This window comes from Mustela lutreola, chromosome 1 (genome assembly GCF_030435805.1).
Source record: "Mustela lutreola isolate mMusLut2 chromosome 1, mMusLut2.pri, whole genome shotgun sequence".
Lineage (NCBI taxonomy): Eukaryota > Metazoa > Chordata > Mammalia > Carnivora > Mustelidae > Mustela > Mustela lutreola.
The window spans coordinates 252,579,462-253,732,894 of NC_081290.1; the positions used below are offsets into that span (position 1 = coordinate 252,579,462).

A 1,153,433-nucleotide genomic window follows, 5' to 3' on the forward strand; every position below is an offset into this window, starting at 1 on the left:
TCATGGTTAAAAACTAAAAGACACTTATGGAGGAATTAAGATGTTAAAAATGAGAGATAACCCATGCATGGCAAGTATAAATCTTAAGACATCAAATCTTCCCAAACTGACCTATAAATTCGCTGTAAAATTCTAACAGTATTTTTCATAAATCAACAAGTTAATTTAAAAATTCATCACAAGAGAAAGGAACTAGAAGGGTCAAAATAACTTGAAAAAGGAGAATAAAGTTGGAGGAGTTGTACTAATCGATTCTATGTCTTGCTGTAGGGCTATAGTAATTAAGATAGTGTGGAAGTGATGCAAACATAGCCATGGAGAACAATGAAACAGAAGAGGAAGTCCAGAAATAGACTCACACACATAAATGGCCATGTAATTTTGAGAAAATGAACAAAAATTGCTACACTAAGTGTAATAAATTTAGCTTCAGTCAATTGATTGATAATCATCAACTCTCATCTCTGTGCTCATTTCTGGCCATCTCCTGGCCATTAATTATCATATGTGCCTCTTTTAAATAAACTTATACCAATCATCTTTCCTAAAATGATTAGCACTGCTGAGTCTTTCACATCAGTGACACAGGATGCCATCCATTTCCAGCACTGTGTCAGCTTTGTAACACTGCCCGGCCTACAAAGAGCTATGCTTGTGACCTTTCTGATTATTGAGCTGGATGGAGTACCATGAAAGCAAAATTACACAGCCAGAAATCTAATCATGAAAGCATTTTCACCAGAGTGGATAGGTGTTTCATCAAGCAATTTCCAAGCCTCTCTAATGTGGTAAAAAAGGGTTACTAATGTAGAACAAGCAAGACAAATAACAAAGAAAGAACAGCGTTAAAACCTCATTAATACTGTGAAAGACTCTTAGCTTCTCAGACAGCTAAAACGATGATTAGCTCACACTTCTCTACTTATATTTCTTTACATTTCCTATGAACACAATGGTCAAAAGTTTCCTTCCTTACATTAAGTGGATCATTTGCATGAGTGTCCTTGGTCTAGAGAGACACAGAGCCCCAGGAACGCTAGCGGCAAGAGAGCTCGTAATGGCAAAAATGTCAAACGTCTTGACATCTACCACCTGAGGATTTGACTGTGATTGTTCAGATTTCCAGGACTAATGCACCATACTCTTCAGCTCAATTACCTAAATGTATTTTTAAGGATGTGCAATGTTCCTGGAGTATAATTTGATATTGACATATCTTAGTTCTTGCTTCAGCTCTGCCATTTAGCATCCATGTAAAACTAGGTGGGTGATTTTATCTCTCAGGTCTCAGTTCCTCTTTTTTTTTTTTTTTTTTTTTGGTCCCTCACACAATTTAACAACTTGAACACCTTTGGCACTTATTTATTACAAAAACCCATAAAGACAACAGACCCTCAATGTAACCTATAGACATTTAATAATCTGAGGTATTTTGTTGCTCCTAAAAGAGCTCAATGAGAGTTCTCAGGGAAGTCAAGTTGAGAAACAGAGGAAAGGACACAGGCATCAAGATGCTTTTTGCCGTAACTGCACTGGAGAACGTAAGATGACTCAGGGGCAAATAGACTTTTAGTAGCTTCTCCAATGAATGAAAATGATCCACACATACATACACAAAATGGGAGGAAGGATTGCCGGCATCTGCTGCAGGGAGGCCCCAGTGGGCTCACTCCATGGGTCACTGGAGAAGGATTTCATGTTAAAAAGTAGGAAGATACCAAAAGATAGACACAAAAGGAAGCTCTACCTCCTTTGTACATGTAATGATAATTTCCCCCTAAGGTTTAACAATCAGATAAATATGAATGGGGAGGTCAAGAGGTAAAAAGGTAGAAGCTCTCTTCTCAATATTGCCTAAAGAATGCAAATTTCATTTCTTTTTTTTTTTTTTTCATTGAAGGTACAAATAAAGGAAGAAAGAACAAGATTCCCTAAGCCCTGGCCAAGGTTGTAGGATTTTGATTTTGATTTTCATGATACAAAAGTGATACAACTGTGCTCACTTTGGCAGCACATATACAAAAGTGATACAATTATGTCAGTAAACAGATAAAAACAACCATATGTCCTTATTTTACAGAATAGGAGTAATTTTCTTTGATTGAGGAAAAAAATCCAAATTGAGTGAAATTATAAACACAAAATCTAAAAAAAAAAAGGCAATTTAAAATTTGTTTCTCTCTAGGAATCAGATGTTCTCATGAATTCAAAGAGTAACTAGATTAGCCTTAAAAAATGTTTTAGTCTCAGAATTGAATGTTAGAGAATAGACAATTATTGTTAAAAAAAAGGAGAAGGAAGGAAAAATGGAAAGAGAGAGAGAGGGGGAGAGAGAAAGGAAGAAAGAAAAAGGCCGATTGATCTAGAGAAACAAAAAGCATTTTTTCCATTTTATTTTATTTGTTTTATTTTTTAAATTTTAATTGCAGTGTAGTTAACATACAGTGTTATATTAGTTCAGGTGTATGATACAGTGACTCAACAATTCTGTATATTACTCAGTGCTCATCAAATTAATGTAAAATATGAATATCTAGGAGGCTAAGAGAGCCAAAAACAAAGAGGAGAATGAGATAGATTCAAAAGCATTTACTATTCAAGATGGAACTGAGAATATGGAAGGTAATCCAATGGTCATGAGAGTTAGTCGGAGCCAAAGTGATTAAATGGAAGAAAATACAGGAGACTTCAAAAAGCAAATTGAGTACTCTCCCCTTGAGGAAAAATCAGAAGAAGGGAGATATTGAAAGTTTGGCTCTCAAAGCTGTAACAAAGAGTTAATTCAAATAATTGAGGAATCTGGAACAGAAATATTCTATTTTACATAAAACCTTGAGAAATTTAAAAGGGATGGTTAAATGAAAACATACCAAGCTTTAGCAGATGAGATTCAAGGTTATAGTTGTTTCTGCTGATGTGCAAGTAAGGGAACTACATGACATTCAACCCCAACACAGGTATCAGACTGAATCTCTTAAGAAAAGATAAGCCATATGAAAGAGTGTCTTGGGAAGAATGGGAATGCATGGAGATACTTCCCAAGTGGGATTAGCTGCTTAGCGAGATGGAGGTGAGCCAAATGTATTGGAACAGATGAACTGTCATTGACTTCATTTTTCTTGCTTTAGAGGATATCCATAAATCCAAATACAGAGAAGTACACAATCAAAACAAATAGCCTGGCCTTAAAGCAAGCACAGAAACAGAATGTAAAATAAATGACAGCACACTGCTCTCATCTAATCAGCAGTGACAATACTGCACAAAAAAAGAAAAGTGAAAGAAGACAGCATAAAAAGAAGGCTACATTTTGCAAACTAAAGAAAGCTGATTACTTGTGCTGGTACAAAATAGAGACGATATATGAGGGACATAGTCTACAGCTGCAGGAAAATTTGTGGTATTTTATATATATATATATATATATATATATATATATACTATCAAATATATATATATACTATCAAATATATATATATATCAAATATATATATATAGACTATCAAAAGAAATATCTAATATATGTCACAAGAAATAACTCAGAATAAATTTCATAGACACAAAAATAAAAATATTTGCATATTTGCAGTGAAGAAGGAACAATATGGAGGATACAGGGAGAATACTGAACATGAATCTAGTGAGAATCATCAGGCTCTCTGCTCGGCAGGGAGCCTGCTTCCCTCTCTCTCTCTCTCTCTCTCTCTCTGCCTGCCTCTCCATCTACTTGTGATTTCTCTCTGTCAGATAAATAAATAAAATCTTAAAAAAAAAAGAAGTAGAAATGAGAGAAAATGTGGAAAGGGACATATGAGAAAACATAATGGCCAAAGACTTCCCAGAATTAATGAAATCGTCCAGTTCCTACATTGAGGAAGTTCAATAAACTCCAAGCAGAATAAAAAAAAGAGAAAAGACACTGACATTTAAAGACTTCACAACATAATTTATAGGACAGCAAAGATGAAGAGAAAGATGTATGAGTAGAGATTTACTAGGAGCAACCAAAGAGAGATATTCAAAATCAGCAATAGAAAACAATAGAGAAACTAACAACAATAGCAATATGCAGTAGAATTTTATCTTCAAAGCCCTGAGGAAAAACAACTGTCATTCTGGAATTTTGTGACTATATTTTCTCTAAAGTATGAGAATTACATAAACATTTTCAACCAAAGAAAATCTGAGAGTCCACTGTCAACAGACTGTACTTTACTAAAGATATTTCTAAAGATAGTATTGAGAAGGAAGAGAATGACACGAGAAGTTGTTTTAGATGAAATATTGAAAATAAGAGTTACTTTGGAAGCAGACTGGGTCTGTGACATACAGTATTTTTTTTAAAAGGACCAGAATATTTATGATCTCCTACGTTCTTCTGAAATTTTATCACTCTTTTATCCAGAGTTGGTACTTACGTCTCCTCCTTTTTAACTCGAGCAAGCCTTCTGATAGCGTTGACAAATAGAGTGTCATGGGAGTTACATTTAATGTTTTCTGATACTAGGTTGTATAAGTTGATGTGGTTTCTCTCTAGCTCTGGAGAAACCATGGAAAGGTCACAAGAAGACAGAAATGCTCAAGCAGTACCAATTATTCCAGTCCTTGACTATTTACAGTTTCCTAGCATAGGCAACTGATGTGTAACTGAGAGAGATTTCAGAAGACTCCAGATCCAGCCACACTCTGACTGAAACTTTCCAAGACAATCTAAGTAAGAACCACCCAGCTTAACCCAGCCAATGTTCCATATCATGACAGATACTAATTAAATATGTGGTATTTTGACTGGCTAAGATTTGTGCTGGCAGGCCACATGGCAATAATAACTGGAAGCTCTTTGGTACCTGTCAGGGGAGTAATGCTAAAACACATGGAAGTGGTTTTCAAGCCAGGTAGCAAGAAAAAAAAAAAAAAAAAAGAATTGCCTTAGAGGAACTTAGCAAAAGTCTAATGGGTCTTGAGGAGGCTGTCAATAAGAAGCTAAAAGTAAGGGCAGTGATCTTAGGACCTGTAGGAAATGGGCACTTGTCCTGTGGTGACAGGAAGTTTAACAACACTATTACCTGCAGTGACATGGCAAACAGAAAAAGGACCTATTAAACTAGGCAGATAGTTGAAGGTGTAAGTTGTCTTCTTATCATTGGCTAATAAAATATAAGCCAAGTGAGATAAACCAGTGAGATAACTAACTGGTAGACAGAAAAGAACCAGGATCTGGAGGGATCTAAAATAAAACTGACTCTTATTCTGACTAACAGATTCTCAATGTTAAAATTGAGAAATGGTTTCTGGAAAGAAATAAAATCCAGGGTACTGTCAAAGAAAATGGAATTCCATATTCCAATTATGGAATGAGTAAGTCATGGGAATGAAAGGCACAGCAAAAGGAATATAGTCATTGATATTGTAGTGGTATTACCTGGCGATAGATGGAAGCTACATTTGAGGTGAGCATAGAATAATTTATAGAATTGTTAAATCACTAGATTGTGTACCTGAAATGTAACACTGTGGGTCAACTATACTCAATTAAAAAAAAAAATGTACATGGCAAGATGTGACTTACAACCTTTTGTTGACACCTCAGAAACATTTAAGGAGGTGCCATAAACAATTTCATTTAAGGATCTTAACATGTCTTAAAAATCCTTTCAGTTAAGTAGTAGAATTTCTAAAAGCCTTAAGAACATTATCCCTTAGTGACCTTGTAGGAAAACCAAGACAGAAAAGGCAGATATTGAAGAGGTTTTTGGATGTGCTTTTAGTCTACTAAAGTGAATCATAATAAGAATTATAGGAACCACCAATGCTTTAAAAAGAGTTATGTTAGCAAAACACCACCAACTAGGTCTAAAATGAACAGAGACTATACAAAATCAGAAAAAGGTGTTTGGATCCTAAAACTACTGTTGACAAAACTGACTCAGCATTAAATATTGTGGGTTTTTTTTTTTGTTTTTGTTTGTTTGTTTGTTTTTATGAAAAAGAAAGGATGACTCAAAGGGAAGAACCAAGAATCTCGAGTTTGAAGTTAAAAGCCATAGCAAATAGTCCTCAGATAGTAGAACTTAGTTTGAATCAAAATGAATCATTTTGGAATTACCATTTGAGTGGAATGGTCTATAATTGCTATCATATGACTGTCTCACTATTGAATGTTGGTTGTGTGTACGGGAGTGAGAGTGTGCAGATAAATTATATCTTTAGTTTACACAGGTCATTTTTAAAAATTTAATTTTTTTCAGTGTTCCAAAATTCATTGTTTATGCACCACACTCAATGCTCCATGCAATACATGCCCTCCAAATACCCACCATCAGGCTCACCCCCACTCCCCACATCCCTTTCAAAATCCTCAGTTTGTTTCTCAGAGTCCCTCTCTCATGGTTTGTCTCCCCCTCCGATTTCCCCCAACTCCTTTTCTTCATCTCCCAGTGTCTTCCATGTTATTCCTTATGCTCCACAAGTAAGTGAAACCATATGATAACTGACTGTCTCTGCTTGACTTATTTCACTCAGCATAATCTCTTCCAGTCCTGTCCCTGCTGATATAAAAGTTGGGTATTCGTCCTTTCTGATGGAGGCATAATGATGAGGGAGCAGGAGGCTGGCTGAGGACAGAGCAGAAGCTGGTGCCTTGCATCCCCCCTCTCCACCCACTCCCCTCCGTAATATGTGTAGCATTCCTCAGGCACCCCTGATTGCCATAAAATGATAAATAGTTAACTTGCAGAGATCACAATCCTGCAGGACAGGAATCTCCCTTGCTCTACAGATGTCCTAGAGATCTACAAACAGGGAGGTTACCTTATCAATAGCACAAATTTTCAGAGGCAAAAACCTCTCAGTTCCTGAAGCCCTAATGTCTCCCTCCCCACCATAAACTGGAGGAGGCTGAAGTAGAAGGGAATGTAAATGATAGCAGGATCATAACACCCCACCAAGAATCTCCCTTCCCTTCACCCCCCCCCCACCAACTGCAAGGTATATAACCTGCCATCCCTCTCAACCTGGGGCAGCAGCAGCTCTTCCTGCCCATGGGTCCTGTCCCCGTGCTTTAATAAACCATCATTTTGCACCAAAGATGTCTCAAGAATTCTTTCTTGGTCATCAGCTCCGGACCTCAGCCCACCAAACCTCACCTAGGTTCTAGAACTTCATCAATAATACTCCATAGTATATATGGACCATATCTTCTTTACCCATTCATTTGTTGAAGGGCATCTTGGTTCTTTCCACAGTTTGGTGACTATGGCCATTGCTGCTATGAACATTGGGGTACAGGTGGCCCTTCATTTCACTACCTCTGTATCTTTGGGGTTTATACCCAGTAGTGCAATTGCAGGGTCATAGGGAAGCTCTATTTTTAATTTCTTAAGGAATCTCCACACTGTTTTCCAAAGTGGCTGCACCTACTTGCATTCTCACCAACAGTGTAAGAGGGTTCCCCTTTCTCTACATCCTCTCCAACACTTGTTGTTTATTTTCTTGTTAATTTTGGTCATTCTAACTGGTGTAAGGTGGTATCTCAATGTGGTTTTCATTTGAATCTCCCTGATGGCTAATGATGATGAACATTTTTCATTTGTCTGTTAGCCATTTGTATGTCTTCTTTATCAATTAGCTGACTTAAAATTAACTGCAATAGAGAAGTCTCATCTACACATAAAACTTACCTATATTATGAAATCCTGGACTTTAAGCCTTTAGTCTGATATTGTAAAGAGATGAGATATCCTGGGGAAGGGTTGATTTCATTTTTCTGGTAAGAGGGATGCAAATTATTTTGACCAGAGGACCAATTGTGGTAGAATACATTTTCCAAAAGTAGCTGAGGTGATATATTTGGGTTCTCATGGTCTCCTTTTTGCTCACCATAAATAGGTAGGACCTACTTCTCCTATTGAAGCTGGATGAAACTTTGTGACTGCCTCAGTGAATAAAATTCAGTAGAATTGACATTGTTTGATTTCCAAGACTTAATAATAAAAGACAAAATGGTTCTGGTGTGACATTGTCTCTTTAGGGACAGATTTCTTTGGAGTCTGGGACATCATGAAGGAAATCTGGATCTCTTGATGTTGACATGCTAGAGAGGACATGTGGAGATATCACATGGAGATCAAAATAGAGTTCCTTCAGCTCAAAGGTCTTTTAAGTCTTCCCTTCCAAGGTACCAGATATGTAATTAATTGAGCCTTCAAATGATCTCAGACCCAGGCTGTCTGGAATAGTATGTGGATCAGAGATCACAAAAACAAAACAAAACAAAAATCAAACAAACAAATGAAAGAAACCTAGCTGGCTAAGTGATAACAAAATATTGTTTTTTAAGCCACTAAGTTTTTTAATGGCATTATTCAACAATGGATAACTAGAACAGAGTTAAAGCATGAATCCCTCTCTGGTTTAAAAATGGAATGAAAGTATTAATTATCCACTTATTTTTGTTAAGTCAAATATGTACAGTAAAAGTCATAGCTAACATTTAAAAATATCAAAATAAAATTTATATGTACAGTGCATGTATTTATTGATGGTAAAAATCACAAAATCAAGAAAATCATTAACACAAAATCAAAGATAGTAGTTACCTGTCAGGGAGGTGGATACAATCAGAGGGAGGCTTATGGATGATGTTAAAAGCATGATGGTATTAATTCATGAAGCTTGACGTAGAGCAAAGATTTTTTAAACACTAAAGAAGTTTTATATACATTTTTAGTAGCTACACTATTCTACAATTAAGATATAAAAACACTAAAAATAGAAATATTCAGCAAAATAAAAATCTCAGTAAATAATAATAAAAGTGATGTATGAATTGGCTCTCTTCATCAGAGTAGGTTGGATGTTGGTACAAGGAAAATGAATTCTCATATATCATGGTAGGTAGTCAACAAAGAATATTTAAATGTCCAATATTAATCATTCCAGAAATAACATTGTTGTCATAGATTTACCAGAGGAAATATTTAAGAACTGCAAAAAGATGGTTGTTTTAAGAAATGGAAATGGATAAAAAAAAAAAGGAAATAGAAATGGGAGAGGGTAGAAAGATGTGGGGCAGGAATTTCATAAGCTTTTCTGCACATTTAAATTTTTAATGTCCATTAAATTATGCTTTAAAATACTATAAAGAGGGACGCCTGGGTGGCTCAGTTGGTTAAGCAGCTGCCTTCGGCTCAGGTCATGATCCCAGCGTCCTGGGATCGAGTCCCACATCGGGCTCCTTGCTAGCAGGGAGCCTGCTTCTCCCTCTGCCTCTGCCTGCCATTCTGTCTGCCTGTGCTCACTCTCTCCCTCCCCCCTCTCTCTGATAAATAAATAAAATCTTAAAAAAAATAAAATAAAATACTATAAAGAAAAGGGGCTCCTGGGTGGCACAGTTGGTTAAGTGTCCAACTCTTAATTTAGGCTCAGGTATGATCTCAGAGTTTTGGGATCCAACTCTGTTTGCCTGGGGGCTGGGATGGGGGCAGATGGTGCTCAGCAGGGAGTCTGCTTGAGTTTCTCTCTGCCCTTCCTCCTTCACCCCCTCTTTGCTCTCAAATAAATAAATCTAAAAAAAAAAAAAAAAGAATAAATATGAACATTACCAGTGAGTGTAAGCACTAGCATATCAAAATCTAAAATTTGAGAAAAACAAGACTGTTACAAATGCTATTTTATGAAAGAGGAGGCATTATGTTTAAGTTAATTGTGTACCTAAATTCTGTAAACATATAATCAATGGTCACTAGCCACAAGTTTTCTTTCAATTTCATTTAATTTTAGAAGTTGAAATTCCAAAAGGTTGAAATTCTAAAAGCTTTTAAAAATTTATTGTCTGATATCTTAGCTAGGCTGATCAAATAACTTTTATCTTTGTTCTTATGACCTGTTTGAATATCTTTTCCTGTCAGATACATTATTCTTATACACACTAAATTACTGTCAAAACAGTAATGTGATTCTAAATTACAGCATGTTTTGAGGTTCGGAAACATCATTTCTTTAATGACTTGCTTGTTTTTTTCCCCCTAACCTTTCTTTTGATAAACCTGTGTCTCATTTTGATGCTTTGGGCTAATTTAAGAAGTGAGAGCAACTTTAATGCAATAAAAATTCCTGGACTAAAGAATATCATGTATGAAAGTTTTGCTTAAAATCTGTCTGGAAAATATTAAGGTTTTTTTCCTTGTGTGGGTTGAAATTATTATGTGGTTTCTCTCCCTTATTCCATTCAAATTGTGTATTATATTAATTGATGTTCAGACATCAGACCTCCTTGTATTCCTGAAACAAACCTCACTTGGTCATGGTGAGAGAAATGCACTATTGCTGGCTTTCGGATGAAAGCAGAAGGTCACTAGCCACGGAATGTGGGCATCTTTTAGAAGATGGTAGAGGCAAGTAAATAGATTCTTCCTTTGAGCATAAAAAACAGGAACTCAGTCCTGCTGGCAGATGGATTTGATCTAGGAAGAATCATGTCAGACTTCTGATTTACAGAACTGTAAGATAATAAATCTGTGTTATTTTAAGCCACTAAGTTTGTGGTAATTTGTTACGGAAGCAATAAAAAACTAAGACAATACTCCTAGCTGAATTATTTCCCAGGCAATGACAATGATATAAAATTATAATACCCCTAGGTAAGGGGAAATAAAATGATAGAACATGTAATGCCTGTGTGCAGCTTTTGTTCATGGATGGCATTTCAGGCAACTTCTTGCTGAGAAATTGATTATGGTCTTTAAGCATAATCACCTTGAAAAGTAGGACAGTGAACACAAAGCTGTATATACTATTTTATTTCCTATGTGTATTCACTCAATATTAAATCAGAATCTCAGTCCAAATTCAAGCTTATCCTAGGCAATGTACAGAGCACCACAGTTTTGGCATTTTAAACATGAGTTAGTATGACTTACTTAAAGATTTATCTTGCTTTTTATTAGCCTGTTACAATGATATTAAAATTTATTAGAAAAGTAAGGTGCCAAATTTAAGAGATACATATTGTAGGGTACATTTCCAGCTAATGTGTTATTACAAGATGGATTTCAGGGGATACTGAGTAAATCTTAATTGTATACTCATACTTAAAAATGTTACTGAGCTCTTATTATTTGTGAGACTCTGAGAAAGCAAAGATGAATTAGATAAAGTCCTAGTCATTCAATAAATCACAGTCTCTTCTAGCAGGAGAGAGAAATACAGTCCAAATGCAATGTATTATGATAGTCTTTATAAAGCATGTATACATACATAGGATGGGAATAATATAGGAGTAGTAAGTAAAGGCAGCAAGATGACAAACAATAAGAACTGAAGTAGGTAAATGGGTCAAGTGATGAGACAAGGTTATGAATGTCCTCAGAACCTGTACCACTAGGCTTGGACCTCACCCTGTATGATGTTTCCCAGATGTCAATAATTTGTATACTCTTTTCAGGAGGTGCATTATTTCCACACCTCAATTAAGCAAAAAGCCCTTCTTCCATATTCTCTCTGTAGGATATACATAAATGGATCCACTTCTGTCTCATTCTAAGAAATAAATCATAGGTTCATATATCACATACATTCAAAACACACACGTTACACACCCATGCATACACATGAAGTGGGATTCATACTGAGTGAAATTTTTTACATGATTTTAGGTGTCCAAATCATAGTACAGACATTATTATTACTCTGTTCTGTTTTGCCATTTTTCCAGATTTTTACATTTTTAAAATATTATTGTATTTAATATTCATAAAATCCCTAACGATCTTTTATGAAGCTGAAAAAAAAATATATATATATAGACAGAAGTCCCAGTTCTTGTTCTCCCCACTGATTACACTGCTTCCTAAACCATCTGGTGAAATAGTTAGGAGGATGTAGAGGCTGAGGGTTGGATAACTGAAAATGCTGGGATTGACATTTTTGTGCAAAGATGGCAGACAAAATCCTGTCCTGAGATTACGGCTTGATGAAAAAGCTGGAGTGGTATAGACATGGAAAGTTAATAACCTATGAGGATGAGGAAGCCAAACAAGTGCGTGTGTGCAAGGTAAAGGGTAAAAAATCTATGGTTGGGAGAAACATTCATTATAGGTGAACTAGGCTTTCATCACACATAAATCCCCCTGCTTCAGCCCCTGGGAATGCCTGTAAAATTGTCTCAGTGGAATGGAATACAGAAGGAACCTGGTTAATATTTGGGATCATGGAAATAATCTACCATTGACCAAGTCAATGGGGCAGTTGAGCTCGAAATAGTAGAGGGGATCATGGGTGAAACGTAACTGGGATGGGAAGGCTGGAAACCAGTGCAGAAAGAAGAACGATGTCTGCAAAGAAGTCAAGTAAGGAGCTCTCAGGGGATTGAGAGCTGACTGCAGCACCAGGCGATCAACAAAGTGCCACACGCTCAGATTCACCAATTAGTAGGGATAACGATATCTGGGCAAAGAGATATTAAGAATAGAAAAATAGGTTATAGCATGGGGTAAATACAGATCTCATGGTAGAAAGCCCTGTAACTGGTTAAGAGCGTGGATGTGATCTGGATTCAAATTCCCTTTTTTCCACATAGACGCTGCGGGATCAACCATCATATTTTGTTCAACCTCTCGAATCTCAAAATTTGGTGTATTAAACTATGAAGCCAACATATTAATAGCATAAATTGCTAATATAGCTGTGCATTTTAAATGGGTTAATATGCTTAAAGCAATTAGCAGAATGTTTAAGACAATGCAAATATTGGATAAATGCTATGGATGACAACTAATGATCATGACTGGAAATAATGGTCCTAAAGGTGGCTTAGTCAGTTAAGCACAAGCCTCTTGATTTCACCTCAGGTCATGATCTCAGGGTGGTGAGATCCAGTCCCAGAACATGGCTCCATGTTCAACACCGAGTCTGTTGGAGATTCTCTTCCTCTTCTCTTGCCCCTTCCCCTGGTTGTGCGCGCGCATGCGCACACACACAAACACTCTCTTAAAAAAAAAAAAAAAAAAAAAAAAAACCTTAAAAAACACACAAACAATGGTCATAATGGCAGGGGAAGGAATTAATTGACATGGTGGGAAAAGCATGAAATCTCAGAATAATAATAATCATATCTAATGCATAATGAGTGTCTTCTAGATCTCAGGTATCATCCTAAGTTCTTTGTGTTTATTAATTCATTTAACTCATACGATGCCTCTGCAGTAATTGCTACTGTCTTTTCTATTTTACCAGTGATGGACATAAGGTATAAGACAGTTGAAATAACTGAAATTAGAGAGTGAGTAATAGAGCTGGATTTCACATGCAAGCTTACATGGTGAGCTGCCATGAGAAACTCTGTTGAGTGGGAACTTAAAAAATTATAATAATTATTACTAAAGGAACTTGAAGGATGCCTGGGGGCCTCAGTTGGTTAAGAGTCGGCCTTCCGCTCAGGTCATGATCCCAGGGCCATGGGATCAAGTCCTGAAGCAGGATCCTTGCTCAGTAGGGGGCCTGCTTCTCTCTCTGCCTACTGCTCTTCCTGCTTGTGCTCTCTCTCTCTGACAAAAAAATGAAAAACCTTTAAAAAATAATGAAATCTGAAAATAATGATAACTGAAAAAAAAGGATTAGAAGCAATTTCTAAAGAGAAGAGTCACTATAAAAATCTCAGCAAAGTTTTCAAAATCCAAACTTTGCCAAAAGGGAAAAAAAAAAATCACACAGGTTTCAATAGATTACCCATGATAAATTCTCAACAGTACTCAAAAAAATCCAGCAAATTACGCTATACTGATAAATAATTTATTATGCTGAAACACAGAAAAAGACTTTATAGTAAAATGAAAATTAAATGGAAATTGATTTAAAAATACTGTGTAAGGAAAGTAATATTGAAGAAAGCCTAACTTTATCAAAAATTTTTATATAAAGGAAATGAAATGAAGAAAGTTTAACTTTATCAAAAATCCCATATTTGTGTGTGCATTCTCATACATCATTCTCAGAAAACACAGCAGAAATATCAAAATTATAGCGGAGAGTTAATTTTAGCATCAGACTCCTCACAAAGGAAAATAAATGAGTTGGTTCCCCAGAGAACATCTCCTCTCACTTTCTGTGAAGTGAATTTCAAACTTGAAAAAACTTGTAAAAATTATGGGAGAAAGTCTTAAACATGTATACAAGAAATCTTAAATCATTATATTTCTCTACATATCACAGTTCTAAAAGTAATATTGCTTTAGAAACCTACATTTATATTAGTTTAGAAAAAGAACTCTAATAAAATTATATGAGACTCCCCAGTGTATAAAATAACTATAAGTAGAGCCTCCTGTCAAAGTAATAGTGTGGATTCTAAATTTTACCCTTTTACACTTTCTTCTCACTCAGTAGGTCACAGAAAGAAAAAACATAAATGCATTTTGGAAACAATCCAGCTCCAATTAAAATAAATACAATGAATTTACATGTTCTAATATGGAAAACTGCCTCTAGCGTATCAAATGAAAATACAGTTTGAAGAGCAATACATATATTATGAGCTTTTAAAAATAAAAATAGCAAATGTAAGGGTGTATGTGTATGTGTGAGTGTGTCTAGAAAATTGTCTAATAGAACATTTATTACAATGTTAGCAGTGGTTGTTTCAGGGAAGTAAGCTACAAATTTAAACAGCACATTTTTATATTGTTTCAACTATTTACAGTGGAAAATGTATTATTTAAAAATAAATACATAGTTTTAAAAGAAAACACTGCTTCATGCTGTCACAGTGATGACTTAAAAATAGAGATTTACTTATATTCTTGTTCAATATAAGTCAAGTTCAAATAACTCAGCAGCAAGCTCTTGAGGTCTAAGTGAGGAATGTTATGTAAATCCCAGGCCTACTTTCTGCCTGCCAAAATACCCATTTTTAACAGTAGTGCTCAAAGTCTAGGTTCAGCTCTCTTTGACCCCAAAGATTAGAATTTTAGTCAATCATTACCACTTTGCTCACGGGGAGAACAGTATCCTCAAGAATTATATGAATTAACAGAACATATTTAAGTAAGGGTAGGAAAATTTTCTCAACTGTATTTAAAAAAAAAAAATGATGATCTCACTTTATAATTACCGGCTTATTAGAACTCAGGGAAATATGAAATACAGGATCTGACCAAAAAAAGAAAAAAAAAATCCCCTTTATCTCTGGATGTTCATTCCTTAGCTTCAAAGCCACAGAATACAGTAGAGCACCTTTTAAAAAAGTGTGAGTACAGTCACTTATATTTAAAAACTCATGATATTTTACTTATGTCACAGATAGTATGCTAGATTTTTCCTTGAAATAGTACCTCTTAATTTACTTATGAACTTATATCCCCTTTCAAGTTAGCTATAAATGATGTGCCCTAGAAAAAGCAATATAAAGAAAGATAGAGGTATACATATGAACATTAAGATAGATTTGGTATAAATCTGTCAAAGTAAAACAAATGGGTTGATACTCATTCACAAATTCAAGTATTCATTTCTAATTATTTACTGACTAGATGTGCTACACTATGCCAATTATCAAGTTGACCAACAGTACACATCCAAATCTAAAAATAATCTGCCTTTTATTTCTACCTTTGGTATCTAACCTTGTGCCTGATGTTTAGCATCTGGTACAATAGTTTCTTGTCATTGTTGTTGTTGTTGTTATACCTAATTAAATTCAACTGAATTTATTTGAATTAAATGAATTAAATTTATTTGAATGAAATAGATTTATTTGAATTAAATGAAAATCATGGCTAATGGTCTCCAGTATGTCAAAACATGGAGAATCAAAAAATATATTTAAAGCACAAAGGAGAAGTTCCAAATATGCAAGTCTGGCCACCAGAACTCAGAAAATCTGACTTTGATACTGATGATGTCTTGCTCTCTCCCTTTTTTTTTTTTTAAATTTTTTTAATTTTTAAATTTTTTTATTATTTTATTTTTATTGTTTTATTTTTATTGTTTTATTTTTTATTCTTTTATTTTTATTGTTTTTATTCTTTTATTTTTTTAATTTTTAAAATTTTTTAAAATTTTTTATTTTTATTTTATTTTTTATTTATGTTTATTTTTATTTTTTTTAAAAACATATAATATATTTTTATCTCCCAGGTACAGGTATGTGAATCGCCAGGTTTACACACTTCATAGCACTCACTATAGCACATACTATCCCCAATGTCCATAACCCCACCCTCCTACTCCCAACCCCCCACCCCCTCAGTTTGCTTTGTGAGATTAAGAGTCATTTATGGTTTGTCTCCCTCCCAATCCCACCTTGTTTCATTCATTCTTCTCCTACCCTTTAAACCCCCATGTTGCATCTCCACTTCCTCATATCAGGGAGGTCATATGATAGGTGTCTTTCTCCGCCTGACTTATTCTAACCCTCTAGTTCCATCCACGTCATCGCAAATGGCAAGATTTCATTTCTTTTGATGGCTGCATAGTATTCCATTGTGTGTATCTACCACCTCTTCTTTATCCATTCATCTGTTGATGGACATCTAGGTTTTTTCCTTAATTTGGCTATTGTAGACATTGCTGTTATAAACATTCAGGTGCACATGCCCCTTCGGATCACTATGTTTGTATCTTTAGGGTAAATACCCAGTAGTGCAATTGCTGGGTCATAGGGTAGTTCTATTTTCAACATTTTGAGGAACCTCCATGCTGTTTTCCAGAGTGGCTGCACCAGCTTGTATTCCCACCAACAGTGTAGGAGGGTTCCCCTTTCTCCACACCCTCACCAGCATCTGTCATTTCCTGACTTGTTAATTTTAGCAAAAAAACAGACACATAGGTCAATAGAACAGAATAGAGAGCCCAGAAATAGAACCTCAACTCTATGGTCAACTAATCTTTGACAAAGCAGGACAGAATGTCCAATGGAAAAAAGACAGCCTCTTCAATAAATGGTGTTGGGAAAACTGAACAGCCACATGCAGAAAAACGAAATTGGACCATTTCCTTATACCACACACGAAAATAGACTCAAAATGGATGAAGGACCTCAATGTGTGAAAGGAATCCATCAAAATCCTTGAGGAGAACACAGGCAGCAACCTCTTCGACCTCAGCTGCAGCAACATCTTCCTAGGAACATCACCAAAGGCAAGGGAAGCAAGGGCAAAAATGAACTATTGGGATTTTATCAAGATCAAAATCTTTTGCACAGCAAAGCAAACAGTTAACAAAACCAAAAGACAACTGACAGAATGGGAGAAGATATTTGCAAATGACATATCAGATAAAGGGCTAGTGTCCAAAATCTATAAAGAACTCAGCAAACTCAACATCCAAAGAACAATAATCCAATCAAGAAATGGGCAGAAGACACGAACAGACATTTCTACAAAGAAGACATCCAGATGGCCAACAGACACATGAAAAAGTGCTCCATATCACTCAGCATCAGGGAAATACAAATCAAAACCACAATGTGATATCACCTCACACCAGTCAGAATGGCTAAAATGCCTTGCTCTCTTAATCAACATTACCAGCAGTAATTGGTACCCCTTTAACGAGGCTTAATTGGTCACACCTTTAACGAGGCTTCTGCTTCTTTGTTTCCCAGAATCTAAAATTAGGTAATTATTTGAAACCCACTAACTGAAATCATAGACTTCCTAGGTATTCAAAACTAATTCAAATTCTGTTTGCATGGCTGTACCCACTACAATTCCACTTGAAAAACTGACATCATGACAGATTTGGGATTTGGAGGATGAAGGGAGAAGTTGGTAACTTTTCCATCATCACAAGAAGAAGAAAGAATGAAGAAGGCAAATGATAAGTTACATATTCTCCTGCTTAGTCTAAGGGATTGATTTCAAGACGTCAAAGAGGAAGGTCATGGCTGGTGGCTAACCAATATGAACTAATGGAAAGGTTTTTGAGGATCACTAGAAGTTATGCTACCAATTTAGAATGGATTTACCCTGCAGAGTGATATTTCTACATGACACTTACGGCAGAGGGTGTAGTCACTGGCATGGCGGATGGGCGGACCAAAGCGGGGAAATGGGAGCTGACTTATTTTTGGCTTGTGTGTTTCTGACTTCATAGATCTCCCTGGAATAACCAAGGAAGAATAAGGATTTTGGTGGGGTGGAAAGGATGAGGCCCAGCCTGTGCAGCTGAGAGCCAAATGTTAATGTGCTCTAACCTTACCAGCAGGTTGAAGATGCAGATCATGAATATTTATATTACCCACATACTCCTGCTTTCCCTGCAGACTATTTATTCCCTGGGTCTTAGCTCATCTATCACACAATATTTGGTTCCTGCTCATGTCTTTTGCACACTTATTTTGGGCAAAAATATTCCTCAGGGGAAATGAAATTTAGACAGATTATTGGGGAAAAAAAAGATAAGTCAATTTATCACTTAGTAAGTTTTTTTTTTTTTTAATAACTTGGGCTTTGCAATAAAAGGAAAATATAGGGGCACCTGGGTGGCTCAGTGGATTAAAACCTCTGCCTTCAGCTCAGGTCATGATCCCAGCGTCCTGGGATCAAGCCCCACATTGGGCTCTCTGCTCAGCGGTGAACCTGCTTCTCCCCTCTCACTCTGCCTGTCTCTATGCCTACTTGTGATCTCTCTCTGTCGAATAAATAAATAAAATCTTAAAAAAAAAGGAAAATATAAAGTTTCCTTGGGGTCTAGAAAGACCTAAGTGTTTAGACCATTTCTAATAAACATTCTGAAGAATTCTGAGGGTGTAATAGATTTTAGTGAATAAGATCCAAATATTATAAGGGAAAGTATCATAATGAATTTATAAGTGGTCTTCCAGCCTGTTTATGTAGAGAGACTCTTTCTTTTTTTGGAAAAAAATATGATTAGTCAATGAAAAGTATATGGGATAAAATATATACATGAAGAAATGTAATAAGTCTTATCCTGAGAATAAAAACAGAGATTACCTCATCAATTTTGTGAATTTGCTACATTTGGAACATTCAAATATTCTATTATGCAAACTCTCTGGATGATTCATTCATTTATTTAAAAAGAAAAAAATTTGGGTGGCTATATTTTAGTCATGCATTATGGTAGTTAGAGCAAAACAGATATTCCCTACACGTGGACATTAAATTTCAAAAAGGGAGCTAAACTTCAAAACAATAGCCACGCTTAAATTGTAAAATTAGAATTGTGTTTGAAAAAGGTAGGATGTATAGTTCATATTGTTGCAGGGAACTTTGATTTGTTCAGAGAGTTAGAGGAGAGGTAATGGAAGGAATGGAAAATTTGAGCTGATATACAAAGGCATTGATTATTAATATTTGAAGAGGAGAAAAAAATCAAGCAGGGCAGATGATCTGAATATACAAATCCCTTGCAGGTATAATGAGAAAACACCTGTGGATGCAATCAAGACAGTAGACAAAAAGAAGGCTACAGCGGGTCAGTTGAGACATTGATTCTAGAATCATTCTCCTGCCACTGATTGCGACTTCAGTAGCTGGTGTTGTAAAGAAGCTATCAGTTTAGCTTTTTGAGCTTTCTGGACACATATTGTGATCTTCACAGCTTTAGTAATCTTTTTGTCAACTGTCTTAATTTTATTCACAGCAAAATCTGCTTTATATTACATACAGCAAATAACCTAAGGAAGAAAGATGTGAATGGCGCAGCCTTATAGGACCTTTATAAGAACCATATACACAATGAAGCTTCACTAAATTTCAAAACTTTGAGACCATTTTCCTATATTTTTACTAAAATAATGATTATCTTTCTTATTCAGCTCATAAAGGTGCAAGCAGTATAAGAAAAATGACAGTCTTCCCAGGTGCAGAGCCAGCACTGACTAGATGCCTTGATGATCACCTCCACGGTAAAACAGGACACTTCCATTGGGGGGTTACTCTCAATGTCACCAAAAAGGTTGTCTTGGTGAACATCTGTATGATATTGAAGCCCATATTTTCACCAGACCAAGCTTTGCTCAGAGTTTCATGTTCTATATTTCTAGTCCTAACATTATAGGGGCAAAGGTGACCTGGAATATTAGTCTCCTGGGAGGAGGGGCTTCTTCTTTCATTCACTTGTGGCACCCTTGGCTCCTAGGACAAGTGGTCCTTAAACGACATTTGTGGGATGAATGACTGTGAATACTCTGGGTATGTAAGTGACATGGGAATCTGAGATATGGGAGAAGTGACATCTTTAGTGTAAATCTGCCTTTTCTATATTTTTAGATAAAAATGAATATAAATAGATGGCTTGATATTGTAACCCTACACTCTACTTGAAGATTACAAGTTTAGTCTAAAAGGAAGACTAACTGAGGTGTTTCTCCTATCTGCTTATTCATTTTCTTATAATTCTGTTTTTTTTTTTTTTTAGATTTTATTTATTTATTTGACAGAGATCACAGGTAGGCAGAGAGGCAGGCAGGGAGAGGGGTAGGGAAGCAGGCTCCTTGCTGAGCAGAGAGCCCAATGTGAGGCTTGATCTCAGGACGCTGAGATTATGACTTGAGCCTTAGGCAGAGACTTTAACCCACTGAGCTACCCAGATGCCCATATAATTCTGTTTTACTTTTTTAATTTATTTTTATTTTTATTTATTTGACACAGAGAGAGAGAGAGATTACAAGTAGGCAGAGAGGCAGGCAGAGAGAGACGGGGAAGTAGCCTCCCCGCTGAACAGAGGGCCCTATGCGGAGCTCAATTCCAGGACCCCGGGATCATGACCTGAGCCAAAGGCAGAGGATTAACCCACTGAACCACCCAGATGCCCCTAATTATGGTTTTAATAAGATTTTTTTCCCCTTGCAGTGAAATTAGATTTGTCTATCTCTTCAGAAATTTCCATTATTCCTGTATGATTTAGTTGACATGATTATCATATCAGAGCTAACATAATACCCCAACATAAATCATATACATAGAACAAATGAGGGGCTCTTTTCTTAAATAAATATCCCATGGTTTTCCTGCTATTGATAACCTTTGCCTTTTCTATCACCTCTCTCTAACATAAGCTGATCTTGGAATTTTTTTTACCTACATGTCAATGACTGGTTTAGTTTTGTGTGCGTGTAAACAGATCTAAAGCCTGAAGGTAAAGGAGCATACCTCTGAAAATGGATTTCAAGTTTCTATCAGCCCAAAGAAAGGTATTTATGGACTAGATACTGTTACCACACAATTATCTAGATCTTCATATCTACATAGAACTGACCTTGAATTGAGGGGGAAAAAAAGAAACAAATAATATCATGCACCTTCTATATTCACGGCAATCCTTTATAACACTGTATTAAAGGCACTCAACTAGGAATGACAGAGATATACAGACGCTTATAATTCAAATGTTGAAACTAAGGGACAGAAAGAAGGAACTTAGTGTAAATTTTTATATCTAATTAGTAATAACAACTAAAAAAGACTAGAGCACTTGTCTCCAGTACAGTCCTTGGAATTTTTCAGTCTTCTTTTGATATCAAGTCTTAAAACCTATATCATCTTAAAATATGAAATATGAATTCAACAGCAAGAAATATGAATCTAAAAAAAGTCAACACTAGATGATCAGAGAGGCATGAATAGATATAGACCTAAATAAAATAAAAATCAATATTAATGTTTATTTCCATTTTAAACCTTCTCTGTTAACAAATAATGTTTCACTCTAATTATTAATATGTCATTGGAAAAAAGTATCACACATGATTTTTATAGTCATTCTATAATTATATATGGTCATAGAATTGTGACATCCATGAAGTAATATCAATTGTAATATGCCTTTTATTTGTTGCATATTTTGGGAGAATCAACTCAATTAGTTTTCATGATTAGCTCCAAAAATTTAGTTCTGCAAGTTATAGCTCAATGTGTAATGGGTGACTTAATGGATATCTTAAAACAATAATTTAAACAAAAGTTTTTATTTAAATCCCAGTTAGTGAGCACACTAATTGTAATAATAGTTTCAGCTTTGGAGTTTAGTGATTACATACAACATCCAGTGGTCATCACAAGTGCCCTCCTTACTACCAATCACCCATTTAAGCCCATCCCACAGCCCACTGCCATCCAGTAACCTTCACTTTGTTCTCTATAGTTAAGAGTCTGTTTTCTAATATGCCCCCCACTTTTTTCCCTATGTTCATCTGTTTTATTTCTTTAAATTCTACAATATGAGTGAAATCATATGGTACCTGCCTTTCTTTGACTGACTTACTTTGCTAGAATGGTATTCTCTAGCTCCATTCACATCATTGCAAGTGGCAAGATTTCATTCCTTTTGGTGGTTGAGTAATATTTCATTACACAAACACACACACACACACAATATATAAGTGATAGCAAAAGTAAAAAAAAAAAATGAGTGAGAGAGAGGGAGGGAGGGAGAAAGAGAGAAAGAGATCATGCAAATGGGGCAATGGGCAGAGGGAAAGTGGAGAGAGAATTCCAAGCAGGCTCCATGCCCAGTGCAGACCCTAACACAAGGCTCATTCCCATGAACCTAGGATCACGAACTGAGTGGAAATCAAGAGTCAGGCACTTTATTGACTGAGCCACCGAGGGGCCCCAAGAAAATAGATATTTTAATTAAAGAATCATGACATATATCATATTAATATGGATCAAATTTTTAAAATTACAAACCTGTAAAATAGCTAGCCTTAAGCATTTGTGGAAGATAATTTTTAAAATACTATGCTACTATAATCAAGAGAGTAACCCCACGTTGAGTCATTTGTCACCATGGATGGACATGGACTTTGGAACCAGAAAGACATCAGTTCAAATTCTGCTTCCATTACACTTTAGCAGTTTTCCTATTAGCAGGGATATTGATCCTGATTTGGATGTGGAGAGGGGTAAAGGAGATGCTTTCTGCAAAGTGCCAGGCACATGGCAACAGCAGAATTAAAGTTAATTGCTGTCCTCAAACTTTATCTGATAATTCAGGAGAGCTTGTAATAGCATGAAATCATGACAAAAATCCTAGGCAAAATGGGGGAGGTTGAGAGGGTGAGATAGAAGATAAGAATACAATTTTTGGTTATAAAATGCTGGGTACCAGTGTTTTTGAGATTTAGCAAAACAAACTCACGTAAAGCCTAATGTGAAATTAGTTAAATTGTGCATAATTTTCTCTCTGCTCTCCCCAGGGATGAGTGCTGTACTGTACTGCTCTTTCCTGAGGGCTATAATCCTAAATGGGAACCAGTTACATCTAAACAAAGTAAGACTTTGAAATGACTGGAATAGAAAGGAACAGAAATGACTGGAATTGCTTTATTTCTTTTAGCAGTATGTTTTGTACGTTCTTGGCACACACAGCTATTATTAGAACAATAGGATTTAGAGCTAAAGAAGGCATTTTATTATTCATTTAAACATTCAAAAATTGTAAGATGTTTTATTCTCCTGTTTGTTCCGGTATAAATGTGTCCCATATGGCACTGGAGTCATTTTGTGAGTTTGAACCAATCACGAAGCAGCCTCACTTCCAGAATTGTCTGGAATCATACTACTTAAGAGTAGAATCTTAGTTAATAACTTATCAGATATAGAACCTAGCCAAGACACTTAACTACTTTGTGTGTCAGTTTGATAATCTTTAAAAGAGTGATAATTATAGTTCTGACCTCAGAAAATTGTTTGAAAGTTTAAGTGCAACACTGTAGTACTAAGAACAAAGCTCGGCCCAGAATGAGTGATCAATAATTGTTAGATGTTATTTCATCCCTTGAAAAACCAAATCCATAGAACATTTAATCTCTAACTTTAAAATGAGTTCTCTAAGATTCTAATTCTGCTTTATATTTTCCCTCCATAAAATATTTTATAATACCTGCGTTTTAAGCTCCAAGTTAGTTGTTAATTTAGTTTAAATGCTTTACTTCAGTATGAATTTCCCATTCTATATTTTTGTATGAAACTTGATCCCCTACTACAAAACTCATTGATTCTACCTCCCAATTATGCTCATAATATACATAAGCACAATGTCTATTATCACAAAACATACAATTAGTCCATTTGGTCTCAAATGCCCTGATATATGGGGAGTTCTGCTTGAATTTATAAAAAAAAAAAAGAATTACATTCTTTAACCTTATTATCCCTTAGAGACAAACTTGCTTTATGGTTTTTTACATAAGAGAACAACAACAACAACAACAAAAACCCAGAAGTATTTTCCATCTTTAAAATATATTTTTCAATTCTCATCTTCCCACCTACATTTATACTAATGATGAGAAGAAAAAGAGAAAGAAAATGGAAGGGGAGGTTTATGTCCTTTCCAGTGATTCATTCATCATTGATGAATCATCAAGATTCTTGCCCAGGTGTACACAGGCAGATTTGAACGTGGCTCAAAGACTGGTGAGTGATTCAGAAGTCAATGAGTTCTATCTTGTGTTTGTTATTCTTTCTCTTTCAGCGCCATTCTGCTGGGTAAAACTCTGTCACATGAATTTTCTTGAATTCAGCTGTTGAAGCCACTACCATCCTCTTCTCCCTGTTATAACCTTTACACAGCCATGGTTTTTTGGGTTCATTGAAGGATTTTATATTATCGTCCTTTCTCTGGCCAAGTCCTCATTTACTGTTTACCATTTTTGGCTACTTCCTTTGCTGCCATTATTTTCTGTCATTTAGGGAATGATTCAAGTATGTTTGTAAAGAATTTATTATTAGAAATCTTTCACTATACAATATTATACATATCCATCTTCACTTACAGATAAAATTTCCACTATGTTTCAAAACTGGAGATGCAATCATTGCAAAATTAAATAATTAGAATGTGATGAAGACTCTGACAAGGCGAATATTTCTCCCAAAGGCCTTTTCACAAAATATTGATGTTTTAGAATTTGGTCTTTATGCTTACTATTTTTTTTAAAGATTTTATTTATTTATTTGACAGAGATCACAAGTAGGCAGAGGGAAGGCAGAGACAGAGGAGGAAGCAGGCTCCCTGCCAAGCAGAGAGCCCGATGCAGGGCTTCATCCCAGGGATCATGACCTGAGCCAAAGACAGAGGCTTTAACCCACTGAGACACCCAGGCGCCCCTATGCTTACTGTTTTAAAATGCACTGGCTGAAGCTAGTGAGACTCACATAAGAGGTATGAATGTGTGTGTTTCTTTTGCCATGCCATGCCAAGCATCCATTTTAATTCTGACATTTAGCAATTTTGATATGAAGCAATGTCAAGTTGCAGGAAATGGAAACACATAAAACATTACATACCAAACTATATAAATGATAGCTTTTCATTCCAGTGTATATTGCACTGAAACTCTGGTTTCTAATGTCATCTTAGAATGAATAATCAAAATCCATTTAGTGCCATATTTAAATTTTGATTATTAGAAATAATTTTCATCATGCTACTGAAATATATATAAAATAATATCAGCTTAAATTTATTATATAATTGAGTTTATGGAACTTATTAGCCTAGATTTTACTGTGTCTTGGCTTATTTCTTTCACATCTGTATTTTTTATTTGTTTTTATTTATTTTTTTAAAGTTTTCATTTAAATGTTTTATTTTGCTTTGTTGGTGCATGCATATGGGTGTTACAGCCGTGATCAAAGGAAGGAGACTGATACAAACCGAAGGTCAAGCAAAGCTTTATTTCATGCCAAGCATCAAGAATCACACTGATGGGTCAGGGCTGTCTCTTACGAAAGGGTGACAACGGTGACCCCAGCGAGTCTGCTCCCAACGTGGCTGCTCTGGACAAGGCCTCTCCCAGGATGAGACTGTTACTAATGAGGTCGCTCCCCGGACAGGGCTGCTACCAAAAGAGGTCACTCTGGAGGAAGCCTCTTCCCAGACTGATGCTGCTCCCGCAGGGCTGCTCACCAAAGAGGCCTCTTCCCAGATGAAGCCTTTCCCTGGAATGATGCAGCTCTGGCGAGGCTGTGGCTCAGGATGACAAGGCCGCTCATGACTCAGGGTGGTGAGATCATTCCCAGTGAGGTTGCTGGTGTCTAGGCCATTCCCCGCAGCAATGCTGCTGAGGGTCGTGGTGTGTGGGCGGAGCCGCTGGTGTCTGGGACCGCTGACTGCTGGACTGCTGGTTTCTCGGGACTGTAGGCATCGGGACCGCTGACAGCTAGACCGCTGCTGTCTCAGGACCACTGGCGACTAGGGGCTGCAGGCGCTGGGACCGCCAACAGCTGAACCAATGGGGTTTCCGGGGCGCCGGTGGCGCGGCCGGCAGGTGGCATGGGGCCACTGGCAGCGCGACTGCCTGAGGCTGCAGGTGGCTGGAGACTGCAGGCGGCTGGAGGCTGCAGGTAGCTGGAGGCTGCAGGTGGCTGGGGGCTGCAGGCAGCTGTAGCCTCCAGCCACCTGCAGCCTCCAGCCGCCTGCAGCCTCTGGCAGTCGTGCAGCCTAAGGGCCCCGTGCCACCAGTGCCCCCAAGACATCAGCAGTCCAGCTGTCAGGGGTCCCAAGGCTTGCAGCTCCAAGCCGTCAGCAGTCCCAGACACCAGCAGCCCCGCCCACACACCATGACCCTCAACGCGTTGCTGCGTGGAATGGCCTAGACGCCAGCAACCTCACTGCGAATGATCTCGCCACCCCAAGTCACGAGTGGCCTTGTCATCCTGAGCCACAGCCTCACCAGAGCTGCATCATTCCAGGGAGCGGCTTGGTCTGGGAAGAGGCTTCCTTGGTGAGCGGCCCTGCGGGAGCAGCATCATGGGGGAAGAGGCTTCCTCCAGAGTGGCCTTTTTTGGGAGAAGCCCTATCTGGGAGCGACCTCATTAGTAACAGTCTCATCCTGGGAGAGGCCTCCTCCAGAGCAGCCACGTTGGGAGCAGACATGCCGGGGTCATCGTTGTCACCCTTTTGTAAGAGACAGCCCTGACCGGTCAGTGTGATTCTTGATGCTTGGCGTGAAATAAAGTTTTGCTTGACCTTTGGTTTGTATCAGTCTCCTTCCTTTGATCACGGACCCTAACACTGGGGGCTCGTCCGGGATCAAATGATGAGACCTGAGCCAGCATCAGAATTTTTAGAAAAAGCCTCCAGAGGTATTGGGATCTGAGGTATTGGGATCCTATCTGTCTGTCTGGTTGCAGCTCCAGGGTATAGCCCACCAGGGAGAAGTTGGACGCAGCCATGCTCCCCAGGGCTGGAGTGGATGTGGGGATGCCCCATCCCTCTGCTGATAGATCGACAGGGGGTTTGAGTCCCCCTGGGCAGTTGGGGGGTTCGAGTACCCCTATGCGGTCAGGTTCAAGTCCCCCTGGGTGGTCAGGGGGTTTGAGTCCCCCTGGGTGGTCGGGGGGTTCGAGTCCCCCTAGACGGTCAGGGGGTACGAGTCCTTAGACAGTTGAGGGGTTTGAGTCCCCCTGGGCAGTTGGGGGATAAAGAAAGCCCCCACCAGTGGCAGGTTCTAAGTAAGAATTGCTGGGTCTGCAGTTGTCTTTGCCTGGTTCTTTTGTTGTCTATTGTGTGGTTTGTTGTGTTTTCAGGGGACCAAGAAAGTCCCCCCCAGCAGCAGCCTCTGGATAAGGATCACTGGGTCTGCATTTGTCTTTGCCTTGTTTTTTTGTTGTTGTCTGTTGTGCTGTTTGTTGTATTTGGAAAAATGGGACAAACAGGGAATAAGGGGCCTGTGACACCCTTAGGTCTTATTCTTGAACATTTCAAAGATTTTCAAGGTAAAGTCACTCAGTCGGGTGACAAGGTTTAACCAGGAAAACTAAAAACACTCTGCCAATTAGAGTGGCCCACTTTCTCCACAGGGTGGCCGCTAGAAGGAATGTTTGCCTTGACTCAGATCTAATTCTACCCTGAGTGAGGTCTTTGATTTACATCAAGACCAAATACCGTATATTGTGGCCTGGCGATATCTGATAGAAGAGCTGCCGTCATGGCTCAAGTCCCATCTTCCGCCTGCTAAAAAAAACATTCCTCTCCCTCTAAGGCAGGTTGGAGCACCAAAACCAGAACAGACAGATGAGGGGGATCCAGGGAAGAAGACCGTTCTTTCTCCATCGGATATGGAGGATGCGGAATTCCACCCCCCCCTTTATTTGTCCTCTAAATATGACTCTCAGTCCCAAAATGCCTTTACCAGTCCACCTCATACACGGTTGGGGTCCATCTATGGGACCACCAAGCAGAGAGACCTCCCTGATCCTTCCCCTTTCCCCTATCCCCCTCAGCCTTCCTCTACCTCACCGGTACTATCCGCACAGATGCTGCCTTTTCATGAGGTTGCTCTACCAGATGGGAGAGGGTGGCCCTACCTAAGCTATATCCCTTTCTCCTCTTCTGACATCTATAACTGGAAAACCCAACACAAATCCTTTTCTGACCACCCTCAGGATTTAATTAGCCTCTTGGAGACTGTCTTTCTTACTCATCAACCTACCTGGGTAGATGTTCAACAGCTCCTTATGGCTCTCTTTAACGGGGAAGAACGGGATCGCATCATGCGAGAAACACATAAGGTGATAAGCAAGAGACTTGGCAGGGACCTTGATCTCTGCCGAATGGAGGACTACTGCCCAAGAGAGCCCCCCGACTGGGATCCAAACTCTGATGAAGTTAAGGAGAGCTTATGTTTCTACCACCAGGCTCTACTGGGAGGCCTCCATGCAGCTGCAAGGAGACCCATAAATTTATCCAAAATTAGTATGGTGACTCAAGGTAAGAATGCATCTCCAGGAGCTTTCCTAGAAAGGCTAATTGAAGCCTATAGAATGTATAGCCCGATCAATCCTGAGGCACCCAAAAATCAGAGGGCAATGAATCTTGCTTTTGCCAGTCAGTCAGCCCCAGATATAAGGAGGAAAGTTCAGAAAATCGAAGGATTTGAAGCAAAAAATCTGACTGAGTTAGTGGGAACAGCAGAAAATGTATTTAACAACAGGGATGAGCAAGAGGATGAAAAACAGACACAAAAACTGGTTAAGGTTTTGGCATTACATGAAACAGAGAGGAGACAGGTAGGGGATAGTAAATGGAAGGAAAAGCCTAAGCATAGAGAAGGCAGGAAGGGAAGACTTAGATTCAGATCAGTGTGCTTACTGTAAGGAAAAAGGACATTGGGCCAAGAAGTGCCCTAAAAAGAAGACAGCAATGCTTGCCACCAGAGACTGAAGGGGCCATGGTTCAGAGCCCCTCCCTGAACCTCGGGTAAAAATTGAAGTGGAGGGGAAATCAGTTGATTTTTTGGTGGACACAGGAGCCCAATTTTCATCATTACTTAAACCTATGGGAAAACTATCTGGAGAGGAAGTTTGGGTACAAGGAGCAAATGGCACAGAGGCACATAAATGGACAACAGAAAGGACTTTAAATTTGGCTTTGGGAGTAGTTAAACATCGATTTTTGGTCCTCCCTAATGCCCCATATAACTTGCTGGGAAGAGATTTCCTCCACATGTTAAGAGCTGACATTCAGTTCTCAGAAGGAGTCATGACTGTAACCTTGAGACAACCCTGTACAAGTGCTTATGGCAGCAGTAGATGAATACTTCCTTTATGAGCCAGTCTCAAAACCAGAGGAGACAAAGGGGGGGAGCCTTCTCCGAATCCTACAGGATGAGTTTCCTGAGGTCTGGGCAGAAGGGAAGCCCCCTGGCTTGGCCAAAGAACAACCTCCAGTGGTGGTACAATTAAAGGTGACAGCTATGGCTATTCGCGTTCGGCAGTACCCCCTTTCCCAGGAAGCAAAGGAAGGGATCAGAAAATGCATTAACTGCCTCCGAGGAGATGGGATCCTAGTTCCTTGTAAATCTCCATGGAACACACCTTTGCTCCCTGTCAAAAAGGCCAAGACTGGGGAGTACCGACCAGGTCAGGACTTGCGGGAAGTTAACAAACTGGTTGAAGATATCCACCCGATGGTGCCTAACCCCTATACCCTACTATCCCTCCTGGGCCCCCAAAGAACTGTATATACTGTCTTAGATCTCAAGGATGCATTTTTCTGTATACCTATAGCAAGGGAATCTCAGCCCCTTTTTACTTTTGAGTGGTCTGACCCACAGGAAGGGTTTCAAGGCCAGCTCACCTGGACAAGACTTCCCCAAGGATTCAAGAATTCACCCACCATTTTTGACGAGGCCCTGCATGAGGATTTGTGTGAGTACAGAACCTCCAACCCAGGAGTCACTCTGTTACAGTACGTTGATGACTTGCTAGTAGCCGCTGAGGACTATGAGTCACGTTTGTGGGGGACGAGAGCTCTCTTACAGACTCTGCGGGAAAAAGGGTATCGGGTGTCAGCAAAGAAAGCACAGCTCTGTCAGAGCCATGCCACTTATCTAGGCTTTGATCTCCATGAGGGAATGTATTCACTGTCTGAGTCCAGGAAACAGGTGATCACCCAATACCCCTGTCCCACCACATCCCGACAAGTAAGGGAGTTTCTTGGGGTGGTGGGCTACTGTAGGCTGTGGATACCATGGTTTGAGAGATTGCCCGACCTCTCTATGAACTGACAAAAGGAGGGCTCACTATGATAGAGTGGACAGCTGAGGCAGAAGGAGCATTTTGGGAATTACAGACAGCCTTGCTGAGTGCCCCAGCATTGACCATCCCAGATGTTACCAAGCCCTTCCAATTGTATGTGAAAAAGCAGGAGTGGCCAAAGGAATTTTAACTCAGACTCTGGGGCCTTGGCAAAGGCCAGTGGCCTATCTTAGCAAGAAACTAGATCCAGTAGCAGCTGGGTTACCCCCTTGCCTCTGCATAATTGCTGCAGCGGCCCTCCTGGTCAAGGATGTGAGTAATTTGACTTTGGGTCAAAATCTTATTGTAACCACCACACATGCTATTGAGGGCCTTCTCCAGACTCCACCAGACCGATGGATGACGAACGCCTGAGTAATGGAGTATCAGGCCCTTCTCCTCAATGAACCAAAAGTGACCTTCCAACCCCCAGCAGTGCTAAATCCAGCCACACTGCTGCCAGAGGAGCTAGCTGACCATCCACATGACTCTGGGGAGGTCTTAACCCAAGTCACAGGAATAAAGTCGGATCTCAGAGACATTCCCCTCCCCAATGCCGAGAGGACTCTGTTCACAGATGGGAGTAGCTACATGGTCAATGGAAAGAGGTATGCAGGGGCCACGGTGGTTTCTCCTGAGCAGAAACTCTGGACAGCAGCCCTGCCACATGGAACTTTGGCACAAAAAGTGGAACTAACTGCACTCACTAAGGTACTGCAGATGGCCAAAGGTAAAACCGCCAACATCTATAGGAACAGCAGGTATGCCTTTGCTACTCTCCATATACATGGGGCTATTTATAAAGAAAGGGGCACCAGCAGCCCCCCCAACACACCACGACCCTCAGCAGTGTCGCTGTGGGGAACGGCCTAGACACCAGAAACCTCGCTGGGAATGATCTCGCCACCCCAAGTCACGAGTGGCCTTGTCATCCTGAGCCACAGCCTTGCCAGAGCTCCGTCATTCCAGGGAGCAGCTTCGTCTGGCATGAGGCCTTCCCAGACAGGGCTTCTCCCACTCTTCTCAGGGTCTCTTTTGGGAGAAGCCCTGTCCAGGAAGTGACCTCATTAGTAACAGTCTCATTGTGGGAGAGGCCTCATCCAGATCAGCCCCGTTGGGAGCGGACTTGCTGGGGTCATCTTTGTCACCCTTTCTTAAGAGACAGCCCTGACCAGTCAGTGTGATTCTTGATGCTTGGTGCGAAATAGAGCTTTGCTTGACCTTCACTTTGTATCAGTCTCCTTCCTTCCATCACGGACCCTAACAATGAGGGGTAAGAGAATTTGTGTTTTAGAACTGTATGTCAATAATCACTGTTATGTTTGAGGGACAGTGAGACAGTTCCCAAGATTATTGGATCCCTATAATGGTGTGGGAATGGAATCCAAACTGCTCCAAATCTGAACTGTTTTATTTCCTTATTTGTTAAACAACAGCTGTATGTCTTTCTTTCCCCTAGATGGCATGCTAATTTCTTGTAATTCTAGGTATTTATCATCTGACAATTTTGAGAATGGGTAAAAAACTCAAACTCTAAAATATTGGGTTGAGGGGTGCCTGAATGACTCAGTTGGTTAAGCGGCCCACTCTTAATTACAGTTCAGGTCATCATCTCAGGATCCTGGGATCCAGCCCCACATTAAGTTCTGTGCTCAGTGGGGATCTGCTTGAAGATCCTATTTCCCTCATTCCTCTGGCTCTCCTCTGACTCTCTCTCTCTCTCTCTTTCTCTTACACACACACACACACACACACACACACGTACACACTCTCTCATTCTCTCTCTCTCTCTGGTATAAATAACTAAATCTTTAAAAAATAAAAATTAAAAAAATAATAAAATGTTGGGTTGAATGTCACAGTCACTGAGATATCACAAGAAAAATAAGTGAGGACCTTAAAAAGCAAAAATACTGATACATTGATCAAAACGGAAATGTGACTCCTCCTGGACATTTCCTGGGGATGAGAATAGTGGTAAAAGGTAGAAGTCAGAAAGGAAAAATGTTTTACAATTTTTAGGTGACTTTTATTAAGAATCTTTGTGAAATTATATCCAAACCAAAGTTTGTCCATTGCCATACTCCCATGTACCAGTGTTTAGACTGGTGACATAAATTAATAAATTCTGTGAGGTTCAATGAGCCATATTTTCTTTTAAATCTTTCTTTTAAATCTTTTTCTTTTAAATCACCTCACTGTTTTAAAGGATTACAGGTATAGAAATTGTAGGTCTTGAAATTCATAATCCACTAACTCAACAGAATTTGTTTAATTATTTCTGTTATTTCCCACAAAACTTTTATGTATTTAATTTTACTGATTCAAAACCATTTCCAGGAAGTTCTTATGATCTCATGTGAATGCTCAAGGTAAAACTGAAATAAACTTATGTCTTATGACCTTTTCTAATTATAAAGTCTTGAAATGGAAAAATGTATTTTTCTATTCTTCTTCTAACCATTTCCTTTCAATGGATCCTTTATTTTACAGAAAGTAAAATGATACATGGTATTGCATTGTTCTGAATTCAAGTGACATGCCTTCTGCCAGTCAACTTTTTGACTACTCCCTTATTCATAAGCTGTTTATAGTACATGCTCATATTCATGGGAAACATCACCATAGTAGATTTTATACCTTTGAAAAATATTTATATATGATCATTTTAATCCAAATTTACTCTCTCAACTTCACTTATATATTATACACAAAAACAAAACAACTATAGTTGAAATTTTTAAATTATGTAAAAATAAAATAGAACAGAGGAAATATAGTTAACATTCTTCAGACACACAGATCACTAGCAGTTATTAAGGTGATAAGCTTAGCTTCTGGTAGAGTAAAAAAAGAATACAATTCATATATAAATGTAACTTACTGAAACACCCAGACACTCACATTGAAAAACTGATATTGAAGTTCCTTTTGCATAATTTCTTTTCCAATCACAAGACTTACTATATTGCTGAGCATATTGTTTTAAAAATGAAGATAATGATCTGAGAGTGTCATAGACTTTATGTTGTTTATTATTTGAGACATTAGAAAGGCTGAGATTTTCAGATCAGACTTAGAGGAATCACAGTTCTTATCTAGAGCCGAATTTTTTAGTAATCTAAAGACCAGAGAAAAGGTCAAGAAAATCTTGAGACCATTCTGAAGCCAGTGTAGCTCCTCAGGTCCTTTTTTCCATGCATTCTGGTACAGCTAGGACCTCACTAAGGATTCACGTAAGACCCTACTTCCCTCACAATTTTGTTGATGTTATGTCTTATATATTCTACTGATTCTATATTTTATAGAACTTCTGTGGGGAGTCAGAAACCATACATTCTTTATAATAAGCAACTTAGACCAGGTGCATCCTCACGAAAGCATTTCTTAGACAAAACCTCTCTAGCTAGTAAATATTATTGTTTGTGATCTCCCACTAACATGTTTAAAGACTTTATTTATTTATCTGACAGACAGAGATCACAGGTAGGCTGAGAGGCAGGCAGAGAGGGGGAAGCAGGCTCCCCTCTGAGCAGAGACCAATGCCAATGCGGGGCTTGACCTGAGCCGAGAGCAGAGGCCTCAACCCATTGAGCCACCCAGGAGCCCCTCCCACTAACGTGTTTAAGAGGGACCAGATCTGGGGCAGATATTATGTTTGATTTTAGAAAACATGAAAACTAAGAGGTATTCTTCCTATGGGTGTAGTCACTAGGTACTCATTTAAAAACAAAAATAGCAATGCAAAAAGATTCAAAGGTCGAATTATTATAAAATGCATACAAAGGAATAAATTTAAGTATGGCCAAAGTTTTATAATAAAGTATATCCAGTTATGATGTAAAAGCATAATTATGTTTGATTTCATTTTATCTCCATGTGTTGTTATAAAATGATGTGTCTAAAAAGCACTAGAGTTTTCTTCTCTGTTAGTTTTCCACATGTGTCCCACACTATTATATGTATAACACACACTGGAGGAACAAAATGTGTGCAAAAGCAAAGAAAAGAGGTGATAGCTTTATGACTGAAATGTTACCGATGTTAGTCCTTGTGTCTTGCAGGAAATTCTAGAATGTACTGCTGAGGAAAAAAAGATAAACATTAAACTGTATTTGATCAGAAACACTCTTTTATTAACCGAAAGTAACAACATTGCTGCCAAATATGATACTTAAATGCTGAGTTAGACTCAATATTAAACGGGAAAAGAATGGCTTTATTGTTCTCTATTCTCTGAGGTAACATGATATCTTGATTTCCAAAGAAAAGTAATCCTAAGAAAAGTGCTGACCAGCTTTCAAACTTGTTAATACCAAGTACTTATTCTGCACTGAACAGTTTGCTAAGTGCTCAATAAATTAGTGTTTATTAAATTATTTCAATTATCATTCATATGGGTGGTAGGTACCACTAATACTGTTTCATAGACATCAAGGATCATATCTTATTTTAAGATCTGTCAAATCAAAGTTTATCTTATAAGTAATGATATCTTATAAGCAATGATATATTATAATTGATGTTGGCCAGAGGCTAGCTATGATATAGCTGTTGATGCCTAAGCATTAATAAACACCAAGAGTAGCAAATTTAAAAATTTGTAGACTGGGTGCCAAAAGCTTGGAAGAAAATCCAAGAGGCAACACTTAATCATTATTTTAACCTTGAGGGACCAAACAGTTGTGGAAATAAACATTGCTAAAACTGAAGTGAAAAATAGGTCATTCATTTCAAAATCAGTTTAAGAGCTCAGTACAATTTCGTTTTTAAATATTTTACGAATTATCTTGAGATGTTGTATCACCAATGCTATTTATGGCTCAAAAGATGGCACTGTATGTACAAACCAGAAGATCAATCAATTTGAGTTGAATATTGAATTAGAATCACTATACTCAACTTGAGTTGAATATTGAGTTGGAATCACTAAACTCTGAATAACACTTACTCTGAGTAGGATTTAGAAAAACCCTACTAAATATCTTGCTTACATTTTTCTTTTAGCTATACACTAGAGTTATATTAATAAAACTTCTACCTAATAAAAACTAAAAGAATTATCCTAATCAGTAAAAAGTAAAAATTACTAAAAACAAAGTTGAATTGGCCATTTTTTTCCTTAGACATATATATATATATATATATATATATATATATAGAGAGAGAGAGAGAGAGAGAGAGAGAGAGAGAGAGTTTCTTACAAGTGTTTAAGAATAGATAAAATATTATATTCCTATTTTATTGATGGGAAAGCTAATATTTAGGAAGGATAAGCCACTTGGTAATTCTGAGACCTCACAAACAGAGATAGTTAATATAAACAAACTGTAAAAATCTAATTTTTAATCTATACCATAACATAATTAAACCAACTTTGTATAAAGATTTAGTTGCCATAGCTGACAAATTATTTGAAAAGCTAGAGGTTTGTTCCTAGGGAATGGATTTCTGACTCAGTTACCCTGCAGGAGGGAAAAGAGCAGACAAAAACCCTGGGCTAGAAGTGCTTGTTCTGATCTTGATCTTTGACCTTAGTCTCAACAGATGGGCTGCAGAAAAGAGCATGAAAATTACCTCCAAATAATTTTTTGCCCTATGTTCTCTTGTTTCTTCTTCCCTGTCAGATCAAAAATGGGTATTAGATAGCCTAGTATTAACTAAACAATCTATGGCATTAGACTGGATTTAATTTGAAAATGTAAAATCTCATGTTTAAGGAAGTTTTCAATTCCAATTATTTTCTAAGTACACTATTCATTTTCTCTGAGCCTTCAGATTTGTTGGTCCATCTGCCTAGAGCCCTTTACCTCTGATTCTCTCCCTTTTGTTCAAGACATATCTCAAAGAAAAAAAAAAAAAAAAAAAGGTTTCTTCTTTCTCGGAGCCTTCCTTGTCCTGCCCCTACTCACGTTGATAGGGTTATGTCTTCCTCTGTGTGTTTAGAGAATACTAATGCAATGGCCATGCAAGCATTATATCTAAGCATGCTCTGCCCCTCTGCTAACCCTACTCAGCATATTGGAGGCCTTCTGTAAGCCATCAGAGAATGTTAAATGAAAACGGAAATAGTAAAAGATAATTTGATCTTATAAACTCACTCTGCATTATTTTCTGTAGTTTATCAAATCACCTAATACAAAACATAAAATGAATTTTGAAACATACTAGAAAAAATAAATCCTGCATGAAGCGCTAAGGAAGAGATTTTTGTCCTATCCTTCATAAAGTAGAAATGCAGGGATTTAGCAGGGAGATGAGGACATAGGTTTATCCACTGAAGCAATTTCTGGTCAAAAATGGAAAGGTTTTTCATTTCCTTAAAAATATTAGCGAAGACTGCAGTTCAGTCACCTTGGTTAACTTATCTTAGCAGAGGTGCCGGGGGGTCTACAATCCACTTGAGATTCTTACTGTAGCTTGATTAAAAATATATTACAGAGCTGAGCGTGATAAAAATGTTTCATTTTCTTCATTCTCTATATAATAAATGTTTATTGGAGAGATTGAGGTATTTCCTTCAGGAGAAAAGTGATGGAAGTAATCATTTGGCTTACTACAATCTTTCCAGTGGATTTCTGGTATTTGGCTCCATATTTTATGTTGTTTTTTGTGGACATAAGGAATAGTGAGATGTTCACAGGATCTTGCAGATAAAAAAATAGAGTTGACCTCTGAGATTTAAACTAATCAGAACAGCAGACAATGGGATGAGTTAGAAAGTTCACTAAACCCACTGGAACTACTAACCAGATTATTAAATTGAAAGAAACAGTCTTAGAAGAAGGAAATGACCAACTTAGAAAATTGAGTTTAGACCATCCGGCATCCCTGAATTATTTGGAATCCCTTACTGCCACAACTGCATCTCCTTGCTATTCTGCCTTCCCAAGGACTCCAATAAAATAAAAGTCCATGTATGTGAGTGTGTGGGTGGAGAAGGGAGGAGGTCATCTTATTCCAATACAAGAAAAAGGTCACCTGAGCCTCAGTAAATTCCTCAAGTTAAAGTCCATTGTGAAGGCTCTTTGAGCTGACATTTTATTTGTGGAAACACCTCCTCTAACTTACCACTGCTGATCTCCTTTACGGATATCAGTTGTTCCTTTGATTTCTATCCTAAAAAAAGTGTATGTAACTGCATCCCATATATTTGCCTCTTCTTCTTTCAAGGCATAAAAATTAGTAACTATCTATATACAGTGATTACCATTATTCCCCCCTCCTAGAATCCAAGAAATGCTTACAAATGGGCTGAAATTCACTAACGACACTAACCATGCTTCCAAAGTGTAATTTACCACATTACCCTCATCGTCTGAGAGCTTACCTCTAACATGTTACCAATCACTGTACCATTCCCAAAAATTCACTTAACAAAACCATAGAATCAAAAGTTAGAAGGGGACAGTACAGCTATCTAATTTAACTTTCAACCTGAATATTTAATCTTGTACAATTTCTTCAAATTGCAAAGTGAGGTCTGAACCTTGAAGAGCCTATTAATGAGACAGTGGGGTAGCTGATCCCATCCAAAGGTCTGATTGCAAAATTGTGTATCTCTAGAGCTTCCAACACCTGTTACTAGGTCATGATATAAGTTATACAGAATGTTAAACATTTTTCTGTAAAGGTACTTCTCCAGGCAGAACTATGTCCTGGTTTTTAATCAGTTCCTTAAATAATTTTTTGACACATTTCCAGGCTAGCTGGTTTCTTTTGAATACATTTCATTTCATTTACATGGCTCTTATAAAGAATAGTTCTCTCTAATAATTATGTTATTTTGAGGATATCCTGATAACAGATACAAAGTAGAGTGGTACCTATTTAAGAAATTTTTTTGTCTATTAAGTAAGCTCTATACCCAACATGGGGCTTGAGCTCATAATCGTGAGATCAAGAGTTACATGAGCTAATGACTGAGCCCGTCAGGGACCACCACCCCCATGCCGCGCCCCAAGTTGTACCTATTTTTATGTAACACTCCCATCACGTATGCTGGCATCATTATTTAGGTGACTGTGATGATGGAACAGAAGACAAGCTGAGGACAAAGCAGAAGCTGACACCCTGTGACCTCCCCCCACCCCCTACTCCTGGGTGGGACCAGTGTGACATTCTTCCAGAAAATGCCCAACCGTGTTACTGTCAAGACCTTTCTAGAGGGGAAAAACAATCTTAACCTGACTGTGACAAGTCCTCTGGTATCGTGTAGGTTCATAAACCTACACGATAGGTAGGTTTTTTGGTCATTGGCTCCGGACCCCACCCCCACTGAACCTCACTTATATTCTTAAACTTTATCAACTGGGCAAGACTGGCACACCATACCACTGACAGATACCACATTTATTGCCTGCTGAATCCCCGAAGTGTTCTCACTTCCTGAAGTGACTCATGTGAACTCTGTCTTCTGCATCTTATAGTTACACAGCACTTAGATCAAGTGAGGAACCTGTCTTTCCTCATTCAGTTTACTTAACCATAATGTGATGAGAAAAATTATATTTCTGACTATGCTTTTGAAAATTATTCACAGTGTCAATTCTGTTGTGTCAATTACCTATAGTCTTAAGAGGCCATACAAATGTAAACCACTGAGATAATTCAGGAGTGTTTTTATGCTATTAAGTTGTATTCCTTGTAATTGCTGGGCTAGTGTACTGCAACAGCTAATTTTGGAATAATTCCCTGACACAGCTTAGTCTTAGCAACAGCTCTGTGCTCAGCCTCTGCTCCATAATGGAAATTTAGCAGTGGTGAAATCTTTTAGATCCTTGTTCTTGGTTGCTCTGCTCACCATGTTCTTGCCTTATGACTAGAGGTTTAATTTCCTCTGCATATGAAGTTCAGTTCAGAATCTATTTTTCAGAGCATTTTGCAATTTACCTTGAGTTATTTGGGCTTCTAAGATAGTGACAATCAGAGTTGCGTGATCATACGAATTCAAGAATCAGATGACTTTTTGGTAAGTTTTGTGGTTTCTGCATGGTGCTTGGTCTATGGAGCAAAGAGAGGCAGCATGACAGGAAGATTAAATCCTCAGATTCTATAGGTGAACTGACCAGGATTTCAAATCCTGATTTGATCAAATTTCTGATCTTGAGGAATTTACTAGACTCAAAGTGCCTTGGTATCTTTACCTTTGAAATGGTTTAGAAACCTCACTGCGTTTCAGTTTTCTCATCCACGATGCACAATATGGTTAATGTTCACATTGTGGGTTAGGTTTAGTTCTGTTTGGAAAAGTAAATGAATAAACACCTAAAAAGTGCTTAGAAATTGCTTGTCACATCATGTGTGTGTATATATATGTATATATATGTGTGTGTGTGAATATATGTAAATATATATATATACACACATATATGTGTGTGTGTGCGAATATATGTGAATATATATATACATATATATGTGTGTGTGTATATATATACATATATACATATATACATATATACTAAAAATAGAACATCAGGGATAATATATATATGTGTAATATATACACATATATATGTGTAATATATATATAATATGTATATATATGTGTAATATATACACACATATATATTATCCCTGCTGTTCTATTTTTAGTATGGACGACAAACCTATTTTTTTTATAGTTATTCCATTTGTGTCTGTCGATGCACAGACCCACAAAAAGCAAGGTGGCAAGTTGTGAATGGAAGCAAAGTTGTCACTCGTGAAAATCAACAGAATTTTACAGTATGTTTGGGGATCAGAAAACATACATCATGCAGATATACATATGTACAATACTGTATATGCAGATATATGGCTTTGAAAAAAAAAGAGGGAAACAGAACTCCATAACTCAGTTTAAATATTTTTGATGTTTACCTTTAAAACAATGAGATATACACACATATATTTTCTTTTCCAGGAAGCAAGATTATACTGGTGAGAAAGTAGGGGCTAAATGATTCAGAAACTAAGACAACAATTGCACTAGACAAATGTGAATGGGTAAGGGCGCCTCTACTCAAGGGTATTGCAGTGAGGGAGTGAGACTAGACACACTCTCAACTCATCTTCTCTGAAGCAGTAGAGTAGAAGCATTTCTAAGAATTAGTGTCAGAGGCACTGCAGGCCACTTGTGTTTGCTAATTAGCCTTAACCAGAGGAAAATTAAACTTTCTTGCATCTTCATGACGGGCAGTAGTTTTACAAGTTGGAGAAAGGCACCCACCCAAGTTACGCTCCTACCCTCTCACAGAGACTGGGGGACAGGGGCACTGACATTCTGGATAATTACATTTCAGTGAGATAACTTCCAGGGCCTAGAGGAAAACAGCCCTGGCTTGTAAAATGACAAAAGACTTTAAAAGATTTATATATCAAAGGGGCAAAGAAATAATTTATAATGAAAGGTTTCCCTAAAGTAAATGTTTTAAGAAAAGGGAAATTCGAGGCCTAGAGTCAAGAAGATGACCGCCCAAAGTTTAATCAAGCTGAGGGGAATGGTAAGGCCATTTCTGTCAACATTTAACTTGAACATCAGATTATTGAAATGACAACAACAACAGTATCATCTTGGGCACATTACTTAATCTTACTTACATCAGCACTCTCATCTGTGGAATGGAGATTTTATTACCTGATATGTTGGATTAATTGTGAAGGTTTAAGGAAATAATGTAGGGAAAACACTTAATTTGCTGCCTGGAGGATTAATTGTCCCTCAACATAGTAGTTGCTACTTTATTACTGTCTTTGTTTTTACTCTACAGTACAATTTTATTTGCCCCATAAATTGACCTATCACTCTGAAATGTGACTCTATAGATACTTTAGAACAAAATGAAAAAAACATTCAATTGAGTGTTTTGGCATTAAAAGTAATGCAACTATTATCTTCTTACTGGCGAATCATTCACACAGTTGAGGCTTTGTTCTGAAACCTTTTTTTTTTTTTTTTTAAGATTTTATTTATTTATTTGACACAGAGAGAGAGGGGGGGGGCATAAGTAGGGAGAGCAGTAGGCAGAGGGAGAAAGAGAAGCAGGCTCCCTACTGAGCAATGAACACAATGCAGGCCTGGATCCCAGGATCCTGGGATCAGGACCTGAGCCAAAGGCAGATGCTTAACTGACTGAGCCATCAGGCATCGCTGAAAAAAGTTTTGACCTGCTTCAATAACATTAAAATCTGATGTTATGGACAATTTTTCACATTTAAATAAGTATTTTCATTCCAATCAGTAATTTTATGTTTTAATACATAATCACTATTTTCCTTATAATTATATTTTTTAGCACTGAGGAACACAGAATATCAAATTGTATAAATGTTAAGGAAAATCAGAAGTTTCTATATAGCCACCTGCTCTTTGCAAAGTTCACAGTTCCAAAGTTAATAGTTTAATTCATTAAACAAAAAAACAATCTATGAAAATATGGTGTTAAATTAACAGTCCCAGTGTTATGATTAGTAAAATATGTTCTCTTTTTCAAGAATAGTACTAGGTTTTTGCTGTGAACAACCTATTTCAAGAAGCCAGCTGATGAGTGGGAAAGGTAATTGAATTTTAAAAGTAAAAAATATATTTAAACATAGGATTGGATCCAATGTGTGTGGCCCCAATGTACATACAATTGCACAGTAATGAACATTCACAATATTTCTAAGTGAAAAATTCTCTGGAAAGAATCATGCAGGAAATATAATAAGGATCATCCAAACTATGTACATCTACATAGATGTACAAACTATGTAGTTCCCAAGGCTAGAGCTCAGAACAATTTAGCTCAGAGTATAGATCTAGAGGGACAAGGAATAAAACCTTATTATGCCCAATTGGAAATCTTCATTCTTTAATATATTTTATGTTCATTTTTCACAGACCCTTCTAGAGATATCATTTCTCAGTATGTCAAATATGATCAAAATATTCCTATATTAAATAGACCATTGATTCCTACTCATTTTATTCAGGGATTTTGGTGCTTAATATTTGCCAACCATCAGTGAATATCTTCCAAGTAGTTTCCAAATACCCATTAGACATTAAGGATTATTTCGATGAGCAAACGTATATATTCTGCCCACCTTATTCTTTTTAGAATAGTTTATTAGTTGATTTAGGGGGAATATAAAAGAAATTATATACTTGATGCGGTAGGTAGATCGATGGCCTTCAAGTATGTCCATGACCTAATCTCCCAAAAGTGTGAATGTGTTACTGTAAATAGAAAAAGGAAATTTGCAGATGTAATTAAGGATCTTGAAATCAGATCATTCTTAATTGTCTGAGTGAACTCAGTGTAATCATAAATGTCCTTATAAGGGAGAGGTCATGAAATACAGAATCAGAGAAAGACTTAGGACAATGGAAACAGAGGACAGAGTGAAACACAGGGTCATGAGCCAAGGGATTAAGTTGGCCTCTCAAAGCTAGAAAAGACAAGGAAAGATTTCCATTTACAGCATTCAGAATTCCACTGATACTTTCACTTAGGCCAGTGATACTCTGACCTATAACTCCACAAGATAATAAATTTTCATTGTTTCAAACCATTAAGTTTGTGGCAATTTGCTAGAGCAACAATAGGATAATAATGCACAACTTAGGGGGCCTGGGCTCCTCAGTCAGTTAAGCATCCACTCTCGATTTCAGTTTAGATCCTAGGATTGAGCCCCACCAGCAACCCCTCTCCCTGCCTGGGGTCTGGCCCTGCACCCAGTAGGGAGTCTACTTGAGATTTTCTCTCTCCCTCTGTCCCTGCCCCCTACTCTCTCTCTCTACAAAAAAAAAAAAAATAAAAAAATAAAAAAAATGCACACTGTATCACCATTTATGTTTCTCTTTAATCATTTAGATAAAAATGACAACCTATAAGAATGATAAACCTAATTTTTTTTTTATTTTTAGCATAACAGTATTCATTATTTTTGCAACACACCCAGTGCTCCATGCAATCCGTGCCCTCTATAATACCCACCACCTGGTACCCTGACCTCCCACCCCCCTGCCCCTTCAAAACCCTCAGATTGTTTTTCAGAGTCCATAGTCTCTCATGGTTCACCTCCCCTTCCAATTTCCCCCAACACCCTTCTCCTCTCTAACTTCCCATATCCTCCATGCTATTTGTTATGCTCCACAAATAAGTGAAACCGTATGATAATTGCCTCCCTCTGACTTATTTCACTCAGCAAAATCTCTTCCGGTCCCATCCATGTTGCTACAAAAGTTTGGTATTCATCCTTTCTGATGGAGGCATAATATTCCATAGTGTATATGGACCACATCTTCCTTATCCATTCGTCCGCTGAAGGGCATCTTGGTTCTTTCCACAGTTTGATGACCATGGCCATTGCTGCTATAAACACTGGGGTACAGATGGCCCTTCTTTTCACGACATCTATATCTTTGGGGTAAATACCCAGTAGTGCAATGGCAGGGTCATAGGGAAGTTCTATTTTTAATTGCTTGAGGAATCTTCACACTCTTCTCCAAAGAGGCTGCACCAACTTGCATTCCCACCAACGGTGGAAGAGGGTTCCCCTTTCTCCACATCCCCTCCAACACGTGTTGTTTCCTGTCTTATTAATTTTGGCCATTCTAATTTGTGTAAGGTGATATTTCAATGTAGTTTTAATTTGAATCTCCCTGAGGGCTAGTGATGAAACATTTTTTCATGTGTCTGATAGCCATTTGTATGTCTTTATTGGAGAAGTGTCTGTTCATATCTTCTGCCCAGTTTTTGATATGATTGTCTGTTTTGTGTGTGTTGAGTTTCAGGAGTTCTTTATAGATCCTGGATATCAACCTTTTGTCTGTACTGTCATTTGCAAATATCTTCTCCCATTCCGTGGGTTGCCTCTTTGTTTTGTTGACTGTTTCCTTTGCTGTGTAGAAGTTTTGATTTTGATGAAGTCCCAAAAGTTTATTTTCGCTTTTGTTTCCATTGCCTTTGGAGACATATCTTGAAAGAAGTGACTGTGGCTGTTATAGAAGAGATTACTGCCTATGTTCTCCTCTAGGATTCTGAAGGATTCCTGTGAATCCTTCACAGGAGGTCTTTTATCCATTTTTTTTTTTTTTTTTTGAGGACTCCCCTTTCTCTGCATCTTCACCAACACCTGTTGTTTCTTGTGTTGATTTTGGCCATTCAGACAGGTGTCAGGTGGTATCTCACTGTGTTGTTGTTGTTTTTAAGATTTTATTTACTTGACAGAGAGAGAGCACAAGTAAGCAGAGAAGCAGGGAGAGAGAGAGGAGGAAGCTGGCTTCCTGCAGAGCAGAGAGCCCAACGTGGGGCTCTATCCCAGGACCCTGGGATCATGACCTGAGCTGCAGGCAGATGCTTAACCCACTGAGACACCCAGGTGCCCTCTTTTATCCATTTTGAGTTTATCTTTGTGTACGGTGTAAGAAAATGGTTGAGTTTCATTCTTCTACATATAGCTGTCCACTTTTCTCAGCACCATTTATTGAAGAGACTGTCTTTTTTCCACTGTATATTTTTTTCCTGTTTTGTCGAAGATTATTTGACCATAGAGTTGAGGGTCCATATCTGGGCTCTCTACTCTGTTGCACTGGTCTATGTGTCTGTTTTTATGCCAGTACCATGCTGTCTTGGTGATCACAGCTTTGTAGTAAAGCTTGAAATCAGGTAACGTGATGCCTCCCTTTTTATTTTTGTTTTTCAACATTTCCTTAGCGATTCGGGGTCTCTTCTGATTCCATAAAAATTTTAGGATTATTTGCTTCAGCTCTTTGAAGAATACCAGTGTAATTTTGATTGGAATGGCATTAAAAGTATAGATTGCTCTAGGCAGTAGAGACATTTTAACAATGTTTATTCTTCCGATCCAAAAGCATGGAATGGTCTTCCATCTTTTTGTGTCTTCTTCAATTTCTTTCATGAGTGTTCTGTAGTTCCTCGAGTACAGATCCTTTACTTCTTTGGTTAGGTTTATTCCCAGGTACCTTATGGTTCTTGGTGCTATAGTAAATAGAATCAATTCTCTAATTTCCCTTTCTGTATTTTCATTGTTAGTGTATAAGAAAGCCACTGATTTCTGTACATTGACTTTGTATCTTGCTACATTGCTGAATTGCTGAATGAGTTCTAGTAGTTTGGGGGTGGAGTCTTTTGGGTTTCCCATATAAAGAATCATGTCATCTGGAAGAGAGAGAGTTTGACTTCTTCATTTCCAATTTGGATACCTTTTATTTCTCTTTGTTGTCTGATTGCTGTTGCTAGGACTTCTAATACTATGTTGAACAAGAGTGGTGAGAGTGGGCATCCTTGTCGTGTTCCTGATCTGAACGGGAAGGCTGCAAGCTTTTTCCCATTGAGGATAGTATTTGCTGTGGGTCTCTCATAGATAGATTTTATGAAGTTCAGGAATGTTCCCTCTATCCCTATACTCTGAAGCATTTTAATCAGGAACGGATGCTGGATTTTGTCAAATGCTTTTTCTCGATTGAGAGGACCATGAGGTTCTTCTCTCTTCTCTTATTAATTTGTTCTATCACATTGATTGATTTGCGAATGTTGAACCATCCTTGTAGCCCAGGGATGAATCCCACCTGGTCATGATGGATAATCTTCTTAATGTGCTGTTGGATCCTGTTTGCTAGGATCTTGTTGAGAATCTTAGCATCCATATTCATCAGTGATATTGGTCTGAAATTCTCCTTTTTGGTAGGGTCTTTGCCTGGTTTGGGGATCAGGATAATGCTGGCTTCATAGAAAGAGTCTAGAGGTTTTCCTTCTTCTTCAATTTTTTGAAACAGCTTCAGGAGAATAGGTGTTATTTCTTCTTTGAAAGTTTGGTAGAATTCCCCAGGGAATCCGTCAGGTCCTGAGCTATTGTTTTTTGGGAGGGTTTTTTTTTTTAATTTTTATTTTTTGTTAGATTTTATTTATTTATTTGACAGACAGAGATCACAGGTAGGCAGAGAGGCAGGCAGAAAAAGAGGAAGGGAAGCAGGCTCCTTGCTGAGCAGAGAGCCTGATGTGGGGCTGGATCCCAGGACCCTGAGATCATGACCTGAGCCAAAGTCAGAGGCTTAACCCACTGAGCCACCTAGGTGCCCCTTTTGGGAGGTTTTTGATCACTGCTTCAATCTCGTTACTAGATATCGGTCTATTCAGGTTGTCAATATCTTCCTGGTTCAATTTTGGGTGTTTATAGTTTTCCAGGAATGCATCCATTTCATCTAGGTTGCTTAGCTTATTGGCATATAACTGTTTATAACAACTTCTTATGACTCTTTCTACTTCCTTGGTGTTAGTTGTGATCTCTCCCTTTTCATTCACAATTTTATTAATTTGGGCTTTCTCTCTTTTCTTTTGGATTAGTGTGGCCAATGGTTTATAAATCTTATTGATTCTTTCATTATACCAGCTTCTGGTTTCATTGATATGTTCTACTGTATCTCTGGTTTCTACCTCATTGATCTCAGCTCTAATCTTGATTATTTCCCTTCTTATGTGTTGAGTTGGTTTGATTTGTTGTTGATTCTCCAGTTCTTTAAGGTGTAGAGACAGCTGCTGTGTTCTGGATTTTTCAATTTTTTTGAGAGCGTTTTTGACGGTTATGTATTTTCCCCTTAGGACCACCTTTGCTGTACCCCATAGGTTTTGGACCGATGTGTCTTCATTCTCATTGGTTTCCATGAATTGTTTCAGTTCTTCTTTGATCTCCTGGTTGATCCAAGCATTCTTATGCAAAGTGGTTTTTAGCTTCCAGGTTTTGGAGTTTCTTTGGAACTTTTCCTGGTGATTGAACTCTAGTTTCAAAGCATGTGATCTGAGAAAAAGCAGGGAATAATCTCAGTCTTTTGGTATCGGTTGAGTCCTGATTTGTGACCCAGTATGTGGTCTATTCTTGAGAATTTTCCATATGCACTTGAGAAGAATTTCTGTTGTTTTTGGGTGGAATGTTCTGTATATATCTATGAGGTCCATCTGGTCCAATGTGTCATTCAACGCTCTTGTTTCTTTATTGATTTTCTGCTTCGATGATCTGTCTATTTCTGAGAGAGGCATGTTAAGATCTCCTACTATTAATGTATTCATATCAGTATGACTCTTTATCTTGATTAACAGTTTTCTTATGTAATTGGCTGCTCCCATATTGGGGGCATAGATATTTACAATTGTTAGATCATCTTGGTGGATAGTCCCTTTAAGAATTATGTAGTGTCCTTCTGTATCTCTGACTACAGTCTTTAGTTTAAAATCTAATTTATCGGGGTGCTTGGGTGGCTCAGTGGGTTAAGCTGCTGCCTTCAGCTCAGGTCATGATCTCAGGGTCCTGGGATCGAGTTCCACATCGGGCTCTCTGCTCAGCAGGGAGCCTACTTCCTCCTCTCTCTCTGCCTGCCTCTCTGCCAACTTGTGATCTCTCTATGTCAAATAAATAAATAAAAAATCTTAAAAACAAAATCTAATTTATCTGATATTAGAATTGCTACCCCAGCCTTCTTTTGAGGCCCATTGGCATGAAAGATGCTTCTCCATCCCTTCACTTTCAGTCTGGGTGTATCTTTAGGTTCAAAATGGGTCTCTTGTAGACAACATATGGATGGGTCCTGTTGTTTTATCCAATCTGCAATCTTGTGCCATTTTATGGGCGCATTTAGGCCATTCGCATTGAGAGTGATTATTGCTAGATACATTTTTATTGACATCGTGTTACATTTGAAGTCTTTTCTTTCTGTAAATTATCTCTATTTCTTCAATGCTATTCTTGGGATTTTTCCTCTTTTATAGAACCCCCCCTTAATATTTCCTGCAGTGTCAGCTTGGTGATTGTGTAGTCTTTTAAGCCTTACTTGTCTTGGAAACTCTTTATCTCTCCATCCATTTTGAATGTCAGTCTTGCTGGAAAAAGTATTCTTGGCTGCATGTTCTTCTCATTTAATGCCCTGAATATATCTTGCCAGCCCTTCCTGGCTTGTCCACCTCTCTGTGGACAGGTCTGACATTATTCTGATGGGCTTTCCTCTGTAGGTAAGGAGTCTCTTTATCCTAGCGGCTTTCAAGAGATTATACCTACAATTATGATTCCTCAATTTGACTATCAGGTGACTTGATGTTTTTTTGGAATGTAGAATCTTGGGTGGAGACCTTTCAGCCTCTAGTAAATAAACGCTGGTTCCATTCGCAAGATTGGGAAAATTTCCATGAAGAACTTGTTCCACTATATCTTCTAGACTTCTTTCTTTCTCCTCCCCTTCAGGGATTCCAATAATTCTGACATTGGAACGTTTCATGGCATCATTTATTTCCCTGATTCTGTTTTCATGGTTTCTAAGCTGTTTGTTCCAGGTTTCCTCCTGACCCTTTCTCTCTATCTGTTTGTCCTCCAGATCACTAACTCTATCTTCTGTCCCAGTTACCCTAGCTTTGAGAGTATTTAGATTAGATTGGAACTCATTGAGAGTTCCGCCCTGGTAGCTTTTAACTCCACCCTAACATTTTGAACATCCTCTCTGGCCACTTTCAGCTCAGCCCTAATCAATTCTGTTTGGTCATCCATGGCTTGCTCCAACCTAGCTATTGCCTGGATAATTGTTAGCCTGAATTCTTTTTCCGACATATTGTCTATGTTGATAGCCATTACCTCTGTTGCTAAAGGTCCATCCTCTGTATTTTTCTTCTGTCGGGCATTTCTCCTCCTAGTCATTTTGGTGAGAGATGACTGAACAGATGTAGCTGGATGTATCAACCGTGATGCAGTCAAGGTGCACCCTGGAACACTTCTGAGTAATCAGGATTCCCCACCCATACAAGAGACAAAAGAAAAGAAAAAGAAAAAAGAAAAAAAAAGAGAGAGAGAGAGAGACAGGAAAGAAAGGTTCAGCCCAAATGTCCCCCAAGGTAAGGTTTATGAAGTATACACACAAAAACAGACAAACATAAAGACTGATAAAAATATATGACAAGAGAAAAAAAAATGAAAATAAAGGAAGAACCTCGTCAAAAAGAACCCCAAGTGTAAGATTTATATACTATAAGTACAAACACAAAAACACAGAAACAATCGTGGAAGAAAAAGATGGGAGAGTGGTTATAAATTCTCAGTATGAGCGAGGATGGTTGTTTTGATTTTTCCTGGATGTATCTTGATATCTTTGTTAAATGACTCAACTTTCCTAAGATAAAGGGGGATTAAAAATTGGTTTACCTATTGGGGTAGTATTGATTGGGGAAAGGGGATTACTTTGATGTTTAACTCTATATGAATATTAGAAAAAAAAATACAAAGGAATAAACTAAACTAAACTAAAATTTTTAAAAAATTAAAAAAATAGAAATCCAGAAGAAAAACACAGGTGTATGTATCAAAAAGTTCAGGTTAGAAGGTTATTATGGAATTTGATGCACTGTAATGGTAAATAGGTTAAAAAATTATCTATATTAAAAAAAAAAAAGAACCAGAATTGTGGGAACAAGTTAAAAATAAGAGTTGTCCTATGAAGAAGTAGTAGTGGTTGTTCGCTTGTAGTTTTTTTTTTTTTTTTTCCTTTCTTGGTTGGTTTTCTGGGGGAGGGGCCTCACACGTGGGTTTTCAGTCAATGATGTTCCCTGAGTTAAGTCCCCATGCCCCTCTCAAGGGGGTGGGCTCTGAGGAAACTGGTTTTTTTTCAAGCTTTTGTTCTCTGGAGGTTTTTATGTTTGTTCACTTTTTTTTTTCTCTCACCTTGACTGCTTTTGATGGTTTTTGTAGTTATAGAGGAAAACAAACCGCATCCTGACCTCCCTCTCAGAGAGAAGCCTCAGTCTGGCTGCAGAGCCCAAATAAGTTCCCTTTTAGCCACTGGCAGAGCAAGTTCCAAGTCGCGGTCCCTGGGGGTGCAAGATCTTTTGTTCGTAACCAAAACCACAGCAGCGGCGGCTGTCTGGGCAGCTCCAGACCGCCAGAGAGGTTCCAAGCAGCCATCGCACACTGAGATTTTCCTGCTGGCCCGGGCTGGGAGTGCCTGGTCTTTTTGGGTCTAAGAGTGCCCGGCTTGTGCGTGAAAGACCCCTCCCCTAGAAAGCCTCCTCCCCTAGAAAATAGATAGGATAACTAACCGCTTGTTTGCTTTTCTGTAAACCGCTGGCTTTTAGGCGTAGATTAGGTTATTAATTGCTTATTAATTGCTCTTTTGCCCTTCTGTAACTGCTTGGCTTATAGAAATAATAGAGACGCCATGATGGCATTCCTACCTTCCCCCTTCTTGTTCCCCCTTCCCGCCTCTCTCCTCCTGCGTGCGGGCTCTCAGAACCAATCAGCAAACTCCAAGTATGCCTTTTTCAAAGTTCAAATTGTCAACCAATGAGTTGCGCCCCACCCAAAACTTGTTTGTGCCTTCCTATATAAGACCCTGCTTCTCTCTGGTCAGGGTGTTCCGTTAGCCGGAGCTACCAACCACCCACCGGTACCTGCGTGACAATAAACCTCTTGCTGTTTGCATCCAGTGGCAGTGTTGGATTCTTGGGTAAGGGGATCCGCGGGTCTTTCATTTGGAGGTCCCACCGAGATCATCGGACTCCTGCCCAAGGATCCAACCGACTCCCACCGGGAGGTAAGCTGGCCAGCACTGTGTTCTCGTCTCCTGTCTCATGTTCTCATCTCCTGTCTCGTCTCGTGTTCTCATTTGTAGGCCTCTGTTTTGCCTATGCTTCGATAGCATAGGATTGTACAACAGCGTGCGTTGTTGCTTTGTATTTGGGCAGCTTGAGAAGGAGTTGACGAACTCGGACTTCTCCCCTGCCACCCTGGGGGACGCCCCAGGGATTTTGCCGAGGGATATATCCATTTGTCCGTTCCAGAGGTGCCTCGGCTCTGGACGGAATTTGTCCACCGCAGGGAGATCTTGAGGCTCCTCTGGGCCGGTGGAAACCATTCTTTCGGTAGTATACTGAAACCGCGCAGCGACCTTTTTGTTAATTGTCTTGTGTGTCTTGTGTGCTTTTCTCATCGCCCTTTGTGTTTCCCTTGATTAAGGTTAACTGGAGCCAACTGGGGTTGGTCTAACTCGAGACAGAGACTATAAGGAATATTCCCAAGCAGCTGCCGAAACTTTCTTTGTTTCGGGGAAGTTTCCCTGTGTTCTCTGGCCTGACTTAGACTGCTTAACCCCTCCCCCCTTGCTGGTGGGAAAACATGGCATCTGCTCCTCTGTTGGGGCTTAGGAGCTCCAAAACCGGGAATCCTTTCTCTGCCTCCTGGCGGCGCTTTGTTTCTTCTGTTTCCCCCTTATGTGTTTCTGTACCAACGTGTGTGCAGCCTGCATGACTGGCCTCTAGATCATGCGCCACAGCTCCTTCTCTCTCCACTGTCAAGGAGCAAGAAGAGTACCCCCTGGACCTAACACCTCCCCACTCCAGATCTTCCCACGCATGTCTCAGGTAAACATTCAAATTGGAGTGGGCCCAGGTGGAACGTAAATCAGTATTGGAACTAAGTTAAGTTTGTTGGTTTAATTAAGATAAGACGTGTCTTTGAAGTTACAGCAGTAAATGTGAAACTTTTATTCTATCAAAGTTTACTGAAGGTCAAATAAGCTTGTGTTACTTGTTAAAATTTGTTAGCAAAGAAATGACTAAAGTGATGGTTAATTGTCTGTCTCAAAGTTCTAATGGGTAATTGCTGAAGTAGCTTTCAAAGTCTTTGGTAACCTGAAAGTTTTAAAGTTTTGCTTGGATGACAAATGGAATTAAATTGTGGACATCTAGGTCTTAACCAAATAGGATAAAATGCTAAGTCGTTAATTACTGGATGTAGGTTTGTGCTTTTGACTTCTTACTGCAAAGAAACTAAGAGTATTTAAATCTGCTGGTAAGCTTGTTTTCTACTTAACTGATTCATAAATTGCCACCTGAGGAATTCTGTTCTAACAGTTCACAATTGGTTAATAACTAAAGGTGTTTCTAAGAATACAAAGTTCTGCTTAGTGTAACTAAGACTGATGGAAATAAAAGGAAACTCTGTATGTAGGAAAATAGGAGATATGTAAGAAAGATTTAAGGAATGGGAATACATTTTGTTGAAGGTATATATACTTGAAAATCCTAAAGGAAGGAAGGTAATTTTGTCCTAAATGAGATGGTTGTTTAGAAGGAAATGGCTTGGGACAAAACCTGAATGCAAAGGAAAGTTGTAGAAGGTTTGTGAAGGGAAATATTCAGAAAAGGAATTTTAGCTATGGTCAAGAATGGATTAAGATTGAAATGAATGGGTTTTAAAGGTACATTGGTATAAGACTGAAATTGTCTCTGTTCAAAAGGACAATGTTTTCTTAGATCAATTGATCTGTTAAGAAAATGTAAATGGTTTTCTCTTTGCCTGCCCAGAAAAACGAGTTTCTATGTTTTGTTTATCAGGTGTTTAACATCCCTAATTATATTTAGGCATGTGCTTTAAAACTTTCTAAAATTTTAGCAAATGTTGACAGGATTTAAATTGTAAATCTCTTTAACTCCAGCTTTTCCTTGGTATGTGAAGTTGCTCATGAAGTACTACTGAACCAATGATAAACCTTGGGTTACATTTGGGAAAATGCTATAACTGTTCTAGAGATTCTACGCACTTCCTAAAGTTTTAACGTTTTGAGAGATCATCGCTTGATACTGTAATTATGGAAATGTTATGTATCTCAGAAATAACCTGATTTCCTTGCAGCTAAATTGTTACTCCCGTGTCTCTTTAGCTCTAACCATATCCATTTTGAGTTTTTGTCATTTATAATTGTTTTAATTCTCTTGTAAAATGAGTTTTATCTTCAAGGAGATTCCTATAAAGGACTTTCAGGACAAATACAGATATTTGATATACTTGAAAATCCTAAAACTGAAATGGGTAAGAATTTCCAAAACTGACTAAAGCTGCATTCACCAGAATTAGTAACATGGGACTAAATGAACTAAGAGATTATAGTGTTGTGTCTCTTAATGTTTTGTCTTACTTTAAACATTGCTGGTTCTCTCTAATGTTTGCTCTTCCAGACTAGGGATACTTTTTCTTAAGTTATCTGTAACTTATAGAGATGTATAAGTGCTCATTTGTAAAAGTCCTCAAAACATTCAAGCTTTTCTCTCTATCTGAGCCCTCTGAAACCAAAAGGTCTCAGTAAGTATTCATTCTTCCCTGGCAATCAGTCATTTGCATAAGTTCAATAAGAATCTGTTCTCCTTGTAACAGGACACCATTGGAAACTGGTTATTTTACCAAGGCTTTGACTGGAATGTCATATTTGAGAAAGACATGCATAGACTCAGATATGACCAGACAGCTTTAAGGAACTAAGGTTGACTTTATGAAACCTGGAGCCATAAAGCCCCTTGGGACTGTTGGCCTGATAACCTTGCTTACAGAGTTCCCAGCAGCCTCACCAGGTGAGTAAAGAATGTCACTCTTTGGTAGGTGCAGAGACTCAGAAGAGGCATTCGCCCAAATTAACAGGTATTGCAGGCATGCCTGATGGCAAGTACAGGGCTTGGCTTCTGGCCCGGAGAGGCTACTAAAAGTTCAACCTAGAGATTCCTTATACAAAGTTCCAGCAAAGCAGATTCTAAAAGATCTATTGATCACACTCACTGTTCTTGCTGAGCTTATGTAAATAATAGGCCAAGTTTGTTAAAACTGGACTTGTTTTACAAGTGAATTAGTCCTGATTTGGCTATCTCTGTAAATGAGGGTTATTTTAGAGAGAAAAATTATGTTTTAATAACACACCTTTATGGATGTTGAATTCTAGATTTGATTGTCTTTAAATGTTTGTTTACCTAAGGTAAACAATTTGAGGTAAACTTCAGAGAAGTTACACAATAGCTCATTTAGATGATCTTGCTTTTTTTATTTTGTGGGGATATTAGCAGACCCCACAGCACATGATTAAACAACTGGAAAATGGGATTAATTCCCTACAATTATATAACTTAACTAACACCTTGTATGTGACTGGGATAATGAAATTGCCTAAAAGCCAACCTGTCACCAGAAATAATACTTAAAACTTGTCAAACTTTAAACCTAGTTACCTGTATGCCTGAACCTGACCACTGTACTTCTTTCTCTATAGAGCAAAAATGTTCAGAGGTGATTAATCTTGCTTACTCTATCTGGCCAGATTTAAGATGCCCCTGTTAAAAATATGAATGACAGTTGGTTTTCTGATGACAGTAGTTTTCATAGAAAGAATAAGATAAGCTAGGTGTGCCATAGTGCTCACTAGCCCTTTGCAATTGCCAAAGCCTAAGAATTAACATTTATACTGACTCCAAATATGCTTTCCGGGTACTACATGCCCATGGAGCTATTTGGAAGAAAGGGGATTGCTATCAAGCCATTACTCCCCAATCAAATATGGGCCTAAGTTCCAAAACCCTCCTCATCGCTATACTAAGGATGGCATATATCAAATCTGGGATACACATCTGTGGCTTACACCCATGATTGGACAGCTCAGTCAGAAGGCAGTTTTATGCTGGGAACAAAGGAATCATATGAGTGGTACTTGGGCAAATAACACACTATGTCTAGGATGGCTCACTAGAAATGTGTTCCCAAGTAATAGTACTCCAGGCTAGTGACTGGTTTGCTACTGACTGGGTAAGGCGACCTGGCATCAGATGGCCAGCTCCAAATGGAACCCACTGGATATGTGGAACCAACCTGTGGCCTTGGCTTCCTCCAGGATGGGTAGGTCGCTGTACTTTAGGATTTGCCTGGATTCATGGGCGCATTACTAAAACCATTACAACTCCAGCTAATCTCCCCAACTTAAAACAAAGATGGACATGATCTGTTTTTAAATGGTATGATCACTTTGCATCCATCTTTGTTCCATCTGCGGGACTAGAGGATGTCATGTGGCATGTAGAAACCCTTAATAAATATACTACAGAGGCACTCAATGATCCACTAAATGGCATCTCCCTCCTTAATACCAAAGTCTCACAAATATGCAAGGCAGTCCTACAAAATAGGATGGCTTTAGATGTCCTGACAGCAGCCCAGGGTGGCACATGTGCAATTATCAAGACAGAATGTTGTATGTACATCCCAGACTATCACAAAAATATCACAGGACTAATAAAGGATATAAATGCCCAGATTAAGGCTCTACAAGGTCCCTCTCTCTTTTAGTGATTGGTTAAGTTCCTGGTTTGAAAGAGGACTATGGCCAAATCTCCTTCTCGGGCTTCTCATTTTTATCACCTCATTAACCTTAATATGTTGCTTTGTTCAATGTTTCTCTACTTGGTGCCGAAACTTGGTGCCGAGACTCCATTGCTGCAATGACTTCACCACGACAGACGATCCTTGTCGCGTGAGAGGACGCCTCTTCACTGTCAGCGCTGGATTCGGCTGCCTCCGCCTTTCGTAACTCCCCTATACATTCCTCCACTGACCAATATTGACCCCAGTAGGTAGGGACAGCTCTACGCCCCTATTCAGCAGGAAGAAGCTACAGAAGATGAAACATTCCACCTTCAACCACCTTAAAGATTTAAGAGTCAAAATTGTTCAGGGGGAAATGATGAGGGAGCAGGAGGCTGGCTGAGAATGGAGAAGGGGCTGATGCCTTATACCCCCTCTCCACCCTTCTCCACCGTGAAAACTGGTTCAACAGATTGCCTTGGCTTACTAGTTTGTTGTCATCTATAACGGGCCCTCTCATCATTCTGTTATTAATTCTAACTTTTGGTCCTTGTGTCTTAAACAGGTTAGTACAGTTCATTAAAGATCGCCTGTCTGTTGTTCAGACTATGGTACTGACACAGCGATACCAACTCCTTAAACAAACAGAGCCCTGGACTAGCTCAATGCAAGGGCAGGACATGCAAGAACAAGACGAATGGATATAAGATTCTATCCATGATAAAGAAAAAGGGGGGAATGAAAGACCCCTCCCCTAGAAAGCCCCCTCCCCTAGAAAATAGATAGGATAACTAACCGCTTGTTTGCTTTTCTGTAAACCGCTGGCTTTTAGGCATAGATTAGGTTATTAATTGCTTATTAATTGCTCTTTTGCCCTTCTGTAACTGCTTGGCTTATAGAAATAATAGAGACGCCATGATGGCATTCCTACCTTCCCCCTTCTTGTTCCCCCTTCCCGTCTCTCTCCTCCTGCGTGCGGGCTCTCAGAACCAATCAGCTTGTTCCCCCTTCCCGCCTCTCCCTTCGCGCTCGCGGGTCCTCAGAACCAATCAGCAAACTCCAAGTATGCCTTTTTCAAAGTTCAAATTGTCAACCAATGAGTTGCGCCCCACCCAAAACTTGTTTGTGCCTTCCTATATAAGACCCTGCTTCTCTCCGGTCGGGGTGTTCGGTTAGCCGGAGCTACCGATTACCCGCTGGTACCTGCGTGACAATAAACCTCTTGCTGTTTGCATCCAGTGGCAGTGTTGGATTCTTGGGTAAGGGGATCCGCGGGTCTTTCATGCGCACCTCTTTCAGGGGAGGCTGTGGGTTGCGCATGTGTTTCAGGCTCTGAGAACAGGGCACAGGTCTGAAAGCACTAGGCTGGGCCTTCGTGCACCTCTTTCAGGGCAGAGTTTGGGGCGCTTGTCTTAGGCTCTGAAACAATGGCGCGGGTCACAGAGCGCCGGCCGGGCCTTTGTGTACCTCTTTCAGGGGGGAATGAGGGGCGCGCACATCTCAGGCTGTATAGCAGGGCTCGCATGTTCTGGCCTCTGGCGAGGCTTCCAGCCCCTCAAAGGAGCCAGACCCCAGGTGTTCTTGGGCACGCTGGCGGCTTAGGGACCAAGACATGGTTTCTCTGCCGCACTCTCTCTGCCTCAGCGCCAGGGGAGGATGTCCTGGGACCAGAGACTTAAGCCCCTGTCCCTAGCCGCCCTGATTTCCACAATCCCCGCCTCCCACAATCCTTTCTCTTTTAAAGTGCTTTTAACCGGTCTCCAAGTTAATGCTGGTCCCCAGACACTGGGCACTCTCACTCGTATTAGGGTATTACTTTCCAACCGGTCTCGTATTAGGGTATTACTTTCCAACCGGTCGCCTCTGGTGGCTCCCTCCCCCTTTTGTTTATCTTCTGATATCCGTTATCCGTTCTCACTTTGCTTTACCTGCCCACTGGCGTCTTCTGCCCCTGTAGAGATCCAGACGTGTATAATTCTGATCTCAGCCTGATTTCATGGGTGATCGGAGTTCTTTGGTTGGTAATCAGCTCACTTTAGGGTACAGGTTTAAAAGGTGCCTCCTCCTACTTCCCCACCATCCTGTCCCCCCGATAAACCTAATTTTAATATAGGTAAAGGGAAAAAGAAAAGAATGTGTGTGGTCAGAGATCATCAAGGTCTTTTGTATTATACTACATAAATGAGATAGACTTTGAGTCAAAATTTTAAAAATTAAAATAAAAAATGCATAAACAGAATACCTCTTCATCTCACCAAATTTCACTAAACCTTTCTACCTCCCATGCTACTTCATTTCCCACTAACCTGCTAGCATCCCAGATTGCATCTCTCAGGTACTAATCAACATTTCTTATCATACATTTGTTTTCAGCATCCTCTTGGATGCCTTCTGCCCAAAAAGCCACTTGAATTCTGAGTTATGTTGCTATCATGGTTGCTGATACCCTGCAGCACAACCCTGAAGCCATTTCTAAGGATGTTGGTTCCCAGGACTATCTAAGCTAAAACAAACAAACAAACAAACAAACAAAAAGTAGTTAAAGTGAAGTTGTCTTCTACTGAGACCTCTTAGTTCCAAGGCCATATAGTTTTTTCCTTTACAATGGTACAAAACTTCTCTGTTCTAACTCCTAAACATTTCCAATTGTTGAAAACTGAAGGAAAGTATCTTTTTTTTTTAAATTTATTTATTAGACAGAGAGAGATCGCAAGTAGGCAGAGAGGCAGACAGAGAGGGAGGGGGAGGCAGGCTCCCTGCTGAGCAGAGAGCCTAATTCGGGGCTTGATCCCAGGACTCTGGAATCATGACCTGCGCTGAAGGCAGAGGCTTAACCCACTGAGCCACCCAGGCGCCCCTGAAGGAAAATATCTTATTCAACATCTGTACCTGGCTAGGTACAAGAGTTTTGGGAGCCAGGAAGAGAAGGACCTATCTAACACAGATACCATGTTGTTTAGCCCATTCTAATTACAGATCAAGATTCAGCTCCTGAAATCAAGAAAAACTCCATTCATTCTTGAATCAATATTGTTTACATAAATTAAATCCTTGGGTCTTCCATTTCTAATTATAATAGATATCCTTGCATAAAGACAATATTTCTGAAAAGTAAAAGCTGAATACAAAAGAAATCCAAACAAAAACACATGTTTTGAGGCAACAGGGGCTTTGGAGACAATGAGAACTTGAGGATAGAAGATCACAGAGAAAAGGCACCTGAGGGGGATGAAAATGACATTTTGAAAGCTCAGAATTTGGCCCAAACTTAGGAAGAGGAAGGATGATAAGATTTCAGTGGAAGAATTTCAGCTAAGAAGCAGAGAAGCTAGCATAGCTTTGGGCTATCTCACAGACTGGGAAAAGAAAAATTAAAAGTGAGAAGCTATCAAGAGAGCAGATCTGAAGGACCAAGATGCCCAAGAGAAGTGCAAGTAAATAAGCTGAACACTGTATATTCTTCTAATTGAAGCATTTACTGAAGTCCTAAGCTGCACCAGGAAGAGGCCAAGATATTCAGCAAAAGGCTGCAAAAAACAGAGTGAATTTTAATATTGCAGAGGGAGGAGAGATGGATAGTTCACCAAGACTGAGAGTCCCTACTAAGTAAAATGAGTTCTCAGCTGGAGAGGGCAAAAGGAGATGATAAGTGACCTTATAATAACTGTGGCCAACTACAGATTATTTTTGTTTCTGTTTTTTAATTGGAGTAAAGTGACTTGACTTCACTTATGCAACTTACCAGAGAATAAGACAGACCTCTGCTGAAAAGTATATTACCATACAAACCTCCATGATCTTTATAAACATCTTCCACACATCACAACAAGCTGAACCAAGAGAGAGAAAAATAAAACAATACACACCCAGATGAGCTAGGTATTGCAGTTTAAAAAGAAAAGAAAAGAAATCTATGGTTGCCTGTTTCAAGAAAACAGATGACAGTTGAGTATATTTCCAAAGAAGAGCAGTTATTTTCTAAATTAAGTTAAAAAAAAAAACCTGAACATAATAGTTGAAATAAAAGACTTAAAATGGGTGATATCCAGGTTAATATATGAAATGGGAAATGGGAAAAGTTCATAAAAGGTCTATGATCTTTTGGGCAAAAGGCCTGACCAAGTGTAGTTATAGTGCCATAGAGGAAGGGAAAAATGAAGAAGAAGCAATAGTTGAAGAGATATAGAGCAGTAGCTTTCCAAAACATCTGTAATACATTAAGCTAGGTATTTATAAAGCTACAACAAACTCAAGTGATGTAAATTAAAATAAATCAGTACTCAGATCCACAATAATAAATCTATTAAAGATAAAACCCCAAAGATAAAATATTCAATGCAGCTAAAAAAAAAAAAAAAAAAAAAGACACATTACCTTCAAAGAGCAATTATATTAAAAATTTACTTCTAAGTGAATGATCAAAAGAAATGATGGAAAACAGAAAGCATTTTTCAAATGATAAAAGAGTAAATTAAAATATACCCAATATAATATTTGACTCTAAACTCATACAATATCCTAGCTTATTTTAAAAACCATACTAAAAATGTATCTTAATCTTGTGCAGATAATTTTATTGCATATCTCTGCAGCCCAATGAAGACTCAATATTTGGGAATAAAACTCTGGAATCAAAAACAGTACTGCTATTGGGCTCTAAAGCAATGCAGTTTATACCTGGAGCCCAGTGAACACAGTGTACATCAAATCAAGCAGAAGCAGGAAAAGTAAAAACAAACACCAACAGTAAGAGCCAACAGATAGTTTGAAGCAAGTACACACAGAAGAGTATTTTGGCTTTTTAATAAATGTTGGGTAGGTGGAAGCCACATCTATGTTAGTCTCCACTGACTCTGCCACCAAGCATAATGCTTGGCACATACTAGAAATGCATTACTTAAATTCAGTATTACTATTTATGGATATATTACAGGTTCCTAAATTTAGTCTTTCTTTGCTTCTGAGTGTAAAAGAATTTCTAGGAAGGAAAAAAATAATTCCACATGAAAACTGTATTTTCCAAAATTTTAAGGATTTTATTCATTGATTTTATTTGTGCCCTACTGAAAATTTTCTTCAAATATCTGGGTAAATTGCAAGTACACAATGTCAATATCTTTTTGTTATGAAATGTTCAAAAAGAACTCAGATCTCTGATGGTACAGAACATACTATGTTACTATCCATCTTCACATCTGACTAATGATGTATTTTAAAATATGTATCATAGCGAGGTATCTTAATGATGTGTCATAAGATTGTATCTTATGATGTAACGTTTGAAATTTTTTATGTCTCAAACTCAGTAGCCCCAGGTAACTTCAGAATTTACTGGGATGTCAGGGGTTTATTTAGTCTTTACACTATAAACTTGGGGTTTTCAAAATAGGCTCCACAGATCCTTAGATACAACTTAGAGACTTCTCAAATGTCATGGTAGAGAGCAAGGAAGAGCTGGGCATTCAGTGATGTGACCCTCCATTGGCACTTCAAGTGGAAAGCCCTGTTTTTTTGTTTTCTGTTTTACATATTAATTTTCTATGCTTCACTTTATAAATTCAACTAGTAACAGAAAGATTAGTTCTTTCTAGTCCTTATACCATTATAGTAGCCCAGATAAGACATGAGAGGAAAAAAGGTGATCAAATTTATATATATATATATATATATATATATATATATATATATATATATATATATATGTTTTCAGGGCTAGAATCAGTAGTACTTGATTAATTGCTAAATTTGGTAGACAGTGGAGTACAATGAAGAAGGTAGACACTGGAATTAGTAGCAGAATATAAACTGGAATATAACAAATACTGTATTGAGTACACATAAAAAAGCTCTCAAAATTATACATGTCTCAGAGATCAAGAAAGCCTTCTTACAGAGGGTAGCTTGGTAATATTTACATATTTTAAGGCTTAAATTTATAATAATAAATAATAAATAAATAATAATAATTATAAATAAAAATAATAAAATAGAAATATCTTTATAAAATAATAAATAATAAATAAATAATAAATAAATAAATAATTTAAATATTTAAAAATATTTACAAGGTTTAACAGTCATGGAGTGATAGAATTTATTCTGTTAATACTAATGATGATAGCTATCATTCAGTACTATTTTGTCATGGACATCGTGCAAGGAACATTTTACACAGTATTTCTATTATTAATGAGGAAATTAAAAAGTATCAGTATGGCCATATCACTTCACATGTGCCATATAATGTAACATAATCAAAGGACTAATAACCTATCACATTCATAGTTACTCAAGGGAGGAGGATTACAGAAGGCCATGGGTATTAAGGATCAGCTTAGAATTCTGCCTAGAACACCACTCAAATCCTTCTGACGTTAAAGACGCACACTATCTTTCCTATTACACTAATATTTTCTACTAACAAATTATACTATGCACACTTAAGAGATCTGCTAGTACACAGCTACCACTAACTGCATAGACAATCATTGCTATGCTGAATTTAGAAATCTGTCCAGATGTTTCCCTGGTAGGCACAAGGATCTGAAAGTTAAGAGGCACTTCTGAGAGTGACATTCTGCAAATGATCCCCTGTTGGGGATATAGTATATTACACCTACTACCACCCTCATTATAGAACCACTGCCAGGCTCTGCTGGATCTCTGGTCTGGAGGTGAAAATCTTATCTGCAGTTTGCCTCTAGGAATGCCTTTATACATTAGTAATGAAAACAATTCAGGGGAGTTTCTCACTTATATAGCTAAAGATATATATATATATATATATATATATATATATATATATATATTGCTAAAGGACTATAAATAGTCCTTCACTAGGTCTGTCATTTGTTGTAGTTCTATTCATCTATAAAAATAAATGGAATAGGGGCACCTGGGTGGCTCAGTGAGTTAAAGCCTCTGCCTTCAGCTCAGGTCATGGTCTCGCTGTCCTGGGATTAAGCCCCGAGTCGGGTTCTCTGCTCAGTGGGGAGCCTGCTTCCTCCTCTGTCTCTGCCTGCCTCTGTCTTCTTGTGATCTCTGTCAAATAAATAAATAAATAATTTTTTTAAAAAAATGAATGGAATAGAAGAAAAGTAACTATAATTACTGAGAAATAATGTGAATATTCCAAAGATCCCTTGAACCTACATACACCTCTTCTCTGTAAAATTTCATTTTTATTGTAAAACAGTTTGCAATGTGAAGGGTACACATACTTAATGCCACACATGACAAAACTCTGGTATTTTAAATAATTCAAAATTTCTGAAATTCTACCAGGAAATCAGTCTAAGGGAAATAATTTTCTTCTAAATAAGGGCAAAAAAAAATATATCCCTTTTCATGAGCGAAATGTTATTTTCTACTTTCATTCTAGGCACCAATCAGTAATACAAGTTATCTTGGGCTTCAAAGTGGAAAGCGATTAGTTGTACATATTAAGTCTAAGCCAAACAAAACCAAAACCAACATCATGATTCAGCTTAATTTAGAGCCCTATTAATATGGCAAAGAAACACGTCCTTAGAAAATTAAAGAAAGACCATGCTTTTTAGAACTTCTAATTTATTGAGTTAGAAACCATGAGAGTCACAAGTTCTTCTAGTCCACTGTTTCCATCATTCGAACATATGCAGCCTGGATGAGTGTGAACTGATATTCTTACTCTCCAAAGATATCTCCCTTCATGTTCATGAACAATACACATTAAATATCCCAGTGCTGTTTGACAACTACTTCCTCACAAAACTAGTGCATGTGTAAATGTATATGCATGTGGTTCCAGGACCCACTTACTTAGAGGAAAAAATAATTTTGTAAATGTCTTTGAATGTTAAAAATCTCTGAAAAATTATAAATTAGTGAATTAATCGATGCCTAAGCATATGAAATGCTTATGTATTATGTATCATGTATTAAATTGATGTAAAACATTGACATCAAGATTTTATCTTTCCCAAACTGGTCATTTTGAATGGTCGAACTAATGTTATATTTTATTAAAGCATCAAGCTGATGCTGTATTAATATTACCATTAGTAGTAATAGTAGTATTAATAATATTTGGATTTATTTTTTCAACTTGAATAAAGGAAAATGTATTTCTTTTTTGTCAGTCCTGTGGTTATTTATTAGGAAAAACATTAGCTTTTGTCAGAGTCATTTGAAAGATAGATGTAAAATATACGTAAGTGAATATTTACTGTCCAGTTTCATCTTCTGCCACTCTATTTACACGTACTCTGAAGTCATAGGGGACTTTCTGCCTTTATTTAGCAAATCTGGCCCAAGGATGCCCATGCTTTTATTTTACTCTTGTAGTTTTCTGTCTCTAGTACCTTCCCCATAAGCTTACTGTGAGAGGGTCAAGAGAGGTTGCCCATTTGAAGCCTTCCTAGTATTGTTCACACAGAACAGATTTTCTCCTCTCTGTGTTCTTGCACTAAGACTTGTGACTGTATATATGTTATTTGTACCAGTAGAGTGCAAGTACCTTGAGGTGAGAGAGCATGTCAATTTGTCTGTATGCAATATGCAGTCAGTGTGATGTCTGCATGCACATCAAAAAGCTCCGTGAATTGAGTACTGCTACTAAACTGCAGTGCATTCCAAACATGAGACGTACTGTAGCAAACCTCCCAAAGGCGTTTTCTCATACATGGAATGTTCAGTTATCTACTGGTGTTTTCTAATTGCCTTACCACACATTTCCTTCTAGATTACCAGGAGTCCCACTGAGATAGTACTGCCAACAGCTACATATCTTGCCAATTTGTGTTAGAAAATGTTGAAATGTTGCCTTTTCAGTGATGAACTAGACAGTAGGGGTTCTGAATTGTTACCGTGGCAACAGAAATCAGGGAAACTAAAAAGGGACTGAGAAATTCCAATGGAGGGATGAGAGGGCTGGATCTCCTAACAAAGATGAACTGAGAAAGTCCCCAAGGCCAATTACTTCTCTCTTCTAGTTTTTGAAACCTAAGGTTCTTTGTGATCAGAAGACTATCCTGACGCTGCCCAAAGAGATGAGCCCAATATTCAACTCTAGCTGACTCAATCTATGCTGATTTAATCCTTGAATCCTGTGGGTCCTTCCTAGACTGCTCCCCTTGCTCTGGAAGGTGAGAAATTTTTAATCATTCAAAGGTTACCCTGAAATCAATGACCTTCTCACCAACTGCTTCAAGGTGCTTTCAATTCCTCTTGAAATAATAAGCAATTCAAGTCCAAGGTGACAAGTTTCTGAACCTTATATTTCAGAGGATTTTGAATTCTAATACTTCCAGTGTCAGTAACAGTTCATCTTTCTTACTGTGGAGCTGAGCTGGAATTTTCTGCCAGAATGTGAAGACTATTGGGTAGAGAAGAAAGACAATATTGGCTCCCTGAGAAAATGCTAGGGGAAACGTAAAGATAAGTAAATAAAACAGATTGGGCAAATACATTATGTTTTCCTGAAAACTTATTCTTTTTCTCTTTACAAGATAAAAACAAAAACAAAGAAAAACGAATTTAATGTATCCTTGTCGTGGCTTCTGTTTCAAGTTTTATTGAACCGGAATTAATGCCAAAGGTTTGGTTCTTTTGTGACAGCATTCATTTGTACATTTATGATGGGTGGATTTTTGTGTACCCAAGGTATAGTTAAATAAGGATTTTTAAAGGTGATTTATCATTTTATGTATAGCACATTTTCTTATAGGATAGACATAAATAGATCATTCATGCAGACAAGAGATGTATATTACCTACAAAAAATAAGAAAATAAATTGCATAATATGTATAATCCCACTCTTAAAAATAATTATGTCATATATTGTATCATATATTCACCTACATATACACTTATCTACAAGAAAACACAAGGAATGCTTAACAGTCTCTTCTCTAAGTGCAACTGAGAGAATTCAAGGAATTCAGGTAGAAGAGGTCTTTATTAAATTAATTTGATTAGAGTGGATCTGAAAATTATTCCAAAATAAGCACATATTATCTTTTTTAAAAGGCACATTTTTAAAACAAAATTCTGAAACAAATTATATTATACATCTTCTCTGTTCTGTTTATTTAATTATTTTCCATTCTTATTTTCATTATTTCCTGCTTAATCCCAAACATGACAAAATACTCTGGTATTGTAAATAATTCAAAACTAAACAAACTATGTTTAGTTTGCTATTCCTTTTCACTTTTTAGATGGCTCCTTAGATCATTGACTTTTATTCTTTTCTAAAATATGCATGTAGAGCTATATTAATTTCAGTCTAAGGATGGTGTCAGCTGCATTCTATAAGGCTTTTGTTTGTTTACTTTGTTAGTAAATTTAACTTAAGTTTATATGCCAAAAAATGAAGAAATCATTATGGGAGGGCTAAAATATTTTGGTCATAGGGAACCCATTCTTGTAGACAGCACGAATATATAAAGAAGCATTATATAAGAGCACATCAGAAGTCTCTGTGCTTCTCTTAGTAACAACTGCTCACCCCAAGGACAATACTATCATAATTATTAAGTTTGTATATTAGTTTTGCCTTATGTAAATTTTTTTTAAAGATTTTATTTATTTATTTATTTGACAGACAGAAATCACAAGTAGGCAGAGAAGCAGGCAGAGAGAGAGAGAGGAGGAAGAAGGTTCCCTGCTGAGCAGAGAGCCCAATGTGGGGCTCAATCCCAGGACTCTGGGATCATGACCTGAGCTGAAGGCAGAGGCTTAACCCACTGAGCCACCCAGATGCCCCCTTATGTAAATTTTTTACAAGTGGAACCATACTGTCTGACCTATTTGCCTGTCTACTTTCGCTCAATATTATCCTTTTAAGATCTCCATTTTGTTCTGTATAGTTGAAATTCATTTATTCTTGTGATGTGTATTATGTAATTGTATGAATATGTCACAATTTTTCATTCAATCTGTTCTGGATAGACATTAGAGTATTTCCAGTTTTGACTATTACAAATACTTCTGAGAGCATCTGTGTGCATGCCTCTGTGTGTGTGTGTGTGTGTGCCTATGCATTTATTTAAGACCATATGCAGACATACCTTTTGTGTATATATGTAAGAGTGGATCATATATTCCTCATTAGTAGATACTAGGAAACAATTTTCCAAAATACCTGTACCAATTTATACTTCTACATTTAATTTAGGAGAGCTCCAATTGTTCCATAGCCTTGTTGACATTTTGTAGCATTTTTTTAATTTTTCAATTTAACCATTTTAGCTCGTGTGTAATGATATTCAGTTGAGCTTTAAATTGCATATTCCAAAGGCTAATATGCTTAAGTTTTTCCATTTTTATTACACGTTCATATCCCCATTTTGTGACGTGCCAGTTCATGTTTTTGCACATTTTTCTTTAAGTTGTCTGTCATTTTCTTTTTAATTTATAGAAGTTTTTTATAGATTTGAATATAAATTCTTTGTTCAGTATATGCATTACAAATCTCTTGTTCAGTTCTGCAGCTTGATTATCATTCATTTAATGATGCCATTTAATGATCTGAATTTTTTTTTTCTTTTAAGAGTTTATTTATTTATTTGACAGAGATCACAAGTAGGCAGAGAGGCAGGCAAGAGTGAGAGGGAAGCAGGCTCCCCACTGAGCAGAGCCTGATGCGGGGCTTGATCCCATGACCCTGAGATCATGACCTGAGCTAAAGACAGAGGCTTTACTCACTGAGCCACCCAGTCACCCCTGATTTGAATTTTTTTTTAAATCTTAAAACAGTACAAGTTATTTTTTGCCAATATGGTTATTTCTATTAGAACCTACTTTCACAAGAAAAAAAATGTCCACTTTAAGAAGATTCTGTGAGGTAATTTTTTAAAGATGCTGTGTTACTTTTTGATAAGCAATTCTGGGATTAGTTTTTATGAATGGTGTAAAAGAGTAGTACACATATCTTTTTTCCTCTATGAACGTCCAATCTATCCATTTATGCAAAGATCATCCTTTCTTTACTGCACTATCAACTGGTCATAAAACAGATGACCATAAGCAAATGGAATCATTTTCAGAGATTCTAAATTCTTCCATTGGCAGGTTTGTCTGCTCTTGTGCCAATATTACACTACCTTTATTACTGTATATTTATAATGGGTTTTATACTGGTTACTGTAGAGTTAATAAATTTCATTTAGCTTCAGAATGTTGTCTGAACTTTGCCCTTTGCTTTTATGTATAAATTCCTGAAGTCAATGTGTTAATTGCTACAAAAATTAACAAAAAAATCTGTTAGTATTTTAATTGAGATTGCTTACAATATCTAGATCAATTTAAAGGGTACTGCTATCATTATAAAATTTAGTCTTTAAATTCATAGTTGTTTATTGCTTCATTTATTAAACCTTGAATTTTTCTCGTTTCTTTGACTTTTAATATAATGTCTTGTTCATTTTTGGTTAAATTTGTTTTTGGGTAATTGTTGAATTTTTTGCTACTGTATGATAGCATTTACATTTTCCCCAGCTTATTCTTTTTATTCACATGAAAATAAAATTGGTTATTATAAAGAGAACTTGTATTGAAGGATCTTGTAAGTTAACTTATTAATTTAAATATTTCTTTACTGAAAAATCTTCAACATTTATAATTTTTTACCTGGGAATTTCTTTTATTATTCCTATTCCAGTTCATATTCTTTCTATTTTTCCCTCCCTATTTTATAACACTGGCTGAACAGAACTGGTACTAAAGAGCATTTGTGTTTTGATTCTAGCCTTAGAGGTTGCACTGAATATTTCTCCATTGAGTTCACTGAATTTTTATTTGGTATTATGTAAGAATTTATGTATGTGCATGTATGTAAATGAAAGATGTTTCCCTTCATTTCAATTTTGCTGAATTTTATTTTATTTTTATTAGTTTTTGTTTTATTAGTTTTTTATTTTATTAGATACTTAGTTTTATTAGTGTTTTTACTGTTTAGAAGAAAAACTAAATGGTTAAAAAATACTGGAAGCAAAAGTGACAGTCATAGTCTTTTTTTGCTGAATTTTATGAGAAACGTTTTCATATGCTTTATCTAATTTATTAAAATAATCATGTGATTTTTTTTCTTCAATTGTGGTGAATTATACTGTTTGATTTCTAGTGATAAATTGTCTTTGCTTACCTAGAATAAATGCCATTTTTTATGTTATGTTTGTAATCATACAATACATCATTATAAACCTTACTTGTTAATAATGTTCATTTTTATCACTATATTTGATTAGCTAATATTTTATTAGGGAATTTTTCATCTATATTCAAGAGAAGATTTTGTTCCAAATTTTCCTTACTTGCTATATCTTTTCCAAATTTTAGAAGTAAGTTTATGTTGGTTTTATTAAAAAGACTTTGAAATTTTGTTCTTTTGAATTTTCTAATACAGTTTGTTAAAGAGTTCTATTCCTCTGTTAAAATATTTGGAATAAATAACTGGCAAAATCAACTGATCTGTCTTTATGGAAAACTTTTCAATGATGATTTAACTTACTCAGTTGACATCAGATAATTCAGATTTTCTAGTTTTTTTTTTTCCGATTTCATCTTTGTAAAGTTGTATTTATCAAGAAACCAGTTCACTTTCGCCAAATGGTCAAATAAAATGAAATAAAAATGTTCTTAATATCTATTTGCTAACTTTACTTCTATATATATTTTCTTCAACTTATGATAGAGTTACAGCCAATGAACCCATTATAAGTTGAAAATATCATGACGTTGGAAATGCATTTAATGAACCTAACCTACTGAATATCATAAGCTTAGCCTGGCCTAACTTTGACATGCTCAGAACACCTGAATAGCTTACAGTTGGGCGAAACACGAAAACTATTTAGTAATATGGTGTTGAATATCTCATGTAGTTTACTGAATACTATACTGAAAGTGAAAAGCAGAATGGTTGTATGGGTACGGAACAGTTCTATCAGTTGTTTATCCTTGTGATCATGGGGCTGACTGGGACCTATGGCTCATTTCATCTGCCCAAGATCAATGCAGAGGATCTTATCATTTCTGCAGCTTGGGAAAAGATCAAAATTCAAACTATGACTTCTGTTAAATTCATATTGATTTTACTCTACCATAAAGTTGAAACATTTTAAGTCAAGCCCTTGGAAGTCAAGGACCATCTATATACAATTTTGAGTGATTTTTTAATTTTTAATTTTTGAGACTGATTTTTTCTCTTATTAATGTTAAATGCTCTTTCGAAGACTTATTTATTTTTTTTTACTTTTTCAAAGAATTCATTATTTGTTTGGATGATTTTCTGTTATTTCTTTAACATTTTATTTCTTTCTTATATTATGTTGTTCCTTCTAATTTTTTTAAAAGATTTTATATATTCATTTGCCAGAGAAAGAGAATGAGAGAGAGAGAGAGCACAAGCAGGGGAAGTAGCAGTGAGAGGAAGAAGTAGCTGCCCCGCTGAGCAGGGAGCCTGATACAGGACTCAATCCCAGGACCCTGGATCATGACCTGAGCTGAAGGCAGCCACTTAACCAGCTGAGCCACCCAGGCGTCCCTGTTCCTTCCAATATATTTCATTTTTACTTGCTGATTTCTCTAGGCTTTGATATAAACATTCAAATCATTTCTTTTCTTTTTTTCTTTTTTCGAGTTTCTATTTAAATTCCAGCTAGTTAACATACAGTATAATATAAGTTTGAGGGGTAGAATTTAGTGATTCATCACTTACATACACTTTTTCTTCTTTCATACTGTATGTTTTTAAGTCTATATATTAGCTGAATCACACATTTTTACCTGTATCTGAATTATATCATTCAATTAAGATATTTGCTAATATCTTCTTTGCCTCATATCATTTAGAAATACATCGTTTAATTTCCATTTAGTTGATATATATATTTTTTTAAGATTTATTTATTTATTTGACAGACAGAGATCACAAGTAGGCAGAGACGCAGACAGAGAGAGAGGAGTAAGCAGGCTCCCCGCTGAGCAGAGAGCCTGATGCAGGGCTCGATCCCAGGACCCTGAGACCATGACCTGAGCCGAAGGCAGAGGCTTAACCCACTGAGCCACCCAGGTGCCCCTTTAGTTGATATTTTTATATTTATTTTTTTTATCAAATTTTATTTAGCTTAGATCCACTGTGGTTAGAGTAATTACCATGAATATTGCCAATTGTTAAAATTTATTGAACCTTTATGGTAAGAATCTGGTCAATTTGGTAAATATTCAATATAAACTTAATATTATGATATTTGTGGGGCACCTGGGTGGCTCAGTCAATTAAGCAGCTGACTCTTGATTTCAGTTCAGGTCTTGATCTCAAGGTCATGAGTTTAAACCCCGGACTGGGCTCCATCCTGGGTGTGGAGCCTACTTAAAAAAAATTTTTTTAATAAAAAAAAAATAAAAAATAAATTATATGATATTATGGTTTATACTAGTTTCATATGACAATTAATTACATTGAATCAATTATTTAGATTGTTTAAGCCTTTTAACCTTACAAAAATTTTGTTTGCTTTTTCTAGTTTTTAGATGTTTGCTAAAAAAGTCAACATAATTATGAGCCTATTATCCTTTTTCTTCACTTAATTCTTGATTTATATGTGTTTAATTTAGTGCATAGACTTAGAATTATGACACTTCTTCTTAAATTCCTTAAAAATTATGAAAATCCTTTTTTATCCCTAATAATTTTTTGCATCAAAATCTACATTTTGTGATAATAATACAGTTGTCCCAAATTGCTTTTGATTTCCTATATAGCATTTTTTTAAAAGGTCTCATTCTTGTATTTAAAATGCATCTCATATAAGCAGTATGTAAGAGGAATTTGTACTTTTATGCAGTACCCAAATTGGGTCAATTACCTGGAGCAAAATATATATTTACATTTATTATAAGTAATGATGTAGTTATGTTTTCTATCTTCCTATTATTTATTCCCTTTTTTGCGATTTGGTTTATGTTTCTTTTTTCCCCTTCTCTTTTGATTTAATCATACATTTTTCTCTTTTTTTGACTCTATTAAACATGTTTACACATTGTTTAATTCTTCTTTAAATTATTTACACATTAAGTTGTTTACAGATTTTTAAATTCTTTTTTAAATTGTAACTCAGAGGGTTGTAATATCAACAATTATCTTACTACAGTCTAATAAAAACAATATTTACACCTTTCCTAACAGAGTTAGAGCCCTACATCTATTAAATTATATGTACCATACACATCTATGTTGCCATGAATTTTAGTTCTACATAGGGCTAAACTCATCAAAGTATTAAATATTGTTCATTTTACTCAGTTATTGTTGCTCATTTTTAACCAAAATTTACTTATATTTGCCCATTTATTTATTCTTTTTAGTTCTCTTTATTTTCTTCTACATATCCTTGTTTTCATTACTATCTCCTAACTTTAATCTGAAAAATCCCTTTCTTTACACACAAGCCTACTTGCTTCCAATTTCCTTCTTCTATCTTACTTTTATTTTTGAGGATTTTTTTTTTTCCTGAGTAGAGATTATTAGATTGGCTGTTATTTGTCTTAGTACATTAAATATGCCATACCCTTGCTCTAGGTTTCCACTATTTCTATTAAGAGGTCAGCATGGACAAATATTTCTTTCTTTGATAGTAACATATTTTTTCTTCCTTGTATACTTTCAATATTTTTACTTTCAGTTTTCAACAGTTTTACTACAATGTGTAGAAGTGAGGTGTTTATGTGTGTGTGTTTCTGTCTGTGTTTATACTGCTCTGAGTATGTTTCCCTTTTTGAGTCTGTGTATTCATGTCTTCCACTTGTTTTATTGCTCAGACATTGTATTTTCAAGTACTGCTTTTTCTCCATTCTCTCTGTGGAACTTGATTTGCATGTATGTTAATACACTTGCCTGTGTCCCATATGTCTCTTACACTTTTATATTTTTTTCAGTTTTCTTTTTATGTTCTAAGTTGAGTGTTTACATCTGAATTCCAATATCCAGTTCATTGGTAGGTCTGCCTTTACTGCCTTTTCCCCCCTTATTATTAGTCTTATTTTATTATCTCATGCTGTACTTATTAATTTTTAAAAAAAGGTTCAGTCTACAGCAAGTTTATCCCTATTTTCCCTGCATGATTCTTTCAGGGCTAAGGGTTCTTGTCTCTCAGTCTTGTAATAATATATCTCAGCTATTCTTGATTTTCCAAGTTAGCTCTTCAGCTTCCCAGCCCATGCAATTTCAAATTTTATAAATATATCTAAGAGAGACTATATTCATCGTGAAGCTGGACTTCTTCCCATGAGTATCTATTTTGCCCTAAGCATGCAAGATAGTGAACTCCTTTATATATGTTTTTGGCTTAGTTTTCCAGCCTTGTATGCAACCTCAGGGCTCAGAACTAGCTTCAAATTTGAGACCACTGAAAGGTTCATATGCCACTGTAGCCCCAAGTTTCTGCAAAATATACTACTGGAGTATCTTTCTACCTGTGGAGAGTATCTTGTCTGTGATAAGCCTGACCATCAGCCCACATGCAGAAACCAGTCAATGTTATAAGGAAAGCAAAAACAGTTGATCATCCTTAAATCATCACAACACACTTTTTTTCTGTGAATTTTAGCTCATTCAGGTCTTGTTGCCCCCAAGTCCTCTGATACCTTTAAAAATATGATTTTGTAACTTATTTGGCTTTATTAGATGTAACAGGAACATTAGTCTGTTGCGAATTGCTGCACCTTACCTGGAAATGTTTCTATGGAGTTGTTTGACTGATTGGTGGGTAAAAACTATATAGCTCATTCGTATCTGTATATATACCTTCTAGATAGGGTTTAAGTTTATTCTGTCAGGCAGCTTAGTTAAGAGTAGATTACCTTAATCTTATCAGAAATTAGGTGCTTCAAATTTATTTTCAGTGATAACTGGTTTATCTCTAGTCTAGTTTTACTCCTTGGATTAGTTTTATTCTTTTGGATTCTAGTAGAAAATTCTGGAAACTTATAGAAACTGTATGTTATGACAGGAACTCAATTCAAGTTTTTATTCTACCAGTCGCCTGATATAATAAAGGTACAGTTTGGACACTCAGATGTTCAGCTTCAGATTTCTGCTTAGGTTCTTAGCTCAATAACCAAACATCCCTAACCCCCATATCAAACTGGAAATTAACTTCAATAGGAAAAGTGTTTCCAAATGTCTGGCTCACTTTGCTTAGCTTCCTTTCTCTCTCAAAATTATAATTTAATAAGTATTTATTGCGATATGCTCTCAAATTTAATTTTTGTCTTATTTTTTTTTTCCCCAGCTTGGTTAGTTATTCTCAGTGAATGGACTGGCCCACAACAAATTATCATGCTGCTTTCAAGTTAATTATCATGTATTTTAATTCTATTTCTACTTTCAACCACACAAGACATTATGAATATAGTTAGCAAGTATTTTTTACCTTATTCTATATACTTATCTTTTCTCTTTTTTCTCCATTCCTTTTCATCTGTTTTATTCACTTTCTAAAAAAATTTCTAAAATTGACTTTAGTAGCTATGCTATTAACTAACTCTCTGCAAATAAAAGAGGATGAATGTATAATTCTTTGCAATTATTCAGAAAAACCTACAGAAAGAAATGGGTGCTGCTAAACTTAACATAAAATGAAATTAAATTTTTAATCAATAGAGCAAGGTACCAAACCTTTTATTCATAGATGATGTCAAATATTTATAAGTATTCATCTATAAAATTGTTACATTTTTAGAGTAATGGAAATAAATTTATAATTCATTTGATTAAAGAGACTTCTAGGGAGCCTGTGAAAAATGACTATGTAATTTCTTTGACTCAAAGAAGAAAAAAATATTTAAAAGACATAAAACTAAACAAAAATCAATTTACTTGAAAAGAAACACTTCAATTTTTGAGCATGGTGGAGGTGTGTATGTATGTATATATATATATATATATATATATATATACACATATATATATTCATATATATTTTGAAGCCTTACTCCATTATTCATGAGAGAGAAATCACTTCAAAATTTGCTCCACAAGGGAGTTCTGACCCTTTTCATTAACCTTCTTTTCCTTCTCCCCCAATCTCAGTCCTCACATTTCAGCAGATCTCTGATGCTATTGATGCATCTTAGACCTCAAATCGAAATATCATAAGCCACTTAAAATTCTCCTTGACTCACATCAAACTCAGTCATAATTTCTGCGCAACAGAAGTCTTAAAGAGTTAGAAATAGAATTTGTATTTGCTCTATGCATTTTTAAAACAGTCTAATAAATACAAGTAATATATAATATTTATACAGGACATAAAATAAATTAAGTTCAGTTTCAAAAGTCCTCTTTTACCTAAAATTTTCTGGAAACTTCTGTGCTTGCTATAGATATAATAATTGAATGGCACTCCATGCCTTAACAAAACAAGAGGAGATCCTTCAAGCTATGTGCATAATTAATTTCCTTCTAAATCAAGAATAATTTCCTTATATTAACAGCAGTTAAATGTGTCTGAGTTTCTAGGTTATTTGTTACTGACATTTTAAGAAAATCTTAGAAACCAAAAAACACAAGTGAAGGAATAGGTATTCCAAATGACTTTGGTTTAATCTAAGTCTTATGGACAAATAATTTTCACCATTTAGTGGACTGTTGGCTTTGCAGGGCTGCCATACATTTCCTTTCAATGACCATGCAATTCTGGGATCAAAATGTATTTATCAATTAGTAAAGGATGAACAGTTTTTGGTAATCTTGGATTTGTCAATGTCAAGAGAGAGGAGACTTAAAATATATTAACACACATGACAATAGTCACTTAAAAGAGAAATAAGTATATCTCTAATAAATACTTAACTTAGCCCTGGCTAAGTTCTTTACTGCTTCTTTACTCCTCAAAAATGTTGCATAACTACAGTAGAACTGGGCTGAATTACAAGACCATACTTTGTACTGGAACCCCACCCTACAGTGGAGCAGGTCCTAGCAGGAACACACCCAATTAAAATATTGAAAGAAACTCTTGATAGCATGGCTGGAAAAAGACTAGCTCCCAGACCCAAGCCCCCTTAATCCTAAAAGAGGAAAACAAAGAGTAGAATCACAGATAATTAATTGTCAGCAGTCAGTACATAGGAAGACAGTGATCTGGAAATAAGGGACAGAAATATCCCAGGGGAAAATAGAAGGGACACGGCACTGGCAGGACTAGAAAATATTACTAGTTCTAGAAAATCAAGTACAAGACAATGTTTGATAAGATATATCCCTGACACAGAGTGATAAAAAGGGAACCTAGGTCTGAGATCTGGGGTGATACGGTCAAGACTGCAGTAGCCACAGCCTGATTTAAAAAGGTAAGAAGAGTAAAGCCTTTCTGCACAACCCAGGGAAAATCCATACAGCATTGTTCTGTGTTCCCATCATAACTTAAAAGGACACTTTCACAATGTTCAAAGACCTTGACAGCCTGCAAATTATCAGGAGAAGGATGTCTTCAAATTCCTTGCAGCAGGAACCCATTCAGGTGGTACGAAGTTTGACTTCCCAATGGAACAGTACATCCTTTCCCAAAGGAAAAGTGATAGTATCTACATCATAAGTCAGAAGAAAATCTGGGAGAAGCTTCTGGCAGCTCATCCTATTGCTGCCATATAAAACTCTGATGATATCAATGTCGTATCCTCCAGAAATACCTGCCAGCAAGCTGTGCTGACATTTGCTGATGCTACTGGAACCACTTCTAATGCTGGCTGCTTCACTCCTGGAACCTTCAGGGCAGCCTTCCACAAGCCAAGACTTCTGGTGGTTGCTGATCCCAGGGATGACCACCAGCCTTTGCACGGCTCTCATCCCCTCACAAAGGCTCTCAGAGAGATGTCTTATATTAACCTTATTATTCTATGTAACAGAGACTCTCCTCTGTGCTATGTGGACAACGCCATCCCTTGCAACAACAAATGAGCTCACACAGTGGGTCTAAAGTGGTAGATGCCGGCCCAGGAAGTTCTGAGCTTGCCTGGCACCATTTCCCATGAACACTCATGGGAGGTCATGCCGGATCTCTACTTTTCCAGAGATCCTGAAAAGACTGAAAAGGAAAAGCAGGCCACTGATGAAAAGGCTGTGACCAAGAAGGAATTTCAGGGTGAGTCGATGACCCCAGCTCCTGAGTTTGCTGCTACTCAGCCTGAGGTCACAGACTGGTCTGCAGATGAGCAGGGGGCCCTCTGTGCCTAGTCAGCACTTCCCTACTAAAGCCTGGAGTGTTCACCCAGTCCACTGGTCCATATCTCCAATTGCTCAGGCCACTGAATGGGTAGGAACAACCACTTAGTGGCTAAGAGCTGCTCTTCCACAAAGGCAAACAAAATGGAAATTATGTTGGTGGAAAATAGTTTCTTAAAAAAAAAAAAGTTGAGAGTAAAAATAAAACAAAAACAAAAACATAAAATCACATGTTGGGAAGAAATCCAAATTTTCCAAGAATATCACCTTACCTTAGATTTTTCTCATAAGTAAATAAATGTTAATGAACAGAACTACATCTTCACCATTTATAAGGTTTGGTAATATTTTTAATTATTTTGCTTTTGTTTTTATTTTTAGACAGATAAATTTATGACCTACATATAGGGAGATTATAAGGAGGACATATTATTCTCTAAGAACTTCCACAAGCTATGAAAATGCAGTCAAGACTATGTTGCAACAGAACAAAGAAATGTGCAGACTTTTATCTCATATTCCAAAGAATACAAATGAAATATCCAGATAAGAATGATTGGCAGGGAGAATTTTGTTTATGGAGGCAAGAGTCTGAACTATATTTATAAAAATCTAAATGTAGAGTATTTTCAAAAGCAGTCATAGTGCCTGAGGCACAGGAGTCAAAGTAAATATTTAAGTAACTGGAAGAACTCTTATCTACAATCTCACACACACATACCTAGTTATTTACCTGTCTGGTATATTGATTGTTTTTAAATGGACATGGACAGGCAATTTTCCAGGGAACAAATAGAAGTGACCAATGAACACACACACACACACACATACACACATGTATTTCACCTCTTCGGTAATTAAATTATATTGAAATATCATTTTTCATCTATGGAGCTAACAGACTAAATGAATAGCAAGGTAAAATTATAAGATGTGCACACAGAGGCATATTCTTTTTTTTGTTGTTGTTAAATATTTTATTTATTCATGTACAGACAGAGATCACAAGTAGGCAGAGAGGCAGGCGGAGAGAGAGGGGGAAGCAGGCTCCCCACTGAGCAGAGAGCCCGATATGTAGCTCCATCCCAGGACCCTGAGATCATGACCTGAGCGGAAGGCAGAGGCTTTAACCAACCCACTGCACCCAGGCACCCCCAGAGGCACATTCTTATCAGTAGATATGCAAGCTGTTATAATCCTAAAGAAATCAAGTTGACAAAGAACTGTCAGATGCTGATTTTTTTTTTCACAGCAATTCTTCCAAACAAATAACCAGAAATATGGGCAAACATAAATTCATACAAATACTTATTGCAGGATATTTATAACTGAAAAATACATACACATATACATATATGCCCCCAAACAGTACTGAAGAAATAGTTAAGTAAATCATGATACAGTCATATAAAGTAACAGGGTATCTATTTTATATGGGCCCTAGCTTTCTCTTCTATCTCAGGAATTTATGCATTGCCAGTGGATGTAAAAGAGTTTATTACTGGCAAAATAAATAGGAAAAGAATAGTCAAAATTGAATGGATTAGGTTTGAATTGGCTGAAACAAGAGGAAGAGAGATGTTTCGGGTACACACACACACACACACATATATATATATTTATGTATACACACACACACACACACACACACACACATTGGGAGATCTAGCAAGAAAGAAGAAAAGCCTAAGTTTTCTTAAGTTTCTGCCCTCATTAAGTTTATATTCTAGTGGCAAAGACAAACAAGCAAACAAATTTTGTCAAGCACGAAAGGTAATGAAATATAGTAATTATAGCTGTTTTTCTATTTTTATGTTAAAAAATCAGACTCGGTATTCATTTGTCAGTGGCATTTGAGGAGGGATCTGAATTTAGATAACCATCTAAAGGAAAGAGAAACGAGCATATCAAGTAAAAAGTTCTGAGGAAGGAGAGATTGTCTTCTAAGAACACCAGGAAACAGGTACAGCAGGATAAGTAACTGAGGCAAGATAGGTTAGTTGTTAGGTTTAGGAGGTAGCATAGATCAGGTCATTAAAGGATTCAATCAATAATTTCCCTAGCCAGTTAGGAAAAACAAAAGCAAAAAAAAAAGAGTAGACACAAGAGTTATACAGATGGGGAAAAATGTATCAACTTTTGTACTAGTAAATGGTAGACTGGTGGAGTAAGCCTTGTAGCAAAATGGGCTTGATAACTCACCTTAGTGCTGAGTTAGTTCCCCAGAGCTGGGGACGACCTCTTCTAACACACAGCAGAGAACCAACTAAAATGTATTTGAACTACAGTCAGGTAGAACTCAGCAGGATGAAGGGGCAAGAGGAAGATTTTAGTTTTGAAAATTCACCAATCAGGGTTAAGTCACTGCTTGCAGCATGGAGAGAGAAACAAGTAGTATTACTTCATCAAATCCATAGAAGCATGGTGGTTAGGGGTTAAGTGTTCCGACTTCAAAGATTTGTAGTCCATGATAATGAAATTAAAGAACAAAACAAAACACCACAGGTGACTCAAAGCACTTATATTTGCCTAGCATTTAAGATGCACCTCTCCTGATCGTCGGGCTTAGTATTTATGAAAGCTTTTCTCAGCACACTCTGCCATGAACAATAGAGTTTGGAAGAGGAGCTGGTCTTTAATTTTTCATTCTTGTTGCAATGTGTATTTAGGATGAAACAAAAATAGAGCACAATCAGAAAAAGAAAAATAGATTTTCTAGACAGAAAGCCTGAGTTTAAAACTCAAGTTCATTGATCACTAGTTTGGGGACCTTGTACAAGTTATTCCACATCATAGATTCTGTATTTTTTTATCTGAAAAGTCCAAATGTTACTACCTGTCTCATAGAGCTGCTGTGGAAATGGAGAGCCACATACTGTAAAGGGGCTTGGAAGATTTCTTTACCCTCTGGACACGTATTTAAAAACAAAACCCCTGATAGTTCTTATTTATAACTTCCAGATATAGTTTATATAAAAATTTAATGATTGTACACACAAAGATAGGGGAAAGGCAAATTTAATTTTGTCTTTGAGTTTCCAAATGTCATGTTTTCCACCCATAAGTAATGTGTTTAAATGTGGGGGTCAGAAGTCTTACAACACACCAACAAGAGATGCTCCAATTTTCATGATTTGGCTGAGCAGATAAAAAGAAAACAAGTCTAAGTTTAGATTAATCCTAAGGGAAAGAAAAAACTCAGAGCAGAAACAGTTCTCAAATTAATTAACTTTCAAAGAGAGAGTGAGACTGTCAAGGGGGTGATGTGGAACAAGAGTGAATACTTGACTGGCTTTCCATCTAGGACTGCAGGTACAATCTCAGCTTGACAGAGTGATTAACGCCAGGCACTGTCAGCTCAGGGAAATAGGCAAAAGGAAACACCCAGCACTAATGAAATGGAAGATGATTTTCTGGGGGTTTTCTTCAGGAAAATTTTTTAAATGAGCCACTTACCATTAATGAGCCACTTACTAAGCAAGAAAAGTTTGAGTTTAAAGTGGACTTATATTTACACTGGAACTCACTGCTATGCATAACTTCAACTGCTTTTTTGCCATACCTTAACTATGCAGAGAGGAATATGGATTCTTTCTGTATTTTTCTTATAAATACAGCTTCTGGAGGACACTTTAAAAACCCTATGCAAGATAGATAAATAAATGGTTATATAAATCCATATTAGGTATGTGGCAAACATTCATAAGGAAAAAATCATTATTTCCTTTCAGTTATTTCTATTATCTATCTATCTATCCATCCCTACCTTATCTATCTATATCTACTTAAAATCTATCTTATACATACATACACATCTACAAAATGATTTTTATTTATTATGGAATGATATGAGGCTTATACTATAAGGGCAAAATAGCTTAATCAATAAAGTTCACACAATTCCTTTTTTTTTTTTTTAAGATTTTATTTATTTATTTGACAGACAGGGATCACAAGTAGGCAGAGAGGCAGACAGAGAGAGAGGGGGAAGCAGGCTCCCTGCTGAGCAGAGAGCCCAATGTGGGGCTTGATCTCAGGACCCTGAGATCATGACCTGGGCCGAATGCAGAGGCTTAACCCACTGAGCCACTCAGGTGCCCCTACACAATTCTTTTCATTATTTTTATTTTGAAATCTACTTTTTCAGGCATTAGTATTTGTATCTTTCTTCTTGTTTGAATTTACATTTATCCTGCAGATTTTTCCAGCCTTAAAATTATTTTCAGTAAAATTGATTATAACAGCTTATCACTATTGTATATTGTATCTTCCACTTCATTGGTATCCAGTTGTGACAAAATTGCCCCTGTGTCTTCTGCTTCCTACACTTTGGGGTATCCTAAACTCTAGATCACTCAGTCTGGATTTATCCACGAGTATGAACACAGTTGGTTCTATCTTTTAGAAACTGTGGAACACTTTCTCCATCAGTCATCAATTTATTTCCTTTTGTAGTTCCCTTTATTGTCATTGCCAGTTTTTTTTTAATTAAATTAAATTTTATTTTTTTCAGTGTTCCAAAATTCATTGTTCCTTTTTTTTCCATTTTTAAAAAATTGTATTTCTTTTCAGTGTTCCAGCATTCATGGTTTATGCACCAACACCCAGTGCTCCATGCAATACATGCCCTCCATAATATTCATTACCAGGCTCACCCAACCCCCTCCATCTTCCCTCCAAAACCCTCAGTTTGTTTCTCAGAGTCCACAGTTTCTCATGGTTTGTCTCCCCTTCCAATTTCCCACAACTCACTTCTCCATTCCATCTCCCAATGTCCTTGTGTTATTCATTATGCTCCACCAGTAAGTGAAACCATATGATACTTGACTCTCTGCTTGACTTATTTCACTCAGCAAAATCTCTTCCAGTCCTGTCCATGTTGATACAAAAGTTGGGTATCATCCTTTCTGATGGCTGAGTAATATTCCATTGTGTATATGGACCACATCTTCTTTATCCATTCATCTGTTGAAGGGCATCTTGGTTCTTTCCAGTTTGGCTACTGTGGCCATTGCTGCTATGAACATTGGGGTACAGATGGCCCTTCTTTTCACTACATCAGTATCTTTAGGGCAAATAACCAGTAGTGCAATTGCAGGGTCATAGGGAAGCTCTATTTTTAATTTCTTAAGGAATTTCCACACTGTTTTCCAAAGTAGCTGCACCAACTTGCATTCCCACAACCACATCGAGATACCACCTTACACCAGTTAGAATGGCCAAAATTAACAAGACAGTAATCAGCATGTATTGGAGAGGATGTGGAGAAAGGGGAACCAAAAATTCATTGTTTATGCAACACACCCAGTGATCCATGCAATACGTGCTTTCCATAATACCCACCACTAGGCTCACCACCCGCCACCCTACCCCCAAAACCCTCAGTTTGTTTCTCAGAGTCCACAGTCTCTCATGGTTTGTCTCCCCCTCCAATTTCCCCCAACTCACTTCTCTTCTCCATCTCTCAATGTTCTCCGTGTTATTCCTCATGCTCCATAAGTAAGTGAAACCATATGATAACTGACTGTCTGTGCTTGACTTATTTCACTCAGCATAACCTCTTCCAGTTCTGTCCATATTGATACAAAAGTTGGGTATTCATCCTTTCTGATGGAGGCATAATACTCCATTGTATATATGGACCATATCTTTATCCATTTATCTGTTGAAGGACATCTTGGTTCTTTCCACATTGCCAGTGTTCTTATGAGTGAAGGTTGGCCCTTTACCCTGCAGTAGAAACCTCAGTCTTTTTATTTCAGTGATGTCATATCTGGCATCTCTCTCATAAAGTGCATCTTTTTGAGTTAACTCTTATAGGTAGATATTTCTCATTTTACTTCATGTCATAACAGATTGGTTGATGTTATTTTATTTTACATGTTATAGTTTTTACTACTTTATTTCCTATGTATGTTTCTATGTATGTATGTGCTGTTATACATGTATATTTTCTTTGGGTCTTTGATCTATAAGATTGATACCTTTTTTTTTTCCTTTATAAGATGTATTTGTTTGACAGAGAGAGAGAATGCGAGAGAGGGAACACAAGCAGACAGACAGGGAGAGGGTGAAGCAGGCATCCCCCTGAGCACGGAGCCCATGTGGGACTCAATCCCAGGACCCTGGAATCATGACCTGAGCCAAAGGCAAACTCTTAATGAATGAGCCACCTAGGTGCCTCTGATTAATACTGTGTAACTATTTTATGTGCTTCTAATGATATATATTTAAATAAGTATAACCTCTGACTTTAATTCAGAACATTCAGAAATAATATATTTTTTCCTAATCAAGATGAAAAATAAATAACATTTTTCCTTTCTCCACCTCATTACCCACCTCCACTCCAGCTTTAATTGATATGCAATAAAATTTTTAATACTAGGGAGTTAAGATTAAATTTTTATCTTTTACTTACATATAATTTTTTGTTTAGATTGATTATTTAGAATTGGCCAGATTTTCTTGCCATTAATGAGTTTCCCAGCACCTAATACTTTATTCTAATTTATGTTTTATTTAAATAAAAAGACTTTTTAGGAAGATTAGTTGGATACTGCAATTTATAAGCCCTTAGATATTTAAAGAATATTTTTGCATAACAATAGGAATACACTTAATACCACAGAGCTGTATACCTCGAAATGGTTAAGGTTATAAAATCTGTGTTATATGAATTATATCACAATTTTAAAAATATTTTTGTGCCTTTTAAATGTAGAAAATATCTTGGGAGTTACAGTTAGAATTCTAGTGTCATAAATTCTTTTTTCCCCCCTCAACATTTTATGTATATATAAGTGACATAGGTATGTATTTTCTCCTTTAAAGGAGAAATAGTGGCTTGCCTACTTCCGTCTTAATGCTTACTGTATTTTTTAAATTTTAAATTTGATAATTTTACAATGTATATCTGTGTTTCACTATTCATTGGATTTACTGTCAAAAAATAGACTAATGCATACCAGTACAATTTTCTTCTAATATATCTAAGACTATTGTTTCTGTCTCTTTAATCTTATGTTTTGGTTTTCTACTTCCTACCATTTATATATACTTCATTTTTCTCTAAAAAAATTTTTTTTTGGTCTAATTTTGAATTTGGGTTGATTTCTCAAACCTGCTGTTGACATCATGAGTTTCATTTTCTCTACTTTTCTTCTTGCACTTTTTGGCTTCTAATGGCATTTTAAATTCTGCAATGACATATTTTTTTTTCCCTCCTTACCATATTTCTATTTTCTTCCAGTATCCTTTGTTCTCAGATTGTAATTTTATTGATCATCTTTTGTTTCATAATGCACATGGTCAAACACTAAAACAATCTGAGAATATCAAGACAGTTTATGTTCCCTTGAGGAGGATATATATATATAATATTTCACATATGAAAATTTCTGTTTACTATTTACATTTTTGGTTTGTTACAGAATTTTTAAAGATTTTTTAAAATGTATTTATTTGACAGAGATCACAAGTAGGCAGAGAAGCAGGCAGAGAGAGAGAGAGAGAGAGAGGAGGAAACAGGCTCCCTGCTAAGCAGAGAGCCCAATGTGGGGCTCGATCCCAGGACCATGGGATCATGACCTGTGCTGAAGGCAGAGGCTTTAACCCTGAGCCACCCATGCACCTTTGTTATAGAATTTTTTAAAAAGATTTTGCCTTCATGTTTTCACATTCTTATAGGTGGCACACCTACCCAAGTTTTTTGTGGGCTTGAGAAAATTACGTGAGGATTTTACCACTTCCTATTTATGCATGCAAAATTCTCCTGTTGGAATTTAAATCAAGATAATGATTGATAAATGGATATCCATCCTTTTCTTCTTTCTTTAAAATTTTTTTTTCAACAGTAGCAGTCTTACGAGATTTAAGGAAGACTGTTGGGGTTTTCAGAATTTATATAGTGAAAAAACTTGGCTTCTGATATGTTTGCTTCTTATCGCTCTTGTCCACTTTGTTTAATTGTCTTAAAATAGTAACCTGAGGTTCACCCAACTCTGTCGAATTCAAGGAGTGAACTGAGCTAATTGGGGTTTACCTATATTAAACTAACTGCTCATCAGATTACTAAGACAGGCCCAGTGGAAAGAAATTAAAGACCTATACCCCAGTTTTTTTTTTTAATATTTGTCAAACTGAGTGTAATTTCTTTCAAGTTTTTAATGATGTTTTATAGTAAGATCAAGAGGTGAGCTCCCAACTCATGTACCAGTTTCCCTACCCTCCAATACTTAATAGTCCCAATTAGGAGAAGTATTTCTTAATTAGAATGATATTATAGCAATTATAAAATGGGATTTAAAAATTATATTGAATTATAATGTAATTTTCTTTCTTACCCAGTAAGTTCAGTCTTTTAATGTTCTACATATAGTGGTCCACAAAACCACACAAAGTGTCAATATCTCTATAGGGTTTTCAAAATGTTTCCTCACTTGCTAACAACTATTCTAAATAAAGAGAATATGTAAGTAAACTTCTGGTATTCCCAAACTGGACTGTCTCTATCAGGTATCTCTTGAAGCTTATGAGATATGATTGTTATCATGCCTGCAGTAGGCTAAATACTGTCCCCTCCATCCTTCCCCCCAATAATGTCTACCTGGAACTTCAGAATGTGACCTTATTTGGAAATATGTCTTTGTAGATGTAACTGAGGTAAAAATCCATATGGGATTGGGACACCTGGGTGGCTCAGTTGGTTAAGCAGCTGCCTTCGGCTCAGGTCATGATCCCAGCATCCTGGGATCGAGTCCCACATCAGGATTCTTGCTCTGCAGGGAGCCTGCTTCTCCCTCTGACTCTGCCTTCCACTCTGTCTGCCTGTGCTCACTCTCGCTCGCTCTCTCTCTGACAAATAAATAAATAAAATTAAAAAAAAATCCATATGGGATCATACTGAATTAGGATGGACTTTCAATTTAATGAGCATGTCCTGATGAGAGACAGTAAAGGACATATAAAGAGTTGAAAAGGCCATGTGAGAATCTCTATGAAGACTGAGGCAAAGACTAAAGTCCAAGGCAAGAAACACCAAATATCGGAAGCTTAAAAAGGCAAAGAGGGATTCTCTTCTTGAGCCTTCTGAGGCTGTGTGACCCTAGTGATACCCTGATTTTGGATCTCAGGCCTCTAGAGCTAGGAAAGAATAAAGGTCAGTTGTTTTCAGCCAACAAGTTTGTGGTAAGTTGTCCTGGTATTCCTAGGAAACTAAAACAATGCCCTGATTTAAAATGTGCTGTTTTGGTTATTTCTGTATTTTTCTGAGAAGAGTTTGTAAGCTCATTCTTATACTGCCACTCTTCCTAAATATTCTATTTTAATTGTTAAAAGTAATTAACTCAAGACTCTGTTTTCAGGCCACATATTCAATGACAAAACCCATAAAAAAACTTGTTTTAACTAACATATATTTGCACAAAGTTTAATTTTGTTTTCTTGTGTAGGTGGGGTTTGATAGAAGGATCTTATTATGTAAGTTAATGATTCTAAACTTCTGTTTATAAGTGTAAACACACCTCTATTAATAAAAATAGTTCAAGTGATTATTTTTCAACTCTGCTTAGAGGTCTTAAGAGAGAGATAAGGTGTTAAGATGGATATTATACAATTTGAAAAATAAAATACTAACAGTCATTTTGATAGGCTGCTGGAGGAGGACTTATTCTCCCTTATTTGATAATCCCCGGTCTATCAATTAACTTCAGTTCTCTACCAATCAAATCATCCTTAGAATGTGAAGTTCTGAATTCAGATTTTAAAGAAACATAGAAAACAAGATGATTTCATAAAATAGAAATAAATATTATAGAAGGACTCAGAATCACTTTATAGGAAAGAAGACAAAACTTGGGAAGACCAAAGATAGATAGATAGATAAACACACACACACACACACACACACACATACACACGCAGTGGAAAACGACTCAGCCTCCTTACATCTAGTTTTCTGAGGTAATAAAATGATTAGGAAGTAAAATTTTAAAAACAAAGCAAAAAAAATTGTCATACAGTTAATTAAAAAGATCTTCTAGGGAATCCTGGGTGGCTCAGTGGGTTAAAGCCTCTGTCTTCATTCAGGTCATGGTCTTGGGGCCCTGGGATCGAGCCCCACGTCAAGCTCTCTGCTCAGTGGGGAGACTTCTTCCCTTCCTCTCTCTCTCTCTCTGCCTGCCTCTCTGCCTACTTGTGATCTCTATCAAATAAATAAATAAAAATCTTTTTAAAAAATAAAATAAAATAAAAAAACCTTCTAGTTGGCCAATTTTTTGTAGGTGGAAACCACAGGGGATTGCAGTAGGAAATTTGGTACAGGATTAACTCACTCCAACAGTGAGTTTCTGGAATTCCATTCCGTGACTTAAAATGAGTCAAATGTACATCCTGGTAGTAAATTTTAGATATGCTTAATTGTAACCTCAAGAAACAAACAAACAAACAAAAATAACAGAAACAGAGAATAAAATGTATAGTGTGCTTGGGTTATAGAAAATCCTGAATGGGAGATTGAACAGCCCTGTTTGTCTTTAAACAATGGGGTTGGAGCGTAATACTGAGAATGGTTCTTAAATTTCTGCATAGTTACACAATCAAAATACATTTCATTAAAATAAACATGATGATGGAAATAAAACATGGTTTGAAACAAATGCAAACTTTCCTATATTTACAAGTTTTTCTTTTTTACATATTTGATGTTTTATCAGAAAGATGTGTTCATTCTCTAAAAAGTTGTTATAAAACATTCTCACAGGAACTGAAAGAAATGGAGATAAAGTTAAGAAAAACATCAGGATTAAGAAAGAGAGATACAGAAGAATAATAATAAACAAACTAAAATATATAGGAATGTCATCAAATGCACTAAGAAAAATTTCCACAGGAACTTGGTAGAATTTCATTTTTTTTTTTGATTCACATATTCTATTACTAATCCTTTGAAGCATCAAGGAATGGGAATTTCTATTTCTCAGGGAAGTTATAAATTTCCTTAGAAGTATAGAGAAAATCCCTTGAGCACAGAATAGCAGTAATAAGGTACTGTATAGGCTGAATATGATGGCCTAGTTTGTAAGTTTACAACCATGTGTTACTTTTAATTCATACCTTAATGAGAAAACTGGTTCACACAGTATAGCATAATTGGTAGGAGAAATACAGGGGCTTAGACACAATTTTTTATCATTCTGAAGCTGATTTTGGCTGGGCTGTGAGACTTTATTTTTACCTCGAGGTTAGAGGATTGTTGAACATTCTGGCACAACCAGGCATCATTTGGTTTTCTTTATACACTGTCATATTTCAGCTCAAGTGGTAAAGACTACGGTTGCATTTTGTTTTATTTATTTGATTTTTTTTTAAATATTACTTGGAACTTTTTTTTTTTCATTTTTAAGTCAACCCCAAGTTTTTTATATAGAATGGAAGAAGATATAATGATCTTTCCATGTGATGGTTTCTTGGTATTTTAACACAGCCTAGTAGAACAGCTGGGCATAGTGGCACATTACAAAGGTTGAGGATACATCAGAGAAAATGAGTAGTGTGCATGCTTTCGGTACTCCCAAGAATAATTTCTAACTTAATTATATCAACTCTCTGAAGATTTTGTTTATTTACTCAACATTACTAGGTGCCAAGAACTGTGTTATGTAGGTGCTAGAAATGAAGAACTGCATGGCCTAACCCTAAAGAGTTCATAGCTGACCAAAAAAAAAAAAAAAAAAAAAAAAAAAAGTAGAAATGGAGATATAAATCAAAATATTAAAATGGTATGATAATATCACAAAGGGAAGGTCTTTTCCACTAAGTGTTGGGATCATAGAAGGATTCAGTGATGTTCGAACTAAATTTCGGTGAGTTTTTCATGAAGGACATAAGGATACAAAGGGAAAGACATTCCATGGAAAGAAAACAAACAAACAAACAAACATTAAGGCACATAGACAGGAATGCTCAGACTGGATGAGTAACACTGGAGAAAGATATACTGGCGGAAAAGTAGGATCCATAGTAACAGAAAATATTATCTCAACATGAAGCCTAGAAGCCTGGATTAGGTCATGAAATTATGTCAATAAGTATTTCATTACAACCCTAGTAACTTTTTAAAAAGAAAATCAATACTTGCTTCTCTAGAGAAGCCTAAGAACTCTTTAGCCTACATTCCTAGTGTCCATGTTTGAGTTCTCAGCTCTCTCACACACACTATTTGGCCCTTTTGCACTCAGTATTGTTTGCATAATTTAATTTCATGTCCTCATAGAGCATCTGAGACCCTTGAGGACAGGGATATCTTCTTTTGTAACATTCATATACTTGTCACTGCATTTATTATAAAATACTTAGCAACTCATCCTTAATAATGGGATCTGAACAATTAAACTAGCCCCCTTACTTTAGTAATCTAAACCTCAGCATGTATTAAAATGTGTCAGTTGAAACTAACATAATTTTACATTATATCTTTATGTAAACTTGTTATATTTAAATGCTTTATGAAAGACAGTATCTTTTTTTTAAAAGATTTTATTTATTTATCTGACAGACAGAGATCACAAGTAGGCAGAGAGGCAGGGAGAGAGAGAGGAAGGCAAGCAGGCTTCCTGCTGAGCAGAGAGCCCAATGTGGGGCTCAATCCCAGGACCCTGGGATCATGACCTGAGCCGAAGGCAGAGGCTTTAACCCACTGAGCCACCCAGGCACCCCTGAAAGACAGTATCTTGAAGAAATCCTTTTTACTATTTTATGGAAAATATTGTAATCTAAATCCATATCAATGGTTGGTTCATTCTCCATAATTTTGGAGATCTAGACATTTAACCAATCAGCTTAACCAATGTGCCTTGTTTTGTTTTGTTTTGTTTTGTTTCTTTTCAAAATCGAGCTTTAATAATGTTAGCACAAATATAAGACTAGAATGTCAATATTGATAAAACTGAAGTGATGAGGGACTTCTAGATCTGAAAAGGTAACATCCTAACTATAAAGATGGCCCTAAAGAAATGTCTTGTTTCCTGAGCAAGGCTCCTTTTTGAAGTTATTTCCAGAGTTACATGTCGCTCAAAGTGAGTCTGCTCATGTTACTGGTGGTTGGAAAAAGCACAGTTGTGACAGTGATAAAATATAAACCCAGCATCCTTTCATTAAAACAAACGAACAAAAAATGACTGAAACCAAGACTAGAAACATGTGTCGGTCTTTCTGCGAGAAATATTACAGATTTATTGCTAGTTATTTATTCTTTTTTAAGATTTTATTTATTTATTTGACAGAGATTACAAATAGGTAGAGAGGCAGGCAGAGAGAGAGGAGGAAGCAGGCTCCCTGCTGAGCAGAGAGCCCGATGTGGGGCTCGATCCCAGGACTCTGAGATCATGACCTGAGCCAGAAGCAGAGGCTTTAACCCACTGAGCCACCGAGGCACCCCGCTAGTTATTTTTTTATTTCAAAAAATTTTAAACTAATTTCTTAAAATATGCTTCTAATTTCTTGAAATGTGGTTCTACTCTAGAGATAGATGATCTGTTGTTTATATGTATTTTTCCCAAAAATAATTCCCAAAGAAACTGATAGTAGCAGAGATTTGCAGATAGATTAGTTTGGATTTAAATCCTGGTTCTATCCATATGTACTTGGTAGTATTACCTAGCTTCTGTGAGCTAATTTCTCCACCTAATACTTATCTCAGGCTTCTCGTGTGCATTAAATAATATAAGTTCAAAACCTGATACAGTTATTGCTAACCGTTTTATTTAATAAAATGGCACAACATATTTTTACTAATGTCACTTTTATTTAAGTGAATATATCAAAAGTCTTTTTACTGTAAAAAGATATACTTTTTTGTTATATGAATTTGTTATATGATATTGCACAGACAACACACAACATGGTGTAAACCCCAAAAAAGGTTTTTGAGTAATCTTGGAATCTTGAAAAACTCCATTTTTGTTCATATCATGCAAATTCTATTTCCCCACTCAAGGGATCAGAAAGGCACATAAAACAATTAAAGCTTTATAGTTTGGGTCCTTTATTCTATTTGTCTATCCTTGCAACAGCACCACAGTAGTAAATTGCTTTAACTTTAAAGCAAGTATTGATATCCTGTAGATTAACTATTCTAGATTTTATTTTCTTCTTCAAAATTGGTTAATCTTTTAAAAATCACTTGAGTTTTATTTATTGATTGATTGATTTTTATTATGTTCAGTTAGCTAACATATAGTATCTCATTAGTTAGTTTTGTTTTGTTTTATTTTTTTTTTTAAGATTTTATTTTTAAGTAATCTCTGTGCCCAACATGGGGCTTGAACTCACAACCCCAAGATCAAGGGTCACATGCTCTACTAACTGAGTGATCCAGGTACCCCTAAATCACTTGAGTTTTAAACTGCATGCAATGAAATGTAAAGATAGAATTCAATTAGTTTAGCACACGTTTTGCCCACCACCAGATAAATATAGGAACCGCTTTCACCTTCTTGACAATTCTTTTATGCATTTAGCTAGCAAATTTCCTGCCAGTGAGATAACCATCATTTTGATGTCTATCACTGTTTTTTGAATTCCTAAATATGGAATCTTTCCGCATGGGTTCTTTCATGTCTAGCTTCTTTTGCACAACATGCTGTGTATGAGTTTGATCCATGCAGTTGCATGCCTCAATTGCTGGATCATTTTATTGCAGAAGAGCATTCCACTGAATCTACTACAATACATTTACCCATTCTTCCATTGCTGGACGTTTGGATGGTTTTTACCTCTTTGTTATTGTGAATTAAGATGCTATGAGCATCCTTGTACAAGTATTTTATGGATATGTTTTTATCTATAGATATGCATTTTATATATATGTTTTAATTTCAGTAAATATCTAGGTATGGACAGGAGATGTGTTTTTTTTTTTTTGAATTAATTTTTTATTTTTTATAAACATATATTTTTATCCCCAGGGGTACAGGTCTGTGAATCACCAGGTTTACACACTTCACAGCACTCACCAAAGCACATACCCTCCCCAATGTCCATAATCCCACCCCCTTCTCCCAAACCCCCTCCCCCCAGCAACCCTCAGTTTGTTTTGTGAGATTAAGAGTCACTTATGGTTTGTCTCCCTCCCAATCCCATCTTGTTTCATTGATTCTTCTCCTACCCACTTAAGCCCCCATGTTGCATCACCACTTCTTCATATCAGGGAGATCATATGATAGTTGTCTTTCTCTGCTTGACTTATTTCGCTAAGCATGATATGCTCTAGTTCCATCCATGTTGTCGCAAATGGCAAGATTTCATTTCTTTTGATGGCTGCATAGTATTCCATTGTGTATATATACCACATTTTCTTGATCCATTCATCTGTTGATGGACATCTAGGTTCTTTCCATAGTTTGGCTATTGTGGACATTGCTGCTATAAACATTCGGGTGCACGTGCCCCTTTGGATCACTACGTTTGTATCTTTAGGGTAAATACCCAATAGTGCAATTGCTGGGTCATAGGGCAGTACTATTTTCAACATTTTGAGGAACCTCCATGCTATTTTCCAGAGTGGTGGTGGAGATGTGTTTTTTTAACTTTATAAGAGACTCCCAAGTTATCTTCAATGTATTTATGCCATTTTACACACTGAGCAGCACATCACAGTTCAGTTATTTCTGATGCATGCTAACATTTGATATTCCCAACCTTTTAAAATGTAGCTCTTCTAGAGCATGTGGAATGTTATCTCACAGTGTCTTTAATTTGCATTTTATTGAGTAAATTGAGTAAATTTTATGCACTTTTTGTAAAATATCTATTCATATACTCTGTCCACATTTTTACCTGATTATTTGCCTTGGTTATTTTTGACTAAGAGTTCCCTTTATAGTCTAGATATTAGTCATCTATTAGATATATTTTGATGTCTGCTAAATTGCATGGCAGTGGGACAGACATAAGAAAATCTCAACAGATACCTCCAAAGAAGAGAAAAATAAGAAAGTATAGGAGACACTGATTCATACCATATCTATAGTCCAGATCTACATATGTTGCCACTTCCCTGGTCAGAGTTTATTCTATTTCCCAATGAATTACTTACTGTAGCTCTTAGCTTCATCTTCTAGACTCTAGGTTTTGCCCTAAAGGCCATCCTTCATTTCAGAAATAGCTTCAACAACAAAAGATATTAACAAGAACATGGAGAAAGGAGAACCCTCTTATACTATTGGTGGAAATGCAAACTGGTATAACCACTCTGGAAGACAGTATGGAGATTTCCTCAGAAAGTTAAAAAGAGAGCTACACTATGAACCAGCAACTGCACTACTAGGTATTTATCTGAAGGACAATAATAATTTAATAAATTTAATTTAATAATTTAATAAATAATAATTTATCCAAAGGAAACATAATAATAATTCCAAGGGGCACATTCACCCCAATGTTTATAGCATCAAGGTCCACAATAATCAAACTATGGGACAAGCCCTCACATCCATCAACAGATGAATGGATAAAGAAGAGGTGATATATATATACCTACAATGGAATATTACTCAGTCATCAAAAAGAATGAAATCTTGCCATTTACGATGGTATGAATGAAACTAGAGGGTACTATGCTAAGCAAGCTAAGTCAGAGAAAGACAAATATCATATGATTTCACTCATATGTGGAATTTAAGGAAAAAAATAGATGAATATAGGGGAAGAAAAGGAAAAACAAGATGAAAACAGAGAGGGAGACAAACCATAAGAGACTCTTGACTATAGGGAACAACCTGAGGGTTGCTGGAGAGGAGGTCAGTGAGGGGATGGGGTAACTAGGTAATGAGCATTAAGGAGGGCATTTGATGGAATGACCACTGAGTGTTATATACAAATGATACAAGTGATACATACTTCTGAAACTAATAATACACAATATGTTAATTAAATTGAATTTAAATTAAAAAAATAATTTTAAAAGAAGTGGCTTGCTTAAATAAATAAATAAATACATAACAAAGATAAAAAGAAACAACTTCTCTGCAAAAATCTCCACCTGCTTGTACTCACAAAATATTTGGAGTTCAAAAGCCTCTTTCCATTTGATACTCTGTCTCATTTGGTATAGGCTACTATGATTTATTTACAAACATTTTTTTTTCCTATCAGGTATAATTCATTTCATTCGACAAAAACTGTGCCTACAAATCTCTTTGAAAGAAATCTTACCTTGGCCTCTGCATGACGTTGTTGGGATGATTTCCTTAAATATATTAGAATCCTTATTGGTTAAGAGACGGGATCTATAAGGCACAACTTTAAGAACCTCTGAAGTCCACTTGCGTCTCCGAAATGTTTTATGTGTCACTGCCTTACATATTCTGAGTTCTCAACGAAGGACATTATAGTCCAACCCTGGAATGGTTCTCAAACCTCAAATGATGTTTTACTTTGAAAGTCATTTTCTAGGTGAAAAGATGGTGTTGTACCTTATACATGCTCTTTATGTTCCACTCAAAAACCAGATATTTCATTATTTTGTTCATCTCATTCCTCTATCATTGGTAGACAATACATTCACACTTTGCATGGAAATCTCCTTATGTAGATCAAGAGTCAGCCGACTATGGATTTTAGGCTGAATCTAGTCCACCGTTGGCCAAATTTGGTCATGCCTATTTATTTTCATATTGTCTATGATTTATTTTATAATGCAATACTTAAGTAGATGTGACAGAGAGGGTACAGCACTCAAAACTCTTAAATATTTACTATCTGACCCTTTACAGAAAAAATAAAAAATTGCCAACCTTTAACCTAGGACATAGTTTATGAGATGCATTTTTCTATTTTCGATATTACTACAAGTGATATTTTCATTGAATTTTCTGTCACTACATAGCAATTGCTTCCTTTCTCTGAGTTTCCAATAACATTTTTCTGACTTTGCATTAAGCTCTGGTTGTCTGCCACCTCTAGGCCTGTCACATTCCACAGTCTTTTTAAGGTCTTTCCTGCTTCTATCTACTGTTCAATCTCAAAGTCATTGAGACAAGTGTCTGGAGTTTTTCTTATGAAAAGACCCACTCCCAGTAACAAATTTTGTTTTGATTATCTTCATGATGTAAAGATTTACACCAACACTTAATTTAAAGCAACAACAATTATTTTAATTCTCATGATTTCTATAAGTCAGGAATTCAAAATGGACTTGGGTGTTTCTAGCCATGAGTCCCCCATCTTTCTCGCCTCATATACTTCCAGGGCTTATCCTTCTAGCTTCCTCACATGGGCTGGTCTAGATCTTCTTAGGTCATGGTAGTCTGAAGGCATATGACAGGCATACTTGAAGGTTGAGGGCTTCAAGAAAAACTATTTTGGCGAATGAGTTAGAAGTGGTCTTACCTTTCTTCTGAGCTAGCTCAGAAGTCACACATCATGATTCCTGCTATATTCTGTTGGTAACAAACAAATCAAAAAGCTGTCCAGATTCAAGAGGAGGAAAAAATAAACACCACCTCTTAATGGGGAGTGACAAGATGGGAGATGGTATTGTGGCCCCTTCTGACAAATAAAATCTACCATAATGTTTGGCATGTCCAACAAATCCAAAAAGAAAATAAGTATTTTTGTCTGAAAAGTAGGTTTTTCTGCCTTCTAATTTCACCTTTAAAGTATTTTTTGACACAAAAATTATATATTTCATTAATTTGAAAATATAAGTACTATCTAAGATTATTTATTGGTATAAAATTGGATTAGCTTTGAAGGCCTATATTCCGTCATTAAAATTATCAAGTTTGGAATATCAGACCCTGGTTAGGGACAGAAAAACAAAGTAGTAGATTCTTTGGAATCTCTCACATTGAAGTATAGCTTCTACAACCCTGGTAGAGAAATATGATTCCTTTTCAGGAAAGGCTAATCTATTTGATCAAAACAATTGTAGAACTACATATGTCTTAGAGTTAAATGATGGGACCACCAGCCTAAGAACTTAGATCAGGTAAATTAATAGCATCAGTGTGATGGGCATCACTGCTTGCTTAACTTGAAATCCCACATGTCATAACAAAAAGCCATATAATAAACTTTTAAGTTTATAAAAGGATATAAAAGTCTGTTAAATAAATGTTGGCTAGGGTTATTATTATTTGTATAATAATGTTAGACCCAGTAGCAGGGGTAATAGTAACAGTGAAGGTAGCAATTCCATGATATGTAAACAGGTTAATATATAGTGAATATAAATAAGGTCTGCAAAATTTAGATCATATTATCATAAGCATCAAATTATAAGTATTTATGAAGTATTAAATTTTAGCAAATTTTTTAAACCTTTTAGCAAATGCCCCACTAAAAGTAAACCAGAGGGAACAGCAGATATTTTTCCATTTTAACTTAAACTAATTTTTGCACATCCTTTGTTTTATGCACACACACACACACACACACAAGCACACAATGTATAACAAACTGTTTTGGGTATGATATTCTTTTGGCCACTGGATGGTAGGTGAAAAATTTTGTAATCACAGAATACAACTATTTTTCACAATATTTATGATAAAGATTTACAACAAAATTTTATTCAGCAGCACAATCTGGTGCAGTTTTATGTCTCCTCATTTTTTAAAAATTTTATTAATTATTTTTATTAACATATAATGTATTATTTGCCCCAGGGGTACAGGTCTGTGAATTGTCAGGCTTACACACTTCACGGCACTCACCATATCATATACCTTCCCCAATGTCCATAACCCAACCACCCTCTCCATACCCAGAAACTATGTTTCCTCTTTTTATTGTCAACATGTATGGTTTATTTCAAGTTACATTTAAATGTTCTTGTTTATAATCCTTATTTTCTGCAGACAACATAGATTTTCATAGTTCCATACAGCGAAGATTTTCAGTGCCCTTAAACAGAAAGTCTATTGGAATTTTCTAACAAAGTTAATGTTGAATTTTTAAAGTATGTGTGTATTTCACAAGAAAAATAATAGCTGAAATGGGTTATTTTTATCGCTTTCCAACAAAGGAATGGTTTTCTTTTATAAACTAAATGGTTTAAATCTGCATCTCAAAGAATCAATCCACTGATCATCATTTCTCTAAAGTAAGACAGAAATCTGTGTATCACACTTTTAAAAAGCACTAAAGGGCTGACTACAGAGAATTAAATCAAATCATGTCTTTAAAAAAAATCCATATTAGTAGCTGAAGTAATTTGTAGGAATTATTAAATTTCAAAAACCTGTGGGAGAGAAACAGCAAAATCAGGATAAAATTAATTAAAATAATCTCGCATTGCATCCAGCTCCTATAATGCCAAACCCAGTTTGTAATTACAGTGCAAAGTTCTATTATCAAAAGTGATTCTCCCTCAAATGTTCTGAGCAAATTTTTTTAAAAAGTCACTAAAGCAGATAATTTTTAACTAGATTCCTTAATAATAATAAATTTGTATAAATGAAGAAATGTGATTTCTTCAGTTAAAGGTATTTTTGTTTTTTTGTTTGTTTTTTGTTTATTCATTTGACAAATGTGTGAAATTTAAATGTCTTCCAAGGACAGAAATGCAGCAACTATTTGCTCATGTCACCTAGAGTTATAATGATAACAGACTTTAGAGAAACAGAGATGAAAGAAGCACTCCTTAGAGTTTTATGATGAATCTCTTCAGTTGCAAAACTCCTTCTGTACCTACCTTTGCAAGTATGTTTCAGTTCATCTTAAAAATTTTTGTTGTATGTCAACTCTAGACCAAGCACTATGCCAGACTCTTTTGATAAAGCATAAATCGAATACTGTACAACCACTCAGGAAGCCCATAATTTAAGAGCTTAGGACATGTTTTCCAAATTACTAGACTGAGATCTATAATGACATGGCTTTCATTCAGGGTCTAGGCCAAATACAGAGTCAGCAGTTGGGATGGTATATAAAAACTGTTGTGTTATTTAATTATAATTGTAATTTCTTTTTTTTTTTTTTAAGATTTTTAAAATTTATTTCACCGAGATCACAAGTAGGCAGAGAGGCAGGCAGAGAAAGAGGAGGAAGCAGGCTTCCTGCTGAGCAGAGAGCCTGATTCAGGGCTGGATCCCAGGACCCTGAGATCATGACCTGAGCCGAAGGCAGAGGCTTTAACCCACTGAACTACCCAAGCGTCCCTACAATTGTAATTTTTACAGTATTCTAAAAAATGGATTTTTAATTGAAACACCAACTTCCTGATTAGAAGCACAGTAAGATTCTTTTCCCCCAATACACTGATACTTATGCCACAAAGAAAGTAGAATAATGCCTGATGCCTTTTCTCTCTGGAAATATCTGCCCACACATTTGAGGTTCTTATGGTCTCTTTTTTCACTCCTCTCTCTTTCAATTATATATTATCTTCAGGGAAAGTTAATTAAAGGGATGAAGTTTCATTGCATTAGCCCCCAAATCCACATTGTTCTCACTTATTCTGATGAGAGAACTATCAAGAGATGCGGTTTTTGGCTCATTGCACAGGACGGCTAATATACTGCATTATGGAGTCTGCTTTCTCACAAATATTGTGAAATGTGGCATTCACTGAAAATTTCTTTCCAGAAAATCTTCCATTATGGTGAGTTCAAGGTCTCCCAGTTTACTAATTATGGGGGCAATTGTGACAATAAAAAAGGCACTCTCAAAAGTAGAGGTTTTTTTTTTTAATGTTTTTGCTTTTGGTTTTTTTTTTTTTGTTGTTGTTGTTGTTATTACCACTGCTGAGACTTGTAACATATTTTTTAGAAGGAAGAGATTTACTTGTCTGATTCTATTCTTCAGTGTTTTGGAAAACACAAATATTCAGTATCATTCCTTTGAAACTGTAGCCTTTTTTATTTTTATTTATTTTTTTAAAATATTTTATTTATTTATTTGATAGAGAGAGAGATCAGGAGTAGGCAGAGAGAGAAGGAAGAAGCAGGCTCCCTGCTGAGCAGAGAGCCCAATGCGGCGCTTGATCCCAGGACCCTGAGATCATGACCTGAGCTGAAGGCAGAGGCTTTAACCCACTGAGCCACCCAGGTGCCCCACTGTAGCCTTTTTTAAAAGTAAAACAACAACAACAACAAAAAAAAGAACCTTAAGCATCTTCTTAACATTTTTTTCTTTATGCCACTTTTGTTTTACAGTCTCTGCAGAGATAGTAAATTTTCAAATTATTCACTTAACTGTAAAAATTAATTCCCTTTTTGATTATACCTTATATCCATAGGACCACTGCCATAGCAGACAAAATATGGTTTCAAATTATTTTACCTATATACTAATGCTCAATCCAGTGCATCTCAGTAAGGTCCTGTTTTAGTTTTTGTTTTTTTTTTTTTTGAGCCTTTAGATACAAAAAAATCTCTGAAAAGAATACTTTCTTTTTTTTTTTTAAATATTTTATTTATTTATTTGACAGAGAGAGATCACAGGTAGGTAGAGAGGCAGGCAGAGAGAGAGAGAGGGAAGCAGGCTCCCTGCTGAGCAGAGAGCCCAATGTGGGACTCAATCCCAGGACCCTGAGATCATGACCTGAGCCGAAGGCAGCGGTTTAACCCACTGAGCCACCCAGGCACCCCGAAAAGAATACTTTCTTAATGAATACATCTATTAGCTATTCGGAGCATGAACTGCATTGCTAATAGCTGACAGTGGTACTACTCACTCTAGATAGCCAAGGGGTGTGAAGAACCATGAGCCTTAAGATAAGAAAAGTTGGACAGTGTTGACAAAACTCCTAAGTACACCCAGTAGATCTCAACAGGGTCCAATGTTGAGCTACGGGGTTCTCTTGGCACTGATTCTTTTTTCTTTTTTAAGATTTTAATTATTTGAGAGAGAGAGCATGAGCAGAGTGAGGGGCAGAAAGAGAAACAGGTTTTCCACTGAGCAGGGAGCCCCGTGCAGGACTTGATCCCACAACTCTGGGTTCATGACCTGAGCTGAAGGCAGACGCTTAACCTACTGAGCCACCCAAGTACCCTGGTACTGACTCCTTTTGATGAACAAAATTAGTACTTCACTTTTATCCACATGGTCCTCATTTTTATGCAAATGATGGGCACCTTCTGTTCTGTTTTACTCATTTGATGTGTGGGGAACAACCCTGAGCTGCTCAAAAACTATACTGGTCAATAATAACCTAAAATATGTATTTGAATACCTTATGTTGTGCACACACACACACACACACACACACAGCTCAATTTGAATTACAGCATCACTGGATATATAAGGGATAAATGCCATTTTCAGGTCATTAGACTGTGATCCATCTGAGTGATAGAACGGAATGAATATACAGTCAATATGTGGGGAACCTCTACACAGCATGAGTGATGAAAGAAGGCAGTCTTGGGGTAGCAGTTCCTGGATATATCATGCAGGGGAATGGTGACTGTGATGATTTTGAACAACCAGGAACATCCTGGCACTGTGCACATCCAAGGATGCTCACTTCTGGAAAGAATAATAAAAATACCTCCAACCCCCCCCCCCCCCAAAAAAAAAACAAAACAAATAAAAAACAAAGTACCTCCACTCCAGAGCAGAGTGAGGAGAAAGAAGAAATCATCTCTGCCATGGTAAGCACCAGGAGGAGAAATTTCAAAATTATCAGAAGGTAAGGGTTAGCCCTTGAATGAGAATGGAAACACGTGTCAGGGAAGAGGAGTTAAGCAGAGAAAATGGCATGTTTAGCAAAAATAGTAAAGAAACAAGTGGAAAGACAACGGCACTCTTCTCAAGCCTTCTTACTTAAAGCAAGGGTTTAAATTACCTTGAGCAGCTATGACGAGATTTAGCAGCCTCTAAATAAAATTGTTGTCTCTAGTTTTTTGGCTGACCAGAAACTACATGGGGCCAGCTAAAATGAGGAAACTGTCTTGATTTCTAATAGAGATAAAATTTTCAATCATTCATTCATTCAATATATATTGTTTGAAAGCCTTCAAATATGTCATTAGGATTCCAATGTTTGCACGTTATGTCAGCTAGAATTATGATTAATGCAACTGTGCTCTCTATAGCCCCTCCTCCTCATCTTCAACATTGAACATCTTATAGCTACACTGAAAGTTCAAGCATTAAACCACAGGTTGAGTTGAAGCTAAAGGTTACACACTAATCACCTGAAACCAGTCTTCTTGTTGGAAGAGAATAATTCAGTCATTAATCACAATATTCAAAATTGTCTCCCCAATAATTCATTATTTCCTAAGTATTCATCTTATGGTTTTCAATTACACAAATGGATTTGGAATAGAATATATGCTTGATGTCTAATAAATTATAAGTAACTAAATTATTATGGCTTTTCAGAGGGCTGTAACAATTAACATATAATTTTTAAAAACTTACAGTGAAATGAAAATGAAGTTTGAGGTGCATAACTTAAACTAACCCAAACTTTCTGACACCCAATGCAATTGTTTGTAAAAATTTAGTTGGAAATGTGAAATTTAGATTTACGAAGCTAGTTTTTCCTACTATGTGGGTACAAATCAAAAAGTGCCTAATTACTTGGCTCATTGAAATTCTCATAAACCATATTAACTAGTGTTCAAGGAGATCAATGTCATGCTAAAGTGATGGTAAAATTAAATTAAAATAAAGAGTTGTCTAATAATTCTTTGCAATTACACTAAATGAGTATACAGTGAGACTTCATTTAGGGAAACAGTAATATTCATAGGCATTTCCATGTAAAAAATATATGGAATTGGTTATCCAGTTGATAGAAATTTATTTCTTGTGATACAGAAAGCAGTTGCATAAGGAAGGGTGAAGATGTTTGCAAAAACTAACAGCAGTTGATTAGCACATTGGCAGCTCCTAATAGGGTTCTATGTACCACCAAGTAAAGAGGGCATTAGAAGAAACAGATTCTTTCTAATGCTGTGTTTCTATGATTCAATGAAATAAAACTTTATCAAATAATAAACTATTCTTCTACCCACTTAAGCCTCCATGTTGCATCACCACTTCCTCATATCAGGGAGATCATATGATAGTTGTCTTTCTCTGCTTGACTTATTTCGCTAAGCATGATACGCTCTAGTTCCATCCATGTTGTTGCAAATGGCAAGATTTCATTTCTTTTGATGGCTGCATAGTATTCCATTGTGTATATATACCACATCTTCTTGATCCATTCATCTGTTGATGGACATCTAGGTTCTTTCCATAGTTTGGCTATTGTGGACATTGCTGCTATAAACATTCGGGTGCATGTGTCCCTTTGGATCACTACATTTGTATCTTTAGGGTAAATACCCAATAGTGCAATTGCTGGGTCATAGGGCAGTTCTATTTTCAACATTTTGAGGAACCTCCATGCTGTTTTCCAGAATAAATGAAACAAGATGGGATTGGGAGGGAGACAAACCATAAGTGACTCTTAATCTCACAAAACAAACTGAGGGTTGCCGGGGGGAGGGGGTTGGGGAGAAGGGGGTGGGATTATGGACATTGGGGAGGGTATGTGATTTGGTGAGTGCTGTGAAGTGTGTAAACCTGGTGATTCACAGACCTGGGGATAAAAATATATGTATATAAAAAATATATGTTTATAAAAAATAAAAAATAAAAAAAAAAAAACAAAAAAAAAACAAAACAAAAAAAAAAAAAAACCAAAAAAAAAAAAAAAAATAATAAACTAATATAATTTTTTCAGGATATATCATTGCATCCTAGTGAACATAAGGTGTGTATCCTAAATTTGTAACATATCTTCTATTCTATAATGAAGATAATCTGAAAAAGAAGGCATAATATCAGAAATTAAAAATATATAATTTATGGGGCCCCTGAGTGGCTCAGTCAGTTGAATGTCTTGATTCTGGCTCAGATCAAGATCTCAGGGTCATAAAATAGAGCCCTGTATTGGGCTCTGCACTCAGCAGAAGTCTGCCTGAGAGTCTCTTTCTCCCTCTCCCTCTGCCTCTCCTCCCCATCCTCTTTCTCTCTCTAAAATAGTAAATAAATAAATCTTCTAAAAATTAAAGATAAAAAATAAAAAGATAAAATTTCTCACTTGATTTTTAAATATATCCTTCAGTTTTCTGTCCTTATTCAAATTTGCTAATATATTTTACGAGGACATGGAGATATACAGCATATCAATGGTCAGAAGTTAGCACACACTGAATATTTTGGGCTTTTTAGAGTTTAAAAAAAAAAATAGAGGTTTTGTTCAATCTGATGATGAAAGATGATGCCTTACCAAAAAGAGGAATGGATCAGGATACTAAAAGGCCACTAAATTTTTACCTGGTTCTTTGAGACCTTGAATCTATACTTCTCTTTAAGTATCTTCCAAAGAGAAATAAGAGATTTCAAGAAAGCTACAGGCCTAGACTATTATTTGATTCTTTACTTGTTTAGAAGAATTTTTTTTTAGAACATATGCAAGTATACAGTTTCCAGGGGTATTCCCTCCACTGAGTTCTCTGAAGGATATATACCCCTCAGGGAAGAAAGAAACCTTTCAAGTGCAGGCCATCTCTGATTTTCCCTCTTTAACTATATTATCACAGGTCTGAATATCAAAGTCATTATATTTTCTAATTCGCATAAGTTATTTAAGAAAAATGCAGCCACTGACCACGAAGAAATATAATTACTTCAGCATGCAACCAATATGGTACTGATAAAGAAATAAAATGAGTTGTCTAAGATTCACGGTAACATATACATTCAGGATTTGACCACAAAAGTAGGTTTTGTCTTGATATACTGTAATTTTCTATGTTGTGTTTGGGTTCTTCTTTAACTGCTCTAATAGTAGCATTCGGAAAATTATATTTTCTCTTGCTAGATAAATGTTGACATATAAATACCATACTTTATTTATTTATTTAGAGGGACAGTGCACACAGGGAAGGGCAGAGGAAGAGGGAGAGAGAATCTTTGTTTTGTTCCACACCCAATGTGCAGATGCAGAGCTTGATCTCACAACCTTGAAATCAAGACCTCAGGTAAAATCAAGAGATGGACACTTAGCCAACTGAACAACCTAGGCTCCCCCACCATATATATATTTTGAATCTTACTGTAATATCCCTTGTGCTTGAGTTTTCTTCTATAATTTATTAGCTTTTATATAACTGTGATCACCCTTCCCCCTCTATATATGCTTCTAGAAGTTTTCCATTTTATTTTCTATGACGTGGTCAGTTCTATAAATTACTCTATAGATTTTTAAATATCATATAAAACACTTTTGTATTTAACAGTATTTTGTATTTAACAGTATATGTTTCTTTTTCTCTGGTAAATCTGTCCCTTGATATGTGGAACTATACTTGCTTATAACTATTCAATTTTGGCCAAGAAAAAAATATTCGTTTAAAAGATTCCTATTTACATGTCTCATCAGAAAGAAGTGAAAAGTTTAAACAAGAAACACTGAAAGATATTTCCAAGATGAATAAATTCACATACTAGAACTGCATTCACACCTATTCAGAATAACTGAATGTTATTTTAATAAGCAAACCTGAAATCTTGTGATTCATAAGTGTGGTTACTATGGTTAATTCATTTTCCAAATGGCTGTTTTGATGAATTATGGATGTGAATTTTCACACTAGCACTACAGAAAAAATCTCTTACTAGCATCTTTCAACAAAATACATATGCACATGGCAGCCACCAATAGACTACCTCAGAAATTTAGCAGGATGACATAAAAGCCTAATGCCTTAAGAGTCTATTCTGCTTGAGCTGAATAAACACAGTGTAAAGGTCATAGATTTTAGATTGTGAAGCACAGAGTATTTGGTCCTGAAACATTTACAAGTTTGACCTTTCAGTGAAATGTGTTTCCACGTGGCTATACCATTTAAAGCTCAAAATATATTTCACCCATTTTCTAATTGCTAAGTAATCCTTAAATTCCTAGTACACTATCACCCAAAAGGTTAATGTTACTTTTTAAGGTCTGCAGCCCCATTCAATGTAGTGAGAAAATGTCCTTTGTAGAATTTTTTTTTAGCACTCCTTGTTTGTATAAACAGTTAACCCAATATTGTGGAATCGGTTAAATTATCAGGTAATATCAACAACACCTATTAGTTTTTCAGATTCTATATAATATCAGAAGTCCCATAATGCCAAGTTTTTTTAATGACACTAGAAGTCTTCATCTTGTTATTACTTCTGAGTCCATAGCAAAGAGAAACTAGCCACAGAGCTTGAACAGAGTTTCCAGTTCATGGCCCTGAGGTGGAATAAACAGCCCAGGTTCAGAGAGAATGTGCTCATGGTTGATGAAGGAGGTGAAACATGTTATCTGGAGATGTATATCTGACCATAAAATCTAAAGGGCAAGACAAAACAGAAAATGGGAAGAGAAGTCATAAGGTGAGATATCAAGAAGATCATGAATTGTTGAGGGAATGAAATAGAAGATGAATTACAGCAAGAAGCTGAAGACTTTTCACGTGATTTTGTGATACAAAGTGAGTCTATATGCTTAAAGAGTTCAGGAACCACCAGATGGACACTCACAGTTGCCCAAGCTAGCTCAGAGAGACTTTCTATTGGTAATCCCCTGGGGTCTCTGCTGTAGCTCTCCTCAGAGCCCTTTTGTGTATGTGGTACTTCTTTGTAGTTGACCCATAGGAAATTCCATGGAAACACACTATTTTCTTGATATAGGAAAAACTTTTCACTTCTTCATAGACCCATGACTGTCTTAAGAAATCACCTTGAAACTCCAAAAGCTATCTGAACTCTTAAAAGAAAAGGATACTATCCCCACTAGATGTACACTTCACTTTTATTATCATTCATTAGTTCGTACACTTTGTTACCAGGTGATGCTCCTCTACTATTGTCTAGCACTTAATATGCTACTTCACCTCCTCAGATCTCCCGCCTTAAGAAATTCTTCTACTAAGCAGAATAATTACACAGTAAGCCCTGACATAGAGGAAGTTTGCTCCAAGGACAATTATTTCTTCCCCTTTCCATATGGCACTTTTGTTAAATTGAGAGTAAAATAAGAAAAAAAAAGGAGAGAGAGAGAGACAATTAGAAGGAGATATAGAGAAAATAAGATATATGAAAAAGAGAAATACAGAAAAATAAAGTATAAAATTTGAACAAATTACAGTGTGAAAGAAAACGATATTGTGACAAAGGAAACATGAATACTTAAGAATAACTGATAAAGAAATAAACAAATAAAATCAATTTACTTCCCTAAAACTAAAATAAAGTATAATATCTAAGTTTTTCTTGCATAGGGAGTTTTTGGGGAAATTATCTTGCTCATGATCCATTTTACATACTGATTTGTGATATAATTTACATAGAAAAATAAAGCCTCAGCTTAAGATGTGCTCTATCAAAACACAGAAATAGATATACCTGAGGAGAGCTGAGTGTGAATGCACAAAACAGTGGGGAGAACAGGACAAAGATTAAGACCAGAAAAGTATTAAGAAACCAGCTCCAGGACTAAAATAAACCCTAATACTCATGATTTTGCAGCGACAGGGAAAGCTTGTAAAACACATTTTCAAGGAGACTCATGTGTAAAAATCGAAGGAATTGGACAGGGATAGAATCTGTGAATCAAGCTCATTTAATCAAAATAAAGATGCCTTTCACAGCATCGAGATGAAACCGACAGCTAGGGCTTTGCAGATTTCCAAACCTAAGGTCCAGTCGCACAGACACCTGTTCCTTCTTACTCTGCTGCTCATCATAAATCAATCTTTCAATACTGTTCTTGAAAAGTCTGGCTAGAAAAGCCTGCTGCCACTTCCCACAGTAGTGCATAAATAGCAGACATACAGTTTCCAAATCTTGTCTCACAACAGCTCAGAAATATGCACAGTAGGGAAGCCTTATTAAAAGGCTCATTAATAAAATCGTGTCTTCCCTGGTAGACAGTTTAGGAGGAGAAATTGCAGTTTTCCCCAAACCCCAGAAAACAAATAGTAGGAGGCATGGTTGTGAAGAAGATGGAAATGCAAATGAGAAGGGGATAGTGAATATAGTAGAAGTTACTCATCCAGGAAACACAGTAGAGAATCAGAACGATAGAACTGAGTTCTTTCAATGTGCCAAGTACTAGGAAAAGTCAACCTACATTTTGAGCCAAGATATTTATAATTGAGATATCTAATAACTCAATAATAAATGGAATATTCAACTAAAAGTATTTTTCTCAAAAATTTCCCTGAAAATACAGTTTTTAATAATGCTGCAGCTTAAGTCCATGTCTGCTCCATGTTACTCTCATTTGTCTTGGATGATAAGGGGATTTTTGTCTCTGGCGAACAGCAAAATTTAAGAGGGTCTAGAAATACTATGTGATGATTAAGGTCAGGCTTAGAGCTACCATGTGATGATTAAGGCCAGGCTTAGTGCTACCAGTCCCTTCTGTTTGTACTTGAAGTCTTGTGACGAAGCTTAATAGAGCACAAATAGAAAGAGAGGTAAGGAATTGGGCACAATAATGCAATCTTCTACAATAACCTGTATGTAATAGGCACTATTCTAAGAATTGAGGACACATGCAAATAGCACGAATATCTTTCCTTCATGGAGCTTGCATTCTCTTGGAAGATATAGAAAATAAACAAATAAATATACAATACGAAAGGTACCCATGAGAACACTGAAATTTTTAAAAAGCAGGTTAAATGTGTAGAAGCAATAAATTAAGAGAGTTGCCTGAGGGCCAACTTTGGACTTCTCTCTATTTTTGTAAATAAAGTTTTATTGGAAGACAGTCTGCCTAAATGTTTGTGTTAATATAGATAATCATTGGCTCATTGTCAGAAAGTCTCTGACTTCTGCCTCTAAACCAAGATTACAATCAGCATAAGAAACAGAATTAGATATTTTTACTAAAATATTCACTGTCAATGCTTTTGGGAACAAAGTTTGAGGCTTTTGTCAGCACAAAGACAACTGTGCTGTCTTATTTTAGGTTCAGGTTTCACACTGGAATAACCAAAATAAGAATTATATTTCTCTTCTTGTCAAAGGAGACGCAAAAAGGAGCTTGATCCTACAGAGTAATTGATTGATTTTCTTACTTGGTTTCATCTGTTTAAAATGTTGACAATTGCCTTTTACTGACAGCTGAGAAAAGGTTAAACTTAGAATATTTGATCCAGGAGCCATTTAGCCAAATATTAATATTTGGACATATTTCTAAGCAATGTCTTAGATAATTATATCTACCTTTCAGATACATCTCATAGACTCTGGTCTTTTGCCATCTTCTGTAACTAAACAGAACTCCTCTTCCCTTCTGTAGTTATGTCACATAAAATAATCAACAGAAACTTATTTTCTTAGGATCTCAAATTCTTGAATTTCCTTAGGTGTTTTTAATTCATTGTTTTGTTGTTGTTCTTTTTTAAACCAGGCATTTTCTGGCCAACAGACACATGAAAAAATGTTCAGCATCAGGGAAATACAAATCAACAGATGTTGACGAGGATGCAGAGAAAGGAGAACCCTCTTACACTGTTGGTGGGAATACAAACTCATGTAGCCACTCTGGAACAGTATGGAGATTCCTCAGAAAGTTAAAAATAGAGCTACCCTATGAACCAGCAATTGCATTACTATGTATTTACCCAAAGGATACAAACATAGTTATTGGAAGGGGCATGTGCATCCAGATGTTTATAGCAGCAATGTCCACAACAGTCAAGCTATGGAAAATGTCCATCATCAGATGAATCGATAAAGAAGATGTGGTATATAGATATACAATGGAATATTACTCAGCAATCAAAAAGAACAAAATCTTGCCATTTGCAATGATGTGGTTGGAACTGGAGGGTAGTATGTTAAGTGAAATTAAGTCAGTTAGAGAAAGGCAAATGTTATATGATTTCACTCATATGTGGAATTTAAGAAACAAAGCAGAAGAACAGAGGGGATGCGAAGGAAAACTAAAGTAAGATGAAAACCAAGAGGAAGGCAAACCATAAGAGACACTGAACTCTAGCAAATAAACTGAGGGTTGTTAGAGGGGGAAGTGCATAGCGGGAAGGATAATTGGGTGATGGGTATTAGGAGGGGACTTGAGGTAATGAGCACTGGTGTTATATGCAAATGATGAATCACTAAATTCTACCTCTGGAATTAATTAAAATTAAAAAAATTTATCTTTCATAGCTTCCACATCCCTTGACACATAGTCCAGGATCCCACTATTCCTACAGAGTTACTTAAGTTTGTGGATGGATGACAAATTTTATTAGTTAAAAAGAGGGGCAAAAAGGAGAAGGACTTACGTTGCCATAAGGAAGCTGAAGTGACATTTTATAACATGGGGCATAAGCAAGAGTTTGGGCTAGCCAAATATGCTAAAATAATTTCTAAAAAGTCCTTGATATAATTTATTTATTTAAATCTAGGTTTTACATATTCATAGTTCTTAAATTCCCATTTTCTTAGTGAATAAGGCAATCATTCACTTTATCCTCCTCACACTTTTGTATGTATAGAAAAGATTATTTTACATCTTTCAAATTATTACTTTGTTATTTACCTCCATGTCTCTAAATTACACATTTTTATGGACAACTTTGGAATTTTCTATTTAAGGCATTATTTTTTTCCACTATTTCTTACTATGGAAAGATGAAGATTAAATTTCTTTTTTTTTTTTTTTCTTACTTCTGGTTAGCAAAAACACACATACACACATAGACACAGAACAGGAGAGAATACTGTCTACTGAAACCACAAATGAAAAATCCAGTGGACATACAAATCTTGTTAACTCATTTTTCCAATAAAGTTATACCAAGATTTTGGTTATAGTTCAATGTTTATATAAAGTTGAGATAAAAACTCTTCATTGCTAGATAGTAAATTATTTTTCTTTCCAATGGTTCAGTTATTTCTGAAACTAAAAATTTACTGACTTTTTTTCCTTATGTCCTACAGAATTAACAGTAACTGATTTAGCCCCAAATTCAACCTCTTAATTTATCTAAATATTTTTCAGCATATTGAGACACATCAGGTGCACTATCAGTTTTATCTTTCTGGAGAATGCTTCCCTAGAGTTTTCTAACCTGTTCCAATATAGACTGGTATCCCCCTCACCTGATTCACACCTGTTATCATTAAATTCCTACTACCAGCATCCTGAAATTCCTTTTTATTCTTTCTAATTGCACACCATTTCCTATATCCAGTGGTTTCTTCATTTGTGGTTTCAGTAGACAATATTCTCTCCTAAAGAAAATGCTTGAATGGCAAAATTTTGGAGCATTAAATATATATATATATAGATAGATAGATAGATAGATATAGATGATATAGATATAGATATAGATGATATAGATATAGATATGAAAATGTCATCATTCTACATTTGAATGATGGTTTGGCTGGATATAAAAGTTTGTAACAATTTTCTCTCAGAACTTTGAAAACACTGTGCCCATATCTTTTTGTTCGCAATGTTGCTCTTGAGAAGTCTAAAACCATTCTAAAGTGTTTTGTTGTTGTTGTTGTTCATTTGTTGACTAGTCATTTAATTCTTACTCATTTTTGTTTCATTACCAATTACTTTTTTCGGGACATGTGGGATCTCTCAAACTAGAAATTAAAGTCCTTCAGAATGCAATTATTTAAAAAAAATTCACGATTTATTTCCACATCTTCCTTTTATTAGAACACATATTATTTGAATATTAGTGGTCCTCAAATAGATTTCTATCTTCTTTTTTACAGTTTTACATTTCTTTGACCTTTAATGTGTTTTTTGTTGTTGTCTCTTCTTCATTATCTCTATTTTTGTGGATTTATGTCATTTCAAAAAATGTTTTAATTTAGTGAAAATGTGGGAGAAATTACAGTGAAATATATAGTTTTAATCCACTATTTTCACCCAGAATTTACTGAATAAGTTTTCAAAATGCCAAAAAGTAAAGATTTATGGTCAATGTCTGTTTTTTTCTAATAGTACTCAGTAAGTAATTTCATAACTTCTTTTTAAAGCACCTTGTTAAAGAACACTTAATATGAGATCTACTCTGTTAACAGGTTTTTAAGTATATAATATAGTATTGTTATCTATAGGCACAGTGTAGTACATCAGATTTATAGAACATATTCTACTTGCATAATAGGCATTTTGTACATGTTGTGTAGCAACTCCCCATTTCCCCTTCTTTTTAACCCCTGGAAGCCACCGTTATGTTGTTTCCTTCTATAGGACTATTTTACTTATTTTTTTAAAAAGATGTATTTATTTACTTTAAAGAGAGACAGAGTGGGGTAGGGGGATAGAGGGAGTGATCCTTAAGCAGATTCACTGCTGAGTGTAAGCCTGACACAGGGCTCGATCTCATAACCTATGAGGTCATAACCGGAGCTGAAACCAAGAGTTGAATGCTAAACCAACATAGTCACCCAGGTGCCCCAAAACTGACAGTTTTAGATATCTCATAAGTGGAATCATGCCACATTTGTTCTTATGTGAGTGGCTTAGTTTTTTTGAATAGTTTTCTTTTTTTCTTTTTTTTTTTTTTTTTTTTTTTAAAGATTTTATTTATTTATTTGACAGAGAGAAATCACAAGTAGATGGAGAGGCAGGCAGAGAGAGAGAGGGAAGCAGGCTCCCTGCTGAGCAGAGAGCCCGATGTGGGGCTCGATCCCAGGACCCTGGGATCATGACCCGAGCCGAAGGCAGCGGCTTAACCCACTGAGCCACCCAGGCGCCCCTGAATAGTTTTATTTTTTAAAATGAAATCTAACTTCTTAGCAATGCCAACAACTGATTCATATTTGTTTATTCTATGTAAAAGTCTTTTAAGTGTTTGAAGAATGCTAAAAAAAAAAAAGTCACACTTGTTGAAAGACTTAATCTTAACATCATTTCTTTTGACTTAATTATACATCACAGCTTTTAGAGCCTTTATTCTCTCCTAGACAAACTCCTGCCTGATAGCATTCCATTTAAGATTTGACAGCAACTATGGAAATCAGTAATCTCCATATGGTATGATGTATGGAAAAAATATAAAAATGATGAACTATTTTTGTAACTGACTGTTTTATCATATAGATCTCCATGTTCCAAAAAGGTTAGTCACTTGGATCCTGAGTTTTAGACAGTATAATTTTTACAGTTCTGTCATATCCAATAATTCTTTCATTTACTCATTAATCAAATTATTTTCAATTCTATAAATATCAGACGGGTACTGCAACCTTAAAATCTAATTAGCTCGCTTTCAAAATCTGACATAAAAGTGAACAAAGCAAAAGGATTACTACTAAAGTTAGTACTAAAAATGGGTGTATGATTACATGCTTTGTAAAACCTGCTTGTTGGGGCCTTATTTCTCTCATTCAGCTGAAAAACTACAACAGCCTTGCCTCAAGCAGGGCAGCCTTTGTGGCCTGAGAGCCCCATTCGGGTACAGACCAGCCTGAAGTGCAGCTGTGTGCAACAGAACCATTCTCAGGGGGCAAGTCCCATTTGTGCCAAGGCTCCAGGCTGATCTTTAGTCTGAAATGCAATGTCATGAGTAGTGACAGGTACTTTCGATCAAGAAATGTCACCAAGCAAAAGACTCCTCATGTTCTTATGTGAGTAGAATGGACACAGCCCTATAAAAGCCAAAGTAGCTCAAAAATATTCTGTCACATTTCATCAGAATTCTGTGGTGGTAAGGAACTCTCTCAGCACTGAAATAGAAGATAGAATGAAAATCAGGAATGATATACCATTCAAAATTCTAGAAAGCCATACACTAACATTAGATTAAATCAATCAGAGTAGATTTGTACATATGTAAAGAGAGTTATATACTATGAGAAATGTAAAATCTGAAGGAGTGAGATTGACTGGGTACTTCTATATGGGGAGAAGGCTGAAAGGAATAAAATGTGAAGGTAGCAGGTAGTGAATAAAGAAATAGAGCAGTTAGAGCCATTTATTTCTTAGAAAAAACTCCATGTACCTTGACACTGCTTTATAATATTCCTGCTCCATCCTCACAGATGCACCAGTCTATCTGCAATATCCAGCTTTCAGAGTCCAGTTTTTACCAATAATTATTGTCAAATCATAGCAATCAAGAAAAAATCATAATAAACTTATAACCCCAGTATGAAGAAATTATGTTCTCTTGGAGCCTCTGAGTGGCTCAGTCAGTTATGCCTCTGCCTTCTGCTCAGGTCTGAGATCTAGTCCTGACTCTGGGTTCCTGCTCAGCAGGGAGCCCACTTCTCCCTATCTCTCTGCCTCTTCCCTGCCCAACCCTGCTCATGTTCTCTCTCTCAAAAAAATAAATAAAATCTTTAAAAAAAGAAATCGTATACTCTTGAGATTAATAAACATTTTGTATTTAACTGGCAAAAGCAATAATGTCACATCTAAAACCAAGTCCTTAAAAAAACTAATTCTTGGATGGGTCAGTCGGTAAGAATCTACTTTCAGCTCAGGTCATGATCCTGGGGTCCTGGGACTAAGCCTCATGTTTGGCTTCCAGCTCAGTGGCTCTCTGCCTCTCCCTCTCCCTTTGCCCCTCACCCCAATTCATGTGCTCTCTCTCACTCTCACTCTTTCTCAAATAAATAAATAAAATCTTAAAAAAAAAAACAACTAAACGAATTCCAAATATTTACAACATTGGGTTTTTGTTAATTTGTTTTTACTTCATCAAGAAACATTGGACACACTGTTGGTCTTGGTTATATATATTTTCCAGCAAGAACATTCATTTATTTATAAAACAATGACAACAACAAAAAGTAAGTTTTTTGTGGGTTTTTATTGTTGTTATATTTAGAAAATAAGTATAGTCAGCAAATAGAGGACTATGATATCATAGACTAGAATAATAATACCTGAATGTAAGAGTGTAGGATAGAGATTCATATTACATGGATGAGCGAGTTGTCTGTTACTACAGATAAACAATCCTATTGTGAAATGAAGATTTCTAATTTATTGCAGCAAGTTTCTTCAGTGGATATTATCAGAAACAGCTAAGATATATCATAATTCGAAATGTTTTGTAAATCATTGAATATATTGTCACTAAAATAACTTAAAATAGAATGAAAAAAATTTCATCAATAAGTAAACAAAGCAAAGTTAAGGGTTATTTTTCTCCTGAATTCTTTCAACTGTGGCCTTCTCTTAAAAATCTCTAGGACACGGGACGTTTTGTCGATTGTAGACCTAGTATGAAAGGTAAAACTGAAGATTTTACAAACTTTAAACAACAATAGAGGAGCTCTTCATGATTTTGACGTAGGCAAATATTTCTTAGGCACATAATCAAGTGAAAGGAAATGATTGACAAAGTATACTGAATTAAAATTAAGTACTTTTGTTCACCAAAAGACATTAACAAGAAAGTGAAAAGACAAGTCGCATATCAGCAGATTTATGCAAGAAATTTATCTTTTTTAAAGATTTTATTTATTTGAGAGAGAGCAAGCAGAGTGAGAGTGAGAGAGCACAAGCAGGGCCAGTGGCAGAGGGAGAAGCAGACTCCCTACTGAGTGGGGAGTCTGATGCAGAACTTGATTCCAGGACCCTGGGTTCATAACCTGGGCCAAAGGCAGAAGCTTAACCACTGAGCCACCAAGGCACCCGTGCAACACACTTAAATGAAAAATGTCCTGTATCCAGATCCAGAATATATAAAGAATACAAATCAGTAAGGGAAAGTTATGCTGAGTGAAATAAGTCAAGCAGAGAGAGTCAATTATCATATGGTTTCACTTATTTGTGGAGCATAAGAAATAACATGAAGGACATGGGGAGATGGAGAGGAGAAGGGAGTTGAGGGAAATTGGAAGGGGAGATGAACCATGAGAGATTATGGACTCTGAAAAACAATCTGAGTGTTTTGAAGGGGTGGGGGATGGAAGGTTGGGGGAGCCAGGTGGTGGATATTATGGAAGCAGGTATTGCATGGAGCACTGGGTGTGGTGCATAAACAATGAATTCTGTTACGCTGAAAAGAAATACATTAAAAAAAAAAAGAACAACTAAAAAAAAAAAAGTTTCTGCAATTAGAAAAAAAAGACCAAGAGGCATAAACAGGTATTTGCAAGAGAGAATCAAAGGCCAATAAAAATGTAAAAACATGAGCAAAACAAAGAACTATAATAAAAACAACAACAAAAAAAAACCCTTTAAATGTCAATTAGATCAACTAAAATTAGAAGGCTAACAATGACCAATTTTGGAAATATTTTGATAAATTTTGGTGAAATAGGAATCTTATACCCTTCATTATGATGATGATGATGATAATAATGACGTTACATTATGTCACCATACCGTACATCATTAGTTTTTGATGTACTTCCATGCCCAGTTTTAGCTGTAAATTAACAAGTATAACATAATATAATAAATCTATGGTAACCAAGGTCTCTAACTTCAGGCTGGGTTACTCTACCAGGCATACCCCTAGACCAACAGTGCTAGCCAAGGGAGTGGCAGAGAGGAGCTGAGATGTTAAGGGAGGAAAGAGAAGTTAAGCAATAGAAGCTTGGAAGCGATTACCATATGGAAATTGTGGTTCATACCACTAACCTCCTTCTTGTAAAATTTTTGAGCAACTGACAAATCAGAATCGGATACCATAATGGATTAAACAAACCTAAGGGAAATCAAATGCAAAAGGTTCACTATGGTTAATGTAGTTAATATTCCCACCTATATGTCTGTTCGTGGGCCATCTCCTAGTTAGTGTGACTATTGGTTCCCATCAGTTCATAACCACTCCTTAGCATTGGAGAATTGTTCTCAGCTGACAGTAGACTACTCTGTTGAGAGGTACTCCCATGAAGCCTGGTCTTCTTCACTGCACTCAGTGAAGGGAACAGCTCAGATACTGACCACTGTATATACAACAAAATGCCAGCTCCCTGGTCTGGAAAAGAAGGCTGCTCAACAACAGGCTTTATGCTTCTGACCCTCCTACGGATGAAACCAATGAAGGCCTGACTTTATCTGAGATTGCAGTCTAGATGGGCTTTTCCCCATCTCTATTCTGCTTCCTTCACTTTTCTGTAGGTTTACCCAAAAAACACTCCTTAAAAAAATCAAATATATCTGAATATTTGTTTCGGTCACTGCTTCTTTGAAAAGCAGCCTGAAATATTCTTTGACCCAACCATAATACATTTTTTAGGATATGCGCACCAAAAGAAAAAAAAAAAAAAAGCATGTACATTACACCATATAAGATACATAGGAATGCTCATAACAACACTGTTCATAAAAGCCCCAAACTAGAAATAACCCAAAAGTCCATCAGCTGTTTAATGGGTATGTATATTCTTCTATTGCCATCCTATTGTCATGTATTTGAATACATTGTGTGGCAGATCGTATTTTCCAAAGACAGCTGCAAAAATATCTCTCATCCCATATGTCCTTCTTAAAATATGACCTTAAACATTCCTCCCAATATAATGGTGCTTTCTGGAAGTCCTTACCTTAAGCCTGTTTGTTTTTTTTTTTTTTTTCCTTTGTTGCTGGTTTTAACAATGGGGTATAGAGGAAGTGATGCTATGAGATTTCTGAGGCTAAATCATTAAATGCCATTATTTTACCTTGATTTCTCTGGATACTCACTCTTGGAACTGAGCCATCCTGCCATGCTGAAGCCCAACTAGACTGCACAAAGAGATGGCATGTCACGTTTCAGCCAGCTTTCCAATGGCAGTTCTAACTGGCAACCAGTATCGACTGCTGGATATGCGTGATGGGGTCCTCAAATGGGTCCAGCCCCAGCCACAGAATCACCCCCAGCCTGCAAGTATTCCCTGTGGAGGCCCCAAACATTCACGGAGTAGGAATAAAATTCCTTACTGTGATCAGTCCACATTCCTATCCCACACTGAATCAAGGAGAATAATAAAATCGTTGCTCTACGTAACTAATTTGTATTTTGTTTTTCTACAGCACTAATAAATGGAATATAGTTATACATTTGTGAAAACTAGCAATAAATATGAGTAGAAGCATATGGATGGGTCTCATTTACAACATATTGAGTTAAAAGTACAAATAATGTTCAGTGAAAAGATAGAAAATAGATGCAAGATTCTATTACAAATATTAAAAATAGGTGAAATTAACTATCAGAATAGTAGTCACCTTTGGGGAAATGATGTTGTATTCGTCATCATTAGTTTTTAAATGTACTCCCATGCCGTTTTAGCTGTAAATTAACAAGTAAAACGACATGATCTAATAAATGTATGGTACGAGGAGACCTCTGGAATACTGATATAATTCTACTTCATGACTTAAGTAGCGATCACATTTGTATGTTCCCTTTGAGACTACTCATCAAGCTGTAACAACTAATACATTTTTTAAAATTATGTATAGGGGAGCCTGGGTGGCTCAGTGGGTTAAGCCTCTGCTTTGGGCTCAGGTCATGATCACAAAGTCCTGGGATTGAGGCCCACATGGGGCTCTCTGCTCAGCAGGGAGCCTGCTTCCTCCTCTCTCTCTGCCTGCCTCTCTGCCTACTTGTGATCTCTGTCTGTCAAATAAATAAATAATATCTTTAAAAAATTATGTATAGATTATACCAATTATAATAAACTTACCTTAGTAAATGTGGGAACTGAACTTTGATTTCCTGAAATTTTAAATTATTTACCTGTGCTATTTTATTTTTCAATTTTATGTATGCCATTTTCTTAGGTATTTTGAGTTTCTTACATTTTCATCTGAAGTAAATAAGTGACTACTATATTTTAATCTGGAAATATATGACATGTTTCTTTAATAAGTATGAAACATAAGGAATTATTTGTAAATACTAATATGTTTAATATCTGTAATTCAATATTGTAATTTTTTTTTAAAAGATTTTATTTATTTATTTGACAGAGAGAGATCACAAGTAGGCAGAGAGGCAGGCAGAGAGAGAGGAGAAGCAGGCTCCCTGCTGAGCAGAGAGCCCGATGCGGGACTCGATCCCAGGACCCTGAGATCATGACCTGAGCCGAAGGCAGTGGCTTAACCCACTGAGCCACCCAGGCACCCCTCAATATTGTAATTTTTAAAGGTAGTTATTTATTTATTATTTGGGAGACAGAGAGTGCAGGAAGAGGAGCAGAGGGGAGGGTTTCTTCGCTGAGCATGGAACACAGTACAGGGTTTGAGCTCATGACCATAAGATTATGACCTAAGCCAAAATCAAGAGTCAAACACAAAAAACTGAGCCAGGTGCCCCAATAGTTATCATTTTAAAATGTATCAGCACTCTAGACATAGAATTCTAAAACAGGTTTCTAAAATTTTCATTACTTAAAATTTACATATTATTTATTGTGCACTTCTTATGTCCTGAATTAAAGTCCTGAATTAAAACTAGGTACTAATCATTTATAGGTTAATTATTACATTAAAAGATAAGTGATATTTTAGGAGCTCTGTGAGAGGTCCAAGAGCAAAAGAATAAAACTGCATAGTAGATATTAAGCTTAAAGCAACGAAAACAGTCTCTGGACAAATTATATATATATATTTCTGCAAAAACCATAAAAGTTTTCGGTTGTGATGTGATGTGACCCCTTGCTAAGAAGGAATAATTCCACATGGTATTCTGAGTCCTAGAGATAAGTCTCTAAGACTATGTGTTTTTACCTGGCAAGAATAGCCTCAGATCAATATCCATGCTATTCTTTGAAATAAGCAGTTATTTCAATTCTATCTCTTTTTAGGGATATCTGGTTATTTTAAATAAAACAGTCCTTTTCCATCAGGTGAACTGAATGTGAATTTGAACAGTGAGACCTGACAAGGGAAGGGTCATGGCACACCAAAGATAAATAATGAATCTGTTGAACTGAGATTCCAGACTTATACCAAACTAACCACCTAAGGCAGAAGATAATGTCCATCTTAACAATTGATGAATTTGAAGTTATATATTTCCCAGATACAATACAGTTGATTAAATAGAAAATATAATGTTCTTAAGCAGAGCTTGTTTGTTATACAACCCAATGACTGATCTGATTTTTCCAAAATATGTTTAAATGACACTATAAAAATATTGAAGACACAGAGAAAAGAATGAATTAATTGAAATTAAACAAGTTGATTGCAAGTACAGATTCTTAACATTAAGAATTTTCACTGTTATTGGGGCACCTCGGTGGCTTAGAAGCTCAGTCAGTTAAGCGCCTGCCTTCGGCTGGGGTCATGATCCCAGGGTCCTGGCATCAAGCCCCACATCTGGCTCCCTGCTCAGCGGGGAGCCTGCTTCTCCCTCTTCCACTCCCCTTGCTTGTGTTCTCTCTCTCTCTCTCTCTCTTAAATAAATAAATAAAATCTTTTAAAAAATAAAAAAAAAAAAGAATTTTCACTGTCATTGTAAAATAAATTTCTGGATCTCAAAATATACTAAGGAATAATGGAGTGAAGATTAAATCTCTTAATATGGTGCTTCTTGGTGATGCAATTCATTAGAATGAGTCTGTCCTTTGCAACATTGTTATTGTCATAAGGTAAGGCATTACAAGGCCCCTGAAAACACTTCAGTCTTTTACTGAATATTCTTATACATTCTTGGAGAAGTTGATAATCTACTTTTCAGAGATTTTAAGACATATGCCCCAATTGTTTTTTTTTAATCTTCATGGAGTATATGTTTAAGATATTTTAAAAACAAACAAACAAACAAAAAACAAATAAAAAAACAAACTTCAAGAGCCAGTTTGGTATGAGAAGACTATAAGATATGGAATCAATCACCCTCGATTTGAATTGTAACTACAAATTGCAATCTAAACAAACTTAAGCAATTTATTTAACCTCTCTGAAGTGTAATTCCTTCCTCTGAAAAATGTATGTATAGTCTTTATTCCAAAAGTTTGCTCCATTATCAAATAACACACCAAATTTAAATTAAGTCCTACGCATTGGCTAAAAAACTTTTTTAAAAGTCCATGATACATTTAGTGCACAAAATTTCTAAATATGGAGAAGAATGTTGAATATCAAAATACAATTCTGTTTCTGCAGAGTAGCATTTTGATACTGGAAAATAAAAGCCATATCCTTTGATTTCCAAAACAAAAATATTTTGTACTATTTTATTAATTTCCTTCATTATCATAACAAGGGCATTAAAATTAGGTAATAATACATATGAAAAAATATGTTTCTTCAGTGTCCTGAATCTTGTATAGCATTTAGGAACTGAAATACAGCTAGGTTGTATTGTCTTTTTTGAAAATTTTCTCTATCCCATTACTGTGCTAGAATCATAGAAATTGAGCTAGAATAGACTTAACATGGATTAGTTTCAGCTATTCCTTCTTTGAAAATGTTAGAATGCCTCCAAAAATTTAAAACAAAACAGTTAATGGATATTTTTTGGATAATCAAATTGATACTCTTCCTATTCTCTCTGTAGTGAATACAGACCATGACATTATAATTATGTTTTCTATCTTCCAACTTGCTGTTACAGCACACTTTTATAGGGTTTTCTCCCTCCCCACCCCCTAAAATAGAAAAGGTCAATGACATTCTTCAGAATTACAAACACATCTAAAGGCTTTTCTAATTTCAAAGACTGGACTCTTGCTAATAAAAGACTAAGTCATCAATTATAATAAAATTAAAGTGTGTTTTTAGGACTTTTTGCTTCTTTTCCTTTTTCAAATGTGTCCCTTTGGAGTCTAGAGTTATCGTCAGGGAGATATTAAGGTTCTAGGGAGTAGATAAGAACAAGTCACAATACATTTTAAAATATTTTTAGCTTATCTAGATTGGATTAAGGTGTGTGGGGGGGAGACAACCTATGATCCCCACTCTTAACAGAGTAAGGACTGCAAATACATAAATACTGAAGAATGTCTTAGCCTCAGACTTCCAATTTAGAATATTCACATTGTGATATGGGAGAAACAACACTTAAATTTAATTCAAACTTTAAGATTAATAACCAAAGATTCTCATAGGGGTGCCTGGGTGACTTAGTGGGTTACGTGTCCGACTTTTAATTTTAACCTGGATGGTGATTTCAGGGTCATTTGATCAAGGCCTGCATTAGACTCCCCATTGTTTGTGGATCCTGCTTAAAATTCTCTCTCCCTCTGCACTGCAACCCCCGCCCCCGCCCCAATTCACCTGTGTGCACACACACACTTTCTCTCTGGGAGAAGGGGAAAGTTCTTCTAGTTATGGAAAGAGAAAATAAAAACAGAAAGGAAAGTGGAGGGATATTTTACAAGGATTATATTCTTTTTCTGTATTCCAAACCTCGAAATTAGTGGAGATGCTTTGTAGCATGTAATTTGTAGCATTGTAGATTTCCAAAAGAAAAACAAAGCAATACTTCTTGTTACCATTAAGTAATGTGTACACAAGATTTGTTTGAAATAATTTGATAAGTGATGTATGTGTGTGTGTTTGAGTGTGTGTGGAGAGAGAGAACATATTAATCCAAGACTTTGTCTTATGTCATTAATTTTTTATAAAGTATCATTGCTTTATTTTGAAAGCACATTACTGGACACCTTATTTTTACATGATTAGATATTTTCAGTGCTATATCAGTTTTTGATTTTCTGTGTCTCAGCTCTAAATCTACCCATTTTTGCCCCGTTTTATGGTACTGTGGCTGGACCTTATAAGCATTTCTGTTCTGTCAGTTAGCTTAATATTAGGCTCTTACAGGGTCACTGCAAAAGGAAAGCATATTTTTTACCTGGCTTGGAGCTTTTTTGGGACAGTTTCCTGGTTAGTGGTGTACAAGAGAAAATGGCTCACATCCCAAAAGTTCCACCTGCAGCAGCAAAGGAGGTACCCTCTCTGAGTTGTGTATGAACTCCAGGAGGTGGTTTCCTAGCTCCAGTCTATGGTATCAGAGAATTTTTCTTCCAATCAATGGGCCTCAGATACAACAAATTTATAATAAAGTAAATACATTAAGCTTGGTGTGGGGTAGGTCCCCTTCCTAACTGGCCTTTTCTTTTTCTTTTTTTAAAAATTTACTTTAATTTTTTCAGTGTTCCAAGATTCATTGTTGATGCACCACACCCAGTGCTCCATGCAATACCCACAACCTTAATACCTTAATACCCACCACCAGGCTCACCCAACTCCCCAAACTCCTCCCTTCCAAAATCCTCAGTTTGTTTTTCAGAGTCCACAGTCTCTCATGGTTTGTCTCCCCCTGCCCTGATTTCCCCCAATTCACTTTTCCTTTCTTTGTCCTAATGTCCTCCATGTTATTCCTTATGCTCCACAAATAAGTGAAACCATATGCTAATTGATTTTCTCTGCTTCACTTATTTCACTCAGCATAATCTCCTCCTGTCCCATCCATGTTGACACAAAAGTTGGGCATTCATCCTTTCTGATGGAGGCATAATATTCCATTGTATATACAGACCACATCTTCCTTATCCATTCATCTGTTGAAGGGCAGCTTGGCTCTTTCCACAGTTTGGTGACTGTGGCTATTGCGGCTATGAACATTGGGGTACAGATGGCCCTTCTTTTCATTACATCTGTATCTTTGGAGTAAATACCCAATAGTGCAATTGCAGGATCATAGGGAAGCTCCTTTTTTAATTTCTTAAGGAATTTCCACACTGGTTTCCAAAGTGGCTGCACTAACTTTCATTCCCACCAACAGGGTGAAAGGGTTCCCCTTTCTCCACATCCCCTCCAACACACGTTGTTTACTGTCTTATTAATTTTGGCCCTTCTAACTAGTGTAAGGTGGTATCTCAATGTGGTTTTGATTTGAATTTCTCTGATGGCTAATGATGATGGACATTTTTTCATGTGTCTGTTAGCCATTTTTATGTTTTCTATGGCCTAATCTGCTTTTTCCTTAGGTTCTCTCAGATTCTCCCACTTAGCTTTAAATGTAGTAGCTGCTGTCATCTGTCTGTCATTTCTGTCTGTATTCTCTAGAGCTCTCTTAGCCTCTCTTACAAATTAATCTCCTCCTTACTTTGATAATTCTTTGTATAAAGATTTTCCTGCTTAAATGATTGGTGTGCACTTTCCCAACTGGACTGTGATAGATATATGTCCCTGAAGTCTTCTGTGTCCATTTTTCAAAAGCTCCTTTTTCCATATTACACAAAGGTTAAAATCAAAGGCATGGGAATCAGGTTGCCTGGTTTGTATTCTGGTTCTGCTACTTCATTTCTCAGTGATGTTTTGGGAAAGTTGCTTAACTCTCCAAACCTCTGATTCCTCATCTCCAAAATGGAGGTGATGGAAATACAACTTGCCTTATAGGGTTTTTGTGGGGATTCAGTAAATTAATTTGCATAAGGTAAATAGGAAATAATCAATCAATGTCACCTATTATTATTTTCTTAATCCCTCTTCATGGAGTTGTAGTCACAGAATAATAAAATATACACATTCTTTCATAAATTCTGGGTGGTGTATAAAAAGGGATAGAGAGCATCTAACATAAATAGTCCCCTTAACAGGTAGCTTTTCTTAACCATCTTCTTCCCAGTCCTTTGTGTTGTTATACAGGACTTTATCCTTGTACTTATCATGCTGCACTGTAAACAGTTTCCTTAAAAATCTATCTTGAGAGTCAGATGCTACCTCCTGCTTGTGCTTCACACCTAGTAAACACTTATGAAACGTTTAAAGAAGGAGGACAAGAGGTACAGAATGCATTTTTTTCTATCATTCCCTTCCATTTTCAAGATACAAAACTAACCTGAAATATAAAACTGACCCCGTCACCTCCAATCAAGGAAGCTATTTTATTTCTGTGACACAGAAGGGAGCAAGAGAAGTGCAGACCTAATAGGGTCAGGTGCTCAAGGAGGTTAGGGAGAGATCTGATATGTGCTTAACAGTTAAAGATCTATGAGCTCTGCTAATGCATGCTGACTAGAGTGAACAATATTCTCTATCCCAAACCACCTCTCTTTCCTTTTCCTTAATTAGTTTGTTAATGAGCTAATGCTTCCAACGGACTGTGAAATTAAAACAATGTGCTTTCTACTGTGATTGCTAAACATTTTCACTGGACATAAAATGTGTTTCACCCTCAATGGGATTTTCTTTTTTCTATTTATAAACAAATCAAAAAGACAGCATCAAAGAGGTGCAGGTGTCTGGTAGGTAAATAAATAAACACTCCCAGTATGTGGAACAATTAAATAATCTCAACAAAATGGGATCAGAGGCAGATGCACACACCACAGGAACAACACTTTACAGGCAAAGGGAAAAACTCCAAATGAGTCTGCAACAGAGGAGCTTGGCTCAGTGGGCCAGCCAATTTTGCATCTGTCCCTTTGGCAATGAAGAGTGCTCTGGACACTCTCAGTATGCACTGGGGACAGAGCTCTTCAGGCAATTCTAAGGGAAGAATGATGGACTTTAATGTTGCCAAGTCATCAGATAATGCTGAAGTGGACCCACCAATGCAGACATTCCCAACAGAACCAGAACACAATATTCCTTAAACAGGCGCCATACTTTCTGGCCTCTGTGCCTATTCCATCTTCCTGGCATCTTTTCTTTTTGCTTACAATGCCTATCCCAAACTAAATATTTTGATGTTTAAATAATATTCATTCTAAAATCTTTGAACTTTGGAACACTGAAAAAATTAAAATTAAAGAAAAATTAAAATCTTTGAAGGTCATTTACTTCATGAAGCATTACCTAATTGTGTTAGCCCTGTGTGCATTAAAATAGAACCCTTGCTTTAAAAACAACAAGACCAACACAAACAGCACATGGATCAATGGAACAGAATCGAGAGCCCAGAAATAGACCCTCAACTCTATGGTCAACTAATCTTCCACAAAGCAGGAAAGAATGTCCAATGGAAAAAAGACAGCCTCTTTAATAAATTGTGTTGGGAAAATTGGACAGCCACATGCAGAAAAATGAAATTGGACCATTTCCTTACACCACACACAAAAATAGACTCAAAATGGATGAAGGACCTCAATGTGAGAAAGGAATCCATCAAAATCCTTGAGGAGAACACAGGCAGCAACCTCTTCGACCTCAGCCGTAGCGACATCTTCCTAGGAACATCACCAAAGGCAAGGGAAGCAAGGGCAAAAATGAACTATTGGGATTTCATCAAGATCAAAAGCTTTTGCACAGCAAAGGAAACAGTTAACAAAATCAAAAGACAACTGACAGAATGGGAGAAGATATTTGCAAACGACATATCAGATAAAGGACTAGTGTCCAGAATCTATAAAGAACTTAGCAAACTCAACACCCAAAGAACAAATAATCCAATCAAGAAATGGGCAGAGGACATGAACAGACATTTCTGCAAAGAAGACATCCAGATGGCCAACAGACACATGAAAAAGTGCTCCATATCACTCGGCATCAGGGAAATACAAATCAAAACCACAATGAGATATCACCTCACACCAGTCAGAATGGCTAAAATCAACAAGTCAGGAAATGATAGATGCTGGCGAGGATGCGGAGAAAGGGGAACCCTCCTATACTGTTGGTGGGAATGCAAACTGGTGCAACCACTCTGGAAAACAGCATGGAGGTTCCTCAAAATGTTGAAAATAGAACTGCCTTATGACCCAGCAATTGCACTACTGGGTATTTACCCTAAAGATACAAACGTAGTGATCCGAAGGGGCACGTGCACCCGAATGTTTATAGCAGCAATGTCCACAATAGCCAAACTATGGAAAGAACCTAGATGTCCATCAACAGATGAATGGATCAAGAAGATGTGGTATAGGGGCGCCTGGGTGGCTCAGTGGGTTAAGCCGCTGCCTTCAGCTCAGGTCATGATCTCAGGGTGCTGGGATCGAGTCCCGCATAGGGCTCTCTGCTCAGCGGGGAGCCTGCTTCCCTCTGTCTCTCTCTGCCTGCCTCTCCATCTACTTGTGATTTCTCTCTGTCAAATAAATAAATAAAATCTTTAAAAAAAAAAAAAGAAGATGTGGTATATATACACAATGGAATACTATGCAGCCATCAAAAGAAATGAAATCTTGCCATTTATGACAACATGGATGGAACTAGAGTGTATCATGCTTAGCGAAATAAGTCAAGTGGAGAAAGACAACTATCATATGATCTCCCTGATATGAGGAAGTAGTGATGCAACATGGGGGCTTAAGTGGGTAGGAGAAGAATCAATGAAACAAGATGGGATTGGGAGGGAGACAAACCATAAGTGACTCTTAATCTCACAAAACAAACTGAGGGTTGCTGGGGGGGGGGGTTGGAAGAAGGGGGGTGGGGTTATGGACATTGGGGAGGGTATGTGCTATGGTGAGTGCTGTGAAGTGTGTAAACCTGGTGATTCACAGACCTGTACCCCTGGGGATAAAAATATATGTTTATAAAAAATATAAAAATAAAAATTATAAAAAAACCTTTCTAACAAAATTTACCATACAAATAAGTGGGTTTTTTGGAAAAAACATCTTTTGAATTTAATTTGAAGACAGAGCATCTGCAAATACTACAAGTGATAGGGTGCCTGGGTAGCTCAGTCAGTTCGGCATCCACCTCTGGCTCAGGTCATAATCTCAGGGTCCTGGGATCTAGCTCCAAATCGGGCTCCCTGCTTGGTAGTGAGTCTGTTTCTCCCTCTCTCTCTGCCTCTCCCCCTGCTTGAGCTCTCTTGCTCACTCATTCTCTCAAATAAATACAAAATTTTAAAAAAGATTACAAGTGGAATTAGTAAGGAAAAGAGAAACAACACCAATTTGAGAGGGTAACTATTCATATCATGTTTTGGTGATGAGATAACTTACACGAAGAAGGTGATTTGAGCCTTAAGGAATGGAAAGGATTGCAACAGGCAAACCAATGACAAGATGTTCCAGATAGAAGTGGACTCAGGAAGAAAGAAGGGGATAAAGGAAATCATACTAGATTTAGGGAATTCAGATTGAACCATTTTGATTCTTGTGTGGGGTAGGCTTGAATAAATGGAATAAGTTAGGGCTAACCAAGGAGATTAAACCAAGAGAGGGAAGATAATTAAATATTAAGTATGAGCTTTGGATTTAGTCTATTAAATATTTTAAGACAACTACGTGTTCCTAAGATTTTAACACATTAATCTGATTCTGCACTTACCTTTAAAGTTTCAAAAAAAAGTTTTACATTTTATTGGAAAAAAAAATAGATATTTCAAGAAAGAAGCAGTGAAAAGAAAAATTCTTATGCCTGTAGTTTAATAAGCAATTGGACTGCATTGTCAAACTTTAGAAAAGATGTCTGAAATAGCTAATGCAAAGCAACCATTGTGCATGTGGAAAAAATGGCATTGTTTAGATTTCCACAAAACACACTTAAATGTAAAGAAATCTACAAAGACTCGTTTGAACAGTTGTTGAAAACATGAATACAATAGCTAAGTCATTGAAAAAACAAATGAATCTGATGCAAAAAATAATAACAAAGACAGATATAAATATAAACATCGTGTGAAAACTTTTGAAGTCATTTGAAAAAGCAATTTTCCTAATCCTATTGTCACATGGAACTTAAACTCTGTAAGGTAAGACTTTATATAGACCTAAGACAGAAAAAATACTGCTCCACGGGGGGAAATGGTTCACAGCAGTTGAATGTATTTGTGTAGCTTGTATTGAGTGCTTACCATGGGAAAACAGATAAACAGGATCTGTTCCCTAATTTAGAGTAAATTGCAGTTGTAGAACACAAAGAAAGATGTTTGTGGTATGTAATAGACAGATGATGGGTGAGTGGTCATTTGGGTAAGTGTTGGGCCCTTATGAGCCTTTGAAACTGTAATGTTGGAAACTTCCCCTAATTGGATTGAGGATTTGGGGAAGCTTTCCTTGAGGGAATGCTTGATATACTGAGTTTCAGATGACAGATGGGAACTAGTGGGGTAGAGGAGACTTAAAGTCATTTGAAGTTAAGAGTGGTCAACTGCACAGAAGTCGGAAGTAGCCTGACATATGACACCATCATTCGTGGGTTATCTGACAGCATCATCTGAAGGGCAGGGCAGCTGGATGGTTAAGGCAGGCTCCAGAATGAAACAAATATGACTTCACATCCAATCTCTGTCCTTTGTATTTTAAACCAAACATCATGGCAGTGCTGTCCAAGAAGTGGCAACAGAGGGTCCACCTTATGCCTTGTTTTCTGTGGAGAACCTTAAAAAATGTGGGCCCCTAGAGAGAGCCAGCTTTCTGCAAAGATGGTTGGGAAGATCAGGCGTCTTAAAGAAGCTGCAGAGGAGACTTGGAGACTTACCTGGAAACTTGCTTCTAAAAAAAGTTCAAAGGAACTATGTTTGAGAGAGGCAAAAAGGAAGACCCGAAGAAAATAGCATGCGTAAAAGATTAAAAAGATGAGTATTCAGTGATGATTTACTTAAGAAATGATGATATTTCCCTAAATCAATATTTCCTTTGACACAGTCATTGGCTAATAACAGCACCTACATATTTATTGATTATTCAATAATTAATGTATTTGATGTATATTATTTTTAAGCAATTGATACGTTTGAATCATTTTTTTTAAGATTTTATTTATTTATTTGACAGACAGAGATCACAAGCAGGCAGGGAGGCAGGTAGAGAGAGAGGAGGAAGCTGGCTCCCCGCTGAGCAGAGAGCCCTATGCGGGGCTCCATCCCAGGACCCTGGGACCATGACCTGAGCTGAAGGCAGAGGCTTTAACCCACTGAGACACCCAGGTGCCCCCCCGTTTGAATCATTTTCTCAAGACCACATTGCAACTCTATTTTGTAATTAGAAGGTTTAGCTTATGACCCAAAATACAAAATTAATATTATTACTTTACTTTCCATCTAAAATAACTTTTTTTTTTTTTTTTTAGATTTATCATTCACCATATTTACTGGGTTTGCATTATTGTTTGCTTTTTGCCTGTTAAAGTAGTTGTGCATTTTTTTGGATTTTTTCTTTAAATACATTAATCTTCCCTTATTAATCTTCATATAGAGACAGAGGAGAAAGAGAAATGAAGAAAGAAAACAAACCAGAAGTGGTAAATACTAAAGTAAGATAGTCATTGAAAGCAATCAAATTTAAAAGAATTCCTAACTGAGATGATGTTGCTGGTACTTGTGATGGTGACAAAGTTTGGATGGGATCTTATCCCCTCTTGGTTAATATGTATACCCTTTTAAGTGAACGAGTCAGGTAAGATAGCTAGTTATTATTACTTTATATGTGACATTATTATTACCATTTCAAATCCTGCAGACATTTATTTTTCTTCACCCATAACCATCCTAATAGATTTTCTCAGTAGAAGGTGGCACGGAAAACAAAACAAAACAAAACAAAACAAAACAAAAAATCACATAGAATCACAGAGAGTATAAAGGCATGACAAAGGTAACTCAGCTAATTAGCACCAGAAAATCAGCTTCATAAATTTCAAGTCACTGATCTTTCTACTACAGAGTTAGAGAATTATGCTATCTGTTTTTGTTCCCTTCCTTTTTTTTTTTTTTTTCCCTTTTTGTTTAGGGTTTATCAAAGAGTCTACCCATGAGTCTTTTTAATTTTGTGTTTGTTTTTTGTATTATAATTGAGCTTATTCTCAGGTAATCATATTAATAATATGCGTAAGATATATATATATATATATATATATATATATATATATATAGTATAAGGATTGCTTTTTGGCAATAGAACCAACTTTCCAATGTTTTTAGTATGACATGTATAAAAATAATTTTATTATACTTTAATTAGTGAAGAGAAGTATATATCTCATGCAGTCCAGTGCATAGAAAATATATTAGCTGAATATATTAGCTCCTGGTCAAGTATAGCATTTATGCAACTAAGGGATAAGGTTTAAAGTGTGACTCCAAGACTATAGCTCAGTAGAGGGGTACTCAACCTGAAACGCAAAGGACCTCTTAGTGATGAGATTACTTGTTACTGTTTTTTTTTAAAGATTTTATTTATTTATTTGACAGAGAGAGAGAGAGATGCAGTGAGAGAAGGAACACAGGCAGGGGGTGGGAGAGGGAGAAGCAGACTTCCTGCTGAGCAAGGAGCCCGATGCAGGGCTCAATCCCAGGAGCCTGGGATCATGACCTGAGCCGAAGGCAGATGCTTAATGACTGAGCCACCCAGGCACTCCTTTTTATTGTTAAGAAAAGAGCTTTCTCATTTATAGAGGCATGTGTACTGGAAAAGGGGTGCACTGGCAAGGATTTGCAGGTTAAAATCAAGGTTAGTATGGACCATTGGTCAGGATCAATAAACTCAACTCAGAGACAAGGTATTACTTTCTGGAAAGCATATAAAGAAAAAGGTAAACTATATTTTGGGTTAAGGTGTCTATTATATGATGATAATCATTACACATTCACAAACCATCCTCATAAAAGTATCATATTTTGGTCCTGGACATGCACTCAACCTCTTTAACATTGTGTTCCTCTGTCAACATTCAAAATAGCCTATGCATTTGTGTTCTCTTTAATCAGTCTCTTCCCCAGTCTCCTCCAATATATTCTCTATTCATTTTACTAAACACTAGGTTGTATTGTGTTTTTCTATTATATATGGTAACCGGAGGATTGGATTTGGATGTCACCATGTACTTCCAAATGTTTACTCATCTTTTTTTTTTTTTTTTTTAAGATTTTATTTGTTTATTTGACAGACAGAGATCACAAGTAGGCAGAGAGGCAGGCGGGGGGGGGGGGAAGCAGACTCCCTGCTGAGCAGAGAGCTTGATGTGGGGCTCAATCCCAGGACCCTGGGATCCTGACCTGAGCAAAAGGCAGAGGTTTTAACCCACTGAGCCACCCAGGTGTCTTTTACTCATCTTTGAAGTATGTTTATTACCACACTTCACCAATAATGTGTTTGAAATATTGGCTATGCTTATTATTAATCAACAGATTACTGAAAAACAGTATAGAGTCATGACTACAGTTGTCTTATAGGCAAGGGATCTTTTATTCCAAAACTCCAAAGAAACTTTGGTTTATATTTAAAACAAAGAGTACATATTTTACCATTTTACCAAGGAATTTTCATCTTGATATATTGAGCACATCAGAATGTTCTGTTTAATTCCTAGTATATCTCTTCACTTTATTAGCCAGATATTTTTGCTCCTACCATCTTTTTCAGTTATCTATTACTGCATATCATATCATACTAACCCAAAACATACTGTTTCAATACAATGATAATATTTTGCTCATAAAAAAAAAAATCTACAAATTAGGCAGATCTCAGTAGAACAGCATTTTTTTTTTTTTTAAACTGCAAATGAGCTTCAACTAAGGTAGCTTGAATGTTGAAAATGAAATCACTGGGAGGTTTGGTCACCCATCTCTCTGGTAGTTGAGGATGATTGTTGACTAGAACTTCAGCTGAGGCTGTAAAGAAGACATCTAAGAGTGTCTTTTTGATGTGCCTACTTGGCTTCATAACAGCTTGGTAGCTGGATCATACCTGAGACATCTCAAGAGGACTGGGCATAAGTTTTATTACCTTTTTTTGGACTTAACCTCAGCAGTTATATGGTGTTAATTTTATTGTAGTCACAGGCCTACCCATATTGAAAGGAAAAAACAAAGATCTCGTCAGTCAATGGAAGAATATCAGTATCACATTTTAAGAAGCATATGTAGAATAAAATATGATTTTGAGGATTTTAGTGGGAAATAAGATCTGGTACAGTCTGCTCTCTAGCCACAGCAGTTATCATCTTTACATGTGCAAAATTCCCTCATCCTTTCTCCTCAGGATATCTCAAAATGTCTCATTTATAATGGTATCAGATTTAGGCTGGTGGTCCAAAATCTCATCATCAAAGTCTGTTCAGCATTCGGGATCTTTGGATCTTACCCTCAGATTATAGCTTCTCAAATTCAGTTTCCTTTCTTAGAGGTAGTCCCTCATTTTGATGTTTAAAAAGGATATAGTAGCTATTGGGGGACATGGTGGCTCCATCATTAAGCATCTGCCTCCAGCTCAGATCATGATCCCAGGGTCCTGGGATCCCACATCGGACTCCAAGGAGTCTGCTTCTCCCCATACTGCTACCCAACAAGCTTGTGTGCTCTCTCTCTCTCTCTCTCTCTCATGCTCTCTTTCTCAAATAAATAAATAAAATCTTTTTTTTTTAAAAGGATGTATTAGCTATTGAGTTTACTTCAAAATAAAATGTATTCTACTATCTGAGAGTCACATTTATGTAAGTCTCATACTTCCCTCAGAAACACCCATTAATATCAAGGTCTTACTGCAGAAATTATTCATAGTCTGAAAAACTAAACATCTATAGCCACAAAATAAATTTGTACAGAACAGTCTTCTTGAAATTTTTACGGAATTGATTGTCCTTATTTACTGAGGGATATTGCACTTTGTAGTCAATATTCTCTGTATTTCCTACTACTGTCTGAGCTCACCCTTATGGGAACAGTTACATAACCCAGTGATGGAGAAAAAAAGAGGCTTAAATAATGTAATAATGTGAAATACAGCAGTGTGTCTTCCAAAACATTAAACACCATAATTTTTGGCCTTCCAGATATTGATTGTCACTAAATATTAACACAAGTAAATTTCTTCTAAATGCAGTGTAGTTTTGTAAAGCAATCTTTTACAAAACAGTCTGCCGCACAGAATAATAAGGAGTTAAGAAGATCTATTGGACAGGCTATTTCATTTTCACATTGATCATCTCAAAATATTTTTTCCATTTTCTTTTATTTTATATCTTGACATATATAAGGACTGTTCCTCCCTATACTTTGACAAAAGATCATGAGTCACAATGTAGCGATATTACGGTGACAGTATCAGTTATCTTCAGAAATAAGAACACATTTGAGAGATATAGGGCACAATTAGTAATTATATTAGGACAAAAGTTGTAAACCAGAAGAGTCCTGAGTAGACTAGAACATGTGCTTAAGCAAACTAGTGAGTGTACTTTTTATTTGAACAAAAGTTGGAATCCCAATTCTGCCTCTTATAAGCAATCTCATTCAACTTACTTAACCTCTTAGACCCTCAGTTTTCTTATGTAAAATATTAGAATATTCAGACATCTCACTACTTCTATTAAATTACATAAATAAAATACTCTTAAGTACTATCTGGCACAACTAAGGTCCTCAACAAATGGCAATTAGGTTTGTTATTATTGTATCCTGCTTGCCTAGAATAGTATCTGATGCATGATAGACTGCAATAAATATTCTTTTGGTGAATAAACTAATAAAAGAATTAATAAATAAATCAATGACATGTAGAAGTACTATTAGTATTAAATGAAGTCATATAACACTCATGGTGATTCTACTCCATGTCATAGTAGAACAAATAGACAAATGCATGTCCTTGCACAGGGCGACTACAAACTATGAAGAAAAAGCAGACTTTAAATATCTTACCAGAAAATGTGTATATTTTTCAAACTTCAGAACATTTGTGATTATGGTTTTTATCCATTTAATCTAATCATTTTTCACTTATAAAATGTTTTTCTCAGTTTCCCTGCGGTGTTACCAGAGGTCTTACTGGTAAGGGTAGGATAGATTATGTTGCATTACAAATGATAAGCTATAAATACAATTTTTTTAATGCATTCGCAGATATGGTCATGGCTATATATTATGTAACAATCAATTTGTATCCCTTAGCAGATTTCACAGCAGAAACTTTTCAGGCCAGAGAGAGAATGGGATGACATATTTAACATAACAAAAGTAAGTCATCATTAACCACAGATTCTATAACCAGCAAAACTATACTTCAGAATCGAATGAGGAATAAAGACTTTTTGAAACAAAACAGGAAAATCATTACCACCAGACCTGCCTTACAGAAATGCTAAAGGAAGTTCCTTAAGTGGAATAAAATAAGATATCCATACCCCAAGTTTCCCGGCTCGACAGGGCCATGTTTCCTCTGCAAACCTTCTCTCAGCTAGAGCACCACTGGGCTGCACAACTCTGAAGAGTTTTCACCAGCCCTTCTGTTCAAATGGAGCCAGAATACACTCTCCACCACAGGTAAGTTAATGTCGCAGCCCCCCTGCTTGAGTGGAAAGAAAAGGGGACACTCCAGTCTACTTTCAATTTCCTGAGCAGCCTCTCTAGTTGGGAGAGGCTGGGAGCTAACCTCAACCTTGGCTGTGAATTAGTCCTCTTGCATGCCTTTAGTATGGGAAGCTTCTATGCCTAGTACTAGCTTTGTTTGGGGGTGATCAGCTCTGCCTGCCCAGCTTCAGCACTGCTAGACTGCACAGCTTCTGAACTGGTCACAGGCTCTCTGATTAGGTCTGGCTGGAAGACATTCTTCACAGGGGGTGGGGCTATGACTCCACACCTTGCCTAAGCCTGGGCAAACAGGGCATTAAGGCCAGCAAAACTCCATGTTTCAGGATCTGAATCAGACTGATCACTACCGTGCTGAGATCCCTGTTTAGAGTTTGCCCCAATTTAATTTTGCTGATGAGCAAAACTACTTGGGCCCTGGTGGTATCAACCCAGTCTACAGGGATCTGTATGCTTTGGTTACAAACCCCTCCTCACCTTTTCTGTCATCATCAGATTCCCAGTAGAATCTGCCTCACAAATTCTCCTATAATTCCCATGGTGAAAGATCAGAGTACGGTCTCCCACCAAGTGACCTACAATGCTGAAAAGGGCTAGCTGGACATGTCCCTTGAGTTCTGTTTTCCCACTGAAGGAGCTGGAGTTTCAGACCTCTCCCCATAGTACTGCATTGTCCTGTGGTCAATATGTAGATGCTTTTCTTAACATTCTAATGTGATCTATCTTAGTCTCTGAAGTGCAAGAGGGTGCTTCAGCCTTGCCTCTATGCTCCAGGATTCTCTCAGTGGTGCCTTGTTCTTGAATAGATGTTTGTTGTCCTTGTGAGGATAAACAAAGTCAGAAACAACATATGTCACCATCCTAGTAATTTCATTCAGCCTCCTTCTTCTTTAATATCACCCCATATTTTTAATGTTCTTTAGAATAGTATATTTAAGACCAGTATAATATTATGTTATGTTAAATTATGTAAATTAGCTTCCTGGGGCTGCCATAACTAATTACCACAAACTCGGTGGTCTCAGACAACAGAAATTCATTCTCTCATAGTTCTGGAAGCCAGAAGCCTGAAATCAAACTTTCAGGAAAGTTAAAAGCTTTGAAAATTTGAAAATGGAGTTTCTGGATCTACTCTTTAGCATATTTCTACCCATCAAGTTCCTCAGAAGCTGGCCATAGTTGAGGACTTGAATGCAAGCAATTGACTGAATGCTCTCATAAGAAACTTACAAGAGTGAGAAAAGCAGGAGAGGGAGAGGAATCCAAAGGTGAAACTTCAAGCAAAATCTTAGCCTCAGTTTCATATGCTTGGTATTTCTAGGGATAAATTCTGCCTTAGATTTGGTCCCAACTGGGGACATGTGAACTAAGTTTTATTACTTCTGTACTCAAGCACTTCTAGATCTTTGTATGTATAGAAAATGTAGCTGGAGTAGCTGGAGAGCAGTCCTTTGAGGCCAGCAGTCCTCTGAGGCCAGACACTTGCTAGGATCCACCCTTTGCAACTCTCTGATGACTTCCATCTCACAGTAAATATACCATGTTCTACCAGGGCTTCTTCAAGATGATGAGTCCTCACAATTTCTGGGACAACATTTACCATTAGTAATATAGAAAAATGAATGATCCCTGACTACTACAGTTTATCCTGAACTTTTTGTCCTCCTACCAACTGTTCTTGATTCCATTCATCCTATTCTGGCTCCTCTGCTGTCAAAGAAGTTTTTCTGGTGAGAAGCATTTAACTCCTGAGTGTATTCCCAAATTAAAGTGGTAAAGAGGAGATGTACTGAAGAATGTTCATAGCAACACTACTTAATAGGCGGGAAAAAGAAAACAGTAAGAACAGATTTTAAAAAAGAGAAAAGAAAAGAAAAAGAGAAAAGTAACAAAAAGACTGAAAATGTCCATAGATGAAAAAATAATATGGTAGTTTTATTGTGATATACTTATGCAATAAGATAGTTTATGCCAGTGAAAATGAACTTCTACATGTAATAACATGAATACATTTTAGTGATCTAATGATGAGTGAGGAAAATATACAACTGCCTTTTTAAAAAAGATTTTATTTATTTATTTGACAGACAGAGATCACAAGTAGGCAGGGAGGCAGGCAGAGAGAGAGGGGGAAGCAGGCTCCCTGCTGAGCAGATAGCCCTACTCGGGGCTCAATCCCAGGATCCTGGGACCATGACCTGAGCTGAAGGCAGAGGCTTTAACTCACTGAGCCACCCAGGAGCCCCACAACTGCCTTTTTATAAAGTTCAAAAACACATAAAACAAAAAATTCATTATTTAGGCATACTAAATAAATCTGCAAAAAATACATAGTCAGAATAGTGGTTTCATCTGTAAAGGAGAAGGGGACTTAGGAAGGAAAGGCCTATATACATATATAGGAGTAAGTAAAAGATTGAATGATGAGTTCAGTAATACTCATTATATAAGCAAAGTAAACACATAAATCCAGACCAAAGATAACCATTTATCTACACCAAGCATTACCACTAATCTCTCTGCACACCTGAGTTTCAATTAAAAGTGAAGTTTCCAGGTTAAATGATTTGAACGTACAGTTAAGATTGAGAATCACTGAACTAGATGACCTGCAGTGCTACTCTAAGGTTCCTTTTTTAATAAGTTGAGGCAAAAAATACAGGAGAGGTGGTTTATTTGTGTAAATACTATCATGTGATATTTGAGGGAATGGTTTTTTTTTATAATCAATGATTCAAAACATTTTATTTTGAGATAATAAAAGCATGAAACAAAACATACCAAATTTAAATTTGATCTCATAATGTTCATTTGAATACTAAATAAGTAAACTTCTTCAATTGGAGAGAAATAATGTCTATGGGTAGAATGATTTCAACAGTCCTGAAAAGGAGAAATGATTCCACAGAGTCCTATAACCCAAGTAATTCAATTATATACCTCATTGGAAAGTATGTAGAAAATACAAAGTTTCACTTAAAAGAGTGAAGAATCAAGGGATTTCTTAACAAACTCTAACCCCCATTTTAATCTCCTTATTTCAACAATGCATGAACCTGTTTGTTTATTCACATGGACACTTTGACCACTTTAACAAAAGAAGAGCCATAGTGTAATAATGAACCTGACATGAAGATAAATGACTCCAATTAGCTTCCTCATTAGTTTTAACTAAGATTACTTCTTTAGTCATGACTGATTTATCTCCTTTTCACTTCTCTAGAGCCTCAGGAAGTTGCCTGCCAGAGTAAAGTCAGGTAAAGAGAGTTAATTTAAAATCTAGACAGTCGTTTGCTATTTTTCCTTGGATCAATCTGTGACTGGCACCCCAGAGTGGATTCACATACATGTGCTTTTGCCATATCCCTATGGAACAAGGATCATCAACATTCACAAAGTATAGTAATCAGCGTGTAAGGTATGTCTGTGTTTCATGTAATGAAGAAAAAGCTACATATCTGCAGTGAGTACGTAGAGAATTCTTGAAAAATCCTAGGTTAAGTTTATGTTTCCGATGGTCTCACTTTCAGTTTCACTTCGTCATAACACCACAGAAAGTGGGGATTGAGAATGGGGAGAGACACATTGGTGGAGTAAACTAAAAGCATTCATCACAAGCTTAGGATTCTTCCTAGATGCCTGGAGGAGCCAAGCTGGGAACAAATATGAAACTGTGTTTTTCAGGTTGACAAAGATATTTATTTACAGAGATATTTGTCTTTCCTTAGGTCTCAGGTGAAGAACATCTTGTGCTTTCTTGATGGAGACTCAGCCTACAGAAGCCTGTAAGGACCTTGTGTGAAACTCTGTGAAGTTTACTTCAGGGAGAAATTGCCCAATTCTCCTGCCTCATACCTCCCTTGGGGTCTGCGGAATCCATTGGATGAACTATTTTCAAACACTGATATTGGAAAAGAGACAGATGCTTTCATCAGGTAACCTGAGCTCCTGGAAGCTAAATGGAGAAAAAAAAATGGTTTGCTCTTCTAATCATTAACTGATTATTCATTCAAAATCCAAAAGAGTAGAAACTTCTGCACCATGTACCACCTGATTTCAAAACTGAAGAAACTTAAGCACCTGACTCAGTTCTGGAGTTAAAGGAACACTAAAACAGAGCAGGCAAACCAATGAAAAACAACAACAACAATAAAACCAGAAACAAAAAAAATAAAAGCAAAAACAAAAACAGTGACAACAAAAAATCCACTGAGTCTTAGAGTCTCACAATGTAAAACCAAGGTAAACACTTATACAAGGAGGTTGCCTTTGTAATATAAATGAGGGAAAAGTCACCTCTAAAATCAGACATTTCTCTAAGGAATTATAGTTTCTTTTAGTGAAAGAGGTTAGGGAAAACAATTGTGAGGTTAGAGACACTCATTTCTACTGGGACAACATTGTGTCCAGGCCATCTCAGTGAGAAGGGTTTGAAGAAATAATGTTTTAAAATGTTGCATCTTAAGTAATATTTCCAATTCAATTTGGATACTGTTCTTTCATTACAATATCCTCTTTAGATATGTAAATTATTGATTCATAAGACCATAATTTCTTATTCTACTTTATTCTACTATGAAATATTTCAAAATAACAATGCTTATGAGAATATTGAGCACTTCGTGTAAGTGTATGTTATTCTGTTTACCTGTACCATGCATCATGATACATTTAGTAAAGAATAAAATCTCTCAAGTTCTCTTAGTATAATTATTAATAAGAAAAGGAAGAAATGAGGGAGAAACAAGGTAGAAAGTGAAGAAGGCGACCATTATTCTGCCTTGAAGTAATATATTTCCTAATGAGAAAGACAGTTTTATGCAAAACTAAATATCGTACAAAGCATAATGTAGTATGGGGATGGCAGAAATATAGACATAGCCTAAAGAAAGAAATAGGTGATTGTGACTTGAGAGTTGAGGAAAGTTTTCATAGCATAGGGGTTTAGCACTAGAAAATGAGAACTATTTCAAAGGGAAAAAATAACCAAGAAGTCATTCTAGACTAAAAAGATTCATTTTACTTTCAACCTAAGCCAAGTTAAATAATTTAAAAAAACTAAATATAACAGGAAAATATGTCACTTTATCTTGATATTAAGCATGAATTATAGTTAGATTATGCTAGCAGTACCTTCACTTAGGATATCTAGATGATGATTGTACTTAATTTCAATACCTGGCATGACAGAATACATTTTTCATGTAGAATTCTTGGAAATAATTTGACATTAGTTCATCTGATTTTTTGGGTCTGTCACTCTATTGCCACCTCTAAAATTGTTACCTTTAAATTCTCTCTCCTAAACAAAATTATTCAAGATTTCAAAAATCTAATTATTTCTTAGAACCCAAATTTCCATTTCATTATCTCTGAAGTATAATGTAGATCTGTTTTTTTTAATCATTTAATCTTTAACAAATATACATCTAGTACAAAAGGTATAAAGCTTTATGTATAACAACAGTATTCCAATTTACTTCTCTAAACTAAAACTAAAGCAACAGACATCTCTTCTTTTTTTCTAAATTACACTCTCATGAATAGGATATTTATATCTACTCTGGTATGGATTATAGAATGCTGATAGACACTTATTCCTTATTCTTTATTCCACATATCTGTGAATGGTACACCCACTTCTCTAGATGCTGGTCTGAAATGACTTCAGCTGTATGTAACAGAAAACCTGCTCACCAAGTCTTAAACAAATGGAGGTTTAGGTGGCTTCATATAACAAAAATTAGCAATAAGGCAGTTAACTTTCAGACAATGGCTTACTAATTTTATTTGAAACCTTCTTTTTTTCTTTTGGCCATTTTCAATATAGTGACTTAATCTTCAAAATTTCATGTTAATCAGTGACTACCAAGCATTCAGTATTCTCATCCAGGGAAGGAGAGCAGGGACAGAAGGCAGAGGAGCCCTCGATGCCAGCTTCTGTCCTATTCCTCTTTTTCTTTTTTTTCCTCGCCCCCTTCCGTTCCACCTCCACCTTCTTCCAAGCAGTAAAGCTATAGCTTTTCCAGAAGCTGTATCTACACACTTAATATAGCTCTTTGAAAAAATTCTGCCAATTGGTTATAACTACCTATATGGGAGTCTTGAAAATCAAGTCTTTAGCTGGGCACATTATTAAATGAAACAAAATCCAGTAATGGAAGCAACAAAGGAAAGCAAGGAATCTTGGTAGGCCTAAAACACAGTACCCACACCAATAAGCCAAGTATGACTATTGACTCCATGGCGTTTTCATAATTGGAAAAATAACACCATGTTTACAGCTCAAATAGTTCAAGTCATTAATATGTGAGTTCTGCTCAAGTTGACCTATAAATATAACCCAAACCTATTTGAAATTCCAGAAGTTTTAGGGGCACCTGAGTGGCTCAGTGTGTTAAAGCCTCTGCCTTCGGCTCAGGTCATGATCTCAGGGTCCTGGGATTGAGCCTTGCATCAGGCTCTCTGCTCTGTAGGGAGCCTGCTTTCTCTCCTCTCTGCCTGCTACTCTGCCTACTTATGATCTCTCCCTGTGAAATAAATAAATAAAATCTTTAAAAAAAAGAAAGAAATTCCATAAGTTGTTGTAGAAACTCTCAGTCTAATTCTGAAATCTGTATAGAAATTAAGGAATTCCAATCTCCCAAAGTTAAAACAAAACAAACAAATAAGGTCGATGACTCCCACTACTCATCTTAAGAGTAACCAAGTGAGTGTGAATTAGTGAAAAATGTGGTCATAAATCAATGAAAAAATAAAGTTCAGTAATTGAACCTCAACATACAATGAACTGATTTTCGACAAGGATGTCAAGGTTGACAAGAAAGAGGAATGTTTTAAATAAACGATGCTTGGACAATTGGAAATAAGAAAAAAAGGACAATCTATTTTGTGTGAAGTCTAAAAACAACAACAACAAAAAACTTAAAATGGACAATAAACCTACATACAGGAGCTAAAACTGTGAAACTTCTAGAAGTAAGCACAGAAAAATATTCAAGATCTTGTTAGGTAAAAATTTCTTAGATATGACACAAAAAGACAATCTAAAGAGGAAAAAAATGACAAATTGAGTCTCACCAAAATATATAATCTCTGCATTTTTGAAAGTCAATGTTAAGAAAACGAGAAGACAAGGCACAGACTGGGAGAAAATATTTATTTCTAAATCATCTATCTAATAAAAGGCTTCTTATTTCCAGAGCACAAAGCAGACTTTCCCTTCCCTTCTCCAGCATCTAACCTCCCCGCAGAAGGTTTTTTGTATTACTCTCTGTAAGAGGCAGATATTATGGGGTCGACATTTCATTCAGAGAACTTGGGCAACTGAGAAAAGCAGAATTAATTTAACCATTAATTTAACAAACTTTACTAAGATAAAACTTAGAAGATCTTCCAAGTTGACTCCTACTCATTTCTCCAGCCTTATTTCTCACTATCCCTCCATCAGACTACATGCGAGGAATTGCCATTACTAAAATGATTTCAACAGCATTTTAGTTCTGAATGCAAAATTCACCCGTAAGACGGTCTTTTCAGTATTTAAATCCTCAACAGAGCTAGGTACCAATTTAATGTTATTTGAGAATCTTCCGTCTCATTTAAGACTCTTTGGATACTTTTCATACCAAAAATATATCAAATTTAGCTTACTATTGATCAGCATCCTACAGACAGACATCTGACTGATTGTCTGAAATGACTACACAGTTTGGGATGTTATATATGCAATTACTGCCAAGAATAGGTAATAAGCTCAAAGAGCTATTAAGATGCAAAGAAGGGATGCATCAAAAAAAAAAAAATACAAGCTGTTCACAATCACAAGTGAAAGTATAATTACCATACATTATACAAGAAGGGAAACTAACACGGAGTAAGCACCTACTACATATTAACCATCTTGCTGTTTGATTTGTAAATATTATCTTGTCCACAGAACAATTACTTAATGTAAGCAATCAAAGCTTCATTTTTAGGTTAAACATTTTATTGAGATGTAATTAATATACCATAACATTCATCCTTTTAAAGAGTGCAGTTCAGTGGCTTGTAAAATATTTACAAAGTTATCCAACTTTCATCAACATCTAACCAGAATAGTTCATTTCTTCCCAAAGAAACCCCCTACCTATTATAGCAATCACTCCCCATTGCTGCCTTCTCTCTACCCCAACACCCAGCCCCTGGCAATCACTGATCTACTTTCTTTCTCTCTGGATTTGCCCACTCTGGACTTTTCATATAAATGGAATAATACAATTATGTTGCCTCTTTCACTCAGCATAATGTAGTCAGGGTACATTGATTTTTTAGCATGAATCAATACTTCATTCTTTTTGTACCTGAATACTATTTCACTGTGTGGCTATAACACAGTTTGTTTACTCAACCTTCAATTGATGTACATTAGGTTGTTTCCATTTCTTGGCTATTACAAATAATGCTGCTATGAACACTCACATTCAAGCTTCTGTGTGGACATAATGTGTTTTGTTCAATTTTGTTCACATTCAAGTTTCTGTGTGGACATAATGTGTTTTCTTTTCTCTTGGGTATATGGGTAGGAGTGGAAATGTTAGGTTATACACAACCTTTTACAAAAAGGTTATATTTTATTCTTCCTTTAATAAGTAGATATACATAGCTACATACAGATAACAATAATATCACATTCTTAGCCAAATGTTAGCATTGCACACATATACCTTTCTTCACATTGCTTTTTTCACTTGAAATATATTCTGAAAAATAAAACAAAAATGTATATGTTGAATATCACTATATGGATATTCCTCACTTCTTTTTACAGCTGTATGATCAGGATGGCCCTAATTAAGGATTACAGGATGGCCAGTAACCTATCCATGGAACTAGGTTGTTTTATAGTCTCTTGCTATTACCAACTGAAATGGAATAAATTGCCTTAAGTGTATATTTTTTCATATTTTTGTTCATGTTTTTTGGGATACATTTTTAGACATGAAGTTTCTGGGTCAAAGGATAAATGTTGTTTGGTATTATCAAATTCCCTTCCATTAAGGTTGCTCTATTTTATATTCCCAGCCAGTATCCCCTATGTGGTTACTTTTTATAATACATTTTACAATATATACAAGTATCAAATTGTTAGATTACATGATACTAATATGTTATACATCAGTTATAGTTCAACAAAAAATATTCAAAGCTCAAATGTATAGAAATATTAGAAGAAATATTAGAAGAAATTACAAACCCATAAAATTCTACCAAGAACTTGAAAATTTTAAAAACATTAAAACTTAATAATAATTTAGAAGTAAAAGAATAATTAACAACTTGAACAAAAGAACATAGAGCTGACATCAAAAACTAGAGAGCACACATTATCATTTTTAATTATATATTGTACATTATAAAAAGTAAACACATAGGGATTATAAAATATTAATTTTAAGTGTGTGAGAATGTAGTTTTTGGAAAATTACACAGTTATTAAAGGAATGATCTTGCGGTGCCTGGGTGTCTCAGTTTGTTAAACATTAGCCTTCAGCTCAGGTCATGATCCCAGGGTACTGGGATTGAGTCCCTAGTTGGCCTCCCAGTTCAGTAGGGAGTCTGCTTCTTCCTTCTTCTCTGCCCCCGAACCCCTGACTTCTGGTCACTCTCTCTCTCAATCTCAAATAAATAAATAAAATCTTTAAAAAAAATAAAGGAACGATCTTGAATTTGAACATAAATAAATTTGTCTCTGAAGATTCTCATGTTTCTTATAAATGTTGCTCCAAAGGAAGAGAACTATGTATTGTCTGAAAAAAAGTCATTTCTGAGAAAGAAAAATACTACAGTTTGATATAGTCAGAATATAATACCTTAGCCCTTAGCTCATTTTGAGAATAGAACCCATTAGTTACTGTATTGATTATTCATATTTTAGTAACTTCTACTGTAACTTTCCAACATTCTTATTTTGGTAAAGAATTTATAACTTTTGTTTATCAAAGAAAATGCAAATTATTCTATTGGCATTTATTGCTGTATATATAATTCATAGTGAAAAATGTTTTTAAAACTCTATAATAATTTGTTCTACAGAAAAAGTTTTACATAAAACCACAGGTATAAAAATTTCATTTATTTTCCATAGAGAAGTTTAAATGACATATATTCTCTAAAAGACAAATAAACACACACAATGGATTTCTATCTAAACATCATTAAGAAAATGTGGATATCTGAGACATATTAGAAAGCCTAGAAAAATAGTTTCAGCACTAGCTAAATAACTTCACTGGGGATAATATAGCAAATTCTTCTGAATACTCCTTAATATATAAAGCTATTTCTCCCAAGTTTTAGCTAAAATCTGATGAAGTTAATGGGATTATAAAGGTTATAAATAAACATAAAAGAAAAATAAAAACTATAATACACTGAAAGCTGTTCTGCTTTCTGGACATATCCTATAACCATTTTTGAAGGGCTCAGCAATGTATATAAACGACATTAGAGAAGAGAAAAGCCAAACCTATTAATAAGCAGGCTACTACAACATACCAGCAAATTCTTATAGAACACAGAGGCTGCATTTCTTAAGGGCTAGAAATCCTTCATACCTCTGCTTCCCCAGACAATATCATGTTTTGCTGCATACACAATAGACAGGTAAATACAACTTTTTTTTTTCAATCTTAATAGCTGAAATTTTAAATATACCTACTCAAGGCTTTAAGTATTACTAACTCTACACATGCCAATATAAAGTTTCTCAGCCTTGAATTCTGTTCCAGAAGTTATCTGAACTTTTGTGCTGACATTTACAATTGTGGAATATACAGAATTGTGTATATACAGAAGCTAGAAAACTATCACTATAAACAGTAGATGTATAAATAAAATAAAATGTGGTTTAATGGCTTTTCTAGTTGTTTCTTCTTCCTGCAGACACAGCTATTTTGTGTTTCACTTTTCAAATATAGAAGCAATTAATTTATTAATCATTTTGAGGCACAACTGGCATATTTCTTTCTATTTATCTGTTTTATTTGCCACTTAAAAAAAATCTGGCCACAGAGGCTCCGGGGTGGCTCAGTCAGTTGAGTGCCTCACTCTTGATTTCAGCTCAGGTCCTGGTTTCAGGATCATGAGACTTAGCCTTGCATAGGGCTCTGAACAAGCATGAAGTCAGTCCACTCGGGATTCTCTTCCCTCCTTCTACCCTTACTCCCCTGACTAGTGGTCTTTCTCTCTCTCTGTGTGTGTCTAAAAAGAAAAGAGAAGAAAAGGCAAGACCCGACCATAAAAAAAAAAAAAAAAAAATGAGGTTTCAACATAAATAACAACTTAAGAGTAACTGTTGCATTTGCTTCGACTTTATAGATGGTCATTTCTAAGGCCCACTCTTAAGATACAGAAGATGTGCCAGTGAAGAGTTTAAAAACATTGCTGATACAGAATACACTGATGCAATACTTTTGACAAATGAACAGATAGATTTCAATGTCAGGTATTGTTGCAAGAATTTCAGTTTAAAATATTTATGGTCTTTGAAGATTTTTAGGCCAATAAAAACAGGGCAGTGCATTTATTGGTTTCTCTCATAACTCTAACATGGAAAAGGATGTAACCTTAAATTAGAAAGATTATGGTTGGCTGGTGCCAAATATTTTGGATCTTCTCTTATTGTATCTTAATATTCAGCCTTAGGATACACAGTTACATAAAGAGAAACAAAGCATATTAAAAGGCAAGAACAACAACTTGAAAGCATTTTGTTGTAAAGGTGGGGAGAGTCAGGACAGAATTCTTCAAAACTAATTACAGTTTTCAAGATAACAGGTAGAGAACAATAATGAGAGAAATATAGAGGCTAAGAGAAACATTTCAAGGCTAATTGAGGTTCCATTTAGAAAGCACTTGACCAACTTCTATACCACATTAAAGAAATGATTACCCTTATATTTTGAAAATGGTAGGACAAGACTTTCTTTAGATTTGATTTTTTTAGAGCCATTTCAGGTCCACAGCAAATTCAAGAAGGTAGAGAATTTCCCACGTATTCCTACCCCCACACATGCACAGCCTCCCCATTATCCATATCCTCCACCACAGCTGATGAACCTACATTGACAAATCATAGTCACTCAAAGTCACTACATCTCACTCATAGTGTTGTACAAATCATGGGTTGATACCATCTGTATGATACCATCATTATGGCATCATACAGAATGTTTTCACTGCCCTAAAAATCCTTATTCTTTCCTCTACACTCCTCAATCCCTGGAAACCACTGATGTTTTTACTATTGCCATAATTTTTCATTCCTTTTCCAAGATGTCATATAGGAATCATATGGAATGTGTAGCCTTTTCAGGTTGGCTTTGTTCCAGATCAGCATGTAAGTTTTTATTTCCGATTGGCATTTAAGTTTTCTTCATCTCTTTTTTTATGGCTAGATGGCTCCTTTCTTTCTTAGCACTGAGTAATATTCCGTTGTCTGGATGTATCATAGTTTACTTATCCACTTATCTACCAAAGGGCATCTTGGTTGCTTCCAAACTTTGACCAAAATAGAAGCTGCCATAAACATTTGTGTGCAGGTTTTTGTTGAGACATAACTTCAGCTTCTTCAAAACAAGTACTAAGGGGAATAATTGTTGGAATATGTTTAGTTTTGTAAGAAGCCACCAAACTGCCTTCCAAAGTGGTGGAATTGTACATTCCTATCAGCAGTGAATGAGAGTTCCTGTTGCTCCACATCTTTGTCAGCAAGTGATGCTTTCATGATCTGGATTTTGGCCATATTAATAGGTATTAATAGGTATGTAATGCTATCTCAATGTTTTGCTTTGCTCGTCCTCGCTGGCATATGGCGTGGAGCATCTTTTTATATGCCAATACTTCATCTGTATATATCACCTTTGGTGAAGTGTACAAGGTCACTGACCCATTTTTAAACCTGGTTGTTCAGTTTCTTACTGTTGAGTTTGAAGAGGTTTTTTTTTTTTTAATATTTGAGATAATAGTCATTTATTGAATGTATCTTTTGCAATTACTTTTCTCCCAGTCTGTGGCTTGCCTTCTCATTCTCTTGGCATTGCCTTTCATAGAGCAGAAAGTTTTAATTTAGTCTACTTAGCAATTGTTTCTTCCATGAATAGTGACTTTGATACTGTAATCTAAAAAGTAATGGTCATCTGAGTTTTCTCCTATGTAAACTTCTGGAGTTTTTGTTTTAGTTTTGGTCTGTGATACACTTTGAGGTAGTTTTTGTGATGAGTGTAAGGTCTCTAAACATCTAAAGTCATCTTTTTTTTTTTTTTCATTTTTTTGCATGTAGATGTCTAGTTGTCCCATCACCACTTGTCAAAAAGTCTATCTTTGCTCCATTGTACTGCCAGAGAACATTTTTTAATGTTGCTAAAATGAAGTAAAAGGTTTTTGTCAATTCTAATAACTCTGTGTCTTTTACAGCTATTGAACTGTCAAATTTTATTGAATAATGACAAAATTTACAGTGCTTTCAATGACTTACAAAAAATTAAAATACAAATTGGGCAAGGGGTAATTATGTAGTGGAGTGCTAGAATAACAACATCAAAAAAATCTGGTCCTTGGGAATACATAACAGTCAGGTAAAAATAGGAAGCTTTCCAGCTCTGGTTCTGCCACTAACTTGGTCTGGGTCTTTTTATAAACCATTTACTCTTTCAGAGCTTCATCTTGTTTCTCTGTAAAATGAGAGAAGAGGGTTAACCAAAACAGTCTTAAAAAATCCTTCTAGGGGATTAAGAGTCACTTATGGTTTGTCTCCCTCCCAATCCCATCTTGTTTCATTTATTCTTCTCGTACCCACTTAAGCCCCCATGTTGCATCACCACTTCCTCATATCAGGGAGATCATATAGCTGAGGGTTGCTGGGGGGAGGGGGTTTGGGAGAAGGGGGTGGGATTATGGACATTGGGGAGGGTATGTGCTTTGGTGAGTGCTGTGAAGTGTGTAAACCTGGTGATTCACAGACCTGTACCCCTGGGGATAAAAATATATGTTTATAAAAACTAAAAAAAAAAATTATTAAAAGCCTTAAAAAAAAATCCTTCTAGGGGGCACCTGGGTGGCTCAGTGGGTTAAAGTCTTTGTCTTCAGCTCAGGTCATGATCCCAGGGTCCTGGGATCAAGCCCCACATCAGGCTCTCTGTTCAGTAGGGATCCTGCTTCCCTTCCTCTCTCTCTCTGCCTGCCTCTCTGCCTTACTTGTGATCTCTGTCTGCCAAATAAATAAATAAATAAAATCTTAAAAAAAAACTCTTTCTAGAATGAAGTTCTCCTCGTTTGAAAGTGTATTCCCTTCTCTCTCTCAGGCTCTTTCTCTCCTATTCTCTTTTCCTTCCTTTTTTTTTCTTTTTTTTTTTTTTTTTTATCTTAGTCTTTTTTCCCTCTTGTCCATTCTTTCTTCCAGAGAGAGAGAAGAGAAAAATACCAATCTCCTATGTAATAATACAAGGGTTTCTATGTTTAACAGATTGTTCAATTTTGAGAATTCTTGAGCTATAATAAATTTTAAAGTTAAATTAAATTCAGTCTTTTTATGTAAATGGAATTTGTTAAGAAAACATTTCTTAACATTTGTAAATTAGTTTATTATCATAAATTAAACAGAAGAACAGATGAATGACCGAAAATAGAACCTCGTAATTTTCTACACTAAGCTTGGTAGCTAGATAGAAAGATACACAATGAAACCTATACCAACTCTAAAATGTAAGTTCACTTGTAGTAGGTTTAATGAGTAGCTTGTTTGAAATAACAATGTTGATAAACAAATGCTAAAAATGCATTCATTTTTCTTTCCTTTTTTTAAAAAATTTTTTTTTTTTTTAAGATTTTACTTATTTATTTGACAGAGATCACAAGTAGGCAGAGAGGCAGGCAGAGAGAGATAGAGGAGGAAGCAGGCTCCCCGCCAAGCAGAGATCCCCGATGTGGGGCTCGACCCCAGGACCCTGGCATCATGAACAGAGCCGAATGAAAGCAGAGGCTTTAACCCACTGAACCACCCAGGTGCCCCTAAAAATATTTTATTTATTTGACGGGGAGAGAGATCACAAGTAGGCAAAGAGGCAGACGGGGGGGGGCAGGGGGGAGCAGGCTCCCCGCTAAGCAGAGAGCCTGGCACAGGGTTTGATTCCAGGACCCTGAGATCATGACCTGAGCTAAAGGCAAAGGCGTAACCCACTGAGCCACCCAGGTGCCCTACCTTTTTTTTTTTTTTTTTTTTTAAGATTTTATGTATTTATGTGAGAGAGAGAGACAGATGCGAGAGAGAGCACAAACAGGGAGGAGAGGGAGAAGCAGGCCCCCTGCTGAGCAGGAAGCCAGATTTGGGGTTTCATCCCAGAGATCATCCTGAGCCAAAGGTAGACCCTTACCGACTGAGCCATCTAGGCACCTCTGCATTCTTTTTTCATTTCTTTTTAAAAATGTTAGTATTTAGTATGTGCATTATTAAAAGTGAACAGACAACCTCCTAGTTCTGACACTGGTGGATGTCCTAAAAGGCCTTGTTAGAACTACCTTTTCTATAGACAAGCTTTATAGACACCATCTTGTCATCCATTTTCCTCGATTTGTATTAAAATTAACTTCTTGTGCATTTTGCACTTATCTGATACCAGAGACTCTGCTTTCCTAAAGCCTTATCTTTTTTGTTCATGACATCTCCACTAGTTGTCAGGTAAGGTAGAGTGAAGATGGAGATAGGTGTAGTGACCCAAAAAGATAGATAGAGCCAGCAACACCTATTTCCTATGATTTGTCTACCCATCCTTCTATACTTAACTCTGGAGTTTAGTCATTTGGCTGCTTTTTAGATGGGTCTTTTCTATGTCTCACCTCATCTCCACTCCCAGAATATTCTGTGAAGCTGTTTGTTTGCATGATTTTCTGTTATTCCATAAACAAACTGAGAAGAGTAAGTTAGTCTTGTCACTTTTGCATGACTATCACAGAACCTGTGACACAGTAAGCACTAACATGCACTTGATGAATAATTAAAGGAAAATAACACTGAATTATGCTACATTGATTATTTTCTGTGATTTAATAGTTCAACAAAAATAGCTTTGAATAGTGTATATGTTAAACTTTGAAGATTGTTATAACTTTGTACCATGTCTTCTATATTTAAAAAAAAATAAAAAAAATACTGAAGGAATAAAAAAGTTGCAAAATTCCTACTAGTAATGTACACAGAAATCATTTAATGAACACCAAGTAAACAATGCCTGTCTGGAAATGCAGAGCAGTTGTGGGTTCATTTTTCTGTTTGTTCTTATGCAGCTACTCATCTGCCTCTGAGCCATACATTTATTCAGCATATATTAACCAACTGCTCTTTCCCAGCTCTCAAGCTAGAAAGAGTTTTAAAAAACAGTCCATTATCTCACGAAATAATCTTTAAATTTTATAAAAGTAGTAGAAATACATGTATATATATAAAGAAATAGATGTATACATACATGAAAATATACACACAAAAAATAGTATGTTCAGACCTCTTCTAAAGGAAAACTATACAAACAATAATGGTATTATAAATAGCTTATATAGTGACAATGGAAGACTGCAGAGTCCTTCTCAATGTATTAGAGTCAGAATGAAATTTAACCCCTGAGTCTTGTAACTGCATAAATCTATGCATCATCCCCCGAAGTTAAGAACCTTGTATTGGAGTGACATGTAGTATTGTTAGGAAGAGAATTACTTTCTCATTCAGATTCAAGGTATGCTCAGTAAGATCAGACTCTTATGAATCAAGTGTATTGTCTTTACTTAAATGAAAATTACACAGTTGAAAGAGCTTGGTATATGTTCCTCTGCTCAAGATCACATAAAAACTATATATATTTTAAGATTTTATTTATTTGACAGACAGAGATCACAAGGAGGCAGAGAGGCAGGCAGAGAGAGAAGGGGAGAAGCAGGCTCCTTGCTGAGCAGAGAGCCCGATGCGGAGCTTGATCCCAGAACCCTGAGATCATGACCTGAGCTGAAGGCAGAGAGAGGCTTTAACCCACTGAGCCACCCCAGTGCCCCATAAAAAATATTTTTTAAAAAGGGATTAGGAAACATACATTTTCTACCAATACTGTAAGTTCCATTTTCTACATATCTGCTGGATGCAGCTGCCTCTCTCTCACCATGTTCTGACCACAACCCATAACCCTCCACTCCCCAATTCTTTAATAAGCTCCAGCTGTCCTGACTGTTCTCCAGAGCTCTACAGGGGTCTTAATCTTTCCTTCTATAATTAGCACAATGAACAGAGAGCCAGTGTTCCCTCACTACTTTCAATCAAGGAGGAAAACTGGATTGAGAAGGGATTGGCAAGAATGTGCAGAGACAGAAATGGTATGATCAAGGGGACCTGTCCTTACCTGTATGTAAAGTTCCTTCCAGCAGGCTCACTTAACTGAATTTACTCTTGTCTACCAAGTTTACGGAATACCTCGTCTGATTTGGGTAGATATTTACTTATTAAGTTCTTTCTTTATGGAACTATTCCCTTTGTTATGTTCTAAATGAAAACACCATGAACGAAATGACCGGATGTCTGCTATTGCTGTGGTCTGAAGAAATCTCCATCATCCTTAAGTCCTGATGGGACTGCGGGAAGGGGGAAAAGAGGGAGATAAACTTTCTCCTTCCTAGTGGTTGTAGTGCTTTTGAAAATAAATGCACTGAGGGGACAAGGGAAAATAGCTGGCCACTGAAAACTTTTAAGGCACAGTTGATAGAGAAGCTTACATTTAGTCAACAAGGGATTGTTATCGTTCTGACAAGAGTTAAATACTTTATAAATATAAATCACAATCTAATATTTCAGAATCTTCATTTTTCTCATTTATTTTGCTGCTGGAGTATCAACTCTTCCACTGGTTATATTCTGCTCACTTCTGCTCTCACCAACCCTTTTGGTTTAGAAGTCTCAGCATTTCAGTAATTCATCCACTGAGGGTACAGATACCTGCTCCTACGGCCAGGGGGAGAAAAACTGAAAGGGTCTGCTTTGAAATGGAAATGGAGAAGGAAAAAGACGAAGGAAAGGAAATAAGAACTGAAGGCAGTGCTTTCCAATTTTTCCCCTCGAACTACGGCTAATAGCAGACAGGAGTGGAGATGTACCCTCCCGTGAGCCTGGGGGCACAGCCTAAAGTTACCCGTCTCATGTACAAACTTCTTTTGAACTCTCAAGTTTAATCATTAAAAGCAAGAGAATTTGCATTTTGTTATATAGCATAGATGTTCATTTGAACTTAAAAGTAATGGTTTAAATATGTTAATTATAAATACATTAGCAGCAATAGTCTCCAATAAAATCTTAAATGGAATTCAGAATCAGGAAGGTGCATCATGTTTACTCTGACTTTTCTCTCACCTTCCAGCAGCCCTTAGGATACCTTAACTACACACCTTAGACCTCAGATCTAACCTGACTAAATAAAGATTTGAATAGTGTATGTGCAAGCACATGTTTAAGAACATATATATGGGATTGGGAGGGAGACAAACCATAAGTGACTCTTAATCTCACAAAACAAACTGAGGGTTGCCGGGGGGAGGGGGTTGGGGAGAAGGGGGTGGGATTATGGACATTGGGGAGGGTATGTGCTTTGGTGAGTGCTGTGAAGTGTGTAAACCTGGCGATTCACAGACCTGTACCCCTGGGGATAAAAATATATGTTTATAAAAAATAAAAAATTTAAAAAAAATTAAAAAAAATAATAATAATAATTCAAATATAAAATGGCATATACCGTGACATAATAGGAAATCTAGTTCTTGTATTAATACAGTTGAGATAAATTTCCTTTTTTTCTTATTTTCATGTATGGTTTATAAAAATGGATTCAATTTTAACCGCCTTCCTATGGCTCTCTCATTATCCTAAACCTGTTTGTTGTTTGTCTTTTTCCCTGTTGACTTCATGTGGCATGTTTATTTTATACTAAATATCCATATTCAATTTGGTTTGTTCATGAAATTATTTTTCAATTCCATTGCTTTGTCTTTCTGTTCATGTAATAACAGTAAATCTACGTTAGTTATGGGAAGGTTTTTTAAAGATTTTATTTATTTATTTGACAGGGTGAGAGATCAGGCAGACAGGTGGAGGGGGAACAGGCTCCCCACTGAGCAGAGAGCCCTATGCGGGGCTCCATCCCAGGACTCTGAAACCATGACCTGAGCTGAAGAGAAACTTAACCCACTGAGTCACCCAGGTGCCCCTATGGGAAGGTTTTTATATGTTAACATTCTGCTCCCCATTAATTACTCTTCTTTTTACCAGCAGTTTCATGGTAATTCTTGCCTGTTGCTTATTCTAAATGAGTGACTAGCCTTACAATAATGTGTTATTTACTGATACTGATTCAAATATAATAAAACAATGAAAACTGACATCTTTATAAGTATTTTTTCTGTTTGTGGATTGATAGGTCTTCTCATTTGCTGAATTGTTTTTTCTGAGTACTTCAGGGATGTTTTATATATTTTTTTCAAGTATGTTCTGAATATTTCTTGTTAAGCTATTTATAAGTGTTTTATTTTTATTTCTATCATAAACTGAGCTTTCTCTTCTATTATATATTCTGATTATTATTTGTTTATGTATACATGTATACAAGGCTACTGATTTTGTATACTAATTTTATGGTCTTCTATAGCTATTTGATCTTTTAGAAAAGGAGCTTTAAAAAAGAGCTTCCTTTCAGATTGTTACACCTCTAACTGATGATCTGTTTCAAGGACTTTTGGCAGATTCTTCCAACACAATGTTAAAAAATTGTGGAAATAGTGGGCATTCTTTCTTCTTCTTGATTTTAATGGGAAATCCTTAATTTCTCATTTAAGATGTTGCCTGAAGTATATGCAGTTTTCTTGTTAACAATTATCCATAAACTCCCATTTTACTGATTGTCTAATGGGTGCTGAATTTTGCTAACATCTTTTCTTAATATATAGAGATGATCATATAATTTTTTTTCTTTTGGGTCTATTAATATGAAAGAATTTATTAATTGATATATTTATATCTCAATACCCTTATGCTCTGCAATTAAATTTACTTGGTCATGATGTATAATTTTTAACTTGCTGCTGAGCTCTGTTCACTAATATTGAACATTTATCAATTTATTTGATGTACTTCTGATTTTATATTTATTATATTATTCCTTTTAGTTTAACTTTTCAGTTGTTTTAATGAGGTTTTGGAATTTACCTCATTTAATTTCATTTCCACTAACAAAGGTATTTCAATGCTATACATTTTCCTCTGACTGTGCTCTAACATTAGCCCATGATTCTAATACATTTTGTTTTCATTATCACTATTTTTGAGAAATTCTGAAATTTAATTTTGTATAGATTCTTTGACTCAACAGTTAATTAACAGTGGGGTTTTATTTTAGAATTATTTTTAACCCATAAGGACCTTCCAAATTTTATATTAGTTTTTAGTATTATGCTTTAGGTGCAGACAATGATGCTTTGGTTAATTTTATTCCTGGCAGTTCATTAGCATTTATGTGTGCTCTAAAATGTACTCAATTTCTATTCATAGCCCAAATTCATTTAGAAAATGCATCTTCTATCATCACATTTTAGGGTTTGATCTGTGTAGGTTCTTACATATGTGGTTTGTCTTTGATTATGAGAAGTATGTGAAAGTTGGCTATGATTAATGTATATAGTCCTCTTCATATTTCTCTTCTCAATAAATTATATCTACTTGGCTGCCCATATCAAAAAATTCAGGAATGACCCTTAATGCATCTCTTTTCTTCATTCTCTCTCCACAAGCAGGGTGTCATTGGATGGATCACCAAACATGTCTCAGATCTAGCTATGTATCTTCATTTCTACTCTAGTTCATGCAACCATCTTATCTTTCCTAGAGCATCGCCTCCCAACTGATACTAATGGACTCCCTCTTAGTCTTCTCAAAACTGGCAATGAAAGCATGTGTTGGCTGCCTAAAAATCATCATGTTAGCCTGTTGCTTAATTCAAAACTAAAATTCCTTCACAGGTTCTACAAGGACACGCCTATTCACCATCCTCATCTTGTAGTGCTTTCTGCTTCACTCAGGACACACCAGTCCACAGTGGCCTTCTAGTTTCTCCAACAAGAAAAGGCCTCTTCAACCTCTGCATCTTTGTAGGTAATAATCTCTCTGTTGGAAATAATCTACTTATTACTCTTTCCTTAAGTAATACACTGCTTCCTTTACACTTCAGCTTAAACATCACTAGGCAAAAATGTCTTCCCTATTAGACCTCTCCTACCCTTCCTCAATCTTACCTAATTCTTGAACTTTTGTGTCACTGAAATTATCTAAATTTGTGATTATACTTTGTTTTATGAGTATTCAGATGATGTCTTATTCTCTACTAGATTGAAAGTTCTGTGAAGGCAAGAACATTGTCTGGCTATATTGTGCCATGTTGAATCTAACGTTGTGTTTATACTACATATCAGTCTCATGACCTTCTGTCTGCAAGCTGGAGACCCAAAAAAGCCAGTGGTATAGTTCCGTGGTGTAAGGGCTAGAAAGCTGATAGTGTAGATCCTAGTCCAAGGCCTGAGAACCCGGAGCACTGACGGCATAAGGAGACTGATGTTCTAGTTCTAGCAGTCAGTGAGAGTGCAAATTCAATTTTCCTGTGACTTTTATTTTTATTCAGGCCCTCAATAGATTCAGTGATGCTCAACCACATCAGACTTCTTGTCTGATAACAAGAAGTCATCAGTTTTACTCAGTCAACCAATTCCAATGCTAATCTCTCTGGAAACACCCTGACAGACACACCCAGAAAAAATGTTTAACTAGCTTTCTGAGTATCTCTTGGAACAGTCAAGCTGACACCTGAAATTAACCATTAAAAGTACCCAATAAATAACAATTAACATATAAAAATAATTACAATAATTTCACAACAATATGAACATCTTGAGTAAAATGCTTTTAACCTTCTAATGAGTAGTACATTCCAACACCTTAAGAAATTTAGAACTGGCTGAATTTGCTTGATAAGCTAGACTCTGCCTTAGGTTGAACATCTGGTAATAAAGTAGGGTAAGAATCCCTATAGATGCATAATCATCCCCAAATGTGAAAGATATCACTAAAACAATAAAATTTTTGCATAATTACTTATAAATAAATCACAAAGAAGAAAGCTATTGATTTGCTTTTAATTTATGGCCAAGATGGGTCTGCTCAGTTTTTGTTGTTGTTGTTGTTATATTTTATATAGCTACATGAGAAACATGTCTAAAAGCATTTATGAGTGAGATTCAAATTATGGCCTGCTGCACAAACCTAAAACAGTTCTTGTCAGCTAGACTCTAATTGAAAGTGATAAATAAGTGCAATAAAAAAATACAAAGAAGGGATGCCTGGGTGGGTCAGTTGCTTAAGCACCTGTCTTCCACTCAGGTCATGATCCTAGGGTCCTGGGATCAAGCCCCATGTCAGGCTCCCTGCTTGTGGGAAGTCTACTTCTCCCTCTCTTGCCTGTTCTTGTTCTCTGTCACTCTCTCAAATAAATAAATAAATAATTTTTTAAAAATATGAAGAAAATTATTTTAGTGAGAATGTGTCTATATATGTTCACCACGGTTCTATGTAATCAAATAAATATTTTCCAGGAGAACTGAAAATAGTCAAGACACTTAAAATTTCTGGACGATCTATCAAAATTATCTTCACTATTTCCTTAAAATATCTGAAGAAGCCAATTCCTACCTAGATCTATCAGATAATCATTCAGCTTCAAACATATCTCATCTTGAATATTCAAGGTCTCTACAGGCAGTTGATTAATAATATTATGTGTAATTCAGCCATGACTACTCATGGCTAAGACCCAAATGAGTAGAAGCATTTCTAGACAAAATGAGACAGAAATATATCTTTTCTCATTAGTTTTTTTTTTTTCTTTCCTTTCTTTTTTTTTTTTTTTTTTTTTAAGATTTCATTTATTTATTTGATAGAGAGCACAAGCAGGGAGAGTGGAAGAGGGAGAAGCAGGCTCCCAGTTGAGCAGGGATCCTGATGCAGGACTCAATCCCGGGACCCCAAAATCATGACCTGAGCCGAAGGCAGTTGCTTAACTGAGCCATCCAGGCACCCTCATTGGTTTTTACTTATATGGATTTATTTTTATCTGGTTGGTTTATTTCAGACTTCTGTTTTGCATTTTGTTAACAACTATCATAAGTTTTTTCAGGTTTTTAACCTACTTAGGATAATGCAATACAAAAATGTCTGTTATAATTAATATGGTATATGCAGATTTGGAAACAGAAAAGAGAAAGGGAATGAAAAGCTATCAAAATCAAATGTTTTCATAATACTGTTAATAGGCCAAGACCTTTTTTCCTAAGCAAAAGGCTTAACTTTATTATTTTTTAACCTGCTCATAGATTCATTGTTCTTTTCTATTAATTTTTTCTAGTCTCTATTTTATTTATATCTGCTCTGAGCTTTGTTTTTAAATCATTTTGATAAACTTGGGCTCAGTTTGTTCTTCTTTTTTTCTGTTTCCTTGAGTTATAAAGTTAGTTGTCTACTTGAGATCTTCCTTTTTTCTTAATGTAGACATTTACAGTTAGTAAGCATCTGGCTTGAAACTACTTTAGCTGGATATCAATAAAGTCAGAAATGAAAGCAGAGACAAAAAAAGAGAAGATATTACAACTGATACCACAGAAGTACAAGATATTGTTGAGAGTTTTTATCATGAAAGGATGTTGAATTTTGCCAAATCTATTTATCTGAATTTATTGAAAAATCACGTGATTTTTTCCCTTCATTTTATTAATGTGGTGTTATCATGTTTATTGAGTTGTGTATGCTATATCACAGAGATACACCTCTTGTTCATGGTGCGTGATCATTTTAATGTGTTACATAATTTGGTTTGCTAATATTTTGTCAAGAATTTTCATCATGGATCTTAGACTATAGTTTTCTTGTAGCATCTTCATCTGGCTTTGATATGAGAGAAATACTGGTCTTGTAAAATGAGTTGGGCATTCTCTTCAGTTTTCTGTTTTGTTTTGTTTTTGTTTCTTTGTGAGAGTTAGAGAAAGATTAGAGTGAATTTTTTAAATGTTTGCAAGAATTCACCAGTAAAACCATTTAGTTTTTGGCTTTTCTTTGTTGGGAGGTTTTTGGTTATTAATGCAATCCCCTTACTCATTATTGTTCTGTTTCGATTTCATATTTACTTATCTTACTTATATTACTTATATTTACTTATTTATATTTACTCATATTTACATATCTCCCTCTTTCTCTCTCTCAAATAAGTAGATAATTGTAGGTTTCTGGAAACTTATCATTTTGAACCTGCGTGTTTGTTTTCTGTTAGTTTAAAGAAAGATGAATCACAAAAGGAAAACAGTGTAAAGTGAAATTGAAATGAAAATGTTATAATTTTAAAATGTGAAAATTTTTAAAATCGCATGTATCTGCACATGCGTCGGGTTATATTGTTGCTGTAAGGAAGTACGGGAGTGAGTAAATAAGGACGTCAGTCTCTGGGTTGCCACGTAGTAGATGTGTGACCTTGTACATAGCCTGAGCTTCTGTTTTCTTACAAATAAAATGTCAGCAAAGACTATATCACTATTTTGCTCTGAGAATTAGGTGAGATAATCAATATGAAAATACATTATGGGGCCCCTGGGTGGTGCAGTGGGTTAAGCATTTGCCTCAGGCCATGATCTCAGGGTCATGGGATCAAGCCCTGCATTAGCCTCTGCACTTAGTGAAGAGTCTGCTTGGGGATTCTCTCTCTCCCTTTCCCTCTGCCTCTCTCCCTGCTCTCTCCCTCTTTCTCTCTCTCCCTCTCTCAAATAAGTAGATAAATCTTAAAAAAAATACATTATAGAATATTGTAAAGTGTGATGAAAACCTGTAATACTTCAAAGTATTATTGTTAATATTGTCATGAGATAGTATTTATCAATATAATTTAATTTTGGATTTCATGAGCCATATTAAGATATTGTTTTATCTCTCCATCGCACACGTGAGAGATTATTAGTAATCACTTAAACATTAAATGTCCGCTTTGCAGTTTTTAAAAATATTTTATTATTTATTAACATATATTATTAGCCCCAGGGGTACAGGTTTGTGAATCGTCAGGCTCCACTTTGCAGTTTTAAAAAGGGAAACTTAGAAATGATAGCTTAACTTTTATCATTTTAAACAATTTCTATTAATGACAGTAATAAGGGATAATGCCAATGATAGTCCTACCAGTCATCCACGTATATGAAGTGAGGGAATTGAAAATGCTGAATAACAATTTGCAGTATCCTTCCTCTGTACCACCTGCTAAATCTAAGGGAAGTGGGAAAAAAGTGGGTAAACACAAACTCTCTTAATGAGAGTGCATAAAACAGCATCATAACTATAGTCATATGCAGATCATTCTCAGTTGCTGTTTCCTTTTCAATCCAATATCTCACATGTACCCACTAGATTCACAGAGCATGTGATTCGTACTTGTGTTTCAACAAAACTTTTACGGGAGCTTCTTTCTTTAGAACTGAATTTGTTAACACTGAAATCACAGAAGTTGAAAATATTTTAACTTTGTGTTAAACTGAGAAACGTGTGTTTTACTTCCCCATCAGTCTTCAGTAGATTAAGAACCGGCTCCAGGCACAAGGCGGGACTCCCCTATTCTTCTTTTGGTCTCCCTGAACGCTCTCCCCCTTTCCTTCCCATCTCCCAGGCCAGACATTACAGGTTTTCTATTACACTCTTATTCACATCCACCCCCATAAACATGTCATATACTCAGGGCATTTTCCAAACTACTTCTCCTATGTTCCCATCAGAATAATGATCCTAACTTCTCCTTCCAGACTATGCTATTCAATATCCTCTTTGTCATTTGGCTTACAGTTTCCTTTTTTGTGATCTCTGGCCAATTACAACAGATTTTCTGCTTCAGTTGAGACTGTGCCCTTCTTTTAGTTATACAAGTTCAACTACATTATTGACCACAAGAATAAACTCCAGACTACCGGACTCAGAATTTTAGTTTTTCTAGAAGCTGTGTTCAAGAAAACCTCCTATTCCTATAATTCAATAGAGTAGACTCTTTATAGTAATTTGATATATTTTAATTCAATCGTTTTTGAGATAATTAATCCATTCATTTTGCTAAGCAATGTAATATAGCCAAGGAAAGTCTTTAAAAGACATTCTATCCATATGTTTTTAAATAAATTGATGTCATCTACTTAAATAAGCACAAATACAAATTCTCTTAATGAAGGTGTGTAAATAGCATCATAATTATAGTTATATGTAGACACTTGTCAGTTGCTGTTTCTTCTTCAATCCAGCATCTCACATGTACCCACTAGATTCACATGTGATTCACATTTGCATTTCTACAAATCATAATTCCTTACCTGTGGTTACCTGCAGTACTATTTTTAAAAACAAAATTGAGTTTTCAATGAATTATGTTCAATATAATTAGGTTTCTTCCAGAATTTAAAAATTTAATTACCAATGCCACTCTCAAGAGCTTTGTTTCATATTTGTGTAATATCATTTTTATGGTTCTATGATATTTATATTTATAACAATCTTAGATCAAGCCCTCTCTCCCCACTGCCTTCATTTACTGTTGCCTAGTAAGCAATTACAAAATATGGTCACTTAGATTGGGTTTGGGATAATAATTATTCATTGACTTTTTTTTTCCTTTTTTTTTTTTTTTTTGTTAAGATTCACTTATTTATTTTAGGGAGAGGGAGAGAGTGCAGCAGGGAAGTGATTTCTATCACTATCACGGGCAAAGGGAGAGAAAGAATCCGAAGCAAATTTCACTTTGGATGTGGAGCCCAAGGCGCGGCTTGTTCCCAGGACCCTGAGGTCAGGACCTGAGCCGAAACCAAGAGTCAGATACTTAACCAACTGTGTCAACCAGGCACCCCCAAGTTTTTTTTAGTATACTTTTAAATAAAGATGTAAAAACTGAATTAAAAAATGGTCACCCATACATGAACCCAAGCCATTTCATCATGTGCTTATATCAGTTGGCTATGTTGCAACAAAATGCCACTGACTAGGCAGTCTATTTATTTATTTATTTATTTTTAAAGATTTTATTTATTTATTTGACAGAGATCACAAGTAGGCAGAGAGGCAGGCAGAGAAAGCAGAGGAAGCAGCCTTCCTGCTGAGCAGAGAGCCCGATGCGGGGCTCGATCCCAAGACCCTAGGATTATGACCTGAGCTAAGGCAGAGGCTTAACCCACTGAGCCACCCAGGCGCCCCGACTAGGCATTTTAAACAACAGATATTTACTTTCTCACGGTTCTAAGGACTAACAGTTTAAGATCAAGGTGTTTACAGGGTTGTTTTTTCCTAAGGGCTGGGAAAGAAGGATCTGTTTTAGGATCTTCTTGACTAGCACATAGCCATCTTCTCTCTGGGTCTTCATATTGTCTTCCCTCTGTACATACCTGTGTCAAAACTTCCTTTTCTTCTTCTTTTTTTTTTTTTTAAGATTTTATTTATTTATTAGACAGACAGAGATCACAAGTAGGCAGAGAGGCAGGCAGAGAGAGAGGAGAAATCAGGCTCCCTGCTGAGCAGAGAGCCCGATGCGGGGCTCGATCCCAGGACCCTGAGACCATGACCTGAGCTGAAAGCAGAGGCTTTAACCCACTGAGCCACCCAGGCACCCCAGAAACTTCCTCTTCTTATAAGGACACAAGTCATATAGAATTAGGACCCATCTTAATGATGCCATTTTAACTTTACTTCCACAAAGACCCTATCTGGTCACATTCTCAGGTGCTATGGATTAGAACAAAAATATATGGATTTTTGGAAAGATACAATTAAGCCTATAACAATGACTGATAGACTATTTTCCTATGTGTGATCTTAATTCTTTCTTCATTTTGCTTTTTAGACTGTTTGGAATGTCCACTAATATCTTTTTATACTATTTTCCTAGCCCCCCCCCTATTTTTTTCCCCACCACCAATTTAACACCTTCTCTCCTTTTCTAAATCCTTTTGATATATTAGAGGTATCTGGCCATTAAAGATGAACTGCTACAACATGAAGGAATGCATTTTAAAGGGAATTTGTTGTATAACAAAGAAAATTATGTTCTTTTTTTCTTCATAGAACAAAGATTTAAAAAATAATATTCTTAACATTTCCACTGAGGGTAAAGGAAATAACAGGAAAAAAAATGTATAGTAAGAGTAATGCTAAAGAACAAATAAGGAAAAGAAGGCCCTAGACACATTTTCTTCCTCCTTTACTTTTGATCCCAGCCAAAGGTATACCTCCAAGCATACCAAGAATTAGAGTTGACAGATGGGATGGAAAAATGGCTTCCACTGTGTTGTAGGCAATGTCAGATGATTTCACACAAAAGGTATTTCATTAATGCTCTCAACATAACTTTGAGTTAGCTTTTATTTTTGTATCACAAGTGAAAGATGGAATTCAGAAAGGATACAAACAGGAAATAAAGGAAGGAGGGTGAGAGGAATCATAGAGGTCAATCAAAAACAAGACAATGAGAAAATTAAAATTTTATGTTGCAATCACCACTTATTTTCCTATTCCCAAATTATCACTATCACATTATTTTGCTTAATAATTAAGCTCAAGTTCACTTACTTACAACAGCTACAAAATAAACATTCTATGCAGATGAACTTAACTATGAATGCAATCAAAGTAATGTTTAGCTAAATTAAGTGGCTTGTCTAACAGATGTCAATAATGGAAATAAAGTTGTGTTTCTCTTGCCAACCTTTAGGTACAATGATTTTTTTAGCATTAATATTTCAACATTACTGGGTCAACTGGGGGCTCAGTCAGTTAAGCATCTGCCTTTAGGTCAGGTCATGATCCCAGGGTCTTGGAATCCAGTCCCGATCCCTCCCCCAGTCCCAGTTGAGCTCCCTGCCTAGCAGGGAACTTGCTTTTTCCTCTCCTTCTGCCCCTCCCATACCCTGCTCCCGCACTCTCTCTCTTGCTCTGCTCTTTTCCTTTCAAATAAATAAATAAATAAAGTATTTAAAAAATATATTTTAGCATTACCACATTATGGAAATTTAAAAAAAAATCCTTTAATGTTCTATACAATTGAGTTCTTTCTTGAATTCTATGGCAATGAACCATCATGAGGAGCTACTAATTTACCAGACACTAAATCAGATGTATATAAAATCCTTCTACTTTCCAGCTTATGTTCTTTTAGGAAATATATGCTAGTAAATAACTTTTAAGAAAAAGCATTAAATTATATGTATAAATAAATACCAGCCTTTTGAAATCTAATGTTCACTTTTAATTATCTATTTATGCATGAATAATTATAATAGTGAATTCCATTCAACTGGGGAACTGCTTCTTTTTTCCTGTACTTCTTAGAGAGAAAAAGAATGGAAACATATCTCTCTGGATCTACATAGAAAAAGAGAGGCTTTCAACTCTCACTCATGGATAAAATATCAACATGTAGGCTATCCTAAGAATCCATCTCAATAGTTACTAAATTAGTTCTTTTTATTTTTATTATTTGATAGTCTCAAGAAAAAAAAAAGTAAAATGAAAAGCTGAAGAAATGATTTTCTTAAAAAAAAATCTGTCCTAAATCTTGGTGGGCTCGAAGTTCTGTTTTAATGTGGGAAGATAATCTCTTAGATGTTGCTTCTGTTCAAGACTCATTGGTGGATATAGGCCTTGGCATCAATGCATTTAGAAGCTAGAAATAAAGGGGAGGGTATAATTAGATTAAAAAAAAAAAGACACACATTGGTTTCAATCTATTGGATAAAAATATAGAATTTAGTTTTTATGATGTTGGAAATCATTAGATCTAACTTGAGAAAAATGAATGAAAAAATTTCTAGAATAAAATATTAAGGATGAAGCAGTTTTCAGAAGTTTCTTGTTCTCCTTCCTTTTTCAATGCTGTGGATGTGAGCACTTGCAGTGTCATGTGAGCGAAAGGTAAAATCGGAAGATGAAGAGATGGGAAATTATTTTACTTTGAAGTTGGCAAAATCTTTATGCAATCCCCTCTTTCATCCGAAGACAATACTTAATTCTCATGATGTGGCAATGCCATATAGTTGCTATAATTTCTTATTTTATTGAGCAAAGGAGTCTCCCTATTTTGCCGTATGAAGCCACAGATACAGAAATAAACAGATCCCAGCAGTCACGGCACTAATTCTATGAAGTTTCAAATGTGGGTTGCTATTTAAAAATGGATGCAAGAGTATAAGATATCCTATAATGCTATCTATGTACAGTACCAGAGACATGTCTTAGTACTATGATAGTTGTATACTTCTACATAAAAATAAATACATGGAGTCAAGCAATAATAGCATGAATATACTCAGCATCAGGGAAATACAAATCAAAACCACAATGAGATACCACCTCACAACAGTCAGAATGGCTAAAATTAACAAGTCAGGAAACGACAGATGCTGGTGAGGATGCAGAGAAAGGGGAACACTCCTACACTGTCAGTGGGAATGCAAGCTGGTGCAACCACTTTGGAAAACAGCATGGAGTTTCCTCAAAAAACTGAAAATAGAGCTACCCTATGACCCAGCAATTGCACTACTGGGTATTTACCCTAAATATAGAAATGTGGTGCTCCGAAAGGACACATGGTCCCAAATGTTTATAGCAGCAATGTTCACAATAGCCAAACTATGGAAAGAACCTAGATGTCCATCAACAGATGAATGGATCAAGAAGATGTGGTATATATACACAATGGAATACTATGCAGCCATCAAAAGAAATGAAATCTTGCCATTTGCGATGCGTGGATGGAACTAGAAGGTATTATGCTTAGCAAAATAACTCAATCAGAGAAAGACAACTATCATGTGATCTCCCTGATATGAAGAAGTGGATATGCAACATGGGGGATTTGAGGAGTAGTAAAAGAAAAAAATGAAAGAATCAGGAGACAGACAAATCATAAAAGACTCAATCTCAAAAAACAGACTGAGAGTTACTGGGGGAGGGGGGAGGGAGAGGGTGGTGGGGACATGGACATTGGGGAGGGTATGTGCTATGGTGAGTGCTATGAAATGTGTAAACCTGGTGATTCAAAGACCAGTACCCTGGGGATAAAAATACATTATATGTTTATTAAAAAATTAAAAAAATAATAAAATAAATAAAATAATAGCATGAATAATATTAAGCATGTGTGATACAAACTCTAGTCAAAGAGGGCTCACATATAACACATTAAATACTTTGAAGATTAAGACTCAGCTTATATGTGCTTTGGTGAGTGCTGTGAAGTGTGTAAACCTGGCGATTCATAGACCTGTACCCCTGGGGATAAAAATATATGTTTATAAAAAATAAAAAATTTAAAAAGAAAGACTCAGCTTAGGAATTATCTTCTACATGATGCCTTTCCTACTACTCCATTCATCCCTCAACACCCACTTAAAAGGAATAACTCTTTTTTAGTGCCTCTATTTATACTACTTCTATTACAGCATCTCAAATAATTTATTGACTCAATTCTTTTCATGTTTCCTGACCAGCTGCCTCCCTAAAGAAAAGGAAGTATGTATTTTGTCTCAGTGCCCCAGGAGGTTAACATGTTGCCTCATCCATAGTGGAAACTTACAAGCTATTGCTAATTTTGTTTGATCAAAGATTTAATTGTAGAAAAATGCCACAAAATGAATAATTAGTTTGAAACCACTGTACTGGCAGTCCTGTCTCTGCACCTACATGAACACTTGCTCTCACTACTCTGGATATTTGTTGACTGAGAATTACCAAGTATCATTATTGATGCAATTTATACTGCAGACAAATTTTGTGATGTCTTGCCATTTCAAGTTCTTTATCTCAAAATTAAGATTCAGAGAACTGATGTTAGCTCTGAATGAGACCTTTGTTTGTATTCTAAGAACTTGCTTCTTCTTGTTTACCTAATGTTGCTGTTAAATTTGTTTCCAACTATTCATCTCATACAGCAGTGGCTTAAAACGGTTATAATCATTGTGTGTCATCTCTTATGGGTCTGAGTTTAACCAGGATTAACTAGGTGGCTCTCTGTCAGTTTTTCATGAGTCAATTGTCAGTGGATGGCTGGGGTCATTTCAAAGGCCTCTTTACCCACACAGCAAGCAGGATAGTGGGCTGTCATCTGGGAGGTCAGCCTGGGCTGTCAGGCACAAATCCTTTATGTGACCTTTCTGTGTAGCTCAATATACCATGCTACGGTGAGCATGCCAAGAGAACCAGAGCAAAAGGGGTATGGCCTTTTATGACCAAGTCTTGTAAGTCACATAGAATTATCTATACAAGAGTCATGAGGACACCCAGATTCAAGAGGATGGAACATAACCCCCCCCACCTCTTGATGGAAAATATTTTAACCATCTCATTGTGAAAAGAGAAATTTTCAGAAAATAAAATCTTTCCCACAAATGGTGAATAGTTCTTCAATTGACCATATACTTATTTCTGGAAAGTTAAAATTAAAGCTCAGGCCTTAGTCACTTCTTACTCTAAGAAGAAATGAAATATGATCTCTTCTGTCCAAGAAGCACAAAGAGCTAACCAGAAAAGCAAGAAAGAATGAATCAAATACCATAGAAGAGGAGAGATGTGTCCATGTGTATCTGGCCAAAAGGAAAGATTAAAAACATTTCTAAACAATACATTTGCTAGTTCCAGTTTTTCATGACTTTTGGTTATTCTATTTTGAGTTTTATGATATAGCTGTATCATTTCTTAAATCCATTTTGTAAAGAAGGTTTGCTCTTACTTATCACTGAAATAGTTCATTAGGCACATTACAATGTATTTCAATAATATTTCATAAGCATTTTATGAGGAAACTCTTCTGTTATTTTTTTGGTTGGAATCACATGAGATCTGTGCTTTCACCAGCACAGAAGAAAAAAATACGTATTATCATTTATTATGAGCAAGGGGCTTTCTGCCCATATAATTTTTTATGATTCAAAGAACCACTACTCCTAACTCCAGGGTACTTTAAGGAAAAGATGTCCCAAAAGTTAAAGGGAGAGTTGAATGTTGCCACTCAGGCCCTATTATTAAGGTAAATGTAACTGTTTTCACAGATGTGTTGTTTTATTAATAAACATGTTGATATTCCACCTTGTTCTATAAAACAATTGAGGTGCTGTCTCATAGTCTCAAAGTCAATCACCAACTGAAGAAAAATACAAGTATATATGAGCCTTGTCATCTGATTGAACACCAACCATGTAGAGAGTTCAGTGTGAGGACCTGAAAACGGCACAGAGACTCTAGACACACAGCAGTGTACTGTAGTCAAAAGACCATGATGCATAGCTGTAGAGAAAGGGTGCACAGATATATATATATATATATATATATATATATATATATATATATATAATTATAAAGGAGAGCACATGATGCATATTCATATTAAATAGTGACCCATTTGATAGTTAAAGAATTTTTTTAAAATGGCACTGAAAATTTAGCAATTTAAACAGGTTTCGAGAATGATGAAATCAAGTGATATTTTAGGGGAAAGGCAATAGTTGGTAGGGAAAAAGCCAAATGGTTTTAAATGGTCAAGATACAAACAATAGGGGAACCCAGTTTGGCCCCACTCTCTCATACAGCTTCAGGAGAAGTTAAAACTCTGTTCCAGCACTCATTGCTAGGCCTTGATGGTATCTAGGCTCTGACTTAACACAGCACTTAATGTAGTCTTTCCCAGCAGTGCAGAGTTGGCATACAAATTCTTATCTCCTGGCCATCCTTGCAAGGAATAAACAACAGGAGCTAAGACTAAAGAGGACACCTTTTGGTTGTTCTGTTTCTTTGTTTTCTAGGTCCATCAATTCAAGTGTAAGATTTAATCCAATGAGCAATGAAAATGATTAGATTTTGAAGAATAATGAGGAAAAAATTAAAGTATGTAGTGCTCTCATGAAGTCATTGTACATATATAGTTTTTTGTTAAAGGATCTTCAGAAGAGAATGTTGCCAGTAAGAATACAAGGGATGGATTTAAAGTACTTTTATTGTGGTGCTAGGTGGCTCAGTTGGTTAAGGATCAGACTCTTGATTTTGGCTCAGGTCATGATCTTAGGGTCATGCAACCAACCCCATGTCTAGCCCAGTGTCTGGCTCTGTATTCAGCAGGAGTCTGCTTGAGATTCTTTCTCTTCCTCTCTTCCACACCTCCTAACTCAGGTCATGATCCTGGAGTCCCAGGATCGAGTCTCCAATTGGGCTCCCTGCTTGGCAGGGAGTCTGTTTCTCCCTCTGACCTTCCCCCTTCTCATGCTCTCTCTATCTCTCTCTTTCTCTCTCACACACACACACTCTCTGTCTCTCTCTCAAATAAATAATTTTTTTTAAATATTAAAAAAAAATAACAAGAAGAGCAAACCCATAAGAAATACTTATTAACTTATGGCTACAATTTTGCAAACTTTTTACCAATGAAATAAGCAGACATGTTTATACAATGAATTTGGTACAGAACGACTGTGAACCCCATTCTGGATTCTTAAATAAGCAGTTACTGTGGAAAGGGGCAAACCAACAATATCATAAAACTTCTCCCTATCTACACAGAACCTAGTATGAACATCAAGGGGAAGCTTTTGTTGAGTCCTCTTCATGACTACATTGAACTTCATCAGGGATAGAAAGAACCACCATGTTTTCAACCTTTAGAAAAGGCAGAAATCCCTGAAAGGGGGATTAATAACCTTTATCAGATCAGTGAGGTTAGCCCTACATATATGGCATTTAAAGAACCTCGGGGATATTGTAGAGCCCAGTTTCCACAGAACAACTGTATTCTTCTTTAGAGAGTCTACCTGCTCACCCCATGCCATCCCTCAACTTTGTCCTCAAGTTGCAGTAAAGGGACAAAAAACAATACCCAGTCCTTCAAGTATGGTTTTGGCAGCAGCTATATGGATATTAGTCATTTCAAAGAGGTTGGAAAAATTTTAGACACAATCTATTATATTAACTCAGTAAATGAAGACTGTGATAGATAGGCAAATAAATATGTAAGTAAATAAAATTATTGTCTGCCCAAAGTTTTTCAACATTGGCTGCAACTTCCTTTCACGAATAAGACCAAAATAAATGTTGTGATGTAGCAGACACCTTTAATTGCTTACTCATGAAACTGCCCTGCCGTTCTGCAACCCTGCAGAAAAGCCCATTTCATTCATCATGGCCAAGTGCCCAGGGCTAGAGAGTGAATCATGATTGCTTGAATTCCTTTTCAGTAATATTTTTAGCTTACCACTATACCTAGAAAGTGACCATGGGATGATATTTTTGCCAATGAGATGCAAGGAACTTCAAAGGAAGACTTTCTTCTCCATGAGTAAAGTAAGAGACAATCCCTTCTGATCCCTTTTCTCTAGACTAAAAGCTCTTTTGAGTAGATGATGTCTGACATTCTTCAAACGATCTTTCAATTATGAGGAAAATGTCAGTTGATATGTAGGCAGCCAGTTCAGAGCCCTTGATATTAGTATCTTCCATGAAAGACCTAGATGTTCCTACATGCAGTCTACCTATTATATAAATATTACAGGCTTTTTAAGTGTTCTCAGGTTTCAATGGCTTTATTCTATTAGAATCATGTAGAAATTAGAAAACAATACAACCCAAACAGACAGACAATAAAGAATAATAGTAGGGAGATAGGAGAGAAAGGGGGAGGGAGGGTAGATTGTATGCAAAAGACAAAGAAGCCAGTTGGAAGAAAATGTTACCCAAGGAAAAGAAGTAAATATTCCCAGAAAAATTTAGCCTTCCAGAAAATAAATGAATAAAATTATAAAATAGATAAAAGCAAGTATGTATGAAGACTAAAAATTCAATATGCAAACTTTCCTCATTTTGTTCAACTTTTTGTTGCCCAAACAATTGCTAAACTTTAAATTCAATGTAGGCTGGGGGTTAAAATAGAAATGATAACAGAGAGAAGAGTAGGGTCATACCCAAAATGTATTTGTTCAACCACAGCATCTAAAATCTTGCAAACAGAATTTGAGTGTGCTCAACCAAGGAGGATTGAATTGAATTTTGGATCAGACAGAATGTATTTATGCAGGTATCCTCCTAATAAGATGATCTGCATGCAACATTCTAACTCTGGTAGACAGCTGCAGTTTTACTTGCTGGCCTAGCTAATGCAAACGGAGTTCTAATTCTGTACTATAAATACTGTAGGACAGACATCTGTTCATACAATGTAAAAGAAACTATTTAAATAATTTGGGAGGTGGAAGTGTTTGGGATCCATCATGGGCTTATCTAACTCCCTCTAAAAATGGCAAAAACAAAAAAGAAAAAGAAAAGGAAAACAAAAAAGAAAAAGAGGGGAAAGAGAAGACTCATCTTTCATTCTGACTCGGAGACACAACTGGTGTGCCAGAATCTTAAAGAGTCCCATGCTGTTTTACTATGCAGCAGATGCTGGTGGGAAGATCTACAGCTAGAATAGGCTCCTCATTCTCAGTTAGGCTGGAAGCGGCTTGGAATTGCCAAGCAGAGATAGCTACAATTTTCTATCGTAAAGTGGAAATGGGGGCTCATCACAGCCAGCAGAAGAATCAGATTACTGAGATTGGTTTCCCCAAAAAACTCATGGTTTGGTTTTTTGAGTTAGTTATTTCAAATATAAAATCAATAGGCAAATTAAAAATGGCTAACACGTATGCTGCCATACTAGAAAGTTGGGTCCTTCATTTATCTGTCACACACAGAATACCCGAATGGGGTAAGGCTTTGGGCATTTAAGAGGGGGCCCTGCATATCACAGGTGCACAGTTTGAATCTTCTTTTTAGCCCTCATTGATGGAAACTGCAGCTCAAGTATTCCTGTTCAGGAGAAAGAGTGAAATCCATACCTACAGAGAACTACTGGGTAGTGGCTCTAATTTTATATTAAGCCCAAAAAACACAGAATACTAGTATAGACAACTAGTCCTTGGAGGAGTTGTAAGGGAACGATGAATAAAGTTCTCAAGTCCACCTTTCTTGGACTTTGGAATAGAAAATTTAGCGTTTTCTGAATAGATGCTATCTGAATTAGGTTTTATTTTCAAAACTTGTTTTGAAGTGTAATGTACATACAGGAACATAGATATACTCTAACTATCTAATTTGATGAATTTGAACAACCAGGATATCATAACCGGATATCTCCTTTTGGTTACTTCTCCTTCTCTCTCATTCTACTTTCCTCACATAGAACAGCATCAGTTAGTTTTGCCTATTTTTGTACCTTTTAAAAATGGAAATATACAATATGCATTTTTTTGAGTCTGTCTTCCTAGAGCAAACAATCCTAAAATTTGTATGGAGTCTGTCTTCTTTCACTGAATAATGTGTTTGTGAGGTGCACCCAGATGGTTGTATGTATTATAAACTGTTCACTCTCGTTGCAGTATAGTAGTCCCTGGTAGGAATATGCCACTTACCCATTCTACAATAGATGGGCATTTGAGTAGTTTCCAGATTGGGGCTATTATAAGTAGTGCTGCAGTGAACATTCTTGTGCTTTTCTTTCGGTGACATTTCTAGGAGTTGAACTGCTGGATCATGAGTCATAAATATCTTCTGCCTTAGTAGATAGAGCCAAACTGTTTAAAATTGGTTGCACTAATTTAAACTTCCATTAGCCATTATGAAAAGTCTGATGCTCCATATGCTCTGGGACTGTATTATGTTTCATAGCAAAACTTTTCATTTTAGTCATCCTCATGTGGTTGTATTGGGATACCAATTTATTTTAATTTTTGTCCCTGGTCATTAATGAAATCGAATGTCTTTTCATACATTTATCATCAATTCAACTCTTTTATAGAGTGTCTTTTCAAATTCTTTATTTTAATTTTTTTCTGTAATTTTATTTTTTCCAGTGTTCCAGCATTCATGGTTTATGCACCACACCCAGTGCTCCATGCAATACCTGCCCTCCTTAATGCCCACCCACCAGGCTCACCGAACCTCCAACTCCCATCCCCTCCAAAACCCTCAGTTTGTTTCTGAGTCCACAGTCTCTCATGGTTTGTCTCCCCCTCTGATTTTCCCCCAACTCACTTCTCCTCTCCATTTCCAATGGCTTTCAAATCAATTTTTTAAAATATTTTATTTATTTCTTTGACAGAGATCACAAGTAGGCAGAGAGGCAGACAGAGAGAGAGGAGGAAGCAGGCTCCCTGCTGAGCAGAGAGCCCGATGCGGGGCTCCATCCCAAGACCCTGGGATCATGACCTGAGCCAAAGGCAGAGGCTTTAACCCACTGAGCCACCCAGGCACTCCCAAATCAATGTTTAAAGTTAGGTTTTTCTATTCATACATCTTATGAATGCACACAAGACTACTGCTTATTATAAAAGTGCCCTTCCTGATCAGCAGGATAAGTTAATCTGATCTTTCGATGCTTGTCAGCTTTCTTCTCCACCTGGCTCAGGGATTACTCAAACAGCTCATGAATAAAGTAGCCAGTTGGCAGGAATAGAATCTAAACATAGTCTCAACAACATGGACATTCTCTCACCAAGGCTGACTTTGGTACTGTAACTGCCTCAAGTCTAATTTACTACCAAAAAAAAAAAAAAAAAAAAAAAAGACTACTACAGGACATGTGTAAGGCTGTCTAAAATATGGTACTTCTACACGGTTCTGTGTGTGTCAGTCATTTCATCACAGAAGGCTTGCTGCTACCCTGGGCTCTATTTAGGAAATTACAGATAGAACTTCCCTCTGTCATTACCATCAATAACTGTATCTCATCATGTCTCCTCCATTTTTTTTTTTCTCTCTTCTCTATAACCCTGTGGAATCTTCTATTTTAAGGGAACGAAACACTGACTGACAGTGGTGGAAAACTTACTTTCCCTCAAAGGGAAGTGTTTTTGGAGTGTTTCTCCAAAACGTTTCTCTTATCTGGAGCTCCCTAAGACTTGAGGGCTATAAAACCCGCGAAAATGCCTGTATTTTCTTTCTGCCAAATCTCATTCATGAATTGAGGTAATAGTCATGGAACTGAAAAAATCTTGATTGAAGGAAAGGAACAATGCTATAAATGTCAGGGAAAATGATATCATTATTTCAAATCATATTTCAAACATATTCTGCCTAAGCCTCTCAGTGTTTTTCTTTTTAAATTTTTAACAGAGTGAACTTGAAGATCTTATTTAACCTCTCTAAGTTTTATTTCCCTTATCTAGTGAAGAGAGGGCCCACGATAGCAGGGTCTCAGACTCGCTGTGATTATTAAATGGCATGCCCACAAGTGACTCAGCATGGCATCTAGCTCCTTTTAAACACTGTTCAGTAAAGGCTAGTTATGTATAAGCCATGTGCTGTTATTCAGCTAATTATAAAAGACAGCTAAGAAGGGAGAAAGTCTCTGAACTTTCCCTGCAGTGCTACGTTTGTGATACTTGGAGCAGTGCTATGGACATGTCACCGATAATCTCAGAAAATATCCTAACAATAACTCAGGTTCTGAAAGACCTTCAAGCTGTGGGGCTGTGGAAGTCAGCTACGGAACCTAAGGAACTAGCTAAATTGACAGCATTCCCAAGGAGAAAGAGCCAGGTTAATGCCTGCTGCTAAGAATCTTTGCTCCTGCGTTTCAAAACTCAGTGGAGGTCACAGATGAGACAGCCTCCTAAGGCCTCCTAAAGTTTCCTAATATTGCAAGTTCCCCTGCTGTCCTGTCATGTCACATGCCAGCAATAAAAGCTTTCCCCTGTGCTCTTTCTCAGAAAAGCGCCATGGTCTTTGAATTTCAGATGTGAAAGAAGACAAATGCAACAGAGCATTACAGTGGATTGAGGACCCAAACTGTTTTCGAAATCCTGTTGAGAGTTCACCAGTTGTAAACTCTGAGCCTGAAGGAGGGCGAAGATTTCAAGAGTCCCTTTCGCTGTTATTGCCTATGATGCATTTGAATGCTGCATGGTGTGTGCGTGTGCGCCTGAGGACATGTGTGTAGGTGACCCTCATTGGTGGTGTGCGTTCATGTACCTGCTATGGCTGTTGAACTTAAGATGGCGATTTAAACAACTTCTGGAATGAGCCCTTAAAGAACATCTATTCACACTCCATATTGAAGAGTAGGACTGGTCCACAGGGCCGCAAAATGCAAGATAAGGATTCACACTCTATATAAATGTGTTCTCACTTGCCTAACTAGGGAGGAACTCAGGATTTGCTGTAGGAGCATTCTCTTCCTTCAGCATCTTGCTTTCATTCACTGCATCTTTCCCAACACACACACACACACACACACATGCACCCCCAGGTAAACCTTGCTTCCCATATAAGTCTCAGTAGCTTCTGAAGTTTGTTTTTCTAAGTGTTTTTGTCTCTGAATTGACTGCTATTCTTCCACATCACTGTGTCTCTAAATCTACACTAATTGAAAACCTACAATATGTCAGGTTTTGGACTGAGCTTTCAGTACATTTTGTAGAATCAATTATAGTTAAACAGGTGATCCCAGTGTGGTAGAAGAAAACACTCCCTTCTCAGAAATTCCATAAAATGTAAATTGAGCATTCCATATGGCCTACATTGTCTTCTATGTTGCTCCCAAGAGAATGGAATGCTTTTGACTTTATTTTAAACCTTCCTAATTATATGTCACTCTATGTGTAACAATGTAAATATTCTAAAAATATTTTAAAGCAATAAATGAATAAAAGAATGAATATAGCAAATGCATATTCTAGGAATCTGCATTTAAACAGACACAAAGGGACTCCTGGGTGGCTCAGTTGGTTAAGCAACTGTCTTCGGCTCAGGTCATGATCCCAGTGTCCTGGGATTGAGTCCCACATAGGGCTCCTTGCTTGGCGGGGAGCCTGCTTCTCCCTCTGGGGTGCCTGGGTGTCTCAGTGGGTTAAAGCCTCTGTCTTTGGTTCAGGACATGGAACCATGTCTTTGGTTCCAGGGTCCTGTGATCGAGCCATGTATCAGGCTCTCTGCTCAGCAGGGAGTCTGCTTCCTCCTCTCTCTCTGCCTGCCTCTCTGCCTACTCTCTCTCTCTCTCAAATAAATTAAAACAAACAAACAAACAAAAAAAAAAACCAGACACAAATAACAAGGCAGCACCTTAATATCCAAGGTAATGCTGCAGTCTTAAAAATTCCTGTTATGTTCATTCACTTTTCATATAATCAAGTATTTACAGTGTTTCTACTATTTGTGTGGCTCCATAGTAGACAACTGAGATACAAAGATGGATTATAAAGACATAATTTTTAATTAATCTGTTAGCCAAAATCAATACCCCAACAAATAAATTCCAACACTTGGTAAAAAATGAAGAAATAGCAATTTAGAAGATTGGTTAATTCTATTCAACATGGGAATTTTTTTTTTAAAGATTTTATTTATTTGACAGAGAGAGACACAGCAAGAGAGGGAACACAAGCAGGGGGAGTGGGAGAGGGAGAAGCAGGCTTCCTGCAGAGCAGGGAGGCCAATGTGGGGCTTGATCCCAGGACCCTGGGATCATGACCTTAGCTGAAGACAGACGTCTAACGACTGAGCCACCCAGGTGCCCCAATAGGGGAAATATTTTTGAAGGAGATGTCTTTGCTGGGTGTGTGTGTTTCTGGGTATAAAGGTCCAGAGTCAGAAAGAAAGTCTGGCATGATAAAGAAACTAAGATATGTATTATTGAAATAGAATTGAGGTAAGTAAGGGGGATGATGGTTGTTGTTGTTCTGAGAGATGTGGTCAAAGAAATAAGCAGGGGCCATGGTTTGCAAAGTCTTGTAATCACACTCGAATAATTTTATATTGTAAGTCATGGGAAATTATGATAGGATGTCCAACAGTCTACTGACATGGTCATAATGTAGTGATGGAAAGAACAGGCTTGGAATCCACATTGCCAGGATTTGGAATCCAGCTAGCACTTAACAATCTGTGAGGCTTTAGTCATTTTATGGAATTTTTCTATGCATCATTTTTCACATTCATCAATGGTAATAAAAATGTTTTACATATACTTTGTTTTGTCAATGTCATGAATGTCAGAAGGTCAAGGTTAGAGTTAGCAAGTCAATGAAATATAAGAATGCTATGATGAGGACTTCACACAATTGATTATACATACTTAAGAGCAATGAATCCTGAAATGACTGTGTACAAATTATAAGGATCTTTATGAAGCAGATATGAAGACAGAAGGTGATGAGAAGGTCCCATATTATAGAACCTTTGCATAAGCTTCAGTTGGATGTTGACTAAGACCTTTTGGAAAACCGTGATCACTCAATTTCTCAAAAAATTCCTAGTGTTGGCTTTCTGTGTACTTTGCCAAAGAAAACCGCTATGCTCTCTAACTGCTAAGTACTTCCTTAGGGTTCCATGATTTGCCCTGTATTAGAAAGTAGAGTAGGCTAGAGATGATTTTCCAAAGAAGTTCATAAACTAATCTCCAGAACTGATGAATCTATTTTGTTATATAAGGCAAAAGGGAATGAAGGCTGCAGATGAAATTAAGGGTGTTAATCAGCTGATTTAAAGATAGTTTATCCTGAATTATCCACATGGGTCCAGTGCAATCAGAAAGAACTCATTGTAGAGGAGCCAAAGTCAGAGGGAGATGTGAGCAAGTACAGAAGAAAAGATATGGAAAGATGTGGTGCTCCTGGCTTTGGAGATGGAAGAAGTGGGCCTTTGGAAACTTGAAAAGGCCAAGAAATGGAATCTCACATAAAGCTTCTAAGCAAGACTATAGCTTCACAAACACCTTGATTTTAGCACCTTACAATCCATGTTGGACTTCAGGCCTACAGAACAGTACAATAATAATCTGTGTTGTTTAAACTTCTGTGTGACAACTTATTACAGCAAATTGAATACCAATAAAAAAGCTACTGTATATATATATATATATATGTAACATTATAAAATTAATATATAATATATTTATATAATAAATATATATTTGACATTATTATATAATTATAACATATAAATATTATATGTAACTATATTAATATATAATCATTTATAATATAGTATTAGTATAACATATTTTATACAAGTATACTGTTATAATTACATAATATATGATCATAATAATATATAGTATTAATATATGTCAAATATTATAAATATACTATTATAATTATAATACATATACTAATATGCATTATTAAATATATAATAGAGAATCATATGTATATTCCCCAAATGGTTTTCTTTTATCTCTTTTTAAAAAATGTTTCACTGACAGGTGCCTGGGTGGCGCAGTCAATTAAACGTCTGACTCATGATTTCGGCTCAGATTGTCATCTGGAGTCCTCGGATCTAGCCCAGCATTGGGCTCCGCACTCAGTGTGGAATCTGCTTAAGACTCTCTCTGTCCCACTCCCCACCACCCCTCGTTGCACTCTCTCTCTCAAATAAATAAATCCTAAAAAAAAAAGTTTCACTGAAAGAGGGGGCACCTAGGTGGCTCAGTCGGTTAAGCATCTGCCTTTGGCTTAGGATCCAGTCCTGGGATCCTGCCTCATATACTGCTTCTCCCTTTCCCTCTGCCTGCTCCTCTCCTTGTTTATGCTCTTCCTCTCTCTCTCTTTCTCTCTCTGTCAAATAAATAAAAGTCTAAAAACATGGTTTTAAAAATGTTTCACTGAAAGACATAGTTTGTCTTTGGAAGAAATAAACTAAATAGCAATTAGTTCTCAAAAATAATTTAGGGACACAGATGATATTTATTTTATAGATGGAAAAATGAAGGCATTGTGAATTTAACTCAGTGTCTTAGGTCATAGAGTTAATACATGTGGAAGCAAGGAATCAAACTGGGTGAACTCACTTAGCACCATACTGTGGTTATTTTTTTTTTTTTAATTTAAAAGATGATAGAAAGTTTTTATAATTAACAAGTAAAATGGTAATATATTTAAATTCTAGAACATGACTTGACATACATATACAGTGTGGAAGGACTCCCACAGTCAAGTTAATTAACACATCCATCATCTCATATGGTCACTTTCTTTTTTTGGCAGGGTGGGAAGGTGAAAACGCTCAAAATCTACTCTCTTGGCGCACTGAAATTACACATTATGGTATTATCAGGTATAGTCACCCATAATATACATTAGTACCTCAGAGATTATTCATTTTTTAACTGAAAATTTGTACCCTTTATTAAACTCTAACCATTTTCCCCACCCCTAGCCCATGGCAACCACTATTCTTGTCTGCTTCTGTGAGTTCCATTCTTTTTTTAAGATTCCATATATAAGTGACATCATGCACCATCTCTATTTCTGTCTGGTTTATTTCAGTTAGCATAACACCCTCCAGTTTCACCCCTGTTGTCACAAATGGCAGGATTTTCTCCTTTTTTAAGACTGAATAATCTTCCAGTGTGTATTGTACATGTGTGTGCATCACATTTTCTTTATTTGTTCATCCACTAGCAGACACACAGATTGTCTCCATATATTCCATATCTGTCGTAACTAACGATGTCAGAAACATGAGGAATACAGATAGTGTCTTTGAGATTGTGATTTTGTTTCCTTTGGACATACACCCCAAATCAGGAATACTGGATTATGTAGGAGTCCTATTTTTAATCTTTTGAGAAATCTTCATCCTCTTCTCATAATGGTTTTACCAATTTACATTCCCAACAGTGTACAAGGGTTCCCTTTTCTCTACATCTTTGCCAAAACTTGTTACCTCTTTACTTCTCTTTTCTTCATCATAGCCATTCTAATAGCCTTCTAATAGGTGTGAAGTGATTATCTCGTCATTTTGATTTCCATTTTCCTGATGATTAGCGATGTTGAGCATCTTTTCATACATCTATTGGCCATTTGTGTGTTTGGGGAAAAGTCTATCTAAACTTTGACTATTTTTGTTTTTTTGGGTTATTTTTGTTTGTTTGATTACTAACTATTTCTTTAATAAAGAAATAGAAGATAGGCCGTGACAGCATAAAACTGAGATTTAAATAACATTACAACTGGATTATTTCTAAATAGTAAAAGGCCATAAGGTTAGCAGACTTTATATAAACATATAGTTAAATTTTATGATAAGATAATGCAATTATAAATATTTTTGCATATCTTATATATTGCATATCTTCAATATATTATGAAGCAATAGTATTAGTTGATTAAGTTACTAATTATATAAAAATATTCTTTTATTTTCAGGTATAGAATCCAGTGATTCATCTTACATACAATACCCAGTGCTCATCGCAAGTGCCTTCCTTAATACCCATCACCATTTAACCCGTACCCTTACCCACTTCCCTTCCAATCATACTCAGTTCGTTCTATATAGCTGAGAGTCTGCTTTCTGGCTTGCCTCTCTTTTTCCCCCCTACATTCATGTTGTGTTTCTTAAATTCCACATACAAGTAAAATCATATGGCACTTGTCTTTCTCTGACTTATTTCACTTAGCATTATCCTCTCTAGCTCCATCCATGTTGTTGCGAATGGCAAGATATCATTCTTTTTTATGGCTGAGTAATATTCCATTGTGTGTATGCATGTGTGTGTGTGCATATATATATATATATATATATATATATATATATATGTATATATGTGTGTGTGTGTGTATATATATATATTCATTGTTTATCCATTCAATTATTGATAGACACTTGGGCTACTTCCATAACTTGGCTATTGTAAATAAAGCTGCTATAAACATAGTGGTGCATGTATTCTGATGAGTCTGGGTTTTGTATTCTTTGGGTAAATATCCAGTACTGTGATTACTGGATCATAGCATACTTCTATTTTTAACTTTTTGAGGAACTTCCATACTGTCTTCCACAGTGGCTGCAACAGTTTGCATTGCCACCAAGAGTGCAAGAGGGTTCCATTTTCTCCACATCCTTGCCAACATCTGTTGTTTCACACGTTGTTAATTTTAGCCACTAGACAGGGGTGAGGTGATACCTCATTGTAGTTTGGATTTGTATTTTCTTGATCAATGGTGCCGAAGGTTTTTGCCTGTTTTTTAATTGGGTTGTCTGTTTGCTATTGAGTTCTTTGTATAGTTTGGATATTAATCCCTTAGCAGATGTGTAGTTTGCAAATATTTTGCCCAATGCATAGATTGTCTTTTCATTTTGTTAACATTTTATTTTGCCATGCAGAAGCTTTTTAGTTTAATGTAGTCTCACTTGTTCATTTTTGCTTTCATTGGCTTTGCTTTCAGATCAAGTCCAAAAAAAGCATTTCCAAGACTGATGCCAAAAAGTTTACCTCCTATGTTTTCTTCTAGTTTTATGGTTTTAGGTCTTATGCTCAAGTCTTTAATCCATTTTGAGTTGATTTTTGTGTATGATATACAATATGGGTCCAATTTCATTCTTTTCCAGGTGGATACCCAAATTTTGTAAAACCATTTATTGAAGTGACTTTCCTTTCCTCATTGTGTATTAAGGATTCCCATTCTCATCACTTCCATTCTGACTGGGAGTCCCAGTCAGAACAATTAAGTAAGAAAAAGAAATTAAAGGCATCCAAATTGGATAAGCAGAAGTAAAACTGTGTGTTTGTGGATAACATAGTATCTATAAGACACTCCTAATGACTCCCTCAAAAAACTATTAAAACTAACAAATTCAAATAAAGTTGTAGGATACAAAATCAATATTAAAAAGTAAGTTTTTTTTTTTCCATACACTAATGCTGAACTATCAGAAAGAGAATTTAAGAAAATAATCACATTTATGGTAGGATCAAAAACAACAAAGTACTTGGGAATAAATTTAACCAAGGAGGTGAAAGTTCTGTACTTAAAACTCGAAAGCATTGATAAAAGAAACTGAAGATATTACAAAGAAATGGAAAGATATTCCTTGTTCACAGGTCAGAAAAATTAATCCCAATAAAATGTACATGGTACCAAAGTGATCTCACTTTTCAATATAATCCTTTTCAGAAATCCAATGGTACATTCCACAGAAAGAGTAAAAGCAATTCTAAAATGCATGTAAAACTACATATGACCCTCACTAACCACCGCAATCAGGAGAAAGCTGAAAAATCACACCTCTTGAGTTCAATCTATATTATAAAACTGTAATAATCACAGCAGCATGGCATTAGCATCAAAACAGACATAGATCAATGGAACAAAACTAAGCCCATGGGCGCCTGGGTGGCTCAGTAGGTTAAGCCTCTGCCTTCTGCTCAGGTCATGATCTCAAGGTGCTGGGATCCAGCCCTGCATTGGGCTCTCTGCGCATCAGGGAGCCTGCTTCCTCCTCTTTCTTTGCCTGCCTGTCTGCCTGTTTGTGATCTCTGTCTGTCAAATAAATAAATAAATAAATCTTACCAAAAAAAAAAGGGAAGTAAGCCCATATATATACGGTCAATTAACGTTCAATAAAGTCATCAAGAATACACCATTTGAGAGCACACGCCCTTAATAACTAGATGACCCTGCTTTTCACTATTTTCCAAGGGTTGAGTCCATGGCAAGTGAAGCCTAGGAAGCTTTCTAAGTAATTCTGACATTCACTTTTAATTGTGAGGCATTACTTTAATTGCAAAACTCCATTTGGGGCTTCTTGAGCAGACTTACACTCACAGTATCAGCTTTTCTCTCCCTGATATACAAAAGGATGGAAAATTGAATAAAAAGCCCAGTTACATTAAAAAGCTTTCCCACTTGAAATGAAAAATTAAATGAGATAGTGACATAACACTTCCTGCATAACACAATGAAATGATTCTTGTGAAACAGTAGTTTGTATCTCACTTTTTAATCCTGAGCAATAATACTGTGTAGAACAGCCAAATTTGACACTTAAACCTCAACATCTAAATGTGTTAAATCTTATACATGTACAGCATAAAACCACTCTAAACACTTTAGGTAGTTGTCCAATACAGTTTTAAAGTAACTTTTCATATATATTTTTTAAGATTTTACTTAAGATTCATGAGAGACAGAGAGAGCATGAGACAGAGAGAAGCATGAGCAGAGGGAGAGGAAGCAGGTTCCCTGCTAAGCAGGAAACCAATGTGGGGCTGGACCCGAGCCAAAGGGAGATGCGGGACATCGCGGAAGGGGGGGAAAGAGGGAGGCAAACTGTAAGAGACTGAACTATAGAGAACAAAATGAGGGTTGGATGGAGGGGAGGTGGATGGGGGATGGACTCAATGGGTGATGGGTATTAAGGAGGGAAGCTGTGATGAGCAGTGAGTGTTCTATGTAAGTGATAAATCACTAAATTCTACTCCTGAAACCAATACTACAGTATATGTTAACAAATTAGAATTTAAATAAAAATTTGAAATAAACAAACAAAACCTTTGTAATTATGGGGGGAAAATACGTTTTATGGATTCCTATTTTGTAATCTGCCTTTGTTTAAAAATGATGGTTCTCAGATTTCTAAAATTCAGAGTTAACAGTATTCAGCTCAGCAAATCCCTTCCCTTGCATATGCATAATGAATAAAAAGTATTTCATAAATCAAGAGGCCATATCGAGAAGATAAGATGTTACATAAACAAGCATCTGGTAGTCATCAACCAAGATTAACCAAACCCTGTATGAGTAAAACAGGCCTCAGGCACAGCAAAAGTAAATGTATTTTTGTGAAACCAGTCACCTGAATAAATTGGGACTAAGAAGGTATAAACAGCTGCTTACCACGAGTGCAGAGAAATCAAATGAGCAGAGCAGATGCTGCATTAGCAAGTCTTTGCTGTCTGTGGAAGAAAGAGAAAAGTGCAAATGGAAAATGATGACTTGATTAGAATGTTTTCCCATGCCTCTATTACAAGATGAATGGACAATCTTTTTGTTTAACCACATTTTCTTCATATTTAAATAATTCTCTGGTGTTCTGAATTGGTGACATAAGCCAAGTTCACTCCTCAGATAAAGAGAAGTAAAACACGCTCTCTGAAGAAGGAATCTCATCCCACTCTGAGAATCCATGCTGACCTGTACCTTCCTGTTCTGCACACACCCGGATTTGTTATTTAAGACTAATATGTTTTCCTTCTGGGTCTTCTCCCCATGACCTGATAATGGAAAAGGCACTATAAACGGTGTCCTAAGAGTCAATACTTAAAAATCTTTGTGTCAATTACCTACATTTAATCCAACAACAAAGCCCATTAATTTTGTCTCCTAAGTAGTATTCCAAATATATCCAGATACCCTCCATATTTGCTGTTATTTTTCTGGTCTAGGTCATCATTATCCCTTGCCTGTCAACACACTACTACTATAGGGTTATACCCATCTTCACTGTTTATCCTTTTAACCTAACTCTACATAATTGTTAGAGTAATCTTTTTAAAATTTATATTGAAACCTTCAGTGTTTTTCTACTGTTGTCAAACACATTTCAAAGTTACCTTGGCCAATATATAAAATGACCATATAAACTCTTTCTAAATTAGGGCATCTTTGAAACTAATAAAGGACACTATTAATAATTACACCAAAAAACATATATAAATATAAAACAGATATAATTACTCTTCATGACCATCTGGGTCATATGATCACTTTACCTATAAATGTCTGCATCACCTGATCTATACCTAGATCTCAAAACAGTTACCTTGTCTCCCTCCTCTTAGGCTGCTTTTGCTGGGGTTGTTACTTCTTAGTTTTTCAAACAGAAAAAATAAGTCTCAAATTATTTTCTCCTCCTGGCATTTTTTCTCTTTTTTCACATGCTTTAAAAGTCACCTCTTCATAGCTTTCTTTCCTGAACAGCCCTTCTGATAGTCCTCTTTCCATTCAATATTATGATCTTAGATACTTGTGTGCATCTTTTATAGAATGATGCTTAATTAATTAATGTTGATTTCTCTCTCCTCTAATATAATGTATTATAACCAGTTGAAGATAGGGACTCTATCTTGTATCCCCAGCACCTAAGCAGTATGTCTGACACATAGTGGACCCTGAGAAAACATCATATAATGAATGAGGAGTGCAAAGTGTTGACTGGATCCCTGGGGTAGATATGGTTAACACAGCAAGGGTGCTTATGAAATACTGTCCCTCTATGCTGGAATTTTAAAGGTGAATCTGGCCTTACCCTAGTAACACATTACCTAACCCTTAAGGAAATCATAGAAAATGGAGTGGTGTGGTTCATCTGTCCATACTGTAACTTCCCATATGGATGACTCCTGATTTTTAATTAATAGCCACAATGAAACTAAAGACATTTTAATAAAGATAATATTTTATGGGGTAAAGATGAGGAAGCAGTAAGTTTCATCTTCAAATAAAGATGTTATCATAATAGTAATAGAATATCTCATAATTCTCACCAAATTTTAATTGTACCAACACAACCCTACATAGCTATTGACACATATTTATACAACTGAAATTAACTATTGTTTTATTTTCCCCCTAAATCCACTTTTTATGTCACTTACAAATTATTCTTGAATATGGGACATCATTCACCAGTCCTCTAGAAGTAATTAGTTGTGTCTTAAAATGTATCATATTCTTGACCTATATCAATATTATAGCATTTACCACATCATCTCCCAATTTATCCAATTATATGATCTTCTTCCAGAAAAGAATGAGTTCTCAAAATAAGAGATTCAGTCTTATTTTTTTCTCTAGGACCAAGCACAGGGTCTAGTAAGTGGTGGGTTCTTCAAAGATGTTGAAGATGTTGATTGAAAGAATAAATTTCCTTTTCATTTTATTCTTATTTTCCACAGGGTATTTCAAATCTCTTCATTACCAAAAGGAAGCTACATAAACAGTTCAGCTTGACATTCAAAACCCTTTGCAATCTGGCCTCACCCTAAATACCCACCCAATAAAAGTAACCAGTCTATTGTAAAGCAAAAGTCATGTAGTTCCCAATTGCAGGATGATAGTACCACCCAAAGTCCAGCTTCCTTATGGACTTTGCCTTATTTCTTCTGCTTTTGAAATTTTCAGATTTGAGAACCTGTGTATGTGTAATTTAATCCTTTAAAGATAACTGGTTAAAGAGAAAATAGTGTTCTGAGGAATAAGATGATTGCATGTTGTTAGAATATAAGGCAATGTGTAGGATGTGATTGAAATAGTCAGATCTTAGGAATTCAAGATCAAAGCCAAACCTCTATGATTTTGAGTTTAGTCATTATCTATAGCAAAGCCTTTGATGTTTTCTTTCTTACCTTTTCTTTCTTTCTTTCTTTCTTTCTTTTTTTTTTTTTTTTTGAGACTGTCAAGTAATTATAAGATAGGAGATAAAAGATTAGAAATTTGGTGTAAATGAGGCTTGCTTCTTTTATTTTAAAGGTATTATCAGAGCAAATGCAAACAAATGTATTTCTCATGGGATTGAAACAACAGGAAAGGGGCGCCTGGGTGGCTCAGTGGGTTAAGCCGCTGCCTTCGGCTCAGGTCATGATCCCAGGGTCCTGGGATCGAGTCCCGCATCGGGCTCTCTGCTCAGCAGAGAGCCTGCTTCCCTCTCTCTCTCTGCCTGCTTCTCCGACTACTTGTGATTTCTCTCTGTCAAATAAATAAATAAAAATCTTTAAAAAAAAAAAAAAAGAAACAACAGGAAAATAGGAAAAAAAAGTCAGTTTGTTGGTGTGGATAGTACATTTTCTTTTGTATGTTTTACTTTCAAAACCAGAAATATCAATAATGTATTCTTCAGCAGATTTTTACCATAGAAAAATTAATGAGAAAAAAAGAGCAGTAAGCATATTTTTCTTTGCAAACACCATTAAATTATTGAATGTGTCCATGAAATTTTTTAAAAAATATCAAAATTTAGCTAAAAAAAGTATTTCCTACCCTTCATAAGTGTTTCTACTTTCTAATAAGTATTTAAAAATACATACTTAAACAAAGATTTTAGAATATACTATGACACTGTATCATGCTAAACAAAATTTTATACAATTGGTGCCACTTTCATTTATTTAGGTATATCTTGGAACATTTCATATTGTTAATCTCACTTAATGTCATTTATTACTGATTTAAAGAGATGGTTATGATCTAGGAGGGGGATCAGGCCCTTGAAAAAATAAACTACCTATATAATAGTTTTGGATATATATATAGGCAATGTAATATATAGTTAATATAATATATATTATATTATAATATATAATATACCTATATAATATATAGTTTTGGAAATCTGGCTGAATTTATTTCTTTTCACTTAAATGCAACTCCCCCCACGAAATATTTATTTACTTAAAACAGAAGAATAGCTTGTTTCTTTATCAAAGTGTGTCCTCACCACTATGAGCTCTTCCTACAACCAAATCTGTTTACTTACCATCTTTCAGATATATATGCCCATTTATACCTTAAAGATGGTAGTAAAATAACTTTACTGTTATGCCCTAGTTTTCACGTCTGAGAGACCACCAAGGAGCCAACACCTACGTAATCACACGAGGGTTTATTTGACAAGCTTAAGCTTGGGCCCAAGTATACCTGACACAGCGAGGTAGGGACTTGGACCCGAACCAGATTACAGTCAGAGTTTTTAAAGGCAGAGTAGGGGTAGATTCGGTGTTTATAAGGAATTTTGGAAGCGAGGTCTCCAGGACCTTGAGGGGCTAGCTACTGTCTGGGGAAAAGGTTATTCATTACCAGTAATAAAAATCTTCTCGTGAGAAGCCTTTAGATGTATATCAGTGGGTCATGTGCTTGGGAATGATTGCTGACACTATCTTGGAGGTTTAGAGATAAGTTTCACATTTCTCCTATCAAGTGTTCTTGTTAGTGAGATTTAGGTTTAGAAGAAATTTAACTTTATTTACATTTCCTTCTGCCTCAGCCTCCTTTAGTTTTATGCTGGGGAGAGCGACATTATTGTTAAGATAGCTTCTTTGTTGTAAATCTCTAGGACATTTGTAAACCAAGGGGAGACTCCTGTTTTGCAGGATTGTGATCTCTGCAAGTGAACTATTTGTTTTTCTTTTAAGGCAACCAGGGGTGGCTGAGGAACATCACACATACTACCAAGGGGAGGGAAGCAGGTGGAGAGGGGGTGAAAGGGGCCAGCTTTTGCTTTGTTAAGATGGCTGTAATTATGTCAGGGCTAGACTCGACGTGGGTACAGCCTTGTTTTTCTTGGCCTCCACATTTACTAGGTAAATCTTCTTTAAGGTTATTAATTCCAGGTCCTATGAAAACTACTTTGGTATGTTTATGTCTTTTAAATCCCTCAACATTCATAATTGGGCAGGCATGACTCTAAAAAGCTAAAAAAAACTATCTATGGTCACATACATAGATACATACATAAAAGAGAAAGGGGGAAAAAAGAGGAATAGTTTGAAGATGAGTAAGGGATAGATTTTTATTCTATCTACCCATCTAGAAAGAAAGAAAAGAAAAGAAGAAAGAACATTCTTCATCTCTACTGACTTTGCTCTATAACTGGGATGACAATATTTGACATTGTCCTGTACGGGGATTATATTCACATTTAACTGAATTTTACTTTCTAATTAGAACCAATTCAAAGAATCTAAAAGGAAATGTCATAAAATTTCATTAAAACAGAACATCAAATTTACTTTAAATTGTAATAAATGCTTTCTGAAAGTAGTCGGCATGCATAGAATTTTTAATGGGAAAGAGCACGGAGTTTATCCCTATAATTCCACCATTCTGAGGGATGCGTCTGTAGGGGAGCTTCAGTAAACTCATCCATTACAGAAAGTATACAGGTGAAATTATTTCAATAGGCACTTCTAATTTTGTTTTTCTTTTCCTGTGATCCACCACCCACAAAAAGGCAAAGGGGGGGCCTTTTTCCATATTACTAAGTTTATGAATTTTTGCTATCCTTTAACAGAGTTCAGTTTTGCTGTTACATTTTACATTCTGCGTATTTGGCAATGCTTACTGATCAGAATTTCTCTATTCTGCAGAAAAGGATCATCAACTTTTCTCCATAAATCTATGTGCACTGACACAACCTAAATCAGAACAAAGTGCTCTAAAATGGCAGGTCATCAAGCCAAGAGTTACAGATGCGGTTTCATTGTACTGAGATTGTTTGCATGATGAATTTCTACTTGTTTTAAATATAATAGTGCAGTGGCAATTAAGCTTTGGAGCTTGTCTACATAGTTGAATACTTTTCTATTCACTCATCTCTCGTATCTGTCACATCTGATCTTTTAGTATAAATTTATTTTTTAACAGAACTCTCACTTCTACATTTATTATTCTAAGATAAGTACCTTACTTTCCCAGTAGAAGCTGAGGCACCTGATGTTGTTTGCTTCCATATAATTCAGCTTTTCTTTAATTAAACAGATAAAATAAGCTTTGAATCTATATAATTGTTCATATTTGAGGAGATTTCTCTTGTGTGCATTAAACTTAATCAGCAAATCTAAGGGAGAATTCAGTTAATAATTTAGGGTATTTTGTACGCATAATTATTTTAACTTAACAAAAGTTAAATTAATGTTTAATTTTAAATGATAAACAGAAATTCTGATCATAAACATTGAAGAAGAAGAATGGCAAATATAGCAGCAACTCTGTACTCTTTAAAAGGATTACAAAAATTTGTTAACTTTGTAATACAGAAAAATCTTAGAGTCCTTGCTTTTCTTTTTCAATCACATGATAAAATGGAGTTGGAGGTGATTCTTGGAATAATTTCACCTATTTGTTTTCCATTGTATACATAAGTTGAATCATCTATTGGTTGAGGTAAAACTTCCCTTTGTACAAATCTCATTTGATATCTCACAAAATTGAAGAGAATGGCTTAATCATTTTAGTTATAAAACTAGTTAAGGTTTTTAGACAAAATAAAAACTTTTTTAAAGATTTTTTTTTTTTTTTTTTTTCTGAGAAAGAGAGAGCACAGGGTGGGAGGGGCAGAGGGAGAGAGAATCTGAAGCAGACTCCATGCAGAGTGTGGAGCCCAACTTGGAGCTTGATTCCAGAACCCTGAGATCATGACATAAGCCAAAACCAAGGCTCAGATGCTCAACTGACTATGCTATCCAGGCACCCCTAAATAACAGTATTTATATACTAGAAAAAATTGCCAAGTTTAGTAAAGTAGTATCATTTTATAGAGATTTAATTTACCATGGTTCTACTTAATTTATAATAATAGATTTATAGCATTAGAGCCACAAGCAGATCTATAAAAAAAGGTTCTGAAACTGAGAAATAAAAATATTTTTTAAATTATTTATTTGTTTTAGATAGGGAGGGAGGGGCAGAGGAAGAGGGAGAGAAAGAATCTGAGGCAGATTCCCTGCCCAGAGCGGGGTCCCCCACCCGGCCAGACATGGGGCTTACAACCCAGAGATCATGACCTGAGCCAAAATCAAGAGTACGGCATTTAAACCCACACACCCCAGAAATAAAAGTAGTTATAATCACCTTCTTTGAGTGCCTTTAAACCCTTTCCAGAGCATTAATGCTCAGTAAACAATTACACTTTGGGTAAATATTCATAGTTTACATAGTTTCTGTGCCACCTCAACATCCTCAATCATTTTGTTTCCCTTTTTCTTAAAACCACACATATGGGTTCTATGGGTTTGCACCAAAATACTAGATCAACACTAGTGTCCTTTTAACTTTTGGGGAAAATGAATGCTAACACATTATTTATTTACAGATGCATTCTCAGGGACTAGGATTGTTTTGAGTGAAGTAAAATCCAAGATTAGAGTCAACAATCCTGCATTCTAAAGTAATAAAAGTAATAATCTGATAGTAATATATTTTATATTTTTAAATGTTTACACTTAAATTTTTTTGGCTCAAATAAGTAAGGCATTTGAGTATACACAAAGATTTTTTTTTGCTTTTATTTGTATATTTTAAATTTTATAGGCCATCCCTTTTATTATCACTGAAATGAATTAATTTTCAGCATCATTTAACAAAACCATTTTCCATTTGTAGAATTCAACATGCCAGGTTATTTTGGTTTCTAAAATATAACCAAAGACTTAAATAGTTTCAATTCTATCAGTGTGTAAGACCTATCATTGAAAATCTCTCTCTACATCTGATCAAAATTTATTTGAATATTTAACAGCATGTCCCACTAGCAACAGTGATGATGTTATGTTTAATTTTTCTTCTTCTCCCTTTACACTCATAAAGGCATTTCATACTGTTATATAAGTATGAAATTTCAAATGTGTATATTTATTTATTTATTTTTGGTTTTCCCAAATAATTTACTTTTGAAATGTTACACACAAAACCATCTGGAGAGTATGAAAATATTAACATAAGGGCAAACTGTCATGCATCCTTTTGCTTGGACCTTAACTGAATGGAAACATTCACTGAGAATAGATCTCGGAATCTTATTCCAAAATGAATTCACCATCTCCTCTAGAAAACAATGAAGCCATTAAAACAAACAAGCAAGCAAACAAACAAACAAACCCTCCTGTGAATACAAGCTATTCATATCATTTTTCTCTCTTCCTCTGAAAATGAGTCTTGACAATTTGTTGTAAAAAAAATGACTTTATAATTATTATTCCTCTGCCTGTGGGCTATTGTTTATCAGAAACATTTTCAATAATACTCAAACTATAGAAAAGTAGTATCAGTAAGTTTTTTCGGCTTTATAAATATTTGTTAGATATTAGGAGTCTTTGTTATTACAAATAAGAAAACAAAAAAAAAATACTTTATTTTCCAGTACACTTTACAAGCTCTACCATATGCGGAACTGTATGTATGAGGCCAAAGGAAAAGGAAAAAATGGAAACCAAATGTGGAAATATGGCTCTGGGATAATGCAGATACAATGAATTATATTCAAAATCACAGGGACCATATAACCATTATGGTAACATAAAGCCATTTTTGAGAATTCTTTTGGTCAGGTCTCCAATATAAATCTAAGAAAATTGATATATTCCTTAAGCCTAGCCACATGCTAGGCACTATAGCAGACTTTCTATGATTGTATTGTAGTCATTATATCTGTTTACAGCACCCAGAAGCTCTGAAAGATAAATGTTATTATCATACCATTTTACTGATAAGGATTCTGTGATATGGAGAAATTAAATTAATAGTACCAAGAAACAAGTAAATAAATGGTCAGTCTACCTCTAAAGTCTTTATTTGCTTCAGCACATTGGAACTGCCAAAGAGCCTCACATGAAAAATATCCTTTATTGTCCATGCATAGGATCATAGCGTCACATACTTACAAGTACCCTTAATGTTTATTTCATACAACATTCCCAAACACACACTTAAATTCTACTCCACAACACCAAAGGTCCACCTATGGATAAATAATTCCCAAGACAAATAATCCATTCCAGCTCTTTTTGTTGTTGGGGAACAGTCCTCTGACTTTGAGAGGCATTTATACTAGTGTCAGATAAGGCTCCATGCTCTCAAGAGTCAACCACAAACTGGAAGGCAAGGTTATCAGTCTCATGGAACTTACATATTAGTGGATGAGAAAATAAAAAACAAATAAATAAACCAGAAAACATAGATAATAATAATAATGGCTTTGAAGAGTCCAAAACAAGTTAGTAGGATGAAGATAGAGTGGGAGTGTACTTTAACCTTGCATGGTTATAGGATCTTCTAAGAACATTAAAGCTAAAGCCAGAATGATAGGAAACCCTTAATATGTGAAGATAAGGAATAAAATGTTCCATTCCGGGGGGAAATAAATAAACTCATGAAGATTATCTGAAGGTGGGGAATAAGCGTGATCCAGAAATAGAAAGCAGGTCTGTATGTAAAGAAAGCAGACAGAGTAGCTGTATAAGAATGGTGGGAGGGGTACTGGGACTTCAGGGGTGTTGCATATCCTGTTGTGAATACTGAGTTTCTTTCTAAAAGAAGATGGTTTCAAGCAAGAAAGGGACATTACCTTATTTACCTTGTTTAAAGAAGCAATCCTTTATGTTGGGCTTTGAGACAATAGTAAGAGGCAAGAATGGAATAAAGAGACCAGGTAAGAGGCTTTTGTTAGATGTCATTATCTTGGGCTAAGTTTTGGAGGTAGGGCACACAGGTCTTGCTCATAGATTACAGGCAGAAGGGAGAGAGAAAAAAAAAAAAAAACAGTAAGTCGTTGGTTGCCTCAAGTTTTTGACTTGGGCAAAAGAATGTTGATTCGATTTACTAAAATGGGGTTTTACTAACAGATGAAGTTTAATTCAGGAGGGAGTCAAGGGTTCAGTTTTAGCACTGTAAGGCTGAGATATCAATTAGATACAGGAGATAACATCCATACTTTTTCATCCTCCCCCCCCCCCATTTAACCCATAGTACGAGAGACATAAGATGAATAACTCTTCTGCATGGCAGTACTTCAAATAGTAAAAAGACTTTTTGCTTAGTTAATATTAACCTTCCTTATAGGATTTGTCTTAAAATATGTTTCCCTCATCATTCCATTTCTCTCTCCTCTGAACCTTCCAATTTGCTCATATAATCCAAACTGGGGGGCTGAGAACTGAACATAACCAGACAGAATGGTACTGGGAAGATATTTCCAAAAAGAGGATTTTAATACTCAAATCATAATGAGTTAAGTCCCCCATCTAAGAAGTAACAGAGGAGAAGATCCTACCATATGGAAACTTATTTCCTGTCATTTTAGAAATACATATTACTTGACTTAACTGTGTTAGCTTAGGACTAAGATAGAGTAGATAAATGGGGAACAGAATACCCTCTTAGGATGACAGTTTGTGTTGTGTACTGAAGAGAATGTCCTGGGGTACTATATTAGTCTGGTAGGGCCACCATAACAAAACACAACAGACAAGGTGATTTAAATAACAGAAATGTCTTCCCTCACAGTTCAGGAGGCCCGAAGTCCAAAATCAAGTAGTTGCCAATTTAGATCTTCCCGAAATTTCCCTCCTTATCTTGCAAATGACTGTCTGGTATCTTTTGCTCTTCATATAAGAATACCAATCCCATTGGAGTAGAGCCCCATCTTGATGGCTTCATCCAGCTTTAATTATATTTTTAATGTCTCTATTTCCAATAAAGTATATATTAGAGGTTGGGATTTCAACATATGAGTTCAGTGGGTGGGGGAGGAGACAACTTAGTCCATAAGAGGTGAGGATTTCCAGCATCAGGGAGATGAATATTTAAAGGGTTTAGTAAAGACAAATGATTTTGTGCAGCAGAAAGAGCCGTATTTCTTCAGTGCAGCATAAAGTAGGACAATATATGAAGCTGTCTTAAACCAAGTCTGAGTGAAACATGGTATATATTATTAACTACTTAGAATTTTAGTCTACTCCTTAAACTACAAAAGTCTCAACATGAGAAACTGGAAAAGTTCTTGGTTTTAGATTTCACCTTTATCTAGGCAACAAGGAAAATCAACAAGATAATGTCAGAGCCAGAGACAGATCTATAATATACAAACTTTCAGATTCTCTCAGCCAAATTGTGTTGTGTTTAATTCTGTCCCCTTTCTTTTTAAAAAGTAGCTTGAGCTTGAACACATTTAAATTTGACAAACTATCATAAAAAGAGAACCTGAAGCAACTAGAGATGTTGAGCCTGTAGAAAATAGATAGAGGATAAATTATGTTTGCCTTCAGATATTGGGAGATATGCCCTATGGAAGAACAATGAGTCTTGTTTTGTGCAGTCTACAGGGTAGAACTTAAGATCATGTGGTGGTAGCCAAAGGGAAATTGCCAAGAAGACTGTTTTAACAGTTATATTATCCATCAAGTTAATGTTCTGCATTACAAAAATGGAGCTTCGAACAGCCACTTGGAGGAAAAAGCACACAGGGGGAATCAAACACTGATTAGACATCTGAACTGCATAGTTTCTTTCAACTCTGAAGTCTAACATTGTACAATAAAGAAAGCCTTGATGGTTTAATTCAATATCTATGAGAGATATTGAAACAGACTTATTGAGACAGTAAGTAGGTACAGGGATGATATTATTCAGGAATTTTTCTGCCCATAAATGAAAATCCAAAGCTTGTAATCAAAACTACTAGTAATTGGAGTACCTGGGTAGCTTGTTTGGTTATGCATCTGACTCTTCATTTGGGTTCAGGTTGTGATCTCGGGATCATGGATCTGCCCCCCCCCCACTGGGCTCTGCGCTCAACAAGGAGCCTACTTGAGATTCTCTCTCTCTCTCTCCGTCCCTACCCCTACTTGCACTCTCACTTTCTCTCTCAGATAAATAAATCTTTAATAAATAAATACAAAATTTTTGTAATCAAAACTATTATTATTCCCAAACCCAAAATTCTTTCTTGAAGCTAAATAAAATATTAAAAGAATATTATTTTAATTTTCCTTCATTAAGTATGGGAAATAAGACTTATAGTATGTGTACTTAGTATTTGGAGACTCAGTATTTTAAAATTTTCAGCAATCAAAACACTTTTTAGCGATTGATAAGTTGTAAATATGTTTTGAGTTATTATTATTTTTTTAAGAAGGCTCCATGCTCAATGTGGAGCCCAATATAGGGCTTGAACTCACAACCCTAACATCAAGACCTGAGCTGATATCAGGAGTCAGATGCTTAACCAACTGAGCCATCCAGTAGAGTCTGTTTTGAATTATTAAATTTGTTTAAACAAAGCAGTTTATCTAAAGTAACGAGGGCCACAGTTTTATGGATTAGTTAAAGAATGAAAGAAGGCAATTGAGAAATTGCTCTTCTTCCACCTGAGTCACTCAAACCAACATATTGTTATAATATAATGAGGAAGAGGACCAAGAGCTGCCAGGACTTGGGAAGACAGGAGAGAGAGTAAAGTTGGTTTAAAAAGATACCACGCAGACCTCTACCTCAGAATGTCCCTGAATAGATGATTTGCAGACATCAGTGCAGTTGAATCATTATTTGTAAGGAGCCACTGCCACTGAATACATTTGGGCTGGCAAATATCCCAGGAAAATAAATTTCATTCCCTCCAAATTATCCTTTAACCCAGAGATGGGAAAATGGAGATGTAGGTTAAGTCAATGTTACTTTCTTTCTTGTTTTTTTTTTTTTTTTTTAATGTAACTGACAAAATGTATCCCATCTAAACATGAAATGAAACAGGGAATATTGAAATAGCCTCAGTTTAATTCACTCAAGGTCTTACTGAATGTATTCTTAAATACAACTCATCTTTCCATGTAATTTATTAAAGAACAAGCATTAGGAGTTTAGTGACAGCCGTTATTGAACTTATTCAATTGACATTTAAAAACATTTTCATTGCTCTTTAAGTAAGGACCAGGAAGAGAATGCTCCCCAAAATAGACTATATTATTGATTTTTTACAATACTTGGAAATAATATTAGCTCATAGACTATCAAATATTCACTATTCTCATAAAGTTATAAAATGTATACTAATACTTAAATTATTGTATTGACAGGTATAGTGGGACAAAGAGTTATTAGCAGAAGTTCAATATGTCATTTCTTTACACAAATAGCATTTTTCAAGAATCCTAATACTTTTACATTAGAGAAGCATATTGTAGCGGCACCTGGGTGGCCTAGTCAGTTATGCATCTGCCTTCAACTCAGGTCATGATCTCAGGGTCCTGGGATTGAGTTCTGCATTGGGTTCCTTGCTCAGTGGGGAGTCTGCTTTTCCCTCTCCCTCTGCCACTCCCTCCCCCACTTGTGTTTGCGTGCTCTATCTTTAATAAATAAATAAAATCTTTTTTTTTTAAAAAAGGGCATATTGTAGGCATTTCCAAATAATGAAAGAAATAAACTATAAGAATAATTTTGTCACAGGATTAAAAAAGCCCCACACTTCTCCAATATAAGCAGTATACACATGTTCTGTTATACACATGTAACCTTCAAATTTCATGTTGATTCATTGACTTGAAACTAGCATGACCACATAAATCAGAGTCAGGCTTTGTAATTTCTTGGGTTTTAACAAAATGGTTGACTCTAATTAGGCAAAATAAAGTTTTTCTTATCCCCTGTTATTAGAACCTAAACAATTTTTTAAAAGATTTTATTTATTTACTTGACAGACAGTGAGCAAGAGAGCAGGAGCAGTGGCAGAGAAAGAAGCAGCAGCAGACTCCCCCAAGAGCAGGGAGATTGACAGAGGCTCAATCCCAGGGTTCTGGGAAAACAGCCTGAGCCAAAGACAGACACCCAACCACCTGAACCACCCAGGCGGCCTAGAACCTAAAGAATTTTAATTTGTATTTGTAATACTCAGTGGAAAATATGAAGAAAGCAAAAGGTAAAATTATTTCATGCACCTCTGATTGATGAATATCTATAAAATCAGATAATATGTATTATTATGAACATATAATATGAATATGAACACATTTATATGAATATAAGAACGGTATAATCAAATCAATAGAATTCAGTGGAATGCATGGAAGTTGTTATAATAGGGCAATAAACAGTTAAGTGAAAGTGTATTAAATCAGAGTGCCCTGAAAGCAGAGAGTGAAAATAACCACTGTTTTCCTGGGCAATTTATTGGGGGAGGATTGCTGGTTGGTGATCAGTGGAAGACAAAATAAAACACGTAAGTAATGAGATGAAGATTTTTTGTACATTAGTTTGTTTAAACAGCCTGAGTTATAAACACTAAATAAAGATATACCTTAAAGCAATGCATTCTAAGGTTCAAAACCTATTTCAAGTTGTTTAATAGGATTGCATTTAATTCATGTTATTTTAAAACCATTCAATAGGAAAATGAAAATCTGTTACTTTCTGTTTGGTCAACTATGAATTGCATTATTCCTATTGATTAAAGCAAAAATTACACAGTATAGGTTTTTTACAAAGGTTTATTTCAATTATTCTATTATTTTACTGGTACATGTAGGAATCACAGCACTTTACCTCCAAAGAAAGAACAAGGCGAAATGAATGACTTATTATCCAGGGTTCACTATTGGGAATAGAAGAGTATATTTTAATCAACCAGGGAATTATGATGTCATAAGATTTAGTACTGGTGTTTTGTAATCACTTCCAGCTACTTTTTGCTAGGAAAACCCAACACATAGATGAGAAAATTACAAAGTAAATAATTTCACCGCAATGTTGTTATGAAAAACAGCAAATTCAAAGCGATTTCTTACCCAAGTATACACATTTATAATAATGATATTATTATTCCATACCTGTTCTAGTAGTCTATGCTCTATATTATTCTAATAATAATGGTATTGATTATCCAATTATTATATCTAGCTATATAATTATTATTCTGGTCATTATAGCCACAATAATAATTATGACCACACTAATGACGGTATTGAAAATACATTCTATAGAAAACTTTCACATATGTTTATATCAATTGATCCTCACAGCAGCCTTTCATGCAAGAAAGGAAAACTATTTTCACTTTTTTATAGATGACAAACTAATGCACAAGAATCTGTATGACCTGGCCACAGTCATCCACATAATGCGGCAGTATTACGCTCATTATAGCACTTGGCCCCAGAGTCATGGCATGGGATCTGGAATTGTTAGACTGACTTACACATACTATGATGAGGAAAATCATAAAGTGACTACATAGAACAAGGGGATACTCACAAGTAATGATATCTTTCAATGGAAACTTTGGTTAAATTTTTATTACCAAATTATTTGCTTAAGAATTGGTATTTTAGCTGATATGGGGACGTCTGGCTGACTCACTTTGTTTCTCTTGATTCATGCTCCCCTTCTAAAGAGGTCCACAGTACATTTATGGATTGTACCAGTTGATCAATCTTCTTCTCCTAGAATTCTTTTATCAGAAAGATTATGAATGCTATTTTCACTGCTAGTCATATCAAGCCTAGGCATTCTTATTTCTATCCAATCTTACTGTCCTGAAAACAAATTTTTATTTGCTTATTAACTTTTTTCTTTCTGCTTTTTATACTGCTTCCTTATCCCTTCACTTATGTCTGTTTTTGCGTTGTCTTCTGTAATGTTGAGTTCTTTGCACTGCCCTACTCGCTAATAAGTTTCCAAAGTTTTATCAGTCTTCATTATCTATTTTATATCCTTTCTTCTAATGTTTTCAACAATTCTCTATGCCATCCCATCTTCCTAGATTTCCTCCTGGCTACGATTTAATCACTTTTCCACTTCCATTTTATACTGCTCGAAAACAGTGTGCCTGCTCTCACTTTTTGTCAGTCACCATCCCAACATAATTTTGCTTTCTCTTCAGGTGTTTTATGTCACAAACCACTTCCCCATTACCAATCCAATGGATAGTTTTCAGACATTGTCTTTCTGCAACTCTCAGCTGAATCTGCCTGTCTGTACTTTTTTTCTGGATTTTTGTTTTGTTTTGTTTTGCTCAGCCTTCTTAGGATATTTGCCTATGTTATAATATTTATGAATAGTGTGTTTATTCCCCTTGCTTATTATGTTGCACTTTATAAATACATCACAATGCATACATAGAGCATCCTGCTGATAGATACTTGCAATGGGTACAGTCGGGGCTGTTACAGTGTTTTATGAGCACTCAGGAACAAGCCTTTTTTTTTTTTTTTTGAAGATTTTATTTATTTATTTGACAGAGAGAGATCACAAGTAGGCAGAGAGGCAGGCGGAAGGGGTAGGGGGAGCAGGCTTGCTGCTGAGCAGAGAATCCGATGTGGGGCTCGATCCCAGGCCCCCGGGATCACGACCTGAGCTGAAGGCAGAAGCTTCAACCCACTGAGCCACCCAGGCGCCCAGGAACAAGCCTTTTACCGAGGACTTCCACATGGCACAATTCTGATGGATGCATGGAACCACTGCATCATGGAACGACTACATTCAGTAAACACTGCACGATACTGTATTTTAGTATAAATGAATGTTAGTAAGCACTGCAGAAGAGTTTTTCTAAAGTGTTCCAAAATAACTTATGATGCTACCAGCCAGGTCTGGGAGTTCAACTTATCCTACATCCTTGCCCATTTCTGGTGGTGTTAGTCTTCTTCATTTGAGGATTCTTATGTGATATAGCATCAGTTTTATTTGTATGCTTCCAGTGATTAATGAAGTGGATATACTTTGTGTATGTTTATTGCCTGCTTGAAGAACCTCTTTTGTGAACTGCTTATTTAACTCTTTGCCTGTTTTTAAATCTTGCATTACCTTTTTTCTTGTGCATTTATAGCATTTATTCAGGATTTGTTTTCATCTTACATCATGTCAAATGTCTTCTCTCTATGCCTCATCTTTTCACCCTTCTATTGGTAAGTATTGATGAACAATTCTTAGTAGTACTAAATAATAAATAATTCTTAATTTTAATATAGGGCAATTTATCATTAATGCTTCTGCTATGGTTAGTGCTTCTTTTGTGCCAAGGAATCTTTGCCTACTCAGAGCTCATAAATATATCGTCCTCTGTTATCGCCCAGAAGCCTGTTGTTTAACTTTCATATTTAGAGCCACCATCCTTCTGGAATTAATTTGTGTATATATTGTAAAACAGAGAGCAAGATTTATTTATACTTTTATATGGATTCCAAATGACCTAGCAGCATTTATTCTAACAACCATCTTGTCATTCATGTGCTTCAGTGCCACCAGTGACATAAAGCAATAAATACACATGTGTGAGTTTGAGTCTGCACTTACTGTTCTGTTCCATTTGTGGGCTTGTCTGTCCTTGTGCCAATTTCACACTATCTTAATTACTGTCCCTTCACAACAGGTCCTGCTATTGAAAGTATAAACTCAATCTGTGTCCTTCTTGGACACAATGTTTGTGGATATTTGCATTTCCATTAAATTTTAGAGTCATTTGCCACTTAAAACAACAACAACACTTCTGGCATTTTTATTTGGGTTCATTTGTGTCTCTTATAAATCACTTATATGGGTTATTATTATTATTTTATCTCATATTTCTTTCATTACTTTGGTATTTTGAAAGAAGCTAATTACCTGGCACCAGGAATTCCTATGTTTAGATGTTACAGGGTCTTTTTAGTCATGTGAACAAAATAGATTTTTTCCCCCAGGTATAGAATGATGAAGGAGAGGTTTTCTAGGGTGCTTTCCATTCTGTCACTTCAATGAGTTTATAACATTGCTTAGGAACAGCAGTCTTATATAGGCATGATTTTATAGGTGTTTAGTACTCCTTTCATGTCTTCCTGCTTTCCATGTTATATAAGAACAGTGGCTAAACAGTGTTTCAAGAGGATAATATAAAATCCAAAAACAGTCTTCCAGTGGAATTTAAAATTGCTAAACCGCCATTAACTATCATCAATTATTTTGCCATTTTTCAGTTTTTATTTTCATCTTCTATAAATGTTTGGCTATATCAATAATATTTAAAATAATTATGCATATTAACACCATTTCTTCATTTATATTCAATTTAAATATACTGCAGTTCGCCTTGGGTGGAGAGAGAAGATATTAGGGAAGGAGCTACTGCTTTAGCAAAATCAATTATTATTTAAAAGTTTGACATTTCAAACAGGGCAGAATTTTTCTGTCAAAGAGAAGATTCCTTATAGTACAGCCATTTCAATGGGATTAGCCAAAGCAGAATCCCAGAAAAATCCAAGAAGCTGATCTCATATCCATTTCTTGAGGAGATGGGCCCTGATAAATTCATACCAAATCAGAAGGTCTGTTTACTCACAACTAGATACATATCTAGCCTCTACTTAACTCCCACTGTGGTAAGGGGTTTCAGGGGTTGGGGGTAGGCTGGATGGAAATATAGCCTTCTTTGTTCTTGGACAAACCAATACCCAATGGGTGGACATTAAAATGAAATGTCCTGGCTGGAAAAAATGACTTTCATATCTCTTCTTGTTCAAGAACCTACATTCTCCTACTGCATGAAACAATTTATTTTAAATTTTACAAGCTGATTTCTTGGATCATCTCATTCCATGTTGTATATTTTTTAATAAACTGAAAATACTGTACAGTTCATTTTTTTTGCTTTTATTAATTTTTTTTAAAATTTTTATTTTTTATAAACATATATTTTTATCCCCAGGGGTACAGGTCTGTGAATCACCAGGTTTACACACTTACAGCACTCACCAAAGCACATACCCTCCCCAATGTCCATAATCCCACCCCCTTCTCCCAAACCCCCTCCCCCCAGCAACCGTCAGTTTGTTTTGTGAGATTAAGAGTCACTTATGGTTGATAAGAATAAATGAAATGTACAGTTCATTTTTGCATGGAATTTTCATTAAGGGAATAATCAAACCTCCTCATGTACCTTAAGTTGCCAATTCTCCGCTAACAATATTCAACTTGAGAAGCTGCAATAAAGGCAAATCTGTACTCAGAGCTCTCAACATCTTCACATAAAGATCAACTAATTGATGAAATATATCTAAAGAATTATTTTTTTCAGCTATCAAACTGGCAAAAAACTGTACAAAGCTCAATATTGCATAATGTTAATACAAAGCATGACAAAACATGCAAAATCCTAAAACATTAAAGCTCTTTAAAAATGCAAAAAATAAAAATTGAAAAATTAAAAAACTCTTTGTAATATAGTTGACATCTTTCAAAAGTGAAAATGTACTTTCACTTTGACCCAAAAAGTCCACTTGCAGAAATTAATTTTATAGATATAATCATAAAAGTATATGTAATAATAGAAAATTATGTAGCATTGCTTACAGTAAAAATATAATAATTAAATAGTTATGCACCATTGCTTATAAGAACAAATAACTGGAAGTAATCTAACCACCCATCAGTGAGTAACCAGTGAAGTAAGTTACAGTAGATCCATACCATGTAATATTATGAAATCATTAAAAAAAGAATGAAGTAGATTTCTGATCTGGTATGTAAAGATAATCTCAGATGATGAAAGAGATTTTCTATAGAGCCAGCCAGCTTTTCAGCTATGTAGGTAACTACTACCTAAGTTAAAAAGTTTAAAATGAATAATATATAATTTCTTTTTCTTAGACACTTTGTTACGGGAATATTGTGCAGTATTTATGAGATCATGACAGAAGTAAAATAAAACCTACTCTTCTTGGAAATCGCAAATTCAAGTCTTGTCACTATTACTGCCCTAGATTGCAACCCAGCTCTACTTGACTTTTAATGTACTATATTGTAATTAATCCAGGCAAAAATACAGAGTGACAGTGAGTGGGAAATGTTATATAGCCAAACCTCAAGGCTACAAATTATAAAAGAACACAAATTCTGCCTCAAGCAGTAGTCTGTGTTAGAAGGCATCCTGTTCAAAATCCAGAAATGAACAACTTGGTGTTCTGTTTATTCTGGATGATTAAAAAATCAAAACTTTTATGAACCTATTTTTGAAGCAACTGTATTAAGAATAGAATACTGGATTATTTCAGGTTTGGGAGCTACACCTAAGATATAGTTGAAAACAAGTTTCTGTCATGTCTTTTAGCTTTAAAATCCTTTGAGGAAGATTATTCCTCCTCAAGTTTCAGTGGCATAGGTGAAGGTAGATGGAAACTAGACATTTGAAAAGAAAAAAAAAGCAACAAAGTAATAAAGTATATTATTTCTTTTATGATTAAACTTAAAGAAACAGTGTCTTTATTACTATGTGTCTTCCATTATGCCTAGTTCAGTGAGCAGCTTTTCAATAATCATTTGCTGATTGCCTATGAATCCCCTGCTGATCTTAACATTTAATTCTCCATCTCTCTAGGTCTAGTACAATCTCATGTTAGACAAGCTCTACTGGGTAGAAAAACAGTGTACTATATTGTGGGCATTTACATTTATAATGTTTTATTTAAAAAAAAAATCAAGAAACATCATTAACAGCAAAAATCCAAAGAAAAAAATCAGTAGATCTTCTACTTTCTCACAAATAAACTTTTTATGTCTTTTTTCTATTCCAGTCTTAACTTTGCATTGCCATAATCATAGGTTGTATATGTTTTATTCTTCATGAAATATATCTTAATTTGAAATATTTGAATGTTGTACCATTGTCTGGTCTTAGATATTTAAAACAGAAAATAAGTTAACAAATGCAATTAATATAGTACATTTAAAAATAAATTAAATTGACAGATTATATTAAAACAATATGTACAATTATATATAAATAATATATAATTAAAACAATTATATTAAAACAATAAATTAATAAATAGCATTGAGGTAAATACAAAAACACAGTTTTTTCTTTAAGTTTTAATTTAAATTCCAGTTTGTTAACATACAGTGTTAACATTCGTTTCAGATATATAATTTAGTGATTCAGCATGTACATACAACATCCAAGGTCATCACAAGTGCGCTACTTAATCCTCATCACTTATTTAACAAAACCCCCCACCCACCTGCCCCCTGGTAACCATTATTTTGTTCTCTATAGTTAAGAGTGTAAAAACAGGGACGCCTGGGTGGCTCAGTTGGTTGGACAACTGCCTTTGGCTCAGGTCATGATTCCGGAGTCCTGGGATCGAGTCCCGCATCGGGCTCCCAGCTCCATGGGGAGTCTGCTTCTCCCTCTGACCTTCTCCTCACTCATGCTCTCTCTCTCACTGTCTCTCTCTCAAATAAATAAATAAAATCTTTAAAAAAAAAAGAGTGTAAAAACACAGTGCAAAATAAGCTTATATAAGGGGTGTCTGGCTAGCTCAGCCAGTAGAGCAGATGACTCTTGATCTTGGGATTGTGAGGTTGAGCCTCCTGTTGGGTGTGGAGCCTACTTAAAGTTTGTATAATATACAATAGAAAATTCTGAATTTTTCTCCTACAAATAATAAATGCTTTCAAATAGAGATTTTAATTACACATAAGCATATTTCATTTGGAGTAAAGGTAGTAAGGGACAAAGAGAGGAACTGGTTCAAAAAATGATCCGTACGGCTGAGTGTATTAAACTTAAAGAGAAAATGAGTAAAACGAAAGTCCCTTCCAACTCTAGAATTTTGCTTGTTACTAGCATGCAAGCTGGCCTAAAACACCAAATGAACTGTGTCAAATCTCAAATTACTCAAAATTTCATCTACTGTACCTCAACATAATAAAGACCACATATATATGCCAAGCTTAAATCCCACTCAATAAAGAAAGGTTGAAAGTTTTCCCTTTAAGACCAGTAACAAGAAAATGGTGGGCCATCTCACTAGTTCTATTCAACTTAGTAGTAGAAATCCTCACCAAAGCAATGAGGCAGTAATAGTAACAACAATAAAAATGAAAGCCACCAGAATTGGAAAGGAAGAAGTAAAATTGTCTCTATTTATAGATTATATGTTTTCATGTATAGAAAATTTTAAAATCCTAAAGACTCCACCCAAAATCTCTTAGCTATTATAAAAAAATTCAATAAAGTTGTAGAATACAAAATTACCATATAAAATCTATACATTAGTATATGTGTGTTTCTACACACTAACAACAAATCATTTGAAAAAAAATCCATTTACAATAGTGTCAATGACAATAAAATACTTAAGAATACATTTAATAAAGGAGGTAAAATATCTCTACACTAAAAACTATAAAGCTTTGATTAAAGACATTAAAGATGACACAAATAAATGGAAAGATACCCTTTGTCTATAGATTGGAGGAATTAATATTGTTAAAAATGTCCATGCTACCCAAAGCTATCTACAGATTCAACAAAATCCCTATCAAAATTCCCATGGCATTTTTTTACCGAAGTCGAAAAAAACAATCCTAACACTTAGGTAGAACCACTAAAGACTTCAAATAGCTAAAGCAATCCTGAGAAAGAAAAACAAAGTGGGAGGAATAACCTTTTCTAATTTCAAGCTATATTATAAAGTTATAATAATCACAATAGTATGGTATTAGCATAAGAACCAGCAACACAGACCAACAGAACAGAATCAAGAGCCCAGAGGTAAACCAAGCATATTCAGCCAACCAATATTCCACAAAGGAGCCAGGAATACTCAATGGAGAAAAGACGATCTTTTTAATAAATGGTACTGTGAAAATTGGATGTTCCTATGTAAAAGAATGAAACCAAACCCTTATCTAACCACCTCACAAAAATTAATTCACAATGGATTAAAGACTTAAATGTAAGATCTGAAATCATAAAACTCCTGGGGGGGGGGAGAAAAAAAAACCTTTAAAAAAAAACCTTGATATGTGTCTTTCTTGGTTATGACACATAAAGCACAATTCTACATTATTAGAAACAAACAAGTGCGGCTACATCAAACTAAGTCTTCTGCAGAGCAAAAGAAACCATCAACAAAGTGAAAGGAAAAGCTATGGGATGGGAAACAATATTTACAAAACATATATCCTATAAGGGCTTAATATTGAAGATATAAAGAAATTAAACAGCTCAATAGCAGATAATAATTATTATTATTATAAATAATCCAACTTAAAAATGGGCAAAAGACATGAATAGACATGTCTTCAAAGAAGATATTCAAGAGGACAATAAGTACATGAAAATGTGGTTGACATCACTAATCACTGCAATGGAAACCCAAAACACAATGAGATATCACCTATGCCTCTTAGAATGGCTATCATCAAAAAGACAAGAAATAGGACATCTGGGTAGCTCAGCTGGTTAAGCCTGACTCTTGGTTTAGGCTCAGGTCATGATCTCAGGACACGGAAATGAAGCCATGCACCTGGCTCTACCCTCAGCAGGGAGTCTGACTGAGATTCTCTCCCTCTTCCTCTGCTCCTCCCTCTGCTCCTCCCTCTGCTCTCTCTCTCTCACAAACAAAATATTTTTAAAAAATAACAAATGCTGGTGAGGATGTGGAGAAAAGGGAACCCTTGAGCACTGTTGGCGGGATTGTAATTTGGTACAGCTGCTATGGAAAGCAATGCCAACATTCCTCAAAAACTTAAAAATACAATGATGGTGTGATTCAGCAATTCCACTTGTGGATATATATTCAAAAGATACAAAAACACTATACTGAAGAGATATATTTGCACTCATGATCACTTCAGTATTATTAGTTATATCTTTATGGCAGATCTAGAATTTGAAACCAAGCAAGTTGACTCTATTCATATTTATTAGGTACTGTGTAAATTTATATTGATTTAAAAGTTGCTAACATGTATTAGAGTCTGCATCTGGAAAGGCGTAGGGGACCAAATCAAAAAGGTATTTAAAGCTCAAATTTAGAACATTTCTAGTGTTTCCCTCAGTCACATGCATTTTTTAAAAGCAAAATCTGAAAAGCTTGTATTATGAAATTATAGTCTGAGACCCAGATTACCAGGGTGTGGATAACATAGCATGAATCTACAGTTATGAACAGATAATGATTTCTAGGGGTTTTGCAAGTGGTCCAAGCTTGTTACATTTTATTGTTCCAAGCAGCATTATTTCCGCTAAACATCTTGTGGCACTGACACTGGCTACAGTTACATTCATCATCTTCCTTTTTTAAGATTTAGATTTCTCATCCATTTATCACAAAACTAAGAAAATTTCTGTCTGTTTTGGTAATAAAAAACTGTTGCCTGTGTGTCAAGAACTGACCAGTCTGATGACCTCGGATCTTGCTTAGCCTATAATTAATACACATCAACAATCCATTCAAGTGGTGAAAAAAGATGTGAGTCATCCTTGGTGTAAGAAACAAAAGCTTTCATGTTTTTCCCCATGTTTTCTCATTGAATTAAATGGGCTTCATTCTCCAGTTATCTTGAAAAAAAAAATAACTAAGAGCTTATAGAGATTGATTATCTTTCTTTCACTCACTCACCTGATAAATACTAATTTACTATATGTACTATTGTGCACCTTCTTTGGGGATTTAATAGTGAATGAAATAGACAAGTCCCCTGTTTCTTACTAACAGAGTCTTAAAATAAACAAGTCAAAATTAAGAAAATCAGAGGTGCTTGGGTGGCTCAGTCCATTAAGTGTCCAACTCTTGATTTGGGCTCAGGTCACAATCTCAGGGTTGTGAGATGGAGTCCCAGGTCAGACTCTGCACCAGGCATGGAGCCTGCTTAAGGCTCACTCCCTTTCTCTCTGCCTCTTCCTACCACTCCCACCCCTCCCTCTCTCTTTCTAAAATTAAAAAAAAAAAAAAAATCAAAGACATACAGATGTAGACAAGTGAAGATATGAAATACGGCATGTAATAGAGACTGGAGTATCTTCACCTAGGCTAGTCGAAGAGTTCCTCCTGATATTTTACTTTTGAGTGAGAACTGAAGAGAACAAACATGCTAGCAGTGCAGAGATTGTCACTCTTTCATTCACAGATCTGTCAAATATAAATTTCTATAATTTGTCAGAACATGGTAATGAAAACCATATTAAGTGATGCTCTACCATCAAGGTTAAGAAAGGGTTTCTAGAAGCAAATATTATTTTCTCCAGGATTAAGAGGCCAATCTCAAGGAAATCTAATTACTAGACAACAGAATATTTTTCAGAGTGCACTTTCAGGTAACCCAGTAAAACAGTGAAATTCATTTTACTCCTGTTCCACAGATGAGAAATCTAAAGCTCAGTGAGTTTAAGGTACAGCATAAAATAGACAAAGCTACTACACTTGATAAAATTCATTATGATAATTATAGAATAATAAGAAAAGCAATAGCTGCTCTTCAATACTATCTTTCCAAGCACTTTATTGCCCAACTGCATTCTCACATTGATTCTGCCAGTTTGTATTACTAATTCATTTTACTTCCATTTTACCAGTGATAAAAGTGAGGTTCAGAGGAGCCTAAACAAGTAAGTGGAACATGGGTGGTGTGTGGAAAATCCACCATTTAACTCTAAAGTTGATGAACTACCACGACAATTTCAGGTGACCTGAAAAGAGAGATAACTGGGGCACCTGGGTGACTCCATCGATAGAGTGTTCCACTCCTGATTTCAGCTCAGGTGGTGAGACCCTCTGGTAAAGTTCCATACTCAGTGGGGAGTCAGCTCATTTCTCTTTCTCTCCCTCTGCCTTTCCCCTACTCACCTTCTCTAAAATTAAATAAATAAATAAATAAATAAACAAATAAATAAATGTATATTTAAATAATTAAAAGACATGTAACTATGTTTTATCACAATATTTTTGAAGGAAGAATTATCAATAGGAATTAATTAAATGGCTACCACTGGGGAGCTTCCCCCGCCAAACTGATGTACAGGACAATTAATCCATTTTCTTAGAAACACCATTAGAAACACATAAACTGGGTGCCTAGGTGGCTCAGTGGTTTGGAGCCTCTGCCTTTGGCTCAGATCATGATCTCAAGGTCCTGGGATGGAGCCCCCCCCATCGGGCGCTCTGCTCAGCAGAGAGCTTGCTTCCCTTCCTCTCTCTCTCTGCCTGCCTCTCTGCCTACTTGTGATCTCTGTCAAATTAAACAAACAAACAAACAAACTTTAAAAAACATAAATAAATAAATAAATAAATAAATGACACATAAACCTTCCAGCATAGAATCTTACTCATGCAGGACTACCAGTACTTTAAAATAAAGTAAAATCTCATATTTTGACGTATTGCTAGCACTTTTTCATTTACAAAATACTTTCAAAGGCAGTTTTCTCATGCAATTCTCGGAAAGGACTGTATGAAGTTCTTACTATTGTTCCTCTTTTTTACAGATGAGGTCACTCCATCACAGTGATTTGCTTAAAGTCCCACAAACAATACATAGCAGAACTTGCTTTAAACCATTTCCATGGTTTGTCTAGTACTCTTTCTAAGCTATCATGTTTCTTTTCGGATAAATGACCCACTTTTGTCAGAGCCCAAAGTGTATATGAACATGAATGGGGAAAGGACAGAAGTCAGGGGATGACAATAACTGTGTGTGTATGTCTGGAGATCTTACAGGACAATCTATATATGCTCATTAAAATATCACAAGACAAAGCTAGACAGTACTTTTCCCAGCTCATTGCTGCCATGCTGAAAAACATCTGCTGAATTTTGAAATAACTACTGTCAAAGAAGACTTCATTCATCTGTGAACTGGTTGGATTTTCCTATTCTATAGTGAGGGAAGTTAGTGCTGCAGGTTTGAACTATGACAGAAGAGAGAGAAACAAAGGATTAGCAGAATTTAAAAGAAACCCAAATATTAATAAGGTTAGTAATTAATATAAGCAACAAGAAACCGAATATTGCTCCTCTGCAGGGTTTTCAGAACCTTGTAAAAATGGCCAGCTCAGGTCCCCAGAGTGAAGTCCAATGATTAACACGGTATCAGGTATGGTAGGAACCAGCACTACCTAAGTAAAGAGCTTGAACTCTGAGGTTAGGGGTAACTGGCCTGATGCCATTAACTCTTCAAACTGCTAGCTATTTGACCTCAGGCAAATAGCTCAATCTTTCTGTGTCTTAGTTCCACCACCCTATAGAAATGAAACTTATACTTAACTTCTGTTTTTTTCATAAAAATCACTTTTAAAAATATCATGAATGTACTCTGTAGCACATAGTGGGTGTTTAATGTGTATTTTTTTTTCATTTTTCTTTTCTTTGCTCTGTAGTAATCTGAAGAATATAAGAAAATAAAAGTGGATGAATAATTCAAGGATATTTCCAGATGGAAAAGTCTCTCCTACAGCTAGTTTTTTCAGTGTACTTATTTGTTCTAAGGTCAATATGATGAAAATACCAGAAACTGAAATTACAATCCAGAATATATAGTGTTATGTTTGTTCTGAATCTCTATTTTAGAAAAATAACCATTTTGAGGTGTATCCGTGATCAAACTCCAACTGTATTTTGATATTGAGAGCAGACAGTTTCAAGCCTCACTCCTCTTTGTTCTCCTCTGCCCCACATCCAGATAAGACAATAGAAGGGTCGAGTACTCCCCTGCTTTAACAGATGGAAAAATCCAAACCACACAAAGCCCGGTACTCTCACCTGGGAATCCCCACCCCAACCTCAACACCTACCAACATAAAACAAAGCTGTAAGCTGTCACTTATTCCCCTTATCTAAAGCCATCCAGGACCAGCTTAAATGTCTGTCTACTCTCCCCTGAAAGCCGCATTATTTGAGTAAAAAACCTCTCCATACCTTGTTGTTATGTGTGGGGCATCATCAGTCTTCACACATGAACCAGTTTTGAGTGATGAGGGAAGACCATACTCTCAATAGGGTAATCACAAGATTGGGTCATTTTCATAAGGCAAGTTATCCATACTAAATTGTGTGCAAGGGATGCCTGGGTGACTTTGTCAGTTGAGTGGTCAATTTCTGGTTTGGGCTCAGGTTATGATGTTAGGGTCCTAGGCTCAAGCCTGAGTAAGGCTCTGTGCTCAGCAGAAAGTCTTCTTCAGGATTTTCTCTCTCTCTCTCTCTCTCTCTCCCTCCCCCCAACTTGCTTTCTCTCTAAATAAATAAATAGATAGATAGATGAATCTTTTTAAAAATTTAAAAAAAAATAAAACGTGTTCAAGAAAAAATAGGTACATAAGAGTATATATGTGCACATGCATTACCTATGTGTATAATGTATTATATACATATATACACACACACCCCCATATAACTGTATGTATGTGTGTGTGTTTTATTTATTCCTACATGCCAAGCATGAAAGCAAAGAATACAAGTTGTCTTAGAATTCTTAGAAAGAACAATGGCTGAAAGCACACTACATGAACGAGAGAATACAAAAGAGGTTTTTATTATTTTAAGATTTTATTTATTATTTGTCAGAGGGAGAGAGCACAAGCTAGGGGAGCAGCAGGCAAAGGGGGAAGCAGGCTCCCTATTGAGCAAGGAGCTCGGCAACACTCAATTCCAGGACCCTGGGATCACGACCTGAGCCAAAGGAAGATGCTTGACAGACTGAGCCACCCAACGCATCCTGAAAGAGGCTCTTATTCTTGACTTTAGCTGGGCTATCTTTTGAATATGATCCCATGAAGCCTAGGTATGAATGAGAATAATTTGTGAATAAGAAATGAAATGAGGGGCGCCTGGGTGGCTCAGTGGGTTAAGCCGCTGCCTTCGGCTCAGGTCATGATCTCAGGGTCCTGGGATCGAGTCCCGCATCGGGCTCTCTGCTCGGCAGGGAGCCTGCTTCCCTCTCTCTCTCTCTCTCTGCCTGCCTCTCCATCTACTTGTGAGTTCTCTCTGTCAAATAAATAAATAAAATCTTTAAAAAAAAAAAAAAAAGAAATGAAATGAATGACTGGAGACCCAAGCTCTTTTAAAATCCTCACCTCTTGGGGCACCTGGGTAGCTCAGCTGGCTAAGCATCAGAGTCTTGATTTTGACTGAGGTCATAATTTCACAGTTGTGGGACTGAGCCCCATGCTGGGCTCCATACTAAGTGTAGAGTTTGCTTGATATTGTCTCTCTCTCTCTCTCTGCCTCTGCGCCTACCCCACCCCTTTGCCCATTCTCTCTCTCTCAAAATAAAATCTTAAAATAAATAAAGTAAAAAAAATAAAATAAAATACATCTTTAGAAAACACCACCTGGATGACAGCACCATCACCTCTTTGATGTCAAGAATTCTTGAAATGAAATATAAAGTTCCAAACCAAGGTGTACCTTTGGTGAAGAGCTGAAGAATTTCATTTTATAAAGTTAAATTGGTAAAATAACTGCCCTCAGAACAGTAAATCCACTTTATTGTGACTCTAAGTAGTGTTTAGACCAAACGTCAGTGAAATGTGGCCTATTCAGTAGTAATGGATAAATGGTCATTGGAAATATTAATTCCAGAATCATTTATAAATACAAAAACTCAGGGATGATCAAACTGTCATTTCAAATCAGTAGAAAAACTATCAAGTATTTTATGTGTTTTGCTGGGAAAGCTAATATGTAGAAGGGAAAAACTGTGAATTCCTACTCTATACCTTACAAAAATGCTAATTCTACCAAGATTTCATATTTAAAACTCCATTCAGAAATAAATATTAATGACAAAATATATGGAATAGTAGGAATTTCCATAAGAAACTCAAAAGATAGATCAAAAGATGTGACAACCTTCTATCTATCGCATTATAGGACAGAATGTTAAAAAGTTACATTTTTTGAAAGTAATATAAACATACATGCAAAAATTTTAATATGCAAAGGCCTTGAGAAAGAAATCCCACTTTTGAACAATAATTGTCAATAGAGGTAGGGCTGGCATTCATTGCTTATGCATAAGCATGCTTGTATTGATTGGTTATAGGTGATGCCAATTTTTATTGGTTTTGCACTTCTATTAATTAGTGTGTGCATTCTTATAGTCAGTGTTCATGCCTTACTGTTTATAAATATTTTGAATACATTATGGAGATTAGGCATGTCAGGGTGTGTATTCAGACAGGCATGTACACATTAGATAGCTTCTTTTCTATGTTGCATGCAATAGAGAAAAACTAAACATAAAAAGTGATTATTAATAAATAAATTTATAAGTAAATCATTCAAAATTTATATTTGAGAATATTATGCATCCATTAAAATCATTACAATCATCTATATTTATGTGACTACATATGTACAAGAGAAATGGGAATATGGAGACAGACACTGGTAAGAGTCTGAAGACTAGGGGTGCCTGGGTGGCTTAGTGGGTTAAAGCCTCTGCCTTTGGCTCAGGTCATGATCCCAGGATCCTGGGATTGAGACCTGCATCAGGCTCTCTGCTCAGCAGGGAGCCTGCATGCCCCCTCTCTCTGCCTGCCTCCCTGCCTACTTGTGATCTCTGTCTGTCAAATAAATAAATAAAATCTTAAAAAAAAAAAGTCTGAAGACAAGGACTGTGTAGATGGAAAACACTAGTTATATAGGTCTATTGTAGTTGAATGTTTAATTTATGTATATATGTCTGTATAGCACATGGTTTTTTAATATGTATATTATATGCTCTAAAATATATTGTATATGCCATTATAAATAATATCCCTTCAGTAAAAATTATAACGAGGCCGACCATGAATTTAGTACTCTACAGAAAGAGTATGAACTGCTTTAGAAATAACAAAGTATGTCTTTAAAAGTGAAGCTGTAGGAAAGACTCTAGAATCAAACCCTTTACTAAAGTAACCAAGCTTAAATTCTAGCCTCTCCTCCAGTTGTTACAGGAGATGCAATTCCTATATCTAACTGCACAAGACTACTCACTGCTCAGGAATAGATTATACACACTCTAGCTTCAGTGCTCTGTTTAGACTAATCCTTGATCATGAAAGTTTCCTCTCACCTTCACTCTCTCTTTTTGTGTGTGTTATGCATAATGCTAACCATTCTAATTACAGCTCAAATATCATCCTCTCTGTAGATTTCCCAGATACTCCCTGGGAAAGCTGATTCTCTGTCCACTGTGCCTTATATTACTTTTTAAATTAAACATATACCATCTCAGGTTATAGGTTTCAGATGTGTGTGTGTATAAGTAAGAGTGTGTGTGTGTGTGTGTGTGTGTGTGTGTGTGTGTGTGTGTGTTTTACGGGAATCTCTCTCCAATACTTGTCTCTGACATCCTTTACGGAGACAAATGTCCTATTTGCCTTTGTATCTCCAGAACATAACAAAATACATCAGAAGTAGGAAGGGTTTAAAATATTTTGTTGCATTACATTTATTTCAATTCAATAAGAATGTACTCTACAAAGTGCTCTAAATTTGATTATGTACATGTACTTTAAACTATATTCAAGTGCAAGATATTGTGAGATGTTTTTGAATTCCACATCACAAACAGAACTCCAGTATAGTTTATAACCTCAAAAACATAGTAAAGTAAAATTGAATGAAGAATGTAAATAATTCACTTCTAGGTCTTTGAAAGTCTACAAAGATAGGACTGATGTTCTTTATATATATTTTACATATATGCAATAAGATTTATATTATGCATTTAATATAAATATTTTATTATATATAAATATATATTCACTGAACTATTTTTAATTAATCTTCTTTATGCTATTCATTTTATATTACTACAAACCATAAATTAATTAGCACTTTGTGATGATGATGGTTGCTGCTACACAGTTACATGCACTATTAAATAAATACTTGAAAGTTTAAGTAATAAACTCCTCTATTTTTTGATAGAGCAGGAGCAAAAGAAAGGAAGAACAGAGAGGGAGAGACTTTTAAAAATAGTTCAAAATGGATATTATTATAATCCAAATTTTCTTACTAAATTTCTATTATCAGAGAACTCTGTGCTTAATTTTTTAGTGCCTAATTAATTCATATAATCATAGGAAATAGGCTAGTAATAAAGGCTCTACTATTGTGCTATCCACATAAAGTAAAAGATTTAATGTTGGCCACCATCAACCAGACGGTTTTTTCCTCCCATTTTCTAATCTTAAAGAGTTAACATGATAAAATTTCATTAATAACATATGTACATGATGTGAAATATTTCAATAATAATGAATTATATTGATTATTTGCTCAAATGATTATAATTCAAATGTGCTGGGTTACATTAAATACACTATTAAAATTAATCTCACCTGGTTCTTTAACTTTTTTAAATGAGATTATAAGATAATTTAAGTTTGCATGTGTAGCCTTTATTTGTGGCTTATCTTATGTGTCACTTGGACAGTAGAACACTTTTGAGACAACACTTGAGCAATATGACCTCTCCTGGAACTTGATATTTCTAAGAGGATTAGGGTGACCATCTCCTCCAGTCTGCTCAGGGCTGAGGGGCTTCCTGGGATGGCAGAGATTGGCAGTAAAATAGCACAGTCCCAGGCAAATCAGTTGATCATTTCATACATAAAACTTTTTATCATGGTAAATTAAGTCTGGTATCTTTATCTAGAGGTTCCACAGGTGCTTAAAAATTAACAAGTCCAAAAACTGACTTGCTCATCTTTTCCAACTCCAATCCCATGATTTTGAAACTCTGTTAATGGTGTCACTATCCACCTCATCATAAATTAAGAAGAAAACATAAAACTAAAACAAATTCAAAATTTAGGATTATCTTTGATCTTTATGTCAATACTAATATCTTAACAGTCATGAAATTTGATGAATACTTCTCATGTCTTGTATCAATTTACCCTTTCCATTTCTATACCTGTGCCTTCTTTCAGTTACTCATCATCAATTAGCAAATTGTGGGAAAAGATAAGTTTGTTAGGCTTTCATACATGTTAAGTTTTAGGAGTTAGTGTGGGGTTCACGTGGGGACATATCGCTAACTGTTGGGTCTTGTTTCTTCAAGATGATAGACAGTTGTTGCCCATGAAATAAATGCCACAATTGTTCTAATTTTCCTATGATGACATTAGCAAATTGCCAGAAAATAGATGTGTGGCTGATCAGCACATAGATGTCAGTGGAACTTAACAGATGGGATTACAGTATTGTGAAAAAAATAGAACCGGAGAAAACCTAGCGTTCTCATCCAAGATGATGGATTGAAAACAAGGACATGCTTCTCTTTGTTAAGATACTCTTAAAGTGTAAAATATTAATAATATTAATAATGAAAAAAAACAGGAATGAGGCTATAGAGTGATGATTCAATAAAACCCTGAAACTGAAAAATAAATGAAGTGTTGACTGATAATGCACACTAATCTAGAAGACACGCAGAATGAACTAGAGACTAGGTGGAAGCCAGATGGACCAAAAGACCACTTGAGTCTGGCCTACTGCGGAAGACAAGGGAGCAGCTATTGACAGAAAAAAGTTATTTGCCCTTTTTTATGTGTATTTATTTCTTTGTTGCTTGTTTTAGATTTAGGTAGAAGCCCTTGGATTTACTGTACTTCTTTTATAATCTTCCTTTGCCCAATATCTTAGTAAAGCCTTAATGCCCTGGTTTATCAATGTGGTTATGAAATAATTTCAAATATCAGAAACTCATTAAGGTAAAAGAGAAAGATCCCTTTATTATCCAGCACTAGACAGACCCATACTTTTCAAGGTTTTGAGTGTGAATAAAAGAGATGCAAAAGAGTAAATGATATTTTAATAAAGAAGCATTTTGAATTTATTATTTAAAAACAGACATCTTAAATTTCTTACTAGTGTGGCTCAAATAAACTTCTTTGAATTTGGGTGAAAAAACTTGAATTCAACAAAACACTGTCTATGTCTGTTTAGCTTTTGTTGAATCTTTGCTCTGATAAACTTCCCCTTCTCAACTGTGTACATGGCCATAGTATACACACTGCAGATATAAATATTTGCCCTATCCATAGATCTAAGTTTGTACAATCTTAAAGAAAAAGCAAACAGTTCAGAGAGGATGAAATAATCATACCTTCAAATAAGTGAATCCTTTCTAACTTGGCTATTTATCCTCAAAACTGCTCCCAGTTCTTCCACTTCTTTTTCCTTTCCTATAGGTATTTACTTTGTTGCTAAATTTCCACTAGCTTTTTGTGAGAACAGAAACAGTTCAGTTTCTACCTTTCAAACTTCTACCTAAAGAGAGTGATTTTAATACCTTGGAAAGAGGCCTCCAGGTAAAGTAAATGGTAAGTACAGAGCTCTTGTGAGCAGAGTTTCCTTGTTTTGGTCAAGGAGGAGCTTGGAGGCTGAGGGGGTGGGAATGGAGGAATCAAGTGACCAGTAAATTATGTGAGACAACTAGCAGAGGGGACTGGTAATATATGGATGTAGTATTGTTAGAGTTAAACTCTATTCTGTGTGAGACAGGAAACTACTGGAAGGTTTTAAGAGGAGGAGTAACACAACTTGACATCATTTGAACACAATCCTAGTGCTTGTTGTGTAACAGACATAAGAGGGTGTGACCTTTGGAAGTACAGAGACCCTTCGGAAGCCATAGCAGTAATCCAGGTAACAGATGATGTAGTTTGGATTAGGGTGGATTTAGAAAAGTCAGTGTAATTTTCCAACATCACTTGTTGATGAATAAAATGTGGCAAATGCAAGGAAAAAAGAAAAAAAACTCAACTCCAATGTTTTGGGGGTAAACACTGCTGATCTCGATAACAGCATTTTTATCAACTGATTAATTTTTTAACCCACTTTACTGAAATATGATTAATATTCAAATGCTATAAATTAATGTATATGACTTAATGAATTTGAAGCATACATCCATGAAATAATCACCACAATCTATGCCATAAACATAGCCATCATCACCAAATTTCCTTCTATGTTCTTTATTATCAGTATTATTATTATTATTATTAATTATTATTATGTGATAAGAACACTTAACAAATAATCTACCAGTTTTAATAAAGTGGAATGGGTTCAAGAATGAATAGAAAAGAGTGCCTGGGTGGCTCAGTGGGTTAAGCAGCTGCCTTCGGCTCAGGTCATGATCTCAGGGTCCTGGGATCGAGTCCCACATCGGGCTCTCTGCTCAACAGGGAGCCTGCTTCCTCCTCTCTCTCTCTCTCTCTCTCTCTCTGCCTGCCTCTCTGCCTACTTGTGATCTCTGTCAAATAAATAAATAAATAATCTTAAAAAAAAAAAAAGAAATATAAAAAAAAAGAATGAATAGAAAAGCAAGTAGAGATCACAAATACAGACAACTGTTCAGAGTTAGAAAGAAGAACAGATGGCGAAGGTGGTAGCTAGGCAGCAATATAGATTAGGGGAAGGGGTTTGTAAACTTATACTGTTCGTGTATAGTGATGGTGATGAATGAGTAAGTACAGAAGAAAAAATCAATGATTACAAAAAGAAGAGAATATTTTTTTGAAGATTTTATTTATTTATTTCAGAGAGAAAGAGAGATGACAAGCAGGCAGAGAGATAGGCAGGGGGTAGAGGAAGCAGGCTCCCTGTTGAGCAGAGACCCCCGATGTGGGGCCCCATCCCAGGACCCTGAGATCATGACTTGAGCGGAGGGCAGAGGCTTAACCCACTGAGCCACCCAGGCACCCCGAGGAGAATAACTCTTAACACAAAGTCCTTGGATAGGCAAGAAGACTAGGAAAAAAAAATGTACAGTGAAGGGATATTTTTATATTCATGGAAAGTATATCCATCCAACATCAACAATAAAGCAGAATATAAGGGCACAAATTAAAGCAGCTTGGTAGATTTGGTGTTGGATGTGTGGGAAAATTCATTTCTGATTACACTATTCTCTGAAAGAATGAGAACTGGGGAGAAGGCGTGTAGGAAATTCGAGGAGGAAAGATGGAAATAAATGTCAGGAGATGGAGAGGGTAAACTTACCAGCTTAAATGTAGTGGAACTAATGAAATCCACAGAGGACTCATATGGTCATAAATTTAAATTGAGACAAATTAGTGCACTAGTGTATTTCTCTATACTTATGGGAAAAGAGTAGAGAGGTATTAGTATTGAACCTAGTTTGGAAGTGCATTTAGGTGAGTTTTCAGACAGAGAGAGAGGCAAGGGAGTTAGGACAATAAGCAAATAAGTTACTGAGTCTGAAGCAGGAAAGGAGTGACATAAGAGTATGAGGTAGATGATAGGCAGTGGTGGCTCAATAGATAAAATGTGCCAGTGGGGCTATTTAAAGTAGGTATTTTAAGTTGGGCTATTTGAGAGAGTAAAATGGTAGGACATTAAACAGTCCTTGGAAAATGAGATGCTTTATGATTTTGGAAGGTATGAAATTACTGGAAAATAAAAATAAGGTTAAAACAGTGTTAGGAGAGAGGATTGAGAAGATTCCAGGAGATGGAAAACTAAAAATGTGAGAGGCCAGAGAATGAAAGAGAGAGAGAGATGAAAAGGGAATTACTGGGAATTGAAGGAGAATGTCACGCAAAGTATCCAGGAACAAGGTGAGTGGGGGTAGCAGGGGAGTATCTAATGAAATAAGCTTCAAATGTAGATGTTAAGGAGGAGAGAATAATAGTGATAGGCAAATGTTAGATAAGGATCTAGATGACACATTCCTTGGAATGAGACTCTAAAATTGTACTAGTATGTGATATAGTGTTCCCAGAGGACAATCAGATTTCTGTTAGAGTGAGAAAGTTGAGACATTTAAGTCAAACATTAGAAAAGTGTTAATTTTGCTGAAGCCATATTATGTTTTCCAGGGGTCAGAGAGGAAAGGTTTGGGGCATCAGAAGATGGGATTAGAGAAAGAATTTACAGAGATGAATGAAGCATAAACTATGAGTACTGAATTTTCCATAGCTACTGAGGTTAGTGCAGAAATAAGGAAGAATGAATTCACCCTGAAACTCTCTTGCAAGAGGTCAACAATTATTCTAATTTTAGCCTCCTTCCTGAAACTGGTCTCTTAGACAGATTGTGATGGCCATTTGCATAATAGTGGTAGGGAGAAAGGGAAATCCTGCCAAAACTCGCAGAACTCTATTGGTTCCTTTTTTAAACCTGCCAACAGCAGTGTCAGTGCCAGGCAATTAAAATATTTCTCAACATATCAAACCTATAAATACAGAGAACAAACGATGGTTGCCAGAGGGAAGGGGGTTGGAGAAATGGGCAAAATGGGTGAAGGGTGGTGGGAAATATGGGCTTCCTGTTATGGAATGAGTAAGTAACAGGAATAAAGGTGAAGTACAGGGAGTATGACCATACTTTAGTAGCGTCACATGGGGACAGATGGTAGCTACACTTCTGGTGAGCACAGTGTAATGTATAGAGATGTTGAATCACTATGTGTACACCTGAAACTAATGTAACAATGTGTGTCAACTATAATTAAATTAATATTATACATTGTGAAGATGGTTCAAAAATTCTCAACAGCAGAGTTAAAAATAGTTGCTATATTTATATTTTGTGTATATTTTGCATATTTGGCTAAAATGTTTCAAATATTTTCCTGTTAAATAATGAGCCTCTCTGTAAATATAATTTCATGTGAGAGTTTTTATTTTATTATTTTTTAAGATTTTATTTATACATTTGCCAGAAAGAGAGAGAGAGCACAAGCAGTGGAGTAGAAGAGGGAAAAGCAGGCTTCCAGCTGAGCAGGGAGCTCAATGCAGGACTCAATTCCAGGACCCTGGGATCATGACCTGAGCCAAAGGTAGCCATTTAACTGACTGACATTTGCCTGTCCTATGAGATAATTCAATCTAGTGTTTCTTGGCAGGAACAATGGTAAGCACTTTCTTTCCTGTTTTCATTATTTCCAGATCTTTCTCATCATTTGAATTGGGTAAAAACAAATAAGATTGTATCTCATCTAAAACTGGAAATGTAAATCACTTAGAGCATTGTATATAATGAAAATTAAAAGACCTATACAAGACATTATGCATATTCTAGATCAGATATTCTCAACATGTGCTCCGTGGACCACCTTCTCTTACAGAACCACTGGGGATATTTATTTAGCATGTAGATGTGTCTATGCCTCAGAGCACCTCCCGAATCATGTTCTCAATGTGTAGGATCCTAAAAGTCTAACTATGACAGATAGATACATGGATATACAAATAGATATTTCGTGCATATGTATGTATATAATAAAGACTCAAATGTTCAAATAATTGTAGTTCCAGATAAGTGGGATTTGGAAGATGGAATGACCACACATTTATTTTAACAATAATCAGGGAAGACTGGTTTGACTAGGACTACAAATAATAAGACTTTTTTATTCTTACTATATGCTGTGTTAAGCAAAGTCTTAAACTGGGTTCCATCCAAACCCTTGACTCAAGATAAGAGTTCAAGTCCAATAGTTTAGTTTAACAATAAAGGAAACATGAGTTGGGGAGAACAAAATGTGGTGATTCTGTACCACATCAACTATGCTTTTTACAGTCATCTTACCTATATAGTTTTAGGTGGAAGCTGGCTACAAGGTAAATGTGCACAAGGCTGGCAAGGCAGACTCGAAGCAGCAGCTGCTATGCTTGGGTGGTCCGGGGAGAGTGCCTGGGCTTTCTGTGGCTCCCCCACCTTTCACTGATTTGCTGGAGGCCAGAGCTGCAGCTCCTTCCTGTCCCACAATATCCCGCCTCTAGGCTTATTGAGTCCCTGACAGCACATGAGCAGTTGTGTGGCAAACAGTTTCAGCCTTTTCTACACATCACCTGAGCTCCTACAGTCAGAGGCTGAGAGACAAACGTCTCTCTTGTCTGTCTTCATGGACGCAGATGCATGCTTTTTTTCCTGACTCCTAAGCATGGAAACAACCTGGAACAACTTCCAGTCCCCCACACATTGCAGAGGCAGTAGCCTTTCACAGGCTTTTTGACTATCTCTTACAACTGTATAAACTCTAATCTGTCAAATAAATACCTTATTTCATATCTTTCATGGTGGTCCCGTCTTTTTAATCAAACCCTAACTGACGAAACAAGGAAGGGCAGAAAATCAGGAGGAAGTTATCAAACAAGTTGCTACTGTATTTGACTAGAACTCAATCCCCCTGGAAACTCTGGGAACCATCCAGAACACACGTCTTAGAGTTATTTCACTCTATCAGGGAAAAAGCTGAAATGTTCATCAACCTGCTTCTGCCAGCCATTGAGATTAGTAGCTGCTCTCGAGGAATAATTCTTCAGGTCTTATAATCTGGTGTATTTATGAGCAAAGCAGGCTCAAGTGGCCAGATAAAGCCCTCCAGTAAAGAGACAAAATGGAAGTTAGGTGACCCGAACAGAAACCATGGGGGCCAACAGGATGTACCAGTCAGTGACAGAATCACTTATGAGAACTTTCTACGAATTAGCCCTTTATCCTCATAGGAACTCTACAAGGTATTCAGTGTTATTTACACTTGCCATATGCAGCTGGAAAAAAAAAGAAAAAAAAAAAAGCTTTAGACAGCTTAGGCAAAATTCTCAAAATCATGAGGTAATAAGTGGAGGAGGTAGGATTTAAATCCAGGTGGAAATTATTTCAAAGTCTATGCCATGCCTTTAATGACTATGATAGCTGACAGATCTAAGTTCAGTTTCTTCAATTATTTATAGCCATAGTCATGGCTCTGCCCAGTTAAGGCAGAGAATGGTTTCCCTTCTAGTGTGTATCTCAGACACTTTTAGGTTGCTTAATTCCTCTGATCCTGTCTATATTATGGGATCTCATTCTAATATACGTGCGGCTCAGTTGAGGATTTGCCTAACAAGATCCCAGTAAAAAGTGGGCCTAGAAAACCAACCAACATATAAAGATCATGAAATTTGTTTGAAGGGAAAAAAAAAAAAAAAGCTTTCTTTTATATATATTTTTTTTCTTTTTTTAACCACAGACTCCAACTGCAGCTTGGAAACAAACAGAAGAGAGCCAGACTTACACTTTAGCACTAAAATATAGAAAAGAAATAATCATATGTGAAGAAAAGGCGCAGCAACAGAGAAAAATTGTAGGGACTATTGAACTCTATGTTAATTCAGCAACTGAAATAATATGTAATCATCAATTAAGATGGGAACTAAAAATATAGACAGTTCAAATAAACGGGTATAGAGCATGGATGGGGAGCAGATGCTGAAGCAACCCCCAGGTGTCTGGGCCTGCTTCTCACCTCACTTCTCCCTGTTCTACCTGACACTCTCTGGTCTTACTTTATTAAACAGCTTGAAGATTCACCAGCCTATTATACTCTCTTTTGTCTCCGCACCTCTTTACATATCAATCTCTTTCCCTGAAGAACACTTCCCTCTACTATTCCAACATACCTAATAAGAAAATGTTGAATGATTCTCTCCTAATAACAGGAACAAGGGAAAGATGCCTAATATCATGCTTTCTATTTAATCATGTGCTAGAAGTTCTAGTCAGTGCAAAGAGACACAGCAAAGAAAAAAAATATATATATATACACACACATATATGTCTGTAGATATATACATATATGTAATACATGAGGGAAAACTAGTAAAACTAGTTTTACTAAGTAAAACTAAATCTATTTGAAAATACTATGAATATTTTGTAGAACATTATATATATATATATACACACTCACACACAGATATATATATATATATATATATATATGAATAATTACTAAAACTTGTAAGAAAAGTTAGCAAATTTCCCAAATGCTTGGTCAAGATTTTTAAAAATTTTATACCAGCAACAAATGATTTTAAGATAAAATTAATAAAATTTCATTATTTATTTATTTATCTATTTATTTATTTTTAGGATTTTATGTATTTATTTGAGAGAGAGTGAGAGAGCATGAACACAAGCAGGGGGAGCAGGAGAGGGAGAAGCAGGCTCCCCACTGGGCAGGGAGCCTGATGTGGGGATCAATCCCAGGACCCTGGGATCATGACCTGAGTCAAAAGGCAGAAACATGGGGCGCACAACTTGATATATGTATGTAACTGAATACTACTCAGCAATAGAAAGGAACAGAATACTGATACAAATGGCAATATAGACAAACTTTGAAGTTACCCTGCAGGTTAAAGAAGCCAGATCCAAAAGAATATATACTGTGTGATCCCACTTACATAAAATCCTTACCAATGAAAAGCAAAATATGGTGACAAAACGAAGATCACTAGTTGCCTGGAAGATAGATAGTGGAGAAGAAGATAGAAGAAGATAAAAGAAGAGAGTAGAAGAGAGTGAAATAAAGAATCTTCTGTATTTCTCTGTATCTTGGTTGTGGTGATAGTTTCATAGTTACATCCAGCTGTCCAAAGTTATCATATTGTGTAATTTCAAATGATACAATTTATTATATATAAGTTATATCAGAATCAAGTTGACTTTAAATAAAAACTTGTTTAATACCCCATGCTACTTTTATTTTCAACCCACACAAATTACTCTTCCAATAGCAAAGACATTTGGGGAGTGCCTATTTAAAAATGATCATATATGAAACTATGTGGCAGAAGCAAAGTCTAATCTATTTAGAATTAAACTAATTATTTGGGATTTTTGTTGTTGCTGCATTTGTTTGCTTTGGCTACTGAGGTGTAGAAGTTTCTTACATATTTTGGAAATTAAACTCTTACTAGGTATACGGTTTACAAATATTTTCTCCCATTCTGTAGGTTGCCTGTTGATTGGTTTCCTTGGCTGTACAGAATTTTTTAGTTTGATGTAGTCTCAATCATCTATTTTCATTTCTGCTGCTTATGCTTCCAGTGTCATATCTAAGAAAGCATTGCGAAGATCAATGTCGTGTAGTCTTCTACCTGTATTTGCCTCTAGGAATTTCTTAGTTTGGAGTCTCAATATTTAAGTCTTTAGGGGTGCCTGAGTGGCTCAGTCAGCTCACTGTCAGACTCTTGATTTTGGCTCAAAATTAAAATCAGAATCTCAAGGTCTGGGATGGGGCTCTGTGCTCAGCATAAAGTCCCTCTCTCTCCTCCTCTCCTTCTGCCCCTCCCTACTCATGCTCACACTCTCTCTCTCTCAAATAAATCAACCTTTAAAAAAGATTTGTCCTTAAGATATTTTCAGTTGATTTGGGGGCATGGTGTAAACTAAGAGCTAGTTTCATTCTTACAATATCCAGTTTTCCCAACACTATTTACAAAAGACTATCCTCCACACTTATTGAAGATCAGTTGACCATACATATGTGAGTTTATTATTGTGCTCTCTATTCTGTTCCATTGGTCAATATGTCAGTTTCTATGCCAGTTCCATAGTGCTATGTAGCTTTGTAATAAATTTTGAAGTCAGGAAGTATTATTCTTCAAAACCACCATGTCAACGCATACCTGTTAGGATGACTATTATAAAAAAGAAAAGAGAAAGAGAAAAAGAAAAAGGAAAGGAAATAAAAAGAAAAGGAAAGGAAAAGAAAAGAGAGAAGGAAAGGAAGGGAGGAAGGAAGGAAGGAAAGAAGGAAAAAAGGAAGAAAAAAAGAAAAGACACAAGGATAGAAAAGAAAAAAATGTAACAAGCATTTGTGAGAATGTGGAGAAATTGAAAAACACTTATACACTGTTGGTGGAAATATAAAATGGTGCAGTTGCTATGGAAAACAGTATAGAAGTTCCAGGAAAAAAAAAAAAAAAAGTCTATATGATTTAGCAATCCCACATTGGGGCATATATCCAGAAGAATTTAAATCTAGAATCTTGAAGAGATATTGTCATTCTTCTGTTCATGGCAGCATTATTAACAATAGCTGAAATATGGAAACTACTTAAATGTCCATCAATGGAACATCATTCAGCCTTAAAAAAAAAAAGAAAATCCTGCCATTTGTGACAACATGGATGAACCTAAAAAACATGCCCAGTGAAAGAAGCCAGGCACAGAAGAAAAAAATACCACATGATGCTACTTACACGAGGTATCTAAAAATTGTACAACTCAGAAGCAGAAAACAGGAAGTAGAAATGGGGAGTTGTTTAATGAGTAAAAAGTTTCATATATGCAAAATAAGTAAGTTCTTGAGATCTGTTCTACAACATGGTGTCTCTAGTTACCAGTACTCTATTGTGCACTTAAAATTTTGTAAAGAGGGTAGAACTCATGTTAAACGTTCAGACCACAAAAATCAATTAATCAATCTCTTAAATGCCAGTTAAAGAAAAAAAAAATGTGGGGGGCGCCTGGGTGGCTCAGGGGGTTAAGTCCTCTGACTTCGGCCCAGTCATGATCCCAGGGTCCTGCGATCAAGCCCCGCATTGGATTCTCTGCTTCTCTGCTCAGCGGGGAGCCTGGTTTCCTTCCTCTCTCTCTGCCTGCCTCCCTGCTTATTTGTGATCTCTGTCTGTCAAATAAACAAAATCTTAAAAAAAAAAAAAAAAAAGAATTGGGGCGCCTGGGTGGCTCAGTGGGTTAAAGCCTCTGCCTTCAGCTCAGGTCATGATCCCAGGGTCCTGGGATCTAGCCCCGCATCGGGCTCTCAGCTCAGCAGGGAGCCTGCTTCCTCCTTCTAGCTCTCTGCCTGCCTCTCAGTCTACTTGTAATCTCTGCCTGTCAAATAAATAAATAAAATCTTAAAAAAAAAAAAAAAAGAATTAAGCCTTATGTTTCTAGTAAATAATAATACCCAGGTCTAATTAGCATACCATTAAAAAAAGAAAACAAATAAAAATCTCTCTAACACCTGCTTGAACAATAGCCTGATAACAATAATTTAAAAAATAAAGTTTTACATGGATATTTACATGAATATACAGTGTTGCACTGCACTGTTACACTGTTGCACAATAACACAATTAAATTTGTGGCACAGTTAATTGATACTTATGTCATTATGATTATGCATACAAGGGTCACCAAAAGTTAATAAATACTTCTTAATTGCCAAAGACAACTTTTCACATTCTGCCTGACAGTAACCTGTAGCTGTGCCAGGATAATTTTTAAAGAAAAGCTGCTGAGCATGTCATTTCACTAATAAGTGATTTTCGTCCCCTCATTTTCAAAACTCTTCAGGTAGAAGAAACACTAACTAATCAATTCACAACACCACAGGTAGAGATCTTCTCAGATGTTCATTTGTGATACCGACATCCTGTTAGGCTCCATTAAAATAACTGCACAATGTCTCACATCTCTAAATAAACTAATTTTCCCCCAGCATAAGAAAAACAATTATTGACTTTTATATTCTGCTTAAATAGTACTGATTATCTTTTAAACCGCATACCACACTTAAAACAGTAATTTCCGAATGTCTCTTAGCTTCCTGAATGAGTTTAAATTGCAGAACTATAGATGTTTAATTCATTTCTTCACCTTTTACCTTTGTATTTGCTGCTCTGTTGTGTCACATCACAACTATATATAGTAGTAAAAACAAAGGTAATTACACAAAATTATAGGTTTTTCAATATTTCATGTACCCATGCTTCTCCCAAAAACCTATATGCAATTACTAAACATCTACTTTGAAGGTGCCTGGGTGGCTCAGTCATTGGACATCTGCCTTCACGGCTCAGGTCATGATGCCAGTGTCCTGAGATCAAACCCCACATCAGGCTCCCTCTCCCACTCCCCCTACTTGTGTTCCCTCTCTTGCTTGCTCTCTCTCTGTCAAATAAATAAATAAAATATTTAAGGAAAAAAAAACCCACTTTGTACATGGTATGGAGTTCAAATTAAAGAAGGATAAGACACACTTCCTATTCTAAGATGGTCTTATCATCTATTAAATTATGCTAATTAGTTTCAGTTCTTTGATAAAGAGAAATCAAGGCAGAAATATAAGTGTAAAAGATTTATGGGGAAAATTCTTCTGAGGGATAAAAAGGGGAATGCATGAAAAGGCAGGAGAACTTTCAGATCAGTATATAGGTCTGACATTTTTGGAAAAGCCAGGGAAGTAAGGAAGATCAGGTGACAGGAGTCTCAGACTGCAGCCAGTTGTAATTAAGTTTGATCAGGCAAATGAAGAGTTCCATGAGTTGAAGTTGCATGTGAGAGGAATCCTACATCTTGCAGGGATGGCCCAGAATTCGTACCTCCACCATGTTAAGTCACTGAGGAAGAGCCCACAGCAAGAATGATCTTGGCACCAATGTCATTCTGAATTTAAAAGGAAATCTAGAGTTATCCGCCAGTGATGCACCTCACAGTAGACCTGGCTCAAATATTGTCATAACCACCAAATACTCCATCTTCTCCATGCAGTCCAGCAAGTAGCTCCTAGATTGGAGCTCGCACTAGCAGTATTAGTATTAGTAGTAGTAGTAGTAGTAGTAGTAGTAGTAGTAGAAGGAGTAGTAGTAGCTCTTAGTAGTTCCTACTGGCATATTTTTCTGAGGAGAAAACTTAGAAAAGAGGGGGCAAAGGGTAATGGGGACACATGTAGTGTCCATCACTGCAGTTGGTCTTGGGCTAGAGTTGGTACCTATCCTTTCCAGTCACTGGATCTGAGATTGAAAAATTGTCCAAAGAGACAACTCTGTACTGGAATTAACAGGCTCAAAGCATCTTGCTTCATCATTCTTCCCTTTTTCTGCATGTAGACTATGTTAGAATTCTCCAGAAAAAAATACCAATAAAATGGATAGATAGAGGGACTGATGTAGATATAGCTAAGAGGAGATTTCTTATAGTAATTGCCTCATGTGGTTATAGACTGGAAAGTACCATGATTTATCATCTACCAGCTGAGGCACCAGAGAAGTGGATGGTGTAATTCAGTCCCAGTCCAAAGGCCTGAGTTTAAGGGAGCTGATCATGTAAGTTCTGATCTGAGCTCAAATGCCTGGAATTGGGGCTCCTGGGTGGCTCAGTGGGTTAAAGCCTCTGCCTTCAGCTCAGGTCATGATCCTGGGGTCCTGGGATTGAGCCCTACATCGGGCTCTCTGCTCAGCAGGGAGTCGGCTTCCCCCTCCTCTCTCTGCCTGCCTCTCTGTCTACTTGTGGTCTCTCTCTCTGTCAAGTAAATAAATAAAATCTTAAAAAAAAAAAAAAAAAAACGCCCATAATTAGGAGCCCCAAAATCTGAGGGCAGGAGAAAATGGATGTCTCAGGAGCCCCAAAATCTGAGGGCAGGAGAAAATGGATGTCTCAGATCCAGCAGAGTGAGAGAGAGAGAGCAAATTCACTCTTCTTCCTCTTCTTGTTCTACTCCAAACCTCCAAAGAATGAATGATATTCTCCCACACTGAAGAGGGTCATCTGCTGTATTCAATTCACCATTTCAAATGCTAATCTATTCTGGAACCACTCTCACAGACACACTCAGAAAAACTACTTCACCACCTATCTGGGTAGCACTTAGCTCAGAAGTTCACATATAGGGCGCCTGGGTGGCTCAGTGGGTTAAGCCACTGCTTTCGGCTCAGGTCATGATCTCAGGGTCCTGGGATTGAGCCCCGCATCGGGCTCTCTGCTCAGCGGGGAGCCTGCTTCCTCCTCTCTCTCTGCCTGCCTCTCTGCCTACTTGTGATTTCTGTCTGTGAAATAAATAAATAAAATCTTAAAAAAAAAAAAAAGTTCACATTTAAATAAGCCATTCCACAGATGAAATGTAAGACTTGCATATACATTTTGTCTCTAGGAAGAATATGCCCTCTTAATCATTTCCACAGTTCCCTGCAGATCAAGCTCCCTCAGCTTCCTTTCTTTCTTTTTTTTTTTTTTTTTTATAAATTTTTTATTTTTTATAAACATATATTTTTATCCCCAGGGGTACAGGTCTGTGAATCACCAGGTTTACACACTTCACAACACTCACCAAAGCACACACCCTCCCCAATGTCCATAATCCCACCCCCTTCTCCCAACCCCCCTCCCTCCAGCAACCCTCAGTTTGTTTTGTGAGATTAAGAGTCACTTATGGTTTGTCTCCCTAACACCACTGGTAACTGAGGTGTTTTGGCTTCTGATTGTTAAGCACTGTCATCTGATCTCTATTACGCAGGGTCTCACGTTCCTATTACATATTAATGAGCCACCTCTCCTGCTGTCACAAGGGCAGGGCAGACACTAGAAACTCACCAATCAGTTTTTTGTGATACTGATTCCCCTCACCAGAGTATTCCCAGGGGCCTAGGTGAAGGGGGTGTCCTCCGGGCCCTTCCATGGTACATAATACTTTGGCGAGTCTTCTGCTATCATACAGCATTTGCATCCAGCATGACAACTTCAGCATCTTTATTTCTTCTTCCAGAGTTTACAAGAGCAATGGAGACATTACTTCACTTACTACTTCCAGTTCTTCAGGCCACTAGGAGTCACTTCAGGAGCAGTCTGGTTTTGGAGCTCAGCACAGCCTCGTTAGTTTGGAATAGTGATATCCCTATTACGTCTATTACGTCCGCACTTGTGAAAACCTGGGCTCTAGGAGAATAACTGGCCCAAGATCATGCAGTACGTTTAGAGTCAGAAGTAAAACGCAGACCTGTCTTTCTCAAATCCCACGTTAAAAGTAAAAAAAAAAAAAAAAAAAAAAAAAAGGAGCAATTATGCTCTGTTTTGTCCTTGTTTTTAAGTTGTTGTTTGGGATTTTTTGTTTGTTTTCTTTTCTTTGGGGGCTGTGTGTGTGTGTGCGTGCGTGCCAGGATGAGACAGAACTACACTTGTAAGAAGTGTATTTGGAGACAGGCCCATGAAAAGCAAAGGACAGAAGATGGAAGGAAAAGCTTTCACACCACACTGCAGTGTTGACAACTGTGAAAAGGGGGAGGCGAAAGAAAATTGGTAGGAAGAATCGCAGTCTGAAGAAAGTTTTCATGAGGGCAGGGTGTCATTCTCAAGCTAAAGTTTCCCATCAGAGCTGTTCTTCCCCTTGCAAAAATGGACCTCTAGCATTCCTCAAGCCATGCTCAGTCAATATTTGGAAGCAAACCGTGGGAAACATAGTGTTTGGAGGAACGTGATGATAAATCCAGTAGACAGCAGTTGGAGCTATCAGTCATATATGTTCTCTACAGGACATGATCTGAGTAGGATGTTTTCATGATATCCACACTGAGGAAGTAATTTATGTAAATAAGAACTCAAAACAAACCAAACAACAACAACAACAAAAAAAAAAAAAACAGTGTAAGTCATTAAGAACCCCAAGTGAGATATGGATGAAATGAATTGGCAACTTAGAAAAGTGGACATGAGTGATGGTAGGGAAGGGGAGAAGTGGCCTGGAAGGAGATAAAGTCTACAGAATATGTCATTAAGTAAGTGGCATTGGAAATGGGATTTAAAGAATGTGAAAGAGTGATGGGACTGAATTTTGAAGAAGGGAGCAAAAAGGCATTCTAATAGAAGAGGCAAAGCTTCCTTGGGAAGTAGCAATAGGATCTGAATGGTGTGATGAGGAGTTACGGAGGATATAGATGGAAAGGAAGTCGTGAGTAGAATTTGTCATCTATTCTCCATTCTTGGCTCTGAAATCACTTCCGGTAGAACTCAACTGTGTGAATTTGTGAAGTTAACTGTTTTTTTAACTATTGTGAATTTAAGATAAGATATCTGATTATAATTCTTTTTTGAAGATTTTATTTATTTGACAGACAGATCACAAGTGGGCAGAGAGGCAGGCAGAGACAGAGGGACAGGGGGAAGCAGGCTCCCTGCTGAGCAGAGAGCCCCATGTGGGGCTGGATCCCAAGACCCTGGGATCATGACCTGAGCTGAAGGCAGAGGCTTTAACCCACTGAGCCAACCAGGGGCCCCTGATTATAATTTTTGAATTCTTATACCTAAGACAATGCCTGACAATTAATAATGTTCAATGAGTATGTTCTGAGTTAACAACAGATTACATATTAACTGAGATCAAAGTGGATACCAGGCTCACAAATTTGTCATTTTTCTGTTGTTGCTCCTATTTACACTTTTTTCCTCCGTGAGTCACATCAATAGCGAATCAAAGTTACCTAAATGAAAAATATTTTAAATACATCTTCATAATAATTTATATTTCTTATTATAAACTCAAGAAGCAATGACTCATTTTAATTTTAATTCACTTCCTCCCATTACTGTATTACTTAAAAAAAAAAGATTGTGTTAGTGTTTTTCAAATTATGACCAAGCTAGCTCTTCATGTTTGGATTAAAATGTATTATTCCTTTTCTGATTATAAATATAACACATAGAATAAAATGAATACACCATAATTATATGACTGAGAAATAATCATAGTTAATATTTTGATATAGTTTCTTCTGATATTTAAAAATTTCTTAATTTCTATTTACTTGTATTTAATTGGCTCAAGAGTAGTTTTCACTATGTTTTTAAGATATAGTATAAGAGGGAGGTAGAGGGCATTTCAAATATTCCAGGAATAATTTAATGTCATTTGTTATTTTACCCTAAATAATCAGTATTGTTCCTCTTTTCTTATAAAAAGAGGAACAATTTTATATTTATTTTATTCATATTTGTTAAGAAAGCTTGGAAATAAATGTGATACTCAAACCATAGCAAATTTTTCTATTCCTTATTCTTGATTTTAAAAATTTCATTAATCTTATAAAATCTTGATCCTTTTTAAAAGGTTTAAATACATAATTTAAAGGGTTCACCTGGATTTTTAATGCTTTGACCACACATGCCCAGAGCTCTTCCTAGAATAGCTCTGTACTAGTATCCAAAGAGTTTGAAACGCAAAGACAAAGCACAGACTCAGTAAATAATCACAGTATTTAGAAATAATGTAGCTATTTTATTCTATTACACATAATACATTTTATTAAATATTTCTATTTTTAAGATTGTTTTCAGCTCAAAGAGGCTTACTTACAACAGCACATAGCTTTAACTCTTTATTAAAGATGTTACACTAAATGGAAAGCACAGGATCATCTCTACATTTATATGAAATTTAATCTGATTATTAATATCTAATAAGCTTTCAAATCTACCCTTTAAGCAGTGTCATTTAAATTGAGGATTGCAAAAGGCTCTTAGCTTTTTATGGCTAGTCCATTAAAAGGAAAAATAATTAACATCCTATGAAGTACAATTTCCTAAAGTATTATCAGAATAGTGCAAGGCCTTTGAGGTTACGAAGTCACTTCTGTGCTTCAGTCAGATCAGCTCAAGGTCCTGCCCAATAAATACAATAAGTAAAACTGTTGTTTTAGATTTTCTTTTTTTTTACAACTAAAAATTTGAAAACTAGAGAATGTGGAATTTTAGAATTAGAAGTGATCTTGGAAATACTCTACTTGAGGTGAAATTACTTTGTTTCCTTCAAATAACAAATCTACCTCATTGCTAGAGTTTATATGAAGTACTATCTTAAAAACAATTTTTTTAAATGTTATATTAGTTTCAGGTGTACAATATAATTTTTTTAAAGATTTTATTTATTTACTTGACAGACAGAGATCACAAATAGGCAGAGAGGAAGGGAAGCAGGCTCCCTGCTGAGCAGAGAGCCCGATACCCCAGGACCCTGGGATAATGACCTGAGCCGAAGGCAGAGGCTTTAAGCCACTGAGCCATCCAGGCGCCCCCTTAAAAACAATTTTAAGACTGATACTGGCTTCAATCATAGAAAAACTGTATTATGGATATAAAACCATATGCATGGGAGATGGAATGGTTGGACAACTGCATGGTATGTGAAATTTTTAATTCAGTATTTAAAACTTTAAGTAAAGAGAAATTGATTTTCTAATGTCATGTACTAGTAATACTAGTGGATCCCAAAACAGAATTTTGGTCTCTTAATTCCCAGATCAATGGTTTCTCTATCATCTTATGTTTCCCCCAATTAAGTTCTACCAAATTCGTTGATAAATTATCTGTCTAAAACCTCTATATGTAATGAGAATGTAAAATTTAAATATAATTTAAATTATTCAGTATTAAAAGCTGTCTTTCATAAAAGCATTCATGAAGCTTAATTTTAAATGAATTATTGATGAATAATTAAGTTAAATACTATAGTATTGCATTTTTGATGTCCTATCTATATTTAATACTGTTTTTGAACAAATCTGTAAGACATTTAAAATAATTGCTTGCTCAAAAGGTTTAGAAAATTCAGTTTATTGAGGACTAATTGTTGAGATTAATTAAATATATATATAGCAGTGAATAATGAATAAATTGGTAAAAGCTTTGCATTCTAGAAAATGTATTTCAAACTAATCAAGATATTTGTTATAGTGTTGTCTTTAGTGAAATTTCTGCTTATCGTAACTTTTGTAATTAGTCACTGTTACATTAAAATTGTTGACACCTAAGTTTTCTTGACTATTATTTCAAAATATTTCTTGTAACAATGAAAATTTTGAAATTGAATGAGCAGTTAAAGAGATGTTACAGTGGTTGTGGAATTGCTTATGTAACAGAAATCATTAGAGAAGCCAATATTCTTGGGGTACATTGAAATCAATGTATTCAGAGCCAATAAACTCTCTTCCTTTAGTTCTTATATATTTACTATAATATGAACATGCTATGTGGGAATTTTTATAGCTCACAAATCAACATTGATCGCTTCAAAGGTAGAGGTTACATCTTTGCCAAAGTTCATGTAATAAGATCAATTACTGATTGGGGATGGACTAAGAGATAAAGGGATAAAAAAAATTACATCAGAAAAAAATAATTGCATCAGGAAGTTTAGCCTTGTTCAAATATAATTTAAGACAGGATTTATAATGGTACTAAAGGAACATTCTCATTTTACTCTTCTTTATCTTGATCACTTTGTTGTTTTCTATACAACTTCCTCCATGATGTTCTCTGAGTTACATAGTTTTGGTTTTGAATAATTTATATGTAATTACGTAATTAATGTAATTATAGTATAATATATATGAATATATGTAATTATATAATATTATATATAAATATATGTAATTATAATATATATGCATATGTATGTATATATGTATGTAATATGTATGTATTATATATGAATATGTATGTATTTATTTATATATATATAAATTATATTAGACATTAGGTAAAGTTGCTCAGGTTATATATATAATATATATAATATATTATTTATATATAGATTATATATATTTATACATATATTACTTATATGTATAAATTTATATAAATATATTATTATATTTAAATTATATATAATATTACATATTATTTATATAAATTATATATATTAAATTTATATATATAGAAATTATATTGGACATCATATATATGATAAATAAATAAATATATATATAAATGAAAATAAAATTATATTGGGGGCGCCTGGGTGGCTCAGTGGGTTAAGCCTCTGCCTTCAGCTCAGGTCATGATCTCAGGGTCCTGGGATCAAGCCCCACATTGGGCTCTCTGCTCAGCAGGGAGCCTGCTTCCTCCTCTCTCTCTGCCTACTTATGATCTCTCTGTCAAATAAATAAATAAAAATCTTTAATAAAAATAAATAAAATTATATTGGACATCATATATATGTGTGTGTGTGTGTGTATATATATATATATATATATTTTTTTTTTAGCTTTTTAAGATGGTAGGGCAATTTCCTTCCTGTTTACCTTATCACAGCCCTAAACCAGGCCCTTTCCCCAATATTTTGAATGTGAAAAAATATTTGGTCAATTTTCAGGTTACTTTAAAAATTAGATATGCGTCTTCCTCTACCCCCTCCTAAAATAGTACCAGGAAAATAATAAAATGTTTATAAAACAGCATATAAAACCTTATGAAAGGAGGTAATAGTAGCAACGTTTACTACTGATGATGAGTACCAAATTAGGAGACAAAAGAAACCTAAATTCTATGCAGTCAGTGAAGAGACAGCTCAGTATATATTGTATTATCGCCCAAGCGTGTGACCATCAGCAGTAATCAGTACCTCTAGAGAGAAAGGCAAATATTGGACTTAAAAAAAGGAGTATTCTGACTAAATCACAAATGCACTATAAGAAAATGGGAAGACTCAAAAGTTTATATACTCAGGTCACCTGGATGGCTCAGATGGTTAAGTGTCTGCCTTAGGCTCAGGTCATGATCCCAAGATCCTGGGACTGAGCCTGAACAGGGCTCTCTGCTCAGTGGGGAGTCTGCTTTTCTTTCTCCCATGCCCCATTCTTGTGTGCACGTGCTTGCTCTTTCTCTCTCTCTCTACATCAAATAAATAAATAAAATCTTAAAAAAAAAGTTACTATTGTTTGATTACATTTACCTGGTAGTCTGGAAAAGGTAAGCAAAATGTCTTCAGACAATCGCTTAGCAGAAAAAGATCAAGGAAAAAGTGAGAAACTGATTACAGTCCTACAATTTGAGAGCACATTGTGAATTGATGTTGCTTCCTTTTTTTTTTGATTTTTGTTTTTTTTTAAAGATTTTATTTATTTATTTGACAGACAGAAATCACAAGTAGGCAGAGAAGCAGGCAGAAAGAGAGAGGAGGAAGCGGACTCCCTGCTGAGCAGAAAGCCTGAAGCAGGGCTTGATCCCAAGACTTTGGGATCATGACCTGAGCTGAAGGCAGAGGCTTTAACCCACTGAGCCACCCAGGTACCCCATTGTTGCTTTGTTCATTAATGCCCTCTGAGAATGATTTTGCAAGCTGGTTATAGATCTAACTCAATGGTTTTCCAATCCTTAGTATATCCACTTATCCACAACTGCAAAATGAGTTATTTGAATGTATTGTTGGATCAATGTACTCCAGGTCTAAGCTTTACCTTGATCTAACTCCTCTAAAAAGAGATGGATTAACTATGGTGGTTCTTTAATTTCTTTATCCAGAGATATTAAAAAGTATCCACATAAATGTTTTCCAGAATGTTAAAAAATTTTTGCCACTAAACTTATGGTCCACAGATTCTGCCATTCACTTTAACACCTTTAGAAAATTAAGTAGATGGGGCAGCTGAGTGGCATAGTGGTTAAGTGTCTGCCTTCCTTTGGCTCAGGTCATGATCTCAGGGTCCTGGGATCAAGCCCTGCATAGGGTTCTCTGCTCAGCAGGGAACCTGCTCCCCACCGCCACCTGTCTGCCTCTCTGCCTACTTGTGATCTCTCTCTGTCAAATGAATAAATAAAATCTTAAAAAAAAAAAAAACAAAAAAAAAAACTAAAGAAAGAAAGAAAATTAAGTAGAAGTTGGGCATCTTCTGGCTCTGTTTCCTATTTTCCATAGTTAATCAAATACTGATGCATTCTCTCAGAGACTGCATTTTCCCTTTCTTTCAGTACCAAGAGATAATGCTCATGACATAAGTCCAAAATTCCTTAAATCTAGCTAAGTACTCTTTAGTCATCTATCTTGAGATTTTTTTTTTTTCCTTAGCCACATACTTTCTAGCTCTACAAATTGAAAATTGTTTTCCTTTGCAGAAGATGAAAATAAAATTGGAACTTAGTCTCATTTTTCTGTCATCTATCAAAATTTTAAAAACAAGGGCACCTGGGTAGCTCAGTCGATTTAGCATCCAACTCTTGATTTCGGTTCAGGTCATGATCTCAGGGTAGTGAGATGAGCTCACATTGGGCTCTGGTCTGCATATGGAGCCTGCTTAAAAATTCTCTCTCTCCCTCTCTCTGTGCCCCTTCACCCCTTCCCTTTTTAAAAATAAATTAACTATTTAATTCATTCTGAAAACAAAAATAGGTCAATTTATTTTGTTCCCTTTCATACTTGTAACATTATCTCACCCTAGAAAATGTCTTGAGTTTTAATTCTAAATTCATACAATATCTTCTAATTATCATTGGATTTCATATGAGACAGGATATTTTCTGAGTAATCAGTGACATCTTAATTCATCTTTTTAAGGGATTATGTTAAAGCAACATATTGAGTCATAATAGATGCTATTTTTAATAAGCATTTTTATAACTTTTATTTGGATTTATTTTAAAATTTAGGAGTAAAATAAAGAATCTGCTTTACTCTATACCAGCTGTATTAACTGACTCATTGTTTTATTATTTCTATTCTCTTCTCTGGAGCAGTTGCCAGTAAATTGGAAATACTGTACCTCTTATATGTAACAATTTTACTGTTTACTTCTAAAACTTTTACAATTACCAAAGTAAGATATTGACACTGACACATTTCTGTTATCTAATTTACACTCTGTATTTCTAATGGTTAATTTTAAGTGTAAACTTCATTGGCCATAATCTGCCCAGATTAAACATTGTTACTGGGTGTATCTATGAGAGTGTTTCCAGATGAGATTTTCATTTTAAGCAAAGCTCTCAGTACAATAGATTGCCCTCCTCAATGTGGGTGAGCATCATCCGAACTGTTCAGGGTCTGAATAAAACAAAAGGTGGAAAAAGGAGGGATTCACTCCTTTTTCCCCCCCTCCTTTTTCCCCTATACCACTATTGAACCAGTACATGTCATCTCATCTTCTGTGGCTCTCAGACTGGGTAATTTACATTACTGGCTCTTCTGGTTCTCAGGTTCTTTTTCTCACACCACTGGTTCCATTCCTCTGGGAAACCCTAATCCGATATTCAAATGTTATCAATTGTCCCGACAATGCCTTCCATGGCTCCTTCCCTGCCCGCTCAATCTAGGATCCAAATTAGGATCATGCATTGAAGTTAGTTATGGTTTCTTATTCTCCTTTCATATGTAACATTTCTGTGGTCTTTTTTGTTGTTTTGCATGAACTTGATATATTTGAAAATAACAACTAGTTGGCGGACTATTCCTCAATTTAAGGTTGTCTGAGGTCTCTTCGTGATAAGAAAATTTTGATTCATTTTTATCAAGAATATCAAAGAAAGGATAGAAAGTCCTTCTTAGTACATCATATTAGGAAGTGCGTGATGTTGTTTGGTCCCATTATTAGTGATATCAATGTTAGTCATTTGGCTAAGTGATCTCCATTCTGAAGTAATCATTTTCTTTTCTTTTTGTAACTAATGAGTAAATTATAGAGATAGTTTGAGTCTGGGTAAATAAATATCATATACCCAATAAGTCTGACCTCTATTTAAGATACCTGTCTCAACACATTATACTATGATGATTGCCAAATAGATACCTTCTAGGGTTATTAATTGGTATTATACTGCAACTAAGACCTCATTCTTCCTTCGTTTGTTTTTTTTTTTTTCTTCTTCCTGTCCTTCCTTTCTTCTTTTTTTTTTTTTTAAATCTTACTATAAACATATTTGTTCATATTTTATTCAATGGGTTACTATCTTTATTAATGTTAATGGTCAAATTCTCCCAGATTTGGCCAGTGGGAATCCCCTATGTCTACTCTTGGCATTTTTGGAGCACCTCCTTAATTTCTAGCACAACAAGCTATTCCAGGCTCCTTTTTACTTTCCCTGTCTCAGTCATAGAATCAGCCATTTTTCAAAGGCTCTCTGGTTCCTTTAGACTGTTATTTAGAAACTAACATCTGAACCAGTAAATATTTTTTCTGAGCATTAAGTTAAATTTATTTACACTTCTTGGTGGAAAGTAACAATTCCATAACTAAAGAAATTGAAAAATACAGGTAATTTTCCAGAAGTCATGAAAATAGTAAATGGCATATGAAAGTTCTAAATCTCCATCCTGAGTTCAGTTGGTTGTCATATTTAAATAACAGCTGATTCCAATTTTTTATTTCACAATAAAGGTCATCCATTCATTTAAAATACGCTTTACTCAGTGCTTATAGACACTTTTATAAACACTAGAGATAGAACAATGAATAAATCCAATAAAACCTCTGCATTCATGGAAGTTATTTTCCAATAAGGGAAGGCAGTGAATAAGAAAGATAGATGTTAACTATAGAATATTTTAGATAGTGAAAGTTGTTATAAGAGAAAAAATAGGGAAGGGAATAGAGTATATCAGATGGGATGTCAAATATAGCAGATGGTGTGCGATGTTAAATAGACTGGTCCAGGAAGGCATCAGTAAGAAGGTTCCATATACATAAAGACCTGAAACTGATAAGGGAGATACCATGCGAATATTTGTGACTAAAGCATTCCAGACAGAGGAAGAACGTGTGCCAAGCACTAATGTTGGAACATGTCTTGTAAATTTGAAGAGCAGTAAAAAAATTATTGTGGCTAGTGATATGGGAAAGGAAGAGAGTGGTAAGACATGAGGTTGGAAATGCCTTTGGGCTTCTCTCAGGAAAAAAAGAATAAATGGATTTTTACACAGATATCAAAACAAAATTATGATTTAAAAGGCAAATGAGTACTCTACTTGCAGCCAAAACTTACAAAAAATTAAAATAAGATTTCAGGGGACGCCTGGGTGGCTCAGTTGGTTGGACGACTGCCTTCGGCTCAGGTCATGATCCTGGAGTCCCGGGATCGAGTCCCACATCAGGCTCCCAGCTGCATGGAGAATCTGCTTCTCCCTCTGACCTTCTCCTCGTTCATGCTCTCTCTCTCACTGTCTCTCTCTCAAATAAATAAATAAAATCTTTAAAAAAATAAAAAAAATAAAATAAAATAAGATTTCAGGAATAAAAATGAAGTTTAAAATAAACACATATTAATGAATGATATGAAAGCATCAGTAAGTGGCACAGAGTCTTTTACCTGGTGGTCACTTGGTCTCAATTTTGGCCATAAAATTTTTAAGAGAATAAAAGGGGCATATACAGACAACATCAGGAACTGGAAAGATCAGAAATTAGCATTAAAACATCAATTAACACACAATAGAAGGTTCAAATTGTTTGAAAAGCAGCATATTGTTTTTTGCAAATTATTATAAAAATAATGTATCTTAATTAGAAAAAAATTACAGTATCAACAGAATCAAAGAAAAATGAAATTCCTACCACATGCCAACATTATTTCATATATTCCTTTTTTTTTTTAATTTTTTAATTTACTTATTTTAGGGAGCAAAAGCAAGCGGGGGAGCAGAGGGAGAAGCAGAGAGAAACCCAAGCTGACTCCTTGCTGAGTGCAGAGTGGTCACAGGGCTTAATCACACAACCCTGAGACCATGACCAGAGCTGAAACCAACAGTCGGACACTTAACTGACTGTGCCACCCAGATGCCCCTATTTCATATATTCTTATATCCTTTTTCCCTCTCTGTCTCGTTCTCTCTCTCTCATAATGTGATAACAAAATGTCCTGGGTAAATTTTTATAGTAAAAAAGAAATCTATTGCATGATTTATTTTATTAAAATTAAAATGTTCAACTGCTAATATTAAACTTCCTGTTAGGAAAAAAGAAAAAATAAGTTCTGTATCTATAGACCACAATGTTTCTTTAAGGTGCCTTATACGGAGATGTGAACACAAATGCATGTTGACCTTATATGTATAAGAAATATTAGAAGTTGGAGATGAGAGGGAGAACAGATCCTGACTTTACAGGAGGCTACATCTTGGAGAGAAAGGTGGCTTCTTTGCAATTCCTGTTTGCCAGTAGAGTTGCTAAAAGGTTAACACTCAGTTCTAAATTTCCTGAGTTTTATGTGAGGTACAACACGTACATTGTCCTAAAATTCGGGAAAAATCTGCCATGATATACAAATTTGGGCACATTGAGTTGCTTAGGGAACATTAAGTAAAAGATAAAATGTTCAAGGTCTGGTTTGCATTTGAGCACTGCTAGGTCCAACTTCAGCACAAGAATGTAGAACCAGATGACTCCAAGAATATAAACCTAATCCGGAAGAATAACTGCTGCCTATAGTTCTTTTTTTTTTTTTTTTTAAGATTTTATTTATGTATTTGACAGACAGAGATCACAAGTAGGCAGAGGCAGGCAGAGAGAGAGGAGGAAGCAGGCTCCCTGCTAAGCAGGGAGCCTGATGCGGGGCTTGATGCCAGCTTGATGCGGGGCTCAATCCTAGGACCATGGGATCATGACCTGAGCTGAAGGCAGAGCCACCCAGGCGCCCCTGATGCCAATATTTCTAACAGTAAATGCTTTCTCACATTTCTTCATGCTGGTCAGTTTTCAGTTTTAATCTTAACCAAATTCATTTATTCAACATATATTGATTAATTAATTAATCATAGTTGTAGGCCCTCAGAGCACTATATCAAATAAAGCAGGCTTTGTTCTCACAATGCTTACTTTATCATGCATATTAGTGAGTGTGTTTAGGGGATCAGGAGAGGAAATTGGGTGACAGTAAAATAGACAATAAATAGTGTTTACATGAAAAATGATAACATAAATGAAATAAATAATTGGTAGATGCAAAGTGATATCTCATTACACTAATCGTCCTCTTATTTGTGAGGGTGGGTCTCCAGAATGTGTCTCCTATTTGTGATAGCAACTGAATGAAAATGCTATTCTGCTGGTCTCATTGTCAGCCCTGAAGATGTCACTGAGGAAGAAAATTACATGATCTGCCTTTATATCAAGTCAACGATTCAGATCTTTGAGTCCTTACAAAAGACCTAAAGTTCAGTTCTATTCCACTAGAAATTATCTCCTTTTGGAATTTTCTCATATGCTGAGAATATTGTAATACATTCAAATCTTATTCAAGAATCAAGAGTGCATTTATCTTTCCTGTATCACCTGAAAGGCTTTTTTTCCCCTTAGTACAATTTGTTGCCCCTTGCTTCTGCAATGCTATCTCTAATTTCTTGCCTATTGAACATGAACTTCCTTTTATACAAATTGCTTTTAATTAAACTCCCTAGTTTTTACGGTTGAGATCTTTTATCAATTATATTAAATTATGAATATTATCCGTATTATCCATACACGGAATTACATCCCCAAAGCATATTCTTTCTATTTTAGGGAGCTCATGAAGCTAATAAAATAATTGGAAACCTATTTATTGTGGCTTTATCTATGCTTGTTTGCCTCTTTTTTCTTATCACTGACTACTCTTGCACAGGAACTTGAATTATTATGTTAAAGAATTCCTAATGGATTTTGTCCCTAGAAGTTTGTTTCCTGGTTTTCTATATCTCATTTGTTTTATGAAGCAGTTCTGTGCATTAGATTATGACTTCAGATTGACAAAACAAAACTGTGATTCTTGAATGTCATTAGCAATAGATAAGAGAGTCCATTAACCACATGTATCAAATATTAAGTATGGCCCAGATATTGCTATAGAAACATTATAGAATCCATCTTAGTCCTTATGTTATTTCACTATTTCTTTTCTGAAGTGAGTTTCAGGGAATAAGAATTACTGGAAAACATCTTATAAGAGTGAAAATACTGATTCTTGGCTTTGGAATGCCCCTGCTATACTCCTTTTAGTTGGGGTGACATTTTTTATTATTATAAAATAATTAACGTGTTTTCACAAATGTAGTCAAAGTTTATTGTTCTTGTTAGGAAATTCCTGTTTATGCAGAAATAACCGTGGCTGCAGCCTTAGACTTTAAGGCACACATATGTGTCATGGTCATGCACTGTACATCAAGAATTGGTGGAGGGGTTTACCTTACTACAGTCACTTAAGGACTTAGGCTAATGGAAGCTTGTCTTTGTACTTCCAAAAACCCCTCACTACGGAAAAAGAACACAGTCAATCAGAATGTAGCTCATGAAGTTTCTTCCCAGAAGGGATATGTATCAATTCCAACCATATTTCATTTTCTACTACAACTAAAATGGTCATGCCATTTCCTCAAAAGATGAGAAAGGACATTGCTATCATGTCCACTAAGGGAGATAACTGGAAATATATGGTGAATATTGCTATTGACAAACATATGGATAAGGCTTATTTTATCAATATTTGTTGCCTGACTTTATCATTTTAATCTCAGGAAAACACCTTTAAAATAACACTGTCTTTCAAAATGACCCAAAAGCTTATAGTCAAAATTGATTTTGTAAAAAAATCCTATTATGATAGATGAAAGAGAAATGCCTCACTGGAAAGTGAGTCGATGGACTGAAATCGAATACTTTTTACTTTTATATTAAATAAGTTAATACCATCTACCATCGATCAGACTTCTGGTTCAAATATTATTTCTTTGCCCTTTCTATTTCATTTCCCATTTTCTTTCTTTTTTTCATCATAAGCGTGCTCTTTAATCCCCAACACCTATTCCCCCATTCCTCCTTCTAGTAACCATTCATACCTCCCTTCTGGTCACCATCAGTTTATTCTCTATAGTAAAGAGTCTGTTTCTTGGCTTGTCTCTCTCTCTTTTCCATTGCTCATTTGTTTTGTTTCTTAAATTCCACATATAAGTGAAATCCTATGGTCTTTGTCTTTCTCTGACTGACTTATTTCACTTAGCATTATACCCTTTAGCTCTATCCATGTTGTTGCATCTTTATCCATTCATCGATCTGTGGACACTTGGGCTGCTCCCATAGTTGGACTATTGTAAATAATGCTGCACTCAATGCAGTGCATGTGTCTCTTTTAATTAATGTTTTTATGTTTCTTGAGTGAATAAATGCCCAGTAATATGATTCCTGGATCACAGAGTAGTCTTAATTCTTGAAGAGCCTGCATACTGTTTTCCCCAGTAGCTATTCCAATTTGTATTCCTACCAACAGTGCAAGACGGTTCCTTTTTCTCCACATCCACACCAACACTTGGTTGATTCTTGATTTTTCAATTTTTTTAAAAAGATTTTATTTATTTTTCTGACAGAGACACAGTGTAGAGGGAACACAAGGAGGGGAACAGCAGAGGGAAAGGGAGAAGCAGGCTTCCTGCTGAGCTGGGACCCCAATGCGGGGCTTGATCCCAGGACCCTGGGATCAGGACTTGAGCTAAAGGCGGACGCTTAATAATGTAGCCACTCAGGCACCCTTCATTTTGTAATTTTTGCCATTCTGTTCTAACAGGTATGAGGTGATATCTCCTTGTGGTTTTGATTTGCATTTCCTTGATGATGAGTAATGTTGAGCATATTTTCATGTGTCTGTGGGCCTCCTGTCTGTCTTTTTTGGAGAAATGTCTGTTCATGTCTTCTACCTATTTTTTAAAATTGGATTATATGGCTTTTTACTGTTGAGTTGTATTAGTTCTTTAAATATTTTGACACTAACCTTTTATTGGATATGTCATTTGTAAATATCATTTCCCATTCCTTTCAGTTTTGTTGATTGTTTCCTTCTCTGTGCAGAAACTTTTATTTTGATGTAGTCCCAATAGTTTCTTTTTGCTTTTTTCTCCCTTGCCTCAGGAAACATAACTAGAAAAATGTTACTATGGATGATGTCAGAGAAACTATTGTCTCTGCTCTCTTCAAGAATTTTTATGCATTCAAGTCCCACATTTAGGTCTTTAATCCAGTTTGAGTTTAATTTTGTGTAAGGTGAAAGAAATTGGTCCAGTTTCATTCTTGTGCATGTGACTCTCCAGTTTTTCACAATACCATTTGTTGAAGAGACAGTCTTTTTCCCCACTGGATATTCATTCCTCCTTTGTCAAAGATTAATTGGCTATATAATTGTGACTTTATTTTTAGGTCTTCTGTTCCATTGATCTATGTATGTTTTCATGTCACTGTACTGTTTCACTTACTACAGCTTTGTGATGTAACTTGAAATCTGGACTTGTGATACCTCCCGTTTTGTTTTTATTTTTCAAGACTGCATTGGCTATTTAGAGTCTTCTGTGGTGCCATACAAATTTTAGGATTATTTGTTCTTGTTCTGAAAAAAAACAGTTTGACAGCTATTGCATTAACTGTGTAGATTGCTTTGGCTAGTACAAACATTTAATATTTGTCTTTCCTACCTATATGAATGAAATGTCTTTCCATTTCTTTGCATCATCTTGAACTTCTCTCATCAGTGTTTTGTAGTTTTCAGAGTTTAGATCATTCACCTATTTGGTTAACTTTATTCCTAGATATTTTACTGGTTTGGGTGCAATTGTAAGCAGGATTTTTTTTTTTTTTAACTTCACTTTCCGCTACTTCATTATTAGTGGATAGGAATGCAACAGATTTCTGTACATTGGTTTTGTATCCTGTGACTTTATTGAAATAATTTATCAGTTCTAGGAGGTTTTTGATGGAGTATTAAGGGTTTTCTACATATACTACCATTTCACCTGCATACAGTGAGAGTTTTACTTCTTCCTTACCAATTTGAATGCCTTTTATTTCTTTCTTTAAAAAAAAAAAAAGATTTTATTTATTTATCAGAGAGAGAGGAGGGGAGAGAGTGAGCACAGGCTGACAGAATGGCAGGCAGAGGCAGAGGGAGAAGCAGGCTCCCTACTGAGCAAGGAGCCTGATGTGGGACTCGATCCCAGGACGCTGGAATCATGACCTGAGCCGAAGGCAGCTGCTTAACCAACTGAGCCACCCAGGCGTCCCTGAATGCCTTTTATTTCTATTTCTTGTCTGTTACAAATAAGACTTTTAGTACTATGTTGAATAAAAGTGGTGAGAATGGACATCCTTGTCTTGCTCCTGACCTTAAAGGAAAAGCTCTCTGTTTTTCACCATTTGGTATGAGGTTGGCTGTGGGTTTTTCATATAAGACCTCTATTATGTTGAGATATGTTCCCTCTAGACCCACTTTGCATACGGTTTTTATCATGAATGTATGTTGTACTTTATCAAATGTTTTTTATGCTTCAATGGAAAGAATCATATAGTTTTTATCATTTCTTTTCTTTTTTCTAAAGATTTTATTTATTTATTTGACAGACGGAGATCACAAGTAGGCAGAGAGGCAGGCAGAGAGGGAGGGGGAGAAGGAGATTGCTTGCTGAGCAAAGAGCCAGATGCGGGGCTCTATCCCAGGACCCTGGGATCATGGCCTGAGCCCAAGGCAGAGGCTTAACCCACTGAGCCTATCCTTTCTTTTATTTATGTAATATATCACATTGATTATTTTGTGAATATTGAACCACCCTTGTATGCCAGGATAAACCCAACATGATCACGGTGTATTTTTTTTTTTTTTTAAGTGACGAATTATCTGTTAATACATATGCTATAGTTGTTAGAGGTTGGGGATAGATAGAAAAGGGATTTTTTTAAATATTTTATTTATTTATTTGAGAGAGAGCAGGAACATGAGCAGGGGTAGGGCCAGAGGTAGAGGGAGAGGGAGAAGCAGACCCCGCTGAGCAGGGAGCCCAATGCGGGGCTCCATCTCAGAACCCAGAGTTCACAACCTGAGCCAAGGGCAGACCCTAACCAAACGAGCCACCCAGGCTCCCTGGTGTATTATTAAAATATGTTGTTGGATTAGGTTTGCTATTATTTTGTTGAGGATTTCTGTATCTACGTTTATGCGAGATATTGGCCTATATTTCTATAGAACTTTTTATTTCTTAATGTGTTATATTCCCTTGAATTATTATGTATTTTGCCAATATACCAAACACATAAAAATAAAAATAACTCCCTCTCCATAGTTTATACTCAATAGTACTTGTTTTCTTTATGCTTTCCCCCCCACTGTTATATTTCAAGCTTTCATTAAAAACATAAATATATTTTAAAAAGACATAATATTAGCAATATTGAACTTTCTATTTGTTTTATTTTATTCATATTATATTAATTTTTGCTACCATGCTTATAACTATAATGATGGACTAATCCTTCACATGGTGATAAAATAATTTATTTTAGTGTTCTCTACTGTTGCTTATAAAAATTTATTAGGTTAACAACACTAGAATAAGTACTATGTAGGATGCTATTTTTGCCTTTTCTCTGATTATTTATTCAGGATGAATTCCTAGGAATGAAATCACTGCATAATCAAAGATGACCATGAATCACAAATTATGATTTATTTAATTCTGTACAACTATGATACATAAAAGATTACTTGACAGAATGAATAAATGGAATCTCTCAATCAAATTAGCAAGGATTTTTATATCTCATGTAATCTATTTTCATTTCTTTTTTACCCCAAAGGATTGTATGTATTATCTAAATGTGTTTGTCTTTATCAGATTCAGGATATCTTCATAAAATTTTAAGAATTATCTTTAAAATAAATAGCTGCATAACAAAATTTTTTATCATGTAATAACATTCCTATAGCTTTAACACAATCACTCAATATTCTTAACAACATTTTTGAATGGAATAAAACATTTTTAAGAATTAAAGAAGATGGAGTGCCTGGGTGGCTCAGAGGGTTAAGCCTCTGTGCTCTGGTCACGATCTCAGGGTCCTGGGATTGAGCCCAGCTTCGGGCTCTCTGTTCAGCGGGGAGTCTCTTCCCCTTCTCTCTCTGCTTGCCTCTCTGCCTAATTGTGATCTCTGTCTGTCAAGTAAATAAATAAAATCTTTTAAAAATTTTTTTAAAAAGAATTAGAGAAGTTGAAATTTTCGATTTACTTATTCATCAGCCACTCATTTGATAAGCATGTGTGAGCTTTTAATATGTATCATACTCAGTGACTACCAGAGATAAACAAGTAAGTGATATAAAACTCATATTGTGGGGATGAGGTAATAAGAGGAAAAAGTTCATGACTGGCCAGTGAGAGCAGTCAGTAATAGGGTAGTGGAAAAACACTAAACCCTGAATAGAAGGTGTCCAGCATACTGCCCACGATGATCACAACTAGCCACCTGTGGCTATATAAATTTCAATTCAAATAAATAAAAGCTAAACAAAATTTAAAATTCAATTCTTCAGTTAATGCTAGACAACTCTTCAGTGCTCAATACCCACATGTGGCTAGGAGTTATGATACTAGCAAGTGCAGATTATAGAAGATTTCCATCAGCACTGAAATTTCTATTCTACAACTGGTCTAAAATATGGGATGTGTGAGAATGGGAAAAAAAAGATGTTGAAACCAAGGACAGAAAGCTGGGTTGGTATTTACTTCCTATTTCACTTTCTCTACTTAGCTGATGTGGAGCAGGCTTTCTCAACTGGAGCATAAATTTACACATTTTCTTTTTCTTCCCTTTGATCTTCTTCTTCTTCTTCTTCTTCTTCTTCTTCTTCTTCTTCTTCTTCTTCTTCTTCTTCTTTCTTTTGGTAATTTTCCTGCTTTTTAAAAAAATTGATGTATAAAGCTGAATAAATGGTTATTTATATCTTATTTGCAGTATTTTGTCTCACTAGATGTGGATAGAGATTGTTACTCCTCTTTTTAAAAAAAATCCTTCAATTTAGATAATCTCTTGAATGAACTCTTCAGATATTTTGAATGTGTAAATGCAAAGCAACTTTACAAATACATGGAACAATGCAAAGCATAGTTGTCTGGGAAATCAGGACAATCAACATTATTTCTGGTACAGTGAATCTGTTTGTCCTGTTGTAAAGGAGCGTCTCTTCCTCAGACACTACTTGGCTTTGTGTTTTCAAGCACACATCAAGCCTGACCTGGCATTTGTTCACAAAGGACATGGTGAGAAGCTAAAGGGCCTTATCTCAAAGGAAATAAAACACTGTGTGAAGTTATTCGGTCCTTCAAAGCCACCCTTCTTTGAAAGTCCCTAGTAAACGCAGAGGCAAAAAAATGATAAATTGGAGGTTTTCATTCTAGATTCATTTCAAATCCAATTTATAAAATTATCATCCATGTAATATTAATATTGTGCCAGAACACAATAATTAAAATGTTCCAGTATGTATCAACAGAAGATGAATCCTGAAATGGCCAAGATGAAAGGCAATGTAGAAACAGTAGAAGAAGGAAAGAGAGCAAGTTTGTTGGTTTGAGCACAAAATGAATCATTGAAGCTTGATTATTTTGTGGTTCAGCTGCACAGGCCTTGGAATGTTAGGAAGTCAAGGATGTAACGGTCAAAGCCGTCAGTGAGTCGTGCATGGGTAACAGAGTTTCTTGGTGACCCCAACAAAGAGGATTCAAGTCTACAGTAGTAAAATGAGAGATTAAGAACATCAGAGTAGAATTTTGTGTGCTATGGTTTAAGCAAGTGGAAAAGTAGTATCTTGAAATTAGTGGTAAGGAGCCTGAAAGTTGCAGGTAATGTCTCCAGACCCCTACATCTGTGGAATATGAGAGAGGAAACTGTTTTCATTTAAGAGTATTATGTAGACTTATTTCGCTAAGCATGATACGCTCTAGTTCCATCCATGTTGTTGCTAGAGCGTATCATGCTTAGCGAAATAAGTCAAGCAGAGAAAGACAACTATCATATGATCTCCCTGATATGAGGAAGTGGTGATACAACATGGAGGCTTAAGTGGGTAGAAGAAGAATAAATGAAACAAGATGGGATTGGGAGGGAGACAAACCATAAGTGACTCTTAATCTCACAAAACAAACTGGGGGTTGCCGGGGGGAGGGGGTTTGGGAGAAGGGGGTGGGATTATGGACATTGGGGAGGGTATGTGATTTGGTGAGTGCTGTGAAGTGTGTAAACCTGGTGATTCACAGACCTGTACCCCTGGGGATAAAAATATATGTTTATAAAAAATAAAAAATTAAAAAAAAAAGAGTATTATGTAGAAATTGGTGTTGAGGAGGAAGACATTCCTCTTCCCTTCAAGGACCTTCTGGTTGAACTTAGAATCAAACTGACCTGAGACAGATTAACATAAGAAACTCAAATTTAATATTGTATGTATAGGGAATCCATACAGATGTAAAAATTTTCACACAGATGTGAAAATTCCAAATACTGTCAACAAATGCTTCTATGAGCTGAGGAGAGTGGTAGGGCCCTGAGGACACAAGGGGAGAAAGCTTATTAACAAGAATGTGAAAGGAGGGGTGCCTGGGTGGCTCAGTGGGTAAAAGTCTCTGCCTTTAGCTAGCGCTAGGGTCATGATCTCAGGGTCCTGGGATCAAACCCCACATTGGGCTCTCTGCTCAGTGGGGAGCCTACTTCTCCATCTCTCTATGCCTGCTGCTCTGCCTACTTGTGATCTCTGTCTGTCGAGTAAATAAATAAAATCTTTAAGAAAAAATAAATAAAAAAAGAATGTGAAAGGAGATGTTTGGAAAAATAAGGGTACCCTAATATGCACATAGGTTTCTTAGGTAAAGGACAGTCTTTGTTAATAGCTCTCCTCCAGTTGAAGTATCAGGAAGACAGCTTTTCCTGCCTCTGCAGAATCTTGATTACTTTTAACTCAAAATAATGTTCATGCCAAAATGTCCCATCTTAGGGCAACCTCCTTTAAAAAAAAAAAAAAATTATTGGGGCACCTGGGTGGCTCAGTGGGTTAAAGCCTCTGCCTTCAGCTCAGGTCATGATCCCAGGGTTCCTGGATTGAGCCCCACATTGGGCTCTCTGCTTGGCGGGAAGGCTGCTTCCTTCTCTCTCTCTCTCTCTCTCTCTCTCTCTCTGCCTGCCTCTCTGCCTACTTGTGATCTCTGTCAAATAAGTAAATAAAAAATCTTATTTTTTTTTTATTAACGTAGAATGTATTATTTGTTTCAGGGGTGTGACTCATCAGTCTTAACACAATTCACAGCACTCACCATGACACATACCCTCCCCAAGGCCCATCACCCAGTCACTCCCTCCCTCCTACCCCTTTCCACTCCAACAACCCTCAGTATGGTTGAGATCTAAGAGTCTCTTATGGTTTGTGTCCCTCTCTGGTCTCATCCCGTTTCCTTTTTTCCCTCTTCCCCATTATCCTCTGCCTTGCTTCTCAAATTCCATATATCAACGAGATCACATGATAATTGTCTTTCTCTGTTTGACTTACTTCGCTTAGCATACTATCCTCTAGTTCCATCCACGTCATTACAAAGGGCAATATTCTCTTGGCCCCACAGTGCTGACTGCAGAAAAAAGTCCTGTTGCACTTGAGGCAAACGGGTAGAGATTACATGGTGATAAGAGGCTAAAATGTAGATAAGATTACTGAGAACAATAAATGTGCTGAGACCTATAGTGTGTTGAGTTAAGAGGTGTTAAGAAGGAGGGGTGTTGGGCGCCTGGGTGGCTCAGTGGGTTAAGCCGCTGCCTTCGGCTCAGGTCATGATCTCAGGGTCCTGGGATCGAGCCCCACATCGGGCTCTCTGCTCAGCAGGGAGTCTGCTTCTCCCTCTCTCTGCCTGCCTCTCCGTCTACTTGTGATTTCTGTCTGTCAAATAAATAAATAAAATCTTAAAAAAAAAAAAAAAAAGAAAAGAAGGAGGGGTGTTGTGATCAACAAAAGAATGTGACTATAACAGACAGGAGAACACAAGGCATCTTGGTTAGAGGAAACTGCATTTGTTTGGAGTGAGACCTGGAGTGGGACTGAATTTCCTAAAGTCTTGGTTATGTTCAGGGCCTCAGTGGGAGTGTAGAAGTCATCAGACAGAAATCTTTGCTCAACATTCAAAGCAAATGCTATTGAGGTATCTGAGCATCTCTTAAATCAACAACTGCAACAAATCCATTTTCTTAAGTTGTTGGTGAGATGAATTACTAGGTTTCTTGAATTTTCAACTCTTTAAAATTATAGCTATCGATGGATCTAGAAGGCTTTAGAAGGTTTTTCATAGTGGGCCATCAAATTTTCCTCCAGGGGTTTTGGGGCTTATATCAAGCAAACTTTTTTAAAGACCCTATTGTTTTTGGACCTATACTTTGCAAAACTCATGCTCCGTTAGTAATTTAATAAGGATGTAATGAATGCCCTCTGTTGATGCTATTGTGTTTGTTGCTGATTTGGAAGATAAAATCTTTTCAAGCATGTAGTCCAGTAATAAAACAGTTAAGACAATAAACAACAAATTAAAATTAATTGTATTATTTAATTATAGTCATGGGAAACGTCCCATGAAGATTTATGAAATGTGATGGGACTGCATTGTAGGAGAAGCTAGAGTGAGGGCTGTACTTGTCTGGGGTAAGGGAGAAAAGGAGAGAGAGAGGAAATTCTTTTCAAAAATAAATACAATTTCAGCTGAGAACAGAAAGGAAACTGGTGTGAATCAGGAAGGAAGGGAGCAAAATGTATCCCTGGCAAAGAAAACTGAATACCAAAGGCCCTCAGGTGGAAAAAAAAAAAAAAAAAAAAAAAGAATTTGGCTCAGGGTGTTGCATTAGGAACAGTTACGCAGATGTCCTGCGTAACTGTTTCTAACGCAACACCTTTCCTATTCCCCATAGGCAAATTCATGCATTCTGAAGCAGAGTTCAAATTATTTCCTTCCAGATCACTGCTCTTGTCCTCTGTGGCCCAAGATGCCCTTCTCTGAATTTGATTTTCCTGCGGGTCCTTCATTTTGAAGTGGTTCATGGAGAGAGGCTCGTAATTTCACTTACCCAACTGTCTAAACTACATCTGGTTTCCCACTCCAGCTGTCCGGGAGGTCCTCATCATGTGTCCCATTTTAATATAGTGCCTTTGGCATCTGGCACATGCAGTTCTTTACAAGCAGTGGGTTTTCAACCAATAAACTGGTCAAATGTATGAACTGTCACGAAGTAACAAGTGTTAGGCATATACAATATGCCTTTGATTATTTTCTTAACAAATATCTGTGAACACCATCTCTGTGTTTGGCATTATGTTAAGCACTGGGGATCCAGTGAGAGTTTCTACTGTCAGCAAGTCAGTATTCAACAACACTACTGTAAGTGATCAATGAAAGAAACTGTACATGTGCTTACCTAAGAGCAGGAGAACAGAGAAAGGGATGAACAGTGACAGACACAACTGGCCTGAGTTCAGAGGTGATGGGGGTGCTAATACGTGACCAGCAAGGGAGAGGTAAGATTCCAGTGAGTGAACTCAGTTCTGGAGTCCTACCCAGTTCTCCTGGAGGAGGCAGGTCTGGATTTAGTAGTCAATAAAATGCTCACAGAGTAAGAGAGTGCAGGATAAGAGTGACGTAAGAACAATCACTGGGAGAAAAGGCCATATGAGCACATAAGAGATAATCCATGATCGTTCTTCTAACAAATTCTCTTTGACACATATGTTCGAGAAACAAGGGATACCCTGAAGAACAAACAAATAACTGCCATCCATAAAAAGCTTGCATCACAGTTTCTAAGATGTGCCAAAATTATGAGCATCCTCATTCTAATTACTTATTGGGTCATTGGTCCTACATGGGGCCTGGCCACACCCCCTGCAGCAGACTAAGGATAAATACTGAGGATGAGAATGATCATTCCTAATGGTTACTGACCACCATGACTTGGCATACTTTTTCCTTCTCAACAGACAGCGTAACACTGACTTACAGGAAAGCAGAGTACAGAATGGAGGGAAAAAGAGGTCACTGAGGTGCTCCTCAGAGGAAGATCTCAAATGTCTTTCGCCTGATGTCACATTGGTTGAAGTATGGAATTCAAGATTGCCATTTGGGGATGTTCTTGGTGACCCGAGCATAACTGCGGTAATGATAGAACAGTTTTTCTGCCCCGTGAGAGGACTATGACTTATAGGCTTTTGTAGTCTGGTGTAACAGAAGAGGACTGTATCTCAGAAAGATTGAGGTGGAAAGCTGTTAGTCCTGCGTTCACTTCACCTTATCACCTCCAGAAATGCCATAGCCAGTGTGTGAGTCCTTAAACAAATCTTCTGAACTTTCTAACTACATGAGACATGTCTCAGACTTAACATTTCTTAAAGGAAAACAGTGCATGATTTTTCTTTCCCTGAGTCCATAAATGGAAACAGTCAGTCTGAGTCATGGTATTTAGTTTATTAAAGAAAATATTTCTATAGTATGTTAACTCTTCCTTCCATTCAGGCTAGGTAATCAAAACTATTATAGGAATTACAAATACAGTGAAACTGATTTTCAGTTAGGCATGACTGAACTTGAGCATCATGTGGCATGGAAGAAAAAATATATATTAAAAAGCTAAATATTAAATAACCATAATCACTTGATAATGGATTCAGAAGTCAGTGGTCCCCCCTCCCCTCTGTGACAGCTACTTTTATTTAGGTCATTTTATGAATATTTGAAGTATGGATCTGGGGTACCTGAGTGGCTCAGTCAGTAAAGCATCTGCCTTCAGTTCAGGTCATGATCCCAGGGTTCTGGGATCGACCCCCGCATTGGGCTCTCTGCTTAGCAGGAAGTCTGTTTCTCCCTCTGACCTTTACCTCACTTGTGCTCTCTACTAAATAAATAAAATTTAAAAAAAAAAAAGAATATTTGATTCTGTGGGTTCAAATTCAGCTATTTTTATAATTTCTTTGTTCTTTTTAGTTTTATCCCCTGCTGTACATCAAGTAGGCTCTGGTGGTTATTCAACTATGTATTTCTTCATTTGTTCAATAACTTTGTGTGTCATCTATTCTATGCGTACTTGAGATACTTCAATGAAGAAAATAGAAATCCTTACTTCCATGAAGCTCACAATGTTGATATTCTTGTTTATTAGCACCTTTCTGCCTTATATTCTTTATTTACAGACCTATCTAAAATGAGGATTTTTCCTGTATTTTCCTTTGATTCCTGCTGTTTGTTAATAGTATCTAGAAAGTACTGACCTGGGCACTTAGATGCCTGTTTTTTATCTATATTTTCCTATCAATCTATTGCTTTACCAGGTCCTCTAAATAACTGGCCCTCTGTGCATAGCACAAAATAATGATATAATACTTCTGAACATAATCATCATCAACAAAAGTGAAAATCTGCATCCATATTTACAAACTCACATTTGGAAAAGTTGTTAGAAAAACCTCCATTTTTAAAAATTTGTGTTTGAATGCTGCAGCAATTCTATTTGCTAAAATGATGTCAGGATCACATAATGACCTTTCTTTGATAAAATAAAAGGTACTGGCCATTTCAAAAACATTATTCTATTTGATTCCAAATTTAAAACATAATAGGATCTTCATCAAAAGCCTGTGTTCTAGGTTTAAAAAAAAAAAAATAAAGTATTTATTTATTTATTGGTCAGAGACGGAGAGCATATGCAGGGGAAGTGGCAGGCAAAAGGAGAAGTAGGGTCCCTGCTAAGATGTGGAACTCTGTCCCAGGATCCCAGGTCATGACCTGAGCCAAAGGCAGACGCTTAACAGACTGAGCCACCCAGGTGTCCCTAGTTTTCTTTGGAGTACTGTATTCAAACTGTGATTAGTGATTAGCAAGTCAGTAATAAAAAGAAATACAACAAGAAATGGAGGAATACAAGAATATATAACTATTGGTAAGTTAAAAAAAGAAATAATAAAAATTATAATTTTATTTTTAATTGCAGAAGTGATTGTTACCTTGAACTAAGAACTGTAATGTAAAATATTATTGATGTTAGAATTATGATTGTTCTTACTAAAAATTCTTCATAACTTGTTTAAATACCATAAATTAAATATCTTTTGTGAACCTAATTTTTTAAAAAGATTTTATTACTTGTCAGAGAGAGAGAGAGATCATGAACAGAGGGGAGAGGTAAGTGGGAGAAGAAGTCTCCCCACTGAGCGGGGAGCCAGATGCAGGACTCAATTCCAGGACCCTGGGATCATGACCTGAGCTGAAGGCCCATGGAAGAAAATTAATTTAGAGAAGAAGGCAACATTTGTTAAATAATATAAAAGAAAAAGTCAAAATGAGGTTAGAGTCATGTAATCAGGGTAAAGCAGAAAGAAGTAATAGGAAACTGACTGACTCATAAACTTTCCTTTTTTTTTCTTCTATCCAGTGACTGAGCATGTTGAATAGACTGCCTAAATTCAAAGGTTCGTGAACATTTTAACATTATTTACAATACAGTATATAGATTTTAAAGTATGTCATACATAGGCACATATCCATATATACATACATCCAATGTTCATTTACTATTCCCTCAGTATTGTCAACCGAAGAGTACTAGCAAAATGGTTTCAGTATTAACCACACTTATCGTGGAAGAAAAGGGAAATTCAACAATACAATTGGCCTAAATTGTGAACCTTCGTGTATGTGGATAACTTCTAATTTTTTTAATCATTTATTATCACCAGAATTTATCTCATCCATCAAGCTAGAGTTAACAAACTTGAAGTCATGTGTAATTCAGGCAAACTTAAAAATTTTAGAGTATTTTCTAATCTTACGAGCTATGTGATTTCAAATGTGAAATTCAATTAATTACTGTGAGGCTCAGTTTCCTCTTTAATATAATAATCACCTGTTTCACAAAATTTCCTTAAGCTCAAATATATGTTAATTTCTATGAAGCAATCTTATTAACATGAAAACGGGATAAACATATTTCCGGTAATGTGACAAAATATTTCAGAGATATTCTATATTTTCATGTCATCTTCCTGTTCAATATGATAAATACTTACTAAAAAAAAAAATTTTTTTTTAAAGATTTTATTTGTCAGAGGAGGGAGAGCACAGCAGGGGGAGCAAAAGGCAGATGGAGAAACGGGCTCCAGGTTGATCAAGCAACCTCATTTAGGACTCCATCTCAAGATCCTGGGATCATGAACTGAGCCAAAGGCAGATGCCAAACCTACTGAGCCACCCAGGAGCCCCCAAATATTTCTTTCTTAAACTCTAGTCAAAAAGTTGTGGGTAATAGTCCACTAAGGATATCTGTGTATACTCGAAGTCACCATATAACATTTCAAATAACTTACTTGCAATGATTTATCATTTGCTTTGTTTTGTTTTAAGTGGCGTGATATCTATTTAAGTGATAAATAATACAAAGCTTCCAAGCTGTATAAGATATGACATTTAGGTAAGCCACCGAAAAATCTAGTGTGTCATGAAATATTGATGTTTAAAAAGTCTTTAGAGTTGGGCGCCTGGGTGGCTCAGTGGGGTAAGCCTCTGCCTTTGGCTCAGGTCATGATCTCAGGGTCCTGAGATCGAGGCCCGCATCACGCTCTCTGCTCAGCAGGGAGTCTGCTTCTCCCTCTCTCTGCCTGCCTCTCTGCCTACTTGTGATTTCTCTCTCTCTCTCTCTATTTCAAATAAATAAATAAAATCTTAAAAAAAAGGTCTTTAGAGTAATACAACATTCAAAATCATTTTAACAACCAACTAGGAATTTTGTTAACAATTGTTAGGGTGTTTGGGCAATATGTATATGGCTCATTCTGTAAAATGCCTTCATTGAGTGATTTTGTATCTGGGCATAAAATTGTCATTTCATAGCCCCAGCAGCTACAAAATTCTCTTCTAGTACCTTCCAGTACTTCAGCCTGACCTTGGCCTTGAAACACCAAGACAGTGTAATTATTACTTTAGATATAAGGAAGAAAACAAAGTTTTTTTCAATTTTTCTTATATATGTAAAGATCTAGTGCTTATTTTAATTTAATAATTCTGTTTTCACAATGTTTTTGTAAAGTGTATTGTAATTTATATCTTTATTATTAGGATCAGTAGTATTTGGTATTACATGACCCTATATATAATACAATTGATTATAATGTTATCTGTTTTAATTACTTGAATTCTTGCTCATGATGGAAATGTTATGAATTATTGCTTATTTTTCTGAAATACCAAATAATGCTTATTTGTAAGAATAAACAATAATTACAAATGGTTCAATTTAACAATTCATAAAAGGGGCTAGTACATGTCCAAGAAATAATTTAAAAAAATTAGATATTACAGCAACATAAAATGTATATTACTTAAAAGTAGTTTCAGTTATTGAACTCACTTAAAATTAATACAAAATATTTCTTATACTGCACACCAGGTTAATGACTTTTATACATAAGCATTTTCTCACATTTAATTCATACTCCTCAGTATATTTCCCTTCAATAGCCTAAAGGTCTTTCTACATGGAAAATTATGAAATAGAGGAATGATACCAACCAGACCACTGTACCAGACCAAAAAACAAAGCAAAACAAAAACACCAAAAAAAAACTAAGGCAGGGAAGCTGAAGGGACTCCATTTTAGAATGCCTCTGTTTCTGCTGCTTTTCTGCTAGGGCCTTTTTACTTCTGTTCTATATTTTCCCTTGCATCTGAGTAAAACCCAGTAGTAAAAAAGCTATGTTCCCACTTCATGGGGCAAGAAAACGAGTTAATCATTCTCTGAGTTTTGCTGCAGGCCCAAAATACCTGCTAACATCTAAGAACGGGATCCACACATTTCCCAGGACATTAGCTGTGAGCAAACTTCTGCTAATGCCAGCATTGGTGCCCTTATATCTTCAGTGATCTATAAAATGACACCTAGTATTCACCTGTCACTCGCCTTTAATTAGACCCTACCTGGATTCCTGAAGGAATATGTTATCTTGGATCCCTTTTCCAATATAAACCCCTAAGTATAAACCCCAGGCAAAAGCGAGACTCCTTGTCCTTTTCTTTCCAAGCCTTCCAGTAGCTCTGTCTGTTACACTCTGTCACTCATGCTATTCAATTAACTCTATTTTCACTTCCTCTGGTGTGTGGTTGATTTCTATCCTGCACAAAGCCAAGGACCCTCTTTGCCACTCCTAAGGGACCCTCTTCTTGGTACTTGGACCCAGCCTGCCTGCATCAAAACCAAAAAAAGTTGAACTCTTTTCAGCCTTTTTTTTTTTTGTAAATATAAATTAAGAAACAATATATTTCCATGAGATTATTACATTTTCAGATCCAGCTGAAGAAGCTGTTTAGAAAAGCTGTTTCAAAAATACTGCAATCAACAGCTATATCCAAAATGTCTCATGTAATCACAAAATTACTTATTTTCACAACTGACTTGCAATTTTTAAAGCTCTATTTTACACCAATATCACAAAGAAGCAAACACTCGCTCTTGAAACAAACTCTTGTAACATGAAGTGACAACAAGTCAAGGACATAAAGACAACACAAAGTCAAATGAATGTGAGACCTCAAAATTCTCCATTGCTCATTGAATTTCCCATCAGTCCCTATGCACAGTTAATAATACTAGATAAAATCCTTGAAGAGAAAAACTTGAATTAAGTGTATACATTTGGCAAAATCATGCCAAAACAAACTTCAAAGAAACAAATGAATGCTGTAAACAGTTAAGATACTATGGACACTTGTATAGAGAGTGCATTGATGGTGCTGCTGCAAGGAGAGAAGGGGAGGCACATTTAGATCTTAGTTTAGAAAACACTGACATGTGTTGGAGAGGATGTGGAGAAAGGGGAACCCTCTGACACTGTTGGTGGGAATGCAAGTTGGTGCAGCCTCTTTGGAGAACAGTGTGGAGATTCCTCAAGAAATTAAAAATAGAACTTCCCTATGACCCTGCAATTGCACTCCTGGGTATTTACCCCAAAGATACAGATGTCGTGAAAAGAAGGGCCATCTGTACCCCAATGTTTATAGTAGCAATGGCCACAGTCGCCAAACTATGGAAAGAACCAAGATGCCCTTCAATGGACGAATGGATAAGGAAGATGTGGTCCATATACACTATGGAGTATTATGCCTCCATCAGAAAGGACGAATACCCACTTTTGTAGCAACATGGACGGGACTGGAAGAGATGATGCTGAGTGAAATAAGTCAAGCAGAGACAGTCAATTAACATATGGTTTCACTTATTTGTGGAGCATAACAAATACCATGGAGGACATGGGGAGATGGAGAGAAGGGAGTTGGGGGAAATTGGAAGGGGAGATGAACCATGAGAGACTGGACTCTGAAAAACAATCTGAGAGGTTTGAAGTGGCGGGGGTGTAGGAGGTTGTGGTACCAGGTGGTGGGTATTATAGAGGGCAAGGATTGCATGGAGCACTGGGTGTGGTGAAAAAATAATGAATACTGTTTTTCTGAAAATAAATAAATTGAAAAAATTAAAAAAAAAACTTAGTAAGTAAAAAAAAAAAAAAAAAAGAAAAGAAAAGAAAAAAGAAAACACTGAGATGCAATTAAGCATGGTTTTAGTCACGGGGAAGCTCTCGTCCCTAAATGTTATCTAGTAGAACTGAATAATTAATAAGTAAATATATCAAATTACTGAATCCAAGAGAATCAAAGTTGCTAGACTCATTTCTGAACTGTGAGGTTTCGAGATGGGGCTCCAGTATAAGCACAGGCATTGATGGTCCAGAGGAAGGGTATTGCCAAAGTTTACATGCTCTATTTATCCACTGATAAATAGGTTTTTTCCATATCTTGACTACTGTGAATAATGCTGCAATGAACATGGGAGTATAGATAATCTCTGAGATCCTAACTTCAGTTCTTCTGGTTATTCTCAGTGGCATAAACATAAAGTGGAATGTTATTCAGCATTTAAAAAGAAGGCAATCTTGGGGTACCTGGGGGCTCAGTCTATTAATGAACTATGGCTCTGGTCCTGGGATGGAGTCCCCCATATGACTCCCTGCTCAGTGGGAAGCCTGCTTCTCCCCCTGCCTCCCACTCCCCGCTACTTGTGTGGTTTCTCCCTCTCTCTCATAAACAATTAAATAAACTATTTATTGTGTTAAGGTCTTGTGTTAAGTGTTGCTGTTGCTGTAAGAAAATAACAAAGGAGACTGAGCAAACTTTTGGAGGTGATATATGTGTTCACTACCTTGATCATGGTTATGTTTTCACAGATAGTATATGCATCCATCCAAACTTCAAACTGTATGAATTAAATATGTATAGATTTAACATATCAACTATACCTTAATACATCTACTTTAAAACAATTTTTTAAAGATTATGTACTTAAAATTCTGAGAATGACTCCCAGGATTTTTTTTTAACATTAATAAAAAATATTTTATTTATTTATGTGACAGAGAGAGACACAGGGAGAGAGGAAACACAAGCAGGGAAAGAGGCTGAGGGAGAAGCAGGCTTCCCGCTGAGCAGAGAGCCAGAATCAGGGCTCTGTCCCTGGACCCTGACCTGAGCCTAGAGCAGACGCATAAGGACTGAGCCATCCAGGAGCCTAGAATGACTCCCAGTTTTTTAGATTTGTTAAAGGATAGTCATTTCCCTAAAAATAGGTCAGATCACCAAAGTGATATTTTTGAATACATGAATTAACCAGAAATTGACAAGTCCATAAAGATAGGCTAATGTATGTTGATGAAATACATGGATTCAGAGGCAGGATAATCTAACATTGAAGAATTTAGTCTTAAATTTATTTTATTTATTATTTATTAGAGAGAGAGAGAGAGAGAGAGTAGGGGAAGGGGTAGAGAGAGAAAGAGACACAGTATCTTGAGCAGACCTGTGTTGAGTGAGGAACCCAGACAGAGGCTCGATCTCTTGACCCTGAGATCATGACCTGAGCCAAAACCATGAGTTGGACGCTTATCAAACTGAGACACTGAGGCACCCTCAGTCTTAAATTTTAAAAAATCCAGATTAGTAGAACAATCACTGAAAACAATCATCAATACTTTGAAATTGTTGGCAACAAAAAGTCTAATTGATTTTAAAATCTATTTTCACAAGAAATTTCAGTATAATATTTATTTTTAAAAAATGAAATGTTAGATTTTAAGAAAAATTATACCCTGATATGCAATTAAAAATAAAATTAACAGACTTTAAATTAATGATGAGAAAGTTTTTTCTGACAGTGATATACACACTCATGCACACATACACACCACTCACTATTTTATATATATATATATATAAAACCATTTATATATATATATTTATAAAACCATTTATATATATATATAAAACCATATATATATATATATATATATATACACACACACACATATATATATACATATAAAACCATTTATTACCACCTATTCATGTCAATTTTACCACTAATATCTACTGGAAATAAAATAAAATGAAAGGATTATTTTAAATACTTTGATCAGAATTATTATAAAATCTTGTATAATTTCATGGAAGCAAGTCATATGATGTCATTTAAAAAATGAAAAAGTTTTATTTGGAAATTTTCTATAAATCATTGTTTAATATCTTCCCTAATCTCTATTTTTATCATAATCATAACTTTAAAAAAAGATATGATGAGTTATGTTACCAAATTTTTTATAAATGGCCCCAGATTCCTCTATTTCAGTTAAATCTTCTAATGCAAATATCACTTTCCATGGGAGTAATGATCTGAAAACTTTGGAAAATGTCAAAATAGTGTGTAGTGTTCTTCAATTGTCTTTGGAATGAGGACTATATATGGCATACAAGTTGATTAATTCCAATGAGATTATATTAAAATATCTATGCAGATTATCATAAAATAAAATTTAAAAAAAAAGATCATTTGGAGAAAAAAATAACAATAAAACAAAACGAAACAAACTTTTGCCCTGAACGAAGTAAGGATCCTTACTTATAGAAAACTGATACAACAGGTCATGTAGACTTCATGGAGTCTGAATGCATAGATACTGAAATTTAAATAAAAGTTTAAATTTATTTATTAAATAAAGTTTAAATAAATTTATTATTCATTTAAATAAAATACTCTTTATTAACTTTCAAAACACATAAGCAAGCAAATCTCTTCTAAAAATGCATGAAAAAATAGATTCTGAGACTGATAAAGGGTGTTACTAATAACTTTTTCAAGAAAGAGAGAAGGAAACTAAGACTGTCACAAGCAAGCCAAGAAATAAGGTCATCCCAGCATACATCACAATGACAAGAAGAGCTAATTTACAATCCTCATACAAGACTGTTGTGTGGTATGATGTTGAGGGGCCCCAGTCACAAACTGTTGTGTGCCAGCAGACACCTATGACAAAGACTTCAACTTGAATCTTGCCCCATGGAGCTGTGCAAAGTGGTGGACCCATCCTAATTCTACATCAGACACACTTCTGATAACTTTGTGTTACATTAGGTATTGAATCCTTAAATCAATAGTGAGGTAGGAATGAGGACAAAGAGGGACTGCATACACTGCTAGAGGCAGATACGTAGTTAGTGGTGGAACTCCAATATGAACCTGAACGGTGTGACACTCGATGGTTAAACTGTATTTGCTTCCTGTGAATATTTTCTGCAGCTTATTTTCTTTAGCAATAGGTACAATGACCTGAGGGATGTATAATCCCTCTCAAGAATTGTATCCTTTCAAATAATTTCCATTGCATGAATAGGAAATATGCATACAAAATACAAGTGAGTTGGAAACATTTCACAAAGTTTAGTCTGACATAATTTATAAGTTAGAGCTTTACCTATGAAAATTTTATTTGGAAGTGTGAAGAGAAATGAACAAATCATACCATAAATATTTTCTTAAAATGGTATTCTTCTGTTTATCATTCATGCTTTATATTTCCAGGCTCAACGTAAATGAAAAGGAACACTCATGGGAAAATATTCACACCTTTTCTCTTCTTGACACAGTCACTTAGTTAGACAATACTATGACTCCTCCCTCATGATCTAAATGTGCTGCCAATAAAACACTACCCTGAAGGAAAGATTTTAAAATCAATCTTGTTTTAAAACTCAGGACCATATAAAGTAAAGGGCTTGCTTATTATTCCTGAGCCCATAAAATTTAAAATCCATATTCCACATAACTTATTTATTATACTTATTTTAGCCTTAGATATAAATATTAAAATTACTTCAAGGTAAGAGTAGATACACAATAGGAAAATAGATAAACCAGAGGTACAGGATGGTCTTATGCAGAAAACAACAAATACATGAAATAAGAGTAAGTAATTGAAAAAGAGAAGTGAATGTAATAAATAATAATAAGTAGCAATGATGATGTTCTATTTCATCTTTATATAGCTCCTAATTATTCTAAATAAGAATATCAGGGGTGCAAAATTGATGCCAAAATTGTGAACTTTAAGAGTGATTGACCATTTGGGACATTCTTGTGATGTGTTAACTTTCCAAGCCATTTCCATATCATTAAGACTTCAAGATTATAAGGAAACCAAAATTTTATCTATTAGAGAGATTTCCTTTGAGTAAGGAACTTTGACAATTTAGAGAACTTTCTGTGATCAATTAAGATAAATACAGTACTGGGACACCTAGGTGGCTCAGTCGGTTAAGCGTCTGCCTTTGGCTCAGGTCATGGTGTCCAGGTCCTTGGATGGAGGCCCACATCGGGCTCCTTTCTTGGTGGGAACCCTGCTTCTAACTTCTCCCTATGCTGCTCCCCCAACTTGTGCTCTCTCTCTCTCAAATAAACAAATAAAATCTTTTATAAAAAGATATTATTATTTGTCTGTAAATAAATCATTTTCTATACATAAAGAAATCAAATCAAATAATGAACAAGTTAGTGTGTCTACTTGTCCATCATGGGAAAATGACTATGTGCATTTTCACTAACTGACTATATTTAGGATGGTCTGTCTCAGAATATCAATTAGATAGAGTACCAGAAAATCACTTTGGATCCCTGGAGAAGCATCTGAGGGCCTTATTACTGATATGTCATGAATAAGGAAAGAAAAAACAGTGGTTCCAAATATGAATGTCAAAATAATTATCACCAGGATTAATGCTAAACTAGCAGGTACCATTTTTGAAGTCAATGTCCTTTTTATTCAGCAACCCTATGGTGGGAGCCACTTTGAGTGGTATAAAGATGGTTAATGTTTCCCCAGCAAATCCAAAGGGAAACCCCCCAACCTGCCCATAAAGTTCTGTTGGAGGGCAGTATTGTTTACCTTAGAGCACAAATACACAATATTTTCAGTAAACCCTTCAGAGTATGCTGGATATGAAAAATGGCAGACCTTGTGCTATTATGGGAAGTTATAGTTCTTTCTTTAAAATATGTTATCATTGGACGCCTGGGTGGCTCAGTGGGTTAAGCCTCTGCCTTTGGCTCAGGTCATGACCTCAGGGTCCTGGGATGGAGGCCTCATTGGGCTTTCTGCTCAACAGGGAGCCTGCTTTTCCCCTCTCTCTGCCTTCCTCTCTGCCTACTTGTGATCTTTCTCTCTCTGTGTCAAATAAATAAATAAAATATTAAAAAATAAAATTAAAAAAAATACATTGTCATTTTCAAATAGTGAAATTGCCGTTACAAGAATGTACAAAGTCAGATACAAAATTAGAAATAAGAAAAAATTCTGAAAGCACATTCTACTTCAAGTAGTCAAAAGATTCAAATATTAGCTCTTTCTCTCCAAGAGAAATGGAGGAATAGGACCCAATTTATAAGCTATCAAAGTTTTTTATTAAGGAGGGCATGTATTGCATGGAGCACTGGGTGTGGTGCATAAGCAATGAATGTTGGAACACTGAAAAAAAAAGAAATTAAATTTAAAAAATTAAAAAATAAATATTTCTTTGTAAAGATTTTTTGTGTCTCTGTGTGTGTGTGTGTGTGTGTGTGTGTGTGTGTGTGTTTTAATTTATAGTTGTGATACAGGTAAATCTGAGTAATACACATCACAATGAGTTAACCTTTTCCCTACATTTCTTATTTGTACTAAATATGTCAAATAACCTACTGATCTTAATTTTTCAAGAAAAAAATATAGGTAGATATTTAAGTCTGACAGACTCCCTACTAAATATTGGCATAAAATTAAAGAAACACTCTATTTTAAGAAACGAAAATTGGTAACTGATCGGACATAGGAATAAAATGTTAAAAAAGTAAAAGTCAAAATCCTGGAAGCTCTGGTTCCACGAGGATAAACATCTTACAGCTCTCTCCAAATAATTATGATTCAAAAGAAATACTATTATTAGTAATACTATTTTGTATTAGGGTTTAATGAATATAAATGGTATTTTAATTAACCCTAATTAAAGTGTTGAAAACATAGGATGAGTAATTTTAGATCAACTTTTTCCAAATTACATTTTCAAGTTAGGTAGCTTGACAAAGATTTCTAAGAATTTTACTGTGGGTACTGAACATATTATACCGAACTTTCATAAATATCCTTATATACCCAGCTGCTTGTTTTAGATAAATTACTTCATTCAATTTTTGAACACTCTATATTATCTCAGAATAGTTATACCTCCATCCTTATGAATTTTCAGCTTTGAAGATTAACATCCCATGTGAGAAGCTAACAGATGGGACCCTACTTCCAGATCAATCATTTTACTCAAATTCTCCATGGCCTGTATTGTGACAGAGAATCAAAACTGCATCTGAGGTGCAGTATAATATGTTTGAGAGAGGAGGGAAAAGGGAATAAGCACATTTTTTATCATTGTTTTTCTGATAGAGAAACAAGAGTCAGAAGCATGCCCACCAATAGTCCATATTGGCTAAGATAAAGCCTGTTCTCACAAACAAATTCATTAAATACTTTCTTTTTCTTAAGCCAAATGAATAAGTATAGAATGGGTTAAAGAGAGATGACAGACAATAATAAAGCTTATCTACAAAAAACATGAGTGAATGAAGGCACCAGTATCAAACTAAATATTAATTAGGAAAAATGTTTGATATCTGATACTTTAGATAGAATAAATAGAATTAGAATATTTTCATTATGCTTTCTTATATAGCATCATGTGCACCTTTAATTTAAACTGAGAACCACTAAATTACATAAAAGAATTAGTGATTCTTTAGGCACTAGTAGATTTCTTCTATGTAGCTATTCAGTAAATACATGTTATTCCACGTGGGTAGTGTAAAGAAGATGGACGTAAGATAATATTAATGAATTCATTTTATTTGTTATAAATTAAATGATTCTAGTGTCAGAATAATTTCATGGTTTCAGATGGCTTTGGTTTGTCTTCTAGGGCCATATTGCATTTCTTGCTCAATCAATTACACATAAATGTGCTGAGAGGCAATGGGAGTATAAGCTTATCTACAAAAAACACGAGTGAATGAAGGCACCAGTATCAAACTAAATATTAAGATGAAAATATTAAGATGAAATATTAAGAAATGCATGTGTGTCCTAAAGGTTCACTTAACAGTATTTGGTTTTACGTTTCTTGTGGCTTTTCTGCTCAATTCTGTAGGATTTCAGGGGCTTTTTCTTTGTATTTATAAAGCTGACCATCTTGTGAATAATTTACATGTATTTTTTCATTGACTGAAATTATACAATGAAGTGAAGAAGTTAGATGATCCTGAGGATCACTTTCAACATAAATATCCTATAATACTAAATAGTTCTTCACATGTAAGGAACAAACTCAAAGTTTACTGCCTTCTTGATGTTAAGAGAATACCATCAGGCATATGATATAAAATTCATTATTAAAAAAAGGAGAGAGAGAGAGAGTTTTAAGTGTTACACATCTCAGTAGAAACACTTATAAAAATTAAAGGTATAGAGGTACCTGGGTGGCTCAGTTGGTTAAGCTCTCAACTCTTGATTTTGGCTCAGATCACGATCTCAGGGTCAAGGAGCCTGACCTCAGCTCTGTGCTGGGGGTGATTAAGATTCTCTCTCTCCCTCTGACCCTCCCCAGCTCACACATGGTCTTGCACACTTTCTCCTAAAAAAAAAAAAAAAAAAAAAAGTAAATATATTGAAAAAATCAAAACTCTATGAAGTCTTTATTTTAGCAGAGAATTCACTTAAGAATATGTTATAGTACAATATTATTAACAAATCCAAAAAAGACAAAATGGGAAAAATTTCAGATGTTGTATTTTAAAAATCCATTCATTTCCCTGGGAGGATTTTTATCAAGATTGAGTAAACATCTTTGTGAAAATCTGAATTGCTTTTCAAAATTAAATTTTTCAAATTTAGATCTAGGGGAATGCAATCAAATAATATCTCTGTTTTCAAAATGAAATATTTGGCTCTTTTTTAAAAAGCATTTCACTTACTTAGTTCTGACTTAAAGAAAAGTTAAATATAAGGACACAATGTAAATCTGTTTGCTCCATAGCTAAACTTATGAGAAACAAATAGGCCACTTACAACTAATTCAATACCAATCTACTTTTTTCTTTTCTTTTTTTGAGAGGAACTATAGGGCATTAACTGTCTCATAATAACCACTATTCCCTTTGGTGTACTGAGTAGCCTCAATGGCAGATTGATTATAAGGCAAAGTAAATCCTTCTGCAAATGACATGCTAAAATGGGAAATCAGATAAGTAGATAGATAATAACTAAATACAGAGAGAGGGAGAGAGAGAAAATAAATAACTTCATCTTTGTATACACGTATCTATCTGGAACATATGTATACATATAACTATATTTACATACAAATATACATATATGAGATTCCCCCAGTTAGCCTGCTTTCTGGGATTTCAAAGGAAGTCACTGGAATGGAATTTCAAAGTTGAAAGCACTAAGACACCAGTATACAAGTTTGGAAACAAAAATTAAAATATATCAATATTTAGCAACATCTTAAAATTATGCCTTACATCTCTTCTCTAACTGGTTCACTCCCAATTATTGTTATGCTCATAATTTATCCCACCAAATAAAGCCCAATATTTTCTTACTATAAATATCATGTTTTATTTATTTCAATATTACATACAATATTGATTTTCAAACTTTATAAACAGCAGAATCAACTGTAGCTAGTTAGGGAAAAAAATGATTCCTTGCCTACACCTCAGATATTTTAATTCTAGATTAAAAATCTATCTGGAACAGGTACCTTAAAAAATATTAGAAGGTAATTTTCCTGATCTTTCTTTTTTTTTTTTTTTTAATTTTTTTATTTTTTATCTTAAGGAAGAAAATCAAATTCTTTTTAAAGATTTTTTAAAAATTTTTATTTATTTGACAGATAGAGATCACAAGTAGGCAGAGAGGCAGGCAGAGAGAGAGAGGGGGAAGCAGGATTCCCGCCAAGCAGAGAGCCCAATGCGGGGCTCGATCCCAGGACCCCGGGATCATGACCTGAGCTAAAGACAGAAGCTTAACCCACTGAGCCACCCAGGCACCCCGAAAATCACATTTTAAAAAAGAAATATTTTTCTGCATATTTAGATATATTCTAATTAAATAATTAGTTTTTAAAAAAAAGTTAAAAGAGAATTTGGCAAGTATCAGTATCTTAAAACCATGTATTTCCAAAGATATATGAATCCACCTCCTACCAGGTATCTTACTTATTGTAATAAAAACGGCAAAAAAGAAATAAAAAAAACTTAGATAGATCTGAAAGCCAAATATTCTGAGCATCAGATTTATCTTTTAATATATAAGAAATAAAAAAAAATCCCTTTCATCCCTTTATTCAACCAAGTTTTGAATATCTAATATTTGCAGTTGTTAGGCTTATCATATTTAACACTACCATGAACATGTCAAACATTCTTCTTTACAGAATCTTACCATTTCCAGGGGTAAAAGAAAAAGGCATACTCAAGGAATGATTCTAGTTAATTAAATCAGAATAAAGACTCCATATCCCAACCCTCCAAAAAACAAGGACAGGGATGTATAATTTGATATGCATGAAATAATTATGAATAACAGAGAAAACACAGAATTATGCTAAACTATTCATTTTAAAGACTCACTGACTTTTTAAGAAAATATTTTGAAAAGAAAGATGCTTTTAAAATGTAAATCTGGAGCACAGAGAGGGCACCTGGCTGGTTTGGTCAGTAGAGCATGTGACTCTCGATCTCAGGGTTGGGAGTCTATGCCCTAACAGTGTAGAGATTACTTTAAAATGTTAAAAAATATATAAAAAAATAAAATTTTAAATGTTAAATTTTTTTTTAAATATAATAAAATTAATATTTGGGGGGAAAAAGCAAAATAAAAATCTCTAGATTATAACAGACTTTGGGATGTCAGAACAGGAGATGAGTAGGTAAAATTATGCTAAAAGGTTTTCTTCTCCAGGAATAGAAATGATAAAATAAAAACTTTAAAACTATGTTTGCTAAAAATAAAAAGTTAATCACTCATAAAATGAAACTGGAATAGAATTATAAATTTGATGGCTGCATAGTATTCCATTGTATAAAAAATTTAAAAAAAAAATAAAAAAATTTAAAAAAAGAATTATAAATTTGAAAACAAAGGAACAACTATAACGAAATTAGAAATGGTAGAGAAAAAAACAAAAAGGCAGAGGAAAGCATGACAACCAGGAAATAATTAGGAAAATAGGACTAATATCGGATACATTTGCACTCACAAGAAATTCCTTGCTAAAAAAACCAAAGATACATAACACAGATCTCAGAGGCTCCCCTAGTAACTTTTTATCCATCATCCCTTGTCTAATGTATCATCAATCTCTGAATATTTTCTTCACCTAAATATTTGAAAAACACATGTTATTTCTCTGCATACCTAATCCTACAATGCTAGTTCAGGACTTCAGCACTGCTAAATAGCCTTCCTAACTGGCTTCTGTTTAAGGGGACCAGGCATTTATGGGTCACAGCTTTCCATGTGGAAATGACCCTCTAATTTTTCTCAAGTCCCATCACAAAAGGTCTATAATATACTTCATATGAAACTAAATTTGAACTACTGAACCATAGGATGTTGCCCTGTCTTGCTTTTAATTTAAAAACGAGATACCTGGGGCGCCTGGGTGGCTCAGTGGGTTAAGCCGCTGCCTTCGGCTCAGGTCATGATCTCAGAGTCCTGGGATCGAGTCCCGCATCGGGCTCTCTGCTCAGCAGAGAGCCTGCTTCCCTCTCTCTCTCTCTGCCTGCCTCTCCATCTACTTGTGATTTCTCTCTGTCAAATAAATAAATAAAATCTTAAAAAAAAAAAATCCCATTAAAAACGAGATACCTTAAAAAACTTAGAGAACAATCTTATGATCAAATAAAAGTTCTGTCAAGTGTTGTTATTTGTTTGGATTAATCAGGTTGCACAGAAATGGGGGCTTCTTCTGGGGACTTCAATTAAGACACATAGGAAAAGATAACCAAGCAGTAAAAGCAAGCATGTAAAACCACAGTTTTCTAACAAAATCTCTTCTGTACTTTGTTATACAATACCTCGTTTCACACTGAGTGTTCTAGACCTCTCTCAAAGCTTAGGAGAATGATTTCCAGCTGTTAGGATAGTTTCTTCCCTAGTCACAAGTATTGTCAATAACAACCATCCTAAATCTCTACTGTAACTCTTCAATACAGCCTAGCTTTATTGCTCTACAATAAGATATCCAAAACTTATATTAAGAGGTTTATGTACTTTTCTTACTAATATATTGTTATTCACGTGTATATGAATGTCTTTGCATGTATGATTCACAAGAGCTTCAATAAAAATTTCTGATCTACTAATTTGAATTCATATCTTACATTCAAAGAACTCTTTGAAATAACAAATAGAACTAAATAAGCTGCTTGCTTAGCGTGAATGAAAATAAAATAGTTCCTCTGAAGCAAAACATGGTCCATAGCAATAAGTATAGTCTAATTTATTTCATTTAAAATAAAATCATGATTCCCACATCCATCATTGGCCCTTTTCAGGAGGTTACTGCAGGTGATGGTCAGCGTGGTTAGAAAGAAAGGCTGGTGTCACCTGAGTGATTTCCATACTTCCACACTCATCTCATCTGCCTTGGTTAGAGAAAGTCACTGATTAGATCTCTTCTACCTAATGCTGAGAAACTTAGGTAAAAAGAAAGGCAGTTTAGGTATTTTTCCAATTATCTAATTAGTGTTGTATTTTTTGCCATGTAAAATTTTTCTCCATGAAAACCTATCATAAATGAATGGCCTAGATTTGAGAGCTATTTGCAAACACCTCCCCAATAAAAATAAACAGAGTAGTTTTAACTGAGAATGAAAATGAATGTGAGGATAATAAAAAATGTACACATTATATAAATGGACAAAATAGTATTTTCTACCCAAATTCTTTTGAGGAAAACCCTGGAAGAATAATGTTTATACCATTTCTGGTCTTTTACTACTATCATGAATGTTTATTCATCAGTTTGTTGGGTTCTAGATAAAAAACAAACCAATGAACAAAACTGCTCCAACAAAGAAGAAACACATTTAACAAAACGCTTTTTATTTCTGAACCAACCAACTCTCCCCTTTTGTGCTGAGATGACCGGCGTCAAGGTAGTAGAGAAGGCACAAGGGTAGAAAATCACACTTTTGTCTCCCCCCTGAGAAATCATCTCTTATTTCAAGGTCTTCAAGTAGAGAACTGGCAATAGGTCAGGTGTAAAAATTTACTATACCTCCATGACCCAAATCTAATGGCAATATTTCAGCTTTCCTCTTTTCTCTGTAACTGGATCATAATCAATACTTATCTAATAGATATGGACCTAACATTAAATCATCTAATACCACAACAGTCCTATATATTTCTCAATATTCATTTTGTACCATTTCTCCAGGATTGAAGATTTTATAAAAATGATTGGTGGCAAAGAAAATAATCATAGCAATGTTATTTAAATGTAATAATCCTTACACGAATTACATGAATAATTATAAAACTGTGGTTTCAAGAGCTAGAAAGGTGAGCCAGAAGAACCTACAAAGAAATAAATGTGTTATGTTCTCGACTCATACTTTAAAATCTTAATAAAACACAGATCTGATATTTAAAATTTTTCAAAAAAGTCTTTTAAAAATACCACCTAATAATGCCTGAAGATAAAACATTGATATGCTGAGTTTTTGTTTCATGATAATTCTTTGTAAGTACTCAATTATTCTTTCTAAATCTCTATTTTTGGAGTCCCCAAAACACAAGAGTTAGAAGTAGCCTTTGCCTCAGGTTCTCCCCAAATAAGATTCTCAGAGTGGGGAGATTCCCCTACAGGTGAGGTTGCCTAGCAACTCCCAACCACCAGCCTGAAGCTGTCTGAATGAATCAGTTCCAAGAATAACTACTCAGCAGATCAATTATTATGACAGAAAATAAAGATGAAAATGAAAACGTTAGTGAAGTACCCCATAAAGTAAAAGAGTATTCAGATATTGAAAGGCAAACTCTTATAAAACACCTCTCCTTATATCTTTTTCATGGAGAAACACAAGCGCACAAAGACCTTGAAAGAGAAAACTTGATCATGACAAAAGCAAGAACCTGAGATCTTCATATACTGTACCTTGGCGACCTCTGAAGGAATCAAACAAAAATAGTTTTCACTTGTTTCTTTTAAAATGCAGCTTTTCTTTATTATAAGAGTTTTGAGGAAATGATTTCTGTAACCATTAAGCTATAGTTTTAACTGATACCTGCATGGGAGACATGATTTAGTTTGTAGAGTATACACCACTTGATTCCTTTGCCTCTTAAAGTTTTAATTTCCTGATTGGAGATAACTAACCAGAAGGCATGACAGATTACGGAAAGGTAACTAAAGTGAAAACCAACCCCAGCCCAAGTCCAAATGCAGACTTCATCTATAAAATGAGTAATTTAGAAGAGATGTTTTCCAGGTTCTTCCCAGCCATCTTCCACTCTTTCAGACACTATAGGCCTCATTTCACATTCTCTAGTAGTACTTGCTAATTAACCAGTAATTTTCAAACTAACACATGGTCTTCATTTAAAGGTCAATTTTTTTTTCAAAAACATTCAGTGTTGATTTAAATTATTATAATTGCAGTGCTAATAAATATCAAAAATATATTCAATTCCTATGGCCACCATAACAATTACCATAAATTTACTGGCTTAAAATACAATTTATTTCCCCTCTGCCAAAAGCCAAAAGTCTAAAATCAAAGTGTGAGCAGTGTTGATTCCTTTTGAAGTCTCTGTAAGATAATACGTTGCACACTTCTTTCCTAACTGCTGGTGGCTTCTGCTGTCTTTGGCTTGTAGATGCCCCTTCATCCTCTACCTCCATGTTCTCAGAGCTTCCCACTTTGTGTCTCTGTGTTTCAAATATCCCTCTCTTTTATCCTCTTAGAATTTCAGTCATTAGATTTAGAGCCCACCCTAACTCCAGGATGATCTCATTTCAAGATTCTTGAATACACCTGCAAAGACCCTATTTTCAAATACCATATTCACAGGAATCAGGAGTAGGGAGCCCAAGGGAGGGCATCACTCCCAGGACCCTGGGATTATGACCTGAGCCAAAGGCAGAGATTCAACCAACTGAACTACCCACGTGCCTTGAGAGCCATCCTTAAATACTTGTTTTAATTAGGAGAATCTTGACATTCTAAAATTGACTTTTCTTATGAAGATCAGGTTAGCCTTGAGATGCATGGAAGTCTCTCCACTGTGAATTAGTAATAAAAATGTCTGTATTGTTATCACATTTGATGTGTGAGTGAGGAAGGGCTACATTTGATGGAGTGAGGAAGTTGGTAAACACAGAGACAGTATCTGCATCTTTTTATAAGCTTTACTATTATTAACTCATTCCGGTTTTTTTTTACAAATTCATGTGGTAGATGGTATTATTATCTTTATTTTGGAGAAAACTCAGGTATATAGAAATTATATAAAATGTGCTCAAGATCTCAAAGCCTGTAATGGGTTTAAGTCCTATAAAACAAATGTTTTATTTTTTCCTTTTTTTTTTTTTTTAGATTTAGTTATTTGAGAGAGAGAGAGAGAAAGAAAGAGAGCATGAGTGGGGAAGAGCAGATGGAGATACAGAGAGAATCCCGATGTGGGGCTCAGTCTCAAGACCCTAAGATCATGACCTGAGCTGAGACCAAGAGTCAGATGCTTAACAGACTGCACCAACCAGGTGCTCCTAGAACAGATGTTTTCTTTTTATTTTTAAAGTGGGTATGCATATACTAGTGTGCTATCTGCCGTAAAATTGCTCCCAATTATGATATGTCTTGGTATGACAGTGATGATAAATGCAAACTTAATGCCTGATTCTTTTTTACTGGGCATGTTAAAAATATCTAGATTATCCTTTTATTATTTTGTAAGTTATAATGAACATGAAATTTCAGAATTAAAAATGTTTTTATGGTTAAATGAAACGTAGAAATAAAATCTATTTGTGGATCTTGTCAAGGATCCACTGGTCTTATTTTTGTGACTTCCAAACTTCAATCTATAGTTTAATGGGAGATCCAAGATGTTTTCATCAGTCTTTACCAAAACATAATATAAGTGGTTGTTCTTCGGAAGGAAAAAAAAAAAAAAAAACTTCACTCTTTTAAATTATATTAATTAGCAGATCACTGCTAGTTGGTAAATACAAAGATGGTGTCTTAAGATGAAATATTAAGATCTGGGTGCCTGGGTGGCTCAGTGGGTTAAAGCCTCTGCCTTCAGCTCAGGTCATGATCCCAGGGTCCTGGGATCGGGCCTCACATCGGGCTCTCTGCTCAGCGGCAAGCCTGCTTCCTCTTCTCTCTCTCTCTGCCTGCCTCTCTGCCTGCTTGTTATCTCTGTCAAATAAATAATAATTAAAAAAAAATTTTTTTTGAAAAAAAAAAAAGAAATATTAAGATGTAACATTTATTGGCACATTTTAAATGTGCCATGCACTTTACTTTACACTTTACACTTTACTCATGAAATTTTCAGAACTATTTCTAAAATATGTGTTAATGTCATCCTTATCTCACATATGAGGAAATAGAGGCATTGAGAAGTTTTGTATTTTTCTCAAGATTAAACAGCAAGTAAATGACAAACTCAGGTCATAAATTCAGATAATCCATTTCCAGAGTTGGCACTCTTACTCAACATACTCTACAGCCTCTTTGTCTAACCACTAAAATGAATGGAGTACACAGTCACCCAGAATAAGGATTATGTTTCCAGTCTTTCCTTACATCTTTCATGCGGCCATAGGACTGAATTCTGGTCAATAAGATGATATATATGAAGTTTTAACATCATCTTTCTTCTGTTTTGCTGCCTAGAATGTGGTAATTACATCCTCCTGAATTATGAAAATGGGAAGCATACCCCAGGAATGACAGAGCAGAACCTCCATACTGTTTTAGACTACATACACAAGATATTTACAAAAGAGATAAATTTTAGTATTGCTTAAGCCCTATTGAATTGGTTCATTGGTTTTGCAGTCTAAATCAATCTTACTTGACAAAGGTAGCCACATTACCACTTATTTGCCAAATCAGGAAGCTTATGCTAAGAGAGTTGAAAAGTCCTCAGCTGAGAGATATTCTGTTAAAACTGAAATGCAGCTGAATTCCTGAGATAACAAGTACAGGTGGTCCTCTGTATTTCCCCAGTCTATATGAATAAAAATGGAAATGTGAAGAATAAAGAAAAGCATGTTTGCTCCTGGATGTCATTAACATTTTCTTTCATTTTCCTGAGTTATCCAGTAAATGTGCAATTTATTTGGTCTACTATACTAGATCTAACATTATTTAGAAAACCACATATTTCATATAGGTTATGTTTTATATCTTTCAGTCTGAGTAAGTTTTAATTCTCCAATGTAAAACAAAATTATATTTTGTATTGGTGAGAATATTTAACACACTTTTATGTAAGCACAATGTTTAAGATTGAATACTAACTATGAATCACTCTTAAATGCATTTTACTCATTATTCAAATTTTCAAATAATCTAACGGTACAGAAATTGAATTTTCTTTTTTTTTTTAAGATTTATTTATTTATTTGAGAGCGAGCGAGTATGGGGGAGGGCAGAGAGAGAGAATTTTTAAATAGAGTCCCCACTGAACATGGAACTCAACCAGGAGCTGAAAGGAGAGAAATCCCAGGACCCATTATATTATGACCTAAACTGAAACCAAAAGTTGGATGCTGAAATGACTGTACCACCCACTTGCCCCAGAAATGTAATTTTCAATGTAATGATTTAAATATTAATATTCTTTCTTTCATATAAAGATATAAGTTTAAAATCTTTTTTTTTAGGAAATCCCATAAAATGTTTCCTATTACCTTAACAGACATTTCTGCAAAGAAGACATCCAGATGGTCAACAGACATATGAAAAAGTGCTCCATATCACTCGGCATCAGGGAAATACAAATCAAAACCACAATGAGATACCACTTCACACCAGTCAGAAAGGCTAAAATTAACAAATCAGGAAACGACAGATGCTGGCGAGGATGTGGAGAAAGGGGAACCCTCCTACACTGCTGGTGGGAATGCAAGCTGGTGCAGCCACTCTAGAAAAAAGCATGGAGGTTCCTCAAAAAGTTGAAAATAGAGCTACCCTATGACCCAGCAATTGCACTACTGGGTATTTACCCTAAAGATACAAACATAGTGATCTGAAGGAGCACGTGTACCCGAATGTTTATAGCAGCAATGTCCACGATAGCCAAACTATGGAAAGAACCTAGATGTCCATCAACAGAAAAAAAAGGATAAAATGGATAAAAATGAATAAAGAAGAAGTGGTATATATATACAATGGAATACTATGCAGCCATCAAAAGAAATGAAATCTTGCCATTTGTGACGATGTGGATGGAACTAGAGGGTATTGTGCTTAGCAAAATAAGTCAATCGGAGAAAGACAACTATCATATGATCTTCCTGATATGAGGAAGTGGAGATGCAACGTGGGAGGTTTGGGGGGTAGGAAAAGAATAAATGAAACAAGATGAGATTGGGAGAGAGACAAACCATAAGAGACTCTTAATCTCACAAAACAAACTGAGGGTTGCTGGGGGGAGGGGGATAGGAAGAGGGTGGTTGGGTTATGACATTGCAGAGGGTATGTGCTATGGTGAGTGCTGAGAAGTGTGTAAACCTGGCAATTCACAGACCTGTACCCCTGGGGTTAATAATACATTATATGTTCATAAAAAATAATAATAAAATGAAAAAGGCAAAAAAAAGTTTCCTATTCATTTTTAGTATCAAAACTGCTATAAAACACAGCATCCTGCTCATTCATATTCTTATAGGTATCTTGTCATAGTTCTCCTTAGAACTAAAATTAGATTCATCAGCATATTTAAATCAAGGCCAATTATTTGTCTGAGCTACCTTTTGGCATAGATCACTAAGTTGCCATTACTACATGAATTTAAAAGATAATAATAATACAACAAACAAGAACCTCTCTAGAGAGTTTCTGCTGCCCTTGATACCATTATAATATACTGATTAAGAGGAATAAATTGCATTAAAATTCATCTAGGGTTAAGTCCAACCTTTAGTTCTGTAGCCTTGGGCAAAGTATTCAGGATCTCTAAACCTTATTTTGTTCATCTGTAAAATATTGATAATAGTGCCATTTACTATATAAGATTGCACTGTGCGAATCAAATGAGAAAATGCATTAACCCATTTCCTGGCACCTCAAAAACTCCTGGGAGGATTATCACCAAAGAATCTAAATACAAAGGCTCAAGAAACATGGAATCTAAACTAGGAAAGCTAAAGGGAAAAGTCTCTGGAACATGCAGGAAGGAAAGCCAAGCTCAAGAGTACTGCAGGCCCTATCATGAGCCACCCATCCCGGTGGGAGTCATACCAGAAGACTCAGGGAGAACGGCTTCTTGAAAATGAGATTGGTAAAAAAACTCATGCTGTGAAAGTAATTCTGTGTTGTGTACATTGTCAAGAAGAAGTCTGGGGAGGCCAAATGATACATTCATGGAAAGAGAAGGTAATGGGAGGTGAAGGTAACAATCATATTCTGCTCTTGGATAGCAATAACAGAGAAAGGGAAGCAATATTTCAGATGCAGAACTCAAAAAAGGAAGAGGGCTTCACAGTGAGCTTGCCTAGGGGAAGCTATCTAAAATGCACCTAGAACTTTCAAGGTATAGATGCTTCAAGGTTCAGCCTTGGTAGAGAAAAGCAGGACAGGCATCCAAGCAAATAAACAGCATGCACACAGGAAGAAAAGAGAGAGAAGCAGGTAAGTATGAGGGAAAGGTGAGTGTTTTGTAAGATGGAAGTAAGTGATTGAGAATAAGAATTCTGTGGTAGGTTGATTCCTGATTTTAAAAGACTTTGTTCTGGATTAAAAATTTTCCCTTGAAACCTGTGATAAATGGCATGTTTTTAAGCTGAAAAAGTCATCCTGTAAACAGGTTTTCTAGATAGACACTAACCTTGTTAAGAGTATTGAAACTGCATTGGGCTGTAAAGCATCACGAGTAGTAAAAGCAACCAAAATTAAAAAGAAAAAAAAAAAAGAACTTGTGCTTTTGTTTCTAAGCCTGCTGTAGAAAATTACCACAAACTTGATGGCTTAGAAAAAAAAAAAAATTACTTTCTCATACTATTGGAGGATAGATGTCTGAAATCAAGCTGTTCATTGGGCCATGTTCTCTATAAAGGATCGAGGGATAAATCCTCCCAAAGAGGGAGCAATCTTTGGAATTCTTTGTCATTACTCCTATCTCTGCCTCAGTCTTCACATGGCCTTCTCCCTGGTGTCTAGGTCTGTGTCTTTCTCTTCTTATGGGATCACTAGTCATATCATATTTAGGACATACCCTAATCTAGTTTGGCTTCATCTTAACCTGATTACATCTGCAAAGCTCCTATTTCCAAATAAGGTCATGTTGTGAGGTTCTGTGTCGAGGAACATTTTGGCAGGCAGTATTCAACCCATTACAGTGCACCCTCCGTCTCCCCTCCAAGTTCAAATCCATGCTACAATGCAAAATACATTCTTCCCAACCCACCATCCCCAAAAGTCTTATCTCACTCCAGCATTAACTCAAATTCCAAAGTCTCACCTAAATACCATCACCTTGAAAAGTTGCAAAGCTCATTACCCAAATCATCTAAATCAGATATGTTTATCAATTTCATTTTTCTTCGGTGAGAAACCTAATTTGCTAATTCCCACTGTCACTGTAATAATTTGCATAGTAAGAAAACTAATCATATATAAGTGCAAGAAAATAGATTTTTGGTGATTTGTCCATACATTTTGTGTAAAAAAAAAAAAAAAAAAAAGTATTTACTGTATGGCTCCATTTATTTGAAGTTCACACCTGGTCACATTTATCTTTGGTGATCGAAGTCAGGAGAGTGGTAACATTGAGGGGGGTATAGATATTAAATAGAAGGGTAAGAGGCAGAAGGGAAACTCCAGAAGTGAAGGAAATGTTCTGTATCTTGAGTTGGTTAAGAGTTACAGAAGCATATACATATTTAAAATTATATCAAGCTGCACATTTAAGATTTACACATTCCATGAAATTTACAATTATAAAATAAGTCAAAATTTTTAGAAGTACAAAAAAGTATTTTTAATTTTCCATATGAAAACTTTCTGGAATGCTCTAAATACACTCAATAAGTCAGAGACATTAAACATTTGTTAAGTGAGCAGAGAAGAGGCAAGCATAAAAGACTGGGAGAAAGTCAATAACCTAGAAAAATATCTCCTTTGTATTTCTTCATAGAGCCTTTATTTCCCTCAGAGAATGTATATTTTGTGATGGTTTATTTTTAGGAGAACATCAGAACATCATTCAATACAAGCAAGTTAAAAGCAAGCACTTTTTATTAGCATTTGCACATACATTAAAATTTTTAGTTAATATATTTTAATTTAGTCATATATATGCCTTTAAAAATTTATTTCCTACTTTTCTGAGTTTTTATTAACCCACAAATTTCTGCAGTACTAGCATTAACATAAAAGGGCTTTCAGTGTATATACTATATATTCCTCATCCATTATATGGATGAAGAAAATTAATCTCAAAAGTGTAATAGTATTTACAGTTAAACGACAGGATATAAACATAACATCAGAGTCCAAACTCTTTTCTTTAGCAACTTCATTGAGGAATAATTTGATATATTAAAAAAACTGCACATATTTAATATGTTCAATAATGAGTCTGGACATATACAAACACCCATGATACTTTCATGACTATCAACAGAGCCCAAACTCTCATTTTTATGTTTTATTGCTTTTGGAAACAGAACCGCTAGTTAAATAGTTCAGACAAAAGATATTGTGGAAAAATCAGGCTTGAGCTACAGGACAGAATTTCTATGTCAAATTCTACTTAAATATCAAAAAGAATGGAATATAAACCATTTTATCAAATATGATTTATATGGCAAACCTAGCTTTAAAAAAGCAATGTATTCAATGAGTTATTTACTGATAGTTTTGCATAAAGAATCTACTTTAGGGGCCCCTGGGTGGCGGCTCAGTGGGTTAAACCTTCTGCCTTCGGCTCAGGATCCCAGGATCCTGGGATCGAGCCCCGCATTAGGCTCTCTGTTCAGCAGGGAGCCTGCTTCCCCCACTCTCTTTCTGCCTGCCTTTCTGCCTGCTTGTCATCTCTGTCAAATAAATAAATAAAATCTTTTAAAAAAATCCACTTTGAACTACAAAAATATACAAAGGTAAATACTCAAAGCAAACAAACAAGATAAGAATTTACTAAGTACGGGGTGCCTGGGTGGCTCAGTGGGTTAAGCTGCTGCCTTCGGCTCAGGTCATGATCTCAGGATCCTGGGATCGACTCCCGCATTGGGCTCTATGCTCAGCAGGGGGCCTGCTTCCCTTCCTTTCTCTCTGCCTGCCTCTCTGCCTACTTGTGATCTCTGTCAAATAAATAAATTAAATCTTTAAAAAATAATAATAATAATAAAAAGAATTTACTAAGTATGATGAAATCAATTCTGATGTAGAAAAGGCCTGGATACCAGAGTACATTTTTCAGTTTCTCATGACTACAGAGTATGAAACAGTCTCCAGCATCAGTGTATCATGACATCCTTGACCACAAGGAATGAAAGCAAAGGTTTAAGTAATTGAAAAGAAAATCAATATGAATTTGTGTTTAAAAATATACGTACAAGAGGGACGCCTGGGTGGCTCAGTTGGTTAAGCAGCTGCCTTCGGCTCAGGTCATGATCCCAGCATCCTGGGATCGAGTCCCACATCGGGCTCCTTGCTCCGCAGGGAGCCTGCTTCTCCCTCTCCCTCTGACTCTGCCTTCCACTCTGTCTGCCTGTGCACGCTCTCGCTCTCTGACAAATAAATAAATAAAATCTTAAAAAAAAAAAAAAATACGTACAAGAAATCCAGCCAGGACCAAGTTTACCTACCAAGGAGTGCAGTTTCAATACCAAGGAGAGCAGCAGAATTCCAGAGGAGGAGAAAACAAAGCACGGAACTCATGGCTTTCTCCTCATGATTCTTTAGTCTTGCAGTTAATTTAACTTTTTTTTTCTTTCTCAATTTTTTTTTCTCTTATTCTGCTAATTTTTTTAACTTTTACCCTTTTCTTTTTTAACTTTTTTAACTAGTTTATCTAATATATATATATTTTCTTTTTTATACTTTTTCTTTATTCGTTTTCTTTTTTTAATTATTTCTTTTTTTTTTTTTTTCCATCTCTTTCGGAACCTCTTTTTATCCCCTTTCTCCCCCCTCACGATTTGGGATCTCTTCTGATTTGGTTAAAGCATATTTTCCTGGGGTTGTTCCTGCCCTTTTAGTATTTTACTTGCTCCTTCCTATCCTCTTATTTGGACAAAATGACAAGGCGGAAAAATTCACCACAAAAAAACGAACAAGAGTACCGAAGCCTAGAGACCTAATCAATACAGACATTGGTAATATGTCAGATCTAGAGTTCAGAATGACAATTCTCAAGGTTTCATGCTCAAAAAAGGCATGGAAGATATTAGAGAAACCCTCTTGGGAGATATAAAAATATACATACCTTTCTTTAACAAGTGGTACCGGCAAACAACATTTGTAAAAACGAGAAAAAACACTGTACGTGTCTTCTTTCACCCACTCACAACCTACTTACTTTAAAAAGCAGGGATTGTTTTCTCTCTATGTTCCACAGGATCTCTAAACATCACTGCTTCCAAGATTTATAAAGTGAAAAAAGTAAAAATCTAAGTGTGTACATGGTGTCATTGAGTATTTGAGAGCTTTTCTAAAGAACCTTTCCCACTTCCAATGTCACATAATCATGTTGGGCACCTTGTTTACTGTAAATGCAATGCCATGAGTAATGTAATAAACATGAATTCAGGAAAAGAAGGTTTTAGAGGATCATAGAAAAGGATTGTTGAATATTGACCAGCTAAGCTTCTGAAACAAGAATTCACTTTTGTTTTCATTATTCTATAAAACCCATGTATTCTCAAGTTCTTTTCTATGTTGATTTATTTTCTTTACAGGATTCTGTAGTGGAATGAGTTGTGCTGATTGAGAGTAGATTGGGTTTATCGTTCCTTTCAGTTTTCTTCAAGCTTTAATAGCTATAGTTAAATATTACCTTTGTCAACTTCCCCTTGAATTCAGTTATCCTCTGAGGACCTGCCCTCAAGTACAAAATATTTGGCAATCCCCTCAGTTATGACAGCTATGATCCACTCATTTTTTTTTTAAGATTTTTATTTATATATTTGACAGAAAGAGAGAGAGAATACAAAGAGGGGGGTTGTAGGAGAAAAAGAAGCCAGCTTCCTGCAAGCAAGAAGCCTGACTCAGGGCTAGATCCCAGGACCCTGGGATCCTGACCTGAGCTGAATGCAGACCAGGCACCCCAGATAACTATAATGGAAATGAAAAATGTCTACAGCTATAGCTCCCAAACTTCAGTGCACATCAGAGAACCTGAAGGGTTTGACTGTTAATTTAGGTTCTTTCAAAATCCCATGTGCACTCCCCGTTTTCCTGAATCATTGGAGTTAGTGAGGGTCCTCTGAGAAGCTAAAGCTAAAATGAAATTAGAAGTACAAGAAAGGAATTGGAGAAGATGCATGATAAAGATGAAGGGGAGGGAGTCAGACTAAGTAGGATAGACCAGGAGGTGAGCGTGACCCTTGTGAGGAGAGGAGAAAGGAAAGTATATTAGAAAGGAGTCTCAGACTACAGCACAGTTCTGAGAACACTTTGTCAAGAATGGTGCCAAAGTGAGCCGAAGTTACCTGTTAAGGAGTTCAACATCTTGCGAACATGCCTCCCTTAGTGTATCCACTCCATTCAGTAACTGGCTAGGAGCAGCCTTTGGGCAAAAAAAACTGGCAAATCCAAAAGGGCTGCAGTTGGGGCCATCAGTTAATTTTGCTCCCTTCAACAGATCTGAGTGTCATACTTTTTTAAAAAAGATTGTATTTGTCAGAGAGAGAGAGAGTAGGAGCGATCACAAGCAGGGGGCGTGGCAGGAGGGAGAAACGGGCTTTCTGCTGAGCAAGGAGCTGGGTGTGGACCCAATCCCTGGACCCTGGGATCATGACCTTAGCCGAAGGCAGATGCTCAGCGGACTGAGCCACCCAGGCATCCCTCTGAGTGTCATATCTTCATGGCCACCACAAGTTGTCAAAACACAGATTTCTGGGCTTTACCCTGAAGAGTTTGTGATTTAATAAGTTTGGGGATGGGTCTAAGAATTTGCATTTCTAAAAGTTGTATATGCTATTGACCCAACAACCATGTTATGTGAAATGCTAGTCTATATTTTGGTAGTTCGCTTTGCTCTTTGAGTATCATGGAATGGACTGAGAATGCATGTGCTCACATTAACTCTTTTGAAACAAAAACTCTGCAGAGTTTTATTTAGTAATATATTGAATAGTTTGGTGAGTGTTTAGAAAAATACATACATGCTGCTGGTGAAACTGCTTTAAAAGCACTTTGCTGGTATGAAAGAAAACCCCCGGGACTCCGTTATTGCCTTGTCTTATTACCTCAGTCAAGGAAAATTAACTTTCCTTTGCTACGTTTTAATAGTTAACAGCCTATATATTGAAACAATACATTGAAAACTCATAATGCATACAGGGACCAAGGTTATGGGGTGAGAGTATGGTTGGGGAAAAGAGATCCATTTAATTCCCCAAATCTACTAAAGATGCAGACACAAATCCCAGTGTATTGTATCATGAGCAGGTGAAAAACATGGATTCAAAGATTCTCTTGCACCAAAAACACATAATTTCTCCTGAATATTTCTTATATTAAATCAAAGTTTAGAGAAGAATTATAGGGAGTAATCTGGATAATCAGACATTCTATCTAGAATTTTGGCAATAAGGAAAATTATTTTTCTCAGCAACTTGGGGGATAGGAAAAATGAGATCTAGCAACTAGGATAAGACTGAGAAGGCAACAGAACTGAAAATCAATGAAACCCATGTCCTATGAGGTATATAGGTACTCAGTGGTCCATAACAGATAATCAGGTATCTCTTATTGCTGAAAACGAAGAGAATATTCAAGTTAAGCATCCATCCCCTATAGCAGTGGAGCAAACAATTACTAGGTCCAATGGGGAAACTGATACTGAGATTCCTTGATCTGAAAATTAGAATAAAGGAGAAGGGACCAATGCCCTAGTAACATATATCCAGCCTTTATTAATAACCAAATGAGATAGTAAACTATTAGCACAGCTAATAACAGAGAAAAAAAATCACCTATAGGCACTGACTTAAAATTTGACTTCATTGAAAGCAAGTATTAGACACTGGGAACATCCAACAATTAATATCAAAGGTCCTAAAACTGGAAGAGAATATCATGGAATAGAACAAAACAAGTACAAATCGTATTCAAGGAAGTGACGAAGCATCCATCAGAAGTTCTTTCTTTATTCACACAGTTTAAGAAATCTCACCAATTTGTTTCCTTTTAGTGAATGAGATTTCAAAATGTCTTCAAAACAAATTGTGCATCTCCTGCTAGCCCTAACGTGTAAGTATAGATACAAAACAGTAAGACTCTTCATTATGGAATGCAGGCACGGCCAGTATGTTCTTTGTTGTTGTCGCTGTTGTTTTTACATAAGTTCTATTTTTAAATTAACATATAATATATTATTAGCCCCAAGGTTACAGGTCTGTGAATCGTCAGGTTTACATATTTCACAGCACTCACCATAGCACATACCCTCCCTAATGTCCATAACCCAACCACCCTTTCCCTACGCCCTCCCCCCGCAACCCTTAGTTTGCTTTGTGAGATTAAGAATCTCTTATGGTTCTTCTCCCTCCTGAACCCATCTTGTTTCATTTGTTCTTTTCCTACCCCCCAAACTCCCCATGTTGTTTCTCGACTTCCTCATATCAGGGAGGGAGATCATAGAATAGTTGTCTTTCTCCGCTTATTTAGCTAAACATAATACCCTCTAGTTCCATCCACATCTAACCAGATTTTATTTCTTTTGATGGCTACATAGTATTGTTTTTACATAACTTTCTAGGTAAAGAAAACTTTGCACTACAGTTTTGCTTGTATAAGTTTAGATCATTTAGATCAGGCTCATCCATTATTTCAAAAAAAAAGAAAGGAAGAAAAAAAAAGGAGTATTTTGGGGTGCCTTGTGGCTCAGTCATTTCAGCATTCAACTCTTGATTTCGGCTCAGGTCATGATCTCGATGTGAGACTGAGCCCTGTGGTGGTGGGGGGGGGGGGTCCAGCTCAACAGGGAGTCTGCTTCACATTCTCCCTCTGCACTCCCCCTCAAAGAAAAAGGAATATTTTATACCCAGAGATATATACAAGATAAATTCAACCTAACTCCTACCATAGTTTCTAAAATCTAACATGTATAAATGAATGAATGAATAAATGCACTGCTTATAAAATTTAATGTTAATAAAGTTAGTTCTGAGAGTGATGTAATATAATTGTATAGTTAAGAGTTCTTTAAGCCTAATTAAACAGTACAGTTCTATACAACTTCTACATTATTTCTTAATTCTTTCGTTGTAAAAATTGGTAAAAATATCAGTTACAGTCCCTGACAAGTGAGTCTCCCATTACTTTCTAAATGATCCTCCTCTTGGGACATGCGACACTCTCGCTCTCAGTAATATTGTGGATTGTTAAGCTTCCACATCTTAGTGTAATACTAACTGCTAAGAAAATTAACTTTTATACTGCATATGCTCTATGTTTCATCTTCAAATTAAGAAAAAAATATGAACGCTATTCCTTTTTTTTTTTTTTTTTTTTTTTGGCCTTTTATTTTTTATTTTTTTTTTTAATTTTTTATTTTTTATAAACATATATTTTTATCCCCAGGGGTACAGGTCTGTGAATCACCAGGTTTACACACTTCACAGCACTCACCAAATCACATACCCTCCCCAATGTCCATAATCCCACCCCCTTCTCCCAAACCCCCTCCCCCCAGCAACCCTCAGTTTGTTTTGTGAGATTAAGAGTCACTTATGGTTTGTCTCCCTCCCAATCCCATCTTGTTTCATTTATTCTTCTACCCAGTTAAGCCTCCATGTTGCATCACCACTTCCTCATATCAGGGAGATCATATGATAGTTGTCTTTCTCTGCTTGACTTATTTCGCTAAGCATGATACGCTCTAGTTCCATCCATGTTGTTGCAAATGGCAAGATTTCATTTCTTTTGATGGCTGCATAGTATTCCATTGTGTATATATACCACATCTTCTTGATCCATTCATCTGTTGATGGACATCTAGGTTCTTTCCATAGTTTGGCTATTGTGGACATTGCTGCTATAAACATTCGGGTGCATGTGTCCCTTTGGATCACTACATTTGTATCTTTAGGGTAAATACCCAATAGTGCAATTGCTGGGTCATAGGGCAGTTCTATTTTCAACATTTTGAGGAACCTCTATGCTGTTTTCCAGAGTGGCTGCACCAGCTTGCATTCCCACCAACAGTGTAGGAGGGTTCCCCTTTCTCCGCATCCTCGCCAGCATCTGTCATTTCCTGACTTGTTGATTTTAGCCATTCTGACTGGTGTGAGGTGATATCTCATTGTGGTTTTGATTTGTATTTCCCTGATGCCGAGTGATATGGAGCACTTTTTCATGTGTCTGTTGGCCATCTGGATGTCTTCTTTGCAGAAATGTCTGTTCATGTCTTCTGCCCATTTCTTGATTGGATTATTTGTTCTTTGGGTGTTGAGTTTGCTAAGTTCTTTATAGATTCTGGACACTAGTCCTTTATCTGATATGTCGTTTGCAAATATCTTCTCCCATTCTGTCAGTTGTCTTTTGATTTTGTTAACTGTTTCCTTTGCTGTGCAAAAGCTTTTGATCTTGATGAAATCCCAGTAGTTCATTTTTTCCCTTGCTTCCCTTGCCTTTTGCGTTGTTCCTAGGAAGATGTTGCTGCGGCAGAGGTCGAAGAGGTTGCTGCCCGTGTTCTCCTCAAGGATTTTGATGGATTCCTTTCGTACATTGAGGTCCTTTATCCATTTTGAGTCTATTTTTGTGTGTGGTGTAAGGAAATGGTCCAATTTCATTTTTCTGCATGTGGCTGTCCAATTTTCCCAGCACCATTTATTGAAAAGGCTGTCTTTTTTCCATTGGACATTCTTTCCTGCTTTGTCGAAGATTAGTTGACCATAGAGTTGAGGGTCTATTTCTGGGCTCTCTATTCTGTTCCATTGATCTATGGGTCTGTTTTTGTGCCAGTACCATGCTGTCTTGATGATGACAGCTTTGTAATAGAGCTTGAAGTCCGGAATTGTGATGCCACCAACGTTGGCTTTCTTTTTCAATATCCCTTTGGCTATTCGAGGTCTTTTCTGGTTCCATATAAATTTTAGCATTATTTGTTCCATTTCTTTGAAAAAGATGGATGGTACTTTGATAGGAATTGCATTAAATGTGTAGATTGCTTTAGGTAGCATAGACATTTTCACAATATTTATTCTTCCAATCCAGGAGCATGGAACATTTTTCCATTTCTTTGTGTCTTCCTCAATTTCTTTCATGAGTACTTTATAGTTTTCTGAGTATAGATTCTGTGTCTCTTTGGTTAGGTTTATTCCTAGGTATCTTATGGTTTTGGATGCAATTGTAAATGGGATTGACTCCTTAATATCTCTTTCTTCTGTCTTGCTGTTGGTGTAGAGAAATGCAACTGATTTCTGTGCATTGATTTTATATCCTGACACTTTACTGAATTCCTGTATAAGTTCTAGCAGTTTTGGAGTGGAGTCTTTTGGGTTTTCCACATATAGTATCATATCATCAGCGAAGAGTGATAATTTGACTTCTTCTTTGCCTATTTGGATGCCTTTAATTTCCTTTTGTTGTCTGATTGCTGAGGCTAGGACCTCTAGTACGATGTTGAATAGCAGTGGTGATAATGGACATCCCTGCCGTGTTCCTGACCTTAGCGGAAAAGCTTTCAGTTTTTCTCCATTGAGAATGATATTTGCGGTGGGTTTTTCATAGATGGCTTTGATGATATTGAGGTATGTGCCCTCTATCCCTACACTTTGAAGAGTTTTGATCAGGAAGGGATGTTGTACTTTGTCAAATGCTTTTTCAGCATCTATTGAGAGTATCATATGGTTCTTGTTCTTACTTTTATTGATGTGTTGTATCACATTGACTGATTTGCGGATGTTGAACCAACCTTGCAGCCCTGGAATAAATCCCACTTGGTCGTGGTGAATAATCTTTTTAATGTACTGTTGAATCCTATTGGCTAGTATTTTGTTGAGTATTTTCGCATCTGTGTTCATCAAGGATATCGGTCTATAGCTCTCTTTTTTGGTGGGATCCTTGTCTGGTTTTGGGATCAAGGTGATGCTGGCCTCATAAAATGAGTTTGGAAGTTTTCCTTCCATTTCTATTTTTTGGAACAGTTTCAGGAGAATAGGAATTAGTTCTTCTTTAAATGTTTGGTAGAATTCCCCCGGGAAGCCGTCTGGCCCTGGGCTTTTGTTTGTTTGGAGATTTTTAATGACTGTTTCAATCTCCTTACTGGTTATGGGTCTGTTCAGGCTTTCTATTTCTTCGTGGTTCAGTTGTGGTAGTTTATATGTTTCTAGGAATGCATCCATTTCTTCCAGATTGTCAAATTTATTGCCGTAGAGTTGCTCATAGTATGTTCTTATAATAGTTTGTATTTTTTTGGTGTTAGTTGTGATCTCTCCTCTTTCATTCATGATTTTATTTATTTGGGTCCTTTCTCTTTTCTTTTTGATAAGTCGGGCCAGGGGTTTATCAATTTTATTAATTCTTTCAAAGAACCAGCTCCTAGTTTCGTTGATTTGTTCTATTGTTTTTTTGGTTTCTATTTCATTGATTTCTGCTCTGATCTTTATGATTTCTCTTCTCCTGCTGGGCTTAGGGTTTCTTTCTTGTTCTTTCTCCAGCTCCTTTAGGTGTAGGGTTAGGTTGTGTACCAGAGACCTTTCTTGTTTCTTGAGAAAGGCTTGTACCGCTATATATTTTCCTCTCAGGACTGCCTTTGTTGTGTCCCACAGATTTTGAACCGTTGTATTTTCATTATCATGGGACTTTGTTTTAATGCAGTGTTTTAGGAAAAATACCCGGAGACAGCTACTTTAGAATGGGGTTCGCATTGTGCTGTTGCACTGAGGTGGAACATCTTCCTTAATGTGTTTTCATCCTTCCATGAAAAATAACTTCATGTTCTACACTTTTTTTTCTTTTCTTTTCTTTTTTTTTTTTTTTGGGGGGTCCATATTCTTCTTCTACCCATTAGCAGGAATTGAGGGTGCAGAGGAGGGAAACATGGTATAGTTTATACTGGACTAAGTTTTGCTGCATCCCAAATTGGATGGGAGCTGGAAATTATTTCCAAAAGGACAATCATAGACATTAGGAGGCACTATTAACACTTTTTGGACTGCTACTTAAGTTTTACTACTTAATCTCAACTTTATCTTCCTTTAAGTACTGCTACAGACTGAAGGGCTATGTATTCCCCTATGTATGTTGAAAGCTAATCCCAAATGTGACAGTATTTGGAGGTGAGACCTGTGAGAAGTGATTAGATGATGAGAAAGGAACTCTCACATATGGGATTAGTGCTCTTATAAAAGAGACCTTCCATCACGTGAGTTCACAGTGAGAAGATAGTCAGTGATGAACCAGGAACTGGCCCTCGTCAAACCTGCTGGTATCTTGTTCTTGGTCTTCTGAGACGTCTGAGACTCAAGAAATTTGTGTGAGAAACTAATTTCTGTTGTTCATACACCATCCAGTCTGTGGTAGTTTTGTTATAGCAGCTTAAATCGACTAAAAAAAGTATATAGAGGCTGCAATTAAGGGCAAAGTGTAGGAAGCACTTTCAACATTATACTATGATGTTCCTTAAATTTAAGTTGTTATTTTTTAGAGCATTTTAGGCTTATATAAAAATTACTCAGAAGAGGGGCACCTCAGTGGCTCAGTGGGTTAAAGCCTCTGCTTTTTGGCTCAGGTCATGGTCCCAGAATCCTGTGATCGAGCCCCACTTTGGACTCTCTGCTCAGCAGGGAGCCTTCTTCCCTCTCTCTCTGCCTGCCTCTCTGCCTATGTATGATCTCTGTCAAATAAATAAAATCTTTAAAAAAAAATTGCTCAGAAGGTATTACATTTGAAAGATCAGAGCATTGGAGGAAGTTATATTGTGTGTGCTTTCAGCACAGGCTTCATAGGAAATTGTAAGAAACATTTACTAAACAATACAATTAAAACTACCTAACTCTGGCAGATGAAGATATTTAAGATCACATTTTTCTTTTTAAACATTGAGGATCTAGACCTTCTTTAGAATTTTATGCCTTTTTGAAGTCATTAGAGTACCAGGAGCAAATAATTACCAGTAAGGATTCACTGAAACAACACGATATAGTCAATGAAAGAATAACCATGAACTGGGCACCAACTACCATTTTGAAATGCTGTCCAACAGTCATTAAATAAAATGAATGTAATATAAGATGATATACAAGGAAATGTCTGGTTGAACTGAGCTGGCTATGACTGTTTAAGATACTATTATCTTGGGGCACCTGGGTGGCTCAGTGGGTTAAGCCTTTGCCTTCGGCTCAGGTCATGATCTCAGGGTCCTGAGATGGAGTCCCACATCGGACTCTCTGCTCAGCAGGGAGCCTGCTTCTCCCTCTCTCTGCCTGCCTCTCTGCCTGCTTGTGATCTCTCTCTCTGTCAAATAAATAAATAAATAAAATCTTTAAAAAATATACTATTATCTTAGGTCTTATGTTCAAGTCTTGAATCCACTTTGAGCTGATATTTGTATAAGATAAGGGTCCAATTTCATTATATATGGCTATCCAATTTTTCTAGTATTATTTATTAAAGATACTATCCTTTCCCCATTGTGTATTCTTAGAATCTTTCCTAAAAATGAATTGACTGTGTATGTGTGGGCATAAACAGTCACTTTAAAAACAACCTTTAAATGTTTACTTATTTAAACATTTCTCCAAAATGTATCCTTTATTTTCCCACTTACATAAAAATTGAAACTAAAAGAATTGAAAAGAGAAAATATTTTCTTTTTCTTTTTCCTTTTTTCTTTTTTTTTTTTTTTAATATTCAGTTAGTCAACATGTAGTCCTAAGCAGTCTCGGTGCTAGGCATGGAGCCTGTCTCAGGGCTCAATCTCACAATTGACCATGAGATTATAACCTGAGCTGAAATCAAGAATCAGCTTAACTGACTAAGCCACCCAGGCATCCCGGTAGTTTTCAATATTCTAAACATTTGCATTTGCTAAATATAATTGAATTTTGAAGTATCTTAATTGAAAGCAAAAGGAGAAACATGGACTAAAACATGCAAGTAATTCAGATAAAGTAGCTTGAAATTTCTTACACAATACTTAAATCTAGAAAGAATATAATTTTTAAATTTTTTATTTATTTGTCAGAGAGAGTATGAGCCAGGGGAAAGGCGGGCAGAGGGAGAAGTAGGCTCCCCACTGAGCAAGGAGCCCGATGCGGGACTCAATACCAGGACCTCAAGATCATGACTCCAGCTGAAGGCAGCCACTTAAATGACTGGGCCACCCAGGTGTCCCTATAAAGAATATTTTTATCTAGGGCTTAACATAAATGCTAATTTTCTAGTATAGTCACTTTTTTCACGATTGTTTTGAAATTAATATATCTTGGGAATAATGAGAAAAATTATAATTGCAAACACTTTTGTGGTTCTACTACATGTTTGGTACTTTTCTAAGCATTTTATATACATTACATCATAAGGTCTTTATATACCTTAACTCACAACAAGTATATTATTATTACCATTTTAATGAGGATTATATTAAAGCACATAGAGATTAAGTAAGCCGGCCAACTTCCTAGAGCTAAGGAAGGCAGGATGTTTAACCTTCTAGTTAATAAAATTTAAACTAAAAAGAACAATAATAATACATTAACAGATGACATGGAAGATATTCAGAGATGATCTTCATATGGTTTGAATTTTACTTTTAATCTCATTGGCACATTTATTTTTCCTGTAAGGAGTTCAAGACACTTCTAATTGTATTGCTGAGTAATGGACCTACAGAAAACTTAATGGTGTAAAGAGCACTATTTATTTCTCATAATTCTGTGCAATGACTATGGTTAGCTGAGTGCTTTTGCCCCATGTGACATCATATGGGATTATTAATTCAGATTCATTCAGTTGAGGCATCTGTTAGATTCAGCTCATCCTTCTCACAGCATACTCTTGGGGTAGTTGACTTTATGGGACAGCTAATTTCAAAAGAAAGTAAAACCTGCCAATAGTAGGAAGGTCTGGCTTTGGACCTGTGGCTTCTTTTACAGTTTCCATTAGACAAAAAAAGGCCAGTCTAGATTCAAGGAAAGAAAGACTAGACTACCACTTGATGAGAGGACCCATGCCTACTTTTAGGGAGGGAAAGAATTATTGGTGACCATCTTTAAGGATTCTAGCACAGACTCATCAATGTTTTGTTATCCGCCCTCCCACCACTCCAGGCCAAATATTAACTTCCCTCCTCTGTTGTGGTAGTGCTGAAAATAATATAATGTGAAACAGAAAATAAGAGGAAAGAATAGAATTATAAAAAAGGCTGTATAACCCAAATATTTATATTTATTTTGGAATTTGAACTACCTCTGAAAAACCCGATTTTTCTTTATGCTTCTATGAGTGAGTGAGGAAGAGCAAGCAGCTTGTGGAAGAGGCCAGGGCCAGGGCCAAGCAAGAGGAATGTCCTTTTGAAGGCTTGCTTGTAAGTCAGTTAAAGCTGAAAAGAAACAGAACAAAACAAGGCACTTGGTGATTGCCTTCGGTGTGAGAATAAAAAAGAAAGGAAGGGACCAAATGTGGGGGACTTTAAATGACAGGCTGAGGATCTAAACTTGACATTTTTGCCCAGAGCCAGCCCAGGGCTTACTCTTTTAAAGTCAGTGGAGACAACATTACTAAGGGAGAATTAAGACGTTATCTGACTCACTCAGAGATGTCCAAATCTTGTCAAGTGCTTGATTTGTTTTTGAACACATATTTCCTGGTCTTAAAATATGATGACAAACACTTTGTACAAGTATGTTCTTAATAGTGCCAAACAAAATGTACAATGTTTTAAAAATGTGTCATTCTTGGAGAAAGAATTTAGATGATCCTTTGTAGAATTAAAGACTGAAACAGATGAAGAAGAAAAAAACTATATCTTCCAATTAATATATTTAAAAAGTCAATCTAATACATGTTGTTAGTACTGTTAATGAATATAGATTATTTGGAACCTAATGTCTACTCCATGAACTCAGGACGCATCAATATGGTTCTATTCTCCATTCACACACAGTCCACCCATGATTGAATCATGGCAGCAATCCACACAGACAAACCCAGACAATATGAAAGGAGAGGACCTGATTAAATTATTTAACCCAATTTTATACATTTTGTGATTGAGTTGTAATTAGTGAATAAGGAACAACAGAAAAGAGAGAAAGAACTTGAAGATTCTGAAATATAATTTGAGCTATCTATTCTTTAACAAATACTTATTTAAGCACATACTATGCACCAGGTGCACTTCTCAGTACTTTATAAATTTTAGTCCTCTAACCCTCCTAACAATCTTATGCTGTAGGTATTACTATTGTTTTGTTATTGTTGTTGTTGTTGTTTTTAAAGAGGCAGAGAGAGGCAGAGGGAGAGAGAAACTCCCAAGGAGGCTCTGGGGTGGAGCCCGATCTCATGACCCTGAGATCATGACCTGAGCCAAAATCAGGAGTCAGACACTTAAGCGATCGAGCCACCCAGGAGGTCCTACAGTAGGAATTACTGTTATCCTCATTTTACAAATGAAATATGAAGGTTATAACCTTGTGGAATGTTACCTGATGCAGTTAATGGCAGAGCCAGGGAGACAGGTTCTTTCCATTACTGTATGCACTCTTCAAGATTTCTTCTCAATTATTTCTCAGAAGGCATCAAATATGTCACCATTCATATATTCACCGAGATTCTTAGTGGTAGGAATATAAAATCAAACTAAAATCCAAGTCTCTGTCTTCTATGAATTAATATTTTTGTTGGAGAAGGGAAAAAATAAGACTATAAATAAAGGAGAATATTTCATAATAGAATAAGAAAATCCCATGGAGGAAATAAACCAGATTTATCTAACCACCCAATAATTGGTAGTTAATCTTTCTTTTATTACTACAGATTTTCTAGCAAAAGCCATTGTGGAGGTAACAGTTGAACTGATTTCTAAATCACGAGAAGAAGCCAGCCGTATGAAGAGTCAGGGCAAGGTGTTGCAGGAACAACACAAAATGAGTGTGTAGTCCCTAAAGCGGAAATGAGCTTGGTTTGCTCAAGGAGAAGAAAGAAGGACAGTGTAGTTAGAGCATAAGGAGTAAGGAGAGTGTTCAAGGAAGAGGGCTGTAGATAAAGACAAGCAACAGACTGAGACCTGTCTGATACATGAAAGGAGTCCATATTTTATTACTAAAAATCTTTAGGGAGCACATGAGTTGCTCAGTCGATTAAGCACCCAACTCTTGATTTCAGCTCAGGTCATGATCTCAGGATCCTAAGATCAAGCCCCAGGCTGAGCTCTACGCTGGGCGTGGATCCTCCTTAAGATTCTCTCTCCCTCAACTTCTGCCCATCCCTCACCTCTTAAAAAATCTTTAGGAAAGTTTTATTATTATTTTTTTTTTTAGTGACAGTTTTAAAAGCAGGGAAGAAATATTAACAGAAGAAATTTATTGAATGTTACTGTACTTGCTTAGTGATGAGAATGACAGATTAGAGTCATCAAAATTAAAGGCACTGCATTCAACTCTTCTCATATTCTATTTTTAATGACAGCTTATTAGCATGTGTAGAAGTATTTCTACATTTAATAGAAGACAATTTATATTGGCACAAAGGAAAACATACATTTTTTAACATATTTCCATTTATGATGGAGGCGGTATGTATAAAGATTTTGCTCCTTAGTGAGAAGACTTAGGTTCTTTATATTATCTAATTTAGAATTCAGAAAATATAGATTTCCTTCCCTTAATTGCAGAGTCAGTTTCTGAAATTTCCACTAAGAAAAATTTTATATAGAAAAATAGGTATTATTTTTGAGCCTCATTTTTAATCCATCTTTCTGAATTTAAAACAGTACCTATCAAAAAATTCTTTAGTTTTTACAATATGACTACTATCTATCTTTAGCCTCTTTTAACTTTATGTAATGTAATCATCAGCTTTTTTTTAAATTTCAGTTTTAGTGAAAAAATCAAAATAATTCATTTTAGTTATATTTATTTACCTATTATTTTATATATAATTATTAAATTATTATAATTATAAATAATTTCCTGTTTTCCTGAAAATAGTACCTACTTCATGTAAATAGAGGTAATCTAATACAGGGTACAAATCTAGTGTAATTGGAAGAGCTTTTGGAATTTTTGAAAGAGAGAGACGTGAGGCAAAGCAGAGCTTGACCAAGACAGGAAGTTTCTGGGGACCTTCTGTGGGAGCTGTGGCTATGATAAGCTGCCAAGCATAAGCTATAATAGCAGCTGCCCAGAAACAACCAGAACCATAAGGGAGACACAACCATTGTCAGACACACTACCAGTAATGACAAGAGAAGGAAAGAAACCCGAGGATTCCTTCTGCCCTCCCTTCAGTCTTCCACCAGGCCTCTTGACCGACCGACCTAGACAGGAAACCAGGTGGTAAGAGCACCTGAGGTCAGAGGTACAGCTCAGGGCTCCGATCTCAGTAAGAACAAAAGATGAGGCTGTAAAGGCATGGAGCAAATCTAGGAACAAATAACCAAATGACTGGATCATAAAAATCAACTAAAATCTCAGGAGCGAATGATAAGTATTGTCGACACTCAGATTTTTTGGATTGTCTCTCATGAATTTTCTTTTGCTTTCCGTTGCCTTGTAGTTGTTTCACTACACATACACACACACACACACACACACACATCTCTTGGCATGGTTTTGAGAGTCAACTCAAGAAAAATATAAGTATGGATTTTTCAAAAAATTATTAAAATAGATCTCTTATGGGGTTCCTGGATGGCTCAGTTGCTTAAGCATTCGCCTTTGGCTCAGGTGTCCTGGGATGGAGCCCTGTATTGGGCTCCCTACTCCGCAAGGAATCTACTTCTCCCCCTGTCCCTCCCTGCTTTCTTTTTCCCTTTCTCTCTCAAACAAATAAAGTCTTAAAAAATTTATTTATTTATTTATTTATTTATTTATTTATTTGAGAGAGAGAGAGAGTGTGTGTGTGCTCCTGTGCCTGTGTGAGCTGGGGGAGGGGCAGAGGGAAAAAGAGAATCTCAAGCAGACAACACACCGAGCCCGGAGCCTGAGGTGGGGCTCCATCCCACGACCCTTAGATCATGACCTAAGCTGAAATCAAGTCAGAAGCTTAACAAACTGAGCTACCCAGGCTCCCCAAAATAGATCTCTTTCAAACAAAAGTCTGAGCCATGTTCTGAGCCACTAGTCAGGAGCCAGAATCAAATGAAGGGTTTGAAACTGAGTATCAGTTTGGCTCAAATGTTTTAAAGTAAAAGAATAGAAACATGTGCCAATTTTGTTCAACGTGGTACTTATTTCTGGTACTGTTTTAGATGCGGTTTCATTCCTTTCTGATTAGAGATTCTTCAAGTAAGGTCATGCACCTAATGTCCCTATGAACAAATCACATGCCTTTAATGAAGGGAATATGGCTGGTGTTTGCCAGTGCAGGCTAAAACATCCAGCACCTGGCTATAGCCCTCAGATGCCTGTATCATTTCTGAGAACCCAAGGCAGAAGGGGAACCTCTGCCTTTCCTGATGCTCCATCCTGCAGCCCTGCCTCTAGACAGACAACCTGTGAACAGAAAACAGTTATTAATGGGGCTAAGGCTTAATGCCCCTTGCCCATGTTGCAAAAATCAAAAGCAAATTACTACACATGAAAAATGAAATGAATGAATGAATAAAATTACATTAGACCATGCATGCTGCACACTGCCAAGGAAATATTCATGTGATTAGTAAAGCAAAGGTTAAACTCACCTGTGCTAACTATATCAGAAACCTCAATTTCCATCTGTTCTTTGTAAAATGTCATTGTTTACTTCTTTAAGGTATCTTGCCTATGCACCAGTTGTCGGGTTGTTTCTGATTGCAACACCAAAACTGCTGCAGCCTTACCCACCTCCACAACTGAATGTGCCCTTTCAAGTGTATAATAAAGGGAGAAATAGAGTTTTATATATCTAGCTTCTCCAGCAAGTTCACCAGGCAGGAAAGTCACTTCTTTTGGAGAGAAGAAGTATCAAGGACATGAAGAGAAAAGCCAAGAGTGTTATGTTAATTGATGCCCAGTTCCCCGGCAGAAAAGGAAAATAAGGAAGAAACTCTGTCCAAGCAAATTCAAGAAAAAGAAAAATGTTCAAAAATTTTTTAAAGAAACCTATACTGTGTCTATGGTAGTGTTTCTCAGCTTCAACACTACTGATACTTTTGGCCAGAAAACTATTTGTTGGTGGACCTATCCTGTGTATGACAGGAAGTTTAGCAGCATCATTGGCCTCCTCCTATTCAATGACAGTAGTACCTCCCCTCAGTCACAACAGTTACAAATGTCTCCATAGGTTGAGAAATATCCCTGAGAGCAAAAGAGATCCTTGTGGAAAGACCACAGGTCTACAAGATGAAGTATCATAAAAGCATAAATGTTGTGACAAAATTTAAGAAAATTCTCGAATGTGAGAAAATATTCAATATACCAAACTGAAGTAATAGGATGTACTGAATCACTCTCCAACATAACTGTGGCTTTATTTCTTCAGAGCACTTATCACTGATCACTGATCATTCCTAAGTGGAATGTTAGATTCATGAGAGGCAAGTTTCCATTTCTTTTGATCATAGATGTATCCCCAGAGCATAGCATAGGAAAATACCTGAAACACAGGTGCTCCACAGATCTTCCAGTTATTAAATCAATATATATATAATTTCTTAATGTTGGATAACATTTCAATTACCTAGAAAGAAACTGATTAGGTATCAAAAAAGATCTGTGGGGGAGATACATAGATATCCATCACCTCCAAAAGTTTACTCTCAGTCTCTTTATTTCCTATTAAGTACATCATTAGTTAAGAAAAATCTACTTCTCTGTGTTTAGACAGAAACAAAGAGAGAAAATGAGATGCATGAAAAAATCCAAGAATAAAGTCTCAGAATATTGGAAGAACATTTTCCAAAGAAAAGACACAAATCTATCATAGGTCCACTGAATGCTAAGCATAATGAACAACTAAATCTCCACGCCCAGCCACAGTCTGTCTCTCTTTCTCTCTCTCACACACACACATCCTAAAAGTTTTTAAGATGAGAAAAAAAAAACAAAAGAAAATAGGTTATCTCGAAAGAATAAGAACCAGACTGATAAGATTTTTCATTAACAGCACCACATGCCAGACAACAAAAAACACTGACTTTTCCATTTTGAGGGATAATTACTTGAACCTAGAATTTGATACCTATATGTACTAATAGGTAGTATTTATGTTATTTCACAGTGTGCCAGGCATTTCTCCAAGAGTTCTACGTATATACTACCTGATTTAATCCTGGGGGTAAGATATCATTAATAACCCTGCATTTTGGATGAAGACTTAGAAGCACAGAGGGGATAATAATTTTCCTAAGGTTAACCGGAGCAATGCTGGAATTTAAATAACAGCCTCTGGCTTCAAAGTCCTTAATGCTAATCACTTTTCTACTCTACTCTGTGATATCCATTTTGAGTGTGATGGTAAAATAAAAACAGGTCATAATTCAAGGACTCAAATTCTTTCCATCTTGTACATATTTTCTGAGGGAAAGAAAAAGTAGGTGAGGAAATAACACTACAAAACCAAAAAGAATCCAAGAATGAGAAAAATATTAGCTACAAAAAAAATATGAAGGAAAATGTTCAGGAAAGTTATCATAATAAGAGCTGTGGCACTTGCCTAGACTGTATTGAAGCTGAAGATGAGAATGCTCCAGGAAGAGTGGTTTAGAAAAGAGAGTAGGTACCATGTAACATACAGTATGATTAAGAGAATAAATAATCTTAGATATAAGACAAAGATATTTGCTATTATAAAAACAGGAGGGGGAGATAATAAAAAGAAAATTCAAGAGGAGTAAAATAAACCCAAACAAAATGACAATCCATTAAGAACATCTGGACTCAGCGGAACCTGGCTGTCTCAGTTAGTTAAGTGTCTGCCTTCAGCTCAGGTCATTATCTCAGGGTCCTGGGATCGAGCTCCATGTCGGGCTCCCTGCTCAGTGGTTAGTCTGCTTCTCCCTCTCTCTGTGTTTCCTCTCTCAGTCTCTCTCTCTTAAATAAATACAATCTTTAAGAAAAAAAAGAAAAAAGGACATCTAGATTCAGAGGTACCTGGATGACGCCGCGGGTTATGTGACCAACCCTTGATTTTGGCTCATGTTGTGATCTTGGGGTCCTGATATAGAGCCCTGCATTGAGCTTCACAATGGGTGTGGAGCCTGCTTCAGAATCTCTCTCTCTGCCCATCCCCTCCCTCTCTTAAAAAAAAAAATCTGGATTCAATTATTAAGTAAACTAAAATTTATTGTGATCCTTAACCATTGATCCATTCATTCAAAGAACGATAACTAGTTAATGCTCCACACCCGAAATTCCCTTGAAGTGGTTTAGGTTGATAATATAGATTAATATTTCTTTTGAAAGGTTCAATAGCAGTACTTTGATCTGCAATGAACCAGAATTATATCATTACAATAGTGTAAATACTATTCTTCGCCTTTTTTCATCCTGTGCATTTAACATATATACAGTAAGAAATGACTTAATTATGGTTTTAAGACTATATGTATATTATAAAGCTTAAGAATGCAAAAGCAAAGTTATAACTGATAACAATTATGAAATAGAAGGGGAAGGGGAGGGAGAGGAAATTGTAGGGATGCTGATATACTCAATTTACGCTTTTTATGTTTTTTTAAGTTTTTATTTATTTATTTTAGAGAGAGATGGAAAACATGAGCCGGGGGAGGGGCAGAGGTGGGAGGAAGAGAAAGACTCTAAGCAGATTCCATGCTGAGCACATAGCCTGTCATGGAGCTCTGTACCACCACTGTGAGATCATGACCTGAGCTGAAACCAAGTCTGACACTTAACCAGTTGAGCAACCCAGACACCCCAATATCCTCATTTTATATAAAAATGATATTATCTTATATTTGTCTCAAAAACTTTAAGATATTCTAATTTCTAAAGTCCCATGTATTTGGCACAGATTATTTTCATTAAATATATTAACCTTTTTCCAACCCTCAGATGATTATTTTTTGCAAATATGCTTTTGTGTAATTATGCACTAATAAAGGCTACGTGTTTCCCAGGTTTTTATAGCCCAAAGCTGTTATATACCACCCCCCGCCCCAGATTCCCAAGTTCAAGATATGATTAAATTTGACCTATTTGATTCTTGAAGAAATTGTATTTCATATGTAGCCCCCTTGCTTTTCACATGTTAAATTTTGAGCTATTTGAAATACACAACTTATATTTCTACTTATCATCATCTCTTAAAATTTAATGATAGTCTAGTAAAGCATTACTATTGATAGAAAACAGGCCTTGAATTTTTAACATAATAAGGACACTACGCTAAAGTTTTATTATTACACTTTGAGTTAGAAAATTGTACACTCAATAAGTAGCATCTTTAGATCTCACAGGTGTTCACTACAGATGCTGATAAACAGATGCAACTCTGCAGTACCTAGCAATCTGCCACCCACTGCAATGAGCTACAGTTATGCAAAAAAGAAACCCTATTGGCCATTCGCCAGCAAAATAACATAAATTGATCATTTGTTGTATGGCTTCACCTAAGCATAAACAGTATCAAAAACATTTTTTAAATACCTGCAATGATTTACCAAATGCTAATAAATTACAGATAGGACTTAAAGGAGCAAAGCATAATTAAAGTACTGTACAGCTGGGGTACCTGGGTGGCTCAGTGGGTTAAAGCCTCTGCCTTCAGCTCAGGTCATGATTGCAGGGTCCTGGGATCGAGCTCCGCATCGGGTTCTCTGATCAGCAGGGAGCCTGCTTCCCTTCTTCTCTCTCTGCCTGCCTCTCTGCCTACTTGTGATTTCTGTCTGTCGAATAAATAAATAAAATCTTAAAAAAAATAAAGTACTGTACAGCCATATCTGGGTAAAAACAAACAAAAACCCTGAAAATTAGATTTGCCTTGGAAAGAACTGCTCAAAATTATCAAGTCATCAAAATATCAAATTTCTTTCTAGCATGGGTTTGCACTGAACAGCCTATGCTTAAGTCTGCTATTACTTCTTTTTCATGTTCCTTTATCAATAATAATATCTTAGAACAGATATATGGGAAATCCATAACAACTCAAGCAAGGACACATGGGAGGGAAGGGAGGGGGCATGGAGCAAGTTAAATTTATTTTGATTGTTTTATCATAATGTACATATCATTTAGGGTACAAAGGCAATGTGTCAGGGCACATTTTTATAACTGCATTTTATTTAAAAGTTTAAAAATGTCTATGTTGACATCTAAGAGTAACTTAGAAATAAATCATAGGATCAGTGACAATGACTCTCCATTTTTACTCTTTTATTTCTTTATTTTAGAGAAAGAGATGTGCATGCATGAATGTGAGCTGGCCGGGAAGAGTAGTGGGAAAGGGAGAATCTTAAGCAGGCTCCATGCATGGAACGTGACATGGGGCTCAATCTCGCGGCCCTGAGATCATGACATCAGCTAAAATCAAGAGTATTACACTTTCTGTATTGAGCCACCCTGGTGCCCCTAAATTTATTTTGATTGTTTTATTATACATTTCCTTTTGCATACAAAGACAATGTGTCAAGTCACATTTTTATAACAACACTTTATTTAAAAGTTTAAAAATGTCTATGTTGACATCTGAGAGTAGCTTAGAAATAAATCAATAAAGATCAATGAAAGTGACTCTTTAGGGGTGACTGGGTGGCTCAGTGGGTTAAAGCCTCTGCCTTCAGCTCAGGTCATGATTGCAGGGTCCTGGGATCGAGCCCCGCATCGGGCTCTCTGCTCAGCAGGGAGCCTGCTTCCTCCTCTCTCTCTGCCTGCTTCTCTGCCTACTTGTGATCTCTGTCTGTCAAATAAATAAATAAAATCTTAAAAAAAAAAAAAAAAGTGACTCTTTAGTTTTAAAAGGCAAAAGCAAGCATACCATTTCCCCCTTCCTCCTTTTCTTAAAAGTAGTCTTGGAGGCATAGTGAATCCAAGCTCATACTCTAATCTTGGAATAGTGATTAATCTAAGGATTAAGCCCATCACCAGTTTTTACAATGTAGAGATACTTCCAAAATTCAGGCCAACTCATTTCTAGATCCATAGGAATCTACCTCTGGAATGAGTTCAGGAGTCTTTCCTGAGACAAAGGAAAGACTGCCACAAAGTACAGTCATTTGTCTGTTGGGAAGACAAAAGAAGTTACTGTTCTTCCTTTGTTTTGCTATATATAATACGTGATATTTTGTTCTAGCTTCATAATCATTTTCATGCTTCCTTACATGCACAAATCTCTATCAATGTTGTCTCACAATACTTTGCGTTCTCCCTTTTCTTCTGTATTGGTACTGAGGAAGCTTTTTGTGAGCTGGATGGTTTTATTTTTCCAACATAGGTAAAAGTGACATGAACCCCATACTAATAAATTTTAAAAATCAGATACGAAGTCAGAACAGGACAATTATGTGGCCAGAAATACTCAAGAAAGAGACACTCATAATCATATATACTGGTCAGACCCTCAGCTATAAAAACATTCTAAAATGGGTGCCTGGGTGGCTCAATGTATTAAGCGACTGCCTTTGGCCCAGGTCATAATCTTGGTGTCCCAGAATCGAGTGTGCACTGGGCTCCCTGTTTAGCAGGGAATCGGCTTCTCCCTTTGACCATACCCCAGTCATGCTCTCTCTCTCTCTCAAATAAATAAATACAAATAAAATCTTCTTTAAAAAGGGTTCAAATATAATTCAATGAGGAATCTATACAAACAGTTGGATCTTCATTTGGAAATTCAAAGTATTGCATTTTTTAAGAGATTTTACTAGGCTGATTTATAATCTAACTTCCTGTCTTTGAGGAAGCTTTCTCCTGAACTACACTACACTATCTACATAAATTTATCAAAATTGTTCTTTCCTCTGTTTGTCTTTTCTACATTATTTTAAACTTTGAAATCTACCTTTCTACCCTCACTCTGCCTTTACACTAGAATCAGAATCATCTTTACTGTCTATATTGACATGATTTTGTGCTTCTGCTGTCTTCATTAGTATTTCTTTATTCTTCCCACACTACCATGCTAATGCAAATAGTTTGAAGATTTCATATGGGAACTTTCCAAAAGACCCACCATCTCTTCAATGGAAAGTATCAATAGTTTGCTCCCTACAGTTCTATAAATTTCCTCAAATTCTTCATTTTGGTGTTTCCATCAGTCCTGGACTATTGTATCATAATCCCGACTCAATCTCAATAAAGGTTTCATTTTGAAAGACCCACTTCAAGTCAAACATCCAATTCTAGTATATCCTGACCTTGGGTTCTCTTCCCTCTCCCCATGGGAAATATCATCGAAGTTTTTTGAAGTAGAGTTTTCAGAGCGCCTGGGTGGTTCAGTGGGTTAAGCACTGCCTTCGGCTCAGGTCATGATCTCAGGGTCCTGGGATCGAGTCCCGCATCCGGCTCTCTGCTCAGCAGGGAGCCTGTTTCCCCTTCTCTCTCTCTGCCTGCCTCCCTGTCTACTTGTGATCTCTCTCTGTCAAATAAATTAAAAAAAAAAAAATCTTTGAAGTAGAGTTTTCAGTTATTGCTCTTAATATTATACTCAGCATTGTCTTATTAATAGGTCTTCTTGCTAATATATGGAGAATCCGATGCTGACAGTTCTCAAAGACAGTAACTATATTTTCTCAGTTTATTAGTCACTGAAGTGTCAAATGATTACCAAGTAACCGTGACTTGTGTTTGAGGTGCCATAAATCACTCTATCTCTATCATTATCTCTATCTTTCTCCATCTCTTATTTAACTATATATAATATACAGATTATACATAGAGAATATATTATATATATATTCTTAAAGTCTCTCACCCATTCCTCTCTCTCATAAATATTATGTATAGTATGAGATGGAGAGATAATATATGTAAGAGATGGATTTCATATTTATATCTAAAAATATATATATCCTAAACTTTTATAATAATGCAATAGAAAGGGAAATAATATTCTGTTTTTATTTTACAGGTATTTCTAATTAAGGGTCATGTAAAGCAGAAAGGCTGAACAGTATCTTGTTGTAACTATCTCACAATTTCCATTAGACAACAGCACTTCCTTCTACCTTTGCATTTGTAACATATATCACAGTGCCTAGATAATCATGTTCTCCAAAAAAAGTGTATTAAACAAAATGTATCCTATATAGGTGTACAATGAAAATGATTATTGCTTTTATACTGAGACCTTCTAATAAAAGTCATAGATAGACTAGAACCAGGAAAAAAAAAAAAGTCATTTTGTAGCTTTGTATTAACATGGCACACTTGACTATCATAGAAAAGTTGAGTCTCTCCAGGGTAGAGAAATCTAAGAGGTAAACTCTTCTCAAAATGAGTACCTTTTAACATACATTTACATGAATTATAAGAATTTTTTCCAATGCAGCAAAGGGAGAGAACTGATTCTGACTATCTCAGAATTTCAGGACACAAACAGCAAATTACTTTTATATCACAAATTTTATAAATACCATTTAATACATGTTTTCTCATCTGTAATGGAGGTATCTCATAGGACTGTTGAAATTAAATGAATGAATATAGGTGAGTCACTTAGAAAAATCTCATATTAATGTAAATACAATGTAAGTATTATCTACTGAATGCCTTTTCATGATACTATCTTTTTATTCATTTGTGATCCTTAACAGGTGCTTTACTATCATCTTTGTCACCATTAAGATGTTTGGAAGTATCAGGAAGTAGAACTCAAATTGTGTTAACACTAAGGCACTGAGAGGACAATTAAAAAAATTATTATTATTATTATTATTTGCTTTTACTAAATTTTCAATTCAAATGTTTCTCCTATAATTTCTTTGGCATCTCCTTGTAGCCTTGCCCACTCTCTTATTTTTGTTTCATTAACATTAACAAGAACAAACATTATACCCAGAGATTAATTAAGTAGAATCTAATGATATTTTTCAAGTTTATAATTTCCTCTTGGTTATTTTCACTCTTCTGAAGATTTTAAACATTTTATTAAAGATGTAATGCAATCCCTATCAAAATAGTAACAGCATTTTTCAGAGAAGTGGGACAAATAATCCTAAAACTTGTATGGAACCACAAAAAACCCTCAAATAGCCAAAGCAGTCTTGAAAAAGAAGAATGAAACTAGAGGTATCACAGTCCTAGATTCAAGATATTCTACAAAGCTGTAGTAATCAAAATAGTATGGTACTAGCAAAAAAAAAAAAAAAAAAAAAAAAAATTGACACATGGTTAATAGACTAGAAGAAAGAGTCTGGAAATAAATCAATAATTATATGATTAATTAATCTTTGATAAAGGAGGCAAGAATATGCAATGGGGAAAAAAAAACTGTCTCTTCAACAAATGGTGTTGGGAAAACTGGACAGCTACATGCAAAAGAATGAAACTGAACCAATTTCTTATACTATACACAAAAATAAATTCAAAATACATTAAAGACTAAATGTGACATGCAAAACCACTAAAATCCTCTAAGAGAGCATAAGCAGTAATTTCTATGACATAGGCCATAGCAACATCTTTCTCTATATGTCTCCAAGACAAGGGAAACAAAAGCAAAATAAACTGTTGAGACAACATCGAAATAAAAAGCTTCTGCACAGCAATGGAACCAATCAACAAAACTAAAAGACAACCTATGGAGTAGGAGAAGATATTTGCAAAGGACATATCTGATAAGGGTTAGTATCCAAGTATATGAAGAACTTAGAGAATTCAACACCAGAAAGACAAATAATCCAGTTAAGAAATGGACAGAGACATGAATGTACATTTTTTAAAAGAAGACATACAGATGGCCAACAGACACATGAAAAGATGCTCAACATCTCATCACGATGATGCTCATCATCAGGGAAATGCCCATCAAAACCATAACGAAGTATCACCTCACACATCAGAATAGCTAAAATAAAAAACACAAGAAATAATAAGCATTGGTGAAGATGTGAAGAAAAAGGAACTCTCGCTCTGTTGGTTGGGAGTGTAAACTGGTGCAGCCACTGTGGAAAACAGTATGGAGATTCCTCAAAGCCAAAAATATAACTACCCTATGATCCAGTAACCACACTACTGGGTATTCACCCAAAGAATACAAAAACACTGATTTGAAAAGATATGTGCACCTGTATGTGTACTGCAGCATCATTTACTATTACCAAAGTATGGAAGCAGTTCAACTGTCTATCAATATAAGAATGGATAAGGAAGTCGTGGTATATAAAGAGAGAATATTACTCAGCTGTTAAAAATAATGAAACATTGCCAATTAGAATAATATGAATGGATATGGGTAAAATGCTAGGTGAAATAAGTCAGTCAGAGAAATACAACCACATGATTTCCGTTATTATGTGGAATTTAAGAAACAAAGAAAAAAAAAGAGAAGCTAAAATAACTGCTAACTATAGAGAACAAACTTGATTTTATATAGATTCATGTTTTACTTTTACTAGTTGTTGCACTGAATTAATGACTTAAATAAAATCTTAACACAGTTTTTTTTTAAATATCTGTGTCAATATTTTTTTGAAAATTATTTTAACATGATTTTTAAGTTAGCATAACTAATAAAGGATTTTTTTATTTTTATTTTTTTCTGTCTAAACGTTTCAAGAAAAACTTTTTATTTTTTTATTTTTTTTATTTTTTTTTAAGATTTTATTTATTTATTTGACAGAGAGAGATCACAAGTAGATGGAGAGAGAGGCAGGCAGAGAGAGAGAGAGGGAAGCAGGCTCCCTGCTGAGCAGAGAGCCCGATGCAGGACTCGATCCCAGGACCCTGAGATCATGACCTGAGCCGAAGGCAGAGGCTTAACCCACTGAGCCACCCAGGCGCCCAAGAAAAACTGTTTTTAAATTAGATGTGATAATTAAAAAATTATATCATTAAACTATGATTCTTAAAAGAGCTGACTTGTACTTCCAGGGCCGATAACTATTCAGAAGAAATTTTATTCTTAAATAAACATAATGCAACTCTGATGAATCACTAACATCAATAAGAAGTTAACATAAGTCATTAAGCTGGCCAATATTTCTGTTGAAGAAAAGCTAAGACAAAATTAACAAAGAATGTTTATTCATAAACTGTGACAAGAGATTCCATTGTCATCACTTTTGTTTTAGCAGGGTTTCAATGTAGGTACAGAGGAGAACAAATAATATAGAGTAAAAACAGAAAGACTGAGTCTTATTAACAAACAGTTCCATTAGGCATGATTATTGGAAATGGAGAGTTTTTAAAAAAAAATTTATTTATTTGACAGAGAGATCACAAGTAGGCAGAGAGGCAGCCTGGGGTGGGGGGAGTGCGGGGGCGGAGGAGACAGGCTCCCCTCTAAGCAGAGAGCGGGATATAGGGCTCGATCCCAGGACCCTGAGATCATGAACTGAGTGGAAATGGAAAGATTTTTACTCCGTCTTCAGGTATAGTGGGAGCTCTTGGTTGGATGCAAGGGGGCAAGCAAGCAGTCTGGATATAGTTTAAAAGAAGGAAACATTTATTATCAAAGACTGAGAGTTTTCTCTGGGTTAGCCATCACCTGGAAGAAGTGGGTATCTACGTGAGGGTTTGTCATAACGGTCCTGAGGGACAGCAACAGATGTTGCCATGGAAAGCAATCTCGCTGTCCCCATAGGGTTTTCTTCTTCTCTAAAGCCTTGTTTCCTATTGCTTATGCAATTCAGTTAACTGTTAAATATACTATCTTCTATGTTATTGCTTTGCTTTGTACCTTACTATTTACATGTTAATAAATTTTTAGCCCGCATCTTTCCAACCCCATATCCTCTTCACATGAGATCATGGGGTTTTCTACATTTTATACTATCAAGAGTAGAGACTGAAGGCTCAGTTGCTAATGAGTTGAAAAGTCCCTTCAGGTATGCATATGTGAGTTCAATCCATTAAATATTTAAAAAATAAACCATGCATAATTTCTTTCTTTATTATGTTGCTTTTGTATTATTTATTCCAACATTTTAAACAGACTAGTTAGTCCACCCATATTGATGCTATTTTAAAGCAACTTTATTTGTTTAGTTGTAAATAGGAATTAATTCATTTACAAACCAAGAAGTTATGTTAATTCTAAAGTGTGACAGAACCAGTCTTCAAATAATGCCTGGGTCTCTCTGGACAAATGCCATGATTCCACAACAAAACCTTCAAAACCCCTGAAGATTCCGATATAAAAATAAAATTTTAAAAAAAGCAAAATTGTATGTATAATAAGTACTGATTAAATTCCCATGTTTATAATACACCTTGTGTATTTTATCATGGGAAGGAAGAATTTTTTTTTTAATTCATTAAATTAAAGCAACTACAAGTTTTGAAAAATTCCATACACATAAAAGTGTAAACAAACTTGCTAAAACTAATCCATAGAGAAAAGATCTGCACAAAAATGTAATTATAAACTGTAAACCATACACTGTAAACCACACATTTACAATCCACACATTCGGGGCGCCTGGGTGGCTCAGTGGGTTAAAGCCTCTGCCTTCGGCTCAGGTCATGGTCTCAGGGTCCTGGGATCGAGCCCCACATTAGGCTCTCTGCTCAGCAGGGGGCCTGCATCTCTCTCCCCACCCTACCCCCTCATCTGCCTCTCTGCCTATTTGTGATCTCTGTCTGTCAAATAAATAAATAAAAATCTTTAAAAATAAATAAATAAAATCCACACATTCAAGATGAAAGAGGACATAGAGGGAGATGGATGAGGATAAGGCGAATCACCTCTACCAAGACCCAGTAAGTACAAAGATACAAAAGAGGATGCATGATACGAATGCTTATTTGTCTCTTCATACAGACATGTCATGGATCTTCACTTGGACACATGCATGCAATTACTACATGCCTCAGAAAACCCATAGCCATCAGCAGGAGGAAATGATCCAAAGAAATGTGACCTGTTCATTCCAAGGAATAAACTGGAAGTAACACTGAACTGTGAATATTGATTTAATGCCTACTCATCATTAAACAATACGTCTGTGGCCTTGTAATTATTAGTTTATAGTTAAAGGCACTGATATCTATAAATCTTTCACACTGAAATGTAAATATTTGCATTAGCGTTTGCCTCAGAGACCACAATATCTGTAGATCATCAATAGAAAAAGATATATTCAGAGATCTTCCATGTATGCACTCTCAAAAAGAGGTTATAGCGTGTGCATAGCAGTCCAGAACTTGAATATTCCAATATATTCCAATATTCCAATAATATTCCAAATAAAAGACACACATGAAAAGGAAGATAGCAGCTCTGTCATGAGAACATGGAGAGGACTGAGACTCTGAGAAGTTACAGGGGTAAATTATTTACTAGAAACTTATTTGCCAAAACCTTATGACTAGCAATAGACCTTCCTAATATATAAAAACCTGTCAGCCTGGGGAACATTTTCTAATTATGTAATAATAATAACTATTACGTACATGAATATAATAATATCTGAAAATTTATGAGAGAGAAAGAGAAAATGAGAGAGACAAAGAGATCAAGGACGAAGATTTGCAGAGGAAAAAGAAATCTTAAAAATAAATATATTTGGTGATAATTGCTGGTGGGAGGGATTCTTAGACTGTGGAGGCCATGGTGTGTGTGTGTGTGTGTGTACCCTTATATGTACATAAGTTATATATATTTTACCTTAGTCATGTATGTATTCACCTGAGCCATTAGGCCTATTGTCATTGACCTTTTTGAGAAAACAACATCTCTTCCTGGGAAGCCAATCTTCAAGGATTATTTTTGGATAACTTAAGTTTACCTCTCCATCCATGAATATCAATAACAATGATCCATATAAAGTTCATTACTCATTTATAAATTTTGGAGACTTCAGCATAGAGTTAATGTGTTTCAATTAATATAAAATCATATTTGGATGCATTAATTCAGTGGCTGGTAGAGGAAGCTAAGAAAAAAACACTTCTCTTTATGGGCAAATAATAGTATTTCACATTAAGTTATAAGAGTTACCGCTCATAAAATTTAAGAATGACATGGGCGCCTGGGTGGCTCAGTGGGTTAAGCCGCTGCCTTCGGCTTAGGTCATGATCCCAAGGTCTTGGGATCGAGTCCCGCATCGGGCTCTCTGCTCAGCAGGGAGCCTGCTTCCCTCTCTCTCTCTCTCTGCCTGCCTCTCTGTCTACTTGTAATCTCTGTCTGTCAAATAAACAAATAAAATCTTTAAAAAAAAAAAAAAAAGAATGACATAAGATTGACTTTAATTACTGGATCTCTTTAGTTATTTGTCCATATCTCCATTTATCTGTTAATCCCTAACAGCACACAGAACAAATTTTACTAGAATGGAAGTTGGGGATATACCTGATGTCTGCCTTGGTGTTGTTTATAGATAACTTTGAGACTTCTAGGCAGCATGGACAATCTCTAGGCAGCATGGACAATCTAAGTCTTCTGATACTTCTTGCAGTGCTTCTAATTACCAAGGAGACTCTGGGCCAACTCTGAGTGAAAGTGTGAACAAGAGAGTAGAAGCCAAGAACAATTAAAGTGGAGTTCTGTAACTGATAGATGTGTGACATTGAACATGTCTTTTCACCATTACGAACTAGAGTTTTCTTACCTACCAAATAAGGATAGGAAAATCTACCTCTTGGGAGGCTGTGTGAGTTACATAAAATATATGATGTCTGTTAATTTCTGAGCAAAGTGTCTGACAGCAGTACAGTACTTAAGAGATAACCAAAATTTTGTTTTTCTTGAATAACATTTTTGTATTTTTTCCAAAGCAAGGACTTAACACTGAATAATCCTGGAAGAAGATACATCAAGCTTTCATCACTGAAAGCATCATAATGTTCTTCAAAATTTAAAGTACATATTCTGAACTTTTAGATTTTCTTTCTATTTACAAAATAGTGTTGCCATTTTCCATGAAGAGAAAAACCACTAATTAGTCTGTACCTTCTGTATGACAGGTGCTACAAAAATACATCCTTATTTATATTTTTATTTATTGTTCATTGCAATCTTTAGACTAGGTGGCAAACTCCCATTTATACATGTAGAAGAAAACTGTAGCTCAAAAATACTACGTAGATTTAATGCAAATTAGTAAGTACTGGAGCTGTAGTTCAAATTTATACTTCAGAAGTCATGAATTCTGCCATAGGATTGTGCCACAATTGAAAAAAACCATCTGTAACCATTTGCTAATCAAATGCTGCCCAATTAAAATTTTCTTCCTGACAATTTGCATGTTCAATGGGGGCAGTGGCAATGAATTAATTATATCTAATTCTACCACATATTGCAGAGTATGTTTTTCTACACCAAATACCTAATTTTATTGTATTTTTAAAAATTTTTAACTGAAACTTTTTTTAAAAGATTTTATTTATTTGCCAGAGAATGCACAAGCAGGGGGTAGTGGCAAGCAAAGGGAGAAAAGCTCCCCATTGAGCAAGGAGCCCAATGGGGGACTTGATCCCAGGACCCTGGGATCATGACCTGTGCTGAAGGTAGATGTTTAATCAACTGAGCCACCCAGGTGTCCCCAAATACCTATTTTTAAATGGATTGTAGAGGAAGAGACAATTATTGCAAAGGGGCATAAGAAATTCTTATCCTTAAAGTCAAGGAAGAAAAAGAAACTTTGTTTCATTTTCTGCACTCCAAGTCAATTCATTCTGTTTTCTCCCCTGTATTTCAGGGTCTGAAAGCCTAGGAACTACATTCCCTAGAATCTCTTTCAGGCACCTCTCCAAATTACACTGTTCTAATTATAGGCAACCTCACAAGAAAGCTTGGAAAGCAGAAGTGCTGTTTCCTGGAGCAATGCCAGGTAACCATGGGCTTTCTCAGCCATGAAGAGTTTATGCCCACTTATAGATTATATGCGTGGACCTCACCTTCTTCAGTGTTTCACATCACTGTGAACCTTTTTGAGCAGTTTCCTGACTTATGGTAGAAGCAACTTCCCAATTTGATTGCCAAGTGTGTAAGCTACGAGTGAGATGCCTTGACCACTTCTAGCTGTCTTGTGAGCGGCTTGTTTCCCATGCAAAACATTCATTATCTAAACATTCTAGAGTGGCTTTTGTTTTTGTGACTGAATTTTTTAAAAAGATTTTATTTATTTTATTCAGGGGATAGAGAGCACAAACGGGGAGAGGCAGAAGGAGAGAGGGTGAAGCAGGATCATGACCTGAACCAAAGGCAGACACTTAAAGCAGATGCTAAACTAACTGAGCCACCTGGGAATCCCTTGCGACTGAATTTCGACTGACACAGGAGACAAGAAAAGTGGCAAAGTACAGTGATGTTTCCTGATTAGTTTCCACTCGGAGATACCACTGTGCTTCCAAATACGGTAAGAAACTTCAAGTCTAGAGCTAGAAACATCTAAGAACATTTTTAGTGGGCATTACCAACTGAGAAATAATAATATTATTATTAGTTATATTATTTTATTATATATAATTATATTATTAGTACAGAATCCTGAGGTAAGTCTGAATCTCTCTCCTAGAATTATGTAAATTTACACCCACAATGTCCTCATATTGCAACGCAAAGTTTAATTGTGATCTCTAGAGTCTTCCTCAATTCCTAAATAGCTCATTCTTTCAAGGTGTGGAATGTACTTTGCTTTCAATTATGTCACTTTTCCAAAGGCTGCATTGGAAACAAAAACAAAACAAAACAGAACAAAAAAACACATACATAACTTTTAATACCTGCATCTCCTGCCTTTCTTCTCAACTCCCGATTACCTATTTTCAATTAATTATCAATGCTAGACCAGCTAATATGATAAAACATGTAATCAAGGAATATAGTTATTGAAGTCTTTATCAAATGATTTCTCAAAGTGTCGATGGGAGATATGTGTACTAAGATCCATAAAGTGAAGAAGTGACCCATTTTTCCTCCCAAATCTCCAAACAGGTCCTTTTCAAAAAATAAAATGTGATGTATTAAGTTGATTAAAGTGAGTAATTTTTTTTTGTCTATTTATTTCTTAAATGAGACCAAATCTTTGATTGCCCTAATAAATAATTCTTAGATTTCAAAAGTTGCTTAAAGATGTGTTATTTACTTTATTGTTGTCATTGTTACTATTAAAGTCATTAATCCAAGGAATTGATATTATTAATTTATTATTAAGGGGTTACTGTCCTCATTTTTAAGCTTGAAAGATCTTTTATAAAATAATATGCATTATTTATGAAAATCCAGTTCAATATATCATTTTCTTTCTTTAAGGTAATGAATTTAATTCTAATTTAATGTTGGAGAGCTTTGTACTACTCTTTTTCTGCTCACTTTTCATGGGAGAAAAAACAGGTCTGGAACTAGAAAAAAATTAAGGTGGACATCTAAGAACTTGTATACACTTCAAAAGAGGAAGTCACTTTGCTACTAAAGGAACTGATGAAAGTTGTACGCTGGAACCAAATAAGCTCTGACAGTTAATGGAACTAATTTACAAGTGAAATGATGAGAGAAATGAATTACTTCATGGATGTAGGAAGCTAGAAATATTGGTGTCATGAAGGTGAACATCTGAAATTACTCTATTTTCATATTAGAAAAAGCAATTTTAAAAAATATAATTTCCTTAAAGCTTAAAAAATCATATTCAATTCCCAGCCCAGCACATATGGTGATGGGGCAAGAGTATAATCTACTAGAATCCCCTTTATAAATTCAAGTACCTAGGCATCTCAGGCTCATTTAATCATATAAGCCCCAAATTTAAAAATAAATAAATAAATAAATAAATAACACTCTAAGTGTAAGGAAATCAGCAGGTAAGTGTGATTTGAGACTTTATTCATTGACCCCATCCATTTCTTAAAAAGCCTTTTTAATGGGGTTGTGAAATGGTAAACAGTACCAAAAAACTGTAAGTTTGTACTGAGGATAGAGCCACATTTTAAGATGGTAACCTATCAAGAAGGTGTAAATTGAACCCAAACACTTTCCCTTCATTTCTCATGTCCATAAAAATTGAAGTTGCAGGGATGTTGATAATTCTAAGAAACATATGTTGTGAGATTACTTTTGGAGACTGTAATTTAAAGAATATTGAGAAATAGAATTTTGTTAAAGATACAGAAGAACTCAAAACTCTATTCCTAGGAAAATAAATAAATAAATAAATAAACGGTTAAGCAAAAGATTTTCCTAATAACAAGCTAGGAATATGCAGTAATTTAGAAAATGATATAATATACTTTTTAGATTCTTTATTATTTTGCCAATAGGACACTTTTCTCTAATGTATCTGACAACTTTCCCAAGGATAATCTGTCTATGCAGAATTCCACAATAGGACAGAGTTATCTGAAATCAATTAGATCTGATATCTCCAAAATAATAACATATAAATATCATCAAAATAAAGAGCAAGAACTTAATTTTTTTTTTAAAGATTTTATTTATTTATTTGTTAGAGATAGAGCGCGAGCGAAAGCGAGCACAGGCAGACAGAGTGGAAGGCAGAGTCAGAGGGAGAAGCAGGCTCCCCGTGGAGCAAGGAGCCCAATGTGGGACTCGATCCCAGGACGCTGGGATCATGACCTGAGCCGAAGGCAGCTGCTTAACCAACTGAGCCACCCAGGCGTCCCAAGAACTTAATTTTTTAATGTTTTTTAAATAAAATAAATCCTATATTTTTAATTAAAAAATTTAAAGTTATCATATTAAGTTCTCGAGTTAATTTTTTTATTTATATAAATACAGATTATCTGATGAACTTGTGGCTCTTTTTTGAACGATTATACATATTTCCATTTAAGAACCTCCCCCCAAAAACCTATTTCAATTTATTTTATATTTTACAACATGTAGGATATTGTTTAGCATACTGATAGATCCTAAATCTCTGCACGCTGGCATTCGAAACAACTTTCCAGAACCAATAAAGTGTTTTGTAAAAATATGTGTTTGAGAAACAGTGAGTCTCCATCATAAAAAATCAAGCAAAGAATAGCAAATGATCTCTCTGAGGCACTATGATCAGTGGAATAGCAATTTGAGTTACTGAGATGTATCTTAATCTTACCAGCGCATCAGAGTTATTGGGTGAACATTTAAAAATAAATAGAAATGGCTCAACTCAGATCTAATAAGCCTTAATGTATTGGGAACAGATTCCAGGCCTATGCGTTAATATATTCCCTAAGTGATTCTGATCTGTCTGGTATATAATCAATATTGGAAAGTCACAAGATCCAAGTTTTTCAAAGACACATACATAACAAAACCCTTTACTCAGTAAATAAACTATACAGAATGAATTCTATTTGACATGCATCCATCACTTATAGAATGCTAAATTGTTAAGATTAACACAAAATTTAGTTTCTCCATTCCAGCCTATTTTCTGGCAAAGGGAGTTGAATTGTAGACTTGATGGAAAACAAGTTCTATACGTTTATTCTTGAAATCAGATTTTCATGCCTACATTAAGTAAATATTTATTGAGCACTTTCTAGGACTAGACATTAGTCTCCTGAAACATTCTAAGGTCATTACATTTTAAATTCTGATCCTTACTCCTCAGATCTCCTATAGGCATCTCTTTCCTTGGACTAAGCCAATAAAAGAGGTGATGCTGCAAATAACTCATCTGACCTCAAAATTCTATTTTATATGGCATCAACATATGTGGGGAGAAGTACAATTTATACACAGGCAGGTGCTCTGCCTCTCTAAGGAGGTATGACCCGTGACTTAATCACAAAACAGCAGACCACTGTAGTTTCTCTTAGCCTGGATTCAGTATTGTCTCAACCTCACTTTAATGAGTCTGTGAAAATCATTTCCAGATTCTTTGGAGTTCAGGATACTTAATAAGCATGGCAAACGCTGATGCTAAATGGATTAGAGAGCACTGCCAATGGCTTAGTACAGCTTCCAGGGAAAACAAAAAAAATCTAAGGATGTGGGTAATATCACGTAGATATAAGATGCCTTTGTAAATATGGTAAACAACTTCTCATTTAACTATCTCTGCCCCAACATATTTCATATAAAACCTGCATTTAAAAAAAAAAAAAAAGGATGTATTCCCTTTACTAAGGACTAGCCTCATGAGGCTTACATTTATGCTAACACAGCTGTATCAAGACCAGTTGTTACTCACAGGACAAACAACTTACAAAAAGAGGGATAGAACATCAAAATTATCAAAATTACGTATCTGAAATTTGTTTACTGAATAATATTGGAGACAGGGTCTTCGTTTTGCCAACATTTTTTTCACTCCCACAGGAAGAATCACACATTAATGGTAAAAAAGGTTTCAACTCACATGTCAATGTAAAATAAATTGGTAGCAGCTACATTAAGCAGCCTACTGAGAAATGTTGCGAAGCCAAGCCCAGAATCAAACAGGAAATACAGCCTTGTGAGGTGGTGTGTGTTTGTCTTGTGCCAGTGAATGGGAATGGGGATAGCTGGAGTATATTCATGGCAACCATCCCTGCATTAACCCCACTGTATCATAATTAGCTTCTTCTACCTTTTTGCTTTGCCAGTATAAGCTTTCTGTTGATTAGTGATTACGTTGTATTTATCTTTCTGTCACCACTTACTTACATAGTGCCTGACTGACAGAAGATGTAAATAATTTTTTGCTGAATAATTTTTACTACTTACAGGGTAGTAATACATGGAAGTGACAGACCAAGTGATAGTCACCTTTCCATTCTTTCACCAAGTAAGGTCACGTGTGTGACCTTAGTAACCAAATAAGGTCACTAAGTAAGATCAAGTGCGTGTGTTGATTGAATTACCCCTCTCAAGGACTGCAGTGTCCAGTTGAGTTTAACCTTCTGAGTAAAGAAATCAAAATCAATGAAAATGGAAATGGAAAACTCTTGGCAGTAAAATAAGTGACTCTGTTTCACCACAGGTGTGCATACTTAAGCTTTGGTATTATTCAGTGAGATTGAATGATTATATAACATCATAGAGAGCATCTGATAACCATAAGATCCAACTTGCTTCCAAACAGCTTTCTTCTTTTTAAACATTAACTTATCAAATATTTACTGGCAATCCTGTTATAAAAAGATAATTTGGAGGCATGCAAATAATTCCATGACATGCTCTTTTTTTTTGTGAGAGAGAGAGAGAGAAAGCACAAGTTGGAGGAGGGTCAGAAGGAGACAGAGAATCTTAAGCAGGGTCCATAGCTAGCATGGAGCCCACCCCAGGGCTGGATCTCAAGACCCTGAGATCACAACCTGAGCCAAAATCAAGTGTCAGATGTTTCACAGTTTGAGCCACCTAGGTGCCCCAGTTCATGTCATGTTCTGTGTGACTAAGAATAGAACATCCACAAAGAGATAAGGAAATGCCATGTAAAAGCAAAACAAGATTCATCTAAGTGGTTCAATTCTTAAACCTGGAATTTTTGTCACCCCATATTCCCATCTAATCAGTCACAAAGTCAACATTACCTGCCAGATTGCTCTCCAACCTGTCCAACTGTTTGTATTTCTATTGCTGTTAATCTATTTCCCTAGTATGCCCACTAACTTCTTTAAGAATTCCCTCCTTAGTTCTAGTCCTTCCAATTCATATTCTCAGTGAGAATAATGTTTCTTAAACAGCCTAATTTATCCACTGTTATTTTTTTTAAAGATTTTATTTATTTGGGAGAGAGGGGGAGAGAGCATCAGCAGGGGGAGGAGCAGAGAGGGTGGGAGCAGCAGACTACCCCCTGAGCAGGGAGCCTGACTTGGGTGGAGCTAGGTCCCATCCCAGAACTCGGGAATCATGACCTGAGCCAAGAGCAGATGCTTAACCACTTGAGCCACCCAGGCACCCCATCCAGTTGTTATTTTGATAAAAATCCTTAGCAGCTATTTATTTAGATAAGGAAAATTTTATTTCAACAAATAACTTTTGCCATCTAGCCCCTTGCCTCCTGACCTGTATTGTCCTTTGCAAATCTCTTCTTTCTTCCTTGAGCTTCAACCTCCTGTGTTTGTAGAGATTGCAAGCACAACAAACTCTTTAAGTTTGGAAACATCATCATTTCTTCCTTCACAGTCACCACAGAAGTTGAGACCATATGTAATGAATGGTATGTATTTGGGAAAATTAAAGAATATTGAGAGGCTTAAAAATGAGACCATGGGAATGCTTGGGAGGAAACATTAATTTTAACTTTAGTATATTCCAGTCATTATCTCATTTACTTTTTCTGATACTCTAATAAGGAGAGACAATCATGCATACAATAAAACTGTTCTTCAAGGAAGTTGAGAAATTCATCCAAAAATCACAATTTCGTTTCATGACAAAGCTGAAATTTCAACCCAGGGTCTCTAGGACTCTTTCTACTATCTCATGCAACATAGAGCATTTTAACTTCATACTAAAGTAAGACTTTTAGGCATGGGTTAATATGATAGAAATATTATAAATTATAGTTTGGTAACAATGTTCATGAGTTAATTAAAGAGATAACAAACCAAATGTCATGAAGGTAGTAAAAAACTGATGTGGTGGTCTAGAGAGATGTAGGCTAGGATAGAAAGAGGAAAAAGAAAAGAAAGGGATAAAATTTGCCATGCATTACACTTCAGTGTAAAATATTTTTGGGAAACAGGTTTTGCCAGAGCAAAATACATATATACATACTATATATATATATATATATATATATATATATATATAGTCACACACACATATATATAATTATACATGACCATATATAATATAAGTGTAAATGAATAATCTGGGAAAGGGGGAGGGTTGAGGAAAACTTCGAGGTATTAAAAAAGTAAATGTATAGTGCTGTCAACCCAGGTTAGGAAGAGTGCTGCAAAAAGAAGTCAATTTCTGACCATGCTGTGATAACATATATAGATAGCTGTAGTAACAGATAATTAAAATTTGGTCTTTCTTACTTCATTAGTGGAGAACAACCCCTCAGCAAATTAAATGGAAATGCACTACTAAAAAGAAGAAAGTATGAGTAACTTCATCAAGATGCTTGAAAAGTAACCTTGAAGTTCACTGCCAGGAGGCATTTATTATCGGATCAAAAATAGAGTCAAGTTAAAGGTCTATAAACCCTGATCTGATTGTTGGATACATCTGAAGATCTCTTTATAAGCCAATCACCCTTTCTTGAATTCAAGCACCTTTTAAGCAGAAAAGTGTTCATTAATAGGATGATGGTATAGTATAGACAGTTTTAATTTTTTTTTAAGAAAAGACTAAGTAAAATGTGCAATCGGACAGCTGTATGTAAAAAGTAACAGCAAAGGGGTGCTTGGCTAGCTCAGTGAGTGGAGCATGTTGACTCTTGATCATAGGTTTATAAGTTTGAGCCCCATGTTGGGTATAGAGATTACTTAAAAATAAAATCTAAAAAAAAAAAAAAAAAAGAAAGAAAACCAATAGCAAAGAGGGAACACAGTGCCTGGTGATCAATATATTCAAGCAAGGGCTAACAGAAAAAAATATTTCATGTGACATCTTTGCCAGGGTAGACTCCCAAGTTATAATTCATTACTTTATGGAAACTGTGAATTTTAAGATAAAATTTTATAGTAGTAAAACTCATTCATACAAAATCTTCAATTTCTGGAAAGATTGGTGCTGATATCAGATACATGTTTATATGTACACTAGTTTCTTGGGACAGAAAAGACAAACATATTTGTATATAAAACCAGAAAAAGATATACCATGGAAACTAATTATAGGACTTGTTTTAAGAGTAGAATATTAGAAATAACTTAAATGTCTCATATGAGAGTCTAATTAAATATACCACATTCCTTGAGTGAAAATTAGGCAATATAAAAATTGAAGGAAAAATTATACATATGTCCATAAGGTATATTAACCATTATGGTAGCCACCAACCATATATGGCTGTTTAAATTTAACTCTATTGCAAAAAAAAAAAAAAAGAAAGAAAGAAAGAAAGAAAGAGAGAGAGAGAAAGAAAAAACATCTATTTGTCAATATAGGCCTAAAAGAGAATAAGTAGAAAAATAAAAATATTATTTATATATAATGGGGATTCTTATTATTTTAACTTACATAACCCTTATGTTGTTTTTCTACTTTAAAATTTAAGTACACAGTTACATAATGAAATTTTAGAAAGAACATAAATCACATATAAAATGATGTTTATTTTAGATAGAAGTCTAGCTCTACTTTTAGTTCTTTGAATGCCATTTGGTATGGCTCTACTGTCTAATGAAGTTACTTATGTCTGGTAGCCAAATTACTGGCACACAAAAGTGACTAACAAACAGTATAATCAATAGTTTGGTAAAGAGTATGGATTTTGGAGCCAAATGCCACTTACCACTAGATAACTCTGGACATGCTTCTTTTGTGCTGAATGCACGGGTTTCCTCACCTATAAAATGTGTTAAAAAAAATCAACCATATTTACCTGTGCTATGAGGATTGAGTATGTTAACACATGTGAAATATTTAGATTTAAATGTTTAGAAGAGAATAAGAGCACATAGAAGAGTTAATTACTATTAAGAAGAGAATGGAAGTTGATTTCTTCTGAAATTATAGCTGGTTCTGCATCTTAGTCATTGCCCACATCTAACACAATGCCTGATGCCTAACCCACGATCCAATATTTATTTATTGACTAACTGAATTAATGAATCCATGAAATAAGGACTACATTTTATAAATGCAGTTAACATTATTTATGTTCAGGCTTTATACTAAACAATGAATTTACCCTGATTTGCTAGTCCCTATCCTAGAGGACTTGAGTCTGGTGAGAAAAGGGGACAAATAAACAGAAAATGAAAGTACATGGTAATGGGTTCTCTGTTGGAAGAATGTATAAGCAGTTGTGAGGGCTCAAAAAGGCAAAGTAGCTCAGCTCAGGAGAGGGAAGTTTAAAAAAATTCTCCCAGTGAAGGAAACTGCTTTAGTGTTTAGAGTCAATGGAGGGATGGTCTTGCCATTTGGAAATAGCAAATACACAAAGAAAACTAGGTCTGAGACTGGGGACAATGACATGTTCATATGGTATGTGGGTGCCTCTGGAACACACAGATGGAGTCTCTAAGTGTCACTTAATGACTTTTTTCCATGAGTGGTCTTATGTTTCCAGAAGAACTTTTGAAGGGGAAAAATTTACAGGTTATTACAAAATTTAGCATAAAAGGGAATATTCATTCAGAATTATAAAATAAAAACACATTACTAATTATAAATATCTGACAAATATCAAATTATAAAATCCCCAAAATAATATAATTGGACTATTTAATTAGCCAAATGTCTCACATCCACGATACTGTTTTGCTTACATTTTTAGTTATATACAATAAGGCCACCTCGTCCATGACAATTCTGTAGTAAGATCTCCTATAGAAAGAAAAGGGTGATAATTCAGCTTTCCATCCAAGGTAGACCATTGAAATCTAATTTTTTTAACAGTGGTTTAGAAAAATTGCTTCACAACCGCTATTGAAAACTTTCCTCTATAATTTTCTCAGTAGTTTCTTAGATTTTGTTTGTGGCCCAGGGAAAAGATTTATGGAAATTCTAGTGTTCTCATCTCACTTGGCATGATTTCCACTCAGCTAAGTAAAGATTCCCCTGCTTTTCCTCCCTTTCAGGAGCTTCTAGAGCACTGGGAGTGTGGAGCGGAGGTGGGAGGAAGAGAAAATGCTATGAAGCTCTGGGCTTAGTAGCTTCCAAACAGGGAATAGAGCAATGTCTAGTATGAGCTTATTTTTCTCATATCATAGCACAAATATGGGGTCCAGAGAATTTATGAGATCCAACATGGCAGGTCTTTATTTAAGGGAGAAGGAGAATGGGCGGAGAGGGTCATAATGAAGGTGACCCTGGTAGTCCACTAGCTTCACAAAAGCAATAGAATAGCATAGAGTGAGAATGACTGCAGGCTGAGATAATATTCTATGTCCCTAGCACAGGAGTTGGCTGACTTTTTTCTGTAAGGGGCCAGATAGTAAACATTTGACTTTGTGTACTGTATTGTCCCTGTTGAAACTACTCAACTCTGCCGGCAAGCAAGCCACAGCCACAGTCAACACATAAATGAATGGATGTGTCTGAGTTCCCCTTAAACTTAGATTTCAAAAATAAGCAGCTGATGGGAATTGGCCTATGGGCCACAATTTGCTGACCCTGCTTTAGCTTACCATTAGAGTTTGAAGACCTGGCCAGGACTATGTTTAGAAAAAAAATGTTCTCCAAAGGGCTTTGGAGCTAAGAATGCTCAGGCCTACTTCTCATGTACAAGATATGATTCTGTTTTAAACAAGTTGATAAGCTTATTAGCAGAATGTAAGGGATTCTGTTGCACGTGCAATAGACAAATGCAAGTTTAAAGAGGTAAGAAGACACGCATTTTAAAAGATTGTCACTGACAACAAACGGTGTAGAAAAGGACAAGAGATTATTTCATATTGGGTGCTCAGGGAAGACTCCATGGAGATTAGGGTTTAATAATCTCTTAAATCACACACAGAACTTAGCAAATGTAGAAAGTATAAAAGTATTTCAAGTGTGAAAAAAGTATGAGCAAAGATACGAAGGCTGGAATCTAGGGTATCAAATACCATCACTCCAGGGAACCATAAAAAATTAGCTATTAGATGTAGCCACTGTTTATGAGGAAATAGTCTTTTCAACTACAGTTATACACAAAATAGAGTCTATTAAAGTTTTATCTTCAAGCCAAGTAGAAATACAAAGAGAATGATTCCCTTTCCCTGACGATCTGTTCCATAGACACTATAATTTACGGAAGCAAAAGAAATAAATACAAAGCCAAGCTTTTTTGTAATAAATCCACCTGGACGATGTTGGCTGTGAGAGTTGTCATTAAAAAAAGCAAAAACAAAAACTGTTTATTTATTTGTTTGTTTGTTTGTTTTTGTAGTACATGAGATTTGTAGTCTCAATCCTCTAGGACACTCCTGCAAAACAGAGACAATTCAGCACCTCCCTTGAGGGACTTACAATGATAATGAAGTAGAAAAAAAATAATAAGTTTTGCCTCCTGGATGCCTAGCTAGATTGCAAATAAAAACTCAGAGCTGCATTAGCTCTGTTATCTGCATTTTCAAGCTGTTCACAAATAGTGAGCTGAATGATATAGATTTGCACATTCAGTACAATTGTATTGAAACAGGAATACAGCTAGCTATTTGAATATGTAGTGACTATGCTCTTTCAAAACATAATTTTCCACTAGAAAACAAAACAAAACAAAAATTAAGAACAGCTTTTTTGGACAAGAAACAGCAGAGTAAGTGCCAACATGAGCTTTGTTCTACAAACACTCAAATTCGATTACATCATCCACAACTTTCCTGGCAAGTCTTATTTTCTTCCCCATTCATTTTAAGTCTATGGATGCTTAAATGGGAAATGTGATCTCTCTCAAAGGGAAAGAACCTGTGCAGCTCCGTGATTTGGTGAGTGCTGTGAAGTGTGTAAACCTGGTGATTCACAGACCTGGGGATAAAAATATATGTATATAAAAAATATATGTTTATAAAAAATAAAAAATAAAAAAAAAAAAAAAAAAAAAAAAAAAAAAAAAAAAAAAAAAAAAAAAAAAAAGAATCCAATGCCATGTCCCTCAGGGCTAAATTTTAAATATGGAATTAGTCCTTGGCTCAAATTCATTTATGTGAATCTTCAGTTTAACTCTCTCCTCTACTTCTTTTACTCTGCATAGTCTTAGACAAAGGAGAACCAGAAAAGAGAACACTCTGTATTTGCATAAACTGGCTCATTTATAATGTTCATGTTTCAACTACAAACATAAATTTCAGTACCTAATATTACATGTTAGCTTTCTTGAAATAAATCATTATATCCCTTATTAAATATACATATGAAAAGAGTATTCTTTTATATTACATATGTTATGTATACACATTAAGCTTTCTTCTTAAAAAAAATTACAAGTAAATATCAATTGTACATACTGTGTCAGATATTTTGCTGTTGTTTTATATATCTTGATTTAATTGACAAACCAAACATATAAACTAGATACCATTATATTCTGCATTTTATTAGGCTGAAGCACAAAGAGTTTTATCAATTTAAACCCAATCCATCTGACTCCAGATTCTATGTTCTTGAACAGTAATTTATTGCCTCTAAAATAGTATCTAAATAAGAGAGTATTTACTAAAAGCACAGCAAATGTTAATTAAATCAAACATTTAAGTAAATTAAACATTTAAACTAGAGACTCAGTTCCTTATAGGAAAATGATTTTGATAAAATTAAAAAAAAAATTAGCAACAGACTCCATCTGCTTCTCTAAAGAGAACTAGTATTCATCCAGTTAATCCTAAATGCCAACTGTATAAAGACAGTCCTGCACTAGGGATCTTTGATTTTACGATTGCTAGAGGAAAGAGGACCAGGATCATCTATGAGACTATCAATATGCTCCAAGAGGGGCAGGACCTGCTTGAATTGCATATAAATTTTTAAGTGGATACATAGGGTTTTTTTGTTTGTTTGTTTGTTCAAGTTAAAGTTTCATAGCTTTCATCACATTTTCAAAGGATCAGTGACAATCCAAATTTAACCTCACTGTTCTGTTGGAAATGGACAAAGCAAGTCTACTTTTGGATTAGGCCACGTAGGACTCTTATCTTAAATAAGAGGAGTCCTCTGCTTACGGAATTCCCTAAAGAATTCATTAACACCTATGGTTCTCATAGGAGTGGAAGACGCAAACTATACTGTGTTCCCAGAGTAGCTGATTGTGTTCCCAGAGTCCAGGCTGGACAAATTAGGATTCTAGAGCTAGGGTATGACCACCTGCCTAACTCTTTCTACCTTGAAGATGCAATTAACACAGCAACTACATTAACACGAATGATGGAGTGACAGGAAAACCACAGAGTTAGCACTGAGGTACAGTGACCCCCACCTAACCTTTCAATAAACACTTTTTTTTTTTTCAGGTCAAATTTCCTAATAGATATTTAATATTAATGAAAAATGGGAGTCTTGATAACTCATCTTTTAATTCATTAAATGAATTTCTCCTTCCCAATCCCATCTTAGGTACACCAGATGCAGCAATTTTAGGACATAACAAATTTGATGTATTTTATTTTCTTTTTTAAGATATACATTATTCCACCATTCACCATCATTCTTATCTATAGGAGCTACAGTATGGGTGAACAAGCTGAAGAAAGAGAAAGAAAGGAAGGAAGGAAGGAAGGAAGGAAGGCAGGCAAAGAAAAAAAAAAAGGAAGGAAAGAAAAGGGAAAAAAAGAGAAAAGAAAAAAAAAAGAAAAGAAAAGAAAAAAAAGAAATGCTGATGTTTTAGGTGGTGTGCTTAATTATGAGGAGCAACTAGACACTGCTATATGAAAACTAGGCTGCCTAGATTCCATTTCCAGCTTTATGTCCTTAAAGCTCTCTTTCTTATTTTCTTCCTCTTGCTTTTTTTTTTTTTTTAATTTAATTTTATTTTTTTTAATGTTACAGTGGACAGAGTATTTCAGGAGTAGTGGTGGTGTGAAGCTTAGCCTAACCATATGTAAATCTCTTTTCAGTGAAGTCTATTACTCCCATTGTTCAGTGTCTCATTAGCAGGATTAAAGTTCCAATTTAGGGGGTACCTGGGTGGCTCAGAGGGTTAGGCCTCTGCCTTCGGCTTGGGTCGTGGGATGGAGCCCACATCAGGCTCTTGGCTCAGTGGGGAGCTGGCTTCCCTTCCTGCCTCTCTGCCTGCTTGTGATCTCTCTCTCTGTCAAATAGATAAACAACATTTAAAAAAAAAATATATGTATATAAAAAATATATGTTTATAAAAAATAAAAAATTAAAAAAAAAAAAAAAAAAAAAAAAAAAAAAAAAAAAAAAAAAAAAAAAAAAAAAAAAAAAGTTCCAATTTAGCAGAGTTATTTGGAGTACTCAAAGTATATGGAAACTTTCACAAGACAAACGGTTGCATTCACTTTATTTAGTAGTTTGCTGATTTTAATTATAGCTATCCTGTAATACTTGAATGAATGAAACTTTTCAAAATCAAGACTGATAATATCAAGTGTTGCTTTTCCTTCAAAGGAAAACTGTTTCTATTTATGTCACACCTAATGTATACCTATGTGAAAATGCACATAAGCCACTTTTTCTTAAAGAGTTTATTTATTTGAGAGAGAGAGAGAGAGAGAGAGCAAAGGGGAAGAGTAGAGGAAGAGAGAGAAACAGACTTCCTCTTGAGCCAGAAGCCAGTTGCAGAACTCCATCCCAGGACCCTGGGACGGTAACCTGAGCTGAAGGCAGATACTTAACCTACTGAGCCACGCAGGCAGCCCTAAACCAATCATTTCTTAAAAGTCTTTAATATCTCACTTTAGTCTACACGAAAATGTCCAAGTTACTACAATTAGCATATAAGACCCTAGGACCCAAGCTTTGAAGGCTATTATTCTAGCTTTCCTTTAGTCACATCATCACCCAAGGGATAAGGAGTCTGTATGGTTAAGGGAATGTGCTCTGCGAATTCTGTAGTGTGTCTTTGTGGGATGTGTGGTAGAACTTGCTGACCAGGATATTCACAAGCATGAATGATGGCCTTTTATGGTATAGGGTGGGGCTAGGTTCAGTAAAAAGAAGAAAAAGAAAGCAAGAGAGGCAGACCGAGGGACTGCTCACCTCTTATTGGACTATTTGGTTAAAAAAAAAAAAAAAGTTCACTAATTTTGGGACACCTGTGTTGTTCAGTTGGTTAAGTGTCTGCCTTCAGCTCAGGTCATGATCCCAGGGTCCTGGGATTAAGTCCCACATTGGTCTCCTTGCTCAGAGGGAAGCCTGCCTCTCCCTCTGCCTGCTGCTTCCCCAGCTTGTACTCGCTTGATCTCTGACAAATAAATAAAATATTTCTTTGTTTTGGAGAAAAAGTTCAATAATTTTGAGGGTTCTGTACTAGAGCTTGGCTTGTGAGACCACTATGAAGGTATATATGAAATGTACTTAAAAGCTTAATTTATGGGGCGCCTGGGTGACTCAGTGGGTTAAAGCCTCTGCCTTTGGCTCAGGTCATGATCCCAGAGTCCTGGGATGGAGTCCCACATCGGGTTCTCTGCTCAGCAGGGAACCTGCTTCCCCCCTCTCTCTGCCTGCCTCTCTGCCTACTTATGATCTGTCTCTCTGTCAAATAAATAAATAAAATCTTTAAAACAAACAAACAAAAAGCTTAATTTATAACCCCTGAAATTTAAACATATGGTATATAGATGGACTTCCATATGGACTCTTTGCCTGGATATGATTTGAACGCAGGTCTACTAACTGATCTAAACTTTGATTTTTTCTCTTGCCCCAACTTTTTTCAACCCTGCCACCTCCATTACAATGGGATTTGGAAACAATTTACTATTCATAGCTTTCTGTTTTATATCTTTCTAGCTTAAGCATTTTCTTTCCTATGTGACTTTCTTCATTGACTCTGTGCTCCAAACTTCACCCTACATTATATGATAAGCATATTCTTTAAAAAGATAGATCAAACATCATCTTTTTGGTGAGTCCTTTGCTAATGTCCCTGTTCTCTTGTTCTCTCTATCCCCAGTGATCCTTCCTCTTGGATACCACTTGTAATGCATTTTTATCTATAAGGCTCTATTTCTTTTGTACTTATTAAAGATGGCAAACTTTTTCTAAGATATCTGTATAACATCTCAAAATAGCTCTTGTTCTACATCCCCAGCTCAAAGACTATTTCAACTTTATATACTAAACACAATTCATATACATCAGTAATTGTTGTGACACAAAATCAAAATACCAACACCCAATGAGGAAAAGAGGATAGAAACAAATCAATGCAAAGTTTGTTGTTAAAGTCTGTGAACTGAGCCCAATGCCTAATGATTTCTAAACTTATTTTAGTTTATATTGATGTAGCTGAAACACTACACAGTCTTATGTAACCATGTTCCTACATGACATTTTTAAGATGCAAGAGATAAACTTGTGCAAAAGAGATAAACTTTGTGCAAAAGCATAAAATGGGAGTTGAGTTGGGAATATACATTCCAAATTCAATAGAGTAATATTTATTCCATGCCTACTGAGGATAATGTTCAAAACTTTATTTATAGGGAGTGTTGTTTACATTGATTCTCAAGGCTTATTTATTCTCTTAGGAAACCTGCAAGTTTATTTCTTTATACTCAGCCATTACAGCATATGCATGCTTAGATCAATACAGATAAAATACACCCTCAACTATATATGGTATTCTGGGAACAAACAATGATGGAAGAAAAAAAAAGTATCAATCTATTTTCAAAATAATTAAAGATAAGAGCTCTCAAACTTTTAATTGATGTAATATTGTATGCACTTTGTGATCCTCTCTAAATGGTAAACTTTGTATAAAGTTCTCAATTGCATAAAAATAAAGAAACATAGTCCAATCACAGAAAGATATGAAATACAATGTGTTATTTCCTTAGTTGTTTCTTTCTTTTTTTTTTTTTTTTTTCATTTCACTGCCAACAAAAGGAAGGTTTGGAAATAGGCAGCTATACTTGACACAATTATATTTTAAAATTAGGGAGTGGTAAGGGACCTTAAAGGAAAGTAAGGTTTCTATACTTTACTCAAGTGGTAAATGGTGACATTTGTAGGTTTTGTTAATATATATACCCATAGCAATCACTAAGAAATCAATACAAAGAAATATGTTCATTAATCAAAATAGAACTCTAAAAAATGTTCATATAATCTACAGAGACCAGGAAAAAGAACCAATGAAATGAGAAGCACAGAGTCAAACATAAAACATAATCAAATGTCAGGTTTAATCTTCAACATAGCACTAATTATATGTAAATGGTATAGAGATTCATAGAGTGGATAAAAACATGACCCAGCTCTCTGCTCTCTATAGGAACTAACTTCAAACTTAAACATATAGGCATGTTGAAAGTAGAAAGATGGCGAAAAAAATATATATATCATTCAAACATTAACAAAAAAGGGATAGTTTATGTTAATATTACATAACATAGATTTCAGACATAAAAAAATGGCTAAGGTTAAAAAGAGATACTGTATAATGATAAAACAAACAGTACATAAGAATATATAGCAATCATTAATGTATATACACTAAAAAGTTTCAAAATAATGAAGCATATATTTATAGATGATATGAAAGAAATAGATAAATACACATCTATTTGTGGATACTTCAAAATTCCACTTTTAGTAATTGATAGAACAACTCAACAGAAGAATAACATAGTTAAAAAACAAACACTTATATCACACCATCAAACAATAGGATCCAACGGACATTTATAGAAGACTCCATCCAGCAGCTACAGAACACATGTTCATTTGAAGCACATATGATGTATTAATCAAAATAGATCCCAAAAATGTCTTAATAAATTGAAAAGAATTAAAATCAAAAAGAATGTGATTTCTGACCATAATAGTATCTATATAGGAAAGAGTTAACTCAATAATATGGGTTGCTCAAATCTTGCACATTTCCAAGGACAACTTGCTTTTTATGACTGGCCTTTGTCTAGGTCTTGAGGATTAAACTATTGGAATATTCTCATGGTAGTGTTCAAGAGCCTAGAATCGCACTGTACCAGTTTGCCTAATTAATTTGCACATTTTGATTTGTAGTGAATGATTTTTCCTTTTTTGGGGGTTCAGTAACCTCTGAAGGTTCAGTAACTATTTCAGTATTATGTACCTACATGACTGAAATCCAGTACAATCCTAGACTACTAGGCTCAGATGAACTTCCTTAGTAGATAACACTTTCATCAACTGTTACCACATTTATTGCTGGATGACAGAAACATGTGGCTTGGGAGAAGAAAGTTGTGCTTCAGTTCCTCCAGATTTTGCCCCATATCCCTTTCCTCTTTGCTGATTTGGCTTTGTATTTTTTTGCTGACAAATTGTAACCATGAGTATAATGACTTCTGAGACCTATGAGTTCCTCTAGTGAATCACCAAATTTGGAGGTGGTCATGAACCCTGTAATACAGTGTTAAACTTAAAATCAATAACAGAAGAGCAAAAAAATCACCAAACACTAAGAAATTAAACAATTCACTGCTAAATATAACCCATGTGTTGAAGCTACAATTTTAACAACACTGTTTTTGAATATGTAGAGCCAAATGAAAATGGAAACCAACATATCAAAATTTGTTCAATATTGATAAAACAATTGCTTAGAGACAAACTGACAAAATTCTCACATTATAAAAGGTAATGTCTCAGATCAATAATCTGATACCAAAACCAGACAGACAGCAGAAAAATAAAAAAGTCAAAACTACAGTTCAATATATCTAGATGCAAAAGTCCTTAACAACACATTAGCCAATACAATACAGTAGTGTATTTTTAAAAATACACCATGACTAACTGGGTATTCTTCCAAGTATGCAAGGTTGGTTGAATATTCAAAGACCAATCAATGTAATCAACCACATCAAAAAGTTAAAAAAAAAAGTATGATTGATTAACACAGAAAAAAGAATTCAACAAAATTCAACACCCATTCATGACAAAATTGTCAGTACAGTAAAAATAGTGGGAAACTTCCTTAATCTCATAAGCATCAACTACAAAAACTTATATCTAGCATCGTACTTAACAGTCAAAGCCTAAAAGTCTTTCCCTCCAGTATCAGATGCAAGACAAGAATGTTGTCTCTTATCACTGTTATTCAAAATACTATCAGATGTTCTAACCACTGTAGTAAGGCAAGAAAAGAAAATTTAAAAACATATAGATTGAAAAGGAAAAAATAAAATTCCTTTTATTTGCAAACAGCAAACCCACACAATCTGCAATGAGGAAAAAAATGACCTCCTCAAACAAACGAACAGTCCTTCAGCCAAAGTCACAAGATTCAGGATTAACACACAAAATTTAATAACATCTCCATGTACTGAAACAAACAAGAGAAAATTTTTATTTAAATTAAAAACACACTATCAAGTATAATTGCTCCAATGTTAAATGAAATGCTCGGGTATAATTCTATGATGTAACAATTGTGAACTGGATCTTTATGATAAAAATTGTAAAATACTGATGAAAGAAGTCAACAAAGTCCTAAATACATGGGTAGACATATTATGTTCACAGACTGGAAGCCTCAGCATACTAAAAATGTCAAATTTTCTTAAACTGATCTGTAGGCTTAATGCAATGTTTATCTAAAATTAGCAAGTTTCTTTATAAACATTGAAAAACTTTTGCTGGGGCGCCTGAATGGCTTGGTCAGTTAAGGGTCTTTCACTCAGGTCATGATCCCAGAGTCCCAGGATCGAGCCCCACATTGGGCTCCCTGCTCAGTGGGCAGTCTCCTTCTCCCTCTCCCTCTGCCTCTGGCCCCTGCTTGTGCTCTTTCTCTCTCTCTCTCAAATAAATAAATAAAAAGTTTTAGAAAAACTTCTTCTAGGGGCGCCTGGGTGGCTCAGTGGGTTAAGCCGCTGCCTTCGGCTCAGGTCATGATCTCAGGGTCCTGGGATCGAGTCCCGCATCGGGCTCTCTGCTCAGCGGGGAGCCTGCTTCCTCCTCTCTCTCTCTGCCTGCCTCTCTGCCTACTTGTGATCTCCCTCTGTCAAATAAATAAATAAAATCTTTAAAAAAAAAAATAAATAAAAATTAAAAAAAATAAAAAAAAAAAAAGAAAAACTTCTTCTAAAATCTATATTGAAAAAGTCTATATGGAAAGACAAAGACTTTAGAACAGATTTTTAAAAATTGAAAAAAAAGATCAACTGTAAGGAATCACTTTTCCTAATGATAAAGATGATTATATGGCTTCAATAATCAGTAATCAAGAAAGTGTGGTACTGACACAGAGACCAACAAATAGAAAAATGGAACAGAGAATCAAATCCAGAAACAGATACACACAGATCTTCCCACCACACAAATATTTCCAATTAACCAAGTAATTTTTGATAAAGGAATAAAGAAAAAGAACCTTGATTTAAACCTCATACCTTATATAAAATTAACAAAATCCACTGAAAGTAAATCATAGTCTTAAATGTAAAATGTGAAATGATAAAACTTCTAGAAAAGTAACATGGAGAAAAACCGTATAACTGAGTATTACATTAAGGTGTGTTAAACTTAACATCAAAAACAAAACCCATAAATGGAAAATTTCAAAAATTGAACTTGATATATATTAAAAATTTTTATTATGTGAAAGACCTTATTAAGATTATGGAAAGGCAAATTTTAAAACTAGGAGAATTAATTTGCAAATTATAAATCTATTAAAGGTATTTTATCTGGAATATGTATAGAACTTTAAATTCCATGATTAAAAAAAAAGTTCTGAAAATGAACAAAATATAAAAAATATATTCTGAGACATTTCAATGAAGAGGATGTAAAGAAAATATATTCAATAACAGTAGCCATTAGAGAATCATAAATTAAAAGCACAATGAGGTATCATCACCACACGTATCAGAAGGAATTATTAAGAACAGGTGAAAACCCAAATGCCATCAAGAATATGGATGGACTGGATCATTCATACATTCTCTGTGGGAGTGGAATATAAAATCTCAAAGAGATACACTATATATCATTCAATTTATTTAAATTTATGAAATAACATAATTGTAGAAGTGGAGAAAGGATTGGTATTTTCAGGGGTTAGGTATGAGGAACAGAGAATGGATTTGGGGAATGGCAGATTGTCGGGTGTTTGCACAAAGCTACCTATCTGGGAAAATTGCACAGAGCTACACACACACACACACACCCACACACACACCTCTACGGATGAGTACATGCATTAGCTGTGAGGTACTATTAATTCCATTATGCATATAGAAATACGTCTTGGCTTAAATTACTTAATAAAGTTTTATAATAAGTGAAAGCACTAAAATGTTATCTCAGATTTTTCAGATGACAAAACCAATGTTCCTAACCAGTATAAAGCAATTTAGGAAATTTTATTTTGTTTTATATCTGTTTTATATGTCTCTAGGCTTTTTACATATCATTTTTTGATGGAACCTCTGCTGGTATGAGCATGGACATTAAGATCAATGGTGGGTTTAGGAAGGAAATGTAGGTTGTCTTGCAGCCCAATGTTTGGAACCACATTGAGCATACCTGAAGAGATTAAAAACTCTCTGGGGGAAAAAAAAATAGAAACTAACAAACAAAACAAAACAATACTCTGGCTTATGATTTTTGCAAACTTCTAAAGTATAAATACAGCAACTATGACCAATTCCAAATGCCAATATGACATCAGTGAATGTGGGGTTGGGAAAAACCATGCGTTAACAACATGTCATTACTGGTAATTTTCACCGTTCACAAACATCCCATATAAACAACATAAAGAGCACACATAATTGTGATATAGAGCGAAATAATGAGGAAGAGATGTCTTTTCAGTATTTACCATTGCTTCTAATATATTTTTGTTAAATTGTAGGTTTGTGCAACTTAATATTTAATAACAGCTATTTTCAAAAATTGGCTTACAAACTGCCTGAAAATTGACCAATTTGCTATTGTGAATCAATATGAGTCAGTTCCAGGATGCACAACTATATAATTTCATTGTATTTCTACAGTTCGAGTTCTCGGACACTCTCACTAAAGTAACCCTAATGGGTGCACATGGGGTCTATGATGGAAACCCAAAGAAGCTTCCTGCATTGGGGAGTATTTCGACAGTAATACTAACCTCACTTGAAGCCTATTCTTTCTGTCTCTCTCCTCCATTATGCTGCTTTTAAGTATTCATTCCAAATTACTGATGCTGATACTTTTTTACTACATTATATTTTAAAACACAACATTTTACAATGACGCATATCTTCGTGTGTGTATTCTCAACACAGGTTGAGAAGTACACTCGTAGTGGGCCTAAAGTTTGTCATTGGAATAATAAAACCATCTGGGGGTTGTACACTAAAAATGTAGTACTTTGCCCCATTGTAAAATATTCTGAGCTGAATAGTTGGGGGTTTTCCCTCATGAGGAAAAAAAGCTATAGAAAATTCATTGATGTCTTTATTATATGTACTCAGGATGGATACCACAATAACTCATATAACCACATTTACTTAAAACAACAACAAAGATTTCTCAGGTATCAGTACCAGGAATATTTGTACTTTATTTTGTCCAATGCTAAAATCATTGAAAACATTTTCCTTTTTCTCTGGCAAAAACAAACAAATGAAGACAAATATAAACTCAGCATTTATTTTGCCCATGTTAAAGCAAATAAATGAATAAAGAGATAAAAACTGCCTGTCTCAACTACCCCAAGATTTATACAAGACCTTCTAGCAAGTATTGGTCTCCTAGCCTTGATTCATCTTCTTTTTCTACATTAAAAAATATTGCTTACTTTACCTTTACTCCTATTATATTGAATAAATCCAAATAAATCATTTCAAATATTTTTTTAATTGAGGCATAATTACACACAATGCTTTTACTACAGTTAAGTTATATAGTATATTCTCCATAGACAGTTTTCCAGATGGGTATGTCTAGCCAGGGGAGTAAAATACAAATAACAACCTTCATAATTAGGTTGAACCTTTGAAGAAAATATAACGTTAATATAAAACAATACTGATTATTTTCAGAAAACAGTATTTCTGCTGTCAATAGAGTAATATTAGTCAAAATATTCTTCAGATTTCAGAAGTTTTAGATTGTTTAAAAGATAGTACGACAATGTAAAATTAATGGCATGAGCATTTTTTCAAATTCCATATTTGCATTTTTAATCATTACACATCTGGTTATATTTTACTTAAATCCTGAAATGGATTTATTTTGTCTCTATATCTTTTTGGTTTGGTGTTATAATAATGATTGTGGAATATTTGCTTTACTTACTTCAAAAGATTGCTGTATCTAAGAATGCTGTGTATCATTAAAGAACCTTGAAAAAGCTGTAAAAATCTATCAAGCATCATTTCTCTTCTCAGGTCATTAAACTTGGTTAGCTTCTCCACCAGTTCATAAAAGGAGAGCCATGAATGATTCCCAGCAATTTGTAAGTTATCTTCCTACTTCTTGCCTTCCTGCCTGACCACCACCCTGAAACTCAAAACTTTATATCTCCCCAAAGCCAAATTCCTGACTACAAATACCAAATTCCTTTTCTGCTCCGGGCATCCATCAAATTATTTGTTCTCAAAATCCCTTTAAGAAGTCTTCTTCTTCTCCTCCCCAAACCCCCCATACTTTGGGAGGGGAAATGGTATTGATATTCATTTAACCTGATTCTGGAATCCTTTATTTTTTTTTCTTCTACTTTTTTTTTTTTTAATTGTTTTGCAGGATCCCTGGGTGACTCAGTCAGTGGGGAGTCAGACTCTTGGTTTCTGCTCAGGTCATGATTTCAGGATCAAGAGATCATGCCCCCATTGTGTTCCAAGCTCAACACGGAGTCTGCTTGAGATTGTCTCTCACCCTCTCCCCCTCCCCCAGCTTGTGCTCTCTCTCCCTCTCTCTAAAATAAATAAATAAATCTCAAGTTTTTCTGAGTGGGAAATTCCTCACTCTAATATCTGATTCTGCCTACATTGGATCCAACACTTTCATAAAAGTGGGGACAAAAGAGAAAGATTCTGATGTCAGGGATTAAGCATTTACCAATTTCATAAGAAACAAGAATTAGTACATTTATTTCCATTGATTCCATCTCTGCCATCATCAGTTCATTTTTTCATTCTTTATTTTCTAATCAATTTTACTGTTTTTATACTGTGTACAATAAAATGTACATGTTCAAGTGTACTGCTCCATGACTTTAGAAAAATGTGTGCACCCAAGAATCCTCATCCTTGTTCAGATATAGACTATTTCCATCACCTCAAAATGTTCCCTTATTCCCCTTTGCTGTCTATCTCCCCCCCCACTAAATCAGATAACCACTGATCTGATTTCTATCACTAGTGTCCCCTGTTCTAGAATTTCATATAAAAATGTCACAAAATAGGTGCACTTTTGAGCCCATCTTCTTTCCCTCAGCACAATATTTTTTTCAACAAATTGTTTTTTAAATGAAATCATGTTGTTACAAGTTGTGAAACCTTTTTGTTTTTATTGAGATATAGCATGTTACTGTATGAATGTGCTTCATTCCATTCATCTAATGATGCAGATGTATTTTGTTTCCATATTAAATGATTACAAATAAAGCTGCTATATATATTTTGGAAAGGTATTTTTGTAACTATATGTTTTCATTTCTTTTAGATAGACTAGAATTTCTGAGTCTTATGGTTAGTGTATAGTTAACTCCAAAAGAAAGAAACTTTTTCCCAAAGTGGTTGTATGATTTTGCACACCCATATAAAATTTCTAATTTCTCAATATTCTTGCTAACCTTTGGTATCGTAGTTTATTTTTTTAAGATTTGATTTATTATTAAAAAAGTTTTTATTTACTTATTTGACAGAGAGAGACACAGCGAGAGAGGGAACACAAGCAAGGGGAGTGGAAGAAGAAGCAGGCTTCCAGCAGAGGACCCTGGGATCATGACCTGAGCTGAAGGCAGACACCGAATGACTGAGCCACCCAGATGCCCCTGGTATTGTAGTTTAATTTGCATCTCTCAAATGCCTAATAATCTTGTTACATATTTTTGCATCTTCTTTTTTAAAATATACATTCAAATCTTTTGTTATCTTTATTTTGTATTGGTACCTTTATTTTTTTGATTCACTGAGTTGTAAGCTTTATGTATTCGGGATACAAGTATAGTAAAGTACACATAACACAAGTATTTTCTATCAATAAAAGACTTTCATTTTCTTAACAATTACATTTGAAGATAATTTTTAATAAAGTTCTCAAATATCTTTCTTATGTGATTATTAATGTTGTGTGCTAATAAATATCTAGCCCTGAGTCATAAAAAATCTGTTTTTTTCCTAGGAATTTTAAAATTTTACTTTTATATAACATATATTATGGACTTGGAACTATCTTTTATATTGTGAAAGACAGGGTTCAACACGTGGACATTATGTTAACACTACTTGTTATAGAGACTTTCTTTTCTTGCAGTAACTACCTTGGCATTGTGCAATAAATGATTAAGCATGCCCAAAGAAAGGTTTTGCCTTCCCCAGCTCCTGGAGGGTGACTTCTAAAGCCATGGACTGTCTTACCTGCTATGAATATCTTTGTTTACCTGCAGATCTATGACCGTGTCAGAGAGCCCATGCTAACAATGAGTTTTATAGTGTAAGCCTTGGGCCAAGTGGTATCATCTGCACCTCTTGTAGGAACAAGAGAATAACATCAGTCACACAAGTGGTTCATCATGAATAATTCACTGAGTTCCAATAAAATTCTTGGACTCTGAGGCTTAGGTGGTCTTCTCTGTTTGACAATATTCCATTCCTGGAAGGGTTACCTACATGACTCCACTGCAAGAGGACAAGCTGAGGCTCATGCCTAGAACTTTCCTAGTCCCTGCCCTTTGTGCCTTTTTCCATTGCTGATTTTAATCTGTTTCTTTTCATTGTCATAAACCATGATCCTGAATATAACAGTTTTGCTGAATTCTGCAAGTCCTTTTGGAAAATTACAAAACCTGAGAATAATCTTGGGGATCTCTCAAACCATGGGTACCTTTTTTGAAAGTTAATTGATCATATATGTGGTCAATTAGACTTTATTTTTTCAATGTATATGTGTCTAATTAGTTCACTTTCTTAATTAATATAAATTTACATTATTATTTTGGTATCCTTAACTATAAGTCTTATACATTTACTTTGTAAAAAAAAAAAAATGTTGACTCTTCTAAGTACTTTGTATTTCTATATACATTTTAGAATCATTCTTTCATTTTCTACTAAAAACTTCCTGAAATGTTGAATGGGGTCATATTAAATCTAGGGCCAATTCAAAGAGAACTGATATCTTAAAAATATTGAACTTTCTTATTCATTAACTTAGATATCTGTCCATTTATTTAATCATCTTTATTTTTTCTCATCACTATATTCTTACCTCTTAAATTTTTATAAGTATTTGTTTTTCTATAGCCTCTATTCCCCAACACAAAAGCCACCATGAGTGCTGTAGAGCTGGGTCTAAATATGATGCTTCTGTTGCCAGAATAGAAGAATTCAGTCCCCACAATAGCATGAATATCATGCTTCTGTTGCCACAAGAGAAGAGTTCAGTCCTCAGACTAAGGAGGGCCTCAGTTCAAACCTAAAATAATTTCTCAACGTCAACAGTCATGCTTAACTTCCCAGTAACTATTAAACATTAAATATTAGAAAGAGGAAGGAGAATTAGAAGGAGAAAAGGAAGAAAACTATGAAGGAAGGAGTGAAGGAAGAAAATACATTCTTCTTTTCTAGATTGTGTCCTATGTACTACCCCACTCCACACATCTCTATTCCATAATGAATTATGCATTATGCGTTCCATAATGAATAAATAAAATCGAAGTAAAATCACTAATTTACTTACAACTTTTATTCGTGTTGTTTACTTTCCATAAACCAGATTTTTAATATATTCAATATTTAAGAGATAAAAAAGTTCTGGGGTGCTGGGGTGGCTCAGTCCATTAAACATCTGGCTTCAGGTCAGGTCCTGATCCTGAGAGGTCCTGGGATCGCGTCCAGTGTCAAGCTCCCTGTTCAGTGGGGAGTCTGCTTCTCCCTCTCCCTCTGATCCCCTCCTGCTTTTGCTGGCTGTCTCTCTCAAATGAATAAATAAATAAATAAATAAATCATTAAAATTTCTGTATTCGCAACTTTATGTAACATTTTAGTAAGGCTTTTTAGCAACTCTTATATCTCAAAACTCTATAGCTAGAAAACAGTCTCAAACACAACTTGCAAAGTTTTTAAAACAGTGTATGTCCTTCCAGGTTTTACTTGAATATGGGAAAACAGGCAAGATTTGACTGTCAAAAACATATTTACCTACTGGAAAAGACAATTTATAGTAGCACCACATACAGAAAACTTTGTAAAGCTTTCATCACATATTCTCAATTGATTTTTTTTTTAATTAAAATAATGTGGGGGCACCTGGCTGACTCAGTTGGCAGTGCATGTGACTCTTGACCTCAGGGTCATGAGTTCAAGCTTCATATTGGGTGCAGAGTTGCTCTAAAAATAAATAAATAAATAAATAAATAAATAAAAGGGGGTAACTTGCTGGCTTAGTTGGTGGAACATGTGACTCTTGATCTCAGTGTTTTAAGTTTGAGACCCACGGGTGGTGTGGCATTTACTTAAAATAAAAATAAATAAATAATATTTTTTAAAGATTTTAAAATAATATTTAAAATATTAAATATTGAAGCTCTTAAAATTGTTGATTTTCTAAACTGCATCAAAATTTTTTTTCCTTTATAGCAAAAATCCTTATTTATCATTCTAATTTTCAGGGTATTTTAATGGATAAAGGTAAATCCTGTTAACTATAAATTAACAACATCCTGATATATTTGGATACTATCCTAAACATATAAAACTTCATTAATGTAAGGCTGATCTAAAAAAATTTCTTAAACTCTACATAGTAAATACCAAATCAGTATCAAATTTATGATCTTTGCTATGCTTTTAACTTGTACATATGTGAATAGATAAATAAATCTGTTTATGAAAAATTTTAACAAACAGAAGACTGTAGAGAAGTATTGCCTAGTGGAATTATTCTTATTCTGCCTTTAAGTGTCTGTTCTTTTGAATAATAGTAATATGGAGGAAAATATCATACAAAGTAGTTTTACATGTGTGTGTTATTTTTATATATTTCTGGTAACCTAATTATAAGTGATAATACTAAATGTGAAAACCTTTGTATCATAGGGAAATGTCACGTTGAGAGCATCCATCGAAGAAGGGACACTAAAAACCCAGACAGACAAAATTACTTGACCAACTGAAGTAAATTGCTTTCTTTCATCAACCACCTGGAACTGATACAGTTGGTACATTACTGGATTAACAATTACATATTTGTCACAGGTATGGAAGCCAAGAGTAAGGAGGCCCACCTGCATAGGTCCCTCCTTAGAGAAGGTGGTTTTCGCCACTGTTGCAACTATTGCTGACAACAGAACTAAACTTAAGTTCTTAATACAGTATGATCCTTCAAGAAAATCAGTTTGTCACTTTATAGTAAATTGACTTCAGCTGACCCTTTAATGTCCTGGAAGAGACTACAATTCATTCTGAAATAGGCTGACACAAAATCCAAGTATGAGTTTGTCTTTCTGTCTTTTCTGTTATTATATCAACCAGGATCACCATCTGAAGGTCTAGAGAATATCTGATCTATAAGCACGAGATAACATATAGCTTCATATCAAACCAAGAGACCCAAATAAATAGAAAAGAATATGCAAGAACAGTCCTAATCATATGATCTACTGATCATATCACCTATCCCATAACCTAAAGACTGCCAACATAAGGCAGAGGATAAGTACCAGTTTGAAGTAAATTCCTGGGTAAGATGCTGAATCCTTAAAGATTCAGTAAAACAACTTAAGTCAACAAATTTTATATAGTGCTGTGTCTCTGACAGACAATATAGGAATCAAGGTGGAAGCAGGAGTGGCTCCACTTTCGTTGAATCCCAGTAACATATTTGGGAAATGTGTGATTTTTTTTCCTGTGGCTCTGGATTGTATAGATTTCAAGCTTCTATTTCTCAACAGGGAAATACTTCCTCCAGCGGAGAGAAGCGAGAGACCCATAGAACCATAAACTGTAGCCATGTCTTGATTACCTCAGGGTTCTTTTGCCAAGAAACCAGCAGGCAAAAAAACAAGCTGTTCTCTCAGATAGGTGGTAGGGCATTGATATACACTACAGGCTGAGAAGAATGTGTTGGTACCTGGGTGACCCAGTGGATGCCTTTTGGTGTGCCCTTGCTCATTTTTATGGTAAATGAAGAGAAGCATGCTGTCGTGAAAATGTTATGGTGAAAAGGGAGTTTGGGCCTCTAATGGATGACTCTGAAGAATGTCAATATATAAGTCACAAAATGACTAGAAAGGCCTCATGGAGTGTACAGTGGAGGGAGATGACGCACACCACTTGTGCCCCCAATACCAGCCACAGTGAAAGAGCCTGCACTTTGTCTCTCTTTTATCTTCTAAGTTTCTTCCAGGAAAGGAGGCCCACTGGAGTATTAGAAGAGCTTTGTCTATAAATTAATTAAAGATTTCAATGACTCAAAGGTTTACTTGGGTAGACACTGGGATATACTGTCCATACACCTCTTCAGTTATGAACAACATGTGGTTCCAGCAGCCAGAAATGCAGCTGAGTATACCTCAGCTCTCAGTCCCCTTTAAAAGCTGCCTCAAGTGAAGACAGCTACCTTGACCAAGGATATGTTGCTTCCTGGGAAATATGCATTTGACTGTTTACAGATGAATGTAAAGTTCCCCCAGCCCCCTTGTCCCAACTCAGATAACTGAAGGGTTATCTCAGATTTTGAGCTCTGTGTAGAATAAACTGAGTCCTTCAGAGTGCACTGTAATCCAGCTTCTTGTCTACCCACTTCTGCTCCCCTTCCCTTCCATAAGAGTTGATGTCAGGTGTATTCCCTAATAAACTTCTTCTTCACTAATCTCTGTAACAGACTTTGTTTCCCAAGAAACTCAACCTCTAACATGATCTCGTAGATGCTGAGATGTTGGTTTAAGATAAGTAATGAAAACTGAAAAATGTTATTTAATTGAGTTATTTTTATGAGTATTACAATAAAATATATCATAAATAAAAAATAAGCCTTTAGAATCACACATATGCTATGTGAATTATAATTTAAAGATTTAATTAAACCAAGACTCAAATTCAAGTAAACTTTGGAAGACCCTCTTGTAACTATGTAAGGCATAAATCTATGGTGCAAATAAAATCTATTTTAACATTGACTGATTTATTCACTCATTTAATCTATTCTATGATATCAATACTTTTTCATGAGAAATGACATCTTTTTGTAATAAAATATATCAACTAGTTTATAGCACTTAAGTTTATGATCATCTTTTTTTTAAAGATTTTACTTATTTATTTGACAGAGAGAGAGATCACAAGTAGGCAGAGAGGCAGGTAGAGAGAGGGAGGAAGCAGGCAGTCTGCTGAGCAGAGAGCCAGATGTGGGACTCGATCTCAGGACCCTGAGATCATGACCTGAGCTGAAGTCAGAGGCTTAACCCACTAAGCCACCCAGGTGCCCCTATGATCATCTTTTTATTGAAAAATCTTATGGATATTAAGTATAAAGATAAATAATTTAAAAATAACTTTAGAAAATGTGATATAGTAAATAATATTGGATAAGGATTACCAAGCTAGATTTGCTACAATTGCTCTACTAATTTTATAATAAGGTTACTTAAAATAAAAATTAAATTGCTTTATTCCAGTTAAAGTAAGATCTGCATAAAACATTTATAAAGTAGTGGCCTTTCAAATGTTCCCTAAAGTAAAAGTTGCATAAGATACACTATCAATAAAAAAAGAGAGACAAAAATGTGAGGACCTATTTAGACAGAACGCTTCCATCCAGTTAAACAGTAACTTTGTTGTTTAACCCTTAAACTGTCCTTACCCTCCTTCCCTCAGAGGACTTACTTAAAAACAAGTCTCAGAAACCAGTCCCAGGTAACAAAGCCCAAATACAAGGGTGGGTCAAGCCAGGTGGAGACATCTAATTAGTTGGGGGGGGTGCCCATACTGTCTCCCTAATTACCAAGGAGTATGGGCCCCACCTTTTAGGAGCCTTTTGGGTGCCAGTTCTGACTGAGGTGATAAGCTGGTTCAAATGTCTACTAGGGTAAACTGTAATTCAATTGGTCACTTATGTGTGACCTAGCATGACTGTGCAGCTTTCTCTGTGTTACAATTTCATTGGCCACCTGGGCATGGCCAGGCCCAACCACATGGCCTTTGCCCTTAAAAGCTAGTCTGTGAAGCAGAGAGGGGTTGCCCTCTCTGTGAGAGGCGCGGCCTAGAACGTTCAGTTTGATTCTTGATGTTTGGTGCGAAATAAGGCTTTGCTTGACCTTCGCTTTGTATCAGTTTTCTTCTTTAATCATGGACCCATTATTGGGGGACCTTTCAAAAAACATTGCAGTTAAATAAATTCTGAAGTAAGGGAATATTAAATCCTATCTTGGATAATCACAGTTCACATGAACATATTAAATCATTTAAAGAAGAACCCAGTCGATCTGAGATTTGATCAACCTGACATTAATTTAGTGATTTCAGGTTATCCGCTTATATTTTTATAAATTACGTGTTTTGGGAAATACCATTTCAACGATATCTTCCATTTATTTGTATTCAACTATTGTGTAGTAAGCACCTACTGTGTACAAGGAAGTTTCATTATAGAAAAATATAAGACAGTCTTGGCCTATCTGGAACTTGATACAAGGGGAGAAAACAGAAGATAAATATTCAGTAAATAATTACAAGTAGGTGTTAAATATTATTAAGAAAATGTAAAATAAATATATTAAACTATAAGTAATAAAATGGCAAAATAATGAAGATGTATAAAATCATAACTCCAACCTTCATATGTTTACTTGGTGTACTTGCATTCATAACACAAAATGAAATAAAATTTCAGAATTATAATGAATTTTTAGTTACTTAATTTCTTTTAGACAGAGGGCATTTTTTTAATGTCCTATCTGCAACCACTTCACTTCTCGTTACCATGAAATAAAGCTAGAATATCAGGTTAGCTACCTCAAAATATGACAAGAAGGAAAAATTCCAGAAAGATGAACATCATTCACAATCAATCATCTTCAGATGAAAATTTAAAATTTTTCTTTGCCCCTAGAAGTTCATTCTAAGGTGATGTCATTTTGCCTTTGGTTTGGGCTTAGGTAAAATATGAATTTTAATGCCAGCCATTTCTCCTCTTGCCACAAGGTATATTTGATATTTGTATAGAATTTAGTGTTGGATAAACGCCACCTTTGGAAACTGGGATGCTTCCTCCTCCTCAGTAATGAGAACTCTGTAATGTGTCCTATGTTCTATTTCATACAGACAATCAAAAAGTTCAGTTCCACAGTGATGTTAACGCCTCTGAATAAAAAACTGCATTATCAATTTTTTTTCACTGTTCTGTTGCCTCTCTAGTTTCTTTTTTTTTTTTTTAAGATTATGAGGTATTTCAACCATATAGAAATTCAGAGAAAAATAACATAATAACCAATATAATTAAACAGTTGTCAAAAATGTTCTTACTAGGGGCGCCTGGGTGGCTCAGTGGGTTAAGCCTCTGCCTTTGGCTCAGGTCCTGATCTCCAGGTTCTGGGATCCAGCCCCACATCAGGCTTTCTGTTCAGCAGGAAGCCTGCTTCCCCCCACCCTCTCTCTGCCTGCCTCTCTGCCTCCTTGTTATCTCTCTCTCTGTCAAATAAATAAATAAATTTCTTTAAAAAAAATGTTCTTACTAAATGCTGATCTTAATTTGAAAGAAAACAAGCATTTGGACACAGCCTCACAGCCCCATCACATCCTTTTTACACCCTCCCCAGAGGCAACCAGAGATCTGAAGTGGGTGTGCATTGCTAAGCTCTACAAAGAATCACCAGACAACCTCTTAAAAAGGCAAAATTTATTTTATTTAAACTCACTGCGGTAAGAGAAAATATTACCTTGACAGAAGATATCTGTAAGTCTTTAGCCAGGTTTCAAGTAGTTTATGGTTTGTCTTTCAAGGTGGGACATTTATTATAATTGTAAAAGTCTGTAATCTATGAGTTTAGAAGTACACAGTAGATTGGTGGTCTTGAAATGGGTCTTAGTAAGTGCGCTATTTGATAAATGAGTTATTTGCCCAGAAAAGCAGATTTGTCTCTGATAAACTGATCTATAGAAATTTTCTTGAAACAATGAAATTATTTATAGGATTAGTTTTAATGATTCTAGACAAATGTTTTCTGGAATAAACAGCTAAGTCATTTTGACATAGACCTGCTATACCATAGATTAATGCAGAAGATTTTAGTTTTTAGTACCATGTGTGTTTTATATGTACACTACTACATATATCTATGAATATATTTCTATGAATAATTTTTAATCAATTATCAACTGTAAGACATAGTATTATTTTGTTTGTTAATGAGGCAGAAAAACTTTGCTAAATTAATTCAACATGCCATTGGCTATAAGATTCAGAGATGTCCCTATTAAAAAAAGGAACACTTCAGTGTTGTCGAAAAATGAATATTCTATAATTTTCTGAATTTAAAAATGTTTTATAAATGACATCAAGTTATCTCTACCATTTATCCATTGTAAGTATTTTATTTAACTTTATTCTTGGAGATACAGTGACATATATACATGTAAATATAATTTCTTCATTTTAGTTAATGTATTTCATGACATAAACAAATCATCTTATTGAGTCATTGTTTATGGAGAATCAAATGGTTGTTTGCATGCTTTTCTTTATTATTAACAGCCTTCCAGTGAATACTTAAACCCATATGCAAGATTAATTACTAAAAATAGTACCAGATTTAAGTTATAGTTTCTAATTGTTTGCTATTCTATAGTATTCAGAAAATATCCAGAGAATAGGTACCACTGGGCTTTCCTGTGTATTATTATGCACCTGTGTGATAAAACTAGTCATACCAACTCACTTTCTCACTAGATATACCTAAGATTTTCATTTTCATCTTTCTTTTTTAAGATTTTATTTATTTATTTTGGAGAGAAAGAGAGAGTGTGTGAGCAAGCAAGCAAGGGGAACGGCAGAGAGAGAGAGGATCTCAAGCAGACTCTAAGCTGAACGCAGAGCCCAGTGCAGGGCTCAATCTCACGATCCTGAGATCCTGAACCGAGCCGAAAGCAAGAATCAGATACTTAACCAACTGAACCACCAAAGCACCCCAAATGACCTTTTACTCTTGATTTGATTGGCTGTCTTTATTCACATTTCATCTGTAAAATGATTTTCCTACTAAAAATCCAATGGTACAATTAATCACTTTATGTTTTAATAATAGGAGGAAACTAAAAATAACAACAAAAATATGTCACTATCATAAATTGAAAATTTCATAGATTGAAGGTTTCAGAGGCAGTATTTCCATATTTGAATATATTTTCTGAAAGTCAACATTTCTAAAGTATAAAGTGGAAGCTTTCCAACTGGCTTTACTTAAGCAGTCATGGTTATTGTAAATTTCTGACTCAAAATATTCTACCAAACTTGGCTCCACTGATTTTCATATGCTGACTAAACAGGATATTGTTTTATGTCAACCACAGCTTAATATTGGCTGAGAACATAAAGACTAAAAGGAAGTGGCTATTAACAGTTGTTAAAAAGAAACAAGGTCCCTGGGAATGCACACTGGTGCAGCCACTCTGGAAAAGAGTATGGAGGTTCCTCAAAAAGTTGAAAATAGAGCTACCCTAAGACCCAGAAATTATACTACTGGGTATTTACCCCAAAGATACAGATGTAGTGACCCAAAGGGCCATCTGCACCCAATGTTCATAGCAGCAATGCCCACCCACAGTAGCCAAACTATGGAAAGAGCCCAGATGTCCATAAACAGATGAGATGAGTGGATAAAGATATGTGTATATATATACATACATACATACATATATATACATACATATATATGTATGTATACATACATATATATGTATGTATGTATGTATGTACATATATATGCATACATATATACACACACACACACATACACACACACTATATATATAGTACACACACACACACACACACACACACACACAGAAATATTATACAGCCATCAAAAATTAAATCTTGTCATTTGCAATGGCTGGATGGAACTAGAGGGTATTATTATGCTAAACAAAGTAAGTTAACCAGATAAAGATAATTATCATATGATCTCACTGATATGTGGAATTTAAAAAGCAAGACAGAGGATTATAGGGGAAGAGAAAAATGAAACAAGACAAAATCAGAGAGGGAGACAAAGCATAGAAGACTCTTAATCTTAGGAAACAAAGTGAGGGTTGCTGGAGTGGAGGGGCATGGGAGAGATGAGGTAACCAGGGGTGATAGATATTGAAGAAGGTATGTGTTGTAGTGAGAACTAGGTATTATATAAGACTGATGAATCACAGGGCTATACCCCTGAAACAAATAATATATGTTAATTAATTAAAAAAAAAAAGAAAAGAAGGAAACAAAAAGTTCCCAAATGGAGTCAATTTTCTTAAGGCTCACAGAAGACTTAATATCTAATCTAATTATAGTTTCAGCCCTAGTCAGGAGTGGCATTTTAAACCAATCAGAATTTCCAGATCTGCACTAGAAAAGTAATCTGCATGATAAAATCCCCTGCCTTTCCCTAAGGGAATGTAACCACCAATAATCCGTTCTTTTTAATTTCTTGTCCCGCCCTCCTTTTGCCTATAAAAACCTTCCATTTTGTACAACTCCATAGAGCTCCTTTCTGTTTGCTAGATGGAATATTGCTCAATTCATCAATTGTTGAATAAACCTCATTAGGTTTTTTGATTTACTTTCTTGAATTTTGTTTTTTAACGCAGGCTGAAGAATTTGCAATTATTACTGTTGCAAAATCAATTACCTCGATGACAAAACATGGGATAGATTATTTTCCTTCCTGAAAAGTGTAAAAAATTTTGGCATTAAAAAGTAATTTTGAACAAATCCACTGAGAAAGGCAGAATTTGCCACCTCAAAATATTGCCTCTTTGGTATAAGAATTATTTTGAGCTGGCTATTTTTAAGAAATGGCAGGCATAGAAAAAGCTCTGAAAACTGAAGTTACTCTTTTATAACAGCATTTACATTCATAGGGGGAAATTTCCATTTGTAAGAGTGTGCTCCTCTCCATACCAGAAAGATAAGGATGATGAAATCATTAGAAATTAGGCAGTGGAAAGATAGTGACTCAAATCAGCATAGCAACCTTACCCATGTGTACTGTGCTTTGCTTGATAACCTTCCGGAAGGGCCTCATGCCCCATTTTCTTTTGTCTTTAGCTGGCAAAGGTATTTAAGGTGATGGCTTAGACCATTTCAGGGTTACTCAATTTTCCTGGGTATCTCCCATGTGTACCTAGAGCACACATGCTATTCAATAACTACTTGTTGCTAATCTATCTTTTGTTATGGGTGGCCTTACACTCAATTCTTCCCCAGAACATCCGTTTATTGTCATATAACCATATTTTCTATAATTATTAAAATACAAACTTTGAACATATATTCTAAGTAGATTAGGATTGGTATAAAAGTTAAAAGACTGGTTTGTTAAAAGACTAGTTTGGTTTCTATGGACTCCTTTGGATAGGGTAGGAGATCCTGAAAACTTAAGAGATACGTTTTCTGTTTTCTTTATGTATCCCTCTTATTATCACTTTCTCTTCCATGTGCAAAGTACAAAATTAGGTTAGATATGCAGATAAACATCATTTCTGGTTATGATTTTATTCTTTACTACTATAGAGAGACCACAAATGTAGGCCAGTTAAAAGGATATTTAAAGCAATCCTATCTACCTAGTTCACAGTGGGCAACACCAAAATTTAAAGAAAATACACTTGAGCAAAATCAAATACATTAAGCAACTTTTACAAGTCAAAGTCAGTGCATCCATTGATGCATTCCGAATTAGTAATTGTACACACAAGTATCTATTTTGTACCAATGAGCATCTGCTTGCATATGAAAATGTTCTGGTTAATGGAAAAGGAAATTGCAGAGAAATAGCAACATCTGTCATTAAAGTTTAGCTCTTAAATTAGTACAGAATAAGCCTTTTAAAAACTTTCCACTTAAGCATATCTTCTGTGACCTACAAAATCCTCTACATTAGAACCTAAGTAAGAATAACCAGCCACAGCAGTCACTGAGCACCTAGTGGAGATATATATATATATATATATATATATATATATATCCACATATATGTGTGTGTGTGTGTGTGTGTATAGTGTGTGTATGTGTCTCTCTCTATATATATATATGTGTGTGTGTGTGTGTGTGTATACAGTGTGTGTATGTGTCTCTCTCACGATATATACATGCTTGCCCTCAGAATGTGAGTTACACTGTTGGAAAGAGAGAGCTAAATCTGTAAGTTAAAAATGTTTTTGTTTTTGTTTTTTAAGATTTTATTTCTTTATCAGAGAGAAAGAGAGAGCGAGAATGCACATAAGCAGGGGGAGCAGCAGGCAGAAGGAGAAACCAGAAGCAGGCTCCCCGCTGAGCAGGAGAGGGGAGCGGATAATCACCTGAGCAGAAGGCAGACACTTGACACGGAGCCACCCAGGCGTCCCCCCAAAAAGAGTTTAACACAGAATTTTTTGGCAAAGGGTGCTAATGGAAAGAAGACAGGATTTAGAGTTGCATCGCCTCGGTTTAAGCCCCAATATTTTGGGTAATAACAATGTGATCTTGGACTTGTTCCATAACCTCCCTAATTATCAGTTTTCTTGGCTGTATAAAAGAAATAGTGCTACTGTAGGCCAAAAGAGTTAGGGATTCCCAGAAAAGGGCAGATAAAACATAGCCTTCTTGACATAAGAAAAATCATTTTAGGCCCCCTGCCACCTTGTGATGTCTGCTTGACCAGCACTACTTACCCAAAGCACATTTCTTTCAGAACATCCTAGGGTATGTTGAAATTATAGAAGATTGAACAGTAGTTAATGATTTTAAGGAGGTGGGGAACGTAAGGACGAACAGCCACTATCAGGCCAGGAAATAGCCTAAGCTTATCAGGGAAAATAAATTAGTGGTAAAACTCCCAGGGCTGATTCAATAGTAATGACTGACCTCAGCAGTAAACCTGAATGAAATCTTGCCACGTGCAACAAAATGGATGGATCTAGTGAGTATCAGGTTAACTGAAATAAGTCATTCAGAGAAAACCAAATATCATATCATCTCACTCATATAGAGAGTTTCGGAAACAAAACAAACAAAAAGGGGTGGGGGGACAGCCCCAATAACAGACTCTTAACTTTAGAGAACAAACTGATGGTTACTAGAGCGGAGGTGAGGAGAAAAGGTAAACTGGGTGAAGGCGAGGAACAGTACACTGGTGATGAGCACTGAGTAACATACGGAATTCTAGAATCACTATATGATACACCTGAAACTACTATAACACTGAATATTATGTTTGAATTAAAAAAAAAAAAGATTGATCTGATGTACATTCTTGAGTTATCTTAGTAGGATCTAAATCCCTCTGAACACTCAAATACCAGACCAACAAAGCCAGAGAATTGATGATGCTGATCCTTGCCCGCCCTCCTGACTTCAATCAACACCTGGAGTCTGTCACCTTAAGATGACTTCTGCCCTAATTTCATGCCGAATTTCCCATTGCACAAACCTCTTCATTAATATCTATATGCCCTTAGCTTAAAACTTCCCCAGTTGTGTTGAGGAAACATTGCTTTTGGAAATTACCCCAGTGTTCTCTTTTACTTGTTGTAAGTAAAACCTTTCTTTTACCTATTCTTTGCCTTGACTATGTTTTTTGACTTGATACTCTCACCAAGAGGCAAATCTAGTTTCAGGTAACACGACCAGAAATGTCTATGAGCAATCCTGTTCGGGACAGTATGTGAGTGAAGATCTCTAGGACGCTTGAGAGACACAAATGCTACTTTTATAGCAATATGAACTTCTGCAGACTCCTCTGGCCATCGTAGAGTTGAAACCTCAAACATTTGCCAAGGTGAGTGTTGAGCTCAGCCATATTAACATCTGGATTCTTCACTTTCCCCAACTCTCCACTTTTGTGTAAATGACATGAAATTAGCATTCTTATCTATTTTATTCATTGATGGGAACCAAGAATTTGACACATTATATGTGACCAAAATTATTTCTTAAAAGAAAGGATGGAAGTATTAATAGATGTTTAAGAGGATTCCTAATTACCATTTTGGGCAGATTTTAGAAGTAAAGACTACACCATAGACATATACATTAATATGGTAATACACTTGTAGTGTTTGTTAGTTTGTTTTATCTACTGATCATATAACACTTATAAACTCGGCACCAGTATGTCTCTGTTCAATGGTCCAGCTAGGAAAATAATAGGAGCTACTGCTAAAAAGAGATAAACCTTAAGTAATTGGGATGACTGGATTCTCAGAGCAAGGGCTTGGGATGAATCCCAAGAGCTCTGACCCCATATATTGGTCAAAGCCTGAGAAAGGGTTCTAAGTATTCTCCATCCAACACTATCCAACATGGGCTATTGGACAAGCTAAAAGTAAGAAAGGAGTGGAAGTACTTAGATAAATGGAAATGATTCTACGCTACTGTTGTATACTAGTTTCAATAGCATAAATTACAAACTGTCAGAATCCAGAAAACAAAAACAGAAACAAAGGAAGATTTTTGGTTAGAATTGAATGAAATGACAGAAAAAAGGGAGAGTGATCATTTCGGAAGAGAACAAAAGCTTGAGTGGAGATAAAAGCTGGGATAAGCCTGATAATTTGTAGGAAATAGAGTAATCAGAACAAAAGAGGACTCTGTTCTTATAGCTTCTCCCCTATTCTCTAATGTTACTCGTGCTACAGAGAGACGGCAGGGAAGTGTTGAGCCAAATCTCAGACAAATGTACGGGGACTGAATGAAGGCTGGAAAAACCATTTAACAAGGCAAGAGAAAAATAAATGCTATGGATCAACTGGAAATACCATTGGCCAGGCACTGGAGTCGGAACTGTTAGCAGATACAATAATTAGGCATTGACACATTAGGACCCAGGGAGCCACTCAGGATCATTGATCAGAGACACAAATGATGAAAGCAAGGTTTAATGAAGTTTAATGGATGGTGCTACCCAGTGGAAAGATGGATCAAACGGAGGAAATAGGACTTTAGAGAAATAATGCATAAAGTCAGGGAGATTTGCTGTTCTATACATGAAGGGATTTAATCAAAGTAGAAGCAGTGAAAAAAGAAGGGCATTGTGCGATAGATTTAGGAAATTATCAACAATTTTTATATGTGACTGAATAGATAAGAAAAAAGAAAAAAATTTTAAAAAACAACTACATCATTGTGGTCCTAAACCAAAAATAACACAGATTTCCACTAAGGAGAAGGAAAATCTGGTAAGCTATCATCCATTACATATTTATCATTTACAAGAAATTAAAAATTTTTTGCATTCATTATCTCATTTAATATCCACAGCGAACCTCTCAAGTACCACCTTTTCACTGTTACAAAGAAACAAGTTGAAAAGTTTGGATAATTGGGTCAATTGTTTAATAAGGAAAAAAGACAGGTTTGGTTCAAATCTATGTCTAATTGTAAAGTCCGTATTTTTCTGTAATATCTTGTTATAAAGTCCCTTTCCCTATCAAAAATTAATGTAAAGAAATTAGGGTAAATAACAGTCAAGTCCTAAGAAAATTGTTGTCAAGGTAACAACAAGAAGGAAAACTTGAATACTCAAAATCTTCAATACCTAAACTCATGTTTAGCAAGTAGGAGTTAAAAATACACATGCACATAAAATATAAATATTAAAAGTGAAACAAATGTTTGGCTGAAATTAATGGTTCCCCTTGCTATCATAAGAAATATAAAGGCTTGATAAACATATTTTAGACTTAATTTTTTGTTTTGTTTTTTATTATTTTTATTTTTTTATAAACATATAACGTATTATTTGCCCCTGGGGTACAGGTCTGTGGATTGCCAGGTTTACATACTTTACAGCACTCATCATAGCATATACCCTCTCCAAGGTCCATAACCCCACCACCCTCTCCCTACTACCCCTCACCTGCCACCCTCAGTTTGTTTTGTGACATTAAGAGTCTCTTGTGTTTTTAGACTTAATTTTGAGGTGATGTGGTCCATTTTTAAATCAGAGGTGATTTAGAGTAGAAAGAATGAATAGATGAATTTTTTTATACCATCACCAGCCTAAGTGTAATTTTCTTGAGAACCTACACACACACACACACACACACACACACAGTCGACTGCAAGTTGGAGAACCAGGAAAGCTGACGTGTAATTCAGTCACAATCTAAAGATCTGAGAACCCAGGAAGCCCATGTCATGAATCCTAGTTCGAATCCAGAGGCTGAAGAGCCAGGGCACCAATGTCTGAGGCCAGGAGAATATGGATGTCCCATTTCAGGCAGAAAGAGCAAATTTGCCCTTCTACTGCCTGTCTTTTCCATTTGGGTTCTCAATGGATTGAATGCCCAAACACCTTTGTGAGGACAATTTTTTTACTCAATTTATCAATTCAAATGCTAATCTCTTGTGGAAACATCCTTACAGACACACCCAGAAATAATGTTTTCAAGGTATTTAAGCAACTTATAGCCCAGTCAACTTACACAAAATTAAACACCACACATGCACAAACCCACAAATATATGCAGAAAACTGGAGATTTCTCTCATAGTAGGGCGTATACTGGAGTTAGAAACCTGGAAACTAGCTTAAAATGGTGATGTGCTATTTAAAATTTTTGTGGACCTTTTTGGGGGGTTGGGGGTAAGGCAAATATGTACATTTAAATCAAAGTTGTGGGGGAAAAGAGAGTATTTGTAACTTTTCAGAGATATACTCTGTGTTTTGCTAATCTTATAAATATAACTAATGTTCAATTTTATATTGCACACATTGTGTGGACTCACATCATTTTGTCTTTTCTATCAGTCAAATAATCTTACAAAGAAAGCTTATCTTGAATGCAGGTGGGTTTTATTTGTTTTGTTTTATAACTCTGCTAGAAAATGAAAAATAAATAAATAATTAAAATCTGGCCTCATTAATTTAATTTGTATGCACAAATCTTTTCAAATCTTTGAATTCATTAAGTGATTACCCTTTATTTCAAGGAAAAGTTTTCATCTATACAATTCTGCAGCTGAAGTGATAGTAAAATAAAATTTCCTGATATACAACAAACGGAGATGTCAAATAATCCTTGAACGTTTTTAGAGCCAACTCTTGAATGTCAGGTGACATAAGACCTAGCCGTGGTTTCTTCTTATCTGAGTCAATGCGGAAAAATAATTATATTCATTCAGGTAACAAGCGGTAGAAACTTGACCAATGGTTGCTTGATTGAAACTTAAACATTTATTTGGTTGCAGCAGGGTTAATTCATATGTTAGCACACTATTTTCATTTATCAGATGACAAAAATAAAGCTTTGACTTCTCCAATTAAATTTTGACCCAAATGATAATAAAATAAATAACTAAAATCCATCCTCTGATCTTGCAAAAAATTTGAAAGACAAATCCTTCTCAATGTTAAAACAGTTAAATTTCCCTCAAATTCAAACTGTCAATATTAAGTTGTAAGATCTAATAGTTTGATATAAAAGATTCTATAATTTAATAAATATTTGATCATTAACTTGCAGCAAAATATTTGATTCTAATTTGTAGGAAGACATTATGGGGTATATATATTATATATGATCATAAATGCTTAAGGCTAAAAAGAGAAAATAAAAACAACTTTTATTTGATGTGAGAAGAAAGCCAAGCTCAGAGACCAAACATATCCAAATCTCCTGGTATTTGCTGACCTTTCCCTGGGGTACCACACCCACTTGGAAACTTTATAGACCTGTCTTTCATCTTCTTCACCCTACTTAAGGTCTCCTCTAGCTTACCTGGGCCTCTCTACAAATTGGAAAGAGATGCCTGCTTTGGGCGATAAATTAGAGAAATGTCCACCACACCAACCCTCTAGTGGTTCTGGAGTGAAGGGGCACTTTTGAGAAGAAAATGCTCCCCACCTTCCTCCCAGCTGATTTAGCTTTTCCCTGAACACAATGTTAGCCAGCATACACCAGTTAGAATTTCCGACCTCATCTACACCTCCACCAGATGTCTTGGTGCAGTGTGCAAAAACACACAACCATTCGAGATGGTTTCTGACATTTTTTGTAATCACATATTATGTAAATTTTTTTTGTTTTCCTAAGAGTTTAGTGTAACCAACCCATTTATCAACTTGTATCTCCCGCAATGGGAATTTATTCTTAGAATGATGCTTGTCCCATACACTATTATCTTCTTTAATCTGCTTTTTCCATTCATTATGGCACTCTTGTGCTATCCTTTTTTCATTTACCAACATTTAATTAATTTTCAATAGGGACCTCTAAGTCACTGATACTTCTGTTTTTTACTCCTTATTCTTACAAAGATATCTACCTGAACTCAGGAAAATTATCAGACCATATTTATAAATTAAAGAAACATTTTCATATAACAATAGTTTGTTAGCTTAAAAAATCCTGGGATTTCTTATGACTTTTTCATCTCAAGCAAAATCCAATGAATTTCTTATTGCCCCTGAGCACAGAGCTGTATTCTATTTCCCAGCCTCCTTTGCAGTTGAATGTGGCCATGTGACTGAGTTCCAACCAACAGAATATGAGGGAACTGACTGAGCCACTTCCAGTCCTGGCTGGCCAGAATTTCATGTAATGTTCTTTTTCCATTCACTTATGTAATACAGACTAGCACTGCAAAAGTATAGGCTACTTAAAGTAGAAAGGGAAGAGGGGTGCCTAAGTTGCTCAGTCAGTCCAGCATCCAACTCTTGATTTTGGCTCAAGTCAAGATTATGAGATTGAGTCCCTCATTGGGCTCTGTTCTGGGAGTGGAGCCTGCTTAAGATTCTCTCTCCCTTCCCTCTCACCCTTCCCCCCACTTCTCTCTCTCCCTATTGAAAAAAAAAAGGGGGGGGGATTGCCAAGTAAGTTAAGAGCCACTTCGCCATTGTGCAAGCAAAACAACATATCAATTATGTTTGAGTCATTACATATTTAGGGGTCATTTAAGCAGGCATTACCTTAACTAATACATAAACATTATTTTAAATTAGAAAATAAAGTATCTTGTCTTGAAAACAAGAAGAAACTTCTTAAGCAATGATAAATCCCAAGTTATATATTTATTAAATTTTTATTTGGATGAATATTTCTGTTTATATATAGATATAAATGCATGTTTGTATGTATGAACATATGTATTCCATATCATGTCTGTCACATATGATATATAATATATGTTTATAACATATATATATTCTACATAATGTATGTGCAATATAATAAAATGTTTTATCAAGGAAAAGAAAACAACATAGACTGAGAAGAAGTGGTCCTGCTAAAAATAGAAGGGAAACAGAAGGAATCAAAAAATTGTTTGTGTAGTTTGTTTAGTTTTATCAGACACTATATTAGATTTGGGTGTTTTAAAATATTATATTCCATTCATGGGGCGCCTGGGTGGCTCAGCGGGTTAAAGCCTCTGCCTTCGGCTCAGGTCATGATCCCGGGGTCCTGGGATCGAGCCCCGCATCGGGCTCTCTGCTCTGCGGGGAGCCTGCTTCCTCCTCTCTCTCTGCCTGCTTCTGATCTCTGTCTGTCAAATAAATAAATAAAAAATTTAAAAAAAATAATAAAATAAAAAATAAAATAAAATATTATATTCCATTCTTACAAAAGTTTTGTGGAAAAATTGTACTTACATTTTATAAATAAGAAATGTGGAGTTTTTTTTTCTTTTCCTAGCATGATGATGTCATATTTTCACTAAATTGTATTCAGGAATTCAATGAAGTCTGAAATGGAGAGCTGCTTAAGTCTTAGGATGGCTAAAAATTTACACTAAAACAATGTTTGAATATTTTCATGAAACTCTGAATGGTAAACTTTTCATAAAGTACTAGACCGAGATTCCCTGAGATCCCTTAGTTGTCAGGGAACAGATCTTTTGTCTCAATTTATCTTTGCCAGTTGAGAGATCTTTATGTTTCAAAGTGCTATTCATGTGCCCCCTTTGACTAATGACTTTCAAAGAAAGTTGAACTTACTAGGGTATCTGTACACATTTTCTAAATTAGAGACAAAGTGGTAATGGTCTTTAAGAAAGCAGCTGGCAGCAGATTGTTAGACTGTAAAGAGTTAGAAAACATTTTAAGTGTAAAACATGTTCATATCCATATAAATGTCCAATAAATAATTTAAGACAAACTTACTAATAATTTACAATGTTGAATTGTTTAAACACCATCAGCAACCATTGCACATGTGAGCAATTTATTTCCATAGTTATGTTTTTCCCCAAAAAAATAGCTATTAAATGAGGGTTTAATATCTCTGACTCTATCACATGAATTATGAATGATATTTTAATCTAAGATGTTTGATAATATGAGTATGGTATTTCTGAAATTACACACCTCTTTATAAATTATCTTATGAACATTCATTTAAAGTAAGTGGGAAATACTAAAACTTTAAAATGACAAATTGCCATCTTCTGTTGTATTAAATCAGGAATCATTTCCCTTCACTTTGAATACAAGAAATGAATATCAAAGACAAGAAAGTTATTAGCTCCCAAGTTCAAACCTAAAGTAACTTTCAGAAGAATACAGTATACACATTCTTTAATATATCATTTTAACATGACAACACTATTTTGTAAAGATAAAATTGGTTTGTTAGGCATTTAACACTCTCACAGCAAAGGAAACCACCAATAAAACAAAAAAGCAATCTATTGAATGGGAGAAGATATTTATAAGTGATGTATCCAATAAGGGGTTAATATTCAAAATATATAAAGATTTATACAACTCAACACACATACCACACACACACACACACACACACACACACAATCCTACTTAAGAAATGGACAGAGGATCTGAATAGACATTTTTCCAAATAAGATATACAGATGGTGGGGCACCTGGGTGGCTCAGTCGGCTAAGCATCTACCTTCAGCTTGGGTCATGATCCCGGGTTCCTGGGACCAAGCCCCGCATCCAGCTCCCAGCTCGGCGGGAGCTTGCTTCTCCCTCTCCCTCTACCTGCCATTCTGCCTACTAGTAGACTCACTTGCGCTCTCTCTCAAATAAATAAAATCTTAAAAAAAAAAAAAAAAAGATATACAGATGGATAACAGATAACGTGAAAAGACACTCAGTATCACATCATTCATCATAAGGGAAATACTGATCAAAACCACAATGAGATGTTACCTCATACCACTCAAAATGGCTAGTACCAAAAAGACAAGAAGTGATAAATGTTGTCAAGGATGTGCAGAAAAGGGAACCCTAGTGCACTGCTGGAGAAGTAAAGTGGTGCAACCACTGTGGAAAACAATATAAAGTTTCCCCCAAAAAACTGAAAATAGAAATCCTGAGTTCAGTAATTTCAATACTGGGTAATTACCCAAAGAAAATGAAAACCACAATTTGAAAAGATACATGTACCCTTTTATTTATTGTTGCATTATTTACAATAACCAAGCTATAGAAACAATCCAAGTGTCCATTAATAGGTGAATGAAAAAGGAAGGTATGATATTATATTTATAATACAATGTTACAAGACCATAAAAAGGATGTTATCTTGCCATATGCAACAAAACCAATGGACCTAGAAGATACGCTAAGTAAAATAAGTCAGACAGAGAGAGACAAATAACATGATGTCACATGTGTGTGGAATTTAAGAAAACAAAACAGACAAAAAATAAATGGACTCTTATATACAGAGAACAAACTGGAAATTGCCAGAAGAGAGGTGAGTGAGTGGAATAAGAAAAGGCAAGTAAGAGGTACAAACTTTCAGTTATAAATTAAATAAGTCATGGAGATGAAGAGTACAGCATATAAAATATAGTCAATAATATTGTAATGTTGTATGATGGCAAATGGTTAACTATACTTATCATGGTTAACACTGAGTAATGTATAGAATTGTTGAATCACTATATTATACATCTGAAGTTAACATCACATTGTGTGTCAAGTATATCACGATTAAAAAATGAAAGTATTTGTCACTCTGCTTCAGACACTGCTTAAGGAAAAAAAAAAAAATTGGTGACGCCTGGGTGGCTCAGTTCATGAAGTGGCTGCCTTCGGCTCAGGTCACGGTCCCAGGATCCTGAGATCAAATCCCACTTTGGGTTCCTTGCTCACTGGGGAGCCTGCTTCTCTCTCTGCCTCTGCCTGCCACTCTGCCTGCTTGTGCTCTCTCTCTCTCTCTGACAAATAAATAATATCTTAAAAAAAAATTTAGGCTCATATATTTGACTGATGTTCTCTTACACTCCTTGTTTTTTCACACCAGTTTGGACATATAGCGAATGGCCATGTTCTAAGTCAATGGATTGGTTCACAGTGACAAGAATAATAAAATTAATAAGAAAATTTCCAATTTGCTTATAGCAATATTTCTGAAAATGCGAACAGAATATTGAATTTACAAGCAAAACCAGGGCAAAATTGAGTATTGGGTAGCAAAGTAAAAACTCAGTATATACTTAGACCACACAACAGTAAAAATGTAAAAAGCCTATTTTTAAAATCTCACAAAGTATACTTTGGGCAGAACATTTCTTTATTTTTATATTATATGATTAACTACCATTTGGTGCACTTATCATGAACCAAACACTTGGCTAAGAACTGCATGCATTATCTTCTTTAATATTTGCAACCATTTCATGTAAGATATAAGAATATGTTCAGTTGTAAAACTTTATTTTTTTAATCTTTTTTAAAGATTTATTTATTTATTTTAGAGATTGTGTGCATGTGAGAATGAGGGAGAGGGGCAGGAGGAAAGGGAAAGAGAGACTTTCCAGTGGACTCCCCACTGACCATGGAGCCTGATGTGAGGTTTCATCCCAGGACCCTGAGATTGTGACCTGAGCAGAAATCAAGAATCAGATGCCTAACCAATTAAGCCACCCAGATGCCCCAAACTTCTAAATTTTTTTTTTAAACAAATACCTTTGGTGTTTATCTTGGTCTAGGTAACATTTAAGCACTTCATAAATATGGGCTCAATCCTTATTACCTCTAAGTAGATGCCATTGTTATTCACACCTTGCATATAGAAACTGTGACAAAGAGAGACTAAATAATTTTCCTAAACTTTCATAGCAATTAAGTGGAGTAGAGGTTTGAATCTAGGCACTCTGTCTTTAGAGATTAGAGTGTTTCTAAGAAGAAACAGCTAATAATTGATAAGAAAGATATTAATTTGAGGTCTACCTGTAAAAGTTGCAAAAAGTCCTCTGCCCTGGCTTCTAAAAGTTCTTTTGGGGGATGGGGGAGTTGGGGCCTTCTTGGGCAGTGCCCCTTTCCATAGAGAAAGGAATACACAGGGCAGAGAGGATATACATCCTGGGAGCCCTTCCCATCTCTTTTTGAACCCTTGTACTCATTCTTGAGCCTTCATTACCCCATACAGAAGAGTCTTATCTGCTTCCATAGCACCCTCCCTCTTCTCTAGCCATACTTCCAATGAGTCTAACGTTCAGCCCAAGGAATTACCCAGGGTAGCTTTTGAAGGAAGGTACACTGAAATTAGATGTGCAGTGTTGATGGGGTCCGTTACCAAAGGAATAAGACTGAGACAAAGTGAGAGTTATGCAAAGCTTTATTCTATGCCAAGCATTAGAAGTCAGGCTGACTGGCCAGGGCTGCCTCCAAAGAGAGCAACCCCGTCCCAATCTCACAGGCTGGTTTCATAGGGCATAACCGCAGACCTCAAGGTATGTAGCTTTGGCTGATTGGATGTCTCCTACCAGTATGACCTTATTTAGGCGTGTGTTTTGGCAACAGTTATCTGGAACGGATACCAGTAACTGCTGAGGCATTTATTAAACAACAAAATGGCTACCTACACAACAGGGAGTCACTCTGGCTAAGCAGGCCCAGGCAGGCTTTCTAACGTGGAATTGGCCCCAACAGTGTGAGGAGCTGCAAGTGTGCTCTTGAGGCCAGTCCATGGTGTAGGATGGATCTGGGAATTAAGAAAAATGGACAGGCCATTGTCTAGAACTTTGTAGCCAGCTGCTTCCATGCCACCATAGTTCCCAAAATTTCTAAATCAAAACCTGGTCATCTAAGTCATTATGAAGGTATATTTGTCAAGATAGAAGGAAAGAAGATATTTTCTTCTCTTTCTATTTTCTAATCTTTTCCTACTTCGTAGAAACATTGGTGATTGTTCTTTTCAAAAAACATATCCTTACTCTTTATGATATTCTACTTCTTCAAATCTAGTATAAAATGTGTGGATGAAAATGGTAGAGCACATAAACCTATTATTAACATGGTAAAATAAAAGCATGTTTCCCCCCTCCCCTCAACTCTATTTTATTTTTTTAAGTCTTTTTCTTTCTTTCTTTCTTTTTTTTTTTTTTTTTTTTTTTTTTTTTTTTTTTTTTAATTAGAGAGTGAGGCAGGTAGAGGCAAAGTGAGAGAGAACCTTAAGCAGATTCCACCCCCAACAGAGAGCCCTATGTGGGGCTCGATCTCAAACTCTGAGATTATGACCTGAGCTGAAATCAAGAATCAGACACTTAACTAATCGAGGCACCTAAGCATCTCTCAACTCTATTTTATTAATGTTTCAGTTGACAGATCACTCATAAGTTAATGATCTGCAGGGGAGTCCCAAATCTGAGAATGGAGATTTAATGTCATGATACAAAGAATAATGAAGCAATTCTTAAATCATTTAGCTGGTAGGGCATCTAAAAATAGTACACTAAATTATAATCAGGTTTTCCAGCCTTTCATCAGCTACCACTGTTTTCTCAAATTCTTTGTCAAATGTAAGGAAACACATTAACTTCAAGTTTCTTTGTAAATTTTTAAGTATTGAATGCAAATTTTTGTTGTTGTTGTTAAAAGACCCTCCAAATATAATTTTCTTTCACTGTACTTTATAAAATGAAGCAAAAGTCTGTTCCTGGTTATTCCTTTAGGTTAGCTATACCTTTCATACAGTGTCTCAGAGTGAAGAAACAGTTGGTCCCAAAATGTTTGATTTCAAACTAAACTGTGAAAACAATATTTTATGAACTTTGACATCAGTAAGAATATATGAAGAACTAAAAACATAGAGTACTAAAAAAGAATAAGGAAGGAAAGACCATCATAAAATTTCAACATTTCTTACCAAAAGTGGAATTTTCAATTCTATATATATATATATATATATATATATATATATATATATATATATATTTTATTCAAAGTTAAAATACTTCGGGGTGTCTCAGTAGCTCAGTTGGTTAAGCATTTGACTTGGTTCTGGCTCAGGTCATAATCTCAGGGCTGTGGGATCGAGCCCTGCATTGGGGTTTGTGCTGAAAGTGGATTCTGCTTGGGATTCTTTCACTCCTTCTCTCTGCCCACCCGCCCCCACCACTTGCACCCTCTCTCACACTCTCTAAATAAAACACCTTTTAAAAAGATGTTTGTTTATTTGTCAGACAGAACACAAGCAGGGGAAACAACAGGCAGAGGAAGAAGCAGACTCCCTGCAGTGTAAGGAGCTCTGTGCAGGACTCGATCCCAGGACTCTGGGATCATGTCCTAAGCCAAAGGCAGACACTTAACCAACTGAACCACTCAGGTCTCTCTCTAAATTAAATATATTTTTAAAAAGAAGTTAAAATACTTCCAAAGTTGAGCTCTGAAAATCTTAGTCACACATGAGCATAAACAATGTACCATACTATCAGAAGCCAATCAGAAGATGAATTTTATATGCCCCAGGGGGAAAAAACAAAACAAAACAACAGAGCTAATACTGGAAAAGTCCAGAAACTTTTTGCATTCTATTAAAAAAAAAGTTTTCTATGTGATTATTTTGAATAACTTTTTTTATTAGAAGATCATTATTTTATGATGGTGGAATGAAAATACCTGTGATATCTAGCTAGGTCTCTTTAAAACATCCCCAATTCTATAGGAAAAAGCCAAACTGGAATGTGTAATCAGATTTCAACTTTATCTTCCCTGAAATTCTGCTTTCTCAGCATGCCACTATTACATGGGTTCCTTCACTTGTCTAGTTAAGAGACCATAGGACTGTTGTGGATGTGCCCCTACCTTCCTAAATCTTAGTCTTTAAATTCATCCTTTTGTGGTATACCAGGTGATATTTAATTTAAAGTATAGTCTCTCAACTCCCTATTTTATTTACAAAAACAGACAATAAACATTAACTGGCATTTGACACTGAAAACAAAAGTAAAGGAGATAATTACCAAACTGCCTACAAACTACGGTGTATAGGGAAAGGAAAAACCTCATTTCATGGTTTGCCTATATGGTCTCGAGAATCAGGATGTTTAGACAAATGGAAGTTGATAAGGATTTCTTGGTTGTATATCCTATGAATACCGGCAAAAAACAAATTAGAACTATGCATGTGGTCCACTAGAGAATGTTCTGCTACTGAAAGAAACATTGAGGCAAACAGATGGTTGTAGAATTTCAACATAGATTGCAAAAAGCATTCTTATTTGTATTGTATTATGGTGTAAACTGTGATTACACAATGCCAGGAAACTGAAATATTTAAACAAATGTTGTGTTTGCTTGGTAAAACATTTGATTAACTTCTTCCCTCTACCCCCACTCCCCCTAATCCCCCTTACACAAACTAAATCAAGGAATCTGGGAACTTGAGTCTTATCACACCAACTTCAAACTGATGTGCCTAAATGGTAATCAAAGAACCATTTTAGGAAAGTCTGTGGCCAAAATCACTTTTCTTTTACTGTGAGATCTTAAACTTTGCAGTAGCATAAATACACACTGATGGCAACATTCAAAAGCCCTATTTATATCCTTGGAGAAGAAGAATAGTTAACAGTGTCATGATATTTTCTTTTTCCATCTCTTTTGTCCAAAATCATTTAAGGTTTTCAGCTTCCAAAAAAGCTTTGAGCCCATGCTAGGGTTTACTAAATCTGATTCTAAAGAGGAAAATGAAATAAGAGTGAAGTTCAGACACGTTTGAAAGTTATTTAGTTAGAACAGAAATGGGAAAAAGATGGAAAGCAAACCAAAACATTTCAAGAATTTGCAAATCTTTTATCTTTACTGTCCCTATTTAACCTGTCTTTGGTATTTGGCTAATTCATGTTGATGACAGTATATTGATGAATATTAATGCCATATATATATGCAACATTAAATAAATGATGCAATAGTAAATATTTTATGGGAAGATATCTGAATAGAGATTCTATGTGGAGGGTAAATGTATAGGAGAATCTGTAATGCTGGATACTGGAGATAAAACAATAAAACAATAAGCGGAACATTAACTCCTACTCTTTGACAATTTATGCTTTTGTAATTGCCTTATTTTGACAGATAATAAAATATGGGACAGAATATTACCACTAAATCTTGTGGGCTATGCTGTATAGGAAAATTTCACATCATAGGTTAAAAGAGTCCATCCCTGGACTGGCCCACTGATTTCAAGAATTTTGAATAATCATGTCCAATAAAGTTATCAATTTTACATTGTTTCCATCATCAGTATGCCAACTGAGAGGATTAGTACCTGCTTTAGAGTTCGTTTGATACTGACATCAAGTTTGTAGTGGTGGAAAACAGGTTTCGTTCAAATCTCTGTTTCTAATTCTTCAACAGTAATCCTTTGTCCTCTTTAGCTCTAGTTCCAGGGTTCCTGAATCCAAATGGTCTTTAATGTCACATATTGTTAATGTTCACAATAATTGCCAGAATAGCATTTACTCAATGTTTTTACTGTATCATGCACTGCTCTTAGAATTTCCCATGTGTTAAACCACTAAATCTTTTAAATAACCATATGAGTAGGGAATAAAATTATTCTTTTTTTAGAGGTGAAATATTTGTTTTTGAAGTAATCAATAACCAATTAATTAATCAACTAACTCAATAACAACTTATCAAATACTGAATATTCTAGGCATTAAAATGGGGGTGAGGAGACAACCTCACAAAAACAAACAAACAAAAACAAACAAAAAAACCCACTGTCTTTTTTCATATTTTACAATCTGAGCAGTTAAATGAACAGGTAAAATAAAATCATTTCTAAGAAATATATTGTAGAGAATGCTCTTAAAGTTACAAAAGAGGGTCATCTAAAATAGTAAAGAAGAGTCTTGAAACATTTCCCAGTATAGAGACCCTTAATCAAACAACAATTATATAAAAACAAGTCTGTGTGGGGAATGAAAGTCATTCTAGGCAAAAAGAATGATATTCATGAATATAACTTGATTATTTGACAACAGTCAACTTTGGGCACCTGGATGGCTCAGTTGATTGAGCAAACTACCTTTGGCTCAGGTCATGATCGCAGAGTTCCAGGATCGAGTCCCACAGTGGGCTTCCAGTGCCATGAGAAGTCTGCTTCTCCCTCTGATCTTTTCCCCTCTCATGCTCTCTCTCACTGTCTCTATCTCAAATAAATAAATAAAATATTAAAAAAAATAAAATGAAAACAGTTAATCTTTATGCAGTCATGTGTACTTTTGATAAGTTGGGGATTTTAATCAGATGGTCTCCAAGGATGATGAAAGCAGGAGATTCTTAACCAGTGAAGAAATCCAGCCAAATGCCCAGCAGCCAAATTCAAGGTATTTTGTGTCCTGTTTAATTAATATCAAATCTTATAATGTGATGAAAATTGTATCTGTTTATTAAAAATATATGAAAGTTAAGAATATGATTAGATTTGATGTGAACACATAATTAGAATATTTGATGGTGGGGAGGGTCAGATCCTACAAAAAAAACCAAAAAAAAACAAAAAAACAAAAAACTGATCTTGCGAAATACAGCTCTTCAAACTGTTAACTTTGCAGTTCAATCTAGCTCTTTGTAAATGTACGGGATTTCCCTCTAATTGGATCTTGCTAATAGAATTGTTACAAATGTGGTGCTGCAGTTTAACAGACAAAATATATTATGCTGAATAGCAATTTAACAAACTTATTTTTATATTATAATCACTCCACGATCCATAATCATCATATCAAGTACTTCAAGTAAGAAGGATAGCATATCATTTAGAGCACTGAACCAGGCCTACTTAGCCTACTCAAATGTGGGCAGTGCAGGTAATCCCAGCAGAGCCTTACTTTGAAGGAATTAATCTCCAGAATCTCCCAATTCAGGTTTCGCAGGGCTGGAGGTTAGTTACCAGTTTTAATTTTTTAGGTTTGTAGTCAGTCATCAATTCTCTCTAATTATTACTACAGGTAAAACATTTCAAACCTAATCCTATGGAACCTCCGAAGCCTTCTCACTGAACTAGGAAACAAAAGGCAGTCCCCTTACTTTCCTCTCTCTATAGAGACTTACATCATGGAAACACCTCTCTAAATAAATCTCTTTCCCAGTGTGCTTTTCTACTCTGCTGATCCATTTATATTCTAGAAGTGGGTGAATGAGTTCAATAGTTATGAAACAGGTTCTCCTTCATTCTCTTTATAAAATATATATGAGGTCAAAGGATGCATTCTGTTTTACTTTCCTTTTTGTATTATTAAATCATTCAAAATAGTGGCAAGAAGTATGCATTGTAGCATCTTATATGAGAGCTTGACATTATATCCAATGCTATGAATTTTAATATTTCCTTCAGCAGTTCTAAGTTTCACATACAACTTTAAAATTAGAGAAATAAAAGCTTTGAGCCCATGTTAGAGTCAGATTTAGCAAATCCTAAAGAGGGAAATGTACAAAAGAGGGAAAATCAAACAACACTATTGTGGCTTCCTCGTACACTGAGAGTAAGCCAGACTCAGGTGATATAAGTAAAAACAATTTTTATATACTCTTGATACCTCCGGCATCATATAAGCTTTTAAAGGTATTAAGTTGATATAAACTCTTCAGAAAAAAAGATGTTAAAATACCTAGCAAAACCCGCATAAAAATGTATCACCATTATTCCTATAGTGTGTTTGAGTGTTCAAAATGTATTATAAGCTTATCTCCAATACAATTAATTATGAAGTGATAACTAGAAAAACAAACATATAATCAGGAAATGACATACATATAAAGGAATGGCATAGTGAATTGTGGGATATTAACAGAGAGTAATCTAGCATTGCTGCTCCTAATTATAAAAGTCCCAAAAACATAGAGAGAAGTATTCTTGATTTAAAAAGCAGAAATTTCATGTACATGATGGTGGCAACTCTGTAAATTGCACATGCATGTATGCATCTGACTTCTTTGGTTGTTGATTACCAAAAGGTGAGCCATTTAAAACAACACAGCTTCTTATTTCAAAGTTCTGAAGATCAGAATTTCCACACATGTCTCATCAGCTAAAAGCAAAGTAACTGCAGGTCTGCATTCATTGTAGAGTTTCTGAGGAGAATCCGCTTTTAAGCTCATTTAAGTTGTTGGCAGAATTTGGTTCCACGTACTGTAGGACTAGGACCCCGATTTCCTTGCTGGCTGTCACCTACAGTTATTCTCAGTTTCCAGAAGCGCACACAGCCCTTGGTTCGTACCCCTCTTCCTTCATCTTCAAAACCAGCAATCATGCGCGTGTCTTCACTCATACTTTGGATCTCCTCCTTAGTTTTATCTCTTTTCGGCTTTCTTTTCCTTCTCTCTAATTCCAGATGGAAGATTCTCTACTTTTAGGGGCTCAAATTGGATTCAATTGGGCCTACACAGATAATTTAGGCTAACCTGCCTATTTTAATGTGGTAACTTTAACTGCACCTACAAAATCCCCTTTGCCATATAAGAGAATATATGTGTGCATGAGTAGAGGGTGTGGACATATTTAGGGGTTAATCTGCCTCTTAAAATGTGGATGGTGAACTGAAGTTCGTATGTGAAATGAAATAATTATATTAGGATAGCAAAAGAACTTTTCATTTCTTAAAATACTCTTTAGTTTGCTCTACTATGTTCTCAGAAATAAGAGGAAACTCATCACACTTACTAAGTTTTGACACTTCAGTTCAAAAAGAAAAATATATATATAACATATATATGGGTGTATGTGTGACCAATTCATAAACTTAAACACACATGCCTATTTCTGCATTGCAATAATTATTATCATGGTAGCAGTTTGTTATGTAATAAATCTTACATATTCAATGTACAGCTTTAACAGGAGACCAGCATTGCAAAATCTAGTCATTTTTAATAAAACTAAATTAACAAAAATTATAAATTTATAAGAAGCTCATAAGATTGTGTAGCTGGGTATATTTTACAGCAAAACAAAATAGTAGATGAAATTTTATGCAGTCAAGGAACTAAAGAGAAAAGTATTGCTTTAGGTACTTTTACTTAAACTCTTTTCCAGTATCTACAAATTGAGCAAGAAGATTAAAGATAATCCTGTCACAAAACTTTTTGAACCAATAATTAGGTATGCAGAAATAGAAAGTGATGCTCAGAAATTAGCTAAGATTTGTCAGGAAAAAAAATAATAAAGTAAATCCCTGGAAGGCAAAATGGTAAGTAACACCCTAAGAACTAAGTGAAAGCTCAAAGTCTTATCTAGATGCTAATCATACTGAAAGTTTTCTCCTACTATTACCCTAGATGCAGAAAACAAAAACAAAAACCAGTTCATTACTATGGCTCATCATGCTGTAATAATTTGTATCCCCATCATAGAAACCAAAAAAATTCTAGAGTGTTAAAAGAAATTAGTCCACAGATAAAAGTACATCATAGTGATAGTTGATTATACTGCCAGGTGAGAAGCCCTTGCCCCAGATCAGAGTAGGTAATCTAGTTTGAAGTCCCCTTAAATGAGGTTGCTTAATTCAAAAGGAGTTAAGTATTGTTCTATAGCTGTTCCATTTCTATTAGGTTTCCTCCCTTCACAAAAGAAAGAAAGGGGGAAAAAACCCTTCACTCACTGTAAAACTGAAATCAATATAGAAGACTGCATGTATTCCACACCTTGTACCTTGTAAGATAGGTATTATTCCTATCACTTCACAGAGGAGGCGGCTGGAACTCAGATGCTTAATTTACTCAAGGCTTGTTAGTTATTTCTGGGTAAATAAACTGGATATCTTTCCCTAATTATCTCGTTCTCTTTTTCCACATTGCATTAAAAACAAACAATGGAGGATTTGAAGACATAAAACCATTCCAATTAATAGATTACAATTACCCATTAAAAATGCCATTATTATAAAACAATTAGGAGCAGAAAGGGATATATGAGTTATCTGCTATATCTAAGACTCTCTTGGATAAAACAAAAAATGTAATATTCTCCTTAATGATTAAGTAGAGAACCACAGGATTCCAGTGGTGTGAGCCACAGGAAATAGGTTGCAGCATGCTCTTTTTACTGAAAAAGCATATTCCAAGTGTGAAGAATATTTATATTTCAGGTATACAGTGAAATAAAAGCATATAGTTCTGGTTTCTGCTTAGGAGACAGAGAAATGGAGAGGATTGCACCTAACCTTACAACAATAAAACATGCCAAACGAAATGCAAGCTTGTGACCTTTTTTTGACAGCTGAAGCAACAATGCAGCCCAAAATAGAAGAGACAGGTGCCTACCAAGGGAAACAAGATGTAAGCAATTGTTTACCTGCAGCAGAGATAGCCAGACACAAATGGAAGAACTCAGTTAGAATGGTTGACGAACTGGTAGAAGATGAGATGCAGGTTGTTGAGTGAAAAACCCTTGGGGGTTGCAGATAGAGGGAGAAATTATACCTTTTTAAAAGCTCTTTTGTTCACCACCATGTGTCCATAAAACAAGAACGGCAAGAATCCCATAAAAACACCCTTCTTGAGAGAGGGTATCAGCAACTACTATGCGAGGGAGACGAAATCTGCCTGGACATTCCCCCCCCACCCCATGTTTGCTATGGAACAAAAGCTTCGATATGGAATGGGAAGGGACAATGAGGGAGGACATAGTTAGCTTCTGCTGCTGACAGGTGGGAAATTCAGTAGTAGAAATATGTAGAGTAGCATTAATGAGAGTGATTCCCTGATATTCTAAACTCCAGAGAGTTTAGAAGCATTGAACTTTTCAAAATTCTCAAGTTCAGCTACCCGCATTCCTCATCCCAAGTTTCAAGGTCCCACAATTTCCCTATTAGTTTCCTGATTCGGGCTTCAACTGTGAATCCGGTTTTCTTTAACCCCTAGTCAATCTTATGATCAGACTGTGTGCCTTATTTTCAGGATTCTTGAAATTGCAAGAGGTAAATGTCTTTTTAAACGATGCAGAGGAGGCTCTCCAATCCTCACATTTTGCTTCAAAGGGTAGATTAATAGATCTGAGACTCTCATTTTTCTATTCAGTAAATCGATGGCATTTAGCAACAGGCACTAAATTCCAGACTACAGAATAGTTACTCATTCCCCCCATGCTTTCCAGATTCCAAAGATTTTGGCCAGCTATGCACCCCCTTCGTCCTATATCTGTTCCAAATTCACTACAGGTAAACATCTTGGCAAATACACTGCTACAGCCTTCCAGGAACTATCAAAACTCCATTTACCACCAGTGATGCTTTCCTTATTGCCATTGGTTGGTGCATTTGCCTCCAGAATCCTATCCTTACAGCTGGCTTCCTAGGGACATGTCTGGCACCAACTCTCTTTGATCACACGCCCTAGAAACCAAGGTAAAAATAGGATTTCTTTTGAAAGCTATTTATTGATAGAGTCCTCTCCAGGGGAGTGGGGGGGTAGTTAAAACCTGTAAGTTAAAGAGAAAAATCAGGCACTAAAGGGGGGAAACTGAGAAATAATATTGTCTAAGCAAATGCTTAGATTTGTCCTAACTCATAGTGGGAGATATTTGGGAATAAAGTAATCAGCAGTGTTGCCCTCTTTGGTGACAAGGGATTTCTCTTTATTTCCCTGTAGAATTAACCATTGACTCTGAATTATCCAGGGAAGGGGTGGGGGTGGGGACCAATATAACCCCCAGTTAGAAAGTGTTCTAATCCATCAGTGGAGGACAATTTTCTGGAGAAGGCAGGTAACTGTGGGCCATTACAAGCTGATAGCAACTAGGGAATGTGTAGGTTAGTTAGTAAGGGCAATGGATACTGGAGATTTCAGGCCAGGATATATGGGGAGACAACACAAGTTCTCCTACAAGGATAAAGTCCTTATGATCCTGGCACCCTCTCTTCTTTGCTGTGTCTCTCTCCATCTTCCAAGACCTCTCCCCTTCACTCTTGGTCAAACACACACACACACACACACACACACACTTTCCTTTTTTTTTTTTTTTTTTTTGCTTTCCATATAGGCTAGTTATGCTTGAACCTGTGGAAGATAAAGTGGGAGAATAAAACATTGAAATATTCACTGAGACACCAACTTAGTGAAATTAAATACCGTAGAATATGTAGAAGGAAGTGGTGTAGAGATGACAAACATAATGATGGGAGTCGGAACAAGCACCGGTTTGAGCTCATTCTGCTCTAACAGTGACTGAATGTCAAGAACACAGATCAGACATCTGTTTAGACCATTTTAAACATCATTAACTCTTCTTGAGATTCCATGCCAGGTCTCCAGTAAATACAGCAAGAGCAAAACCCACACAGATGATCTCCCAGAGCATCTTGAGGCCTTCTTCCAGGAAACAACTATTTCGTGCTGTAACAAAGGTGAATCAGACACAAGTGTAAAAGGAGAGATCAAATAGAATTATCCGCATAGATCACATGTCCATGGCCACCAAAACATGGTGCTTAATGCACTCTCTTACAGGGTCAACAAACTATAGCTCCAGGTTAAATTCACCCCATGGCCAGGTTTGGTTTTTTTTGTTTTTTTTTTGTTTTTTTTTTTTTAATGGCCCACGTGATAAAAATGATCTTTCACATTTTAAAGGGCTTTGAAAGGGGAAAAGTAAAGTAGGATATGGGACAGGCCTCAAAGCCTTAAAATATTGACTATCTGGTCCTTCACAGAAAAAGTTTGCCAATGCCTGTTCTACAACTCAAGTCTCTCCGAAAGAAGGAAGAATGATATTCTCTAGTACAAACAATATTCTCTAGTAGTAGAACCTAATCTCTATCCGTAATTGCTGATGGGATTTAACTTGGGCCATGAGTAGTAAGGAAATAAATAGTTTTATAGATTACCCCCCTCATGAAAACTGAGCTTGATAGGGCCCTAAATACTCAATAAAATGCTACAAAAACGCGTTTCCCATAATTTCTTCATGCTCTAAGGTTCATTACACCTCTGTATGCATAGGAATCACTTGGAACTTTTATTTAAATGGGGATTCCTAAATTCTATCCCAAGAAATTTCAAATTCATAGTATCTTGGGTAGGGCACGGGAGTCTGCATTTCAGACACCCCCAGGTGATTCTGATACAGGCGGATTATAAACTGCACTTTGACGAATACATGCCGTGTGGGAAAGCGTACATTTAAAAATCAGGCAGGTTTGGATTGCAAGGTGAATATGCTGATTAAATCCACAAATGCTCTGAGCACATTTAGTACCTACTATGTTTCAGCTACTCTCATCGGTATTGGGGGATGAAGCAGTAAGCAAAACAGAAAAAATAATCTGTATCCTCATGGCACTTACATGCGAGTTGGTATAAACAGGTTGAAAACAAATAAGTAAAATACATGGGATGTTAATTTGGTAAGTGCCTTAAGGAAAAAGAAGGCAAAGAAATGCAACAGGGAGCTGGGTGTAGGGGCAGGTGGGTAATGATGAGTTCCCGGGAGAGAAAGGGCTGATGCCAAAGCTTGAAGTTTGGCATATTCACAAAAAAGAGTAAGGAGGTAATATGGAGGAAGAGAGAAAGAGGATCACTGTAACCGCTGTGTGAAGACTAAACTGTGGGACTGTAGTAGGCAGAATAATACCACTCCCAGTGCCCCCATCCCCGACTTATCACCTTATATGGGAAAAAAAAAAAATTTTGAGATGTGCTTCTAAGTTAAAGATCTTAAGATGAGGAGGTTAGCCTGTATTATCCAAGGGGACCCAGGGTAATCACAAGCATCCTTAAAAGCAAAAGAGGGGGGGCAGCAGGGTGAGAGTCAGATCCGAAGGTGGATGGGAAAGTCACAGTCTAGAAATGCAGGGAAGGACGCTCTGAGAAGCTGAGGAAGGTAAGATAAAAGATGCTCACCTAGGGCTTTAGGAGGGAATGTGACCCTGCTGGCACCACAGTTTTGGCCCGGTGAGACCCATTTCAACATCTGACCTCACAAAAAGTAAGATAATGATTTTGTGTCGGTTTAAGCTACTGTGTGTGCGGTAATTTTTTACAGCAGCCAGAGGAGAATAATATAGGGAGTAAAGATATGAACATGGAGATAACTTGGGAGGTCACTGAAGTAATTAATTTAAGAGGTAATGGTAGCTTAGACTAAGGTCACAACAGAAGAGATAGTATAAAAATGACTGAATTATAGGTACTGCCTGGCATTCTCAAGGGGAATCAGAAAGACTCATGAATGGATGGGGTGTTAGATAAGAGAAAGATCAAGGGCAAGGGTGAAGTCCAGTCTTTTGGTCTCAGATGATGAAAGAAAGTAGTTGCCATTTACCGAGATGGGAAAAATGTTGGAAGAGCAGAAGGAAGAAGTACCTGTTGGACATCCAAGTGAGTTTGCCAAATAGCCCGTTTGCTATTCAAGTCTAATTTTAGGGGTGAAGTCTGGGCTGGAAAGATAAATTTTGCAAGTAACCACTTTCAAATAACATTTGAAGCCAGGAGAGAAACCTTTCAATGGGGTGAGTAAAGATAAAAAAAAAAAAAAAAAAAAAAAAAAAGAGGTCTAAAACCTGAGCCCTGCGTCATTCCAAGTTTGGGAGATTGTAAAATGAACAAACTAGCGAAGGAAACTGAGAAACAGCAACACACATGGTAGGGAAACAAACACGTGAATGACATGAGAAACGAATAAGTGAATGGGATGAGAAGTCTGGCAAAAAAGGGACTTAAAAGATGTGCTGAAGTTAAGGACCTTAGACAGAGGCTTAGCCTGTATCATCCTGGCGGGCCCAACAGAATCCCAAGCCTCCTTATAAGTGAGAGAGAGAGGCAGCAGGACCACAGATCTGAACATATTATGCTGCAGGCTCTGAAAACAAGAGGACGGTCACAGCCAAGAAATGCAGGAAAGGGCCCCTTCCCAGAAGCTGAAAAAGGCAACAGACTCTGACCTAGAGCTTCAGGAGGGAATACGGCCCTGCTGACACTAAGATTTTCACCTCGGAAGACCCATTTCAACGTCAGACCTCCAAAAAGGTAAGATAATAACTTTGCTGGTTGAAGCTACAGCACATATGATCATTTGTTACTGCAGCCAAAAGAGAATAATATAAGGAGCAAAAGTATAACCTGGACATCATTTGGAAGGTCACTGCAGTAATTAAGCCAGAACTTAAGAGTGGAAAAAAATGTAGCAAATATTGATGAGAACTCAACATGAGTACTAAAGAATGACTATCGATTTTAACAACGTGTATGTAGCAATAGCACTTTCAGTGAAGTGCGAGGGGAGAAAGTCTGACTAACGGAGTTTGACGGGTTCTACTGCTTGCTAACTTGAGAACCATGGACACATTTCTTAACCTCTGGAAATGTCAGTTTCCTCTAAAATATGGCATAATTATTCATGTTATAAAGATCTTGTGAAAATTAAAGGATGTAGTACTTGTATAGCGTCTCTGAAAATTTCTGGCACATAGAAAAATGTCAGTTATTTTCCTTTTCTGTTCCTCTCCAATATTCCAGGGAAATAAACCTATCTGAGCCTTATATAGTCTATAAAGTGAATATGAAATGGGTGCAATCCAGATAAGATGTGGACTTACCTTATGCCTTAGACACTGATACTAGACTGATTTCCATTTCTTGATTCATAGAAAGTCTAGTGACCTCTGAAAAATTTCTGTAAATTTCCAAAGTTCATCCAGAGTTCCCAGTGATCTAAACACTTAGGGGCTCTTCAATTTAAGGATAGTCTTATTTTCTAGAACTAATTCTGTTAACCTACAAATAATAGAATAATCCAACAAATATCTAAACATCAGAAAAAAGTTTTACTCCCCATTTTAAGACCAAGCATTGTAAGTCTGGCCTGGTAAAGAACACAGTGATACCACAGGCGACCCAAGGAAAGCCAATAGGGCATCTGCTTTCTCATGCAAGTATTTTTTTCTCAAGACTTTTACCTCACGATCACAAAATGCTGCTCCACTTCCGGAGTCACAGTTTACAGGCAGGAGAAAGAGACTAAAAGATGAAGTAGCCTGTCAGCTGCACTTAGTCCTCTTAAAACCAAATTCTTGCAAGCTCCACCCAGGAAACTCCAACTACTTCTAACTATTCAGATGTAAGCATGAGAGTGTTGAAAGAGGAGTATTTTTTTTTTTTCCTTCCAGTTTCTAAAATAGGCTGGGAAAAAAGAGTTGTGAATGCTAATGAATATTAAATCCAAAATCAGCGCAGATGATCATGGACAAATACACCTCTCACACACAAGCACAGACACACAATGCTCTATGTAAAACCTTACTGGTGAGTTGAGAAAGCCAGAGGGACATTTATGTTGCAGAAACACACACTACTTACAAGTTATTAGAAATACCAGTTTGTATTTATGTACAGAAGTTCTCTCTTTATCTGTCCCAATTCTAAAGCAAATGCCTGCACTGAAACCAAGAACTCCGCTTACAGCACTACTAGAAAACAAACTCCACCAAACACACACCCGCCGCCAAAACAAAACAAAAAATGTGCTCTATATCATGATCTTAGTATAAAATATTTATAAAAAATAATACCTCAAAAAAGATCAGGTGACTTTTGACAACTAATTTTTAGCTCTAAGTCATTAAGGAGGTAGCAGCAGCAGGTTTTCCTCTTCCTTCCCTGCAATAATAGCTTTCCTTAAAGCGGTTACAAAGGCAGATAGTGAGGCTGTGAATTGAACCGATATTTCCTAAAGGATGGCTTAAGTATAACTCAGAGTAAGAGGGGATTTTTAGATGGATATTTTTAATAATAACATTTTTTAATATCTTCTAGAAAATGTACTAAAAAGGAATGTACCTGATCTCTGTGTTCTTAAGAAACAAAAACAAAAAAAGATTCTTCTGGAAGCCTAGACTAAAGGTTAAATTCAGTGGTTTTCTGTGAAGTAGGATCCAAGCATATCCCCTGTTTTATGGTCCCCCCGCCAGCAACCGCTCACCCCTAGGGGGATCTCTGACAGTATCTATAGGCATTTTTGGTTATTATACTGGAAGGGGAAGGTGTGAGAAGCATCTAGCACATAGAGGCCAGGGCTCCTGCTGCACATCTTGTACGTAAGAGACAATGTCCACAACCAAGGATCGTCTTGTCCAAAATGTTATCGGTGTGAAGGCTGAGAAACCTTGATCTAGAAGCTTGGGTTTCTGGCCATTTGATTCAGAATCCTAGTCCCTGTGACTGCTGCCTTTAGGGATGCTGTATTGAAAAGTGATCTTAGAGTTTCTTTTACTATTTCACCTGAAGTTTCACAAAACCCAACATTCAGAAGTTTTCTACGTCAAGTAATCTGGGTCCTTTGCCCAGAAATCCTAATCTCAACGTGACTTTTTTTTTTTTTCCCCCTGGGGTCCCATAACCTCTCCTATTTTAAAGGTTAGGCACAGTAACACCTCTACTATTAAAAGGTCAGGATCACTGACCTATTCATTACAGTTCTTACTGTCCCCCAGACTTTGTGTCAATGTTCTGAGTAGGAGTGCATCATCAGTTTATTGATAGAAATCTAACTCCATTTGGAAATGTGTCTGTATCTAGAAGCTAGCTGCCCCTTTATATCTTGCCCACCTGAATGTTTTAACATCTCTCACAAGAAATAATCCCCAAAGAGAAGAAATAAAAATATAAACAGTTGAAACACAATAGAACATGAAAGGCCATGAAAATGGTTACATAAGTTGGAAAACATAGGTCTCAATTATCTTCTAATATTAGCACATTAGAATTGACAGTTTTTCTTAGAGACTTAAAAAAGCACAATCAATATCCCATTGTTGGGAAAATCTAATACTGTCCTATCAGACTGTGCCCTCACCCTGCTACATGCTTGTCCAGTCTCCCCCAAGTCTGTCCCTGGACAACAGTAGTAGCTTTCTCATTTATGACCCAATCCCCACTATTTCTATACTACCCCATTGAGCAACCCATAGCTATTCTAAAACATGAGTTGATCATTTATCTTCCTTAATTAAGCTGGTTTTGTTTTTTTCTTTGCCTACTGAATACTTCCTAATCTTAACATGAAAACAAAGGCTGTTTGCAATTGGACCTCAAACTTCTTTCCAGTATTATCTTACATACTTTTAGGAATCTCTTCCACTCAAGTTAGAAGTGGTAGATTTGTCTCATACCAGTCTTCAACTGTCTACTGAACATCCAATTCTGAAAAACCAGTTAACCTGTTAATGGCTTTTTTCAAGTAAAAGTGTTGTTTCATTCAAAAGAGGGTGAAATGGCAGTCTAGCTCACAACGCAAAGCTTTTTCCTTGGAGCAAACATACTCTGGTTACAATACAAATGTTTCATGCATACTTACTTGCTTAATGCCTCAAAAAAAATTTTTTTTAAGGTTTGATTTATTTAGGGGCACCTGGGTGGCTCAGTCATTAAGTATCTGCTTTCCCAGTGTCCTGGGATGGAGCCCCACATCAGCCTTCCTGCTTAGTAGGAGGCGTGCTTATGTACTCCAACTCCCCCTGCTTATGTTTCCTCTCTCACTGTGTCTCTCTCTGTCAAATAAAAAAAAAATCCTAAAAAAATTTTAAAAAAAGATTTTATTTATTTTAGAGTGAGCACAGTGGGGGAGGGGCAGAAAGAAGGAGAGAGAGAAAATTTCAAGCAGACTCCCCATTGAGACATCCAGGTGTCCCATTAATGTGTCAAATATTAAAAGGAATTAAGATTTAAGTAAAAATATTAGCAGCAACTTAAGTAAAGAATACCATGACTATTAACAGGATCTGGTATCACTCTCTTGGTTCAGGCTGAAGCACCAGCAGTTTATCCATTATTTTTACATCTGTGCAAATATCAGCACAGAGAAAGAGACCAATAACCCCTTAGTATTACTAAAAAAAGTTTTTACCAACTGACCCATTAAAATTTTTTTAAGGACCTTAGGGGGGTCCCTAGACCACATTGTGGAAACCACAGCAATAAGCAATGAATTAAGTTCTTGACAAAAAGAAGAAGCTCAAGGACAGTAGAGTTTTTGCCTAAGTGGTTACATTCTAACAGCAATAGTTATTTACTAAAATAACAGTAGTAAGTATTTTTCTATTTTTCTATGAATGGTTACTATGTTTCAAGCACAGTCCTAAAAGCTTTGCATATGTCATTTAATCTCGACACAGTTTTTAAGTTGTTTACTTTATTTCCAGTTAACCTATGGTGTTATATTAGTTTCAGGTATATAATATAGCTTTCAACACTTCCATACATCATCCTTTGTTAATCATGGTAATATGCAAATTCTTTACATTCGTAAATTACTCCCAGCTCATCTTCATCTGCATTTTGTTGAAACAAAAAATGGAGGTTAAAAGGACAAGTGATGATATATTTTCTGTAGTTACCCAATTAGAGAATATTGGAATCGATGTTCAATAATATACTTAGTGAATGTCAGCTCTTTACATATAAAAAGCAAAGTGTGCTGCTGGGGACTTTGTTGTTTTTGGTTTTCCTTGTTTTTTTGGGGGGGGTTGTTTTGTTTTTGTTTTTTTAAACCTCACCTATGTGTATTGATCTAAGAACATGTATCAAAATCAGGTGGCTTTTACTTCACCTTGAGAGGGGCTGCTAAATATCAGATAGCTACAAGCAGGTTTCCACGATATTTCTATGGCTCTGACTGGTTTTCATGTGTTTTTTTTTTTTTTTAATTGTAATATGTCTGTATGAAAACACTTTTCTCCACATGCTGTTAGCTTCTTTCTAAAGCATGTCTAAACTTGTGTCATGTGGCCTGTCTTGAAGCATTTAGCTCAAGACCTTTAATGCCTAATAGTCAATCATAGCGGCTAAGGGAGGAAGAAAAAGGAGCCTCACAAACCATTGCTGATCAACGGGCAGTAAGACCTGAAGGAGCTTCTCCCTTCAGAGATTACACTGCTCCTATTCAGACACAATTATCTCCTCATACCCAACTTCCCCAAGCTAAACTCTGCTAAGGAATAGGCCAGCATTCTACTCATTAGTACCTGTAACAGGAAATATCTTGATAGGAATATCTGAAGCTCTGATGCAAGATACACCTTTCCAGGGGAAAAATCTTTAGGTAGGCAAACTTCTCATCAGAGGTATATTTATACTCCTGAATTACAAGTTTGAGATTGAGAATAATTATCTTTTTTTTTTTTTTTAAGATTTTATTTATTTGACAGAGATCACAAGTAGGCAGAGAGGCTGACAGAAAGAGGGGGAAGCAGGCTCCCCGCTGAGCAGAGAGCCCATTGTGGGGCTCAATCCCAGGACCCTGAGATCATGACCTGAGCCCAAGGCAGAGGCTTTAACCCATTGAGCCACCCAGGCGCACCGAGAATAATTCTCTTAACGTCAAAATGACTGCACAGAGAATTTATTCTTGGGCTACAGAAAGGTCAGGGATTTTTGTTGCATGTAAATTTGTCTTCTCCCAAGCAGTGTAGCTCCTTGCTCTGGTACTAGGTTTCATGACAAAGTTTCTTCCCTGTACTCTATGATCATTCCCTTATGTTGGCCTCTTCCTCTTCAGCTTGGGCAATACCATGGTGACACTGTATGTTGTCAGGACTTTTCACATAGTTTTCAACTATTTTGACTTTTTTTGACAATGGTCCACAGTGAGATTATATATTTTACATCATGACCATCTAAAACCATTCTTTTTCACAAACTTTTTCTCTTATTTAGTATAATGTACTCTTATGCTATAATCTTTCTGTAGGTCTGCTAAATTGACTTTGTGATTCACAAATAGGGCCTGATCCTCAGTTTGAAAATGATAATCTGTTGTAGGGCAGTGGGTCTCAAAGTGCGGGAAATTAAAGAAGAACTATAATCATCAAAGAACAAGTACATATTTAAAATAAGAAAACCAACAGAGCACTTAAAAATTTTGCCATGCTTCAGAATCACATGAAAGTCTTGTTAATATAGATTTCCAGGATCTACCGTAGCAATTTGATACAGTAGGCAAGATGAGCAACTCAAGGATTTGCATTTTAAACAAGTTCCTAATGCTCCTGGTTTCAGTGATGCACTTTGAGGACAACTAGTCACCAGGGAAAACCAAGGATTTCCTCCCACTGTTAATCTTACTAGATCTTTCCTCAGAGTTCTATGGATGCCCCCTTGTGGCAAACCAGGGTAAAAGTTTAGAAGATGGTGCTTCCAAAATACCACTGAGTGATAAAGGCAGTGGAAATAAACAATCTAATTTAAGATGTCTTCATCTCCCTTAGAACAATGATCATTATAAACAGTTTAAAAAGAAAGGGTTAAAAAAGACAGAACTTCGAGTCAGATGCTACCATTTTAATATCTAATGGGCCAAGTTCTCTAATTCAAAGCAGTTCAACTATGAGGTATATAATAATACCTCATAGCTCTCATTGTTGAGAACTAAGCACATTATCACATTAAGACTGTAGCGCCCTGATAATTTATGGTGTGAATAACCATCCTCTAATGTTCTGAAGTATCACACTTTAGCCCCTTACACCTTTCCATGTTGTCAAGCCTTCCACATAATGCATCTTTGCTGTTTTATGTTCAGATGTAAGGGTATATTCATGCCAAAAAGACAGTATGAATTCAGAAAGCAAATAAGCCCCTTGTCTCTACAGAATTCTAAAACTGCCCCTACAGCCAGAAATCCATTGCTTTAGAACAAGCCATTGTGCTGTGCACACCCCAGCTGGCTGGTGTTAAAACCAGGAGTTGACTGACACAGCTGATACCATGACATTCCGAGGGACCCTCTTACTGCTGCTGGCATGTCGCCAGTATGTGGTTAGAATGGAGTCCTGGGCCCTGGGACATGCCAGGACCACCAATGAAGGCATTTACTCCAGGCTCCAGTGGTTATTTGAGGAACAAAATTAGAACAACCCTCCTTTTGGTGCTGTGCTCAGACACAGATATGCAACAGCAAGATGGATCTGAATCCCCACTGAGCATCTGTTTAGATACTTGTTCAATAATTCTCATGCTCCACAATCTCAAGAACCAAAAAACTGTCTTTAAAAACTGAAAACCATATAACAACTTGCTTTAAAAAAAATTAAGGCAGCAGTGGAAAAAATAGGTAAATCACTACTATTTGAAAATGATGAAAGGCAATTAAAATGATCAAATCCTGCCCTAAAGGAGCTCACTGAGAGGTAAACCTGTATTTATTTAATTCGATCTAAAGAACTCATAGCTGAGCATAAAATCTAGAGGACATTTCCAATGTAACATTCATTCCCCCCCCCCCCGAAAGTAAAACCTGTTAATAAGCCAATGCTGTATTTTTTTTAGAATCAGAGCCAGGAAAGTTAGAAACTATAATACAACATGAAAGCTTGTGTCAAGGTCGGGCTGAATATTTTTAAGTTATGCATCTAATGGAGGAAAAATATGAGTAGAAATCCTAAAAACATAGGTGCTAACTGTATATAAACACACTATATGCTCAAACATAACCAACACTAGTATTACCATCATAACTCATAATTATGCCCCAAAATGTTATGATATGGAAGGTGTCCTCATCTCTAGAAACCAATCAAACTCAAAGCAGTATTATTAAGCATAGAATAGTTCTCAAGTATTTATAAATAGTAAGCTAAAACTCTCAGCAAAAGAACCATAAAATCCAGCCTAAAAAATTAAAACACATTAATAAAATACAAAACCTTCCTCTCTGGTCTTTAAAAAGAATGTCTTGAGACATATAAACGTATAGAGTTTCAAAACTGAATTTTGAAAGTAATTGTTGGAATGAGGATAAAGAAATGGCTATACTGGGAAGAAAGCTTTGCAAAGAAGCCTACATTTATCGGGAAAATGATGACAAAAAATGAAAGCTACTGTCTGAGAGACACTGTCATTTGTGACCAGAGGTTGGCACCTGTACCTGCTTCAAACCAGGCAGCTCTAAGCTTTGCGGTCAAACTAAAGCCTTCTGTGTGGTTTTAAATATCCATTTTCAAATGCACACTTTTAGATATGCATAATTCTGAAAGAGATGTCCAGAATTTATCTGTGTGTTTTTTTTTTTTAAATCTGTGATAACCAGGAAAGCAAGTCTGTCAATAGAAGCATTTTTCTTCTACAGTGTACTTTTTTTCTGTCTCATTTAGTGATGTTACAGTCACACTGTTAACAGAATGATTATGAATGGCACTCATTCTCTATCAGGATAACTCCTTCATATCAATAAGATGTGGGATGCATGAGCCCTGTCTACAGAACTCTAGTAAGTGATTCAGTGCAGCAAGAGACTTAAAGTATGGCATCAAGATTTGTGACTGGTCAAATCACTTAAATGATCTAAAACTTTTATTTTTTTAATATCTAAAATGAGGATAACAATATCCACCACAAAGGTTGTTGAAAGTATTTAATAACCTATTCAAAATACTGCATCCAGCACCTGCTCAACAAATTGCACTTCCATAGCTTTTTACAAATCCTCAAAGTAGAATTAAAGATACACAGTAGTATAAATTATGCTTTACCCAAAAAAAAAAAAACTATATACAGAGAAATATCAAGTAAAAATTATGAATGCTAGAAGAAAATGTCAGAGAATAATTAATATCCCTTTACAAATAAATGCACCAGGGAATTCATTATCAAACTCTTCAATTCACTTAAAACCAGAGATAAAATTTCGATTTATATGGAACTTTCAGAACACGCATCATATGAAACATGGCACACTCATGTCTTTTCAAAATGCCAAAGTTCATACTCCTTAAAGATCTATCAATAAAGTTTTTTTTTTTTTTCCTAGTTTGGGTATTTCTAAGTGTCAGAACTTTTCATGTATGGTAATGAAAACTATATAGTAAGTATATGAGAAGTGAACTCTACGCTTAGAAATTTAGGCAATACCTGGCCATGTGAATAATATGTGTATGGTTGGGGGGGGGGTGCTGGGTGGCTCAGTGGGTTAAGCCTCTGCCTTCAGCTCAGGTCATGATCTCAGGGTCCTGGGATCAAGCCCCACATCAGGCTCTCTGCACAGGAGGGAGCCTTCTTCCCCCTCTCTCTCTGCCTGTCTCTCTGCCTACTTGTGATCTCTCTCTCAGTTACATAAAGAAATAAAAAAAATCTTTAAAAATAATAATAATATGTGTATGGCCTACACAGAGCCGTGACTGTTCCTGTGGGCCCGGAGGCTGGGAGAGGGAAGGGTGAAGACAGAACCAGAGTGAATAGGCATCCTTCTACAAATTTACAACCCATCAGAGCAAATACAGTTTTTTGGCTGGTTGAGTCTCCAAATTTTTTAGTAAGCAATGCTAAAGAGATAATATGAAATAATTTTAGCTCTCTAAGTCCTATAAGCTTTGGCCAAAACTAGACTTGATGTGAGGAAAAAGCTTTTTTTTTTTTTTTTTTTTTTTTTTAAGAATATTCAGAGTATGTGTTGTGTTAATTATCTCCTGGTTCTTCATGCTTGTACTTCCCTGGTTATCTCCATCTAAGAACTTAGAGGGCTGCTGTACCACGAAAGACAGGGAGAGGAAGAGGAGGCAGGTAGGCAGAGAGAAAGAACTATTTTAGGATGACCTAACCATACAAATGCTACCTGGGGAGTCTTCTACAGAGAAATTAGGATCAGTTTCATGGGTCACCTTGGAATTCTTAATCCTTTTATCTTTGAGCTTGTTTTCTTGCCTCCAGTCTGGAAAGACCACAGACCATGCTTGAGGGCACAGGAGATCTGTACAATGTGTGACCCCTGCTCCCTGCTTCCTTGTTGCCACGATCTATGTATATCACTCACAATGCTCTCCCAGCACAGAGTTAGAGGAGACCCATGGGTTTAGTGATACCGAGAGTCAGTACAAAAGAAGTGTGGTGTGTCTACTAATTGAGTCAGAGGCAGGGAAACTTCAAATCCACAAGGAAAGCAGCAGTGTTCTAAGAAACTGGAATGACCACGTACCTCCGTCCTGTCCTTTCTTGCTCCTCATTTTGTCCCCCTGTCCGACACTGTATTAGCCAATCAAGTGACATGGAAACAATGACCTAGAAAGAAAAGGGAAAGGTTGGGACAACTGGTACTTCATCTCCCTTTCCATTCTTTACCCCTGCATAAACTAAAGGTGGAAGGGATTGGTGGGACGTGCATGCATCCAGGGTTGAAGCAAGAAGTGCTGTACATGCGGAAACCATAAAAACTGTATCATTTCAGTGATTCTGTATACAAGTTAAAGTTTAATTTAAAACTAGCACTTAACATTATTCTAATATTAAAACATTTCAAGCATTTTAAAATTTAAACAAAACTTCTGCAAAGCATTTAAGACTAACAGTGCCCAAAATGAAGGTTAATGGCAACACTCATGTAAATAATTTAAGGTGGGTTCTGCTTAGAATACCATTAAATGGCAATTAAAAACCATCATGGCAAGTAGAGAGAGCCTGCACTGAAGAAAGAAAAATGTTTTATGTTCCCTACCACTAACAGCACATGTTTTCCTGCTTTGGGAACAAGAAGCCTTGCATTTGCATTTTGCACTGGGCCCTGCAATTTTTGTAGCCAACCTTGTACAGAGTTACTGTAAAATGTGAAGGTAAGAGAGGGTGTTTTTCTTATATCAGCAAGGAAAGAGGTGTGCTATGTCATAACCGGAAATACTTGTCAGAAAGCCTCTCTTGGGGGCGCCTGGGTGGCTCAGTGGGTTGGGCCTCTGCTTTCAGCTCAGGTCATGATCTCAGGGTCCTGGGATCAAGCCCCGCATTGGGCTCTCTGCTCAGCAGGGAGCCTGCTTCCCCCTCTCTCTCTGCCTGCCTCTCTGCCTACCTGTGATCTTTCTCTCTGTCAAATAAATAAAATCTTAAAAAAAAAAAAAAAAGAAAAGAAAAGAAAAAAAAAAATAAGAAAGAAAGCCTCTCTTGTCACTCAGTTGGATTAGCAAGCCTTTGGCCACTCCTACACAGAGGCTCTCGAATAGGATTTCCCTGTGGACCTCAAAACCTCCTCTACCTCTTCCTGCCATTAATTCTCCTCCTAGAGCTCCGTATTTTACTGAAGGAGTAGTGCTTTAAGAATGTCATGGCTGCTTCAACTTCTCAGTTTCAGGGAGACACACAGGTTACCCTACATTAATAAGCTATTCATTTGGTTCAGGAAGGGTGCTATGAAATCCTCTAGAGGATGGGGATAGAAGGTTAGTACCACTTAGCTCACCCAGTATTGGGGCGAGGTCAACAAAATCAGGGTATAGATTCATTGCCCATTTGTTTTATATTCTATTTAGACTTTATTTATAATCACAACCAAAAATCTTAAATGTATGTTCCTGGTCAAAAGAAGGCAATTATGAAAATAATATGAGTTTGGGGAGTCTTCAGTGGGTTGGAATCAAGATTTTACCACTTCACAAGTTCATCATTCTCTCAATGTTTCTTCATTGTGAGTCCTATCACATTTGTTATTTTTCATAAAGGACAAAACGTCATAACTGAAGCAAATGATCAACAGTGACAGGGAAAAGATAACTGGCTGCTGTGTGGACATTTGCACTCTTTTCGTAATTCAGAATCTGAACCCATATTCTATATGTAGGAAATCTCCTTACGAAGCAAAGCCCTCTGTCAAAATATAAAATGTTACAGAGGTCAGAAGAGTGAATATCTACCTATAAGAGTCTTTGACATAACCTCCAATCACTTATTCACCCAAAATGTTGCCTACTATGGTACTGAGGTATAGGGAAAGGGCAGGCTGTCCCTAGATGAACCACTTCATCATGAACATTATTTGGGGTTAAAAAGTAATCAAAACCAGCAGATGTAGGAAAACTTTCTTCTTGACTGCAACTGCCTAAATTTCTATACTAGAAAGGAGAGTCTATCCCAGGAAGAGAGCTATTGAAAGAGACGCCCCTTTACCTAAGAAACTATCTGCATAATATGGCACCTTTGGTGGTGGCTGCTGCTGTTGTTTTCAAATCTCTGCTCTCGCCTTATTACTAATGGTCTTCCTCCCCTTTGTAACCTTAGACCCCATCTCTCTCCTTACCTCTTATAATCAGCACGTTGCGGGCCTTTGGAATTTCCATGTCTGTGTGGATGGCTTCCCCATACATATGCCTATTAAAGTTGATTTTTTTCTCCTGCAAATCTGTCTCCTGTCCATTTGATTGTAAGTTCGACTAGAAGGACCATGGGGTAGAGAAAGTTCTTCCAGGACAGAGCTAAAGAGTTGAAGATACACCAGAATTCTTTCTACTCGGGTTGGCATCAGCAGCTCCATCCGTAGCAGGCTGAGGTAACCTACCCAAAGGCAGTACCACTGTTGATGGAAAAACTCTGATGTCCCTTCCCAGGGGCAACAACGGTAGTGTCTCTGTCAGGGCAGCACTCTGACAATTTACAGTACTCTTCTCCTGCTATAGGTATCCCTAACTTGGTTCTAGGCCTTTCCTACAGATTCTGAGAGCTGCCTGATAAACTCTGAGTAAATGTTGTGCTTATCTTACCAGGAATTATTTTTATGTTGCTTGAACTAATAACCTTGACTGATGCAGTTGGTTGAGGTGTATGTTCAGATGTTTTTTTTAAAGATTTATTTATTTATTTATTTGACAGACAGAGAGAGATCACAAGTGGGCAGAGAGACAGGCAGAGAAAGAGGGGGAGAAGCAGGCTCCCTGCTGAGCAGAGAGCCCTATGCAGGGCTCGATCCCAGGACCCTGGGATCATGACCTGAGCCGAAGGCAGAGGCTTAACCCACTGAGCCACCCAGGCGCCCCATATGTTCAGATATTCTAAGGGGTCTTGACAAATGATGTAGAGATAAATAATAATTCATTTCTAAGCAAACACTTCTATACTATTTTAGAAAGGCCAGATAAGTTTTACCGATGAACTACACTTCGAAGGAAAAATGTCAAAACACTTTTAAGTAAATTTCTATTTACTTAGAAATAACTATGAATCCAAATGTGCAAAGGTTACCTTTAAAGGAATAAGTCAGTTTAAGGGGATGAGTGTCTTTTGCTATGTTTGTGTGAAATATGTAAAAAATAGCCCTACAATATGGCATTGTTATTCCTGAAAAAGGTAGCAGATCCTGGGCCAAGTTAATAGACTCTCAGGAAAGGCTTTTTGACTTGATTCCATGAAGGACAATATGTCAGGGCACCTGGGTGGCTCAGTTGTTAATGTAATCGTCCGCCTTTGGCTCAGGTCATGATGCCTTTGACATCGAGCTCCCAGCTCTGCCGGAAGCCTGCTTTCCCTTTACGACTCCCCCTGCTTGTGTTCCTGCCCTCACTGTCTCTCTCTCTGTCCAATAAATAAATAAAGTCATTAAAAAAAAAAAGTACAATAAGCAGAAATGGCCTATGTATATTCTTGGTGTTGCTGAATAAGGAGGTATCACTGAAAAGAAAGCTGATATTTCTGATCCTAAAAATGATAACCAGGAAATCCTATGTTGGGGGCTTTCTGCCTAGGAGCCCTCTCCCTTACACAAGGGGATACCTGTAGTAAGAGACCTAGACAAAGGAGAATTGAAAGGGTATATGAATTTGGAAACTAGAATCCAGACCTCTCTGAATTTGTGCTTTCAAGGTAAACTGACTGACTTCTCTGGTAGAACAGGATCATTAATTACCAGCCTTGGTCACCCTAAACTTTTTATTACATTTATTTAGCTTCTTCGTTTGACCCCTTCTCTGGAAGCTCCTCTTTCTGGAGGTTCTTTGAGATTGTTGGGTTTGCCTCATATCCCAGGACTCAAATGCACACCTTGGACTTCATGTGAAACACTATTTTCCTTTCATTAAAACAATGAGAGTTTTCTGACTTAAATTGACCCATACTCTCAGGCTCCCCCCCTCCTACCTCCCCCCAGCCTCCCCCCCCCCCTTGCTAGACTTTAAATTTTTTCCTCTTTCTGACCCAGCTCTGTTTCTCCATCAGCCCATGTCTCCTCTCTCTCCAAGAAGCAAGGAAGGAACTAGATCCCACTTACTGGTGCAAAGCTTTCAGCTGTAAGAAACACAATCTCCAACTAAAGCAGGTCAGAAAAACAAAAACAAGAAGGATCTCACTCAAGAAACCTGCATTAGAAAGTTTTAGTCTTGGTACAGTCACTAAAATCTGAAAGACCCAGAGACCTCCCATCTTTTACAATGTGGAAAGGACAGCAACATTTCTCTCTGTGGTCCCAATATTCTGGCCCTCGCTCCAGGCATTAGAGTCTCACAGGAGAGCGTCCCAAATAGGAAGAAAGGGGACAGAGATTAAATGTGTTTCTCTTTGTATGGCTCCATTTTACCAGGAAGGGCCATCTTTCTCAGAATCTAAGAACCACCAGCCCCTTCGTCTATTCTCTGTGCCTCTTCCCCTTCATACTAATGAATACTAAATGCCTGGGACAGATGCATTAGCAGCCGAACGAGACCTGTATTCATCCAGCAAGAAAGAAAATACTATCTTTCTCGATATGTAGGCAATAGTTGGCTTTCAGCATGGTAGAGAAAAGTAACTTCTTCAAAATATTTCAGCTGAAAAGCAGATTAGGATATTAATTCAGATTTCAGTAAACAGGTTAGATTTATTGTGACTAATGCATAAATTGTAGCATTCGGTCCCGAAGGTGGAACTCTTTAGTGTCTGTGATAAATGCCTCTGCTTCTGTTTCCTTTCATCATATTTGAGGCATGATATAAGGCAGGGCTGATTGCTGTGGCAGAGGAGTTGGAGACATATCCATATGGAGGAGATGAATCACACCAGTGAATTTTTCTCCATGATTTTGGATCATGGCAGGTGAAGGAGTGAAAACTGCCTGTGGAGACAGATGAGCCAAGGGCAGATGTAAACCTTGCTTTGTTTGAGTCACTCTGCCCAGAAGAGCCTGCGGAGATGTGGCCCATGGTGATAAATGTTTAAGAAGAAAGAGGGATTCAGCTGAAAACTATTCTGACTATATCACAGAAAACGCTGCTGACTTCCTGGGATATCTGCTAAAATAGAAGGCTTTAGAATAGACATTTGAAACAGAATTTATCACAGCACAGAAAGTCCTCAGACAATAGCCATGGCTGTGTAACAGTTTGTTATTAATTACCTACGCCATTGGAATGGGGCGGACCAAAACAATATCCACACACTAGAATCCCCTTTGTTATCTTCTTCCTATTATCTGTTCCAGAAAACAATCCTGAACTTGACTCCTCAGCCTTATTTTATCTTTAATAAGTACATCTGAAAAATGTCAATGTGAAATGACCCCACAATGTCGGTAGCAATTGATTTCAGGGAGTTTAACAGTGGCAGCAATAGTAAAATATAAGAATCTTTTACTGACAGTTATTCTCCTGGCTGGATGAAATAGCTAATAATAATATTGATCATTTCTTTTTTAACCTTGTGCTAAGGATCTTCCCTCTCATGCATTGTCTTTAATGGTTATAAAAACCTAGTCTCAAAAATAACTAAACTGGCTTAGATTACTCAGGGCTACGCAACTACTGAGAGACGGAGCTGATCCTCAAATCCTAGGCCTGTCTTACTTCTCATAAGATGCTTCAGAGAAACCCGTGTGTCCCTGCCACATGGGACACTTTGGGACAATAACAGATGTTTTCTTCTCAGGATGCCAAGCATAAGAAAGGGAGAGAACCACAAAGAGTTACTGCTCTTGTGCTAAATGCAGGGTAAAGGAAGGACTGAGAGTGAGACAAAAGGTACTGTCTCCATTGTAGGTACATAAGTCAGGATTCTCCAAAGAAAAAAACAGAATAGGATGTATATATGTATATGTATAAATATACATGTATGCTTAATACATATATACATGTGTGTACATCTGTGTGTATCTATGAGAAAGAGCTGTTTATTTTAGGGTACTGATTCACACAATTATAGGGGCTGGTGAGTATGTAATCTTCAAGGCAGGAGGAAGATCCAGGCAAGAATTAATGTTGCATCTTTAAAGGGAATCTGCAGGCAGAATTTCTTCTTCCTCCAGGACCTGAGACTTCTTGTTTTCTTTTTCTAAAGGTTTTCTACTCATTCGGTGAGGCCCCCATTATGGAGAGGAATCAAAGCCTACAGACTTAAATTTCTCTAAATTATCTTCACAGCCTTATTTAGACTGATATTTCACCAAAAACTGGGTACCCGGGGTTGACAAACAAAATTGTCCACTGAAGCAGAAAAGTGGCAATTAAAAAATGCTACCTAGAACACTGGGGAAATAGCACCTAATACTTTCTTTTCCTTCTAAATCTTAACACTGGGAACTTTGACAACACTAATCCTTATTATATATGGTAATAGTCCTCAATCAAGTTAATGCAAACATCTTCAGGGGTATTAATCATTGGAATATTATCAAACATCTATTATCTGCCATGAGATACGCAAAGCATGAAGTCCAAAAAAGAAGACCTAGTCTCTGTCTTCAAGTGGCTTAGAATCTGATAAGAGGGACAAGGAAATTATGTCTCCCCCACCCCAAAACTAATCTTTTCACTACTAGCTTCAGTAGCAAGGCCAGGGTTATTATACTTATTAAACCTGGATCAAGTCTCCCTTGTCTGATAAAATGATGAAGGTGAATTCTGCACCTCCATGAATATGTTGTCCTATCGTAGATAATTTCCCATTGTTGATAGTGATAGTAAAAAGATCAAATCAGTAATACCCTTACTGGAAATGCAATGAAGTATGTGAATATAACAGCCAAGTATGTGAATATAACAAAGATGATTTAGGCAAATAATTTCAATGAAAGTTATTCTACTAATTATGAATTTACATTAAAGTCTTAAATATCCTAATACCACATAGGTACTGAACAAAAATATGGGAAGAACTTTGTTCAAAAATACAAATTACCGTCCTTGGCTGTTCCCAGAATCAGCTGGAAAACAAGTACTCTTAGACTTGAGGTCAAGAATCTACTTGGTCGGGTGCCTGGGTGGCTCAGTGGGTTAAAGCCTCTGCCTTTGGCCCAGGTCATGATCTCAGGGTTCTAGGATTGAGTCCTGCATAGGGCTCTCTGCTCAGCAGGAAGCCTGCTTCCTCCTCTTTCTCTGCCTGCCTCTCTGCCTACTTGTATATTTGTCTTATTTAAAAATAAAATAAAAATAAATATCTTTAATAAAAATAAAAATCTTTAAAAATCTTAAAAAAAAAAAAAAAACACAAAGAATCCACTTGGTCACTACCTTTTGTGACCTTGAGAAATTTACTTGGGCTGCAGAATCCTGATTTTTCTAGAAGTAAGTTCTTAGAGTTACAAAAATTAAATCTTTCAGATCACACATCTGAAAGTGCCGAGGAGCAGTTAAGGGTAGAAGCAGCTTGGTAAGGATGTTTCCTTATTTGTATTAGATTTGGAACTCAGAAGAATAGCTCATCACTTTATGGTTTCATGAGACTCCCTGTTATATTTTGCATCACTTATATCCTTCACTTTGATATACAAATTGCTACAATGATAGGAAATTGTCTATTTCCCACCTGCATCATTGCTGCCGGCACACAGGGGCAGGGACAAGGGATCTGTACACATTTCCTGGCAAAATGATATTCAGTTCTACATTACAAAATTAAGATTTTTAGAGATTAACACACTGATTTCTTCCTCTCCCTTAAATTGTCCCACATTCTCTAAAAGACAAAGTAGGTGGGAAATTCACTGACTTGCACAGGAATAACTAATAGGCTTATAAGAGAAGCTGCTAAATACAGGCTAACAAGGGGAAGAGAGCAAACACAGACATGAGTTGTGAGCCTGACCTTTGTTCTAGTCATTTTCTGACTATTCCAGTTCTCCAGCTAACAGATTTAAGAAGACCTTTGCGTGGATATGAGATGTGATTGGTGAACATTGTGTCCCTCTGAAGCTGTACGATGATGGATGTGTTGTTCATCCTTTTTGGTTCATTCTGGAAAGCAAGGCTCAAATTTTGACAAATGCTTCTTAGAATGCCATATAAGGATGAAGAAGTGAGAGACTAAATAAATTTGAAGCATCTCTGCTTAGATCACAAAACTTTAGAGATGGATGAGCTCAAACAGACTGAGCTTTTTTTTAAAGACTTAATGACTGTAATTCAGAGAACTTGAGGTCAAACTATTATGAGAGAGAAGGCTTACCTTCTTTTCATTAATTATAAAATACTAGCATTTAGAAAAATTATGAAAATAATTTTGGAGAGGAGAAAGTGTTAGAACATAAAAATAAAGCCAGGGTTTTCTCAAATAAGGTACAGATGTGCTTTCCCATATGGTCTTTGTCCTTACACAGATTAAAAAAAAAAAAAAAAAGGCTCCTATATTTAAGAATTAAACTTCTCTTTAATCTTAACACAAAAATGTTGATAATATTGATAAAGGTTAAATTACGTTTAAATTTTTGAGTCACAGGATCAGAAGTTTCCTGAGCAAAAGTATATATTAAAGTAACCAAATTATTTATAATGTGTATAGATACCATTAAAATTATTTTAACTTTACGTATATAACTTATTACATTTTTATGTAATTCAGGATTTCATAAATGTACTTAACAAAAAATATGTCACTTAAATGTGTAAAATGAATATATAAGGTCAGTTACACATAACTGGTATTTACAACAATTACTTCTGAGTGCACTAATTTTAAGTTTTTTTAATGAGGTTTAATGAGGTTTTATTGTGTTCTTTCATTTAGAACTTTTTAATTTCTTCATTGTGCTTGATTTTGTGTTTCTATCTATCAGACAAAATCATTCCCTCCCTCAGTCCTGCATAAGTGAATTCTTATAGAAGATGAACTTTATGGCTCAATCCTGCCCTGGCTCTTGCTGTCTCTCAAACCTTTGTGATTGTCCAAGAAGGCTATTTTATTTTTAAAAGTTCCCCATAGTTAAGGGTGTGCTAAGACCTGTCAGAGTCCCAAAGGGGAGATTTACAGTCAGCACCTAGATTCAGCCTAAGTGGAAGCAAGACCTTCAGCAGCTTATTTTAAAGTATGCAAATATAGGGGTGCTTGGGTGGCTCAGGTCATGATCTCAGGGTCCTGGGATCTAGCCCCAAATCCAGCTCTCGCTCGGTTCAGCAGGAGTGGGTTTCTCCCTCTGTCTTTCCCCCGCCTCTCAAATGAATTATAAATAAATAAAGTATGCAAATATGCACAGTCCTATGGGACCACAAGCAGAAACCCTGCTCCCAGGGGTGCCAGTAAGAGGTGTCCCTGGCAGGCAAACTGAGCGCAAACTGAGCCACCAGACACGGTAAAATCTCCCCACCCCGGAAATGCTGGCGCTGTGGTGCAGCAGAAGGGAAAGAGCACCAACCAGGGTCCTGCCAGTGTCCACCAGGACAGCACCCCTGCAAGCTCCAGAGGTGCCTCCAAACAGGTGCCTACCCCTCAGGTCAGCACTACGAGACAGGCAAATGAGACTCTCACCTGGAGTCCCTGCACACCTTGACCGAGGCTTTCTCCCGAGTTCCCAGGACGGTGAGTCCTAGCGGGAGCCCTTTAAAGGACTTTTTTCCCAGACTGCCATAGTTTCGTGGGTCTCCTAGAGGTGGGGATGGTTTTCAAAACTAGATGCTTTGTGGGATTACTTCTCAGGTGCAGGTTTTAAAAAAGTTAGGCGTGCCACATGTGGGATTCAAACCCTCTGCTCCGGGGGGAGACGCTCCAGCTTTGGAGTTCCCTCCTGTCTGTGCGGTGGGCTCTGCGCTGGAGGTGGGGTGGTCAGTAGGGTTGCGTCCCAGCCTCGCCTACCTGCTTCCTCGTGCACCTTCTATCCTTTTGCTCGGCGTGGCGGTCCCTCAGCTAGTTTTCAGTTTGATTTTTAGAGGAGGTTTTTTTCATATGTAGCTGTGGATTCCGTGTCTTTGTGGGAGGATGTGCGCCCAGGATCTTCATAAGTCGACTCCTTGAGCCGGAATTTTTTTTAATTTAAATAATCAGCTCTTAACAGGCACCCTGATGGTGTCTCCTCCTCCAGTGTCCCCGGCTGAAGGAGAAGCTGCTATCCTGAATTTGCTTCTTAACACTTTTAACCATTCCTTTACATGTTTAAAGTTGACTACATATAAGGGCACCTGGGTGGCTCAGTAGGTTCACAGGATGCTCGATTTAGGGTCAAGTCAGAATGTCGGGGTTTTAAGAACTGCTTGCCAGGGGCTCTGCCAATAGCAGGGAGTCTGCTTGACATTGTTTCTCCCCCTCTCCTCCTCCCCGCTGTGTATTCTCTCTCCCGCTCTCACATCTTTAAAAAAATTAATAAAATGTATCACAGGTATATGCCCATTAAAACAATGTCTGTTAACTTTGCTTGCTTTAAAAATCTTAATAGAAATGGTCATATCCTTAAAAAAAAAGGTCATATTCTATATATATTTGTATCTTTCTTTAATCAACATTATCCAATAATATTTTTTTTAAGATTTTATTTATTTATTTGATAGACAGAGATCACAAGTAGGCAGAGAGAGAGGGGGCAGCAAGCTCCCTGCTGAGCAGAGACCCTGAGGCCCGGCTAGATCCCAGGACCCAGGGACCATGATCTGAGCCAAAGGCATAGGCTTTAACCCGCTGAGCCACCCAGGCACCCCATCCAACAATATTTTTAAAATTCCTCGTGTATGTGTTGATGACATGAAGTTGAAGGTTGGCCAAAGCAGCCCTCCTAATGTATATACAATCCAGGAAAATTATTTCATGAACAAGGTTTTTTGTTTTTGTTTTTGTTTTTAACCTAAGTCAAATGTATACTAAAATATTTGTTTTTTGATTATCACTTTTTCTGTTCACGATCCATTTTGTAGACTGAAATTCCTAACTGCAAATCTTAATTTTGATTCCAAAGATGGCATCGTTTCTTTCTCAGGCCCAACTGAGAAATTCATAATTCATTGTCTCCCCACCCATATTTTGAGGAGTAATTCTGACCAAAACCTATCCGTGAGACTAATACGAGGAAATGTGAAATTAAAACAAAAGGACATGAATGTATGTGGGAAGCAGGGAAGACTAGGCTCTAGAAAGAATTTTGAAGATGCTATTCAAAACTGGAAATGCTATATTTAGTTTCATGTAATTTAGGTCAGAAACCTTATTTCTTCCAAATTTTAAAATTATTTTATTACATGCATACAAAAATAAGAATTGGGGCAATTTCTAAATGAATTGATTCAAAAGAGCTTTTTCTAAAGAGTGTTTAGAAAGTATGCATTCATTGTCACATAAACCATCTTTTTGTTTGCATAACTCTATACTACTTGAATCTCATTCCTATTTGTGTCCTAACTACTTCACACTCAGTGTTCTGATTGCCTTTTAGGTGCCAGGTACTGTTCTTAGAGCAGGGAATAAGCAATAATGAAGACTCTAAAGATAAAAAGCAGTCATTGACTGACTCTGTCAAAAACTAAGCAGGTAACTGCCTTACCTGGGTTTCACCAGGACCAGAAATCATTACTCTTAGTTTACCTCAAAATTAAAAACAAAACAAAACAAAAACAAAAAACTCTATAGAGTTTGGTTTTCAACCCTGAAACATCTGCATGGCAGGTGAACTCATCTGGAATTTCTTAAAATTATATTCAAGAAAATATGTTCCTGGCTTATAAGCAAAGAGTAGACTCTGTTGGGGACACAGGGTCACATTCTGCAATGAAAGCCTGCTCCTGGCCAACCTTAACCATACTTGTCTTGGGTAATTCAGTTTGGACTCCAAAACTGAGGATCCATAGGTTGACAGAAAAATGTTAAAATTATTTAGGATGACACCTTTTAGTTTTCCTAACTATGTTGAAGCTCTTGGTAAATCTTATTTATTGTATACAGTACAGGGCAAACACAAAATGCTGTTTTGAACCCCTGAACTCTGTTTTGCCTTAGTTTCCCATCCAGAATTCCTGTAATTTTCTTAGCTCTTCCATTGAATTGGCCATACAAGTAACCTCAAGGATGTGTTCTACCCTAGACTGCCCTTCACACTTAAAAATCTACTACAGACAGCAACACGAATGAACTGAAGATAATGAGGAGATACTCTGTACTGAAAGTTGGCCACTGAGAGGCGAGGGAATAGTTGGAGGCATGAATGATCTCGTAGGCTTCAATCATAAAGGTAGTTCTAGAACCTAGGTCCTATTCAATAGAGCCAGCAATCCAGGCCATAGTTGGTCAAAGTTCTTGAATCTATAGCCAATTAGTTTAGCTCTTTGCATGAGTACCTGAGCAGGAAGGTGGATTCCAAACAGGTAGAGAAACTACTGAAAGACCAAAATCCTGGAAAAGGAGTTCAGAAAAACGTCTACTTTGAACTTCTTCTCTAATACCCCTTTTGAGGGACAGTTTTTAAATGCTAATAATACTACTATCATCAACCACAAGTGCAAACATCATCCTGCTAAGTCCTAAAATGTGCTAACCACCATGAGACTCCCTTCCCATATTCTATTTTTGCTAATCTGCAGAGCTAGTTTATAAATTATGTTATGATCCCAAATTTATAAGGGGAAAAAAAAACTATCAGATTATTTCATTTAATTGCATTCCCATCATTCTGCTCTTATGTCCAGGGGTCCTTGCTTAGGCTCGAAGAAACACAGTCTTGTGCAGACATATTTATATTGCCTCATGTGCTGCTTGTTTAACTTCCTCCACTCTATGGATCAATGCCATTTTTTTTTTTTATGGCAATTGTCATTTTATTAAACTTGTCTAGTTTCCAAACAAGAACATCAGCTTGAGGGAAAAGAATATGATTTATTGCTACGTGTGCAGAGACTAGAACAGTGCTTGGCATACAGTCGGCCCTCAGGAAATACTTCTTGAATAAATGAACAAAATAATATCTTGACTGATAATCTGGCAAGTGATAAGGCCAAGATATAAGCAAACTCAAGTCTTCAGTGGCCAAAATTTTTCTTTCTACTACATTTCATAGCTTCTTAATTCAAAATTATCAGGTGGTACATATTAGAAGCTCAAATTTCCTAACAACGGAAGAGTTCTGTGTGGTTAGAACAACCCAGTCCTAAAGTGTGAGTCCCAAAGTGTGAGTGACTGATGATGAGCGTTCATGTCTGTAATTCATTCTCATCGTCTGGTTGGATTACATTCTTGGAATGTGTGCTTTCTAACATCCCCCAGATTGTTGTTCTTTTTGTTTGTTTGTTTTTTAAGATTTTATTTATTTATTTGACACACAGAGAGAGATCACAAGTAGGCAGAGAGAGAGGAGGAAGCAGGCTCCTTGCTGAGCAGAGAGCCCAATGCAGGGCTCGATCCCAGGACCCTGGAATCATGACCTGAGCTGAAGGCAGAGGCTTAACCCAATGAGCCACCCAGGCGCCCCTAGACATTCCCCAGATTGTAACCAACAATGGGCAATGCCAGACCATCAAGTCCTATGAACATATCAACCACAATAATTCTCGAGTACTCCAGGGCTGGAATTGAGTTCTGCTTATGTTATACTTAGAAGTACAACATTAAATAGAAATCTCAAGGATATTTTTTTATGGGGCTGTAATTATAACATTAACAACTGAAATGATCATGTAGGTCTAAAAATAGATAACATAAATACAGGTTGCACTGAAAAACTGTTTCTAGATGTCAGAATGTTTTGAATATACTGTAATTTGTAGAACTGATCTGCGCAGATTCAGTTATATCTTTCAAATATTGAGTACTGACTGTATTTTTTTAAAAAATTTGACATATATTATTTGCCCCGGAAGTCCAGGTCTGTGAATCATTAGGCTTACACATTTCATATTTCACCCATTTTGTCACTATTTCTTTCTGTTTTTTTTTTTTTTTTAAGATTTATTTATGTATTTGACAGAGATCACAAGTAGGCAGAGAGGCAAGCAGAGAGAGAGAGAAGAGAAAACAGACTTCCTGCTGAGCAAAGAGCCAGATGTGAGGCTCTATTCCAGGACTCTGGGATCATGACCCGAACCGAAGGCAGAGGCTTTAACCCACTAAGCCACCCAGGCGCCCCATTTCTCACCATTTCTTAATAATACTGGGGACAATGCACCATTACAAATGCCACACATAAGAGGCAATACCAATTAAGAGAGTGTCCAAATAGTATTTTTCTGTCTACTCTAGAGATAATCACCAGTCTGTATTATGTTAATGTTGTATTTGCTTTGTGAATTTTTGGTAATTGAAAGTATCACATGTGTTCGTCATGCTAATTTTGCGCAGTTCTATAACAATATCCAAAAGACTTACCGAAGTTCCTTCACCTCTGATTTGCTGGCTTGCAAATTCGTTTATTCACATTGAAATCTTAAAACTTAAATCTGCTCTTTTCTCCAGGCTCAAGTTATATAAGTAAGTTAGCACCCCTTGCTCATCTTTAACAGGTCTTCTGCTTATAGAATGGACTATGGCATGAAGGTTGGTAAGCCTCGTCATCTCTAAGGTCTTTCTTATCCACTTCCTCTGTTTTTTTTTTTTTTTTAAGACTTTATTTATTTATTTGACAGACAGAGACCACAAGTAGGCAGAAAGGCAGGCAGAGAAAGAGTGGGTGACGCAGGCTCTAGAGAGCCCGAAGCAGGGCTCGATCCCAGGACCCTGAGATCATGACCTGAGCCGAAGGCAGAGGCTTTACCTCACTGAGCCACCCAGGCACCTCTCCACTTCCCCTGTTCTTATAAATGAATTCCCCAAGGTCTTGAATTGCACCCCCCCAACCCTGTCCCATTCTCCATATACTTTGTACATCTCTTAACCTGACCTTCATTTCTCCATCTCCATAACTCCACTCCCATTTTTTTCTTTGCTTAGGCTCTAATGACTTCCTGTTCATGCCTTAAGCCTGGCACAAATACTGCCCCGAGGGTCTTTTTCTAAACTAAGGGGATTTGTGGCAATCTGTGTATTTTTGTAAAAGTTACCACATTTATTGTAATTTCTTTTCCCTTAGCCTCTTTTATGATACAGTGGGTTTTTCTTCATGGTGGTTCTACAGCATTTGAAAGAGAGACTTGTATATATCAGATGTTTAATGTCGAATGAGTGAATTACATTCTAACAAGATGCCATGATTACCAGATATTCTCTTCAGGTAATTAAATGTGAAATGGATTTTAACAGCTATCACAAAAAGCAACAAACACATGTTCTTTTGATACATAGCACCTTTTTCTATTTTTATGACTGTGCCAGAGTGAAAATATTTTAGATGTGTTTTACCACAGAAGTACTGTTTTAAACAACAATAATAAAACTTTCTGATTATCCTGTTGCTTCCTTAAAACTAAATGCTCAAATATTGTCTACACTCAGGTCTAATATATTATTCAAAGATTTCTATGATAAATGCATGAAAGGAAAATTTAGTTCCAGGAAGGTTATATGAATCAGATCAATGGATAGAATCATTCTACATGCCGTAAGAATTTTATGGGCTTAAATTTACATTTCAAATGTGCAAAGTAATATAAATTGTAAATTGACAAAGCACTCTAGATAAAATACCGAAGAAACCTGGATCAATCCTGAGCTCCAAGAAGATTATAAACTTTCCTTTGTGTGCTTATATCCCACCAGAGAGAGATAGTTGGTTTGACTCCAAGGTCCAGATACCCTAGGCGAATGGTGTTTGCATATTGTAGCTGGAGATGGTAGCTGCTATTGCTTATACCCTTAAATCCAATGCAAACCTGCTTTTCTTTACATAAAAATTTGATCCTGTTACTCTTCTGATTGTAACTGTTCAATGCTTCATAGGTAATAAACGGAAACTCCTTCGGTGGTAAAGGAGGCTTTTCTGAAACAGGTTTCTATCCGCGGTCTAAAATCCCATCTTGGCACCTCACATCACATGTTATGCTTGAGCTATGCTCTACTACTTGAAGTGCCACAGTTTGCTGTGATTGCAGGCCTCCATGGGTTTACATGCTATCCTACCTGCCCAGGCTTTCTTCTCTACTCGGCAAATCAAAACTCCTGTTGGTGTTCCCTTCCTGGTCCCGACAGAACCTCTTCCATTGTCTTTATTTTAAAACTGCATTCTAACAATTTGTCATTATTTGCATATATATATATATATATATATATATATACATTTTTTTTTTAAATAAGCACCTTACCCCCATGCTTTCTGCTATCCTAGAAACAAGGCATAGAGTAATGAGCAAATATTTAGGGTCCCTGATCTCTGGATGCTTGCGAATGAATAGGGAATCCCATCAGTATGAAAGCAGTGAGGATAATGGGATAGAGGAAGGTCTTCTATGAGATCGTAAGGCAGGGAGACCAAACCGAGTCAGAAATAGAGTAGGTCTTCTGTGTGGAAGTGTTCAAGTTGAGAGCTAAAGGGAGAGTGGAAATAACTCCTACAGAGTCTTGGATTAATGAATAAAAATTCGATTTTCCTTAATGACCTGTATATTATCTTTGTGAAGAAACTAATGTTAGGAGTTGAAACTGTCTTTTTAAACCTGAGAGTTTATGGTCCTGTAATGGTCATAGTTCCCCTGTGTTAAGGTTGACTGTGCCCTCCAAAATTCTCGTATCGAAGCCTAATGCCCAGTGTGAGGGTATCAGGAGGCAGGAACTTTGGAAGATGATTAGGTCATGAGGATGGGGCCCTTATGCATAGGACTACTGTCCTTTTAAAGAGACCTCAGAAACTCTCACCCTTCTACCATGATAGGACACAGTGACAAGATGATTTAAGAGTCAGGAAGCAGAACCAGACACAGAACCTGACTATGCAGACAAACCAGTCTTGGACTTCCAGCCCCAGAACTCTGGGAAACAGATTTCTGTTATTTGTATGTTACCTGGTCTATGGTATTTTGTTCAAGCAGCCCTGATGGACTAAGACACACTGTGTGCCACTATCCTACCTCCAGGACCCTTAATAATCCCAGATGAATATATGACACTTCAGGATATTCTCCACTTGGGTCACATTTATGTGCATTACTAAAGCACTTATTTTTAATTTTATTTTTTTGGAGAGAGTGGGGAGGCCCAGAGTAAGAGAGAGAGAGAGGGAAACAGGGGGAAAGAAAGAGAAATAATCTTAAGCAGACTCCAGGCCCAGTGCAGAGCCCTACATGGGGCTTAATCCTGCAATCACGACCTGATCCAAAATCAAGAGTCAGATACTTAACGGACTGAGCCACCCAGGCACCCTCATTAATAAAACTTTTTAATAGTTGTTTCCCTTGGGACGCCTGAGTGGCCTAGAAGGTTAAGTTGCCACCTTTGGCTCAGGTCATGGTCCTGGGGTCCTGGAATCAAGTCCTGCATCAGGCTTCTTGCTCAGTGGAGAGCTGCTTCTCTCTCTGCCTCTGCCTGCCACTCTGCCTGCCGGTGCTCTCTCTCTCTGACAAATAAATAAATAAAATCTTAAAAAAAAAAAATTGTTTTCCATATAGTCACCCATGAAAGAAAAAGAAACCCATTTTAAGCTACATAAGGAGCAACTGCTTGTGTTGTCTGTCTTCTTTACACCAAGAGTAAATATAATCAACCTGAAAGACCAATCACCCTTTTCATTCTGTTTGGCAGGACTTTTTTTTTTTTTTTTTTAAGATTTTATTTGAGAGAGAACGAGCACGAGAGGTGGAGAGGGACAGAGGGAGAAGGATAAGAAGACTCCCTGCGGAGCAGGGAACCCCATTTGGGATTCCCATCGCAGGACCCTGGGATCATGACCTGAGCCAAAGGCAGACACTAAACTAAGCCACCCAGACCCCCAGCAGGGTTTGTTGTTGTTGTTATTGTTGTTGTCAGTGGCTCTGTGAGCACTAACTCTATTCTTTTAATTTATTTAGAGCAAAATGGACCCAACATTGTTTTAAACAGCTAAGCTGTAGACATTGGAGAGTGTGGATCAAATGATGTAATGTTATCAGTTTGTTCCATGTCTACCATTCTTTTAAAGAACTAATTCAGAAGGAGCTTACAATCAAAAGCGACAAAATAAATAAATAAATAAATACTGATAAATTATTCACACACTCACAGAAATGAGCTGCAAGATGTACCCACTGGACAGGTGATTTTTAAATTTTTTTTTCCACAACATAGACCAAGCAACTCCTTGAAATGGCATAAAACACTGAAAGCAATTGTTAGATATTCGCTGTTTTTCTTCGCTTAGCAATGAATGGCCCATGCTGTATTGCGCTCTGCAGCCAGAGAGGAAGGATGTATTATACCACTAATTGCCATGCCTTTTTTTTTTTTTTCAGACAGCCTAGAGCTGTTGCAGCTAATACAAAGTTGAAAATTTTCACTCACATCATGGCAAGCCCTATTTTATCAATCTAAGATGAATTAGTCCAAAAAGTAACCTGTACCCCTGGGGCTAATAATACAGTGTATGTTAATTTAAAAAAAAAAAACTATTCAATAAGTTACAATCCCTTAGTCTTTCATTTTCCCAAATTAAGCACTCTACTTTTTTTTTTTTTTTACTTATAACACTTTTTCACCCTTAAACATTTTTCCCTAAAAGTGAAGAAACTAAGAAAGAATAGGGATCTAATATAATCTTTGCTCATGAAGTACCCTGGCCTGTATAGGAAACCACAGAGGAGATTATCTGAAAAAGAGGGCCAGGCACTGTCTGAGTTCCTTTTAGCAACACCAGAAAGGCAAGCTAGAAGAAAGCTGCTGTCCCAAGTATCAGCAGATTTTCGTAGTAGCAGTGCTTTCAGCAGACATCTCAATTATGTACCAATACTGTGTATCCTGGACTACGAGCATGGGAATATTCCATTTTTGGTGCAATTTGCATAAAGAAATCCATTCTGGGAGTCCAAATGTGGTGGATTAATTTTCTGTCAAATTTTCTGTTAAGAGGAACAGCATGATATAGGCAACAGATTGAAGGTTTTGAATTTAAGCTGTGGAAGTAAAATGCTTGCATTACCTTGGCCAAATCATTTACTTATTCTAGACCTCAGTTTTCTCCTCTGTAAAACGTGAAACATATTACCTAACCCGCTTGTGTTACAAAGAGAATTATATATGACATAATGAAAGTTATGCCATTTCTTAGTTGTTGATAGAGTTTAAATACCTTACCTTTAAAAAAAAAAGTATGATATCAGAAAAATGAGATTGTTTGCAAATATTAGGCATGGTCTCTACAAGAGTCTCTGAATTAAATGAAGAATGGTATGTGAATGGACACATTATATATCAAATGTGTGAAACTTGGTTCTGGACTCCAAAGAAGGAGTAATTGAATCAGTAAAGAAAGTTTGCAGAAAAGTATTGAAAAATATATCTATAATGATAAACTTTAGGACTTTGAGATAGAGGGGAAAAACAGCTTGAGGAAGCCTCATTTTTGACCTTTCTCTGTGGAGGAAAAGCATAACTGAAGAGGGCTAGCATCTGAATATTTAAATATATATCCAAAATAAATGACCCCCCCCAAAAGGTATAAACTGTGAATTTTGTATTTTTTTTCTGTTCCTCTTCCAATATTGAAAATGCTGCTTTAGTTAAGGAAACTCTTCCATCCAAATATTAGTTATTCTAGATTGTCCATAGCCATGAAAGCAAATATATCATGATTTGCTATGACTTCAACACAATTAATGAACTTTGAATTTTAAAAAATATTTGGTTTTATAACAATGTGTATTTTCCCAGTCTGCCAGAGATGCAATTCAGTCAGTAGTTAATTTAATTGAAATACCAATATTCTTAAATGCAATCTTCTAAGGCAGTTTGAAACTGTAGCAAGTAATTGCTTTGAGCAAGGCTACTTACATGGAAAGGCTTTCTACTTAAAACAGGGTCATGTAATTATAAGTCCTTGACTTGATACCTGGACTTCAGCACATAAGGGAATTCAGGTTTTTACACACCTCCAGGCTTCTTATCCTGGAGGTGTGTAACAATGCATTACTAGCCTCTGATTCTTCTTTCTCTAATGAGTCCCTTTGTCTATTTCTCTCCATGACCCTTGACTATAATCGATGTGAGTTTTTTCCATTTCTTTTCTCTACCTTGCCATATCTGAAGTAGCTATTAGGATATATATCTTCCTTAAAAGGTGGTGTGGTATCTTCAACTAATTTATTGCTTAAGGAAAATTGGGGACTCTAGTGTCTTAAGTAAAAATGAATCTAGATGTCCATCAACAGATGAATGGATCAAGAAGATGTGGTATATATACACAATGGAATACTATGCAGCCATCAAAAGAAATGAAATCTTGCCATTTGCGACAACATGGATGGAACTAGAGCATATCATGCTTAGCCAAATAAGTCAAGCGGAGAAAGACAACTATCATATGATCTCCCTGATATGAGGAAGTGGTGATGCAACATGGGGGCTTAAGTGGGTAGGAGAAGAATCAATGAAACAAGATGGGATTGGGAGGGAGACAAACCATAAGTGACTCTTAATCTCACAAAACAAACTGAGGGTTGCTGGGGGGAGGGGGTTTGGGAGAAGGGGGTGGGATTATGGACACTGGGGAGGGTATGTGCTTTGGTGAGTGCTGTGAAGTGTGTAAACCTGGTGATTCACAGACCTGTACCCCTGGGGATAAAAATATATGTTTATAAAAAATTAAAAATTAAAAAAAAATGAATCTCTAGAGTTTTAGTCTAACAAGGTCTTTAGTACTTAGTTTCATTTTTTTCCCCTGTCTTTTCACCTTGTGATTATCCTGTTTTCTGTCAGTGAGTGTTGGAGTTCTATAAGACTATGCAACATCTGTTATATTGCCTACACTTTTAATTTGATCTTTGCCCTGAGTTACCTTAAATTTCAGTTCTGGAGGGATCTGTTTCTCTCTTGGCTCAGGTCTTCTAAGGGACCCTTGAGCATCCCTTGGCAAGGTGGCAGTCTTCTTCCAGAACAAGCTTTCTGAGAGACAAAGGCAGAGAGTTCTGGCATCTATTTGGTCTGGTCTTGGGAAGTACAAACATTATTTCTGTTGTTTGGCATTGGTGACATTGAGCTACCATTGATTTAATATAGGAGGAAGACCACACAAGTGTGAACACTAGGGGCAAGAGATATTGGGGACCATCTTGGAGGGTCACTGTCATAGCACTGATTTTGATTCTGGAAAAGTCATTAACAAGGCTTCTCCAGACATGACCACTTTCCGTCCAGGTCGTTCTACTTCAGAAGCATTGGCTGAGGATGGGTAATTTAGAGTGAATTTGAACGCTAAGTGTGGGTCAGGGCTGGGGCTGATACAGGGACATACAATAGCTTCTTTAGATCAGTATTGAGGAGTGTATTAGAGTCAAGGCATTGAACGTACCCAACGTGCCTCAAGGTGGCAGAAAAGAATGTTGACTGGAGTTTGCCATCAAAAACCTGGCTGGTATTTGGAGGAAGAGGAATGAAAAGAAGGGTGACACCTTACTGTCTACCTATAAGTAAGCTGGTTGTTTGATACCTTGACCATTTGATAGCCAAAACCAAGGGAATTCTAAGAGTATAGATATTGAGAACTTTTAAATTTATTTTTGGCCTGAGATCTCAGGCTTTTCTTCCAGGAATCTGAGGCTTAATAAAACAAATGATATTGTGGTAAAAATCTGTATTCTCTTGAGCTTTTGCTTGAAAGTACAGTGTTATAGTAAAGCCTTAAGTCTAATCTATGCAGTGAAAATTACTACCTGTAAAAAGGCAGGTTTTTCGGGGTACCTGAGTGGCTCAGTGGGTTAAGCCTCTGCCTTAGGCTCAGGTCATGATCCCAGGGTCCTGAGATCGAGCCTCGCATCAGGCTCTCTGCTCAGCAGGGAGCCTGCTTCCTCTTCTCTCTCTCTCTGCCTGCCTCTCTGCCTACTTGTGATCTCTCTCTCTGTCAAATAAATAAATAAAATCTTAAAAAAAAAAAAAAAAAGGCAGGATTTTCTTTACCCTCCTCTGTTATGAAGTCTACCAAGGATAAATAAATCCTCAAGATTTTTTTGTTTGAAGCCCAGACATGGTATCAGGATGTATTTTATTATGATGATACGGAGGGATTCGTTTGGTTTCGTATTTAACTACATAGAAGACAGGATGTGTTTTTATTACCAGATTGTCCTTTCCCTTCCCTAAAGTAACTAATACATATTATAACCTACCATATGAGCATTTTCTGAATAATGGCTTTTGTACCCTCACAAAAGATGTTGTGTTTGTATCATTAAAATGAGTAATGTTATTTTACATAGATATATTTTTTTAAAGATTTTATTTATGTATTTGAAAGAGAGAGAGTGAGCATGAGAGTGGGAAGGGTCAGAGAGAGAAGCAGACTCTCCGCTGAGCAGGGAGCCCAATGAGGGACTCTATTCCAGGACTCCAGGGTCATGTCCTGAGCCGAATGCAGTTGCTTAATCAACTGAGCCACCCAGGAACCCTCCCTAGATATTTTTATATTAATTTATAATATAAGTATTTAAATAAAATGGAGACTCATTGGCTAAGTGTCTGCCTTTGGCTCAGGTTGTGATCCTGGTCCTGGGATCAATCCCTGCATCCAGGTCCCTGCTCAGAGGGGTGTCTCTTCTCCCTCTCCCACTCCCTCTACTGAAGTGTATGTTCTCTCTCTCTCTTTCTCCCCATCTCTCAATTAAATAAATAAAATCTTGGGAAAAAATGAAAAAAATGAAGTGGAGACTCTTTGAAGACTCCACAGGTTTATAATATGGAGATAAGATGAGAAGGCTTGTGACCTATTTCAGTTAACTATTGCTACATTAAGAAACTACTCTCCAATGTAGTAGGCTAATAGACTATTTTTTTGTTCATGAATATGAATGTGGGGCTAGACTCCGTGGGAACAGTTTATCTGTGTTCCATGTTACATCATTTGGATTGATGCAACTGACCTGGAAGATCCCATTCCATGGTGATTCATGTAAAGGGCTAGTAAATTGGTGATGGTTATGGGTTCCTTTCCACCTGGGCCTTTTCATGGGTTGACTTCTTCATAGTATTTTAGTAAAGTTCCCAGAGTGAATGTTCCAAAATACAGGATGTGGAAGCTAGCAGTTTCTTAAGGTGTTGGCCCAGAAACTGCTGTAATATCAGTTTTACCACATTCTATTGGTCAAGTAGTCACAGATTGCAGATTCTAGGAGTGGAGATAGACTTAGTTCACAATGAGGGCATTGGAAGGCTAAGGCAAGAAAATAAGTAGTAACTGTAAAAATTGGAAGTTAATTTATAAAAACTGAGGTCATGAAAGTCACAGGACACAAGTGAGTATATAAATCCAATTTCCTTTCTACATACTTACAATTGGTGAAAAACGGAAACTTGGATTAGACACACCAAAGGAGCAATAAACTAATAAAGAGATACACTATCTTCCTTGATTAGAGGACACAATATTGTTGACATAATTTCTTCCCAAATCTATAGACCAATACTAATCAAATGACCACCAAACTTTTATATATATCAACAACCTAATTCAAAAGTTACTGTAAAATAGTAATTTAATGACAACAGACAAAATAAATTTGGAAAAAAAAACAGAAGATTCACAGTGTCTTCAAGGTTTTCCATAATGTTAAAGTTATCAATAAAATGTAATGTTCACTAAATAATAAATATAAAGAAGTGGAACAAAGCATATAAATAGAACCACTCAAATCAATTCAACTGATTTTTGATGGAGGTACAACAGAAATTCAGTGGGAAAAAATGGTTTTTCAAAAACAGAGATCTTTCAACAAAGGATACTAGAAAATTTGAATATGCTTATGTGTGTTAAAAAAAAAAAAACTCCATCCAATAAAACCCAGTAAAATATTAACTCAAAATGAATTATAAATATAAAAAATCTGTAATACTTCTCAAAAAAAAAAAAAAGTGAGATAAACCTTTTGGCATCAGACAAAACGCTCTTAGATAAAAGATCAAAATCATGGGATGCCTGGATGGCTCAGTCAGTTAAGTGTCTGCCTTTGGCTCAGATCATGATCCCAGGGTCCTAGGATTGGGTCCCACCTCTGGCTCCTTGCTCAGTGGGGAGCCTACTTCTCTCTCTGCCTGCTGCTCCCCCTGTTTGTGCTCACTCTGTGTCTCTCTTTGACAAATAAATCTTTAAAAAGATAATTAATAAGATAAATAAAAAAATAAATCCTCACCACAGAGGCCCCTGGCTGGCTTAGTTAGTAGAGCATGCTACTATTGATCTTGGGGTTATAAGTTACAAGCCCCATACTGGGCATTCAGCTCACTTAAAAGATTCAAAAAAAAAAAAATCTAAAAATTTAAAAAGATTAAAATCACAATAAAAATGGTAAGTTGACTGTCAAACACTTCTAATTTTTGGAAGACCTAAGAATCATGGACATGCAACAGACTAAGACAAGTATCTGCAAATCCAACATCTCACAGATTGGCATGCAGAGTATAAAAAGAACCTCAAAACTCAAAGACAAGAAAACAAACTACCGAATCTGAAGATTTGACTACATACTTCAAACAAGCTATACAGATGGCAAATAAACTCATGACAAGATACCACTACATATGTATTTGAATGGTTAAAAAACACAAAACAAAAACTGACAAGTGTTGACAAGGACACATAGCATCTGGAACTCTTTTCTATGTTGATGCTGGGAATGAAACATGGTTATAGCTCTTCTAGAAAACAGTTTGGTAGTTATGCAGTTTGACATATGCCTGCTACACTTCCAAGCAGTCTCATTCTGAGGTATTTACCTAATAAAATTGAAAACTTATGTTCATACAAAAAAAAAAAAAAAAAAAAAGAACCATGAAAGTTTATTCAATGTGTATAGCAGCTCTTTTCATTATCACCAAAAACTGGAAACTTGACAAATGCCATTATGTTGGTGAATGGATAAACAAAATGTGATACAGTGGAATATTTGAACTATTTGAAGTATCAGCAATCAAAATTAGTAAACTGATGTATGCAGTAACCTAGATAGATCTCAAATAGTAAAAAGCCGTATTCAAAAAGCTACATACCGAGTATGTCCATTCATCTGAATTTTTGGAGATGCAAAATTGTAAGCACAGTAATTCAGTTAGTGGCTTCCTGGTTAGCTGTGTAGATAAGGAACTGGCTAAAAAGCAGAAGCATTAGGGAATTTTGGGGGGGGATGGAGTGTTCCGTATCTTGTTAGTTGTGGTTATGTAACTGTATACATTTGTGTAAATTCAAAGAACTATACATTTAAGAATGAATTATGCTGTATGCAACTTTTAAAAGATGAAAAAATATTCCAGGTAGCTCTGGGCTTAATAATAAATAACACAATATCCCCAACCAATATTCACTTGACAGCTTCCACACTCATATGGTCCAACACAGCAACAACAACCTAAAAACCGGTCAAGGGGGATGCCTGCTTCAGATAACATTCTTGCAAAAGATTGATGCAGGGGGATAAAAAGATGGAGGAGAACGAGTGGACCTGGATATCACATATACGAAATAGAGTCCTGTGTATTAAAATGGACCATGAGGTAGTTCATGGGAAGAAGGGGACTTGAAGTCCTTAAATGATATTGATTGGGCTTACATACAGATCTTCCAGACTTTCTCAAACCTTACCTCTTGAGCTTACTACACATCCCCTATATTCAGATCGTATCCTGAGTCATAAGGATCACTGCTGAGATAGGCCACCTATTTACCTTATTCTTGGAAGCAAATTACATATTAATTTAAATATCCAGATTTCTCCCCTGTGATCTGACATTTTGAGGTCTCTAGTTTCAAGTTTACATGGATAAGTTTAAGGGTTTCGTTCTAAACACAAGTCACTTTTTTTTTTTTTTTTTTTTGGTAAGATTTTATTTATTTGAAAGAGCGATGTTGAGTGTGTGTGAGTGGGGAGGGGGTCAGAAGGTGAGGAAGCGTAAAGAATCTCAAGCAGACTCCTTGCAGAGCACGGAGCCCCACATGGGGCCCAGTCTCAGGACTCTGAGAATGTGACCTGAACTGAAATGAAGAGTTGGATGCTTAACCTCGACTGAGCCACCAGGTACCCCAAACACAAGTCACTTACCACTAACCTGCTGGTGAAGAGGGTTATGGCCTCAACTGTCTCCTTCCCTTACTCATTTTATCCAGCCCAGCGAAGTTCATTCATGGATTTTCCTCTTCTTTTTTAAAGATTTTCTTTATTTATTTGACAGAAAGAGAGACAGATAGAGAGAGCTCTCTGGAGCATACAAGCAAGGGGAGTGGCAGCCAGAGGGAGAAGCACACTCCCTGCGGAGCAAGGAGCCCGATGGGGGATCTCAATCCCAGGATGCCAGGATCATGACTTGAGCCAAAGGCAGACATTTAACCAACTGAGCCACCCAGGTATCCCTCATGGATATTCTTCTAAATAAAAGCATGCATGCATTTCGCCAGCCTCACTCATTTTGTCATTAATCCAAACAAGTGTCCTCAGTTTTGGGTGGCAATTTCAGGCTGGCAATTGTCTTGAGACAAAGGTACTTTTAGCTCTCATCAGTGAGACTGATTGGCAGCCGTTGAAGTCCTGCATATCTCTGCTCCCTAATCACAGCAGAAAGAGCATTCAGGAATCTCATCACCATCTACAAAAATCTCATCTGAGAAAAACTGCTTAGCAGGGCTTGTACTGCAGAGTCAGGAAGGAAAAAAAAAATTCAAGATATATTATTAAAGTCAATAAAATATAAAATATCTTTATAAATCAATCTTACTATAAAATAGACCATGTTTTCACTTGACTTTACATAAAAAAAATTGTTTTTTAAAGCCAAGGAGATAAAAATTAGCATTTTTACCTATTTCTTTCAGTTGTAAGTAAAAAGAAATTCAGTAGAATTTAGCTTCAACAAAGGAGGGATTTTTAACTACCTTAGCGACTTGCAGATTTAGAAGTATGGTGACCATCAGCGTCAGTTTGATCTTGCACCTTCAACTGGTGATTTCCAAGGACCCAGTTTCCTCCTTCTGTTGCTTTCTGCCCACAACTGTCCATTTGCCCTCTTTTATTTCCACTAATGGCTAATATCAGCACTGAAACAACATGCTTGTGTTCATAACGGAGGATGGTTGGAAGAAAGGCAGACAGGGACAAGGACCCCCGCCCCCCAAGAGGAAACTACCCTTAAAAGGATTTTACACCACCCTGAAAGAAGCTCTCTAACCTTTCCCATGTGATAGGTAGATGACAAAAACATGATTGGGGGACAAGCACAGGGATCGTTAATCAGATTAAAACAACCTCCAACAAACCCATAAAACCCCCTAGATTTCGAACCTCCTGTGGCAATCCTCTTGGGTCCCCTCCTTCCTTGGGAGGTTTGTACTATTGCTCCTAAACTTGGCTTTACTGCCCACCACCTCTTGCTCTGGTCTCCCTCTTCTTTCTTCCAAGCGGTGTAACCAAGAACTTCAGGCATGAAGGAAAATAAATGCTGTAACATTGATCCAGTTATTATAGGTATTACTTGACAGGAGCCAAGGTTATGAGTCATTCTCTGACATGTAACAATTGTGAAGGAGATGGTATTTTGTTAACTGGAAAGGTCCATCTGGTTCCAATCCCTGGCACCTAGGAGTAGGTTCAGCCCCTCTGTTGTTTGCTGTAAAATGAGAGAGGCTAGATATGTGGATGTTCACCACATCCAAAAGTACATACCACATAAGTGGTAGGCAAAATGGTGTTGAATTAATTGATTAAAGACCATTCTAGGCTTGCCAGTTAGCAGCATTATGGGCAAAACTCTTCACTATTCCGTTTATATGGCATCCTCTTTAAAATAAACATAATAACTTCTAGAACTAGGATGAGACTAGGAAAAGATAATACATATAAAAGTCCTTTGCCAACTGAAAGAGGCTATTTTTAAAATAAAAATTTTAAAGTATCCAGATACCATCTTCTAAAATCATTTATAGCAAAGCTTCAATTTTTGTTAAAGTTTAAATATTCCTTTATCAAAAATTTTTTTAATGAGAGAACTTTCAAATAGGAGCACTTGAAAGCCACTGAAGTAAAACGGAACAAAGCATACAAATTCATTTTGAGGAAATTTTCTAAGTGCTGAGTGCACCAAAAATTTGAGAAATTATCTTTGGGATGAAAACAGCACTTTCCATTTTTTTTAAAGGTTTTATTTATTTTAGAGAGAGAGGACAGCATGAGTAGGAGGGGCAGAGGGAGAAGGAAAGAGAATCTCAGGCAGGCTCCACACTAAGCACACAGTCTGATGTGAGGTGAGATCCCAGGACCCTGGTATCATGACGGGAGCTGAAACCAAGAGTTGGATGCTTAACCAACTGTGCCACTCAGGTGCCTCTTTTTTTTTTTTATTTTTTTTTTAAGTTTTTATTTAAATTCCAGTTAGTATTCTAGTTTCAGGTGTACAATATAGTGATTTTATACTTCCATACAATACCCAGTGCTCATCACAAGTGCATTCCTTAATCCCTATGACCTGTTTAACCCATCCTCCCACCCGCCACCCGCCCCTCTTAACCCACACTTCTTTGCTTCATCTATGTCATTGCAAATGACAGTATTTCATTCTTTTTTATTTTTAAGGCTGAGTAATATTCTGATATATATATATATATATGTATATATATATATATATATACCACTTCTTCATCAGTTAATGGCTACTTGGGCTCTTTGCATAATTTGCTTATTGTAGCCATTACTGCTATTATTATAGGGATGCATTAATTCCCTTTGAATTAGTATTTTTATATTCTTCTGGTAAATACCGAATAGTGCAATTATTGAATCATAGGGTAGTTCTATTTTTAACTTTTTGAGGACTCTCCATATTGTGTTCCACAGTGACTGCACCAGTTTGCATTCCCACCAACAGTGCCAAGAGGATTCCTTTTTTTCAACATTCCTGCCAACACCCACTGTTTCATGGTTTTGATTTCATTCTGACAGGTGTGAGGTGATACTTCATTGTAGTTTTAAGTTATATCTCCCTGATGATGAGTGATATTGAGCATCATTTCATGTGTCTGTTGGCCATCTATGTGTCTTTAGAAAAATGTCTATTTAGGTCTTCTGCCAATATTTTAATTATCTTTTTGGTGTTGAGTTTTACAAGTTTTTTGTATATTTTGGATACTAACTCTTTATCAGATATGTGATTTCCAAATATCTTCCCCCATTACGTAGGTTGCCTTTTATATTTGTTGATTATTTCCTTCACTGTGAAGAACCTTTTTATTTTGTATGCAACCACAGAAGACCCCAAATAGCCAAAGCAACCTTGAAAAAAGCGAAGCTGGAGGCTTCATAATTCTGAACTTCAAATTGTATTACAAAGTGGTTGTGATCAACACAGAATGGTACTGGCACAAAAACAGACACACAGATCAATAGAACAGAATAAAAACAAAACCAGAAATGAACCCACAACTGCATGGTCAATTAATCTTTGACAAAGCAGAAAAGAATATCCAATGGGAAAAAGATCATCTCTTCAATAACTGGTGCTGGGAAAACTGGTCAGCAACACACAAGAAATTGGACCTCTTTTTTACACCAGATACAAAATAAATTCAAAATGGATTGAAGACCTAAGTGTGACACCTGAAATCTTAAAAACCCTAGAGGAAAACATAGAGTTACCTCCTTGACATTAACCATGGCCACTTCCTTCTAGATATGTCTCCTGAGGCAAGGGAAACAGAAGCAAAAATAAAGTATTAGGACTTTTCTTTTTATTTAGAAATAATTAATTGTAAAGAAGCACATAATGATCAAATAGATGATTGCTTTAGAAAAAAATTTATAGAGAGTTGCCTGGGTGGCTCAGTAGATTAAGTGTCTGCCTTCGGCTCAGGTCATGATCCCAGGATCCTAGGATTATATCCCACATTGGGCTCCCTGCTCAGGAGGGAGTCTGCTTCTGTCTGGGCTTGCTGCTCCCCCTGCTTGTGCTCTCTTACTCACTCTCTCTCTCCAACAAGTAAATAAATAAAATCTTTTTAAAAATGTGTAGAAACTCAGTAAAATGAGTCTACTTATATTTTTAAGTGTTCTATTTTATCTTTGTCTTTTTGGGGGTACCAAATTTAATTTCTGAATTCCAGATCTTTATATTAAAGGAAAAAAAATTCCTAGAAAAAGTACTTCTCCAAGGATAGGCAAACTATAATTTTTAATAGTTAAATAATCCTTAACTGAAAAGCCTTAATGCAAAACTATATAAGATTTACCTTTATATACTCTGCATATATTTTTGAATTAATATATATGTAAAACATGAGTTTATGTGTTATATAATTGAGCTTTATATTTGGAGATATATGTATACATATACATGTATAGAGTTAAATAATCTGATCTTTAGTAAGTAAATAATCCTTTAATCTTACTTTTTAAAGAATTATGCATTTTCATTCTTCTGCTCTTTTGGAATTTCAAAAGAATAAGAATAAAGTTGTACTGTATTTGAATCCTATTTCAGAACCAATAGAATTTATTAGTTTGCTTATTCCAAATAGGTTTTCCTGAAGCCAAAGTAAAGAATACTTCACATAAGAATGCATAGAACATATAAGAGTTGAATGCACATTTACTTTCATTTCTCATAATTAGAATTTTTAATTTCACAACACTGATTACCAATGATTTTGAGAATAAACATGATGAGAAGGGGCAGTTCTTGGGACAGTTAGAGAGCTTGATTAACGACAGAAAGAGGAAGTTGTTTTTTGTTGTTGTTTGTTTGCTTTCCTTTGGCCTATGATGATGCCTGTGATGCTTGAAGCCACTAAAAATAATAACAAAGATAAACGGAAAGCGTTCAGGAGGCCACAATGCTGGAAGCTTAAGACGGCAAATGTCGAGAACCTCATAGCTCGGGATGTCTGTATTTTTTGCCTTTTCAAAATGTAAAATACTTTATCAGATATGCAGTAGAAGAAACATAACAGTATTACTGAGAACCCTTCTATTGGGCATGATGGCCGTCACTGAAACATAAAGGGGACGTTTGAATACAGTTCTAATTCTTATCTATATGCATTAGGTAATTTACTACTTAACCTTCCTGTATTTCTGTTTTCTCTCCTAAACATGAAAAATAAGATCTACCTTATAGGTTGTCATGAAAACTACATGGTATTACATAATCTAATTTGGGCCATAGGCGCCTACATAAATAGTAAAGTTTTGTGTTAGATTTTAAAAATAAGTAACAGAATATCATTGTGCTGAACAGTTAAAAGTTTAAAGAAAAAAGACAAAAGAGAGAGACCTTGGGATATCTTTGTCCCCAAACATTTTTCTTTACTATGCATTTAGGCAAACAATTTATGTTTTTTGAACTTGTCTTGCATTAGAGCTTCGAGCAGTTATAGGAGATCTGAAAAGTGGTTCAGAAAACAAACCTCTTCCCTCAAGGAACTCACAATCCAATCTATAAGCTAGATTTTTTTTTTTTTTAATAATACTCTCACTGAAGACCTCACTCTAATAGAGTTACTGGGTTAGGAAAGATTAATTTTGACTGGACTATTTGGTATAAAAATGCTTCTCACACCTCTTAACCAGACAGTTGACGGATTTCTGTGATTGAACCACTCTGGTACTATTTACAGGGGAAATCAATATAGGAGGGCCAGTGTATTCTAAACATTCCTAAAAGTTTCAATCATCCCATTCTTTCATGAGGGTTATTTGTGGTATCTTTGAATACATTCCCTGTTCGAAGGGAGAAAAATGCTAAAACACAGAGGATAGCTTGCAACTGATGAATTTTAGCATGATCCAAATCTCATTTGTATTATAATAAATTATTAGAGCTAATCGTGCTTTGAAGATTTCCTGTGTGGTTCTATAACCCTTAACAATGCTGTTATGAAGCATATTATGCGGATGCTATCAAATTTGAAATTGTTGTTTGCTCAATGAAATTACAATGCTATTTTATTCCAAATGTAGAAGATATCGATCTTTCAGAAGCAAAATAGTATGACTTTAAAATGTGTGTTTTAAAATGAAATCCACTCTCAGACCTAGATGATAATTACAGTCTATCAAATACTAGGATGTATGAAGGCTGACATTTTTTCTACATCCTTAACATGGGGTGCATTTCTAAGATTTGTAACTACTGAATCCTTTATTTCCCTCACTATGAGCATGTATGGCCTCGGACAAATACTAATCTCCTTTCTCTGCCTTGGTTAGTCACCTGTAAAATGTGGAAAATATTGTCCTCTCTTCCTCATGAAATTCTGTAAGAATCTGATGAAACTTTGCATTAAACTCAAGTTTTCTCATCCAACACTTGTGCTCTTTTGACCCCTAAAGGCTGTGCAGGTTATCCAGAATCTTTTTATATCTTCCCCTTTACAGTTTGTGCCATTCCAATATCATCAAAATATTAACTAATGATTTCTTCCAAAAGCTTAAAAGTTTTGTTTATGATATTTGGTGCCTATAAATCTACATATAGATATAAAGAATGTATCTGTGAATAATATGAGAGATCTAATTGTACCTTATATTCTATATTGTTATTTTACTACAATTCATTTTTGCCTGCCAATTTGTAATACTGCAGCTTTCAAGTACAAGTTCCCTTACACAGACAGGTGTTTTTCTGGGTTCCTTCTTTAGTTTTATCATTTTGTTTGTCTATCCTTGTGTCTACAGCACACCATTTTAACTATTCTAGCCTTGTTAGAACTCCAAATGTCAATAGCTAAGTCCTTTTGTTTATCTTCTTTAAAAATGGTTTAGCTGGGAGAAAAAAAAATGGCTTGGCTATCTTGAACTTTTATATTCCTATAAATGCTAGGAGCAACTGGGTAGGATTTTTAATTGGAATTACATTGAGTTCTGGATTAGTCTGGGGAAAACTGGAAGCTTTGCCACACTGAATCGACACATATATGAACATTATGTCTCTATTTGTTCAGATCTCCTATGTCCTCTATTCTTTTTTGCTAGTTTTCCTCAGTAAAGTCGCTTTTCCCTTTTATTGACAAGGGCGCATTTGTTTCTTGGATAATAGATAATAGCATATAGTCAGTTCAACATTATATACTATATTTGCCAGAAATTCCATTTTTCATTTTTCACATTACATTTTTTACTGTTCAGGAAATTTGTTTTGAGATTTTTGTCTGCTGTTAACACATTGCAAAATTGCAAAGATTAAATGATGACATTTAGCTCCTATAAAGTATTTTAAAGAATATCTGCGAATAGTAAATTAATAAAAGTCATTAAAAAAAATAATTCCCTCCTACTATTGGTTTGTAACCGCCCTGGGACTTCCCAGGTGTAAACTGAAACTGGCCCCTGTCACTAGAGGGGGAGACTGGAGAAAAGAGGCAAGCTGTTCCCGGTTGATAGGCGGCCTGTTTTAATAAGAGCAATTGCACTCCTGGGTATTTACCCCAAAGATACAGATGTCGTGAAAAGAAGGGCCATCTGTACCCCAGTGTTTATAGCAGCAATGGCCGCGATCGCCAAACTATGGAAAGAACCAAGATGCCCTTCAATGGACGAATGGATAAGGAAGATGTGGTCCATATACACTACGGAGTATTATGCCTCCATCAGAAAGGATGAATACCCAACTTTTGTAGCAACATGGACGGGACTGGAAGAGATTATGCTGAGTGAAATCAGTCAAGCAGAGAGAGTCAATTATCATATGGTCTCACTTATTTGTGGAGCATAACAAATAGCATGGAAGACATGGGGTGTTAGAGAGGAGAAGGGAGTTGGGGGAAATTGGAAGGGGAGGTGAACCATGAGAGACTATGGACTCTGAAAAACAATCTGAGGGGTTTGAAGTGGCGGGGGGGTGGGAGGCTGGGGTACCGGGTGGTGGGTATTATGGAGGGCACGGATTGCATGGAGCACTGGGTGTGGTGAAAAAATAATGAATACTGTTTTTCTGAATAAATAAGTTAATTTATTAAAAAAAAAAAAAAAGAGCAAAGGGAACTTATATATGAGGCTTACCTTGGTAAGCAGCAAGATGAAATGGATCCTTGTACTTGCCCTCCAAATCTTAGAAGTTGATATAGAGGCCCTAACTGGGTTCAGTCACATATACTATGCGGGTGCTTTCAACAACGTATCACCATCTCAAGGCTGTGTCCTTGGAGCAGGCTCTGGGAACTGGAAGGGCCAGCAGAACCCATGTTTCAAGGATAGGGGAGGGGGTGAGGAGCCTCTGATTGCCCGGGTCCAGCTCCCAGGTCAGTCAGTGGTCACATCTTTTTGATGATGTTCCCCAACACCCATGCTGCTTTACAATGCAGGTTTTATTATTACCAGACTTCTCTGGTAAGGCGAACAGATCAGGAGAATATGGACATTAAAATGATAGTTTGTTATTCAAAAGGAGGCCATGTTACTTCCCACATGGCCATATGGCGGGAAGCACCAGAATGGCCAGGGGGCAAAGGGAAGAAGGGGAAAAGATGCACAAGAGCTTTTAATATGGTTTCACATCCGGAGGAGCAGGGTACAAGGAGGAACAGGAGAACAGAAGAGGTAGGGTAAACAGATTTAGAACCGGCTAGTTTGCATAATGTCAGGGGGTTCTGGAGTAAAGGGGTATCCGTAGTTGCATGGTACTTTGTACTGAGGTAATTAGAACAGAGGGATATCTGTCCAGAATTTAAAAGTCTGATAAAGTAGATGGCTAGGGTACACCTCTGGCTTGGTTGGTTTGCATATGAAAGGACTGCTCATAGGAGGGACATTTACTATCTCTAGCCTTTAAGGGGCAGTCTGCAGAGTTTGCAAGGTCCAGAAGTCAAAGCATCAGAAATGCAAAAAATAAAAAGGCATGATACTCCATCTCCTTTCTCTAGCTACATAGGTCTTCTCCCAGGAAGCAAACAGTATTAATAATTTTATCTTCAAAGATTATCTGTTTTCAAATGTAAGTCATGGGAATATTTTTTTTTACACAAAGAATTACAACTGTGCCTTTTACTGTAATGTATTTTGCTTTCAGTTCACAATATATAGAGAAATTTTTTTTTATATCCATGCATCTAATTTTTCTTTGATTTATTTGACTAGTTTTGTAGAATTCTATTAGATACGTAATGATTTACTTGACCATTCTTTTTCAGAAAGACATTTAGTGTGTTTCAGTCTTGTGCAATCCCAGGTAGCGCTGCAGTGGTTATGGTTATTCATACATAATTTCAGGGGAGGAAGACCTTCCTCTGCCCTATGGTCCTTCCAGCTGGACGTAGAATCAAATTGATATGAGACATATTAGCAGGAGAAAATAAAATTTAATAGGCCTACCTAAGAGTAATCCACACAGACATGACTGCAAAGACAATGAGCGAACTTGAAGCTTATTATAAGAGCTAAGGAGAGGGGAGGGCCCTGAAGACACAAAAGGGAGAAAGACCATTAGCAAGAAAGTGAAAGGAAATGCTTGGAAAAACAAAGTTGGCGCAATTATGCAGAAGGAGTCCCTTAGGTAAAGGAGAACCTGTTAATAGCTCTCTTCCTGGAGCAGGCCCTCCTTTCCAATGTAAATGTAGGCAGTTATGAGAGAGGCAGAGAGCTTTTATTGCATCTGCTGGGTTTTGAGTCCTTTTAACTGAAAATAATCTTTCGCCAAAGTGGCACATTCTGAGGCATCTCATCCTCAAACCCTTCCTAGTCAACATATGCATGATGATAGACAAAGGGAAAAACTGAAAGGGTAATGCATTTAGAATTACATATTGACAAATCTTGTGCCATAGATGGTACCTCTTTATACTACCACCAACAGTGATTGAGAAAGCCTGCTTCCCTCACTCTCAAGGTTACCGACAAAGTATTTACTGAAGGCTTTTTATCTTGGCATCATTAAACAAAATTCAGACTCAAGAATTGGGCAGCACCCTGTCCAACAAGTAGAGGGGAGCTTTAGCAGTTGTACAATACTGAAGGTTTCTGTAAGAAGGAGGGTGGGACCAGATGTTATAGCAAATGAGAAAGGATTGTTTCAGGCAAGGTCACCTTCCCTTAGGGGAAAGGCAGAGGTCCTATTAGGTAGATTACCTCAGCCTCCTTTGAGTGATGGAGAACCCCTGTGACAGATTACCTCATTAGTGCTGGACCACAAAATGCCACTCCCAGAGAGTTTGAAACTGCAGATAGGTCGTGGTTTGCTGTTCTGGGGCCAAGGGACTCCACCTTGGGTCTGTGGCTTTGTTTTTGGTTTGTTTGTTTGTTTGTTTGTTTTTCTTTTTTAACAGTGTAAACCATAGGGCACCTGGGTAGCTCAGGCAATTAAGCATCTGCCTTCAGCTCAGGTCCTGATCCCAGGGTCCTAGGATGGAGCCCCAGATCAGTCCCTCTGCCCAGAGGGGAGCCTTCTTCTCCCTCTGCCTGCCTCCCTGCCTGTTAGTGTGTTCTCTCTCTCTGTCAAATAAATAAAATAAAATCTTAATGAATATAAACCATATTTTTATAAATCATATTTTTTGTGTGTACATGTATATAAGCATATATAAAACCCATATATACATGTATTAATATAGTGGTAGATATTAGAATTTTTGTAGTTATGCTCAAAATATTTGCCTATAGTATTCCTTTCTCATGTTCTCCTTCTGTGGTTTTAGTATCAGTGCCCTACTAGTTTCATAAGATAACTTCTGGTAATCTTCCCTCTCTTTAACACTTTTGGAATATATATATATATAAAGGATTATCTGTTTCTTGAATACATTGGAACTTGCCTTAGAAAGTCAGGATTCTTGAATCTCACCCATGATTTTTAACTAGTTTCTGTTTTGGAATTCTGCCTGTGGTTCAAGTTTTAATGATGTTGAAAGTAAAAGTTCAGCATTATCAGAGTAATCCATTTATTTCATTCTCAAATGAAAAATAAAATGGGGGCTCAAATTAGAGAAATTGACTTGCTGAAGAAGTTATAATTTTCTTAAACCTATAGTTCCTGCATTGTGTACACACATACAGTGCCATGAGGGATCTCCTGGTGGCCCTAAGTTCAAACCACTAAGTATCATTTTCTTGGAGTTTGATTTTTTTCCCCCTTTTTTGTTAATTTATTGGTCTCTGGGAGGAAGGTGATGTAACTGGGGTAGCCAGGCCCTGTCAGAAATATTTTAACCAGATACTAAAGAACCCAATATTTCACAAATAAGCATATTCTAACACATTAAGATCAGGTTTAAAATCATCCCTAGCTAGCTTTGGTCACTGATCTTTTCCCATTTTACAGGGTCTCAAAATGAGGGACTCTTGAGATGTATTTATTCCTCACCTTCACTCATTTTGTTAAGTTTAAGTTCTTAATTACGTTTTTAAGTGAAGAAATAAAGCCTTTTCTACAGAATGACTAATGTCACCCTTTACTTAACATCACCTTCCCAAGTTGGCCTCTCTCTTCAGTACAGGTTCATTACCATAGTAACTTAACCTAACAAAATTACTACAGAGCATCAAAAAATTGTACACAGTTCAAACTAGTTTTCCCAGTCACCAAGTTTCACACACTGAAACAAAAAGTCATTCTAATCATAATAATGATGATGATAATAATAATGACACTATTTGCACTCCTCATATCTTAGCAATAGTATGGTGCCATAAGGATGTAAATTATTTTGCTTTCGTTCTAGTTTTTATGAATAAGGAAGTGAGACTCCTGGAGGTTTGCCGAAGTGCCATTTAGTGAAAGATTGTGCATTTTTTGACCGCCTAGTTGGGCATTCTTCTGAGTTCACTGCAGTTGCATTGTTATTGAATGTTTTCCCATGTGCAAGGAAACAGGGTACTTGGTTGCATTTATAATGAAACATCAACTGAGAAAATTTTTCCCCTTTCTGGCAGTTTCATCATAAATATTACCTTTACAACAAGAGAGAAGCCAAAAGAATAGTGAGGATACATCAGATATGATTAAGTTCTAAATCTGAATACCTTCACGTATCAAGACTCATTCCAGAGCATGACACTGTATTTGTGGAACGTTAATAGATACAAATTTATATATAATATGACATGTCATCGTTTATTTATTTTTTGATGCTGAAATTATTTTCCCTAGACAGTGTGAATTCAGTAAGCTATAAAAAGCAAATATTGTCCATCCTTCGGAATTTCAAAGGACTATGTGGTTAAACAGGGAGTTAATTATGTAAAGATGCCAGAGATCATTAATAAATGCATTTCTAGTGGGAGGATTAAAAAACTTTACACTATTGACAGTGAAATCCACTCACTCAGCTTGATTTTAGGAGCTGAGCTTTAAAGAAAAACCAGATATTGCCTTTGTGAGGACACGTTTCTGCCTACAATCATTTTTGAGATGCCAAATTTCTAGGGCTGTTTTTAGGCTCCATTTAAGGGACAAGTACTTAATACCCAAATTAGTTAATTGCACTCATGAATACTCAGCAAATATACACAAAGCCGAATATGTGTCCTCCATTACTTTCTCTAGGACCTCCTACACTGGAAATGGCATTGTTATTTTAATAAGTGGGAATTAGAATCATTCTTCCTACCCCATTTCCAGCCGGACAGAGGTTTTCTTTTGCAGAATTCACAACTAAGAGAACCACTTGGCTCTAGCTCCAGTACCAAGGGACACCACTTCACTGACTTTTAACAAAGAGGAATTGGCTAGACTAGATGAGTAAAAATATCTTAGGCTGTTCAGACCCAATGAGCCATGAAGCCAAATGTGGTGCCACTTTGCTATTAGACTACAAAAAAGTCTTTTGTTGTTGTTGTTGTTTGTTTCAAAGTTGTCCTATTTGATGAATACATGTTTATAAATTATGTAAGAGTTCAGATGAGTTAAAGCAAGTATTAACAGATGCATAATTTCTTACCTAATTGAACTATCCATGTATTATAAAATAGTGTATTTTTTTTAACTGAAAGGTACCTCTATAATTATCCAATCTAAATCCCTTGTTTTAGAGAAACAGAAATTGAAGCTTCAGGATAAAAAGGGATTTGCTCAAAGTCAAACACCTGAAACTTAGAATCCTGCTAAGAACTGCTTTATCTTGTTCCCTGGCTATAAGGGTGTTTTAGTTACACCTAAGGCTTGATACAGGGTTGTTGCATACTTCTCCGGTTCTCTCTGTCCCCTATGCCTTTATAGAGTAGAGCATTTCAAATGTCCTTTTTTTTTTTTTTTTTTTAATTTAATTTAATTTCTTTTCAGAAAATTTATTTCTTTCCATAAGTCATTGTTTATGCACCACACCCAGTGCTCCATGCAATACGTGCCCTCCTTAATACCCACCACTAGGCTCACCCCACCCCACACTCCCCCTCCAAAACCCTCAGTTTGTTTCTCAGAGTCCACAGTTTCTCATGGTTTGTCTCCCCCTCCTATTTCCCCTAACTCACTTCTCCTCTCCATCTCCCAATGTCTTCCATGTTATTCCTTATGCTCCACAAGTAAGTGAAACCATATGATAATTGACTCTCTCTCTGCTTGACTTATTTCACTCAGCATAACCTCTTCCAGTCCTGTCATGTTGATACAAAAGTTGGGTATTCATCCTTTCTGATGGAGGTGTAATACTCCGTTGTATATGTGGACCATATCTTCTTTACCCATTCATCCATTGAAGGGCATCTTTGTTCTTTCCATAGTTTGGCGATTGTGGCCATTGCTGCCATGAATATTGGGTACAAATGGCCCTTCTTTTCACTACATCTGTATCTTCGGAGTAAATACCCAGTAGTGCAATTGCAGGGTCATAGGGAAGCTCTGTTTTTAATTTCTTAAGGAATATCCACACTGTTGTCCAAAGTGGCTGCACTCACTTGCATTCCCACCAATAGTGTAAGAGGGTTTCCCTTTCTCCACATTCTCCCCTACACATGTTGTTTACTGTCTTGTTTATTTTGGCCATTCTAACTGGTATAAGGTGGTATCTTAGTGTGGTTTTGATTTGAATCTCCCTGATGGCTAATGATGATGGACATTTTCTCATGTGTCTGTTAACCATTTGTATGTCTTCTTTGGAGAAGTGTTTGTTCATGTTTTCTGCCCATTTTTTGACATGATTATCTGTTTTGTGTGTGTTGAGTTTGAGGAGTTCTTTATAGGTCTTGGATATCAGCCCTTTATCTGTAGTGTCATTTGCGAATATCTTCTCCCTTCCTTGGGTTACCTCAAATGTCCTTTTATAGGGGCTTTCTATTTTAAAGGAAGCCCTTAAATTCTAGTGAGATATGATCCCTACTTCTCTGTCCCCATCTTTCTTATTTAACTTAGGGTCTAAGATCAATTCACTCTTAGTATTATTTGCTTGCCTTAACTTTCACTTTCCCCCATCCCCACATAAGTTATAAGTTTCTTAAGACAATTATTTATTTTTTATATTCTCTATTCTAACTAATAGAGCATCTGACATTGGAAACAATAAAACATTTTGGAAGCTTTTTATTTGCAACTATAATTTAAATCTGTTTTTGACTTCCAAGTCTAAAAGCAATTTAGCTTTTGTTTTTTTTCTTACTGCATTGCATCATAGGAAACACTGCTAGACAAGTTATATAGGCAAGAAAGACTTAATTTAAGACTTTACTGCAATAGGAGAGATTAAATTCCTCCCTCAAACAAAAGGTGGGATAGTTATTAAACCCAGAAAACAGCTAGCAAAAAAGTAGTTTATTAGTGAGGATTGGGGTAAGTGTGATTAAATCATCTGTATCTGCTAAGTATCTCTTGTCCACCTTTGGTATCTGTACTCCTACAGAAACTGGGAGATAGGGGTGTTACCTTTTTTTGATGATTACATTACAAAGGATGGCTCCTAGGTCCTTGAGAGAGATGTTCCTGGGGTGTAAAACTGGCAAGAGGCTGGGGGAAGGTTTTTATTGCAAAAGGGCAGAGAAAGAATTATAGTTGTAAGTTTTCTAAATTCAATAAAGAAAAAGAAGTCTGTGGGCTATAGTGAGGAAAAACCCATCTGACGTTTAGTCAAGCTGGAGAGGGCATTAAGGCCATCTTCGTGGCAATCCAGTATATTTCATTTACTCTGACACTGTTTATAACTTATTGTGTAAGTAATGAAAACTAATGCCCAAATGGCTTAATAAGGGTAACTAATATAACCAAAAGTTCAAAGACAGTGTGGTTCCAGGGTTGGTTAACTGACCAGCTTAAGAGTATCACTAAACAATTTATTTTAATTTCTAATATCCTAGTCTAGTATAAACCCCATGCTGGCTCAATCTTCCTCATAGTGAAATAGTTAGAAGTAAATTTTCAAGCTCTCCTTACAATGAAACTACTTGCCAGTACAGAGTGTCTTAGGAAAGACCCTCTTATATCTCATTGGCTAGAACCACGTGATCCTTCCTGCTCTGAACCTAGAAGGATGACTCAGAATCTCTTGATTAGCAGAGCATTACCATGATTTACTCCTGAATTCCTTAAAGGAAGAGTGATTGAAAAAAAAATAACAAAAGATTCTTTTTTAAAGAGAGAATGTAGAAACTAATATTGGGTAAACAATCAGCAATAATAGAAGACACTACAAAAGCTATTAAGAGTTGAGACTTACTGGGATATTCACATTTTGAACTACTAAATAATTGGATTAGAATAATAGAATGAGTTCTATAAATAATCTCAAAACCTATGTTTTTCCTAAATTTACTAACCTTTCCAAATATATGTCCAATCTAATTTCTGCATATGGTGACAGACTAGGCAATTAAGGACTAAGTCAACTACCCTCCCCAGCAGCCACATACCTTTATGTCCCATGCCATCTCTTTATAATTTTGCTGTTTACGTGTGCATCACTATACAATTATTTTGCAGACATCAAGTTTGATATAAATGGGATATTATGTGGCAAGTATTTTTGCAGTCTGTTTTAATTATTTTCTCAATTTTTTTTGTAAGATTTTATTTATTTATTTGACAGAAAGAGATACAGCGAGAGAGGGAACACAAGCAGGGAGAGTGGGAGAGGGAGAAGCAGGCTTCCAGCAGAGCAGGAAGCCCAATGCAGGGCTTGATCCCAGGACCCTGGGATCATGACCTGAGCCAAAGGCAGATGCCTAACAACTGAGCCACCCAGGCTCCCCTTATTTTCTCAGTTTAGTCATTATATCGATACATTGTATCCATGTAAATGATGTTAATATATGATGCTTAAAAGGATAATATTATTTTTATAATTAGATAAGTGAATTTCTCAAAACCATTTATTGAATGTTTTTATAAACTTACTCATTTTCCAATGATATGTATCATTTGTACAATATATAACACCTCTCGTATGTTAAATTCATCTATTTGTAATACTTTCCTGAACTCCCTGTCATATTGATATCTCTATGTCAGAGATAAGTATTCTCAGTTCATATAGTTTTAGAGTAATTCATTTTTTAAAAGATTTTATTCATTTGCAAGAGATAGAGAGAGTGAGTGACAGAGAGCATAAGCAGGGAGGAGGGGCAGAGGGAGAAGCAGACTCCCTCCTGATCAGGAAGCCTGATGTGGGCTGGATTCCAGGACCCTAGGATCATGACCTGAGCCAAAGACAGATGCCTAACCATCTGAGCCAGCTGGATACCCCTGGAATAATTCTTGATATTTGGAAATATATTTGGAAGCACTCACCTTGTTTTTTTCTTCACAACTATATTAAATTTTAATGGATCATTATTTCCTCTATAAAAGTGAGGGGAGAACAAGAGTAGGGGAGAGGCAGACTCCCCACTGGGCAGGGAGCCCAACTCAGGGCTCCATCCCAGGATCCTGGTATCATGATCTGAGCTGAAGGCAGTTGCTTAACTGATGGAGTCACCCAGGCATCCCTTTATGTTGATTTTAAATCTAGCAACTTGAAGAATTTATTGCTTCTAACAGTTTTCTAGTTATCTTCTTGATTTTTTGTATCTAGGCTCTCATCATAAATTCTCTAAGTACTAACAGTTATGCCTTCTATCTGAATCCTTATATTTTTGTCCTTACATTACTACCTTGGTTATATCTTTGGTTCAGTATTAAGTAGGATTGGTATAGTGGGTTTTCTTTCTTTGTAATCTCAAAGTGAAAGTTTTGACTTTGGGGCTTACACAGTTTTTATTAATTATTTTTAACGAGGTAAGGTAGTTTTCTTTTTCTCTACTAAGACTCTTTATTGAGGAATTGAGATAATTTAAAATGTTTCTCAGGACTTTATTAGATCACAAAATACATGTAGGAAAGAAAGTGACTACCTTCATATAATTATTACCTTGATCAAGAAATAGAATATTAGCAGTGCCCACAAAAAAACCCCTTTGTACTCTCTGCTGGTCACTTTGTCTTCTCTTTCTCTCCCACCCATAAATGATGACAACTGTGTCTCTCTAAAATCATAGATCAGTACTGACTAACTTTCAAAACTTTGTGATGATTTTAAAATTTAAATGAATGGGAACACGCCAGGGATGCTCTCCCTTTAGGCCTCCTTGCTCAGATTACATTTATGATATCCATGTTATTATGTGTAGTAATGTCACTGATATATAGTATTCAAAGTGTCAAATACCATTTATGCATTTCTTTGCTTATGGAAATTTGTTTTTCCAGTTTTTGCATATGATGAATAACATAGCTATGAATACTTGTGCATGAGTATTGTGGAGAACACATGCATACACTTCTGTTGGATAATACTTGTGAATGGAATTGTTGAAACATGTTCATAATTAGTAGATATTACCAAATAGGTTCCCAAAGTGGTTATATCAAATTACACATTCATTCGTCAGCCGTATGTTTTCACAAAAGTGAGTATCAGTCATTCAGTTTAGTCCTTCTTATGGCTGTGGAGTAGTCTTGGATTATGGCTTTAATTTGCTCTCCTCTGATGACTAATGGTTATTGACAAATTTGTCATCATCTGTAAACTATTTTGGAAGGACTGTGGAAAATAGTATGGTGGTCCTCAAAAAAATGTAAAATCACATACAAAAATGTCTCTGCAATTCCATCTCTGAGTATGTACCAAAAATGAAAATTTGAAGAGGAGCTTGAAGAAATATCTGCCCTCCCATGCTCATTGCTGCATTATTTACATTAGCAAAGATGTGAAAGCAACCTAAATGCCCATCAACAAATGAATGGATAATGTGGTATATACATATAATGAAATACTAATCAGCCTTTACAAAGGAAGAAATCTTGCTATTTGCTACACAGTATGGATGAACTTAGAAGACATTATGCTGCGTGAAATAGCCAGACACAGACTAAATTCCACAGGATTCTACTTATATAGGAATCTGAAATAGTTGAGTTCATAGAAGCAGAGAGGAGAGTGGTGGCTACCAGTGGCTGGGGGGAAAGGAAATTGGGAAAGTTTTATCCAGTTTCACTTACGTGATATGAATGAGTCCTAGAGATCTGCAAACAGCATAGTGAATATAATTAATAGTAGTGTGCTGTATACTGAAATCTGCTAAAAGGACAGAACTTATTCCCTTTTATTCTTATAAAAGGGAAGACAAAACTTCTTGAGGGGATAAGGAAGGCACCGCTTCCTTATCCTATAAGTGATGCTATAACTTATCCTGTAAGTGACAGTTTCATAGGTGTATACTTCAATTTATCAAAGTGTGTATATTATATATGTATAGCTTTTTATGTCAGCTTTACCTCAATGAAAATGAAAAAAAAAATTTAACCTTTTTTCTATGGGTTGTTTGTATCTTTTTAATGTAGAAGATATTTATCTATGTCAAATCCTTAAAATATATATACCACAAAATATCTTCATCAAATCTATGGTTCACCTTTTATTTTTGATGGCATTTAAAATGATGACCATAATGTTTACCTATTCACATTTATTATGTTTCTCTCTATTAACCAGTGTTTTTCTAATTTTAAGAAACTTGTGCCTAGATCCAGATTTTAAAGATACTCTGTTTTGTATTCCAAAAGTTAGTTGTTTTGTTCTGTTTTTTTCCCCCATGTTCTACCTTTGACATTTAGATTTAGATTTACAATCCCTCCACTATTGATTTGTGTTTGTGGCTTTGTATTCGTTTTGTGTGACTAATGTAACAGATTGCCAAAATTTAGTGACTAAGGTATACAAATTTATTATCTTACAGTCTATAGGTCAGAAGTTGGACTCCTGTCTCCCTAGACTATAAACAAAGTGCCCTTTGCGGCTGCCTGCCTTTCTGGAGGCTGCAGGGGAGAATGGTTCCTTTTTCCCCCTGCTTCTAAAGTCTGTCTTCACTTATTGGCTCATGACCCTCTTCTACCTTCAAAGCCAACAAAGGCATCTTGAGTGCCCCTCATATTATATCACTCTGACATCTTCTCTCTCTCCTCCCACTTTTAAAAACTTTCTGATTACATTAAGTCCACTCAGATTCCACCGGATAATTTATCTGTTTTATTGTTAGCTAATTAGCAACCTTAATTTCATCTGCAACCTTAATTCCTCTTTACCAGTTCAGGTGATATATTCAGTTTCCAGGGATTAGGACATGAGCTTCTGAAGGGGTTTGGGGGTGGGTAGCATTTTCTGCTTTTCATAAGGTTTTCATTTAAATTCTTCATGAGACTGCATGTTCTTTTTTTCTGTGCCAAATTACCTTCGATTGTAGAGGCTTAAAATGATAAATATTTATTGGGACATTCTGAGATACCTGTTGTGGGTCAGGATTCCAGAAAAGGTTTAGCCAGGTGATTTTGATTCAGGATCTCTCATGAAGTTACAGTATAAAGAAGTACAAAATATTGGTCAAAATTCAGTCTTCTAAAGACATGCGTAAGGCTACAGGATCTACTTTCAAGGTGGCTTATTCATGGGATATTGGCAGTGACTTAGGCTAAGTCAGTCTCGCTGCTCTAGATATAACAACAGAAGGCCTCCAATTCTTGCTTATTTTTGGCAGGATGTTTCTGTTTGTTTTCACATGAACCTCCTCATAAGATAGTTTGTGTCTCTACAACATGGCAGATTACCCCACAGTGACTGACTCAAAAGAGAGAACAAGGAGGAAGCTGCAATGCGTTTCATGGTGTAGTGTCAGAAGCCACACATTATCCTTTTCCCGTATTCTGTCTGTTATGAGTAAGTCATTAACTCCAGCCCACATCCAAGGGAAGGGGATTAACCCCACCTTCTGAAGGAGGAGATACCCACAGATCTGTGGGTATTTTTTATATTTTAAAACCACCATAGCAATTTTTATAGAATTTTCAGGGAATATAAATTCAACACTGGTGACTGATTAGAGAAAATACTTAATACTTTTTAGGGGAAACATTTTTTTTTTTCTGCTTGGTTTTAAGGCTCAACTGTCTTTTTCTCTTAGTAGAATTGTGTTTTATTTAACTTTGTCATTGAAACCTTCAAGGATGAGGCTCTATGAAGGATATCAGTTCCAAATCTGTTTTACAGAAGTCTAAGACCCTGACTCATTATCTCTACATAGCCAATAAACTTGAAACTCTTGGGTCACTTAGATTACCACACAAGTTTAAGCTACTTAATGTAGTCTTGCTCTGTGCTACAGTCTCTTCTTTGATTTTAGCCCCTGAAGATTTCCTTCACTTTCTTGAAAATACAACAACAAACTTAGAAATATCTTTACTATATATTATCCTGAATTTTTATGATTTTTCTAGTAAGATTTGTTATAGGATAATGATTCTACTTCACTCCCAGAAATGAAAATCTCTAAAGAGAGGTTTACAGTACAGACATGCACTAAAACTTAATTTGAAATACTAGATATTACCAATTCATAATAAGCTTTTGGATACCCCTCTGGTAGTAGCTTTCACTGACCAGTTCCATCTATCCATCTTTCTGAGATTATCTTTCTGAGATTATCTTTCTCTTCTCTTCTCATTCTTCTGCATTTGATGATGCATCTCTCTTGCTGGTTTCACAGTTTCAGAAGGTGTCTGATAACCAAGTCTTTTTTATACGACCGTGTATTCACAAAACATTTCAAATTCCCTATTTTACCAAACTTCATCTCTTTGGCGTCTGACTTCAACTCAGGTCCTGATCCCAATATCCTGGGATCCAGCCTCACACTGGGCTTCCTGATCAGCAGGGATTCTGCTTCTTCCGTCCCCTGCCCTGGCACGCATACGCGCTCTCTTTCTCTCTCTCTATCCCCCTCTCAAATAAATAAATAAAATCTTAAAAAAAAAAAAAAAAAAAAAGAAAAGAAAAGTCTGTAAGTTTGGCTGCCAAATGGAATTGGCACTAAGATCTCTCTCAGCAAGGTTAGTTTTCTAAACTTGAGATAAAGAATCTGAAATATATGTTACACATTTATCAACCTGGGAGATAATACAGTCCTATAAGATATAAACTTCAATATGGGATAATGTCCTCAGAGTGACTTCCCTGAGGATCAATTTTCTCTTAATTCCATCTATCTTAGATTTAGCAAAGAAGATAGCGTTCAGTTGATAAGTTTCAAAACTAGATACTTTCCCCCAACCCATGTAATATTCCTATTTTAAGTAGCCATGAATAAAGTTTAATGAACATTTAGGTTCAAATGGAGGTTAAATGGAAGGGAGAAACTGGTCTCATTACGATTCTCTTTTTTTTTTTCTTTTTTCTTTTTTAAATATTTTATGTATTTTTTTTGACAGAGATCACAAGTAGGCAGAGAGGCAGGCAGAGACAGAGAGAGGGGGAAGCAGGCTCCCTGCTAAGCAGAGAGCCTGATGCGGGGCTCCATCCCAGGACCCGGGATCATGACCTGAGCCTAAGGCAGAGGCTTTAACCCACTAAGCTACCCAGGCACCCCTCATTATGATTCTCAAACAGTGAGAACATGAACTCTGAACCTCGGACAAACCTGGTTTCTGTTTCTTGCTTTGCCATTAACTAAAGCCAAACCTTTGGGTAAGACCAATTCTCTGTGCCTTAATTTCTTCACCTTATAATGAGAGCAAGGACAAGGCACTTGACCTGATATGTTTCACTCTTCTGTCAGCACCTGGAGCGGCACCTGATGCGTAAGATTTAAGTAATAATGAATGAATGAATGAATTATCTTATGTTTGGCTTTAAGTTTGAATGAAACAATGTGGTTTTTTTTGTATCTTTATTAGCAAAGCTATCTTTAATTGAAACAAAACAAAGCAAAAAAATAAGGAGTGGTTAACCTATCAAAACTGTAGCCTATATAGTCTGTCTTTAGGGATATTTGGAAACAGGGATTTTAAAATAATAGTGTTTCCTCTAAATCTGTTTTCTCTCAATTTTTTCTTTGTTCCATGAGACAAAAATTCTCCATGATACAGGAGAGCTGGCTGCCTAATCCCAGGCTCATAATCTTATAGTTTCATGATCAAGGAAAAAGAGGCTTTTCTCTCCCAGTTCCCGTTAAAAAGAAGAAATGTTGGGGGAGTCTTCTGATTGAAATGGGGCATTCTTATTACCTTAGGACAAAGGTTCTTTGCAGGTGACAAAACAATAGTCATTAAAAATCACTCAAAACAGTAAGCCACTGGCATGAAAACAGACCTATAAATCAAGGGAATAGAATGGAGAGTCCAGAAATAATCCTGTACATATATGGTCAATTAATCTATGACAAAGGAGGCAAGAATATACAATGGGAAAAGGATGGTTTTTCAATAACTGGCATTGGGAAAACTGGACAGCCAAATGTAAAAGAAGGAAACTGCACCACTATCTTATACCATATACAAAATAAATTAAAAAACAGATTAAAGACTTGAATGTAAGACCTGAAACCATAAAACTTCTGGAAGAAAACATAGGCAGTAAGCTCTTCGACACTGCTCTTAGCAATATTTCTTTGGATCAATCTTCCCAGACAAGAGCAGCAAAAGCTAAAAGAGTTGAATAAGATTGCATTCAATCTATAAAACCTTTGCACAGCATAGGGAAATCAACACAAAAAGTCAACCTACTAAATGGAAGAAGATATTTGCAAAGTCATACATCTGATAAAGGTTTAATATCCGAAGTGTTTAAAGAAAATATACCACTCAATAGCAAAATGGATGGGAGGGGAGCGGGGGGTTGCCTGGGTGGCCCAGTTGGTTACATATCAACCTTTGGCTAGGGCTATGATCCCAGGGGTCCTGGGATCAAGTCCACAGTCAGGCTCCCTGCTCAGCGGGGAATCTGCTCCTCCCTCTCTCTTCTTCTCACTTTGTGTATGTTCTCTGTCTTTAAAAAAAAAAGCTTGAACATTTTCCCAAAGAAGACCTACATAGATACATAGATACAGAAATTGGACGAGAACAGAACTGCCACATGACCCAGCAATTTCACTTCTCGGTATGTACCTGGAAAAAAAAAAAAAGAAGAAGAAGCACTAATTGGAGGAACTATATGCACCCCTCTGTTCTTTGCAGCACTATATGCAATAGCCAAGATATAGAATTATTTAAGGGTCCACTGATAGATGAATGGATAATGATGGATAAAGATGTGGTGTGTGTAACAATGGAATATTAGCCATAAAAAGTGAAATCTTGCCATATGTGACAGCTTGGTTGGACATGAAGGATATTATGCTAAGTAAAATAAGTCAGAGAAAGAGAAAGACATACTATTTGATTTCACTTATGTAGAATTTAAACAAAAGAATAAACAAAACAGACTGATAAAGGAAATGGTTAACAGAAGGGAGGGGTTGGGTGTGAGCAACCTAGGTGAAGGGAATTAAAAGTTGCAACTTTCAGCTATAACGTAAGTCACAGGAATGTAATGTACAGCCTAGAGAATAGTCAAACTATTTGAATAACTTAGCATAGTGAAAGATGGTAACTAGACTTATGACAGGGATCATTTCACAATATATAAAAAGACTGAGTCACTAGAATGTACACCTGAAACTAATAGGTATTTTCTGTTAATTATACTCAACTTAAAAAAAAACAAACAGACCAATTCTTTCTATATATCATATGTTTAATACACATAAAATAATGTTACTATTTATAGTTAGAAGTGGGAAGGATGTGTGTGGAACTGGAAGTCAGAAAATGTAAATTCCAATCCCAGCTCTCATATGAGAAGGGTTATTTTTAGGTAAATTAACTTGTCCCTCTGATCCTCAAATTCTATATGTGTGAGTAGATGGAACATGAGCTCTTTGGGCTTTTTCCTTGATAAAATGAGACAAAACTGCGTTCTAGTGGCATGGTAGATAATCAAATGCCAGTGTGCTATTTTTTTTTTTTTTTTTAAGATTTCATTTACTTATTTGTCAGAGAGAGGGAGAGAGATAGAATGCTCACACAAACTGGAGGAATGGCAGAGGGAGAGAAGTGAACAGGCTCCCTGGGCTGGATCCAGGGACCCTGGAGTCCTGACATGAGTAGAAGGCAGATACTTAACTGACTGGGGCACCCAGGTGTCCCCAGTCCATCTACTTTATAAGATTGTGGGTTTTTATCCCAAGTCTGACATTAGGTGTGAACCCTCAGAAACTCACAAAATGTCTCTCAGTGTCTTTATCCATTATTCACCTGTCAAACTTGATGACCAATTCTTTCCTGATAAAACTGTTGTTTGGAGGTGAAACAAAACAGTATCAATGAATAACACTTTGAGAATTTACATTTAATATTTAGATATAAGGGATAATTATAGTAGTTGAAAAGTGCCTTTTTTTTTTTTAACACCATTTCACTTTTAAAAAGCTAACAACTCAGCCAGTGACTGGAAACAATAACCTAATGAAATACTATAATGTCATATAACTGGATTCTATCTGGTTATGAGATTAACAACATATTTCAATAATATATAAATTATTGATGCTCTATAAGTAGTTATGATTAAAGCTATTTGGTGAGAAATAAAAATGACTAGAAATAAGTGTATCTCAGGGACATCCACAGATGTTACTTTTGTTGAATTCAGGAAAATCTTTCTTTTCAAAATGAGGTGTGTTAGCAGGATTTCAAACCCAGCCAAATGCTTCATCTATTTCAAAGTTCTGTTTATGGGATAGATTCTTAACATCTTGTTTTTTTTTTTTTTAATTGAAGTATAGTTGACATGCAGTGTTACATTGTTTCAGGTTCACAACACAATGACTCCACAAATCTCCATGTTACTATGCTGTGCTCACCACAAATACACACTTTATTTTTTTTAATTTTTTAAGACATCTCTTTATTTATTTGACAGAGAGAAAGAGAGATTACCAGTAAGGAAGGGGCAAGTAGGGTCCCTGCTGAGCAGAGAGCCCGCTGCAGGGTCTTGATCCCAGGACCCTGAGAACAGGACCTGTGCTGAAGGCAGAGGCTTAACCCACTGATCCACTCAGGTGCCCCTCTTACCACAAATACAGCAACTATCTGTCACCACACAACACTATTATGTTAAGGTTAGCTATATCCCCTATGCTGGACATTTTATTCCCATTTAACATCTCATTTCAAAATTTTAAATATGCATATTTGAAGAACTGTTCTTCACCCATTATGTTTAAAAAAAAAAAAAAAGGTTCTTTAGCATTTAAAAAAAAAAATCTAGTTGCCACAATGAGGGAAGCTCTAAAGATGAATTAATTGAGCAGTACTGGGAGTAGGTGAGAAAGTAAGATTTATTTTGTCAGAAGGAAGTTCCAATTATACCCACAGAATTAATACTTGCAGGGCCTATAATAGTCTTAAGATAAAATGATAAAGACCATATGTGGTTATAAGTATTATTGAATGAGACTTTCAGAGAAGACCTGGGATTTAGAGAGTTTTCTGGAAGGCGAATGAGCTGTTAAAGGACTCATTTGGTAAGTGATTAATTAGACTTTGAGAGGGAAGTGATATGTAGTACTGGAACTCCATCACCTGACTTGGTGAATCCTGGCAGAAAAATAAGCTATCTTGAATTACTTAATGTTATGTATTTATTTTTTAAAAGGATTTTACTTATTTATTTAATTGTGAGAGAGAGAGAGAGAGACGGTGAGAGAGGGAACACAAGCAGGGGGAGTGGGAGAGGCAGTCCAATGTAGGGCTTGATCCCAGGACCTAGGGATCATGACCTGAGCCTAAGGCAGATGCCTAATGACTGACCTAGGTGCCCCCTGAATCACTTAATTTTATGATCTAATCTGCCAGTCATTGACACTCGTGGATCCAGTACCCTTTGCCACAGTTGTGTGTATCCTTGTTTCCATCTTTTAGCCACTGTATTACTCTACCTGGAATGCGTTTCATTTTTCCTTGTCTTTTTTTTAAGTGACTAATTCAGGACTCTGTGCAGGTCTCTACTTTTTGTGGGTCACTAAAGAACAGTCTGTATACATTAGGTCACATGTTCAATCTTTGCATTTATGTTTCATTTATTTGGTAGTTGTTTTACTCCTTGTATGGTTCCTGATAATTTTATTGGTGTTTTAACTTTAAGATAATTGTAGATTCACATGCAGGTATAATAATCTAGAGATCCTATGTACCATTTACCTAGTTTTTCCCAACAGTAACATCCTAAAACACTGTAGCATAATACCAAGACCAAATACTGACATTGATAACATTGATATAGTTAAGACTCAACATTCTGTGGCCACAAAGATCCCTCATGTTGCTCTTTGACAGCCACACCCACCTTGACCCCCAGCAAACAGTAATCTGTTTTCCATTTCTGTAATTTCATCATTTCAGGAATATTATATAAATGGAATCATATAATAAGTAACCTTTTGGGATTTGCCTTTTTCATCCAGAATAACTTTAAAAAAAAAAATTGTCCAATAAACATGTACGAATTTTTTCTTTTTATTACTGAGCAGTCTCCATGGCATAGGTCTATCATAGTTTATTTAGCCATTTGTCTTTTGAACATCTGGATTATTTCCAGTTTGAGGCTATTTAGAATAAAGTTTCTCTAAACTTCTGGGCAGAGATTTTCCAGTGATCACAAGTCTTTATCTGGGATAAATGTCCAGGATTATAATGCTGGATCATATGTTAGTTGCATATTTAGTTTAGGTTTTTATTTTTTTTTTGATTGTTTGTTTTGTTTTGAGGTTTTGTTGTTGTTGTTGTTGTTTTCTTTTGTTTTTAATAAATTGCCAGACCATTTTCCAACTTGGTTGCACCATTCACATTCCCACCAGTGATGTATGAATGATCCTCTTGCTCTACATCTGGCTAACATTAGGTTTTTGTGTTTGTTTTTTTTTTTTTAAGTTTTAACAATTCTGATAAGTATATAGTAGTTTCCTATAATGTTTTTCATTTGTATTTACCTACTGGCTGATAATATTGACCATTTCTTCATGTGGTTATTTATAATCTGTGTATCATTGTAGGTAAAATATCTCTTGTCTTTTGTTCATTTTCAGACTATGTTTCTTGAATTTTGAAAATTCAATATTCTAGATACTATTCTTCTGTATACAACATTTGCAAATGTTTTCTCACAGCCTGTTGAATGTCTTTTCACCCTCTTAGTGGATTTTATGGATAAATAGTTGTTAAAATATTTATAAAGTCCAACTCATCAATTGTTCTCCTTTTATGTATCATATTATTAGTGTCAAGTCTGGAAACACTTTGCCTATCCGAAATGCTGAAGATTTTATTTTATTTTTTTACCAAATTTTATAGATCGTTGTACATTTAAACTTACTATTTATATCTAAGGGGAGCATTCTAGACCTCATATGTGTGATGAATGTCCTGGCTCCCTATTTGGTCTTCTCTGACATAATACCAGTGGGTATTTTGGGTACTTCCTAATAGAATGAAAGTCTAACTATTCAGTCAACTTTGCTGGCATAGGTGGATGTGAGCCATCATTTTTTCTTTTTTTCTTGTGGTATTTGACTGGATTAGAGCAGTTATTGTCCAAACATTTTCTCTTTAGCTAAGTTTTCTCTTTCCTGGTTTTGGTTAGAGAGAGCGTGTTTTTCCACGTCTTTTTGGTTTTGGTGACTGTTGGCATTTCTGGGTTGCTGGCTTCTTCAGCTCTAAGTATAGGATATTTGAGGCAAAAACTCCATGCACTCCCAATCTTTTTTCCCTTGGGACACAATGTTCCAGCTCACCTTTTTTCCCTCTACTTTTTATAGTCTTCTTAACATTTGTTTCACATAATGTCCAGGGTGTTTTAGTTGGTAGGAAATATAAGGAGGTATATATGTTGGTTATTTTTCTAGGATCTTTCAGTGGTATTTTAACTTATTTACATATAGTCTGTCTCCCAGGAAGGTCTTAGGTCTCTGAAACACACATATTGTTTATGGTTTAGCAAGCATAGCATGACTCCTGAGGTCCTGGTTGTGATGGAGATGCTGCTGGTCTGATCTTTCAGCCTTGCCACTCGGCAACTGTCAGCAAAGGTGGTCCTCTGCAGTCACATCTTTGCTGCCAGACACAGTTCTCCAGGTCATGAATAGACTTCTGATTCAGTCTAGGCCATCTGAAGTTCAGTACGTAAGAGATTTCAGTAAAAGGCAGAAGCATGCGAGGGGAGGATGAATACAGAGACTGACAGATGAATTGAGAAAGAAAACAACAAGATTGGTTCCATCTCTTTAAGTAATTAGAGAACTTTAGACCTAAAGGTTGCTCTATTCTTCCATGTGGGCTTAGAAGGGTAGTCTCTAGCAAGAAAGAGAATAAAGACAAAATGTACAGGAAAATACAGATGAGAGACATAGAGCGCACTGCCTGGGTTGTGTATTGTGCTTACGTCCTTCTAGATCTTCCTACAGCAGGCACCATTTCTACCCAATTGTTCATGCCCCACACTCCTTTCTTTTCACTGTAATTAAATTTGTTTTTTTCTATTAGTCATCAAATAATAGTAAATCATTCAATCACTTATATGTATGGGGTACACCTTTTTTTTTTTTTTTTGTAAACTCTGGAAATATATTTTATAGCTTCTCTCATTTTCACTTTGATTTACTTTCCCTTTTTTCCTGGTTCTCTTAGTTTGCATTGATGATAGAAGAGTAACAACATTGCAGGTGGAGGGACTAGTTGAGTATTTTAGTTTCTTTTTCCCACAGTTTCCATCCTTAAGAACCAAAAAATACATAATACTCATAAAATCTTCTCATACATCTGGGAGTGACTAGCAGATAACAGTACATTAAAAAGCGTGCATTACTTAGAAGCAGTGGAAGATTGATGCTCATTCTGTTTGACAATACGTATCTAATTGCCCACTTATGAGTGAAGTAACATTACAGACACTTTAGAGCTGTGAAATATTTATATGGAAAGGCCTCTGACTCATACTGTTAAATCATTGTGCCAAGTATATTTTAAGGACCTTCTGAAATTTGGAGTTCGTCATTATTTACTTCATTCAGAGGAAATACGTTAAAGGTGTCTATTGAAAGTTGCAAGAAAGGGTACCTATTTCTGTAAGCATAAAAGTTCATGAACTAATGGGGAATTTCTCTTCTGTTGCAAGTCTTGGTGGAATTATCAATGAGAAGGACCTGGAAGTCCTAGGTAAGCTCTAGGATCTTTGTTAATGTGAGCCTATGATATTTCTTTAAATAGGAAAATTCACTGAACAGAGGTACATTCAAAATCTGTTCAGAAAATTATTTTTCAGGGTGCCTGGGTGGCTCAGTGGGTTAAAGCCTCTGCTTTCGGCTCAGGTCACGATTCCAGGGTCCTGGAATCGAGACCCGCATTGGGCTCTCTGCTCAGCGGGTAGCCTGTTTCCCTTCCTCTTTCTCTGCCTGCCTCTCTGCCTACTTGTGACCTCTGTCTGTCAAATAAATAAATAAAATCTTAAAAAAAAAAAAGAAAATTATTTTTCATTGCTTAAGGGAATCTTGTATCAGCAACATAACTTAATGGATTTCTAATCTATTAATGACTGTGATTTGGTTTCCTTCTGGAAATCACTTATATTTTAGGACGCATTAACACTGGCAGAATGTTTAGGAAAAGGCTGAAACAATGCCTTACCTAGAAATGAACATGAGGGGCACTTGTCATTTTAATTCTAACCATGATAAATCACAGGTCTCTTCTTTAAGTTAGTCTAAGTCTTAAAGGCAAAGATACACAAGTACAAACAATCACATGACAATAATTTGTAGAGCAGCAACTATGTACCCTGCATGGTGAAATTGATTCTCTCTATATTTATTGTCTTCCCTGATTCTCACACTCCAGTGAAAAAAGAAGTACTGTCATTTCACGTATGAGGAACCTGTGCATTTTTAGGAGGGTAAAGCCGCTTGTCCACATTCACGTATATAGAAAGCAGCACATCCAGGATCTGAACTCTTATCTAACTACAAACTCTGCTGTTATTAATCAGATTTCTAGTTTGTTTCTCCATGAATGTGGCAAAAATTCTTTCCTTCTTGCCTAGTCTTAGATCATTTCCATTCTCAACAAAGAATCTTGGCAGGAGTTAATTGTTGGCTCAAATGTTCCATTGTTTTTCTTTAATTCACAGTATGCTTCTGGAATCCCCTAATTTCCTTTGGGGATGAGGGGAGAACAGAGAAGGTCTGCAAATAATAAGAATGTGTCTAGTTTATTTTAGGACTTGATCAGGAATTGAATTTCCTCATAACATTTAAGCCACCATGTAATTTAAATAACTGAACTTCTACATTCCTTCCTCACTTGATCTATAATTTTCATTCATAAATGCTGAGTTTTAAAAGATGCATTCTTGGAGCACCTGGGTGCATCCAGCTCTTGGTTTCTGCTCACTCAGGTCATGCTCTTATGGATCCTGAGATGGAGCCCCACTCTGGCTTTGCACTCTGAAGGGAGTCTGAAATTCTCTCTCTCCCTCTCCCTGTCTTCAATTCATGAGCTCTTTCTCTCAAATAAATAAAATCTTTTCTTTAAAAGATTTTATTTATTTACTTGAGAGAGGCAGGCATAGGGAAGGGGGAAGCAGGCTCCCTGCTGAGCAGAGAGCCCAATGCAGGACTTGATTCCAGGACCCTGGGATCAGGACCCGAGCTGAAGGCAGAGGCTTTAACCCACTGAACCACCCAGACACCTCAAATCTTTTTTTTTTTTTTTTTTTTTTAAGTATCTTATTTATTTATTTGACAGAGAGAGAGACAGCGAGAGAGGGAATACAAGCAGGGGGAGCCAGAGAGAGAGAAGCAGGCTTCCAGCTGAGCAGGGAGCCTGATGTGAGGCTTGATCCCAGGACCCTGGGATCATGACCTGAGCTGAAGGCAGACGCTTAACAACTGAACCACCCAGGTGCCCTCAAATTAATGAATCTTAAAGAAGAGAGAGAGAGAGAGAGAGAGAGAGAGAGAATCATTCTTCATAAACCTTGTGTTTTGCATGGCTACACAAGCTGTGGTATTAAATTTAGTTCTGTTGATTAGAATATTGAGAACAGGGTCTTCACTACTTTGTTCTAGGGAAAGAATTTAATAAAGACAGCAAGAATGCATGCAATTCAACTGAACACATGTAACATTTACAAACAATATAAGTATAACCCAGAAAAAAGTGGGAGCCAGACCCTGTCTTCCAAAAGGGAAAAACATATATAGTTGATTGGGTGACAAACAATTATCCAGTGTCACAAAGAAGAAACTTCAGATTTCAAATGTGAAATTATATCTAATTGAGAGAGGAAGCAGGGAGTCTCCATGGAAGACATATTTGAAGTGGGACTTGAAGGATGATTTAATTTTGGCCATAGTGAAAACAGGAAATAGGATGCTCTTGGAAGTTGGTAGGATAGAGGTCTAGGAGAGGCCATGGAATGAGGCATCAGGTACAGTAAGTCTACAGTGGGTGACAAAGGGGATGTTGAATGTCAGACTAAAGCTTTTGTATTTAATTTTATGGGAAGTCTTGAGGAATCTTTTTAAATTTGTTTTGTTCAGAGATGGGGTAGTCCAACATTATAGGATAAAGTATTCAATTGTATATAGGATAGTTAAACCAGGTTGGGGTGGTGAAGCATTCCCTTGCCCATAAAGTCTATCACCTGACCTTTATTTAGGGGGAAAAAGAAAAACAAAACAAACAAACAAACAAAACAGAGTCAATGCCAATTGTCTAGGCAGCAGAGAATGATCCAACAGAAACCTATAGTATCTATCTATAGGCTTACCAGGAATAGAAAAGGGAAAAAATCCCTTCTGGAGATATTATGAAGTTAGAGCCTTAGGTTTTGGCCAATATTATATGGAAGGGACAGAGAAAACACATACATTCATAAATACTCTAAGAAGATCATGAAAGGAAAACAACTGTGTGAAACTTTATTCTTAAAAAATTTGTTCCTATAATAGGGATTCATAATAATAACGTACATGATGGAAAAGGAGTATGGAATCTAATAGAACTCCAGAGGGGCGCCTGGGTGGCTCAGTGGGTTAACCCGCTGCCTTCGGCTCAGGTCATGATCTCAAGGTCCTGGGATTGAGTTCCGCATCGGGCTCTCTGCTCAGCAGGGATCCTGCTTCCTCCTCTCTCTCTCTCTGCCTGCGTCTCTGCCTACTTGTGATCTCTCTCTGTCAAATAAATAAATAAAATCTTAAAAAAATAAATAATAGAACTCCAGAAACTGTCACACTGCCAGTTCCTAAAGGCTAGATGATTGACAGTCCAAGGCTGTGCTAGATAGAGGTCAGATTGCCTTGTCTGCACCAGGAGTGTGTTGATATTTAATTTAGGACTCTGCCTTATCATTGGGCATTATTCCTGTATGTCTTGGTACAACTTTTTTTTTTTTTCTTTGTAGTTCTACTACAAGCCAATGACCCTTTCTCCAAATCTGTGTCCTGAATTTCAAAGGGAGAGTGTATAATGGACCTGTTTGTACTTTTTCCTGCTTGCTGCCATTTTTCACAGGCCACGGGCAAATGATATCTTAGAATACTTTGGGATAGGAAAGCCTCAAAAATCAATAAGCTTAAATAAAGTAATGTTTATTTTCTTCACATTAAAGAAGTTTGGAGGTGGTAAAGCCTGAAAGATATGTTAGGAACGCAGTATCCTTTGTCATGTGGCTTCTGTTTCCAAGGTAATATATGGCTGCGACACTTCAGCCATTATGCTCACTTTCCAGGCACCAGAAAAGAAAAGGGAAAGGAGAACCTTCCCATAACTCGAAAAATTTGCATGCGCATCTTTTTCATTCCTCTTATTGACAGAATTTAGTCATGATTCTAAGCAGCAAAAGAATGTAATCAGTTAGTTGCATAGCTGTGTTCCTAGTTAAAAACTGGGGTTGGTTTACTAGAAGGGAAAATGAGAATGGATATTGGGAGACAAATACCTGGCCCAATTTTACAATAGATCGCCATTGCGTTAAATGCCTACCACAGGTCCAAGGTGCTATGGTTGATGGAAGTGTTAAATCAGCTGGAGACCTCCCTCTGCTGCTCCCTTGAGACTAAGGCATATAGCTGGGCAGTTTTCCTTGGATAAAGATCGTGAGAAAAAGAGATACCATGACTGGCCCGCCCAGAAGGAGGAATTTGAATGAAGAGCAGATTTGGGGTAGAGTAAGCTTGGCAGTGACAGGGAATTGATGAGATCAATTTTATTCTCATTAAGCTTTTATTGATGGCGGGCACAACTGCCCATAACTCTGTTTCTGCAGGCCAAATAAAATTATTGAAAACTAGGATATAATAAATATTATAATAGTAACTTTGAGTCTTTGCAATCATTGTGTTTCCCAAAGGGGACAGATGGCCTCTTACAGGGTGTGTAGGCACAGAATTGCTCTCACTTTTATTCTAGCCATGGGCGTTTCCTGCACTTTCACCTCTGAAATCAAGCTTAATGAGAGCTCTACATTTACTAGTAAATGGTAAATGGTATTTTGTATGGTTTCAGTTCTTGCTGCTTTCCATGCATCCTTTTACTTCACAAATAATATGACAGCAATAGGGACGATGGCTCATCTGTGCCCTCAAATGAGCAAAAAAGGACAGCGAATTTTCTAGAAAATTGAAACATCTTTTTACATTTTTTAAAATTTTTATTTATTTTTTTAAATCAAGAGCCCCCTCCCTGTCAGGCCAAATAATCAAGGCAGAGTGGGATGGAGAGGTACCAGCACCTCCCACATGTTAAAACTGGGAAACCTCATTTCCTACAAATGAGTTATGTAAGAGGCTACCCCCAGAAGGACACAGGTACACTTGAAAGAAAGTTCAGGGGCACCTGGGTGGCTCAGTGGGTTAAAGCCTCTGCCTTCGGCTCAGGTCATGATCCCCAGGTCTTGGGATGGAGCCCCATATCGGGTTCTCTGCTCAGCAGGGAGCCTGCTTCCCTTCCTCTCTCTCTGCCTGCCTCTCTGCCTACTTGTGATCTTTGTCTGTCAAATAAATAAATAAAATCTTAAAAAAAAAAAAAAAGCTTTAAAAAAAAAAAAGAAAGAAACTTCAGGATGATCTTGGCAGATTTGCAAGTGAAGATTCTTATTTGTAGCCCATCCTTTAATCGACATTTTGCACTGTTTTTCTACATGTGCGTGCACACACACTCATGAGTACACATAGTCATTGTGTCTTCCAAACCCTCACTCTTTCTGGAAAACTCCATTGTGCTTGAGGTGTCCCATTTATTACCAAAGTTGTCAATCCCTTTGTGCTTATATTTAGATACATATTTATACATATGATGAGCATCTCAGCCAAAAAATGTCTTTAACAAGAAGTTTGGGTTTTTCCAAACATTGTGATTGAGATTTGTTCCATGTGATGTTCTGTGACTAGGATCCACTGGTCAGGTAGACAGATGAGTGTATTGTTGCTTGAAACTGTTAATATCATTCTTGTAGAGCATATATTTATTGTGTTTGGAGGTGAAGATTTAATTGTACATCAAGAATCATCTGAAAAATGGTATAATTTTTCAAGAGCCGTTATGGAGGAGGCTGTCAGATGAGGTCAGTCATTTGGTCACATATCTGCTTTTAATATAGTTCCATGAGTTGAGGAAACAGTGGTTCCCACCCCAATTGCCTTTCTGTCACTCCTGTTTCTTTTCTCTCTCTCTCACTTTTTTTTTTCAAAGATTTTTTTATTTTGAGAGAAAGAGCATGTGCATGCAAGTGGGGTGGGGGAGTGGGGTTGGTGAGGGAGAGAGAGAGAGAGAATCTCAAGTAGACTCCAAGCCTAGCCAGAGCCCAATGGAGGCTCTGGACCATCTCAGGACCTGAGATCATTACCTGAGCTGAAATCAAGAGTCAGAGGCTTCCCAGACTGAGCCACCCAGGTGCCCCACTCCTATTTCTTTTAAATTATACTGCCTAGCAACAACAAAATAGCATATAAGATTTTGTCTTAGGCTTCATTTTCTGAGAACAAGGCAGTTATCTTCCAAAGGCAATACGGATGAAGGAAGATGAAGGAAAAGACATAACTAGAAAGATGTCCTCTAGACTTTCCCTTATCTGAGGTCCCTGGCCTCTTCTTCCTCATTCATAAATCACTGGAGACACAGGTGATTGAGTTTTTATTGGGTTCATCAACTGTTTCCCTCTTTATCCTGTGGCATGAGATTTATAATGCCATGTAACCTTAATTAAATATTATCTCTGTTTTATTTTTAACCCTCCTTATATTACCTCCTTTACTTTGCCTGGCAAGGACCAACCAAATGGAGTTGGCCCCACCTGACTTCATTCATTCTCAGTCATAACTAACACAGAAAAATGTTGTTTCTGTGAGTTAGTCTTCATACTGGTGTTCAGAATTTTATTTAGGTGGGGCCCTCTCTATTGCAATCAACTAAGAAGGAGAGGATTTAAGGATGCAGAGCAAAAGCCCATGCCCTCTGAAGCTATGGGTAGACCTAGGGAGGATTTATTCATTCAACACTTATTTTAAGTGCATCCTATTTGCTAGGCTTTTGAACATTTGTAATTCAATAGATGCCTAAAGTCTGTACTACATATAAATATAATCGTAGTGGTCACTACAAAAGTTCTGGACTAGCAATAAAAAGGCACACTGCTTTTAGGTTAAATTGTGCCATTGAAAACTGCTGTGACCTTGAGCAAATCAACTGTCCACTCAGGGACTCATTTGTCTCATCTATAAAATAAGAACGTTAAGCTGAATAAAACCCATAAGTCTCTTCTCCATCTAAAATTCAGTGATCCTAGCTCCTTTGTGTGACATTTTATTATTCATTTGCAAAATGAGAAGGTTTGCAGGGTGGCTTACTTCGGTAATGGTAAAAATATGTTTTTCAAATATATTGAGTGCTATATAAATGCAAAGTAGTTGCAGGCAAGTTTAGATATGTTTAATGCTTTGCTGTTAGCTTTCATAAAACCACTACAACATTTGAGCATCTGTTATATTTCTAGCTCTATATTTATATATTATGGGGGGAAAAAAAGAACCTGGCTTATAAACATGTGTTTCCTAGAACAGGTCCAGAGCATTTGTTTAGGTGTCCTGGAAAAGATTGAAACATGGAAATTAAAACTTGTTAAATTCGATTCGATTATTTTTTGTTGTTGTTATTGTTCTTATTTCTTACGACTTTCCTTTTGCTGCCTCACTGTAGTCTTGGAGTGATATAAAGAATCTTTTTTCTTGGGACCTGGGTGACTCAGTGGGTTAAAGCCTCTGCCTTTGGCTCAGGTTATGATCCCAGGGTCCTGGGATCAAGCCCTGCATTGGGCTCTCTGCTTAGCAGGAAGCCTGCTTCCCCCTCTCTCTCTGCCTGCTTCTCTGCCTACTTGTGATCTCTGTCTATCAAATAAATAAATAAAATCTTAAAAAAAAAAAAAGGAATCTTTTTTTTTTTTTTTTTCTTTAACATCTGGACAGTAAGCAAGTACTAGGTGACTTGCTTACTGTCCAGAAGCTTACTTTAGCTGTTGCTGCTGAAAAAGTTTACATCTTCCTCCCTTTACACCTACCTCTTGAGTGAATTGATTGGTGCTATTGGAGGTTCTGAGCTGACCTTGAAGGGAATAGCAAAATAAACTAAAAATCCATGTGAAGGCTGAATTGCAACAGTTGAAGGTCTTTTGAAGTGTCGTGGGTTTTTCTAAGGGCGCCTGTTTTTGATGGCCTCCTCTGCTACTAGATTATCATTTCTTAGTTTAACATTTGAGTTTCAAAGGTCTTACTAGAATAATAATAATTTTTAAAAAACTACCTCTTTTGTTATTTGTGATGATAAAAAAAAATTTCGTGAGTACCTAGCAGATCACTTGGTTTGTTATAGATGATTGATATGTAGTTGCATTCCATTATTATTGATCCCTTGCCATATATATATTTTTAATTATCACCTATAAACCAAAAAGCTGAATATGTATCAAATACCTATTTGTGTATTGTCTCTTTATTCCACTAAGTTTTCAAAAAGGTGGGTACATCTTGACCATTGTTGTAGTTCCGATATCTGTGACGGTGTATAGAACAAAGTAGATTCTGAGTTCGCATTTGTTAAATGAATGAACTACATTTATTTTATGGCTATTATCAAGATTATTACAGACAGTATCAAGTAGTGAGAGATTATGTCTACCTGGACATAAAATAAAAAATAGTGAGGACCAAAAAAAAAGGCCCTGTCAGCTGTATTATGAGCATTCCGTGCTTGTTACTAGAATTACAAGCCAATTTCAGAGTTGCTACCTGGAGAAGAATCAAACAAAATAAAAAGGCAGGGGGTGGGGGAGGCAACGTTTTCTAGTTTTCCATTTATTTATTTATTTATTTAGTCTCTATAAGTCTATTGACATGTATATCCAATTATTAGACTTTAGAGCTGGCAGGGACCATGAAATTTTCAAGCCATTATCGTTTTCATCAATATTATTAACCATTCCTATTGGTTGAGCAATTATATCTCGTGAAAAATCTAGTCAGGGAAAACCTATCTTTTTCTTTGTCCTTGTAAAGTTTGTGCTCTTGGGGTATGTTTAAAAATTCCTTTACCATGTTTTCACTGTGTGCCTAGAAGTCTTTTGGGCACCAGACATCTTGGTCTATGTTTGAGACAAAAGAGATAAAATAAATGATCATTTTATACAAAGAACTCACAGTCTATGAGTAAACCAATAATTATTACATAAAATAATATAAATAATCCTAAAGGTATATATAAAGTAACCAGCAAGAATATGGGGTGTGATGATTAGTCATGGCATAGTACATTATGTAATACATCAGTGAACCTTAAAATATATGTAAGATTTAATTATATATGGAAAGAGGAAAGAGTGGTCAGTCAGAAAAACCAGCATGTTAAAAGACGGGAAGGAAAGACAAAGCATGTTTGGTGATCTTCAAGTGACTCTGTGGGCATAATAGGTGGGTCATAGTGGGAAGCCACAAGTCATGAAGCTGAAGTGAACAGAATTAATAGCTTAAAACATATGGTGTGTCAGGCTGAGTTTCAACTTTATATTTCAGGTTCTAAGGGCAGGTAGGATGGTGACATGATAAAGTGGTATGAAAAATGGAGAACAAGAAGATATGTTATTGAGTTAAACTTCTGGAAGAATAAGCAGATGATTCAAAGACTAAATCTATAGACAAAATAGCACTTGGAATTAAATATACAAAATTTAAAGGTTACATATTGGAAGTAGAATATGAAACATGGTAGATGGTAGGACACATTGCTAAGATCCACTTTCCAGAAGGAAAATGTGTTATCCCACCTTCTGGAAGTTCTGCTGGCTGACAGCTTCTATGGGGACTGCCTCTAGGGCTGAAGTGAGGTTTCTTGCCCAAGATCAAGCTCCCTATTCTATATCTGCTTCCAAAGACTGGATAAAATTGGAGTATAAAGGCCAAACCCTCTAAACCCAATATGAAAAGCTCTGAAAGGTCATACCATCGTCAGAACTCCCCATAGGGTCCCACTGAACTACATCACATCTCTACTTCTCCTTTTGCTGAACCCTGTTTTCTCCCCTCTCCTTTCAAAATGTTAATTCTGAACACTTCCTTTAATCAATCTCCTGCACACAGATTTTCAACACAGAGTCTGTCTGCTAGTTCCAAACAAGGGACATGAAACTTTATTTTCTATATTTTACCTTTTGTAAACATTTTTTTTCCTCCACTAAATTGAGTTTAATTCCAGAACCAAATATTTCTATGACTGATTATAACTTCACTCAACTTTTATAAGTATTCATATCAGCTGTCCAGCAAGAAAATTTAAAATGTTGATGCAATCAATTTTTGCATAATTGGCTCATAGAGTGGAAGAGCTATTTCTTGCACTGCATAGGAGTTGTGGTGATCCCCATATTTAGACATTTTAGCTTCAAGGACATCATCTATTTAAAAAAATTCAAGTCTGAAGTGTCAGGCTAGAAAGCAATTATAAAGATCCAGATAATAATGGATGATAGAGTTCTGATAGGATCTATGGCCTTTGGTAGAAGGATGCAGTCTAACCTTGGGGGAGGTACCCCAAAGTGGGACCCAGGGAAATAAAAATTCCATTCATTCCTCTTATTCTTTGAGATAGTTTACTGATTCCACCATTAGCTGAAGTTTGGCAACAAGGAACACTGTTGATCAGAGCACGAGTCACAAAAAGCTAAAGTTGTCACAAGTGATGGGTCTTGTTAGGAAAGAACTGTAGTAATTCTGAAGATGCTGAGAAGTTGCTTAGTGTTTATACCTCTTCCTTAATATGACCACTCATTAGTGCTATAATGAATTACCTAGTAAATATTTGATGCATGAATAAATTAATAATTACATTTTCTTTAATCCTATAGCTCCAGGCTTCATTTCTTATTTATGGCTCTGTATTTAATAGGAAGGACTTGGTTTTGGTCTCTGTATTTTGTAGTTATGACATCCAGCTATAGGTGGGCTCTGATTGATATCTCTGTCTTCTGCGGAGTTCATTTGTCCTTTAACAACATTTCTGTTCAATTTCTATGGTTTGTATTTGATGATTTATTTATTTTTTTTTAATTTTGAAGATTTTATTTATTTATTTATTTATTAGAGAGAGAGTGAGCAAGAGAGAGCACAAGCCTGGGGGAGAGGCAGAGAGAGAGGAAGGGAAGCAAGCTCCCTGCTGAGCAGGGAGCCTGACTTGGGACTCAATCCCAGGACCCTGGGATCATGACCTGAGCCGAAGGCAGATGCTTAACTTACTGAGTCACCTGGATCCCCTGTATTTGGAATTTTAAATAGATCTTTACCCTGTCTACTTCTCTAAAAATCCCACCTGTCACAGCCCTATTTCATACCCTCGATGTTTTTCCTTGCCTACTAGTACAGACTCTATGTTTGACTCCTGCAGACAGTTTAACTCGCACCAATCTGTTCTCCACACTATAATCCTCATGATTTTCCAAATTTTGAATTGACCATAATATTTTCAACTTAATATCTTTCAGTGGATTCCATTAGGATGATAGAGCGCTTGTATAGCTCTCTGTAATCTGGGTTTTGTTTCATTCTTAAGTCACTCAGCTCATCATTCTCCATTATATTCTGATTCTCTGTGATGCTGCTAAGCTGAACTTATTTGATTTCTTCAACAAAACATATTCTCTCTTAGCTCTGCTGCATGTGAAAATCTTTCTTCCTGGAACAGGCCCCACTCTGACCTCCATTCGATCAGAGCTTCAGGACAAATTTCTTAGTGTTTATATAATGTCCATGTTTTCTGAGATTTTAAGTGTCATGGTGTCTCTTTCTCTGCTGTCTTACTCCTATTTCCCAGATATTAGCACAGTACCTGGCATATAGTTTTTAGTTACGTATTTGTGGAATAAATCATGTCTTCCTAAAGTGTGATCCGTATTATTTTTTTAGAAATGTACTGAAATATATTTTAATTTGAAGAAATTAATAACACAATGAGCAAAATTGACTACTTAATTTCATCAATAGTAAACGTTACACAGAAGCATCAAGTGCTTGAACTTATTTCCACATATTGAGATCTGCAAAAATATAACATATATACCCACAACAAAAACACATTTCGTCTATTAGAAAAACACAATCTTAAAGATCTTATGAATAACACAAGTACTATATTTTATACTATGCATTTAAAGTTCTTATCAGAACTTCTATCATTGTATACAACTATAGAATAGTAGATATTTTATTTATCCTTTCAAAAATTTATTATTTCAACAAATTTTCAGTGAGCATAGAATGTTTATGTCCCAGATACAGTAGAGTGTGGAGATAAAGTTATGATCAAAAGAAACAAAGACCCTATTTTTATGAAGCTTACCTATTAGAGATATGATCAGGAAATTCAGAAACCAAATGCATAGCTGAAATGCAGATATATAGCAGGGGGAAATGAAATCAGAACAAATAGATCTAGTCAAATGAAAAAAAAAACATAGCAGCTATGTAAAAAAGGAAATATAAACAATTACTAGGCAAAATGTCATTAACTAGCAAAAGAGGTAAAAATCAAGTTCTAAAATATGTGAGGATAGCAACTATGAAAACACCTGCTACCCCTATGGCTTGAAGGAAAACTGAACAAGGAAGAAAGCAACTTAGAGGGAGGACCTCACAAGATTGATATTAAGACTTCTAAAGTGCTGGTCTCCCTGCTGCCAAATTACCTTCCTGCTGCCACAGTAAAAGGGGGAACTTCTCTGAGATCATCCAGAAACTGGGAGAGCAGCCCACCACCACAGGAGATGCCAGAAAGACCATCCTGAATTTGCCACCGCAGAAAATAAAAACAAAATGATGAAGGAAAAAGTAATCTTTTTTTCTCCTCCATCCTTGCCTTGTCACTCCAGTGCCTCCTGTTGACAGAGCTTGTCAGAGAGCCAGCTGGCAAAGAGAAAATACAGTTTTCAGAGACTAGCTCCATAGCACACGTAGGCCATAAAAGGAAGGGTGTGGAGTTAGGAGATAATAAATTAATAACTAGCACAAATCCCTGATGATAGGGGATTTCATCAGAGGTATAAATGAAGTAAGGAATCCAGTTACATTTTTCTCTGAAGAAAGAAGATTGCAGGCAGAGGAAAAAACAATTTCAGGACACCTGGCGCTGGATCACAGTTGGTAGGTTTGATCAAGAGCAGGGAAGTCCACAATGCTGGAAGGGACATCAAGGAGTTCAGAGAGGTAGCAACAGAATAGATCAAGGGCTGGTTTTTCCTTGAAGCGACTGGAAAATGGACTGGAGGGTTCAGATCAGTGGAAGGATATGATCTTAATTCATTTGAAAAGGATCACTTTGACCATGATGTTGAGAAATGACAGTGGGTGGTCACGACAAGAACCAGAACATAAATTCAGTGTGAGAAAGGAGGATGGCATGGGCTGAGGTAGATATAGGGAGGTAATGTGAAGCTATTAAATTGAGGATGGAAGGAAAAGCTGGCAGAGTTCACTGATGAATTGTAAAGGAACTATGTGAGAGGAAGAGATAAATCAAGAAGATGATGCCAGAGTGTTTCTCTTAACCATCCTTCCTCCTGAAAGGATGGAAATGCCATGGAACTCTGATGAAGCAGCCAGGGAGGGCTGCAGTTTAGGGGTATGGAGAAATAGGGAAGTCATTTTTAGATATATTATTTGTTACGCCTGTTGGACACCCAAACGGTAATGTCAGATTGTCCCTAGGATATACCATGTGCAGAGGACCATCCTAGCTAGAGTTGTATGTTTAGTCTTTGGCTTATCGGTATGGAGACATAATGTCATCTATGAGATTTTTTTTTTTTTTTTTAAGATTTTATTTATTATTTACTTGAGAGAGAGACAGTGAGAGAGAGCATGAATGAGGAGAAGGTCAGAGAGAGAAGCAGACTCCCCATGGAGCTGGGAGTCCGATGCGGGACTCGATCCCGGGACTCCAGGATCATGACCTGAGCCGAAGGCAGTCATCCAACCAACTGAGCCACCCAGGCGTCCCCATCTATGAGATTTTAATATCACCTAGGGATCAAGTGCACATAAACGAAAGAAAAGCCTGGAGAGTCAGCTCATAGTTGGGGATATGTGGAAAAATCAACAAAATATTTGAGTTTGGCTAGTGAAACACAGGTATTACAGAAGTCGAGTAAAACAGATACTAAGGAAAAGTGATCACTGGCTGATGTATGAAATTGTTGAGACACTGTATTTTATAACTGAAAGTAATATAATGCTGTGTTAGCTGGAATTAATTTTTTTTTAAATTTAAAAATTAAAAGAAGAAAGCATTAAAATATAAATAAAAGAACAACAACAACAACAACAAAACAATGTGTTCATTTTGTTCAAAAGTCACTAGTAGGAAGGGGTGCCTGGGTGACTCTATCAGTTAAGTGTCAGACTCTTGGTTTTGACTCAGGTCATGATCTTAGGGTCCTGAGATTGACTCTGGGGATGTGCTCTGGGCTCAGTGAGTAATTTGAGGTCCTTTCCTTCTCCCTCTGCCCCTTCTACCCCATCAAATAAATAAACGTCTTTTTAGAAGGTACCTGGTAGGGACATAAGAGAAGGATTAAAAATTTACCACTGTATTAATTCTCTTCTGCTACTCACATTGCCTCTTCTCTTCAGCTGCAATTTGTACTTCCCTTCTATTCAAATAACAACCAACTGATGTAATTTTTTCCTCAGTAATGCCACTGGACCTCAAACTCAAATTTTGTTTTTTTTTTTTTAATTTTTATTTTAATTCCAGTTAGTTACTATACTGTGTTCTATTACTTTCAGGTGTCCAATACAGTAATTCAGTTCATACATCAGCTGGTGCTCATCATGATATACACATGTATGTTTCCATCACCCATTTAACTCATTCCCTCCCCTAAACTCAAATTTTAATTGGTTGCTAGAGATTAGGATGGCATTTTTCAACCTCGTTTGCTTTGTGACTTGCATTACATCCTATTGGCTGTACATAGTGATGAGTTCTTGTTGCAGGATTCTTTCATCTATCCTTCCTGATATTTTATTTTATTTTTTTAAGATTTTATTAAATTTGTTTTAAAATTATTTATTTATTGAAATTATTTTTATTTTATTTTATGTATAATAATAAATAATAAAATAAATAATAAATATAATAATTTTATAATTATTTTATTAAAATAATTAAAATTATTTATTTTATTTGACAGAGAGTGACACAACAAGAGAAGGAACACAAGCAGGAGGAGTGGGAGAGGGAGGAGAAGCAGGCCTCCCGCCAAGCAGAGAGCCCTTTGCAGGGCTTGATCCCAGGACCCCGGATCAGGACCCGAGCCTAAGGCAGACGCTCAATGACTGTGCTACCCAGGTGCCGCCCTTCCTGCTGTTTTAGAAATCATGATGACTGGAGCAATCTTGGGATCTTTGGTCATGTCATTCCAGTAGATTAGTACATAACTTATCTAAATCAGTTAAGATGACTTAAGATGCTGAAATCCTAAACAATAATGAGTCACTATTCAAGTGGCCACCAAAGGAAGGCCAGATATAGTTTAATGGGGGGAAAAAAAAAAAACCTTGACCAAGAATCTAAAATGAGATCAAGGTCTATCCAAACGTTCCCTGAGTGAGGTCACCCACTGGTTTTCTGTCACTCTCTCTTTTTTTTAAATAGGCTCCATGCCCAACATGGGGCTGGAACTCACGACCCTGGGATCGAGAGTTGGATGTTCTACCAACTGAACCAGCCAGATGCCCTTCTACTGGTTCTCTCAACGTTTTCAGTCATCAAAGGTACCCGTTGATGTCTGTTCGTCATAGTCTGGCATTCTCATTTATACTAGGGAGCGTGACATAATTTTATGTCATTATACTTAGCTCTTAGAGGAAATGTTATATAATCAAACTCCTACTGTCTTCTTAATCTCTTTCCTTTCATTCGTGTATTCAGTGTTAATATGATTTTAATATATGTGGCTGGGTGATTTACGATAAATTGGGGTAGTGTTATGGCTTAAGATAATAGCTCACTGGTATTGCTTTCTTTAGAAACAAAACTTAATTTGCTGAAGGATTTGGGGAATAGTTCCCATTTGCTTCTGGCTTTACCACAATTTCCTCTGTGGAATATGTCTATTTCCTTTGGAAGAGATAGCTGACATATCAGAAGGAGTCCTGGTCTTGCCTAAATTGAGAGGATCTAGTTTTGTGAAAAGTTAAGAAGTAACATGATAGTTCCAGAAGATAGGAAAGGTTCTGTTCTAGTCCATGGCTCAGCACCAACCACTGATTGCATTATTTGGATTCTATTCATGGGTCCTTCTGATGTGGTTTGAAGTAGGGTCCATGAGTCGAGGACCAAGAAATAATTATTGAAGCCATTCTGATGCAAAAAAATGTTTTTATTATAGCACAGGGACAGGACACAGGCACAGAGAGAGCTGCATTCTAAATGTGAGGGGTGATGGTATACTTTGGATTTGAGGGAAGTAGGGGCCTGGGAAGTTTCCAAAAGGACCTTCATATGCTAAAGAAGATTAAAGGATCCTGGAGGCCTGGCTATTGACAACCTAAGGTGGTTTTTTTGTTTTGTTTTGTTTTGTTTTTCCCTCAAGCAAGGTACTAACTTTAAGATTGGGAGTTCCTGGAAGAAGGTCCCTCTCTGCCTGCTTCAAGTGTTCAATGGGCTTCAAGTATTCAATGGGCTTTAAGTCATAAGGAAATTTAAATTGTTTTTAAAGATTTTATTTATTTATTTGACAGACAGAGATCACAAGCAGACAGAGAGGCAGGCAGAGAGAGAGAGAGAGAGAGAAGGAAGCAGGCTTCCTGCTGAGCAGAGGGCCTGATGTGGCTTGATCTCAGGACCCTGGGATCATGACCCGAGTGGAAGGCAGAAGCCTTAACCCACTGAGCCACCCAAGGGCCCCAGGAGATTTAATTTTATCTACATATCTTTTGCCTTTGTTCTCCACCTCACTTCATTTGACTGTGACTTACTGAACTCACTTAGGGAGACTCTTCATGACAGAAACAAAGACTGGCTTTCACAGTACTGACTCCTGACTCTGTTGCAATATTGTACAAACTTCTTCTATCTTGAAGATATTGTGCTATTTAACTAAAAATGCTGTTGCAGGGTTGCAGGGTTCTTGGCTTGTGGAGTCCATGAATGAATCTCCTAGACATGAAAGGGTGAAATGATCATTGATTACGTGTAGGTGAGAACAGAAAGAAAGCTCTCTAGAGTGAGAGGGGTCCCAAATGGGTTTCCATTGAGGGCTTCTATGGTCATTCTTTTATCAAAAACTGACCAGGGAACTTAAATCTTGATGTCACCACTGATACACCATGTTTACTTGTCCTTTGAATATCTCCTCTCTGATGTTGAAGACAGACTGGGATGGTTGGTTACATTCCCTTATCTCTGGTTTCATAAAGCCTCAGCCTTTTTGAGATTTTTGTGAGCCTGATCTCGTAGCCTCCTACTTATTTCTCCCTATCTAGCCCCACCAGTCCCTTACTCAGTGCTACTTGACTTTTTTTTAAATTTGAGATCCCGTTGGGCTATGTATAATAGCAATTGAACCCACCGAGAGTGATTCATATATGTCAGATACTGTTTTAATTACTTTAGTCACTTAATCCTCATAACTCTATCAAGTATACCCTGTTCTTGTTTTACAGATAAAGTAACTGAGGTAAGGAGAGGAAGGTGAGTAATTTACTCAAGGTTATAAAGTGAATACCTTTCAGAGCCAGGTTTCATAGTAGTTGGCACCAAATTCTGGGATTTTAATCCCAACTTGGTATTTAAGATTAAAATCTTTATCTACTTGTAAGTTACACAGGTGCTTAGTCAAGATAGCCCTTTAAAACTTGGAGGAAAGGTGAAGAATTCTCTTCCCTGACTTTAAAAGTCTGGGGGAATTAATGCAACACCTTGTTTTTATTTGCCTTCATTAGGTGTTTTGAGAAGTCACTTTATGCCTCTTTTCCCCAGGTCATTAACAGTGAGATAATGTATTTTGTTGCTGTGCCATCTTTCACCTAAGAATCTTAAAGGACTCTACAAATGTTATCTTATTAACCATCTCATCTCTTTATTATATATTCTCTCTGGAGTAAAGAGCAAATAATTGGAACTCAGAAGTATTACATCACTTATTCAAGGTCACAGACTCAAGCCTTTATAAACAAAAAGAAAAAAAAATGTGTGGGTTACTTGATTTTCATTTCTCTTGCCCTATTATTATATACCAGCTAAGATCCTTCCTCAATTACAGTCTTGAAGCAGAATTTCACCCTTATTTTGGTTAGTCCTCAGATGCAAAGTTAGACTCTAGGTTGGCATTCTTGCCCTTCAGGACAGTAGTAATAGGGGGAAAAAATGCTTTCTGTTTGTATGGTTGTTAATAGGTTTGGTCACTTATTGCCTCATTTCACCTCCCAGGTCTCTCGGCAGGGGTAGAGGGTAAGTATAATTATCTTCACCTGTTGAATGGAAGTTCCGAGACTTAGACTAACAATTACAAGCTTTATTATTTACTCTATGCAGGATATTTTGTAAGTTGTATCTCTTTTGACTAAAAATAAGTCATGTTAGGTACTAAAAATATACCTATTCTACAGGTGAAGAAACTAGAAACTGGGACTCAAGTGAGTTAAAGGGTTTCTCGCTATTGCAACAGGCTGTATTTTTCAATACTGTTTATGGGACCCCTGTGCTGTGGGACCTAGGGTCTCAGCTCGTCCTCAGAGGACATGTCCTGGGGAGATGCCATCACCACGTCACACACGCCCTTCGCTGTTGTCATCCATTTCCATCTCTTAGCCTTGGATTCCTGGAAACAGATGAGACAAAGTATTGCATGCAGGATTTTTTGAGAAGAACTCTCAGGAGCTATGCCTGAGAGGAAATAAAGAGACAAATGGGACAAGAGAAGAGGTGGCCTGCAGTGAAGCCTCAGTATATCCTCCGAGGAGCTTTGTTGTTGAGATACGGCCCTTCAGAGTTTTCCTAAATGGAGCAAGGGAGCTGAGCCTTTGTATCCACCGGCAAAACTGTCAGCCGGAAGACAACACTTAGAATGCAAAGTCACCCTGGGCAAGGTAGTTGTGAACCATGTGCAACAGGCATTTCCAGCAAAGAGGGGGATACTTGGGCTTTGAAGTGATGTGAGCAAAGCTGTACAGTGTCCACAGTGGTCAGTCATAATACCTGTGTTGGGTATAGCACTGAGATCTTTACATGCATGATCTCATGTTTTCCAAAACTGCACGCATGCTACCTTTTGTACTTAACTACTTTTATGGATTGTCTCCCTGTATTCAAGGGCCTCTTGCCAAGATGAGTAAAGTTTTATGAGTGCCTTAATTTCACTGAAATTTCACAGGTATATCCTCATTTCAAATTTGGCTGTTGGGTAGATTAAATGAAATTAAGGAAAGTAACAAATATAGAGCTCTTTTAACTGTTCATAGTGAACACACGAACATAAAACATTTTTTTTTTTCTATTACTGGTACATGGAATATAGTCAACAAATGGTAGTTTATTTTCATACCCATCTATCTCAGAGAGATTCGTTTTCATTGTGCCTATTTAGGGAACAGCCCTTCCGCTCAGAATGATATGAAATAATGATCTCCAGTCAATTTAAATAAAAAAACAGTTCTGTTTTACCACATGACTGACTTAGTCTGTACTACTTGTTGCCTGAAACTCCCAGATCACGTCACATCTCCTGCTGTACCCTCCCCACCCAGTAGAACACTGAAATTATCTGTGCAACAAACCTTAATTTGATTCTTCAGTCACTGTTAGTCTTCATTAAGAGCTTTCACTGTTGCCTTGAGAAAAGGCATTCCTATGTCATGATCAGAAGATTCTGAAATCCATGGCAAAAAAGGATATAGCATTTCCAAGATAGAAGTAGAGGAAGGGGTGATCCCTGTAGACTAATTAGGGAAGTTTATCTTTTAAGTGATTATTTGGTCCACATAAAATTAGGAAAGGAAGAGAAATAAGGAATTTTAAGTTCCATCTCAGATGTGAGATGCCACATTCCTCATGATACCTGACAAAATGCCTAGCATAGCTGGTACTCAATTTAAAATGATAATAGAGTTATAATGGTAATTAGGACAGTAGTAGGATATTCTTTGTTCTATACCCAAATCCCAAATACCTTATCAGCATCGTGGGTCACCTTAGATGTCACTTCCCTCTTTGTGTTGTATTTTTCTACCCACTACAATAGTATTACCTTTCTTTTTTTCCCCACATACTTTGAAAATTCCAGAGTGCTGCAAAGAGCAAGTTTTATTATCCAATTACATTTTTTATGCAATTGTAACCAAAAACGTGTGCAATCAGTTTCTTTCAAGCAGGTACATTTTCTATTTGAATCTGATTGATTTTGCAGTGAAGGGCTGAGACCTCAGCATAAATCTGTGTGGTTGGTTAGGGCAGCCTGATTTCTACAGACGCCATGAAAACGGAATGCAGTGAATGTAAACTTCAGATAAATTATCCAATGAAAGAGAGACCTGAACTAAATACAGACTTAAATATTACATAGATTTTACAGTTACTTTCACATTCAGATGCTGAAGTGCTAAAACACAATGAAGGGAAATCTGGCTGAGACAATTCCCATGAAGCAATGCATGGAAATAATAGAAGTCTCAGTGTTACTATCCATAAAACAAAACAAAACAAAAAACACAAGAAAACATAACTAGACGTTTAGGGGATAGTATGGGAAAAAATATATTTTGGGGAAGCTGTTTAAAGTAGATATAATATCTGACATAAAAGAGGTGATCACTACTGTTGTCAACAGTGAAGGAAAAACAAAATGGAATTGGGAGTAGACATCAATTTTGAATATCACAAGAGCCATAAGAATCAAATAAAATGAAAGTTCAAATGCAGTTTGGAAAGGCTTCACAAACTAATGTGATGTTTGAGGTCAACTGCTAGGTTGTGGATTTAAGATATGGTTGCTCGAGGGGCACCTGGGTGGCTCAGTCGGTTAAGCGTCCTACTCTTGATTTTGGCTCAGGTCATGATCTCAGGGTCTTGAGATCAAGCCCCACATCCAGGCTCTGTGCCCCGCTGGGAGTATGCTTCCCCTCTGTCTCTGCCCTTCTCCGCCCTCCCTTGTGCACTCTTTGCCTCTCTGTCTCTCTGAAAAAAGTCTTAAAAAAAAAAAAAAAAGAGATATGGCTACTTTATACTCACAATAGTCCATCCTAATGCTAGTATGGTGACTAGAGTACAGAATGTGATGATTAGCCAAACATTAGGTGATTCCTTACTTCTGAAACCAGGACATTGTGTCAGCTCCATTCAAATCACAACTGAGGGAAGACAGAGGTATTGTGTCAAAGGAAAATCACTGTTTATTTTCAGAATCAGGATAACAGAGGCAGAACAAGCAACAGTAAGGTCCACTAAGTGTCCACTAAGTCTGAATATTATCCAAAGCTTTACGTGTGAACTTTTGTGCTTTTTAGGTATCTAGACATTTGCACTACATATAGATACACGGACATGTGCACACATACTACATAAATTACGTGTGTAATAGAAATATATTGCCCACTTACATAAATTATGTGTATAGCATACATATAATTATTTATTCATTTCCTACTCAGAAAATGTAATGGAAGATACAATAATTAGTGGCCCTGATCTTTCTACAAGGTCACTTTCAGTTAAGTTTTATAACATTTTCAGCTTTGATTTTAGCACACAGGCATACTTGAGCTCTGATTTGATGAGATGTAAAACTTTGCCAATGTGATTGAGAGTGATTATGTTTCTTGGTGTGGCTCTTTGGAATAAATGTACTGTTAACACAAAATGTATGGTTCAATCTTATGGTTTTGTGGAAAAAAGGAAATACTAAGACAAGTGTGTAATTCTTTCTAGCATTGGGGAAATAACATATATCAGTTTCTTCAGTACTATTTTATTACTGTGTTTTTCCTCTAAAAAAGTTGCATTTAAACAAAACCAAAGTAGTGCATTGTAATAAATAGTCAGTGTTAACTACAGGGAACGTAAGGAAAATTACCTTGTAAACATATTTTACAGCAAAAACTTAAATATGGAAGAGCTTAAGTAAGAGAGCTTGCATATTAGTTATATATAACAGGTATTACAGCTTTATTTGGCATTTAATGTGTTTGGGTAAGATTAAGAGGAGTCAAAAAAATGCATGTAGATCTCATAATGTTTACTTGGTTTACATGATGCTATATTTGTAATCAAATGTGCAGAGAAGGTAAAAGAAACTAATTTGCTTGAGGGGGGATAACGATGTAGAAGAAAAAAATATTTTTAAATAAAACCAATAAAGAATCAGATTGGAAATGAGAGAACCTGAGCTTACACCCTCCAGGGCCATCAGTGAACTATGTTGACTTTGGACTAGTTACAAGAACTCAGTTTTCCTGTTTGTAAAGTAGATAAGTTGTTTTCAAATCCAGGCCCTGATTCTTATTAACTCTACGATTGTGGACAAGTTCTATAACTTCCCAAGCTCAGATTTTATATCCATACACTGGAGATAAGAATTTCTACTCCACAGAATTATAGTGAGAATTAAATTGCTAGTCTTAAAAAGCACTGTGTAAATATTAAAACACTATGTGAAAGTTAGTATTCCTTGCTAAAGAACATAATGTGTCTTTGGAAACAAAAATTAACAAATGAAATTTCAAAGTGTTATGCAGTTCTAAAAAGCCAAAAATTTAGTAGGATTTAGCAAGTAATAAAGTATTACAAAAGTAATAATGTAACAATTTTTAAATACATATCTGGTCATATTGCAGATTGCTTTTATCTATTGGTTAATCTATTGGAGCTTAAGAAATAACTGTGAACTTCAGCTCAGGTCATGATCTCAGGGTCCTGGGATCGAGTCCCGCATTGGGCTCTCTGCTGGGCAAGGAGCCTGCTCCTTCTTCTCTCTCTCTACTTATGATCTCTCTCTGTCAAATAAATAAAATCTTTAAAAAAAAAAAAAAAAAGAAATAACTGTGAAGTATAGCAGTGTAAAATCAAAAAACCTTTATTACCCGATAATGTATTTCTATTGTGAGGAGTCTAAGATCAGTTACCTGAATAATCCTGGAATTTGCGTTTTGGAATGTTGTGAATTATTAATTACTTAGTAGGACTCTGTACATTCTCTAATTCTTGGGTGATTTTTGGTAAGATTTTTTTTTCATAAAGGTGTCCATTTTTTCTAAGTTGTCAAATGTGTCAGAATAATATATCTCATCATCCATTTAATATCTGTAATGCCTGTAATGATGGCCCTTTTATTCATAATGTTGACAGTATACATTGTTACTTTCTGTATCATCGATTTCTGCTCTTATTATTTCTTTCTATGTGATTCCTTTGAGTTTAATTTGCTCTTCTTTTTCTACTTTTTTATGGTGAACATTAGATCACTCTTTACAAATATTTTATCTTTCTAATATGAACATTTATCTTTAATTATATTATTGCTTTAATTATATCACACAGTATTGGTCTATTGTATTTTCATTTTCAAGTGATTCAAAATCTTTTCCAATTTTTCTGTGATATCTTCTTTGATTTATTAGTTACTTAAAATATCTGGAAATTTTGGCATTGCATTTTTAATTTAATTCTCTTTCATCAGAGTATATGTTCTGGAAACGTCAGTTTTTTTAAATGCATAAAGAATTATATTATGACCTCCTATTGTCTGTCATGGTTAATGCTCCATGTACATTTAGAGAAGTGTGTTTTCTACATTTTGGGTGAGCTGTTCTATGAATGTTAATTAGGTGAGGTTGGTAAATCATATTCTTCAAATATTTTATATCCTACCTGATATTTTGTATAGTTTGTTTTTTTTTTTTTCAGTTATGAGAACAGTTGTTTCTCCTTTGAGTCTCTTTTAAAATTTTAAGTACATACAGTTAACTTTGTTGCATATTTCTGGTGATTTGATCTTTTTTATTATGAAATATACCTCTTTATCTCTAGTAATATTCTACATCATGAAATCATTTTTCTATTAATATAAAGCTTTCTTGGGGCACCTGGGTGACTCAGAGGGTTAAGCCTCTGCCTTTGGCTCCGGTCATGGTCTCAGGGTCTTGGGATTGAGCCCTGCAGTGGGCTCTCTGCTCAGCAGGCAGCTTGCTTCCACCTCTCTCTCTGTCTGCCTCTCTTCCTCCTTGTGATCTCTCTCTCTCTCTATGTCAAATAAAAAAAAATCTTTTAAAAAAAGCTTTCTTATGCAAAGTAAGTTTTTTAATCTTTATATTTAAAATGCATTTTGCAGTATTTTCAGGGCTCAGTCAGTTAAGTTCTGAATCTTAGCTCAGGTCTCGATCTCAGGGTCATGAGTTCAAAACCATGCCAACGTGGGTTTGAAAAACAGCTACTTAAAAAACAACAACAAAATAAAAAACAGACACACTTCTTCTAGACTATTTTAGTTGCACATTTTAAATCAATAGTCTAATTGTTTACATTCATTTACTCTAATTACTGATGTGGTTTACTTTATGTCTACTATCTCAGTATTTGCTTTCTATTTCTACCAATTGAGATATTGCTCCTCTGTCTGTTCATTCTTGCCTCTTTTTGTTGTTTTTTATCATTTTCTACTTTAGAATATCTGCTCTATGTATTTTAACTTATTCTGTGGTTACTCCAGTGGCTATATTATCTATTCATACATTTCATATATGCTTAAATTAGCATTTACAACTTTGTATAACAGAACAAAAGACCTTTTCAGTAGTATAATTCATTTGCCATAGCTATCATTTGTGCTATTGTTGTCATATATTATTTCTACATATTCAAATCATAGAATGTAATGTTACTATTTATTTGTCTTTTAAAAAATAAGGAAAAAAGAGATAGTGTTTCACATTTATCAAAATATGTATTATTTCTGAACCTCCTCATTCTTACCTATAAATTTGCATTTTAATATTATATCATTCCCTATAGTCTCTTATATCATCCTGAATAGTCTCTTTTATCATCTGTACTAAAGCAGATTCTCTGTTAAGGATTCTTCTAAGTTATATTTATTTGAAAATATCTTTATTTAAAAAGACAGGAAAATGGCACCTGGTGGCTCAGTCAGTTAGACATCTGCCTTCAGCTCAGGTCATGATCCTGGAATCCTGGGATCCAGTCCCACATCCGGTACCCAGCTCAGCAGGGAGTCTGCTTCTCCACCTCCCCTTACTCTTCTCCCACTTGTGCTCTCTCTCTCTTTCTCAAATAAATAAAATCTTTAAAAAAATAAAATAAAAAAGAGAGGCAAGGAAACCATAAGAGATGCTTAACTATAGAGAACAAATTGAGGGTTGCTGGAGGGGAGGTGTATAGGGGAATGAGTTAAATGGGTGATGGCCATGGGGAGAGGAAACATGAGAGACTGTGGACTCCGGGGAAACAAAATGAGGGTTTTAGAGGGGAAGGGGGTGGAGGGATGAGCTGTACACGAAGCACTGGGTGTTATACGCAAACAATGAATCATGGAACACATCAAAAACTAGCAATGTACTGTATGGTGACTGACATAACATAATAAAATTTTAAAAAATGGGTAATGGGCATTAAGAAAAGCATTTGTTGTGATAAGCACTGGATGTTATATATAAGTGAAGAATCACTAAATTCTACTCCTGAAACCAATATTATATCATATATTAACTAACTAAGATTTAAATAAAAAATTTTAAAAACTGTCTTTATTTTGCCCTTATTTGTGAAGGATATTTTGTGAAATACAAAACGTCGAATGACAGTTTTATATTTTAAAGATATTGTTCCATTGTCTCCACTCCATCGTTTCTGTTGCGAATCTGTTGTTATTGAGACTCTCTTGTTTATAATGTTCCTATTTAAGATTTACTTTTCATTTCAGCGGTTTGACTAGGATATATCTAAATGTGGTTATTTTGTATTTATCCAGCTTAAATTTGGTGGAATTTCTCAAAAATGAGAATTTGTTTTTTAAACATATTTGTTTTTTACCATTGCTTTTTTTTTTTTTTTTAAACTTTGTGTCCTAATCTTTTCCTCTCATTTTTTTTGGAACTGTAAATATGTTTGTTACACAACTTGTTATGATACCATAGTTCCCTAAATCCTTGTTCATATATTTCTTCAATTATTTTATTTCCCTCAGGATTATTTCTTTTTATGTGTCTTCAAGTTTACTAACCATTCACTCTTTAATATTCAAAATTGTGCATTTTTATTTCATATTGTCATTTCTAGAATTTACTTTTTTTTTGTAGCTTAGATTTCTCAATAGTTATTATCTACTGATCTCAAGATCTGTGTTGCTCTGAGTTCTGTTTCCACTGTCTTCTTTTGTTCTTGATTATGAATATGTTTCCCTGCTTCTTTATGTTCCTAATTATGCTTGGTATTGTGCTGGATACACTGCAGAGATTCTAAATTGTGTCCCCTTCCTTTAATGGATGCTGAATTTTCCTCCGTAGATAGTTAAGTTAGTGATGGTTCTTTTCAATACTCTCAGGCCTTAATTTTTCTTTTTTTTAATGGTCTGTATCAGTTTTGTTCATAGAGCTAAGGTACATCTCTTATCATAAGGCTTAGTTGTGCTCCAAAAGCCTGGCTTTTGTGAGTCTCAGATGATTACTTGAGGTGTTCATAAAGTGCTTTGGGGCTTCTCCATTCTGACTCAGTGAGAATTCTGACATCTCATAGTGGTTAAAAAAAATTCTGATATCTCTATTCCAGACTCACTGCACTGCACGTTAGCAGAATTATTAGACTTTTCAGTGTCTGGTCTGTGTTTATGCACCCCAGCCCTTGGCCGAGGACCTATGGCAAACCACCACGCAGTATTTTGGAGGTTTTTTGCAAAGCATCTTCTTCTCTGGTATTATTTTCTACAAAACTTAGGAACTTTAGGAAGTCAGAACTCTGATTTCTGCCTCCTCTACTCAGTAGGATTGTTTTCCTTTTACTGTACTGTACTTTCCTTTCCTTTTCTTGTATCATGGTAGTTAAGATGTTCTCTTAAGAAAGCTGGTGTGAGCATGGGCTTGCTTTCTGGGACCCTGCTCTTCCTGTTTATCAATGAAACTAGTCCTCACTTTTTTCTTTTTTTTTTTTTTTTTCAAATTTCATATTTGTTTATAGTAGCAGGACAAGGCTGATGCCAATTACTCCTTTATGCCTAGAAACAGAATTATCATGATTAATTATATTGAGTTAAATGTAATGTTGGATGAGAAGATGTCTTTGAAAACCATATGTCTAATGTTACATACATACAGTGAGCAAGGAGAAGCTACGCCTTAGAAATCTTGGTTTAGCGGTGGTTTTATAATGAGAGATAGTCATAAAAGAGGAACTAAATTGGACCTAAATATATCTGAAGAAATTCACAGAGACAACTGTGTGTGGCAAAAGGAAACACATACTTACTCCCAGAAATAAGAAATGCCATTGATTTTAAAAGTTAGAAGGAATTTAACTGAGTGGATTGGTTGGGCAGACCAGATTCCTTTGTAAATATATAGCAAAATATGAAAATACTTTTTTTAAAAAAGAGATTTTATCTATTTATTTGAGAGAGAGAATAACAGAGAACGAGCATGGGAGGGCGAAGGTCGGAGGCAGAAGCAGACCCCTTGCTGAGCAGGTTGCCCAATGCGGCAGACTCCATCCTGGACTCCAGGATCATGACCTGAGCTGAAGGCAGTTCAACCAACTGAGACATCCAGGCACCCTGAAAATACTTTTTAAAAGACTTAAAAATTTATACATTAAAGAATTTCTTTGCTCATTATGAAGGACTTCTTTACTTTACAAGAGGATTAATTGAGGTCTCAGTACCCTGGTGAATTCCCAATGTAATTGCTTTTCAAAAGGAGATATAGAGTGTATCTCCTACATTTGGGTAAAGGGAAGCAGGGCAACTGTTCTGCTACTGCTTTTTTTTTTTTTTTTCCCCCTCTTTAAGTAAATATACCTAGTCCCAGAACAACTCACACAAACAGTGATCCTAGCAAAGAGGGGGATATAGCATTATTTCCAGGACAACCAGTATAGGATAGATGAGATCCCTCAGTCCATTCTTCTTCTTGAAGTCCTGATCTGGAGATCTTACACTGACTTCTCATCATTTATGTGAACCAGAAGGATGACTTATCAAGAACTTGGGGATTTCTGTAGGTCAAAATCATTTAATTCATGTGACTCAGCTCAAAAGTACTGGAGAGTATAGGGTTTGGCCTTTTTTCACTTTTGTTTTTCTTGCTTGGTTAGTTGCCTGGTTTTGTATGGGGCATAGATACTTACATTCTTATATTCCTCTTCTCTTTCTTAGCGTGTATTTGGTAAAAATAAATACACTTAATAGAGGAGATTCCTTTATAGACAGTTTTCATTAGCAACAATAAAAAACAGTGAGTATGAGAATAGGAAACATATTTTTGATGAACCACGTTAAGACACCTTGTTTTGTTTTTAGATCTTCAAGTCTTAGGCCTATGGATGCCTGGAAAAAAATATTAGTGAATATACATACATAAAAATATAGGTTTTTTTACATTTATTTTTTAAAAATTTTATTAACATATAATATATTATTTGCTTCAGGGGTATAGGTCTGTGAATCGTCAGTCTTACACAATTCACAGCACTCACCATAGCACATATCCTCCCCAATGTCCATTACCCAGTCACCTTATCCCTCCCCACACACCCCACAGCAACCCTAAGTTTGTTTCCTGAGATTAAGAGTCTCTTATGGTTTGTCTCCTTGCTGATCCCATCTTGTTTCATTTTCCCCTCTCTGCCCCCACTCTCTGACTCTTCACATTGCCTCTCATATTCCTCATATCAGGGAGATCATATGATAATTGTCTTTATCTGATTGACTTATTTCACTTAATACTCTCTAGTTCCATCCACGTTGTTGCAAATGGTAAGACTTTGTTCCTTTTGATGGCTGCATAGTATTCCATCATTCATCTGTTGATGGGCATCTAAATTATTTCCATAGTTGAGCTATTGTGGATATTGTTGCTATAAAAACTCGGGTGCACATGCCTCTTCGGATCACTACATTGGTATCTTTAGGGTAAATACCCAGTAGTGCGATTGCTGGATCATAGGGTAGCTCTATTTTCAACTTTTTGAGGAACCATCATACTGTTTTCCAGAGTGGCTGCACCAGCTTGCATTCCCACCAACAGTGTAGGAGGGTTCCCCTTTCTCTGCATCCTCACCGACATCTGTCATTTCCTGACTTGTTATTTTTAGACATTCTGACTGGTGTGAGGTGGTGTCTCACTGTGGGTTTGATTTGTATTTCCCCAAAGTGATGTGGAGCACTTTTTCATGTGTCTGTTGGCCAAAAATACAGTTTTTACAGTATCTCTCACCTTCTTTCGTACAGAGTAAAGGGAGAAATGTCCCTCTGATTCTTCACGTATTTGTAGTGTAGTGAGGAACAGAAACTATAATGACAAAGTAATATTGCAAGTGCAGCATCAAGGCAATCTAGCGCATGTTCTAGACTCATAAAGGAAGACTGCACCCAGTTTGTGGCAGGTCATGGATTAGGGAAAGCATTCTAGAAAGAAATGATGTCCTTGATGAGTCTTAAATGAGTAAAGTAAGTTGCAGGTGAGTGAGTGAGGGAACATTTCAGAAAAAGGGAGTAACGTGAATCTTTATAAAGTCATATCAAGGAAAACATCTGTTACTCTGTTTGAAGTACAATATGGAAATTAAGGCACAGAGAAAAGACATATATTGAAACATACTACTAAGCATAGTTTCCTAGGAGTTTTAAGGCACTATAGAAATTTGCAGCTAAGGTACGTCATATTGGGAGAATAGATTTGAGGAAAATAATACCTGAGAGCAAGGACTATACTTCAGAATCAAGATGATAAACCCTAAATAGAGCTCTAGTGACTCTGTTTAATTTAGGTTCAATATCAGGGTGGGGGAGGGGGCAATCAGTATAGAGAAATATGTAGGAAGTGAAATCCATAGGACTTGGTGATTGACTCTGTGTGGGTGGGAGAAAGCAGTTAAAAGTAACTGACGATTCCCAGGGTTGTAACTCAGGTGACTGAGTTGATGGAGGTAGGAGGAAATATACAGAAGGCTGATCAGGGAGGAGGAACAGAAGTTTAGTGTGATTGACTTTGACATACCCAGAGGAAACTGAGGTGAGATCTCAGTGAAGAAGTCTATGCTGGAGATGTACTTTTTTATACTCATAACCGTATTAGCAATGGTAAAAGTCATAAAAATGCTAAGTTTACCTTGAGAGGAAAAAAAAAAAAAAGAATTTTAAAAGAGAAGGATCAAGGGTGAAACTCTAGAGGATATCAGAGTTTAGTATATAAAAGCACAAAAAGAAATGCAGAAATGATGAAAACATAGCACTTTGGAAGAGAATAAATGGCAGGATATTTACATAGGGGAAATTAAATGGACGTCATGAAAACTAAAAACTTTTTGCTGCAAATTACACCGTCAAGAAAATGAAAACATAACCCATGGATTGGAATAAAACACTTGTAAATCAGATATCTAATAAAGGAATTGTATCCAGAATGTATAAAGAACACTTACAAATTCAGAAATCACAAATAACTCAATTAAAATAGGCAAAGCATTTGAATAAACAAATCTCTTGAAATTGTACATGAATGGCCAATAGACACATGAAAATGTGCTCGATATGATTACTCATCAGATAAATACAAATACAGACCACATTGAGATACCTCTTTACATCCCCAACAAAGGCTGTAATAATAAACTGAAAACACCAAGTATTGGCAAAGCTATACAGAAATTAACATATTCATGTATTGCTGGTAGAAGTGAACAATGGTGTAGCTATTCTGGAAAAGTTTGGTGGTTTCTCAAAAAAATTAAATGGTGTTACCATGTAATCCAGCAATCCCTCTTCTCAGTATATACTCAAGGGAATTGGAAACAGATGTTCACATGGGAACTTTCATGTGAATGTTTATAACAGCTTTATGTAAATAGCCAAAATATGGAAGCAGTTCTAATAATGAAGGGATAAACATAATAGCAGCACATTCCTACAATGGAACATTATTCAGCAATTACAAGGAATGAAGTACTGATACATGCTACCACATGGGTAAACCTTGAAACAGGAAAGAAACCAATCACATAAGACCACATATATTAGGACTCAATTTATATGAAATGCCAATAATTAGGCATTTCTGTAGAGACCATAATTAGATGGTCAGGGTTTGGGAGAAGAAGAAAAATCAGGAGAATAGTGAATGACCAGTAGGTATAAAGTTTCTTTTGGAGAGAGGAAAATATTCTGGAGTTAGATAATGGTGATTCCATAACCTTGTTAAGTATATTTTAAAAATACTGAGTTACACATTTTAAAATAGTGTTTTTGGTAACTCAGTGCTCTTTAAAAAAAAAAAAATAGCTTCTATATCTCCCAGTCCCATCATTTTATGGAGACTAGCTTCTCGCTGTAACTGCACTGACTTTCATGATGTCCTTTATCCAGACTCGGGTATAGTTATTGAAAACTTTTGCTGAGCTGTTGTGGAATTCAGCATAGGACAAGTGGTTTCAGCTAAGTGAAACATGGTCTGTGCTGCTGCATCTTTAAAATTCATACACCAATTCTCTGAAGCCATAAAATCAATTTTGGATTTGAGTTTTCCTGTGACAGTGTGGACAGAGTGTCATGGGTGATGGAGACTTACAGTCTTGTAATTCCCCAAGAAGAAAAGTCTTTTGCTGAGCAACAGATCTATACTTGAATTCAGAATATAATAGCTCAATCCTCTAAATCTGCAGGAGTTTCTAAAGTCTCACTTAGGCTCACCTTCCAAATGTGTTTCCCTGATGCTTGCATGCTCTTCTAAGTTCGATGTCTTTTTTCCTGCTTGCAGAAAATACAGAGGCCAACAGGCCTTGTATTTCTTTTTTGGTATCCAATGCAGGGGCACAGCTTAACCATGAGACACAGTCTAAACAAAGTTCCAAAGTTCATTATGATACTCTCCTTTCTTGGTTGACAATCTATAGTTGTCTATTTTATGTTGCACAGCTAATAGAAAGTAATACAGTTTAGGTTGGAGAATGTCTCTTCTTACATAGATGTAATAAAAAATTTTCCCTCAAAAGAAATATTATGAAGTGATACACTCTGAATTTGAATGTTATCCACTATATAAGTAATGAATTGACCTTGGGCAAGGTACTTAACCCCTCTGATTCTGTCACCTGAACTGCAACAAAAGAGGATAATAGAAATCACTAGTATATTTGATTCCTATAATTAAGACCACAAGATAATGAACACAAACTTGTCATGTAAACAAATAGGTGTTCTAAAAGTATGAGTGTTATTTCCTAGTATATATACTTTTTTTTATTACCAAGTAGTCATATGTCTTTGTTGAGTATGGAACTCAAATGATCACCTTCCCAACTGAGCAGGAAATCTATTGTTAAATAATTTTGACAGGAACAAACTGAAATACATATTTCCTTTGGAGTCAGAGTTCTGTTTTAGCAGAGTGTAGTGCAATTTTCCTTTGTAAATGACATGTAATTCACATGTGAGTTCATCTTTATATATGCCTAGTTCTATCTATTGTGGATCCTGTTGTCCAAGGGGCTGGTATCCAGTTTGCAAAAAGTTATTACTCCTCTGTTTTAGTGGTCTGGGGTTTTAAAGCAATATCTTCTCTGTATAAATGTCTTAAACTTCAATCCCATTAAAAGCAAAACAAAAAATCAGTAAATTAGTATCCTTTTTAAACTTGTATCCTTTTTAAAATAAAGCTTTTTTTAAAAAATATTTTTTCTACAAATCATGTTTCAAAAATTAGATGAAAGGGATTGTTTCATCTAAGTTTTACTGTAAGTGTCTTACCTCAGAAAAAAATGGAATGTGAGCTGAACCCTCTGGATAGGAATTCCTGTTACCACCTGAAATTTGCCCCCCTGCCAGGATCTTTGGGTACACATCAGCTTTTATTGAACATCAGCTTTGTGTTAGTCATTGGACTTACTTGTACTAGGTGTAATGTTCCAGGAAGTGGTAGGGTTTGCTTAAGATTTAAAAGAATCCAGTTCTTTGTTTAAAAAAAAAAAAGAAAGAAAGAAAGAAAAATCCAGCCTAGATTTTCATGGTATTCTGTTACCTCATTTCTGAAATAGGCACAATATTAATTTATCTCTCTCCAGGATGGCTCTGGTAAGGATCAGTATAATAGTATGAAGAAGTACCTTATAACATTTAACCAAGAAATACTGCTGGAAAATCAAAAGTAAACCATGTTGTAAGGACCCTAGAACTGAACATCTCAGTAAACGAAGTTGGCCGTTTTCCAGACTTGCTTTTACAAAAATAATACTTTGTATTAGAGTTTCTATTTTGCTCATTTTTTAAAATAAAGCTTAATATCAGATGTTTATTATAGAAAATTTGAAAAATATAGACAAAATGACCGTCTTCTGTCCCCTGATACCACCACTCTGAGTTAATTACTGTTAGCATTTTGATAAATACCTCAGTTGATGTTTCCTCATCTGAAGGAAAGGACCCCTTCAGGTGAATGAAATTGGGGCACGAGCTCCAACCCCACTGCCAGCCGCTGGTACTAGAGGACAGATTGAAATTGAAGGAAGATCAGAAATCTTCAAAACCCCGAAGCAGCAGACGTTTTAACTTATGCCCGGAAACCTCTTTATATCCCACGTTTACGGACTAAGAAGCTTGCAGTGTAGAATTATGGGTTCAGGGTCCGCTTTTGGACACTGCTCACTCCTGCTTTTCTTCCGTCTGCATCAGGCTAATCATGATGCATTTCTAATTAGAATATTCTAAACACTCTCTAGAGCGACATTTCTTTCTAAACACCGTGTCATCAGGTGAGGGACACCTGCCTGCGACTCGGAGCGTCTGATAGTCTTTCCAAGTGAATTCTGTCTCACATCCTGCCGTGTCCTCGGGTTCAATTACTGGAAGATTAGATTTCTCTCTTCGCCCCCCGCCCCCGCCCCCGCCCCGCCCTTCCCCTGCCTTCCCTCCCTTCCCGAGCTTCGGGAGAGGAAGAATAAATGATCAGTCCCAGGAGGGGGTGCAGCCCGGGGAACGCAGCCGGTAGACCCCAGCGCAGGGCCGTCGCCGGGCCCCCCTCCCTCTCCCCGCGCCGCCTCCAGCGCGAGTGACAACGCGCCCTCCAGGCTCGGGAGCAGCAGCGTGCCGAACAATCCCGGGCAGGGCTCGCCTCGCTGGTGACATCACTGCCGGAGATACTCCCCGCTCTCAGTGCCTGCCTTCGCGAGGCGTCCGTCCGTTTGTCCGTTTCCTTCCGTCCGCTGCTGGAGAGGGCTCTTCGCCGGCCGGGGACAGAGCCGGGCACCGAGGAGCGACAGGACCCGGAGGAGGAGGGAGAGCAAAGGCAGCGAGGGAAGGAGGACCCCGGCAGGCGACAGCATGAAATTCAGCCCAGCGCACTACTTGCTGCCTCTCCTGCCGGCGCTGGTCCTCAGCACCAGGTGAGTCCGGGAGCGTGAGTGACCCGAGCCCAGGGGCGCTGCCGGTGGGTTGGTCCTACTGCAGGTCACCTGTCAGGGCCAAGGACAGACACTTCAGCTGTTTGCATCTCCCGCCTAAGTTAAAGGGTGCTCTGTGTTTCGGGCTCTGAAATCCTTCCTGGAGAGTAGAGCCCTTTTCTAGTTATCCTAGCCCTTAGAGAAAGTCTCAGTGCTCCTAACCAGTGAGGGGACTATGCGCTTTTCCTTTCAAAGAAAACATGTTTTCCTGCAGCCCTAGTAGGAGCACAGATAACAGGCAGTAACAGACCAAAGTAAAGGAAATGGAGAGACAAGGGGGGAATTGTCACCAGGCAGTGTGTTTTCATTAGAGCTGACTTAATAGCCACAAAGCTTGCCTCCTCCAAGTGTATTTGATTTTAAGGTATGGGAACCAGAGAAAAATGATTAATCCTGGAAGATGGTAAGCCTTGCACAAAAGTTCCTGGACTTATAAAATGACCTGTTTTAAGGTCTTGAGCAGGCTTAGTGGTAGGCATTTTCATTTGGCTGTCTTGTGAACAGGTCTAATTAAAGAATACACAAGGCGATTAAAAGTTGGAAGACACTCTCAGAGTGCTGATGCAGAGACCCTAGTCAGAAACAATTAAGTACTGTACTCCATCACTGGCCACAGATGGGACTTTAAGCCCAAGCACAGAGAAGCTATTTTTAGTGGAGGTTTAAAATGCAGTGGTTGAAAAGAGTTTTGTGACTCCCCACTGTTGATCAAGTCCCAAAGTTGGTGATGGGTTTGCATTCTTCTTCCTCAAAAGGAGCACAAAGGTGGTCTGTTTCATTGCCGGGGAATGAGCCTTTATTCTGTGCCCTTAACATCATATTGGCAGCAACCTCTTTCTCTTGGCTACTATAAAATAAAATAACCCTCACAGCATGAGGATCGTTGCAAATCTCTGTGAATGGAAACATTATCTGATTGTGCATCTGATGGAAAATGAAAAGGGGAGACAGGGTTATATCAAATTTTGAAATTAAGAATGAAGAAAACTCATTGTCTATAAGAATGAGGCAGTAAAATCCTTTATTCCATTCCAAATCTATCTATTATATATATATATATATATATATATATATATATATATATACACCCTTTCAGACTCTTCTAATCAGACTTTCCAGACTTTCCTTTTAGAGTGAGGACTGTTTGATTTACCCCTAATTATTCATAAACTTAGTCTTTCCTTGCAAACAAAGCACAGGTGACTTTCCCAGACTAAAATGGAATATGAGTTACATTTTATTTTTATTTTTTCTAAGGGTTGCTTGTCATTTCAGTTCACAAAGTGCAGATGGTTTTAAAAATCACTTTGCTTCGCAGTATTACAGTAACTTGCACCAATTACAGAACCCATTTTAACCTCTAAATGTGTTAACTCTAAATGACTTAATCCACACTGTACATCAGTCATCTTTTTAAAGTGTCTTGCCACATACTCTGAACTCTTGTGTTATAGTTTAATAACTGTGATTTCTAGAAAAAGGAAATTCTCAAAGTTGGGACACTTAAGTAGGTGCCTGTCACCATATGCACAAAATAATACATATTTAAACAATAGAAACCCAGCCCACAATGATTTTTAAAGACAGTGAAATTCTCTAGTGTTCCAAAAGTACATTTACTTTTTAAGGATGCTATAATTTAAGTGACTCAGGAAGCTGAAGTCTCTAGCTTCTAAAGTTTTAGTGTTGGTTACATAATACAAAGAGCCATCATCTTTCCTTTGATGGAAGTGTTAATTTTTATTAGGATAACATTTTTAAATAGCCAACACATTTATTACAACAAAAATTAGAGTTAGTCATTCCTAGTTTACTTTAGATATGAAATCTGCAGTGTCATTTGTATGTAAAAACTTATGTCAGGTCTTTAAATTTTCCTTCTTGCAACTGAACAGAAAGAGCATGCCGGGCTTAAAAACCTGAAACTTTTCATAATCAGTGCCCTGTCTTGTGATTACTCTGTAGTAATTTATTTTACTGGATATCCAGATTACCTTGTGACAGCAGATTTGACAATGCATATGGTGTTTTCAAATACATCATTTTGCAAGAAGAGATTATATTTTAGTGGTTTCTAACAGAAGACCATTCTTTTGTGATAATTAAGATTTCTTATAAGCATATGGTTCATGTGCAGGCTAGAACTTCAACTAAACAGGTTTGTAAGAACAGTTGCATTAGTAGAGGTGAGTTTATTGTCCTGCTGAGAAAAAACTGTAGCTCAGCCATGAGCACCTGTGACAGTGGGTTTTCTTGCCAAAGACTTTTCATTGCTTTCTTAGTTAGTGGTCTTTTGTGTGAAGCAAGTGACATTTCACATGCTTATATCATGTTGAAAGCATTAGAAGAGGGTGGCAGTTACTAGATATTCCTATAGACTTTGGATGGTATCACTTTTATGGCCAAGTTCTTTTCAAAGTGGTGTGGATGTGAATCTGAAGCACTTAAGGGAAAAAAAAAGAAAAGAAAAAGTATTTGTTTCAATATCCCTTTTTCTGGGCATAGCTCTTTAATACCATACTATTACCTTTCCAAGAGGCCTAAAGTTTATTTTTGTTTTATACTAAAGGAATGTGTTCACTAAAACATATGCAATTAGGGAAAGATTATTACTATGTAATAGTTTTCTATCCACAGGGATGAAAACCCTAAAAGAGTTTTTCCTTTTAAATACGAATTTTTTGGATAGCTTTGTGTTTTTGTTTGCTCTCCATCTTCACATTTTTGTAATGACTTTAAATGCTAAAGCCCCAAAATTCCATAATTTTCACCATAGTGAACAACCTTAATGCTCCTCAATCAGAGTTACTTTATTTGTCTAAAAAAAAAAAAACAAAAACAAGATAAATATTCACCATTAGCAGTAACCAAGAATTGTTTTACTGGTAAACCCTACAGAGATAAAAAGAGCTGTTTAATTTTCTATATATTGCCCCCCCCAATTTAGAAAGCATATACAAATTCAAAACATCAAGTTAATGATATGAATTATAAAGCTAATACAGAAACCCATTTAACCTATGCACAAATAAATGTGGTCAAAGAAAGCAAACATATGTTGGTTTAAGAGCTTTAGAGAAGAATGACTCTACTTTTTAAAGAGCGTCTTTCTGTAGAAGTATTAAATTGCAATTCCAAGGCAGCCAGCAATTCACTTCAGAAAAAAGTAGTATAGGTATTGAAAGGAATAGTAGGGTGAAAAAATCTTTAGAAGTTCTTGGTGAAAAGGGACCCATGGAGTGCTGGAGAAGGCTTATGCTTTAGTCTGCTGAACCTCTGTTCCTCTATGCTGTGATTCTGCTCTTGATGCCTTTGGTTTATTGAGTTTTAAGTGACTTAATGGGGAGAGAAACATGGCAGGGGAGGAGTGAAGGTCTACTGACTTCTGGTGGTTTTCCGTCAAGCAGGAGCTTTAAGCAGATGGTAGGCTTATAGTCCTCCCCATAGGAGTCACCTTAGAGGTCTCTCCTGGTCCCTCTGATCAGCAGTCATAGCACATGTTTACTTTGGAATCTATTTTTAGATGATACTATATATTGAAGATGCTCTAGGCTCCCATTTGCTCTGTGTCTTGATCTAACTTCAGAATTAAATTAATTTATGGGATAAAGTGAAGATTAGAATCATGATAAAAACACAATAAACACCTTTTTTAAAAAATTAAGCAAATAAATTTGAGGTACCAAGTGGTCTTCCTTAAACCATCCCCACCCCCAAGTTGATATGATGTAATTGTGGGTTTGTTTTCCCAAGCCCTACACAGAGTGAGTCTTGCCACACACATCTTTATATGGCCCTATGTACATTCCTTTGTGATAAGAATTCCACTCTTCTGTGTAATGAAGTTAGTGACAGGTCTTTTCTTGGATAAGAGGATATTAACGAGCGAATTTTTGACTTTTCAAATTTCCATTCTGGACCTTAGTTGCTTATTTCCTATAACAATTTTTAAAATGACTTATTTGGGGTTTATCTTTAGGGATTAAATTCCCCTCATGACTAATAAGAGGCCCCTCAAACAATTATGATTTGATCATAGTTGTCCCAGACCAAACTCCATGTAATTGGAAAGAGGAATTTGACTTAACCACCAGGAAACAAAATATACTGAAACTACTGAGGGGTATGGGATTGTAAGGGTACAGTGTTCTCTCAAGAGTTTCATGAGAGCACTTGTGGGAGGTACATGTGCTTGAGAACTGATTTTTGACTGACTTCTAAAGGAAATCCCCTTATTAAGTAGGGCTAAATAATTTAACCTGATTAAGCAGACAATTAATATTAGATTATCTTCTCCAGAAGAGAGAAAAAAAATTCATTTGAACTTTATAACCTTTAGAAGTTGTCTAAGATGTTTTCATTATCACACATTGGAAGCGTCAGGCACCAAGACGAGAAGATACTAGTTACAGATGCATGTCCTCATAATCTAGTCATGTACATAAATAATATGAAGGAAAAATTGGGTAAATAGCAACAAACATTTTAAAATTCTAGATACGGAAAGAGAAAACAGAGAATAATGCCATTGAGGAAGTCTCAAGAGTAACTTCCACTTTCAAGGACAGTGAGAGAAATAATATTTTGTAATAAACTTTAACATCCTGCAGCACTTGCTAACCATGTGATGTTAGGTAAATTGCTTATCCTATCTAAATTTCTTATGTAGAAAATAAGACTGGTGGTGCCTGGGTGGCTCAGAGGATTAAGCCTCTGCCTTTAGCTCATGTCATGATCTCAGGGTCTTGGGATCGAGCCCCACATCGGGCTCTCTGCTCAGCAGGAGCCTGCTTCCTCTTCCTCTCTCTCTCTGCCTGCCTCTCTGCCTACTTGTGATCTCTGTCTATCAAATAAATAAAATATTTTAAAAAAAAAGAAAAGACTATTTGTAGAAACTACCTGAGAGGTAAGGACTGAATGAATTTATATAAGGAAGGAGTTTCATATTTCTTGGGACATAGTGATCAGCCAGGGATTAGTCTTTGCGGTTGTTTTGATTATGTTCACACAGTGTTTGTATCTGTGATTGATCAGGACATAGCAAAATAAATGAAAAATTGGATGCAAGTCAGTTGAATGACAGAAAATTAACAGGAATTACAGTCCTCATCCAAAAGAGAAAATATTGGCAAAGAAGAGAGGAAGCAATAGAAGTAATGAGGTTACCTTGTTACTAGGCTGGTTCTTTCAGAAGTGTTTTGATGGCAAAGTGCCTGGGCAGGGCTGTGCACTTGGCAAACACCATGAAAAATTGCGTTATATAGAATTGAGATTTAGCACAAAAGTATGTATTTAACTACGTGTGTATCTATTTAAAATTTAATTGTATATATAGCACATACATAATATCAAATCAAAGCCATGAGCACAGGTGTCAGTAAAAGGATGCTTTGAAATTGCATAAGTACGATTGATATGTAAAAGGTTCTACAGTTTTATTTTCTACTCGTCAATTGGTTTCATAATCTGTTAACAATTTTTTTCTTTTAAATTTCTAAATATATAAAAGATTTTTTTCTACTGTTGAGAACAATTTGAAAACCAGTGATACAGAAGAAACTTGACTATGTTTCAAGAATCAGCACATGAAAGGGTTATCCCTAAGCTAATTTTGAAAAAGACTTTAGAGATCATCTAGTTTCAATTAGTTTGCACATATTTTATCCTAAATTTTTCAGAATTTTGCCATAAATTCTGATCATTAAGTGAAAATAAATATTTTTTTTTGTCATAGATTAGTGTGTGTGTGTGTGTGTGTGTGAGTGAGTGTGTGTGTGAGTGAATGGGTGTTGATGTCTGTTAATTTAGTGAATCATAGAAAAGGGTATGATTTGCTGCCATGGAGAATATAAAGCATAGATAATGATAAGTCTGCTTTAAAGAAAGGACATGTTTAACTGGGATATCTACGAACTTTGCTTCTTAATTGTAGGAGGCAAAGAAAATACCAAAATTAACCATCATGTTCAGATAGGAGCTGGAGGTCAACCAAGAAAACAGTGAGCTCTGAGAATGCTTTCATAAACACTAGGAGACATCATTATACCATAGGTAGTGATTGCATTGCAATTATGTCTGACTTGCTTGGTGTTGCTTTCAAGTGTTTTAATCTTTTTGAGTGTACTTTAAAGAGTTTGTTATTGGGAAACATACTGTGAATATAAGGTTACATTCTAGTTTAAAGTCCTTCATTTTAGAGATGAGAAAAGCGAGGTCCAAAGTGACAGACTTACCTAAGGCCACCTAGGGGAACCAGAGCAAGGACTTAGAATTTTCCCCAATACTCTTTCTGTTCTATCAAGTGACTGCTTTCATATGACTGTGACATAGTTCTTCTGAAATCAAGCCATATATATATATCCAGATATATCCAGAATTTTTCAAGTTATCATGAAATAAATAGTAGTTCTAAAACATTCTCCGAGCACATATACTCATGATAGAATAACAGGCAACCATCAAAGGAAATCACAGCAATGCAGATTTAAACACCATTTATTTGTCTATATTCAGTTGTCTTTTGAAGAGTGAGCTGGCTTAAAAAAGAGATTCCAGGTCATTTTCAAAACCCTAAGGAGTCATTAATGAGGTCTCACCTTTGCTCACAATTTACCTCGCAAGCAATACACCTCTAATGGTTCCTGTCGATTTTTCAGTTCTGTTGCGAAGGTGATATTGTTGGTGCTTTTGGGAATCTTTTCCTATTTTCAAACTATTTCCTATAAATGGGGCTCCTAGCTAGGCATTTGCTTTTATATTGCTCTCCTCTTAAATCCGTGCTGTAATTCTGTGATATTGCTCAACGTGAAACATACTCAACCACCTTACAAAGACGAGTTCACGTGGATTCAAAGATCTGTTCACATTGAACTTTACGGTGAACATACATTTCATTTGGTTTATATGTCTCTACATATTCATTGGGGCCAATGAGCCACTTATATAACTTTTTAGGGTCAACTGGTCCCAGATCTTACCCTGCATGTACATATTACAAGATCTTTTCCTTTGGATAGGTTTCTTAACCATCCAGACTTTAATTACTCATCCATAAAATGAAAATAAAATGTCCATCATTTAGGGTTATTAGGATTAAAGAAAATGTGCTTAAGTGCTATGTCAGTGCATTTACCTGTACTTCAGAGTCTCTAAGAGATCCGAAGATATGCCAGCTTAAAGGTCTTTTTGTCATAGATTAGTGTGTGTGTGTGTGTGTGTGTGTGTGTGTGTGTGAGAGAGAATGGGTGTTGATATCTGTTAATTTAGTGAATCATAGAAAAGGGTATGATTTGCTGCCATGGTGAATATAAAGCATAGATAATAATAAGTCCATCTCTAAAGGTAGAGATTACAATTTAGTGTGTTGATTTTATATTGGCTACCTCAAGCAACCAATATCTAATGATTTTATTAAAAATCAAAATATATTCCTTAAGTGAATTGATTGGTAATGCCAAAATCATAATAACATTTATATTCTGATAAGACTTTTCAGGGGGTAGTTGGGGAGAGAATTAACCCAGTGATCGATTCTTGGGGGAAAATGGAAATGAAAACATGCAACAACTTGCCATCTTCCAAAATAGCTCTTGCAGCTGAGCTAAGGTGTTGGTAGCAACGATTACAGATTCCAGACCAGCCTTTATCTCATGTCCCTATAGGGGATGTGACTTCCTCCTGTCTATCTTCCAGGGAATTATTAGGGTTTCTGATTTCCTGTCCTTCAAACTAATATTCGGAACACTCTGAGCAGAAGCTTCGTGAGCAGGGTTTGCAGGAAGTCTTTGCCCTGTCTTATGGGTTAAATACAAAGAGTATGAACTCAGACTTTGTATTAGCCTTTCTGGCTAAATGACTTCATGTCAGTTAAAAACACTTAGCCACATTTTCCTCATCAATTAAAAAAAAGTGATAATAATACCTCTCTGATTTCCAGTATTCAATAAGCTAATGTGTTAAAAGAATGGTGTCTGGAACAGAGAAATTCAACTCACTATATTTCCATTCTTATCTGATCAAAAGGGATGAGATCAATTTTACCCTACCAGAGTGTAATTTCATTTCAGAAAGCACTGTTCTTCATCAACTGTACTTCATGCTGGTGTGGGCAAGACAGAAGTATTGGTGAAGAGATTTGGAGCTCAGTCCCATCTTCACTTATCACAGATGATAAAGCTGAATGGAGACTGTATGTTTTCTTTCTAAAGAAGATAATTTGAGACCAAATAAAAGCCAATTCTGGGACATCCTAACCCATCCCAGTTGACAACACTGATTTAAACACCTGCAATTTCCTCAAGAAAAAAAAAAAAAAAAAAAAAGAGAAACCAGCCTTACCTAGCCTCTATTTGGAGTCCAAATGCTCTAAATTATGGGACTAATAGTTAAACATTAAACATAGTTATTAAAATTATAGTACCATAATATGTTAATGCCTTTAAAGAAAGTTCATTTTACAAGTTTACTTGAAGATGAGAGAACCAAAGAGGTCTATCTTAAACGAGGACAACGTAACAGCCATAAGCCTTTTTGATGAGTTGAGGGTTCTGGACTCTAATCATACAGCGTTCTCAAATGGGGTAAGGTTGGTCATGACCTCCGCAGTTGGTGGAGAAGGGGCTGGAATGGCAAAGGGAAGCCAAAACCCCAACACACTAGGTTTCTGAATGTGTGGACAGAGATAGTGGCAGTGGAGAGGAAAGTTCCAGATTCTAGCCTTCCTGTTTTCATTGTTTTGTTGTTGTTGTTTTGTTTTTAAAATTCTCTTCTCTAATGCTTGAAGTCATTCATTGGTTGTCTTTGCAGTGAACTAAGCCATTCACATTGGGCAGGAAAGGGAGAGGGCAAGACTGAATTATAAAAGAAACGAGACAATGCATGAAAAATTGAAGTGACATGTTGGCAAGAAGCAGATGTGGTTGAAGAAGCTTTATATTATTGAGAACGTGTAGCTTTTTCCTCCAGATGCCACAAAGTGAAATGTGAGCTCATTCTATAAATAAGTTCATATGAAAATGGGGCAAATTTTTCCTGAGACTACAGTTTAGAAGAATATTGAAGAGTATCAAATCCCTTTTGTGCATTGTATATATCTTTCTTTCAGTTGGTCCTTTGATAAAACATGTAAGCTACAGATTCAGCCAATATTTTTGAGGACTAATTAATTACCTGACAGCATGCTAGATACTTGCTTTCTATTAACTTAACCCTTCCTTGCAACCTGTTTTACTTAAAACACCTTTACTGTGAGGAAGACTGAGTTTCAGACTCATTAAATGATTAGCCTACATTCTCCCAGCTAGAGAGTAATTAGATTTGGACCCTTTTATTCTAAGAATTGCTATATGAATGAATCTATAGTACTGGCAGTAGGATTTAATTTCTAAATAAATACACGATGAAGAAAAACAATGTACAAATAATGCCAAAACTAAACCAAGTTGACAAATAACTGTTTATATGGGGTGGGACAGGCTGCATTAAAATCTTCTTAGAATTACACCTGAAAGTAGTATGCCATGTATTAAATATACGTCAGTTAGAAAATACTAAAAATCCAAAGATAAAAATGATCCGCTATTAAAAAATAATTTCTTTAATCAGCCCAAGAAATTCATTAGTTTGAAGACCAGCAAAATTGAAGCTTTTATAATAAATACAGAACTTTGCCAGCTAATACTCCTATTCTATGTAGAAAACAGTCTTTAGATCAATGTTTCTCAAAGTATATTTCTCAGTGTACCTAAATTAGAATGTCCTGGGAGCCTTATAAAAAGGCAACTTCTTGATCCCTGCCCTTAGGCATACTAGATTAGATTCCTTGAGGAAGTAGCCAAGAAATTTTCATTTTAACCTGGACCTCAGGTGCTTCCAATGCACAGGAAAGCTTGGAAGCTACTGGTCCAATATTTGAGAACTATAGAGTCTAGAACACTTTGAAATATTTATTCAATATGCACATTGTTTGAAGTCAGGAGGATAGAAGTAATGGTGATCTTTCAGCAAAAAAAAAAAAAAAAAAATTCTGCCAATTTTTATATGTGTATAACTTTTTAAAAGTATTTATTTATTTATTTGACAGAGAGCACGAAGAGAGGGAGAAACAGGCTCCTTGTTGAGGAGGGAGCCCAATCTGGGGCTCGATCCCAGGATTCTGGGATCATAGCCTGAGCTGAAGTAAGACTTAAGTAACACTTAACAGACTGAGCCACCCAGGTGCCCCTACATGCATATAAATTTAATAACTAAGGATCTTCTCATATACCAGGCTACATTTATCAGTCAAGATACATGAGAATAAATCCCTGCCTCATTAAAAAAAAAAAAAAAAAAAAAATTACACAGAGCTGCAAGGGGCAGAGAAAAGAGTCAAACTAAATGACATAAAACTGTATTGCATAGGTTTATCAGGGACCACATTTTATTTATAAAGTACTGGAAAGTGAGGTGAAATCTTAAAAACTCTGAAAAGAATGAAAACTAACTCCACTTTTTGTCCCTTGTTTATCTAAGTCACGAGATTTGAAAACCAAGACCTATGTCTGAGGCTTTACAAATGCTTATTGTTTTCTACTTGGAGCAGGAAATCAGAGTTTTCAGATGAGGTAGAAGTAATATTTAGCCTGGCAAAAAAAGGTTTTGACCACTCCCCCCATACAAACAGACATCCCACCACCTGCCTGAGCACTTGGCTTTGCATGATGTGAAGAACAGTTTTCTGGATTAATTTTTCTGGATCAAGCAGAGTGTGTGACTATGGTAGGCATATTATGTCTGTTCTTTTCCTCTCTGCAGTTTCAGTTCTCTTGGGAGAACAAAAAAATCAAATGAAGACATGATAATACATAATCACTGACTATCTCAGAACACTTTAAACCAAGTTAAGACTCACAGTTAACCCGTGACGTGCTTCCTAATCTTCCCTTTGGTTTATATATATGGAAAATAAGGCACACAGCGGTGAGGTTAACAATTGGCCAAGGTTGTAAACTGATTAAGTGGATTCTAAATTCAAATGCCAAATAGCACTAGAGCCCATGCTCTTAATTACTGTGCCACAGCGCCTCCTAGCGTGTGATCTAAAGCCCTGGAATGAGCCCATGTCTGCTCGTGTCCTGTTCTGTGAGAGAAGGAAAGAAAAATGTCTTCTTAGGTATCCCCTGAGCTCAGAACTAAAGTTCTAACTAAAATGTGTATTTTATCTTGTTCTCACTGTGAAAGAAAATAATCATATTTATGTAATATTTTCTTTATTTGTGGACGTTGTTTTCCAAAGTCAAAACCAACAAACTACAATGTTCTACTGCCCCGCCCCAGAAGGCATCCAGATTTTAACTGAGGGGCTTAGGAACACATGGTAGAGATCAGATCGACCTGATTGAAGCTCAACACCTTCTACCTGTGTGATCCTAGGTAGTGCTCTCAATTGCCCAGACTCGTAATTTAATTTTTAAAATTTATAATAACAGTGGTAAGGGCTTTGTTTTGTTTTATGTAAAAGAATTGTGCTACCGGTTCTCTGGGGTAATTTCTTTTCTTTTTTTTTTTCTTTTTTTTTTTGTAATTTCATTTAATGCTTTTCCATACCTCCTGAAGGTGTTTTGTAGATTACAACATTAAGGAGTAAAGAAGTCAGTACCTCTCAGGTTACAAAATTGCTAAAATGTAGAGATGGAATTTGAACCCATCATTTACTAGGCATAAGCCTTAAGGTCAGGATTCTCAGGCAGGAAGTGTTTACCCTGAAATTCATGGTGTCAGGCGTTTGAGAAGTAGCTCAGTAACATAGCTATTGAGAACCTAATGCAGACTAGTGTCAAAAGGGGATTTGTGTTATATGAACAGGGATGTCCGACCCAGGGGATTCTGGGTGCTGTAGGTTATACCGCGTTTCTAAGCAAACCTTCATAACCTCCCCGTGTCGCAAGCAGTATCACCTTTGATTTCAAGGATGTGAAAAGCAACTGACTCATCATTTGAACTCAGTCCGTCTTAAAGACTAACCTAATAAGAAGTCAGATTTTCCTTACAAAGCTCAAGTGCTGATGGCTTACTGGAACTACACTTCCACTGGTTGTCAGAAGATGGCACTGTGAAGTACAAAGTGCGGTACAATCCTATCTCTGTTCTAGATTTAACCCCTTTATAAGCTGACACGTCTCAAAATTGGTATCTTCAAAAAATGGCTTGATTTCACATTAAAATCAAGATGTATGTATGTATATGCAAACATAAGTATGCATGTACCTGTATGTATACATGTGAATAACATGCTTTATGGTATATATGGTACATGTTATAACATAAATATATATCATTTTAATCATGTAAAACGTAAATCTTTTAAAGTTTTCTGAAAATCTATTCTTAAAAATAGTCTTTATTTGGTAGCATGCTGCTGTTGGTTTAATTCCATTCGTCACTGTAGTAATTCCTCTATGTCCACTTTCCTCCTTAAGGAGAATTAGACCTGAAATTTGAAAAAGGTACCCATTTCCCCTACATACTTTTACTCAAGTGACATAGTAAAAGGGTTCTCAAGGACAGATTTAAAGGGGAAGTAGACATTATGTGAGGAAGACATGCTGACATTTTTCTACTTCTATTTTTAAAGAGTTTTTAAAATTCATTTATTTGACAGAAAGACCACAAGTGAGGGGGAGGGGCACAGAGAGAGGGAGAAGCAGACTTTCCACTGAGGACAGGGGGCTCATTCCAGGACCCTGGGATCACGAGCAGAACCAAAGACAAACACAAAGCCAGCTGAGCCACCCAGGTACCCCTGTTTTTATACTATGTTCATTTTAATTTTAATACATGCTAATACATTTTCACATGACCTGTGCAGCGATAAGTAACAACTCCTTTTTATAAAAATGGGGAGGCTGTTACTCTTGGCAGTAGGAGGCCCAGACCTGAGGCTTTGAGTCCCACTTTTACAGCACCAGGCAGAGTGTCTGATGAGAGAGCCTGCTTCCTCCATCACGTGGGTGGCATCCCTGTGGCCTGGAGAGCAGTGAGAGAGGGCACAGCTCTTGTGTCTCTTCTGATAAGGGCATTAATCTCATCATGAGGGCTCCACCTTCCATAACCCAATTACCTCTTAAAAATCATAGTATTTCAGATCTCAATGAGTCTTTTTACCCAGCCCTTCAGTTTTATGAATGTATAAATTTAGGCTCCTAGTTGTCAAGCAACTTACCAAAACAGGTGCAAGTACTTAATAGTATACTCAAGACAAAGGGAAACAAACAAACAAAAATCAAAGGAAGCCTTCGCGTGTTTTTATTGACAGTTCAGCATCAGTCTCTAAGAAAAATTGAGAACCACATCATGTGAGCTCATCTCATCATTGTAAAACATTCTTTAAAAAATTACAAATTAATAATTATAGTGCTTTTTATTTCAAATATCTAAAATGTTCTTGAACACAAATGTAAATGATTAAAGAAAAAAGAAGGGAAAAGCTTCAATGACATTGAGTTCTTGGTTCCTTTCTAACTTTTGCTACTAAGTTCAGCTTAAGTTTATATATAATAAATATATCTTGGCTGGTTAAAATGGGTCTTTTACTTTCTGGTGCTAGTGTTTTCTCCTGTCTGGCATAGTTTTACTGTCTCTCTCTTTTCCTTTATTATTTTAACAAAATAGATGATGACTTTCATTTTTCTTTTTTTGCCACTTGAGAGAGATTAATATGACTTTCTTTAGTTGCTGGAGACAAGCTATCATCATAAACTTCTTTTAAAAGAATGAAAATTGTATTGGCTGACAACCAAATGACCAAAAATACAAAATAACCAGAAATAGAGCCTTGTTTGCCTGATTTTGAATTCATAAACCATTTGAATTGAGCTCAAAAAAATGTATACATGAAAGAAAGTGTATAGAGTCATAAGATGGTTAGTCATAATCCTATAGTAATCACTGGTAAAGTTTTATTTTTATCATCAGTGTAGTATTAAGAGACAGAAATGGATGAGGCTTGTTTTAAGCCAACAACTATATCTTAAAGTATTTTCAGATATAAAGAAAATATAAATTTATCAGTAGCCACTTTTGGATCCTGATTCTTTGTGACTGTTTAAAGAATTAAAAGTGTATAGAATATTAACTTTTTAATATGCTCAGGGACTATATGATACAAGACCCATATGGTCTTGTCTGTGGCTCCTTTCTATTCATCATCCCTTACAGTGACAACTAAGTTGCAGGACCCAGAGTTGGGACCCTAGACTGTGATTTCATAGCCTAGGCTACACCATGGTAGATCAGTGGATGAATGTCCTTAGTAACAAGCAGAGGCTAAATTCTGGCAGGAATGAGTGAATTGCTGTTTCAGGAAATCACCAATATTTGTCCACATGTAACCGTTCAGATGCTAAATGTACAAGGTGTTTATTCCCAAAAAGTGATGAAAGGTGATAGGCTAGGGAAATAAGAGTTGCTAGACAGAATGCTAAGTGGAAGATCAAGTGAGAATGGAATTGATTCAGTGTTTTGATGTGTGCAAGTATAGAACATTGTGTAAATACCTGGCTGTGTTTTATAACAAGCACAGTGGTTTGAGGGAATGGAGGGCAGATAGATCATTGGAAAACAGAATGTGTTAAGGATATGTAGTGAGCACAGTGTCCATAAACTGACTCCTCTGATGTCACTGGTGTTGAGCTTGAGTTTGTGGAAGAGGAATCTGGATTTGATGGGGGCGCGGGGCCGGGGGCGGGGGGGGAACAAAAAAATCCTTCACTGAATATGGAGAGGATTTCTGGATTGTTTTGTTTTGTTTTCCCCTGGCAATAAAAAGGACATATAAGCCAAACTGGCAGAAAGAGGGAGGCTAAGTCGTTGGGGATGATGAGTCCCTTATTCCTCATCTGTAGTGAAACAGAGTGTAGTAGCAGGAAAAGAATGGATTCAGAGTAAGTGTGCTTGCTTTCCACCTGAATGACCCTGAATGAATAGTCCGCACATTTCGGGGGAGCTCAGAAGCTGGGCAGGGCTACAGCAAGAATGAGGGAGGCATGCAGTGGTACTGAGGGCAAGCACATAACAAGATCAAGCCTCTGCCTCCCTCTAACCCAGCTCCTCACTGGATGATTGAGAATTTCATTTCATGGGGGATGGTATGGCGTCGTCTTTATAGGGAGCCAGCTCAATTTATGTTGTTTATATAAAGAAAGTTTTTCATTTAATTTTGTGGTTAGGTTTTGAGCATTTTTTGTTGTTTTGTTGTTGTTGTTGTTCTCTCAAGGATGAGGAGATGAGGTTATGACAACACAGCAGTATTACACGAAACTAATCACCAGGACCATTTTTTAAAGAATTCTCCCTACTGGTGTTGGAGCAAGAGATGCTGCTGGAATAAACCCCTCAGATGAAAAACAGCTCTGTTGGAATGCATAGCTCAGAGAAAGCCAAATTCATAAAACCAAGGACTGGAGAGGACAGGCTCAAGCTCATTAGAAATAAACATAAAAGCTGACTTTTCTGATGACTTTGGGTCAGGTGTCCCAGCATGGGAAGTGAATGAACTATTAGTAAGACCCAAAGTTGTAACAATCACTGTCACTAAGCCTTTTCTGCTGACTGGAGTTCTGAGTGCTTGTAAGGGAAGGATGCGGCAGGATATCAGTTATTTGCTGTTCCCAAATTTCTGGGCAAAGACTAGAGCCAAGAAGCCAGTCATAATTTTTTGGAAATTAACCCAATTAACCTTGGGCCTCTGCTACAGGAGACGTTTGTTCATCCAGAGAACATTTTTTTTTTTTTTCCTCCCCTGGAGTAGGTCATGAAATCACATACTGTGCTCAGTAGCCCCAGACATGTGTGGTAAGACGGTAGAAGGGAATAGTTAATGCTGGAGAGGCTACATCTTCTGTAATTTATTCTCCTCCTTCTGGAGAGGTTTAATTTCCTGAGCCCAAGGATCCTGAGCTATAAATGACACTTTTGAGAACCAGCAAGAGGAATCATTAGACAACTGGTTAGTTTAATAGCAAAGAAGGATATGCAAATTGGTTCAATTAATATTAACTAGTTAACATATACTAAGAAACCGATAAATGCCAGGAAATAATGTGAATTGCTTGGCAGCTCAGATGCTTAAGAAATGGACCCTTTTTGGAATGTGAGGGACACCAAATGTCCAAACAGAAGAGTAAAGATTCCTACCTCTGGGAATAGAGAGGAAAGAGCTGTGGAAGGTGTCACAGAAATCAGTGTCTCTCTTTGTTGGGGGAGGTTTTCGACACTTAGAGGGATGTTTTAGGCAGAAGTTTGCTTATGAAAGTAAATTCCAGGAAGAGAACAGCAATGTGTCAAGGCCTTAAGATTAAAATAATTAATAATAATATTCAGACTCCATGGTGTATAAGCAGAACAGTAAGAAGGAAAATCCTATCTTCCATACTAAAAAAAAAAAAAGAAAAAAAAATCCCCTTTTTTGTTACATAAATTTGGATTAAAGTTTGTCACGTAAATGAATCTTATGTAACTTGAGTTGCTCCAGCAAATTCTGTATTGAGTTTATATATAACTAATATATTATCAGTACCTACCAACACATTTTTTTACAATTTTCAAATATGACTGTGAGATTTTACTGGGTTTACAAAGAAATGAGACAGATCTGCCCGTGAGCAGATGGGACGTACACAAGCGTGTGACATTTTCAGTCTTGTAGGAGATTGTATAATAACTGTACAGTCTTGCCTTATTAGGATGGGGAATCCTGATTTCTGAGGGTACGGATGGCCCAATAAGTCCTCAAAGTTAAGTTTCTATCTCCATGAAAGAAGGCTAGGACTAGAATGCCTCAGGCAGGGGAGATAGCATAGGGAGCCGTGTTCTGGGAAGTTGACAGGACATTAATTCAGTTCAACATTCAACATTCTGGTTTGTGAAAGAAGCAACATAGCGTAATGGAATTTAGAGGCTGTGGAGGATTTTCTTGGGGCCCAGTCCAGCTTCTCATCACTAGGAATTCCCCTTTTTACAATTGCTGTTTTGGCTGCCTATGGCTAACAAACACTTATCCCCACTAAAATGGTCTTGAGCCCAAGAGGTTCCTCCTCAGCCCTGAGTGTTATTCACCCTATCAGTCAGCAACACCCTCGTACGTTCACCATCCCGCGGCCCCTTGGTGTTACGTGTTTGCTCCCCCGTCCCCCCAACTCCCCTATGTCTAATTTGGCCTCCTCCCACCACTGGGTAGTACGCAGTCTCTCCTTTAATGAACCCTCTGTCCCCCATCCCTCCCCTCCACAGTTAACAACCCTGTGTCTAACTGACATGCAGGTAAAAACCCAATGGCCCCTGCCTCAGTGTGGGTGTGTCTCCAGTGTGGGTGTGTCTCTGCGGTACAGTTGTGCTCAGGGCTCTCCTATGGACCAGGTAAAGCCAATCTCCTGCTGGGACCACTTCTATGCCGAATGTTTTTTTATCTTGTTATGTTTTCTTTTCACCTTTCGAAAATATTTACATCCAGGTAAATCAGTGACAAAGGAGGCCTCTCTTAGGCTTTACTTTTAGAAAAACTGACCTGAGATAGAGATTGAGCCTTTTGGGTTTTGAATCCCAGTCTTTCACATTACCATTAATTTATGGAAATGAATGTAAAACCTAAAACTATTTCCATGGAATCCTAAAGCTAATTCCACAGAATATGAAATTCTGTGACCACACAGGGTGGTCAGAATAAGCTCTGTGATGGAATACATGCTCACAAGTTGTTTTGTTGTTGTTTTTAACTTTTTCTGGACTTGGTAATTTCTTGTTGCCATATATACGTTGTTTTCCTCATATCATCCTTCCTAAGACAAAATGCAGTTTATAAAAATCACCTTTTCTGTGTTCTCAATTAAAACGTGGAAATGAAATCTTATTGGAAAAAGGCATTTGCCTGTCCAAACAATTACTATGAAAGGTTAAGAGTACTCCCTGCTGTCTTTTATGTGAGAACTTTAACCTAGGTCTTCAGTTTCATGTTTGTTTGTTTGTTTTTTCTTACACATCTAAGCAGTACCTCCAAAAATCAACCATTTCACTGAGGGCATCAATCATATTGCTTGCATAGCTTTAATTATTTGAACCAATTTCTACAGTTTACTTCCTTAAAAATCCATTGAAGAATGTTGAGTTTATCAGATGGTGTAAAGTGATTAAAATAAAATTTAATCTTGACTTATTGAAGTAGGAATTTTATTGCTGCTCAAGGTTATTTTCATGTTGTCTGAAGAAAGAAAAATCTTTTATGTTCTAACAATTATGGTGTATAGAGGTTGTTTTTAATTATATTGAAGATCTGCCTTTCTATCACTGAGAAAATAATTTCTCTACAATAAAATAACAATTTACTTCATCTTTTCATTTTTAAAATGATATATTCATTAGGAATTAGTTTTGAAATGTGGGCTACTTAACACTTTCTGTTTAGTACGGTTCTAACTGACATGGGAAATAAAATGGATGTGTGGTAGGAAGATGAAACATTGAGATGCGGGGAGGGACGAAAAGGCATTTAATTCATCCCACTTTATTAATGAATAATCTGAAAAAATAGAGAATAGGTAGTATTTATGTGTTAGATATTGCCCCATTAATCTATTTTTGCCTAATTGAGTTAATTTATTACATATGATGTATAGCTCAGCAGACTAAGGCTCAGATAAGTTAAGAGACTTGCTTCATTTAGTTGGTTAGTCAATGGTGGAGCCAGAATTCAAGCCCAGGGTTGGATGTTTGAACATAAAACTTGGGATTTTTTGTTAGCCAAATCATTAAGTCCTTTGATTATTTTGAAGAACAAAAAAATGATATATGTGTCACATTCCATATTTATACTTTGCCGTATACAAAATACATATCTGAAGGTATATTATCTTTTCTGTAAATATTCAGAGAGAAATCAGAATTTATTTGATATTAGTGTGGGCTTTGACCACCTGTCTTTGTCTCTCCTCATCTCTATTTTTCCTTCCCATTTTCTCTCTCCTGGTGATCAAGTCTGGCCAAAGGAGCTTCATTCTTCCCCAGCCCCAACTAAGTTAATTGAACAAGAATTTGAGTAGGCAAGTAGGTTCTTAGATTTAGGCGTCTGGGTGGGGGATAATTAAGCAGGTATTCTAAGGGATAGAAGATGATGGTTTCCGAAGTAAGAGATATTTTACCTTAAGAAAGTGTAAGCTAGTACCACAGCTGAGCAAGAGGGGTGTAGTCTCTTCCTCGTGCTTGAAAAGAATCTAAGAGAAACTGCTTAACATTTTTAAAGGATTCATTCACTGAGTATCCCTAATATAGCTGAGCCTGTTAAATGGGTGATTGAAACATCAGAAGATGATAGTGGATCTTAATGCACATTTGTTGGGTTGTTCTTAGTATTTCCACTGCTTGTTCCTAGTTCAAAGCTAGTAGGTAAACAGAGAATGGCTTCTGAAACTAGTTGGCTCTCACAGTCATTTCCTCCTCTTTTCTGAAGTCTTGCTTTGTACTTTAACTACAATTGTTCTTCAGACAATTTAAGAGCTGTTAACAGCACTCTTTAGATGCTCTGATAACTTTATTCTGAAGGAGCCTTGAGTTTTGAAGAGTCTGTTCTTCCTTGAAGAATACAGTCTGCCATCTGGGATAATCTAAGTAGTTGAATACACTATCTAATATATAGGGAGAAAGACAGGATTTGGATAAAAGATTTTTTCAAGGTTTTATTGTTTTCTATAGTTACACCACTTTGTATTTAAGTCGATTAAAAGAAAATTGGAAAAAAAAGGAAGGGAGACATTTCCAGAATTAGCAATGGACTGTGAACATAGTTGAAGAGCAGGCCTGTTCCTTTTCCTCTAAAACTAGACTTGTGGAAAGTCCTTGGAAAGATGATTTGCATGCATCAGCTTCAGTGAGGCAGTGCTGCACGCATACTGAAATTTATTTTCTTCTCATGTCTTATTTGTGTTTTATTTATTTACTGTTATCTGAGGAATTGTTCTTAAGATTTAGTAAAGTACTGCTACTTTAATATAGTTAATTTATAATATGCACTTTTTCTTAAAGATTTTATTTATTTATTTGACAGAGAGAGAGAGAGGGATCACAAGTAGGCAGAGAGGCAGGCAGAGAAAGAGGGAGAAACAGGCTCCCTGCTGAGCAGAGAGCCCAATGTGGGGCTCCATCCCAGGACCCTGAGATCATGAACTGAGCCAAAGGCAGAGGCTTAACCCACTGAGCCACCCAGGCGCCCCTATAATATGCACTTTCTAAAAAATTAAAAGCATGAAATATTTTTTTCAAGAAAATATTTTGGTTTATTTTTTGTTAGCATAATTGTGATGAAATTTGTCATTTCAGCCAAGCTTTAGACATGAAAACATTGACAGTACAGGTGTGGGATATGTCTTCACTCATTTCTACTAACCCAATATAACGAGAACAGAGACCTTGATGTCAGGCAGGGATAAAGGATTTTCTTCTATCTGATTTCCTTAGTTTCATTAGTTTGCTAGAGTTACTCTCTGATTTCAGAAACTTAAGAGTTATGTGACTATAAAGTGGCATAATAATGCACAAAATCCCTAACATCCAGGTTCTTGAGTTTTGGGGAATTTAAAGGGGAGGATTTGGGGAGATTTTACTCTCAAGAGGGGAAATCTGGTGGAAAGATAGCTGTTAAAAGTGCAATGGACTTATTACCAGCAGAATTAAATGAACCAGGCAAACTTGCCATCTATTCTAAAACTCACTAGTGTATGACCAAAAGGAGTGGTTGAAAATGGAACTGTTATCACTGTGAAGGGAAAGCAGAACTGAAAAACGATTGAAATGAGTATTTGAGTCTGTGATTGCATTTGAACATCACTTTGAAGCACACTCTGCCATAGAAATCAGGTGTGATTTGTGTGTGTGTGTGTGTGTGTGTGTGTGTGTGTGTGGTTTTTCTGACCATCAGAAGTATACATACATTTAATTAAAAAAAAATTAGGTTGCAAGATTATTGAGCTTACACACAAGATCTTGGTGTATAAATTTAAATATCACCAAGTTGCTGAATGATAGTTAATGGAACTATTATGGGAAAGAATGGAAAAATATGGTATTGGCTCCCCCTCACATTCTCCTGTGTTCAGTGATCCTTTTTGTGGAGGATAAGGGGAGATGGGATACAATGAAGCATGGGCCACCATAAATTCCCCTTACACAAGAACTAAAACCTGGGCCAGACTGGATTTAAAAAATTTAAATCTTGCAGTTAGTCCATGGTGATGCCATTAAAAGACCAGAAACCTAATTTTTGTTAGCATTTCTGAAAATAAGCTAGCAGAGGAGATAATTCATATTAGTTAAACCTATAAGAGCTTGAAATATAATTTAAAGTTCCAGTGTTGTCACTGAGGAGAAATTAATATTCTGTGGGGATAGATGCTGGTGTTTTCCAATCACTGCCTTACCCCTCTGTGGGGAAAAACCCCTGGATAGCCACATTGTGATCAGGTCATAATGACCGTAGTAGCAGCGATTATGTTTTATTGAAAAAAAAAAAATTTGTCATGGGTTTTAGCCCTGTGCTAAGCTCTTGACATATTTTATTCTCATAGAAACTCATAGCATAGGTTCTTTGATCACTCTCATTTTATAGATAAGGAGACAAAACCTCGGGGAAGTCCAGGATTTGCACAAACTGCAAAATCTGTCAGTGCTGCAGGTAGATTTAGATAGATGTCTGTCCTTTTGTGGACGGGTTAAGAGCCTGGGCTTTGCACCACAATCTAGGTGAGCGTTAACTGAGAGTAGAAGGTGGACTGTCCCAAGGAATGAATCCTCTAAGATACACTATGACTTCCTTGCCCATCCTCCAGTTCTAGGAGGAACATCTTTACAGTGACTGGTTAGTCATGTTATAGCTCTCCTTGGGTCAGTGAAACTGCTTTTTTTTTTTTTTTTTTTCTTTTGCCCAGCCTTGAGACTGAATAATTTCTGTGTTTTCTTGCTTAGTCATACTCCTAGGTCTATCTAGTCTTGTGTTCCTGATATTATATTTCGATTTCTTTGAAGGAGTGTTCTGTATACCTCACTGTCTTATTCATAATCACCTGTCACCTACAGAAGGTGCTTGTTTCATCACAAGCAGACTTCTGCAGGCCAGCCCAGAGGTAACTCTACCTCTTCTTTGGGGCAGATAGCACTGCTGTCTCCTCCGTGGTTGGGTCAGGGCGGCTCCTACATCACAACTGTACCATTATTTGTTGGACTCAAACCTTGCACCAGAGTGCTTTTAAAAGAATAATCTAGACTGCATATGCTTAAGTAGTTGTGCTTAGAGAGTTTAATCTGGTCTAATTTGAGAAAGGGAAGATCTGTCTTTAGTTGTATGCATTTTTTAAAGATTTTTTTTTTAATTTATTTATTTGACAGAGAGAAATCACAAGTAGATGGAGAGGCAGGCAGAGAGAGAGAGAGGGAAGCAGGCTCCCCGCTGAGCAGAGAGCCCAATGCGGGACTCGATCCCAGGACCCCCGAGATCATGACCTGAGCCGAAGGCAGCGGCTTAACCCACTGAGCCACCCAGGCGCCGAGTAGTATGCATTTTTTATTTTCAGAATTTACAGCCTACACCCAATAAAATCAAGATTTTCTCTCAGATTCTAGCTTTTGTCAACTTGGACCCCAACAAAATAATACCACTATACTGCCCAAGGCTGGTTTTGAATACTTTGGGGTGTGGTCCAAGATAATGCCTCTTCTTTTAAAACTTTGTATTTCAATCAAAACTTGCTAATACATCAAAATTGCATCTACTTGTGCTGAGTGTCCATTAGAAATAACGGCTTAACCAAGCAAACAAGTAATAGAGTTAAATTTTGTTAGCAGTCCTCTGAAGGCATAAGCACTTGCCGGAGTGGCAGTACTATAAATCCCAGATATCTTAGCAGATCACACGTGCAAGCCTACCTCTGGAACAAAACTCTCTTCCTATGACCAGGACAACAATCTTTTGAGTATTGGTGACACATGTGAAAAGGAGAAACTTGTTAAGATACTTAAAGGAAGTTTAAATTCATTTGTATCTAAAAAGTATCAAGAAGAAGTGGAATCTGTTGTGAAATAAAATTCGAAAACTGTGTATTAACAATATAAAGCAAGCTTCTTTATTATTACAGTGGATGTTAGAACGTCTTGGCAAAAGCAGTGATTTCCTAAGGAGCATTTTATAAGTTGCCTTTTTTTCACTTCTAATTTTCCATTAAGAGTTTATGGGGGCCACTAGTTTTCCACTAGCAGTAAGGTCTTTGGAACATAGAAGTTACTCAAATTTGGATGGGGGTTGGAGGACGGAGAATCAATTTGCTGGCCAGTACTATAGGTTTGCAGATGAATTGACCAGCAATCCTGTATTTTAAAAACACAGTCCAAAGAAAAGATTTTTTTTTTTCCCCTTGTAAAGATTCCTAACATTAAAGTTAGATTATCTTACACAAATACTCATTTAGGATGTGCAGAAGTAATAAGTCAGAACTGACGTTCTGCTGTGGTAAGACACTAATCAAACACGTTCTAATCAGGGTTCCTCTCCTGAGTTGTACATCTTAAGCTTTTGCTTCTAAAGTTGCATTATATCATTGACTATATTCTCCCTAAAGATTTCTGGAGTTCCAGGCCCTTAAACTGATAACTAACTTGGGTTTTATGGCAAACACCGTAGCTAAAGTTTTTCTAGCGTTGTAGTTAAGATCAGATCATGGAGAGACTGGTACAGTCTACACCATTCAGCCACTGTGGTCGATTCTAGAGAGAAAAGAGATAATGTTGAAAGTAGACAATATGTTTTTAGTTTACTAGGTATGTTTCTATACTTACATACCTCTGTGAATGGATGTTACCATTTGCTCTAACTTTTTAAGAAAACAGACTTGTACAACAATATAATTATATTTGAGGACATGAGAAGAATAAAAAAGCCAAGCAAGCAGTCTCTATGTCAGTATTTTTCAAGGGGGAAAAAAAAAAAAAAAACATAACATTTTGACGTTAAAGATGGGAAACTTGGTTATGACCTTAGCAGACTTATACCTACTTTATGAATCAATCTGTCATTGCCCACCTTCTCACATAGTAATGAGATAACGTTCATGGAAACCCTCACATTTAGTTTATTTAAGAAGAAATATATTTGAAATTACGAGTTTAATAACTCTAGTTCCAGTGAAGCACATCACAATGAGGAAGCAGCTGCTTTGCAATTCAAAACAGATGGTGTCTTTCTTTTTCTATTGAGATTTCCTTTTTGGAAATGCTACATCCATTGAATACCAGTAAAGCTATGATTTCAAGACTTCTATGTCATGAAACATGTTTCTGGAGGAATGATGTTAGAAATAGAATTTGCATGCACATTTCCTTTGACCAATGATTTGTAACCACCACCAAATGAAATACTGGAAATTGATTTTTTTTTTTTTTTTGATGAAAGAATTTAGACTCTATAGAGAAACTTTTTTGAGTATAATTGATCCAGAGTTTTTTGAATCGATACAAATAGCTGATTTAATGAGGTATTTATATTTTCTATGGAGAGAACACTAAAGAAAGTGTTATAAAAAAAAATTAAAGCAAAGCTAGAGAACCAACTTGTTCATGATGGTTTCGCAACAGGTAACATACCCTTTAATATCTCATAGCAGAATGTGTAACAGTTTGTGTCAAAAGATAGTAAATATTAATTGGCATACATATTCACATGCTGCTTTTATTAAACCTAATTCTAAAAATTAAGTCTTTTTCTCATATTGCTGTTTTTTTTTTTTTTTTTTACTTCCCTGAAAGAAGAAAAGATCCATTTTCATTCATCTAATTATACAACACAAAGCTGTGAATGTAGTTGTGGAGCTTGTTAAGTGCATCTATAAGCAAATCCTGTATGTGTAGAGGAGCAAGGTAGAGGTTCCTCAGTCTGGATATCTTCTGAAGGCAAGAGCTCAGTCTTAGGCTTCTTCATGTTCTGCATAACTCATTGTGAAAAGCTTGGCCCATCTCTGGATAAATAGGCAATTTGATAAATTGTCACGTTGTCTGCATTTGAAGTGATTTTTAAATCTTTAAATTTGTAAATTTTTTAAAAATTCTTTCCTAAAGTATTTCTATGTTTGTTTTTTATTTAATCATGTAGGAAAAGGGGTACACAATTATCCTTTTGGCAGTAAGAAGTTCTTTGGATTGCTCAGATGGATTTTTGGCTTTGGTCTCATGGAAAGACTCATAATTTTCTTTTCTTTTCTCTTCTTTTTTTTGAGAAAGAGTGTAAGTGGAGGTGGGTGAGGGAGGGGAGAGGGAAAGAGAGAATCTTAAGCAGGCTCCACGCTGGGCAAGGGACCCAACCCTGAGCTCACTGACAGTAGTAGTAGTAGTAGTAGTAGTAGTAGTAGTAGTAGTAATAGTAGTAGTAGCAGCTAAAATCAAGAGTCGGTCACTCAGCCAAACTAAGACTCCCAGGCACCTGAGGACTATCATAATTTAAAGCAAAAGCTACATAGTAAAGAGGACTCTATTTTTATAATTTTAGAGGAGTCGGTAAAGAGACTTTAAAACATAATCCTAAAACAAACAAACAAACATAATGTTCCTGTTCTCAAGTTCTGCACCAACACTTTTTTTTTGTTTTGTTTTTAAGGTTTTATTTATTTGAGAGCGATGGCCAGAGAGAAAGCATGAGCTGGTGGGAGGGGTAGAGGGAAAGGGAGAAGCAGACTCACCACTGAGGAGGGAGCCCGGATAAGGGGTCAATCCCAGGATCCTGGGATCATGACTTGAGTGGAAGGCAGACACCTAACCACCTTAGCCACCCAGATGCCCCTGCACCAAAACTTTATTATACACACATGTAAATAATACATGTCCTGTTTGTAGTCTTTCACCTGCATAATGTCAAACTGAAGGTCTTCCCTCAAATTTCTCTCTACCAAACTACACCTCATATTTCAACAATCGTTTTATACCATTGTCTTTAAAAAATAGTCCCTGACAAATTATAGTGTGATAAACCTTCTCTGACCTGCTTTTAGTCAGCATCTGGCTATACAATAAGCATCCCTTTAGTGTAGGAGTTGTGTTGTCTTACAATTACTTTTCAGTTTAAAAAATCTAGGTGTTGTCCATGTTTTATGTCCCTGTAGATTATGATTAATCTAACACTTTCTCCTCAAATCTGTGGCTTGAAGAAGTAGTTCTTTTTTATTTAAAGTAACATTTAATTTTCAAAATAAAAAATACTTTATTTTCATAGCATTGTAGACAATGTGGAAAATGTAGAAAAATATAAATGGGGGGAAATACTTCAACTGAGTACCTTTTCTTTTTCTTCTCTTTCTTTTTTTTTTTATGGTATGTTAGTCACCATACAATGTGTCATTGATGTCTACTCAGTACCTTTAACATCATATGTAAATTCTTCATATACCAGGGGTCAGACATAGTTTAATGGTGTTTAGTGAATAAATTAAAACATGTTAATTCACTTCAAATATAAAGCATTGATCTATTAATAAAATAATTTGAAATATGTTCAGTCACAGATGAGAGTCTATTTTACTGCATATATTGATAATGATTCTCATTTTGTCAGGTTAAAGTATTTAGATTGCCTATTTAGCTTTAAATCAGGATCCTGGTAACCAGTATTCATAAGTAAATGAGTCATCGGAGATAACAATATTATTTTAATTGAGGTCCAACCTAATCTCTCTTGGCAGGTAAAGACTCAATGAACTTGGCTTTTATTACAAATCTGCATCATTACTTTGTAATACATTAACTGTGACCCCAGTGAAAGATCTTTAATCTTAGGTCTTAGAGGCAGTGGAGTATAAAGCATTAGAGAAAAGTGAAAATATCACTTCTTGCAAAATAAAAAATTCTTAATATATTTTTATGTGAAGGCTTCTTTTAAAAAAATGTCAAGTGAGGCAGAAGGGCAGTGCAAAGTTGAACTGGTATCTGCGCTCATTTATCTCATGATTAATCAGAATTTAATTTACCCTAAACAAAATGTTAGGCAGATGCTGTTATAAGAATCTAGTCCTCATATTAATTTTCTTAGGTACTGCAAGTGTTTCAGAAGTTGAGCTGGCCAGTTCCATCTTCTGCCAAGTGATAAAGTTACTAAATTCTACCTTTCATTATAAAAACTAGTGTATTAAACTTTTTAAAACAAAATATAGGCGTATAGCTTGCATGTTGCAGTTGTCACAGGGCCTGTTCTCTTACCCTAGGCACCTACCCAAGGTGATACAATGTGACTAATGTTAAAAATGCATGGCCTGATTATAACAAAGATGTATCTTTATAAGAATTTAGGCTTTAATGAAATATGCTGGCAGCCAAGGCTTTCCTTTATATACAGGAGCTCTTCTTTAGAAAGATTCTATTCTATCAACTTCTGAGACATCTAGTTGAAAAAGTTACCTTTTTTCCTTATTCAGAACTCAAATCCCTTAGATAGACTTTAGGTAATGATAATCACCCTTTCCCTGAAATCCACCCTAAAACATCGCAATGCCGTTTTTTCAGAGCAAGAGCAATGTTGTTTATACATTAGTCAATAACTCAAATTCCTTGGCACAGCAACTATGTAGGAAGCGATTAAAAATACAGTTACTGCAAAGTAAATTGATTCATTTAATTATGAAATATTGAATAGCACCTTTACTAAGTTGAATGGCGACAATGTGCTGGGTCACTGAGGAGATCATGAAAGTTCTGGCCTCCCATATTATTTCATTGAAATTAATTCTTTATCAATTTAGGGGATCAAAGTTACATTTCATCCTTTTCTGATGTTTCCATATCACGATCTCAAAGTCACTGAACATTTCACCCTGAATAGTCAACAGTTTAGAAGGCATCTGACAAAGCTCAGAGGATCATAAAACAGGTACAATGAAAGTGTCCTTGAAAAGACATCAGCCTTCTTTCCTTGCCTTTGCTACACTTGTTAGTGGTCAATAGTTTTTATACGGGGCCTTCACTGAATAATAACCTGTACTGTAGTGAAAGGGACACACGTCTTACCAATTTAAAGTCCCTCTGATTTTCTCATTTGGCATTGCTGTGTGATGATGTTGATGATCTCAGAATGTTGTAAATGTGGAATTTGAGAGAACCATAGTGGTAAGTGAGGCACTCTGGTCCTCAGACACACTTAGTCTCTCTTCAATAACTCAACAACTGTTCTTATTTTTGTTTTATTTTTATTGCCCATTTGAGGTGGCTCGAATTTAAAGAGCTAGAGATGAGTCCAAGAGCTGGTGAGCTGTTTTCCAGAGTGGTGGTAGCATTTTACATTCACACCAATTTAGTAAAAATACTAGAGTTGGTGGGTAAATGAGAATAACAGAAAAAAAAAAATGGATAAAACATATAAAAAATATAAGATTAACCTAAAAGGTTTTCTAGAAGTTAGTTATAAACTTGGTGCAATATAGTTGGGAAGCAGAATATAGCATAGACATACACACAGAGAGAAACATACTGAAATTATGTAATTCAGTCACCACATAATATAAGAATGTTCATTTTTGGGGGAGAAGACAGCCTTTACCTATTACTGAGATCAGGAAAACTTCTTTAAGGAGTTCCCAAGGATAGTAGTGTACAACAGAGTTAATATGATTTTCTTCAAATCCTAAAAATGAATAGAAAAATGAATTGTTCAGGACTATCTTTATATGATATGCAAATTAACTGCACAAATTTGAGGTAAAATTCAGCAATAACACTAGAGCAAGACAAACACTTCTCACAGTTGACATCAAAAACAATCCATAGAAGGAAAAATTAATTCAGCTGATGAAAATTTACAACTTTTGATCTGTAAAAGACACTGTCAAGACCAACAAAACAAGCTATAGATGAGGAGAAAATATTTGTGACTCTCATGTCTGAAAAGGGGAGAGTATGTAGAAAATCACTCTCAAAACTCAACAGTAATAAAATGAATTATCTAATGAGAAAATGGGCAAAGTCATAAACAGACAATTCACCAAGGAAGTTATGCAGATGGCAAATAAGCACATGAAAGATGTTCAACGTCATTATTCATCAAGTAAATGCAAGCTAAAACCACAATGTGATCCCATTATATACTTATCAGAATGGGTAAAGTAAAATAGAATGTCGGCATCAAACGCTGGCAAGGACGTGGAGAAACGGGATCCCTCACACATCGCTGGTGCGAATGTGAAACGCTACAGCCCCTGTGGAAAACCAGTTTGGCAGTTCCTGAGAAAATTGAACATGCAACTATCAGCTACAATAAATGTAACACGGCAATTGAACTCTTGGGCGTATTGAAGAGAAATGAAAACTTATGTCCACACAAAAGCCTATACAGTTTCATTTACTGCAGTTTTACTTGTAATCGTCCAAAACTGAAATGATCCTCAGTAAGTAAATGACTACACAAGTCCTGTTATGTCCATACCACAGAGTCCAGCAGGATAAAAGAAAGTACCACAAATATGTGTGATGACTTGGTTGAATCTCTAGGGAGTTATATTGGTTGCCAGAAGTCAGTTATCGACGTTCACATGCTGTCTAATGCCGTTCGTATAACATTCTCAAAATGACAACATCGTAGAAGAGGAAAACTGTTCATGGTTTCCAGATGTCAGGGGTTGGCGTGAGAGTAGGTAGATGGGTCAACAGATGGTAACAACAGTTTTTTGTGATGATGGAAATGCTCTGTATCTGGGCTACATCATTGTCAATATCCTGATTCTGATATTGTGCTACAGTTTTGCAAAACGTTACCATTGGAGGAAATGGGGTGGGGTGGATGGGAAAGAAAACAGGAGATCTCTATTTTTTCTAACTACTTGTGTGATTAAAAAAGAAATGTGGTGGAAGAAAGTTGCATGGTAGATGTTACATGCTAGGTTTCTCCAGTCCCACTTAACTGGAGAATATATTTTAGTATTACTTCCCTCTAAAGTTGTGTCAACATTATTCCACCTTCCTGGTTTTGATAATAACAACTTCTGGCAACAGAAATATTCTTTTCTTAATAATTTTCCTTAACCCAACTTTCTCTTTTTGATTTAAAAGAAACTTTAATATTACTGCTTATAAAAGAAAACAAATTAATTCACTCTTATGAAAAAGGAAACTATAAAAATGAATACCTAATGATTCAATGTTTTTAAAATGTATACTTTATCACTTAAATCTTCACAGCTTAATGTGTACTGCATTTGTGCATGGCAATGTTAAGTTCTTTTAAAAGTCCTTTATTTCAGGGCACCTGGGTGGCTCAGGGTTAAATTAGCCTCTGCCTTCAGCTCAGATCATGATCCCAGAACCCTGGAATCGAGCCCCGCATCAGGCTCTCTGCTTAGCGGGGGGCCTGCTTCACCCCCTCTCTCTGCCTGCCTCTCTGCCTACTTGTGATCTCTGTCTTTCAAATAAATAAATAAAATCTTTTTAAAAATCCTTTATTTCTACGGTTACATTACAAATATTTTCTACATGCTTATTTCTAGAGGGCATAGAGTAAGATTATCTGCTATTTCTAATTACATAATAGTTTTGATATTATTATGTTTTTGTGCAAATGTGACTGTGACCCAGCAGAGGAAGCAACTTGTGCAAAATGTTGGCTCTCATTTCTGGCAGCAAAATTAAGTTCATATGACTGTAGCTTTATTTAGGAACATGCTCTCATAGGTGGGATCAGATTGGGGGTCTTTAATGTAATACAGTGAAAGAAGGACTTAGGTTAATGCTAGTGAAACCAAGAAAAGATCAAAATAGATCTGTTGGGATACTATGTTTTTTGTTTGTTTGTTTGTTTGTTTGATTTTGCTAGTTTCATCCCACTGAAAGAGTATCTCTGCTCTGCAAATTTTCTGATATGTTATACACACACATATAATAATCTTAACAACAAATGTGTATTTAAGAAAGGTCCTGTAGGAAATCTGTGTGTTTTTATGATATGTGTTGGTTGAGTGGTAAGTACAAACTTGGATTTAAATTAGAAGCAAATGGTGGGACACAGACATGTATGAAAGATGCTTAGAAACTTACAGAGCTGACCTTATTTACTCTTTAGATTCGCTGTTTTGATATATCTTTACAGAGGCTTGCTCTTTCTATCCATCATTTTAATGAAGCCCCAAACTAAGATAGCAAGCATAGTTCCAAATACCAAAGGACCAGTTTAATATTTTTTCACTTAAAAATGTGTCTTCTTCCTCCCTCCCTCTTTCTGTCTTTCCCTCTTTTCCTGCTTCCTTTCTCTCTTTGTAGGTTTTTTTTTTTGGGGGGGGTGGTCTTTTTTTTCTTTTCTTTTCTTTTTTCCATAAAGGATAAACATTGTTTTAAAGGCTCTATCCATCATGGTTCCTGAGTTGGTCTGTGTTCCTTCATGCTTCCAGAAACAATCATTCTGTGAAGTGCTTCACTCCCTGCCGGGCTCCAGTGTTAACAAATCAATTAGCACCAATTAATCAGTTATGTAACTCAGAACACCAAGAAAACACACACACACACACACACACACACACACACACACACACACAAAACGTCACAGGTGTAAATTAGCACTTCTGGTACTGACAGGGCATTTCTAACTGAAACCTGATTCATTCAGGTTTCTGAGTGAATAAAAGAGGAAGTCAAATTTTGGTTTGGAGATGCCATTTTAATCCCCTTCTCCACCTTTTGTTTTGTTTAATGCTAAGAGGCAATTTAAGAACTATGAATCACAATCTTTCATTCCTTATTTTGGTCTTCATGATCTCTCATCACAAAACTATCCTTTTGCTTGACTGTGTTTCACGTCACTTTGTCAAAGCATCTCATGTTTCAAGAGCACTCAGCCAGATTATTTTTTTAAAGGTTTTATTTGTTTATTTGACAGAGAGAGCGATCACAAGTAGGCAGAGAGGCAGGCAGAGAGAGAGAGGAGGAAGCAGGCTCCCCGTTGAGCAGAGACCACCACGCGGGGCTCTATCCCAGGACCCCAATCATGAGCCAACCCGAAGGCAGAGGTCCAACCCACTGAGCCACCCAGGCACCCCAGCCAGATTAGTTTAATACTTGCTAATGCCTGACAGTATTATAATGTATTAGAAGCAAATGATCAACCTGGGTCTTATTTCTATTTAAGGACCTGTCTTTCTGTGCTAGGATTGACTTTGATCTTTTTAGTCATACTGAGATAGAAGTTTTAGGTCCTCCATGAAATGGACCAACTTGTCAAAGAGTTCCTTTATCCCTTTGGTCCCCATTACAAGGCAGCAGTAGTCAGTACACGAAAAGAACCCACTTGGGTTCCTGGGTGGGATCCTGTACTGCTCTAAGTGGTCTTCCACAAGGCACTGGCCGCTGTTTGAATGTGGGGCTGGTACTCCCAGAGGCTTTTGCCCATTAACCTCCATTGGGAAGGGGATTCAGATGCTTTTTATTATTTTTTTTTTAAGATTTTATTTATTTATTTGACAGAGAGAAATCACAAGTAGGCAGAGAGGCAGGCAGAGAGAGAGAGAGAGGAGGAAGCAGGCTCCCTTCTGAGCAGAGAGCCCGATGTGGGACTCGATCCCAGGACCCTGAGATCATGACCTGAGCCGAAGGCAGCGGCTTAACCACTGAGCCACCCAGGCGCCCCTTTTTATTATCTTTATTGAAATAAAAACAGTGAGTTAGTGACCCCAATTGTAATTCTCTTATCACATTTGGGATTCTGGGAGCCAAGTTTCTCTCTATCTCTCTTTCTGTCTTTCTTCTTTCTTTTTAATAGAAACATTGAAAGAAACTGGAATAACTGCCAAGGAGGCTCTGAGCAATATATTCTGAAGATAATGCTTTTCTCCTTCCTCAATAAGGTTTATCTTCAGCAAAAGTGGCAGACATGCCTCGGTATTTCTACCGTGCTGAAAAAGAGCAGACAATAGTTAGACCTTCTGGGTGTCCCCTTAAGAGTATAGATTGTAATGAAATGGAAGTTTAAAAAAAAAAAAAAAGTGATTCTAATTAACTATATATTCAGAAGAGTTTTTATTAAAATACTGTAGCTTTTCCAAACCTCAAGGGTAAAGAGACAAAATAAATCACTTTTTCTCTGACAAGTAGCTGTATTATCTGAATAAGTTTTGGGGCATTTCCAGGCTATTACAGTGTCATGGAAATCTTTCTTTACCTTTGTTCAGTAAGGTTTTCTCCCTCTCTCCCAGTGTGTGTGTGTGTGTGTGTGTGTGTGTGTGTGTGTGGCCGGGGGTGGGGGGAGGTTGGTGGGGTCTTCCTCTCTCTCCCTCACACACAATTTGTAATTAATTGGCCTCTTCTGGAAATTCTGTATTTTCAGTGGTTTTATTCAATTTCCTCCCTTCCCTCCTACAAACAAGCCCCACTTAATCCAGCCTTGAGAAAATAAGACCTTACACGGAGCCTGCTCTTCTTTTCTTACAAATTGGGTCACTCTACAGTCTGCTTCTGGGTCATTGCCTCATTTTCTTTGCAAATGCTTCACTCCTCTTTAGAGCTTTAAAAATTTCTCAGAGAAGTCTTTAAAAAAAATCTTTCAAACATAAAACTCAGAATACAAATAGAGCTGAATAGAGTGCAACTTATAATTGGTCGTGCTAGGGAACTGGGGTTTATGACCAGAGATCAGCATCCTAAGAGGCAGGAAATTGCAAATCCACAGGACTGGACTTCCGTTTCTTGTTAAATGCCTCTGCGGAGGTCCTTCTAAGAGCCTGTCATTGAAAATACGGCTCAATCTTCTCTTCATAGTTGGTGTGGGCATTTTGCTTTTGTTGAGGAAGTATAAAAGTTTCTTTTCATGAAAATCTGATGGCTAATTGAAAATGCAAAAGGAAGTAAATGATTCTTTAGAATCAAAGTCATGTTTCTCAGCATGTTTCAAGGGACACTAGTTTCAATAGACATTAATAGGAATTAAATGAACAAAATAATCCTCTTGGGAATCGCTACCAAGGCAGTTAAACAGGTTTCTTTACTGCGGGAGTTTTCAGAATCTTTTATTTATTAATGCACAGGAACCTCTAAGGAGAGGATACATAGCAGAAATTACTAAATTAATTTAGCTACCAAAGAACATCTCATGGAAACAGCGTTCTTTGGAACATATCTTGGGAAATGCTGTTATAAATGCTGATGGGACAAATACAAATTTTTAAAGAATGATTGTAACTGGTAAATCATTTCTTCTCTGGAGGGTGGATTATGAAATGACTGAGACCGAGGGCCAGCTCAGTTCCTAATGCTCAACAGAGTAATTCATTTCATTTGATCCCACCACCTGATCCTTTTCTACAGAGTGACCCTAACCAAGTGGCTTGGAGATTCTGCTTTTTATAGACATAAATTTTATTGAAGACAACATCTGTCCTTTCGCGCTCCCAAATAAATTACCTTGCATGACTTTTCTGGTCACCGAGAAATACTCAGTATTTGATAGCATACTAGGCTACAGAAAAATTGAACTTCCAAACATTCTAACTTTTCTTCTTAGACTGTGTAGGTAACTTCTGTCTGACCATTGTTCGGAGATGTCTGTTCTCACTCTGGACTCCTGACTGGTCCTTCCTGTCATTTTCTTCCATCATACCCTATTCATCCTTTGCATCATAGAATTCATTTTAATTTGTGATTATCTAATAGTTCATTGATTAAATTTTGTAGATTTTTCCATCTCTGGGACAGTAGGTTTTATAAGACAGAGGCTGTTTTGTTCATTATGTCTTTATACATAAGACCCAGCCAAGAGATAGGTGTGATGTAGCTATTTAATAATTGGAATTGTTAAGTAGATAAATGAATGTATGCAAGCTCTGTCTTTATCTAGGTGCTCAGTTCGTGAGATCAAATCACTGAATTCAGCCATGTAGCAAAAAACTCTTTATTCATTAGCTTTCCAAGGGGAAAAACATGAGTACCGATCATAGCCCTTCTGAAAGTGTACGCCGTTAAGTTCTGACACTTGAATAAAAAACAAAAAACAAAAAGCTGTAAATGGTGGTTTTGAGGACCACATGAGAATATAAACATACACAATTAATAATCATCGTTAGAAATATCACTATTCTGCCAATAGACTGCCCTCTTCAAACAAAGGTTAATGCATTCTTGTTCAAGGTCAGAAATCAGTAAGCTTAAGACTTTCAACTATTTAAATTATAAAAAAAGTTAGATCACTGGTAGTACTCTAGCGGTTTTCCCCATTTAATAGGGCAAATGATTATCACTGTTTTATACAGTTATCCTATAATACAAAATTAGATGTCAACATTAAATATAGAGAGCCTGTAAAGTTACACGAATATATCTATAAAGCATTTTAAAATTTTGGAAATTCATCCTCTTTTTGAAAGTAAACAATATTGTTTTGCACACTACTAATAACTTAATTAATGACTACTAATAAATATCTTCATTTTTCTTGAAAATATAAATGACCCCCAAACCATTCTGAGCAGAGAAGCCAAATTTGAGCAAAACAAAAAAAAAATTGTTTTTGTTTTTTGTTTTTTTCTGGAAAAAAATCAAAACTTTGTGTTTACCTTGGACTGTTCTTCTTTTTAAAGTTTTGATTGAAATATCCTAAACATTTTTTTCTTTTTCTCCACTTCATCTCCTGGTTGCAAATTTTAATACCAGTATCTTTTTTTTTTTTTTTTTTTTTCATTTAATTCAACCGAAAGTACCCTGATTCTAATACTAAGGCATCTAAAAATTTCCGATGCAATGCACACGATTATGAATTCACTGAGGAGATTTGCATTATTCTCATCGGCTTGGGGATTCAGGGCAAGTTAAATGTGTAACTTCAGCATTAGAGTATTTCATCTGCCAGTTTCTCTGCTTGACATTTGTAACTGTTGTAAAATCTGCAGTTTGATTCTTGATTTAACTGTCGAGCATGTGCTAAACATAACCTGCTCATCATATGACTATATACATGCATGTATGTATATAATGTATGATATAGGTAAAAATATGTATCTTCTATAGGAAAAACAAATACTCTTTTGATTTTACATTCTTATGTAGCTAATGCTCCCATTTTACAACTGTCTAAAAAATACTTCTAAAAAGATCATATTTGATTTTTGTGTGTGTTTATCCCTTGGTACCACAGTCTAGTCAAATAGTCCTCCAACTGATGGACATTTGGGATGTTTATTCTCTTCTGCTGCACTGAATATACTTGTATATATATCAGTTCATACTTCTGGCAAAATAACTTTGGGACATGTTTTTGGGATGTGATCTAGGATCATATTTTGCTTTTTTTCCCCCTAGTATTAAAAAAAATATTAAACTTTTTTTTCCAATTATATTTAAGGTCTATTTGCATTTCTTTTAATATACACTCTCAAAACCTCCACCCACTTTTCTATGGGAGTGTTAATGATGGATAATAGTCGTAAGAGGTGATAGATACTAACCCTTTGTTTGCTGTATATATTGCAAGGATCTTTTTCAAAGTTTTGGCCATCTAAAAGTGGTCTCCTTTTCACTCTTAATAGGTTTCTTCCACTTTCGTTTTCTTAAATTTCATTATTCTCCTAACAAGTAGAGTTAGAGTTTTAAAATCTCAGTCGGCTTATGTCAATCTGTTGGCTTCAGTCCTCCCGCTGAATATACTGATATTGGCCACACCCCATATTTTTCTTCTTTGATACCTTTGCATGGGTCATGTTCATTCAGTTCTTTAAAATGTTTGCGGCTTCCCATCATTTAAGACCCAGCAGACATAACCCCTTCCCAGAGGGAATGTCCATGACTTTTCATCTAAGGTTTACTTTCTTCCCTTCCTTTATTCTTGAACACAGTGCCCTTTGTTTATTATCTTTGTGGCACTGTTTATTGAAAGTAGATTGCTCATTCACTTGTTCACTGTATTATTTTCCTATTCTTTTCAGTAAAGTATAATCTCTGTTTCACTTTTCTTTGTTTGAGGCTAATTTAGCTCTTGGTCTTGGAACCATTCTAGATATACACTTAATATTCAATAAGTATTTCCTAAATTAATTGGCAAATAGGTAATGGATTTTAGGTAGATGGTAAACTGGGAAGTAAACCCATTTTCAAGTGTACTTCCTCTGATTATTTGTCACAAGATATGTGTCATGTCCATCATTTAAATAAACTTCTAATTCATCAAAGTAAAAAAAAAAAAAAAAAAAGGAGAAATTTTGAAACTATTGTTAGCCAAAAGGGGAGCCTTGCTATATTGAAATATATTTGTAATTCCTAAATTTAGTTCATACCGGAAGGATAGATACACTTTTTATTTCAATATCTTCTACCCTTCTGTAATTATGGCCCTTATTATTTAGGCTACACAGAAGTAGTTATTTTTCTAAACACATTTCCCTATTCCCCTCATCCTTGAGATGCTGCTCATCCCCTAAGAACCATCTCAAATGTCACCGGGAACACAGATCCTGTCTTCCACTTCCATCCCTTGCCCAGTTACAAAGAAAGCACTACAACTAGTAGATCCTCCTTTTGCTATATTTATGTGTATTTGCTCTACTTACATGTTTGCTTCTTTAGTGAATTTCGGTGACATAGTATGAACTGCTTGGAAGGCAATGGTGGGAGGGTGGATGCTGGCATATCAAGGTCTTCAAGTGTAATAACAGATTTCCTAGAGTTTGGATATGAAAAGTATAACACACAATACTATTCTAAAATGGCATACTAGAGTCCTAATTATATAGATATCTTAGATCATCTAACAATGCCTTTGCATTTTCTCACTATTATTATATTAAATTTTCAGATGAAATGATATAATAAAACCTTCTTTTAAGAAATAAAATCAGGCCAAAATTGGATAAATAAAGAGGGAGATAGTTCTGTTAATATTCCCCATGCTTAATAAAATCAGATTCCCTGAAAGCAAGATATTCTACAGTCGATTTGTTCTATATATCTAACCTGAAAAGCGTTAATGATACCCTGCTAAAAAGATAAAAGTGTGTGTATACCAGTTTTCAGTTTAAAATTCCAGAGTTCATATTGTACATGTATATATACAGAAAATGTGGAATCACTGATTTTCTGCATACGAAACTGCATGGACCTTTCCTTCCTACTTACCAAAAGCAGGACCTGCCCCATGTCTTTGCCAGGTTGCTAATTGTATTTCAAGAAGTGCCATTCAATTCTGCATGTGGGATACGCCATCTGTTTTTTACTTCTCTAGCATTTGTCAGCCATTCGGAAGTGTTTGATCTTTTATATCTTTTTGATGAATCGTCATTTCCTAGTCATTGAACTCTCCTTATATTGCTTTGATATTGATATTTTCATATTCATCTATTTATTTCCCCAAATAATGCTTACCTAGTTGTTTAATCCTTAGTTTCACTGAAAATAAAACCTCCAAGGTCCTAAATCATTTTATTTGCCTTTCAAACTGTCTTCTCTGTTCTCTGATGTGCTTTCAAAAGGATATGCCTGGAATTTAAAATATTTTGGTCTCCTGATAAAAAAAATATATGAACATAAAATTTGTTCTTGCTGACTTCTGGTGCATATTCTATTTAATTCTTCCCTCCTTTATGCTCTCAGGGCCTCTTGGCATGTGCCTGTTATATTTCTTTATAAGCAATCATTTGTTTCTGTATGAGTTTTGGAGTTGCCACTTATTAGCTGTTTGTAGCAATTTATTTAAATCCTCTTATTCTTATTGTGCACATATATAAAACTCAGCATAATATCAACCTTACAATATAGGAGGATCATGGGAAATAATCAATGTATCGCAAATAGAATTCAATATATTTGCATCCTTCCTCCTTACCTCCTCAGTTTGTACTCTGTATCTTTCTGCTGCATTATTTTATAAAAATCACAAGGATTAAACAGATTACCAGGACAGTAATCATTCCTTACCCTCCTTTTGTTTTTTTTATTTTATTTCTTTTAAGACTTTATTTATTTGACAGAGCGAGGGAGCACAAGCAGGCAGAGCAGCAGAGGGAGAGAGAGAAGCAGGCTCCCCACTGAGCAGGGAGCCCCATATGGGACTGGATTCCAGGACCCTGGGATCATGACCTGAACCGAAGGCAGTCACTTAACCAACTAAGCCACCCAGGCACCCCTCTTACTCTCCTTTTAAAAGTATGAACCTATTTAAATAAAATACAGTGATTAAGACAATCAATTCTACAGATATAAAAATTTCTTTCCTCTATCATTTTCTGTTTATTGAATACATTTCTCCAGATCTTTACAATCTCTTAATGCAGGCTAGTGCTGAAGTTTTAAGCTGTTTTCATCAAGTTTATTTTTATTTATTTTTTCTGGTGTCAGAACATTTATCCTCTTTGAACCTCAATGCTATTCCATTGTGCCATTGCGTGTATGCACTGCATTATATTTATGTGTTCATCTGCTGATAAACACTCCTTTTTTTTTTTTTCCAAATTAAAGATTTTACTATAAACACGAGCCTGCAAGTGTTCTATTCCCTGTTTTCAATTTGGGGGAAGGGAATTGTATATAATATACAGTAGTGCAACTGCTGATGATATGATAATTCTGTTTTTCATCTTTTTTTTTTAAGATTTATTTATTTATTTATTTATTTGAGAGACAATGAGAGAGATTGAGCATGAGAGGGGACAAATCAGAGGGAGAAACAGACACCCTGCCGAGCAGGGATCCCAATGGGAGACTTGATCCTGAGACTCCATCCTGGGACTCCAGGATCATGACCTGAGCCAAAGGCAGTCGCTTAACCAACTGAGCCACCCAGGCACCCTGTTTTTCATCTTTTGAAGAATCCTCATACTCTTGTTCACAGTGGCCATGCCATTTTACTTTCCTATCAATAGTGTGTATATTTCCACTGTCTCCACATCCTTGTCAATACATGGTCTTTTCTGTTTATTTTGCAGTAGCCCTCCTAATGGGTGTGAGGCCTTGTCTCCTTAGTTTTGATTTTCAAATCCCTAATGACTGGTGATGTTGAGCATCTTGTGTTTGTCATTTGCATATTATTTTTCATATCTAATAAATTATTGCCAAAGCCAACCTCATGACACTATTTCCATATATTTTCTCAAAAGTGTGTTTTATAGTTTTGAAATCCAGAAGTAGGAGTTTTTCAAGTTCAGTCAGATTCAATATTGCTTTGGGTCTCTGGGTCTGACTGAGATTCCAAATGTGTATTAGAATAAGTTTTTCTATGGCTGAAAAATAATTATGGTTGACTTGTTGATTAGAATGGCGTGGAATTTATAGACTTTATTATGTATTATTGACATGTCAACAATATTAAGTCTTCTAATCCTTGAACAAGGAATTACCTTTTTATTTATTTATACTATCTTTATTCAGCAATGTTTTATAGTTTTAATAATACAAATATTTTTCTTATGCTTCAGTTTTGTAGATCAACTCCTGTTTTCTGTGGTTCAGTCTTGGTAGATTTTGTTTTTACTTTAAAAAATTTTTTTCGTGTGTGTTTATAGTGTTACATAATTGTTTTCATTTGCCTTTCCCTGATGACATACTGTACTGTTTTATCATTTTATATTTTTGTTTTTCATTTTCTATCTGTATATCTTCTTTGATAAAGTGACTCTTACAGTCTTTGGCCCATTTTTAATTGGGTTTTGTTTTCTTGTTGCATTTTAGACATTTTTGTATATTTTACTTATTTATTTGCTTACTTTTTAAGGATTTTATTTAACAGACAGAGATCACAAGTAGGCAGAGAGGCAGGCAGAGAGAGGAGGAAGCAGGCTCCCTGCTGAGCAGAGAGCCCGATGCGGGGCTCGATCCCAGGACCCTGGAATCACGACCTGAGCCGAGGCAGAGGCTTGAACCCACTGAGCCACCCAGGTACCCCCATTTTTGTATATTTTAGATGGTAATACTATATCATATTTTTCGCCCAGCCCATGGCTTGTCTTCTTATTCTCTTAAATTATCTACTTAAAGCAAATGTTCTTTTAGTTTTATTAAAGTCTAGATTGTCAGTTATTTCTTTCATGAATTAAGGCTCCAGTGCTCTACCTAAAATGTCAACGATATTCCCTTGGTCATTTATTTCTTCTATGCTATAACAGCAGTTTTATAATTTTGCATTTTACAGTTAAGCCTGTGATGTAATTTTGAGTTATTGTGAAGACTATTAGGTCTGTGTCTAGAATCAACTTTTGTATGTGGATATCTAGTTTTTCCAGCAGCATTTGTTGAAAAAACTTTGCCCCTTTGTTAAAAAATCAATTGTCTAGGGGTACCTGGGTGGCTCAGTTGGTAAAGCATTCAACTCTTGATTTCAGCTTAGGTCATGATCTTAGAGTTGTGAGATCAAGTTCCACGTTGGGCTCCCACACTCAGTGGGGAGTCTGAGATTCTCTCTCTCACCTTCTGCCCTCTCTCAGCTTGCACTTTTCCCTCTCTTTAAGAAAATAAGCAAAAGCTTTAAGAAAAATCAGTTGACTATATTTATATGAGTCTGTTTTTGATCACTTGGTTCTGTTGATTTATTTGTCTATTTTTTTCACCAATAACACACTTGTGGCTTTATAATAATCCTTGAAGTGGGAAAGTACCAACTTATTGTTCTTCAAACTTGTTACTCTCCTTCAATATTGTGATGGCTTTGTGTGGTTTTGATATGCCATAAAGACATTAGAAACAGTTTGTCAATGTGCAAAAAATAAAACTTGCTGGGATTTTGATTGTGATTGCTAATCATCAAGTTGAATTTTTGATAACCCTGAAATTGTATAACAAACTAAATTCAAGGTTTTTGTACTAAAATGCATGTGCTGTATTTAAATAGATATTAATACAAGTCAAAGATTAATTTTTGGTAATATAGATAGAGTATCACTAATAAAGAGAGATCTCTTTATATAATTTCTGAATATACATAACTTCTGAAGCAAAATGTGTTAAATTTTGTCAAGGCATATTCTAGAAGTTGGTTTCAGTCTACTTAGTGAAATTAAAATGGAAAAACATTTATAAATTTTTCCCAATACGTTTTATAAATACCAGTTATCATGATATTTTAATGCGATAGAGTCTGAATACTGCCTGTGAAAAGAACTACCAGAAAATGGAGTTTTATCCTTAATAAGTAATCTACCTCTTATTATAAATACTGTATTTTACTACCTTGCTTTAATTTAAAAATTTTAAGTAGGCAAAATTGTGTCAACTAGCAGAAATGCAGTACAGAACTACTCGTGTGGTGGTTTTCCTCAAGTAATTACTTATAACCAACTAGTTTGTCTTATAGTCACTTCTCTAGAAAGGAAAAAAAGAGGACTGGTCCATTTCCTCTGTGTGCTGAAAAAGTTACATACCCCAAATTATAAATAGGCAATACATAGATGAAGATGAAATTAAACATGAATATATACATAACACAGTTATAATCTACTTGGCACAAATAATGAAATAAGGAGACCCGTTTCAGTTATCCAGCTGGCAGAAGTAGGAGTTAATAATGGACAAATGGATATCCACATATAAAAGAATGAAGCTGTACTCTTCAAATCATATCCAATAATTAACTTAAAGGGGATAAATAGATGTAAGCATACGTGTTAAAAGCGTAAAATTCTAAAAAGTAAACATAGGGGTACATCTTCACAACCTTAAATTAGGTTGTGGTTTCTTAGAAACTCTTGCTCAAGCAAGAGTAAATGGTAGGTAATGAGCATAGGGTTTCTTTTTGGGAGTGAGGCCCATTTGATTTAGAAAAGTTCACCCCTTCAGGCATAACCAAGAGGAGGAGTAAGTCCAGAGGAAATAATCTTTGTTTTTGGTGTGACATTTACCGAATAGTTAGATATGCCATTACCAAATGTTAAATATCATTTGAAGAATGTTCCTTTGTGTGAAAAAAGTGCTCATCGTAGCTATTATGAAGAGTGTGTTTAGGGAGAGGTGTGTGGGACAAATCCTTCATTTTCATAGTCAATAAAACAAAATATGGGTGAATGCTGGAAAAAGCCCTTACATGGATGTTACCTAAGATTATACAAGATAGCTTTGGGCAGTATGCTAGACTGCTACTTTAATAAGGAAAAATAGTCACTTTCATTCATAAAAATAGTCCATTCCTTTGAATGGCTGTGTAACTTAGCAATTTAACTGTCACTCACAGATTTGTGGTAAAGATAAATGCAAAAGACTGTATTTAGCAGGGAAACTTGTGGAGGTATATCCTCAGCTAGGCTTGTCCAATATCATGTTCTGTTTGGTTTGTTTTGTTTTGAGTAAAAGAGGGAATCTTTATGGCCTGTCTCTCCATTACTTTCCAGGAAAGTGGGGGATTAAATGTAAATATTATAATATTCTAAATATTATATAAGCAAACAATCTATTGGGAAAATTGGGGGGGAGCGTTGGTTTATTTATTTTTGAATGTACATACATTTAACTATAAGTGAGTTGATCATAGTGGATGGATTGAATTTGTATGGAAGGATATCGATACTTTTGGGAGTAACCAAAAATGTTCGGCTTATTTAAAATATGTGGAATGAATTTATAAAAGGGGTACATTGCCTTACTAAAGCTACCTTGACAAGCTCACTGGTATTTTGGGATTGGAGAAGAATCACTTGTAGGTCATAGATCACTTGCAAGAGTATTGTGCCATTCCTGAAAACCTCAATACACTTTTGTTTTATTCTCAAATTTGTGTAACTGTGTTTATAGACCATGTCTTTGGTAAAAGATGTTGCAGCATTATTCCAGACCTATTTGAAGGTTTCTACGAAAAAGTAAATAGAGGGCTTCATAACATTTCATTTAAAAAATGGCTCTGGACAGTGTTCGCTTCGACAGCACATATACTAAAAAATGGCTATGGACAGAGATACACCCTGTGTAAATGCCAATATTTTCAGGTAGCCAAATCCAAATGTTGTTAAAGTAGAAAATTTTGAATGAGACAAATTATATGACTAAATGCTTACACATTGGGGTGTGTGGGTGGCTCAGTTGGGTAAACGTCTGCCTTCAGCTCAGGTTATGATCCCAGTGTTCTGCGGCTCTGCCTACTTGTGCTCTCCCCATCAAATAAATAAACAAGTTCTTAAAAAAAAAAAAAAAAAATTCTCCCAACTTTAGCTAAAGACGCTTAAATGTTCATGTTGCTGGTTATGGTAGTTTTGGTATATCAGGCTGAAGACCCAGTAAAAATATAAAGAAACAATGTGTTGTTTAAAATGGAGGAATAAGAAGGGATCCCCATGTTCTAGGCTGGAAAAATGCTATTAGTAAATATAGGAAGGAGAAAGCCCACTCTTTCTGTGAAATGTCCGACTTCTAAAAGTGTGTCCTCTGTGATAATTTTTTAAAAAAATCTTCATACTACTTAAAAATTTTAAATGGCTGGGGATTTGAGAACACTTGGGAATCTATGTTATCATGTAGAGGAACATGTCAGTCTTACTACAATGATGTAGACGTGCTAGTTCTTCTGATACTAATTACCAGAGATGACAGTGTGCTAGAATTATTTTAAAGTAGAACCTGCTTATATTTATGTATTAAAAACATAAATCTAAGGCATATTTGAAGAATAACTTGTAAATTTCATTTTGTCTTATTTGCAAAACAACTCTGACTTGTGTATGAAATCAGTGTTTACATTAGTTTGGAGGTGACTGACACAGTTATAAGAGATTGATTTTATTAATAGCTGGTGGTTGTTAGAACTGCTCCATAGAGAGTCTTGCATTTTAGAATTGAAAGAATATTTGGGTATATTGTAGCCAGACTTGAGGTATCTCAGTGTGTATTGCATACCAACACAGCCTGACCACTTCTAGAAGCAAGGAATATATTCCATTATTGAAAATGTCTATATATTAGCGAATTAAGTCTTTTTAATAGATTAAAACTAAAAAGGCTTCCCCCTCTGATATCTTTTCTAACTTGGTCTACATGAGACACAAAATAAATATCATGATCTTTATTTCTTAAATTACCTTTTTAATAGTATGACTTTTTAATACTTCAAACCTAAAAGAAATTGGTTTATGTGATTTAAATGAAATAGTAAAATGAGAATGGTTATCATTTTATTTGAGATGTTTGACTGCATGAGACTATTTCAAGATTTCAAAATCAGCTTTGTTGTTACTTAGGATCAGAAAAAAGTTCCCACAATTGAGGAGAATATTCCATTTGTAATATTCCTATATTGTGAAAGGGTATAATTAAATTTATTGACAAGAGTATTATTTTTTTAATCACATATTTGGATACTAAAAAAAATAATTGTAAATCCTTTTGTTAAAAGGTAAATCATAAACATATGAAATTTTAAAACTAAATAACAAAATATATTACATATATCTATACCATGAGACATTATTTGGCAATTTAAAGAATGAAGTACTGATACTTATTTTATGGATGAACGTTGAAAACTGTGTAAGTGAAATAAACCAGTCCTACAAGACCATATATTGGATTATACCATTTATGAAAATGTCTAGAATAACCAAGTCCATAAAATACAAATTAGATTACTTGTTCCTGAGGAACAAATAAGGGAAAAACTGCCAGTAGCTTTGGTGTACCTTTTTCAAGTGTTGAAAACATTCAATATTTAAATCATAGTGATATTTTATTTACACAATTCTGTTTATAAAAAATAATGAAAACACTGAAATGTATACTTTGAAAGGGTGATATTATGGTATGTGAAGTGTATCAGTTTAATATTAATATCAGTTTAATATTAATTTAATATTAATATCAGTGATTAAAAAAATTGGGGGTTAAAAAATGGGCCAGGGGGCCCCTGGGTGGCTCAGTCGATTAAGCATCCAACTCTTGATTTCTGCTCTGATTATGATCTCAGGGTTGTGGGATGGAGCCCAGAGTTGAGTTCCTGCACTCAACAGGGAGTCTGCTTGAGATTGCTTCTCTCCCTCTCTCTCTCTGCCCACCCCCTTTAAAAATAAATCAATTAGTTAATTGTAAAGAAAAAAATGGGTCAGAAATCTTAACAAACACCTCACCAAAGAAGATATACACATGGCAAATAAATATATGAAAATATGTTTCATGTTGTATGTCACTGGGAGAATGCAAAATAAAACAAGGATGAAATCCCACTACACACTTGTTAGAATGGCATTTGGGTGATCACACCCAATGGTGGGAAGGATGTGGTGCAATAGGAACTCTCATTTCTTGCTAATGGGAACGCAAAATGGTACAGCCACTTTGGACGAGAGTTTGGTGGCTTCTGGCAAAACTGAACGTACTCTTACCATACAATCTGACAATTGCATTCTTTAGTATTTACTCAAAGGAGTTGAAGCTAACATCCACATAAAAACTTGCACATGGCTGTTTATAGCAGCATTATTCATAATTGCTAAAATTTGAAAGCAACCAAGATGTCCTTCCTTGGGTGAATAGATACATAAATAAACTGGTACATCCACAGAACAGAATCTTGTTCAGTGATGAAAAGCAATGAGCTCTCAACTCCTGAAAAGACATGGAGGAACCATTAATGCATACTACTTAGTGAAATAAGACAATCTGAAAACTCTACATACTGTAACATTCCAACTACATGGCATTTTGTTATGGTAGACCTATGGAGATAATGTGAAAATCAATGGTGGTCACTTTTTGGTGGCAGGAAGTGAGGGCTGAATAGGCAGAGGATTTTTTTAGGGCAGCATATGATACCCTGATGACAAGTACATGTCAGTACACATTTATTCGAATAAATGTGCAACACTAAGGGGTAACCATGTTGTAAAATGTGGACTTTGGCTGATTGCGATGTGGCAGTGTAAGTTTATCAGTTGTTGGTAAAAAGTATTCCTTTGGGGGCGCCTGGGTGGCTCAGTGGGTTAAGCCTCTGCCTTCAGCTCAGGTCACACGATTCCAAGGTCCTGGGATCGAGCCCCGCATGGGGCTCTCTGCTCAGTGGGGAGCCTGCTTCCCTTCCTCTCTCTCTACCTGCCTCTCTGCCTGCTTGTGATCTCTGTCTGTCAAATAAATAAATAAAAATCTTAAAAAAAAAAAAAAGTATTCCTCTGGTGGGGGATGTGGATAATTGGGGAGGCCATGCATATATGAGGGTAAGAATCTAGGAGAAATCTATCCGCCTTTCCCTTAATTTTGCTCTGAACCTAAAACTACCCGCCCCCAAGTAATCTAAATAAAAAAATAAATAAAAATACCTATTTTTATATGTATTTTACTGGGCAGGCCATTCCCCTTAATGGCAGCATCGCTCTTTCTGAGAAGAGATGAGTGAAACTGTCATTTTCACAAGTGCCCTCTATATTTCTTGGGGCTAGAAAGACCTTGAAAGAATTTCTCTCTCTAGTTCTGAGAAAGGATGCCTTTGTGCCGACCGTGCAAGGGATCTGTTTTCCCTCCTGGCACATTTGCTCTGTAGTGCACAGGAGACTGGGAGTTTGAGGTTTGCTCTTCTTTATAAATGTGATGCTAAAGTGCTGATAGCTGTTTTAACTCCCCTTTCCAGTGTAAGGTGCCAAGAGAGAAGGTGTGAAAATTGTCATTTAGAAACTGCAAATGTGAAAACTGAAATTGTGTAGGTAGAGACAGTCCTATATTCTTATGAGCTGCTGCTTTTCTTCCTCATTCTATGTATTTATGTATGATATGGTTTTAAATGTATCCTGTGGAGTAGAGTGTAAAACTGAAGAAAACATTTGCCTTCTGTGTTCAAAGTAATCCTATCAAATGTTCTTTAACATCCATGCACTAAAATATTAGTTATTTTCAAATATATGTAAGACTTGAGTTAAGGTAGCTTTCTGAAATGTTACTCTGCAAGATTGTAATATGATTTTAAATATTCAATTTAATTTTTATAACATAATGATAAGAAAATTATTGCATTTCAACTGTTTTCTTTCACTTTCAACACCTATTATAAAATCGTTGAAAATACAATTTAATCTCCAGATCTTTCTAACTACTAATAAAATGTCCAGGATTTTGATTGAAAAATACTTTATTAATGAATAATTATTAATGATTGATTAGATGATATGTTTGTAGAATGTCTGTGGTTTTATGGCATAAATCATTAACCCTTACTGTTCAAAGATTTTTAGTTAGGACTACTAGATTAAGAATCTAGCAGGCGCACAACAGATATATTGAAAAAGGACCACTTCTAAAGTTATCCTTAAAGTTCATCTTTTTCAGGTGCTACAGTTGGGATGCAAATAATGATAGTCCAGTTAGAAAATTGGGAGATGCAGTTATGGTGGTAACAGGTTAGAAAAACATCTTTATGAGATAGTATTAAATTAGGAATGTTTACTAATATCCTGAAGCTCAAGCAAAAATAAAAAAACAAAAAAAAAAAAAACCAAAAAAAACCAAAACTAAGACATTCCTGCATATGAGAAACTTAGTTACATGTATGGGTGTTTTAAAAGGAACGTGGGCATAATAGCAATCTTCTGAAAAGCAGTGCAACGTTAGCATTGGAAACAGGTGGCAGAAAATAAAAGTATCAGGTACATTCTTAAAGGTTATAGATCACCACAGATCAAATACAAATGTATAGAACTATGATGTATTATAACAACTTATGATAATCAGACTTTCTTTGAAAGAATATAAATACATATATAATAAAATATAAGACTATAAATATCACATATAATTTTACAAAGCAAATGCAGATGCATTTAATGTGGAAAGTTAAGCAGATGCCAAATAATTAAATGTTACATGCCATGATTGACTTAGAAAAAAGGAATTGAAAGGAATATAGATAGTGAAAAGGTGAGATTTCTATAATAGAAAATACACTATGAATGTGTAAAGAAAAATATCAGTGACAAAAACAGGGTAGGACAGCAAGTCAGATTCAGCTCTGGGTCCACTTAAAAATTACCAATGCAGTTTAAAGAATATGTGAATTCCTTATATACGTGCTATTTCACATAAAACCAAACTGAGGCCCAATATCTCAGAAGCAGAACTAGAATTCAAAACATGCTGTTCTTGACTGTTATTAGGAATAATTCTAAGAGAACCACTGGACATAGACGAGAACTCTAAAAAAAAAAAAAAAATTTTGATATCTTAGTTCAGTCTTGAAAGATGTGTAAAGCTTGCCAAGTGAAGAAAGATAAGAAAAGTAGACCAGAAAGAGGAAAAAGCCTATGAAACACTATGTTGTTTTTATGTGAAACAACTTAGTGTGGCATGAAAGCAACAGGAGAGGAAGAATGTTCAGTAGTGGAGATGGGGTGAGAGGGAATGTGGAGTAGTGGTTTGTTTTTGTGTTTAAAAATAGGATAGAGAGGGTTTTTAAATTTTTTTTAAAAAATATTTTTTCTATTTGTTTGAGAGAGAGAGAGCTCATGCAGGGGTGTGATGTGGGGAGGAGCAGAGGGAGAGGGACAAATAGACTCCTCACTGAGTGAGGAGCCCAACTCTGGGCTTGATCCCAGGACCCTGGGATCATGACCTGAGCAGAAGTCAGATGGTTAACGGACTAAGCCACCCAAGCACTCCTGGGTAGAGAGAGTTTTAAAACACAAAGATTAACTGTGAGTTATGTAAAGAATTAAAAACAGAGAAAATAAATATTTTGTTGGAAGCCTTTTAAAATACTGAGAGACATTGCCATTACATATTATATTGAGGGGTTTCTTTATAGAATAACATGGAAAATGGTAACTCAGCATTGAAGCTATAATTTCTTGTCTCCTGATTAGTCAGGAATCTGGGTTGTAACTTAATGACCATTTCTAAAAGAGAGTATGTCTAATAAGAGTTGGGGGACTGCGGGATACCTTATACTTTAATTCTTATTCCAAGGGTTGGGCTTTAATCTCAAAAATGATTACTGGCAGGAGGAAATAAGAAATCTAAGTACAGGAGAGTTTTGAGATAACAATAAGCCAGCCAGGGAAGGAATCCACTAACTGTGATCAATGAAGAAAGACTACAATTGTTAACAGGGTCTTGAGACAAGAAACAATAACAAAGGTGTGACTACGGGGCCTACAAGAAGGTAAGAATCAAGTAATCAAAGGTATTGCATTCATGCAGACTAGTTGCTGGTATCGCTTGAACAGAAGGCCAGGGTATTGAGTGGAGCTGAAATCATCTTTTGAGAAAGCACTTGTGTTTGGAAGAGTGAAATGGGGTGAGATTTCATATGTAAGTGGAGGAGCTTTGCCTCTGCCGAGGACAGGGCACGTGGCAACGAAGAACAGGGATGGGTCTGACGATTTTTGCTTCCTCTCTGACACTGGAAAGAATCTTTGGGAAGCTAGTGTAGCAAGTGAGGAAGCTAAAAGGAATAGCACATACAATTCAGAAAATATAGTTCCTTTTAAGGGCCAACCTGTTTCTTTCTGTGGAATAAGACAAAATGGACACTTGTGTTCTAAGACACTGAAAACATTTCACGAAAAATTAAATCATTAGGCATGTATTTGTTGAACTTTTATACACAGGGGCTCTTTCAAATTTTGGAGAGACACAAGTGAACTTAAAATGGACACAAATCATACAAAACAAGACAAAATCTGATCTTGGATCTTACGTGTTAGTATGCCTTTTGTGCTTCTGTTAGGAATAATTTTACTGTGTTGTTGGAAAGAGTAAGTAGGGCTCTGTCAAAAGTTCCTATAATTTCAGTCATTTCATGTCTGCCCTATTTCAGAGTTTCTCTATTTCTCTGATTATCAACACAATCAACCACAATATAGATTTTTCTGATAGTCATTGACCTTAACTTCAATTTCAGGGAAACTAGCTTTTCTTGGTTAGCACTAAAAGAATAGAAGAAGATAAGGGGAAAAAATGGTGAGCATAGGAGAATTTAAAAAAAACAAGCCAAAACAACAACAACAACAACGAACTGTATAACTATAAAGGCTGATGATAGCTCTGGAGCTCTATATAATCATAAAGGCTGATAGCTCTGGAGCTCTATAATTTTCATCTGTATTTATTTTACTTATTTTATGTGTATTTTATTTCATTTATATTATTATGCATTTTATAACTACACTGGAATTAGAAATACTCCTGAGGCAGAATAATGATTACTTGGTATATATCTTCGTCTCTACAATGAACTCCATTTTTTTCATCAAAAGAGGAAATAAAAACCTACAGAAGGTAAACCAGCAGCTGGAGTTCAAGTTAAAGCCAAAAAGAGTTTAGTTTTCACATTAGTTTTTGACATTTGGTCCACTGAACTACCCTTTTTATCGGATTCCTTTTCCTTAGATTTTGCTTCAAGGTTTAAAAGTATGTAGAGTTTGAGATTTGAATAATTTTCCTTCTCAAAGACATGTATTAAAAAAAAAAATAAGCTTTGTGCTCCAGCTGTAAACTCTTTCAATGTACTTTACAATCTTCAATATGCAAATATCCAAGTTCTGAAAGTTTTTCTCCTTCTTCAAAGGGTAAAACCAGTACCATGTGACATCTAGCCACTAGACGTTAAGATATTAGCACAAAATGCATCATTAACAAGGTAAAGTTTGTTTTTAATACCACTGACGTAAGGATTATGTTTGTAAAATAAAGACATCAAAATAGTATTGTAAAAATATGCCATTCTGCTTGGACTGCTAAAAGAATGAAAAATAATCTGTACAGGTCATACAAAAAAATCCTTCCTAATGTCACATTCTTAGGCATATTTGGATATTGGATATTTTACTATGCTCCTGTATAAGCCTTCAGAAAAAGTAGATTTTCATGCCCCATGCCAGAAGTCTAAACAAAATAGGGTAATTATTCATAGCTGGTCAGTCTCACTTATTTAGAAGCTACAGCTGATAACAGTGTCTGAGAAGGAGCCAGGGCTTTGCTTTAAGGTAAGAAGTAGATCAATATTTATATTTGTAATCATCAGAAAAGACAGAAAAGACAGTTTCTCATTTTTTTGAATAACATTTGATCTTTTCAGCTCATAATATTCTCTGAGGATAAGTAATCCAGGGCATTTTTTTCTCGTTTCGGCTATAATGGATAAAGTTTGTTCATTCTCGTAATTTTACAAACATGTATGTAGTATAAATTCAAGCTGATGACCCATAAAAGGTTTGCATTCCTCAAAGAACACCTCATAGATTCTAAGATGACTCAGTTTATTGTTTCAAATTCCGGAGATAGAATAGGGATAGACCATTGAATACATCAAATCATTTTATCACAGTGTGCTCTACATGTAGAAAGTATGGTGAGTTTAAAAAAAAGAAGAAGAACAATTAAAGGCTCTCCTGTCATATACTGAGATTGTCACTGATATGCAAGACAAATAAATGACCACGGGGATGTCTGGATATAATCGTCCTCTGAGCTTTGTGTGCAGGCCTAGCTGATGAGAAAGCTTGCTGATTCCCTAGAACAGCAGAGTTATCAAAACAGGGAAATACCTGAAGACAGTAACCATTTTAAAATTGTCCTTGATGCTTAAAATACAGAAGAGATTGAAAATAAACCATGTGAATAGTGAAGGGAACTAAGAAAATTCTGCTCATCATCCTATGAGCATATATGAGACTTGAAGGTAAATATATGGAAGGCAAATAAGAAAAACAAATTCTAGTCTAAGAAAATTCATGACGGCTAAGAACAATGAAGCATCTGTTATGATTGCATTCTTGACGAGTTTACTAAAACAAACGGAATGGGAAATATTTTCACACATGTAGTAAAAAATAACTTTATTGAGGCTACACTTCCAGAATTTTCACCTGTTATCAGAATAATAGCTTTAAAGTACAAAGGTGGTAATCTAGCTGGAAGGAAATTTTTGATTTCTAAAAATAACAATATTTCAAATATGTGGACAGAATAAAAATAGGGCCAACAGCAAAATAAAGCTAACAAGTACTTCAAATATTTCTTAGAGAAATGTTGGGCTAATATAGACTGTTTTTTATAATATTAAAACCTAGAAGATTCATAAATTATGATTTTCACGGTTAAAATTTATTGAACAATAGTTCTTCAGTGAAGTTAGTTGATCATATTTGAGGAAAAGGAAAGATAACTTGATTTATCAAGAGATAAAACATTCATCAATATGATACAAAAAATTGCTCCATAGATTATCTAAAATGTCCAGTTTCCACAACAATAAGAAAAATATCAAAAGGCATGGAAGTACATAAGAAGTGTGACCCATACCTAAGAAAATATAGCAGATACTAAAAACTGTCTTTGAGTAGGCTTATATGTTGGGCATAGAAGACAAAGACTTGGAAACAGTTATTATAAATATGTTCAAAGAGTCAGAAGCAACTATATTGAAAGAATTAAAAGTAGGGTGACAAAGACTCATCAGATGGTGAATAAAAATTCAGATAAAAATTATTTTTAAAAAACTAGTAGAGATATTGGAGTTGAAAAGTGCAATAAGCTACATGAAAAATGCATTAGAGTCTCAAAAGTAGGTTTAAAAAAGGGCCCTCTTACACTGTTGGTGGAAATGAAAACTGATACAGCCACTCTGGAAAACAGTATCAAGCTTCCTCAAAAAGTTAAAAATAGAACTACCCTACAATCCAGTAATCGCATTAGTAGGTATTTATCCAAAAGATAGAAAATTACTGATTCGAAGGGACACATGCGCCTTAATGTTTGTAGTAGCATTATCAACCATAGCCAAATGTCCATGTCTGATGTCCAACAAGAGCCCAAATGTCCATGACAGATGAATGGATAAAGAAGTGGTGGTGTATATATTTACAATGGAATATTACTCAGCCATACAAAAGAATGAAATCTTGCCATTTGCACTGATGGGGATGGACCTAGAGCCTATTATGCTAAGCAAAATAAGTCAGAGAAAGACAAATACCATATGATTTCACTTATATGTGGAATTTAATAAATAAAACAAATGAACATGGGAAAAATAGACAAACCAAGAAATAGACTTTTAACTGTAGAGAACAAACTGATGGTTACAAGAGGGGAGGTAGGCGGGGAGATGGGTTAAACAGGTGATGAGGATAAAGGAGAGCCCTTGTGATGAGCACCAAGTATTGTACTTAAGTGTCGAATAACTGAATTCTATACCTGTAATTAACATTACACTGGATGTTAAGTGCAATTTAAATAGACACTTTAAAAAAATATCAAACTTGAGTAGAGATTATGCAGTCTTAAATACTGAGAAGGGGGGAAGCATAGAGATAAATAAGTAGAACCTCAAGAAATTTGGAACATTAGTAAGTATACTAACATATACATAATAGGAGTGCTACAGAGAAGAAAAAGAAATGAGAAGATTCTTTTTTTTTTCTGAAGAAGTAACAACTAAAAACCTTCCACATTTGATGAAAACATTAAATCAACCCATCCACAAAGCTCAACAAATTCCAAGTAGGATAAATACACATAGACCCACACCTGATTGCATCATAGTCAACAATTTGAAAGCCAGAGAATCCTGAAAATGACAAGAGAAAAATGACTCTGTGTGTAAATTAATCCCATAGAATTAGCAGATTCATTATCAGAAGCAATGGAGGCTAGAATGTGGTGTTATATTCAAATGTTGGGAAAAAATCTATTTTATATGTCATAAAACTCTTATTCCAAAATGGAGACAAAAATACATCCCGGGTAAACATGAACTGAGAAAATGTGTTGAACATAGGGGAAGGAAAGGAAAAGTAAAATAAGATGAAAACAGAGAGGGAGGCAAATCATCAGAGACACGGAACTCTAGGGAACAAACTGAGGGTTGTTGGAGGGGAGTTGGATGGGGAAAGGGTAACGGGGTGATGAACATTAAGGAGGGCACTTGATGGAATGAGCACTGGGTGTTAAACTGATGAATCACTAAATCCCCTCAAACTAGTAGTATATGATATGTTTGCTAAATTGAGGTTAAATAAAGAATTTTAAAAAAATGAACAACTAAAAAAAATACTAAAGGAAGTCCTTAAGAAATTGACACCATAGAATAATTCTGATACACATACTAAATAAAAGAGAGTGAGTAGACATAAAGACCAAATAGACTATTTATTCATTTATCTCTTTATGGATATTTGAATTATTTCCAATTTTGACTATTTTAAATAAAACTGCTGACTTGAATACAAAAAAAAAGTAGAGGTAAATATAGAAGACTAGATACATATATCTTCTTTCTCTTAGCACCTAACTTACGAAATTGCATAAAACGATGTCTGTAAAATTGTATTGTTAAGTATATAACATATGGGAATGTTGCATGTTTGAGAATAAGCACAAAGGTGAGGGAAGTAGGAATAAAACCAAATTGGAGTGAATGAACAACACGAAATTGTAAATGAATCCATAGATAGAAATTAAGAGAACCAGAAATAGTAAAGTAAATAGGAAAGTTTAAAAAAAAGAAAAGACAGGTGTAACGTAGTGTGTTTTCTTTTCCTCTCTGGGTTTCTTTAAAAGACATAAGTTTATATAAAGTGATAATTATAACTCTGTAGTTTCCTCCTGTCATTTACATATGAAACACTACTGCAGTGTAACTCCAGTTGTCACTCTGAAGTATCTCTATGCTAAGACAATGTCTGCTTAATGAGTAGAACATGAGTGTTTTAGATGCAGATGACTATTCTGATATTTGAAACATATCAGAAGGTGAGAAAAACAAAATAGGACAATATCTCTTACCTATGTTTTGCTTACTGAATCATAGAAGATGTTGATACTTGCTTGATTCAATAACATGGGAGGATCTATAAAGATATGTGTTGATATTTCATAGGATTTTTTGAAAGGGAAAGTATCTTTGTTAACAAGACATCTTTTAAATGCAGGAATAGATTTTTGGGTGAACTCAGTTCGCATTTGTTTCAGTTATGGTTCAGACATCAAACCTTTAGTGTTTAACTGTATTATTAAAGGGTTAACCATTTATGACAGAGTCCTTTTTTTCCCTCTGTAATGAAGGTATGAAAAGACCCTTCTAGTAAAATAGTTTGCTCATCTTGAATCCAATCTGAAGTTTATTAAGTGGGAAATTTCTTGACGACTTATCCTTTACTTGGACAAACTGGGACATGTCCAGAAAGGAGTGAGCAAAATTAAAGCTGTCTTAGACAATGCCTAAAATAAATAGATATCTCCATTTTTAAAATAGTACACGTGTTTATAGCCAGACAGATATTTTACATTCACATGTCTCGGTGTTTTTTAATCTCTTTTCTATAGAGCTTTTGACTTCCACAGATGTATTTACCCGAGAGGTTTCTGAGACGGCCAGTGCGGAATTCAATAGTTAGGCTTCAAACTTTCTACTGTTTTCACAGGTGAAGCATTCTACTAGCAAATGGCTTTAAACCTTTCCTTCTAAACTTAAGGCCAGATAGGAAAAGATTTACCTGAAATCATACCCGATAAGAGACATGAAGGGTAATATGGAAAGTAAAACCTGGGTTCAACCGTTGGAAAGCTAACATGTAAAAGGGAATAGAAGTCATTTTATGAAGTCCCGTAAGACAGCAATAAAATCAGTGACTCAAAAGTAAAAGAGAGAAACAAAATCCAGCAATGTAAGCTACTTCTAGATCAGATGGGCTGATCACAAGGCGCAGTGATTTTTCCAACAACAGAGATATTGAGGAAGAATCTGGAATTCTGCTCTTGCTGAGCTGGTATAGAGAATAGATACATTTAATCAAAGGTAGGATCAGGTGTGTCTTAAGACACATTTTAGCTCTAAGAGCTTGTGATTTATTATATGTAAGAAAGTGACCTCCTTTATTTAGTGCTTTTCAAGACTATGGAAGATTGTGCTAACAGCAAATTTGAAAGTGTCCTTGTGCAATGTGTCCAGACAAGACTTTCAGGGTTTGTTTGTTTTGTTTTTTTAATCAGGTGAATGCCTCTTATCCCTTCTACCATACCCTAGGAAAGGCATGTGAATATCATAGAAATATCTATCTTTATATTTCCCTGCTCCAATCTTATGTTTATTACAGCAAATAAACATTATTCAAATGCCAACTCCAAATTAGAATTAGTAGATACCTTAGAGGTTGTGTTCTAAATAATTCTGATATGTAGTTTGGGTGCAAAATAGGAAGTCAAATCCCTTGAGTCAGGTATTAGGTATCTCTGATATAAATCAATAAATTAGTAAGTAATTTGGTGTATGGAAAAAGTAACATGGACATATGAATTGCTATGTTACAAAAAATGTAAAATTGCCTTAGGTTTGTATTTTTTTTTCAGCTATGATTTTTGAAGCTCACTCTAATTTCTTGACAAGTAGGAAATGTTATTTTTTTTATATCTTCTGAATCATCAGGCTTTTGAAAGCTTTATCCCTTTATTGAGATAAAGAAAGAATAGGGTATGACTATTAGACTATTACTTAGCCCCAGACTTTCCTGTCAGAATGAAATGCTTCTATTTCCTCTCGACCATTTCTAAGAAGGCATTTTTAGGAAAATGATATCAGTTTAGAAACTCTCATGTATAAATTTCATTATCCCTTTTAGAGGAATGCACTGGGTGTCCATTTTTGCAGCTTTTTTGTACTACTCTGTGAAACTGTGAGAGATTCTTTTATTTCCATGTTAATCAGTGAGGAGGAGTATGTGAATTTTCAGACTTTGGATTCTGGAGATTGACACGCATATGCACATTAAATAGCCATTGGTAAAACACATAAGAACCTTACTAGTGGCTAGGAACACAGAAAATAATATTGTGATGATGTCAGGTTATTATGGTTACTTTGCTTAGAAACAAGCATCCAGCTAGATTTCCTGTAAAACTTCAACTATCCTAAATGAACTGAATTATTTCAATTATTGAAACATAAAAATCTTTTCGTGTTGGAGTGCCTGGTGGCTCAGTTAGTTAAGTGTCTTTGGCTCAGGTCATGATCCCAGGGTCCTGGGATCCAGTCCAGCAGTGGCCTTCCTGCTCAGCAGAAACCCTGCTTCTCCACCTTCCCTCTGCCTGCTGCTCCCCTACTCTCTCTGCCAAATAAATAAATAAAATAAAATCTTTTCTTGTTAATTCCTTTAAAAATACAATCATTGCTTATTTTTGCTAATTCATACCTTACCAATCTTTACCTTTTTATTATGTAAATCCTTAACCATTTTTATTATATAAGCTATTTATTATATAATACTCATATACATTTCAACAATTCACTTTAATTTCTTTTTCCAGGGAATGGAAAAGATTTTACTCTGAAGATTCTTTACGGTCCTCCTTTGCCATGTGTAAATACGTGTTCATTATTCTTTTAGTAAACATAAAACTGCTTAATGCCCCATGGAAAAGGGGAACTAAATCTGACAGTACATAAACCATGGACAGCCAGTTTTCTCTTCTCAGTCCATCATCACTTAGGTGACTGTCTCCTGTGTGCAAGGACAGTAGAGCATACAAAAGGCAAAAACAAAACTGAAGGGTGAAGTCTATAACCTGTGAGGCAGCTCAATAACGGTTCTACATCAAGAACCTCAGAAGGAAACATCCTCAGTGCCTAATCATTCACAATTTAGACTCTGGTTCTTTAAAGGGTCTGATTGCTCTGTTGCAAAATGTTTTTGTTCTCCGAAGACACACAATATATTAAGATTTTCAAAACTTGCACAGAGAAGTTTTTTTGGTTTGTTTGTTTGTTTTCCCCCAAGCACAGGGATGCATTTGAACTTAGGAAGGCATTGGACACAATTTTAAAAGTCTCTTTATTGAGGTATAATTAACAAATTAAAAAGTGGTACAAATTTAATGTTTATGAACCAAATGATTGGAAAATATACAAATGATTGGTAAGGATGCACCTGTGAAACCATGCCCTCTTCGTAAATTTTACATATTTAATAAAATATTGTTAGCTATGGCCACTAGCTATGTAGTAGATCTCCAGAATTTATTTACCTATTATTACAAACTATATACCACTTGACCATCACCTTCCCATTCCTCTGCCACCAGCACCTGGAAACCCCCATTCTGTTCTCTGCTTCCATGAGTTTTATTGTTTTAGATTCCACATATAAGTGATATCATATAGTAATTGTCATTCTACAGACACAATTTTATAAATACTAAGCTCAAGAGAAAGACTGAAATATTCTTTAGTTCACCTTCACTGACATAATATCTTCTATGTTCATTCACGTCACAAATGGCAAGATTTCATTCTTTTTTATGGCTGAGTGTATATATATATATATAGTGTGTGTGTGTGTGTGTGTGTGTGTGTGTATAGGTATGTGTATATATAGATATGTGTGTGTATATAGATATAGATATATAGGTATGTCTATATATCTATACATAGATATATAGACATACCTAGATATGTAGATATACAGATACATATACATATAGATATGCATATATGCGTATCTATATGTATATGTATCTGTATATCTACATATCTATATCTTCTTTATCCATTCATCGCTTCATCTTTTTTAAATTCAGGTGATCAAACTGGAACCAGGTTCTATTGAAGAGTAGGTCAAACTTAAAAAAATACAGACAGAGATGAAAGGGTTGAGGGAAGGATATAAGAAAGGTAGGGAAGGTAGAGTCAGCTTTCAGGATATTTCTGTGGCCCTTTCTAATTCCACTTTTCTTGTTGCTCATGATGATCCTACACATCTCCTTCTGAATGTCTTTGATCATTTCTTCCTTTCCTGGGCTTCTATGGTTGACTGCTGTACTAGAATTCATTATTATATATTTTGGGTGAAATTCCATTATATTTGTAATAAGCTCATTTAATTTGGCATCATCGTCTTATTCCATTGATTGACGTGGTCTTGATTTCTTCATTGGTAACAGATTTAGGGTAGGCTGAGTGTCAAGACTCATGATTCTTATGAAGTAGTCTGCCATGTACTAGTAATTATCATGTATGACTGTTTTTCTTTACCAAACACTGTATTAAACACTTGGCCTTGATAATCTGTTTAATCCACCAAGTACCTAATGAAGTACATTTGATTATCCAGCACACAGAGCAGAAAATGAGATACCAAGAGGAAAAGATCACATGGTTTGTTAATATAAGAGCCCATGTTCAAGATCAGGTTTACCTTTAAGCACACACCAGAATCCTAATCACCAAATCACCATTCTTCCCTCCTTTTTCTTCCTTCCTTCCTTCCTTCCTTCCTTCCTTCCAGGGCTGCCTCCCTCTTTATTTACTCCCTCCCATGTCCCTTTATTATTTTCTCTGCCATCTCTTTCTCTTTCCCTCTATGCTAAGGGCCAGAGACTCAAAATTCAGTTGAATAGGACCCTGCACTCAAGTTTGCAATGCCCATTTTTATCAAAATGCTATATATGTAATTTGATATCCATTAACTATTTTTTAAAATACCTATTTGAGAGAAAGAATGAGTGGGGGGAGGGGCAGAGGGGAAGATGGAGCGAGAGAAGTAGACTTCCCACTGAGTGTGAACCTTATATGGGTCTTGATCTCATGACCCTCGGATCATAACCTGAGCTGAAATCAAGAGGCATACGCTGGGGTACCTGGGTGGCTCTGGGTTAAAACCTCTGCCTTCAGCTCAGGTCAGGATCTCTGGGTCCTGGGATCGATCGAGCCCCGCATCTGGCTCTCTGCTCGGCAGGGAGCCTGCTTCGCCCTCCCTCTCTGCCTGCCTCTTTGCCTACCTGTGATCTCTCTCTCTGTCAAATAAATAAATAAAATCTTAAAAAAAAAAAAAAAAAAAGTCATATGCTTACCCGACTGAGCCACCCAGGTCCCCTCCATTCAATATTTCTAAATGAGTCAATGAGTGAAATAACCTCTACTTAAGCTAAAGAATATTCAATTTCATCACATTTTTCTAGTTAAACATAATAAAAATCTAACTTTTCAAGTCTACTTTCACTCAGGACTGCTTTTTCTGTAATGTAATATATTTATATTCCAAATGTTGTATATTTAGGGCAAATAGGGAATGAGTAAGCATCATATTCGAGGCTTCATAAAGATTCATTATAGAGGAAACATATGGACAAACTATGCCTAAATTGCCAGTATCAAAAATTACTTCTTTGGAAATAACTGACAAAGTAAAAATCAAAACCTTACATTGCAAATGGAAACCAATTAAACCAAGTAAACCAAGAATAATAATTTTGTTTTCCAATGAATCATAGATAATTAACTTTTCGAGTGTACCTATAAAATGGATTGATAGATAAAACAGTTGAAGTAAGACAGAACTAGGGAAAATGTACTTAACCAGCAAGTTTTGTTATTTAAAAAAAAAGGAGTGTCTGACATTAGATATAAATGTTCTAATAAATCTGTTGTTAACTTCCATGGGTATTAGAAAGGTAATGAAAATGAGTATAATTAATTTTAATAAAATTAATCATGTATTATATCAGAATAAATTAATGGCTAGTTTTAAAGGAAAATATCCTACAAGCAGTGATTAAATGATGCATATCTTCAAGGAACTGTTAAATCCATTCTTTTGGCATTTATTTGTTCAGTCTGATAGATTTATTTAAATTGGGTCTTAAAATTATTAGCAACTCTGCTCTTGTACCTTCTTTATTTGAAAACTCAGCTGTTGCTTAAAATGACATCGCTTCTCTCTTTCATTACGCTTTTAAAAATCAAAGTATTATGTCATTATTTACAAGGTATGATTTCCTGTGTTGAACTTAGTCTTTTTTAAATGGTGCCTTCATGAAAACGTTAGTGCATGTGTCTCTGACCTAGTGTTCTCTCCTGTATTTTGAGGTAAAGAGGAATTTTCACTCACAGGACTTTGTAAAGTTGTAGAATTAAAAAGTAAGTTTTGGAAAACAACAACAACAACAATAAAATGCTTTTAAGAAAATGTATTATGGGGCGCCTGGGTGGCTCAGTGGGTTAGGCCGCTGCCTTCGGCTCAGGTCATGATCTCAGGGTCCTGGGATCGAGTCCCGCATCGGGCTCTCTGCTCAGCAGGGAGCCTGCTTCCTCCTCTCTCTCTCTCTGCCTACTTGTAATCTCTCTCTGTCAAATAAATAAATAAAATCTTTAAAAAAAAAAGAAAATGTATTATGCATTCCTTCCAGTATACCAGGGGCTTATCATGTCTTATAAATTTTGTATTTCATGATTAGATGTATTGTTAAAGTCGAACTGTATAATCACTGTATGTGATAGTTAAGTCATCAAGTATCTGGATGTCTATCCTGATCTGTATATATAAATATAAAATGATATAAAATGAGATATAAAATGAAAAGAAGAAAAAGTAAGAAAAAAGAAAGACTTGCTTTTAAGTATGATATAAAAATAATAAATGCAAATTTGGGAACAGGCATTATAATAAGCCGTTTAATTAAATGTGTTTTCTTAAATTTATTTTTTTCTTAACCTCCCCCCAAATCTGTGAGCTAATTATTGCTATTACACTATTTTCATGAGTGAAAAACCAAAATTCAGAGGCATTTTGATTTGTGATTATGCTTGTGGTAATACTATTTGTATGTCAGTTAGAAATTACATTAGTTCCAAGAAAGAAATTTGGGAAATGGTGGTTTTAATCAAAGAGGTTTTATTTGGCCCCTGTCCTGGGAACTATGGAGAGAGTCGATCCAGGAAAGGGATCATGCCCAAGGACGCCAGCAAGGTTCTGGACTGAGTTCTTTCTAAGCGCTGCTGTCCTTGTCATGTTCTTTTTTCCTCATGGTGAAATCTACCAGACTCTGTTTCTCCTGTCCTGGAAGGGAGAAAAGAGGAAAAGTCAAAACATAAATGCTGCTATTTTACTCCTTCCTTTTAAGAAACTTTCTCAATAACCCCAGGCAAAAACATCACATCAGAAATATGTGATATGGGCCATAATCTACCTTTTTGTATTCACACTTTGCTGTCATTGATGTCAGCATCCTTTTAAAGAAAAAAAGTGTGAGGATATATTTTTTAGGTAACTGGAAATCTCCTTCCTAGTTATTAAGAAGCAGAGCTAGGATCTGAAATCAGATTTGTTTAACTCCAAACCCAGGGTTCCTAATCTCTATTTTATGCAGTTTTTTTTTTTTTTAATTTTCATCATTATTTTAAAACTTAGTTATTAGTAGAGTGATGCATTGATGCTATATTAAAAGTTTATTTGATTATGTGAATTTGAAAATATAGCATATTCATTAAATCCATAAAAACTGGAAAAATCTTGGGAAGCTATATAAACGTGTTAGCTAATTTTAGCAGATTAACCCTTTTTGAGTGAGTTTCACTTTATGTATCAAGTGACCATTTTGAAACTTCAAGAGTAAGAGAAGTACCCTCTGTAGATATGATACAATTGCTTTCAAGAGTTGAACAGTGTTAAAAACTAGCATAGCAATTTTGTTGTACTATAATCTCTATTCTTGCTATTTTTGTAGAGTCCAGGAGCATATCTCTGCAGACTTGCACAGGACAAAGTTCTTATAAATGCCTACACTGTTTCTAGTTTAAGCTTTATTTTTATTTATTTATTATTTTTTTTAGTTTTACAAATCCATTATTGGCAAGCCCATTTACTCGACTACTGAATGATGGTAGAAATGAAATAATGGTGTGATCATCTGGACTTTTGTTCCTGGTCCTTGTTTGGAAGTCAAGTCGTTTAAATGACATATTGATTAGTAGCTTGAGTAGCAGTTGCATGTCACTTGGAAGTGAGTTGATAATTTGAACAAAATACAAAAATACATTTAGAAAATATCACTTGTAGGAACATTACAGGAAAACCAACTTGAGTGTTTTTACCCTTTTAGAAAAAAATTAAGAAAATGTTGTGACAGTATTAATAAATCTAAAACATTTTAGATTAAAAAATTATAAAATCACATTAGAAATTTGCATCTTTTTGTTAATTCATTTATATCACAAATACTAATTGGATGCATGTTTTAACACTAGGTAGTAGTCTTTTAATCTGATAAAAACTGTCTTTTATGCCAGAAATTTAAAGCTGCAAGGAACTATACATGCTCATTATACTTAAGATCATAACATCCAACTTAGTGGCCAGCATGAAATAGGTATTTAATATAGATGGATAAGTTAGTAAATTAGGTTTATTAAAGTTAATTGGCTACAGGTTATATAAATACCCAGTTTTGTGAATGATTCTCAAAAGAAGTACAGGTTACCCTAGTTGTTATTTTCTGTTAGTACGATTTAAGATTTCCCAAGTTCTGTGATGTTAAATGATGTTTGAATACAACCCACAGATGTTTATGTACACATCTGTAAATCCTTTCTTCTTTATCCAGTTCTGGGAGACCAGTTAGTTTGCTGAGAAGGAACTTTATATTTTATTACATTCTGGTGCTGCTTAAGGACAACCCTGTTTAAATCCTTTCTAATTGTTTCAAAAGTTGTATATCAGGCAATTAGAAGTAAAGCAGCTGTGTCTCTGTTGCCTACAATACTGGAAAGATTCATTTTCTTTCTGTATTACCTGTCGTATCAAATAAAAAGGCTGAGAGTTTATCTATGATAAATGTACTCTATTTAATGCAATGGGACAGTCCCTTAATTTGAGCACCTAGCATAGTGTCAGCCTAAATCTCCTTCTGCTGATTTAATTAGCAAAAGCTCCATATTAATCACTTTGCAATTAAACTTTTTGAGTCTCCCATTGAAAAAAAATAATCTTTTCACAAAACAACAACAACAAAAATTGAGAATGAGCTCAGTAATAAAGGTAATTTGCATTTTTTTAGCAAATGTGATAATGAATTATTCAACACTTGGTGTTGGTTCTTCAGACTAAATGAGACTCTCTAATTTGACTTCCATACAAAATTATAAATTTTATTCTATGTTTATGAAATGAAAAGTATTCATTAGCAAAATGCATTCATCAATGTACTATACATTGTCAATAAGGAAGGATTTTTTTTTTCTAATTTGTTGTTCTAGCAACACAAGCAGAATTTTTCCATAATAAAAGTAGTTTTATCACTGTTATCCATTTTACTGCCATACTTTTATGAGCAAAATATAGGTGGTAACCTCATTTTATGATTTTGGTTTTTTTCCCCCATGTCATATGTTGAACAATCACACAGAACTCAGTTATAAATCTATTTCTAAAACCTCTTGAGGCTGTTTTAGTTTACCTCCTCTTGAGTGGCATAGTTCAAAGTTCTAGCAAGCTAGAATCCTGTATATGTAAAGAATAGCATCATGATATTTCTTCAAAAAGAAATAAAGCATTTCTCAATTCTTGGGTATATACTCTTTCACTGACAAAATAACAGTTCATTTAATAATGAAAATGCTGTCATTAAGACAAGTAAGAAAACCCACAAATGAGCTTTGTTTGTGCATTTTTAAATACTTCATTGCATTTAAATGCAGCAGATGTGCTAATAATCTATAAATAACAGGAATATACAAATATTTGCTAACATGTATTGAGGATTTGCTATATAGCTGGCTCAGTTTTAAGTACTTCTGCACACTCTGCAAAACAAACAACATTAGGTGTTAGGTGCTATTATGCTGTTTCTTTTTTTTTTTTTTTTAAAGATTTTATTTATTTATTTGACAGACAGAGATCACAGGTAGGCAGAGAGCCAGTCAGAGAGAGAGGAAAGGAAGCAGGCTCCCTGCTGAGCAGCGAGCCCGATGCGGGGCTCGATCCCAGGACCCTGGGATCATGACCTGAGCCGAAGGCAGAGGCTTTAACACACTGAGCCACCCAGGCGCCCCATATTATGCTGTTTATGAGGAAAGGAAGGTCAGAAAGTTGAGTTACTTTCCCTGATAGCAGGTCACTGACAAAGCAGTTATTCAAGCCTCCTCCAGGCTGATTCTGTAGTCCATGCTGGTATAACCTCTGAGCACACCCACCCTCTCGAAACCATACTGGACAAGCTTTGTGCTTCCTACTGAGCAATGGCCAGTGTTCTATTTTGATTGATTTCATTTTGGGGGGTGTGAGCCTTGTGCTCTTCTACCACATAAAGCCAATGAAATGGTTCATAAAAAAATTAAACGAATTCTGATTTCTTCTAACTGAAACAATGTTTATTCTCTAACAGCTCATCTAATTGTAGCTCATTTGTAGGTAATAAAAATCTTTTTTTTTTTTTTTTTTTCATGAATCTTTCCAAGTGTGTGTCAGGCAGGCAATCCTCACTTTTTTTTTTTTTTTTTTTTTTTAAAGGAGTGTTTTGGCTCACTGTAATCCCTAGATATTTTTTCTGCCAAAGGACAGATTCTGGAGATGGGTGAAAATAGAAACTTATTAAAGCCACAGTATGTAAGAGATGTATGTTTCACATTTTATTGTAAAATTTAGATTAGGGTTTTTTCAAATGGGCTACATTAATCCAGACCTCTTCCATTTTCATAAATTTGATCTTTTATGTAAAACAAAAATGAATTCTTAAGAATGTATCTCAAGTCATTGCACATAATAGGAATTTGATAAATACTGGTTTCCTCTTACCCTCACTTGAAACTTTATAAATACTGACCAGGGGCCATGCATGTAGTTAGTACTATGGTTCTCTATCTCATTTGTAGTTATCATTTGTCACATAGGTCTAAAAAACTGTGTAATTGATTCCAAGAGGTTTTTTGTGGTCTAGGTCAGTAATTTTAAGTTCTGTTTTTTAATCTTTTCTTATATTTGTCTTATATGAAGAGTCATAAATGAGTAAATGAGTCTAATTATCTCTTCAATCCTGAGAGAATAAAAGGGAGTATACAAAAGTAGGCCAGATGCCCCAAGTATATTTACCTTTGGGATAGGGATATAGAAGGACTTAAGACCACCCACATGCAGGTATTTCTTAGATTTGACTAAGTTTGGCAGTAGGTAATAATGACATGAAGAAAAATATTAACAAGGTGGTTTATGTTTTTTTCTGTGGCCAACTCTGTTATTCTCTATCCCTGTTTTCATGTCTTCTTGAGAGTTTTTCTAATGTTCTATATATAATTATTCCAAAGTACACACACACACGTGTGTGTGCACACATACATTATACCTACTATAACCTAGGACTATTTTCTTTTTTTTTTTTTAAAGATTTTTATTTATTTGACAGACAGAGATCACAAGTAGGCAGAGAGGCAGGCAGAGAGAGAGAGAGGAGGAAGCAGGCTCTCCGAGGAGCAGACAGCCCGATGCGGGGCTCGATCCCAGGACCCTAGGATCATGACCTGAGCCGAAGGCAGAGTCTTTAACCCACTGAGCCACCCAGGTGCCCCTAGGACTATTTTCATTCATCAGCATTAAAAAATAAAATCCTACCGTCTGTCTACCAAACTCTGGACATACCTGGAGAGAGCAAATGAAACCTGCCAGCTTTTTTTTTTTCTTTTTTTTAAATCTGTCCTACCCCTACCCATAAACCTCATAACCCATGTTGTGTTAACTTTAACCTCCCCTCATCTCCACCCCACTTCTGTCCACTCAATCTCTTAGTGGTCTAAATCCTAGTGTGACTTCCAGTAATCTTCCAATACTTGAGATATTAGAAAGGTGTTCCTTATATTTAATAACCAGCTTTGGTGCTGTAATTGACAGCCATTTATTTCCACTCAGCAGAGAATAAAACAGCTGGACACTTACATTCTGTAATTATACATTTGATGTACTGCTAAGTGCTTAAGGATAGACAAGTGACTTCATATCTCATGATCAAGCAGAGTCCTCTGTAATGTTTTGTTGCTGCAGTAGGCTTTCAACAGTTCTTTTGATTTCCTCAGAGGAGTTACTAAATTCAAATTATTTTCATGTTAATAATTAACATGTGCTCAAGTATGTGTGTGATCCTTGATAACAGGGTCTGTAGTGATAGCAGTATCCTTAACACTTACCTTACTCCCTGCATACACTGTTACTTAATACAATTTTTTGCATTTGTGTGGTGTGCTCCTTAGGTAAACTGCAGAATTAGTAATTAGGTACTTATTTGAAAAAGAGATTATAAGTCAGAAATAAATGACATAGAAACTAAACAACAACAATAAAAATACTCAAAACTCCAGTAGAACAGATTAATATAACCAGGAGATGGTTCTTTGAAAAGATGAACAAAATTGATAAACCTCTAGTCAGACTAAAGAAAACAAAAACCAAAAACTCAAAAGTCATAAATTAGAGAGGACAAATAACAAGAAACACCAGAAAAATACCAATAATTATAAGAGACTACTATGAAAAAATATATGCCAACAATTGAATGACATAGAAAATGGAAACATCCCTAAAAGCATGTAACTTACCAAAACAGAAGCAGGAGGAAATAGAAAATTTGAACAGACAATTTACTAGCAAGGAAATTGAATCAGTAAAAAACTCACAACAAACAAAAGCCCAGGACCAGACAGCTTTGCAGGGGAATTCTACCAAACATTTAAAGAGTTAATACCTATTTTCCCCCCAAAAAAATGGAAGAGGAAGGAAAACTTCCAAATTCATTCTTTCAGGCCAGCATTACCCTGATGCAAAAACCAGAAAAAGATGCCACTAAAAAAGAGAACTACACGCCATTATCTCTGATAAACATAGAAGAAAAAAAAATCCTTAACAAAATACTAGCAGACTGAATCCAACAATACATTAAAAAAAAAAAAAAAATTCACAGTGATCAAGTGGGATTTATTTCCAGGATGGAAGGTTGGTTCAGTATTTGCGATTCAATCTACAGGAAGCACTATATCAATAGGAGAAAGGATAAAAACCATTTTTATTACCATTTTAATAGATGCAGAAAAAAATTGACAAAGTACAATATCCATTCATGATTAAAACCCTCAACAAAGTAGCTTTAGAGGGAGCATAGCCTCAATGTAATAAAGGCCATGTATGAGAAACTCACAGTTAACATCATACTTTATGGAGAATAACAGCACTTTTCCCCTAAGTTCAGGAACAAGATAAAGATGTCCACTTTGACCACTTTCTTCAGCACAGTACTGGAAGTCCTAGCCACAGCAGTTAGACAAGAAGAAGAAATGAAAGGCTTCCAAATTGGTAAGGAAGAAACTCTATTTGCAGAGGACATGATACTATACATAGAAAACCCTAAAGAGTGGTGGTGGTGGTGGGGGAAGAACACAAAACAAAAACAAAGTCTCCACCAAAAGAACTGTTAGAACTGATGAATGAATTCAGTAAAGTTGCAGCATATAAAATCAATGTACAGAAATCTGTTGTATTTCTATATACTAATAATGAAGCAGCAGAAAGAGTAATAAAGAAAATCCCATTTATGATTTTACTAAAAATAATAAGATACCTAGGAAAAAACCTTACCAAAAAGCAAAAGACCTGTACTCTGAAAACTATAAAACACCAATGAAAAAAATTGAAGAATACATAAAGAAATGGAAGGACATTTAATGTGCCTGCAATCTACAGATTTAATTAATGCAATGCCTATCAAAATACCGACAATGTTTTTGACTGAAGTAGAACAAACAAACCTAAAATTTTTGTGGAATCACAGAAGACCCCAAATGGCCAAAGCAATATTGAAAAACAAAAAATAAAGTTATATTACACAGCTGATGCAATCAAAACAATATATTATTGACATAAAAATAGACCTATAGATCAATGGAATGGGATAGAAACCCAGAAATAAACCCACAAATATATGGTCAATCTTCGACAAAGTGGGGAAAGAACATATAACGGGAAGAAGACATTGAAGATATCTTGAAAGATGCCTTACAGATGACTTGAAAAAGTCTCTTCAACAAACGGTGTTGGGAAAACTGGACCACTTTCTTATGCCATTCCCAAAAATAAATTAAAAATAGATTAAAGACATAAATGTGAGACATGAAACCATAGAAATTCTAGAAGAGACCACAGGCAGTAATTTCTCTGACATTAACTATAGTAACATTTTTCCAGTTATGTCTCCTGAGGCAAGGGAAGTAAAAGCAAAAATAAACAATTGGGACATCATCAAAGTATGTTTCTGCACAGCAAAGGAAATAATCAACAAACTAAAAGACAGCCTGCTGAATAGAAGAAGATATTTGCAAATGACATATCTGATACAGGATTGGTATCTAAAATATATAAATAACTTAAAAAGCTCAACCCCTCCCCCAAAACAGTAAAAAAAAAAAAAAAAAAAAAAAAAAAAAAAAAAAAAAAAACCCAGTTAAAAAAAAAAAGGGCAGAAGACATGAATTGACATTTCTCCAAAGACACACACGTGGCAAACAGACACATGCTCAGCATCACTGATTATCAGAGAAATGCAGATCAAAACTAGGAACTATGGGGGCACCTGGGTAGTTCAGTGGGTTAAAGCCTCTGCTCTCCGTTCAGGTCATGATCCCAGGGTCCTGGGATCGAGCCCCACATCGGGCTCTATGCTAGGCAGGGAGCCTGCTTCCCTTCTTCTCTCTCTGCCTCTCTCTGCCTACTTGTGATATCTCTCTTTGTCAAATAAATAAGTAAAATCTTAAAAAAAAAAAAAAGAAAAAAAACAACAACTAGTAACTATGAGCTATTTAACCTCATACCCATCAGAATGGCTAGAATTAAAAAAACAAAAAACAAAAAACCACCCAAAAGATACAACAAAGTGTCAACAAAGATGTGGAAAAAAGGACCCCTGCTACTCTGTTAGTGGGAATGCAACCACTCTGGAAAACAGTATGCAGGTTCACCAAAAAGTCAAAAATATCAATTGCACTACTGGGTATTTACCTAAAACAAAACAAAGCAAAACAAAACAAACAAAAAACAACTAATTCAGTATTATTTATGATAGCCAAACTATGGAAACATCCCAAGTGTCCCCTGATAGATGAACAAATAAAGAAGATGTAGTATAGAGACACAAGGGATGTTAATCAACCATAACAAAGAATGAAGTTTTGCCATTTACAATGACATGGGTGGAGCTAAGCGATATAAGCCAGGGACAGGCAAATACCATATGATTCAGTCATACGTGGAATTTAAGAAACAAATGAACAAAGGAAAGAGGGAAGAAACAGATTATAGAGAACAAAGTGATGGTTATCTGAGGGAGCTGTGGCGGGGGCTAGATGAGATAAGTGATGGGGATTAAGGAGTGCATTTGTGGTGATATCTGGAAGTATTGAGTCATTACACTGTACACCTGAAATTAAAATAACTGTGTGTATTAACTAACTGGGATTAAAATACACACACACACCCCGCCAAAAAAAAAAAAAAAAAAAAAAAAAAAGACAGGGAGCCTAGAAGAATCAATTCAGGAATCATGTATTTAAGCCTCTTTTTATTTTATAGGTGCAGTTCTTAGTCTGGAAATGCCCAGATAATTACAGATGATCCTTTCCTTGTGAAAATTGCAGTTTATTTAAATCCAAAGTTTATGAAGACATGTATACACATACAACATACATACCTTCCATCCTAACAACAAAACCCACACAAAATTGCCTGTTATAAGGAGCAAGCTACCTGTGATTTAGCACAGTCTTTATTTAAGAAACATATGAGGAGGGGCACCTGCGTGGCTCAGTGGGTTAAGACTCTGCCTTCAGCTCAGGTCATAATTTCAGGGTTCTGGAGTCAAGCCCTGCATCAGGCTCTCTGCTCAGCAGGGAGTGTGCTTCCTCCTCTCTCTCTGTCAAGTAAATTAAAAAATCATTAAAAAAGAAAGGAAGGAAGGAAGGCAGGCAGGCAGGCAGGCAGGCAGGCAGAAACATATTGAGGAAAATGCCACTACTGACTAACTTACTACCTCTGATGCTTATTAGCGAAGAGTTAAAGCCAGATTCTGAAGGATACATTTGCTGGGAAATAAATACACGTATCTCCATAATTCTTGAGTTTTTCTGACTACTTCTGGTTAAATGAAAGTTTTATTTCTGGCCAAAGCTACACGGAATATGAATGTCACAGAGCATTTTCTTTCAGAAAGGCGCTGCTTTCCCTGCAGGTAGAAGGACTCTCAGGGTTGCGCAATGGCTTGCTCTTGCCATCGCGGTCACTGGCCAAATTGAAAAAACAGAAGGCGTCTTGAAAGGAGGCCCGATTTCTTTCTTTCTTTCTTTAAGATTTTATTTATTTATTTGACAGAGAGAGATCAGAAGTAGGCAGAGAGGCAGGCAGAGAGAGAGAGAGAGGAGGAGGAAGCAGGCCCCCTGCGGAGCCCGATGCGGGACTCGATCCCAGGACCCTGAGATCATGACCTGCGCCGAAGGCAGCGGCTTAACCCACTGAGCCACCCAGGCGCCCCCAGATTTATTTCTTAAGTGTGTTCTTCAAAGCCCTACTTCTGTTCGGTATCCTTTGAAAGGGGATTCTGTGGCCAAATAACTTTTGGAAATACCGTATTTCATATTTTCATCTTGGGAAGTCAGCAGGAATGGGAACACACTGAGTGAAGTAACAAAATTAAACTTGTTTAACCTCAATTAAATGTTTCTCAAAGTTACTTGACGATGGTGCTCTCTTTCTTCTCCCTTCTGTTTATACCTTGAAAGACGCATGTTCTGAAGATCCTCTCAAGTTTAGCTGCCTTTGTAAAGATACCAGCACAGCTTTCGGGAGTTTCAGTTTTTAGTTTATTTTAGCGAAATGTGTTATATCAGCTTTTTAACTTCCCATCGATTATTTTCTCCAAGAATATAATGGTGAATATTCAAAAAGACTCTGGCTCCTTGAGCTCCCAGTATTGATATTTCAGGAAAAAAGAAATGACTTCCCATTTAACTCGTATATAATCACTGTTAAGCTTTCAGTTTGATAAATACAGAAGATTCTAAATTGTATTTTATATCCACCATACAGTTTTGAGAGTAAGCATGTAGCTTCTTGAAGAGTCTGTGTCTTGCCCTTGAATTTGACAACAAAACTGTTAGGGATGGGACCTCTCTCCTTCTAAATTTAATAATGGCATGTGGTTACAGTTTATTCTAAGAAGGAAACCGCAAAGGTGAAAATGGTTTAAAAATAAATACAGCCTTTGAGGGACGTTTGGAGGACTTGAAACTATAATTTCGAGGAGGCAAAGACATAAATAATTGATTCTAACCAGCCGGTATTCTCACAACCACATTTAGAGTTTATAGCAAAAAAATAGTTGCTATTTAAAGAAAACTGAAAAGACCGGAGTACTTGTATGCACATCACCTATAAGATTTGATTTCTCCTGGGGCACCTAGGTGGCTCAGTCATTAAGCATCTGCCTTCAGCTCAGGTCATGATCCCAAGGTTGGATCAAGCCTCATGTCCCTGCTCAACAGGAAGCCGGCTTCTCCCTTTCCCACCATCCACCTCCCCCACCCCCGCCCCACTTGTGTTCCCTCTCTGGCTGTCTTTCTTTCTGTCAAATAAATTAAAAAATCTTAAAAAAGAAAGAAAGAAAGAAAGAAAGAAAGAAGAAAGAAGAAAGAAGGAAAGAAGGAAGGAAGAATCTAATTTCTCCTGAAAACTCTGTGAAATAGATCCTTTCATTCCTTATTTTCTCAAGGTCATATCCATAAGTGGCAGAGCCTGGGTTTGCAGGTCGATAAGTATTTCTTTGGTCAGCATGTACTTGCAACACTTAGATGCTCTCTCTGTGTCGTCTGAACGCTAAAAATACAAAGGCAGCATGAACAAGAGTGAATTTAGTGAACGATAGAGAAAACATGCAAAGAGACCGCCTTTCTCCCTCAGTGTTTATTTATTGGACTTGCATATCTTGAAATTCAGTAAGAAAACCTCATTGCTGCTGTTTCTGAAGAAAAGATTCTGTCCCATACATTCAGTAAAACTCTATTTGATTGGGCTTGTCCAGCTGCCATCAGCTAGAATTCAGGACTGAGTCTTGCTTGTGAATCAATAGGCAATGTCAGGTTCAAATTGAATTTTATTCCTGTTAGTTTCTTGAGTCATCAAGATAGATATAAATAGATATATATATCTTCTACTATTTTCTATTATTATGCATATTATATGTATACATCTCTTATATTACATGTATTTTATGTATATAATATACATAATATAGAGATAAGAGGAGACCTATAGACAATATCTTCTCTCTGTTATATGTTTTTACGTATCTGTATGCCTATGTCCGGATCTGTATCTCCTTCCTGCCCTAGTGTGCCGGCAAGAGGGACAAGACCTCATGGAGAACAAGATTCATCACTGGTTTCGGATTCATTCTGCAACAACCCTTTAGCAACACCTGCCGTTTAGGGGTGGGAGACCACGGAAGGCCAAGTCACCCCCTGCGCAGTACAGTGGCCATTCAAGGACTCAGAGTACCTGTGACCTGGCACAGACCCGTGTCAGGACAGATGATGTCACCCAACACCTGCACAGCTGCCCAAACCAGAGAACGGGGTCACCTGTGTGTCTGCCTCTCCTGACCCTTATGGCTAGAGACCCACTTTCCACTCAGTGTGTCACGGTCACGACGTCTCCGTGTGAGTGCTGTGAGGCTTCAAACTGCCCTGTTCCTCTCACTGAGTTGCTTAAACTAACAGAAAGGATTTTCCCAGCTTAGCCATTCTGTTTTTTTTTTTTTTTCCACTCTCATCTCTGTACTACATAGACTGTCTTATTTATCACACTTGTTTTTAAATAATTGGTGTATACTCTTTATTTTTTTAATTGAGAAAATTCATACACTTCTTTTGTGTTTCCTGGTCTCTGCTGAAAAAGACTTTTTTAGGAGGCCTTAGGAATCCTTTTTAGGTTATTGAACATAGAAGTGTCATAAAGATAAAGGGAGAACAAAACTATCAATGTAACTCCTTTTATGCAGGGGTGGGGTGGTTCTTAAAATTGGCTCTTAAACATATTTTGTTGAATGTTATGTTTTACTCTCATAGGAGATAGAATACTGTAATGTGATTTAGCGATATGATTTTCAACACTAAATATTAGATGGTTAATGAAGAAAAAAATAGCCAATGTATCATTAGCCATGTCCAGAGAGAGAAATGAATGATAGGAAACTTTAAAGTACATTTTCTTCATTGGCCTATATTCTTCAGAGTTCCTCCTAAACTTTCTTTTTCAAGTCTTTTACTATGCCTAATAGTTCAACAAAATTAGCTGTTATCATTCCTCATTTCTTTCTCAAATTCCTTTTGTGGAAAACACAAAGGAATGACTAAACTCACAGTGTATCTCAGAAAGGAGGCAATGTTTTCAATTGCAGTTCTTTGTGCTTTCTGTAGGAATAGATAAGTCAACAGAAGCTTTACTTGTTCAATCCTAGTCTGTAGAAGCAATGAATCTAAACTTTGTCTTTCCAATTTCAAACTATATATAATTTCATATTAAGATGGATTCAGACCATGAGCTTATTATCTTAGTTTAAATGGCTTAGCTTAATTGGCTTAGTTGAAGTTATTCCATTCAAAGATGGAATAACCATTAAAATGTCATAAGGTTTTATGAAATAAATACTGATCTGTTTTCATTCTTAATAAAAGATGAGTGACACTGTTGGTGATCATTACGATTCATTGCTCCATTTTAAATTAGAAAACTATGAATGTACCAAGCATGATGCCATTAGTGTAAAAATTCAAATCTGTGAACATTACAGGTAATAATTAATCCTCACTAGGGAACTCAATCCTGCATTACCTGTATACTAGGATTAAATTACAAATACTCTTTAGGGACCTATGATTTTCATATTTCTTTTCTAGAATATTATTAATACCAGAGCAGATTCCTTCTAACTAGTTCTAATTCACTATTATCAGTTTAAAGCCAAATTATATTTGTTGAATTTGATTTCTCAAAAATTTCTGCCCTTTAGTATATAGTGTGATTAGAAATAAATGTGGTTTTATTTTAAAAAAATAATCCTTTAAAAAGATAAGTCAGGGGAATTTTCTAAAGTCCTATGTCAGGACAATTTGTATTATGACTGTTTTTCTTGCAGAGTGTTAGCTAAATGGACACAAATATGTAAGTTATTACCCTTTCATTCTTATAATTCAGTTGACGTAAATGTAAGCCTATCTAGGTTCTCTGATCAGGCTGGGTTGTGTTGCTTCATGAATCTGACCTTGATAGTGTGCATAAAATCTTTCCTTTGTTAAAGAACCAGAGAGCCATGGAGCAGGACAAGGCTGGGGGAAGAGGGTAAATTGGTATTGTACAGGGAGAATCTGGTAATGGTTTCACTGAGTAGCCCATTGCAGACTTTCCTACCTGGAATTAGATTTACCAGTCTTCCAGGATGAGAGAGAGAGAGAGAGAGACAGAGAGACAGAGAGAGAGAGAAGACATCTGATGGAGGGCTTTCCTAGGCTTCTAATTCTTAGAAGAGCCGTGGGCATTCCCATCTGTAATTCTTGACACTGGGAATGAGATTCTCTCTGTTTTGGGAAATCAATTGTGAAGTACAATAGTATGAAGGTTATAGGAAGATATTTAGAGTATTTTTGAAAACTAAGACTGCTGTGGCAACTGTTTTTTAAGTACCTATTGCGTACCTGGCATTGCACTTAATAGTGGGGACATAGACATAAATATGACCTAGTCTGCACTTTCAAGAGATTCTTAGCTTGGACAGCTTTGTTGTTGTTTTTCAGTAAATGAAATACATATGATCAATGCAAAGATGCTACGGGAGCAAAGGGAATTAAAAAGCACAGATTATATAGATGTATTGAAGAAGGTCTTCCAAGATGTTCTCGGCATATTGGACATTATATGCCCCCTGAATTTTCCTTTTTAAGAAGTAGGGAGAAGTCATTTGGTACAGATGTCCACATGGATAAGGCTAAGGTCTAATACAGAGAGAAACACACAAAACTGGAGTATGGTATAAGATATAGGGTATTTTTTGATGTCTATATATATATACATCAATATATATATATATATTTTCTTTTTAAACAGGCTCCACCCCCAGTTTGGAGCCCAATATGGGGCTTAAACTCATGATACTGAAATGAAAATCTGAACTAAGATCAAGAGTTGGATGCTCAACTAACTGAACTATCCAGACTTCCCTGATGTTAATTTTTTAAACATTTTTCTTTTTTCTTGTTTTTCAGAAATTATTTACAACTTTGCTTTTTATTGTTTCCAATTAAAATGTAATATTTTGGTGTAAATATCTAGTTTACATTGAAGAAGAAAAAAAAAATCCCCCTATTAAGTGACTCGTGATCCATTCTTGACTCATGGGTCATGTAGCTCACATACACCAGAAGGAGAGGCTTTAAAGTCAGGCCCTCATGTTTGTCAGCAAATTTGAAATCTCATGATGAGCCATAGCAGAGTTTTCCTGAAACTGAGATTGAAGGTAATATATGATCTGGGTTGCGACATGTGACTTCATTTAACTGGTCCTTTGAGAATGTCAAAAAAAATTGGATTTTTTTTTTTTTTTTTTTAATTAAAAAGGCAGTTGATGGGCTCCTGGGGTCCTGAGATCAAGCCCCAGGCCCCGAAGCCTGCTACTTCCTCTGTCTCTGCCCCTCCCCCACTGCTGATGCTTGCTTTTTCTCTCTCATAAATAAATAAAATCTTGGGGGAAAAGGTGGCTGAAGGCAATGTGGATAACAAGGAATGTGGCTTTCTAGTCTGTCTCTAATGACTTTGGATAAAACACGTAACTCTCCAGTCCCAGCCTGTAACCCATTTCCAAATTCCAGGTTCAGGCTCACTTAAAAACAAATAAATAAATAAATAAACGATTTTTTATTTTTTTTAAAGATTTTATTTTTATTTAACAGAGAGAGATCACAAGTAGGCAGAGAGGCAGGCAGAGAAGAGAGGAGGAAGGAGGCTCCCCGCCGAGCAGAAGAGCCCGATGTGGGGCTCCATCTCAGGACCCTGAGAGCATGACCTGAGCCGAAGGCAAAGGCTTAACCCACTGAGCCACACAGGTGCCCCAATGACTTTTTAAAAAAATACAATATTATATTTTAAAATAAGGATACTAATAGTAGCAGTATTAATAACTTCTCTGGGTTGAGCATTTATAGGATTCCAAGGCCTCGTTAATAACAATTTTATATTCTTTTCTCATTTTATCCTCATAGTTCTGTGATGAAGTTACAATACTAGATGAAAAACTGAGGCCTAGAGAGGATATGTGATTTTTTCAGTCAACAGTTAACTAAACAAAGATCCTGATCGCCATCCATGTGCTTCTCACTTCCAAATACAACTGTTTCCTAGCTGCCTTGGGCCTCTGCTGCAGCTGAAGTAGCAAACATCCCTGCGTACGTGCTTGCTGGCGGGGGCATATTTCTCGACCAACTCCGATGTCAGTTATTCATCTGACCATTTGCGTGTCTCATTCTGTTCTCTCACTTCTATAAATAAATCCTGGCTCTGAAAATCCCAGAGCTCGTAATGTCATAGTCATCGGACGTGCCCTCTGATTGTCTTCTGTGGGCGTTCTATAGATTTCTAGTTATTCTGGATCCCTAATTCATCACCACAAACACTGAATTTTCTGTGCCCCTCTTTAGATCCTGGTGTCTCTCGGTCTCCTGTCACCTTCAGTGACCTTCCAAAAGATACTCTGTCTTCTTTCCCTAGAGAGCTCGTCCCTACTCCACAAAGCTGCTGTGAGAATAATATTGTGAGATGATACATGGGAATGTGTTTTAAAAAAACTTAATATCCTTAATTTCCCCCTCACTAACACGGGCAGGATTGAACTAGATACTCTGTAAAGTTCCTGCGGCTCACTGATTCCATTATCTGTGATTTATTAACTTGCTATCAAGCACAGGGTATCCCGACATCAGACTCCAAATATCTTCGTTTCTTGCTGAGGCGGGCTCTAGTAGGCATTGCATAAACTGAAGGGAGAACTGAATCCACTCGGAGGAATTCAAATGATTCTTTACATTAACTTGCCCTGAAGCTGGTGCTTACATTATGATTTTTGTCATGAGGTCTTCCCATTTTCTTCCAATCATGTGAAATATGTACATAATTATAGGTTAACAATTAAAAAGTCAGACCACTGCTTGAAATTATGTATGACAGGGGAAGTCTATCTTCTTGCTAAGTCTGACCTTGACCCGTTGCCTCATTTATTATCAATGTGGCTTATAATAATTGAATGTTGAACAAGAGCCTTTTCAGATGATCTGATCCCAGACTGAACATTTTCAATTCAAATGCTGAATCTTGAGCATGAAATTACAGCAGCTATGTTCATAATTGAAGTGATTGGGGTTTGGGGAAAAAAAAAAAAAAGAAGTTGAGTGCTTTCTCCAAATGTCTACTATTCTAGTTAGGGTTTCAGTACTTGGGATATTTTGCTTTGGTTTATGTGCATTGAAAGTTGTCCTATTTTCTCCTTTGATTTGTAAAATAAAACTTTATCTTCGTGGCATGTATACTTGGCATTCAGTCTCGCATCAAGAAATGTGAATGTTTCATAGACTATTATTACCCTGGAAGCATCTCCTCAAAATCCAACAATTAAAGGTATATAACCAGAATACGGAGACTCTTTATAAGCTGTGCCTTATCATTCTTAATATGGTTAAAGAGCTACTGTGTATACACATTTCTATATTTTTTCACAAGTTGATAATGTTTTATTGCATACCATCAATTATTAAAGGCAATAGATTATTGAGTTATTTTTATTAATATTTTTAACTGTATTTAACCTGTAATTAACTTTATACAGCCTTTACACTGTGATAGAGATACAATCTGTGATTAATGCTTCTTCACTAATTTATAAATATTGATTATTTTCTTCTTTATAAAGTATCATTTATGTGTGTCATCTTATTGCTAAATGTCATTAAGTTAACATTTCAAACAGAGAATTCAGAATAGGAAATATAGTCATATCCATGCTTTCTATAATCCTAGAATATTTACTGTTTTTAAACATAACATTTGTGCCTATCAGCAAATTTACAATATTCTTTATTCTTCAAAATAACATCATTACCTTACTTTCACGCACACAAACCAAAATAGAGAAAAGGTCATTGCTTGACCAAGATCACACACCAAATGAATGGCGGAATCATGTTTCAGACCCAGGTCAACCCAAGTACAAAGATCAACTCTTTCCATATCCACTACTGTTGCCTTTCAGGTTTTACTCTATTGACAGTTTTGGACATTAGTTGATTCAGTTACCTTCTGCTTCTGTAATTCCTAGACTCTAAATATCTTAGTCACAGTTGCTGTTCTCCATCCCTTGGAAGATAAACAAATAAATTGTGGTAGTGGGAAATTGCAGTAAGAACAGACTTCAGAGTTGACATCATTCAAATTCTGATTTTGCCTTTTAATTTGTTCCATGAAGTTGGAATCTCGAAACTCTGGTGAATGGCTATAGCTTGAGTTCACATGTGTGACATTGAGTAAGTCCTGTAACTTTCCCGCCATTCTGTTTTGCACTCTGAAAAGTTGGGATCGTGATAGATAACATTTGGACACCATTTATGAAGTGGAATGCCTTCACATCCACAGACCAGACTCCACTTTGGGAGAGACATCTCTGGCATTCAGTGCAATAAAAAGTAACAATGAATTCTAAAAGTATTTATTCTTAAGATAGTCGCTAAAAGTATTTGGACAGTTATTGCCCCAAACATATTGTCTCAGGGAAAACAACTGCTTACCAATTTTCATTATAGCCCTTTTCAGCCAACAGCGACTATTCTGTAATATACCTGTTCTGTCTCATGCAGATTAATAGAGAGCCATTGGGGAAAGTATGCAGTGAGCAATGAGAGTGCCAATGAAAACAGAAAATCCCACCAGGGCACATTCTGTGTATGGTAACCTTTGAGCTGTCAGAACTTTTCACTGTGAATTTTATTGGTTTTACCCTGAGAAAACATTAACTACCTTTAATTGGGACATTGTGCCAGGATCTTCACATTCACTCTTCCTGACAATAGGCATTCTTAATATGCCATGTCATAGTCTCTTGGTGATTCATTCAACCGGATCTATTCTTTTCATAAAGGTGGTTAATTAGAATTTGTGGAACAATTCACATTTGATTTGAGATTTTGATTTTACAACAACCTAGCAGAAGTATTGTCAGCATTACAGTATTTTTAAATGCAATTGTTTATTTAAGAGACAGAACCAAAAGGAAAGGAGAAAAGCATATGGCATACTGATGAAGGTAAGCTGAGTGTTCTATGATATTTCTCCAGGTTTATATTTCCCTCAGTTCTCACCATCTGAGCATGGTGCCTACATTGTACACGACCTGACCTATATCCGGAAGACTTGCTTCAGCCTTACTTAGCACCTCCGACGTGGTTTTCCGAATATGAAACCCTCGCAAGAGACGCATTTGCAGCATAGCCCATGTAATCCGACGGAAGCAGTGGGAGTGTGCTCGGAGAGAACCTTTATCTGAGTGTCACTCTCTGGACTGAAAAAGAGCACAATAGAAATGACCTCCTAAATATGCTGGCAGTGAAGGTTTTACCTAGTGTGAGAAGAGGTAGTAAAATATTCCTTTTAAAAGTCAGAGCCATGTAATAACAGGGAGAGGCAAAGAAAAATAAAATCACACCGAAAAGAGGCCAGTCTTTCAATAGAATGCTTTGTACCTTTTAGAATAGAATCCATTACAGGCATCTATCCGTGATACACACAAGTCAAACAATACCCATTCTTTAGTTTCCCGCTGCCTCAAGGAGACTTATACTTTTTTTCCTGTAAGATTTGAACAATTTTAAATGTGAAACTTTGCTGTTAGAGGCTGTTGTTCTTATTTGCAAATTTTAATGGAAAAGGTAGTAGGAGAAATGGGGAATCCTACTTAGAAGGCTTGGCTTGTCCAGTCTTTTAAATGGTAGTTCACATGCAGTAAGTCTCAGGTCTGGTGGCAGTGCTCTCCCAGTAGGACACAGCTTCTCCCATGCACCCCCTCAGAGCTGGACAGCACCACTAGGTTAATTTGTCTAAAACTTGCCTGTCTCTCACATGCTTTCCAAATAATTGCAATCAAGGTCTTCCATTGTATGAGTCTTACTTTTTTTTTTCCTGAACCCTTTTCTCACTACTCCATTATTCTCACTGTGTTCTTGTTTACTTTCTCACTTCCATCCTTTTTTTCACTGTAGACTGTGCCTGCAATGCTTTACCTTCATTGTCCGTTCTCTGTTTCTGCATACCCGCAGTATTAGGTGAGTCATACTTCCTTCAGATTGCTTGGACTGATCACTTTGGCCTTTAAGCTAAAATCAACTTTTCTCCATTCGGGTAATACTGTATTTCAACCTTTCATATAGCATTTTATCCTTCTCTGCCTTGCATTATCAAAGACTTACATTATAAGTCTAATTTAAAATGATAATTTTTGGCATGGTGTTTCATTATCTCTAATATCTTTAGCCAAGGAACAAACTGCCCCAATAATAATTGATTATTCCTTCTCACAGTTTTGTGGGTTGACTGGATTCAGCTGCGTAGTTCTTCCATGGGGTCTCTCATGAGGCTGTATTCAGATGTCAGCTGATGCCTGCCCACAAGAGTTCACCCACACACCTGCTGGCTGATGCTAGCTGTTGTCTGGAAGCCCAGCTGAGTCCATGGTCTGCCATGCTATGATTGACTTTTCTTTCAGGATGGCCAGTTTGCCCTGGTTTTTCCAAGGACCTTCCTGATTTTCATACTGAAGTCCCACATCCGGGGAACTCACATGGTGTTGGGCTAAGTGAGAGGGTTAGTCACCCACTCAGCATGGGCTTCTCACCACTTCATAGCTGGGTTCCCAGGACCTATATCCAGAGTGTGGGTGTTCCAGAGGTTTCTTGTAGAAGCTGAAAGTACTTTTTTCTTTTTCTTTTTCCTTTTTTTTTTTTTTTTTTTTTTTTTACTGACTTTAGACATCACATTTCATCACTTTGTTGAATTTTATTAGTGAAGCAAGTCACTAAGGCCAGTCCCTTCAAGAGGAAAGGAATAAGACCCCATGTTGAAGGAGAGAAAGAATAAAATTGCAGGGGAGAAAGTAGGAAGGAAGATAGTGTTGTGGCCATCTTTGGAAGCTGTCATCTTCTACACCTTGTAGTACCTAATCTTTCAGAGAACAAGATTCAGTTCACAGTAACATTGTTTCTCTCCCAGAGTACCTTGCACTTAAAGACACTTAAATTCTTAAAAAAATGACAAGGGCTATCTTTATTCTAAATTTATAATTAATCCTTACTTCAATCTTCTGTGATTTACGTAATTGAAAGAGGCAAATCTGGGTCAGAAATAAGAGAAGCCAAAAGAAAAAAATGTCCTAGAGAAAGTCTATGCTGCTTTAAAAAAAAAAAAAAATTATTTATTTGAGAAAGAGAGAGCTCACACACATGCGTGGGGGCAGGGGCAGAGGGAGAAAATTTGCGAGCAGACTCCATGCTGAACACAGAGTCCAGTGTGGGGCTCCATTTCCTGAACCCTGAGACCATGACCTGAGCCAAATCCAAAAGTCAGACGCTTAACTGACTGAATCACTCAGGTGCCCCGAAAATATATGCTTCTTATTCCGTGCAATGTCAGGAGTCTCTTAATGATTTCTGTCTTTGGGCAGTGTCTTGATGGAGTCATGGATAGTGTTTAAGGTAGTAGCTAATAGCAGTGTTGAGAAACCAATTGATTATTTTATGCATCCATAACTATAGGAACGAAAAAAATTAACAAGAAACTCCCTTTTCTGATTTAGCATTCACAGTCACACTTCTGGTGCCTTTAGGAAAAACACACTGTCATGTTATGCAGGAATACAAACCTTCATGGCCCAGTAAGACGTGTCACCCCTGTAGATGAACAGCCCTGCTTTCTTTTTGGCTTCCTGCATTAGATCCTATTTTTTATCCCTCCAACGAAACATGATAAATGCCAGATCCAATTCTGTAAACAATATTGTACTTATTATCAATGATTAACAACTATATTATGTATATTATGATATGATATATATATGATATTTTGCTATACAGATATTATGTATGTTATGATACGACTTATTTAACCAAAGTAAAGGATCTAGTACATATATAATGACCTTGATAAGTTAACATGGAAATTTGGCATTGCCTGTAGAGGTTTTGAATACTCTTGTAGGTCCTTCAAAGGAATGATGTGCTTCTCAAATGTTAGCAAAGGCAGTTTAATCTTTGTCAATATGTGGGGTCAGTTCTATTAGATTCTCAAAAAAAGGGGCAGTCACAGTTTGTGGGCAGCTCTGATGGCTTTTATTACGTGGGCCAAAGCACAAAAGTTCAGCTCTGTCGAGTACCAACACAGAGTGCTTTTTACAGATCCAGTGCCCTCTAATTGCTTCAAAATGTCAGGTGCTCCAAGTGGGCAGGAGAAAAGAAGCACAGGCAGTGGAAACTAATTGGTATTGGGACTTAAAGCTTTTCTGGGTCACTGATTTACATTAGGCTCAGGTCAGTAGTGAAGTCAAATTCATTCTCTTCAGTGGCAAACTGCTTTATAGGAAATAGGCCCGGATAGGCTCCCAATCATTGCTGGATGCTATGTGTACCACAAACCCATGTACAACACTTAACTCTTCTGGTATTAGGGATAATTCATCTTTTTAGATATTTGACTTCAATATTAAAATATCACATTTTTGAAAATGAATCCATGCTTTACAAAAGCCAAGGACAGGCAAAACTGTGGCTATTTATAGACTGGTGAAGACAGCATCAAAAATTTGGGAGACCCATAGAGAGCATGCAAGACTGTAAAACACATCATTGCTTTGTGTATTTCAGTGAAGAGATGACAAGTGAGTTTGACAATGGGACGTAAAAGAAGTAATATGTATTACCTTTGTTTTCACAGCATTCATACTCGCATAGGATAAGGCCTCATGTCAGTGCTGTCTGAAATACCTTTGGCTTCAGGGATGTGGACTAAATGTAATGATTTTGACTGTTAAAACTTCAAGAACATTTTTAGCATAATACTCAACTCAGTTTTCCTAAGACAGGAGACTTTTGTGCATATTAGGGTATTACTTAAACCACCGCATCTACATGCTAAAGTAGCTTAGTTTTATCTGTGTACTAGGGAGTTGACAGACTATAGCAGTAGAAGCTTAAAAGATACTTGGAAATATCTCCATTTTTCCTTCCATTTCAGCTCCATATGCTACAACAGAAGGAATAGAATCCTAAGGCATCAGCTTTGTGTCTCTTGAGGCCTCAGTTCAATAACCTCACATCTATTCTGCACTTTACTTTTTCTCTATATAGCAAACAATATACTACTTCTGTGACTATTTCTTATGATCCTACATATAACAATATATAAGGTAGAATAAGTTCTAAAGTCAGATTTCAAAATTTGTAGCTGTCTTAAGAGAGGGGAAGATTGATTCTGCTGGGAGATTAGGTACAATTCAAGGAGAGTGTTGCATTTGAGCTTGCCTATGAGAGGTGGGTAGAGATTTATACCAGTGACAGGATTGAGGAAGGATACTTCCAGGTTAGGGAACAGGAGCACCGTAATCAGTGATGACAGAATAGAGTAAATTTATTGAGGCAAATATAATGTTTACTATTGGGAGTAAGGGGTTTATTAACAAGTTAATTGGGTGTTGGTAAGGTAGCCTGCTACGTTATTATAGAACACCTAAATTGACTTCAGGAAAATTTAGTCCGGAATTCACAGACAATGGCAGTTGGCAATAGGACTCCAGTTCTGTGTTAATCAAAAAACAACATTTTTGGAGGGATCCCTGTTCCCCAGAGACTCTATAAAAAACTAAATCTGTTGGCTCTGGAATCATCTAGAAAAGGGTGATCTCCAAGGATTAGGATGTAGAGATCCAAAGTGCAGGAACAAAAATATCAGAAATGATCTGCTATTGTTATAATCGGCCAATGTTCAAGATATTCCTGTTGAGAAAAAAATGAAACTCCCAACAGTTTGTAATCTGCTTTTCAGCTAAAATGTCAAATTATAAGGAGGCTATCTATATCCAGTTGCTCTATGTTATCTGGGTATTTCAAGATTAAGAGGGAAAGGGACCACTGTGTCTAGTGGCAATTGCCATTATGAGTGCTTTTAGAGCAAATGGGTCCAGTAGAAAGCAATACATGTTAATTTGCCAAGGAGTTATTAATGTAGACATAGGTGAAGTTCAAATATTAAATATGCATACTTTATGCCTATGCATATGCATATGTAGATGTACATAAATATCTATATTTTTTAAATTTTTAAATTATCAGCATTTTCATATTTCATGCTTCAGCATTATATATATGTGTACATTTATATATACAAACGGATACACCTTCATATTATACTTTTAATTTGGGTAATGCTACTCATTTCATAGGAAAAGTTCTTGCGTAGTCATTTGTTATTCTAAGTTTCCTTCAAAATAGCTCCATATGAGATAAAAACTACTTTCGTTTTCTTTAACCCATATCCTTGGACAACAGGCAGCCTGTATCCTCAGAAGTATCAGACTTTTTGACCCCATGCTTGGTGCTTCCCATAGTAAGTTAGGTGCTATGGTTTCAAAGATCTGTGAGTGGCAGTAAATTTAAGGGTGCAACTGTATTCAGACTCAAAGGGAGATTGGATATGATAAGGCATCACAAGAGAATAATTACTTTTTGTGACAAAAATTAGCAAAGCATCAGAATCTAGGTAAGTGTTAAGACTATCATTATTTTAAGGACACCTGGAAGTTCACCAATAAGTAAAGGAACAAAACTGCAGATTTCTTGCAATGTTTTGTTTTGTTGTTGTTGTTGTTTTGTTTTTTGGGGTTTTTGTTTTGTTTTGTTTTTTTGGCTAAACTCTTGCCGCCTCCCACTCTGCCTGTCCATCTTACGTAGTATCACGATAGAGGCCACTTTATACGATAAGTGGTATTCATTCTCTAGTCCTGTAAAGAACCTACATCAAGCACTTGTTTTGTTCCTTGTAGATACAGAATTGTTAGACAAGGCCCTGGAAATGCAGAAAGGAAAATGGGAGTTTCTGCCTCCCAGGAATAGTCTTGTGGGAAAGAAATAGACAGATGAGTGCCATTAGTAAAAATAAGCTATGGAAACATTTTTGTGCAAGGATCTGTACATTAAGCAAATAAATAACAACAAAGTGTCTTATTTTGCCTGAAGCTTTCATCTGTTGAAACTGTGTGGAGAGAGGAGTTTCCTAAAACAGGTATGGAGAAAGTAAACAGTATATTAGATGGCTTTACATAGAAGCTGCTATGATTTAAGTCTTTACACAAAATTTGGAATCAGATGGATGAAAAATACAATTATGTCAGCAGGTTAAATGGAAGTGGTGATAGGAAGAAACTAACATGCAAATATCTGCATCTCCTTGTGTTCACAGAAAACTAAAATTATGCTTTCATATTGTCCCTGAAAATAAGCTAATCATTTCTAGAGAAAAAGAAAAGGATATTACTGAGAAATATGACCCCCAGGCAGATTATTATACCATCTTCAAAGATCGAGCCTTGCAATAGTCTGAAATCAGTTTGGTTTTGTGTCTGTCTAAAGTATATCCTTATGGTGCAAAGGAAAGCAGCTGCTGTTGACAGCACTGTGGGTGTCTTTGCCCTCAGACAAACCGTTCCAAAGATGGGCTTGTTGCCAGCACTGCAAACCTGCTGACCCCAGAAAGTCAGGGCAAATGAGGGATTGGTGTAGTAATTACCATGTAATCTTTGGATCTGTTCAAATGTCCAAATGGTTGTTTTTCACTCCCCAAGCCATTCAGTACACTTTGGACTTTCTTTCTTTCTTTCTTTCTTTCTTTCTTTCTTTCTTTCTCTTTTTTTTCGTCAGTCATCTAGGTAGATAACAGATGACAGGAAGTTTCTTTGGTTAATTGTGTTAATTGTATTATCCACTGTTGTGCTTAGCTGTCAAGTACTGAGCCTCCCTTTTAACTAGAAAGGGTTTTCTTCATCAACAAAGCAATGAGGATGCGAAGACAGTTGCCCCTTAGGTCTTGAGATGCTTGGGTTTAGGAAAGGATACCAACACATGTGTTCCAAAAGAATACTGCTTTTCCAAATTAGAAACAGTAAGATGATTGACCATGCAACAGAGTTTTTGGGTGTGAGGTATATCATCACCGAGTTTTTGGTTGAAGAGTAATCCCTATCACACCATTGCCTCCCAGATATCCTCTGGCCTCTCTTGATAGCTTAGTTGCCCACACCACCCCCCACCCCATGTAGAATTTTTTCATCTTTGAACCACTTTCATTGTCAAAATATCCTTCCATATTTTACCTACAGTTGTCAGTCTCTTAGACTAACCCTCCGTGGTTCTACCCATTGCCTCATCATTGTTCTGCCTCAGTCTCTTCTAATACTCAAATTCAAATATAACAAGTGTGAGAAATTAACCTTTATCTCCCAGGCTAAACAACTAATGATCCTTTGACTTCATTGTCATCTGTTGTCTTTTATTACTTGACTTCTCTTCCTTCTCTGTTATCGTATTCTGCAATTTTCTATCTTCCTCTTAAAATATAGAATTATTTGAGCATCCTTTTTTGAAAGATTTTATTTATTTATTTATTTGTCACAGAGAGATTGAGAAAGAGAGAGAGAGAGGCAGGCAGAGGGAGAACCAGGCTCCCTGCTGAGCAAGGAGCCTGATGCAGAACTCGATCCCTGAACCCTGAGATCATGACCTGAGATCATGACCTGAGCTGAAGACAGTCACTTAACCAACCGAGCCACCCAGTCAGTCATCCCTTATTTGAGCATCATTATAGCTAAGATATACTGAGATATTTGTCAATTATAGCCCCAGTTTTTATTTTGACACTACTAAATTTAAGAAGTATATGAAGAAAAAAAAAAAAAAACCTTCTTTCATCTGTACTACTTCTATAGTTACAATATCCTAGAAATCAAAATCCTTTTTCACTCATTTTCACACATAAGTATGAATTGCATTTTGTTATTGGGAGACAAACCCAAGTTTCAGTTCTCTACTTTGTTTTCAAGTAAGCTTACGTTACAAAGACATCAGCTGTGCAGTGTCCCCCCAGATAATATGTTGAAATCTTAACCCATGGTATTTATGTGACCATCTTTGAACATGATATCTTAATGTAAATTAAGATGAGTTCATACTAGAGTAAGATTGACCCTTAATCCAGTGACTAGTGTCCATGTAAGAAGAGAATAGGAGATAAAGGTAAAATACAGTTGGGTGCGAGTAGATCGCGGGAAGTACGCAGACCCACAGGGAAGATGGTCATGTGACCACAAGAAGCAGAGACTGGAATTATGCAGCTGAAAGCCAGGAAATGCCAAAGATAGTTAGCAACCACCAGGAGCCAGCAGAGAGAGCATGACCCTTCTAACACTTTGATTTTAGAATTCTAGCTTTCAGAATGGTGAAAGAAGTCATTTCTGTCATGTTAAGCCACACATCTGTGGCACTTTGTGGTGGAAGGATGAGGAAACTAGGTGTTTGGAGGCTTAAAATAATTTTAGAAAGTTCCCTTGAAGCTTTCATTAGTGTTATATGGAAGCGAGCTGAGAGAGATCTGAGTTCAAATTGCAGTACTTTTCAGCAAGTTGTTGATCTGTCCAAATATCAATGCTCAAATCTGACGTGAAGATAATGGTCACTTAATTGCAGTTTTACAATTAAATGAGATCATGTGTGAAAAAGGTGTACCTTGGCTAATGCTGGGGAAATATTCTATAAACGTAAGAATAAGGACCGGGGGTGCTAGGTCTATCCTAACATTATGCATTGGCATTACCTGTTAAAAAGAGGGTAGACTTTCTAGGCTTAAGGAGCAAATTAATGTCTAGAAATGTGAAATACTTTGTCTAAGGTTATATAATGTTACTGGCAGAATTTTTACTCCAATGACCTTCAACAGTGTCACTCTTATGAATAAGTTATTTACTTGGTAAATGGGACTTCATAGATCTAATTATGTTTGCCGATCATTTGACCTGAAAATATGTGCTCTCCTGGTTTATCTTGACTGAGCCCATTGCTGTTATGTGAGTCCTAAAATGCAGAGCTCTTCTTCAGCTGAAGGCAGGAAGGGAAATCAGAAATATCTGAAGTATGAAAACCTGCACGGCAGGCTTGAAGATGCAGAGGTATATACCTCAAAAAAATGGAGACCTTAGTCCTACAAACTCAAGGAACTGAATTCTGCCAATAACTGGAATAATCTTGGAAGCAGAGTATTTCCTAGCTACACCTACTAATACTGTGTGTGTGTGTGTGTGTGTGTGACCCTGTACAGAAATGCCAGCTGTGTGGTACTGAATTTGTGATCTACAGAACGGGGAGATAAATGGGTGTTGTTTTAAGCCACTAATTTGCTAAGCAGCAATAGAAAACTAGTATAGCTAAGTCAAGTTAGAATAAATACAAACATCCCAATTTTCTGTGTTAAAGGATAAACTGAGGCATATATAATTTTTTTTTTTTAATATAAGCTTATCCGAGGCAAATCGATTCAAATCAGGCAGTGCTGAACCAGAAGTGATTAGGAGCATTCTAAAGACAGGAGCCAGAGGAACGATTTATATAAAAGTATAGAAGCCAAGAAGGGAAATTATTTGATTGGCTATTGCTTGAAGTCTAGATGGCAGTTTTTGTGATTAGCTGTTCTTAAAGTTTTTATTTGGTCGCTTTGAGGAAATTACAGACTTAGATTTCAGTGTGCTTACATAAGTGACTATGGCATTAGGGCCACCTTGGTCTAATGGTCTCCTTGCTGAATTAATTTCCCACCTGGGGGCACCTAGGTTGCTCAGTTGGTTGAGCCTCGGACTTTGGACCTTGGCTCTGGTCTTGATCTCACAGTTTTGAGTTCAAGCCCTGCATTTGACTCTCTGCTGGCTGTGGAGCCTACTTAAAAAACAAACAAACTTTTTACCAGCTGCCTTAATAGATTCGATCTGTTACGTTTTGATTTAAATAAATATATTTCTAAGAAAGCTGAATAGAAGAAGTCTTAATTTTACCAGTTAACCTATCCACATTGTTTAGGATTTTCTCCACTCAATACATTTTGTTACCATTAGAAAAAAAGTATAGACTGTGTTTCCCTGAATATTCCGAGCAAGAATTACAAGAATTAAGTGAGTTCCAGTATTGTTAGCAATTACCAGTAGCAAAAACACACATGAAATTTCTTGAAATCCCTGGTACTTCACAAGATATGTTGATTCTTGACCATGACAGCAATGTAAGATTGTGCAGATTTAGATGCTCACAAATAAACATGATGAATTTTTTTTCTCTGCAGATACAGGGGAAAAGTATAGGTACTACTGACATATGATTTTTAAAATAAAGTTAAAAGTGGACCTAAATCTGAATATATTGAAATGCATTATGGGCATTTTTCTATTGGAAAATTCATATTTAGAATTCATATAGGAGATTTTGTCTCTCAACTACTTCATGTTCGATTTTTTGTGTTGCGTTGAGGGTGATAATTACAGCCCTTAAATTCCCCCAAACCTAGAATCAGTTTAAAAATACAAGAGGGAAATAAAAACATCAGCTATATTATTGAGAATCCTGAGCTGAAAAGTTGTCTTTGATCTAGAGCCATAGCCAGGCTCTCTGACATTCCTCCAATTCCAGATCTGCCCACCAATATGAATGACTCCCTTTCAGATAAGTCTCTCTTCATTTCTTGAGGGAAGAAGTGAAGTGAGAAGAAAAAGGGCTGGAAGTTTCTTATTTCACAAAGGATCAAATGTATTATTTTATGGTAGGATGACTATCAAGGGCAAAATAATCTAAAAGTATTTATTTAAAAATGGATAGCATATCTAGTTGTCCTACAATTATACACTGCTATGATTTCCGAATTTCTCAAGTAAAATTTACTTCTTAATTTTTGTACCATTTTTATATGGTTATGGTATGTTCAGTTCCAAACATTCTGTAAAAAACTCTATATCCAGTTCCAAAGCTATGAGACTCTAGGCTCTTTTAGGAAAGTATAAGGGCCTGAACTCTCCAATAGGAAATCCCCAAACACAGTTTTTAGGAGGTGAGGTCTTCCCAACTTGCTTTGCATCCAGCCAGTGTATGATTCCAAAAGTTATTTCTGACTGACCCAAAAGGTCTCAGCTTAACTCTCAGTTTTTGAAGGGAGGACAATTTTCTAGGAGAAACTTTGTTTCATTAGCTTACCTGTCAAATGAATCTTTATCTAAGTCCTCCAAATGTTAATGTTCTTTGGGGATATTTGAATATTGCCCATGTGAGAGCCAGAAATATGTCATAGACACTATAACATTATGAATTCAGGAGCAACTGTATGCATCTGGAAACGTAAGGCATAGTGCTTCACATGACCATGCTGTTCTTCAAAAGAAATATTTTGTAATGTGTATAGGGAGAAAAAATTAAATATCGGGTTATGTATAGATATATACATTTATAGTGATCACTTATATAATCATTAATCTAATAAATTGACATGTGATCTGGGTCACAAAATACTCTCTTAAATGTAGATGTGGATATTTATTGCTTCAGTTCTCCAAGTGAACTTGGTTTCAGGTCCAGCTTTTATATTTTCTATAAAAGTTTCCCATGAGACAGTAAGGGGAAAAATACAGAAATGCAGCGTTTGTAAACTTATTCCATTTTTGGCATTTATTTTAAGTTGGTGATACCAGGTACATTACAATATTACATAGCTTTTCTAGGCTCGAGTTTCACCATTTTTAAGGTAAGATTTAAATGACATTTACCTAATTTTGAGGATAGATTTTGAGATTTTTCTGTGTAATTTACAATGCAATAAACTTGTGAGTTTAGCTTTTCTTCCAGCACAGTATTAAATAAAATGAGCCATGTCACTCCAGCCTCTCACCTAATGCAATGCCTTGTGATTAGAATTTTCTACTTACTGGGTCCTAATGGTGTGGTCCTTTTTCTACTAAAGTGAGAGGTTCTTGAAGGCATAATTTATTTATTTTTTATCTCTCATTGTAAACTGCATGTATTACTCTCATTACTCTCTGATGGATAAATTAACTCATTCAATAGATAATTATTGAAGATATAACATTACCAAGGGGGATATGTACCAAAACAATGCTAAGCAGCATAGAAGTGCTGCCTATTATTCCTGAATGGAGAGTTACAAACTATAAACAAAAATAAACTAGCAGTAAAATTAAACGCTTAATTTAGCCTTCTAGAATGGATTTTTTGTTTCCTATAGGAATACAGAAGTAGGAATTACATGACATTTTATCAGGAAAATGAAGACATTGGAAATAAAGTAGTGACATAGAGGGCCAACACAGGTTAACAGCATCGTCTGTGACACTGACCTAACTGAGTGCCAATTTTAGCCCAGCCATTTATCATTTGCTTGACCTTAACAACATATTTAAATGCGTAGGTTTTTAATTTTCTCAAAGTAATAAAATTAATGTAAACAAGTAATGACCTAGCGTACTTCTCAGATTACTGGTCTTGAATGTTCATTTATTTGATGCTTTTCTTTAAGAAGTCCATATACTAAACTTTAGATAACATCTCCAAGTGCCCACTATGATTTGGTAGAGGCAATCTCCAGTTTGGCTGTGGGCTATGTCTAACATTTAAGGAGGCTGTTATCTTTTTCCTGGTGGGGGCTTGGTTAATTAACTGAAATTTCATCTTGATCAAGGTGGAGAGATCTGTCAAAAGAGAACTAGAGATATTTATTATTAAGCACCCCAAAGACCAGCCTGTAAATTTAACATTGGTATGAAGCAGAAATGAGGCCTCTCCTTTCTAAAGCTTCCCCACTGAGTTCTGACTAATAATAAAGACTTTGAAATTATGTTTCCTATAGAGTGGCATTAACATGACAGGACCGTGGTGAATCTTAGAGTATTGTGATGTGGATATTAATCTGAACCATTTTATAGTAAGAAACTTCTTTGTATAAGCAAATGCCATTTCTAATTTAGCTCAAGAGATTAAATAAAACAAAGAACCATAATTATGTCCGAAAACATTGACTTGATCAGACCAAACTTTTGAGGATGTATTATTTGGGGTATTGTAATGCCTTGCATCCTAGCTCTTTAAAAAATCCTTTAAAGTTTCATCTTACTTATTTATTTTGATAGACAGAGATCACAAGCAGGCAGAGAGGCAGGCAGAGAGAGAGGAAGGGAAGCAGGCTCCCTGCTGAGCAGAGAGCCCAATGCGGGGCTCGATCCTAGGACCTTTACCATGACCTGAGCCAAAGGCAGAGGCGTTAACTTACTGAGCCACCCAGGCTCCCCTCAATGAATTTCTGTAAAACAGTAAAGATGGTATCCTAATATCCTCTGTCCTTATGTTTTGAAATATCTTTTAAGAATTAGAATATGGGGGCACCTGGGTGGCTCAGTTGGTTAAGCCGCTGCCTTCGGCTCAGGTCATGATCTCAGGGTCCTGGGATTGAGTCCCGCAGCAGGGAGCCTGCTTCCTTCTCTCTCTCTCTGCCTGCCTCTCTGCCTACTTGTGATCTTTGTCTGTCAAATAAATAAATAAATAAAATCTTAAAAAAAAAAAAAAGAATTAGAATATGGAATTGTGAATATTGAACCGCTCTTGCAACCCAGGAATAAATCCCACTTGATAGTGGTGAATAATTCTTTTAATGTACTGTTGGATTTGATTTGCTAAATTTTTCATTTAGAAATCTTGGATCCATGTTCATCAAGTATATGGGCCTATAGTTCTCTTTTTTAGTGGAGTCTTTGTCTGGTTTTGGAATCAGGGTAATGCTGGCTTCGTAGAATGAGTTTGGAAGTTTTCCTTCCATTTCTATTTTTTTTTTTTAATAATTTGAAAAGAATAGGTGTTAACTCTTTAAATGTTAGGTAGAATTTAAGTGTTCTTTAAATGTTAGAATGGCAGAATTCCCCTGTGAAGCTCTCTGGTCCTGGATTTTTGTTTGTTGGGAGATTGCTGATTATTGATTCAATTTCTTTGTTTGTTATCAGTCTTCTCAAGTTTTCTGTATCTTCCTTTTTGGTTTTGGTTGTTTATGTGTTTCTAGGAATTTATCCATTCCAAATGAATATCTGATAAAGGGTTAGTATCCAGAATAATCAACATCCAAAAAACCCAAATAATTCGATTAGGAAATGGAAAGAATACTGAAAAGACATTTTTCCAAAGAAGACGTACATGTGGCTAACAGACACATGAAAAGATGCTCAACATCACTCAACATCAGGGAAATACAAATGCAAACTACATTGAGATAGCACCTCACACCTGTCAGAATGGCTAAAATTAACCACACAGAGAACAGGTGATGGCAAGCATGTAGGGAAAGGGGAACCCTTTTATACTGTTGATGGGAATGCAAACTGGTGTAGCCACTCAGGAAAACAGTATGGAGATTCCTCAGGAAGTTAAAGATAGAGTGACCCTAGGACCCAGCCACTGCACTCCTAGTTAGGTATTTACCCAAAGGATACAAAAGGACTAATTGAAAGGGATACATGTACCCAGATATTTATAGCAACATTATCCACAATAGTCAGATTATGGGAAGAGCCCTAATGCCCATTGCCTGAGATATATAAATATATATCTCAGTCATTATATATATATTTCATTCTCTTTATGATATATTTCATTCTCTTTATGATATATATCATAATATATATCATATATATTATATGATATATAATATCATATAAATTGCAAATGAAATCTTGCCATTTGCAATGATGTGGATGGAGCTAGACAGTATTGTGCTAAGCAAAATAAGTCAGTATTCAGAGAAAGACAAATACCATATGATTTCACTCATATGTGGAATTTAACAGACAACACAGATGAACCTGGGAGGAGTGGTGAAAAGAAGAGGCAAACCAGAAAAAAGACACTTAACACATACAAAATAAACTTAGGGCTGCTGCAGGGGAGGTCGGTGGGGTGATGGGTTAAATGGGGAATGGGTTTAAGGAGGGCACTTATGCTGAGTACTGGGTGTTATATGTAAGTGATGAATCAATTCTAGACCTGAAACTAATAATACATGTTATTAACTGACTAAAATTTAAAGCTTGGGGGAAAAAAGAAAAATATGGAGGGTGGGTATTCCCTTGAAGGGATATTAGCTTCCTCAGAGTTGTAGTGAGTATATATTTGTCTAATTGCTTGGGATGTATCTATATATTCATCTATCAACTTATTTCTATCATCTCTATTTTAATTTCTGGTGTCATCACTTTGCTAGGGCACAAAATAGCAAATCAAAAGATTGACAGCTCCTATCCCCTCTGTCCCTACTTGCTGAATTGACAGCATTAATTGCCAGTTTAGCATGATGGGAGTACAGTTCCACAATATAAACACAGAATATCCTCAGACACTATGGAATTATATGGTGTAGAAATTATAAGTAGTTTTTCATAAAACTCATAATTTCTGCAATGCTTAAACAGTTTAGCAAATTATTTTGAGTTGACTCTGATTCTGGTAAAATCAAAATGCAACAGAAGAACAAAGAAACAAAATGCAGCAAAGAACAAAAGAACAAAGAACATTGCATTCACTAAAATTTTGTGAATATGTTCAAAGAGATATAAGATGTGAGGAGACCTAAGATTTTTACAAATTATGGCACAGATTTTCTTTTTTTTTTTTTTTAATTTATTTAACAGACAGAGATCACAAGTAAGCAGAGAGGCAGGCAGAGAGAGCGGTGGGGAAGCTCTCTGCTGAGCAGAGAGCCCGATGTGGGGCTAGATCCCAGGACCCTGGGACCATGACCTGAGCCAAAGGCAGAGGCTTAACCCATGAGCCACCGAGGCGCCCCACAAACAGATTTTCTAAGGAGCAGTTTCAGAAGTTGGGATTGTACATTTTAACCAGGGGGAAAGTACCTGAAGTGAGAATTCTCAATAAATAAACGTGCTGACACATACGAAATGTCCACTGAGAAAAGAGGCAGAACTGAAATAAAATAAAAGCATTTATTTGGGCTTTTAGGATGGCAAGTTTGGGAGCACTGATTTGGATAGCACTAGGAAACAAAGCCATCAGGTTTCTTTTGTTTAGTTTTTATCGACTAAAGCCCATATTTTGCTAAGATTTTCTTAGTTTTTTTTTTTCTAAAGTCCTTTTTCTGTTCCAAGAGGGCTGACATATATTATGTAATATAGATATCATATAAATATGTATATGCATATATAAATATGAATATAAATATATATATCAAAAATATATTTTAACTTCTCATGGCCTTTTTTTAATTGAAGTATAATTAACATACAATATTAATTTCAATAATAAATGCTAGTTTCAAGTGCATACCATATGATTCAGCAATTCTAAACATTACTCAGTATAGTCACCATTTGCCACCATACAGCATTATTTCAGTATTATTGACTGTATTTCCTGTGCTGTTACATCTCTGTGACTTGTTTCACAACTGGAAGTTTATACCTCTGAATCAACCCCTTTGTGTTTCACCCATGCCCCTAGCCACCTTTGCTCTAACCAACCACCAGTTTGTTCTCTGTATTGAAGAGTGTGTTTTTTGGTTTATTTGTTTCCTTGTTCCTTTTTTTTTTCTTTCTTTCTTTCTTTCTTTTTTTTTTTTTTTTTTTTTGATTCCACACAAAAGCCAAATCATGTGGTATTTATCTTTCACAGTCTAAAATTATTTCACTTAGCATAATACCCTCTAGGGTCTATCCATATTGTTGTAAGTGATAAGATCTCAAAAGCCAGAGGTTTCCAAAGACCAAAAGGGAATACTTATATGTGTTATTTATGAAGAATTTTGATTGGTGCTGGTGCAAAAAAATTCATCTTGGTTAAACATAATTGGTTGCTAAGACTAATCAGAAGTCTGTTACCACAGCAAGTTGCAAGGGTTTGTACAGTGTCCTTGGATTATTTGTAATTTGCCTTGGTTCAAAAGCTTATGGTCCCACCCCATGAAGACTTGCATATGACTACCTTTGTAATGGCCTCCCAGCTCCATTATCAAACTTCTTGACATAAGTAACTCCATTTTATTTCACCTTTCACAACACATACACACACACACACACAAACACACACACACACACACACACTTAATTTGGGCTTTTCTTTTTTAATCCTATGTAAAAACAGCTTTATAATTTTATGATTCAAACTAAAACAAAACAAAACAAAACAAAAAAGCCTATAGACTTACATCCAAAGAAGCCTTTCAATAAGATACAGTTATCTTACAGATAATTAGGTATGTAAATAGCAATTTTTTTTTTAAAGTGGTAAAACACTGCTTTGGAATCGTGCTTTTCCATATATGTATAGGGGTCTGTTTGGTCAGATATTTTGTGGTATTTGCTGCCATAGTGAGAAGTCTTCCATAGGAGATAGAGGAGAATATCAGGAATGGTAGTGTGAGGAGCCCTACAAATCCACTCCCTAGGGAAGCAACTGGTAAAAATGATGAATTTCTTTTTTGTTGTTAATTTCTGGAAATTGTTATAAGAGCATACAGAAAATAACCATTTATTGAGGTATTCTTGAGAGCCTTTGGTATTTGAGCCACGATCTCTGAGCGCAGTGTGACAGACGTGCCACTAGGGGTGGGTGCAGACAGAAACAGATACAACAGACCTCTTCTCCCCCCAGCCCCCGTCATATTCAAGAACTACAGTACACACTCTGGAGGGGAAGGCGACTGGCTCCACATTGCAGCAAACTCTCTAACCCAGGCAACAGCATGAGAGTTCCAGGGCTCTTTGCCTCCCCTAGCCCCAACTTGTAGGGTGGAAAATCTACCCCAAGTGTAGCAGGCTTAGAAGACTGGGGCCCAAGTCATCCTTGTCCTACCCACCTACGAGGGTAGAATTTCCAAGATAAGTAAGCTTTAAAAAAGAAAAAGAAAGAAAGAAAGAAAGGTACTGCCCCAGCCCAGTGCCTGCTTGCGAAGAAGGTATATCACCCTGAGAGCAGTGGGGCCCTTATCCTAGCTCGGTCGCAGAGGCAGAGTGTTTGCCAAATCTGCAGTCTGTAAGAACAACAATTTAGAGTGTAGAGGATGGAACACCTTTGAGAGCCACAAACTAAGCTTGTAAACCAGATAGAAATTTGCCAGAAAAGGTGGGGGGAATGGCTCCTAAAGTCACAACAGAACTCACAAACTGGAATCAAAAGTTTACCTCTCCAAGGGACCCAGATTTAAGTGGATACACAGTTTATGCCCCCAGGGAAGAATGAAAACCAGTAGAACAATACGCTGGCAGGTAGCCAAAGCTAACCATTGGGTCTAACCACTGCGGGAGACAATTTAACCAAGAGATTAATGAGAGACAACGTTAAGAGATCCTCTGGTTCCCAATTTTATAGGAAAGGAAATATAGAGGCTCAAAATAGACTAATAACCTAAATTTACCCAGTAAGTAGAAGGAATAAGATGCTGGCCCCTTTCCATTTGCTTTTCTATTCTAAAATTCATAGTTCTCTCCTCTGGTCTCAAGCTGATTAATGAGTTGGGCAACATAATGGTCTATAAATGGTGGAAGGTCTAAGACCTTAAGGGGTTGCTTATTTCTTAACCCAAACAGCACAGTAACATCTTGGCATCTAGATTGGCAAAGTACAAATTTTTATAAACTATAAAGACAATACAGTTTTTATCAAAATGTATTCTCCTGTGGGTTCATGTAAGCATTGTGTGTTTCCTTGACCCATTCTGTTTCTGTTGACTATTTTAGTCTCCCGGGTATTGATCCTCTTGGGATACTACAGCAAAGGTGTAGCCGTTAAAACAAAAAATCTACTGCTTGAACAGGTTTATATGACCCATTTGTAGAGGTATTTGCAAATACACAATGATTAGCAATGACTTAATTAACTGTGAAGGATAGGTTTTAGTAGAAATTAAGACACTGTTTGGATGAATGTGAGAGTGTGTGTGTGTGTGTGTGTGTGTGTGTGTGTGTGGTTTTAGGAAGTAGGAATATTTATCCGACATCTCCTGCAATTCTGTTTGTCTAACCAGTCTTGTAAATACACTGTGGATCCTATGTTCATCACTTGCCTTGTATGTTCTACAAAAGACTAACGTGTCCTACACTTTGAGGGATTCTTCCCTAAAATTCTGTTTCTGGCCCAGTCAACAACCAAAAAGAATGAAAATGCTAAAAATTATTGCAGAGAAAAAATAAAAGACTATGGCATTTTGTAGGCCTAAGCTTACCTTTTTAGAAGCTCCAGGGATCCATATGATTGATTTTTAGAAAATGTAATTTGTGGGATTTTCAGTCAAGTAGAACTTGAATTTCACCTTCATCTCAAACTGGCTGTAGATACTTGGGTAATTTACTTAACCTTTATTACCTGCCTCTGCAAAATGTAAATAATGACATTTTTCCCTCTCGCTAATACTATGAGTTTTAAGTAAAATAATCTATTTGATACCTAACAGAAATTCTAAAATCTAATTGGTGTTGCATCAGTTCTGGTTTCCTTCCCTTTCCACACCCTTGTCATCCTTGATGAGAGTCATACCATATGCACACATTGATTTATTCCTAAAACTGAGCACTAATAAAATGACATTTGCCCTTTTCATGAAACACTGTTGCTGCTCTGAGCAAAGTTCCTCCTTGGATTCTTCAATTATAAGGTCAGAATCCTGCCTCCTCTGAAAGTGTCACAGTAACTATACCATGACTTCAGTAAAGATTTATCAATCCCTTAATTATCTTCGCTGACAGAGTCAGGGCCTGGGGAGTAGATATTTACTGTGTTTTACAGATGTTGCTAGTTCAGTCATGCATGGTAAGTCGCTTTCTTTAAATGACATCTTTAGATCTTAGTGGAAATATATAACAAATTTATTGTATAACAGAAGTGCTTGGAAAGGTCATACATCAGCAGGTATGGATACCACAATTCTCTTGTTTAATTAGAGCGGTTGCTATGTGGTGAGTTAGAATTCACTTTGATGCTTTATAGAAATTTGAATTCTAAAATAATTCATAAAAACTAAAAATAAAAGCAGTTAATCCAACGTGTGGTGGTCAGGTCTCTTGAGCATCAGGTGTATGTTGAGAGAAGTCTTATCTCCTTCCTATGAAGACAATATCTATAAAGCTCTTTGTGTACTACCTTTGTGTAAGACAGATAAAACCCCTGGGATCATTCAAGATGCTGCAACTGGCTTCACATATCCAGCCTGGTGTCTTCGCATTCTTAAGAGGGACATGCTGACCTTAACACTGGGAACTCCGCTTGGCCAACATGAGTGATGGTGCTTTAAACTGGGTAGAGCCCATTGGTCTGCGCAGAATCCTCTGTCTGTAACACTGTCATCTGTTACTGGGAAGGTGACACATGAGGAATTCAGGTTGAGCCTTTACAAGACAGCAGAGTGTGACTAGAACTGATTGAATTTTGTGTCTCTGCTCAAGGTGACATATTGCACAAAGAGGTATTGATTAGCTTCTGGTTTTTAGAGAGCTCAGATCCTGATGTGTTGTTGCTCTAAGGTGAGTGAGAGGCCATCAAAAATGTGCTGTACCAGGAGCAAGTTAAGGTGGTTAGCAGTCAACTTCCAGGAACTTCAGGGCATCTTAGAAGGCTGACTATTTAGCTTTCTGGTGAAGATTGGGAACTTTGATAAATAAAGCTGGAATAAATTATTAAACTGGAAAGCAGATAAAATGGAACACAGACCAGACAGAAGCATGTAAGGGATTGTGGGCTGGGGAAGGAGTCCGTAGGATATAGACACATACTCACTTGTACTTAAATTAAAAAAAAAAAAAAAAAAAAAAAAAATATATATATATATATATATATATATATATATATATATATATATATATATCTTGTCAGTATCTATCTTTAAAAAGCTTGTTGGAGGGGCGCCTGGGTGGCTCAGTGGGTTAAGCCTCTGCCTTCGGCTCAGGTCATGATCTCAGGGTCCTGGGATCGAGCCCGGAATCAGGCTCTCTGCTTGGCTGGAAGCCTGTTTCCCTTCCTCTCTCTCTGCCTCTCTCTCTGCCTGCCTCTCTGCCTACTTGTGATTTCTGTCTGTCAAATAAAGAAATAAAATCTTAAAAAAAAAAAAAAAAAGCTTATTAGAGATAAGACCTACTCTGGGGTACAGTATTCCATTTCCATTAAAAATTTTGTAGCTGTTGTTTACTATGTAGAGAGTTCTGCCCAATTCTGTAACCCTATTTCATACATGAAGATTCTGAGACCCTTATTCAAAATCACATAATTCATAAATGATGGAGCCTGGGCTTGGGCTCAGTTCTGTCTCCAAAATTACTATTTTTTTTTTTTTTAACAAAAATGGTATATCCCACTGAATGAAGATGAAGACACATCTTTTGAGCTCCAGGACTTACCACAGAGGGAGACATACAAACAAACGGCTTCCCTGTTTAATCTTCTCTTTGACTTCAAGTGCTCAGAAGAGAAGTGCCAAAGTGCCCACTGTGGCCTCTAAGTTCCTTCATGATCTTGTTACTCAGTCCTTCAGGATCTTTACTCTGTCACTGATCACCTCTGCACTCACTCATTTCCCAGCCATACTGCATTTCTTCAGTCTTTCTGAATGAACATCCCTTCTCTGGGCCTGTCTCATTATTAACTATTATTTGACCTGGGGATCTCAATTTAAGTATAATTTCCTGAAGAATCCTTTCCAAACGTACAAATCTAAATTAGTTCTTGCCTTTCTATTCCCTCATATCACTCTGTATTTCTTCATGTTATGACCACGATTTGTAATTAAGTGTTTATTGTGATTATTATCTGCTCCCCAATAGCTTTAAAATCCTGTGGGGAAGGAGTACGATACTTAGAGTTATAAAAGTATCTTATAAAAACATGCCGTTTGAATGAGTATATTACCAGGTAATTAGTTGTTGTTGTTGTTTTTAATCTCAAATATTTGAGAATGTCAACTTTAGGAAACAATGTTTTTAATGATAATCCAAAATAAAGTAAAATTGCAAATGGCCTTTATACCTGTCATGCTTTGTTGTATATAAAGAAACTGTGTTCAGTTAACATTGAGAATAAATAAATATTTGTTGAATGAGTTGAAGAATAAAGTAATGAAGCAATCTATCCAGGCATCCTTGACCTACATGGAAGAATTTGTTTATGATAGCTTAAAAGCATATTCAAGGACATTTTCACAGAAAATTCACTGATTCTAATTATATTCTAGAAGTTAGTTCCACTTAGGAGCTACACTTCCATATTCATGGCATTCAGGAACTGAAGTTTTTGGAGTAGCCAAAAAACAGCACAATAGAAAAAAGGACTTCTGGGGCACCTGGGTGGCTCAGTGGGTTAAGCCGCTGCCTTCGGCTCAGGTCATGATCTCAGGGTCCTGGGATCGAGTCCCGCATCTGGCTCTCTGCTCAGCAGGGAGCCTGCTTCCTCCTCTCTCTCTCTGCCTGCCTCTCTGCCTGCTTGTGATCTCTCTCTGTCAAATAAATAAATAAATCTTTAAAAAAAAAAAAAAAAGAAAAAAGGACTTCTGATAATAATACTGAGATTTAGGATTCATGTTTTTTTCCCCCCTGATGTAGATACATTGAAGTTATATCTATGTGATGACTTTAATGTCTTGGATTTTGTTAATATCCCTTATATGACAACTTTTTTTTTTAAAGATTTTATTTATTTATTTGACAGACAGAGATCACAAGTAGGCAGAGAAGCAGGCAGAGAGAGAGGAGGAAGCAGGCTCCCCGTTGAGCAGAGAGCCCGACGCAGGGCTCGATCCCAGGACCTGGGATCATGACCTGAGCCCGAAGGCAGAGGCTTTAACCCACTGAGCCACCCAGGCGCCCCCCCTCCTTTTTTTTTTTTTTTTTTTGCTATATGAATTGACATATTTGACTTTTATTTGTCTTATATTTCTAAATCTGGTGAAATTAAAACATTTGAATCCTTCATTCAGAAATCTTCAACCCTTACTATGTGCCAAAGTTGTGGTAACTATTGGGGATAAAAAGACACCAATATTTACTCCTAAGAAAGTTTAAGAGAGGGAAATAATCATGAAAATTAACACTTACTTAACCCCCTATACAAAGGAATTTACACATCTAACCCATTTTATCTTCATAAAATCCAGTGAGGTAAGTACTCTTTTACATCCATTATTTATACATACAAATATGTATGTTTTGTACACTAATGGAAATGTAAACATTAGTGTAGTCATGTGACTTGCATTAAGAGAGATGGGTATGCTCAGTCAATATTGTTAGATTTTAGCAAAGAAAAGGTGAGTCAGAGTTTGCCAAATAGAGAACTATGGTAGAAATGCAGGCTGTTACTAGAAAATAATATATATAGAAAATGTATGAAAATGTTTTTCTTCATCATCAGTCATCACTATTATATCTAGTATGTATTGAGCACTCATCATTTGTCATGCTTGTTGCTAAGTGTTATGTAAGAATTAGCTCTTTATTCCTCACAGGTAGAAAGAGAGAGCTAACACATTCATCACTATTTCACAAATAAAGTGAATACACAGACACATAACTCTTACTTATATGTCTGCTCCTCATAGGAAGATGGCATTATCTCAGAAATAGCAAGCATTTCAGGTGGTGGGAATATTAAGATAATCATACGAGATAAAAGATATAAAAATAGCCGTGGGCCAGGCCATATATATAGATCTCAACTTTGCTCACACACTGCTGCAATTTTGTGAATGAGGCTAGCTTCACTCTCCTTTCAAAGATAATTGATGGTCAGCAATACATCTATAGATAAGTGAATATTTGATTCATTTCTATTCTTCTAGATAGAAACATTCCAATTGTATAAGAATATCCTTCAACACTGAATCCATTTTTCTTTATGTAATTAGTTATATTTAATTTACTCTGTATAAAAAGATTATCATGACATTTTGTGATATATTCTGTTAAGGATAGAAAACCTGTACACTGGGCTTTTTTCCTTAATTTCTTCAGTGAGATGCACCTGTCCCTTTCTCCAGTAGAAATCTACTTGTTTTTAAGTTCTTTAACTTTATCTTGGCTTCCTAGTTAATTAAGGAAAATTAGTAATCTTAATATTTGTAGTGCTTAACAAATAAGCAACTGAAGCATCTTTTCTGAAGAATTCACAGGAGCAAGTATGAATGCCATTTCTACGTTAGGACCACATTATGCTTATTAACAGAAGAGGTCTTGGTCAGCAGCCATCTCTCTCTTTCCAGAGGCCTACCTGGAGACCTTATTCTCTTTCAACATTGTACCAGCTACTTGGATAGCAATTCTGTTTGCATTCTCAGTAGTGTTCCTCCGAACTTTGGATTCCGAGAATAAATAAAATTTCAGATACACCTGTAGTAAAGGGGCGACTTCAGCATGAGGTAGAGGTCATGATTTAGAATTTGGCCTGGAATGGATACTAAAACACACACCCCTTGTTCTCTCCCCCTTTCTTTCTCTAATCTGTTGAAAAACTACTAAAAGGGTAACTTTAAAACCAATGATCTTTCTATTCCTCAAACGCATGAATATTGTTCCTGATTAAGGTCTTTTGGTTACATTTGGCCTTTTCTGGAAAAACCCTTTTCCTTCAACTTCATATGGTTCAGTCCTTTGGGTTTCAGAGGAACACTATCTGATGACTCACCTAAAAGTAGTCTGTTTTAACTGTCTCCATCCGGTACTATCACATCATCATTCAATGTTGACTTTCTTTGTTCCTCTTACTATTATTTAAAATCACCTCGTTGATTTGATTACTTTTTAAAAAAATAATGTCCATATCCAGTTTCAGTGTAATTTCTTGGCATCACAGACTTTATCTGCCCTCTGCATGGTTTTGTCATGAGAATACAGAACCGTGCCAAGCATATTAAAGTATCACTCAAGAACTATGTATTGAATATGCAATGAAATAATGAATGGATTCTCAAATCCTCTTCCAGGTTCAGTAGTTAAAGCTTAAAGCTTGTCATTAACAGAAGACCTTAACAGTTGGATTTTGGAATTACACTTAACTTCATTATTGGCTTCAAAATAAATGTTACAGATTTATTAAACTTTTTTACTTTGAGGTAACTGTAGATCTATATGGAGATGTAGTCAAGAGGGCCCCTATGTACCTCGACCAAGTTTATCCAATGGTAACACGTCACATAACTATTGTACAATTCCACGGCCAGGACACAAACATGGGGAACATCAAGATACAGAATGGTACATCCTCTTGTTGATCTCTTTTGCGGTCTTCACTTACCACCCACCCACCCCAGTCCTTCCTTCCTGGCAATATTCCAATCTCTTCTCCATCTCTAAATTATTTGATTAATGGAATGACAGAGTATATAAACTTTGGAGTTTGGTTCGCCCACCCGTCAGAACAATTCTTTGCCGACTCATTCAAACTATTGCTTGCATCCCTTTTGTGGCTAGGAATTTGATTGTACCACAGTTTGTTTAACCATTCATCTGTTGAGGGATATCTGTGTTTTTTCCAGTCTCAGTACTATTACCAATACAGATGCTATGAACATTTGTGAACAAGTCTTTATGTGAACAGAAGTTATCATTTCTTTGGGATATATGCCCAGGAATGCAGTTGGTGAGTTGTATGGTAATAGTGGGTTTAGTTTTCAAGGGAACTGCCAAATGGGTTTTGCAGAGCAGCTGTACTCTTTCATCTTTTCACCACCAAAGTATCAGTGACCTAGTTTCTCCACATCCTTTCTTCTGTGTTGTTAAATTTTGTTAAAAAAAAAAAAAAAGTATCCACTCTGAAGAGGTGTGGGGATTTCTCATTGTGATTTTAATTTGCATTTCCCTAATGGTTTAAGATGTTGAACATTTTTTTTCAAGTATTTATTTGCTATCTGTAGATCCTCATTGGTGAAATATGTCCCTTTAGATTTTCTGTGCTTTTGTAGTTAGATTTTTTTTTTTTTTTATTGTGGAGTTTTTCAGAGTTCTTCATACAGTATATTCTAGATATTAGTCTTCTGTGATATACATGGTTTGCAGATATTTTCTCCCAGTATAAGACTCCCAGTAAGACTCCCCCAGTAAGACTCTCACAGCATCTTAACCAAAGGTAAATTTTAAATGTTTATGAAATAGCACTTAATTTTTCTCTTATTGATCTCAGTTTTCGTTTCAAGTCTGTCTAGACCTAGATCCGGATGATTTCCCCTGGGATTTTCTTCAGTGCTTTTTTGCTTTTCCCAAAGTTTTGTTACATTTCATAGCTCAGTCCATAATCCCTTGTGAGTTGAATTGTGAATAAAGTAAGGAATTTAAAGTTAAGGGTTTTTGTTTTGTTTTGTTTTTGTTCATGTCTTATCTGTAGATATCTACTTGCTCCAGCATTCACTTGTTGGAAAGGCTGCCTTTCCACTACTGAAATTCTTTTGCACTTGTGTCTAAATTCAGTTAAACATATTTGCTTGGGTATATTTTTGAGTTCTTTAGACTGTTCCCATGATCTGTATTTCCATCCCTACATCAGTAACCCCACACTCCACAGTAGATATATAATGTCTTGAAACTGACTAGACTGATTCTTCTCACTTTATTCTTTTCAAAAGTGTTTTATCTATTCCACCTACTTGGTTTTCCCATATGCATGTCTAGATCTATAAAACATTTTGCTAGGATTTTGGTAATAATTGTGTTAAGTCTGTATACTGATTTGAAGACAATTGCCCTCTCTATTATGTTGTTTTCCAATCCATGAATAAGTCTCTTTAGTCTTATTTTTCATCAACATTTTAAAATTTTGAGCATAGAAGTCTTACATGTTATTTGGTATATTTATACCTAAATATTCATTTTTCCCATTTGTAAATGGTATTGTAAAACTCTTTAAAAAAATACTTTTTAAAGATTTTTTAATTTATTTGAGAGAGGGAAGGGGAAAAGGAAAAGGGAAAGAGAGCCATAAGCAGATTTTGCACTGAGCATGGAGCCAGAGGCAGGGCTTGATCTCATGACCCTAAGATTGGGACCTGAGCTGAAACCAAGACTCTGTGCTTAACTGCTGTGCTCAGGTGCCCCAGTTGCATTGTATTTTTAATTCTAGTGTCAGTGTGTTCAATACTAGCACATAGAATCATAATTAATTTTTGTATATGTAAAGTTTTTTTCAGGCGAGATAAACACAACACCAGGCAAAGTGGGTGCAAGGCAAAATTTATTAAAAACACTCTCCAGCGAAGTTTTAGGCTCAGGAGAAGGGGAGCCAGGAAAGTTGTGCCGGGAGGAGGTGCACACCCTCGGGCAAGGTTCCGCGACTGTGGAAAGCAGAGTGGTGGAAGTCGCACCCAAGGCAGGGAGGAGGGGGCTTTTAAGGGGTCTCGAGGGGAGCTCAGGGGTCTTTTGGCAAGTTTCCCTTCTTTGGATATTTCGCCTGCTTGTAGGGGTCCCATTGGTCCACTGGAGCCCGGGGCGGGGGTCTCAGATTCCTGCTTGTCAGGGTCCCATTGGTCCATGGGAGCCCAGGGCGGGAAGGTCTCAGATTCCTGCTTGGGCCTCTGTTCTCCTGTCAGGTTTTGTGGCGGGAACTTCCGCCATCTTAAGTAGCCCTTTCTGCCAGCCCAACAGTATACTTCAGCCTTTGAATTTACTTTTTAGTTCCAGGACTTTATTTGTTTGCTCTTTTTTTTTTTTTTAAAATAAAAAATGTATTTATTTATTTATTGGAATTTTCTATGTAAAAAATAATGTTAAATGCAAATAGGGGCCATTTTATTTCTCCCTTATCTATATTTTTTTTTAATTTCCTTTTTTTGCCTTATTATACAGTTAGAATATCTATTATTATGTTAAATAAGAATAGTGACAACTGGTATCTGTGCCTTATTTCCAATCTTAAAGGGAAAGGATTCAGTCTTTCACCATTAATTGTTATGATAGTTGTAGTTTGTCGTTTTTTTAATAGGTCGCTCATTATGAGGTTGAGGAGATTCTCTTCTATTTCCAATTCTCTGAGAGTTTTACCATGAATGGGAATCAGATTTTGTCAAAGAATTTTTCTGCGTAAATTGACACAATCATGTGATGTTTCTTCTTTAGTCTGCTAGTATGTTGGATTGCATTAAATAACTTTTAATACTGATGCTTAGCCAATTGAGCCACCCAAGGGGCCCCTTATTTTTTGTTTTTAATATAATGGATTCCTGTTCTTCCTGATGTCTTTCCTTCTATCTGATATGGGTTTATTTTACTCTTCTTTTTATAGATTCTTCTGGTAGGAGCTTGGGTTATTACTTAGATACTTTTCTTCTTTCATTATGTAAGCATTTAGTGCTGTAAAATTTCCTCTTGGCACTGCCTTAGCTGTGACATTTAGTACTTTGGAATGTAGTAAGTTAATTTTTAGTCAAATCAATTCATTTCATAATTTTGCTTGTGTCTTCATCGTGTTATTTACAAGTGTGTTGCTTAGTTTCTAAGTGTTTAGAGATTTACCTATTCATTTATGGTTTGGTTCCTTGTGGTCAAAGATTTGTATGTGTGATTTCTATTGTGTGTATGATTTGTGTGTGTGTGATTTCTGTTCTTTTAAAATGGCTGAGGTTTGCTTTAAGGCAATAATATGGTATATCTTGGTATAAGTTCCATGAGTACTTGAAAAAAAAAGGGGGGGGCCATTCTGCTATTGTTATTAGAGTATAGCATGAATGTTGATTGGATCCTGTCAGATAATGGTGCTGAGTTCTTCTATATACTTGCAGATTTCCCCTTTAGTAATTCTATTAATTGGATGCTCAGTTTTGTTTTGGTTTCAAAGACAACTAAGTTCCTGATATTTTTTATTTTATTTATTTATTATTTTTATTTATTATTATTATTTATTATTTATTATTATTTTTATTATTTATTATTATTTATTTATTTATTTATTTTATTTATTATATTTTATATTTTTTGGTTTCAAAGACAACTAAGTTCCTGATATTTTTTAATCTGTTTCCTCTCTGTTAGTTATAGAAACTACATTTAGGGGGCAGCTAAGTGGCTCAGTTGGTTAAGCATCTGATTTTGGCTCAGATCATGGTCTCGGGGTCCTGAGATCAACCCCCACCTTGGGGGGTCCCACCTTGGGGGTCCCAACTCAGCAGGCCATCTGCTTGTACCTCTCTATCTCCCTCTGCTCCAGACCTGCTTGTGGTCTCTCTCAAACAAATAAAATCTTAAACAAAACAAAACAAAACAAAAAACAAACTACATTTAGTTCTTCTCTGTAATATATATTATTATTTTTATATTTCCTTGTTGATATTTTCTATTTTCATTTAAGTGTGTTCATAATTACTCACGGAGGCATTTTACTAATGGCTTTTAAAAAATCATTGTCAGGTAATTCTAACATCTCTGGTGTCTTAATTTAGGTTTTTATTATCTTTTTTATTCAAGTTGAGAATTCTCATGGTTCTTATTGTGATCCATGATTTTTTCTTTTTTTAATTGAAACCTGAACATGGATGTATTGAGTATTATGTTATGAGACTTTGGGTCTTATTTAGGCTACTTTAGCTGGTGTCCTCTGAAGCTAATCTGGCAAAGTCAGAGGACAATGCCTGATTACTGCCAGGCAGTAGTAGATGTACCAGTTCCCCACTAGACCTCCTTCGCCCCTTTAAGGGAGAGGGACTTCTCATTACTGCTGAACAGAAATGGGAGGTTTCACTATCTATGCAGCGTGCTCTAAAATCACTTAAGGGATAAGGTATGTGTGGCCTTTTTATCTCCAGGTGGTGATGAACACCTTGACTCTCTCTGCTGGGCCACATGTGACTGCATTACAAATGGGAGTCAGCAGAGCATCTCATTACTGCTGGTGGGGTGTAAGTCCAAGCTCTCCACAAGTCTCCACTGATGTTTGAGGAGAGACTGTCACTCCCCGCTGGGAATACAGGTCCTTCTCTGATGCCACCATGTTGCAGTGTTGGGCTACTTCATTATAACTTGGTGGAGATGGAGGTTGGTCTACTCACTAAACCTCGGCTGGCATGATTTGGAGTGGAAGAGTTTGTTTCTGCTGTCCTTGACTGGAATAGGACGCTTGTTGCCTGGTTTTATGTTTGTGTTTGCAGACTGTCTCTTTTTACATTTTTTTGGTTAGAGAGGAACAAACTTTTGTTGAAACTTTTATTTGGCCTGAAACGTTGGTGTTTCGAGTTGTAAGTCCTTGGTTCCATGTCTGAGATACATAAGACATAAGACAAAAAGAAGACCAAGGAGCTCATCAGCATTTGAGAAAACCAAGGAAGTCACCAACATTTAACTTCTTTGGGTCCCAGGTTCACTAGCCAGGCTACTTTCTTCTCTCCTCCTTTGAGAGTCCTTTTTATGTTTGTTTTATACATAATTAGTAGGGATTTTAGTTGTACTTACTGGGAGAAATAGGGACAAGTACATCTACCTCATCTTTTTCAGAGGTGGATGTACTTATAATCATCCACTGCTTCCTGAATATCCTTGGGCAATTTATGCAACATTTCCTTCTACAGAATGAAAATTTCTGCATGAAACTTGCCATCATGCTTCAGTTAGGAAGTCTCATGACATTGCTGGAAATTTCTTATCTTTGCTATTCATAGGACACTTTTCTTATAACTGTAATCACTTAGCATTTTGCATAAAGTTTCTTTTATATATACATGCTTCATCTTCTATATTAGCTCCTTGAAGAACAAGACCAAGGTTTTCTTATCTTCAGAGCACCTGGCCCACTGGCTTGCATGTGAAAGGCACTTGAATATTTTTCTAAAAAATAAGTGATTTATGTTTGCTGACATTTCATCAGATTGTGTAAAATGTTGGAATTTTTATATCGCATTTGTGAAAAAAAAAGTATAAAAATTGTGGTTTGGTATTTTCAAAATAATTAGTAATTTTTACAAATAGTATGAGTATTTGGGAGCTGTATTTGCTAAAGTAAGCATAGTTTCTATTTCTATTCTTGTCTATTTCTCATTTGGAAGGTTTGAAATTATTTTCTTTAATGCCAGGAGTACTTTGTAGATTCTTGTTTCAGGCTTAATTAAATAGACACATTTTAGTTAGTGATTCAGAAGCCAAAATCTAATTATCTGTAATTCTACAGAAAACAGTCAACTTTTAGGATAATAATTTGCTTCTGTCATTTGTTTGTTTTACAAACATTAGGAAATAGTACTTTCTAGATTTTCACCGTAAAAATTGAAATGAGAATTCTTGTCCCTTTTTAACTCAACTTACAACAGTTTCATTTTAAAATTTTAGGTTAAAATAAACTTATATGCATTTTTAGTACAGGAACAGTGGATATCATATTAGTTTTGGCAAGGTGTTGTTATATCTCCCTACTTCTCAATTTTCTCCTATTTTAAGTGGGATGATGATAATACCTGTCCTTTTGTGCTCAGTGGTGATATTACAACAGAAGAAACTCACTTGAAAATAATTTGTAGCTTATTGAATTCCTGCACAGCCTACCCTTCCGTGTAGTTGTGTGAATTGAATAATGTGAAAGTGTTTTGGAAATGTCAAAATTTTCAAGTGTACTATTGTCTCTTAAGAGTGGTGCATTTTAGATGGCATGGTGCCAGATATGATACCAGAATATCATACCAGAATCATTAAACTCTTTTTTTAAGGGGAGGGAGGGGTAGAAGGAGAGAGAGAATGTTTTCTGTTTTTCTTTGGGGGAGGATGTTTATTTATTTGAGAAAATATGAGAGAGAGAGAAAGTGCATGTGCACACAAGTTGAGGGGAGGGGCAGAGAGAGGGGGAGAAGCAAACTCCCCACTAAACAGGGAGCCGCCCACTGAAAGTAGAGCCTGATGGGGTGGGGGGCGTATCTCTTAATCTCCCAACCCTGAGATCATGACCTGAGCGAAATCCAGAGTTCGATATTTAACCAGCTGAGCCTTCCAGGTGTCCCAACCAAACTCTTGGACAGTTTATTTTATCATACAATGTACATTGTTTGAACATTTGATGCATTTGTGGATAGAAGTTCTATGGGCAATGCATACACACACACACACACACACACACAAACTCATAATGGGAGTGGTGATATTAAATAACTACAGATTAAATAAAGGAAAAAGTCAATTTGTCATGATTTGATTTACCAGAGTTTTAACCTAAATATAGATCTGGTTTTCAGTGAGTACATAAAAGATGGCCACGCTTCCTGCTAAACAGTGAAAAATGCCCACACCAGGAAATAGCTTTCTAAATGTCCAGCTCCTCTGTTCACCTTGACTTCTTCCCTGGAGCTCTTACACTTAGGACTCTCCAAAGGTTAACACATGTATGAGCAGGAATATCCGTGATCCTGCTCCAGTGCTAAAGAACCTATGCATCTGATTGATTGTTGCTCTATTTTTGATGTCCATGCTTTCTTTCTTTCTTTTTTTTTTTTTAATATTTTATTTATTTATTTGACAGAGGGAGATCACAAGTAGGCAGAGAGGCAGGCAGGGGCTGGGGGGAGCAGGCTCCCTGCTGAGCAGAGAGCCTGATGCAGGGATCAGTCCCAGGACCATGGGATCATGACCTGAGCCAAAGGCAATGGCTTTAACCCCCTGAGCCACCCAGGCGCCCCTGATGTCCATGCTTTCTTAACACTTTTTTGAAGACAGAGGATGAGATATTGGATTAGATTTTTTATGCTTATACTTGCTTGGTTGGTCTTGTTCAGGGAAGGGTAGAAGTGGGTTGAACTTCCCAAGTTGGCTTTTGTTTTGCCGGAGACTTTCACATCTCTCAGCTTTGATATTTGTATCTGGAGATAGACTGTACTGGGATGCCACAATATGCTTTGACACAGGATGTGTTCTTTGGCTGGCACTGTTTTTCTTTTTCACTAATTTGTATTGATCCTTAATCCAGCTTTATCCTTATTGATGCTTCAGACAGATCTGAGTAGTACTCCTGTGTGTTCTCATAGCACCATTCACTAATCCCCTTATAGAATGTAATAACTGAGTTACTTACATCTCTCCCTCTAAATTTCATCTTCTTTAGGGTAGGAACTATGTTCTGAAGAGTTTATTACATGTTTGCATGAATAAATGCATTCATAAATTTATTATATTGAACTTTAACTTATAACAAGCTCTGTGCTAGACTTCTAAATTATTTTCTTGGTTAATTACTGTTTTTAAAAGATACGAGAATAGAGATTTAGGAAAGACACTAACCTCAAGATTAACAACATCTTCTGGATTTGAACTGAAGTCTCTTTGACTTTAAATCCTTACCTTGTAATGATATCACATTGCATTTGTAGGAACAGGTAAATCTCTTCTTCTCAGTAAGACTCTATAAGCACTGGGTATTTATGACTGAGATGGTCCCATTAATCTCAGACTTCTGAGATGGTCCTGAGATGGTCACTGAGATGGTCCCATTAATCTCAGACTTCTTTCCATTGAACAGTTCTTTCCTTGTGAGTCCTAGCCACAGACGTCCATAGTGGAGCTACCAGTCAAATTGAAGTACCACTGAAGTTTTTAATTCTCTGTAATTAGCTAAAAACACAGGATTCTTATTAGTGAAAGTTTATGATTCTATTTTCACTTGCTTTTGCTCTTTTCTGTGTCCATATCATATTTTTCCTTAAATATTTGGATCCTTCAAACGTTATGTCATTTTCATTATTCTTACAAAAGGGTTACAAATAAAGTGCTCTGCTATCTGCTTTCTCTTCCTCTTACTAGAACATTCTCTACACAATTCTTCTTAACTTGCCTTAATCATCTTTATGTTTGCAAAAGGAAAACAAGTGCAAATTCAATCTGGTGTGACTTGCAATCTCTTTCTGTATTTTTTTTTTATTTCTCTTGTCCTTTTTAAATATAATTCTTTGGGAGCCTTACACACAGTCCTCATACACTTTAGCAAGGTAGATTTGCAGGTTGTTAAACAGCAGGGACTTAGCTCAAGGACCTGTCAGTTTAAATCCTGACTAAACTGCTTACCCATAGGGTAAACTTGGGAAATTTATTTTATCTTGCTGAGTCTCAGTTTACAAGTTGAGCAACACAAACAAGGAATAGTAATCCCATTTCTAGGTTTGGTTTGATGACAAAATTAGGAAATATTTATATTTTCATGGCAAAGTTTGTGAGAAATCATTATTAACCCTTCCACCTTACCCTTTCACTTTGTACAGTTGCTAACTTGGTCCTAGAAGAATACTTTTTTCTTTTTTGCCTAAAATAATTCTTATGTGAACTTTCTTCTTTATTTCATAAATATGTATGTGTATATATATATATATATATATATATATATTCTAAAATCAGCATTTCAATTTAGAAGAAAAACTTTTTGCAAAGAGTGCCAGTGACGCAAGTAGGCTACATTTGATCATTTTCCATTCTGTTCCAATACAATGGAGGAAAGAATGGGCAAACTCCACCCTGGATTTGCTGAGTGAGACATTTAAGTAGGCATTTCTTTTTTTTTTTTTTTTTAAGAATTTTTTATTTATTTGACAGAGACAGATCACAAGTAGGCAGAGAGGCAGGCAGAGAGAGAGAGGAGCAAGCAGGCTCCCTGCTGAGCAGAGAGCCCGATGCAGGACTCGATCCCAGGACCCCGAGATCGTGACCTGAGCCGAAGGCAGCAGCTTAACCCACTGAGCCAACCAGGCGCCCCTAAGTAGGCATTTCTGAACAAAAATGAAAACAGCAACAATAAAAACAAAAACAAAAAAATAGAACAAAAACTATTTCTTTCTTAGTTCAAAATTCTACCTGGTTCTCGGTATGGGTTATAACCATAAAAACTCAAAATAAAGAAAAGACTTCCAAAAGGTTTCATAAATCTAACTAAGCCAAAAGTGGCTTAAGATGATGAAATTAGGATTACTGAAAGAAGAATCTGCCATAACTTCAACTACTAATAGAAAAACGAGGTTTTTTTGAATTTTATTTTTTCCATTTGTTTTGATATGACACAGATTCATACAGAAACAGAATGAACATGGTAGTCTTTAAAGAAAGGAGCTCAAAGGATATACTCTGTATCCTCTCGAAGATGCATCCTGTATGAGCTGGAAATATATCTGCGTGGCCATGGCTATGTTCTTATCTCATAGAATACTGCCTAATGCTAACTACTCAATAATAATCAATTGAATATCTGTTGTTTTATATTCATCAATGCGCTGTTGCTTTTTTTTTTTACCTATAATACAGCTTTAAAATTTCAATTAATCAACCAACAACTATTAATTAATTAATATTAATTAACTATTAATTAATTAATAGTTGTTGGTTAATTAATTAATTAACATAGTATATTATTAGTTTCAGAGGCAGAGTTCAGTGATTCATCAGTTTTATATAATATCCAGTGCTCAACACATCTGTGCCCTCCTTAATGTCCATCCTTCCACCATCCCCTTCTAGCAACCCTCAATTTATTTCCTTTGATTAAGAGGGTCTTAGGGTTTGTCTTCATCTCTGATTTCATCATGTTTTATTTTTCCTTCCCTTCCTTTATCATCCTCTGTTTTGTTTCTTAAATTCCATGTATGAGTGAGAGTGTATGATGTGTCTTTCTCTAATTGACTCACTTTGCTTAGCATAATACTTTCTCATTCTATCTACATTGTTGCAAATGGCAAGTTTTGGGTTTTTTGTTTTGTTTTGTTTTGGTTTTGGTTTTTTTGGATGGTTGAGCAGTATTCCATGTGGTGTATGCATATATACCACATCTTATTTTTCCATTCTTCTGTTGATGGACATCTGAGCTCTTTCCATAGTTTGACTATTGTGGACATTGCTGCTACAAATATTGGGGTGCAGGTGCCCTTCAGATCACTATATTTGTAACTTTGGGTTAAATACCTAGTAGTGAAATTGCTGGGTCTATTTTCTATCTATTTTATTTTTCATCTATTTTCATCTTTTTTTGAAGAAGCTCCATACTGTTTTCTAGAGTGGCTGCACCACCTTGCATTTCTACCAACAGTGTAAGATCCTGTTGCTTCTATATGATGCTTGAGGAGAGAGAAATTTGTCTAATATTAAGTGCTGTTACTTTATAACTATTTCGAGTTTATATAGTGTGTTCATATTTATGGTTTGACTTCATCTTATATATGCCTCTTAAATATACTTAATTTTAGGAATACTGACTGAATATTATTTTTTAATTTACAGAGAAAACTGAGAATCATATAAGTAAAATGATATTTTTTTTAACCTTTACCTAAATAGTAGAATGCCAATACAGATGTCAGTGCCAGAATCTCAGGGTATTTTTCCTAAAATTTTATTTATTTATCTTGACAGAGAGAGATCACAAGTAGGCAGAGAGGCAAGGGGAAGCAGGCTCCCTGCCGAGCAGAGATCCCAATGTGGGGCTCGATCCCAGGACCCTGAGATCATGACCTGAGCCAAAGGCAGAGGCTTTAACCCACTGAGCCACCCAGGCACCCCAGACTCTCAGATTTGAAGCCTGGTCAGCATTCATTCATTGAATATTCTTGTATTTATTAACTAGTAGTAATATGCAGTTGAGTATCTACTGTGTACTTGGCACTGGGGATAAAAATAATAGTTTTCTTTGTCTCAAACTTGTATTTCAGAGGCAGAGATAGAGAAATAAACCAATGATAACATTATAATGGAGTGAAATGCTGAGTCAAAGGGAGCAAGTTGAAGATACTTTTCATGCCCTTTCTTTAAGATATTATTAAACTGAAGGTAAAGGAAAGAAATGTGTATAAAGTCATAATTTCAGGGGTTGAACTTTCCAGGAATGGTTTCCCTGGAAACCATAAGGAAAGAAGACAGCTCTCTGTAATGCTGATATTTTATTAAATTTACGGATTATGTGAAGCTAAATTGTAGCAATTACAATCTTTGTAGTTACCCCCCACCCCCCCAAAAAAATTGTGTGGACCTTGAAATAGGAAGGGCGGACCCACTCTCTCATTCAAATGATGTGATTAGCTGTGTCATCAAGGATGGTTTACTTCACTTCTCTGAGTCTCAGAGATAATAATATAAAGTGTGTTGTGCAGTGCCTGGTATATAGTTTTTCAAAAACATCATCCTCATCATCATTATCATTATAATTATTATTAGGCTGTATTTGAGAAATGAAATAGATAAGTAGGCTAACAGAGTGTGGTAAGATGAAGATATCAAGGAATAGGAGAGAGCGCCGAATCCTAATCATTAGGCCACCAGGGAGCGTCAATATCAAGGAATAGAAGAGTAACATGAATGAGGAAAGGGAGGGGAGAGAGGGAGCCGTGGCAAACGTGTGATGCTGAGATTCAGATCTCATAGGTAGAACAGTTGAGGGATATGACAAAGTTCAAATTCATCCTCCATTTGTTAATGTAAAGGTTGAAGTCCTTGGAGAAATGATTAAGAAATATTAGGTTGAGAAATAACTTGTAGTTTTCCCCATAGATATTAAAATAGACCAACTCCAGCACCAGACCCACAAATGCTACTGATGAAGAGTTATACAGAGTAGATTAGTGGGGTGTTGTGAGACTCGAACATATTTGTACATGGGATGGATATGTAGTGAGCAGAAGAGGGAAAATATGTTGGGGGAATTCCAGTGTTTTCAATCCACTGGACTTTGAGTGTATGGGAAGTAGGGAAATAAGTAGTTAAGAGAAGAGCTTGAGAATTCAAAGGCCTCCACATTCTAGATTTTATAACTTTGAATAATTTACAAAGTCTTCAGTCTCAACTTCTTCTGCCATAAAGTGCTAACCTCATATGGTTATTGTCCTTTTAAATGAGGTAATATCTATGGAATGTTGAACAGAGGAATGGCTGCTAATGATTCTTAACAAATAGCAGCTATCTGTATTATCATCCCCCACTGTGAACAGTTAGACAGGAAAGTGATTTACACTTAATATAAATATAATAAATCATATGTATATGTAATATATTATATATTATATAATATATAGAGATTATTATGTTAATATATTTTTGTATTTATTATTTATGAATTATAAGCATATCATATATATTGATATATGTTATATAATATATAAACTATATAATATATATACATTATATAATATATAAACTATATATAATGTATATAAACCATATATAATATATATTAATTATACATATATATGTATATACAGACAGTATATCAGAGAAAAGCCTGTATTCTCTAATTTGCCATTCTGTCATCTGCAAATAAATTTGGAAACTGTCATTGCAGCATCCTCCAGTAATCAGCAGGCTTTAAAACACTGACTTACAATTAGGGACAGACAAATTAAACTTCTTCTCAACTGTGGAGTCTTAAAATACATCCCCAAGTGTAATTGCACCATGAATTGCAATTGCCTTTTTGCCTTTAGACATTCCATCAATAGGTCCCATTCCCTTGTCTCCTGGTAGACTTTCATCAATGAGAAGGTAACATTTCAGCCAGTTATAAGGGTGAGGTGGGGGACCTCAATCAATGAATCACAAAGACTTTGTAAATGACACAGCTTGTTTGATAATTTCCATCTAACCTTTACTGAACTTTAGCCAATTATTTGTAAAGAAAAGACAATTGCAAATTGACCATACTGGCTAACATAATGATGGTGCTAGTCAATATCGAAATGACTATTAAAATCAATAGAGAGAAGATAGCATCTTGTTCCTGAACTCTGATCAACATTAAATTAATAGACATTATGAAATCGAGTACTTGCTTCACTTTATCATGGCTAGAGAAATCACGCTTTGGTTCAAAGTCTGGGATGGTATGTGACAAAAGACCGCAGGAAGTACCATGATATTTTATGTGTCATATGGAATGACCTGTCCTGGGTTTCTTTATGTTAGGGATCTGCTGATTCCAGCCCACAGGCCAAATGTGGTTCACTGCTTATTTCTGTACATAAATTTGTATTGGGATACAGTTACATTAACTTGTTCATATATTATCTCTGGCTAATTTCACTAAATAGACTAAAATAGACCAACTCCAGCACTAGACCCACAAATGGTATTGATGAAGAGTTATACAGAATAGATTAGTGGGGTAGCGTAAGACTCAAAGAACATATTTGTACGTGGGATGGAGACGTAGTGAGCAGCAGAGGGAAAATAGGTTGGGGGAATGCCAATGTTTTCAATCCACTGGCCTTTGAGTGTATGGGAAGTAGGGAAATAAGTAGTTAAGAGAAGAGCCTTAGTAGTTGAATAGTTGTGTCAGAGATCATATGGCTCCCAAAACCTAAACTACTTACTGTCTGGTTCTTTACAAAACAACAACAATAAGCTCTGAGATATACAAAGGCATTTTAATTTTTACTGCTTTATTGAAGCAAGAATTGATTTACCTGTCCACATAGGTGATACATTATTCTCTATTGCATAGATATTAAAATAAGTTTTTTTTTTTAGTTCTATAACTTAAACATAACAGTAAGCGTTTTATTTTACTTCCATACTAAAATTTTATATGGCTAGATATAATATATCATCCTTATTATCATTTTGTGTGGAAGGATCCCCAAAGCATGCTTACATCACCCAAGTCTGATTGGGGATGCCTTTAGTCTTTATTTAACTAATTAAAGTGGAAAAGTTCATACATTTACACTTTTGGTTAAGGAAAGACATAAGTAAATGATCCCCTTTTAATACAGCTATGAGCACACAGGTACTACAGAGAAATGCTCCCATAGTACAGGAAAATATGTGAGATGTTACTATCTGAGAACTGAAATTTTAAATCCATATTTTTAAAAATTATTTATTTAACAGAGATCACAAGTAGGCAGAGAGGCAGGCAGAGAGAGAGGAAGGGAAGCAGGCTCCCTGCTGAGCAGAGAGCCTGATGCGGGGTCATGATCCCAGGACCCTGGGATCATGACCTGAGCTGAAGGCAGAGGCTTCAACCCACTGAGCCACTCAGGTGCCCTTAAATCCATATTTGATATCTGAGAGTGGACAGAGGCACATGCATGTTAACTAGCTCCTAGGCCAGTGGGTTTTGACCATCATCAGATGACTGTCAGAAAAATATGTCTGTGGAGAGGGGGTTTTCCAGCCTTGAAAAAAAGAATGTCTTCACTTCCTAGTTGGCAGTACTCATTCAGGCTCTTGAGAAAGACACAGCTCTCTCTTTAGTATTAGCCTGTCTCCTCGGGGTGGCAAGTGTATCAGTAAGGCGAGAGTGAGGATTTAAATCCATTAAAAAAACAAACAAAGAAAAAAAATATATATATAGTCAGGTATGTGACTGATCTGACTTAATCTTGCTCTGATCCCATGCTGATCAAGAACCTTGTCCTGGCAATTTGCTTTACCATGTGGAGGCAGACAGGAAAGCCAAGGGGTTCTCTTGTAGTAGGTAGATTAACAAGTGTCCTGTTTTAAACATCAGCTCAGAAAGATAGCTTCACTTGGATCTTCCTTGCAAAATACAACCTTTTTGAAGGACTGGTCATTCCGATGTTTGAGCCTGCACAGGGGAGAGGCAGACCCTGAGCTGAGGTAGCCTTACAGTGTTAATATCACCCGTGAGGCCTCGTGGCTGGCAGACCGGGGGTATTCCTTATTGATATGCAGAGCATGCCAGATGGCTCACTTCTCGCTAAATATAATGCGGGAGACCACAGCTCCTTCCCCCAAAATGTGTGTGGGTGTTTAACTGAATTTTATTATGATTATATATGCCAAATAAGCTAAAGATAATTAAAGGTAGTCAAAGAAATTAGACCCTGAACTATTTACTGTCTGGGGATTTTCAGTCTTTGCCATTATGGTGCACTGGTGATGGTTCGTCTATGTTGAAGAAATTATAAAATATACTCTGGAATAAGGAGCAAAGATATTTGGTGCACTCTTTGCATGTTTTTAGTAATTCTTTTAAAATTGCCACACACATGCATGTGTGCACACACACTTGGGAAACATGCCTTGCGTATGCTTGTGGCCTGTTTATCCTCTAGAAGGGTGGCAGCCTTTGGTTATTTATGCTTTTCTGCTTTGTTCCAAGCACTGAAGAAACTTGTTTAATAAGGTCATGGATTTCCATGGAAATGAGAATTGGTTTCTTTTCTGTTATTTGACAGAGACCCACTAACACATTTAAGATTTTGACTGGAATCATGGTCTTTGAAGGGCTTCCTTTTTTTTTTTCCCTAAAAATAGTTGCAACTGTTTACTTATTAAATTATTAAATGGAACCTTACGCCAGTTTGGTCTGACATATAGAAGACAAGAATACGAGTGTGATTGTACATACATATATGCACATAAATATGTATTCACTTATGCATATGTGATCTACACATACGATGTACACATACACATAAAGCAATATGCTAAATAAAGGACTTAACAGATTATGATATAAATAAATATAATATTACCTATAAACAAAACAATGTACTAAATTCTTGAGAGAATGCAAAGCTTTCCATGACAAATTTATCTTCTCAGCTGAGAATACAAATTAGTATAGGAAAGAGGACATAAGTATATGATGTATCAATTCCTAAACCTGACCCAACAAGCATTTAGCCAGCTACTGTCGACTATTTCTGACATTGGAAGTGATGCAGAATGGAAATGTGATACATATAGGCTGTGTTGGTTGTTATGGAAGTGAGGCATTTATAGGTCTTGGTATTTTATATTAGTTTACTGAATAAAGTGAGAAAAGTTTGTTAACATATGAGTATATGGCAATGCCTACCTATTCACTATAAGATATTTGACTATTGAATTGTCAGACAAATTTAAAATAACTCATTTGGGTATCAAGAGGCTATCATGTAAAATAAAATAATTGTAAATAAATTATAAATAAATTTATAAAAAATAAAGAATAATTATCCATATATTCAGGTATGGAGATGGACATAGGGAAGATTAGGCATTTGGTAATGCTATGAAAGAGCTTGTCATTTTCTTATTCAAGAATTATTTTTTATACAAATAATTCAAAACAAATCTGGATAAAACATCTTCTAGAAAAATAATTTCAGTGTCATGAAGGAGAAAAGATGACTAATTCTTGACTAGCCTCCCCCATATCATTGCAGTTATCCCATTATTGGTATAGGTAGGATAAGCATCCTTATTGTTGTATGTGTGCAGGAGTCTCATGGAGGGATCCCAGAATCCTTGTGTGAATCTATGGTCTCTACCAATCAGTATTTGAAAGTCTCTGTCTACTCGACAGGGCAACCCTGATATCATCTCCAACAAGCAAGATCCACACATCAAAAACAGGAGCACTCCAGTATCTCACAAATCCTACCTAGCATATGTGGAGAAGTAAACAATTAGTGAACTAACTTAATCGCACAGAGTCTCTCCAATATATAAGGAAATGCAAAAATCATGTAGAACATAAACCAAGCTGATGACTTAGCTTGAAATACTAAGATACAGTTACTTTCAGACACTGTGGGGCTATTAGGACCATCTGGTCTTTTTTGAGAGAACAGATTTTGTTTTATTTTTTTACATTTTATTTATTTGAGAGAGCGAGAGCGTGAGAAAGAGCACCAGCAGGGGGTGGCAGGGGGAGCAGGGAGAAGCAGGCTCCCCACTGAGCGGGGAACCTGATGTGCAGCTTGATCATGACGTGAATCAAAGGATGTTTAACTGACTAAGCCACCCAGGCACCCCCTTTGAAAAAAAAATTAAAAATTTATTTGAGAGAGAGAGAATGCATGAAAGAGGTACACCGGGAGAAGTAGACTCCCCGCTGAGCAGGGAGCCAATCATGTGGCTCAATGTGGGGCTTGGTCCCAGGACACTGAGATGATGACCTGAGCCAAAGGCAGATGCTTAACTGACTGAGCTACACAGGTGCCCCAAGAGAAAACAATTTTAAACTCTTTCAACAGAGTGGTATATTAACAACTGATAAGCGCTAGAACCAGTAGATGTTAAATGAGTTAAAGATTATGGCGCTCTTGTTTAGAAAGGAAAGATGGAAACTTGAAGAATGATAGGGTCCAGAAAAAAAAAAAATATGAGCAACAGAAGTCAAACATTAGGTTGTTTTGATATGAATGCCTTTCTCCACCCTAGTTGACTCTCTTGTCTCTTTCACACTAGCCACCTATGAAATTATCTTTATATTTATGTAACATTTTTATAAATTTATTTATATTTGCTTTGTGCTTATATTCAAAGGCATTCAGGAGTAGAGGACACATAAAAAAAATTCTATCCAAAACAATAAAATAGAGCCCCCACAATTCTTTTAAACATTTAAACAAAGTAGTATATATAGGTTACCTCTGAGCCAAACTCAAATATATTAAGGTTGACTTTGGATGTCATTTTATTCTTAGCAAAGGATACACAAGTTACACCATTCAGAAATTTAAAAATAACTTCCTGAAAGGTCAGGTTTCCATCTCAATGACATGGCCACTCCATTAAAAACATTAATTAATCAGAATCTCAAAAGCATAAGATAATTCAGAGGAAAAAAATAGTGGGGAAAATATGTATTGACTATATATTTCTAAATTGTATTTGTGTACATCATTGCAAAGGAATCCTTATGCAGATAAAACATTCCAAAATATAATTTAGATCAAAATATATTTACAATACCAATTTACCTTTGTTGAGTTTTAAATAGAAAAATTTATATTGTAAATATTTATCTATTTCACATACTTAAATGTCATGTTTTCTACCTCAAAATGAATTAATAAATGTCCAAAATGTGACTGCTGGTTATTTATATAGTCACATGGTAACAATGTGGGTTTTATGTTTTCTCCTAAAATGAACTGTTAACTTTTTTTGTAAATGACATATACAATAATTAACAGCTGTTTATGTTAGAACCAACACTTCTGACATCTTTCGAATCTTGAAAAAAAAATTTGTAAAAAATTTAACTGATAAAATTTGTGTCTGTATATTAAAAGGCAATAATGTCTACACTAGTTTCACTTTTAAATCAAAGAAATGAAGAGCACAGACTTGAGAGAGACAACTGGGATTTTATAGAACAAGACTCAAAACTTACTAGAAGCATTATCTTGAGCAAACTAATTTTTTGTGCTTCATGTTATCTGTAAATGATTTTTTACAAGTTAATTAAAAAAAAAAAAAAACAGAACATCTTAAGAAAATGAAGCCAAAAAATGGATAAAATAAAACGTGGCAATAAAAACAAGGTCATTTAGGAAAATGTGATGCAGAAATCCTGAAAGTTCTATGTCAAACCATAAGAGTGAGAAACCAACATTCTGGTAGAGGTCACGATCTGGACATCCGTGATCTGCACGTGCTGTGTTTGGCAGTCTCAGAATTGCTCCATGTGACTTTTAAACTTAATGTAGTGGCTAACACTTCTGTATCAGAACATATGCCAAATGTCAGGAATATGTTTTAGATGAAGCATTTGCTTTCTATTTTCTCAAGTTCCTGTTTCTTATTATTTCCTTCCTATTGGGACGCAGTAGTATCTCTCAGTTTTCTTACTGTTTTGCATAATTGCTTTTTTAAATTAAATGTTGCTTCTCTGTGAAAAATAAGCTAGTAGAGCGATGTTCCCCCACTTGCTACCCCAGCTCTTTACGCTCACGTTCACGCCTTGGCTTTACCTGCCCTCCTGGCCCCGGCAGGCATCTGAGTTTGCAAATGAGAAATGGGAGGGGCTTCTGTTCACAGAATTAAATAGTTCATTACCTTTGTTCTTACCTCATTAAAAAAAAAATGGAATTAGATCATATTTTGATTTTGGACAGCCAAAATTAGTCTGAATCTAGTAAGGATGAGCCATACACACTACAAATGAGATGCACACACTTGTAATTCAGTCTCCATATGCGTCTCTTTTTTTTTTTTTTTTTTTTTTTTTTTTTTTTTTTAAGATTTTATTCATTTATTTGACAGACAGAGATCACAAGTAGGCTGAGAAGCAGGCAGAGAGAGAGAGAGAGGGAAGCAGGCTTCCTGCGGAGCAGAGAGCCCGATGCGGGGCTCGATCCCAGGACCCTGAGATCATGACCCGAGCCGAAGGCAGCAGCCCAAACCACTGAGCCACCCAGGCGCCCCACCATATGCGTCTCTTATTTGACCTCTGTTACTTACCATGGGCTCTTTAAACATAACACGGTTATTCTTGTTACTTCAAAAATTATCAAAACACTGAATTAAAAATTCTATCATTTTGACTTTTTATTTCTATTAATAAAAAGAATGACCCCATATGTATTTTCTTAAGAAATATTACCCAAACCCTACTGCAAACACTTATGTCATCTTTTTTTTTTTTTTTTTCTTCCCCCTTAGGAGTTTATTTATTATTTGACAGAGAGAGACAGCTAGAGAGGGAACACAAGCAGGGGGAGTGGGAGAGGGAGAAGCAGGCTTCCCGCCAAGCACCGAGTGTGGTGCGGGACTGGATCCACCTGAGCTGAATGCAGATGCTTAAGACTGAACCACCCACGTGCCCCACTTACCTCATTTTTCTATTGGATAATCTGACATAAAAAAAACTTGTTTTACGTTTATTTTCTTGTGTAATATATAAGATCTCTAACATCAGATCAGAAAATATGTGTATGTTTGTATGCCATAACAGATACATTTCAATCTACATTAAAATATATTTTGTCAGGATGCCTGGGTGGCTCAGTGCGTTAAGCAACTGCCTTCAGCTCAGGTCAGGACGCCAGGGGCTTGGGATCCAGCCCTGCATTGGGCTCCTTGCTCAGTGGGCAGCCTGCTTCTCCCTCTCCCTGCTACTGTGCCTGCTCTTGCACTCTCTGTCACATAAATAAACACAATCTTTAATGTGTGTGTGTGTACATATGCATATATCTATATATGTATATATGAATATACATACATATGCATATATACATTTACTGTGTATATATATAGTCACCAAACTAGACAGTGTCTAGTATGTCATATTTAATACGTTTGTTTACAAAGTAATTTTCCCTTATTAATTTAAGTAAAACTAATGCTAGTTTGGTTAAAGATGTCAGAATACAGACATTTTTCTGTCTTCTCTAAAACAAATGAAAGGAAACAAAAGGATAAAAAGAGTTAATCATTAGTGGGAAATGGAGGGAAGAGAGACTGTCAGACACTGTGAAACTTGGGACAGATCAACACTGGCTCTAGGGAGGGCATCTGAGGTACACAGACAGCTTGACAAAAAGTGGATCTCAGTGCCCTCAGGAGCCCCCTGAAATACAGGGCCTGAGGTGCAGGCAGTTTTTGTGAGCCTCCCAATGCTTGGTGACTCTGAAGAATGACAGGGAAAGTGAGACTCAAAAAAAAAAAAAAAAAAAAAAAAACCAAAAATAATGAAAATGGGCCAAAAATCAAGGATAACCAATTAAATACTAGCAAATATGAAGAGATTTTTTAAAATTTAATTTTATGCCACATAGATGATTTTCTCAGAAAAAAAAAAAAAGAACATTTAAAAAAAAATAAAAATCAACACAGAGAATTTTAAAAATCTCACCAAACCGGAGGGGGGAAAAGGAAGATTTTTAACCCTTATCAGAAAGCACTAAATGCTTATCCTCTCTGCACTGCTTCTGTCTTTTTTCATTTCTTCACAATGACAGACATTCCCCCTATAGCAGGAACTTCACTCTCAATCACGTCATTAATTGTTAATTCTAATTTGTTTACTAAGATAGAATCATTTTGCTTATCTGTTTTCTTAATTCTGCAATCTCCGTATTCACCTTTTTCCCCGCCTTTTTTATCTTCTCATCTTTATGATCTGTCATATTAAATTAATTTCATTAAATATTCACAGTGACATTTTATAATAAATTATAAACTTCCTTGAGTTACATCTTATTCCCGCCTCAATTTTTTTTTTTAAAGAATTTATTTATTTATTTGACAGAAAGAGAACACAAGTAGGCAGAGAGGCAGGCAGAGAGAGAGGGGGGAGGCAGGCTCCCTGCTGAGCAGAGAGCCTGATGCAGGGCTGGATCCCAGGACTCTGGGATCATGACCTGAGCCGAAGTCAGTGGCTTAACCCACTGAGCCACCCAGGCACCCGCCGCCTCAATTTTTTTTTTTTTTTTTGCGTTGTTTACCATGGGTAGTTCTGGACACTCTGTTAGTTGCCTGTACTGGGATACGCGTGCATTCTCAGTTGCTGCAGTTCCATTTTAACTGAAATCTCTTGCCTTCCTCTCTCCATTACCATCTGTGTGTCCTTTCTTTTGTAACCTCAATACAACCAGGGGGAGGACTAATGCAGTGGAAGCTCTGTGAATCCTTTGTTTAAGGGAATACTGGTTTTCCTAAATCATATGCTAAATGTCTTAACAAAAAGTTATTCAATGTGTTTGATAATTACTGCTTTATTGCAGTTAGGCTGCTACCCTCCCACAGGTAATGGAGGTTAGGTGTTGGTTCATTGTCTCCCTTGATGATTGCATTTCAAAGGACTCCCAGGTCCTAGAAAGTCTTCTCTAGTTTGTAGAAGTTTTACATCTTAAAGAGGTTGAGAAAGGATATGCAGGGTCAAGTGTTGCAAAGTGAATGATCTAAGAGAAGAGAAGTCAAATGGCTGTAGCAAGTTTAATGACATTGAGGGAAAAGTGAAAGGCACCTTACTCACTAATGACATATAAACAAGTAAATATACAGTATTATGCAGTACAAGAGATGGTGGCTGTTTTGGGGCATTTGCTCTTTTATATAGGGAAGCTCCCTTCTAGGGAGGGTATGACCAGAGACTTAATTGGATTAAGTTGTACATCTAACATATCTAACACTGAGATTGAAAAAATCTGAATAAGTTCACATGCTTTAGATCTGTCCATGAAAATACAACATATATCCAAATGATAAATATTTGCATTTAAGGTGTAATTTGTATCAGTGTTGTAAAAGCAGTGTTAGAAAATTGTAGGAATGCCAGGTCTTACTAAAACTGTTATTGAAAAATACTTAAGCAGTCACGGGATGGTGTGGAGATAAGCATTAGTAGATATGAAGATGCCATTAATAAAATGTTACACAATAGCAAATTATGAACTTTTAAAGCTTTTAAATTTCTGACTTTCTATATTTACTTTTTTTTATGAAATGCAACACAATTGACAGAAGGTCCCTTTTAATATTTGACGTGCATTGCCTCTTCTGAGACAAGGTGGTGATTCAGATTTTGCCAATGAGACAAAAGAAAATCACTCTTTTTCCCAATTAAATCTATTACTCAATTGGTTCCATGATTTCTCAGGTTGCAGGAAATGCTGATACTTTTAACAATCTAAATGACTCAATTTGAAGATTCATACTTGCACAGCCACCACCTTGCTTAGTAGACAATTTATTAAAGGAATTGAAAGAGCATATGGCCTCAGCAAGTAAGTCACTTTTATAATTCTGAAAAAAATATATATATATGCGGTTTCTGAGATTTTTTAATGCTGTTGCCGGACATCTCAATGGGTTTTAAATGCATTTGAAAAGGTATGCTCACATATAAAAAGGAGGAATACTAAACTGGTTGAAGAACCATTCATCATCTCCCTTAAGATGTAATTTTTTAAAGAAAGTGAGTAGGGCATGTTTAGTGGTTCAACACTAACACATAAAGACATATACTTTTAAACTTGAAGATCAGTGTAATTGGGGGCCATGTTGCTACTTCTAGCTTACAGATACCATAAATATTATTATTCACAATGATTTATCTTTGAAAATCAGAGTTTTCTTGACACTGAATAAGAAATGTGTATACAATTGCAATTATTGTCTAGAATAGCCAGTTTCAAAGTCTTACTAAAATCAGATGGTTCTCAAATAGATTATTCATTAGCTTTATAAAAAGTAAAAGTTAACATTTTAAGATATATGACTTTTATTTAATAAGCACATACCATTACCTGACATAATTATACTATAGTAGTACAGTTAGATTATTTTTATACATTTCACATTCTGCCATGGTATTTCTTGAGTTTTTTAAAAAGTTTTGTACATTAATGTTAACTCTTTGCATGTAAATTCTATGGGTTTTAACAAATTTATAGTATCATGTGTCCACAATTATAATATCATTATCATACAGAATAGTTTCACTAACCAAAAAAAAAAAAAAAAAGTCCCCTGTGCTTCACGTACTCAAATTTTCTTTGAATCCACTAAAATTTCTTATACCCAATTTTATTTCAATATATGGTTCCACCTCTATAAATGTTTAGAAACCACTTTTATGGAAAGTAAGGAACCATTATGTAATTTTAGGGGAGAGGATAATATGCCCATATTTGAATTGAAATACCTTACTCGCACAGTGGGAAGGTAGACTTAAGAACAGTTACAGTCTAGACAAAATCTGATGGCAGCCTAAATTATTGGAATTAAAAATATAGATGGAAAAGAAATTAGGGATATGGAAGAATTTAGAAGTAATCCAAAAGTAAAAAACAAGACGATCTGATAAGTGATTTGTACTGAAGAAAGGAAAATAAGTGCTCTGTGAGATATTGGGAGAACCTTCATTAGGAACCAGTTATTTCCACTAGGCTACAAAGCAACGATCTTGTCCCATGTATCTACTACTAGGGAAGTATTAATTTTCTGGCCAACGCAGAGCGCAGATTTTAGTTCTCCCTTAAAATTTCTTCCCATCTTGTGCCAACTCCATGGGACTTGCTCATGGGCCTTGAGAACCAGTGAACAATAACAATGTGGGTCGAATGATCCTGAACAACTTCTGGGCACCTGTTTTATAAGGCATGCAGGAGCAGGTAGATCAGTTGTATTATCCTTAACTCGTAATTAACACACAGGTTAGTAATTGTCGGAACAGACATATCAAAGATAGGTCATCCTGTACACTATTTTTGCTGGGGTTCCTTGGTAGCTACTTCCCAGTGGCAGAAACTCTATGTTCTCTATGCTCGTACATTGTAATTAATAAGAGTGTTCTTACTATATTCACATTGTAATTGTCCTTCATTCTTTAATTCTCCTATTTAAATGGAGGACAGTTATACAGTTATTATTAATTATACAATTGGTACCTCATCGACCTAAACTGTAGGATCTCATAGAGCAAATTATATTTTCTCTTCCATATGGCACTATTTCCAAATATACAGGTAATATACACATTTATCCTCGATGACTAGAAATCACTTCCATAGATTTGGTAACTCCTATCCCAGGACTGAGTATTCAGGCAAAATTACTTCACTCCCGGATATGTTCCTTTGAAAGTGTGCAAAACCCTAGACACGGGTACTTTGCAGCCAACACTCCTATTGTTTGGATGGAAGGAAGATTTGGCTCTTTTTTGTGTTTCTGTAATGTCAGTTGCTGGCATCTGTGACTGCTTACACACTACCAAGTGCAACTTTCAGATAAGGGCTGAACAGCATGAGGCTGAGTTCTTCCCAGTCTGCTTTTCCTAGAAACTTAGGTACAGCCCACTCAGATGCTGTTTACAATTGTGCAGTGAAGGGTGAATTCTCATCTGCTGTTGTCCTCCTGTTCCTGCTGCATCGAGTAGGATGCCCACCTCCTTTTTTGCTCAGCTACCCAAACCATATGGATACAGCTAGAATGTATGGCTAAAATGATAACAAGTTGATTTGCAGTGGGTCATTTGTTTGATGCACATTTTTTTAACCCTACATGCAGAGCACAAAGCAAATGAAAGAGCAGTCAAAGGGAAGACTCAAGCAGGGAGAGACACGCAACATCAATATGCCAGGGTTCAAGTCAGCCAAATCAACATGTGCTAGATCACAGGAAACTAAATCAGAACAAAAGCAGGTGGATCTCTTGACTGTGTCAGCATATAAATTTCTCGATCATTCTTTTTTATTAGTTTGGTTTGGGTCCTTCCTATTATTTGGTTTTTGTCACCTCAGTAAAATTTTGCTAGAACCAAATACAAATAAAACCACAAAAGTGAAATCCATAGTTGTTGGCAAAGCATTTAAGATGATTTAAAAAAAAAAAAAAAACTACTCTAAAAATACAGCATATATTTGTTTTCACTGGACTGAAGACTCAGTGACTATGGAAATCACTTCAAACACCCCCGATTCGAATGTCCATTTTGTTATCTTCCCTTGCTAGTATTTTTTTGTTTTTCTGAGTTATATAATATTAGCTACTGTGTAACCTGCTGGCATTGTGTCTTTTGGAGATTGGCATTCTTAGGTTACCATCAGACTATTTCTGCCTGTTACAAATCTGAGAGAGAAAGGAAACACGTTTTCAAAGAGAGGGCACAGACAATGGTACAGTCAGATATTCAACAATCTCCACCTCCCTTTCCACTGGTGAAAAAAATATCTATGAGGTACTTTTCTCAAATATGTTACAAGCCAATTATTTCACTTGTTTAAAGGCCCCCTTCCCATCAGATTAGTTATTTGCATAATTGTAGGCTGTTGAACATGTAGGACTGTAGTCAGTCATGTTCCTTTAAAATGAAAGTTGTTAGGAGTTTCTTGTGAAAACAAGGCAGTGGAATTATGGCATCCCAACAGGGAAGCCTTTAATTCAAGAAGAGCATTTTATAGCAGCCATCCTTGTTCAAAGATTTCTGAAAATTCCAGCTTCTAAATGAAAGAGAAGCATACTGTGTCCAGTTTATTTAATTAGCAGAATATCTGTGAGTTTGATCTATTAACAGACTGTGAGAATTTTTTTTCCTTAGAATAGCTTTCATGAAAATAAAGATCTACGTATTACTCGACTATTTTCAATAGCTGTTAATGTTTGACATTAACAGTGCTGCTAATGCTTGACACTTTGTTAGGCTGTTATAGTTTATTTCTTGAGGGAATAGTAGTAATTATATAGACAACCACAAAAAGTAAGCAAGAACACTTACTTTGAAGACATACATTGTGTGTGTGTACACTTAGAGTCATTTTTTCTTTTTCAAAAAAAATAATAAAGTGTACATAAAATCACATTAACTTGGTCCATTAAACCTTGTATAATCAAATGGCTCATTCATTTTAGGAGTTGGAGGCTATACTGAACAGTGATTAAAAGCAAGCTTTCTGTGGGAAGACAGAGGGCTTCAAACCTAACTCTGTCACTCATGAGTTGTGTGGCCTTGGGCCTCTGGTTCTTCCTCTGTAAAATGTGAATTGTAAAAGCCCCAGCTTCACAGTGATGCTGAAGGGATGATATCGATCCAGCTTTAAGGACTTAGCCTGGCTTCCTTAAGAGGTCATTGAAGACCGCATTCTGCATTTGCGTTCATCGAGCTCACGGGAACTAGAGTGTGATTTAAAAATGAGAAAGCAGAACTGGATATTTGACATTTGATTTTCCAAAAAAAAAAAAAAAAGTCAAATACTTACAGCAGTTCATTATATTGCTGTTTGGTGGTGTGTATTGTGGAGGGCACATATTGCATAGAGCACTGTATTGTGCATAAACAATGGATTCTAGTACACTGAAAAGTAACTAAAAAATTAAAAAAAAAGATATATTAGTGTTACTTAATCTTATGTGACAGAAAGCCCAATCACTAAGGTCTTAACATATTGGGTTTAATTCCCTCATCAAAACAAGCAGTCAGGAGGTGTATTATTACTGGCAAAGCTCAGTGATGCCATCAGGGATTTCGGTCTTTGTCTCGTCATATCAGGATTTGGATTCCTGCTCTTCCAATTCATAATCTCATGGCTGACAGATGACTGCTTCAGCTGAAATCACCACATCCATGTTCAAGGAAACAAGAGGGCTTCACTGTGTAGGATACCAATCATTTCTGTTCCTCTTCCACTAGGAAAGCAAATGACTTCCTACACCGCTCTAAAGACTTTTGCTGATGTCTTATTGGCCATATCTGTGTCTGATGGTTCCTCCATGGTGCAAGGTAGCTGGAAAAGCAAGCATTTAGTGGGAGGTTGTACTCCTAGGACTGTGGTGCCTATGTTAGCAGAAAGAATGGGAGGAATGAGCATCAGATGTACTCCTTCTGCAGATTCCAGGGTAATCATCATAGGAAAACCCTGTGCTTTGTTAGACTTCCATACGCTCATTCTCTAATTTAATATTTATTGTTTTACATTGAATTGCATATGGGGAAAAGCATCATTAACTTTTAATTACTTGAGACCTTTGAGGTTTTAATTCAGCTCTGGTAGAAAGGGTTCCTTATTCTGCAGATGAGATTTTTGTGTACATAAACATGTGAGCTTCTTTTTTGCCTCAAAATAGCAATTCTTGGTGGGGAAAATGCCACTTGGGGAGTTACTCTCCATCTTGTTTCATCCCAGCCAACCCCTGTGCTCATTGTGACTTTGTTTTTCACATACAAAAGATCATCCTCAAGCAATGAGATTTGCAGTTGTCTCAGCAGTCTGAGAAATTCTCCTCCATCCCTTACATTTTTTACTTAATTTAGCCCCTACTTAATTTCAGCACCTTGCTTTATCTTTCTGCCTTCAGTCACTGAGGGCGTTTTTTTATTTTAGAGAAAATGATTAGAACTCAGCATGTAGCCCGTAATTAAATGAACAAAAACAGAAGCAAAAAGAAAGGAAGAAAAGAAGAGAAAAAAGAAAAGAAAATTCCAGTTGAATAAAAGTTCAAAATACTAATAGCATTGTTTTACCAAAGAATGTATTCCTAACCGATACATGCCCACCCCAGGGAGGTTCTGGGAATTATTTTCTGTCATGAAAAAAGGAGATGATTTTCAACTTGATGAAATAAAATGAAATGTAATTGCAGATCACTAACACAAACAAAAATCAACATGTCGGGTATATGGCTTATACTATTATCTAAATTTCTCAAATTATTAATCTCCTTTTTTGTTTATTGTACCTCATGGTTGTCTCATATTTGAGGTACTTTGCTGTCCTTTTTATAATTTCTTTAACTGTTTCAAATATTTTTCTCTTTATTTTAGTGAAAATATCAAAGAGCTATATCTATTAATATCACATTTTCCCTCTTGAGGTATTCAAGAGTGATAGTACCCTTCATACCCACTACCAGTCATTTTATTTACTTTTTTAAAATTTTTCATGTTTTCATTTTTTTTAAGTTTTTATTTAAATTCCAGTTAGTGAACATAAAGTGTAATACTCTTTTTAGGTATACCTGATAGTGGTTCACTTCCATACAACACCCTGTGCTCATTACAAGTGCCCTCCTTAATCCCCATCACCTGTTTAACCCACCCTCCCAAATCTGGTAGCCATCAGTTTGTTCTTTTTAGTTAAGAGTGTGTTTCTTGGTTTTTCTCTTTTTCCCTTTACTAGTTTGTTTTGTTTCTTAAATTCTGCATATGAGTGAAATCATATGGTATTTGTCTTTCTCTGACTAGCTTATTTCACATTGCATAGTACTTCCTAGCTCCATCCATTGTAATGGCTCTGACCATTGTAAATGGCAGGCTCTCATCCTTTTTCATGACTGAATAATATTCCACTAGAGATAGCAGATCTTTTCTATCCATTCATATATTGATGGGCACCTGGCCTGCTTCCATAATTTGGTTAATTGATATAATGCTGTTATAAACATAAGAGTATGCAGATCCCTTTGAATCAGTATTTTTGTATTCTTTGGGTAAATAACTAGTAGTGCAATTGCTAGGCTATAGGGTAGTACTCTTTATAGCTTTTTGAGGAACTCTATACTGTTTTCCACAGTGGCTGCACCAGTTTGTATTCCCACCAGTAGTGGGAAGTCTCCACATTCTCACCAATACCTCTTATTTTTTGTGTTGTTGATTTCAGCCATTCTGACAGGCATGAGGTGATAGCTCATTGTAGAGTTGGTATGCATGTTCCTGATGATGAGTGATGTTGAGCATCGTTTCATGGGTCCGTTAGCCTTCTGTATGTCCTCTTTGGAGAAATGTCTATTCATGACTTCTGCCCATTTTTAAATTGGATTGTTTGTTTTTGGCATGTTGAGTTTTATAAGTTCTTTATATATTTTGGATACTAACCCTTATCAGGCATGTCATTTGAAGATATCACATTCCCTACGTTGCCTTTTAGTTTTGTTGATTTGTTCCTTTATTATGCAGAAACTTTTGATTTTCTCAATAGGTATTTGGGAATAAACCTAACCAAAGAGGTGAAAGAACTGTACTCTGAAAACTATAAAACACTGATGAAAAAAATTGAAGATGACACAAAGTAATGGAAAGACATTCCATACTCATGGATTGGAAGAACAAATGTTGTTAAAATGCCTGTACTACCCAAAGCAACCTATACACTTAATGCAATCCCTTATCAAAATGCCAACAGATCAAGAAAAAACAGTCTTAAAATGTGTATGAAAGCACAAGCCAAAGCAACCTTGAAAAAGAAAAGCAAAGCTGGAGGCATCACAGTTCCAGACTTCAAGTCTTATCACAAACCTGTAGTGATCAAAACAGTATGGTACCAGCACAAAAATAGACACAAAGTTCAATAGAACAGAGTAGAAAACCAGAAGTGAACCGACAACTATAAGGTCAATTAATCTTTGACAAAACAGGAAAAATATCCACTGGGAAAAAGACAGTTTCTTCAATGAACAGTGTTGGGAAAACTGGGAAACCATAAAAATGTTAGAGGAGGACACAGGCACTAAGCTCTTTGACATCACCCATAGCAGGTTTTCTAGATCGGTGTCCTGAGACAAGCGAAACAAAGGAAAAATAAATTGTTGGGACTTCATTACAATAAAAAGCTTCTGTGCACCACCATCATTTTAATGAGGCAGGGTATCTGGAGGAAACTAATGATCTTACAAAACCATCTGTCTTCATTTCCATCATTGTTGTTACCTTTGAACTTCCTTTCTCCACCTGCTCTGCAAGCCACTTTTCCCCCCGAGAATCCGTTTCTTCTCCATGGCAGCCTCCCTCTGCACCATTCCCATGGCTTCCTTATCATCTCTAGTATGGCTTTTAATTCTATAATCTAAATTTGATCTAAGTGCCAGAATGGCTTTTAATTCTATAATCTAAATTTGATCTAAGTGCCAGACTAATGTTCACCGTAACACTAAAATAATTTTGCTGTTTAAATCCATATGTTGTCTTTAATTCAGTATTCCCAAACCTGGCCTTTCCTTATCTTTTAAGCCAAGACACCTCCCCGCCTTTTAAATTTCTGAGGACTGAACATATATTTGTGTGTTTATCTAGCATGCAGCCCAGTAGTTACAAGTGTTACATACCTTTTATTCACTCTGGTCACAAATTGTCTCCTCTTTATGTTATCCTTTAATATCATCCACCCATGGCTAATCTATGAATGGGTAGCTCTACCAGACATTGTTCATTTTGAGATTACAGCTTCCCCAGTCTGAAATCTACTCCCCATACCTTTTTTCTTTCTTTCTAATATATATTATATATTCAAAGGATTACTTGTAAAAATTTTCAGCTGCTGTGGTGTGTGTAACCAGTGGTTTTCTTCCTTACCACCCATCCAACAATCTATGTGAATAATCTTTAAGAGTGAAGTTAATACAGACACTAGATAACACTTAAATTCTGATTTTTATGAGCATCGATGGTCAATTAGAGATGGGAGATTACTTCCAGAAGATAAGGAGCAAGTGGAACTGCAGGCTCTTGGGAGTGAGTGCACCATAGCCAATAAGTCAATATAAAAGTGGGAGTCTACAGTGGAGGTTAGGAATCCTAATTGAGTAATGAGGCTGGGAGTAGTGCAGATACAAGAAATTAAAACTATTAAGGCCGCATGAATAAATTAAATTAAATGACTGTTATTAAATTACCTAACTCTACAAAGTCAGGTGGGCAAGAAATAACCCATAATTTGTTTATGGTAATGAATTAGCCCAAATATTTTCCAACAAATCTAATGAGGAATTTGTTTGCAGTCATTATTAGAGTTTTCTCTTTCCAATAAGGGGATTTTAGAGAAAGTGCTTTCCATCCTGTCACTCATCTCCCTTAACATAACCAAATCTGTTTAAATTGAGGAAAGAGCAGGCATAATATAATATTTTCACATATTCTTCCCCTTTATAGAGCTCTTCAAAACAAAGAAAATAAATTTCCATTCTTTGGACCTTATTCCCTGCCAAGAACTAGAGACTCTAGTGGATGGCCAAACTGTGTAATCCGTGTCCCACAAACATAAACGTTGCCTTGGCTAAGTAGGTGATATTTTTCCAGGGATCCCAAAGAGCTCAGGAGGAACAACTTTGGCATTAGCTGTCTTTCTTACCTATTCTCTAAGAGACAATTTTTCTTGGTGAGGGTAATTTCTGTAATTACTAAGTACCATAAGTACTAAGCACAGTTACACCTCACTTGGAATATTTCTTGGTTCTGGGTAAGCCTCCTGAATGGGGAGTGAGAAAGGTTTTGGCCTAATGGAGTCCATGTGAGTATTAAATTTCCAATTTCAAGTGTTCTTATGTGCAAACCCCTAATTCGAATCTTCAGTGATAACCTGTTTTTCATAAACTTATTGTCACTGAAGCACTGATTAGAAAGTAGTCTAGACTTCTTAAGCAGTCAAAGGGTCACCGTGATATTTTGGATTTAGGTAATTTCCATCTCTGTTCTATTTTGGTAATGCACTTTCAGGAGTAATCACGTGCCTCTTCCCCTCAATTGGGAGTTTCGTGTCTGGTGGTCTGATGGGAGGACTACAGTTTAGATAAAAGATCATTTCTATCCGAGGCAAAGAGCCTTCCCCATAGTCTGTTTCAGCATGTAATCGCAAATCCCGGGTGGTATGTCCTGCTTTAGGATAATAGGATTATTATTTCCTAGGTTGCTGGCAACCTGAACCACTCTGTGTCCTCCTGAGTTCAGTTCATTATCAGGAACCTACAGAGTTAAACAGATTCTTAAAAATCACCTCTGTGCTCTTCCTGTGGTTTTATCTTCTTGGGGACCAGAGATAAATTAATCTTTACAGCAAGTCCTGAGATTGCGTTTTTCTGCTTTCTTCCTTCTGCTGACCGTCCTGTATCTGTTGAGGGCTATTAAGGCCTTTCTGGCAAACAGTGTGAAATTCATCCATTCACAATCTTTCATTACTTCCCAAATTGTGCTGGTTTCACCTCTGCAAACAAATTTCCATCAGGGTCACGGCCCTTTTCTCAAAACGAATTAGCTGGATAGATGTGGTAACGTCTGCACATGAAAATACGTGCTGCACACACATATTTCCTCTCAGTCTCTTCATGAAATGGAAGTGTGAGTCGAAACTATCAGGTGAACTAAGATGTTTATATGGTTATTTTATTTAAATCACCTGAAATTTATCATCCAGAGTCTTACTACATTACACACACACACACACACACACACCCATAAACTGGCGACGTCCCTATAACTCTCAGAGCATCTACACACACTTCCTATATGTGGGGGCGGGACACGTGAGCACCACCCCAGCACATCACACACCTACGCACACGCAGTTGTAATGAACAAGATAAAAAGGACCATTGTAACTGTGTCACACATTTTAAAAGATTCTAAGAAGTCACCCTAGAACTAGTAGGTGGGAGATCTCGTATGGCTTAAAAATGCAAGAGGCAGAAGCCCACAGTAGCAGAAGCCAGAATTATGAGGCCAGAGGCAGTGCATCCCCAAATGATGAGTGAATACTCACCACATTACCTCTGAGGGACTTAAGAACTACTTGAAGGTGCCTTGTGAAGCACTGGAATTCCCAGAGAAAAATGCAGGATTTAGAGCCAGCGAAATGTGTGTTTACCCGTTACAGGGAGGGTTTGTGCTTTTATCAGTGGGAGGTCTGAATACATTTGGATTAACAGGCATCGTAAACCGTCCATGGACTTCTTCACATTGTTCCTTGGGCAAATTTCTTAACTTCTGTCAGTCTCAATTCCTCATTTCTTAGAAAAGCAGAAATAACTTGTGAAGTGCTCAGCGCAGAGTCCAGAGGCAACTCTGGGCCTGTGAGTCCTTTCCTGCCTCTGGTCATACATCCCAGCCACTTCCTTCCCCAGACCTTTGTCCTTTTCTCCCTCCTCTGAATATCTTTCCGGCCCTTTATGCTTTACAGGTCAAAGTTTAGAAGCCCAACTTGGTTTTGTTTCATTTATCTTGTAAACTATGCTTCAACAGCATTAGTCCGCGGATATACTAATCAACTGGACCGTCAACCATATTCGGAAGTAATAAGCTATTATTTTGAACCTGGCATCTGTTGATACATTATTTTCCCCTGTTTTCTATTAGCAGCATATTAGTTCACTCTGCAGGAGCTCATTAGCTCGTTGAGAGCGGGAATTAGGTCTTCTGTCCCATTTGATAAAGTGCCTGGCACAGGGCTGAACATTTAGCAGCCAAGTACTTAAAACACATGTGGACACACACACACACACACACATTAAAACCAAAAGAATATTTGCTAGTTGCATTCAGTTTAATAGGTTTTTTCCCACTGACTGGGAAGGAAGGGAGAGGTCAGGCGATGTTTGCTGTTTACTTGCTCTGTTACTGGGCCAATTTGCGTAAGCTGTGTATTTAAGTCTACATAAATACATTGGTAAAATACATTGTATTGTTCTCATTTTGAAAATGTAGAAGCTGAAAATTACAAATTTGAATTAATTTATCTAAGGTTGCATAGTGTTTATAGTGGTTAATTTTATGGGTCAATTTGGCTAGGCCATGTTATCTGGATGTTTGGTCAAACATGATGATAGTTGTTTCTTTGAAGGTATGTCTTAGTTGAAATGAATGTTTTGATCAGTGGTGGTTGAATAAAGCAATTTACTCTCCATAATGTGAAGCCACATCCTGTGTGTTGGAAGTCTGACTCAACATAGGCTGGCCTCCCAAGCAATAAGATATTCTGTAGGCGCCACTCCCAACGCTTCCCTACCCCATAGATTTTGGACTTTCCATGCCTCTACAATAGTAGGAGCTAATTCCTTAAAACAAACAAACAAACAAACAAAAACAAAATTAAAAAACCTCTCTCTAGGATGTGTGTGTGTGTTAACATTTAGAACATTTTTTGAAACTTTTTCTATAATAGCAATATATGTCTTCTTGTGGAATATTTAGAATTGTAGCAAATTGGAATTAAGGCTCTAAATCAGAAAAGGGTGGTAGTGGAGAGCAGATTATTTGAGGCTATGGAGACAAATAAGGAATTTTGATCAGAGAAGAAATGGGATGTGACCGAGATTCAATGACCAGTCTGGCTGCTGTTCTGAGCACAGACTCTACGTGAGGCACGAGAAGAAACATGGATCCAGTTAGGAGGCTCTAATAATACAATAGGTAAAAACACTGGGGGGCATGTGCCCCTTTTCCCTACATCTATGTCTTTGGAGTAAATACCCAGTAGTGCAATCTCTAGATCATAGGGTAGCTCTATTTTTAACATCTTGAGAAACCTCCATACTGTTTTCCAGAAGGAAGGGAAAACTGAATGGGGAAAAAATCAGAGAGGGAGACAAACTGTGAGAGAGTCTGGACTCTGGGAAACAAACTGAGGGTTACAGAAGGGAGGGGGTTATAATGGGGTGACTGGGTGTTGGGTATTAAGGAGAGCACGTGTTGGAATGAGCACTGGGTGTTATACACAACTAATGAATTGTTGGACACTACAACAACAACAACAATGAAATAAAATAAAACTCAAGTTGCTTAAAAAAAAAAAAAAAAGAGAGAGAGAGAGAATAGGCAAGAAACGATAATGGTAGTTTGGACCACGGTGTTAACAGTAGATATATGTTACTAGGTTCCGGATATATTTTTTAATGGCTTTTATTTTTTTTTTTTCAGAGGATTATTTGGATATTGAAAGCAAGAGGGATTTGTCAAGGGAAACTATAACTTTGTTTGTTTATTTATTTATTTATTTGACCTGAGTAAATTAAAGGGGAAATGAGAAGGGGAATATTGAAGGAGAAGCCAGTTTTGGGGGAAGTTTGGGGAAGTTTGGGGAAGCAGGATATTGCCTGTTACACATCCAAATGAAGATGGCATTCGTTACTTTGCTGCCTAAGTCTGAATTGAAGGAAGATGCTCTGCCTATATTAATTTGGGCATCTTGAGCATACCTGCAGCATTTATAGCCACAGAGTAGCTGACCTTATCTGGAGAATGAGAGTAAACAGAGGAGGGAATTCCTCTAACTAATACCTGGGCACTGCTCATGACCTTTATTTTGGGAGCTGGGTATATAAGAAGGAAATACAGGGAGAGGAGAGCTTAGAATGTCATATACTTGGACGCAGGAGGAGAAACAAGGTGATCGGGTTCTGGAAGCCAAGTGAAGAGAGTTTTGAGAAGAGGGTAATACAGGATTGTATACTTGCAATTTGCTGCGGTAGATATTAACTGTTCTAACCACAAACACACATACACAGGTAACTATGTGGGGAATGGATGATTCAGTTATCTTGAGCCCAGTATTACTTCTCAATTACTTCAAACAAAAAGTAATTTCAAATCATCACATTTCACACTTTAATATATACAATTATACTGGGCAGTCATTCCTTAATAAAGCTGGAGAAAATGCATAAGATTTTGCCCATAGGTCAAAGTAAGATGTGAATCGAGAATGGACCACCGGTTTCAGTAATCTAAAAGTCACTAACAACTTAAAAAAAAGTAAGTTATTACAAAAGATCCCTGAGGATGAAAGAACAAATGATGGGAGTCTAGAAGAGAGCAGGGGGAAAAAAGGTATTGGAGTGTGGATAACTCTTTAAAGGAATTTTGTTACAAAATGAACCAGAATAGGGTGCCTGGGTGGCTCAGTGGGTTAAAGCTTCTGCCTTCGGCTCAGGTCTCCATACCAGGATTCTGGGATCGAGCCCCACATCGGGATCTCTGCCCAGTGGGGAACCTGCGGGGATTCTGCTTCCTCTCTCTCTCTGCCTGCTTCTCTGCCTACTTGTGATCTCGGTCTGTCAAATAAATAAATAAAATCTTAAAACAAACAAACAAACAAAACCCAAAATGAACCAGAATTATTGGACAATACCCAGATGGTACCAAGAGACTAAAAGGTTTATTTCCTTGCTTATTTTCCTAAAATATTTTTAATGACATATATTTTGTGACAAGTTTGTACTTTAAGAAGGATTATAATATAGAAGAGAGAATGGATAACTTACTGAATTGATGTTTACAAGGAAAGGTACAATATTGGGCACTAATGTATTTACTGATCATTGGTATTTAGCTATTTTAAGGTGAGTTTGAATAAAAACATTGAAATGATTTTAGCAAGTTTATGGATACAATATTAGTGGTACTATTGAGTCTGAGCTAGGTACAGTGAAGAAGAAGGTCATGTATAGAGAGGTGGGCCCACGATTGGAAGCCAGAGAGTTCATATTTGGCAACTGGAAAGGAAGACAAGCATGCTGCAAGAAAATATGAAAGAAATGCATGTGATTCATTCACAAATCAGCTGTTTTGTTTTGAGATGGCCATGAACTATGGAAAAGAAGATTTCATGTTGACGTCTGTTTCAATTTCACACTGGTACACTGAAGACTTTGAGCTCCATTGTGCCAACAGGTACTTTTGTCAGGAGTTAAAACAAAAGTTGGTCATTTGTCAAACAATTTGAAATTATAATTATGCATAATTTCATTACTTTAAGCACCTTAAAAAACGGAAAAGGGTCATGGGAATCAGCTACCTATGTACTTCATATTCATATATGATATTAACATGATATTTATAATGATATTAACATTGCAGTTTTTCTGTTTGTTCGTTTTGCAACTTTTCTGTTTTATAAAGTGTTTTTGAATAATTAGAGGGGCAGGGAATATTTTAGATTAGGACCTGGGAAGTGAGCCGCAAGTGAAAGGTTGCCAGGTGGAATTAAACATTAAGGGCCTAGAGATTATCATCTCTTTAGACTGTAGGTATGCAAGAGGTTCTTATAAAATGTAAAAGGATGAAAAATATTGATAAAATATTACGTCAACTGTTGTACTTTCGAGATCATAGAGAAATTTATGCAGATTGGAGCGATACATGCTGAGTTTCTATGCCATGTAGGAAATCTCAAGAAGAAACATAAGTGTGGTTGGAAAGCCTAGAATAGAGTCAATGTTTAGAACATAGTAACCAATCCCTCTGCCCATTGGAATTTGTTTATGAGTGATATTTACCCCTGCAACTTTTAAAAGAATCAGTTGCTATGTTTCTTATCAAATTGTGGGAACAGTTTAGAAAACCAACACTTTTTGAGTGTCTCCTATACATTGTGCACTGTGCTAAGTGAGCTTTTAGTATAATTACTCTATTTTCCTCTAACTACTTCTTTTGTTAAAGATTGTCCTGTTTTACAGAGTAGAGATCTGGCACTCTGGAATCTTAAATGATTTGCCCACTATGCAAAATAAGCAAGATTTGAACAAAGTTCTGTTGGGCTTCAAAGACCTTGTTTATTTCTTTAAGAAATCAAGACATGTATCTAAGAACTTGATATCTATAATTGTTTAAATGTTTCTATTAGTCTTCAAATCAAAACAGATAAAACTTAAAATGAAGACGGTACATCTACTGATATCAGCCTCCTAATACTGATCAGGTGTGTTCTCACTTGCTAGGAAAATACATTTTAACTACTGATTGGCTACTAGCTAGTATTAAAGAAAATATTTTCATTGTATTAATTTGTTATTTCTTTGCAATAAACTGCCACAAATTTGGAGGCTCAACCAGGATGGCCCATGTTTTAATATGGAAAGAAAGAGTACATAATCAACTTAGTGATGGCCTGCTTACCTGGGCCAATACGGACATTGAATTTGTTTCCTATTGCTTCTGTAACAAATTACAGGATATTTAGTGAGTTAAAACAAATTTATTATCTGACAGCTCTGTAGGTCTGTCTGACACATGTGTCACCAGCCTAAATTCAAGATCTTGGCAGGGCTTTATTCCTTTCTGGAGGCTCTGATGAAGAATCTGCTTCCAAGCTCGTTCCAGCTGTTGAATAATTGAGTTTCATGCTCTTAGAGGATTGTGTTGTGTTCAATGCCCACCCCCCCATGTCAACTCGTTGTCATTGTAGAGGCCATCTTACTTCCTGTGCTGGAAGATCCTTTTCTCCAACTTCAAAGCTATTCTTCTCACACTTTGAATCTCTCCTATCTCCCTTCTGTTTTTCCATTCATTTTTCTTCTGCTTGTGGCCAGAGAACGTTTTCTTTCTATAAGGGCTCATGTAATTAGATTGAACCCAACTGTATAATCCAGGCTAATCTCCCTCTCTTAATGTCCGTAACTTTACCTGTATCTGGGTAGTCCATACTGCCGTGTTATTTTCCACAGGTTCTGGGGATTAGAACATGGAATCTTCCAGAGCTGGGAGCAGAGTATGGCACATTATCTTGCCAAAGTCTTTGCTCCACAGACATAATAAATAATATTTTTTTCTTGGTGTAAAGGTAAACTAGTGGCATCTTCTAGGCAGATGTAGGAGCTGATTCAATTAACATTCTTCAAAAAGATAATGATATGTGAAAAAAAAAAACAAAAGCAAAAAGGCTATTTAGAAGGCTATTGAAATAGTTAAAATGAGAGGTAATGGAGGTATAATTGGAGGGAGTGGTAGGATGGTGATGGAAGTGATTAAATTTGCGATGTTTTCAAGAGAAAGCTGACAGGACAAGCTGATATATTAAATACAGATTATTAGTGAAAGCAAGATGAATTTTAAATTTTGCACTGAGCAATTGAATAAATGGTATGCTTTTAGAACTAGAATTTTTATTCTTTTTTTTTCTATAAATCATTTTGACAGCAGTAAAGCCTATGGAACAGTTCTCAGAATAATGTTTTTAAATATATAAAATAAAATGCATAGGCTAAAAAATAGGGCAATTTATTGAATAGTTATAATATTAAAATATTATGAAAAGTATTGGTGATTTTATACTGCATGTGCCTAATATGGTAGGAAGGATTCTAGGATGATCCCACGATTCCTGTTTCCTTTTGTACAACCCTGCTCGCTCTCCTTGGGTATGAGTAGAATGTCTGAATATGATGAAGGCTATTTCTGTGATTATGTTAGGTTAAATGGCAAAGATGAAGAGAGTTTGCAGATCCACAATCTTAGATTCACAATCCATTTACTTCGAGAAAGCAAAAGGAAGATTAACCTGATTCCGCTTGGCCTAATCAAGTGAACCCTTTGAAAAAAAGTATAAGGAGACTGGGGGCAAGTGAGCAGCATTCTTGCTAGCTTTGAAGAAGCAAGCCACCATGTATTCTAAAACTGTAGGAAAATGAATTTTGCAGACAGTCATGTGAGTTTGAAACAAAACTCTGAACCACAGATGAGATCACAAACCTGGCTGGATATCCACCTGTCAGACCCTGAGCATAGGACCCAGTTAAACTATGCCTGGACACTTGGCTTAGATAGTCTGAACCTGTCATGCCATCTTTGCTATAAAGCAATAGACAACAAGTCACATAAGAGGATCTATATGGGCAATGGGTCTGGTAAAGTCTGTGGTTTTTAATGTACTAAGGAGCATAAGCTACATACCTAGGTTATCTTTCACAAGATGTGATGTGAAAATGTGTTTTTATACTTGGTACAAAGTCACAGGAACTGCTAATACTATGATTTGTTGCTGGAATTCATAATGGAAAGAAATTCTTAATTTTAGCTACAGCTTAGAAAAATAAAGGTAAAATTTATCTTCAAGTTGACTGGTACCTTTAATTTTATGTGGATTGCTTGGGGAAAGGGTGGACTCAGGTGAAAAATCCTACTTATAAAGTTTTTTTTTCTTTTTTTTTTCAAGTTTTATTTAAATTCTAGTTACTTAACATACAGTACAGTATTGGTTTCAGGATAAGAATTCACTAACTCATTATTTACATACAACATCTAGTGCTCATCGTAACAAGTACAAGCTTTAATATACATTACCCATTTAGCCCATTCCCCACCTCCCTTCCTCCATCAGCCCTCTGTTCTCTATTGTTAAGAATCTCTTATGATTTGTTTCCCTTTCTCTCTTTTTTCCTCTCCCATATGTCATCTATTTTGTTTCTTAAAGTCCACATATGAGTAAAATCATATGGTAATTGTCTTTCTCTGACTGATTTTGCTTAGCATAATAACTCTAGCTCATCCATGTCATTGCAAATAGCAAGACTCCATTCTTTTTGATGGCTGAGTAATATTCCATTGTATGTATGTGCATACACACACGTGCACGCACACACACACACACTACATCCTCTTTATCTCTTCATCAGCTGATGGACATTTGGGCTCTTTCCATAGTTTGGCTATTGTTGATAATTCTGCTATAAATATTGGGAAGCATGTACCCCTTCTAATCCGTATTTTTGTATCCTTTTGATAAATACCTCGTGCAATTGCTGGATTGTAGGTTAGTTGTATCTTAAAGTTTCTCTCTAAGTAAGAATACACACTGAGTCTTTTCAGAAAGACTTTGTACAGACTACCTATACTGAAACAGAAAATTCACTATAATCTTCATTAAAATTCACTGTAATCTTCAATTATACAGAAACATTCAATTAAGCAGGTGAGTCTTTTCAGTTAATATTTTTTTTAATGTTAGTGAATGCAACTAGAGGAACAGTTCAGTAATATTTCTAAACCCTATTCTTTTTAATTAGACTGCTTTCAAAAAACATTTGGGCATCTTCTGATGGAAGACATAAAATAATTCTGCTTAAATAAACACTGGAATTACAAATTGATCCATATGTTTGGGAGATGGGAGAGATGGTTTATCAGAAATCCAGACATTTCGATCTCTATATTCTTGTATATGAAGGAAGTACATTTTCTACATGAAGGACAGTCACACCCTGCTCAGTAATTTTACTCTATCATCAACATTGAAGCCATACCTTTCAGAGGAGAAAATTACCTTTAGAGGCAACTTGATTTTAGCCAAGTTAGAGGTAGATGGATATGTTATAAAAGAGAAATATTTCACAGCATTCTTTTTACATTTTTTAAAATGTTTTTTACTAATCTAAAAACACAATATATGTTTTTTTCCCCTTGTTTTGGGGCTCTCCCTGATCTTCAGGCAATAATAAAATATTAATTCATAAGAGAATTGCAGCTTGAACTACTTCGCTTCATTGAGATGTGATTGCTAATTGGAAGATAAATCCATTGTTGGCACGTGAAGTTGAATGAAACTTTGAGGATTGTGCCAACTTAGAAACACATTCAACACCTGGTGCCTTTTTGAAACAGTTATCATTCTTGTTAGAATCTGTGGGTTCTGCTCAATGGGCTACAGATAGGTACTGGGATTAGATGTTACCTTGCATAGGGAGAGCTGCTAAGTCAGCATGTACTAGTGTGTTCCCCTCTTATTTTCTTGTCAACACAGCTGTGCTTTTCAGTGCGCTGGATTTGAGTGTTGTTAGAAAACCTAGTGGCTCAATTGTTTTTGTGTTGAAAATCCATGCTTTTATACATATCCATGAGCCTCAATTTCTTATGTTGATGAGACAGAGGTTGACATTTTCCTAAGATTCATTTTTTGGTTCTTGAATTTTGAAAATAATGCTTTTACAAATATGGTAAAATTTGGGACACCTGGCTGGTACAGGCTCAGTCAGTAAAGCGTATGACTCTTGATCTTGGGGTCATGAGTTTGAACCCTGTGTTGGGGTTAATAAACATTTATGGTGAAATTTAACCATTTGTGAACTGAAGTAAAGGGCTCTTAGAGATTTATTATATTTTTCTTTTGACTTTTAAAAAAATTACTAAGAAACAAAAAAGTAATAATAATGCTGGGAAAAAAGAGGTGTTTGTCTAAAATAGACATGTACCAGAAAGGGAAGAGGAGATACCCAGTTCCCAGGAGAAAACTAATCCAGAGAATACCTCTTTCTCCACTATCCTCAGTAATCTGGGCACTTTTCTCACTATCAGCTGATGCAAATTATAGTGATTTGGAGCAATGTCCACAGATACCCAAGAGCAAATTTTAGAGCTACAGTAAGCATCAAATCATTGGTTACCAAAAAGTTCTGGAAAAAAAGAATAAAACAATCAATCAATAGATGAGGAGCACTAAAATCAAAATTAAATCAAACAAAACTAAAAAAGTCAAGGCACAAATGATACTTTATTTATTTGTTTATTACAAATGATACTTAAAAATAAGTACTGTGCTTAGCTTTAGACAAGGGACGATGGATGCACCCATACATAAAAGAGTTTGCCATGAGAAATGACCAATTGTAGATCATGGACACTTCTTATATAATCCTTTTTAAAAAATACACCTAAAGAGATATTTGAAAGACATACACTTGCACATCTTGATTTTAAAATGAAAATATAATTTTTTAAAATTCCTGAGTAGCAGAAGGAGTTAAGCTGGAATATAGATTTATAAAATAGGATATACAAATTAAAATTTCTAACAATCAGAAAAGGAAAATGAGATCCCAGTACAGTTCCATAAAGTCTTCTAGAGAAAAACTGAGATAGTAGGGGAAATCAAATAGTCAAAGGAACAAAATTATTTTTAAAAATTTATAAATGATGAAAAATCCAAAACTTCATAGGAGTTCATACACCAGTAAATAAGACAATGATTATAAGACTTGTTTGTAGATAATGTAACATTTGAGAAAAAAAATTTACAAAATCTTAAAAATTTCTGGGAAGAATAAACAACAAAGTTTGTTTTCAGAAAAGAATTGGATTATAATCATTCATCAAAATGGCAGAACCTTGGCAGAAAAAATGGTGTAATATATCTAGAGCAAAAACCAAAAAGAACTTTTGATCTAAAATCCTACAACCAAATCAAGACACAGTTGTGAGGGGGTGCCTGGGTGGCTCAGTGGGTTAAGCCTCTGCCCTTGGCTTAGGTCATGATCTCAGGGTCCTGGGATCCAGCCCCACATCGGGCTCTCTGCTCAGCAGGGAGCCTGCTTCCCGCTCTCTCTCTGCCTGCCTCTCTGCCTACTTGTGATCTCTCTCTCTCTGTCAAATAAATAAAACCTTAAAAAAAAAAAAAAAGATACAGTTGTGAGGAACAGTTAAGACTTTAAACAAAAGAGATATTCATTAAAAAAAAAACTAAATTATTTGAAAAAGAATTAGGAAAAATAAAATGTTCTAAAATAAAACATTAATCTTATACTGCAAACGTAATTACTTTTAACTTTTTGATGTATTCCATGTAGTCTTTTTCATATGTACACTATTTAGAATATTGGTTATTAGGTTTCATAAGTATTTTTCCATTAGTATTATAATTTTTCCCATAGTAAAAGTGCTATATAAATATCTGCTTAATGTCTAAACTTATAATCCTATTGGATGTTACTTCCTTTTCATAATTTTTTTTATTATTACAGATAATATGATGATCATCTTTTTTTTTTTTAAATTAACATATAGTGTATTATTAGCCCCAGAGGTACAGGTCTGTGAATCACCAGGTTTACACACTTCACAGCACTTACCATAGCACATACCCTCCCCAATGTCCATAACCCCACCTCTCCCTAACCCCCTCCTCCTGGCCCCCTTCGGTTTGTTTTGTGAGATTAAGAGTCTCTTATGATTTGTCTCCCTCCCGATCCCACCTTGTTTCATTTATTCTTTTCCTACCCCCCAAAACCCCCATGTTGCATCTCCACTTCCTCATATCAGGGAGATCATGTGATAGTTGTCTTTCTCCAATTGACTTATTTTGCTAAGCATAATACCCTCTAGTTCCATTCACGTTGGCGCAAAGGCAAGATTTCATTTCTTTTTTGATGGCTGCATAGTATTCCATTGTATATATATATACCACCTCTTCTTTATCCATTCATCTGTTGATAGACATCTAGTTTCCTTCCATAGTTCGACTATTGTGGACATTGCTTCTGTCAACATTCGGGTGCACATGCCCCTTCGGATCACTACATTGTATCTTTAGGGTAAATACCCAGTAGTGTAATTGCTGCATCATAGGGTAGCTCTTATTTTCAACTTTTTAAGGAAACTCCATGCTGTTTTCCAGAGGTTGATCATCTTTAGAATAATTTTTCTCTGTGTTTCAGGATGTTTTAAAATTTTTAAAAATTTTTTAAATATAGATTTCTAAGTGTAATTTTACTGATGTAGGCAGTCTGATCATTCACCAAACATTTGGGAAATGGAAAAATGTATTCCCTAGATGAATTCTATTAATGGCATTCACAGTGTATGTGAAGTGTCCATGGAAACGGTTTGAAAAATGAGGTTTTGATGGATCTGGGGGGTTTGTGGGGCATGGATTTAAGAGGGCAAGAACAAATCAATGGGTTCCATTAAAAGCTGAGACTTACAGATGAGATAAAGTACTGCAGGGAAGAGAAGATTGTTCCTCTAATAGTGATGGTCCACTACTGTCTGCCTGCTGCTAACTCCTTTCTGTGCAGCCCATACTCACTGGTTTTTAGAAGGAAGAATGTCATGACAAACACCTGGACATACAGGTCGAGTTGGCAGAGAAAATGATACCAAAACCTTTATATCAGAGGTGAAAGTTTCTAAAGAAGCCTCTTCAGCCTTGGAGAAGAAGGAAAGAGAGGATTAGAGGAGACCTCCACTGAGCATAGCCCAAATATTACTGTTCGAATGGGAACTTAAAATGCATGCACATGCCATTCTGACATGATTTAATTTTCCAGCACTGTATTGAAAACCTGTGAAATTAAGAGGAAATTATATTATTGAATCTTTTCGCCTGACTAAGAAGAGTGGTTTCCCTCAGGGACAGATTGATTAGAATCATGGGAAGGGCAGTACCCACAGAATGACTCATTGAGAAAAGTTCTTGTCCTCAAAGTTTGGAAGTCAAGACTCTTTTTTAATGTTATTACTATTATAGAGATGCTGAAGGATTGTTTTAGTTAAAAAGCTAAACTAAACAAAAACTGGTATCCTATTGAAAAATTGGGGAAAGGAGGAAAGAATGTTGGAAAATATGCATGAACTGTTTTTTTCTAGTCTGCACTCCCATTTTTCACTTACTCTATGGCTTCCTACAAGTCACTTGACCTTTTCAGCCTTATCATCACTTTTACTGCACTTTTTTTTTTTTTTTTTTTTTGGTGAGGATAAAATGAGATAACAAACAGAAGTATTCTTTAATAATTACAAAATGCTATATACATGTTAAATGACATTATTAATTTTGACCATGAGGATCTTATAATTATTCATCTGCATATTCAGAATATAAAGTAGTTCAGCTCTTCAAATTATATGTTCTTGAATATATAAATATAAACATGCAATTTTAATGCATACTATGTTAAAGGAATTAGACTCTGCACTCTGTAGAATAGCGGTCACAGTGGGAAGGACACATAGTTTATATATTCAAAGAGATGATTTTCATACCTAAGGTTTTTAACTTGCTGTCCAGATTTCTAAGAACACTTAACTCCTAATAATCCAAAGACCTGAGCAAATATAGTAAGCAATAAATAGGCTTAGCCAAAAATATGAAATGCACCATCTAAAGAGACAGCTCTAGGGATTCAGCAATGGCCTTAAGAAAGCTGTTATTTGCATTGGCAGAGAAGAATTGGCTTCTTAGCAATTCATGTATCCTGAAACTCAAATGTTCTGACTCCTTTCAGGGTAGTAAACTTTCTAGTGCAAAAGCCCAAAGAATGAAGAAAAATCATGAGATTAATACTTTTCTCTATGGGTTTATTAATTAACCTTTATAGAAATGAGAACTGGAAAGCAACAAAACTGACAATAACTAGTATTGATGTCAGAACGACTAGCACTGTATTGAGAACTGGAGGGGATGGATACGTCCTGCCTTCAAAGAGTTGATATGCAAGTTTAATCTAATTGGTTTGGAAAACCACTGTGGTTTCCTCACCTTTGTCATCATTAGTTTCACTGCTGGTACTTGTCTGGAATTTTTTGCTTGAAAGTGATAGAAACTCAACTCCCAACATGTCACCAAAAAGAGGGAATATATTCGGTTTCACTGAAGAGTCCAGAGTAAATCTTCCTGGCCTCAGACAAGGCTGATGGAGGAACTCAAAAAAGAATGTCCTCAGGATTTGGTGGGTGTTTCTTTAGTCTTTCCCCTTGTAGTTTATTCTCAAGTTGTCTCTCTCCATGTGAGGAAAAACGACATGCTGGAAGGTTCAGAAACCAATCTCTGCAAATTAGCAACATCTACAGCAAGAGAATACCCCCTTTTCCCAGCACTTCTCGAATAGCTGTGGAATATGCTCTGAAAGATTGAGTCCATGCACCCATCACTGAATAAATTACCATAACCAAAGGTGTGGAATCCTCTGACTGGTCAGCTTTCCATATGACAGAAAGTCATACAAGAGGGATTCCCCTAAATAAATAAAATTACACAGTTTTTCTAGGAGGGAAGATAGAGGTGAGGCAGAAAAACCACATATGTCTATTATCCTGCAGATCCTCTGCTCTCTAGTATTGTATGATAAACAGCTTAAGGCAGATACCCAGCTTTTCTTGTGAGAAAGAAAGCAGAAAAAATGTAGACGAGAGGAATGGGGAGGCAAAGTTTAAAAGTATAAGTTCTCACCATTAGAACTTGAGTATATTTTCCTGGATAGTCAAGAGTCTTTTGTGTCCCATTTTCCAGCCATAAGTTTCAGTATGCTCAGAAAATGTAGTCATACTTGAGGTTTTCATTAGACTCTTTTCCCTTTAAGCAGAAAGATTGAGTTTAAGTACCTAGTGAACTAGAATCTCATTGACCTGCTACTGGCAGAAAGCAAGGTACAGCCCTAAAGAGGGAAATCAGGAGATGTTTGTTTGAAACCCAGCTCTGAAGGTTGCTGCTTTGTGACCTTGAAAAGAGTCCCTTTTAACTTCAGCTTTCTCATCAGTAGATTGAGGGGGTTAGGTCAAATGATGCTTGTGTGCAGGTTTATCCAGAAGCAAAAAAGGAAGAAAAAAAAAAAAAGGCAGTTTGTTCCACTTATGCCTCAATTATAACCCTCTTCCAAATTAGCCATTTACTGTTCTTGTGCCCAGTTGCCTTCAGTGGTACTCAAGTATACTTATATGTAACACCTAGTACTTTTCTGTCTTATCCCTGGAATAAAAAATTAATTCTGTCTGGACTCAGTGACTGCTTTCCTGGTGGGCATTAATGATTTACTTTTTAAATGAGCTGTGCATTTTTATAGAGGTAACCCTTGGGGGTTACAATTCATGCTATCATTGTTTTAAATTGTTAGAGGAAACTGTCAATGAATCTTTTTCTTTCTTTTTTTTTTTTTTTTTTTTTAGTCTGTTCTAAAAATGGCCTCCCTCAGATATGTAAATGTGTTTAGGTTTGCGAGTGGGACGGTAGGATGTTTTGGTTTATTTTAAGCAGGCACATTTTGTGGTAACTGCCAAGAGCTACACCTCATTGGCTTTATTGGTAAGAGGGTCGTGTTCAGTATTTGAGGAATTGTGTTTTGTTAGTGCTGTATGACAGAGGCACTTGATCTCTTCCTAGACTTTAAGAAATGTATATATTCTTTTGGCTTAAGTCATTACTCTTGAAAAATCTTGTCTTAAAAAAAAAGGGAAGAAAAAAAGAATTTCACTTGTGAACTCTACTTACTGATGAGATCTCCTATCTTTTGGCCATGAACTTTTCACTTTAAATGTCTAATGGTAGGCTACTAATCATTTAGAGAACAGAAATCAGTTGTATATTTACTGGTTGTATTCTGAAATAATTTTTAAGAAACTAAAGTGTATTATGATGTAGGAAAGACCTTAGGTTTTGAAGCTGACACCCATTGAGACTTCTTTGATGCAAATAGGTGATCCTATTAAAGCTCAGGGACAGGACCTGTGGGCAGAAAGAGCTGCACTGGGGTCATGAGGAATGGCCCATTATATACTCTGAAGTTGAAAGGGGGGGGTAGGGATAGCATTTGAGTCTCTAGGGAATTTTGAAATCAAGGTTCCCAGGATCTCAAGGGGGCTAGCTATTGTTAGAAAAAAGGTCATTCATTACTGTCTAATAAAACTTGAGATGTATTATCAGTGTGTCATATGCTTGCGGGATGATTGTCAACATGTATCTTGGGGGGCAAAGATAAAGGACGTTTCCAAAGGAATTTTTATATGTTAAAGTTGGGTTACAGAATCCTGGGTTGGGCCACGATTGCCTTTTGCCCTTAACAAAGTATTAATATCGAGGCAGCTGAGCCCTTAGAGGAATGTGACTCTGCCTGTTGTAAGGATTTGTCAATGGGCTCTAGGTAGTAAGGAAATCAATGAATAAATAAATCTATAAATTTATAAATTTTATTTATATTTTTATAATTTTTATTATTTATATATTAAATATTTATCTCTCTATCTACCCATCCATCTATCTATTTATTTCTGAGAGAGCTCCATCCAGCCCAAGTAGAAGGGGCAGGGCAGAGGGAGAAGCCAGCTCCCCACTGAGCAAAGAGCCTGATGCAGGGTGGGATCCTGGGAGCCTGGGATCATGACCCAAGCTGGAAGGCAGACATTGAACTGACTGAGTCATCCAGGCCCATGGTAGTAAGAAAATATAATAACTAGTCTTTTGCCCTTGTTTCCCACATCAGTTACAGCAACTTATTTCCAGGAAATGTAGTTTAAACGATGGTATAAATTTAATTTGAAAGAGTAAAATGTAATCTAGTTAATGTTCCTTAGAGAAGTTACTTGATGTAATCTTGCATTTTCATCTTTGTGGCTAAAAATACAGTATTTACACAGGCAACACGAGGCTCGGATTCAAACCACCGGTGGGGTTTGCCACTCGGGTGGCACCATAGTCGCTGGTACCATACAAGTCACAGAGCTTCGTTGCTCTGTGGTTCATTGCTATTAACCTTAAGTATATATTTCTTAAAAATAGCAATATTTTATTATGTGAAGATGATTATGGTCTCAATAATGTTATGGACATCATAAGTGAACTCTGTGATGTTATCTTCCCTATTTTATGTATGAGCAGAAGCTTCAAATAATTATCTATTTAAGATCAGTCATATCAGCATAGGAATCCAGGCCCAGTAGACTCGGTCTCACTTATCCTATCAAAGCCTACCCTTCCAGTAGACCACCTATCAAATTGTCACCTTAAAATTCTTCCTAGTTTTATTGTTATCTGAAAGCACGCCCCCACGCATGCATATATATATTTATTTCAGGCTAGATATTTTATACATGTATTGACCGATTTGTAAGCCTGTGTTGATTTTGGGGGTTTTAACTTAATTTATAGAAAACCCCTTCACTTAAAAAGTTACTTAAAGAAATGTTACCAGTGGGTTTAGATTTTCATTTCATTTCATTTAAGAAAATTAACCAATCAGATATTCATTTTGGTTTCTGTGAAATTAGTATTTATATTTTTCTCAAAATGGCTAAGTATTTGTCACCTGAACCTGTGATTGAATAATCCAGCTTCCTGCTTCCTGTAATAATTTTGAGTACACTGGCTTCTGTGTAGCTGCTGTCTCTCTTGTAATTAAGCCAGTTCCAATCTGAATTAATGTATTTTCATAACGAATTTCCATTTTTCACTAAAGCTAGTTCTCCCTCATTATTCTTCTCAAAAAAGTCCAAGGCTTTTTTTTCTATTTTTATCTTAAAGAATTCTTGAGTAATTAAAAAATATTTTATAAAACCCTATCTATATGGTAATTAATGTGTATTCAGTGAGTATTAATTTAGAGTAGTTGAAATAACTGACATATTTACTACTGTGAATTTTCTATTCCAGGAAAATAATATATGTTTGAGTCTATTCAAGTCCCCTTTTTTATCTCTGCAGATTTTTAATATTTTCTTCCCCCAGATCTTATCTGTTTATTATTTAATATATTAATAGTGGGTTTAGTATATTTTTCTTTATACATTATATCTAAGATTTTTCTCTTTGGTCTGTGGATATTCTCTGAACAACACTGTTAATTCTCATAGTTGTGGTTTTATTGATGAATTAGGTCACTGCTCACATCTATTCTTATAAATAACACTGCTATGAACATATCTGCATATGAAATTTTGATTTTGAAATCATTGCTATTCAGATATAACAAAACACTAGATGTTAAATTCCTAAGGACTTTTCTTTCTTGACCAAAGAAGGTGGTCTTTCATCTAATCATCACACACACACACACACACACACACACAAACACACACACTTTCAAAATAAATTTAAGATATTCAGTGCACAAGACCCTAATGTTTTTTTCTTGGATGTCATTTTCAATGTAGGATAATGACAATGGACACACTTAACAGTTAGTATTTTTATGCAGGGAATCTAAGAAGAGTCTCATTTTCTGAATATCACCCTAAAGTAGTTGATATATGTGTACTAAATTTTCCAGAACATTAGCAATTACTAATGATTGTAAGACCCAAAGCTAACTGATATAGTCAATAGGCTTAGTAAGTGAGGAGGAAGTTTATTTAGCTTTCAAAGCAATAGTGAGAGGCATTTATTTTTCCTTTCCTTTTTACTTGCTCTTAGCAGGAAAAGGAGGACACTTTATTTGGCACATGGAACTTATTAATAGACTGACAGCTAATGTTGTAAGGGAATGGGATTTCAGCAAAATATATTCTGGAACAGTTGCATTTTTATTGAGAGTTGTCTCTCATGGTGTGTGATTTATTAAATATTACGCAAAATCTATAAAAATATTGAACCCACTTACACAGTGCTGACAAAGAATTGCATTATTATATATTCTGAACTGTGCAGTGAGCCCAACTTTTTCTTGCTTACTGAGGCAAATATTCTACTTAAGCCTTTAGTCCCTTTAGAAGTAGTTGCACATTTATCAGAGTGGCAAAAATTAGTCTCCCAGAGCACAGTAAAATATTAAATGAAAATAGGGTTAAAAATATCATTTTTGTTTGTCTGATTTATTATTTTGGGGGAGCCACAATGAATTCATTAATTTTTATCTTATGGCAAGAAAAATTATAGTTGTTATATGGTTACTCTATACTTTAGCATATCCTATTATATTTAATTTATTATATTTAATTTAATTAAGTCAATAGCTTTAAAAGAGCTGTTTGGGATAAGGTCCCTTAAGATTAAATTAGTTTTCCAACATTATATAGGAAGTAATTAAAGGGGATATGATTAAGTCTCAGACTTCTCTCTCTCCAAAACTTCTGATTTACCACTTCATCAGTTATCACTTAATAATGGGAAAAATTCTTACCAAACAATATCCTGGAGGCTTATTTTATAGATGGCATATCCAATACAAACAGTTCCTTTCAATTTTAAAACCTATCAATTACCTCTTTCATTAAAACTTTGAGCAGTAGCCTTATATGAAGACTATCTGTCTGAATCTTTCTTTCTGAGAGAAAGTGACCATATTGAAATGATCATATTGGATGATCATATTGAAACCTACTAGGTGCCATTTAAAAAAAAAAAAAACTACATCTTTGCTCTCTGTGTCTATATTCTGTTTTCGTCTCTACAAAGAGCAGCGTGGCAATGAAACTATACCGTGTTCAGTCTCTACCCCACCATTAGTCTATCTTCTTAGAGATCTTGTTTCTTTAGCTAGACTGTGTCCCCTATACATTTTATTTAAGTGAACACCTCATTTTTTGTAAACCTAAAATTAGTAAATGTTCTTTTGAACCTTTTGGCCTAGGGTTTCCAAACTTAGTAATATTGACATTTTTGCCAGATAATCCTCTGTCATGAGATCCTGTCCAGTGCATTTTAGGATGTTGAGCAGATGTGACATATAGACCTTCAGTTATATCAACTAAAGCATCTCTAGACATAATGTTCCATGGAAGGTAAAATTGCCTCTAGTTGAGCATCATTGCCTTAGCAGTAGATTTCTAGGATTTATTTGTCTTGCATAATAATTGCAACTTTGTACCCTTTGACCAATACCTCCCGATTTCCCCTTCTCCTAGCTTCTGGCGACCACCTTCTATTCTTTGCTTATATGAATTTATTTTTATACAATAAGTGTGATTCTTTGGTATTTGTTCTATTTCTGGCTTATTTCACTTAGTATAATGCCTCCCGAGTTCCTGCATGTGGTACAAATGTCATGATTTTTTTTAAGCTTAGTAATATTCTATTTTATGCACATACCACATTTTCTTCATCTGTCTTTGGACAATTAGATCATCCATGTCTTTGCTAATATAAATAATGCTGCAGTGAACATGAGAGTGCAGATATCTCAAGATCCTGATTTCAATTCTGGATATACACATGAAGTGGGATTGCTGGATCATATAGTGGTTTCATGCATAATTTTTAGAGGGGATCTATGCTGTTTTTCATAATGGCTGTACCAGTTTACATTCCCACCAAAGGGCTCCCTTTCTCCCTCACCAGTATCTGTTATTATTATTATTATTATTATTATTATTTCTTTGCTTCTAGTCATCCTAACAGGTATGTGTGTTTTCAATTTGCATTTCAGTGATATGCATGATGTAGTCCTATTTTTCTGTTTTTGCTTCTGTAGCCTGAGCTGCTAGTGTCCTATCCAAGAAATTCTTGCCAAGGTCTCTGTTCCAAGATATTTTTTCCTTATTTTTTCTTCTTGGTGTTTTACAGTTTGAGAATTTATTTACAATTCTAGTATTCATACCAACTCCTTAATGGACTTTAGTTTGGCTTCAAAGACTCCATTGGTACTGAGGTCCCTCATTTACATGGCCATTAAATTTCTGATTGTTGCATGCTTCCATCTTTCTTTTGAATGCTGAAATATCTGACATTGCCAATCACCTTCCACTCAATAAAAACTACTTTATATATAGGCACAGTTTAAAAAATAATCTGTTAAAGAATGAGGATTACCATTTTTTATTAATTTCATGTGTGTTATGTTCTGGATATTTATTCTACATATTTTTTTAGCCTCACAGTAACAGTAGAGTGGGGATTATTAGGCACACTTGGTACTGTTGACTATGGTCCTCTTGGAACCTACTTGGCTTTCTCTCAGTCCCAAGGATTTGCCATGTGTTCAGACTCTGGTTTTTCTTTTATTTCCTTTCATCAGCTATAAAGAGTTCCTTCCTCCTTTAAATACTTACCTCCCTGTGCTGTGGTTGCAGAATGAGATACAGCAACCTCATCTGCTTCTTTTTTGTTGTTCCCATAAACAGGTGTCCCAGCCCTTCTCATTTTGTCAGTTTCACTGGGCATCATCAGGAGGATACCAGCAACAACAGAACAAAAACAAAATGAAACGATGAAAAAGAACCCAGTTTTGAGAGTTCTAAATATTGTGGGATATGCTTTGCAATTTATAATTTCCTCAGATATAATAAATAAATGTCTATTTTTTTTGTTTGTTTGTTTCTGGCTATGCTTGAAGAATGGATTGCAGGTGGTAGCTGCCATGTGGTCTTACAAAGTGCTTCTTTTTTTTTTTTTTTTTTTTAAAGATTTTTTATTTATTTATTTGACAGAGAGAAATCACAAGTAGATGGAGAGGCAGGCAGAGAGAGAGAGGGAGGGAAGCAGGCTCCCTGCCGAGCAGAGAGCCCGATGCGGGACTCGATCCCAGGACCCTGAGATCATGACCTGAGCCGAAGGCAGCGGCTTAACCCACTGAGCCACCCAGGCGCCCCACAAAGTGCTTCTAAAGTGATGTTGTTTCCTTGAAAATCTCCCTTACACACACACACACACACACACACAATCCAACAGCCTTCTTTTTTGCAGATGATATTTATATAAATGTGCATTATTTTTGTGTTCCTGGTCCTCATTTCAATGGTAAAATGCTAAGTAAATAAAAACTAATCATAATTATTTTTCTTTTACTAACTTAACATGTGCAAAGTGACATTTACATCCCTTCTGTTGTTTTATTTAAGTGCATATTTAAATGAGTTCACATGTATATGTGCTTTCCTTAGACATATATGGAAAAAAAGTATTATCATCAGAGTTAGATTTCCTATGTCCATCTCTATTTCTCCCTCTTCTAATTTTCTTTCCTGCCTTCTCCTTGTACCATTTAAAAATTTCATATGCAAGATTCAGTGGGGTTTACCTTTCTGCCACTGCCACAAAGATGGAACAATTAAGAGGGATTTCAGATGTTTTAGAGTCTTTCATCTTTCTCAGGCAGCAAGGAGAATAGAATATTGTGATTTTAGCTTAAAAATCTAAACTCAGGTTTTACCTAGAAATATTGTTCATATATCATATATATTGTGGCCTGAGTGGAGTTTTTAGCTGGCTTCTAGGAAATGAGCCAAGTTTTTGAAACCTGCCTCTTCCTTAAGGTTAGAAACTGTGGTACAGTCCCATCTTCGTTGTAGACATGACCTTGATTTTTTTTTTTTTCTAAATCCTGTAATCACTTTAAGAAAATTAGGTTGTTGTTCAGGTACAAGGTAAATCAATAAAGCCTTTAAAGTGGGATTGGGTTATCTGAACAATAATTTTATACTGGACCAGTGCCTATGTGAAATATAGATCCTGTTTTTTTCTAACAGACTTACCAAGGAAACATGTTTGTCATTTCTGAACTATGTACTGTGAGGCTTTCAAACGATGACTGCCATTAAGGGAATAGAAAATATCTTAATTTGGGGAACCTGTGTTTCTCAGTCAGTTAAGCATCTTATGAGTGGTCTTGGTGCAGGTCATGATCTCAAGGTCATGAGATCAAGTCTTAAATCTGTCTCTGTGCTGACTCTGGAGTCTCTCTTGGGATTCTCTGCCTCCCCCTCTTCCTTCTCTTTTCCCCTGCTCATGTACTCTCTCTCTCTCAAAAAAAAAAAAAAAAAAAAAAAAAAAAAAAAAGAAGAAGAAGAAGAAAAAGAAAAAATCTTTAAAAAAGAAAGAAAAGAAAATATCTTAATTTTCCTGAGAATTTATATGGCAGTTCTAGGGACTATAAATGATTTGGGATTATTGTTATAAATTATGAAGTAGTTTCCATTAGGGTCAAATTTTTGTCCATTTGTTATAGAATTTTAACATTATGCATAAAGTGTTACAGATGCTGAGTTATTCAGCAAAAAAATTGGTTCACCATAGAGGATTTTCAAAATAGAATGACCGTGATTGAAAATGGAATATCATCCCTGTCCCCAACATCTAACACATGAGCTTTTGAATAAAAACTGCTGTATTAGGGCACCTGGGTGGCTCAGTTGGTTAAGCAACTGGACTGCCTTTGGCTCAGGCCATGATCCTCGGAGTCATGGGATTGAGTCCCGCACTAGCTCCCTGCTCAGTGGGGAGTCTGATTCTCTCTCTGACCTTCTCCCCTCTTTTGCTCTCTCTTTCTCACTCTCTCAATACAAACAAACAAAAAATGCTGTATTATTACTAAATTAATTATTGTTAAGATGTGGTAACTATTCATGGCTACAATAAGAAAAAACCTTTTAATTTGGGCAAGGGACCTCAATAGACATTTTTCCAAAGAAGACATACAGATAGCCAATAAACATGTGAGAAGTTGCCCAATATTACTAATCATAAGGAAAATTCAAATCAAAACCACAGTGAGAGATCATCTTACACCAGTCAGAATGTCTAATATCAAAGAGATAAGACATAACAAATGCTAGTGAAGATGAAGAGAAAAGAGAACCCTTATGTACTGTTGGTGGGAATGCAAATTATGCAGCCACTAAAGAAAATAGTATGGGGATTCCTCAATAAAGTAAAAGGTGAAGTGCCATATTATCTAGTAGTCCCATTACTGGGCATTTACCTGAAGAAGACAAAAACACTAATTCATAAAAATATATGTACCTCTTTGTTCACTGCAACATTCCAAGATATGGAAGCAACCCAGGTGATCCTGGATAGATGAATGGAGAAAGAAGATGGTGGTATAATATGATGGACTATTACCCAGCCATAAAAAAGAATGAAATATTTCCATTGGCAACAATATGGATGGACCTAGAACATATTATGCTAAGAGAAATAAGTCAGAGAAAGATGATTAATGTATGATATAACTTATATGTGAAGTCTAGAAAAAACCAAGCAGGACAAAAAAAAAAAAAAAAAAAAAGTTATAAATACAGCAAACTAGTGGTTACCAGAGGGTAGGGGTTGGGGGATCAGTGAAATAGGTGAAAGAGAGTTAGAGGTACAAACTTCCAGTTATAAAATAAGTAAGATGTGGGGATGAAAAGTACAACATAGGAATATAGTCAATAATATTATCATAGCTTTGGTCACAGATGATAACTTCACTTATCATGGTAGGAATTGTGTATAGAGTTGTGGAAGCACAATGTTATACACTTGAAATTAATAACATTGTATGCCAACAATAATTTAAGAAAAAAATACTACTAAGGAATAACTGGCCTTTTAAAAATTATTTTTATTAATATCTCCTACAAATTCCCAATTTTTAAATATTTCTCATATCATAATGAAATTAAAAAATGCTAAGGACAGATATTACTTTTATTTGGCATGATTATAAATTAGAAATCAATCAAGTATTGGATCATGAAATAGTTTTTGGAGAGACAGGTACTTTTTACAAACTCATTTTTTTTCCTGTGAATCCAAAATAATTTTATGATGCAGTTTCTGAAAAATCAGATAAATACTATCCAGGCAATCTATTGAGAATATTCTCATGAATTTTTTCAGGTTTCTTTTTTTGCAAATTTTTTCCTCAAATCTCAAAGCATTAGAATGTAATCCAGATACTTTTAATAAAAGCTATTTACACTATCATTAAAATGTAGCAGTGCAAGGATTGGAACATAGCAAATTCAAAAATGATATTTATCAACTCTCATCAACAGGTGAGGAAACTGAATAAAACTAGCTAATCTAGTTAGGATCAGACTGATTTTATTTGATGCAGAAGAGTAACACTAACCCTTTTCTGGTGATATCTGATTTTCTCATTTTTTTTTTAAGATTTTATTTATTTATTTGACAGGCAGAGATCACAAGTAGGCGGAGAGGCAGGCAGAGAGAGGAGAAAGCAGGCTCCCTGATGAGCAGAGAGCTCGATGCGGGGCTCGATCTCAGGACCCTGGGATCATGACCTGAGCCGAAGGCAGAGGCCTCAACCCACTGAGCCACCCAGGCGCCCCTCTCATTTTCTTTAATAAATTCCCTTATAGTTTTTTTTTTTTTAAAGTTATAACTCTAAGAGAGTATAGCAAATAGCAGACTTGAAAGTTTTCATGAGAATACAAGCAACAGATTGATTGGATATATTGTTCTACTTTTCTCCCTCTAAGTGTATTTTAACGTACTCATTTTTGCCTGTTGTCACTGTCACTTATTTTAACTTTCCGTTTCAGCTGCCTGGCATTACAGCAAGATCCTCCTTCTTACTTCCATGATGAACTCCCTCCACTCTATTCTTCACTTACAAACCATCAAAATCTTTGAAATCATAAATTACTCTCTAAAATCACTTCTTTTTGCACTTAGAATAATGCACCAATACTTTTCTAGGTCTCATAAATCCATTTTGATTCTGTCTTTGTCTGACCTTAGATTTAACTCACCTTGGGCTACCTTCTTCCTGTTTCCAGGAACAGTAGACCCTTTAATGTTCTTGAACAACCCAAGATTGCTTTCATCTCAGCGCCTTCACACATGCTCTTCCTTCTCTCTGGAATTCTGCAGCACACCAGGAATTCTCACATTCTTCAAGACTCTTCCTGTTAGTTTTCAGCGACATCTTTCCTGACCATTCTCTAGGTAGATATATTTATATTCTTGTTCTTGTTGTTTCTTACTTATTTTCTGTTGTTTCTGTTTATTTACCACAGATTTAAAATATGAATTAAAACAGGTACATTTTATAAACATATACATATGTATATACTTCTGTGTGTTTATCTATCCATCTATTTAAAAAGGGAATGAAGGAGGCTGGAAGGGATTGGAGGGATTAGTAGATGGATAGTAGTTAGATTATTGGAGGGATTAGTAGATGGATACTTAGATTATTGTTTTTCATTTGTTTATTGGACCACTGTTAACTTCCTAAAGGCATGGAGCATACATATTTTTTTTTCACTAAAATACATCCAGTGCCTAGGATAATGCATGGTCCATAGTAAGTATTCATAAATTCTTATACTATCCATGAAGTAATGAATAAAAAGGTGAATATATAAGTTTGTATAGCTGAATGACTGTGAACCAAGTCTTAGGAATTTCAGTCTAAAACTTTTCCTGCTGTGCAAGGGTGGATCCCAAATCACAGAAGAATGTCCACGTCTGATTTATAGCTTTGCCTTTCTTTCTCCTTTTACTGGAGTCCCAGTGCATTTCTTGTACATATCCTAAAATCAAATATTTTATTAAACACTCTGATTGTGTCTTATGTTATGTATCCTGAACTACTACTCTGTTACTCAATAGTAAGTTCCAAGTCTTAGGCATTATTTCCTTTTAAGGAAAATCATCTGAGGTGTCTAACATAATGCAGATCTTTAGGTAGATTCTTATTTTAATATATGCTTATTAACTTTAAAATGTATCAGAAGGGAACAAAGTTGTCTCAAAGGCAGGACTTTCAGTCCCTCTGGAAAGCACCGTATATCTCCCAGTGTTAATTTAAGCTTGACAAATGAGGGGTGAATTTATTTGTAAGAGAGTTCATATCATCATTGAGAAGCATTTATTCTTCCTTGAAAGGTTATTTTCTGCAAAATAAGATATAGTGCTGCATCCAGGCATCCAGCCTGCTCTGCAAGGGAACAATCCTTGGCATTTAGACTAAGTGTTATGTCCTCTAGCTAGGAAATGAGTTGTGAGAGGTATTTTTCATTTCTAACTTCTGATCATAGTAACATTTTCAGTAAGCTTATATGGAGACAGCTGCTGCTAAGCAGGTTTATTTTCCCTGGGTCATAAAATAACATATGGGTAGAAAGAATTCAGTTATTGCCCGAGTTGATGGAACTTATGTCATGGGAAGAGAGTGGGTCATGTCAAATGAGATGAGTCAGACAGATGAGTCTGTCTCTCAGATTTGACCTTTATTGCCTATGTGATCTTCAGCAAGTTTTTTAACCTCTGTAAACCTGTTTACTCATATATTATAACTTCCTCCTCAAGGTACTAAAAAATTTAGTATCGCATTATGTATTCAAAACATGGTGACTTGAAGCAACCATAATAATGCAGACAAGTGACATTTTATAAAACATCATAGCATTGAGATGCAGAAATAGAGAAATTTCAGTATGAATCACTAGTTATTTTATCCATTTATTATTTCAGAAATAGTGACTCACCCTTACTACATGACAGGCAGTAAGCTAGGTATGAATTGTTGAATGAAGCCCTAGTGATGTTTTCTCTCATGGAGATACACTTTTTTTTTTAATTGTTTCTGTTTTAGATATTTTTTGAAAAGATCTTCCTAGTTTAAATGACTTTTCATTTTTAATAGGTATGGTAGGATTCATGTCAGTTTCCCAGTCTTTTTTTTTTTTTTTTTTTTAATGGTGCAACCTTTGGAATTTTTTTTTTTTTTTTTTTTTTTTTTTTTTTAATGGTGCAACCTTTGGAATTGTCCTTGACTTTTTTGGACAGTCATAGGATACGGAGGGGACACATAATGTGGTTCTGCAATGTGTCCATGTGGTGACCTGTGATTATTTATTATAACTCTTGTCTACTAAGATTATGATCACTAGTTTAATAGTCTCCTTGAGTAGACTATAAACTCCTAGCTATAGAAATCGTGACTGCCTTATCTACTATTATATACACATAATATGCACTCACTGGACTAATGAATTGATGAGTGTTTTCCATGATTCTTCATGCTATGTGAAGTATATGTGATTACACATGCTGGAAATTACCATCTAATTTGGAAACACTGGTGTAAAAAGGAAAAGAAAAATAACTTGCAAATTATGCAAATTCAAGGATCTACACTAATAACGTTTTAAAATTACTTGCACTAAAAATGAGTTGAGATGAATGTCGGAAAGTACAGTGCAATTAGTCTGACATGTTTTCAGTAAATTGTCAGATTATCAAGGATTTTTAGGCAATCAAGATTCTCTAATAAACAAGCCCCCTAAATCAGTAAAGCTGATCGCCTCTAATACCTACTGATGTGTGACGGGGATGATGTGGTTAAGTCACCTCCGAAATAATCCTTTAAGTACTCCCAGTCTTTAATGTAGTTCTTTGCTCTGGAAGTTTAGAAATCTGACATGCCCCCCCCCGCCCCCCGCCCCGCCAAATGTAGTGAAATGGTGTAGCACAGGTTTCAACAGTTCTCTTTGTCTGGCATCCCAGCCTGCCTTCTGAAAAGTGAATTGTGTAAATACTGGTTATGGAACCAAAAGAAGAAAACTTGAAAAGCTTTATGAATCTTCTTTCGTATTCTCTTGAATAGCTAAGAGCTGGGATGACATTAAGTGAGAGCATATGCTTGGCTTTTCCATAATTGCTGTCTTTCATAGTCATGACATACCTTCCTTAATTTGGATACAAAGATATAAACATAGATTGAACCTTATTAAATTTGCATTTTTCCTCCTTTTTAACATATAATGCATTATTCATGTAGTCTTTACTACATTTGCAGTAAAAGCTAGTGAATGTGGAATATCTTAGAAATATGACCTCTTGTCCTTAACTCAAAACTGTCTTTGCTTACCTAAGATGGGCTTCCCCCCCCCCCAAGATTTTATTTATTTCTTTGACAGACAGAGATCACAAGTAGGCAGAGAGGCAGGCATTGGGGGCGGGGGAAAGCAGGCTCCCTCCTGAGTAGAGAACCTGATGCCAGGCTCCATCCCAGAACCCTGAGATCATGACCTGAGCTAAAGGCAGAGGCTTAACCCACTGAGCCACACAGACGCCCCTAAGATGAACTTTTTAAACTGTGATGTAGATAAGGGAAATCAATGGAATTGATTTGCAGTGGTACACAATTCTTTTTTCTGGCCAGAGAAAATTACAAATGTTTCAACATGCATTTATATAGTTTGCATTTTAACCGAAGTAACTATTAACTTAGGGTAATGTCTTTTTATTTCAAGAATGTAATTTAATCATAGAAAAACAGCATCAAATCACGTCAAATTAACTTTGTAGTACTTGGTAAACTAATGCAAGTAGTGTGCAGTTCAAATAACTTTAAACAGTCTATGAATATTTTTATATTATATCAATATAAACATTACACATATCTAGTCTATTAATTCAAGATGTGTTAAAAATGAGGCTTATTCTTCTATGTAGATCACCTCTATCTGATGATGAAATACATGAATAAGTCCAAGATATATTTATATAAGACTACATTTAGACAAGACAGGCTAAATAATTCACCAATGAGATATACTGAGAATCTAATATCTATTGCGTTCCTACTATAGTTTTCCATAGATGAAGTAATAAATTGAAGGACATTATAAATAGAAGTTATAGGGACTGTAACAGAGTGAAAATCCCTTTAACAGTCAAGAAGCTCCCAAGAAATGCCTCTTCTTAGTTAGTTCCTAATTCACATACTTATTAACCTGTTAAGTCTTTCTGGTTTTCAAGCAAGTAAAATGCCTTAGAACCTCTCTATGAATAAATGTGCGAGAAGTCTCCCAAGATCACAAAATCTACGAAAAATGATCTTTAGGAACAATTAAGGAAACCACAGGCTTATTCAGAGTGTTCATCAAGTCCAACTCCCTCATTTCTGCCTGACAGTTGGTGTTACGGTAGTCCACAAAGTTTGAGAAGCATTTCCAGGTCTTGGAAAGAAGATGGATTTTGGAGTCAGGCAACAGGGGTTCATACCCACATTATGCTATTATTATTAGTTTTGTGGCCTGGGACAAGTCAACTAAATGTATTTATTACTATTTTTCAAAGTTTTTTTTTTAATTCAATTTACTTAACACGTAGTGTATTATTAGTGTCAGAAGTAGAGTTCAGTGATTCATCAGTTGCATATAACAGCGAGTGTTCATTCCATCAAGTGCCCTCCCTAATGCCCATCACCCAGTTACCTCATCATCCTACCCACCTCCCCACCTGCAACCTTTAGAGTGTTTCCTGGAATTAAGAGTTTCAACTGCATTTAGATTCTGAACCTTAATTCTCTTACCTGAGAAATAAAGACAGTAACGTCTTTTACACGAATTTTGTGAATATTATTCGAGAATGGGTATGTAACGTTCTTAGTCACTCACTATGATTGTATTGAGATCTGTGATCATTGTTTGTAGAACAAAACTTTTCCAGTTAATAATCTCGAAGCACAAATAAGAATTGAGTCCAGCAAGGCGAGACAGAAAACAGAGAATGAGATGAGGACCTTTCCTCTATCATCTCACTTCCTGTCTGACCTTGGGATCTTCTTTCAGTCCACTATGAATTTCCTCTTGTAGGAGATAAAGTGGTTAAAGAAGGGCCAGACACTCAGAAGTCTAGGTAAGAGCAGATCTGCATCCTACTGAGGAAGCACATTCAGGGCACTGTTCAATTCTGCTCTGTGAAGGAGAAGCCCCAGGCAATCTTTTAAAAAGATTTAAAAGCCTTCTGACATGTTTGCCATCTAAGCAAGTCTGGTGCTCCTACAGAAGTAGCACAGAGCAGGAAGTAACTTTAGAAAGTGTAAAAATAATGAGCCTGCTCCTCTCTTGCAAGAAGGGTATTAGCAGCTCTGTGCCTTCCTTTTGTGTGCCTGGAGGGGAGAATTTATTGGGATACTATATTCTCCTTGCATTTTATTTTCTCTCTCTTTTGTCTTTTCTTGCCTTTCCTCTTTTTTTATTTTTTCCCCCTGCTCTCCCATCACCAGTCAAATAATATGAATTGATCATCTACTGTTTTTAAGTCCCAGTGGTGCCCAGGTATACAAAGAATGGATATGTTCATCACCCTTGTCAGACTCCTGTTAGCATCTCCTTGTAGATGGTCAGTGTATTTCCAAGAAATACTGCCTCATCTCTCAGCACTGCCTAATATGGTCCCTTGCCTTTAACTGGTGACATTTGTTTTCTCTGTTCTCATAAGCACCTTCCTTCTTTCTCCTCAATGGAGCCTCACACAGCCTACCCTCCAGCAGTGCCTCTTGTATTCTTCACTGTCCTTGACCTAACCAGCTCCCTTCTTTTAACAGATCTAACATGGTCAACCCAGGTTCATGTCAAGTTCATGCACACAGAAGATCCAAAAGAGGACTCATTATCCCTTTATCATGACCACCATTTAACATGCAGGATTCTGTCCCAAGTTCTTGATCTTGGCGGTGGGGGGAGTGCAGGAAACAAACTTGTGTTTTTGTTTTTGTTTTTGTTTTTTCTTTTTCCTTATGGTCTACATTGAAATACTAACCAAACTTTAGGGAGTCTGCCTCTGTAACAGCTCTGCTTTCTTCTTCTCCTCTCAATTTCTATTTCATCTTGCCCAAATCAAATTCTCAGAACCTCACTCCAGGTTGTTTTCAAGACCCTTCTAACTGGCTTCTTTCTCAATCAATATTCTTTTCCCTTTTATTACATTCTCCACCTGATTGCCCACCAATCTTTCCAAAGGTTAGTCTTGTTTATATCACTTTACTGCTCAAAAATACTTTTGCTTGTAATTTTTCTGCAGGGAGAAAAATGAACTTGTTAATCTAGATCCGTAAGGTTATCCTCTTCCAATCCTGTTCCATCAGACTTCTCTTCACTCCTTTTAAACTTCCAAACTGCTTTGTATATGTTCCTGATTTTCCTCTGAACTTTCCCATCTATGTGCATTTGCTTATACTGTTTGCTCTGTCATGGAAAATTCTCCTTCCAGTTTTTTAAGGCTTTGTCCAATGTTCATGGTTGTTGCAAAGTTTTATTGGTGGCCGGGGCACTTGTGATTCTAGTACACATCAAATTGTTAGGGAATTGAGGCCACAGAAACAGCCCTCAGCCACTCAGATGGGAGTTAGAAGAAAAGGTATTCTGGTAGATTAAACTAATCTAGGCTATCCAGAGAAACAATAGGATATATATATATATATATATATATATACACAATATATATATAAATATATATATATATTTATATATATATATAAAAATATATATATAAATTATATATACATATATATATAATTTATTATCTATATGATTTATCACATATGATATATATATATATATATATATATATATTTCATTATAAGGAATTGGTTCACATGATTATGAAGTCTGAGAAGTCCCCAGATCTATAGTCCGCAATCTGGAGACCGAGGGGAGTCAAGAGTATAGTTCCAGTCCAAGTCCAAAAGCCCGAGTACCAGGAGAGCCAATGGTGTAAGCCTGAAAGCAGAAGTCCAGTGTCTGAGCTCAAAGACATGTAGAGAGGGAGTTCTCTTACCCTGCCTTTTTGTTCTGTTCAGGCCTTCAATGAGTTGGGTGATGTCCATACACTTTGGGGATGTGAATTTGCTTTACTAGGTCTAGGGATTCAGATGTTAATCTCATGAAAAACATCCTCACAGACACACCTAGAATAATGTTTTGTTTTACTATTTTATTTTTAAACTCGTTACCAGCTTTAACGAGGTATGATTGACAAAATTGTTTATATTTAGATTGTACAACATGATGATTGAATGTATGTAAACATTGTGAAATAATTACCACAGTCAAGTTTGTTAATACATCCATCACCTCATATATAGCTACTGTTGTGTGTGTGTGGTGATAACACTTAAGATCACTCTCCAAGCAAATTTCAATTATGCAAGACAGTATTATCAACTATAATTACCAAGCTGTACATTAAACCCCCAGAACTCATCTGTAATTGATAAGTTATACCCTTTGACCAACATCTTTCATTTTCCTCATCCTCCAGAACCTGGTAACCAACATTCTATTTCCTGGCTCTGGGAGTTCAAATTTTTTAGATTACAGCATATGAGTGAAATGATACTGTCTTTGTCATTATGTGTCTGGTTATTTTGCTGAGCATAATGTCCTCCAGCGTCATCCAAGTTGTAATAAATGCAAAAAAAAAAAAAAAACCCAAAAAACAAAAAAAACCTTTTTTGGATAAATGCCCATTTAGGCATTTTGTCCTTTTTCTCGTTTTTTTTTTTTTCTTTGCTATGAAGTTGTAGTAGTTCCACATATATTTTGGATATTAACCCTGTTTCAGATATGCAGTTCACAGATATTTCCTCCCATTCTGTAGATCGTCTTCTCATATTGTTGTTTGTGGATTCTTTGCTTTACAAAAGCTTTTTATTTTGATGTAATCACTCACATTTGTCTGTGTCTGCTTTTGCTGCTTATGCTTTCAATGTTATATCCAGAAATCTATTGCCAAGACCAATGTCAAGGAGCTTTGTCCATAACAATGTTCAACCAAATCTGTTATCCTGTTGCCCAGTCAAGCTGACACAGAAAATTAGTCATCCTAACTGGTTTTCTTTCCCCAGTCAGAAAACAAGTGGAGGTGTGTTTTCACCTGTATTGGTAAAATACAGGTGTACATTTCCAGCTGTATTCATTCCCAGTTGCTTACAGTGTCAGACTGTTTTTTTAAGTCAACTTTTACTAGTGTCCTTCCATTCCCATCTAACTTTCTAACTCCTTAGTCAGACTTTCGGGGGACCACTCAGATAACTATTTGCACACACATCCTAGTTTCAGAGGTAACCTACATAATAGTCATTCTTAAAAGTCACCCCAATGCAGCCTTCCCCAATTTCTTCAACTGAAGGTGCATTCTATCATTCTCTACTCTGTTAGAGCCACCTTTCCTTCGTTTTGCAAATGTGTTTTTCTTCTTCATGACAAAATTTCATGATAAACAAGAGATGAATTACCTTTAACTTCCTATTTCCCACATTCCTCTGTCAAACTATATGATATATTTAGTGAGGTTTTTTTGTTTTTTTGTTTTTTTTTTGCATGTGTGTTTGCCCTACTTATCAAAATGTTTTCTACGTGAGAGAGCTATTTGATTGTCTGGATCATTGCTTAAAGTAAATACTTCAGTAAATCCAAAATGAAAATGTTAGTTTACATTTTTCTTCCCTCTGGGAAGACTGTAAGGATACAGTGGGAATAGAGACATCCTTGTCAAACAGTGGTAGTGTCCCTATGGAAGTGCATTTTGAGTGTTGCCTCCATATTCCCTTCCCCTCCATTGTAAAGAAATGTACCTGTGCTTATTTTCTTCCTTTTCCTGTCAATGAAAGGAAGAAATTACCTATTCAGTTTTAGAAAACCTAATTTCCATTTGAGATGGAAGCAAGATTTTAATTTTAATTTTTTTTTATTGACTCATTAAGGTGCCGCTCAACCAGCCTTTTGGATACTCCTCTTATTTAATATCTTCTTGATGATGGTGATGATGATGATGATGATGATTCATGGTCATGATTACCTCTCCCCAAACAAAATTGTGCACAGGCTCCTGAAGTATTAATCTCTCTCTGGTTCTGTGTCTCAGAGACACAGTTAAGCTCCTTATGGTGATGCAGTTTATTGTGGTGGAGCTCAAATATCAGATACCCACTACCCCGAGTCTTCCAGTATTTGGACTTAATCTTATCTAGGAGCTTTTAAAACTTGACTCAAGCTCCCATTTCACAAATGTGGAGAGCTCAGCTGTAGCCTACCCTCATTAATATTTCTAGGGGTCTTGAATGCTTATGTTTTTGTTATAATACCTTGTTCAGAATTTCCTTTTTTCCTAACTTTCCATTCACACACTATAGCTATTTATTTTTCTTTATTCACTTTGCTCCCTTAAAATACCACTCTCAACAAAGGGTTATATGTCTTGGAGATTTTATGAGTTACTAGAAGGTGATATATAGTATCGTGACACTGTACACAATGTATATTATTAGTTATTTGTTTTCCTATGATTCCCTAAGGTAAATTAGATACAAGGGAATGCATTTTTGGGTGCTTTTTTCTTAGAATTCAGCCTTCTTGACACATTTCTGACAACCCATCCTTACTTGAACCTTAGCTAACTTTATCCTAACCCAGCTTTCTTACCTAGGCTATCATGGAGAAAATTCTTTCATTTTCTTTTGAAAAGTGTTTTGCACTGAGGACACTAATACTCAGATGAATCATAGGGTCATGACGTATGGGTACCTAGCATTACTGGTGCTGGAGACAAAATCCTTAGCTTATCGTGTTCTAGCACCTGCCTACCTATCCTCTCTTCTCAAGTCCTACCTCTCCCTGACACATGCCCTCATTACCAACACATCACAATGTTAGCCCATCCAGGCAGGTACCACATATTCTTCCCTCTTCTCACATGCTATGCCCTCTAGCTATGACAAGGTATCCATTTTCTGCTTTCCCACACAGTTTCTGATATCAAACATTATCCTCCTTCTAGAATGCTCTGTAATTATTGTCTGTTTTAGGTATCTCCCTACTCTACTCCTATAGTATCCTACAGTTGTCCCCGTGAGGTATGATAGACAAAGAGATTTTCAGGGTTGGGACTGTGGTTTGTTTGCCGATGTGCTGGCAGTTCTACCACATGGTGATTCCTGGCATGTATGGTAGATAATGAATGAATAAATTATTGCATAAATAAATGAATTGGGAGTCTGGGCTACCTAACATGCTTCCTTGAGCTACTCTAAAATATTTCTGAAGGAGAAATTAAAGCAAATATTCTACTACTCCATATTTAGTTGAATTAGAATTGGGGAGTATCATGCTTGATTGTCACACTCATGTTTTGTATATGTCCTGTTGTCAAATTTAAGAAATTATTTTCTTCTTCACTGTTGAAAGCCTAGGCAAATCAAATATGTTTTGATTACTGAAATTGGAAATCTCTACCTTAAACTTCTGTTTTCAGTATGCCAGAAAGTACTATAAAAGGATACCCTATAAAACATTTGTTGTCATGGTTTAAGTAGAATTTGGAAAGGAAAAAAGTGAACTCTGCAAAACAAAGTTTTGGCTAATTCCTTACTTTATCATTTAAAGTTTCCTGTTGCAACTTTTAATTTCGTCTCTAAATCATTTTCACAAATGTTTAACTGTGGTGATGTTTAGTGTCTGGAGTAGTTGCTCACTAGACAGTGCTCCGACAGGAATAACCCAAACGCTTCTTTGGGATACTTTTGTCCCAGTTATAAGGTACAGGAGGGGGCACCTCCCACATGTCCTCTAGTGATAGAGTTAAGTATCCCAGCAAATATGTTTTTTTATTCCCAAATCAGCTTCCCCACTGCATCCTGTTCTAAAAATCTAGATATGACCATCTAAAACACATCTGCATCTGCCGGACCATTGAATCTGTTCTACGCAGTCCACATAATTAGCCTTACATCTGTCCTTTGAGACAGGACATCAGCCTCTTCCTAGGAGTTTAGTTTCCCACGTATGTATAGCTCTGTTGGCAGTAGGCATTGTGAAGGGCTTACAAGCATAACAACTTCCAACACTTAGCTTTTACGTGAATCCTGGTTAAATGAGTCTCAACCTCTTCATCTCATAACTGGAGCCTTTCAACATAATATGTTCTTTCCCCTGCCCTCCCCAGAGTTGCCTGTGAAGTTAACATGGAAATTGAGGTTTCAAATGTTCCAGCATGAATTTAACTACCACCGGTAACGCCAAAGGGACCAGATGGCTTGTGCTTAATAAACTGGACAATGACGAAGTTTTCCTGTTTCTAGGATAAAATTAGGAAAGGAAAATAAAAGCATTTCACTGTGGAGTTATCCAGGTGCTAAATTTAGTTCATTTAATGGATGATGTTTATGTAGAGATAATTTCTGTCCTTGTTGTGGGTTTCTAATATGTCCTTCTGTGACATGGATACAGTATTGTAGTTCACTTTTTAATGTCTTTCTTGGGTGAGATCAATGTCTAGAGAACCTGTGTCAGTCACCTAAACATGTATTAGTGAAATTTTATTACTCTCTGAATTTTTAAAGTAGAGAAATTATTGTCTAATTAAAGTATTGAAATTATTGCAGTAGTCACTCTTGAGAAACAATGTACAATGTAACATTACATAGACTTTACTATATGCCAGGTCATCTCCTAAATACTTTCTCTATATGAACCCATTTCATCCTCAAAATAAACCTGTGAGATAGGTATCTTTATTAGTGCATTTTACATGAACAGACTGAAACTCAGACAGGTTGTATAGCTTGCCTAGTTCACAGAGCTGCTAAGAAGCAGCTTTGACCTAGTAGAGTTTGACTGGGGGTCCAGTATCTTTAATTATTGCCTTAAACTGTCACCAAAGACAGAAGAACTTATTTGCATGCTTTGCACCCCTATGTGGCACCCCTACATGACAGATTAAGGTTTTGAATTGCCTCACTGTATGTCCTGGCAGCATAGGCTGTCTCCTACTCATGTTCAGGCATAATTATTCATTCATGTGGGAGTCATAAATCCTTTCCCAGACTCAGTGAAATCTGAATGTCTTCCCCTTACGGCTGATATGAAAGGTTAATGTACTTGAATCGGTTAGGTCAGCACCAACAGAGAAATCATGAAATAACCAACAGGCATCGTCATCCTTCTCAAACGGAGGCCTTACTCAAGTCTCATCTTTATTTCTTGCAATTTTTTAAAATTGAGATTTAACTTCTATACCATGAAGGATGCATGTATTTAATACAGATTAGTTTTTACAGTCAATGAACCACAGCAGAAATGAAGCTATAGAACTCTAGCACCCTGGACAGCTCCCCCAAGGTCCTTCTTCAAATATCCGCCTACTCTTCTCAAGGAATAAACATTCTGATTCTTTCACCAGAGGTTAGTTTTGCCTGCTAGTGAACTTCTGTAAGCTGAATCTTACAGGAAGGCTCTTTTGCATCTGAGTTCTTTTATTTTGCTTTATTTAACTTCTGTGAGAGTCATCCATATTGCTTAGTTTGTTCTCTTTTTATTGTTAAATAGTTTTCCACTGTATGACTATGCTACAATTTATGTATCCGTTCTCCTGTTGATGCACATTTTGGTTGTTTCCAGGTTTTGTCTATTATAAATAAAGCTCTTACAGATGATGTTGTGTATGTCTGCTTGTAGATGTATGCATTACTTTCTTCTGGATATTCTCTTGTGACAAGAATTAGTGAGGTATTGGATACTTCTATATTTAGCTTTGGTAGACATTGACAAACCATTTTCCAGTATGGGTGGACAAAATTATACCCCCACCAACAATAAATAAACGTTCTAGTTTCTGCTCTCCCTCCCCAGGGCTTGGTCTTTTTAAACATTCTTGTGAATGTGTTCACTCTTAGCTGGTTCTCACTCAGGACATGGTATCCATTTAGTTTGCTTGGCTGGAAACTTGTTTCTTCCTAGAGCCTGGTTCCACCTGAAATCTAAATCTTTTTCTTTACCAGTCAATGTCATTTTTCTCAGGGGCTATCCACCCTTCAGGTACAGATGGTACCTTTTTACTCAAATTAAGTATATAATGATAAAAAGGACAACAGTGAAAGCAAACAGTGATTGTTTATAAAGTTTTACATACTATCGTAATGCTCTATATACATAATGCCATTCAATACTCACAACAAAATAGATAACATAATAGTCCTCGTTTTACTAATAAGGAAGACAAATACAGAGAAATTAAGCTTCCTACTTGCTTATTGCTGCCCACCCAATGTGAGTGCAGATTTACTCTCAGGAAGTGTGTTTTGGGAGCAGCAGGTGCTCCAATGAGAAGGTCAAGGCTGACATTCTGTTAGTCTGTGCTTGTTCCACAGATCTAAAGATACCAACTCGACATCAAGATTTTTGTTTTCATATCTTACCTGCTTTTGATAACTGGATACCTGTCATTTATGTGTCTTAAAATCAGGTATTGCTCAATTCCCAGGTGATGATGGAAACCTTTGTTCCTTTATTTTCTTTGGATGAATCTCTTAAAATCCTGTTCCCAACTCCCCTACCACTTAATGTCCAACTTTCCCCTCTTGACTTCCAACACCATTGTAGGTCACTACATATGCCTGGTATTTGATTCCCTGCTGTGCTTATTTATTAAGAAATCTGTAGCAACACAAGAGAATCATTGCCAGTTGTATTATATGGTTTTCTTCTCTTCTGTGTCATCATACCTCGTAGGTACCCTGCTCTGCTTGTTGGCCATCATAACCCAAAGACAGCTCTGCTGTGTTGCTTCCAGATTTATTGTGTATTCCAGCTGAAAGATGTAGATATCCCACCCCTTTTTTTCTTGCCTTTTCTCACTATAGTAAACAGGACTCCTGATATCATTTCCCCCATATATAGATATTTTAGATTATCTATAGATATATATATATATATTTTTTGTTACATCTATAGATATGTTTTTCTCTTCAACTCCTCAGAATGAGGTTATACTCCTGACTCAAAATTGGTTTTTTGGTTTTTGGTGTTTTTTTGTTTGTTTGTTTTGTTTTGTTTTATTTTGTTTTTGTATTCATTCTCTTCATAATGGTTCCATTCTTATCTTATTTTTTTTCCTGTCTCTCTTTGTACCTTACTTAGCCACATTCTTGCTTTTCAACTCCTTTAATAATTTACCTCTCAGAATTTTAGAAACGTTAAAAAATAAATGCAACAAGGATCTTTAGAAAACATCTGAGAAGGTCTGGAAAATGTGTTAATTATGTTAATTATTTCCCTACTCTTTCCAAGAATGCTAAGACATTGGCCTGAAACAAGAGACAGATGGGAAGAGATAGCACTTTTCATAAATCTGGGATCAAGGATTTTTGTCACTATAATACCTATGTTTAATTTTGGTCATGGTCATATTGAAATAATCATATTACTTATTAATATTAATTTGAACGTCAGTTTTTTTCTCTTTTTTCAAAAGCCAGATTATTTATTTATTTATTAAAATCACTGCTGTTCTGCAGGACTTTGTTCTGGGTCTTCAAGGTAAGAAGACATTGGATGACTAGTTTTTGCATAATGGCATTCATTCTTTTTTTTTTTAATTTTGTTTCTGGATTTTGAGACTTTTTAAAGGCTCTTTTTAAACAAAGCTCTTTCAGGCTGATTTCCCATATACCCAATGAAAGTTAAGCTCTGGATTTTCCATTGCACAAACTACTTTCAAGGTCTTGGGAAGGTTCCCAGTAATATGTTCATATGGTCTTGGGTATATAACATTTGCAAAAGTAAAAACATTTAACTCCATTTGGTTAAGACTGTGACTTCTTTCCACTCTGATATTCTTCAAAGTTTCTTTTTTCTGTATATAGTATTATTGTTGTAATAGAACTTTGGTGATTCATTAAAAGGGGAAGTTGAGGCTATGTTCAGTATGGATACAATGAAATAAATGTATGTGGTTTGAAGTCAATTATGTTACAATATATGATCTGAGGTGTGGAATGGTGATTCTCCTATCACTAACTGTGCCCACCTACGAGTGTCTTGATATGCAGTTAGAAGGTCAGTGACCTAGTCAAGAATTGCACATGTTCTAAATCCTCAGCAGCTGAAATATCTCAGTAGTAAAAGAAAAACAAAGTTTGAAATACAAAGAACCAGATAATGGTAAATGGAATTTCAATTTTCTGAGAGTGAAAATTGTAGAAAGGGGATTCAGTTCTCATTGATACCTAGTCAACACAGAGATTCTCTTCTGCTCAAACAAGAAAAAAAAAAGATATAGCACTCAAAATTTATAAACACTATCATGTATATCATATTTATGATAATCGTTTTGATGGGGCTTTTAGGAAATAGAACTTATCAGAATTTCTGTAACAGTGAAATAAACACATCAGTGTGTGCTGCCACATATTCGGCTCAGTCTGATGTTTTAGAATGTGTTGTATAGCATCTTATTCTAAAATGTGCTCCCAAAAAATGGCAAGGAAATTACCAACAATGCAGAGAAATAACCTAAAGAAACAAGTGTTGTCTTAAAAAAATTCTGTGCATAATCATCTATTAGATAATATTAATTGTAGAAAAAGCATGTCAGACAATATATTAACAAAATATTATCTGCTTTGTAAAATTTTAAAATGTGTGCCTTTTATTAGTTTCTTTTTTTGTTCAAATTAATGTTCAGATTTTCCCTTATTTTTTTTTTATGGAAATCCTGTTTCAGGACTCACAAATTTGCATTTTTTTGAAGATAAATTTATTTGAGAGAGAGTAAGAGAAAGGAAGCTTGCATGTATGAGTTGGGGGAGGGACAGAGAGAGAGGGAGAGAATCTCAAGAAGACTCCCTGCTGAGCAGGGAGAGAGATGCAGGGTTCGATCTCAGGACCCTGAGATCATGAGCTGAGCTGAAATCAGGAGTTGAGCACTTAAACAACTGAGCCACCCAGACACCCCACAAATATGTATTTACTCCTACAGGCCATGGTTAGGAAAGTAAAGTAGGTTTCTTTTTCAGACATATGAGACCTAGAACTGGGGAGGTTTCAGGATTGACATGGAATGAGAAGTGTTGTTATGAGAAGAAAGATTTTATTTATTTATTTGACAGAGAGAGATCACAAGTAGGCAGAGAGGCAGGCAGAGAGAGAGGGGAAGCAGGCTCTCTACTGAGCAAAGAGCCTGACGCGGGGCTCAATCCCAGGACCCCGATACCATGACTCGAGCCGAAGGCAGTAACCCAACCCACTGAGACACCCAGGCGCCCCATGAGAAGAATATTTTGAAAATGATAAGAAAAAAAGCAAAGATGGTCATTGTATTAGAAAGATGGGACTGGTGGAAGTGGACTTAATAATTTGTTATTTGGGAATTTACCTACCTTTAAAAAATTATCCAGCTGGGTTATGTCTGGCCTGGAATATTGTTCAATGTTGACTGTACCAGTGGCACCCTGTGGGAAGCCAAATGGAACTTTTTAAATCAAAGTTTCTTATGACTTGAGATGAAGCAGAAGCATAAAGTGCTGAAAGATGGCCCCAGAGGATTCTGCTGTCCCAGCTGTACCAAGATCCTAAGGGCTGGCAAAGGAAAAAATCACAAGCAGACAATAAAACCACAAACAAGAAAAGTAGGAAAGGTCATACTAGAAATAAGAGGTTCTTTCTAGCATAAAATTAACTTTTTCAATTCCAAGTTTTCAGTATCTATATAAATATAATATATATAAGATATCTTATATAACCAGTGTTATTTGTAATGCTATATATACATATATAAATTAACAAATAAATTAACATATATATTAAAATATACAAATTAAAATATATTTATTTCTACATATGTATTATATATTTATATATGTATTATATATATTATGTATATATACAAAACTAGTTGAAGACAACTTGTCACCTTGAGTCTCTAAAATGCATTTAATGTCATTATTTCACATTTAGCTCAATTTCATCACTGTAAATGTACCTAGCTGAAAAAAATAATTTTTACCAAGCATGCATTGTGTCATTTGATTGCATTTTACCAAAAAGAAATATTTTTAACAGTTTGATTTTTTTCTTACACTAATACATTATCATATAGGTGAAGTTGACTTAATTTATGCTAAGTATACCTATCTCATTTAGGAGAATATTAAACCATTACTTTCTAATCCATAAAACAAGGAAAATATACTTAAGGTTAAAATCACTTTGCAAATAGCTACATATGGGAGTCTTTTTGACTTTCAGAGCTGCTCTTCTTTTTTTTTTTTTAAATTAACTCACTTTTGAGTGACAGTTATTTTTTATGTTTCTCCAGGTTTTTAGAAAATGAGGCTAGATTATATGTTCCTCACTAAAAATGAACAAAATTTTATTTTTACAGGTAAGCTGGGTGCCACAGGAAGAACTGATTAAGTATTAATAGTCTTAAAAAGAGGAATTAATAGTCTTATATGTTGTTTGATTTTTATAGTTTTATTTTACTCTCTAATTTCATTCATTCTTCTAAAACCCTGCACCCTTATGATCAATATCTTTTGTTAAAAAGAAAAAAAAAACATTTTTTTTTTTTACAGCATTGGGTGATTTATTGCACCATTACATCACCAAAATGACAATATTTTTTGTGAATTTTAACATAATGGATCATAAAGGCAGTTGACTCCCCCACCCAGGACTATTTAAGCAATAAATCTTCAATTTTGATAAGATAGAATATTTTAACTATGGAAACTTAAAGAGAGCTGATATACAGTACATGGGCTTGAGTCACTCTTTCATGTGTATTTTGCCTTAAATAAAATAGATGATTACTGCTGAACGTGGAAAGAAATTAAAGTATAAGTCTATAAGAAGTAAAAAACACCGCATCTTATTTTCATACAAAGGAGAGTTGCATAATAAAACATTTTTAAAGTAGAAAGCAAATGTCTTTGCTTTTCATACAAAGGAACTACATATTTCATTTATTATTCCTTTGAACAAAAACTTTCTGTGGTATTGTGTATAAGCTAATTGGACTTTAATAGGACTGAGAGTTTATCCAAGAAAAGCAAGGACAAAGGACAAAAATCACTGTATTCTATTATATATGGGGGGATTGTATATAATGTATTTAAAGAGTTGAATATTATCAATATAAAATAAGTGATTCAGGTTGAGAAGATAATATGATGGCCAATATATGTAATATCATGTCCACCCTCCCTAGTTATGAGGAAAAATGCAATGTACAGCAATCAGGTTAGGAGAAAAAATAAAGAGATTATTAATAGCCTGAATATATTTAGGATGAGGGAGAAGAGATATTACTGGTAGAATTACTGGTAGACTTGCATAACGATGCAAATTTTAGAGAGGTCAACTTGGCCCAGCCTAAAGTTGTCATACCATATGATGAGAAATTTTACTTATTTTTATTTTTCTTCAATTTTTCTGCAATGTTTGCAGGTTTCACCTCCAGTAAATGGCCATGGTTTTATAATACCCTAAGAGCCCTGAATTCTTTGGACTCTGATCTTTTCTCCTCCTAGCTGCCCATTCCTCACTGTTCCAGCTCTGTGGCTGTCTTTGATATTTCTCTACCACGTTAGGTTGGTTCCAACTTGAAGATTCTGTTCTAATTTCTCCATCTGGAATGTTCTTTCCCCATATATCTGTTCAGCTAACTTTACCTGCTTTGGCCTTTGCTCACGTCTTCCAGTCTCAAAGAGGCTTACCTTGGCTATCCTACTCATCACTGTATGTCCTTTCCTACCATTTCCCTCCACAGTGTCAGTCTTTTTATTATTTTCCAATGATCTATCCCTAGTGTATAGAACCCATTTTAACATATATTTATTAAATAGAAGCATTATGCACACAAAAATGCTCCCTGTTTTAGCATTGCTTAGTAATTAAAAAAAAAATCTAGAGATATCCTAAAGATCCATCAGTATAAGCCATAGTTATCTTCATTCCAGGAAACATTATACAAAATTTTTTTAAATTATTTTATTTATTTATTTGAGAGGGGGGGGGTGGTAGAGGGAGAAGGACAAGCAGACTCTCAACTGAGCTGAAGGGAGGGCTTGATCCCAGGACACTGAGATCATGACCTAAGCCGAAGGCAGGTGCTTAACTGACTGAGCCACCCAGGCAACCCAGGAAATACTGTACAAGATTTAAATTAATGTGAAAGAGTTATACATTCTCACATAGAAAGATACCAGAAGTGATATCCTCGTATTGGATTGTCTCCTTTATTAATATATAGTATCCTTCTTTGTCTCTTGGTATAGTCTTTAAATTTTTTTAAAAATATTTTATTTATTTATTTGACAGATCACAAGCAGGCAGAGAGGCAGGCAGAGAGAGAGGAGGAAGCAGGCTCCCTGCCAAGCAGAGAGCCCAATGTGGGGCTCGATCCCAGGACCCTGGGATCATGACTTGAGCTGAAGGCAGAGGCTTTAACCTACTGAGCCACCCAGACGCCCTTTTTTTTTTTTTTTTTGCTATTTTAATTACTGTATGTCTTGGTTTGGACCTCCTTAGCTTGATTTTTTGGGGAGTATCTCTATTCCTTCTGAATCTGGGTATCTGTTTTCTTCCTTAGCTTCAGGAAGTTTTCAGCTATTTTTTTCTCCAGATAAATTTTCTGTCCTTTCTCTCTCTCTTCAGGGATCCCTGTAATACAAATGTTGTTATACTTGATGGAATCACTGAGCTCCCTAAGACTGTTCCTAATTTGCATACTTTTTTTTCCCTCTCATTTACTCAGCTTGATTACTTTCCATTACTCTGTGTTCCAGGTCATTAATTCATTTCTCTGCTTCCTCTGGCCTGCTATTTATTCCATTAAGTATATTTGAAATTTCAATTATTGTGTTCTTCATGTCTGATTGGTTCTTTTTTATCTCTGTGTTAAGGATCTCACTGAAGTCTTCCACCCTCTTCTCAAGTCCAATGAGTACTTTATGTTCTTTAAATTCTCTATCAGGTATTTTGCTTATCTCCATTTAACTTAGGTATCTTGCTATGATTTTGTCCTGGTCTTTCAGTTGGGACATATTCCTTTGTGATTTAGGTCTCTTACTGTGATTTTGTCCTGTTCTATCACTTGGGACATATTCCTATGTTTCCTCATTTTGCCTAACTCTCCGTCTCTTTTTCTCTGTGTTAGGAAGTCAACCAGGTCTCTCACTCTCAGAAGTAGCGGGTGGGGCACACACTTTTAACAAGATGGTGCTGGTCTTCTTCCACAGAGGACACACAGCTGCTGTGGAGACTGGGGCCAACTGGCTGCTCAACAAGACACATGGGCAGGTGGGGCTGCAGCTTTAACAAAGTGTGTGTGCCATCCCTGGGAGGTTGGGAGATGTAGTGTTGGCAAGGTTTGCTCTGGTCTTCTTGGGGTGCGGTCCCACAGAACTGGGACTGAGGCAAGACTGGCTGGAGGGGGGTGAAGCCTAAGGTTCATCTGGTTGTAACAAATCAGGAAATTCAGCCTTTCCAGTTTTCAAAGGCAGATTCTTCTTCCCTGTGCAGGCTCCCTGGTGTGATCAGGTTTCTCACCGGTCTGCACACCTGGAGCTCTTTCCCGCCAGCAGCCAGACCCATGGGGCTTAACTCCTCATTCAGTCTCTGCCCTTCCTACTGTCCTCAATGTGGCCTCTTCTCTACATTTAGTTGTGAAGTTTGTTCTTCCAGTTGTCGGGTTATTTTTAGGATTACTTACATTGATGTGTGTTATCTAGTTCGAGGATAAGGTGGGTTTAGGGTTGTTGTACTCTGTCATCTTCCCCAGAAGTCCTAGATAGTAAGAATTTTTATAAACATTAATAGAATCTTGTGATGAAAAGATATGAAAGTAAATATAAGACAACTTAAAAATGTTATCTAAAGTATAGGAAAAAACTAGATATGCCTAGGTGAAGAAAACAACCTGTAAACATATAAACAGCACTGCAAAGGCCTTGTGATGTGGAAAGAGCTGAGTAACCTTGATTTTTAGAATTAGGGTGGCTAGAGTTTTGTGAGCTAGGAGAAGTGTATGAATGAAATATGAGATGATTAAAGTTTGTTTAGATCACGAAAAGGATTTTGGATTTCCAAGTGGATTATGATGTCAATTAAGAACATCAATCAGGGGACAAAATTTTCACTTGTATTTTGAAAAAATATTATTTTGGCTACTTGTGAAAAATTTATTGAAGGGGAATCATCTACATAAGCAGAAGAATTGTCAGGTTCTGGCCATTTCTTAGATGAATTAGAGTATAGGCAAGTAAGGTAAAAAAATGCATGAATATTTAAAATGCATTTTAGAATTAAAACCTACAGAGATTACTGATGGATTGACTACTAAAGGTTGACAAATAGAACATAGAATATAACTAACTGTGTTCTGGTTGAGAATTTGAAGTGTTTTATGATTAACTGTGCTGGGGGAAACATGGGGAAAACAAGAGTTTTATCTAGGATAGGTCTAAGGAACAGATGGAAATGCGAGGGCAGATGGATATATAGATAAAGAGCTTCTAGAGATATATATTTGGGAATTATCAAAAGATAGATGATACCTAAAACTATGGCATGGATGATGTCACTGAAAGAGAGAATATAGTTGAAAAGAGAGTGTCAGAATTTGGGACACTGAGAAACTACAACGTAGAGTTTTGTTGGAATGCAAGTCAATGACACAAGGATGGTGGGAACTGTCAGTGAGGGAGAAAGAACCTGTCATTCACAATTGTACCTCTTGAACTTGTGCTTGCCATTCCCACTCCCTAAAAAGCTCTTCTTCAGGAAGCTGTTAAATTCAGCCAACATATTGTATATCATTAATTTCAGATGTAGTGTTCAATAATTCATCACTTGTTCCAGGAACCTGTGGTACAGTCATTTTATTTTTTCTTTTTCTTTTTTAAGATTTTATTTATTTATTTGACAGAGAGGGAACACCAGCAGGGGAAGCAACAGAGGGAGAGGGAGAAGCAGGCTCTCTGATGAGCAGGGAGGCAGATGCAGGCTTGATTTCAGGACCCTGGGATCATGACTGGAGCCAAAGGCAGACACTTAACCAATGGAGTCACCCAGGTGCCCTATATGGCCATTTTCTTTACCTTTTCAGTGCTTCCTCAGTTACCACCTATGCTTTTCTGCTTCATTTCTCTTTCTAGCAACAGCTAACATATTTTGTAGTTTATGCAGTTGTTTATAAAATGTCTTCCCTCATTAAAATGAAAGAAAGGGATTTTGAAAAGAAAAAAAAAAAAAAAGAAAGCAGGGATTTTGTTTGGTTAATTTTAAAAACTGCCATTAACTCCAGAACTTAAAACAAAGTTAGGTATATTGGTGATGTCTAATAATTTGTGAAATTACATAGAAACAGTTCCAGAATTTAATAGAAATTATCATAATTGGGGTGCCTGGGTAGCTCAGTTGTTAAGCAGCTGCCTTCGGCTCAGGTCATGATCCCAGGTTCCTGGGATCAAGGCCCACATAAGGCTTCCTGCTCAGCGGGAAGCCTGCTTCCCCCTCTCCTCTCCACAAAAAGAGAGGTGTTCCCTCTCTCTTTGTGTCTCTCTCTGTCAAATAAATAAATAAAATCTTAAAAAAAATAAAAGAAAGACTGAATGGGAACTAAGGACATGGAGACTGCATGTAGCTAGCTGTTATATATAACCAGTTCATAGGCTTCTGTTAATCCCATGTGTTTGAGAGTAACCAGGCAAGGCCACCAATGGTTACTAAGTACATCTTCAAAAACCACGCACATATTGTAGATTGTTTGGCAGACTCTTATTCCTGAAGGTTCTGATAAGAGATGTAGCAGTGGGATACAGAAGTCAGAAAGAAAATGACATGGGTTTTCTTTTGGGGGGGAAGGGGTAGGGGCACAAAATTCAAGTCTGAATATTCTGATTTCAGAAGGCTTCATTTAGAACAATGATTAAAAATGCTACTAAAATAGACATAGTAGCGGTGTTTTTAGGCTTGAATGAAGGTTCATTCACCAAATATTTTTATATCTCTGTAAAGCTAATTTCCTTGGGCTCAGTTATAGAGATATAGATATGTAAGGTATGCTTTAGTAACTTGAGTTACAGAGAAAAAGGGAGAATGTGTTGATTTTCTAAGTTAGTTGATATTTTGGAACCAATATAAATATAAAATTTAATTGGAATAGAAATAAATAAAATAGAAATAAATAGAAATAGAAATAAATAAAAAAATTAAATATCTGTCTAACCCAATCACAACACACTCACACTCACAGTTTTCCTGTCCCTCAGGACGGGTGGAGTTCTTGCCTAGCTCCTCATTCCATCCACCAGCAGTTTCCAGTGTGATTTCAACTGAAGATACTGTTTGTGTGATTTACTCAAAATAGGTCTCCTCTGCCTCCTTCAAGTGATTTGCTTTCCATGAGTGGAGAGAAAACCCTTACATCTTAGAATGCTTTGAGGCTGGTCACAAATGGTCTTTAAATACTTCTTACTGTCCCTTGCTTGCAATGAAAACTGAGCAAGGCCAACATAATATTGATCAGTTTTATCTTTTCTACAAATTATAATAGTATTTCTCGTCTAGATTCTAGGTTTTCTCTCATGTATTAAAAACAATCTGAATTCTTATTTTCATATATTGTTTTGAAATGTTCTTATACACACTATGTAAAACAATAAGATTATAAATATCATGGAATAAGATTCAAGTTTATGAATGACTACCATGTTTTAAGTTTGTTTGTTTTGTCAGGACATTAATTAGTTTGAATTTCTCTTGCTTTCATTAGAGTCATGAATGTCAGCGACTTGAATGAGTATATATGGGAGAGTTCTGTGTTCTTATAAATATCGTTGCATACTAATATTCAAATTTACACATATGCTAATATTTGAAACAACTACATTTGTAAAGGGAATATTATTATTTCAATGCAAAATTTTAGCCCATTTACTTTTCTATTGAATGAGCAGAGGATCATCTAATTCTCTAAACTTCCTAAGAAAAAATCATATTGAAAGTGACAGTGAAGGAATACATGTAATGCATATATGAATTATCTGTAGTCACAGAATCTCTACAGGTATTTTAACCTTGAAAGAAAACCTTTAGGCAGAAGATTTAGTCCCCACATGATTTGATTATCAAATTATGAGCCTTGAGCTTACACGTTTTTAGAATGAGCGGTCATGTCTGTCTGGCTGTGTCTGTCTACCCATTCACATTGGACTCACCTAGACATACCTATATTTTTATATTTCTTTGATCTATAAACCTTAAAAGTTCTCACTGTATATCCAGGGCATTTCTGTTTTCTTCTTTCATTTCTTCTTAAAAATAAAATATAAAATCAGTCAGTGATCTCTAATACTAAGAAAAGGAAAGATTTTAAAACCTTAACCTTCCTACAACTTTTTTTGTTCTAGATTTTTGTGTTTAGAGTAGGTTGTTCTTTCCTCTTAAAAGAAAAAAAGAAAATGAAGGAGGAAGGGATGTAGAAAGAGAAGAGAAGGAAATAAAAAAGAAGGTGTGTAGCAGGGCATTTCAAAGTCACGTTTCCTCTTAATTTTTCCCCCAACCTTGTTTATCATTTGGCAGAAGATAAAACCAATCTGGATGTGAAACTAACAGACAAGTTATGAAGTTACAGAACTAGTAATGCATTCTAAGATCTAAGACTGAGGGATTTCAGGATTTGGTTTCAGTATCCATTGAAATTGGAATTTCCTGTGTATATTTATTGGTAAATAGCTGTTCCAGTTGAAAACTAGAGTAGCAGCTTGGTGACAACAAGATGACATGTGAATTACCCAAGCTTGAGAATAGCAAGTTGGGGGAAGAAGTTGAACAGTTGCAATTACAAATTGCAATTGACCTCCCATAGTTGGAAGGATGCCACTGACGTTGCTCACCTTGATTAACAAGCATCCCCTACAGCTCGGACCACTGAAAAGCGACATTTTACATTTCCAAGCTGGGTTATTAATTTAATCTGTGTGAACATTGATTCATAATCTGAAATGGGCATGCCCATAATTTCAAATGAAAATGGCATTTTGCAAACTATGAAAATATAACAAACCAGCTACTCAGAAATTCCAGCAGTTTAAACTGCAAAATATGCGCTTGTAATGCTGGGTGAAAAAAATCGGGCTAAAGCTGCTGATTGCCTTTTTAGAAAGTGCTGAACGAAAGCTTCAACGGGGCTTTGTTACCCCCAGGGTGAGACTACCTCCTGGGGCAACCGAGCAAGTTTCACTGTGCACTGTGTGATGACTGGTACTTGACACTTTCTACAGATGCAGGGAAGAATAGTCCTAAGGCACAGAAAATTGCCTGGAAGCCAATGTCCTGTTTTATAATCTTATGAAAATGATAATGGCTACTTTTTCTACGATGTTGGCCGTACTGGGGTGGGGGCAAGAGGTAGGAAACTTGCTAAAGTAACATTTAATGAATGTTGAGAGCATGTTACTTACTTTGTTATTACAGAAAGGCGGGCTCTGTGGGAGTTGCCAAGACTCAGGATCTATTCTCTGCTATGTATTAAAAAGAAGTTTTGAGTCTCCTTTCCATCCGTGGGAAGAGGAAAATGCATTGCCTCTCCCTTTAGTAACACTGGGGCTCTGAGGTCCCCCATCTGTTCTGAAAGTTTGCGAAGATTCCTTGCTTCCACTAAACACTGCTTGCCGCCGTTCTCCTCTCTCTCATTTTGTGTTGCTCTCTCTCAGTTCTTGAATCCCTTGGGCGTAGTCACGAGAAGAGGGCAGAGTAGGGGGCAGCCCCACTTTCTTTTAGTACTTCCCAAAATACAACACGAGATGGATCCTGAAAATTGTGGGTGATGACAGAGTGAGCACCAGGCAAAACTCAGAAAACAGTGCAACATTGAATACTTTATAAGCCAGCCTTATTTTTGAAAGTCTCTGTCTTGACCTGTTGTGAAGTATTTTCTGTGTATGAAGTTTCTTTTCCTTACTTCCTGGTTCCCACCATTTTCTGAGTAATTTCTCTCCTTCTACCTTTCTACTTATCATCCCCTCTTCACTTCCCCTCTCCCCCATACTGACTCCTTCAGGCTACCTCTCCTTTCCCTTTTTGGATTTTTTTTTTTTTAATCCAACTTTTTTTTACATGCTGACTCATTTTAGACCTAAAGATAGCTGCAGATTAAAAGTAAGGGGATGGAGAAACATTTATCACACAAATGGAATGCCAAAAGAAAGCTGGAGTAGCAATGCTTATATTGGAAAAACTAGACTTATTTAGATACTCTAACAAGAGACAGAGAAAGGCATTATATAATCATAAAGCGGGCAGTCGCACAAGAAGATATAACAATTGTAAATATTTTTTTTTAAAGATTTTATTTATTTATTTGACAAAGAGAGAGAGAGAGATCACAGGCAGAGAGACAGAGAGAGAGAAGGGGGAAGCAGACTCCCCACTAAGCAGAGAGCCCAATGCGGGGCTCAATCCCAGGACCCTGAGATCATGACCCAAGCTAAAGGCAGAGGTTTAGCCCACTGAGCCACCCAGATGCCCCAACAATTGTAAATATTTATGCACTCAACATGGGAGCACCCAAATGTGTAAAACAATTAATAGCAAACCTAAAGGAACTAATTGATAATAATATCATAAAAGTAGGAACTTTAACATCCTACTTATATCAATGGACAGATCATTTAAACAAAATAAACAAGGGAACAATAGCTTTGAATGACACACTGGATCAGATGGACTTAAAGGATACATTCAGTGCATTCCATCCTAAAACAGCAGAATAAAAATTCTTCTCAAGTGCATATGGAACATTCTCAAGAATATATGGACTACTGCTATACTGATCTTTGACTGATATGAATAATTAGTACTAGGTGTTTAATAGCCAGACTCTGGAGTTAAACTCAGCTTGAATATTTCAAATCCATCACCCACTAGCTGTTGACTATAGACAATACATTCATCCTCAGTCAGCCCTTGGTTCCTCATGGGAAGTCATTTGTATCTATAATTGAACCTCATTATTCATAGATTCCATATCTATAAATTCGCTTTGTAACCCTCCTCCCCTCCACAAAAAAAACCACTTGTCTGTTTAACACTGTGTTCTGGGGCCATCTTTACAGATCTAAATAATTAAAAGTATTTTGCTAAAAAAGGAAAATGAGAGAGAAAGAAGGAAGGGAAAACAATTGAAGTCACTTATTCATTTTCTTCCCTCATCTGCTATCTTTTACAAAAATTTTCTCAATGGTCCTTCAAGAAAGGTTATAAATATATCCACTTTTCAAATATGAAAATAAGGCCCTAAGGTATGAATGAAGTGGCCCAATTCACAGAACTAATATGCGGCAGAGGTTTCATTAAAACCCGTCTATAGGGGCATTTGGGTGGCTCAGTCAGTTAAGCATCTGCCTTCGGCTCAAGTCATGATCTCAGGGTCCTGAGATCAAACCCATCTGACTCTCTGCTCAGCAGGAAACCTGTTTCTCCCTCTCTCTCTGCCACTAGCCACCCACCCCCAACTTGAACTTGCTCGCTCTCTCTCTCTCTCTCTCAAATAAATTCTTAAAACAGGGCGCCTGGGTGGCTCAGTGGGTTAAGCCGCTGCCTTCGGCTCAGGTCATGATCCCAGAGTCCTGGGATCGAGTCCCGCATCGGGCTCTCTGCTCAGCAGGGAGCCTGCTTGCTCCTCTCTCTCTCTGCCTGCCTCTCTGCCTACTTGTAATCTCTGTCTGTCAAATAAACAAACAAAAAAAATTCTTAAAACAAACAAACAAACCAACAAACAAAAAAACAACGGTCTATAAAGCCAGGGCATTGTGTATGTGTGCGCACGTGTACATGCCATCTGTGTGTAGGTTTATGTAGTATTTTGGACAAGACCCTGTTTCAAATGCACCATACAGGGCCACCATTCCTAAAAATACCAGATAGAAAACACAGAAGAGCTTATTGGTTGTCAGGTGGTGTTGGATGAGCAATTGAAAGTTTTTCTGAGTATTATGATTCATATCTGTTTTTCAGATTGATTAAATTCCCTTATGTCTCCCATTTCACATCTTTTTTTGTTCCTCATGGCCCACAGATGTCCTTTGACTACCGCTATTGCAGACTTGGCCTTGAATAGCAGGCAGCTTGGTTTGGGCTCAAACCGCCTTCTGTTGGTAGACTCTGTTGGTAAAGTGTTTGTGGGCTGGGGATGACACCAGCACAGGGAGTGCAGAGCAGAGGCAAAACACACTCCTACAGACCCACCCAAATACAGAGCCTGTCCTGGTCTTCCACTGATCATTTGTCATATGGATGTTTTAAATACACCACATGAGACAGTAATAGAGTATCTCTACTTACAAATGGTTTATTTTAAATTTCCACATCCAGCTTCTAGCCCATTTTTAACAGGAATGTGCAGAAACATTGTACATACTTGAATAAGAGAAAACAGGAGGGAAGACTTAAATATATAATTTAATATGTAGTTAAGGCATCAGAGTAATAAAATTGATTTTCTTCTAATGACAACTAATGATAAAACACTGAATTACCAATAGTCAAAGTTAGTCCAGAAAGTCAAAAATAGTCAAAGCTCATGAATGGTTGCTTTATTTGGGAAACACACGCACACACGGTGCCATAGGAGAGATCTAAATTACATAAGTAACCGAAAGTCCAGGTTAAAAGAAGAGATGCTATTTTTTATGAATCACTTGTAATTTTAAAATCTTTCATGTATCTCCATCTGTAATAGTTTGAATGGTGGCACTGGAAAGATAAACGTCATGTCTTAACCTTCAGAACCTGTGAATGTGAATGTATTTGGAAAACAAAAGGCTTTTTACAGATTTAAGTTAAAGATCAGATCTAAATAGTTGATATAGGGTTGGTCCTAAATCCGATGACAGGTGTCCTTAAAAGAGAAAAGTCCAGGGAGATTTGTGACTCAGACACACAGCAGAGAAGGTCATGTAAGGATGAAGGCACCGATTAGAATCATACAGGCCCCATGGAAGGAGCAGTGAGGTCACCAGAATCTGGAAAAGGAAAGGAAGAATTGTTCTCTTGAGGCTTCTGCGTACTCCTTGATTTCAGGCTTCCAGCCTCCACAACTGTCCTAGAATAAATTTTTCAACCTCTCGTTTTGTGGTAATTTCTTATGACAGTTTTAGGAAACTAATCCTCTGCCCGTATCTATAAGAAGAATAACAATTCTTGGTCTTTGGTGAAAGTCTCACAACCTATAGTAGACATTTTCATGCCAAGATGGTAAGTATACCCATTAGTGAAATTTTATGGGAAGTCTTTGGCAATTATAATCGGAGTCATTTAAGTTTATACTATTTGATAAAATAATTCTGCTTTTAGACTGTCTCTTATGAAGTGATCAAAGTGATCAGAAACTTAGCTGTTAACACCTTTCCCTTAGAAATTCACATACAGTTTGTCTGTAGTGGGGCCCAAGAATCTTTATTTTTTTAAAGATTTTATTTATTTATTTGACAGAGATCACAAGTAGGCAGAGAGGCAGGCAGAGAAAGAGGTGGAGGCAGGCCCCCTGCTGAGCAGAGAGCCAATGCGGGGCTCCATCCCAGGACCCTGGGATCATGACCTGAGCTGAAGGCAGAAGCTCAACCCACTGAGCCACCCAGGCGCCCCGGAATCTGTATTTTTAATGAGTATTCTAATTATTAACTGCCGGGTTAAAAAAAAAAAAACAGTATTATAGTTTTGAATTTTTCTGTTTTATATGTAAGGTATGAGAATCTACTACCTTTAACAATTTATTATTGAAATATAATTAAAGATTTGATAAATTGGGCTTATATTTGAATTATAAAATCAAATATATTTATTGATACTTTTTCACATTTTATGTAGATTATACATTCTCTAAAATAATTGTGCATTGTACTCATAATCAGAAACTAACTCTATACAGATCATTATGCTGTAATGTGATCAGTAATATAGTGAAGATACATATCATGATGTGTGTAAATAGGAAATAATAACAAAAAATTAGTTTTACCTGAGTTGGGTGGTCATCCAGGATGTTTTACAAGGGGTTGACGTTTGTACAGAGACTTGAAGAAGGCAAGAACACTTCAGAGTGAGAATTCAAAAATCATAGAAACTGAGAGCATAGTAATAAAATAAATTCTATAGCATGTTAGTATTTTTTTTGTAAATTGTAGTTGACACACAATGTTACATTAGCATCAGGTGTAGCATAGAGAGACTGGACAACTGTATATATTATGCTAGACTCACCCCAAGGGTAGCTACCATCTGTCACCATACAATGTCGTACGTTAGTATTTGTGTTAGCAGAGTGTTGTTAAAAAGGAGTCCGATTTTTCAGAGGCCTCTATAGCAGAAGAGCATTTCTTTAAGAAGCGGGGTGACCAGATGAGTACCCTAGGAAGCTAGCCATACTGGGAGGAGGAAAGAAGGGTGAGAAGTTGAGCAGGTACAAAATGACAAGGATAGAAAGAGGTGAGAAAACAGGACAAGTATTCAGGTGATCATCACCTTTATTAAAAAAATACAAACAAAAACAAAACAATAAAACCACCTCTACCTTATATTATCCCTTCATGCATACCATTTTTGAGAACATTAGCGGCCTAATACAAAGCTGATTACAAATCAGGTCCATCGGGAAACCCTAGGCAATTAAATTAATAAAAGGGTGCACAAGATTCACTTAAAGCAATTGTTGAGAAGTTATATTAATTTTTAGCAGTCTGGAATGCTCCTCCTCCTTAAGGCCTGTGAAAATCACCTGGAAAGCTTGTTAAAACGGATTTCTGGTTTCTACCTCGCTGCAAGAGATTCTGATTCGGAAACTCTTGAGTGGGATTTAATAATTTGCACTTCCACTGAGTTCCTAGACAATGCTGATAGTCTGGAACTCACAACACATACAAATAATTTGGATAGATTCAGATATTCTCACTCAAAAACCTGATGGAGACTTAGAAATAAAAGCATTTAAGAGCAGCGTGTAACAAAAAATCTGCACGTTGGAACCTTTAGAGACAGCCTTACAGCCTAATTATGTCATTAAGTGCCAACATTTTTTTTTTTTTATACTTCAGATTATCAATCTTCAGCAAGCTGGCTTCTCTTCTGTCTTTGGAAATTATGTCTCATGTTCCCTAAATGATTCCCTAAACGTCTTATGTTCCCTAAATAATGTCTTGTGTTCCCAATCATTTAGGGAACGGGGAAGGAGAAGCACAAGATTGTCAAGGCAACCAAATATTTCCCTTTTTAATATTTTTCCCTTTTAAAAAACCTCTATTTGTAATGGGAAAAACAATTCCTGAAGACCTAGGTGACTTCTTATCTCTTATTGTCTAAATCAATCATATGATGTGGCTGGAAACTGAGAAATTATAGAGGTGGTATTTGCAACCTCTGATGTGGGCAGATTATGCCAGTAAGAGAGAGGAGGAAAGGATTAGTGGTTAGGCAGCCAACCATATTAAGCACATTCTGGAAGGGTAAAAAGAATTTATTTGCTTAGAATGAGTCTAAACGTCATTCTTGGAGAAGACAATAATATGCAGAGTTATGAAAGAGTACAGAATATCCAGGAAATAGAACAAAATGTATTTTAACTAGAATATAGAGTAATAGAAGGGAGATGAAACTGCAGAGAGAGGTAAGTGTACTTCTTTTTTTGTTTGTTTGTTTGTTTTTTGCAATTGTATCTACGTTTTGTAGTTAGTGTGCTCCTATTCATATTTAGTACAAAAGTATGTTTTATCTAGTATGTTTTATCTCAAGGTACGATTGCGGGATAGTCCTTCAAAATGTTCAGTAATGATTAGGAAAACTCTTTCTAGGTATCAGCCTCTTTTGCTTATGGGTCCCACCCACTGAATCATAAATATTTGGCAGAGCTGATTACTGAAAGCAGTGTGCACAGCCTTCCACTGCCCCTTCATTATTTCTGCAAATGTTACCGTATTTATATCTGTGGGGCTCAAAAGAGGAGAGAAGGGAGGAGCTTGGAACTTCAGGGAGAATCTAGTTCTTTCCATGAGTCCTGAGTCTAAGGAGAGGAGCTTGTGGAGTGATAGCAGCCATAGTGTCTGCCTCTCCCGGGTGCCAGTTTTTATCAGATCCTCGGAACATGAGAAATTGAGTAAACATGAGCCAGGATCCATTTCTCCTGTTAGATGTTTCCCCCTTGGAAAGTAATAGAAATTCACACCTCTGGTGAGTGTTTCCTTTTGCCCCCTGTGATTATCATTTGCTGTGATCAGAACCATTTAACATTTTAATAGGTCTCTGCCAGTGTCTTCTAGAGTGAAAGTGAAAATCAGTGGGGTGAGGTTTCCTAAACTCTGTGAAGTCCTGAAAGGAAGAGATTAATATAAATGGAAGGTGGTGATTTTATTATTCTAAAGATGCCTTTGGACTTTTCCCTCTGTAGAATCACAGATACCATGCAGGCCTTATAGCTCTCTTCCCCCTTGCTTTAGAATCTGACTACATACAATTTGCAGAATGGAAGGATCTGAAACCACTCAGCATAAGAAGCTTGCAAAATCAATATAACTCCTATCTGTCAGTGACGCCAAGGACAAGATTCATTTCATGCATCAAACAGAATGCAAAGTTGTGGATTCCTCTACTCCTGGTGAAATGTATTTCTGTACAGATACATGAAGTTAATAAAAGCTTAACACTTTGATTGTGTATTGGCAGGACTATTTTTCTCCGTGATTAATGATCTCATATTCCATGCCAATACTATTGCAAACCCTTCTGAAATTATTTACTACTTTTTGAAGGTAGTCTAGTCATCCTTTCTCTGATATGGATTTCTTTAATCACAAAGGATTTTTACTACCTCAGTCATTCATTAAGAATGTATCCCACCCTGTCTTCACTGCCGAACTTAATAAATGTTGTTGGCATAAATTCGTCAAATCCTGAGGTCTTTATGCACATGCACACACATGCATAATTTTATATAAAAACAACAAAGTCTATCTTCTTCTTTTCTTTGTTTGCTCAGACCTTCCTTTCATAAATTTCCTCTCCCTGCAACCCTCCTCTGCCAATTCTTAACCTTTTTGATTTCAAATTTGTATGCTTACTAACATGATCCTATCTATATAGGCACATTCAGACACAAACACATATTTGTACATTCACAGAGCATGATTCATTGTTACTACTGTTATATAAATGCATCACACTTTTAATTTTTCCTCTTATTACTTAAACATAACTCACGGCTCTAATTGACATGTAACTTAACCTTAAAATAATATAGTGTATCATGTTGTCAAAGAAAATCAGAGCCAGACAGTAGTTGAAGCAATTAAAAAAAAAACAAAGACAAAAACAAACAAACAAACAAAAAACAGATTTTTACTCAGGGACTATTGCAATTGAGGAAAAAGAGATCTCTGTATAGAACTGAGCTTAACTTTACATACAGCATGGACAAAAAGGGATTTCCAGCTAAGGAGTGGGGTGAGGTCAATGGATGGAAAATGATGAAGAAGAAACATTAGGAATATGGGAGGGTTCTGGTCAACCCAGGATTCTTACTGAAAGCAGACTGAAAATGTCAGATATTAGTATCCAAGATGCCCAGATACTGGAGGTGGGAATTCTGGCTAAACTGATTAGCAAGATTCCTGCCACAACTTGGTGCTATGGTCCTGGCAGATGCTGAGGAACTTGACTAAAGTTTGATCAGGGAGAGTCCTTGTCAGTGTACATAACATGATTTATCCAGAACTCTTATTTTGTTTCCAGATATTTATGATTAATGCCCCTTTAAATTTATGTTTGCAAGGCCCAGGACTTTTATTTTTATGAATACATTCTCAAGTGTAGGATTGTTGGGAGTTGTGGGGGTTTTTTGTTTGTTTGTTTGTGTTTGTTTATTTTTTTAGTTTAAAATACTCTAGCCAAAAGGCTTGTGATACTTCAGGTTTTGACTGTATTTATATGTGAGACCCTCTTTCTCCCAAAGGATGCTTTTCTAGCTGTCTTTTACACAGGGGCACAGAATGAATTCTGCCACACATCTATAGTCAGCTTTGGCTTCCCTTCGTTCATACTGGTAGACCTTGAAAGAAAATTACCTTGCAAACATCCTGGTGGTCACATGGACTGTTGAGTCTGATAAAAGGAAAAGGGAACGAGTGCCTTTAGGTAATACAAAGGTCTTTTAACAAAACAGTCCATGACCTTTCTGTCAAAATTCAGAGGAGTTTCAGAGTTCTTCTGAATTTCCTGAGGGCAGACATTGTAAGTGTTTCCCTTGCTGCAACGCCCCATGGCCAAGCCAAGTCAAAGTCATTTTTATTCAATCTGCTTGCGTATGAAATATAACAATATACACTTTGGAACAGCTTTGACAACTGCAGGGAGAATAATTTAAATCTTTCTTCCTTTTGATATACTTTTGAGTTATTAATCTGACTATATATATTCCTAAATACATATTTCTTGGCATTTCACAGAGAAATAAATCACCTATAGAAAGTATTTAAAACTCCTGAGCATGGTGTTTAAGAGTTTTGATATTTGAATTTTACCAATTTCTTCAGGTTTTACCAGTGGTTCAGTGAGTACCCTATATGCACTTTAGATGATGTTGTTTGCTGGTTTATAATGTAAATACACTCAGCACTTCCCTTATACATTGTCATTACCTATGTCATTCTCTCTGCTTAGGATACCTTTCCCTCTGTTGCATTTAATAATCCTATGTGTCATTCAAGGCCCAACACAAATATTTTTTTCCATGAAATTTTTAATAATTGTTTAACCTGAAGTTGATCTCTCCTAATGCCTTACTCCTGTCACATTTTGTCATATGCTATCCTCATCATGATGTGGGTTCTTCGTTCCTGTATATTACATGCTATTGGATTAGGGATAATGTATTGCTAATTTTTGTTTTGTTTTGTTTTTCTCAAAGATTCTTACCTGTAGGAGGAACCAAGAAAACACTTACAGGGTCCATAATTTTTATAGAGACCATATAATGTGATATTTTGTCATCAAAGGTATCCAGGGTTGAAAACCAGTCATTTACTGTGACCTTGGAGAAATTATTCTGAACCTGTGCTTTCTTGCTTGTGAAAGGAATGTAATATCACTTACATTTCTGGGAAATTATGAGAATTAATCATCTATGTAAAACATCTGCCCGTGTCTGATATATACTTGTATATAATAAATACTGGATGGTGTTTTTTTTTTTAAGCATAAATGACAGGGGGTACCTTGGAGGGTCAGTTATTTAAGCATCCTTTGGCTTAGGTCATGATCCCAGGGTTCTGGGATCAAGCCCCACATCAGACTCCCTGCTCAGCGGGAAGCCAGCTTTCCCCTCTCCTTCTCCAACTCCCCCTGCTTCTGTTCTTGCTCTCGCTGTCTCTCTCTCTCTCTCTGTGTGTGTCAAATAAATAAATAAATAAAATCTTAAAAAAAAAAGAATAAATGACAGGGAACTATGGTTATGGCTGCCATAATAAGTGATTCTTTAAATGTAGGTAGAAACACTGCAAATCTGTTGAACAGAAGTTTGCATTTCTGCAATTATTATTTTTGTTATATTTCTGTGGGAAAGCAAACCTTAAGATCTTATGACACTACTCCAGATCTTTGAATTTTATGAGGCTTAAATCTGAAGACACTGGAAACACTCTGGAAGACTTTTTCATTTAAAACAAAAGCTTAAAAACAAAGTAAATTGGAAACATTAAAACATTATTCCAAGATAAGCTTTATTTTTATAATTTTTGCATTTAGAATAAAGTGAGAGGGGTGCCTGGGTGCTCAGTGGGTTAAGCCTCTGCCTTCAGCTCAGGTTATGATCCCGGGGTCCTGGGATTGAGCCCTGCATTTGGGTCTCTGATCAGCAGGGAGCCTGCTTCCCTTCCTCTCTCCCTGCCTGCCTCTCTGTCTACTTGTATTCTCTGTCTGTCAAATGAATAAATAAAATCTTAAAAAAAAAAAAAGAATAAAGTGAGAAATATTCATTCTGACAGGATAGCAAAGGAGCAAAAATTGTAAGGAAGGATTTGAAGGATGGTGAGGACAAGTCTCAGGACACAGAAACCAGTTTGTAGAAGCTCCCGCTGGCCTGACCTAGGATCATCATTAAATTAAGTAAATATTAGTAGAAAAAGGAAGAGATACATAGTTCTAAGCATTCATTATTCTATACAGACTAGTGTGTAATTGTTTATTAAAAATACTATCTGATAATTAATTTCAAAATGAAGGAGTGGATAAAATATATGACATCCAAATTCTGAAAAGAAAGGAACTATATAGCTCCCTGGAGAAAGGGAGATGAGGTGATTTTTCTATCTAGATTGACAAGAGTAGGTGAAGGCACTCCAGGTTGATGTGAGAATCTTTAACTTCATTTTAATTTCAGTTTCAGTTAATTCATGCAAATGAAAATAGACAAAACTACATTTAAAGATTTTCGAGAAATATTCTTTGATTGATAATTAAATATGGCACATGTAAGAGGAAAGATACGGAAACTGAGCAGAGAAAATGGAAGGAGAATAAAGGTCATTTCAAGCCAGAGGGAAGATGGCCTTGACCTTGACAAAACCAAAGAGCACCAATATTTTAAGTGTTAAGTTGATGCCAATAGAACTGTAAGTTCAGAAAACCTGATTTGAGAGCAGCTCATTAAATGGATTGAGAAAAGAAATCAATTAATATATAGTGCTATAAATAGATAATGAGGACTTGAGCTAGGACAGTAGTTACAAGTAAAAGTGTTCAAATATTCAGAGTTAGAGAAGAGATGAGATTGAATCAAACAGCTGATTGTCTTTGAGAACTAAAGAAAATAATTAGCTAAATAATGGCCCCCGAACATATGAAATTGAACATATTTATTGTCAACATTGACACCAATGGGAAAACTGAACAAAATGTCAAATCCCTTTGAAGGCACTGGAGAATTACTAGAGTGCAAGGTGGCAAGTACTCAAAGGACTAATCTCTGAGAAATGAAGTACTAAGAAGTTAACAACAGAGACTATGCAGTAAATTATTTAGAAATATGAGCACCACCATTCTTGTACACTCATTTACAATATGATTTTAAACATTTTCTCATGAAATGAAGTGCATTTCTCTGCCTCTTGAATGTGTCCTGAACTTGTGACTTGCTTTGTGACAGAGGCAGTATGGCAGATGGGATGTCATACTACTCCGAAGCCTAAATCTGAAAATACTCCTTTATTTTTGCTGATTTTCTTAGCACCCTAACCAGTTGGAATATGAATAAGCACAGGCTAACTTTCTTGGTGATGAGGGACCCATGAGACACTATCTTCACTCACAACTGATAGTGAGTCAACCACAGAAACAGAGCCATTTATTTGACCAGGAAATGATCACAGAAGCAAAAGCAAGCCCAGCCTGAAGGAGCCATGCCTAGATGAGCTTAGGCCAAATTTTTGACATTAAGAATCATGGAATAAATGAATGACAATGAAATGGACAAATTTCTAAAAATAATGAGTATTACTAATATTGACATAGGGACAGTTAAGGATATCTGAACAGTCCATATCGCTTAAAGTGTTAAATCTGTAAATAAAGACCTTCTCACAAAAGAAACTGCAAACCAGATGGTTTACATGTCAATTCTACTCATTCAGGTGAGAAATACTGCCAGTCTCACACAAATTCTTTCAGATAATAGGAAAAGAAGGCACATGTCCTAATTTTTTATGAGCTAAACATAATCTAGATACGAAGTTTTATATGGATTTGAGGACAAAGGACTTTATAACTAAATTTCTCCCATGACAATAAATGTAAAAATCCTAAACAAAATAGTAACCAACTGAATCTAACAGAATTGTATATAACCAACAAAATGATTGATTTCAGTAATGACAGTTTGATTTAATGTAGTCATTAGTCATATGTGAAATGAATCCGTATAATCCAGCACATCAATAGTGTAAAAGAAAAAATGTATGTGATCATCTCAGTGGATACATTTGTGAGACCAGTTTTTCCTGCGACACTGCTACATTACAAATTACTCTGAAAGTCTGATTGATGGCTTACGATCAAATTTAGTTTTCAACTCATGTTGAAGCATCCCTAGGGTGTGTCTGCTTCAGAGTATGAATCAAATTCAGGTTTGCTGTATATGTTTTCTTTCTGAAGAAGCCTGAAGTTGCAGGAGTTATCTGGGGGAATTTCTTCATGGGGCCATTAACAGGAGAATGAGAAACTAAGCCAAATTAGACAGACAACATTTATAGTCTTCAACGTGTCCTGTCCATTAACATTCTGTTGAAGAGTCACATGACCAAATGAATGGTGTGGAGGGTTCTCTCCTGCCTACATGTGTAACGTGGCTAAGGGTGGGAGGAACAGAAGAGCTGTAAGCAAATAACATACACCACAATGAAAAAAAAAGAAAACAAAAAACTAAAATATTGGACAGCATTCAGATCCCACTCATGATTAAAACCGAACAGATTTAGAAACCAAAAATAAAATAAAGCATTTTTTTATATCTGATTTTAAAAAATTGAAAAGTTAACTAAAAAAGCCTATCGGAAATACCATATTTGTGGTCTTAAAAGTTTTTCCTCCTGCAGTCTGGAATAAGAAAAATGTGTCTATATCCCTGCAATTTGGAATAAACAAAGGATGTGTTTATTACACATTTTACTGAACATTGTAGAACAATCCTCGGTCCTTGATAGCAAAGTAAGATAAAGAATTTAAATAAAAGACTTAAGGATTGAAAAAATAAAAAATACCTTTGCAGACAATATGATTATACTTGTAAGAAAATACAAAATGCTCCACAAATAATTTTTATAGTTGATAATTTGCTGAATGCAAAATCATACAAAGATCCATGTTTTAATATGCTAGCAACATATCATTTTAAATGTTTGTAAGACATAATATTTATAATCAGATAAAAATATCTTTCATACAATTACAAAATTAAGTGGTACAACTCCAGTGAACAGCTCTGAATATAAAAGATGAATACTTTGATCTATACTTATATTATCAATGTGTATTCATCAAAAGACACCATTAAGAGATTGAAAATTCCAACAGCAGGAGAGGTAATTATGTTTTCGATACACTTCAATACACTTAACCATCAAAGAGCTCATCTATGAACTATATGAATATCACCTACAAATAAATAATAAGCAATGGGCAAACCAATGCGCAAAAAGCAAAAGGCATGAGCAGGCATTTTATAAAAAATAATATTTAAGGCGCCTGGGTGGCTGAGTCAGCCAGGCATCTGCCTTTGGCTCAAGATGTGATCCCAGGATCCTGGGTTTGAGCTTCAGGTTGACTCCCCTGCTCAGTGGGGAGTTTGCTTCTCTCTTTCCCTTGATTCCTCTCCCTGCTCGTGTGCTCTCTCACTCATTCTCTTTCAAATAAAGTCTTTTTTTAAAAAAATCATATTTAAATATCATTTTTTGTAAGGTACTCACTTTGGATCACCAGTAAAATATAAATTACAGCTAAAAATGCAGTACTATTGTACAACAAGTAGAGTGACTGGAAATTTAAAAATAATGACAATACCACAGTTTATAAGACTTTGAGGCAATTGAAATTCTTCACCTCTTCTGTGATATAGCTGATTTGGAAAATTCTCTGGCAGTATTTACTGAAGCTGAAAATGTATTTTCTATAATGAAGCAATTCCTTTCTTAATTATGTACTTGGCATACATGTATTTGTATGTTAAATGAAAGGCCTATGAAATATTCATATAACAGTCAAAACTTGGGGAAAAAGGTATCTGTTGATATTAGAATAGATGCATTGCAATATAATTACTTATTACTTTACTATGCAGTGATAAAAACTAACACACTATTTCTCCACATAATATGGACGAGTTTCACAAACTCCATGTTGTATAAAACAAATCAAATAACAGGCATTTAACATTTGCATAAATTTCAGACATAGGCAAGTGATTATGAAGTAGTAGAAATAAAAATATCGGTTATATTTGGGGAAGAGAGCGAATGTAATAAATGGGTGAAGTCAAAGAATTATCATCTAGGGTGCATGGTTCATTTTTAAAATTTATTCTATGTTCACTTTGTGAGAGTTCATGAAATGTGTCCTGGGGATTGTGTAGTTCTTTTCTGCATAAGTGCTACAACTCAGCAGAATTCTTATTTAAAAAGAATGACCTGAAAACAGTAGTATCAGCTGAAAATTACAGCAAGTATTCACATACATTTACTCGCTGATGAAACATAATTAATATAGCTATCGTAAAGTCACAAACAAATTAGGTGGTCTACTATCATTTTCTCTACCTGGCATTGTTTAGAAGGTCTTAGCCAGTATAATTAGCAAAAAGGAAAGAAATAAGAGTTATGAGAATAAGAGATGGTATTATTGAAAGAAAATATTGCCATAGAGATGGTATTATTGAAAGAAAATATTGCCGTCCACTTGAAAAAAAACAAACAAATCAACTAGCAACTCCTTGTTATAGTTACTTTGTTTAGTACTACTTTTCTTTCATAAGATACCTGGAATCAAGATCAACTTAATCAAAGTTTTAAAAGAAGCCAGCAACATTCATGGAGGCAGTGGAGTGGAAAAATCCACCACATTAACAGCAATAAGTCTAACATGAAATGAGCAAAAGTTACTTTGAAGTAACTTTAAAGCATTGCTGAATCATATAAAAGTCCTAAAATAATATATGAAACCATCTGTCTTTGGATTGAAAGCTACCCTTTTGTTATGTATTTCCTTAAATATAACTATAATATGAATGCAGTTTCAATTAAATTCCCTATAGGAGTTTTTTGAAATGGACAAACTGATTCTAAAATTCACTGAAAATACACAGATACAGAAAAGGTATCAATAAAACTATGAATAAAAACAATAAGGGGAAAATATAGGAAGTAACAAATTGTAGCACACGGCTTTAATAATTAATCCATGATTTAGTGTTGCAACCAATTCATCAATACATCCTAATAGAAGTTCCAAAACATACAGTAAAAAGGAATTTGGTACATCAGAAAACCTCATTTCAAAATCAGTGGAGAAAGGATTGTCACAACTGTGCTAATACAATTGGCTATGCTTATCTAAATTATATTGCCATCTTTTCATTATACATACATGAAAAATACATAAATACAATATATTCCAAAATAAATTTTGTAGTTTAGCAACAATTACCCAATATATCTTCACAACCACTTTTAAAGAACAGTATTGGCATGTAGAAGATCTATTGGTGTAAGAGCAGTACAGACACCATAAAGGAAAAGACTTATCCCCATGTATATTTAAAAAGAAATTGGGGAGTTAGTAAATGTAATAATCTATAACAGATATGGAAAATATCTTCGCTATAATGACAGTTAAAAACCTTACTGGACAGGAGCTTCTTTAAATCAATAGATGAAATAACTGTTTTGGGTTGAGTTGTATCCCCCAAAATTCATACGTTGAAGTTCTCCCCACCCCTCAGTACCTTAGATATAACCTCATCTGGGGATGGGTGTCGATAGAAGCTACCATGTTTAAATAGGTCACCAGAATGGGCTCTAAACTAATATGAGTGGAGTCCTTATAAAAAGGGAAGATTAGTCACAGAGTTACACACAGAAGACCATGTAAAGACATGTAGGGGAAAGATATGATCTGCAAGCCAAACAAGCAAGGCCTGGGCCAGAATTTTCCCTCACAGGCCTCATAAGGAAACAACTCTACCAACAGTTTGATTTTGAATTTCTAGCCTCTAGAATTGTGAGACAAAAAAATTTCTATTGTTTGAGCCACCCATTCTGTACTACTTTGTGACAGCAGCCCCAGCAAGCTGTTACAAAAACTAACCCAAAATATGAATGGGTAGAAGGCATAGTCAGATGATCCCTAAGGAAAGAAATGCAAGTAAAACGATCATTTTCCTTGTCTACATTTTCCCTAAACACACACACACTTGTCATAACATACATAAATATACACAAACACACACTATTTGCCCATCTATTCCTTGAATAGGATCTTAGAGCAGTAACTTGATCCTTCTGAGCTCAATTATTTTATGTTTACAAAATGAGAATTACAGTACTGGTCTTACAAAGACCATAGGAGAAAGGTAAGAAAAAAATATGTACAGATGATATGGAGTTAAATGTCTTTCCTTCCTGAAACTCGTTAACAATCTGTTCAAATTTTACTCTAATTACTGTATTTATTTACTGATTTCATAGATACTTTGTTGTTTCCCCATTACCTCTTTAATAGCAATAGAGATTCTTAGACATGTTTGGGAAGAGCTGTCTTTTCTCTGGGTTTCCTCCCTACCTACAGAGATGAAGCAAGACCCCCACATTCTGCCCTGACTCTACCCACAAGTATGTCTCCCCACAGTCAGAACCTGTCTAAATATTTGAAATACATTGGTTCAGGTCATATCTCATGTTGTAAGATGTCAAAGACCTTAGGAAGAAGTGCGGTGATGTCATGGAAAATAACTGTTTCCGAGAGGTACCTAATGAACCATCTTCAAGCTGTCAAAGACAGTATTGTTCAGGATGTTTTCTGTGGTTTAGAGAACCCTTAATGCAAAATAAAACCTTTGTTGTAAGACTGTTTTGTTTTCAATTTTTTTTCCTTTTAGGTGGAAGAGGGAAAACAAAACATCCTAGTAATTAAGGTTTTAATGATCTAAATTTTGTTTGAAATGCAAGCGCCTGTGATAGAGTTTAAAGAGGCTGAAGACCAATGAAACTTTTTGGGGGGCTCTCATGCGATTTTTTTCTGTGTTAGACAGGACTATGAAGAGCTAGAAAAGCAGCTGAAAGAAGTCTTTAAGGAGCGAACCAACATCCTCCATCAGCTGACAAAGACATCAAGAGAACTTGATGGAATTAAAGTCAACCTTCAGGTGAGATGAAAACTAATTTTCCGGGCAGCAAAGGCTGAGAAGTCACCTGGTTTGTCTCGGTGAATTAGCATTAAAGACTCCTGCATGTTTTAACCAGTTTTGAATATGTTTTGGGGTTTGACCAAGGGAGTTATTTATTATCATACGGGCTTTGAAAAGAAATGTCATTTGAAATGCAGTCTGGGAATCTGTGGTTTGCAAATTCAGAAAGGAGAAAAGTATGTGCTTGGCAAGGCCATCAGTCTCTCATAGCTTCTAAGATCAATTTGACCCCTGTGTTGAAAATGGGAATGATCTCTAGAAGAGAACTTTTAATTCCACAAAGGATAATTCTCAAGAATCTTTAATAATCCCCATTGCTAAAATGGGAAAACATCTTAGAAAGTCCAAGAGTCGTCTATGAAAATGTATTAATACTCCATGAAATCTCAACCAAAAACTAGGTCTATGTATGATAAGATGAATTTTCTGAAATATCTGATATTTTGATATCTGAGTGAACAGTGAATTTTTTGAGGACATAATTTTAATTTTCATAATGTATCTATCTGTAAGATAGGTACTATTGCTGTGATTTTTTTTTCTTATTATACATGAGGGATTATGCTTAGATAAGTTATTTTTGAACATCACAAAAGAAACCAGTTTAAATACAGAAAATCTGGCTTCAGGGCTTATGTATTAGTTACTGCACAAAACCATGTTTCTAAACCATGTGGAGTCAGTGCTGTCCTTAGCTTTCTTTTCCTTGAAGGTGATGATAATGATGATGATGGTGTCCATAGCCGTAAAAGCTTATTGAACATGGTCAAGGCCTTGTGTTAGGTATTCTTTGTACAATCTTTATTTTTTACATAAAGACTGCTCTGGTTACTAGTAGTTTCATCCTGTAGGTAAGAAAACAAGACCTAGAGAAAGGTTAAGCAGCTCTAGGGGACACAGAGAGAATTAGGTGACAGCGCAGGTACAGGAGCACAGTGCCCAAGCTCTTGTTCTAGAAGTTATGTTGCAACTTGAGGACATAAAAATAAGAGCAGAAAAACCACCCATATTCCATTAGAGTACAGAGGCAGGCAGCAGGGTAAGGACAGTGCTGCGATGTAAGAATATATAGAACATTAGGGAAGCCCTGACTTGGATGAAAAGGGAACTAAGTGAAATTTCTGTAGGAAGCTGATACCAGAGTTGCACCTTATCATTATGTAGAAACTCACCAATTTTATGAGGCTGCAAAAAATGTTCAGTACACCTGCACCTTCTCAGACTCAGGAAACACCTGGCACTTTGAAACTCTATCATGCATATGGTGAGATGCCTGTGCGTGACCAGGACACAGTGTCTCACTGGTAGCCTAAGTTAAGACACCCAATCACATTTTGAAAAATTGCTTGATAAGAATGTATAATTTCATAGAATCATGTTTCTTAAAAGGGTAACAATTGTACCACTGAATGTACTTGCAATTTTTAAAATGCCTTTCTTTTTTCCATTTCCTGTCAGCCAGTGTACAAGGTATTTTTCATTTTTTATCTTATAAAATCCTCTTAGCAACCTCTTCACAAAATTTTACTCATCAAATGAGGAAACAAGTCTCAAATAGGCCAAGGAAGTGCCTGGTCATATATCTGATAAATACTGATTCTAGATTTTTAAACTCACAGTGAATACTACAGAGCCCATTCTATACCTTTCCTCTAGTGGGGCTTCATGAAAATAGGAGCTTTGAAAGTCTTGTAGTCTTTTCTCTGTAACCATAGCCCCAGGACGGATGGTAATGGATGGTAATGCAGGTCAACCAATAAGTATTATGTTGATCAGTTAGTAGGTGTCTCGACCTTTAACATCTTCATAGGAACTAAGAATATTTTCCAAGTATAATCCACTTCCCTTGGCATTTCTGGGTAAATGATAATTAAGAACACGCTGGCTCTCCTACTGAGATATATCTTGCTGACTCCTGTCTGTACCTGCATTTTCCATTTCTGCATCTCATGTTCTTTTTCATTTATTTGTTCTTTGGTTTTAAATTTCTTGAAGACAGTCATATGCTTGATCATAGTTTCCTTCAGAATGCCCAAAATATAACAGATGGTCAATAAATGAATAAGCATGTTTTAATGTATTTTTCATCAACTGTTTTTCCACATCTGTTTTGTCCTTTGAGCTTTCCAGTAACTGTCTAAAGTAGACACTTCAAAACTCTCATCCCTGATCTTCACCTAATGAAGTCAAAGAGAAGATTCCTTGACCTGTTCTAGGCTATAGATGTGGGGCTTGATCTCAGGACCCCAGGATCATGATCTGAGCCGAAGGCAGGTGCTTAACTGACTGAGCCACCCAGGTGCCCAGAAAGAATTTTCTCTCATGTGATTTAGCCCATCACATCCCAATAAGAATGCTGATTCCACTGTATGAAAGTTACCTGATTTTAGCATTAGCCGATAAAATTTGTGAAGGCAGACACTGTGCCTCTGCACAGGACTTTGCATAATTCATGATAGGTATTTGTTAAATAGATATTAAGTAAACAAAGTATTTGCCATTCCTAAGATTGTCAATTTTCTGCCTGCCACAGCTGCTTTTCCTGCAAACAATATCACTCCTCCTTAGTTTCAAGTCTAATATCAAGAAAGATAGGTTACCCTGTTAAATAGTTTATTGAGTACAAATAAGAAAGTTCTTAGGGAAGACTTAATGGGAGGGATTCTGTAATGAGAAGAGCTCAGTGTGCTTTTCTACTTGAAGTCATGGTCTGTGGATGTTGAATTTGCCAGAGTAAATAAACACTAATGACTGAGATGATACTTTATTTTTCCCCCTTTATACGCCCTATCTTGTCAGAGCAGTTACAATTTTATATATCCCTAGTTTTTCTGTGTATTCTAAATAGACAAGACCAAACAGGTACATGCTTTTGGGCTTCTTTGATCGTGAATTATGTCATCACTTAGCAGATTCAGAAAGGTCTTTTATGTCCATGTGAATTTGTAGAAACGATGCCAGAGCTGGCTTGACATGCTTGCAGAGAACACAATGAAACTTCAAGTTGAAGAGCAGAAGATGTGTTTTATACTCACTTGTAAAGAGACCTAGGTATTGGAGAACGTTTTCCCCTCCACCGAACCTCTAAGGGCTGAGGCTCAGTTTATTCCCTTTCACCACTGGGTAGCACCTGTGCTTGGCGTCATAAATTCCTCTGGGCACCCTTAGAGCCCTGATGATCACCGTGCCTCATTTGCACCTTCTTGTTTCAGGATGGAAGAGCAGTCACACCTGTGCCATAGAGACAAAAGTAAAGTGAGCCCCAATTTATCACTTGAATAAGATTTTCTTTTCCCACTTTTCTTATCAGTCTTTGAAAAATGATGAGAGATCTTCCAAAACTGATGTTGAGAAGCTTCTGGAAATAGGTCAGAGACAAAGGTAAGACTGTGATTTCCTTTCATTTTCTCAGTTTTTTTTTTTCCCCCAGAGTGTCAAACTCCACTCAGAAATTTCACAAAAATTGGGTCATTCAAAATGCATTAATTCACTTCTCTTCTTACTGACTCTTGAAGGGCTCAGAATCTTATTGAAATGCAGGTTTGTATACAGTAAATCTATGGTGGGGCTGGAAATTGTGCATTTCTAGCAAGTTTGCTAGTGATCATAACGCTATGTTGCTTGTCTGCAGATCACAGAATGTTTACATGTCTGTAGAATTTTCCCCTTTATCCGAGTAAGATAGACCCCAGCAAGTCTGTCGGTCAACAGACAGATGCAATAACACTGATTTCAGTGGGCCCTGTGTAATAGTATCAAAACTTGATCATGGTGGTAATGGTGGGGGTGGTGAAAAATGGGGTAATCTTATTAACAATACAAGTAGAATTAATATAATCTTATTAGTGTTGGATTGTGTTTTTTTAAAGAAAGTATATTGTGAGATAGATTTCTATGCAGTATGAAAAGCTATATGATTGAAATTGCCTCTCAAAGGAAAAAGATACTTTAAGTAGAAACAAGCTACTATTTGTTACACATTTAGAGACTCTGCCAGATGCTTTATATATATTTTCCCATTTCACCCTCACTGTTGTCTTATAAACAGTTATGATTATCACTGTTTAATAGATAGGAAACGGTTGCTCAAAGGGCCTAAATGAGTTGAAGAGAGTTGTGTTAGGTGGAATTTACTCGACTGGTCTCACCCAGTAGGCACACCTTTTCATGTTAGTTATCTGATCACAAAGCAGCCTAGATAATCTTCATAGCAGAAGATCAATTTCAGGGTTTTATCCCAAATTTGAAAACTTGTTTAAAATGTGTAACTTGTATAATGTACACGAAATCAGAATAGAAAACTCAGTAAATTCTAACAATAGGTAATGTCTCAGAAGGCTATGACATTAGATATATTAATTTTTATTGATTACTTAGAAAGAGATATATAAAAATCATGGTTCTCTGAAGGTGAAGCAGGCTGTGTATCTCGTTTTGAAAAGAAGAGATACTAATAAACCATCAAAGAAAAAAAGTATTATTTTGGAATATTAAAAAATACTGACTGATGGCAAATTTAGAAGTATTATCTGAGTCTGAACAGCACATTGTGTTGTAAATGCCATTCTGTCTGAATGTCCTGCTCTTCCTAACTCTGCTTCCTCTGGGCTGCTTGCCACCTAACACTTATCTGCAGAAGTGGTCTCAAGAAGTCATGCTTCTTTAATGTGACTCCCAACATCAATCACAGTTAATAGGTCGGAGGTGATCACCAAAACAAAACCAAATCAATTGGAATTTCCCTTTTGGAATTGTAATCAAGAGGCATCTAATCAGTCTCCCTGTGTAGCTGGAACTAGACTTAAGTAAGTAAACTCAGAGGTTATGGGGTGGGCCATATACAACCATGCAGAGAGAGCAAAGAATGCCTTTCTGTTGAGACAGAGAAAGGAATGTGTGTGCAAATTTTTGTGTGCACATCTGTATGGGAGGGAGAGAGTGAGCACAAATGTTGTATTGACTCTTGAGTGTTATATTTTCAGAAATATTTTGACAGCCTAGATAATATTCATAGCAGAAGACCAGATCTAAAACATACCATACAAAGAGCAAGAGTGTGTACCCATGAAATGGAGACTTGGCGGGGTGGGTAGGAGGGTAACCTAAGGTGTCTGAAAACTGTCTTAGGAAAAAAAGTGATAAGACATTTTATTCACTGTTGTGGTTGGTGGGTAGAGATTCCTAGAAGGCAATTTTAGACTCTGTGTACCAAAGGATTGTAAAATATCGTGTTCTCTGAAAACAGAAAAGAATAGGCGGGATAGTGCTCCATCTGAGATGTTTTTACAAGTTGGTAACCACTTGAAAAAAAAAATGCCTTCCTGTAGTGTATTTGGGTGAGTGTGTTTTTTATATTTATAATTTGATATGAAGATGTATGAAGCCAAATCCCTTGTAGTAAAGTTCTGTGCAGAAATGTGCTCAACATGCTGAGCAACCTATCACAGGTGTCACTGGAGCCATCATCAGTTCTTTTTTCTTATAATTTTTTAATAATTTTTAAAATTATATACCTCATTAGATTTTGATGTAGTGTTCTATGATTCATTGTAGCTTTTAACACCCAGTGTTCCATGTAATACATGCCCTCCTTAATTCCCATCACTGAGATAACCCATCCCCCACCCCCCTCCCCTCTGAAACCCTCAGTTTGATTACCGGAGTCCATAGTCTGTCATGATTCATCTCCCCCTCTGCTTTATCCCCCTTCAATTCCCCCTTCCTTCTCCTAATGTCCTCCATGCTATTCCTTATGCTCCACCATTAAAAGAAACCATATGACAATTGTCTTTCTCTGTTTGACTTCTTTCACTTAGCAGAATCTCCTCTAATTCCACCCATGTTGATGCAAATGGTGGGTATTCATCCTTTCTGATGGCTGAGTAATGTTCCATTGTATATATGGACCACATCCTCTTTATCCATTCATCTGTTGAAGGGCATCTGGGCTCCTTCCACAATTTGGCAACTGTGGACATTGCTGCTATGAATGTTAGGGTATATATGGCCCTTCTTTTCACTACATCTGTGTCTTCGGGGTAAATGCCCAGTAGTGTAATTGCTGGGTCATAGGGTAACTCTATTTTTAATTTTTTGAGAAATCTCCATACTGTTTTCCAAAGTGTCTATACCAACTGCATTCCCACCAACAGTGTAAGAGGGTTCCCCATTCTCTACAAACTCTCCAATATTTGTTGTTTCTTGTCAGTTTTTGCCATTCTAACTGGTGTAAGTTGGTATTTCAATGTGGTTTTGATTTTAACTTCCCAGATAGCTAATGATGTTGAACATTTTGCAGTTTTGCATATGTCTGTTAGCCTTTTGTATGTCTTCTTTGGAGAAGTGTCTGTTCATGTCTTCTGCCCATTTTTTGACTTGATTATTTGTTTTTCAGGTGTTAAGTTTAAGAAGTTCTTTATAGATCTTGGATATCAGCCCTTTGTTCATAGTGTCATTTGTGAACATCTTCTCCCATTCTGTGGGTTGTCTCTACTTTTGTTTTGTTGACTGTTTCCTTTGTTGTGCAGAAGCTTTTATCTTGATGAAGTTCCAGAAGTTCATTTTTGCTTTTGTTCCCCTTACCTTTGAAGACATGTTTTGAAAGAAGTTGCTGTGGCCAGTGTCGAAAAGGTTACTGCCTATGTTCTCCTCTAGGATTTTTATGGATTCCTATTTCATGTTGATGTCTTTCATCCATTTAGAATTTTTCTTTGTGTATGGTGTAAGAGAATGGTCATGTTTCATTGTTCCATATGTAGCTAATTTTTCCAGCACCATTTATTGAAGAGACTGTCTTTTTTTCCATTGGATATTTTTTTCCTGCTTTGTTGAAGATAAGTTGACCACAGAATTGAGGGTACATATATGGGCTCTCTATTCTGTTACACTAGTCTATGTCTTTTTTTCTGGCGGTAGCATGCTGTCTTGGCCATCACAGCTTTTTAATGTACCTTGAAATTAGGCAACGTGATGCCGTTCCTTGTTTTTCTTTTTCAACATTTCCTTGGCAATTCGGTGTCTTTTCTGGTTCCATATAAATTTTAGGATTGTTTGTTCCAGCACTTTGAAAAATGCCATTGGTATTTTGATCAGGATGGTGTTCAAAGAGTTCCTTAGAATTAAAGACTCATCTCGGTATCCCAAATAAGACCCTAGAGTAGTTGGAATAGTTGAGGTAAATCCCTGTTGGTGGAGGGGGCCTATGGAGCGAGTCAGAAGTCCTCTCTCATAGGATTATAATTTAGCAAGACTGTGAGGCAGAGACTGATTGCTCTCATGAGAGCCATGAGAATGTGCAACAATAAGCTATAAGGCAAAGTGTATATAAAGACATTTAGAAGTTTCAAAAAACCATCTTTATCATTCTCTTAGCTTTCCTTGATGTATGTGGGAATTTCTGATACACACACACACACACACGTTTTTAATAAAAATATATACTATTTTATATTTTAATATATACTATTTTATAGTTTAATTTAAAAATATCTATCATTTAAAATGATAATTTTAAAATTCAAAAATAATCATGAAATTATTATCATTTTAAAATATTACTATAATTTTCGTATCAGTTAGAAATACAGTATTTTGTGTTCTCATTCAGTGCTTGTTGAAGATCTGAGTGTTAGGGATACTGTGTAGATCCTTCCATCCTTCCCTCCCTTTTTTCTTTCCCTCCTCTTTCCCTCTCTCTGTTAAAGGTAGAGTAATGACTCTAGAGTTTGAACACATAGGCTTTAGAACACAATTTCACCACCTTTCTCTGTAACAGTCTTCTCTCTGTAGTAGTACGTCATAGTTTGGTGTGAACAGTCTAACAGTGTCTGATGCATTGTAAGCCTACAACATATGTAGACATGACTACACTATATTATGCCACAAATTTTTGTGTGGAAGATAGGAGAAAGAATAATGGAAGTCTAATTTTAAATGTCTATATATGAAACAATCTTGATAAATGATACAGATTTGAGGAAAGAATGGAAGCTGAGACTTAAGTATGCTGTAAGCAAAAGCATGCTATGAGCTTCACGTACGCAAACATAAATCATCTACAAACCAAAGTGACTATAATTATTTTATAACTTGTTCCAATTATATTTTGCCTTGACAAAGTTCAAATTGATTTTAGCAATCATATAGACTCTTACTGATATTCTGAAATATCTGGGACCTAAGGGTTTTTAGAGTAAGAAATCTGGGAGCATCATTAAATCCCAGTGGATGAAAGAACAGCTTGCGGTTGTGTAGGATGTGGTGGCCAAAGAATGAACTTAGGACCTGCAGTGATCCTGGTGGTTATGCCAGAGATCTCATGTTTATTAAGTGATTATTTTCCAGGCATTGTACTAAGTATTTTGCCTACATTATGTCATCTAAACCTCATTACAAACTTATCAGATAGCTCTATTAGTATACCCATTTTATAGATGAAGAAATTGGGCCTAAAAGGGTGCACTCCTTTCCCTAGTCTCTGTAGTATGGTTGCACACAAAGGTTGTAGAGGTAGTGTTTTGGCACTAGGTTGGGAATGTTAAATGAATTTGAGTTCTGCTGGTTAGGCTAGGAAATCTTTCTGTTTGGCTGTTGTTGCTTTAAAGTTTATTCTTATAGCCAGAATAAAACACGTGTGTGCACATGCACACACACACACACACACACACACACACACACACACTTACAAACTAAACCCTCATCTGGTATCAAAACTTTTGGAAGTGGTAGCTTAGATGATAAAATGGGGGCACACAAAGATAGTATGATTTATCATCTTCAACCCTTGAGAGGAATGCTAAATTATGGAAATGTTTATATTTTTAACAAGTGAGACAAGATCCGTGTGCATTACTGAGCTTGAGAGATAATGTGTATATACATGCAGACATGTATTTCTCTTATTAACCACAGTAAATGAGGCAGCCCTCAAGTTCAAAATAAGTGTCTTTTCTTTTCATTTTTATAAAAAGTCTCAGGCCTTATAAAGGATGTCTAAAGTACACTGCCTTAGAATTAATCAATTAGGAGCATCCAAGGGGAGTTGTAATTTTATCCTATCAGCAAGTCCATGGCAACTTTTTTTCTAAGCAGCATGTTCGTACCCTGGCATGCTGTCACTAAAATTAGCTTTTCAACTCTAATTATTACGTTGATTTGATTTAACACATTATGCAGCTCACAGATGATTCACACAGTGGGATTCTTACTAGACACAATAGCAAGGCAATTTCCTTTAAATACAGCTTGCTTTTAGTATTTGCATGGAACAGAAAACTTTATTCTTAGAATCCTCAAATAAATCCTGCATGCTTAAGTGTGTCCCTACATACAATTCTTGTTATCTGTTTCCTAAATGTATGTCGACAGCAAAGCCTCCTTTCATAATGTACAGAAGAAATAACAGAATTATGTCTCTCTTTTGCTCTCTGTTTTCTCCTAGAGAACAAATGAAGTCTCTCCAGGAGGTCCTGCAAAATCAACTTAAAGAGACAACCGAGAAAGCAGAAAAACAACAAGCTACTGTAAGTATGTTTCTTTCTCCTGTCCTTTGCTCTGGGGCTGGGAAATCATTTTTAAAATAGACTCAGTTCCTAGAAACAAGATAAAAGGTCCACTCCCCATAAATGGTATATAAGATGGTTCTGGAAAATAAAGTAGAAATGTAGTGAGAAAATTTGGAGAGAAGTTTGAATCTCAAGCCTTGGGGTGTGTCAAAATCACTTATGGAGTTGATTGAACAGGCAAGGTCATTATATGCCGTAATTCAGGATCCATTGGTGTGGGGCTGATACCAGCACTTTTGTCCCACTCATGACCTCTGTTTTCATCAATAAATGAGGGCTGGTAATTAGAAGACCCCTAACAATCAAATACAACAAAAATATTTTCTTGGAATGAATGCCGACCAAGTATTTTTATGATCTGGTGACTGGATTTTCTTCACTGTATCCCCACCACTCATCTACAGAACAGGAATCCCTCCATGGTGGGGCCATACACTGCCTGTTTAATCAACTCCACAGGTGATTCTGATACACCCCAAAGCTTGAGAATCAAACTTCTCTCCAGATTTTCTCACTGCATTTCGACTTTATTCTCCAGAACCATCTTACATACCATTTATGGGGACTGGACCTTTTATCTTGTTTCTAGGACCTGAGTGTGTTTTAAAATATAATATATAAATGGAAAATTTAAGGTACAGTTAGTCCAATCAGGAAATGACCACCATTGAGAATTCAGTTTATTTCTCACAGTTCTCAGGGGGGTGGCATGACTTGTGACAGGTGAATGTCCAGGGAAGTACTCGGGTAGGTCATGAGGCAGAGGGAGGTAAGAAACTGTGGTTTCTGTGGGGAAGATGTGTGAGGAAGGGGAAGCAGCTTAGGAGGAGTCCAAGTGAATGATCTCAGCGGGCTCTGGGGCATAGGGAATGCCCCTAGTTGTCTGGTATCTGACTCTGGGATGGTTAGGGCAGGTGTGTAATGGCTTGTTCTGTGAGAACATGCCAGTTCAGAGGGGTGGGCTGAGGTTCAGGGTCTTGGGTTGGCTAGTTTGTTTTTGAAAAGCATGTCACCAAGAGTACTTGTTCAGTGTTTCCAGCTGAATGACTAATATGAGTGTAGAAGGAGATAAAGAGATGACTGCAACCTCAACAAATATGGGATTGAGTTATACTTATTAAAACAATGTTTTGTTTATTTGTTTGTTTTGTGCATTTGGTGGGATCTAGAAGAGAGATTTCATAGTACTGGGAATTACTTCTTCCAAATTTTGGTAGACTCAAACAGAAAGTTTTGTGCTTGTTCTCCCTATTTGGAAATTCTAGGTTAACTAAGAATTAAACTAATGTTTTTAAAGATTTTATTTATTTATTTAACAAGAGAGAGAGATCACAAGTAGGCAGAGAGGCAGAGAGAGAGGGGAAAGCAGGGTCCCTGCTGAGGAGACCAATCCTTCCCCCTGCCCGATGTGGGGCTTCGTCCCAGGACCCTGAGATCATGGCCTGAGCTGAAGGCAGAGACTTAACTCACTGAACCACCCAGGTGCCCCACTAATTTGTATTTTTTAACATTTATTTTTGGTGAGTAATTATTATTTTCTCTGTTAGACTGTTGATGTAATTGAAGGTTGGGTAAGAAGGAGAGATAAAGATAATTGTAATTGTTCACTCTCAAATAGAGGGGAAAAACTGGATTTAATTCTGCAAACATTGTGCTATTTTAGATTTAAGAGCTGATAATCTTATGGGCTACCCTTGATTACATAACTAATTACTATGCCTTTTTCCATAAAAATAACAGATTGTATATTTTATGCAAAAAATGTTACAAATATATCATTTGTTAAGTTTATAATAAAAGTTATGAAACCTAAAAAAATAAACTTAAATCACAAAAATATAAAAGAAGATAAACTTAAGAAAAATTAAATTGAAGAAGCAATAAAGCTGTCATGATCTAATTCTGTGGGAAAATACTTTTTATGAATATGTGAACATTTTCTATTTTCCCTAAGCAAATAATGGAATAGCATATCTTTCAAACCTGTGTTCCTCATGAAAACTCCTAACAGACAGCAAGGAAGAATGAGCTCTCATTCTCTGTAACCAGAGTAATTAAAGATATTAATGCTCATTGGATACATTTCACTACTCTTATTAATTTTTATGGCTTAACATGCCCTAAGTAAGACATAATTAGTCTAAAGGCAAAAATTAACTTCTAGCTTTGACTCTCATTAAGACGAAAGAATTGCTATGTTCTTACTTCTTTGTTCAAATTATTTTCTGTTTCTGAGTATTAAATTCATATCTACTAGGGATGCCTATTTTGCCAGGGTTGTTAAAAACCTGTTGGGATTCTAGACTAACCATTTCAAAATGCTAATATTTTTTGAATATTCTGAATGTATTTTAGCTCTTGAATATTTGAGCACTGCGTTCTCAAGATTTTCTATCGTTTCACGTTTAAGTAATTATGTTCTTAACGTTGCAATAGGTTTTCATTATCATCCTTATTTTTTTATGTTTATTTATTTTTATTTTTTTAATTTATTTTTTATTTATTTTCGGCATAACAGTATTCATTATTTTTTCACCACACCCAGTGCTCCATGCAATCCGTGCCCTCTATAATACTGACCACCTGGTACCCCAACCTCCACCCACCTGTCAATTCAAACCCCTCAGATTGTTTTTTAGAGTCCATAGTCTTTCATGGTTCACCTCCCCTTCCAACTTCCCCCAACTCCCTTCTCCTCTCTAACTCCCCATGTCCTCCATGCTATTCGTTATACTCCACAAATAAGTGAAATCATGTGATAATTGACTCTCTTTGCTTGACTGATTTCACTTAGCATAATCTCTTCCAGTCCCGTCCATGTTGCTACAAAAGTTGGGTATTCATCCTTTCTGATGGAGGCATAATACTCCATAGTATATATGGACCACATCTGTCTTATCCATTCGTCCGTTGAAGGGCATCTTGGTTCTTTCCTCAGTTTGGTGACCGTGGCCATTGCTGCTATAAACATTGGGGTACAGATGGCCCTTCTTTTCACTACATCTGTATCTTTGGGGTAAATACCCAGTAGTGCAATGGTAGGGTCATAGGGAAGTTCTATTTTTAATTTCTTGAGGAATCTCCACACTGTTCTCCAAAGAGGCTGCACCAACTTGCATTCCCACCAACAGTGTAAGAGGGTTCCCCTTTCTCCATATCCCCTCCAACACATGTTGTTTCCTGTCTTGTTAATTTTGGCCATTCTAATTGGTGTAAGGTGATATCTCAATGTGGTTTTAATTTGAATCTCCCTGATGGCTAGTGATGATGAACATTTTTTCATGTGTCTGATAGCCATTTGTATGTCTTCATTGGAGAAGTGTCTGTTCATATCTTCTGCCCATATTTTGATATGCCTGTCTGTTTTGGGTGTGTTGAGTTTGAAGAATTCTTTATAGATCCTGGATATCAACCTTTTGTCTATACTGTCATTTGCAAATATCTTCTCCCATTCCATGGGTTGCCTCTTTGTTTTTGACTGTTTCCTTTGCTGTGCAGAAGCTTTTTATTTTGATGAAGTCCCAAAAGTTTATTTTCGCTTTTGTTTCCTTTGCCTTTGGAGACGTATCTTGGGGTAGCGATTCTCATATTAGATAAATTAGATTTTTTTTTTTTTAATTTTTAAGTGAACTCTGTCCAGAGTGGGGCTCAAACTCCCAACCCTGAGATCAAGACTCTCCTGCTATACTGACATAGCCATCCAGGGACCCCAGTTTTTATTTTACTCTTTAATTAAAGTTAGTTTTTGGGGTGTCTGGCTCGGTTGGTAGAGCAGACAACTCAATCTCAGGGTCAGCAGTTTCAGCCCCATGTTGAGTGTAGAGTTTACTTTAAAAAAAAAAAAAAAAAAAAAGAAAAAAGAAAAGCATGCTCTAGCTACCTTTTTTTTTTTTTTTTAAGCTTTTATTTATTTATTTGACAGCCAGAGATCACAAGTATACAGAGAGGCAGGGGGGTGGGGTAGTAGGCTCCCTGCTGAGCAGAGAGCCTGATATAGGGCTCCATCCCAGGACCCTGAGCTGAAGGCAGAGGTTTTAACCCATCCAGGTGCCCCTCTAGCTACTTTTAAAGGTTGTTTTGAAGTAATGTGTGAGAACCCCTTCTATTGTGTTTGGATATAAAAACTAATACAATAATTTGAAAATTGTTAATTATGTATCATATATATTGAATAATATAAAAATGTGATGATTTGGGAAAAATAGCAGGTCCGTGGAAGAACAGGTCATTAATATAAGCAAGGTGGCTTTGTCTTTCATGACTTAAAGGCAAATCTGTAACGTACCAAAATTTCTCACATGCCTAGGTAGATGTGGTATAAGCTCTGACAGCTGGCTTTTCTTTCTCGTAATGCAAGTGCTGACGTAAGCTGTGACTTGCAGGTGTTCGCTTGTAGGACGGCCTTCTGAAATACACACAGTGCCAGCCCCAAGACTAGGGGAGTCCAGGCCAGGTGCTGCTCTCCCAAGGTCTACGCTCCAAAGTAGCTCAGGCTCCTTTGGAGATCTTGGTTGATTTCTGTAATTGACCATTTAGGCTGCTGGTTTTTTCTCCTCTTGTGTTCTTATGTTTTAAATTCACCAATTAAAAAGTGATCCCAGGGGGCACCTGGGTGGCTCAGTGGGTTAAAGCCTCTGCCTTTGGCTCAGGTCATGATCCAGGTGTCCTGGGATAGAGCCCTGCATCCTGCTCTCTGCTCAGCGGGGAGCCTGCTTCCTCTTCTCTCTCTGTCTGCCTCTCTGCCTACTTGTGATCTCTGTCTTTCAAATGAATGAATAGAATCTTTGGGGAAAAAAAAAAGTTTAAAAAAAGAAAAAAGCGATCCCAGGAAACCCTAGGCAGGCCCCTACCCTCCACCCCAATAAAAGCAGAACCTCAGGCCTTCACTCTCCCTGGCTTTTTCTATCCATGGCCTCACTGTGTGGCCCCAGGTGTGACATGTAATTTCCAGGACTTGTAAGTCATAAACCTTTCTTTTTTTTTAATTTTCAAAGTTTCCTGCTGTAATATTGCTGAAGGTATCTTGCAATTATATTAAGAATCACAAAGGCTGGTCCGGCCCCAAGATTGGTTATCCGTAGACTGAGGCTGTACACAGCAATAGAAATGGGTGCCAAAGCTGTCTGTTGGGGCAGACCCTACTGGGCTGCATACCTATCTAATTCTGAACACCACCACATCCTACATTCCTTTGCATTTTCAGCCAAATAGAACTATCTTCTTAGTGGGACAGAGTGTGACTTATGTTTTCAGGTTGCTGTCATTATCTTCAGAGTTAAATTTTAACTTGAAAATTATGATGACCAAAACAATGGTCGTGGTAGTTCTCAGGCTTCTGCTTGTTTTACATGTAGTTTGACCATCCAGAATTGGTTTAGAATTCCATTACCATTTGAAGGAATTGTTTAAGGACCTCTATATAAGCCAGAAAAGAGGGGATGTTAATGTTTGTTAACGAGGATTTACATAATACACAGAAAGCAAAATGTAGGAAAACATGCACAGGACTTATACACAATAATTTCTGGAGAGTGAAGGAAGAAAAATTAGGTGGGGCTTTAATAGTAGGTGTAACTTTTTTTTCACAAGGTCTGAAGAAAATTGGACAAAACATTTACATTTCTTTATTCTTAGGTTTGGGCTCAGAGGTGTTTTAACATATTGCTTTTTGGTCTTTTGTTTATGTTTGAAATGTTTCAGAACTATTTTTTTTTTAATCCGTATATATATGGTGAAATTTATTTTACTCCTAAACTCGTTTTCCTCTGATTCAGTGTATCTCCAGAGATAACCCACATCCCCAGTCTTGTTTGTATCATTCCAGGGATCCTCCGAGCTTGTGTTGTCCAGTATATATAAACACTAGCTACATAAGGCTATTGCGCATTATAAAATGGCTAGGCTAAATTGGGATAGGCTATTAGTGTAAAACACACAGTGGATTTTAATGATACATTTAAAAAAAAATGTCAATTGTATCATTAATCCATTACATGTCAAATTAATAATATTTTGAGTATATTGAATTAAACATTTTAGTAAAACTGATTTTATCTGTTTCCTTTTACTTAAAAAAATGTGACTAAGAGGAAATTAAAAATTGGAGAAATTAAATATTTTATCCACTATCATAAAAGTACTTTTTATCAGAGTGAACTCTCACTGACTATAAACTTTCAGATTTTAACAACTATGCTATATTGAATTTTTTTTTCAAAATACTTAGGCAGATATATTCAGACAGCAAAGGTGTAATGTTTGTATAAGCATAGTTTGAACAACTGACCAAGATTACAGATTCCAACAATATCAAATTCAGAAGGAAACATGGTTTCTTTGGTACAGCATTAGAACATTCTGTGCCTTAATGACCAGGAATTTCACTAGGCCATTGCTTTCCAGCCTGCTATAGGTCAAAATTACCTGCAGAGTGTTTTATGAATGGAGATTTCTAGGCCCAACCCTAGAATCTAGCTTTTTGTTGTTGCTGTTTGGCCTTTTTTTTTTTTTAAACACATTTTTTTAATTGAGGTTAAGTAGATAAGAGAATCACAGTTATAATATGCATGGTTTCTTAATTTATAAAACAATATTTTTGTCTTTGAGAAAAGCCTTTTTAAAATTAATGCATATGTGTATGAAATTATGAAATTATGAAAGTTTGGTTAATGAAAATTTTAATCCTTTGCTCTTCTGCAATATTTGTTGATAAAGAGATAATCATTGTATTCTGCTTCAAAAACCATGAAAATAAATCGATAAAAGCCATAGGAATGAATTTGAAATGTGCTTAAATAATATTCCATTCATTTTCAGATTAATTTTTTAAAGACTGACATGGAAAGAAAGAGCAAAATGATCCGAGATCTCCAGAATGAGGTAAGATATTTTTCAGGCAAATTCTAAATATAAATCAAAGCATAGATGCAAACCCACTTATAGACTAGCAACAGCTTTTGGAATATTGATCATATGCCAATTTCGCCTTCAGTTATGTACCAATGGAAAGGAATTACAATGTTGAGAATTTCAAAGAGTAGATAATCCCACTTTTATATATTTGATAGTGTTATTAGTTCATACCTCTCTAGTTCATTTTCCTGTTTAATTATACTTTGCTTGTGCTAATATTAAAAAATATTTTTCATTTCATAAATTCATCTGTCTACCCAATGACATTACAGGAGCCGAAGAAGAAGAAGCCTAGCTAGAAATTGACCTCATGCTAGGAAGAGCCAAACTGGAATGAAAAATTTATTTAGGATTATCTTAAAGTAATGTAGAGTTGAACAGAAATAAGCTGGAACAGCTTTCATTAGAACCTTTAAATTCAAAGAACCCTACAAAATATGTATTGTCTTTGTCTTATTATACGACTACTTTATTTTCTATAATTCCTCTGCCACATTTCTCTTTCCACCTTTTTTCTTGAATGCAGTTAATTAGGACTATGAAACCATGACTAATTAATGATACATTTTTCTTGACCAGTCTCACTAATTATGTTTATTTTGAATCCCAAGTCAATCACTTTAGAGTTTCCTACTTTCTTTTTCCTTCTCTCATTCCTTCATTTGTCCATACCTTCTTTTTACTTTTTGAGACACTTAAATAATAGATAAACCTCATTATTCACATTATTCCTTAAATGATTTCCACTTTGATATCAAGTTTAAAAAATAGACTTTACAAATGTTTTGGTATCAAACATTCATCATCAGGACTCTGATTATGACATTAAAATGGTCTATCAGATGTGCATGTGCAAAGAATGGAAAGGGATTTTAAACAGCTTTCTGATGATTCTCTTGCAGTTTAATTTTCTTCTAATGGGTTATTCTTCTGAGTGGTATTGTTTTGTTTTGTTTTAGAGTTGGAGAAAGCAGGGATGGGAGGGATAGGTAGAGGAGAGCGACTCAAGATTTCAGCTGTCCCTTGGAGTGGGAAAAATACTCTGACCTTTTAAAAAGCAAATGCAGTGTGGGGCAGAATGCTTTGAGTTACAGCCCTCCGCTTTTCTGCTTATTTTCTCTTCCATGGAACATGCAAGTCAAATCTATTCCCCCACAGTGTATGTCTTGGAACAGAATCACCACAGTAGGAATTAATGGTGGAATGATGCCAGTAAAGTTTTCTTAAAATTGTTTTGGTTTATGTGTAATTTTTTCCTAACATGTTAAGGTTTGAAGCAGTCAGGGGGAAACCTTATTACATTTTAGAGAACTCTTTACAAATCCAAGGGAATAGGAAAATATACAAAAGAACCTCCCTTTAGTGTTGATAGTGGCAGTTAGGTGCCTTCAAAACATTTTTAAAAAATAGCTTTTCAGTGCACCAAGATATCTGACTGAGCTGTAAGTATAGAAGATTCTGTTAGGACTTTCCGCCTGCATTAAAAAAAAGAGATTAATGAAAAGTATGCCTTAGGTTTTAATTTTTGTGATAAAGTGCTTTATTAGAAGAAATTCCCTTTAGGATCTTCATCTCAGAGGATGAAATACTAAATCTTAACTGTAAGGCTGCAAATGATTGACTATGGTATTTGGGAAAAAATGAGAAATATCATATTATGGCTATGTTTTTATTGATATCATCATTATGTTCTTAATGCTATGATTACAAAGTTCCATGGCAAGGGGTCTTTCCCAGTGATTGTCTTCCTGTATATCCTGTGTTTTCAGTGTATAATTTTGTACAATGTTAGATTTCCTACAACGTAAAATTTGATTTTATAATAGATATATCACCAGCTTTCTAGTAGTATCCTGTCGCTCTCGCCAGCAAGAACGACCAGGAGACCTCAGCGAAGCAAGCTTTATTTCTGCGTAGCTGTTGGGATCTCCCTCTCCCCCGCCCATGCATGTCTATATACACCAAGGTTGCACAACCAATCACTCGCAGCCACATAGATACAAAATCCTAAGTTCCGCCTACTGGCTTGCATCCAGCCGCCATCTTAATGGCGTGTTTACTTTCCGGCACCGAAAAAGTCGTGTGGCGCCCGGGCACCCCCCCGCCCCGCCAAGGGCCCATCCGGAGCAGCTCCGCACCGTCGCCACCCGGGGCGGCGATGGCTTGAGGCAGCGGCAGCCGAGGCAACGAGCAGGCATGGCGGAGCCCAGAAGCATCACCGCGCATGCGCTACAAGCCGCTCCGGCACCGACGTATCCTAATCTGTCTCTGTTTTATTTTATTTTGCTTTGTAGGAAGTCTAGTATGGCTACCTTAAATTATTTATTTTCATTATAGAAGTGTAACTGATGTGCAACATTACATTAGTTTCAGCGTGTGACACCGTGATTCTACAGTTCTCTACGTTCCTCAGTGTTCAGTGTAATAATTGGTCATCATCCGTCACCACACAACTGTTAACAATATTATTGATTACATTCCCTATGCTATATGTTTTATCTCCATGACTTAATTTATTTTGGAACTGGAAGTTTGTACCTCTTACTTGTTTCATCTACTTCATCCTTAACCCCACGCACCTCCCCTCTGGCAACCACCAGTTTGTTTTCTGTATTTTAGAGTCTGTTTTTGTTTGTTTGTTCATTTGTTTACTTATGTGTTTTTAGATTCTCCATAAATGGAAAATCATATAGTATTTGATTTCTATGACTTATTTCACTTAGCACAACATGCTCTAGGTCCATCCATGCTGTCACAAATGGTAAGGTCTCATTCCTTTTCATGGCTGAGTAATATTCTATTATATATGTATACCACATCTTCTTTATCCATTCATCTATCAATGGACACTTAGGTTGCTTCCACATCTTGGCTATTGTAGATAATGGTACAATAAACATAGAAGTGCATATATCTTTTCAAATTAGTGTTTTCATTTTCTTTGGGTAAATAATCCACAGTGTAATTATTCGGTCACATGGTAGTTCTAGTTTTGGAACTTTCATACTTTTTTCTTCAGTGGCTGTAGCAATTTATATTTCCACCAAAAGTGCCTGTAATTTCTCCTTTCTCCACATCCTCACCAATACTTGTTATTTCTTGTCTTTTTGATACTAGCCATTCTGACAGATATGAGGTGGTATCTCATTGTAGTTTTGTTTTGCATTTTTCTGATGATTAGTGATGTTGAGCATCTTTTTATGTATCATTTGTATTCAAATTATCTGCCAATATTTTTTAATCAAATGGTTTATCTTTTTGGTTTTGAGTTCTATAAGTTCTTTGTGTATTTTGCATATTAATCCCTCATTGGATATATCATTTGGAAATATCTTCTTCCATTCAGTAGGTTACCTTTTTGTTTTCTTGATGGTTTCCTTTGCTGTGTAAAAGCTTTTTATTTCGATGTAGTCCCAGTAGTTTACTTCTGGATTGGTTTCCTTGCCAGAGGAGACATACCCATAAACATGTTGCTAGGGTTGATGTCTAAGAGATTACTACCTATGTTTTTTTTCTTGTTTTTAATTTATTTTTGTGTATGGTTTAAGAAAGTGGTCCAGTTTTATTCTTTTGCATGTAGCTGTCCAGTTTTCCCAACACTATCTATTGAAAAAACTGTATTTTCCTCATTGTATATTCTTGACTCCTTTGTCATAGATTAATCAACCATATAAAAATGGGTTTATTTCTGGACCCTTTATTCTGTTCCATTGATCTATGTATTGATTTAAATGTGATTTATTTATTTTATTGTTTTTGTGCTGATACCATCCTGTTTTGTTTATTATAGTTTTGTAGTATATCTTAAAATATGGAACTTTAATACTTCCATCCCTGTTCTTTCTCAAGATTGTTTTGACTATAAAGTTTTTTTGTGGTCGCACTATTTTAGGTTATTTGTTCAAGCTTTGTGAAAAAAGCTATTGGTATTTTGATAGGGATTACATTAAACCTGTACATTGCTTTAGGTATTATGGGCATTTTAACAATATTAATTCTTGCAATCCATGAACATGGTAAGTCTTTGCATTCTTTTGTATCATTTCAGTTTCTTTCATCAATGTCTTATAGTGTACTGAGTATAGGTCTTTCACCTTCTTGGTTAAATTAATCCTAGATATTTTATTCTTTTTGATGAAATTATAAGTGAGATTGTTTTCTTAATTTCTTTCTTCTGCTTCATTATTGGTGTATGGAAACACAACAGACTTCTGTACTTAGATTTTATATCCTGTGACCTTACTGAATTCACTTAACAGTTTTAGAAATTTTTTTTGTATAGAGTCTTTAGGGTTTTCTATATGTAATATTGTGTTATTCTGCAAATAGTGATAGTTTGGGTTTTTCCTTACCAGTTTGGATGCCTTTTTACTTCTTTTTCTTGTCTGATTGCTGCAGCTAGGACTTCAGGTACTATGTTGAATAAAAGTAGTGAGAATGGACATCATTGCTTGTTTCTGATCTTAGAGGAAGAGATGTCAGTTTTCCACCTTCGAGTATAATACTAGGTGTGGGTTTTTCATTATGGCCTTTATTATGTTGAGTTATTTTCCTGCTAAATGTGCTTTGCTGAGGATTTTTAGCATGAATTTATATTATACTTTGTCAAATGATTTTTCTGTGTCTGTTGAGATGAACATATAGCTTTTATCCTTCCTCTTGTTAATGGAACATACTACATTGACTGATTTGTGAGTAATGAACCGCTCTTGCATTCCTGGAATAAATTCCACTCTATTGTGGTAAATGAGATTTTAATGAGTTTTTGAATTGTGTTTGCTAATATTTTTAAAAGATTTTATTTATTTGTTTGTCAGAGACAGAGAGAGCGCACAAGCAGGGGGTGCAGCAGGCAGAGGGAGAAGCAGGCTTCCCACAGAGCAAGGAACCCAATGTGAGACTCAATCCCAGAATCCTAGGACCATGGCCTGAGCTGGAGGCAGATTCCTTAATGAACTGAGCCACCCAGGTGTCCCTGTTTGCTAATATTTCGTTGAGGATTTTTATATCTGTGTTCTTCAGAGATATTGGCTTATAGCTTTTTTTTTTTTTTTGGTAGTGTCTTTATCTGATTTTGACAGTAATGTTGGCCTTGTAGAGTGAATTTGGAAGTTTCCCTTCCTCTTCTGTTTTATCTAATAGCTTAAGAAGAATAGGTATTGACTCTCTTAAAAAAAAATATGTGATACAGACCTCATAAAATGAGTAGGGAAGAAGCTCCTCTTATTCTCTTACCTAGAAAACTTTGTTTAACATCTGGGTCATTGCTTTCATAAATATCTGCTGGATTTCGCTGGTCAATGCTTGTCATCCCACTGTGTGGTGGTTGTATTGTCGTTTGGTGGGAAGTATATTTCTTGGAGATTTAATTCCTTTAAATAAATTTATTTTAGACAGATTAAAAAAAAATATATATATATATATATAGTAGTATTCATCTGTGAAGCATCTGGTCCTGGACTACATGTGTTTCCTACATGTTTGTTCATGATTTTTTGATTATCTGGTTTTGATATCTCATATCCATTTTTGGCATTCAATTGCTTATTTTATATTTGGTTATTATGTGGCTGGAACAAATTAAAAATTTGCACCAAAAAATAAAACAAAGAAACAAAAAAACTCAGCCTCCTTTTTCTTACTTATATATATATGATAACTTCATTATCATGTGATATAACCAATCTCATGGACTCCAAAGCTTAAAGTCTCTTTGACTTTGTACTTCTCAAACACCCTCTCTCCTCTCTTCTAATTTTCTTTAAAATTATTCATTTTACCCCCTAGAATAAAATAAGTTTATCTATAATTTTCTTAGACATAAAAAATGCTCAAGGTATGCATAGGATAGTAGATAGGTGGTGAAATATTAGACAAATTAGACATTGTGACAACTGTCTTTGATTAGTCAAATCTCCCTAATAAAATGTGTGATTTTGATAATGTCCAGAACTTTTTAAAGGAATACATAGTTGGTAATACTTAATTTAGATTGTTGTGAAAACATAGTCTGTCATCAGATTATGGAGATAAATGGGAAGGAAGAGAGTGAAAAAAACAAAAGGGTAGGAGGGAAGTAGGCTGAAAATGCCCATCCTCCCCACAACTAATTTTTATGATGTTTTTTGTAAGATAGATTCTGATGATTGATTATTTTCCCGAGACTCATTCAGGATGGTCCAGAGTAAGGATAAAATAAATAATCACACTAATAATAATAATAATAACAACAACAACAAGATGAATAACATAAAAGTAGGCCTCCCTCTGCCCAGGGATAGAGATCAGAAATTCGTCAACGCTACTCTGTATCAGTGGCAGGCGTTCCCTCTCACCATTAGCTCCATTTTTTTTTTTTTTCTTTTTAGTCTCTCGATTCTTTTGCTCATCTACTTATTGCATGGCTTGTATAGTTTAACCTGACTCTGAAATACTAATGCAACTCCTCTAGCTTTTACTAATAACTGACTTGATCTCTTTTTATGTTTGGTTTTATTGTTCTTGTTATAAGTGCTGGCAGAAAACTCTTGTCACAGGTCAAGTCACTGACCAGTCTGTAGATTTCCCAGTAATTCCAAGGAGCCATTGACATTTCCAGGATTATGAGGAATAGAACATGTGTTTTTAGATGCAGTGTATCAGTTGCTGTTCTCAGCTGTGACAAAAAGAATTCTCTGATGAGAAGAAAAGGATTTATTAGGTCATATAGAGATCACAGAAAGTTGTTAGGAGAACTGGAGAGAGAGCTTGTAGACTGAGCTTCAGGAATAATCACAATACACCCCAGAGCTGGTTGTCTTAAGGCAAAGGCTACCTCTGCCATCAGCAGGAAGCTGCCAGCCAGCTTGATGCCCCCATCCCTGCAGGCTCTGGTATCATACAACCCTATCCCTTGAGCATTAGACAATGGATAACATCTGTCCTGTTTTCTCATGTAACTAATTTCTGTATCTACATAGATATCGTAGAAATCATATCTGATTAGCAAAGACTAAGTTATGTTATCCCTGGAGCTATAATGAACTTTAAAAATAGAGGGGATTTGTTTGTTTTATTTCTAATTTGTTTGCTTTAGTTTTTCCTCAGAGATACAGGTTTAACACTATGGATAACATTCACATTGTGGAAGCAGCTTTCCAAAATTTGGTAGCCTGTGTATTAACAACTTTTTTTTTTTTTTTTAAGATTTTATTTATTTATTTGACAGAGAGAAATCACAAGTAGATAGAGAGGCAGGCAGAGAGAGAGAGAGAGAAGCAGGCTCCCCGCTGAGCAGAGAGCCCGATGCGGGACTCGATCCCAGGACCCTGAGATCATGACCTGAGCCGAAGGCAGCGGCTTAACCCACTGAGCCACCCAGGCGCCCTTAACAACTTTTCTTAATAAAGGTTTAAAGTCCATGATAACCAGCTTTAGTAAATGGCAGACCATCACAAGGGTTCTGAATACTTACTGTAAGTACCAATGACAGACTATTCAGTTATGCATGTGTGTATGTGACAATATCTTTTGTGTATAAATGGCATCTTACCTATCCTTATAATGTGACTTTAACTTTGCTTTTCTCTGGATTATTTCCTCAGTTAGATGCTGACTTTTGAAGTTAGAATCCTACCATTTCTAAAATACCGTAATTCACATTTTTGGCATACAAAAGGAACATAGGGCCAGGACTCTGTGCAGTGAGAATAAGTTAAGATCACACTTTGGTCTGTTCTTAGCACCAGAAAGTTAAATGAGTTGAGTAAACAATTTTGGAAATTGAAGTTGCTTTCCCTAATTTGCTATTCTTTACAGTAGAGATGCTTAGAGAACCCATAAAATGGAAAGATTGGTATCAGAGATTCTCTGACCACCCTGAAATTATAAGGTAACAAAAAAAGTATAGTACATATGTGTATTTTTCAGAGGAGAGGGTTTCGATTCTCAGAGGGAGTTTGTGGCTGAGACAAAAATAGTAAAGGTCAGTAACTACTGCTCTAGAGAAATCTCTAGTAAATTTTAAGAAGAAAACCCATTTTGGTTCAACTCTATGACTGTAAATCTCTGTAAAATATATTATTCCATCTTCCTGCCTCAGTAAACACATTCAAGTGAAGCTGATGGGTTATTTCATAATGTGACAGCATCCTTCAGGGTCATCATTCTGAAAGCGGGCCCTCATGGCTGTCTGCAGATGGATAGGTGTGAAGTTTGAGTCCAATATATTCTGAGTCCAGGACATGCCTGAGTTGTTTTTAAGTAATTCCATTAGAGTCTTTCACTTGAATCCTGCTGGTTTGCCTTTTTTAAGTGCTTAGTTCTGTGGCTCCTTGTGTACCCAGTCGGTAAAGTTTTCCCATCTACATTAAGTCCTAGGGCTCCCATAATAAAGGACCACCTACTGGCTGGCTTAAAACAACAAAAGTTTACTCTTTCACGCTTCTTAAGGCCAGAAGTCTAAGATCAAAGTGCCAGCAGAGCAGTGTTCCTTTTGAAGATTATAAGGAATAATCCTGCCTTGCCTCTTTCTAGTTTACAGTGCCTCCAGGCGATCCTTGACATTCTTTGGCTTCTCAAGAATCTCACCTTCTTGTCTTCATATGGTCTTCTCGATGATGTGCATTCTCTCCTCTTCTTGTACAGACACCAGTTACTGAATTTAGGACCCACCCTAGTCCAGTATAACTTGTGTGTTTTGTTTTGTTTTGTTTTTTAAAGATTTTATTTATTTATTTGACAGACAGAGACCACAAGTAGGCAGAGAAACAGGCAGAGAGAGAGGAGGAAGCAGGCTCCCTGCTGAGCAGAGAGACCCATGCGGGGCTCCATCCCAGGACCCTGAGATCATGACCTGAGCCAAAGGCAGAGGCTTTAAGCCACTGAGCCACCCAGGTGCCCCTATAACTTGGTTTTTACTTAATTATATGTGCAAAGATCCTATTTCCAAATAAGGTCACATTCTGAGGTTCTAGGTGAAATGAATTTGATACTTTTCAAACCAATCCACCATCAATGGCTTAGGTAAATTTCTTAGGCATTAAAAAAAAAAAAAAAAAAAAAAAAAGAAGAAGAAAAGAAAAAAGAAACAGGGCAAGGAGGGAACATTTTATTAGGTGCGAGTCTTGGGCATTTTTTGACAGGGAAAGAGCTAACATTTTATTACATAAAGATCTGTCAATGGAAGTACTCTAATATTGCTTATTTAGAAGCACATATGAGATTTATTTATATATTCATTTCTGGAATAAATATCTTAATTCCTAACATTGTCCCAACATTGTGCTGGATTTTTAAAGGATATAAATATTACCAATGTAAGTCATACAAAATAATATTTGTTCAACAAGGAGCATACAGAACAGAATTTAAGAGGCACCTGGGAGGCTCAGTCAGCTAAGTGTCTGACTCTTGATTTTGGCTCCGGTCATGGTCCCACCGTCCTCAGGCTCTGTGCTCAGCTTGGAGGCTGCTTGAGCTTGAGATTCTCTCTCATCCTTTGCCCCTTCCCACTCATGCTTTCTCTCTCCCCACCTCTCTCTCAAAATAAATAAATAAGATCTTAAAAAAAAATTAGTAATATCATTTTTGCATATAAGACACAACAATTATGAAAATTACATGAATAATCATAATAAACAGATTGAAATAATATTTTTTTCTAAAGATTTTATTTATTTATTTGACAGAGAGAGATCACAAGTAGGCAGAGAGGCAGGCAGAGGGAGAGGGGGAGGCAGGCTCCCTGCTGAGCAGAGAGCCCGATGTGGGACTCGATCCCAGGACCCTGGGATCATGACCTGAGCTGAAGGCAGAGACTGAACGCACTGAGCCACCCAGGTGCCCCGAAATAATAATTTTTTCAATACAATACTGTAAGGGTGCAGATGAGGGCAATACCCTCATTGAATGCTTTATTGGGGAGGTGACTTTTGAGAGAAAGGAAAGGATTCAAATTTATAGCTATTCACGATCAAGAAAGTAAACATTAAAAAAAAAAAAAAAAGCTTGATATTGGGGCTCTTGTTGGCTCAGTCATTAAGTGTCTGCCTTCAGCTCAGATCCCAGGGTCTTGGTTTTGAGCCCCGCATCAGGTTCCCTGCTCAGCGGGAAGCTAGCTTCTCCCTCTCTCCCTTCCTCTGCACATGCATGCTTTCTCTCTAATAAATAAATAAATATTTTTAAAAACAAATATTATTAGCTATTTATTGGCGTGAAGAAAGCAGTTAATTTATGCTTGTAGCTGAGTCAAATTTCAGGCCAGCTTACTTGCAAATCACATATGTGTTTTTAGCATCCAGATCAATACTGTAGGTATGTGTCACAGGAAGACATTGGGGCAGCCAATCTAATAAAGCCAAAGCATAATACACGGAAAAATAAATCTGAAAATTTCCTCAGATACAAGTACATCAGTGATCTTTCTGCTTTGCAAGGACATATAATTCTTACTCAGCATTTCAGAGGTAAGCCAAAAGTACTGCCTTATGGGAGATTACAATCTACCCTAAATTTTATTTTATTTACTGTTAAAATCAATTAATTCTGCCAAGTTCTAATTTGCTGCATCAGAATGTTGGCTATATGCCTATATCTAAAATTGTATGCAATTTTAGAAATGTTTCTCAGTTGAAATTGTGTGACTTGTGCCTGTGGAAGGAACTGGGTCACTGTTTCTGTTTTCTGATAGGGGAATAGCTGATGTTCTCTGTCATGCTTCAAGTAAGGCAGAAAGTTTGATTTCTTAATTTCATTTTTTATAAATAAACATTATGTTTTTTATATACCTCAGAATATTAATTTTGTAAATGAAGAAACAATGCATGTAAGACATTTAGCACATATTTAGCTCTTCACATTTGGAAACTTCACATGTGGAAATTATCAATTATAATTATCATTATAATTGCTATCACTGGGTTCTGAAGTAAAATTAGTTCATCAGTAAGTAATGCTATGCACCAATAAGTATTTGCTTACAAAATGGTTCTAAGCATACAACTCTGTATTTCTCTTAAATAAAAACACCAAAGTCAGATATTACTCTACTTCTCTAATTTTTGGATAGTCTCATTCCATCTCTCAAAATAACTCTCTCCATATGGCAGATGAGAAGGCCAAGAACCATGTGATTAACATCCTACCAGTTTAGAAACAATAGCCAAATGAGACAGTCCTTTCAGTCTGTACCAGCAGAAAAATTCCAGAGAAGATTCTGAATTACTCACGTGCCTGGGACACTCACCATGGCCAAGGGAAGGGGTGCTTTATTTGGCTGTGAATGAGTCACATTTCTGCCCTATTGAAAACAGATGGATTTTCTACAGGGAAGAAAAGTTCATTGCAAAAGAGTGAGTAGATATTAGACTCATACAATGTATCCAGAAAGCCACTGAATACACCTATCACTCCCTGTTATCCTCATTCATTTTCTTACTATCCCTCAGATCAGAGCCTGTAAGTAATTTTATTCATTTCAGGTCCCAAGTCATGCACGATATATTTGCATCACCATATTTTTGTTAGCAATGCTCCCTTGCAAATAATTCCACCCTCATTCCAAACATATTAAGTATCTTCACTCTTCTCATTTTATATTTACTTGCTACATTCAAATTTTCAGTAAAAATGGCACTAGGGAAACATTAGTCCTATAACACCAGGTAAATGATCATCTCTATCTCTGTGCCTGGAAGGAAACGGTAGGAACTGCTTTGTTTTTAATTGCCAGAGATACATTATTATGTTGTATTTGCTACTCTGCCCCACCTTCTCTCCATTATCACATCCTTTGTGCATCAAGGATCCAACATCATTCCTGGAACCTCTGTGCCTACCCAGCCTTTATGTCCAAACTTGAAATGGGGTTTATCCCTTCTATGACAACTTAACATGTTAAGTAGTCTTTACTCAAGGACATAGACTGGGATATCCAAGGGCGAGGAAGCTACAACTAGTCAGAGGTGTGAGAAAAGGAAATGTGTGAGGGGAATCCATTTAAAGAAATTGGAGAAGGGGTGCCTGGGTGGCTCGGTGGGTTAAGGCCTCTGCCTTCGGCTCAGGTCATGATCCTGGGGACCTGGGATCGAGCCCCGCATGGGTCTCTCTGCTCAGCAGGGAGCCTGCTTCCTCCTCTCTCTCTGCCTACTTGTGATCTCTGTCTGTCAGATAAATAAATAAAATCTTAAAAAAAAAAAAACAAAAAAGAAAAGAAATTGGAGAAGATGGAATGATTGACAAGGAGAAGAAATAAATCTAAGTAATGACTTAAAAATTATTAATATACACATAATATCCCAGTTAATACATAATGGAAATGCATATGACATGAGATTGTAAGTTTTGTGTTAGTCTTATCTTCAGAATTACTACATGGGATAGCTATGCCTCTGAGAACTTTTAAAAAATCAGAAAAACTCACTTAAATTTTAAACTCTGAACACAATGGGATCAGGTTCTTTATTCTCTTAATAATTTGGATATGTAAAAACTAATTATAAGAATTATTCCTTGGGGGAAAAGTGGTATGGTAAATGACTATTTTCTGAGATCATCATTATATAGCTTCATTTTAAAAAATAATGGTGTGTCCAAAATAGACCATTGTTTTAACAGCAAAATAACAAATTTATTTGTATTGCATCTGAATCAAAAGTATAAAGCTACAATTTAAGACAATATATAGCTTTGTTCTAAAATCCATGAGTAATAGAAAAATCTCTGACCCCTCCTCTTGATTTTTGTTTTCTTTATAACAGCTAACATTTCTTGAATTATATTACATAATTCATTGATTTACTTGTTCATGATCATTCTCTACTTTCTTTCTTTCTTTTTTTTTTTTTTTTTTTGTAAAAACACTTGATGTGTTGGGAATGCAAAATGGTAGCCATTTTAGAAGACAGTTTGGCAGTTTCTCACAAAATCAAACATACTCCTACATATATATGATCCAACTATCACTTCCCTGATATTTATCAAAAGAATTGAAAATTTACATCAACATAAAAACTTATACATGGATGTTTATAGTAGGTTTATTCAAAACACCAAAACCTGGACACAACCTTCCTTTGACAGATTGATCTATTCATATACTGACATAATCCAGACAGTGGAATATTACTCAGCACTACATGAACTTTCAAGCTGTGAAAAGACACAAAGGAAATGTAAGCACATATTACTAAATGAAAGAAGCCAGTCTGAACAGGATACATGCTATATGATTCCAACTGTATGGCATTTTGGAAAAGGCAAAATTATGGATACAGTGAAAAGACCAGTGGCTATTAGACCAGGAGTTAGAGAGGAGAACAGAGATGAACAGGCAGAGCACAGAAGATCACTAAGCATAGAATGCTCTGCATGATACTGTTACGGATACATTTTGTTACACATTTTTCCACCCATAAAATTTATAACACAAGAGTGAACCCTAATGTAAATTATCAACTTTGAGTCATAATGATGTATCAGTGTAGGTTCTGCAGTTGTAACAAAGGTGCCACTCTGGTGGGGAGAGACTATGTACAAGTGGAACCTTCCTCTAGTTTTGGTGTGAAATTAAAACTGCTCTGAAAAATAAAGTCTGTAACACACACACACACACACACACACACACACACACACACACTTCATGTAACCTATCTTTTTAACAAATTTTATGTGCACAGTACAGTATTTTTTTTAATTTTATTTTTTCAGTGTTCCAAAATTCATTGTTTATGCACCACACCCAGTGCTCCACAGTACTGTATTATTAATAAATGCATGTTTGTTTTTTAATATAAGATATAAGAACAGGGGGCGCCTGGGTGGCTCAGTGGGTTAAGCCGCTGCCTTCGGCTCAGGTCATGATCTCAGGGTCCTGGGATCGAGTCCCACATTGGGCTCTCTGCTCGGCGGGGAGCCTGCTTCCCTCTCTCTCTCTCTCTCTGCCAGCCTCTCTACCTACCTGTGATCTCTCTCTGTCAAATAAATAAATAAAATCTATAAAAAAAAAGAATGATTTTTAAAAAAACGATATAAGAACAGGAACATTATCTTTGTTTAACATTAGATCCTCTGTATATTTGATGAAACATAATAAGAATTTGATAGGTTATTTGTTGAGTGAATAATTAATATTGCTTATGTAGCTTCTATTTATATAAATTATATAGGATGGGTCACTGTCCATAATTCGTAGGAATGAAAGTCTCTGAAATTATGAGAAGTATCCCTTAAGTCAAACTTGTGATGACTTTGAAAATCATACAGAATCAGAAAACCTCATATTGATTAGAAATCACTCAAACTTGCTCCCTTGTCTTTTATGTGTGGGGCTGCAACGCAAGGTATCGTACTTTGATTACCGACACGCTGCACCAAAAGAGAGAACAAAAGCATGAAAGTTAGAAATCACCAAGGAAAAAAATAGAGGAAGGGAGGGGAGAAGGGAGGAAGGAAGCAATAAGAAAAATACTTCTCTTGGGCTTGTTACTGAGTGAAGTTTCCACCAGCATCTCAAACTCAACTGTGTTGCTTTGAAGAAGTCACGACTTTCTTGAGGGTTATTGGTTAAAGTAAGGGATTTGGATCAAGTGATTCCCACAGTTCCTTAAATTCCAGCTTCAGGATTCTAAGTTTGTAAGTTCTTATTCTGTAGAAACAACACAAAGCTCGGAGTTAACAATGTTTAACTATTAAAGTCAAGATAAATTCCAAGAGGATGGCTATTAATATTTCAAACAAATACCTAAGGGACTATAAACTGTCTTTGGGTTTGCTTAGAGCTTCTCAATATTCTAGGAGTGTTTTTAAAAAGTTGAATGTCAGACTAGGCTGGGCTCTAATACATGTCATAAAGAAGTACAACATGCATAGTTATCTGGTGATCTACCAAGATTATTTTTATTTTTATCATTTTTATTTTTTATTAACATATAATGTATTATTTGTTTCAGGGGTACAGGTCTGAATCTTTAGCCTTACACAATCCATAGCACTCACCATAGCACATACCCTCCCCAATGTCCATCATCCAGCCATCCCTCCATCCCTCCAGCAGCCCTCTTGTTTCCTGAGATTAAGAGTCTCTATGATTTAAAGCTTTCTTCTTTCAATCTATATTTGAGGTGGGAAAATATCATTTTTTTAAAAAGTTGATTAAAAACATTATGTTAGAGTTTATTTCTAGTGAGTGTGCAAATTCACAGAGTGTTAGAAATATTTTGAGACAATTGCTTAGGCAATTACAAATTATTCTCCCCTTCAGACATATAGAAAACATGAATGCTTAGAAGCGCAAATGTAGGTGTCATGGATAATAAGAAAGTTGCCAAGTTGAAATAGAGACAGAAAAAATATACCAGCTTCAAATCACATCTTAAACACGATTTGTGATATTGTGTTCTAATTATTTAACTAAACACACCATATTACCCCTACCTCAAGTTGTTATGAGGGTCAAATAAAATAATAGTATGAGAACAGCTAGCATTGTGCCCCTCCCTGTTCTTCCTAAAAATGTTACCTATTAATATATGGCTGTTCACAAACCAAACATATGATATAGTCTTTAATCAGTTTTTATGTGGAAAATACAGGTAGTAGGCGGAAACATGGCCCAAAGATAGTAGGTCCTAATCCCTGAAAACCGTACATGTTACCTTATAAAGAAGAGTCTTTGCACGTGTGGTTAAGTTATGGATCTTAAGATGGTGAGCTTATCATAATTTATTCTAAATGTATTCACATGTGTCCTTACTTGACATACATGTAGAGAGGTGGTTGTGTGAGGACAAACTAGTGAGAGATCTGAATATGCTGGCTTTGAAGACTGGAAAGATGCAGCCATCAGTCAATGAAGGCCAGCAGCCATGAGAGACTGGAAGAGGCAAGGAACACACTCTCTCCTCTGGAAGGAGCTCAACTCGACAGACACCATAATTTTGGCCCGTTGACTTTGTTGTTGGGAGGGAGGTGGTATCTTTCATTTTTTTAATTTCAGTTTTTTTTTTTTAATTTTTTATTTTTTATAAACATATATTTTTATCCCCAGGGGTACAGGTCTGTGAATCACCAGGTTTACACACTTCACAGCACTCACCAAAGCACATACCCTCCCCAATGTCCATAATCCCACCCTCTTCTCCCAAACCCCCTCCCCCCGGCAACCCTCAGTTTGTTTCGTGAGATTAAGAGTCACTTATGGTTTGTCTCCCTCCCAATCCCATCTTGTTTCATTTATTCTTCTTCTACCCACTTAAGCCTCCATGTTGCATCACCACTTCCTCATATCAGGGAGATCATATGATAGTTGTCTTTCTCTTCTTGACTTATTTCGCTAATTTCAGTTTTAAATGCAAGTATAATTACAGTGTCCTCTTACTTTCAGGCATACAGTATAATAATTCAGCAACTTTATAACATTTCTCAGTGCTCAACAATTAACTCTTAATCCCCATAATGTACTTCATCCCCCACCGCCTGCCACCAGTCTTCTGGCGACTACTAGTTTTTTCCCTGTATTTAAGAGTCTGGGTTATTTGTTTTTCTTTTGTTTTTCGTCTCTTTTGTTTTTTTGCTTTGTTTCTAAAATTGCACATATGATTGAAATCACATGGCATTTGTGTTTCTCTATCGACTTATTTCACTTAGCATTATACCCTGTAGGTGCATCCATGTTGTTACAAATGGCAAGATTTCATTCTTTTTTAATGGCTGAGTAAGAGTCTATTGTAGATATACCCCATTTCCTTTATCTATTCAAATACGGATGGACTTTTGGGTTGCTTCCATATCTTGTCAGCCCTGCTGACGTCTGACTTGTGACTTCCGGAATTGTTAGACAATGAATTTCTCTTGTTTGAAGCCATCTAGTTTGGGGTAATTTCTTACAGTAACCTCAGGAAAGTAACAGACTTTCCAGTAATTTCAACCATCAACTGAAATACTTCTTCTTTTGCCCCTTCCCATTTGTTTTTGTTGTTGTTGTTGTTCTTGTTTTTGTTTTTTTTGTTTGTTTTGTTTTGCTTGCGTTTTTTCCCTCCTCACCACTTCTGTGAATGGTTTATTCACCTTGATATAGTGAAAATAGTAGGTTTCAACCTCAGGGAATCTTAGTGAGACTTAGTGAATCATTAGTGCAAAGAAACTTTTTGAACTCTGCGCTGAAATAAAAATATCAACCTTGTTGGAATTGACTAGACCTACCATACTTGACATTCAAAACAGTAATGGGTCCTTTTGCTGACAATGGGTCCTTATGTCTGAATGTTGCAGAAAACAACACTGGATGGAGCGTTGTTGTCCATCATTCACTGAGGCCTGTGTTCCAAAAATGTTTGTAGCCCCAGGCAAGAGAAACTTCCATTTTCTATTATCATTTTCCATTTTCTCTAAAAAATAGATTTCTTAACATATCATGGTACATATCAATAATCTAAAATTTGTATCAAGGAATTATGAGAGAGTGGCTATTTCATAGGAACATTTCTATACATTAAGAACCTTCCAAAATCATACATTATGCTCTATTTAAATTTGGAATTTCTTATTGACTTATAATCTCTTCCTTACCCAAAACAGTTGTGTTTTTTTGTTTTGTTTTGTTTTTTTAAGCTAGCTGTCTTCTACCATGTTCCTGAAACTTCAATATATTTGAGAACACTCAGGCATCTTATAAAAATGCAGGTTCTGGGGCTGCCTGGGTGGCTTGGTGGGTTAAGGCTCTGCCTTCAGCTCAGGTCATGATCTCAGGGTCCTGGGATCGAGTTCCACATCGGGCTCTGTGTTAGGCGAGGAACCGGCAGCCTGCTTCTTCCTCCCCTCTGTTTCTCTCTCTCTCTACTTGCCTCTCTGCCTTCTTGTGGTCTCTCTCTGTCAAATAAATAAAATCTTAAAAAAAAAAATGCAGGTTCTGATTAAGAGCAGGGCCTGTATTCTGCATTTCTAGCAATTTCCCAAGTGACGCCAATACAGCCATTCATAGGCAACCCTCTGAATAGAAAGTCTCTTAACAAGAGGTTCTCAACTGCTGCTCAGTGGGCAGGTGCTGGCTGGCTACTCACGATCATTTGGAGTGCTTGTGACCTGAGGTGTGGCCATCTGCATTTCTTCCATGTAGACAGAAGGGATTCTGTTGTTTAGATGAAGAGTTCTCAAAAATGTCAGGGAATGTGGTCACTTTGTAACTCTAAAGGGGGGAGAAGGGAGATCTCAAAGAGTAGTCATTTGTAGCACTACAAGTATGGTCTAAGGGCAGCTGTAGAGAGAATACTCCTTAGTCTACCTTGGGCCTTGGGTATTGTTACTGGCCAAGGAAGAGCAGGACAGTTGATTAAATGATCTGCTATGCACTATGAGCAAGAAAGAGTACCGAAGCACTCGGTTTAGATGCACCTTTAGAATGAAATGTGAGATCGCCAAAGCAATCAGTGGACATTGTGATATTATAATAAGGACTTAAATAATTTTATACTCAGAGAAGAGAAGGCATCTGGAATGTTAAGAAATAAGACTGTTAAGTCATAACATAAATCATAACCTAAGAATGTTAAGAAATAAGCAGGCATGACTGCCTTGCTTTAAAATTTCCTTGCTCCTCCTCCTTTGTCACCTCTCGTACAACTATTTAGGAACTTAGTGCCTGTCACGTAGCTGATATTCTGTAAGTATTTGTTGACTATTTTATTGCCAGCTTTATGTATTTTAACAATAAAAATATCTCACCAAAGAAGGAGAAACCACCGCTGTCATCAAGCCACCCCTGTGTCTAGCATTTTACACGTGTAATTGCACTTCTTGGGGCAAGCACGTCCTTTTATATACATGATTTCACTTTGCACAATCCAGAAGTCAAGCAGAACATATTCTGAAATGGAAGAAAGAGATAAGGAAAAGTAAATCCTCGAGGCTGTTCAAGTCGTTTAATTTCATAGAGCTAGAGGAGGGTAGAGAAGGCACTCGGCACTCCATTTTCTCCTTTTCCTTTTAAGATGCTTTTCTCACTCTAGCCACAGTTTTTCCACCTCCATGGCTGTTGACTTTGAAATAGATGTGAAACTAACCACCTAAATAACTGTCTCTTTCAATCTTTCTATGTATCTTATGCAGGTATGCAGTTTCTAAGCTCACTATTCTTGCCACAGCTGTGAGAAAATAAACCTCTTTTTGTATTCTTCATAAACCTGTTTCTGTAATGTTGGATGCTACACCTCTCATATTCCCGTGGATTTCTTATTTTCTAGATGAGATTATGCCTCTGTTGAACCCAGCTTTCTGGGTTTCCAGTGAAATTACACTTACCCTTTTTTTCCAAACAAGACTAACAGAACTTTATAATTTTTCTTGTAATTAACGCTGACCTAATACATGAACTGCCTAGATATAACTTTAAAAAAGAAGTTTTGATTTTAAGAGTAAACAAAAAGGAATTTAAAATTCAATTATCAGCTGTTATGTATTTCCAAATAAGGTTTTAATTTTTTTCAGGTTTGAGGAATAAGGTTTCCTATCAAAATGCTATACTAGTGATTCATTTTGAGTTATTTTACCATTTAAAAAAGAAAAAAAAAAGTCCTTTCTTGGAGCCCCTGGGTGTCTCAGTGGGTTAACCCTCTGCCATCGACTTAGGTCATGGTCTCAGGGTCCTGGTATCGAGCCCTGTATCAGACTCTCTGCCCTTTCTTGGGTTGGATATTTGGATAGTTGGATATTTGGTCACTGAAAGGCAGTTTGCTTGGAAGTTTTGTTTTTAAAGCTGTGGATCTCAAACTAGTTTTTGTAGACAATCTCTCAAAATTCATACATTTCAGACTTTATATTTCAGAACACATAAGTTATATTGTACTCATTATTGTAGTATCTGTAAGTTACTTAATAGTAACAATAGCAATTATGTGTTAATAACTTAATACAGTATTAATAACTTAATACATAAGTTATTTATTGTAGGGGTGCCTGGGTGGCTCAGTGGGTTTAAGCCTGTGCCTTAGGCTGAGGCTTCCCTTATGTTGCACTATTAAATGCACCCTGAGACACAGAACATGAGACTGTTAGCAAATCACTTCATATTCAATGTCTTGTGAATCAATAAAACAGAACTGACACAGAACTTTCTTTTTCAGCAGTGTCACAGGCAATTTTTTTTTAAAGATTGTTAAGTTCTCTTAGTTGGGTAGAAAATCTCTCTTGTTCGAATTACACTTTTTTTTTCTTTTTATTTGTCTCATAAGTTTATAAGAATCCTTATCATTTCATCATCATTAATATTGAAAATAGCTACCAAAACATCTTACTTATTAACTAATTCTCTTTGAAGATTTCCTTGGGAAAAAATGGTGACTATAATAAATTCTAAGGATACATTTGCATCAGTGTGTTTACTGAGTAGTGAGTGTTGGTTCAGTTAGACCTTTAATAAACATCCTCTTCATCTTTCCTTTGGAAGTTGCTCATTGATTATACCACAAAATGGGAAATAATCTGTTTCTTTTCAAAAGCAAACTGAGTGCACTGTCTGACAATAAAGGATCAGAATCTCCATTCTGTGAGTTTTATCACAAGAAAGCTCTTTTTCTGAAGGCATGGGGTCAAACACTATGGATTTATGAAATTCCTATTAATTCAGAGAGTGTCCCTAGTCCTCCACCTGAATAAGACAATAGTGAATTGGGAACCATGTAGAAATAATTCTTGTTGCACTATATGCTCCTCACTGTAGGAAGGTAGAATCTGCACAAAACCTCAGTTTTTTGTCACTCTTGTCTTCCAATATATGATCATTTCTGCTACATGTATGTGTTATTCATGAGTGCATATAAATAAATACATAAATACATATATGTGTATTTACATAAAAGTATTTAGATATTAGATAGATCACTTGAGATCAGCCTTTTGGGAAACTGAGTAAACTTGATCCAAATGCCATTTTTGCGACTTTGTGAATGTATAGAACCCATTACAAATGTCTGTAGGTTCCATGCCTCACAAGTACTTTCCTCCCCACAATCAGACACACCATTCAGGTCAAATCTTCTTTGAGGAATGCCAACTGGTGCATCCACTCTGAAAAACAGTATGGAGGTTCCTCAGAAAGTTGAAAATAGAGCTACCCAATGACCTAGCAATTGCACTACTGGGTATTTACCCCAAAGATAAAGTCATGATCCAAAAGGGCACCTGCACCCCAATGTTTATAGCTGCAGTGTCCACAATAGCCAAACTATGGGAAAAGCCTAAATCTCTATCAACAGATGAATGGATTAAGAGGATGTGATATACAATGGATTATTATGCAGCCATCAAAAATGAAATCTTATCATTCGCAATGATGTGGCTGGAACTAGTGAACTATCTATTTCACTAGCTAAGTGAAATAAGTCAGTCAGAGAAAGACAATTATCATATGATCTCACTGATATGTGAAATTTAAGAAACAAAACAGAGGGTCATAGGGGAAGAGAGGAAAAGATGAAACCAGAGAGGGAAATAAACCGTAAGAAACTTTTAATCTTAGGAAACAAACTGAGGGTTGTTGGAGGAGAGAGGGGTGGAGGGAAGGGGTAACTGGGTGATGGACATTGGGGAGGGTATGTTTTGTAAAGAGTCCTGGGTAATATATAAGACTCATGAATCACAGACCTGTACCTCTGAAACAAATAATACATTATATGTTAATTAATTAAATTTAAATTTAAGAAAAGAAAAGAAAAGAAAAGAGAAGAAAGGTACCTTTGATGCCTTTTCGACCCCTCCCATGTAAATTGATTGACTTCCTGATCTGTTCCGATCCCAGGTAGCACGCATCTCTCTATAGTGGCTTTCCTCACATTGCTGGCTAGTTTTTGTCCATGTGGCACTTAGAAGACTGCTACCCGCTGAATTGCTCAGAGCAGGAAAGAAGGGAGAAAGGAAAAAAGAGTTAACTCTGTGAGGCTTGAATAAATGTTTGAATATGTGGATTTATGGTTAATGATGTGTTAAAAAGACATGCCAGCTTTGATTGTAAGTGTCAGCATGTGTATTATTAAAGTGTGGGCCTTGCTTGGAAATGTTTCACTGAGTAATTTAAGTAGTCTGTGACCTGTGAAGACATTGTTATTTACTTGGAAGTATTAACGATGTATCTGTAGAAGTGTCTGACATTTCATTAGGAAGTTTAATGAGCTTTTCAAGGTGATCTTGGTGGTCAGTTCAGTCCTAACATGTTATTATAATATGATCGGAGTGAAGAAGAAAAACTCAGTTAAGATAAACAAATTATTATGACTGACATGAAAACATTGCTAGGATTCTACATAAGTAATCTTTGATACACCACTGAAGCCAGAGGATATCTCAGGCAAAATTTTGCCCACCAGACTCCTTTTACAGGTGAAAAGCTCTAAGCCTGAAAAAAAAAAAAAAAAACGGCTGATTTTTTATACAGTTGCTTTGTTACTGGTTGGCACTAGTTAGAACTCACAGAAACTGTAACTTCTGGCCACTATTCTCCAAATGCAGCTATTTGAGTTTGTGCTTCTGTACTTTAATTGTTTTAGCCCTTTAGGTAGAGTCAAGGCAGGTGGTGGTACTGAGCACACCACTGTGTTCGCTTGATAGGATCATTTGTCCCCCATTGGCATTTGGTAAATAATTGTATTTTTTATCCAAGCCCTTACAAAACCCTTAGGGGTGTGAAGAGATTGCGATGTGTATCTTAGGACAACCTAAAAATAAATAACATGTTATGATTTCATGATTTTAAGTTTAATTATTTATGTGAATTTAAATATGTATATATTTAAAATATATCTAATATATATTTATATATAAGATATGTTAAGTTTTTTTTTTTTTTTTTTTTTAAGAACAGGAGAGATGAGCGTGAGTGGGAGGAGGGGCAGAGGGAGAGGGAGAGACTCTCAAGCAGCCCCTTGCTGGCAGCGGAGCCCAAGGTGGGGCTCAATCTCAGGACCCTGAGTTCATGACCCGAGCTGAAACCAAGAGTTGGATGCTTAACTGAATGAGCCACCCAAGCACTCCTATATAAGACATTCTAAAGGGTGACTTTATTTTCCAACTATAATTGCATGCATGCATGTTTGATACAGAAAAAAAATGAACAAAGAAAATAATTTTTTTTTTTTTTTTTTTTGCATCATGGAAAGAACAGTTACAATATGTGAGCCTATCTACCAAATATAATCCTGATCCCTCTGAAAATGAGATATCTTGTGCTTTCCTTTCCAGTTGGTATTCATACAGATTTTCTCATGGTCCTAAACAATTTTGGTTAACATCAGATTAATAATTGCTTATTTATAACACCCGTCCCTCTCCTAAAAAAATTATCTACCAATCTAATTATCTAATGATCTATTTACATAATAATTAATTTAATGATTCTATCCTGGAATGGATTATATATTCACCTACATTTTCTTTGAGATATTGTGGTCATGAACGAATTTTCATTAAGAAAACTCTACAGTAGGGGTGCCTGGGTGGCTCAATGGGTTAAAGTCTCTGCCTTCAGCTCAGGTCATGATCCCAGGGTTCTGGGATCAAGCCCCGCATCCTGCTCTCTGCTCGGCAGGGAGCCTGCTTCCTCCTCTCTCTCTGCCTGCTTGTGATCTCTCTCTGTCAAATAAATAAATACATATCTAAAAAAAAAAAAAAAGAAGAAGAAGAAGAAAGAAAGAAAAGAAAACTCTACAGTAGGGGCACCTTGGTGGCTCAGTTGGGTAAGTCTCTGCCTTTGGCTCTGGTCATGATCCCAGGGTCCTGGGATGGAGCCTGCACCAGGCTCCCTGCTCCATTGGGAGCCTGCTTTGCCCTCTGCTCCCTGCTCGTGCTCTCTCTCTCTCTCAGTATCTCCCTCTCTCTTCGTATCGAATAAATAAATAAAATCTTTTTTTTAAAAGTCTGTATCAGGGGCGCCTGAGTGGCTCAGTGGGTTAAGCCTCTGCCTTCGGCTCAGGTCATGATCTCAGGGTCCTGGGATCGATCCCCACATTGGGCTCTCTGCTCAGCAGGGAGCCTGCTTCCTCCTCTCTCTCTGCCTGCCTCTCTGCCTGCTTGTCATCTCTCTCTGTCAAATAAATAAATAAAATCTTAAAAAAAAAGTCTGTATCAGTAAGTAGAATGATGCTATCTGTACATTCTTTAGTAGGATTTGTACACTTGGAAAGTAATGATTGCCACTGAAATATACAAGGATTGAGAGTTTTATTTTTTTTTAATCTAATCCAGTCCCCATTAATAAACTTAATTGAAGAATAAATGGGTTAATTAAATGTTCCTGTTGACTCAAGTTACACAAGCTCTGACCTGTGCTCCTTGATCCCTTGTAATGATTTTTAAAAGACCTTCTTTCCACATCTATAATTAAGCATCCTTCTGAAACTTCAGCCAATTAAGTTCTTATAAAACTAAGCTCCTCTGGTGGTTCTGTATCTTCCAGAGCCTCAAGCTCAACATGTATCAGTTTTTCCATGACTCCACAAATGAAGTAAAAAAAAAAATAGTTAAACATATATTTGTTGTAAATTCAGCAGTTTTGGCAGGCTTCTTTCTTCCTTCAACTATAAAAGAGAGATAAACAGACTATCTATCTCACAGACTTACTGTGAAAAGTTAAATATATGGAAAGTGAGATCAGTCACTGGCTTATTGTCAGCATCTCATCAATGTTAGCTGTCACCATAATTATTATTATCACTGGGAATTAATAGTAAAATAGATAAAATTTCATATTGTTGTCAAGTAGTTTTTATTTACGTCTATTAAAAATATGAGTGTGACCAGTGATTGAACAGTGTGGAAAGCACTCAGTTAACATTTGTAATTGATTTGTTTTGGGTTACTCACAGTTTTTTCATGACTCTCTTTCTAACGTCCACTTTAAGAGACTTAAAGTGGATCTTTGAGGATCCTTCTTTTAAGAGTCTTCCTCTCACATTTGCTTTCTCCACAAGATTCTTCTTTCTCTCACATTTATTTTCTTTGCAGTATATTAAAAGCAGTTGGGAAGTCAGGTTTATCACCAACATTGGTCCATACAGCTAACAAAACTAGTTTTTCTATGCAACACGCTTGACTGTGATATACTTGGGCTGTCAACACAATCAGCATTCCTGAAAGCGTGTTCCTGCTGATCCCTGCTGGTGTGCAAAGCCTTGATCACTGCAAGAGCTGCTGACTAGGACACCACCTGAGTGGAACGTCCTGGATTTATTCATGAATTCTCCTTACTAAAAGCTATTTCTTTCTTTTTTTTTTTGAATTTTATTAATTCATTTGACAGGAAAGAGAGAGAGATAGTGAGAGAGGGAATACAAGCAGGGGAAGCAGGAGAGGGAGAAGCAGGCTTCTCTTGGAATAGGGACCTGATGTGGGGCTTGATCCCAGAACACTAGGTTCATGACCTGAGCCGAAGGCAGATGCCCAATGACTGGGACACCCCAGCACCCCCTAAATGCTATTTCTAACAATTAAATGGGAACCTCAAAATCAAGATCACTAAGACTGGGCAGAGAGTTCTGGAAGTTTTATTATGTTATCACAACCATTTAGAACACCACAGCATGCAAAAAGTGTACGTAAAAAGATGAAAAGAAGAAATTAAATTTATGTTTGGAGTATCTAGCTCCATCCCAATTTTATTTTCCGTCTTCAATTCTGAATGTTCAGAAATATATCTACCCCTATAATATGTACTATGTTACATATGTGTATTTTACCAAATAAATATTTATAGATTACAATATATATATATATGCATACATGTGTATGAAGCTTAGATCTCGAACTTTCTCTCTCTTACTATGAAAACATGTTATTTTTATCACATGTAAGACTGTATATTGTTAAAACTTATAACAGCAATGTCCACAATAGCCAAACTATGAAAAGAACCTAGGTGTCCATCAACAGATGAATGGATAAAGAAGATGTGGTGTATATATACAATGGAATACTATGCAGCCATCAAAAGAAATGAAATCTTGCCATTTGTGATGACATGGATGGAACTAGAGGGTATTATGCTTAGTGAAATAAGTCAATCAGAGAAAGACAATTATCATATGATCTCCCTGACATGAGGAAGTTGAGAGACGAAGTGAGCGGTTGGGGGGTAGGGAAGGAAAAAATGAAAAGATGGAATTGGGAGGGAGACAAAACAAAACAAACTGAGGGTTGCTGGGGGTTGGGGAGTAGGCAGAGGGTGGTTGGGTTATGGACATTGGGGAAGGTATGTGCTATGGTGAGTGCTGTGAAGTGTATAAACCTGGCTATTCACGGGTATATACTCCTGGGGCAGAGGCTTTAACCCACTGAGACACTCAGGCACCCCAGAACTTATGATCAGTACTCTTAAGTGGCAGTGGCCCCTTACTGGTGAGCAGTCCTGCGTTCTTGTACATCACTCAGTCTATCAATTCTCCCAATATGATGCCTACTTTATACTTCCTTCTCTCTCCTCAATCTTTAAACTCCTCCTGCTCAACCCATTGTATTAGTTGATATCCCTATATGTTAGTTGGGTTTCTCCAGAAAAACAGAACCAAGAGGAAGTGTGTGTGTGTGTGTGTGTGTGTGTGTGTGTGTGTGTGTGTGTTTGTGTGTATGTGTGTGTGTGAGAGAGATATATATCATTTATATCAAAATATATCCATCTATTGAGAGAGAGACTTATTTTAAGGAAATGGCTCACATGCTTATAGAGGCTGGTAAATGAAAAAATTGCAAGATGGATTAACAGGCTAAAGACCCAGAGAAGAGCCAGTGTTGCAGTTTGGGTCTCAGGGCTGTCTGCTGCAGAATTCCTTCTTTCTTGTTGGTTGATCTTTTGTCCTATTCTTCTTCAACTGATTGGATGAGACCCTCTCAAATTACAGAGGGCAACAGGCTTTACTCAGAGTCCACCAATTTAAATGTAAATCTCATTCAAAAACACATTCACAAAAATATCCAAAATAATGTTAGACCAAATATGTGGGCATTGCAGGTCAGCTAGGTTGACACATAAAACTAATCATACTCTGCTTCATCTTTCATTAAGAAAATAGAAGCGATCTATGTTGAACATTGTTCATTTACCCTTCTACCTGTACTTTACAGCTTTTACTACACTTCTCTGTGTCCCATAAATCTGTACTCTATGGACTATATCAGTTTGTTCTTTCATCTTTTGGCTTCCCATTGGGCCTGGGAATTCCTGGCAGCAGATGGAAGGAAGCTGGGTAGAGAGTTCAATATATTTGTGTGTTCTTAATACATGGTCAGCTAGAGCTGTTAGGATTTTCAACAAGTTCATGACTTCTGTTAAGGTCTATCTGCCGAGTTAAACATTCTTCTCTAGAATTTATGTCTCCACACTTTATATCCCCAAAGTATTTATAGCTTCACACTACTGCACTACCTCTTCTGGTTGTCCTTCACACTTCCTACATCTTGGCAAATAGTCCCTCAAACCTACATAAAATGATTTTATTTTGATTGCCCAGCCTTTTCTGAAGGAAACTTAATTAATACATTTTAAGAATGCTGTTGCATGCTTTTAGCACATCTAGCAGTCTATCTACACTATTACCCATTTACTTTGACTTTATGCTTATACTTACACTGGGTGGATTACCCATATACTTAAGTCAGTACTTACACTTGTGCATTGGCTCTATACTCTACTCATACTCAAGAATATCTGATAATTGTCCCTTCTCTTATGTATCATCAGTTTCTCTATTTCATAAATATTATGCTGTTGTATCACCCATCTTTGAAATGTCATGACTCAACCCTTCATTGCCTTACAGTTGCTGCCATATTTCTCTGCTCTTTTTTTTTTTTTTAAAGATTTTATTTATTTACTTGAGAGAGAGACAGTGAGAGAGAGCATGAACGAGGAGAAGGTCAGAGAGAGAAGCAGACTCCCCATGGACCTGGGAGCCCGATGTGGGATTCGATCCCGGGACTCCAGGATCATGACCTGAGCCGAAGGCAGTTGTCCAACCAACTGAGCCACCCAGGCGTCCCTCTCTGCTCTTTTTAATGGCAAAACTCTCTGAAAGACTGCCTGTGCTTTTAAATATATTTTCATTCACACAAATTCACATTTCACTGCACCTCTGTAAAGGCAGCTCTTTCCTTTCAAGGTCAATAGTAAACACCATACTGCTAAATTAGAATATTAGTTCGTAGTTCTCATATTAAGTTATACCAGCTGTATTTGCAATACTTGATCACTCCCACATTCCTAAAATATTTGCTTTACTTGAATTTCATGACTCCACATCTCTGGGATCTTTTCCTTTCTCATTGACCATTCCTACTCATTCCCCTTTGATAACTGTTTCTTACCTTTTTAGATATTTCCTTGTTGGAGTATATCAAACCTGAGTCTTCAAAACTTTTTTCTTTTTCTTTCTTTCTTCTTTTTTTCTTTCCTTCTTTCTTAGAGAGAGTGAGAGAGCATGCACGTGTGTGTGAGTGGGCCGGATGGGGGTTGGAGTGGAGAATCTTAAGCAGGCTTCATATCAAGCACAGAGCCTGAGGCATGACTCAATCTCAGGACCCTGAAATCATGAGCTGAGCTGAAGTCAAGTGTTCTATCCTTAACGAACTGAACCACCCAGACACCCCCTAAACCTCTCTTCCACCTATTCTCTATTTTTTATGTCAAGTTTGTGAGTAGCATTGAGGATATATACTTCTTATATTCATATTTTCTGCTTGGACCACTCCTTTGAATTCCAGGTATTTATATCTAAATGTTTAATAAACATACCAATTATTAAGCTTAAATGACATTTCAAACTTAAGAAATCCAAAAGCTATGTGTCCTACTATCTTCCTTATATGTGGAGCTATTGAGAGAAACAATCTATGGTCATCTTTGATGCCTCCCTTTTTCTCAAATCCCTACAGATAAAAAGAAATAGTGATTTTATGCTATATCTACCATTTTACAGTATTGTCAATATTAACCAAATAAGAAAGTTTAATTCAAATCAGATAAATCTGTTCTAAGTTTCTGACCACCATATTTTCAGAAGTCAGTTTCATTATAAATTTACATTTTTATTTTTTAAAAATAGATTTTATTTATTTGAGAGAGACAGAGCGGGGTGGGGTGTGGGGGAGAATACAGAGGGAGAGAGAGAAGGAGATGCAGACTCCTGCTGAGCAGAGAGCCCGATGTAAGACTCCATCCTAGCCCCCTGAGACCATGACCTGAGCTGAAGGCAGAGGCTTAACCCACTGAGCCACCCAGACACCCTGCATTTAGCTTTAAAACTACACCTTTGGATGGGGTGCAGTGTCATTTTCAGTGGGTCTCTACTGTGGTTTCTTTGTGATACGTGCAAAAATTAACAGGAATAACTGGTAAATAAGTATATTTTAGCACTATTTGTCATGACATGAGAAAAACTGCTTGTAGATCAGTGTCAGAATCTTTATTATAATCTGCTTATCCCTCACTTATTTATTATTCTAAGTACAATTGATAAATGCTTTTTTCTTTTATTTTGAATAGTTTTTTGTCTTTTAATCAGTACAACTTCTGTTTCAGGTTTTTTAAAAGCTTTTTTTTTTTTTTTTCCCCTGAAGATCACAAATTGCATGTTAAGCAGCTCTTACGTTTTATTTTTGTTATCTCTCTATCATGGTAGTAATAGAGTGCTCAGTAGAGCAACAGGACATGTGTATTCACTAAGTGTCCAGAGCTTCGCCTTCATGCCACTACTGACCACAGCACAACTGATAAATAACCATTATCTCCCAGGATCTCACAAGGTAATAGAATTAATATAATTACTAGCAAACTGTTTTATTGGCCATCAAAAAGTTAAATTAGCCTACTGGTTATCTGAACTTACTAGTTATTTCTTTTTCAGGAGGGGGGGATCTATTTATGAATCAACATCTCTGTCTTTTCTGACTAATATTCTAGTATTCAGACAGTCTTGAAATTATCAGACACACTCCTTTTGTGATCCAAATTTCAAACTGTGAAAGCAGTAAAGGTAAGGGAGCCGAATCTTAGATATGGTAAGAATTTTGATGTGATAAGAGTATGTCAAGGATTTTCTCCTAATGCTCAGGTCCCTTTCTTTTTGAGCTCTTTTTTTTTCAAACAGAAGGCAGCTTGCTTACTTGCTTCCTTGCTTTTTCTTTCTTTCCTTCCATTTTAACGTTGGAGAGCTTTGAAATAGAAGCCTTTATTTTAAAATATTCCAGACATTGTTTCTATGTAGAGAAAAGTTTATTTAGCTCCTGTAACCTATCTTTCTTACACTGCTGTTTTCAAAGAGTGAAACTTGATGCAAGGCTATAATGTAACATAAGCACCTCTAGTACCATTTGTTGGGCACCTACTCTATGTGAGGTACTGTGTTAGTAGGCTTTTTACATGTATTACTTCTCTCAATCTTTATAGCAACCCAGTCAGGCAAATGCTGTCATCTCTGGCTTCATGGAAAATGTAATGAACCTCAATGAAATAAGCATGTCTAATTCACCCAAACAGGAAAAAGCAATGATTGGCTTTGAACCAAGGCTTAGTTGGCTTGAAGATCCAGATACTCTATTTAGTGATAGTTCCCTTTTACCAAATTCCGGCATTTTCCTTATGCCCATACCCGCCCCCCATCTTGTCCACATGCAAAGCACTACTGTCATTCCTCCTCAGCCCATACCCTGCTTCTACCTGTATGGGCTCAGTGGGTGTCCCTGGGGGTGATGCAGGCCACAGCTGAAGATGCAGTTCAGGTGAGACAGGAGGCTTTTCTTTTTTCTTTTCTTTCCTTTCTTTCTTTCTTCTTCTTCTTCTTTTTTTTTTTTTTTTTTAAGATTTTATTTATTTATTTGACAGAGATATAGAGAGCACAAGTAGGCAGAGCGGAAGGGAGAGGGAGAAGCAGGCTCTTCACCGGGCTGGGAGCCTGATGCGGAGCTCGATCCCAGGACCCTGGGATCATGACCTGAGCCGAAGGCAGTCGCTTAACCACCTGAGCCACCAAGGCACCCCAGGAGGTTTCTCTCGAAGCAAATTTGGCAACTTGCATTTTTTATTTCTCTCCCCCATTTTTTTTTTAAGATTTTATTTATTTGACAGAGAGAGAGAGAGATCACAAGTAGGCAGAGAGGGAGGCAGACACAGAGACAGAAACAGGCTCCCTGTTGAGCTAAGAGCCCTACGTGGGGCTCAATCCAAGGCTCTGGGATCATGGCCTGAGCCGAAGGCAAAGGCTTAACCCACTGAGCCACCTAGGCACCCCTCTCCCCCATTTTCGAAAACAAATCTTGACCTATTGCTTCCTGGAAGGCTGGTCTACTTTCTGGGATTCAGTTGTCTTCCATTACCTTACTGCTGAATTCTTGTTTGATCTTAGTCTGAGTTTTCGCTAAGCAACTTAACTGGGAGTTGACATCCTTACAATATTTTGATGCACAGCAAAGCATTCAGTATCCCATGCTGATGGCAGTCCTACACTGGACAATTCAGATTCTCCTCTCCCCCAACCTATATCATTGCCGATGTGCTAATTATTGATATTTCGGCCTTTCCTAGTTTTCAAAGCTCAGCTCTGAGCTCTGGAACCATTTTACGTTGTAGAGGTGAAATCAATTGTATTTTTATTTGATTTAGGATTTCCTGTTGTGATTAATTTCTGAATGATCCTGGGTCATCCTGTAGGGCTGAATCTGTACTCTCCAAGCGCTTCCTTCATGTGTAAATACATTCTGTTAATACGGCTACCTGCTGCTTGCTGTGGACGTCCTCTACTCACAGATGGGCTGCAGTGAAAAGATTTGTATGTATCCTCCTGATTTTTAGTTGTAAAAGCACAAAGAAAACCCTGACCAAATATTGACATGCAAAAATTGCACCAGACAAAGTGAAATAGGCATTGGACATGTTAGCCAAGGCTATTACAATAGGGGAGTGAAGCTGAGCAAAGTCTGAATTCAACTCTGTTGACAGAATGGCAGGAAGGTAGTTACTCTCCACGGGTGAGCTGGAGAAGTACTAAAGGAAGTGGGGGGGAGATGAATCAGTGGGATGCCTAGTGCACATGGAATTGTTCTTGCGTTTGCAAATGTTTTCTCTGTGATTAGGCCACCTGCATTTGCTAATCATTGCCCCTAAAAGTTAGGCTCCTACCTTCCCACACAGACCTGAACATAGGAGTGCCATCTTCTTTGATGGTTGCCTTTCAGATAGCACCCTGTGCATCCTAGAAGATATTCCTGGGATGGAAAACTGGTAAGACACTTTTTTTTTTTCCTCCTTTTTTTCTGCAAGACACTTTTTAAAGATTTACATCTCAAAAGGGCAGGGAAGGAATTACAATGATAAGTTTACTCAAATAAATGCTCTAAAAAAAGGGAGGTCAGGACCCAGAGTTAGGAAGAGGCCTGTCTAAAATTAAGTCAAGCTGAGGGATATGTTAAGGCTGTTTTGGTCAGTTTCAGTGCCTTTAAGACATCACTCATTACTCCTAAGTTGTTTCCTCGATTTTATTTATCCTTGGACTGCCTGTTCAACAACTCCGAGGCAACAGCAGCTGTTCTAACCTGTTTTGGTTTTGTTCTGTTTTGTTTACTAGCTGCCTTGACAGATTTTTTTTTTAATTTTTTAATTTTTTTATAAACATATAATGTATTATTAGCCCCAGGGGTACAGGTTCACACACGTCACAGCACTCACCATAGCACATACCCTCCCCAATGTCCATTGCCTTGACAGATTTTCTCTCTCTCTCTCTCTCTCTCTTTTAAAAGTTTTTATTTAAATTCCAGTGAGTAAACGTACATTGTAACATCGGCTTCAGGTGTACAACATAGTGATTCAACAATTTGTATGTCACTTCGTGCTCATCCTGGTTAAGTGTACTCTTAATCCCCATCCCTAGTTCACCCATCCCCCGCCCACCTCCCTTCTGGTTCTCTGTAGTTAAGTTTGTTGTTTCTTGGTTTGCTGCTCCCTCTCCAGCTCTATCCATGTCTGCCAACATAGTCATGAGAGAGTTATATGCATGTCTCCTTTTTCCTTTATGTTCTGATCCTCATGTATTAATAAAAAATAAAAAAAAATACTCTTTCTCTTTTACTGATTTGAAAAGAAAGTAGAACATATGTTTTCTTCAACCCTGTCATTATGTTTGTCATTTCAAGTAACGGATAAATAAAGATAATACCTTTTAAATGTCAAATTCCCCATTTGATTCTAAGTAGCGGGTTAAGAATTTAATTACAGAGCCTGGCCTTGTTAGCCTTGTCAGATCCCATTAGCTACTTAGAGAATTTGAGAAGGAAGTCCTATTAAACCATGGCCTAACAGAAGAGAAAAGTTGAAGGGTTCGTAGGAGAGGAAAAAGTTTTCCTCAACTCTCCTGGTATCCCTGTCTGAAAATTAAACTGACAAAGAAAGGCTAATAAGAAAAACAAACAAACAAACAAACAAACACATGATTATTTAATAAGTTTTATGTGACATGGAAAACTTTATTAGGAAATGAAAACCCAAAGCAATAGACCTGTGTATTTTTATACTAGGTCTGATGAACTGTGGGCAATTGTATATCAATATGACAGACTAAGGAATATGAGGTACCCATAGTAAACTCAGGGAAACTTGGCAAGTCATGGTTGTTACGATTCTTCTTGGCATTCCCTTGTCTTCAGATATAAGGATATACCTTTCCTCCAGGTATAGGGAGGTACCTCCCATAGGAGGGTTTCGTATCTGTTTCTGATAAGAAGGGTAGGAGGGGCGCCTGGGTGGCTCAGTGGGTCAAAGCCTCTTCCTTTGGCTCAGGGCATGATCCCAGGAGTTGGCTCTCTGCTCAGCAGGAAGCCTGCCTCCCCTCCCCTTCTCTGCCTGCCTCTCTGCCTACTTGTGATCTCTGTCTGTCAAATAAATAAATTTTAAAAAATCTTTAGGAATGGTGAGAGGAAGATTAGTGTGACCTTCCTGCTTCTGCTGTTTGCTGAAACTTCTTCAGCCTAAAATATTCAGTGTGCCAAAGTGCCATATTTGAGGGTAGTGTTTCCTGAGCCCACGAGGTCGATTGCACACTGATATACTCCGCATATTCTCCTGTGATAGTCTATTTACTCCACGTACTCTAATATACTCTTTAAGTGCAGACATGGAGTTCCTAGTTTAGTGGGGGTGTTTTTGTTTGTTTGTTTGTTTTGTTTTGTTTTTTACCTTAGATTTTTTACCTTAGATGAGTGTGTACAAATTGGTATTTGTTCTTTCTCCCAACGCTGATGGTGCCCAGTAGTGAGCGTGTGCGTTTTCAGAATGGCTGAGACTGGGCTCATGGAAGTGGATTCAAGAGACTAGCAAAGCTGATGAAAATTAAAATCCCAAACTCAGGCTCCTAGTCATTGTGCCCTAATCACTTGAGCTAAATACTCCCCATGTTTTGATACCTAGCACTTTAGAATGAAATAGGAGCCATGGTTGTATAAAGTAGTTATGGATTAAAAAAAAATCAATTTAGTGCACTATAATTTAGATAAATAAAGTGTGCCATTTTGTTGTCTCAATTGTGTTTTGCTTTTTCATCTATAAAGTACAAGTAATATTCTCTGAGTTATCTTTCTCCTAAGATTTTTTCAAGAGGCAAACAAGTAATTTAGGGAAAGTACACTTAGAGATAAAGGCTATAAAATACCGTACTATCAATAAAATACAGGAATATGTGGCAGTCATAGTCACCTTCTTAACCAAGAAGTTAATTTCAAGATTACAGGACCTCAGAGTTTGAACAGATTTGGGAATATTTTGGCTAGGAATTCCACCTTTGATGGTTTCTTTGTGTTTAACTGAGGAAGTTAAATTTTTAAAACTCCCCCAGTAAGTAGAGTTCAAACTTAGTTCCTTAACCTCCTAGCCCATCACTTTTCAAAGGGGTCCTGCTTTACTGAGACCGCTCATAATTATTTCTATTTCTTGATCACTAATAGGGTGTTCATATAGATTGAACACATAATTTAGTGGTGAAACGTAGTTCTGTGAAGGAATTTATGTATTTTGTACTGTTTGTCATCATTTCTGCTGTAAGTATGATTTCAAATCTTCAGGGTTTTTTCTTTTTCTTTTGTTTGTTTGCTTTGTACTCCATCTTCTCTTGGGACTAATTGGTAGAAGGCCAGTGATATAATATTTATTTTTGAGTTCTAAAAGTTTGCTAATTATTCAGTAACTGTATCTGATATCTACAGCATTAAAAAAACATAAGAGACATGAATAAAATGATAATAGCAATAACAATTAACAACTGTGAAGAGAATACATCTTGCAGAGCATCTTAATGAGTTTCATTGCGCATAATTCTCCTAATATCTATGTGAAGGTGAATGGACCAAACTCATTTTACTGATTAAGGAATAGAGGCTCCAGTAATTTATTGGAATTAGGACTCGCCCAACAAAACAGGATATTCTAACTGGAACCTGAGCTCTCAGGAGGATCTGTATCGTAGGTGTGTCAGTATTTCAGGGTTCTACAGTTCTCTATTTTTACAGTGTTCTTACATATTTTGGACTAAATCTTAAGAGGGATTGGATAGCTAGCAGAAGCACAGGGCGCTAGACCACACTGAGATTCTATGACTCACTGCCAATGGCTCATCTCCAGGCACCTGGAAGGAACAGCACACCACTTCTCGGGCTTGTGCACGTGCCTGCAATGATTCTGGTCGGCTACAGAGGGCGCGGATGTTCAGTGACTGACCTTGTCCTGTGGCCCTGAGGGCTTAGGAACCAAACACCTTACCATGCTGTGCTTGAAGTTCTCAAGAGATTCTCTTTCCTCCACAGACCAGGCGTTGCCTTGAGACATTACGTAAAAGTATTTTGAGTTTTCTCAGATGTGTCACAGTTTTGCCTTCTGAGTACAACTTTGAATTTTAGATCCAGGAAGAGCTCATTTGAAGCACAGTGTGGTGAATGAATTGTTGAATTTTTCAGGAAAAAAAAAAAAAAACTGGTGCTTTCAAGACCTTAAGCAAATGGGACATGCAAAACAAGCTGTGCTCTCCTCATATCACCTGGGATTGTCTTTTTTAAATAACTTGATTAGAATTTTCCATGGCTATCATGTCCTAGCTGTCTTCTCTGCTACTCTTTCCATTTGTACCCGTTGTGCGAAATAGGTATGACGTTTCATCATAAACCACAAACAACATGTATTTCACTTTTGTAATTGCAATAGGTTGGTTATAAAAAGTGATATCAACTACAACTGTTGCTTGGTTTTTAAATTATAACCATTGTGTGCATGTGTGTGTAATAACAAGGTGTAGAAAAGAAGAGTAAAAGAGATAGAAAAAAGAGGTCCAGAAGATACACCTGAATGGAATGCCAGAAATTTACCGGACTGACTTATGATCAGTCTTCCGGTGAGCTCTGGTTGAGTTTAAGTTTTCTTATGGACAAATTGGGCTGAACTTCTTTAAATGATATAAATGCAGATTTCTATAATAGCTTTTTAAGTGAAATATTGCTTCACACGACATAATTTAGATAGTACACAGATTGTGCTTGTTTTGAAGTACATTTCTAGCATAGCTTAGTTGAATGGATTATGCAGATACAGAGATCAATGAAATAAATCCTTCTCCAGAGTACTGCAAAGTATTTACATATTCATGTTTTATCCTCTACAGCAAACCATCCTCATGGGTAAGAAGCAGGGGTAGGTTTGGAGACAACAGAACGTGGTAGATAGGGTTTCAGGCTTCAAGTTGGAGTATCTGTCGAAGTGACATTAGCCAAGTAATTCAACCACTTTCCACCCCAAATCCTCTTGAATAACATGAAAAATCAATGATCCCACTGAATGGATAGTTGGGGAGTTAAATTAATTCATATGTATAAACACTTAAGAATTGAATAACTGTTAGTCTTTGCCATTATCATATTATGGTATAAAATAATGCAAAATTCTGAATTTTCATCTTTGTTTGAAATGACTTTCTCGTGGCCCATGTCCTAATACTCACTTCTGGGTACTTCTAGTTGCAGCTCACCCCCACACAACTTAAGTGTCATTAATCTTCTAGCTATATCATGACCATAATTTTACAACCAAGAATGTACATATCTCCAGTTTTGGTTGTATCTGTCATTCGCATTCTCTCACCCTTTTGGCTAATATTTTAATAGCTCTTGGCAAGTCTGTTATTGAGAAGCATCATTTTAACTTCTATAAAATAGTTGCTTGATGGGATGTGTGAGTATTCTACTGAATGCTGTGAGTCAAGGTCTAGTAAAGGCAGCACTAAAATTTTTAGACATATGAGATCAAATGGATCAAATTTGTAGATGAAACTGTGCATATTTTCAAAATACTATGTTTGTAGAGTGAGCATGGTGTTTTAAATTTAAATTATATGTTTATTGTGAGGAGGTAGTACTGACATGGGGATGTTTGGACGGCAGGCATCCCCTAAACACACATGGCACTGCCACCAGTATCTGTCACATAGGAGGGACTTCATAATTGTAAATCCCTTTCCCATGCAGAAATGTTGCGTATGTTAAGTCTTTATTAATAAAGTGGTCCTTTTGTTTATCAAAAAAAAAAAAAAATATGGCATCCCACAGTTAAGAGTCTGATTTAACTCAGAATGGATATCTGTTAGTCTAAGAGAGGTAGAAATTTTGAAAGCCACAGTTGATGATGATGATGTCAGTGAGGAGAATAATGATGATAATCTTTAATGCCTAAAATTTGGTAACCAGCGTAGAAAGTTGCTTTTATGTAAATCGTCTCATGGAATCCTAAAAGCAATTTTTTTCAAGGAATGTACTTTCCTTCCCGTATTACACATGAGGAAACTGGACCTCAAGAATCTTATTCAAGGTGAGAAAGCAACTGAAACTCAAATCCAAAAGCTCTTTCTTCTACCAACAAATCTGCCATTTCGCAATAAAGATGCTTTCTGTCTACTCATCCGTGATAATTTAAGGGAAAAATATCATCATTGGCATCTTAAATTCATATTAGTAAGATGAAAACTTTTAGGATTCATCCAAGAAAACCTCCAAAATAACTGATTTAATTTAGAAATTTAGAAATTGACAAGTTTGTCTTAGAAAACTGTTGATAAGACACTAATAAGAGCCATAGGTAAACATTTAGTACAGTTTGCCAAACTGTACTTTTTTCCATTTATTTTTTGAGATGTTCTATGTTTTGAGATGTTTTATGTTTTCTCATTATTTATGAGAGAAAATAGTGAGGGCCTGACAAGGCATTGAGAAAAATACAAGGGAAAGAGAACTTTGAAAGTAGAACCAGTTCTCCAAATATGATAACCTATAATAATAGAAGGAATTTTGTTTTCACTTTACTTTGCTTTCTGTTATTAAAAATCTCTCTCTCTCTCTTTTATTCTTGATTTTTAATCATTTTGGGGACTTTGATGCTTTGTGAAACACATTTTTTATGTTTATTTTATATTTGAAAAGTTAAAAAAAAAGTTAAAAAGTTAAAGTATAATAAACCTCTTTCTTTGTAGCCATAGCATCTTAGATTTTATGTTACTTTGATATGGGAAATTTGCAATCAACTTTTACCACCACAGGAAAGGAGTCTCCTAAGTTTCCATCTGCCTGATGGGCAACACCAAATCACAATGCACAATGGGCATTCAGTCTAGAGAGGAGATAGAAAATGCAGATTTTCCCTCCAGACTCCGTTTCTACACTCTAGGACCTGGGTCTTTCCATCCTGTCTGCTGAGCATTCTCTTTCCCCTGCTTCCCATTAGGACAGGAGAAAGAATTTTCTGGAACTTACAGAGAGTAGAGTGCAAGAGAAAGTTGCATCTCTGGCTTCTGGAGTGGATTTTAAATGCATTTCCCATAAATGTACTGCTTTCATAGTGGGCAGGATGGCCAAAGCAGTCCCACTAGAGTAAGAAGTGCCCAGGCTGGGCTTACTTTGTCTGGGTGAGCTTCCTCCCTGTGTTTCTCTGTGTGCTTCTGAGGGATAAGGAGTTACAGGCAGACAGGCAACTTACAAGCTGAGTTTTATTACAACAGTGTAAATTTCAGCCACTGGAAAAAAATCAGTTGCATCTTTGCAAGGACTGTGCGTTATTGTGATCTTTTTCTCCTTCTGCTTTTCCTGTATCATCCTCATTGTGGTCATCATTGTTCTAAAAATAAGTAACCTTAGCCAAGCCTTTTCAATATCCAGGCACAATTCTAAGTGCTTTATATACATGGGCTTACTCAATTGTCACAATATTTGTATGAATTAGAAACTATCTTTACTTTTATAGAGAGACGAAACGGAGGGGTACATAAGGAAAAAAAAAAAAAAAAAACTTATACAAGCTATGAAGTTCAAATCGGGCCTCTGACTTGACATCGTTTTCCTGGAGAGGATTTGGCTCATAGGTCTTGAGTCTGGCAAAAGTAGTTAGCTTTGCTAAATATGAACTTTGTGGCTATAGTCAGCTTACCATGCATTTTGAACCTCAGCTTCTTAAAGCTTATCTGAATAGGAATTATCTCTGTTCATAAAATGGAATAAATAATAATAGCTATCTCCTAGTAATAGTGTAGATATTAAATAAAATAGGGAGAAAATCATTTCATCTTCTGGCAGTGAGAATTACCATTCAGATACAAAAGTAATAGGCATTATTATTTTTCAATCAAAAAGAATTAAGCAAATTTAATGTTCCCTTAAGTTTAGACATTGAGCATGACTTGCTGATTGATTGCTTCAGTAAATGAAAATTTTAATAGAGGTACTTAATTAGTCTAGCTAATTAACTAAACAATCCTAGATATCATTGGAAATAAAAGAGAGCAGGAGTCCAGATTTGATCTTTTTAATTTAACTTTAATTCCTCCTTTTTACTATATCCTCCTTCCCACACAGTGCTCTCCACCCAGCCCCATCCTTTTCAGGGTTCAATGCTAAGAAGCAGAGGACATTACACCTCCCTTCTCCTCCCCACTCCCCATATGTACACCTGAACCCTTGGAGGTAATGGCACTCAGAGCCTAACCGCTGCTAAAACATTCTTGGCAAGTCTTCACTGGGAAGTTCTTGTGAAAAATCTCTGTGGTACCCTCCTCCTGCCTTATCAACAATATTCAGTTATGTATTGCATTATGTTATGCTGTGCTGATGCCTAACACTAACTTGCAACCCGACGGAGGCAACAAAACCATCTGGGGACATGTGACATTATGATGCTTTCGGAATTGCCGAATGGAAGATATGTAGGATAGCAGTTCAGGCAGGAGTTACTGGGTTCCCTGGATAAGCATGTTTGCAGCTGTAGTGAACCCAAGGTCAACCTCCTATGTGACGGTCTCTTGTCTACTGTTCAACTGGGAAAAGTTGAGGAGGTTTTGCTTTCAAGATCGTATGCTCGCTCTTCACCAACTCACTGTTCCCGCTGAGAGACTGAACAGCACCTAACAGGACTGGTTCTCTGGAACTCTCTTTTAGACAGATTGGGAAAATCATGCAAATACTAATATAAGCCCAGGTTGAAAGTTTCTAAATGATGAGGATAAAATTCTTTCCTCAATTTGCTTTTCCTGTAATTCTGTAATTCCTGTAATTGAAAATAGCATCCCCCCCCCCCTTTGGAACCTATTTTATGGTGATCTATTTTTAGTATCAAATAACTAAAAGCTATTGTGAATTCTACCTGCACTTAGCACCAGACTGAAAAGACTTATAAAACTGCAGAATAGATTTAAGCTTCCAAATCCTCTTCTGTTTCATGTTACCTCATGAAACCTGTTTTTTTTTTTTTCTCTTTAAATTGTACTTGGCTCCAAAATATAAATTCCTAAAAGGGCTCTTATTAAAACAATTCTTTTCTGAGGGTTCACGTATAACGAGGGAATGTTGCTCCTGCGGAATCAACATCCAACCTTTCACATCAAGGAGGTGCTAATATAAAAGAATTTCTGAAGGCAGAGGTAATTTTTAAAAGTCATGGCTGGCAAGGGAATATTATTTCCCTGTTTGGAATAGAGCTGCCTACCTCCACAACCCAAATTCTAAATGCATTTTTAGAGGCTCTTAGATACTCCACTAAAGACACCTTTTATTCAAATCTTATGTCATGTTCGTTCATAATAATAGTTGCAGATTTTAGAGATGTGTTATGTTTTGGGAAGAATGTATCAAGCATTTTAATATGTTAATTTATATAGACCATTACAACAATATTGTGGAATCCATGACATTATTATTATTATTATTGTAGTTGCTGCTATTATAATGATTATATAATGAGGTTTAACATGTTGTCCATGGTAACAGCACTATAGAAAATGAGATTTTCTGGGACAATTCTTTGTACTGCTACATACTGCTTCACAAAAGAGACTGAGAAAATACTATTTTAGATATTTTTTTAGAAGGGATTTACAAGGAATCAGGTACTCATAGCTTAGCATGGGATATATGCAAAATTCTCTTAATTCTGTTTGTTGTTTTTTAAATATAAGAAGGGGTATGAACTAACGAAAAGAGTCTAGGATTTAGGGAAATATCTGTTTGCACCATTTAATAAATGTCCCAAGCTTGGAAAATTACTTCTCTGAGCCTCTTTCCTCACCTGCAAAATGGGTTCAATAATACCTACCTAAAATTGTTTTTATAAATCCTTAAAGTATGTAAGAAGCAGAGCATATGGTAGAGTCTCAATAAGTGACATCATGAACGGGTTTATAAGGGAGCTTTTTCTGTAAGTACGCAAGATGAGTTGGAAGGACTTATGAGAAAGAAATATCTCTTCATCATCGAGAGATCCGAAAGCAACACAGAGCTTTCACTGCACCCAGAGCTTATTTGTTATCACATTGCCAAAATAGTGCAGATTTTCTCAAACTAAATATTTAGACCTTCAACCCTTAAATTACTGGAACATTGTATGGAATTAGTGTACTATGTGGGATTTGCTGATCAAATCCAATCGCTTCCTTTTACATATGAGGAAATAATTGGATTTGATCAGTAAATCCCACATAGTACACTTCCTTTTACAAATGAGGAAACATTAAGACCATATCAACAGTAATGTATTCATTAAAAACAAAATTTCCATTATATGTGAAAAGAGATAAACAACGTGGACCCAAAATATGTGGTTTTCAGTTATTTATAACTCTGTTGATAATGTTCTCAAGCTATTTTTATCAATTTGCCTCATAGGTTTTATCCCATTAGCTCTGTTTTCCAAAACAAGATTTAGAATATAAAAGACATCCCAAACTATTAAAAAAAAAAAACCCTTAGTACTCTCCTCAGTAGGGTCTCTATGATAAGATAAGCTTCTTATTCAGTCCTCTATGAAATTGCGTATCAGTTCCTTGAAGGATGGAGGTTGGCTTAACAACAAAATAACAAGAATAAAATAAAAGACCCATTTAGTGAATAATTCTACTAAACATATTCGAATGGAAACAGACCGACTTACTATTCCTCCGAGTACAGATCACAAAGTACAGATCTGATACTTCACATCAGATCATTCTCGGATTATAGCCCATTGTGATATCAATCCGATTGACATTGACAAGAAATGACGTAGCCCAATGTTTGCACTGTTTTTCTTGCACAGTAGAGATGAGGTCAGAAGAAAAAATAAAAGTACTTTCCTGAAATAGAATCCAAGTCCTATATAATTGTGAAATTACAGGAGGTTCACACTTTGCATTATCAAATTGGTGGATTCGTTGTGAAACAGAAGTTATGATTAATAGCAATAGAAATTAGAACAATAATGGATATTTTGAACTCTTTCAGGCTTTATAAAGCACTTTCACTTATATGATCAGATTCAATTTTAAATTAATAAGTTAACCATGGAAACAGATGGCAACGATATAGGTACTATCGTCATATCCGTGAGCACAACTACTTCAAGTAATATTTTGGGTTTAGACACTATAAATTCTAATAATGTTTAGTTCATGTCTCTGTGAAGGTCACTAACATGTTATCTTGTATTTATTTAAGGTTTTGACTAGATTTGCAGTGTACTTGGTTCTGAAGGTCGGCAAATTCCAATACTCACATAACCTTTCTTAGAGATATTATCTGATAAAATAAGGCTTAGAAAATTTAATTCTTTTTTCTGCCAATCTGTAGATTTGGGTTTCAAACCCAACTTCTGACTCCAAAGCCTGATGTCACATTCTCTGTTATAGATAAGATTTAGGATGCAAAAAATCTAATACCTTGGTTTCATTAAAGTTCTTATATAGAATTACTCTCATAGTGCACATTGCAGAAATAAACCTGTCTGGTTTATGTACTAATGTAAAATTTAATTGTATTTACTATATAAATTGCCCTCCACCATGCGCACGGCCCAACATGAAGTTGAATATCTACAGTCCTTAACCCCTGATGTACCTAACAGTCAAATGTAACAAGTCCCTGCTGTCAACTGTAAAAATTTAAAAAAAGATTTTCAGTTTAAATTCCATGTGTGTATTTCAGTATAAGGTGATCAATTATCTAAAGTGATAACAGCTATAAGATAGGCAACTTTTCGGAAGACTATAACACACAAGAGCATAAACTTGCTCAGTTAATGTTCAGTGTTATGTTTTGTATGTAAGGAGTCTCCCTGTAGTTGAACAAGTAACTTCCCACATGAAAAATAGGCTGAGAAAGATTTACACAAAAAGCAATATTTTGATGCAGGCTCTTATTTCCTTTTTTTTTTTTTTTATTTCTTTAATAAAAGAGCTTTTAAAATTTTGTCCAGAAAAAAAAAAAAAAAAAGAGCTTTTACCCTACCCTGCAAGGTTTTTGGAGACACATGTGTATGTTTAAAAAATATATGAAGGGCAAAACAAGTCTAACCAGACATTTCCATCAGTAAAATTAAAGAAACAAACAAATAAAACCCTGGCATTCTGAATTATAAAATGCCTACTGAGCCAACTGCAGGGGGCTGGAGTATTAAAAGATGATCTTAGTAGAGAGAGAATTTTCTTTATGAAGTCTTCCTAGGGATATTATAGCAATTTAGAATTACTATGGCTTAAATTGAAGATGAGAATCTTTAAAAATGATTTGTAGTCATTATATTCCATTTTAGCAAATGAAGAAATCCAGTCCTTTTGAGAAGAGAAAATACAAATCCTTGGTATCTTACCTGATTATTAACAAGTTTTCATATTAAGAAGGCATGGCATAATTTAGCTGACAAGTTAGAAAGTTAGATACCAAAGAGAGCTGTGTCCTGATGTGAATGCTCTTAATTATTAAATGTGTAATTCTAAAGCTGTTTCAAATTATTTTTGCCCTAATGCAAAATGCAAATAAATAAATAAAATACATAAACTAAATAAAATGCATAAATGCTTGGATAATTTTATTGACCTCAAGTCATTCAAATGTAGAGCTGGACAAGAATTGTCTGACCTTGCAGAATTGCTGAGGAAGCAAACTAGTCGTACACCAAAATATCACAGGGAATCATGAATTAATTTCCTTGTTTAACTCTGCATTCTCTCAGGACTTGTTCCTACTCCCATTTCAACATCTCATCTTAACATGCCACCTCAAATTTGAGAAGAATAAAAAGTCCATTCTTAAGGTAGATAGGGAAATGGGGCGCCTGGGTGGCCCAATTGGTTAAGCCTCTGACTTCAGCCCAGGTCATGATCTCAAGGTCTTAGGGTGGAGCCCTATATCAGCATCAGGCTCTCTGCTCAGCAGGGGCCTGCTTGCCTGCCTCTCTGCCTGCTTGAGATATCTCTCTGTGTCAAATAAATGAATAAAATCTTTTTTAAAAAGGGCAGCGGGAGTAAATAGGGAATGAATAAAGGAGGAGAAACACATGAAAACTGGCTTTTTAAAAATGATAACATAAATAATTTTTTTCCTTATTCTCTGTGGGAAGGGACAAAATGCAGATTTTTTTTCTTTTGTCCATATGTATCTGTGTACACACACGTGTGTTTCCCACAGTGAAGTAGCTGGATTTGCTCAGAGGACAACTATATAAAACTAAATTAAAGATAAATAAACTAATAAAATAAATAAATAACATATAGGTAGGGGTGCCTGGGTGGCTCAGTGGGTTAAAGCCTTTGCCTTCAGCTCAGGTCATGATCCCAGGATGCTGGGATCGAGCCCTACCTCGGGCTCTCTGCTCTGAGGAGAGCCTGCTTCCCTCTCTCTCTCCCTGCCTGCCTCTCTGCCCACTTGTGATCTCTCTCTGTCAAATAAATAAATAAAATCTTAAAAAAATATATCTAGGTAAATAAAATAATTAAATTATATAAGGGTATAAATAAGGATATAAATAAAGATTTGATTCATTGTGTTTTTTTTTTAATAAACATATAATGTATTATTAGCCCCAAGGGTACAGGTCTGTGATTGCTTCACTATTTTAAAATATTCAGTAGGTTATATTGAATTTTTCTTTTGCACTTTTACAATTGGGAAGAATAGCTATTAGATGACTATCTTCTCATGATGCTGCAGAAGCATAGTTGAGACGAGAGAAACAGTTTTCCCCACTGAAGTAGTGAGTGCGAGCACTTAAGCTGCATAGAAGTTCAGAGGAACAGTTAAGTTTGCATGTAGTTGGATCCTGGGTAGTTGACAGCCCTTTTTTGTGGGTGACTTTGTTCTTTTTATGAAGTTCCCAGCATCCATTTAGTCTGTAGATTTCGGAATTTGGAACTGTATTTACAAACCTCAAGGAGTCAAAGGAGAAATTTAGTCAACATGCAAACATGCATACACACAAACACAAAACACAGATCAGTTTTATTTATACACTTATCCTGATTGCTATGCATTTTTTTCTGTGCTGTATTTAGCCTATTACTTGGGCCAAATAAAAATGCCATTCTTGTGGGTTAAAAGGAATCAAAAATTAGCAATTTTATAGGATTCAGCCTTGTAGATGAAATAGAGCTGTTTTCAAGGACCTACATCAAGATGGGAGCCATTCTTTCTGGACAGAATGACATGGGACATGATTAATATAATTTGTAAGGTTTTAGGCCGTTTTATATAATTGTAAACTAGTATTTCTTCATTCAGCAAATAAAATTTAATGCTTATCGTGTGGCATAACTGGCAAACACTATTTAACAGAAGAGCCAATGTGCCTGCTCTCACACAACTTACATTCTACTGGGTGAGAGAAAAATATGTATCATAAAAAAATCTTTGGGCCAAAATAAAGCAGGAATGAGGATTTTGTGTAAGAGAGTGGGATTGCAATTCAAGGCGGTGGTTTGGGAAGGCCCCAAGAAAAAAAATGAAATCCGGAAGAAAGTGAAGGGCAAGCAGTAGGAAGGTCGTAGAAAAGCCACAACCGTTCCGCTCTGAAGGTCCACGAAGGATGGCACCTACCGCTGCAGCAAATGCTTCCTGTGACTGACTGGTGTCTCTGCTTGTGGGTGGATGTCGCTCCTATGGCTCTCACGGAGCCTCCTCTTTCGGCTTCTCTGGGTCCTAAATCAGGACCTCTGTGTCAAACACTACCACCTTCTTCTAAAAGTCACACTCATTGTGCAAGTTAGAGACACTGAGGAATGGACACGAGTCTCAGTTGGTCCACATGTGTTCCCGTCGGATTTTGTAGATTTTGGTTTATTCTTGAAAACTCTGCTTTTTCCTTGATGATCCAGTTTCCTTTCCGGCTTTCTCACTGATTGCCAGCCCCAGTATCGTCTTGTGATTTTAGGCTCACCGTCAGGTCCAAGAGTAGTAGCCTTCCATAGATTACTTTGCCAACTTCCATAATCGTGAAAGGTTTAATGCCTCAAGTAAACTCCATATTCCGTACCACTTGACTGAGTTTGTTTCCCTGATTGATTGTTAATTAAGACACTAATTAACCTTCAAAGTCTAATAGGACCCTCAAATGTAGCATTTAATCAGTTGACTTCCTAATTCCTTCTAGGACAGACTTGTCATGCTCACAGACTTGTCCAACACAGTTAATGGCAGCTTATCCTTTCTTTTGTCTCTCTATCCCAGCCTCCATTTGCATGGCTTTGTAATACCATCCTTTGTGCTCCGAATCTGTTTCTTCCATTCAGTCCTGTGCCCACCACTCCCCAAATAGAACTGTTACTCCAGACACACCAAGGTACTCAGTGCTGTTTTTCACGTGTGGATTTTGAACATTTATTACTTGAAAGACCGCTTCTCAGGGAGGCAGGAGGGTCACAGAGTATAGTAGACAGGAGAAAAGGCTTTGTCTGATATTCAAAGCTAACGTCCCACTACATGCCCTTGGGCAAAATTCTGAACTACTCTTGTGCCTCAGTTTGTACCTACAAAGCTGAGATAATACTAGTGTCTACCTCATGGATTGTCACGAGGATTAAGTGACATAATTCAATCTTTGTAAAGCACTTAACGCAGTGCCTAACACATCACAGGCAATTGGTAATTTTAGTTACTATTATAACATTTGTCCAATCCCAATGTACTCATTGTGTGAGTCAAAATTTGCTTATTTCTTTTCCGTATGAATCCCCCTACCTTCAGGAAAACAGTACTCCCTCTTTTTCCCTAATCTTCTCTCACAGATAATAATACTGACTAATGACTGAAATTGTTTATGTATCTGCCCTGTTCACTGGACGGTGCAAACATTTATATCTCTAACCTTATTCATTGGTATAGATCATGACACATAAGAAGCACTTCATAAATATGTATTGAAGGGTTGAGTGACAAGAGAGATCAAATGGTTTCTACCATAAAAAGCCCAGAGACATAAGAAAAGAGTCCTCATTATTCCTGGTTGATATATATATATATGTATGTGGTCCTCAAAGGCTTCATGGGAGAACTGGACTTCTTTCTGATACATTTGAATATTCCCTTTTCCTGTGTTCTGAAATGAATTTTCTATAGAGAACAGATTTTTTTCCTTTGGGTTTACCTCTGGAGAAAGAACTAGACTTTCAACTGATTTCTTCATTGACCCACAAAGCTCAAATGGCTTGTCAACACAAAGTCCCAGATGGCTTGTAATAATTGCAGTTCAGCATGCTCAAGAGAATTGATTCTAGTATGCTAGGAATTTCTCAATGTTATTGAATTATCAATACGAGAGCAAATTGATGATTATTTGTAAACTGCATTTCCTGAACCAATATGGATTTCTTAGCTTGGGATTAGGAGACAGAATCTTTGTTACTTAAAACGTAGTTTTAAATTTAAAGTGGAAATATGTTCAGTTCTCCATAATTAGCACCTCCCCACATAGATTTCCTTATACTTGGCATATCAATGGATTCATATTATTATGTCTGTAATTTAATGACAACATGCTCAATTATTGCAGATTTAAGTAAAAGAACTACAAATCAATCACCCATCTATTTTAGCTATCTCATTCAGTATTGTTTTTACTGTTAGTAAAGATATTTTCTATACTGACTTTGATGCATGTTAAAATAAATTGAAAAAAATTATCTCAGATGGTATTCAAAGGTTTTAATCAGGAGTTTAGCTTTAGGCATTTTGAAAAACAGTGAATTAGATCTCCTAATACATTAATGCTTGCCTTTAGTGAAAAGTTTTAAAAATACATCAATAATAAGTTTTTTTTTTTTTTTTTTTTTTTTTTTTAAATTAAAATTTTATTTTATTTTTTTTTTTTTGTTTGCCCCCTGAGGTTTTTTTTTTTTTTTTTTTTTTTTTTTTTATAAACATATATTTTTTATATACATATATTTTTATCCCCAGGTCTGTGAATCACCAGGTTTACACACTTCACAGCACTCACCAAATCACATACCCTCCCCAATGTCCATAATCCCACCCCCTTCATTTGATTCATTAATGTAACTCTCCAAGTCATTAGGGACATAGAGGGGAGAACTGAGGGAAGACTGCCTCTAGAAGATTCTTGCTTCTTTTTGATCAGCCTTTAGCGTTTAAAACAGCAACATTTCCTTTAAAGTAAGGACAGATGTGTTTGTTTTCATGATTCAGACCTCTCAGCCTCCACTTAGTTCAATGACACACCCTCCCAAATGGCTAATATGTTTCTTTATCATATCATGCATTTTAAAGTAGGTGATGCTCTGTATATTATTAATATAGTTTGTTAAAATGTCCTTTATGAAAACAGGATGGGGATGCTAAGTTTCCATCCCGTATGAGTAACGGTTAGAGCCACAGGATGAGGTCCAGATGTACTTAAATTTTAATACCTAAATTCACTATAATGGATTATGAGCCACTTGGGAATGAGGTTGCTTTGTATTGGTGCATCTCTCTTATCTCTTCTTTTCTCTTTTATAAATGAAATCATGACAAATATGGTGACTAGACCATGTTAGCTGTAAAATCTTTTTTTTTTAATCTTTAATATTTCTTATTTCTCTGAAGGTGGTATTAGATAAGGTAAAAGTTTAGAGTCCATGAATGGTGGGATTAAGTGGAAATGAGTGCTTTCAAGCTCTCTAGAAGAAGATGTGAAAAAACCTAGTCATGCTAAACCAGGACAAGAACTCAAGTAAAATTTAGTGGCACTCAGAGTATTTCCATTTTTTTAAAAAGATTCTATTTATTTATTTGACAGAGAGACACAGCGAGAATGTGAACACAAGCAGGGAGAATGGGAGAGGGAGAAGCAGGCTTCCCACAGAGCAGGGAGCCCAATGCGGGATCGATCCCAGGACCCTGGGATCATGACCTGAGCCGAAGGCAGATGCTCAACGAATGAGCTACCTAGGCTCCCTAGAGTATTTCTGTTTTTTTACACTGGAAAATTGTCTTGATCTCATTTTACACTATAAATTATAAATATATTTATACATTAATGCATATGAAACTAAAATATTTCCAAAAAATATATGACAATGTGGCAAAAATCTTGCCCCAAAGATTGATTTTTTTTGTAGTTGATGCTATGAAATCAAGTTTGTAGCATGATTCATTAATTTGGTAAGCACTGTGTTAAGTGTTTACAAACATTAGTTATCTCCCTTAATCTTCATGACAATTGCTGAAGCAAGGTACTATTGCTATCTCCCCTTTGCAAGTAACAGGAGACATACAGGATATGTAAATGATACATTTTTTATAGTAAGTTTTTGTTTTCTTCCAGGATGGTAAGTTTAAAACATTTTTTTTTAAGTATTTGATAACATTTGTCTTAATATTGCAGCTCAAACTAAGAAAGAATCAACTGATGTTTAAAATCCTATTACTTGCTTTAGACATAATCCCTGACCTCAGATTAAATTTAGAAATGTGAATTTTGGAAAATCAATGAGAAAAATATAGCACAGTGGTTATGACCTATAAGTCAGACATTTGGTTTCACATTCCATCATTCATAAACCAGGTAAGTAACAACAGTCCTCTAATGATCATTTTTATCATCTATAAAGTAAGAATAATAATATTGCAATTCTATGTATTTTTGTTGTGAGCAATATATGAATATTATTGATAATAACAAACTTGATCCAGAAAGTATTATGCTAAGTTAAGTAAGTCAGAGAAAGACAAATACCATCTGAATTTCACACATATGTAGAATTTAAGAAACAAAATCAATGAGCAAACAGGGGAAAAGAGATAAAGAGGAAAACCAAGAAACAGACTTATTTTTTCCAGTATTTTTTTAAATTTCTTTTAAGCATAACAGTATTCATTGTTTTTGCACCACACCCAGTGCTCCATGCAATACATGCCCTCCCTAATACCCACCACCTTGTTCCCCAACCTCCCACCCCCTGCTTCTTCAAGACCCTCAGGTTGTTTTTCAGAGTCCATAGTCTCTCATGTTCACCTCCCCTTCCAATTTACTCCAACTCCCTTCTCTCCATCTCCCCATGTCCTCCATGTTATTTGTTATGCTCCACAAATAAGTGAAACCATATGATAATTGACTCTCTCTGCTTGACTTATTTCACTCAGCATAATCTCTTCCAGTCCCATCCATGTTGTTACAAAAGTTGGGTATTTGTCCTTTCTGATGGAGGCATAGTACTCCATAGTGTATATGGACCACATCTTCCTTATCTATTCGTCCATTGATGGGGATCTTGGTTCTTTCCACAGTTTGGTGACCGTGTCCATTGCTGCTATAAACATTGGGGTACAGATGGCCCTCCTTTTCACTACATCTGTATCTTTGGGGTAAATACCCAGTAGTGCAATTGCAGGGTCATAGAGATGCTCTATTTTTAATTTCTTAAGGAATCTTCACATTGTTCTCCAAAGTGGCTGCACCAACTTGCATTCCCACCAACAGTGTAAGAGAGTTCCCCTTTCTCCACCTCATCTCCAACACATGTTATTTCCTGTCTTGCTAATTTTGGCCATTCTAACTGGTAAGGTGGTATCTCAATGTGGTTTTAATTTGAATCTCCCTGATGGCTAGTGATGATGAACATTTTTTCATGTGTCTGATAGCCATTTGTATGTCTTCATTGGAGAAGTGTCTGTTCATATTTTTTGCCCATTTTTTGATATGATTATCTAAGAAACAGACTTTTAACTATAGATAAAGATGACTAGTAAAAGGAAGATGGGTTGGGGAATGGGCTCAGTAGGTGACCCTTGTTTGATGAGCACTGGCTGTTGTATGGAAGTGTTGAATCACTATATTGTACACCAGAAACTAGTAGTAAAGTGTATGTTAACCAACTAGAATTTAAACAAACACTTTAAAGAAAAATCTACAGATACCCCAAAATGTAATAATTAAGAAGAGAGAAGAATCTTAAAAATTTAGATTTCAGATTCCAACTCTGCCACTTATACCTAACTAGGGATATCATATAAAGGCATATAATATGCCTAATTTATAAATGCAGAGCATTCTTTGGTTAAATAGCCCAATGAAAAATTATAGAATTTATAAATGCAGAGTTGGAACCCAAAACCCTAATTTCAGAGTCCAGAGTGCTGACCATTACACTATGGGGCCCCAAAAACCTAATTTCAAAAAAGACCGTTCTGTCTGCAAAGCCCACATACTTTACGATGAAACTATGAAGATCGGGAACACAAAATTTTGAAGAATTAAGTCAGTTCCCCTAGATTACTGAGAGTATTGTGAGAATTTACTCTGCTGAAATAGTCATGAAGTAAGCGAGATTGGTACACTCTCCAGTGTGGAGCACAAGATGCAGATCTCTGTCCTCAGTGAAGATAAGACATAGCAGTTTTGTCCAACTATGCAGTGAAATACAATTTAAAAAAATCACTCTTCAGGAAATGGAATTAACAAGTGCATCACAATCCCTTGTACTACTTATTTTTCCTTTTCCAAGTAAAGGCCTGTCACACACTATGTAATATTGTCATGTATTATGGACACATCTTCCAACTCATTTTTGCAAATGTGTGGATAATAAGATTTACTAGTGTGTTTTTTGTCCCTACTGGCAGATTACATATGCTTACTGAATTAGTGCTTTAGAAAAATGGCAGGCATGGGCCACATTATGTTCAAATAAATATATGATTAAGGCACTAATCTAAAAAATTCCCCAAGCCCTTTGAGTGGCAGCAGCTTGGTTCTTTAAAACAGCTTTAGCTCCATTCCTCTAAATAGATTGACAAAAGAGAATTGGCTGTCAGTGGGGAAATTTTCAAAAAATCTCTGCAGATGGATGCCAAGATGGGTGATGTGTCTTGCAGGGGGGTGATGATCAGGTTCTTTGTAGCAGGAAGGCAGACTGCGAAAGTGATTGCATCTTTAGGAAAATTCAGACAAAACAATTTTCTTATGAAGAATGATTAAATTTTTAGCCATGTTGAAAAAATCAGACATATTTTGTCTATACCATAGCTAAAAACAAAGAAAAAATGGGTTTTTAGGAACTGGCATAGTCCTAAAAACTCAACCTATTAAATACACCTCTGGCTTTAGTAAGTAGTAGCCTGAAGGTAGGAGGTGGAACATACGTGGGGCCACAGTTGTTGTAGGATTTTACTCTAAATTATTCATGCTAAAAATACATTTTTACCTTTAACTAAGAGATAAAACCTGGGCCTTTGAACATTCAATTTATTCAAAAAGATGTTCAAAGTTTGCAGAAATTACATAGGAAATTGAGAAGTTTTACTTTGTCATTTGTTTTGTTCACTCAAAAAATATTTATTGTTAGCTGTCCCCATATAATGCTCTGTGTTAGACAATAAACATTACTTGTATTTATCCTTATGATAATGGTTTCAGTTTACACATCACTTTCACAGAGAAGCCTTCCTTGACCCTGTACTTGGCTTGAATTCTGTAATATATGCTCATAACTCCATTACTACTCAAGTATATATGTCATCATTATTGCTTATATAGTATTCATCTTCTCCAACTGTCTGTAAACCTTAGAGTTTAGAAGCCATATACGTTCTTTTAATTATTTTAGCTCCAGTGCTCCTGGTACGAGCTCCGTATCTTTGTAATACATTGAAAATGCATACATTAAAATATATGAAATAACCTGACACTTTACTGAATTCCGGTATAAGTTCTAGCAGTTTTGGAGTGGAGTCTTTTGGGTTTTCCACATATAGTATCATATCATCTGCGAAGAGTGATAATTTGACTTCTTCTTTGCTGATTTGGATGCCTTTAATTTCCTTTTGTTGTCTGATTGCTGAGGCCAGGACCTCCAGTACTATGTCGAATAGCAGTGGTGATAATGGACATCCCTGCCGTGTTCCTGACCTTAGTGGAAAAGCTTTCAGTTTTTCTCCATTGAGAATGATATTTGCGGTGGGTTTTTCATAGATGGCTTTGATGATATTGAGGTATGTGCCCTCTATCCCTACACTTTGAAGAGTTTTGATTAGGAAGGGATGCTATACTTTGTCAAATGCTTTTTCAGCATCTATTGAGAGTATCATATGGTTCTTGTTCTTTCTTTTATTGATGTGTTGTATCACATTGACTGATTTGCGGATGTTGAACCAACCTTGCAGCCCTGGAATAAATCCCACTTGGTCGTGGTGAATAATCTTTTTAATGTACTGTTGAATCCTATTGGCTAGTATTTTGTTGAGTATTTTCGCATCTGTGTTCATCAAGGATATTGGTCTATAGCTCTCTTTTTTGGTGGGATCCTTGTCTGGTTTTGGGATCAAGGTGATATAAAATCAGTGCAAAGAAATCAGTTGCATTTCTCTACACCAATAGCAAGACAGAAGAAAGAGAAATTAAGGAGTCAATCCCATTTACAATTGCATCCAAAACCATAAGATACCTAGGAATAAACCTAACCAAAGAGACACAGAATCTATACTCAGAAAACTATAAAGTACTCATGAAAGAAATTGAGGAAGACACAAAGAAATGGAAAAATGTTCCATGCTCCTGGATTGGAAGAATAAATATTGTGAAAATGTCTATGCTACCTAAAGCAATCTACACATTTAATGCAATTCCTATCAAAGTAACATCCATCTTTTTCAAAGAAATGGAACAAATAATGCTAAAATTTATATGGAACCAGAAAAGACCTCGAATAGCCAAAGGGATATTGAAAAAGAAAGCCAACGTTGGTGGCATCACAATTCCGGACTTCAAGCTCTATTACAAAGTTGTCATCATCAAGACAGCATGGTACTGGCACAAAAACAGACACATAGATCAATGGAACAGAATAGAGAGCCCAGAAATAGACCCTCAACTCTATGGCCAACTAATCTTCGACAAAGCAGGAAAGAATGTGCAATGGAAAAAAGACAGCCTCTTCAATAAATGGTGCTGGGAAAATTGGACAGCCACATGCAGAAAAATGAAATTGGACCATTTCCTTATACCACACACAAAAATAGACTCAAAATGGATGAAGGACCTCAATGTGCGAAAGGAATCCATCAAAATCCTTGAGGAGAACACAGGCAGCAACCTCTTCGACCTCTGCCGCAGCAACATCTTCCTAGGAACAATGCAAAAGGCAAGGGAAGCAAGGGAAAAAATGAACTATTGGGATTTCATCAAGATCAAAAGCTTTTGCACAGCAAAGGAAACAGTTAACAAAATCAAAAGACAACTGACAGAATGGGAGAAGATATTTGCAAACGACATATCAGATAAAGGACTAGTGTCCAGAATCTATAAAGAACTTAGCAAACTCAACACCCAAAGAACAAATAATCCAATCAAGAAATGGGCAGAGGACATGAACAGACATTTCTGCAAAGAAGACATCCAGAAGGCCAACAGACACATGAAAAAGTGCTCCATATCACTCGGCATCAGGGAAATACAAATCAAAACCACAATGTGATATCACCTCACACCAGTCAGAATGGCTAAAATCAACAAGTCAGGAAATGACAGATGCTGGCGAGGATGTGGAGAAAGGGGAACCCTCCTACACTGTTGGTGGGAATGCAAGCTGGTGCAGCCACTCTGGAAAACGGCATGGAGCTTCCTCAAAATGTTGAAAATAGAACTGCCCTATGACCCAGCAATTGCACTCTTGGGTATTTACCCTAAAGATACAAATGTAGTGATCCAAAGAGGCACGTGCACCCGAATATTTATAGCAGCAATGTCCACAATAGCCAAACTATGGAAAGAACCTAGATGTCCATCAACAGATGAATGGATCAAGAAGATGTGGTATATATACACAATGGAATACTATGCAGCCATCAAAAGAAATGAAATCTTGCCATTTGCGACAACATGGATGGAACTAGAGCGTATCATGCTTAGTGAAATAAGTCAAGCAGAGAAAGACAACTATCATATGATCTCCCTGATATGAGGAAGTGGTGATGCAACATGGGGGCTTAAGTGGGTAGGAGAAGAATAAATGAAACAAGATGGGATTGGGAGGGAGACAAACCATAAGTGACTCTTAATCTCACAAAACAAACTGAGGGTTGCTGGGGGGAGGGGGTTTGGGAGAAGGGGGTGGGATTATGGACATTGGGGAGGGCATGTGCTTTGGTGAGTGCTGTGAAGTGTGTAAACCTGGTGATTCACAGACCTGTACCCCTGGGGATAAAAATATATGTTTATAAAAAATAAAATATTAATAAAAAATATATATGAAATAATATTGTGAAATGTGAAATGTGAAATAATATTACATTTAATAACATTTTGTTAAAAAGTACAATGGACATCAACGACAGGCAAAACCTGGGTCTCTGGGAATATCAAAGGCTTCTTGAGGGAAGTGACTCTGAGATAAGATTTGTTTATTTCTGGGTAGAAAAGGTGAGGTGGATAACAGGAAGTGAAAGAAAAGTGGGCTAGCATAGTATGTTTGGGTAATAAAAACTGGAGCAGAGAGAGTGAGGTATAGAGTGCCTGGAAACGACCAGGCAAGTGATAGGATGCAGCTTTCGAAAGGCCTTCTGTACCACCTGAGGGATTTCCAAGTAGGGTGTGTGTGTGTGTGTGTGTGTGTGTGTGTATCACGTATACTTTTGGCATTTATTAATTACTTACCTAATATTTTTTATTTTTTAATTTAAATTCAATTAGCATATAATGTGTTACTGATTTTAGAGGTAGAGGTCAGTGATTCATCAGTTTTATATAACACCCAGTGCTCATTACATCATAATATCCATCACCCGGTTACTCCCTCCTCGCCCCCCTCCTCCAGCAACACTTATTGTTTCCTATGATTAAGAGTCTTTTATGCTTTGTCTCCCTCTCTGATTTTGTGTTCTTTTATTTTTTCCTCTCTTCCTCTATAACACTCTGTTTTGTTTCTTAAATTCCACATTTGAGTGAGATCATATAGTTGTCTTTCTCTGATTGACTTATTTCACTTAGCATAGTACCCTCTAGTTCCATCCATGTTGTTGCAAATGGCAACATGCCTTTTTTTGATGACTGAGTAGCATATATATATATATATATATATATATATATATATATATATATGCCACATCATCTTTATCCATTCATCTGTCAATGGACATTTGGACTCTTCCCATAGTTTAGCTATTGTAGAAATTTCTGCTATAAACATCGGGGTGCAGGTGCCCCTTCGTATCACTACATTTGTATCTTTGGGCTAAATATGTACTAGTGCAATTGCTAGGTCATAGGGTACCTCTATTTTCAACTTTTTGAGGAACCTCCATACTGTTTTCTGAAGTAGCTGCTCCAACTTGTATTTCCACTAACAGAGTAGGAAGGTTCCACTTTCTCTGCATCCTTGCCAACATCTATCATTTCCTGACTTGTTAATTTTAGCCATTCTGACTGGTGTGAGGTAGTATCTCATTGTGGTTTTGATTTGTATTTCCCTGATGCTGAGTGATGTGGAGCATCTTTTCATATATCTGTTGTCCTTTCATACGTCTTTGGAGAAATGTCTGTTCCTGTTCTCCCCATTTCTTTTCTTTTTTAATAATAATGCTGCTTTAATTATTTTTTTCTTTTTCATTCATAGTTTTTTATCATTATGTTCAATTATTTCTTGATTAGATTATTTCTATTAGGTGTTGAGTTTGATATTTCTTTATAGATTTGGGGTACTAGCCCTTTATCTAATAAGACATTTGCGAATATCTTCTCCCATTTTACCGGTTGTCTTTTGGTTTTGTCGACTGTTTCCTTTTCTGTGAAAAGCTTTTTATCTTGATGGAGTCCCATTTCTGCCTTTGTTTCCCTTGCCTTTGGAAATGTATCAAGCAAGAAGTTTCTGCAGCTGAGGTCAAAGAGGTTGCTGCCTGTGTTGTCCTCTAGAATTTTCATGGATTCCTGTCTCACATTTAGGTCTCCATTTTGAGTCTATTTTTGTGTATGGTGTAAGGAAATGGTCTAGTTTCATTCTGTTGCATGGGACTGTCTAATTTTCCCAACACCATTTGTTGAAGAGACTTTTTCCCCCTCATTAGATATTCTTTCCTGCTTTGTCAAAAGATTGGTTGATCATAAGAGTTGAGGTTCTATCCCTGGTTTTTCTATTCTGTTTCCTTGATCTTTGTGTTTATTTTTGTGCCCATACCATACTATCGAGATGATTACAGCTTTGTAATAGAGCTTGATCATTTTGGCTTTAATAAGTGGTATCCTAGAGGTGGGAGGTGGGGCATAAATATATAAATATATTTATTTTATTTGATAGGATGACCTTGAGGAGGAAAGTGGGAAAGTGATAGGATTCAATTTTTGTCTCAGGAAAAGTACTCCTAATGTGGATTGTGCCTTCAATATCCAAACACGATATACCTGGAATGGTATGACAGTTCAGTCACTTATGCATCTATTGGCATATATCCCCAGGAACTCTTATGGGAATATCTATTTATAATAATACCTGAAGTTCAAAACTTTTCTGTTTTGGAGTTTTTATGGAATTTTTTTGTTTGCATTTTATCTAGAGTGCTTTGTCAATTCACCATTTTGAGTTACTTTTCACATTTTACATCTTATAGACCTTAAAGCATTCATGGTATAGTGTGTGATTCTATCTGTTAATCAAATTCATATCACCTGCCTGGAAGCTAGATTTTTCCTTTTCACATTCATTAGAGACATGCTTTTTTATTTCCCCTTCACAATGACTTCCAAGAAAATAGTTACTTATTCAGTAAGCAATAATATATAAAAAAGTTGTACAGGTTTTTTTTTTTTTAATTTAGATGTTTCTATAGCAATCTTTTCACAAAGAAGCTCTTCTTTTTTTACCCTGAAACAAAATATGAGCAAAAGATATAAGGTACAGAAAATGAAGATGGCAATTCCTCACTTCCTTCACTGAGTGCTAAATTAAAATTATACATACATTTTATTGAGTGGACAGGAAGACTGTGTGAAGCAGTCATTGTATCCGAGAGTCAGATTGGAACTAAAAACAAATTACCTCATTTGACATTTGTTGAGTATTTGATAAATGCAAGGAAAATAACAGTTCATTCCCTCCAGGAGCTTTCAGCCTAGGAAGACAAAGAAGAGAAACCTATTAATGCCTGGAAACTATTGTAATAAGTGAATGCACACAGTGGTAAGAGAACACTTGACCTGTGGACTTTAGAGAAAGTTTCATCTGGGAGGTGGTATTAGAACTATGTCTGGGCATGGGCACAGGGGTTTGTCAGGCAGAGCCTGAAAGGAAATTTCAGAAAATAGCATGTCAAACACCATGGATTAATGGAAATACATGTTAGGTTCAATAACACATAGGGTGTATTTGTGTGTGTGTATGTTGGCAGAAGGGGGCAGGTTCAAGGAGTCCCAGGCAAGGAATAAGAGATGAGAACAAAAAGGTAGTTCAGAACCAGAGGTGATGTAAAGCCACTGCAGAGTTTAACATGAGGATGTACCTCATTTAGATTTATTCTAGGAAGGGTAATCTCATGCCCATGTAGGGGAGTGTATTAGGCAGAAATGAAACAAGGAACCAGACTTGACTAAAAATGAAATCTAAGGAATTGGCACTGAGATCAGTAAAAATTATGGGGATTTAAAAATCATTTCCAAGATGACTTTGGGTGACTGATTGAATAAGGTAATGTGGGAAAAGATGGAGTCAAGAACAATCTAGAGATAGTTCAAACAGTTGGATGGGCAATGTGTCCTAATCCAACACCAGGGAATAATACTGAGATGAGCGTGTCTGATGTTGTGAAAGGCATAGGATAAGAAAATCGTGGAGGTCACCTTTGCCAACCTCTTTTTCAGATCCCATAATCTATTCTACGACAGAGGGATTTATTCATTTATTTATTTATTTATTTATTTAAAATTTTAAAAAAGATTTTTATTTATTTATTTGACAGAGAGATCGCAAGTAGGCAGAGCAGCAGGTAGAGAGAGAGGGGGAAGCAGTCTCCCACTGAGCGGAGAGTCCGATGTGAGGCTCGATCCCAGGACCCCGAGATCACGACCCAGGCTGAAGGCAGAGACTTAACCCTCTGAGCCATCCAGGTGCCCCAACAGAGGACATTTTTGAAACTCCGCAATTCGGGTTAACTTCAGTGAAGGTTACCTGCCTGGGAAACAGATATGGACAATCAGAGAGGTGGAAAAGATTTCATCATATAGGACCTTACAGGCCATAGGGGAAAAAAAAAAAAACAAAACAAAACCAAAACAAAACATTTTGACTTATATCAAGTATAAAATGAAATACTAGAGAATTTTAAACAGTCTTACGGTATAATCAGATATGCATTAACAGAATGATTATATCCATATGTGAAGAATTTATAATGGGTAAGTTGCAGAAGCAATTGGTCCAACTTGGTGACATATGTAATATTCCAGTGAGAAGGACAGTAACTTGGGCTATGTTAGCAAAAGTAAAGATGGGGAGAACTGACCATATTCTAGAGAAAGACTTGATAGTCACTACTGAAGGTACAGGGAGATGTTTATGTATAGATATGAATCAATGATTTCTACTAAGTTTGGGGGCTGAGCAAATAAATGGTACCATTTACTGTGATAGAGAAGATGTGTAACATTTGAGAAAGTACCCTGCAAGAGAGCTCAGAAGATTGAAATTATGGTTATTTTCTCTTAAAAGATAGTGTGCTAAAAAAAATATCACAAAACACACTGATCATGTGAATTCATTTAGGTAGTTGTAGAGTCTACTTCCAACCCTAAAGCCTTATAATATGATGAAAATTAAATAAATTAAAAACTCCTATATCTTTCTGCTTCAAAAGCTCTAAATATATTTTTATAGGGGCACCTGGGTGGCTCAGTGGGTTAAAACCTCTGCCTTCAGCTCAGGTCATGATCCCAGGATCCTGGGATCGAGCTCCGGCATCAGGCTCTCTGCTTAGCCTGCCTCTCTGCCTATTTGTGATCTCTGTCTGTCAAATAAATAAGTAAAATCTTTAAAAAATATTTTTTTCATATAATTATCTGATTCTTAGAAATTTTAGAAAATGCTTTTTATGATATCCCAATATATGAGGTTTGTACTTTCAAAAATATTATTATGTATTCATACAGAGTGCCAAAATGAACAATACATCTTTTTGATTATTATAATACTAATGAAGGAAATTATACAGTGTTCTACATTTTCATGCCAAAATGAAAATTTTGCTTGTTATATATATATATATTTTGATTAATGAAAATATGGGCTTTATATTTCATGTCAGTTTTATTAGTGAAACAGTGTTAAATTTGATACTTGAAAGATGCACAAGCACATACATGTGGAATCATGTGTAAAGCTACACACACAAACACACAGAGTTCAAGGAAGACTGTTTTATCTGGAATAGTCTAAAATATCATATATTTTTTTCATGTATTCTAATGTGGATTCTAATTTTTAAAAAATTATACTGAAATGTTTCTATTAAATACTTCTCTTAAATAAATCAAGGTATGAGAAAAGTTTATATTCCCTCTACATCCTTATTTCATTAAGGGCAATAGCTTAAAGAGACCTTTTGTATTGTTATAGGTTCCTCAAGATCTCCCTGATATTTCCATCAATTTCCCCAAATTGATAGTGAAATCACTTTGTACTGTAATCCATTTCCCTCTGTCTGTTTTCTCACTCCATCAGTCAGAAAACTGCATCCTGTCTGGTGTTTATTGTCTGTGCACAGTTCCCCCTTCTAGGAGGCTTGGCACTGTCCTTGGTACTGAAATTTCAGCCATCAAAATGATTCCACTAAAGCATAAGTAGGATCTGAAGATAAAAAGTAGAGTCTTATTTTCTCAAATAATGAACAATATTTAAGAAAAAACTATATTTTTTTATGTGAGGGTTGATTCCATCCTCATGAATTTTAAAAAGTAATAATGTTTCTTTTTCTGCTTATACCATAGTAGCCCTGCAGGCTAGGCCCCAATTTCTCTCACTCTTCAATGGTATCAATATTACAGAAGATTCCTACACACTTTGGAGCAAATTCCACTTTCATTATTTGTTAGAAAACTAGTTTATAGATTCACTATAAATGAATTACATTTTAAAAATCACAGTAACAGTTGGCTTAGGGAGTGATTTAGAATTTTTTTTTTATCTGTCTTATCTCATCTTGGCTTGTGTTAAGCCTGATGCTCTATAATTATATTCTTATAGATACTGAATGTGGTTATATTAGTTATGTCCCTTTGAGACTGGGGGATGACTTAAAGGAAGAAGAAAACCAAATTGACTGTCAGTAAGTTGGGAAATTATGCTATCCCTCTACAGTCAAAAGTCATACAGAAGACACACACTGTGATATATATAGAGCCTTCCTCAGAGTTGCAAATTCACAGCACACTAGAAAACTTTTATCCTGGGAGAGTATTAAACTTTATTCCCCAACCCCCCGCCATTTTCAGTCCTCTTCCAGTGTTAACACCATCTTCAACATATGGCTGGTGTCTTGGCAGAAACTTTAATAATAGGACAAGATAAATCAATTTGCCACTGCAGTATTCACATCTTACTCTAAACACCTACTTGACCTCAAATAAACGAAAGGGTCTGGAGTTTCCCTGAAGATATCTCTGCAGTGAATAAACATAATTCCTAAATAATTGAACAGTGCACAATATTTTAATGCAGTAAGAGAAAAATCTTTCCCGAGCAGGTGATCTTGTTTAATGTAAGATTTAAGTCAAAGGGAGATAGTCTTACTTTAGATAAAACCGCTGAAAACTGAAATATCCCCACTCCTAGGACACACAGGCTGGTGATATTTTTGCTTAATTGGATGGTCCATAATATGCAACTCAGCAAATTAAAAATATCATGGCAGGGGCGCCTGGGTGGCTCAGTGGGTTAAGCCGCTGCCTTCGGCTCAGGTCATGATCTCAGGGTCCTGGGATCGAATCCCGCATCGGGCTCTCTGCTCAGCAGGGAGCCTGCTTCCTCCTCTCTCTCTCTCTGCCTGCCTCTCTGCCTACTTGTAATCTCTGTCAAATAAATAAATAAATCTTTAAAAAAAAAATATCATGGCATAAAAGGATATCAAAATTACATGGAATTCTAATAAAAATTACAACAGCATTGGTTTTTCAATTAGAAGACTGATAAAAATCCCTAATAAGAATATAATTATGCAAAAGAAATACATAGGTGACTTTCATTACTTTCTCAAACCAATGATGTAGAATATTGGGTAATTAATTTATAAGTATAGCATATTCAAGTCAGGCACCTTGGATCTGTATTACTTAAGCACCAGTAAGTATGAATTTGCTAGGAACTATAGTTGTCAAAGCAGAGTGAGTCAAAACTCACACGTTATAATGAGAGGAGCAGGGTAGACTTCTCTCTTCTTGAAGTCCAAGAGAAGTTAAATATTTTTTTAAAAACTTACTTGTAGATAAACTAGAAGGTCACTGGGAAAAGTTAAAAAACATCACCTTGTATATTATTTATTTATTACCAACAGTGATGAAGGCAGAATTCTTGCCTTCATGGTTCTTACATTCTGACAGTGGAATCAGATCAGAAATAAGTAATATAACGTGTTGTTCTTGGTGAATAGCACATTCAAAGGTCTTAAGACAGAGGGGAGCATGTCAGACAAAAGAAATGATAGCAGAACAACATAGCTAGATGAGGAAGGGAGTGGGGCCATAGCACAAGTTGAGACTGAAATGGTAGGTGAGAACCAGACCATGCAAGGACTTTTAATGGTATTAACACTATCTCTAAGGATAGGATCTAGGGCTCTGCATTTATAACAAATAATCTGTATCTTATCTATATTAAGTTATTAATTTATGTTTGAGGGGACTGGCCTATGGACGATCCTTAGTGACTACCTTAAAAAACCCAAACCTTGGCCTTGTGGATAACCCATCAATGTGAGATACAATGAGTCAAGGATGGAAGTGGATGCCCACACTTGAAACATCAGGGAGTTTCCACAGCAATCCATACATGAGACTGAACCAAATTAAACAAAATTGGAAGTGTGCTATAGATCTGCAGTTTACAGGATTTAATACCCAAGTTCCACAAATTTTAGAAGAGTTAAAAACGAAAAAAGAAGAAAGAAAAGAAAGTTGAAAAGAGTTGAAGAAGGAAAAGCTAGGGTGATAGAGGAGTGATGTCCTCCTGACTTAATATGAAGAAGGCAAAAGGATAAAACTTGAGTACAAGGCCCAAATTGATAACGACTTTTTCACTTCTGCTTTGCTACCAGGTCACATTTGCCTTTAACCTCTCAGAGTGATAGGGCATCTGGATCAAAATGCATAAACATTATGGAATGAATGATTTGTTTTTAATGCTCAAGGCCATAAACAGCCTAGAGTCTGCTTCAGGTAACTTAAGATAATTTTTAAATTGCCTTATAAATGTTTAGTATGCTTATTACCTCATTGAACATATAAAAATTCACCACTGAGAGAGATTTAGAATGGGAAAATGTGATACAATTCCGAATTAGTAATTGGAAAAGAAATCGATATCCCAGCTATTGATCTGTTCTGCAGATACTTTTCACAACAACCATCCCTGTAGCAGAAAAATGTGTCTCCTGATATTAGCTGTCTTGCTTAGTAGATTGATGTACTTTTATCAGCTTCTGAATGTGTCATAATCTGGACGAATGAAAAAGCAGAATTCAAAACTGGGATTTCTTAGTGTCAGCCCAATATCTCGTTTCCCTGAGCCAGAGGTGGAGGGGAAACAGCTATTGAGCGACCTTCATGCTGGGCTGGATAAAACAGTTGGTAGGAATCAGGGTCACGAGAACCATAAAGGAGTCAATTCACTTTCATCTTCTCTTGAGTTTGCTATGTGTGGTGTTTTCTGTAAGATTTATACAAAGCAACAAGTAGGAGGGAAATGGAACTCTGAGATCCTGTAGGTAGGAGGACAGACAAAGATTAGCTCTAGGTTCCCACAGCTAATCAAAGGGAGAGAATAAGGATGTGGGTATGTCCTCCTGTGTCCTTTAGAAAAGGAGCCTCTAGCACAATGAAGCCCTGTTAGTATCCTTTAGGAAGAGCTGGCTGACTGCTGAGAGAGAAGAAAGAGCTCTACTGCCAACTTCTTTATTCCTTGTGCAGAGAGAAGCAGAGGGAGGCGGATAACACCTGAGTAACCTGCTTCAGAGAGTAAATAAAAATTAAATGAAGGAATAACAAAAGAAAGAGGGAATTCAAGTAAGAAAGTGGAAGGGGAAGGGCAGAGAATGCTTATTGGGACCTTAGCAAAAATAGAGATGTGTGAGTAGGCAGTGGTCATCCCAAAATGAAGAGTTGTCCCAAAGGCTGGAAGAGAGGTAAATGGAAAACTCCAGCGTAAGGAAGAAAATATCTTAAAAATAGCAGGTAGGCGGAAGCACAGCTCTCCTTTTTGAAAGTTAGTCTTTTAAAGTTCATCTAGTTGCACAAAGAGAAGTGAAGGGGAGCCTTGGCATTAATTGATGCTGTGACAAGGTCACTCCTGGAGCAGGTAGATACTGGAATGAATACATATGTATCAGGAGAAAAGTTGGTTAAAAAAAAAAAAGAAGAAGAAGAAGAAAAAAGAAAGAAAGAAAGAAAGAAAGAAATGAAAAGAATTTGGCTATTGTCTTGTTTCTAGGGAGGGAACTGATTACCTGGAATTTTATATAGCATGTAATATGTTGCTATATTGGAGGGCCACCTTCAGGAAGAGAATTTCCCGATGTCCTAGGTGAGTGTGATTTACCAGCCCAGAGTTAACAGCTGATACAAAATTCCTGGAGACCTACTTGTGGATAGATGAAACTTGTGTAATATTTGAAGTGTTTTTCATTGTAGTATTTCCTCTCATAGGAGAGGAAATTAGATCTCTCATAGATGATAAGGTAGGAGTAATGTGTAAATAAATAAATTTAAAGACTCTGTAAAATAATTAACAAAACCAATAGGGGAAAAATCTAATTTGGTCAGTGATTATTGAAGTTACTTAATTCAAATGTGAATGTTGAGAGGAAAAAACAAAAAAGAGGGTAAACTCTGTATTTGGTTCTGTCACAGAAGTAACTTCTTTACCATAAATGTTCATGTTTTTTCTCATTTAAAACACTTTGAGGGCGCCTGGGTGGCTCAGTGGGTTAAGCCACTGTCTTCGGCTCAGGTCATGATCTCAGGGTCCTGGGATCGAGTCCCGCATCGGGCTCTCTGCTCAGCAGGGAGCCTGTTTCCTCCTCTTTCTCTCTCTGCCCACCTCTCTGCCTACTTGTGATCTCTCTCTGTCAAATAAATAAATAAATAATCTTAAAAAAAAAAAACACTTTGATAGCCTTCAGGTTTTAGCTTAAGTTCATTTTATCATCAATTTCTATCATTTTCAAGCCACATTTTCCTTCCTCATATTTTTAGTTAAGTTCTCTTTTCTGTTTTCACTGTCCCTGTAATTCTCCCAACATAAAACTGCTCACGCTAGATTATAATTGACCATTTATTTGCTTATGATAACAACTTGACTGAGGGCCATAGCTCTGGCTATCTATAGGACTGGGCATAGTGAAAAACACATAGAAGACACACAGAAAATAATGACTGGAAGTAGCTGATATTAATAGGAGCTAATTATATGTTAGATATTGTTATAAGGGGTTTAAAAACACTAAATTGCTCAATATGCAGAACTCTAAAATGTAGGTACTATATTTATCCCCATTTTAGAGATGAGTAAACTGGAGCTTTGTGACCTCTCTAGAGTCTTGCTATTTGTAAGTGGCAAAGCTGGGAGTCAAACTCAAGGGGTCTTTTTCCAGACCTGTGCTCACAACTGTTGTTCTGTCTCTCAAATTGAGGAAACCAAAGGCTGACCATCTAGCACTTACCATGTTATATTGGTATCATTTTATCATCTCTAGCCATAGAAACTCCTAAGGATCAAAACATCTATTCATGTGTCTTGTGCCATTGTGGCACAATATCCAGTTCATGGTTTGAGTTCTTGAACTCAAAGGTAGAGCAATTCTGTAAACTCTTATCTAGGAGATTTGATGCAGAAAAGTGCTTTGAATTCATGTGTTCTGTATGGGGTTGCTTCTATAGGCATAGTTCTTGGGAATAATTAGGATATTAAATAAAACTAATATTTCTAAAGAAGGAATTTTGGGAAAATTTCAGAAACTCACTTTAGAAAATCAGAACAAGGTGCTTTTCAGAAATCTTTGAAATATTGGATGAATAGTATAGTACATATCCTTTTAAAAAAAAGAAAATTTAGGCAATAAACATTGGATAATCTTAACTATTCGAGACTTATAATGTTGGTAACTGACTATCTTTTAAGATTAGACATAAAGAAAAGTTTAGGAATAGGAGACAAGCAAAGATATCTTTACTATGAAATTGTAGCATGTCTTTTAGGGAATATAAGAATGTATTTCTACTGTGTGCACCTATTATCTTTTAAACAAAGAAAATAAATTAGTTGTGAGAAAAGAAAGTCCTTTAAAATGCTGGAAAAAAAACAAAGTAAGACCATTTCTTTCCCCTTTTTTACTGTCTACTAAAGAAGTGTGTATAATGCATAAATATCTAGGGTAATAGTGTGTGTATTGTGTGCATTCTGGCATTCAGGATTCTGGGAAGGGATTGAGAAATGTCCAGTAGATGGTTGTCTCAGTGAGGAGTATGTCAGCGTATTTACTGATACATCTCTAGTGCTTACAATAGTACAAGGCATATATTAGATATAAGATAAATATGTATAGAATTAATAAATGTGGGGCCTCTGGGTGGCTCAGTCAGTTAAATGGCCAACTCTTGATTTCGGCTCCGGTCATGATCCCAGATCCTGGGAACCCCACATCAAGCCCTGTGTTGGGCTCCACACTCAGTGTGGAGTTTGCTACAGATTCTGTCCCCTCCCCCCACTTGTGCACTCTCTTTCTATCTCAAAGAAATCTTTAAAAAAAGAATTAATAACTAAAGTCACATGTAAAATATGAATGTGTCCATACCCTTAGAGTTGTCACTTGAATAGAATTCAATGCAATGCATCAGAGTACTTGCTATGTGTAGTAGATTAAAAGAGAAATCAAATCTGTCTGTGGGGTAATGAAACCACTATTGAGGAAATGGACTTTGAAAAATAAAGAAAAAAAAACAAGTATTAGAGGAAATTCTACACTAGAAAATTTTGATGTTATCAGTTGACTTGGCATAGACTTATTAAATGATTATATTATCTTCTTTAATAGCCTTGGCCCTCAACCAAAAGAAAAATGAAATAATAAATAAGTTATTTTGTCTGTTCATAAGGAATTAATGTGTGTTTAAGGTAATGAAACAGATATTATAATAAATATAACAGCTCTTGTTTTTCTAAGTAGGTGTTTTCCATTTCAAAAAAGTTGTTTTGAAAATAAGAAATAGAATACTATATATGATAACTTAGTTTTCTATCATATAGTGTTAAGGATTCATTAATTTTTCATTCAGAAAGAGTAGAACATAACTTTGAAGATATACAAAAAATGGCAAATCATGCAAGGTCACTAGAATCCATGTCAACTAAAGATTTAAAAATAGTTTGGTTTAAATAAAATTCTGTTTATAATTAGAAAGTAATGAAATTAGAATATGTTTATGTCTTATAAAGTGCCCTCCTATAATTTCTAAAAGAGAAATTTTGAAAATGTTTACAATAATATTATCAGAGTTTAAAGAATACCACATTCAATCAGATATAAGTATTACCATATATTTCTGTTAAGTATAAATAAATAAAATAGAGTGAGTTGTTTACTTTAGTATCTTATGTAATGACCACGGTTTTATGGAAAGAAAACTCAGCTTGGAAGCCAGAGAACTGGATTCCAATCCCAGTTTTAGTTTGACAAACTCCTTGGGTGGTTTTTGGACTAATCACTTCATCTCCTTGGACTTCAGTGACCTTGACAATTAAAAGGGGGGGGCAGTTGAACTAGGGGTCAATCCCTGAGTGCTATCTTGTAGCAATGTGCTGCAATCTTCTGGTTACAGTCATCATTCCCAAGAGAGAAATGAAAGTGATGACATAGGGAAAAAACCTAGAAATATATATATAGCTATTTAGAATAGAAAAAAAGAAAAGCCTCATAAAGGTGTCTTGGAGTGACAATAACTGAACCCTTTGTTATAAACTAATCTCTCTCTCGTTTGTATCAAATTGACAAATTGGAGAAATGAGGAAAACTCAGTAATGGTAGAACAAGAGGGTGTTCTGAAAGGTAATATTCACCAAACCAATGGAAATTGGTTAAAAAAAATCAGTATTATAAAATTTTGCTGAGCAAAACAGTTTTCAAGTAATTGTTATTTAGACTGTTGAGAAAACAGTTTGTACATTTTCACCCTTAAGGCTATGCATCACTGAAAGGCTTCTACAAAGGTTGAGACTTGTAATTTGGTTCCCTAGTTAGCCACAAGCAGAGATCTCTTTCACTCTCACGCAGAGGTACTCAAACTTGGATGTCAATCAGAATCATTTGGGGACACTTTTATTTGAAGAAAGAGAGGGTGGGAAAAAAAGAAGATCATTTCCGAGCTTTACTCCAGACCCACTGAGTAAGAATTTGTAGGTGATGGAGCTCAGATGCCAGAATTTTTTGAAAGCTTCCCCACACTTGAATTCATTGTGCAAATAGAAGAACGAATGTAAGCTCACTGCACCTCTCATACAGGCATCTAATACCTTCAGAGAAAATTAAATTTAGAGACCCATGACCCAGCTGAGCACTTCCACCAATCCCAGTCGGACGGAGATCGCTATTGTAGGTCTATCTACCTCATTTTCCTTCTGAGGGAAACACATAGGAAATCGTCCGGGTGACTGTTTCATAAGAAAGGAGAAAATAAATTGCACTAATAACGTACATATTTATGATTCTTTAAAGTGCCACTGCTTTAATGCTCAGTAAAATTTTGAATTTTATTAAATGTTGGACTTTTAAAGCTACAATATGCTTTTATAGTCTAATTCAAAACGTTCAGTTTTCAGATAAGGAAATTAAAGCTTAGAGAGTAAAAGTGGCTTGCATATGGTAAGAGTCAAAAATATGCAGAGCTATGGGGCACCTGGGTGGTTCAGCAGGTTAAGCGTCTGCCTTTGGCTCAAGTCGTTCCTGAGATCAAACCCCACATCCGAAGGCTTGCTGCTCAGTGGGGAGCCTGCCTCTCCCTCTCCCTCTGCCTGCTGCTCCTCCTGCTTGGGTTCTCTCTCTGTCTGTCAAATAAATAAATAAAATCTTAAAAAAAAAATTGCAGAGTTAGATCAGGATCCAAGCTTCTTAATGCCCATTTCATTATACATGAAACCTTGTTGCCCCTGATATTTCATAGTCCTAGCACAGAAAGGCCCCAGAAATATTATCACTCTTATGACATTTGGCATTAGCAACATCAGAATCCCAAATTCCTTAATATAGAATGCATTTCTGCATATTTGTTGCCAATGTTTATATTCTTGAGGTTTATTAAGCTTCTAATTGAATGTTAACCTATTATGAAGCTTACTAATTTGCTTACTTCTGTCAAAAATACTTATATAGTCATCAATAAAGAAGTTATTTAAAGAAAAAAGTTACTCATACCAATTTCACGCTGAAATTCTGAAGAAAGATAAAAAGAAAGCTTAATTCGGTCATCTTGCCTTCCAGATAAGAAGACGGATGCCATGTGAAACTCAGTATTGCAGTGGTTTCTAATGTGCCCTTTGCAGTCAGGTTCAAATTCTAGATATTCAACTTTCAAAGGACTAGGGCTATAGTGATCACGCATAAGTTACATGGCCTGAATTTTCTCAGAAACATATAGACAATGATGATGTTAACAACAACAATATCCGATTTAAGCACTGATGAAGATTAGGTAAGAAAATGAATAGCAGGGGTGTACCCCATTGCCAAGCATAGAGTAAACACTCATAAGTGACCACTACTGTTAATATTATCCATAATTATCAAACCTTAAAGCTTGTTTATTCTATATAGTACTTGAAGAAACATGAAATAGTTTGAAAATGTAGTATTCAAAAATCTGATTTCCTAATTAGTGAAGTGAAATTATATCAAACTTGATAGAGACCCAAGAGGTTGAAGTGGGTGATCCCAAAGTAGCAGATAAGGGATTGGGACCTGAGCCAAGGAAAGAGGATGGTTGCTTAGAAGGGGAGCAAGCACAGGGAGTTAGAACTTGTGTGGAATGAGAATTTCCCTGTAGATAGGTGACAGTAATAATAGGAGATTTGTTATATACATAGGTACTACTCAAATAATTAAATATGTAAGCTTAAGGGAGGCAGATTTCTTACTGTCTGAGAAGGAAATTACAAAGATGGGAAAGAAGAAAACCTGTAGTGTTAGATCATCATTGGAGTAGGACCATGTGGAGATGCATATGTATAAAATGTACATGTTTGTAAAGATGTCATATATAATGTATATAAATATGTACATACATCCATATGTCCTCTAGCTCTGCCACCAAAAGGACCTGGGATCAGAGATACGCTAGTAGCTATGAGCCCACCTAAAACCCAGGTCTCATTTTCTGAGTACTATTTTCCAGTATAAAGAACTAAGACTCGGGGCACCTGGGTGGCTCAGTGGGTTAAGCCTCTGCCTTCAGCTTGGGTCATGATCTCAGGATCCTGGGATCAAGCCCCACATCTAGGGTCTCTGCTCAGCAGGAAGCCTGCTTCCCCCTCTCTCTCTGCCTGCCTGTCTACCTACTTGTTATCTTTCTCTCTGTCAAATAAATAAATAAGATCTTAAAAAAAAAAAAAAAAAAAAACAACTAAGACTCTTTGGAGAAATAGTTGTAGTGCTGGGGAGAGGGAAGCACAAGATAAATCTAGAACATCTCCTTATGCCAGAAAATAAAACAGTGTTAAAATAATGACTGGGGGGACGCCTGGGTGGCTCAGTTGGTTAAGCAGCTGCCTTTGTCTCAGGTCATGATCCCAGCTTCCTGGGATCGAGTCCCACATCGGGCTCCTTGCTCAGCAGGGAGCCTGCTTCTCCCTCTGCCTCTGCCTGCCATTCTGTCTGCCTGTGCTCGCTCTCTCCCCCTCTCTCTCTGATAAATAAATAAAATCTTTAAAAAAAAAAATAATGACTGGGGCATTAAAAAGGACACAGAGGCCTTTCTGAATAAGTCAAATCTGAATACGTCAATCACCAAATCTGGGACCAACCTAGCAACAAAATAAATAATGATAGTAATAGATTAGAATCCATTAAAATAAGAGGGAACTGTGAAAACATACTGATATGGAAACGAGGAAAAATGGGAGAGAGGAGGGGAAGGGAAAGAAAGGAAAGGATCTGGAAGACCAAGCTTCCAACCCAGAGAGACTGCTAAAATTATTCTGTCTGTAAAAGGATGTTTACCTACCCGTTCATGGTGTTTACATCATAGTGGAAAAATTTCTAGTATTTTTATTTTATTCTGTTACGTATTGTTTCAATTTTCTACAATGAGCTTGAAGTATTTATATGGAAAACTAGGCTACATTTTTCATACCAAGGAAGGAAAGAAGGAAGGAAGGAAGGGAAGTGGGTGGGGAGGGAGAGCGGAAGGATGGATGGATGATGGGAAGCTTGAGGATTAGGATGCTTGCAGAGTCCTGAAATTATTCTCCCCAAAACACCTACTAATTACAAAAAAAAAAAAGTAATTTTATAGCAGAGAAGCCTGGAATCAAAGCTAATATCACCAGTAAAAGGGCAAATCAATTTCATGTGCCATTTGATGGGACACAATGGGAAAAACACAGAATTATCTCTGTGATATTTCTCCCGAAGTTGCTTGTCTTTAATCTTATCAAAAGGAAATATCAGACAAACCCAAGATAAGGGACATACCACAAAATAACTAGTTTCTAATCTTCTAAAATATCAAGGTCATGAAAGCCACAAGAAAAGGCTTAAGATGATTAAAGGAGACTGAAGAAACCTGAAAACCCAATGTAAAATAAATTTCTAGACTTGAAGTATTTATAATAAAGGATATTATTGGGGAAAAATGGAAAAAGTTGAGTGGAGGCTAAGGTTAGATATAGCAATGCATCAGTGCTGGTTTTTCTTTTTATTCTTGTATTAAGGATTTTTTTTTTTTTGAGAAAATCTTCATTAGAAAATGAATACTAAAATATCTGTGGGCATCATCACGTTGGCAACTAACTCTCAAATGCTTTTAAAAAATCCACTTTTCTTTAACTCTACTTGGGATCTTTATTACCTTCAGTGTCTTTCAATACAAAATTAACTATGATGATGATGACAGCATCAACAGTAACAAAAATGCCAACTATTGAAAGTTTTTGAACAGAACAAGAATGGTGGGTACAATTTAAATCCTTCAATGTCCACCTCACCCAATTTGCCTCTATGTCCTATCCTTCTTTCTCTCTCCCCTGACATTCTTTATATAGAATAGAAGATCTCTTGTAATTAAATACCATCTTTATCATTTCTGGCTTTTCTCTGCAGCCACAAACATACAAATTTCTAGTTAATTGACTTACTATGCTATATTAAGTGAGAGATTAATGTCTGAGCATACAAGGTTTTTAAACATAGAGGTAGAAAAAAATACATAGATTTTAGGTTTACTTAGGCAAGAGGAGGTTCCTCGGAATGAATAGGGTGTTGGCTAAGGCTTCTGCACATATAGAATAGAATATCCACCTTCCAACTGGTATTTATGGATTGTCTGAGACCTGAGAAGCTGTTTAAAGAAGGCCGTTTTTAACAAAAGACATGAAATGAGGACAAAAGTGGGATGTTGTAAGATAATGATCAGGGCTATGGATAAAATGTGTCGGGATGACTACTGCTCTACATTTTTAAAATGACTTGTGGGAAAGTACTGTCTCAAACAGGAAATTCATGTAACTTGAGACATATGGTGGTTTATCTTATAGTGAATGGATTCAGGTCTTGAGGACAGAGAGAAAATTTTATACTCCAGATTTGCCAAATTGCTTGCATTATCATCATCTCAGTGTCTTTATCTTTTAAATGGATATAGCTTATGGGTTGTTTTGAAGTTAAATGATTTGAAGTTTTGAAGGCTCTGCTTGGAATTTCTAGTCGTATGTGCTCAAAATATGGTAATCCTCTCTAACATTTCTTATATTTATATTGTGTTCTCTCTTTATCAGTGCTTGTGTTTGATATTCACAATACCTTTGTGAGTAGTAACCTAATCTCTTCCAGATGAAGAAGCTATACTAGATACAGTTGCATGATATTTCTCTATGAGGGCAATAAAGATAATACTGGGTAATACATATTTTTTGAACATGTATGCCTCAGGCACAGCACCAATCCTCTTACATAACACAACCCTCTTTATTATCTATTATCATTGCCCCCACTGAACATGTGATCTAACAAAGGCTTAAAAGAAAGTTTAAGTAATTTTCCTAAGATTGCATTGCTGGTATGTAGTAGACCAAGATAAAACTATATCTATCTGATACCCATAATTCAAAGAATTACTATATTGTACTGGCCGTAGTATGGAAAAATGGATATATTTTGCTCTTACTATTCATAACAACAATCCCTATTTTGCATTATTTAATAGTTTTAGAAAAATGTTCACATATATTCTCATGTATTGTATTCTTAGAACATTGTGAGAGAGATGTGGCTCAGTTAATTTTATTCTTGTTTTTAAGACAAATTGAGACTCTGATAAATTAAGTCACTTGCCCAAGATTGTAGCTTAGCTGAGAGACAGTTCAAGGCCTCTGATTCTTAATGTAAGGCTCTTTCCCAAGCTGTGTTCTGTCTGCATTTTGGTTATGAATGCCTTTCTTACTAAGACCTCTTATGCCAGGTGTTGGAAAGTAGTAGTAGAGCATCTGGCTTTTGTTCCTAGGAAGGAAGCTATGAGCATTTCAGTTCACTTTTGTGGTTGATAATTTTGATTTATATAATGATTCATAGGTTTTATAAAGAAGTAGTTTTCTTTTTCCTTTTCTTTCTTTTTTTTTTTTTTTTTTTGGTTCTTAGTCATCTTTTATTTTTTAATTTTTATTATGTAAAGTTAGGCAATATATTAGCCATCATTAGTTTTTGATGTAATGTTCAACGGTTCATTAGTTGCATAAAACACCCAGGGCTCATCACAACACATACCAGGTTATTAAATTAAGCATCTTAAATGAATATTTATTTTCCACTTTAAATTTCATATACCATCATGAGATAACACATCAGGGTTTTGTTTTGAGACCACTGACACTTAGAGAATGAGGAAAGATTTGGACCCTCACCTTGAAAAATATGTATGTATGCAAAAAAGGATTACTTGCAGTTATAAATTTCCATCAAGCCCATACTTGGATCTCAAATTGAGGAGCACTTTCCTCTCACATCCTTAATCACCACCACTGCTGTTAGCATTTATGTCTCAGGCATCGTTCTAAATGCTTTATACTTGATATCTCATTCTACCTTATGGCAGTCATATGATCTAATTACAATTACCATTCTAATATTATATATAAGGAAATCAGGTTTATAGATTGTATTCTAATGAGTATTTTCCAAAATTGTCATACCTGAGTTCTGTTTATAGTCAACCTTCATTTTTTTTGTGTATATATTCTTCTAAATATTTTATTAAAGTGTTGACTCCAGCTGGTCTAGAAATGATCCTCTGGGAACTCCATTTTGTGTATTTCTGTATCCCTAGGGTTGAAAAAATCTGCTTTATTGCAAACTCAAATTTTGATCACAAATCGGGTTTTAGTGATGGTATACTATTTTCTATAATAAGGCCCATGTGAATAAACTAAATATCTTTGTTCTATTTTTTATCACTTTGTGTTAAGAAACCATCTATTTTTAGAGAAGTTAAATCTTCTATGCTACAGAGACTGAGATACTATGAAAAATGGTGCTAAATATAATGAAGTCAAGTTATGAATCATTAATATCCCAAATTGCATGTGCTGCTGAATTTAGTACTATAATACAATTCAATATTGATGATGAGAAAAATCCTTATGCTTTTATTTTTATGGAATCCTTTGTCACTGCTAAGTGATCATTGCAAATGTTCCTGAAGACAGCCTGATGACTTATCTACTCTTAGGTGTCCTACTGTTAAACAAATCCTTTCAAAGAACATGAATTCCCATGAAACCAACATAAAATTGAAGACATTATACACTTCAGAGGTACATTTGTATGACAGTCAAATTATTGCTGTCTCCATTTGTTCTTATATGATCTTTCATGATCCAGAGGAGGGAATCAAAATGTTAGGGAGTTAGGTAGACTATAAATGGAGATAAGGCTTCACTCCTTCTTGATACTGATGACAAAGCCTGGTAATGTAATTAAAACATTTCTGGACATGACCCATGCCTTAAACCTCTGTATTAATTACTCACTTCAAAGATCATGGCATCTAGATCTTGTCATATTTTGTCACAAAGAAAGAAAAATGATTCACCATTCCTCTTTAGTAATACCATTAATGAAGATGACAAATATTTAACTTCATGTAACATCTTGAATATGTGTGGGCGAAAAAGGAGTGATTTTTTTTTTCTCTGCATGTATTTAAATAGTGAAGTCTAAGAGCTCTGGATCTGTATACTGTTAATGTAATTTAAAAAAATATATCCTTCATCCTTTTTTCTCCTCAACCCTTCTTTCTTATAATTTGTATACTTCCCACTCTTATGCTTAAAACAGAGTAAGATTTATTCCAGTTTCAGGATAAATGTCGGTATGCTCTGAAACAGAAACACACCAGAAAGGGGCATAGCCTCATTTACAAAAGGTTTGAAAGAGACACAGTGGTTCTCTGAGACCAAATTATCTTTTATTCAGAGCTTTGTTCAAATTATAAAGATCTATGAATTGGAGAAAAATTACACAATAGGAGGAAGTTATTTTACCAATCACCTAAGTCCACAGTCCTCTTTTGCAGATGAGAAAGCCCTAAATGAATTGCTTAAATCACTGTTTTTTAATCCTACATGATGATAGAATCAACGGTGAAACTTGTAAAAGTGACCTACACTCAGGTCTTTCCCTTAAACATCCTATTTCTGGACCCTATCTACTCTTTAAAAATTTATTCAGAATATTTGGAGATGGAGTTTAAGAATTGTATGTTTTTAAAGATCCACAAGTGATTCAAATGTATGAAGTTGAGACCAAAAGGTTGATTCTCTCAAGTCTACAAATGTATTAAATAAATGACAGGTAAATGACCACAGAGAAATATATATCCAAGGACCAGCTCAAGTGTTATTTCTTGTCTTTTTCCTAAATTGAGTTATTAGCATCATTCTGTCTAAGAGCCACAAATTTCCTCACCAAAATGGTAGGTCAACACTAACCAAAAGGCTCAATATTTGTCAGCAATGCATGTTGACAACAAATACGATTACGCAGGTTATCTATTGCAAATTTTGTCATTGGAATTAATATGCCATTGTGTGTTCCTAATTCCTTTGAGAACAATGTAGTATGCAGTCAAGTAATGGCTTTGGATTGGGAAGGGTTTTGTATGGGGCAGATGTAGTCTGTAAAAAGAATTCGAAGAAAAGTGAAGCAGTTGCTGATAGAATTCTACTTCACCACAAGACAGGTTACATTCAGTAAAATCCTTTTGTTCAATATATTCAGATCTTCTTAAACTATAACACACATATTCTTCGAGATAGTTTTCAGATTCTCCAGAGGAAAAATCAATTCCCAAGGGCAAATAAACAATTGAGACAAAACTACTAAATGAACTTGAGGTCAAAAGTATCTTCAGGGCAAAAGCCACATACAAGGTTAACTAGCACATAGCTGTCCTTGGCCTTGGACCCAACAGCTAAACTTAATACTCTTGAATAAAGCTGGAATACCTACAGAGACTCCACCCACAGTGAAAGTGCAGGCTAAGGGTGAGTAAAAAGAGCAGCTAAGGGAAACCTTCTGAATCTACACTCTGAGTCAAAAAAACATGTAATGACAACAGTGGTAATAATAACATCTCCCCTAAGACTTTGCAGCCCATAAAGTAAATATTAGCACAGTATTAGTAAACCCAAATACATCATCACAACAAATGTGAATAGGGCTAAAACATCCATTTAAAACATCTAGAATATTGTCAATTATATATAAAAGTACAAATATATGCTATGAGTACTCAAAAATATTAAATGTAAAAAGAAGAAAATATCCATACCAGAACAACACTTACTAAAATAAAATAAAGTTGTAGTAAATATATTAATGTCAGACAAAATTACATTTAAGACAAAAATTATTAACAGAGAAAATCTTTATTTAATATGGGAATATTCAGTTCCTAGGATGATGTTCCTAGGATGATGTGATGATTCTCAACATATATGAATCAGTAAGATAGATTTATAAATTATGAAGCATAATGGCTATTAGAGTTTGAGATATAACAAATGTAGGTAGGTATCTGAAAGGTCAGTCAGAGGAAAAGCAGTAAAGATATAAACTATTTTATTTTATTATTATTATTTAATTTTACTTATTTACTTATTTATTTATTTTTATTTATTTATTTAGAGAGCCTGAGCAGGGGGAGGGGCAGAAGATGAAGGAGAGAGAGAATCTTAAGCAGGCTCCACACTCAGCACAGAGCCTGCCATGGGGCTCAATCTAATGACCCTGAGATCATGACCTGAGCCAAAATCAAGAGTCAGATGCTTAACTGACTCAACCACCCAGGTACCTCAAGATGTACACTATTTTAAAAACATAGTCAACCAGGTCAATTCAATAAGCAACTGTTGACCTCTTCACCCAATAATTAGAGAATGCACTCTGATTTCAGCTGCAAAATAAAACTGATAACCTGCTGGCCATCGTCTCTGACTCTTAAGCTTCAAATCAATAACAGAAATATATTTTTGTTTAAAAATACACAGTTGTATGGGGCACCTGGGTGGCTCAATGGGTTAAGCCTCTGCCTTTGGCTCAGGTCATGAACTCAGGGTCCTGGAATTGAGCCCCACATCAGGGTCTCTGCTCAGCGGGGAGCCTGCTTCCCCTCTTTCTCTGCCTTTCTCTCTGCCTACTTGTGATTTCTCTCTCTGTATCAAATAAATAAATAAAATCTTTAAAAAAAAATAAAAAAATAAATAAAAAAAATAAAATACACACTTGTAGGGCACCTGGGTGGCTCAGTGGGTTAAGCAGCTTCCTTCCTCTCTGGTCCTGATCTCAGGGTCCTGGGATCCAGTCCCGCTTTAGGCTCTCTGCTTGGCAAAGAGCCTGCTTCCTCCTCTCTCTCCGCCTGCCTCTCTTGTCTACTTGTGATCTCTCTCTGTCAAATAAATAAATAAACTCTTAAAAAAAAATACACCCTTATAAATAACTTGCTGGTCAGAGAAGAAATAAGAGTGAAATTTTAAAAAAATTTTAAACTGAAGCATATTGAAAAAATGCATTGACATTCATATTGGCATAATGTAACTAGGAAAATAGCCCAAGGGAGAGGTACATTTAAATTCTTATATTGAAAAAATTAGCTGAAATATTAGTGAGACAAGCGAGCAACTTAAAAAATAGAAAAGGAAAATAAATTAAATCCAAGCAAAGAAATAAGAGACAAAAAGGAATTGACGAGAAAGAAAAGGAAAACAAACACTGATAATTAAAAAAACCTAATGAAATAGATTCTGAAGCTGTAGGTCAAGAAAATGACTAAAACAAACAATATTATAAATGAAAAGAATGTAAGTACCAACGCCACAAGATAGTTAGAGTATAAAAGGAGAATACTTTGAAAAGAATTGTATGATAATATATTTTAACATGCAAACATGTAGATAAAATTACCAAAACGATGACTAAAAAAACTACAGTGAGTTGACATAGCCATGAAAAAAAACTGAACTGATAGAATTCTTGTCAAAGAGAAACAAGAAGCCCATTTGATTTGAGAAGTATGTTTTATCAAAATTTTTTAGAACAAATTTCCTTAATCTTACATAGGTATTGAGAACTTCAGTAATGAGTGAATTCTTCGTTTAACAATTTTCGCATAATAGTAACGTGAAAAGCATGACAGTGCTTGAAAAGAAAATTATGGTAAGATGGCCTAATTATAATCAAACATTTCTCTATATTAAGCAAAAAATTTTCCCAGCACACGTTTTACTAGCGAGGTTGTAAAGCAGTAGAGGGTGATACTATGATCTCTCTAAGCCAGTTCTCTGATTTGACATCATGGCACTGTTCCTTTCTAGAGCAAATTCTTGAACAAGTTATTTTTCTTTTTGAATCTCATGACACGACCTTTCAGAACTGTTGTGAATGTTAAAAAAAAAAAAAAAAAGTTAATATATGTAAACACTTAGGATGTTACCTGTCACAGTGTGAGCACTTGATAAATGTGACCTGTGATTATTTTACCATCTCGAGCTGCATGCAGGCATGAACCCATGCAAATTCTATGAAATAGTCCTTTTATAATTTGAAGTCATTTAGTATACCACAGTATCCTTCCCCGCCTTCGTTGTCGCCCCACTCACTGTAAATCATCTATTTTTTAAGCTTAAACCCTATGATATTTGTCAGGTCTTCATATAACCTTATGCAAACCCAGTAATCTTAGGATTGCCTTCCTTTGGTGCATATCCTAGATCAAGCATTTTGGAGATTTATTTATTTTAGAGAGCACACACACATGTGTGTGCAAGTGTGCACAGGGCGGGGGCTGGTGCAGAGGGAGAGACAGTCTGCCCCTATTCGTCCCCACTGTGGGGCTGGATCTCACAATCCCGAGATCATGACCTGAGCCAAAACCAAGAGTCAGCTGCTTAACCAACTGGGCTCTCCAGGGGCTGCAAAAGTCAAGTATTTTGAATCCAGGATTTATTCATGGGATTCAGGTACTCTTTCCTGATGCCTAAAATGATGTTCGGATTCTTATGTGCAAATAAGCATATGCTTCTTTCTGGAGAGACAACCAATAATTTTCATCACATTTACCAGGATGTCTCTGACATGCGAAGTCTAGAATTGCTCCCGGAAAGAAGCACAAGCTTTATATACTCTGTATCTAAATTGGCTTCAGTAAACCCTCTAAGGATCTCTTCTTCAGTGATAATTGTTGACTACACTTTTGGGAGACTGTCTTTAGAGAAGCATCCTTTTCTGTCTTTTCTGTGTTACCCAAGCCTTATTCCCTCCCCAGAATGGAAAACACAATTATTTTCCTGCCTTCTTTTTCATGAAAAATTATAAACTCACTGTATTATGAGATGCTCTCTCTGAAGACAAAACTCTTCTTTTCAGACAGCACAATGGTTTCTAAGGCAACTCAAGTAACTACTAAGACAAAGTTGTCCTTTCTCACTGGGGGAGAAAGTTTCTGAGAAGTTGCTATCCTTACACCTAGAGAAAATGGAATGTAAAATAATGTCACATTGTTCTGTATCTCTGTCTGTGTTGGCTGTCTCAAATGGAACGTTTGCAAAAATAAAAAAGCTGTTGCCAACTGCAAAGAACTTTAATGATCCATATAAAGGTAGCAAATACTGCTACGTCCTTGCCTTTCAAATGTTAAGAACTCAGTGAACAGTGTAATCCTTGGGATGGAAGGATGTTCCTATGCAAAGCAAGGTAAGGCTTAGTTTGAATTCTGCTGAGCTGGACTGTTTGAGGGGAGTGGGCAAGCAAACAATAGCAACAAAAAAGGTAAAGAATAAACAAAATCATCTAAGCCTCATGTCTGTACCTTCCATATTTGGGGCTTCATTCTTTGACTTATTTCACTTCCATTTTGGAATGCAGTGTTCTTGGGAGATAGGACACATCAGTCACAGCTCTGTGGCTCGTTATTAGTCTATGGAGGTATATTGTATCTCCCTTCACTCTGAGCTCACAAGTTGGCCAGGAATACAGTTAATAAAAATGAGCCCCAGGTGTCCTGGTGCTGTGCTGTGCAGACACCTGTTATCACCCCACACTTCGTACTAATTTCTTTGCTTCTGCTGTTGTCTCACTGCTTCCTTCTTTCCAGCTAATTATCTTCAGAAGTACATAGCAGAGTACATCAATATCCACATATGCCCTTATAATTCAAATAAAACAAAGTTCACGAAGGCCTAAATTAACATTGGAAGAGGGAGAAATTAAGTTAAACAGAATGAATTACTCTTTGTCCTAAATCAGTTTTCTACCTATGAATACACTTTTATCATAGAGGTTACTGCTTTTTTTTTTTTTTTTTTAAGATTTTATTTGTTTGACAGATCACAAGTAGGCAGAGAGGCAGGCAGAGAGGGGGGGAAGCAGGCTTCCTGCTGAGAAGAGAACCTGATGCGGGGCTCTATCCCATGACCTGGGCTGAAGGCAGAGGCTTAACCCACTGAACCACCTGGTGCCCCGAGGTTACTGCTTTTGATTGCACATTATTACTTTTCTTGAACACCTTGTCACCCTTGTCTCCCCTCTCCTCATTCAACACCCTACTTCTCACCCATTCAGCCGACACAGAGCTTTGGCACAGAGTAGGCATTTAAAACATTTTGTAGGTAGAACAATAGGTGGGCTTTATATGGAAAAATTGGGAAGGAGGGTCACTTGAGGTAAAGATATAATGATTAAAATAAGACATTAATTATATTATACAAGGAAGTGATTTTGAAAACAAATAAATTGTGTAGATTTTAATGATTCTCCATGTTCTGAGATTTGTGAGGTCATAGGCAGACAGTTGTTAAATATACTGTTTGTGATAGATGTGAACGAAACTTGAGGGACGTCCCACAGTAGGCATATGGGAAGTTGGTATTCCGACTTATTATTATTGCTCATCATTATTCATGTAATTCAAGCTGGCATTCTTTTTATACTGAAAAGAATTACCCCATTCTTCCTGGCTAGATCACATAAAAAAGTATGTCAAATGGATCATAATGTGAATGTAAGAGCTAAAATGAAAAGAAGTTAAATAAAACATGAGTATTAATGACCATGGTTTAGACTGTGGTTCCTTAGATACAGCACAGAAGCATAAGGGAACAAAGATAAGTAGATGAATTGGACTTCCTTGAAACTGAAAACTTTTTGCTCCAAATGACGAAACAGAGAAAGTGAAAAAATAACCTGCAGAATGGGAAGGCTATTTCAACTCATACAGGACTTGAATACGGAATATATAAAGAACTCTTTTGCCTCAATAATGGAAATATAAATAACTCCGTTAAAAATAAGCAAAAGATATTCATTTTCCTCAAAGAAAGTAAGCAAAGAACCAGTAACCACATTTAAAATTTGCATTAGGTAAATGCAACTCCAAACCATATGGAGGAGGAGAATGATGTCATCCTCATGGTGGAATAAGAGTTTTCTACCAACTTCTCCAAAACGAACACAGATTTAGACAGTTACCCATGGACAAGAGATCCTTGTGGAACTTCAGGAGGCCATCAAAGTTCTAGAACACTATTGAGAAAACAACATTAGAGGTTGGATATGCTGAAGATGATAGTAGAACCAGATTCCTTTATCTGCATCACCCTTCTGCCAAGCTTCTTAGCTCAATGGCAAGAGAGATCTTCTCAGGCCATGATTTCTCCCACGTGGGAAAGTGAAAGGTGTCCGTGAGTGCTAGGCTTCCACAGCTGTACAAGACACTGCTAAAAAGGCTTCCTTTTTCCTAGCGCCACTCATTGTACTGAGATGTGCTGTGTGACAGGTGTGGGAGACAGATGAGAGAGGGCATGATAGATCTCTGTAGGGTGTCAGAGGATTTAGATATACTAGCTGCATCACACACTCCATCAGGAGATGGGAGTCACCGGGGACAAACAAGCCACTGGGAATGCCCCACAAAGATCAGCCTGACTCTGGGGGCCTGGGAGAAACCACAAAGTTGAACATTTACACTCACCTCAAGAAAGCAAAAGGGAGGCTGCCAACACTTGGCCAGGCCCTGCAGGATGAAGAGAAGACATACAAACTTAAGAATTCTGACACAACAGGGAGCAGGAAGTATGGGACATACTTGTAGAAGAAGTCTGACAAAATTTCAGAATCCCTAGCACTTTGACAGAAGGTATTTCTCCATAAACCTGTGAGTAGACAAAAGAGGAAGTGCCCGCTTCTTCAAGTGTGAAGACAGTAATGAAAAATTTTAGGGAACACAACAATAAATATATTAGGCAAATACTCCTGAAGGGATAAGTAGACAACAGTACAATATTAGTGAGGAACTTTAATACCCCACTTTCAACAAAGGCTAGATTATCCAGACAGAAAATCAATAAGGAAACATTGGATTTGAATTACATTTCAGATGAGATGGACCTAACAGACATTTACAGAGCATTCCATCCAACAGCCACAGAAACACAAGTGCACATAGAACATTCTCTAGAATAGCTCATATATTAGCTCACAAACAAGTCTTGACATATTTAAGAAGGTTGAAATCCTATCAAGAATTTTTTGTAACCACAGTGGTGTGTAACTAGAGATCAAATGACAGGAGAAAAACTGAAAATTTCACAGATATGTAGAAATTAAGCCACATACTCCTAAGCAATCAGTGGATCAAAGAAGAAATCAAAGAAATTTGTTTTTTAAAAAAATCTTAAACAAAAAAGCAAATAAAATATGACAAAACTAAGGAGATGTCACTTAATTGAGGAAACTGAAAAGCTATACTTGTAGTACAATGGCAGTTGCCAGGGCCTGAGGGGAGAGGGAAATGAGTAGATGCTGGTCAAAGGATACAGACTTCCATCTATAAGGTGAATAAATTCTGGGGATCTAATACACAGCATGGTGACTCTAGTTAAGCATACTGTACTATATACATGAAAGTTGCTAAGAGAGATCTTAAATCTTTCACCGTACTCACTCAGAAAAAAGGCAGTTACGTGAGGTGGTGGAAGTCTTAACTTACTGTGGTAATTGTATAACAATACATACCTTTATCAAATCACCTTAAACTTACACAGCATTACTTATGAATTATATCTCAATGAAGCTGGAAAATGTTTGAGAGACCACTCAGAATTATAATCATGGCTAAAATTTAAAAAATAATACAAAGTGTATTATGTATTAGGTAGGGTTCTCCAGAGAAACAGAACTAAGAATATATAAAATGACATAAACCGACTCCTATCTCTCTGTCTACCTACCTATTTAGAAATATATAAATATCTCTATAGATATTTATTATAGGGATGGACTGATGTGATTTTGGAGGCCTAGAAGTCCCAGGATCTGAATTTTTTGAGGGGTGCAGTCTGGAGAATAAGGAAAGTCAGTGGTGTAATTGAGTTCAAATTCCATGGCTTGGGCACCAGGGGATGGTGTTTACACCAATGGATGGTGTAAATCTGAGTGCAAAGGCTGGAGAATTAAAGGTGACAGCAGATGTAGGAGCAATGGCATGTATCGCACAAATCCCACCATGAACCTGAACTCCTGAGAAGCAGGAGCACCGAGGTCCAAAGGCATTAAAAGCTGTCATAGCTCAAGCACAGAAAGTGAACTCCTTCCTCATCCTTCAGCAGACTGGGTGATGTCCACTCACACTGTTGAGGTCAATTTGCAAATCTCTTCTAGAGGCACTAGACTCAGGTGCAAATCTCTTCTAGAGACTTTTTTTTTTTTTAAAAGTCTACTGACTCAGGTGCAAATCTCTTCTAGAGGCACTCACATGCACACACACACACACGCACAAATAATGTTTTATTATCTGTCTGGAATCCCTTAGCTCAGTCAGGTTGACACATAAAAGTGTCATGTGTTTAAGGATGTTGGGGAATGGCTAGTGGGAAGGTAAAATTATATAGCTGATTTGGAAAACAGTTTGGTCATTTCTCAAAATGTTAAACATAGAATGACCATATGGTCCAACAATTCCATTCCTAAATATATACTCAAGAGAAATGAAAACCCCTATCTATATCAAAACTTGTACATGAATTATGAATATTCATGATATCATTTTTTGTAATCCCTGGAAGTCGAAGCAAGTCAAACACCCATCAGCCAATGAATAGGTAAACAAAATGTGACATATCTGTAAGATATTATTTGATAATAGAAAGGAATGAAGTTCGATACATATTAAAACATGGATGAATATTGAAAATATGATGCCAAATGAAAGGAGCATTTCACAAAAGATTACATAATTATACATCTCCTTTCATATGCAGTCTCCGTAATAGGCCAATCCATACAGACAGAAAGTAGATTAGAAATTTTCAGGGATTGGAGAACAAAAGGGAATGGGAAAAGACTGCTAATGAATACAGGAATTTTTTGAGGGGTGAAAAAATATTCTAGAATTCGATAATGGGAGGATTTATTCAGCTCTGCTACTATACTAAAAACCACTGAATTGTGCCCTTTAAATGCTTGAACTTTATGGAATGTAAATTATATCTCAGAATGTTTAAAGAATATGTTCATTCCTCATTCAACCCTAGGAAGTAGGCATTACTAGTCTCATTTACACACAGTAGATGAGGACTCTTGAAGGTTACTTTTACATGATGCCAGAGTGATCATGCGTCTAAGTTGTCTAAGACTATTTTAAGAAAATTGAGCAACAGCTGTAATTATTAACAGGATTCTTATCTGAATGAAAAAACAGGAGCACCTGGGTGGCTCAGTCAGCTAAGCATCTGCCTTTGGCTCAGGTCATGATCCCAGGGTCGTGGGATGGAGACCCAGGTCAGGCTCCCTGTTCCTCAGGGAGCCTGCTTCTCCCTCTCCCTGCTGCTCCTCCTGCTTGTGAGTGTTCTTTCTCTCTCTCTGTCTCTGTCTATCTCTCTCTCTCTCTCTCAAATAAATAAATAAAATCTTTAAAAAGAGAGAGAGAAAGGAAGAATGTTTAAAAAAATGAGAATTTATTTTAGTTAAAAAATGTTACTATGTAATAGGTAATTTAGAGGGAGCTGAAGTCAGGAAAGACTCACTAATTTTCTAACTTGTATTCCTGTATATTGTAATTAAGAAAGAGAATCAATGATTTTTCAAATGTTCATTCCATAATCACGGTAAATGTACTACCATAATGCACTTACCATGTGCTGGGCATTGCGCTCAGCCTGGTATACGTGTTTGAAGTACCTACAAAGTCAACTTTATTATATATTCATGAAGAATGTGGATTTTTCACATGGAGATATGTATAACCAAAAGCAGGTATGCTGTAAAAATTTTCATAACAAGGAAATGACAGAATTTTGAGCTCCAAGAGATTATGTACATGTATATACTTACATATTTACATTGTTTTTGGTTGTGACAGAAAATTAAGATCCAAAAAGAAAAATAAAGTAAGGCTGTGATAGTCAACTTCAGATAACTGATTTGTCTGCTAGACCTACAGGGCTCCGTGGTCTTGCTGGGACTGGTTTCTCTCTCTCCTTTTCTGGGCTCAGCTTTTTGTGTGGTGACTCCATTCTTAGACTGGCTGTTCACCAGCAATGTGGGCAATCAGTGTCTCCACATTCAATATTAGTGGAAAAGAGCAATCACCATGCTGAGTACAAGCCTGGAGATTCACGCTCAGGGAAGCCTTTTGCTCCTGACCTATCATTCTAACCAGAGCTGTGAGGCCAGTGAACTGGCTTATGCTGGTTCACAAGTACCACTTCTCAAGATAGGGAGAAGGACTGTCACAAAGATGTGGACCTCGGTCCAAAATTAGGGCTGTTTCCACAAGAAAGAGAGCTGGATGTGGGATAAGGGAACAACAGATGTTCGCTGAATTTTGGAAGTTGGATGTTCGGAGAATGATACATTTAGTGAGACTACCAAGCTGGATACCGGTGGGACAAGAATTTGAATACGGCACTTTTTTTGAATGATTTCCTCTTAGTCCACACCTACCTATTCCTTAAAGGTGTCCCGTTCTTAGGCCAGTAGATGTGATGACACAGAATGCTAAGGTTAGATTATAGAATGGTGGTAAAAAGCAAGGTCTTTGTGGTCAGAACAAGTTGAGTCTGAACTGCAGCTTTGTCACATACTTTTGTGACCTCAGAAATTTGGGTTAGCCCCTGTAAGGTAATGTCATCTGAAAACTGGTATTAGATGCTTAGCAAAATTCCCAGAATTTGAAAAGTGCTTAGTAAATGACTGTTTTTAACACTTACCCTTTCTTTCTCATTTCCAGAATAATTTAACCTACCTTAAGTATAAACATCCCTTCATCTTCTTTTTTCCCCCAAGATCCCCATAAGACTCTCAGGAAAGCCCTCCTCACGATATCTGTTTCACAGGATGTTATGCATTTTCGTGGGGGCTAATTCTCTGTATAACTGCCCCATCAAGGAAGGGAAGTAGACATATTTCTTGTTGAAGTCCATAGTAGCTATCTTATTATTCTGTTGGCCATGACAACCAGCCCGGAATAAGATGTTCTAAAGGGAAACTGTTCAAGAGTTTCTTTTTAGAAGCAAAGTGACATCTGCCAAATTTAATGATTCATTTAGTATCATATGTAAGCCACATTTTTTCCCTGTAAAGTCTGTTTGAAAGAGGAGATGTGATAGAAAATGCTTATCAAATATTGAGTGCAAAGCACTGTGCTACATGCAGATGGGACTGGAGCAAAAGGAAGCTTCTTCCTCGCTTTACAGACATAACATTGCAGATGGGAAGCAAGATGTGTCTGTCAGCGTAATAGGTCACATGATAAAAATGGCAAAGTTTTTGGAGGTCTTTGGAAATCCATAGAAATGGTGATGTTTTTGTTAGCTTCTGTAGAATTTTTTTTTTAATGGTCTATTTATTCATTTGACAGAGAGAGAGAGAGCACCAGCAGGAAAGGCAGAGGCAGAGGGAGATGCAGACTCAGACTGCCCACTGAGCTGGGAGCCCAACACAGGGCTCCATCCCAGAACCCTGAGACCAGGGCCTGAGCTGAAGGCAGACACCCAAACATCTGAGCCACCCAAGTGTCCCCAGGTTGTGTAGAATTTCAATCAGTGCAGGAGTGTAGACTATTGAGGAAATGGCAGAAGTATAATCCAAGCACTTGAGCAATACACAGATTAATTTGGAAATGAGATTGTCAAAATGCCCAAGAGTTCAGTAGCAGAGGAATCTTAGGATAGATCTATTAACCACTGCTTTTGTACTTTTTTTGTTTTTCTTAATACTTAAACATTTCTTCCCATTTCTAAAGTAGAATCATCTGCTTAAATTAATCTACCTTAAATATTTATGGAGAAATTTTAATAAAAATAAAATAAAAGTGTATGTACAAACCCCTGGCCTGGTCAATTTGCCTATAGCAAAAATTTAGTAAAAAATGATTTTTAAAATTTAAAAATGTTTATGACAATTTATTAAAAAAAATATAAAGAACGGTTAAAAAGAAATCTAGAAATAATAGACATCATTCCACAGGCCCAAGAGAATTGTTAGAAAAGTATTGTGAAGACACATAGTGTGAATGAGGGGAACCTATTAAAGAGTCATCCAAGAGGAAAATGAGAGCTGGTGGCAGCAGAAGGTGGCTTTGGAGAATCCCAGGGACAAAGTATTGAGCCACATTGCACCTGCTATCCCCCACAGCCTGTGCCAGATGGGCACATCAGGGACATTTAAAGGAACAAGGAAAGAAGAAATAAATGATTTGGACTCTTTAGATTTTAATTTTTAAAAATCTTTCAGGCAGACTGTCCATCATCCTAAAAGGCTATTCCTTCTTTCTACTGTTCCCCAAAGTGTTTCCCCTCTTCACATTCTTTTTCCCTAATCAAACTGCACATTTCAGATAACTTTTTATTCCCTCAGCCACTGCTATCCAGGCTGCACATTTTTCTAAATTTCCTTCTGGTTCTCTCTAGCCCATGCTTAGTTACAGCTTCAGCACTAGCCTGAGCTAAAGGTCCAGCCTTCCTGCTTGCTCAAGCAAGGTTAGACATCAATTAGCTTATAATTGGATTATGTATGCTTGTGTGTGTGTGTGTGTGTGTGTGTGTGTGTGTGTGTGTGAGAGAGAGAGAGAGAGAGAGAGAGAGAGAGAGAGCGCCACTGCAACTTTCTATGTAAAATGTAAATATTAATCTTTGAGACACTTTCCCAGCCCCTCAGAAATGCCAATTCACCCTCCTCTGGATTCCATAAGACCTAGCTGATATCAATAACTAGCATTTACCATATCCATAGTAAAGCTTGTTCAATCTGTGTCTGTGTTTCTCAAGGCATTGTGCCTTGAAGGCAGGTGGCAGGCCTCATTCACATCCCAGCTGTAATCAGAAAGTCTGGTATACAGCAGCATCTCTGTGAATGTTCCTGGAATTGGGGAGAATTTTAAGGCACATTGAGGCACAATCTATCTATCTGGGTATTCCAGACATCTTATCTCTTTAGGGAAATTTTCTGCACAGATATTTTCAGAATTGTTAGCAGACGTCAGTGAGAGGAGGCGGCTTTGGATATCCTACATAAAAGTAGAAAAATCACATTGAGAATTCACTAGCCAATTCGAGAAGAAGGAGGGGAGAACTGTGTCTCCTCTCAAGAGATAGTAGCGTCCTAGACTCAGTTACTATCGTGCTGGTGAGGCAGCTCAGCAGAAGCCAGAGATAATAATCCAAACGGCATAGAGTGTTAAGTACAGTACAAGCAGGTGAGCCCTGATAGAAAGAGAGCCTAAATGGAATTAACTGGCAAGTCCTGTAAGCATGATCTAGTAGATGGTAATCTCAGATGCGAGTGACCTGGGAACCCCTAAAAAGAAGAAACGAGCTTGCTGTTATAAAGAACACGATTTTGTGAATAGTATATTTCGTGGTGTTTGTGATTGCCCCTGGTGAGTACAAAATGGCTCTGGAGGTGATGGTAGCAAATGTCAATTTCTGACTTTAGAACCTCCAACCAATACTCTTTGCTCTTAGCATTTTATTCTCCCATCTGGGGATATTCTCCTTTGGTTGCAGTCTTAGTGCCTCCTTCCATGGCCATCTGTTAACAGGAGCTAAGGGAGACCAGACCCTATTGTGGTCTTCTTGCACAATCATACTACCTAACTTTAACCATGCATTTTCTGCCAGAATTCTGAATGGTTAAGGGATGTTTGGGAGGGCCCATTAATAGTAGCTGCAGTGCAATCTTGGTATTGTCTTTCTGCTAAGTGTCCTACCTATTTTCTAATACTGGTTTTCCAGCCATCCTATACCTACCAAAATCTTTGAGTACAGCAGTTCCTTCATATACATAAGATGTAAAGAGAGCCTGAAGAGTGTTCAGGGGCAGGCTATACTTCCTAGTACTCCTAGTGTAGCTCCCGCTCCCTTGAAAAGCCTTTCTGACAATTAAAGTCAAGACTGAAGTATTGCCCAGAGGGGGTAAATTCAGGCTGACAGCACAACATAGATAGATAGTAGATAGATAGATAGATAGATAGATAGACAGACATAGGCAATGTGCATATGTACACACACACACACACACTTCTTGTAACATAGCAAGCATTGTTTCTGTTAGTTGCAAGTAACCTGTCTCTCCAAGTATAGTTCCTGGTTTTGGAGTCGAGACTTGAGTGAAGAAACCGTCAATAAATCCCCGCCACCAAAGTATCCTAAATTCTGAGTGCTTTTGATGCTGCTAGCTCAAAAAATTACCCAAGAAATTTGGTCTGTTTTAATCTGTCACAGGCTAGCAATTATACAAAGTCTTAAGGGGCTTCTCTTGGCTAATGTCTTTTATTGAAAACAAAGATTCATTTCATTGGAATCATTATCTTGATCATTTTCTTGGTAAGAAATCCAGCAGCTGTTGTTCTCTCCTGGCGTCTCAGATTGCAATCTACATGTAAGAGAAACAATGAGGAGACAAATTAGCCATGGGTTGAATGTCTGGTTATTCAGTTAGCCATCTCTTCTGGAAAATATTTATGCTGCTTTCCACGTTTTATTATTATTATAAAATACTGAATAATGAATGACTTCTTGCCTGTTTTTTTTCTTATATTATTTTTAGACTCATTCGTAAGAAATGATAACACTGAATTACAATGTAATAAGAATCTTAAGATATTCAAATATATTGTCAAATTATTTCCCAAGGGGGTTATACCCATTTATTTTCTTTATAGTAGTATTTTAAAATGCCCTTTCATTCTAGTTTCACCTTTCTCTAAGTGCTTCATATTCTCTTTAAATTTTTTAAGAATAAATTTAATACATAAAAGTGTTATTTCTTATAAATTTGAATTATGTTGATTACTAATGAGGTTGTCAACCACTATAATTTCTTTTATGAAAATGATTGATTAATAACCTTAAACTACTAATATAATGTTCCTTTTTATTTGGCTATGATTAGTCTCTTGAAACTTTGTCATCACCCCTATCAATCTGCCACCATCAACCAGTCATCTTGTATACCTGATTCCAGAAATCATCCATTCTATAAGTTGTGCTGTCAGCCTAAATTTATCCCCTCAGGGCACTTCTGTTTTGATTTTAATTGCCAGAAAAACTTTTCAAGGGGGCCTTAGCTCCACTAGAAGTACCATGACCTCTAGTCTGCCCTGCAGAGTCATTAGGCTCTCTTCATGTCAATTTCAGAGACACCCTGTATCAAAGAACAATGCTCCTCTAATTTATTTAAGCACAGAATTGTTTGTGATGTTGTCACTGTTACTGTTTCATAGAGCTAGTATTCCTTAGAATTAAACCCATGTTAAAAGTTGTTTAATAGCATTTGAAGAAATTATTTAACTCCGAACTTTTTTTGAATGTGAACTTTTTTTTTTTTTTGAGAATAAAAATGACCTACATTTCAGGGTGAGCCTTATGTACAATATGCGATAGCTTTAGGAAGTGATCTTCCCAAACTGTAATGATACATGGATCTATTTACAATGATCTTTTCATTCCTAATCCTACCTTACTAAGGAAGGAATAGAAATCATCCCATGAATTACACCGGATATTGGTCTTCTATGGATCTCTCTTCCTGTCTCTCTTCCCCTTCCACGTGCTCCTCCTCTCCACCCCTCTTCTTATCCCAGGTCCCCTTTTCCCCCTGTTATAACTTTTCCCCCCTGTTATTATAAATGTCCAGGTTGTTCTGATTCCTTTTCACATGTTTAGACACTATCTTTCTCTACATCTGCACTGGGGTGCCAATGTCTTATGGTAGCTATCATTTACAGGCTTTTTGGTGTTTATTTATGATCACTGAAAGTTCACCTTACGTACCAGTGCTAGCCTAATTCAGCTGCATTCTGAAGGAGGCTTGTTCCTTCTACTATGCTTTGCACAGTGTTTGCTACTAATTAGGGGCACTTATATCCATCTGGAGTGATTTCATGCAGTATTTGCTGCAGTCTCTGCTGTAGTGCCTAATCTAAGCGTTCTGTTCCCTGCCCTGGCTGTAGCAGACGGTTGTGTGTCTCCTACACACCATTGGAAGAGACTAAAACATTTTGGAAGATTAAAAAACATATTTAAAATGTTCATGACCTGTCAATTCCTCCCAAATCCTCTTTTCCTGCATGTTTTGATCCAGATTTTATACTCACCAAAATGGAAAATAATTTAAGCATATGGAAGCTGTAGAAAACATACAGATTTTTTTGTTTCAATCAACTGGCAAACACCATATTTTAGGAGAATCCTACACTCCATGAGCTTTAGTTTATGCTTCAGTCTCAATGACATAAAAACATACGGCATACGCAGAATTGCATATTTTATATTCACAAGGCACTTTTACATTCGTTGTTTCCTTTTATTCTCACAATAGCATAGTGAAAAGGTAGACATAATTACAGATGGAGAAACCAAGGTTTAGAAGTGCCACAGTGCAGGTATGTCCATGGTGAGGGGTGTGAGTGGGAGCCCCGGGAGTAGAATATATCTGCTGACTTGTGTTTCATGCTTTTTTCTTCCCCCTCTCTCTAATGCTCTATCAAATAAAAAAGTGAAAAAAATCTCAGTGTGGACCCTAAGGAGAATAGTATTAGAAGACGCTCTCCCTTGTTCTTGTCTAATCAGCAAGCGCAGGTGCACACTGCATGAGCAGATGGTTAGGACAGATGTGGTGACAGTTCATTCACAGACCCTGACGCTTTAGAACCCCAGCGCTGGTCTAGAAGCACAGCTCACAGCAGGCACAGCACAAGAAGAATCAAATGTGGGCACAAGATGCATATGAGCTGCAGGTCTTTCCAAATTTTTGAAAGTAAAACGGCACGAGTGATTTTAAAATCCTGCATCTATTCGTAACTCCTTCAAGGAATGCATATGTTTTACACTGTTGAGCATGATTAGAAGAATATAAAGTACATGCGGGACCTTGATCATGTGTACACTCTAAGCCCAGCATTAAGATAAATCAAAATGATGGAGTGACCAAATCTTTGGTCTTCAGGGTGTGAATTGCTGTATCCATACTGTGTGAAGAGCCTAAATTCATGCTTTGGCCAATTAGTGTTCCTTTCCACCCTCCTCCCACAGGAAAACCCTTGACCTTAGATAGTATTTTCAACATTAAAAATTGCTAAGTAGTCCTTCTAGCTAGAATAAATTGCAGGCACTGGGGCAAATGTATCAAAATAAACATCCTCATGGGTCAGAGGTGGCAAAGCTGCAGCCACCTTGGGGTCCTATTTGGGGTCATGCTCTCAACCTTATTATTTGGGAGACACTTGCAAGCAGGTGAAGACTAACACAGGGCCTGTGTTCTGGTAAGAGCTTAACCCCTGTACCTCTTAAGAGCTGTGTAGCATTGGACAAGTCTCTTGACCTCTCATGAATGGCAGGTAAGTTTACTAATTTGTTAAGTAGGCACATCTTGCTAGCTATTTTAAAGGGTTGGTGAGAAGCTTATGTAAGAGAATAACTGTGAAATTTAACTATTTTGTGTAAGAGAATAATTGTGAAAGTTTAACTGTTTTCTTCTGGAACAATTCAGCTCTAACACCTGCCAGGGATTAATAGGTATAGACAGACCAACCTGCAGATATTGCAGAAGAACATTAGCAATGGAAGGGCATAAGATAAGACAGAGAGACCCCCCCCCCCACAAAAAATGAAAATCTAGCCATTTCTTCCTCTCACTCTGCAGTTGTTTTAAAATTTAATGTGCAAAAGACTCTTTTGGGAGTAATGTTAAAATGTAGGTTCCTGGGCCATTTTACCAGATTCTGATTCACCAAGTCTGGAGAAGAACCAGGTCATTCTGAAGGTAATTTGAGGACTTCAATGTGAGAAATCTGAAATAAACCTTTCACCTCTGGTGCTTACTTTCTCACCAAATCTGTCACAAGTGCCTTGGGAATAAGGATCAAAACTCATAATTGATAGTTTCTGCAGAATCGTAGAGTATGGAGCAGGCAGTAGGTGGACGAATGCTTTCAGCTAAAAAGAGTGCTTCTCATGTGTCTGCTAGCTAACCAGGAAAAAGTGGCAAAGATCAACAGTTCTCCAGCAATAGCTGTTCTCTCTGTTCTGAAACAATAGTCCACTTTCATTTACACAAATCAATACCCAGATAAATATTTCCCAGCTTCCTTTGCAGCTTGCTGGGGCCATGTCCCTAATTTCTGTCCATTGTTCTAAAAACAGAAGAGAGGTGTCTACCTTTCAGATTGTTTCCATAAAGTAAAATCCACTTACCCTCCTCTTTTTCTTTCCCCCTTTTTTGATGGCGGAATATAGATATAGAGCTGAGGACCAAACAGGCAAGGGCAACACCAGGGAGGAGAAAACACACCCAGTGAGAAGGAGTCTGGTTCTTAATACCTTCAAAGAATAGAGTCACAACACTTTGACTTATCTCAGAAATGTCAGAGAAAGAGAGAAACTTCTATCTTATTTAAGATTCTCCTATTCCAAATCTCTTTCACACAGAGCTAGCCCCACTTTGTTCTACTTGATAAAAATATCAAATACACTGAACATTATGTCAAAAATTAATGATGTACTATACATTGGCTAATTGAATTTAAATTTTTTAAAAAGTATCAAATACACACCCAGGATTAGGACAGTGTAATGGTATAATGTGACATGCACAGCCTCTCACTGACAAAATGGGCATTCTAGCACCATAAAGCTAGTAGAGGGACCACAAGAGAGAAATATACATGTAAGATATATGATGAAATGCCTGCAACTTTGTAAGTGAACAGTTTTATATTTATTTTTATTATTAATGAGTAATTTATAAATCATTAGCTATGATGGAAAGCCATTGACTCTGTGATTAAGATGATGCTATGCTAAGATTGTAGAGTAACTTAGAAAAAAAAAAAAATCTACCTCCAACTCTAAGCTTTAAGAGGGACTCAGGCGAGCTCCAGGCCAAAAAACCTTGAGTGGAAAACATGAGCTGAATGTGCTTTTGGCATCAGAACCCTGATGAGCTGGGGAGGAACCATAAGTGCCAGTCAAATGAGCAGTGTTGAGTTCCAAGGCACTTGCCCCATACCAAGGGAATGCCTGTGGAAGTGGGTTTTAGTAAGGTTATTCAGATGACTGATTTATTATTCATGAGGCGTGTACAGTGCAAGGTTTATGTTAAAGGCTTCTTGAATCATATTGCCATCATCATGAAAAATAGCCCCATTACAGAACTGCAGCCAGAAAGATTTATGAGTGTGCTTTGACCACAGTGGAGAGGGCTGCTTAGCAATGATATCGGAGTAGCCTATGAACATAGCCACGTGTTAGTCAGGTAAGCTGTAGTATTTAAAATCACTCAGGGTGCAGTGGTGGGTGTGAAGGAATGGGAGAAGGTCACTTAAAACCTTTGTAAAGTGATGTGAGCTAGACAGATTTTATTTACCTGTGAGCAGAAAACCAGGCATGGGATATCCGTTAGACTTATCTATATAAATCTGGGGCAAATTATTACAAATTGTTTATGTTCAGCAGTGCTTCTCAGACTGAAGCGAGCAGCAGAATAACCAGATTCCTCCCTCAGAGCTTTGATTTGGTAAGTTAAGGACAGTTTGGGGACTATGAATTTCTATTCCTAGTCAGTACCCAGGTGATGCTTGTGTTGATGGTCCAGAAAACATATTTTGAGACCCACTGGCTTATCAGAAGTTCCTGGTAAAGTCTGGTATGTAAACGACTCATTACTGTGTCAATATGAAGGATGTAAGGTTCTCCTCATTCTCTGCACACATCAGGGTTAGAAGGTGAAGCCTACATCTTGTGTATTATCGTAACTCTGAGATTTTGTCCAGTGCTGGACATTTCTTAGCTGCTTCCGGGTTTTGTTTTGTTTTGTTTTGTTCTGTTTTTGTCTTTGTCTGTGAAAAGAAGTTTCCCTGCCTTCCTTCTTCCGTACTGGGGTACCATCCTAGGCAGCAATATGTCCTTTCAGATATATCTGTGTTGTGAAAAGTGCTTAGTACAGCATGGCAATCAATGCTTCACGGGGGGGACCTTTTCCTAAGCTGAGTTGTTACGCACTTTGGGGTGGGAGGCAGAGATTCGGCTTTTATAGCCTTGAGCTGTGGACACAGGAGAGGTGCTGGAGGTCAAAACCTGGATTCGAAACTTGGCTTTGTTTCTTGTTTACCATCTAAGCTTAGAAGATTCACCTAATCTAAGTTTTGTAATTTTACTGCAACATGGGTTTAATATTTGGCATACTCATTACTTCCATTCTGATATATCAAGTCTTTAATGAGTTAATCCATTTCAACGTGTTAATGCATTTAAAGTTCAGTCACATTTGCTGTTCAATTAACAGATATTTTGGTGATAGTTTAAGAGAAATAAAAGTTATTCTTGGATAAAGATATTTAGCAATAATGAAAAGAAGGGGCTGAGTATTAACAAAAAAATTGGGTTAGAACATGTGTCTTTGCAAGAGAAGTTTATGTAATGTAAGTTTATGTAAAAAATGTAAGTTTATGTAAAAAAATAATAATAGATCTTATATCTCTGTGGACAGGATGGAGGAGTCTTTTTTTTTTTTTTAAAGATTTTATTTATTTATTTGACAGACATAGATCACAAGTAGGCAGAGAGGCAGAGAGAGAGAGGAGGAAGCAGGCTCCCTGCTGAGCAGAGAGCCCGATGCGGGGCTCAATCCCAAGACTTTGGGATCATGACCTGAGCCGAAAGCAGAGGCTTTAACCCACTGAGCCACCCAGGCGCCCCAGGATGGAGGAGTCTTGAGTAAAGGGAACTGATAGTGTGCTTTTGTGTGAGTTCTTCAAGGCTAAAACTGAGGCATTTGACTATGTGGGAGAAAAATGAGGAGCAAGTAGAAAAAGTTGAAAGTAATTTGGTTTTAAAACCAAATGCTTCAAATATTCAGATAAAGGTAAATAATATCTATCCAACATACATATTCTGTTTTGGTGGGACCACTGTGTTAGAAGCAGGAGTCAAAACTTTGAGTCATAAAATAGAAATAATCAGTTAAAATCCCAATGTAAATATAAAGTGGAAAAGTTGTTTTCTGACATGAGTGATATCTACAGTGAAGCAAAGTGCTCCTGTAAACATGTTGGAACTTCTGTTACTAGTTTTTAGGAAAAGTTTGTAAAGACTGAGGAAGATAAAATTAATTACAATTTACTTATTTAAAATGAGTATATATGTGAAAATGTGTCAAGTTGAAGAATTATTAATAATCTCTTCTTAATGTGCTTGTTACTTTTTAGTTACATTAGCAAACAATAGAAAAGATATTTATGGCTTAATTTGTGATCTCTGTTTTACAGTCCGTCATTTCAATAGATCTCAAGTTCTTAACTATTAAACTGCTACTTTAGGACCTTTCTTTTTTTAAATTTTTTTTAGTTTTTTATTTTTTTATAAACATATAATGTGTTTTTATCCCCAGGGGTACAGGTCTGTGAATTGCCAGGTTTACACACTTCACAGCACAGACCATAGCACATACCCTCCCCAATGTCCATAACCCCATCCCACTCTCTCCCAATCCCCATTCCCCCAGCAACCCTCAGTTTGTTTTGTGAGATTAAGAGTCACTTATGGTTTCTTTCCCTCCCAATCCCATCTTGTTTCATTCATTCTTCTCCTACCCCCCAACCCCCCATGTTGCATCTCCACTTCCTTATATCAGGGAGATCATATGATAGTTGTCTTTCTCCAATTGACTTATTTCACTAATCATGATACCCTCTAATTCCATCCACGTCGACACAAATGGCAAGATTTCATTTCTTTTGATGGCTGCATAGTATTCCATTGTATATATATACCACTTCTTCTTTATCCATTCATCTGTTGATGGACATCTAGGTTCTTTCCATAGTTTGGCTATTGTGGACATTGCTGCTATAAACATTCGGGTGCACGTACCCTTTCGGATCACTACGTTTGTATCTTTAGGGTAAACACTCAGTAGTGCAATGGCTGGGTCATAGGGTAGTTCTATTTTCAACATTTTGAGGAACCTCCATGCTGTTTTCCAAAGTGGTTGCACCAGCTTGCATTCCCACCAACAGTGTAGGAGTGTTCCCCTTTCTCTGTATCCTCGCCAGCATCTGTCATTTCCTGACTTGTTGATTTTAGCCATTCTGACTGGTGTGAGGTGGTATCTCATTGTGGTTTTGATTTGTATTTCCCTGATGCCAAGTGATGTAGAGCACTTTTTCATGTGTCTGTTGGCCATCTGGATGTCTTCTTTGCAGAAATGTCTGTTCATGTCTTCTGCCCATTTCTTGATTGGATTATTTGTTCTTTGGGTGTTGAGTTTGCTAAGTTCTTTATAGATTTTGGACACTAGCCCTTTATCTGATATGTCGTTTGCAAATATCTTCTCCCGTTCTGTCAGTTGTCTTTTGGTTTTGTTAACTGTTTCCTTTGCTGTGCAAAAGCTTTTTATCTCGATGAAGTCCCAATAGTTTCCCTTGCCTTTGGCCATGTTCCTAGGAAGATGTTGCTGTGGCTGAGGTCAAAGAGGTTGCTGCTTGTGTTCTCCTCAAGGATTTTGATGGATTCCTTTCTCACAATTGAGGTCCTTCATCCATTTTGAGTCTATTTTCGTGTGTGGTGTAAGGAAATGGTACAATTTCATTTTTCTGCATGTGGAGTTTAGGACCTTTCAAAGAGCTCTCTGTGACATAAAGCCATTCATCAAAGTTAAGTTAGTTTTGTTATAAAGCTGTTTTTTAAATATTTTTTATTAATATTTATCTCTTTATGCAATCATAGTGATTTATTCTTTTTAAAAAATGCATATTTTACACAGGTAATCCAGTATACTTGTTTTAAATGCTAAATATACCAATTACTCCAGTCTAGTATTTTGCAGATTATAAAGTCAGATATTGTTTTGTTTTTAATAGTTTCAAACAGGTTTGTTTGTTAGTTTATTTTAATAATTTTATATTTTAGAGTAGTTTTGGTATTATTGATTGGAAAGTACACATTTTGGGAAATTGAGTGGAAAGTACACAGTTCCCATACACCCTAGGCCCTCTTAGATCCATAGTCTCCTCCACTATCAACATCTTACATAAAAGTGGTACAGTTGTTGAAATTGACGAACCTACTACATTGACCATCGTTATCACCCAAAGGCCATAGCTTACATTAGAGTTCACTTATGGTGTTGTATTTTTATAGATTTTGACAAATGTATCTATCATTATGGTCTCATAGAGATTAGTTTCACTGTCCTAAAAATCCTTTGTCTTCAACCTATTCATCTCCTTCGTTTGGGCCCCTAGCAAATAGTGAACTTTATGTTGTTTCCATAATTTTCTTTTTCAGAATATTGTATAGTTGGAATCTTATAGTATATAGCCTTTTCAGATTGACTCCTTATACTTGGTGATGTGCATTTAAGTTGACTTTTGTTTTTTCATAGCCTGATAGCTTATTATTATTATTATTATTATTTTAGTGCTGACTAATACTCCATTTTCTGGATATAGCATGATCTGTTCATTCATTCACCTACTGAAGAACATCTAGTCACTTCCAAGTTTGGCATTTACGAATAAAACTACTATAAGCCTCCTTGCACAGGTTTTAATGTGGATATACATTTTGAACTCCTTTGAGCAAATACCAAAGGCCATTATTGTTGGATCATATGGTAAGAGCATATGTAGTTTTGTAAGAAACTGCCAAACTGTCTTCCAAAGTAGCTGACCATTTTGTCATCTCACCAGCTGTAAATGAGCGTTCATGTTGTTCCATATCCTTAAAAGCATTTGCTGTTGTCAATGTTTTGAATTTTTGTCTTCCAAATAGAAGTGTCGTGGTAACTTATTGCTGTTTTAATTTTCAGTTCCCTAAGGACACATAATGTGAAGTGTTGAATATTATATGTTAATACCTTTCTGTACCCACCATACGTGGTTTACAGGGACACTTATTTAATATTTGAAGAACAAATGAATAAATGACCAAATGAATGAAATCAAAACCAGAGTTCCTGCGTTAATTGTGAAATTTCTGACACCGTTAGAGGCCAAACCTGAAATGGAGAGAGACAACTTTGCCATGAAGTCCTTCAGCATCATTATATGAGCAGCTGCCTCCTTCATAGCATTCAGAAGGCACTCTAAACACAGATGTTTCCTCCGAGATCAAAATACTCATTCACATGCAAAAAATTCATGGTGACATAATTTCCTTTCAATGGAGAAAGTATACAGCACCACCAGTCACTCTTCTCACAGCATGCCCAATCACTTGGAGTGCAATTGCTGTAGCAGGATTATTAAGTTTTAAATAACTAGGAAAGGATACTGGTGAAATACTTGCTATTTAAGGTTTATGAGCACACTTTCAGATAAGACTGAGCAAATCAGTACTTAAGAAAATGGTGGCAGCAGATGTATTTGAACCTAAGAAAAGCACATTGTGATTTAAACATCAAACTTTCTTCAAGAATTTCTGTTGATACATCTGAACTTCTTCAGGTTAATAGGAATTACTAAACAGTTATCATCAATGATTTCCAGCAGTGTTAGCCAGGTTCAACCGTGGTTTGTGCAGATATCCAGCAGAAACAATCTAACCAGTGCTAAGATCTTAGTGGAGCTCAGTTTGCGCTATTCATTAAGCCAGATAGAATCCAGATTACAATGTAACAAATAAGTGTAGAACTCTAATGCAGGGAATGATATTAATCATACTGTTCCCTAAGAATCAGCATTTGAGTCAGTGCAGATTAGGCCCAGCTATGGCTATGGACTCTCAGAGTAGAAATTCTATTTTATTTTTGCATATACCTATGAAATAGACAGGGCTACCTAATGTTTGAAAGAAAGGAAAACTTCCCACCTTCAGTATTTCCCCTGATGTACCAATATTAATGCACTTGTGCTTTCTATATGGAAATACCTTTTTGTTTTCTTTCCTTATTTCAGAAGCCACAATTTAAACTTCGTTTTGGTAGAGAGAAGAGCTTAATATAGCTCTTAACCTATAACATGCTGGAGCCCATGGGAGAATTATGCTTTTCATGCATTGTAGACTGTTCCATATAAAATTACTTAATGGTTTTAGACAAAAACCTTTCAATTAAAACCTTTCTAGCCAAACATGTTCTTATTTACGAAATATGACAGCTGTTTTTGTTTGTGTGTTCGTTGGTTAGCCAGATCCCAAATTGGGTCCAGCACTAATGATTATTCTGACTCTGCTATGGATATGAAAGAAACATGTAATTTGAGGATTATCAGAATATAAACAAATGAAATCCATCCATTATATATTTCTCTCTGACATAACTACAGGTTTTGAGTTTAATATCCAGTACAAACTTTATCATGTTCATACTCTATAAAAAAAATTATATCTGACATTGGAAAAAAAATTACATAAAAAAAAACCTCAGTCACTTTGAAACCTCCAAAGATTGAAAAGAAAAATTATGTATTTATAGGCACTGAAATAATTTAAAATAAAATAAAGCTACTCTGGGGGGAAAACTTGTCAGGACAAAGTATGCCTCAGCATAATTTGAGGATTTAACTTAGAATTTCATACGCATAAAAAGGTGTGAGTGAATGTGTGTGAGAGAGAGAATGTAAGAGTGTATGTGGTTAAGAGACACGGATAAAAATCGACAGTCTGAAATATATGTCTAATAGGAGTTCTTTAAAAAACATAATAAAGAGAGTGATGCAGATGCAACATTTAAGTCTGAACATATATATATATACATATATATATATGTTCAGACTTATACATATATATATATGTATATATATATAAAGATTTTTATTTATTTATTTGACAGAGATCATAAATAGACAGAGAGGCAGGCAGAGAGAGAGGAGGAAGCAGACTCTCCACAGAACAGAGAGCCTGATGTGGGGCTCGATCCCAGGACCCTGGGATCATGACCTGAGCCAAAGGCAGAGGCTTTAACCCACTGAACCAGCCAGGTGCCCTAAGTATGAACAAATATTTTATACTGAAGACAACTATATGTATTGAGTAACTTACATACATTGTGACAGAATGGGAAGAGCCAAGAAGGCTCCAAGATTCTTAGAGTGAACAGTCAGAAAAATGACATTGCCCTTAACTGAGAAGGGGAAGACTATAAGTAAAGGAGGATGGGTAAAAAGATGGCACTAATTTTGGATACCTGAGATTTGTGATGGACAAGGTAGCAGTGGGAATTGAAAAGAGGAGTCAAGTCAGGAAATAAAAATTTGGTAAGCCTTGCCGAAGACTGTGTTTAAAGCTATGATCATGAATGAGATTACCGAGGTAATGAGGACAAAGAGAGAAAATGTCGAAGAACTCAGCCATGAGTTACTCCAAAGTTGAGATGTCAGAGAAGCAGTAGGGATTGGCAAAAGGCCACTGAGGGAGACTTTTAGAAAGGAAGAGGAAAAAAAAGAAAAAGAAAAAGTGAGGCATTTCATTTAAAAAGGTGGAAAACAAATCCAACTATTTCAAGCAGAGGGAATGATCGACTGTCAAATGCTGGTGATGACACAAGAAAAACGAGAATTGTCCCATGGATTGTCCCATGGATTTAGCAGCAACGAGATCATTACACAAAGTTAGCACACATTTTCTAAAAGTGCATTCATTGTTTATGGATACGTACACATATGGAATTATAGATCAAATTTAGGCTGTGGGCATTGAAGAAAACGAGATCTTTTGCAACAAGACACATCCCTTATTAGTAGAGTCAAATTTATGGTATTGTTTAAAAAAAAAAGTCAGTTCAACATAAAAAAACATCAACAGGGCTAACTTACATAAGCTTGGAGCACAAAAGTGAATGATATGCCTTTTTTTCTTGCTATATACCTGGTGGTTATTTTTCAGGAATCTTGGGAGGGAAAAAGAAACCCCAAAGTATTAAATAAATCATCTTCCTTTGAAATTTATAAGTTAAACTTTATTGTCTGGCTTGAACTACAACATTAGAGCCTCACTGATACTATGTTAAAAAGGACTTGCTGACAGCAGTCAATATTTGGCAAGCTTCAATTAAATCATAAATAATAAACTAGGTCCAAATTTATTCTTATAAGCAATCATTAATGACCTTTAGTCATCATTTGTCCAATGGTGACTGATTAGCAAAAGACTGCACAAAACAATTTTTAAAGTTAATGGCATTGGCTTTAAATAACACAGTGTTGATAATGTCTTATGCAGTCATACCATTTTTATTTCAATGAAAATATGTTCTAACATTTTTTTTTTTTTTTTAATCCTGAGCCTGAGGAAATGTTGGTAAAACTCTGGGGAAAAGAATTCAGTTCTCCCACCAATTAAAGACAAGAAAAAGGGAGATCTCCTTTCAGCTGTTAGAGTTACTCAACTGTGTTCTTCGGATGGAATGACTTTATTGGGCTGGGAATTCCCAGCAGGATTGCAAGGAGAGGGTGGCAGGTGTTCTCAAGTCTTAACTGGGCAGAGCTGAGGATATTCTCAGAAGTAATTACAAGTGAATTAACTGATCTTTCTTAATGATTTCACAACAAATTTACTTTGCCCTACTGCTCTAGGGGTAAAGTTATTTTATAAACCATGTTTTATCATATTACCTTTTAGGGTTGGATTGATTGGTAAAAATGCATGTATCTGGAATTAAAAATTCAAAGAAAATGTCCATCCATGTTTATGTTCATTTTGGTTCTTAGAAATCCAAGACTTATTTTCTCTATCTTCCTTCCTGCCTGCCTGCCTCCCCTCCCCCTACCCTTCTTTCTTTTCCTATATGCAAAAGAGAATTTGTAAAAACTATACAGCATGCTGGAGAAGAACATGGTTTTTGGCGAGTGTTAGACCTGGACTAATCCCACCTTTGTCCTTTCTAAAATGGGGATAATTAGGGGCATCTGTGTGGCTCAGGCAGTTTAATGTCTGATTCAATTTTGGTTCATGTCATAATCTCAGGGTTGTGAGATGGAGCTCCAGAGGTGGGCTGTGCACTGAGCATGGAGCCTGCTTAAGATTCTCTCTCTTCTCCTCCCTCTGCCTCTCCCCACCAGTCCTCCATCCTGCTCCTGACCATGCTTTCTCTCTGTCTTGCTCTCTCTCAAAGAGAATTAATCAATTAATTAAATGGAGATAATTAAGAATTTTCACTTATAGGGCTGCTGTGAGGATTCAATGAAATAACTTATATAAAGTACTTTATATAATAGCTCACACAAAGTAAGCATTCAACAAATGATAGTTTAAACATACATATTCTCAGCACCCAATTATTTTTTGCAGATTTATCGAGGTGCAATTGACATATAACATTGTCTAAGTTCAACCTGTATTCCATGTTGATGTGATATATTTATGAATTGCAGTGTAATTACTAACATAGCTTTAGCCAATACCTCCATCTTATCATATAATTACCATTTCTTTGGTGGCTAGAACATTTAAGATTTTTCTTTAGCAACTTTCAAGGATACGATATAGTATTACTAACTATAGTCACAATGTTGTGCATTAGATCCTAGAACTTACTCATCTTCTAACTGGAAATTTGTACCCTTTAACCAACATCTCCCCATTTCTCCCAGCCACCAGGTCTTGGTAACCGGTATTCTATTCTCTGATTCTGTAACTTTAGCTTTTTCAGATTCCACATGTAAGAGATACCATAAGAGTGTTTGTCTTTCTCTGACTTATCTCACATAGCATAATGCCTTCAGTGTCCACCTATGTTGTCGCAAATGGTAGGATTTTCTTCTTTCTCATGGGTGAATAGCATTCCGGGTGCGTGCATGCGTGTGTGTGTGTGTATCACATCTTCTTTATCCATACATTCACTAACAGACATTTATGTTGTTTCTATGTCTTGCATATTGTGAATAATGAACAATAGACATGGAAACGCAGACATCTTTTCAATATCCTGTTTTCATTTCCTTTGGCTAAATACCCAGAAGTAGGATTGCTGGATCGTAGCATAATTCTGTTTTTAATGTCTTGAGGTACTTCCATACTGTTTTCCACCATGGCTGTACAAATTTATATCCCCCCTGACAGTGCCCCGGGGTTCTTTTTCCTCTACATCCTTGCCAACGAATGCTTGTTTTCTCTTCTTATCTTTTTGATGATAACCATTCTAACAGGAGTGGTGTGACACTGTGGTTTTGCTTTTGTTCTTCTAATAGCTAGTGATGTCGAACACCTTTTCATGTACCTGTTAACCATTTGTTTGTCTTCTTTGGAAAAATGTCTATTCAGTTCCTCTGCCATGTTTTAATCAGATTTTGTTGTTGTTACTGAGTTCTATGACATTTTTATCCTCCCCATAGAATACTGCCTACACTATAACTGCTGATAAAACCTAACGGAGGCAAACTTTAGATAAATGTTACTGAACTTGAAATCCAAAATTAATTTTTCCTATTTTATTTTTCAAAAAGTAAATCTGATCACATGACTTCCATGCTGCACATTCATTTCTACAGCTTCAGTGGCATGCAGGGCCCTTTAGACCTAACCACAATGCACCTCTTCAGTCTCATCTTTCTACTCTCCAGAGCTACCTTATGCACAATGCCATTGAGCATCTTGTAGTTCTAAGGCACAGACTCTCTCCTCTCTCTTGCTTCTTCCTGTTACTTAGCAGACTCCTTTAACACAGCTAAGAGCTCAATGTCACACCTGAGTAGCTGCCTCTCCAGAGCCTCTGAGTGCTACTTTCAGCCTCCTTCATAAATTGCAAACTCCTTGAAAAGAGGGATTGTTTGAGCCCCATTCCTAGTATATAAAAGGTTTTTATAAATGTTGACAAGATTATTAATGCTTTTTTCAGAAAGTTTCTTCTGGAGTGAATGGCATTTCATATATTTAGCAACAAATTTTAACCCATCAGAATGAGAGCTCTCTGATAAGGGAAGGAAGTTATTAATGATAATAGAAGCAGGTTCCATCTGCAAGAGAATTGTCTATTTAATAAAACAAATCAGATGTAGAAAGAAATACCATTGAGTGCAATGGCTTCCACAACAAACTTTTACTTATTGATAAACTAGAGTTCATTAGCTAGAAATTTATCTGCCATCTTCTACAACACATATATTGATATATATTTATATTTTATTATTATAGATATTTATGTTTTATATATTTTATTTGTAATGCTGAAATCCTGAAACTTCTGGAGTGCTGTTGTAATCATTAAAAAAAGCTTTCCCTCTTTATCTATAAAAGAAGTGAGTTTTATTGAAATAATATGATGTAATATTTTTGGAGTGCTCACTATGTGTCACTATCATAAGTGTTTTGTTTATATCATCTCATTTAATGCAAATACCCCATTTAGCTGGTTAGGATAGTTGCCTAATTGTATGGATGCGAAAACATAGCAGAGGTTGCAAGATGCATCCAAAATTATAGAGCTTATAAAAAGTGGACTTCAAGTATAGTTATTCTGCCTAAGAACCCTAGAACTGTGCTGTACTATATCCATACTATTTGAAAAGTGATCTTGTGGGTCTGAGATGTAGCTAAGCAGCATGCAGAATATCTAATTAATTTACTCAGTAATTGGAAGGTCATGCAATTATCTCTTACTTGATACCAGAGAAAGTCATCAGCTCATATCCCTCATGTCCTTCCTCAATAGTAGGACAACAGTCCTTAAGATGCAAGAAATCTAAGAGATGACCTAGATATTCTCCAGTATTTCAATGTATGTTGACACGTATGTCTAGGGGTTAAATGACTTATAGTAGATATTAGAACTAGTTTGGTGCTAAGCTAAGAATAAAACTCTCACGAAGCACCCTCACATTTTCTAATGAATTAGAGCCAATTTCAATATTCCATCCTCTTCCTGAGTTAATCTCAATGAGGAAATATATCAGTACTTGTAAAATTTCTGTTACACCTACAACCAATTTAGAATTGACTTTGGCAAGGCCAACAACCCTCAAGTGGGGTATCTGCCATCACTTGGATAATAGCAAGGTTGTCGGGTGGTTTTCTTTAAATGTTTATAGAATGATCATTTCAATCACTTCTCAATTTTAAATCTTTCCATAAAAATACAAATTATTAAAGTAGCAATTAGTCTACATATAGGTGAAATATAGCATTATATTTAAACAGGGTGATTCAGAAAAAAAGTATTAATGAAATTATTTAGTTTCATGTAAATGTCTCTCTTGATACCTACATTATATTTTTGCATAATTCAAGAGAACAGCTTTGCCTTTTCTACAAAAGATATTGCAGTTGCTAAAGATCTGTATTTATATTATGATATAAATAGGCCTTTGGCCTATTTCTCCATTATCAGTTTGAAGCTATTTCATAGATGGTTTTATCTCTCTCTATTTTGAAAGTATACTTTTGTCTTCTCTGTGGCTTAGAACAAATAAAAAGTCCAAATACACATTTCTTACTTTCCCTACTTTCTCTATAGGTAAGCTTTTCTAAATGGGAGAGGAAAAGTTCTTCCCTTCATTCCTCTTTACCTCTTATTTTGAAACAAAAATTGCCGAATAACAGTTTATAAATTTTAAGGAGTATCTATTGTAAAGTGAGTTAACTTTCCTAAGGTGGGTGAACAGTAAATACTAAATGAAAGATGCATAATATTGTAGACCACATCCTGATTTCAGAAACAGTAAGAAGTTAAGAAAAAAAAAAAGTATATCTAAGAACTAATAAAAAAACACTCATGATTTAAATTTCAGTCCATTATCCCATCCCTTTCCAGAGATGTCCTCAATAAGGACTCTTAGAAAATTTATAAAAGGTAAAATCTGCTAATATTTTAGAAGCAAAGTATTTATGTTACATATTACACCTAAACTTATTGTTGTCCTTAATATGCAATATCAGATTTCCAATTACGAAATGATTTATTTGAAAGAGCATGTCCATTCTCTAGGCATTTTAAAAACACATTTAAACTGAAACAAATGTGGGTCTCAAGAAGTCATATATAGTGGTTTCTGAACAGTTTTAGGAAATTCTAAAATAGGAGCTACTTTCCACAGTTAGACCCAGCCATCTCTGGTTTTAGTCTGAATACCACTGCAGGTGTTTTTACTTTTGGTTTACATTTAATTGCACTTTGGAGATATCAACACATGTTTTTGACTTTCCTGGGAGCAGTGTTTTATGTATATTTTTAATCTAGAAAATAATATTATAATTGCATATACATAATTTATTGTATTTGACAATCCTAAGTGGCCCCAGATAATGACTTTTACCATGAAAATTCATTGAGACCTCATCATTCCACCTTGTAAATAAGTATAGTGGTTTATAGTTGTTACAATAACTTTATTCTGTCTTACAGTCATAGATAACCTTGTCATACTCAGTTCCTGTCTCCTTTTTGAGCCTTATACCCAGACTTTATTCTGCTGGAGATACTCACAATAAATTCATGTTTTGCTTGATTTGGCTATTGTTGGTTTTTATTATTTGCAAACAATAATACCTCTTAGTGCCTAATTTCATTTGAAAACACAATGTAAAATCTAGACCCAGCAATTTTGGAATCTTTATATTGACATATAGAAAGATTATAGAGATATACTGGACTTAAATCTTTCTGTTTTGTAACCTAGAACATTTGGCGGGTTTGGCCTACCATGTAAATGCTCCCGAAAATGTGATATTTTAAGTTTTCAGGTAAAAACTAGAACTAGATTAAGCGGATCTATTTATTAAGAAAGATATTATGTTGCTATCAGATATGAGTTTGAGATTTATCCTATAGACAATGAGATATATTAAATGGCATTTTTAGGCAGGGCTGACATGTTTAAGCTGGGTTCCCAAGAAGGCCATAGGGATATTTGTTCCATGCTATCCAAGATTTGTACAGCATCAGTTGGGAAGCATTCCCTAAATAGTCAGGAAGCAAGGTCTGCCTCCCATTTAGAAAAAGCAAAATAAATGGCCTGCATCCTGATATGTTATGGCATTATGCATTAGATATAAGCATGGTTATTTAGATGTTCTTTGCTACTCTGAATCCTAAGGATGTGATAGAATTACACAAGTATGTAAGATAGGGTGGACAAAAAGATTTATGTATGGTGTCAAGAGAGCCGAAGGGCTGGTGCTGGAAGCGTATAATTGAAACACCCAGGAGTATACGAGCTTCAGGAAAGTATGAAGCAAGGAAGAAGGGCCAGCACGATCACCAGGTTTCAGCATTTCTCTCTCCACACCCAGGTGTTATTTTCCCTTGTGATTTCGTCTCAGAGGGATTCCGACTGAATGATGACTCTCAGCACCTTTTCCTTACAATTCTTGAAAAGAAAAGATTCATATTAACTTTTCATCAGCAGAGTTTATGTTATTTTACTAAATCTGGACCAAGACTGATTGGCTGGACTTGAGTATTTTCCTTTTCCTAGATAGGGTTGGGGAAGTTGGAGTCAACACCAGCCACATGGAATTAGCATAGAAAAATATTTTCTCATAAGAAAAATCAGAGTACTGTTATTAAAGTAAGGGATAGCAGAAGTGTGACAGACAGGAAGAACAGACATTTAAACATTTGATGACTCTCTTAATCTACTTTTCTTCATATTCCCTCAAGTGAGGCATAATCATAATTGGATCCTGGCATCTTGTGTATAATTATATGTATAAATTGTTTTAGGTCTTGTAAAAGCATCATTAGGTTTGATAGGGATGAGATCCATTGTTTAGAGGGTAGATGTCATTTCATTTTGTAAGTCTGCTTACAAAACTGTAAAAAACAAAATACAAAAACAAAAACAAAACTGTGTTCTTAGTGCCTAAGTGTTATCCAGCCACAATTCCTTCTGGAATTAGAGAAGTGTGCTCACTAACCATAAGTAGAAATCTTAAATGAGGGAGTTGTCTGGGAGTCAGTATTCTCTCCTCAGTGCACCGTGTCATCATATGTTTCTGAAGAACATGCCATCTGAGAACAATCTCAGTATGGGCCTGACAAGTCTCCCTTGTGTTCTACAACTGGCCCCCATGCGGGTGATTATAATTATTATCCCCAGTTCTGAGTATGTTTCAGTATTTAATCCTCTAATTCTTAAGCTTTAGAAATGGCATTTAGCTTAATGGAAACATATTGCTTTACATAGTATACACAGTTGCCCAGAATTACCAACTGTCCGCACAGACGGTGGACACATAATGGAATCACTGCTCACTTGGGGGTGGTCACCAGGCTACCCATGTTGGGAGAGGCAGTCTTCCCTGTGCAGTTCCAAGAGCGTTGTCCAAGTCCATCATAAACATTTCCAGTGAAATAATGTTCTATCCATTGCTTTACCTATCATGTTAGAATTGAACAGAATTGGGGAAAAAAAAAAGAAAAAAAGGAAGGGAAAGAAGGAGGAAAGAAAAAAAAGGAAAAAAGCTTTAAGTGAAGGTGCAAAATTTAAATAGTATAGGCCACATACACTAAATTTTAAATATAATATTAACTACAATATCATTTCTAATCAAGTTACTCATATGTGGATAGTTAGTGTTGGTGTGTAAATCTTCTGTCCAATACACTTCTCCTGTCTTGGTCCAATGTTATTTATCTTAATTTTTTAAAATTTTTATTTATTTTACTATTATTTTTTAATATTCAGTCATTTAATTTCCACCCTCTTCCACCCAGAGGCAAGTAGGGTGTGTGTGGACGGGGAACATTGGCAGCAGGGACTTCCTGAGTTCTCATGCTCTAAGGGCCATACTCAGACTGAACACAAAGCTGTCTACTGGATTAGAGAGATGAATGATATTGGAGAAATGTATCATTTTATCTGGAATGATTTGCAGGGAGGTCTTACCGCCATATCATAGACCAAGCCTTGTCTTTTACCTCCAATTTGTCTTAAGATACTGTGAGTATCTACGTGGATGGCCCCAGTGGTTTTGTGCTGAAAAGAAAGCTAGTATTTCCCAGATGTCACTAACAGTGAAAGAACTAAAGGGATGGTTACATTGTTTATAGAAGTCGGGGGTGGGGGGGCGGTTGCTGTGGAAGGCAAATCATGAGCAGATTTGAAAAAATAAATTCTCTTCTTCAAAGTGAAGTTTAATAAAAGAACGGATTTCTTCCCTCTGGAGACTGGCTTTTTTTTTTTTTTTCTTTAACTTGCAAGGCTGATACTGGCATGTCTGCAATCTGGGGGGAATGGGGAGGGTGGAATACATTTTTTTAATGTGTGGGCTGATCTGGGAGGCAGGTTGAAGAACAATCCCATGCTTCTGCCTGGCTGGGCAGAATTGCAGTCCTACACAGCTGGTTCCTGAGGATGGGCTAGGTATCTGTCATGCTGGAGGAGACTTAGGAAGGATTTATATTTCTCATTAGGCTGAGGCTCTAGAACCATGTACCCAGTGGAGTAGGTGTGAGGATGGCTAGTCAGGCTCTGGAAAGCTGGAACTGGCTGAGGAGGGGAAATGCCACAGTCTGCCAGACTGAATGGAAGGGGTCCTCTCCTAGGACTCTGGGTACTGATTCATAAGCACAGACCAATTCAAGCTGCAATTGGTAGCAGAAAAAGCAAAGGATACTTCTGGTTGTGGTTTTGTCCCCTGAGAAGAGGAACACCACTGATTGGAGACATGTTGCTGTCATTCCTCAGGATCACATCTTCACTCAGCTTGAGGGATTCTTGGGAGAGAAAGGGAGAGAGGCAATCCCAAGGAGACTCCACACTGAGCATGGAGACTGACATGGGGCTCGATCTCAGGACCCTGAGATGGTGACTTGAGCCAAAAATCAAGAGTTGGACACCCAACTAACTGAGCTACCTAGCATCCACAGATAATTTAACTTTTTTGAAATTGTGACATAGAAAAGGGTATGCCAAATTAGTATAGAATGTTCTCATGTATCTTTGCCCCCAAACTCTCATATAATATCATACAGAGTGATAATACAATTATTGAAGCAGAAAAATAACATTAATATAATACTATTAAACAAACTATAGACCTTATTTTAAATTCCATGGCTTTCCACCAAAAGATGATAACCCTCAAAAAGATGGAAAATCTGGGGCACCTGAGTGACTCAAGTGGTTTCAGTGTCCAACTTTTGATTTCAGTTCAGGTCATGATCTCAGGGTTGTGAGATCAAGCCCTGCATCAGGTTTCACGCTGGGCAGTGGAGCCTGCTTGAGAGTTTCTCTCTCCTTCTGCCCCACTCCCCCCTCCACTCACATGCACACATGCTGTCTCCCTCTGTCTCTGAAAAAAAAAAAAAAAAGATGAAAACTCTAAATGAATATTAAATCTCTAGAGATAATGAAGTATTTCTGTATACAAAGATGGTAGGAGGAATCGGAAAGAGAGAAACAGACCATTTATGAGAAAAAAAATTAAGATTACATATGTCAAAATATCATAAATAGACACAACTAGAAGGAAACTAGGGTATTTTTTAACATACAATCTGAACAACACTGCAGAGTTAGAACATCAGTATTCATCCCCTTGTTATAGGTTACAATTTTTTCAATATAAGATAAAAACTCTAATCTCGTGTTTTGTTGTATGATGAATATGAATATTTGCAAAAAAAATTACTCGAGTAGAATCAAGATAACTCCTCATTTGTATAAATCATTTCATAGTACTAAAATTCTAAGAAATGAGCTTTTTAGAATTTCAAGTCTTTGCTAAAGAAGAAAAATTAGTCAAAGGTTTCTTTCAAACTGAGACAGCTGTATCCCCTCTCTGCATGACAGGAAAATAAAATAGGAAATGATGTTCAAAAGGTGGGAATTGTAAGTGAAGAACTCTCAGATTTGATGTATTCATTCATTCGGTTACTCATTCATTCTGCATAAAGTGTGTTCAGTTTGCTTGCAGTGCTCATCAGATTGACTGTCTTTAGAGTCATTATGCGTGAGATGTACTTTACCACTACATGGTTTGCTCCTGCAGAGACAGTACAAAGTCTGAATCCTGTGGGTTTCACCAAGTTTTCTGTTCTCCTTTAGCCCGCCTGTCTAGAAGGACCTGCGTTACCAGGACAAAGACAGGAAAGCCTGAGCATAATGAGGCAGATACAATTGAATAGCTGTAAAGGGTTTGGATTCAGATGGCTAAGAACACAGGGCTTCTGTGTCAGGAGTAACAAACACTCATCTATGAATCAAGGTCAATTATGGTGAATTCAAAGGATTATCGTTATCTGTCCAGACTCCAGCCCAGCAGAAAAGAAATGGCTTCTGATCATCAAGAAGACTTTTGAGTCTAAGTCACAGGCCTCCAGAATGTCAGAGGATTCAAAAACTATAGTCTTTGGAGGGAATGTAGAGCCTCCTGGGTCTGTGACTGCATTGTACTAGGATCCAAGGCAACCAGCATCCTAATAAGCCATTGAACACTACGTCAAAAATCAATGATGTACTATATGTTGGCTAATTGAACATAATAATACTAAAACACTGCCTTCTCTTTAGAGGAGTGCTTTCAAAAACCAGCATCAATTGCAGATTAGAAATGAAAATTATTTTAGAACATAAAATACGCAGATCTAATAAAACAGCATTAAATGTGAAGCCAAATAAAGTTCCATCTTTTAGAATGAGTGTGTTAATGTGAAGGTATCAAAATGTTAATTGAATGAAACATTATTTTACGTTGACAGATTCTGCTCACTTTGTACAAATCCATTATGTGTCCTCTCCTGAAGGGGACTTATCGGTGAACAAAACAGAGAAATGCACCTGACATATTTAAGAAATTGTTAAAGGTTTTTAATGTCTTAGCAATATACTGTGTTTCTTCCACCAGAACAAAAGCTTGAAGAACAAACTCTTGTCAGGAAGCAAGCTGTGTGGCATCCATGCAGAGGAGGTGAGTACATTTTCTGGCTTCAGTGGAGTAGAGAGTACCAAAATATTAGTGCCAGATTTTTCTTCCTTACACCAGAAGCCTGGAGACTTTGGCCATCACTAACATAAATGAAAGCACTGGAATAGGAAAATGAAAACAGATTTTAAACTTTCAGGTATTTGGGGGTGTCTTAAAATTGCATAACCAAAAAAAAAAAAAAAAAAAAAAAAAGAAAGAAATTAAGCCAGTTAAGTGTTGCTTCCCTAAAGTGGTTTTATGGATTCCTTCCTTAACTGGATTATCAGGATTTTCTTAATAGACCTGGAGGTCCATGAAATTTTAATTTTTTGAACCATCTATCTGGTGTCTACAAAGTTTTGCAATGACAGTGAAATTTCAGAATGAGGATTCTGGAGCCAACCATAAACTTTAAAAAACAAATACAGTCATTGGTTCTACTTGCTAGGCAGGAAAATTGTTTCATGCTTTTCTTAGTGGGGAGTGGGGGAGTCATTCTGGTGAATCCAGATTTTACTAAAATCAATTTCCTATACTTCTGATCTCCCAATCCTTCTTTGCTTTATGTTCCCCTATTTAATGCTATAGATTAATGTAGCTCACGTAATTCTTTGTGATAGTAAGTAATGTGATAGTGGAGAGAGTGTCATAGTAAGTGGTTCTTTATACCCGGAGGAGAGGCAACCACAGTCACTATGTTAGCTGGATCCTCCAACAAGCACACTGAAGATGAGGCTCTTTGTGCAAGGGGTTTATTAATGGAAAAACCTGTGAATGATAAAGAGCAGGCACAAGAGTCCCCATAGTCCTCATAGATCTGATATCTGGGGAGGAATGGTATAGACAGAACAAGAACAGTGGCTCTCGCAACTTACAAGTTTAACCCCTTTCCCACAGTAGTTACAAGAAAGGCACAGAGCTGGTGAAATACTGCTATCATCTAATTGTGGAGCCACCCTCTGTTCCAAGGACCGTCCCCTGTTATTATCACCTTCCAGCAGAAAGACCAAGGAAGATTACGTGGTGACTCACAAACATTGCTTTTAATAAGTCCAGCTAGGAAGTAGTGACACATGTCTCATTGCATCCTTTTTGCCAGACGTCAGTCACATGCCTAGCCACGCTGAATGGAGTCTGGAAAAGGTCATTAGGTTGGTGGTCATGCACCTATCCAGATCTTGGGATTTTTTTTAAGTAAACAAGCTGAGAATAATTCCTTATGGACATGTAGAAGTCTTTGCCATTCAACACTGAAGTTAGAGTCTAACGGGAAATATAATATCCTGTTTATAATGCCTTCGCTGTAATATTGTGCATGGGATGAATAGAAATTTTCAATACATGGAAACTAAAGGCCGATGCGTCATAAATGAATAATCAAACCGAATAGCCTATGGATATGAACCTGTGTGGTCTTTCTATCATTATGCTTTTCTATCTGAATAGGCATAGACACTTATGATGTTTGATTTGCTAGGTTTCTAGAAATATGACATGGGTAGTGTGCAGTTTCTGGATGTTACTTACAAGAGGGTAAGCAAGTGGAACCAATTTTTGAATAAATACTATGTGGACTGAAGCTGTATTCTGAGGTGGGTTGCCATGTTCCCAGAGTCCCCACAGCACTCAGGAAAGAGAGATGGCCCCCCCCAGGCAGAATTGCCTGTGCTGTTTAGAAACAAACAAACAAGTGAATAAATAAGCAATAACAACAATCTGGGTTGATCTATATTTTTTAGTCCCCTAGTTCATGAATGATTCATTTCTTTAAATTCGTCTCAATTCCTTAAAAGATATATTATATCTACATTTTAATTTATGAATTCCTAGATGCTTCATATATTAATACTGCATAATGTTGAAATCAGTTTATTCACTTGACCTATCTCTTTATTTATTTATGGAAAAAATTTAGAGTTTAACATCCTGGGCAATAATGGAAGCATATATATATATATATATATATATATTTTTTTTTTTTTCCCTGTCACAAAAACACTTCCCAAGATATGGTAATAAATGTAATTATTTGTTTTAACACCACTATTACCACCAAAACAAAATAGTAATATCCTCTGTCAGTTTAGGAGCTAAAAGGGAGCTGTCTTATAATTCAATGACCCTAAACTATTCATAGAAAAATAAATATCCAGATCTCATTGACCCCTAATGGATTGCCAGTGTTTTCGTTTGCCAAGGCAGAATATTAAAACAATAGAGTCTAGTACAAATACCACTATGATCATCTTCACTATTATTTCATGAAGGAAATGCTACTTGCCCGTGAACTGCAGAAATGAAAAACCTTAGGGACTAACTAAAATGTTCTATCTTGGGCAGCTGGGTGGCTCAGTGGTTAAGCGTCTGCCTTCAGCTCAGGTCATGATCCCAGAGTCCTGGGATTGAGCCCCGCATCAGGCTCCCTGCTTAATGTGGAGCCTGCTTCTTCCTCTCCCTCTGCCTGTGGCTGCCCCTCTCTCTCTCTCTGTCAAATAAATAAATAAATAAATAAATAAATAAAATCTTATAAAAATAAAATTAAATGAAAAATAAAATAATATGTTCTATCGTGGCCACCATTTTTGTCTTTACCTTCTCCATCTTTTTATTATACTTAAAATCATCATCATCATTATCACAAACTTAATTTTACCATAGACACAAAAACTTCATGACTCACAGGCACCAACATGTAAAATTACATTTAATATCATTAATAAAATCTTAAAAAAAATAATATCATTAATTTTAAAGACTACTAAGACCTCAATATAGTAATAACTTAATGGTTTGAAGATTACCCCCTCTGACGATTTTAAATTTTCCAAAATGATGCTCTAGGAAGCTAAAAGAAAACAAAATGTCAGTAGGGTTTTAGATCAATGTGCATTACAAAATGCACTCAACTCAAAATGCATTTATTCTTAATTTGTATACTCTCATATGATCTTTAGATAGGATGTTGCTTTTTCGCTCACTGAACATTAGAAGATGGCTGGAATATACAATGCAGAGAAGTGAAGAGTGACTGTGATGAAAATTTCTAAAAAAAAAGAAATATTTCTAAATAACCCTAACTAAGCTCAGGAAATCTAACTGTTCTTGCTCACTTAGTGCAGAACAAAGATGTGTAGCCTTTTATTCTAGTTCCCAAATGAATCACTGCATAACACAAAAATTGATGTTTTAATAATTAATTCAAGTTATGAATAGAAGTTTCAATTATATTCTGTGCATTCAGCATAAATCTGCATTAAAGTTAACACCCAAAATGGTTAAAATTAGACCTTTCTGATGCTTTAAAAAAATAGAGCATTAATTATTCAAAAGAGTAGAAATGAACTTGGGCAAATCAGGCACACCATATGTAGTGGTAATCTCTCATTCCCCATTGATATTGGTCAACATTCATTTGGAAAACTAAGTAAATAAAGTCTGTTTACCTAAGGAACTGTCCTGCCTATAAATGAGCCCTGGGCAACAGATTGAAACAGCAGGGAGACAATGCCAAACAACTGTGCATTTGAAGTTGGAGAAGATAACAGAAATGATTCTTTCCTGAAATCAATAGTACAAAATAAAGGATAGTCATGAAAACCAGCAAATGTCTTGGAGATGAAATTAATGTAATGAGAAAGAGAGAGAGAGAGATCTATGTCTGAAATATCATGATTTGGGGTTACTTGGAGAATTTTGTGCCAGGAGAACAGAGTTGTAATAAATGTAGAATCCTGAATTGGCCACACTAATCCAAAAGAAAAGAGAGAAAGCCCAAATTCATAAAATTATGAATGAAAAGGGAGAGATCACAACTAACACCAAGGAAGTAGAAACAATCATCAGAAGTTATTATCAACAGTTATATGCCAATAAGCTTAGCAACCTAGATGAAATGGATGCATTCCTGGAAAACTATAAACTACCAAAATTGAACCAGGAAGAAATCGACAACCTGTATAGACCGATATCTAATAACGAGATTGAAGCAGTGATCAAAAACCTCCCAAAAAAACAAGAGCCCAGGACCTGACGGATTCCCTGGGGAATTCTACCAAACTTTCAAAGAAGAAATAACACCTATTCTCCTGAAGCTGTTTCAAAAAATTGAAGCAGAAGGAAAACTTCCTGACTCTTTCTATGAAGCCAGCATTACCCTGATCCCCAAACCAGGCAAAGACCTTACCAAAAAGGAGAATTTTAGACCAATATCACTAATGAATATGGATGCTAAGATTCTCAACAAGATCCTAGCCAACAGGATCCAACAGCACATTAAAAAGATTATCCACCATGATTAGGTGGGATTCATTCCTGGGCTACAAGGATGGTTCAACATTCACAAATCAATCAATGTGATACAACAAATTAATATGAGAAGAGAGAAGAACCACATGGTCCTCTCAATTGATGCAGAAAAAGCATTTGACAAAATCCAGCATCCGTTCCTGATTAAAACGCTTCAAAGTATAGGGATAGAGGGAACATTCCTGAACTTCATCAAATCTATCTATGAAAGATCCACAGCAAATATCATCCTCAATGGGAAAAAGCTTGCAGCCTTCCCGTTGAGATCAGGAACAAGACAAGGATGCCCAGTCTCACCAATCTTGTTCAACATAGTATTAGAAGTCCTAGCAACAGCAATCAGACAACAAAGAGAAATAAAAGGTATCCAAATTGGCAATGAAGAAGTCAAACTCTCTCTCTTCGCAGATGACATGATTCTTTATATGGAAAACCCAAAAGACTCCACCCCCAAACTACTAGAACTCATACAGCAATTCAGCAACGTGGCAGGATACAAAGTCAATGTGCAGAAATCAGTGGCTTTCTTATATACTAACAATGAAAATATAGAAAGGGAAATGAGAGAATCGATTCCATTTACTATAGCACCAAGAACCATAAGATACCTGGGAATAAACCTAACCAAAGAGGTAAAGGATCTGTACTTGAGGAACTACAGAACACTCATGAAAGAAACTGAAGAAGACACAAAAAGATGGAAGACCATTCCATGCTCTTGGATCTGAAATAGAAATATAAATTCAGGAGGCGGGGTATGTATGTATGTGTTGTGGGGGGGGGTTCCAAGTGAAAGTTTTTATTCTCAAGAGCTCTAATATTAGGAACAGTTTTTACAGACATCCCTATCATGAACCAACTGCATTCTGTGATCTATTGAATCAGGAAATTGATAAGAAAGAATAATCTTAATCTTAAAAAAGAAGTAATTGCAAATAAGCAATTTGAAAACTGAGGCATACATATACATAGGTATATTTAGCACCTAAAATTGGATTGTTGGACATGCTCTGGTGACTAAAATTTTCTGTGTGTGTGTGTGTGTGTGTGTGTGTGTGTGTGTATTCTTTGTGTGGGGGGGTGGGGATGCTGGGAGAGAAGCAATAAACTATTTTCTTTAAATATTGCCTTTTAAACAGTCTGATTCCTATTATGTTAGCTATACTCAAATTAAAAAGTTAAAGGTTAAAAAGTAAAATTTCTACAAAAAAATTAATAATATGGTTCCTTTGCACAGGCTTTGGCTTTGTCCTGCTGCCTAGACCAACTAGATGTCCAGCTTCTAAAGCAGAGATTAAGCTTTTGCTTGACCGCAAGATTCATTCCTATATAGTTTAAAATAATTTTAATATTCAAGTTCGAAAATATAGATGAAACTAAGGCACTAATCTACGTTTATGTTCTTGCAGTCAAAAAAAATCCAAGCCCAGCTAAAGGAGCTTCGTTATGGGAAGAAGGATTTATTATTTAAGGTGAGCATCTTTTTCCCTTCCCCTACCACCCTCCCAGTGCATAAACTATAGTATCGTTTACCTTAAATTTCATTTCTGAACTCTTGTAAGGATTACAGCTGTATTTGACCACATTGAAGATGCTTTCATTTTCTTGCCTTTTTAATTAATGGAGACAAATGCAGATATTCCTGGGTACATTCTTAACCAAAGGCAGGTATCATTCCAAAGTGTTTAAAGTCCCCTTGTAACCTTCAGGTACTTGAATTCAATACTGAGGAGTGTGATCTTTCAGACTATTTACATTACGGCATAGATTGAGTGAATTTCCAGAGATGAGATCCACTGGTGATCCACATTCTTGACCTCCAGAGATCCCTGCATAAATCTCTTTATTACTAAGAGTATAATTGTTGATTGATTTTAGTTATTGAGATTTTTCTTTACAAGACTATCAAGTCAAGATCTATGTAGAGGTAGACATTTACCACAAACTGTGGAATAACTATGGCCTCCCAAAGATAACCACTTGCTAATTCCTGGAACCTGTGAATCTTACACCTTATGGCAAAGGAGACTTTACAGATGTGATTAAGTTAAGGATCTTCAGATAGGAAGGGTATTCCAAAATATCCAGGTGAAACCTAAATGTCATATACAAGTCCATATAAGAGTGAGACAGAATGGGGCGCTTGGGTGGCTCAGTGGGTTAAGCCTCTGCCTTCGGCTCAGGTCGTGGTTTCAGGGTCCTGGGATCGAGCCCCGCATCAGGCTCTCTGCTCGGCAGGGAGCCTGCTTCCTCTCTCCCTCTGCCTGCCTCTCTGCCTACTTGTGATCTCTCTGTTAAATAAATAAATTCTTGGAAAAAAAAAAAAAAAGTGAGACAGAAAGGCCTAAATAAGATTCTGTGATCACAGAAGCTGGAGGAGGAATGACAATGTAACCTGCAGAAAGAACCAGCCCGACCAACCCCTTGATCTTAGTCCCATAATATTTATTTCAGACTTTAGACTTTCAGAACTGTAAGAGAATCGAAGTGGGTTTTTGTTTGTTTTTTAAACCACTTAGTTCATGGTAGTTTGTTATTAGCAGCAAGATGAAACTTTGATACTTTCTTTTATCTCCCTTGAGCAGGGGGAGGTAAGAGGTAGGTGTCTTTAATTGTTGTGCATTTGGTCCATGTGCATTTCCAAATGCAGTAAAGTGATGGAATATTAGGTTCTTAGGAGTAGGAGTGATTATTTGCCTAATAAATAATAAATATGAGTTACATTGTGTGTATTTTTTTTAAATGTTTTCATTACAATGGTCAGTTCAGTTTACAAGCGCAAGGTTTAAATTAAAGATGGATAATTCCTTATTTTATGTAATGGTTGGAAAACCCTGAAATTTTTCCAATGAAAACAATAAGAAATGACACATTTCTCTTCTTCAGCCCCTTTACTTTTGGCTCAGAGTCAGGGGAAGGTGTTCCTATTACATTGATCAGTATGTATTAAATATTCATTCCATGTGATATATGAATCTAGAAGTTATCTTGCTATTTACTTCTCCATAAATATGCTTCTTGATATTTCGTTTACCTTATTTACAAGAAGATATTCTCCAGCACACCAAGAAAACTGTGAATTATTTCTTGTTAATGCTGATGGATCCCTGCCTCTCAACACTCTGTTCATTGTATCTGATAAGTAGATAAAAGTGCAAAACCCAAAGCATTTGTCTGTCTACCTTTAATCTTTCATACTGAGACTCGAGCACAGGTTATCTTAACTTTTATATTCAGGTTGGCCTTAGCTCTTTGCAGTCATCAATCATAAATCACTGAAATTGGAGAAGGAGGGCCATGCCTGTGTCTGTCTGTGTGTGTGTGTGCATTTTCATTTGTAGAGAAATTTCTAGTTCTCTATGAAATAGTTTAACTTAATAATACCAAGAATGTAATAAACCAAATCTGAGCTCCCTAGAGCTGGTAAGTTTTAGGTCGTAGGCTGAGAAATTTATATGAAGATAGATCATATGAGCCTTTTTAAATCTTTTGAATTTCATTTCCCAAATTGAAGAGTTAGTGAAGGAAAATTTGGGAGAAGAGAACGAGGAGCTCTAATAATTTTCATTGATTTACTTCTTCGTAATATGCCAGTTGTTGAATATACATTAGTAATTTATCAACTTTCAGAAATTACCCAAATCAAGATTTGCTGAAACTGTTTATGACTTGAAAATGAGGCATTATTTGTAAGCCTTGTTATTTCATGCCACTTTGAAAGGAGCATTTATATATGAAATCAGGTGAATTGTGTATGAGTAGATCATGAAGGTGCATAAATTAGGATGCCTTTAGCATATGCACTTCCCAAAAAGCTATTTAACAGCAAGATTTTTATTAAATAAGGTAAGAAGGTGTCTATAAACATGACAATTTTTTAGCTTATTCAGTAGCTAAACAACGTCAAAAGACCAAGTTTTTTGGTTTTCCTACCTTTCCATATCATGATCCTCAACTTATTAAGTTTTGGTTCCCCACTGTACATGATAGGGGTTAAAGATTTGTAGGCTGTCTTTGTCTAACTTCATACAAAATCAGAGAAGAAAAGGAAAAGACACTTGTGTTTCAGTGTCATAATTTTTGTAAAGGAGGAGAATTTTTTAAGGTGTTTCCCCAACTTGGTCATGTATCCGTGCAAAAGAGGTGAGGCCTTAGTATTATACAGCTTCCATTGTGAAAATGCTTTCTGCTATGATGTAATTATTCACTCATCTTGATAGTATTCACTCATCTGATTTGCCTATGACTCTGTCAACAGCGTACATTTTTAGATTTTATGAAAACATATATTGAATGAATAATGAATACATATACACGGGTACTTGCATATGCATACGTGCATACACAAATAGATGCATCGTAGTGGTATGTGGTAGAAAGTCACGTACTTTGCCCCAAGGGGCATGTGACTATGGAAATTCACTCATGCACCTTTAAAAATGAACCCTCAGAATGTCTTTGGTAATATTTTGCTGAACTCTGAGATGAGTACTAGAGGATTCTGTTTCAAGTAGTTTCCCTGAAAGTGTGTTCAATTTTGAATAGATTTGATAGTTTGTAGTAAAGATAGACTTTGAAGGAGGAAGGTGTGCTGCTGAAGCACTTCAGTTATTTTTTAAAAATAATGGTATATGCTGACATTTGCCAGACATGTTGATAAATTCAGTATCCTTATTAATGTTTGAGAGCTGGCTTTTGATTGGGAAGGCTGCCAGCAGTAGTAAACATTCTCGACTAAAGAAGTGAGGCCCTGCTGTTAGTTACCCAAGACTCGTGTTACTTTTTATCCTCCCTGATTCCTTTTGGAGAGGATATCCACTCTCTATTTTGCGGCTCTATTTTACTTTAATAGATGTGCTTGTTTAATTCTAGAAGTATTATTACTATAGAAAAATATTTTTTAAAAACGTAAAAATAATCCAGGGTACCTGGGTCTCAGTTGGTTAAGTGTCTGACTCTTGATTTTGGCTCAGGTCATGACCTTAGGTCTTGGGGCTGAGCCCCTCATGGGGCTCGGTGCTCAGTCAGAGTCTGTTTGTCCCTCTCCCTCTACTCCTCCCCCTCCCACCCTCTCTCACTCTTTCTCTCTCGCAGATAAATAAATAAAATCTTAAAAAGAAAATAACTTAAAAATCCACTTAAAATCCCATCACTGGACACACACTGCTTTGAAATATAATTTTGTATTTCCCTTTAATTCTTTTTATATTAGGCATAATCTGCCTTTTGATTACTATATATATGTTAATGTAGATTATATATTCTGCTTTTTCTTATAATTTTAAATGTAAAGCATCCTATAATAATTTCTTTGTAAAAATCTAAATGAATAATTTTTCATATGTATATGCCAAGTGTCTCAAATTTAACCTTATAAATATTTGTGCAGCTGTCTATTTGGATATGTGTGTGTTGTGATTTTAACTTATACTGTGATGAAAAATGTGTTATTTCCAACTTGAGATATAATTTTTATTGAACATATATATATATAAAGCTATAAAGTAATTCACTGAAATTATTGAGAAATTGTGATGTTCTTAATATCTAGGACACATTTTTGAGTTTAGATTTTTTTTTTTTACTTTATTGACAAATGCAATCATATATATTTAAAGTGGTTTTCAGAGCAGCAGCACTGTCCTGGCACTGACAGGCTAGAACCATGACCTGTGACCTGTGGTCCTCGACAATGACAGGTCGGAGCCAGGACCTATAGCTTGGAAGGCAGTTACCTTTATGGTAAAGCATGGAGGCATCCCAGTCCCAGAAAGTGGAATGTGGAGGCCCTAGGGGTAGGTCTCATTGCAACAATAGCTCCAGCCCTGGGGAGGAGATGCAGCGGCAGGAACTCTGAAAGGCTCCGTCAGCTGGGGTCAGCATTGGAGAAAATTGTGCAAATCCTTGGTAACAAAGGCTCTGCAAACCTCCACAGTGGTGAGGCTAGCTGGGGTTCTTCTGTTCTCCATTTTCTTGTGGAGCGAAACTTCTCTGTGAGCTACCCTGGACTGGGGGATGGGGTGACATAATTAACATGCTTTCTATGGTTTGCTCTGTGACCATCCTCAGCTTTTTTTTTTTATTTCCACAGTGTTTTGGCTGCTGCTTCATTGTAATTCATAGCTTTCCCTGAGCTATTCTCATCTGTTTGTAGTTGTTTATTTATTGTTTTTGTGGGAGAGAAAGTGTTGGGACCCCCATTTTGCTGATCTCATTCTTTTTATGGCTGTGTGATATTCCATTGCCTGTATATATGTGTGTGTCTGTGTCTGTGTGGGTGTATGTGTATGCGTGTGTGTGCATCTTGTCTATTGTAACTTTTAAAGATCACAAGTGTTGACTAGTAAAAGTTGCTAAGATTTTAGCTGTTCACTTAGATTTACAAACTTAAGTTCACATTATGATTTTTCACCACGGAAGGAGACAAGATGGCCTTTCATTTTACTTCACAATAATAGGAAACAGGTTGAGAATCACTATGCCTTCTGTCTACTGAAATATTTTGTATCGTACCCAGTGTTGTTACAAACATTATGAAACCTCATCTCAACCCCTATGAGACCGAGAGGAGAAGCTGTGGGACTCCAGCTAACAGTGAGGGAATTGAGACCTTCAGAAGTTTGACAATGAACACCACCAAGCTATTTATTTAAAAAGCTTGTTGACAGATTGAAACTATCATAGTAGATTCACTCATTCATTCATTTAAAATTGAGCTGACTTGGAGTATCATGTCAAGTATATGGTTTTTTTTTCTTCTTTTTTCTTTTTTTTTTAAGATTTTATTTGTTTATTTGACAGGCAGAGATCACAAGTAGACAGAGAGGCAGGCAGAGAGAGAGAGGGAAGCAGGCTCCCCACTGAGCAGAGAGCCCGATGCGGGGATCAGTCTGATATTTTTTCCAACATATTTGGTGACAGACCAGATATACACATTCTCTCCGAAACTCAGACATCAACAGGGCATATGTTCTCTTTGGTATTTTCTCTAGAAACCAGACATGCTCAACTTGATATCCAGGCTTTCATTTGCTCCTGAAAGCAGGAACATTGCCACATGAGTTTCCTTGTATGAATACCAACAAATGTCATATTTTTTTTTTGATGATTTGAATCTTCTGTAAGCAGTTGCCCTGTAATTTTTAAACCCTAAGGTAATTTTTTGCATCTGCTTCTCATTATCTTACATTTATCTCATTTATGTGTTAAACCATTTTTTAATGAGCAAAACATTTTTGGTGCCAATCATTTGTGACAAGTGTCAAATTATCTCCAGTTAAGTGAGCTTTGGCCCTAACATGTAGGCATCCTAGAGAAAAGGTGAGAAGGGTTGCTGATTTTACTTTCTTACTTGATTTGACAAACTTTAAGGTTTTCAAAACACATTCACTTATGACTCAAGATAATTCTGTGAGTCAGTCGGGGCAAGTAATAATGTCACATTATCATGCATCAGAAAAACAAAGGCTTGTCTGAAATCACAAAACTACCAAGTGGCAGAGTTTTTATTCTAACTCAGTCTTTGTTCCACCATATTACATTTATCCCAGTTATATTGTATTTTGTTTCTTAGGGTTATTTATAGATTATACTCTCAAGAAATCTTTTCTAATGCATGCACAGATCTAAATGCAAACCTGTATAGCTGGAAATATAACTTGATGACAAAAACAAAACAAAACAAAACAATGCATAACATATGTTGGCATCTAAAACTCAATGCATTTCCTTAAAAACATAAGCATTTTTCAGCACAAAACTATGCTGCTTTTAGTTTAGAATTGGCAGTTGCTTGGAACAAAGGTTTCCTTTCTGACTCCCCATCTTCTTGTGATCCACCACACGTGTTTTTAAAACTATAGAATAGGGTATGTTCTGTGGGTAGGACACAAGAGAAAATTGACCTTCTCCCAGTCAAAACAACTTTTCAGCCTTGTTGGGTCTATGCTTAACACATGAAAGCCAACAAGCCTCATTTATTTTTGTCATTATTTATCTGATAGTGGAGTAGACATGCAGGTTATAAAAGGACACGGATGGATATTGTAACAAATTGAAATTCAGTAAACATTAAATTTTCTCCAAAAATATTGAGATTCTCCAAAATCCAATTTTGATGAAAATCACCAAAAATGCAAGACTTTTTAAGAAAAGAAGCTCAGAGTTTTAAAGTGATATATCTATGATGACACAGCTTGAGTCTGAGTTCCCCGACTTCATGTCCGCGCATTTGTTCAAGATTATCGATGGAGCATGTGTTGTCTGTCAGGCACTAAGCAAAGTTCTTTCCATTTGAGTAAGATGCCTTCATGCTTTAGTGAGGGATTTGAAGTCAATGGATGCCTTTCAGAAAGGTATTGGCTCCTCAGAATTTGCTCATAATTTTTATGGGTTTTCATAAGGCATTACTCTCAGAATGAAGGTTGTGTAAATTATCAGATTCTCAAATGTTCTATAAACACCCAAAATTTAACAGTTTAAGAACCATTGCTTTACATACTGGCTCTTACCTTCTACCGTTCTGAGCTGTTACTGGGCATAAACCATGTTGGTTCCAAGTTTCTCTCTCTCTCTCTCTCAATCTATTTACTTATTGGAAAACTGAGAGGTAGTCTCTGCCAGGCTGATGCTTATGTATGTTAGAAACGATTTTAAGAGAGTGTTTATAACTTTAGATAATGGTTTTAAATGTTACCATTTTAACCCAGTTTTACCATGAGCTCAGGATTTGAAAAAAATGTTACGCCCTATCACTTAGGAAGACAAAATATTTTAAGGGCACTTGTGAATACATTTTAAAATGTGTATATCTTTGTGTAGCCCTGGCCCACACCTTGTGTCTATTCCACGACTTGCTAATGTGTCTTGGTGCTTTTTCCCACTGAGCTTGGATCTGGCTTCAAAAATCATTCTCCTTCCGAGACGTGAAGCAGATCCTAAAGGCCAGTCACAGATCCTCAAGGCCATACTCAAAGGTAAAGCTGTTTGCTGTTCCCAAATAAGCTCTAAATATTTGGCTTACAGCCAGTCTCCAGTTGCTACAGAGCTACTCTGCAGGATTTCCACACCATTGTCTTACTGTCCCAGGAAATAAGAATAGCTACATATATTTCAAAGAGAAGTGGTCTTTACGCTAAGGAATGTTAGAGAACAAGGCACAAGTGGGAATCCTTGTGTGGAAAATCAAAATGAAGAAGTGAACTTTAGATCAGATCTAGAACATTTTTCCCTTGTTCTGAGAGTGGAGTGATCCTTGGACTGACTTCCCTTCCCTATTTTTTTCCTATTTATCATGTTGCATGTGCATCTTGGCCTAACAAGGTCCCCCTACTCCCCACTGACAGAGCGTCCCCAATCTTTTCTTTATTAGTTGCAGCTGGCTGCACATTCCCTTGCTTGGAGCATATGTAGAGCAGGGGCACCATCATGAGACCTTTGGGGAAAATCACTCTCCTGGGACTTGCTCAGCGTACCACCATTTCAGACTCAAGGGCATGTGCCAGCTCAAGCACTGATTTCTTTAGGTCCTAAGTGGTTTCATTTTCAGTTTGTTTAAATATAAACATTTATTATATTTCATTGTGAGGTATCTTCTATTTCTTCTGAGCACATTGAAAATTTAATACATTTGCTGATCAGAGGTCATCTTAGGTTCTAATTTATAGATCACAAATTATGGCTTTTTGTAGTCAAATTTGAGTACCCCACAGAAGTATGGCTCGGGGATATAAAACATCCTCAAATATCTTTTCATCTTTAAAAAATACAACAATCACCGTGTTATCTCTGTTCTCAATACATACTTTTTAATTTAATTTTATTTCATTTTTTAAATATTTTATTTATTTATTTGACAAGAGAGAGGGGGATCACAAAGTATGCAGAGTGGCAAGCAGAAAGGGGGAGGGAAGTAGGCTCCCCACTGAGCAGAGAGCCCAATGCGGAGCTCGATCCCAGAACCCTGAGATCATGACCTGAGCCGAAGGCAGAGGCTTAACCCACTGAACCACCCACCCTCTCTATTATTTGTAATATAAAATAAAAAGAACAGTGAAGAATACATACAGTAATTTCACTCATTGTGCATTTAAAAAAAAATGCCTTGTTTTCCATATCCTTTATCTTCATGGCAGTGCCAAATGTAATTTCAGAGAACAAGAGCAAGTTGTTATTCTTCGAAAGAATACTTTTGGCGACACATTTAGATGCCCCCCTTTGTCATGGCAGGAGACATTTCGGAAGTATATTTGTGACTTTATTTATCTAATGTCCTTTAATTGCTGTTACTCCGTTACTAGGATGTTTGTTAACCTACTCATAATAACAAAGAAGAAGCCAATTACCTCTGAAGGTAATTGCATAGAAAGCTGCTGCAACAGACACAATTTAGAGGAATTTTAAAAAGGAGAGTTCTCCATCAATTCCATAGTTTATAATAAGGAATGTACAGGGCACCTGGGTGGCCCAGTGGGTTAAAGCCTTTGCCTTCGGCACAGATCATGATTCCAAGGTCCTGGGATCGAGCCCCGCTTTGGGCTCCTGCTCAGGAGGGAACCTGCATCCCCCCCTCTCTCTGCCTGCCTCTCTGCCTACTTGTGATCTCTGTCTGTTAAATAAATAAATAAAATCTTAAAAAAATATCAGGAATGTACAGCTTCCGAAGGCATGAGAAAAATGCCTAAGTAGTACCCACTGAAGTCTTTCACTCCAAAAATGCTACCACTTCACTCGTTGGCCCTGGTCTAGCTCATTTTTTTTTTAAACATATAGGTAACAATTTTTTTTATTTTTTTAATTTAAGTTGAATTAATTAACATATAGTATATTATTAGTGTCAGAGTTCTGCGATTCATCAGTTGTATGTAACACCCAGTGCTCACTGCAACATGTGCCCTCCTTAATGCCCGTCACCCAGTTATCCCATCCACCACTGCCCTCCAGCAACCCCCACTTTCTTTCTTTTGATTAAGAGTCTCTTATGGTTTGTCTCCCTATCTGATTCTGTCTTGTTTTATTTTTCTCTCCCTTCCCCTGTTGTCCTGTCCTGTTTCTTAAATTCCACATATGACTGAGATCATATGATAATTGTCTTTCTCTCATTTCACTTCAAGAGAGATTCCAGATATCTTAGCCTCTACCGCTGTCATTTAGCCGTAACAAACCCCATTTTAGAAACAAGTCAGATAGGCGTGCCTGGGTGGCTCAGTGTGTTGAAGCCTCTGCCTTTGGCTCAGGTCATGATCCCAGGATCCTGAGATTGAGCCCAGCATCAGGCTCTCTCCTCAGTGGGGAGCCTGCTTCCTCCTCTCTCTCTGCCTGCCTCCCCTGCCTACTTGTGATCTCTGTCTGTCAAATAAATAAATAAAATCTTAAAAAAAAAAAAAAAAGAAGAAAGAAAAAGAAAAAACAAGTCAGATCAACTTAGGACCTAAGTCTTTACCCATAGAAGAGCCTTCACATTGCAAGTCCTGTAAAACCTTCCATTCCAGTTCCTTGCATGAATAGTGGCACATCTTCCTGAAAGCATTGCCTCTCATTCTAACTGTTTAGTGGTTAAGGTTCTCAACATTCAAAGGCAGAATTTTTTCCTTCTTATGAAATTCTAACTGTTGGAGAATTCCTTTTTCACTTCCAGTTATAGTTATTTTTTTTAAGATTGATCAGAGATTTGGGTTTTTTAATGAATTCATTTTATTTTTTTTTTTAATTTTTAAATTGACACTATATGTTTACTGCACTCAAATAAAAAATATGTAGTTTTTTTTTTAATATTTTATTTATTTATTTGAGAGAGAGACAGTGAGAGAGAGCATGAGCGAGGAGAAGGTCAGAGAGAGAAGCAGACTCCCCATGGAGCTGGGAGCCTGATGCGGGACTCGATCCCAGGAATCCAGGATCATGACCTGAGCCGAAGGCAGTCGTCCAACCAACTGAGCCACCCAGGCGGCTCAGTTTTTTTTTTTTTTTTTTTTTTTTTTTTTTTAATATGCTGTCTGATTCCCACAGAGATGCCAAGCTTGTATCTATAAAGTAATGTGCTTTCCCCCATAGTCCTCTTGGTTTGGTTCCTTCCTGATTCTTTGTCTCTATTTGCACTTTCCAGTCCCTGTGCCCACTCTTGTAAGACTCCTTCAAAAGGAGAATTTAAGTTTATGATGTAATTGTTTTTCAGTCCTAGGAACATTTGTCGCTAGCATTGAATTCAATGTATCGCTAATAGTAAAATAAACAGGGAAGGTGAGTGGGGTGTATTATTGGAGTAGCAATGAAAATCACTCAGTGCTCTGAACCCACCCTACTTAGCCAGAAGCCAAAATTTACAGTCACCAACATACACTTCTCAGTTTTTTCTCAATGTATAATCTCTTCCGTCGCAACTGGCATATCCTACCATCCTGGCCCCCAACCATTGCTACTCCATCTTTAAAATGGAGATAAGAATATTCCCCGAGACTAAAAATATCCATGTGGGTTATATTCAATGATGTATAGAAACTCTATGAACGTGTTTTGGGTAAAATCTTTTTTCGTAATCAGTGCTGCTTGTGACAAGTCAGGCAAAACACACAGCACCATTAAGAAGCCCCTGCTATGGGATGTGGGAGCACATTACACGGTCCAAGAGAAAGACAAACACTTTCACAGAAGACTTTGACTACTGTCTGTATCAGCTAAGCATCATCTACTGAAAATTTTGTCTATTTCTTCTTTCTCTGTAAATATACTTTGAGATAGTTAAAAAAAATATATATATATATATGATTTCAGTCAGGGCATCTGGGTTCTTTACTGGCTCTTTCACTTACCTGGAAACTGAGCTTAAGTAGTCACTTGGCCTTACCGGGTATCAGTTCCTCTTTCAGTAAATTATGGACAAGGTTAATACATGCACTTCAACAGGATCACATGAGATTATGTATGGAAATGAATTTTACAAAATACTTTATACACATTTTATTATAAATTTATTATCATCACAGGCACCTCCGTTTTTCTTCTTAATTTTAAAATTCTACAAACATTGAGGTAGTAGAAAGAAGCAGCATTTGAAATCAGGTAATTAGAATTTCCCTTCATCCTTTTCCCTTAATGTACTAGTATTTCTTTAGTACACCGCGCTCCGAAAGAGGATGTTTGTATTGATTATTTAACAACCCCCACCCTTTTTTTCTCAGTCATCACAGCTGACATTTTGTAGCAGACATGGGGAAATCAGACTTGGATGAAGGCTGTCCTGCCCTCGGTCTAACAAGGGTGATGGGCTAGTTTACAATTAATTGTAATACAATACGGTATTTTATAAGCAAAATTTAAAGTCACCAACATACACACTTCTTGTTTTTTCCTCAACTGTATAATCTCTTCCGTCAAAGTCATTTATTTATTGTTGATTTATTGTTGATTTGTTGTTTATTTATTGTTCTTGGGAGGAGGGAGTCAACGAGGGAGAGTCAAAGGTCAGGAAACCTATTACTACTAGGTTGGGATAAATTTCCTGGAAGAATGACAAAGGATTAGACCTTGAAAACACCATACCAAGCCTATGCTTGGTGAGTACTCAGTAAACATGTGTATAAATGAAGAAAACAAGAAGGAGTTGAATGTGTAAGTGAGAAATGCAGTCTTCTTGAACATGTGTTAGTATTAAATAAATCATCATAGGTCCTTTGAAATGCATGGTACACATGGAGAGAGGCAAGAGAAGAGAGACTGGGAAGACAGAATGGCGCCAAATCATGAGGAGCATAAATGGTGACGTTAGTCATTATTACAGAAAAGTGTAATAATTTTGTAAACATTGATTTTCTTTGTTGGTGGGGAAAGTTTCAAGTTCTCCCGGCTTGTATATGACAACTAGCTTCCCTCTTGGACTCGCTCTTCTTCTCCCCTGGATGGGGCCTGGGTGCGTCTTGTGACTGCCGCTAGCAAGCATATGCCCGCCACAACTTGATAACAGTGTACGTGCTTCTGATTGGTCAGCGGGCACACAGGTTCTAGTTCTAGTTCTGTGTGTGTGTGTGTTTTCCTTTTACTACTTAACCAGCTTAAATGTCTTTTGACTTTAAAGTGAATATAGGAAAAAAGAAGAGAGGAAAGGACGCTGATGATATAGAAGCATTATGCTCAGAAAATAGGTCAAAAACAAACACAAAAAAACCCACAGTTTAATACTTTCATATTTCTTTTTAATAAGCAATTTAATGAGAATGGAAACTGCATTGCTACTTAATGGGGTATGCAATTTTTCTCATTTAAAGTTATCTACCAGTCTGTGAAAGGAGTAGATTCAAATATTCTGAGTAATAAGGTAAAAAATGAGAGCACTTGGATTGGTCTCCCCTATTTTAGACATTCATTGAGCCTGTGTTTTATTCACAACTGAGTTCACTGTCTTTATGTCCAACCCTTGGAAAAGGCAGGGTGGTGCAGCAATTAAAAGCAGAGAGTGGGGGGTGCCTGGGTGGCTCAGTGGGTTAAAGCCTTTGCCTTCGGCTCAGGTCGGGATCCCAGGGTCCTGGGATGGAGTCCCACATTGGGCTCTCTGTTCGGGGGGAGGAGGGGGGCTGCTTCCCCCTATCTCTCTGCCTGCCTCTCTGCCTACTTGTGATCTCTGTCTGTCAAATAAATAAATAAAATCTTAAAAAAAAAAAAAAAAAGCAGAGAGCGGACCCAGGCCTACTATCAATTCTATCAATTTCAGTATGGATTTGAATAAGATAAAGAAGCATATATCTCTTTATTTCTCATCCATAAAATGGTTTTAATTTTAGCTCCTGTATCATGCAGTTATTTTGAGACTCTAACGAGTATATACAAGTAAATTATCCATTTGTAATAATGTCTGGTATATATGAGTTACACAAATACTAGTGATTGTTGTTCAAAAACAGGAAGTGAAATTTTACTATTTCAATAGTAATAATGGGTTCTAGCAGAAGCTTGTTAAAATACGTGCTCTTCCCGCTGTTCAGTGAGTTACATAATCTCCCCTAGCTCTTTTCCCAGCTGCAGCATGGAAATCGTCACTACACTATAGAAATGGTGCATGCACTGATAGAGTGTGTGAATTGGCAGCCTGGTAGGCACTCAGCAAAACCCGGTTGCCTTCATCTTGCCTTCTGGTTTGTTCTTTGAACATATGCTGACAGAAACAGAATGATAAACTCTTCCCCCTTTTTTCATGTTGCTCACAGGCAAGGCTGAGAGAGGATTGAGATGTATTGCTGTATTTAGATAGGAGGGACATAAATGGAATCCACAGGCTATCACATTGGGCACAGCATCCTGAATCCTCTCATTACCTCAAGGGATATGTGGAAAGTCAGTTTCTTTCCGACGTCCGTATATGAAGGTGCTATGGTGCCTGAGGTGTTGGCTATCAGTGCATTACATTTCATAATCCTACCAGGGTTTCCTTCATATCGCAGTTGGGTTTTTCTTTCTTTAATACTAATTATAATTTTTCAAAAATGTAGTCATCGTTTTATACAATAAATTATAGTATCATTTCTTATTTTGAAGTTTCATCTCTTTAGTCTCTTTCTTGAGAAAGAGGAATATTAATCACAAACTCTAATTGCACAGGTATGAAAGAGAAAAGCTAGTCTGTAAATCAGAGCAAATCTTCTAGGGTAAAGCAGAAATTAATGCATTAAATAGATGTTCCTCAAACAACTTCTCTGTGCCAGACAGTTTTAAATGCAGTTGCTATAGCAGAAAATAATTTAAATAAAACACTTCCTACAGGGATTATATGTCTATTTCACAATAGTGTAGACTTTGGGTAATGCCTGACTTCAAAAGTATCATCATTTACAGTTTTCGTGGTCTAACCTCTCACGTACTCTTTACACCCACCAGAATGAGGGGGAATCCTTCCTCCCTACTTTTCTTTCTATGAATTCTTTTCAAATCAGTTCTGTTGAGGTATACCTTGCATTAAATTAGATTCAATGTTTTAACTGTATATTTTATCGAATTTTGACTTACGCGCACACCCATATGCACACACACAATATAACTGTCTACACAATCAAGACATACAACATTGCTGAAATCTCAAAAAAAGTTGTCTTGGCCCCTTTGCAACCCGTCCTCTCACCCACTACTCATTCCAAAGCTATTTATGTGCCTTTTTTTCTTTTTTAGCATTTTATAAAATAGAAACACTCAGCATAATACTTTTGAATTTATTCATGTTATATCTGTCAGTCATTTGCTTCTTTTTAATTTTACTTCATCTATTTCCAAAGATGGATAAACCACTTTTTTTTTCTCCATTTACTAGCAAACTAATATTTTGGATGTTTCTAGTTTGGGACTGTTATGAATAATGCTGCTATGAACCTTCACGTAGAGGTCTTTGTATGGACATTTATTTTCATTTTTCAGGGGCAAACCTTGGAGCAAAATAGTTTGGTCATATGGTATATTTACTTTTATAAGAAATTGCCAAATCATTTCTAAATTGGATGTACCATTGCATTCTAAGCAATATAGAATAACAGGTATAAGAGAGCTATGTGTTCTTCCTGCCAAAATTTGGTTTGGTCAGTCTTTTCAATTTTACCCTTTCTAGTACATGCATAGTGTAGGACATATGGTTATAATTTGCTTTTCCCTAAGATTAATGATGGTAAATACTTTTTCTCTGGTTCTTTTACATTTATATGTCTTCTTTGTTGAATGTTCAAATGTTTTGCTTTTTTTTTTTTTGAAAAAAATTGTTTTGTATTGGATTGTTTTCTAATAATTGAGTTACAATGGTTCTTCGTGTATTTTAGGTATAAGGTCTTTATGAAATACATATTTTGCAAATGTCATCTCCCAGTATGTGGATTAGCTTTTCATTTTCTTAACTGTGACTTTCAAAGAGAAAAAATATTTTATTTTTGATGAAGTCAGTTACATTTCTCTGCTATTAGAGCTAAAAAATATTAGCTGAACCCAAGGTCATAAAGGTTTGCCTCTGTGTTTTCCTTTAGATGTTTTCTATTTTGTGGCCCTTATAACTAGATCTAAGATCCATCTCAGACTGAGTCATGTATAAGGTATGAGTTCATGGATTAAGAAAGTTTTTCTCTTTATTGACGTTCAGTTGCTTTGGGTTCAACATAATTTTTTAGCAGAGTAATAACTGATCTGATAATTGACCAACTGATGGGTATAGAAACACCCTGAGTAGGGCACTGATTCTTATGCCATTCAATTCATGGACCCTTACCTAAGAAATCCATATAAAACTCTTTTGATCAGAAGTGTGTGGTGATTCTTTGTTCTTACAGTTCAGCACAGCAGTTAAGTATCTGAATCTAGAATGTAAAGAACTCAAAAAATGCTGGCTTTCCTACCAACAAGAGTGATTTGGAATAAATTTTTCAATTTCTGAGTTTTAACTTCATGTGTAAAATTGAGGAACTTTATAGCTTTGTGCAATGCCTAGAAGATACTCCAGTGCTTTATAAATGGGAGGTCCTATTATTTTCCTCCTCTTCTTCCTCCTTCATCTGTTTCATTAGCTCCTTGTTTCAATTAGGACGAGTATGCTTGCTCCATTCTCCTCTCTACCACCATAGTGCTCGGAACTCAATTGCTCCCTACTACATTTTTCTGGAGTTCTCTGTATTTCTGTCCCTTTTTCCTATAAGACTGAAAGATCTTGTTCAGAGGGACATTCTAATATTGACTTACTTATTTTATTTAATAAAAAATATGCTGAGTGCCACCATCCCTGTATTACGTATTTCACATATGTGCCATAGTCAAAAAAATAAGTAAGTGAGATATGGTCTTTCCATTTAAAAAATCCAGGAGTACCTGGGTGGCTCCATTCGTTAAGCACTGGACTTTTGGTTTTGGCTCAGGTCATGGTTTCAGGGTCATGAGATCCAGTCCCACATCAGGCTCTACACTCAGTGTGGCATCTACATTTGATGAGATTCTTTCTTCCTCTCCCTCTGCTTCTCCCCCTGCTCACTTGCTCTCTCTTTCTAAGATAAATGAATAAAATTTTTAAAAATCCACAAATAATCACAGCAACTATTATTTTAAATGTGTAGTATTGACCAGGTAATGTGTGCTAACTCACAGACACAAGATCCCATATAATCCTCACAACTCCTTAAAGCAGTGATTTCCAAATTTGTCTGCACAGTAATATTAGGTGGAGTTTTTTGTTTTTGTTTTTTTCCACGTTTCAGAAACCCAGCTGACATCCTAGACCAATTAAATAAAATGGAGATGGGACAAAGGCACAAGTATTTTTTTGAATCTTCCTAATTAATTTCAATGCAGACATGCTGTGAACCAGTTTTAAGGTCAGTCCTGCTATTATTAACCACAGATTTTAGATGAGGTAATTGTGACTGAGAGATTAAGGCACTTTTATTACAGGACCCAGGCACCCAAATATCCTGTTTTTATAAAATTCAATTTATAAAATTCAATGAAGTGAAAGAATGAAAAAAGTAAAAGAAGTGGGTAAGAATTGGTATAGAGAGTTGGAAATTTGGAAAACCTAATGTCTCTTACGGGAATGGTTGAAGGTATAGCATTGTAGCCAGAACATTGAAGAAACATTTTGAAGAGAAGTTGAGGTGTCACCTGAGTTTGGAAAAAGTAGTTATTCAGGTAAATAAATAAATAAACAAATAGGAGAAAACAACAACAACAACAACAAAAAAAAAAAACTGGGGAAGTTTCTTTGAGGGCAGATGCAGCAGCATGAACAGAGACCTGAGAACTGAGAAGGTTTGCGGAGTTCGCATTTGGCAGATAGTGGTCGGAGCTAATGGTGACCTGGGCGGAAACTGAGACCGGGAGTCAAAGCTCAAAGATGTGCCCACGTCAGATTTTATAGTGTCTTGTGTTCCAGGATAAGGGCTTTAAACGTTATTATTTCTTAGCTTTGCTGAGTTGAATTGAAGATCAATATGGGCAAATTCACTTTTAATGCACATGATATGCTCATATTTACGTTGATGCAAGGTTTTGATTTTGAGTACACCACTGTGGAAAGCAGCGAGTGCCAGTTCTTCTCTTGAAACTCTGCAGTGAAATCCTAAGTTCTTTGCAGGCTGGAAACCACATTTCAACATTAATTGCCAGATGCCACTGGCAAGAAGCACATTTCCCTGAATAGACTCCTATTTGCCAGTTCCAGAGATTAGCAATATAATTGGATGTCACAATGCATCCTTCCCGCACCTTCCTCCACTCCTCCCTGCTGTTTTCATAATCAGAAAACCTGAAAGGAATGAAGCAGGTGATCTTGCCTGTCTAATTCTGGAACTCAGAAGCCTACAATAAGAGGCAGAGAGATGTTTCCAATAAGAGGCAGAGAGATGTTTCCAACATAAGTGCACATTTATTTATAGCCACACAGAAAAGTAATTGAGCAATTTCCTTCTAAATATTTCTCTACATCCTCCCATTCTTTGTGTAAGTTCAGACTCTCTCCACCTCTCCTGGATCACTGGCAGAGCTCCCTGACCATCTCTTCCTCCTCCCAGCTATCTTCCTGCTGTCAAAAGAAGGCTTGTCTGCTCAAATTTTAAAGTTGGCCATAATTCCACTTAGAAATCCATCATTATCTGTCCAGTTCTTACAGGATTAAGTGCAGCCTCCTTGGTATGGCTTGCAAGGCTCATCCTCCCTCCCCCCCCCACCTCTGCAGTCTGGCAGTCTCTATCAACATCAAACACTGAACCGGAGAAGTCATGCATTTCTTGTAGCTTTTCACTTCTTACTTCTGTTTTTCTTCTTTGTTTTCTTTGCCTGATGTGTCTTTCCAGACTTTCTTCACTTGGCTAATTCTTCATAATTTTAAAAATAGTATTAGTTGAGGTATACTCCATATAAAATAAATTCACCCATTTACAGTGTAAAATTCAGTGGTTTTATTATATTCACAGACTTCTGCAACCATCACCAGAATCCAATTTTAGAACATTTTCATCACTGCAAAAAGATGCCCATGTCTATTAGCAGTCATTGCCTCTTCTCCTTGTCCCTTAAACCCTTAGCAACTGCTAGTCTCATTTTTGTCTCTCTGTGTTTCACATTTTAAACATTTTATATAAATAGAAGCATAATGCTTGGTATTTTGTGACTGGCTTCTTTCACTTAGCATAATGTTTTCAAGGCTCATTCGTGTTACAGCCTATCTGTTCATCAAATTACAGACATTAGGTTCCTTTTGCTTTTTGGATATTATGAATAATGCTGAGGCAAAATAGATTTGGTTCTTGCTTTTGACCCAGTCTGACAATCTGTGCATTCTGATTGTATTGTTTAATCTATTCACCTTTAATGTTATTATTTATATAGTTGGATTTAAGTGTTTCATCTTTTGTTTTCTATGTATCTCATGATGACTTTGTAAATCTGGTGCTATTGCTATTTTATTGCCTTATTTTGTATAATTCATTGTTTTCTAATGTAACATTTTAATTCATTTTAATTATTTAACTATCTTTTTTGGAGTTCTGCTTTTACTACTTCTTCTAGGGCTTATGACATATGCCAAATTATCAGTATCTACTTTAGATTCATAGTAACTTATTTCTGGCGAGGGATGTAAATTTTATACCTTTTTAGTTCTATTCCCTCCACACACACCGTTTTATTTTCTATTATTTTTATTCATATCATGGCCATATGTGTTATATTTCATCTTTTAAAGAAGTTTGGAAGAAATTATCTAATTTTAGGATGAGTTTTATTAGTCTTATTTATGATTTTTGCTATACTTTCTTTATTTCTTCCCATAAATTCAAGTTATCAAAAGGTGTCAATTTCTTACTCCAATTCACCTGTTTCCATTCCTGTTTACTATTATTATTATCAAATAGATTATATCTCTATGTGTTATGGGAAAAATAAGACAGAAGTTTATAAATATATATATGTAAAATGTAAATATGTAAATATATATTATATATATTTATACAAATATACATTTATGTGAAAATATACATGCATGCATAGTCTTCTGCAGTTGTTTATAATTAGTTAAAAGAAGAAAAGAGATGAAAATATGTTTTTAAAATTACTTAAGTATGTTTTTTTTCCCCCATGTGTAGTCAAATTACTTTACGTCATCGCTTATTTCAGTCTAGAAACCTTCCTTCCATGTTTCTTGTGAGGCAGAAGTGCTGTAATAAAGTCTCTGTTTTGTTCACCTAGGACTGTTGATTTTGCATCCATTTTTGAAAGATAGATGGAGTGAATTTTTTTCCTTTACTCTTTTGAATGTGTCCTCGAATTGCCTTCTGGCCTTTCTTAGGAGAAGTCTCATTAGTCTTAATAGGGTGGTCTCTTACACAGGATGAGCTGTTCTCTTGATGCTTTCAACATGTTCATGTCACTTCACAGTGACAAATCTGAGCCTGACTCTCTGAGGTTTGTTGTTGTTGTTGTTGTTGAAGATTTTATTTATTTATTTGAGAGAAAGAGAGTATGAGCAGGTGGAAGGGCCAGGAGAGGGGCAGAGGCACAAGCAGACTCCTCACTGAGCAGATCCTGATCTGAGCAGAAGTTAGATGCTTCCCTGAGCCACCCAGGACCCCCTGGATCTTTTTGAGTTTATAGTGTGTGGCGTTTGTTGAGCTTGTTGGATGTGTTCATTTTTTTTTCTTCAAATTTGGGAAATTTTCAGCTATTATTTCTTCAGATATTTTTTTTTTCCTCCTTTACTTCTGTCCTCTCTTTCTGGTAGTTCATTTATACATATGTCAGTGTGCTTAACAGTGTCCCAAATGTTCTTGAGGTTCTGTTCATTTTTATTTATTCTTCTCTCTGTTTTTCAACTGTATAACTTCTGTCAGTCTGCCATCACTTTTGCTGATTCCTTATTCCTCCACACAAGTATAGTGTTCAGCAAATTGATAATTTTGTTGTTGTTATTATTTTATGTTCAACTCCAAATTTCCCTTTTGTTCTTTTCAATAATTCAAATCTTTTTACTCCTATTCTCTCTTTGATGAGACATTGTCTTCATTCCTTCATTTGATTATTTAAGCATTGTTTTCTTTAGTTCTTTGAGCATATTTATAGTAGCTCCTTTCAGTTCTTTGTCCACTGTGTCCACCATCTGGGCGGACCCACAGGTCATTTCTAATGACTGTTTGTACCTGCAATATAAGATGAGTCTTAAATTCTTATTGTGGCATGTCTCATAGTTTTATTGTGGAAAACTGGACATTTTGAATAATATATTGTACTGAACCTCCCTACTGATTTCCTCCCTCTCCTGAGGCTTGCAATTATTGCCATTTCCTTGGTCATTTACTTCTTTGTATAGTGATTTTGCTAAACTAAATCTATAAAGCCTGCCTTTCACTCATTGTGCAGCCTTTGACATTTCTGCTTAGAGTTTTTCCCTTGTTTTCATGTTTCAGATTGATGACCCAGGGGCCACTACTGTAATAGCATAAGGGACTTTCTGGTTGAAAATATGCACCTTTTATTGTCAGACCTGTGCACACAAAGGTCCCATACTCCAGAGAATTTACAGTTTGTCTCATGTTAATCCTGGACCTACTACCTTAGAAGTTTCCTCTCCACTTGCTTCAGAGAGGGCACAATTTTTGCCTGGACACAGTCTTCCAGTCTTCCAGATCATCAGGGATGAATTATTTATTCATAAATGTCACTTCCTAGGAGTTGTCTCGGGGTCAGAGTTGTAGATTATTTGACTAATATTTGCTCAAGAGTTCATGCCTGAAGCCATTGTGCCAGTGAGGCTCCAGACCTTTGCTGATGTATCTGTGTGTGGCCTGGGGAACACTAACACTGTCTTATCCCAGCTTAGTTGCTCCTAATTGCATATAGCCTAGCACATGCATGTAATTTTTTGACACTCAGGTTTGCATCTGAGTGCAGGAGGGCTCTTCCAGACTGTTTTTCCTGGTTTTCTTTGTAAAAGTGGCTGCTCTGTTATTTTTCTTTATCTTAGGTGTATCATGAGGCTACCAATTCCTCTTATAAACCTCCGTACCAGTAGCTTCATTGTTTTCTACAATGCCTTTAGGCATGAAATTCATTTACTTCTGTTCCCAAAGTCTGTGCTTTTTGGGCACATTGACAGAGCTCATCACCCTCAAGGCCTGCTCTCTCCTTGGGCAGAACCTGTGTGTCACTACACCTGGGCTGGATGACTGGTACAGAAGACAACTGCCTATTTCTTCCTGAGTGGTGCCCCAGCTACAAGTCAGCGGGCTGGGGATGGTGGCATCTGGTCTTCTTAGCTTGCTCCTCCCTGGGTAGAATCTGCCTTATGATGGGATTGGGGGTTGGGAGGTAAACAGGCCCCAGCTTGTCATGTTTAAAATAGTTTCCACCACAGTCTTCGGGGGAATGAGAAACACTGTTTGCTTGTCCCTGACAGGGTGAAACCATAGCCATAGTGAGACCTTAGAGGGCAGGAACCCTATTTTCTTGCTTTACTGTCCTGGAGTTTCTATTCTGGAAATCTTGCCCAATTCTTTCTCAATGTTAAAATTTGAGCTCAGATGTTAGTCTCCTCCCAGAAACCTTTCCCAGTTCCCCAGGTTAAAGTATGGGGCCATCTTCTTTTCCTCATTCTAATTCCTCAAGTTCTTCCCTAGCCATTTATTTCATCAGCCCTTAACTTAGTCTTCAAAAAACTACTAAGATCCATCCTCATTAGCACTGTCTCCAGCATTTCCACTCTCCTGGGGACACTCCTCTATGTTCCCTGAGCACCCCATACCTCTATTTTGTGGTTACTATATGATATTTAAATTATTTGTTTGTTTCACATCACTAGTGTCAGTAAACTTCTCGACTACATTTTATTTCCTTAGTAGCTCTAGTCTCTAGGCCAGCACCAGACACAGAGAAAATACTTACAGGTTAATCCAACATGTGAATATTGAGGGAAAACTGTGTGCCAAATACAGTACAAGCAATCGGAAATAGGAAGGTATGCAATAACAGATGCCATGCCTGCTCTCACGGATCATATATGACTTAGTAGATGAAACAGCAGACTTACGTGAGTAGATTAAAAGAGAGAGAAGTACTGAGATGAACTTGCACCTAATCTTCAAGGAGTTAATAATGACCACAGATGTACTTGGAGTTGTGAGGAGTAAGGGATGGCTGAGATGAAACAAAAAAGCAAACGCTATTTAATTAGGTAGAGAGGATCAGTGGGTCAGACTTCAAAGCACAGGGCTATGCTTATCAAGCAGCCATTGGTAGACTGAGCCACATGTCAGAATCTGGGAACGTGCTGGGCCTGCAACACCCATCATGGAGGAGGGTGCATTGAAGACTATAGTTAGAAGGGCAGGCAGTAGTCAGATGATGTAGGGCTTGTAGGGTGTGTTCAGAAGTTTGGCTTTTATTTCAGAAGACTGGTCAGCAAACTATATCCGATTCTAATCCATTACCCGTTTTTGTGCTAGAATCCATTACCTGTGTGCTAGAAATGGGTTTTGCATCTTTAAATGATGTTTTTTAAATGAACAGAAATTTCAGGATGTGTGACTATATCAAGATGTGTGAAAATTGTATGAAATTCTATTACGATGTCCAAAAAAACCACAAAAAACCCTGGTATTGGAATATTGGAACACAGCTATACACATTCGATTGTGCACTGTCCTTGCCATTTTTGTGCTGTCGGGACAAAGTTAAGTCGTAATAGAGACCGTATGACTGTCAACACTCTCTGGCATTGGACAGAAACAAGCCCGTCAACACTAGTTCTGTCGTAATGGATGATACTGACAAGTTTTCATCAACACATTTAAAGGGCACATAGCCATGCTTTGGTTTTGGAGGGAGGGCAACTGAGAGGAAGACAAAGTGGGTAGAAGGTGTGTCAGCTTGCATGCTTTGCCAGGAGGACCCATGTGACTGGGCATTTAGTTCCTCTTGGCTATGATCGTGTTACAGCAAAAAGATATGAAGCAAAATCGGCAAAGAGAAAAAGGTCATGGGGCAAAATCCAGAGGGTACAAAGCACTAGAAACCAAGACTCCTTGCTCAGTGAAATCTCACAGATGTGCTTTATTCCTTTATCACCACTTCTGATGGTACCCTGTGACATATTCTTTACTGGAGAGGTTAGTTTGCCTGAGCCTGGGAGTCCAGGGTTTTACTAGGAACTGGACATGTAAGCTGTGTCTGTCTAGCCTGTGCCATCATTCGAAACTCCCTGCAGGAAAGGAGGTTCACAGCAGAATCCATGTTGTTTGCAGAAAGGGTTTGGCAACAGTGAAGCCCGTCTTCTAAGTGAATGGTGGGAACCTCGTCAAGATCCAAGTTCCCAGGTACAAGCAAAGGCCCCAGTTGGTTTCAGTCCTGCTATTTGAACTCTTTGTTGTGCATGAGGTCATTGCAGCAGTCTGCATGAAAATGGTAGTGACTTGGACAGCGTTACCCAAGTGTAAATGCAGAAAAGTGAGCAGAGTTGAAAGATATTTGAAAGGCGATGTATACACAATTTAGCTATGAACTGGATATGGTAGGTGAAGGGTAAGGAAAAGGAGAATGCAGGAGTCTGGCTTCTCAGTAAATGTTGGTAAACTGAAGTACTCTAAATTTACATAGTGATTCCAGATGGAAAATGAGCTGAGATGATGCAGGAAGTGTTTCAGCTGCTTAATTCGGCAATATCACCTTATGGAAGCACTGCTATTTCATGTGTATTTCTCTTGGAATATGTGTATCTGTCTGCATATAGAGATGTGGATAGATATATATACCCATGCAGATATCACTTGGGGGTTTCTCTAAAGATACAATTAAAATGACACTTTTCACTGTTATGTCTGAACCAGTTGAAAAATAGCCTTGCTATCGGAAGGGTAGACATCTCATGTCGGGTTTATTCCTAGATGAGAGGGTGGGATGGTGATGAGCAGCAGCCAGATCTGGGCCCTGAACCTCTGCCCTCACTCACGCAAGGCCACTCCTTGAATCCAGAGTTAGGGAGAGGAACAGTGTGTGAGCATGTATTAGACTAGTTACAATACAAACAATGTCTTCATATGCAAAGTCCTGACAGCAGGACAGGGTTGGCTCCATAGCTGCTTCTAAAGAGCATACCCTGGGCCCTAAACGACCTAAAGCATACCATTCACAGGTTAGAAGTTTGTTTGTATTGGGGGCACCTGGGTGACTTAGTCAGTTAACTCTGATTATTGTCTCAGGGTTAAGCCCCGCGTTGGTCTTTGTGCTCAGTATGGAGTCTGCTTGGGAGTCTCTGTCTCTCTCTCTCCCTCCCCCTCTGCCTCTTTCCCTGCTTATAATCTCTCTCAAAAATAAATACATCTTCCAAAAAGAGTTTGTTTTTGTTTTTGTTTTTTTGTTGGTTTTTAGAAAGACTGTGAATAAAGACACTAGGAAACAGATCTTAACCCTGCTAATTACGAGGGGAAAAAAATAATTTATAGGTTTTTAGAAACTTGGAGGAAACCCTCCCTGAGTGAGAAACAATAGAGCTAAGATCCAGAGGTATTTCTTCCATGTTGCTGGCTCTTGAGTGAAGACAAAGTTTCCTCTTGAAACTATACACACAGTTTTCTCATAATAAGGTTATTTGGCAAAAATGTGTGTATATATAGTGTGTGCATATATTACATATATACATATGTGTGTGTTTCATTCTTATTCATGTATTTAAGTGCATACCAGATTAGAACTGGGGGAAAGGAAGAGGGAGAAGGAGAGGGAGAGAGAGAGGGAGAGAAAAAGAGAGAGAGAGAGAGAGAGAATAAGAAAGAGAACTTGTTTCTTTCCTACCGACAAACATTAGCTAAAGCAGTTCCAGAATATATTATTTTCTCTTCACGAACACTGGTGGTTGTACCTGTTTAATTTAAACAGCTGCATTTATAAAACATTTTTTGTGGTGATTTTTAAAATTGGATATATTTAACACAGAACGTTGTGTAATTTTAAGGTGTACAATATGTTAATGTGGTATATTTATATATTGTAGCATGATTGTGGCTGTAGTGCTGTTTAGTACCTCTATCACATTACATAATTATTCCTTTCTTTTCAGTGGTAAGGATAATTAAGTTTTAATCTCTCAGCAAGTTCGCAGTACAATACCATTGTCTGCCTTCATTGCATTGTTTGTTGGATCTCTATGGTTTATTTAGCACTTGTTGCATATTTGTACTATTAGACAACATCAGTCTTGCCACCCCCCCGCATTTGCTCCATTCCCATAGGAAGCATTTTGAGTGTATTAATGTTGAGGTAACCCTGTCTGTGTCTTTTTATACTATCATTAAGCACACGTAGGATGTGCATGTTCTAGTGAAGCATACCAGGGGTCATGACATTCAGTTAAAAACCTCACTGAGTGCTTCCACTGAGGAGGTGGTTCTTTTGCTAGATTTGCATCAAATTTTTGTGCACATACTTCGAAACACCAAAGCCCATGCTAAGCCAGGTATGATCCTGCCTCAGCTCATTTGGGTTGGAGAGTGGTTTTTTTCATATGCAGAGAATTGATCTAAGGATGCATGATTTAAATGTGTAGAGATGTACAGGTGAGAAATGATCTGAATCTTTGGAAATAATTTGGAACTTTTGAATTCTCTAACTGAATGAAATCAAGTTTCTCCTCCTCTTTTATCTGACATAAGCTTAACGTAACCACCACCACCACCCCTTTTATTTCTATTTTAAATGCTCTGGGCTGTGTGAATACGTTACTGGATTGAGTATGTCAATGGGTGGATGCCTAATGAGTAAAGAGATGAACAGAGAGTTGGATGGATGGAGAGATGGAGAAGCAGATGGGTGTGTAAGGAGGCAAATGGAGAAGTGCACGGATAATAGGATAGAGAGTGCGTGGAAGGATGAATAATGGATAAATGAGTTTACTTGTAGCTAACTGATGAATGGGAACATGAATTCATCCATCAATGGACGAATGAATGAGGGAATAGGGAACACATAGGGATGAGGAGCAGTAAACTTTATAATACTTCCTTGCAATATTTAATTTATCAAATTTCCCAGGGGTGGAGGGGAAATGTAATTTTACCATGTTCAATACAAAAATGTGTTATTGAGAGGAAGAGATTTATTCATTCATTAATTATACAGGTGTGAGTAACTCAGATGATGATCATTGACACAGGAACACACTAGGGCCCATGGAGGCTAACTAAGTAGATAAAGCAAAGTGACAGCTGCAAATAGACGAAATAAATATCTGACCCCCATTTTGACAGCTACAATGACAAGACATATACCCTCTCCAACTGTGAAGATAGACCCACTAGTGACATGTGACAAAGGCCAGCAGAAATTAAGCTGTTTTTTGTTGTTGTCTTTGGAAGAGCAATAGAACTAGTGAATTAGGTTACAAAGACTTTTTTCTTTTGCTCAAACCAAACTGACCGCTCTTAACTTCTAGATAATTTTTCTAAACACCCCCTGAAAAAAAAATCAAAACAAAAAACCAGTTGTGCATCGACATTTTTGCATTTATTACTTCAGGTAAGCCTTAGAACAGCGCTTTGATGTAGCTAAACGTTTTAGTGCTGTTTTACAGAGGAAATTCCACTAAAAGTTTAGGTTAATGATCTTCCCAAAGTTATTTGTAGCTTTAAGTTTTTATGACACATTTTTCACATGAAAAATTAATTAATTAAGAAAGTTATTTCAAAATTTCTGGTGTTCTTTCTGTATTGTCTGTAGGGGTTTCATGAAATATTTTTCCCATGAAAACTTTAGTTCATATTTCAACATTTTTGTTCTTGATCAAATGGAGGGAGCATATTTCATGTTCGATGGCATTACCATCTTTTGGGAAATAATGGAATTCAAAGCAATGTAATAATTGGAAACAAAAATGTATGTTGTATTGTACACTGTCAGACAAATAATCTTAACTAGATAAAAGTTTTAGAATCAGAAATATGAGTATTAATCATCAAATTCTGGGAAGCTACCCTTGAGCCATTACAAGTGTGGCCTCTCAAAGGTTTTCTTGCCCTCTTTGCTAAGTGTAATGATAATGCTTAGTTTTACAAAATTTAAAAAATAACATACTTAAAGATCATCACAGTTCTTGGCAAATGATAAGTAATCCGTAAATTGTCATTGGTATTGTTATTACCATTTGAGAAATGAGAAAGCTGAAGATTTGAGAAAGTAAATGCCTTGTCAATAATTTAAAGCTGGCAAATGGTAAAGGAAAGAGAAAACACATGTATTTTTTTTTAATTTACTTACTTTTATTTTATTTTCAATTTCAGTATATTTCATGTACATTGTTATATTAGTTTCAGGTGTACAGTATAGTGACTCAACGAGTCTCTACGTTACTCAGTGCTCATCATGATAAGTGTACTTTTTTTATATTTTATTTTATTTTATTTTTTACTGTTTATGTTAGTCACCATACAAAGCATCATTAGCTTTTGATGCAGTGCTCCAAGGTTCATTGCTTATGTACAACACCCAGTGCTCCCTGCAATACGTGCCCTCCTTAATACCCACCACCAGGCTCACCCATCTCCCCACTCCCTCTAAAACCCTCAGTTTGTTTCTCAGAGTTCACAGTCTCTCATGATTTGTCTCCCCCTCCAATTTCCTCCCCTTCACTTTTCCTGTCCTTCTCCTAATGTCCTCCATGTTATTCCTTATGTTCCACAAGTAAGTGAAGCCATATGGTAATTGACTTTCTCTGCTTGACTTATTTCACCAGCATAATTTTCTCCAGTCTCATCCATGTTGATGCAAAAGCTGGTGTTCATCCTTTCTGATGACTGAGTAATATTCCAGTGTGGAGATTCCTCAAAATAAATAAATAAATAAATAAATAAATAAATAAATAAATAATAGAGCTATCCTATGACCCAGCAATTGCACTAGTGGGTATTTACCCCAAAGATAACAAATGTAGTGAAAAGAAGGGCCATATGTATCCCAATGTTCATTGCAGCAATGGCCACAGTTGCCAAACTGTAGAAAGAGCTGAGACGCCCTTTAGCAGATGAATGGAAAAAGAAGATATGGTCCAAACATATGTGGTTTAGGATATATTTCAGAACTCGTTTCAATACCCCTATATTAGAAGCATTTAATGATAAAGATTTGTTTGAGAAAAAAAAAAGTCAAAGTTCACGTGACTCTTCATGTAGATTTATGGTCAGGAGCCAGTTATATTTAATCCTTATTGCTGACTTGACTCATTATGCTACTTAATTCAAGTAAAATATATTTAAATATTAAAAAATAGATAATGAAAATATATATATATATAATGTATGCTATTCGATAACAGAGGATCTTCAATCAGCTTTTCCTATCTGGTAGTACAATTTGGAAATTAGTTTTCCATAGAACGGAAAGAAAACCTACATTCTTCTTGCCACTCTAAAAATAATAAAAGTAAGTCAAAATTTAAACCAGAACTTTATACCATCTTTTGGAGCATATTCACTATTTAAAATAGGAAATAGTTTTTCGTTCATGCATCATATCCTTTACTCTAGTGTACATTCTTGGAGGACAATCTATATTTTACGTATCTTTGTAATCCTTACAATTTGTTTGCCTATTGATTAGTACGTGGTAGATGACTGAAAATTATTTGTGGAATCAACCTGAATTGACTGGCAAGTGAGCCAGGGCAGAATTAGAACTGGTAATGAGATGACTAAATATTAAAGGATGTAGTAATAGCCTGATTAAAAAAAACGGGGTACGTTGGTCGCTCAGTGGGTTAAAGCCTCTGCCTTCGGCTCAGGTCATGATTCCAGGGTCCTGGGATCGAGCCCGCATTGGGCTCACTGCTTAGCAGGGACCTGCTTCCTCCTCTCTCTCTCTGCCTGCTTCTCTGCCTACTTGTGATCTCTGTCAAATAAATAAAATCTTTAAAAAATTTTTAAAAAATGAGAAATCTCCCTTTAATCATAATATAAATTATTATTACTAATATGTTATTACACTCGTGCAAATGATTATTATCATAGTCATTATCATTATCTTTTGTTGAACACCACCTGGGTGTCCTGATCACATTTAAAAATGTTTCTAATGTAAAGATAACCCATTCAATCAACAAGTTTGAGGGGGTGTGGGGTAAGCAGAGATAACCCATTCAATCAACAAGTTTGAGGGGGTGTGGGGTAAGCAGAGACTAATGCTGTCACACACCTTTCCGGGCTCTTAAATGATTCATCCATGAACAAGTTTCCTTTAAGTAGGTGTGAAAGGCAATACTCAATAATCAGAAAACATAATTTATGCAGTATATTAGAAAGTTAAGTGCTATTTTAAAAGAAAGAAAAAAAAAGAAAGTAGAGAATATAGAGGATTGGAAATTCCAGGTGGGAAGTAAGGCAGCTCAACAATGTTAAGAGCCTAGAATGGGCTCATTAAGCGGGTGATACTTCAGCAAGAATTAAGAGATAAGGAATTTGAGAAAGATAAAGGTAGGCTTTGGAGTCATCAGGAATTAACTTTGAATCTGTTTCCTCTACATATCATCTGTAGCTTGCTAGAACTCTATAAACTTCTGTTTGTACATCTAATAAAACCAGAAAGATACTGATGTTTGGCCTGGATGCTTGACAATTAAATATATGCGGAAATTGTATAGAACTTGACTTGCAGATGCTAAGCATGATTTAATATGTTAAAAAATACAGTGTGTTGAAAAAAGTAGTTCATTTCTATGCAATTCCATGGGAGGTGAGATACTGACAAAGTTGCAAGGTCTTTGTTCCATCTCTGCGGGAATGCCCCATTTCCAGGGCTTCAGGTATTCCCTAGAGTTTAGCTCACTTTCTAATTGCCAAATGCTCCACTTTTAAATTGAAAAAGAACAACAACAACAACAACAAAAAGGTGAAAAGAACAAAATAAGTCTGGTAGGAAATAGGACATGGAAATGTATTAAAAGTCTCTGCTAAAATGCATTAAAATGAATATAAAAGGGAAAAAATACAGATTGGCAGTAGTAGGGAATTTGACAAGCTGGTGTGCAGATGCTTTAGTACCTGCTGCTTTCAACAAAATTCACTTAGTGGAATGAAAATTTTGAAAGGATGTTTGGATAAGCATCCAAAGTAGCTGCTATACTTCGGCAATAAGAAAATTGAAGCAATTGGCTACATCCAGCCTTTGAGTGCAGGAGGATTTGCACAAATAGAGGAGACCATGACTTTTAGGCAGATTGATAGAAAAAAAAAAAAAAAAAACACCTATTCAAAATATTTACCCCTGACTTGATCCTGACACCTACAAAATTTTATGCCAATTCTTATCTGCTATCCCTTCAGCACTCTTGTCAGTGTTGTTAAACCATCATTTCCTGTGCCTGTTAGAAGGAAGTGCAGCCATTGTCTTTCATGCCAATTAACTGCCAGAAAGGAGATTTACATGATGGACTGAAAAGGCTCTCAGAAAAGCATTCTTTGGGCTGGAAAAGTAAGGACTCAAAACTCTTCAAAATGTTCAACTAAGTATAGAGTTTTTGTAATCACTGGGGCTCAACAGACACAAATGAGGACAAAACAAATTAAGGAGGAAGATTAAGATACCTGTTTTCTTAGTACATTCCAAGGCATCAGCATCAAATTTACTCATTTGTTCATTTGTTCATCCAGTACTTATTAAGCAACTGCTAGGTACCCATCACGAATCTATGAATTTTTGATTCAAGGGTTAGCAAAACAGAAGCAATTTGTGTCATGAGCCTGTTGCCTAGTGAGGGAATGAGGCATTAACATTCAGATAGATAAATGGGTAGATGACAACTGTAATAACTGTATACAACTGTATACAACAATTACTGTATACAACTGTAACAACTAGTATACATTAATATAGACATGCAGATTGTTCCAACTATTGAAATACTTCTGTACCAACTGTGAAATAGCCATTGCCTCCTTCACCCGTGTCTCCCAGCACTTAGTTGTCATTCAGCAATAAATGGCTAACACCTGTTATAGCACAATGGCTCAGCCCTAACACCCTGATAACCATGCATATCTTTGCTTAGATGGCTTAGGCAAGGCTAACATGTAGTTTAACCCAAGTATTGGGTTAATGTCCTGTGGTCTTCCACAGAACATACAAGGATAGGTCATCAGGTAGTCACATTTGCAGCTGTTACAAGACTGTTTCTCATCTGCTTCTTATCTTTCAGGAGGTGGCCACGTAGCAATTTCTTATCAGCCTTCCTAATGTCAGTAAAGCATGAGACTTTCCATATTACACTTCGGCCCCTCCTTTGGGTATAGCTGTAAGCTCTGCTGTAGTTGGGAGCTGGATCCACAATGGCAGAAAGAGAGCCACCACATATGTTGCCTTTGATATGGCTCCCTGGTTTGATGTCATCCAGTGATATTAAGAGACATAGAGTGACAACACTATGCTGATCTTCCTTATGTTTTCAGAATGAGTAATAAACTGTCCAAATTGATTTGGCCTCATGTCTCTTTCCGGGCTGAGGAGGTATGGCAGGCCTGCTTAGGAGCTGCCACGGTGCTTCTGTTCACAGACAGATTGACTGCTTGACACCTGTCAAGCAGAGAACTCTCAAGACCTTGTTCTGGCATTCCAGGCAGACTCAGATTTTATTGGTTGGTGTCCATATCCTTCCAATCACTTTCTATTTTAAAAATCACAACCGGTAAAAGTAATAGGAAGAAAAAATATAACATTTCACAAGAGAATATGACAAGAATGCTAAAATTATATTTGTAGCTCAGAAATAGATCTCTGTGAGAATTAGCATTTCAACCGCAGTGTAAAGGATGAATAGGAATTGACCAGGGAAAACAGGACAGCAGGGAACTTTCCATGATTCTAAGCAGAAAGAGCAGGTACATGGGTAGACCCTGAGGTGTTTAAGGTGTTAAGTAAAGTATAAAGAAGGCCACTGAGATATTATACAATGCTCTCAGGTCAAAATACCTCTTTGTCTCTTCTGAGAGCCTAGTAAAACACTTGTAATTCTACCAGTAAAGTTAAAGTGCCTGCGACTTCAAAGAGAGCACCAATATAATTTTGTTGTCTTACTATGTAAAAGACACATTGACAGTTCTCGTGGTGAATACAGAAGTGTTTAAGAAGCCCTTAGGCTCCAAGCTTCATAATATAAAGGTATTGCCTTTATGTCATGTTGTATTTATTTGTGACTGACCTCCTACTGGGATGTTGAAAATAATATCTGATAAATGAAAATGTGAGAAAATGAAGGAAGGAAGCAAGGACTGAGGGGAAAGAGGGAGGGAAGGAAAGAGAAAAGGGAGGAGGGAGGGAGGGAAGGAGGAAAAATGGGAAGTCCTCTACTTGAAAGGATACAAATGTATAAGGTGCTGGGGATTTATTATGCCTGCAGTAAATAGAATGGAAAAGGAGAAAGAGATAATGAGGAAATTTCATATAATGACATACATAAATAAAAAAAATAAAATGAAGACATTAGAATCTGAGATAACCTGAAAATACATAACTTCCAAATTAGCAGCATGGACTTGTAGTACAACTTCACATAGACATTTCTGAAGAACTCCTGCTTGTCAGCCTATTCAAGGCAAATTAAGTGAAGAAGATGGACACATTCTAGACTACTCCCATTACCAAAGGTAGTGAGCAATACTATTTTTGGCCTGGCTTGGGTGGGGTAGATTGTCTTGTCCAATTAAAGTAATTGCCCCCCATTACCATGTTTAGTGAAATAAGTCAATCGGAGAAAGACAACTATCACATGATCTCCCTGATATGAGGAAGTGGAGATGCAACATGGCGGGTTTGGGGGGTAGGAGAAGAATAAATGAAACAAGATGGGATCGGGAGGGAGACAAGCTATAACTGACTCTTAATCTCACAAAACAAACTTAGGGTTGCTGGGGGGAGGGGGGTCAGGAGTGGGGGGTGGGGTTATGGACATTGGGGAGGGTATGTGCTGTGGTGAGTACTGTGAAGTGTGTAAACCTGGCGATTCACAGACCTGTACCCCTAGGGATAAAAATACATTATATGTTTATAAAACATAATAATAATAAATAGATAAATAAATAAATAAAGTAATTGCCCCTAAAGATAGTGTAGGATAAACTATGACAGGCTTCAACCTGAATATGGAAGAGTTTGTATTTATCCTGAAACAATAAGGAAAAACTACAGTTTCGTTGTTGTTTCTCTTTCTCTCTCTTTTTTGAATCAAGGAGAAACAAGTTAAAAGAAAGATTCATGAAAAATAAACATGGTGGAATATGCAGGGTGACTTCCTGGAGAAAGGCAAGAAAAGTAGAGACAAAAGGCAGAGAACACAAAAAACCAGTTGCAGCAATCAGTAAAGAGTAGAAGTGAGGACCCACTTTGGTAGTTCTAATAAAAGCAGTAGAGATGGAACAAATGGCATTTGTGACTGAATGGGCATGGGAAGAAGGCTTGTTTTGAGAGTGGGGCTGAGATGATGTGTTTGAGACACGGGGTAATTAATAACCCTGTGATGGTATCTCCATCCTAATCCCCAGAGCCTGTGAATATGTTATCTTACATGGCAGTAGATCATTTGCAGAGGTACATAAGGTAAGAATCTTGACTTGGACAAGTCCTCCTGTATTTTTTGCTAACAATGGGATCACAAAAGTCTTTATAAAAAAGAGGCAGGAGGGTTAGTCAGAGAGGATAATATGTCAGTGAAAGCAACCACAAGCCAAGGAGTCCAGGCAGTATCTGGAAGCTAGGAGAGACAAAGAGCAGATATTACCCTAGAGCTTCCAGAAGAAACCAGGCCTGTCATTGCCTTGATGTTACCCAGTGAGATTTACTTTGTATTTCTGACCTCTAGAACTTTAAGGGAATACATTTGTGTTAAGCCACTAAGCTTGTGATGATTTGTTTATAGCAGCAACAGGAAACCAATGTGATATGCCATTGACAATAATATAAACAGAGAGAATATTATGACTTTCATTCTCTGCAGTCTGATTTTGAGGAATCTGAAGAATGTGATAATTTGACCTTTCAAGAAATTTAAAAATTTGTGGAAGGGTATAAGAATAGGACTGTTTGATGAGCATAGGTGTACTAGAAACCACAGTTTTCCACAAATTCTCAACTTTAGGTAGAAAAAAGAGGAAGAAAAACCAGAATATAAGGCAGAGAAATAGCAAAATAAATAGATAAGTAAATAAATATAAACAGAGTTGTAATAAATCAAAGAAGAATGGGAGCTTTTTGAGAGGTTGTAGTGGGCAGTTTTCCAAGAAAGGAGATAATTGACTATTTGCGTAATACAGAATGTTCCCATCCCAGAGGCCTGTGGTGAGCAGGATTAAAGTACTTATCCATTGGTGGAATAATAATAATGAAAAAATTAGAATACAAATGCAAACATTTTTATAAAGTAATAATAACTTTCTGCAAGAATTGGGGGGGGGGATTGTTTCTTGGAATAAGAAGGACAGAGAGATGGAAAGATATTGAAACTGAGCGATGACTGAAGAGGCTTTGTAGATACACCTAGGGCCTATGTTGTCCAATTTAGCTTTGAAATCATTAGAGTAAAAGTAGCCCAATGTGACATGTCTGGAGACAGGCAGGTTTGGTACCAAAACTTCATTCTACTTCTATGTTATTCTTTCTGATCCTTTTTTCCTCATTAGTCAAACATGGTATACTATATACCTCTTAGAGTAAATGATAAAATGTGGGAGGTAATATACGGGAATGGTCATGTATCTGCCACCTGTGGAAATTAAAAATTGTATTTGTGATTATTAAATGGTATTTATTATTATGTAATAGCAAGGAGAGAGAATAAAATGAAAATACAGATCGATATCAGATAAGAGAATGTATATAAATATGAAAAATATCTATGAATACAATAACACAGAAGCAGTAACTACTTCATTTATAGTCACAAAGTATTTATTTATTTATACTCACAATTATTTGAATTAGTATTAATTTCTAAGATTTAGCAGCAAGCTAATTATGTAGTTTGAAGGACCACTTTTCATCCAGGATTTTAGAAGATAGTGTATATTGAGCTGATGATACCTGCCTGAGAAAGGTACAGGTCGGATAACCTACATTTCTTCTCAATCTCTCTCAAGTTAATAATTTCATGTTATATTATGATCTGGAATCATTAATCCTACAAGTCACTTCCTCTTAGAAAATTTATGATAGACAAAAACAAAATAGAATCATAGTAACTAAGGAAAGGTTTTTAACTTCATGTAGTAAAGAAGTATAACAGTAAAGAAAAACTAGGTACTTCAAGACCATTTTTCTAAGCAGCATATTCAATCCAGGTTTCTATAGATCACAGAAACTACCCAATGCGTAGTATAAAATGAGTCATCTGATATCCATCTTTCATGAAGACAAAAATGACTTTATTTTTATGATAGTCATAGTGAATAAAACTTACAGACATTTTTCAGGAATTTTTGCAATTTCTTGATGTGTGGGTTAGAGTCTAAGATTCATTAGTTAACATCCAAAAAGCTAAGTAGAGTACCAGGAAGGCAATTAGAAAGTGCTGTCATGATTCTCAAGGCTAATGTAAAGAACAAAACTCTATAAGGAAATGTTTGGGCATTAAAGATGATTTGTCTACAGCTACCATTATGTACTCTTTTGTTTAACTTTGAGTGATACATTTCATTTCTCTGAATACCTAGTAAGATTTTATTTTGTGCTGGACATTGCCGTTCATATGCTAGAGTGATTCTGGATTTTATATTCTTTTGAAGATTGTTAATTTTTGTCCAGTGATGCAGTTAAAATGCCCATATTCACCTTACTGTAGAGTTGGCTCTATACTTTTTAAGTGTAGATACGTGAAAGTCCAAGAAGATATCCAAGTTCTTCTCACTTGACTGAGATAAACCTCCAAAACTCTGCCCCCAAATCAACCTCCCAGAATCTTATCTAGATTTTGATGTAGACATTCTTAAGGTCGGCCCAAAGTAGACTTCATATTAGAGCGGGACTCACCAAACATTTTCTACAAGTGATCACATAAGTTCTTTAGTCTTCGCAAGCAATGTGGTCCCTCTTGCCGCTACCCAGTTCCACTATGGTGACACAAAAGTAACTAGACAATATATAAATAAAGGTGGCTGTGTTCCAATAAAATTTTATTTACAAAAACAGGCAACGAGCCAGATTTAGCCTTTGTGATGATAATTTGCCAACCGCTACGCTACTCTCGTGCATGGCTATTAATCTAAAAGCTGTTACTTTGTTGCCTGTGGTGTTAATAAGGCTTATGAATGTGTCTGGAATGCTAACATCCTTCTGCCGTGCTCAAACTCAGTTGTCTCTCTTCTGCTCTCAGCCATTTAACAGTTATTTCATGATTAGCCTTGTGTGATATATTGTCTTATTTATGTGCAGCCCAGTTCTCAGCCAAGGATTTGTAGGAACATCCCCACAAACTGACTTTTGGAAGCTCTGCTCTTGCTCATCTCTCTTTTTCTCCGCTCCCCTTCTCTTTTATACTGCAGGTATTGAATCTGCTCCCAACTCCCATCTCTGCCTTCACAGCTCAGTGCAACTGCGGTGAGCTGCTGGGTCCCCAGCCCTTGTAGCTGGGTGGGAAATGGCCCTCAGCCAGAAAGCTGGTACAGTGACAGGTCCCACCTAGTGAGCTCTCCATATTTCATCGTTCACAGCCTGACCTAATTAGCTCATGGTTGTTTATGGAGAAGGACTAGACCAATACCAGTTATAATAAGGAGAAGACTGGAATCTTTTCTTTTCAAATAATGGAAAATATAAATTTTTAACAAGAATTTAGTTCATGAACAATGAATTCATGAACAGAGTAGTGAAAATGCAAAGTTCCTTTTATTTCAGATGTGGTTTGATTGCAATGTTTTCAAAGTCACCAGATCCTGTAATATATTTATTTGCTCTTTTCTATGCTCTGCTTTCTTCTCTAGTAGAGTTTTCGCCTCATGATGTTCTTTTTTATTCTGGAGATAAGGCTATTATCGCTGAGATGTAAACATCCTTATACTCTACTACCAAGAGAAAGAACAAAACATACCATCTATTAATCAGGTGAAGAGAGACAATTTTCCTTCCAGAAGCCACCAATATATATCTTCTTGTCTATGGCCTGATGTTAATTAGATGCCTAAACCCAATCACAGTCATTTGACTATGGAGTAGAGATAGAGGAATTGCTGTAAGAAATTACATCCCCATCCCTGGAACTGAGTGTTGAGATAACCTCTCCTAAAATGTATGACAGAGAAAGGCTGTAAGCCGCTTTCCTCCAAAGTGGCAATGTTCTTGAGGAGAGAAAGGGAATCAACTTCCAAGACATAATGAAAAAAGTATTTCAGGATAGATTTTCTTTAAATGGCCGTGAGTGTTACATGCATATACATATACACATGATGGTAATATGAGACTAATAAAAACTCAAATTTTGAAGAAAATTATATATGCTTGCTTTTATTTCCCAATGGAAAGGCTTATTGAACTTCATAATTTTAGTTAATTAAAACCTTTAATAACACTTTTAAGCAGATGTTATGCTAAGTTATATTCCTGTGTAATTTGAGGTCTAAATTTGGTCCTTGTACATGTTTTAGTCCTTCAGTCCCATGTCTCTCAGTGTCACTCCCAAATTATTAATGTTGAAACGAGCAGACACAACATCCAAGAATCTGATGGCCAGAGATAATCTTGGCACTGCAACTTCCTACTTTTTGAGGGTTGAGTAGATGCAAGTAAGAATTATTGATTTTCTGTCTTCTAACTCTACAGTAAAGTGGAATGTAGAGATGGTGGTGATGATGGTAGGGTTGTCTGTGTGGTCTCTCTTGACTATGATCCCCATCTTTTAGGTTAGGGCTGCTGAGCAGGGAGTATGTGTTTCTTATGTGGTAATATATACATTGAATCATAGGTAAAAAATTCAATCCTGTTATTACCTTTTCACCAACCACCAAGTACATCCTACTGAGGACTTGAGAACATTTCTTTTATGACTTTATCATCCTCATTGGGAGAAAAGTCTTAAGCATGCAAAATTTCTCCAAGGTTCTGAGTTGATTCCAAACATTTTTAGTCTAAAGGTCATCAGTAAATTTTGAGCACATGTCATTTAATATATGTAAATTTTTAGTTATAAATAGAACACATACATTCATATCTTTAGTGGTGAGGAGGACCAGCTGTGGATACAAGCTGCCTAGATTTGAATTCTAGATATGTTATTGCCCAGCTGTGTGATTCTGAGCAAGGTATTTCATAAATCTCTATCTCAGTTTCTCATTTAAAAAGGATAGAAACAATACTATGTGCCAGACAGAGTTGTTATGCAGAATGAATATATAGAGAGAGACTTTAGGTCCATTATCATCATTGTAATCATTGTTACCATATTATTCTTTTACTACCATGTCATGTACATTATAAGCATAAATAACATAGATGAGATCTAGAAAATGCCTAAATATAAGTTCTAATATTTTTTATATTACAACCGCAAGATATTTTAGTGTAGAAAACATAGAATACAGATTATTTTGTAATAGCACCTATTTTACAATGGTAAAGTCTGGAATTAAAATGTAGAATTTCTAATATGCTCATGCCACACTTTAATAGAACTTCTCTTGTATTCACTATCCATTATTTCTGCATTATTTTCTGGAACACACCTGCATGGTCTTATTGGTTGTAGAACAACTGCCATCTTCTTAATAACAAAATAGCACAACCATTGTTAAGAAACTTCTAAAGATTTCTGACCTTGCTTCGCTGATGTCTGTAATGTGGGCCATTACTGATTACTGTAATGTGGGCCGTTATATCCATGCCCCTGAAAAACCCAGCTATTGTAGTCTTTCACCAACCTATGTCCCCTGTAAATGAGTCACAGTAGTCCCCTCCAAATTTTTTTTTATAACTTCACAATGGCCAGAACATTAAGAGGAGGCTCTGTTGTGAATTCCCTACTCAAAGTCTGTATTGATCCTTTCCTGATCTGGCTCTAGATGGATCCATTTCCAACCAGAAAGCCATGCCAGAAAACACTGTGGCTGGATACTATGCTGATATCCCTGTAGCACTTCCTTTTCTTATGCTCTATCAGAAGATGAAATAGCCGAGACTTTTGTTAGTATTCACCAGGGCATAGATTCATTTCTCAGAAGGAAAAAAAAAGATACTTATATCTTTTATACTTATATACTTATATACTTATACTTATACACATATGTTATATGTGGCATTAATGTCATCCTTCATAATTCAGCTCAATTTAAGTTGAACTTCAGAGAAAAACAGTAAGGAACAGCTCCAGAAGTAAGCCTGGATGGTGCAGCCAAACCCCAGGTTCCCATGTTTTGTGATCGGTAAAAACTTAAAGCTCAGAAGAAACATTTTCTTTCTTTCTTTCTTTCTTTCGTTCTTTCTTTCTTTCTTTCTTTCTTTCTTTTTTTAAGTAAAATAAGATTTATGGTATAGACTTTAGCTTCTGGACTAGAAAGCTCAAATGAGAAGATGTACATGTATGAAAATTAAATGTTACAATTATTTGCTGTTTCCTTTATTAAAGAAGGCACTCTGACTTTTTAAACTACACATTTTGTGTTTAGCAGTTAGAATTTCTTACTGTGATTTTCACTTTACGTGCTTGCCTCTCCATGTATATTTTGAATCTATGTACACAGATGATGTTTCCCGGCCTGAGAAAATCAGTCACTTCATAGATATTTGTTCTGTGATTGGATGTGAATGAAAGCGCCTCAGAATCATGACTAACTCTTCATAAGTAGCCCTATCCTTTATTTTGCAGGAGGTAAATTGAGAAAACAAATACATTTGACTTAAAACAAATAAAATTTACCATATGGTAAAGTCCTCAGTCTTTTATATGTCTTCTGATCATTTGATACTCATAGAATTCTTACTGTTTTATGTAATTTTATAACTACTATATACAAGTCAGCCCAGTAGCTCATCCTTCCAAAACTAGCACCAACATTTGATAATATGTGTTAGTATCTGCAATTCCTTTGATTATTTTCCCTTACTCTTCTTGTAACCTTCTGTCCTCCAAAATCTCTTGGCTAGATTTTACCAGGTTCAGTGAGTTCCTAGAAGAGGTAAATACTTGAAATCCTGGGAATTGCTGGCATTATAGCTTTCAAAGGCATATTTGCTATTTCTGATGGAATCCATTCTATCTGCCCTAATACAAGCTTCCTGGATTGCTATATTACTGAACATTCTGTGTCATTTTTTTAGTGGAGATCTTCTAGTATGAATCACAGGATTTGGGTTGAAAAACCCTTACAAGGAGGAAAACAGGCTAAGGCAGGATGTCCTGTGCCTATGCAAACCCTTCTGGACTGCAGGTGACTGATTACAGCATCTTGAGGAGAGTGTCTGCCTACCAAAGAGAGCCTAAGATAGAAAATAGCATATGAACCTGGGCTGGGGGGAGGGGCGGGGGCAAGGGAGTGGGCAAGACATGGGGGATTGCGCCAGGCAGCATGGGCATTCCTTCCAGATGGTGACTAAAATGTTGAGTGGCACGGACATGCTTACTCCCTCCCCCTAGTTTCTAAGGATCTGGCCCATAACTAGTGGGAGTGTAAGCTGACCACTGTCCCACTGAGACCCACCCACTGCCCCTCTCTATTGTCCCTAACTTCTATCCTTCACTGAGGACACAGGGAGAGATAAAAGAGACCTTCTTTTCCTTCCTTCCATTGAGGCGTTGGGTTAGGCAGGGCCTGTGGTAGCCAAGGACAGTCGCCATGTAAGTCTTGAGTGCTCAGTGTTTGAGAAAGGTAGATGGCCCTAGGACAGCAGTGATGTAGAATAGGCAGGGTGGCCTGAGCCCCGGGTCAAGAATATGAGACTGAGGTCTGTGGTCTCAAGATCCTCACATTGTGGGGTCAGGTAATGGGAATAGAAAGAAGGATAGAGACAAACAGGACCAAGGCGAGTGCAGGAAGGGAAGGGGCCTGGGGCTCAGAGCTTGTTGGTTTTCTACTACTTATAGGTACCTTCATATTGGAAGCTACTTTCTTCACCTTTTTTTAATTCAAAATTTTATTTTTAAGCATATACACACACACATTTTTAAGTACATTTATGATGTATTTTATGTATATGGGTTAGGTAGCTAATTAGGTAGTTAATTGATAAACCTTCTGCTGTCAACTTTTCCTGGCAAATTCAATCCCCTTCCCCAATAAGAACATCAGAAAGATCCTCTGTGCCTCCAGCTTGAGATTCTTTTCATTGGCTAAATGTAGGAGACAGGGTAAGTCCAGAGGTATAGAGAGGTTCTAAGCCATGAGGGGAGGCAGGTTCTTCTCCGGGTCCTTTGTGAGGCTGCTAAGCATCTTCTTGTAAGAATAGCTATAGTATGTAGATAGGAACTGGTGGATACAGGATTTTAAAATACATCTTCCAAATCTGAGACCTTTGCTCTTTTAACAGAAGAGTTACGGCATTTGCAAAGGTACTAGCATATGGTGGGATAGAGATGTGTGTTGGATTAAAACTGAATAATAGAAAGAATGAATGCTATTATGTTAGTCTGCTGAGGCTGCCATAGCAAGAGACTGCCATAGGGTAAGCCACAGACTGGATGGCTTAAACAGCAGGAATGTATTTTCGTACCATTCTGAGGGCAAGAAGTCTGAGATTAAGGTGCTAGGAGACTTGATTTCTTGTGAGGGGGTCTTCCTGGTTTGCAGATGGCATTCATCTCCTTGGATCCTCATATGACCTTTACTCTGTGTGAGCATGCAGAGCGAGAGAGATCTGGTATTTCTTCTTCTTATCAGGATGCCTATTGTATGGGGTGAGGGCCCTATATTTACAACCTCATTTTACCTTAATTACCTTCCTAAAGGCCCTGTTTCCAAATACAGCCACAAAGTGGGAGGGAGTTGATTAGAGCTTCAACATAGGAATTTTGGGGAAATACAGTTCAATATGGAACAACTAGAAACATAACTGATTTATTATGTCAAACTATATTCCGGGACTGGAGCTGGAACTTTGCAACTAGATATTTTGGTCCACCGAAGAATTTACTACATACTAATTAATGCAGAACACACTATTTTCTGAAGCTTAACCAAAGGTCATGGAGTATTTTTAACTTGAATTCTAAATATATTTCACTAAGTTTTTGTTGTTGTTTTTGTTGTTCTCTACAATGAATGAAAGATGCTTAAAGTGAAAAGAGATGTTATAGAATTTACTAAAAAGATTGGTCTTTCTTTCATTTTATAGGCCCAACAACTTACTGACCTGGAACAAAAATTAGCTGTGGCCAAAAATGAGCTGGAGAAAGCGGCTCTTGACCGGGTAAGTTAACATCTCTGAATCCTAATTGCTGTTTTAGCACACAAAGCTAGGGTTGACCCATTGCTTCACTTGATTTATTGATGCATTTCCAGATGCTGTACCTGGAAGGTGGGTGTAGAATTCATGAGTGTTTGACAATCCCTTTGGAACCCAAATCTTTCCTCTCTTTTGCTGCTACAGTAAATTGACTCAAGGTTCAGCCTTGTGAGTTCGTGACTTTTCATTTTCCACCTTACCGGTACATTTGTTCTCTAACACCATGAATAAACATGTTTTAAAGCACCAGCAAAGATGCCATGTATTAACTCTGGGTAAATGAGTTAGGAAACAAATCGAAGTAGTCATTGACACTTTTAATTTTGGAAATCGTAAATCAGAATTCTGGAGGGAGACTCCGTGAAGAAGGAGGTAGCCCTCCTAACCAGCTCTGTTCATATAAAGATAACGCAGGAGAGAATGACATAAATCCCTCTTTATAACAGCTTTCCTTAAGTATAATTCACATGGTATAAAAGTCACATTTTTAAAATTCACAAAGTTGTGCTACCATCACCACTAATTCCAAAAGATTTTCTTCAATGCTTTTTACCTCCTCTATTTCATTTTGGTTTTATTAATGTCTCATTGTGTTTCAAATGTGCATGGTCAGGATAAACCACAACCCCTGCTGATGCCAGCCTTAGGCTGTTCTTCATATGAGACATACATGGAGAATAGGCAATTGGCATATGGAAAGGGAGATAGAAAGGGATTAATTGATTATATAATTAGAATTACTGTTCTGCTTAATTGTTACAGAATGTGGCAAAATTTCCTAATGCCTCTCATTCTTTTTTTTTTTTAATTTTTAAATCACCTCTATGAAATAATAGGAAATAAACATTTCTCTATTCTTTAGTTCACTCAGAACAAAAGGTAGAGTGACTTTAAAATAATCTCTTTGTTTACTCACACCCATTTATCAAATATCCAGTGTTATTTTCTGTAATACTGAGAACATGTATCTAGCACTTATTAATACAGGAAACTGAATCTGAGAAATCAATCATAGTATTTCAGACTTGAGAAGACAAACACCACATTATTCTCAATCAGAAGCATGGAAAGTCTGTGCCAAAGGAACAGGGCCATCCAGGAGTAATCTGCATTTTATAAGCCTTCAATGCATCACCTGGCTAAGATCAGTTCTTCATTAGGTTGGTGTTAGCAGCCATCATCCTGCCTAACACTGGAAAGACAGACCCTCTCATGTGGAAGATAACCTCTGGGGATTTTTTGGTTCATTTCTACACAGTGTTTGACATATAATAAAAGTATTTCTAGACGTGTGGAGAGGGAATACAATCTGATCAGAGTACAAAAAGAAACCGAGGAAAGCGTAACTGAAACTGATTCAGACACTGGAATGAGGAAACAAAGATTTCATGAAGATGAGTGTGTGTGTGTGTGTCAGTAGAGAAATAGACAAAGAGATAAAAGGATAATATTTTTCGCTGGACTTGGAATCTATTAAAAACATCAAGTAGACATTGTAGAATTAGAACAAAATGATGCATGTAATTGAAACTTTAACTTTGCTCAGTCGCAGATTGGGTGAGTGGACATAATAGAACTGAAGACAAGTAAAATGTACAGAAAATTAATATCAATTACCTAGACTAACATAGAAAAAGTACAAATAAATAGAAAATAAACAGATAATGAGAAATGTATATCAATTTTTAAAATTTATACCTGTTCCAAAAGGAATAACAAACAGAAGCAATATTTGTAGAGATAATGACTTAAAATTTTTCAAATGGATAATTATAGATCATTGCAAGAGACAGACAGCATAATCCTAAATCAGTATGTATACAGCAATGTTCCTTAAAATTGTATATAAATTTTTGAAAGTACAGTTGAGACACATGCACTTTCTTCATTCTGCTATATTTCATTGCAATTTATTATTATTATTATTATTTTTAAAGATTTTATTTATTTATCAGAGAGAGAGAGGGGAGAGAGCGAGCACAGGCAGACAGAATGGCAGGCAGAGGCAGAGGGAGAAGCAGGCTCCCCGCCGAGCAAGGAGCCCGATGTGGGACTCGATCCCAGGACGCTGGGATCATGACCTGAGCCGAAGGCAGCTGCTTAACCAACTGAGCCACCCAGGTGTCCCTCATTGCAATTTATTAACAACAGATACCTAATTAAGAAAAATGAAAATGTAAATAAAAACAAAGAGACGTCATCTCAACATCATCAGATTGATACAAATTAAAAAGTCTAATGATCCCATATTCCAATACACTAGTGGTGGTAGTGTAATTATTAAATCAGTTTTTAAACATGTGTATCATAGCATTTGCACTCATCCCGATGTGCTTGGACACATGTATAAGTACGTGAAATACAACACGTTTGTGTTAATACCAAATTGAAATAACTTAAATGCTTACCATTAGAATTAGCATATATATTTCATGTATGTTCCATACTCATATTTTCAAATAGTAATCAAAATTTAATATTAATGAATACATATGAAGACATTTATATAACTATTAATACATCTATAATATATATTTTTGAATAAAAGATTCAGAATTTTATATATATGGTTCTTAACAATTGTTCAAATACACAAATCACATTTGTTTTGGATTATATATAATATAAGTAGATGAAGTATAAAAATATATCAAATTTGAGGACCCAATTGACTTTGGGGAAAGATGGAGTAAAATCACACTAAGAATGCTTAAAATTACTTCTACTATTTCCCATGTGTTTCATTTTCTAGTAGTTGTATAGACACAGATAGTCTTTAATTTATACACACACATAGATATTTTGTGTACATTAGATACATGCCTCATATAGTATATACATTGTATACATACATCAGGTATATGTAATATGGGTGTATATTACCAATATATATATGCATGTTATCATGTATTTTATAAAAGTATAATAAATATCATATATAACAAATATATAATATATAATAAACATGATGCTTTTTAACATTTAATTCAGATCGATATTTACCTGATATTTTTTATAATTGTTATTTTCTTCTCTATATGCCCTCTATTTTTCAAAATGTTATTTTAGAAAATGAAGAAAGTGTGCTATCTGCTGTTAAGAGCTTTCCATTTTTGTGATCACAACATAGCAACCACTTTATTTAAAAAAAAATAAGCAAGTAATATGATTATAGACTTGCTTTGCAATACTTTACTGTATACATATAGCAGATGTGTAAAGAAAAGCAGTTGCTTCCTAACCACCAGATTAAACTATGGGTTTGTTTGTTTTTTTAAAGATTTTATTTATTTATTTGACAGAGAGAAATCTCAAGTAGGCAGAGAAGCAGACAGAGAGAGAGAGGGAAGCATGCTCCCCAGTGAGCAGATAGCCCAACTCAGGGCTCAATCCCAGGACCCTGGGATCATGACCCGAGCTGAAGGCTTAACCCACTGAGCCACCCAGGCACCCCTGGGTGTTTTGATACAGGAAAGAGGAGATGGAATATTTCAGGTTGATTCATTTTGGAGTTCTTATGGTATCTCCTTGGTGTACTGTAGTTGTGAAGGACCAGGCTAAAATTCTACTTCCCAGAGACTTGGGTCTCACATAGGCATTTTCATTACAACATATGATCAAAACCACTTCACAGCTAACATAAATAACTTCTCAAACAGGATATCTAGAAAGTGTTGCAATAACTAATTAGTAAGGTCATTTTATGAATTCTGATGATATTCTTTCTTAAGGTTTAGATCTTTGGGACAAATGTTTTGAATGAACAATTAGATGTTTTAAGAACTCTGTTCCATTGTGATTGTCTTATTTTATATTTTTCCAACTATTTAAGGTAATTTTAAGGAAGCCTGTTAGTAGGCCAAGCATAATTCATCTTACCAAGATTCCAGCTTTATAGGATTTTTTAACTTATAAAAAAGAAGTTTATACTAATTTATGTTACTCTCTGACTATATCCAACTCATACTACATAATATTACTTTTTAAAAAGGGACAAGACTCTTTATAGAGTTGAGAGAATCAGAAAATCAGAGATACATATAAATCCTAAAATTCCACTAGACCATTGTTCTTTGTTTTGATTTTGTTTTTGTTTTTCTTAGTCCTTTCTCTAATACCCCTACCACAATCTCTACAAGATGCTTTAAATCCTAGAAAGAATGGGATTCATGTGATCCCGTGGCAGCCCAGTCTCTTGTGATGTTTGTAGCAACTCTGACTGTGGAATTTTCTTCCTTGCATTTAATCTTTTCCCGCATCTGACTTCAGATAATCCACTTAGTCAGGTTCAAAATGGCTAACTAGGTTTAAAATGCCCTTCATGTGATCACCATGTGGTAGGATCTCTGGAAATCGAAAACATGTATGATACATGGTCTGGAGATCCACACCTCTCACATTTTGTTGGGCACCCAAAATTATGAAATAATTGCTTTTGGAGTCAGAAGGCTCCAGAAACACAGAGAATGAATGTATGTTATGTACTTGTGGATTGTACAAACTGGTGTAGTCCCATAATACTAAATGCGCAAATTATAATTTGGTCTGAATCACAGAACTCCAGGTTAGCATAGTTTTTTTTCTCCTTTGTCTTACCCATTCTGTGCTTTTCTCCACTCCATCTCTATTCACTCCCCACTTAGGTGTGCCTAGCCCGCACCGTGCTACAGTCTGGATTTAGCATGAGAGGCTCTATGTGGCAGTGTTTCCAGAATCAGTCTGCCTTTCTTCGATCACTCTTCCACTGAATGACCATGTTCGAAGTCCTCAAACTCTTTGTGCATTACTGCAAAATGGAATACTAACAAAACTTACTTTATAACAGTGGTGAGAAAACTGTGTGCATCCAAAAAAATAAAGTACTACGATCTCTTGGCACAGGGAAAGCCCCCGGGAAGCACAGTGATTATTAACATCAATGAATGAGATTGTAGAGACTGCCTGTCAGTGTTAACAATTTTTCTCTTTAACCTTCAGGATCTTGTCGTTCCTTTTGCTACAGTAAACTATAAAGCATTTCATATTACTAGAGGTCGGTTTCAACAAATCTCTTGTACCATATGTATGAGGCTCATAAACTGTAGTCATAAAGGCAGGTAGAAATGCTAGCTCACTTCAAAATGGATAAAAACTACAGTTTAATGAAATTGCTTTCTACCTCTCTCCATCATCTTTATATGAGACTTTTTTACTCTCTTCAGGTGCCTAGCTCCTAAGAATGTTATATCATGGCTTCAAATAACCTCAAATACCTCATAAATATTATGAAATCATCTTCACACTCTAACTTGTTTCTTGTGACATGTTTAATGAAAGAAGTTTCAGTTTACTATTACAATATAAACAAAAATAATCTCACGATCTAAGAATCAACCTTGGTTTTTCCAAACAATCAATTATTTATTTGGCAATATCTTATGAATTATAGGCAGCTTCAGCTACTGGAATATAAAAACAGCTTTATAGTATAGAAATCTATCTCTCAAAATTTCATGTTAAAAATAAAAAAAAAAAATCTGTTACATCTGACTGTCACAAAATTTTGCCCAGGAAGGCATGCATTATTTACATCCATATTAAAGATGGTACGTGTGAGGGGTGCCTGGGTGGGTCAGTCAGTTAAGCATCTGACTCTTGGTCTCAGCTCGGTCGTGATCTCAAAGTTGTGCGATTCGGCTCTGCTCTGAGTCTGCTTGAGATCTTCTCCCCCTTACTCTCTCTCTGCTCCTCCCCCTGCTCCTGTGTGCTTGCTCTCTTTCTCAAAAAATAAGTAAAGAAGTAAAATCTTAAAAAAAAAAAAAAAGGTGACAAATGTTAGTCAGCCTGCACAGATTCCCAGGACTAAGTAGCAAAAGAACAAAAACCTGTTTTGCCATACGTGTCTGACACATAACAGGAGCATTGTAGGTAGCTCTTGACTGAATACATAAATTAAGATCTAACTTCATGAATTAATGAATTTGCCATTTATCCTACATACAAGGGACCTGGAGACAACCTAAACCAGGAATAAAAACTATCAAAATAAGGGATAAGGGTGCCAGGTTGGCTCAGTCAGCACAGCGTCTACCTTCAGCTCAGGTCATGATCTCAGGGTCTTGGGATGGAGCCCCACATCAGGCTCTCTGCTCATCAGGGAGCCTGCTTCTCCCTCTCCCTCTGCTGCTCCCCCTTCTTGTTTTCTTTCTCTCTCTGTCAAATAAATAAATAAAATCTTTAACAAATATTTAAAAAGATGTAAAAATGACCATACAGGATTCATAGAGCTGATTTCATGGCAGATATAAAAGTTAAGGGGAAAGCCTTTGGATTTATAGCCCTTCATGGTCTTTCCAAAGCCAGCAGCCGGTGTTCACCCAGATCTCTCTGATGACCTCACATCTTCATAGAAATGAATTCAGAGAGAGACAAAATATCATATGAACTTATATCTGTCAGGAGATGAGAAAGTAGGGGCACAGTTGTCTTTGCAAGCTATATCTTGTTCCCAGGAAAGAAGCACATTTTTCTGAGATAAGTACTTACCTACAGACACACGAAAAATTACCTTCTAAATCTCCCACATGTTAAGATCATATATGTACACAGTAATTTTAATAAGTTTTATGTATTATATAGCAAAAACATTAGTAATTTATTTATCTTTTAAACATTTATTTATTTATTTGAGAGTCATAGCAAGTGAGGGGAGGGACAGAGAGAGAATCTTCAAGCAGACTCCCCACTGAGCACAGAGCCCCATGCAGGGCTCAATCTCACAACGCAGGAGACCACGACCTGAGCCAAAACCAAGAGTTGGTCACTTAACTGACTGAGCCACTCAGGTGCCCCAAGCACTAGTGTTTTAATGTCTGAAATAATACTTTACTTATACATTATACAGAATAAAATGAGAAATATTTCATATTTTCTCATGTAAAACACCACCACCCTATGTCCTCTGGTGGGTTTATTTTATTTATTCATTCAACAAACATTTGTTTGAAACTGTTTGTTTGAAACAGTTAGAAACTGGTGGTGCTGCAAGAAAGGCACTGGCCCTCAAAGAAAGGACATCGTAATGGAAATAGATAAAACACTGAACATAGAAACAATAAGGTAATTTGCAACAACAAGACTACCTAGGACTTAAAGTGAGAAAAGTGACAGAGACTTTAAGGAAGGAGTGTTCCGTGAAAGGGCCTTGAGGGACTGCCTTTCCAAGAAGGTAAGATATGATCTGACACTGGGTGTTATATGCAACTGATGAATCACTAAATTCTACCCCTGAAACTAATAATACAGTATACATTAATTAAATTGAATTTAAAATTTTTTTAAAAAGATATGAGCTGAGAGATAAATTTTAGCGGGAAGTTTTCTAACAGATATTTGGAGAAGGAGTTCATAGGACAGGAAACAGCAAGTGTAAAGGCTCTAAGATGCAAATACATTTGGAATCTTTGATGGGCTGCAAATAAAAAGAGGCTGAGCTACTCAGGTTCTTCCTAAAAATGTTTGCATTTTGCTATTATGTGGCAAAGCAAGTGAAAAAAAGTGGTTTTGGGCAAGAAGGAGAAAAGCAGGGCAAAAACAAGAATGACCCTAGGATGGACCAGGTTGTAATACTTTGGACAAAGTATATCTTCTACAGTTTATACTGTATTTCATCAGGTAACATCTAGTTACGGTGAACCTCAAAGTGAACAGTAACTTGCAGTTTCAAAACAGGCTACAACTACAGCCAGCAGTATAAATGAAAATATAATGATGTCATGATGTAAAATCATCGTCTGAGTCCTGCTTATGGAAATGGGTCAAGCCAAGTCTAAGTAGTGTCAGTAAAAGGTGGTATTAAGTCAGAGAGACTAACTAGAGAGCTGTTTTCGTGGTAGAAAGCTGAACAAAGTAGGGCAAGGTGGCTCAGCAATCTGTGATCTCTGGCAGGAAAAGTCTACAGTGTAATCAAGGAACGGAGGCAGAATCTAAGGCAGGAGGCCAATTCGTATGCTTGTGGTCCAATAAAGAAACAAAATCAGGAGCTAAGAGGTCAGGAATCAGTTGGAACAGAAGAGCAAAGATGACTTAACCCCGTAGCTGTGAAACGTCAGGGAGTTGGAAGTTATGTTTGTGTGATGTTGAATCTGTTACCTGAGATGATCCTGACCATGTCAGGAGACCCCTGGGAACAAACGTGATGATCAAGTTCAGATAATTTAAAATATCACATACATGCACATCTTCAAGTATTGTTCCACTGGAAAATGTGTCTTCCCGGAATAGCATTTCCTGAAAACCCATGTTCGAAGCTATTAACTTGCTACCGGTCTTTCTTTATTTTCACATCCAAGTTCAGGCATTACTCAGAAATTTGTTCCTTTTGCCAATATATATACTGTGAGCCTGTTATAGATACAACTTTTACACACGTCATGTATTTAGAGGAGCCAAGATATAAATATAGTGAAGAAAATAGCCATCACAACTTCCTGCATTATCTGAGGTGATTGTCTCATTTCAAAGGCTGCATTTCAAAGCCACATTAACTTTGAATCTGGGCCCAGACTTGCCTGACTCTGTTGCATTAATTCTATATCCATTGTCTCACTATAACATGTGAGACAGAAAACAAATTTAAATTGTTCAGTGCCCCCTGCAATCTTTCACTCCTGGCCCAGCCCACAATGTTCTCTTCCGTGGTGAGAGGAGCGTTAACCATGGTTATAAGAAAGCACCACTAGGAAGAGAAATCTGAACTATTATTTAATTTCTTGTCATTGATAAAGCTTATCACTGTCCTTCCCAGTAAGTAGAAGCAGCTTTTTCACCCACGTGTTTAAGTCATTGATTCAGAAACCTTTCTGGTGAGTCCCTTCTAACTTGTCAGGGATCATGTTACGTGCTAAATACACAGTTCTGAACAGAATAGACAACTTACACATGTGTATATATCCATATAAATTAAAAATTAGAGACAGATTCTATAAAGGACACACATAGAGGATTGAACCTAATGGGGTGCAGGAAGGACAAAAAGTCAGGAGCTCAGACAAGCCGATCCAAGGGACCATGTTGAGTAAAATGTCATCATTCAGCTTGGCCCAGCTTGGTCCTGTCCTGCCCATTTAACAACATTCCTCCAGCCTAGTTCTTCTCAGATGTTTATGTCATCTTAGACAACCTGTTGGGACAATACTAAAGAGAAGGAAATACACGTTGGTTCTATTTCTTACGTATCCCAGTTGCTACTCTACCTGCTGCTTTTGTTTTGTTTTGTTTCTTTCATCTCTGGCCTGGACCAAATAGATTTCTTAAACTGCTGCTCCTCTAGAAAGACATTCTCTCTCGTCTTAAAGATAAATCTTATCACATCACATATGAGTGGAAAGCTCAGAGGTAGATCTTGGGAAGGATCCAAGTCATAGTCGCTATTCTTCAGGAGACTGGAAATAGGAGCAGATGCTATATGAAGGTGTGTTCCTGGCATAGAATATAAAAGATAGCGGATTGGTTGGAAGAATACCCCCTCAAAAGGAGGACAACAGACTCTGCTGCTTCAATGACCCATGGGTACCCTGAAAGGGTACACTCCACATGTGCCAGCTTCTCCAGGGATCTTGGATCTCTTCCTCTCTGTTGCCACAAAGGCCACATCTCATGTCTTGAAATGGATGATTATGTGACATTTCCTTATTTGGGTCTACATCCATGCCCTTCATTACCCCTGAGTTACCATAAGCTTTCCTAAAATTTATATGTCTTTCCATTTTGGCACTGGAGATCTCTCTGTCATTTGTACTCAGAGTTGTATTATTATTATTATTATTACTATTTACTTTATCAGCATTTAAAAATACTTTTAGGGATGTCTGTGTGGCTTAGTCAGTTAACCATGTATCTTTGGCTCTGAGTCCCACATGGGGCTTCTTTCTCAATGGGGAGCCTGCTTCTCCCTCTGCCTGCCACTCCCCCTGCCTATGCTCATTCTCTCTCTCTCTCTCTGTCTAACAAAAATAAATAAATAAAATCTTTAAAAGAAAAACCCTCCCTTTAAAACAAATTAAAAAATAAAAATATTTTAGCAGTGGTGTTAAGATGGGAGTTACAGATGGTTGTTGTCTACATTAGTTCAGTCTGCCTTGTGATTATAAACCAGGGGTAAAAAGCAGTCTGAAAATCTTGAACTTTCCTTTCTTCAGAGTAAAATACTAATAATGATGCCAGTTCCACAGATGTTAGCATAAAATTATTTCCTGCATGTGAAAGAGCTTGAAATATTGTGAAATCCTATGCAAATATAAGAAATATAATTTACAACCATATTGGATTAGCTCCTACCACTTAACAAGGCCCACAGGAAATAAGTGTTTTATTAGAAACAAGGTTGATTTTTTTCCAATCTGTGGGCAAACTGAGTAGTGCTGCAGGCTGTTCTGAGAAACACAGGACCCTCCATTGCCAGGGGAATGGTTTGTCATAAAAGAGATGGACACCAAGAGAAAGATGGCAAGTTTCTACAGACATTGTCTACAAAGTGACCCTAGAGGACATGTCCTTGCCAACAAACTATCACAACTGAAATCACATCAAGTAACATATGTCTCTGAATTTCGGTGTTTGAAATATATCACGAGATACAGTAGCTCCTAAAAATAGACTGAGTGAGCCATAAACAGTGAGTGTGTCAGAGTGAAATTTAGAAGTGAGGAAGTTAACATTTGAAAACTGGTAGGTATTTGTGGGGGAACTGAGTGCAGGCTGGAAGGATGGGGAGAATCAAATCAAAGAAAGAACAATCGGAACCACATGTAAAAGTTGTTCTCTCTCTTTTTCCGTAGGACTCACAGCTGAAGGCAATGAAGGAGACTGTGCATCTCTGCCTGTCCACCGTGTTCCGTAATCAGGCTCCTCCTCCTTTGAGTCTAATGAGGCCAAGTCCAACTCAGCTGCCACTTATACCTGGGACAGGTAGCCCTGTGATTCCTGATGCAAGTTCAAAATTCCAGGTACACTTCGGTCATGCTTTGAAAGTAGAAGCAAGTGAAGCACTGTCTTTATACTCCATTCTCCGTGATCATCAGAGTGGACAGAGTAAGATACCAAATTCATTGAAAGATTAGGAAGTAAACGGAAAGCGCGAACCCTTTGTAAAGTGTCTGTTGTCACTTAGAGAACATTGGACAACAATGTTTGTTTTATTTTTTTAATTTTTTTAAAAGATTTTATTTATTTATTTGATGGAGAGAGAGAGATCACAAGTAAGCAGAGAGGCAGGCAGAGAGAGAGGGAAACAGGCACCCTGTTGAACAGAGAGTCCAATGCGGGACTCCATCCCAGGACCGAAGGCAGAGGATTAACCCACTGAGCCACCCAGGCGCCCCAACAAAATTTGTTTTAGAGAGCCAGCTGCGTGTTAACCAGAATTACCCAATTATAAGAATAATAATTATTATTATAAAATAATCTAAAATTATTTTAAAATAACATTTTAATAGTACTATTTCAATTTATAATCATCATGACTTAATAATAGAATCTTATCATATAATTTAATATTATTATGCTACTAATCATATTTTAATAATAATAATGATAGCTTTGTTTTATAATTAATTAAAGAAAGCATCTTATATTACATACCAGTATATACCAGAGGTTTCATATGGAAAATACTTTCTCCTAGGGTATAACAGCTATCCTTACAAAAGTGGATACTTTTTTAAAAACTTTTAAAGCCATGGTTTTCAACATTTCCTGCATATGTGACTCTCTCAGGATACTTTAAGAAAATCCTGACCCTTGGGACTCATCTCAAACGTATTAAATTCTTTCTGATTGGGCTCTAAGTCATTAGTAGTTTTTAAAAGCTCCCTAAGAGGGGTGCCTGGAAGGCTCAGTGGGTTAAGCCTCTGCTTTTGGCTCAGGTCATGATCCCAGGGTCCTGGGATCGATCCCTACATCGGGTTCTCCGCTCTTTGGGGAGCCTGCTTCCTCCTCCATCTCTCTTTCTGCCTGCCTCTCTGACTACTTGTTACCTCTGTCAAATAAATAAATAAAATCTTTTAAAAAAATAAAAAATAAAACAAAAGCTTCCTAAGAGATTCTGAGACCAGGTGAATCAAGCAAAACTTCCTCAATTCCCACCACCTCTCTACATTTGACAGGGCAGTGGGGAGTTTTGTCATTCTGTACTTAGGTCATCAGAACCTTCCATTTACTGTCTCTACGTTTAAATAAATCCTGGCACTCTGAAATAGTTACTGGAGAAAGTGTAGCTTCAGGCAGTATATTTGAAAGTGCTGGCTCTCTTGCCTTAGGACCACTGGCTGTTAAAGTGAGTGTTCCAGATGCCAGTTCCACGTCTGCTGCAAACTCTAACTATGGTGGGTCCAGAAGCACTGACGCAGTTACCCAGTGATGCACTACTGTGGGGCTTCCTTACTGCTTACTCTGATTCCTTACACTGGAATAAAACAAATTTGTGCATCTGTGCATAAATGGCAGTTTAGAGAAATACTATTTTCAGAGTCAAAACCAAGAGGAAAAAAAAAATGTGTTTTTATTGATGACTAATCAATGTATAAACTGCACAGATTTAGTCTGTATAATCTCATGTTTCCCTATCAAAAGTCATTTAAAATATATATTTTTTCATTTGATCTTATTCTCTTTTTATTCTGTACTTAAGATCTCTAGAAATGTTTAGGCCGGTATTTTTCTCCTTTATTTTTTCCTCCTGCCTCTTTGGAAACTCTAGGTCTAAAGGGTTTATTTGCTTAACCAAAGGCAGGGAAGAAATTTGCATAATGATGTATTTGTTATGTTTAGGAAAAGTCATGAAGAAATCCATTGACATCGGTCACTGGTAAAATGCCAAACTTCTCACACAGTGTCACGCACCCGCCAGGAAGCCACACCCTGCCTCCTTAGTTTTGGTCAAAGAGAGGAGCAAAGGTTCAGCCTTATTAAGTCTGATGACTTTGGGCAAAGCACTGTGTAATTCTAGGGGCACACAGGACACCTATCTCCACTCAAAATATGTTTGTTTAGGCCCAATTAAAACTGGGCTCTTGATGACCCTGAATGTGTGGAGGGATTACTGATTGTTACTTTAACGGATTTACTATGAATAAATGTATGTCCTGTCCTTGAAATAAATAATAAATATTTATTATTTCCCTTGGCTTATCAGAGAAAAATGTAGGAAGCATTTAGGTGAGGCTGGTTTAGAAATTGCTCATTTCTCAGAAAGCAATAACAGAAAAATCCAATTGTTTAAGATAAAGTTCAATAAATCTAAGTTGATGTACTATAGAGCATTCTATTTTATGGATTAGCATTAAAAGCTTCTCTAGTGTTTATGATTTGCCTGCATTCTTTATCTTTTCATTAGTGGTGGAAATTGTATTTTATGTATACTTGGGGCTTCGGCTGTATGCCGGCGCTTCAGAAAACATTTTTAAAATCCTGGATAATGTGATGTGATGTAAGGTGTGAGTAAGAGAGACCCTTCCATCACGGAATCTTTTTTTCTCTGTGCATGAAAAAAGGAACTTTTAAATGAGGACATTTAATGGGTACACCTTCAGAGTTGGCTAATTACAGCTGCAGTGACATGATAGGCCTTCCCGTTGCTGTGAGGGGATCACATCTCTTACCCTCCCTGTGCCTCAGTTTCCTCAAGCCCCTTTCCAAGTGTTGTTGTGGCATGAACATTACAACTGATAACTCCCCGTTTTCATTAGATTACTATTGGTTTCATCTACTTTCATTTGCTTGTTTGTTTTTTTAAGATTTTATTTATTCATTTATTTGAGAGAGAGAGAGAGAGACAATAGCGAGAGAGGGAACACAAGTAGGGGAAAAAGGAGAGGGAGAAGCAGGATCCCCACTGAGCAGGGAGCCCAATGCAGGGCTCGATCCCAGGACCCTGGGATCATGACCTGAGCCATAGGCAGACACTTAATGACTGAGCCGCCCAGGCACCCCTTCATTTGGTTTCTTAAATCTTCAACTCTTGAATGGTTTTCCCTGAAATCCCTGAAACACAGACAAATAACCAATTTTCAACTCACATTTGGAAAAAAAACAAGACACCCACATACCATGCTCAGTACCCCCAAAATGTCATTCTGTTTTTCCTAAAGCAGATTTGGTAATGCAGTCAAAATTTTCATTGCATTGTTCAGATGTGTATATGTATATGTGTATACATGCATACATACATACATACATATACACATTATTACATTAAATATGTGCGTATGTATATAACACACACATTTGTGTATATTTTACTGTGGATTTTAATAGCCACAGTTTTCCTTAGGTGGGGAGTTCAACATTATAAGAATCTACTGACAAGAACTTAATTTATATATTGGTAACCTCTACTTTTTAAAAAATATTTATTTCTTTATTTGAAGAAGAGAGAGAGTGTGTGAGAAGGGGGAGGAACAGAGGGAGAGAGAGAGAGAGAATCTCAAGCAGACTCCCCTGCTGAGTGCAGAGCCTGGGTGCAGGGCTCGATCTCATGACCCTGAGATCATGACCTGAGCTGAAATCAAGAGTCACTGAACTGACTGAGCCCTCAGGTGCCCCCGGGAACCTCTACCTGTTTTTATTGATTCTGGAGGATGCTTTTTGTATGACCTTCAAGTCCTATAGCTGAAGTTTCTGCTGAGGACCCGCAGTCAGGCCCATCAGCCTCTCTTATTTCATCATATTCTCCATGTTGTTATGTTGCTTCTTTCTAATTTGAGTGAATTCTTTCTTACCCTCCGAGTTCTTTTTCTGTGGTTAGGGCTCTGACAACACAGTGTTTATCCCTCATGGCTCCTGCTCATATCATGAGTATAATGATGGCCACATACTCCTCTCTCCTTAAAGGAGACGGCTGTGCTTAGCTCCTTGGTTTGCTCCCATGATTCGCTGCCCAGAATGATGTTTCTGCAGAATTCATTTAAAATGACACTTGCAGTATTTCTGTTTTGGTCAGTTTGGGCTGTTATAACAGAATGCCATAGACGAGGCCACTTAAACAACAGACACATTTCTCCCAATTTGGAGGCTGTGAAACCCACGGTCAAGGTGCTCCCACATTTAGTTCTTGATGAGGGCCCTCTTCCTGGAAGGTAGACAGCTTTTGGCTGAGTGCTCACTGGGTCTTTTTTAGATATGTGTGACTGGAAAGAGATCTCTGTCTTTTTTTTTTTTTTTTTTTTAAAGATTTTATTTATTTATTTGACAGAGAGAGATCACAAGTAGGCAGAGAGGCAGGCAGAGAGAGAGAGGAGGAAACAGGCTCCCTGCTGAGCAGAGAGCCCGATGTGGGACTCGATCCCAGGACCCTGAGATCATGACCTGAGCCGAAGGCAGCGGCTTAACCCACTGAGCCACCCAGGCGCCCGAGATCTCTGTCTTTATATTTTTTATAGGAGAGCACAAATCCCACCATGAGGGCCCCATCGTCATGACTTAATCTAAACCTAATGACCACCAGAAGGCCCAGCTCCTAATAGCATCATACTGAGAGCTAGGGCTTTAACATAGGAATTTTAGATGATACAGATGCTCAATCCATAGCATTGTCCCTCTTCTTGGATATTTTCCTTATTTAGAAGTTAGAAAATATATATTATTGAGTGCTCATTAAGTGCTTAGTATTCAAATAAATGTTTTCCGTCTGTATGCCAGGACCATGCTCATCAGTGGGGATGCAAGTTTGAAATCACACAACCTTTTGGACGCTGACTGAATTCTCTGTAAAAAGAGAACAAGAGAAAAAATTCAAGGGTTGTATGGTATATCAGAATAATTTTTTTTTTTTGTATTTGGAATTTCATATTCCAAATAGCTTTGATTAAAGATAAAGACTAAAGAGACCTGGATCCAAGGGCACATGAGATGATGTCTTTGTTATGAGATTATATATTTATTATGTAGAAAATTTCATTCCAACAGAAAGGTAAAGAGCAAAGGTAAGAGCCAGGAACTCTGATTTGCATTTGCATAAAATACTTCCTATCTAGAGTGGAATCTAGCAAACCAGTGACAGTCTGTTTCCCTGAACCATGTAGGAGATGATGGTAATCCCATCTGTGGTACAGAAATGGAAACAGGGTTCAAGATGTCATGGGGGCTTAGCACTGCGGTGATGTGGGGTTAAGTGGGAGGCATGAAGGTAGGAAGTAAAGAAGAATATTCAGTGATTGATTTATTCACTATGATGCAGAAGGCAAGAGGAGAACCAAGATCGGTTTGTTTTTCAACATGCTCAGTGTTAGGGGTCTCTCATACAGTCAAGTGTCTATATCCCAGAGATGATTAAATATTTGAATCTGGAATTCAGGGAAGACACCCAGAGATAAAGTGGAGATAAAAAGGATTTGGCATCATCACCATGGCTAGTGATTAAATGTTGGAAGTAGATTAAAAGACGTGACAGGACAGTGTAGCATGAAAAGAGATGAGGGCCTCAAAGGACCCCGGAGAAGAGAAACACCGTATGGTATTCAGTATGGTTTTATGTGTAGTCTAATTGATGGAATGTTTATGGTAAAAGTGTATCTCTTGGCTTTGTTGAGATCCTCACTTTGCTATACATTTGGACTGAGAACCATGACTTTTTCATGCTGTTTTACCAGTACGAAACAACCAAATATGCATGTCATTGTGTAAACTTAGAATGGTGAATACTCCATGACTGGTATCTGCTTTTAAAAGCTGACTGGGGGCACCTGGGTGACTCAGTGAGTTAACACCTCTGCCTTCGATTCGGGTCGTGGTCTCAGGATCCTGGGATTGAGCCCCGCATGGGGCTCTCTGCTCAGCGGGGAGCCTGCTTCCTCCTCTCTCTGTCTCTGCCTGCCTCTCTGCCTACTTGTCTGTCAAATAAGTAAATAAAATCTTAAAAAAAAAAAAAAAAAGCTGACTCAGGGGCGCCTCGGTGGCTTAGTTTCTTAAGCCTCTGCCTTCAGCTCAGGTCATGATCTCATGATTGTGAGATCGAGCCCCACGTGGAGCTCTGAGCTCAGTGGGGAGTCTGCTTAAGATGCTCTTCCTCTCCCTCTGCCCCTCCCCCTGCTTGCCTCTCTCTTTCTCTCTAGACTAAATAAATAAATCTTTAAAAAAAATAAAACTGAGTATTAAGTTTTCAGAATTTGTATGAGTCGGCTGGTAAACACAGCCCTTATTAAATATTAATTACATACACTTACAATCAAGTAAAATTTACTAAAAGCAAATGTGGTAAATACCAAAACTACTACATCATGCTATTATTTCTGTTCTTGAGGATTTTATAATATGTCTTTTGGCCCCAAGCTCTGGAAATATTATGAAATGCTGTGCTACTGATCTCTCTTTCCAATACATATTCAATAATATCGCCTTGATAGATTGAAATTGGTAGTATTTATACCATAGAAACTGACAAACACTACAAATCAGGATCTTCCCAACCCCTTAAGTTAGTGAATAGCACACCCCTCTGTATGTATGAGTGTGGCATGTGTATATGTGTGTTAAACCTTTAAGATAGGCTAACTGAGCATCATGATATACAAACAATATGTGATCAACATACTCATTGGTTTTTGTCTTCTGCTTGTGTGGTAGAGCTAAATGAACAGTAAGTGCTGAGAAAAGGCAAAGCAATTAGTTGTAAAAACTGCTTAATTAATGGTGTGTTCTGAAAAAAACTAACAATTTTATATATCCATTATACTGTTTTCCTTAATTACATTCATTTTATTATAAAATATTAGATGTGACTTTATATAATTTAGAAAATATATAAATGTAGGCAGAAGAACAGGAGGCCTATTACCCAGAGATCTACTTTTAGGTAAAAAATATGAATTATTAATATAGTAATGTCATTGGTGTTTACAGCTACATGATATGCTGCTTAAGAGCTAGGATTCACTTTACATTCGGGTGATGATATTTACCTATGAGTGTTTCTGGGAAAGTTAAAGAAGATGCAAAAAAGGCCAGACTCTGGCCGGGGCACAGTAAGTAAAGACAGTTTCCAGCCTCCTCCTTTTTCGATCCTCCCTTTCCAGAGCTGATGTCTCCACAGGACAGGTTCCCCTCAACCATGGTCCCTCCATAGGTCTGGGCAGGGATGAATAGGTGGCGCTGCCAGCACCAGGCCTCCAAGGTCTTGTGCCTCAGGGGGGTTCCTGGGGTGCTGGGTTGTTCTCACCTCCCCACCACAGGGTCATCTCCTTCCTGGTCCCAAACCCACCAGTTACCACATCTGGCAGAGACCTTCAAAGGGAGAAAAGGCTCATTTTCCTTTTTTTTTTTTTTTTTTTCACTTATTTATTTGAGAGAGAAAGTTCAAACAAGAGGAACAGGCAGAGGGAGAGGGAGGAGAGGAGTCTGCTCCTCCCTGGTGAGCAGGGAGCCCCACGCAGGACTCCATCCCGGGACCCTAGGATCATGACCTGAGCCGAAAGCAGACACTTAACCAACTGAGCCACCCAAGCATCCCAAGGCTTATGTTTCTGGCCCACGTGTTCTAGCCAAGACCCTTGAGGGCACAGCAGGACTTCTGCCCATGTAATTAGGCTGTACGTTTCATCAACATCCAAAAAACTTTGTATAATAAACATAAATATAAGGCAAACTGTTTATTTTTATTTTTATTTTTTTTAATTTTATTCATTTATTTGACAGATCACAAGTAGGCAGAGAGACAGAGAGAGAGGAGGAAGCAGGCTCCCAGCTGAGCAGAGCCCCATGCAAGACTTGATCCCAGGACCCTGGGATCATGACTTGAGCCAAAGGCAGAAGCTAAACCCAGTGAGCTACCCTGGGACCCCAGAAAATTGTTTTTTCAAAGAGAAAACTAAGATTCATAAGTCAGACTGATCAAGTAAAAATCCATTCTCTGCAATTTTCTAACTTTGAAACCTGGATCAAATTACTTCTCTGGGACTAATCTCTGTATATGTAAGATAGAGACAATAACAGCACCAACCTTACAGAGCTCATGTGAAGAATTAATTTAAAAAAATCTACATACAGAATTCACTGTATGTATTAGTGTCTGACACTGAGAAACAATAAAAATAGGAAATAAGTATTATATATTATAACTGGGATAACATATTGAGAAGATTTAAAGAAGACTTTTTAGTATAAAATATGACATTAAAACAAAAACTGTGTGCCTGTTTTATTGTTGATATGTGAGTATACAATGTATCTATCCAAGTGAATATAACTATAGTTTTTTAGCATAATAGTATGGATGGGTTCTCACAGTACATTTAATGTCAGTGATCACAATAGTAAATGCCATAAGGAAAGAAGAACACTGAAAGACACAGAAAGGAAAAGCAATCCAGATAAATAATGCTGATAAACAATGAAGAAATTGTGTGATGAAAATCCGGAATTTCATCCCTACCCCAGGCGGTGACCATCTTCTATCTTTTCTCTTTTTCTTTCCATGTAACTCACTGTCTTGGATTTAGCTCTAGTTTACATTGGTAAAGGTCACAACTGTGATATCTACTTAATTGGACAAGGATGATTTGTTTTTTTGTTTTTTATGTTTTGTTTTATTTTTTCTGGTGTGTTAAAAATGTCAAAGTCATTCTAGGGCAGCAGTCAACAGTGACCCTATTCAGGAGCTTAAAGGCATCCAAGCGAAAACTGCATTCTGCTTGGTGCCCGGCTGTTTAAAGCAAAGTGGATTTGTGTTTCCCTTTCTTCTGCCAAAAATCTGTTGCAATGCAATTTCCAGGAACTCTCAAAGCAGTGCACCTAGGCTGCATTTTTAATCCCTGCAGGTTTCACTCACACCGGAGTGTCAACACTCACATTTCTGATACAATCCACCTGAAGAGCAGGCTAGTTTGGGGGGATTATTCAAAACTCCCGGATTATTCTAATTTATATTCAAGGTTGAGAACTATTAAAATCCTTACTCTAAGAATGGGAAAGGAGTCTGAGAATTAAGCCTGCCCTTTTCCCCCACTTCCCTAGAGAAAAGAAGATTTCTCAACTAGCTCAGAGGTTTTAGGTAGATTTAGTTTTCTACCAGTTGTCTGTCATTAGCTCACTCTTTGACCAGCTTTCACGTCTACCAACTACTGGCATTCTTCCAGGCTACATAATATGTTTTGTATCTTTATATCCAGGGTTATTATAAGGATAAACATGAACACATACACTTAAAAATTTTCATAAACTGTAATATTACAACTAAGGAATTTTGTTTGGATTGCATTTTTGGTCCTTGGAAGTTTTAAGAGTTTCTTTGATTATTTTGCAGCAGATATGGCATGTATGTGGCAATGAAGCTAAATTGTTAAAAATATTTAAAATATTTTTATTTTATTAAATAATTAATAATAATACAAATAATAAATGAATATTAAAATTAAAATTTAATTTAATTTAAATCCATAAATATAATATAAATTTAATATATAATATAATATATAAAATTATAACTAAAATAAAATTTAATTTAATTTAAAAATTAAAAATAAATTTAAATTAGAAATTAACATAAAATAATGAATAATCAAATAAAATTTAAATATAGAAAATAAAAATTCAGTTTAAAATAAAAAACATGTTATTTTATGAATATACATCATATAGATGTACATAATATTTATAAAATTATATATATATTTTTTTAAGATTTTATTTGACAGAGAGAGTGAGAGAGGGAACACAAGCAGGGGGAGTGAGAGAGAGAGATGCAGTCTTCTCGTTGAGCAGGGCGCCTAATGTGGGGCTCGATCCCAGGATCCTGGAATCATGACCTGAGCAGAAGGAAGACGCTTAACGACTGAGCCACCCAGGCACCCCCTTGTAAAATTATATTATAAAATTATAAGATACATATTTGATCTGGTAAATATGAAAATTGAACCCACAAGGAACCTTTGAGGTATATTTTATAGTACTGGTGTGCAGGTTTGTATCTTGGAATAGTCTGAAACCAAATTCTCATTAGCTTTCATTTATTCTTGATCCTTGATACTTATATAATAAGAATATTATTCAGAGAAATTGACTAGTTCAGGGGTGCCTGGTGGCTCAGTGGGTTAAGCCTCTACCTTTGGCTCAGGTCATGATCCCAGGGACCTGTAATTGAGCCCCACATCAGGCTCTCTGCTCAGTGGGGAGCCTGCTTCCCGCCCCCCCCACTGTCTGCATCTCTCTCTACTTGAGATCTCTGTCAAATAAATAAGTAAAATCTTAAAAAGGAAGTTGGCCAGTTGAGTATCTTTATAAAGTTCTTCCAGAGACAGTTGTTAACAACAGGAAGACATAATTCATTCAATCATCCTAAAATTAAAATAGGAACAAAATATTATTGGTCAAAATGTTATTTTAGGGAAGTCTAGGAAATCATGTTAATATTCAGAGAAAACCTCACTACCGAAAATCTTCTTTGTCACAAAAGAATGGCTAGCAGGTTCCATTTTATTTTTATTTTCTTTCATAATTAAGATTTTAATGATTGTCTTGAGGACCAATACACAGATGTTTCAATTTGTACATGATTAATGTATGTACCAAAATATTTAGAAGGTATGTGGTTGTAATTCTTTTCTAAGCAGTTATTCCAGTGACTTTCCAGCTTAAATTTGGAGGCAAATGTTTTTCTTAAGAGGCTATCAAGTGCAAATACTTTCAAATGTTGATAAGCTGCTGTGCCATAAATCCCCCTAACTCACAAAACCATCTACACCACATACTCAGCACATGATCAAAGTTATGAGGTAAACTGAACTACCACAACAAAGATGCTACAGAGTACATGAAATTCTGATAGGGAGAGCCAAGGTCAAAGGAATGGTTTTCCTTAGAAAATAGCTCTACTAAAAGGAAGATGAGAAGAGAAGTAATTTAAAATGTTCAAGGCATAATAAAAAGGAACGTGGCTCCAAATTGCCATATAGTGTGCTGTGTATTATAGGATATAAAACTACTTCCCCATCTGTGGAATGATAATCAAGACAATCAAAACCTCCCATATTCAATATCCCACTATTTTCTGATTGTATCAAAAATAAACAACCAGCAAATGGTTTTGCCTCTTTAAAAAAAAAAAAAAATTAGACTTAAAAAATGGGATGAGGCAGGATTCTCTCCTTCTTAAAAATGTTTCTGGAGCTACTAAAAGATTTACATGTACAAAATAGTTGATAAAAAATATTCCTCTGGATTGTATAAGAGAGACCGGCACCATCCGTAAGACATGGTTATGCTGTAGTCAGACTCAGTTTTTTTTTTTTTCCCTCTCCTTCATCAGAGGCTGGACCTTCCTTGTTTGTAATTTCTCCATTTCCTGCCAGTAAATTATCTTTAGTTTCTGGGTTAAACATTTTCTCCTGTTTTTCCTTTGCCCCTCTTTTCCCTTTTGTCTGAAGATTATTTCCTGCTGCGTTTTCTGGCTTCCTTTCCACTTATGCAGGCGTAGATTTAGATGACAAGCTCCCCTGCTCATCTACCCCTGGGCTTCTACTTCACTGCCCCTTTGGCAGAGCCCACCCTCCAGTGCTTCCTGGTGGCAGGGACTGCAGGGGCCCCGTGCTGGAGGCCATATCGTGAGCAGAGGCTTCATGAAGCTGTGCTGCCTGGTCCCTATCACTCCCTGTGTTGCCACACAAGGTGTTGGGACCCACAGGAGGAGAACCGTAAGACTGGTTCCATTTTCCCTTCCTATATATTCATGAACATTTTTAGACACCCAGCAAATAGCAATAAGTTTCATGGTGCCTCCAATGTAACAGAGACTGAGTTATTTCAAAGGCATTTTAGATTACCTTCTAGTTACCACTTGGCTATTCATAGGTAAGACTTACCTCAGTGTCCCATCCCCTCCATTGATCATCAGTGCAAGGGACATTTTATTTTAGACATTAGAAATTATTGTCCAGGGGCGCCTGGGTGGCTCAGTGGGTTAAAGCCTCTGCCTTCAGCTCACGTCATGATCTCCGCATCCTGGGATCGAGCCCCACATAGGGCTCTCTGCTCTGTGATCTCTGTCTGTCAAATAAACAAATAAAATCTTAAAAAAAAAAAAAAAAGAAATCATTGTCCAATTTTTCTTTTCTCTTTAGATTCAATATAATTCTTGATCCTAAAAACTCTTTCTGCAAGGGATATTTCCTTATTATCCTTGCAGTAGAAAAGCATATAAGGAATTCAATCAGCTTGTTTTGATCATTTTACATCAATAGTGCTTCCTTTCCTCTCCACGAATTATTCATTCATTATTCTTATATCTTGCAGCTACTGACAATCTACCAAAAGGTTTTTTTTTTTTTTCTTTTTAAGCAAAGGAAACCTGAAAAATTACAATTTTAGGAAGACAATTTCAGTACAGACATACCTCGGAGATACTATGGGTTTGGTTCTAGACCACTGCAATAAAGTGAGCCAAACACATTTGTTTCCCAGCGTATATAAAATTTATATTCACACTATACTGTAGTCCATTAAATATGTAATAGCATTATGTCTTTAAAAAGTATATACCTTAATTTAAAAAATGCTGTCTTGCAAAAAATAATCAAAAGATAAAAAACTTCAAAAGTAAGCAGACACATTATAAAAAATGGAATAATAATTACCCAGAATGTAATTACAATTAGGCCAACACCTGACTTTTCAACAGCAATGATGGAAGCTAGAAAGTAGTAGAATAAGATCTTCAATAGGCTGAGCTAAAACAACTGTCAGTCTATTAATCTGTACTTGTAATGATTTTAATGTAATAAAAAAATCAGTGGTCATTACTGACTTAAAACTGTCATAGTAGCTTGTAAATAGTGAGAGGGTGGTCAGAATTAAAATATTTTAAGGTCTTTGCTTTTTTTTTGGAAAGCAAAAATATTGAATAACTGCAAACTCTGACAGGTATTCACATCAAAATATTCTGAATAACTCCACCCACATAAAAATATTACTAAAAATGCTAGCCATCAAAAACAAAAACTTCATGGGGACCCTGGGTGGCTCAGTGGGTTAAAGCCTCTGCCTTCTGCTCATGTCATGATCTCAGCTTCCTGGGATGGAGCCCCGCATCGGGCTTTCTGCTCAGCGGCGAGCCTGCTTCCCCTTCTCTCTCTGCCTGCCTCTCTGCCTACTTGTGATTTCTCTCTCTGTCAAATAAATAAATAAAAAATCTAAAAAAAAAAAAAAAAAAAAAAAAAAAACTCATGCTAGTCATTATCTGGGCTCTTAGCAAGTCATAATCACTGACTACAGATCACCATTACAAATACAATAATTACGAAAAGTTTTGAAATATTTTGAGAATTACCAAATGTGATACAGGGACTTGAAGACGCTGTCAGAAAAGTGGCACTGAGAGACTTGCTTGATGTGGGGTTGCCAGAAACCTCCATTTGTAAAAGACACAGTATCTGCTAAGTGCAATAAAGCAACGTACACCTGAGGCAATACAGAGAGAATGATTAGGAGGACAAGATGATAAAAGCAAACAAAATTTTTAGGAGATTAAAAGTATCTTCTTGGGGAGAGACGGTGAGCCCATGGTGGTGGGAAAGGAGAGGAGGGGATGGATTTGAAAAATGCAAAGGATAAAATATATTGGAGGGATTTATGTGGAAGTATGAGATAATGAGTTGATTCTTTTAAATAAGTTGTGAAGAGGAGGAAAGTGGACAAATGGATGGGGGAGCCTCTTAACAGAATGGAAGGAGATTGAGTACATTTTTGGTGAAAGAAAAAAGGGAGAAGGAATAAAGATAATGAAGACAAAATTTAGAGACCTATATTAAGTAGTCAGAATTCTAGAAGAAACTCCAAGGGATATGAATATGATCACTAGGTGAAGAGTTGAATGTAGAGAACAGGAAGGGACATAACAACTCGGAAGAAAAGTTGGTTAAGATGAAGGAAATTATGGATAAATTTTGATGTAGATGAAGGACAGTTCAGAGGGGATGCTACCCAATGGCCTTCAGTTCGTCAGGGAAAGTTAGGCCCTTTCTGACTCTGGAGAAGCTTCCTGTCCCTCTAGACAAATGTCTTGGCAAAACTTGTCTATACCTATCACATATACCCCAATTCCAATTTCTTTCTTTTTTTTTTTTTATTATTATGTTCAGTTAGCCACTGTATAGTACATCATTAGTTTTTGATGTAGAGTTCAATGATTCATGAGTTTCATGTAACACCCAGTGCTCATCATAACATGTGCCTTCTTTAGTATCCATCACTCTGTTACTCCATCACCCCCTCAACCCTCAAGTTATTTCCCAATGTCCTTCAACAGATGAATGGATAAAGAAGATGTTGTACATGTATACAATGGAATCTTTTCCAGCCATCAGAAAAGATGAACACCCATCCTTTGTGCTAATTCCGATTTCTAAATTCCCTCCATAGCACACCTGTTGGTACCCTACTTTTTCCCCCAATTCTCGGGGGAAAAAAAATATCTCAAGAGAGATGAAGTTAGGAAACATGAGATCCAATAAAATGAGGTATTGCAAAGAAAATATAGCAAAATGAATTTAGAAAAGAAAATATAGCCAAAGATGATATAAATTAAAATTAATAGTAAGTCCAAAATAAAATTAGCAACTCATTTGTATCCCAATAAATGTAAATTTGTCATTAATATGTAGTAAGGGATAAAAATCACCTAACATTCACTTATTTCCAATGTATTAAAACCAACTTCTAAAAGATAGGGTTAAATGCTAATCCATTCTGCCTATACAGTATCATGTACATGTAGAGAGACGCTAATAATGCTTTTCAGTTACAGGCTTATGCTTCTTTCCCATGGTCCTTTTTAAGCATCATCAAGTTCCCTTAGTTGGGTGCTCTGATATGCTGGACTCTCCCTTTATCATCACTGTCCTGGAAACCTGTGTTGGACTCTGCAACTAAATGTTAGATACTCAGTTCCATGAACATGTATTAAAAGCACAGAATTTGGAATTCAACAAATCGATTGTAAATCCTGGCTTCTGCCATTTATTCAATGCACATATGAGATACTGAGAAATTAAACTGGAGACTGTGATTATTCCTTTTGAAACAGAGCTAACAATACAAAACAATGACCCTAATAAACTAAAATGTATAAATGCTAAATTTATAGCACAATATTGGGCATATAGTATAGCTAGTGTTTAAGAGCATAGATTCTATAGGCAAACTGCCTGGATCTGAATTTGTGCTCTGCTACTAATCAGCTGTGCAACAAAGGCAGATTTTTAACCAATTTCTTACCAGCAACATGGAGATAATACTATGTTCCTCAAAAGTTGTTATGAGGACAAACTAGAGATTATTAGTTTCAGACTTATTTGTTCTAATGAAGTATCATTGTGTGTTCTAACTCTGGGGAAGTGTCCATCACAGAATTCTATATGGGGTTTGGAAATAAGAAAACAATACGTGCATTCATCAAAAGAATTTCCACAAAAGGACTTCCAAAAACAACAGGAAACATAAGATCTTTATATTTGCTGAAAGTAATTATTCTCTGCACTAGATTTGATGAAAGACCAGAGAATTGTCATCCTGATCCACCCTCAATGCACTGAGTTGGATTTAAATGTTTCAAAGAAAATTAAAAATAGCAGCCTTGCTTTTCATCACTATATGAAACACATTGATATTCAGGATTTTGTGAAATTGTAGACAGTCTTTTTGAATCTCCTAGAATGCTGGTGTTAGGCTTTCCTATGACATGTTTAGTCCTCTTTGATCTCCTCTTTATGAAAGCACGAATATTTTCTGAGTGTCTGTACCTACCTAACCTAGGAAGTTTTTCAAATCAAGTATACTCAAAAACCAAACTTTTCTCCTTTGTAGGCTATTGCATAAGTTCTACTTGCTCAATAATAATAATAGTAATGGATTTAATTTGCATAGTCCTTTATGGTGATTACTATAGGATTACTATTTATCAGATTATCACAATAAATAGAGCAGATATTACTGGAACTATTTTACTTAAAAATGTACTGAAACACAAACCCAGGTTTTTTATGCCAAATCTTCTGCACCAAATCACCGTCTCAAAATGCACATTACTTAGAACCTTAGAGATATTCTTACAAAAAGGAATGGACATTTAAATATGCACTGCTTCTTATGTTATCACAATACTTAAATTTTATAGAGTACTTGTTCTGTAACTGACTTACTGATGAGGTCTTTACACAAGTTTTCTCAGTTAAAATCCAGAAAAACACTTTGAGGTGGCACTGCTAGTATTCTGATGTTATAAGTGAGAGAACTAAGGCATTAGAGAAGTTAGTGACCCATCTTAAATCTCAAAACTAGGTCATTGGCCACTGAGGTTTTGAAGTCATGTGTATCTGGCTTTAGACTCCGAGAGCCTGACCAGCACTTTACATCTGAAACTGTGGCTCTGCTGACAAACCCCTTGCAGACAGAAGAAAGGAAAAAGGAATAAATAGCAAAACAACAAGAACGTAATTCACAAAATGGCAATAGGAAATCTATACTTATCAATATTTACTTTTAAAACATACTAAACTGTCCACTCAAAGACACAGAGTAGGAAAATGGGTATAAAAGCAAGACCTAACTAGATGCTGCCTACAACAGACACATTTCCCCTTTAAGGACACGTGTAGACTGAAAGTGAAGGGATGGGAAGAGACATTCTACCCTTATGGAAATCTCAAGAAAGCAGAGATAGCTATACTTATATCAAACAAAATAAACTTTCAACCAAGGACTATGAAAAGAGACCAAAAAAGCCATTATATAATAACAAAGGGGCCAATCCATCAGGGGATTATAAAATTAATAAATATGTACCCAAAATAGGAGCACCTCAATATATAAGACGAATATTAACAAATCTGAAGGGAGAACAGACCACAATGTAATACAATGGTAGTAAGGGACTTTAGTAGCCCTCTTTCAACAATGCATCGATCATCCAAACAGGAAAGATATATTGGACTCAAACTATATGTTAGATTAGATGGACCTAACAGATTTTACAGAATATTCCATCTAATGGCAGGGTACATATACCTCTCAAGCACGCACGGAACATTCTCCAGAATAGATCATATATTAGCCCCCGAAACAAGTTTTAATAAATTTAAGAAGATTGAAATAATAACAAGCATTCTTTCTAACCTCAAAGGTATGAAATAAAAAAATCATAAGAAAACTGGATAATCCACAAATACATGAAAATTAAACAATGTATTCATGCACTATCAATGAGTCAAAACAGAAATCAAAATAGAAATTTTAAAAAAATATTTTTTCAGACAAATAAAAGTGGAAACCTGATACACCAAAACTTATGGGATGCAACAAAAACAGTTCTAAAAAGGAAATTTAGAGGGATGCCTGGTGGCTCAGTTGATTAAGCATCTGCCTTCAGCTCAGGTCATGATCCCAGAGTTCTGAGATTGAGTTCCATATCTAGCTCCTTGCTGAGCGAGGAGCCTGCTTCTTCCTCTGCCTGTCACACCCCCTGCCTGTGTGCACTCACTCTCTTTCTCTCTTTCTGACAAATAACCTCTTTAAATAAAATAAAATGAAATTTAGGGTGATAACACCTGCATAAAGAAAAAGAAAGATCTCAAATAAACAACATAATTTATACCTAGCAAAGAACTAGCAAAAGATCAAACTAAACCCAACGTTAACAGAAAAGAAAAAAATAACAAAGATAATAAGCAAATACATGTAATAGAGACTGAAAAGATGATAGAAAAGACAGAAGAAATTAAGAGCTGATTTTTTTTTTTTTGTAAAAGATAATATAGACAAAACTTCAGTTAGACTTACCAAGAAACAAAGAGAAAGGACTCAAATAAATTTCAATTGAAAGAAATGGTGTTACAACTGATGCCACACAAATAAAAAGGATCATAACAGACTAGTACAAACAATCAGGCACCAAAAAGTTGGACAACCTAGAAGAAATAGATAAATTGCTAGAAATACGCAATGTACCAAGACTGAATCATGCTGAAATATAAAATCTGAACAGACCAATCATTACTAAGGAGAGTAAATCAGTAATCAAAACCCTCCCAGCAAACAAAAGTTCAGGACCAGATGGCATCATTGGTGAATTCCGTCAACAATTTAAAGAGGAATTACTACCAATTTTATCAAAGAGAAAAAAGAGAAGATGGAATACTTCCAAATCTAGACTAGGTCAGCATTTCCCTGGTACCAAAGTCAAACAAGGACACTACAAGAAAAGAAAATTATAGGCCAATATCTTCAATGAACATAGATGCAAAATCCTCTACAAAATATTAGCAAATGGAATTCAATCCTGCCTTGATAGGATCATACACCATGATTAAGTGGGATTTATCCCAGAAATGCAAGGATGATTAAACACTCACAAATCAGTAAATGATTTAAAAATCATACGATCATCTGAATAGATGCAGAAAATGCATTTGACAAATTCCATATCCCTTTATGATTAAAAAAAAAAAATCCCTACAAACTGGGTATAGAGGGTAGGTACTTCAACATAATAAAGACCACATTTGACAGGTCCATAGCTGCTAATGTCATACTCAACTATGAGAAACCAAGATCAGAAACAAAACAAAGAGGTTCCCTCTGAATTAGTTGTCCTAGGCAGAGCAATTAGCAAGAAAAAGAATAAAAAGCACCTGGGAAAGAAAGAAGAAAGTCTCTGTTTGTAGATGACATCCTATACATGAAAAACTCTAGAGACTCTGTCAAAACTAATAACCTCAGTAAAGTTGCTGAAAGGCACTGTGAGCCTTCTATTTTGATCTGCCACATACTATCGATTCAGATTTTACATATAGAATCTGCACCACTGAGATAAATTTATAAGATAACTTTTGAAATGGTTCAACATTTTCTGTAGACACAATATTGTGAAAATATCCATACTATCAATCAAAATCCATCTATAGATTCAGTGTAATCTGTCAAAATGCCAGTGGCATTTTTCACAGAAATGGAAAATAACAAACCTAGAATTTGTATGGAACTACAAAAGATTCCCAATAGCCAAAGCAATTCTGAGAAAGACCAAAATCAATGGCATCACACTTATTGATTTCAACTACATTGCAAAGCTATAGTAATCAGAACAATATAGTAGTGGCATAAAAACAGATCTGTAGACCAATAGACTAGAATAGAGAGCCCAAAAGGTAAAAACAAACAAACAAACAAACAAACAAAAACAAAAAACCCATAAACATTTTCTATTCAGTTAAACCTGAATTCAGTTGTCTGCTCTGTTACTTCCTAAGTGATTTAATCCTTGGCAAGTGCTTTGATATCTTGAAGAATCTGTTCTCAAAAAAAAAGGAAAGTTATCGCATACAACACAATAATAATACTTTGTATTAAATAATACTTTGTAGGGTTGTTAGGGAAGACTGAATGAGATAATGCATTTAAAGCACACTCAGAAATATTCAATTAATGTTAGCTTCTTATAAGTAGGTAGATAACAAAATATCAGTTGAGTCCATCTTTCCATTATATGCAAAAATTGGTCTTTGTTGCTTCTGGAAACATTTTAGTGATAGCACTAGATGAACATGAGTTTGATGGTTTAATTCACAACAGTAAATTCCTGAGGACCTGATGGTTTAATTCACAACAGTAAATTCCTGAGGACCTGATGGTTTAATTCACAACAGTAAATTCCTGAGGACCTGGGGCATATCTTCATTATTTTAGTTCCTCTAAAGTTCACCATAATACCTTTAACTAATGGTATTTGTAAATATTTGATGAATGAAGCAACAAATTAATAAATTAATGAAGAAGGAATCTGAGAGAAAGAATAGTTCCTCATTGCCCAAATTACAATGTGTTCATGAGATGCTATATCTCTCTTAAAACTTCTTCACACCCGTAGAATCATTCTGTCATAGAGAGTAAACATACTCATTTTAGTGACAGCAATGCTATGAATTTCCATATTAAACACGTGCTCTTTTTCATACTCCATCATTAGTCATGTGTATATCGTGAATTTCAGTATCCATGATGGGAACAACTTTGCCTTAATCCAACCTACCACTCTTGCTAGTTATACCCCTTAAGGCTAGACAGAGTCAAAGAAAAGTGAGCTTGGGGTTCAGGGCGTTTCATTTCCAATATTGTATGTAAAATATTCTAATTTTATTTTAAAACAAATATAAACTGTGAATGTTCATGAGTGTTTTTTCATAGATGATGATAAAGCTACCATATTTAAGTTATCTGAGACACAGCAGTGTTTAGTTTTTCAGAATAATCTATGTTTATTGTCCAGGCTTTATTAAAATGCCAGAATATAGCATGTGATCTCGTTGAATCCTTGACAGCTTTTAATTTTGTCACTGCTCATTCTCCATGACCAAATTTACCACTGGACTCTAATCCATTCAGGAATCATTCCTGCTGGAATATATATATATATATATATATATATATATATATATACACACACACACACACACACACTCATATATATATATAAACCTGTCTCACTACCTGAGGCACCTGCTATCAAAGGATGGAGATAACAGAGAGTTCCCACAATACTGTGTAAAGACGCAAGAGGCAACATTTCCTATCCTCTTCCTACAATGTTGACCATTTGTAAAACCAGCATTCATTTTACTTCCATGGATTAGGGATTAAATTTCCTATTATTATTAATAGGGTGAGGGTCCTATGCATGCCAGCCTGCTTTTCTGGGCACTTAAGAAATCCTGATTAACATTTTCCCAGGTCCCTTGGGTGCCTGGGTGGTAGAGTGGGTTAAGTCTCTGCCCTTGGCTCAGATCATGATCTCAGGATCCTGGGATTGAGCCCTGCCTTGAGCTCTCTGCTCAGCGGGGAGCCTGCTTCCCACTCTATCTCTGCCTGCCTCTCTGCAGACTTATGATCTCTCTCTGTTAAATAAATAAATAATCTTAAAAAAAAAAAAAAAAGATGGTACCTGCCAGACTTCTCCACAAAGTTAGCACTTGTCATTTTCCATACTTTATTCTTTGGAAATAAATCATTAAGTTTATCCTACACTTAAGGGAGGGGTAGTTAAGTTTCACCTATTACAGAGGGAATGCCTATGTGTATATTACTTAGAATTCTTCTGTAAGGAATATTTGTCCTCCCCCCACTTCTTATTTTATTGATATTAGAATGGACTCATAAATATTTGTTTTAGATTTTAGGTTATAATCCAGTATTATCCTTTTTCCCCCCCTTTAAATAGACTTCATTTTTCAAAGCAGATTCAGGTTAGAGCAAAATTTAGCAGAAATACCGAGAGTTCATATATACCCTTGTGTGCCCTCCCAACACAAATACAACCTCCTCCGCTATTAACACCTCTCCCTAACGTGGTACATTTGTTATAATTGATGAACCTCCATAGACACCTCATTATATCGCCCAGACCCCATCATTTACATTAGATTTCTTGGTGGTGTTAATTCTATGTATTTTTTTTATAAAGATTTTATTTATTTGCCAGAGAAAGAGAGAGTACACGCAAGCAGGCAGAAAGGCAGGCAGAGGCAGCCAGAGAAGCAGGCTCCCTACGGAGCAAGGAGCCGGATGTGGGACTCGATCCCAGGATGCTGGGATCATGACCTGAGCCAAAGGCATCTGCTTAACCAACTGAGCCACCCAGGCATCCCATGTATCTTGACAATTGTATAACTGCATGTATCCACCATCATATAGAATGTATCCTCATCTTTCATATGAGTAAAATGAATTACAGAGATATCAGGTTGCTCACAAAAAGTGGTAGAGTTGGCTGACATTGTATGAGTGGAAATAACATCTCATTAAAATTCAGTATAAATTTTATTTGAATTATTTTATGTATCATTTCCTTGTAGATATACACTATAATCGATTCATGTATGTCCTTATTTCCAGGTTTTTTTTTCATTTTTCCATTTTAATAAATATATAGGTAGCACTTAGATAAAGATCTGCCTCGTACTCTACCATGAGAATGAAGTATGTGAAGATAGAGATCTTGCTTGTTCATTTTTACATCCCTCTTCCTTCCTCATTCATCCCTCTATTAATAGCATTTACTGCAGTGCCTAGCACCAATACAGGAAGTGATAAATGATTGCTTACTGAATGAATGATTATCTAATAAGTTAGTGAGCTTAAGGTTTTTTCAGGCACACCTTTGAAGCTAATATTATGGAGACCTCATTTTCAAGGTTTCTTGAAGCCACTCTCAGAAGCAAGAAATATGAGCAGAAAGGCGTGTTGTTTTGATTTAGTGTCACATACTTAACCTTCTTAAAAATGACTTAAGAGTTTCACATCCTAGAGGGTGTTTTTATAGAATATTATTTAAAGTCTCATAATATTTTGAGGAAATTCATAAGTTCCACCTGTGTTAATAACCATCTGTGAACTGCATCAAGCATGTAATAAAGGTTCCAGACCCTTTTGGAAACCACTGTTTTTTGAAGTCTAACATTTTTAATGTATAAAAATGGGAATGGTTCCCATTTAGTCCCATAATAGTCTTAGTACGATAGACACAAAGGAACAACAAAAGACCTTTACTTTGGAGCAAATTACTTTGTCTTATACCACATACTTTGTTCATATAGCTAAAGTTATTTTCTGAGTATTTTTTAAAAGAAATGTCCAAGAATGAACATCTTCCATTTCTGATTTTCTAATAAAGTATGATCATTCCTCTCCCCATTTTTAACTGACCACATTTTCCTCCAGGAAAACCAGCTATACCCAACCTATTTTTAGACACTAATTTTCTGGACCTAAATATCAGGTTTTTTTGGACAAATTCGATTCCCCACCTACCCCCTCCTCCTCCTTCTTCAAAATAAGCTTTATGCCCTACATGGAGTTTGAACTCAGGACCCTAAGATCAAGAGTCACATGCTGTACCAACTGAATCAGCATAGTCACTCCAAAATACACATACACATACAAATACATACAAACACATACAACACATACAAATACACTCCAAAATACACATGCTGTACCAACTGAATCAGCCAGTCACTCCAAAATTCCACTCTTTTTGGTTTGTGGAATCATCTTTATTGTGGCACTATGTAACTATTGTGTTTCACTAATTACGTCTTTTTTTTTTTTTTCCTGTTGTCATCTCTGTAGAGTTGTTTTCCTGGTGTTGGTTTAGATACCTATAAATGGATTCTGCTGTTATCAAGTGCTTGAATTTTAGTTGTACATTTAATCACCTGCAGACATTATTTTCCTCTCTGCTGCTGTGGTACAACCATTAAGAATATGAATACTTTGAGTTCTTGGAAGACTTGCATATCTTTATGATATATTGGGGTCTCCTGAATTAATAATTTCTCTTGGGGACTAATTTAATAATTTTTTAATTGTTTTATTAATTGGACTCTACCATCTACAACTGATAAAATATGTAGTGGATGTATGGAAGTTTATAGCCAAAAGAATAATTCAGAAAGTTATTAAATTAGAAATGCTGTAGCCATCTCCTAATTATGTAGGAGTGTTCTGAAAACAAGAAGCAGAAAGATGGAAAATTATTGGATCCTGGTGACATCCTGGATTATGAAATTAACCAACTCAAGAACTCCTCTATTTTAGGATTTCTTTTTTTTTTTTTAAGATTTCATTTGACAGAGAGAGAGAGAGAGAGAGATCACAGGTAGGCAGAGAGGCGGCCAGAGAGAGGGGAGCAAGCAGGCTCCCTGCTGAGCAGAGAGCCCCATGTGGGGCTCGATCCCAGGACCCTGAGATCATGACCTGAGCAGAAGGTAGAGGCTCAACCCACAGAGCCACCCAGGCGCCTGTATTTTAGGATTTCTTATGTGAGAAAATAACTCTTAGTGTTTAGGCTGTTTTTAGTTGGGGATTATATAACTTACAACTAAATGATTTCTAACAGAGTCTTCAGTATAGTAAGGGAGAAAGATAATTATACATATTAGAAATGAAAACTAACGTATGTCGATGATAAAAAATCTTAGGGATGGACAGAAGGCAAAGAAAAATGTGATCTTCCATGGGAGAATTTGGAAAGATTCATTAGTGCATGTTAGACTCCCAAGTGTGTTTCAAGCGTAAGTGGGAATTTATCTGGAAAAGGATTTGGGGGAAGGTAGAAGTAACCATGGGCTGAGGAACAGAGAAGGGGACTGTTGGGAATAATGCAAGACCTAAAAACCCTGTGCAGACACATGTGTGTATTCATGTGTTTACACACACAAGTGAACAAGAGAGGAAAGAGAAGAAGGGACTGTTTGAAAATGGTGAGTGGTGAGGTTTGGAGTACTGACAGTGAGAAAAGTAACTGGGTAACAGGCAGGTATAGAAAGAGAGGTAGAGAGACACCTGGGTGGCTCAGTGGATTAAGCCTCTGCCTTCCGCTCAGGTCATGGTCCTGGGATCAAGCCCCACATTGGGCTCTCTGCTCAGCAGGGAGCCTGCTTCCCTTCCTCTCTCTCTGTCTGCCTCTCTGCCTGCTTGTGATCTCTGTCTGTCGAATAAATAAATAAAATATTAAAAAAAAAAAAAAAGAAAAAAAAGAGAGGTAGAGGAAGGCTTTAAAGGAGCTTCTGTTTCCTTCTGTCCCAGGAATTGTTATGTTAAGCTGAAAGGCGAAATGAATCAGGAAGATCAATCAACACAATCACCTTCAGCTTTGTCTTTCACCACATTGCCCTATGAGCATTGTGGAGGATGTAGTAGAGGGGGAACAGAGGGCATCTGTGCGGGGTCAGATGGACAAGAAAGCTGTAACTATATAAAATGTGGGAGGTTGGGAGAGCCAGGTGGTGGGTATTAAGGAGGGCATGTATTGCATGGAGCACTGGGTGTGGTGCAAAAAACAATGAATACTGTTATGTTGAAAAAAAAAAAATGTGGATGCCTCTGGGGGTAGAGCTAAGAGTCAAAATTGGGAGAGAGAATTCTAGGCAGACATTAATGAGCCACCCATGCCTTCCACTCCGATTGGATTTTCATCACTTCTTATCTTTCCTCAGGCATATTGCTTCCTCTGGGTTCCTTAAAATTAGAAAGCTTTCTTATCCCTCAATCCTATACCTACTCTTCTCCCTCACTCAGGAGGCTCTGCCTGGCCTCCTCACCTGGGGGACTGCTCATTCTTCAGGTTTGTCTTCAAGGCTGCTTCTTCAGGAAAACTTACCTGACCCTCCCGATGGGTCCGCTCACTATACTGTGCCCTACTCTCAAAGCAATCAAAAGGAATCTTTCATGGTAGTTTTCCAAACTGTACTTAGTTAAATTTTCGTGAGATAACCTGTTCCGATGTCGTTCTTCTAGCAGACTGGGATGCAGACAGAAATAAAGTTGCCAATAAGCTGATTTTAAAATGGGGAGATTAATCTGGATTATCTATAGGGGCGCAAGGTAAAGCAATCTTAAAAGTGGGCAAGAAGAGCCAAAGGAGGGAGTTGTGACTATGGAAGACAAAGAGAGAGAGAGATTTGCTTAGTTTGCAGACAGAGGGTGGAAGGTATGGCTGGAGGGCATGAGTGGGCTCCCCCAGCTAGTGAAAGAGGACTATATTCTTCTGCAGATTCTTGAGAAATTAACATAGTCCTGTTGAAACCTTGATTTTTATTTATTTTATTTTTTATAATTTATTTAACTTAATCTAACCATATGTGGTAAGTGGTTACCACATCAGAGAATACGGATCTTGACGATACCCAGCACACCAGATATGGAAGAAAGCAATCAACTGTTTGAAATTTCTGTAACCTTGCTCTGAGTGGAACAGGGAAAGGCCTCAGACCATTTCAAAATGTTCTTTCAAGCATGCACAAGAGCACCGCAGACCCAAGCATGCTGAGGGCTTACAGGAAACCTTGATTTTAATTCACTGAGACCATGTCAAATATCTGACCAATAGAATTTTGAGATGCTAGCCTTGCTTTTTTCCACTCAGTGTGTTGTAATTTGTCATAGAAGCAGTAGAAAACTAATACCCTAATATTGCACCAAACTTAGGAACATTATGACTTTGGACAAATGGTTTAGCCACTATCTGAGTTTTAATTTTCTTCTCTGCAAAAATGGAGATTCTAATACACCTTTTTTCTTCCTCATAATTTACCACTTGGACATGAAGATATATCATAAAATTGGCATATAACTTTATTCTAATATCTCCTCTCCTGGAAAAGTTATTAGTTGTTGCATCTATATTCACTCCCTTGGAATCACAGTGATGTTACCATACCCACCGCCATCTTCACGAGGTATTTGAGAAGGAAGTAGTGACTGAGCAGGGGCCACTGGCACTGGTAAGACTCAGATTACAGAGTCAGAGGAGAAAGCACGTTGGGACAGAAAGCAAATCGAACAAAAGCACAGAGAGGGTAATGTGTGACTCCTTCAGAAGATACAGAACACCCCGAGGTTGCCACAAGGGGTCCTGTCCAACAAAATAATTTTTCATAATTGGAATAGTACGTATTTATAGAATTTATCACAGACAACTTCTGCTCACATTAGACCAAAAGGAGATTTGGGCGCACTCCAGGATTTGTTTTTGTTAAGAATCCAGTCAGCTCTGTTTGTTTTTAGGGAATGATTTGTTGACTCTTATTTAGAGATAACTCTATTATACAGAATCCCACAAGAGGGTCTGTGTTTCCTCTTAGCAATCATCTAACTTTGGTAAACAATCTGAGACTGAAGAACTAGAGAGAAGCAGAATGTCAGGAAGCTTTGGGCTTTCAAGTTAAAGCTGTTATTCAGAAATAAGAGGTAACCAAAGAAAAGGATGTGTATTTTCTGCTGAAGTAAAACAGGAGGACTTTAGTAGAATTAGGAGCCCAGAACAAGAAGGACATTAAATTATATATTAGCTAGTGATATATTTTATTTGTATTATAGCATATTATTTTACCATAAGGATAAAGGAGGTAGAACAAGGAGGAAGCTTTTTTCTTTCATCCTTTTTTTTTTTCTTTTTCTAACATTCTGAGTCTCCCCAACATTGTTTTTAACTATCACCACATAGAGTTTTTCATGGTCACACTTTGTCTCATTTTATATTTGTGAGCTAAAGTTTAAAAAGGGATGATTCTTGGAAAATTATAGGTCGATGGCATTCATACCACCTTTCCTTATCACTTCCATTTGTCAACAATCTATAAAATTTTCAGAGATTTTTACTAGATCAAAGTACTGAGTATGTAGAAAAATAATATATTTGGTAAATTTAATTTAGTAAATACATATGAGTGTTTATATTCTTCAAATCGTTTGTAATTTTTATGTCCCAATTTAAAAAGAAAAAAAGAGCTAAAGCAATTACTTGATCTTGAAGGAGACTTTAATGAAGTTAAAGTACATTGTAGCAAACCGGACTCCAGAGAAAGAGTACTCTGTAGAAGCCCCCTCTCTTTTTACCAGTAGCACATAATACAGAAACTAGAGGCTTGAGGAGAGTTATTATGTAAATTGAGGGTGAGGAGAGACATATAGTCATATATAGTAGTTGAATCCTGTCAACGACTATGTCTAATAGGAGGTGTTAAGATGGAGTTGGAAATAGAAAGAAATCAGAATATTACAGCTTGGGTTAATCATTAACAGTATAATCCAAAAGCATTTTGATTTTGGTGGCTCCATGAACATCTCAAAGTCTCAGTTTCTTTACCTCAGAAATGGAGCGAATACCACCAGCCTCACAGAGTTCAGGTGAAATACAGTATAAAGAGTTCTGTGATGTGTCTGTTCTTCTAAGTAGTATCAAACATCTTCCTCTGGTCAATGTTGATGCTAGTTGTGAAGAGTTACAGAGATAAAAGAGGCATTTTCTTTGCCTTTAAAAAGTTTGCAATTTAGGGGTACCTGGGTGGCTCAGTTGGTTAAGACTCCCACTCTTGATTTCTGTTCAGATCATGATCCCAGGGTCATGAGATGGAGCCGCACATGGGGCTCCATGCTGAAGACGGAACCTGATTAAAATTCTCTCTCTCCTTCTCCCTTTGCTCTCCCCACCTGTCCTGTCCACGTGCATGCATGTGTGCTTGCTCTCTCAAAAAAAAAAAAAAAAAATCATTATTTCATTTTTCTGTCAGGACCCTGGGAAATAAATTAAGTCAACAAAACAATTCCAGTCATTTCACTCACGTTTATGTCCTCATTATAAGGAAGATATAGACCATGGTTTGGTCTCTGGATAGGCCAGTGCATGTGTAGGCTTTGGCAGAATTCATCCCTACTAATAGTGGCCTTTGGTGCCCATCACTTCTCATTGTTTCAGTTCCTCTGTATCCTTCTCTTGGTCTCTGGTTGACAATGATACAGGCTCTATGCATCTCATTTATGTCATCTCTTTAAGGTACCACCATCCCTTCATTGTCAGTTGTCAGTTTTCTTAATACCATTGTTTACTTTTTTTCCAATTTTTTTTTTCATTTGTTCAGGTAGGAGAGTAAATGTAATCACTGTTATTCAGTCTTGGTTAGAAATGAAATCTATATCATTCTGTTTTAAGAACACTAAATATTTTATTTAAAGTGCTTACAAGTTGAAATACATATGCTTTGATGTATATGTTTACATATGTTTGCATAGATATATATATATATATATATATATATATATATATATATATAGTTGCACTTACCATTGCTGTGAGAATACGATTTGTGAGCTAAGAATCAAAGCTATTTTTCCATGCCATTCACTTTCACATTCCCTGATTATTCTTCTGGATCTTTCTGCTACTAAGGAAAGAACTTCACACATCACCTATTCCAGTTTCCTCATGTGATATATTAAAAATACACACACACAGTATATAAAAATCAATGTATAAAAAATCCACACACATAATATATATATATATATATACTCTCTCTAACAGAACATGAAAATGACTAAGATAAGCCAATGATTCTGGGATTCTTTCTTTGACAAGTATACTGCCAAGGATGCTCATTTCATCCACTTATAAAGCAGTTTCTTTAATAGTTTTTATGTTTAAGACAGGTTCTCATGCTGTTTGAAAGGTTCGAGCTTTGGGAAAAGAAGAGAAAAGACGAGAGGGGCACCTGGGTGGCTTAGTGAAGTAAGTGTCTGCCTTCAGCTCAGGTCATCATCCCAGGGTTCCTGGGATCAAACCCCACATCAGGCTCCCTGCTCAGTAGGGAGTCTGCTTTTTCTTCTGCCCTTCCCCATGCTCAAGCTCTGTTCGCTCAGTCTCAAATAAGTAAATAAAATCTTTTTAAAAAAAGAAAAGAGAATCTTGGATGCACTTCTGAGGAAATTTAAAATTATTTTGCTTGGGGAAGAATTATGGAACATATTCAAGTGCTAAGAAAATGAGTATCTAACACATTTCTAAATTACTGGAAGAGGTAGTTGTTTAGTTTCCTGTGGTTACTGTAACATCACAAAAAAATGTGATGGCTTAAAATAACAGAGATTTATTTTCTCACATGTTTAGAGACTTGAAGTCTGAAATCTCACAGTACACCTCCCTACCTCTGACAACTGTTTCTCTGGGAGTTTTAGGGGAAAATATGTTCTATGCATGCCTCTTAAAATTTCTGGTGGTTATGTGAACATTCCTAGGCTTCTGTCTGTATCCTTCTTGTCTCTACCTCATCTTTACATTGTGTTCTCTTCTGTGTATATAAATAAAATCTCCCTCTGTCTTAGATAGACACTCAGGAGGATATTTAGGGCCCATCCATGTAATCCAGGGTGGTATAGGCTGAACTGTGTCCCCCTAAAATTCACATGTTGAAGTTTTAACTGTATTTGGCAAAGATGCCTTTAAGAAAATAATTCAGTACTTAAGGTCGTAAGGTTAGAGCCTTGATCTGGTAGGATTTTAAGAGACTCCAGAGGGCTTGCTCTCTCTCTGCCATGTGAGAACACACTTAGAAGTCAGCAGTCTCCAGGTAAAGAAGAGAAACTTCACCAGACACCAAATCCTGCTAAATCCGATCTGGGTATTTTCAGCCTCAGGAATTATGAGAAAATACTCTGTTGTTTAAGGCACCCAGTATATGATATTTTGTTAGGGCAACCTGATTGGACTAAGACACCAGGTAATTTCCTCTTCCTAAGGTCCCTATTTCATCACATCCTTTACCATATAAGATAATATTTACTCTTTTGCCATTGGACCTAACATATATTTCTGTGGGGACGCCATTGTATACCAGATAGTGTACTAAGTAGATGCTCTGTTATTGTTTTGTATTTATTTAAAGAAAACAGTAATTTAATTAATCTGCAATTCAAAAATTTATAAACATCAAAGTTTGTGATTAGAAAATAAATATAATTTCAGTGGCAGGCCACCATCCACATTGCTACATGTACCTATTTCCCTTTTGGCTTTTCAATGTTCTTATTGAGATATAATTGACACATAACATGATATTAGTTTTGGTTATATGGCATAATGATTTGATATTCGTATATATTGCAAAAGAATCAATGCAGTAATTTCTAGTTAACATCCACTTCCTACATAGTTACAATTTTTTTTTTTTTTTTCGTGATGGGAACTTTGAAGATCTACTCTCTTAGTAACTTTCCAAGTATGCAATGCAATATTATCAATTGTAGTCACCATGCTGCACATTAAATCCTCAAAACTTATTTGTTTTATAACTGAAAATGTATACCCTTTAACCTTTTAACCCCCTTCACCCGTTTTGGCCACCACCTAGTCCCTACCTTGACAACTGTCAATCTGTTCTTTGTCTATGAACTTATTTCTTCATTTTATTTTTTGTTTTTTGATTTTGGTGAGACCATACTGTTTGTCTTTTTTGTATGACTTATTTTATTGAACGTGAGATTCTCAAGGTCCAGCCCTGTTGTTGCAAAAGGCAAAATTTCATTCTATTTATGGCTGATTAATATTATATATATCTAATAATACTATATTTGCATCTTTATCCATTCATCCATAGTTGGACACTTACTTATTTTTCTATATCTTGGCTATTGTAAATAATGCTGCAGTGAACATGGGGATGCATATATCTTTTTATGTTAGTGTTTTTGTTTTCTTCAGAGAAATAAATTGATGGATCATATAGTAGTTCTATTTTTAATTTTTTGAGTAAACTTCATACTTTTTTCCATAATGACCACATCAATTTACCTTCCTACCAACAGTGCCGGGGTGGGGTGCCCTTTCCTCCACATTGTCACCAACAATTGTTATTCTTATTTTTTTTATACTATCCATTCTAACAAGTGTGAGGTGATGTCTCATTGTGGTTTTGGTTTGCATTTCCTTGATGATTACTGATGTTGAGCATCTTTTCAAGCTTTTCAAGTACCTGTTGGCCATCTTTAAATGATTTGAAAATACTTTTTCCCATTCAGTACATTGTCTATTCATTTTGGTAATGGTACCCTTTCCCCCGTGAAGTTTTTTGGTTTGATGTGATCTCACTTATTTTTGCTTTTGTTGCCTTTACTTTGGGTGTCATATCGTCTTCAAGACCAATGTCAGGGAGTTTACTAACTACATTTTCTTCTAGGAATTCTATAGTCTCAGGTCTTACATTCAGGATTTTAGTCCATTTTGAGTTCCTTTTTCTGTATGGTATAAAATAGCTGTCCAGTTTTATTGTTTTGCATGTTGATGTCCAGTTTCCCCACCACCATTTATTGAAGAGACTGTCCTTTCCCTATTGTATCGTCTTGGCATCTGTATCATAAATTATAAAGATGTCTTTTATTTATTTATTTGACAGAGATCACAAGTAGGCAGAGAGACAGACAAAGAGAGAGGAGGAAGCAGGCTCCCCACTGAGCAGAGAGCCCGATGCAAGGCTTGATCCCAGGACCCCGGGATCATGACCTGAGCCAACGGCAGAGGCTTTAAACCGCTGAGCCACCCAGAGACCCCCTGTATCATAAATTAATTGAATATATATGTGCAAGTATATTTCTGAGCTCTCTATTCTGTTCCATTGATCCATGTGTCTCTGTTTTTGTACGAATACTGTACTTTATTTCTATAGTTTTATGATATAGTTTGAAATCTGGGAGCCTGATGCCTTCAGCTTTGTTCTTTGTTAAGATTGTGTTGGCTATACAGGGTCTTTAGTGGTTCCACATAAATTTTAGGATTATTTAATCTATTCCTGTGAAGAATGCCATTAGAATTTTGATAAGGATTGCATTAAATCTATAGATTTCTTTGGGTCATATGGACATTTTAATAATATTGAGTCTACTTCATGAGCATGGAATATTCATGCACTTATTTGTGTCTTCTGCAGTTTTTTTCATTAATGTCTTATAGTTTTCAGTGTACGGGTCTTTCAAATCTTTGTTTATTTCTAAGCATTTTATACTCTTTAATGCTACTGTAACTGAAATTATTTTCCTAACTCCTCTTTCTTGTATTTTCTTTTTTTAAGATTTTATTTATTTATTTGACAGGATTGAAAGAGAGAGAGATTGTGAGCACAAGCAGGGGGAATGGGAGAGGGAAAAGCAAACTCCCCGCTGAGCAGAGAGCCCAACACAGGGCTTGGTTTGAGAACCCAGGGATCCTGACCTGAACAGAAGGCAGATGCTTAACTAACTGAGCCATCCAGGCATCCCCTTAATTCTTCTTTCTGATAATTAGCATTTAGAAACACCTATTTTTATATATTGTTTTTGTATCCTGCAACTGGATTCATTTATGATCCAAAATGTCTTATTAGTTCTGACAGTTTTGGGGAGTGATCTTTAGGGTTTTCTTAGCTTCTTTTTTTTTTTTTTTTTTTTTTTATTTTTTTTTTTTTTAAAGATTTTATTTATTTATATGACAGATAGAGATCACAAGTAGGCTGAGAGGCAGGCAGAGAGAGAGAGGAGAAAGCAGGCCCCCCGCAGAGCAGAGAGCCCGATGTGGGGCTCGATCCCAGGACCCTGGGATCACGACCAGAGCTGAAGGCAGAGGTTTTACCCACTGAGCCACCCCGGTGCCCCTAGGGTTTTCTATATATGTATAATATCATGTCATCTGTGAACAAAGGCAAGTTTCTGTCTTTCTTTCCATTTGGATACCATATGTTTGTTTGTTTATTTGTTTATTTATTTATTTTGCCTACCTGCTCTGGCTAGAACTTCCAATGCTGTGTTGAATAAAAATGGCAAGAGTGGGTATTCTTGTCTTGTTCCTCATTTTAGAGGAAAAGCTTTTAGCTTTTCACCATTGAATATGATATTGCCTGCGGGCTTGTTGTATATGGTCTTTATTACACTTCAGTCTGTTTCCTCTGTACCCATTTTGTTGAGAGTTTTTGGAAAGTAAATGGATATTGAGTTTTAATAAATGCTTTTCCTGCATACTGAGATACTTAAATGATTTTATCCTTTATTGGTTAATGTGATATAGCACACTGACTGATTTACAGATATTGAACTATCCTGCATCATTAGAAAAAATCCCACTTCATTATGGTATGTGATCTTTTCAGTGTATTTTTTAATTTCATTTGCTAATTTTTTAGAAAGATTTTATTTGTTTATTTGACAGACGGAAATCACAAGTAGGTAGAGAGGCAGGCAGATGGGGCCAGTGGGGAAGCAAACTCCCTGCCGAGCAGCAAGCCTGGTGTGGCGCTTGATCCCAGGACCCTGGGATCATGACCTGAGCTGAAGGCAGAGGCTTTAATTTAACCCACGGAGCCACCCAGGCGCCCCCAATTTGCTAATATTTTGCATTCGTGTTTATGAGGGATCTTATCCTGCAACTTTGTTTTCTTGCAGTGCACTTGTCTGACTTTGGTATCCGGGTGATGCTGATCCTGTGAAATGAGTTTGGAGTTATTTACTCTTCTTCCATTTTTAAAAAGAGTTTGAGAAGGATTGGTATTAATTATTCATTATGTGTTTGTAGAAATCACCACTGAAGTCATCTCGTCTTGGACTATGGTACATCCAGATAATGGAATATTAAGCAATACTAAAAAGACATGCACTATTAAGCCATGAAAACACATGGAGGAGACATAAATGCATATTACTAAATGAACGAAGTCAGTCTAAAATAGCTACATACTATATGCTTTCAACTATAAGACTTTCTAGAAAAGGAAAAACTATGGAAAAATCAAAAGGACCATGATTTCCAGGGTTGAGGAAAGTGAGGACAAATAGGTAGAACACAGAGGATTTTGAGCCATGAAAAATATTCTGATAATACAATAATGGGTAGATATTATTATACATTATTCCAAACCCAAGAGTGAAAACTATGGACACTAAATGACTATGATGTGTTGATGCCGGGTCATCCTTGATAACATTTGTATCAACTGGCTGTGGGATGTTGATAATGGGGGAGGCTATGCATGTGTGGGACTGGGGCTGTATGAAAAATCACTGCATCCCTCCCTCATTTTTGTTGTGAACCTAAAATTGCTCTAAAAATGTAAAGTTAAAAAAAAACTGACAACAACCAAAAGAATAAAACCATACTGCGAGTTTGGTGTTCTTGACCTAATTTAGCAAAGCAGCGGTAAACAGAGACCCTCTGAAATTACATAAATTTCCCATCCCCAATTTATTTACTGTTAACCCAGAATCTGAGACCTCATTTCTTTAACTCCAAAAATACATTATCTTTCTCCAAAGTCAGTTCCCATTCTGTATTAATTCATCATATTCAACAAGGCTTCTTTCCACAAGGAGCATCTCACTGAAGCCAAAAGCCTATGCTAAAGATAACATGTATTATATTTAAATGTAAACAGTTCCTCAGTTAAATACTAAATTTTTGTATTTAAAGTGATTTAACTTTTTATACTTCGTTGCTCACACTGGTGACGCAATGTATCATCTCCTCCAGTTTTTGTAAGTAATATATGTAATTTTTTTCCTTAAGAAAATTGGAGATAACTTCAGTATTGATAGAGACATTGGCAAACCAGGCACCTCAGTTTATTAATATGTGAGCACAAGGGTAGCCTTGGCAAACTTATGGAAGAGAAAAGTTACACTGTCATTCTTCTCCCTCTGCTTTCTGTGCACTTAATAGTTAATAAAACTCTTTTTATCATCTGTCCAAAGAGCAGAAGCCCACAAAAACAGAGACGTAGGTAGGTAGGTAGATAGATAGATAGAGAAGACCTTTTATTTTGGACATATTCCCTGTCTCAGCCTTACCACCAAAATCTGGGAGCATTTTCACAAATGTACAGTACTTTTATAAAAAAAAAAAAAAACCTCAAACATTAAAAGGTATTAATATGCTATACATTTACATTTTAAGGAACATATTGAATATCTACCCTAAAATGTAATCTCCATCACTGGTGAATCTGTTATTATTCCTTTGAATAATACTCCTTTGTTATTTATTCTGGGTTCTGTTTCCTTTCTGTTAGTTTCCATGGTAAACCTCTATCTCAGCCCTTATGTTTTGCTATCAGTTTTATTTTATTGATTTGACTCCCTGTATCAACCAGGTCTCTGATTACATTCAACCGACACTGACCCTTACCAGATTAAATGAAGGGACTTTATTCATATAACATCAGGAGCTCCTAGTACAAAGGAAAAGATAGAAATAACACACTTGGAAATGGGCAGAAACAAAGGCTGCTTCAGAAGACTGCACGTATGAACCATAAGGAAGGGTTGTATTATAGAAGCAACTTGGACAAGGCACCCTAACAGAATTAACCATGGTACCTAACCATTTATGGCCTCCTCTTAATGTAATCAATATTCCAAGAATGGAGGTATCATGATCTGACTTGGGTCATGTGCCAATATCAGAGGGGTCAAGGAATTTGATACATAAAACAGTACTTTGGAAACACCATACCATGAAAGAGGCAACCCTCCAGAATGAAATCAGGAGCTATTAGGAAAGTCGAAGATACAATGACGATTAATGAGGAGCAAATGATAGCTCTTTGAGATCAAGAACTATGTTTTAGTTTTAGTGTTTGATCTCAGTTCAAAACACACGACTTTTACAGAGTGGATGCACAATTAGTGTTGACTCATGCTGCTAGAAGGAATTCTGATTGCCACGTTTTGGAAAGATTTCTCTTACCATAAATATAGCCATTCCTCTTGATTTAGTTTTGGTCCTTAATTATTAGTTTCCTTTAGTCCTAAGAAATAGATCTTAAATAAATGATGAAAGGAAAAACAAAACTTACTGAGTACAAAATATGTACTGGCTCCAAATGAATAAGGCACGATATCTTTCCTTCATGGGTTCCCAGCTTATAAAGAGTCAGATACTTAAACGAGTGATGAGTGTGATATGAGCTATCCTGCAGACTGGTACCAAGAAGACTGATAGTCTTCATCATATTATAACCTGAAATTCAGAACCACTGAAGTCTTTAACTGAAATACACATTTTTGCAAGGTCATTCTATGAAATACTATTTAGACATGTAAAGGATGCTTATAGCCTTATGTCTGTCTCTAGGTAGATAAAACATTCATGTGTGTATAAAAACAGAAGAAAGTATGTCATGAGCACTGTAATTGTGACTCTATAAATATCCGTGAGGATATGGGCAAAGACTGAAAGACAATATTGAGAAGTCAAAATAATTACTGCTAGAATGATGAATGACTTTTGTGTTTCAGTTTCCTTTAATGCTATTATACACTAAATAAATTTTCAGAGGGATTTTGGGGCTGTTTGCTCAGTGATTTGGCTGTTTTAACAGAAACAAAACCTACTAAAATTACTCCAAGCCTGTTAATGGGATTTCTTCTGTCTTTTTGCAGTTGGGGTTCTTTCTCTGATTGCTGGAAGAGACTTTCCCTCACTGCTAGCATTTATGTATTACCCCTGCACTTTTTAACCTATTTCTTCTAACTATCTGTAATTTGTAGGTTATAGGAAGTCCAGTAGATTTTAGCTGGATTAAATGGCTGTTTTGATTCATGTTAATATATTTAACATGGCTATTGAGTACTGTCTAGCTATTTAAGAGTCACAAGGGCTTTAAATTCTCTATTAGCAATACACAAATAATCCTCTTTGCTGTGAACCTGCCTTTCTCTAGGTTTCTCTATTTCTATAGAATTTTTCAGTTTTGTAGGTTCTAATCTTTGCTCGCAACAAAGAGCAATCTCTTTTTGATTGCCAGAATTAATACTTTAGTTCAGCCTTTGTTACCATCTACTTGATCAATGTTTATTGTTTCTTTCTTGATATCCACCCCCTAATTTTCCTCTGTTCCATTTTTGCCTTTATAGTGCTGCTATATTACCCTAACAGAGGCTCTAGCCATGTCGTATGCCTGCGTTAAAATATCCAGCGGACTCTTATTTGGCTACTAAATTTAAACACATACTTTGCTGCTTGATTTTGGAATTGTCTTCCTACTTTGTAGCATTTTTCTTGAGCATTTTTTCTCATGTTGACTCTATTGCTACCCTGTAAAACAACAGGGAAAAAAAAAAAAAACCCAGCTGAATATTCTTTCTACCTATCTTTGCTTATACACTTCCCTTCACCTAGGATGCTCTCACTCACTCTTGTCTTAATCACTCACAGGCCCATTTTAAAGCTCGCCTTTTCCATCAAGCCCTTTATAATTATCCTAAATGGATTTAACTTCCATTCTCTCCAAATGCATACAGTTTTGTTTGTGCCCTCTTTTATTAATCTGCTTTATCTTGGGGCTACTGGTGTGAATAAAAATCAGAATGGATAAATTCTAGGAAGGCAAAAACCACACCTTTCTCAACTCTTTATATTCAACAACAATATCTAATACAGAGTACTGGCTTGTTCAAAGGCATTTTGTTTTCCTGTTTAAATTTCTTACTCTTACAGAAGGTAGAGAGGGGAGATCAGAAGACAGGGGTCTTAAGCAAGGAAGAATGCGAGAGAAAAAGGGACTAAGAGAGGGGGAAATACTTAGTGCCTTCTGGAACTCATACAATGAAGCTGAACTCCTTTACGTATATAGCAAAAAAAAAATTGTATGTAGTTGTTTATCAATTATTATATGTAAAGCCTAGCATTTGAGTAACTTAATACAGGAACTATTTTAGTCAACTAAAGTGCTTGATTTTCTATTATTTCTCTAAGATGCTACTAGCTTTATGGATTTTTTTACATGTAATGTTCTACTAGTTTTATGAGATATCTTTGCTTTTTGTTTTTATCAAAGTATTATTTGTAGGACTGTATTATTTGTAAGACTGTTCCCCTGCAAAGGAATATAACTGCCTATGGAAAACCAGGTCAGCATTGTGTAAAAGTAGCACAAACAATATCTGAGCGGTTTAGGTACTTTGATCAGACCATAGTCTTGTCTTTGTCTTCCTGGGTCCCCAGTGGTTAGAAACCCCTTTTCTTCCTCGTCTATGATCCACTGAGATCATGGTTTCAGATCCAAGCACATTAGCATTCACAGAGTTTAGTTTTTGTCTATCCTACAATAGTAACCTCACAGATTGATGTGCCTAACAGCATGTTCAAATCAGCTTTGCCCAAGAAACACACATTTCAGTAGATAATCTTAGCCAGCCTATGGGGATATTTACATATATTAATTATGCATACTCTTCCCTGGCCAGCACCTGAAAAACTGCCTTAAAAAAATTTTTTTTAGGGACACTTGGGTGACTCTGAGTTAAGTACCTGACTTCAGCTCAGGTCATGATCTCAGGGTCCTGGGATCAATCCCAGCATAGGACTCCCTGCTCAGCAGGGGGTCTGCCTGTCCCTCTGCCCCTCACCCCACTCATACTCTCTATCTCTTGAATAGATAAATGTTTAAAAAAGATTTAGTGTTCCTAAAGAGATGACTCTTAGGATAATATTTAAGGTTTCCAGGCTTCATTAGTTAGTTAGCATTGAAGTAAATAATCCTCTGTGTATATTACAGTGAGCTGTTATAAAGTCTTCTCCTTCTGATTGAGAATATGAAGTGTACACTTTTATTTCTCAGATATACTTGGACTTAGAATATGAGAAAAGACAGGATTCCAGCTCCTTGTGGAAATAGTGAACTTAAGACTTATTATGCAAGAAGTATTTCCAGTGGGAAAATAATGCCATTGGACCTCACTAATACAAGACAGAACAGAACTTATTTTATGCACTTTCAAAATTATGAATTTTTGAGTATGTATATATACAAATTCCATTGTATTCATTGTCCTTGAGTCTGATGTTGCCATTGTACCATATTTTACAAGTCACATTGATCTCTTGGTTGAACCTGTTTCTCGCTCTCTCTTTTCTCTAGCCTGAACAAACCATTCTTGGAAGGACTGAGAGCTCTCAAGCTGAGATAACAAAGGAAGAAAATTCAAACAACACTGAGTGCAATTCTCAAAATGTAAGAATAACTTAAAATGATTTTCATAGCAATCAACAGGAAAATAAGGGCATAAGAATTTTAACAATTCTAGTTCATGCCACCATCGAATATTCTATATGTGATATCTACTAGCTAAACATTATACTTTAAAATTTGAAAAAACAAGTGTTCTTGGGATGTCCATGAAGTAGGTGTTCTGTTAGGAAAGGTAACCAGACTCTTTGGAGTGCTCTGAAATTGAGTTGTCAGAGAGGTAAGAAAGCCAAGAGGTTAACCACATGCCCAACAAAGACTTCCGGCTACAGCAAAGAAAATAAGGTAGAACAGACGCATAAGTTAATGGATTCTGTCCTTTTTTCTTTTTATTGGCCGCCAAAGAGAATTTAGAAATATGAATTTCTCAACAATTTTGCCTTCAAATCTTTGTATATTTGAACATGTAACAATTTAGAACATAATAAAATTAATGAGAAGTAAAAATGAAAATCTCTGTGACATACTTGCAGATGAAGAACTCAGGAAGGTTTTTGGTAGGAAGAAACATTTTACTAAAGGCAAATAGGTCTCTGACAGTGTGAGTAAATGTGCAGAGACAAGAAACCATCAATAAAATGACTAGAGAAGAGAGTGCAGGAAGTAGTGGTATATATGCCTAAAAGGATAATTTGGGACTTAAATATGAAAGACCCTGGATTCCCAAGATAAAGAGTTTGGTCTGAGTTAAGGTTATAGTTGAGGTTTTCAAATGTTTATAACCAATTAACTTATGAGATCATAGGGTTAATTTGAAGGAGAATGTTTTTATTTCTTGATATATTTTCTTAAAACTACCAAAAAGTCATTTTGCAACATAGACATATACCAAATCATTATACTGTACGCTTAAAACTGGGTTGTATCTTAATTGTGTATCACTTAAAAAAAAAAAAAAGGAAGAAAATTAAAGAATTTTAGAAGCTACACCCGTGTAAGTAATGTTGAGTCTTATCCTTAGAAGTACCCACTTTGAGCTCTTAGATTAAGAGTAATTCAGTGGCCTTATTCCTGCCTCTGTACTGATCACAAGCATATGTGCCTTGAACAAACTGTTCTTGTAATGAGGTGCTGGAAGCATCTAAAAGGGCAAAAGAGCTGGGACTTCACCAAGCTCACCAAACAAACAAACAAGATATTCCCCTGCCTGGAGACAAAGCTGAAAAGTTCTATGGGTTTTGCCAAAAGGATTCCCAAAGCAAAGTTCTGATACACTTTTCTTATCAGGAGTGAGGTCTGCTGAAAATCATAAATTGTTGGTTGTTTGCTTGTTTGACTCTCCTTCTACTTTTATTGTCTACTCTTTTTTGTCCCTAATAATTCCTTCTCCTTCAATAAGTCTCATAAGCAGCTGCTACCTTGTTGCAGGTCCCAATCTGGGTCCATTAAAAAATCTGCCTCCCCCTGCACCAAGGTGAATGCTCTCACTCTAACATGACCTCTGTCTAGATCTTAGTCTTTTGAGTTTCTAGTTCTAAGAAGCTACTCTTTGTCTTGCAGAGTGCTCAGTATTCATAGGTTAAGGACTCAATTACATTTCAAGTCTGTGAGAGTAAGAGATGAGGGAAAGACACCAGATGTAAGCAGTAGGAATGAGTGGAACTGGTATGAACATCAATTTTCAAATTTTAGAGCTACAGTTCTTAGCTGTCCTCAAAATAGCATCACCTGGAGAGTTCTTAAAAAATACACCGATGCCCAACTGATGCTGGAAAAATTAACTCAACATCTTGGCGTGTGGGATCTAGACATTAGCTGTATTTATGTTTTCTATTACTCCAGGTGATTCTACTATGTGGTTGAGTTTTACTGACAATATATTTCACATGTAAATGATAGTAAAAATCATGTGGAAGCTTTTAAAAATTAGGATTCTGAAAAATTCTTCAAGAAATTATAAATGAGGGGCGCCTGGGTGGCTCAGTGGGTTAAGCTGCTGCCTTCGGCTCAGGTCATGATCTCAGGGTCCTGGGATCGAGTCCCACATCGGGCTCTCTGCTCAGCAGGGGGCCTGCTTCCTCCTCTCTCTCTCTGCCTACTTGTGATCTCTCTCTGTCAAATAAATAAAATCTTAAAAAAAAAAAAAAGAAATTATAAATGAATAGGACTAAATGAAACCTCTATTTTTTTCTTTTTTGACATGGACCTGGTAAGCCTCTTCCCAACCCAGGTGATTCTGAGGTGGATGGTTTGTGAGCCATAATTTGAAAAACTTTGGTTTAGATAAGATATAATCGTTTCAGTATATTGTTTAGTAATGGATTTTCTGCTACTCCTACTCTCTTATATTTACATTTTAAAGAGGGAGCTGCCTAAATTAGACTCATAATGGTAATATGAAAAACTGTGTATGACTTTTGATAGTGTGTAGGAGAGATCCATTGAAAAACCATTTATTATGTAACCATTTACAAGACCAGTGTTGATATAAGACTGTGGAATTGATCAGAAAGCTGTTATGTGATTTTATCCACTGCTATGCTCCCCATGAGAGCTCTAGTGGACCATCATCACCCCAACTATAGTAACCAGAGTATGATTAATTTTAAGCATGGAGAACTTAGTTCCTTTCCAGGATTCCCTAGTGTTAAGACCAATTCTGCTGATATCTCAACTTACAGAAAGAAAGCAGGAAAATTTTTTTTTTTTTTTTTTAGATTTTATTTATATATTTGAGAGAAAGAGAGAGCAACAGAGAGAGCACATGCAGAGGGAGAGGCAGAGGGAGAGGGATAAGCAGATTCCCCACTGAGCTGGGAGCCCGACATGGGGCTCCATCCTAGGACCTGGAGATCTCACAACCTGAGCTGAAGGCAGACCATCAGAACCACCCAGGCACCCCAAAGCAGGAGGATCTTTGGATCTATGAAAACTGCTGTTATTCAGCTTGTCTAAAATCACTCAGAATATTCTCATTTGTGTTTAATGCCATGAAATGTGGTTGCTTCCATTTTAATACAACAACGTGAAAATACCTTCAACTTCACTTTAACAAGCTGCAGACTCAGCTTGGGCTGCTTTAATTGAATGTCCAAATGAGGTATCCAAACATAGTTTCATAAAATAAAAGCAAAATAAATTTACCCTTTTCTGAAAAAGGGATTAGTGCATTTTCTGTTGTAGGAAAGATAGTTATATTAGAATTATGGCCTCCTTATTGTCTTTATTTGGAGATTAAGTATGGTGTAAAGTGATGTGTATGGGTGCCAAATTGACAAGGGGTAAATTTGTGATGGTTAAGTTTATGCATCAACATGCTCAGAAGAGCTGGTAAAGCATTATTTCTAGATGTTTTTGATGGGTGTTCGCATAAGAGATTCACATGAAATCAGTAGACTAAGTAATTTAATTGCATTGGATAGGAATTTTCTAATCCCTTGAGGACCCACATAGAACAGAATGGTGGAAGAAGGGTGAATTCTTTCTTTCTTTGAGTTGGGACATGCATCTTCTGTGGCTGCACCTTCTGAGAGCTGTTGGTACTTTGGCCTTCCAACTTGGGAACTCAACCAGCAGCATACCCCCCACTTTTCCTCAATTTTCAGGTCTTTGGCCTCAGCTCATCATCAGCTCCCCTGGTTCTCAATACTTAAGATATGGATTGAATTATATCACCCAGTTTCCTGATTCTCCAGCTTGCACAGGACATAGCATGACATATCTCAGTCTCCATAATTGCACGAACCAATTCCCATAATAAATCCCTTCTTATATATGTATGTGTATATCCTATTATTTTTTTTTCCTCTGGAGTACACTGACTAATACAATCATTTTTCCATATTTGTATTCTGCATACTTTGGGTATATTTTTAAATAATTGACATCTGCATCTTATGGAAGAGGTTTTTTTTAAATCAAATTAATCAATGCAACTTAAGTTTTATACAGTGAAAGTAGATGGTAGTTGTTAAGGTAAATTTTCATATTACTGGCCTTAATTGGCAAAATTGTAGTTGGCAGTTTTATTCCCATTTCTTTTTTTTTAATTTGTTTTTCTACTCTGTGAAATTAAGAAACCTAGAAACTACCAAATGAGAACATTTAAAAAGTAATGAAAGTATGAAAAAATAGGGATCTGAATAAAGCCAGTAACAGAAATAGTTGAGAGAAGGAAACCAACAGAACATCAAACTGAGAAATCCAAAGGCCTTTGTGATCAAGTGAAGATACACAAGTAAAGACAAAAGTCTAATAGGGACGCTGACTTTCATGTTAATTAATTAAGGCAATTATATTGTTGTTCTCAGATAAAATACAGGAGGAAAAATTGTATGAGTTAATTTTTGTCCATTTACTTCTAAACAGAAGAGGTTCATGCTCTCCTAATAACTAGAATGAACAAAAATGTACATTAGAGCTTATTTGTAAAACAATGATCATTTAAAAAAGCTTTGCTTGAGCTGTAATTTGCATGCAAAAAAATCACACATTTTTAAAAAGATTTCTTTATTTTAGAGAGAGAGAGAGCATACATGTGTGAGTTGGGGAGAGGGAGAGAGAGGGAGAGAATCTTCAATCAGACTCCCCTCTGAGCGAGGATCCTGTCTCATTCATGATCCATGAGGTCAGGACCTGGGCTGAAACTACAAGTCACAAGCTTAATTGACTGAACCACCCTCTTGCCCCCCAAACCATACATTTTTAAGCATATATTTAAGTTATTCATGAACTTGATTGAGTCGTGCAGCTGTTAGCACAATCCAGCTCTAGAACATGTCCATCACCTAGTAAGATCCCCATGCCTTTTTACAGTTCATCTCTATTCTCACCCTCAGCCCAGACAGACACTAACCTAGTTTCTATCTGTGTAGATTTGCCTCTTTATATAAGTTCATCATATAACAGGGAGTGGTTAGCATCTCATTTACTTCACATAGTGTAAGGATTTGGAGACTCCTCCATGTCATAACACGTATCAGGAGTTTGTTTCTTTCTGTTGCTGAATAGGATCCATTATGGGACTGTACCACATTTTCTTTATCCACTCATCAGTTGATACCTTTTGGGTTGTTTCTACTTTTTGGTTATTTTGAATAATGACACTGTGAACATTGACATAAACATCATTGTGTGAACATTAGTTTTAATTTATCTTGAGTAGATCCCTAGAAACAGAATGGGATATGATAAATTTTTTCCTGACTTTTTAAGAAACAAATGGTTTTCCAAAGTGTCTGCACTGTAAATGCAGTGTTTGCATTTATTACCTAATCTCCCTCTGCACTTTCTCCTCTCCCTGCTCATGCCCCCCCCAAATAAGTAAATAAAATCTTAAAAAAACAATTTGTTATAATGAATATATTCTCTCTATTGAATGGCTTTGGCACATTTGTCAAAAATAATTGATGACAAATCTGAATTCCCTTCTCTACTTCAATTGTTTCATTGATCTATATGTCTACCCTTAAGCCTGTACCATACTTTTCTCAATTACTGTAGCTTTATGGCAAGTTTGAGATTGGAAAGTTAAACTCCCTTTACTTTGTTCTTGTCTTCAAGATTGCTTTGGCTATTTTTAATATCTTCCATTTCCTTGTTAATGTTAAGTTCAGCTTTTTTATTTTAATTTTAAAAAAACTGTTGGGATTTTGACAGAATTTGCATTGAACCTATAGATTAATTTGGGGAGAATTATTGTCTTACAATATTGATTCTTCCAATATATAAACATTGTTTATCTCTTCATTTACTTACATCCTTTAAAATCTCCTCAGAAATATTTTGCAGATTTTCAGTGTATAAGCCTTGGGGCACCTGGGTGGCTCAGTGGGTTAAGCCTCTGCCTTCAGCTCAGGTCATGATCCCAGGGTCCTGGGATCGAGCCCCACATCAGGCGCTCTGCTCCACAAGGGGCCTGCTTCCTCCCTCTCTCTCTCTGCTTGCCTCTCTGCCTACTTGTGATATCTCTCTCTCTCTGTCAAATAAATAAATAAAACCTTTAAAAAAATTCAGTGTATAAGCCTTGCACTTCATTTTCTTTATTCCTAATTTTTAAATTCCTTTTGATGTTATTATGAGTGGAGTTGTTTTCTTAATTTTATTTCCAGACTGTTAATTGCTAACATTTAGATGGGATTAATTTTTTGTATATTTATCTTGTAACAGATTAGAGTTTCAAGTGACCATGAGCTCCAACTCAAACTGAGGTGACATTTGCAAAACAACTACATGAAGTTGCAGTATTAATTTCAAATAATTGTAATGCTATATCCAGAATAAGGAAGAGAAATCCCTTATCTGATTTTACTTATCAGCCAAGATTGATAAAGCATGTTCCATTCTAGAAATGACACTGTTAAGCTCAACAACAACAAATGACATGTGTCTACTAGAGCTTGAGGGGAAAAGCTCAAGAGGAGATTTGGTATATAATGTTGATCAGTTTCATTTCTGTTTCAACCAGTTACCTGATGTGTAGCCATGACTGCTTAGCCCCTTTAAGGCTCATTTTCCTCCTCTGATGGAGGGAGATAAATGTTGCCTACCTTGTATAACTTGTTAAAGGTTCCAGTGAGATAGTCCAGCTTAACACCTAGTTTATCATGGACACATAGCAGGTCCTCAATAATTATCACTACCCATTCCTTTATGCAAAGCTATGCCTTTCACTTAAAACCTCAAATATTTTTGAATTGTATATTTTAGCCAATTTATCAAAAGAAATAAAACTATAATGTGAAATAGGAGCAGTCTTGTTCAGTGTCACTCTCCAGGGGAGAACCAGATGTTGCCAGTGAAAACAGCTATAAGGAGAATATTTCAATCAAATATAAAAGTGAACTCTTAATGAAAAGTATAAGAACACAGAATCAGTCACTGAAAGACATAGTGTGTTATATGACTGAATAACAAAAAACCGGGGCGCCTGGCTGGAACAGTCAGTTGGGCATCTGACTCTTGTTTTCCACTTGGGTCATGATCTCAGACTTATGGTATCCAGCACTCCATCAGGAGCTGTGTTCAGTGCGGAGTCTACTTAAGATTGTCTCTCCCTCTCCTTCTTACCTCCTCCCTACCACCACTGACTATCTCTCTCCCTCAAACAAATAAATAAATAAATCTTTAAAAAAATAATGAAAAACAACTGTTCTGGATGTACTTGGGAAATGAAGACTAGTATGGAGGAAAAGAGCTATCATGTGAGCATCTCGTTCAATTCCAAGATTCTTTGATCATCAGCAACCTCACTGAGAACTGATGAGAGAACATACAATCTCTTGGGAAAAAATAGCAGAAGAGATGCATTTTGATTCCTATTGGTAGATCTGATACTAAACAATATAGTAGAGAAAACCTTGAAATTATAAAAAACCTAGATTTTAATGCCAACTTTCCTATTTTCTAACACTTTTGGCAAGTGATTTTATAATCTAGATCCCTTATCTATATAATGTAGATCAATGATTTTCAAACTTTTGCATGCCTATGATTTACCAGGTCAGCTGGTAAAAGTGCTTGCGGTCAAGCTTCATTCCCATCGATTATTAATTAGTAGATCTGGGGCACAGCCCAGGAGTGTGTATTGTTCTAATTAATTTACCTAGATTTTCTTCTGTCAAAATTTCCTGGCAAACGTTCTGAGAAAATTTGATGTTGGTCTCTTACAGGTTTGTCGTGATAATTGTATATGATATGAAATTAAATACACAGTATTCAGTTACATAAACCCTTATTAGTTCATTCTTAAAAAGATGCTTCATAATTTAAATATCTGAGATCTTCATATTTTCAATGTCAAGATTCCAAACTTGGAATTGGAGATTATACATTTTCTTAGATATCTTGTGGGTTCATTCCATATCCTGCCCTATGCAAGCCAGAAAGAGTCACCTAGGAAAATGTCCTTTGGATTTTTTGCCTCCTGCCTTTGTTTTAGTAGACTTAGAAAATTTTAAGTAGGTCACCAAAGCCTTAATATCATATTGGACTATCAGTTTGGTGTGTGTTTAAATTATTTTGAAAAAGGCTTTACTTAAGTGATAATAATAAAGACACACGGGGAAAGCAAAGGATGTACCTGCTCCATCCCATTTGTCTGAAGTTTGCCAATGAGTCTCATATTGTTTAATAGCAAATCAAGAATTAAAAACATTGCACATTCAATTTTAATTTTCATTTAGGAATTAAGACTTAATGCTAATGTAAATGTGTTTCACAATATTTGTGACTCCTATAGGTGGCAAACATTTAATTTTTTTTAATGTGCTGAGAAAATGAAAAGCAGAATAGTTTGTTTAGCATCGAGAGAACAAGCTCTCTTTCTTCCTATCACACCTGCTTGCAAGTCCCTCACCAAAGGGAGTTTCTTTAACAGTAAGTATTAACTAGGGAAATGAGAGGGGGAAATGTGCAGAAAATAAATCTTAGAGCTGTGAGTAGAAAATGATGCAGCTTTTTTTTTATGCTAAAACAATTTTGGTAGATATTTAACAAATCCTAGTTTGCTGTTATATCCAGTATTCATTGTGTAGTATTTGAAGGACCTGATGAGTGGTTGGCAGATGCTGCACTAACAAAATTTTCTAAGCAAGACATGGCCTGCTATAATTCGGCTTAGAGACTACATAACAAACATTATCATTCTGGGTTACATTTCATCAGACATCTGAAGAGGTTGGCTTCATACAAGGATTTGATACTGTGCTAGGGTGGTTCCTTCCAGAAGGGACAGTCATGCCTCCAGATAAAGTAGAATGGTACATAGTTTCATAAGGTCTTCATAACAGATTTCTGTTTTGCTCGTTAGGTATAAATCTCCATGTTACCCTACTATAGCATCGATTTAAAGTTGCAAGAATGTGAACTGAAGTGTCAGTTCTTATCAGAAATTGCATAGAAAGCATAATAACAATGGTTAACTTAGTAATGACTCCTGGGTACCTGGGAGGCTCATTCAGTTAAACATCTGCCTTAGCTCAGGTCATGATGTCGGGGTCCTGGGATTGGGCCCCATGTCAACTCTCTGCTCAGCAGGAATCTGCTTCTCCTCTCCCGTTACGCCTCCCAAACCCTGCTTGTGCACGTGTTCTCTGCCTCGCTCAATCTCACTCACTTTCTCACTCTTTCTTTCTCAATTGCTCTCTCTGTACTCAGATAAATGGGTAAAATCTTTAAAAAGTAATAATTCTTTGATTCCCCCTGTCTTCCCTGAAAACACCAAATGGCTTTCTCTTCTTGGTTCCCATAGTGCTTGGTTTATACATGTATTTCATCCTGTATTGCAGTCCAGTTTGCATGTTGAATATTTGCACAGAGTTCATATTTTGCATTCGATAATAAATAATTTCAGGACAGAAACTATAAAAATATTGGTATTTTCTTCAGGACCAAGCAAAATGCTCATTTAGTAGGTATATATTAATATTTCTCTAAAACATCCAAAATTATGAAATTAGACGAGGCTGTGGTTTTCAAAAGCTTAGCTATTTCATAAATAGTGGGGCGCCTGGATGGGTCAGTCAATTAAGTGGCTCCTTTGCCTCAGGTCATGATCCCACGGTCCTGGGGTCAAGCCCCCCATCAGGCTCCCTGCTCGGTGGAAGTCTGCTTCTCCCTCTCCCACTTCCCCTGCTTGTGTTCCTTCTCTTGCTGTGTTGCTCTCTGTCAAATGAATAAAAAAAGGTCTGAAAAATAAGTAAATAAATAAAGTACTAAATAATCCTTCTGGAATAAATATGACAAATTTAACATTATTAGTGTAGACAAATTTATTATTATTAGTGCAGAAAGGTGGCATCACAGAAAAACTTAGCCAAAATATATTTGTGTTTTTAAGTAACTTGGCACTTAATTCAATTTTTTTCTCCTTAATATTTGAAAAATTCCTTCTTTTTAGCATCTATCTTGTCACATATTTTATTTAAATATGCAGAATCAACTGGACTCTGTACCTGCCAGAGGTATTTTTTATTGGTAGAATTTCAGATTTCCCAGTTATATCTTGCATTAATTAGTTTGAGTTCTTTTAGTGTTTTAGGGAAAGATCATAAGAGTTGTTATAACTAATCTCTCCTGTGAAGTAGGACCAAATGTTTAATACTAATACCAAAGTTATAGTGATCAGAGATGTAAGCTCAAGAACTTTAAATGAATTTCTGATAATTCATTCCATTAGCTTTAATTCTTAAAATACTATTCATTATTTCCGAGAGAAGGAATAGAGTGTAATTTAAAATAAACAAAATGCAGAATAAGCCATTTTGTGATTTTTGTTAAATGAACATTTGTTAAGAGCAAACCCTGGGGTGCTAAATAATGAGCCTTGGTTCAAGAAGGATCACAAGGCAAGGGAAAGTGAAATAAAGGACCTCATTAGTCACAAGTTTTGGAGGAAGTACAATGCATAAGTCACTGGGCACATGGGGAGGTCAAGGCAGGGGGCAGGCAGAAAGGAGCCGCAGGACCTGAGGCACATGTAGTTTTTTTAGGGTCGGTGGGTAGAGTGCTTTGGGAGTCCTTGGCTAGGCCTGACAGGTCAGTTTAAGCTAAACAGAACCAGAGTCTTGTTAAGATCTAAAGAAGGGGAAAGAGGGAGAGACTTATCTAAGGAACAGAAAATGCGAAGTTGGGGGTGGGAGGGGGAGGGTAGCAGACAGGAAAGGCCTTTTATCCCTGGTCTTTGCAGAAGTCATATCAGGAATTCACAGTTTCTTATGACCGTGCTGGCTGTTATCTGGGACCTGCCCTCTTAAGAAAGGCTGGAGTCACTTCCAGGTCCCCACAGACCTCTAAGCCACACAAAATGGATGCTGAAGCAGCAATATTATAGAAATTTAGCTAGACTCTTAAAAGTGCCCTTTTAAAAAGGTCATTCTAAATATGACTTTATTTTCATAATTTCTAAATGGGATATTTGCATTGAAGCCAAAGACGTGCCTGTATCATAATGAAGATCATTTTTGAAAAAATATTTTATTTATTTATTTGAGAGAGAGAATGAGCATGAGTTGCGGGGAGGCTCAGAGGGAGGAGGAACAGGCTCCTTGTGGGCCTTCAACGTACAGCTCCATCCCAGGACACTGGAATCAAGACCTGAGCCAAAGGCAGATGCTTAACTGACTGAGCCACCCAGGTGCCCCATAATGAAAATCTTTTAAGACAACTCAGTGCCCAGGTTAAATTAGTTAGAGTGATCTGATGATTTTGCATTGAGGAGGGGAAAAACAAAACAAAAAGAATAAAGGCATCCAAGTTTAAAGCTATTTAGGATTAATGAACAGTAGGTTAATAAGACTTTCTTTTTCTTGCCCTGTTAGATCATAAACAGAAAAGAATGAGACAAGACGAGACAGAAAGAGCCACAGACTTGGGGGGAGGAGTGGCGACAGCAAAGTCTTTGGCAGCGTCAAAATTCTCTAATGACCAGGGTCAGTGTGTTCATACCAGGGTTGTGAAATTGAAGTGACTGAGTATCAGTGTTTCCATTCGCATAGGATCCAAATATTTACTGACAAAAGAGAGACATTTTGATTGAAGGAAGCAGAAGCTGAGGAAGGAAAAGAAAGGATAGAAACCAAACTTAACTGAGCACCTATAATGTGCAAGATACTCCATTAAGAACAATTATATATTTTAATTTAATCTAATAAATTTAATTTAATCTCTTCCAGCAACTCTCTCAAATAGATCCTATTTTGATTACCTTATAGATAAGATATCTTACTTTATCGGGAAGATAAAGTAACTTTTCCAATTCCAAACAGCTTGTAAAGGCTATAGGAATTCTAACCTGGGATGGCCTAACTCTTCACTCCATGCATCTAGCCAAGTTCCCTGTTTTATCTCATTTCACACTGATAGCACTTTTGAATACCAGCATTATTATCCACATTCACAAATGAGGAAAAAGCAAGGTTAAGTTGGTATTTTCCAGACTTCATTCTATTGGCAAATGCCAGCCTGGGATGAAGTTCAAAGATGTAGAAAATGAATAAAGAGTCAAATAACAAAATATTAATGTATTTTCCATGAGCCAATCAATCAATCTCTCTCTGTTTCTCTCTCTCTGTGTCTCCCTCTGCCTCTCAAGAATAATTCCCTTTGACTCTGGATCCTTTATATATATTTTGGTATTAAAATGCTCTTTCTTTTCTCAAACACTGTTGAAATATAGGAGTGTGTTTGTTTGGTTGCTTTATTTATTCCAGTGTCAAAATTTGAAGCTGACAGTCCTGATGTTTATTATTAGTGTTTAACTTTATTCTTTTATAAAATACTAAAGTCTAGGAACCTCAATGTTTATTAACTTCTCCCATTGTCACAGACATGGGAGGTGGAATTGGGACTCAAATTTACTTACACATGGCTCCAAAACCTGGTATTTCCACATTAAAATGAAGGTCCTTGGGATGTCTGGGTAGCTCAGTCAGTTGGGTCTCCAGCATGATTTCAGCTCGGGTTGTGATCTCAGGATCATGAGATCGAGCCCTGTGTCAGACTCCCTGACACTACTTTTTCATCAAATAATTGTGTACATAATCATATATGTGGCTCACACAGTTTGGAAGGAAAAGTAGTTCTACAGGAACTTTTTCAGATGCATTTGCATTAATACAGTGCCATTCTCATGCCATTGAAAAAAAATGACATGACCTAATTACACCAAAAAATTATAAGTCATCATTATAATAGTAAGCTATTTTTTTTCTGTCAAACAAGGAAACAAACAAAAATTATGCATGTATTGTTGGCTCCAGCATGATGAATTGACTATATGATATGCTATGTTTATAGAGTATCTTATATGTATCAGGTACTTTGTTCCAGGTGATTTACAAATTTACTGTTACCTTCATTATTATCATTGCTACTACAGGATATTGAGACCTTAATAGTAAGAGGCCCTGAGTTAAGTGCTTCAAGTCATTCTCTTACATAATTTTTACACACATTTATAAAATAATATTGTTCTACATTTTACAAATAGGGATCTTTAGATTGAGGGAAAAAATGAATCATTTATTGCAGACCACGAAGCTAATAAGCCTTAGATTTAAGGATTTGAATAAGACAGACTTCTTAGCCCACAGGTTTAACCATTACCTTATTCTGTTGAGTCATAAAATCTCTTGTGTAAAATAGTACTTTTCACTTCTTTACAAGATTGGAAGTTCTACTCCAGGTTGTACCAGAAAGAATTAAAAGAATGAAAATCAGTAATTATTCTAGGAAGTATTGGGGAACGAGGCAAAAAAATAAAGTCAGTGAGGAAAAAAAGTACTGTATATGGGTGTGTATTTAACAACAGTAATAAAAAGAAAATCTATGAGCCTGAGTAAGTGACAGCAGAGACTCATTCTCTTAATGCCCAGTCATTTGTCTTCTGAGGCTTGGCTGTAGTTCATCAAGGTGAGTCTGAAGGCCACACTCCTATATCACATCTCCCTTGTTTAAGAAAACAGTCTCCAAATTCCCCATCCCATCCATCTCCCCAGTCTTCTGTACTTTATAGGCAATGGGAAATCACAAATTTGTGTATAGGTGGTATTTTTCTAATTTGTTTTGATTTGATTGATTTTTTTATGCAGAGAGTTGGCATGATGAAATATGTTAGGAAGACTTTTCTGGAGGTTGAGTGGCAGATGGATTGGAGAAAATAAGGTTAGAGAGAATTGGATAGTTTAGTTCAATAATCTAGGAAGGAAATAAAAGGATAAACCCCATGATTTCTGAAAGATAGAGGAGATTAGAGTCTAACATACTGAATTACTTTAATAAAAAATGGTTTACTGACTTACCCATGGAAAGACTGTCAGCTACGCTCATCTGCAAGTTTCAATTCTGCAAGCCAAGATAACAGAACCCCCAAACAATGAGCTCTCCTGAATGTATATGTAACAATTAAGCTATATTACATGTTGTTGTTCTTGTTACTTTTCTTAGATTCTGATCAATGCTTATGAGGGGAAAAGTGTCAAGATTTACTATCTCTTGAGTTGAGCTGTGATGAGAAGTTAAACATATTTTGATGGCAGGTAGTGTAGAAGTTTCAGACACACACAGAATGCAAACCATTTGAATATGGACATTCTTTGTTACTGTTCTTTCCGTTACGTGATTCAGTTTAGTAATGGACTCATGAAATAAGTTCTGAAACTCCAACGCCAGATCTTTGAGTATTTAAATCTAATTTCTGAAAAATTTAACCAAGTTTCAATTTCCTGTCACTCTTGTGACTTGAAGGAAAAGGGAGAGGCCTGATGGGTCCTAGTGGTCTCCGGTACAGTGTGAATAACAGACAAGTGCTCATAAAAATGGTAGATACAAAACTGTCGCTGGGGGAAGAAGGTTCTGGTGAGGGATGGAGGGTTTTGTTTTGGTTTGGTTTGGCTGTTTGTTTTTTAAAGATTTATTTATTTATTTGAGAGAGAATGCATGCATGCATGATGGGGGGTGGGGCAGAGGGAGAGAATATTCAAGCAAACTCCCCACTGAGTGCAGAGCCCAACGCCGATGTGGGGCTCAGTCTCATTACCCATGAGATCATGACCTGAGTGAGGGATGGTGTTTTTTAAGCAGTGCTGTATGGACTGTACACTTTAGAGCCCTATTAATGAATCTCTCTCTCTTTTTTTTTTTAAGATTTATTTATTTATTTACTTATTTACTTAAAATACTTATCAGTGAGAGTACATGTACACAAGCAGGGGGAGCGGCAGGCAGAGGGAATATCAGGCTCCCTTCTGAGCAAGGAGCCTGATGTGAGGACTCTATCCCAGGACTCTGGAAATCATGACCTGAGCCAAAGGTGGATCTTAATGAACTGAGCCAGGCAGACGTAACTTTTCTTTTCTTTCTTTTATCTTTTTTCTTTTTTTTAAAGATTTACTAATCTCTTTAGATTCCAACATAGAGAAAGCATTGGCTTATAAACTTCCTTTGATAAGTAGGCATATCATTGCAGGATATTTACAGTATACCTGTCTCTCATAATTGCAAAATTGAATATACATATCACTGCTTGGCCTACAAGTTCTTCTGTGAACCATCCCTATTCTAGTTATCTCTCAGTAGTGACTATCTCCTGGCCTCAACACTGTTAGCTTGGATGTGTTCTCCCACCCCAGGAATATTTTGTGTTAAAAATCATGTCTTTAGTAAAACTATAAAATGTAACATGGCAATTAAGATGTTATAAATTAATGTTATAAATTAAGATTTATAAAGGTAAATAATAATGTGAGAAAAAAGTAGTATAGAATCTTAAAAAAATCCCTCATTCACAGCGAGGTGGACATGGGTTTAATTGGCAACAATACCTTTATGGCCTTGAGAGCATTATAGAGCTGTTGATCTCCTCATGTGTAAACATGAGGGGTTGAGATGAAGGGGGACAAAGAGATTAGATAATAAAATGTGAAAGGAGGACGGTTATTAAACAGAGAATTTTAAGACTGTGAAAGAGCCAGCAATATTAATAGCCACAAAGACACTGGGAGAAAGAATCGGGAAAGATGGGGCGCCTGGGTGGCTCAGTCAGTTAAAGCCTCTGCCTTCAGCTCAGGTCATGATCCCAGGGTCCTGGGATCAAGCCCCGCATCAGGCTCTCTGCTCAGCAGGGAGTTTGCTTCCCCTACTCTCCCTCTCTGCCTGCCTCTCTGCCTACTTCTGATCTGTCCAATAAATAAATATATAAAACCTTTAAAAAAAAAGAATTGGGAAAGAGATTATCTGTTATTATTACATTTTTTAAAAAAAAACATCTGTATATTAAGTTCACACATTTATTTTTATTTTTTTAAAGAATTTATTTATTTATTTGACAAAGAGAGATCACAAGTAGGCAGAGAGGCAGGCAGAGAGAGAGGAGGAAGCAGGCTCCCCACTGAGCAGAGAGAGCCCAGTGTGGGACTCGATCCCAGGATCCTGAGATCATGACCTGAGCCAAAGGCAGAGGCTTAACCAACTGAGCCACCCTGGCGCCCCACATTTATTTTTAAATTATAACCCCCCAAAGAGTTTTTATTTACAATTTAACTACCACCTATCTTCACAAAGTATGGAACCAATACATTAATTATAGTTCAATTTTCAAAACAAAGGTAAAGCAATACAGTAAGTTACGTCATGCTCACGTGATATCACATAAAGGTCTTTTGCCATAATATCTGTATTAGTTTCCAGTTACCAATCATCATGGAGTGAAAGGCTGTAAGAGACACTAATTATCTTTCACTTTCCATGGGTCAGGAGTCTAGCAAGTGTTAACTAGGTCCTGCTCATGGAGTCACAAGAGCAAAATTAAGGAGTTGGCCAGTAGCAATCTCAAGCCTGTGTTTCATTGGATGAAGCTTTAAATATATCAATATCATTTTCCATACCTTGAAACTTCTATTTTTCTCATCCTTTCTTTAAAAAGACGTACTTATTTAGCAGAGAGAGAGTGTGTGGTCATGCCTACATGCACGTGGTGGGAGGAGCAGAGGGAGAGAATCTTTCAAGCAGATTCCCCCTGCCCCACCCCAGAGTGGGGAGTCCAAAAGCAGGGCTCTGACTTACCGCCCATGAGATCATGCCCTGAGTTGAAACCAAGAGTCAGACACTTAACTTACAGAGCCACTCAGGGGCCTCTCTCGTCTTTTTTCCTCCCCTCCCCCCAAAAAAACCATTGTGTTAATTTTATTATTATTTTTATCTATAGTGTCAGAAGAGAAGCATTAGCCCTAAGTGATTTTGCCTCCCTCCAAATCAGCACTCATGTCTCCATTTTCTTCTCTCTCCCCCTTCTTGCCTCTTTCACTTCTGTGTGTGGGAATTACATGACTGCTGATTCTGCCCCATGCCTCATGTGTAATGTCAGTGTCACTCATCGTAATTGTTGGTGTGTACTCATTAACAACGCTAATACTAATATGAAAGAAAATGGAAGAGGGAGAAATGTTTACTGTTAGAATTTATACTGAATATTTTTGTATGTTTTCTCATAATAATTCTGTGAAGTAGCTCCATTTTACAGCTGAAGAACTGAGGCCCAGAGATAAGTAACTTATTGAATTATTTTATCAAGATCACCAACGAATAGACATTAGAGCTAAATCTCAAACCAAAGTCTATTTTATTCCCAAAGCTTTGTAACCATGTGTCTTTTTTTTTTTTTTTTTTTTTTTTTTTTTTTTTTTGTCTTCCTTAAGTACAGTTGTCTGGAATTTTTGGCAGTCTGGGTAATGTTGGCAACCAATGGGAGAGGATTCCATGAAGAAACACCCCCTTTATGTTCTCACCAATGAAAGTGTATCAGTGGCTACAGGGTTGAATAAGATGCTTATTAAGGCATGATACCTGCAAGTTATAATTATGTTGCTCTTACGTCTGTTGCCTCTCTGAGAAACACTAAGAATTTTATGAAATTCATGTCTATGAAATTTCTACAGTGCCTGTGAGGCACAGAAAAAATAAATAAATAAATTTAAAGGTAGTGTTTATTAGAAGATCAAAGTATCAAAAAAAGTTCACATTATCTTTCAGCCATATAACATTTTCTTTAATGTTGAAGTTTAATAAGTTTTCATTGTTCAAATGATCAAAGCCTTGTCTGAAATAGTCAGCTATGCTTGCATTAATGAAAGAAAAAACTCCACTGCAAATCCTATAGTCTCTTCCTCATGAGAATGACCTCAAGTGAAGTACCACACAAGACAGTGTTTTGAGGTTAAATAGATTTAGGAAATTGCTCTATGTCCTTCTAAGAGATTTGTAATGTATTTGTGCATTATGAAGAAGTGAATTTCAAATTTGACTGTGCATTTGAATTATTGAAGTGTTGATTAAAAATGCAAACCCCATAGTCACTGGACTGAACTACCACCCAGGAGTGTTATGTTTTAACAATCACCTTATGTAATTATGTGGACAAGTCATTGAAGACCAGAACTTTAGGAAATTGCATGGTAAAGGCCTTGAGAAGAACTACTTTAAATACAACTGTTTAATGTTTAGATAAACTTTTCCCCCAAACATGTAAGACCTACAAATGTCATTATTCTAAAATATATTTTGGGAAGGCTTATACTTTTCAAGATACTTTCTGCATTGATCATGTTTTTTGAGCTTGATTGCATACAATTATTTGCTAATTTCTCAAAGGCTAAATGCAAGCCAGTTGTATTATCACAACAAAAGTAGAATAACTATAACATTCTAAAGAAATTTTAGAGTCCAGATGTAATTCAAACCTACAGAACATAAAAACAAGCATGTTAATTAGTGTACAAGGTTTCTCTGTGCCTCTGCCTACAATTCTTTGGGATAAGGTTTTGACTACTGATTTCTATTATTATAGTTGTTATCTTACTTTGCTACTATACTGTAGGCTTCTATAGAAAAAGGGACTCTTTGTAACCATTTTGGAGTCTCAAACAAACAAATCTGATCATATAAAAAATCAGGTGTTTATTGAAATTCTGAAGGATTAAAATATTTTCATAAGCAATGAATTTCATAGCCAATCATATTTTCATTATTATTTATTCAGAGATTTCATATTGGCTCCTTGTTATCTGTTGGCCTCAAGCTGGAAGGTACAGCTGATAAATGTCACCTCTATCTTCAAGGATCTTACAATATATTAAGCAGCTAGACATGCTTATACATATAAAAACATTGTTAAGTGATCCAGTTTTTATATGCATTGTACCTTTAGAGCAGGAAAGTATGACTGAGTGCATCTACTGGTGGAAATGACATTCTAGGGAAGGCATGAATAGCTGGTTGTCAGGATGTCACAGTGGAGAGAGACTTTGAGGAAGGTGAGGTGGCTGGCATACGTATAGGCATGGAATGGTAAAGGAATGTAGTGTGTATTCCACTAAGAGCAATACAGTGCCAGAATAGGAAGCATATGAAAAGAACTTTGCTCTAAAATCTGAATTGGACTAGATTAAGTTTCCTGTAGAACCTCTCTAGTTGTCATCTACTTGTGGAATTTATAAGATGTTGGTTTTTTTTTTTTTTTTAAAGATTTTATTTATTTATTTGACAGAGAGAAATTACAAGTACATTGAGAGGCAGGCAGAGAGAGAGAGAAGGAAGCAGGCTCCCCGCTGAGCAGAGAGCCCGATGCGGGACTCGATCCCAGGACCCTGAGATCATGACCTGAGCCGAAGGCAGCGGCTTAACCCACTGAGCCACCCAGGCGCCCCAAGATGTTGGGTTTTGAAGGCCATTTTGGTCTCCTCCTTACTGTCAGATCCCAAGGAAACAAACGGACTTGTTCAAGTTCAGAGCTACCCAGTGGCTATGGACTCTTCAACTCCTGGGCTCTGCTGTACACATGGAAAGGATTAGAAGAAATCACCGCCACCCCCCAAAAAGAAGCATAGTCTTACAATTAACAGTGTTTGTAGTTACTTTGAAAATATGTTTAAAATAAAGATTAAGAAGAGATGCCTGTTTAGCTCAGTCAGTTAGGCATCTGCCTTGGACTCAGGTCATGATTCCGGAGTCCTGGAATCAAGCCCCGTGTGGGACTCCCTGCTCAGCACAGAGCTTGCTTCTCCCCCTGCCCCTCACCCCACTCTCGCTCTCTCACTCTCAAATAAATAAATCTTAAAAAAAAAAATAAAGAGGAAGAGAAAAAAGGGAGGGAGGAAGAATGAAAGACAGTATGGAAAGGGGGAAGAGAAGAGAAGCAGACAGGGAAGGAAGGAAAAAAGGGAGGGAAGGAGAGAAGCAGAGAGCACGGCAGAAAGGGAAGGAAGGGAAAGAAAATATTTTACCCTTGGTTAAAATGGAAACGAACCCCAATTGGAATACGCGGCCAGCAGTTCTTCTTCAAAACTGTTGAGGCTAATAAAGAAGATGAGAATTCTTCATTAGTAAAATATAAGATTTTATTTTTCAAAATAAGATCTTTTTTAAGGTACCCAGGAGTTTTTGCTAGACAGTTGTTGACTAGACTGTTAAAATTGCTTCGGGGCTTGCGGTACTCATGTTCCTGCAGGTGTACGGGCCACCTAAGTCTTTGAGTCCAGATGTGTCACAGATACAACAGTTCTATAATTCTTTACTTCAATTGAACTGCTTTTGCAATGAAAGAGCTTTCCACTGGAACGGAATTTTGTTGTAGTAGCTGATTTTCATAAGCATCACGAAGATCCCCAAACCACCTGTGAGTGCTCGTTCTTTCCTTGGGTTCCCACTCAGGACGTGATGAGTTTATTTTGTCTCTAGCTTGCCCTTTCAACTTGCGTCAAAGTAAAGGAAGTTTCTCAGTCGGAAGAATTCAAGGGAATTTTTCTATCCCCTCCTTCATTTAATTTAACTACATTGATCTATTTTCATTTGCAGCTTTTACAAGAGGGCAGGACCTGCTCAACGAAGCACAAAGTCGTTCCCCTAATCAATGCTACTGCAGAGCCAGTGACTGCCCCAAAGGTATTTTATTTGTTTGTTTTGATTTTGTCAGGAAGAACTCAAATCCTTTGGGTCCAGTGATTTTCTCTAGCTGAAGCAGGAATGTTCTGTTAAGTGATAGGACATGCTTCCTTCACCTAGGGCCTCTGGACTTTCTATGAGCACTGTGCCAGCCACTGAGCTTTTGGTTTGATCATCTGAGGTCCTCAGAAGAACAGGGTGAGGGAGGTACAGCCCCCAGCACACACACACACACACACACACGCACATGAAACAAAAATAAACAACAAAAAGCATGCGTCTATTCTTTATGGAACAAAAAAAGATAAAAGGAGGGATTTGGGGAAACAGAGGACATAGCAAGAATTATATATCCCCAACAAAAACAAACAGCAAACACAATTCAGGAGCTTAATTCTGAACTCCCTTCTGTACTGTTCTATATTTAACCAAATATATTACATCATAGCAATTCCTAGGGATCATTTCACTTAACACAAAATTTCTTAACGTTTGGGTTAGATTAATCAGAGTTGAATGGTTTAGCTAAAGTCTTCACAAAATAGTTTTTGAACTGTCTTGCCATTTGTAAACAGTAGTTTATATACTTCCATGAAATAAAAGTATTAACAAGTTTACATTTATTTTATTTCAGTCTAGCATTCATTTTCTGTATTTGTTGACATATACAAATTTATATTACTTTTGTTAGAATTTTAATTTTTACCTTAAACATATATTCATTTTAACTATTCTAATTGTCTTTTCTGTATTGTTTGACAGAAATTGCAAATGCCTCCTTGTACTGAATGTGAGGTGAAAAAAACCCCGGAAAAACAATTGACCAGCTTTGAAGGGAGGGCAACTAGAGAAGAAAAAATACTGTAAATATCAAGAAACTGTGTTAAAAACATCACTTATGATTATCTTCATACTCTTTTCAAACCACAGGCTTGATGGAAATACTAAGTTTTTAAAGCATGCAACTTTTTCACAATTTTCTGTAACTTTATATAAAGTAGTCTACAAATTTTCCAAGAGATTCCAGGCCAATTATGATCCTTAAGCAATAACCTAATTAAAATGGATATCCACAGTCATAAATAGTCATTGTCATCAGTAAATTGCCCAGCATCAATTGGTCAGTTCTGAACTCAAATGCAGTGAACAACATTTAATCCTTCTGGTTCATTGGGTATCTAGTTCTTTATGATCTAGTTTTGAATTCAACTGGAGGATGATAAACATTTTGTGGATCCTTGGCATTCTTAGAATCCAAATTGCAACCAGATCATAAAGATTCTGTTCCACATTGGCCAATAGGAGTCACTTTAAGGTTGGAATCTGTGCCAACCTGAATATATTGTTTATTTCAGGGTGTTTATTGCCATTCTTCTTATTATTTTGAACCATGTCTAAATAAAGTCAAGACAATTCTGTCAGATTTTTAGTCAACTAACAGAATTCATTAAACATGTTTAGTATGATGTAGACAAAATATCTGGATGAATGACTGAATTTCTGACACAATTAACAAGATCTTTTTTGGCATTCTATAGACACATCCCTAAGGTTGTCTGCCGGACATTACTCCAAGTTAGGAATTGAGTTCTTTGAAATGCTTGGCAAGATTTTGTGTGTGTGTGTGTGTGTGCGAAATTGGGTAGTGGAATGTGAGATGACAAGAGGGTTGCAAAACAGAAATATGCAAGCAGATAATACACATTTTAAAATGGGGAGTTGATGAAAGTAAAACAGCCATGTAGAACCAATGAACCCAGATTTGTATATTTTGAAAACAAATGTATTACTAAAACAAGTCAACAGCTGTGATCATCGCTGAAGTTGGGTCTCTCCATAGGAATACCACTAATCAAATAAATGCACTCCTGAATCATCTAAAATGTAGCTCACGATCAATAGGAATTGATACATGAGTAATAGTCTGATAGATAGGATTGATAGCATCAAACTTAAAGACTCAAATCAATGCATTAAATGATTCAGTTAGGTTGTGTGCACAGAATATATTTGCTTCTACTGACTAGATCCATTTGGCAAACACATAAAGCATACATAACAATTGGTTTTATAGAATGGATCTCCAAGTTAATGTATTTGGAGCACTGCATCTTAGAAGATATTGTTAATTTAAGAAAGGAAGGGAGAGAAGAAGGGAGGGAAGGAAGGAAGGAAGGAAGGAAAGAAGGGAAAGAGGAAGGAGGAAGGAAGGAGAAATGGAAGGAGGGAGGGAGGGAGGAGATCTGTAATTAATGGATGACCTTAAATTCTGATATATAATGGCACACCTTTGATCTCAGTGATGTAGTCCAAGAAATTTAGTGGTTTGGAGGAATGTCAAACTATCATAAATATTATAAGTATCATTGTGATATAACCACGTGACAGTTATACTTGCGGAGTAATTCAGTGTCATTTATCTGTATTTTTTTTTTAAGATTTCAAGCTACACCCCCCCAAAAAAAAAGAGAAAGAGAGAGAGAATTTATTTTATAGATGGTCCTTAGAGGTTTCAAACAAAGTGACCAGGATAGAAGAAAAAAAAATCAAGGTCCAAATTTTCCTTTGATGACTTAGCTCTAATACTCTTTTAATTCTATGAGATGGAGTATTGCTACTTTCTGAGTTCTGTTCCTCATAATTTCCCCACTGTACCCAGAAACCTTAACCAGCTCCAGATTATAGAAGGAAAGCTGCTAATTTATTTTAATTTAGGTTCACTTCCCCAAACCCATCCCATGCTCCAATTTCCCTCCATGGACCCTATGGAAACTTAATCACCATTTCACCTTAGCACATGTTTTGAGGCAACTTTGAAACTAATAAAAAGAGAATCGAACTGATATTTTCTGAAATTTTTATAAGATGCTGAAAGATGAGAATTTAGCTTAATATTAATCAAATTTCAACAGTTTCACTTGTAAACTATTTTTCCCAAGCTCTAAATCTCTAATATGTGACAATAATCAATGTGTTTCTCTTAATTACTGGCATGATCAAGTGGGCTTTCCATGAGTATAATGTATAATAGATATCATTATGCATCCTTCAGAGTTGACTGTGGTTTACGTGTTGCATTATTTGTTTCAAAACAAAAAAGTATCGTAGCAGAAGTGCTTTATAAATACTTTTAAGAAATATTATGCAAGTTCCTTTTAATAGTCAAAGCACGGAATTCCTTTTTTTTTTTTTTTAGTGTATTATGTGACTTTAATGAATGCATTTTATTTTTTTCAATTCTTTAATTGCTTTAAAATAGCATCCAAAAGGTTTAAAATGCTTTACTTACATGTGCGGTTTTGTCCATAAAAGAGATGCTGTCTCTTATTATTTCTTTTAATTAACAGTTAGGTAAATCGATGTTGTTTTTGAGGCGTTAACATTCATAGTCTAACTACCCTCACGTGGAAGGAAATATTAACTGACATGTTAAATTCAGGTAGTGTAATTCTATTACATGCCTGTAATGGTAAGCAGTAAAAGATTACTAAAGATTTGCAGAATATAAATTGACTCCTATTGAAAAACAAATATACTTTTTCCAATGGAATAAACTTGTTTTAATATAAGTACTAATGAAACTAACAAAAACATACTTCTCTAGTTATTTTAAAATATTAATCTATGCTATATAGCCATTCTAAGTTAGGAGTTCATTTTGGACTTTGTTTTTCCTTTTCTATGCATTACATTATATGTAAGTTGGATGAGTGCCTAAAATGTATAAGGCCTGAATGCTGACTGTCTATCCAATGCCAACATGCCTCAGAAGAAAAGTGACTCATTCAGTAACTCATCTAGATGTGGTTTTCTGTGTGATCTTAAAATCTCTGAATACTGAATAGACTAGATGACTAACTTTTTTTTTTAATCATTCCTTAAGCATATGTTTAGCATTATAATGCTATTTCAGACACAATTCTGTTTCATAAAATATACAGGATTACAAGTCTAAGAGAGGTGAGAAGTAGACATTTACTGTTTTAGATTACAGTGCAGAGAGCTGGATTAAAACAGTATCTGTTGAACTTTGCTCTAATGGAATCTTATTCTTATAGCTCAGGTACTGTAAGTAGCATTAAAGGTCGCAGAGGCTGAAATGATTACTGATACCATAGAGTTAGTTGAGCTGGGCAGACCTAGAGAGTTATGAAAACATAGACTTGTTTATTTAGGGGATGTTTTCTTAGTCATGTGTACAGTCTTGGATCCCCCCAAACTATTTGTTGGATTATGTTACATATATCAATGGTCAATGGTAAAGAATAAAAGTTACTGAAAGATGGCCTATTTTTCCTCAATAAAGATTTGTTACCAAGACTACCATGTATATCTTCCTACATCAACTAGTTGAAAAAGCAAATATTAACATTAAAAATAGTACTTGCTTCTGTGTATCCAGAGGTAAGAACTTTTTGGGAAATGTCACCCTGGGAGCATCTTCAACCTCTCCTGCCCATCTCTCAGAAATCTTTCATTTTATTTAGGGTGTGGTTTTTTTTTTTTTTTTCATTTTGTTATAATGGATGTTGTAGATTTTTATATTTTTTGTTTGCAAATGAGTTTCAGGTGTGCAGAACTAGCTACCTCCTCGAAGTGCTAAAATACTTGTTGAATGAATTCATTCAGAACTTGAAGCAGCAAGGGAAGAAAAAGGAAGCAGAAGCGAGCCTGTTCTAGTGTGGTAGCAGGGAATCATAAGATGTCTTTTTTTTTTTAAGATTTTATTTATTTATTTATTTGACAGACAGAGATCATATGTAGGCAGAAAGGCAAAGAGAGTGAGAGGAGGAAGCTGGCTCCCCACTGAGCAGAAAGCCAGATGCAGGGCTCCATCCAAGAACCCTGGTATCATGACCTGAGCCAAAGACAGAAACTTTAACCTGCTGAGCCACCCAGGCGCCCCAAGACTTCGTCTTTTAGGAAGAGAACATACACAAAAACATTTCCGTTCTGTTTTTTTGTTTTGTTTTGTTTCTAAGCTATTTTTCCTTGCCTCCCCTTGCCCCCCCCCCCCCCCACTGCTGTTGAGAGATGGAGCCATGGGCCTGTGGCTGTGCCTTTAAGCAGAAGAGATGTAGCATTTCTGGATGAATTTGGAAATGCTGCTCAAAGTCACATACACAATTCACACGGCATGTGTGTGTCCTTAGTGGGAATCAACCTTAGATGTTCACCTGGATCTACACAGTCTGCTTGATGTCATTTAGTATTTAAGTTTCTAACTTCTTAGGCCTTAAACTGTTGGACTTCAGAAATTCTCCTGTGTGCCCTGCCCCATTCTGCAGTTGCAGCTGCTCTCCTGGTCCTTTAGTGGACTCAGCGCCCACGGCTGCTGAGCAGGTGACTGCACAGCTAGAGGGTGGCGATCTGGGCTCCACAAATCCTCACCTTCAGCTAGAGTACCTGTTCTTTAATACAGTTGATTTGTTGGGCTTACACACCCTACGTATACTTTTATTTGCCATCTTTATCAATTTTATTTGGTATGTATATGAAGTTCATTTTTAAATTTTTTTTTAAATTGATATCAATGTATTTGTTTCAGGGGGTACAGGTCTGTGATTCATCAGTCTTACACAATCTACAGCACTCACCACAGCACATACCCTCCCTAATGTTCATCACCCAGCCACCCCATTGCTCCCATCCCCGCACCGTCCAGCAGCCCTCAGTTTGTTTCCTGAGATTAAGAATCTCTTATGGTTTGTCTCCCTCTGATTTCATCTTGTTTCATATTTTCTCTCTCCTCCCCTATGATCCTCTGCCTTATTTCTTAAATTCCACATATCAGTGAAAGCATATGATATTGTCTTTCTCTGATTGACTTAATTCACTTAGCATAATACCCTCTGGTTCCATCCACCTCATTGCAAATGCTTTTAATGAAGAAAGGGAGTCCATGTCTAATGTGATTTGAAAAATCACTGAATACAATAATCTCTACTATCCCTTCTCCCCATATGTCCCTTCAGTCAGCCAGTCATTCAGTTGTTCAAAAAAATGTTCCTTGAGATTCTCAAGTGTGTCTGCCATTCCACTTTCTGTTCAAAATAGCAGTGGTGAGAGGAAGTAGTAATTATGAGCACTTCTATTGCACTTAATGTTCCAGTCCCTGCTTTTAGAGCTCTTTAAAAAGTTGTTAAATATTCTCAGGTTTATTTGAGACTGATATTATAGTTATCCTTATTTCACAGAGGAAATGGAGGTAGAAAAATAGTAATTGCCTGAGATAGTGCAGATAGTAAGAGGAAAGGGTTGGATTCAGGCCCAGAGATGACTTTCTGGGATCCACGTGCTTAACCCAGTCATCATGTTGCCTCTCCTACAAAGGCAGAGTCCCGCCTTCAGGGCATTTATAGTGTAGCAGGGGAGCCATCATGAATGAAGGAGGCACAGCTAAATGCATGACTCTAGGGAAGAGGAAGAATTTTTTTCTTTTGTCCTTCGAATGCTTTCATTTGGTTTAAGAGTTAAATTGACAGGACACAGATTAACAGCAGAAAAATAAAAAGTTTTCTTACATGCGATAGAGACCCAATCATGAAATTGAAACCTAAAGAAATGACCAGAGCAGGCAGGTTTTATCCTTTTTGCACAAACAAGCAACAAATCTGTGGAGCTGACAGAACTACCCCCCACACACACACACAAAAAAAAAAACCAAAACCAAAAACAAAAACTTAACATTGGGAGCTTCAGTTAATAAGACATTTTAAACAGAATTTGGGCTGGGATAGTAAATTAGTAAAAAGTCACAAGGGTAATGTTTATTATATAGTCTTTTGGGTTCTGAATTTCCTGTCTCTGGTGATCAGGATATAGCCTTACATCCTGGTACAAGGAGGTTAACGTCCACATGGGAGATTTATTTCCTGTTCTCTGGAGACAAAGTGTGGGGAAGGTCACAGTATTCTTCCTGCATTGCTGTTCCTTAAGTAACTTTTATTTAAAATCATCAATTTGCCAAAGTGGCACATTTTGGGGTAGCCAGCCCTTGGCCCCTACAACTGCTCTAAAAACAAAACAAAAGAAGACAAAATAGGGTTCTCTTGACAGCATACCCCAAGGCAGGGGGAGCAGGGTGTGAATTTATCTTGGCTGTGTGAAGTCTTCACTGAGAAAATACTATTAAACTAAGACTGATGAATTTATGCTATTTTGCATGGGTGCCTAAAACATCAAAAAATAGTTTTGTAGTGTTTACAGATACTAGCCGACAATATTTAAAAGTGAATACTTGAATTCAAATAACCAGATTGTTGTGAGTTAGTGCTGTTCAAAAAAACAAAAGCATCATATGGGAAAATTTCCATTGCTTTCTATTCCCTGAAGCCTAGGACATATGGGTCTTTTAAGTATAGATGACAATAAAATCTAGGTTTCTTCCACGGAAAACTTCCAAATAGGTTTCTATTTTCTTTCATAGAAATAGAAATTGTATTTCTCAGCCTTATACTTGGGGTAAGATCTCTATTTCTCTTCTTCCCTCTCTCCCCTTCCTTTTCTCTTCCTCTCTTTTCTTCCCCTTACATCCCCCAGAAAAGCCATACTTTCCATAGCAAAATGATTCATCAGGATGTCTGCGCACTACTTCTCTAATCCCATGATAGCATCTGCATCAGAAGTAAAGTAATTGTGGTGTGTATGTGCTCCCCCCTTTTCCCCTTTGTAGTACTCCAGCACTTAAATTCCTTAATTCCTTTGAGAACACCATTTCCCTTCATGTCATGCAGATAAAGTAAAATCTTGGGAAAGTCCTATAATGCGATATGTTTATTCCTAGAAAATCAGGCTCTATTTGAGGCTCCTGGAAGAAGCAGTTGCCCTTGATCAAGTTGCACTTGATAACTGTCAAATGAGCACACATTCACCAGTAATATCTACCAAGGGTGAGAAGAAGAAAGTCATCTATAGTGGGTCATGTCCTTTTTCTGACTCAGGCTTATCTTTACTACTTTTTTATGATAAAGCACCCTTTGAAAGCAGGTCAAGACTTAGATAGTCAGCAGATGGTCCCGGCTCAAATTTAGAAGATGCGTGGAATGCTTATCCCTGATAAGCTCCTATTAAATTGATGGCACAGGCAAAATAATAAGTTGGTGCTTTTTCCTCTGCAATTTTCTGTTTTACCCCATTATACTTCTTCAGTCTTGATCCCCAAACTTAAAGACACAAGGGCTGGAAATCCCCAAAGCTGCTCTTCAAGACTTTCTTTGGAATAATGCGTCAAGTATATAAATCTTGGTGTCCACTCGGCAGAAAGCCTACCGAGAAGAAATGGTCAAAGAAATGGTCATTTTGTCATCATGAATAAAATGCGCTGCTGCCAGTTGGCTCATGAAAGCCACTGAGAATGACTTCAGGGGACATGGACATGGGAGAAAAGAACAGTATGATATGGGTAAGAGGAACGGGTAACAAAGAGCACATTTTAGAATCGATTCTTTTAATGCCTGAGGACCTAGATCCTTCTTAAGAAGACGCGGCATAAATAAAATAGAATGTGTATACTAGATGTGTTTCTGGTTATTTGTTACACAACAAATAAGTACATGATTTAATGAATACTGGAGTGATTAATGTTTGCAAATTTGAAAAAGGTATGATGTAAAGAATAAACATTCCTTGAATCGATGGAACTGGAGACCAGCGAGGTGTGTTGAAAAAAGTAAATTAGATCATTGTCAAGTTGATGAACTCTTATCGTACCTGACAAAGAATACACACTCTCTCATTGTATCCTCCTGGTTGTAAAATGAGCTTGTTTATGTGTTTGATGTGTTTATACATTTTTCACCTTGATATGATTAAAGAGGAAGGTGGGGAAATATGAACCCTGAAAACAATTATCCTCTTTCTTCCCATAATGGAGACATAGACTGGTTTTTTTAATGAAAGCATAGGACAAAACTTTGCTCTAGTCTCTAGTCTCTATGGTGCTAATCCTGCAGTCTGTCATTTCCTCTTCCATTGTTACTTTATTTGGTGGGGGGAGGGGAGGTGTCAGGGTACACATTTAAAGCTGTTTTTTTCTTTAGGTATTGGAGTTCACAAATAAATTCAGAGATTTCTAGGATGCATTTGTGTTATCTATGGACTGAAACCTAACAATTGTTGATGTATCTTCTCATATAGTATGTGTGTGCTATATGACTCTATTCCCGTTCCTATTTGCAAATGCACATTGCAAACATCATTATCGTGGTTTCCACACACAATTATGCTTTCTGGCATTTTTGAACATTCTAATTGGTGGATGCAAAAATTTAGTGTATGAATATCTATGCATGTACATATCTGTATTCATGTGTTCCTGGATATAAATTCAGCAAAATATGCATATATCAGTCGAATGCCTTTTTTTGCTGCACTAATTTCATTCCTATTTACACCTTTCATGTTGTTCTAACACAGGTATTTTCTTTTCTGTTATTTTTTTTTATTATTTTCCTTCCAAGTTTTTATCTAAATTCCATTTAATATACAATAAAACATACGGTTTCGGGTTAACACAGGAAGTTTAAAAGCATGGTAGATAGCTGCATATGTGTAGTTAAGTGAACTTCTGATGCAGTTGCAAAGAACACAATATACTAATTTAGGCTGCACAAGTGGACGCAACAAATTATCTCAAATCAGCCCTGAGATCTAGGCAGTCATCCCTGTCCCTCCTAGACACGGGTGTGGTTCATGTACCTCTTCATGTCTATGGGTTTGTCTACAGTTTGTCCTAGACTTGGAAACTATATTGGGGTTATTTGCTGGATGTTCTAAGCATGGTTTTGTATGCATGGATATGCAAAGGAGCTTTAATAACTATCCTAATAACAATGTATTTTTATTTGGAGGGAATGTAGTAAGTATTTACACTATTCACATTGACTATACTAAAGCAAATGGAGAAATAAAAATGAAGTTATAAGATCAAGGAAAGACAGGTAGCTCATCTATCTGAAATGGTAATGAGAGAAAGTTCTTAACAACAGGAAATTGTAAAATTTTCAGGTATGTATTACTTTAACATCACATCACCATGCACTTGAAAACAAGTACCTGTTTATGATAAAACACTTCGCTTAGGTTTTCTTTTTTTCTTTTTTTTTTTTTTCCCTTTTCTAAAATAAAGTTACACAGTTACTTTGTTCCCTAAGTGTGTTTTTTGAAATTTGGGTTAAATATAGGGAAATGCATGGCTATACCTCACAACATAAAATACTAATTACTCCATGGAGCAGCTGTCAAGGGTAATTCATTTTAACTTAAATTCTGGTATGCTTTGTATAATTTTCTTTTCTCAGGTAATCTGAAGATAGATTTGTCTGCTTGATTCCTACTGCATAGTTTCTAAGGAACTCCCACTTCTCCAGCTGGTAGGTAGGTAATTCTGACACATTAGAAAATTTAAGGTCCTCTATGATTCCCTTAGAATGTCACAAAAAATGCAAACTCACCAATTCTCTCGGAAGGCTGATCTGTGTGCTTTGCTTATGTCAACAGGTAGGAAGGCACGATCATGGTAGATTTTTAAAGAAATCCTCTGAAGCCTTCCTGAAATTGGGTCTCAATTTTGTGTCTTGAAACACACCACTTCCAGGTCAGCTTTTCCAAAAAGTTACTTTGCTACATACATGTAGCCAAACCTTTGGGTATGGTCACATAACTACACTAGAAGTGATACAACAGGATTATCAACAAAGACTTTGGAGTCAGACTTCTGTATTAAATTCTTTGTCCAGTTTATTAACTGTGTGAACTCAATCAGTCAACCTCTGTTGCTTCAGAACCTTCACTGGTAATTTGGGAAGAGTGAGGTGGCATACCTCGTGATAATAATAGCTATATCCCCAATAATAATAATAATAATAATAATAATAATAATAATAGCTATTTCCTTTAAATATTAAATGCGATCTCATAAATTGGACAAATAGTAAGCATTTAATAGACACTACCTATTCCTATTTTAAAAGTTAAAAAAAGTATCACTTTTCAAAAAAAAGATAAATTATACCATAAAAAAGGCATCTACACATATATAATAAATACATTGACAAAGGCCCAAAAGGAAAATTATTATGCATGTAGAACTGGACACATATATGTCAACTCTGTGTGTGTGTATGTGTGTTGTGCAGGACATCTGATGTATGTGTGTGCGTGTGTGTTGAGCAGGACTCATGATTTGTGTATGTGTGTGTCTTGAGCAGGACATACAATTTGTCTGTGTGTGTATGTGTGCGTATATGTTGAGCAGGATATATGATTTGTGTGTGTATGCGTGTTGAGCAAGACATATGGGGTGTGTGTGTGTATGTGTGTGTATGTGTGTGTGTATTGAGCAGGACACATGATTTGTCTTGTTTCCAAAAAAACTTTCCTAATTGTGATTATCTGAAGAAACAGCCTGGATTTGCCAGATAATGCTAGATGAATGATGCAAGATATGATCATCCTCTTAAAAATCTGTGGATGAAGGCATCAATTGCCTCTCCTTTTATTCACATAATACCATCACAAAATTTTTCTCCTAAAACCATCTAATTTCTGTTTCCTGCTGAGACTCTTAAATCCTAATTAAGAGGTTCTATTTGTTTCCCCCAAATTTTGCTAAAGTATAATTATTTTCTTTACCTTTCTGATGTGAATTTATTTTAGATTGTTTTTATTATTTATCCTAATAGGTAATGAATAATGTCTGGGGAAAAATGAGAAGTAATTTACCCTAACTAGCAACAATAATAGTTTTAGTAAAATGTTTATATCATACATATTATCATATCACATCATATCATATCATATATCATAATCCAAGGAGACACAAGGAAGTTTTTTTCAAAATTTAAGTGAGTAAGTATATGAATAGAATACTTGCATGCTCCAATGATATTTTTTATAGAAGAAGAAAAATATGTGCATTCCAGATTGTCTTTTGCTTTCCAAGTTTTAAACTTGCATGACACAGTACTAGCTTAGCTGGGGCCTTTAAAAAACCAATAAAACATTAATCAAAACCAAGCCTCATTTCAGATTTTATGGTAGAAATGATTCTGCGTACATTCATTACTTTTTTGAAATTAGATTTTTATTCTCATTTGGGAAATAGAAGCATCAACTTTCCTTTTCAATCTTTCTTCATTCCCACTTCAAAGCTTCAAAACCTAGTGGACTTCTTTATACCCTCCCTCTTTCCAATTCTCTCCTTTATTAAAGGAAAGTATGTGAACAGACTCCTTCCTGATGTGTCCTGAAATTTCTTTTGAGGGAGTAAATGAGATAAGGTCTCTGTGGACCTAAAAGCCCCTTGAAAAGTTTAGAATTCTTACAACCAGCACACTCATTAAATATAAAGTTTTTATTCCTCTGAACTACTCTAACTGTTCTAAATTGTCATTCTCTATCACCCTTGCCCCTATGATCAAGTCAGCAAATAGTGCCCATACTGATTCTTTAAAAAAAAAAAAAAAGTTACATCATGACATTCCTCTCTTTAAAACCATGCAATGGTTTTCAATATCACTGAGAATTCTATTTAAAAAAACACTACCTTTGGGACGCCTGGGTGGCTCAGTTGGTTAAGCAGCTGCCTTCAGCTCAGGTCATGATCCCAGCGTCCTGGGATCGAGTCCCACATTGGGCTCCTTGCTCAGTGGGGAGCCTGCTTCTCCCTCTGCCTCTGCCTGCTATTCTGTCTGCCTGTGCTCGCTCTCTCCCCCCCCCTCTCTCTGATAAATAAATAAAATCTTTAAAAAAAATAAAAAAATAAAAAAAACACTACTTTTATCATGGCTTACTAGGCCTTACAGCGTTGGCACATCCTTCTCTTCACTTTCTTTCGCATCACTCTCCATGGCTCACTTGGCACCATTCATACTAGCCTCTGTGCTGTCTGTGCCTTGAACTTGCTGAGTATTTAGGACCTGCTAGTTTCTCTGACTGGGATATCATTTCCCTAAATGTTTATTCAGCTACTCAGTTCTATTCACTCAATTATTACTACAGAAGAAGGATTATTCTTCATTTTCCTATCTATCATAAATAACACTGTACTTACCATGCTGCTGTCATTACTGTCTAGCCCCTAGCATTACTATCTCCTCTGCATAAATTACACCACGGTATGACATCATATTACATATGTATTTGCATATATGTTTTGTCAGTTTCCTACTTTTAAAATGGCATATCCTGGAAAGTATGGCTTTGTCTGTTTTCTCCATTGCCTTATTCTCAGAAACTGGCACAAGTTAAGTGTTAAGTGGACATTGGTTGAATAAATAAATGTAAAATGCACTTTCTCAAAGGACTTCAGTGTTTCCCTATCAGGAGCAGTGAGTTAAGACTCATCTGTAACTTGAAAGAAAAACAAAAAGTCCTCAGACCAGTTTATAATGGAAGTCCAAGTCCTATGGCTTGGCGGGTAACCAGTCTACTGGTGTTGCATAAGTCACTCAACACAGTAGTAGAAGGGTGGTGTAGGTGTTCACATTTCATGGAGCTATGAACACTGGCACTTATCCTTCCCCACCCAAATTTCTCTAAATTCCCGGATAGACCTAAGTACTGAAAAATGAACACAAAAAGCTTAGCTCTAAACTTAACATAGAAAAATAATAGATGCAACATTCCCAACACAGGTGAAAAATTTCGAAACAAGGATTAGGTGACTTTGAGTGAAAGCTCGTTTTTCCAGGAGATCATCTTACCAGATTGTGAACATGCTCCACCAAATACTTTAGTAGGAGACTTGGCCAAGGCCCATGAAACCAGAATTGGGTAAATCAGTGTTTCCACACCTACCTAGTGTTTAATGTACCCCTACACCCAAACTTAATGTTAACATTACAAAAGCAGAGTCCTTGTCCATACTCTAGATTTACTGAAACAGATTTTCTCGTGGTGAAGCTGAGGACTCAGATTTTATTTGTGCTCAGGATAAGCCTATTCAAGCTCAAGTTTAAAACTACTGAAGTATGTATGACATGGCACTTGCATAATTTCTATTCTTTAAATTCCAGACTTGTCCCTTTTTCCTGTTTTTTTTTTTAAAGATTTATTATTCATTTATTTATTTGTCAGACAGAGATCACAAGTAGGCAGAGAGGCAGGCAGAGAGAGTGGAAGGGAAGCAGGCTCCCTGTTGAGCAGAGAGTCGGATGCTGGGCTTGATCCCAGGACCCTGGGATCACAGCCTGAGCCTAAGGCAGAGGCTTTAACCCACTGAGCCACACAGGCACCTTCCCTTTTCCTGTTTTGACATCAGGCTGGTCATACAAACTCACCCTATTCTAAGGTTTTTCCTTGCACTACACTCACAAACTCTTTATAATAGACTATATGTCCCACTACCCTTCAAATACTGCAGGTTTTTAGCCCGTAGTGAAGCAAATTTGCTCATCTCCCCATTTCTAGCCTACTTCTGATACAGCAATGACCATGCCAGAAAATGTTACCAAGTTGGCAAGGCAGAGGCTTGCTTTCACCTTCCTGCTTGGACATATTAAAATACTGAACACGGTCACTGATTGCTGATGATACTAATAATTACTCCAACAGCAATTATCTGGCTGCCCTGTAGGATGACTGTGATGGGATTTCCATAGCCACAGTCCCTTCTGGAAGCTACCGATTTCTTTATTTTTATGGAATTGTAAACTGTTTCGAACCATGATTTTTTTCCCCCTTTAGGACAAAGGATTTTTATATTTGGCAATAGATTTTAGGTATTGTAGAGAATTATGGATTTTAGAAGAGGAACAAAAACTAAAGACATAATCAGAAAAAGGGAGATTAGAGAGAGAAATCAATTATAGGAGCTAGAAGTTTCCTCTACCCTTATCAGAGAAGTGACTGTGGAGTAACAAATTGGTCGTCATTATGATTATGAAAGGAATTATAATGTGATAATTTCCAGCAAGTTTGCTGGTGGGTAGGTCATTAAGGAACCTGAACTTAGACCATTTCTTGAATATATTATAATGTTGGCCTCAGGCCCTTCTATGCCTTCAAAGAAGATTAGGGAGTACAGCTGGCCTTGAATTCAGTGAAGATGCTATTTTGTATCCCTCAAGAAGCAGCAAAAATTCCAAAACTTAGTTTTATTTATTTATTTTTTTCTGAGTGGCTTTTGCATCAAGGTACTAGCCTAAATCTTTAATAAAGAAATGGGATCTAAGGGAATAAAATGCAAATCAGAAATTTATTTCACTCCTTATCCTTAATGTTTCCACTACTTAAAGTGCAAACTTCTCACCAAGAGCCACAAAGCTCTACAGTATCTGGCCTCTGGTTATTTCAGATTTGACCACATCCCCTGCCACTCATTGCTTCTTTCTCTGCTCTCTGACAAAATGCCTGGTGACATGCTTATAACATATGCAAGGATAATATTGCCAGTAATCCTAATCATCATGGCAAAAACACAGTTCTTATAATATTCCAGGAGTTCTACCCACATCTTATGTATGTTAACCCAGTCTTCACCACAACCTGTGAGATAAGTTGTATCAATTTCCCATTTTATGCCTGAGGATGCTGAACTACAGAGAATTTAAATAAATCATCCAAGATCACATTCCTAGGAAGTTAGCAAAGATGGATTTGAACCTAGGCAGTCTGACCTCAGGGTTGCTATTTTCAACCACTGAGCCTCTACACACCAGACCGCAACTCTCCCCTGCTTCATATCCTCCAATGTCTGGCCATCATACTTAAAATCCAGTGTAGGGGTTCTTTGAGTTCCAATTCTTGTCCTATCCCTTTGAGCCCGTCCTTTCCCATAAAACTAGCTACACAATATGCACGGCCCAAGACAGAATGAAAATGTGGAGCAACTGTTAAAAAATTATTAATGATTTCACGACATAACAGGAGAGCATCAAACCACATGGTGGGGGGTGAGGGCCCCTTCTGAGACGCAGGCCATTAACCGCAAAGGTGACACTTGTCTCACATCATTCTCTGAGCTCCAAATATGCTGTTCTCCTGGATGTTCCTTGATTACTCCAAGCTGCTGCTGTCAGGGATCTCTATACTTACAGATCTTCTTACTGAGAAGTCTTCTTACCTGCAATCTCAAAGACATGCAGAACAACATCAAGTATACAAATAGGCATACCGATATGGCCGTTCTAGAAGTAAAGGGGAGTGACGTGGGGATAGAAAGAACAGTTGAGAAAGTAGTGGCATAAAGCTTTTCAAATTTGACTTTAAAAATTAATCTTGGCATGTAAGATGAACACTTGAGTTTAAAATCAAAGAAATCCAGACCTAAACACTTCATAATAAAACTGTGGGAAGTCAAAGATAAAGAGATAATGTTGAAAGGAAACATGATGGGGCACCTGGGTGGCTCAGTGGGTTAAAGCCTCTGCCTTCAGCTCCAGTCATGATTCCCAGGGTTCTGGGATTGAGTCCCACATCGAGCTCTCTGCTCGGCAGGAAGCCTGCTTCCCCCTCTCTCTCTGCTTGCCTCTCTGCCTACTTGTGATCCCTCTCTATCAAATAAATAGATAAAATCTTAAAAAGAAAAAAAGAAAGGAAAGATGAAAGTGACTCAACACACTGAAGGGATTTTCAATAGTATTAACAAGTATTTTTCATTAACGCCACACACAGCAGTCAGAAAACCACAGATGACATATTCAATGCAATGAAAGAAAACTTTGTCGACCAAGAGTTTCATATTGAGCAAAAATGGCTATAAAATAATTAATCAAAACATTAGCATATAAATAATACTGGGAAACTTGTTGCTAGCAGATGTGTGCCCTATACACGCACACACACACACACACACACACACACAAAGCTGCAGGAGAACATTTAGACTGAAATGAAAATGCAGTAGACAGTAACTCAAGTCCACATGAAGTAAAATACATAGGAAATATAAAAGACAATATAAATACATTTTTTCTTATAATTGTTTACTTTCTCCTATCTTAAGTATAAGTCATGGAGCAATAATTAGAAGTCTGTATTGATGAGAAAGCAATAAATAAAGATGTAATTTGTATAACAACAGTAGCTCAAAGGAAGGCCGAGGCAATGGAAGCATTTGGTATATTATTGAAGTTAAATTGCTACTAATCTGACCTAGATTACTATATAAAATATTAACTGCAGCCTCCAGATAAACCACTAAGAAAAATGAGTAAGAAATGAAATGGAAGAAATGACAAATGAATTAAAATTGTACACCAGAAAACTCTAACATGAAAAATGTACCAATGGAGAGGAGAGAAACAGAGCCATGAGACATATGGAAAGCAATTAGCAAAATGACACATAAATCCTACTTTATAAATAATGACATTAAATGTAAATAGATTAAACACTCCAAAAGGCAGAGGTTAGTCAACCATGACCCAACTTTAGGTTGTCTTTTAGGGATGAACTTTCGCTTAAAAGACATAGTTTCAAAGTATGATGATCGAAAAGATTGTATCATGAAAAATGCAAACATAAGAAATCTGAAGTTGCTGTACCACTAGAAGAGAAAACATACTTTAAAGCAAAAACAAAACAAAACAAAACAAAGAATGTACATATAAAGGAGGGCACTTTAGAATGAGATAAAAAGGTTAATCCATCAGGAAAATAGAAATAATTGTTAACATGCATGCTTCTAACATCAGAACACCAACATGCATAGATTAGTTCAAAACTAATCATTGAACAAGTCGAAACTACCATGAGATCCTACTTCATACCCATTAGTCTACTATAAACAAAACTGAAAATAAGTTTTGGTAAGGATGTGAGAAAATGGAATTGTTTTGCACTGTTGGGGGGAATGTAAAATGGAATAGCTGCTGTGGAAAACAGCTTGGTTGATCCTCAAAAAGGTAAAAATAGAACTCATATAATCAAAAAATCCACCTCTGCATATACCTAAGATAATAATGAAAGTCGGATCTCAAAGGAATATTTGTACATCCATGTTCACAATATTATTAACAATAACTAAAAGGCAAAAGCAACTCAAGTGTTCATTGACAGAAAAATGGATAAGCAAAATGTAGTATATCCATGCAATGAAGTATTATTCTGCCCCCAAAGGAAGGAAATTCTGACATCACCCATTATGGTGTGAACCTTATAAACATTACGTTAACCATAATAAGCCAGACATAAAAGGACAAATATTGTAAAATTCCTTTTATACATGGAATAGGCAAATTTCTAGAGATCCCTCTCTATCAAATAAATTGAACAGAGCTTACCAGGTTCTAGGTGGAAGAAAGAGTGGAGAATTATTGTGTAATGGCCACAGAGTTTCAGTACTTTTTTAAAGACTTTATTTGAGAGAGAGAGAAAGAGAGAGCAGACACACAGGCAGAGCAGAGGGGCACAGGGAACGGGACAAGCAAACTCCTCACTGATCAGGGAGCCCAATGCAGGGCTTGATTCCAGGATCCTGGGATCATGACGTGAGCTGAAGGCAAATGCCCCATTGACTGAGCCGGACAAGGGCCCCCAGAGTTTCAGCTTTGTCAGATGAAAAAGAGTTCTGTAGATTGGTGGTAGTGATGCCTGCACAGTGTAAATGTGTCACTGAACTATTCACTTAAAAATGTAAAGATGGTCAATATTGTGTGTACTTTACCACAAAAAAAATTTAAAGGAAAAATGAGATATAAGGTTTATGTCATTAAAATATAATCATCACAGATTTCAGTACCACATTTTCAACAATTGATAGTATAACTAGAAAGAGTATCACCAAGACAATAGAAGACTTGAACACTAAAATTAAACAAATAGACTTAATGGTTATTTATATGGCACTTCACTACCAATAGCAAAATATATATTTTTCTCAAACACACATGAATTATTCTCTAGGATAGACCACATACTAAATAAATTTAAAATAAATAAAGAAATTTAAAATAAGTAGAATCATACAAAGTTCTTTAACCATGCTAGAATAAAAGTGTACAGAAATAGCAAAGAAATTTGGTGAATTCATAAATACGTAAAAATTAAACACACTCTTAAATAACCAGTAGATCAAAGAAAAAATCATAAGGAAAATTAGAAAATATGTTAAGATGAATAAAGATGAAAAAAACAACATACCAAACCTAATGGGATCCAGTTAAAAGGATGCATACAGATAAATAAGTCAGTCCCATAAAAATAAATACCATATGATTTCACTTGTGTGGAATTTAAGAAACAAAACAAGTATAGGAGGAAAAAAGAGAGAGACTCACACAAATCCAGAAACAGACTGTTTACTATAGAGAACAAACTGATGGTTACCAGAGAGACATGGGAGAAATAGATGATGAGGACTAAAAAGTGTACTTGCTGTCATAAGCAAAGACTATTGTAGGAAAATGCTGAATCACTGTATTATCCGCAGGAAACTAATATTACACTATATGCAACTACCTGGGCGTTAAATGAAAACTTTAAAAAATGTGTACAGGTAAATACCTACATTAAAAAAAAAAAAAGATTCCAAATAGAAAAACCAGTATCCAATTGGTTCTGTTTCAGTGAAGAACCCTGAGAGACACAGACTTGATATAAAGAGTGGTTCTACAGGAACAGAATCTTAGGAATGAGTTTTCTGAATTGGTTCTGGAGTATCTGGAATTAGTTCTCTAGTCTAATTGCATTAAAGGCATAAATGGCTTTATTATTTTTTTTTAACGATTTTATTTATTTATTTATTTGACAGGCAGAGATCACAAGTAGGCAGAGAGGCAGGCAGAGAGAGAGAGGGAGAGGGAAGAAGGCTCCCCACAGGGCAGAGAACCCAATGCAGGAACTCGATCCCAGGACCTCAAGATCGTGACCTGAGCCGAAGGCAGCCACTTAACCCACTGAGCCACCCAGACGCCCTTTTTTTTTTTTTTTTCAATGGTAAAAAAAGTACTGCCTGATGGGTCAATAGAGATAACCAACTACCATACTGGATACTTTTTTTTTTTTAAAGATGTTATTTATTTATTTATTTATTTATTTGACAGAAAGAGATCACAAGTAGGCAGAGAGGCAGGCAGAGAGGGAGGGGGAAGCAGACTCCCCAATGCTGGGCTCCATCCTAGGACCCCAAGACCATGACCTGAGCCAAAGGCAGAGACTTAACCCACTGAGCCACCCAGGACCCCCCCATATTGGATACTCTAAATAAAAAATTCATAAAACTCACATTCTGACTGGCTATGTATTATATCTTAGAACATGTTTGTCAAATTAATGGGTATAATGAGATTTCTGGTTGCTCATAATTGCACTGGAGAAAGTGGGAAAAGAAAATAATGAGTTCAGGGATTCAAATTCCCAGTTTAAATTCCTTACAAATGACCTGAAAGTGTCTATAACTTCCCTGAAAGAAATCTTATCTCCTATAGCCACAGAGCTGACAGTTCTAAAAACCCACCCAGAGTCTCACCTTGCATCACATGCACTACAACACAAATTGAATCCACAACCTCACAGGTATCTGCACTTAAAGTAAGGACAATCATGAGAGAAGAATAAGATCCTGATAGTTCCAGACCTGAGTCCGTTTATACACCTATAATCCCTTGAATGAAGGGAAGTCAAATCCCTCTCAGGAAGAGTCCTGCCAAATTTTATACTATTAATCTTTCTCCCAGCCTTCCCCAAAGAAACCTACAGCCTTTTACTAGGTGACTGTGTGTTGGGGGAAAAAAAAAAAAAAAAAAAAGATAATCAGATTTTTAAGAGATTACCAGACCTAGGTTCTGAAGTGAAGTGAAATCCAGGAGATCCAAAATATCACTCAAGTTTAACTCAATACAGATCCAGTGTGTCCACAAATCCCTCATGTGGATATTTTCTTGATGCCAGAATGCATAATTAGAAGAGACATACTTAGCAAATGTAAGAATTTTCACATATGTTCTCTAAGCTGTAGTGTAAGGGTTATTATATTGGGAAAGGCCACATGAAAGCCATTAGAAATGTGTCTACCTAGGCAAATAAACCAAAAGCAATACTACGAACCTGGAAAAACTGTAGATTAATGCCACCATCAATGACTTGAAGGGTCCATTCCCATTACATACTCATTCAAATCTGCCAATTTGTCCTGTTTAGAAATAAATGGATCTTGGAGATTAATGGCTGGTTTTTGTAAACTTTACTAGGTGCTAAACTTTCAAGTTCATTGCTCTTCCAAACATGGTTTCATAGCTTGAGGAAATTAATATTTTTCCCTGTACGTGATACGTAACTGATGAATTGGCGAATTCTTTTTTCTTAATATTTGCTGGTAAAGATCACCAAAAACAGTTTCCTTTTAGTTGACAAGCCTGAAATTACAACTCCACTGTTATATCACAAAGATGTATCAACTTTGCAGCCCTATATCATAATTGATTCCACAGAAACTTAATTGCCTTCATCATTCTCAAGACATCATACAGGGCCATAGTGTGAAAGTGGGTTGATTTTACCTAGTTTTTAAGAAGCAACAACTCTTTAGACTTATTGGTAAGACATTTGCATGTTGGAGACTGCAAAGTAAATCCAATAAAAAATTCATGGGCCTTCTACCCTAGTGGAATTGTTAGGGGTCCAGTGGTATGGGGCATCCCGTCCAAAGTGAGAAAAAAGTTATTGCATCTGGCTGCTTTTTAAAACAAAAACAAAACACAACAACTAGTGGGGCCCTTTATCTTAGAGACAAAATATTTCTCCTCTAGGTGTGCTAACTCTGGCCCATTTACAAGTGACTCAAAAAGTTGCTCGTTTTGAATGAAAATCAGAACAAAGGAAAGCTCTGAACAAAGTTCTACTCTTCTGTTAAGCCATATGATCTAGCTGACATAATGGAGCATGAAGTGTCAATGATAGATAGAGGTATTCTTGAAGAGTCCAATAGGTGAATCATGGGATTAGAGCATTCTTTTTTTTTTTTTTAATTCCGTTAGCCAGCATATAGTACATCATTAGTTTTTGATGAGTGTTCAATGGCTCATTAGTTGTGTATAACACCCAGTACTCATTACAACACATGCCCTCCTTAATACCCATCACCCAGTTTTCTCTACTTCCACTCCTCTCCTTTCTAGAACCCAATTGTTTCCCAGAGTCCAGAGACTCTTATGATTTGTCTCCCTCTCTGATTCTTCCCATTCAGTTTTCCTTTCTTTCCCCTGTGGTCCTCCAGGCTATTCCTTATGTTCCACATATGAGTGAAACCGTATGGTAATTCTTTCTCTGTTTGACTTATTTCGCTCAGCATAACCCCTCCAGTTCCATCCATGTTGATGCAAATGGTGGGTATTCATCCTTTCTGATGGCTGAGTAATATTCCAAAAGTGTGGGGAATAGACGTTCAAACATATGTGTTTTTTTTGAAGTGATATTGAAATAATCTTTAATTGTGCCTTAAATTTTATTTCACCATTAAACTTGCTTTCCATACACTATACCCTAGTTTCTTATAATGTAATGGACCACATCTTCTTTATCCATTCATCTGTTGAAGGGCATCTCGGCTCCTTCCATAGTTTGGTTGTTCTGGATATTGCTGCTATGAACATTGGGATACATGTGCTCCTTCTTTTCATTACATATGTATCTTTGGGGTAAATACTGAGTTGTGCAATTTCTGGGTCATAGGGTGGCTCTATTTTTTTTTTTTTAAGATTTTATTTATTTATTTAACACAGAGAGAGAAGATCAAAAGTAGGCAGAGAGGCAGGCAGGAGAGAGGGGGAAGCAGGCTCCTTGCTGAGCCCAATGTGGGGCTTGATCCCAGGACCCTGAGATCATGACCTGAGCTGAAGGCAGAGATTTAACCCACTGAGCCACCCAGGCGCCCTGGGTAGCTCTATTTTTAACATCTTGAGGAATTTCCATACTATTTTCCAAAGTGGCTGTACCAGTTTGCATTCCCACTAACAGTATAAGAGGTTTCTCCTTTCTCTACATCCTCTCCCAATACTTGTTGTTTCCTGTCTTTTTAATTTTTGCCATTCTAAAATGGCACACACCTCAATATCATAAAAGCGATCTGTGAAAAGCCCACAGCAAATACCATTCTTAATGGGGAAAAACTGAGAGCTTTTCCCTGTAGGGAAGTCTTGAAGAGAAATTCTTTTAGAGGGTTGACCAATGTATCTTGTGATTCACTTTACATGGAAAGAGAAAGTTCTGAGTGTATACTGACTCATGAGCGGTAGCCAGAAGTTGAGCTAGCTGTTCAGAGGTTTGGAAGAAACATGATTAGTATTTGTGAAAGAGGCATATTTATACACCTCAAATGTGATTAGGATGTTAGGAAACTATATTTCAAAAATAATTAATGTGTAACAAGTAGGATTACATTATAAGAAACTAGTGTATACTGTATAGAAACCAAGTTTAATGATGACATAAAATTTATGGCACAATTAAAGATTATTTCAATATCTGCTTCAAAAAAACATATCTGTCTGAGAGTCTTTTCCCCCACACTTTTTTTCTTCTTTAGGAGGTTTGAACTTTTCAGGTGGGGGAATTTCATTTATTATACAGAAAGTAATTGAATGAAACACAGAAGCAAGTATTTTGTGCACAGCAATACTACAAGAGTAAAATTCCATTTGCACACTACAAACAGATTTTTTTTTTGAAGGTCTCTAACTGTAATACCTCTAGAATGACTGCATCCCTGGCTTGAGTGATAACTTCTGCATCAAAAGTCACAGATCAGTTCACACAGAGATGTGAGATATATCACATCAGAAAGAAAAGTGAAGTGATCTTACATTTCAGGAATGCCAGATGACCCAGCTGTCTATGTTAGCAAGCTTCATTGGTAAGAAAAATAAGCAGTAATAATAAAAATGGTCTATTTTTACTGTATGACTGTGGGACAGATGGAGAAAAAACAGAAGGTGATGACACATTATTATTTTTAAACCTAACTATTAATTACCTACCATAGTATTATAAAACTATCAAAGGACACTCCCAAATCCTTGGGAATCTTCTGGACTTTTGCAGAGATTTTTCCATGATGGGTCATATTTTGATATTAGCATGTGGTGCTTGTGATGTTGGCCTTCTATTAACTAATCATTCACTTAATATACTTCTTGCAATTTTCTTGTGTCTTAATACACTTAATACACTTCTTGCAACTTTCTTGTGTCTTGTTCCTAAGATAAGTTTTGATCACATCTAGGCCTGGACGAAAAAGGAGAGGAAACAGGGTTAATATAGGAAACAATGAAGAAGGAGCTATCCCACAGAAGGTGGAATCTTAGGAAGTAGTAACTACCAGGCCCTCAGCAAGGCAGGAAGGGAATATCAAAAACAGAGTGCAAGGATCAGTATCTGAAGGTGTCTCCTCTCACATCTACTAATATTCTTCCCAATTTTCCCATCAGTCTGACCTGGAAGCCAGAGGTCAAGAGAACCCAAAAGATGCAGTCCAGTTCTGTGATCTTCTGGATCACAGAAGAGGTAAATTAATATGGAGGGCAATAGAGGGTCCCAACCCAACAAACTTCTTGTTCCATTAAGTGTCTATTCTTGTCTATGCTAAGAAGAAACTTACAGTCTGAACCCAGTCACAATATTCTTGGAAGGATGACATCAAATTCCAACATGAAATTAAATTGTAAAGCAACTTACTACCAGAACTCTTCATGGGAGATAACAATGAAAAGCATTAAAAACAAATCTGCAATTTCATTGGGAAACTTTAAAACTCCTTTTTCAGTAAAAGATAGAAATTAGGGAGAGAAAATCAGCAAGGTTAAAGAAGTGGGGCTGTTTCTAAAGGCTGCTTCTAGAATCTAAGTTTCCACCTTAAGAAACTAAAGAAGAGCAACAACAACAAAAAAAAAATTAGAAGACTACCGACAGACTGTAGGCACCAATGAATGTGAAAACAGAAAGAAATCAAAGAGAAAATAAGTGAAAAAAGAAAGTCAATTTATTGTAAAGATAAAATAAAAATAATAACTATCTAGGAAAACTTAGAAAGGAGAGGAGACATAAATTATTTATGAGTCCTGAAAGAAAGAATATTCCTATAGACCCTTAGGACATTTATAGGATAATATAGGAAACCACAAACAACTCTACATACACAAATCTGACAACTTATAAAAATGTACCTAAGCCTCAAAAATGATGAAATATCAAATTTCACTGAAGAAGTAGATGACATTAATATTCATATAGATTAAAAATGAATTCATATTTAATCCAGATTAAAAACAAAACCCAGGGGCACCAGAGCATCTGCCTTCAGCTCAGGTCATGATCTCCGTGTTCTGGGATCCAGTCAGATGTTTAACTAACTGAGCCACCCAGGCTCCCCAGCAAGCATTATTTGTACTTTTCACATTGTAAATATGTTGCATTATGTATACCATTTCACTTTTGTATCATATTGCAATATTCTTATAATTTATAAAGAAATTGAAATATGAAAAGAACAACTTACTCATCCAAAGGCATTAATACCTGGAAATGACAGAATTGTAATGCGGACATCTTATTCCAATTTTTGTATTAGTTTTAATGTGACTCAAAACTTCTTAATTATAGAAGCATTGTTGGCTTTCATTTCACTAAGTTATGTGCATAATACAACCTTATATCTGAAGGACAATTTATTTAAATACAAATTTTAATTCTACTTGTAAAAGTGATTTGAAGATTTAATGAGGTACCTTGGGGCTAACAAATTTTGCTTTGTTGTGAATGAGGGTCATGTTGGAATGAGAGTCTTTAATCATGATAATTCCCCAAAGGCAAGCCAGAAATTGACTGATAGTAAGTGGGAGGTGTTGTAAATGTGATTGCAGATGTGAGCCAATGGAGAGGAGAGACAGGTAGTGGTTCAGAACTATATTTTAAAATCTATTTTAAAACTAATTTAAACAAACTATAGTTACCCCTTTGGGGAACATGTTTATAGAACTCATTCTTTTGAAAATTGCAGCTGAGAAAATGGTATGTGTATGACATTACATTATCCATTTTTTAAATGAAAGCTGTAAAAATGAATATTACTTAGGATAAAAAGACATTAAGAGAAATTTATTCTGCAGAGTAATTTCAGCCTGCATTCCTAGGCTGTTCAAGAGCAACCTGCTGGTTGAATCACTCACTATCTAGGCTGGATTAAACAATTTAAGGCAAACAAGGTGCATTCAAATAGAATCATGACAATGATTTACATCTATAAAGTGAGCTACATTTATTTATTTATTTATTTATTTATTTATTTATTTATTGCATTGACTGTAGGCGGTTAAGCTGCCTCCTAGCATGTATGCTTCCTAATTCACTGACAGAATCATTCAGAGAAATAAGCGTAGATAAATTATTTGGTTAGTGACAAATGAAAGTATGTCCTGGAAAGATAATGACACCCAAATGCTTGGGGGTATCTAGAGAAAAAGGCTTAGAGGCAACTAACTCTCTAATGACTCCTATCTAGGAGATAAGGTCAGCCCAGTGACAACTTGTCATGGAATCCCTGGGAGTGAATCCAGGAGAAGGACGCTACTCTGTTCATACAAGCAAAGTAGACAAAGAGCTTAATTCTATGCCCTGCCAGTTAGCACAGAAAGAGAGAGAGAAAACGTAGCTCAGGGACTGATTTCCTAAAGTTATGGTATAATACACTAAGGATAATATTGGAGAAATCATATTAAATGATCCTTATGCAGTAGACACAGTGCAATCATAAGACCCCATGAAAGGGATTAGTAAAAGACTAGTTGAACTGTTTGATCCCCTCTAATCAGCTAGGCACAGTGATAAACATGTTCTCTTCAGTGGACCGAGATTAAGCCTTCCATTATAAATCGCTCTCCTGTAGCCATCTGTGTACTCCTCCCTATAAGAGTATAAGCCAAAACCACCTCACCAAGACACTCTTATCTCCGGCTATATGGTCTCACCCTATGACAATAGCCTTGATAAAATCAAGTCCCTCACTTGTTTGGTTTTTGTCTTTGACATACCGAATGGTCCTTTATTTTTGATATGAATTGCAATTTTATCTGCGATTCTACAAAGTATCTCATTTGATTCTTATTCATTTTAAAGTCACCGAAACTATGGCACAAAAAGTTGTGCAACTATAAATAATTATTTCTTATTCTCAATAATTGCACAGATGTTTTTTCCTGAAATGTGCCTGAGAGGGTTCCCTAACTATGCATAGGTGGTTCATTTCTATAGAGGAAGGCAATGAATTCCAAAGCTAACTACGGATAAAGAAGGAAGAGACCTCCTCATCTTGGAATGATTGCTGAGTTGTAACAGAAACTGTAGGCTTCAGAGCTGTGAAGGAATCCTTTTAAAATTATTATTTTTATGTTAGGTTAGTCACCATACAGTACATCATTAGTTTCTGATGTAGTGTTCTATGATTCATTGCTTGCGTATAACTCCCAGTGCTCCATGCAATCCGTGCCCTCCTTAACACCTAATACAAGGCTCATCTTTAGTTATTTCATTGCTTATCAAAACTAAAAGTATTACTTATAAGATAATGTTTAGGAATGAGTATAGCTTATAATTATGCCTAATTGCTTGAGTAAACTTAGATTTTATGCTTAGCAATATAAGTAATGTGAATTTTGCTAGTTTCAGTTTTGTCCTGCATGAAGAGATCAGTATAAAATAGGAAGATGGAAGTGAGGCTTAGCTCATGCAGTGGGATAGAGTACACCCTACAGGCCATCAAGGTCAGACAGGGCCATGCCCTGTATGATTCTTTTGAGAGTGACCATGTTGTAATTGTTAACTAGGTAAAATGAACATCAACCAATACAACTTAATTTCCGGTGGGAGAGTAGAAAGATTTCACAATATCTTCTCTTCAGTAGTTTGGGCATCGTGTAAAATCTTAACCTGTTCCCCTAGAATAGACCCATATAAAGCAGGCTCTGGAATCAGGTGAGTTCCTTAAATATAAAGCCCAGGGGATGTATAATGAAAGCCACGGTTTTAATGGTGATACCTTAAAAAGGTGTAGCAGTTCATAATACAGAAAGCCAACATGTTCACAGTATCTTTTTTTTTATTAAGCTTTTTATTTTAATTCCAGTATAATTAACATAGAGTGCCCATAGCTTCAGGTGTATATAATACAGTGATTGAATATTTCTATGCATTACTCAGTGCTTATGATGACATGTGTACTTATTTTTTTTTTCAGTGTTCCAAGATTCATTGTTTATGCACCACACCCAGTGCTCCATGCAATATGTGCCCTCCTGAATACCCACCACCAGGCTCACCCATCCCCCCAACCCCCTCCCTTCTAAAACCCTCAGTTTGTTTTTCAGGGTCCATAGTTTCTCATGCTTCATCTCCCCCTCTGATTTACCCCAGTTCTTTTTTCCTTTCCTTCTCCTAATGTTCTCCATGTTATTCCTTATGCTCCACAAGTAAATGAAACCATATGATAATTGACTTTCTCTGCTCGACTCTTAATCACTCCCTACCTCTTTCACCTATCACTCCCCACCTCAGGTTGGATATGCTTTATTTTAAACAAGTACCCTCAGTTAAAGCTTTTTTTTTTTTTTTTTCCTTCTTCAATGAGAACTTTTTTACTGGAAACATACTTCAGAATACATAGTTCTAAAAGATATATTTTTAAGACAAGTATTATTAATTAAATTTTTAAATATATTTCCCTGATGTTAAATATAGGGTTCACCTATGATCTGAGGTCCAAAATTCAGGTTTTTGTTTTTGTCCATTTTTATATTAAATAGGCAGCTGAGTCCCATTTCATGAAGATGTCATATGTGCTAATGGTCTAATGCGGTCAGAAGATTGCAGAATGAAAATAAATGAATGAATTTTTAAAAAGAAAGAAAGAAAGAAAGAAAGTTGGGGGACACCTAGGTGGCTCAGTCTAAGTGTCCAACTCTTGGTTTCAGCTCAGGTCATGATCTTGGGGTCCTGAGATCGAGTCTTGTCCCAGGCTCTACATTCAGCATGAGTATGCTTGAGAGTTTCTCCTTCTCCCTTTGCTCTTCCCCTTACTCCCGCTCCCATTCTCTGTCTCCATTTCTCTCTCTCTCAGATCAATCAACAAATCTTCTCAAAAAGATTGCAGAATGGGGGCACTTGGGTGGCTCAGTGGGTTAAGCCGCTGCCATCGGCTCAGGTCATGATCTCAGGGTCCTGGGATTGAGTCCCGCATCGGGCTCTCCGCTCAGCGGGGAGCCTGCTTCCCTCTCTCTCTCTCTCTCTCTATGCCTACTTGTGATCTTTCTCTGTCAAATAAATAAATAAAATCTTAAAAAAAAAAAAGATTGCAGAATGATCTATCCTTATATTTTTTTTCATTTTTTAATTCAAAATTTTTTATCTCACTTACTTTATTCATTTTTTGAAAGTTTATTTATTTAGAACAGGGGTGGGAGAGGGGCAGAGGGAGAGAGAATCTCAAGTAGACTCAAAGAAACCAAACCTGAATATTTAAAAGAATGAGTCTATCTGGAAATCCCTGCTCTAAAAAAAACAAAAGCACACACACACTAACCAAAGGTGTAGTTTTTCTGAGTATTCTAATTTTTTAAAAATGTTATCTTCATATTTGTATCAAATATTTCTTTATGTGCAAAATGTATGTTTTACCTCCTTAAAATGCCTAAAAGTTAGTTAATAGCTACTTTTGTTTAATCTATACACGATGATTAAGTGCATTTAATATTTAATATTGGTAATTTAATGAAAAGTATTCCTTGCCCAATGGATGTACACATTTTTGAAAGAATAAGCCGAATTATATAATATGAAATGCTATGTAAAGTTTTCTATGTAAAAGTATTATGTTTAATTCTGTTAAAATCCCATGCTTTAATCAGATGGTAAATCAATAAAGTTTTAAAAGGAAAAAGAAATGAGAATGAGAAGTCTTCTTTTCATTCATTCAACAAATACTTATGCTTTCTACATGCAAGGATGATATTCTAAGCACATAGCCTATAGCAATGAAAATAGCAGACATGACCCTCTGAGCTCAGTGGCTTTGTGGAGCCTAAAATCTTTGGTGGATATAAGGGAGCAGGGAGGGACAGGCAATAAATAAATACACAAGCAGCAACATATAGTATCTCAAATTGTGGTGAGACAGAGAAAATACAAGAGGTAATGAGAATAGAAAGTATGGACCTGGGTGGAGTGCAGATGAATGCAATAATGCAGGGCCATGTAGGGCATTTACTGAGATTTTTTCTTTTACTCTTGATTGAAATGGAGAATCATTAGATGTTTTAAAGCAAAGATTTTTGAGCAAAAAAATTACAAAGAACTATGGTTAAAAATAATTACTTGGTGGGGCACCTGGGTGGCTCAGTGGGTTAAAGCCTCTGCCTTTGGCTCAGGTCATGATCCCAGGGTCCTGGGATGGAGCCCCACATTAGGCTCTCTGCTCAGCAGGGAGCCTGCTTCCCTTCCTCTCTCTCTGTCTGCCTCTCTGCCTACTTGTGATCTCTGTCAAATAAATAAATAAAATCTTAAAAAAAATAATTACTTGGTCAGTCTTCAGATTAGAATACAGAGAAGCAAGGGCTAAAGTGAAAAGTCTATTAAAGAGGCTATTATAATAATCTAGATGCAGAGTATATTGAACCATTGAGGGCAGTAGTAAGATTTTCAACAAATTTTATTCTCCATTTAAATGTATATTTCTTTTGTCCCCAAAGAATCAATATTCAAAATGAAACTGCCACATAAAAAAGGGTGTTTCCTTAACTTTGTGAATGGTTTTAAATATTCAAAAACATTTTTTCCAGGGAAAGGTTATTTTTCAAAATAGTAGATTTTGGAAGGCAGAGAGTATATTTCTCCAAAATAGTTTTGAATTTCTTTTTGACATTTGATTTTATTCTCAAGAAATAATTGTAGTATGTTAAAAGAAGAAAAAGAATCCTATGGGCCATCTAGTTCCATGCTGCATTTGATATCAGAACACTTGGTTACTGGTGACAGATACTCAACTCAAAATAATTTTTGCAAACAGGGGAAAAGTATTAATTCATAAGATTGGGAATTTCCATGGGTCAAGCAAGATATACCTGGCCTCAGGTACTTCCAAATGAAGAATTTCGGTGAAATTCTCACTTAAAGGTGTCTGGACAGCACAGTTGGTTGAATGCAGGACTCTTGGTTTTGGCTTAGGTCACAATCTCAGGTCTGTGAGATCAAGACCACATTGGGCTCTGTGTTCAGTGCAAAGTCTGCTTAAAGACTCTCTCTCTCCTTCTCCCTCTGCCCCTCCTCTTCTCTCGCACTCTCTGAAATAAATTTGGAAAGAAAGAAAAAAAAAAGAATGAAGGAAAGAAAGAAAGAAATTCTCATTTATTCTTTTTCTCTACATGTCACTCCACATTTTTTTTTTTTTGGCAGCACTTCCTAGAATTGTAGCAAAGATGTCCACCAGTTATAGAAAATTACCTATTCCCCATATAACTTGATCCGAAAAAGTATTCCCTTTTCCTACTAGTTCTGGCAAAAGACCTAGGATTAATTCTGGTTGACCTGGCTTGAGTCAGTCAATTAAAAACAAACAAACAAACAAAGAACCACACACACACACAAAAAAACCAAACTGTCCAAAGAGATGGGATTCATTTGTCTAGTTCCAGATAGCATTCAACACTCTTTGGAGCATAGGTTTGGGCTCTTTATACCACTCACACACACATACACACACACACACACACACACACACACACACACACACATTATCTTCTCTACACTTAGACTATCATATTAAAAATTATCTATGTGGGAAGTATACTATTTCATGTCTAATATTTTTTAAACAATCAAAAATCATCCATATATATATGTATATATATAATAATAATGCTTGATATATATCAAGCTTTATGATTGACCTGAATAAAATATATAATAGAAAAAAAAGTTACTATAAGTTGATGGCTATGACCCCTGTGTTTTTAAAAGACCAATTTGGAAAATAATTTCAAAATATTAACTAAACGAATTTGTGAATATAATTTTGGTATATTTGCTCAAAATATATAATGATTTTCAGTATATTCACAGATATGTGCAACCATCACTGTAGTCAATCTTAGGACATTTTTATCACTTCTAAAAAGACTTACTCTTTAGCTATCACTCTTTTAGCCTCTATCCTGACCCCAGTGCAAAGCAAATATTTACCTACTTTATGTTTCTGTAGCGTTGCCTATGAATTTAAGTGGAATCGTACAATATGTGATCTTTGGGGAATGGCTTTCTTTCACTTATCATAAATTTTCAAGGTTCAACCATATTATAAAATATTTCAGTATTTCTTTCTCTTTTAGGAACACATAATATTCCATTGCATGGCTATATATTTACATTTTGTTCATCCATTTATCAGTTAGTGGACAATTCATTTGTTTCTATCTTTTAACTCTAATGGTTAATGTTGCTATCAATATTCATATACAGTTATTGTACACTCATATGTTTTTCTTTTTAATATTTACCTAAGAGTAGAATTGGTGTGTTACATGATTCTCAATGTTTGAGGAACTGCTAGATGGTTCTCCAAAGTCCCTTCATCATTTTGTTTCTGCCATCAATGTACAGTGTTCCAATGTTTCCACATCCTTGTCAACTGTTGCTAATATGTGGCTTTTCCATTGTAGCCACCTGGGTAGTGTGAAGAGGTATCTCCCTATGGGTTTGATTTACATTTACACAAAGACTGGTGATGTTGAACACCTTTTTTTCTGAGGGAGCCTGTGTGTGTGTGTGTGTGTGTGTGTGTGTGTGTGTGTGTGTGTTTTGTTTGTTTGTTTTAGCAATCTTTTTTTTTTTTTTTTTTAAGATTTGATTTGTTTATTGGACAGAGAGAGAGATCACAAGTAGGCAGAGAGGCAGGCAGAGAGAGCGGGGGAAGCAGCCTCCCCACTGAACAGAGAGCCCGACTCGGGACAGCAATCTTTAAATCTTCTTTCAAGAAATGTTTATTCAGATCCTTTGGCCACTTCCAAAAGCTGGATTATTTGTATTTTTGTTATTGAGTTTTATGAGTTCTTTGTATATTCTAGATACAAGTCCCTGACCAGTTTTGTAATATTTCACCCATTCTCTGGGGTGTATTTTACTTTCCTGATATTGCAAATTTTGTTCTGAAGCATACATGTATTTAATTTATATTTGATATTTATATTAGCCATGAAAGCTTTTTAAAAAAGATTTTGCTTATTTATTTGACATAGGGAGAGATGGTGAGAGAGGGAACACAAACAGAGGAGTGGGAGAGGGAGAAGCAGGCCTTCTGCTGAGAAGGGAGCCCAATGAGGGGCTTGGTCCCAGGACCCTGGGATCATGACCTGAGCCAAAGACAGATGCTTAATGACTGAGCCACCTGGTCACCCCCCCCCCCCATGAAAGCTTTTTTATGAGGATTATTTGTGTGATGTATTTCTAACTCCTCTTTCGATTTATATTTAAGTGCTCTGTGTTTAGAAAACATGTACTTTCATCTCACTTTTTAAAAATCCAGATTATAAATAAGGTGTGTTTACACCACTTACAATTAATATAAATATTGATATAGGTTTAAGTCTTAGTCTTGTTATTTGTTTTATAATTGCTGTTATTCTTTGTTTCATTTTCCCTATTTTGATGCCTTATTTTTAAATTAGTAATTTTAAGATTTTTAACTTCTGTTTTATCTCCACTGTTTATTAGCTATATTTTATACTGTTGCTCTAAAAATGTATTTGAAACTACATTTTTATCATATAAGTTTATTTTTAAACAATATCATACTATTCGATATATATTGTAGGAAACTAACAACAGTGCAATTAATTCCATTTGTCTCTTACATCCTTAGAGCGACATGTACCAAACATTAAAATTCTGTATGTGGGGTGCCTGGATGGCTCAGTCATTTAAGCAACCAACTCTTGATTTTGGCTCAGGTCGTGGTCACAGTGGTGAGTTTAAGCCCCACATTGGGCTACATGCTGGACTTTAAACCTGCTCAATATTCTCTCTCCAGTTCCCTCTGCCCCTCCCCCCCCCAATTCTGTATGTATAAGCCTCAAAATATATTTATATTATTTTTCTTTGAATTATAACTTGGAGATTTTTAAAGAAAGATAGAGAAGTTATATATTTATTTTTTGTATATATTTTACCACTTCTAGTACTGTTTATTTCTTCACATACAACAAAGTTTCTGACTTTCTTCAGTTTTCTTCAGTCTAAGGTGCTTTATTTAACATGTCTCAAAGTTCAAGTTTTCTGAAGACGTATTCTTTAGGTAGTTTTTGGTCTGCAATGAGTCTTTTTTTCAGCTTCATTTATAAATACTACTTTCATTGGATTAAGAAGTCAACATTGACAGAATTCTTTTAGCAAGTTAAAGATAGATAATTTTCTTTGCCCTTCTATCATTCTGATAAGAAAGCAGCAATTCTTAACATTCCTTCCTCTGCAAATAATTTCTTTTCTCGGGATGATCATATGATTTTCTTTTTATGACTATATTTCATCCATTTGACTATGAACTTCCTTGGTATTTTTTTTCTTTATGCTTATCCTGCTTTGTTTTTATTGAGCATTTTTGGATTTGTGAATTTATAGTTTTCGTGAGAGTTGAAAAAGTAAATGGACATTATTTCTTCAAATACCTTTGCCATCTACCTTAACCCATTTCCTTCCTTGATTCCAGGTACACATGTATTAGAATGCTTGATGTTCTCCTACAAATGGCTTTTTTTTTTTTTTTTTTTTCATTTTTCTAACTTCAGGTTCACTGATCTTCTGGTCTGTGAGGTACTATCTATTGGTAAACTCATCCAGTGATTTTAAAAATTGTGTGTGGTTTTTTTTCAGCAGTTCTATTTCCTGCATTTTTATATATCCCATTTCTCTTTTGTGTATGTTCATTCTTTACATTCCTGAGCATACTTAGCTTTGCTACAGTATGTGGAATGGCTGAACCCAATGGCAATTCTGGAGTTCAAACCACCACTCCAGCTGGTCAGAATTTATACATCTCCCAGCCCTGGGTGAATGCTAAGAATTGGCCATCTTAGAGAATTCCACTATTTATTTACCGGTCTTGTGTGATCTTAGTCTACAAAGGCATAGCTTTTATTTAACTGTAAGGGAAAAAGTAATTCTTTACTCTGCTGAGGTCTTGACTGGAGCCCTTTTAATAAAAGACAGATTAACAAGAGGAAAAGAAACCAAAGTTTATTAGCTGTACATTTCCTGTAGGCATGGAAGATACCTAGGGGAAAATGAGGAAAAGCATGGTAAACAAAAGTAAACTTTGTTATGCACACCCAAGTCTGCAACTTCTCCACTGATAAGGGCCAACCATGCCTCTGGGGATTAGCCTTTATTCTTTCTGGTAGAGAGGGAAAGACAGATAGCTTTGAAACTTAAATCCTACTTTTAGGCAAATAGGGGGAGGGCCAGGAACTTCTCTTTGTAACTTCTTGTCTAATGCCTTTAGCTCAAAACAGTCCTCAAGCAAAATGGTGTATTGTGAAGTGGCATATTCTGCCACTTTTACAACCAAAACCTAAAGGGACATGCATGAAAATTTCTGGAACTTTCTCCCTGCAGATTCTCCTCCTTGATATTTTTCTCTATAAATCCTAGCTCCCTCCAACTCTGCTATCTTTTTATTTCAGTAAGACTTCCATGCTCTACTTAGTTTTTATCTAACTCCGCTTAAGCTATAGTGTGCCTCCATACAGATAGATAAGACAATAATATAAAATAAAATCTTAAAAAAAAGAAGGGACATTATAGAGGTCATCTCCTTTGTTAATTCAAAGATTTCACTCAATATTGCCTGCTGTTCAATATCTAAAAATGCACATTTCATATAGTTTGTCTGATTATTTTAATTGTTTATGATGGCAACCCATGTCCTGTATTTGTCATTTTTTTCACAATTATCTTTAAAAAAAATAATGTGCTCTAAGCACTGTTGATTTATATTGTAGCAATTTATAGAAAACGGTTGGTTTTATCATAGTATGCAGTTCATTTATTGGTTTATCACCTGGAAGTGTGGAACATTAAGGAAAATTTCTGAAATCCTAGAATGTTGCCCAAGTCCCTCTACATATGAAGGATTCAATTACCAAATTCTGTTTGATTCCTTGAATCTTACCAAAGCTTGGTTCTATTGTCCAATTCCTTGAAAATATGACCTTATCTTTAAAAAAATTATTTAATTCAAGTATAGTTAACATACATTGTTATATTAGTTTCAGGTGTACAATATGGAGCTTCAACAATTCTGTACATTACTCAATGCTCATGATGATAGGTGTACTCTTAATCCCCTTCACCATCACCTTCACCCATCCACCCACCCACTTCCCCTCTGGTAACCACTGGTTTGTTCTGTATAATTAATTTTTTTGGTTATCTCTTTTTTTCTTAAATTCCACATACATATGAGTGAAATCATATGGTATTTGTCTTTCTTTGACTTATTTTGCTTAGCTTTGTACCTTCTAGATCCATCCATGTTGTTGCAAATGGCAAGATTTCATTCTTTTTTGTAGCTGACTAATATTCAAATGTATATATATGTATATACACACATATATGTGGATATATATATATGGATATATGTGTGTATACATATAATTTCTTCTTTATCCATTCATTGATACATGGACACTTGGGCTATGTCCATAATTCGGCTATTGTCAATAATACTGCCATAAACATAGGAGTGCAGATATCTTTTTGAAAAAAATATATATTTTTTAGGTAAATACCCAGTAGTGCAATTATTGGATCATATGGTAATTCTGTTTTTAATTTTTTGAGGAACCACCCTACTGTTTTCCACAATGGCTGCACTACTTTGCATTCCACCAACAGCACACAAAGGTTCCTTTCTCTCCACATCTTCACCAACACTTGTTGGGAAGGGTAGGCTAATGGTACCTACCAGTTCTTTTGTTCTTGGAGAAGTTCCACAGATCTCTGCCTGTCCAGAACAGGCTCTGAGATTAATAAATAAATCTCCTTCCGTATACCTCAGACATTTTTCCAAACTGCTGCTTCTGTGCTGTCTGTTCTTTGTTGTGCTGTCTCTTTAAAAGTGAGGACTCTGCCCTCCTAACTCTCCCAGAGCTGAGCCAGCTAATTTTTGAAGTGCCTAGTGTTAAGCTCCACTGATGGTTAGGTCCCTCTGGTTTCCAAACCCAAACAGTAAGGGATTCAGGGATTCATCTTCTCCCTTTGGGTCCCCCTTGCCTGGGGTGGGACTCTGCTCCTCTCAGGTCTCTGTGCCTGCTGTGTCCCTCCCTCCCATGGACAGTCTGTGAGTTAATTTGGCTCCCAACCATATCTCCACCCTTCCTCCCCTCCTCCATGGGGCTTCTTCTCTATATTTAGTTATGGAGTCTGTTCTGCCAGTCTTTGAGTCATTTTCTGAGTTATTTACACTGATGTGTGTGTTAACTAGTAATATCCATGGGAGGAGGGGAGCTCAGGATCCTTGAATTCCACCCTCTTCCCCAGAAGCCCCTACCTTGTCTTTTTAATACAATTTTGTGTGTACTTAAATTGGGCCAGCTATTCCAAAATCAGCTATTCCCTTATAGATGGAAATAGAAATCAAGCCATAGCATTTTGTGATGGTTTTCTATGCATTGTTTTAGGAAGAGTTTACTAATCCAGTACCCTTCCTACACACTACCACAAGACAAGATAGTTTCTATCAGACTCTGATTAAAACTGTGTAGCGATGGCTTATTGTTATTTTGTGATTCCCTACTCGACTGTACACTCTAAGAGAGCAGGGATCCTGTTTAAATTACTTTCTGTTATAACTTTGGCATTTAGCACCTTTCTGGGCAGAAAAACAGATGCTTAAAAATATCTTTTGGTGTTGATTGACAAATTAAAAGATTTCAGGACATCAAGGCAGAGAATTGTAACTGGAATTTTACAAAGGAGTCTCCCCTAGTAGAACAGGATACCTTAAATACAAGAGTATTAAGAAGGTCAATGCTGAGAGTTAACCCTACTGTTCAACTTTATGAATAAGAAGATTTTACCTCTCTCAGCCTTAGGCCCTTTCTCATTTCCATAAATCAAAATAGCATAGTTAACATTTGCCACCTTTAATTTCAAACCTCACTTTCAGACCAGTTATTTAAAATATGTGAAATGAGTCATGACCCATACTGTACAATTTAAAGAGCCACTGACTGAAGAAGTGTGGACAAGGGTACACTGAAAATGGGTGAAAAGCATGATTATAAGGCATCATGATAACTAGAAATATTACTATTTTGTGAGCTATGACAATCCAAAGTTTCTGATGCCTTGGGAAAATTATTTAGCCTGTCTGAGGCTATTTCTTATTTCTATAACCAAGCAACTGGATGGGATGTCATACAAAGTTGCTTTTAGCTCTGAAATGCTATGACAATGAAGACAACCTAATTTATTAGAGTAACAAGTAATTTGCCCTGTGGCTAAAAACATAATCCTCCTTGTTTGTTAGAAAAGATTTTATGTGGTGCTTTTTCCACTTGGCCTAAGCAGTTTTTCCTTAGTAAGATAATATCCAAGCCCTCCTTCAGAGCAGAAAGCATTTTTTTAATTCAATACTTTGTGAAAGTTTAAAAAAAAAATAATTGTATTACTCCTTAAGAGATCATTGTGGTTGCCAACTAACTTACCATAAATAAAAATTGTATTAGGTCAATTTTTTTAAAGATTTTTATTTATTTATTTGACAGACAGAGATCATAAGTAGGCAGAGAGTCAGGCAGACTGGGTGGGGGGGGGCAGGCTCCCTGCTAAGCAAAGAGCCTGATGTGTGGCTTGATCCCAGGACCCTAGGATCACGACCTGAGCTGAAGGCAGAAGCTTTAACCCACTGAGCCACCCAGGTACCCCTAGGTCAATTGTTCTTAAAGAATATGAAAATTTTATAAAGAATCTATTTTCTCAATGGCCCATCATCCACACACATCACACACCATTAATAATTACATGTCACCAGCAAAATACTTGTATTTGACAAATCTAACACTTAACATGGATTATTGTGGTTAGCAAAATAGCTAGCCATAGTAGTTTTCTTAACAAATAGCTTTGGGGGTGCCTTGGTGGTTAATAGTAATTTTCTTAACAAATAGTTTTTGGGGGTACCTCGGTGGTTCAGTTGGTAGACCATGTGACACTTCATCTTGGGGTTGTGAATTCAAGGCCCATCATGGATGTACAGAAAATTTAAAAAATAAAATCTTAAAGAAAATATCTGTGGTAATGACTCCTTATGTAATCAAAAGTAATGTATAAATATTTTGTATACATGTTAGTGGTAGGGCCATTATAATAAACAATATATTGATGGTTTATTTGGCTTTCTTGATACTCAGTACATTCTTCTAATTCTTCCATGAAAATAAATAACATTATCCCTGGAAACTCATGAAATGGGAAAGAAGTATTTGGTGTATGTCTAGTCAGCTGTTGTCAAGCTAGGATCCTGAGGTTACCCAGGTCAGGAGAGAGATAGAGAAATACATTTGGATGATTTTTATTTATTTATTATTTTTATTGATTGATTGATTGAAAGAATTTTGACCCAGGCTGGGGGGATGTAGATGGAGAGTGAAAGAGAATCTTAATTTTCCCTGAGATCATGACCTGAGGTGAAATCAAGAATTGGACAGAACCAACCGAGCCACCCACATACCCCTATTCTAATGATTTTTAAAGACACACATGGGAATAATAATTTAACAGACAAATATTGCACTATGTAACAAGTTCTAACCCTTTTTAAAGATGTATTTTGTTAATGTTTTTTATTTTGTCCAAAACTTATAGACCTTACTACTTTGATTTTTATTGTTTCTATAAATATTCATGCATACTCAGGTCTATTAAATTAATGTTTGAAATCATAACCTATGTGCTATAATTTTATTTCCATGCTATTTGTCTCTAAGAACTAAAGAAGACCCCGAAAATGACATTTTTTTTTTGTTTTACAATAATTCAAACTTCAAAGTTGCAAAAACAGTACATTTCTTTTAAGATTTTATTTATTTGACATAGAGATAGAGATAGGGAGCACAAGTAGGCAGAGTGGCAGACAGAGAAAGAGGGGACACAAACAGAGAGAGAGAGAGAGAGAGAGAGGGAGAAGCAGGCTCTCCACTGAGCAGGGAACAGGATGCAGGGCTCCCTCCCCAGGATCCAGGACTCCATCTGAGGACTTGGGGCTCCATCCCAGGACCCTGGGTTCGTGACCTGAGCCAAAGGCAATCGTTTAACTGACTGAGCCATCCAGGTGCCCCAAAACAGTACACTTCGTCTGCTCTTCACCTAACTTCTCAAATATTACATCTTATATCACCAGAGAATAAATGCCAACAATCCAGGGTCCCTCATCTTAAGTATAGTTTTACTGCCTCTTTAGTCTCCTTCCATTCTGGAAAATGTCCACATCTTTTTTTGTCTATATGACCTACCATTTTGAAGGGTAGTGGTCTATTATTTCTTAGACTACAATTCAATTTGGGTCTGTCTGTTGTTTACTATTGTTTAAAGATGTGGTTTTTGCACAAAAGAACCACAGAACCGATATTGTATACCTCCTTCATGCATCATATCAGGAGATACATAATGCCAACGTGTCTGATTACAGGTGTTGTCTTCGATCAGTTGGTTAAGGTGGTGGCTCTAGATTTTTGAATTGTAAAGTTAACTAATTTAAACTCCATTTATGATTTTAAAGTACTTTATTGGATGACATTTCAAGAACATTTGATTATCCTGTTTATTGTGATAATTTTAGGATATTTTTAGGATTTGGTGTAGTGTTTCTTAAATAGGGAATATTTTTATCATCTCTTCTATATTAATTAGAAATCTACTAAAAACTATCCATTCTTTCCCACATATTTATCATTCATTTATTTATGTCAGTGTGGCATTGAGAATATTTTTTTTTCTACAGATCACAGTCCATTATTATCATTGTTATTAATATTACTTTCTTGTGGTAAGACCACTTAACATGAAGCCTCCCCACTTAACAAATGGCTAAGTTCACAATCCAGTATTGTTAAAAATAGCCACAACATTGTACATAGATCCCTAGAATAGATTCATCTCACATAACAACATCTTGGTTTTTACTTGAGGAACCGCAAATCATGCCAGCTTCCTTTCTGCAGACATTCGTAAATAGAATATATGCATTAAAATAATATTTCCAGACTCTAACTGTGAATAACCATTGCAATTAAAAAAAAACAATCTATCTGCAAAACGGATATCGTATTTGTCCACATTTCCTCCGTACTCAGAGGCATCACCTTAATTCAACCACCATAATTTTTAAAGTTAGCTTCCATTTAATTATTATGCTATCCTATTGCTCTCAGAAGTAGATATTCAGGGTAGCAGTTAACTTCCTTCTACTCTCACTGTCTTAAACATGCCTTTTTTCCAAACATGTTTTAAATTGGGGGTTTTATTTATTGTTTATTTGTGAGACATGTAAAACCAACATTGTTTAAGCAGCTTGAATGATAGTAAGAAATGCTTAATGAGAAATCTAATTATAACTTTATGGAAGGGCAGGACGGGAAAAAATAATCAACTTACAGATATTAACTAATATGTAATTAAAATAAACAAACAAACATTATAAACTGAAATAGCCTATGTTTTAAAAAACTCGGGGCCAATTCACTAAATTACTGTTCAATTGCTAGTATTTGACATTAAAGTGAGTGGTCTCTGGCTAAGGGCCTTTGTTTACAGCTACTTGTGTATGCCAATTCTGATTCTGAGTTAAAGTTACTATCATACTTTTTTCCCAACTATAACCAACTAGGACTCCTAATAATTCATTTACTGACTGTATTCTTCGGGTCCCCAACCTGACTGTTGTTCTCCTGAACACAGAAGAGCTGACAACTTCCCTGCTCTGACAGGCCAGAAAGCCAAACCAAGATTTTAGAACACAAAACAAAACAGAGAAGCCAATAGTTGTCCCCTGGAGGAAAAGGTGGATAACCAATACGTGCCCCATACCAAATTTAAACAGAACCACAATCCAAAGACCTAACTTTTACAATGTTTTTCTCCAGCTAATCTGAATTCAAAAGGAAGAGACCGCATGATTTTTTGGTTTTTTTCGTTGTCCTTCAACTAGGCACTACAGAGATCCAGAAGAGTTGACCTTGGTAAGAATTCTTATCCTTCACTGGTTCCTGCAAGTTTTCCCAAAATTCCATCTGCTTGCTCCAGAGAGGGGGGTGTCCCAGCCAACACTTTATGGTCACCAGAAACTGTAGGAGAGGAAAAACATATCTTTTCTCTCTACTCTTTTAAATTGTTGACTGGGACTCCATAACAAAAGAAGTATTAACAAGAGAAAAAGCATACAAATTTATCCAATATAAGTTTTACATGACACAGAAGCCTTCAGAAGAAAATGAAGATCCAAAGGCCCAAAGACAAAGTTAAATCTCCATGTTTTTATGCTAGTTTTGACAAAGAGTGGGACACAATGGAAAGAAAAGTAAGACAAAGGTGAGCTAGATATAGTGACTGGAGCAAGGCTTGTTCATTCAGATTCCTCTTTGTATACCTTTGTCTTCAGAGAAGAATGCTCTTGTCCTTAGATATAGAGACGTCACCTCTCACATCAAGGCTTTATTATTTACTTCAGGAGAGTATCAGAAAGTTCTTCCTAACTTTTATGACCTGCTGCATGGAAAGGTCAGAAAGCCCTCCCTGCCCATGCAATTTCTCAAATTCCTTTAACTTGAAATTTCCATATGCCAAGATACCGTATTTTAGAAGAACACGCTCTGAACTCTGTCACAGGGAACACCTCTCAAAAGGAAATAAGATGATCCTTCTACTCAAGATTCATTGACAACTTATGGTTATGGTAGTGTTTAATGAGCTTCCTCTTGCTCTTCTTTCCTTGCTTCGTTGGTTTCTTACTTATTAGAGTAATTACTGTACTAATTATGGCCATTTTAACTTGCTATCTTAATTATACTTTTGAGGGGGTAAAACGTAATTAACTGGAAAAATGCTAATGTCTTCCCATTTTTAATACCAGAAGCTTGAGGTCCAAGGACAAAGCTGAAGTAAGTGTCTAACTGCTACATATACTGAGTATAGTTCAAGGAACACAAGACAAAACAAAAAATGACTCTTAAAATTAACTCTGCAGATGGATACTTATTTGTATACTGAAGGTAGATATCCTCTCTGGACAAGCAGGATTAGAGTGAGTGTGTGTGTGTGTTTTCTTGGTTGGGGGGATGCTGTCCGAGGATATGGGTATAGGGAAGTGTTTGCTTTCTTCTATAAAGAAGAAAGGGATCTATTCTGAAGACATTTGTTTTGTTTGAAACCTGTGTGGGTTCCTTTGACTAAGAATAATGTGGCTGAGTGAAGTCTTAAATTGTTCCTAGGAGGCTCTGGGACACCTGGTTGAAGCATCCTTTGAACCATCCAGACTGATGATATAAATCCAAACACCACGCAAAATCTGTTTTTCAGAGATATTATTCCCCTTTCTTCTATAAAAATGCTGAAAAAGTTGGTCTAAAGAGCTTGCTTAGAGAAAATAACTATATAAAACTACAATCCCATGGATTTGGATTTGCTGACCGATATATAGCAGTTATTTATTAAAAACAAAACAAAACAAAAAACTAGGGGCACCTGGGTGACCCAGTCCATTAAGCATCTGCCTTCAACTCAGGTCATGATCCCAGGGTTCTGGGATCAAGCCCACATCGGGCTCCCTGTTCAGAACCCTGCTTCTCCCTCTCCCTTGGCCTCTCACCCTGTTTGTGTGTGCCCTCTCTGTCTCTCTTTCTCTCTTATCTCAAATAAAGAAATGAAAATCTTACAAATAATAAATAAATAATAAAGACTTAGTAGGAACCTCAGAACATATATAGAAAAGTTAGAGACATTTTGCAAGTGAATTTACAATCACACAATCAGCAAAAAAAAAATTATAATATAGTCCCTAGCACATGAGATTCCATTTCATATTTTCCCATCTTCTCCAGTAATCTACAGAATGCATTCCAAATTCATCACTGTTTTCATGCAAATTGAAAATAATTGTGAATGGGTCATTCAGTGCACACATAAATCACAGGTTCTTGATTCTAAAATGACAGTTAAAATGAAACTAAGCACTTGAGGATCTTTTTTTCTTTCAAATATATCTAAACCAACCTTCAAAAAAATAATACATTACATTTGCATTTCTTTAGCTAGTGTTTTGATTTACAATTTACGAAGGAGCATGATGGCAGTCTGCTATTGAGGAGACAACATTGAATCAGGAGTCAGAAATGGATTTAAGAACCATCTCTACAACTTTGGATGACCTAAACTTTCTGGGTGTCAGTCCTCTTTTGTAAAATGATAATATTGCATTTTGCCCAAGGTTATTTTAACAACCAATGACAGTGCATGTGAAAGCATATGAGAACATTTTATTGCTGGAGCGAAGTGTAAAAAAAGGTTCATTTTATTTCCAGTATATTCTAAGCAGTAACATATTTGCTAAAGTTTTTATGCGTGGTAGGTGAGAAAGAATTAGCAGGTCTGCAATTGCCTTCATTTATGGGAATTGCTCACCCAAGAAAAATAACTTGGTCAGTTCTTCTTGTAAATGCTAACTGCAGACCTCTTGGCAAAGACACAAGTAGAATGTACCATCAGAAGGGTCCACATCTATGAAGGTCTTTTCGCAGGCTATGTCTGGTTCATTTAAAATTGCTTATGGCTAATTAAACAAACAAACAAACAAAAAAACCAAAACAATACAAAACAAAAAAACTAAGCCCAGGGACATGTGCACTATTTAAATATCAGAATTAAAACGGGTATTTTTCATGACCAAAATGTTTTCCTTTTAGTGTGAGATACACACAGACATAGAAACTGTTGTCAAATAAGCAACAGAGATGTCTTAATTAATGTCTTAATTTGTCAAGAGGTGAAGGACGACCTGGAGTGAGATTCCATCCATTCTCTGCTTTTACATGAGCCTCTCAATTAGGTGTATCTTTGAAATTTGGATGAATAGTGACACTAAGATTATTTAATTCATCTGAGTCTGATCTGGCAATTTAATTACTTATGCTTCCATAGATTTTTTAAGTTGTTTTAATATCACTATCATCTGTCCACTTGCTCAAGCTAGAAACTTGGGAATCATCCTTGATATTATTTCTTCACATTCTCACCACAGTAGCTAGTCAGTATCCTCTCCTAGTAATTGTACAATTTTGTCTTGAATGCATTTATTTACCTATGCTATCACATAGGCTAAAATACTATCATCTCATTTATGGTTGATAGGATGGGTTCCGAACTATGTCTCCACCGCTCTTTCCAATGAATATTTAACACCATCAACTCTCTGCTCCAATTGTCTCTGTGGTTTTCAATTGCTTTCCTTCTTTTTTTTTTAATTTTTAAAAAATTTTAAATTTATTTAACACACAGAGATAGAGATCACAAGCAGGCAGAGAGGCAGGCAGAGAGAGAGAGAGAGAGGAGGAAGCAGGCTCCTTGCTGAGCAGAGGGCCTGATGCTGGGCTTGATCCCAGGACCCTGATCTGAGCCACCCATGCGCCGCTCCAATTGCTTTCCTTCTTAACACCAAAATCTTCATCACATCTCCTGCTGTAGCCCACTATTGCTTCACTCTCGGGGATCCAATCCCACCAATCTTTTTTTTTTTTTTTTTCTTCAGATTTCATTTATTTGAGAGAGAGAGCGGGGAGGGGGACAGAGGGGAAGAGAGAGAGAGAATCTCAAGCTGACTCCATGCTGGAATCACAACCCTGAGATCATGACCTGGAAATCAAGAATCAGAGGCTTAACCAACTGAGCGACCCAGGTGCCCTCCCCAATCATATCAAACTTAGCATCATTCTCCCACCCTCTCAAGCTTCCTCTCTCCCTGAACAGTTTCTCCAACTAACTCATTATTCACTTTAAATTTCACTTTCAACTGTAAGATTCTCCTGAATCCAGAAATTTCATTGTATGATCTTGTCATGTTCTCTTCTTTATCAGAGACCTTACTAAAGTGGCACATAATTAGCTGGTGACTTGTGGAACATTTAATTTTGTCAATTCCCTTAGTACTGTGCCCTCTGCAGGGGCTAGGATGTTATCCTCCTGCTCCTTGCTACAACTCCAGGGCATAACAAAGAAATTAACACAGAGACCTGCCAGAAAGGTTTATTGACTGAATATAACAGCTCAATTCCAGGGAATGAAAGAACAATTATTAGTTACAATGTCTTTCTAGGTATCTACAATACCTGGCTGTATCCTAATTGATTGTTGCTTTGATTTAAAAAGTGCTACAGTACTCCCCTCATGGTAGGAGTAAATATAGCAGTCTTTCAAGGTGAAAGTCCACCTTCAGGTTAAAAGGCAAATTCCCCCGGAGTTTAGTAAAGGAATTTAGGAGGGAAGACTATGGAGTATTTTCTTTTCCTGAAAAAGAAACATGGAACATTCTGAAAACCATGGTGGGTGACTCTCTTAGGAGTTAAATGCAAACACCATTGTGGAACAATGTAGAGCCAAAGCGATACTTTCAAATGTTTGTGAGGCTGAACTTGTCACATAAAACAACTATATTTTAAATAGCAAACCTGTTAGAATTCTATCAATCCTCAATCCCCAACTCCATTTTTGAATTCTTGCTACTCTGGATAGTTTTATAATCTCTGGGTTTGTGTTAATATTTTAGACCATCCTTTATTTAAAGACGAAAGATGGCTGAAGAAAATGACAAGAAAAGCAGTCAATTTCTAGTTAAATAAGTAAACATCTGCTTGTTCTCAAAGATGCTTCTGGCTTTTAATGAGCTCCAAAGTATGGAAAACCCTTGTAAACAAGAAAAGGAACTACTTCACCTGGTTTTAGCTTCCATTTCACTGCTAAGGGGGACTGATGGGTTGTGAATTTGACCTGTCACTCATGGAATGTTTCAGTAGATTGATAGCTGTAATCAGTTTGCTTTATTAAGTCATCCAGGGTATGTTTGGTTTTATGGCTTCATATACTCTTATTAATATTATATGGTCTTTTTTATATATCATTAAATATGTACTATTTGAGAGCTTTTATGTGTCATTGGAAAACTTATTATGATAAGATTACAATTATATTAAATAATTTCACTCATATACAAATAAGCAATAAGTAACATATCAGGAGAGTACACATATGTGCCCTTACCAACCACCACATTAGTGTCCAAGATAGTGAGTGATTTCGTCTTAAATATTTAAACATCAACATCTGATCATTTTGGTGTTGGAAATTACTTCTAATTACAACAGTATACTTCACCTTCCTAAGCAAAACACATTAATAAAAGGTCTTTCTTGACCACTTGACATAGATTCATCATGAACTTCAGTATATACTACATCAAGTGGTGATGTTCACAGGAATCACTGAGCTGCCAAATGAAAGGCTCCAAAATGTGCCACAGTAACATAAATATTCCTCTGAGCTGAAGATATCTGGGAGTCCACAATGCAGGGAAAGGCTTTCTCTGAAGTACCTTCATCCACCTAAAAAACAGATTTTCCCCCACCCCGACCTCAGGAAATCTCAATTGCCATAAATCCTCTCCCTAAGGGTTCTATCCAGCAGGGAAGACTGACTCATCATGGGAGAGCACAGAAGTAGGCACCGTACTCAGACTGACATGGATACAAGCCATTATATGTTCCATCTGTTCTCCTAAGGGCTCATTTGTCTTTCCTAAAAGTCATGTGCTCTCCCTTCAGCAGCCCTTCTCCCCTTGTTCCCCTTTTTAAAATGTTCTATCAACTATCAAGTCTCACCACTTCTTTGAGTATACAGTTCTTTTTGTGATGCCCCTTGTACATGTAAAACTAAAAATTTATTAATTTAGATGTCTTTAGCCCTGTTATTTTGTCTGTTGTCAGTTTTGTTCGCAGCCCCCCAGGAATGAACCTAGGAGATTAAGGACAAGTTTTTCCTCCCCAGCATTACTGGCCATTCTCCATATGGCCCAAACTGCTTTACTGCTTTATTCATTTCATTTAAGGTCTTAGTCTGTTGATTTCTTAGAAGTTCCTTCCCTCCTCCCTTCCTTCATTCTTTCCTTCCTTCCTTCCTTCCTTCCATCTGTCCGTCCTTCCAGTAATTTAGTAAAATTCAAAATTCTCTCTCTCTAAGTAAGTGTGTGGAAGCAGATTGTCTTTGCTTATCTATTTGGTTAATTTTCTTGGGAATAACTCTGTTATAATTGTTATCGTTATGTATCTATACAAAGACTGTTAGACACATAGAGGACACTTGTGAATAAAAATGACCTTAATTATGTGGCACCATGGAGCAAATGAGTATCCATGGAGATTATGTAGCTAATTTCCCACTCAAGATATTTCCACATTGTGACAATGTTTGGTTTTTGTTTTGTTCATTTCTTATGTGTTGAATGTATTTATTTGCTAGCCTTCTACTTATTTTGCAATAGCTATCATCTGGTATATACTCTTAGTATATAAGAAAAAAAAAAAAAAAGGGCCCCTGGGTGGCTCAGTGGATTAAGCTACTGCCTTCAGTTCAAGTCATGATCTCAGGGTCCTGGAATCGAGCCCCACATCAGGCTCTCTGCTCAGCAGGGAACCTGCTTCCTCCTCTCTCTCTGCCTGCCTCTCTGCCTGCTTGTGATCTCTCTCTGTCAAATAAATAAATAAAATCTTTAAAAAAAAAAAAAAGAAAGAAAAATATCACATACCTCCCAGAGATTGCTATTCTAATCTTCCCTCTATCACTAACTACCTGTGAGACACCAGGCAATTCCTTCAACCTTTCTGGGCCTCAGTGTCCTCATTTGTATAAATTGAGGGTTGGAGTCAATGATTTCCTATGACTGCCTGAATCAAAGTGATTATTACCTCTATTTTTTTGCAGTTCAAATTGATATTCAAGTAAAAAGTTCCTAAGCTACTAATCCCTGTACTTTAAAACAGTAGAATTTAGAAAGATTTGTGACTACTTGGTGTCGTTCCCTCTTGAAGTCTGTATTAGCTTCTTCTTTGAGCGTTAATAAAAATATGTACTCATGTTGAGATAGCTTTCTGATTAGATTTGTTTATACAGTGATTTCAATTATAACATTCTTGAAAAATAGAAAAAGAAAATGATCATTTATTGAAATCACTGAATTTACCGTACATTTTAATTAAGGTAGGTGGTTCTGTTCTCATTTCGCAAATGAGAAAAATGATTTTAAAGAGTTGTTAGGGGGGCGCCTGGGTGGCTCAGTGGGTTAAAGCCTCTGCCTTCGGCTTAGGTCATGATCCCAGGGTCCTGGGATCGAGCCCCGCATCGGGCTCTCTGCTCAGCAGGGAGCCTGCTTCCTCCTCTCTCTCTGCCTGCCTCTCTGCCTACTTGTGATCTCTGTCTGTCAAATAAATAAAAAAAAATCTTAAAAAAAAAAAAAAGAGTTGTTAGGTTTATATTATGTGCATTTCCTCACATACAAATACTTTTTAAAGAACTGTTAGATGTCTGGGTGCCTGGGTGGCTCAGGTGGTTAAGCATCTCCCTTAAGCTCAGGTCACGATCTTGGGGTCCTGGGATTGAGTCCCACCCTCATCAGTTTTCCTGCTCCATGGAGAGTCTGCTTCTCCCTCTGCCCCCACCCCTGCTCGTGCTTGTCTCACATGCTCGTGCTCTCTCTCTTGTTTGCAAAAATAAATAAATAAAAATCTTTTTTAAAGAAGAATTATTAGATATCTAGGAGAGTGAAGTATTTCAATTTATATACATCAGTTTGACCCAGATCTGTATGGAGGCCAAGTCTATATTATGTCATGATATTTCTGTATTAAGAATCAGGGTCAATTACATATCCGTTCAACTCTTTATCTGATTTTGGGGAGGCCTTTTATCCATCCATCTCCCTCTTTTGCCCATAAATTCTCTGTTCTCCCTCTTTTATTACTTCTCTGTTTCTTCCAGGACATTTTCATGAACCTTGTAATGCCCAATAGAAAAGCGAAACTTGGATGGTTGGGTTGTGCAGTTAGTTAAGTGCCAGACTCTTGCTTTCAGCTCAAGTGGTAATCTCAGGTTTATTAGGTAGAGAGCAACACATCAAGCTCTGCACTCATCAAGGAGTCTGCTATGGCTTTTTCCCCTCCTCCTCTGCCCCTCCCCACTGTGCCCCTTCCCCTCTGCCGCTTCCCACTGCAGCTGTACTCTTTCTTTCTAAATAAATGAATAAATCTCAAAAGAAAGAAAGAAAGAGAGAGAGAAAGAATCTTTGTTGGCCTTACACTACTTCAATCACTAAAATGTAGTGAAATATGAAATAGCAGAGTGGTTAAGTGACACACTAAAGAATGGACATGTTTGCATTTCAATACAGGTTCCAAGGCTTTATTAAGTTTGTAATCGGTGCAAGTTACATGGTGCCTTGATTTCCTGGATGGTAGGGTGGGGATATTAAGAATAGTGTTCATCAGGTGCCTGGGTGGCTCTGTGGGTTAAGCCTCTGCCTTTGGCTCAGGTCATGATCCTGGAGTCCTGGCATCGAGTCCCGCATTGGGCTCTCTGCTCAGCAGGAGGCCTGCTTCTCTCTCTCTCTCTCTCTCTCTCTCTCTGTCTGCCTCTCTGCATACTTGTGATCTCTGTCAAATAAATAAATAAAATCTTTAAAAAAAAAAAAAAGAATAGTGTTCATCTGAAAGACTGATGGTTGGATGAAATAGGCTAATTTTATGAGAAGAGAGTGTTATAATATGGAAAGTTAATAATCCCAAGAATTCTCCTTACACTGTTAGAAACCTATACTATTGGAGTCTTCAGTTTATTCCATTTAATCTGAGCTTTCTGTGCTCTTCTTAATAACAACTCATACATTTGAAGGATTTATGTGACGTCCAAATTCTTTTTCCCAGTTTTTTTTTTTTAAACATCATACCTCTATACCATAGCATTCATTCTGATCTCGGCATCTTTGACCCCAAAATATAATCAAACCTATACTTGCATTGCTTCACCTTCTAACATCAGTCTAAAGTTCTTGATGCCTTGGACTATACCCAATATCTTAGTCGCCCAGCCGTGATTTCTTTGAAGGAAATACCTGAGCCATTTCCTCTGTCCCAGATGACTTTATCTTATCGACCATATCTGTAACTGGAGAAGGGAACTGTGAAAAAGTGGACCTGAGAGCTCACATTTGGCTGAGAGGTAGAAGGAAAGTAAGCTGCAGAATATAGGTTATTTCTCAGCAGAAATGGTCTGAGTCTTTGTTTAGAATGTGGAGGATGGTGGTACAGTCTGTTGGGTTGATGGGAAATTCATCCACAAGATGGTGCACACTGCTTATCTTTGCTTATAGTTTTTCCATCTTGAACAAAAATGTTACATAATATATTTTCACAGAAAGGATAGAATAATAACTTTTGTTTTGACAGATTATATGTCATATGTTATAATCTGTCATACTTTGTACTTCAAGCTCTATTATGTTTTGGACATTTGTGTATGCATGTGAATGTAGGGGTGCGTGTATTTGTTTCTACAATATAAGAATTGACCCATATGACATAGGCTTTACTAAATAATGTAGACCTAAAATCTTTTGGAGGCTGGGCAGGGTTGTGGGGGAGATAGATTCTACAAGAAATGAATACTGTTTTGTTTTGTTTACCAGAAATAGAACAATAAAGATATTCTGACTATTTTGAAACACCCATTCTATGTAAAGAAAAATACATGCATTTGTATATTTTTCACCTTTTTAATTGAATAGATCTTTATAAATGCAATGTGTGTGCCTTTTGCTTCCTTTGTAATTCTCTCACAAGTTTTGTATAATGGCATTCCACAGTTATTGTTCAGATGTAATTGATAACTTAGGTAAGGCTATCAATCGCTATGGCTAAAAACAGGAAAGAAATACAGATGCCATAGAAACCAATTACAAAAGAGTATAGAATATCCTGTGCAGAAACAGCAACCACAGGAATGGAACTAGTTGCTCATGCATTTAAAATTGCTTGAGACTTATCACTGTGATGCAGTGTTGCTGGCCATGTCCAATATTCTGTTTTTGTAGATCAGACGCCACCCAGTTAGGGAGGTCAGGTCACATGATAATTTGATGGACTATAAAAAGCTCTCCATATTTTTTAAGACCATATAAACCAGAAATTGCTTTCTCATAGAATAGACATATAGAGAGAATGGAATAACACTTTTCCCAAATCCTAAAGCCCATACTATGATTACCCCATAGGGGCCCAGCAAAGTCTCTATGCAGCATCCTTATTCAACACACAGAAAAAAAATCATTATCTTCAAAGTCTATATGGTTCATATAGTAGAACAGCTTGCCCAAGAGCCAATACCTGTTAGTAAGACTTCATTCTTTGAGTTCCACGCAGAAATGGCAGCCTTTTGGGTTACTTGGCAAATGAGTTGAAATAGTATGCCCCAAAAGGACATATAGTCCTCCAAAATTCAAACAACCTCGCTAAGTATTATGTTACCCTTCACTTAGAAGTGTTACAGCTATAATATAATAAATATGTAAGTGTATATGTGTATGTAAGTATAAATGTGAAAGGCCATTGAGTTTCTCTGTATTTATTTCCTATTCCTAAGTAAGCATATGCCTTATCAAGGTATTTAAGCTCCTTACTCATCAGCATCAACAATCTGCATGATGTCATCAATATAATGGATACATATTACAGTGGATGGATACAATATAATGGATATACACAATATAATGGCTACAAACTCGTTATTCATCATCATCAACAATCTGCATGACATCATCAATATAATAGATACACATGAAATATGGAATAGAAAAGAGATCAATGCCCCTGTGGCTAGATTATAACATAATTAATACAGATCTGAGGTAAGAGAATGAAGCTGTGTTATTGGATCTGCTAGCTGTATGCAAACTATTTCTGGTGTCCTCACTAATAGGCACAGAAAAACAACAACAACAACAACAACAAACTACACACATTCACCAGATCAATACCTGAATATCAGGTGCCAGGATCTGCTCCAGCAAAGAAATTATATCTGGAGCAGCAGCTGAAATTGAAGTCACCACCCAATTAAGTTTACAATAACCCACTCTATTCTCCAAGATCCATTTGTCTTTGGCACAGAAAAATAAGCAAGGGAAATTGGAATGTGATTGGAATCACCAACCCTACGTGATTCAAGCTTGTGATAGTGAAACTAATCCCTCTAGAACGGCAAATCTAGGCACTTCCAAGTTTCCTTTTCTGTCATAATAGCTTATTCCACAGGTCAGGTAACAAAAGTAGGGTTTCTACTATTTGCTGGGTATGTGTGTTCCAACTGTGCATGTCAGGATTAAGAAAATAAGTACAGCGTGGGTCTGGGGTCCCACTACATCCACTGTGAGTGGGCCGGAGGGAACTTCGTTAACCACGTGACTCCCACAACACCTCATGCTGACTGGTGGGCCACAGTGACACTCTTGATTTCAGGAATTAATGTCAGTTCAAAGTCAATGACCAATTATCTTTGAAAACCAGTTATTTGTCCTTTCCCAAACTGCAACCACCTTGATATATGATGAAGATTCACTGAGGAAAGACTAAAGAAAGACTTACATAATACGTTTTTTGGCAGGCCAGGACTTCCTCAACAATATTCAACCTCCCTTTCTAAGGGTTATGACTTTGTAAACTGCTTCAAACCTAGAAAATGGTACCGGAGCCAGAAGTCTCTATACTGATCATTTAAGTAAAACTTCTGTTCACTGAACTTTGGACTTCCAAGTAAAAATTTAATAGGCTGGCCACCTATTTCTGTCCCAGGGACACCATGGTTAGTTAGCCAGAATCAAAGATCTCCTTGGGTTTCTGCTACTCGTCATAGTGACCATGACACACAGCCAGTCTCTGGAAGTTAAGTATAAGCCCCACTTTACCCCTATAACTCCAATATTTATCAGCTCCATTAGATTCTGGTAATTCATTTGATAACAACAATTTTCACAGTCACTGCTGGACTTAGAAACTAGCCATTGCAGAACTCATTAAGAATGCTGGTGTTCCACCTACAGTGTATGCTTTAAAGCCTTGATTAAGAGCTTATCCTCCTCTAAGAGACAAAGTTAGAGATTGGGTAAGCAGGTGTCATATAAGACCCATTCCTGCATTATAATCTTCATGTGCTTTGAGATACTTTCTTCTAGAGCAGGACTATTTAATAAAACTTCCTATAGTGATGGGGATAGTCTATATATGTGCCATCTACTAAGGGAGCCACTAGCTACATTTGACTGTGAACATTGACAATATGGTTAGAGCAGCTATGAAACAGAACTTTGATTTTACTAATTCTAATTAACCTTAATTTAACTTATTTTATTTTTTAATTTGAATTTAATGTTATTTCTTTTAAAATGTATTTTATTAACAGTAAATAACTGTACTTCCTAATATAAAATTAAGATTGTTATAAATCTCATTACTATATTCAATTTATGGGTGTTTGTTTTGAAAACCATGTTATAGAATTCATTTATTTGAAAAAAGAAGAAGAGACCTCTTTGTGACAGAGCTATATGAAGTGCTGGTCTAAGTTCAGTTTGTTTTGATGACTTAGTTTTGTTAATGCCATAATATTTATTTAATTTTCATGATTTTATTCAATTTTTGATATTTATTCTCTTCTTTTTATTTTTTAACATAACAATCACTGGTAATATTGTAGTGGGTTACTAATTTTAATAAACAAATGTGTCTAATGCTCTCGCTTTGGAAATCACAACTTCACAATACAGAAAGGAAGTTCTGGCATCTCAGCTTTGTTAGGCAGAAGTTATTTTTGAGTCCATGTTTCAGGCAACCGACCAAGCTGACTCACAGCTGCTTGAGCAAGCACACTGAAGTGAGACTCTCCAATTAGTGCACTCTTATCGATACTATCTGCCTGATCCAATATTATGTTCACCCTGACCTAGCAAGCTTAGAATCCATTCTATCTTTTAATCTTGTCTGATCAAAGAGCCAACTCCAGATTTCTAGCATTAAGGTTCTATCTTGCAGGGAACACTTCTAGTGCTAACAATTACCTTAGTCAAGCTCCAGTCAGCGAACCAGGGTTATGGCATTCCTGTGAGTATTACGTAGTAAGGGATTTACTTTTAGCAAATAAGCCTTGAGATTATTTGAAAAGCTCTGAAAGGAAGAGTTGGAGATTCACAAAAAGAGTAATTAACTTGACTTCCTTAAGCACTTGCATGGATGGATGCATTGGAACTTGCCGGGAAATCTGAGGAGCCAAGCACATTCAGTCACTGAAATGTGAAAGGCAGCCTTTGAATTAGTCTGTGGAAAACTATTCACTAGTTAGTTATTACCTGTGAGGGGCTGTAGGCAAGTGTCTATTGGTGGAATGAGAGCCACTATTTATCATGAAAACAAACAATTGAGAAAATGAGATGGACATGAGCAGAAAAGAAAAGGATGAACTAAGATTTCCTGGGTCTGCTACAATTGACTATCACCACATCTGATGGTGAAAACCCAAGATTAATGACCACAGCTTCATTTTCATCTTCTGAATCTCAGTAGAGTTTCTCTTTTGGTCAACTCTAACCTGAGAACATACAGGGTAGTCTTTCTGGGAAATGCAGTTTCCATCTTTGTTGACATTAGTAAAACCCAGCACACTTCCTAATTTGAATATATAATTCATGGATTACCAATAACACATCCCAAACAATATCTGTCTCAGAGTTTTAATGAATAATTGATCATAGTTGATGAGATTTGAGGAGGGTGAGCTGGTGTATGATGTTAAAAATTCCAAATTAGATTTTTCTTTAATAACATTGATATGACATAACTCTGCTCTCTGCTGTGAAATCATTTCTGAGTTGAGGAGAGTGTGGTTGCAATGTTGACTGATATTCTAATCATATCCACTAGACTGTTTTATATATGTTATATATATATATATATATATGTTTATATATGTTTTATATATTCCTGATTCATAGGAATCAAATTCTATAGGTATATTTTCACTTCATAATGTCTCCCTTGACTATAACTTATTGGACCAAAATATATACACTTAATTAGAGTTAATGACATTCTATCTTCTGGGAGATTGGAATTAGGATGAAGAGAGAGTTGTGTTATTCTACAGAGAACTGCAAACTCAGGAAAAGTAAGACAACATGATCTGCCTTGTGGACCAGACAATCAAAGTGAATCAGTCTGTCCTGGAGTGAGAAAAATAGATGGAAAACTGATTTGCTGTGAGATGTGGAATTTGGAGAAAAATAAGTATTGCTTAATGTTTTTTAGTCGCTAACTTTACTTTTTTTTCTCAGGTTCACGTATTTCTTCCTTAGCTTTAATGTAAAACTGCCCCCCCTCATTAACTTCCCTGCTATGGCTAAGCTAACTTGGGCTGTTCCATTAAAAATATGCTGACTAATATGGCCTTCATATTTTAATTTCTCCAAATAACAATATGACACAGGCAGTAGTTAGGAAATCATTTCTCATTTTCATTCTCAGTAGAGTAATATCCAGTACAGTTCAACAATGCCAACATCTTAAAATTGTCAGTGTATTACAGCTTCATGAACATAGTTCAGAAGTGCTATTATATATACAAAGAAAAAAATCAGGATGAAATATTCCATGTTAGTGAATCAGTGTAACGTAGTGGTTAAAAGGGCAAAAGTTAGAGTTAGATGGCTTTGATTCAAATCGTGGTTCTTCCTCTTATGAGCTGAGACCTTGGACAACTCCGCTTTATTTCTCATTGCTCTTCTTTGTAAAATGAAGTTTATAATAGGACCTACCTGATAGGGTTGTGATAATTATTTGATATGTATAACACATAAAACATACGGTAAACATTTAAAATGTGTTAAATAATGTTTTTAATATCAATCATACAAACCTGTATCCTCACTATGAGCTTATTTCCCTTCATTTTGAGAGAATAATCTTATAAGAAAACTGTAGATGCATAGTATTTTAGGATCATTATTTTATGGAGAAGATAACATTTCTCAAGTTGAACAAAAGCTACTTTTTCACATTTCTTGTGCTGGCTGCCAGTAATCTTAAAGCAAAGATAAGATCATAAATCCCCTCCTGGATCTTGAGTCCCAATTATGCCGAAACAAAAGCCTTTGGAAGTTGGAGGTTAAAAATGGCAATTTTCCAATTTGTTCATTGGGCAAATCATGTTCCTTAGTTTTCTTTTCACATATTAATATGTTGCTTGCTTCTTTGTTTTCACAAGTAAAGAGTAGTGAATGGGAGTACAGAAGGATGGGCAACAACTCCACAGGAAAGAAAGAAAGAGAGAGAGAGAGAGAAAGAAAGAAAACAAGCATTTTATTTCAAAGAATAGTAAGTGTCAAAAGAAAGCTACCTAAAAGTAGGTTATAACTTTATAACTTTTTGTAAGTTGCATCTAAGACGTACAAGTGCAGGAAGAATAGACCAATAGAACAACCAGCTGTAACAAAATAGTTAGCTATTTTTATTATTTGTAAAATAATATCTCTATTCTACCTCAGGTCATTTAATAATAATTACTTTCAATTTTCTCTAGTCTAGAAATCAGTGGTGTTTCTGAAATCAATGATATGCAATATTTATTTTCCATTTCTCTTGCATAGTTTGCGCATAAGTTAATATGCAGGTATGCAGCAGGTCTGTAAATAGTTCTAAGTTAAGATTGAATGACTCAGTGGGAAGCTTTGTTTGTTTGCTATATTTGTATTTCTTCATGTGTATCTATTAACCCTAAACGTTCATTGTGACTTTCCTAATACTTCCCTCTAAGCACTTAATCCTCTTCTCTCTAAATATGATAAAATCTATCGGATGAGAGGAAAACAAGAGGACAAATCAACTGAGAACTACGTATTTTTAAGAGTCTCCTCTTACAGAAACCCTCCAAACAATAATGTGATTTTCATTTCCTTAGGCACTTTCATAGGGCTCTTTCCTATTAGGGATACTAGATTCAGTTTCTAGAGCTAGAAGGGGCTTTAGAGATTACAATAGAAATAACACAACTACTCAGCCATAAAAAAGTTTTGTCATTTGCAACAATGTGGATGGAGCTAGAGAGTATTATGCTAAGCGAAATAAGTTAGAGAAAGACAAATGCAAGATAACTTAACTCAGACTTGGAATTTAAGGAACAAAACAAACAAATATGGGTGGGGGGGAGACAAAAAGAGAGGTAAACTGAAAAAGCAGACTCTTAACTATAGAGAACAAACTGATGGTGACAAAAAGTGTAGTGGTGGGGGATGGATTCAATAGGTGATGGGGATTAAGGAGTGTGCTAGTGATGGTCACTGGGTGTTGTATGTAAGTACTGAATCACTAAATTCTACACCTGAAACTAATATTATGCTGTATGTTAACTAATTGGAATTTAAATACATTTTTTAAAAAGAAATAACACATAATAATAATAGCCTGGCATGTGGGTCTGAATTGCCACAAATCCTGGAACCCAGGATCCTAGTTCCCATTCTGTGCTTTGTTACCATTGCCTTCCATTTACTGCTTCTCGATAACTAAATTTGTTCACTTGTGACGGCATAGCCACAAGGATAAGAAATTAAGATAAAAATTAGTTGAATCTATGCTGCTTATAAATCAGCATTTACACTATGAGCTCATGACTGCTTAACTGTCACTCTAAATTTGGGTAAATAAATACTCTAAATACACATTAGATTCCTAATTTGTGCCTCTGGTTTGGTTGAAATATGTGCAAGATTCTGTGCTTCTACATGCATTTACCCTCCATTCGTCACTGCTTCTGAGGAACCTCAAAGGAGAGCTTGACTCACTCCATTCACATACTAGACTTCTGCTCAGGAAAATGTTCTCACATCCCACTTGGAATCAGACTCTATCATCATAAACTGTGTGAGGGACTCTCAGTAATTACCTTACTTGTGAATGCCTTGACCCAACACTTTTTTCCTACTGTCTTTATTATCACTGTAACTGCCCAGTATTCGCTGGGATCAAAAAACTTCAATAAAGGGCGCTTGGGTGGCTCAGTGGGTTAAGCCGCTGCCTTTGGCTCGGGTCATGATCTCAGGGTCCTGGGATCGAGTCCCGCATCGGGCTCTTTGCTCAGCACGGAGCCTGCTTCTCTCTCTCTCTCTGCCTGCCTCTCTGTCTACTTGTGATTTCTCTCTGTCAAATAAATAAATAAATAAAAATATTTATTTAAAAAAAAAAAAACTTCAATAAAGTTTTGAAACATTTGTCATGTTAAAACTTTGTGGAGTAGCAGAGTGCTTAATTTGAGGAGAATAATATTAAGATTTACTAATTAGGTAATAAGTTAAGAGTGGTGTTTCGGGCCCAATTCTGGGCAATAGAGAGTATAGATATTATAGAAATATTATAGAGGAAATGACAATTTTTCATGTTTGATGTTATCTACCTATTAGAAGTAAAGAGAGAAATATCTATATATTAATTTACATTTGGTTCAACTTAATATTAGGTGAAGGCAATCACAAACAAGGAGTAGAAATACAAAAATCATAGTATTCTAACAACACATCATTTTATTTCACTATCATCAAAAAAAGTTACAAATAAACAGGTCTGTTATGGGGGACTCACCAACAGCCTTCTTCCTAGCACATCCTGTATATGCAATACCATCTTTTGGTTCAAGAAGGCTGCACAAGCTCCAGCCATTGCTTTCACATTTTAGCAAATAGGAATGAAAAAAAAAAAAAAAAAACAGAGAAGAACATACATCTTCTGTATTAGTGTGGTTAGGCTGTCATTACCAAATACCACAGACTGAGTAGCTTAAACAATAAAACCTATTTTTCTCACCATTGTGAAATTAGGGAGGAGAAGGTGGATACAGAGAAGATAATCAGTGTGCTGATGATGCTCTTACTAGGGATGCTGGACAGTGAAAGAAACAAACAAAATCTCACTACCCAAAGCTAGAGATTTCAAAATACACAGCTCTTAAAAACATGAAAATCATCTAAATACCAAATCCAAATGTACAGAAGATCCGAGGAATTAAAAATGAGAAATGACAGGTGAAGGAGCTTACACCCTGTGACTGAGAATAATAAATAAGGATAAATGCAGGAAAATTATAATTATATTAAAAGTACTTAGAATTAAACTATCTTATTTCTATAAGATTGCAAACATAGACGGCATTAATCAAATATCCAAAAATTAAAAACTTGTTAGGAAATAAAGGATGTAAGTGTAGTCTTGAGGCAAAGAGGATATTCCAAAAAGAATCATAAGCCTCATAAAAGAAAAATAAATGAACTTGATAGCACAAAAACGGCAAAAGCTTATACAGTCTACAAACCATGTACTTTGATCTCATTAGACTCTTCTGTGACAAGTGTGGTTTTTTTTAAGAGGAGAATAAAACTAGCAGGAAAAAAATCACATGAAATCCGAATTAGCCTATTTGATCCTATAGAAAGTTCTGAAGTTCATATTTCTGAAGATCTTCAGTATAGATCTTCAACTTATGTTTGTGCCACACCAAGTAGCATACAGCTGTCCTCCAAGGGCCTGGGAAGAAGATTTGCTGATAACCTGGAAAATAAGAGGTAGTTCCCACCAAGCCATTCTGCTCCCTGGCATCTTTCTTTGTTAGCTGGTCTTAAGCAGTAGAAGTATAGATTAGGCATATGGCAAAATGGGTTTCATCTTCATTAAATAAATTCATTACTAACGTCAAATCTGAAATGTTTCCTGACAGTGTTGTTGTTGTTGTTTTGTAAAGTGGAGACTCTTTTAAAAAACCCTGATGTTTAAGTGTGTCATTGCTGTCTCTGATCCCAGTATGAATAATTTAAAAACGTGAATTGTGCTACTCCTAATTTTGGTGGCATCTGGTTTGACTGATTTCCACATTCTGCTTTTCAAAGTTTTTGGTGAAAAATTTCAAATCAAAATTTCAAATGAAATCAAAATAAAAATCCCTGCTATCATTATATATACCCATATACATATATACTCATATGTGTGCAAATATGAATATATATGCACACACACGGATATCTGTATACACAAACAAATATGTATACCTGTATACCTATGCATATGAACGTGCTACACATATGTGTGCTTATATGTAGACATATGCATACATGCACATATACATGTCTGTGTATATATTTATATATTCTATGTAATGTAATATGTATATTATATTACATATGTAAATGATATATGTCATATGTAAATTGTATATAAATATATAAATTGTAATATATAAGTTCACAATTACATATTTTAAATTTATAGATAGATATATAATTAATGAGGGAAAGATTGTCTTACTCATTTTTCAAAATATCTACTTTTTGTCCACTTGTTTCTGAGAGAAATATTTTCCCAGCCATAAATGCTTAAATCTTTTTTGATTCAGAATGTGTTTTTGAGAGCCATTTTGTTCTTCTGATTCACAGGTCTTCTCCATAATTGATACTCTACAATGGTTTTGTGACAGGCCCCTTCTGAAGCCAGAAAAAATATAGATGAGATAATGCAACCCTATTTATTTACGGGGATTGTATTTTCATTGATTGACATCTGAACCCAGAGGAAATATGGTTTCATTTTCCACCAACAGGGTGAATCAAGATTAAATGTCACCTAAATTCTCCCAAGTCAAGAATTCTTTTTATCATTCCAAAAACAATGAAATGGTTTCTATTAGCCTGAGCACAAAGCCCGACACTTCGTTCCTTACACCAATTTATCATGATTTATATATAATTGAGAAGAAACTAATTAATGCATTTTACGTTTTTGCTATTAATTAGCAGGCATTCTGGAACCTTCTGTCAGAAATGTCAGAACATTTTGTAGACCTTTAAAAAATTCTTTAAGCTTTCTGGAAATGATGGTACAAATTCTTTTCTTTGAAGATAACTGGAATCCTTTGCTTGGATACTAGCATTCATTATTGAAAATTGTATTATAGAAATAATAACTTTTCCCCCCACTATTATCTGAAGTCTTAGAATGGGGAAATAAAGAATAATTGGTTGTTATGTCTAGTCTGTGACAGATTTAGAAAACTATTTTGAAGTGTTTTACTCTTTTATTCTTTAGTGTTCCTTATGTGAAGGTAAAATAACCAAAATCAATCATGTAGAGGAAAAACACTTCCTTCCTTGAGGGACTGAAGGATTTAATTATGGGCAAACTAAATAGTGTTCAAAATTTTTCATGTTTAAAGGAAGATACTGTGCTCAGACAGTCTCATTTAGAAGAGTTACATAAGTCAGCTGCTCTGTAGCCAGGCGGCCAAAGTTTTAATTGGTCTTTATTATCACTGGGCCAAACAAGAAAAAAAAAATCCCATGTGGAGTCTTTGGATGTCAAAAATGTTTGAGCATTTCAGCTTCCACATGCATGAAGCATGTCTGTAATGCAAATATCTCAGTAAAAAGTTTTACTTCCAACAATATTAAGGGAGACAACAGGACTAACACAGAATAAGAGAATACCAGGAAAAGGCTGGAGGCAAAAGGCCTATATTAAACTCTGTGTGTGTGTGTGTGTGTGAGAGAGAGAGAGAGAGAGAGAGAGGTAAATGTCATTATAGGAGGCAGACATTCAGCAGCATCTGTGAATTAACACATAGTGCATTTGGGATTTCTTTCTCTTTAGACAAGGCAATTCTCTTTCCCTGGCTGACTCCTCAAAACATTTTCCTTTCTTGTCAGGATGAAGCTGCTAATTCCTAACTGAACAGCAGCCTTCTTTACAGCGTATTCAGCAATCAAGTCTAATAAAGTCCCAGGCCTCAAATAAAATTTGAATCACCTATTTCAAGGTACAAATTAAATGCAGTTCATTGTTCTATAAGCTTGCGACTCAAAAGTGGGAGCAGTGCCCCAGAAGCACGGGTATCACCTCGACAATTCGTGTGAAAGTAAGATCGCACTCCTACCCTTACAGAGTTTTTTCAGAATCTTCATTTAAACAACACCCCCACATGATGCATGTGCAAATTAGTCTAAGAAACTCTGCTTGACAGTATCTCTTCCAGATACTTATCCAGATCCAATATCCTCATTTACTGGGTAATCAATATCTCAGGTACCCTATTTCACTGTTGGGTAACTCCAGTGATTATGAAGATCTTCCTTACCTTAAGGTAAACCTTTACTTCTCTCTTATATACATCTAATGAGTCCAAATTCTTCAAGGGCCAATCAAGATAAGGTTTCTTTCTCTTTCAGGATAGAATTTCAGATACCTAAGTTAGTTGTCCTATTTCCTTACTCTTCTCTAATTCCTTTAGTCAGTGCTCACAGAGTAGTTACTTCCCCAGCCATATTGGATATTCTATATGAACTATGTCTTGATGACTTTGAATCAAGGTGTGATCTCTCAATTTAAAAAGCAGTACTCCAGTGATCAGTGTGGAGTTGAACAAATGTTGCCTTTTAGATTCTGTACATTCTTTATCTATAAATGAAACTTACATAGTACACACACACACACACACACACACACACCATATAGGTCACAATGTATACTATATACTCTATTCTTAGACCACTTCAGAAAATATACTACAAATATTTCATTTTCTTTTTTCTTTTAAAGATTTTTAAAATTTATTTGACAAGACAGATACAGCGAGAGAGGGAGTACAAGCAGGGGGAGTAGGAGAGGGAGAAGCAGGCTTCCCACTGAACAGGGAACCTGATACGGGGCTCAATCCCAGGACCCTGGGATCACGACCTGAGCCAAAAACAGACACTTAACGACTGAGCCACCCAGATGTCCCTCATTCTGCTTTTTTTTTTTTTTTAAATATTTATTTATTTATTTACTTGACAGACAGAGATCACAAGTAGGCAGAGAGAGAGGCAAGCAGAAAGAGAGGAGGAAGCAGGCTCCATGATGAGCAGAGAACCTGATGTGAGGCCGAATCCCAGGACCCTGAGATCATGACCTGAGCCAAAGGCAGAGGCTTTAACCCACTGAGCCACCCCAACACCCCTCATTCTGCTTTTTAAGTAATTAAGCATATGCTGTCTTTAGAAAAACAAAACAAAACAAAAAGAACACTAAACAAACTCCATTACATTATGTTGTTGAGAACTCCTTGAGAAAGGACACAGGTCATACTTTCATTTTTACTACCTACCATAATCTCCAGTACATGTTAGACTTAAAATAATGATTTTCCAGTTGTTTTGTCCAACTTTGATGTATAGAAGTAAAATCACATGCATAGTCAACATTGACAAGAATGGAGATTCTGAGTTGCGGGCCAGGTTTATCTCATAAAATGATAAAAGCTTAGCTGCTCAAGTGAAAGAGGGACATTGAAGTGGAGGGCAAAACCTTCCTGGAAAATGAGAAGGAAAGTATTCTAAGCTAATAATGGATTTGAGTATCTCAGGTAAATATTACGAAAGATAAAAGTTCTAATATGTGTTACAGACCCAGGATTATGCTTTACTTTTCTACCAAGAATGGCAAGCGTTTGTTTGGGTATCTCTTGTATTTTGAATATCCTCTTAAATTCTCTTGTTTTGGATCTTTCAATAATGCATTTATTTCTGAATGTTTAGAAAGTCAAACGTGAAAAAGAACTCTTCATCAGCCATTTTTTAGTTAGTAGAAATAAACACGAAACCCTGTTAATGTCTAACATTAAACATGTTAACGTTAACATGTTTATGTTAAATGTTAAATGTTTAAACATGCAGTAGAGTATTGTTCAATACTAGCATGTGATTGTACAGCAGGTCTGTAGAATGTTTCATCCCGTGTGACTGAAATTCTATACCCATGGAACAAAAACTGCATTTCCACCTTTCATGCCCCTTGCCTGGCAATCATCATGCTAACTCTGCCCTTTTATGTTTGACCCCTTGATGTACCTCCTATAAGTAGAATCATGAAGTATTTTTCCTTCTCTCACTGGCTTAGCTCATGTATCATAACGTTCTCAAAGTTTATTCACGGATAGCATGACAGGATCTCCTTCTTTTTTAATGCTGACTAATATTCCACTGTGTGTCTACATCACACCACACCTCCCGATCCCCTATCCCCTAGTGGACATTGAAGTTGTTTCCATTTCTCGGCTGTGGTGAATAATGCTGTAATACATATAAGAGTGCAAATATCATTTCTAGATTCTGCTTTCAATTATTTTGGATAAATACTCAGAAGTAAGATTGCTGATCATATGATCATACTATTTAAAAAAAATTGGGGGAGGGAACCTCTATTCTGTTTTCTATGGCAGCTACACCACTTTACATTTCCAGTAATAGAGCACAAGGGTTCCAATTTCTGCACATTCTTACCAACATTTCAAAAAATTTTCTTTGTGTGTATGTGAGTCTGCTTTTGAAAACGGCCAGTGTGTGAGGGGATAATTCATTGTGTGAGGTACTATTTCACTGCATTTTAAAATTTTCATTTCCCTGATGATTAGTGATATTGAGTATGTTTTTATGTATCTATTGGCCATTTGTGTATCTTCTTTGGAAATATGTCTATTTAAGTTCTTTGGCCTTTTTAAAAATCAGGTTATTTGGGTTTTGATACTGAGTTGTAAGAGTTCTTTATATGTTTTGAATATTAACCTCTTATTATATAAATGGATTACAAATATTTTCCTATTCCATAGGTTGCCTTTTACTCTATAGATTCTTTCCTTCGATGTGTAGAAGTACGTTGGCTTGATGTATTCCCACTTACTTATTTTTGTTCTTGTTTTCTGTGTTTTGGATATCATATCCAAGAAATTATTGCCATGATAAATGCTATAAGGATTTTTGCAGGCTTCCTGCTGAGATTTATAGTTTTAGGTCTTACACTTAAGTTTTTAATCGATTTGGACCATGTTTGTTTGTTTGTTTGGTATGGTGATAGATGAGGTTCTCATTTCGTTCTTTTGCATGTGAAAATCCAGTTTTTCCAGTGCCAGTGTTTGAAGAGACTATTTATTCTCCCCATTTTGTATTCTTGGCACTCTTGTGAAGATTATATAACTATATGTACGTGGGTTTATTTCCAGGATTTCTATTTTGTTCCATCATTCTATATGTCAGTCTTGATGCTAGTACAATATTCATTTGATTACTGCTATTTTGTAATATGTCTTGAAGTGAGGAAATGTGAGGCATCCAGATTTTTTCTTCCTTCAAAATGTTGTTTTGACTATTTGAAGTCCTTTGTAGTACCATATAAATGTTAAGATTGTTTTTCCATTTCTTCAAAATGCCAGTGGGATTTGGCTAGGGATTGCACTGAATCTGTAGATTGCTTTAGGTAAGATGAATATTTTAATGATATTAAATCCTCCAACCCATGAACATGAAATGTCTTTTCATGTCTTTGTGTTTTCCTTAATTCTTGGAACAATGCTTTGTACTTTTCAGTACTTCCTATGAGTTTATTCTTAAATATTTTATCCTTTTGGTTGCTTTTGTAAAAAGGACTGTTTTCTTAATTTCCTCTTGGATTGCTTTGATCTGATCTGAATCTGATCATGATTGTCTGATTTAACCAACTTTTCTTAATAACTGCTGTAGTGTTCATCCTGGTGTCATTGGATAAAATTCTCTCAGGTGTAATACATATAAAGCATTTTACAGTTCATGACTGCAATCACTGTTAAGAGAGCTCACTGTCGGGAGAAGATATTTGCAAATGACATATCAGATAAAGGACTAGTGTCCAGAATCTATAAAGAACTTAGCAAACTCAACACCCAAAGAACAAATAATCCAATCAAGAAATGGGCAGAGGACATGAACAGACATTTCTGCAAAGAAGACATCCAGATGGCCAACAGACACATGAAAAAGTGCTCCATATCACTCGGCATCAGGGAAATACAAATCAAAACCACAATGAGATATCACCTCACACCAGTCAGAATGGCTAAAATCAACAAGTCAGGAAATGACAGATGCTGGCGAGGATGCGGAGAAAGGGGAACCCTCCTACACTGTTGGTGGGAATGCAAGCTGGTGCAGCCACTCTGGAAAACAGCATGGAGGTTCCTCAAAATGTTGAAAATAGAACTGCCCTATGACCCAGCAATTGCACTATTGGGTATTTACCCTAAAGATACAAACGTAGTGATCCAAAGGGGCACATGCACCCGAATGTTTATAGCAGCAATGTCCACAATAGCCAAACTATGGAAAGAACCTAGATGTCCATCAACAGATGAATGGATCAAGAAGATGTGGTATATATACACAATGGAATACTATGCAGCCATCAAAAGAAATGAAATCTTGCCATTTGCAACAACATGGATGGAACTAGAGCGTATCATGCTTAGTGAAATAAGTCAAGCAGAGAAAGACAACTATCATATGATCTCCCTGATATGAGGAAGTGGTGATGCAACATGGAGGCTTAAGTGGGTAGAAGAAGAATAAATGAAACAAGATGGGATTGGGAGGGAGACAAACCATAAGTGACTCTTAATCTCACAAAACAAACTGAGGGTTGCCGGGGGGAGGGGGTTTGGGAGAAGGGGGTGGGATTATGGACATTGGGGAGGGTATGTGATTTGGTGAGTGCTGTGAAGTGTGTAAACCTGGTGATTCACAGACCTGTACCCCTGGGGATAAAAATATATGTTTTTAAAAAGAAAAAATTAAAAAAAAAAAAGAGAGCTCACTGTCATTCATTCTACAACTCCGTCAGAGGAGAAAAGAAACCAATGTTACTTGTTTTAGATTTCAGTGAGTTATTTCTTAAGGATGTCAGAAAAATCAGATGTATTATTATACTTCAGTCCTGGAAAATAGTAGAAACATTTTGAAATTAATGTTATTTTCTTAGTGATTTAAATTTGGTTAATAGTCAACTTTAATAGTGTTTTGAGTTTCCTGGAGCATGTCTTGTTTTGCAAGGTTTCTTATTGATGTGTCCCTTGGAGATGCAAAGATAGCAATTTGTATCGCCAAAGCAAAAAGGACATTTGATTTTACTGGATGTATGAATATTAAAATAAAATATAAACAGTCCCTTAAAAATAATTTAAGCAATATCTAATTCATCTTCATTCTATTTCTCAGCCAAAAGGGTCAATGAAAAAGAAAAATTGTTTGAAAAATTAGTTCATATTATGTAACTTATTTAAAATTTTAGAAATTCCAAAAATAATTATTATGCAATCCAAAATCAGCCTTTAAGACTTTTGATACACTTCAATATACTTTGCTGATACAACTCACTTTTTTTTTTTTCTTTCTGGCCACTGGCTGAAATCTGATCTTTCTGGGGAATTGTTATTTAGTTAAGACTTAAGAACAGTTGAGAAACAGTTCACAATAAAAGTATGATTTTTCACAGCTGGGACTTTAATTTATGGATTTACCTCTACCACAAATTCAAATAACATCATGTTTCCTTTCATCTTGTATTTCAGAAGGAACAAGTCTGACGCTGGTGCTCTCTCTGTAGAATTTATCATATTTCCTCCTTATGAAAAGTAATGTAATGTATTTGAAGTGTAGATTTTGCATAGTATTTAGTACGTTTCTGTTTCTTATGAACCACTTATTTTTCATATACCATGCACCCAAAATGAAAATCTTCAGACTTGAAAAACTCTCTAGTTTTGTGGCTGTGATGACAATAATGTGTATGTATATGTGTGTGTGATTTTAATAATGATTGATGAAACATGGATGTATATCTATGTCCCCTACTTTTTGCTGCCCTAAGAGAAGCAGCCAGACTGATATCAGCCTAAGATATCAGCCTGACTGATATCAGGCTCTTAAATTTAAAATTATGTCAACATTTCTACAATGGCTTTTGCTTTTAGCAAAAAAGGATAATTAATGTTTGTGAAAAATTAATGGCTAATGTATGCTTTTATATATATATGTATTTTTTGCTTTGCTTTCTCTCTGTACTTAATTATGAACCAGATATCATTAGAAAAATGTGAGTTCTGATATTTCTTCTTTCACAGGGATAGCAACTTCTCTACATTCATTTACTGATAATTATTTAGGTATTAAATGTTGCTGAGTTTCTAAAGGGAATTCTTTATAACAGATCTTCCAACTATCCTGAAAAGGAGCCAAGCTGGGTGTATGGTCTCTCTTGTGAAGGTGAGGATGCTTTAGATCCAGAGTCAACACATGACTTGCTCCAAGTTGTCTGAGATGGAGACACAACGAGGTTTATTTATTTATTTATGCCTGACCTCCCTCATCACAAGATAATATTTTTCCTTTAATCTCATGATATATAAAATAGAAACACAAGGCAAACATACCACCATTCTATTTAGTTATTCACCTCTTTGGTAAAGCTTGAAAGAACTTTTTGCCATTAAAGAATGGTTATTGCTGGAAGATAATACAAATTTTATAACATTAGCATTTTCTCTCCCTTACTTTTGTTCTATTGCTAAGCAACAATTTGGTACAAATGAGACAATATAGGAAAATCAAGAGAGACTTAACTCTTATGGAGCCACTGCTTTCAGGCAGGGGTTAAAAGTTTCCATATGCTCAGAGACAAATACCTCCTTCTGGGAAAGAGAACAAACCAGAGATAACAGCTGACAGGGAGTAATTGGTGTTTGGTAAAATTAGAAGTAACAATTTAAAGCCTGTTTACACAAGTATTTCTATTTTCCAGGAGCCCTAAAAGATTGTCAACCATGAAGAATGGTGTCCTGGGATTGTCTTGTGTCTACCACAAAGTAGTGACCACAAAGTAATGACCTGGGGACTAAATGATGCTTTCCCACTCCCAGCCTCTCACCCTTTTGAAGAGTGATTTTATAAGCCTAGAACACTAGCCCTTTCAGAGAAAGACATTTCTTTCTTTCTCTTTCTTTCAAGATTTTATTTATTTGAGAGATTGAGAAAGTGAACATGAGCAGGGACAAATGTGGGGAGGAACAAAGGGAGAAAAAGTCTCCCCACCAAGCCTGATGTGGACTCCATCCTAGAACCCTGAGATCACCACCTGAGCAAAAAAATTAAGAGTCAGACACTTAAACAACTGAGCCACCCAGCCATACTGACATTCCTCTTTCTTGTCAGCTGCCTATATGTAAGCTCCCTCTAATAAAATTTATCTACTTTTTTTCTCTCAAGTTCAATGGTCATTTCTATGACATTGAAGCTCAAGAACCTGTCTTGGGGGCCTGGTAACACAAATACATTTAACATTTTAGAGAATATTTCCAAAAGAATTGGGGATGCTTTATATCCTTTCAGGTCTTGATAACTTTGCCCCTGAGAACCAGGACTATTCTTGAGATGCTATAAAAGTTTTATATCCATGGTGAAGAGGCAAAGATGGCAGAGAAGTAAGGATTTCTACAAACAGAATAGCTCCAGTAGTTGGTTTTGAGGTATGAGGCAGGGAGCCATGATTCTATGGGAAGATATTGGAATATAAATGGAAGGGGGAGAGCCTCTGGGATCTTGCATCACTGGAGTGCAAAAGTATCCCACACTGGGGACTGGGCACAGACTGGCAGACCAGTAGCAGTGGGGAAAGGACTTTAGGGCAGCCCCCTCTCGCCCCCCATCTGAAACCTGGAGCTGTGGGGGCATGTGTGCAAACTGTGGGAAGCTGGTTCTTTTAGAAGCACAAAGGGCAGAGACATGCCTGGACCCAGAAGAGAGAGCTGGGAGAGCTGCTGTGGGGTGTACAACTCAGGACATTGCTGTTTTTAGCAGCACAGAAGTGCTGCTAAAATGGAGACAGTGTGGCCTGGAGTGTTTATTGAAGAACAAACTGTGATTTCTCTGTTCTGAGACAGAAGTTTGGATACAGTCAGTTCTGCTCTGACTCTTCCTAGAGACACAGAAAGCCACTAGGGAAAGCCCCTAGAGAAAAAAAGCCTCCCAAAACTGGTTTTCACTGAGCCCATATCTTGCCCCAACATGGGACAAGGCAACTCTACCCAAACAGGGCTGTCTAAGTATCAACATGGCAGGCCCCTCCCTCAAAGGACAGGCTGGAGAAATAAGAGGTTGACAACCTAAGGTCCCTATAAAATAGGTGCATCTTGCTTGGGTTGTGGTCAATAATTTGGACTCTGTACATTCCCTCAACAACCTCTCAACAGAATGACCAAGGGGAAGAACCCTCAAGACTGGAAAAATTCAAAGACTGTGACCTCTGCCACAGAACTAATAGATATGGATATAAGCAATATATCATAAATAGACTTCAGGATTACAGTTATGCATACAATATTTAGGATGGAGAAAACCACTAATGGCAATATAGATTCTCTAAGGGCAGAAATGAGAGTGGATCTGGCAGGACTTAAAAATGCTATCAATGAGATCCAATAGAATCTAGCTACTCTAATAGCTAGGATAAACAAGGAAGAAGAATGAATTAGTGATCGAGAAGACAAAGTGATAGAAAAAAAGGAACAGGAGGAGGCCTGGAACAAAAAGCTTAAAAATCTGTGAAAATAGAATTAGAGAAATAGATGAAGTCATGAAACATTCCAATGTCGGAATTATTGGGATCCCTGAGAGGGTGGAGAGAGAGAGGACTAGAAGATATATTTGAGCATATCATAGCTGAGAACTTCCTTAATCTGGGAACAGAAATAAGCATTCCTGTCTTAGAGGCAGGGAAGACCCCTCTCAAGATCAAGGAGAACAAACCAGTGTCCAGGCATGCAATAGTAAAACTTGAAAATCTTACAACCAAGGTAACTATCTTAAGGGCAGTTAGGGGGAAGAGACTGCTTATGTACTGAGGGAAAAACATCAGAATGATATTAGACCTGTCCACAGAGACCTGGCAATCCAGAAAGGGCTGGCAAGGCATATAAGGGTACTAAATGAGAAGAACATAGAGCCAAGAATACTTTATCCAGTAAGGCTATTATTTAAAATTGATGGAGAGATAAGGAGCTTCCAAGATGGGCAAAAACTGAAAGTTTTTGTGACCACTAAGCCAGCCCTACAAAACTATTAAGAGGGGTTCTATAAAAGGAGAAAGATGCCAAGAGTGATATTAAAATATAAATTTACAGAGATAATCTATAGAAACAAGGACTTCACAGGCAACATGATGACAAGAAAATCATCTTTCAATAATCGCTCTAGACGTGAATGGACTAAATGCTGCTCCCAAGAAACGGCATAGGGTTGCAGATTGGTTAAAGACAGGACCCATCTATATGCTGTACACAAGAGACTCATTTTGAACCTAAAGATACATTCAGGCTGAAACTGAAAGGATGGAGAACCATCTTTCAACGGAGCTCAAAAGAAAGCCTGGGTAGCAATTTTTATATTGGAGAAATTAGATTTGAAGCTACAGACTGTAGTTAGAGATACAGAAGGACACTATATCATTCTTAAAGGTTCTATACAATAAGAAGATCTAACAATTGTAAATATCTATCCCCCAACATATAAGCAGCCAGCTACATAAGCCAACTGTTAACCAAAATAGACATATTGATAATAATGTGTTAATAGTAAGAGACCTCAATACTCCACTCTCAGCAATAGACAGATCACCTAAGCCAAAAATAAACAAAAAAACAAGAGCACTGAATGACACACTGGACCAGATGGAACTCTTAGATATACACAGAACATCCCACCATGAAACAACAGAATACTCCTTCAGCACACATGGTACTTTCTCCAGAATAGATCACATACTGAGTCTCAACTGATACCAAAATACTGAGATTATTCCCTACATATTCTCAGACCACAGTGACTTAAAACTAGAACTCAATTACAAGAAAGAGTTTGGAAGGAATTCGAACACTTGGAAGCTAGAGACCATCATGGTCAAGAATGTTTGGGCCAACCAGGAAATCAAAGAAGAGCTTAAACAATTCATGGAAACCAGTGAGAATGAAAACACATCAGTCCAAAACCTATGGGACAAGGCAAAGGTGGTCATAAAGGGGAAATACATAGTCATCTCCCTCAAATTAATTAATTAATTAATTAAAAAAAATAAGATCCCTAATACACAAACTATCTTTATCCCTTAAAGAACTGGAGAATCAACAACAAATTAAGCTTACCTCACACATGAGAAGGGAAATAATTACGATTGGAGCAGAGATCAATGAATTAGAAACCAGAAATACAGGAGAACACATCAAAGAAACTAGAAACTAGGTCTTTGAAAAACTAAGACCAATAAACCACTGACCAGACTTACCCAAAAGAAAAGAAAAGGATACTAATAAATCATGAATGAAAGGGGAGAGATCATGACTAACAGCAAGAAAATAGAAATAATCACCAAAAATTATTATCAACAGCTATCAATAAGTTAAGGAACCTAGAAGAAATGGATGCATTCCTGGAAACCTATAAACAACTGAAACTGAAACAGGAAGAAACTGACAACCTGAACAGACCCGTAACCAGTAACGAGAGTGAAGCAGTGATCAAAAATCTCCCAAAAAGGGGCTTTGGGTGGTTCAGTGGGTTAAGCGTCTGCCTTTGTCTCAGGTCATGATCTCAGGATCCTGGGATTGAGTCCCTTATCAGGCTCTCTGCTCAGCAGGGAGCCTGCTTCCCCCTCTATCTCTCTGTCTACGTGTAGTCTCTGTCTGTCAAATAAATAAATAAATGAATCTTTAAAAAAAAAATCGCCCAAAAACCAGAGTCCAGGACCTGATGGATTCCCTGGGGAATTCCACCAAACAGTCAGAGAAGAAATTATACTTATTCTTCTGAAGCTGTTTCAAAAAATAGAATCAGAAGGAAAACTTCCAGACTCTGCAAGGACAGCATTACCTTAATCCCAAAACCAGGGAAAGACCCCAGTCAAAATGGAGGGGCAGGGGGTCGAGGGATGGGTTAGTTTGGTGATGGGTAATAAGGAGGACACATATTGCATGGAGCTCTGGGTGTTATATGCAAAATATATGCACTATATCAAAAACTAATAATGATACGGTGATTAATGCGACATAATAATACTAAAAGTCTTATTTCCAACAAGAAAACAGAAAAAAAAGAGGAAGAGGAAGAAGTTAAAGCTTTATATCCAAACTTTGAAGGCCTTTGGGACAGACTTTGGATGAACTTATCACACTGAAGTCACCTGAAGTGAACAATTAATTCCCTGCTACACTTCACCTCTGCTTTGAAATATAATCATTAGGGACCCACATTTAGTTTTGTCTTGTATCAACTTCATCCAATCTCTAATATAGCTGAGCACATAGTACTTGCTTAGAAAGTACTTTTTTCTTTTCTCTCTCTTTTTTTTTTAAAGATTTATTTGTTTATGTACTTAGAGACAGAATGAGTGTGTGCAAGTGAGGGGAAGGGCAGAGGGAGAGAAAGAATCTCCAGGAGACTCCCCGCTGAACATGGAGCCTAATGCAGGGCTCAATCTCATCATCCTGAGATCCATGACCTGAGCCAAAATTAAGAGTCAGATATTCAACTGACTGAGCCACACAGGCACCTGAGGAAGTATGGTTACATTTGACTGTATTTGGAACTGCATTCTGGAGAAAATCTTGGTAGCTTTCCTTGGGTGAAAATGTGTTAACAAGTAAGTCTCATTGACATTGTATAAACCTCATGTGTCAGTATGGCTCAGATACATGCTGTCTTTCTATTTGGACTGAAAATAAGAATGGAAAAAGTCAAGTTTTGTAATAAGACCCAGACTTGAATATTTGCTTTATCGTATATCAGTGGTAGATCTTTCAAAAGTCACTGTCCTGAGCTTCCTTTCCCTCAGCATCAAAATGGATCTCTAAGTAACTCAGAGAGTTCCTACAAAGATTCAATAATAAAGTGATGACAACATGTATGAACTAGTTATAGAGCAAATTTAAACCCCACAACACCCCTATGTATGCTCTTATCCCAGTTTATAATAAGGAAATTGAGAGAGTATTTAAATTGTTCCAAGATCACACAGAGGTTTAACAGACTGGGCTTTGAATCAGGCAGATTGCTTCTGGATTCCGTGCTCTTACTCCCTATGTTATGAACAATATCTGGCATAGTATTCATGTCCATTAAATATTTGGTGCTCTTTTCCTCCACTCACATACCAGACAATAGATTAATTGATTAATAATTAATTAATAGATTAGTAGATTAATTTTAGGATGCATATTAAAATTCTTTTCATTGCATTTTAATAATCCATGGCCCTTTCTTGCTAATCGGATATTGAAGAGGTTAACTGTCTGGCTATGGTATAAATTCCCTCCTTTGTATCTTCCATCAAATTATTATCTTCTAGAGGAGACTCCTGGGTGATTTTAGACTTTTCCTTCCTCTTGTTTGAATATTTTAAGAATTTATACTTTTAATTTAATTTTTTTGTTTGTTTGTTTCAAGGAAGTTATTTTCTCTTGGCCTCTATGATAATACATTCTCCCAGTTTTATTCCTATTCTCCAGCTGTATTGTCCATCTTTTTGCTGATTCCTCCTCTTCTGCTCTGCCTTCCTAAATATTGGAATTCTCCCTCCTCGATTGGAGCTGTACATCTCCGCATATTTATTCACATTATAACAGGAAAGCCTAGATGTACCTGATAAAACACATGAAAATTATAATTGGGACTACAGATATTGAAGGACATAGTGTAGATTTATAGACTTGGGACTAACTCTCTCCTTATGCCACATGTCTTCTTTTTCACTGTGTCTTTCATTCTCAATGATGCCTATACATTCACTTCTTTATGGTAACTAGATCCCTCTTCCTATTCTATTTTCTTGTTTCTTTACTTTTGTGCTGTTCCCACTGCAAAAAGATTCATTCTGTTACCTGGTCAGATTTCTAAGACAGTAAATGCTTTTTTGTGACATATGATACTCTCTATGATCTGGCAGCTGCTTCTATCTCTAACCTCATTTTGAGCTATGCAATGCCATGCTCACTGTACCTCGTCACATCATCTTGCTTTCTGTTAATCAAATGCCCTTGACTTGTCCCACCCCATGGCCGATGTATCTCCTGTTTCTTATGTCTGGAATAGCCTTCTGCTCTAATTTTACATGACTGGCACTTTTATCCAAAAATACACCTTCTGAACACTTGATCTGGTAAATCTCTCTGAAGTCATTTCATCTTTTTTTTTTTTTACTTTGTTTACAGCATTTATAATTATCTAACTATATCTAAGTTATCCACATATTTGATTGTCTATTTAATATGTAGTTCCTTCTACACCACTACAATTCCAAGTGTATGGAAAGAAAGACTGGGTTTGTTCTTTCTCAACTATATCCCCGCACTTCCTGCAATGTCTGACAATGAGCTAAGAGTCATTTCAGTAAGATATTAAATTGAACATATCTCTAAATTGCCCAGACAATCATTCAGTAAGATTAAAGTTATTGTTTGGTCTTAGAATCCTTCCATTTAAAATAAATTGTTGCGATCTGGAAAGATACAGAGATATCTGGCCCACATCTTCCTTCAGGAAAGATCAGCTGTCAGCACTTCCAGGATTGGCTTCAACTGCAGACAGCAGCCACATTGCCCAAAGTCATGTCCTTCCTAAGGCAGCCCACATTTGTTGATCAAGCTGTGGTATTAAGGATGCCATGGTGATAAACCGATTCCCCCCTATATCAAGACTAGAGAGCAGCACTTAGCCACAGATGCTAGATGATTTCAATTATTATGATGGCTAACAAAGTTAGAGTGGTAGCCAAAGCCAGAGCTGATGAATTTTTCTGAGGAAAAAAACTGATAAACATCAAGATTACTCCTTCAATTGTACTACCAGAAGAAATCAAGGATTAATGCCCAGTAGCCTTATAGTGGTCAACTCAATAAAAATGATATCGGTGTAATTTCTTTTCCAGTATTCAGGCCTGAGATGACTTTTATACCCATACAACAATGATAGAAGAGATGTCTGTTTGTCTAGGAGGTAGGAACTCACAACATTACAGCAAGTATGTGTAATAATTCTTCCAGTTCTTCCCCCAAAAGAGTCTAGGCCATTTTTCAGTTAAGTACGCAATGGGGAAAGGGAAATACTCAGGTATTTTCAGTACTGTTGAACACAAGTTCTGAATAGCATTTGATATCCAGAAAACAATGTGTCATGATGACCTCTCCATTAAAGTGGGATGACAGGGAAGTCGGAATAAATGGAATACTAAAAAAGTGTGACTTAGAATGGGTCTACTAGGTTTGTAAATCCAAGCGGTCATTTTCCTGATCCTTGGATGTATAATGGGATTTGACATATTTGGTAAATAATGCAACCAAAACATTGGATGCTCTTTCTGTGGGGTCAAAATTAGCATAAAGGGAAGGCCAAGTAGAAGTCTCTGCAATTAACTCCTCCTTCCCCACCCCACATACACTGCAACCAAGAAAGGAAATCAAATGCAATATTGTATCATCCAGACCATGAGAGTAACTTGCACTGCTGTTAAAAATCTGGAAGATTCAGGTGGGGAGGCCCCATCATATCTTCTGTTAATCCACCAGTCAGGCTCCTACAGAAACCAGAGTAATACTGGAAGATAAAAATAGAATATTTCAAGTTCAAACAAATAGTAAATCCAATGGCAGCATCCTTACAAGATATGGTATCTATGCTAGGACAGATTAATGTGAGTTCAAATATACAGTCTATAGTCATTGATATGGAAAATTCTTTTTTTTTCTCCTCTAGTCGATAATGAGAAACAGAATGCTTTCTCATGAAATGGAAGGCAATATGCATTTACTTTTCCTCTTGGTGATAATTATTCTCTTACCTTGAAAGGTGAAGGTAGTTTGGATATTCAGAAACACATCACATTAATTCATTACATTGTCAATGTTATGTTCTTCTGGACAGGTAAGCAGAATACAGCTACTAAGTTGAGGTCCTTATGAAAACTCAAGTATTCATGAGGATAGGAAATAAACCCTACTAATCTTTTTAGAAACCCAAAGATCAGAGGCATGCCAGGATATTCCATATAAATGAGACATTTAAGCGTCATTTGTATTATTATGTTTTGTACCTTCTATCACAAAGAAGAAAACACAATCTTCACAATTATAAGTTTTTTTTATTTGTTTGTTTGTTTGTTTGTTTGTTTGTTTTTTGGTTGGGGGATGTGGGAAACATATTTCACATGCTGGGATACTATTCTGGCCTATAGGCTGTGTGAAATACAAGGTTGCCAACTTTGAGTATGGCTGAGAATATGAAAATAATCTGCTGCGTGTCCAGGATGTGGTACAAGCAGCCCTACCAAATGTTGTATGGATTTAGCAGATTAATGTGCAAAGAATAATACACTTTGTGAAAAACAGTTATTGACATGCTCTAGAGTCCTTGTAGAGACTTAACTCTAGACCTTGGTTATGTGTCCAGAACTATCCATCATGAACCACATCATCTTAGACCCACCAAATCACAAGATTCTGTAGCTGAGCAGCAAACCACTGTAACATAGAAATGATACATCTGGGGGGCATGAGTGGCTCAGTACCTTTGGCTCAGGTCATGGTCCCAGGGTGCTGGGATCGAGTCCTGCATCGGGCTCTCTTCTCAGCGGGGAGCCTGCTTCTTCCTCTCTCTCTGCCTGCCTCTCTGCCTGCTTGTGATCACTGTCTGTCAAATAAATAAATAAAATCTTAAAAAAAAAAAAGAAAAGAAAAGATACAGCTGTGAGCAAGCATGAATGAGACCAGAGGGTTCCAACAAACTACATGAGCAGGTAGCCCAGAACCCTAAGGGCCTCACTGCTCTCTTACTAATGTATTTGATCAACCTATCCCTGAAACTTATGTGGGATCACATGTGTCCACCTGGAGGGGAAAAAAAGCCTTATCTTATTTTACAGGTAAGTCAAGTCTGCCTATATGAAGCTGAAAAATATATATCCACAATCAGAGTGGCCTTGAAAGACAATAACAAACAAAAATTATTCTACTAGGCAGTGCATCTATCAGTCTACCTTATGTGGAAAGAGAACTGGCCCAAGTTTAGAGTATATGCCCACTCATAGTACTGGTGAATAGCTTGGCAAATAGCTAGTGGGGGCTAAGCAAAAAGACTTGAAAGTCATGGAAAAGAGAGTGTCAAAAATTGCTACACAGACAGGTACCTGAACATGAGCATAAAGTATAAGATGTTTGTATTGTATGTTTGAGTCCATCAGAAAAAATATAGCATAGAAGAGGCACTAAATATCTCAGTAGACATAGTTGTCAGCTGAGAGACCCCAACCACTCTGTCAGTGGTCAATCCAGTGACAGTACAATGGGAAAATGAACCATTTGAACAAAATGGTGGGGACTGAAGCTATACATTGACCTAACAGCATAGAGAGCTATTACTAAAGCTAATTTCATTACTGATGCTGTCAAATGTCTAACTTAGTAGCCCACAGAAGCCAGAGTTGAACCTCTGATATAGAACTTTTCTTTGCTCTGACTAAGCAGTCACTTAGTGTCAAATTGATGACACAAGTCCTCTACCAGCTATGAAAGATCCAGAGTTGTTTTGTTACTATTTCTTCCTCCCAGGAATAGATATAATTGCTCATGGGCTTTTAGGCAGCACTAATATTTGAGGGTTTATTGAGTATTTGATCCACTAACACGAGATGCCATAGAATACTATTTCAGGTCAGGCAGCATTTTAAAACAAAGAAGATAGGGGGAGAGCCCATGATCATGGGATCCACTGGACACATTATATCACACATCATATCACCCAAAATGAGTTGACCTGAAACAATAATGCAAGAGCCTACTGAAGTCATAACTGAACTAGTAGCTCAGAAGCAGAACACTATAAAGATGGGTTGACCCTGCACAGGATGCATATAAAAAATCAAAGATTTCTATATGTTACTGTTTCCCCAAAAGGGAGAATATATGAATCCTGGAACTAACAAGTTTAAGAAGTAGTGCCCCGCATTCTAAAATTCTCAGTGAGCCATTCGGGAACACTGTGTTTCCCATCTTGTAACCTTGGTTTCTGTAATGCTACCAGTTCCATTCCTTAATGGCATTTAGAAGAATTCTATAATAGGTCTTACCTTGAATTACAAGCCGTGGCTGTTAACTGGACATTTTCTATCACAGGAATAAGTGGCAAGAAGAGGAATTTTTGTTTTTCTTTTTTCTTTCTTTCTTTCTTTTTTTTTTTTTTTTAAGATTTTATTTATTTATTTGAGAGAGAGAGCACCAATGAGAGGCAGAGGGAGAAGCAGACTCCCCATGGAGCAGGGAGTCTGATGTTGGGCTCAATCCCACAACCTTGAGATCATGACCTGGGTCAAAGGCAGATGCTTAACAGACTGAGCCACCCAGGATCCCCAAGAAGAGGAAATTTTCTTATCAAGAGTTATTGATCCTAATAGTCAAGAGGAGGTAGGGCTGCAATTTTATGATAAAGGCAAGCAGGAATACCTGTGAGACTCAGCTGATTCACTTGATTGCCTCTTGGTATCCCTATGTCCAGTTTGACCATAAATGAGCAGGTGTGGTTACCCCAGGCTGGGGAAAACATAGTGGACTGGGCTTTAGATAACTCAGGGGTTAGAAACTGAAAAGCTGGGGCACCTGGGTATCTCAGTGGGTTAAAAGACTACCTTTGGCTCAGGTGACGATCTAAGGATCCTTGGATGAACCCTGCATCATGGTCCCTACTCAGCGGGGAATCTGCTTGTCCCTCTGTCCCTCCCCCCTACCTGTGTACATGCATGTGCTCTCTCTCTCTCTCTCTCTCAAATAAATAAAATCTTAAAAAAAAAAAAAAAAAAACCCTGATAAGTGGCTGGTTTACTGTGAGAACAATAGGATAGAGAATAAAAGTGGAGGGAGAAGATGAGTGTCAATTAAAGCACTGACAACAAACCTAGTCAGAGGTATAGTCATACTTTTCATAATATTTCTATTTTCCTTCAGGAAGAGAATTCCTTCAGTCACCTATTCCAATGTACAGAGAGACATGTATCTCAATGGCCCAAAGAGTATACTGACCATATGCCTGTTCAAATAAGCATTTTCCTAGTATGGGGGAGGGTAAGAAACAAACAGCGTCTAGGTGTCAATTCCTTGGGGTCAGTTTCATCAGGAGTCACTTCACTTGATATGCACTTCTCAGGTAACTTGCATATAGTGATTGAGAAACAGAAGCATAAAATCCCAGCCTATTTCAGGGTAACCCTAACAGGCAAAACTCACTCCAGAGATCCTTTCTTAGTTGGTCATGATTTGGCTAAGTTTGCATCACATCCTGTTTCCATACTCTTTGTGGAATAAATACCTAATAAACACTTTATTCTTAATTTCCTTCTAATTACTAGCTTCTGGAGCATACAACTTGTAATAGATTGCTATTTCTTTAAAATGAACTGGACGTCTAGTGTTCTTCTATAAGCAATAGAAACACAAATATCCCCCTCTATCAGTGGTTGTTCAACTTGGGACCATGGTTGTATCTTAGAGGGTCAGGACATCCTAAGATAGTTTAAGCATATGGTGTATGTATGCATTTATGTGTGTGTGTGTATGTATGCATTTATGTGTGTGTGTGTGTGCTTCTACTTTTATTTTTCAGGGAGATAATGCACATATATTCAAAAGAGAGAATCCGTAATTTCCATCCAAACGCCAAAGCAGTACGCAGCTAAAAAGTCTGACTCTCTACTATGTATGATGAAAGTGGTTATTTATTTATTTTTTTATAATCCTGGACATCTAACTACATCAGAATTGACAAAACAATAATTGAAACAGTTGAACAGTCGTTCTATGCATATTAAAATCAGTTAACAGTATACTTATTAAAATCATATGCAAATATAAAGTTGAGGATGAAATGGTCATGGGGAGAGACAATAATAAAAATGAAAGATGAGAAAGCCTCCTTCAAGAATGTCTAGTATAGATGTTTAATACATAAATATTATTTATACTACTTTTATCCTTTGGAATACTTAGTTTTTTTTTAATGAATGAAGAAAATGCCATACAGTATTTTGTAGTGTCTCCATGAAGCATTTTGGAAGCATTTTCTGGCTTAAATTAATGCTGAATTTGCTTTCATATGTATGAGAATACCAGAGGCAAATTACTTTGTAATTTTATTAAAAAGTTACAGAAAATTATGCAAATTATATTCACTATGTAATTGAAGCTACCCCAAAATATCCTAGAATCTGATAATCACCTTGCCCTGTGGCCTTCTAGACTCAGTAATTAATTACTCAGCCTTGAGGGCTCCAGCTGTGATTGACTTTGAAACAGGATTCCAACAAAAGATCACATACACACATATGCAACAATTGTTTTGTATTACCGCTCTTAAGATTTCAATAAACCTATTCAGAATCTCCATTGAAAGATAATTAAAACAAAAAAAATTAAAACTTTAACACTACTGTGTATATATACATATATATATACATATGTATATGTATATATATATATATTCTTATATAATGATAATAATTTAGATAAGGATTAGAGTATCTTTGTCCAGTCCACCATTTTTCCTAAAGAAAGTAATAGTCACTCTATATGAACATGAATTGAATCTTTAATCAATATTCAAAGAATTTTGACTTATTCAGAATTTGTTTCAGCGATGTAGCACTGTGATGATATGCATTAAAAGAAGTGAATGAAGCAAAACATTAATGATTGAAGAAACATCTCTTCTAATTATTCTGATGACTTTCTATCCTTTCACTTGTCTGAAATAGTAATCCTGTAAATAAGAAAGAAATGTGCTTCACTGAGATTTGAATGTGGAAAGCTATGTCTAAATTGAAGTAATTTCTAGATTTCTTGTCAAGACCATTGACATAATACTTAGACATAATCCCAATGTAATTGACATTGACTGAGGGAAATCCACACCTCCAAAAAATACGGAGAATTCTTTAGAGAGAGAGGTCCTGGCAGATGTTTATCTTCTGCCTTTATTATAAAGAGTCAAGTGAAAACAATTCAGAAAAGTCAGTCCTACTAGTCATAAAATAATTCACCAATAAGAAGTTATTCTAGGGGTACCTGGGTGGCTCAGTGGGTTAAAGCCTCTGCCTTTGGCTCAGGTCATAATCCCAGGGTCCTGGGATATAGTCCTACATTGGGCTCTCTGCTCGGCAGGGAGCCTACTTCCCTCTCTCTCTCTCTCTGCCTGCCTCTAGACCTACTTGTGATCTCTGCCTGTCAAATAAACAAATAAAATCTTTAAAAAAAATTATTCTAGCTAAATAAACAAAGAGAATGAAGAGCTCATATGAGACTCCCATGATGTGGTGTGGACCACATCACATAATGCGCCACATACAGGCTTGACTGGGGAATCGCAGTCAACAGCAGGGAACAGGACATCTTGTAAGGCAAGCAAAAGCAAAGCATGTCTATATGTACTGAGACGGCCTCATTTAATCATTGTAGCATTTTCAGCTGGAGATAGTTGGAAGGAGGCAGCAATAGAAGGTAATGATTTCACAGATTTGAATGTCATTTAACAATAGGGAGCCTGAGGCTCTTCGAGCAGATTGGCTGATCCAGTGTGGTATTTTTATATTCCAACCAGGCAAGTCAAAGGCAAAACCAAGACAACAGGCCAGATCCCTGGGTTCTCAGTCTTGATCTCTCTCCAATATCAACTCTCTCCAAAAACAGTTTGTATGTTTTCAGTTTTTAAAATCTATTTCATGCTGTGAAATGTTTACTTCTAACCTATATCATGTGCCATATTAGATTATTGGATGTTTTCACATGTTGTATTTAATGGTTATGACTTCCTAATGAAATACGGCTATTGTCCCCATTTGACAGAGAAGAAACAAACAAAAACCAGATCCACCAAGACCAGAAAGATAATAAATGCAGGAGTATGGGAATAATATCCAAGAATGACTCAGAGTTCTCTGTTCTTGAATATAAAAATTTGCCACTTTGCTTTCATTTAGATTTTACAAATTTAGGGACACTCACTTAGACTCATGATATTTCCCTGGTATATTCAATATTTTAAATATTATAAAACATTCTCTTTATCTTTAGTAAAAATTTCTGTATGAAGATATACTTTATTCATTTATTTACTTATATTGATATATATATAGTATATAAACATTTGCATGATATATAATTTTTCATAATTTCTTTCTCAGCCTTTATCCTTGTATTTTAGTTGGCTGTAACTTTTTTAACCTATATTTTTAATGCCTCTAACAATCTTCATTTTTCATAGGAGAATTTAGATGACTTGATTGAATTTAATCACTGATATATTTAGGTTTAAAACTACCATCTTACTATATGTTATCTATTTGTCCTACATTTTTCTCTTTTCTTGCATTCTTTTTGATTAATCACTTCAGAAAATTTTATTTTCTGTATATTTGCTTGGATGTCATACACTCATTTATAATTTTGGTTGGGGATAACTACAGTTTCAAACATCTATCTTTATCTAATGAAATTCTAATGTTAAGTGATAGTTACCCCTTCTTCCTGAACAAGGAAAATATCTTTATTTATTCAATTCCTAAAATATATGCTATTTTTGATGTAATTTATATTCATGTTTAAATTATTTTTAAATTAATTAATTTATTTTTGGAAGAAAAACTAAATCTTGTTTATTTTTATAACCAAACCACTAGGAAAATGTATCACAGCACTGAAACACTGAGCACAGGCTATATTATCATTTCACATAATAAGTCGGCAAAAAGACAGCAAGGTCCTTATCAAAATGATAAAGTGCTAGAGCTGGGCAGGAACACTGCTTGCTGCAAAGGCTCCAAGTAAAAGTGGTATTGGTAATGGGGGGTTGCCCCTTTTTTGTTTTAAAAAAATCACAGCTCACTCCTGAGTTGCTTATTCTCCTTTGACCTTCCTGTTGCCTATTTCAGGGAGCTAAGTAAGCAATATTGAATTTAGGCTTTCATTCCATTCTGTTTTATAAAAACCAGGTTTCTCCAAAGTCGGCACTTAATAACTCCCTTAGTTAAGGCAGCAGTTCCTCCTTCAGTGTTCATTCCTAGATACTGGTATATACTGCAATCAAAATTCCCTTTCCTTTCTTTTTTTTTTTTAAGTTTTTATTTATTTATTTGAGAGAGAGAGATAACAAGTGATGGGGAGGAGAGAGAGAGAGAGAGATTATAAATAGAAGCAGCCTCCCCTGGAGCAGGAAACCCAAAGTGGGGCTCGATCCCAGGACCTAGAGATCATGACCTGAGCCGAAGGCAGAAGCTTAACTGACTGAGCCACCCAGGTGCCTTAAACTCCATTTCCCTTCAGGGCGAGTGTCACTACAAGGCTGCCCCATTGCTCTATGGCAGCTAGCCTCTGGGCCCTTCATGGCAGCAGGTGACAGGGAAGGTTGGCTTCCCACACCCAGCGTAACTTTGCCTCTCCCGTTCTTGCAGGGTCTCCTAGCTGAAAGATGTAATGTGTACTTCAAGATGCATATCCAAATCATGAAAGTCAGAAACAGACATGAACTGTTCAAAGTTCTTCTCTAAAATACCTCTCCAATTCCACTTCTTACATCAACTGCATCCCCTTGTATATAAAGCAAAACAAAGCAAAACAAAGATCCAGAAGCTTTTTTTTTTCCTTTCTCAATTAGTGACCATGTGGATTTTGTTTACAGCTTATGGAAAATGACTTGGTGAAATTTCTGGTAAATGGGAAGCTGTCAACAAACAGAAACATCTCTGCTCAGACTCCCCCAGGTCTCAGGCAGGTTAGATGAACCTGCCAGCCTGTTGGGTACCTGTGTACTGTGAGGATTCTGGTCCCTTGGGAGGGCTCTGGCTTGATACACGGGGCATCCCCTGTGTCGGGACAATCATGTAAGATTTAGGCGATCAAAAATTCTCCTACACTACCTCTGACCTGAATTTTAGTACCAGTTTTTTGGGTTTTTTTTTTTTGTGTGTGTGTTTTGTTTTGTTTTGTTTCCATTTCACTTTGTAGGATTGGACCATAAAGGAACCAAGTATCCAGAGGCAAATGACACATGCCTCAAACTTTTTGCCATTCTTAATTTCTTCATACAATTTCCTTAAAAGACCAAAACTCTCAATTCTCTTTTTAGATCCCTGCCATCAGCTCCGATGGCCAATTGCAAAGACTTCTATTTCCCCAGGGATGAAAGAGACTCGTTCATCTTGGTCATGGTTGGACTGAGGTGCACATGGTCACCCACACACTTGGTCACGCTAGTCTCCAGCTGTAGCATCACCTGAAGCTCTTTACTTCCGGCATCTATTGAATCTTTGACTGTGTCATTGCAATACGTGGTGCACTGGGCAAGGGCACCCTGGACTTCTCCAACTCACTGGTCACCAGCACTGTCAACAGGTCACTTTGCCTTAATTAAGCCAAAGGATACAGCAGGGTTCAATGCCCTGGTGTGCCAGCTTCATGGACACCTGGCTGTTCTCACAACAGCTGTCACTATACCTAAACATGAAGCCTTGCATTTTCCAGATGTTCTATCCATCCACACTCTTCACCATGAATCCCACAGCCTCCTGTACCTGGAGCTGCGGCTCTGCTGTGGCAACCCAGTGCTGCAGCCCTCCCCATGGGTGCCCATATGGACTAGTAACACTGTCCAGTTAGATTTACCCACAGCAGTTAGATTTACCCACACATATAGGCTCTCATTGTTATTTGTTGCTGTTGTTTTCTATATCTCTGAACTTACATCTGACATCACGCTCCTTCACTGGAGGTATATTCTTCAGTATTTAACTTGGTACAGGCTTGCTAATAGCAAAATCTCTTGTTTTATGTTCTAAGCATGTATTCTACTCTTTTTTTTAAAAAGATTTTATTCATTTATTTAACAAAGAGAGACAAAGTGAAAGAAGGAACACAAGTGGAGGAGTGGCAGAGGGAGAGGGAGAAACAGGCTCTTGGCTGAACGGGGAGCCCCACGCAGGGCTGGATCCCAGGACCCTGAGATCTGGACCTGAACCAAAGGCTTAACCACAGAGCCACCCAGGCGCCCCTGCATGTTACTTTTCTTTCTTTTTTTTTTTTTTAAGATTTTATTTGTTTATTTGACAGAGAGAAATCACAAGTAGGCAGAGAGGCAGGCAGAGAGAGAGGCGGAAACAGGCTCCCCGCTGAGCAGAGAGCCCGATGTGCGGCTTGATCCCAGGACCCTGAGATCATGACCTGAGCTGAAGGCAGAGGCTTTATACCCACTGAGCCACCCAGGTGCCCCTGCATTTTACTCTTGAATGACATTTGCATTAAGTACGAAATTCTAGGTTTGTAGACATTTTCTTTTAGCATTATAAAGATACTATTGCATTATCTATCAGACACCACTGACTATGTTGTAGTCATCCACCATTCTCCCCATTGCTTCTTTGAAAGTAGTTTCCACTTATTTTCTGGTTGCTTTTAAAAATAGTTTTCTTTGTCATTCTCTTTGCTCAGGTATCACTATAATGCATTGTAATGGATTATGTATTAGATTTATTTTTGTTGTAATTTATGTGATTTTATTTTTTTATTTTTTTTTATATAATTTTTTATTTTTTATAAACATATATTTTTATCCCCAGGGGTACAGGTCTGTGAATCACCAGGTTTACACACTTCACAGCACTCACCAAAGCACATACCCTCCCCAATGTCCATAATCCCACCCCCTTCTCCCAAACCCCCTCCCCCCAGCAACCCTCAGTTTGTTTTGTGAGATTTTTATTTATAATCTTTATTCTGTGGATTTTCATGTTATAGCAAATTCAGGAAGTTTTCAGCACATATGTCTTGCTATATTTCCTATCCCCACAATCACTCCCTTCTCTTACTAGAACTCAAATCACTTATGTTAGATCCATTCACTATATATAATACTCTCTGTTTTCTTTCTAATCACCACATATCTAATAAAAACCCAAAGGCCTGTCACTGTAAAAAAGAAATCTAATAGAACTTTTAAACTAAATAAAAGTCTATGAACACTATATATTTTTAGTCTCTATAATAACAGCTTAATTAGCATTTTGGTATATGATATTTTATGTTCCCATTTAACTATGTGATTCTGTGTAATTCTCAAAATTGATAGGGGTTTCTGTCTCTATATGTCTATATATAAGTGTGTCTAAGGAATACTAAATCCTTTTTTGGCTCAGCAAATAACACTAAGTGGTTTTTCTTTAATACTTTAAAATAATTTCTTAAAAAATTCTAAGTGATAAATAAGTGAAATTCTAAGTGATAAATAAGTGAAAATCTTTTTCACTACTTATAGGATTCATTTTAATTTCAAAATTTATTTTTCAATGGATATGAAACTAGTGCCATTAGCTAAAATGATCTTTTGCTATCTTATACCACACAATGAATTATTTAAAATACTTTACATATTATATATATTCAAATGAATATTGATAATTGAAAACCATTCTTTAATAATATTAGGAAATTGTAGGTTATTTTCTTGAATAGAGGGAGATACATTAGTTGTTGTGTCATGGGTTCAAAATCTACACCTCTGAGGAAAATTTAATTAAAACATTTACTTGTTCTACTTCTTCTTGTCCCATTACCCTTGATGGACCCTTAATATGCACCTTGCCATACAGCCCATTTTCACCAGTAAACATCTAATGTCTATAGTATAGATGTTGGGTGCTTATGTAAAGGTTGGGTGAAATCTTGCTCAGGAAGGATAGAAACAGGTTTTAGGCATTTCATCATGAGTTGATTAAATAATAACTAAGGGGGTCCCTGAAATTCAGGGAATCTGTAAAACCTACTGAGTCTAAATATTAAGGTCCATGGGGAATTTGGAATCTTTTTTCAGTAATAGACTCCTAACTTCTTGACAAGTAACACTAGTTTATTAATTTGTGTTTATTAATTACTTCATTGTGTCCTGGGCTCTTACCCAGATCATTGGGGATAATTCATGATGAAGAATGATTAAAATGAGCAAATAGGGAAAGATTGTACTTGTAGAGTCAAGTAATACTGTTTGTAATTGTTTCCAGAGATTTAAAGGTCTATGAATGCCAGTGTTAAAATTTTTATTAAAATTTTAATTGAAATCTTAATTAAAATTTTACTTTTAAGGGGCACCTGGGTAGCTCAGTTGGTTAAGCAACTGCCCTTGGCTCAGCTTGTGATCTCAAGGTCCTGGGATCAAGCCCCATTTCAGGCTCCTTTGCTCAGCAGGGAGCCTGCTTCTCCCTCTCCCTCTGCCAGCTACTCTGCCAGCTTGTGCTCTCTCTCTCTGTCAAGTAACTAAATAAAAAAATTAAAAAAAATACTTTTAAAATGTAGACCCCTTTATAGATCAGTAAGACTCTTAGTCTTCCAAACTTCCTCAGCTTATAGTTTTCTTCATTTTTCATTGATAAAACATCATAGAACTAAAGAATTTTAAGAATATTTGATTAAACAATTCAGTTATCTGATGAGAAAGAAAAAATCTAGAGAGGTGGAATGGAAAGTGTTACAAACTCATAGTTGGGTCATGGGATTTCCTATCGGATTTTGCTTTTTCTGGTCTTTGGAATGTAGACTTTAATAATCAAGTCTTGCCAAAGATTTAAACTTTTTAATAATGCTGATTCTGACCATCATTAAATCTTCCAAGCATAGTGTTTGGGCAGAGGCTATGTGTTCATTTTTCAGAGACTTAACATAAGTTTTAAGTGTTTAATGAAGTAGGTGGCGTTTGGGTTCAATAGAAACTATCTGTATAGTCTCAACCATGGGTGAGAAGCTTTAACTCAGTAATTATCTTAAATCTCATGTACTTCTCTTAATGCTTATTCTGAACTGATAAACCTGAAAATCACTTTTTTAAAACTTGGAGATTTGGGCTGTCTGGTATTGAGTTTCTATCTTTATAATGTTTGCCATCAGTTTACTAATTATCATTTTTAATTACCTTCTGTGTGTATCAGAGTCTTACCTAGATTTATAATGATTACTGGTGAGTACCTAAGCTTAGAGTAAAGCAAATATGGAGAATGTGATCTCTGGATGGAGACATAGTTGTATCACTCAATATATCTGAAAACATTCCCAGAGATGGAGAAGTTTATAAGTAACAGCGTTTAAGCCTTTGAGATATTTGCTTGGATGTGTGTAATTCAAGGACTAAAAATTAAGAGACACAGTCCTCTAGAGGTAGGAGTTTTTCTCTGTTTTACTTAGACTTTTTTACACTTAAATTTTATTAATACATTGAATATTCTTTATTGAATATCAATTTTGCTATACAATAAATTTAAAACTGTCTATATTCTTATAGCTGGCATTAATCAATTTCACAGTTCAAAGAAGGAGGGACTTCAGAAGTCTTCTAACCATTTTCATTAATTTTGAGATAAAGGTCTCTGTTGGCATTGACGAAGTGTATAGTATAATTGATGTACTCAGAATTCTTGGAAGGATTCTGATGATCTGAGATGTGTTCTATTACAACTTGTCCTATTTTGACAATTCTTTCTCTTTACAAATCCATTTCATTCTCTGATTTGCATGGAGGAAAGTTAAGACTTTGATAATATTCCCTCCTTTAATTTATTTTTAGAAATGTTTTAATGTAGCTTTTAGTCACCTAGTGGATATCCAGCAAAAATGTTATTGTTTCTTATAATTAACGCCTCACCTGCTGTGTCACACACAATTTTTTTTTTTTTTAAATCTCAGTGATCAGAGGAGCGCACTTGAAGAAATGAATAAGTCAAATGGATTCTCTCTGAGGCCAGGGAGAAACTAAAACCTTTGTCTTCTTAAAAAAAATAAAGTTGATATAAAGTTGGAGAATCCAATTAAGGAAGTTTTCATTTAGAGATGTCAGGTTTAAATTCTGCCAGATCATAAGACATCAGGGGCACCTGCGTGGCTCAGTCAGTTAAGCAAGCACCCAACTCTCAATTTCAGTTCAGGTCCTGATCTCAAGGTTGTGAGATTGAGCTCTTCCCCTGTCTTCTTGGCTTGGGCTCCGCAATCAGCGGAGCGTCTGCTTGAGATTCTTTCTCTCTGTCCCTCCCACCACTTGTACTCTCCTTCTCTCAAATAAATAAAGCCTAAAAAAAAAAAAAAAAAAAAAAAAAAAAAAAAAAAAAAAAAACAGACAAAATACTGATAATCTGAAGAATTGACAGACAGGAATATTCCCAGTGCTAAACCTCACAAAGGTTACAGATTAATTATAAATTTTACAAAAAGTGTTAATGACTGATATAAAGTAATAGTTTATAAATTAAAAGACAGAAAAGGAAAAAGTAAGTATGTGTAAAACTATAATTGCCAAAATATTGCTTTATTTTCCTTATTCTAATAGTGAGAAGTATCTAAATACACATATATGAATTAAATATAGCTCCTACTCTCAAGTAGGATATAATACTATAGATTAAAGCAGGTAAATGATGATAGCTTTTTTAATGGTACTAATTAATCATTTAAAGCTTAGTTTGTGACAGATAATTACTCACATTCTTACATAAGAATCACAATTAACCAGTAGAATAAGTGCTCTTGCGCTCTATACTTTTGCGAACCTACACAAAATCCATTCCCCCTCTTTGTGACCTCCCTGTGAAGGAATGCTCTATGCCAATATCAACCATGCTCTCTAATTTTGTAGCATCTCTTGAAGTTAGGGGCAATGATATCTAACCGCAAATCTGCTAGAGGGACTTAGATGGAATATTGAAATTTTTGTTTCCTGATAAGCGGGCAGAGCCTTAGCTGGTGCCTTGAATACTTATGTGAAATACGGAGCTCTAGCAACCATCTTGTGACTACAGAAAGAACTAAAATGAGGAAAAAGTCCACTACAGATGACAGCGAGGAAACAATGAAAGAGCATGTGTTCCTTCTAGCAATATAGAGTAGTTGAATCAATGTAATGAGGATTTCTGGTGAGAAAGATATACCAATATGTGTTTAAGTAGCTATTTATTTAAATACTATGTTACTTGTAGCTAAACCTGTTTCTAACAAATAAACATTTATCTCAGTGGTACTATCTTTTACCAGGCTATGCCACTTTAAGTGAAGAGCCTGAGAACTGAACTGACTCCAGAATCCATGTTCATTCATTACACATTTTAAGCTAGAAAAATTATACATATTAAGCCAGAAAAAAAAAATAAAGGAACAAAGTGTTATGTTTAGTACAACAGATCAAGTAAGGATCGTCAGAGAGAACATGTATGGACCATCTACTAGGAGAATGACAATGTCCAGTTTTAGAATGTTTTTCATATCAGAAGATACTTAGGGTCCAGTTTTCATCTTCCAGCAGGATTTAGAAAAGTCTTTATTAAGATTTGAAAAAAACACAGTAGAAATAATAAAAAAGTACATGCTTTGTCTCTCTAAATTTAATTTGCCAAAAGTAAAAGAGTTTCCTTAGTGAATAAGCATTTTTTAAAACTTTGATAAAAATTTTGCTCTTTTCTATGAAGGCAACTAACCGTTTATGTGAGCAGAACTTTTTTTCTCATTTTTGGGGTGGGGGTCAGTAAGGTACCTTATTGTGCAGGAAATTTATATGGATTCCTCCCAGAGCAAGCATTGGTGAAGATGACCCGTGGTGAATTGCTGATCGTGTTCTATGATGACCATTTTAGTTAGCCTGTTCATGTTATTTGACATTTAAAAACACATGGGCAAATATATTGTGAGGCAAGTAAATCACAATGTTCAAACCATAAAAAATGGACTGCATGGTCCCAGAGGCCATTCTTGTCTTGAATCTGTGTAGATCTGTGATATTTCTTTGGGCTTAAATGGGCTTTGCTGATGCAGCTACTGAATAAACTTATTTTGTTTGAGACCATTTGTCATAAGCTCAGGGAAGCTACTTACTTTTTTTAACTCCTATCCTCTTCCATTAAATCTGTTTTTTCCTTTTACTTTTGTTTTTGGGTTTCCTCTTACTTTTCTTTTTGTTTTAGTCTGATTTTAGAGCATTTTCCCTTTTGTAATATTCAAAGATGCAATTTTAGTTTGGTACCCTTCTAATTATGCCTTTTAGTATATACCTATGTATTTTGAATATTGTTATTTCCAATAGTAAGGAATTTTGGACTTCCAAAGAATATATTCAATAAAATAGGTGAAAACAAATTTGTAAAATGAGCTACAAATATGGTTTCTAAGGATATCATTTAGCTATTTGCCTATTGTGTACCAGGCATTGTACCATCCCACTCACCCCTCTCTTCACCCTTCTTAATACACACATTGAGCAGCCCAGCTACAAAGAGCCATTTCATTCATGGTTTTAACCACTGCTTGGATACTGTCCTGTTATAGTCAATTTTCCCATTATAATTAGGAGTTTATTTCAATTTATTGATTTAGGGTCATATGTGACTTTCATCTTATAAATATTCGAGCTGGTTTAAAGCTGCTATTAATGGTATGTATTTTATATATCACCCATCTAGCTTACATGAAAATCTGCAGTAAGGTTCAGACTCTGCTTTTAGCAGGGTTATAAAGAGAATAGACTCTGTTTTCATCTGGGCTGGATTTTTCCTTTTTCAGATAATCCTGAGGCTTTTACGGATTACTCACAATTCTTATCCTTCATGATCTGTACAGATAGAATTTATTTTTTTCATGTAAGTAAAAACTTTTAATGCTTAAAACAAGTATATACTTCCAAATATATTTAAGTGATACCAATAATTAACATATCCATTACCTTACAGTTTGTTTGTTTCTTTCTTCTTTCTTTCTTAAATATTTAACAAATTTCAAATACACAACACAGTCTAATTAACTACGGTCACAATGCAATACATTAGAACTTCAGAACTTGTTTATCTTATAACTGAAAACTTGTACCCTTTCACCAACCTCTTCCTATTTCTCCATTCCACACCTTAGTGATATAATGCAGTGTTGGCCTTTTTCTGTCTGGCTTATTTCTGGTTTATTTCAGAAATGCTATCCCTATTTTCTTTATTAAAACTTTTGAAAAGAGTAATCCCCTCATTTTTTTCTTTTTTAAAGTTGTTTTATTTTATTTTAAGTCCTTTGCATGTCACCACACAGTTTATAATTAGCTGGTAAACTTCTAAATAAAAACCTGCTGAGATTTTAATTGAGGCTGAGACTGAGGCTTTCAAGACTCAGGCTGTCTTGAAAGATGATCTGTGATTTTATAGTTTTAATTGTGTTGGGAAAGATTTTTAACCAATATTTCTTAAAATGTTTTCATTTGTCCTCCTTTCCTTTCTCTCATTTTGGAGACTCCCTTTTCATGTCTATTAGGTTGCCCAGGAATATTTTGTTTATGGTTATAAAATAAACTTATGTTCCTCTCTAAAATTTCAAGTATTTTGTATTGTTGTTTCTTCAGGTGCATTACAAATATTTTGTTTTCTGTATCTAACCTATTGTCATTACATTCCACATATATTTTTTAAAACTCAGACTTCCATTTTTGCCTCCAGAAATTTAATAAAGACTGTTTTGTAATACCTTTCCTGTCTCTCTTTTGTTGTCTTCTACCTCTTGAATAGATCAATTGTAATTATATTAATTGTTTTGACACTATTTCTATTAATTCTGCCATCTATTATTTCTCTGATTCTACTAATTTCCCTCCTCATTATGGCTTCCATTTTCCTGATTTTTTGCATATCACAATTTTTTATTTTATCTCAAACAAATTGTTTTCATTGTATGTCAAATTATAAATTTTACCTTCTTGGATACTGTGTAACTTTTTTATACCATTAAAATTATTGAGCCTTTTTCTTGGAAGTAGTTTAATTAAATGTACATGTTAACACTAACACCAATACAACAGTGTAAGTATTTATCAAAGGTGAGATTAAAAGGGAAAACATTTATTTGTTAGGAGACTATTATAATGAAACATTTAGTAAATACAATGACTCACAAACATAGTGGGTAAGGAACAGGCAAGTCTAGGTAGGCGAGACAGACGATAGGGGCTACATTACTAAGCTCAGGCCAGAGGCTATGTAACCAGGCTCATAGTAATCCCAGCTGTGGAGAAATGTTTTATAGAGAAGATATTAACCAGAGAGAAGGGAACATCTTGTTTGTTCTAAAGATAGATGTGATATTCTCATGATATTTACAGATCTACTGTGTTTGTTCTGAATGTTATTGACAAGAAATTTACCAAGTTCCCTGGTCAGTTTTCTATAAAACACAGACCATAAAAGCCCTCAGTGGCAATCCATTTGGGACCCCTCTCACTCCAGAGAGCATTTTTACCTCCTTTATGTTCCCACCTTCACTTAATAAAATTTCACTTCATTTCATTCTTTTGTCCACCAGATTCATCCTTCCACTCCATGAGTCAAGAACCATGCAACCCTGTAACAATAGCAAAAGGAAGTTTAGGATATGTATCAGAGAGAGCTGCAAATGAGAAATTGTCAAAGGCCAGGATATCCGGAGGACCTAAGAGAGGAATATATAATAATTGATCTTATAGTCTTTATTGTTATCTGCTGTGCTACCTATTACTAATGAATACAAAATCAACCCCTATTACTGCAGTATCTAAAACCCTCAATAAAATGAACAATTCACACATTCCTTGATGTAATGACATTCAGGGTCACTGGAAAATAGACACTTGGGTTGACAATCGGTCAGGAAAAAAAGCAAATCCAAGGCTGTCAAGATAGAATAATTTCCAAAAGTCAAAGAGAAAACATAAATTTAACCATTTTGTGACATCTCAATTTCCCATAGAATGTGGGAGTAATTCTAAAAAGTTTTATAGTAAAGGTAATGGTAATTCACAAAAGCATGGAAAACACAGAGACATGAAAACTGGAGACATTAATATTATAATTTTAAATATTAGGAGAATATCTATGAAAAAACTTGGCAGAAATTATGACAAACTATACATTGAATTTCATAGTATCATCTTTGGGAATCAGAAAATATGGCTTTAATTTTTGTTTCTGATACCAGCTCTCTACATGATTTAGATAAATGACTTAAATCTCCAGGTCTACAAAGTAGTACATCTCACTTCCCATCCTCCTTTAAAATATTAGAACTATAAACACCACAAAATCATTACCAACTATGGTGTAGGAGAGCACAGAAAAATAAATTATCATTTTCTCTTCTTTTTTTCATTGAATTCTAAATTTGTGTACAAACCTGGTCTAAGTTTTCATGGAACCAGTAGTAGAAAAGCAGTAACTCTAGAGTTAGGTGTTAAAACATCCTTAGAGTGATTCAAATTAAACAAAAATTGTGATCATTATTAAGCACCAACTGAGTATGGTTACATGATAAGTTTTTGCTCAATTTATCGTTAATATGATTCTATACAGTAGTCTTTGTTAACATACCTGCTGTATGAGAAACAAATTAGTTCTGCAAAAACTTATAATCAAAGAGAAGAGCTGTTTAGTGTGTCTCCTAGGAAATGTCATACACATAAACTTCATAATTTCATCCATGAATTGCATGGAAAATAAAATAAAATAAAGGAAAACTAAGACTAATATGGCGCAAACAGTCATTTGATACTTTCTTAACTCTGTTAAGTGAGAGAAACTTCTGTTCCCACGAGCTGTTTTTCATGTATCACATGGCAACATTTGTATTCCCTAGGAACAGCTTGAAATGAGGCGACAGCAACTCTTAAGAGAATTGCCTGCATGTTTTGCTAAATTCTTAAATGTAATGCTACTTAGGTTTTCAGATGTCCTGGGAATATTTCCAACTGTTTCTCCATATTTCTACTTGGTTCAATCAATACTCTATTAGGCTCAATGGTTTTGTAGAACTCAGCCATGAAATTTTATGACTAGGTTTTCCATCCTCTTGCATCATTAAAAGACAAAGAGTCTCTTTGCACAATTTGCTAGAAAACTTCGGACAAAAAGTTCTTTTGATTATAGTGAATTAAGCCAATAATGCTAGGCATTGTCTGATACTAACCTTAATGAAAAGCAGTCCTCACCATTACTGTAGTTCATCAGGGATCTTTTATGGGTTTAGTTGAATTTGTTTGAATAGAGGTTCTTGGCAGGATTGCATAAATTTTGATATGGTCAATTTGCCTGAATGACATCCAGGAAGCCAATAAAATATTATTAAAAACAGCTAACTGAGAGATTTATGAAAAATTGTATTTGGTTTTTATGAAAAATAGTCCATTGTATTTTATATGGTTGAGAGAGGTAGGGAGACAGCTAATATTTTGATTTGAAAATAGTATCTCTTAACATACTAAAAGTTTCAAATTATCTAGGAAAGAGTAAGTTCATATGCGATGTTTATTTACTGAGAATTTAAACTGAATCTTTCCACTAAGAGGCTTGAGGAAATTTACAAAAGGACTGATCCCATAGGAACTGTAAAATAAAAAATATATAAAATGCAGAGATTACAAGGGAGTTGGTATCTCTGAAAACTAGGCCCATGTGTCTACTGTATTTGAACATTGACTTTACCTCTGAACCTTTTTCAGGTCAGGGTTAAATAAAGAATATACACACAAAAAATATATACACACACATAAGAATTATACTACATAGTATATATTTCAAGTTATACATGCATATGTATCAAACATTCTCATCATAATTTTAATATTGTAATTTGTTTTTAGTTTATTATGTTAATATTTGCTGAGCATAGGTTATTGCCCTCTCATTGTTTTTACCCTCTCATTTTAATTCTCACAATAAATATATAAACTATATGTACTTCTTTTCTCTATTTTATAGACAAAAAAATACAGTCTTAAAAAGGTTAAAGTAATGTATCCAAAGTCACACAATTTGTGTATATCAGAAATAGGTTAGAAAGGGGAACCCTCCTACACTGTTGGTGGAAATGCAAGCTGGTGCAGCCACTCTGGAAAACAGCATGGAGGTTCCTCAAAATGTTGAAAATAGAACTTCCCTATGACCCAGCAATTGCACTATTGGGTATTTACCCTAAAGATACAAACGTAGTGATCCAAAGGGGCACGTGCACCTGAATGTTTATAGCAGCAATGTCCACAATAGCCAAACTATGGAAAGAACCTAGATGTCCATCAACAGATGAATGGATCAAGAAGATGTGGTATATATACACAATGGAATACTATGCAGCCATCAAAAGAAATGAAATCTTGCCATTTGCGACAACATGGATGGAACTAGAGCGTATCATGCTTAGCAAAATAAGTCAAGCGGAGAAAGACAACTATCATATGATCTCCCTGATATGAGGAAGTGGTGATGCAACATGGGGGCTTAAGTGGGTAGGAGAAGAATCAATGAAACAAGATGGGATTGGGAGGGAGACAAACCATAAGTGACTCTTAATCTCACAAAACAAACTGAGGGTTGCTGGGGGGAGGGGGTTTGGGAGAAGGAGGTGGGATTATGGACATTGGGGAGGGTATGTGCTTTGGTGAGTGCTGTGAAGTGTGTAAACCTGGTGATTCACAGACCTGTACCCCTGGGGATAAAAATATATGTTTATAAAAAATAAAAAATTTAAAAAAAATCAGAAGTGATAAAATTGCTAGGCAAGAAGGTTCTCTATAAAACTCATTTCAATAAAATAAATGTAATTTAAAAATGTTAAAATACAAGATTGATATAAAAAGCTGTATTAGTACTTGGTAGGAATATTGTAGGGAGACAGAGAGGTTATGTGACGTGTTAGAAATTCCCCCAATAAATGTGAATTCATACCGGGGGGAAAAAAAAAAGAAATAGGTTACACATTCAAATGTGTCTGTTTCCTTAATCTGAGTATTATTTTTTTTATAAAGTTAAGAGCCTCAGGCCATTGTTGGTTAATTATAAGATGGGTCTATATTTGTTCACCGAATTACATAATGGGCTATATTTATAACAATTTAATTGTTATTATTGTCTTTTTGGAGATTTTTAGAAAGCAATGGTGTAAATTTTAAATATTTCAAGTTCGGAAGACAGGAGACATTGGGAGATGGAGAGAAGTAAGTTGGGGGAAATCGGAGGGAGAGACAAACCATGAGAGACTGTGGACTCTGAGAAACAAACTGAGGGTTTTGGAGGGGGAGTGGAGGGTCGGGTGAGCCTGGGGGTGGGTATTATGGAGGGTCCATAGGAGCACTGGGTGTGGTGCATAAACAATGAATTTTGGAACAATGAAAAAAAATAAGATTAATTTTTTTTAAAGTAGGAAAGAAAAGACTATTGCAGTTAAACAAATTTCAAATACTTAAGTGTCATATTGATTATATAAACTCTTAATGATGCATTTAATACCAATGTCTACACATGAACATGAAATAAAATGGATAGATCACTGTGAGCTTTGGTTTCTAAATATCTAAAGCAGGGATCATTTTAACTAATTGCCCCTTTTTGAGGAATGTTTAAAGGGACAGTATGTAAATCTTCTAAAGCAATTATTCACATACTCATGAATATACTATTTCTTTTTGTAATTTCTCCTGTTATGTGAATAAAGATATTTCTGTGGGACCATAGACCACAACAAATTAATTTTTCTTGACCTTGATTTTCTCCATCATTAATTTATAATAAATGAATGTTGTGTTGGATCATATTATATGAGCTTGTTATGCTGGAAAGTCCATTTTCTTGGACCAATTTCCATGTATATTTCCAGATTACAGCTGGCAGCATGAAGACCTAGGATTAAATGTGAACAGCAGAAGGGAAATAATCATCACCATTATTGGAAGTTCATCACAGTTAGATACAGTAGTCATTTCAGTCACAGTGGGTTTTAACTTCTCTTTTCCAAAATGTATGTATATCTTCTTCTCAACTTCTTGAATAGCAGTGAACAACTTTATTTTTTCCTTCAATTTTTTTTTTCCTGAAAAAAAGAAGCTAATTACTTATGGAACCAGATGGTAACTTTACTGACAGTTATTTGGGCATTTGTCCTGTTTAATGCTGTTTTGGTTGCAGGTTAGAAAAAAACCCACTTGATCTAGTTGAATAGAAGGGAGAAATCTATTGGATAGATACTGAGATACCTTTCCAAGCCCAAGGAGAGTTGGATGTACTTAGTGCTAACATCTTGAATTAGAAAGCAGTCAGGTAACTGGCACTGCTTCCTCTTCTGTTTTACCCTTCATTTCTCACTGAGATACTTCTTTGATGTAGTCCTTCATTAAGGAGAGATTTTTCAGTTTCTCTATATTTAAAACACTTGGTTTACTTTTCTTCAGTTCTAGCCAAAGGATATTTCTGAATCTTTGATTTAGAGTTCTTAAAGACTCTGCCATCTGTCAAACAGTCATCCAGTGAAGCTGAGGACAGAATAATGCTGCCAAGGTACTTCCTCTAGGGGTAAACTCTGAGAAGAAGGTTATCATCATGTCCTGTGGAGATATTCCCAAAATGCTTTCCACAGCATTGTGCTGGATGGCTTAAGTATGTTCATCTAAGCATATTGTTAATAACCTTGAAGACTAAGCCAGCTAAGAAGGCAAAAAATAGTCACTCAGCTGATGATACATTTCTATGATCTGAATCCAGTCAGTTATATGTTTTAAGCCCAATCAACCCCTTAAGAACGCCTAAGAAATAAATATAGAGACATAGAGAATATGTGGAGGGAGAGAATTTTCCCCAAATATGAGCTAATATGAATACTGCACTTGGGTATTGAATTTGGTTTTTGAGAGAGAAACAGAGAAGGAGGTGGGGTGGGGAGAGAGACACATACAGGAAGGAGGAGGAGGAGAAAACTGCTTGCAAGTATGAAATTTCTAGAGGATGAGCCATTCATCCTGTTATGAGGAATGATTCAACACTTATTCATAAAAGCCTCTATTCATGCGTTTAAATTATTTCTCTGCAATGGTGATGGACATTTTAAGAAAATCAATAAAAATTCATTATTGGGGTAGAACATTTTAATCCTCATCTTCAAGGAGGGAGGGGAAAATGATGGGGTGTTCTACAAGAGATTTGGTTTCATTTTTCTTATGTGTACATTAGATTGGGCGGAATTGTGTATGAATACATGCATTATGACACAACTGGTCTGTAGGGCTGACAGTTATTGTAAGTGCACTCTCTCCTACAGTGAAGCATGCCCATGGATTAGAAACTGCATTAACTATAGTATATTTGTAAAATGTAACCCAAATGGCTCAAGAAAGCTTGGAGAGTATGTGGTATTTGAAAGGTTGGATTTATGGGGAAAGACAATTCATTATGTCTGTATCATGTTATTAATAACAAATTATTTTTCTCTGTCTTCTTTTAGCCCTTAGCCCCCTGCTCTGATTCGTATATAACGTGAAATATCACGTGAGATATCAGATGAAGTTTCTGATAGGACAGGAGAAGAAAGACAGAAGAGAGAGGAGAAAACATTCTTAGGCGTTAAATTAGTTTAATGATGCCATACATGTGACCAACAAAAAATTCATAGTGATGATATATGAAATGTATTTATGTGTCTTAAAATATGTAATTTAATTATTTATGATTATCTACACCCAGCTTTATGATTTAAAGATTTAAAAGAGTTACTCAGCTAGCCTTGACCTTAGACTTTCATTACTTTAATTTAGGTAAGATTTGTGAAAAATAACCAGCCAATATAGGGTCAATGCTGTCTTAGAACAGTAAGGTCAGTACATGAATTTACTGACACAGAGTCAAACTTCCTCCAATAGGAAGATATGATTTTCCTCTCTATATTTGGTGTGTTCCCCCTACATATTTGATGAGGGGTCAGGGAAGGGTTTAGGAAATAATAAATCCTGGGGAGTATGAGAGGTATTTTGTTTTAGATCTTTTTTTTTTTTTTTCTTTAAAGCAATCTCTGCACTGATCATGGGGCTCAAACACACAACTTGAAGATCAAATCACATGCTCCACTGATAAAGCCAGTCTGCTTCCCTGAGACCTACTTTGTTTTAGACAAAAAACAGAGCCAGAGTAAAGGAACCAGAGTTATTACATTTTAACACAACCCTTATCTCCCAACCCTACCAGCTCCACCAGCCCATTTGAGGAGTCCAAGACATTGCATGAAACAAGCACTACATCTCTTGTAATAGGGTATATGGGCAAAGATGGAGACAGAGGTGTGGTTACTATTCAAGAAGGGCTAGGGCATCCTGCACTGTGAAGGGTGGAGTGGTTGGAATTCCAGCAATAGAAAAGAAATGAGGGGAACCAGTTCATCCTGGTTGGCCTAGGACTAAAGTTTTTTTCTGGGACTTGGGACTTGCGGTTCTAAAGCAAGAAAATCCTCAGGCAAATCAGGATTACTGATACCTAGAAAGGCTCATTTAAGACACGTACTGCAGTCCCAAATGGCTTTAACTTAGGACGTCGCCACGTTTACTTTGCAGTTTTATGAAATTGGGCCCTATCTTTTATAATTATGAGTAAAAAATTTAAACAAAGACATAGTTACCTCTCCTACTGCCTCCTCAAATTCCAGAACATACACACATTGTGTACAGCCTTGATATAGTAAACAAAATTACTTATTTATTTATAACTTGTTATTTTATTTATGTTATTATTTCATAAATAACTTGTTATTTTTTTAGGTTCCCACCATGTACTTGCTTTGAGAAAACATGTATGAATGCACATGTGGTAATTATACAAATACAATTACACTTTATGACTTTATGTAATGTTACAAAAGCTTCCCCACTCCATGGATCTCCTTTGTCTTTATAATAAATACACATTTAATGGCTATGTAAATATGAGAGGTATTAATATACCATTTCAATATGACGTTGCATTTCAATTATATCAGGCTTGTGTATTTTCTTTCCATGATGGATGATTCACTAATAGTTATTTTTTATAGCAAAATATGTCCCATTTGTTGAGTTACAACTTCAGAATAAATTCCTTGGACAGAATTACAAGGTCTTTACACATGTATGTTTGTGTAAGTACTGTGACATCTTTCTATTTCTAAGAAGTTCTTAGCATTTTGAGTACTAATGACACAGTGCCTATGCTTCAGTTTTACTGAAGCTAACTTTGTTAGCAATGCATATTTTAATTGATTTTTCCATTTTTATTTTATTTTTTTTTTTTATAAACATATATTTTTATCCCCAGGGGTACAGGTCTGTGAATCACCAGGTTTACACACTTCACAGCACTCACCAAATCACATACCCTCCCCAATGTCCATAATCCCACCCCCTTCTCCCAAACCCCCTCCCCCCGGCAACCCTCAGTTTGTTTCGTGAGATTAAGAGTCACTTATGGTTTGTCTCCCTCCCAATCCCATCTTGTTTCATTTATTCTTCTTCTACCCACTTAAGCCTCCATGTTGTATCACCACTTCCTCATATCAGGGAGATCATATGATAGTTGTCTTTCTCTGCTTGACTTATTTCGCTAAGCATGATACGCTCTAGTTCCATCCATGTTGTTGCAAATGGCAAGATTTCATTTCTTTTGATGGCTGCATAGTATTCCATTGTGTATATATACCATATCTTCTTGATCCATTCATCTGTTGATGGACATCTAGGTTCTTTCCATAGTTTGGCTATTGTGGACATTGCTGCTATAAACATTCGGGTGCATGTGCCCCTTTGGATCACTACATTTGTATCTTTAGGGTAAATACCCAATAGTGCAATTGCTGGGTCATAGGGCAGTTCTATTTTGAACATTTTGAGGAACCTCCATGCTGTTTTCCAGAGTGGCTGCACCAGCTTGCATTCCCACCAACAGTGTAGGAGGGTTCCCCTTTCTCCGCATCCTCGCCAGCATCTGTCATTTCCTGACTTGTTGATTTTAGCCATTCTGACTGGTGTGAGGTGATATCTCATTGTGGTTTTGATTTGTATTTCCCTGATGCCGAGTGATGACTTTACTAGTGTAAAAATAGTAACTCAGGGTAATTTTAATAACTTTTTTATGATTCCCAGAGGTAATCATTTTTCTACATGTATGTTTACTCTTGCTTTCCTCTCTATGTCCATTGTCTATTTGTATTCATTTAACTTTGAAAATTACATTCCCAAACGTATACATTTCCATTTGGGTGTTTTCTTTTTTGGTAGTTATGAATTGCATGCAAGACTAAAAGAGAAAAAAAATGTTTTATTTGGCATTTCCATTTGCAACACTGTTATATCCATTAGGATAAATGACACATCATGTCATAGTGAGTGATATTTGATAGATGACTGGGAAGTTTGGAGAACAAAACTCCTTAGACCACATTTACAGCCTCAGTGATGCCAGATGCTCTTTTCCTAAAGCTGCCTTGTTGACAGAATTTGAAATGCCTAACAGGCAAAACAAAATTAAAGAGAAAAAGTAAGATAAATGAGCATTTAGATGGCAAAGTCAAGGATACAAGCAGGTAACCTTTCCCTCGAAACCATGTTTTAAAAGACAGACTCTAATTCTTCTGAACTACATAATATAAATAACATAAACATTGGCTTTAAAGTATAATTGATTGCACTGTTTACAGGAAAACATCAATCAAAAGACAAGAAAACAAGGGTGGGATGTATCAAAAGAAACAGAATATGGAGTTATGGCATGAGAATGATGAAGAACGGTGCTGAGTTGTTAAGAAAAGTACAAGCCATTCATTTTTATTTTCAATTGTTTCCTAGATAGTGATGGTTACAGTGATTAACACTAGGATGGGAATCAACAATGAGCATGCCTGGGCTAGGAGTTCCCTGGAATAGACCATTCTGCCATATGATTCTTATTTGTCCAAAATTAAATAAGCTGTTTATCTTGCTTGTAATAGGAGGTGTTGGGTAAATGCTGAAGAAAGGTTCTGATGGAGCGTGAAATTCCTTCACAGTTGTGTCCCTGGATTTGGCTTATACAACTACCTTCGTAAGAGGGTTTGATTTCTGAACTGAGTCTGACTCACATTACTTAGGACCGCCAGGCCATCTTCACCAGTGCTGTTCTTCCATTTATCCAACATGGGTAAGGATGTCTCTTGTCACAAGGCCTTTAAACAAGCACCTTTAACACTTGCTTCTGTGATTGGGAAAAACAGTTCTGAATATGAGTCAGTGTGTGTCCTGAAAATTTTTCCTAGTGATAATTTTTGAGGCAGAACAGAGACTGATGTCATGGGAATTCAGTTGTCCTTCCAGATAATCTAGACTTACAATGTGCCCTAGTCAGGCAGAACCAAATTCATGCTCCAAATCTACTCTCTGGTGGTGTGGATCCTGACAAATGACTTAATCTTTCTGGGTCTCATTTTTTCCCACATGTAAAATTTAGAGAAGTTGCTGTGTGACACCATTGGGAGGATTAAAACGAATCCTCTTTTAGAAATCTTCTGATGATAAAAGAAAAAAATCAACCAAAGAAACAAAAAGTTTCTGCTGGAAAGAGAGTAACTTTACAAATGATGTGTTTTCTTTCCTTTTATTTATGTTTTAGCTGGTGGTACTTTAGCTGATCTACATTTAGTGTCCAAGACATCTCATTTGCTCTCACCATTTGAGTTTGTTTTCTGGATAATTGCAAAAATGTTCAATTGACTTTGACTATGCAAATACACCTCCATTTGGAAGGCTGTTTAATGATTTTAACAATTTTTGAAAGATTTGGAAGTAATTAATCTTAGCAATAGGCCAATTTATTAGAGGTCAAACATGCTAAACATAATGTAGAGACTAACAGCTATGGATAGATAGATAGATAATTATATACATATATATTATATATAATCTATATATTTAATCTATATTTTATAATCTATATATTTATATATTTATTATACATTTATATATTCCTATAATATACATTTATATATTTAATGTACATTAAATATATATACATATATATAAAATTGTGTATACCCTCACATAAATATACTCATTAAATGATTTCACCACATACATATATAATACTATGATTTGACTTCCTCTTTGTAACACTCATTTATGAAAAATTTCCAATTCTTTTTTAAGTATTCCTTAAACACAACTTTTTCAATGATTATAGAATGTAGAATTCTTGAAAGTATCATATTTTTACTAATTCCTTTATTAAAAGACTATTTTTATTTCCTCTGGATTTCGTGATTAACATTTGGAGGACGGCATATGCAATAATCTTTTCTAAGTTGTCTCTCTCAGAATAAAACATATAATTTTTTTTCTAACTGTAACTGACATACAATATTGCATTAGAAAGATTATATTAAAAATAGTATATGCATAGGGCGCCTGGGTGGCTTAGTGGGTGAAGCCTCTGCCTTCAGCTCAGGTCATGATCTCAGGGTCCTGGGATAGAGCCCCACATCGGCTCTCTGCTCAGCGGGGAGCCTGCTTCCCCCTCCCCCTCTGCCTGCATCTCTGCTGACTTGTGATCTCTCTCTGTGTCAAATAAATAAACAAAATCTTAAAAAAAAAGTATATGCATAGCTGTGGTATTTGACTATATAAATATGTAAAATATTTCATAAAATAAAAAATAGAAATAAAAGGAAATTATAAAGGGGAAATAGTTGCATCATACATGACAGCTACTTTGTAACCATCTTTTGCAGCCAGAATCTTTTTGTAAAAGAGCCAGCCCTTACAATATATTTCACATTGTGGCTAGATTCCTGCTCCTGTCCTCATGGACCTTTCCTTCTACCAGGATAAGAGCTATGAAATAAATAAATAAACCCAGTAAGGGAAAGTAACTTTTAGAGAGGGTGGTCTAGGAAAGTCTCTCAGAGAAGTGATATTTAGGTTAAGATATAAATGGAGTGATCAAGATAATAATGTCATATCCAAGCGAGAGCAGGCACCCTGGACTTGAGGCAAGAAATGCCCTGATTGTTGAGAAACCAAATGAAAACAAGCACGGCTGAAGACACGTGAGTAGGTGGGAGTGTGGTCTGAGTTAGGGTTAGGGAGGTAACAGAAGCTAGATCAAACAGGGCCCTGGATTATGTTTAAGATTGTGCATTTTGTGTACGGTGTGATGACTGTAGTTAATAATACTGTATTGTGTATTTGAAAGTTGCTAGAAGAGTAAATCTTAAAAGTTCTCAACACAGGAAAAAGATTTTTGTAACTATATGGGGCAATGATGTTAACTAAACTTATTTTGGTAATCATTTTGGAATTTATCCATATATCAAATCATTAGGTTGTATACCTAAAACTAATACGATTTGGATGTGCTCATGCGATCATATTATGGACTATGGAATTGATAGAGTTCCCATGAGAGCTGTGGTTTTCCTGAAAATCTGGGACAGGTGCAGTCGGTGGTACTCTTCTTCCTCATGCCCTCCTCAGGAACAGAGATGGGATTTCTCCAGTAAAGTGTCAGTCAGTTTATGCTTGAAACAGAGACAAAGAGGCACCTGGGTAGCTCAGTCCTTAAGCGTCTGTCCTCGGCTCAGGTCATGATCTCAGGGTCCTGGGATTGAGCTCTGCATTGGGCTCCCTGCTCAGTGGGGAGCCTGCTTCTCCCACTTGCCCTGCTTGCGTTCCTGTGCTCGCTCTCTGTCAAGTAAAAAAAAAAAAATAAAAAAATAAAAAATAAAAAAAAGAAAGAAAGAAACAAGAGACAAAAGAAAATGTGTTTAACTTATTATAGTTGAGTCTCCTAATGTGTTCACCTAAAACCAGTTCTAACTAAAGCATTTTAGAAATGCTCCCCTAACCCCTAAACTTTAAAAAAAAGATTTTGTTTATTTATTTGAGATAAAAGGAGAGACATCACAAGCAAGGGAGTGGCAGATGGAGAGGGAGAAGCAGATTCCTTGCTAAGCATGGATCCCGGCCCCAGGGCTCCATCCCAGGACCCTGGGATCATGACCTGAACCAAAGGCAGATGCCTAACTGACTAAACCACCCTTGCACTCCTCTGGATAAACTTTTAAAACAAATAATGTTTTATGTGCAAAGATATTTCGCTAAAATTTTGTTTGAAATTGTAGTAAGCCAAGCAATAAATAAATTTGAGGGACTCAACATGTTTATGGTGTTCTGTCTCATTGTCTAGGATCACACATGGTATACTTATTCATTTACTCATATATTTTGTGTTTTTTTTCTCTCAAGAAAGTTGATTTTTTTTTCTTGTAAGAATCCTTGGATTATTGGCTTACCAATTCTCTAATAACTTTGATTTTTATGAAACCAGTGGCAAAGAAGGGATCAGTAGGATTATTTAAGAAATGTTGTATACCAAGAAAACAAAAATGAATAAACACCATATTATTCATATTAGTAAAGGAAACCATTGTTACCAAAAATCAAACACTAAAAATAGATATGTTTTCTATGTATACATAGTAACCAAATAATGACATGAAAGACTATCATATGGCTTGTGCTCAATAGTCACACAATTGTAAAAATTTAACATATTCAGAAGAAAAAAGGAAGAAAAAGTAGATTACCTCCAAAAATATAGCTAAGGCAATATTTGTCTTTCTCTGTCTGATTTTTTCATTTAACATCAGACCCTCAGAGTTCATCCATGTTGTTGCAAAGGGCAAGATTTCCTTCTTTTCTAAGTCTGAATAATATTTGCATGTGTGTCTGTGTGAGTACATTCAGAACCAGAAATGTGTTAAAGGGAATGTTGTCTGGTATGGATTGACTGGAAAACATATTTGGAGAGCTTACTTATATTTCAGAATTTCTGGTGATATTTCCTTGCTGTAAATTGCCAGTCCATGAAGCCTCCTGATGACTCTAATTTGAGATCAGCCATGGAAGAGGACAATGAAGCTGTCTGGAAATGTTGGACAACAGGGGGACACATCTATCCCCCACTCTTTTGCTATGATGTTATGTGGCCGATTTTTGAACAATGTGATTGATAATTCCTGTCTTTTTTTAATTGAAATTCAATTAGGCAACATATAGTACATCATTAGTTTCAGAGGTAGAGTTTAGTTACTCATCGGTTGTGTTTAACACCCAGTGTTCATCACATCACATGCCCTCCTTAATGCTCATCACCAAATTACACCATCCCCCCACCCACCTCCCCTCCAGCAACCCTCAGTCTGTTTCCTATAGTTAAAAGTTTCTCTTGGTTTTCTCTTTCTCTGATTTCCTCCCATTCAGTTTTCCCTCTCTTTCCCTAGGATCCTCTGTGCTGCTTTTATAGTCCACATATGAGTGAAACCATGGGATAATTGTCTTTCTCTGATTGACTTATTTTGCTCAACATAATAATCCAGTTCCATCCATGTTGATGTAAATGGTAAGATTTCACCCTTTTTGAAGGCTGATTAACATTCCATTTTATATATGAACCAGATCTTCTTTATCCATCCATCTGTCGCCAGACATCTGGACTCTTTCCACAGTCTGGCTGTTGTGGACATTGCTGCTATAAACACTAGGGTGCAGGTGCCCCTTTGGATCACTACATTTGTATCTTTGGGGTAAATACTTAGCAATGCAATTGCTCAGTCATAGGGTGATAACTCCTGTTTTTCTAGGGTTTGTAATGAAGAGAAGTTTGGGTATAAATAGAGTCAAATTTAATGTTATATATAAAATCCTAATATTTTCTATAATTTCCAACTACTTATTAGACTGCTAAAGGTTTGCACAAATGGACAGGAAGTAAATACTCTGTATCTGGAATATCCTATTGTACCTTCAGACAAGAATGATGTGGTCCTGTTATTTTAATTTTTTAAACTTTAAATGTATTCAAGATATGAATAAGCAATCTCCCAAATGTTTTGAGCAGATCTCAGCCTCTGAATAACCAATGTTGTGGCTGGACCAACCCTTGTGATTCTTAAGGTGATTGCAAGGTGCCCTTCAAAAATAACAATCAGGAAACTTGAACAAATACAAAATGTATTACCTACAAATCCTAGGAATTCCATGGCACACCTAAAGCAACACAGTGAGGTCACAAGTAGAAAGAGAAAGAGAACATGGGTCTGGTTCTATTTTTAGATTGGGGTCTTGAGTGGGGGCTTAGGGTTTTGTGGACTCACTCTTTATTGCTGAATTTAAAATATATGAGTGGAAATTTAAAGCACCTGGAAGAGGAAAAAGGAAAAAAAAAAGTGATCCAAAATTGACCAAGATCTTTAAAATAAAGCATCCTGCTGTGGGGGGAGGGAGTAGAAAGGTGCCTGACCTAGTCTAGTCCTGGCTGGCAATGTGTTTATTCAAAATAAGTATTTTTGAAGTAAATATCTCTTTGAAGTGGATGCCTGGGCAATCAAAGCTTAAGTCAGGCACTTATATTACAAAAGAGAGAGAGAGAAACTACCTTCAGGCCTTAGAGTACACCAAATTAAAGTGACTTCATAAAAGTGAGAATTCAAACAGCATCACAGGGAGCCATAGTGCAAAGGCTTGGACTTCGCACATGATGCATTTTATTTTAGCAGTGGAGCACAGCGTGTACTGTGTACACATCTATTGAAACCCAACACATTCATACAACTTACTACCTATACTGACTGCCTTTCATTCTTCTCTATATCAAGAAAGTGGTTGTCTGAATAAAATACAAGTTTTTTTTCAATCAGTTTGTAAAGAAATGTTGGCATCAGTGTGTCACAACAATGGCAATGTTTGAGTAAAGCCCAGAGTATCTTCTTTAGACAATCTTTCATTGACTTTTTAAAAATTTTTAGGATGAAGACTGCAAGTCTTAAAATAATAATACATAAAATTCAAATAAAAATTTCATGATTCTTTTTATTCAGAGTGGTCCCTTATATTTTTAGAGTACCTTACAGCTTTCTAACCACTTACATATGCATTACCTTATTTTGGATATAATTCTAACAAAAAACTTTATACAGAAGGAAGAACTGACTTTCTGTTTTCATTTTTCAACATAAGAAAACTGAGAATTAGAAAATTTACATAACTCATCCAAGATCATGCACTAAGAACCAAACTCGGAGCTAACAGCCTTGTCCTGACCTTGTGTTTGGGAAAGTATTTTAGTCATTAAAAGCATCTCTTATAAATCAATAAGAAGGAGTGAGAAGGGGCACCTGGGTGGCTCAGTCGGTTAAGTGTCCAACTCTCGGTTTCAGTTCAGCTCATGATCTCAGGGTTGTGAGATCAAGCCCTGCGTTGGGCTTAGCACTGAGCATGAAGCCTGCTTAAGATTCTTTCTCTCTCTCCCTCTACCTCTCCCTCCCCCCTCTGTCTCTCTAAAAATAAATAAGTGAATTTTTTTTTTTAAAGTGAGATAGTTTAGTAGAAAAAAGGACAAAGATCCTATCAGACTTCACAAAAAAAAAATAATGTCAAGATATCAAATGGCCAATGATCATAAGAAGAGGTACATAACATCATTAGTTGATCATCAGAGAAATGCAAACTATAATCACTAAGAGATACCATTACTTACCCACTAGAGTATCTAAAGGTTAAAAATAAAATGAATAAGGATACATAGCAGATACATTTATCTGCAAAGACAAATATATGCCTACCTTATGACCCCCAAATTCCATTTCAAAATGTGTATAGAAGTAAGTTCATAGCAGTATATATAATATCACATATACATAATAATATGTATATTATAATTATCTTATATTACATCTTTATATTATAAATATCTTACATTATTATTATATATTCTTATGTCTTAATTTTATATATATATAAAATATTGATGTGGAGGATAGTTGTATGGGTGTCTACAAATACACAAATATCATGAGAAGAACACTTAAGATTTGTATACTTTATCACATATATGTTACTACCTCAAACGTTCAAAAATATGAATTGACAACCGGTAAAATTCAATGAGGTATTTTAGGACACATTTTAACACTAATGCCAGCAAGTGCTCTTACTCAACTATAGACCCCAACAGTTAAATCTAGAAACGGACAAAACTGCTTAAACTCAGGCTCTAACTGAAACCCATTGTTCTTATTTCTTATTGCACTTTCTTGAGGCATTGATGAAGGTGTTTTGCAATGACTGTCAGGACATTCCAACTGCCAGGCCAGACAAGTCCTGAAGCAACGAAATGTCTAGATGAGCTCATTCTTTTCTTTGCCCATAATCATATGCTGAACACATACCATCCCCTACCCATGATCCTGTGCTCTCTGCCTGCTCTCTTGTATGTACCACCCGGCCGCCCCTCCCCCACCGCAGCTGCTAAACCTCTCCCTATAAGATTCTAGGTGTCTATCTGGCTAGCAGAGAGGTCAGTTGCTAAGGCTTGAGACTGCCAGCCTCCCTAGCTGCTGGACCTGAAATAAATTGCTCCCTTTCTCTTTTCCACACCCTTGTCCCTTGAATTATTGGCTTCTCTTGTGATGAATTTGAGTTTGTTCTTCAACAGTGTTGGCAAACCCTGTTTGCCAGAAACTATGCCTTTGATTTTTCTGCCCTCCTTGGGATTCCCTCTGAGGGAGAAGTTGACTGTGATAGCAAGGCTGGGCTCATCCGTTCCTTTCCTGAGTTAGTGGCTGTGACAGATCAGTAACACTAACACACTAATTAAACCAAAAACAGTAAAGGAAAAGAAATGTCACACACACACACACACAAATTTAGGATATTCTCTTAGCAAAACAAAACAGAGCACCATGATTTATATCTTTAAAGAGAAATAAGGAATTTTATCCATGTAAAATCATGAGAATTTATCAACACAATTAAAAGAAATATCCAAAGTAAAGCATTATTTTTTAAAAATATTTTATTTATTTATTTGACAGAGAGAGCAAGCAATTACAAACAGGGGGAGCAGCAGAGGGAGAGGGTGAAGCAGGCTGCCCGCTGAGCAGGGAACCCAACACAGGGCCATCCTAAGACCCTGGGATTATGATCTGGATCAAAGGCAGATGCTTAACCAAAGTGAGCCACCCAGGTACCCCAGTAAAAAAGTATTCTTTGGACATTAATAATGAATACACAAAATAAAATCAACAGCAATTAAGAAGGTAAAGTAATCTCCCAGAAATTTAATGATGAAGAAAATAGTTGTTGTTGTTGATTTTTAATTTAAGAAATTAATCTAAAAGCACTTCTGACAACCATGTCATAGATTAAAAAAAAAAAAAAAAAGGACAGGGACAATTTACTAGAGAAACAAAAGAAATAACGTAAGAAATATCCATTTTAGCAGCTTTAAAAAAAGGTGCTATTTTATTCCCATTTGCCTGCTTGACAAATAATAAGCACTTAAAAAATAATCATTTAATGAATAAAGGGTTTTTCCAGGATTAAATTGTGCATTCAAATAGAAAGCCCCCACCAATTTCCCAATTCAAAGAATGATAAAAAGACTTTTTAAACCTAATCATTAAAACATTCTAAGCACTAAAAATACACAGCCTCGGAATCTAGAATTTTCCAGAGATAAAATCAGTTTAAAATCAAAGAATATGGGTCTTTGACCAAGTCAATCACTGTGGTGGTAAAGATTTAACACAACTGTCACTCCCGCCGCCACAGCTCCAAATCACGGCACCCTGATAACTCCTGCCATGTATAAATAGTGAATCATTCTTACTGGATTTTTGTGACCAAATGCTGAATAATTGTCTGAGCTAATAATTTACAGACCTGGTAAGGGATTAAGTGGGCGATTAGTGTCATTGTGAGAAGTACTCTTCATGGCCTGCCATTTTGAGAATTTACTCTGTAGATCTGAAATATGTGTCTTCAGGAAAAGAAAGTAAGAGAGACGCCTGGGTGGCTCAGTTGGTTAAGGGTCCAACTCTTGATTTCTGCTCCAGTAATGATCTCAGAGTCACGGGATCGAATCCTGGGTCCGGCTCTGCACTCAGCACAGAGTCAGCTTGTCCATTCTCCTCTGCTCCTCCCCTGCTTGTGCTCATTCTGTCTCTCTTAAATAAGTAAATAAATATGATCTTTTTTAAAAATAAACTAATAATGATACAGGAAGCAAATAACACTAATGGAATTTCTAAACAGAGAGACATCCCTTGAATCTATATGGATGAATCTAAACACTTTAGAGCAATCTCATGAGTGGAACAGTATCATTGGGGTTTCATGCAGAACTAACTCTTTAAAGAATAACATTTGATAACCCATTTGGTCACCTTCTCCCTCATGACAGATCACACTCTGACCATTTTAGAATAAAGAGTTAAAATCAAATAATGAGACTTCTGGGTTGGGCCCCACATGGATATGTTGGATATTGCCATTCTGTCCTAACAACAAGTAAAAACCTGAACAAACTCAAAAGCCAAGAATTCTTCTTAATTCTGTAAAAGAAGTGAGGTCACAGAGCAAACTATTGTCTTGAAATTAGAGAGTCCAATAGGAGAATACAGAGAATCACAACTTATAGGAATAGAATACCTGTAAGTAACAACCTCTGTAGGAATTGGTGTCATGATGGGGAAACCAGAACTGTAATCAAAGAGTTATAGAGATTCAATATGGACAACAGCAAGAGTTAAAAACTCCAAGGATGTAGTCATAGCAGGTCCCTCTGAGTGTGTGATGTGTACTTCTGGTAGCTCTACCTGGTTTTCACAGTGAATATTGGAGAAAAATCATCTCATACTTCCAGCAAGGAGTGGGGAAAATCTTCCAGAACATCTGCTTTTCTTAGGAAGGTCTGCTCTGTGAAGAAACTAATTAAGCATCATCTAACGTGCTGGGATATTATTAGATCCTAACTGACCTTGGGGAAGGGGAATATTTAACTTTAGCTTCCTTTAGTCTTTCACATTGGTAGAGGAAAATAATGAGCCACAGGAACAGTAACCATTCTGTTCCACTCAAGGAGGAAGGGGGTATGATTAAGAAACACATGTAAAGTTCATAATCCAAAAGTACAGGCTCACTAAAAGACTGAAACCTAACCATAGCGCCACTGAGTGTGTCTTCTACACACGCACATCTTACCACCACGTCATTAAAGGCCTATTTACATGTTTGTTTTACCCAGTACATCATGTCTAGCTATCAAGAAAAACAATTACAAGACCTACTGAAAGGTAAGAAGAACACAGTTGGAAGACACAGATCAAACATTAAAACTAGATTCAGGTATGACAAGAATGTCAGAATTATTAGACAAGGAAATTAAAACAGCTGTTTAAACATGGTAAGTGCTATAATGAATAAAGTAAGCATTGTGCGATGAACAATGTACAAAGAAAGATGGAAATGCAAAAGAAAGAATTAAAATGAAATGCTAGAGATCAAAAACATTGGACCAGAAATGAAGAATGCCTTTGATGGTCTTATTAGCAGACTGGACATGAATGAGAAAAGAACCACTGACCATAAAGATATCTCAATAGAAACCTCCAAAGCGGAGAAATGAATAGAAAAAAGACTAGGGGGAAAAAAACCAGAATAGGACATCCAAGAACAATAAAGTCACTACAAAAAGTGGAATATACACATAATGGAAATGCCAGAAGGTTAAAAAAGAAAAGAACAAGAGGAAATATTTGAAACAATAATGAGGATGTCCTTAAATTATTGTCAGATACCAACCACACATATTCAGGAATTTCAGAGATAAAGATAAAGCAGGATAAATGTCAGACACACATACATGCAACCATGCCTACCATACAACCATGCATATCATTTTTGAACTAAAAAAAACAAAAAATAAAGAAAAATCCTGAAGGAAGCCAAGGTTAAAAAACAAAACAAAACAAAACAAAAACCAAAAACAATTGATCTACAGAGAATTAAATATGAGAAATGCATTTGGCTTCTTTTCAGAGAGTCGAATAAAATTAAAGTGTTAGAAAAAAAATGAGCCCACCAACCTAGAATTCTGTACACAGTTATCCTTCAAATTGTCCTTCAAAACAGAAGAAACAAAGCCTCTCTCAAACAAAACCTGAAAGAATTTGTTGCCAGTAGGTTGTCTTGCAAGAAATATTAAAATAAGTTTTACAGAGAAGGAAAATGACATAGGTCAGAAACTCGATCTACATAAAGAATAAAGCATTGAAAGGAAAAATTAGTGAAAATAAAATAAAAACTAGTTTTTCATTCTTAATTAATTTAAAGAAAACAGTTTGTTCAGAATAATAATAGGAACCACGTATTCAATTTTGGATGCTTACATGTATGTATGCATATATGTATATATATAATAGCGCTTATGTAAGAGTGTGTGTGTGTGTGTGTGTGTGTGTGTGTAAATGTGTGTGACATGGATGACAACAATGATCCAAGGAATAAGAGGAGGAATTAGGATTATTTTTTATTATAAGGTACTTGTACTACTTGTGAAACAGTATAATATTTTTGAAAATGGATTTGGATTAGCTGCAAATGTATATTGCAAATTCTATGGCAACCATTAAAAAAAAGTAGAAAAAGAAAAACTGATATGCTATAAACTGAAAAAATCATTTAAAATGCTCAATTAAAGCTACAAAAGGCAGAAAAAGTATAGAAAACAAAAATGGGATCGAAGAACAAAGGCAACAAATAAATAGAAACAGTTATGGTAGATATTAATTGAACTATATCAGAAATCACCCTGAACCCCAATGGTCTAAATATACACATTAAAAGACACTGTCAGAATCAAAAAATAAGTCCTACCTATACGTTGTTTAAAGAAACCCACTTTAAATATAAAGACACACACAGATTAAAAGCAAATGCTGTGCTAACACTAATCGGAAGAAAGGCGTATTTAAAGAGATTCCAGGAAGAGCACATTTACATCAAGGAAAGTTACCAGGAATAAAGAGGGGTTTAAATAATAATGGTGTCAATTACCTAGAAGATATAATGATCCTTAATGTGTATCTGCCTAACCATGGAGTCAAAGTATGTGAGGCAAAAACTGATAGACTGCAAGATTAGATGCATCTACTATCAAGGTGGGAGACTTCAATGCCCCAATGAGAAATGGATGGAAGAAAGTAAATCTAAAGTGTCTGCTTATTAAGATCACAGAAAATCAGCGAAGATCTAGATGAGATCTTCATCTAGCCACCACCAATCGACTGGATATAACTGACACATGTAGACCACTTCAACAATGGCAGAATGCACATTCTCAAGCTATCAGGGAACATTCACCAAGATAGGTGATGTTCTGGGTCATAAAACACACCTTAACAAATTCTAAAGAATGGAAATAATACAATTTCTGTACTCACACCATGGTGGAATTGAACTAGAAAGAAATCAGCAACAGAAATATAGTTGGAAAATCTTAAAATATGTGGAGATTAAACAACATACTTCTAAATAGTACAATGGATCAAAGAAATCTCAAGAAAAATAAAAAAATATTTTGAACTAACTGGAAATTAAGATAGAACTATACAGTTTTGTGGGATGCAGTGAAAGCAGGGCTTACAGGGATATTTATAGTGTGAGAGGATAGATTAGAGGAAAAAGATTTAAAATCAACCATCTAAGCTTTCTCTTTAGTATATCAGGAAATAAAGAGGAAATTAAAACCATAGTAAGCAGAATTATATAAATAATAGATATTAAAACAGAAACTAATGAAATTAAAAATAGAAAATCAGTAAAGATGATTAATGAAATCAAAAGCTGGTTCTTTAAAAGATCAACAAAATCAACAAATCTCTAGCCAGGACATCTAAGAAAAAAGAGAGAAGATAAAAATTTTCAATATCAGAAATGAAAGATAGGCCATCACTTCAGACCCCATGAATAGAAAGGATAATAAAGGAATACTATGAACAATTTTATGCCCACCTATTTGATAATCTACATGAAATGGATCAATTCTTTGAAAGATATACTCTCCCAAAACTCATATGAGAAGAAAGTAAATCTAAAGTGTCTACTTATTAAGATGTCGAATCCATATTTAATAACCTTCCAAATAAGAGAGCACCAGACCCAGATGGGTTCCCTGGTGAATTCTACCAAACATTTAAGGAAGAAATTATACCAATTCTCTATAATCTCTTTCAGAAGGTGAAAGTAGAAGGAATACATCCTCACTATAAGCTCAGAATCGCCCTAATATCAAAACCAGAAAAAGACATTACAAGAAAACTACAGACCAATATCTCTTATCAACATTGATGCAAAAATCTTTAACAAAATATTAACAAATCAAACCCAACAATGTATAAAAAAAATTATAAACCACAACCAAGTGGGATTTATCCCAGGTATGCAAGACTGGTTCAATATTTGAAAATTAATTAAGGTAATCCATCAACAGACTAAAAAGGAAAAAATCATAAAATTATATCAAGAGATACAGGAAAAGCATTAGACAAAACCTAGCCTCCATTCATAATAAAAACTGTGAGAAAACTGGGAATAGAGAGGAATTTCTTCAATATAATAAAGAATGTCTACAAACAACCTAAAGCTAACATCGTACTTAATGATGAGAAATACAACGGTACTATGAAAAGATGGAACCCAGAAGATTTGGGGGCCGTGAAACTACTCTGTATGGTATTATAATGGTACATACATGTCATGATTTTTTTTTCTAGCCCATAGAATGTACAACAGCAAGAATGAACCCTGATGTAAACTATGGATGTTAGATGATAATGATCCTTCCATGTGGATTCAGCAATTGTACTAAATGTACCATTCTGTTGGGGGATATTGATAACTGGGGATGATATAAATATATATATTGGGGAAAAGATACATGGAAACCTCTGTATCTTGCTTTCAATTTTATAATATACTTCTCTAAAAATTAAAGTCTCTTGTAAGGTTATTAAAAAATGAATAATGAGCACAGAGTCAAAATAGGCTTGAAAATTGTTTTTTTTTTTCTTTTTTTTAAGTTAACATGGAGTAGGCTAGAAAGGAAGTATTTCGCAAACTTACAAAAACATCATTTTTAAACTCTGTTTTCAACCTTTATTTCCTTACAGCTTATTAAAAAATTAACATATTATTTGTTTCAAGGGTATACAGGTCTATAAATCATCAGTCTTACACAATTCACAGCACTCACCATAGCACATACCTTCCCCAATGTCCACCACCTAGCCACCCTATCCCTTCCCAGCCCTCAGTTTGTTTTCTGAGATTAAGAGTCTCTTATGGACAAACAGTCATTTTTAAGATAATCAAAATAGTAATCTTCATTTTTAAGATAATGGGCTTTAAAAAGCACTGTTTATAGACACATGTTATTCCAAACTTTTCCCCCATAAATTCCATCTATCACAGAGAAACCAATTTTGGATACATGATTATTGATACCACCCCCATCTTTCTGCCAGGAGTATCACCTGTTTTCCAAGACATTTCCTGAGAGAAGTGTAATTCATGTAATTCTTACATGAATTTCAACTGATGGAGATGGCTGAGTCATTAGACAGAAATTTGGAAGTACAGACAGAAGCTATCATTCTTATTAAATAAGGAGGACAATTGTGTCATTTTTGAGAAAAAAAAAAAAATATCCACTGACATTTGCAAATTGGCCTGTGGCTCACTCGTAGGCCATGAGTCTTCCATTGGATCTAAACCATCTCAATACCAACTGCAGACAAAGTTGTTGTGTGTATGTGATAAAATGAAACAAAGCAAAGTCACTTTATAGTTTTAAGCACAGACAAAAACAAGGGCTCTGGGCCACTTGCTGCTTACCTAATATTGCACATCCCTCTCTCGGCTAAAATGGTAACTATTACTTCCTCATCATTGACAGATGTATTATCCCTTTAATCTGTCATCCCCTTAAATGAAGTTTATTGAGATACTTTGTAATACAATTTCCACCACTTTCTCATAGCATCCAATCTAGAGCAAATCCCACTTCCTTAGACGTCTCTCAAATCATCAAGTGGAGGGACATATCCTATAATAGATTCTTTGTAATGCTCTCTTACAGGCACCCAGTGGTTTCCCGAAGGTATGCGTTCACCTTCACTGTAACTTGTTCAGCTAAAAGTTTCAGGTGATCTAGGCTGGGTGGTATTGACATTTCCATAAAGAGACATAAATTATATAACTTTTCAACAAAACCCTTTTTGCCTCTCAGTAAATCTGTGAGGTCTGAAAATGTTTGCTGTGCTCCTTCTACTACATTTTTTCCTTTTATTTCAAAAAAGTGTGAAAATATTGCCATTTATATGTGTTAAATTGTGCCATGTTTATCAATGATATTTATTAATCATCTGATATGCAAAACATATAAGATAGGCAAAACATATCAGATGATTGATAAAATTAATTTGTGAAATGAATCTTTCCTGGTGACTTATGTCAGTGGATTAGATCTATATATCTGAAAGATAAACTCCTTTCTGAATGAACATTAAGTTAACACTGTTCATCTATTATATGCTTAGAAATGGACTTTGTGATTAAGCTGAGAATCTTCATAAGGCATGTGACATTGATAAATAAAGTTAGTGAACAACAGAACTGAACTGATTATTCAGAGACCAAAAAGGTAATAGGTGATTTGGGTGCAATTTATATAGAATGATCCAGAATCAAGTCAACATAGGCATCAGCTTACTTTATTAAATCTGTCTCTTGTTATATTTCCACATAGCTAAATAAAAAAACATTTTCTGAACAGCTGATATTAAATCATCTATTATTCCATTCTTTATAGAAGAAATAATTATTGGGAGAAATTATTTTTTTATGGAACAAATATATTATTTGGCTCCATTTAATAGTCAAATAATATATTTTTTCAGATAGAAATTTTTTTCAATGGCCAAATATTTGACTCTTAAATAGAGCATCCCTTAATGTTATGTATATTTTATGTTATGCATATTTTAATGAATATTTTACTCTTCACTCTTGTATTTTCCAGAGTCTTTTAAAATTGTTTCAATGTCTTTGCAGTTTATACTACTGTTTTCTAAAGCAACTGCTTTCAGTACTGTTTTCTAAAGCAAATAACGAACTGTAGCTTATTATTAAAGAGGTGCTAAATTAGAAAGATCAAGGTATCAATTTTAAGAAGGTATCCATTAAAAAAAGAAAGAAATTTCCCTTTAGAAAAATGTGAAGCTCAGGGCACCATATACTGAAATTCTCTAAAGAAATCCCCTCTATAACCTACAACTACTAATTTGAGACACTTAAGAACCAATGCACTGTGTGCATTGTGTAGTAATGTGTGTAGTTAATTCTTGCAAAAAAGTTTTGGGGACATATATTAATATCCCTCTTCCACAAATTAAAAATAAAAGGCTAAAAGGAATTTTATCAAGCTGAAGAAGCAAATGGATAATGATACAGATTTCAATCATGGTTTACCTGGAATAATTAAAAGGTCTTCTGAAAATCACAAAATCTCTTTAAATGGAATTAGAATATCTTCTGCTCCTCCCAACACACACACACACACACACACACACACACACACACACGCACACACACACATACACCATACTTCTTCCCTTATAATTACACAAAGTCTAAAATTCTCAGATTGAAATTTAAGGATCTGTATAGTCTGATCCAGTAGACCATCCAATGTCTTCTGCTTTAGCCATGCATAAGGCTTCAGCTCTATGTTAGGCTATGAACTCACTCTGTGGGCACATGAATATTCATTTTAGCTTCCAAACCCCCAAATTCAAGCCTCAGTTGAAGGCTCTTCTTCTTGAGGACACCTTCTTAATTCATTCTAACCCAGACTGAGAAATTTTCCCCTGAAATTCTCTGGTATTTATTTTCTATAAATGTATGGCTTCATTATAATTCCATTCTCATATTTTATAAAGATTTGAATATATAATATCTATATACTACAACTCAAGAAGAAAAAAAATAAAGATTTATATAATATATTTAGCTTTTCCTAGTAGAGCATCCCTCTTCATATCTTGTTTCAACAAATAGCTAGTGTGAATCTTTTATATGTCAGAAATTGTGTTGGACATTGGATTTAAATGAAGGTGGAGAAATCAGAATGGGAGATGAACCATGAGGGATTATGGACTCCAGGAAACAAACTAAGGGTTTTAGAAGGGAGGCAGATGGGTGAGTCTGTTGATTAGCATTAAGGAGGACATGGATTGCATGGAGCACTGGGTATTATTTATCAACAGTGAGTCATGGAACACTACATCAAAAACTAATGATGTACTATATGGTGACTAACATGACCCAATTAAAAAAATGCCTTATAGTCAGGTCTACTAGGTACAGAACTACTTTTATATATATCTTAGTTATGCCCAGAACCTAGAGAATGCTAGTTGTATGTATCTACATAGCAATTATGCTTTGCCTAGTTTATCCTGATATTCTTCTCACTAGCTTTTCTGAATTTATTTAATCCTTGCACTGTAAATTATTCTCCATAGAGCATCCAGAGGAGTCATTACTTTCTAAAGAGCAAAACATGTCAGTCCATAGTTTCAAAATCTTTGTTGACTTCTTATTGTCTTTAGGAATAAATTAAGATACTTACTATTAGGATTAAAATTAAATTACTTACTATTGTCCACAAGGTTTTTCCTGAACTAGTTCTTACTTATTATTCTATCATGTTTTGAGTGGATAACTATATAACATTCCTTTTACCCTGACCCAGATTTGGAATAATTAAGAGACAGACAAGGGCCAGGAATAAGGCAATTAAAATATCCTATTATTATTAGTAACATTAGGATTGGCTTGTGTAAGTGGCATGTATATACTCTCCAGGTGATCTTATAAATAATTCATCTCAAAATTAAATTTAGTCACAATGTCAGACTTACCCATAGGACATTGGATCTTTGAAATTTAAGTATTTGTCAAGTAAATGAACAACTGTATGGATAATTGCAGAACTAGTTTGAACTTTACTGAAGTGCTATCAAAGTTATTTGATTAATACTAAATTGCATATCTCTAGATATGAATTCCTAGAAGGCAAATGTCCATTAGAAACATAAACATTAGGGGCATCTGGGTGGCTCAGCAGGTTAAAGCATCTGTCTTCAGCTCAGGTCATGATCCCAGGGTCCTGGGATCCAGCCCCTCATTAGGCTCCTTGCTCAGCAGGGAGCTTGCTTCTCCCTCTCCCTCTGCCTGCCGCTCTGCCTACTTGTACTCTCTTTGTCTCTCTCTCTGTGTCAAATAAAAAAATAAAAATCTTAAAAAAGAAACACAAACATTATAAATATAATTATAAAAATTAAAAAAATATATATAAACCAGGCTCTGGAAGTCTCAAGGATTATGGTTAGAGTTCATATGATTACAACCCATTTGCATCAAGGCTATGTTTCTACTAGTTGGATAACTTCTACCCCAGCCCATTTCCCAGTACCAACCCAGTCAAATGGAATGTAAGCATGGTTATGCAAAAAAAGAGGCATTCCTGACATTTTTCTCCAAATCACCCTCTGTATCTTAGCATTTAATTTTTCCTTGTTAACTTTACCCATCCCTTTATCAATTTTAGTGGGTGAAATGGTGGTTTCCATCGAGTAGTTATGGACAAAAATGCCAGTTCTCTAGTCATGTTAAATGCATGATTACAGACAATTTTTCCAAGAAATGTTAGAGTATATTGACATTCAGAAAAGCTTTAGGTGGTTAGATAAACAGTATATAGTTATTTCTTAGAAATTGCTGGACAAAAATAGTTTTCTCTCCACTTCTCAGACCATCTCTTCTAAATTAGCTCAAAACATTACTGGTTTTTAATTCACTTAACTTTTGACTTCTTAACAACAGTGACTTCTAACTAAATATTTTCATAGAAACCTAACTTTGACCTCAAATTCTAAACTCTCTTTATTCTCTATCAGATTTAGAGGGATGAAAGTACTTAAAGAAAAGGTGGAAAATGTACTTGCCTCAATGTAGCTACAATTGTACATTTTTATATGAGTAAGCATGTGGGCCCTGGCCCAAGACAATATCTAGTACATAGTCGATTTTTAAATAAGCATTTGATAAATGACTGTAAGACCACTGAATTGGAAGGCAGATCATCAGGGTCAAGATTAAGAAGGCATTATCTTACTGCACTGGGGTGATCCCTACCCTTGAAATCAGGAGACTTGGCTCTGATTGGAGCTCTAGTCTAGATTTCCTTTGTTTCATTATTTCCACTTTCATTGATTTATTATTTATGTATTTGTTTATTTGTTTGCTTCTTCCACCTAAGCAAATATCCTATGGTGATCTCGTTCTTCCTTTTCTTTTTATTCTCTCATGAAAATAAAACTAATTACCAAGAAAAAGCATTCTTTTCAAGTCACACTAGCCACTGGTGCAAGGAACAAGTAAAAGAATTTTTATCCCTTCAAAACTGACATCAATGTGGGGTCTTCTAGGTGTCCTTAATGTTACCTTTGAGGCTGCATGGATGGAGGGAAATCATTGAGTGCCCCACAAAAATTAAAAGATGTGGTCAACAGGACTTTAAACACTCAGGGCATGGGGTAGATAACAGTGTCAAAGTCACTATAATGAACAAAGAGACTGTATCTTGCTGGCTACTTTTTTTTTTTTTTTTTTTTTTTTTTTTTTTGTCAGAGAGTTAGGGGGAGAGAGCACAAGCAAGGAGAGTGGCAGGCAGAGAGAGAGAAGCAGGCTCCCTACTGAGCAAGGAGCCCAGTGCAGAACTCAAGACCAGGACCCTGTGATCATGCCTGGAGCAGAAGGCAGATGTTTAACCCACTGAGCCACCCAGGTATCCCTTGCTGACCACTCTTGACAACTTTCATCTTTTGTTTTTCTTCAGTCTCACTCTCTTCCTTGGTGTTCTTTGCAAATGGGAGGCATTAATCCCCTTCCAGGGTTTTTGCTCTGCCTGTGAAGCCTTTCTTGAATATTCATACAGCAGATTCCCTCATCTCCCTCAAGGCTTTGCTCTTAGTTTTTACTCAGCCAGTATATTCAGAGATTAGCCAAGGATGGTTTGAAAGTTTGACTCCAGATATTTCAGCTTCAATATTTACTGCTATTAATCATGGAGAATAACATGAGAACAGAATGAGTTTAAAAGATAATGGATCCTCAAGTTGATCTTGATCATATCATTAGAAAAAGCCTCAGAAGAATTTGAAGGAAATTCGAAGGAAAATTTCTCTCTCTCCCTTCTTGTATAAAAATAAAAAGAAAAGCAAATTAGGTTGTCAGGCAAATGCATAAACCCCATTTAAGGGGCTGAAGGATTCATCATTTTGTCAGGCCAGCTGCATCTCCATACCTAAGGTAGATTCACACCCAATAATGATAGATATGTTTCTGCAGAAAATCAAGGGAAACCTTTGGTTAATGAATAATTCAGAAACTTGTCCATAAATAGTAATGCAATTAATGCTAAGAAATGAGCTAAGAAAAAGCTTGTGAAAGATCAGAGGTGATAACAATAAAGAATAGAGGTGACAATAATCCTTCAGTGATGTGTTTGTATTAATAACAACATGGAGAAATTTGCTCAGATACATCCCCTCAAATAGATAAGCAAAAGCCCACTAACTCTTAACCCAAGACTTTTCTCTGAAGATGGATCACTTTCTTTCTATCTGTAAGGGAGGCAAGGATGTTGGGAAGGGAGTTCAGATATTGGGAAATAACAAAATGGGTTTTATTTAGGGGAAAAATAATTCAATATTGTGGCAGAATAAATATATTTTCAAAGAAATAAGAGATCAGGTATTCTCCAACATAAATATCTTGCATAAATCACAGGACTGTTAAGCCTGATTTTAATCAAGTGAGAACAATTGGCAACTTTATGTCTTGTGTTATAAGTTGTAAGCATATCACGTACTCTTAATTTCAAATACACAAGTATTTATGTAGAGTATATTTTAGGTCCTCAGTATATATAATGAGAACTAAATTCTTTTTTCCCTAAAGAATGTAGATTCGTTCACAAAAGGATCATTAATATCATCATCAGGCCTATATGTCCAAGCTTCTAGCACAAAAGAGAAAATCTAGGAGAGAAACAGTCGCCCTTACCTACCACTGCCAACAAATCTTATTTGGCAGAGCTGTTCTTAAACTTTGATATTATCTACTACAATTGTGTTTTTGAATGATGACTCTGTCCTCTTGGCTTTTATGTTCCAAAATCTTATTCTGTCTGTGCAGTTAAAACATCTGTGCCCTTTGTTTTTAATCAACAGTGAAGAATTCATTCGGGTTCACCACAGTGCCTAGTGACTTATCTGGTTTTCCATCCAAAGATGGTGAGATGGATATTTCTGTATCCACAATAGCACTAGATGATTCTAACCTTAATTGAATAAATCTTCAGAGGTGGATAAGGGTTATTATGATTCAAAGCCTATCCCTTAAGCTGCAACCTTCAACTATCACAGAAATTTTTCCAAATAATAACATACCTCCCTTGTGAAAGCCCACAAATCGTTGAAGACTTTCATTTATATAATAAATTCTAGATTAGATTGTGAATCCCGTTGTTTTATCAATCTTGTGCTTACAATTTAAACAGCCCTTAGAAAGAAGAGTAAAAGAGATGCACAGAGAACAAACAAAAGGAAAGAAGAGAAACAGATAAGTGGAAATTGCAGGATTTGGTAGATGGTTGATTTTGTAAGGTTCTTCACAAAAAATAAAAGAAGTTGAGCAAAACAAACTTAGACAATGAATATATAATCCTACTCTGAAGAAAAGAACACTAAGACTTATTTCAAAGAGGTTGAGTAACTTCATTCATCTATTCATTTACCCATCAAATGTTTATTGGGCAATTATGATCCATGCACCTACTAAACCCCAAAGTTAAGTAGATAAATCTGACTACTATAATTCCTAACCTCATGGAATTCAGTCTAGTTTTAAAACATGGACATTAATAATTCCACAAATAATACCACAAATAAAATTGTAATTGAACGATTCAGGCCAAAGCATTTCCAGAATGTTATGAGGCACTCTGAGATGAAGTCATCCTGGATGGAATTGACATAACAGCATATGTTTAGGATGCTGATTGGAATAGCTGCCCTGTATCCTTCTAGTGCAACTGTGCTGACAGAATAATTTACCATTGCCAGGGAGGAAGACCTTCCTCTGCCCTGTGGTCCTTGTAGCTGGACAGAATCAAATTGACACAAGACAGATTAACAGGAAAAAAATATATAATTTAATAGGCGTATGTGTGGGGAATCCACAAAGGAATGAGATTCCAAAGACAACGAGGAAAACATGAAGCCTTTATGAGCTAAGGAGAGGGGTAGAAGCTTGAGAACAAAAAGGGAGGGAAAACATTAGCAAGAAAGTGAGACATTTTGAAAAACAAGTTTGCTCTATTAGGCAGGTAAGTTCCGTAGGTAAAAGAGAGTCTGTGTCAATAGCTCTCTTCCTGGTACAGGTTCTCCTTTCAGTGTCAGTTTAGGCAGTTATGGGGGAAGCAGAGAGCTTTTCCTGCATCAGCCTGGGTTTGATTACTTTTAACTCAAAATAATCTTTATGCCAAAGTGGCCCATCTTGGGGCAGCCTGCCCTGGGTCCCTGCACGAATTTTTACCTGGTATGTTTACATTTCCTCTTATCTCTTTTGAAGTACAGAAGAGAAAAGTTAAGAGCTATCTCAAAAAGAAAGAAAAATCGAAGAGTTTGTTGCCTGTGTTCTCAGTTAACTAAACCAAAAGAAAACTGACAGAATGGGAGAAGATATTTGTAAATGACATATCAGATAAAGGGCTCGTATCCAAAATCTATAAAGAGCTTAACAAACTCAACACCCAAAGAACAAATAATCCAATCAAGAAATGGACAGAGGACATGAATAGACATTTCTGCAAAGAAGACATCCAGATGCCGAACAGACACATGAAAAAATGCTCCACATCCTCAGCATCAGGGTAATACAAATCAAAACCACAATGAGATACCACCTCACACCAGTCAGAATGGCTAAAATTAACAAGTCAGGAAATGACAGATGCTGGCGAGGATGCAAAGAAAGGGGAACCCTCCTACATTGTTGGTGGGAATGCAAGCTGGTGCAGCCACTCTGGAAAACAGCATGGAGGTTCCTCAAAAAGTTGAAAACAGAACTACCCTATGACCCAGCTATTGCACTACTGGGTATTTACCCTAAAGATACAAATGTAGTGATCCAAAGGGGCATGTGCACCCAAATGTTTATAGCAGCAATGTCCACAATAGCCCAACTATGGAAAGAACCTAGATGTCCATCAACAGATGAATGGATAAAGAAGAGGTGGTATATATATACAATAGAATACTATGCAGCCATCAAAAGAAATGAAATCTTGCCATTTGCAATGATGTGGATGGAACTAAAGGGTATTATGCTTAGTGAAATAAGTCAATCAGAGAAAGACAACTATCATATGATCTCTCTGATATGAGGAAGTCAAGAAGCAACATGGGGGATCTGGGGGGTAGGAAAAGAATAAATGAAACAAGATGGGATTGGGAGGGAGACAAACCATAAGAGACTCTTAATCTTGCAGAACAAATCGAGGGTTGCCAGGAGGAGGGTGGATAGGGAGAGGGTGGTTGGGTGATGGACATTGGGGGGGGGGGGTGTTGTGAAGTGTGTAAACCTGTTGGTTCACAGACCTGTACCCATGGGGCTAAAAATACATTATATGTTTATTTTAAAAAATTTTTTAAAAAAGAAAGAAAGAAAAAGAAAGAAGTAAGTAATTATACTCAATAAATAGAACTAAATTGTATACTTAGTTCATAGTCTCCACCACAGCTAGTATAGTTCCACTCATTTTTATGATATTCCCCCAAATTTAGCAGTAGTGACTTCTTTTTATTGACACAGTAAGCTGGATGATCCAATATTTAAATGTATTCAATTCAATTCCAATTATTCTGACTATCAGGGATTTATCACAAAATTAAATGATATTATACATGGAAAGAGAGAATGATTAGATAAATTGGTAAAGCATTAAATAGTAACTAATGTGATTTAAAGGTGATATTCTACCAATGATAGAATTAAAACAACAGGGACATTTCTAGGTCATTTTGGAATCCCACATGTAAGGCAGCCTACATTTTTAAGTGAAAGTGTGTCACTCAGAAACAGACCTATGTATAGAGGTCCTTACTTGGAAATCCTCATATGTAAGCTCCAGGATGTCTGTAATATTCAACTAGTGTAACATTTTTAATAATGTTCAAATCTGTCTAAAGGAGCCTGTAACTGCTAGAGCAGGAGATCTGAACCAGATCACCAGAGTGAACTGCTCTTTTTCTCATTGCCAAACAGCTGTGGAGAGGTGGCACGCGTTGCATTTTTAAGCGACTGTTTGCAACTACCATGCTGTTTAGCAAGTGGTTTCCGCTTAGGAAACTATGTTACAGAAAAAGTTTATTGTGTTCTGTTTTAGTAAGATAGTAACCTGAAATAGGACTGAAAACAGTAATAAATGTTAAAAAGAGAAAGAACTGCCTAAATATCGGAAACCGCTTCTTTTTACCCTTACATGTAAGCTAGAGACAAAACCTGTTCTCTGGGAGCTTCATGTTTCCCCATTTTTTATGCCTCCCCTTCCTCCAGACGTGTTAATCACCTTTACTGAGTGCATCCTATGTTCCAGTTCATTTCTAAGTGCTTTCCACATATTGACTCATTAAATATTTACAACAGTCCTAGGGAGCAGATGCCTCTCTTGTCTCCATTTTATAGATGAGATGACTGCATCACCAGGAGGTAAGTTATTGAGGAAAGCTGCGCAACCAGCACGAAGCTAATGCAAGTTTATGCACCTGTACCTTCTGGTTCCAGAGGCTGTACCCTTAACTATCCTTTCATCCTACATGTCTTCACCCATCCATGGCCGTGGTTTTCTCCTTGCCTCAGATATATTCCCCTGCAACTTCTCCTAAGTAAAACCTAATTTTAAAAGATCACATTTCAAGTTTCCATTCAAGTATAATCTCCAAGAATCCTGTGTTTCCTAATCCTGGTGGGATAAGAGGACACTTGTAGGTAATGTTAAAGAACTCAATTTAACAGCACTCATCACACGATGTTTTAATTACGTCATAATATGTCTTCCCTACTAACTTGAGATCCTTAAGGGCAAACATATACATCCTTAATAAGTGTTTGTTGAATCAATACATGGGCCTGCAAGAATCGTGTGAGGTAATTTGATAAAACTGCTTTGAAAATAGTAAGTGGCATGTAAATATCATAGGTTGTTATTCTTCTTCATCACAATAAATAGATCCTGTGACAATCAGGCATCTCAGAAAGGTTTTTTTCCTACATAACTAATATAGAGAAGTAAAAATAAAGAGAACATCGTTCAAAAATGGCAAGCACTGATTTATGTCCACTTAATAAGAAACCACTGTCAAGCCTTCCAGATATAAAAGCTTATGACCGTAACACTCCTAGCTTCTATATCTGGAAGTCTTAACAGTGGTTTCATATCATGACTTGCCTGGAAATAATAGAAGGAATCATGAAGAATCATGATTTAACTTTTTTTTAAATTAAATTTATTTATTTTCAGCATAACAGTATTCATTATTTTTGCACCACACCCAGTGCTCCATGCAAACTGTGCCCTCTATAATACCCACCACCTGGTACCCCAAACTCCCACCCCCCCACCACTTCATTCCCCTAAGATTGTTTTTCAGAGTCCATAGTCTCTCATGGTTCACCTCCCCTTCCAATTTCCCCCAACTCCCTTCTCCTCTCCAACTCCCCATGTCCTCCATGATATTTGTTATGCTCCACAAGTAAGTGAAACCATATGATAATTGACTCTCTCTGCTTGACTTATTTCACTCAGCATAATCTTTTCCAGTCCCATCCATGTTGCTACAAAAGTTGGATATTCATCCTTTCTGATGGAGGCATAATACTCCATAGTGTATATGGACCACATTTTCCTTATCCATTCGTCTGTTGAAGGGCAGAAAGATTCCCTTCTTTTTTTTTTTTTTTATATAAACATATATTTTTATCCCCAGGGGTACAGGTCTGTGAATCACCAGGTTTACACACTTCACAGCACTCACCAAAGCACATACCCTCCCCAGTGTCCATAATCCCACCCCCTTCTCCCAAAACCCCTCCCCCCAGCAAACCTCAGTTGTTTTGTGAGATTAAAAGTCACTTATGGTTTGTCTCCCTCCCATCCCATCTTGTTTCATTTATTCTTCTCCTACCCACTTAAGCCCCCATGTTGCATCACCACTTCCTCATATCAGGGAGATCATATGATAGTTGTCTTTCTCTGCTTGACTTATTTCGCTAAGCATGGTACGCTCTAGGACTTTTTTTTTTTTTTATATTGAACTCGAGAATGCAATAAGTGACACTCAAAACTTTTAAAAGATTTATTTATTGATGTGAGAGAGAGCAAGAGAATGAGTAGACTCCATGCAGAGTGCAGAGCCTGGTGCAGAGCTTGTCCTCACGACCCTGAGATCAGGACCTGAGCTGAAACCAAGAGTGGGGGACATAACTGACTGAGCCACCCAGGTGTATCTAATATACACAATTTTGGTGTATCTAATATAAAATAAAAACATATGACATGGCATAAGATACTGATATCATAAAAAATAGGCATCAAATGAGATTTTCATGGCAAAGAATATCATATAGTATATGGCAGAAGTTAAAGAATGGTTATAGTATAGCTTAGATTAATATTATATGTATTTTTAAGGAAAGTAATCAATGGTCAGTTCCACACTTGAATCTATGCTGTTATTTCAACCACATATTTCTGTACAGGTTCTAAGTATATTGATTATCACAAATGTCAAAACATGTGAAAAGCAGCCTTTCAGTTTTAAAAGTCACACAGCATATTTAGCTTCAATAATAAAAATAATTCCTATCATTTATTGCATCAAAACTCACAGTATTATCTCATATAATCTCCAGTATCCCCCTAACCATATCATCATTAACAAATGAGACCACCAGGGTTCAACCTCAGATTTATAAATTCAAAAAAGCCTGGCTTTTTACATTATATCTAGTTCCTTACTTAACTATAATCAATTATCATTTCATTTTTCACCGATTACAAATTGCATATATTATAAAATGGGGTTAACTTTATAACATTTCTTAATCAATTCTATTTGGATAAACTAATGCAATCATTATGATAGTTACCTGAGACAAGGTTAATCATCCCAGCAGGTGATTAAATCTGCAGTTATTTTAGTCCTGATTCTCACTGGCAATCTTGTATCATTAAAAAGTCCAATAGCAATAGAATATTAACTATTCACTGTGAGATACAGAATCTTGTTCTTTTACCAATTTGCTTTAATACGGTTTGGGCAAAAATGAAAGTATAGAGTTGAAATAGGCTCTGGACAATAGCATGAGTCTTTGCAATGACATATACTCCCATTTTTGACAGGTGATTTAAAAATCTTAAAAACATCAGCATTTGCCCTAAAAATGGCTTGGTGCTCATGGTCAAAATCATTCTGATTATTGAGAAAAGTGAGTTGGTTAATTAGGTATAGAGGTCTGAATGTTGTGGATTAATTAAAGGGCTGTGTGTTCATGGTTGGCAGTGAGAAAGCTGAAATATGTAACATGAATCTTTTATTATTTATTCACTGTTTCATGTACCAACTTAGATATTGAAGAAAGATAATTTTTCTCATTTTTACAGGGGAGAAGAGAGGTTCAGAGAAGATTTAATGCCCTGAAGAAAGTAACATAGAATGAATATAAGCCTTAAAGTTTCTAATGTCTGTCAAGCCAAGAAGAGACAATAAATTATCCATGTTAGTGCCATTGGACATCTCAAATTGCCTTCCTAACTGCAGGAGATATAGAAATGAACAAGACAAATTTCTTGCATTCATAGAACTTATATTTTGGTGAGGAAGGCGGGAAATAAAGCAAGAAAACACATAAATAACTACCATACTTCTAAGAGCAATGACTATAAAATATATAAAGCAGTAAAACAGAATGGAGTGTGATGAGGAAAGTGATTGCATTTTAGATAGCTAGGTCGTAAGTTTCGCAGGTGAAATGTGAATGTTACTTGAACGATGTCAAGGAGCAAATTTATTCAAAGGCCTGGAGCTGGTTTTTTGGGTCAAGGCTCTGTGTTGGAAATGAATTTAAGATGTTCCAGAAATTGTAAGAATACTGGTGTGGCTGGACCAGAATGAGCAAAGAGAAGAGTGCTGGGGTATGAAGTCAGAGAAAGAGAGGCCATGTGATCATACCTGGCTTTGCAGGACTTCAGGTGGTGTGAGCACGGTGCTGACATAATATGATTTTGGTAGTTAAAGCATCCTGTAGTGTGTGAAAATGGACTTAGGTGATAATCCATAGTAAAGGCTGATGAGAAGTGACTGGATTTTTTTTTTTCCCTTTGAGAGAAAGAGAATGTAGGCACAAGCAGGGGGTGGGGCTGAGGGGGAGAGGAGCAGATGGAGAGGAAGAAAATCTTACGCAGGCTTCCCACCTGGATTAGAAACCCACACAGGGCTTGATCTCACCACGCCAAGATCATAACTGAGCTGAAACCGAGAGTTGGTGCTCAGTGGACTAAGCCACCCAGGAGTCTAAAAAAGTAATGGGATTTAGAATATATTTTCTTTATTTTTTAAAATCTTTTTAAAACAAGATTTTATTTATTTATTTGAGAGAGAGAGTACAAGAGCAAGAGAGAGAGCTCACAAGTAAGGATGGGGGGAGGGGCAGAGGGAGAGGAACAAGCAGACTCCCTGTTGAGCAGGGAGCCTGACACAGGGCTCAATCCCAGGACCCTGGGATCATGACCTGAGTAGAAGGCAGATGCTTAACCTATTGTGCCACCCAGGTGTCTCTTGAATATATTTTTAAGGCAGAAGCAAGGAGGACCACCAATGTAATGGGTGGAAGAAGAGAAAGAAAGGAATCAATAGTTTTCCAGACCAACTAACTCAGTGGGTGATATGAATATAAAACAAGATATGAAAAATTGAACATTTTTTCCTTCTATTTTTTGGTTGGGCTAACAAGTTCTATTTTGTAAATTTTACTTTATATAGTTCACAGCTTATATTCAATTTTATATATTCATCTTTTAAAATTATTTTCATTAACATATAATGTATTATTAGCTCCAGGGGTACAGGTCTGTGAATCATCAGGCTTACACAATTCACAGTACTCACTATAGCACATACTCTCCCCAATGTCCATAACCCAACTATCCTATACATTCATCTTTAGTCAGTGATAATATGTTAGTATACAGACATTAAGAGTCAACATCCTCATTTCTTTAATTTTGTTCAGGAAGTAAGAAACACTGCACTTACTGGGATTGTAGACAGTAGGAAGCCATAGAAGTAAGGCTATAACCCAAAAAGAGTACCACTGAATCTATTGGCTTTCTGACACAGTATTTGTAGTCTCACAAACTTGTGTTTTCTGTCTGGGAGTCCAGGCCAATCTCTCAGACCAGTAGAATGATTGCCTTTTCTGTAACTTGGGCATGGCCATCTCCCCAGTGAAGTATTCCTTTTAAGACTGCCAGATCTTCCAAATTCAGCAAGCTCAAGCTTAAAAAACAAGAAGCAAAATTCCTCAAGTGAAATATTAAGTGAATGGAGCCAGTGACTACTCTCACTTGCACTTCTTGACCTCTGAATGTGTGTATTATAGTGACAGGAGAGGCCATGCCATATATGGTGTACATGTTTAAGATGTAGGTCACTTCCCATTAGACAGATCCTCCATCTTGCATAGAGTTTTCTCCCAGCTGGTGCTATCCTAAAGATTTTAGAAGGTCATTCTACAGTACCATCAAGCCAGCTCTTTCTGAGAGAAGAGGCATGAATAAAGACTGGTAAGGCAACTCCATGTACTTGAACTAACTCATTCAATCTCAAGCAAGTATATCCATGTTGGTAAACTTAGCTTTATTGAATTGTTTTGGTTTGGTTTTCCTTTTGCTAGCTTGAATTTGTTCGTCTCATCCCAGCATTCTCATTCCACACATCTCATATGTGTCCCCAAAGTCCTTCATACTCAAATTGCCAGAGTTCTACCATTCTTCCCCTTTTAGTCTAGGTCTTATTAGATGAGACCTTCTATTTATGGTTTGAGCTAGGCTGGATCCAGCCTTTCTTAAGGGCTTGGTAATAATTAGAGATGAATAGAAATATGTCTGTTCTAGAAAGAATGGTTCAGGGGGTTTGGAATCACCAACAATTCTGAATACTAAATTTTTTTGTGTGATCTTAAAAACCTTTACATTCAGGCGTTGGAACTGCCAGGTCATGTCTGCTCTGTACCTCTGTGAAAAAAAGGTTTTTCTAAAAACTGCTATAGACACTTAATGATTTTCTTCTTATGCCTGAGTTAGGCAATAAAATTTTTACTTTATTCTTTCCTTTGTATATATATTTCTACTTTTGCTAGAAGCCACAGCCTATGCCACTTTTCTCTTCATCACCTTTGTCATAATAGTGGCCAGGTGCCACAGTCATCTCATTTTCCAACAACTTATCCTCTATTCGCACCACTTTCCATACATCCTCAGTAAAAAAGTCAGTAATCATAATATCTACACAATTGAATTGTCAATGACTTAATCCATCTATTAAGAAAGACACACATGAGCTCAAATCAAGATCAAATATATGACCAGCCCAACTCCAGAAGTCTGTTTCTAGGATCTGTTTCCCCAGGTCAATTCATGGGAACAATTACTATAGCAAACAGGATTCCAGCAGGAAAATAGATGCACACTCAAAAATAGTAGAGTAGAGCTTAGTAAAGAGACTATTTTTAAGTAAACAGGATTACACAATCTAAGAAAGATGTTGAAGCACTCTTGGGCTAACAGCAGCAGAAAGCAGCTACAACACTACCTTTGAATGGGCAAAAGTGAAGGTGAAGGGAGTTATTAGCAGAACCTTGTGAAGAGGCTCTAGCCAGAGATAAGAAACAGGTATCAGGATCTATGGTGCTCAGGAAAGAAGCTCACCCATTGCCAACCCATGATCCAGCAAGGACAGAATTAGAGCATAACTCTCTCTCTTCTCTCCAACCACGATTTTTTAATTACTTGGTTTTGCCTCCCTCACCCTCCTGCTAAAACCCAAAGAGCAAATGCAATGAATCCCAGTGATGTGTTCTGTAAAATCATACTGCAGCAAATCAGGAGGTAGAGAAGAATGGAGAAAGGATTGAGAATGGCATATCATATATGTGTGGCACTGTCATCTTTCTCTACGTGCATACAACTGTCCACCTGACAATATTGACCAAAAGGATGTGGCCTTATGAATGGAATGTTCTGAAGCTTCAAATTTAGTGAACCAAAGCTACTATTCCTCATTTGGTCTCAAACTCTGAAACTTGAAGTTTAGGTATCTCAGCCTAGATGATGGTCTTAACTGAGGCACAGTTTCACATGCATTCTTTATGAGCTGTGTTGCAAAGTGATGAGCGTGCTTTAGAATCATTGGAAAGTGACTATGTTTTGTTTTTTCTTTCTTGAAAAGCAAATAGACCAGTTGGGAACTAAAATTGCTCCAAATCACTGAAATGCCATGGCTATGACAACTACTGCCTAGGCAACAAATTAGAAATGAACTGCGAGAGATAATTCTCTGCACGGTCTCTTATATCAGATGCCCTAGTTTCTTATTTGGAAATAAAGGCATCCTTATAAAAAAAGAAGAGTTTGGAAGATAGAACACCTAACTAAACACATTTTCAAATATATTATAGGTCCTGATAACTAGGTAAGAAAATTTTCATTATTCTCAAAGGACAATGTTTATAAAGAACTATATGAGTAAACCTAGAATCAGTCAATTTATAATTATTTATCATCTACTATATGTGTAGCACTGTTCTAATATGTCTTTTAATAGATAGAAACTGTTATATACCTCACTTAAAGAGGAAATGTAATTGACTTTGAAAATAGAGAGGGAAAATGTGGACTTCTGAACCAGTTGGGTTTTCCATTTGCAAACAACAGGTTCTACACTGACTAGTTTAAGCATAAAAGGACGTTAATAGAAGATGTCAAGTAGCTCACCATAGTTCTGAGAGGTCAAGGTCCAGGCTATGACATGTGCAGTCATGGAAATCTCTCAAACTAAACCAAGGAAATGTTGCACCAAAGACCCTTTTTAACCAATCAGAGTAGAGATGCAACAGATCACACAGGATCCTGGTCATGGAAGTGTCTTCCATACTATGCCCAAAAGCTGAATGTTTTCACCACTAACTAATAATTTAGTTAGAAATGAACCCATCAAAATTCTTGCATCTTTACATTGTTTTTCCAAGCTAACAAGAAGGATAAGCAATGCAGAAGTAATTTTAAGGTCAAACCACTAGAAAATACTCATTTCAGATTACCCCGCAGTTGAGAAAAGTATGTAGACTTGTATAGAGATTTTGGAGGTATGAGAACCTTAGAAACTATACCTCTTCCTTCTTTTTTTTTTTTTTTTTGACAGTGTTAAAACATATTTTTTAATCAGGGTATAAAAAGATAAAATTTATTAGTAGTAGTGTATTATTATTATTATTATAGTATTTTTAATGTCTTATGCTTTCCAGCAAACTTTTCCCCCTCCTTTTTCTTCATGAATAAGAAATAGTCTAAGGATGAAGAGTAAATTGCTGCCTTATACTTATACAAGTCTGAAGGTGAGACAATCTAGAGGTTGCATCCTTTGGGATCAGATCATAAACTAAGGAATTCATGTAGCTCAATGGGTTGAGTTTAAAAATTAAAAATACAGTAACATAAGCAGCTGCTACTAATTGGTATTTAGGAATCCATATAATAAACCAGTAGCCATATAATAAACCATTATTGAAATGTCAATTATGACTTAGTAGACATGGAATTGGGGGACTTGAGATGTGTATTTCTAACTAGCTTCCTGATGATGGCTATACTGCAGGTCCCAACCCACGCACCAAGTGGCAGGTTTTTAAAGAATAAAAATAAGAGGTAATAGTAAATACTCTATTAGGAAGACATTTAAGGGTTAAGACAGATTGGAAAATTCTGACTTAAATTCTGTCAAACAGGCTTCTTTCTTACAGATTTCTCAGAGACTGTAATAAGCTAAGACACATAAAGACAGTCATGGGGGCAAGGGCGGGGAAGTGGTGGCGTTGGAGGTGGGGCGTGCTTAGGAGAAAGTTTGAAGGGTATATGATTTTGTCTTTTCAGACTTGATTATAAAAATCCTGATTACTCACTCATCATTTTAGGGAATTAGTATCTATTATTGGTATTTTTAAACAATATGATGTTTGACTTCACAAGTATTATAAATCAATTAGAATTTTCTCTATTGTGCAATATATTAAACTAGATTTATATTATCAGTAATAGGTATTTTTTAAAAGAAATCTCACTCTTTGGGAGAAGGATATAATATGTAACTGGATTATCTATTAAAAGATTATCTCAGGGGGAAAAATGTGTAAACATAATTCATAACTGTAGCACCTAATGAGAGAACCCCAAAGAAAGATACAAAATACCTAGAAGCAAATATATAAAAACAAATATATATACATATATATTCATATATATATATTCAATAAGGAAAGTCTTCAAGAGCTATCTAGAGCTAGAAAACCTCCTATTAAGGAATAATTTTAAAGCATATCTTCTTACAAGTGGTTTCAAATTCATTTTCTCTTCCACTATTCATTTGTTTTTGAATGCTCTTGAACATTGTGTGTGTGTGGGGGGGGAGGGGGTGTGTGTGCTCCCCATATTCTGCTAGGCATGGGAGAAAAGAGAATGTAGTAAATAATCATGACAAAGAAAAGTATCATTAAATTTGAAAATTTCAAAGAAAATATTTCAAATCAAAACACAAAGAGAAAAATGTGCATAAAAGCCTTAAAACGACATCTAAAATTTGTCTACAATATCAAACAGTTTAACTTGTTTATAATAGGAGTCCCAGAAAATGAGAGATATAGGGTAGAAAAAATATTATGAAAAATAATGACTCTACATAGATTTAAAGAAAATTGTCCTATTAAAGTCGGAGTGCTAGAAGCAGGGAAGATATTCTAATTGGTCTTTAGGTATATTGGCAGTTTTTGTTTAGCTATAAGGGAGTGGCTTGGAATTTTAAAAGAAGAAGGATTGTTAAACAATAGAGATCACAGGTTTTCTGAGGCTGGCCATTTGCTGGAACAAACAGGGGCACAGGGAGTGCTTTTTAAGGTCAACCTGTCATAATGTTCCTGGTGGAGGCTGCCATGCCTGACAGTTTCTCAGCATGAACTGATGGAAGGAAGTAGACAGTAGGATGGTTAAAATAAATAGATAGATAGATAGATAGATAGATAGATAGATAAATCTAAAACTCAAAAGTCCTGGCCTCTGTCTTAGTTTTTATTTTGGTCAGGGTTCCCCAGAGAAACAGAACCAATAATTAGATAGATAGATAGATGACAGATAGATATAGAGTAAGAGAAAGATATATGATTTATTATAAGATAGTCTCCTGTGGTTCAGGAGGCTAAAGAGTTCCAAGGTGCGCTGAATTAGTCCTCAAGCCAGGACAGCCAATGATGTACTTCTAGTCTAAAGGCTGGTAGAGTCCAGACCCTGAAGAGCCAATGATTCAGTTTGAGTCCAAAGGTCTGAAAAAAGTAATGACCAATTTGTAGGCAGTCAGGCAAGAAGAACTCTCCATTACTAAGAGTCATCAGACACAGCTGATGTGTGCTCATCAGACCTTCAACTGATTGGATGAGGCCCACCCTCACTAGGGAAGACAATCTGCTTTACTCAATCTACTGATTTTTTTTTAATTTTTTATTTTTTATAAACATATATTTTTATCCCCAGGGGTACAGGTCTGTGAATCACCAGGTTTACACACTTCACAGCACTCACCAAAGCACATACCCTCCCCAATGTCCATAATCCCACCTCCTTCTCCCAAACCCCCTCCCCCCAGCAACCCTCAGTTTGTTTTGTGAGATTAAGAGTCACTTATGGTTTGTCTCCCTCCCAATCCCATCTTGTTTCATTGATTCTTCTCCTACCCACTTAAGCCCCCATGTTGCATCACCACTTCCTCATATCAGGGAGATCATATGATAGTTGTCTTTCTCTGCTTGACTTATTTCGCTAAGCATGATACGCTCTAGTTCCATCCATGTTGTCGCAAATGGCAAGATTTCATTTCTTTTGATGGCTGCATAGTATTCTATTGTGTATATATACCACATCGTCTTGATCCATTCATCTGTTGATGGACATCTAGGTTCTTTCCATAGTTTGGCAATTGTAGACATTGCTGCTATAAACATTCGGGTGCACGTGCCCTTTTGGATCACTACGTTTGTATCTTTAGGGTAAATGCCCAATAGTGCAATTGCTGGGTCATAGGGCAGTTCTATTTTCAACATTTTGAGGAACCTCCATGCTGTTTTCCAGAGTGGCTGCACCAGCTTGCATTCCCACCAACAGTGTAGGAGGGTTCCCCTTTCTCCGCATCCTCGCCAGCATCTGTCATTTCCTGCCTTGTTGATTTTAGCCATTCTGACTGGTGTGAGGTGATATCGCATTGTGGATTTGATTTGTATTTCCCTGATGCCGAGTGATATGGAGCACTTTTTCATGTGTCTGTTGGCCTGTTGGCCATCTGGATGTCTTCTTTGCAGAAATGTCTGTTCATGTCCTCTGCCCATTTCTTGATTGGATTATTTGTTCTTTGGGTGTTGAGTTTGCTAAGTATTTTATAGATTCTGGACACTAGTCCTTTAACTGATATGTCTTTTGCAAATATCTTCTCCCATACTGTCAGTGTCTTTTGATTTTGTTAACTGTTTCCTTTGCTGTGCAAAAGCTTTTGATCTTGATGAAATCCCAATAGTTCATTTTTGCCCTTGCTTCCCTTGCCTTTGGCGATGTTCCTAGGAAGATGTTGCTGCGGCTGAGGTCGAAGAGGTTGCTGCCTGTGTTCTCCTCAAGGATTTTGATGGATTCCTTTCGCACATTGAGTTCCTTCATCCATTTTGAGTCTATTTTTGTGTGTGGTGTAAGGGAATGGTCCAATTTCATTTTTCTGCATGTGGCTGTCCAATTTTCCCAGCACCATTTATTGAAGAGGCTGTCTTTTTTCCATTGGACATTCTTTCCTGCTTTGTCGAAGATTAGTTGACCATAGAGTTGAGGGTCTATTTCTGGGCTCTCTATTCTGTTCCATTGATCTATGTGTCTGTTTTTGTGCCAGTACCATGCTGTCTTGATGATGACAGCTTTGTAATAGAGCTTGAAGTCCGGAATTGTGATGCCACCAACCTTGGCTTTCTTTTTCAATATCCCTTTGGCTATTCGAGGTCTTTTCTGGTTCCATATAAATTTTAGAATTATTTGTTCCATTTCTTTGAAAAAGATGGATGGTACTTTGATAGGAATTGCATTAAATGTGTAGATTGCTTTAGGTAGCATAGACATTTTCACAATATTTATTCTTCCAATCCAGGAGCATGGAACATTTTTCCATTTCTTTGTGTCTTCCTCAATTTTTTTCATGAGTACTTTATAGTTTTCTGAGTATAGATTCTGTGTCTCTTTGGTTAGGTTTATTCCTAGGTATCTTATGGTTTTGGGTGCAATTGTAAATGGGATTGACTCCTTAATTTCTCTTTCTTCTGTCTTGCTGTTGGTGTAGAGAAATGCAACTGATTTCTGTGCATTGATTTTATATCCTGACACTTTACTGAATTCCTGTATAAGTTCTAACAGTTTTGGAGTGGAGTCTTTTGGGTTTTCCACATATAGTATCATATCATCTGCGAAGAGTGATAATTTGACTTCTTCTTTGTCGATTTGGATGCCTTTAATTTCCTTTTGTTGTCTGATTGCTGAGGCTAGGACTTCTAGTACTATGTTGAATAGCAGTGGTGATAATGGACATCCCTGCCGTGTTCCTGACCTTAGCGGAAAAGCTTTCAGTTTTTCTCCATTGAGAATGATATTTGCGGTGGGTTTTTCATAGATGGCTTTGATGATATTGAGGTATGTGCCCTCTATCCCTACACTTTGAAGAGTTTTGATCAGGAAGGGATGCTGTACTTTGTCAAATGCTTTTTCAGCATCTATTGAGAGTATCATATGATTCTTGTTCTTTCTTTTATTGATGTGTTGTATCACATTGACTGATTTGAGGATTTGAACCAACCTTGCAGCCCTGGAATAAATCCCACTTGGTCGTGGTGAATAATCTTTTTAATGTACTGTTGAATCCTATTGGCTAGTATTTTGTTGAGTATTTTCGCATCTGTGTTCATCAAGGATATTGGTCTATAGCTCTCTTTTTTGGTGGGATCCTTGTCTGGTTTTGGGATCAAGGTGATGCTGGCCTCATAAAATGAGTTTGGAAGTTTTCCTTCCATTTTTATTTTTTGGAACAGTTTCAGGAGAATAGGAATTAGTTCTTCTTTAAATGTTTGGTAGAATTCCCCCGGGAAGCCGTCTGGCCCTGGGCTTTTGTTTGTTTGGAGATTTTTAATGACTGTTTCAATCTCCTTACTGGTTATAGGTCTGTTCAGGCTTTCTATTTCTTCCTGGTTCAGTTGTGGTAGTTTATATGTTTCTAGGAATGCATCCATTTCTTCCAGATTGTCAAATTTATTGCCGTAGAGTTGCTCATAGTATGTTCTTATAATAGTTTGTATTTCTTTGGTGTTAGTTGTGATCTCTCCTCTTTCATTCATGATTTTATTTATTTGGGTCCTTTCTCTTTTCTTTTTGATAAGTTGGGTCAGGGGTTTATCAATTTTATTAATTCTTTCAAAGAACCAGCTCCTAGTTTCATTGATTTGCTCTATTGTTTTTTTGTTTTGTATTTCATTGATTTCTGCTCTGATCTTTATGTTTTCTCTTCTCCTGCTGGGCTTAGGGCTTCTTTATTGTTTTTTCTCCAGCTCCTTTAGGTGTAGTGTTAGGTTGTGTGCCTGAGACCTTTCTTGTTTCTTGAGAAAGGCTTGTACCGCTATATATTTTCCTCTGAGGACTGCCTTTGTTGTGTCCCACATATTTTGAACCGTTGTATTTTCATTATCATTTGTTTCCATGATTTTTTTCAATTCTTCTTTAATTTCCCGGTTGACCCATTCATCCTTTAGAAGGATGCTGTTTAGTCTCCATGTATTTGGGTTCTTTTCAAACTTCCTTTTGTGGTTGAGTTCTAGCTTTAGAGCATTGTGGTCTGAAAATATGCAGGGAATGATCCCAATCTTTTGATACCGGTTGAGTCCTGATTTAGGACCGAGGATGTGATCCATTCTGGAGAATGTTCCATGTGCACTAGTGAAGAATGTGTATTCTGTTGCTTTGGGATGAAATGTTCCGAATATATTTGTGATGTCCAGTTGGTCCAGTGTGTCGTTTAAGGCCTTTATTTCCTTGCTGATCTTTTGCTTGGATGATCTGTCCTTTTCAGTGAGGAGAGTGTTAAATTCCCCTACTATTATTGTATTATTGTTGATGTGTTTCTTTGATTTTGTTATTAATTGGTTTATATAGTTGGCTGCTCCCACGTTGGGGGCATAGATATTTAAAATTGTTAAATCTTCTTGTTGGACAGACCCTTTGAGTATGATATAGTGTCCTTCCTCATATCTTATTATAGTCTTTGGCTTAAAATCTAATTGATCTGATATAAGGATTGCCACTTCTGCTTTCTTCTGATGTCCATTAGAATGGTATATTCTTTTCCACCCCCTCACTTTAAATCTGGAGGTGTCTTCAGGCTTAAAATGAGTTTCTTGGAGGCAACATATAGATGGGTTTTGTTTTTTTATCCATTCTGATAGCCTGTGTCTTTTGACAGGGGCATTTAGCCCATTAACATTCAGGGTAACTATTGAGAGATATGAATTTAGGGCCATTGTATTGCCTGTAAGGTGTCTGTTACTGTATATGGTCTCTGTTCCTTTCTGATCTACCACTTATAGGCTCTCTCTTTGCTTAGAGCACCCCTTTCAAGATTTCCTGTAGAGCTGATTTGGTGTTTGCAAATTCTTTCAGTTTTTGTTTGTCCTGGAAGCTTTTAATCTCTCCTTCTATTTTCAATGATAGCCTAGCTGGATATAGTATTCTTGGCTGCATGTTTTTCTCGTTTAGTGCTCTGAAAATATCATGCCAGCTCTTTCTGGCCTGCCAGGTCTCTGTGGATAAGTCAGCTGCCAATCTAATATTTTTACCATTGTATGTTACAGACTTCTTTTCCCGGGCTGCTTTCAGGATTTTCTCTTTGTCACTGAGACTTGTAAATTTTACTATTAGGTGATGGGGTGTGGGCCTATTCTTACTGATTTTGAGGGGCGTTCTCTGAACCTCCTGAATTTTGATGCTCATTCCCTTTGCCATATTGGGGAAATTCTCCCCAATAATTCTCTCCAGTATACCTTCTGCTCCCCTCTCTCTTTCTTCTTCTTCTGGAATCCCAATTATTCTAATGTTGTTTCATCTTATGGTGTCACTTATCTCTCGAATTCTCCCCTCGTGGTCCAGTAGCTGTTTGTCCCTCTTTTGCTCAGCTTCTTTATTCTCTGTCATTTGGTCTTCTATATCACTAATTCTTTCTTCTGCCTCATTTATCCTAGCAGTGAGAGCCTCCATTTTTGATTGCACCTCATTAATAGCTTTTTTGATTTCACCTTGGTTAGATTTTAGTTCTTTTATTTCTCCAGAAAGGGCTTTTATATCTCTCGAGAGGGTTTCTCTCATATCTTCCATGCCTTTTTCGAGCCCGGCTAGAAACTTAAGAATTGTCATTCTGAACTCTAGATCTGACATATTACCAATGTCTGTATTGATTAGGTCCCTAGCCTTTGGTACTGCCTCTTTTTCTTTTTTTTGTGTTGAATTTTTCCGTTTTGTCATTTTGTCCAGATAGACTATATTAAGGGGCAAGTAAAATACTAAAAGGGTGGCAACAACCCCAGGAAAATATGCTTTAACCAAATTAGAAGAGATCCAAAATCATGAGGGGGGATAAAGGGGATAAAAGGAGGTTCAAAAAGGAAGAAAGAAAGAAAAAGAAAAAAAAAAGAAAAAAGAAAAGAAAAAAAAAGAATTAAAAAAAAGAAAACACCTAAGAAAAATATAAAAAAGAAAAAATATATATATTAGATAAACTAGTAAAAAATCGTTAAAAAAGAAAAAGGTAACAGTTAAAAAAAAATTTTACCCAAAGGCGAGAAAAAAAAACAAAAAATGAAAAAGAATAAATTAAATTAACTGCAAGACTAAAAAAAAATCACAGGGAAAAAGCCATGAGTTCCGTGCTTGGCTTTCTCCTCCTCTGGAAATCTGCTGATCTCCTTGGTATTGAAACCGCACTCCTTGGTAGGTGAACTTGGTCTTGGCTGGATTTCTTGTTGATCTTCTGGGGGAGGGGCCTGTTGTAGTGATTCTCAAGTGTCTTTGCCCCAGGCGGAATTGCAGCACCCTTACCAGGGGTCGGGGTGAGTAATCCGCTCGGGTTTGCTTTCAGGAGCTTTTGTTCCCTGAGCGCTTTCCGTAGAGTTCCGGAGGACGGGAATACAAATGGCGGCCTCCTGGTCTCCGACCTGGAGGAGCCGAGAGCCCAGGGCCGCACTCCTCAGTGCGCCCTCAGAGAACAGCGCCCAGTTACTACCGTCTGCCTGACCTCTGGCTGCGCTCCGAGCTCACCGAGCCTGCGACCGGTTCAAGGTCACCCTGAGCTGCGAGCTTACTGTCGGCTCTGTCTCTGTAGCCGGCTTTCCCGTTCCAATACCCGCAAGCTCTGCGACACTCAGACATCCCTGATCCTTCTGTGACCCTGCGGGACCTGAGGCCACACTGACCCCGTGTGGGCTTTGCCCCGGGTAGCCTCTGGAGTGATGTCTCTCAGCGGAACAGACTTTTAAAAGTCCTGATTTTGTGCGCGGTTGCTCCGCCGCTTGCCGGGAGCCGGCCCCTCCCCCTGGGGTCTATCTTCCCATCGCTTTGGATTCACTTCTCCGCCGGTCCTACCTTTCAGAAAGTGGTTGTTTTTCTGTTTCCAGAATTGCTGTTCTTCTTCTCTTCGATCTGCCGATGGATTTTCAGGTGTTTGCAATCTTTAGATAAGCTATTTAGCTGATCTCCGGCTAGCTTAAGTAATCTCAGCCTGCTACTTCTCTGCCATCTTGACTCCTCCCCTCAATCTACTGATTTAAATGGTAATATTATCCAAAATGACTCCCAGGGAAATGCAGAAAATAAAGTTTGACCAAATATCTCATGGCCTAGTCAATTTGATACATAAATAATCATCACTGTTTTGATACTCATTCATTGTACAACTCTGGCAAACATTAAACATTTCTGGCCCTAAATTCTCTAATCCATGTAACCAAAAAGATGGAATAAATGATCATCATGTTTTCTTCCTTCAAGTTAAATTTTTCTCCAGCATCAAAAGGATGAAATTTCAGGTTATTTGAAGGAAGCTAAACAAAAATTACCCACAAAATTATTTTGCCATGTTTTCCCAGCCCCAATGTTGAAACCTTATGTAAATCTAACAATTGCTAGTTTAGCACAATTTTATAAATTTCATCTCTTATCTTCTGTCGTATCAAATGAGTGAGATTTTCATGGCATAGATTATATTCTTTATTTTAAATAAGAGGAAACCAAGACCCTAGTTGGTTAGAATCTGGTTTCTCCAAATAGCAAAATATGTAGGACAGACCACTTTTTCAGTTTAGAGTGTCTTGACCTGGTTCAAGAAGTCCTGTTTCTCAGGGTCTCTCAGCTCTTCTCTCATCTGTTACTTAAATAAAAGTAATTTGTCTTTCTTTGTTAGTTCCACTTTTATCTTTTTATTTTCTTAAACTTCTGTTGCTAGCCTGCTCCTTATTCTGTTTTATTTCTTTTCATACAATATTGCTGTTCTAGATGACACGAGTACCAAACGGAATGTAATTATAAATGTTTCAAATAATAGACTGAAAACATTGGGCGTTGGTAATGTATGATTCATTTATTTTTCCCCAATAGTACTTGCATTTTTACAAATGTGAGTAAAGCTGTAATTTTGAGGAAATTCCATTTTTTATTAGTGGCAACAAAATCTTTTTAACATCTTACTGTAAGAGGGTGACAGTGACAATTATGACTATCTACTTTCTGCCACAAGTGGTAGCCCAACTTAGAAGACAGGACTATTTACACATAGTGCCAACCAGCAACAATGACTAGAAGATGTATTTTCATCCACATCAGGATTCATAAAGTCTTCAGAAAAATTTTGCACAAATCATCAATAGGCCCAAGGTAGAATAATTGATGAATAGAATAAATATTATAAAGAATGAAAAGCTCACTAATTAAAATAAAAATGGAGAGTTTGCACATTTGAAAAACAAACTCTTGTGTACATTTCTTTATTCAAGTTTAATAAATTTTAACTATTCTAATTTTGGCTTAAGATGATCATTGCTTCTGTGTTCTTGCTTGGTTCTTTAGGAAATAATTACTTTCAGCTTTGAACATGTAAAGTAAATATAAAGTAATAAATGCCTCCAAGACTCAAATCAAAATTTACCTTCTGCAGGTGAAGTTTTTGAGCATCAATGTTTTGACAGAAAATTCTGTATTTCTCTTATCTATTTTAATAACTTTATCAGTTCAAGTTCTTGTATGTTCTACAATTATGAATACCTCACAGAGAAGTAATATAAATGTCTGTGAAAGGGTGTGATGATGATTTGAAAGCTGCACTTTGGAATTTTGCTTTTAGTCTACCACCTGAGAACATGTCCTATGTCAAAACCATTAGGATTCAAGATCCATAATTCTTATACTCAAGATCCATTAATTCTTATATGCTTAGCTCACCTGGTATCATCATGTCCTATTCTCATAGTCCAACCTTGCTGTTAGAAGGAAGTGTGAGGTCCAATTATATTAAATCTGGCTTTCTTACGAATACAAAAAAAAAAAAAAAAAAAGGCTCAGTAAACATTGCAAAGATCTCTCTCCTTTTGATGGAGGATATCTTAATAACATTTTCAAGCCATGATACCAATATCGGTGTTTATGACAGTAAAACTTTTATTTAAATGGGATACAAGAAGCAAATATTTATAAGATAAAACACACAAATCAATTGAAAAATAAGAAAATAATATGGGAAGATTATTCAGAGAAAAGGAAAGTTATTGGCCAATAAGCATATTAATGTGGATGCACATGTGGTAAATTTGACAGCAAAATTCAAAGGGCTCCTGAATTAAAAAAAAAAAAAAGAAAGAAATGTCAGTATTCTAGTTGCTCCAATTTTGGCATCCATCAGACACATACATTTTTGGAATATCTTCATAATTTTGCACAACTGTTCCATTTGACTGTCAGAAATAAATACTAGAAAAGTTCATATCATTGGCTCCTGTTTTAGTCTTTCATCTGCAGCCTTTCTCATAAATCTAAGCAATGTTTCTTTGTAATTTTTAAATATTGCATATGATGGGTCTAAATTGGTCTATAGATAGATTTTTGAATTTGTATTTTAGAGAAAACAGAAGAAGCGACAACTGTGCTTTGAAGATCAACAGTTATTGCTGCAAAAGAATTCTGCATGTTAAATTATTTTTTTCTAAATTCCCAACTTAATGGAAAACTAAGGTGATGAGAAATGTGTGTAAGTGATGACATGGTGAAGGGGTGTATAAATATAATTGCTTCTGGTCAAATGTTTCCAAACAAGAAAATATAAACTTAGCAGAAAAAATTTTTAAGTCTTTCAAAATGTATTTCCACTTAGAAAATAAAGTTGTATATTGGGAAACACAGAGTCTAGGAATTGAATGACATTCTCTATGACAAGATAAGCTTTTATTCAAATCCTCATTCCAAACTTATTGAATCAGTAAGGGGGTGTAAGAACGTCTAATTGTTAGCTTTTGGTGTGAAAAATAAAAAGGCAAATAAATAGATTTTTATTCTAACTATGACTGCTGTCTTTTTGTGGTAAGAAAAACATTTTAGTCAATCATGTATCACAATGAAAAACATCTTATGGGGAAGAGCATTAGTTTCTGATACTACAATATCTTATTAAAAATATGTTTATTTGTTTGAGGTGATCCCTTTTTGATTCCAGAGAACCTAGGCTTAGCTCAAGGCCTGAAGGTAAGAAGCTTATAGGAAATCTTCCCCTTTGTCACTCTCAACTTAAGTTACTTCAATGCAAAATGAAGAAGTAATGTCCAGTCCTAGTGTAAATTAGAAGAAAGTGAGAATGATGCACCTGATTTCATAAGACTTTCAGACATTTTTTTTAAAAGACTTTGTTAATTTATCTGAGAAAGAGAGAGAGCGCATGAGCAGGAGGGAGGGGCAGAGGCAGAAGGAGGCTCCCTGCTGCATAGGTTTTATATTAAGGCCACACTGATTCAGAGTGGTGGAGAGGTTACCATTTGCAGAATGGCCACGATGTAATTTTCGGGCCTTAGGTTTTGTCAGTTTGGAAAATATTGTGAAATCGTTGATCCAGGATTTCTGTATTTCTCTCTCCCTCTTTTTTTTTTTTAATATTTATTTATTTACTTGTGAGAGAGAGAGAGAGAGAGAGCGCGAGCGCCCAGGGGGAGGGCCCGAGGAGAGGGAGAGAGAGTTTTTTTGTTTTTTGATTTTTTTTTTTTTTTGGAGGGAGAGAGAGTCTTAAGCAGACCCCATGCTGAGTGTGGATCCCATGCTGGGGCTCAATCTCATGATCTTGAGATCACGACCTAAGCCAAAATAAAGAGGAGGACCCTTAACCTACTGCAACATCCAGGCACACCTGGATCCCAGTATTTCTGACTCAATTTAATTTCCTGATAATTGCCTTCCCTTCTCCATCAACTAGCCATGAGTAAACAGTACAGGGAAGGATGTTCTTTCATTAAGGGAAATTAGCCTATATATCCTGACAGCTTCAGATATGGTAGGAAAATTATAAACCAATGCTAATTTATAGTAATTGGATTTAGAAAACATTTATTGAGCTCTTACTCCTTATTAAGTTCTGTGCTAATTTTCTGGAATTGGAAAATGGGTACAATATAGTCCTGACTTCAAGGAGCTATCTTACTGGTTTGGGTGATCTAATGTGTAAACAAAAAAACTTAGCACTATGGTGAAAGTAAAATAAATAAGGACATAAATGTGAAGAAAGAAAAAATAATTACTTGAACTTGGGTTGGGAGAATATTTTCAAGTTAGTTCAATGGGACGGGTTTAATCTGATATGAAACTTGGAAGAAAAACAAAAGGTTTTTAAGAAAATGGAAAGGACTTTTCAAGGTAAAGAATCACATTTGCAAAAGCATATTCAGTAAACCACCAACAATTAGATGCTGGTTTTAAGAGATAACAGAGAGAAAGGAATCTTGGATGATTCCCAGAATTCAGAATTCATCTGCATAGTGCTATTTATCAAGACAAGATGTATAGGAAGTAAAATGGTATCTGGAAAAGGGCAATAAGGAGAATACTGTTTGGGTTTAAACAATCAGAAAAAAATGAAAATGGGTTATATCGGCCATTTTGCTACAGACATGACAAAAAACAGATGTCACACCAAAATGAGGTAATCTACAGATTTTTTATAAAGAGACTATTTTCAAGGTATGTGAAAGTTGAAGAGAAACCAGAATGGTCATACAACAGGGCACATCACCACTCATAGAGGTGAAGGATGAGATACTTACTTACATGGAAATTCAGATATGTGTGAAGAGGGATTAATGGTCTTTGATTGCAGAAATGCAGATTCTGGGAAAATCCTACAGGGGAGAAAGCTGTGGAAATAAATACCCTGGCTTCATTATTTTCCCTCTGTCCTATCTACAGTTCTCCACAGGCTGAACCCAACAGAATCTAGAAACCTGTAAGTAATTAATGGAGTCCACCCTGGGCACCATGCAGAGCATGAAAGGTTTATTAACTATAAATTTATAACATTATAGAGATAGTTTCTGCATATGTTTTATAAGTTATAAAAATATCATCATATATGAGAATGTGTCTCATATATTGTCATACCAGCAAAACCAACCAAATTTTGCAAAATACTGCAAAATTCTTGCAGTATTTCATGGGTCCAACTTAAGAATCAATTAGTTCTATTTTAGTAAACAATTGTTAGATTTATTCCACCTGTTCCAAATTAGAAGACACTATTTTCTATAAAGACACTATTTCCTGTGACGTACATAAACAGCAATTATTATTGTTGGAGTTCTAAATTTTGAAGTAATATGAAATATAAGATGATAAAGAAATATTGTGAAATTTTATCTTTAGTAAATCTCAGATAAATCACAAATATTGTATTTTGCCTGCTATAGACATGAAATACTGTATGAAAATTGTGTTTAAATCTTGTCAGTTACCCAGGGCCATAAGCACTTCTGTGTCTTACAATGCTGTGAGAAAGCGAAGTGATTGTTTCTCAGAACTTATGGTCTAGAGACCCTGAGCTGTGAAAATAATTCTATAAGCTAACTATGGGCACAAATATTAGAAACTTCAATGAACATAAATTTGATGGGCCACTAGAGAATTTTATCATTATCTTGGATCTAAGTTATGGTAAGTTCATGAATTACTTTGTATTGTCTATCACTGTTGATCTGAATACAAACTGCAGAAACAAGGAAATGTATGGGGGCCCATGTCAGAAATTTTTGAGCAAATCATTTTCTTTGTATACTGTTGTTAAAATGATGATAGTCATTATGAATAATCAGGACATAAAGTGAATATCATCCTATTCATTTTTAATATCTAATTGGGATATTTTTTGAGCTTTAAAAGTATAGTTTCAGGCCAGCGGCCACAGTTAAGAGAGAAAATAAATAGGAAGAACTTTACTTTCCTGACTTAAAAAGATGAAACTTTAGAATTACCACTGAATGCTATATTCTCAAACTTTTCTGGTGTTTTAGTTAATAACATGGGTGGTAGAATAGTTTTTGATAATAATTACTTGATTTTTTAAATTGTAGACAAAGAATAAACTTGAAATTCTGGAATTTAAGAATATATTGTGTCTTGTGAAGAGGTGTGTACTGACATGAAAGTCAAGGGAAATAATCCCATTTGTGCAAACATCAATTGAATTGAATTGAGATTGAAAGTGAAAAAATTTTTCTGAGCCTCAAATTTACCATTACTTAATTTGAAAGTGGAGACTAGATGTTATTAAAATAATCTATCATGCCCAATATCATAGCCCTTGAAATTTTGTGGCCATATTATAAAGAAATCTCTACAATTTTGTCTAACTTTGTATCATGTTCCAATTTTGCAATATGTATACAGATATTATTTCTTCACTCAAAATCTGTTTGAGTACTTCAATTTCTTAACTGGATAAAAAAAATCCGTTTTAAAATCCAGGAAATTTATCTTTTGTTCTTCAGGGAAATATTTTGTTTTAGTATATATTTGTAAAAATCCAAACAAAGCCCAAATTTAGTAGGAGAAAGGAAATAACAGATTAGAGCAGAAATAAATGCAGTAGAATCTAAAACGATACTAGAAAAGATCAATAAAACTAGTATCTGTTTCTTTGAAAAATATAAACAGAACTGACAACGTTTAAGCTAAAGTCACCAAGAAAAAGAAAGAAAGTAGACTCAAATGAATAAAATTAGAAATGAAAGAGAAAACATTACAACTTATAGCACAGAAATACAAAGAATCCTGGCTACAATGAACAGTATATGCTAACAAATTGCACAATCTAAAAGGGATGGATAAATTTCTGGAAACATACAATATACCAAGACTGAATCATGAAGAAACAGAAAATTTGAACAGACTACTTACTAGTAAGAAGATTGAATCAGTAATCTAAAACATCCCAACAAACAAAGGTCCAGGGCCAGATGGCTTCACTGATGAATTCTACTGAAACATTCAAGGAATGATTAATACCCATTCTTCTCAAGTTCTTTCAAAAAATAGAAGAGGAGGGAACATTTCCAAACTCATTTCATAAGGCTAGTATTACTCTGATGTGAAAATCAGATAAGGATGCCATGAAAAAAGAAAATTACAGGCCAGTATCTCTGATGAAAGTGGGTGCAAAGACTCTCAACAAAATATTAGCAATCCCTATTTAACACTATATTAAAATAATCATACACCACAATCAAGTGGAATTAATTCCAGGGAGGCAAGCATGGTTCAACATTCACAAACCAATGTGATACTCCACACTAACAAATGAAGGATAAAAATCACATGATTATTTTAAAAGATGCATAAAATGCATTTGACAAAATTCAACATCATTACTGATTTAACAAACCTCTCAACAGAGTGTGTATAAGAACACACCCTAATATAACAAAGGCCACAAATGGTAAGTCCATAGCTAACATCATACTCAATGGTAAAAAGCTAAAAGCTTTCTTCTAAGATCAGAAGCAAAACAGAATGCCTTCTTTTGTGATGCTTATTCATCACAGGATTGGAAGACCTAACCTGAACAATTAGTCCAGAAAAAGAAAGAAAGTCATCTAAGTTGGAAAGAAAGAAGTAAAACATCATCAGGAAAACACAAATCAAAAGTACAATGAGGAGCGCCTGGGTGGGTTAAGCCTCTGCCGTCGGCTCAGGTCACCATCTCAAGGTCCCGGGATCAAGCCCTGTATCGGGCCCTCTGCTCCTCAGGAAGCCTGCTTCCCCTCCTCTCTGCCTGCCTCTCTGCCTACTTGTGATCTCTCTCTCTCCCTGTCAAATAAATAAATAAATAAATAATCTTAAAAAAAAAAAAAAAAGTAAAATGAAATACCATGTCGCACCAGTCAGAATGGCTAAAATCAAAACAGAAGAAATGAGTGTTGGTGACGTTTTGGAGAAGTAGGAACCCTTGTGCACTGGTGCTCAGAATGCAAACCTGCACAGCCACTGTGGAAAACAGTATGGGGCTTCCTCAGAAAGTTAATAATAAAGCTATACTATGATCCAGTAATTGCACTACAGGGTATTTACTCAAAAAATATAAAAACACTAATTCAAAAGGATACAGGTACCCCTCTTTTTATAATAGCATTATTTACAATCACCAAATTAGGGAAGCAGCTCAAGTGTCCACAGATAGATGAATGGATAAAGAAGATATGGTATATATACATACAACAGAATATTACTTAGCCATAAAAAAGAATAAAGTCTTGCCTTTTGTAACAACATGGTTGAAGCTAGAGTGTTATGCTAAGTGAAATAAGTCACTCAGAGAAAGACAAACACCATATTATTTCACTCAGGTGGAATTTGAGAAACAAAACAAACAAGCAAAGGAAAAAGAGAGAGAGAGAAACAAACAAAAAGTTTCTTAACTATAGAGAACAAACGGATAGCCACCAGAGGGGAGGTGGGTCAGGAGGATGAGTGAAATAAGTGAAGGGGATTAAGAGTGCACTTATTATGAGCACTGAGTAATGTATAGAATTGTTTAATCACTGTATTTTACAACTGAAACTAAGAGAACACTGTACATTGATTATACTGGAATTAAAACATAAAACTTAAGAAATTAAAAAAAAAAGTTAGCCCATTATTAATCACTGTGGTATGTTGCTTGATTCACATGGCTTTACAAAGCTCATTCTCTTTGGAGTTACTGCTTTAGGGAGTTCAGGGGTTGATTTTTTTTTTTTTTTTTTTTATTTGACAGAGAGAAATCACAAGTAGATGGAGAGGCAGGCAGAGAGACAGAGAGGGAAGCAGGCTCTCCGATGAGCAGAGAGCCCGATGCGGGACTCGATCCCAGGACTCTGAGATCATGACCTGAGCCGAAGGCAGCAGCTTAACCCACTGAGCCACCCAGGCGCCCCATCAGGGGTTGATTTTTAAAAATCCATTTAAGAAGACATTTTTGCTTTCATAAATGAGTTCCAGTATTATTTTGAAAGTAGAAACTGATGAAAAAGTGCTCCACATCACTCGGCATCAGGGAAATAGAAATCAAAACCACAATGAGATATCACCTCACACCAGTCAGAATGGCTAAAATTAACAAGTCGGAAAATGGCAGATGCTGGCGAGGATGCGGAGAAAGGGGAACCCTCCTACATTGTTGGTGGAAATGCAAGCTGGTGCAGCCACTCTGGAAAATAGCATGGAGGTTCCTCAAAAAGTTGAAAATAGAACTACCCTTATGACCCAGCAATAGCACTACTGGGTATTTACCCCAAATATACAAACTAGTGATCCAAAGGGGCACGTGCACCCGAATGTTTATAGCAGCAAGTCTACAATAGCCAAACTATGGAAAGAACTTAGATGTCCATCAACAGATGAATGGATAAAGAAGAGGTGGTATATATATATATATATAATGGAATACTATGCAGCCACCAAAAGAAATGAAATCTTGCCATTTGCAACAACGTGGATGGAACTAGAGGGTATCATGCTTAGTGAAATAAGTCAATCGGAGAAAGACAGCTATCATATGATCTCCCTGATAAGAGGAAGTGGAGATGCAACGTGGGGGTTAGGGGGGTAGGAGAAGAATAAATGAAGCAAGATGGGATTGGGAGGGAGACAAACCATAAGTGACTCTTAATCTCACAAAACAAACTGAGGGTTGCTGGGGGGGAGGGGGGTCAGGAGAGGGGGATGGGGTTATGGACATTGGGGACGGTATGTGCTATGGTGATTGCTGTGAAGTGTATAAGCCTGGCGATTCACAGACTTATACCCCTAGGGATAAAAATGTTTATTAAAAAGAAAATTTAAAAAAAAAGTAGAAACTGAACATAGGTTTTCCTCCTTCCTCTTTGCACTGTATTCACCAATTCATCAGTGAAATGAAATGAAACCAGTTTAACAAGCCTAAACTACAATGCACTGTGTCTGATCCATCTGACCCCCAAATTCAACTTTCATTTCACCAGATGGTGCTTTTCAACCAAACTACTATCATCACACTTTGATTCTCTTGTGTTGATTGGTGAATCTTCAGTATTGGCAGATACTTATTCCAATTAATAAGCATATCACTTATGTAGAGACACTGGAAACATATTAAAATATATACTACACCTTCCATCAGTACTTTACTATGTGATCCCTGATAAAAACCTCAGGGGACTTTAATAAAGTAGGGTAGTAGTTATTAGTAATAATGATATTATTATATTCAATTTCCCAAAGAAATAAGTCACAAAGATCAAGTCACAATGAACAGGTCACACAGCTGCTAAGAGGAAGTCCTAATTTTCAGCCTGATTTGTGTTTTGATTTTTACATCATGTCAATATTCTTTCCATAAAATTGTACTACCTTGAATGAAAAAAAAATTAAAAATCAGTGACATCTTTCTGTCACAGTAATAAAAATTATTTTACATAAATATAAAATAACTAAGGTAATTAGAACATGCTTATTAAATGCTATGGTGTGTTATATACAGTTCTGAAAGCTCTACATTGATTATATCTAACATGTATAACAACTTCATAAATTGTTATTGATATTATCATTATATTCATTTACAGATTTTTAAACACTTCAGAAGTTAAAGTAACCTAGAGTGATAACACAGCTTGTCAAGAATGATTCCAAAATAACAGGGAGTAAGAACTACAGTGTTTAAATTCCTTCTGTATCTTTAAGATATTTATATATTATAAATAATAGAAACAACTATTGCCGCTTCCCGTTGGTGTACTGGAGAAGAATGAGGCACAAACAAGTCAGCTTCAAAAGAAAGGAAGCAGGGGTCTGCAGTTGAGAAGACTGTTCTCCCAAACAACTTCTCAGTCCCATATTTATTAGATACAAGATAACAATCAACAAAGGAGTCCAAGGAGATTATAGATAAGCAAGATATGTCTGATCAGGCAGTATAGGATTTGTGGCTGAGTATGCCTGATCGGGCAGTAGAGGATTTGTGGTTGAGTAAACACATTTAAAGGGATCAAACTATTGTTAAAAATATTTTAATTATTGTAATAAATCATATGATTTATCTATGCACTATATTAAATTATAAAGTAACAATACAGAGGTATTCTAATTTATTTTTTAATAAAGGAAATGTCAGTTTCTCTAGCAATATCGTAGCTCACAGAATTTATAAAAAAGCAATGAATGAGCTTTTTTAAGTTTTTGTTATTGTATCACACTAATATTTAGATATTTTGACTTTGTTGTTTACTCCTGAAATGATGGAATCAAAAGGTACAGTAAAATGTAATATAAAAAATTGGCACTAATGAATTAATTATTTCTCTTTCAAATTTAGGAATTTAGGATTACCAAGAAAACAGTCCATAGTGAAGACTATAAGGAATATTTTTATGAGCAGATTGCACAATGCTTGAAAAACATATCTAGTAAGTATGTTTCAATATGCTTAACATCAAATGAGACTCAAGGTTCAGGCTTTTGAAAATTATCTATACCAGTTGTTCTTAAAAAACAACTATGAGAAAATTACTCATTTAAAAAAATAAAATATATGAAATACTAATTCCCAATTCAAACATAGTGATTCAGAATTTTTGAAGTGGGATCATTAATTAATGTTAATGATTAATTAATGGTACCTTGGATGATTCTGTTTTGCAGTCAAGTTTGGGAATGACCTGCTTATAGCAACCTGCCCCACTATCATTGCAACCATTAGCCACTGTAGTTAAGACATTGGAACAACCTTTAGAACAATGGTTCTTAATTTGAGGGACTACAGAGACCTCTGTGTAGTTCTGAAGAAAATCATTAGAGCCTCTATCCATACAATGGGTGTAGAACGTTGCAAATAATTTCAAGGAAGTTTGTAAGTCAAGGATTCAATTCTCCTTGAGACTGCCTGTTTCTACCAAACCTTCCCTCTAGTCTACCTAATGTTTTGCCTTATAAAAATTATGATGCTGTGTATGATTTTAAACTGCTGTTGTTTCTTTTTTTTTTTTTTTTAAAGATTTTATTTATTTATTTGACAGAGAGAAATCACAAGTAGGCAGAGAGGCAGGCAGAGAGAGGGAAGGAGGCTCCCCGCCGAGCAGAGAGCCCGATGCGGGACTCGATCCCAGGACCCTGAGATCATGACCTGAGCCGAAGGCAGCGGCTTAATCCACTGAGCCACCCAGGCGCCCCAAACTGCTGCTGTTTCTTAAACATGACAATTCTTATTGGGTTTGGATAGCAGTTTCCTTGAAAATGTCTTCATTTCAGCTTAAGTGTACAAATTCAACTTCCCGAAAAAAGCATGCTTTGGTCAGATCAAGAGATACATTTCCTATAAATATGCTTCACAAGATTTTTATCCTACATTAACCTCAAGGTTATATATTATTTATTTATATTTTCTAAGGATTAGATGAAACTTTGTAGTTAAGATGAACAGTCATGACAACAAGAAAAAGAACATCTATTAGTTTTGCTTAAAATACAACCTTTGCCTCACCTGGCTGATCTCCAAAAATGCTCTTTATGTCTATACTAATCCAAATGTAAAGATCCCCTCCATTTTCTCTTTAACTTTTTGTTTAAAGTTTTATTAATTTATTTACTAATTTGTTTATGCATTCATTCATTTATTCACTTATTTATTCATTTATTTACTTAAGAGAGAGAGAGTGCTCAAGTGCAAGCAAGGGTAAGATTAAAAAGGGACTGAAGGGAAAGATAATCTGAAGCAGACTATATTCTCAGTGTGGAGCTGGATGCGGGGCTACATCTCATGACCACTAGATCATGACCTCAAGGTCATGACCTGAACTGAAACCAAGAGTTGGGATTAACCAACTAAGTCACCCAGGTGCCCCATCTTTAACTTGCTAAAAGGAATAAAAATCAATTGTGAATCATTAAGATATTCTTTTCTCTCAAAATTTGTTTCAAATATAATTATGAGCTAGACTTTTTTATAAATGTTATGAGTTCCAGATTTATAATTTTTATTGACCCTTGACTTATGGGGAGAAAATGAAAGCAAGAAGTGGGAAATTGTTATTACATTTAACTCAATTCACCAAATTATTCTTAATGAAATTTCTAAAAGCAAGGAGATGTACTGATGAGTCACCATTGTCATTGGGTTTTCCCAAATACACTGTGTGCTGGTGCTCTGAGATTCTCATCTTGCCACCTCTAACCATATCATTGTCACATTACCAGCTTCTGGCTTGAGGCGCTGAGTTGCCCTAAGCATTATTACACATCTTTCCAGTAATGCATCAGATGCATTTAAGATGAGTCAAATTCAATAAAACATTTTTTAAATATTTTATTGATTTATCTGAGAGATAGAGAGAGAGAAAGAGAGAAAATGAGAAGGAGGAAGGACAGAGGGAGAAAAAGAAACAGACTCCTCACTGAGCAGAGAGCCTGATGTAGGGCTCAATCCCAGGACCCTGAGATCATGACCTGAGCCCAAGGCAGGCATTAACCTACTGAGCCACCCAGGCACCCCAAGACAAAACTTTCTTTAAAGATTCAAAATAAGGGGGCGCCTGGGTGGCTCAGTGGGTTAAGCCACTGCCTTCAGCTCAGGTCATGATCTCAGGGTCCTGGGATCGAGCTCCATGTCAGGCTCTCTGCCCAGCAGGGAGTCTGTGTCCCCCTCTCTCTCTGCCTGCCTCTCTGCCTGCTTGTGATCTCTCTCTCTCTCTCTGTCAAATAAATAAACAAAATCTTAAAAAAAAAAAAAAAGATTCAAAATAAGGATAAGTACTTTTGAAGCAGAGACCTTGTTAAAATTGTTTATTGTGGTATCCAGAGGTGGGTTTGCGTGTGTGTGTGTGTAGGTCTGAATCTTGTAGATTTGAGTGTCCTTCCTTAAGAAAAAAAATGCAAAATTTTATAAATAAAATTTTTCTTTTCTTTCATATCCATGGAATAGTCTCTGCTTGTTTCAGTCCTTCTGTCAATTGCTTGAAAGATAATTTTTCAAGCAATCTGACCACTGGGCACATAATCAAATCACTTTCCTTCACTAAAATTTTACATTAAACCTTGGAAGTGATTTGTGTCATGGATATTCAATGACAATTCTTAGAGTATCCAATCACTGAAAATAATCACTTATTTTTGTTGAATTTCTACTAAGTGTCTAAGCCAAGTATTTCACATACATGGTTCCAATCAGTGCTTAAGATACTGATGGATGTACACGATATTTTCCCACATTTTACACATGCAAAGGTTAGAAAAGGAAGAGTTATTTAATTTGCCCCAAATTATAAAGCTAGTAACATAAGCAGGGATTTGGATTCCCATAAGGTAGCCTGGGTACTTACACAATGAAAACACCATTCAAAAATGAGCATTTTTTGAACATCCCCCAAGATGGCACTTTAGAGTTAATGAGTGTTAAAGAAAAAGCTGATTTTGTATTTGAATGTACTTTACTCTGCTAAAATATAGGTGAAGTATCAGAGCACCAGCAGAATAATCTCTCCATCAAAGTTACTTACTGCATCACATTCTGAAATTACATTTATATATTAGAAATTCTAAAATGTACCCTAAATTCAACAAGTAATTATTCCTTTCAACAGTTTCTCTTAGCTTATGGTCTGGGTTAATAAAATAGATTCCTAAAAGTCTTCCTATTTCTAGGTTTGACTTTCTATATTAAATATTTCAAACTTCATCCTGATGTGTAAAATATAAATCAAATTACATTCTAACTGTGCTAGAAATCATCCAGTGGCTTCCCATTACACTCAGTGATATGACCTCTCAACTCTCACCTCACTCTGTACTACTCTTTTCCTCTTTCATTGTGATACAGCTACACTAACATTTATGCAACTCAAAATAAGCAAAGTCCACTCTTCTTGCTGGTCTATTTTATTTGACTGAAATTCTGTTCCCTTGGAGAATCACACACCTTATTCCATTATTGAATTTATATCACTTCAAACATCTCCACCAGGCTCTGACATAAGCCGGAAGTATGGGGAGATAGAATTTGGGAACTCCCACTCTACTTCTTTTTCTTGAGATTTCCCCTCTTTCCAGCAACCATGAAATATATCAGTATTCTCCTCATAGTCTGGAAAGACTACTTCTTTCTTCCAATTTCCAGCTCCTCATACAAGAAACTGCAAAAATGGAAATTTACTCCAGATAACTCCTCTTAATGTGTGTACTTGCCTCCAGAATCTGCATTTCTCTCATTATTCTACATTGCTTTCTGCTATCAGCTCTATGTATTCTTTCCAAGTTTTGTATCTGTTGTCTGTGGAGATATGGATCTAGTAGGGTCTTAGCCATACTGGCAGTGAAAGAGGACCCATCCATCTTAAAGATTAATATTTCACTTTGACTAATATTCTCCAAGTATAATGACCAAGAATCCATCATTTCATCATCTTCATCACCTTCCATCATATAAAAACTGACTTTATAGATTTCATTTATTTTAAATGTTGCCTGGGTTGATGTGAGACATCTAAATTGATGTTGAAGATGCTGAAGTTGAAGATGCGGAGCTAACAATCAAAGAGATAGGCATGAAAAGAACATAATGGTGTAAGTTGGGACATAGATTCAGTAGAAAATGTGGAGAGAGGAAAAAGATCAATGAATGTGGTTATGTCTGCTACTCCCATAATACAATCTTTTGGGCAGGTTACTTAATCTCCTTAAATTGCAATTCCTCATGTGTGAAATGAAGATAAATAATTTTGCCTCTAGTTAGTTTTAAGAACTCAATGGCATTGTGTATGCCAATTTTTCTTACCTTTTTTTCAGAGTTAGCTTTTATTCACATGTTTATTTATTCCACAGAGTAGTATTGCTAAGCACCGATTAAACATCTTTCCCAGTGATACCATTTTAAATAGACAGAAAAATTTCTACCTGCATGAAACTCAAAAGGCGGAAGAGACTGTCTCAGTAGACTGAACACATGCCTTACTGAGAACAGCAGTACTATGAACCATGAGAGCAAATAGTGGAGCCATCTAACCTAGATTTGGGAAATCTAGGTAAGCTTTCCAGAGGAAGTGTCATTCAAACTAAGATTAAAAGGTAATTTAGTTAGCCAGGTGAAAAAGGAAGTCAACAAATAAAGAGTGTTACAATATTTGTAAGAAATTATAGTATATGATTTTATAGAGCCAGGGTGAATGTTTGGTCATGTTCATTCAATATTTACCATGTGGAATATAATAATTTTTTGCCAGAACAAATGCTATCTAATATATTCTCACAATTTTACCATCTGAAAATAGGTTACTGAAAAGAGAGATCTTTCTTTTTTTTGAAATCTAAATATAACTCATTCTTTTTTTATGAAGTCCCAATAGATCATTCTGCCTTTGTTTTCCATGCCTTTGGAGACATGTCTAGCAAGAAGTTTCTATGGCCAAGGTCACAGAGGTTGCTGCTTGTATTCTCCTCTAGGATTTTGATGGATTCCTGTCTCATATTTGGGTCTTTTATCCACTTTGAGTCCAATTTTTGTATACAGTATAAGAAATGGTCCAGTTTCTTCTTCTGCATGTCACTGTCCAATTTCCCCAACATCATTTGTTGAAGAGACTATCTTTTTTCCATTGGATACTTTTCCCTGCTTTGTTGAAGAAGCTTTTGCACAGTGAAGGAAACAGTCGACAAAAGCAAAAGACAACTGACAGAATGGGAGAAAATATTTTCAAATGTCTTATCAGATAAATGGCTAGTATCTAAAATCTATAAAGAAATTATCAAACTCAACACCCAACGAATAAACAATCCAATTTATTATTCTGTCTCCAGAATACAGAAGACATGACCTGACATTTCTCCAAAGAAGATATGCAAATGAAAAAGTGCTCAACATCATTTAGCATCAAGGAAATACAAATCAAAACCGCAGTGAGATACCACCTCGCACCAGTCAGAATGGTCAAAATTAGCAGGTTAGGAGACAACAGATGTTAGCAAAGATGTGGAGAAAGGGGAATTCTATTACACTACTGGTGGGAATGCAAACTGGTGCAGCCATTCTGCAAAACAGTATGGAGGTTCCTCAAAATGTTAAAAACAGAGCTACCCTATAACCCAACAATTGCACTACTCTGTATTTATCCCAAAGATACAAATGTAGTGATCTGAAGGGGCACCTGCACACCAGTGTTAAGAGCATCAATGTCCACAACAGCCAAACTATGGAAGGAGCCCAGATGTCCATCACCATATGAATGGATAAAGAAGATGTGGTATATATATTCAATGGAATACTACTCAGCCATCAAAAAATGAAATATTGCCTTTTGCAATGAGATAGAACTAGTTCATTGCTAAGTGAAATAAATGAATCAGATTAAGAAACTTATCCTACAATCTCACTCATATGTGGAATTTAAGAAACAAAACAGGATCATAGGGAAAGGGAGAGGAAAATAAAATAAGACAAAATCAGAGAGGGAGAAAAACCATAAGACTCTTAATCATAGAAAATAAACTGAGGAGATGCCGGGGGCTTCAGTCAGTTAAGAGTCTACCTTCAGCTCAGGTCATGATCCCAGGGTTCTGGGATTCAGTTCCTGCTTCTCCCTCTACCTGCTGTTCACCCTGCTTGTGCCCTCTTGTTCTCTCTCTCTCTGACAAATAAATAAATAAGTAAATCTTAAAAAAATCAAAACAAAACTGAGGGTTTCTAGAGGGGAGAAGGATTAAGGTATATGGTAATTGGGTGTTGGGCATTAAGGAGGGCATGGGATGGAATGAGCACTGGGTATTACATAAGACTGATGAATCACTGGAGTGCCTGGGTGGCTCAGTGGGTTAAAGCCTCTGCCTTTGACTCAGGTCATGATCCCACAGTCCTGGGATTTTTGCCCTGCATCGGGCTCTCTTCTCAGCAGAGAGACTGCTTCCCCCTTTCTCTCTGCCTGCCTCTCTGCCTACTTGTGTTCTCTGTCTGTCAAATAAATAAATAAAATCTTAAAAAAAAAAAAGACTGAAGAATCACTGAACTCTGCCTCTGAAATTAATAATATATTAAATGTTAATTAATTGAATTTAAATTTAAAAATAAAATAAATAGAACACATTCAGAGGCTGACATGATTTTCACACATATTTTTGGTACATATATAACACAAACATTTTATTTGATTTTTTTTTATTTGAAAGAGAGAGAGCATGTGAGGAAGAGAGCATGAGAAGGGGAAGGGTCGAAGGGAGAAGTAGACTCCTTGCTGAGCAGGAATCCCCATGTGGGACTTGATTCTGGGACTCCAGGATCATGACCTGAACTGAAGGCAGCTGGTTAACCAACTGAGCCACCCAGGCACCCTAACACAAACATTTTAATGAAAGAAAAAATAGAAAGCTTCCTAAACATGGAATTTTAGCTGACTTTATTGTTTATAATTATTATCCAGTTAATGGGTAGAAATTAGAATTCTAATGAAGTCATTGTTAACAAGAAACAACAATAGACTCTGATGTTTGAATGTTAAAATTGATCAACATGAGGTTATAGCCATAGTCTTTACATGCTGAAGGCAGTAAGTGAGCCAAAAAAAAAAAAAAAAATTTAAAGTTCCACGAGGTCCGGGGTACTTGGCACATTTTTCCTAGTCAATATGAGAAGTAGAGAGAAAAGAATAAAAATGTAAGAGTCAGAGCACCTAAGTTCTGACCCTGACATTTGGCAACTCAATTAGTCATGGTCCCTTTGATTTCTTCTCAGATAAAATTCAGATGTTTTGTTGCCCAGGGCTTTCTTCAGCAAAGTTCTCAGGAGCCTTAGCTTTTCTATATTACTCTTCTGTCTCGCATGTATCAGCTGTATTTTGAGAAAATTTCTGGGAACTTCCAAACATCTTTACTGCTTACATCTCACTGACAGAAACTTGGCACTTGTCCACACCTCTCTAGAGGAAGGTTGGGCAATTGCAGTCCATGCAGGTATGCCGTGTTCTTGAATAGTGGTTCGGGTTTCTATTATTCTGAAAATGAATATTGATTCTTCAGCTACATCTAGTGGTTTTATCCATAGAATAATCAATAATAATATTAATGGCAATGGTAGAGAAATAATATTAATGATAAACACAATATATACTTATTTATTTTTTAAAAAATAATCTCTACACCCAATGTGGGGTTTGAACTGAAGACCCTAAAACCAAGAGTTGCACTCTCTTCCAACTGAATCAGTCAGGTGCCTCCATAATTTATAAACTATTCCAAGCAGTCAGTTCCATTTTTTTGTGAAATCAGAAGCAGTTTTACTTCGATGATTCAGTAGCACTCTCTCTGCCTTCCTCCCCCTGCTCTTAAAATTTCTTCCAGGAAGTAATGACGTCAGATAGGGCAGGTGAGCTAGGGCAAGTGTTTGTGCAAGTTTTCATTTAAATTGGCATTGAAAAAACCAGTTTGCTATTTTCAATCTTTTTACCAAATGTATGCGATACTTTTCAGCATTCATTCATTTTTCCCCTCCCATTATGGGCAGGATATACTTGTTCACTTCATTGTTAGTGGAGCTGTCAGAAAGAGAGACCCCAAATGTGCTGAGCTTTGGTGTTGCAATCTGCCATGAAAGTGAGACAGAGCAGGAACTAGACTTTGGTCTCCTCAACCCTAACAGTAATATATAGTGTTCCTTCATAGCTGAAACCCTATATCTCTTGAGGCTTATCTTGAGTAATGTGGAAGCAGGAAATTGACCAAAGGAGGGACTTGACCATAAAGACTGTAAAAGACAGAATCAAATCAGTCTGTGCCAAGGTGGACACTTGGCTGATCTTTCACCTGTTTTCCCTCATTATGATACTAAAAATCATGCCCAGGATGGAGATTTAACATGCTAATTACACATGGGATGCCCGAAGAAGCATGTCCATTAAGTATACAGGTGCTAATAAATCCCCACCTCTACCTGCTTGAATATCACCCCTTTCCTGCCTATTTATAACTCTCCCTGGTCTCTGTTCTTGGGGTGGGGGGTTAGCCTGAGGACTTTTTGTGCTTCAGCATGAAACCCAATAAATCCTTGCCTGAAACTCCTTTTTTTGGTACCAGATAGGGAGGCCCCAAGAGGCAAGGCTTCAGTTCTTCACCAAGAGAGCTCTTGGCTTTGCTTGAGAAAGAATTCAAGAGTATGCCATTTTGAGAAACGGTCAAAAAGTTATCAAGTATACAAGTAAGAAAGGAGCTCCTTCATAGACAAAGCAGTGGTTTCTCCTCCCAGGTGAAGAAGGGGACCCTACTTCTAAGGAAGAACTTTTTAAGTTTTTTTAAAATCAGCTAACCATATAGGGAAGGGTTTATTCTTCAACTTTGGGTTTATCACTTATTTTGGATGGTTACTTTTTCCACTGTCTTAAGGTGGTGGAATTACCCACAGGGAGCAATTTCAAGAAAGTCCAGCCAATGTGTCTTTTAGTGCCAGAGGGAGTGGGGCCTTGTGGTTTTCCATGAGTTAGATCTTGTGACTCATTTTATGACCTGTTGACTTTTAGGTTAAGAGTCAGCCAAACACCAAAATGGCTTTATTTGGTTAACCTGTCCCCCTAGTTTTGTTTTTTTTTTTTTTTCCCTCCTTTCTCAGGTTAGCCTCTTGTCACTTTCTATTTTTTAGGGATACGAAAGACCCAGTTCTATAAGAAAAGAAAAATGGCTTAGCTTATTTCCACCACTGGGTCCTCAGCATGAAAATAATTAAAAGACCTAAACTCAACCTGCAGCCAAAAACAGAACCACAGTCTCAATCACACTTCAGTTAACCCAGGGATCCATTAGCTAGAAATAAATGCGTATTGTGGTCATGAGATTTCTGTGTTTGTTTGTTGTGTAGAAAATCTGACAGATACACACTGTTACCTCTATCTCATTTGACTTAATAGATTTCTGTTTTGATTAATACTGCCATTTAAGAGACAGCAAGCAATTCTATCTTTAGGACTTATTTCATCAAAATTCTCCTATCTGGAGACACTTCTGCTTGTGCTTTATCTTCTAGATTAGTCGATATCCAGTGAGATTGCAATTGGCAAGGCTGTAATGCACTTTGAATTCCTGAAGGCCTTTTAATCAAAATGAGACCACAAGGCAAGTCCAATAAGATTACTTTTGTCATTTAATGTGCTGAAGATCTAAGTAAGATCTTCAAATAACTTCTCAAGGAAACTTCTATTTTGGACGAGGTTAAGTCCCAGATTGCTGGTAAGCTCATACCCTGCAGGGTAACTTTGCTATTGAGGAGATGGTCTATCTACCCAAAGAGACATCAACCAGTATTTTTCACATAACCATTTACATATATGTCAAAACAAATTCCCATTACTCTGTTTGGTTTGTTATAAGCAAATTCCTTTCCTTCAGTCTTTATCTAACTGATCTATAAGTGTAGCTTAATTAATTCTAAAGAGCTAGAAGTACAAAAAATTAATAGCATCTTCTTTTATTGGATTGCTATCAGTCTTCTTTATCCAACTGAATTACTACGGTATTATTGATCGTGGGTATGTCCTGAAATTATTTCCCAGTGTAATCAATACAATTCTAGAAACACGATGCTTACAAATGTTCCAGATTAATTTCTATGTATATATTAACACCAATGATTAATTGCCTATCAATTAGTTGTATTTACTTGCACTTTAAGGAAACTGAAAGATTCAGTTGGAGCTACATAAAATTAAAAATGCAAACAAAAATGCATAATGTGATCAGGGTTTCAGGGAATTATTTCAGAGCCATCTACTGCCAAATTATTTACATAACTAGACAACTCCCTTACTATTGTTTTCTTCCTGTAAGGACAAATATTATTTTCAAGACTTGAATAGTTACTTTCTCTCAAGAAATTCTAAAATCTCATTTTTCCCCAATACATTTTTCTAGAGCTAAAAACTTAATCTCATGTCTTAAATGATTTACTTCAGGAAAACAACTGAATTAGACAAACATTCGAGAAAACCTGTGAAGATATTTTCACGTTTTTAATCTTTGACCTCTACTATTTTATCTAAAAATATCTTACAAAATGTAAGTTAATAAATAGCAAGTTGGAAACTCTTGCTAACCTCATCCCTTATCCTTTGGCATTCATGACCTCATTTTGTACACATTTGAAACAATTAAATGTATTGAGATCCAGCTAAGGCCCAGTATCATGAGGAATTCAGGAATAACCAACGTGAACATGAATGGTCCTCTGATCTCAAGATCTTTGAATTCCAGCAGAGGAGGTCATACAAAACTAACAACACTGAAATACTAGGAAAACTTTTATACAGAGAAAGGACTATGCAGTAATTTTGGAAAAATATCTTTGCCTAAAAAAGTCTAATAGGACTTCTCAAAAGCTCAGGGACTTAAGCAGGATTTTATGAGCAAAGAGGGAAAGTACAACTGTCCAGGCAGAAGTATATTCAGTGTTGTAAATGCAGCAAGTTTTTAGAAGATGAGAACAATTTAGGTCCGTGGGATCACAGTACAATGAAGAAAACTAAGAATATGCCTGGGTATAAAGAATACAAGTTGATGCATGCTTTATTCCAGCTAAAGGTTTTGGATGATGTATTCTGCCTCTAAAAAGTGCTAGTAAAGAAATGATATTAAGCCAGTAAAAGTCAAAAGTCATCTTTATTTATAATGTTCTCATTTTTTTTTTTTTTTTTTTTTTTTTTTTTTATAATTTTTTATTTTTTATAAACATATATTTTTTATATACATATATTTTTATCCCCAGGTCTGTGAATCACCAGGTTTACACACTTCACAGCACTCACCAAATCACATACCCTCCCCAATGTCCATAATCCCACCCCCTTCTCCCCAACCCCCTCCCCCCGGCAACCCTCAGTTTGTTTTGTGAGATTAAGAGTTCTCATTTTTAAAAAAGAAAACCATTGCATTTGAATATTACTCATAATATTTTTCAAATCACGATTAAAACAAAGTTGGAAGCAAATATATCAAAATGTTTAAGACAGTTGATTCTGAAATCGGGAATATGGGTAATTTTTATAGTCTTCTTTGAACCACTTAAACATATTTTTCAATTGGAGGGATGGTGGCGTGGGATGAGCCTTGTGGTGGGTATTATGGAGGGCATGTATTGCATGGAGCACTGGGTGTGGTGCATAAACAATGAATTTTGGAACACTGAAAAAAAATACAATTAAACTAAAAAGAAAACAAAATAGAAGGCATCATGAGATTGGACATTTGGATGATGAATTAGTGATGGTAGAAAGAGAAATATAAAAACAATAATTTGAGTAAGAAGATGAGATTCTGAATGAAGACAGTAGATTTGGAGACCTAATTTAAAAGCTCACTTCTGTATTATTCAAAGAGGAAGAGGAGGAGGAGGAAGAATAAGAGAAGGAGGAGGGGCAGGAGAAAGAAAAAGAAAAGGAGAAGCAGCTGCCTTTTATAAATGATTCCCCCTTTATGGTAAGTCCCAGTTTTTCTTATAAAAATAGAGCTGTATTTGCCTTCAGATTTGTATTTTTTTGCTTGTTATGGTTATAAAAAGAAAAATATTGCAAAACCCTAATTGGTCAAATACAATAACACAAATTATTTTCTGGATTCTTGCAAAGAGACTTCTGAACTGGCAAAGGAAAATTGATGTTTAGAAGGGTTAAAGCTAAGTACTAAGAAGAATCAACCCACTCTTTCAAGACACATGATAAAGATGTTCCTGGCTTTATGTGAGCATGAAAAGAAAGAGGATAGGATTATAAAGTTATGTTTTCTGTCTCAAGTTTGTTTAACCTCGAGCATCACAATTTATATCCCTATTGTTTCAGATGGGCCCTGTGAAACTTCACAGGATGTAAATCCTTTTGTATTTTCTTAATTTCAAATATTTGAAAAGGACTATGACTCATTCTCTCAATTTTCAATCACCTCTTAACTCTTCCATTTGTGGGAGCTGGGAAAATCTGGTAAACCAAAACAGTCACCTAGTTTTTATCCAGATCAAAATGAAGAGGAAACAAACTCTTGATTACAGAGTGGAGAAGGGTTGTGGGGGGAGGTGGTGGAGGTGAGCAAAATAGATGAAGAGGATGAAGAGGCCCAAAAACGTCCAGTTATAAAATTGTTGGAGGCCACAGCATGGTTGGAGTCGTGGATCAAACCAGGCCCTGACTTGTGTCTCCTTTAAAGTCTGGATGCCTTGATAAGGGGTTAAGGACAGGAAAGTTGAGTAACACTGAGAAAGGGTCTGTGCTATGTGTCGTGCGCTCGCCTACGTGACTTCCCACACGCTCTCCCTACAGAAGGGAACAATGTGGTCAGGGTCATGAATTCTTCATTGGTCCTTATTGTTCCTGTACTTCTTATAACCCACTCCCTGGTTGATTGTCTTGCATCAATAGTAGCTAACAGCATTAGCTGTGACTACCTGGCATCACGAGATTTGTTTGTAGTTAATGTAAACTTGTTATAGGAACTTGTGGTTATCTGACTAGATACTGATGTATTACTCCTCCTATTGTGGCTTACCTTATAAATGATTATAAGATGTGGAATAAAATCGGCACTGTTGGACATCCTCCTCAGTGCTCCTCCTGCCTCCATCTCTTTGTCTCTTAATTTCTTTTCACCATCCTCTTACCCTCACGTTCCTGGTCGATTTGTCGGGCCGGCCGCAACATAAAATAAATGAATCATGGGTATGTAATGTACAGCATAGGGAATATAATCAATAATATTGTAATAACCTTGTATGGTGACAGATGGTAGGTTAACTAGATTTATCATGGGTATAATTTTATAATGTATAAAAATACCAAATCACTATATTACACACCTGAAACTAATAAGCTATTTCATGTCAATAGTTCAAAAAAAAAAAAAGGAGTAGATGGATAATTTCAAACCACAGTTTTTAACAGTGACAAAAAACAAAACAAAACAAAATAATAATAAAAAAAAAAACAACAACAGAGAAACATTATTAAACATCAAGTCCAAAAATCTAAGGATAAAAAGATGAGGACTCAGGAGCTAAGGCGGTTTAAAATTGAGAGCTCAAACAGGGAAAAGTGACTGGATTCATTATAAAGGTATATATTAAATAAAACACAAAATGTAGAGGTCTGTTTTTATTTTTGTTATTCCTGTTTTTGTTTTATTTTGTTTTTCAGTGGGTGATGAGCATATGAAAAACTAATGCCATCCTGATTTTTTAAACAAGGAAAGTGAGAGTTGAAGTGGTATCCTTCACATTACATAACCATCCCTGATGGGGATAAATCAGGACTTTTTTTTTTTTTTTAAAGATTTTATTTATTTATTTGACAGAGATCACACGTAGGGAGAGAGGCAGGCAGAGAGAGAGGAGGAAGCAGGCTCCCTGCTGAGCAGAGAGCCCGATGCGGGGCTCGATCCCAGGACCTTGGGATCATGACCTGAGCCGAAGGCAGAGGCTTTAACCCACTGAGCCACCCAGGCGCCCCTGAATCAGGACTTTTATTCAAAGTAAATTCTTCTGACTTCCATGCTCATAACTTAGGATGATACATGAGAACTATTAAAACTATTTGAAAGTGTGGATTTTAGGGTAATTAGATTTGATTTTTTTTTTCTAAAGCCTGCTGGGGGAGTATATATGTAGAGTGTATTTCATATATATATATATATAATCTCCTATCTATATCTCTCTATATAATTATCTACTATATAATATATGTAATTATATATTATGATATATAATTATATATATATATATATATATATATATATATATTCTGTCTAAACAATCTCAGTTTTCTTTTAAACCATGCATCTTCATTCCTCAAAAACCTCACTGCTTTTTCTTATTCACTATCCAGTTTCCCATGACTTAAATTCAAGAGTTTTGAATCTTGAAGAGCTATCAGAGGCCATCCATCCTGTGTATTATAGGCTTCTGGTGATTAGATGGCAATATGTACTTAGACTCACTCATGCTTTTCTAATGCATTTCATGTACTTGGATGAATTCCAGAGCAAAATATTCTGAAGATTATTTAAATGAGAAAGACAGAGTTAAAACTCTCAAAGTGAATTGAAAATGAAATAGAGAGAAAGAGAAAAATTAACTTATAATGGTGAAAGTCATATTTATATTTCAAAATTGAGTAACCTGATTCTAAAACCAAGAGCATTAAATGGTTCTATGGAATACTGGCTTAGGAATAATTTATTTCTGTAGAAAAAGATGACATGCAATATTTATTACATTTCTTCTAAAAAGTGGAAGGATGATGGGATTGAAAGGAATAACAATTTTGCATACCTTCTGTATGCCAGAAATTTTGGCAGGTAACTTAAAATTGTAATTTTATTTTATCTCTGTAATGATCATTGTAGACAAAGATTATCAGTCACATTTTATTGATAAAGATATTAGGGTTCCTAGAGTCACTCTTTCGAGTCCACAGCTAGGAAATGGAAATTATGCAAATAAGTAGTGGAAAAAAATCAGATTTAAACCCAAACGGGCATGGCTCTGAAACCCAAAATCCTTCTAATGCTAGAAATTTCATTAATCAATGAAAGCCTTGCCAGGTAACTATCACATTACCAGCATCAATCTATAAGCTATGAGTATACTCCAAGGGTTTAAAACCTAATCAGAAAACACAATCTAGTTATAATAATGCCTGACTATAAGATACAAATTCAACTGAGCCCCACATGATTAGGAGAGCTAATCAACATGAGATGAAATCCTTGATTAGGACTTTGTGATAGATCTGCGAAGAAGAGAGGAATTAAGAGCATTCACAATTAAAAATAACGTTTATGGAATCAACTCTAGCATAGGAACAGAGTGCTATGCCAACCTGGAGAGACACATAAGATTGATTCTCCATGTAATCATCTAAAACACAGCTATCTTATATTATTTGTTATATCCCTATTTTCTACAACTGCTAAACAGAGATAGTGATACTTCACAGGGTTGTTGTCAGGTTCATATAGGAAGATATATTAGAAAGCAAAGAGCGAACTGTTATTCTAAAATTCAAAAGTCACCAGAAGGCATTTTCACATTTATTAGAATGTGAAATTCTAGCCACATTTGAAGTAAATAAATAGTTATCACAAACTGTCAAAGTTTTGTAAAAACACTAAAGATACATACACTTAAATTTTAAAATCCTTTGAATTTTTATGATTCATTAATTATTGAAATGTTTGCTTTTTATAGATCATTGATGTTCAAGGAAAAACCTAGATCTTAAATAAGATTCTGAAAGAAACCTATATCCAAACTCTACCTGAAAGATATTCAAATGCAAAACAAAAAAGAACAGAGTAGGCAAAAGAATGAAACTGGACTACTTACTTACAGCATACACAAAAATAAATTCAAAATAGATTAAAGACATAAATGTGAGACCTGAAACCATAAATAATCTAGATGAGAACACAGGCAGTGACTTCCTTGACATTGACCATAGCAACTTCTTGCCAGTTGTTTCCTGAGGCAAGGTAAACAAAAATGAAAATAAACTATTGGGACTACATCAAAACAAAAAAGTTTCTGCCCAGCAAAGGAAACAATGAGCATAAATAAAAGGCTTCCTACAGAATGGAAAAATATATATGCAAGTAACGTATCAGATAAAGAGCTAGTATCCAAAATATATAAAGAACTTAGAAAATTCAACATCTAAAACCAAATAATCTAATTAAAAAATGGGCAGAGGGATGCTTGGGAGGCTCAGTTGGTTAAGCAGCTGCCTTCAGCTCGAGTCATGATCCCAGCATTCTGAGATCGAGTCCCACATCGGGCTCCTTGCTTGGCAGGGAGCCTGCTTCTCCCTCTGCCTCTGCCTATCACTCTGTCTGCTTGTGCTCGGGTGCTCTCTCTCTAACAAATGAATAAATTAAAAAATCTTTAAAAAAGAAAAATGGGCAGGAGAACATGACAGACAATTCTCCAAAGAAGACAGAGACATGAAAAGATGTTCAACATTATTCCTCATCAGGGAAATGCAAATCAAAACTACAATGAGATACCATCTCACACCCATCAGAATGGCTAAAAGAACAGCACAAGAAACGTTAGGTCTTGGTGAGGATGTGGAGAAAGGGGAACATTTGTGCACTATTGGTGAAAGTAAAAATTGGTAAGACCACTGTGGAGAACAGTATGGAGGTTTCTCAAAAAGTTAAAAATAGAACTACCCTGGGTGCCTGGGTGGCTCAGTGGGTTAGGCCGCTGCCTTTGCCTTATGTCATGATCTCAGGGTCCTGGGATCGAGTCCTGCATCGGGCTCTCTGCTCAGCAGGGAGCCTGCTTCCCTTCCTCTCTCTACCTGCCTCTCTGCCTACTTGTGATCTCTCTCTGTCAAATAAATAAATGAAATCTTAAAAAAAAAAAAAAAAGTAGAACTACCCTATGATGCAGCAATCACACTACTAAGTATTTATCCAAAGAATACAAAAACACTAATTCAAAGGGGTATGTACACACCTATGTTTATACCAGCATTATTTACAACAACTAAGATATGGAAATGGTCCATATATAAATATAAATGTACTGTATAAATATAGTAAAATACTCAGAAAACTATAAAGTACTCATGAAAGAAATTGAGGAAAACACAAAGAAATGGAAAAATGTTCCTTGCTCCTGGATTGGAAGAATAAATATTGTGAAAATGTCTATGCTACCTAAAGCAATCTACACATTTAATGCAATTCCTATCAAAGTACCATCCATCTTTTTCAAAGAAATGGAACAAATAATGCTAAAATTTATATGGAACCAGAAAAGACCTCGAATAGCCAAAGGGATATTGAAAAAGAAAGCCAACGTTGGTGGCATCAGAATTCCAGACTTCAGGCTCTATTACAAAGCTGTCACCATCAAGACAGCATGGTACTGGCACAAAAACAGACACATAGATCAATGGAACAGAATAGAGAGCCCAGAAATAGACCCTCAAATCTATGGTCAACTAATCTTCGACAAAGCAGGAAAGAATGTCCAATGGAAAAAAGACAGCCTCTTCAATAAATGGTGCTGGGAAAATTGGACAGCCACATGCAGAAAAATGAAATTGGACCATTCCCTTACACCACACACAAAAATAGACTCAAAATGGATGAAGGACCTCAATGTATGAAAGGAATCCATCAAAATCCTTGAGGAGAACACGGGCAGCACCCTTTTCGACCTCTGCCGCAGCAACATCTTCCTAGGAACAACGCAAAAGGCAAGGGAAGCAAGGGAAAAAATGAACTACTGGGATTTCATCAAGATCAAAAGCTTTTGCACAGCAAAGGAAACAGTTAACAAAATCAAAAGACAACTGACAGAATGGGAGAAGATATTTGCAAACGACATATCAGATAAAGGAGTAGTGTCCAGAATCTATAAAGAACTTAGCAAACTCAACACCCAAAGAACAAATAATCCAATCAAGAAATGGGCAGAGGACATGAACAGACATTTCTGCAAAGAAGACATCCAGATGGCGAACAGACACATGAAAAAGTGCTCCATATCACTCGGCATCAGGGAAATACAAATCAAAACCACAATGAGATATCACCTCACACCAGTCAGAATGGCTAAAATCAACAAGTCAGGAAATGACAGATGCTGGCGAGGATGCGGAGAAAGGGGAACCCTCCTACACTGTTGGTGGGAATGCAAGCTGGTGCAGCCACTCTGGAAAACAGCATGGAGGTTCCTCAAAATGTTGAAAATAGAACTGCCCTATGACCCAGCAATTGCACTATTGGGTATTTACCCTAAAGATACAAATGTAGTGATCCAAAGGGGCACATGCACCCGAATGTTTATAGCAGCAATGTCCACAATAGCCAAACTATGGAAAGAACCTAGATGTCCATCAACAGATGAATGGATCAAGAAGATGTGGTATATATACACAATGGAATACTATGCAGCCATCAAAAGAAATGAAATCTTGCCATTTGCAACAACATGGATGAAACTAGAGCGTATCATGCTTAGCGAAATAAGTCAAGCAGAGAAAGACAACTATCATATGATCTCTCTGATATGAGGAAGTGGTGATACAACATGGAGGCTTAAGTGGGTAGAAGAAGAATAAATGAAACAAGATGGGATTGGGAGGGAGACAAACCATAAGTGACTCTTAATCTCAGAAAACAAACTGAGGGTTGCCGGGGGGAGGGGGTTTGGGAGAAGGGGGTGGGATTATGGACATTGGGGAGGGTATGTGATTTGGTGAGTGCTGTGAAGTGTGTAAACCTGGTGATTCACAGACCTGTACCCCTGGGGATAAAAATATATGTTTATAAAAAAATAAAAAATTAAAGTCTAAAAAAAAATAATAATAAAAATAAAAATAAATAAATATAGTAAAATATATTTATATATATTTATATATTACATATATATATATTCAGCCATAAAAAGAATGAAATCTTGCCATTTGCAATGATGTACATGAAGCTAGAGAGTATTATGCTAAGCAAAGTAAATCAGATAGAAAAAAAGCAATATCATATGATTCACTCATATGTGGAATTTAAGAAACAAAACAAAGGAGCAAAGGGGAAAAAATGAAAGAGTCAAAAAAGAAACAAATTCTTAATTATAGGGAAAAATCTGGTTGCCAGAGGTGGGGTGGGTAGGGGGATGGGTTAAATAGATGAGGGGATGGAGGTCACCTGGGAGGCTCAGTTGGTTGGGTGGTTGCCTTAGCCTCAGGTCATGATCCCAGGCCCCTGATATTGAACCTCATATCAGGCTCACTGCTCAGTGGGAACCCTGCTTCTCCTCGTTCTGCCACTCCCCATGCTTGTGCTTTCTCTCTATATATGTAATAAATAATGAAATCTTTAAATTTAAAAAAAAATAGGTGATGGAGATTAAAGAGTGCACTTGTGATGAGCACTGGGTATCGTATGGAACTGTTAAATATCTACATTGTATACCTGAAACTAATACAACACCGTATGTTAACTAAGTGGAATTAAAGGAAAATTTAAAGTAAAAACTAAATGGAAAAAGAACATTACAAAATAGAAAGTGACCTTATGGTTCAGGCAGATACAATGCCCATCAAAAACTTGAATATTTTGCGGGGTGGTTCTGAGATTGAGTTCCATATTTGAGCATAATATGAATTTTATATTTAAGTATATACATACACACATGCACATCTCTCTCTCTCTCTCTCTATATATATATATATATCCATGTACATATATATATTTCTATTTCAGTTTATATATATACATACACATATTCAAATATATTCATCTATATAATACACACATAGAAATATTTAGGTATACCAATATATTGATAGATATATCAATATCTTTATACACACAAATATGCCTTTAATTTTTAAATGAAGCATTTGAGATATTTGTCCCTATTTTTTAGATGGGAAACCTTAGCCATGAGAGGTTAAAAATGTTAAATTATTTGACCAATGTAGAACCAGAGTGTAAACTTGACAACATGACCCCAGTCAATGTCTTAGCACTCAGCTAGTACAGTACAATTTTATGAAGTACAGGCATAGTAGACTGTCTCATAATCCTAGCAACAGTAACCCCCTTTCTTCCTTTACAGAATAGTGATTGTGACTGAAAATGAACAAAAGATGTAATTTGGTGTGTTAGCTTTGGTACTTAACAAATAGAAACTTCCTACAGAGAGTAAGACAGTCTATGATTATGACCTAGATTTGGGGTGCCTAGGTGGCTCAGTGGGTTAAAGCCTCTGCCTTCAGCTCAGGTCATGATCCCAGGGTTCTGGGTTCGAGCCCCGTATTGAGCCCCACATTGGGTTCTCTGCTCAGCAGGGAGCCTGCTTCCCTTCCTCCCTCTCTGCTTGCCTCTTTTCTTACTTGTGATCCTTATCTGTCAAATAAATAAATAATTTTTTTTTTAAAGTAAAAAAAGAAAAAAAAAGGTGTAGGTTTACCACTGAGATTGATTTTGTGACATTAGACTTATTTGATGAACAACAAAAGCTAACATTTTTTGAGAATTTACCATTTGCAGAATTCCACATCAGAAGCCTTATGTCTGCCACATTATATAGTCCTTATAAGAAAAATCTGAGGTTATGGTATTGTCATCTTTATTTTGCCATCAGGAAAACTGAGAGGCCAGTAGCATAAGAACTTCCCAGAATCACCCGAGGGAGTGACAAGGTCAAGATTATAACCTTGTTCCAAACACCCAGCTTTTAGTTACTGTGACACACTTTCTCACTTTGAGCATTAACTTCATCTTTCCCTTCTATGAAAAGAGGGTAAGAGTCTCTACATGTGTGATTATTATAATGATCGAAGGATAGACTTAAGGGATTGTCCTCTAAAGTGAGACATGAAAAGTCCCAGAGGTAAAAAGTTCTGCAGAGAATCCATATTGAAGCCTGTCATCAGTTGTGTTTAACGGCTCATTTTTTGAATTAGAAACAGTAATGAATTGCTCATTGTCAACAGGGAAGAGAAAGACCCTGGTGTGGCAGGAATGGGACTCCAAAGACCCTTGCCCAGACTTAGTGGAAACCAAGTTGAAGATGAGCCACACTGTTGAGAAATTAACCAACTGAAAAATACACAACATTCCTCTGTCTTCTATATTTATCTCTACACTTCAAAGGCTGCACGTCGGTCTTGAAGAAGTAGTTTAATTGAGAACCAACAGGGCTTCAGGGAATTTATTTAGTACTTACTCAAGTTAACACACATTACTGACACATTGCTGAAACATCCTGATTGAGGTGTCAACAGCCTAGTCTTCAGAAAATAAACAACATTTTACTATATCAAAATGCAATGGGTACATATTAGCATATATGCATATATAAATAACATATATAAGCATATTATAAATAAGATGATTCATGTTCAAGTTATATGAAAGGATTAGAAATGATCAACAGTTTTTTATTTATTCATAACATCCTTGCAAACTCTATGAGAACTACAAGAATATCAGTAAAGGTTATGGATTAAGAGCATGAATTTTGGAATTCCAGAAAATCAGGGAATGAATCATGGCACTGACATTTATTAACTGTATTACCTTAAGTGAATTGCTTAATCTCCTAAACGTTTTAGTCTCCACTTGGAAATTGGTATAGAAAATGTTTATTTTGTAGTGTTGTGAGGATAACTTGTGATAAAATATATCAGTCATTTATCGAGAATTGGCGGATGCAAAATAAAAAGTACATCATATTAATGGAAGCATTTAGGTGTATAGATTCTAGTAAAATCATAAATGTTTGATAAAGTAAAACAATAGCAAAGTTATATTAACTGATTTGAACTAATTTGAAATAATAAAAGGAAAGTTGAAGAATCCATTGTGAAAGAGTGAGTACTTTTTGTGAATGTACTTAGTATCTGCTATTTTTTATCCCAAGTATTTGTTAGAATGGGTCTAATATCGGTGTTGTGATCCTGTGTGACTGAATAGGTAAGAATAACTTATTTGAAAAAATGTAAATAATAACTTGCAGATACATCTACTTTTTAAAATTAAAAATAATTACTAGAAAGTATTTTAGCTTGAGCTCAAATTTTCAATTAGGAAAAAATGTACATAAATAAAATATTACTCAATAATTTCTTTTAAGCTTGGTATACATTGCTGTTATTTTTTTTTAAAGGTTTTATTTATTTATTTGATAGAGATTACAAGTAGTCAGAGAGGCAGGCAGGGAGAGAGAAGGAAGCAGACTTCCCACTGAGCGGAGAGCAGATGCAGAGCTGGATCCCAGGACCCTGAGACCATGACCTGAGCTGAAGGCAGAGGCCTTAACCCATTGAGCCACCTATGTGCCCCACATTGCTGTTATTTTTATTTTAGAAGAAAGTAGATGAATAGATTAAACAGTTAAGAATATTCATAGAGCCTTTGCTGAACTTTAAATTTTATAAAGTTGTAACACACAAGTATCAGATGAAATAAAACTGTATTATTACTATTTTATAATATTTTGAAGAGTGCTATTTACTAGCTACTACTGTTCGTTTTGCTAAGAGGCAGTCTGTTACAGAGGTTGAGATCACAGGCTCCATGATGAAGATGATAATCATAATTACACCAATCTCTTGGATTCACTGTTCTGGGGTGTAGTAAAATTCAAAATGATAGCTGCTGTAAACCTGAAATCATCCTTGACACTGTTAATTTTTTTCACATTCCCCAGTGATTCCATTAGCACATCTACCATGCCAACTACAGTTTTAAAATAGATCACGTTGCTGAATAACGCTCATCGCAACCATTGCTAACACCACTTCTAATCCACTATTACCTTTCACCTCCACTAACATGCTAGTTAGTCTCCCTGCCGTGGCTCATAGCAGTAAAGCCTGTTTCTGCACATTAATGATAACGGCAATTTATTATATAAATCAGATTATATGACTTTCTTATTCATACAAATTCTCCTCCCAACAAACCTATATGAAAAATCCAAAATCCTCGTGTGCAATGGTCCTATATGGTCTTCCCCTTGCTCAATTCCTTCTGGATTCACTGACCTTCACACATTTTCAGCACGTTTTTCTCTCTGTGGACTTTGCCTGAGGACTCTATCCCCTAAATCTTCATTCCTTCACCTCTCCTAGTCTATACTCCGGAAATACTTCCCAAGGACCCTTCTTTGACTCCATTGTACATTCCCCTTATATGGTTTTTTTTTTCTTTAAAGGGCTTATTACTGTGGGCATTCACCTTGTATCCATCAACTGTTTCTTCTTCACCAGGATATACATTCCATGGGGCTAGAATGTTTTGCTTTGATAACTAATGATTTCCCTGTGCTTAGAGATGTGCCTAGCAAACAGTGGGCTATATACATATGTTGAATGAATGGAGTGTCCTATGCTAGGTATTTTGAATATATTATCTCATTTAAAATTTAAAAAATTCCTGAGAGGAGGTTACATTCTTCCCATTTTCACACCTTAAAAAACTGAGCAGAGAGCCTGATGTGGGGCTCGATCCCAGGACTCTGAGATCATGACCTGAGCTGAAGGCAGAGGCTTAACCCACTGAGCCACCCAGGCATCCCAAGACTTCAACTATTCTTTTTTTTTTTAATTTTAAATTTTTATTTTTTATTTTTTATAAACATATATTTTTATCCCTAGGGGTACAGGTCTCTGAATCACCAGGTTTACACACTTCACAGCACTCACCAAAGCACATACCCTCCCCAATGTCCATAATCCCCCCCTTCAACTATTCTTAAGTAAAATTATAACATAGTCCTACGACTCACGTATTGATAGCCAGTTGCTTGACACTAAAACTCATTTTTAGAAAAACCCAAATTCTCATATCTCCTTCATAGAATGAGCACCTTTGATTTAAGAAAACATTTTGGTAATTCCAGAAATGCAGATGTGGATTCCTAAACAAATTATATGTTTCCTGGGAGATCAGATGTGAAGTTAAAGTAAATGCTTCATAGAACTGATGCATCCAGAATAGAGAGCCCAGAAATAGACCCTCAACTCTACAGTCAACTAATCTTCGACAAAGCAGGAAAGAATGTCCAATGGAAAAAAGACAGCCTCTTCAATAAATGGTGCTGGGAAAATTGGACAGCCACATGCAGAAAGATGAAATTGGACCATTTCCTTACACCACACACAAAAATAGACTCAAAATGGATGAAGGACCTCAATGTGCGAAAGGAATCCATCAAAATCCTCGAGGAGAACACAGGCAGCAACCTCTTCGACCTCTGCCGCAGCAACATCTTCCTAGGAACAACGCAAAAGTCAAGGGAAGCAAGGGAAAAAATGAACTACTGGGATTTCATCAAGATCAAAAGCTTTTGCACAGCAAAGGAAACAGTTAACAAAATCAAAAGACAACTGACAGAATGGGAGAAGATATTTGCAAACGACATATCAGATAAAGGACTAGTGTCCAGAATCTATAAGGAACTTAGCAAACTCAACACCCAAAGAACAGATAATCCAATCAAGAAATGGGCAGAGGACATGAACAGACATTTCTGCAAAGAAGACATCCAGATGGCGAACAGACACATGAAAAAGTGCTCCATATCACTCGGCATCAGGGAAATACAAATCAAAACCACAATGAGATATCACCTCACACCAGTCAGAATGGCTAAAATAAACAAGTTCAGGAAATGACAGATGCTGGCGAGGATGCGGAGAAAGGGGAACCCTCCTACACTGTTGGTGGGAATGCAAGCTGGTGCAGCCACTCTGGAAAACAGCATGGAGGTTCCTCAAAATGTTGAAAATAGAACTGCCCTATGACCCAGCAATTGCACTATTGGGTATTTACCCTAAAGATACAAACGTAGTGATCCAAAGGGGCACGTGCACCCGAATGTTTATAGCAGCAATGTCTACAATCGCCAAACTATGGAAAGAACCTAGATGTCCATCAACAGATGAATGGATCAAGACGATGTGGTATATATACACAATGGAATACTATGCAGCCATCAAAAGAAATGAAATCTTGCCATTTGCGACAACATGGATGGAACTAAAGCGTATCATGCTTAGCGAAATAAGTCAAGCAAAGAAAGACAACTATCATATGATCTCCCTGATATGAGGAAGTGGTGATGCAACATGGGGGCTTAAGTGGGTAGGAGAAGAATCAATGAAACAAGATGGGATTGGGAGGGAGACAAACCATAAGTGACTCTTAATCTCACAAAACAAACTGAGGGTTGCTGGGGGAGGGGGGTGGGGGGGTGAGGGTATGGACATTGGGGAAGGTATGTGCTATGTTGAGTGTGTAAACCTGGTGATTCACATACCTGTACCCTGGGGGATAAAAATATATGTTTATAAAAAATAAAAAATTAAAAAAAAAAAAAGAACTAATGCATCCAAATAAATAACTTTTCTGTTAGGTTCCACTGAAATTAGTGATGAGCTGGTTAGTTTACATGTTTCCACTGAAACTATATTTTTTCAACCCCCTTTTTTGTCTAGGACTGCTTTTTATAAATTAATTTTTAAAAACTGCAGGAAGCAGAATCATAATATTATGGGAATATGATCACGAAATGCACTGTGTGTTAATAAGGTCAAATGACTATCTTCTAAATAAATAAACATTAAATTTGGAGAAAATATATTAGGATGTAGAATCGATATGATTGACTATAGAATCCTGAGCAATTTCCTTTAATATGTGAATATTACGTGTGTGAAAAATAATACAGAAAATGTTCTGAAAAATTTACTACCAAGGGATAAAATGACCAATCTTTAGATTTGGAACCAAAAAGCATTTTAATTAAAGGGGGAAAATTACCATAATTAAAGTGAATGCCAATCAACAAAATGTCTTTTCAGACTTGTCTCTGATTTTCTGTTCATAAATACACCAGATTTCACTAACCTCTGGATTTAGGCTAGACACAGCCTTAACTTTCTCTTTTAATAATTGATTGTGGGAGTTTAGTAATATCAGCTAATTTCTGCAAATTATTTGAAAGATAAAATTAGAATTTTAAATTATTTAACTCTAAGAGCCCTTCAAATTCAAAACTGAATTCTTTGGAGCTAACCAGGATAAAGAATCTCAAATTTTGTACCAGAGTACTTTTTTTTTTTTTTTTTGTATCAGAACATAACTATTTTATTACAAAACTTAACATTATTTACAAAATGAAAAAATAATTGAATGACTATTGTAGGCCAAATATAAAGATTTTTCACTCAGTGGTTGAAAATTAAGCAACATTTCCATGCACTCACACATCAGATCATTTGTAAAATAGGCAAACTCTTAAAATTCATATTAGTAAAACTTCAATGTAGTCACAACATTTGTATGTTTATTGGAAGATGGCAAAAAAAAATCATGGTTCTGTACAATAAGCTTAATATTAATATTTTTTTGGTTTTCATGAATACTCAGAGCATTGAACATTTTAGGGTATGTGCTTTGGTGAGTGCTGTGAAGTGTGTAAACCTGGTGATTCACAGACCTGTACCCCTGGGGATAAAAATATATATTTATAAAAAATAAAAAATTAAAAAAAAGAATTATAACAGTACCTCTGTCACCTTGCTGAATTCATCACTACAAGAAAAACACAATTAGTTTAATGTTTTTGCAATAAACTGATTAGTTAATATTTCCAAAGTTATATTAAACTGAAGCCTTCATTATGATCAGTTGCTTGAATCAGTTTCTTTATCTTTGTATTTTGGAAGATTCAGAAGATTAAAACAGGTATGAGAAACTTGGAGATATTCCTTGCCACCTTCTGTTGACTGGATGACTAGTTTTAAAGAACTGAAAGGCTCCTGTTGAATTTATTTAATTAAGAGTTTCCCACGTTAGTATTATGCAGAGAGCTGTTGAATTTATAGCCCCAGGGCTCCAGCATGGCTCAGTCAGTTAAGTGGCCAGCCTGGTTTAGGCTCAGGTCATGCATGGTGTTAGCCTTGTAAGATCAAGCCCCACAACAGGCTCTGTGCTCAGCAAGGAGTCTGCTTGAGATTCTCTCTCTCTTTCTCTAAAATAAATCAATAAATAAAAATCTTAAAGAGAATGAAAAAGAAAGGAAGGAAGGTAGGAAAGAAAGAAAGAAACCTAACTAACTAAAGAAAGAAAGAAAGAAAGAAAAAGAGAAAGAAACTACTACTCCTCCAGCCTCAATCCCAGAATTCCAGGTTCAGTAAGTATGAGATGGAACTATGGAAAATGCAACTTTCAGCATTCTCTAGACAAGCCTGCTGATCAACTAGATTTGGAAACCACTAATATACTACCATGTTTACTTAAATATTTACTACCATACTTAAATATATTACTACCATGAATGTTGTGGAAGGTTAAGCTCTAATGGTGATGTTGTTGGCAGGGGTGGGGAGTAAAGAGTCACAATATCCTGTGTGTAAAGGTAATCAAAGCTTGAAAGAAGATTTCACTGTGAGCCAAAATAAAACATTAGGTGACGTATATGAAGAGAGAATATGAAGTATTTTAAAACATGTCAGCCAGCATTGTTGTTACTAAATTTGAATTATGTATTATAAAGATTTCATGTATTAACAGGATGGATGCTATGTAATTTTAAAGTATAGTATTTTAATTAATTAGATTTAATTATCATAGAAAATTCATCTGGTCTAGGTGATTTGATGAGTTGGAAAGCGAGGTGAGCCAGTTTTGATCATTTAGTTTGAGTTTAAATAAAATAGCAGATCTGGGAAAATAAACAGCTGTAAAGCATTCTTTCAGGTATAGAAGAACATAGATTGCCCTGAAAGTTTGCTTCACAAACTCCAATACAGACTTTAAAGACTTTGAAGCACATTGGGATCTTACCCACATTTGACTTATAGATTGCTCACTTCTTCCCACATAAATTCATAGATTCAATGGGAGGAGACATAGAGAGGGCTCCCCAAATCCACAGGAAAAATGTAAATAAAAAAATGGAGATCATGGGGCACCTGAGTGGCTCAGTGGGTTAAAGCCTCTGCCTTCAGTTCAGGTCATGATCCCAGGGTCCTGGGATCAAGCCCCGCGTAGGGCTGTCTGCTCGGCAGGGAGCCTGCTTCCTCCCCTCTCTCTGCCTGCCTCTCTGCCTACTTGTAATCTCTTTCTGTCAAATAAATAAATAAAATCTTAAAAAAAAAAATGGAGAACATGTCCTGATTACCTGAACATCAGACAAGCTCTGGGCTGCAGCTCCCAGAACACTGCTTAAATATCCCATTAAATACATTTGCATTCAGAAACAATCATAGAAGAAAATATACTGAACAGAAGTTAAACAGTAGTGAGTAAATACAATTCCCAACAACCAGAAATTCTCAAACTCATGAAAATAGAACACAAATTTCCCCAGAGATTGAGATCATACAGAATACAGCAAGTTCCTCTTGTTTATGTCCATGTTACATTTTTCCTATGAATTTCTAAATACCTTAACATAGCTTAAAGGTTTTTTTTTAAGGTTTATTTATTTATTTTGGAAATTGAGAGAGAGAGAGAGAGAGAGAAGTGGGAAGGAGCAGAAGAAGAGGGAGAGGGAGAAAATCTCTAGTAGACTCCCCACTGAACACAGAGCCAAGTGCAGAGCTTGATCCCATGACCTCGAGATGGTCACCTGAGCTAAAATCAAGAGTCAAGACACTCAACTGACTGAGCCACCCAAGCTCTCCAACACAGTTGAAGTTTTAAAGTCCGAATGGATAATAGATTTCATAAAGTTCGAATTATGGATAAATCAATGTATTTTGTTAATTAAGAGGAAAGCAATTTGTAAATTTTAATTTTTTTCAAAGCAGTGGGGAATTTAATATTCTTTTCATAAAGGGGTAAAATGAGATTCAGAAAAGTCAAATGAGACTCTGCCAGTCACCCAACAAGTTCTTTACAAATTTGAGACTGAAATTCAACTCACCTATCTAGAGATCAGTTTTTACAGATTAACTGTGAGTTTTTCCTGAGGATGTTGCTTAAGGAAAATGTGAGTCATTATAGAAAAATATTTGTGGGATTAGGGGCCAGGATTCACTTTGTAATGAAAACTAAGGCTCACATTTCAAGTGGTCATATATTCATATTATCAATATTAGCTCTGATCTATGTTCAGTGTCCTCACTTCTTATGTGGTTTTGCATTTTTTGTTCATATTTTTTTTTTCATTTCTTCACCAACTATTATCAGTACTACTTGTATTACAATTGATTGGGCTTGGGAGACCCTCAGGGTGCACCTGCAGCTTTTACCAAGGTCTCGTCTAACCATGTGAGACCATACACACTAGACAGAATGCTTCCTTTTAACACAAGGTGAATATTGAAAGGAGATCATTAACAACACACATTTTCTTCACCAAACATTTCTAGATCAAAACAACAGGGCGCCTGGGTGGCTCAGTGGGTTAAGCCACTGCCTTCGGCTCAGGTCATGATCTCAGGGTCCTGGGATCGAGTCCCTCATCGGGCTCTCTGCTCAGCGGAGAGCCTGCTTCCCTCTCTCTCTCTGCCTGCCTCTCCATCTGCTTGTGATTTCTCTCTGTCAAATAAATGAATAAAATCTTAAAAAACAAAACAAAACATAAAGCATCACTTTGAAGGAGGTTGCTCTTTGGTAAGACAAAGTACATTCTGATTAAAAAAAAAAAAACTAGATCTATACAACTCCTTTCAAAGTTCCGTGTTGAGCTTCCTGGTGCTGTATTTTATGTGGCTGTATTTGAAGGCCACTTGGTGGACAAGTGTGACAGTCTGCAAGGGGCATCTATCAGTGAACGAGACTCAAGGGAAAATGTAGGAGATTATGTCATCTGTTTGTAAAATACATGTGGGACAAAAGCTTAGCTAGTTTGCTGTAGAGCAGTTAGAGTAGTCTAAATCCTTGTCACTCAGCACCTGTTCTCAGACTTGTTCACCCTTTACCTTACTAGAAATGCAAAATTTTTAAATAGGGGCAGCTTTTGAATGTCAATCATACCTCAGTAAAGTAGTTAAAAAAGATATGGATGGACACCTAGGTGGTAAAGTCAGGTCAGATAAGCATCTGATGCTTTTTTTTTTTTTTTTTTTTTAAAGCATCCAATTCTTGATTTCAGCTCAGGTCATGAGGATCTCAGGGTTGTGAAATTGAGCCCCACATTGGGATCCATGCTCAGCATGGAGTCTGCTTGAGAATCTATCTTCCTTTCCCTCTGCACTTCCAGCTCATGCTCTCTCTCTCTCAAATAAATAAGTCTTAGAAAAAAAGAAGAAAAAATATAAAGCAGAATCTCAGGTCTCACACTCAGATTTTTTTGCATTTTATTAATATCCCTTGGTCATATGTATGTTCACGAAAATTTGAAAAGTGCTAGTATAAATATTTTTACTAGAGAATTTATGATTTATTGAATGACAAATGGATAATTACATATTTTATTTTTATACTTCTTAATTGCAATTAATCCATTTCACAGCAATTGGAAAAATTATTCATATTTAATGAAAAATCGATAAATGATTTCTCCATTTCTTAAGAAACTTGATAATAAAAGTGTAAGTATCACAAAATATCCTTGTAGGTTGAACTTCTACTATAGGGGTCATAATGATATCATTAACCACATGCAACTGTAGGGAAAAATCTGTTGAAGAGTCATAGGTATTTATTGCAAAAGTTTTTAGTTGTTTTTAGAAGACTATCCCCAAAGATAGTAATTTAAGAAAAGAAAACGCAAGAAAGTACTATTACATATCACGTCATAAAGCAGAACTTTCATTTAAGCTTTTCATTTGCTAAATGTTATTTTACTCATGTTATTCCCAGTACATGCTGTTTATGTGCATATGGTATGTAAGTATACATCTATAAAAAAATAGTGATAGTTGTTAATATGATGGCTTCATCAACACAGGAATTTTGCAAACAGTTTAAGGATGGCTGTTTTGTATCGGCATCATCATGTATTTGAAAAAAAATCTAAGATTAGTTTATTTCAATACTTTAATTTTTTTTAAATCCAGTATTATATTCTGTTTTGAAAAGTTCATTTTGTAAAAGATGAAGTATTTGATATTGTGAATCCCTTTGCATATTTGTTTAAAAGTTCAATATTAAAGTTAGAAAATTTTGCGGTGATTTTTTAAAAGATTTTATTTATTTATTTGACAGAGAGAGACACAGCAAGAGAGGGAACAGAAGCACGGGGAGTGGGAGAAGCAGGCTTCCCGCTGAGCAGGGAGCCTGATGTGAAGCTCGATCCTAGGACTCTGCAATCATGACCTGAGCTGAAGGCAGAAATGCTTAACAACTGAGCCACCGGGCGCCCCTGCAGTGATTAAAAATAAGTGAATTCTGATGCTACAGAGGGTCAATTAAAGGTAATACTTTAATAAACTAACAGAAGAGAAATACACTTGAATTTAGTTATAGAGGACAGATAATCTAAAATTTCATCCAGTCCAACAGAGATAATCTGCTCTATAGAAAGAAGCAATCTCATATGTCAGACAGGCAACATATGCTTGTGAATTCTTCATTTTTCATAACTGAACATAAATTTCAGGAACAAATGTAATGTTAAGGAAGTTAGCACGGCAGTTTGTGATTTTTCTTTTGCAGTCCATCGTCTGTATGGTTTCAGAAATTTTTTAATCTTTATAAACTACTATTCATGTCAATCTAAGTGCCTGGCAATAGTTTTGAGATTGCTTTGTAAGATAAATAATTTTAATTTAGTTATACTTTCATCAAAATCAGCTGGAAATCTAACCAAATAGAAAGACTAGAACACTAAAAATTTTGTATTTAAGCTTTAATAATTTTCAGTCACTGAAAAATACTTTGTAAACAAAAATTGATTAAAATATAATCTCTTCAGGGACGCCTAGGTGGCTCAGTTGGTTAAGCAGCTGCCTTCGGCTCAGGTCATGATCCCAGCGTCGTTGGATGAGTCCCACATCGGGCTCCTTGCTCGGCAGGGAGCTTGCTTCTCCCTCTGCCTCTGCCTGCCATTCTGTCCGCCTGTGCTCGCTCTCTCTCCCTCTCTCTCTGACAAATAAATAAATAAAATCTTAAAAAATATATATATAATCTCTTCAAAATTAAAGAAGGAACTGATTGATTAATTAATTAATTAAATGGTGGGAGCTTACAGAGTACCTGATCCAATTTAGAAATTCTATATTGCACTTTGGAATGTTTTGCCTTGAGAAAATAGTATTTTGAGGAGACTAGGTTTTGTTTTTGTTTTTGTTTTTAAGATTTTATTTATTTATTTGAGAGAGCGAGAACACAGGAGAGAAGCAGACTCCCCACTGAGCAGAGAGCCTAACATGGGGCTGGATCCCAGGACCCTGCGATCATGATTTGAGGCAAAGGCTACACCCAAGTGACTGAGCCACCCAGGCGCCCCTTGAGGAGACTCAGTTTTAATTGGTTGAATCTGCTTTCTGGACTGAAATAGAAAGGAGAATGAATGCCTGCAATTTTGTAACACCTAAATTTTAAAAAGCATTTATAGAGTATCATAAATAAAATGTAAATTCTTATAGCTTATTTGTTGAAAAAAATAATTCTGAAAGGGATGTGAAATGGTAGTACTTATAAAAATATTGGGGCTATTATGCACTTCAATATAAAATGTTTCATTCAAGACTTCTTTTCAACAGAATTTACTGTAAGTTACCACTTCGAGCAGTACCCACAGAAAGAGTATGTTCTCAGTTAAAATATTCATCCAGGAAATAAATATTCTACATCTAGTAATGATGGATTAGTTTCCTGTGGACAAAGTTTTTTCAAAGAAAATTGAAAAAAAAAAAAAGAAGAAGAAGAAGAAAGAAAGAAAGGAAAAAAAAAAGAAAATTGCAAAGCTGGAAAAAAAATTGTTTGGGGTTTGGTTTAGGGGTTGGTTTGTTGTTTTTGTTTGGTATTTGAGAACTTTCAAGAATTTTAAGAGAGCTATGTTTAAGAAGAAACTGGTTTTAGGGGCACCTGGGTGGGGCTCAGAGGGTTGAGCCTCTGCTTTGGCTCAGGTCATGATCTCAGGGTCCTGGGATCAAACCCCATGTCTGGCTCTCTGCTCAGCGGGGACCCTGCTTCCCCCTCTCCCTCTCTGCCTGCCTCTCTGCCAACTTGTGATCTCTCTCTCTCTATGTCGAATAGATAAATAAAATCTTAAAAAAAGAAAAAAAAGCTGGTCTTAGGGGCTAGGGGGTATGGGGGGATGGGTTAGCCCCATGATGGGTATTAAGGAGGACATTTATTGCATGAAGCACTTGATGTTATACACAAAAAAAATGAATCATGGAACACTACATCAAAAACTAATGATGTAATGTATAGTGACTAACATAACATAATACAAAAATAAAAATAAAATAAAGAAGAAGAAGAAGAAGATGTTGGGGCATAGAAGAAAAGAGTTAATTGAGATAGAAACATTGTTTTGTGTTGCTTTTGTTTTCCAGCCATTTGTTGATTTGTAAATTCTGTGGAGCTGAGAACCTATGTAATCAATCAGAAAAGGACAATTGAAATTTTGGGTCACTGACCCTGAACTTCTCTTATCATGAACCTGGTGGAAATCAAGTTTGGAATTCAGAACTACCAAGGAACCGGTACCTGCAGACAAAGACACTGAATGGAAGAAACACACACAGAAGTCAGCCTGACTCTGTGCCACTTTTCCCAAAGACACTTTGAATAAGTGACTCAGATAAGAGGCTATGAAGCAGATCTGCAAGTTTCAACCAGGGCAAGTCAAAGCAAGGAATCATCTCTTGGAACTTGAGTTAATAATTACAGCTATGCATTATGAAAAGGGAAGGTTCATGGTTAATAGACCAGGCTTTCACTTAAGAACCTAGAATGACTATATTTGGGGGTAAATGAGAACCAAATACAGACCACTTCTCCTGAAGACTGTAGTAAGCTTTAATAAAGGTACACTTTGGGATGAATTAAGGTAATAAGTCCCTCGTCTGAATTTCTGTCAGAAAGCAGAAATAAATCCATTTAGAGAGGATGATAAGGATAACCTGTCTTCAAATATCTCTTCAGATAAACAAGAAACTATGACCTAGCTATCCAAGAAATAAGAAAAAAAAAATCCATAGTAAAAAACAAAACATAGATAATAGAAACAAACAAATACAGATGATAGAAATAGAAACAAAAGTAACCCAAATAATGGAATTATCAAACACAAATTTCCAAATAACTATGATTAATATCCTCAAGAAAATAAATGAAAATATTAAAAATTTTAAAAAGATTTTATTTATTTGACAGACAGAAATGACAAGTAGGCAGAGAGAAAGGAGGAAGCAAGCTCCCTGCCAAGCAGACAGCCCAATGCAGAGCTCGATCCCAGGACCCTGGGATCATGACCTGAGCAGAAGGCAGAGGCTTTAATCCACTGAGCCACCCAGGTACCCCAAAAATATTAAAATTTTAACCAGGGAATAGAAATCTAGAAAAAACTCATTGGAATTTGTAGGACTTCAAAACAAGTAACACAGATTCAGGCTCCAATGAATACAAGTAACAGCAGATTAAACAACAGAAATAAAGACCTGTTGCTGGTATTTCTAATATCATTTTATAACAAAATATGGAATATTATTTTGCCATAAAAATGAAGGTAAGAGTGATAGATGCCACCACATGAAGGTATCTTGTAAACGTTTTGCTGAGTGGAAGACCAGTCACAAAGACCAATATTTTCATGATTATATTGATGCATAATATTTAGGATAGGCAAATCTATAGAGACAGAAAGGATATTAGGATTTGTTTAGGGACTGGAAGGCTTGGTGGATAGAGACTGAAACGTTCTTTCTCTTCTAAAAGAGTTGAATTACACTCAGACCCTGCGATATGCACGTGGCAGAATAAAAGTAAAAATGTATGTTAGGTTGTGAAGGAGTAATATTAAATCAGTTATGAAACTTGAAGTTGATAAGGCTGCACATGAGTTTAAGGCAGATTAGACTTAACCTCTTTTAGTGAACTCTGGGTATTATGGTCTATTGGAGCTCCAATGATCTAATTCTTTCCATACTGGTAAAATTGCTTTTAGATTGATTTTTATTTTATTTTTCAATGAGTTTTATTAGGATGTAGTTTACATAAAATAAAATGTACTCATTTGAAGAGTATAGTATGATGAATTTGATCAAGTATATACATTCAACAAACACTAAAACAATGTGAATATAGAACGTTCCACCTTAAAATGTTCCTGTGTGCCTATTTCAAACCATTTATACCTCCCTTCCATTTCCAGGCAATCTACTGTCAGGTTTGACTATTTTAAATCATCATGTAATAATTCATAATGAATGTATTCAAATTATCTCCTGTCTTTTTTCAACAGACATGTTTTGGAGATTCATTGTTTTATATTGTAAAATAATACTATCCAACATATAGACATGATATAACTTATTTTTCCATGCACCTGTCAATGGGCATTTCACTGATTTTAAGATTTTTTTCCAGATTTTATCTATTATGAATATGGCTATTATAAGTATTTTTTAAAATCTCTATGTAGATGCATATATTAATTTATTTTGTATTAATACCTAAAATAAAATAGCAGAATTATATGGAAAATGTGCGTTCAATTTTTAAGGAAGTTATAAAACTGTTCTTTTAAGTGCTTCTACAGTTTCATATTCCCTCCAGTTATATATGAGATTTGGGTGCATAGAGGTTTCTCATTATAGCATTAGGATGCATTTTCCTGATGACTACTAATGATGAGCATTTTTTCATGCACTTATTGGACATCATACATATTCTTTGTGAAATATCTCTTCAAATATTTTGTTCAATATTTATTTTTCTTTGTCCTTTTATTGAGCTGATTTTGTTCTTTATATATTGTTGATGTAAGTCCTTACAGACACATTTGCAGATATAATTTCTCTGAATCTATGACCTGCCATTTCACTTATTGATGATGGCTATTAAAGAACAGAGGATAATTTTCAAAATTATATTTTCATTTATTTTTTCTTCTGTGGTTATTGTTTCTTGCATCCTAGCTAAAACATGTTGACCTACTTCTGAAGGTTTCATAGTTTCAGCTTTGAAATTTAGGTCTTTGATTAAATTCAAGTTAATATGTTACAAGTTATGTGAGTGAAAGATCAAGGTTATTTTTTTTCCAAATAGCTTTCTAATGGTTTCAGCAGTTTAAATAAAAAAGAATATATATATATATATATATATATATATATATATATATCCTCATTAAATTATCATGATCTTTTTAAAATCAATTGGCCTGAACAATTAAAATGTCTAAGATTATTCTTGGCTTTTGTTCTGTTCCATTGGCTTGTGTTTCTATCATTATTACAATATCCCACTGTCAGGATTACTGTTGCTTTAAAATAGTCCTTAAAAATCAGATATTCTAGTCTACCAATATCATTCTTCTTGTGCACAATTGTTCAGACTATTCCAGTTCCTTTGCATTTCCACTTAAATGTCAGTTTGCCAATTTGTCACCTTTCCCCTGATCCCTCAAATAATTCTTGGTCTGATGCCCAGGTTTTGGTTGAGAAATCAATGTATAGTTCATTTAAGAATGAACTGATATTATTTAAAAATTTGTGTTACAAATCCAAGAAGGTACTACATTTCACCATTTATTTAGGTATTTGACATTGTAAACAATATTTTTGTTTTTTATTTAATTTGCTTATTGATTTGCCAGCATTCACAAAATTTAGTTACTTTTTATATTGACTTTGTATTCTGTGACTTTGTTAAATATAGGTAATAGGATAAACAGCTTTTTTTTTTTTTTTTTTTTTTGCAGTTTACTTAAGATACTCTACAAAGATGACCAAGCTGCAATTTAAGACAAGCAATCTTTAGATTGGTTTTTTCTTTATTTCAATCAGAATGTATCATATTTATCTTTGTTCCTATACTGAACTGGCTGGGAAGCCTAATACAATGATAAAAATAAATCATGAGATACAATTTCCTAGCTCTATTCCTTATCTTTTAAGAAATTTGTTTATTGCTAATTCTTCTTAGATGTCCATTTTCAGGTTGAGGAAGTTTATTTTCACTCATAATTTACTAATTCTTCCCCCAAGAATTAATGTTAAATTTTATCAAATGTTGTTTCTATAACTATTGAGAAGGACATATTATTTTTCTCCCTTAATCTTTAATGACGAATTCCATTAATTGCTCTTCATATTTTAAAAATATCATTGCATTTCAGGAATAAATGTGATCTGATTGTGCTTTGGTGTCCTTTTTATGCATTTCTAGATTGAATTTGCTGATTTTTTTTTAAAGAAATCAGTCTCTGTTCAGGAAGGATATTCATCTGTAGTTTTCTTCTAATACTTTCCTCTGATTTTTGTATTAAAGTAGTGATAGCTATGTACCATGGAGCAGGATTACTTGACTCATTCTATCTTCTGAAAGAATATAAGAATTATGTACTTTATCTATAAAACATTTTACAAATGCACCATTGAAGTCATTTTGGTTTGGAATTTGTCTTACAAGAAAGTTTTAAATTCCAAGTTCAGTACATGTAATAGATCGAGGTCAATTTAGATACTTTATTTCTTCTTTTAATAGTTTTAGAATTTCTCTCATTCAAAAATTTTTCCACTTTAATTGTCAAATTTTTCATAAAATTCTTTTATTATCATTTAACATCTCTAGGATCTCTAGTGATATCTCCATCCCTTTTGGAACTTCAAATAAATGTACATTATATTGTTTGATATTTTCCCACAGGTCATGTGGCTTTTTATCTTTTCTTTTAGAGCCATTTTATGCTTAAATTTGGGTAGTCTCTATCCAAATGTCTTGATGTCCGTGACCATTTCTTTTATAATGCCTGTTCTTTGACTACACTCATGGAGTTAATTTTTCATTTGAGCAATTATGTTTTTCAGTTTTTATATTTCAAATACATTTAAAGATTACAAGTTGCTAGTTGGAACTACCGTAATTATATTAAAAGAGTCAAATCCAGAAAAATTACTGGTGACCTAGAGAAGCAGATAGTCATTTATCTTAGGGATACAGTAGATAAACAATTCACAGAGTAGTTACTTATGGTAATACTAAAATTTTCAGTATCAGTTGGAGCTATTCATATTCCCCTGAAAGTTCCTATTGGTGGTTTCTTGTGTGTTACTGCAGCATTTTACCAATAATTATCCACAGATCACTATGAACAGGGGAATATATTTCATAAAGAGAATTTCAGTACCCAAGATATTTGAAAATTTTGCAATCAGATCTCTTCCTTTAGGTTCACAATGCACTATTTCATATTGATTGTGATTAGGGTTGCTGTAAAGAAGCAGCTTGATGAATTATTCTTTCAGAGTGGCAAATTTTATAGTTTTTTACGACCCCAAATAAATGTTGCCCATTCAAAAAATAACATTACATTTTCAGTAGAATCCAGGACAGAGAATGTGAATCCTTTAATAATGCTGAGGAAAACCTAATACACAAAGGCAAGTTGAATTATTGATGAGGATTTTATGTAACTGTTTGAAGTATAGACGTTCCCCTAGCATTGTGGCATTTCTCTCTTACACTGCACTTAATGAAACTGAACAAGTTGTCTGTGGGGAAAATCTTTGTTGACAATAGAAAAGAAAACATTTTTTTCATTGAGCGGGCATTGATTGAACATTTGTACACCAGGCTATGTGTGAAAATAAAAGATATTAACTAGACTAGGTCTTTTCACCAAGAAATATAGGAGCCAATAAACTTCATCACAACATGGGTCATTTTTTTTTTTCACACTTGTGTCCTGTGTTCCTACCACACTATTAACTATCTGTCACTTGGCTGATGGAAATTTAACAGCTATTGAACATCTACCATGTTCCGGAAATACTATAATCTTATTTGAATCTCACAAACACACAATAAAACATGCTTTATTATTTGCATTTTACTGTTGGTTACTAAACTCAAAGAGATTAAGTAACTTAACCAGATTTAAGCATAAGGTGAAGGGTAAAGGACCAGCCATCTAACTCCAAAGCCCACTAGATTAGTCAGTTTAGGCTGCCATAACAAAACACCACAGACTGTATGGTTTAAACAACAGAGATTTATTTTCTCACAGTTCTGAGGCTAGAGGTCCCAAATCAAGATGCAAGAAAATGGGTTTCTGGTAAAATCTCTCTTCCTGGTTTGCAGATGGTTGCTTTCTTGCTGTGCGCTCACTTGGTCTTTCCACTGTGTGTGTGTGTGTGTGTGTGTGTGTGTGTGTGAAGAGAGATCTCTCTTCATTTTCTTTTTTTTTTTTCTTCTTCTTCTTTTTGGTTTATTTATTTGACAGAGAGAGATTACAAGTAGGCAGAGAGACAGGCAGAGGCCGAAATGGAAGCAGGCTCCCTGCGGAGCAGAGAGCCAGATGTTGGGCTCCATCCCAGGACCCTGGGATCATGACCTGAGCTGAAGGCAGAGGCTTAACCACTGAGCTACCCAGGCACCCCCCTCTCTTCATTTTCTTATGAGGTCACTGATCATATTGGATTAGGACCCCACCCTTGTAACCTCATTTGACCTTAATTGCCTTCTGAAAGGCCTGTCCCCAGTATAGTCACTTTGGGGTTTAGGACTTCAACATAAGAATTTTAGGGTAATACAATTCAGTTCATAGCACCAATCTTATTGTTTTTTGAGTTTTTCCATTTTTTTACTATAATAAACATTAAAGATCAGAAGCTCAAATTTGTTTACCTAAAACACTGAGGTTGAAACAGTATAATTTCCATTTTTCCTTTTAATCCATTAATATTTTATACTTTACCTTCCTTCAGTCACTATCAAAGGAAAAATCTACATCTCCTATGATTTCTTAGAAAACTCAGAGGGTTTAATTTCTCTACCAACATGCTAAATATTCCTGATTGTTAAGCAGTCTCTAATAATTTCTAATATCTGTAATTTTAGATAAAAATTGGCTTGGCTGGAAACAGAAAATAAAATGTGTTCATGTTAATTTGTTTTGTTTTATTTAAACTCTCTGAAGGTTTATGTTACTTTTGGTTAAGTGAGGAACTTAGATTATGTATCTCTAGATATCAACTCTTCAGCAGCCTGTCCCGGAGGAACTGTACTTGAGACAAAAGAAAAGGCGAATTATTTTATTGTCTCTTCCATTAGCTACTTCTTTACTCAAAAGATATAAGTTAAGTTTGATTTTTATTTAAGCCAAATGTTGTTCAAAATAAGCTCAAATACTTAAGCTTTCTGGGAAGTATGGCATTTCTAGAGTCTTGGAGGTATAAAAGTCTTTAGAGATTCTCTGGCTATCCCCACTGCTCCATTCACCTCTCCTAAAGAGCTCATTATCATAATCTGTTCCAGACTTGGTTTTCTCATTTGTAAGATAAAAACTATTCTACAGAGTGGTTGCACAGGTGGTTGTACAGGTGGTTGTTTCTCTATTCAATACGTATTAGTTGCCAAACACTGAAGATAAAAACTAGGTGGTAACTCTTCCCCCAAACTGTTCTCATACAGCTTGGTGTACAAATTAGGATGATTTTGGTGTTCTTTTGTCTTCATTACCATAACTACGATTCCAGAAGACTCTTGCCCAGGTAATTTTCCTCATTGCTCTAATTTCCCCCAAATTAAATGGATCCTAAAAAGGATCCATCAATTCTTCAGTAGAGAGCCTTATCAGGTAGTGTGTGACCAAAGGCATTTTTGAACCCACCATCTTCATGTTTTCACCAATCTTAATCTGCTGAGAAACAAAAAAGCAGCCTCTTGTAGATCTAGGATCTGTCCTAGTATTATCACCTAGATCTTGATGTTCTCCTATTGAACATAAGCAACTTCGTAGAACATCAATTTCAGACAAGGCCATTCTTTGACCATAATAAATCAGGACAAAAGAGAACCAACTTGTCTTGAGTCTATAAAAAGGCAAAAACTGTTTCTTTACAAAATACAATTTAAACCTCAATCTGGTCTTCTCCCTTTCTAGATAATATTATTAAGATTATTATATAATTACCTCCACTTCCTGAAAGCATACAATCCCATGCAGAACTGCTCTTTTTTTTTTGGATCTTCCCCCAAATTATCTAATACAAACCCACTCCCTTATAAATCATTCCTAACATCTTACTGAGAGGCCACTTTGTTCTCCATGGTGTGCATTCTGCCTTTCTGCAACAAGTAATTAACCCGATTTGTGCAATTACAGGTTTGTTCTTACTGCTTGTCGAGAAGACTTTGTCATTACATCATAATCCTTAGTCAACCTTAACCTAACTCCAGTCCGCCCCCACCCCTCACATTCCACCCACAAACCTGTACATTGAAAGGCCTACCTTAAACCAAACTTCAAATTCTGAATTAATTCAGATATTACTTTCCCACCTCAGAGACACTAACAAAACTCTGTTGAGGTAGTCTCCCTGTAAGCAATAAATCTATTTTTGTCATATATAGAAGTTATGTAGCTGACACCATTTTGAAATAGGCCTTCTGCTAGGCCTATGAGACAATAACACAATGTAATTTCAGTAGAATAAGTCTCAGTAGACTAAAGTCTCCTTAATATTTTCTTCTACAAATTTCTGGTGTGTGCTTATCTACATTTCAGGGAAATGTACAGTTATTTAAGTTATTTATAATTTACAATGTTTATGAAGACAAAACTAATTTTTAGAATTGACTTTCTTCCACATGGCAGTCTACATGATCTAAATTGCTCCTATCATGAACATTTTTTAAAACCTTACAATGGCTTCCAGTTGCCCTTAAAATGTAATCTCCTTCCTTTCTTTGGCCTCTAAGACCCTAAATGATAGGCTACCTATCTGTCAGCTCATCTCCTGACACTTTCTTCTGAATTCAGTCCCACTGACCTTCTTTTCCCCTCTAACACACATGGAACTTCGCCAGGCTTTAGGCTCCAGCAGTCATTATGTCCTCTGCATAGAATCTTCTCCCCAAAAACCTTGCATGGATTTTCAATATGACATAACTGAAAATTAGGTTTGGCAAGTTGCTGTTTTCATATTATTATTATTTGCTGTTAAAATATGGTCTTATGTTATGACTCTAATATTTTATGTTTGTGAAGTACCACTTTGAGCCTCTGGATTATGTTCACTGACTTATGTTTGTTACTGGGCTGTCACATGGTGTAACATCAAAATAGAATAAAAATAATGACTAGAGAGCTTCCTGGGTGGCTCAGTTAGTTAAGCTTCTGACTCTTGATTTTGGTTTAGGTCATAATCTCAGTGTTGTAAGATTGAGCCACACACTGCGCTCCACGCTCAGCATGGAGTGGGTTTGGGATTCTCTCTCTCCTTCCTTTGCTCCTCCCCCAGCTCATGCACATGAACCCTCCCTATATAAATGAATAAATAAATAAAATCTTAAAAATGAAAATGATGGCTAGAAAATGCTGCCTATTCTCTTCACACAATCATTAATAGAACAGCATGGGTGCTGGGTATCTTGAAGGGCACTGATTAGTACATTAGGTAGAGAATATAAATTATCTCACCAAAGAAATAAAAATAATCACAACAGTGTTCCCTGAGCTGTTTGTCTATTGGTGTGTTTTGTGTATTTTAAAACTTGAAAGTTATTGGGTGTTATTTTATTGCATATAATGTTAAAAAAAAAGCTACTAATGTGATGATCACATTTTTGCTTTATGTTTGGTTTGGAGCCTGGGCATGCTGCATATGGGACACTGGACAACTATTGTGGTGTATCAACTATAACAAAGCTGTTTCATAAAGAAAACAAACAACATGATGAAAACTACTTTTAGGAGAGCTGGAATTTTCACAGGTCTTTAAACCACAGTAGATGAAGGTCTTCCAAGATGATGTGTGTCTTAATGCTCCTGAGAAAAGACACAAGTATGGTGAATATTTGAGGTAAAAGGGAACAAACATTTAAATTTCAGTATCACAGTATTATTTACTAAATTGTGTTTTCATTTGCATATCAGAATTATATTATTTTTCTTAGTACTTTTCCATGCCATTTATATAATCTGTCTGGGGGTACCTGGGTCGCTCGGTCAGTTAAGTGTTGGACTCTTGATTTTAGTTCAGATTTATGATCTCAGTGTCACGAGATTGAGCCCCACTTGGAGCTCTCCACTCAGTGGGGAGTCTACTTGGGGATTCCCTTTTCTTCTCCTTCTGTCCCTTCCCCTGCTTTTTCTCTCTCTCTCCCTTTCTCTAAAAATAAGTCAATAAGGGTGCCTGGGTGACTCAGTGGGTTAAAGCTTCTGCCTTCAGCTCAGGTCATGGTCTCAGGGTCCTGAGATTGAGCCCCATATTGGGCTCTCTGCTCTGCGGGGAGCCTGCTTCCCCCTCTCTCTCTGCCTGCCTCTCTGCCTACTTGTGATCTCTGTCTTTCAAATAAATAAATAAAAATCAAAAAAAGTTTTGAAAAAAATAAGTAAATAAATCTTTTAAAAATAAAAATAAATGAACAAATAGTCTGTCGGCATTAAAATTATTTAGATTTGTGGATTTCCAGATAAGTATATCAATTAAGCCATTAGTGAACATAAAGCAGTTGATGAAAAATTCCTTGACTTTCTGACTTGCCCAAAAAGGAAGACTGATGATAAGTGGAAAGAGATTTAAATATTTGTTTGAACATTGCCACTAAGTCCTAGAGGGAACACAGAAATATTTTAATATGTAAAACAAAACATTAGATTTGGACGAGTTCTAAAAGTCTATGTAAATTATTGATTCAATGTGACCAATAGCCATGCTACTGTTACTTGGATATGTTTACACTTTGAATATTTATTTTGTTATAAAGCAATGATCTGTGCTTCAATTAAAAAAAATAAAAATAGTACCAATGGCTTACACACATAAACCTATAGTGATTCAGATACTCTTTAAGCACAATATTGTTGTAAAAACTCTGTTGGGTAGGAACTGTGTGATTTTCCTTTTATAGATGAAAGGTAAGGAAAAAAAATTAATTTGGTCAAGGTTACTCAGTTGCTAATTTATAGGTGTGGTATTTAAAACCAAGAGTCAATTCTGCTAACCAACTTTTATTTGTCTAACATATGTTTAGGGTTTAACCTATTATGATACAGCACCGTATCTGGTACAGAAGTAAATATAACAGACCAAGTCACTGTCCCCATGTGGCTTACAAGGAAATAGAACGGGAACTCTAGTAGAAAAGGAAGAAGAGGTAGACATTGCTATGCAACAATATCCGGGTCTTCCTACTCTCTGGCCCCTGGATGGTAATACTGTCCAGTATTTGGAACACGGGCCTCATATATGACTGGCTCCAACCAAGGAAACAGCAGCAAAAGGGAAATATTTCACATATATTCTTAGGCAGGAATAACTTAAAGGATGTTACAGGCTCCTGCTTTTCCTGCCGATGTAACTTAAGGAACTTTTTGTTACAGACTGACAGCCATAAGATAGCAGAATCTGCATCACCCTGGATCTCTGAGTGGTTCTGGAACAGAACCCCCTACAGCTACAATGGGCATATTAGTCAGGTGAGAAACCGACCTGGTTGTAGAAATACTGGGATCTGATGAATATTATTTATCATCATATTACATAGCTAATCCTGCAAACCAATAGGCATTGAACAAGTGATGAATATTGTGAATGGGGTTAGCCTTTGCTCTCCTGAAGAAGTCACATATAAATGAGACCCAAATTATAAACAAGAGTTAGCTGGGCAAATGGGATGATAAGAATAAATTAGTATTGCAAGCAAAGGAGAAATCAATCATGGGTCCATCATAGACACAAGAGTAAAGTAAAATAAAAATAAGGTTGGAATTTTAAAATATCATTCTACTAGCAATGTGTCAAATAGACTTGGAGATAACAAAAATGTATGCAGTATATCAATAAGAGATTATATCTGTAGTCAGGTAAGAAATGATGGAGATAGCGCACATGTGCTAGTGGTGAACATGGGGAAAAGTGGGGAGATTAAATAAATATTTGGTGGATGAAAGAGATGGGATTTGGTACTGGTGGAATGCAGAGAAAGTTATTGAGGGAGAGTATGTCCAAAGGTATTGCTCAACTTCTTAGCTTGACCAATGATTTTTCTTTCTTTTAAGAAAACTGACTGAAAAAATGAACATGATAGGAAAAGAGGTTTCACAAAATGAGACATAGAAGTGTGTTCAAATGTTGAGATCACTAAGTTGAAGATGCCTCATGATGTCCAAATGGAGACATTAAGTATTTATGCTTTGTTTTGCTTTATTTTTTAAGATGGAAGAGGCTTGAATATGTTTAGACTTTAGTGGGGATGGATCTAATAATAATGAAACTTTTTTTAAAGAAACAAAAGGGATATGATAAATGGACAGGAAGAAACTATGATTGTTGATATACTGGGAATAAAAAATGTGCCGATCAAACTCTGTTACAACAATCTCCAAACTTCTCTGGCAGGTGATGAAACTTCTCAACAATTAGATTACTCTATAGTTAGTTAATCAGGGAAATTTTGACGTTAAGTATCTCCTTTGATATTATTTATTACCGTTGTAACCATCTTTTCTGTCCTTGGTCCTGAATCAAAACAAAATGATTTTTTAGGGGCACCTGGGTGGCTGAGTTGGTTAAGTGTCTGCCTTTGGCTCAGGTCATGATGCTGGGGTCCTCATTGGGCTTCTTGCTCCACGGGGAGCCTGCTTCTCCCTCTGCCTCCCACCACCCTTGCTTGTACTCACTCTCTCTCTCTCTCTCCCTCCCTCTCTGTCAAATAAATAAATAAAATTAAACAAAATTTTTAAAAAAATCATCTTTTAATCCAGCTCATCTTTGATTTCAAGTATTTTAGCACATCAAGGTATCTCTTCAAAACCCCCATCACAGTATTTTTATGCAATTATATATAAATTTCTGTAGTTGTTCTCCAAGATACACATGTTCATTTAACATAAAAATAATTCAACAAGAAAACAAAACAAAGCACCCTAGTTGCTATGCCATATGCAAAAGTTGCTGCGGAAATGTAAGCTAGAGTTACTGGTATTTATAAACAAAAATAAAATTTGGTGCTAGAAGACAAGGTGCACTTGGTCTGGGAATACTACTTTTCTGATACAGGGTAAGCTTTTTTGTTTTTGTTTTTGTTTTTTTAAATTTCTGAGCTACTTTTCTTTTTCTATTCATTATGGATGAAGGGACTATCTGATATATATTTCTGTCAGAGTGAGAATGAACCAGATAATACATGCAAAATTATAAAAATTACGCAGATAATCTGGAAAGTGCTTTATGAATGTCAGCCATTAACGATTTTCACTTGGGTGCCCAATACATTTCCTGAACGTAAAGGATATTGAGAGATGTCCAAAATGCAGAGAGCTTCTGGCTTCAAAAACATAGGGCATTGGTAAGAGACAAGGGGTTATAGGATTCTTTCTGACCCTGAGACGTGGGGTGTGTGAGGTGGAGGAGAGATAGGGAGATGAACAGTACTTCACACTCTTAAGTTAAGACTTTATTTATCAATCATACATTTATTCACAGTTATGCCTTAATTGTTCTTAGTCTTTGACAAACTGCAGGCAGAATTGAGTGAGGCTCTTACTTAACTTTTAATACATTCCAGATCCAAAGTCACACACTCCTCTGATCCAACAGCTTTTCCCTCATAATTATTTTGCTGGTGGTGATTTTCCTTTTAATCAAATGAAACTCATCAGGAGAAGGAAGAGAGCAAACCTCCTGTCATCCTGTAATTCAGTCAGTTCGAGAAAACAAAGATACGTACAAATTATTTCTAAAAAATCACTAAACTACAAAGTGCCTAAGAAACATGGAAAAGAGATTAATTCGTACATAGTGAAGATTGTCTCTCTTCAGTGTATTTGATGAGGACTTCGTGAATGATGGGGTACTGAAATTGAGTTCTCAAGAGCAAAACAGAATTCACTAAACAATAAAAGATGGATAATACCATAATTTTCCTCCTCCTGCTTGTCTTCCTTCTCTCTACTTCTTGTTGATACTGTGTCTGCTACAGAGATACTTGTTTATTATTTATTGAGCCATTACTCTATAACAGCCAGTACTTTGGATGTTTTGCAGGAATTTTTTTACTTACCCCCCTCCCCACAGCCTCCCCCCAGCCTCCCCCGGAAAGTCCTCCTCAGCCTGGCCAGCTCCGGACCTCACTGCCTTCCCCCCTGCCTTGAGGACAAAGAAGGGTCTGGCCCAAGTGAGCCCACTGGTCTGGGTGGGCTGCGTTAACCCTTCATGGACCAGACAGCAGAGCCCAGAGGCGGCAGAGAGGACAGGTGGCTTCCTGAGCCACAGCCTGCACTGCCCCCTGGTGGAATCCAGAAGTGAGAGGGTTCCCAACTTTATGACTGCTCATACTTTGGTATAAGCAAAATGAGGTTCTTCTTTTTTTTCTTTTTCTTTTATTAATTTTTTTTTTTGTAAACATATAATGTATTTTTATCCCCAGGGGTACAGGTCTGTGAGTCGCCAGGTTTACACACTTCACAGCACTCACCATAGCACATACCTTCCCCAATGTCCATAACACCTCCACCTCTCTCCCTCACCCCCCAGCAACCCTCAGTTGCAAAATGAGGTTCTTAAAATTGAACACGTTGCAATCAGATATTTGGAAAGAAACAATAAAACTTCAGGATTAATGGAGAGCAAACAAATAATTGGGCCTTGTTATTGCCACATATCTTTATGGTTCCAGGTAATTGGTGTTAATTCTCTATGGTTCTGTGATTCTTAGGTGTTTCTTTAAAAATATTTGACAAACGTTTGTTGAGGCTACTTATTCTTGACAAATATAATATATTATTTTAAAATAAGCCAACAAATAATAAAAATTAAAATAAGTCCAAATTTTGAATGCAAAAACTTGATGACCTGCAGGAGATAATTTTATGTTCTTTGTTTCCTTTATTGTTAAAAGTGAATAGTCTGGTGGGGCTCCTGGGTGGCTCAGTGGGTTAAAGCCTCTGCCCTGGCTCTGGTCATGATCCCAGGGTCCTGGGATTGAGTCCTGCATCAGGCTGTCTGCTCAGCAGGGAGCCTGCTTCCCCCACTCTCTCTCTCTGCTTGTTTTTCTGCCTACTTGTGATCTCTATCAAATAAATAAATAAAACCTTAAAAAAAATGAGAGTGTTTTAAGAAACAGTGGATGACAGACGATGTCAAATGCCTCTCTGCCTACTTGTGATCTGTCTGTCAAATAAATAAATAAAATATTTTTTTTAAAAAGTGAATAGTCTGGGAAGTTTAATATACTGTTAACAAATATAAAATTCAGAAGCAAATGTAAGTATCATATTTGCTATTATGACTGAAAGACACAGTATATTATTAAAGTAACATTTTATAATTTCTTTTTTTTTAAGATTTTATTTTAATTATTTGACAGAGATCAGAAATAGGCAGAGAGGCAGGGAGAGAGCAAAGGGGAAGCAGGAGAGTCCAATGTGGGGCTTGAGCCCAGGATCCTGAGATCATGACCAGAGCCGAAGGCAGAAGCTTAACCCACGGAGCCACTCAGGCGCCCCTTAAAGTAACATTTTAAATTGTAGGTATTTTGTTAATATGAATGCAGAAAGTAGGTAAGGTATCATGAATTTTAGAGTTTGTTTTAAAAAATTTTAAGGTCTATTTCAACTCAAAGCCTGTATCCAAGTTGCTCATCTCATGTGCTCATTCTGTTGACTGTATAATGGAGGTAAAAATTCAACTTTAGGAGACAGTTTTATAGTTCAACATACCTGTGTCTCGGACTGGTTTCCAGCAAATACTAAGGGTGAAAGTATATTTGTCTCAACAAATGTGGAAGTGTGGAAAATTTTAGCACACTCCTATAGTTTGAACAGCGAGTTAAATTTCTTTTGACCCACAGTGTAAAGTTCATGGGGAAAATAAACCAGCATCTTACCTTACAGAGTCAAATATGAGAGGATGGAATCTTAACAAAGATGATGTGTAAAACAATTTCAGGCATGAACCTCTTTAAAATATCAATTGAAAACACAAAATGGAAACAATGTTTTAGATGAAATTGAAAAGCAGGTGCAATCCAAAACCATAATCTGAAAAGAAGAGTTTCCCAGTAGTGCAAAAATTGTCCTTTATAAGAGGGAAGGCTCAGAAGTAGAGTCAAGTGAGGCGAAGAGTTTCCTTGATGACCAGGTGGAATTACTTCTAGTCTGTAATGAACATATACCCATAAAATGTGATAAACTAAATATTCATCAAATTATCTATAGGGGATACAGATGACAGAAAGTAATATCAAAGTACTATAATTGATATTTTTAAATAAAAGAAGAGAATAATTGTAACAGAAAGTACATAATTATAATAATGGAAGAATTTAAAAATAAAATACAGAACTTCCCTGAAACAAATGAATTACTGAATCCAGAAATTGAAAGTCTTCCCTGAATTCCAGAGAAAAAATATCATAGATTAATAAAAAGCATTCAGCATTTTCAATATCATCTAGTCTTTATTTTATTTCCACTGCAATTTACTTGAATCATAAATTATAAGAACATTTTAAAAAATGTAATACTATGTTTACGTCTCTATCTTACTATTTTAATGTTTTTTTATGTTATTTTTATTGGGGTCAGAAAATGGGTAATATTTAATCAATGCTTTAAAGTGGATTCAGAATTTCTTTAGTTTAGTAGATGATCAGTTTGTATAACATATGGATGTTTTACTTGAATGTATGAATTCTCTGGTAGATTAGTTATCTCTATATCAGTAGACCAAGTTATTAACAAGTTTTTTCCACAAATATCCTATAACCTTCCTTATTTTTTTGTCCATTTTTAGTCTATCAGGTAGTAAGTTAAGAACATTAAAATTACTTTTGTGATGGATTTTTTAATTGTTCTGTTTAATTCTGTCCACATTTTCCCTCTCTATTTTGAAACTGTAATAAGAGATCCATATATGTTTAGAATTCTACATTTACCTGGTGAATTGAAATATTGCATTCTATACATGGCCTCTTTATAACTAATGATGCTATAAATTTTATTTCATTTGATGATGACTGTAATACTAGCCACAATAGTAATAGCCCACAATTTTTGAGTATCTACTATGTGCCAAACATTTTTAGTTGCTTTAAGTATATCATCTTATTTAGTCCTCACAATAAAATGATGAACAGACAATATTATTACCAAAATGCTCCAATACAGATGATGAACATAACTATCTTGACCATTTTGACAGAATTTACAAGAGCAAGCATTTTAAATCCAGTAGTTTGGCTCCCAAATCCATGCTCTCAAATGCTACACCATCCTCCTTTTGATGAGTCTTGAAAGAAATACCTCTTTCCATTCTTCAATTAAAAAACTTACTTTGTAAACCTACATCTTATGTATCTCTTGCAAATAAGATGGATTTATTTTTATCCAATTTAAACTCTATGTATTTCAGATGGGACTTGATTCATTTTAAATGTATTGTCATATTTACAATTATTTCTATCACATTATTTTATATTTGTTTTGCTTTTTCAATACATTTTCTTCTTTCTGTTTTCTTTTTAATGAGGTATACCATATGTAAAGTATATTAATATTAAATGCATATCCTGCTGATTTTTGATGTAGCAATACAACTGCATAATTACTGCCTAAGTCAAGACCAAAGATATTCTGTTTGGGGGATGTTTAATTTTAAGCTCCAACTTGACAGGATCACAGGGTCCCAGATATTTGGTTAAACGTTATACTGAGTGGGTCTGTGAGGGTGTTTCTGGGTAAGATTAACATTAGAATCCAGAGACTGAGTAAAGCCAATCACCCTTCCCAATGTAGTGAACCTCACTCAATCTGTGAAAGCCCCAAACAGAACAAAAACAGTGAGGGAGGGAGAATATTCTCCCTCCTTCTCTTTGTCTGTCTCTGAGTTGGGACACTGGTTCTCTACTGCCTTTGGACAGAGTGGAGCTTATACCATTGACTATTCAGAGTCTAAGCCCTTTGGACTCAGACTGGAAGATGTGTATCATCAGCTCTCCTGGGTCTTTAACACGCTGATTGAAATTCTTGGAATTTCTCAGCCTCCATAATCACCTAAGCCAATTCCTTATAGTAAATCTCGCTCTGTTTGTGTATGTGTGTGTATGTGCACATGTACACGATTATGTGTCTTCTCAGTACTGCTTTTCTGAAAACTCTAATACACTTTACCTTTTTAAAGTTTTTATTTTGTGTTTTCTCTTCAATTCTTTGAAAGTTATGGATTCTGTTTTTATTTTATTAGTGATATTCTTAATGCTTAATGTTAATACTTAATTTAAAATCTGAAATTTGCCTATATGCCTCCCTTCCTCCAAAACATTATAACAATCTTAGAACATTTTAACTTCAATTATACCCCTGACATCTCATATATTTACCTTCCAACATTTTAATTCTACTTCAGTGAGGTTTTGATTACTTATATCTGTTGTTATCAGTATCATCATTGTCATCATATTTTTTGTTTTTGTAATGTAACACAACATGCTAAGATTCAAACCCACATTGTTTGATATCAGAAGGGAAACAATCTATATGCTCCATTTTCTTTCCAAGTATATAATGGTAGAACAGAGAAAACAAATGACTATAGAGAGGATCCCAGTTTAGATGAGTTTTATAACTGAAAGGTGAAGTTTTGCAGCTTTAAGAGAACAAATAAAGTTGTGGACAACTGTAGAGGAAACGTATTGCAAGCAAAGGAATTCAGGTGTACTGGGGGATAGCCTTAGGTGTTTAAAGAATGGGACTGAAGACACTGATATAATCTTTCTCAGTAATTTGTGGCACCAACCTAGAAAATTTTCTTAATATCTAACTTGGTCTATGTTTCCAGGTAAACATTCTCGTGTACTTTTTTTTTTATCTTTAAGTTTGCCACATTATGGAAAAATATCATTCAAGTTAATCTCTCTGTTTAGGTGGCAAAAGGAATCTTAGTTATGTTAACTTGGAAAATTGTCCTTAAGGACACATGGAAATGTATAAAGGTCATCGTTATAAATACCCTCTCCAAATGAAAATAATTTCACATTTCTGTTATAAAACTCCTTCCCTTCACATATTGAGGAGAGAAATGTATAGAAAGATAAATTAATCAAAATATTCTCAATCAAAACTAAGGAGCTCAAGGTTAGCAAATGACTTACTCTCCACTAAGGAAGAGTTACACTCTGATTTTGGCATTAATAAGCATTGTTGACAGTGATATATTTACCTAAGAGCTGAGTAGTTAACAAACATACCAAAAAAAAAAAAAAAAAGGACACATTATGCAAGCACATATAAATTTTAATTTTAGAAGTCTAAATACCTATAAAGGGTGCCTTTGCTCCTCCCCCTGTGCACACTCTTTCTTGCTCTCACTCACTCACTTATAAATAAATAAATAAATAAATAAATAAATAAATATAACGATGAAATAAATACACTCCTAAGGTAATGATTTTAGGATTTTCTTCCTTTTTTTTTTTTTTTTTTTTTAATTTATTTGACAGACAGAGATCACAAGTAGGCAGAGAGGCAGGCAGAGAGAGAGAGGAGGAAGCAGACTCCCCAAGGAGCAAAGAGCCCGATGTGTGGCTCGATCCCAGGACCCTGGGATCAGGACCTGAGTTGAAGGCAGAGGCTTTAATCCACTGAGCCACCCAGGCGTCCCTGATTTTAGGATTTTCTCACCACCTTTAATAGTTTAATCGTAAACAAACAAACAAACAAAAAAGCCTTCTTATTTATCACTTTTGAAAAAGTAAAGAAAGTTCCTAGAAAACCAATGGGGAAATTTCTACAACTACGACTTCATTTACAGTGTTTGGAAATATGTGCCTTAATTTTAAATTCTAAACTAAATGTTAAAATATTGTCTGGATTCATATACCTCTACTTAGCATCCCAAATTAAAAAAAAAAAATCACTTCCAACTATTTTTATCTTCTTTCTCATCGTACATAATAATAAAAATAATAAATGATAGTAAATATTTATTTTGTGGTTACATTTGTCCAGCTCTAGGTCTAACTCATTTAAGTTTCACAATGATCTGATTTGGATGCTGTCTATAGAGATAAAAAGGGAAACAGTTGATAAACTGAGGCACAGTTAACAGCATTAATAAAGCTTTAAATGTACAATGGAAATAAGCTTGTTTTGTGAAAGGACAAATTTTTTTTAAATTAGCATATAACGTATCATTAGCCCCAGGGGTACAGGTCTGTGAATCACCAGTCCTTTTAAATATTTAAAGATTTAAAGAGTATATTTTAAAGATCTTATTGGCCTTATTTGTTGATTCCTGAATTGTGCAGGATCCCATCTAGCAGATAGAAGGGAGCTTCAAGGAGCTGTGCAAAATGAAAGACTTTTATTGGCAGAAGGGATTGAAAAAATTGGAGAGGGAGACAAACCATGAGAGATTAAGGACTCCTGGAAACCAACGGAGATGTTTAGAATAGAGGGGTAGGGGGGATGGGTAAGCCTGCTCATAGGTATTTAAGGGGAGCATGGATTGCATGGAGTACTGGATTTCATATGCAAACTATGATCATGGAACACTACATCAAAAACTAATGATGTACTGTATCCTGAATAACATAACACAATAAAATAAATAAAAATAACTAAAATTAAATTTTAAGGGGTGCCTAGGTGGCTCAGTGGTTTAAGATTCTGCTTTCAGCTCAGGTCATGCTCTCAGAGTCCTGGGATGGAGCCCCACATTGGGCTCTCTGCTCAGCAGGGAGCCTGCTTCCCTCTCTCTCTGCCTGCCTCTCTGCCTACTTGTGATTTCTCTGTGTGTGTGTGTCAAATAAATAAAATCTTTAAAAATTTTTTTAAATTAAAAGAAAAAAGAAAGGATTGAGAACAAGGAAGGTATAGCAGGCAAAAACGCAGGTTGGTTATTGCAAGACCTCTTTACTTAAGGAGATGAATGGCAGTGGTCTATCAGGCAGATTAAGGAACTAGTAGTCATCAGACAGATCCTAATTGGTTTCAGTTTCTACTTCTGGGAGAGCCTAATCTGTCACTGTCTTGGTTGGTGACATGAGGTTTGGCATAAGTGACTCCTTATGGGCCTGTTGCCATGTTTTTAATAATTCCTTCCTTCTGATGAGATTTTCAGCCTAACTGAGAGATGTGATCAAAATTTAAGGCTTTAGTTCTGCCCCCAACTACTGCTCTAAAGTTCTTGCAGTTTTTTGCTGAGCTCTGTTATAGTCACAGGTCGTGACATTGGGATCACATTCTTTGTATTGGTCCTTCTCTTTGTTCCTTTTTTGAAGTCCTATTCTTACTGTTTTGTTTCCAGAAGGTTGTTGTGAACATTAAGTTAGTTAATTGATAAAATTTTGCCTGATACCCTATAAAGTACAAGTCATGCATGGTTCATTGTTAGTAATTATGAAAGTATTAATGAAACTAGTCATATTAGTAGCTTCTCAAAAATTAACACAAAATTATCTAATTTTACAAACAGCCCTTTTGTACTGCTTTATTTTAATCATAGAATAGCTTTGATTTTTACTGCCAATAGTTGGTTGTTTTGATATTTTACATGGTAGCTATTATAGCTTTGACAAGGTCACAAGCAAACTTTGAAGTTCAGGTGTGAAATGGCTCTGACAAGAAAATAGCTTTGCACTGCTCCTCAGGATGGATGAATTTGAGACAAAGTCCTCTTTAGGGTCCAAATAAAGACTTCATCAACTGAACTGACCAGTCCAGGAGTTGTTTTATCCTCAAATAGCTGCTGTTCATAAAAGTGTCTCTAACCTACCTGACCTTGCCCATTAGTGACATTCAGACTTCTACACATTTGAAAAGAACAGCACCAGTCACCAGGGAACAGATGCTCTTTAAGTGTCACTGTTATTTCTGTCCCTTCTCAACCACTGAAATCCCAGGTGTACGCACACTCTGTTTTCACAAGTCTCAGCCAGGGTGCCACTTTTCTGTAAATGGCTTGCTAGATAGCCAGAGAAAGCAGAAACATGTTCACCAAAACCACTTACAATGACAATCGGATACTATCCGAGAGAACGCCTGGAGATAGGCAGGTTGAGCCAGTAGCCAATTTTAAATAGTACATAAACTTCAAATTTATTCCTTTTTCAAAGTGTGCCTTTTCCTAAAAAACCTTCAGTGGTTCTTGGAAATACATTTTGAAAAGCTTGAATTGCTAATTATTAAGCCTCTTTAACCTACAGATTAGTCAGGTCTGATTATCTGTGAGGATAGGTAACATAGCTAACATATTGACTCCGGTGATCTCTGATTTATTTTAGAGAAAGTAGATTTAATTTTTATACCCCTGCATGTCATTGAGACAAGATGATATTGTTTGTTACTTAATGTGATCTATCAGTTACTACTTAATTCTTAACTTGATTAAGGCTAATCAAGTTTTACTAATAATTGTAATATGATATTTACATATATGCATAGATCATATGTAATATGATATTTACTTATTATGTTTCTCATTCGATGGTGAACTTTTGAATGTGTGTTAATCAGTATGTTTAAGTAAGTGAATTTATAAAGTAGTATCTAAGCCAAGAACTAGTATCCTTCTTCAGACTGGAAACAGTGAATGCTTTCATGTTGGTTTGATAACTTTTCAGACTCATTGTATCAATTTGGGTCTTCCATGAAGCAGACACCAAGATAGATTTGAAAGTACAAAAGAATTAGGGGCATCCAACTCTTGATTTTGGCTCAGGTCACGATCTCAGGGTCATGAGGAGGAGCCCTGTGGCATCGGGCTCCACGCTCAGCGAGGCGTCTGCTTAAGATACTCTCTCTCCTTCTGCCTCTGCCCTTCACCAGCCATGCTGCTCTTGCTCTCATTGTCCTCTACATAAATGAATAAAATTGTTAAAAGTATAATTGGAGGCAATACCTGTGAAATGTGGAGGAGGAAGAAACAGGAGGCAGAGAAAGACCTCAGAAAGCAAGTCAGAACTGACAACTGTGAAAGAAATTAGGAAGGAATACCAGTCCTCCCAGTGGAAGGCAGCTCAGAGAAAGCTGCTACCATTGCAACTGGGATTTCTAGCATAAATATTGCCCTTCGAGGAGCCTCACGTTGGGTAAAAATGGCTAAAATCTACTCTTCTTCCATGCATGCTTGTGGTAGCCAGAATCTACCCAATCCTAACTCTCCAAACTTGTGAATACATCCTATAACATTGTAAAAGGAAATTAAAGTTGCAGATAGAATTAAACTCCTTCCTCAATAGCTAACTTTAAAATAGAGACTATCCCAGATTATCCAAGTGTTCACAATGTAATCACCTTGTTTGAGAAATAGAGGCTCTGGTAAAAAGATAAAGAAGGAGGAGAAGGAGATGGAGGAGGAGGGGGGGGGGGAGGAGGAGACCCTTTAACAGTTGATTCAAATATTATTAACAGATTGGAATGTAGAAATCCTGTAGGGTCTTACATAGAATTAAGCTGTTTAAAATGAGAATTTTAAACAGCAGGTTTATATATATTGTCTTGTTTCCAATTTCTCCCTCATTTTTCTTTGTCTTTCTGTAAAATATTTTGTAAACACAAGTGAAACGGTTCTGATGTACTATTCCGTTTACATGGGAAATTTCCTTCTCAATTCAGATTCAGGTCTCCAAGTTTGATGTAATAAAGATTCTGACTCTATTTGTGATGTTCCAAGCCCCTGCCTGCCCCCTTACCCTCTTATTCCACATACAGGGAAGCCAAGAAGAAAACGCACTCTCTTCTTGGCACCAGCCTGGAATTCAAACCACGCTAATTCCACCATGTAAGCAAGAGGAACTTTTACACAGTCCCACCTCTAATAAAAAAATACTGAAGCCACAAGTCCCCCCCCGCAACCGTCACCCAGTTTACTTAGGATCAATGGGAATAGTTGTTTTACTCTCCTAAGAAACTTCATTACGTGAGAAATAAGCCTTTTCATATCCTTTGTTTTTTTTTTTAAGATTTTATTTATTTATTTGACAGACACAGATCACAAGTAGTCAGAGAGGCAGACAGAGGGAGAGAGGAGGAAGCAGACTCCCCGAGGAGCAGAGAGCCCAATGCGGGGCTCGATCCCAGGACCCTGGGATCATGACCTGAGCCGAAAGCAGAGGCTTAACACACTGAGCCACCCAGGTGCCCCATTATGTGTGTGGCATCTTAGCCTCATCATTTGAACCATTTCTGGGTGGGGATCTGAGCCCATTGCTTACAGGGTGGCCACACAATATGTGAATATACCAATATTAATATCTAAATGTTCAGATTTTTAAGACAGTTTTCACTATGAACCATACAGTCTGCTGTTATCCTAAGACCCCCTAAAACACAGAGAGAAAAAAAGAAACTCAGAAACAATACTGTTAATTTTCTCAACATTTGGTTTGGCATTTGATTATAAAACTGATATTGCTGCTAGTTTCCCTGTGATAGTAAATTCCTAAATTACAGATAGTTGACCAAGATTCTAATAGTTGCCAAGGGGAGAGCTCTCCAGTTTATTGTGCTTCATAAGCAAGTATAATAGCAGAGTTTATCCTTTACTCAAATTTTCCCTTCAATTAGTTCATACATGTATTTAAAATAACTTGGAATAAGGTGCCGATTAATGAAAACACGGTGAGGAATACAAAAATGAATAGGTAGGTTTCTATTTCCCAGGAGGGCACTATCCAGAAAAAGAAATCCTGTAAGTCAGTATTTCTCCCAGAGTGGCCTGGGTGCTCAGCAGCAAAAAGGTTCAAAGTGACCTGAGTTTGAACACAACTCCATTGTTTACCAACAGAGGAAATTTGGGTAATTTTCTTAACCATTCTATGCTTCAGTTTTCCTTATTTACAAAATGAGGGTCATAATTTTATCTATCCCCCAGGGCTGCATTTTTGCTCTGCTGAAATTTACTTGTACTCATTCATCAGAGCCTTTTATTAAATATTCAGGAAATTTGCAAGCTGGCCATTAAACCACTGGCAAATTGAAATTGACCACGCTGGGGGCATTTTCATCATGAAAATGACAAACACTACAAACCACCAGGAGAGAAGTTGTTTACCAGCACAACACTGGTTGCAGTGTTGGCTGCGTGACTTGTGAAACATTTGTACATGTCTGGTGCACAGCAAGAGTCCCCCTATATATAACATTCAACACATACATGTTAATTTATTGTCCAAAAAGAAACTGAATAATAATGGCAGCATATAAAGTTAGTAAAAGATATGAACAAGATATATAGACTCAGAGCACCATTAACAGCACCTGTGGTAGTGAAAAGGAGAAACTTAGTCATCGTGGAGTACAGTAAACACAGTAAAAATCTTCAGTGAGACATTATCGGTCAGACTGCGGTTTTTGGAACCACTTTGATAGCCTCTTTTATCTGTTTTGGTGAGTTGTAGGTCTTAAGATTTGGTGCTTCCATATAAGTATGTCGAGTATATTGGCTTTAAATTTTAAATATTATCGCCTTATAATTCTTTTAATATATGCACCATTTGCAGAGGTAACACCTCCTTATATTGGTAATTTGCCTTCCTTTTCACATTTGTTCTTCAAACTAGAAGATGTTCATCAATATTTTTTTTTCTCACAGTACCAGCTTTTGGGCTCTGTTAATTTTCTCCATAGTTTGTCTGCTTTCTATTTTATTTCCTTTATTGATTTCTCTTCTTATCTTTATTGTTTTCTTCCTTCTACTTACATTTGGTTTAATGGACTTTTCTTAAAATTTTGAATGCAATTACATACACTAGTGATTTCTAATCTAATTCTAGTTAAATGATAACATATACTTTGTATGATTCCAAAGTTTTTACATTTAATGAGACTAGTTTCTGGACTAGCATATGATGTATAGGTGAACATACCAAAAACTATTGAAAATAATGTGTACTCTGCTCTTGTTGGGTGAATAGAGTCTCATGATTATCGTGCAATTGGAGGTGGTCGTCTTTACCGATATTTTGTCTACTGCTTGTTTACTATTATCTTAGTAACTGTGGAGAGACAGATGTAAAATATCTATTACTGGTGAATTGACTCTCCATATGAAATCTAATGTTTTTTTGCTTCATGTATTTTGAAGCATTTTTATTAGACACAAACATTTTTATGTTTTTTATGTCTCTTGGGTGAATTGGTCTTCTCATTATTAAATAGCTGTCTTTTTCTCTCAGTTCTAAATCATCTTATGTTAATATTCCAGTCTAGTCTTCGATGATTGATATTTGCTTGGTATAACCTCTTCATCTATATATTTTCTTACTTTTTTTTTTTTTTTTTTTTTTTTTTTTTTTAAGTAAGCTCCATGCCCAGAGAGGAGCCTAAATGGGGCTGAGACCAAGACCTGAGCTGAGGTCTAGAGCTCGACACTTAACCGACTGAACTAACCAGGTTCCCCTCACCATATATTTTCAAATGATCTATATTATTACAGTTGAAGTACATAATTTTTTTTAAAGATTTTATTTATTTATTTGACAGATGGAGATCACAAGTAGGCAGAGAAGCAGGCTTCCCGCTGAGCAGAGAGCCCCATGTGGGGCTCGATCCCAGGACCCTGAGATCATGACCTGAGCCGAAGGCAGAGGCTTTAACCCACTGAGCCACCCAGGTGCCCCGAAGTACATATTTTTTAGACAGAATGTTTACTTTTTTTTTTTTTAAGACTTTATTTATTTATTTGGCAGGCAGAGATCACAAGTAGGCAGAGAGGCAGGCAGAGAGAGAGGAAGGGAATCAGGCTCTTTGCTGAGCAGAGAGCCCAATGTGGGACCCGATCCCAGGACCCTAGGATCATGACTGAGCCGAAGGCAGAGGCTTTAACCTACTGAGCCATCCAGAAGCCCCAGAATGTTTACTTTTAAACAAAAGTATATTGGTAATCTCTGCATCTAACTAGAATATTTTGTCCAATAACATTTACTGTAATTATTTGTGATGGCTAACTTAGTGTGTCAAATTGGCTGGGGTATGGTGCCCACTTTGTTAATCAAGCACTCATCTATGTGTTGTGGTAAATGTATTTTTAGATGTGTTTAACATCAATAATCAGTTGACTTTAAGTAAATGAGTTCATATGAATAATATGGGTGGCTCATCTAATCAGTTGAAGGTCTTAAGAACAAAAACAAAGTTTCTCATAGAAGAAGAAATCCTGCCTAAAACTGCATTAACTCCTGTCTTGGTTTGCAACCTTTGAGCTTGTCGTACAGATTTTGGACCTGCCACATCCCACAATCTCATGAGCCAATTCTTAAAAAACAAATAAATGAACAAAAAGTACTTTATCTATGACTAGATCAATATTAGTATAGAGGTATAGAGATCAATACAGATATAACTATAGGTGGATATATGTAAAACTTATTTGGCTCTGTTTCTCTGGAGAACACTGACTGATACTTCTTTCCTGTGTTTGTGTTAAGGCTACCATTTTATTACTGGCTTTCTTGTTTACCCCTTTTAAGTTGTTCTTCAGTTCAACTTTTTCTATATTGTTTTAGATTATTTAAATAATGTCTAGAATTTTGTTACTTATTTGTTATCTGGCTACATTTTTTTTTCAAAATTGTTTACTGGTTGCTTTGAGGATTAAAATTTATATAATACTTTATAGCCATACCCTATGTAGAATTAATAATCTATCACTTTGTATAAAATATAGAAATTTTATCTGCAGATAGGCCATATACCCTCATACCATGTTATGCTATAGTTTTCATGCATAGCATATTTAGGGCAATATATTCCTCACAAATTGTCAGTTTAATTTTTGCTTTGATAGTTATAGATATTTTATAGATACTAAGATGAAAAATAATATTTTACATCTACATGAATATTTATGTCATTTCCAGTGTTCTTAATTCCTTAATGCAAACTATATCTCCATCTCTTACCATTTTTCTTAGGCCTTAAAAATCATTATCCATAATCATTTTTTAGAGTGCAGACTTGCTGTCAATGAATTTTCTTAGTGCTCTTTTATTTGAAAAGTTCTTTATTTCTCCTTTGGTCTTAGAGAGTATTTTTACTTTGTAAAGAATTCTGAACTTAGTGCTATTTCAGGCATTTTAAAGTTCTTTCCAGTCTTCTGGCTCCTCTGATGAGATGTGCATATTCATTTGAATTGTTATATTTCTATGTAATTTGTCATTTTTCTTGGTCATCTCAAGATTTTCTTATAGTCTTTAATTTTCAACAGTTTGACTATGATGTATCTAGGCATTGTTCCTTTCATATTTATCCTTCTTATAGTTTGTGGGTCTTCTATAATCTGTAAGTACTCTCCATTTGGGGGAAATTTTGAGCTATAATGTCATTAAACATATATTTTTTTCATAATCTCATGTCTTCCTGGCACTCCAATTTCAGATATGTGATAACTTTTGAAATTGTCTCATAGATCCTAAGGTTCTATTGTTTATCTTCAATAATTTTGTCTTGATTTATCTTTCCTGCAGAGAAAATGGCAACCATTTTCAGTAGAAGCAGCAATATGTGACATAGAAGGCAGAGAAACACAAATGAAGATTGCGTGCAGAGTTCACAAAAAAGAAACAATCCCCTATGGCTATACATAGGCTATAAACCTATAATCTACAATATTTTTGTGATAGTAGTCCCAACAGACTAAAATATACCACTTATGCTGAAACTGATCCCATAAAAGGAAATGGAAAGTAATGCAAGTTATATTTTTCTATTTAGTCTTTCCTTCCTCATCAGTAAGCAGAAGGTAAATCATGTTAAGCAGAATAGGTGCAAATCAAGATTTTTTTTTTAATTTGATGTAGTTCTGGACAGTATTTTCAATCTTGTATGAGTAAAATACATAGGCACGTATAAACAACAAAGTAAAAATTGTGTAATCTCCTATTTCACCAAAAAAGAACCTTAATGTAGGCTATCAACTTACAGTGATGCTGATTCATTGATTCTAACACAGTGACTACCGTTGTATGGGAAATTATAATGGAGGAAGACATAGTAGAGGAAGTACAAGTATATGGAAAATGAGAAATCTCTGTACCTTCTGTTTAATTTTACAGTGAACCTAAAACTGGTCTAAAAAATAATGTATTTTAAACAAAACAAAACCATAACAAAAGGAAACAAAAATTTTTCTAAAATGAAAGTCACTGCTGGGATTTTTCTGTAATAGTGTCATTTACTCAATGATATTGAATGTACAGCTCTACATCTTTCTCTTCTTCCTTGGGAAATAAGTTTAATATTGACAAATACTATGAAATAAAACCACATTTGTAGAGGATATTTTGGTGGATGAGATCAAGAAGTTATTTCTTCCTCGTTTTATAAAAAGCTCTAAACTTCCATTTATTCATTCTATGCTGTAAAAATCAGAGGTGACAAATCTTTGATTACACAGTTCCACTTGTGATTTCCATGTTCCCCTGTCAGAAAACTCTCTTTATTTTTTTAAGGTTTTATTTATTTGACACACACAGAGAGAGAGAACACAAGCAGGGGGAGAAGCAGAGGGTGAGCGAGAACCAGGCTCTCTGCTAAGTAGGAAGCCCAGTGTGGGGCTCAATGTAGGAATCTGGGATCAAGACCTGATTCAAAGGTCTGATACTTAACAGACTAAGCCACACAGGCATCCCTAGATATATCTCTCTAATCATGGCACTTGATTTCTCCAAGATTTCAGATTTCTTTTCAGCACAGCAATCCAGGTAGACAGACTCAATTGTGTTTGACTAATAAGTTGAAAACTGTTTGACATATGTGCAAAAAGGAGTGAATCATTTTAATACAATTTTAATTTCCTTATCTTTCTGCTTAGGAAATGAAGTTTAGGTTAGCTTTGCTGGCATGTCAGTCCCAGAGGAAGGGACACAGACCTACTGGTTTTAAAATAACACACGCTCTCATAAAAGTCTAATTATTTGGGTTAAATGTAGATAAGGTCTTTGTTGTGAATACATAATTTTCTCTCTGCTAAGTCAGCCACTATGCATCTTAACATACTGAGCTTCCAGGTATTTATTCTTGACCATAAAACTAAGACGGGAGTTTGCATTTTTCTTAGCAGAGA

The 1,153,433-nt window shown here is 36.2% G+C and overlaps 1 protein-coding gene, 1 long non-coding RNA gene, 1 other non-coding gene and 2 pseudogenes across 3 annotated transcripts; 2 read left to right on the forward strand and 3 right to left on the reverse strand.

Annotated features, from left to right (window-relative positions):
• Positions 1–57,049: 57,049 nt before the first annotated feature.
• LOC131838725 (small ribosomal subunit protein uS2-like) lies at positions 57,050–76,941 on the forward strand (annotated as a pseudogene).
• A 390,904-nt stretch (positions 76,942–467,845) lies between these two features.
• LOC131810515 (uncharacterized) lies at positions 467,846–473,904 on the reverse strand. The gene is made up of 3 exons (XR_009345597.1): positions 473,818–473,904; positions 472,123–472,267; positions 467,846–468,762 (listed from the first exon to the last, which is right to left on the reverse strand). It is a non-coding gene; the product is annotated as an uncharacterized LOC131810515 (long non-coding RNA).
• A 575-nt stretch (positions 473,905–474,479) lies between these two features.
• Positions 474,480–937,273, forward strand: LUZP2 (leucine zipper protein 2). Its single transcript, XM_059138518.1, has 12 exons — positions 474,480–474,809; positions 681,914–682,027; positions 685,380–685,450; positions 691,509–691,590; positions 698,449–698,511; positions 813,513–813,575; positions 819,287–819,349; positions 862,143–862,217; positions 873,071–873,238; positions 912,473–912,565; positions 932,867–932,953; positions 933,716–937,273. The coding sequence occupies exons 4-12, from the start codon at positions 691,516–691,518 to the stop codon at positions 933,818–933,820; spliced, it is 792 nt and encodes a 263-aa protein (XP_058994501.1). The 5' UTR covers positions 474,480–474,809; positions 681,914–682,027; positions 685,380–685,450; positions 691,509–691,515; the 3' UTR covers positions 933,821–937,273.
• Positions 898,979–899,101, reverse strand: LOC131823023 (small nucleolar RNA SNORA9). Its single transcript, XR_009350472.1, has one exon. It is a non-coding gene; the product is annotated as a small nucleolar RNA SNORA9 (small nucleolar RNA).
• An 81,895-nt stretch (positions 937,274–1,019,168) lies between the features above and the next one.
• On the reverse strand, positions 1,019,169–1,019,577 carry LOC131822069 (protein FAM136A-like; annotated as a pseudogene).
• Positions 1,019,578–1,153,433: the final 133,856 nt, after the last annotated feature.

What these genes read in the sequence shown, in the direction of transcription:
- LUZP2 (XM_059138518.1), top strand. Translation starts at nt 691,516, where the DNA reads ATGAAGTCTCTCCAGGAGGTCCTGCAAAATCAACTTAAAGAGACAACC. An exon ending in ATGCAAGTTCAAAATTCCAG is followed by an intron (nt 873,239 to 912,472) that starts GTACACTTCGGT and finishes TCTTTTCTCTAG; the next exon opens with CCTGAACAAACCATTCTTGG. An exon ending in AGCCAGTGACTGCCCCAAAG is followed by an intron (nt 932,954 to 933,715) that starts GTATTTTATTTG and finishes ATTGTTTGACAG; the next exon opens with AAATTGCAAATGCCTCCTTG.